General features: G+C 43.2%; 3 protein-coding genes across 4 annotated transcripts; 2 read left to right on the forward strand and 1 right to left on the reverse strand.

Moving 5' to 3' along the window:
- Positions 1-223,751: 223,751 nt before the first annotated feature.
- Positions 223,752-748,941, forward strand: ARHGAP42 (Rho GTPase activating protein 42). Of its 2 annotated transcripts, XM_073613052.1 has the most exons (24): positions 223,752-224,484; positions 380,961-381,056; positions 410,708-410,769; positions 483,011-483,082; positions 516,892-516,993; positions 533,723-533,833; positions 618,391-618,495; positions 624,345-624,474; positions 648,820-648,920; positions 658,769-658,878; positions 665,440-665,518; positions 676,869-676,908; positions 680,950-681,012; positions 689,731-689,805; positions 698,175-698,259; positions 702,627-702,685; positions 706,003-706,108; positions 708,845-709,004; positions 713,194-713,338; positions 716,546-716,929; positions 720,275-720,416; positions 721,946-722,008; positions 732,224-732,303; positions 745,680-748,941. In XM_073613052.1, the coding sequence occupies exons 1-24, from the start codon at positions 224,331-224,333 to the stop codon at positions 745,766-745,768; spliced, it is 2,613 nt and encodes an 870-aa protein (XP_073469153.1). In that variant the 5' UTR covers positions 223,752-224,330; the 3' UTR covers positions 745,769-748,941. The 2 variants fall into 2 exon arrangements, with proteins under 2 accessions (XP_073469153.1, XP_073469154.1); XM_073613053.1 differs by lacking the exons at positions 223,752-224,484; positions 380,961-381,056; positions 410,708-410,769 and adding an exon at positions 461,368-461,579.
- Positions 748,942-750,000: 1,059 nt separating this feature from the next.
- On the forward strand, positions 750,001-807,875 carry LOC141126968 (nicotinamide N-methyltransferase-like). The gene is made up of 4 exons (XM_073613054.1): positions 750,001-750,361; positions 794,247-794,404; positions 799,180-799,387; positions 803,630-807,875. The coding sequence occupies exons 2-4, from the start codon at positions 794,257-794,259 to the stop codon at positions 804,051-804,053; spliced, it is 780 nt and encodes a 259-aa protein (XP_073469155.1). The 5' UTR covers positions 750,001-750,361; positions 794,247-794,256; the 3' UTR covers positions 804,054-807,875.
- Positions 807,876-869,353: 61,478 nt separating this feature from the next.
- On the reverse strand, positions 869,354-995,454 carry PGR (progesterone receptor). Its single transcript, XM_073613055.1, has 8 exons — positions 992,930-995,454; positions 976,280-976,428; positions 951,651-951,767; positions 897,267-897,563; positions 892,235-892,379; positions 886,770-886,900; positions 874,848-875,005; positions 869,354-871,808 (listed from the first exon to the last, which is right to left on the reverse strand). The coding sequence occupies exons 1-8, from the start codon at positions 993,946-993,948 to the stop codon at positions 871,653-871,655; spliced, it is 2,172 nt and encodes a 723-aa protein (XP_073469156.1). The 5' UTR covers positions 993,949-995,454; the 3' UTR covers positions 869,354-871,652.
- Between the last annotated feature and the right edge of the window lie 93,273 nt (positions 995,455-1,088,727).

The raw sequence follows: 1,088,727 nt of genomic DNA on the forward strand, positions 1-1,088,727 counted from the left end.
CAGGGAGCTGCTGCTCAGCTCGGGTGCCCCCATAGTAAGCTGCTTGCTGTGGGGACACTCGGGAGGAGCCAGGAGTGCCAAAGAGGGACACGAGAAGAGGAGGATTTTGGCTGCTCTGTGCAAAACCACTGCACAGAGCAGGTAGGTATAACATGTTTGTTATTTTTAAGCAAAAAAACAAGACTTTAGTAACACTTCAAGTTGGGTAAACACAGTTCGAAACTCGGCTGGTTTAGCATGATCTGTGTGTAGCCCTCTCTGTTCAACAGAAGCTGAAGCATTTGATCAGCCACTGTAGCCAATGGCCGCAGCCAAGGCTGGACTTTCCATTGGGCTTGACTGGGTTCAAGCCCATGGACCCCGGCCAATAGGGGGCCCCACTGGCCCCGCCCATTTCAAAAGCTGCCGAAAGCCGCCGAGAGCGGCCAAAAGCCACCGAGATACACAAGACATCCGGCTCTGTATCTCGGCAGCGCCATTTTTAAACTGAAAGGCTACACTGACAAGGCTACACTGACAAGACTGCAATGACACTGACAAGGCTGCAGATGGACACTGATAAGGCTGCATTGATGGGCATTTAAAGGTAAGTTTTTTTCCTTAAACTTCCCTCCTAAACTTGGGGTGCGTGTTATACGCCGGCGCGTGTTATACGCCGATAATTACGGTAATTGTCATTTTATCAATTTTTATTGCTTTTATTAATCGTGGACCCAGGACGAATACCAGTACAGTATCCCCCACTTATACGCTTATATATTATCTACTTTTGTGAGTAGCCATTTGGCTGTTTTGTCTTGTCCAATTAAACAGAAGTTCTTTAATACTGCACTGAGTCTGGCGCACCTTGTCCTTTTCTATTTCTGTTTTATAGAGCTGTGCGTATGTATAGTAGGTAGGGCCCGAAAGTGACTCAAGCCCAGGGGCCCCCACCACCCTAAGTCCTGCCCTAAGTCCTGCCCGCAGCCCTAATCTGTGTATTCTGACGGGGTGGGCGGGGGAGCACTGTCAGTATACAATAGTGCAGTGGGGGAGATTCCTACATCCACATAGCTTGTGTGGATGCAGGAATCTTGAGGTTTTTTGTGCAACCCGCATGTGCTATTTTGAGCATTAATGTAAGTTGCAGTAACACAACCTGAGTTTTTTCACCTTAATGCATTCTATGCATTAAGGTGAAAAACCTTCTGTAGTGCAGCAGCCCCCCAGAGCCCCCATTTTACTTACCTGAACCCAATTGTTCCAGCGATGGGGACAAGCACAGCAGCTCCAGACGGTGTCTCGGGTCCTCATTGGATAGATTGATAGCAGCAGGAGCCATTGGCTCCCGCTGCTGTCAATCAAATCCAGTGACATGGGAGTCGGGGGGCGACGCAGAGTCCTGCTGTCTGTGTCAATGGACGCAGCAGCACGACTCGGGAGCGCGCCCGCACGAGTGCCCCAATGAAAGTGGGAGCACTCGAGAAGAGGAGGAGCCAGGAGCACCGCTGGGGGACCCGAGAAGAGGAGGATCGGGGCTGCCCTGTGCAAAACCACTACACAGAACAGGTAAGTATAACATGTTTGTTATTTTTAGAGAAAAAAAACAAGACTTTACAATCACTTTAACCACTTGCCGACCGGCTCACACCGATATACATCGGCAGAATGGCTCTCATGCGCAAACTGAAGTACCTATATGTCAGTCCGTAAAAGCAGGTTAGTGGGTCCCGCAGACTCGATGTCCACCGGCGACCGGTGATCACGGCGAGGAGAGGCAGAACAGGGAACTGCCTATGTAAACAAGGCATTTCCCCGTGCTGCTTAGTGACATGATAGGGATCATATAAAAATCAAGTGTAGCGCTAATAAATGAAAACATTTTTTAAATATTACGATATCACGTGCAATAATAAAAGTATAATTGGTGTATTGTATCTATTTAAAGTTCGTGTATGTAAGGTCCATCGTATTAAAACACCCTTAAGGTCACCATATGTGATGGCAGGATACAAAATATGAGAAACGTCCGAAACTAAATAAATAAACAAGTGCAAAGAAACATGGATATTGCAATGATGATGAACTCCAAACTGTGTGATCGTGAACTCTCTCAAATACAATCCAATCCGTGCTGATAGGACCACCCCCCGAATGACTGGAGGCTTACCGGAAAGTTGGGACCCACAGAGCGTACGCTATATGGGTCAAACAGGCTTGAGTTGCCCTCTAGCAAATGAGGTAGAATGTCCAGGGCTGGTAGATGGTGAGATCATAGCCGTGCTATCCCAAAGCCGTCCTCTCCGTATGGAAGCTCAGACATCAACGAACATAGCCCACATGTAATGAAGAAGTGGCCAATAGTGTAATTCCGTAAATCATGTAAAAAATTTTTATTAAAGAAAAAGACTTACATCTCAAAGTAAAAAAGCACTTTGTAAATTATAAATGGCGGCAGTGGAGTCCTCCTGACGCGTTTCGTCACACAGGACTTCGTCTGGGGTACTTACCCACTGCAGCCAGACTCCTTTATATATGGACAAGGACCCCTGTAATGAGAATCCAGCTCCCAGGTTTGTTGTGAATTGGCACTTCCGGGGTCATCCAAGATGGCGGACCCGCGTGCGTTCCAAGCCTCTTTTTCATGTGATCCAACCCTCATAGGTCTCAGGATGTGATAAGCAAAGAGGAGGGGGCTGTAACGTCTCTTCATGAAGTCAAACACATCCCCTATTGAAGTCAAACACATCCCCTATTAGCAGACCCCTATTACCTCAAAAGACCAACAGTGCACTACTAGTGGATGCACAAATATAATCAGAATGAAAAATGTGAATCATTATAAAAAATAATTAAAAATAAAAATAAAAATAAAAAATAAACAATAAAGAAGGAGACTTACTTATGCACATAAGTAGTAAATAACCCTAAGGTTAATAAGATTCATCAAAGAAGATTAGTGTTTCTTGTCTCATAATGTACCCATCAAGATTCATCTATGAAGGCATTGATATCAACTTCAACGTTCATGCCTTGAGGGAAAAAAGTCTGTAGTTCATACGCCCAAAACATTTCCAGGCGAGAGACCCCTCTGGTCTTAGCACCACCCCTCCACGGCGGGACATATTTGTCTATAATGACAAATTGTGATCCAGCGGGGTTACTATTATGATATTGCTTATAATGTCTGGGTACTGTATGTTTAGGGTCCCTGCTCTTAATTAAGGCAATATGTTCCCCTACCCTTATTGTGAACGTTCTGGTGGTACGGCCTATATATTGTTTACGGCAAGGGGACGTAATAAGATACACTATGTATTTAGTGCTGCACGTACAAAAGGGTTTCACCTTATATTTCTTCCCCGTGACTGTTGATGTGAATTCAGTGACTTTGCGTCCCTCTAGATTATTGTGCAAACATACCACACATTTTCGACACGGATAAAAACCTGTCATATTGTGAAAAAGGGAAGGCCGGGATGGTGGATTAATAACATTGGGGGCTATCCGACCCTGTAGGGATGGTGCTCCTCTGAATATAATCTTAGCCTCTTCTGGCAATGACCTGCCTAGAATATTATTGTGTCGCAAGACATCCCAGTGTTTTCTTATGATATTTTTAATTTGTTTGTGCTGGGTTGAGAAAGAAGTGGCCATAGCCCATTTAAACTTTTCATCTGGTTCTTTTCTGGGCTTTATCTCAAGCAAAGTTTTCCTTTCTGTATTGATAGCTCTCTGGATTTCAAAATCTAAATTACCATTATCATACCCTTTATCAATGAATTTTTGTTTGAGGACGCCTGCTTGTGTAATGAATAGTTCCGTGTCCGTGCAGTTCCTACGGAGTCTAAGAAATTGGCTGCGAGGAACTGCATTTAGCCAGGATCTATGGTGACAGCTAGTGGTAGGGATAAAGCCATTGCGGTCAGTGGGCTTAAAATAGGTATTAAATCTGAATCCTCTATCAACTATTTCTATCTCCAGGTCAAGAAAGTGTATCTTGGTTAAACTGGCCTCATAAGAAAAGGAGATGCCTCTATCGTTAGAATTCAGACACCCAAAAAATTGTTTGAGTGTCTCAAAAGTGCCATTCCATAGGAGGAGGATGTCGTCTATATACCTAGCCCACAGAACCAATGAAGTGGTCCCATGGGCATAGACGACATCCTCCTCCCACTTGGCCATAAACAAGTTTGCAAGGCTGGGTGCGAACTTAGCACCCATTGCCACTCCCCGTTGTTGGAGGTAGTAGCTTTGGTTAAACCAGAAGTAATTATGTCTGGTTGCAAAGTCCAACAGTTCAATTATGTAATCGCATTGAAACAATGCAAGGGATTGTTCGCGATTGAGAAAATGTTTGACTGCTTCTATACCTTTCTCGTGTGGTATACACGTGTACAAGGATGCCACGTCAGCAGTGGTCATAATAAATCCCTCTTGTATATTGACCTTTTCGAGAAGTCTGATGGTAGAACCGGTATCCTTAAGATAGGAGGGTATTTGCTTTACCAACGGTTGCAGGTAAAAATCAATATACTTCCCAATTCTTGCTGTAATGGAGTTAATGCCACTGACGATAGGTCTACCGGGTGGACACACAGGGTTTTTATGAATTTTGGGTAGATAGTATATAGTGGGGATTCTGGGTGCTGAGTGGCAATGGGTGCTAAGTTCGCACCCAGCCTTGCGAACTTGTTTATGGCCAAGTGGGAGGAGGATGTCGTCTATGCCCATGGGACCACTTCATTGGTTCTGTGGGCTAGGTATATAGACGACATCCTCCTCCTATGGAATGGCACTTTTGAGACACTCAAAAAATTTTTGAGTGTCTGAATTCTAACGATAGGGGCATCTCCCTTTCTTATGAGGCCAGTTTAACCAAGATACACTTTCTTGACCTGGAGATAGAAATAGTTCAGATTTAATACCTATTTTAAGCCCACTGACCGCAATGACTTTATCCCTACCACTAGCTGTCACCATAGATCCTGGCTAAATGCAGTTCCTCGCAGCCAATTTCTTAGACTCCATAGGAACTGCACGGACACGGAACTATTAATTACACAAGCAGGCGTCCTCAAACAAAAATTCATTGATAAAGGGTATGATAATGCTAATTTAGATTTTGAAATCCAGAGAGCTATCAATACAGAAAGGAAAACTTTGCTTGAGATAAAGCCCAGAAAAGAACCAGATGAAAAGTTTAAATGGGCTATGGTCACTTCTTTCTCAACCCAGCACAAAGAGATTAAAAATATCATAAAAAAACACTGGGATGTCTTGCGACACGATAATATTCTAGGCAGGTCATTGCCAGAAGAGGCTAAGATTATATTCAGAGGAGCACCATCCCTACAGGGTCGATTAGCCCCCAATGTTATTAATCCACCATCCCGGCCTTCCCTTTTTCACAATATGACAGGTTTTTATCTGTGTCGAAAATGTGTGGTATGTTTGCACAATAATCTAGAGGGACGCAAAGTCACTGAATTCACATCAACAGTCACGGGGAAGAAATATAAGGTGAAACCCTTTTGTACGTGCAGCACTAAATACATAGTGTATCTTATTACGTGCCCTTGCCGTAAACAATATATAGGCCGTACCACCAGAACGTTCACAATAAGGGTAGGGGAACATATTGCCTTAATTAAGAGCAGGGACCCTAAACATACAGTACCCAGACATTATAAGCAATATCATAATAGTAACCCCGCTGGATCACAATTTGTCATTATAGACAAATATGTCCCGCCGTGGAGGGGTGGTGCTAAGACCAGAGGGGTCTCTCTCCTGGAAATGTTTTGGGCGTATGAACTACAGACTTTTTTCCCTCAAGGCATGAACGTTGAAGTTGATATCAATGCCTTCATAGATTAATCTTGATGGGTACATTATGAGACAAGAAACACTAATCTTCTTTGATGAATCTTATTAACCTTAGGGTTATTTACTGCTTGATACCTATTTTATGTGCATAAGTAAGTCTCCTTCTTTATTGTTTATTTTTTATTTTTATTTTTATTTTTAATGATTTTTTATAATGATTCACATTTTTCATTCTGATTATATTTGTGCATCCACTAGTAGTGCACTGTTGGTCTTTAGGGTACAATATGATATGGGATATATGGTGACAAGGAGGGGATTAGGTGATGGAATTATCAACCATCCATCCCTTTCTCTCCTGCTGAGAATCCATCTCCCTTTAAACCCATTTATCCCTCTCATTACTATGATTTCATTTTATTTTCCAACGTTCTGACCCCAACTGACTTGTTTCTCATTTAATATTGGGTTTCCAGTCTGTTTTCAAGTTAACAACCAACTTGCATCCATTGCGTACACTTGGTTTGCCCTTCCGGTTGCCTTAATTTTAGTTCCGGTCCGTCTCCCCTTTCCGTGCAACACACTCTGACGGTTTTGAAGGGAGACCCGAGGCGCTGCACGCATGCGTCACTATTTGATGACGTCACGGCGCTGGGCCATGTCGCGCGCATGCGCGATTACGGACTCCGTCGCGGTGTACATGTACAAGGTTTTTAGACGCTGTGACGTGGGGTCACGGCTTCTTCCTCCACACATAGGGCACTAATATATCAGGGGGTGTAATTATGCTAATAGGGGATGTGTTTGACTTCAATAGGGGATGTGTTTGACTTCATGAAGAGACGTTACAGCCCCCTCCTCTTTGCTTATCCCATCCTGAGACCTATGAGGGTTGGATCACATGAAAAAGAGGCTTGGAACGCACGCGGGTCCGCCATCTTGGATGACCCCGGAAGTGTCAATTCACAACAAGCCTGGGAGCTGGATTCTCATTACAGGGGTCCTTGTCCATATATAAAGGAGTCTGGCTGCAGTGGGTAAGTACCCCAGACAAAGTCCTGTGTGATGAAACGCGTCGGGAGGACTCCACTGCCGCCATTTATAATTTACAAAGCGCTTTTTTACTTTGAGATGTAAGTCTTTTTCTTTAATAAAAATTTTTTACATGATTTATGGAATTACACTATTGGCCACTTCTTCATTACATGTGGGCTATGTTCGTTGATGTCTGAGCTTCCATACGGAGAGGACGGCTTTGGGATAGCACGGCTATGATCTCACCATCTACCAGCCCTTGACATTCTACCTCCTTTGCTAGAGAGCAATTCAAGCCTGTTTGACCCATATAGCGTACGCTCTGTGGGTCCCAACTTTCCGGTAAGCCTCCAGTCATTCGGGGGGTGGTCCTATCAGCACGGATTGGATTGTATTTGAGAGAGTTCACGATCACACAGTTTGGAGTTCATCATCATTGCAATATCCATGTTTCTTTGCACTTGTTTATTTATTTAGTTTCGGACGTTTCTCATATTTTGTATCCTGCCATCACATATGGCGACCTTAAGGGTGTTTTAATACGATGGACCTTACATACACGAACTTTAAATAGATACAATACACCAATTATACTTTTATTATTGCACGTGATATCGTAATATTTAAAAATGTTTTTCATTTATTAGCGCTACACTTGATTTTTATATGATTTATAGCAAAATTTCTATTTGTTGTGATAGCTGCTTACATATACTATTTTTCTGAGTAAGCGCATGGTTTTACAAGTTTTTTATACACATGATAGGGATCTACTGCTCCCAGTGATTGGGAGCAGTGATCTCTGTCATGTTTCAGTAAGCCCATTCCCCCTACAGTTAGAACACGCTGAGGGAACACACTTAACCCCTTGATCGCCCCCTAGTGTTAACCCCTTTCCTGCCAGTGTCATTTTTACATTTATCAGTGCATTTTTATAGCACTGATCGATGTAATAATGTCACTGGTCCCCAAAATTTCTAAAAATCGAAGATCGCCGCCATTACCAGTAAAAACAATTTTTAAAAAAGTCCCTAAATCCATCCCGTAGTTTGTAGATGTGATAACTTTTGCGCAAACCAATCAATATACACCTATTGCGATTTTTTTTTTACCAACAATATGTAGAAGAATAGATATCGGCCTAAACTGATGAATAAATTCGGTTTTTTTAATTTATTTATTTTTTTGGATGTGTATTATAGCAGAAAGTTAATAAAGTTGTTTTTTTTTTTTTTTTCAAAATTGTTGGTGTTTTTTTGTTTATAGCGCAAAAAATAAAAACCGCAGAGGTGATCAAATACCACCAAAAGAAAGCTCTATTTGTGGGGAAAAAAGGACGTCAATTTTGTTTGGGTACAACATCACATGACCGTGCATTTGTCAGTTAAAGCAACGCAATTCCGTATCGCAAAAAATCCTCTGGTCATTAAGGGGGTAAAGTCCTCCGGGGCTGAAGTGGTTAAGGGATGTCTTTCTAAAGAAGTAATTTCTTCCTGGTCTAAAGTCACATTAAAAAATACAAAAACACTTAGGTAAAATGTCTACCTGACCTTGTTTGAGTATTTGAAGTGAGCAAAGCTAAGGGTGAAAATGATTCCTTAGTACTTGTTCACATAGGTGTCTGAAACTCTGACTGTCCCCGTCACATTTTTGCAAGTGAGAGACACAGGAGACAAAGAATTCTCTGTGCAAAAATCCACGTATAGACAACCTGCAATGAAACGACATCAGAAATCTTCAACAGAAAAGAAGTAAGATGGCCAGTGAGTTAATAAATGAAGAACAATGGTATTCTGTGATAGCCTGTGCTGTCCTTCATCTGTCTCTCTTCTATTTCTCATCGAGTGGAGAGGAATTGGTACACCTGTCAGGTTGTTTTTGCTGTCTGTGCCCCCTTTATAGAGATTCATCTTTTCTATGTGCCAATTTTACTGTTATCACTGTTCTGTCCTAACTACCTGTACTTTCCTGTGTGTAACTCGACATGCAGCTAAACCCTCCTATTCTGCAATAAGCCAGACTGAGTGTAATCTTGATGCTTTATTATTAAAACAGGGTGGGGTGAAACAATTATGAAAAAAACTGAAAAGAAGTATACATAATAAGTATATGAAATATAACACAATGAATAATTAGGCTGCAGTTCGTGCTCACCAGCAATGCTGCCTTTAGGGGAGTCCACCACAATATGTGCTCCAATGGCTGGTTCCTTCTCTCTCTTTTCTAAGATGGAGTCTGAGCTCCCATGATGCACCTGTTTCCTTTTCTTCGTCTGAAGAATGGTGGGAACTTTTATTAAAGATGAACAGTTTCTGAGCTCCATGTAGTGGTCAAATTTAATATTGCAGGCAGAACAACTTAAAGTAGAACTCCAGATTTTCCTCCCCAAAACAACAGATGCATTGTGCATGTAAATGAATCACAACCCCAGTGTCGGTTTCTCTGTATCTTACCTACTTCAGCTGTGTACAGTAGGTTTCTGTGTCTGTGACGTCACTCCACCTGGCTGAATTTCTCAGTGCCCTGACTTCCTGTTTCCTTGCTTTGCCAGTCCTGATACTACATGTCCCATGATCCTTTGAGCCTCTGTAGTTTCAGGGCGGGCTATAGGAGTCACTTGTAGCAGCTGTAGGAGTTGATGTGGGCGTAATCTGTGAGGAGGGACTGGACTCTTCCTGTAGGTGTGACTGGGCGGGACTGAATGCTAATTAGGATATATTCCATCCCACCCACCATCAGAGGTGTGAAGGAAGTTACATCACAGTCTCAGACTACAGAGGGGTGTGTTCTAGGCTAGAGATGGTGCAGGAAGTGGCTATGGAAGGCATTCTGTCTACATTAGACTATACAGTGTGCCACATGGTACAAAACCACAACTACAACTCAGAATATCAGGAGATATGCAGACAACAGGGCAACATGGTACAGAGGTCTGATCTATGCTGGGATTGATCATTCCATTTAGGTCTAGTGAAAAGAAAGTTGGAGTTCAGCTTTAAAGTGTAAGTCCACTCTAACACTAAAATCTCCACATCTACAGACACCCATGATCTAACACTAACCTATCTAGCCCTGTAAAGAAGAAATCAGTATACATACCTTTTTTTTAAGCCAATCTAGTCCGGTCTCGCCCCCCTTTCCTGGCCTGCCAGGCTGCATGCTTGGATAAGGGTCTGGTATGGATTTTTTTTTGGGGGGGGCATGGACTTCCTCTTAAAATGTATATTAGACCCGAAGGGCCTGGTATGGACTGGGGGGACATTTAAAACAGTTTATTGATATTTATTGGTATGGACTGGGGGGCATTTAAAACAGTTTATTGATATTATTTATTATTTATTTAATACAGCCTCTGTATTCCAAAGGCTGTAGGGTTGGGGAGAAGAAACCCATGTATTCTTAACATAGTAGATGATGTAATTTGCCTGGCAGTGCTGTGTGGGGGAGCTGTGTACATTTTAGGATTGAATAGTTAAGAATACAAATCCTTTGGAAGGTTAAACAGCTTCTATAAATGTGTTTCAGCAATGTTTTAGGCTGGTTGCCTGGAATTCAGCTTCAAAAACAAATTGTTAAAAAAAAGGAAAAAGAAACACGTATTCTACAGTGTTTCTGTGAAATAGACCTGAATGGTAAGGAGATGAGATTACACTGGCTGTAGAGTGAGTTAGCCCAGGTTCACACTGAGGGTGGGTTTGAAATCGTGCTGAATTTGCACGATTTCAAACCGGCATTTCAGTCCGACTTTGAGGGCAATTTGGCAGGCATCTGTGCGGGTTCATGCACAGATGTCTATTGAAATCGCATCCGAAGTTGTTAAAATTAGTGCAGAAACTACTTTTGAGAATAGGTGCGGTCGCCACAAAGTTGGCGTTGCATCGATTCGGACGGTGCCATTTCCGGCAATAGGCTCCGATTTGGAATGCGATTTTGATATGTCAAATCGTATGTCGCATCAGCCCAATGTGAATGTGGGCTCCCACAATTAGGAAACACCTTGTCCTTTTCTATCAGGGACAATCCAGCCTAGTTAGTTATACACAGAGTTCGGGGCTTTTGTTATTAGAACCTAGATACACCCTGTATTAAATGCTTACTTGTAAAAAAAAAAAAAAATAGACTTTATTTAAAGTGATTCTAAAGCCTAAACATATTTTTACCTTAACACATTCCATGTATTAAGGTAAAAAATGTTTAGGCATGGGTTTTGGCTTCTCAACCCCCCCCCCCCTTTACTTACCTGAGCCCTCATTCGATCCAGCGCTGTGCTCGTCTGCAGCTCTTCTCTCCCCTCACTTCCTGGTCTCACTGGGTTTGCTGGGGCACCAGGAGCCATTGGCTCCTGCTGCTGTCAATCAAAGCCAGTGATGAGGGAGTGGAGGGTGGGCCTAAGTCCCGCTTCCTATGGGGGTACTGGACAGAGGAGGGGCCAGGAGCCCCGGTGGGGAACCCAAGAAGAGGGGGTCCACGGCCACTCTGTGCAATTCCATAAAGAAAAACAAAAAGGGCTCCAATCAGAACATACATATCTAAATACTAATAACCACAATATTGAATAATAATAATAATAATAATAATAATAATAATAAATTCCGCCAAGCTAAGACTGGTTAATCCAGTAATATATTCACTAATATCATGTTATTCAAAATGTCTTTCCCTTCTCGGTCATATACTCAAAATGTTCAAACAACCTAGTCCTGTAATCGGAGAGAAAAGAAAAAAAAAAAGGGGGGAGACGAAAATGGAAAAATAGAATACATTATTCTCCTCCTCCCCTCCATCACCCACAAGAGCCAACAAGCAGAGTTCAATTCATTCACCAAGTCACACTGTCTTAAAGGGAACGTAACATACATTCTTTTCAATTAGTAGGGTTCACATCTATGAGAGTCTTTCCCTCCTCTGAGTTAATAAAAAGGTTCCATGGGGTCCATGTTTTAACATATATCTCTCGCTTCTGCCTGGTTGTCCAGACTAAAGCCTCATACACACGATCGGATTTTCCACAGACAAAACCTCTGACTTTTGTCCAAAGGCGTGTGCCTGGATTTTGTCTTGCATACAAACGGCAAGGAATTGCCGGCTAACAAACATGAACGTAGTGACGTACTGCATGGTTTTTCAGCTCTTCAGCGCTACCCTTTGGGCTCCTTCTGCTAATTTCGTGTTAGTAGATGTTTGGTGAGTGTTGATTTACGCTTTTCATTTCACGCTTTTCAGTTTGTTTTTGATCGGCCGTTCGTCAACCAGCCATGTTGCGGAATCGGAAGAGATAACGTGTTATTTATTATTGGCCTTGGAGTTATTGCTTTGACCCAAGTCCAGGAACAGGAGGAGGAGGATTTCTTGGACCAAAAATTGGTTGCTTTATTAATCGTGACCAATTATGTCATATGCCTTTGCTGCGGGAGCTCCAGGAGAATAATCCGGATGATTTTCAGAATTATCTCCGGATGACGGACCCCTGCTTTCACCAACTCTTGGCATTGGTGACCCCCTATATTAAGAAACAGGACACATGCATGAGGCTTTTATTTTATTTTTCGGTTGAATAATGATTTGATTTGTTATATTTTCTATATTTTTGGATGCATAGAATGCACTTTTTGGTTAAGTTCTATTGGCAGATAGCATGTCTAATTTTATTTGTTTTTGTTTTTTTAATGCACATTAAAAAAAAATGTGGAGAATAATACTAGCTTATGTGTTTGACTTCAAATGACAGTTTGGGAGTAAGCAGTTACATTTAAAAAATACAATGTAAAATTAAGGAAAACTAACATAGTTGTATCTTTGATCTACTATGGGATAATGGTGTTGTGGTAACTTGCCCAAAAAAAAAAAAAAAAAGCATAATAATATTATTCTTGATATCACTAGAAAATAAAAGCCTTTTAAAATATATTTGCAATAACTCCATCAGTATCACCAGCAAAAGCAGCTTCATTATTATCCCATTAAAGAAGAAGAGAATTGTGCACCGCTTCCGGCTCATCCTTGCTTCCAAGCATGCGTGTTTGTACTTTGGACTTTTGTCCGACGGACTTGTGTCAGCGGAAAATCCGACAACAATTGTTCGATGGATCGTATAAACAGTCGGATTTTCCACCAACAGCCTGTCATCACACATTTCCTGTCGGAAACTCCGATCGTGTATACGGGCTTTAGTCATTTTTTTCTTTTCCTTTGTAATCACTTTGTTATTACTTTAAATAATCTGAAAAAGATATAATACCTTAGTTTATAAAATGTCTAAAATATATTTTACTTTCAATATATATATTAGGTTTTTAATATAAAAAGATGAAAGATACATTAAGGTCATGCCATACATTATTGACCATCACTGATAGCATGACCTTTTTAATAATTTTCTCTGAGATCATGCTCATGCTCTAGACATAAAAGTCTAATGGGGTAGACTGTACAAAAAGGAAGAGCAAGGAAGATAGAAAAAGGAAGTAAATAATGTTCCAATTCAGCGGGTGAAAGGGTTGTTTGTATGCGGCGATGGTTAATCAGCAGAATTAATGAGTGCTAAGATGTTTGATCCAGGGGTTCCAGACTCCCTCATAGTGGTGTTGTTTATCATTAATGATGCTGGCTAGTTTCTCATGCATCATAATCCAGGAAATTTGGGTTTTAGTTAAAGACAAGGAAACAGACAGGGTTTTTTTTATGTCCTTACCAACTTTTTAAAAAGTATTTAAAACTTTAAAGGTAAATTAAAATGACATTGATACGAAACTAATTTACTTGTGCGTTGTGTTTCTATGTTCTTTAAAGAATATTCAGAGCCAAAACTTTGTTTTAAGTTTTGGATAAAGTATAGGATGTTTGGAACTCCTGTCAGGTTTTTCATTTTGCTGTCCGTGTTCCCTTGGGGAGGTTTCCCTTCACTTTCTGTCACAATAAGAAGACATAGTAGATAGTGAGAGGAAATCTATCCAACATCAGAGTAATTTCTTTCTTAGACAGCTGTCACCAAGACAAGCGTCCCCATTGGAAGATTTCCCCTTCCAGCAAGCGTGAAACTTTGGATTTCCAATCATTTTTTATCCCAGTGCTAATGGTGACAGAGAAAGATAGGGTGAATCTCCCCAGAGGGGACACATGCCAAAAAGAAAAAACAAACTTCTAAAGCAGAAAAAAGTGCAAGCTTTAAGCGGTAGAAAACCGCTGGCTTTTTTTTTTTAAACCTGCAAGGCAATGTCATAATGTGCTAGTATCCATCACATACTAGCACATTATGTGAAACTTACCTTAGAAGGAAGCCCTCCAGCGGCGCGCTGTCACCGCTGAAGGCGCTTCCATCTTCACCTGGTCTTCTTTCCAGGTTCGTGAGTGGCTGGAGCCATGCATGCACGCAGGAGCCGCCGTTTACGACACAGGACTCTGAAGGAATGGCACGGGCATGCCATTCCTTCAGAATGCATGCGCCGGTGACGTCACCGACTGCATGTACAGTAAATATCTTCTAAACAGTACACGTTTAGGAAATATTTACAGTACCAATAGTTAAGCCTTCGGGTGCAGGCGTAATAAGTGAAAAAGGAAGTGAAGCCTTGCGACAGCCTGTTTCCCACTGTGCATGCGCGCGTTGTGATGTGCTTTTTGAATAGTCCCGCTGTCTTCTGGGACCTGTGTGTGTCCCGGAAGGCAGCGGGGGGAAGGAGGAGTGGCCCAAAATGTTGTAGATCGCTGTGCGGCGATCTTAAACGGAAGTGGGAGCGGGTACCTGTCAAAACCAGTTTCCTGCTCCCCCTCCAAAAAAGTGGCAACTGTGACAGTGAAGGGGGGGAGGGTGCAAACAAGCAGATGGATTCTCCCTAGTTTAAATGTAGTCTTTTCAACTAGGCTGTAGCCAGCCAGAGCTCCGATTGTAATTATATGAATTTTTGGGGTTTTCCCTAAGGTCAGGAAATTGTTTACCTCTGCCTGCTGCTGGGTAATGTTCCCCAGCAAATAGAGTGAGATGTTACAATGTCTAGGGGTTATGGATATTTATTCTGCCTTAGCCAGTCACTGAGGAGTTTATTTTGGTGACCTTCTGGAAGGATCCCTGCCTTTCAGGCTGTACCTGGAGAGTATGTCAGTTTAAGGGATGCTTGTGCTTGGAGAGCATGTGAGTATAGAGAGGTCCTGTCTTTGCCTCCCAGGCCTGTTGCCTGGGGAGGAAGTCCTTGTGAGGAGAGGTCTGTGCCTCCTAGGCCCTTTTCCTGAAGGAGGAGGCTGGAGCAGGAGAAACAGGAAGGTGGCTACCCTGTGGAGGGCATCTTCAGAAGTGTCCGCTATGCTAAAGAGTGTGCAGGAGAGCTTAGGAGAAGTTGCTGCTGGACGGACATTGCATGCTGACCTAAATTTTCAGCTGCTTATGGTATCCTGCTTAATCAGTTGCTGGTCTTGCTTTAAAGATCCAACTAGCCTGCGTAGTGCCCCTGCCTTGGGCTGGCTAAATTTAATACATGGCTTTTCTGTAACCAACTGAGCCGCAATTTACTTTTTAGATCTGCTCAGGTTTTTCCCTAAACCTGGTGGCTGATTGCTTCTGTCTGCTGATGAAAGAATATTCCGGAAATAGTGTGGGAGGACCAGCCACTAGAGTTATGAACAGTTACCTGACCTTTGCCAATCCATGTGAGGCTGAGAGGCTGACTCAGAAGGTGTGGCTGGGGAGAAGATATTTGGGAGGATCTGATTAGTCTCTCTCTTCCCTGGGACTTCTCCCCTGGGAAGGGAAAAGTGTGTGTGACCTGAGAAGCTACGGCTAATAGAGAAGGTGCTATGGGCTGAAGGCCTGAAGGAAACTTGCCTTTGGAAGCTTGGCTGGAGAGGTGGGACCCTTCACCTGTAGCTCCAGGTATGAAAGTACTTGAGAATCCAGAAGTTGCTGCTTAACCCCTTCCCGCCGGCAGTACGCATACATGCTGCCTCACAGAAGTGGGTCTTTTCCCATGGGGACACATATATGTGTACTTCTCTTTGTGCTGGGAGCTCGCCACACAGCGCGCTCCCAACACAGAGAGCTCCGGGTCTCTAACTAACAATCAGGACCCGGGACTCCTGGTTCCGGGTCACCTGATCGCTGTGATAGCCTCACCTTTACTGCTGTTTTTTGGGTATCCTGTTCCCCACCCCTCTATCCCCTAAATGTTTGAGCCAATAAAGAACAATGACAGACTGGAAGTCTGTCTTCTGGTTGCTGTCAGTGGATCAGTGAGTGTTTGAGTGCAGCTGTATTAAATACCAGTTCCTCCTAGCCCAATAACCAGTAGAGTGGTTAGGATGGCCCAAAAGATCCAACAGCTTATTCAGGGCACGGTGCTACACCTACAAAGTCATCATTACAGTATTTCCCTGATTATTATAAATAACATCCTGCAACCCTCTGGCGACTTCTGTGCCACCACTGACACCTTTCTCTACATCGCTTTTCCCTGCTCAACCTGGCACCACTCTGCTTTTTCGTAGTTTACGTACAAAATGCTTTTTCTCCATACCACCCTGCCCTGGCAATGCCTCTGTCCCAACATTAGTCTTTCCCACATTGCTCTGTTTTATGAGGGGTATCCTTATGCTTTGAGGGACCCCTTTGCTGGATTGTATGCATGTGAGTATTAACATAGTAGGAGGCTGTTCACTAACCCTTCCCATGGGATGGGGGGATACCAATCTGGGTACTTTCCTCTGTGAAGGGGGCACTCAATTTTTCTTTTTTCTAAACTGAAATTATTCTCATAGTGCTGAAACTGTGTAAAAACTCAGGCAGGCAAATTTGCTGTTTTTAAAACTTGCTGTAAATATGATTCATCCACAAGCCATTAACCTTTTGTCACAATGGTCAGGTGAATGTCTGGCAAATGAGTGCTTGTCAAACACACAGATTTCATAATTATGTCTACACAATCTAATGAATGTCTGGCTTGAAACAAGAATTCGATAAATGAGATTTGTCAAACTTCACAGGGTGCAGGCTTGCTCCAGGTCGGTCGCACACCCCATAATGAAGCCATAGTGATCTGGATACTAAATTGTTAAAAAAAACAATCAGCAATGGAAATTTCTATATTTACAGTTTTACATGTTCCCTTTAAAGTAACCTTTCCTGACAGAAAGCACCGAATGTACCATATGTATTTTTATACTTGTCATAAATCTGCAGGCGTAGTTTTAAAAATACAAAGTAAATCCAGAATGTGGTGTGCTATTATAAATCACTACATATGCTATTTAAGCCCACCTGTGTGTAACATCTTTCAATTTCATAATGGTTTAGCTAATGCTTAACCACTTCAGCCCTGGAAGATTTGGCTGCTCAATGACCAGGCTGTTTTTTGCAATATGGCACTGAGTCGCTTTAATTGACAATTGCACGGTCATGCCACGTGTTACCCAAACAAAATTGACGTTTTTTTTTTCCCCACAAATAGAGCTTTCTTTTGGTGGTATTTGATCATCTCTGCAGTTTTAGCTTTTTACGCTATAAACAAAAAAAGAGCGACAATTTTGAAAAAAACACAATATTTTGTACTTTTTGCTATAATAAATATCCCCATTTTTTTTTAAAAAAAGCTAATTTTTTCCTCAGTTTAGGCCGATATGTATTCTACAAATTTTTGGTAATAAAAATCAAAATAAGCATATATTGATTGGTTTGCGCAAAAGTTATAGCATCCACAAAATAGGGGAAACATTTATGGCATTATTATCATTTTTTTTTTACTAGCGATTTTTATTGGGACTGCGATATTATGGCGGACAGATCGGACACTTTTGACACATTTTTGGGACCATTGGCATTCATACAGCGATCAGTGCTATAAAAATGCACTGATTACTGTGTAAATGTCACTGGTAGAGAAGGGGTTAACACTAGGGGGCAATCAAGAGGTTAGGGGGAGGGGACTGACTGGGTGAGGAGACCGATCGCTGGTTATACTTAGTATGAACAACAGATCGCTTTCCTCACCCCTAACAGCACAGAGATCTGTCTGTTTACATTGACAGATCTCCGTTCTGTCTCTGTGTGGAGCGATCGCGGTCATTGCGACTTCCGGGCATGCGCATGGACTCCGGCGTCGCGCCTCCTAGAGGTCAAAAGGTGAACCGACGTACAGCTAAGTCGGTTCGCCCAGGGGAGCCAACCTGCCGCAGTACAACTGCGGCGGCTGGTCAGGAAGGGGTTAAAGAGAACCTGTCAAGACAGCTGTTTTCTGTTACAGCCTAGGTCACTACCCAGGGGCGCAGATTGCCACATTTACTCTCAACATCGGGTAGCAAATGTGATACAGAATCTGTAGTACAGATTTTAAAAGTTTCCATTGTTTTTAACATTAGTAGTAGTGAAGTACATTTTTTTTTAATCAAATATCATTATAGCACCAAGCATGCTCCAAAAACATTTTTTTTTTCATTATTTGAGCGTTTGATGTTTTGCCATATATTTATCACATCCAAAAAAAAGTAATTTACTATACTTAATAACAATAGTTTACTTACAGTACCTTTAAAGTGGAAGTAAAGGCAAAATCTAACTGACTCTAAACTTACTCTCAGCCACATTCTAAGCCTAATCTATCTAGCTCTGTAAAGAAAAAAAATCACTATACTTACCTGTACTGCAGTCGTTTCGGTCCGGTCCCACGGTGAGCTGTCAGTGGCAGCTTCAGCGTGCGGGAGAGGCAGCCGACAACAGAAGCCCCATAGTAACTCTATGGGTGATGTCATTTCCCAGCCATTGTCTGCTTTCTCCTGCACACAGAGGGAGCTGCGGAACAGGTAATTATGGCATTATTTTCTTTACAGGGCTTGTGGGCAGGTTAAAATAGTTAGATAGGTGCTGTCCCAGTCCCAGTTAACGCCTTTCCCAGTTCTTTGGACCTTTTGGTGGGTTCTGCTCTGGGTCCGGCCCACTTGTCCTGTGACATATAAATTGGTTCAGTGGTCTGGTATGTAGTTGAGATGGAAAAGAGTTTGTGGAGTAGAGTCCAGAGGGTTGAGCTGTGAGGCCCATAAAGGATGGAGATGGGCGAAGAGCACTGTAGGAGAAGGAGGATGTCACTCATCATGGCCTGCTCACAGAGTGTCACGTACCTTGTGGTAGAGCTTGATATGCAGAGGATGGCCTCTCTTACACCTCTGACTCGAGGCCCCTGGTAGAGCAGACAGGAGGCGAAGGAGTGCCTGGCAGGATCACTGGCAGCGGAGCTGGGCTGGAACTTCTGGCAGGGTCGTGGAGGGATACAGACACAGAGGAAGACCATGAACAGTGGGTAAGCTGGAAGCTGGAACAGGCAGACACTGGAACACCACAGGCTGGGGAGAAGATGCTGCTACAGGTGGGATGGTTGCTTCCAGGAACTGGAGAGAAGGCAGGTACAGGCAGGCTGGGTCATACACTGGCAAGCAAGTCAGGAACTGATGCAGAGACTGGAGCGGAGTCAAGGTACAGGCCAGATCGGTAACAGGCTGGCAGCGAGGTAGCAGAAGGAGCAGGCAGGTGCAGAGTCGGAGACAAGCCGGGGTCGGATGCAAGCAGACAGCAGGGAACGTCAGGAACAAGCCGGGTCAAACAACTGGAACAGGTATCAGGTAATGGGAAGCAGGAACACATAGGAACACAGTAGAGCAGACAGCATTGAATCTGGGTGCTAAACCAGTTTAAATAGCCCATTTGGCGCCATGAACTGTCACAAGGTGCGTGCAGGCGCTCCCGCGGCATTATCCTTAAAGGAATTGGAGGCTCAGAACGTCTTCTGTGGCCGCCATCTTGGTGGCTGGCATGCCCTTCCTGACATAGAGACTCTTAACGTGGGGTTCACCCTGAAGACACCAGTGCTGAAGAAATGCCTTGGAAGGACTATGATTATTGGACTACACTTTTATAGGTATACCAGAACAGCACACAAGCCTATAGTTATAGTTAGGGAAATGGGAATTATCATGTTTTGCCTGTTGGACTGTGAAATGTCTATTTTTGCACTTTTGCAAGTAAAGCATTGATACGTCCATGCCTGGTTTGAAGTTTTTAAAGGAGGTGTATCGTAACCGGCAAACAAGTGGGTCTTAATACATTGGGGTATGAAGACATTGGTTTAGAATGGAGTAAGGGGAAGACATGTGCTTACCTAGAGTAACAGGAGCTTAACGAGCAGCCTGTTGACAGCATTTACTTGTTATAGGTGGCACGCCCTCTAGCAGCAAGGGAGATGTTGTCGGCACTCCTTCCTCCAGCAGTCTGTCTCCCATAGCAATGGGAGCGGATTGCACCGCAGAGGTTCCTCATCCTGTTCAGAGGTACAAAGGTTCAAGAGTTAAGTTGAATGCACCTGTAGAACCCGCACAGAGTGCACGGCGGGGCCCACTTCGATACTGGGAACTGTAGTGGAGAACGCTGGACAAGTGGATGTGGACTTTGGCTCAGCGTGTCTCAAGGTGTACATTGACACAGAGAACCAAGCGTTAACCGGAGAACAGTTGCAGTGCAGTGTACATGGTGTACGTTCATCTCTAAAAGTAGTGGTACTCCATATGTGTGTAAAGTGTCCCTGTAACAATGTGCCTAATGTAGCCCAGAAGAACCCACCCAAGGGTAGGCCTCTCATTGTGAAAAGTAAAAAGCAGAAAAATGCCCAAATCTGCCTAAAAAAGAAAAGAGTATAAACTGTATTCTTTACTGTTGGGACATGAAAGGTTTTTGAAGAATTTACCATGCCCTGGTCTTAAAAAGGTTGAGAACCAATGTTGTTGACAACACTATATAAGCATCCAATCAAGGAATATTCTTGTTCTAGATGCTACTGTATGCTTTTTCTGAGTTTCTTCAGTTTAGTATATGGCCTGGAGCAAAGTGAAACTGGGAGGAGGGCCAGCATGACTGGGGTGGGCAGTGAGGTGGAGTGAGGTGGAGTTTTTCTCTTACATGACTGGGTCCCGAAGTGATGGGGGGGATGTCCGGTTCGGTGTGGAGGGGAGAAAGATTTGTCTCTGAGTTCAGGCGGAGATTTTCAAAGTTTCTGGAAGGTTTCTCCCACCCACCCTCCCTAGTTGGTCTGCTCTGGGGATGTTTTTAGCCAAATTTGTAATAATGTGGTTTTGTTTCAATAGGGGAAGTTTAGGTGGGTAAGTTTTGCCTGACTGTACAATTTTGGGTTCTTTTATTACTAGTCATAGCAGCGGCGGGAAGTCTATTGGGTCTCTGAAGGTGGTGCTGGAGAAACGACTGGAGAATTAAAGGGGATGGGCTCATCTGGAGGCATGGGTGTCCTTCCCTTCCTAATAATACAATGGTAACATTGGGGGTTTTAAGTTGGTTGTATCTGGTAGCAAGTAAGTGGTAATTATCCCTGAGCCTGAGTAAGTTGAGGCTGGGGGCCTTTCATTGGGTGACAGATACAACCGGTTGGTCAAAAGTAAATAGGCCTTCAAAGATCTTTAGATCGGGTAGGATCAGGCTGAGGTTTATTGTTAATGGGTTATGTATTGAATGTATGTATGCATTACGAGTGTTTATGAAGTTTTTTGTATTTCAATTGTTTGAAAGAATAATAAAGGGCTGCTATGGCCATCCGACTCCAAAAATTACGGTGTCGTCTGGTCAATTTAGGAGAGGAATGAGGTCAATTGTTTAAATTTATAGGTAGTGGGAGCCTCAGCAATCTGCACATCCATCTGTCAAGTCCTTTGTAGCTTCTCTGTCTCTTGAATCGTAGGGGGTTATTTACGAAAGGCAAATCCACTTTGCACTACAAGTGCAAACTACAAGTGCAAAGTGCACTTGAAATTGCACTGAAAGTGCACTTGGAAGTGCAGTCGCTGTAGATCCGAGGGGGACATGCATGAAAAATAAAAAACAGCATTTTAGCTTTCACATGATTGGATAATAAAATCAGCAGAGCTTCCCCTCATTTCAGATCTACCCCTCAGATTTACAGCAACTGAACTTCCAAGTGCACTTTGCACTTGTAGTTTGCACTTGTAGTGCAAAGTGGATTTGCCTTTCGTAAATAACCCCCAGAGTATACTACAGTATAGGTATTTTATAATATGCAGCTTTCTCTTGTAAGAGCTGCTTTGGCTTGTAAACAAATTTACACTTTTGCAATCTCTTGCCGTGGGTTGTGTTAAGGCAGCGTATTGATTGCAAATGTACTGCCAACATCCTGCAACAGATCGAAAAATGCACATAACCTTTTTCTTTTAGCAACACAACGTACTACAACGCATGGTATATGCACTGTGTGTTACTTTCTACTGTATAGTGAATGGAACCTGCATTGCAGTAGTGCTCAGTAGCATATTGTTTTAACAATGTGTTACCGCAACAGAAAAGTCCAAATGAGCCCTCATATTGAAAAGGCAGTTGATAATGGCAGCACATTTCTCTCAAGACAGGTTCCCTTTAAATATCAATTGAAATGCTTTAAACGTGTTTAATATTCAGAGTTTATTATAGCTGCACCTGGCTAGATTGAGGGAAAGCTAAAACAAAAAAAAACCTCCCTGCGCAGCAGATTTCTCCAAAAGTCAAACCGTTTATCATCTGTCAATAGGAAGCCTTTTCAAAATGCAGCTCATATGAAGAGGAATCAATACCAGCTTTGGGCTGATTACAGTGAATTGATTAGGGTTAATTAATTTTGGGGTCAATGACCATTCAGTACTAAACAGCATGCCCAAGCGAATGTTTAGAAGCACTGATAAACAGATAGAATTGGAAATATAAAACTGAACTTTGATACTGCTTGATAATGGATATTCTTGGATTTCAACATACTGTTGAATAAAAAAAAAAAACAAAAAAAAAAAAAACAGTTTTAGCCACATGCTGATGTCACATTCGATGTGGTAATGGCTGCTTCTTACTGCTGTATAGTTTTTTGCTTTTAAAACTCACCACAATGGTGAGAGTCAACCCACCCAAAACTACATGAGATGGATAGAAACCTACACAGAGGATGTTTACACTTGAAATATAACAAATAATTCTGCGCTGCCCAAAAGGATAAGCAGCTAACACGGCCAGTAGGATATGTGCATAAAAAGAAAAACAAAAAAGTGTAGCACTAATATGAAACGTGAAATGGCCACATGATATGTACAATGAAGACCATTACATCATAAGATTGGCAAACAATACCAAAAAACTGAAAAGAACATCAAAAGTGAAAAAATTATAGTCCTCTATAGGTATGTGACTTCATACGTAGATCATATCTATATAAACGTGAAATCTTGAAATGAGAAGAAAACCACCATCAACAATAGGGAGGCTTACCCGAACGTTTGAACCCAAAGAAACGTACGTTCAATTGGGTCAAACAAGCTTGTGTGGTAAACAACCGATAGGATTCTGTAGAAGTTGAGAGATCTTGTGATGATCTGTAAACTGGTGCGTCCCTCAGGGATGGCGCCCAGATTGAATGGCAGTTGGATTGGATAAGAAGGAACAAAAGAAGGCCACATAGTGCAATTCTGTATAAAATATATACCAAATTTATTAAAAAGAAAGAAATACACTCACACGGGAATAGATAAAACAGCGATGTGTAAGTAAAAATGGCGGCAGTGGGGTCCTACCCGACGCATTTCGTCTCCATGGACATCGTCTCTTTACACTTGACGCTATGGGGATTGTTTACTAAAGGCAAATCCACTTTGCACTGCAAATGCAGTCGATTTCGATCCGAGGGGGACATGCAAGGATAATAAGAAACAGCATTTTAGCTTGCAGATGATTGGATGATAAAATCAGCAGAGCTTCCCCTCATTTCAGATCTACCCCTCAGATTTACAGCTACTGCACTTCCAAGTGCACTTTCAGTGCAAAGTGGATTTGCCTTTAGTAAATAACCCCCTATATTACAAGAGAGAGCTACGGTATCTACTATGTTAGAGAGAAGTGACATTTTGCCTGGCTGTCATCCTGTACATTTGGCTTCCAATTTTGTGAGTTAACCACTTCAGCCCGATAAGGTTTTACCCCCTTAATAATAAACAATGCATATATATCATCAATTACTATCTAATGCAATACTCAAGCCTCAATGTGAGCATAGTTCTAGGCAGCTATACCGTGATCTAAACAGACAGGAGTATTGCATTAGATAGTAATTGATTATATATATGCATTGTTTATTATTGATGGCACTATTTTGATTTATGATACAGTATATATGCATTGTTTATTATTGATGGCACTATTTTGATTTATCTAATTGGTGGAACATTCATACAGTACAAGAGTGAGCTTAACTACCTAATGTACAGTTTTTCTTCTTTCACCTACACTAGTGGTGAATATTGGTTGCAGCATAACCTTCTCTTTAACCACTTGACCACAGGACACTTAAACCCCCTTCCTAACCAGACCAATTTTCAGCTTTCGGTGCTCGTACATTTTGAATGACAGTTACTCAGTCATGCAACATTGTACTTGAAATTTTTGTCCTTTTTTCCACACAAATAGAGCTTTCTTTTGGTGGTATTTAATCACTGCTGTTTTTTTTTATTTTTTGCGCTATAAAAGAAAAAAGACCGAAAAGTCTGTAAAAAAATGAATTTTTCTTTGTTTCTGTTATATAATTTTGCGAATTAGTAATTTTTCTTCATAAATTTTGGCCAAAATTTATACTGCTACATATCTTTGGTAAAAATAACCCAAATTGGTGTAAATGATTGGGTCTTTGTGAAAGTTGTAGAGTCTACAAGCTATGGTGCCAATCTCTGAAAATTGATCACACCTGATGTACTTTCTTGAGACCCTAACAAGCCAGGAAAGTACAAATACCCCTTAAATGACCCCTTTTTGGAAAGTAGACATTCCAAGGTATTTAGTAAGAGGCATAGTGAGGCATAGTGAGTTTTTTGAAAAAGTAATTTTTTCCCCACAATTCTTTGTAAAAGCAAGATTTTTTTTTTCTTTTTCACAAAATTGTTATATTAGCAGGTTATTTCTCACACACAGCATATGCATAGCACAAATTACACCTCAAAACACATTCTATTATTCCTCATGAGTATGGCGATACCACATGTGTGAGACTTTTACACAGTGTGGCCACATAGAGAGGCCCAACATGCAGGGAGCACCATCAGGTGTTCTTGCATAAGCATAAATTACACATATTATTTCTTGACTACCTCTTACACTTTTGAAGGCCCTGAAGCACCAGATTAATGAAAACGCCCCAAAAATGACCCCATTTTGGAAAGAAAACAACCCAACGTATAATCTATGAGGCATAATGAGTCTTTTGAACATGTCATTTTTTTCTACAAGTTTTTGGAAAATGTGTAAAGAAAATGAAAACACATTTTTTTTTTACACAAAGTTGTCTATTTATACAATATTTCTAACACTTAGCATGTACATACCAAAAATTACACCCCAATATAGATTCTCCTACTCCTCCTGAGTACGGAAATACCACATGTGGGAGACTTTTACACAGCCTGGCCACAAAGAGAGGTCCACCATCCACGGAGCATCATCAGGTGTTCTAGGGGCATATGTTTCAAATCTAATTTGATGCTAATTTGTACCCAGTACGGCTGAGTATGGCTGAGTATGGATGGGATGGCTGGATACTGCTGAGTACAGCTGAGTACGGCTGGGTACGGCTGAGTATGGATGGGATGCCTGGGTACGGCTGTGTATGGCTGAGTACGGCTGGGTACGGCTGAGTATGGATGGGATGCCTGGGTACGGCTGTGTATGGCTGAGTAGGACTGGGTACAGCTGAGTATGGATGGGATGGCTGGGTACGGCTGAGTACGGCTGAGTACGGCTGGGTATTGCTCGGTATGACTGGGTATGGCTGAGTACGCCCCGGTACGACTGAGTATGGCTGGGTATGGCTGAGTATGGCTGAATATGGATGGGATGGCTGGGTACCGTTGAGTAGGGCTGGGTACAGCTGGGTACGGCTGAGTATGGCTGGGTATGACTGAGTATTGCTGGGTATGGCTGAGTATGGCTGAGTACGGCAGAGTACGACTGAGTACAGCCGGGTACGGCTGGGTACGGCTGCGTATGGCTGAGTATGGATGGGTACGGCTGGGTACGGCTGGGTATGGCTGAGTATGGCTGGGTATGGCTGGGTACGGCTGAGTATGGCTGAGTTTGGCTGGGTACGGCTGAGTATGGATGGGGGTGGATGAGATGGCTTAGCATGGATGGATGAGTATTGCTGATTAGGGATGGCTGGCTAAGTATGGATGGCTGAGCATGGATGGCTGAGCATGGATGGCTGGGGATGGATGGCTGAGCATGGATGGCTGGGTATGGATGGCTGAGCATGGATGGCTGAGCATGGATGGTTGGGGAGGGATGGCTGGGTATGGATGGCTGTGTATGGATGGCTGAGCATGGATGGCTGGGTATGGATTGCTGAGTATGGATGGCTGGGTATGGATGGCTGGGTATGGATGGCTGGGTATGGATGGCTGAGCATGGATGGCTGGGTATGGATGGCTGGGTATGGATGGCTGAGTATGGATGGCTGAGTATGGATGGCTGAGTATGGATGGCTGGGTATGGATGGCTGGGTATGGATGGCTGGGTATGGATGGCTGGGTATGGATGGCTGAGTATGGATGGCTGGGTATGGATGGCTGAGTATGGATGGCTAAGTGCTAGAATGGGCATATATCAGCGCTGTGGGCACTACACATCCAGCCCACAGCGCTGCAGCACTCAATCTCTCCCCTCACACTTCACTGATTGGTACAGAGAGGGGAGAGAGGAACCAGACATGACGCCGGTTTGTTTACATGTGATCCCTCCATCATTTGAAAGAGCGATCACGTGGTAAACGGCCGCTGTCAGGACCTGGAGGGCCCGGGTGCACGCCCCAGGGGGCGTGCGGGAGCAAGATTCCGGGAGGAATAGAATAAGCCAACCGCGCTGCAGCCGTTTTTCGGCTATGGCCCGGGCGGCATGTGGTTAATACATTTGTGTTTTGCGTCGGTGGCACTTTATTACCATATTTACCCCCTTAATGACCAGACCATTTTTTGCGATACGGCACTGCGTTATTTTAGCTGACAATTGCACGGTCATGCGACACTGTACCCAAATAAAATGTATGTCTTTTTTTTCCCAAAAATATACTACCAACAGTTTGGGACTTTATATGAGACGCATGCACCCATGCGACTCCATCCCTAACACAAAAAGGGGGGGTTTTGGGACTTTAAATAAGAGATGTATACCAAAAGCAGTCATTGCAAAGAATATTTTTACTGTACCTTATGAGGTCATGTACAGCATACTCAATGACAAAAAGTGCATACACAAGATTGCATAAATGCAAGGCATGCTAAAAACCACATATACATATTGACGCCATGGTACTTTGGCATATCATGGGGTGAAGAGCTGGCCACACAACATAGGCCACTGGAAGGGCTGAATGGTATTTAAAAGTCTTGAGTGGAACAATGTGAAAAAAACCATATAAAATCATCTGTATGGACATCATGCATCTATGTAGGACCGACGCGTTTCGTTGGGGTATACCAACTCTTCAAGGGCAAATGCAATGGTGATCTATAAAGAGACATAACCAGATGGTATAGTATTGTAGCTAAATAATAAGGTAAGTAATGGGTATAAGGGACAGAATGGGCATCCCTATAAATACTCACGTCAACTGCATAGATGTGGACAGAGAATCGGAGCTGCTCGAGATGTCTGGCATGGGAGCTGAGTTAGAGACATGTGGACAGGTCGGGAGCACTGTGGATTCCCCAAAGACAATGTGCAAGTATAGGTGACAGTGAGCTAACACTTCTCTGGATTAAAATCAATAGTATATATTAAATGTATAATATTATTGATGAGAAGTGTGAAAAACCCCATACATCAATGAAAGAGCAAATACTCAAAAAACAACCGAGTATGAGAAATTAAAAAAGGAAATAAACACAAATAGAGCTTTCTTTTGCTAGTATTTGATCACCTCGCGGTTTTTATTTTTTGCACCAGAAACAAAAAAAGACAGACAATTTTGAAAAAAAAAAATAATATTTTTTACTTTCTGCTATAAAACATATCCAATTATTATTTTTTTTAAATCTAATTTCTTCATCAATTTAGGCCAATATGTATTCTGCTACATATTTTTGGTAAAATAAAATCCCAATAAGCGTATATTGATTGGTTTGCTCAAAAGTTATCGCGTCTACAAACTATGGGATATTTTTGTGGATTTTTCTTTCTTTATTCTTTTTACTAGTAATGGTGTTGATCAGCTATCTTTAGCAGGACTGCGACATTGCGGTGGACAAATCGGACATCTCATCTAACTGACACTTTTGACAGTTTTTTGGGAACCAGTGACATTATTACAGTGATCAGTGCTAAAAATATGCAGTTACTGTACTAATAACACTGACAGGGAAGGGGTTAACGTCAGGGGCGATCAAAGGGTTAACTGTGTGCCTAGCTGGTGCTTGCTAACTGTGTAGGGTTGCTCTGACTGGATGAAGACAGAGATCCATGCTCCTGCTTAGCACGAACACAATATCTCTATCTTCTCCCCTATCAGAATGGCGATCTGCCTTGTTTACATAGGCAGATCACCGTTCTGCCTCTCTTGGGAACAATCGCGGGTGGCCGGCGGGCATCGGGTCCACCGGACCCACTGATTGGCATCCCCTGTGTCCAATCAGAACGCGATCGCGCCCCCGGCAGTGGCTTTTGCACGAAATGACATACAGGTACGTCGTTTTGCGCAATAAAGCCGACCTGCCGCAGTACATCAGTACACCATTGTCGGCAAGTGGTTGATCTGGCCATACAATGATCCAATTTTGCCCAGTTCCTAATAAACCTGGCCAAAATTCGCAAGTGACCCTGTCAGCATCCCCCTACCCAATATTATTTAATTGAAAAATCAAAGAAGATGAGCAGAAAATTGTTGGCTGAACAGCACTTGCATCCAATCAGAATGCAGGCACTGTTCAGGAATTTTGATAAAAAATTATAATAACGTGATTCCGCGCCAAGATGGTAACTAAATCATATATACGAAAAATGAAATATGTGAAGAAAATATAAAAAATTAAATGAATGTGAAAAAAATAAATGTGTTATGCGACAAATACATAAAAGCTGCCTCCCTATTGTGTAAAAATACACCGTGAAAAAAAAATGAATAGAGAAAGGGGGCACTATACTCAATATTACCCAATTCCAATCGTAATGTGTGTATATCACTGTATACCATTCAAAACATAAAACTCTTAATAAAATATTTGCGATCCTCAATGGATCTCTGTATCATTTGTTTACTTCTCCACTCCACTGGTTTTTATGATAATATGGGGGAGTGGAGGAGTTAACAGCTGATACAGAGATCTGGCTATTGTGAGGATCGCAAAGGACCTTAAAGCAAAAGTGCAATTGACCCTCTTTTTCTTTAAAAAAGGTCATATTGGTCTGGTGAGTGTTTTATCTATAAATGTTCATTGGGTAAAAAATCGTTTTATGGTGATGGAGCACTAGTGATACAAGCACTGAGGAATTTCACATATTGGATTTATTGCAGAAATATATGGACACTATATGACGACACATGATTTATTTTCATAAATGTTTTATGAAAAGAGAAGGTCGGCTTTTTTTTTTTTTTAAGAATCATACATACACTATATTACCAAAAGTATTGGGACGACTGCCTTTACATCAATATTACGTTGGCCCACCCTTTGCAGCTATAACAGCTTCAACTTTTCTGGGAAGGCTGTCCACGAGGTTTAGGAGTGTGTCTATGGGAATGTTTGACCATTCTACCAGAAGCACATTTGTGAGGTCAGGCACTGATGTTGGACGAGAAGGCCTGGCTTGCAGTCTCCACTCTAATTCATCCCAAAAGTGTTCTATCAGGTTGAGGTCAGGACTCTGTGCAGGCCAGTCAAGTTCCTCCATCCCAAACTCGCTCATCTATGTCTTTATGGTCCTTGGTTTGTGCACTGGTGGGCAGTCATATTGGAACAGGAAGGGGCCATCCCCAAACTGTTCCCACAAAGTTGGGAGCATGAAATTGTCCAAAAGTATTGGTATGCTGACGCCCTAAGAGTTCCCTTCACTGGAACTAAGGGGCCAAGCCCAACTCCTAAAAAACAACCCCACACCATAATCCCCCTTCCACCAAATGATTTGGACCAGTGCAGAAAGCAAGGTTCATAAAGACATGGGTGAGGGAGTTTGGAGTGGAGGAACTTGACTGGTCTGCAGTCTTGACCTCAACCCAATAGAACACCTTTGGGATGAATTAGAGCGAAGACTGCAGGCCAGGCCTTCTCGTCCACATCAGTGCCTGACCTCACAAATGTGCTTGTGGAAGAATGGTCAAACATTCCCATAGACACACTCCTAAACCTTGTGGACAGCCTTCCCAGAAGAGTTGAAGCTGTTATAGCTGCAAAGGGTGGGTCAACTCAATATTGAACCCTACAGACTAAGACTGGGATGCCATTAAAGTTCATGTGCATGTAAAGGCACCCCAATACTTTTTGTAATATAGTGTACCTAGACAGATGCAGCATCGGTCCAATGCTGCATCTGTCCCCCCGCTGGCTCTAAGACTGAGAATCAAGGGACCAAAGACTGTTGTTCACTCGGTTCTCAGAGCTCCATGAGCAGAGAGCTGGTGACTGTCAGTCACCAGCTCTCTACTTTGCCCCCCCACCCGTGCTCACTGGAGTCCTGGGCTGTGGAGGGGGCTGGAGCGGGGCGGATGGGTGAGAGGCTGAGCCAGGTGCCAGTCCAGGGTTGTGGATGGATCCCGACCATATTGTCACGATCTTGCCCCAGCCTGGACCGGCCCTGTGACGTCAGCCAACATCGGGTTCCAGCCTGCTGCATGCTGAAAACAGGTCACTGGAGTGCAGAACAAACTGCACTCCTGTGATCCACAGGACAAGTACAGCCAAATGAGCTTTGGCTGTACTTCTCCTTTAAGAGTTTTAGGTTCTGAATGGTATATTGTGATATACACACATTAAGACTGGAATCGGGTAATATTGAGTATAGCACACCCTTTCTTTATTCATTTTTGTCACAGGTATTTTGATAGGTGGCGGGACTGGCCATCAAATTACAATAGCCACAGCGGGATATTCGTCCATCTTTGTAGTGTTAGGAACAGAACAGAGAAAAAAATCTACACACTATGTCTATAGAAAGCTTTGCTGACTGATGTTTTTATTACAATTATAAATGTTGCATAGATTATTTGAAGGAAGCTAAACTTTTTGTCTGTGCTACTGCTTAAGAACCTTGTTAATATACCAAAAGGTTGTACTCTATTCTGAATCTTCACACATCTACAGGCTTACCATAGTATAGGCAGGGTGATGTGATGAATTGGCGGATGACCAAGATACAAGTATAAGGAAAGAAGAATCTTCTCTAGCATCACCAGAGTGTTGCCTTGAGAAATGGATACTGTGAGGTTTGGTTATGATGCCTGTTGTTTTATGTTAATAAAGAACAAGACGATCACTATGCCAATGTGCACAGTACTGGTGAAGCTTATTATTTTGTAAAGCTATATAAGCAACAGGCACTAGAATGAGGTTTATGCCCAAGGAGGTGCAATTATTTTGCTGGGTAGAGGAACAAAAAAGTTGCCTTGTCTATATGCCCTAGTTGCCAAATATTAAACTCCGAGCCTAAATGATGTGGAGGGTGATCGAGATGGAAATATTATGACAATGACTTCTTTAGGAAAGTCAGTCCTTTACGGAGATCACAGGGAACCTCTAAAGACACACACAAATCCTTTGAATCGAGGCTGGATCTGTCTATCCAGTTTAATTCACCAATTGCTAGTCTAAGCTGTATAATCAGCAATGGGTAGGTTCAGTCTTCACATGAAAGAAACCATAAACTAGAAATCGTTCAATAGGAACAACTATAAAATAACTGGCTGAAAAGAAAAAGAAAATATTTTCCACTAAAAGTTGAAAAAAAAGTATTTTTTGTTTCTGTTTATAATGTTATTTTAAAGACAATCTCCACCTACAGTAAGAGCTGATATTTCAGTTTAGATGGGCAACAGGATTTTAAATTACCTACTTTTATTTCACAAAGACTCCCATAAGAAGAAATCATTGTAGTGGTCTCAGCCCCTCTTACAAGGCAACGTTTACAGCTGAGTTGTGTAGTTGAGTACTCTGCATTATAAAGAATCTATGAGGGTGGCACCAGGGACAGACAAACCATTTTTTGCAGACTGTGCACCTGCACAAGTGCCTTCTGGGACTTAGCAGACCATTTATTCTAGATATCCATAAGATGAGTGCTGGGATCCCTTTCACTATCACATAAACCTGGACGCAGCTTACTTCCATGGATACACAGTGAATAATTGTTTTAACTTGGACAGTTGATTTATTGGGTGGAAGGGGGTGCATAAATTTGTTGCACCCAGAGGCCCGTTGGTGACTCCACCACTGGGTGACACCATCATTTGGCACTGAAACCCCCCTAGAGCACCTAAGTGGACCTAGGAACTCTGGTGGGGAACCATTGGGAGATATTAAATTCAAAATGCAATTCAATTTGGCTACAATAATGCAAGACTGGAATATATTTGGGTTGGGTTAACATATATTTCTATGTATGAAGCTTATGAAAACCCAGACTACAATGAGCGGGCTTTTATAACAAGAGAAAATTGGATAAGAAGATTAAGAAAAAAACTGCAATTTCTTAAAAAAGCGTAACTGTTAGACTTCTAAGATTAAATCAAGTTCACAATAAATATGTATTTCTTCTGTAATGAGTAAATGAAGGAACATGCAAAGCTGGATTAATGAAGACATCCTGCAAAGCATTAAAGGATTCTGGTTGCAGACTGTATCAGATCTAATTTGCTGTGAAATGTATTTCATGGAGACAATAAAAAGAGAACAGACCGTAAAGCCGAATATGAGGTAGTCGTGTAAATAAAACACACCGACTGTGGGCTTTTTTTTTATTTTTTATTGAAATAAACAGGTAATAAAGGAAATATTTTCTCAGGGGACCATTTATTGAGATTTAGCTCAGAGTCCCTCTGAGCTAAACAATACATGGATCAAGTAAGACTAAAAGAAAATAACAGCTTTGAAAATGTTTATTTTTTTTTTCAAGACATGCAAATAAAAGTGATCAGCTTCATGGAAATAATCTTTTTATTCTTTTTAAAAGTGACCCTTTGGTTAAAAATACATTTAAATGAGACAGTTTTAAAAGTATATTAGTAATAATTATGAAGCAATCCCCCTGGCTGGGAAAAGGGAAAACCCACAGCGCAGAGATGGTTTTATGTTACTCCAGGGTGGATCCATGGCTATAATGGAGAGATGATGGGCGCCAGTCACTTTAGTCCTTTTCAAGTCCTATTGCTACAGCTTACATGGAGAGAGGGTTAGGGCTTTAGATTCCTCCAGCAGATGGGTTCCAGAGTCCTCCACACTTCTTCTCCACCCAGTGAAGTGCCATGATCCTCCGAGGGCAGACTCTATTCCCCCTCTAGCAGGACTTTCATCCTTTGGCTCTCCACTTTGGATGCTATACCCTCCTTGACCTGGCAGGGCAACTTAAGGATTCTGGCCTACTTAGCACAAACCACTGCACACACCTTCCAAGCTGCAGCCTTGGGAGAAGAGAGCACATCAGGTCACTAATCAAACATTTATAGCCTTCTCCAGTGTACACCACCAGCCATGATCCTCCTTGTGATTTTCAGAGGAGACAAAAAAACCTCATAAGCCCAAGATTGTAAATGTCCCCATGACTATTACCCTAAGTGCCAGTGGCAGCAGCAGGGAACAGCAGCAACCCTGAACTTAGAGGAGAGCAAAGTGAAAAGACTACCAATTGACCTGGGTAAAACTACTACCTAGCAGACTATATTTACTAGTCAACAAAAAATATGTATATAAAAAGATGTGCAGAGCTCAGAAATGTACAAAATCACTGAAGTGAAATGTGAATGACTGCAAGAAATATGATTGAAAGTAAAATAAAATGAAATAAAATGAAATTATGTGCTTCTACACATTCTGAGTAATGTAAATAGCCATATACAATACATGAAATCGTGATGTGAAAAAAACAATATTGAAATGTCTATAACTACAAACAGAAAATGTAATTATATAAAATAGTGTTTCAAAGAAACATCCAGTGTTCAGTAAATCCATATGTAATCATACAAAATTTAGTATGACATAAAAAAGTCCATGAAGAAGTGATGAAAAAAAGAACTTCTACACCAAGGAAGGTGTCAGAAACCATGAACCAGACCGAGACAGAAGTACAGTAAAATCACACTTGTTTATTAATAAAAATAAAAATGTAAATAGAGTGGGAGACTCCAGGTGAGACGTGCGACTCCGGAGTGTTTGTAACACTATGGCAAACTGATCCATGCTGTGATCTTGCTCATCCAATCTGGAAAAAATATTACCAACAAGTGGATTGACTGTATCTTCTGAATTCATGGCCTTCGCCCACTGTCAGAAACCATGAACCAGACCGAGACAGAAGTACAGTAAAATCACACTTGTTTAACAATAAAAATAAAAAGGTAAATAGAGTAAGCGTAGTCAATGCATAGCCAGAGTCCAGTAACCGGATCGGGTAGTCAGCCAAGCCACAGTTCAGTAACAAGATCGGGCAATCAGCCAAGCCAGAGTTCAGTAACCAGATTGGGTAATCAGCCAGGCCAGAAGTCAGGGACCAAAGTAGAGGAACAGCAAGCAGGGTAAGGAGCCACAAGGGATGTCAGCAAAGCCAGTCTTTAAACAGGAAAGCAGGAGATGGTTTCTTGTGATGTGACCAAGGCGAAGGCAGGAATGAAGTGACTTGGAGAGCTTTAAGTAGGCGGGACTGATGAGCAGATCCACAACAGCTGGTTAACTGTGGAGAGAGATGAGAGTTGGCAATTAGCCAACAGCTGAGCAGCCAGCTCAGAGAAGGAAGGGCTGAGCCAGCCCTGACAGTACCCCCCTCCTCAATGACCCCTCCCCCTCGGAGGACCACCGGGCTTGAGGGGAAACATCTATGGAAATCACGGAGGAGGGCAGGAGCATGTACGTCCGAGGATGAGATCCAGAAGCGTTCCTCCGGACCGTACCCCTTCCAATGCACCAGGTACTGTATGCGCCCAAGGAACCCACAGGAGTCAACAATGGATTGTACCTCATACTGTACTCCTCATGGTTCTCAACCTGTATAGGGTGAAGACATGGCACCGAGGTGGTAAAGCGGTTGCAGACCAACGGTTTCAATAAGGAGACATGAAACACATTTGAGATGCGCACACTAGGAGGAAGGTCCAACGCGTAAGCCACTGGGTTAATCCTGCAAAGGATACAGAAAGGCCCAATAAACCGAGGTGCGAACTTCAGTGAGTGAACATGAAGTCGGAGGTTGCGAGATGACAGCCAGACCCTGTCCCCAACCTGGTAGGAAGGCGCAGGCAGGCGTCTGCGGTCAGCATGGAGTCTGTACCTATCATTAGCATTACGCAAAGCCTCCTGGACTTGTGCCCAAGTGGAACGAAGATGCTCCTCTAGCTCAGGAATACTCTGCGGAACAAACGAGTCAGGCAACATGGAAGGTTGGAAACCATAATTCACCATAAATGGAGACAATCGGGAAGCAGAATTCAAGGTACTGTTGTGAGCAAACTCTGCCCATGGTAATAGGTCTGCCCAGTTGTTGTGATGGTCAGAAATATAGCAACGTAGGAATTGCTCCAAGGACTGATTGGCTCATTCTGCGGCCCTATTAGTCTGCGGGTGATACGCAGAGGAGAAAGCTAGCTGAATTCCCAGCTGTGCACAAAAGGCTCGCCAGAACCGGGACACAAACTGACTACCCCTGTCCGAGACAATCACCTTGGGTAGCCCATGTAAGCGAAAGATCTCTTGAGCAAAAATGGAAGCCAGTTCCTTAGAAGTGGGCAACTTCCGGTGGAATACAATGACAGATCTTTGAGAACCGGTCAACCACCATAAGGATAACTGTGCTGCCTTAGGAGTTGGGCAACTCCACAATGAAATCAATAGACAGGTGGGTCCAGGGCCTCTCTCCATTGGGTATGGGTTGTAGGATGCCGACTGGAAGGTGTCGTGGAGTCTTATTCTGAGCACACACGGAGCAGGCAGCTACGAAAGGCAGTTACATCAGCACATAGACTAGGCCACCAGAATTGTTGGGAAATGGCCCAAACGAGTTGATTCTTACCAGGGTGGCCAGCTGCCTTGGGAGAATGGTAAGTCTGGAGCACGGCAGTATGGAGACACTGTGGGACAAAGCAGCTGTCACAAGGTTTCTCAGGAGAAGTATCGACCTGAGCAGCAAGAATTTTGTCACCCAAAGGAGAAGTGAGACTGGTGCGAACCGTAGCCAGAATACGATCAGGAGGAATCATAGGAGCCGGAACCAACTCCAACTTGGAAGTGGAGGAAAATTGTCATGACTTAGCGTCAGCCCTTACATTCTTAGTACCAGGTAAGAATGAGACAATGTAATTGAAACTTGACAAGAAAAGAGCCCATCGTGCCCTTCTGGGAGAGAGGCGTTTAGCCTCAGACAAGAATGTGAGATTCTTATGGTCAGTAAGAATGAGAACCGCCACAGTGGTACCTTCGAGGAGATGTCTCCATTCTTTCAGGGCTAAAATGATTGCCAACAGCTCTCTGTCACCAATCTTGTAATTGCACTCGGCAGGTGACAATTTCTTGGAAAAGTAGCCACAAGGATGCATAGCACTCTCAGAGGTAGGACGTTGAGACAGAAGGGCGCCAACACCAGTCTCAGAAGCATCAACCTCAAGGATAAAAGGTAACATAGGATCAGGATGTGCCAACACAGGAGCAGAAACAAAGGCAGCCTTGAGACTTTCAAAGGCCTTAATGTACTCCGTAGACCAACCTTGTGGGTTAAAGTTTTTTCTGGTCATATCGGTCAGGGGCTTGACCAGAGACGAGAAGTTACGAATAAACTTCCGATAATAGCTGGCAAAACCCAGGAAACACTGCAGGGGACGTAACCCCACATGTCGAGGCCACTGTAGGACTGCCGTAAGTTTCTCTGGGTCCATTGAAAAACCAGCAGTGGAAATGACATAGCCCAGGAATTTAACCTGTTCCTGATGGAACTCACACTTCTCCAGTTTACAATAATCATTGTTCTCTCTTAATTTCTGAGCCAGACATCTGTGTGGTTGCTCTCCAGAGACTTGAAAAATATGAGGATATCATTTAGATAAACCACCACACATAACTGCAACAAATCTCGGAGGACATCGTTAATAAATTCCTGGAAAACTGCCGGAGTGTTACAAAGGCCAAAAGGCATTACGAGATACTCATAATGGCCTGTTCTGGTATTAAATGCAGTTTTCCACTCGTCGCCCTCCTTAATCCTCACAAGATTGTAAGCCCCTCTCAGATCAAGCTTTGTGAAAACCATTGCTCCCTTGAGGCGGTCAAATAACTCTGTAATCAACAGGATCGGGTAGGCATTCTTAATCGTGAAACGATTGAGACCCCTATAATCAATCAATACAAGGTCTCAGTTCACCGCTCCTCTTCTTCACAAAGAAGAAACCAGCACCAGTAGGAGACGAGGATTTTCGGATGAAACCCCGAGAAGTGCGTCTGCAACATACTCCTCCATGGCTTTATCCTCCAAGACCGACAAAGGGTAAACCTGGCCACGAGGGGGAGTGGCACCAGGTTGAAGGTCAATTGCACAATCATACAGCCGGTGTGGAGGCAAACTACAGGCTTGACCTTTGTCAAAGACATCGCTAAAATCACGGTACTCCTCTGGCAGGGAGGAGAGTGAAGAGGTACACAGGACCTTGGCTACCTTTCAGAAGCATGTGTCACTGCATTCTGGTGACCAGGAGAGAACCTCAGCACGGAGCCAATCAAAAGAGGGGTTGTGCCTCTGTAACCAAGAATAGCCAATAACCAGCGGAAACTTAGGAGAGGAAATCACTTGGAATTGGATTATCTCATGGTGAAGTGCCCCTATGGCCATGGACAACGGAACCGTCTCATGAGTCACATGGAAAGGCTGTAGAGGTCTCCCGTCAAGAGCCTCAGTGGCAAGTGGAGTGTCACGCAGCTGCAGTGGAATCGAGTGCTTTGATACAATGAACAGGCCTGCAGCCCCAGAGTCGATTAGAGCCTGTATCTCGATAGACGACTTAGCCCAAGAAAGTTTGACTGAAACCAGGGGCTTATCCTTCCGGATAACTGGGGACGACACAACACCACCTAAGGTCTGTCCATGACAGGACCTCAAGATTCAGGTGTTCCCAGGACGGGAACAAGACTTCAAAAAGTGACCTGCTTGGCCACAATAAAGGCACAATCTCTCCCTCCTCCTGAAGGCTCTCTCATCCGCAGAGAGGTGCGTGAAGCCCAAGTGCATGGGTTCACTGACCGACTCGGTACCAGGAGGCATGGGAGGTGAGGGAGGCATGGGTGCGACTGCAAAGCTCAGAGGCAAACGTACAGGAAGCTTCCGCTAGCGCTCCTTAAAAGAAAGTCTTTCGCTGAATCTGGAGTCAACAAGGATGACAGCTCAGTGGGTATATCTCAGGCTGCTATCTCATCCTTGATGGAATCTGAGAGACCATGAGAAAAAGCAGCCACGTTCCAAGCAACCTCTGCTGCTAGAGTACGGAACTCAATGGCGTAGTTGGCAACAGTTCTCGTACTCTGTTTGATGGACATGAGGCACTTGGCAGTAGAAGCGGAGCGTGCGGGAACGTAAAATAGGAAGAGAAATCCCCCTGATGAAGGCACGTGATCCCGGTGCCGAACACGCGTAGGGGAGGGGCCTGGACGGAGCTGTCAGCAGAGAGAGAGAGCAGGAGATTTGGAGGCACACACCGCACCGCACGCCATACCGTTACGATCGGCTGGTCTATGCTTATATAGAAGGGTGCACTGACGCACCTGTAGCATGTGAGTACCCCAGCAAGGGGTGAGTTTTATATACATTTTAATAAATATTCTTTATTGTTAAACTATATTGCGCTATGGAGTTTCTTTTCTCTTGCATAAAATCATAATTGGGAGCATTGGAGACCTTACAGCTGATTCCATTTGAGCACAGGAGTGGCTCCAAAGCACATTTTGACAGAGTTTAAACACTGTGTCACACGCTGGAAGGTGAGCGTATATGCTTATGGGGATCACTGGAGGGCACTAAGGCATGTTTTATGGTGCTGCACTTTTGAAGAACGTGATGGATGAGCTTCACTGATTATGGACACTATTTTGGGCACTTTATGCAATTTTGGATTTACACTGGTTGAACCTCAAAGATTCATATGAGGAACGTTATTGTTTTTCTTCTGATTGGGCACTTAGTTTGTGTGTTCAATATAGCACCTTGCACCTTGGATGTATGCACCATCAGTCATCTCTGATTTATTGTAGCACGTTGATTTATATGTATGTTCACTTTTTGCACTTAGCACTTACTATTGTATGTTTATATATATTTTTAATATTATTAGTTTTCGTTATTATTATTTTCCATCTAGCGCAGACACATTTTTGTCTTTATATCTCACTTACACGATTATGGAACGTGATTTAGTGTTTGCTGCTGATGTTGGCATATGATTGATTTTATATTTTGATTTTATAAGGCATTAACCCGTATGTGGCTCGCAAGGTTTTTTATTTATTTTTATTTATCATGAACCAGACCGAGACAGAAGTACAGTAAAATCACACTTGTTTAACAATAAAAATAAAAAGGTAAATAGAGTAAGCGTAGTCAAAGCATAGCCAGAGTCCAGTAACCAGATTGGGTAATCAGCCAAGCCAGAGTTCAGTAACCAGATCGGGTAATCAGCCAGGCCAGAAGTCAGGGATCCAAGTAGAGGAACAGCAAGCAGGGTAAGAAGCCAGAAGGAATGTCAGCAAAGTCAGTCTTTAAACAGGAACGCAGGAGATGGTTTCTTGTGATGTGACCAAGGCGAAGGCAGGAATGAAGTGAGTTGGAGATCTTTGAGTAGGTGGGACTGACGAGCAGATCCGCAACAGCTGGTTAACTGTGGAGAGAGATGAGAGCCAACAGCTGAGCAGCCAGCCCAGAGAAGGAAGGGCTGAGCCAGCCCTGACAGAAGGTGTCTCCATGTGACAGCAGTTATTATATTAAACAACTGTGACAAAACCACCACTGGTTGCTAGAAGGCTTACTGGAGTAGGAAGATGATGCCTCCTCCAATGATGCCCTGCGGATGCCATTGTGTTGGTCACAGCTCAGGTTGGCTGACAGCCAGCATCATCCAATGCACTTTGTGTAGGCTCATACTGTCAGGGATGCACCCCCTAGGGGTGTCATCATAGAACCTGAGTTTACAGTATTCCTGGACTGATTGGCAAAACAGACTACAAAGTCTCTGGGCTCCAGAACCCAGAAAGGGACTTATTAAAATTCTGAGAAACAACAAAGTTTGTATCATCCACATCAGCCATAAACCCTGGAGTCCCTCACCATACAGTATGCAGGTGACAAACCAAGGAGACCCTATTCCTGTATGTGACTCTACTGGGGAGATTTTCCATCTCATCCTGTACTTGTTACAAAATTGGGGTGGGGTGTCAGAAAGACACAGACAACAATAAAAACACCACCAAAAGTTCTAACATTTCCAATGTGACAGAACTCACTGTCATTGTGTATTTTGGAAGGGGTTGCGGGCTAGCCTCCTACCCACAGACTATGGCCCAGCAGAGAATGGGAGATTTGGGGGCTATTTGCCATCTCCCGCAACCAGGAGAAGACGCCACCTCCAGACATTTGTGTCTGTGGTCGCCAGTTCATCGGAACCGGTTGAACGCGGTATCTGTGGCCGGGCTCGTGGAGCTGTTTCCGGCTACTTTTTTTTTTTTTAATAAATTTTTATTAAAGAAAATAATTACAAAAATAAACAGTTATGTCACAAACTGGGTACAAATATTATGAGAAGCAAAGTCAATTTCAATGCTCGGATATATACAGTGAGTGTCAAGAAGCCTGAGATACATTAAACAGTTCTGTATATTCAGAAAGGAGGATGAGAATCAATGTAGTAATTGAGTAGAAAAAAGACTTCTTCCAGTGTAAACATAAAAATCAAAATGTAAGAACAAGATGAAAAACCTTGCATCAGTTAGATAAGAGAGGTATAATGAAGCGAACAGAAAGCATGAAATGCAGAGAACTTGATAATAGGAAAGAAAATGAAAAGAGAAAAAAAAAGGGGGATAGTAAATAGGATAGAGGGTAAGATGGGAAGGGAGAGGGTAAGGTGGGGTGTTGGCATACATGTGCGAAATGTTGAGTGATCGAAATTTTTTTTTTTTTTTTTGTGACGATATATAAGTAATAAATTTATGAGATCTGTACTATAATATCCTTATATGAGGGGGTGGACTGAAAATCTACCCAAGGAGCCCAAGTGGCTGAGTGTTTTTCTGAAGTCCCTTTGATATTATGGGTAATACTCTCCATAAGTTGAACTTCATCAACCTTCTGCAACCAGGTCCTAATAGGCGGAATTGCTGCTTGGCCCCAGAAGGTGGGTATTAAAGCTTTGGCTGTGTTCAAAAGGTGAGGAATGAGTGAACGTTTATATGAGCCTATGGAGGTTGTAGAGGCATGAAAAAGGACAGTCCATGGGTCCATGGGTAGATTGACCTCCGAAATCTGTGAAATCAGGTTGCAGATGGCCATCCAGTAGGGGCGAATGAGTGGGCAAAACCACCAGATATGTGCATGAGTGGCTTCGTTCCCACAGTTCCTCCAGCACAATGGGGAGCTGGCGGGGAACATTTGGTGAAGTCTAACGGGGGTGTAATGCCACCTAGTGAGTAGTTTATAATTGACCTCTGCCATCTTAGAAGCAAGGGAGGAAGTGTGGGCCAATTGTAAGACCCTATCCTTTAGATTGTCTGAGATGGGAGAACCCAGGTCAGTCTCCCATTTTACCAAGAAGGGTGGAAACCCAGGATTTTGAAGGGCGATAATAGCTCTATAAAATAGAGAAATACTATGTAAGGGAGGGTCTTTTGGATAGAATATTTCTTCTATTCGATTTAGATCTTGCAAACCTCTAAGCGGATGAGGGAGAGAGCTTAAGAAACATTGTAATTGATGGTATCTCCATTTGTCGAGAAACGAGGCAGGTTTGGGATCAATGATCAAATGTAATGGTTTAAGTGTATTGCCACGGAGGGCGTGATGTAGTAAGAGAGGTTCTCTTGGACTCCAAGATTGGAAACCGGGATCTAATAAACCTGGTAGAAAATATTTGTGATTAAGGAGAGGTGTTAAAGGGGAGTTATACCCCCATGAGAATTTTTTATGTAGGGCGTCCCATATAGCTAATGAGGATATAGTGAGTGCTGAGGTGGATCGGTCAAGATTCCTGCAGGAGCGGGGTATCCAAGGAACTACCGAGAGATCAGCGCCGCTCAAAAGGTATTCAAGTTGAACCCACAATTTTGAATCAAGAGCATACTTCCAGTCGGCTATCCTAGAAAGTACAGCCGCCTGATAATACGCCTTAAAATTAGGTAGTGCCAGTCCCCCAGACATCTTGGAGCGAAATAGTATCTCTCTAGATATCCTGGGGTGACTGTTCCTCCAGACAAAACGGGAGATCATGGTTTGCAAGATAGTGAAGAACCCCACTGGAACCCCTAGTGGGAGCATTTGAAAAAGAAAGAGTATGCGGGGCAATATATTCATTTTAATAATATTTACTTTACCTAGCCAGGTGTGAGATAAACTGGACCATTTTCGTAGATCTTCCCTAATCCTATTAAGCAATGGAATGTAGTTATGTCGGAAAAGGGAGTGAAGGTTGGGAGTGAGATAAATACCTAGATATTTCATATGTTTTGGTTCCCATTTAAAGGGAAAGAGAGGTTTCAGGGAAGACACCTCGGATTGGAAGAAGTTAATGTTTAAAATTTCTGATTTGGATAGATTTATTTTGAAATTAGAGATTGACTGAAAGATGGAAAATGCTGACATTAGGTTAGGTATGGAGATGCGAGGTTGTTGAATAAAAAATAATATGTCGTCAGCATATGCTGCGTATTTATGGGAACTTTTACCAACTCGAATGCCTTGAATATTGTCATTGTTCCTAATTGTCGCTAGAAAAGGTTCCAAGGTAATGGCAAAAAGGAGGGGGGATAGGGGGCATCCCTGCCTTGTACCATTATGTAAAGCAAAAGAGTCGGGGGCGTGGCCTGACCTCACGGGAAGATGGACGCATAGACGAATAGCTCCCGTTACCTCACAGCCTCTCCGCTGCAGGAAAGCCTCTTTTCACACTGCCGGCCACACCACGATGGGAACTGCCTCACGGACCTCCTCCGCCTCCCGTTCCCGCTCACCGAGGAGACAGCAGAGCGGTACGACTCAGAGTATCCCCGAGCTATTCCGCTCCCAGCGATCCAACATGGCGGCATCCCGTCAGACTCCCTCACAGTCCTCCACACCGCTACTGCCTGGAGCTGCGCACGATCTCTCCCCCTCAGACACAGGCGCTCCTACAGCACTAGCACAGCTGCACCCGAGCCTCCTAGACCTTAGAGCAGTGGCAGCGGATATTAAAGATACCCTGTCAGCGGCCATTGCGGACCTGCGCATTGACATCCGCGCCATTGCTGACAGGGTACAGGAAGTGGAACACACCACAGCCCAACACCATACGATCCTCCACAGAACGACCCACAGGGTAGATGCCCACACACTACAGCTAAGAGATCTCCAGAGACACGTTGAAGATTTGGATAATAGGGGCAGAAGACATAATTTGCGTGTTAGGGGACTGCCTGAAACAGTGGATACAGAACAGCTTCCTACCACCATTACAGCTATGTTTAACAATCTGCTAGACAGACCAGCCCATGCAAACATAGAGCTAGAGCGCATTCACCGTGCCCTCAGACCAAAAGGCAGAGAAAATGACCCCCCCAGAGATGTTGTGTGTTGCTTAGTTGACTACAAACTGAAAGAAGATATACTCCGCAAAGCGAGAAACAGGATTCACCTCACACATGGAGGATCAGAGATCCATATCTATCAAGATCTGTCAGGCATTACCCTGAAGAACAGAAGAGACCTGAGACCACTTCTGGACACTCTTCGCGCCAAAAACATACCTTACAGGTGGAAATTCCCCTTTGGTCTCTCTGCTACATGTCAAGGACGCACAGCCCTGCTCAGAGTACCCGAAGACCTGCCTTCCTTCTGTGACATCATGGGCATCCCAATGGTGGAAGTTCCGAACTGGTACGCCGAATTCCGCCATCCTACATCCAAGAGAGATCAACGCCATGAAGAACCCATGGATGCGCAGAATGTCAGATACCGCAGACGCAGATCCCCATCAGGCACCAGGTCCTACGCATCCACCAGAGGTCCTCACAACAGCACCAGTCCTTCCGACTCTCCGCGCCATCGAAGGGCCAGACGTGATTTTGGACCAAACCGAGATCATCCCCCATCAAGTTAAAACAAGAAATCTATCAGATCCACAGCACAGTTCTCTTGTTTGCTTCCATCCCTCTTCTTTTCTTAGTACAACAAGTTTCTTTTAGGAAAAAAAAGGGGAGGAGAGAGAGGAGGGGAAGAGGAAAGGGAAAAAGACAAAAGAAAAAGAGAAATATTTTCTTTGCAGGAAATGGTTGGACTCATTTTTTTTTTTTTTTTTTCAAGTTGGACAGCGCCTCCCCTCTACAACCGGGACCTTTGAGAAGGGTCGTTTCCACAGGATGGGTAAGAAACGCACCCTCACTCGTCAAGGTGTCCCATCAAATGAGAGACTCTGCTTACCCCCTACCATCTCATAGTGGCAATAGAGCTCTCGTATTACCGTCAATTAACTTTGCTAACGGGGAGACTTAATAGTCCCATTAATGCTACTTACTTAGTTATGACACAGGTTCATCATTGTGCTATTATTATTTCTTTTCTCTCCTGCCCACGCAAATCCAAGTGACTTAAATTATTGGTTTCATATTGATATTCCTACTATGAAATGTGATGAATCAAAACATCCTAGTGCAGGAAATGTAAAGATATGCTTATTTTATGTCCGACATAAATGTGCAAGGTTTGCAAATGCGGGTTGATCTGAGCTCCCCTGCTACCAGTCACCCCAATAACCTGCTTCCCCCATCTCTCTCTGTTTAAGAGACCCCTTTGGCTTTGGACCACCTCGCCACAGTCGGTTCCTCTTAACCTATACAACGCCCACTTGGCGTTCCTCCCACCCTACGAATACTTTAATCACACGGGGCAGTCGGGGATGGTGGGGGTAGCTCGGATTGACTCGTAAGAAGAACTACGTTTTCCATGTTCCACACACAACCTAATGTTTGAACGGGACTGATCCCCTTACTGCCTAGGTTATGGTAATCATCCCGTCCATGAAGGTGATGACCATATTATTATCCTCCAACGGACGAATAGGACTCCTGACTATGCCATACTAAGGCATACGGGATTCACCACACCCCATTCAAAATAACACCACAGTATGGTCCATCAGGGGACGGTATGCTTAACCACGAGGTTCTTGCATGTCATCACCTAAGGGACAGAAATTAAAGCTCCCCCGGCAATCCTACATCTAGGTTGCGTCCATAGCACGCAGGAGTATGCTGATAGTTGTTTACAGAGTTATGTTTGTTGTTTATTTTCCTGTTTTACTAGCTGTTACCAATCATATTATTTGTTCTAGAGAGTCTAAAATATATACACCCCATTCAGTCTGGCCTCCATGGACCACCCAGTCCCATTTACACATACCTAGGCAGCAATATTCTGCCTCTATATTAGCTCCTTACATACTACTTGATCACAATAATAAATCAGGTCAACCACTTAGGACTCATCCCCACATATACCCCATACCCATGGTCGGCCTAAACTACATACGACCAAGGCTTCCCACACACATACACTTGCCTGTCTTTGGCAATGAGGGTAACGAATTATCCCAACGTTCATTCACCCCTTCTTCGTGTGGTCTTTTCCAACCCCCACACAGCAGTTTGGATCCGGGTTTGCCTGTCTTTGATAGGTTCTCTCTATCCTCACTCTGTACCCTACCGAACTTACATCTACAGGTGAAGGGCCAGTCCCCTAACCTATTCGGTTGACGTTTCAGGTACACTACCCGCCAACGTTCTCCTACCCTACACCCCCTCACACACCTACCCCCCTTCCCCCTTCACTATTTCACACCGCTTCCACAGTACCGGCGAACGCGGGATGCAAAATTCAGACTCCATCATGCCTCCTCCCACGACAAGTACCCCCTCCCCCCAGGTCAAGCTTTACTCCCTAAACGTAAAGGGACTCAACACTCCCGAGAAAAGATCACAGCTGCTCCTACTGCTACGGAAAGCCAAGGCAGATGTGATCTTTCTCCAGGAAACACATTTCAGATCAGACAGTATTCCCAAACTGTCCAACTCATATTACCCCACGGTATACCACGCCACCAATAAAGACTCTAAATCTAAAGGGGTCTCCATCCTAATCTCCAAAAACTGCCCCATACAGATTCATGACACATTGATTGACACCAACGCACGCTACATTTTTCTAAAGGGCAAATTGCACAACAAACCTGTTACATTGGCCAACCTATACGCCCCTAACAAACAGCAAGTCCCCTTTTTTCGAGACACTCTCCAAATTCTCACCATATTCTTCAAGGGTCTGCTGGTCGTCGGGGGCGACTTCAACTTAGCCCTCAACCCCTCTCTTGACGCATCTTCAGGTGCCTCCTCTACCACCTATCGTGCTCTCCGTGCAATCAAAACACAATTGACCGGCCTGGCCTTACATGACACGTGGCGTACACTACACCCAAATACTAAAGATTACACTTTTTATTCTCCCCCTCACCACAAATATACAAGGATAGACTACTTTTTTTTATCTCAACCTGACTTAGACTCACTCTTGACTGCTACAATAGACCCAATGGTCCTTTCAGACCATCATCCAATCTCCGTCACCATTACGTTCCCGGCATCCTCCATGAGACATACGACCTGGCGATTAGACAGCTCTCTCCTTACAAATTCTGAACACACAAAGAGACTTAATGATTGCTTATCGCATTATTTCCGAGAAAACGCATCCTCTGATACCTCGCCATTGACCCTCTGGTCGGCTCATAAATGCGTCATCAGAGGGGAATTAATTTCCATAGCCGCACAGCAACGCAAAGCCAGACAAGCACTCATATCACATTTATCGCACAGAGTTCACTCTCTGGAAAGAAAGCACAAGCAATCCCTAGCAGAACAAACCCTCAGAGAGCTATTGAAAGCCAGGGAGGATCTCCTGGAGGAAATTGGGAAATCAACCAGACGCAAATTTGCCCTGTCGCAAAGACTTTTTTATGAATTTGGGAACAAATCTGGTAAAATGCTCGCTAGAGCACTCCATAACAAAAAAGCGAATTCAATCATACATTATATCTCAGACCCCCAGGGGCACAAAATAGAGTCCTCCGACGATATAGCTAAACAGTTTAAACAATTCTACTCCAAATTATACAATCTACATACCCCTCAGCGGATCGACCCAAACAATGTCAGGAAAAAGCTACTAGACGACTTTCTGACGCAATTTAGCCCACGTCCCATCACCGCCGACGAAGCCAATGACTTAGACAAACCCCTCACAATGGAAGAAACCGTTGAAGCCCTTAAACAAATGAAACCGGGCAAAAGCCCCGGCCCAGATGGATTATCCATCAGTTACTACAAAACCTTCATGGAAACTCTTATACCACAGTTCCTAAAAACTTTCAATTCACTTTATAACCAACCTGACAAATGTAGTGACCTCCTCGAAGCCCACGTCGTGGTAATACCGAAACCCGGGAAAGACGCCAGCATAGTCTCCAATTACAGACCTATTTCGCTTATAAATGTGGACGTAAAAATCTACGCTAAAATCTTAGCAAATCGCATTCTACCTCTACTCCCCTCTCTAATTTCTTTGGACCAAGTGGGATTCGTCCCAGGCCGAGAGGCCAGAGACAATACCCTAAAGGCCATCAACATCCATCACTGGCTATCGTCTTCCAACACTCCAGGTTTCTTTCTTTCCCTCGACGTAGAGAAGGCGTTCGACAGAGTGGCCTGGGACTACATGGCAGAAGCCCTACGTAAAATAGGATTTAAGGAACGCATGCTTCAATATATTTTAGCCCTATATTCGTCCCCAACTGCAAAAATCAGGGTTAACGGCCACCTGTCGGATGCTTTCTCTGTGTCGAATGGAACTAGACAGGGGTGCCCACTATCCCCCCTTTTATATATACTCTCAATGGAACCTATACTCCGTAAGATAAGGTCCAATCCAGACATCAAAGGAGTAGACATAGCCAATAAACAATATAAAACCGCAGCGTATGCCGATGATGTCCTACTATTTCTCACAGACCCCATTATCACACTTCCCAACCTACTCAAAGACTTCACCCTCTTCAAAGAATTATCCAATCTTCAAATAAACTTCACCAAATCCAAGGCCCTTAATATATCCCTACCGGAATCCACAGTGGCCTTATGCAAAACCAACTTCCCATTTTGTTGGGACACAAATGCCATAACTTACCTAGGGATTCAGCTACCATCTAAACTAAGTGACCTCTATTCTAAAAACTTTGCCCCCTTTCTACAAACATTACAGAAAGTTTTCCAGGACTGGAACAGAGGTGCCTTCTCATGGTTTGGGAGAGCGGCAATTGTAAAAATGAACATCCTCCCCAGAATTCTTTATTTACTACAAACAATCCCGATTAAACTGCCACCAGCATTCTTTTCTACCTATAAAAGACTATGTCTAAACTTTATCTGGACTGCCAATCAAGCACGGGTACGATGGGGGAAATTAGTGTCCCCAAAGTTAAAAGGAGGCATTGGCCTCCCTGATATACAAAAATATTATTGGTCATGCCACCTAGCTAGGATCGTAGACTGGCACTTACATTCCAAAACCAAAGCATGGATAGACCTTGAAGAGGCGTTCTCCTCCCTACCTATCCATCACCTACCCTGGATAAACCCTTGCAACGCTCCGCAGGGAATCAGATCACACCCTTTGACAGGCCCCACGATAAAGGTTTTTCACACAGTCTGTAAAAAACTGAACATTGCCTCATCTCCTGGTCCAATGACCCCGCTCAATCAAAACCCAGATTTTCCCCCGGGTATTCAGCTCCCTGCTGACCATGACGGATCTACCTCAAGATCTGTTAGAGCAAAATCCTTCTTCAATAACGGCAAATTGGTATCCTTCCCCAACATATCAGCCCGACTCCCAGACACGGACATCCCCTTCTTTAAGTACCTTCAAATTCGTCATTTTTTACAAAACTCGACTCCACAATCTCAATGGTCTAGAGACCATACTCCATTCGAAGCCCTTTGCAACAAACATGACCCTCAGAAACACGTAATCTCAATTATATACTCTTTAATGTTTCCCGAGACTCTTACCACTGACGATGCGACATGCCAAAAATGGGTGAGAGACCTATCCATGGACCTTACGCAAGAAGACTGGCAAAACATATACACCCACATTCATAAAGGTTCCCTAAATGTTTCCGTGCAAGAAAATGGGTATAAAATATACTCCAGGTGGTATAGAACACCAGATAGAATTCACAAATTCCACCCCAGTGTCTCTTCACTTTGTTGGAGATGCAACACTGCTCACGGCTCTTTAATCCACATCTGGTGGGAATGTCCCCTAATCCAACCCTACTGGAACGAAGTCCACCGTCTCACATCACAGATCACCACATATACCCCAGATTTTACACCAGCCCAATATCTCCTACACCATACGTCAATACCACAATCGGCCTATACAAAATCCCTTACCCTGCACCTCATCAATGCGGCAAAACTTTGTATTCCCACTCACTGGCGATCTATCTCTCCCCCCAGTATATCTGAATGGCTCCGTAGAGTAGGGAAAATAGCCGAGATGGAAGATTTAATCCATCAAGCACGTGACACCCCGAATAAATTTCATAAAACATGGGCATGCTGGCTTCACTTTAAAACAACAACAGAATATAACACCATTATGTCTATCTCCCCGTAGCTTGGCCTGGGGGGCAGTATAGATTATCTCATAAAAAACCTTATACCCACTCTGAATTATCCCCCCCCCCCCCCTTTTTTTTTTTTTTTTTTTTTCTCCTAATACCCTCTTTCCGCCATTCCCCACATTTACATAACCATAAGATGTCTCCACAAACAGAACTTTCTCAAAAGCGTCACTTCGATTATCCATAGTGACATCAGGAACTAATACTAAAAGGAACACAACCAAGAGACCGGCATGATCTAGACTTAAGTCAAAAGAACTACGAGCCTCTCCCACGCACAGTTAGTTCCCGCTGGGGGTGCGTGAGGATGAGGCGAGACACCGGGTCTCACAAAATAACCCGTAAAAGATCTCCTCTGGCTTACTTAGGAGGGTCTTAGGCCCACATTTCCTAAATACGTTCCACAGCTATGAGTTTTATGGTACGCCTCTATAGGCAACAGTTTGATCCATGTTATGGTTCCTGTATATGTTGTTTTTTATTAAAGGAGGAGAGGAAGGGAAAGGGGGAAAGAAAAAAAAAAAAGAAAAAACTACATATTCCCCCTCACACTTTAATTGTATAACATTGTCAACAATATGCTTCAAGTGTATATTACTGCTCAGTTTGTTATATTACTGCTCAGTTTGTTGTCTGCATTTTTGTAATCTGCAATATCTTCAATAAAAACATTGAAAAAAAAAAAAAAAAAAGCAAAAGAGTCACTCAGCGTCCCGTTGATTCTGATTTGTGCTGTGGGGTTAGAGTATAGGGATAAAATACGGTAGAACATTTTAGGACCCAGTCCAAAATGTCTCAATGTCATTCTAAGATAGTCCCAGTCCACCCTATCAAACGCTTTTTCAGCATCAGTGGATAGGAGTAGGGTGGGCTGGGCGCTTCTCCGAACATACTGAATTAGGGAAATCGTTCTGAGGGAATTGTCTTTTGCTTCTCTATTGGGAATGAAACCTGATTGGTCTTTGGAGATCCAGTTAGGTAGTAGGGGGAGTAGGCGATTTGCCATTACTTTGGCAAATAATTTGATATCAGTATTTATTAATGAAATTGGCTTATAACTATTACAGAGGGTAGGGTCTTTATCAGGTTTAGGAATGACAGTAATGTGAGTGGAGAGGGATTCTGGGCGTAAACCTGAGGATTGAGAAACTGAGTTTGCATAAACTGTAAGACGGGGAAGCAGAATGTCACTAAATGTCTTGTAGTATAGAATAGTGAACCCGTCCGGGCCGGGTGCTTTACCAGAGGGAGTGGACTTCAAAGCAGCTTGAAATTCCTCTACCGAGAAGTCTGCCTCTAATTCTTTAAAGATAGATGCAGGTAATTTAGGTAGTTTAGCTTCTTTTAAGTAGGAGAGCATGCGTCTACGTCTCTCTTTCTGAGGTAAAGAGGACAAGTCATTTTTGACACAGTAGAGATCTGCCTAAAACTCCTTGAAGGCCTTGGCAATGTCTGGGGTTGCATGAGCGAGCTCTCCTGACTGTAGTTTAATTTTGGGAATAAAGGACTGCATTTGTTTAGCTTTTAATGACCTGGCCAATAACCTACTTGGTTTGTTTCCCCATTCATAGTATTTTTGTGATAAGCGTTGGAATTTTCTCTTAGTGTCTAAGTTAAGAAGAGATTTTAATTCCTCTCGTTTGAGTGTGAGTGATTGGAGGTGCTCATTATGGAGAGAAAGTTTATGTTGCTTATCAAGAGCAGCTATTTGTTGTATGACCTGTTCGAGTCGCTGACCATGCTCCCTTTTCAATCTAGCACCAAGTTCAATAAACCGTCCTCTAATAGTGACCTTATGAGCTTCCCAGACAATGGAGGGAGAAGTATCAGAGGGTTTGTTTTCCTTGAAATATTGTGAAAGATGAGAGGACATTATGGAAACCTCGGCTTCATTAGTAAGAAGGGAGTCGTTGAGTTTCCAGTTATTAGTGCGGCGTGCTAAGGAAGGCATAGACAGCGTCATCGAAACAGGTGCATGATCCGAGATGGTTGCGGTGCCTATGTGGGTAGACTGTAAGAGGGGGAGGTGAAAATGATCTAGAAATATATTGTCAATTCTGGAATATGAGTGATGTGTCGTGGAAAAGTGTGAGAAATCTCTCTCTTTGGGATGGAGGAGGCGCCAGACATCCATAAGTTGGAGGTCCAAGAGTCTTCTTTTAACAAATTTCAGGCGTTTAAAAGAGATATTAGATCTTCCTTGGGACGTGTCTAGTATAGGGTCTAGGGACATGTTGATATCACCTGCTAATATAGTAAGACCTTTGGCAAAATGTGATAATTTGGTTAGGATTTTTGAAAAAAAAGTAGGTTGATTTTGGTTTGGGCAGTAAACGTTTGCTAGAGTACATTGGGTATTACCGATGAAACCCTGAAGAAAAAGAAAGCGGCCTGAATCATCTGCTAGCATGTCAGACAAATGAAAGGATATGCTTCTGCTAAACCCAATGGCCACTCCCTTAGCTTTGTTAGTGTCAGATAAACTATAGTACCATTGCGGAAAATGAGGTGAGGTCAGTTTAACCGGTGTTGTATGAGTTAGATGTGTTTCCTGAAGAAAAACAATAGAACAAGCGGCTTGTTTTAGTTCACGGAAAGTTTGGTGCCGTTTAGCTGCGACATTAAGACCTCTAACATTATATGATAGAAGAGAGAGTGAAGTAAAGAATAGAAAAAAAGAGAAGGAGGGAAAAGTGAGCTTATAGAAAAATCATACACATGAATTAAAGAACTTTTGGGAAACGTATGAATAACACGCAGAAATCTGCAGTGGTCCCATTGGGGAAAGAGAGAGCGAGCGGCCATCCAAAACCTTAAACAGGAATTGGGCAAAATAGCTTTTAAGGTCGCACGCACTCGTCAACCCCAGAAGGAGGGGGGGACTGGGTTATGTTGTCGGGGAGGAGCAATATAAGAAACGTGCCCCAACAGCACTCGGCCCATAACATATAATTAACTTGTAATTAGAAATAAAAAATTAGTTCCAGTTAAATAAAAATAAGGGGTCATGTAGGCAGAAACAAAAATCAACTTAAACATTGAGATTCCTACTGAGCAGCATAAATTGTAGACCATTACTGATGCGACAACAAACCAACAACAAAACATGAAAGGAGATCAGTGGTCTAACTAATCATAGGTCAGAGTTTACCAAAAATAGTCAGGTAAGTGTACAAAAAGTTTACATTTGAAATCCGACTTGGCATCAATTTGCTGTAGGAAAATAAGCATCTGTACTGGTGAAACGTGGTTGAATGAAAAAAGGCAAAGGACAAAGTTGCGCAGTTCAACCATTCTTTTGTGCAGAGCCCGGGAGAGAGGAACGACTTGCCTTTGAAGGGGTTTTTTTCCAGACTGAATCTGCAAGATTCGAGAATTTAGGAATGGAGTCCTGCCAGCCTGGGAGTTCCAAGGGCGGAAGATTAAGAGCTTGCAAAAAGGTTGTAAGTTCCTCCGGGAACCTTAGTGTGTGGGATCGGCCATTTTTTGTGGCAATCAGGCAGGCTGGGAAGCCCCATCTATATGTGATCCCATCTGTACGCAAGAGGTCAAAAAGCGGCTTTAGAGCTCTGCGACGATCTAAGGTGTCCTTGGAGATGTCTGGGAATACGGTGATGGTTGCCCCGTGGAAATCTATGCTAGGCAGGCCCGCATCTTCATCATAATTGCATTTTTATCTTCGAAGTAATGTAGGCGACAGATAACGTCTCTAGGTTGGTCAGAGTTAGTATTGCGGGGTCTCAGAGCCCGGTGTACCCGGTCAAAGCGGAGTGGTGCGGTGACAGGATTACCCATAATGGTGTTGAAAATGCCCCGTATTGATGGTTCTAGGTCACTATCTCCAGTAGCCTCGGGTAGGCCTCTGATCCGTATGTTGTTTCTTCGATTGCGGTTCTCGAGGTCTTCGAGCTTGTATAGGGAGGCCCGATGAGCAAATGCTAGCTGGGTAACAGTGTCCTGCAATTCTTTAACGGCTAGAGCTTGGATGTCTTGCCGTTGCTCCGTCTCCTCTACTCTGACCAAGATGTGGGACATGTCAGTCCTAACTGCAGTTATCTCTTTTTTAATAGACTTTTCCAAGTTATGAAACATGCCTGCAAGTTCTTTTTTAAGACCGCTCATCAGCGTAGTCATTTCGGAGCCAGCAGAGGAACATGGGTCATCCATGAGATCAGAGCAGTATGAAGAGGCTGGAGAGCTTCCCCTCACAGAGGCAACGTGAGATGAGGGAGAGGCGCTTAGTCTCGAGGTTCGGGCCTGAGTGCCGCGTGCGTTAGACAAATATTGTTGAATAGAGCCTGCAGATATTGAATTAGACAGTGACCTTTTACCAGATCTTTTACCTGCTGCAGAACGAGATTTAGCTGATTTGGAAGGCATAACTGGAACTGTTAGGCCGGTAGCCGTGTGGGGCACTTCTCACCTACATTTGCTCAGTGTCATTCATATTTCGACATACTGTGGTTGCTTGTGGAGATTTTCATGAAAAACCAAAGAAAAAAGGAGAAAAAAAAAAAAAAATTTTTCTTCCCCTTTTCTCCCCGCGGGTATTGAAAGTTCCACCTCAGCTATAGATCAGGGGGAGATCTGATTGAAGCAGAGTCTAAATGAGTATGAGCATTGGCTACAATGAGCAGGTGAAGGCACAAATGTGGGTAGGGAGTAGTTGGAGTACAAAGATGGCCGCCGACCTCCGTGGGTAGGCCGGAGCCTCGGACTTTCCTGACAGTCTAGGCCGGCCGGGAGAGCACCTATAGCGCGGAGGCCTTGGGTGGCTTCCTATGGGCCCAGGAACAAGATTTCCCTCTGATGGGGGGCCGACCGAGAGGTAGGTGATAGATGGTAGACTATCCAGGTACTCACCGCTGTGCAGGAGGCAGGGTAGGTCGGAGCGGTAGGCCGCGGGATGGCGTCGGACCCCCGGAGGTCGGCTTGTCAGAGGAGGGATCTCCGGGTGGAAGATACTGGGACGGGGGGATCCCGAGTGCGGACAGGGTGCCGTGTGGGAGCTTTTCAGAGGTCTCTGGTCCAGAGCAGCGGAGAGCTGGAGGCTCCGAGTGTTAGGTAGGGCCCAAGATGGCGGCGGGCGTCCGAGGCTCGGGCTGAGCTGTAGGCCCCGAACCGCTTCCAGGAGTCAAAAAGGTTGGATAGTCCCCAGGGGCCGTAGCCAAGAGTGTCCAGTTACCCCTGAGGTGTGTAAATAGCCTCGATGGGTTGAGGAGGGGTAGAGATGGCTTTGGATGTAATCAGCCTAGACGGAGCTAGAGTAGCACACGTCCTCCCTGTTGAACGTCCAGACACGCCCCTGTTTCCGGCTACTTAAACCTATTGGCCCAGCTGGGCTAAATACATACTTTTATTCCACAAACAATGTACTTTTAGCTGATAAAGGCATATACAAGATGGAGATATGCCCAAAGCGTGGGGCTACGAGAACTGAGGACAAAATGGCGTTGGGATAATGTAATGATGTCCCTATATAAGTTGTATCCCTTCTCCCTATCCTCCCCCTCTTGTTATTGTGTTTAAGTATGTTATGTCATGGCACGTAGACATAAAGGTGTGGAGACGCATCCCAGCGGGGGATGTGTAAAGAGGGGCTGTCTGCTTGTCATAATCCCTTTATGTGTTTCAACTGTAGTTCTGTTTGAATGTACAAGTGCTGAGTTTCCATCGGTTCTTCCTTGTCCCCTACCCCTTCTATGACAAGGCTAGGGGAAGTGTCCCTAACTGTGTTTAATAGTGTATGTTTTGTACTTAATAAATAGTTTATGCTCTGCATGTTTAACCCTCAACATCTGTGTGGTATGCCTCGTGCTTGGGCTGGTTATGTTGAGTTGGCCGGCGTTCAGAGAAGAGAAGACACAGTTCTGGAGGAGGGATCCGTCCCCCCCAAGGCCCATTCATTGTTGTAAGGCCCCAAATGCTGATAAGTCAAGTGGATTTGTTTTCTCCTCCATTCTATCCAGCTCGGCGTGAAATAAGTCACGTCCCCACCCTGCCCCGCCCCTCCCCCTTAGCTCAGTCTGAGTCTCTTCCCGGGGATGTGCTGCATTATGACCCTCCCATCCCTCCTCTGCGGGCGGCTTCTGGATGACATCGCTCTGCACAGTGAGCAGACTGTCTCCCTCGGAGACACCGTGTCCTGCTTTGAGCAGGGCTCCCCTTCCCATCACCTCTGATAATTTCCCAGGGAGTCTCAGCTGCTGCAAATCCTCTTGGAGGAGGGAGGGGACAGGGCTGCTGTGTGTTGTAGTGCAGGGCAGTGATTGGCTGCTGCTGTAGAACTTCTTGTAGGGGGTAGGGCAGGGCTGCTGGGTGTTGTAGTACTGGGCAGTGATTGACAGCTGTGGGCTCAGCAATAACCCCCTCCCTGCCTCTCCACCCTCAATAATAACCCCCTCCCTGCCTCTCCACCCTCAATAATAACCCCCCCTCCCCTCCCCGCTTCTCCACCCTTAAAGATAACCCCCCCTCCCTGCCCCTCCACCCTCAATAATAACCCGCCTCCCTGCCTCTCCACTCTCAATAATAACCCCCCTTTCTGCCTCTCCACCCCCAATAATAACCTCCCTCCCTTCCTATCCACCCTCAATAATAACCCCCCTCCCCGCTTCCCCACTCTCAATAATAAACCCACTCCCCGCTTCTCCACCCTCAATAATAACCCCCCTCCCTGCCTCTCCACCCTCAATAATAACCCCCCTCCCTGCCACTCCACCCTCAATAATAACCTCCCTCCCCGCTTCTCCACCCTCAATAATAACCCCATTGCCCGCTTCTCCACCCTCAATAATAACCCCATTGCTTGCTTCTCCACCCTCAATAATAACCACACTCCCCGCTTCTCCACCCTCAATAATAACCCCCCTCCCTGCTTCTCCACCCTCAAAAATAACCCCCCTCCCTGCCCCTCCACCCTCAATAATAACCCTCCTCCCTGCCTCTCCACTCTCAATAATAACCCCCCTTCCTGCCTCTCCACCCCCAATAATAACCTCCCCCCCTGCCTATCCACCCTCAATAATAACCCCCCTCCCCGCTTCCCTACTCTCAATAATAACCCCACTCCCCGCTTCTCCACCCTCAATAATAACCCCCCCTCCCTGCCTCTCCACCCTCAGCAATAACCTCCGGCCCTGCCTCTCCACCCTCAATAATAACCCCCCTACCTGCTTCTCCACCCCCAACAATAACCCCCCTCCCTGCCTCTCCATCCTCAATAGTAATAACCCTCCCTGCTTCTCCATCCCCAACAATAACCCCCCTCCCTGCCTCTCCACCCTCAATAATAATCCTCCTTTCTGCAGAAACAGCAGTGCATTGATGGTTAAATAGTGATAATGTAGTATGGAGGGGGGCTGTGTAATGATGGGGGTAGTATGGGGGAGGGGTCCTGTGTAATAATGGAGTAGTATGGGGGAGGGGACCTGTGTAGTGATGGGGGTAGTATGGGGGAGGGGGTCCTGTGAAATGATGTGGGTGGGGGGTCCTGTAATTATGGGGGTAGTATGGGGAATGGGGGTCCTATGTAGTGATTTGGGTAGTATGGGGGAGGGAGTCCTGTGTAATGATGGGGGGGGGGCAAAATTGCATGGGGGGGCCCCAAGAAAATGTTTGCCCAGGGTCCAATTAATATTAAAAATGGCTCTGCCCTATGAGAGAGATTTTCTATCAAATCCAGACATGAAGTGCAGGGAAATCAACACAAAAAGCAATAAAAACCCAAACAGGGTCAAACTTTTACCAACACTGTACAAAACGAAATAAAAGGTTTGTCTGGATTTGAGCTATGTTACTTTTCTTCTTTTTTTTAAAGTCAGACAAATATAAAATATTACAAATTAACATTATGTATCTTCGTTTTTTTTGTTGTTTTTTTTTTTACATGTTTTACAGTATCTCATGTTCTGCTACAGAAAAAGCTCAGTAGCTCAAAATAAATTTGCCTTTTTTAAGGGTTCCGTAAGAGGTTTCATTGAGAGGCTAGTTACCTGAAAGGTACATTACATGTATTTTTATATACAGCTAGTACCTGAGTTTGAATTGGTTTCAGCCTCTTGCAGCCCCTTTATAGCAGAGCTCTGAGTGGGAGATGGCATCACAAAGAGCCAGACAGTTGTGTTGCAGTGCTCATGTGCTAACAAGGTGCCAGGAGTAAAGAGTAGTGGGACGAAGATGAGCTCATTAGTCTTCTACTTCTCTTTCACTGTCCAATCACAGACTAGGAACAGGGAAAAAATCCTAGTTGCATTACTGGTGTGCAGTAGACAGTGGACATAAATAAAATAATAAAAACCTTGACAGGTAAAAACAGCTCACAGCTCCCATATTTGTATGCTTTAAAGAAACACTGTCACTTTACTTTGAATGCATCTGTGTAAAGCCCCCCCCCCCCCCCCCCCCCCATCATTTAACCCTCACCCCCAACAACCACCCTGAAGCCCAGATACTCACCTTGTCAGCATTTCCATTCTTCTCCTTCTTCCATTGCAGCTGCACTACAATCCCTAGTGTTGGCTGGTGTCAGAGGCTAGAAAGTTCCTTGATTTCACAAACCCCCCATGTAACAGTGCTCTGGAGTAGCTATCACTATCACACCATCATGTAGGAGGAGGTCATATGCTCCCCCAAAACTGAAAGCACTATGCAATTTAGCAAGTTAAAGCAGGCAAGGAGAGGTAGGTGAGTAATGATAAGGTGTCGGGGGACGGCAGGGCCACTTTACACAGACCATCAAGGACAAAGGGGCAGTACCTTCAAAGTGTTAATTAGCAATATATATATATATATATATATATATATATATATATATATATATATATATATATATATATATATATATATATATATATATATATATATGTGTGTGTGTCAGGTCCATAAATATTGGGACATCGACACAATTCTAATCTTTTTGGCTCTATACACCACCACAATGGATTTGAAATGAAACGAAAAAGATGTGCTTTAACTGAAGACTTTCATCTTTAATTTGAGGGTATTTACATCCAAATCAGGTGAACGGTGTAGGAATTACAACAGTTTGTATATGTGCCTCCCAATTTTTAAGGGACCAAAAGTAATGGGACAGATTAACAATCATCCATCAAACTTTCACTTTTTAATACTTGGTTGCAAATCCTTTGCAGTCAATTACAGCCTGAAGTCTGGAACGCATAGACATCACCAGACGCTGGGTTTCATCCCTGGTGATGCTCTGCCAGGCCTCTACTGCAACTGTCTTTAGTTCCTGCTTGTTCTTGGGGCATTTTCCCTTCAGTTTTGTCTTTAGCAAGTGAAATGCATGCTCAATTGGATTTTGGTCAGGTGATTGACTTAGCCATTGCATAACATTCCACTTCTTTCCCTTAAACAACTCTTTGGTTGCTTTCGCAGTATGCTTTGGGTCAATGTCCATCTGCACTGTGAAGCACCATCCAATGAGTTCTGAAGCATTTTCCTGAATATGAGCAGATAATATTGCCCGAAACATTTCAGAATTCATCCTGCTGCTTTCAGCAGTCACATCATCAATAAATACAAGAGAACCAGTTCCATTGGCAGCCATACATGCCCACACCATGACACTATCACTACCATGCTTCACTGATGAGGTGGTATGCTTTGGATCATGAGCAGTTCCTTTACTTCTCCATAATCTTCTCTTCCCATCACTCTGATACAAGTTGATCTTGGTCTCATCTGTCCATAGGATGTTGTTCCAGAACTGTGAAGGCTTTTTTAGATGTTGTTTGGCAAACTCTAATCTGGCCTTCCTGTTTTTGAGGCTCACCAATGGTTTACATCTTGTGGTGAACCCTCTGTATTCACTCTTGTGAAGTCTTCTCTTGATTGTTGACTTTGACACACATACACCTACCTCCTGGAAAGTGTTCTTGATCTGGCCAACTGTTGTGAATGGTGTTTTCTTCACCAGGGAAAAAATTCTTCAGTCATCCACCACAGTGGTTTTTCATGGTCTTCCGGGTCTTTTGGTGTTGCTGAGCTCACTGGTGTGTTCTTTCTTTTTAAGGATGTTCCAAACAGTTGATTTGGCCACACCTAATGTTTTTGCTATCTCTCTGATGGGTTTGTTCTGTTTTTTCAGCCTAATGATGGCTTGCTTCACTGATAGTGACAGCTCTTTGGATCTCATATTGAGAGTTGACAGCAACAGATTCCAAATGCAAATAGCACACTTGAAATGAACACTGGACCTTTTATCTGCTCCTTGTAAATGGGATAATGAGGGAATAACACACACCTGGCCATGGAACAGCTGAGCAGCCAGTTGTCCCATTACTTTTGGTTCCTTAAAAAGTGGGAGGCACATATACAAACTGTTGTAATTCCTACACCGTTCACCTGATTTGGATGTAAATACCCTCAAATTAAAGCTGAAAGTCTGCAGTTAAAGCAAATCTTGTTCGTTTCATTTCAAATTCATTGTGGTGGTGTATAGAGCTAAAAAGATTGGAACTGTGTTGATGTCCCAATATTTATGGACCTGGCTGTATACCTGTGTGTGTACATATATATACAGTATATCACAAGAGTGAATACACCCCTCACATTTCTGTAAATATTTTATTATATCTTTTCATGTGACTACACTGAAGAAAGGACACTTTGCTATAATGTAAAGTAGAGAGTGTACAGCTTGTATAACAGTGTAAATTTTCTGTCCCCTCAAAATAACTCAACACACAGCCATTAATGTCTAAACCGATGGCAACAAACGTAAGTATACCCCTAAATGAAAATGTCCAATTTGGGGCCAATTAGCCATTTTCCCTCCCCGGTGTCATGTGACTCGTTAGTGTTACAAGGTCTCAGGTGTGAATGGGAAGCAGGTGTGTTAAATTTGGTTTTATCGCTCTCACTCTCTCATACTGGTCACTGGAAGTTCAACATGGCATCTCATGGCAAAAAACTCTCTGAGGATCTGAAAAAAAGAATTGTTGCCCTACATAAAGATGGCCTAGGCTATAAGAAGATTGCCAAGACCCTGAAACTGAGCTGCAGCATGGTGGCCAAGACCATACAGTGGTTTAACAGGACAGGCTCCACTCAGAACAGGCCTCACCATGGTCGACCAAAGAAGTTGAGTGGACGTGCTCAGCATCATATCCAGAGGATGTCTTTGGGAAATAGAAGTATGAGTGCTGCCAGCATTGCTGCAGAGGTTGAAGGGGTGGGGGGTCAGCCTGTCAGTGCTCAGACCATACGCCGCACACTGCATCAAACTGGTCTGCATGGCTGTTGTCCCAGAAGGAAGACTCTTCTAAAGATGTTGCACAAGAAAGCCTGCAAACAGTTTGCTGAAGACAAGCAGACTAAGGACATTGAATACTGGAACCATATTCTGTGGTCTGATGAGAGCAAGAAAAATGTATTTGGTTCAGATGGGTTCAAGCGTGTGTGGCAGCCAGGTGAGGAGTACAAAGACAAGTGTGTCTTGCCTACAGTCAAGGATGGTGGTGGGAGTGTCATGGTCTGGGGCTACATGAGTGCTGCCAGCACTGGGGAGCTATAGTTCATTGAGGGAACCCTGAATGCCAACGTGTACTGTGATTTACTGAAGCAGAGCATGATCCCCTACCTGCGGAGATTGGGCTGCAGGACAGTATTCTAACATGATAACGACCCCAAACACACCTCCAAGATGACCACTGCCTTGCTAAAGAAGCTGAGGGTAAAGGTAATGGCCAAGCATGTCTCCAGACCTAAACCCTATTGAGCATCTATGGGGCATCCTCAAACGGAAGGTGGAGGAGCACAAGGTCTCTAACATCCACCAGCTCTGCGATGTCATCATGGAGGAGGAGTGGAAGAGGACTCCAGTGGCAACCTGTGAAGCTCTGGTGAACTCCATGCCCAAGAGGGTTAAGGCAGTGCTGGAAAATAATGGTGGCCACACCAAATATTGACACTTTGGGCCCAATTTGGACATTTTCACTTAGAGATGTACTCACTTTTGTTGCCAGCGGTTTAGACATTAATGGCTGTGTGTTGAGTTATTTTGAGGGGAAAGCAAATTTACACTGTTATACAATTATACAAGCTGTACACTCACTATTTTACATTGTAGCAAAGTGTAATTTGTTTGGTGTTGTCACATGAAAAGATATTATAAAATACTTAAAAAAATGTGAGAGGTGTACTCACCTTGGTGAGATACTGTATATATATATATATATATATATATATATATATATATATATATACATACACACTGTCAATCCCTCCACTGGCTTCCGCTCACCCAACAAATTAAATTCAAAATACTAACAACTACTTACAAAGCCATCCACAACTCTGCCCCCAGCTACATCACTGGCCTAATTTCAAAATACCAACCTAATCATTCTCTTCGCTCTTCTCAAGACCTTCTGCTCTCTAGCTCCCTCATTACCTCCTACCATGCTCACTTCCAGGACTTTTCCAGAACCTCTCCAATCCTATGGAACTCCTTATGCCAATCTGTCCGATTATCTCCTACAGTATTAGCTTTTAGACAATCCTTGAAAGAAAACCCTCCTCTTCAGGAGAAGCCTATCCTACCCACACCTAACAACTGTTTTTTAATTTTTTCCATCTGATCATCCCCCCCAGCTATTACTTTTTGTCCCACTTGACCTTTCCTAGATTGTAAGCTCTAACGCGCAGGGCCCTCTGATTCCTCCTGTATTGAATTATATTGTAACTGTACTGTCTGCTCTCATGTTGTAAAGCTCTGCGCAAACTGTTGGCGCTATATAAATCCTGAATACTACTAATATATATGTATATATATATATATATATATATATATATATATATATATGTATATATATATATATTCACAGTACATATATATATATTGTGGCAGAGCGTTGCCCTGCCAGGGTCTAGAAGGAGGTTGTGACCCAGAATTCTCAGCTGGATGGGTTGAGGGGCTCCAGGGAGCTTGTAACATGAAGAGGAAACTGGCCTTTCAGTTTCCTCAGTGTTTTGCAAAGTCCACTTTGGGACCTGGAGCTCAGGGATTTCTGAGAGATCCGGGTGGAATAAAATCCCTACTCCTGGGTCCTGATTTTGAGAACAGCCAGTATACTGATTGGTCAGGTGTGTGCTGGGCTTTTAGTATTAACCTGACCATAGTTCTGGGCTCCATCCCGGCAGATAGGAAGTCTGAGTACCAGGAGTCAGGAGGGCTCCAGAGCCAGTGCAGTAAGAGGCTGCTAGCTATATGCACCAAGGTGGTTGGTGAAACAGTCTGTACCAGACAGACAAGGGCCTGGAGTGTAAGGCCAGAGCAGCAGTGCTGCAAGTGAAAGCCAACTAGGCTGAATGTCATTTTGTTGATGGAAAAAGGAATGCTGAAAACCTGTGCGAGGGAAACCTATGTTTGTTTGCTGAACTTGCTTTTAATAAAAATGGGCAAAAAAATCCCTTAAAAAGAAGAACCAGCGAGTGGCGGTGTCCTTCAAGCTCTACATTTGATGCTAGTCCTTTACAATATATATATATTCAGTATGTGTGTGTACACGTGTGTGTGTATATATATATATATATATATATATATATATATATATATATATATATGTGTGTATATATATATATTTAAAGAGAAATAATGTTAGCTTCAAAACCTAAAAAGAAAGGAAACTAAAGTAAAACTAACTCAAAACCAATATAGTTTTCCTATACCATTATAACACAACCAGCAAGTAATCAATTTTAGCGAAAACTGTGCATGAATGTTCAGAAAACATATAAGGAATACTTTAGACGACCCTTATTAACATGCAAAGGCTTTTGATGTGAAGTGGAGATCAATCTCCATGTGCAGAAATGCAGTTTGGCTGAAATTACATTATAATTTGGGTGTAATGAAATCCCTCTATGGTGGGGACTTGTCGTGAATGGCGCTGTCGCGCTTGTAGATATCACAACAAATTTAGAAAATCAATAAAATATTGCAGGCAATGTGTGTTATTCAATTCCTAGTAAATAAGCGGTGCCAGAAAAAGCTGAGAGAAAATATTATCAGCAAATGGAATTATAATACATTTAATCAAGTGCATGTGTTTAAATTATGCACTACGCTCAGCCCAAGAAATAATCCAACTCAACGGCTTAACCTCCCTCTAGCAATAAATTATTACATATTTCCTGCACTACTCTAGATAAAACACATTTTCAAGTTGACTTTGGTTCATTATATTCTTGAATCCCAGACCAAGGGAGAAAACTAGGCTATATATACACAAAACAATTCATTAACGGATAAATGTACCTTAGTGATAAAAATAAAAATAAATTGCTATGTTGTCCTCCATACTGGGTTAATGCAATGGCAGTGATGCCACGAGCACAAAATTACGTATTCTATGCTCAACATGCTTTCAGTAGAGCTTACAGAAGCAGAAAATGCTAAACAGAATGGGATTGTAGAAGGAGGGCATGTTCGGCTGCCCTTTGCCTTTGGTTTCCATCAGCTGATCTTTGCAAGACAGTTGTGGGTTAGCCTTATGCCGCGTACACACGGTCGGACTTTTCGTCTACAAAAGTCCAACAGACGCTGACGGACTAAAGCTGGCTGGTAATCCGATCGTGTGTGGGCTTCTCCGGACTTTCAACGTACTTTTTTAGCCTCAAATCCGACGGACTTTAGATTTGAAACATGCATCAAATCTTTATGTCGTAACTACGACGGACCCCGAAGTCCGCTCGTCTGTATGCTAGTCCGACGGACAAAAAAACGACGCATGCTCATAAGCAAAAACTAAACGGAAGCACTCGGTCTAGTAAAACTAGTGTTCGTATTGTAGGTAGCACATTCATCACGCTGCAAAATCTGTGATCGTTGAATGCAGCGCATTTTATTTCTTCTTTACGAATGCTCTAAAGAACGAAGGTGTTTTGCTGTTCATAATCAGAGTTCTCCCAAACTGATTTCTGGATTCTTTTTCTCTTTGATCTCATGAATGATATAGTATGCATTTTAAAAACAATGTTTCCATACTAATAATACTTTTTCCCCTTTTTTTTTTTTTTTAGGTTTGTAAAGTTACCACAAAGAACCCATTATTCTTTTTTTTTTTTATAGTGATTATTTTTTAGTTTTTAGATAAAGTTAACCCAAAGCACCGTTTTTGGTTATGTAAATTTTTTTATTTTCAAGACTTACCACTTGAACATTATTAACATTAGTAATGTATTTTTGGTGTGTTTTTTCCAAACTCAATGAGATTGTTGTCCCTTGTTAATTTAACATTGTGTGTAAAATCAATGATTTAAAAGAAAAAGTCTTTTGCTAAACTCAAAAAAGATCCATTTATTCATGGTCAAAATAAAATAAAGAGGAAGTCAACGCTAGAAAAAGTCGGTGTACAAGAAAATTGGGATCTTGCGGAGTCCATATAAGAGGGAGCACAATCTGGTCCAAGAATCCCAGAGATCAACAGCACCAGCAGATGATCTAGATGTCCCCAGACTGTGGTCCTACAACAGCCTGCGTCTTCTGTCAGACCAGACTGAACCCAGGTCATCACTTTCTTCTCTTCCCTGCAGCCTTTCCTCCACGCTGCCCTGCAGCCTTCCCTGTAGCCTTCTTTTGAGGCTGTGGCTCTGGTGTTTCAGTTGTGGCAGGAGGAGGAGGAGGAGGAGGAGGAGGAGGAGGAGGGGGGGGGGGCTGCCTCATGTAGTTGGGTGTTTTGTGTTAGCGTGCCCTGCAGCCCCTTATGGATTGTTTCCCCAAATAGGCGCTCACAAATGAGGCGCTGCTCCCAATCCATCTGAAGAAGCCTGCTGGCTAAGTAGCAGCCATAGGATTCTTCCGCTTCGGGGGGGCTCCTTAAAAAACGGGTGGCCTCTTGCATGAGGCGCAGGGATGCGCCCTGTGTGACCATCCCCTTCCTGGCCCTTTTTTTGGGAAGGTGGAGGGGAGGCACTTGGGATTCGGTCAGGCTCCTACGGGGCCCAGCCACCTCACTTGGCCCAGCCACCTCACTGGGAGCAGCCACCTCACTGGGAGCAGCCACCTCACTGGGAGCAGCCACCTCCTGCCTGACACTGGGCCCAGCCTCCTCCAGGATGATGGTGAATCCGGCCCGGTCTCCTCCTGCCTGCCACTTTCCCCACATTCCTCCTGGATGGACTCATCCTGTGTATAAAAAAAGGACAATAGTTTGAGTATATTTTTTTGGGTTCATCAATGACACACAGTTTGCTTCTCATGAATAGCAAATTCAATGTGAATACATCTCTTTAATAAAAGAGTCTAATCAGACACCCTAATTATTTCAAGCAGGTGCCAAACATATTTAGCCACTACTGTCAATTGATATGTATACACAATTTTGAGTGACAAATTATTTTAGACAATTATAACATCCAGTTAACATCATTAATATTAGTACAGTAAATATTTGTTAAAATAATTTACCTGACTCCAGATGGTCATATCTGGTTCATCCAGGATGGAAGACCCAGCTTGCTCCTCATCAGCCTCTGCTGGGGTGGAGGGAAGGGTGGAGGGAAGGGTGGAGGGAAGGGTTGAAAGTGATGGCCTGGCTTCATTCTGGTCATCCAGAAAACGGAGTTGATTGTAGTACCACAGCCTGGGTACATAAACATCATCTGCTGATGCTCCTGATCTCCTTGATTCCTGGATCTTCTTATGCTCCCTCTTATACATGTTCCTCAAGACCCCAATTTTCTTGAGCAATGTCTCCATTGTTGCTTCCGGGATGGTCGCCTGGACAAAGGACAGAAGTCTCTCCAGCGTTGACTTCCTCACATGCTTTGCATAATACTGAGGGTGTTTCACCTCCCACAAATTCCTCATCTCTCGATATTTAGAAATAAAAGCTGTAAGGAACTCTGGATCCTTAAATAGGGGATTCATTATATCTGGAAAAGATGAAGTCACAAGACAAAAAACACTTTTATTATAGGTTTCTGCTAACCCCTCATCATCTTCTCCCTATGTAGGCCTCATCAATCTATCAAGCCATATAGGCCGCTTGCTACAAAGTCATGACCATAAAACCCAAAAAATATATATCTAAAATTACCTTCGTTTTGTAACGTCCTGGTCCACTATCATCTACCACAGAACGTACGTACGACACGTGCGCAAGGCCCCTCTTTACACACTACGCATGTGTGAAACTCCGCCTGCGTCGCCCGCCCCTGACGTTCGAAATTAACTCATGTTCTCCGCCCCCTAATTCGACGCACAGAACGTACGTACGACACGTGCGCAAGGCCCCTCTTTATACACTACGCATGTGTGAAACTCCGCCTGCGTCGCCCGCCCCCGACGTTCGAAATTAACTCATGTTCTCCGCCCATTTTTTGTTACGGCGCGTAGTGGAGTTAAATAATGGCGGAGACACCTGAAATGTTGACGACCTCAGGTAGTGGAGACAGCCCGGAGGCTGGAACGTCAACCAAATCTATGAGGCCTAGATTTAAGGCCTCTAATATGAGTTTTAAAGAGATGGTGGAGATGGTGGCCATTCTTCACAAAGACGACTATGATGGGAAGTATGGGCCGTACGCAAAATTTGCAAATTTGCGCAAGGCCAAAATAATGGCGAAGGTCGTGGACACTTTGCAGGCATCTTTTGGGGTCCAGCGCTCCAGAGATCAACTGAGAAAAAGATGGTCTGACCTGAAACTCAGGGAGCCGGATCAATACCGACGTATCCGGAAAGTTCTTAAAAAAAGTAAGTACTTGTCGTGTTTTTCTCTTGTGTTTATTACCTTGTATACTGCTCCATGTGCTTTTCCTTCCTATACGATTTTTTGTTCATCGTTTTAAACGATCTTTTAATAAACCTCGTTACATATCTATAGATAGATCTATATATATATCTATATATATCTATATCTATATATATATCTATATCTATATATATATCTATATCTATATAGATATATATATATATATCTATATAGATATAGATATATATATAGATATAGAGAGAGAGAGAGAGAGAGAAATATATAGAGAGAGAGAAATATAGAGATAGGTAGATAGATAGATATAGAAATGTAAAACATTCTTTTTGAATATTTTAAGTTATCTTTATTTTTTTTCTTTACATTTAGTTAGATATTTAGAGATTTTGTTCCAGATATAGAGAGAGAGAGATCAAAAGATTATTAACTATATTTTGAGATATTGATATCTATCTATCCGATATGTCTTTATAATTTTGAATATTGAGGTAAAATAGGAACTCTACACAAACCACTTCACTACAAATGTTGGAAAATTACTATGTACTAAAATATCTGTGTGCTAAGTAGAATAATAATTTTTTGTTTCACATAGGGGAAAAATCACTCAGCCAACAAGAAGACAGTCCACCCCAAGCTAAACATGATTGGGAAATCAGCCCAAGTCCCACTGAGGATGTGGAGGAAGGAGAGGTGGGCGACATGGGCACCCCACCAGGTGAGTGTCTGACACACCAGCTTACGTTAATCTATGCATGGCTGCCTTTTGTTTAATGTAATTTGTCTACTCTATTTTAGGGGATCTGGTTGTGCTTGATTCAAGCAACAGCACCACCCCCGAGGATGTGGAGGAATTATGCTACATGGGCACCCCACCAGGTCAGTGTCTGAGACAACAGCTTTATTATGGTAAGGTAAACTATGTATGTGTGCATATTTCTAAAGACATTTTTTGGTTTAATTCCACTTTAGGTACAACAACAAGAAGTGACTATTTCACCTCTGAAAGTGCCCAACGGCTAATTGGTCAAATAATGGCCTGGAATAAAGACATCGATGAAATGCGTAATCGGCTGGATCGTATGCAGCAGGAAATGAAGGACATGATTGATGTTTTGGGTCGAATCTAAATGCCCTTTTTTAAACCCCAAAACATCAATCATGTCCTTCATTTCCTGTTTTGCTGACCCCATTCTGGGCCTTCTCTTTCTTTTTTTGGCTGAACATAAATGGCTGTTTAACCTAATTTAAAAAAGGAGGGCTGTTTCTCGTAAATACCTAAAAAATCCACAAAAAAATAAAACTTGATTTTCTCAAAAACCCCAAAAAAATAAAAAAAAATTGATTTTAAAAAACCAAAAAAAAATAACAAAACTTGATTTTCAAAAAACCAAAAAAAATTAAAAAAAATTGATTTTAAAAAACCAAAAAAAATAAAACTTGATTTTAAAAAACCAAAAAAAATAAAACTTGATTTTAAAAAAACAAAAAAAATAACAAAACTTGATTTAAAAAAAAAAACAAAAAAAATAAAACTTGATTTTAAAAAAACAAAAAAAATAAAACTTGATTTTAAAAAAACAAAAAAAATAACAAAACTTGATTTTCAAAAAAAAACAAAAAAAATAAAACTTGATTTTAAAAAACCAAAAAAAATAAAACTTGATTTAAAAAAAACAAAAAAAATAACAAAACTTGATTTTCAAAAAAAAACAAAAAAAGCCTGTTTGCGAAAATCAAAAAGCCAAAAATATTTTTTTGTGGATTAGGTAGAAATATTTAAATATAATTATATTTTTCTACATTATTAAGATATCATTATATTTTTGTCTATGAACATTTTATACTAAATGCAGAACTGAATGCATAACAACCATTAATAAAAACATCTCCTTATAGGAATGAAATAAATGTGTGGTTTGTTATTTCAAGGCTCAGTATCAGTTTGGTTATAATTGTAAAAAAGTTGTTTACAGTGGCAATGGAGCTTATTTAGACATTTAAAATTAAAATACAGTTGGCACTACAACTGCTCGACCATAACCTAGGAGACAGCCCAAAAGAAAGGCAAGCAATAAATATAATGCAAGATTTCCTCAATATTTTTTTTTATTGTAAAAAATTATATATCCTGGCCCATTGCAATGGCCCCCCTACCCATAAAATAATTAACATATTGCTGTCTAACTTGACGGGCACTTTGGGGGGCCAAGCCAGTACGGACAGTATCCAGGCCCGTAAGGTTGGCATCTATTTGTCCGGCCTCAGGCCCAACTGTGCCTATATAATTTGGAGAATGTTTGTTTAAAAAGTTGTGCAGAATGCAGCACGATAAAATGATAAAATTAAGTTTGTATTCCGCCAAATTAATGGCTGTTTGAAACAGGCGGAACCGGCTGGCCAGAATTCCAAACGCATTCTCAACCACTCTTCTAGCTCTGGCCAGCCGGTAATTAAAAACCCTCCTCTCCGGGGTGAGGGTTCTTTGGGGGAATGGCCTCATGAGGTGCTTGCTGAGAGCGAAGGCTTCATCGGCAATGAAGACAAAGGGGAGTCCTTCCACGTTATCCGCATCAGGTGGCAATCCCAGGCCACCACTCTGGAGACGCTGGCAGAACTCCGTCTGGGCAAATACTCCTCCATCCGACATCCGGCCATTCTTCCCCACGTCCACATATAAAAAATCATAGTGTGCCGACACCACCGCCATTAAAACAATACTGTGGAACCCCTTATAATTAAAATAGTATGACCCCGAATGGGGTGGTGGCACAATGTGGACATGTTTCCCATCTATAGCCCCTCCACAATTGGGAAAGTCCCAACGGCTGGCAAAATGGGATGCCACAGTCTGCCATTCCTGTGGCGTTGAAGGAAACTGGGGAATCAAACAAGAAAACCAAAATCAATTAATTTGGAAGCTAACATTGCAAGAAAATTAGACAATTAAAAACATTATTCCCCAGCATCAGTATAACATTAAATAATTTAATTCTTCTGGAATAACTAATATGGAAAGGCACACTTATCAGATTGCTCACCCCCTCTGATGGAACATTGATTAAATTTTAGGGGGTTGTGAAATCCCTAAAAAAGATTACTTTTAGGACACGCAGGAATTTAGGGACTAAAAAGGCTACAAGACTGCAGTTGTCGCACTCTGCAGGTGCAGTTGCTAACCAGCTTACAGTAAATGAGGTAATGTAAAAAGGCATTCATGTTGCAAGGAGTACACAATCACAGGCAAGGGCAATTAATGAAAACACTTTGAGGCTTGCATATGATTTGATGATGGAAATCAGCAGAGCTTCTGCTCATTTACTAAAGCACTGGAACAAATGCACTTGTAGAGTGCACATGCATTTTGCAAACTGCAACATATATTTGCTTTAGACAAATCAACACCACAGAACATTCAAGCAAATTTTTACGAGGGTGGGGGGGGGGGTTGTGAAATCTAGATAATTGCTAATTAGCAGCACACTATTTGGAGTGAGTTTAGGTGGGGGTGGGTGGGGGGTTGGGAAATCTAGATAATTGCTAATTAGCAGCACACTATTTGGAGTGAGTTTAGGTGGGGGTGGGTGGGGGGGTTGGGAAATCTAGATAATTGCTAATTAGCAGCACACTATTTGGACTGAGTTTAGGTGGGGGTGGGTGGGGGGGTTGGGAAATCTAGATAATTGCTAATTAGCAGCACACTATTTGGACTGAGTTTAGGTGGGGGTGGGTGGGGGGGTTGGGAAATCAAGATAATTGCTAATTAGCAGCACACTATTTGGACTGAGTTTAGGTGGGGGTGGGTGGGGGGGTTGGGAAATCAAGATAATTGCTAATTAGCAGCACACTATTTGGACTGAGTTTAGGTGGGGGTGGGTGGGGGGGTTGGGAAATCTAGATAATTGCTAATTAGCAGCACACTATTTGGAGTGAGTTTAGGTGGGGGTGGGTGGGGGGGTTGGGAAATCAAGATAATTGCTAATTAGCAGCACACTATTTGGACTGAGTTTAGGTGGGGGTGGGTGGGGGGGTTGGGAAATCAAGATAATTGCTAATTAGCAGCACACTATTTGGACTGAGTTTAGGTGGGGGTGGGTGGGGGGGTTGGGAAATCTAGCTAATTGCTAATTATAAGCACACTAAATACACTCAAACAAAATACATTCAAAATGAGTAGACTAGGTGGATATGTTCCCATCACTTCATGCTGGGAAGGTTATTGAAGGAAAATATACATGCATGACAAAAAATAACAGGAAAAAAATCCAGCATGTGTGAGGATAAAAAGGGGACATTCACACTATATTGCAATGATGGTAAGTAGTGTTTGAAGCAAGAAATACATTACATTATCAAAGATTACATAAAAGAACATGTGATGCTAATAAAAGAAAAATATCTTACCTTAATATAGTCCTTCTGCAGGACCTGGATGATGGCAGAACAGGTCTCTGGGATAATGATCCCCAGAGCCTGGGGGGAGATGCCTGTCGAGAACTTAAGGTCCTGCAGGCTTCTCCCTGTGGCCAAATACCGCAAGGTAGCGACCAGCCTCTGCTCCGGAGTGATGGCTTGCCTCATGCAGGTATCCTGCCTGCTGATATAGGGGGTCAGCAAAGCCAACAAACGGTCAAAAACGGGGTCCGTCATCCGGAGAAAGTTCCTGAAATCCTCAGGATTATTCTCACGGATCTCACGGAGCAAAGGCATGTGACAGAACTGGTCACGCTGAAGCAACCAATTCTTGGTCCATGAACTCCTCCTCGCCCTGTTCATGGACTGGTCTTGGGCTGAAGAATAAACTACAGCACCAAGCACATACAATGCACGAGCTCGACGACGAGTACGTACAGGTAACATGGTTTCAAAAACGGTCGGCTGGTCAGAACGCACTAAACAGAACGCACTGAAGAACAGCAAGGCCTGTGAAGAACGACCTGAAAATCAGGAACGAGCGGCCAATAAAACAAAGATTTCTCAATGCCAACTGACCAAACGCACTGAAAAGCAGATACAAACCTCACAAGCACAGACTGAACAACAGTTAAAACGAACTGAAAAATACGAGTCTCACAAGCGCGAATCGTCTCTCACCAAACTTCTACTAACACGAGATAAACACGAGATTAGCAAAAGGAGCCCAAAGGGTGTCGTACGGGCTTTTGAACTTCCGTTTTATAGTCTCGTCGGACTTGGTGTACGTCACTGCGTACTAGGCTGTCGTACTTTTGTGTGGTCGTGTGTAGGCAAGTCCGTTCGTAAGAAAGTCTGCCGCAAGTCCGCCAAAGGTACGTCGGAAGTATGTCGGACAGGCTGTCGGACTTTTGTAGACGAAAAGTCCGACCGTGTGTACGCGGCATTAGAAACAATGGTTCTCTAGACACCTGAGTGGAAGAGTAAAAAAAATGAGCTACAGTATATCTATTCAATCAGTCAACCTCACGCACCCTGCTGATTGGACTGGGCAGGGGGTGCGTGGAACCTTTGCAGAGACACAACTGCTTCTATACAGAGAGCATGGGTCCTTCTCCTCAACATGTTGGCAAGGCACGGTGGATTTGATTTAAATCATTAGTAAAAAGGCTTGATTTAAATCAACTGGATTTAAATCATAAATTTTAAAGAGCAACTGTCATCTCTGTCCTGCAGCGGCTCCTCCTCTGACCCGCTGTTGACTCACCGACTGTCCCACTCACTTTAACCACTTACAGACCGGAAGATTTTCCTGCTTAATGACCAGGCCATTTTTTTGTGATACAGCGCTGCATCGCTTTAACTGACAATTGTGCGGTCGTGCGATGCTGTACCGAAACAAAATTGATGTCCTTTTTTCCTCACAAATAGAGCTTTCTTTTGGTGGTGTTTGATCATCTCTGTGGTTTTTATTTTTTGCGCTATAAACAAAAAAATGCGACAATTTTGAAAAAAAAAACAATATTTCTTTACTTTTTGCTATAATAAATATCCCCAAAATGTTCTTAAAAAACTAATTTCTTCATCAGTTTAGGCCAATATATATTCTTCTACATATTTTTGGTAAAAAAATTGCAACAAGCGTATATTTATTGGTTTGCGCAAAAGTTATAGTGTCTACAAACTATTGGAAAGATTTACGGCATTTTTATTTTTTTAATTTTTTTTACTAGTAATGGCGGTGATCTGCGATTTTTAGGGGTACTGCGACACTGCAGCGGACAGATTGGACACTTTTGACACATTTTTGGAACCATTGACATTTATACCATCATATATCAATACCAATGCTATTAAAATGCACTGATTACTCTGTAAACGTCACTGGTAGGGAAGGGGTTAACACTAGGGGGCGATCAAGGGGTTAAATGTGTTCCCTCGTGATTGTTTCTTACTGTGGGGGGATTGGACTGAATGGGTGAGGAGATATATTGCTGTTCCTACTTACTAGGAACAGGCAATCTGTCTCCTCTTTTCTGTCAGAACAGGGATTTGTGTGTTTACACACACAAATCCCCGTTCTGGCTCTCGTGCCCACGATCGTGGGTGACTGGCAGCGATCGCGACTGCCGGCCACAAGCATTGAGTCCCCTGTCGTGCAGCGGGTGCAGGCGCACCTCTGGTGGCTCTTAAAGGGGACAATGTACCCATACATTGTTTTGTGGGAACGTGCCACTTTGCCGACGTATATTGGTGTGAGCCGGTCGGCAAGTGGTAATGGGATGGCTGGTGATGTGGCAGTGACACAACAAGGTGAGGGATGTGGAGGCAGCAGGTGAGTGGATGTCCGCTAACAGGCGCTGTCATGATGGATCTGAAATGACAGGTTCTCTTCAAATATATGGACTTATTCTTGCTGGTAGTTAGAAATTTAATTTATCTCACGGTTACTGTGAAATTGTGTGAATGCATCAATGCAGTGCATGTTATCTCAGCTTGCAGAGCTTGGATTCATTGAATGAGTTTACCAAAAATGTACATATTGCAGAATATACAGCCTCATGCTACATAACTAAGCTCCATTTCATGCTGAATAAAGTAGATGATTAATGTATCTTAAATAGAAAACTATCTTTAGATTTTTACTCCAAAATCATTTCATTAAAATAAATTTGATTAAAATCAAAAAAATCTGATTTTTTTAAATTTTATTTTTTTAAATCATTGATTTTTATACACCCTGTGACATAAACTGAATATTTATTATGACTTAAAAGATTATATTTAATGTGATGGGATTGAATATTTTGCCTAGCGTTTTGATAAGGTTATAAATTGGTCCTACTCCCTTCTACCTTTGAAGACTCCACATTAATTCCATTTTGCAGGTTGCCCTGATTTTCATATAACTTTTGCGGTCTAGATTGCTGGACCTGCTGAAATTTTGATATTTTCACTAAGGCCTCATTTACATCGGCAGCCGGGGGGGTCCAAAAAAAAAGGCGGATGAGCAGCAGTTTTACTGCCCCTGACAGCCCAGCTGCCCATGTGGCTATAAACCATGTTAGTACACATTATTGTGGTTGCAGCATGCCAAAAATGTTACCACCTGTAGCATTAGGCAAGCTTTCAAGTGCATGGAGCCATGCCAGAATCACAAGCCAAATTCTTGGCTTATCGTTGTGATGCAGTATTCCCATCCAAAATCCCCCTTAGGCTGCATCGCCTCATGAATGCCTGGCAGTCGCTGGTCTATCCTCCGCGAAAAAGCGACCCACCCTAGCGCCTCTCCCGCTGTGGTTGGACACAGCAGGAGCCAATCAGCAGGTCCGGCGGCTGCCATGGTCACCGCAACCCGCCGATCATTCACAGGTAAGACGGATCAGCCGTCTGCCTGTGTAAACAAGGCAAACGGCAGATCTGTCAGGAAGGGAAAGAGAGATCTTGTGATTCAGTTAAGCTGAATCACGGATCTTTCTTTTCCTTCAGTGTGACACTGCCCCACACAGTTAGAAAGCACCTCTCTAGGGAACATTTAACCCCTTGATGGCTCCTAGTGTTAACCCCTTCCCAGCCGGTGTCACTGATCCCCAAAAAGTGTCACTCAGTGTCAGATTTGCCGCAATGTCGCATTCCCACTAAAAATCGCAGATCTCCGCCATTACCAGTAAAAACAATTTAAAAAATTGAAAATCCCTAAATCTATCCCTATTTTGTAGACGCTATAACTTTTGCGCAAACCAATCAATATACGCTTATTGGGATTTTTTTTACAAAAAATATGTAGCAGAATACGTATTGGCTTAAATTCATGAAGAAATTTGATTTTCATTTTTTTTTTATTTGGAATGTTTTATAGCAGAAAGTTAAAAATATTGTTTTTTTATTTAAAAGTCTGGGTTTTTTTTTGTTTATAGCACAAAAAATAAAAAGCGCAGAGATGATCAAATACCACCAAAAGAAAGCTCTATTTGTGGGGAAAAAAGGACATCAATTTTATTTTGGTAAAGCATCGCACAACTGTGCAATTGTTAGTTAAAGCGACGCAGTGCCGTATTGCAAAAAATGGCTTGGTCAGGAAGTGGGTAAAACCTTCCGGAGCTGAAGTGGTTAAACAGAAAGGGAGTCCTGCTGGTAGGTAAGTTTAGCTGACTGCCGGCAGTCAGATGGAAGCAATCCAGCTGCCTGATTGCTTCCAAAAACGCATGACCCCCCTGCCTGTGCATTACGGCCATGTATCCCATCCTCCAAGATTAAGGAGCATGGCGGGTGCCATGGGGTAGAGGGGAGAGAGCTGAGCGAGCATACATTCACTCTCCTCCCCTTCTTCTTGCTGACCCTAGAGCAATGTGTAAAACGTCACTTCCGGGTCCCCCCTATCACTTTCCCCATCCTGTTTGGCTGGAGAAGAATCTAAGGCAGTGTGATCTACCCTCCATCAGATTCACTGGAGGACAGGTGACAGGTTTTAGACCCTGGTTGTCCCATTAAAGAGAACCTGCATATATGGTTAGGAGCGTCAGCCCAAAATATAAAAGAGTTCAAATTAATTTATTGACATTGTGTTAAAAGACAGCACACAAGTTTCAGGGGTCAAAGGAACTCCCCCGTTATCAGGGCTTCAGTTAAAAATGAGAACCTTGAATGGACTAAGTAAGGCTTTCCTGTTTGAATCTATGCAGGGAGGCTGATTTGCTGGCTTAGGATTCCTGGCCAGCAGCATATGCATCAGCAGTCAAAATATTTTACTTTGAGTCCACTCAAGGTTCCCATTTCTAACTGAAGCCCCGGTGAAGGAGGAGTTCCTCCAACCCCCGAAACATGTTGGCTTTCTTTTAACACAAGATCAATAAATGAATTGGGACTCTTTTACCTTTTGGTTTTGGTGCTCCTTCCATCTATGCACGTCTTTTCCTGGTAACCTTCTGGAGTACCCACAGTAGGATGGCCTTGCCTATTGTGAGCAGTGGGCTCTTCAAATGCTTTGTTGGTGTGTTAGGATAAGTGTGATCAATGGAGGAGAGCAGGCTGAGTTCTCAAGATAACTAGAGAACTGACCACACTGTGCTCTCATGCCTAAATTGGTCAGTTTTTATTAGGAAAGCAGAGGGACTGGCAGGAACATCAGGGATTTTACACAAAGGAAGTAATACAAAGAGAACATAATGCCTTTTTATACAAGTACATGGTACAGCAGGCACATATGAGGAATATGAAATGTTGGGTTTACATACTCTTTAAGAAAAAAAAAAATGTAAAAAAGTTACATCCAATCACCTAGAATCCCCCCCCCCCCCCCCCCACAAACCCTTACATACAAGCACGTATATATGTAAATGCAAGCGTTGGGGATGCCTACGCACAAGAACATACATTGCCCTACACATGTTGCATATTGTTGAGTGAGAGCAATAATCCTAGTACCAGAGTTCCTGGGTAACTCTAAATTGATGACCTGTAGGGGCTTTTGAAGCATCACCCATGGAAAATATAGGGGGCTGAAATTTTGTCACCATTTCATGGGCGCACGCAATTTTAAGTTTTGACATGTTGGGTATTTATTTACTTAGCACAACCTCATCTTGTATATTTTACCCCCAAAAATTTGTAAATTATTGTATTTGTGTGCCCTTAAATTAACTTTAGTGTATTTATTACTGTAATTTAGCATTATCTAAATCGTGACACCAATATCGTGTAATGTAAAAACTTGGATCCATGACCATTCTATTCTGTAGGATGTCTATTTCAGAAAACATATAATGTTTGGTGGGTTTTATGTAATCTTCAGGCCTAAAATGATTTAATAAACATGTGTGCAAAAAATGCAAAAATGACTCTGGCAGCGAAAAAGTTAAGAGAACTGAAAGTTGGATTTTCTTTTTCTTTTTTCAAAGTTATCGTGATGTAACAAAAAAAATTAAAAATAAGAAATAGTTTTTCTTCTAATTTAACTTTTGAAAAATTAGCATCATTCTCTGATCTCTTCATTTCAGTGATAAAGACAGGTCCAAATGTTCATTATAACATAGAATATTCTGGCATATAACCCTCAATCATATTAAGTAGCGCTCTCAGTTATTATCATATACAACATCTGCTGCACTTAACAACTCCCAGCTGTCAGTTCTATTAATAACACTGGGGACAGATTTCTGTCTGTAGTAATAGAGATATTCAACAATGTATACGCAGCTATACAATAAAGATGACATTTTTAAACTTACAAAAAAAATAAAAAATATTCTACCCACAGTGCAACATATTTTAGTACTAGTATATATATATTGTATATACATAATATATATGTATTCTAATGTGATTTGTAAAAATGAGATATATGGGGTGAATTAACCTTTAGGTATATGTATTGGTTGTCTCTTAAAATGCTACAATGATTTTTAAAGGTAAACTCCATGCAAACAGCAGATTTACAAATTTACCCCCCCATGACCAGGCCATTTTTTGCGATATGGCACTGCATTCCTTTAACTTGACAATTGCGCGGTCGTGCAACGCTGTACTCAAATTAAATTTATGTCCTTTTTTTTCCCCACAAATAGAGCTTTCCTTTGGTGGCATTTGATCTCCTCTACGCTTTTTAATTTTTTCTAATATAAAACATATCCAATAAAAAAATTGAAAAAAATCTAATTTCTTCATAAATTTAGACCAATATGTATTCTGCTACATATTTTTGTTAAAAAAAAAATCCCCATAAGCGTATATTGATTGGTTTGGGCAAAAGGTATAGCATCTACAAAATAGGGTATTTATTTATTTATTTATTTATTTTTACTAGTAATGGCAGCGAGATCGCCATTCTGTATGTGATCCATCCAGGCACATGTAGGCTGCATTGATGGGCACTGGTAGGCTGCATTGGTGGGCACTGGTAGGCTGCATTGGTGGACACTATGAGGCTGCATTTGGTTGGCATTGGTAGGCTGCATTTGATGGGCACTCATGAGGCTGCATTGATGGGCACTGGTAGGCTGCAAATCTCCTGTACCATGTCTGTAGCCTTTAACCATCTCTTGTATCATGTCTGCAGTCTCTGGTCATCTCTTGTATCATGTCTGCAGTCCCTGACCATCTCTTGTATCATGTCTGCAGTCTCTGACCATCTCTTGTATCATGTCTGCAGTCTCTGACCATCTCCCGTATCATTTCTGCAGCCTCTAAAATCTCCTGTACCATGTCTGTAGCCTTTAACCATCTCTTGTATCATGTCCGCAACCTCTGACTATCTCTTTTATCATGTCTGCAGTCTCCTGGGGGGGGGAGTCTGGAGAGGAGTCAAAACTGGGAGTGCCACCGGGATGGGGGTCATGGGTGTCAGACATGTGTGGACTGTGGAGAGGAGACTATAGGATAAAACCAAAGCCACCAACCTGGAGCCATCTGACTGAGCCCTGCACGGTGCACCTAAGAGGAGGTCAGTGACAGCGCCGTCAGGCCAGTCTGAGGGGGGGTCACTGATGTAAGGGGGCAGTGAATACAATAATGTAAGGGGGCACTGATATAAAAGTTTCCCCTTATGTCAGTAACCCCCCCCCCCCTTACCTTGGTGTATTCTTTCTGTGGAAGGTGGTCTCTGGTCACCCCCACATTCCTAGAGTTCCTGGGGTCCCCCTTGATGATTGTTCCACTTTTACCACTTTTAACTGAATAATTGCTCTTATATATACAGTGCCTTAAAAAAGTATTCACACCCCTTGAAATTTTCCACATTTTGTCATGTTACAACCAAAAACGTAAATGTGTTTTATTGGGATTTTATGTGATAAACCAACAAAAAGTGGCACATAATTGTGAAGTGGAAGTGAAATGATAAATGGTTTTCAAAGTTTTTTACAAATATGTGAAAAGTGTGGCATGCATTTGTATTCAGCCCCCCTGAGTCAATACTTTGTATAACCAACTTTGGCTGCAATTACAGCTGCTAGTCTTTTTGGGGATGTCTCTACCAGCTTTGCACATCTAGAGAGTGACATTTCTGCCAATTCTTCTTTGCAAAATAGCTCAAGCTCTGTTAGATTGGATGGAGAGTGTCTGTGAACAGCAATTTTCAAGTCTTGCCACAGATTCTCAATTGGATTTAGGTCTGGACTTTGACTGGGCCATTCTAACACATGAATATGCTTTGATCTAAATCATTCCATTGTAGCTCTGGCTGTATGTTTAGGGTTGTTGTCCTGCTGGATGGTGAACCTCTGTCCCAGTTTGAAATCTTTTGCAGACTCTAATGCCGCGTACAGACGATTGGAATTTCCAACAACCAAACCGTGGATTTATTTCCGACGGGTGTTGGCTGAAACTTGTCTTGCATACACGCGGTCTCACAAATGTTGTCGGAAATTCCAAACGTCAAGAACACGGTGATGTACAAAACGTATGACGGGACTAGTAAAAGGAAGTTCAATAGCCATTGCGGCTCTTCTGCTTGATTCTGAGCATGCGTGGAATTTTGTGCGTCGGAATTGTGTACACACGATCAGAATTTGCGACAACAGATTTTGTGGTCGGAAAATTTGAGAACCAGCCCTCAAATTTTGTTAGTCGGAAATTCCGCCAAAAAATGTCCGATGGAGCCTACACACGGTCGGAATTTCCGACAATAAGCTCACATCGAACATTTGTTGTCGGAAATTCTGATCATGTGTACGCGGCATAACAGGTTTTCTTCTAATATTTCCCTTTATTTTGCTCCATCCATCTTCCCATCAACTTTGACCAGCTTCCCTGTCCCTGCTGAAGCAAAGCATCCCCACAACATGATGCTGCCACCACCATGTTTCACGGTGGGGATGGTGCGTTCAGAAAGATGTGCAGTGTATTTTTTCCGCCACACATAGCGTTTTTCTTTTAGGCCAAAAAGTTCCATTTTGGTCTCATCTGACCAGAGCACCTTCTTCCACATATTTGCTGTGTCTCCCACATGGCTTCTCCCAAACTGCAAACAGGACTTCTTATGGCTTTCTTTCAACAATGGCTTTCTTCTTGCCACTCTTCAATAAAGGCCAGATTTGTGGAGTGCATGCTTAATAGTTGTCCTGTGGACAGATTCTCCCACCTGAGCTGTGGATCTCTGCAGCTCCTCCAGAGTTACCATGGGCCTCTTGGCTGCTACTCTGATGAATGCTCTCCTTGCCCGGCCTGTCAGTTTAGGTGGACGGCCATGTCTTGGTAGGTTTACAGTTGTGCTGTACTCTTTCCATTTTCAGATGATGGATTGAACAATGCTCCGTGAGATGTTCAAAGCTTGGGATATTTTTTTATAACCTAGTGAAGTAACACATGCAAGAGTTGGCACAGCTGCACACCCCAAAAAGCATTGCAAAATTAGTGGAAAAATTTCCCCAGGGGGCTTTTAAGCAGCAAAATATTTCTGAAACAATGTTTAGTAACCATGTTTAGTAAAAGTATTATTTAATTCAGACATAGAATGCATTGCATGAATACCATCAATGTCACATAAAATTTCCAGTAGTCGACACCAGCAACAACAAAGGACCATCTCCCATGGCAATCAATTCATTAAAAAAGTTCTAATTGTACAGTTACATTGTATCAATACTATCCATATAAATCCCCATGAATACCCCAATGCATTTCGACCCTTTTTCCTTTTCTGGTCTTCTTCGGGGGGGTTTTAACTTCTAAAGAGATACATCATAAAATTCCATTAGGATTTTCATTTGGGAATAGGAAAGTGGGCTTGTGTCGCATAGTTTTAATTAATAAAAACCTTTGCGTGCGGTGGTCTCACAATGTTTGCTCATTCCCTCTGTCGCCTCTGGGCGCGTCCATAGTCCACGGGGCTTGCAAGGAGCCACACCCCTGGTGATCCCTGGATGGCTGCCAACACATGCAGGAAGGGTCAGAACCAACAAGTAAGTGCTTGTACTGGATAAGTCCTGCCAGCCACAGCTCACACAGTGCCTCGCCCTACACCTTCCCCACTGGGTCCAAATGCGTGTCTCCTTGCAAGCCCCGTGGACTATGGACGCGCCCAGAGGCGACAGAGGGAATGAGCAAACGTTGTGGGACCACCGCACGCAACGTTTTTTATTAATTAAAACTATGCGACACAAGCCCACTTTCCTATTCCCAAATGAAAATCCTAATGGAATTTTTGGATGTATCTCTTTAGAAGTTAAAACCCCCCTGAAGAAGACCAGAAAAGGAAAAAGGTCCGAAATGCATTGGGGTATTTATGGGGATTCATATGGATAGTATTGATACAATGTAACTGTACAATTAGAACTTTTTTAATGAATTGATTGCCATGGGAGATGGTCCTTTGTTGTTGCTGGTTTCGACTATTGGAAATTTTATGTGATATTGATTGTATTCATGAAATGCATTCTATGTCTGAATTAAATAATAATTTTACTAAACATGGTTACTAAACATTGTTTCAGAAATATTTTGCTGCTTAAAAGCCCCCCTGGGGAAATTTTTCCACTAATTTTGCAATTTTTTATAATCTAACCCTGCTTTAAACTTCTTCTTAAACTTCACAACTTTATCTCTGTCCTGTCTGGTGTGTTCCTTGGCCTTCATGATGTGGTTTGTTCACTAAGGTTCTCTAACAAACCTCTCAGGGCTTCATAGACCAGCTGTATTTATACTGAGATTAAATTACACACAGGTGGACTCTATTTACTAATTAGATGACTTCTGAAGGCAATTGGTTCCACTAGATTTTAGTTAGGGGTATCAGAGTAAAGGGGGCTGAATACAAATGCACGCAACACTTTTCAGATATTTATTTGTAAAAAATATTAAAAGCCATTTATTACTTTCCTTCCACTTCACAATTATGTGCCACTCTGTGTTGGTCAATCACATAAATTCTCAATAAAATACAATTATGTTTTTGAGTGTAACATGACAAAAAGGGGAAAATGTCATGCGGTATGAATACTTTTTCAAGGCACTGTGTATAAATATTGTGGCAGAGCGAGGCTCTGTCCCTTTGAAATTGGAGGTAAAAGAGACACAGAGTTTGCATATCTGCGGACTGCAAGACTACAGAGTGTAGAGTTTAAATGGAGAAAACTGCTCTGTCCGTTTTCTCCAGCTTTTTCTAGTTCCGGATGGGATTCTGTAGTTTGGAGATCCATGAGAGTCATGGGTGGGACGGGATCTCCAACCCTGTGTCCGTATCTTGAGGAGAGCAAGCAGGGTGTGTGCCCAGCTTCACATAGCCCATATAATGAAGGGCTTGTGAGAGCAGAAGTTGGGAGGATGTTGGAGTGTGAGCAGTTTGCTGCTGCTGTGTGAAGACAAACCTGTGTTTGGAGAGTGGTCTGCCCTGTGGGAGACTGTAGCCCATGTAAGGGGGATTCTTTGCCCAGGGACTGAGAAAGCCTGGCCAGCCTTGAGAGTCGGGAAGACTACAGAAGTCAGTGAGTCCGAGGGGGCTGGAAAGAATGAACTCTGTTGAGTGCAAGCAGAGGAACTGCTGACGAGAGAGCCAGGTGGCTTGGTATTTTTTCATTTATGAGTGCTTAATGAAGCTAAACCCCTGCGTGGGATTTCTGGATGGACTTTTGTTTTGTTTTTTCCCTTTAATTAATTAATGTGGGCTACCAGGCCCTTAACTATACATGCCTGTCTGATGTGGACTCACGGTACAAAAATGCATCTATCCACTTGAGCTGAACAATCCCCCATGCCACAATATTATATATATATAAATTCCTATGTGCTTACATATCTGTCTTATCTATATATAACACACTTTTCAAATGTACTTTAAAATGCACGGTTTTCCCTTTTATAAACAAGAAAGTAATGCTGTTATGATGTTGGGCTGTTATAATAATGCTATGGGTCTGGTATGAAATTATTTCCAGGGCTGGTTTTTATTCCCAGACCGGCCCTGGGGCTATAGTATGCAGTTTGCACACATCACTGCTCACTCACCAGGCAGTTTCCAGAACGAAAATGGCAGAGACCAAATGAATAATTTATTGGGGGGGGGGCAAATTACATCGGCTTTAGTGTGGCCTCCATCCAGTGCCGGCTTTCGGGTCTGTTTTAAAGCCCTCCCCTGCACATCTGCTTTGCTGCGGCACACTGCCTGCGGAAGAGCACAGCAACAGGCCGCAGCAGCACACACTCCACAGCCAGCTCAAGTGAGCTCTCAGCCCAGACATTGGGCAGGGGTGAGGGGGGGCATTGGGTGGAGCTTGGGCTGGACTTAATTTAAAATGTGGGAGGGGTTATCAAATTTATCTTTGGGTTGAAGCCCCTGTTTTTTTTTTTCCTACCTAACAACACCCCTGACGAAATGAGTTACTATTTCATTTGGAGATTTAGATACATCCAAATCTCTGAACAACCAAAAATATGTCCGAATTGATATTTGGACAGAAATGAATTGCACATGTCTAATCACATCTAATTGTTAAGGCTTTCATCTTGGTCGGGTACTGAATTTTTTATTTAGACATTAGGATTTGCTCATACTAGAGGCATTTCTTGTACAAAGATTTTTATTGAAAATATATATCAACAGAAAAGTACAAAACAGTGATGGATACATCATAAATGAGCAGGTGCATGGCTGCCGATAACCTGCCATTAGAGCTAATGATCAAAGATTTAAGCCTGGTCTCAGGCGACTCAAAGCCGAGGCCAGGCGACATACCAAGGTTCGTCCTCATCTCGCGTTTACTGGCGTAGTGATATAGTACCAGCACGGAGTATTATATTTGCAAACGCACATGAATAACTAAAAAATGCATAGCAAGATGTTGTTGTAATATGTAACGTTACATGCAAAAAAAAAAAAAGAGGAACAAAAAGAACCAAAAAGAAAATCAGCTTAAAGTGAATAACTTCAAAGAGGAGAACATACTTCTGCATGTAATAATTTGTATGTTATAATACATATCCAATCTCTGCAGAATTAAGCCTGAGGGCCTAAATGAGAAGAAGGGGAGAGAAAATGAAAGTGGGAGAAGAAGGGGGTAGAAAGAAGGGAAGGAAGGACCCTGGGGTGGGGGGAACGGAGGCTCATTATAGGGAAAGGAGCGTTAAGTCAAATCTTGATGGGCGGTTATAAGTCACTTAGGGTTGCCATATCTTGAGGAACTTGTCATGTGTGTCCAAAAATATGGCCGTAAGTTTCTCGTTTACCATGATATCATTCACACTGTTTTTAACTGCTACAAAACTAAGTTTCGGAGTTTCCAGGCCCTTGCTATGGTCAATTTAGTTGTAATGAAAATATGTGCTGCTAATTGGCGTTCAGGATGAAGAAGTTCTGTAATCGGTTTCCATAAAAGGGCTTCAAAAGGGTCCCGCTTTATATTGGTATTAAAAAGATTGCGTAGTAGTGCATATACTCTGACCCATAGTCTGCAAACCCTGGGACAGGTCCACCAAATATGCACCATCGTGCCCTCCTGTGAGCACCCACGAAAACAGAGAGGGGAATAGGATGGAATGAAGCTTGCTAATCTAGCCGGGGTATAATACCATCTATAGAAGACTTTGTAAGCGTTCTCCAAAAAGAGAACATTCTTAGAGCATTTAGTCATACTTTGCCAATCCTCCGGGTCTAATTGTTTCCCAAGCTCGGCCTCCCATTGGAGATGGTTACTAGAGGCATTTCTTTACTCTTTCCCAGTGAGCATGTTGAAGGAAAAAACTTTCCAATGGGGCCAGAAACAGTAATAATAAAAATGGCTGACGACCATTCTAATGCCCCGTACACACGGTCGGATTTTCCGATGGACATTGTCCGATCGGAGCGTGTTGTCGGAAATTCCGACCGTGTGTGGGCTCCATCGGACATTTTCCATCAGATTTTCCGACATACAAAGTTGGACAGCAGGAGATAAAATTTTCCGACAACAAAATCCGATTGCGTCAATTCCGACCGTGTGTGGCCTGTTCCGACGCACAAAGTGCCACGCATGCTCAGAAGAAATTCCGACACGGGACAGCTCGTTCTGGTAAACTTAGCGTTCGTAATGGATACAGCACTTTCGTCACGCTGCAATGTTCAAAATGGTTTAATACAGCGCACTCTCTTCTTCTTTATAATGTGACAAGAATTAAGTAGTTTTGCTGCTCATATTCACACACACTTCTCACAAACTTCTTTCGTTACTATTTATCGGGATTCCCTCAATATATTTTGATTTCTCACATCTGACAACATATTTTTTTTATTTTTTTGACTTTAATGTAGAATCTTTTTTTGTGTTTCTCTTTTTTAATTTTTTTTTTTGGTGATTTTGATTTGTACTCCCGAAAATGTTTGTGTGTTTTTTGTGACAAGTTCCCACAACACCATTGATATGTTGTTCTATTTAATCTGTAGGAGATTGTTTGTTGTTGTTGTCTCTTGTTAATTTCACATTTTATGTTAGAAATGTACCTGAATCGTCACCAACAAACTGTCCTTTTTGGATGAAAACACACACAGGAGAGTAGAATTTACCTAAAAATATTTTATTAAGGGGTCACAACTATAAACAAAGAGGGAGGCAACGCTGGAGAAACTGCAGAAGTGCGTGAAGCCTTGGACCCCCAGGGCAGACATCAATTATTTAAAAGCAAAATTGGTGGCCTGAGGAGTCCATATCTAAGGGAGGGCAGTGTGGTCCAGAAGTCCCAGAGATCCGGAAAGCAGCAGATGACATCTATGTCCCCAGGCTGTGGTCATACGAGAGACTGCAGCTTTTGTCAGACCAGACTGAACCCAGGGCCATCACTCTTTGGTCTTCCTTCCACGCTTCCTTCCAGCCTTTGGCTGTGGTGGTGGAGTTGTGGCAGCAGGAGGAGGAGGAGGATCGTCGATCTCAATGACATCCGTCTTGTGTGTCAGTTCCCCACTCTCCCCCTTACGTAGGACTTTATAAATCAGGTCCTCAGAGATCTTGCGTTGGCCCTCCCGCATGCCCTGCAATTTGGTGGCAGCCATGCAGGCAAAGGCCTCTTCAGGACTGGGAAAGGCTCTGAGGGACGCAGAAGCCTCCTGGATCAGCCTGTATGCTGAATCCTGCACAGGACTGGGAGTGGCCTTCCTGCCCTTTTGTATGGCAGGTGGAAGGGAGGGAACCTGAGACTCAGTCAGGCTGCGACTTGTCCCAGGCTTCTCTTGGCTGACACTTAGCCCCGCCTCCTCCTGGCTGACACTAATCCCCGCCTCCTCCTGGCTGCCACTAATCCCCGCCTCCTCCTGGCTGCCACATTCCACAGCCTCCTCCTGGCTGAGGTCTTCCTATGTATGAAAAAGGGACATAGTTTTAGTTTTTTTTACATCAATCACACACAATTTTCACCTCCTGACTGCTGCAAATTGAATGTTAACAAATATAACAGACTATCCTTCTGAGCCCAGCATTTTTCATTCTTGTCCCAATTTTGGGTGCCCACTACTGTCTATTGATATGTAAAACACTTTTTTTAATCAGCAATTAATGATCAATAATAACATCTATAGTAAACATAATTTCTTTATTGCCCAGAAATCTGTAGAAGAATGCTATACCTGACTCCAGCTGGGCTCCTCCACTTCTTCCTGGCTGGAAGGCCCAGGTTGGACATCAGAAGCCTCAGCTGGGATGGAAGGAAGAGTGGAAGGAAGAGTGGAGAGGGATTCCCTGACTTCAGTGTGGTCTGACAGAAATCGCAGTCTCTCATAGTACCACAGCCTGGGGACATAAACGTCATCTGCTGCAGCTCCGGATCTCTGGGAATCTGTGACCTTCTTGCGCTCCCTAAGATATGTGCTCCTCAGGCCACCAATTTTAGCTTTTAAATAAGGGATGGTTGCTGTGGGGACCACCGGCGTCACCAACTCCAGCAGTTTCTCCAGCGCTGCCTGCCTCTTTTGTTTGTGATTATAGTGGGGGTGTCTCACCTGCCACAGACAGGGCAGCTCCCTGTACTTGTCTATGAACAGGGGCAGGAAATTGTGGTCGTTGAACCAATCCATTTTCTCTGCAAGACACAACACAAGACAAACCCTAATGTCAGGCCAAACTCCCCTAATCTTGTTACAATATAGGCTTCAATTTCGAAGCAGTATAGGCCCAAGTTTAGATCCTACCTTCGTTAGCACGATCGGCGTCTCAGATGCTCCTTCCTCCGCTCACAGATCGTACGTAAGACGCGCGTGTTACGATTTATACACACTGCGCATGCGTATAACTCCGCCCTCCCCTGACGTTCTTTCTATTCTATTCCCCGCCCCTTTTCGTTCGGCGCAGTGGAGGAAGAGCACATGGCGGATAGACAGCAGGATCGTGCTAAGTACAGCAACGAGGAGGAGGAGGAGGAAAGGCCGGAGCCTGAAACGTCCCAATCCAGAAGGAGATTAAAGGACTCAAATATGTCCTTTGGGGAGATGTTGGAGATGGTGGACATCCTGAAGAAGGCCGACTATGATGGAAAGTATGGGCCTTACCCCAACCCCAATGTCCGAAAGGCCAAGATCATGGCGAAAGTGGTCAGGAGTCTGCACCGGAAATTCAGGGTACGACGATCGAAAGATCAGCTCAGGAAGCGGTGGTCGGACCTGAAATTACGAGAACATGAGCAGTACAGAAAGATCCGGAGAGTGCTGCAAAAAAGTAAGTAGTTGTGCTGTGTTCCTATTGTTCTTGTGTTTATTACGTTCGTGCTGCTCCATGTGCTTTTAGGAACTGTTGTACAGTTTAAAATGGCAACTTTCATGTTCATGGGCACATTATTCGTTCGGATCACACATTTTTATTTCGGACTATAAAATACCATTGTTTAGGCCATATGCATTTGGCCACCATTTTGAGGCCCTATACTTGTCTTCAAAGAATTGGGTTGTGTAGATGGCTTGGTTACTAGAATGAAATGCAAACTAGATTCTGTGTAAGGAGAGGACACTCAGCAGCTGTTTTCACATCTGGACACTGGAGCACTAGTGTGGGACCCCAGAACACCATTTTTATTAGGGGGGCCACACAGGTGCTCCAGTGTATACTATAGGGGGGGTCTCCATCTGTGAAGCTTGTACCAAACAGGTAAAGTATTGCAGGTTGACAAAGGACACTAAAAATGCTACATCTTGGAACTCTGCTAAAATAGATCATTGTACCCCACTTCCAAGCAATGTTTCATCTTTATAGTTCTGCCATCAAATATCTGTGTGCTAATTATACCATTTTTGTTTTACATAGGGGAGAAAAGACTCGGAGGACACCCCTCATCCGAGGAGACCAGAGCCCCCCCCCCCCTGGAAGAAGGGGAAATCCCCCCAACACAAGATGAGCAGGAGGAAGAAGACGTGGTGGAAGTAGTTACCACAACAGGTGAGTGTCTGCGACCACAGGCTCAGATAAGAGATGGATGGCGGCATTTTTTTTAGACCTAATTTATTTTGGGTTTCCTCTCTTTTTAGGTGATCGTGAGGTTGTGGATGAAGATCCTTTCACATCAGAAAGTGCCCAGATCGTGATCGGGGAGATCATGGGGTGTAATTTACAATTGGAAATCATCAAGCAAAACATCAATGATGTTATTCCAAAATATAAAAACATCATTGATGTTTTGGGGCGAGTTTAAAGCCCCTCCAAATCACTTTCTTCTTTTGTGTGCTACAATGTGCGAAATGTTTTTGTGATTTTTCCAAAAGCCAAATTTGGAGGATGCACACAGTGTGTCAACATGTGCTATCTGCCATCACGGGAGATCAATGGACGCGTTTTGGGGGTGCAACCCCCTCCTCAATAATAAAGTAGCTACAACACTTTTGGGGTGATGTAATTGTTGTTTTATGAGAAAATGGGGGTAATTTCCTAAGGGCAAATCCTCTTTGCACTACAAGTGCAGTTTCAGTGCAGTTGCAAGTGCACTTGTAGTGAAAAGTGTCTTTGCATTTAGTAAATAACAGCCAACAGTGCTTTGTATAAGGTTACACAATCACGATATTTTCTGCACTCCACACATTTCTGTCAGGGTCAGCTCAAACAAAAACAAGCAGTAAATGTCCACAAAGAAGAGCCTGGGGGGAGATGCCTGTCAAGAACTTGAGGTCCTGCAGGCTTCTCCCTGTGGCCAAATACCACAGGGTAGCGACCAACCTCTGCTCCGGAGTGATGGCTTGCCTCATGCAGGTATCCTGCCTGCTAATATAAGGGGTCAGCGAAGCCAACAAACGGTGAAACACGGGGTCCGTCATCCGGAGAAAGTTCCTGAAATCATCAGGATTATTCTCACGGATCTCACGGAGCAAAGGCATATGAGAGAACTGGTCACGCTGAAGCAACCAATTCTTGGTCCATGAACTCCTCCCCACCCTGTTCATGGACTGGGCTTGTGTCAAGGTCAGGACCCCAACACCAAGCCCCCGCACAGCACGAACTCTACGAGGAGTACGCATACGAAACATGGCTAGAAAACGGTCGGCTGCTCAGAACGAAGTAACAGAACGCACTGAAGAACAGCAAGGCCTGTGAAGAGCGACCTGAAAAACAGCAACGAGCGGGCAAGATCGCACAGAAAACTCCGATACGAACTGACTGCACGCACTGAAGAGCAAATACAAACCCACAAGCACAAACTGAACAGCAGAAAACGATCTGAAAGCCACGAGTCTGAAAAAGCACGAATCGTCTCTCACCAAACTTTTACTAACACGAGATTAGCAAAAGGAGCCCAAAGGGTGCCGCGCTTGGTTCTGAACCGGCCTTTTCTAGTCTCGTCGTACGTGGTGTACGTCACCGCGTTGTTGGCGATCGGAAATTCCGACAACTTTGTGCGACCGTGTGTAGGCAAAACAAGTTTGAGCCAACATCCGTCGGAAAAAATCCTAGGATTTTGTTGTCGGAATGTCCGAACAAAGTCCGACCGTGTGTACGGGGCATAACTCTTTCTTACTCTATCCAAAACTAAATAATATATTTGGATGGAGTTAGGCTTTGAAGATCCATGCCCAGGTGTGGATTTTTTTTTACAAATCAGGGCAGAGGTTTAGATATATAGTAATAAGAGTGGCGCTAGTCCGCACATTAACCTAAAAAACTCCAATCTTAAATAGTAAATAAACAAACGTGTCTATATATATCACTTGTCCAATAACAGCTGTGCAAAAATATATAAAAGGGCTAGTGCATATCAAAGTGCAGTACAAACAATCATATTGTGCAATATTCTTGTAGTGATGAAAAAATATTCAAACAATTCATGATGTAAAGAAACAGCAAAAATATAACAAAATATTCAATTTATAAAATACGTCTCTCTGCTTATAAGTGCATCAAGTGCTCCACCGCTGTGTGAATCCTTCACCGCTCTCACCAAATTGGACTCACCAGATTGATAAAATGGTCAAATTATAAACCAGCAAGAGGACCACAATGTCTCCAAGTGATCATCAATCACTGTTTTACCGTCAGATTCCCCTTACACAGGTCACAGCAAATCACGGGAAAGACAAAACAGAAGGAAGGAGGCTCCCATAGAGTAAAAACATCTCACAGGTTGATTAAAAAAAACTCTGTAATCCATTCACATTTGAAGACTGCCTTTAGATATGTGGTCATTAAGCCTCTTAGTAAATTTACAAATACGTATTAACTACTTAAGCCCCAGACTATTTGGCTGGCCAAAGACCAGAGCACTTTTTGCGATTCGGCACTGCGTCGCTTTAACTGACAATTGCGCGGTCGTGCGACGTGAGTTCCAAACAAAATTGACGTCCTTTTTTTCCCACAAATAAAGCTTTCTTTTGGTGGTATTTGAACACCTCTGTGGTTTTAATTTTTTGCACTATAAACAAAAAAAAAGCGACAATTTTGAAAAAAAAAAGCAATATTTTTTACTTTTTGCTATAATAAATATCCCCAAAAAATATATTTAAAAACTTATTTTTTCCTCAGTTTAGGCCGATACGTATTCTTCTACATATTTTTGGTAAAAAAAATTGCAATCAGCGTTTATTGATTGGTTTGCGCAAAAGTTATAGCGTCTACAAAATAGGGGTTAGTTTTATGGCATTTTTATTAATAATTTTTTTTTTTACAAGTAATGGTGGCGATCAGCGATTTTTATCGTGACTGCGACATTATGGCGGACAGATCGGACACTTTTGGAGCTATTTTGGGACCATTCACATTTCTACAGCGATCATTGCGATTAAAAATGCATTGATTACTGTGTAAATGTGACTGGCAGTGAAGGGGTTAACCACTAGGTGGCGCTGTAGGAGTTAAGTGTGTCCTAAGGAGTGATTCTAACTGTGGGGGAATGGGCTATGTGTGACACGACACTGATCACGGCTCCCGATTACAGGGAGCTGTGATCAGTGTCCTGTCACTAGGCAGAACGGGGAAAGGCTTGTTTACATTAGCTTCTCCCCGTTCTTCCTCCCCATAAGATGATCGCGGGTATCCCTGCGGACATTGAGTCCGCAGGACCCGCGGTCACGCTCACGAGCTCCCGGCAGGCACGCGTGCCCGCAAGCTGCCTCCTAAAGGGCAACGTACAGGTACGTTAATCTGCCTGTACGTGCCCTTCTGCTGCAGTATATCTGCGTGAGCCGGTCGGGAAGCGGTTAATAAATTCCTTTCAAATCACATCATACAGCAACAGGAGAAGCAAAATCTTTCCTAGGCTGAGAAGATGGCATCTGTCTGCTGCATTTAGAGGAAACATTTCCTCTGCCTCCTTTCTCTCAGAAAATAAAGTGGTATTAAACCCAAAACTAAAAGTGGAATATATTGCAGCTTACCAATCATTAGATGTGATACTTACATTTTTACCCCTTTATTTTCACCTGGTGATCCGACCAGTCACACACCTCCTGTCTTAGGGTTTCTCCACTCTGGATGGAGGCGCAACAGAGCACCCTTGGATAACAGCATTGCCAATCTGGGAAGAGGGTAGCATTAGATAGACTAGCAGATTTAAAAAAAATAAAAGCCGAACGCCAGCTAACACTCTCTAAGCAGTCACTTCAGTCCCTGCCCTCAAGGAGCTTACATTATCAGGTCCCTAACTCACATTCATAAATACACATGTAGCAGTGTGTTGCCACTAGTTACTAACATCCACCATATCACCCTGCTGTCCGACTTTCATATATCACTTCTGAGACAATGAACAGTCATTTGCTTTGTTTTGCTTTTGTTTATTGGGGGGATATAATTTGGTTGGGGAAAGGGTATATGCGATGCCCATAGATCAAATTGCTTTGCCATCATAGTTTTAAATTAAAATTGGGCCTTGAAGAAATGATGCACATATATAACGTCTACAGTCTCTTTTCTGCATCACCATGCAGATTTTTGCTCCTCCTCTGCGTAACTCCTGCAGACTATTGTTCCCAGGAATTCTTCCCTGGTGCACAAATGTATTCTGTAGCACATTATGTTTCTTCTCACATCCTCTTCTATATGCAAAAGAACCCACTCTGAATAGTCTCTAATGCTGACTGACTGGTTGCTGCTACTAGGCCAGAGGCCTGCAGTACCTCTCCCTGGAGGCCAAGTAGTTTAATAGCATGTGCTGAACGGTGGACTACTGTTCCCAGCTAGCCCAGCTTGCAAATCCTGCACCCTCGGGCCGCATCGATTTGACCCTATTCCCCACAGTCTCTCTTCTGCTCCAGGACTCCTCATCAATGACCGTGTTATGATGAGGACTTCATCCATGACCGTGTAAGGATGAAGTTCCCTCACAGACTCCCTGGCATGTCTTCACATCCAGCACTCCACTGTGGTACACTCACCGACCTTTCTCTGCCCCTCTGCATAACCTGACCGGACCGTACGTTTCAACAACTTCTCCCGCCCCTCTGCTCCAGGAACTCCTCATCAATGACTGTGTAAAGGTTAGGACTTCATCCATGACCGTGTAAGGATGAAGTTGCCTCACAGACTCCCTGGCATGTCTCGGCGTCCAGCACTCCACTGTGGTACACTCACAGACCTTTCTCTGCCCCGAGTCCATGGTGAAGAACTTAACTGGACCGTACATTCCGACAGCTTCTCCTCTGTTCCAGGAACTCCTTATCAATGACCGTGTAATGATGAGGACTTCACCCATGACCTTGTAAGGGTGACGCTCCCTCACAGCTCTCCTGGGCCTCCTCCCGTGATCGGCGCACCCCCCCCACCCCAGATGGGGGTGCTCTCCTGCTGCTGTCTACTGCTCCATTTTCCACTTCTCCCGGCCGACAACTCCCCCCCCAGTGGCCTATTACCTCAGCTTATATGCGAGGCCTGCCCCCTGCCAATTCCAGTTGGGGATTGGTCAGGGCTCCTCACATGAGCTGCCTGCCACTCCAGTTCAAGGCCCTACCCCTCTTCCAGAACATTCTCACTGGAAGCCTCAGGGGAGGTGCCTCAGAACTAAAGTACAGGTGGTCACACCCACTGCTACACTAACCACTCCCTGCCACCAGATCAACAACAAACAGGCCTAGCTTGCAGCATAGGCCTGCTTAAATGTACCTGTACTGACAGAACCTACCAAAAAATCCTCACTCTAGCACCTACCTATAGTAGAGGGTGCAGTGGAAAAAAATTAATTTCCAAAAATTACCTCCTGGGCCCAGGAGTAAAGGCATCCCATATCAACTAGTTGGATGGGGGAAAGGGTGAAACTTGGGCAGGGCTATACACAAATAAATTAAGTACAAACATATAATATCTACAATCTGTTCACATATTCACACTGTACAATTTGAGCATAGACATCCTAACTACAGGTCCCTGCAGCTAGGTACATACAAGTGAAGCCAGAGCACTGCTCCCTTGGGAAGAATACTCCCTGGCGTTCCTAAAAGAAGACACAAACAAACATACAACCTATCTATACAAGCTAACTTTACAAGTAATTCACCACTGAGAGGGGGTTATAATCCTCCCTTTGGTGAAACATCAATTTACATTTCCTGCATGTATTCACCCGTCTGCTGTCACTCCACCAGGAGGGATCTAGGGGAACCTCCTGCAGAGCAACAGACAGATGTACATGTGAAACCAAATAACCTCTCCTTGCTCCTGAGTGAAGGGGCCCCTTCCGAAGTAGCAGGTAGCAAAAAGGTTGGCAGGGACAGTACACCCTAGTGTCCATGATGCACTTGTCCTCCCATCAGACACCCTGGGTGGCAGGCAAAGGACTGTCCCTGCAGAATTTGAACTGTCAGTGGAGAAAACCACACAGGCCCTGCCCTGTCCTTGCAGTCCCTGTGGCCGCTTTTATGTGGGCTGCACAGCACAGCAGTCCTCCTCACATATAAAAACGTGGATCCGGCAAGCTCCTCTGGCTATTCCCTTCTCCTCTGACGGAGACCAAGTGGCTCCTGGTAGGCCGACCCGCCTTTACAATTAGGACTCGGTCTCGGTATATGGCACGGCCCAACTTCCATTCCTGTTCCTGTTGTATGTCTTTAAACCGGGCCCAGACCTCACTTTCTGGCACCCGGAGTGGTTTGGGCACATACAAATAGTCAAAAACCAGGTCATCCTCCCACTGTCCCCGTGAGTCTTCAATGACGTTCATGGTTTGGGCTGGGACATATGGATAATCTAAGGCAACCCTCCGTTGTACCTCCCGCTGGAAACAGGAGAGCCAGGGCAGCTCTTTAGGTTTTCCTTTTCCAGGCAGGACACAGGCATCTGGGGCCTTGATGACCCACTGCCTGTATGTGAGTGCCCTGGTCTGGGTATTGGTGGGCTTATTAACAAAAAGTCTGCTGATCTGCACTGGGACCCATGCTGGGGATTGTGGTTCCTCCGTTATTTCAGATGAGGTACCTGCAGATGGGGAAGCTCCTGTCTCCCACTCCTCCTCACTGGAGTTCTCTTCTGGGGAAGACCAAGAGAATAGTTTCTCCATTGATCCAAACCGTTCCAGCACTCTGGGCGAACCCCAGTCAATGACCCAGTCCTTGCCCACCTCATCCAGCTCACCTGAGGGTTCTCCCTCCTCCCGCAGCATGGGCTCCTTCCGGATGGGCACAGCAAGGGTCTTACTTGTAGCTGGCTCTACAGGGAGATCAACCGGAGGCTGCACACTGACTCCTGCAAGCGCCGGGCCCCTGGCCAGGCCTCGGGGCTCCGCAGCAGTCTCCTTTTCAAATATGTCCCGGACCTCTGAGGTGGACATACCTGATGGCAGCTCTCCTCCGTCACTGGCAGGTGATCCTCGGCCCTTTCCGGCCCTCCGAACTTCCTGCGGTTGCTGCATGCATATTCCTGTGAGCAGGTGTATGGAGTAATATCTCGATACACTAACCACTCCCTGCCCCCAGATCAAAAACAAACAGGCCTAGCTTGCAGCATAGGCCTGCTTAAATTTACCTGTACTGACAGAACCTACCAAAAAATCCTCACTCTAGCACCTACCTATGGCAGAGGGTGCTACACACATATCAGGGCCAATTTAAACAGCCAAATAACCTACCAGCATGTCTTTGGAGTGGGGGAGGAGTACCAGGAGGAAACCCACACAGGCACAGGTTAAATATCACTTTGACATGACTTTGTAACTTTTTATTGATACTTTGTTTTGGCTTTAGTATTACTTTAAAGCAGAGCTCCAGGCTCCTTCAGAAAAAAATAAGTCAGCAGCTACAAATACTGTAGCTGCTGACTTTTAAAATTAGGACACTTACATGTCCAGGGATCCAGAGGTGTCCTCACCAGAGACGATTTTTCAATCAGCCCTCTGGGTACTGCTGCCGCCATCTCGGCTAAGGGAAACCGGCAATGAAACCTTGCAGCTTCACAGTTGGTTCCCTACTGCGTGCTGCGCTTTGTGAATGGCCCGGCGGTGGGGGATTGGAGGGCTGAACTTTCTGCTGCAATTGCCATAGCGAAGTCAGTCAGAAGTGGGAGCGGGTACCTGCCAAAACCAGGTACCTGCTCCCCCTCCCCGAAAGGTGTCAAATGTGTTAGGAGGCAAACAAGTGGAACTTCCCCTTTTGGGTGGAGCTCCGCTTTAACATTGAAACACAAGATGAGAGGCTACAGCAGGGGCTGATCTGTGTCAGACATTTGTGAACACAGCCAAGGACTGCACAGGCACAATTATTTACAAGATTGCATAGATGCTGACCCCGAATAGCATTTATAGTTAGGTCCATATATATTTGAACACAGGCACAAATTTCATACTTTTGGCTCTGTATGCCACCAGAATAAAATTAAAACAAAACAATTCATATTCATTTGAAGTGCAGACTTTTAGCTTTAATTCAAGGTGTTGAACATAAATATCAAGTACAAATTTTAGGAACTGCAACCATTTTTATACACAGTCCCCTTATTTTCAGGTGCTCTAATGTAATTGGACAAATGAATATAATCATAAATAAAATGTTCATTTTTAATATTTTGTTGCAAATCCTTTACTGGCAATAACTGCCTGAAGTCTGGAACCCATGGACATCACCAAAGACTGGGTTTCCTCCTTTCTGATGCTTTGCCAGGCTCTAACTGCAGCTGTGTTTAGTTGTTCTTTGTTTGTGGGTCTTTCTGCCTTTAGTCTTGCCTTCAGCAAGTGAAATGCTCAATTGAGTTGAGATCAGGTGATTGACTCGGCCATTGCAGAATATTACACTTCTTTTCCTTCAAAGGCTCCTGGCTTTTGCAGTGTGTTTTGGTTCATTGTCCATCTGTACTGTGAAGCGCCGTCCAATCAACTTTGCTGCATTTGGCTGAATCTGGGCTGACAGTATATTTCTAAACACTGAGAGAGGGGTAGAAAAGGAAGCGCCACTTGAGTGTAGTATTAACAAATGATGTTTAATGACACCAGGTAAAAACACACTTACAGGATAAAAACATATAAAAGGCTCATCTGTATGAGTATGTGGTCCTCAGTGTTCCCTCTGATCGTGTGGTGGTGACGCTGCAGGGATGCTGCGCTGCAGAAGCTGGATTACCAGCCGGGAGCTCCTTCTGTGGCCATCAGGAAGAGACTATGGGCCTTCGTGGACCATGCATGACATCACAGGTCGTCCGTCCGCTTCCGGGGAGGAGAGCTTGCATGGAGGTTGAGAGAAGGCTACGCGCTCGGGGCCACTGCTCCTTCAGTAGGCCTACTGTTTTTATCCTGTAAGTATGTTTTTACCTGATGTCATTAAACATCATTTGTTAATAGTACACTCTGGTGGCGCTTCCTTCTCTACCCCTCTCTCATCCATCACAGAGCCAGCTCTCTGAGGACAGCAGCCGCCTAGCCTACCAGCCTAATTTAACCATTACATTACCGGTTACCACTTAACCCTTGAACTTCCAGCCTGTCCCCTATGGACTAAGTTGCTCAGCCCTTTATATCTCCTGTTATATATGGACTTGTGTGTTTGCGCTTACAGTTACCAATACTCTGTATATCTCTAAACACTGCAGAATTCATCCAGCTGCTTCTGTCTTATCATCAACAAACACCAATGACCCAGTGCCACTGAAGCCATCCATGCCCATGCCATCACACTGCCTCCACCATGTTTTATAGATGACGTTGTGTGCTTTGGATCATGAGCTGTTCCAAGCCTGCTCCGCACTTTTTTCTTCCCATCATTCTGGTACAGATTCATCTTAGTTTCATCTGTCCAAAGAATGCTTTTCCAGAACTGGTCTGGCTTTTTTAGATGTTTTTTGGCAAAGTCTAATCTGGCTTTTCTATTCTTCAGGCTTATGAATGGTTTGCACCTTGTGGTGAACCCTCTGTATTGGTCTTGTGAAGTCTTTTCTTGATTGTAAACTTTGACAATGATACGCCCACCTCCTGGAGAGTGTCCTGCACTTGTCTGGATGTTGTGAATAGGTCTTACTTTACCATAGAGAGGATCCTGCGATCATCCACCAGTGTTGTCTTCCGTGGACATCCAGGCCTTTTTATGTTGCTGAGCTCACCAGTGCTTTCTTCTTTCTTCAGTATGCCCCCCTTTATCTTAAAAGCATTTGTAAATCACACTTTTCACGTTCCAGGCATCCTCCTTTTTGGTCATCTTCCGAGTTTAAAGCGGAGTTCCACGCACATTTTTCACTCCTCACCATGCAGCACAAATGTGCATCCTTAAAATGAATTGGCAATTTATTTTTTTTTTTTCTGTTCACTTACCTGATTTATGCCTATATCTAATTTCACTTCCTCCTCTAGGGGACCGCGGCATGGTGCATTATTTCCGGTTTTGCATTGGCTCCTGGGAGATCTTGGCCAGCTTGACATGTGTCTATGGAACTTTTTGGCCAGCTTGGCATCGCACAGCTCCGGTAACATTTAACATTGGCGTTGTGACGGAACCAAGAATCCCTTGGAAAGGTTGGAAACCCCATGCACCTCTTATGTCTAAGTCACCCTATACCATCCTGTCACTGGGTGACTGAGAATATATATCTTGGATTACTTAAAATGGGACAGTAATATTTATCCACAATATCTCCCAGGATATATGTAAAGACTATTCTTGGTTTGTTTGATTCTGAACTCAACATGTTAGCTGATCACATTGGCCTCTGTACAATGTAGGAGATGGGCCGACTCCTGCTGGAGCTCCTGCTATTGTGAGAAGGTGTCCTGTGTTTATACTTATGATAATGTATAATCTACTGTGTGAAGCTCAGTGACAACAAGTCTGACCTGTAGTGAAATCCTGATTAATCATAACAATGCTCAGGAGGGAACGGAGTCACATCGGCTGCTTTAAGGGATTAGTTAATTAGCTCATGTTAATTAGGTTTCTGGTTACAGGTGTATTGTTAGAGAAATATGAGCATTAGCATTAGCAGTAATATGAGATGGGAGGAAGTGGTATATGACGAAAGCACTCAAGCGGAGTGTGGGACGTTTCATTACAGGCATCTATGGAAATTCCTGGCCAGCTTGGTATTGCATTGCAAGGCTCCAGTAACATCTAACATTGGCGTCTATAGAAATTGTTGGCCAGCTTGGCATTGCATGGCTCAAGGAAGATTTAACATTGGCATCCATGGAAAATCTTGGTCAGCTTGGCATGGCTGTGCCATGCCAAGCTGATCAAAATTGCACCGCACTGCACATGCGTGAGATTGGCAGGTGCATGCTGGGTAACCAGCATGCACGGAATCCATGAAGAAGGACACTGTGGCTTCAGATGCCCACAATGGAGATGGCCGCGCTGTGCAGAAACTTTACAAAGTAAGAAAACAATGCTGCACAGATAAAAAATTGGACATAGTTTACAGCATAACTTTGTTACACGAGGCATGAGTATTCTAGGGGTATTTTTATCTTAAAAGTCATATTTCGGATGGAACTCTGCTTTAATGACTTGTGCGGGGGCTATGTGGGCTCGGAGGTTGGCTTTTCACATGTAAAAAAATATATGTGATGCTACTTTAAAGGGTTAATTGCCGACTATAGACATACAGATTATGTGCCTGACTAAACGTAGATAAATAGTGACAGAATCTACATACAATAACCTTAAGGGATGAGTTGACACTGTGACACGTCTCCCACTCATCCTCACTCCTTATTGAAACCTGTCTTAGCTCTGCTCCTGCAAGGGCTTGGCATACATACATTTTGCTTCATTATGCATGTATTTGTTCAAACTTCATGAAAATGGACCCAGATTCCATATGTTTATGAACTGTCACGTAGAATAAGGCTTTCATTTCTGCACCCAGCATGCCGAATGTATCTCATCTTAAATACACATCTACAGGCGAGCTCTCATTTTCCGTGGAAGCAGGCAGTCCAAAAAGCATTGCTTTGTAATTAGTATTGCTAGCTGCATGCAAATATCCTTTTGGCTGGCTTACTATATGAATGCGTGTACAGCATGATACAGGACCAGGATCTCTGATGAATCCATAATAATACATAAAACATAATATTGCCAGTAAAATGAGAGGCCTTTGTCATCAAAGTGTCTAAAGAGAGAAAAAAAAAGCAATCAATCTGATTGTAAATTGCAGCATGGGGTAATGAAAGGACAAAGGTATTTGGCTGCTTTAAAGCATTGGTCTTCAAACCTTTTTAACAAAAGGTCAGTACAATGTTCATCAGACTGTTTGTGGACTGGACTATGGCCAGTAGGATTAAATAAATTCCCCAGCGTTGAAAATCAGTGCTTGTAAATAAATGCCACAGCATCAGTGTAAGTAATAAATACTAAATCCACCTTTTGCAAAAAAAAAATAAAAATAATAATAGTAACAATAATAATAATAATAAAAAAATATTAATAATAAATGCACATGTATTTGCCAAAACAAGGGCATTTTATATTTTTTTGCAAATGGATCTGCAAAGAATTGCAAATTTCATCAGTGAATTACAGGTGCAATGTCAGGCTCCTGCAGAGTCTTCCTCCAGCTCTCTGTCTGTTCTAAGGTACGGACTTTCAGTTAGGGCCCTTTCACACTGGGACGGGGGTGGCGTCGGCAGTAAAGCGCTGCTGTAATGTGGTATTCGGCCGCTAGCGGGGAGGTTTTACCCCCCGCTAGCGGCCGAGAAAGGGTTAAAAACCACCGTAAAGCGCCTCCGCAGAGGCGCTTTGCCGGCGGTATAGCCGCGTCATCCCATTGATTTCAATGGGCAGGAGTGGTAAAGGAGCGGTATAAACTCCGCTCCTTCACCGCTCCGAAGATGCTGCTAGCAGGACTTTTTTTACCGTCCTGCTAGCGCACCGCTCCAGTGTGAAAGCCCTCGGGGCTTTCACACTGGAATCAAAGCAGCGGCACTTTCGGGTCGGTTTGCAGGCGCTATTATTAGCGCAATAGCGCCTGCAAACCGCCCCAGTGTGAAAGGACCCTAAGAGATCTGGAAAAAATGTCAATGAACTATGAGTGCGGTGATCACAACACTCCATTAAGAATTAATTAAATCCGTCTGCTGCGGTGGCAGATAGAACCTGTGGTTTATTAATTTACTGGTTTCTCTGAATAATTGATGCGTTTGTGCAGGTGGAGCCCCGCACAATCATGTCGATTCCAAATCAGACAGATGCTGCAGCACCATTTTAGGGGTTGGGGCTCCAACTGCTACTTTGTTAAAAGTTGCACTCTAAATATGGGTGTAACATGCAACATGTTCTTAAAGATGGAGTTAGCCTTTAAATGCCCTGGCATTTGTGAACAGTGGAAGCAATAAATGTCCCTGACTTAGTGGCCAGTAGGAGTAATAATTACCCCATTGTCAGTGGTAAGTAGACGTAATAAATTCTCTGGCATCAGTGTTCAGTAGAAGTAATAATTGCCCTAGGGTCAGTGCTTGGTGGCAATAATAATTGCCCTGGCATCTGTGGTCAGTAGGAGTAATAACTAGCCCTAGCATCAGTGATCATTAGGAGTAATAACATACTGTCGTCAGTGTTTGGTAGGATTAAAAAAAATGCCCAGCATCAACAGAGGTAATAAATACCCTGTTGTCAGCGATTAGTAGGAGTAATAAATACCCCTGCATTAGTTGGATTAATAAATGCCCCTGGTAAGTAGCAGTAATACATTTTCCAGTGTCAATGGTCAGTGAGAGAAATGATGCCCCATTATTGGTGTACAGTAGGAAGAATGGAGCTCCAACATTAGTGTTGAGTAAAAAGAATAAAGTCCCATAAATCATGTTCAGTAAGAGGAACGGAGTCCCATTCTTTAGTGTTCAGTAGAAGGAATGGATCCCTATCCTTGGTGTTCAGTAGGAGAAATGGAGCCCGATCCTTGGTGTTCAGTAGGAGAAATGGAGCCCGATCCTTGGTGTTAAGTAGGAGAAATGGAGCCCGATCCTTGGTGTTCAGTAAGAGGAATGAAGTCCTATCTTTGGTTTTCAGTAGGAGAAATTGAGTACTTCCATTGATGTTTAGTAAGAAGAATGGAACCCCATCATCATTGTTCAGTAGGATAAATAGAGCCCCATCCTTGGTGTTCAGAAGGAGGAATGGACCCCAATCTTTGTTGTTCAGTAGGAAGAATGGAGCCCCATCATTGGTATTCAGCTCTAACATGCAAAGAAGAAGCCATATCTGAACATGATCCAGAAACTCCACTGTCTTCTCAGGGCCAAGGCTCATTTAAAATCGTCTGATGCATAGTGGAAAACTGTTGTGTGGTCAAAGGAATCAAAATTTGACATTCTTTTTGGCAACCATGGGCACCACATCCTTCGACTGTTATCCACGCTTGGTGCAAATGGAATAAACAGCTTGTACATCTGGAAAGGCACCAGCAATGCTGAAAGATATATTCAGGTTTTAGAGCAGCATATGCTCCCATTTAGACAATGTTTTTTTCATGGAAGGTCTTACATATTTCAGCGGACAATGTTAAACCACATACTGAATGTATGATAACAGCATGGCTTCATAGTAGAAGAGTTCAGGAGCTTAACTGGCCTGCCTGCAGTCCTGACCTTTCACCAATTGAAAAATATTTGACGTATCTTGAAACAAAAAATACGACAAAGAAGACCCAGGACTGTTGAACAGTTAGAATGACATTCACAGAGTGTTGGTAAAAGAAGAGGGGATGCTACACCATGGTAAACATGGCCCTGTGCCAACTTTACTGAGACATGTTGCTGCCATCAATTTAAAAAATGAACTTTAAAAAAAAAAAAAAATTCATTCTCTCAGTTTAACCACTTGCTTACTGGGCACTTAAACCCCCCTCCTATCCAGACTAATTTTCAACTTTCAGCGCTGACGCACTTTGAATGACAATTGAGTGGTCATACAACACTGTACCCAAATGAAATTTAAAAAAAAAAAAAATCGTACAAATAGAGCTTTCTTTTGATGGTATTTGATCACCTCTGCGGTTTTTATTTTTTGTTAAAAAAATGTAAAAAGACTGAATTTAAAAAAATATATATATTTTTTTTTATATTTTGTTATAAAAAAATTTAAAACAGGTAATTTTTCTCCTTCATTGATGTACGCTGATGAGGCGGCAGTGATGGGCACTGATAGGCGGCAGTGATGGGCACTGATGGGTGGCAGTGATGGGCACTGATGGGTGGCAATAATGGGCACTGATCAGTTACACTGATAAGCAGCACTGATTGGCACTACTGGTGGGCATTGATAGGTGGCACTTGTGGGCATTGATAGGTGGCACTTGTGGGCACTGTTAGGTGGCACTTGTGGGCACTGTTAGGTGGCACTGTTAGCTGGCAAAGATGAGGCAGATGTGCCTCTTCCACTTCGGGACCTTTGTCCCTCTCATCTGAGCCGGTGATCGGCTTTTTTTTCTACTCACTTTATCAGCGTGTGTAGAAAAAGAAAACGATTATCGATCTTTTGTTTACATCTTGTGATCAGCTGTCATTGGCTGACAGCTGATCACATGGTAAGGGTCCGGGACCGTCCCCTTACTCGGATCGGTGATCAGCCGAGTCTCAGTGACTCGGTGATCACAGCGCGCTCGGCAGGGCACGTGCACAGGGGAGGCCGTCCTACGACGGCCTCCCGGGAATTCAGGTCCGCGCTGTGGCCATCATTCGGCCATAGCGCGGATGTCAAGTGATTAAACATTTGATATGTTTTCTATTGCTAATAAAACATGGGTTTATGAGATTTGCAAATCATTGCATTTTGTTTTTATGTAAAGGCCAGTTAATTGTTCTTCAAACTTTAGGGGGACCAGACCGTGGCCAGTGGGAGTAGAAAATGCCCCAAAATCAGTGTGCACAAACAATGCCCCATTACCTCTTCCTTGGGTCAGCCCCTCGCGGCTTTCAATATCATTTCTACGCTGACGACACACAAATCTATCTATCCACCCCTCAACTCACTCCATCAGTCTCCTCACGCATCACTAACTTACTAACCAACATATCTGTATGGATGTCACACCACTTCCTCAAACTCAACTTGTCCAAAACCGAGCTTATAATATTTCCTCCCTCACGTGCCTCTTCCCCTGACTTGTCTGTCAAGAGCAATGGCACAACCATCCACCCATCCCCACATGTCAGGGTGCTAAGTGTTATCCTGGATTCTGAACTCTCCTTTCGGCCCCACATCCAATCACTTTCCAAAGCTTGCCGCCTCAACCTCCGCAACATCTCTAAACTACGTCCCTTTCAACAAAACCATAAAGCTCCTGATTCACTCCCTGATTATCTCTCGCCTCGACTACTGCAACTCCCTCCTCATTGGCTTACCTTTAAATAGACTATCCCCCCTTCAGTCCATCATGAATGCTGCTGCCAGACTCATCCACCTTACAAACCGCTCAGTGTCTGCTATACCCCTCTCTGCCAATCCCTCCATTGGCTGCCACTCGCCCAAATAATTAAATTCAAAATACTAACAATAAGTTACAAAGCCATCCACAACTGTGCCCCCAGCTACATCACTAACCTAGTCTCAAAATACCAACCTAATCGCCACCTCCGTTCCTCCCAAGACCTCTAGCTCCCTCATCACCTCCTCCCATATCCACCTCCAGGACTTCTCCCGAGCCTCGCCCATCCTCTGGAATTCCCTACCCCAATTTGTCAGACTGTCTCCAAATTTATCCACTTTTAGGCGATCGCTGAAAACTTTTCCTTATCAGAGAAGCCTACCCTGCCTCCATCTAACAACTGCACTATTTTCTCCATTAGCTCATCCCCCACAGCTATTACCCTTTTGTATAACTTGACCCTCCCTCCTAGATTGTAAGCTCTAACGAGCAGGGCTCTCTGATTCCCCCCTGTATTGAATTGTATTGTACTTGTACTGTCTGCCCTAATGTTGTAAAGTGCTGCGTAAACTGTCGGTGCAATATAAATCCTGTATAATAATAATCATTGGTTTGAATGGAAGGAATAGTGCCTAATTTTTGGTGAAAGTGGGAAGAATAGTACCACATCGATGGTGTCAGTTGGTGGAATAGGGCCTAAGGGCCAGATAAATACAGGCCAAGGGTGAAATCTGGGCCACAGTTTGTAGACCGCTGTTTTAATGGATGTCACATAAAAATAAGTTGATATTAGCAGAATATTGGTACCAATGTCATGTATTGGAGGTGTCTTAAAAGTTCTAATTTACCAATGTAGAAAATCCTGGATATAGTCATAGAGGGGTTAATATGTAGGAATGTATGTTTATATACTGTAACTTTGAAATCCATCTCAATAACATTATAATGAACGTGTGGTCATTTACTGTAAATAAACATTTTTTTTCCCATAATACATTTGGGGCACTGTAATAAAATTCATGTTTTGTTCTCCAGAAATAGTCATAAAGTAAATGTTCCGTAGCAAATTAACATTAAAATTAATGGTCTGTAAAACAATGAAAAATAGCCAGTAATGAGAAAAGGCTGGATTAAATTAAATGTTATGAAATTCTAGTTACTAATTAAAAATTTTTGCAGGTAGACCTAGAAGACCAATGCAATGTTACCTCTTTGTAGCCATGAGAGATCTCGTCTTACAGCAGACCTATACTTGAATGTTAACTGAAAACTACGCCAATAGTCTTACTCTAATTATTAAATATAGAATAACCACTTGACTTCCGGAAGATTTACCCCCTTCCTGACCATTGCATTTTTTGCGATACGGCACTGCGTTATTTATTTTTAAACAGTTGAGTTTACTGAAATCACATATAGAAAGGTACATAACATAAAGGAGTAGGTAACAATGAATTGTCATGAATATATCAACAAATATTCATTAATATTCAAATTTTAAACATTAGTATCACTTTTTATATTAGGAGAGAATAAATGATTGAACATATGATTGCGTTATTTTAACTGAGTTATTTTAACTGACAATTGCGCGGTCGTGCGACACTGTACCAAAACAAAATGTATGTACCTTTTTTCCCACAAATAGAGCTTTCTTTAATCACCTCTGTGGTTTTTATTTTTTTGCGCTATAAACAAAAAACAACTGACAATTTTGAAAAAAAAAAAAGTTTTACTTTCTGCTCTAAAACATATCCAATTAAAAAACTGTAAAAAAATCGAATGTATTCATCAATTTAGGGCAAAATGTATTCTACTACATGTTTTTGGTAAAAGAAAACCATAATAAGCGTATTTTGATTGGTTTGCGCAAAAGGTATAGTGTCTACAAACTATGGGATATACAGTGCCTTGCAAAAGTATTCACCCCCCCTGGCATTTTTCGTGTTTTGTTGCCTCACAACCTGGAATTAACATGGATTCTATAAGGATTTGCATCATTTAATGTACATAACTTGCCCACAACTTTGAAGATTTTTTTTTTTTTATTGTGAAGCAAACAATAGGACAAAAAAAATAACAGAAAAAGTCAATGTGCATAACTATTCACCCCCCTAAAGTCAATACTTTTGTAGAGCCACCTTTTGCGGCTATCACAGCTCCAAGTCACTTTGGATAAATCTCTATGAGCTTGTCACATCTTACCACTGGGATTTTTGCCCATTCCTCCTTGCAAAACTGCTCCAGCTCCTTCAAGTTGGATGGTTTGCTCTTGTGAACAGCAATCTTTAAGTCTGACCACAGATTTTCTATTGGATTGAGGTCTGGGCTTTGACTAGGCCATTCCAACACATTTACATGTTTCCCCTTAAACCACTCAAGTGTTGCTTTAGCAGTGTGTTTGGGGTCATTGTCCTGCTGGAAGGTGAACCTCCATCCTAGCCTCAAATCACACACAGAGTGGTACAGGTTTTGCTCAAGAATATCCCTGTGTTTAGCATCATCCACCTTTCCCTCAACTCTGACCAGTTTCCCAGTCCCGACTGCTGAAAAACATCCCCACAGCATGATGCTGCCACCACCATGTTTCACTGTGGGGGTGGTGTTCTTTGGGTGATGTGTTGGGTTTGCACCAGACAAAGCATTTTCTTTGATGTCCAAAAAGTTAAATTTTAGTCTCATCAGACCAGAGCACCTCCCTCCATACATTTTGGGAGTCTCCCACATGCCTTTTCGCAAACTCAAAACTTGCCATTTTGTTTTTTGCTGAAAGTAATGGCTTTCTTCTGGCCACTCTGCCATAAAGCCCAACTCTATGGAGCGTACAGCTTATTGTCGTCCTATGTACAGATACTCCAGTCTCTGCTGTGGAACTCTGCAGCTCCTCCAGGATTACCTTAGATCTCTGTGCTGCCTATTGAACTAAAGGCTGCAATGTAACAAAATAAGTAAAAAGCCACTGTAGATTTGGAATTTTGTTTTATTTTTTTACTAGTAATGGCAGCGATCATTGACTTATAGCGGGACTGCGATATTGCGGCGGACAAATCAAACTTAGGTGTTTTGACACTTTTTTGGGGACCAGTGACATTATTACAGTGATCAGTGCTAAAAAAATGCACTGTCACTGTACTAATGACACTGGCAGGGAAGGGGTCAACATCAGGGGCAATCAAAGGGTTAAATGTGTGCCCAGCTGGTGATTCAGTGTAGTGGGGGAGGTGTTTAAAAAAAAAAAAAAGCAACGGAAGAGGCGCCTTCTAAGTGCAGACAGTGTAGAATTTAATAGTACAAAGAATAAAAACACTCACATTAAGGCAAGTTTGTGTGAGCATGTGGAAGTAGTCCTGCAGCAGTGTGTCTCTAAGCACGCTGGTCCAGCAGTCTGTGCCACTCCTTTCCCTGTAGGAGTCATCAACCCGCTCTGTGTGTAATCATAGGTCCAGGGAGGAGGGCTGGAACGCTCATGGACCGCAGCGGCATGTGACTCCACCGGAACTGATGCAGCGTGTTTCCGAGCGCGCACACTGTCGATGGGAAGGACAGACGCGCTCCTTTCTCAAGCTCTTTTACTAGTGGAAGGTATGGATCGGTGTTTCTGCTTTACAGGAACACAGGATTCATGCCTTCTTTACTGACAGAGCGGCAATCTGCCTTGTTTACATAGGCAGATTGCCGTTCTGCCTGTGTACCGAAAAATCACAGTAGGAGCGAGCCGCTAGCAGCGCGCCTGATACCCAGAAGTGCAGGATCACGTATATATAAGTGATTTTGCGCAGCGTGGCCGCCCTGTAGCAGTAAATGTGCGATGGGGCAGTTGGCACGGTGAGCTTAGACTTTTGATAATATGACCAGCACAAGAGGGAGCCTGGAATGTCATTTATTTCCAGGAAAAGTTTGTAAGCCCATATATTACTCCTTAAAATGAAACTTTAATGATTTAAAATGTCAGTATACCCAAAAATTATTTCTGCATTTATAGCTTCCTATGAACATTGTCTACCTATGTGTGCTGCTTGTTTTATCAACAATGTGTTCCAATAAAGAGAAAATACCTTGTGATCCAGCCAGTAAGATTTAGTCCTATGCTATGTGCCTTATGCTACTCCTAGATACACTAACAAATTGAAGCTCACGCAGTTACAGCAACATTTTCCTTTTGGGAAAAGGGTTTACATAAATTAAAGCTGACCGTTGTAAGCACCCCCGACGCTGGTAAATGGGTTGTCTCAACCCTCTAACTTTTATATCTGCAGGACAGCTTGTACTTTTGAAAAAAACAACAGGCTTACTGGCAGGATCATCAGGTAACAATGAAAGAAAGCCTAAAAAAGAAAACAAATACAGCCACTGCATCAAAGAATTGCTATTCTGTAATATGATAAATGTTTGCTTATGGGTGTACCAAATCAGTACCCTAAAAAATAAACTTTTTTTTGTCTTGAGTCTTATAGCTCTATATCTACAATGTACAATCATCTAAGGCCCTCTGACTGCTAGTTTCAGAATATGTGAAGCAATGTTAACCACTTCCCAACCGTCTCACGCCGATACACGTCGGCAAAGTGGCGCGTCTGCGCAAAACAACGTACCCGTACGTCGCTGCATCATCGGCGGATAGTGGGCGCACGCCCGCCGGCGTGGGAGCGTGCCCGCGTGTCCCGCGGACTCGCTGTCCACCCGGGGCCGATGATCGTGACACAGAGAGGCAGAACAGGGAGATGCCTATGTAAACAAGGCCTTTCCCTGATCTGCCTAGCAACAAGACAGGGATCTACTGCTCTCAGTGATCGGGAACAGTGATCTGTCATGAAGTGGTGTCTCCAGCTTTCATATTTAGGGGGGGCACATGGGGGGACAGGGACAAAAGTAGGGGGGCAACTATAAAGTGCAATTAAATACATATATATCCTGGGGCCCTTTACTACGATCCCACAACAGGCCCTTTCACATGTTCTGCAGTGAGCTCCCTTCCGACTGTATTGGGGTCCCCCAGGGTGGCAGAAAACAAAAGATATATGTCACCAGCATACCAAGAAAATATAAGGGTCCAAAGCTGTGGGAGAACTATCAGGGTTGCAAAGGTTGTCTTGCCACCGGGCCCTGGTGTGCTGCCAAAAAAAACAAAAAGGTTAACGCTGCGCTTAAAAGAAAAATATGTGAAAAATTGATTAAAGCCATATGAATTGAAAATGAAGCTGCCAGCACCAAAAAGTTTTCAATACAAAACTAAAATCAGTGTAAAATGTGGGGGTGGGTGCAGCGCTGAAAATATTAATCAGAAAAGATAAATATAAAAACCAAATGAATTTCCATTCAGTAGTGGTGAAAAATGTAAAAGAAAAACCAAAGCAGTGTCCCTATACATCAAAAATGTAGATCAAAAAAATTGGTTATATAGAATGAATTTCCATTCAGTAGTGGTGAAACATGAAAGGTGAAAAACTTTTTTTTTTTTTTATAACGACTACCAATCAGTTAAATGATCATACAAACACATACAAAATATAAGAATAAAAACCTATGTGACAATGATGTGGGTCACAACTATAAAAGCACATTGATGCAGAATATAAAATGACAAAACATCAAGGAAATTCTAAAAAAATGGGATGGTCATGAAATATATAAAAAAGGATTATAGTAAAGTCCCAAAGAGGTAGCCAAAATTGTTAAAGAATGTTCATGAGAGTATAAACAGCTGATCGCCGTGAAAAGGATAGTAGAAAGCCTTCATCCAAATAGGGTGTCCACCCAAAGTGAGCATGTAGTCTTCTTACCCGCAGGGATGACCACAATGGCGGTCTCACCAACCCCAGGGAATTGGGTCTCCCAGAAACCTGAACGGATATCCTAATCAGCTGGCTCTTTATCACTCAAAGATATAAAAAAGAATGTCGCCCATAGTGTAATATGTTTAAAAATGGTTTAAAAGAAATAAGCAGGATTGCACTTACAAGAATCAAGCTGGTAATGGCGCATTAGTATGAACACAGGTGTATCGGCGTCTTCTCGAGCTTCCTCCGCCTGTTTACTGCTGCATCGAAAGGCTACGATCTCCAGAGAGACAAACGTGATGACGTCACGCTTGCAGGCCCACCCTACGCGTTTCGTCATGATAGGACGTCAGCAGCCAATACCTAGGACACCCTATTTGGATGAAGGCTTTCCACTATCCTTTTCACGGCGATCAGCTGTTTATAATCTCATGAACAGTCTTTAACAATTTTTGCTACCTCTTTGGGACTTTACTATAATCCTTTTTTATATATTTCATGACCATCCCCTTTTTTTGGAATTTCTTTGTTTTGTCATTTTATATTCTGCATCAATGTGCTTTTATAGTTGTGACCCACATCATTGTCACTTATAGGTTTTTATTCTTATATCTTTATGTGTCTTTCACGAGAATTATTTATTTTTTATTTAATTTTCAATTTTCCACTTATACTTTTCATTATCACTGTATGATCATTTAACTGATTGCTTGTGGTTATAAAAAAAAAAAAAGTTTTTCACCACTACTGAATGGCAATTCATTCTTTATAACCAATTTTTTTATCTACATTCCTGGTGTTCTGCCACTGTGGGGTTCCCCAGCCTCCTCAGATCACTGCCATTACTAATAAAAAAAGATTAATAATAAAAATGCCATAAATCTATCCCCTATTTTGTAGACACAACAACTTTTGTGCAAACCAATCAATATACGCTTATTATATTTATTATAGCAAAAAGTAAAAAATATTGCTTTTTTTTTTTTAATTTTTTTTGTTTTTTTTTGTTTATAGCACAAAAAATAAAAACCGCAGAGGTGATCAAATACCACCAAAAGAAAGTTCTATTTGTAGGGAAAAAAGGACGTCAATTTTGTTACAGTACAAGGTTGCACCACCACACAATTGTCAGTTAAAGCAACCTAGTGCTGTATCGCAAAAAAGTGCTTGGTCAGGAAGGGGGTAAATCCTTCCGTGGCTGAAGTGGTTAATTGCTGGTAAAGTCCAACTGCCAATAAAGCTGTGACAAATTAGCAGGTAACTCTCATGGAAATGCATTTCCTCAGGTCATTGGGACACCTCAGCAAAGTCTACCCACAGGTAGTATAAATATTGGGGAAGGTTGGGGTCGGAATCTTTGGATGGGCCACATTGGCAGGACATTCCGTAACTTATGTGGAGAATCACTGCTGCACTTTGCAATCTGTCAGAGACTCCAGGGATCCAGAGATTCCCTTCCATCAGTCAAAGGATTTTAGAATCGCACTATTTGTTGTTTCTTTTTTTTTTATATTTAACTTTATTTGATGTGTCATGTCGTGACAGTACTTGTCACTAACATGTCAAATAAATATTCATACAGGGCACACTCATGGTGCTGGTGTCACAAAGCATTATAGGGTATTTTAATAATGGAAGTTTGGATTTAGGGTGATACCATTTATTGGCGAAATAAAAAGAATTGCCCGAAGAATAGGTCAGCTTACTTTGAAAGCTTTCACTACAATCTTTGTAGTTAGCCAATAAATCATATCACCATGAATCCAAACTTCTATTTTTTTCAGTGGATAATATGTCACAGCACTCTGCTGTTAGGCCCCTTTCACACTGGGGCAGGGGCAACGTTGGCGGTAAAGCGCCGCTATCGTAAGCAGCGCTTTACCGTTGGTATTCGGCCGCTAGCGGGGGGTTTTACCCCCCGCTAGCGGCCGAGAAAGGGTTAAAAACCACCGCAAAGCTCCTCTGCAGAGGCGCTTTGCCAGCGGTATAGCCGCGCTGTCCCATTGATTTCAATGGGCAGAGCGGGGAAGGAGCGGTGTATACACCGCTCCTTCCCCGCTCCAAAGATGCCGCTGGCAGGACTTTTTTTCCCGCTCCCTCGGGGCTCCCTCGGGGCTTTCACACTGGAGACAAAGCAGCTGCACTTTCGGGTCGGTTCGCAGGCGCTATTATTAGCGCAATAGCGCCTGCAAACCACCCCAGTGTGAAAGGGCCCTTAGAGTAGGGTAATGAGAGAGCAAAGTTGAAGGTGTTTTCTTTTAGACTCTCTCTTTGTAATTCAGAGGACCTTTTCTTAACCTCACTATGCAAGCCAAAAGCTAGTAAATTTGGTAGTCAACAGACTTCTTTCAGCAGGGCAGCTATAAATAGACAAGTAAACATGTAAAAATGATCCTAGAGCTCCATGAAATACTGATGTGGACCTTGCATGAAAATGTGAGCTCTTCTTATCTAGAAGACCTCCACCCCAAGATTAAAACATTTTACAGAACTGTAATTTCTTGCTTGCTTCTGCAACGGAAATTTCATTTTTGGTGAGATGGGTTGTAAACACTTCAACTTTTCTCATCATAACACTGAGAGTAGACTAGACAGACCCTCCTATTCAGAAACAGTATCAATAAGACATGGCAAAACAAACAGCTATTTTTTTCAGAGCATAAACAGGTAAGAATCTGTAACAAAGTTTCTTAAAATCTGTCATTCTTCCTCCTGCGTCTTTCCTGTCTTGCAGTATGCCAAAGAGTAATGGCTTATTACAAGGCTACAGAGGAAGGGCTGTGGGAGGGTATTATGTGGATGTTTCTTTCATATGTAAATGAGTCACTTCACAGAGAGCAGGGCTCTGGGAGGGCAGGATCCAAGAGGTGGGACTCACACTGGTCAACATATTTAACTGTGTAGTATTGAACTCTAATGCCCCGTACACACGGTCGGATTTTCCGACGGAAAATGTGTGATAGGACCTTGTTGTCGGAAATTCCGACCGTGTGTGGGCTCCATCACACATTTTTCCATCGGATTTTCCGACACACAAAGTTTGAGAGCAGGATATAAAATTTTCCGACAACAAAATCCGTTGTCGGAAATTCCGATCGTGTGTACACAAATCCGACGGACAAAGTGCCACGCATGCTCAGAATAAATAAAGAGATGAAAGCTATTGGCCACTGCCCCGTTTATAGTCCCGACGTACATGTTTTACGTCACCGCGTTCAGAACAATCGGATTTTCCGACAACTTTGTGTGACCGTGTGTATGCAAGACAAGTTTGAGCCAACATCCATCGGAAAAAATCCTAGGATTTTGTTGTCGGAATGTCCGAACAAAGTCCGACCGTGTGTACGGGGCATAAGTGTGATCCATTCAATACTGCCCAGCAGCAGCACAGCTAGCTTTCAGAACAGACTGTGTGTGAAGGGATTTCCTATTTACCCGCTTCAGCCCTGGAAGATTTTTCCCCCTTCCTGACCAGAGCACTTTTTGCGATTCGGCACTGCGTCGCTTTAACTGACAATTGCGCGGACGTGCGACGTTGCACCCAAACAAAATTGACGTCCTTTTTTTCCCACAAATAGAGCTTTCTTTTGGTGGTATTTGATCACCGCTGCTGTTTTTATTTTTTGCGCTATAAACAAAAAAAGAGCGACAATTTTGAAAAAAAACGCAATATTTTTTACTTTTTGCTATAATAAATATCCCCCAAAAATATATAAAAAACTATTTTTTTCCTCAGTTTAGGCCGATATGTATTCTTCTACATATTTTTGGTTAAAAAAGAAATCGCAATAAGCGTGTATTGATCGGTTTGCGCAAAAGTTATAGCGTCTACAAAATAGGGGATAGTTTTATGGCATTTTTATTATTAATTTTTTTATTAGTAATGGCGGCGATCTGTGATTTTTATCGGGACTGCGACATTATGGCGGACACAACGGACACTTTTGACACTATTTTGGGACCATTGTCATTTACATAGCGATCGGTGCTATAAAAATGCACTGATTACTGTATAAATGACATTGGCAGTGAAGGGGTTAACCACTAGGGGGCGATGAAGGGGTTAAGTGTGTCCTAGGGAGTGATTCTAACTGTGGGGGGGTGGGCTACTAGTCACATGACAGCAATCACTGCTCCCGATGACAGAGAGCAGTGATCTCTGTCATGACACAAGCCAGAACAGGGAAATGCCTTGTTTACATAGGCATCTCCCTGTTCTGAGGCTCTGTGACACGATCGCCGGGAGAACGGCGGACATCGAGTCTGCCGGCACGGTCACGCCTCCTGTGGTGCATGCGCGCCTGCTATCCCCGCCTCTTAAAGGGGACGTACAGGTACGCCCATTTGCCCACCGCTGCCATTGTGCCGACGTATATCGGCGTGCAGCGGTCGGCAACTGGTTAAATAAAGCTGTGATCTGTGAGGAGGGAATTTAGAGGATTGGACTCTTCCTGTAGGTGTGACTGGCCAGGATTGAATGCTAATTTGGGATGTATTCAATCCCGCCCACCATCAGAGCTGTGAAGGAATTTACATCATTTGCAGAGTCTGGAAGACTACAGAGGGGAGCAGGGGCGGCCCCTCAATTAAGGGCGCATGGGCGCTGCCCCCCCATCCATGCGTCTGGCCCCCATGCAGGATGCCAAATGCATGGACTCCAATGGGGGGGTTTTGAAGCACCTGATTAGAGCCAGAGGCTCTAATAGGCTTCAAAATTGGGTGGGCTTGGGGCACAAGCGCTGCGAACCAAGCCCACCCAAGTGTGTTACAATAGCGAATGAATATTCGCTATTGTGACACTGATCCTGCTCCCAGCCATTCAGGAAGTGGATCCAATAGGATCACCTGTCCTTTCGGCCAATTGGGTCAAGACCCATCATCCAATTGGCTGAAAGGACAAGCGATCCTTTTGGACGCCTATGAGGAGGGGAAGAAGCGCGCGGTGGAGGAAAGGACACAGGAGTCGCTGCCTGATGCCTGCCACCAGCCACATAGATGGGGTAAGTGCCTGACCGACCAGCAGACAGTGAGTGGGGGGGGGGTTGAGGTGCCGCCAGCCACCCGAGGGGGTGGTTGATTGCCTCCCCCCACCAAAAAAAAAAAAAAACACTAGCCACCACTGGAGGGGAGTGTTACAGACTCTGCAGGAAGTGGCTGTAGAAGGGTCTCAGTCTATAGCAGGCTGTACAGTGAGTCACATGATACAAAACCACAACTAAACCCAGAATATAAAAGAAAGTAGACAAAAGAGCAACATGGTACACAGGTATGATCTAGGCTGGGATTGATCATTCCATTCAGATCTAGTCAAATGAAAGTTGAAGTTCAGCTTTAAAACTGAATTCCAGGTATGCCTTTTTTGCATGGTTAAATTGTTCTAGCTTAGACCGATATAAGTATGCATATGCCATACCTGTGTGATCCCTACCACAGTGATCGACAAAATCTTCCAAGGCCTGTTCCTTGGCATGGGCTCCATTCACAGAGCACCTTGCATTTTTCTCACTGAATGCAAGGAGTTCTCTGATTGGATGGGGTAAAGAGGCGGGGCAATAACATCACAATTCCACCTCAATCAATCAGAGAATGCTTTGGATTGCATTCCTTGAGAATAATGCTAGGTGTTCTGTGAATAGCACCCATATCAGTGAAACAACCCCCTGATTTCACTATGCAGCTGGGCAGCCAGTGGAAACTCTACTACTGTGATTATCCACTACCATAGGGATCCCACAGTTATGGTATATGCATATGTACATTGGTCCAAGCTACTCAGTTTTAAGATATAGACTAGATTCTCTTTGAATATATAGATATAGACTAGATTCTCTTTGAATATATAGATATAGACTAGATTCTCTTTGAATATATAGCTATATAGATATATATTTGAAATTACACCACACTGACTCTTTTTGGACCACAGTAATTGGCAGCAGCACCTTAAACAAAGATAATTCACCGAGCAACAAGCAAACACTTTAACTTTACTGGCTCGTTACTGTTTTAATCAGGGTGTGATTGTGCAAATTGCTTATTTAAAGGGCGCAATCAATGCACCTAATGTGTAATTTGACATATGGGAACTAGGGAATCAAATAATAGGAGGTGTTAATATTTTATTTGGCCTTACACAGCTCTGCCAAATGAAATTAATGTAATTACATTTCTGGCAGCACAAGCATGGTTCATTATGTTTTTGTTTTTGTTTTGTTTTTTCTTTTATATTGTATGGAATTGTTTACTAAACTCCACAGAGGTTTTAGTAAAGGAAAAATGTTATTTACCAAGACAAATTAGAACTACTGTTAAAAAAAAATGCGTTTTAACATTTAGTATTCAATCAGTGATTAGCTTTGGTCCAAGCCATGTTAGATGAATTTTTACTGGGAGAAAGCTCAAATCTCGTTAACTAGATAAACAAAAAACCTGCCCTTCCTTCCCTTTCCAAACACAACCATGCATACCTTTCCCAATGGAACTTCTAGCAGTTGATGCCATTTCTCCTTCCTCGGCGGCGGCGGTGGGCAGTCCTTGCGATTTGGTGAAGGTCTACAACAGCCGCCTAGTCTCAGAGGAAAAGTCTTGAATACCAGAAATACTGTGGACATCTAGTAAAGGAAAAGTTTTTAGTGAGTAAAAATTTGATTCAGGCCTCAATTACAGGGAGCGTATACCTGTGGAGAACCGTTTACCCACACAGGGTTGCAAAGGTGTTCTGTGCATCCTCATGCAGGCAGTCCTAGTGATATCAATTAGGATGCAGTGGATGCACGGACAGAGACTAGGGTTGCCACCTTATCCCTTTAAACCAAAACGCATATGAATTACACAGGTTCTGAGGCTAATTTAATGCAGATAAGGCACTAAGTGAGTTTTATTACTACCTTAATCAGCCACAGAACCTGTGTAATTATTCGGTTTTAAAGGGATGAGGTGGCAACCCTAACACAGACGCTGCTCCCAATCTAAAATTCATGCGGGTGAATGGCCTTGAACACACACTGTCCATATTCGGGACATCAATGGGACTGCTTGCATGAGGATGCACAGAACAACTGTGCATCCCTGTGAGGGTAAAGACAGCAATAATGGGTGTAGGCTTTAGTACACTTTGTGTGAATGAGGTATAAACGTGAATATTGCAGCAAAAGCAGTTTTTCCACTATTTCCACACTATTACATTTTTTTTAAAAATTGTATCAGGAGTTCAGCTATTAAGCCAATGTGTAGTGCTTTATATATACATTTTTACTTATTAATAATTTTCAGTACTAAATTTAGAAAACAAAAGATACTTTTTTTTTAAAGTAAATGAAATGTGAAGCAATGCAAATACATGTAGTGCTACCCCCCTAGGGGTCGCTGATATTAACTGGTTCCTCCCTAATAAGCACAGAGGCTGCCCATGCCTGCAAGCACCAGTCCATTCACACATACTCCAATAAATAGTCTAGGGCAGGGATCTGCAATTAGCGGACCTCCAGCTGTTGCAAAACTACAAGTCCCATCATGCCTTTGCCTCTGGGTGTCATGCTTGTGGCTGTCAGAGTCTTGCTATGTCTCATGGGATTTGTAGTTCTGCAACAGCTGGAGGTCCGCTAATTGCATATCCCTGGTCTAGGGCAGCATTTCCCAACTCCAGTCCTCAAGGCGCCCCAACAGGTCATGTTTTCAGGATGAAACGGCTGTGATAATTACTAAGGCAGTGAAACTGATTAAATCACCTGTGCAAAATAATGGTAATCCTGAAAACATGACCTGTTGGGGTGCCTTGAGGACTGGAGTTGAGAAACACTGGTCTAGGGGATGTCTGTATTGACACCGGCATGGGGGGGGGGGGGGTAGTTTTCTGATTTCCCAAGGAGTCCAAGTGTCTCCCAAGAGGAATGCTGTAAGGTCATTCGTTGGGGTTCTTGTTTTTTCTATGTCTACCCACAGTGGTGTGTTGTTTTTATAGAACCAGTATTTAAGGTGATCTAATCTAACTGCCCAAAGGTAGTTGTCTAGATCTACTAGGCCATCTCCCCCAACCTTTTTATGTGGAATTAAATTATTTTTGGAACATCTGGCTTTTTTCCCATTCCAACTCAATTTCCAGATGAGGTTTGACAATGCTTTTATATAATGGTGAGGTATATGGATTGGTAAGGTGCTGAATATGTATCGTATTTGAGGTAAAATCAACATTTTGAAGGCTGTTGTTTTTCCTAGCCAGGATAGTTCCTTCTTTGAAATAACCTTTTCAGTTGATTTTCTATTTTGGTCATTAGTGGTTTGATATTGGCGGCAGCTAGTGCTGTGGTTGTGTTAGTCAGTGTAATTCCTAGATACGTAATGCCTTTGGTGCTCCAGGTATAAGGAAGGTTTTTCTGTAAGATGGATTGGGTTTTTGGTGGTACTCCCATGTTGAGAATTAGAGATTTTGCAAACTATATCTTGTAATAGGAAACATCTCCAAAAGTCGTTAGGATATTGTGGGCCTGTGCTAGAGATGTGAGCGGGTTAGTCAAAAGATGGATGACGCCATCCGCAAATAAGTTTATGGTGTGTGTGTGAGAACCAATTCGGAAGCCTGTGATTGAGGCATGTGTTCTGATGGATTCTGCTAATGGCTCTATCATTAATTTAAATATGCTTGACGATAAGGGGCATTCCTGTCTGGTCCCATTTGATATAGTAAAGGGTTTGGACAGGAGACCTGAAGGACTAGGATTGCTGTTAATTAATATAGATCCCTTAAAGCCAAATTTGGATAGTACCATTTCCATATATGTCCAATGGACTCTATTGAAGGCCTTCTCTGCGTCTATGGATAGCAGCAGAGAAGGCGTTCAATTTTGTTCAGCATAATGCATAACATTTATAATTCTTCTCATAGCATCTGAGGTTTATCTCCCCTTCACAAATCCCATCTGGCCACACTGAATAATGGAAGGGATGATATTTGTTAGCCTCTTGGCCAATAGTTTTGCCTAAATTTTGATATCTGTATTGAGGAGGGATATTGGCCTAAAATTGTCCAGTGCATTATGTTCTTTTACCAGTTTAGGTAAGGTTACAATGTGTGCTTTCAGCATCTCTTGAGGGAATTATGATGTTTCTGTTGCTTTTGTAAATACCGTTTGAATGTATGGTGATAGCAGGGCCTTTTTTCAGCGGGAACGCAGTTCCGGCACCTCCAGCACTAAATGTATGTAATAGCATGGGGTGTGGGGTGTGCTGGAGGGTCTATTGATTTTGGCTGCCTGGGGGATATATTGTCACTGGTGGGGATCTGATTTTATGTGAGGGTCTATTGTTGCTGATGGGGAATCTATTGTTGCTGGAGGGGTCTTATGTTGCTGGAAGGGATCTACTGTTGAGGGAAAGGTCTATTTTTACTGGCTGCTGGAGGATCCATTGATGCTGGCTGCTGGGAGATCTGTTATTGCTGCTAAGGTGGGCGTCTAATGTTGCTTGGGTGGATATTTTGTTACCGGGTGTGATATTTTGTTGTGGGTGGTTCTATTGTTGTTGGGGTGGAGTCCATTGTTGCTGAGGGAGTCTATTGCTGCTGGGGGAGTCTATTGTTGTGTGGGGATCTATTGCTGTGATACTATTGTTGCTGGCTGCAGGGGATCTATTTTACTGATTTTCTTTTTATCATTAACATGTTCCATACAAATGATTTAGCACCACAAAATGATACTTGGTTCTGTATTCTCTAAAAGGGGCAGTACTGGGGGTGGAATCAAGGGACGGTGGTCAGAGGTGGGTAGGGGCAGAGACAAGGGCTGACTCAGATGGGAGTTCCTGCACCTATTCTCCGAGAAAAAAAGCCCTGGGTGATAGTATGTGTTTGAATGTTTTGAAGTATTCGTTGAAGAACCCGTCTGGTCCCGGTGATTTTCCATTTGGTAATGTAATTATAACAGTTTCTATTTCTTGAGTTGTGAATGGGGCATTTAGTTCTTCTAACTGGATGTTTGAGATAGATGAAAGATGTATTTTTTGTAGAAATTGTTGTATTTTTTCTATGGTTGGTTGAGGTGTTGATGTGTCTTTGTTTAGGTTGTATAACGCACTATAGTATTCTGAAAATTGGTTCGCTAAGTCTTGTGGATTGGTGATTTTGTGTTGTAGAGTGGGGTGTATCAAATGTGCGATCCTGGATTTGGTGCGTGCTGCTTTGATTCTGTTGTCTAAGTATTTGCCTGCTCTATTAGCATTGGCATAGTAATTAAGTTGTAGGCTCCTGAGATGTTTATCATATTGTTGCGATAGGTGTTCCCTCAGACTTTCTCTAAGTATTGAGAGTTTGTTTGTCAAGGTATCCGTAGGTGACTGTTTATTCAGGGTTTCTACAGTGTGGATTTTGTACAGTAAGGTGTTTAGTTTTGATGTATGGCGTTTTTTCTCTTTTGCCCCTAATTGTATGAATATGCCCCTCATGACCGCCTTATGGGCATTCCACAGTGTGCATGGGTCATGTACAGAGGAGTTGTTGTTCAAGAAGAATTCCTGAAGATGCTGAAAGAGTTTTGTGTGGGTTTGGTGTTCTTGTAGCAGCCTAACATCGCAGCGCCAGATGGGGAGGAAGAGGAAACACCCTGTTCTCTGGTAGACGGATATTGCAGCGTGGTCTGGCCACGTAATATCATTAATTTTAGCATTTGATATTTGTTGTAATAACCATTTGTCAGTTATATACCTATCTTTATGTGAGTATGAGCAGTGTCTATGCGAAAAAAGGTGTAGTCCTTCTCATTGGCATGTAGGCATCTCCATACGTCGAACAGGTCTTCTATGTGTAGTATTTTACGGAGCGATGTTGTGCCACTGGGTTTGCTCGAGGTAGTGTCCCTTTTTGTGGTTGGGGGTGCAGGCCAGAAATGCATGCGGGTAGTCTCTATGTGAGCATTGTGGAGTTTTGGTCAGTTGAAAGTGGGTTTCCTGCACGCAGAGGATATCCGCTTTCTGCTTACATGCTTCTTTGCCCCTTGCGTTAATCGGGAGGCATGTAATCATCATTTTGGTTTAAGTGCATGTTGCTGTGTGGATAACTGGTGCGACCGTAGGGTCTTTTTTGTAGATCTTCGCGATATGAAAAGTTGGTTTGAGTCTCATTTTCTTCATTGGAGGAGTAACAGTGTCTTCGAACTGAGCTGTGTGTATCGAACATATAACAAAAAGAACAAAGAACATGTAAAATTAAAAGAAAGAACATAAGAAATTGATCTTGTAACGGACCCTTGTGCAGACGTAACGGCATGCTGAGAAGTAATCCAGCATTTTGTGCAGCTGCGGCAGGTTCTTTCTGCGCTTCAGCATCCTTGGGTGGTTTGGCAGGCGAAAGGCAGTGTGGATGGCCGAGGATGGAGTCGATGGGCTCAGATGTGGACGGATTCTCTCCGGCGGCTAACGTAGCTCCTATCTCATGCGTCCATCTTTGAGCCCGGTCACCATGCTCCCACATATTTTATATTTAAAACGCAGAGCTAACAGGACATGTAACAGAGCCACTTCTCCACCACATGCTGAATCTTTTTACTACTTTACAGCAAATAGTCTGCAATCTGTTAATTTGCATATTTATGTTTATGTGAACAGGTCATCCATCCCAAGAACCAAATGTAAAAATGGCACAGCAAACTGGCCACTGGCCTACCTATAAACTTTATAGAGATGAGAGAGAGGGGCATATTCTAGCACAAAGTGTTGGGGAAAAAAATATAACCTGCCATGCCCCAGTTACATGAACTATTAAAAAATGAATACTGCCAACAATGACTGTTTAAAACAACAAGTGCTTTTTCACCTCTGCTTTTTCTTCATAGTGGCTTGTCAAAATTACAAATGCCATATTTTAAAGATTGGATGAATGTTTTAGAGTAGTGTATAACACTTTTTATAGTTAAATTGTGCATGCATTGGCACCATGTTTTTGCATAGGCATATCAGAAGCCTTTGGGAGGAAGAAATGGTACTACAAGTCCCAGCGATGAAGAAGATTGTGTACCAGATTGCTGACAAGACTGGACCTGCAAGGCACCACTGGCTATCAGTCGCAGCCCTGAGCCCAAATGGAGCCAAACTTTTAAATTCTAAAGGGTGGGCAGGCTAATTACTATGTCCATCCCCCTTTTGGCAACTTTATTTGACCAGGAGCACTACTTTCCCTAAACAAAAATTGGCCCCATAGGTCTGCCACGAACTGCGCATGTGTTTGGGCATGCGCACTCCAGCCGCCCTGGCCTGAATGACAGGTTCCCGATGTATTTTGGGGGCTGCTCACTGTGTCTCGAAACATGCCCTGCCGTGTCAGAGTGCCTGTACACACCCCGCCACGTCAGAGCGCCTGTAACCGCCCCTCTCTTACTGGAGAGAGCGGGGAGCCGGAATCAGAAAGCCTGCCTGTTCACCAAGCCCCAGACTGGCACAAGCCTCAAAAATGTTGGGTGGAATCCCCCTTTCTAAATAAAAAGAAAGCCGAGCCACGTCAGCCGAGTCGCGCATTTGCGTTCCACAAATAAAAGTTTTAAAGGGGAATTATTTATTTTTTAACTAAATAAGGAAGAAGTCTAACCTACCCAGAGAAAGCTGATCTCCCTGCTGTATTTACCAGCATTCATCATTTTGATATATCAGCAGTTTGCGTTCTTATGAAGAAACTCTGCAAGACCCCAAAAAATCCACAGAAGGGGTTCCCAGTCTTATTGGAGCTAATGGCGGCCCAAGAACAGGGACTGCCCACAGGAGAGGCTGAACCCAGCGGAAGCTGCCAAAGGCTGCTACTCTTCACTATTTTAAGAGGTATGAGGAAAAAAGGAGAATGATGAGGGAGGGACTACATCTTTAATTTATGCTATTCACTGGTCCTGAGGGAGGAGTCGAGGCGGAGCTCTATCACAGGTATGCTGCCATGGAGGCACCAGGAAAACACATTTTTGGGTGTAGGCTCTCTTTAGGTCCAGCTCAGATTTTTGATGTTACCTTTACCATTCCTTTATCCTCTTAACATCAAAAAAATATTTCTTAAAAGATTTTGTAATGAATGCATAACAGGATTAAATGATGATGTTTTATTCTCTGCCTGGTGCTCAGCTTTAAATATAACTGAGAAACGTAAGTATATTTTGTGTAATGGGTACAAATGTGAAAGGGGTGAATGCGGGCTTTAACAAGAACTTCCAAAATCAGAAAAAGTATTTTGAAACCATTTTGCATCACTACAGGCATCTAAGAAGAAATTTCAGATACTGATTATGTTTGGCCCAGGCTCTCCCACCCCCAACTAGCTGGAAAGAAGGAGGTCTTCCTTTGAAACAGTTACTCTTAGCAGTCACAAACAGCGTTGGTTATATAAAGAACGTAGCCGTGATTGCAAGCCAGCATGTTAGGGCACAGTTTTATGTTGCACTGCTGGGAGGCATATTTTTTAAAGGAATTATGGAAGGCTAACATTGTTGATAGAAAAATAGTTGCTAAATGCACAGGATAGTCAATACATTTTAAACAAAACTAACACGGAACCTGAGATTGCAATGATGTTGTGTATATTTTGTTTTCTTATTCCATATTTACATGCTTCAGTTATACTTATTTACTGTATACACTATGGTGTAGGTACAGTGGGTGCAGCTTATCCTTCCCGCTGTAGATGGTGATGTTCCGCTGGCTGCTGTGCACAGGAAAATGGAGGCTGAGAGAAGCTTTGTACCTCTAAAGCCCCTGTAGGTGTCATCAGGGGAGCAGAGGTCCAATTGGAAGCTGCTGGCCTTGCTGACCTCCGTGGCCATCTTTAGCGAAAGCAATGCTAATGAATAGCATTGTCCTACTGCTGGTGGTGCGCATTTGCAAAGGGGACAGTGTAGGGACAGGATCCCCGCTGGCTAGGGACAGTGTACTAACCGCTAGGAAGATGTTTCCGGTTGAGGAGGGACATTGCAAGGACACTAGACCAGTCTCCACCATCTGGGAACCCTGGAGAGTTGGGATGAAGACCTGCCTGCCTGGATACTAAAGGTGCCTGTACCACTGTACTGCCTGTAAGCCACCCCCTTCATCGGATGCTATTCTGGTAACATAGCCTACCAAAGTGCCCTCTAAAGTACAAAAGACTGTGTTAAAGTACCGCCAGCGTTGTTAATGGGTTGCTTGTAATATTGAGGCTCTGCTGCCATAGTGTATGGAACTATAATTAAGCTTCCACATGTTAATTGTTACTTCTGCCTTATCAAATAATAAATGCGCCCCATTCCTTCCTTGATCTCAGTTTACTCCACCTTGGGTGCCAATCAACTGGCCCCACCTACAATATGGGCAAATTTTTGTTCATACCTGACCATCATATCTACACTATATGGCCAAAACCTAAATGGTGGACACCCCTTTAATTTTTTTGTCTAGGTGGCTCCAGTGAATTTACCCTTGGTACAGAACACAAGTATTTTTTAAACAATTGCGCATTTCCAACCTTGTGGAGACAGTTTGGAGAAGGCCATTTTCTGTTTCAGCATGAGCGTACCCCCAAAATCAGCTCCATAAAGACTTGGTTTGAAGAGTGTGGTAAGAACTTGATCTTGATCATACTGTATGCTTTTAGGATGAATTGGCAGGCCAGTTGTGACCCAGGTCTTCTCATCCAACATCAGTACCTGACCCTAAAAGTGCTCTTTTGATTGAATTGGTACACATTTCCACAACGCTCCAGAATCTTATGGAAAGACTATCCAGAAGAGTGAAGGCTTTTATAGCTTTAAAGGGGGACCAATTTTATATTAATGCCTATGGTTTTGGAATAGGATATCCAACAAGTTCATATTGGTTTTATAGTCTAGAACAAGTTCATATTAGTTTTATAGTCTAGTGTGTGAACACTTTTTGGATCTATACACTACTGTGCAAAAGTTTAAGGCAGGTATAAAAAATGCTGTAAATTAATGCCCCGTCGGAATTTCCGACAGAAAAAGTCAGATGGGAGCTTTTCATGGTATATTCCGACCATGTGTATGCCCCATCTGACTTTTTTCGGCGAAAATTCAGACGAACTTAGATAGAGAACATGTTCTATATTTTTCCGACTGAGCAAATTCCTATCGGGAAAACCGCTCGTCTGTATGCTGTTCCAACATACTAAAAATGACGCATGCTCTGAAGCAAGTACGAGACATCGTACGTGTTGTCCCGTCGTACGTGTTGTACATCACCACGTTCTTGACGGTCGGAATTTGGTGTGACCGCGTGTATGCAAGACAGCTTGAGCGGAATTCCGTCAGAAAAACCTTCAGAATTTAATCCGACGGCAAAACCGTTCGTGTGTACCAGGCATAAGAGTGCTTTCAGAAATAGAAGTGTTAAGAGTTTATTTCTATCAATTAACAAAATTGAAAGTAAATCAGCAGATAGGCTTTTCCAAACATCTTGGAGAACTAACTACTGATGTTCTATGGATGTAAGCTGCCTCAAATCCTTCTGTCTCTTCATGTAATCCCAAACAGACTTGATGATGTTGAGATCAGAGCTCTGTGGGGGCCAAACCATCACTTCTAGGACTCCTTGTTCTTCTTTATGCTGAAGATAGTTCTTAATGGCATTGGCTGTATGTTTGGGGTCATTGTCCTGCTGAAGAATAAGTTTGAGGCCAATCACATGCCTCCCTGATGACATTGCATGAAGGTGAAGTGTCTGCTTGTATTTCTTAGCATTGAGGACAAAATTGATTTGCAGAAATGCAGCCCAAAACTTGCAAGTAGCCTCCACCATGCTTCACTGTTGCCTGCAGACATTCATTATTGTACCGCTCTCCAGCCCTTCAGCGAACAAACTGCCTCCTGCGTCAGCCAAATATTTAAAAATTTTGACTCGTTAGTCCATAGCACCTGGTGTCGTTTTTCTGCTTCACAGTTCCTATGTTTTCATGCATAGTTGAGTCGCTTATCCTTGTTTCCACGAGGTATGGCTTTTTGGGCGCAATTCTTTCACACAAACTACTTCTGGCCAGACTTCTCCAGACAGTAGATGGGCGTACCTGGGTCCCACTGGTTTCTGCCAGTTCTGTGCTGATGGCACTGCTGGACATCTTCCGATGTCAAAGGAAAATAAGTGATGTGTCTTTCATCTGTTGCATTGCGTTTCTTTGGCCGACCACTGCGTCTACGTTATTCAACGTTGCCCGTTTCTTTCTGCTACTTCAAAAGAGCTTAAACAGCACATCTAAAAACCCAGGCAATGTGGCTTGGAAGTAAGCCCGCACGCGAGCCCCCATAGAAAGTAGCTTTCTATGGTGAGCACTAAGCGAAGAGGAGGAGCTAGTAGTGCTGGCAGAGGACTCCAGAAGAGGAGGATCTGGGCTGCTCTGTTAATCATTGCACAGAGCAGGTAAGTATGACGTGTTTATCATTTTACTAAAAAAAAAAAATAAAGCTTTACAATCGCTTTAAGTGCAGGTATACCTAGAGACAGCCCTTCCATATGCACTTTACTCTAAAAGCTAGTTATAAATTGGGAGAGTTGCACTTTTTGTTTAGTTGGCTATGTACTCCTACCTCTTGCTCAGGTTCTGCAGTATCCCTGCATCATGTTCCTACCCAGTGGTCTACAGTCATCTGGCATATCCGACAACCAGTACTACATCAGCCCTCGTGTCACTTTGTGTCCTCACATTCCCTGTCACTGCTTCTAGGTGTTGGACAAAAGAAGCCCTCTCTTCAGCTTATGTCTCACTCTATGTCATTTATGTTATTTATTATTATTAATATTTATATATTTATTTGTTTTATTTATTATTGTTTGTATTAATATGTATTTGTTTTTATGTATTTATTATTACTATTATTTATTTATTTATTAAACGCTATTTAATGCTCTGCCTAAGGGGTGAACCATGCCTGTGCAATGTGTGTGTTGGCACTGCTGCTTATAGTCTTCTCCAGGGTGGTGTTTGACAGGGTGATGACACAAGAACACAGTTGGAAGACAGTTGTCAACCCATACCAGGAAGTGCTTCAATGATGGCTTTCATGGCAGAATCACAAGGTTTTTGTTTATTAAAAGCTGTGGAATCATATTAGCATGTGATATTTTAGTTATTGGATTTAGATTTTCTTTAGGGGTCATCAGACTCAATTGTCTTGGGAGCTTTTAAGACACCCAAGAATTAAAGGTCAGTTTTGTAGCATTATTTATAGGTTTGGTTGCCCAATGCGGGAATAAAGGCCTCTGTGCTATAAAACAGTTACATAAAGATGTAAGAGGAACATGATATAATCGCTCTTGGCCTTTGGGCACATTGTCGGATTCCTAGTTATTGTTTAAACATTGGGGAGCATCGCCAGGTCTATTGTTGCACTTTTTTATGGCTCAGAAATATATGGTGCCAGGGAATAAGTTGGGGTTTTAATAAAGGCTAATAAAAAAGATCTGAAGAAATAGGATGGTTGTCAATTCTTTGTTTTATCTAAAAACATAAAAATAAGGTAAAGTATATTGTGCGATATAATGAAACACATAGTTTACAGGATCTGGGTCTCTGGACTGCCATTAAAGATGGAACAGCTGTATATTCTGTCTGCCCACAGGAGATTCTGAGAAATCAGCCTGGTTTGTAACCAATGAGGGCAGGAATGGAAAGGAAAAAAGCTATTGTAATTTTATTTTAAGTAGTACTTTTTAACTGAGATAAATTTTACAGGGATGTATCTTTTTTTTTTTTTTACTTTTTTTTTTCTAAATACTGCTATACACATTCAAATTAATACATTTGAATTCACTATTTATATTTAAAAAATGTTGGAATGGGCTGTGTTATAGAAATTGAGACAAACTTAAAATAGACCTAGCATCAGATTTTTTTTTTTTTTTTTTTTTTTATGCATGCCAAATAATGTGTAAGTAAAACTCCACAGATGAGCTTCACTTTATCCATCAACCCCCCCCCCCCCCACAACTACTACCCCTTTTAGCTGTGTCCTGGGGTGGACACATGCCATAGGTGTAATGCATTTCATCACAGACGCGGCAGGTATTATACTCCCTGTTGTTTTTTCGGCAAACATACACATTCAGGTTCATGGGGATGCTCTGCAAGCACCCCACAACCATGTGCAATGGGGGGTCCAAGGGGTTAATTAAGTTTTTGCTTGAAAAGTCTTCTGCCGGTAGCCGTTGGGACCCTTTAATAGTCGGCTTTTAAATAAGGAGGATGCTGAGGTCTGGTCTGCATGTGGTGCATAAAAGCTGCTAGAATTCCCTTTAGCTGAAAAAAAGGAAAGGTGTCTGCTAGCAGTGTCTATATGAGAGAAGAGAATAAATCTGAACAGACTGCCAGATCACCAATCCTGATAGCACGTAAAACTCCATAGAAGAGAGAAGAACGAATGACTCTGGATTGACAGTGAAGTAATGCAAGTAGTGTACAGCGGGCTGCAGTTGTCAGGAAACCCACTAGTGGCCCACTGGTCAGATGACTCTGCACTTCTAGCGGAGGCTGTGGCGCTGGGTACTGGAGCTGAAACCAACTGTGCTGCTGGACCTCTGATGATTGTGCAGTGCGGTCACTGGACTCCTTGCTGCAGAAAGGCTGTATCGCTACACGATAGCTGGCAGCACCTGACTGGATTCTCAGGCACCCCCTGGGGCAAGAGCGCAAGCTCCCCAATTATAGTCACATTTATAGACTTTCCCAACATCCTCCATTGCTCTGGCTCAGATGAAAGTTGTAGTTTCCACACTGCAACCTTTTACTGTAGGCTTTAGCTAGAGGGACTACACATCCCATGGTCCTCAGCTTCAGGGTCAAGAAGAGTGGCCTCTCTCTAAATGCAGGAAGACAATGCAGGGATCTGCTCATGAACACTAGGGGGAGAAAATAAGCAATTTACAGTTTATCCATCCATGTCTTCTGCTACCATTACTTAGTAGCCCTGCACCTGGTTACACTTTTGCCCCTCTGTTTACACCTGGTGATCTGGCCAGTAACACACCTTCTGTATTAGTGAGACACCACTCTGGAGGAAGGAGCACAGGGGGGCAGGTTTGGACAGCAGCATTGTCAGTCTGAATGGAGGGGAGCGTAAGAAGTACTAACAGATTTAAATACACTAACAAATTGAAGCCAAACTCCAGCTAACACTTTATATTCAGTTACCACAGTTTATTTCCTTTTGGGGTAAAGGTTTTACATAAATAAAAATAGCTGATCATTTAAAGCACCCCTGTCAGTGTTAAATGGCCTGTCTCATCCCTGTAACTGCAAGGGAGTTTTTCTGTTGAAATGCAACAGACTTACTGGCTGAATCACCAGGTGAAAATAGAAGGCAGAATGCCTAAAAACGAAAACGAATGCAGCATCACATCTAAGAATTGGTAAGGTGCAATATATTAAATGTTTGATTTTGGGTTTATTACTGCTTTAGAGCCCTGCACTGTATGTGATGATGCTAAGGGACCACTTACAGCTCGGAGCTTTGTGCAGAAGAGAACAGTGCTGGAGTCTGTTGGAGGGAAAGGTAGGGTAAGTAATGTATCTTATCCCTGCACCCCTAGAATAAATGAGCATTTTAACCCTTGCAGTGTGTTTGTGTGTGGGGGTAAGTGGGGGTGGGGTTAGATTTTGTCAAATTCCAAAGTTCAGCCCTAAAGCATATTATATGGTTAGAAGGACTATGCTTTACTGAATATTTGTCATGTATACAGTGAGTAGGCTCAGGTTCTACAGATTCTATAGAGGAAAAGTTAAAGTGGAACTTTAGGCAGAAAATTAAGTCCTGCTCGATCACTTCAGGCTGACCCCTTTTGCAGGTAAATCCAGTAATACACTGTCTCACCCGGCTCTGCACATGCTCAGTTGCTCTCCATTTTTAGGCATTGCTGAATACGCTGACTTAAAGCGGAATTAAAGTGGAGTTCCACCCACTTTTACAACTCTTCAGCATCCCTCACTAAACTGTGCACTGTAAACGAATTGGATATTTTTACATTTTTTTTCTCAGCACCTACTGTATATCTGCTGTATTCATTTTTGACTTCCTCCTCCCTGGCCGTGGCCCATCGCATCATTTCCTGTTTGCAATGCCTTCTGGGAAGGGGCGGCAACTTCCTCTGACACTGCCGTTGCTATGGAAACCTGACCTGAAACCTATTACACTGCTTGTGCTGCACTGAGCATGTGTGAGATCTGCAAGGATGAGATCCAGGAAGAAATACAGTCTGGCTTCAGATGCCCACACTTAAGATGGCCACGGCCTGCTGTAAGTTTATAAAATAACAAACTACTGCTATAAACTAACAAAACAGACCTTAGTTTACAGACTAACTGTACTAGAATACATTAAGCGTGTGTATTATAGGGGTATTTTTATTTAAAAAGTATAATTTCGGCCGGAACACCACTTTAAATCCTCCTATCCTTTACAGCCAATGAAGCTGCTTCTGTTTGATCTGCAACTGCCATGGTGCTGCACATGTGATCAGTAATGACACCAGCCATTTGATGGTTTGACAGTTTGGTTGAGGACACAACAGCAAATGTGACAGTTAGCAACCCCAGCATTCCAGGATTGTAACTTTTTTTAAAACTGTTAAATAAATGGGTTTAGTTTCACTTTATGATTTACTGCTGTTTAGGGGCTTTGGGCTTCAGCAAACTGGCAGCCTCCAGCAAGAAGAAACAGGAGCAATGCTGGAGGCAATTTACAGCACACACTAATTTTGGTAGCATAATTATTCATGTGGAATGTATGTTCCTTGTTAAAGAGCCTTATTCTTTATCAAGTTGATATGGGTAAAGTTCCGCTTTAAGTATTTTTTTTTCGCCTTTTTTAATGCAAATAAACACTCATTGGTGAATCTGTGCTACTTTTTTTTGTTGCCTATATTGTTCATCAGCATTAGAGGGAGGTGATGAGGGCAATGCTACCCTCTGAGGGAACCTCTCCTTGCCACTAATCACTGTCCCTACACTACTCACACGCTAAATGCACACAAGCCTTGGAGCCAGGGCCTAAATAGACTCTGCCTGACCCAAGATGGCTGATAACAGTCACAGCATCCAATTGGATAGCGTCCCCGGTGACCCTGGAAACCATGTTCCTCTTGACTTCCCCTTCCCTGCAATGCCATTGCGAGTGAGCGCCACCACGCATAATGACATAGTAAGAGGGAGGTGTGGAAAGCCTAGGAGCTCTGAGCTATGCAGCCAGCAGAGATAACGCCAAGAGGTTATAGGAAATGTTCTGGAAAAGCCACAAGACTTTTTGCAAGTATGCACACACTATTTTAAAGCATAACTAAACCCTCCAATACTCACACCATCTCCAGTGATGCAATGTTTGTGAGTTCCCTTGCCGGTGCTGACATCATCTTCCTGGCTTCATACAGGTTTGGGTCTTCGGCCATCTTGATTGGCCAGGATGATGTAACTCCCACAGATGCGCACAGTAGTTAATTCAACCCAGCACAGATGCATGTACAGCTCAGAGTAAATTCTATTGTAAAGCATCTTGTAAGGAGAAAGGTAAGAAGCCTTTACTGCAGAAGAGACTTGGGGGAGTACTTATTTAAAAAATCACAGGACAAATGTCACTAGCAGTTGCCCAGTTCTCACAAATTATGACTGTATTTTGCTTAATATATTCATTTTCTAGGATTATCAGCTCCATCTACAGGCCATAATGCGTCATTTTCCCAATTGAGGTATTTCAGGAGAAATCCAGCATTATGGCGACTAGATTGAGCTGATGGTCATAGGAAATAAGCTTGGTAAACAATTTGTGGTCAGAACATGTGGGGGCTGGGCAAGTATATATATATATATATATATATATATATATATATATATATATATACTATATTACCAAAAGTATTCGGGCGCCTTCCTTTACAAGCACATGAACTTTGATGGCATCCCAGTCTTAGTCCGTAGGGTTCAATACTGAGTTGGCCCACCCTTTGCAGCTATAACAGCTTCAACTCTTCTGGGAAGGCTGTCCACAAGGTTTAGGAGTGTGTCTATGGGAAAGTTTGACCATTCTTCCAGAAGCGCATTTGTGAGGTCAGGCACTGATGTTGGACGAGAAGGCCTGGATCGCGGTCACCACTATAACTCATCCCAAAGGTGTTCTATCGGGTTGAGGTCAGGACTCTGTGCAGGCCAGTCAAGTTCCTCCACCCCAAACTCGCTCATCCATGTCTTTATGGACCTTGCTTTGTGCACTGGTGCGCAGTCATGTTGGAACAGGAAGGGGCCATCCCCAAACTGTCCCCACAAAGTTGGGAGCATGAAATTGTCCAAAATGTCTTGGTATGGCTGACACCTTAAGAGTTCCCTTCACTGGAACTAAGGGGCCAAACCCAACCCCTGAAAAACAACCCCACACCATAATCCTCCTTTCACCAAATGAATTGGACCAGTGCACAAAGCAAGGACCTCTCCCTGTTGCTAATCACACACCCACTTGTGAAATGTACACCAAGCCATACATACTATGTATTGGACATAGGCTCTGCCTGACCCAAGATGATTGCCAGAGTCACACGGAACGGCAGCATCCAATTGGATAATTTCCTCAGTGATGGCGGAAACCATAGAGGAACCATGTTCCTTTTGGTTTCCCTTCCAACTGCAATGCCGCTGTGGTCAAGCCTCACCTACAGTGGAGAAAATAGACTGCATCTGCCTACACAGGGAAGAACAAATTAAAAGACTTGGAACGCCTGGTCATTGTTTCATTATTCATCTGCATCTCAGGACTGGATTAGGGGAAGATATCTACCCAACTCCCAACTAGCCATGATGGAGTGCCCTCACTGCTCTTCTCCCCATCAAAACCCCCCAGCCGTTCTTCTCCTTCTTTCCTACATTCCTTCTCATCAGTTTTCTAATTAGTCTTATGCCCCGTACACACGGTCGGATTTTCCGACGGAAAATGTGTGATAGGACCTTGTTGTCGGAAATTCCGACCGTGTGTGGGCTCCATCACACATTTTCCATCGGATTTTCCGACACACAAAGTTTGAGAGCAGGATATAAAATTTTCCGACAACAAAATCCGTTGTCGGAAATTCTGATTGTGTGTACACAAATCCGACGGACAAAGTGCCACGCATGCTCAGAATAAATAAAGAGATGAAAGCTATTGGCCACTGCCCCGTTTATAGTCCTGACGTACGTGTTTTACGTCACCGCGATTTTCCGACAACTTTGGGGGACCGTGTGTATGCAAGGCAAGTTTGAGCCAACATCCGTCGGAAAAAATCATAGGATTTTGTTGTCGGAATGTCCGAACAAAGTCCGACCATGTGTACAGGGCATTATAGTTATCCACTATTGGACTCTATCCTTACAGGTTCAAGTATCCCCTTTCTATTAGCAGACAAAACTGACAGTTGAAATGTATCAGATAACACAAGATAAGAATTTTAGTTGAAATGTATCACCTGTCACTACGTCACCCGAAGAAGGTGACATCCGACCAATTTAGTCAGGCTGTCCCCTTCCCAGTTACCTCCTAGATGACCCGAGATATTGGGGGTTCTTTCACTAGTACCTTTTGTCTTTCATATATCTATATATCTATTAGGGTTGCACCGATACTAGTATTGGTGCTGATACTAAGCATTTGCCCAAGTATCGGTACTCGTGCAAATGCTCCGATGCTTGATCCGATACCTGTTGTATTGGACCAGGCGTTCTCAAGCTCAGCAGGGGGACGGGCAGCCTCACAGGTGATCGGTGCGGCGGTGGTGGGTGTTACAAGCACCGATCTCCTTCAATAGCTTTTCTGATAGCCGCTTCTCCTCCTCTCCCTCCCATGGCTGTCAGGTGCTTTATTGAAAGCTATACAGGGAAATCGGTGCTTTTAACGGCCCCAACCACCGCATCGATCACCCTGGCTGTCCCCCTGTGTCCTCCTCGGGGTCCTCATCCCTCTCTCCGGTGTCCTCCCCCCTCCCCCCTCTCTCCAGGTCCCCGGCTCCTCCTCCCTCTGTCCGGTGTCCTCCTCCCTCTCAGCGGTGTCCTCCTCCCTCTCAGCGGTGTCCTCCTCTCTCTCTCTCCGGGTCCTCCGGCCCCCCCCTCGTCCCAGACCTGTCAGGATGGAGAGCGGAGGAAGGAGTAAATATGTCATTTACTGGCTCCTTCTTTTTCTGAATGAACAGAATCAGTGATCACTAAATCTGTCCATTCATGACTGAAACATCGTAATCTGTGTTTATGATGCTTCAGCTTATGAACGGAGAGGAGACTCTGTCTCCTCTCCATTCATCTTCAGTGCAGCTGAGGCTGCAGAGAAAGGGACTGGGGAATCTGTGTCCTTAGTCCCATTCCCTGTCTCAAAGGAGGGATCTGTTTAGACCCCTGATATCTCACCAAAGCCCCGTAACAGGGCTGATAAAATACAAAAAATTTAAAAAAGAATTATAATAAATAATCAATTAAAGGTTAACTTGTAAAAATAATAAAATGTGAAATAAAAAAAAAAAAAAAACACTGACACCATTCACTCCCCCACCCCCCAAAAAAGAAAGCACTGTAAAAAAATAATAACAAAAAATACATCTAAATTTTAAAACATTATTTAAAAAGATAATTGTAAAAAAAATAAAAATAAAAATAAAAAACTACTGACAGTCTCACGCCTCATCAGTGCCACCTATCAGTGCCCATCAATGCTGCATATTAGTGCCACTGTCACACAACATTAAAAAAAGGATTGGTAATCGGTATCGGTGAGTATTTGAAAAAAAGTATCGGTACTTGTACTCGGTCTTGAAAAAATGGTGCAACCCTAATATCTATAATATCTATACAAAATGTTTTGATGTGTGAATTCTATCGTTATTGGAAGATTTAAACCATGCTACCTTTGTACTCTCTATATACTTTGTACCTGTATCTCCTGTTATAAGAACTTCAATAAAACAAGATTGAACTAAAATGAGTTTTGAATTCCTGTCAACATTTTTTAAGCTTATAGAGATTTTAGTGATAACGTTTACATGATAGTGGTGAAAGGCTCAGGGACTGAGATGGTTAATGAAATACACTATTTACTGATTTACCGTAGTTAATCAAGTGTTCTCGTTATTATTAATAACGGAACCACTAGAGGGCGCATCAATCTGTGTGCAGACAAGAGCCGCAACGTACTTTAGAAATCTTTCAAAGGCCATTTTCGACTGAACAGAAATGTTGTAGTTTAACTTTTGAGCCAACAATTTAAATTAAACTGAAATTTTCTTATGGTGACCTTGCTATCAGCAATCCCTGTGTGTATTGCACGACCCCATATGTTGAAATCCGCAGATTTTATTTTTCCTGACTTTTCACAGGATTGTGGAGCTTTTTTATATTCCCTGCTTCCGAAAACTGTCGCGGAATGGACGTCACTGCTAAAGACAAACATATGGTGATAACAGAAAACCTAAACAAACTGAGAGCTGAGAGATTGCATCTCATAACAACACCACTGCCGAGTACCGATACTGAGATTTCTGTTATCCTTCTGTGTTTTCTTTAATTCTGTTGGTTTTATGAGGATTGTGTTGTGAAATGAAAAAATAAAAACTGTTAGTAGTTTTAAAATACTTGACGTTATTACCCATGATGTGTGTTTAAAGCAGAACCACAGCCAAAAATCAACCCAAATCCAGAGATTTCCACAGCAGTACGTTTTTCCTGCTACTGGATGTCCTTCACTTCTTCTGAGCCCAGGTCATCATTGACCCACCCCAAGCCTGTGACTTAACCATGAAAGGAGAAGCAGCACCACTTATCTCTCTGTCACTCTGCTCTCTCCTCCTATAAGCATGCTTCTTGTCAGCACATTAGGGGCTCATTCACACCAGCCTGCATAAATTCTTCTCCATATAAGGTATGTGCACAGGTTTGTGTTATATAGGGATGTAATGTTATGTTGTTAAATCTCATCCAACTGTTTACTTTTTTTATTAACTTTACTAACTGTCTCATAAAATTACACTAAATTTCAGGCTCTCCTGTTCATTAGGGCTAAGATTACAATTCCTCGAGCCTGGAAAAAACCTACAATCTCTGTTGGGTCTGCTAAAAGGAAAATCTTTTGGATCATGACGCAAGAAAAACTTGTTGGCATCCTACAAGATAGGGTTAAGAAATTTAAACTTATTTGGGAGCCCTGAGCAACTTATGTTAACACCTTCTTATGACCGTTGCCTTTTTTGGGGCACTATTGTCCCCCCTCCTGGTGACCGTCTTCCCCGTTTTTCCAGCTCTACTTTCCTCCCTTTCTCTTCTTTTTACCCTTCAGTTTTCCGCTCCTCCTCTTGATATATTCTGGTTGGCTTCAGCCTTCAACATGGCTCGGCATCCCTGCTCCTCTTCCCACCAGATGTTTCCTGGTAACAGGAATGGGAAGGATCCTCAGGATCCTTTCTTAGTTCTCCCTAGTTCCACAGGGGGTCTAAGATGCAGGGAAGCCTTAAGACGGTACATTTTCCATGTATTACTAAGATTAGGTAATTGTTTGCCCCGATGATCTTGACGAATCACCCAACATCACCCGGTGACCACGCCCCCGAAAACGTCACAGTCCCAGCATGCCCAGGGACCGTGATGTCATAAGGGGGTGGGGTCTCCGCCTATATAAGTCACATCCGAGCGCTCAGAGAGCAGTCCAGCCGGACAGACCGTTATGTCAACAACTGGAAAAGAGAAGAGGGAAGAAGCCAAGAAGACAAAAAGCCAGAAGTCCAGGCCTCCGCTGGCAAAAGAGCGGCATGAAGACAGCGGAGGAGCCGGCAGAAGAACTGGAACACTAGGAGAAGAGGCCAGAGAGAGCGGAGAAGAACCAACCGGACGCCGGGAGAAGAGGAACCAGAGGGACCCCCGAAGCCGGAAGAAGACCCCCGAAGCCAGAGGAAGACCCCCGAAGCCGGAAGAAGACCCCCAAAGCCGGAAGAAGACCCCCGAAGCCGGAGGAAGATCCCCAAAGCCGGAGGAAGACCCCCCGGAGTTGTCTAATAAATTATTTTAAAAACCTGTGTAGTGTGTTTTAATATTGACACTTTTTCCCTAGGTAAATGGGTAGGGGTACCATGTACCCCATACTCATTCACATAGGGTGGGGGGCTGGGATCTGGGGGCCCTCTTATTATAGGGGGCTCCTGGATTCCGATAAGCCCCCCGCCCGCAGACCCCGACAACCAACGGCCAAGGTTGTCGGGAAGAGGCCCTTGTCCTCATCAACATGGGGACAAGGTGCTTTGGGGTGGGGGGGGCCCGAAGGGTGCCCCCCCTCCCCCAAAGCACACACCCCCCATGTTGAGGGCATGCGGCCTGGTACGGTTCAGGGGGGGGGCGCTTGCTCGTCCCCACCCCCTTTCCTGACCGGCCGGGCTGCGTGCTCAGATCGGGGTCTGGTATGGATGTTAGGGGGGAACCCACGCCGTTTTTTCGGCGTAGAGGGTTCCCTTTATAATCCATACCAGACTTAAGGGCCTGGTATGCCCCGCGACGGGGCTCGCAAGGTGTCAATCTCGCCGATAAAAGCGGCGAGATTCACTTCCTTTTCTAGTCCCGTCATACCCGAGTCATGTTCAAAATGAACGGACTTGGCCGTGTGTGGGCAAGTCCGTTCATTCGGAAAGTCCACCGTAACTCCGGCAAAAGTCCGGCGGAAAGACGGGCGGACCTAGCCTGCCGGAAAGTCCGTCCGTTCAGGTAGTCCGCCGGAAAGTCCGGCGGGAAGACCGTCGGACCAAGTCTGCTGGAAAGTCCGATCGTGTGTACGAGGCATAAGTGTCACAATCATTAAAATGGTGCACGGTTCCTCGGGGTCTCCCCTACCGGTGACACAGTGGCCTGGGTGATAGCCGGTGATCCTAGCTGTGACCAATCCATGCTTAAAATGACAATTTTCTTCCCTTCAGTGGGTTAGCAAGGAAATTGGACATTTACAGGTACCATTCTTTATCTGTCACAAGTTATACAACTCCGCGTTTTATTGATTTACTGACTGTTTTGTCTTCTATGTTTTCATCTATCTGATCATTTTCAATAAAAGGATTGAAAGAAAAATGACACTAAATTCAACTCTATGCACTCCAGCGCATTGCAATGCCCTGTGGTTCAATGACAAGTGATGACCTGCCTTGCCGAAATGCTACATTTTTATGCAACAAAACTGTACACCAACCCAACGACGAGCCCAATCAGTGGCCACAGCTCTCTGATGTGGCTCATTATGACCTCCTGCTCTGGGATGGCTGGTCGGCAAGCCCAGAACGCGGGTTGCCAACCTACCATTCCATAGTATCAGTGTTGTCGGCAAGCCCAGAACGCGGGTTGCCAACCCACCATTCCATAATATCAGTGTTGTCGGCAAGCCCAGAACGCGGGTTGCCAACCCACCATTCCATAGTATCAGTGTTGTAGATTGAACCGGCGGTAGATGTTGCAAGCGACTTTGGATGGAGCAGAGCCACATTAGCCAACGCTTTCTCTATAGCACTGGTTCCTGCAGATGCAGAAAGTGAAGGAAGGTCAGTTTATGAAAATCACAGTTTTGGCATCACAGCAATGGCCATCAGTTTTGCAGAGTTTTGGCATATATGAGCAATAGTTTTGCAATGGTTTTTAATCTGCTTACACACTGATCCACAGGTGCAGTGCAGTGCAGCTGCGGCTTTCCTGTGGGTTACAGTGCCTTGAAAAGGTATTCATACCCCTTGAAATTTTCCACATTTTGTCATGTTACAACCAAAAACATAAATTAATTTTATTGGGATTTTATGTGATAGATTAACACAAAGTGGCACATACAGTTGTGCTCAAAAGTTTGCATACCGAGGCAGAAATTGTGGAATTTTGGCATTATTATTGAAAATGTGACCGATCATGACAAAAAACTGTCTTTTATTTAAGGATAGTGATCACATGAAGCCATTTATTATCACATAGTTTTTTTGGATCCTTTTTAAATCATAATGATAACAGAAATCACCCAAAATGGCCCTGATAAAAAGTTTACATACCCTGGAATGTTTGGCCTTGGTACAGACACAGAAGGTGGCTCACACAGGTTAAAATGGGAATTAAAGGTTAATTTCACATTTGTGGCTTTTTAAATCACAATTAGTGTCTGTGTATGAATAGTGGAACCAATTGCCTTCAGAAGTCACCTAATTAGTAAATGGAGTCTACCAGTGTGTAATTTAATCTCAGTATAAATACATCTGTTCTGTGAAGCCCTCAGAGATTTTTTAGAGAACCTTAGTGAACAAACAGCATCATGAAGGCCAAGGAACACACCAGACAGGTCAGGGATAAAGTTGTGGAGAAGTTTAAAGCAGGGTTAGGTTATAAAAAAATATCCCAAGCTTTGAACATCTCACGGAGCACTGTTCAACCCATCATTCGAAAATGGAAAGAGTATGGCCCAACTGCAAACCTACCAAGACATGGCCGTCCACCTAAATTGACAGGCCGGGGAAGGAGAGCATTAATCAGAGAAGCAGCCAAGAGGTCCATGGTATCTCTGGAGGAGCTGCAAAGATCCACAGCTCAGGTGGGAGAATCTGTCCACAGGACAACTATTAGTCATGCACTCCACAAATCTAACCTTTATAGAAGATTGGCAAGAAGAAAATCATTGTTAAAAGAAAGCCATAAAAAGTCCAGTTCGCAGTTTGCGAGAAGTCATGTGGGGGAGACAGCAAACACATGGAAGAAGGTGCTCTGGTCAGATGAGACCAAAATTTTACTTTTTGGCCAAAAAGCAAAACGCTATGTGTGGCGGAAAACTAACACTGTACATCACCCTGAACACACCATCCCCACCGTGAAACATGGTGGTGGCAGCATCCTGTTTTGAGGATGCTTTTCTTCAGTAGGGACAGGGAAGCTGGTCAGAGGTGATGGGAAGATGAATGGAGCCAAATATAGGGCAATCTTAGAAGAAAACTTGTTAGAGTCTGCAAAAGACATCCGATTGGGGCAAAGGTACAACACCTTCCAACAGGACAATGACCCTAAACTTACAGCCAGAGCTACAATGGAATGGTTTAGATCAGGGGTCTCAAACTGGTGGCCCTCCAGCTGTTGTGAAACTACAAGTCCCATCATGCCTCTGTCTGTGGGAGTCAAGCTTGTAACTGTCAGCTTTGCTGTTCACAGACGCTCTCCATCCAATCTGACAGAGCTTGAGCTATTATGCAAAGAAGAATGGGCAAAAATGTCACTCTCTAGAAGTGCAAAGCTGGTAGGGACATACCCAAAAAGACTTGCAGCTGTAATTGCAGTGAAAGTGGTGTGAGGTCCTACCCAAAATCCATACCAGACCCTTATCCGAGTGCCCAACCCCCCCCCCCCGAACCACATTAGGCCATATGCCCTCAACATGGGGGCTGCCCAAAGTACCTTGTCCCCATGTTGATTGGGACGAGGGTCTTTTCCCCAAAACCCTGGCTGTGGGGGCTTGTTTAACAAGAGGCCCCCAGATCCTGCTCCCCCTATGTCAGTGGTTCTCAACTCCAGTCCTCAGGACCCACCAACAGGCCAGGTTTGCAAGATAGCTGAAATACATCACAGGTGATATCACTTGCTGCTCAGTGATTGCAGTATTCTAGTCTGCAACTCCCCAAGGTAATACTTAAAATCTGGCCTGTTGGTGGGTCCCGAGGACTGGAGTTGAGAACCACTGCCCTATGTGAATGAGTATGGGGTACAAAAAAGTGTCAAAAATAAATAAAAACACAGAGACAGTTTTTGACTATTCCTTTATTACAAAAACAAAAACAACGTCCCTCAGTGTAGCTCAAGCATTAATTACGATGGATGCTGCCGACCCGAAAACAAAAAAACCTGCACCCGTTGATTCTTCCCGCCATCCGCCCACTCTGCCATCTGACATTTCTTAAATAGATAAGGGACGGGGCCACCTGTCGATGTCACCTAGTGGCCTGCCCCCTTGTGACATCATCAACCAGTGCATGCTGGGTCCATGACATCACAGGGGGCAGGGTCACCTGGTGAAGTCGACAGGTGGCCCGCCCCCTAGCTATTTAAGAACTGTCCAGCAGCGGAGTGGGCAGACAGCAGGAGTGTCAGGGAAATGGCCGTGTTGTGGGCAATTCCGCCAGTAACCGTCATGGTGGCAGGCGAGTCTAGTGAGCACGCCCTGATCTTGTGGGAACACCCCCCGGCCTATTTAAACCTGCCACTGACACTTGCAGTTTGCTGGATTATCAAACAGCTCCTGTGTTCCTGTGCCTTGTATACTCTGAAGACCCCTGCTTGACCTCTGCTCGGCTTGACCTGTGTTCCTGTTTATCTCCGACTTGGCTGACTACTCGCTGATCTTCTGCCCTCTGTGTATGACCCGGCTTGTTCCTGTACCTCTCTTGGACTGTCTTTTGGTATCTGACCCCTGGCCTGGCTGCGGACCCTGTTCCTGGTTTACCCTGCTGTTACCGTTCAAGACTTCTCTCTGCACGGCTGCCACAACGCACTCTAGCTACTTACAGCCAACCAGCTAGCTTGCAGTATCCCTGGCAACCCGTGCACCTCTGTGCATCGCATTCCCTGTACCCAAATCCAGGGACGCGCTGCACTCAGCTGCAAGGGGCGCCCTCTCAGCAACCCGGCCTCACACTACAGACTTGACAGTATAATCCAGCCATGACTGAGGCCGGTGGAGGTGCGTCCCCATTAGAGACTTTGTGCCAACAAGCCACCACTCTGACCCAAGCAGTTCAGAAATTACAGGAAGGTTATCTGCAACTAACGGATACGTTGCAACACCTGTCAGAGTCATCTGCTCACGAACAATCCTCTGCGGCTCCCTTGATGATGTTCCCGCCTCCAGAACCCCTATTTCCCCTTCCAGAGCGATTCTCCGGAGACCGGAAAAAGTTCAGATCCTTCAAGACTGCCTGCCTATTGTACCTAGCCCTGCAACCCCAGACTTTTGCTTTAGAGACTGTTAAAGTCGGGTTCCTCATCTCTTTGCTGTCCGATGAACCTCAGGCCTGGACCCATAACTTATGGGAACAAAAGAGTCCAGTCATTTGCACGGTGGACGCATTCCTGGCAGCTATTGCACAACTTTACGAGGATCCCCAGCGTACTGCCACCGCTGAAGCCGCTCTGCACTCTCTGCAGCAGGGTAGGCGACCAGTAGAGGACTATACCCTGGACTTCCGGCGGTGGTCCGCAGACACAGCCTGGAATGAGGCAGCTTTACTACACCAGTTCCGCCTAGGACTCTCCGAATCCCTCAAGGACGAGTTGGCCAGGATCGAGATTCCCACTACACTCGAGGGTCTCATCCAATTATCCATCCAACTGGATCGACGTTTGCGGGAGAGACAGTCCGAACGATCACGAACCTGTAGACCCGCCAGTACACCCACCTTTGGATCAGTTCCCAAGCAGATTGGCCTGTTACGTTCCGCACTAACTCCTGATGAAAGACGTCGTCTTATCCTAGCCAATCGCTGCCTCTATTGTGGAGGAAATGGACATTTTCTATGCGACTATCCCAGGAAGTTCAAGAAGCCACCTACCTACTCTCCAGCATATTTCCAGGTTTCCGGGACTTCTCCCTCACAACTCGTTCTTCCCATTTCACTGCAGTTGGGAGAAGAAGAGATCTGGCTCCAGGCTATAATCGACTCTGGAGCATGCAGTTGCTTCATGGACTTGAACCTGGCAAGGAACCTTAGGTTGCCCCTCCTCCACAAGAAACGAGGTCTGGAAGTCCGTTTAGCAGATGGCACCCTACCTAACTCCGGCCTTGTTACTCAAGAGACTTCTCCTCTCCTTATTACCTCTCCCGATGGCCATTGGGAATTCATACGTTTTGACGTTTTGAGTTCACCTATGTCTCTAATTATCTTGGGTATCCCTTGGCTCCAAGCCCATAACCCCCAGATCGATTGGATCAAGAAGGAAGTCCTGTTCACTTCCCCCTATTGCCAACAACATCCTTGAATCCAGAGATACCACCAGTTGTCTGACAGTCCAGTCGGTATCCTCCACTAACCAGGATGTACCCCGGGCGTACCATGAATTCCTGGACGTTTTTGATAAGAGAAAGGCCGATGTTCTACCACCACATCAGCCATATGATTGTCCTATCGAGCTGCTTCCAGGGGCCGAAGTTCCATTTGGACGTATATTCCCCCTCTCTGAAGTGGAATTGGGTACACTACGACAGTACATAGACGATAATTTGGCAAAGGGCTTCATCCGTCCTTCTTCTTCTCCTGCCGGTGCCGGCATTTTCTTTGTTGAAAAAAAAGATGAGACTCTAAGACCATGTGTGGACTATAGGGAATTAAATAAAATCACCATAAAGAACCGATATCCACTGCCACTGGTCCCTGAACTCTTCCAGAGACTTCGTTCAGCCCAAGTGTTCACCAAACTCGACCTTTGGGGTGCCTACAACCTCGTTCGCATCCGTGAGGGCGATGAGTGGAAGATGGCATTCAGAACGAGGTTCGGGCACTTTGAGTATTTGGTGATGCCGTTTGGGCTCTGTAATGCCCCGGCTACTTTCCAGCACTTCATAAACAACATCTTCCGGGAATATCTTGACTAGTTCGTCATCATCTATCTGGATGACATCCTTATCTTCTCAACCACCTTGGAGCTCCATCGGACTCACGTAAAGACAGTATTACTCACACTAAGAAAACACAGACTTTACGCAAAAGCAGAAAAGTGTGACTTTGAAAAGAAATCCATACAATTCCTAGGGCTCATCATCTCTACCAGTGGTGTAGCTATGGATCCACAGAAAGTGCAGGCAATCCTAGACTGGCCAACTTCGTCAGACAAGAAGAGTGTACAAAGGTTTGTAGGGTTTGCAAACTTCTATAGAAGGTTTATAAGGAACTTTTCTTCCATCATCTCGCGCATAACCAAAGTAACCTGCCTACATGTTCGCTTCCTGTGGTCCTCCGAAGCCCAATCTGCCTTTGAGAAACTGAAGTCTTTGTTTACTTCTGCACCAATTCTTCGACACCCTGATCCTGCCCTGCCCTATATTTTAGAGGTCGATGCCTCAGAGGTAGCTACAGGAGCAGTACTTTCACAGCGCCTGGGACCCAAGTCTCTGCTTCACCCAGTGGCCTTCTCCTCCCGGAAAATGAGCCAGGCCGAGAGGAATTACAACATAGGTGATCGTGAGCTTCTGGCCATTAAGACAGCCTTAGAAGAGTGGAGATACCTTCTTGAGGGAGCCACGCACCCAATAATGATATTCACTGATCACAGAAACCTCGAGTACCTCCGCACTGCCAAACGCCTGAGACCCCGTCAAGCTCGCTGGGCTCTGTTCTTTTCACGATTCAACTTTCACATGACCTACCGCCCTGGCTCCAAGAACGGCAAGGCCGATGCTTTATCCCGAATGTTTCCTGATACCCCAGAAGAAACAACATCCAGTACGATCTTGTCTCCACAGAACTTTCTTTTGATTCAACCTGATCTAAGGTCTTCTCTTGAACAGGCCTCCCTCCAATGCCAGGAACCAGAGACTTCCTCTTTAAGAAGCCAGGGGGGGTATCTCTGGTATCAGGACAAGATCTTTGTCCCACAACAAGCCAGAATCCAGGTCTTACAAACTTTACATGATCATCAACTTGCTGGCCACTTCGGTGTATGGAAAACTATGGATCTTATTCAGCGATCCTTTTGGTGGCCTACCTTGAAAACTGATTGCAAAAAGTATGTAAGCTCCTGCACTACCTGCCAGCGAAACAAGGGGTCCAATATTAAGTCTTGGGGTCTGCTACGTCCTTTGCCGATACCAGAACAACCATGGAGGAATATATCTATGGACTTCATAGTAGAGCTGCCACCCTCTGAAAGATTCACGATTCTAGTTGTTGTAGACCGTCTGTCCAAGATGTCACACTTCGTGCCTATGATAGGTACTCCTTCCGCTGCAGACACAGCAAAGGCCTTCATAAGAGAGATAGTCAGACTTCACGGCCTTCCTGACAGCATTTTGTCGGATAGAGGGGTCCAATTTACTTCCCGATTTTGGAAAGAGCTCTGCAAAGTTTTGTCTATTGAAGTTTGCCTATCCTCTGCCTATCACCCCCAGAGCAACGGTCAGACTGAAAGGATTAATCAGACCTTAGAACAATATTTACGCTGTTTTTGCTACACTTCCCAGGATGACTGGTCCTTGTTACTCCCCTGTGCGGAGTTTGCATACAATAACTCAGTACACTCGACCACCGATCAATCACCGTTTTGGCCCAACTATGGGTTCCATCCTTCATTTCTACCTAATGTCATTCCAGAGACCTCAGTTCCAGCAGTTCAAGACAGGATAAAATCCATTCAGACTAACTTTCAAACTCAAAGGCCCAAGAGGACTACAAAGAACAATATGACAAAAAGAGGGGGAAGAAACCCTAGCTTTAAGGTTGGAGATGAGGTTTGGCTCTCCTCTGCAAATCTTAAACTTCCTTGTCCCTCCCGGAAGTTGGGACCAAGATTTATTGGCCCATTCAAGATTAGACGGGAGATTAATCCAGTAGCTTTTGAACTGTCACTCCCGAGTTCTTATAAAGTGCACCCTGTGTTTCATGTCTCCTTACTTAAAGCTGTTATCTCTAGTCCTTTTTCAGGAAGGAAAGAAGATCCTCCGCCTCCAGTTTCTGTGGGGGATGAAACAGAGTATGAAGTTGAGGCCATCCTGGACTGCCGCCGGAAAGGTAGGATCATTCAATTTCTTATAAAATGGAAGGGTTACCCAGCAGAAGAAAGTTCTTGGGAACCTGCAGTCTATATACATGCTCCTAGACTTTTTCAGAAATTCCGAGTTCGTCACCCCGAAAGATGGGCCCGGTTGGGCATCCGGAGGTTGCCCCTTGGGGGGGGCACTGTCAAGGAAATGGCCATGTTGTGGGCAATTCCGCCAGTAACCATCATGGTGGCAAGTGAGTCTAGTGAGCACGCCCTGATCTTGTGGGAACACCCCCCGGCCTATTTAAACCTGCCACTGACACTTGCAGTTTGCTGGATTATCAAACAGCTCCTGTGTTCCTGTGCCTTGTATACTCTGAAGACCCCTGCTTGACCTCTGCTCGGCTTGACCTGTGTTCCTGTTTATCTCCTCGCTCTGACCCTGGCTTGGCTGACTACTCTCCGATCTTCTGCCCTCTGTGTATGACCCGGCTTGTTCCTGTACCTCTCTCGGACTGTCTTTTGGTATCTGGCCCCTGGCCTGGCTGCGGACCCTGTTCCTGGTTTACCCTGCTGTTACCGTTCAAGACTTCTCTCCGCACGGCTGCCACAACGCACTCTAGCTACTTACAGCCAACCAGCTAGCTTGCAGTATCCCTGGCAACCCGTGCACCTCTGTGCATCGCATTCCCTGTACCCAAATCCAGGGATGCACTGCACTCAGCCGCAAGGGGCGCCCTCTCAGCAACCCGGCCTCACACTACAGACTTGACAAGGAGCCATCGATGGGTGCAGAGCGCTTTTTTTTTTTTTTTTTCAGGTCAGCGGCGTTCATTGTGATTGACGCTGGATCTACACCAGGGACATTGTTTAGGTTTTTTGTAATAAAGGAATTGTCAAAAGCTCCCTGTGTTTTTATTTCTTTTTTACACTTTTTTTGGTGAATGAGTAGGGGTACAATGTACCCCATACTCCTTCACATGGGGGGACCGGGATCTGATGCTTCCTGATGACGTAGCAATTACAAAACGCACGTCTAGGCACTTCCGGTCATGTCATTTCCAAGTCCCAGCTTCCGATTTCACTCTCGAGGGGGGTTTGACGCACGCCGGCTTTGTAGTGTGAGCCTAGCGGCATGCAGCTCCCATTAATCATATCGCAGGCAATCCTCAGTGCCAGGACAAGGCACCTATGAATGTAAGCAGGCACTTTTCTGTATTTTTGACACTCTTTAATAAAGACAATATTGTGCTATGTACTCTCCCTTTGTCTTTTATATTGGATATCCCGTTGGAGAAGAGGTTACAGCTTAGAAGATCCATTCATTGGCTCAGGGTATCCATCCAGGATTTCCCACATAGCGCTTTTTAGACCTTCTTTTCAGGGAAAGAGGTCATGTTCATCTGGTGAGCAGATTTATTTGTGCACTTTGGGTGTATTTCAATTTCAAGTGGTGAAGGAATTCTTCCATGGTTTATCTATCAAGATTATCACCGAAGATTTATGAACTCATTATTAACATAATTTACTGTTTATTATATTGTTGCACATATATGTACATGTTCACTTAATTCTATGTCACGTGGTCTTAAATTAGTACTCACATAAATTTCAAGGATGCACATAGCACCCCCTACCATCACTATTTAACTCCACATTTGCCTTACCCAACCTCCTGAAGCCTTCTGAAAGCAGGGGAGAGCAATCAAATCTGCAACCTGTGAGATCCAGAACAGCCCAAAGCAATCAACACTACTCTACAAATTACAGAGGAGCAAAAAAAAATCTAAATTTGCCGAACATCCTAGCAACCTAACTAGGCGGGCGCTGTAGTCATATAATCCTTGATAGGGATGTGATGTAAGTATAAGATAGTGGTTAGTCCAGGGCTAATATCTATGCATTATGCTGTACCACTAAGCAGGAAGCAGAGCCTGCAAATGTAATGAGCCCACATATACATACTTACAAACTGTACACAAAAAATAAATTCTCACAGATATGATTATAAACATCATTAAAATACTGTACACTATGTAATCTATAAAACAGTAAAAATACTAAAGTCCCCCTACTATGTCATGAGAGAAGTTTTATTTATGAATTCATGTTTCATTCCTGTTCAATTTTCAGGAAAGGATCTTAGGGATAATGGGCTCATCACACAGACCAGATGCTGAATGTGACATCTGTATTTACTTTTAACTCCTTATATAGGGTGACAAGATATACGATTCCATTCCCACTGCTGGAACACTCAGTGACAAGCTGCGCCAGTGACATAAGTGAGCCTGTAGCAGCCTTGCCTGGGCCAAGCCACAACGGAGCCAATCTGCCACTCAGCGCTAATGACCATCCATGGTGCTGTATAAATCCCGACAGCGCTATAGAAGAAATATTGGAATGAGCTCTCCGCTTATTTTCCCAAAAGAGTATGGGAAAGTATAGCTACAACCATCTGGCCAATCCCATATAGGACTGCAAATAGTTGAGTATTTCCTGTGTCTGTGGTCCTTTTCCCCCGGGACTGGAAGCCTTCCACATTCCTGGGAACAGCAAATAGAGGAAGGACTTTGAAATGGTATTCTAAAGACAACATCTGTGCAGCATGCAGTGTACGCACAGGAAGACACTACTGCATTGCCTATAATTTGATGCTTCGAGATTGTATCAGACTCTACTAAAGAAGAATTCCGATTTATTGTATGTGTCTGAAATGGCAACATAACATAACGCCTTTGTAATTTAAGAAAAATTAGAATTGCAAATATTTCTGTGATCCAATGCAGTAAGTTTCCACAGCACACTTGTCTGTCCTATGTGTGTTTGATGGATTCTTTAACCACTTCAATACTGGGCACTTTTACCCCCTTCCTGCCCAGGCCGATTTTCAGCTTTCAGCGCTGTCACACTTTGAATGACAATTGTGCGGTCATGCAACACTGTACCCAAATTCAAAATCCAAAAATTTTTATCATTTTTTTTCACACAAATAGATTTTTCTTTTGGTGGTATTTAATCCCCGCTGGGTTTTTTTTTTTTTGCTAAAGAAATAAAAAGAGGCCGAAACATTTGAAAAAAAAAAATTCCTTCGTTTTCTGTCAGAAAATTTTGTAAGTAAGTAATTTTTCTCCTTAATTTATGTGCGCTGATGAGGCTGCACTGATGGACACTGATAAGGCGGCACTGAAGGGCACTGATGAGACGGCACTGAAGGGCACTGATGAGGAGGCACTAATATGCAGCACTGATGGGCACTGATAGGTGGAACTGATATGCAGCACTGATGAGCACTGATAGGCGGCACTTATAGACGATGATAGGCGGCACGGATAGACGGCACTGATGGGCAATACTGATGAGCAGGCACTGATAGACACTGAAAAGTAGGACTGACTGGCATTTCTGATGGGCACTGATTGGCATAACTGATGGGCACAAAGTGGCATCACTAATGGGCACAGATTTGTGTCACTGATGGGCACAGATCGGCACAACCGATGGGCTCTAACTGGCATCACTGCTGGGCACTCTTGGGGCTGCACAGATAATCAGGGCACTGATGATCAAAGCTCTGATTATATGTGCAGATCTCCCCTCTGTGGAGATGCCACTGATTGACTCTCCCCTCCTCACAATATGTCAGTGTGAGGCGAGGAGAAACGATAAACGGCACTTCCGTGTTTACATGTGATGGGCTGTGATTGGACACAGCCCATCACATGGGTATAGAGCCGCGTCATCGGCTCTTTACCAAGGCCGGTGTTGTGCTGTGTCCACCTGAGTCATAGGTGGATTCCTTTAATTCTCCCATATAGAAGAGTGCATTTCTCCCATGGTTCAGAGAAGCAGGATCTCCCATTCTATGGATAGTGTAGGACCCAAAAACTATGTCGCAGTAAGTGGGCTTAAGCATCATATAGCAATATAGTGTGACCAAATCCCCATATTTTTTGAAAATGTTTAGGTGTTTTAAATAGCCTTGCAGGAGGTAAATGTCTTTTTTGCATGTGTGCGCTGTAATATTTTGTTCTGTTTTATGATCTTATGGCTGCACCCTCTTTAATGCACCTTTTAGGGTGTGCCCCCCAAATATCTTGTGTGTCCTGGGGCACAGCGCGTCCGTGATCGCCATGCCTCCGTGGGCACGCAAGTGCAGTGAGACTGGGGCAACGTCATATGACGTCGTCCCAGAGAGGGGATCCCGCCCGCCATATAGACAAATGACGGCGGGTGGGATCCCTTCTCGTTCTGGGACAACGAGGATGTTAAAGAATGTGTTAACCCAACATTTCATACATTTCATATTCCTGATATGTGCCTGCTGTATGACATACTTGTATGGAAAAGTCTCCTGTTCTCTTCGTATTGCTTTCTTTGTGTGAAATACCTGGTGATCCTCTCAGTCCCTCTGCTTTCCTATTACAAATTGACCACACTAGGCATGAGAGCACAGTATAGTCAGTTTTCTAGCTGTGCTGGGAGAACAGTAAATAGATGGTATGACAACAATGCATGTGATTTACAATATATACAGTGCAAAAACTATTAATTCTGAACCATAGGGTCAGGAACGTGGGGACCACCACCACCCCAAATCTATCTTTTTTTGTTTAAAGTGTATTAATGCCTTTCTGTGTGGTTCTGGCAATATATATTTATGTCTCCATTAATTAGGTGACACTGCACAACACTATAGGGGCCCACTGGAACTTCATAACAGCAAATATATTCTAGGATGGATGAAGAATTCACCACTGGATCAAAATGCTTTTTGTGTAATTCTTCACATGTTGTCTCTAACACTAAGACATGTAACCTTTTCCTTTTATAGAACCCAAATACATATTGAATTTTATTTTTCTTCCAAACAGTGCATCCAAGAAGAAAATGTAAATTGTTCTTCATTTTATATATTTATTGGTAAAAACAAGAACTCCATCAATAGCTCTGAGAGGGAGAGAATAGAAGAAAATAATCAAGAATCAGGTCTTCTCTGAGGGGTTACACCAAACTGTTATACAATTCACTTATAACTATTTAGGTTACAACAATTACTCTACGGTGACTGGTTTTGTCCAAAGTGCGTAAGGAGTTCTCTCTAAAGATGACATCAATGAGATAGATGAAGTGGCAATTTGCTCATGATGATCCCATTACCAAAGCTTTCCTAATTGTTGTGTTCCACGCTCGTAATAAGTAATCCCGACTCTTTTAAAACAACTATGTTCCACTTCCAGGAGTTTGTGCATTCCCTTTCCAGAGCTTATTTTAGCGGGTACATGGGGGAATGAAAATCCGATGCCTCCAGCACTGAATATATGTAATGGCAAAGGGGACTGGGATATGCTGGAGGGTCTATTGATGCTGGCTGCTGAGGGACCTATTTCCCTGGGGTGGGCCTATTGTTGCAGGGAAGAGGGGGTCTGTTGTTGCTGGGGAGTTCTATTGTTGCTGAGGGTCTTATTTTGCTGGGAGGGATCTACTGTTGAGGGCCGGGTCTGTTGTTGCTGGCTGCTGGAGGGTATTTTGATACTGGCTGCTGGGAGGTCTACTGTTGCTGGTAGGGGTCTATTGTTGCTGGGGGGGTATTGTTGCTGGGGGGATCCATTGTTGCTGCCAGGGTCTATCGTTGAGTGCAGGGGATCTATTTTCTTGTTATCTTTAAGAATTTTTATACGAATTACTTAGCACCACAAAACGATACTTGGTTCTGTATTTTCTAAAAGGGGCAGTACTGGGAGGTGGGTGGGGGGGTGACCAAGGGACGAAACAAGAAGTGACCCGTAAGGGGGGGTGGTTGTACCTGCACCCATTCTCTGAAAAAAAGACCCCTGCCCTTTACTAATACATATATATATATATATATATATAATTATATACTATGTAACGTAGAGCATAGTTGGAGACTAAAATGAAATAATTTTTTTCCCAGCATGAGCATGATTGTTGATGAGAGCTTGGAGTTGGACATATAAGCTGTCACATATACATTTGGTGCCTTTTTCTCTGGGTGCTTGTGGTTTAAGGACAAGCACGCAGAGGATAACCCAGTTTTATTAAACAATAGTGATGTATTGCAGAAGATTGTCAGCTTCTTTGCCAAGCACAATAATGTTGTTAACCGAGTCTGTAGCACTGTGCCCAAACAATTGATTGTCAGCTTCTTTGCCAAAGAAGTTCATAACAGAATATTTTTTCTATTAACCTCCAAGCTAAAATAGATTGCAAGCCTTCCTCCAAGTTACAAAATACATTATGAGATGATATCCTGCCTACCCTATCAAATGTTATACTACCTAGCAAAAGCCACACTATCTTCTCCCACCCTCCACTCCTTCACATAACATATTAAGTGGTAGCCTGCAGCTCTAAGTGCTAAGCGTTGACATAGAATAAATGTTCATGCACTGCTTCACCCTGCTACAGGAGACAAGTAGGTAGGGTTGCCACCTTTCCGGGTTTTGAATCATGTGTCTGGGTTTCAGTCCACCAGGACTGTGTCTTGGAACAGGGCCTGACAGGATGGTGAGGGGGCACTATGTGTGCCACATTACTATTCTCTTTGGAGTGCCCAAAGGTGTCCCAGGTTGTTACAATGCTATAGTGTATATTAGAAAAAAAAAAAAAAATTGTCCGTGCATCGCTAAAGTGTTCAGGTTTGGCTTAAAGAAAAAGTGGCAACCCTACATGTAGGTTGGTTTCTTGATTTGAGAGGATACTAGGGATTATGGGTTGGATACATCAGTGTCCCAACAACTGGATATATAGATGCAAAATGGTGCAAATAGCAGTAGTACATATCACTTATTCTCTGAATCTGAAACATCCACCTCTATTTAAACAGATTCAAACTATAACCCGCACAGCTTTATCACCATTATTATTATTATTATTGTTAATATTATCCAGGATTTAATTAGCATCAATGGTTTGGACAGTGCTTTACAAAGTAAATGCGCTTATCCACACAAAGGACCATCAAGGATAGCAACATTCCTTAAAGCGGAGTTCCACCCAAAAATAGACCTTCCGCTTTAAGGACTCCAGCCCCCCTGTCATGCCACATTTGGCATCTAATTTTTTTGAGGGGGTGGGGGCCAAACGCTGCTGACTTTTAATAAACACAGAAATGGGTGGAACTCCGCTTTAATGCCCTGTTTACATGGCCAGCCAGGGGATGGTGAAAATAGGTGGTCGAACCATGGTTTTATTGCCCCCTGACTGCTCAGCTTCAAGTTATCATGGCCAATGGCTATATTAATATGTACTAGCATGCTCACAGTTCAGAAAATTGTACCATGGGTTATGATCAGCAGGTACCACCGCTGCGACCTATTCAAATGCATGTGGTTTCCCCGCAGTGCTGCAGACTTTCAAGAGTCAAAAATGGCATCCAGGAGGCAACACATGTCAAATGCCTCTGAAAAGTGATCCACCGCAGACTGTTTTTCAGAGAGCGGCAACAATGGCTACAAGTGTAATTGAGCCCTAAGGGAATATGTACAAATTTTACATGTCATGTGTCAAGTTTTATAGTGTATTTCCTATGTGTTCTTATTTTTCTCACTTTATGGTAAATTACCATGCTTACCCTATTTTCATAGTTTCTTGCTTGTCCTTTTGCTCCCTCCTATTTCTTCAAATTTCGCTGGTTGCCTAAGGGTGATCAGTTCACAAAAGGGCGTAGGTGTACAGAACAAAAAGTTAAATATGTTAACATTTCATCAGACTCCATCATATAAAGGATCACTGTACTACTGGTCAGTGGTGTTGTCCATCACAGCGACAGGCCATTTGTCAGAAGCTAGAGGTAGAAGGGGGTTGGCCAGAGCTCAGCTCTAAAGATGAAGTGGGTTGGTTCTACGGAAACCCTTCCTCTAAATATCCAGGGACTGCCAACTTGCTGCCCTGATTCCCAGGAGACACAATAAGCTGGACAGAGGGCCAAGAGATAGGACTGTCCTGGCAAATCCCAGACAGATGGCATTTATGGGTAATGTAAGACTTGTTGGGGTTGCTGGGGATAGGTTGCCCATCTTTATTTTATTAGTAGCTGTAATAAAATGTTTTCTCTTTAAATTGTGGGAAGAAGCAGGAGCATCCAGAGTAAACCCATGCAAACACAAAGAGAACATGCAACCCCCCACACACCTACAGCCAAGCCCAGGGACCCAGAACATGATCCCTTACCACTGTATTACACAATCTGGAAAACATACTGTATATACTTTAGGTATGTGTGAATGTTGTAAGTTAGACAAACAGAATCTTTTTTTTCCTTTTTTAGGCCTCGAAGAATCAGTTAAATAGATTGCAATTGAAGTCTGAAGGCCCTTCAGTAAACTAAGCTAAGTCATTAATAGGGAAAAACATTCTGTTGTCAAAATGTGCTAAAGGAATTGCCAACAGAGAGCTCAACATCTGTAACTGAGTTTGCTGGTGCCAACAATTGTGTCATCAGTGGTTTAAAAAAAAAAGTCTTATTCACACCCACATTTCTGGAAAGAATATTGTCTTTGGCTTGGCTAAGGTTAGCTCCATGTGGTGGTCTCAGTTCAGCATGAAGCACAGCTGATATCCTTCAAATTATGTACATGCCTATCCTGACCTTCTTGATTGCCTTCAGAGGTGATTAAAGAGCAAGGAAAAGAAAGTAAAGCAAACGAGTGATAAAAATGAAACAATATGTTTAAAGTGTATAAAACATTTTTTTTTTAGTTTTGGACAGATTTAGGAAGGGTTAAAACCCCTGTCAGTTTTTTTTGTTGTTATTATTATTATTATTGTTATTATTGCTATCGGTGTCCCTGCTGAGGGGATTCACCCACTCCATTTGTCCTGCTGCCCATTGTCACTGGGACTAAAAGTGGAAAATCCAAAAGTTTGTGTTATCACAAGAACAGAAATGGAGGGGCCGATGGAGACAATTATAATTGCACAACAACTGTGTGAAAGCTGATTTCCCTCACTTTGAAGAGTTTTCTTCTCAATTCTTGTTGTGTCAACAGTACCCACCTCATCAGCTTCCTCTTGCACATCACCCCATTTCCCCACAGCTTTCCCGCAAACACACTTTCCTGCCTAAAGCTCTAATGATGGTCCAGCTGAGCAGCATAGAATGGTGCAAACTATGAGACCCCATTCACACAGGGGCAACACGACTTGCCGGTCGCCTCAGCGAGGCGACCTGCAAACGAATGGCCGGGCGACTTGCAAAACGACTTCTGCATAGAAGTCTATGCAAGTCGCCCCAAGTCGCCCCCGAAGTCGTACAGGAACCTTTTTCTAAGTCAGAGCGACTTGCGTCGCTCCCCTTAGAACGGCTCCATAGTACAGAACGGGAGGCGACTTGTCAGGCGACTAGGTCGCCTGACAAGTCGTCCCTGTGTGAATGGGGTCTAACTGTGCTTGACCACACTGAGAGCTTTCCTCTCTTTCCACTGTTCCTTCTGTCACTGTGCACCCCCTAGTTCCACAATAACCCCCCATCCTTCCTATCCATCAGCGTGTCCCTCTATACCAGTGGTTCTCAACTCCTGCCCTCAGGACTCACTAAGAGGCCAGGTTTGCAAGATAACTGAAATACATCACAGGTGATATAATTTGCTGCTCAGTGATTGCAGTATTTTAGTCTGCATCTCCCCAAGGTAGTACTTAAAGTGGGGTTCCACCCCAAAAAACAAAAATACCTGAAAAATTGTAAAAAAAAAAAAAAAAACAAAAAAAATTTGAATATTTTTTTTTTTTTTACTTACCTCTAAATGCCTGTTGCTAGGTGGTCCCTCGTAGTCTGCCTCTTCCTTTGCCTGGGCTGGTGACATCACTTCCCCCCAGGCACAGGAAGGGCTCGGCTCTGCTCCCTCCCTCCTGTCAATCTGGGACCCATTACAGGTCCCAGGTGATTGAGCGGCCAATCACGGCGCGCGGCGCCGCTCGCGCATGCGCAGTGGGTGCCAGGCTGCGAAGCCACAGCCCGGCGCCCACAGTTGAAATGCAGGAGCCGACAAACGGAGGGGGGGGACGAGCGGGGCTTCGATCCCCCGCATCGCTGGACCCTGGGACAGGTAAGTGTCCAATTAAAAGTCAGCAGATGCAGTATTTGTAGCTGCTGACTTTTAATTTTTTTTTTTTTTAATGGAGCCCCTGGGTGGAACTCCTCTTTAAAATCTGGCCTGTTAGTGGGTCCTGAGGACAGGAGTTGAGAACCACTACTCTATACTATCACTCTGCACCCCCCTTTTCTTTTTTCATACACTGTCCCTATTTGTGTAATCAGCACAACTCTCTCTCAATTCTCACATTAAACCCTGTATTATTACTCTGCACCCCCTTGTCACCCAACCTCTGCACCTCTTACCCTTCCTTCCCCACCAGAATACAATAAATCATTACCATTTATACCACACACTTAATGACCCCTATCTGTGCTCTAAAGTGCGCCCATCCCATCACCACTCTATAGTCAAGAGATAACTGCCAAAGTTTCACTGACAGATTGCCAATTTCATATACATTTGTAAAATGTGTAAATTTGATACAGTGATGAGGGGTTAGGACCAATGTTAGGTTTTCATTGCTGTCTGTGTCCCCATTTGGAGGATGCACTCTCTGTTTGTCCTGATCACCAATGTCATGGGAATGAAAGTGAGGGTAAATCCAAAATTGTGAGTTGCCAACAGAACAAGAAGAGAGGAGAAATCTTCCAATGGGGACACTTGTACCCATGGCAACTGTGATGACATGGGAAATCCTGCTAATGGCGGAAAAAAATACTGTTGGTTTTGACCCTTCCCTACTTATATATATGTTTTGACCCTTCCCTACTTGCCTTTTCCTTACAAAATGAAAAAAAGAAATCACATTATCTAGTTTTTAGGGAATTTCTTTTTTTTTTCCTCACAGTGTCATGCATGATGTGATCAAAAAATATAACCACTATTATACTTTGTTTCAATTTACATTCTTTGTAGCATCCTCAAACTTGCTTGTTCTGGAACAGACACATTTTTGCTATTATGAATTATAAATGTAGCACCCTTCTGCAATCAATGGAACAGTGACTGTTTGGTTTGGTCTGGTCTTTTCAGGGTTTCATAGACTGGGAGTTTGATTGCTTCTCTCTGCCTCTTGAAGAAGTTTCTAGCGCTTAGAGAAAGAAAATTCAAATGCCCAGTCTGAATATTGATCAGGGCCTAGCCAATCCCTGAGGAGGTGTACCCAGATGGGAGCTGGGAGGCTGTTAAATAGTCTGTTAAAACCCTGAAGAGATTGTCTTTCCCCAGGGAGGTGAGTTACCAACCTCAGGGGCTATTTCCCCTGAGGCAGCTTGGGGACTGTGTTGCTGTTCTGTGAGGTCTCAGCAGTAGAAGAGCTGGGGCCTGGAAGTGATCTGGAACTGACTGCAGGACTTCACCAAAGGGATCTGGTCTAGAGAAGGACTGTGTCACTCACTGGACCATGTCCAGAGGAAGCAACTGTCTTGGTGACTTGTGAGTAATGACCCTGAATTGATTGCTGGTAACTGCGTGTGCTTTTGGGATATAATACCAGAGGGTTGTTTGGACTGAGACTGCTCTCATAGGGTCTCAGATACTTGCCATTTCCCACCCTCAGCAGCGTCCTGGACTATGAGCCACTTAAGGACTTGGCCTATTCTGACACTTTTTGTTTACAAGTAAAAATCAGTATTTTTTGCCAAAAAATTACTTAGCACTCCCAAACATTTTATATATGTATAATGTTTGGCAAAAAAATACAGATTTTTACTTGTAAACAAAAAGTGTAAGAATAGGCCAAGTCTTTAAGTGAAAGTGGTTAAGCTCATAGTCCAGGACGCAGCTGATGGCAAGTATCTGAGACCCTATGAGAGCATTCTCAGTCCAAACAACCCTCTGGTATTATAGCCCAAAAGCACACATATTTTATAGATATATAGATATATAGATATATAGATATAGAGAGAGAGAGAGAGAGAGAGAGAGAGAGAGAGAGAGAGAATAAGGTTGTTGCAATTTTTTATGTCACACGGTGCCCAATGGTTTTTCAAACACAATTCATTTGGAGAAAATACACTTTAATTAATTAAAAAAAACTAAATACAATTTATAACCCAATTTTGTTGTAAAATATGAAAGATGTCGAGTAAATAGATAACTAACATGTCATGCTTTAAAATTGCACACGCTCGTGGAATGGCGCTAAACTATGGTACTTAAAAATCTCCATAGGAGATGCTTTAAAATGTTTTACAGGTTGCCAGTTTAGAGTTACAGAGGAGGTCTAGTGCTAGAATTATTGCTCTCGCTATGACATTTGCGGTGATACCTCACATGTTCCGGTGCAATCACCGTTTACATATGTGGGCATGACCTACATATGTGTTCACCACTGCGCGCAAGCACGGGAGGATGGGGGCGCTTTACCTTTTTTCATTATTAATTTTATTTAATTTTTTTTTTTTTTTAATCACTTTTATTGCTGTCACAAGAAATATAAAAATCCATTGTGAAAACAGTAAAGCATGACAGGTCCTCTTTATGGAGAGATCTGGTTTTAAAAAAAATTGATCTAATGCTTTAAAAAAAATGGCCTTGTTTTTCGGCCATGAACCGGAAGTGACATCATGCCGTTGCACCGGTCCTCCTAGGCCATAGAGATAAGCGGAGGCCATCATTCCTCTGTTCATCTCTGTGGGCAGCGGGGCGGGGTAGTCAAACTCAGCGGCCCCTGTAAGGGTAACGCTGCATAAAAATAATTTAATAGTGCTGGTACAAGCATTTTACATTAGGTACTGCTTGGACCTTGAAGAAGGGGGTACACACCGTAAGCTTGTCCTGATAATTTGGATATTAGTGCAAATAAAAAAGTATCACAGACCAGTGGCGGCCCATCCATTAGGGGCGCACGGACGCCGCCCCCCGATACAGGGTGCCGGACTATGGATTCCAATGGGGGGGTGTTTTTTTGAAGCACGCGATTAGAGCCAGAGGCTCTAATAGGCTTCAAAAAAGGGTGGGCTCAGGGTGCAATGAATATTCGCTATTTTCACACTAAATCTCTTCCCCGCCAATCACGAAGCAGGTCATGAGACCCGTTTCCCAGTTAGCCAAAACATCAGCTGATCCTACTGGATGCCTAGCGCCTTGGAGGAGAGAGGAGACATATGGCGGCTTTCACGGCGGAAGCCGCCAAGACGGAGGAGAGGACACCAGAGCCGCCCGCCACCTAGATGGGATCCGCCATGTTCGAGGACACTGCTGCTCGCAGTCTGCCACCTAGGTGGGGTAAGTGCTGGACCGACCAGCAGACAGCGGGGGGGGGGGGTAGTGCTGCCGCTGCCGGCCGCCCGGGGGCGTTGGTTGTTTGCCGCCCCCCCAAAAACAAAAACCCACCAGCCGCCACTGTCACAGACAGTACTCAATTGTTCTTGCTGCAAGTGCACTAATACAGCTACATTCACCTCAAGCATTGTGTACCCAATTCTTCTACACAGTAAAACTTTGACACAGAGATGGACAGCAATACGAATCTTTCCATTGCAGTTTGCGGAGCTGTCTAACATTGGGAGTATACTTACAGGAGGGGAGGTTCGATGGCTTTTACTTCATCCAGTCAGCAGGCTGGAGGTGGGAGGTAATTGAACTGCTAGGAAGTGGAGATGTTGCAGCTTTTCCATACACAGTTTGTAGCAAAGGGAAGTATATAAATGCTTCTTTTATGGGTAAAATATTTTGTAAAATTGACCCTGTGCCGATGGTTATTTAATGCTGGAGATCTACTATGACAGCAAGGTGAGACATAGAGCATCTACAACAAAAAAGACAAAAAAATTCAGATTCTGAGATGATAGTTTTACTTCAGAATTCTACTTTAGTGAGCAATAGTTCACTGTCTTTGGCTGTACATCAGCACATTCCCACCCTGAAAGCAATCTGAAGATCTCAAACATTAGATGAAAGACAGATGCTCCAGCGATGGACTTTTTAGCACTTGTTCTCTTCTTCGTAGTAATTTATGATGTGCAAAATTCTTTTGGACTCCACACTGACCTGAAGATGTTTTTAATTTAATTTGGGATTTTGATAGCTCTATCAGGTCTTGGTCATAAAGGAAGGGTTTGTTCATTTTTACCATAGGCCATTTGGATAGCTAAAGATCTGTAGTCTTGGTGTGGAAGGAAAGCAGAAGCTGGCTTAGGCTAATTTTGCTTTCTTCTTGAAACCTCATCTGCTGAACTTTTTGCCAGATCAGTCCTTCTGATGAAATCTTTCTCACTCATGGTCTTTGGTTTGTTCGGTGTACTTTTTGCCCACAGGAAGCTGTTCCTACCATCAAAAGGCCAGTTGGTTGTGTTTGCCTCCCAAATGTTACAAGTCCTCCCCTGGTTTCTGGACTGTAATACACCTTTCTGGTTGGTCACCTAACATTGTCAATGAACTTTCTGCACATCGTTAAACACTATTACACATCACTAGCAAACATTTGCATAAAAACAGGGACTCTTGGTTCATATACAGTATCTCACAAAAGTGAGTACACCCCTCACATTTTTGTAAATATTTTATAATATCTTTTCATGGGATAACACTGAAGAAATTACACTTTGCTACAATGTAAAGTAGTGAGTGTACAGCTTGTATAACAGTGTAAATTTGCTGTCCCCTCAAAATAACTCAACACGCCATTAACCACTTCAGCCCCAGAAGATTTTATCCCCTTCCTGACCAGAGCACTTTTTACAATTTGGCACTGAGCTGCCTTGATATTTTCTACTTTTTGTTATAAAAAAAATACAATAAACTCAATTTTAGTCATACATTTCAGGCAAAATGCATTTAGCCACATTTCTTGGGTAAAAAAAAAAAATTCAATAAGCGTATATTTATTGGTTTGCACAAAAGTTATATCGTCTACAAACTAGGGCACATTTTCTGGAATTTACGCAGCTTTAAGTTTATGACTGCCTTTATGACTGCCTTTATGACAGTCATTTCTTGACTCTTGAGGTGCTATAATGGCAGTACAACCCCCCCCCCAAATTACCTCATTTTGGAAAGTAGACACCCCAAGGAATTTGCTGAGAGGCATGTTGAGCACATTGAATATTTTTTTTTTTTTTTTTTACAAGTGATTGAAAAATGACAAAAAAATAACAATTTTCAAAATTGTCAATGAGATGATATATTGCTCACACATGCCATGGGAATATGTGAACTTACACCCCAAAATACATTCTGCTGCTTCTCCTGAGTACGGAGATACCACATGTGTGAGACTTTTTGGGAGCCTAGCCGCATACAGGACCCCAAAAACCAATCACTGTCTTCAGTCTTTCTAAGGGCGTAAAATGGTGTTTTCACTCCTCACTTACCTATCGCAGTTTTGGAGGCCATGGCATGCCAATGACCCCATTTTGGAAAGTAGACACCCCAAGCTATTTGCTGAGAGGCATGGTGAGTATTTTGCAGATCTCACTTTTTGTCACAAAGTTTTGAAAATTGAAAAAAGAAAAAAAAATGTATTTTCTTTCTTCATTTTTAAAAACAAATGAGAGCTGCAAGATACTCACCATTCCTCTTAGCAAATACCTTGGGGTGTCTATTTTTCAAAATGAGGTCATGGGGGGGGGGGGGGGGGGGGGGTGTGCTATCTTAACATTTCAGGACCTCCGAAACTGTGATAGGTAGTGAGGAGTAAAATCATTTTACGCCCTTAGAAATCCTAAAGGCAGTGATAGGTTTTCAGGGTCCTGTATGCGGCTAGGCTTCCAAAAAGTCTCATACATGTTGTATTCCCGTACTAAGGAGAAGCAGCAGAATGTATTTTGAGGTGTAATTCTACATACACCCAGGGCTTTTTTTCAGGTGGAACTTGGTGGAACTCAGTTCCACCACCTCTGGCTCAGTCCCTTTGGTGCCTGCTCACCACAATCACTTGTAAACACAGAAGTCCGGTTTCTGTGTTTACAAGTGACAACTCTGCACTCTGTGTGCAACCCTCATGAACTCTGCACTCTGTATGTAATGCAATCCTGGTATTTAATGCCCATTTAAGACCCTCCTACTGTTTGTGAAATCTGACCACACCCACTATTTGATGTGATTTGGAGGGTGTGTGTGGGGTTTTTGGGGGGTCGTGGTTGAGTTCCAGCACCTATTTTTTGAGAAAAAAAGCCCTGCATACACCCATGTCATGTGTGAGCAATATGTCATTTAGTGACAACTTTGTGTAAAAAAAAAAAAAAAAAAAAAGACTTTTTTTTGTCATTTTCCCGAAACTTGTGGCAAAATATAAAATAGTCCATGGACTCAACATGCCTCTCAGCAAATAGCTTGGACTGTCTACTTTCCAAAAAGGGGTAATTTGGGGGGGGGGTGAACTGTCCTGGTATTTTATGCACAACATTAGAAGCTTATGTCACACATCACCCACTCTTCTAACTACTTGAAGACAAACTTTCTGACGCTTTTTGTTTACATGAAAAAATATTTTTCTTTTGCTAGAAAATTACTTTGAATCCCCAAACATTATATATTTTTTTAAAGCAAAGGCCCTACAGATTAAAATGGTGGATGTTGCAATTTTTTTTTCACACAGTATTTGCGCAGCGATTTTTCAAACGCAATTTTGTTTGGGGAAAAAAAACAATGTTTTAAATTTTAATGCAATAAAACACACTATATTGCCCAAATGTTTGGTAAAATATAAAAGATGATGTTATGCTGAGTACATAGATACCAAACATGACATACTTTAAAATTGCACACAACCGTGCAGCGGCGACAAAATACATACATTTTTTAAAAGCCTTTAAAAGCCTTTACAGGTTACCAGTTTAGATTTACAGAGGAGGTCTACTGCTAAAATTACTGCCCTCGATCTGACGTTCACGCTGATACCTCACATGCATGGTGCAATTGCTGTTTACATATGACACAAGACCAACGCTTGCGTTCGCTATTGCGGGCAAACACGGGGGGGGGGGGCAGGGGTGCTTTTGTTTTGTTTTTTAACTATTTATTTTGCTTTTTTATTTTATTTATACACTGTTCCTTTCATTTTTTTTTTTATTATTTTTATTGTTATCACAGGAAATGTAAATATCCCCTATTATAGCAATAATAGGTACTCTTTTATAAAAAATTGGGGTCTATTAGCTTCCGGTTTCTTAGGCCATAGAGATGATTGGAGCTCTTCTGGTCTTCGATCAGCTCTATAGTCAGCTGGCGGAACCACCGGTTGCACTCTCAATTTCCCCCAGTGGGACAGGAGAGCCTGAGAAAACCATGGAAGATGGCGGGGGGGGGGGGGGGGGGGACATTCCCTCCCACTGCTTGTAAAAGCAGTCTAGTGGCCGATTAGCCGCTAGGATTGCTTTTACATGAAAGCTGACCGCTGGCTGAAAAGAACAATGCCAAGGTGATACCTAAACCTGCAGGCATCATTCTGGTATAACCACTCAAAGTCCAGCAACATACCAGTACGTTGCTTGTCCTTGTTGGGCATCTATTGTAATGTTCTTTTTTTTCATGCAGCCTGTGGGCTGAACGAAAAAAGAGATTGATCGGTGGGTATGCACACCATTAGAATACCGCCCTGCATCCACCCACTTCTAATGATGGGCATACATGCAACATTTTTTTTTTAACTGTGGTGGTGAAATCACCTCCTACAGCGTTGGAGCCGTTGATTTACGTATCGTGAGTGCAAACGCTGTTGCTGTCAAGATAAATAAATCAGTGCTGCAGCTGAATGGCGTATCTGTGCCAACAAAGATCAAAAAATACATGCCGAAGCATGGACTCTACAAGCCGCTGGGGTAAGCCCCGGTAATTAGATCGCATGGTGCCACATGTGCCAATTCCATGATTAAACAAGTGACTAAAAAGTGGCACGCTCATGTAATAATTGTCCACGTACAAGTGGTACCCTTTCCGAATAAGGGTGACACCAAGTCCCAAAAAATCTTGCCAGTGCTCCCTATGTAGTCTGGGCAGTTCTCAGGCTCCATCTCTTCCCTCGTAAACAATAAAACTATATGTAAAGCCTGGTGCCCCGTTAGAGAGCTTATATATCTTGACCCAATATCTGGCATGCTTGCTGGGAAGATACTATTTGAATGACAAGCGGCCAAAAAACTTAATCACGGACTCATCAAGGCAGACAACTTAATCGGGAGTAAACAAGGCTGCAAACTGTTGGTTCAAGTGGTTTACGAGGGGCCGAATTTTGTGGAGCCAATCGTATCCAGGGTCACCCCGAGGGCGAAAGAGTTCTTTGTCATTAAAATGCATGAACCGCAAAATCTGCTCGTATCGTGTCCTGGTCATGGAGGCAGAGAACACGGGCATATTAAGAGCACTACGTGTCACTTTTGTCTGCTGCTTCCTTCCTCTGTATCTGCATAAGTCACTTCTAACATGTTTTTCTGACACCAAGAGAAAAATTGTGACAGGGGAGGGACCTCCAGCAGATTGTCAGCCTTAGCTCTATTCCTGTGAGCTGTGTGAAGGGAGGTGTGTCCCACTGAGATCTGCAGAGTGCTATTTTAGTTCTCTGTCTCCTTTTCTCTGAACTCTTAGACAAGCTTATAAATTTAGCTCTTTGAAAAAATGTAGAGAAAAGAGGACTTCAGATAAACAGGTACAACTCACATGTGAGGATTTGTTTCATCTCTGTGCGTTGCCTGAGGCCAGTCACCTTACTGGGTATACGTGAAGGTTTACAACCACAATAAAAACAGGCCCGGAGCAAAAAATAAAAATAGGTGCAGGGCCTTATGATAGGGGGGGCAGGGTATACTAGGCAGCACAGGGTTAATAGCAACAAGGGAATCATGGAGAGGTCACTTACTGGGATAGGCTGGTTATGGTAGTAGGTGGGGCTGCTGTCGGTGGAATACAAGGAGAAGATCGGATATTGAGGCAGACCTCCTTTTGGAGCAACGGATGAACTGGAATCCTCACCCTCCTGCCCTGGATTGTTTAGTCTGATTGTTGTCTTATGTTGTTTAAAAAAAAAGGGGGGGGGGGGGGTTGGTGGTTGGGGTCTTTGGAGACGGTAACATTTCATAGGGTGACCCATCTAAGGTATGACGTCCTCTATGGCAGTGGTTCTCAACCCCTGTCCTCGGGACCACGAACAGGTCAGGTTTGCAAGATAACCGAAATACATCACAGGTAATATCATTTTCTGCTCAGTGATTGCAGTATTCTAGTCTGGATCTCCCCAAGGTAATACTTACAATCTGGCCTTAATAGGTCTTGAGGACAGGGTTGATGACCACTGGGATCCCAATTAATGGTGGATTAACGGGGAAGTGGTAACAAGGAGGTATCTGTGGTGAAGTGTGTTTGTCCTCGAGCCAGTGTTGGGGACCGGCTGGGGACCGTTAAAGCGGAGCTCCGCCGAAATTTTTTTTTTTTAAAAGTCAGCAGCTACAAATACTGCAGCTGCTGACTTTTAAAACATGGACACTTACCTGTCCAGGGCGCCCGCGATGTCGGCACCCGAGGCCGAACCCTCTCTCGGTCCTCGGGTGCTGCCGCCTCCATCTTCGGGAAGGGAATCAGGAAGTGAAGCCGTGCGGCTTCACTTCCCGGTTCCCTACTGCGCATGCTCGAGTCGAGCAGCGCAATACGACTGGTCCCTGCTGTCTCTGGGACCCGTGTGTTTCCCAGCAGACAGCGGGGGGGGGAACAGGATGTGGCGTAAATAACCGCAGATTCTGCGGCTATCTACGCCGGAAGTGGGTACAGATACCTGTAATATACAGGTATCTGCACCCCCCTCCCCCCTGAAAGGTGCCAACTGTGACACCGGAGGGGGGGAGGAATCCGATGAGTGGAAGTTCCACTTTTGGGTGGAACTCCACTTTAAGTATTAACACTGATACACAATCTGCATTTGGTTCTTTGGTGCCTCCCAAGACCGGCAACCTTTATTTTATGGGTATTGGCTTATGTATCATTTCTGTTTAAGAAAATGTTAATTGGTTAATTTGCTAATAAATGGCAAACCGGCCAAATTTTCTCTAGATCGGTGTCATTCATTATTTGTTCAGAGTATATGATTGGGAGGTTCAGGGTAATTACGTGTTGGGTGTATACATCTGGGATACCCTCGCAATTGCCATTTCTTAGACTGTCTTCGGAGGCCCTGAGGCACACATAATAAGGGCCACATGCATTCCTCGGGCCACAGGTTGGGCACCAGGTCTACAGATACTTAATTCAGCGCAAGGACAGCTTTTCCACCAAGCACCAACCATGTTTAGTGAATTTCTAATTGTTAAATACAAAATGTATATTTTTTTCTATGAATCTTTCACCTCAGTACAGACTTTATTTTTAATAAACCCCTGGAATAGAGTCTAGATGCAATATTTAAACTCCATAGGTAGGAAAAAAAATGTGCCAAATCTTACAAACATAAAAGCAATTATAAGATACGGAGAAGATGCCCTCTTTCCATTCAGCATTCCGTAATATATTACTTTCATTCCAGTCTAAGTGATTATGGGTTCATAAGAAGTTTAAATAAGCTCTTTCCAGCCTTCTGTTTGTTGCATTTATTATTTTGTACACTGAAGACAATAGAGTAATCACATAAATGATAATGCAAATAAGGGAATGGTAAAGCTCATCTACAGTTATTTAATTACAGAATATTATACTAGTGTATAGAAATGACTAAAGTACTTCCATAGATTAAATAGAAAACGCAGGATTTATACGTCTCTCCAGCGAGTTCTGTTCTTTTTCTCACGCAGCAGACCGATAAAACCAGGAAAACACATCTTCATTTTTAGTAGCAGTGTGACTGATCCAAGCAGCACTGAGCTACATACAGAAATGCCAAGCTGGGAATATAAACCTGGTCTGGCATTTACAGCGAGCCTGGCATCAGGTATATTTTTTATATTACATGTACACTATATTACCAGAAGTATTAGGACACCTGCCTTTACACGCACATACACTTTAATGGCATCTCAGTCTTATGCCCCGTACACACGGTGTGTGTAGGCTCCATCGTACATTTTCCATCGGAATTTCCGTCACACAAAATTTGAGAGCTGGTTCTCAAATTTTCCGACAACAAAATCCGCTGTCGTAAATTCCAATCGCGTGTACACAGTTTCGACGCACAAAGTTCCACGCATGCTCGGAATCAAGCAGAAGAGCCACACTGGCTATTGAACTTCATTTTTCTCGGCTTGTCGTACGTGTTGTACGTCACCGCATTCTTGACATTCGGAATTTCCGACAAGATTTGTGTGACCATGTTTATGCAAGACAAGTTTGAGCCAACATCTGTCGCAAAAAACCCATGGATTTTGTTGTCGGAATGTCCAATCGTGTGTACGCGGCATTAGTCTGCAGGGTTCAATATTGAGTTGGCCCACCCTTTGCAGCTATAACAGCTTCAACTCTTCTGGGAAGACTGCCCACAAGGTTTAGGAGTGTTTCTATGGGAATGTTTGACCATTTTTCCAGAAGCGCATTTGTGAGGTCAGGCACTGATGTTGGACGAGAAGACCTGGCTCACAGTCTCCGCTCTAATCTATCCCAAAGGTGTTCTATTGGGTTGAGGTCAGGACTCTGTGCAGGCCAGTCAAGTTCCTCCACCCCAAACTCGCTCATCCATGTCTTTATGGACCTTGCTTTGTGCACTGGTGGGCAGTCATGTTGGAACAGGAAGGGACCATCCCCAAACTGTTCCCACGAAATTGGGAGCATGAAATTGTCCAAAATGTCTCAATATGCTGACATCTTAAGTGTTCCCTTCACTGGAACTAAGGGGCCAAGCCCAACCCCTGGAAAACAACAACACACCATAATCTCCCCTCCACCAAATGATTTGCACCAGTGCACAAAGCATGGTCCATATAGACTAGGGTTTGCCACCTTTTCATTAAGCCAAACCCGAACACCCGAGCACAGCAATTTTTTTTTTTTTGCAATTTACCCTATAGGATTGTAAAAAACTTGGGACACCTTTGGGTACCCCAAGAAGAGCAGTAATGCAGTGCTGTGATGAACAGTGGGTATGGCCAAAAGGTTAGTCTGTCCCCCAGTAAAATTCCCCCCCCCCATGTCAGTCTGTCGCCCAGTACATCCCCTCAAGTCAGTCTGTCCCCCAGTGTAATCCCCCCAGGTCAGTCTGTCCCCCAGTGTAACCCCCCCAGGTCAGTCTGTCCACCAGTACATTCCCCCCAGGTCAGTCTGTCCCCCAGTATAATCCCCCCAGGTCAGTCTGTGCCCCAGTATAATCCCCCAGGTCAGTCTGTCCCCCAGTATAATCCCCCCAGGTCAGTCTGTCCCCCAGTATTATGTCCCCAGGTCAGCCTGTCCCCCAGTATAATCCCCTCAGGTTAATCTGTCCCCCAGTACATCCCCCCAGGTCAGTCTGTCCCCCAGTACATCCCCCCAGGTCAGTCTGTCCCCCAGTATAATCCCCCTAGGTCAGTCTGTCCCCCAGTATAATCCCCCTAAGGTCAGTCTGTCCCCCAGTATAATCCCCCTAGGTCAGTCTGTCCCCCAGTATAATACCCCCTAGGTCAGTCTACCCCCAGTATAATCCCCCCAGATCAACCTGTCTCCTGGTACACCCCCCAGGTCAATCTGTCTCCTGGTACATCCCCCCAGGTCAGTCTGTCCCCCAGTGTAACCCCCCAGGTCAGTCTGCCCCCCAGTATAATCCCCCCAGGTCAGCTAATGCTAACAGTGGTTGGTATGAAAGGGGCAGGAAGGACTCTGTACTACTGCCCAGGGGCAAAAATCTGAGAGCTATATTAGTATTTTAGAGGCACCCATAATGAAGGAGATTACTGATTACAAAGGACCCCCCATCCAGAAGTGCAAAGAGTAATATGAAAAACCCAAATGGAGTAAGAGACCCCCCCCACACACACACACACACACAAACACACACACACACACACACACACGCACGCACACACACTTTCAGGTGTACCGACCACTATCCAGGAGAAGGAGACCCCTTAACAGGAGGCGTGCATGGGGGTGATTAGATGGGATCCCTCCCACACATCCAGGAATACTGCAAAATACAGGGAAAGGCCCATCAAGGAATATAGAAACCCCCTTCCAGTTAAAAGAAACCCCTGACCAGGAGGACAATTGGGTGGTGATGACATGGGTCCCCCCTCCAGGTATACAGGAACCTCCCTCCAGTTAAATGGATCCTTGGATGATATGACTGCAGGGGGTGATCAGAAGGGAACTTCCACCCAGGAATACAGGAACTCCCATCCCTCCCCCTAGATAAGAAACAGTCCAGCTAGGAGGACTACAGGGGGGTGATCAAATGGGACCCTCATCCAGGAATTCTCCTCCCTCCCCCCTCCAGTTAAAGAAGACCCCCAAGTGGGAGCACTGCAGGGGTGGGTGATAAGGGGGACCCCTATCCAGGAACATAGGAACTCCCCTTCCTCCCCCACCAGTTAAAAAAGACCCTCAGCTGGAAGGACTGAAGGGGGGTTGATAAAGAGGGGAGCCCCCTCCAATTAAATAAGACCCCCAGCTTGGAGGACTGAAGGGGGTGAAAAGGGGGACCCCCATTCAGGAACATAGAGACACCCCTTCATCCCCCTCCAGTAAAAACGAAAACAAAACACCAGCTGGGAGGATTGCAGAGGGGTGATAAGAGGGGACCTTGCTCACCCCTCTCTAGTAGAAAAAGACCACTGATCAGGAAGATTACAGGCAGCTACCCCCACCTCCCTCTTAAAAATGTGAATGGTGTGTAGTGAGTGAAGAAATCCAGAGAGCTGTACTCACATAGCAGCTCCGGCCACAGTGCAGAGGGGAAGGGGGTGACTCACAGTAGCAGAGAACGAGGAAGAAATCCCCGTACAGTGATCGTTAGAGCGAGAGCAATAATTCTAGCACTAGACCGCCTCTGTAACGCTAAACATGTAACCTGTAAAAAAATTTAAAGCTTCACCTATGAAGATCTTTAAGTATTGAAGTTTGGCGCCATTCCACAAATTTGTGCAATTTTAAAACTTGACATGTTAGGTACCTGTTTACTTGGCATAACATCATCTTTCACATTATATCTTTAGTGTTTGTTTTTTTTTTTATATTTATGAAAGTTTATTTCCAAAATAAAACGCATTCGAAAAATTGCTGCGCAAATACCGTGTAACATAAAAAGTTGCAACGACCACCATTTTATTCCCTAGGGTGTCTGCTAAAACAATATATAGAATGTTTGGGCGTTCTAAGTAATTTTCTAGCAAATTATGAATATTACATGTAGGAGAGAAGTGTCAGAATTGGCCTGGGGCAGTGGGGGGGAAGGGGTCAATTACCATAAGTAATATTCAAATAATTATTATATATTGTTTTTAAGGTAATTTACTATATTTTCAAAAACTGTACTCAAGCAGGTGACTTGACGGACAAATTACTGAAGTTTGAAGTTATAACTTCCAACCAGTAATTTCCCAGTAAATAAATAAATAATAAATTATTACCTTATAACATATAGCATAATAATATATGATTTAGCTTGATTATAATAGTACCGTTTCAACAGCAGCAGATTCTCATTCTCCCTCTTAACTGTGTGAGAAAAACATGGAATTGTGGGTAAATCTTATACCCATAAACCCATGTACAGTATTTCCTTGTAGTTAAAAGGGCTGGGCTGGAAGGGAGTATTTGTCTTTTAGACACATGTCCCTTCTATGACCCTGCAGTGAGAGGCATGCCTCCTCTGCAGCATTTTTATTGGACAGCTGGGGCTAATGGTACTTTACCATTGGTCCAAAACTCCAAGCTCTCCATTGAGCTCAGTGCCTCTGACAAGAAGTGAAAAGAGGCTCTGTGAGCTCATCCTCTCAGTCTGCTGAAAACAGAGTGTGCCAGCTTGTATTTAAACTGGCCGCTCTGTATGTAGCTTCTGACAGGCTGCGCAAGGACCCCACATCTCCGGACACGCATGTCGCCGAGCTATGACCCCCAAAGCTCGATTTTTTTTTTTTTATTTGTTTTATTTTTTATTGTTCATGGCTTTGCCTCACCTGCCTCCCCTGATTGCACGTCCCTGATTCACAGGCAGGCTGGCTGGCAGTGGCAAGGGGGTTGGACGGCAGGCACCCTGCGGGGGAGAAAGCAAAGGGAGGTTGGGACTGCAGGTATGCTGCTACTGTGTCCAGGTTAGAGGAGGACAGAAACTCGAGCACAAGTGTCAAAACCCGGACTGTCTGGGTCATTCCTGTATGGGTGGCAACCCTAATAAAGGCATGGATGCATGAGTTTGGGGTGGAGGAGCTTGTCTGACCTCAACCCGATTGAACACCTTTGGGATGAATTAGAGCGGAGACTGCGAGCCAGGCCTTCCCATCCAACATCAGTGCCTGACCTCACAAATGCGCCTCTGGAAGAATGGTTAAACATTCCCATAGACACACTCCTAAACCTTGTGGACAGCCTTCCCAGAAGAGTTGAAGCTGTTATAGCTGCAAAGGGCGGGCCAACTCAATATTGAACCCTACGGACTAAGACTGGGATGCCATTAAAGTTCATGTGTGTGTAAATGCAGGCGTCACAATACTTTTGGTAATATAGTGTATGTGTAGCCCCCCGGTTTGCGGCACTCCTGCCCATTGCCACATGGCCTATGCTGTCATTCTAATGCTGTAGACACCCACACACAGGTTTCTGTCGCTCTCCGCATTTACAGTGAGCTGAAAGGAAGCCCCACCCACAACCCGGGACAGCAGAGAACACTGTGACTGGCTGCTATGGAGCCTGGAAGAGAAAACAGACTGATGGGTGTCACCTGGAACTATGGGGGATGTAGTCCCAAGGAGACATTTCTCTATCAAGCCAAGGACTGGATGGGACTACAAGTCCCAGAAGGACAGAAAGCTACTTCAGCAGGAAGAAAAAGAAGAAGGAGAAGCCCAGGCTCAGGTGAGTCTCATGTGGGGCGTGACCAGAGAGCTGTCTGCTGTGAGTGCATGGAGACTGGGCTACCACTTCTGCATGGAGGGCACAGTTATCGGAGAGATCCAGCGAGGAAAGGGGCGTCACCGGTTCCGCGAGAGATTGTCACTACAGGCTCCGAATCGCCAACAACAACACCCAGGCTCAGTTACAGACTCCAAATTAGTGAGATGCTGTGGACCACAACTTTGTTATCCAGTTTCTTTGTGGGGAGTATTTCCCAAAATGAAACCTCTCTCTTTAGCCTTGGTGTGTCTGAGGGTGTGGCATTGCCAGGAAGACGGTTGTCATGTGGAATCAGATGACCAATCTATCAGCAGCTCCTTCGGGGGAAGTGCTACATCTGCATGATAAGTAATGTATAAGTGTAACACAGGTATTCAATGCTTCAGTCATAGATCACAGTACTCCCTCTGACAATGTCGCCTGCCTTTAGCTTCAGAAGAGCAGTGCCATATTTGTTCAGGAATCATGCTGGGTCACCATCTACTTCTTGGACTTGAATGCTGGCTCTGAGATGACACAATCATGTAAATCCTGGTGTCTGTGCAGTTCTTGGTTGTGTTCAGAAATGTCTGACACAGATCAGCCTCTGCTGCAGCCTCTCACCTGGTGACTTGGTACGAAGTTGCATACATGTATAATTGCGGTCAAGGTGTTAAATTAATTATTTCATTATAGATATGCGGGATATATCATTGCTAATCTTCTAAAAATGCTCTTTAACGGGATGTAATGCTGACCCGTGGATCTGAATGCTTTCTAAGCCAGAGCCTGTATGCACATCAGAAAAGTTTAAGGAAAGTTAAAAATTCTTATCTGCATACCTCCTCCGGGTTAATGAATATAAATATTGGAACAAAAGAGCCATGGTGCTGGCATTTACAGAAAGAAAAGTCAGTAGTGGAAACCTCTGCAAACATAAAAACAGATTAGAAATTGCTAATCAGACAATGGCAGCTTGATCCTTCTATTAAGCTTTTGCATCAGGACTTTCATACCTTTACATGCCTGCGCTTTATGTGATAAGGACTAAGCCCCTCCCCTTCATGACATTGTTGAAAAGGACCTGAGCATGGATGACCTTAAAATTATTCCCTCCCTGAAAAAAGTCCTGCAGACACCCATAATTGAGAACTATGAGTTCCTTTGCCATGGTGATGTACAGGGCCAGACTTACTATAGGGCTATAGCGCGGACACCAATTGCCGGGAGGGCGTCCCTGGACATCCTCCTGTATACTTCCCCTCTGCGCACCGCCGCGGGCGCACATCGGGGGAGTTCTGTGTTGGCCGTGTCCCTTGGACACAGCCAATCACAGATCGTGCTAAATGGCTAATCACAGCGGCCATTTAGCACTTGTCCAATTAGAGGTTATCTCATATGAGATCATCTCTCATCGCCGGCTCTCCCTCCTCACACAGAGACAGCGTGTGAGGAGGGAGAGCTTCCATGCTGCAGCGGTGAGTGAACACTCACATTAGTTACAGTTACACAACAATACACAACATAGTGCCATCTGTCCCGACTCCCCAGTGCCACCTATCAGTGCCAAATGTCCCCAGTGCCACCTATCATTGCCACTTGCCTCCAGTGCCACCTGTCAGTGTCACGTGTCATCAGTGCCACGCATTAGTGCCATCTGTCATCAGTGCCACCTGTCAGTGTCACGTGTCATCAGTGCCACGCATTAGTGCCATCTGTCATCAGTGCCACCTGTCAGTGTCACGTGTCATCAGTGCCACGCATTAGTGCCATCTGTCATCAGTGCCACCTGTCAGTGTCACGTGTCATCAGTGCCACGTATTAGTGCCATCTGTCATCAGTGCCACCTGTCCCCAGTGCCACCTGTCAGTGTCACGTGTCATCAGTGCCACGTATTAGTGCCATGTGGTATTAGTGCCACGTATCAGTGCCACGTATCAGTGCCATGTGGTATTAGTGCCACGTATCAGTGCCACCTGTCCCCAGTGCCACCTGTCCCCAGTGCCACCTGTCCCCAGTGCCATCTGTCAGTGCCAGATAGATATAGAAGGTAGGGCCCGAAAGTGACTCAAACCCAGGGGCCCCCACCACCCTAAGTCCTGCCCTGGTGATGTAGATTGTTCATTCAGAGATATCTGTGAATAAATGACACGGTTGTGAAGGCGGAGCCATGCACAGCCACGCCAAATTAAACAAATTACAGGTGCTAGTGGGGAGCACACCTATGATTCTGTAAGATAGAGGGGGGAATGGATGTCTAAAGGTAAAAAAGTGCAGCGCTAAATGTAAGCGTAATATATGTTCAAATCAATGACAAATAAAAATTATCAATAAAGTGCAATGTGCCAAAAACCCTAGTTAGACTTACCGGTAACGGTATTTCTACGAGTCTTTCAGGACAGCACCTGGAGAGAGCGCAGCTCCACCCACTTTCCCAGGAAACACTGCAGTCAGTTTCTTTAAAGACCGGACACTTCCACCATGGCCTCAGTTGTTCACAGAGTACCTCCAGCCATGCTGAAATTAGATAAGCAGAACACAGCAATAACACATCTTACAACCTCAAAACTTAGGGCGGGTCATCGGCGCTGTCCTGAAAGACTCGTAGAAATACCGTTACCGGTAAGTCTAACTAGGGTTTTCTCCCTTCGTCTTTCAGGACAGCACCTGGAGATGATAAAAGAGTACTTACTCTAGGGTGGGACCACCGCCTGCAGGACCTTCCTGCCAAACGACTGTTCCGCTGCTGATAGCAAGTCCAACCTGTAGTGGCGGGTGAAGGTGGAGAAACTTGTCCACGTGGCCGCTTTACAGATCCGACCCGGGGAAGCCCCTGCCCTCTCCGCCCAGGACGTTGCTACTGCCCTTGTTGAATGGGCTACTACCCCCTTAGGGGGCTCTGCTCCTGAAGCTTTATAAGCTTCGCTGATGGCCATTCTGAGCCATCTACCTATGGTGCTTTTGGATGCTCTATACCCCTTCCGTGGACCAGAGAAGAGAACAAAGAGCGAATCTGATCTTCTAAAATCTTTCGTTATCTCTATATAATGTAATAAACACCTTCTCACGTCCAGGGAATGGAAAGACCTCTCCTTAGCACTGGACGGGTTAGGACAAAAGGTAGGGAGAATTATCTCTTGTTCCCTATGAAATGCTGATGCCACCTTTGGCAAGAAACCCGGGTCAGTTTTTAGCACTACCCGGTCTGGAAAAATATAACAAAAGGGTTCTCTTATGGAAAGAGCTTGTAACTCGCTTACTCTCCTAGCTGAAGTTACTGCTACTAACAGGACTATTTTTAACGACCATAGCCTGATTGACGCTTCCTCTGGAGGTTCAAACGGCCCTTTGATTAGACCCCGCAGAACCACAGACAGGTCCCATCTAGGAAAAAACTTAAAAGGTATTGGCCTAGCTCTGGCCAATGCCTTGAAAAACCTAATAATAAGCGGCTCCCTTGATAACTGCCTCTCAAGAAAAACCGATAATGCAGCTACCTGCACTTTTAGGGTGCTAGCTGCCAACCCCATCTCCATTCCCTCATGGAGAAACTCTAGCACTGAAGCGATTTCCTGTGGCGAAAGTATCCTAATCGCACACCAGCTATTAAATCGTTTCCACGTTTTGAAGTAGATGGCCCTGGTAACCTCTTTACGACTGTTCAGCAGGGTAGAGACCAGTTTATCTGAAAGGCCCTTATTTTTTAACATCTGCTCCTCAGTAACCAACCTGTCAACCTGAGATGCTGGGTATTTGGGTGATGAAGGGGGCCCTGCGTTAGGAGGTCCTTCCGAAGCGGAAGCTCCCAATAAGGTTCCACCGCCATCCCCTGTATTGTTGCGAACCAAGCCCGTTTGGGCCAGAAAGGAGCCACCAGAATCATCGTCGTGTTCTCTGTCTGTAGCTTTCTTAAGACCAAGGGGATCATCTGAAAGGGGGGAAAGGCGTAGCACAACTGGAAATTCCATGGCTGCGCTAATGCATCCAATCCCTCTGCCTGATCCTGCCTGTTCAGTGAGAAGAAGGCCTCTACTTTTGCATTCTTTTGGGATGCGAAAAGATCTATTTGGGGCATTCCCCATCTTTCTGTTAGTTGTTGAAAAGTCTCTACATTTAGACTCCATTCTGCTTCCAGTACTCTTTCTCTGCTCAGAAAGTCTGCCATAAGGTTTAAATCTCCCTTCAGATGTATCGCTGTTATGGAGTTTAGCCTGTCTTCTGCCCAGGCTAGAATCTGGAGTGCCAAGGATAGCAGAGCCCTGCTCCTTGTTCCTCCCTGCCTTGATATATAGGCCACCGCTGTGGCATTGTCCGATAGGACCTGAACATGATGGCCCCGGACTGTTCTTTCGAAGGCCCATAGACCTAAGAGAATAGCCCTCAGCTCTCTCCAATTGGAGGACTTTCTGGCTTCCCAGTCTGTCCAACTCCCCTGAGCCATCTGCTCGTCCAGGTGGGCGCCCCAACCCCAGGAACTTGCGTCTGTTGTTAATCTTTTCTGCAAAGGAAAACTCCAGAGCAGACCCCTGTTCAGGTTTGAGTGATTTCTCCACCACCAAAGCTTCCTCTGAACCCGCGCAGGTATCCTTATTAATTTTTCTAGGGACTCTCCATAGGACCAACTCGTTAAAATTGTCTGCTGGAGCTCCCTTCCATGTAGACGTGCCCACTGCACCGCTGGAATAGTCGCAGTGAGTAGCCCTAAGACCGACATAGCTGCTCTTATGGAGATTGGCATATTTGTCTGCGTCTTCTTCACTACCTCCTGAAGCTTCTCCCTCTTCCCTTCGGGGAGAAAAATTTTCTCCTGGATGGAATCTATCGTGTAACCCAAGAATAGTATGGTCTGAGATGGAATCAAGTTTGATTTCTCCTCGTTGATTATCCATCCTAGACCTACCAGGTGTCTCATTGTCTTTTCCAGATCTCTCACTAACAGGTCCCTTGTTTTGGCAAAAATTAGTAGATCGTCCAGATAGGGCAGGACTGATACCCCCTCTACTCTGAGTGGGGCCAAGGCCTCCGCCAGGACTTTTGTAAAAATCCTCGGAGAAGATGACAGCCCGAAAGGGAGAGCTCTGAACTGGAGATGAAGGGTAGATTCCCCCAGTTTTATCGCAAACCTTAGGTGTTTCTGAGATGTTGACGCTACTGGTACATGCAAGTATGCATCTCTCAGGTCTATGGAAGCCATAAAACATCCCGGGGTCAGGAGATTCTTTACTGAGAATATTGTGTCCATCCTGAACTTCTTGTACCTGATAGTCTTGTTTAGAATCTTCAGGTTCAGGATGAGCCTGAATTTTCCCGACGGTTTCTTCACAAGAAATATGTGTGAATAGCACCCCTGTTCTAATTCCCCAGGGGGTACGTTCACTATCACCTTTTGTAGCATCAAGTCCTTCAGGATAGCTGTCATTGCTAGTGACTTTTCTGAGTCTCGGGGAGCCTGGGTTATGTAAAAACGCACAGGAGGAGGTTGAGAAAATTCCAGCCTGTAACCCTCCAAGATGGTCCTGAGGATAAACTGGCTGCTTGTTATAGTCTTCCACTGTAAAAAGAAGGTCTGTAACCTTGCTCCCACAGTTGGCTGACCGTCACTGGGTTTTTGGGCTTGTGGTTGGGGGGCGAAAAAGTACTCCTGACTTACCCCTCCCTCTTTGAGACTTCCAAGGCCTTTTGTAGCCTGCCTCTTTGGTATCTGGGGTCTTTCGAAAAGCACGAAAATTTCTGTTGCCTTGCGGAAGTACCTTCTTCTTTATAGGGAAAGCCTTCTTTTTGTCAGCTGTTCTGTCAAGAATAGCTTCCAGCCCAGGGCCAAACACTAGATCACCTTCAAAGGGTAAACCGCATAATTTTGTCTTTGAAGCAGTATCCCCTGTCCATGTCTTGACCCATAACGCCCTGCGAGCTGAGTTTATCAGAGCTGTGGATCTGGCTGACATCCTGATTGACTCCGCTGAGGCATCTGCTATATACCCTACCGCCTTTGATAACACCGGTAGCGTATCTAGCAGATCCTTACGAGGCGTCCCTGCCTCAATGTGGATCTTCAGCTGCTCCAGCCAGTGTTCCAGATTTCTGGCTACCACAGTTGAGGCCATGGCAGGCTTCAAATTTGCTAAAGAAGAATCCCATGCCTTCCTTAATAGGGAGTCTGCCTTTTTGTCCATGGTATCTTTAAGGATACCCATGTCCTCAAAGGCCAGGTCAGTATTCCTAGATACCTGGGAAAAGGCTGCGTCTAGTCTTGGCTTTTTATTCCAAATATGCGAGCTATCCTCATCAAACGGAAACCTTCGCTTGAGGGATTTAGAAAAGAAGGGGGCTCTCTCTGGATCCTTCCACTCCCTTTTAATGGTCTCTGATAGGAATTTATGTACAGGAAAAACCCTGTGTTTTTCCTCCCCGAGGCCTTGGAACATCTTATCGTGTAGGGATAGCTGAGCCTTATCCTCTGTGATGTTAAGGGTAGTATGAATTGTTCTTAGTAAATCATCTACCTCCTCAAGGGATAACTTGTACCTAGAAGAAGGAGAAGAAGCTTCATTTACTTCTTCTGCTTCCTCCTCCGAATTTAGTAAAATGTTACTTTCCTCCTCCTCTGAGTCGCTGCCCCCTCTGGATGCTGAAACAGAGGATTGAGAATGTGGCACCACACTGCTATGCGCCGTTGGACGCCTATCTAGGTAGGACCTGAAGGACTCAAAGGTGTCTGCCAGTTCCTTCCTGAAAGAGCTTAGCAATTCGCTTTGTTGAGCTGCAGGACTAGCAGGAGCTGTCTCCTCCTTAACTATGTCCGTAATGCAAGATTTGCATAATACTTTGGGCCAGGAATCCCTCAGTAACCCCTTACAAGAGGGACACTTCCTTTTAACAATAGGGGAGACATGCTTGGTCTTTTCCTTAGCCTTCTGCAATATCCCAAGGGAAAAAAGACAATAGCTGAACCATATTTCACAAACAACAGTTTACATGCTGTATAAGGAACACAGAAAAAAACACCACCAAGGAAGTTAACCCTTTAACACCTATGATCTGTTCCACAGCCGGTGAATCACCCCACAGATCCACCTTAAAACATAATTAATCACTTATCCCTCCTTTAGTACTCAGGACCAAGTGATCTGCAGGCTCCCCACTTTTTTTTTTTTTTTTAGGGAAGGGATAATAACTAAACATTATAAATGCCCATAGAGTAAAAGACAGAGACCAGTATCCCTGCTTACCTGAGCCTGGCTGATTGTTGTGGCTCCTGCTCCTGCCACCGCCGTCTGATCGTCCTCCATTATTGACAGGACACACAGCGGCGTTTGTGCTCTTTTATTTGATTTTCCCGGGCCGCTCACCGCTGTGAGGGCCGGAAATGAAATCAGCCATGGAGACCGCCCCCCCCTCCTGCGTTCCAGCGGCCGGAACCGGAAGCCGCGTCGCGCCGCTCGAGGCCCCGCCCCCGGTCGGAAATGACACGCTTGCTATCCGAACCCGGAAGGCGTGCGGCCCGTGGAATAGACGCCGCTCTACTCCACAGCCCTGCCACCGGTCTGTAGGAGCGGGACCCTCGCAGCCTGGCTCTCGCCGAGCATGAAGAGGAGGAGGCACCGGAGAATCCCCCACACGTCAGGGAGGATGCTGGGCTGTCTTTGGACAAGAAGAAAAACGATCCGGTATGCCCTAACCTTCACCACCTGGAGAAAGCGCAGCACACCCCTGGTTCCCTGCAGCGCTTCCACCATGGCGGAGGAAACACTACAACTGAGGCCATGGTGGAAGTGTCCGGTCTTTAAAGAAACTGACTGCAGTGTTTCCTGGGAAAGTGGGTGGAGCTGCGCTCTCTCCAGGTGCTGTCCTGAAAGACGAAGGGAGAAATAACAAGTGCAACACTAATACATATAAGTACTCAAATGAATATAAATCAACAATAATAATACCACATATAACTGTAGCACTCTCTACTTAGCTAGGTGCTAGAGTAGGATTTTTGTTCTGTAGTGTATGTAAATTTAGGCTGGCAGCCAGGCCTGCTTGTTTTGTTTTGTGAGGGTTGGGAGTGACTCAGAGTTAGCAGCTGGTGACTCACGGGCAGCTTCACTGAGACCTCCCTCTTACTTCTAGAGGATTCTAGAAGGAGAGGTGGAGCTGTCTGGGGTGTTCTAAGGAGCCCTGACCAATCCCCAACCTGGATTGGCAGGGGGCAGGCCTCAACCGCTTGACGCCCGCCGGCTGTCATATGACGGCCAGGCGGTGTGGCTCTCGATCTGGGAGGGCGTCATATGATGCCCTCGCCTTCCCTACCGACCAGGGGGCGCGTGCCTGCCGGCGGCGGCAATCGTGCGCGCCCGCCGTGTCACTGGGCACCCGATGCACGTGCCCACTGGGCACACACGATTGCCCAGTAACACGGCAGGACGTGGATCTGTGTACGTAAACACAGAGATCCACGTCCTGTCAGAGAGGAGAGGAGACCGATGTGTGTTCTCAGTATAGAGCAAAACCGATCGGTCTCCTCCCCTTGTGAGTCCCCTCCCCCTTCAGTTAGAATCACAACCCTAGGACACACATTAACCCCTCGATCACCCCCTAGTGTTAACCCCTTCCCTGCCAGTCACATTTACACAGTAATCAATGCATTTTTATAGCACGGATCGCTGTATAAATGTGAATGGTCCCAAAAATGTGTCAAAAGTGTCCCATATGTCCACCACAATATCTTGCAGATCGTCGCCATTACTAATAAAAAAAAAAAAATAATAAAAATGCTATAAATCTATCCCCTATTTTGTAGACGCTGTAACTTTTGCGCAAACCCATCAATATACGCTTATTGCAAATTTTTTTACCAAAAATATGTAGAAGAATACGTATCGGCCTAAACTGAGGAAAAAATTTGTTTAAAAAAGAAAAAAATTGGATATTTATTATAGCAAAAAGTAAAAAATATTGTATTTTTTTCCAAACTTGTCCCTGTTCTTTTGTTTATAACGCAAAAAATAAAAACCGCAGAGGTGATCAAATACCACCAAAATAATGCTCTATTCGTGGGGATAAAATAATAAAAATTTCATTTGGGTACAGTGTTGTATGACCGCGCAATTGTCATTCAAAGTGTGACAGCGCTGAAAACTGAAAAATGGCCTGGGCAGGAAGGGAGTAAAAATACACTGTATTGAGGTGGTTAATACCTCGATTCATCCCAGCTGGGGAGGAGTTGTCAGGTTGAAGAACTGAGGATGGAGTACTAGGCTGTCGGGGCCTTTGAGGGAGCTCCCCAGTCGGGGGGGGGGGGGGGGGCCTGGGCTCAGGGGGAAAGGACGGAGCCCTCCAGGAAATTGTGGAGGCTTTTAACAGGAGGCACAGGAGGAGCAAGAGAGGACAGCAGGAGCTAGTAAGGCCGGGCAAGTCTTCAGGAGGGAACCACGGGTTGCTGCCAGGAGGGCTGGTGAGTAAGGATGAACCGAACACCCCTCAGTTCGGTTCGCACCAGAACTTGCGAACAGGCAAAAAATTTGTACGAGCACGAGAACACCGTTAAAGTCTATGAGACACGAACATGAAAAATCAAAAGTGTTAATTTTAAAGGCTTATATGCAAGTTATTGCCATAAAAAGTGTTTGGGGACCCGGGTCCTGCCCCAGGGGACATGTATCAATGCAAAAAAAGTTTTAAAAATGGCCATTTTTGAGAGCAGTGATTTTAATAATGCTTAAAGTGAAACAATAAAATTGAAATATTCCTTTAAATATCGTGCCTGGTGGGTGTTCTTTGTATGCCTGTAAAGTAGCACATTTTTCCTGTGTTTATAACAGTGCCACAGCAAAATGACATTTCTAAAGGAAAAAAAGTCATTTAAAACTACTCGCGGTTGTAATGTATCATCGGGTCCCAGCAATATATATGAAAATCATTGAAAAAAACAGCATGGGCCCCCCCCTTCAGTCTATTACCAGGACCTTTGGGTCTGGTATGGATATTAACCACTTCAGCCCAGGACCATTTGGCTGCCTAAAGACCAGAGGACTTTTTACAATTTGGCACTGCGCTGCTTTAACTGGTAATTGCGCGAACATGCAATGTTGTACCCAAACAACATTTGCCTCCTTTTTTTCCCACAGAGATTTCTTTTTATGGTAGTTGATTGCCTCTGCGATTTTTATTTTTTGCGATATAAATAGAAAAACTCAATTTTAGTCATACATTTAGGCCAAAATGTATTCAGCCACATGTCTTTGGTAAAAAAAAAAAAAAAGTCAATAAGCGTAAATTTAAAGTTATAGCGTCTACAAACTAGGGTACATTCTCTGGAATTTACGCAGCTTTTAGTTTATGACTGCCTATCTCATTTCTTGAGGTTCTAAAATGGCAGGGCAGTACAAAAACCCTCCAAATGACCCCATTTTGGAAAGTAGACACCTCAAGGAAATTGCTGAGAGGCATTTTTTACAAAAAGTTGTCATTAAATGATATATTGCTCACACATGCCATGGTTATATGTGGAATTACACCCAAAAATACATTCTGCTGCTTCTCCTGAGTACAGGGATACCACATGTGTGAGACTTTTTGGGACCCCGAAAACCAAGCACCGCCTTCAGGATTTCTTTTTTTTTGTTTTCAAAAGATTTTAATTAGAAATAAAAAGAAGAATACATATACATTGAAAGCGAAAGATACCATTTCCTTCAGGGTAATAGAAATGTCATGAAAATCAAAGTACAAAGTGTACAATCATGTTACAAAATAATAAGAACATTTTATCAACATAATGATCTCTTGAATTACACTAAGTACTAAAGAGGGGTTATAACCCAGAAGGTTGGATGTGTAATATCCATAAAACAGAGAAGGAAAGAAAGAAATTGAAAATAAAAGGTAAAACAAACTGAGCAGTATTAACTCTGGTCAGAAACGGTCAGTCTTGAAGCCTTAGTAGGAACCATGGATTCCATTTGGCATCATATGCAGGAATGGAATCATGTAAGGTATGAAATATTTTCTCAGTTATCATCATACTATCAACACGTGAGATAATTTGTGCGAACGGGATCAGAGAGGATTTCCAATGAAGAGCAATGCCCCAGATCATAGCTACACAGATAGAGTGAATTAACCTCAGAAGGGGTTTTGTAATTTCAGGGATATCTTGAAAAAAAATGTAATGGAGAAAGGTGAGGCTGATGGGGTGTCCTACTAGTTTGTCCACCAGTTTTAGTACCTCCTTCTAGGTAGGTTGAAGTTTCTCACATTCCCAGAATATGTGAATGTATGAACCCGAATGGGTGCAACCCCTGAAACACCTGGGAGAAGATTGCGGGTAAATCGTGTGAATACAGGTTGGGGTATAGTACCATCTTGTCGTAAGTTTTATGGCTGTCTCCCTAATAGTTAGGGACTTAGAGCATTTGCGTATGTTTAACCACTTCAGCCCCGGAAGGATTTACCCCCTTCCTGACCAGAGCACTTTTTCTAATTTGGCACTGCGTCGCTTTAACTGCTAATTGCGCGGTCATGCAATGCTGTACCCAAACGAAATTTGCGTCCTTTTCTTCCCACAAATAGAGCTTTCTTTTGATGGTATTTGATCACCTCTGCCGTTTTTATTTTTTGCGCTATACACGGAAAAAGACCGAAAATTTTGAAAAAAAAAGATATTTTCTACTTTTTGTTCTAAAAAAAATCCAATAAACTCAATTTTAGTCATACATTTAGGCCAAAATGTATTTGGCCACATGTCTTTGGTAAAAAAAAATGTCAATAAGTGTATATTTATTGGTTTGCGCAAAAGTTATAGCGCCTACAAACTAGGGTACATTTTCTGGAATTTACACAGCCTTTAATTTATGACTGCCTATGTCGTTTCTTGAGGTGCTAAAATGGCAGGGCAGTACAAAACCCCCACAAATGACCCCATTTTGGAAAGTAGACACCCCAAGGAAATTGCTGAGAGGCATGTTGAGCCCATTGAATATTCATTTTTTTTGTCCCAAGTGATTGAATAATGACAAAAAAAAAAAAAAATTACAAAAAGTTGTCACTAAATGATATATTGCTCACACAGGCCATGGGCATATGTGGAATTGCACCCCAAAACACATTAAGCTGCTTCTCCTGAGTATGGGGATACCACGTGTGGGACTTTTTGGGAGCCTAGCCGCGTACGGGACCCCGAAAACCAATCACCGCCTTCAGGATTTCTAAGGGTGTACATTTTTTATTTCACTCTTCACTGCCTATCACAGTTTTGGAGGTCATGGAATGCCCAGGTGGCACAAACCCCCCCCCCAAATGACCCCATTTTGGAAAGTAGACACCCCAAGCTATTTGCTGAGAGGCATGGTGAGTATTTTGCAGCTCTCATTTGTTTTTGAAAATGAAGAAAGACAAAAAAAAAAAATTTTTTTTTTCTTTTTTTAATTTTCAAAACTTTGTGACAAAAAGTGAGGTCTGCAAAATACTCACTATACCGCTCAGCAAATAGCTTTGGGTGTCTACTTTCCAAAATGGGGTCATTTGGGGGGTTTGAACTGTCCTGGCATTTTATGCACAACATTTAGAAGCTTATGTCACACATCACCCACTCTTCTAACCACTTGAAGACAAAGCCCTTTCTGACACTTTTTGATTACATGAAAAAATTATTTTTTTTTGCAAGAAAATTACTTTGAACCCCCACACATTAAATATTTTTTTAAAGCAAATGCCCTACAGATTAAAATGGTGGGTGTTTCATTTTTTTTTTTCACACAGTATTTGCGCAGCGATTTTTCAAACGCATTTTTTGGGGAAAAAAAACACACTTTTTTACATTTTAATGCACTAAAACACACTATATTGCCCAAATGTTTGATGAAATAAAAAAGATGATCTTAGGCCGAGTACATGGATACCAAACATGACATGCTTTACAATTGCGCACAAACGTGCAGTGGCAACAAAGTAAATACATTTTTAAAAGCCTTTAAAAGCCTTTACAGGTTACCACTTTAGATTTACAGAGGAGGTCTACTGCTAAAATTACTGCCCTCGATCTGACCGTCGCGGTGATACCTCACATGCATGGTGCAATTGCTGTTTACATTTGACGCCAGACCGACGCTTGCGTTTGCCTTAGCGCGAGAGCAGGGGGGACAGGGGTGCTTTTTTTTTTTTTTTTTTCTTTATTATTTTTTTGCTTTTTTATCTTATTTTAAAACTGTTCCTTTCATTTTTTTTTTTTTAATCATTTGTATTGTTATCTCAGGGAATGTAAATATCCCCTATGATAGCAATAGGTACTGACAGGTACTCTTTTTTGAAAAAATTGGGGTCTATTAGACCCTAGATTTCTCCTCTGCCCTCAAAGCATCTGACCACACCAAGATCGGTGTGATAAAATGCTTCCCCAATTTCCCAATGGCGCTATTTACATCCGGCGAAATCTAAGTCATAAAATGCTCGTAGCTTCCGGTTTCTTAGGCCATAGAGATGTTTGGAGCCACTCTGGTCTCTGATCAGCTCTATGGTCAGCTGGCTGAATCACCGGCTGCATTCTCAGGTTTCCTGTTGAGACAGGAGAGCCAGAGAAAAACACGGAAGACGGTGGGGGGGGGGGGGGGCATTCTCTCCCACTGCTTGTAAAAGCAGTCTAGAGGCTAATTAGCCGCTAGGATTGCTTTTACATGAAAGCCGACCGCTGGCTGAAAAGAATGATACCAAGATGATACCTAAACCTGCAAGCATCATTCTGGTATAACCACTCAAAGTCGTGAATGGTGTACCTGAAGACAAAAAAATGGTTAACAATAAAGCACAGTAAACGGTAAAGTATAAAAAATTGCATACCTGAAAAGCAAACATGATAAAACATAATAACAATAAAACATTGCAGAATAGAATACAGTAAAAAAGAGCAGAACAATAGAGAGAATAGAGAGAGAGAGAATAGAGAGAGAACAATAAAACGACAACTATTATTTTTTATTTTATATTTTTGTTTGTGTTTTTTTTTTTTTTTACACTTTTTTTGTAACTGTAACTTTTATAACTGTAACCGGTTCCAGGTTCGGGTCTCTCAAAATGCGATGGCATCTTGGGAGACCCTGTGAAAGTGTGTCCTAGTCTGTGCAATGCTGTACCCTACGCTAATACTCAACTAATGAATGGTAGCGTTCAAAACATTCACCAATGCAAAGACCAGGTTTGTCAGGACAGGAGGGACAATAATAGCGGGTGTCACGCCTATATCCGCGCTTGCTGCAGACACAACATCTTTTTTGGGGGAGTTCGTTGGGTAGGGGTACTCGGGAGGACATAAAAATGCCTCTCATGCAGCCGACTGCATTTGGTTGGGGATGTGAATGGGGGAAGTACGGGCGCTGCAGAAGTGGTGGGTTCCCAATTAGGATTGGCGAATGCAGCAGGAACGGCATTATGGGCACGACGGGCCTGTGTTGGTCTTTTTGGTGGCAGCGGGACACTATTTGTGCTTGCCACCTCACCAGCTTGAACTGCACTTATGGGACTCACCACGTCACCAAGTGTTATTGCAGTGCTGGTTTGACTACGACCGGGGTGTACTAGGCCGCTGACGCTTGCCAGTTCACCAAAACGCTACCAAAAAAACTGTTAAAGATCGCAGGGATCAGGCCTGACTCTGCGAACGCTGCAGTTATGCGTTTAGTGTTTTGTAAGTGACAGTGATCGATCGATACTGCACTTGAGGTGGGCTGGGCTGGGCCGGGCGGAGGGGCAAAACGCAGGTGCTAGCAGGTATCTGGGCTGATCCCACTAACACTGCGTTTTTGGGAACCCTAAACTGCTGGGGACGCTAGTATAGATCTGATCGGATCAGATCAGATATTGATCAGTTCAGATACTATACCACTAAGGGAGGTGTACGGTGCGTGCGTGGGTGTTAGCGCTACTGGCACTAACCTGACGCTGCCTGGGGCTGGTGCTTGCCAGTTCACCAAAACGCTACCAAAAAAACTGTTAGCGATCGCAGGGATCAGGCCTGACTCTGCGAACGCTGCAGTTATGCGTTTAGTGTTTTGTAAGTGACAGTGATCGATCGATACTGCACTTGGGTGGGCCGGGCGGAGGGGCAAAACGCAGGTGCTAGCAGGTATCTGGGCTGATCCCGCTAACACTGCGTTTTTGGGAACCCTAAACTGCTGGGGACGCTAGTATAGATCTGAACGGATCAGATATTGATCCGATCAGATACTATACCACTAAGGGAGGCGTATGCTGCGTGCGTGGGTGTTAGCGGTACTGGCGCTAATCTGACGCTGCCTGGGGCGACGCATATCACCGCCGGGCGATCAAGGGGTTAAACCTTTATTCGGTAATAAACGGCGGGTGCCCTGACACTATAAAAAATAAACGAACTAACCAGCGTCACCCGTAACGGTTAGACGGTGATCACTGGTGAAAGGGTTAACTAGGGGGCAATCAAGGGGTTAAAACATATATTAGATAGTATATGGGGGTCCCTGTCGCTATAAAACGCTGACGGCGAACCTAAAAATTTACGTCGCTAACTAGCGTCACCAGCGACACTAATACAGCGATCAGAAAAATGATCGCTTAGCGACACTGGTGACAGGGGGTGATCAAGGGGTTAAAACTTTATTAGGGGGGGTTAGGGGGGTATCCTAGACCTAAAGGGGGCCTAACACTCACTGCCCTAACACTGTAACTGTCACAAACTGACACCAATACAGTAATCAGAAAAAAAAAAAAAACCTGCTTGCTGTCAGTTTGTGACAGGGGGGGGGGTGATTGGGGGGGGGGGATCGGGGTGTTTTATGTGCCGGACATGTTCTACTGTGTGTGTAGTGTGTTGGTGCACTCACATTACAGTCTTCTCTCCTCGGCCCGGAACGGAAAATACCGAGCCGAGGAGAGATGACATCATTTCCTCTGCCTCTGTGTACAATACAGAGGCAGGGAAATGATCCCATTGGCTGAGAGCGATCGCGAGGGGGGGGCCACGAATGGATGGCCTCCCCCTCACCACCGATCGCCGGGGGAGATTTGCCGACCGCCGCAGGCACCGGGGGGGGGTCCGATCAGACCCCCCACCCGCGGGCAGGCAAGGACGTACAGGTAAGCCCTTTTGCCTGCCCGTGCCGCTCTGTCGACGTACATCGTCGTGCGGCGGTCGGCAACTGGTTAATCAACCTCTATCCCAGTCAACATCGTCATGGTCTAGATTTAGTTCATGTTCCCATTGAGATCTATACTTCAAGGCCGGAGTATCTTCCACTGATTCTAATAATTTATAAATTTGTGAAATAAGGCCCCTTTGACGAGGAGCCGTATGGCACATATCCTCATATGATGTTGTATTCTCTCCTGAGGGGGCGGGGTAATGTTGTTGAAAAAAATGTCGTATTTGAAGGAAACGATAGAATTCACTATCTGTGTGCTCAGGTTATGTTGATTCACTCCCGGAATGACTCCGGGTGGTCATAGGCCGGGGGGAATCTAGGATCACCAAGAAGGCTCCCCGAGGGGTATGAGAAGTAAGGTTGAATCTTTTCTTATATGAGTTCCGGAGTTTCAAACCTAGTGATACAACCTGGTTTTTGGTAGAGATTTCTGGGAGGGAGGGGATGGAGGACCACATTAACCCAGGAAGAAATAGGGGAGCAATAGAGTCTTGTTCAAATTTGACCCATGGGACCTTGGAGTCTCTGATGTTCCACTGGGCTTGTTGTGCATATCTACTGGCTATATAGTATAGCCAAATACGAGGGACCCCAAGACCTCCTCTCTTAGGAGAACGGTAAGGGGTTTCCCTAGTGAATCTAGGGGGTTTGTCTTGCCAAATAAATTTATTAAGTTGTGCTTGAAGGGTTAGCAGGTAGGCTTTAGATACTCTAATTGGAAGGGATCGAAAAAAGGTAGAGTAACCTGGGGAGGATCACCATTTTAAGGGCTGTAATTCTACCTAGAAAGGAGATGTGAAGTTGGGACCATATTTTCAGGGTTTTTTTCAATTTAGAGATCATAGGAGGGTAGTTAGTTTCAAAAAGTTTGCAGAAGTTTCCTGTCAGGTCGATGCCCAAATATGATAGGTGGGTTTCAGCCCATACAAAATGAAAGGCACCCTTAAGTTGTTGGAGCTCTTTTGGAGAGAACCCCACTGGGAGAGCAACCGATTTTGAAACATTAATCTTGAGGCCGGAGACTCCTGCAAAGTTTGACAGGGTCTGTAGGAGATTGGGCAAGGAAATATGGGGGTTAGTTAAGAACATGAGGACATCATCAGCATACATACAAAATTTGTAGGACGAGGCACCTTTGGTGTAGCCTGATATATCTTGGTTATTGAGTATTGCAATAGCTAGGGGTTCTAGGGCAAGGGCAAAAATTATGGGAGAGAGTGGGCACCCCTGCCTAGTGCCCCGCCCTACGGAAAAGGAATCAGAATAACAGCCCGGGATCTTAATACGAGTTTAGGGGTTTACATAAAGGGCACGGAACGCATGTAGAAATTCATCACAGAAGCCCATGCGTTGCAGAAGGATGGAAAGATAACTCCAGGAGACGCTATCAAACGCCTTGTGTATGTCTAGGCTGAGCATAAAAAGTTTTCTGGAAGACAAACTAGCATCCTGTATTATGTTAGTGGCTAACCGAATGTTATCAGTTATGAATCTGTGGGATATAAATCCTGATTGGAAGGGAGATATTAGGGAGGAGATAATGGATGCCAGTCTGTCTGCCAGAATTCTACTAAAAATTTTTAAGTCATTATTCATGACCGAAATTGGTCTATAATGTTGAGGAAGTAAGTGATTTTTGTTAGGTTTAGGGATCAAGGACATATTTGCCAGCAGCATTTCATCCGGGAAACTACCCCCCTGTAGGACCCAATTAAATAATTGTACTAAGCTGGGGGAAAGAAGGTTGGTGAATTTCTTATAGTATATGGCCGAAAAGCCATCAGGGCCAGGATTTGATCACGTTAAGAACTTCCGAGGATGTGATGGGAGCACTGAGTTTCTCTATTTGTGTAGGAGAGAGGGAGGGTATAGGAATGTTTTGGAGCCAAGTGTCTTCCGCCAAAATGGGTGGCGTTTGGACCGGTGCTAAGAGGGAGGAGTAGAAGTGTTCAAAAATTCGAAGCACCTCTTTGGGGTGGGAGGTGGATAGACCCGTCTCTGAGGCCAGTTTGTATACATGTGTGGGGCGGGAGGACTGGTTGAGCTTTCTGGCAAAGAGGGTTGAGGCGGTATTGTTATGCAGTAAAAATTTGGCTTTGGACCATCTAAGGGCTTTTTCGGTCTTGGAGGATAGGAGAGAGCATAATTCTAGACGCTTTTGATCTATAATTTTTCTGGTGGACTCCAAGCACAATGTGTTGGTGTTTTTATATAAGTGATCCAATTCCGTCGTAAGGTCAAGGAGTTTTTGTCTATGCATTTTATTATAGGATGAGGCGATACTGATTAGTTTGCCCCTTACAACTGCTTTATGGGCAGTCCATACAATAGAAGGCGGGGTTTTAGGAAGAGCATTAAATGAGAAGTACTCCTCAATTGACTTAGCTGTCTTGGATTCTGTCACTAGGTCTGAGAGCAAGGCCTCGTTCAGTCTCCAAGTGTGTGGAGTGGGAGCAAGTCCAATAAAATTCGTTGTAAAGGAAGTTACGTGATGATCCGACCAAACACAAGGGTGGATCGTGTCACCAGAGGAATTAGCTAATATGATGGGGGTGGTGTAAATATAGTCCAACCTGTCATAACTTTTATGGGGGTGCGAGTAAAAGGTGAATTCTTTAAGCCCCATGTTGTGCGTTCTCCAGGTATTTATCAGCTGGTGGTCGACCAGGCCTTGTGCTAGAGACCTGGGGAAAGCTTTGGAGGCGATTGTGGAGGAGGATCTATCCAGTGTTGGGTTAGCCACTAAGTTGAAATCACCCCCTATTATCATGTGGGGAGAGTTCAAGAAGACCAACCTATCAAAAAAGGTTTTAAAGAAGGATGCAGGTGCGTCATTAGGGGCGTATACACTAGCTATTGTTATTTCTCTATTGTGAATTATCCCTTTGATAATGATGAACCTGCTATCCTTGTCTCTATAGCTTTGCTTTACCTCCATAGAGAGGGAGGCATGTAATAAAATGGCGGCACCTCTGCTTTTGGTTGAATGAAGGGAGTAAAATGATTGAGGGAAATTCCTATGAAGGAATTTTGGATGTGAAGAATGTGAGAAGTGAGTCTCCTGTAGTAGAAGAATCTTGGCGCCCATGTGACCATATAGATCAAAGGCGTCTCTTTATGGGGGAATTGAATCCCTTCACATTATGGGATATACAGGTGATGACCATGATATGTCATAGTTGAGCTATCATAACAGAAAAGGTGCAAAATAGACCTTGTATGGAAAGTAACCTGAATTTGTGATCTTGAGCATACTAAACCAAGCAGGGGTACCGCCATTATCCTAATCACCAGGTGGTAAATCTTGTATATACTTAACCTATAAAAGAGATCATGAATCTTAGACATACAAATCTCACATGTAGGATATAAGAAGGACCAATATTTTAGGCTGTGAACTGACTGACCAAAAAGAAAAGCATCAAAAACATGTATAACCAAAAAAAAAAAAAAAAAAAAAAAAAAGGAAAAATAGCAGAGAACTGGAAAAGGACATAAAGTCCAACGTCCAAACTGGATACTGGATCAGGTAGAGTAAAAATTATAACAGAACTTTACCTGAGAGAGTTAAAGAGAGTTCACAAGCGAGACAACTAGGTCTCGTACCCAGCAGAACTGCAACTTCCAACTAGTGGGATTGCCGCCTTCAGGATTTCTAAGGGCGTAAATTTTTTATATCACTCCTTACTACCTAGCACAGTTTTGAAGGCCATAAAATGCCAAGATAGCACAAAACCCCCCCAAATGACCCCATTTTGGAAAGTAGACATCCCAAGCTATTTGCTGAGAGGCATATTGAGTCCATGGAATATTTTATTTTTTGCCACAAGTTGCGGGAAAATGACAAACTTTTGTTTTTTTTTTGTTTTTTTTGCACAAAGTTGTCACTAAATGATATATTGCTCAAACATGCCATGGGCATATGTGGAATTACACCCCAAAATACATTTAGCTGCTTCTCCTGAGTACGGGGATACCACATGTGTGAGACTTTTTGGAAGCCTTGCCGTGTACGGGGCCCCGAAAACCAATCACTGCCTTGAGGATTTCTAAGGGCGTAAATTTTTGATTTCACTCCTCACTACCTATCACAGTTTCGAAGGCTATAAAATGCCAAGATAGCACAACCCCCCCCCCCCCCCCCCAAATGACCCCATTTTGGAAAGTAGAAACCCCAAGCTATTTGCTGAGAGGCATGGTGAGTATTTCGTACCTCTCAATTGTTTTTGAAAATGAAGAAAGAAAAGAAAAATGTATTTTATTTTCTTTTTTCAATTTTCAAAACTTTGTGGCAAAAAGCGAGATCTGCAAAATACTCACCATACCTCTCAGCAAATAGCTTGGGGTGTCTACTTTCCAAAACGGGGTTATTTGGGGGGGGGGTTGTGCCATCTGGGCATTCCATGGCCTCCGAAACTGTGATAGGCAGTAAGGAGTGAGATCAAACATTTACACCCTTAGAAAACCTGAAGGCAGTGCTTGGTTTTCGGTGTCCTGTACGTGACTATGCTCCCAAAAAGTATCACACATGTGGTATCCCCGTACTCAGGAGAAGCAACAGAATGTATTTTGGGGTGTAATTTCACATGTGCCCATGGAATGTTTGAGCAACATATCATTTAGTGACAACTTTCTGTAAAAAAAAAAAAGAAAAGAAAAAAATTTCCAGAAACTTGTGGCAAAATATAAAATATTCCATGGACTCACCATGCCTCTCAGCAAATAGCTTGAATTGTCTTCTTTACAAAATGGGGTCATTTGGGGGGTTTTGTGTTGTCTTGACAGTTCATGGCCTCCGTAACTGTGATAGGTAGTGAGGAAGTGAAATCACCACTTTACGCCCAAGGAAAGCCTGAAGGCGGTGACTGTTTTTTGGGGTCCTGTACGTGGCTAGGCTCCCAAAAAGTCTCACACATGTGGTATCCCCGTACTCGGGAGAAGCAGCAGAATGTATTTTGGGGTGTAATTCCACATATGCCCATGGCATGTTTGAGCAATATATCATTTAGTGACAACTTTGTGCAAAAAAAAAATCAATTGTCTTTTTCTCGCAACTTGTGTCAAAGTATTAAATATTTAATGGATTCGACATGTCTCTCAGCAAATAGCCTTGGGTGTCTACTTTCCAAAATGGGGTCATTTGGGGGGGTGGTTGAACTGTTCTGGCATTTTATGCAAAACATTTAGAAGCTTATGTCACACATCACCCACTCTTCTAGCCACTTGAAGACAAAGCCCTTTCTGACACTTTTTGTTTACATGAAAAAATATTTTTTTTGCAAGAAAATTACTTTGAATCCTCAAACATTATATATTTTTTTTTAAAGCAAAGCCCTACAGATTAAAATGGTGGGTGTTACATTTTTTTTAACACATTATTTGCGCAGCGATTTTTCAAACACATTTTTTTTGGAAAAAACACACCTTTTAAAATTTTTATGCACTAAAACACACTATGTTGCCCAAATGTTTGATGAAATATAAAAGATGATCTTGGGCCGAGTACATGGATACCAAACACGACATGCTTTAAAAGTGCAATTGCACGGTGCAATTGCTGTTTACATATGACGCCAGGCGATGATTGCATTCGCCTTTGCGCGAGAGCAGGGGGGGGGGGGGGGGGGGGACAGGGGTGCTTTTTTTTTTTTTTTTTTTTTTTTAATTTGCTTTTTTATTTTATTTTTAAACTGTTCCTTTCATTTTTTTTCCATTTTTATCATTGTTATCTCAGGGAATGTAAATATCCCCTATGATAGCAATAGTTAGTGACAGGTACTCTTTTTTTAGGAGGGGAATATCCTCCTGTGGGGTATAACGTATGTGTCTGTGTTTCAATATACAGTCATTCCTTTGGTTCTAGCCCAACACCTTGTCTACGTACGATATTTGGGGTAGAAAGGGCAGGTATTAGCTCTTGGTATACTCAAAACAGTTTGGAGGGCAGGAAGGACGCACCTAATCGGGATGTCACGCAATTAGTCACAATACTATTTATCACCTCCCCATTCACCTTCTGGACACTCCTCTCCAAGAATTGGCCAGGCCATGATAAATATTCAGGCTGGTTTGAATTTGATTCTCCCCTTATGTTCTGGAAGCTTCTTCCAGAGGCAGGAGGGAAGCAATCAAACTCCCAGCCTGTGAAACCAAGAACAGACAAGAACAAACAATCACTACTCCCTTGACTACAGAAGAAGCCAATAGCTACATTTACCTAGCATCTTACGCTAGGAGGGTGCTACGAAAGTCCAATTGCTTCCTCTGTATGTATTACCGTAATGTAGTCAGCATATGTATGTAGCACTGATCCCTTAGTTGCTGTTGGATTTACCAAGCCAACCTAGACTTTCTAACGATGATCTGGCCTATGGCTATGTGAAACTACTCACTGGCCCCCAGCGGTGACCGAATGACAGACATCCACTCTGTCAATCTTTTGTTGTAAAATGTGTTGGCTCAGTGTCCAAGGGAGAAAAAGTTATGGGTGAAGGATACCACAAAACAGCAGCAAAATTCCTCCACTCGGTAGTATCATGTAGTATCTTTGCTTCTACCACAGGCTAATGTGGCAGAGGCAATGAAGGCCAGACACGCAGCCACTTTAACGTATCTTCAGGCCCTTTCACAGTGAAGTAGTGGACCTTTAAACAGACCTGAGACCTGTTTGGGTCTAGCACAGAATTTGCTACAGCTGTGCCAAAACCATGTTCCACCTTCAAAAGCCAGGCATGAGGTTGGTGTAGAGTTTGGTGCTGCAGTCCAGGGTGCTGATTCTGAACTAGCGGTACTAATTCAAGATAGGAAGCTGCGTACCCAACATATGTCCCTGCTAAAACATAGCTCTTATTAGCACAATTGGTAAACTCACAGCAAAAAAGCTGATGTTTTTTGGCAAACAGCCTTAGTCATAGAATTGCTTGAATTCCTCAATCTGCCTTGCCTGTCCAAGGAGGGTACAGCACCCAGGGTGGCAAAGTGGAAGTCCTGCTGGAGGGGGATTGGTGTCCACCCTGAGAGGATCCTGGCATGCTCTTGGACAGAGAGGAGAAGTCTGGCAGAGTCTTAAGCCCAGATGCTGAATGGAGACCTTTACCCTAACCCTCTCCCTCTCTGAGCCAATGCAACAAAATTGAAGAAAAGGACTAAAGTGACTCTCCCCTTTCTTCAACGAGTCCATCTTCACTGCAGCCATGGATCCACCCTGGGGTAATGGTAGCCTCTTCCTGCGTTGGGGGAATGTTCTCCCTGTCTCCAACCAGGACGGGGGGGAGGGTGCTACTTGTTTATTACTGTATATGCAGTCTGACTGAGGGTTCATTTGGGCTATAATAACAAAGTAAAGGTATTCCTTCATACAGATCTATTCTCAGACATAAAACTGGATTTGTGTCCAAAAGAGGGACTGTCTTTTTATTACTGGAACATTTGGGAGCAATGGTAGTGTAGATAAAGGCAGAAGATAAATAAGATAAATAAATAATAAATGCACATATTTGAAGTTTTGTTAGTTCTGATATAAATTTGGTGTATAGAGGTGGAAGTGAGATAAAATTGCTGTGTACGGAAATGATCTTGCACATGGGTGTATTCAAGTGTCAGGTTCAGAAGTTTAAGCTATAAACGTTATCCCTGAGTACTCTCAACTCTGTTCTCTAGTCATAGCTCATTTATATCAGTTCTAATTTGGGTAAAAAAAGCCAATTTTACATAGTGAGAGAGGGCCACATCAGTAATTCTAAATTTTTAATATCCAGGTTGTGACCTGAAAGACTAATTCTGCCTTGAAATAGTACTCAGTCTGCAAATTATAATTTTTATATCTCTATTGGATGACTGAGAATGTGGGCTTTATTTTCTTGCATTTAAGCAGAACTGTACTACTCTCCAGCGATACAATGCTTGTGAGCTCCCATGCTGGTGCTGACATCTATTACCTAGCTTCTTCTAGGTTCAGAGTTTTTGGCCATTTTGATCAGCCTGAACAGAATGACATAACTCCCATGCACGGGGATTTATTGATCCAGCAGATCTGTACAAACAAATAAAAGAGTGTGAACACAGTATGAAGCTTTTATTACAAAAGAGACTTAGTGTACTAAAAAAAATACACCTAACAATTTGTCTAGTGAAAGTGAATGCACAATAATTCTGTGCGAATGGAGCCTAAATATTCCTGTGCTAGTCAAATGTTTTTCATTGATTTAAAATGAAAAATACTGCATTTTGCCACTAGATGGTGCAAAGTATCATAGAATAATTCTATGATAATTAGTGTCATCTAGTGCCCAAATGCGGTATTTTCCATTTTAAATCAATGAAAAACATTCAGGGCTAATTCACAGTATGTGCGATGACCAGTGTTACCACATTGTAAAACAATAGTCACAGCAAGGACGCACATAAAACAACTGTTTTCTGTGTGTCCTATTCATACTGCAACACAGCCTGGAGCTGCACTGCAGTGAACTGCATTAAAATGCAAACATGCCTCTCATAGGTAATGCATCTATTCAGATCAAATATTCAATCAGATATAGTCGGAGGGTGAGGGGAGGTCCACCTAATGGCAATTTGTCTCCAAGCAACAAAAAAGCGCTCGTGTAACAGTAAACCACCTTGTTGGCTTAAGGACTGAGCTATCAAGATAGCCCAGTATACATATTAAAGGATCCACTGAAAGATTCAACTCTAAAATCCCATTAAGTGTACCCACAACCTCTGCTCAGTACCTTGGGCATCGCCATAGTAAATAGTAAATGTATCAATGACCCCGGATTGCCACCTCTGGAGCATGCCAAGTCAGTTGTTAAGTCATAATTAAACAAAAATTCTGGTGTCCTATACGCCCTATGCAATATATACAATTGTGTTAATCTAAATGAGGGTGAAAGAGATACAAGGGGAAGAGCCCGGAGAATCCTTTCCCAGACCAAGAATCCTTTCCCAGACCGGGTCAGAGATAGAACCAATATCGCACTCCCATTTCTCAATAGGTGGACAATGAAACTTATTAGAAGTACGTTGTAAAAGAGACTTCTACGTAACGGATATCAGGCCTTTAGTAGCAGTTGCCTGAACCACTCTTTCCAAGACTGGGACCGGGGAAAACAAAAGGGGAGAAGATGAAAATTTGGCATATAAGCCATATCGCAGCTGCAAAAATAGATAGAACCATCTAGGGTTCACAGAAAATTCAAAAGATTTTTATAAAATAAAATCAATTGATTAGAATAAAAATTCATAAATCTATACCTCAAGATGGTACTATAAAGTTACCCTTAATAATCGCTGATAAAACAATTAATGTCAACTTCTACATTGAACCCTTTAGGTGTAAGTGTATCAGTAAGATATATCCAGTGTGTTTCACGTTTATAAAGTCCCCTCACTATGTTACAGCCTCTCCACAATGGTTTAACCCGATCCACACCCCAACATTTTAAACCTAATGGGTCTTGATTGTGAAACAATTTAGAATGTAAAGACACACTGTGATCCTTAAACCCTAATTTTATATACTGGATATGTGGACAGTGGATTATGGAACAAGTCATTGTTCAATCCATCAAACACTGCTAATCAGCTTTTAGAAGTGTTTAAGGGATTTGTACTGCAGGACTTGGAGCAGTTGCCCCCCAAGAAGAATGTTAACCCTAAATATACAAGACGGAATAGAACTGTTGGAGAAAAGGAAGGATATAATAATAAGACCAGCAGATAAAGGAGGAGGGGTAGTTATCCTATCCAAAAGAGTTTTACCATAATCAGCTAACAGAAATGTTGTCTGATGTAGAAACATAAAAAAACTCCATAACCCTACTTTACAATATAGAGAGGAGTTGGAGATTTTGGTAGAGTCAGGCTACCAGACTAGGGCTTTAACTAATAAAGAGCAGAAATATCTGGTCCCCAGTAGTAGCCATATACCTACTATATATCCCCTCCCAAAAATACATAAAGATCCCCAAAACCCCCCTGCCAGACCTATTGTCAATGGCATACGATCTGTTACATCTAGGATGAGACAGTACTTGGATCAATTTCTCCAGAATAGTGTTGTAAAAATAAAGGCTTATTTTAAAGATACTAAAAACTTTACAACTTCTGCAGAGTTGAATTAGCAGGAAGAGATGAGGTATATTTAGTGACCGCAGATCTGTCATCTTTATATACAGTTATTCAGCATGAAGATGCTTTATTGGCCCTTAATTGGGCCTCAAGCCAAAGAGATGACCTCCCTTATACTCAGAAGGTTTTCTTACGAAAGGCATTCAATTTGTGTCTCACTCATAATTACTTCTGCTATAATGACAATTTTTTCTCCCAGAAGAGAGGAGTTGCTATGGATGCGAAATTCGCGCCCAGTATTGCAAACCTCTTTATGGGGGAATGGGAGGACAAATCTATTTTTGGAGTAAGGTGAGATGAATTGATGTTTTACAGACGGTATATTAATGATCTGTTTTTTTATACGGGCAGGATCAGAACTATCGCTCCAACAGTTTATTGAGCACCTAAATACTAATAAAAACAATATCAAATTAACAAGTCAGTGGAGCAAAGATGGAATTAACTTCTTGGATGTTCATGTGTATAGATATAACTATAGGCTGGAGACAAAAGTGTTCTTCAAACCTACTGACCGCAGTAGCTACCTCCCCTTGCAGAGTGGACATCACCCTGGCTTATGAATATTCCTAAAGGCCAAATCATGGTGGTCAAAAGAATCTGTTCTACTGCCAATGATTTCATTGCATAGTCAGAAGTAGTGAAAGGAATATTTGTGGATAAAGGATATAATCCACAGTATTTGGATACAGTTATAGAGGAAGTACTGGCACTACCCCGTGAAAACTGCTTAAGTGATGTAGTACCTCGTAGGAATAATGACAGCCAGGAGTGGAGTTTAATTTCTGGTTTTCACTCGCAATACAAGGAGGTAGAATCGATATTTGAGGCACGTTGGCATGTATTACTTTTGCATAAAACACTAAAACCTGTACTTCCAATTTCCCCAAAATGTATCTAAAGAAAGGCACCTAGTTTTGGGGATAAGGTGGTGAAAAAAGTATTGGACCCGCTTACCAGACCACCATCCTTTTGGGATAGAGACGTTTTCTTTGCGTGCAGAAAGTGTAGAGCATGTGGAGAGGTCACTAGACCAATGAGGGGTCTGGAGAGATTCACCTCCACTTCCAACAATAGGGAATTCCAAATTAGTGAATTTATTACATGTAACACCACTCATGTGGTGTACGCTTTGGAATGCCCCTATATAGGCCACACAAAGAGACTTCTAAGGATTAGGATTGCTGAACATATATACAAATTAGGGTTTAAGGATCACAGTGTGTCTTTACATTTTAAATTGTTTCACAATCAAGACCCATCAGTTTTTAAATTTTGGGGTGTGGATTGAGTTGAACCAGAGTGGAGAGGCTCTAACGTAGTGAGAGAATACTGGATATATCTTACTGATACACTTACAACTAAAAGGGTTAAATGTAGAACTTGACATTAATTGTTTGATCAGCAATTATTGAGGTGACTGTATAGTACCATCCTGAGGTATAGATTTATGAAATTTTATACTAACCAATTATATTTTATAGTGATTTTATAATTCTATTAATTTTATTACTATTAATAACACTATATGCATTAAGTGGTTTCTGTTTGTGTTTCATATATACTGGATCTATGATATGATTGATTAATGCATATACTGTATTGCCAGCAATGTTTGATTAATACTAAGTTGTAGTAATAAGCTTGTTGATTTAATCTTGCTTGTATGATTCATTTGGGTCCAAGTCATTTATTGCCATTTAATGATGTGTATATAGAATGATGATGTATTAGTATCTAATGATTAATTTTAGTCTAAATGAGTTTTAGGTGGTTATTGAACACTTGGACTCATTAGTTAGAAAATGTACTGAGTACTGGTAATATGTTTGAGATCCAATCTCTTCAGTAGGTTTATCTCTTGCCTGTGTGTGAAGATATCGCCACTAGCGTGCACCACTGTGAGTTGAAGCGGCTAGCACACGAAAATTTAACAGGCTGAGCGAAGGATCAATAAATAGCTGGGATGTTGCGCCGTGGGGTCACGCCCACAGACAAAGTCGTAATGACAAAACGCGCCTGGACGTGCCCTTACGGCGACCGGAAGCGACGCATGCGTGTCACAGTCAGCGAGAGACAACCAGCGGACTGGTGACTACGTTTTGCATTCTATGCTCATTGATTTTAAACTGTTTGTAAGTGCAATCTTTAGGAGGTTGGGTTTTTTATTAAAAGTGTTAAACAGGATCACACTATGTGGAATCTTTCTTTTTTATGATAGTCTATTCCTTGTCAAAAGAAGTTTATTGAGTATACAATGTTATAAAGATACATAAAGTAAGTTTACAAGGATCTATAAAGTAAGCTCATTGTTTTACAGTAGGGTTTATATAGGTAAATATCATGAAATTTCAAATATTAAACATTGGGTTCACGTAAACCTAAATTAAATTAAAGATATATATCATTTCCTTAGTTACTTTTGTAGGTATTTAAATGATTTATACCTACTATACATATTGTTTACAAGTAGAGTGTATATAGTCAAATAAATTCTGATAATGAGCTTTAATCGTAAGGTGGAGAAAAGGAAAGAGAAAGAAGAAAAAGGGTTGAAAGGTAGAGGTATGGTCCACAAGGTTGTCCCGCTCGTCAGTTTATTATTCTTTTTAGTTCTCTTTGAAGCCTTAGAATGGGTGTCTCTGTAAGTCATTTAATCTGTTACCATGGCAACAGGACAGAGTCATTGAAGTTTGAAGGAACTGTTGTTTTATCCAAGGATGCCAAAGTTTTTCAAATTTTGGAATTTGATTTTGATCGATGGCTACCATCTTAGCATGGGACATTGTATTATTCATTCTGTGAATTGTTTCTGCTAGTACCAATGTAGGAGATTTCCATGCCTTGGCCACTGTTTGTTTTGCAGCCGTTATTAGTTGGATCATAAGTTTGAATTGAGAGAGTGTTAACCATTCCGGTTTTAGATTAAGTAAAGTTAAATATGGATCTGGTTGTATTATTTTTTTAAATATTTTAGATGCAATCACGAAGACTTCCTTCCAGAAGGTTTGGATTACTGGGCACGTCCACCATATGTGTAAATATGTGCCTATTTCTGGGCAGCCTCGAAAACAAAGAGCTGAGGTATTAGGTGAATATTTTGCCACTCTAGCGGGTACAAGGTACCAGCGAGTTAGGACTTTATAATTTGTCTCCAGTGCTAAGATGTTGGGTGAAGATGACTTAGATGTGAGCCATATGTTAGACCAGTCCGTGTCTTCTAAAGTTCGTCCCAGGTCCTCCTCCCACCTCTGAACGTAAGAGGGTCTATTAAGATTTGCTACTCCATATAATTGATTATAAAGTGATGAAATTGTACCTTTAGCAAATGGATCTTTTGTACAGATTGATTCAAAAATGGATAATTGGGATAATGGTGTATCCCCCTTTAGGAATGGTGTATAGAAATGTTTGATTTGGAGATATCTAAATATCTCAGAGTTTGGTAGATCATATTTTTCTCTAAGCGATGGGAATGAAAGGAATGATTTAGATGCTATGAAGTCATTTAGTATCTGAATGCCTGATGTTGTCCAAGCTTTAAAAGAATTTGGGTAGATCCATGCCGGATAAAAGGCCGGATTTCTGATAAAAGAAAGGAGAGGATTGTGTGGAGATTGTAACTGATATTTGGTTTTTAGTTTATCCCAGAGAGATAAGAAGTGTTTAGTTATGGGATTATGAATTTTAAAGCGGTCTTTAGGATCAAGCCATAATAAATTTGATATTAATAGAGGGTCATTTTCTGAAGCCTCTATAAATACCCATAATGGGATTTCCTGTTTTGCATGGTATTTGGACAGACTGGCCAAATGTGCTGCTCTGTAGTAGTTAGTAAAATTAGGGTATCCCAGGCCTCCTTTATTTTTGGGAAGATGTAGTGTGTGTATAGGTATACGTGGTTTAGAAGAGCCCCATATAAACGAAGTTGCTCTTTTTTGTACTATTCTCAAAAAATAGGAAGGAATTGGAATAGGGAGGACTCTGAATAGATAAAGCAATTTGGGTAGAATAGTCATTTTGATTGCATTAATCTTCCCTATCCAGGATAAAGGAAGTTGCGACCATTGTTTTATTAGATTTGTGATCGGTCTTAATACAGGAGGATAATTGGTTGAGAATAAGTCAGAATGAGATGCTGTTAAATGAATTCCAAGATATGGGATTGATTTTTCTGCCCATGTGAATGGGAGTGCAGCCCTAGCCGGGATCAATTCCATGTTTGTGAGTGAAATATTAAGCACTAGGCATTTCTTAGGATTAATCATAAGGCAGGATAGGGCTGCAAATCCATCAAGAGCTGGTATTAAGTTAGGACCAGAGACCTGTGGTGATGATAGAAAAAGTAATATATCGTCTGCAAATATACATAATTTGTGTGTAATACCTCCTACTTCAATGCCAGTTATAGTTTGGTTTGTTCTGATGTATTGGGCCATGGGTTCGAGTATAAGGGCAAATAATAAGGGAGATAATGGGCAACCCTGTCGGGTACCTCTTTCGATATTAAAGGCTTCAGATTTGTATCCAGCATAGTTTATATAGGCTTTGGGTTTATTATATAATGCTTTGATCCATGTTAAAAAGTGGGGTCCAAAACCCCATTTTTGTAATGAATATTGCATATATTGCCAGGATACTGTGTCAAATGCCCTCTTAACATTGAGAGATAGAAAACATAAAGGGATTTTCCGTTTTTTAGCAATATGTGCCAATAACACTGCCCTGCGTATATTATCGCCTGCCTGTCTATTTGGCATGAAGCCTACTTGATCTCTATGTATTAATTTTCCTATAATGCTATTGAGGCGTTTTGCTATTATTTTTGCTAATAATTTAATATCGAGGTTTAACAGAGAGATAGGCCGATAATTCACACAGGAAGTATCATCAGAAAGGGGTTTTGGGATCATACAAACAATTGCCATTAGTGTTTCTTGCCGAAAAGAATGTCCATCTAGAAGTTTGTTAAAAGTTTCAGTGAGAATGGGAGAGAGTATTTCTGAGAATGTTTTATAGTATAAAGCCGAGTAGCCATCTGGGCCTGGTCTTTTGTTAAGTTTTAGGTCTTTTATGGCGTTAGCAACTTCATCTATAGTTATAGGCTCATCCAAACTGCTTTTTTGATTCTGAGATAACTCAGGTAAGGTTATTTTTGAGAAGAAGGATTCAGCCTCTGTAGGATTAAATTCATTGTTTGTCTTGTATAAAGTTGCGAGATGTGAGTGAAATTTATGGACTATTTTAACTGGATTACAAGTGTAAACATTTTTTGATAATTTCAAACGTATTGGTTTGAAAGATTTGTTAGTTGAATTTAATGCCCGAGCTAAATATGTACCTGGTTTGTTTGTATTCATGTAGAAATTGTGTTTGGAGCGTTTGAGGGATTTATCAACTGACTCAGTGAGAAATAGATCGTATTCCAATCTAGATTTTTCCAGATGAGATTTTGTACTCTGAGATGGATTATCTTGAAATGATATGTAGGCTGCATTAAAATTGAGTTCTAGTTTTTTTGCTAGATTTTTGCGTTCCCGTTTAAATAGTGCCATTTGTCTTTGTATTGTACCACGCAAGACAGGCTTATGAGCTTCCCACAGTGTTATTGGGGAGATGTCTGTTGTATTATTAATTGATATGTATTCCTTTAAAGCTTGTTCAATGGCCATCTGATGTAGTGGGTGTTTGAGCATTATGTCCGGTAAGTACCACGTTGGGTCATGCGCTTTTGGTATGGCTGAGGCTATAGTAGTGTATACTGCATTATGGTCAGACCACGGAATCGGAATTATATCTGATGCAATAATTTCTGGTATCGTTCCTATTGTTAGAAAAATATGATCTATTCTGGTGAAGGTTTGATGGGGGTGCGAGAAATAAGTGAATTTCTTTTTCATTGGGTTACTTTCTCTCCACGAATCTACCAGATTGTATTTGGAAAGAAGTTGAGAAAAAGGTAATCTAGAGGTTATTTTGGATGGTGTAAAAGGTGATTTATCTAGAAATGGGAGGAGGACCTGGTTCGAATGCCCACACATTATCACTGTTCCTATTTTGTGTGTATTAATCACTTGTAATATATGTGAGAGGAATGGTGTAGGTTGTTTGTTAGGAGCGTAATAGGAAATCACCGTGATTGCTGTATCCATTATATAACCCATGAGTATCAGGTATCTACCTTCTGGGTCTTTAATTTCTGATAAGGTGAATGGTGTGGATCGGTGAAATGCAATTAGAGTTCCCCTTTGCTTGGTACAGGCAGAAGCCGTGTAAATTTGTTGATAAAAAGGAGAAATATATTTTGGAGTAGAATCTTTGGTGAAGTGTGTTTCTTGGAGGGATACTATGTGAGCCTTCTTGTTATGGAAAGCACGGAAGGCTTTGGTCCTTTTTTGAGGGACATTTATTCCCTGAACATTCAGGGAAAGTATATTCAGTGGTGCCATGGCAACAGATCAAATAGTTTTGACTTACTTTTTGTTATGCAGAGCTGACTGCGCAGATCAACCTGTGTGGACTGAAGAGATGAATAGATAGAAAAGAAACCAGTGAATTCTGGAGTAAAGAGTAAACAAAAAACATATGAGATTAGATGATACATTGTATAAATTATTTTTTGCAAGTAATCACAATTTACCCGTGAAAGAGAATAAATATCTCTCTCAGGGGAATAAGTGCCTTCGTCACACTCCCACATAATATGGTTGGGAGAATGGGGAGGGCTAATGGGGGTACACGGATCTTCCGCTTACAGGAGAGAAGTGCTATGTCAAAAGACATCAAAATGATGTTTCATTAATTGGAGTGCAGAATATAGTTTTTGTTGAAATTATTTATTCCAGGGTGGTTGTATATGGTTAGTCTTGCCCTAGGCTAAATAATTCAGTTAGAAAGGTACTGTTAATAACTTTGGTATTGATGAAGATAGTTTGAATTATTTTGGGATTTTAACCCTTTTAGAGTAAAAATTACATATTTTATTCATATGTAACTGTTTAGATATGTTAACTCATAAAATTGAGGTTGTATTGCTTCAGATTAGAATAAACAAAAACATAATTCTAGGAACTAGTTAGGTAATAATATATTTGTTTTAAGAAAAGAAAGAAAAAGCTTCCATTACTTCTGGATTATTGAACATATTTGTCCTAAAAAGTAATAAATCTATTGTTATTACCTGATAATATATAACTGAACAAGAATTTCCTTATTTCACTTATATATTCTAAGGCTATATGAATCAGAAGAAATAAGAAATATAACTGGAATGTAACATGATCCCACACAGTGTGTGACTATCAGAATGCAGTTACATTCAGTTATAAATATAGTTTTTTTTTATAGAGAACCATCTCTTAGTATAATAAATGAAGAGATATCAGGAATTAGGATGTCAGTCCATTGAATCTTCTTGGTCCATGGATGATGTGGCATAACGGCCTCTTTTGTGAGAATGATGATTCCCATTTTGTTCTGAAATTTTCTGAGTGCTGCCTGAAGGTGAAGATGCCATTCTTCTGCGTGTGGGAGTGTTGCTGCTTGTGGGTTCTGTCAGATTTAATTTTAAAAGGGTTTGTTGTAGTTCATCTGCTGATCTGCTTCTGTAAATTGTACCTTGGTAGTTAAATCTGACTGAAAAGGGGAAGCCCCATTGATACATAATGTTGTGGCGTTGCAGTTCCATTAGTTGGGGTTTCATGGATCGTCTTTTAGTAATAGTAAGTTGGGATAGGTCAGCAAAAATTTGATAATTGTGTCCTTGAAAATTAAGTTCCTTTTTTTCTCTTGCAGCAATTAGTATTTGTTCTTTCGTTCTGTAATAATGAAATTTTGTGATTATATCACGTGGGGGTCCATCTTTCTTTTTGGCTGTGAGGGCTCTGTGTACTCTGTCCAGTTCCAAACGTTCAATAGGGATATCTGGCTTTAGTTCTTGTAATAGAGCAGTAATAGTAGATTGCAGGTCTGTCACAGTTTCAGGTATTCCCCTTATGCGCAAGTTTGAATGTCTGGCTCTATTTTCGTAATCTTCGAGCTTAGTTTGAAGTATTAAATTCTCTTTTTTTAATTGTTCCAATTCTGTTATATTTTCTTGGGTTGTAATTTCAATTTCATCCATTTTTATTTCTAAGGCTGCGGTGCGGTTTCCCAGCTCTCTTATTTCTTTGGTTAGGCTTTTTGTTATTTGGTCTGAGGTTTGTTTTAAAGCCTTATGAAGCATCTTTTCAAATTGTAATAATATTACTGGGGATGCTGAGGAGGCTTGTGGAGAAGGATTTGTTCTGTATCTGACTCAAATGGAGAGTCTTGCTGTGACATTTTCTGTCTGTGAGAGCGCCCTGATGCTGTATCTTGTGAGGTGACTGGAGCTGCTTCAGCTGCAGTGAGTGCCTGTGAGGTCTTTGTGAGGTGATTTTTATTTCTGCCACGGTTTCCTCCCAGTACCATATTTCCTGCCCAAACTTTCACAGTTTGTTCCCTGGGGCAAAAAGGTTCAAATGGATACCTTTTGAGCCTGCAGGCTCCGCTTTGTCCTTCTCTTCTCTCCTCAGCGGTGTGGAGCTCTAACAGTGCATGTCTGCTCCGCTAGGCTCCGCCTCCTGCCCCCTATGATTGTCTATTCATGAAGTGATTTGCAGCCCTAACCAGACCTATATCTTGGATGACTTCCTTCTGACAAGGCTTGTGATTTACTGGTTTCTGGTGAGCTTGAACCCCTCGGGGAGTGTGACACACGCGGTGTGGATCTGGGTGTAGGTGCACGCTCATAATAATCTATTAGGACCACTGTTTCCCTTCAGAACTGTATTCACTAAGTGTCCTCCTTTTATCCCTATATGTTCAAACATATAAATGGCGGTCATGTTTTAAATAGACTGACAGGAGTGCTGGTAAAGTATTGGATTTGTACAGTGTTTTAGGACTGGATTCTTTGCTATCTTTACAATGTTTTATTATTCATAGTAGCTGCTATTGTTTTCAAGTACTGTACAGTTGTTTGTGTATACTGTACAACACTATTCATTGATTGTTATATGTTTATAATTTTAATAGCAATATAGCCACTGTGGTGTGAATAGGCAATTAATTACACTGAGTTTAATATATGTATTTTATTGTTAAACCTGAATTCTTTACTTAAAGCGGACCTTCAGTAATTTTTTCAACTTTCTATCTATTAACCACTTCAACCCCGGAAGGATTTACCCACATCCTGACCGGGCCATTTTTTGCGATACGTCACTGCGTCGCTTTAACTGACAATTGCGTGGTCGTGCGACATTGTACCCAAACAAAAATGATGACTTTTTTTCCTACAAATAGAGCTTTCTTTTGGTGGTATTTGATCGCCTCTGCGGTTTTTATTTTTTGCGCTATAAACAAAAAAAGAGCGACAGTTTTGAAAAGAAAAACAATATTTTGTACATTTGCTATAATAAATATTCCCCCAAAAAATAATGTAAAAACACTAATTTCTTCCTCAGTTTAGGCCGATTTGTATTCTACATATTTTTGGTAAAAAAAAAATCTCAATTAGCGTATATTGATTGGTTTGCACAAAAGTTATCGCATCTACAAAATAGGAGATAGATTTATGGTATTTTTATTATTATTATTTTTTTCTAGTAATGACGATGATCTGTGATTTTTTAGCGGGACTGCGACATTGTGGCATACAGATCGGACACTTTTGACACTTTTTTTTGGGACCAGTGACATTTATACAGTGATCTGTGCTATAAAAATGCACTGATTACTGTATAAATGACACTGGCAGGGAAGGGGTTAATACCAGGGGTGATCAAGGGGTTAAATGTTCCCTAGGGAGGTGTTTTCTAACTGAAGGGGGAATGGATTGAGAGAGAGGAGTAGAGGAGGAGGAGTAGAGAGAGAGATTGCTGTTCCTAATCACTAGGAACAGACTATCTCACTCTACTTCCCCTGATAGAACAGAGATCTGTTTGTTTACACTGGCAGATCCCCGTTCTGCCTCTCTGTGGAGCGATCCCCCACTAGCGAATGGGCACGCGCACGCCCACAGATCGCCTTGTACGTGCCCGATGTACAATGAAGGAGATTCGCCCAGCAGAGCCAACCTGCTGCAGTACCACTGCGGCGGCTGTTTGGGAAGTGGTTAAATCTTCTGCCCTTGTTGTTTTAACTTTGGATAGTAAAACATTTTTTTTTCTGCCAATAAATATCTTATACAGCCCACTTCCTGTTTCTTGTCTGGTAAAAAGCCTAGGCTTATGACATCATGCACAGCTCTCTCTCTAACTCTAGTGAGCGTTTTCTAGCAAGGGAGGGGGGTGAGTCATAAGAGGGCCAATGAGAGCTTTAGGGCTGGAGGTGTGCCTTTGTGTGTCTGTGTAAATCCAGGAAGTGAACAGACAGCAGCTTCAGCTGCCCACAGCTAAAATGGTTGCAGCCAGACTCAGTGAAGGGAGATTTCTGCAGCATATTTGGCAAGTCCAGAATCACAGTATATTTAAAACAATATGCAAAGTGGTTGGAGGGAAGCTTCAGAATGGCAAAGATGTTTTTATTACAAATTTAAACAAAAAAAAAAAAAATTAAATAATTAATCTGCGTTTCAGCTCGGTGGCAAAATTACTTATGACAATCTCTTCTAATTATTTTCTATGAAATGTTGCAGCAATTGCTATGCTTAGCTACAAATCACTGTAGAAGCGTGATGTGATTTTAGCAAAGGGCCATTTAAAGGAGAAGTGTGGGATATGAAAAAAAACAGTCATACTCACCTAGGTGGATGCAGCATTGATCCCATGCTGCATCTGTTCCTGCCGCCTTGTCACAGAGAACTGCACGATCAAAGAATGCAGATTGCTCAATTCTAATACTTTTCTGCTCTACCCCTCCAGCTCTCGCTGGAGCACTGGGCTGTGGAGGGGCCATGCTGAGATGCTGAGCCAGCTGCTACTCAGGCATCTGGTTGGATCCTGATATTGAAGTTGGGGCCTATCAAAAGTCTGAACCTGAGTGACGCCAGCCAACAGCGGAGGCACGTTTTAAAGGATAAGTTCACCTTTTAATAAAAAATAATCATATTTTTGTAGGTAAAAAAATGTACATTTATTATTTGTTTTCTAGGGAACCTGCAGAGCATTGCACCTGCAATCAGCAGATCATGGGTGCAATGCAAGGCTCCTGCAGAGTCTCAAGATAGCTGTCTGCCTGTTCTTTGTATGAGCAGGCAGTTGCCTGAGAGCAGCAAGAATCAATGAACTACCAGCACCCCCTCAGTTCATTGAGAACTGCAAGCCTTCAGTTGCAATGGCTGACGGTAGTTGTAATTCACTCATTCACAGGAAACTGTGAATAAATGATGCAGCCAGTGCCGGGGCAAGGTCACCCAGAGCCCAGAGTGAACATGCTAAACACCACCCCCAACCAATGCAAAAACACTGAACACCAATCTGCATGCTTACCCCCTAAGCATGAATTTCCCCTCCTCCCAGTACAAACCCACCTCCCTGCTGAAATTCCCCATCTTAGCACAAATCTTTGCCCCCCCGATCAAATCCCCCCCCCCCCAACCCAAAACATTTTTTTACCCCTCCTAGCACAAATTCTCTACCCCTAAAATCTCTCCTTCTACTGCACATCTTCTCCCCCTATCAGCCCAAATCACCCCCAAATCTCCCCACCTAGCATAAATCTTCTTCCCTCATCCTCCTCCCAACACAAATCCCCCTAAATCACCCCCCCCCCCCCATCACTCTTAGCACCTCCCCAAATTTCTCCATCCAGAATAATTCTTACCCCCTGAAGCCACACAAATCCCACCTTCTAACACAAATCCCCTCCCCCCATGCCCTTGTGGCACCCCCCCACCTCACATGATACTACAGTGCCCAGGACAGCTGCCCTTCCTTCCCACCCCTTATCCTGGCCCTGGATGCAGCTGTGTGGGAAAAGCCCCCCACGGCCGCATTCTTTTTAAAAAGTGACAGCGGGTGGGGGGAGAAGATACCCCACCCACTGTCATAGAACAGGGAAGATTGGCAGAATTGGCGGCAGCTGGAACATGTTAAATATTAGGTGGAACAAGTAACAAGTTCCAAAAGGGGAACTTGTCCCTTCAATATGCCCCAGCCACTTGTCAAACCCAGCAATGGCTACGACACATGTCCATGGCCACGGCTCAGCAAAAAAAGTAGGGCAGGTTCTGTTCAGCAGGATATACCATCCGCTAATGAATCCCATAAAAGTGAATGGGGCCACGCCACAACCGCATCCAATAGACACAGTTGCAGCACAGAGAATAGGGATTTCAAGCAGCATATCACCCCATGATCACCTGCTACTTCAGCGCAATTTCAAAGCCGCCAGTCAGTATGATTTCACGTGCGACTTGCCGACATCTGTGCAACAGATGTCTATGCAGGTCGCAACATGAAATCATCAAAAATAAGTCTGAGTCGCACCAATTTGAACAGTTCCATAGGCACAAATAGGGTGCGACTTGTCATGTGATTTTAAACTGTCAAATCGCATGACAAGTCGCACCGGTGTGAACGGGAGCTTAAAGTGATTCTAAAGGCTTGTTTTTAAATAACAAACATGTCATACTTGTTGTGCAGAGTATTGAAATAATGCGCTGGATGCTACTTGTATACAGCAATACACTTTTCTTTTATGGAGAATGGCAGAACATATCTTTACAGCATGGAGACAAAAACAGGAAGAGAACAAAAAGAAATGCATTGAACATAGGAAAGATAATACTTCCTCTCATTACATTACCATAGATACAAACTATATAACACTGCAGTGCCACCTGCTGGATAGATAGGTATAATGCATATGTATAGTTCACAGTATATAAAGCTACTATCATGGGCGCCCGCAGAACTTTTTTCCGGGGGGGGGGCATCATTTTAAGGTCACCCATGCTCCGTCCTTTTTTAACAATGTCATGAAGGGGAGGGGCTTAGTTATTATCCCATAAAGCACAGGCATGTGCCCCTCAAATGTGGCCAACAGGATGGAGGGTGTACAGTATGTGTATATAGAGGGGGTGGATGCTATTAGTATATACAGGAAGGTGGGTGTATATAGCTGTATACAGGACAGAAGATGTATATCTGCAGTCAGTGATGATGGAGAATGGTCTCTATATACAGGAAGGAAGGTGGGTATATACAGTCACCTGTATATAGAGACCTTCTTCCATCATCACTGACTACAGATATACATTATCTGTCCTGTATACAGCTGTATATATATATATATATATATATATATATATATATATATATATATATATATATACAGCTATGTATATAACTGTATACAGGACAGATGATATGATCTTTCCTATATCTGGCACCCCCCCCCCTTCACTGGTCATACCTGTATATGCACTCAGCTGCCCCCCCCCAATCTGTATATATGTCAGGCCCCCACACACACACATCTGTAAGCACACATGCAGCTTTGCCCCCCCCCTCCCTTGTACACAAACAGCCTCCTCCCTTCACTTTTACTCACAGCCCCCACTTGTAAGGTGGTCTTTCTTGTCCCAGGTCCTGTTTCCACTGTGAAAATACCTTACAGCACACACGAGGGGCGCACAAGCAGGAAGAAGCCAGAGGTGGCAGTAAAGAGCTCAGTAACGTCAATGACACAATGATCAGCAGCAGCTGTGGAGCCGACTCACACAAACCCAGTGAGCCAGCACAGCTACAGATGCGGCCGCGGCAGACCCTTGCCGATTCCAGGGGGTCACTCGTCCCCCCTTGCTCCTACCTGCGGACGCCCATGGCTAATTTGCTGTTGTTCTTCCAACAATACTTACCTGCTCTGTGCAGTGGTTTTGCACAGAGCAACCCCAATACTCTTCTTCTCGTGTCCCCTGCTGGTGCTCCTGGCTCCTCCCCCTTGGCCAGTGCCCTTAATAGGAAGCCACTTGCTAAGGGGACACTGGTGCGTGCTCCCTCCTGAGCCCCGCTCTATGCGTCCATAAGACACATAAAGCCGCAGCTCAGCCCCACTCCCTCTCTCTCCTCTTTGGCTCACTGGCTGTGTTTGACAGTGCCAATGGCTCCCGCTGCTGTGTCTCAGCCATTGGGGAGAGAAGGACCCAGGAAGGACAGCTGAGGCTTCCGTGCACATCGCTGGATCGAGAGGGGGCTCAGGTGTGTATAAGGGAGGGGCTGTGGGGGGAGCGGCACACAGAAGGTTTTTTACTTTCATGCTTAAGCCTTTACAACCAGTGGTGTCGCTATGGGGGTGCGGGGGGGGGGAGACCGCACCCAGGTGACACCCGCCAGAGGGGTGACACCCCAATGCTGTCATACCCATCTGTGACAGCCCACCGAAACTAGCCTGCCCAGCGCCGTGCAGGGCACTGTGGCAGGCTAGACAGGAGAGAGCCCGATGGGGGGGTGACACCATGTTTACCCCACCAGGTGACATCAACCTTAGTGACAACCACTGTAATGTATACCCAAAGGGCTCATTCTACTATTGCCACCCCTCTAGATCGCTTTTCAGAGGTGTTTGACAGGCGTTGTGGAGGTGAAATTTCCCCTCCTCGCTTTCCCCAGGACAGGAATAGGGTGAGACAAAAAAATATCTAAATGCTCACTGTTTGGCTAATTAAAACAGCTTTATTAATTCTAAAAAAGTTACTCACAAACATCCTTGTAACATTCTTGATGACTGTTATCAGCTCTCTGTGTGAACCACACAACACCTCCCCCTAATTTTATGGAAATTAGGAACAGGGTTCCAGTGAAGGGTTCAATGCTGACAAAAGAGGTCTAAGGACTGGTAACCTGCAATATATTACATTTTTACTCTTGGATTTAGATAAGCTTTGAAAGGCTAAATGCCCTTTCCAACAACAAGAACGAAAATAGTGGATTATTGATTCAATTCTATTTTGATGGAAAATCTAAATGGAATTGGGATCGAACAATTAGATTTCCACACTTATGGCTAGCTTTATCGTCTAAAGCAGGGGTCTCCAAACCCTGGCCCGCTTGCCCAGACCCTGCCAACACAGCACTGCCGATCTGCTGGCTTTTAAAAGCAGCTGCAGGCAAGCGTCAAATAAATCTGCACATTTACATCTGCTGGGGACACTGATAATGGGCACATCTATGCTGGGGACACTGATAATGGGCACATCTATGCTGGGGACACTGATAATGGGCACATCTATGCTGGGGACACTGATGATGGGGAAATCTATGCTGGGGACATCTATGCTGGGGACAATGATAATGGGGACATCTATGCTGGGGACACTTATAATGGAGACATCTATGCTGGGGACACTGATAATGGGGATATCTATGCTGGGGAAACTGATAATGGGGAAATCTATGCTGGGGAAATCTATGCTGGGGACACTGATAATGGGGACATTGATAATGGGCACATCTAAGCTGGGGGCACTGATAATGGAGAAATCTATGCTGGGGACATTGATAATGGGGAAATCTATTCTGGGGACACTGATAATGGGGAAATCTATGCTGGGGATACTGATGATGGGGACATCTAAGCTGGGGACACTGATAATGGGGACATCTATGCTGGGACACTTATAATGGGGACACTGATAATGGGGAAATCTATGCTGGGGACATCTATGCTGGGGACACTGATAATGGGGACACTGATAATGGGGAGATCTATGCTGGGGCCACTGATAATGGAGACACCGACACTGGGGACACTGATAATGGGGACAACTATGCTGGGACACTGATAATGGGGACACTGATAATGGGGAAATCTCTGCTGTGGACATCTATGCTGGGGACACTGATAATGGGGACACTGATAATGGGGACACTGATAATGGGGACACTGATAATGGGGATATCTATGCTGGGGACACTGATAATGGGGAGATCTATGCTGGGGACACTGATAATGGGGACAACTCTGCTGGGGACACGGATGATGGGGAAAACTCTACTGGGGACACTGATAATGGGGAACATTATGTTGGGGACACTGATAATGGGGAAAACTATGCTGGGGACACTGATAATGGGGACAAATATGCTGAGAACACTAATGGGGACAACTATGCTGGGGACACTGATAATGGGGACAACTATGCTGGGGACACTGATAATGGGGAAACTCAATGGGGAAACTCTGCTGGGGACACTGATAATGTGGAAAACTCTGCTGGGGACACTGATAATGGGGACACTGATAATGGGAGACTCTGATGGGGACACAGATATGGGGGACATTGATATTGAGGAGACTCTGATGGGGACACAAACGTGCAGATGTTTTCGGCCCCTAAATACTTGTAAAATCTACAATGTGGCCCTTGTGTTGAAAAGTTTGGAGACCCCTGGTCTGAAGCAAAAAATAAATAAAAAATTGTCAAATCATCAAGCTGACCATACATGTGGAAATCCAATCAATATATTTCAGTTTCAAATCTGTTTACCAGATAAATTGAATAAACTGAACAAATCCACTAATTTCATTCTATTGCTGTGCAATGAAGTTGAAGAAATCCCAAATGAATATGGTGGAAAATCGATTTTTATTGGATTGCCGTTTTATTAGATTTCCATGTGAATGCAATTTTTCTTTTAATGTATTAAATTTGTCTTAATCGAGGAAGGGGGGAGTTGCTCGGAGAAGGGGTAGAGTGTCTCTACTCTGGGTGGAAAACCTTTACAATATATTGAAGTGGCAGTGGCCAAGGGGTAAAATGCCCCCTGGCCCAGTCAGACCCCAATCTTTATTCATGCAATTAATGGAAATATGGCAGTCAACTGGTTAATGGGAGGTTTTCTTCATTCTTTTAATCACTTTGCTTTGTAGGCAGTCCAAAGGTGGTTGAAATTGGTTATATGTATGAGCAGCATGACTCTTGTACAGGGCTGTGTTGTGGGGGAAACCTCTCCTGCCTCTGAATCACCCAGACATTACCTGCACTGTCCTGGACTGAGCTGTCAAAATGGTATGCTTGCAAGCTTTTTACATTTGCGCTCATTCATATTTGATTTGTAGCGCAAAAACGTGAAAAAATACCGCACTGTCCCTTTAAACAATAAACAGCGGCCAGCACAGCAAAAAGACAATTGCAAACGGAAATAACAAATAAAAGTGCAACGCTAGAAGAACGGTCTCTGAATAAAACCAAGACCGTAAAGTGATCATGTAAATCTTAAACATATGTAATAGACATAAACATAAATAAATTAATCCACAAAAAAGTATATAAATGTGTACATAAGATGAACATAAAGTCCACAGATAGGGAAACCAAATGTGTGATGAGTCCAGACACATAAGCTAAATTCTCATAATATCTTCATGGCATCAAAGATGAAGATAGGTGTAAGGAAAGTTGCAAGTAGAATATCCACCACCAATTGGATGAAGGCTTACCGGAAAGCTTGGACTCAAAAGGACGTACGCCTGATGAGTCAACAAAGTTTAAAGTGAAGTACACCAAAAGATGAGGGCATCCGTGTAGGCGACCTCTGGCTTGGAAGTCAGGTGTTCCCACAATCCTTCTGATGGCTCTCAAGGGCAGTGACCCCCAGGGTAGGCAATCATAAAGTGGGGTGGATAAAGTTCTCCCGTGTATTCATGTCTCTCTGCACACCACAGTGATTGTGATATTTGTAGCGCAACATTTTTTGAAAATACTTCGTATAAGAAACATGAGTCTAGTGCATTAATAAAAATTGTAGTTAACCCTAATTATTTCTTTAACCCTAACATTTGTTGCTTGGGCATGTCCAAAGAGAGAGCAGGTTAAAACAAGCTCATTTCTGTAGTAGCAGCTGCAGGGGTGTAGATAAGTGGGGGATAAGGGGGTTCACAGCTTCTTCTCCCCAAATGACCAAAGTGCAGCAGCCAGCACTGAGAGTTGCTGCCCACTCAAAGCACTGCAGCCACTGCTACTGCTGTCTGTCAGGTTTTAGGCTGGCCATACATTAGGCCAGCCATAAATGCTTTGAATCTCAGCCGGATCAGGAGGGCCCGGACGAGATTCGAACTAGACATGTGCTATCCGTTTTGTTCCGAATCCTAATTCGGACAAATTTTTCGTTATTCAGATATTCAGATGTGTCTGAATTCCGAATCACAATAGTAACGAATGTACACTAATCCTCCGAAATACCGAAACAAAATTTGGTGGAAATAATGAAATACGAATTCAATTTTTAAATCCAAATTCAATTTGAATTTGGAAACAAATATGAAATGTTAACTTATTGCAATTCTTAGATATGAAAAATTTGGCAGCCGCATTCAAATTGAAAAAAATTTGAATTCGAATGCCGATTAGGTTTTTCAAAATTTGGTCAAATTGAATTCAATTCAGTCAAACTGAATTCAATTCGGTCGAATTTAGAATTCTGCCTGGAGAAAACAATAGCTCCGCGAGAGGGATGTACTCATTAACACAGTCAGAAATTGTGCGATATTCTATGGGTTTCAGGAAAGAAAACATTCATCTATGGCTGGCTTTATACAATTTTCTTGTACAATTTTCCTTTAGATTTACCAAAACCATATAACAGACATCCTAAGTCTCCCGCGAAGTGTGGGAGTCTCCCGCATTTCTGCTGCGGCTCCCTGACACCCGCAAGCGCCTTCCAATATCCCGGCTGCAGGGCTGATCCTAAATAGTTCCCTGGTTCACAGCGGGTAAATGATCAGTATGGTGGGAGGGACACCTGTGAACACCGATCTCTCTGTATAGCTTTTTAGCCGACAGCTGCCTCTCCTCTCCCTTCCGTGGGTGTTAGCTAAAAAGCTATACAGGGAGATTGCTGTTCACAGCTGTCCCTCCGGCCCCACGATCATTCCTGGTTGTTCCCTGTGTCCTCCTCCTCTGGCCCCCTGTCCTTCTCCACCCTCCCTCCGTGTCCTTCTCCGCCCCCTCCGGGTCCTTCTCCGCCCCCCCACCATGTTCTTCTCCGGCTGTCCTCCTCCTCTGCCCCCCCTCGTCCCCCGCAGCCACCTTCCCTCCTCTCCCTCTGGCTGCTGGGGGGATGTGTCAGGATGGAGAGCGGAGGAAGGGGCCAGTAAATCTGTCATTTACCAGTCCCTTCCTTCTCTGAATTGGATACAGTGAGCAGAGCTCGCTCCTGTGTCCTGTGAAAACTAAGCATAGTAAACTGTGTGTTACTCAGCTTCAATTTATGAATGGACAGGAGCCGCTGTCTCTGTCCATTCACCTTCAATGCTGATAAAAGAACTGGGGAATGTCTGTCCTCGGTCCCTTTCTCTGTCTCAAAGGGGAGATCTCAGGGGTCTGTTTATACCCCTGATATCTCACCAAAGCCCACCAACAAGGCTGATAAAAAAACAAAAATGCAAAAAATATAAATAAAATGTAATTGTAAAAATATTCTAAAAAATTGAAGTTGTAAAATAATATATAAAATAAAAATCTACTGACACCACTCCCCCCTGCCCTACCAACACTGTCCACTGCCCCAACCCCCTCCCCCCAAAAAGCATTGTGAAAATAATAAAAAACCAATTAAATTGTAAAAAAAAATCACTACGTATCTAGCGCCACCCCCGAAGGAGCCGCTGGTTACATTTTGGGTTCTCTGTTCTGCGCCTCGACTCCAAGAACAACCTCAGCCCCCCTGGTGCACCTGGTTGAATAAAATTACTGCAGGCACAATTTACAACACAAGTGAGAAATACCTTTCGCCTGGCTGTGGGATATGGAACTAAATACACACACACCTGTTTAGTGATAAATACGCTTAATCTATTGATTGACTATTATAGCATAAGTAACAGTTTAACCGAATTGAACACACTCAGCAGGCAGGTTAGCAATAAACAATGCATATAAAGTTTAAATGCAACAAGGGTACTTATAAATCCACACTAGGTTTTGAGTGCACTCAAATGAACAGACAGAGGTACAGTACCCCTTTAAACTGGCCAGCAGATAGAGCTTCAAGGTAGTTACAACTAGGGGCAGTTCTTAGTCCTTAGTTTCGTTGGCACGCGTTGTGGCTGTCAGTAAGGTGGGTTTGCCACATCATCCCTTTAAACCCAAACACATATTAATTACACAGGTTCTGTGCAGGGCCGTCTTTAAGGCAGGCCAAAAGGGGCAGCTGCCCTGGGCCCTGTCATTGTTGTGGGGCCCAAAGCAGCTGCCTCATACTTGCCAACTATCACAGTTTAAATTCCCTTGTACTTTGAAGTTTTAGTCCTGTGCTGTGTCCCAATATCTCAGTGTGAAGTGCTGCCACTAATGCTGCCCAGCTCTGCCCTATTGTTGTGTACAGATGACTCACCTGCAGACCCTGTGTTTACATGTAAATAACCAGCATTCATATGTATATCATGCCCCCCTGCAGTGAGGAGATGATATGCTGTAACCTCTAGCAACTAATCAGTGAGCAGTAATACTGTACAGTAATCTCTAACAACCAATTAACAAGCAGAAATCATGTGCTGTAACCTCTAGCAACTAATCAGTGAGCCATAATGTGTGCTGTAACCTCGCAATCGCTGCCTGATGTGATACAGTAAACTGATTTTAAGTCAAGCTGATATTTATTGTATGTCTCAGAGCAGGTGGAGAGTGAAATTGCATGGAGGGGGGCCCCAAGAAAAATTTTGCCCAGGGTCCAATCAATATTAAAGATGGCCCTGGTTCTGTGGCTGATTGAGGTGGTAATTAAACTCACTCGGAGCCTTATCTGCATTAAATTAGCCTCAGACCCTGTGTAATCCATATGTGTTCGGGTTTAAAGAGATGAGGTGGCAACCCTACAGTAAGGCCTGCAGGCAGTATTAGAGCTATGGGGTCATTGGTTGGCAGTATTAGAGCTATGGGGTCATTGGTTGGCAGTATTAGAGCTATGGGGTCATTGGTTAAGTAGCACCGAGTGACTTTATTCCCTAGCAGTGGTAGCAAGTATTGGCCGCAAGGCCCGGTCACCAGTCCCGGTAACACCGATTTAGTTGCCCCACCAATCAGGCGTCAACTCGCTTAGGTAGCTTAGGGTGACTTTGGCAGGCAGCAAGGCAAAGACAGCATCCCCGGAGTGGCTCTGTATTTCCACAATCCAGTCCCAGAGCTGCTTCCCCATACTGTAGTAGCTTCCAATGGCACCTCGTCCTCTCTCGACACTGGCCCCGATAACTCGCTGTAGGAGATTCCCCAAATGGCTGTGAATTTCTGCCAACTCAGGCTCTGTCTTTCTCTGGCTGATAATCTTGGGCACAGTTGTTCTCTCCTCACTGTCTCTGCACTGTCACGTCAGAGCCTTTTCTTTTCCTGGGCTCCTAGACTCTCTCTCTTCCTCTGAAAACACCTCAACCATACCTCCCAACTGTCCCTGATTTCGAGGGACTGTCCATGATTTGGAGCAATGTGTCATTCCTCCTCATTTGTCCCTCATTTTGCTCTGATCTATATAATTGTATATAAAATACACTTTTTATCTTTCAAAAAGTGTTTCCCAGAGCTAAACCTTTCATCTTATTTGTAAATTCCTGCAAAAATTCCAAAAGCCAATATAAAGGAATAGTAGTGGTAAAAAAAAAAGCACTTGTGGGTTTAACCAATCTTGTTTTTTTTAACAATTCTCCTTTAAGGGGGTGTGGTAAGGGGTGTGTCCTATCCCTAAATACTTTTGCTGATAGGTGTCCCTCATTCCCATCTCAAAAAGTTGGGAGGTATGGCCTCAGCCTCCTCAGCTTTTCCTGAAACTCCACTTTTTCCCAGTGTCCTCTCTGTCTCTGAGTTTTCTGGAAGGACAAGTCAGCATCTCCCTATCTCCATCTTGTGGCCAAAAGGAGAAATTGCATGACAATAGTCTTTCATTGGTCCATGACAACATGCCTGCTACACGTTAAAAATAAAAAACTACTGACACCGTCCACTGCCACATACCCCCCACCCCTTCCCCAGAAGCACTATACAAAATTGTGATACCTCCCATGAAATGAGTTTGACTCCTCCCTGAAATACATTTTTGCAGGTTGGGATGTCTGATATAATATGAGGTCAAACCTAAACACTTTTCGAAGTGTATGCAATCAGGCAGGTCCTTGCACTACATAGTTGAAGGTAAATCTAAAGAAAATTGAATAATAAAAGTATATAATGTATGGCCAGCTTTAGACGCAGCAGCTGCAGTTCAGGTTCAAGAGGCTCTCCTTATCTCTTCTTTGGTTCTAGTCACATGACACAGCCAAGGCAGGACTACCTGTCATTCTGAAATGCTTGATTTGACAGGTGAGTGTGTTAGGCTAGGTTCACATCTATGCATGTCGGGAACAAGTGTTATGTTTTCCCAACACACATAGAAACACGCTGCCCTTTAGATGATGCACGGCGGTGGCAATAACTGTTAATGGCACCCCCAGGCATCTGCAAATGCACGCCAAGCTGGGCGGTGGCGCAGCATCATGTGGTGTTTGGTGAAGCGCGTTTTTTCAAAAAGAGTCAGGGACTTCTTTTCTGCATTTTTCACGCATAGGGCAGCCAATTAACCCCTTCCCAACTGCCGCACGCCGATATACGTTAGCAGAATGGCACGGGTGGGCAAAAGGGTGTACAGGTACATCCGCCTTTAGGATGCGGCATTGTGGGCGTGCGGCACATGCTCCGACTCGATGTCCGCCGGGTGCCCGTGATCGTGTCACGGAGTGGAAGAAAAGGGAGACGCCTATGTAAACAAGGCATTTCCCCATTCTGCCTAGTGATATGACAGAGATCACTGCTCCCTGTCATCGGGAGCAGTGATCGCTGTCATGTCAGTGGTACCCCCCACAGTTAGAATCACTCCCTAGGACGCACTTAACCCCTTGATCGCCCCCTAGTGTTTAACCCCTTCCCTGCCAAGTTCATTTACACAGTAATCAGTGCATTTTTATAGCACTGATCGCTGTATAAATAACAATGGTCCCAACATAGTGTGAAAAGTGTCCAATGTGTCTGCCAAAATGTCGCAGTCACGATAAAAATCGCAGATCGCCGCCATTACTAATAAAAAATAAAATAAATAAATAATAAAAATTAATTAATAATAAATCTATCCCCTATTTTGTAGACACTATAGCTTTTGAGCAAACCAATCAATATACGCTTATTGCGATTTTTTTTTTTGACCAGAAATATGTAGAAGAATACATATCGGCCTAAACTGAGGAAAAAATGTGTTTTTTTTAGATATTTTTGGAGGGATATTTGTTATAGCAAAATGTAAAAAACATTGCATTTTTTTCAAAATTGTCGCTTTTTTTTTGTTTATAACACAAAAAATAAAAACCGCAGAGGTAATCATATACCACCAAAAGACAGCTCTATTTGTGGAGAAAAAAGGACGTCAATTTTGTTTGGGCGCAGCGTCGCACGACCGCGCAATTGTCAGGATCCAATTACCCTACCAGCATGTCTTTAGAGCGTGGGAGGAAACCAAACCACCTAGAGGAAACCTACACAATTAATGAATTTGTCAAAATTAGTTGAAAAACAAATTCGCAATGAAACTAATTGCACATGTCTAGTACACGCACCCCCCTCCCCCCCCCCAAAAAAAATGACATGCCAAATGTGGCATGTCAGGGGATCAGGAGTCCTTAAAGCGGAGTTCTGCTTAAAAAAAAATAAATAAAAGTCGGCAGCTACAAATACTGCAGCTGCTGACTTTTAATAATCGGACACTTACCTGTCCCAGGGTCCATCGATGCGGGAGAACGAAGCCCTGCTTGTCTCCCCCTCCTCTCTGCGGTTCCGGCATTGTCACTGTGGGCGCCCGGCTGTGGCTTCACAGCCGGGCACCCAATGCGCATACACGCGCCACGTGCCGTGACTGGCTGGGCAATCACCTGGGACCTGTGACGTGTCCCAGATGATTGCCGAGAGGGAGGGGGGAGAGGTGATCTCCAGTCCGGTGCCGCAGTGCGCCGGGAGGAAGTGGGAGCTGGAACCCTCTAAAAAGAGGGTATCCGCCCCCCTCCCAAAAAAAAAAAAAAATGACATGCCGAATGTGGCATGTCAGGGGGTCACCTCCCTTAAAGCGGAAGTTCCATTTTTGGGTGGAACTCCACTTTAACTATTACTATTAAATTATAGGTATTGGAATTTCCTTTTAAATTTGGCTAATTCGGATATTTCCAAATTATTTATTTATTATTTATTTCAGGTACTTATATAGCGCCGTCAATTTACACAGCACTTTACATATACATTGTACATTCTTATCAGTCCCTACCCTCAAGGAGCTTACAGTCTAAGGTCCCTAACTCACATTCATACATATATTAGGGCCAATTTCTAGACAGGATCTAATTAACCTACCAGCATGTCTTTAGAGTGTGGGAGGAAACCCACGCAATTAACGAATTTGTCGAAATTAGTTGAAAAACGAATTTGGAACAAAATGAATTGCACATGTCTAGTACCCGCTCCCCCCCCCCCCCCACAAAAATAATGACATGCCAAATGTGGCATGTCAGGCAGTCACCCCCCCTTAAAGCGGAAGTTCCACTTTTGGAAGTGGTGGTGGGGGGTGCACGATGGCCTCCTCGCCTTGGATTCCGGGGGGGGGTCCTTGTCCCAGCACTGCTCCTGCACGTGGGTTTTGGAACGATATCTTGGCTGTGTAGAATACAATGACCCCGATGAGGTCATACGTCTGTAGCTATCCCTCATGTCCCCTATAGATGGCAATCAGGAGACAAACTTCTCAACTTCCCAACCTTCTTTTCTTTCCCTAAACTTTTCTCAGGGTTAGTCCTGGGAGTTTTGCAGACAGCTGGAAGTGGGACCTTCACCCTGGAGTTGCCCATAGCATGGTCCTTCCAGGATCTCCTCCATCCTGATCCCTGCCCACCCCCCTCCCTCCTAGTCCCCATTCTTTTGCTTGTCTTCAGAGCAGCTTTCAAGGAATTTGGACAAAGGGAGAGCCCTGATCATCCCACCTCCCTCCACTGACTTTATCTAGGAATGTGAAGTGACCTGAGGGTGACCTTGCTGGGAGTCCCTGAGTGGCACAATCTAGAAGGAGGGGAAGAGGGGGGGGATCTGTAGTCCTGTAGTCTAGGACTTGATCAGCCATAGTGATCACAGAGGGAGGGGGGAAGGCAAAGGCTGAAGATCTGCCGGAAATGTCTGCACACTGCTGACTGCAGACACAGACAGGGGGACAATGCAGCTGGGTGACAGCTCAGGACACACTCGGGGGACCGTCTGCTCCTAGGATCCCGAATCGGGCGACTCGCTGCTCTTCTGCAATAACCCCCCCCCCCCCCCCCCTCCAACTCCACTCTTCTCCTCCATTCAGGATCGTTACAATGGGGCTGCCGACTCTGGAGTTCAGCGATTCCTACCTGGACAGTCCCGACTTCAGGGAAAGGCTGAAATGTCATGAGATTGAGCTGGACCGGACCAACAAGTTTATTAAAGAGCTGATCAAGGATGGGAACATGCTGGTCGGGGCTCTGAGAAGTAAGTCAAGTCCCCCCTTCCAGCGATCTGCAGAGCCTTCCCTGCATGAGATACATTTCACCCAATATTTGTCTTTTGTAGGAAGTTATTGTTATTATGTTGATCATAACACACACGCTGGATGTTGTGGCATGTTGGATACATTCACATTATTATTATTTATTTTTTTTTGTTATTACTATTATACAGGATTTATATACCTCCAGCAGTCTGCACAGTGCTTTATATTGCAAAGGAAGACAATATAGTATGCAGTCTATAGAAGTGAAATTCAATAGAAGAGGGCCCAGGGTGCTGCTCCTAAGAGCTTGCAATCTAATAGACTAGCCCTGTTATACTTGGTTTATTTAAATGCAAGAGGAATTACCTGGGGGGAGAATTAGGCTTCCGTTGCGCTGCTTATGGCGCGGTGCGATTTCAGTGCATTCGAAATGAATGGGCTGGAATCGAAACGGCGCAGAACTGCATGTGATTCGCACCGGAACGCACATCCTGTGTGATTCCTGGTGTGACGCGGCCCTCAGTGCGCATTTTTAACGCATTTTCATACTTGGTTTATTTAAACGCAAGAGGAATTACCTGGGGGGGGGGAGAATTAAGCTTCCGTTGCAGTTTCCAAAAGTAGTGCATGCGCTGCTTATGGCGCGGTGCGATTTCAGTGCATTCAAAATGAATGGGTTGAAATCGAAACCACGCAGAACTGCATGTGATTCGCACCGGAACGCACATCCTGTGCGATTCCTGGTGTGAAGCGGCCCTCTGTGCGCATTTTTTACGCATTTTCATACTTGGTTTATTTAAATGCACACACGAGCGGAATATCCGACAGAAAAAGTCAGGCGGAAGCTTTTCATCGTCTATTCCGATCGTGTGTATGCCTTTATTTTTCGAAAATTCTGACGGACCTAGAAATAGAACATGTTCTAAATATTTCCGACAGAACTAATTCCTATCGGGAAAACCGCTCGTCTGTATGCTGTTCCGACAGACCAAAAATGACGCATGCTCTGAAGCAAGTACGAGACGGAAGCTATTGGCTACTGGCTATCGCACTTCCTTTTTCTAGTCCCGTCGTACATGTTGTACGTCACCTCGTTCTGGACGGTCGGACTTTGGTGTGACCGTGTGTACGCAAGACAGTTTTAGCAGAATTCTGTTGGAACTCCGTCGGAAAAACCTTCAGTTTATTCCAACGAAAAAAAACGATCATGTGTACAGGGCATTAGGCTTCCATTGCAGTTTCCAAAAGTAGTGCATGCACTGCTTATGGCGCGGTGCGATTTTAGTGCATTTGAAATTAATGGGCTGAAATCGAAACGGCACAGAACTGCATGTGATTCGCACCGGAACGCACATCCTGTGTGATTCCTGGTGTGAAGCGGCCCTCAGTGTGTATTTTTTACACCTGATTTTTCCAGTAACGTGATCCAGCGTAGATGGGAGTGTTTTTAGACATTTTTTGTGTATAAGGGTCCCATTCACACTAGAAACTGCACATAACTGCGCGTTTTTGACTGCGTGTTTACATGTGAAGCACGTTAAGGCTGGATTCACACCTATGTTTTTTTTAGTGATTCTTGCATTTTGCTGATTTGCATCTAACATGGTTTCCTGTGGAATATTTTATGTAGTTAAAATCTGCAAAATGCAAAAAACACTAAAAATGACCTGATTCACACCTAGGCAGATTGCAGTTTGCATATTCCAGGTGCATTTTGCGTTTTTCAATATACATTATTATTTTTATTATTATTCTTTCAGGTACTTATATAGCGCCGTAAATTTACGCAGCACTTTACTTATACATTGTACATTCACATCAGTCCCTACCCTCAAGAAGCTTACAACCTAAGGTTCCTAACTCACATTCATATACTAGGGCCAATTTAGGCTGGATTCACACCTATGCAGTTTTAATGCTTTTTGCAGATTTGCACTACAGTCCATTTAACATGGTTTCCTATGGAACACGTTCTGTAGTGCAAATCTGCAAAATGCAAAAAGCACCAAAAATGCATAGGTGTGAATCCAGTCTTAGACAGAATCCAATTAACCTACTACCAGCATGTCTTTTGGAGTGTGGGAGGAAACCGGAGTACCCGGAGTTATCCCACGCAGGCACAGGGAGAACATGCAAACTCCAGGCAGGTAGTGTCGTGGTTGGGATTCGAACCAGCGACCCTTATCCTTATCCATTAGGCTTGGTTCACACCTATGCATTTTTTAGTGCATTTTCAGTTTTGCAGAAATACAGTACAGTTCATTTAACGTGGTTTCCTATGGATGTAGTTCACATCTGTGTATTTTTATGGAAATGGCCAGGGACTTATTTCTGGTTTTTGGTTCCACACACTTCAATGGATCAAAAACGTGTATTGAAAAACGCAGAGTGCACCTGCAATATGCAAACTGCATAGGTGTGAATCAGGCCTATGGGCCCTTTCACATGGAAAGCAGTTGGATGCATTTGGCTTCAATTTGATGCATTTTGACCTGAACTCCAACTGCATAGACAGCCCAAAATCAAGGTAATCCTATGGGCACAGTGCACATCATTGCAGTGCAGTTCAACGCAGTTTTAAAAAAAGTAGAGCATGCTGCATTTTTCTGCACCGCAAATGCAGGTAACGCGCTACAAATGCACTTCAGTTGCATCACACCGCACCCCTTTAAGCCAAGAAAGCCAAGCCCAAAAATGTATAAAAAAATGCACTGCAAACAGTTCTAAATGCAGCACAGAACGCATGCAAGACACATTCAAGCGCACGTCAATTGCGCGGTAAGCACGTGTCAAATGCATGTAAACATGCAGTCAAAAACGTGCAGTTATGTGCAGTTTCTGGTGTAAATGGGCCCTTAAATGTTTTACATGCGTTTTGCGCTGTGTTTAGCACTGCGTTCGCAGTGCTTTTTTTTTTTTTAGGTTTTGGGCTTGGCTTTTTTGGCTTAAAGGGGTACAATGCAGTGCAGTTGCGGTGCATTTGAAGCGCGTTTGTAACGCGCTCCCCGCATTTGCGGGGGAAGAAAAATGCAGCATGCTGTACTTTTTTTTTAACTGTGCCGAACTGCACTGCAATGATGTGAACTGTTCCCATAGGACTACCTTAATTTTGGACTGTCTATACAGTTAAAGTAAAGTTTTAGACCCCTTTCACACTGGGGCACTTTGCAGGCGCTACAGCGCTAAAAATAGTGCCTGCAAAGCGCCCTGAAAGAGCCGCTCCTGTCTCTCCAATGTGAAAGCCCGAGGACTTTCACACTGGAGCGGTGCGCTGGCAGGACGCTAAAAAAAGTCCTGCTAACAGTATCTTTGGAACGGTGTGTATACTGCTCCTACAGCGCCCCTGCCCATTGAAATGAATGGGCAGCACGGCTATACCGCAGGGAAAGCGATGCTGCAGCAGCACTTTGCGGGTGGTTTTAACCCTTTTTCAGCTGGTTTTAACCCTTTCTCGGCCACTAGTGGGGGGTAAAAGCGCATAGCATCGCGAAATTGCCCGTAAAGCGCCGCTAAAAATATTGACGCTTTACCGCTAATGCACCGTCCCAGTGTGAAAGGGACCTACAATGTATCCGGTGTGAAAAGGCCCTTAGACTTCATGCACAAGGGTGTATTAAAATACTCCCCTCTATGCTTGATCCTGTTTCTGGGAAAATACAGCTTAAAAAATATGCCTTAAGGCCCGATTTACACACACTGTGAATTTCTGTGCAATTCTCATGCAGTTCTGTGCGGTGCAATTTCAGCCCTTTCATTTTGAATGGGCTGAAATCGCACCAAAAGTAGCGCATGCACTACTTTTGGAAACTCGCTGCAACCGGATCACATGGTACTTCTGTAGCATGCGTTCCAGTGCGGGCCAACGCACTGCGTTTTGGGGCGTCATTGTGCTTGGTTTATTTAAATGCAGGAGAAATAATCTAGGAAGTATGTAAAGTACTGCCATCTACGCTGGATGACCGGTTCACACCGGGAATTCACATGCACATTCGCTTCACATGCAATTCTGTGCGGTGCGATTTCAGCCCATTCATTTAGAATTTTTGGGCTGAAATCACACCGCACCAAACGTAGTGCATACACTACTTTTGGAAACTCACTGCAACCAGATCGCATGGTATATTGCGGGATCAGGTGCGGGCAAGCAAACTGCGTTTGTGACCAGCATTTGGGGTGTCACTAACTTAATACTGATGCCCATTGCAGATCACAACTGCAGTGCGCATTGAACACAGTGTGGAAATGCACAGGGAAGGTGGGTTTCCTGCACCGTGTTCTAGTGTGAACTGGCTCTTACAGGCATATGGGTGTCCTTTTATGAAACTGAGATCAGCGGCGATCCCGAGTCTCGCCGCTGATCTCAGGTCATTACCAGTTTATGAAACTGAGATAATCAGCGAAGAACATGTTCTCCGCAGATTATCTCAGCACAGTGAGAATCTTAACTGACTGTCACAGAAACGGCCAGTTTATGAAGGTGCGATCTCGGCACCTCACTGGCGATCTGTGACAGAATTCTCACTTTCTGATTCACCATTTCAGAAGTGGAGAATCAGAGTGAGAAGCCTGAAACTGGCTGATATTCTGGAGAAAGCAAGAAGTCTTTTGACTTCTTTCTTTCACCAAACAGTCAGAGCACACCTTCCCCACCATTACACACCCCAAAACCAGCAGGATAGGAATTTATAGTGTATATATATATATATGTATATATATAGATATAGATATATATCTATATCTATATATATACATATATAGATATCTATCTATCTGGCTATATATATATATATATATATATATATATATATCACATATCTATCTATCTATCTATCTATCTATCTATCTATCTATCTATCTATCTATCTATCTATCTATCTATCTATCTATCTATCTATCGATCTATCGATATATTTATTTATATATCTATATATCTATCTATCTATATATATAGATAGATATATATATATATCTATCTATATATCTATAGATATATATCTATATATATCTATCTATATATATAGATATATATCTATCTATATATCTATTTATAGATATAAATAGATAGATATAGCTGTATATCTATCTCTCTCTCTCTCTCTCTCTCTCTCTCTCTCTCTCTCTCTCTCTCTCTCTCTCTATATATCTATATATATATAGATATAGATCTATATCTATATATATAGATCTATATCTATATCTATATATTTTTTTTAGATGTTCACGTCTCTGGCTGGGTTCACACTTGTGCGATGCGTGAACCAGCGTGATTCCTGTGCGGGTTTCCACATCGCACCTACATTGACATCTGCGCACCACTGCGGGTGTCAATGTAAAGTTAATGACACCCCCAGATCATTTCACAGATCGCAGTGCGAACTATGTAATGGTGCAGGAATCGGATGGCTTGGGTGTTCACACCCATGCAATCCGATTCCAGTGCGGACCAAAAAAAAGGACCATGCGTCCTGTACCATTTTGGTGCAAATGCAATATGATTTAGGGCCGGTTCTCACTGCTGCGGTGTTCGAGATCGGATGTGATGCGCACCGCACTGCAGTGCAAATCACATCTGATCTCTGTGCGATGCGATTTCAGCCATACAGATAGTATGGCTGAATTCGCATTGCATTTGGACCAAACTCGTACAGGACCCTTTTTTTGGTCCGCAGCAGAATCAGATCGCATGGGTGTTCACACCCAAGCGATCCGATTCCTGTCCGAGTTTTGCAGATCACACTGCGATATGCGAACTGATTTGGGGGTGTCGTTACCTTTTAGGCCCGGTTCACACTTGTGCGATGCCGGACATCGCACAGGCATCGCATGTAATTCGCAACGCACTACCGTTCACATTACATGCGATGTCTGTGCGGTGCAATATCAGCCGTACAGATAGTATGGCTGATATCGCACCGCATTCGGTGCAAACACGCACAGGACCCATTTTTCTGTTCGGCCCAGAATCGGATCGCATGGGTGTTCACACATATGCGATCCGATTCATGTCCGAACTGTCAGTTCGCAGTGCGATATGCAAGCTGAACTGGGGGTGTCGTTAACAAAGTATTGACACTCCCCAGCGATTCGCATATGGCAGTGTGAACTGATATGCGAGTCGGTGCGATGCGGGAACCCGCAGTGGATTCGCAGTGTTCTCGCATCAATTTTTATGTTTATCAATTATGAAATATATTTTATTTTAATTTATTAATAAATATTTATACTTGTATACTTTATAAACATTTTTTTTTAATGATTATAAATGTATTTTGCATTTATATGAATGGTGTATAGCTGCATTACATATGTGCATTTACTATACACCATTCACATTTAAATAGGCACATGTATGATCTTTAAATATTGATAAAAATAATGTTTTTTTAATAATTAGGTTAATGTATATTGTATAGGGGGAATTTAACTTTATTATTTTATTAATATGTTGGGGAATAATGTGTGCTGATTTGTGTTAAACTTTTGTATTTTACGCTTCCTCATACTGTAATCCCGCTACATCACGCAAGATTATAGTGAGAGGAGCCGTTCTGAGGAGTTCCCGGCGTTTGTAGGTCGCAACTCAACATGAGAAGCGATCTACACACTTTCATAAACAGGCACTCAGAGGAGATCGATCTCCTCTGAGAATGCCTGAGAACTGAATCGCGGTATTTTACCGCAGTTTCATAAAAGGACACCTAGGTCTTTAGATGTATATGAAGGAGATTTACTAAATCTGGTGCAGCAGTGCATAGTAACCAATCAGTTTCTAGGTTTTGTTGTCAAAGCTTAATTTAACAAGCTGAAGCTAGATGCTGATTGGTTACTATGCACAGCTGCACCGGATTCTGTGTGTACCAGTTTTAGAGCCCTTGCACACTGGGGCGGTTTGCAGGCGCTATTGCGCTAATAATAGCGCCTGCAAACCGCCCCGAAAGTGCCGCTGCATGTATTTCTGTGTGAAAGCCCCGAGGGCTTGCACACTGGAGCGATGCGCTGGCAGGACGGTAATAAAAGTCCTGCTAGCAGCATCTTCGGAGCGGTGAAGGAGCGGTGTGTATACCGCTCCTTTACCGCTCCTGCCCATTGAAATCAATGGGACGGCGCGGCTATACCGCTGGCAATGCGCCTCTGCAGAGGCACTTTGCGGTGGTTTTTAACCCTTTCTCGGCCGCTAGCGGGGGGTAAAACCACCCCGCTAGCGGCCGCATACCGACGGTAAAACGCCGCTATTAATAGCGGCGTTTTACCGCCGACGCCGCCCCCGCCCCAGTGTGCAAGGGCTCTTACTAAATCTCCCCCTCTGTGTGCATACATTCGTTCTATTGGCCAGAATGTTCTTTTTTTTTCTTTTTTCTTTTGCTAGCCACTATAATGAATTTCAGGCACATATACATTATAGTTACATAGGTTATAAAAAGGCATAAGTTCAACCAATAGTAATAAATAAATAGAAAACCTCCGTATACACAATCATAGAGGCAAAAAAAAAAAACACAAAGCTTTATCCTATATGCTCCTGCAGGAGCAAATAAATTCCTTCCTGATCACCGGATATTTCCTGGATCAACATTCTCTGGTGTTATTACCTATACTGTATATTAGTATCCACTTATAGTTTGTTCTTTTAGCAATGCATCCAGCTCTTTTTTTCAAACACTCCACTGAGCTGGCCAGAACTAGTTCTTGAGGGCGTCTGTTCCACATTTTCACAGCTCTTACTGTGAAGAAGCCTTTCTGTATGTGGAAGTTCTTTTTTTTTTCCTCCCAGATGTAAAGAGTGCTGCCTTGGCAATGGCCTTAAAGTGAATAACTTGAAACCAAGTTCACTATATGGACCAATTATGTATTTATACATGTTGATCATATCCCCCTTAGGGTCGGTTCACACTGGGGCGACTTGGGATCCGACTTGTACGCCCTCAAGTCGCCCCAAGTCGCCCCAAGTCACTTTGCATTTAGATTATCATGGTAGGCAATGGGAGCGTCTTAATTGACACTACTGAAGTCGCTCCGACTTCAGAAAAGGTTCCTGTACTACTTCTATCCGACTTGTAGGCGACTTGTACCCATTCAACTCAATGTAAGTCGCCTGCAAGTCGGATCTCTCAAGCGACTTTGCAGAGAAAACCCCTCCCTCCCCCCTCCCTCCCAGAGAGGTGATTGGCCACAGGCGAAGTCGCCTGTCATGGAGGCGACTTCAAGTCGCCTCGTAATTTGCCAAAGTCGCGCTGAAGTCGCGCTAAAGTCGCGCTGAAGCCGCGTTGAAGTCGCGGTACAAAGTCGCGCTAAAGTCGTGTTGCCCATGTGTGAACCGACCCTAAATCTCCTCTTCTCAAGAGAGAATAAATTCAGTTCCTCTAATCTTTCCTCATGGCTGAGCTCCTCCATGTCTATTATCAGTTTGGTTGCCCTTCTCTGCACTTTCTCCAGTTCCCCGATATCCTTTTTGAGAACTGGTGCCCAAAACTGAACTGCATATTCCAGATGAGGTCTTACTAATGCACAGGGCTGCTTATAGAAATCACGGGCCCCATACAGCCTACCTGACAGGGCCCCCCTCCTCTGAAAATATCGAATTATAATTTTGCTAAGATGCAACAGCCATGATGTTATGCTTTGCAGCTATGGAAGGAATTATACCCCCGATGAACAAGACCCCTTCAAGTGAATAGTGACACTGAGGCAATATCTGCACCCCCACATTGAGCGATCTGTGCCAATTACTCAATGTAATTCAGGGTGGTGTGTTTGTTCAGGATGGTGAGCTGTGTGAACCTGGCAGCACTATGGATAAAGGGACACACAGGGGTCCCAGACAGTAGGGAGTGCAGATACCAGAACTGATCCACCTGCAGCGCAGCTGGAGGGAGAAAAGAAAAGTAGAAACTGGCAGCATTGTACAAACAGTGTCAGAAATAAGGCAGTACTGCCGACTCTCCTGCTTGGCAGGTGCCCGTACCCCCCTTTTGAACTGATGAGGCCTGGGCCCAGTACCGGCTGTACTGCCTTATCAGCAGCTATGCTGATGCATATATATGTATTCATTTACATGCGTACGCGCATAAATTTTGCTAGTAAGAGCATCTTATTTAGGCACCATAATCGCTGCTTTAAAATACAAATCTAAACACATTTGTTGATTTACTAAAACTGGAGGGTGAAAAATCTGGGGCAGCTGTGCATGGCAGCCAATCAGCTTCTAACTTCAGCTTGTTCAATTAAACTTTGACAGAAAAAACCTGCAAGCTGATTGGTTTCTATGCAAAGCTGCACCAGATTTTGCACTCTCTTGTTTTAGTAAATCTCCCCCATTGCACTTTGACTGAAATAGAACTGTGTTCAGAGGCATAAAAAATGAAAAATTCCTCAAAAGCTGTGTTTTTTCTGCCTGTGTGCATGAGGTCTAAGGATTCATTCAGACGGGCGTTGACACCCATTCTGTATGCAGGCTGCATTGGTTAATCCAATTGCATCCGCCTGAGCCTGAGCTGCACACAGGCAGCCTATGGGCTCATTCAGGCGGGTTGACCCCGTCCTGAGTGCTGAGCCACTGCTTTTTGCATCTGCATCTAACCTTGGAGCTACGCGCAGGCAGCCTATACAAGTGGATGCAGGCACAACAGCGTAATGGATGTGCAGGAGAGGGTGCATTTCAGTGGCGGTGTGTCCATAAGGGCACACGGGCGCCGCCCCCACTCTCCAGCCACCCCCCTATGTGTAAAATGGATAGATCAATCATTGCATGAATCTATCCATGCCCGCTGTAGCAACCCCCTATTCAGGCACCGGCCCCCTTTTTTTTTTGGGGGGGGGGTATTTTTTTAAGCGCCTGATTAGAGCCATAGGCTCCAATAGGCTTCAAATAAGGTGGGCTTTTGGCGCAGAACATTGCGCTATGAGCCCACCCAGGTGTGTTAGCAAAGCAAATAAATATTTGCTTTGCTAACACTGAACCGCCTTTCTGCTAAGCAGGGAGCGCAGGTCTGTTACTCGTCACCTGATTGGCTGAAAGGACAGACATCCCTATTGGACGCCTAGTGGAACGGAGGAGGAGATGCATGGGAACCATGGAGGATGCAGGAGCCGTCGCCTGCCCTTCCCACAGCTCACCACCGTCACCAGAATGGGGTAAGTGCCGGTCTGACGGTGGGTGAGCGGGAGCGGGTCACAGTGGCTGCATATTACGGGCACAGGCTGCATATGGTGGGCACAGAAGCTGCATATGGTGGGCACAGAGGCTGCATATAGTGGGCACAGAAGCTGCATATGGTGGGCACAGAGGCTGCATATGGTGGGCACAGAAGCTGCATATGATGGGCACAAAGGCTGCATATGGTGGGCACAGAAGCTGCATATGATGGTCACAGAAGCTGCATATGGTGGGCACAGAAGCTGCATATGATGGGCACAGATGCTGCATATGATGAACACAAAGGCTGCATATGGTGGGCACAGAAGCTGCATATTTTTATTTATTTAAGGTACTTATATAGCGCCGTCAATTTACGCAGCGCTTTTACATATACATTGTACATTCACATCAGTCCCTACCCTCAAGGAGCTTACAATCTAAGGTCCCTAACTCACATTCATACAGCATATGATGGGCACAGAGGTTGTATATGATGGGCACAATGGCTGCATATGATGGGCACAATGGCTGCATATGATGGGCACAGAGGCTTCATATGATGGGCACAGAGGCTGCATATTATGGGCACAGTGGCTGCATATGATGGGCACAGAGGTTGTATATGATGGGCACAATGGCTGCATATGATGGGCACAGAGGCTTCATATGATGGGCACAGAGGCTGCATATTATGGGCACAGAAGCTGCATATGGTGGGCACAGAAGCTGCATGTGATGGGCACAGAGGTTGTATATGATGGACACAGAGGCTGCATATTATGGGCACAGTGGCTGCATTTTATGGGCACAGTTTTGACATCTGGCTGTGTCTGTGCAGCTACTGCGTCTACATCCACTTCTATAGGCTGCCTGTGTACAGCCTGAGGCAGGGTAAAAGTCTGCTTTAGGCTGAGTTCACACCAATTTGCAATAGCAGGAGATTTTGAGCGGCTCTCTATGAAGCCGGCTCACATATCTCCACAGCGAGTCCTGTGCGTTTTGCACAAAAGGTCCTGTGCGTCTTTTGGTCCGTTTCAGGTCAGAATTCAGCCCAAAATTCGGGCTGAAATCGGACCTGAAATGGTGAGCCAGCACGCACTGGACCCCTGCTGTGAGACGCATGCGGCTCATATGTGAACCGAGCCTTAAACTTTTATTATCATTTATTTATTTTATTTTTTTGCAATATGTGTTTATTTGACTTTTTTTCTTTTACAACATATGAGATAGGAGCACATATCAAAGAGCACATACCCACAATAAACAGATTGGTGTACATCTAATTTGAATAAATAGCATAAACAGGTGGTTTGCATAAGATACAATATTAGAATGAGAGAAGCCTTGTTCCTTTTTTTTGTTTTTTTGTTTTTGGAAGATTGGAGAATAGTTCAATCCTCATTCAGGTGTTTATTGCTGTGTTACTGTTCAGGAGGTTCCCCTCACTTCCTGTCTTGGTGACACCAAGGGCATTGCTGTGAGTTGAACTTCCTGTTTCTGGTACCAGTGACATGTCACCAGCTGCTCATGGATTCTCCAAGGAAATCTATGAAGAATGCTCCCCAGAAGAGGTAAACAGGAAGTTTGGCTTTGTAATAGTGGGCTGTAAAAGTATGCAAGGAAGTACAGCTTTACAGCAGATGTTTGCCCTTTAGTTTGCTGTATCACAAACAACTGTTATAATTTTGATTTTTCAGTTTTTTTTCATCTTTTGTTGCATCTCAGTGCTGTTGATCTACTGCTGTCCCTTTGCAGTCACCTACTATCTTCATGTACTTCAGCTAGGGGTGCCACCTATCCAGGATTCACCCTCACAGTCCAGGTTATGAATAATGTGACCGGGTTTCAGTCCGCCTGAAACCCGGACCCATTATTCAGACAGGAATGTGGCTCAGAACAGGGCTTGACAGGAGGGTGAGGGGGCCCTATGTGCACCACATTACTATTCCATATCTCCCAACTGTCCCTGATTTCTAGGGACTGTCCCTGATTTGGAAGTCCCTCTGTCCCTCTTTCCTCCTCATTTGTCCTTCATTTTGGTCTGATCTATATATTTCTATAAAAAAAAGCACCTTTTATCTTTAAAAAAGTGTTTTCCGATGCTAAACCTTTCATCCAATTTCTGAACTGTTGCATTTGGAAATTCCAAAAGTCAGTATAAAGAAATAGTATGGGTAAAAACAAAACAAAAACACTTGTGGGTTTAACTAATGTTTTCTTTGTACAATTCTCCTTTGAGGGGGTGTGGCAGGGGGCATGTCCTATGCCTACATACTTTTGCTAATAGGTGTCCCTTATTCCCATCTCAAAAAGTTGGGAGGTATGCTTTTTGGAGTGCCCAAAGGTTTCCCAGGTCTGTTACAATCCTATAGTGTCTACTAAAAAAAATGTACCGTGCGCTGCTAAAGTGTTCGGGTTTGGCTTGAAGAAAAAGTGACAACCCTAAATCCAGCGGTAGTTCCATGTCAATTTCCTGATGGTGACAACAGTGGGCCATGCCTGCATAATGTATGTTGAAATGGCCTGTCTAATATGGCCTGTCTAGTAAAAAAACAGTCAGGGGGGCTTACTGTCAACACACCTGTGTTTTACCCTCCCCAGTGAGCTCTCCCTTCTTTCTCTCTTTCTCTAAGACCTGGTTCACACCTATGCAGATTGCAGTTTGCATATCCCAGGTGCATTTTGCAATACACGTTTTTGATCCATTGAAGTCTATGGAACCAGAAAACAGAAAAAGTCCCTGGCCCTTTCCATAAACTGCATAGAAGCTGTTAGATGTGACCATGACCCATAGGAAGCTATGTTAGATGTGACCATGACCCATAGGAAGCTATGTTAGATGTGACCATGACCCATAGGAAGCTATGTTAGATGTGACCATGACCCATAGGCAGCTATGTTAGATGTGACCATGACCCATAGGAAGCTATGTTAGATGTGACCATGACCCATAAGAAGCTATGTTAGATGTGACCTTGACCAATAGGAAACCGTTAGATGTGACCGTGACCCATAGGAAGCCATGTTAAATGTGACCGTGACCCATAGGAAGCTATGTTAGATGTGACCGTGACCCATAGGAAGCTATGTTAGATGTGACCTTGACCCATAGGAAGCTATGTTAGATGTGACCATGTCCCATAAGAAGCTATGTTAGATGTGACCATGACCCATAGGAAGCTATGTTAGATGTGACCATGACCCATAAGAAGCTATGTTAGATGTGACCTTGACCAACGGGAAACCGTTAGATGTGACCGTGACCCATAGGAAGCCATGTTAGATGTGACCGTGACCCATAGGAAGCTATGTTAGATGTGACCTTGACCCATAGGAAGCTATGTTAGATGTGACCATGACCCATAAGAAGCTATGTTAGATGTGACCATGACCCATAGGAAGCTATGTTAGATGTGACCATGACCCATAAGAAGCTATGTTAGATGTGACCTTGACCAACGGGAAACCGTTAGATGTGACCGTGACCCATAGGAAACCATGTTAGATGGACTGTAGTATGTTTCTGCTAAACTGAAAACGCACATGGGTCGAATTTCGAAAGAATTTTCTTTAGAAAATCTTATCTAAGAATTTTCGTTCGTATTTCGCACCATTAGTGAGCGGCAGCAACAGTCGATTTTCATGCGGCAATCAAATTTGAGTAATCGGACATGTTGGAAATCTTTTGAAAAACAACTATTTTCAAATTAATGATGGGAGAATCGTGCGAGAAATGTAATCGAAAAAAGAACGTGCATGTGCAAGAAAAGAAAATTCCTGGAAAGACAAGAAAATTCCCAGCCACGAAAATTCTTTTCTGTAGCAACATGAGGTGAAACTGAAGACTTGGTTGGCCTAATTTCGAAATCAATGGTGGCACCATCGGATCACAAAGCGCAAAAATTTTCTGATTTTCAAAAAAAACTTTTTTCAAAATTCAACCATGTATGGCCAGCCTTAGTCTCCCCGCTGGCATTGTGTGTGAGTCACTGTGAACATTGTGACAGAGATGCAGGTAAGCAGTACCTTCCAGGTAGTGCAGAGGTGGTGCAGGCTGTGAACAGGGAACCCTAGTTCCTTGAATCTCTATGTGGTTGTGACTCATTGTATGTATTAGGCCAGCATGTCTCAACCATTTTCAGTCACGGCACCCTTTAAAAGTTTGTAAACTCACAAGGCACTCCAGTCCTAAACTGTATTTTTTTGGGCTGAAGGACACTGCAGTGGATGAGGATGTCACCCACTCCATGGCGTCTCCCCTTTGCTTTAGATTATGCCCATCACATACGAGTCAGTCCCCTTCACATCATAGTCTCCTCATTACATCAGAGGCTCAAAAACAAGATTTTCCAATATATTTGGGGTGGTAAAAGTCCTAGGATAAATCGCCTAACGCTGTACACGCCCAAAACCCCAATCTCCTAGCCTACATCAGACGGCACAAATTGCTCAGCTGGCCTACACCACTGCTGTGGGACCTATGCCCCAATGAGCCTCGTCTGGAGCATTAGCATGTCCCCATTGCCCAATTAAAGCCCTTATGTGGATTCCTAGCAGGTTGCGTTCTCCTATCTTAGTAGTGTGTCTATGGGAATGTTTGACCATTCTTCCAGAAGCGCATTTGTGAGGTCAGGCACTGATGTTGGACGATAAGGCCTGGCTCGCAGTCTCCAGTCTAATTCATCCCAAAGGTGTTCTATCGGGTTGAGGTCAGGCCAGTCAAATTCCTCCACCCCAAACTCGCTCATCCATGTCTTTATGGACCTTGCTTTGTGCACTGGTGCGCAGTCATGTTGGAACAGGAAGGGGCCATCCCCAAACAAAGATGGGAGCATGAAATTGTCTAAAATGTTTTGGTATGCTGACACCTTAAGGCCCCTTTCACACTTATACGACTTCAAAGTCGCGCGATTTTACTGCGATTTTGCGGCGGCTATTTTGCCGCAATTTTACCGCGATTTGGGAGCAGAACTACTTTGTACACCTTTGCCACAACTTTGGCATTAACAAATGAAAACATACAGTAGTTGGTATGAATCATGAGGGGGAACGCCGCGCCAAATTTTAAATAAAAAACGGGCGTGGGTTCCCCCCCAAAATCCATACCAGACCCTTATCTGAGCATGCAGCCCGGCCGGTCAGGAATGGGGGTGGGGACGAGTGAGCGCCCCCCCCCAGGACCGTACCAGGCCGCATGCCCTCAACATGGGGGGGGTGGGTGCTTTGGGGGCCCACCCCACCCCAAAGCACCTTGTCCCCATGTTGATGAGGACAAGGGCCTCTTCCCAACAACCCTGGCTGTTGGTTGTCGGGGTCTGCGGGCGGGGGGCTTATCGGAATCCGGGAGCCCCCTTTAATAAGGGGGCCCCCATATCCCGACCCCCCACCCTTTGTGAATGAGTATGGGGTACATCGTACCCCTACCCATTCACCTAGGGAAAAAGTGTCAATAAAAAAACACACTACACAGGTTTTTAAAGTAATTTATTAGACAGCTCCGGGGTCTTCTTCCGACTTCAGGGGTCTTCTTTTGACTTTGGAGGTCTCTCCGGCATCTCCTCTCGGTGTCCTGATCTTCTGCCGGCTCCTCCGCTATCTTCTGCAGCTCTATTGCTAGCGGTGGCCCGGACTTCGGACTTCTGCCTTCTTCTTTTCTTCCAATGTTGACACAATGCTCTCTCCGGCTGGAATGCTCTCTGAGCGCTCCGCAATGGACTTATATAGGCGGTGACCCCGCCTACTTATGAGGTCACTGTCCCGGGGCATGCTGGGACTGTAGGCAGAAGGCAGAATTACGGTCCAGAAGGGGGGGGGGCGCTCGCTCGTCCCCACCCCCATTCCTGACCGGCTGGGCTGCATGCTCGAATAAGGGTCTGGTATGGATTTTGGGGGGGACCCCACCCCGGGGTTCCCCTTAAGATTCATACCAGACCTAAGGGCCTGGTATGCCCCTGGGGGGAACCCACGCCAGTTTTTTCATTTAAAACTTGGCGCGGCGTTCCCCTTCATGATTCATACCAGACAGCTGTCAGCACTGCCTGTCGCTCATCGCGAAAGGAAAAAAAAGTTTTCCTTTCCCGATCAGCGAGCCAGGCTTGTGCTTACAAAGTCGTACTGAAATCGTGTCTATATTATTCAGGTACGATTTTCATGCTACTTGAGGGTTTAACATTGAGGTCTATGGAGTACTACTCGCATAGAAGTTGGACCAAAGTAGTGCAGGGACTACTCTGAAGTCGGCATGACTTAAAGTTGTGCCAATATGAATGGTAGTCATTGAAAATCATGGAGAATGACTTGTCATACGATTTTGCAGTACAAAATCGCGGGACAAGTCATATAAGTGTGAAAAGGGCCAAAAGTGGAGTTCCGCCTGCCAAAAAAAAATTATAAGTCAACAGCTGCTGACTTTTAAAATAAGGACACTTGCCTGTCCAGGGCGCCCGCGATGTCCTCACCCGAAGCCGACCCATCCCTCGGCTCTGTGTGGAGGTGCCGGCATTTTAAGTAAGGGGATCAGGAAGTGAAGCCTTGCGGCTTCACAGACTGTTTCCCTACTGCGCATGCGCGAGTTGTGCTGCGTGTTCTGACTGGTCCCTGCTGTCTTCTGGGACCTGTGTGTCTCCCAGAAGACAGCGGGGGGGGGGGAGGGCAGAGGTGGGGCCAGACATGGTGTAGATCACTGCGGATACTGCGGCAATCTTTTGCCGGCAGTGGGAGCAAATACCTGTATTAGACAGGTATCTGCTCCCCCCTAAAGGTGCCAAATGTGACACCGGAGGGGGGGGGTTAGGAACCGGATAAGCAGAAGTTCCATTTCTTGGTGGAACTCCGCTTTAAGAGTTCCCTTCACTGGAACTATGGGGCCAAGCCCAACCCCTGAAAAACAAGCCCACATCATAATCCCCCCTCCACCAAATGATTTGGAAAGCAAGGTCCATAAAGACATGAATGAGCGAGTTTGGGGTGGAGGAACTTGACTGGCCTGCACAGAGCACTGACCTCAACACCAAAGGAAAAGGAGACTGCGAGCCAGGCCTTCTCGTCCAACATCAGCGCCTGAACTCACAAATGCGCTTCTGGAAGAATGGTCAAACATTCCCATAGACACACTCCTAAACCTTGTAGACAGCCTTCCCAGAAGAGTTGAAGCTGTTATAGCTGAAAAGGGTGGGCCAAACTCAATATGGAACCCTACGTACTAAGCCTGGGATGCCATTAAAGTTCATGTGCGTGTAAAGGCAGGCGTCCCAATACTTTTGACAATATAGTGTATACACACACATTTTTATATATATATTTATATATATATATATATATATAAAAGTGCTGAAACTTTTTGAAGACCCCTCATGTATATATATACACATACATGAGGGGTCTTCAAAAAGTTTCAGCACTTTTTTATATTTATTAGAGATAAAAAAAAGTGTGGAAACTTTTTGAAGAACCCATACATACACATATATATATATATATATATATATATATATATATATATATATATATATAGTCCACATAGCACTGGTTTTACATGCCAGTTCTATGGTCTGACTTCTTGTACAATGGGACAAAATGGTGTTGGACGTGGCAATGACATTTTTCATTGTGAAATAGTTTGGAGTGGAAGATTTTGCCGCACATAGTGAGTTTCGCTGAATGTGGACAGCCATTGTCACCCTGCAGGATGCTGCCGCTCTGTAATGTGAAGTTTACTGCCTCGTAACTTGATACAGCTTCCCAAATGCTTATAGCCTGCGGGCTCCGTCTCCCAGGCTGGGAATGAAATTCCTAGCAATTCACAGAAAAAAAAAAAAGTCTGACTTGAGCTGGAATACTTTTTGAGTGCAAAAATGGTTTTCGGATTAGTGCGTGCGCTATTTCTTGGCAGCATAGTTGCGCTGCATCAGGAAGTGCGCAGTGGTGGTGTCTTTCCGTGGACCAGCACACTTTGCGATAAAACACGCGTTAACACCAATCGTGCTGAGGGATCGATCACGTGAATGGACTATCAGATAGTAAAAGGATTTTCCTTATTTAATCTTTTGGACATTTTCAATATTTTGAGCTCTTTGCTATTCTGGTGTAATGAGCATTTATTGACCTTTTTTGTTCATTAAGAGACAAAACAGTGATTGCATCAGAAGTCACTGTGAAATCGCCAAATTGTTTACATTAGTCTGACTGCCATGTGGGACACTGAACTGCTTGTGAATCAACTTCTTGTGGGAATTTTGCAAGTGACTTAACCTTGTTAATTAATTGCAGACAGTGATTTAACCACTTAAGGACCGAGCCTCTTTTTTGAGATTTGTTGTTTACAAGTTAAAAACAGTTTTCTTTTTTGCTAGAAAATTTCTTTTTTCTTTTTTGCTAGAAAATTTAGAACCTCCAAACATTATAAATTTTATTTTTCTAACACCCTAGAGAATAAAATGGCGGTCGTTGCAATACTTTCTGTCACACCGTATTTGCGTAGCGGTCTTACAAGCGCACTTTTTTTGGAAAAAATACACTTTTTTGAATTAAAAAATAAGACAACAGTAAAGTTAGCCCAATTCTTTTTTATATTGTGGAAGATAATGTTACGCCGAGTAAATTGATACCCAACATGTCACGCTTCAAAATTGCACCCGCTCGTGGAAGGGCGACAAACTTTTACCCTTAAAAATCTCCATAGGCGATGTTTAAAAAAATTCTACAGATTGCATGTTTTGAGTTACAGAGGAGATCTAGTGCTATAGTTATTGCTCTCGCTCTACCGATCGTGGCAATACCTCACATGTATGGTTTGAACACCGTTTTCATATGCGGGCGCTAGTCACGTGTGCGTTCGCTTCTGCATGCGAGCTTTATTTTACCTTTTATTTTTTATTTTTACACTGTTCTTTAAAAAAAAAAAAATCGTGTCACTTTTATTCCTATTACAAGGTATATAAACATCCCTTGTAATAGAAAAGCAAGACGGGACCTCTTAAATATGAGATCTGGGATCAAAAAGAACTCAGGTCTCATATTTACATTAGAATGCAATAATAAAAAATGGCCCCTTAAGAGCTATGGGCGCCTGCAATGTTATGGAGACGGGTGGGGGCCATCTTCCCCAATCTCGTCTCCATACCCAGCAAGGGGAAACATCAGATCGCCTCCGCCGCTGCCGACGGATTCGGTAAGCGGTGGATGGCACCGGAGCGCGGGGGGGGGGATTGGGTGGCGCCGATAAAAGTGATCTCGCGGCGAATCCGCTGCAGAGACCACTGTTATCGGAAAGCAGACCGGCTCCTAATCTCAGCTCGTTACCTCTATAGAAGACACCTGGGAGCCAGAGATCTTGCTGATTGATAGGGGATACTTATTTTACTCATTAACCACTTGCCGTCCGCCACACGCCGATGTACGTCCTAAGTTTGGCATCTGATATCGTTGCTATGGCAGCAGCTAGCTGCCATAACCCCGGTATCCCCGTTTTCGTGCGGCGGTCGGCTTTCAGATAAAAATGGTCTCTGTGGCGGATTTGCCGTGAGATCACTTTTATCGGTGGCGGGAGAGGGCCCCCGTCCCACCGCGATCTGGTGCCCTCCGCCGCTTACCGGAGCCGTCGGTAGCGGCGGAGGCGATCGCGTCTGTCCCCTTGTTATGCCTGGAGACCAGTGAGGGGAAGATGGCGCCCACTCGTCTTCATGAAACTGCAGGGCGGAAGCGACGTCAGAACGTCACTTTCGCCCATACGTCTTAAAGGCACATTTTTTTTCAATGTCATTTTTTTTAAATGACTTTTTTTTTTTTTTTTTTATTGCATTTTAGTGTAAATATGAGATCTGAGGTCTTTTTGACCCCAGATCTCATATTTAAGAGGTCCTGTCATGCTTTTTTTCTATTACAAGGGATGTTTACATTCCTTGTAATAGGAATAAAAGTGACACAATTTTTTTTTTCTAAAACAGTGTAAAAATAAATAAAATCATTAAAAATAAAAATTTTAAACTCCCCGTCCCGCCGAGCTCGCGCGCAGAAGCGAACACATACGTGAGTAGCACCCGCATATGAAAACGATGGTCAAACCACGCATGTGAGGTATTGCCGCAATCATTAGAGTGAGAGTAATAATTCTAGCCCTAAACCTCCTCTGTAACGCAAAACATACAACCTGTAGAATTTTTTAAACGTCGCCTGTGGAGATTTTTGAGGGTAAAAGTTTGACGCCATTCCATGAGCGGGCGCAATTTTGAAGTGGGACATGTTGGATATCAATTTACTCGGCGTAACATTATCTTTCACAATATAAAAAAGAATTGGGCTAACTTTACTGTTGTCTTATTTTTTTATTAAAAAAAGTGATTTTTTTTCCAAAAAAAACGCGCTTGTAAGATCGCTGCGCAAATACGGTGTGAAAAAAAGTATTGAAATGACCGCCATTTTATTCTCTAGGGTGTTAGAAAAAAAACAATACATAATGTTTGGGGGTTCTAAGTAATTTTCTAGCAAAAAAACCTGTTGTAAACACCTAAATTCCAAAACGAGGCTAGTCCTTAAGTGGTTAAAATGCAAATCAATTTATAACTTTTTTTAAATGCATTTTTCTGGATATTTTTATTAGTATTCTGTCTCTCACTGTTAAAAATAAACCTACCATTAAAACTATAGACTGATCGTTTCATTGTCAGTGGGCAAACGTACAAAATCATCAGGGGATCAAATACTTTTTTCCCTCACTGTATATATTCCAGACATGGGGGTAAGTCACACATGTGCAAGTCACAAGCAAGTCTCAAGTCTTAACCTTCAAGTCATAAGCAAGTCCCAAGTTACTGTGGCGAAAAGCAAGCAAGTCAAGTCGAGTCCCTGCTAGAAGTCAAGCAAGTCAAGTCAAGTCATTTATTTTGGTCAAGTCACAAATTAAGTCAAAATACTGATCTACCCCATTTCCATCCTTAAAATTAGTTAAAAGTCAGTTTTCAGGAAAGGTTTTGTTTCATTTTCAACATTAACAAAACTGCTTAGTGCTTTTTTCTTGGCATATTTTGCCTGGGCCAAGACACAGCACTGGTGGTGCCAAGTCATTGCAAGTCATTGCAAGTCAAATAGCCCAAGTCAAAGTCAAGTCGCAAGTCATTAGTGGCAAGTCAAAGTCAAGTCGAGTCATTTATTTAATTTTGTCAAGCAAGTCGCAAGTCCTCAAACAGGTGACTCGAGTCCGACTCGAGTCAAGTCATGTGACTCGAGTCCCCCACCTCTGATATATTCATACATCAGTATAATGCATTTAGACGTATGTGTAAAAGCAATCAACTTAAAGCGGTATGAAACCCAAAAGCAAAACATGTATTATATTGCAGCTTACCAATTATTAGATGTGATGGCTGCATTAGTTTCCTTTTTTTAGCCTTTTTTTCTTCTATTTTCATCTGGTGATCCAGCCAGCAAGTCTGTTGTTTTTCAAAAGCATAAGCTCTCCAGCAGAATGTATCAGTTTACACGGATGAGACAAACCACTTGATAATGGAAGGGGTGATTAAAATGATTAGATTTTATTTATTCATGCAAAACCTTTATCCCAAAAGGAAAAAAAATGTGTGCTGTGACTGATTATAAAGTGTGAGCTGGAGACTTTCAATTTGGTAATGTATTTAAATCTGCTAATACATTTTACACCCCCCCCCCCCCGCTAGACTGACAATGCTGCTGTCTGCTGTGCCTCCTGTGCTCAATCGTCCAGGTTGGTGTCTCAGTAATACAGGGGGTGTATTACTGGTCAGATCACCGGGTGGAAACAGGGAAAAAAAAACAGAGAAAAGAAAACAGATGCAGCCGCCACATCTAAAGCACTTTGGTAGGCTGCGATATATTACATTTTTGGGTTTGGTAAAGCATATCTAAACTCAAAAATAAAAATGTTGCAGCTCAGTCCCTAGAAGTGATTACTGCATTTGTTTTCTTCCTTTCAGGCTATTTTCTCCTTATTTTCACCATTATTCCTGTAAATAACAAACATCCTGTCCCTGTGTGCTACACTCATTTTGCCATAGTATCTATGGGGAGAGCCATGGATGCCACCCAGGCTAGACTTAAAGTGTTATTAAACCCAGGACCCTGCATTCACTATATCTGGTCTCCCACAGTACACACAACATTAAAATGCAATAATTTTAGTAAATATAAACTTCTAAATGTGAAATAGGGGAACAGCAGCTCCCTGCCCGCGCAAATTAAATTATAAAGTGCAAATTATAAACAGCTGCCTGTTCAAAAAGTTATAAAACCAATATAATGAAAGTGTATGTGGTGAACCGCGCTAGTAATCTATCAGTCTAATAAAGTGCAGACAGTGCTAATTGCAAACCTTCGGATTGCCTCCAATGGGGCATATGCAACAAATAAAATAGTACAAAACATAACATAACATATGCTATGAAGTGAAAAATATCTATAAGTGCAATTGAATAAAAAAAAAAAGTCCTTATCAAAATCTTTGTCAGAAAACTCAAGTCCAAAAACGAGGATCATCCAATAAATTCAAGTGTAAAGGTGACTTTCCAATGCTTAAGTGAAATAGGGAAATCCTCCACCAACACCGAGCGAACAACCTTCTCACCAGATGGAGATGATCCCCATGACAGAGATCACAAACAGCCTTTGGATAGTCAAACTGCTTCCAGAAATCCATCACCGCAGGTTCAGATGGACATGGTCAAATGGACATGGTCCCCATTACAGGGATCACAACACCTGTAGATTATAAAAACTGCTTCCAGAGATCCGTCACTGGCAGGTCCAAATGATGTCTCCAGTGTAGGAAAGCCATGCATAACCAGGTTAGACATAGGGTAGAGAACAATCTCCCATAGTGAAGTATGTCAAGCAAACAGGGTTTATTGCTAAAAAAATGGCGCTAATGCCAACTGGCGTGGTTACAAGCTAAAACAAAAGTGGACGCGGGGACACCGTTCCACTATGGGCAGAAGTGACGTATCACATTTGACCACACCCTACGCGTTTCGTCAGTGCGTCTGACATCTTCTGAAGACATCAGACGCACTGACGAAATGCGTAGGGTGTGGTCAAACGCATTGGAAAGTCACCTTTACACTTGAATTTATTTTTTTTGGACTTGAGTTTTCTGACAAAGATTTTGATAAGGACTTTTTTATTCAATTGCACTTATATATATTTTTCACTTCATAGCATATGTTATGTTTTGTACTATTTTATTTGTTGCATATGCTCCATTGGAGGGAATCCGGTGTTTGCAATTTGCACTGTCTGCATTTTATTAGATTGATAGATTACTAGCGCGGTTCACCACATACACTTTCAGAAACTGCTAAATACCTTTTCTCATCAGCAGTATATAGCAGTCTTGTGACTTTATCAGTGTCCAGCTGAGTACTGGTTAAAGCTTGTAGGATGAGTTTTCTGACTGTCCTATGAGACTGCAAGTCCCCTGACCCTCTGTCTCTACAGTGCTGACCACATGCAACCTCCCAAGAAAAAAGAAAAACTCTAGCAATACACACCAAACTGAGCATGTGCAGCCTGACTCCATAGACTCTGTGTTATCAGGAAATTATTAGGGGACAGTGGAAGGTGGGGAAGATCAGAGAAGACAGGATCAAACAGCCTTTTTACACAATGCCGAGGGATAACCCCTTAGGTTCCACATTGAGTATAACAAGCATGCTTTAGTGCATATACAGACTGTTGTGGGTTTAGTAACACTTTAAAGTAGAATTCCAGGCAAAACCTTACTACTCTTAGATCTGTATACTTGCCTATTTTCAAGCAGCTCCAATCTAGTCACGTGATCTCCCCTGTGTCAGCCAGTGCCTGCCTTTTTTCATCAACATTACATGTGGAATGATGGGGTTGGTAGTTTACTGAAGGAAGATTGTTTTATTCTTCCAGTTCATCTCACAGGAAATGACAAGGACATTGCATTTCTAGCAAAGTCAACAGGTATTTTCTGTACTTGCTAAAAAATGTTTTTAACTTGAAAAATGAAAACGAATGCAGCCACCAGAAATGGTGAGCAGTTAATTATAAAATGTTTGTAGTTGGCTTTGGCTGTGTTCACCTTGCCCATGTGCCCGTGCCTCTTGATAGTCCGATTCAACCAGTATACTCACCTATATGCTCCCTTATCACCATCCTGCTTCATCAAAGCCCTCGTTGGGTTGCTGTATTCAGGTATAGGAAAGCTTCTAATCCTCCCCATGTGACATTACTCAGGCCTGAGCAGACAATGACCAGTCCTGGGCACTGCGACATGGGGGCAGTGACCTCATCCATCTTGAGCCTACTTAGGGTAGACTTAAGGTTGCCACCTTTTCTTCAAGTCAAACCCGAACACTTTTTAGCGGCGCACAGCAATTTTTTTTATAGTATAAATTATACATATATTTTGCAATTAAATAACATTTCGAATCATGAAGTTAATCACAAGAGTCCCCCTTTACATCAGAGTCCACAGAGTTCCCCTTTTTACATCTGAATCCGCAGAATTCCTGTTTTTGAATTCAAAGAGTTCCTCTTTTACATCTGAACTCGCAGAGTTCTCTGCAGACTCTGATGTAAGGGAGAACTCTGGGGCCTCTAACATAAGGGATGCTCTGGGAACCCTGATTTAAGGGGGAACACTGAGAACTCTGATGTACGGAGAGGAATCTGCACTGTGGCCTCTGGTGTAAAGGGGAACTCTGATGTAAAAGGTACTCTGAGAACCCTGATTTACCTTAGTGTACTCACTCAGAGGCAGGAGAGATAAGGGGGGAGACTTTAGTCACAGACAGGGATGGATGGGGAGCTCACTCACCCCTTGGCAGTCAGCATCTCTCATCTAGATGTATCTGAGGCTGCTGGACTGCAAATTTCCAGCCCCTTTTTCCGTGGCACAGAGTGGGGATTGGAGTGTGGGCAGACAAAGAGGGATAAGGGCAGGAGGAAGAGGAGTAGATCGAGCCCTCTCTCTTCTCCCATCTGTGTGTGGTGGGGGGAGGGGGGGTGGTTAATGCTGGATTTGGGCAGTGTGAAAGAGAATGTAACAGACACTCTTGGATTACACAACTGCAGCCAGCAACCCTGCTGGGAAGCCATAGTCCAGTCTGAATAATGTGTCCGGGTTTCAGGCCGTCTGAAACCCGGGTGCATGATTCCAAACCCGAACTTTCCAAGTGAATCCCAGACAGGTGGCAACCCTAGGTAGACAGTGGACTACTGCAGCGAGAAGGAGGTGAGGGAGTGCCAATTGGTCAGTATAACTTGCTGTGGGGTTGGACCATCAGGATGTAATGACAATGTCTCTGTAATGTAAGAATCTTCATCACTGTGGATATACTCCCCCTCACTTTCCTAGAACCCACACCAATAAGGAAATCCATGTAAAAGCTATTTCACAGGAGAACACATGCCATGACATGTATGTCGTTTGCGTTGTGTTGGGTTTCAATAGGCCCCATTGGAATTAATTGAATGACATAACATAGGTCAACGCACCAGAATTCAATATGCGGGACGTTTTCCCAAGACACTGTAACACAGCTTATTGGTATGAACGATCCCTTTTAACAGCAATCTCTCAGATGTCCACGACGTTTGATTAAATCGTATAATACATGGAAAAACACCAAGTGTATAGGACTTCTAATTACGTCTTGTCAACAGGTTTGGGCTTCAGAACCTTTTTGCCATTGATTAGCTGTCTATGTCTGAATGCAAGGAACATGTAAATCCCCCAAACCCCAACCATGCCTGTGTTAGGGCTACAGCAACCAGAGAGAGACCTGAGCTGGCGATAGGTTAAAGTGATTGTAAACCTTCCTGTTTTATTTTTTTAAAATAACAAACATATCATACTTACCTCCACTGTGCAGCTCGTTTTGCAGAGTGGCCCTGATCCTCCTCTTCCGGGGTCCCTCGGCGGCTCTCGCGGCTCCTCCTCGCATCCATAGACACAAATGCCGAACTTAACCCCACCCCCCAGGCGCCCACGTCATTGGATTTGATCTGCTATCAATCAATCCAATCAAGAGCCGGGACCCCGTGCAGAGAGGGAAAACGCGTCTCTGTCAAGGGAATTACGGGGCTCAGGTTAGTAAAATGGGGGGGGGGGGGCTAGGGGGCCGGTCACTGCCAGAAGTTTTTTTACCTTAATGCATAGGATGCATTAAAGTGAAAAACACGAGGGTTTACAATCCCTTTAAGGTAAGCATCACCTGGTCAAAAATGTTTCTGTTTCTAAGGTAAGATTAGTGCTAAAGTACAATAAATGTGAATTCCAGGTATGATTTTTTTTTACATGGTTACAGTGGGCCAGCTTGTACCAATATAACTATGCATGTATCATACCTGTGGGATCCCTCTAGAAGCTGGGAATCACTGTAGTAGACACTAATACTCCAGCAATACTCCCACTTGCTTGCATGTCCCGTGCCAAGCAGCTGCCCTGCTGCATTGTGAACACAGGAGGTCGGCCGCTGAGCATTGGCACCATTCAGAGAGCATTCTCTGATTGGACGAGGTGGACAACGGTACATCATTGCACCGCCTCTCCATACTGCATTCATTGAGAAAATGCAAAGCAATCTCTGAATGGCCTCCTGTGTCTAGAGTGCAGCATACCTGGAATTCTTCCTTAAATTTCTATGTTAGTCCATACATGTGGCTGTGACTTCTTCCCTAGTAAAGAAAAGTTTTAGGGCATGTCAGAAAAATTGTTAAATTTTCAGTTTTTACAATTAGTGCAGGTTACTGAACAGTTGGGGACGGGTAACATTTGGATGCCTAAAGGACAACTATGCTTTTGTATAGTTATCCTTCAGGTTACAAACTTTGAAAACACCTAGGGCCCTTCATTGGGCAAAGTGACATCAACAGGTCACTTTGACTGATAAAGGGATGCTTGATGGTTCCTAAACATTGCACTTTGCAGTATGACATGCTGAACCAATGTCAACAAAGGTGGTTCTGATAGAAGAAGATTAAAGTAGAGCTATAGGCAAATCTTTTTTCCATCTGAATGTTGAGGTGTCATCCACCAGTTAATGCAGCACCCTTCAATTAGGTGTATACCGGTTCATGGTGCGATGGAGATATCTATATGCCTTTTTAAACCTGTCACAAGCCTGGGTAAGTGAAACTGAGCTAATGATAAAAAAAACGATCACTGGAGATATAGCCAGCTAAAATTATATTTGTAAATCTTGACCTTTTCTTCTTACCTCCAAAGCCTTCCTATTGGTCAGTCAGTCTGCTTTTAACATTCTACTGTCTACTGATTTACTCTATTGTTCAGTTTGATGTGATAATCAGCCTCACTGACCCATAAGGAGACTTATGCCACGTACACGAGCGGACTTTTCAGCATCAAAGGTCCGATGGTCTTTTCGACGGAGCTACGACGGACTTTTGAACGACCGGACTTGCCCACACATGAACGGACTAAAGTCCGTTCGAAAGTCCATTGGTTTGAACGTGATGACGTACGAAGGGACTAGAATAAGGAAGTTCATAGCCAGTAGCCAATAGCTGCCCTTGCGTCCTTTTTTGTCCTTCGGACTAGCATACAGACGAATGGATTTTTCGACCGGACTCGAGTCCGTCGGAAAGATATGAAACTTGTTCAAAATCTAAAGTCCATCTGATTTTCGACAGAAAAAGTCAGCTGAAGGTCCGATGAAGCCCACACGGTCGGATTGTCCGACAGATTCGTTCCGTCGGACCAGTCCAGTAGAAAAGTCCGGTCGTGTGTACACGGCTTTAGGTGCTTTCTTACAGAGAGCAAGGGACACACTGTGGAAAGGCTTTTCTACTTCATGGCTGTGGCTGCTTTTGAAAAAAAAAAACTCTTTGGCATTGAACACTTTATATTGATGCACCTGGATTGTAGTTAGCAGGTTTAAACTGAATGTTGAATTGGCCTTTAATATGTTACCCCCAAATTTTTGAGTGGCAGGCACCGACCATAATACTTACATTCAGCCCTGCTTCCAAGTTCTTCATTGTATGGCCCTGCCTCACCATTCATTTCAATGGCTGGTCAGTACTCATGGCAGCCGTTGAGTGTACCCAAGAATATATTGGCTGAGCAGGGTACATGTGCAGTAGTGGCTGGAAGCAGCTGGATCTTCGTCTTCTTTCTTCAAAGTGTAGATATTTGCCAGCTCACCACAGATTTTCAAGTTGAGGCCAAACGGCTTTATTGAAGTATAATCATATCACAAACAAGAGGGTGTAACATTTCGGAGTCATGCAGGACCCTTTCCTCAGGCATGTGATTTTACATGCCTGAGGAAAGGGTCCTGCGTGACTGCGAAGCGTTGCACTCTCTTGTTTGTGATGTGTTATTACTTCAATAAAGCCATACCTCCCAACTTTCTGAGACGGGAACGAGGGACACCTATTAGCAAAGGTATGTAGGCATAGGATGGAGGTAAGCAACCAGTAGATTGTGATCTACCAGTAAATCGTGGCCAAGTAACTAGTGGATCACGGTCTGGGCTTGCCACCATCTCAGAGCATCAAACAGAGTGCAATGCAGATGGACTACTTGTATAGTTGGAGCTGTAGTAGCGAGCAAGAGCCACATAAGCCGATGACTCCTCTGTAGTTCCGACTCCTGTCCCATGTGGAGTGATAACAACTGCATTCCACCTCTTACCCCAGCTAGTGGTCTCCAGAGTGGTGCCAGCAGCAGGAAAGAAGAGTATAGGATTGCTTTCACACGGATGCAATAAGGTTTACCCACACCACAGGTGTAGTGCATTGTACCTGCAGCTTTCCTGTGGGTGTGCTTGGTTCTAGACTTCTACTATATCTTGCAGGTTTGGTGCACTTTCTGAATGCCGGAATTTCAGAAAGCGCACCACACCTGCAGGATATAATAGAAGTCGATGGTAAAGCGCAGCTAACCCAGGAAGGTTGCAGATGCACAGCACTGTACCCGTTGTGCAGGTAAATCACAGCGCATCAGTGTGAAAGCAGCCTTACAGGGGGCTCAGAACAGTAAGTTTGTGGGGTGGTAAAACCCCATAGTTAAGACGTCGTTTTACCACCCTGCCCCAACTGCACCCCCTTTAGCTGCAGTGGCCGTTACACGCTCGGAACCAGCGTGGAACGCAGGGAAATGACGTCACAGGATTACATCCGATGGAGCTGTTACAGTGAAAGAAAATGGGCTGGCAGGCTGCATGCTCAGAGCATCAGCTCCTTCTACACTCACACAGGTGGGTGTAGAACTTGCCAAGCATGACCCATTCATGCAGTACAACAAACAAGGGGTTAAAGCAGGCAGCGTTGTGTTGCTTTCTTACCACCTGCTTTTACCCCTTGGAACCCACAGAAGCCTGCATTTGCAGTGTGCTTGCAGAGTGGCCCCATTTATTTGAATGCATCACATTTGGTAGGTGTTAGCTACCACCAAAAACAATGGGGTTTAATTCCTGCTGCAGCATGTGTACACCTTTTGGCTGCTTCCTCAGCAGCTGAAGGGGATATGGATTGGGGGCAGTAAATCTGCAACTCAACGGTAGGTTTTTACCCCCCCCCCCTGAATATATGTGTGAACGAGTCCTAAGGGTGCAGCTACCCAATGCAAGGACTCATTCACAAGTGCAGCAGGCACCGCTGCTTCTCTGAAATGCAATCTGAGTTTGTTTGACAGGTGGTTAGGAGGCGATATGCTGCCTCCTCACCACCTGATTTAAACCCATGATTGCTGTGCAATGCACGCAATTGAGACACAGTAGTATGGCAAGGTTTAAAATCAGGTGTGAAGAGGTGACACTGTGCCCGGTGATCTTTGACTTCTCCCATGTTGTTCAGGTAGATCTCCACCTCTTTAAGGTTGCCTACCAGTGGCATAGGACACACACCCTGCCACGCCTCTTAAAGGAGAATTATACAAAAAAAAAAGATTAGTTAAACCCACAAGTGCTTTTTTTTTTACACTACTATTCCTTTATATTGGCTTTTGACATTTAAAGTGCAGCAATTTAAAAATTGGATGAAAGTTTAGCACTGGGAAACACTTTTTATAAGATAAATAGTGCATTTTATATACAATTATATAGAGAAGACCAAATTGTGGGACAAATGAGGAGGAAAGAGGATTTGTTCCAAATTAGGGACAGTCCCGTGAAATCAAGGACAGTTGAGAGCTATGATAAAGCCATTTGGACTCAACTTGAAGATCTGTGGTGTGCTGGCAAATACAGTGGGGACGAAAAGTATTCAGACCTCCTTAAATTTTTCACTCTTTGTTATATTGCAGCCATTTGCTAAAATCATTTAAGTTCATTTCATTTTTTTCCTCATTAATGTACACACAGCACCCCATATTGACAGAAAAACACAGAACTGTTGACATTTTTGCAGATTTATTAAAAAAGAAAAACTGAAATATCACGTGGTCCTAAGTATTCAGACCCTTTGCTCAGTATTTAGTAAAAGCACCCTTTTGATCTAATACAGCCATGAGTCTTTTTGGGAAAGATGCAACAAGTTTTTTATACCTGGATTTGGGGATCCTCTGCCATTCCTCCTTGCAGATCCTCTTCAGTTCTGTCAGGTCGGATGGTAAACGTTGGTGGACAGCCATTTTTAGGTCTCTCAAGAGATGCTCAATTGGGTTTAAGTCAGGGCTTTGGCTGGGCCATTCAAGAACAGTCACAGAGTTGTGAAGCCACTCCTTCGTTATTTTAGCTGTGTGCTTAGGGTCATTGTCTTGTTGGAAGGTAAACCTTTGGCCCAGTCTGAGGTCCTGAGCACTCTGGAGAAGGTTTTCGTCCAGGATATCCCTGTACTTGGCCGCATTCATCTTTCCCTCAATTGCAACCAGTCGCCTTGTCCCTGTAGTTGAAAAACACCCCACAGCATGATGCTGCCACCACCATGCATCACTGTTGGGACTGTATTGGACAGGTGATGAGCAGTGCCTGTTTTTCTCCACACATACCGCTTAGAATTAAGGCCAAAAAGTTCTATCTTGGTCTCATCAGACCAGAGAATTTTATTTCTCATCATCTTGGAGTCCTTCAGGTGTTTTTTTAGCAAACTCCATGCGGGCTTTCATGTGTCTTGCACTGAGGAGAGGCTTCCGTCCGGCCACTCTGCCATAACGCCCCAACTGGTGGAGGGCTGCAGTGATGGTTGACTTTTTACAACTTTCTCCCATCTCCCGACTGCATCTCTGGAGCTCAGCCACAGTGATCTTTGGGTTCTTCTCTCACCAAGGCTCTTCTCCCCGATAGTTCAGTTTGGCCAGACGGCCAGCTCTAGGAAGGGTTCTGGTCGTCCCAAACGTCTTCCATTTAAGGATTATGGAGGCCACTGTGCTCTTAAGAACCTTAAGCGCAGCAGAAATTTTTTTGTAACCTTGGTTAGATCTGTGCCTTGCCGCAATTCTGTCTCTGAGCTCTTCAGGCAGTTCCTTTGACCTCATGATTCTCATTTGCTCTGACATGCACTGTGGGCTGTTAGGTCTTATATAGACAGGTGTGTGGCTTTCCTAATCATGTCCAGTCAGTATAATCAAACACAGCTGGACTCAAATGAAGTTGTAGAACCATCTCAAGGATGATCAGAAGAAATGGACAGCACCTGAGTTAAATATATGAGTGTCACAGCAAAGGGTGTAAATACTTAGGACCATGTGATATTTCAGTTTTTCTTTTTTAATAAATCTGCAAAAATGTCAACTGTCAATATGGGGTGCTGTGTGTACATTAATGAGGAAAAAAATGAACTTAAATGATTTTAGCAAATGGCTGCAATATAGCAAAGAGTGAAAAATTTAAGGGGGTCTGAATACTTTCCGTCCCCACTTTATCTTTGTAGGTGGTTGCCACTCAGAGGAATGGGGAAAGACTATAAAGACAATATCACTGGAAGTGAAGTTGTCCTTTACGTCCCTCTTTGGTATTATTGAACTCAAAATCTTGATTCTTGAATACTGTACAGAAAACTTTTTTTAACAGACCCTCATTGATAAAACAGATCTAAGAACCGGGGCAGTTTTGCAGATTCCATTCCATGGGTCATTACGAATGGCTCCACAATGAATCAGGGATTAAAGCAGGAAATAAGATTAATCCTCATTTATATTTCCTGGTAAACCGTATTAAAATAAATAAAACAAAAAGCCAGGATTGTTTTTCCTGGCTGCTCGCAGACTATTGTAGTTCAAATGACCCAGTAATTTGGTTAGAGTTGCAAGCCAACTCAAGTTTCATAATGATTTTCCTTCTTTACTTTGTGCTAGATATTATTAACTAGAATGTGACCTAAGAATGGAGACCGTTACTGGAACTGCGTTTAACCCCAATCATGTTACCCGTGACAAATATGTGCCTATTTCGCCATATAATATCAAACCTTTACTTTTATTGAGTTAACCTTCGTGTAGAAAAGGTGGGCGCCAGTTGTAGAAGAGAGCTGTCAATTCGGTTTATCCCTGACATCTTGGATGCTGGGAGTGAAATGTTATATGTACAGTATAATTCCAGTACATGGTCCACTGCATTCCAAATTCAGAATTTAACTGGAAGGTTGAAGAAAGAAACTTACCCATAAAGTCAGTATCCAATAAAGGTGTTATTCCAAGGGATTTCTCCATTTTGGGTGAATGCAGTATGGTTTCTGGGTCATCACTGCTACTTGGAATTCTAACAGAAGTATATTTTTCCACAACCAGCCCTTCAGTCAAGCTACTGTTGTCATCAGTCTGAGCAATCTCTTCACTAGTGGGAGCAGGGCACAAAAACAATGTTTTGTGATCCCATATTGGAGTATCCATTTGAAATTATGGAAGCAATCGGGGTTGGTGACATCTTGGCTTGCAATGGTGGTTCTTGGGCTTTGGGTTGACAGTGAGGATGTTTGAATGTAGTCATTAGATGCAGAGACCTGCTGGCCGGTCAAGGCCTGCTTTATTCCAACAAAGATGGTGAAATTCATTTTGGGAAGATGTTTTCTTTGATTTAGTTATTGGCAGATGCCAGTGTATTGATGTTTTACCTAGCTTTTAACTCAGGTTGTGTCAGTACCTCTACATTACCTCTGCACATTAAAATGCAAATATTGGGTGACTGATAATTTCTGATGGAGTCACCAGAAAAATCTAAACAGATAAATGAAGTGTTCTTTGGCCACAATGATGTCAATTTTGATGAAATGCATTGGGTAGAACATGAGATCTGGTGTTATTGCGTACGCATACTGAACGGTGCAACTTTCTGTACATGCCCTATTGCAGGTTACTTTTGTGAGTATCATTTTGATTAATAAATCCGGATTGTTTTTACGGTATTATGCTATGTGGGGCTTGTCTATTTCTTAATATGGTCACGCTATAAACTGAGGATGTATAGTCCATGAGAGAAGCAGAGGAGCTGGTTGTATGGCTTATTGCTATTCAGTATGACCTAGACTTTTTGGGGAAGCACACTAGATATCCTTCAATCAAGGGGACTCTTCCTCTGATAAGAGGTTTACTATCTGTGAACTGGTTGACGATTTAATTATTAGGAAATAAGGACTTTTTCACTTTTTCTAAACCCACAACAGTAAAATCAGTCTGCATATGTAGTAAAGCATGCTTGTTGTACTCACAATATCTGGTCTCCCACAGTACACAGAACATGGAAATACAATAGTTTTAGTAAATATAAACTGCTAAATACCTTTTCTCATCAGCCTAAGGGGAACCTAAGGGGTTAATCCTCTGCATTGTGTAAAAAGCTTGTTTGATTCTGTAAGCACAGATCCTCCTCTTCTTCCACTGACTCCAGAACATGTCTGGATAAGACAGAGCTACTGGAATCAGGCTGCACATGCTCAGTTTGGTGTGTATTGATAGAGAGTTTTTGTTTTTTTTTTCTTGGGAGAGTGCGTGTGATTAGCACAGGGCCAATCAGCACTGTCCAGACAGAGGGTCGGGGATCCTTGATCCTGATAGGACAGCTATGTATAAAAACTCGTCCTACAAGCTTTAAGCAGGAACTGATAGAAGCCACAAGACTGCTATATACTGCTGATGAGAAAAGGTATTTAGCAGGTTATATTTACCAAAACTATTGCATTTCAATGTTCTGTGTACTGTGGGAGACCAGATATTGTGAATGCAGGGTCCTGGGTTTAGTAACACTTTAAGATTCATGTATGATTGTTTATAACAAGTTTTTCCTGCGCTGGACCCTTTTTTGCACCAATTTACACATTTGCTTTGTGCTGGATTTGGGCTGTGGGTTATTAATATAAAGTGATAGCACAACACTTTTTTTGTATGTGCATAATTGTTCAATATCTGTTTGTGGATATTGGTAGGCACCGCTGTCATTTTCACTAGTCATATACTTGTGTTGAATATTGTTTACACTAAGGGCAGAGTTTTCAAGTTTTTTCAGATAAATGAAGAGTCTAGGAAAGGTACTTGGGCTGTAAACTGCAGAAATCTACCTGAAAGGTACAAAGAGTGTGTGAGGGATAAAAAAAATGTTGTGAGTCAGTCTATTGGTATCAACACTAAACTGGATGTCATTACCGTGCCAGTAATACCCCATATACCCCTGCAGCCATCTTCCCTATATCCCTCTTCTAGGAAGCATCACAGGGAGGGAATAACTCCCCTAACTGTATGCTAGTCCTTGAGCCCAAGGCCATTACAAGGCCATTTTTCAGTTTTCAGTGCTGTGATACTTTGACTGATAACTACCACATCATGCAACACTGTATCCAAATTAATTTCATATAATTTTTTTTTACTATAAAATGGGGGGAAAAAAAACCTTTCTATTACTTTCTGTTATAAAACATAAGAAACAGAAAAAGGCCAAGACACTAGGACAATCCAACCCCTTTTTGGAAGGTAGACACCACAAGGTGATTTCACTTTTTGGCAAATTTTTAGTGAAGAAAGACATTTAGGGGACCTGGATTGAACAACTGTTGGTGCCAAGCTGTCATAGGTCCTGCCCTGATTCTTCTTGGACAGAGCCACCACACATCTGCCTTTGTATCCACCATCCTGGATATGTTCCTTCCAATCATTGTTCCTTCCAATCACTACTCATAAGATCCCTGACCATAGACCCACATATCAATAAAGGAATATCCACTTACAAGTACCTTTTCAGCATTTTACTGTAATTCCTTCTTTATCAACTAATACATTGACATGCTGGCAGATTCAGAATATCACTGTAGAGTATCATCAGCATTATCATGCAGCATTCCTAAAGCACAATTACACATCTTCAACTATCTTCCCTGTGTCTCTCTTCTAGGAAGCGCCACAGAGATGGGATAGTTCCCCCAATAATATGCTAGTCCTTGAGCCCAAGGCCATTGTACTCCACGCCACAGGAACAGTAGCTGAGGTTTAGAGCATACTGCTACTCTCACAATGTCTCCTCTGTAGTCCTAACAAGACGGGCACACTCCCTGGTGTTATCTGCTCCCAGGTTATCCATTCCCACACACATTACAGGACTATTGTACAGGCTCTGAGGCCATATGCACCCGTAGAAGAAGGTCAGGGGTAGACAAGGCAACTCCAGCTAGTCCCACGTGTTCTGTACCACTCTGCCTGGGAGTTCAGCACTGCCAAGGGCTCTTTATGGCAGCTACGACTCTAGATTACATCTTGATACACCAGGATTGTATATGAGCACTAGACCTGCCAACAAACATGCCGTTATTGAGGGGGTAAAAACACGAAACTCGGTAAAGGTGCACTATATACATTATTGTACAGATCATACACAGAGGTCGGAGGGGTTAAAACGGAACTAAACTCTCTCAATCAACATTAACTATTAACATTAGTAAATAGATAGGAAGGTATACTATATTTACATATTAATACTTTATTATTACAGTATTTACCATATATACTGGAGTATAAGTCGACCCAAATATAAGCTGAGGCACCAAATTTTACCACAAAAAAATGGGAAAACATATTGACTCGAGTATAAGCCGAGGGTGGGAAAATGCAGCAGCTACCGGTAAACAATGCCCATCTGCAGCCTCATTGTGCCCATCTGCAGCCTCATTGTGCCCATTTGCAGCCTCATTGTGCCCATTTGCAGCCTCACTGTGCCCATTTGCAGCCTCACTGTGCCCAGTTGCAGTCTCACTGTGCAGAGCTGCAGTCTCACTGTGCCCAGTTGCAGCCTCATTGTGCCCATCTGCAGTCTCACCGTGCCCAGTTACAGTCTCACTGTGCAGAGCTGCAGTCTCACTGTGCAGAGCTGCAGTCTTACTGTGCCCAGTTGCAGTCTCACTGTGCCCAGTTGCAGTCTCACTGTGCAGAGCTGCAGTCTCACTGTGCCCAGTTGCAGTCGTACCTTTTTTTTTTTTGCCATTCTCTTTTTTTATTACTAGTGTAATAAAAAAGCCTGCCCCGCCGCCTCCTCATCTGTGATAGTCAGAACACTGATACAGTTTCCCAGCATCGTATCAGTGTTCCTCTATCACGGACGGACGAGGAGGAGATGGGGAGGGCTTTGTTTCAATGGATGGACGAACCGAATGCATTACGGGAGACACTCGCTGTTTTAGTAATAAAAGGTACGGCTCACTCGAGTATAAGCCGAGGGGGAGTTTTTCAGCCTAAAAAATGGGCTGAAAAACTTGGCTTATACTCGAGTATATACGTTACTTGCTTTAAACCTATTTTTTTACATATCTTCATTTGTTTCCTATTTTTTGGCCTAGACCAAAATGATGTCATACGTCCCAGGGGTCTTCATGGCCATTTTTTTTTTCTTTTACAAAAGGATTTATTTATATTCAATCCAACATATCAGGTCAGCAGTTAGATGGTTACATTATGCAATGAACAAACATAAAGTAAAAAATAAAAATAAATATTAGTAAAAAGGAAACATATGCAAGTAGATTATCCAAGTTTCATGTATTATGTCCCAGTTAACAAAAAAAAAAAAGAAGTCCATAAATAATATGAACAAACATAAAGCAAAAAATAAAAATAAATATTAGTAAAAAGGAATCATATGCAAGTAGATTATGCAAGTTTCATGCATTATGTCCCAGTTAACAAAAAAAAAAAGAAGTCCATAAATAAGTTTCCGAGGTATCCTAGGACGTCATATGATATCTGCAAAAAAAAAAATAATAATATAGAAATGCAAAATGTTATCAATATAACCATCCCAACCAGGACAATACCTGGCGGCCTGATAGACGCATGAATTTAATGCATAAGGCATAACGGACAGAAAAAAAGAAAGGAAAATAAGGAAAAGGGAGGGAAACCTGAGAGGAGAAAAGAGAACCAGGAGAAAAGAAAAAGAGGAGAAGAGTCCATGGGTGTGCACCAAAGGAGCATTAAATCAAGAGAAGCGTACTGTCAAACCAAAAGGGCTGGGTATACATAATCCACGGTTGGCAAACTCGAAGAGATGTGTCGTGCGCATCCGAGATGATGGCCGTCAACTACTCGTTCACCATGTCATCGTTCATACCGTTTTTGACTGCCTCGAAGCTAAGCATAGGGGTTTTCCAGTTTTCCACGCCCTCACAATGGTTAGTTTAGTTGCAGTAAAGAAATGTAGAGCCAATTGCCGTTCCGGACAAAGCAATCTATCAATTTGTTTGCCAAGAAGGGCTTCATAGGGGTTCCTTTTGAGGTTAACATGAAATAAGTTACAGAGAAGGGTATAGACTCTGATCCATAACCTGCATGCGTTCGGGCATGACCACCAATTATGTTCCATAGAACCTTCCTGTGAACTAGCTGGCGTATAATACCACCTATACAAAACTTTATAGGCGTTTTCTAATATAAGAGTATTTCTCAAACACTTGGAAAGGGCTTTAGTCATTATCTGCCAGTCCTCCGGATCGAACTGCCAGTTCTCTTTCCCATTGGAGATAATAGGGTCTCAGTGGAGGCTTTTTTGCAGAAATTATAGATGAATATATCAACAATATTAAGCCTGGATATGGGCATTTTTTTTCTTTCATCTGGAGGAGGGGGGGAGGAGCTTTCTCAGCTAAGCACACCCTCCTGCCCGCATGCTTCACCTAAGGACAGATAGATTCTGGGAAGTAAATGCTACATGAATCATCTGCCATTACTCAAGGTGGCCACAGCTGGAAATCCAAGGGGGTGTCATTTCTCAGCAAAATAAATTATGGAGACATGGATGGATGGTTGAGTTTGCTTTGCATACAACAGAATCCATTTTTAGCAATGGATTTTAATAGGAGCAATTCGCAACAGTGTATGGTGCTGATGTGCACTGCCTGCATTGAAAAAAAAGTAAATGTCCTACTATTTTCAGCCTAATGTGGTGAAATACATATAAGTGCACTGCAACATGCATAATTGCAAGAGTCAAAACAGTTAGTTGAAGTTTCCTTTACAAATAAAGCTTTGTGAAGTTTAAATAAAAAAAAGGTAATGCATCGCTTTTTAAAACCCAAATGCATGTCAACGCACACAATGTGGACACTAAACTTTGAAAATGTGGGCGTGTTACGGCTTTTCTGGCGTTCTTTAAATAAAACACGCTAAAACTAATAGTTCTGATTTACTCTCATATACTTCCTTTCCCACACCCCAAGAATATATTTAGAAGAGCTGCCTCCCCTTTACACAACTTACAATTAATTTTAAGAAAGGGATGTCCAGATGTCGCTAGTTTATCGAGGATGTAAGAGTTCATGTCTGGTTTCCATTAACTGTCATCAATTCCGCTTCTTCCCCCTTTCACTGCTTTAATGTAGCAGAAATATGCGCTGTAGGATTGTGCAAGACGGAAGAGAGAACGACAGTGAAACCCGTCTGAGAAAATACAAAGCTTTGCATCTTGCAGCATGAAACTGATTTGGACGCTTTGGGGCTCAAATGGAAACTTTAGTACTTGTCTATTTTTTTTTTTTTTTTTAGATACTCATAGGAAGGTGGTCAGTGTAACATAATTGTACGATGTAAAGTTGCAGCAAGCTGTTACTTAAAGTGATTGTAATCGATCACCTTGTAAAAATAACCCATTCCGTTTAAAATAGAAATGAAAGGCAAAATATTTGTGTATAGATATAAAAAAAAAATGTTGCAAAAACACTTTTTGCCCTTTTTTATAAGTGATCACATTTTCTCTGTTTTCAGCTGCATAAGAGCTAGGGGGGAGGAGAAGCAGCAGCACACTGAGTGGAATTCCCAGTGAATGGCTGTGCAGCGGGGTCGTGTCAGGACAAGACTGATCACTGGAGGATAGCAAGAGAACTGACCACGTTGTGCTAACCTGCTTAGTGTGGTCAGTTTTTATTAGGAAAGCATTGATGGTCAGTGTGGGTAAGAGAGAATAGATCATTGCCCACTGCTAAACAAACCCCTAACAAACCCAGGAAGAGCACTAGGCTTCCATAAAACCCTGGTTGAGAGAGGCTAATCTAGGAACACAATTGTGCCTAGATGTAGACAAGCTTTAGATATAGCTCTCACTTTCATCCTACCATTTTTCATGTGTAGCTGTTTGTTCTGCTATCAAAATACTTATTCCTTCTGAACGACCATGAATGGGAAAATGCAGGCTTAGGTGTTCCAAGGTTTCTGCATTGTAAACAGAAGCCACATCTACTCTCAGCTGGAGCCTGAGAAAAGGAGGTTGCGCAGCAAAGAGGCTACAGTCCTTACCAGAACCAATATGAAAAGCCTGCCAAATGGATTATACAGCTGTGGCCAAAAGTTTTGAGAGTGACAAAAATATTAATTTTCACAAAGTCTGCTGCTTCAGTGTTTTTACATCTTTTTGTCAGATGGTACTATGGTATACTGAAGTATAATTACAAGCATTTCATACGTGTCAAAGGCTTTTGTTGACAATTACATTAGGTTTATGTAGAGTGAATATTTGCAGTGTTGACCCTTCTTTCGCCCTGGCATGCTGTCAATCAACTTCTGGGCCACATCCTGACTGATGGCAGCCCATTCTTGCATAATCAATGCTTCAAGTTTGTCAGAATTTGTTTGGGCTATTTTGTTCACCCGCCTCTTGAGGATTGACCACGTTCTGAGGATTGACCACGTTCGCAATTGGATTAAGGTCTGGGGAGTTTCCTGGTGATGGACCCAAAATTTTTAAGTTGTGTTCCCCAAGCCACTTAGTTATCACTTTGCCTTATGGCAAGGTGCTCCATCATGCTGGAAAAGGCATTGTTCATCACCAAACTGTTCTTGGATGGTTGGGAGAAGTTGCTCTCGGGGGATGTTTTTCTACCATTCTTTATTTATGGCTGTGTTCTTAGGCAAAATTGTGAGTGAACTGACTCCCTTGGCTGAGAAGCAACCCCACACATGAATGGTCTCAGGATGCTTTACTGTTGGCATGACACAGGACTGATGGTAGCGCTCACCTTTTCTTCTCTGGACAAGGTTTTTTTTCTGGATGCCCCAAACAATCGGAAAGGGGATTTATCAGAGAAAATGACTTTACCCCCAGTCCTCAGCAGTCCAATCCCTGAACCTTTTGAATAATATCAGTCTGTCCCTGATGTTTCTCCTGGAGAGAAGTGGCTTCTTTGCTGCCCTTCTTGACACCAGGCCATCCTCCAAAAGTCTTCGCCTCACTGTGCGTGTAGATGCACTTACACCTGCCTGCTGCCATTCCTGAGCAAGCTCTGCACTGGTGGTGCCTCGATCCCACAGCTGAATCAAATGTAGGAGATGGTCCTGGCACTTGCTGGACTTTCTTGGGCGCCCTGAATCCTTCTCTATAAATGCAGTGGAAATGTTTTTTTTTTATGGGATTAAGCTCATTTTCATTGGAAAGGAAGGGACCTTGCAATTATTTGCAATTAATCTGATCACTCTTCATAACATTCTGGAGTATATGCAAACTGCCATCATATAAACCGAGGCAGCTGTCATTCTCAAAACTTTTGGCCTTGGCTGTACAGCTTGTCTCTAAAAAACTACAATGTTTAAATATCTAAATGTATCCTGTTTCAAAATGACAGGTGGAGAATGGCATTATGAATCTGATTGGCTGTTATGAAGCAGTACAGGCAGTTCCTGTGTAAGACACAATTGATAAATACATCCGTGTGTATTGGAGGTGGACAATATCTTTGATAGCTTTTAGTCTAATTAGAAGAACTTTTAATGAAGTGACACTTGTGCAATGTACGATCTCGGACAACATAACACACGCTTGCTGTAGAAAACACAGAGGCTGTCAGTCATATTCAATTATAACACAGAGTTCCAGGAAGGGCGGCTGTAAAATGTTTGATACTGCTCTGATTTCAGTTGCTCCTGCGGGAAGATTAGTGAAATTGTGTTCATGCCTCAAAAATCATGAAAGAGATTGAAGATGCGACCATGCATGTCTGCCAGGGGGCGTGTTAAATCTTCCCTGTTTCAGTGTAAGAGGTGACTGGGATTTACCATTTAGTGATGTATATAGCTAAATATCAACACAGGAATACCGCTAGGCAGATATATGCGCTGTCAAACTACATAGAGTGCTGCTGTTTTATGTCCAGGAGTCAGTGGACCTGTCATCTGTCTTCAATTATAGACTTGTAGATCAAGTTCTATTACAGCTACTGATGAAGACCATGGTGACCTAAGATGACGAGGAATATCTTATTCTATACAATGAATAAAAGTGTCAGTACACCCAAAAGTAATATTTTTGGGTAAAGGCCTTCTGTGGGCAAAACTCCCTCTCCCCAACCCCCTCTCACCCGCTCAGTAGATATTAAAACAAAAAATACCTTGTGACAGCATTTTTACTTAAAGTGGAGTTCCACCCACTTTTACAACTCTTCAGCATCCCTCACTAAACTGTGCACTGTAAACGAATTGGATATTTTTTAAATTTTTTTTCTCAGCACTTACTGTATATCTGCTGTATTCATTTTTCACTTCCTACTCCCTGGCCATGGCTCATCGCATCATTTCCTATTTGCAATGCCTTCTGGGAAGGGGCGGCAACTTTCTCTGACACTGCCATTGCTATGGAAACCTGACCTGAAACCTATTACACTGCTTGTGCTGCACTGAGCATGTGCGAGATCTGCAAGGATGAGATCCAGGAAGAAATACAGTCTGGCTTCAGATGCCCAGACTTAAGGTGGCCACGGCCTGCTGTAAGTTTATAAAATAACAATCTACTGCTATAACCAAAACAGACCTTAGTTTACAGACTAACTTTACTAGAATACATTAAGCTTGTGTATTATAGGGGTATTTTTATTTGGAAAGTATAATTTTGGCTGGAACACCACTTTAACCACTTCAATACTGGGCGCTTTCACCCCCTTCCTTCACCCCCTTCCTTCAGCTTTCAGCGCTCTTGCACTTTCAATAAGAATTGTGCGGTCATGCAACACTGTACCCAAATGAAATTTTTATCATGTTGTTCACACAAATAGAGCTTTATTTTGGTGGTATTTATTCACAAATCAGTTTTGTTATTTTTTGCGATATAAGCGAAAAAAGAGCGGAAATTTAAAAAAACCCGTACTACTTTCTGTTTAAAAAGAAATCCAATAAAATCAAATTTTGTCATAAATTTAAGCCAAAATGTATTCTGCTACATGTCTTTGGTAAAAAAAAATCCCGTTAAGTGTATAATAATTGGTTTGTGTGATCACAGACAGATGTACGCAGATGATCATGTACAGATGTGCGCAGATGATCACTGGGGCATATGATTTTACTGTTACATATGTGGGACAGGTGTTTTTACTATTTTGGGGACATTGTGATTCTACATTGTGTGGGGACACTGGGCCGGTGATCAGTGTGTAAAAAGCTGTAAAAAACTGCTCATACTCACTGATCACCGGCTGGCTGCAGCGATCCCCTCTCCTCTCCTCACTGACAACTTCCGTGTGAGGAGAGCCGATCGCCTAGCAACTAGCTCACTGTTTACATCACATGACGGCTGTGATTGGACACAGTCGTCATGTGATCAGGAGGGCTAATCACAGAGCTCTCCTGCCGATCGGAGATGCACCGTGTCCGGGTGACACGAGCGCGTCGGGATTGTGCCCCTGCGAGGGCACGCGCGCGCCCAATCCCCCTCCTTCTGAGGGACGTTCTTGAACGTCCACTCAGAAGGAGGAAGCTCCGACCCAGCCGTTTATGTGCAGTGGCCGGGTGGGAGGTGGTTAAGGACTGCCATAGACACCAGGAACTGGCTAAAATGCGAGCTTTGGGTGGCCTGGCCCTATCAGTACCACGTGGCTCAACAAAAAAAAAAAATCAGTTTCCAATTTACTTTTTGTCGAAGGAGCCTAGTGGAAAACTGTTGGCCAAAAAGTGACTGCATCCAACCACTGTGACCCACACTAAATTGACAGGTGCCGGAGCGAAGTGCTCTGCGTCCCGAGCCAACCCTTCTTTGAAGCCCATTAGAGTCTCTGGGTCTAATCATCTGCTTCAAAAAGATAAAAACACCCCCCCGCGCATTGGAATCCACATCTACATGCAGGGCGCCGGACACATGGATAGGGGGGCGGCGCCCATGGGCCCCTAATGGATGGGCCGCCACTGGAGCTGTGTAATTCTATTGATGCACACAGTGTAGGGAGACACAACTCTAGTCCTTGCATGCAAGGGTGGCTCCATACTAACCTAGCAATTAGTTAAAAGGTGTGCAGTGGAGGGGGTGCAGGGGATTCTACTCCCACCAGCTTTAAAGTTGATCTCTAGGCAAAAATGACAAACATAAGGTAATGCAGCTCTGCGTTCATTATTATAACATTAAAAGTATTGTTTCTTAATGTAAGCAGTGTAAGTGTACTTGACTTGGTATCAGCCTCTTGAAATCCACTATACTGCAGAGCTCAGATTGGGAGATGCAGCAGCAACACAAGGAGCCAATTGGGTGTGCTGCAGTGCTCATCTGCTAACGGGGGCATGCTGATAGGTGGAGAGTGACAGAGAGATGATCTCATTGGTGTGCTCTTTCTCCTTTCACTGCCCAGTCAGAGGCTGGGGGAGGGACCAGACCTGAACGTGTTACTTTAAGTGTTATTAAACACATAAATGTAGCTGCATGTCTTATGTCATCATTGCTTTCTGTTGCCAGTTTTGTTCAATCTTTACAGAATTACCTTATTTAGCAGCCTATGAAATATTGCTCTGTGTAGTTTCCACTTGTAGCATCCTGAGGTTTAGTCGGGGAGCTCCTCACCAAATTCCTTGTCAGGAGTAGCTACTGTAGTTAGTTGTTAGGGATCCATTGATTTCTCCCTAAGTCTGGCCTGGTTGTACTTTCCTCTTCTACCACCAGGTGACCGGGCACTTGGAGGCATTAGATTGAGAGGGACAACTCAACGTCAGGTTATGGGTATGTCGGGTATCTCAGCCAATAGGCAGGGGTTTTGTTGAATCCCTTGGCCTGCTAGGAGAGCCTATATATTCGGGAGAGGTCAGCTGATCCGGGTTCTTGTGTGCCACCCGGACCGCCTTCTGGGTGGACGTGTGTCATTTGCCTGGACTGCTAGGCTGGAGATTGGGCCTATCCCGGGGGCATCAGGCTGCCAGGCTGTGTGAGGGCCTATCCGGAAGTAAGAAGGCAGCGCAGGATTGGGACTGCGGCTTGCAGTCCAACCAAAAGTGACGGTTCTGCCGGCCGGAGAACCTGACGTGGTCGGAGGTAGAAGGGTAGCTGTCGCCACAAAGGGACCAATCACCTTTGCCAGGGACCACAGGGAGTAACTGAAGCAAGTACCGGAACAACATTCTCACCAAACAGGCACGGTGGAGAATCAGGAAACTTCAGGCGGTGATCAAGACAGGGACCCATCCAGCGGAGGTGACGCTTGCAGAGCAGCCTTGTGTGTCACCCCAGGGACCGAGCCGGTCAGCAGGGGTGAAGCTTGAAGGTATCCGGAGTGCCAAGCTAAGGGACCCAGCAGGGAAGCGTGGTTGACACTTGAGGGAGATACCACCGCAAAAGCCTTGAGGAGCTTAGGGATTCAGAGTAATTAATCGGAGGGTCCAGAGAGTGAGACCAGTAGCTCAAGGGGATGAAGAACTACAAGGAAAAGTTGTAGTACAGCTAAGAGAACTGTTACTTTGAGTTAGGAACTGTTTAAGTACTGTTGCCATAGGAGACAGCAATCCTGCACGTACAGAAGTGACACCTGGCTGGGGACTTTCCCTGTACGGCTGTCCTCCTTTTGAAATTTCAGAGTCTGCCATTTGAAATTGCAACTACTTAAGGGTGTCCTGGCCCTAACCCTCTTTCCCTTGCAAAATATAAAAAGGACTGTCAAAGAAATAATACCTCTTTTACATCCAAGAAGTGTCTGGCACCCAATGACTTTTACCACCTTTGCACCCACTATGCCTGACAACCCACCACATTGTCAGGATGTCAGTTTTCTTTGGCCTTGAAGGTTCCCATTAGACTGGAAGAGGTCAGAGATTCTGCTACACACTTATAGGGTGTCTCTTTGGTCTCCAGTGTCTTCCCTGGTGCCACCCTGAAGTGCATGTTACCACTGCCTGGTGCCTTGCTTGTGGAACATGTCATGTGCAGTGTGGCCACTGGTGCTAAATTCGGGCCGGTACATGCACATTAACAGCACTGCGCATGCGTCAGGTGGACTGACTAACAGCGGACCCCACTATTGTGCACAGAGTGCCCTTCAGAAGAATAAAAAGCATAAAAAATAAAGAAAAAAACTATGGATTTGGAACACAAAAAGAAAATGTACACTATTTGGGTTAATTAATTTTTATTATTCAAAGCAAGCTCACCCACCCATCCATGTCTCCATGCTTTATTTTGTTGAGAAATCAATTTGAAACCCCCCCTCCCCCTCCCCCTCCCCTGGTTTTTGCCCGTGGACATCTTAAGGGCAAATGATTCATGCAGAATTTACTTCCTGGAATCCCTCTGCCTTTAGCTCAAGTATGAGAGTGTGCTTAGCTAAGAAAACCCCTCCTCCTCTCCTGAAGACTCCTGGGATATATGACATCATTTGCCTAGGCAAGAAATCAGGAGGTAACTGAAGAAATGTAAAAAAAAAAGTTTAAAACAATTAAATATGATGTAGTTTCCTATTTGTTTACTAATGCTAGCAGCATGAGGATTAAAAATAATTAATGTTGGTTAGGAGAGTTAAAGTGGTGTAAACCCTTACAATCCATTTTTTGCTACAGGTAAGCCTGTAATAAGGCTTACCTGTAGCTGCCCCGGATATCTCCTAAACCGTGTATCTGCATGTGCCGACGTCATCGCACATGCACACTGAAGCAATGGCACGTAAGTGCCATTGCTTCAGTGAATGTGCCGTTACCAGCGGCTCCCGCACGCAAGCGGGGGAGTGATGTCATCGCGGCTCCGGCCAATCACAGTGCCAGAGCCCGCGATACCCGGAAGTAACTCCGGGAGCGATGTTGTCGGCCGGTGCTGTGTACGGGTGTTTAAATGTAGCAAAGGATAAACAGGTCCCCTGTTGTGCTAGACAGGACTGTGCTGTGTGGCAGGGCTGTGTAAATTCCAGGACTGGATGGGCAACAATAAAACTCCCCTGGCAGGTAAAATTAGCATATACTGTATGTACTTCATGAGTTTGCCTGGAGTTCCGCTTTAAAGGGGAAGTCAGAGGGTGGCTTCTTTTATCTGTCAGGGATTACAATAGTGTGATTCCCCTGCTGTAGTTCCTGGCTTCCTGACCACCTTGGGGTATTCCCACTGCTCTAAATGCTTTCTCCATGATATAAAAGGAATTAAAATTCCAACAGGGAAAATGAGATCTTCTTGTGTGAGCTTTAGCAGGTGTGTGACCGGGGAACTCCAGTCCATATCTCTCACCACTTGAGTCCCTGGAGGATGTAAGAAGCTGTTGCTCGGTTCAGCCCTTCAGCATCTACTTAGGTGGACCAATTCTTTCACCCGTTCACTGTTGTAGGTTGGCTCCTGTTTTGCGTTCCAAGTTGTAGAGCAGGAGAGGGAGCCAAGTGTTTGTGTTTCAAGAAATTATTGAGCGGCTTAGCCAGCTGTGACGGCATGAATTTAAAAAAAGGAGATGAGAAGCAATGGAAAGAATATGGATCCTGTGCTCTTCATCAGCTTTCCGCTCGTCCTTCATGTGAAAAACCGGCATCAACAGATGTTATAATTTAAAACAGGAAAGAAAACACAGTAGTAATATTCATTTGGATAAAAAAGAGAAGACATTTTATGTCCTCTAAGGTAGCCACTCTCAAGTATTTTTTAACAGTGAATTACCCTTGAAATAAAAGTCTGGTCTCAGTGATCTCCTGCTGTTTGTAACCATGTTTATCTACCGCTAATGCCACGTACACACGAGCGGACTTTTCGACCGAACTGGTCCGACGGTCTATCCGACGGACTTCCGATGGACTTTCCTATTGAACGGACTTGCCTACACACGATCACACCAAAGTCCGTTGGATTAGTACGTGATGACGTACGACTGGACTAAAATAAGGAAGTTGGTAGCCAGTAGCCAATAGCTGTCCTAGCTTCGGTTTTAGTCCGTCGGACTAGCATACAGACGAATGGATTTTTCGACTGGACTCGAGTCCGTCGGAAAGATTTGAAACATGTTTTATTTCTAGGTCCGTCGGACCGCTGAACCAAGTCTGCCAGAAAGTCCGCACGTGTGTACACGGCATTATAGTTCGGCGTAATGGTTAGTGGGAAAAAGGCTCCTTACATTGAAGGTTATTGGGAAGGTTGCCCCTTACATTGGTGGTCAGGGTGAAGAAGGCTCCTTATATTGGCGGTCATTAGGAAGAATGTTCCTTATGTTGGTGGTCTTTGGGAATAATGCTTCTTATATTGGTGTTCATTAGAAGGAATTTTCTTTACATTGGTGTTCAGTGGGAAGAATGCTACTTACACTGGTGTTCAGTGGGAAAAATGTTCCTTATGTTGGTGGGTAATATGAAAGATTGCTCCTTACATTGGTGGTCAGTGGGAAAAATGCTCCTTAGAATGGTGTTGAGTGGGAAGAATGTCCCTTACATTGGTGGTCAGTGGGAAGAATGCTCCTTGCATTGGTGGTCAGCTGGAATGCTTCTTACAATGTTGGTCATTGTGAAGAATCCTGCCCTTATAGGTAGCTGAAAATATCATTGGTCTCAGTGGTTACTTATTTGAGAGGTAGAAGTTGCTCTTTGCTCAAGGAACCCCTAGCAAACTTTGGAAAAGATTCCATATGGTCCCATGGAATTGCCCGTGCTTGTAACAGGTGGTCAAAGGGAAAAATGCTTCTTATAATGGTGTTCATTAGGAAGAATGTTCCTTATATTGGTGGTCATTGAGAAGAATGCTGCTTATATTGGTGTTCATTAGAAGGAATGCTCCTTACATTGGCGGTCAGTAGGAAGAATGCTCCTTACACTGATGGTGATTGAGAAGAATGCTCCTAGCTATGGTGTTCAGTGGGAAGAACACCCTTTATGTTGGTGATCCATTAGAAGAATCTTCCTTACATTTGTGGTCATTGAGAAGAATGCCTCTTAGATTGGTGTTCAGTGCAAAGAATGTCCCTTACATTGGTGATCAGTGGGAAGAATGCTCCTCATGTTAGTGGTCAATGGGAATGGTGGTCAGTGTGAAGAATGCGCCTTACACTGGTGTTTAGTGGAAAGAATGCTACTTATGTTGGTGGATAATGGAAAGATTGCTCCTTACATCAGTGGTCAGTGGGAAGAATGCTCCTTAGGTTGGTGTTGAGTGGGAAGAAGGTCCCTTACATTGGTGGTGAGTTGGAAGAATGCTTCTTACATTGGTGGTCATTGTGAGGAATCCTGCCCTTATAGGTAGCTGAAAAGATCATTGGTGTCAGTGGTTACTTATCTGAGAGACAGAAGTTGCTAATTGCTCAAGGAACCTCTAGCGAACTCTGGAAAAGATTCCATAGGGTCCCATGGAATTGCCCGTGCTTGTAACAAGTTTTCCCCCCACCTCCTACACTGCAAATTCCTGGTGCATGCAAATCTGCAACTCTTTCTCTCACCCAAAACATCCACAAATCATTTAGTAAATAAAATATTTATTTTGTTACATACAAGTAACTGAATTGCACTTCCTTCTTTCTTGAGGCACAACTGATGTAGCAGGTGCAATTTACACTGTCCTGCATCCGCAACTACCCACACAAGTGTGAACCTAGCCTAAGGGCTCGCCACAGTAGGTTTTGGTTTTCTGAAGAGAGATCAGCGTTTGGCTTGCACCTCAGAGAGCTTTTGATAGGCAGTGAGGATTCGTTGTATTGTCTCCTCACTGCTTGCCTCACTCCCTTGAACTCCGCACTAGCGTGCCACAACTGCATACATTGCGCACGGTTGCGGGTTGCTGGCAGAGTGGCCCCAATTCACTTGAACAGGTTGGGTTCAGCAGATGCTATGCCCACCAAAAATGACAGGAGGTACAATTCCTGCTGAGGTTGTGAAGCAAAGCATTACCGCCATGGCATATGTACACCCTCCTGCCCCTTCAGCTAAAGGAGGAGCGGTTGGAAGCAGTAAAAACGCCAAATAGTGTCTGCTCTGATCTCCGAACTGCAGTGCATTTTTAAGAATATGACATGCCTAATTTTTTTCTGCGTTTTGTTGTGTTATGGGGCCTATGAAAATCAATAGCAGGCATGCAACATATGCTTTAATGTGTTGACAACAGGCATTCACAAGCCTGACTGTTAACTCTATTCACTCTGAAATCTACATTCAAAAATACATTAAAGACACACATAAAAATGCATGTCAACAATGATGCATGACAGCTCACCTGCCTAACTACAAAAAACACACCTCTACACATATATAGATCTAAATGGGCCCTACATTTACTATTTTTCCCAGTAAATCCATAAAAGGATGGAAACCCTATTTATTTCTATATGGTGTAATGCACAGTATGATTATGTCTTTCTTTGTGCTATAAGATTTTTTTCTCTAAATAATGCTCAGGATAAAGAAACTATCTCTTGAATATGACCTTGAGGCCGCTTCACTAGATCTATTCTCAGTAATTTCACCAATGTACTTAGTTAATCAATGTGAAAGAATCCTATTAAGGCATCCTTTCCACCCCAGTCATTTTATGACCGCACTGGAATTCCTGCCGGCTATCCTGTAGTGTACACTGTGTCCACATCACAAAGCTGTCCAGCCAGTGGAATGTCATTTATTCATATTTATGGCTCCTACTACCTTGATTTTAAAGGAGAGCTCCAGGCAAAGCATTTGGGATTGCAGTTTAGTTAGTTGATGTGTTTCTTGAAATGTCAGTTTAAATAATCTACTGTAAAGCGGTTTTAAACCTTAAAACCAAAAATGTAATACAGGTGCATCTCATATAATTAGAATATCATCAAAAAGTTAATTTTTTTTAGTAATTCAATTCAAAAAGTAAAACTCATATATTTTATATAGATGCGTTACACACAAAGTGATATATTTCATGCATTTATTTCTTTTAATTTTGATGATTATGGCTTACAGCTAGTGAAAGTCCCAAATTCTGTATCTCAGAAAATTTGAATATTACATAAAACCAATTAAAAAAAAGGATTTTTAATACAGAAATGTTGGCTTACTGAAAAGTATGTCCATGTACAGTATAGTATGCACTCAATACTTGGTTGGGGCTCCTTTTGCATGAATTACTGCATCAATGGCGCCGTGGCATGGAGGCGATCAGCCTGTGGCACTGCTAAGGTGTTATGTAAGCCCAGGTTACTTTGATAGTGCCCTTCAGCTCATCTGCATTGTTGGGTCTGGTGTCTCTCATCTTCCTCTTGAACATACCCCACAGATTCTCTATGGGGTTTAGGTCAGGCGAGTTTGCTGGCCAATCAAGCACAGTGATCCCATGATAATTAAACCAGGTATCGGTACTTTTGGCAGTGTGGGCAGCTGCCAAGTCCTGCTGGAAAATGAAATCACCATCTCCATAAAGCTGGTCAGCAAAGGGAAGCATGCAGTGCTCTAGAATTTCCTGGTAGAGGGCTGCACTGACTTTGGACTTGATAAAACACAGTGGACCAACACCAGCAGAGGACATGGCTCCCCAAATCATCACGGACTGTGGAAGCTTCACACTGGACCTCAGGCAACTTGGATTCTGTGCCTCTCCACTCTTCCCCCAGACTGGGACCTTAAATTCCAAATGAAATGCAAAATTTCCCACAGTCAGTGATGATGTGGGGAGCCATGTCCTCTGCTGGTGTTGGTCCACTGTTTTTCATCAAGTCCAAAGTCAGTTCAGCCCTCTACCAGGAAATTCTAGAGCACTTCATGCTTCCCTCTGCTGACCAACATTATGGAGATGCTGATTTTATTTTCCAGCATAACTTAGCACCTGCCCACACTGCCAAAAGTACCAATACCTGGTTTAATTATCATGGTATCATTGTGTTTGACTGGCCAGCAAACTCGCCTGACTTAAATCTCATAGAGAACCTGTGGGGTATTGTCAAGAAGAAGATGAGAGATACCAGAGCCAACAATGCAGTTGACCTGAAAGCTGCTATTAAAGAAACCTTGGCTTCCTTAACACCTCAGCAGTGCCACAGGCTGATCGCCTCCATGCCACGCCGCATTGATGCAGTAATTCATGCAAAAGGAGCCCAAGTTGAGTGCATACTATAATGTACATGGACATACTTTTCAGTAACAACAAAGCCTGGGGAATGCCCAGGAAAAAACCCAAGCCTACTTACCAACCAGCTAGCAGACAACCAAATTAACCTATCTAACAGTATGCGTTAAAAACAGGGGTTCAGTCCGCATGCATTTGCAAATGCATGCGTAAGCCACAGAGCCTCATCACGGCACCCTGGTATGTGTGGTCCTAACACTAAAATATGAGTGTCCCCACAGTGGGGGCACATGGATTCTGATGGATAAATGAGGGCAGGTGGACTGAAGGAGAGTCCACCCCTTCTTAAAGGTACAGGAGCACACCAAACACCCAGCATACTAGCACATTATGACTTTACCTTGCAGGAAAAAAAAAAAAAAAAAAGGTCCAGCGGTATACAACCGCTTTAACTTTCTCTTTTCATCACATAGGGGACAAAAAGTCCCCCATTTGAGAATTTTTTTGGTAACAGGTTCTCTTTAATGAGACATGCAGGGTCTAAAAGACCCTGGATGTCTCCCATGTGCTCCACTAATTGTAATGCAATACAGGTTGCACTGCATTACATACTTTCCTGGCCTCAATGGCCAGGAAACTATCAGCGATCATACATGTCACTTCCGGGTCAGCAACAAGAGGGGGAGAAGAACCGACGTGTGTCCGCTCTCCTCCCTCCCTTCAACCCAACGGCACCCACTATGCCGGTCCCGGGCCTGCAGATGGGCAAGTGGAGCCCGGGGGGCGCGCACGGGGTTTGTGGAAGAATTCGGGTAGAAGACCAGGCGCCAGAATGCAATTTCTTGTCGTCATGGGATTGGTCAAGCCCTGATATACATACTATATAAGATTTTGCTTATTGGGCTTACTTCTATTTTAATTCTAATTGGCGCACTTGCTGTCTCAGCCAAGTACAAATACACATACGTTGCTTTAATGTTTTCCTTGGAAGCCTTTCTCAGTTTCGTTGGCACTGATTACCTTCTGGCATCAATTTCACAACTCACTCTTACAGTATGGATAGAGCCCATAAATCTGTACATCTCAGAGAAAAGAAAATGCCTAGCCGTCCCTCTTGGGACGCAACGCGCAGGGTATCTGTTTTATTCCATATAATAAGTTTGTATCTAAATGTATTATTCTTGGATTTTACTAGACTACTAAGATACATTGTTTATTTAAACAGTTTCCTGGAGAGCTGAAGCAACAGATTTGTATTCATGAGATATATTTATGTGGTCTTACATGGGATTTAAAGGCGTAGCTGCGTCTGTAGCTGGCGGCAGACACACTTTCTGCATGCTTCTTGTGGCCTTTATTTCTTAATGATGGATTTTCCTTGGCTGGTCCCTTACAAGTCCATTATTCAGCCGCTGACACTGTGAAACATGAAGAGTCACTGTAAGCAACACAATTGATCAGATGAAGTGTCACCTTCCGATGCTGCAGCGCGTGTCGGTGATGGGATTCCGTGCCAATCTGTGATCTCGCCAAGCGAAATTCTTTGCAAGGGCGATCCATTCTTCTCTGCTGACTGTTTCATCTGTTCACAGGCTAAGTGGCCACCACTAAAGGAGATTTGAAAAAAAAGATTTCAGTCCCATGTTGCTAAGACAGTTCATTACGGTAACGACTTTAGGACCACCACATTACACCCTCTTCCTGTCCAGGACATTTTTCAGGTTTCACTGCTGTGATACTTTGACTGACAATTACTCTGTCATGCAACACTGTACCCAAATGAATTATATGTCTTTTTTTATAGAAAGATAGAGCTTTCTTTTGATGGTATTTAATCACCGCTGTTTTTATTTTTTGTTGTTTGTTTTTTTCAATTTTTTACTATATAAAGGGAAAAAAAGGTTATATTTTATTTTTTACTATATGAAGAAAAAAAGAATAAAAATGTTGGAAATATAAATTGTCCTTTAGTTTCTGGTATAAAACAGAAAAAAATTGCCAGGATAGTATGAATACCCCCAAGCTGTCCCCTTTTTGGAAAGTAGACACCTCAAGGTGATCTTATATTTTGCAAAAAAAAAAACATTACTAAAGTGCTGTAGGAAAAAGTGACAGAGGTTCAATCTTAGAAACATAGAAAAGTGATGGCAGAAAAAAGTCCAAAAGGTCCATTGAGTCTGCCCCCAATTTTTTTTCTTTTTTAACAGACACTATATTACCAAAAGTATTGAGACACCTGCCTTTACACTCACATGAACTTTAATGGCATCCCAGTCTAATGCCCTATACACACGATAGGATTTTCCGACGGAAAATGTGTGATAGGACATTGTTGTCGGACATTCCGACCGTGTGTAGGCTCCATCACACATTTTCCATCGGATTTTCTGACACACAAAGTTTGTTGTCGGAAATTCCAATCGTGTGTACACAAATCCGACACACAAAGTGCCACGCATGCTCAGAATAAATTAAGAGACGAAAGCTATTGGCTACTGCCCCGTTTATAGTCCCGACGTACGTGTTTTACGTCACCGCGTTTACAACGATCGGAAATTCCGACAACTTTATGCAACCGTGTGTATGCAAGACAAGTTTGAGCCAACATCCGTCGGAAAAAATCCAGTGTCCGACCGTGTGTACAGGGCATTAGTCTGTAGGGCTTAATATTGAGTTGGCCCACCCTTTGCAGATATAACAGCTTCAACTCTTCTGGGAAGGCTGTCCACAAGGTTTAGGAGTGTGTCTATGGGAATGTTTGACCATTCTTCCAGAAGAGCATTTATGAGGTCAGGCACTGATGAGGATGAGAAGATGAGAGGATGAGAAGACCTGGCTCGTAGTCTTGGCTCTAATTCATCCCAAAGGTGTTCTATTGGGTTGAGGTCAGGACTCTGTGCAGGCCAGTCAAGTTCCTCCAACCCAAACACTCTCATGCATATCTTTATGGACCTTGCTTTGTGCACTGGTCCAAATCAGTTGGTGGAGAGGGGATTATGGTGAGGGGTTGTTTTTTCAGGGATTGAGCTTGGCCCCTTAATTCCAGTGAAGGGAACTCTTAAGGTGTCAGCATACCAAGACATTTTGGACAATTTCATGCTCCCAACTTTATGGGAACAGTTTGGGGATGACCCCTTCCTGTTCCAACATGACTGCGCACCAGTGCACAAAGCAAGGTCCATAAAGACATGGATGAGCGAGTTTGGGGTGGAGGAACTTGAGTGGCCTGAACAGAGTCCTGACCTCAACCCGATAGAACACCTTTGGGATGAATTTGAGCGGAGACTGCGAGCCAGGCCTTCTCGTTCAACATCAGTGCCTGACCTCACAAATTCTGCTTCTGGAAGAATGGTCAAACATTCCCATAGACACACTCCTAAACCTTGTGGACAGCCTTCCCAGAAGAGTTGAAGCTGTTATAGCTGCAAAGGGTGGGAGAGCTCAATATGGAACCCTACGGACTAAGACTGGGATGCTATTAAAGTTTATGTGCGTGTACAGGCAGGCGTCCCAATACTTTTGGTTATATAGTGTATGTGTTTAAGGGAGCAGGACAGGTTTAATGAGACCTAGTTTTAAATCTCATAGTCTGGAATGGTTTATTTTTGTGAAAGTTACAAGTGTCTTTTTACAGCTTTCCTTTCAGTCCTGAACCATAAAATATAAAAGCTAATGAAAAACGGATGTACATTCCCCTGCCATCCAATGCAGGAAAGTAGAGAAAAGTTAAATATTCATAGGGCTGAACTTTGTTTTGTTTTTTTCAGCCAAAAAAACTATAAAATCTACTTTGCTATTACAGTTGTTATCTAGTTGTTATTCCCATTAATTTACACATTAAAATTAAGATTAGTGTATTCTTGAAGTGGTTGTAAACCAAGAAAAAAAAACAAACAAAAAACAAACAAAAAACAAACAAACCGTGTAAGACAAAGGCATAATAAACTAGTATACACATGCACCTTAGATCAGAGCTGTTGCAATGGTCCCCGCACACCGCTGTGACCAGTGACATGTCTCCCGGAGTTATTTCTGGGGCTCGTGAGCTCCGGCGCTGTGATTGGCCGGAACCGCAATGACGTCACTCCCGCGCATGCATGGCTGCTGAAGAAACGGCACGAGTGGTCCGTTTCTTCAGTGCACATGCAGCAATGACGTCGACAGGTTTAGGAGATATTTACAGTACCTACAGGTAAGCCTTATTATAGGCCTACCTGTAGGTACAAGTGGTATAACTAGGTTTACAACCACTTTAAAACGGCCCCTTTCTCATTCGCAGACTGATCGGGTCCACCTGTCAGTTTTGTTAAGCGGACCCGATCGAACCACCTCTTGCCCTTTATGGAGTGGCGCATGTAAACAGACATGTGTTTATTGACACCCGCCAACATCTGTTCCGATCCTATCTGCCAAAAACACACGGATGGCGGATCCCTTCCCCATCGCTCTGGCGGATCGGATGACAGTCAGATGTAAACAGATAGGCAATCCGTTTACATCTGATCATCTATAGAGGACAGCGGGCTTTGTCCACTCTGTATTAGTGCAGGGGACACGGACCTGTCATGTGCCTGCTCAGCTGGGATCAGTGGACAAGGCGGATCCGCTGGCGGAGTCCGCCCCTGTGAAAGAGCCCTTAAAGGGGTTGTAAACCTTCGTGTTTTTCCACCTTAATGCATCCTATGCATTAGGGTGAAAAAACACCTGACAGTGACCACCCCCCCCCCCCCCCCGCCCCCATTTTACTTACCTGAGCCCCGGAACTTGACCCGGCAGGGACGCGCTGTCTCTCTGCCTGGGGTTCTCGGCTCTTGATTGAATAGATTGATAGCAGCGCAGCCATTGGCTCCCGCTGCTATCAATCAAATCCAATGACGTGGGGCGGGGCTGAGTCATACATTCGGCGGCTATGGATGCTGAATGCTGGACTCGGGAGCGCGCCCGCAAGGTAACCCCCTCGGGAGAGCGCTTCTTCTAGGGGATTATCTGATGTGGGGAGGGGCCGTGAGAGCCACCGGGGGACCCCAGATGAGCAGGTCCGGGGCCACTCTGTGCAAAACAAGTTGCACAGTGGAGGTAAGTATGATATGTTTGTTGTTATTAAAAAAAAAACAAAACAAAAAAAAAACAAACCCTTACAATCACTTTAATGGGCTGGCAGGAGATGACATCATCCTGCTCATGCGCCCGGGAGTCAGTCAGTCCAGCACAGTTGCTCCTGGGAATGCATGCTAGGCTGCACATGACTGCAACCAGGCAGGTGGGTGTGTCTTATTTCAGAAGAGACATAGCATGTCTCATCCACAAAAAAGAACTGCCTGTTCATAGGTTTGTACATTTGAGGTTGAACTCTGCTTTAACTAACTAAATAAATGTTTTTCCCCTCATTTTCCTCAAAAACACCAACTTTTGGCATGTGAAGAACCTCCAGCTTGTGTCGGTCTCTGCTGCGATTCACCTGAACTTATGTTGGGGAGAACGCACTGTGCAATTGGTTGCTATGGGACTATATGTTCCATGATTTCTTCCCCATCCATCACACTGCATTTGTGCATCCATAATACTGCACTTAAGTGGGTGCAATAAAGGGAGGAAGGCTGGTGCCATGGAAGTCAGCTAATGCCGTGTACACACGAGCGAACTTTTCGACCAGACTGGTCCGACGGACAATTCGACTGTGTGTGGGCTTCATCGGACCTGCAGCTGACTTTTTCGGTCGAAAATCTGACGGACCTTAGATTTGGAACATGTTTCAAATATTTACTTCGGAACTCCGCCAGACCCAGTTCCTATGGAAAAGTCTGCTCGTCTGTATGCTAGTCCAACGGACGAAAACCGACGCTAGGGCAGCTATTGGCTACTGGCTATCAACTTCCTTATTTTAGTCCGGTCGTACGTCATCACATAAGAATCCGTCGGACTTTGGTGTGATCGGGTGTAGGCAAGTCCGTTTGTTCGGAAAGTCCGTCGGATAAACTGTCGGACCAGTCCGGTTGAAAAGTCCACTCGTGTGTACGCGACATAAAACATCATTTTATTTTGTCATGTGAACAGCAGTCAAAAAACCCAACGCGTTTCGGCCATCAGGCCTTAATCGTGGCTAACAAATAAGTGACACAAAACAGCTTAAGTAGTGTAGACTAAATCACATGGTCAACCCCAAAAATAAGGGATGGCAGCAAATATCAAAACATACAAAAAAGGAGCACTATAAGCGTACAATTGTACATACCGGTAAATGTATATAAAAACATGTATCACAAAAATAAAAAAGTATAATGAAAAAAAGTTTGGGTGAAATGCCAAGGACTCTGGCCACACTGTGTACCTGCACCTTATTCACGGCAATTGAACATGCACAGAATAAACGACATGGACAGGAGCACACATATCAGGGTGGCTGCTGAGATACATAAAAGGCAATGGAGGCAGCTAGAGGCGTATCTACAGAGAGGCATACAAGGCGTTTGCCTTAGGCAGCATTTTTCAGGCATCACTCCGATATAGTTTTTTTAGAGCCGGTGGTCGGCTCTCTTGTAATAGCAATCGGCGCAGCTTACTAGACGCTCAATTGCTATTACAAGCAGCGGGAGGGGACGTCCTCCCTCCCACGCCTTCTGCGGCTGTCTCAGGCTCTTCCGTCCCACCAAAAGACCTGAGCGACCAGCCAACGCGTCCGCTGGCTGGCCGGACAGCTAAGCAACGCCGGGATGGGGTTTGCTCAGTTGTTCGTAACAATAAACCGGAAGCAATGACATCACTTCCAGTTTACTCAGAAACCATAGGCGCCAGTTTTTCAAAATCAAAAGCATTCAAAAACTCAGATCTTGGTGTTTTGAATGCTTTTAGACCCCAGATCTCTCCAAAGAGTATCTGTCACATGCCTATTGCTGTCACAGGGATGCATTAAATTAAAGTTGTTCTAAAGGTAAAATGTTTTTTACCTTAAAGCAGAACTTCAGTCATTTTTCATATTTCTATCTATTAAATCCTTTGCCCTTGTTGTTTTAACTTTGGATAGTAAAACTTTTTTTTTGCTGACAGTAAATACCTTATACAGCCCACTTCCTGTTTCTTGTCTGATAAAAAGCCTAGGCTTATGACATCATGCACAGCTCTCTCTCTCACTCTCAGGAGAGTTTGCCAGTAAGGGAGGGGGAATGAGTCATAAGAGAGCCAATGAGAGCTGCAGAGCTGGAGGTGTGCCTCTGTGTAAATTCAGGAAGTGAACAGGCAGCAGCTTCAGCTGCCCACAGTTAAAATGATTGCAGCCAGACTCAGTGGAGCGAGATTTCTGCAGCATATTTGGCAAGTACAGAATCACAGTATATATAAAATAATATGCAAAGTGGGTGGAGAGAAGCTTCAGAATGGCAAAGATGTTTTTATTACAAATTATGTGAACAGACTGCAGTTCCTCTTTAATGCATTTATCTTAATGCATTCCATACATTGTTTTGCCACATGTCATTGGCTCCTGCTGCTGTCATTGAAATCCTCTGAGTATGGGGCAGGGCCAAGCTGCACTGTGTGTGTCAATGGATACTCACAGCCCAGATCGGGAGTGAGCTCGCATGTCTGCCCTTTAGAGTAAGCACTTGCTCTGGGCAGACACAGAAGAAGAGGAGCCAAGATCGCGGCCGGGGGATACCAGATGAGGAGGTTCAGGGATGCTCTGTGCAATACCATTGCACAGAGCAGGTGAATTTAACACGTTTATTATTTTAGTTCTTTTAATTGCCTTTAAAAACTGCTTTTAAGGTATACTGTTGCATTTTTCTTTTTCTCCAGGGAAGGTGGCTTCATAACACCTTAACATGGGTGTAATGCACTAAAAAAGTATGGATCCAGCTTAACAATAAGGAAAGTTGACTGTTCACATTTTTGGTAAAGTACTGTTTAATAAATAGGAGAAGAGTCACTATCTCATTCATTTCAGAAGTTCACGTTTTTATAGCAATAATTCCAGTGAAATTGTTTCAATCGTTTTCCTAGTTCTACTTTTAATAATGAGTTGAAATCATAATCATAATGTTGTTTGCAGATTCAGAAATGGGTTTTTTCGGTGCAAGAAAACATTGATAAGCAGGCTGCTTTGTCTTTGCGTTTTCACAATGTAATGAAATCACAGTCTATGTTACTTTATAATAAGTATGTTCTGTTTCCTGTCTTTTAAACACAGAAGCACCTATAATTAAAGGCTCCGGAATGAAAATAGAAATCAGTATTTATAGCTAACAACCGTTTTCATTATGTCCCTGTCTCCGTTCAGAGATTCGTTTAATAAGGCAATGTAATGATTGGCAATATTGTGTAAAGTACAGAAGCCATAGCTGCCAATCAGAAAAGGCAAATGTCTATAAAAATGAGGTCAGGTGTCATGCTCACTGCCTTTTGATTGGTCACACGTTTTTAAGCGTTGTCTCCATGATTGTATGTTGCAATGGTGATTTCATTCCTACTGAATATTTTTGAGCATGGTATACACTTTAGTTATTTTAGGACTAACTTTTATGCCGCGTAGACACGATCGGATTTTCCAACGGGAAATGTTGGATGTGAGCTTGTTGGCGGTAAGTCCGACCGTGTGTATGCTCCATTGAACGTTTGTTGTTGGACTGTCCGCCAACAAATGTTGGCTAGCAGGTTCTCAAATTTTCCGCCAACAAATGTGTGTTGTCGGATTTTCCGAGCGCGTGTACACAAAAGTCCAAAGTACAAACACGCATGCTCGGAATCAAGGAAGAGCCAGAAGCGCTTGGTCTTGTAAAACTAGCGTTCGTAATGGAGATATCACAACGACTCGCCGTACGTCTTGTACGTCACTACGTTCGTAATTGTTGGCCTACATTTGTGTGACCATGTGTATGCAAGACAAGTTGGAGCCAACAACCTTTGAACAAAATTCCACGGTTTTGTTGTTGGAAAGTTCGATCATGTGTATGGGGCATTAGGAGGTTTTTTTCGTTCAACAAGGGAGCTGAATGAGAAAAACCTCACAGATTCCTGCATCCAAACAAGCAATGTAGAAGCAGGAGTCTCCCCGCTGTGTCATTGTATTCTGACAGCAGGGACCCCCCCATCAGAATACACTGAGGAGCGCTGCAGCCATCAGCTGATCGACTGCTGGTTTTCAGGCAGGAGCGTTCAACAAAAGTCTGTCGCTGAACAGAGAGGGCTACAAACAGATCGAAATTCAGCCGAATTTCAGTTCACTTGTAGTCAGCTTAAAGCCTAGTACACACGAGCCGACTATCGGGTGGCATCGCCAGTTCAATAAAAACCAGCTGACATTTTGGCCTATGTGTACGGCAGGCGGTCTAACAGAAGCCGGCCTCTCAGTCAGCTTCTGCCGAAGGGGCATTACCAAAAAAGGTCTCATGATCAGAACCTGATCAGCGCTCTCAACCAATGGCTGAGAGAGCTGACCGGTGTGTTCTGTTGGGGGGCGGGGGGGGGGCTCGCCCCCCTTGTCAGAACACAATAGCTCAGCAGGGGAGATCACTGTACTAACATCTGATTGTTAGTACAGCGGCTCCTCCCGAGCTGTCAGTAGCTGGGAGGAGTAAACTACCCTGTTTCCCCAAAAATAAGACCTAGCATGATTGTCGGTGATGGCTGCAATATAAGCCCAATCCCCCAAATAAGCCCTACCCTGAAAAGGGCTTATTTGGGGGGTAGGGCTTATATTGCAGCCATCACCGTCAATCATGCTAGGTCTTATTTTCAGGGAAACAGGGTAGTAGTGTGTGCTAGGCTTTAGTCTTTGTATGTTATCTAAGGTTAATTGTTACACTGTTATTGTATATCTGACTAAAGCAGGTCATATATGATTCAGTTTTCTTTCCTTCCACCATAGATTGATCCGACAGGATGCTTTTACCCAAGTCGAATAATGGACCGGCCTAGCCATAGATGGAGCGAATCTCAGCCTGGTCCTTGCTGAACCTGCTGAGTTTGGTTCCATTTATGGCTGGTAGGAGTGGCTATTACCCTCCTAGTCATGATTCCTGTGCCCTGATGAATACACTTGGAACTGCCTCCATGAGTTGAAGTTGAGCCTAATGATAAGTACACACTATCAGTTCTTTTTCATTCAACCCAGCGGGCTGAAGAGCTTGGGAGGAGCTTACTGTGCTCTATCTGATGTTAATACAAAGATCTTCCCGCTGAGCGATTGTGTTCTGACAATGGGACGGCCCCCCTGCCAGAAGATACTGGTCAGTGCTGGCAGCCATTGGCTGCCAGCGCTGATTGGATACCGATCAGATGCTGGTTTTCCAGCCTGCCCATTTGACAGAAGCTGGCCATTCTGTTGAATGTTGGACCAGTTTCTGGTTTCTGATATTCGGCCCGCGTGTACTAGACGTACTAGACTTAAGACTTAAGACTAGACTTAAAACTGGCCATACACCAGTTCAAATGTTCGTACAGAAATAAGCATTTATTTATTTTTGCATGGCATACTAGCTCATTATGAAATAATCGCCTTGGATCGAAGCTGTTGCAGCGGTCCCCGGAGTTATTTCCGGGCTCACAGGCTTCGGAGCTGTGATTGGCCAGAGCCGCGATGATGTCACTCCTGCGCCCGAGCCGTTTCTTCAGTGCGCATGTGCCAATGACGTCGGCGCATGCGGATACAGTGATATATAGTAATAGTGATATATAGTAATAAGGCTCATGGTACCTACAGGTAAGCCTTATTATAGGCTTACCTGTAGGTAAAAGTGGTAGTAAACAACCACTTTAAGTAGCCATTGGTCCTAACATTCAAAAGGAGCCTGTGTAACATTTTAAACAAGGGACTCAACCAAACCAAAGCTTATGCAGAGCGATACACTTTGTAATGATACATCTTCTTTCTTGTGCTAAGACAAGCCCGGGTGGGCTGGTATAAATGCTCGACTGCCTGATTGGGTATGGAATGATTGGGTCCTAGGGGGGGTTATGTCTGTTCGGGGAATGTTCCAAACAGAACAAGGGTTGCCTGAACTTAACGGTTGGATCCTACTTCTCTCTACTTTCGGTTGACATCCAGCAGTGAATATTCCTCCTATTTGATACCAGGTTACATTTCTTTTTTGTTTTTGGTGGTTAGAGTATACATGCTTGGGTGGTGGGAGATGTTTGATTGTTTTTCCACCCTCAACGATGCTCACCCTTTACCCCCTGTTTTCTATGTGTCTCAACGCTTATGTTTGTTTCTATTGTAGATGTACACTGTGCTCCACAATTGATTGCCCCTTAAAAACCTGAAACGCGTCAGGCCTATTTTCTAACCAGGAGACTATACTAGTGTTTTTTCTGTATCTATAACTTATGTTTTGGTATTGTTCTTAATCAGTCAATTGCAATGTTTTCACATATATTGACTTCTTATTATAATATTAAATAAATCATGTTACTAGAAAATTTGGTTTTTGTACCTATATAGGGTTGCCTTCAAAGTCCCAACCCTCTTTGGAGGACCTCTTTCTACATAAGGATAGAGAGGGATCCGAGGGAGTCACCTCCTTGGTCTCCACAAAAGAAATAAGCTTTTATATACACCCCAGCACTTAAGAGGCATAGTCATTTGGATGGTACCAAACTGTAATAATAATGATCTCCAGAGAAATCTTCAACTGATATGCTCCACCAAAGCATCCCTCCTGAGATCCTCCTGGGATCTCGGAGTAACCGGACCCAAACTATCACTTGACTTGACAAGCTTACGCTTTTCTGTAGGCGTAGGCCTGCCAAGTCGAGTGGTGGTTTGGCCCATAAACTTTGAATGGGCCATTTGTTAATGCGACTGCATGCAGGCAACCAGTGTAAGTGTATGGGGAGGTTGCACACAGCCACTTGACTCAATTTGGCTTCATGCACACTGGGGCTCTTTTAGGCTCAGTTCACATATGAGGCGCATGCGGCTCACAGCAGTGTTCCGGTGCGTGCTGGTTCGCCGTTTCAGGTCCGATTTCAGCCCGAATTTTGGGCTGAATTCACACCTGAAACGGACCAAAAGACGCACGCACCGGACCTGCTGCGTCGATATGTGAACCGGCTCCATAGAGAGCCGGTGAAAATCTCCTGCTATTGCGAATTGGATGCGGGGCATCCCGCATCCAATTTCGCAATGGTGTGAACCCAGCCTTAAATGCTTTCCTCCTAGCAGGAGAAAAGCAGCTTATAAAACAAGTTTGTGCAAATTTGTTTAGGCAACCCTGAAACGTTGAAATTTTTTCTGAGACGTGATTGCTTCAAGAAGTGATTGACACTGTTTCAAAGATCCATGGTGTGCTGGCGATAAATGCCTTAACCTTGTGTTGATAGTGGTTCCCAGCTGGCAGTTACTACAGCACCCACTTATTGGAAAGCCATTTCCAGGAACGTGTGCAACTACACACAAAGCCGCTCAAACTCTACATTTTGCATTTGAACTCATCCGTTTGAGCAGGACTGTGTTCAAATAGAAAATTCTGTGTCTGCACAAGCCCCGAGTCTGATTGTTCTCTTCCAATAGTAATATTGCAGAGTTCACTTCTCTCTTTTTTTTTTTTTTTTTAATCTTTTTAGTTTTCTTAATAAACACACAGACAATACAAACGTACAACAACACAGCCAACATCTGGCTGGCTAATATCAGGGAAGGGACCCGCGCAGGGGTCACAAGGTAGCATTACGATACCAAGAAATGTTAGATTATTTACGATTACCATAGTATACCATCATTATTATTATTTATTATTATACAGGATTTATATAGCGACAACAGTTTACGTAGTGCTTTACAACTTGAGGGTAGACAGTACGAATACAATACACTTTAATACAGTAGGAATCAGAGGGCCCTGCTCCTTAGAGCTTACAATCTAAGAGGGAAGGTCAAGAGATACAAGAGGTAATAACTGTGGGTGATGTGCTGATTGAGAAGATAAATGTACAGTTGTTAGGTGGGGGCCAGATAGGCTTCTCTGAAGAGATGAGTTTTCAGGGATCGTCTGAAAGTGGATAAAGTAGGAGAAAATCGGACGGATTGGGGTAGAGCATTCCATAGGATGGGGGAGGCTCTGGAGAAGTCCTGAAGGCGAGCATGGGATGAGGTGACAAGGGAGTTTGGGAGCAGGAGGTCTTAGGAGGAGCGAAGAGAACGATTAGGTTGGTATTTTGAGACTAGGTTAGAGATGTAGCTGGGGGCCAGGTTGTGGATGACTTTGTAAGTTATAGTTAGTATCTTGAATTTATCATCAATGAACTGGCCTGGCACATGCTCCAAGGGTGGGCTGATATTGAACTAGCTCATCTAAACTATTGTGCTATCAAGGATTGATCTATTAGGACTTCAAGGAGGCCATCAGATATTAGGAAGGCTTCCTAGTCTGCTGCAGCAGTAGAGGGTTCTGCTAACCTCTTAGACCAGACTCTGTCATATTTTTTCGGACAGCCTCTATGTATATAGGTGTCCTTGTATAGGGGTATCACATTATTTACAAGTGTTTTCCATAGACATATAGAGGGAGGAGTCTTTCGCTTCCAGCATAGGACGATTGATTTCCTGGCATAGAACAGCAAGAGACCCAACAAGGTTCTCTCAGCCTGCAGAGTTCACCTTTAATTGAAAGCTGTGGTGAAAACTTATACAGGGTTATTACAATGTACGTTAAATCAAATGTTGCCTTCATTTGTACATCGTCTTAATTTTTAACAAGTGAAGCTTATAAGTAACAGAGTGACGCGGGAGTCTAATAGCTTGTGCGGTCACGGTGCTCTGGTCCGGATCAGATATTTGCATTGCATTTCTAGCGCTCGGTTTTGCATTACAAGATGCTTAGCTGCAGGGCAACATTCCCAGCCTAGAAAGGAATTAAAAAAGTGCGTACCTAAGGCTTATAACAGTGCGTGTCCAAGTGCAGCGCAACTGGAGCAAGACCTCCTCATGTCCGCTCCCCGCTGAATTCCTTGATCTCAGTATCTGCTACTAATGACTGATTTTGCGGATGCCACGGGCTACAACAAACAGAAAGCTGTTTCAGTATTGTGACTAAATGGCAGAAATGTTTGCCCACTGTAACCTCTTCTGTGCCATAATGGGCTCCATTTATACTGTCCTTTTAAAAGCCGACTTAAACATTCATCCGTATTCATGATTAGGGCTCCATTCACACTCATCCATTTTATTACTGTAAAATTCATGTATTTACTGCATAAAATATATCTTAAATCTTGTTCATTCCTTTGTGGCTGGTTAACGTATACACGCTAGCACTTAGTGAGTCTTCAAATAGAGGATGTTGTGCATTTTTGTGAGTTTACATGGCTTTATTTTAGGTTCTCAAATGCCACAAAGACTTTGCAAATTTCTTGTTTGGAGGCGTGTGGCGGATTCCCCTCTTACATATGACTGTTGCAGCTGTCGACACTTGCTAACCTTTAGGTCAATGTTATGTCTACTCACCTTCTCCTAGTTAAGGATTAAGATCCTGCCGCCTTCCGGCAACATTTATTGGGTACAGTGGCATCTTCACCTATTTCTGCTGACAAGGTGTGCCAGCGGAAGAATCATCAGTGTGCTATGAGCTTTATGGTTTAAAGCAAGATCCCAGTTGGCATCTAACCCATCGGAGACCTTCTCCCTGGTTAGAACTAATTTCTCCTACAAAAATGGGTTCTTACCTATACACGACCCTTACCAAGAGTGGAATTCAGATCACAAAACATGAATCTGATGATATTTAGAGCGGAGTTCCACCCAGAAATTGAACTTCCGCAGATCGGATTCACCCCCCCCCCCCCAGTGCCACATTTGGCACCTTTCAGGGGGGATCCAGGTATTTGCTCCCACTTCCGGGGAAAGACTACCCAATGTCTAGCCCCTCCTCCTTCCCCCTTCTGGGAGACACACAGGTCCCAGAAGACAGCAGGGACCATTCAGAACACGCAGCGGGACTTGCGAATGCACAGTAGGAAACAGGCTGTGAATGTCGATGCCTGCACCCAGAGCCGAGGGACGGGTCGGCTTCGGGTGCTGACATCACAGGCTCCCTGGACAGGTAAGTGTCCTTATATTAAAAATCAGCAACTACAGTATTTGTAGCTGCTGACTTTTAATTTTTTTTTTTTTTTTTTGTGTTTACTATGTATTGTGAAACGAAAAGGAAAAATACCCAGTGAATTCTGTTGTCCTGCTGTAATCCTATGATCCGCTACTGGACACCGAGTCCTGCACCACCATATTTGTTTTCTTTGGTTACCCTCATAACGCACCACTAGGACCACCCTCATCCAGCCACTATGTTGAAGCTGACTCCTCCTGGAATATGTGATGTGTATATCTCAGGAGGCTTCAGGAGATATTCTTGTGGTGAGAATGGAGGCAGATATAGGGTAAAGTGTTAATGCCTCGTACACATGACCGTTTTTGGCGTTGGAATAAACTCCGAAGGTTTCTCCGCCGGAACTCCGACGGAATTCCGCTCAAGCGGTCTTGCATACACACGGTCACACCAAAGTCCGACCGTCCAGAACGAGGTGACGTACAGCACGTACAACGGAACTAGAAAAAGGAAGTTCAATAGCCAGTAGCCAATAGCGTCCGTCTCGTACTTGCTTCAGAGCATGCGTTGTTTTTGGTCTGTAGGAACAGCATACAGATGAGCGGTTTTCCCGATAGGAATTGGTTCCGTCGGAAATATTTAGAACATGTTCCATTTCTAGGTCTGTCAGAATTTTCGAAAAAAAAAATGTCCGATGAGGCATACACACGATCGGAATAGACGATGAAAAGCTTCCGTCTGACTTTTTCTGTCTGACATTCCGCTTGTGTGTACGCGGCTTAAAAAAAAAACACTTTTTTTTAGATTGTGGAGGCAATGGAGGAGGATTGTAGGGATGAAAGATATTTTGTATGAGTGATGATCCATTTTAAGTTGTATGTAAGGAATTGTCAAAGGAACCTTACAGTCATCCAACCACATTTTGCAAACGATATGGCATTCAGATGTCTATTTTTTTAATCACCCATACACTTACTACTGTACAACTTATATTGACAATACCCATTTTAATTCTTTTTATTTATTTATTTTATTTCTACATGTATACAGTTCAGTTTTGCTATATTTTCTTTAGGATCAGTTCCACCCTGTAAATTATCATGTCATCATCCAACACAGACCGAAAGAGACCAAAGAATGTTGTCAGCCAGGGCAGCTGGTTAAATGTTTGTATTTACAAGAGTGGCGATGCACAGCTCAACCCTGCTCCTGAGCCAACGTAGGCGTCCTCTCCATTTTTTTCCTTGTTAATTAGGCCGTATAGAATGCTTTGTTTATTTTGTTAGCGTTTCATTTTTGTTGTTTTGGCTCATGACTGTTTGAGTAGGAAGCTGCGAGAGGAAGTCACTTAAATGACTGCCTTTTCTACACATTTGTCCTATAGGTATTTAACACAAGATTTAGTTTCATAAGAAGAGCATCCGGGAGATATAAAGATAATCATTCAGGCAGGAAAGCCTTTTGAAAAGTGACACTGAATAATGATTACTGTATGTCTGTTATTACATGTAAAGCTGCAGAAAGTGCCTGTTGTTCTGTAATGTGTAAACAGGATTTGTCCTGTCCATATAAATAATATGATGGTTGTTGGGGCGTAATCTGGAAAATTAACATTTTGTTCGTCCTCAATCATGGTAAAAGAATGTGTGTGTGTGGTCTCTGTCCGCTTATTTCAATGGATCATAGGATGACAAGTTACTGTGAAAATGATTTCTCTCCTATCTACTTCTTCAGGGTTGTCTGTTGGGGTAGCAGAGGTAGAGACTGCTGCTGGACCTGGGGACCCAAGAAGACCACCTAAAGCAGTGGTTCTCAACTTGGGGGTCGGGACCCCCTCGGGGGTCAAATGATGATTTGCCAGGGGTCACCAAATCCTGGGCTGTTCCTGAAGCCCGCAGCTCTCTCCCAGCCTTTTTGTGGCCACCCAGCAGGGCTGTCCCTGGAGCCTGTGGCCGCCCAGCTGGGCTGTTCCTGGAACCCGCGGCCACCCACTCAGCTTCTTCGCAGCCACCCATTCAGTTCACGGCATGGCTGGGGGGCAGAGACTAGAGGTCAGCTGACTGGTGAGGAATGTAAAGTGGGAGGGGCTGGAGGAGACCCTATCTCCTGATTTCGGCATAGGTGTCACTGTTGTGAGACACCACAAAGTCAGAGACACAGTGAAGCCGGAGACGCAGTGAGTAACACTACCTGTGATTGTAGTTGCCATTAAAAGTCCCCACTACAGTTCTAAGATCAGCAGATGACCTTGATCAAGAGCACCCAAGTTGGCTGATCAGAACTCCCCCAAGCATTGCCACTCATCCCAACTCCCACCAGCACTGCCACTCATCCCATTCTCCCCCCACCCCCCACCAAGGAGTAAGCGAAGGAATGAAAATAGAGAATACATGGAAGGGAGAGGAAAAGAGGGGAAGAACAAATAAAAAGAGAAAGAATAAGAGAAAGAGCAAGAAAGACGGATAGAGAGAGGGATGGGGAAAAAACCCAATAAATTAGGATAGAGAGATATAAAAGGGAACGAAAGGAGAACAAAGAGAAAGAGTGGTACATCCTAAAATGTACCATAAGGGGTTTGTACGAGTGGAAGGCACTCAGGTAGCGCTAAATGTCCGTGGGTTAGGGGCGCAAATTACTTGTCATGCCTTGGGTGCTGACAACCCATGCTACGAAAATAATTTTACTGTTAGGGGTCCTCACAACTTGTGAAATTTTATCAAGGGGTCACAGCACTAGAAAGGTTGAGAACCACTGACCTAAAGCATGAGTGTTTATTACCTACAAGATTGTGCACTACTTAAAGAGACCCTGTCAACTTGATATAAAAATGCTCCCTGCAAAAGATTCTGCTGCCTAAAATGTCTTCTATTTCCGACACTTCCAGGAGTGTTGGATGCTTGGTATCCCTTTACTTTCTGGAGCTATCCCTTCCAACCCCTACATCCTTGATATAAAAATGTTGCCTGCAAAAGATTCCGCTGCCTAATACGTCTTCTATTTCCGACACTTCCAGGAGTGTTGGATGCTTGGTCTGTCTTTGCTTTTGTGGACCTCTTCCTTCCAACTCCTACATCCTCAATATAAAAATGTTGCCTGCAAAAGATTCCGCTTCCTAAAATGTCTTCTATTTCAGACACTTCCAGGACTGTTATGCCCCATTCACACAAGCGGAAATTCCACCAGCAAAAGTCCGATGTGAGCTTTTGGTCGGAAATTCCGACCGTGTGTATGCTCCATCGGACTTTTGCTGGCAGAATTTCCGAGAGAGTGAAGATCCACTGTAAAGTGATACCAAAATCTTGTTTTTTTTGTTTAAAAATAACAAACATGTTATACTTACCTGCTCTGTGTAATGGTTTTGCACAGAGCAGCTCCGATCCTCCTCTTCTCGGGTCCCCCGCCGGTGCTCCTAGCCCCTCTATTCCTCCCTCCTGCCGAGTGCCCCCATGGCAAGCAGCTTGGTATGGAGGCACCCGAGCCAAGCCGCTGCTCTGTGTGTCCATTCAGACACAAAGCCGCGGATTGGCCCCACCCCCTCTCCTCATTGGCTTGCTGACTTTGATTGACAGCGGTGGGAGCCAATGGCGCCCACTGTGTATCTCAGCCAATCAGGAAAGAGAGAGACAGCTGAGTCTGTTGTGCAACATCGCTGTATCGAAATGGGGCTCAGGTAAGTATTAGGGGGGCTGAGGAGGGCTACTGCACACAGAAGGTTTTTAAAACCTTCTGCCCTTAGAACCACTTTAAGGAAAGAAGCTTTGAGGCTGAATGTTTGGGAAAAGATGTGTGTCTGAAACAGAAAATTATGGAGGTATCATGATGTTTACATGTATGGAGAATAAAAGATTCTGTCCTGGCCAAGATTTGAACTAAGGACCCCAGTGCTAACCACTAAGCCACTGCCTGACATACAGATCAGTTTAATATCCTAATTATATCTGTTGAGCAACCAAAATGTTTTATAATTATTTCCTCAGCTGTTCCATAGCACTAATTACAAATAGTGTTTGTGCCCGCATGAAGGATACTCCCAGCGTAACTAAATCCTCTGATTGTCCTAGATCTGTTCCAGTTAAGCTATGTTTAGATATGCAGCGTTTATTGTCATACGTCTGAACAGCGATCAGCAGTGGATTGCCTTTTAAAGGCGCTTGACAGGCAGTGAGGATGCAATATATATAGACTCAATAGTCCCTGTTCAGTCGATAATTTTTCACCCAGCTCCATTGATTTTGTAATCGAAGTTTATCGAGTTGGTGGTGCTGGCTAAATCAGCAGAACATTTGAGTTGTGTATGGCTCGCATTAGTTGCCTGAGCAGTGCAAATCACAAAGTTTATATCCTCTGTACATATGACATTGAGTGCAAGACAATGGAACACCCATTGATCCCTATGACTCGCCTCATTCTGCAGTGTCAGAAAAAAACAGAGACCGCTCCCCCAATGAATATACTATAAGGGTATATGAATCCATTGTAACTCCAAGACCATAGAATACCTGTCAGGGCTCCTTTCTCTATTGTGTTTCATAGAGTGAACTGTATCTGCTCCTTACAAGTGAAACAGGCAGTGGCGGCCCGTCCATTAGGGCCCTTCCCCCATCAATGCGTCCGGCCCCCTGATCTACATGCAGGGTGCCAGATGCATGGATTCCAATGCGGGGTGGGTGTTTTTTTTTAAGTACGTGATTAGAGCCAGAGGCTCTGATAGGCTTCAAAAAAGGGTGGGCTCGGGGCACAGAGCACTGCGCTCCGAGCCCACCCTATTGTGTGACGATAGCGAATGAACATTCCCTATTTTCACACTGATTCTCCTCCTCCTCCCAGCCAATCAGGAAGTGGGTCATGAGACCTGTCACCTGGTTGGCTGAAAGGAGATGAGATCTAATTGGCTGCTAGGAGGAGGAGGGAGGAGACGCCGGGGAACTGAGGAAGGAAATGCCCGCAGCCCGGAGAGAAGCCGTTGGGGAACTGAGGGAGGAAACGCTAGCCGTCCAGAGTGTTGCCTGGGGGATGGGGTAAGAGCAGGCCCTGACTGACAGACAGGGGGGCTGTGCCACCCGTGACCCCCGCGACCTGGACGGCCAACCGGGGGGGGGGGGGGCAGGGGGCGGGTGGCGGAGGGGGGATTGTTTGCTGCCCCTCCAACAAAAGAAAACACCAGTCGCCACTGGAAACAGGTTAGATCAGCCTCTCTCAACCTTTTCAACACAGAGGAACCCTTGAAAAAAACCTTTCGGTCTCAGGGAACCCCTGCTAAAAATGACTATATCTACAACTCATGATACATTAGTGTGATAGTCAATAGGAAGAATGCTCCTTACAGATAGCTAAAAAGATCAATGGTGTCAATGGGAATTTATCTAAGGAGCAGATTTTGCCCATTGCTCAAGGAACCCCCAGCAAACTCTGGAGGAACCCTAGTTGAGAAACCCTGAGTTAGAAGATGGAGTCCTGGAGGGTGTTCCATTGTCTCAGAGTTACAATAAACCCCTAGTCCTTGTTTACACCTGTTTTGCTCTCTGAGGAGTGCTCTGCATTCGGATCACTCTTCACAGAGCATTCGACAGGAGGTGTTTTAACCCCCTAAATGCAGGACTACCGCTGCGCATCTACAGGCATTGCGCATGGTTGTGTTACGGTTGCAGCGTGGCCACATTCACATTTGGTGACCGGTAGTGCTCGCCGTATTTTTTTTTTTTTTTTTGTATGCAACTATGAAGCAAAGCATAACGGCTGTGACATGTGTACACCCCCAGCCACTGCCTTTCCAGCTAAAGGGGGGGAGGTTAATGGGCATAAAAATGTGGCTCAACCGGAGGGTGTTACCGCCCCCCAACCACTAGTGTAAATGAACCCTTATAGATGATACAGTCAGAGCGTGGCTTTTTTATCATGGAATGTAGATTACTGTTTTCTCTGCATGGGGCACAGAACAGGAAAACGTTAATCTACAAATTGCAGACACCAAGGATCTAAAGCAAACCACAAAGAGCAAAGCAACAGATTCACTTTAAAGTGGCACTAAACCCTCCTATCGTTTTTAGCAAAGGAAGCTGCCATCTTGGCCTTTGATTGATCTGAAACTGCCATGATGCTGCACATGTGATCAGTTATGACTTCAGCCATTTGATGGTTTGACAGTTTAGTTGAGGGCTTTTCCCATACTACTTTTCCGACACATGCCCCGAATGTAACTGTGTTTTGAAACTGTTTAATCAATGGGTATAGTTCCACTTTAATAAAGACACCACCAGCAGCACATACTCATACCTCCCAACTGTCCCTGATTTCGAGGGACTGTCCCTGATTTGGAGCAATGTCTCTCTGTCCCTCATTCCTCCTCATTTGTCCCTCATTTTGGTCTGATCTATATGGTTGTGTATAAAATGTACGTTTTATCTTTCAAAAAGTGTTTCCCAGTGCTAAACCTTTCATCCAATTTCTAAATTGCTGCATTTGTACATTTTAAAAGCCAATATAAAGGAATAGTAGTGGTAAAAAAAGCCCTTGTGGATTTAATTAACCTTTTTTGGGGGGTTAATTCTCCTTTAAGGGGGTGTGGCAGGGGGGGCGTGTCCTATGCCTACATACATTTGCTAGTAGGTGTCCCTCATTCCCATCTCAAAATGTTGGGAAGTATGCATATGCCCCGTGCACATGATCGGATTTTCCGATAGAAAATGTTCGATGGGAGCTTGTTGTCGGAAATTCCGACCGTGTGTAGGCTCCATTGGACATTTTCCATCGGAATTTCCGTCACACAAAATTTGAGGTCTGGATCTCAAATTTTCTGACAACAAAATCTGTTGTCGTAAATTCCGATTGTGTGTACACAATTCCGAAGCACAAAGTTCCACGCATGCTCGGAATCAAGCAGAAGAGCCGCACTGGCTATTGAACTTCATTTTTCTCGGCTCGTCGTATGAGTTGTACGTCACTGCGTTCTTGACGTTCGGAATTTCCGACAACATTTGTGTGACCGTGTGTATGCAAGAGAAGTTTGAGCCAACATCCGTCAGAAAAAAATCCATGAATTTTGTTGTCGGAATGTCCGATCAATGTCCGATCGTGTGTACGGGGCATACTCATCTTCCCTTTGCTTACCCAGGACTTCATTGGACTGATGGGTGAGATGTGACCCGCACCCCTTCCTCCGATGTGACAACACTGGTATCTGACAATTGGCCATTACCGTATCCATGTTCCATCTCCTGGAAGAGTATCCTCTTCTTCTTCTCTTAGCTCCCGGTGGTCCAACAGCATTGCAGGGAAGCAAAGGGAAGGAGTAGCTGGTGGGGTCAGCATTAAAGAGAACCAGTTGCATTGCCCTTTTTCTAAATTTGACAGAGCTTAACGAAGGACAGCTGCAATTTGATTGGCTGTTACACTCCACTATTCTACAGATTCCTATAATAACCTTCTAATAAGCTTGTACACGTCCTTGCAGAGCCCTAGACATTTAACACGAACATTTTGTACCTCCTGCATCTCTGCTTTTATATTCATTATTTTCTGTATCTACAGCATCAGGGACATCTATTTTATAAGCATATTCATTCTGCATGCAGGAACAATTAATAAGTAAAAACATGCTAGAGTCTGGCGCCTAATTGAGCTAAAAGCAGCCTTAATGTTGTGAGTTCAGGACTTAGAATAAATCTTGTGTACATCATTTCAGAGAAGAAGAAGAAAAGTCTGAGTTATTTTATTGCTGAGATTTGTAAGAGACGTGTGACAAAACCCTCAATACATTATCATTAGACACCGTGTCCCCATGCAGTCTGCAGGGAAATTTCATTAGTTGGGATAAAGTGCCTTCTCGTGAACGGAGCCTACTGCTACTATAGTGAGTGTGTGATTATGCAGTCGTCTGTGCTTATATTATCTGTGTGCCAGGATTGAACGGGCCACCTCAACAAGAAGAGGTTCTCAATCAGTGCTGCATGTATCTCAAGGGGTTCTCCTGACACATTTATAACAGCAACTTCGAATTTTACTATTGATCACATTTTAAAAAGATCCAAGAAAGTAGTTCTTAAAGCGGAACCACACTGCATCTGAGCACCACAATCCAAAAACCCTATTTAACCACTTAAGGACCGAATTTTAAAAAATTCTACAGGTTGCCAGTTTTGAGTTACAGAAAAGGTCTGGAGCTAGAATTATTGCTCTCACTCTACCGATCGTGGCGATACTTCACATGTGTGGTTTGAACACCGTTTTTATATGTGGGCGCTACTCACGTATGCGTTCTCTTCTGCACGCGAGCTCGGCGGGACGGGCGCGTTTAAAATTTTTTTCTTTCTTATTTTTTAATTTACCGTTTATTTTTTATTTTTACACTGTTCTTTAAAAAAAAAAAAAATTGTGTCACTTTTATTCCTATTGCAATGAATGTAAACATCCCTTGTAATAGAAAAAAAGCAAGACAGGACCTCCTAAATATGAGATCTGGGGTCAAAAAGACCTCAGATCTCATATTTACACTAAAATGCAATATAAAAAAAAAAATGTTGTCATTTAAAAAAATGAAAAAAAATGGCCCTTTAAGAGCTATGGGCGGAAGTGACGTTTTGACGTTGCAATGATATGGGGACGGGTGGGGGCCATCTTGGCCCCTCTCCCGCTGCCGATAAAAGGGGTTATGGTAAAAGGGGTTATGGTAGCTAGCTGCTGCCATAACAACGATATCCCTCTTCAAAGTACTGACGTAAAACTGCAGCGGGCGGTCCGTAAGTGGTTAAAAGAGAAGTATGGGATTTTTTATTTTTTTTAAATCATGCTTACTTAAGTGGATGCTGCATCTGTCCCCCTCAAGCTCGAAGGCTGAGAACTGAGCGATCAAACACTGCTGATCGCTCGGTTTTCAGCACTCCCTGACCAGAGAGCTGGTGACTAAAGACTACTTTCACACTGGGGCGGGGGGGGCGTTATCGGTAAAGCGGTGCTTTTAACCCCCCGCTAGCAGCCGAATAAGGGGTTAAAAGCGCCCGCCAGGCACCGCTGCCGAATCGCTTTGCAAGCGTTTCAGCAGCGGTGCCCATTGATTCCAATGGCAGGGGCGGTGCAAGAGAGGTGTATACACCACTCCTGCACCGCCCCAAAGATGCTGCTTGCAGGAATTTTTCTAATGTCCTGCAAGCACCCGGGCTCTCACACTGGGGCAGCAGGGGAGGCGTTTTTCAGGTGCTTTACAGATGCAATTTTAGCCCAAAAGTGCCTGAAAATTCTCCAGTGTGAAAGGGGTCTTAGTCATTGGCTCTCTGCCTGGACCAGCTTTGTGACGTCAACTGATAGCTGACTCGTGTGATCCACAGAAGTACAGCTATACAAGCTTCGGCTGTACTTCTCCTCTAATTCATTTTAATATTCAAAACAAGCTTTATTTTGCTGAGAAATTGATTTGAAAAACACCCCCCTAGCATTTCTGGCCACGGCCATCTCGAGCAAGGGCAGATCATTTATGTAGCATTTACTTCCTGGAATCCATCTGCCTTTACCGCAGGCATGCAGGCAGGGGGGTGTGCTTAGCTGATGCTTTGTGTAGTATATACTTCCTGGGATTCATCAGTCCTTAGCTCAGGCATGCAGGCAGGCGGGTGTGCTTAGTTGAGAAAACCCCTCCTTCCCCCCTGAAGACCCCTAATAGTAGCCATACATGTTTTAATAAATAATTGATCTCTCCCAATAGGAATAATAAATCGATATTTGAAAACGCAATTGATTGATATGCCACACGGGGAGGTGGAATTCAACCAATAGTTGGAAGATACAATTGAAGGTTATTGATCATATGCAACCCTCATCATCTGATAGATCAAAACATGATCAAATTCATGACCAAATCATCTTTGTGCCACTGATTGATGTAAAACAATATATAGTTTACCCTCCCGGCCAATCGTCTCAGTTTGGTTGAATCAGTCTAAACTGATCAGAAGGGAAGTTATGGCTATTTTATCAGTTTCCATCCGTTTGGTTGATTGAATCACACATTGCATGGCCACCAAAAGGGCTCAAGCAGATAGACACTTAGGACTGTACATTGCCCAGATCAGCGTACCGTGTGTCCGCAGCGGATACGGCCAGGACTGTCAACAGGCTGACACTGTCTGCATATACCGTATTTATCAGCGTATAACACGCACAGGTGTATAACACGCACATTCATTTTAAGAGGGAAGTTTCAGGAAAAAAACGTACGTTTTAAATAAGGAATTTGGAAGCAAAATAAGGGTCAGTGCCAATCTGCAGCCTCACCATTGCCATCAATGCAGCCTCACAAGTGCCATCAATGCAGCCTCATCAGTCCACATCAATGCAGCCTCACCATTGCCATCAGTGCAGCAGCCTCGCCATTGCCATCAATGCAGCAGCCTCACCATTGCCATCAGTGCAGCAGCCTCACCATTGCCATCAGTGCAGTCTGATTGATGCCCATCTGCAGCCTCTGAGGCAGCTAAAATTGAAGTATTGGTGTATAACACGCACACGCTATTTGCACCCGATTTTCATGGTGAAAAAGTGAGTGTTATACACCAATAAATACAGTATTTACAGATGTAGCAATTACCTATGGTTAGGGATAGATGCGTGCCCCTGGATATGAACTGTCTGTGTCCAGAGATATACATCCTACCCTAACCACAGGTTATGTGTGATTACCTGCGCATAGCTGTGGACAGTATCAACCACCCAGAAATACACTGATCTAGGTGGTGCACAACCCTAATCATCTATGTGAATTAGCCCTAAGGCCAACTGATACTCCCTGGATAACCATCTATGATGTTATTATTTATGAATATTAATATATATATATATTTAATATTATATTTTATGCATTTTTTAAAAAACATACCAGGGCTCTTACTGTAAAAAAGCCTTTCCATTTGCACAGGGGAAACCTCTTCTTCCCCCAGGTGCCCCCATGATGTCTGCAGTTACATCTACTTTAAAGCTCAAAAGCTCGCTTGGCTGTACTTCTCCTTTGGATCACAAAGTGCAGTTCGTTCTGCACTCCTGTGACCCGTTTTCAGCAGACAGAGGGCTGAAGCTGTCTGCTGACTTCACAGAGCCAGTCCAGGCTCAAGCAAGATCGCAACAATGAAGTCAGGATCCACCCACATGCCTGGAGCCGCACCCTCCACAGCCTCTCAGCTAGCCACTGAGAGCCTGAGCCGGCCGCTCCCACCCCCTCCACAGCCCAGCGCTCCAATGAGTGCAGGGGGGTGGGGCAGAGCAGAGAGCTGGTGATTGACAGTCAGCAGCTCTCTGCTCAAGGAGCTGTAAGAACCGAGCGATCAGCGGTGTTTGATCGATCGGTTCTCAGTGTTAGAGCCGGTGGGGGACAGATGCTGCATCCACCTAGATAAGTATAATTCAGAAGAAAAAACTAACCCCATACTCCTCTTTAAGGCCCCTTTCACACACGTGGACCGTTCATTTCATCAGTACAGTCACGTCAAAAGGGATAAAGTATTCATTCGTTTTTCATCAGTGCTCATCAGTTTTTCATTCGTTTTTCATCAGTGCTCATCAGTTTTTTTTACATCCACTACCAATGCAAAAATGGATGAATAACTGACCATTTGTCAGTTTACATCCGTTTTTTGTTCGATCCGTTTTTCTTTCTTTTTTTTTTTAGCCACTTCACCCCTGAAGGGTTTACCCACTTCCTGACCAGTCGATTTAACGGACAATTGCGCGATCGTGTAGCGTTGTAAACAAACAAAATTGACATCCTTTTTTTCCCACAAATAGAGCTTTCTTTTGGTGGTATTTGATCACCTCTGCGGTTTTTATTTTTTGCGCTATAAACAAATTAATGAAATAAAAAATATATTTTTTACTTTTTGCTATAATAAATATCCCCCAAAAAATGTAAAAAACCAAATTTCTTCCTCAATTTAGGCCAGTATGTATTCTACATATTTTTGGTAAAAAAAAATCCCAATTAGCGTATATTGATTGGTTTGCGCAAAAGTTATAGCGTCTACAAAATAGGGGACAGATTTATGGCATTTTTATTATTATTTTCTTTTACTAGTAATTTTTAGTGTAAAGATTGTCTCCCCCCCGCTAGTGAATCGGCGCGTGCGCCCACAGATCGCCGCATATGCACCCGACGTACAATGAGGGCGATTCGCCCAGGATGGTCGGGAAGTGGTTAAGGAAGAAAAATAGAGCTTTGATCAGTTTCAAAAAACGGATGATGACGGCTCTAAACTGATGTAATTGGATGATCATCCATTTACATCAGTTTTTCCATAGAGATGCATTTATGCCCATTTTGGATAAAAAAACGGACAAACGGACAGCGTGTGTGAAAGGGGCCTATAAACCTTATGGTTTCCTTGTTGACCTTGATTTTAAAAGACAAGACCTTCCCTATGTACTCTTCTGCCACGTACACACGGTCTGACTTTTCGGCTACAAAAGTCCGACAGCCTGTCCGACAGACTTTCGACGGACTTTCGACTGACTTTTTGCGGACTTGCGGCGGACTTCCTAACGAACGGACTCGCCTACATACGATCACACAAAAGTCCGACGGATTCGTACGTGATGATGTACACCGGACTAAAATAAGGAAGTTAATAGCCAGTAGCCAATAGCTGCCCTAGCGTGGGTTTTTTTCCGTCGGACTAGCATACAAACGAGCGGATTTCTGGGTCCGGCGGAGTTACGACGTAAAGATTTGAAGCATGTTTCAAATCTAAAGTCCGTCAGATTTGCGGCTGGAAAAGTCAGCTGAAAGTCCGGGGAAACCCACACATGATCGGATTTGGTCTGTCTGACTTTTGTAGACGAAAAGTCCGACCGTGTGTACGCGGCATTCCTCTTTGCAGTGTTTTGTTTGTTTTCAAATGACAGATGCCCTTTAAATAGCTGACTGCTTCCTTCATAAGGAAGTCCAATGGAGAAGAGTAAATGGTGAAGAGATGTCTGCAGGCAGCTTGTGGGTTTGAGTCTCCCAGCTGGAGGAAAACGTTTTATACATTGCATTGCACGTTGCTGAGGTTTACTCCCCGGGATTTGGATGTCCCTGCCCAGTGAAACTCACTTTGTATTAATTAGTCCTGTTTGGGTTTTACTGCTGGCTGGGCGTCAGCAGCTGCTGCTATCTGGTTCAGAGAAGGAGGAACACTGGCATGGGGTTCAACACAGGAGACATGTTCAACCGATTGGACGTCTGCTGCCAACAACAGCTAATGGCTTATTAGACATCATATACTGTGATACCTTCCAACTGTCCCTGATTTGGAGCAATGTTCCTCTGTCCCTCATTCCTCCTCATTTTTCCCTCATTTTGGTCTGATCTTTATAATTGTATATAAAATACACTTTTTATCTATCTTAAAGTGTTTCCCAGTGCTAAATCTTTCATCTAATTCCTAAATTGCTGCATTTGTAAATTCCAAAAGCCAATATAAAGGAATAGTAGTGGTAAAAGAAAGCACTCGTTTTTTTGTACAATTCTTCTTTAAGGGGGCGTGGCAAGGGGTGTGTCCTATGCCTGCATACTTTTGCTGATAGGTGTCCCTCATTCCCATCTCAAAAAGTTGGGAGGTATGTACTGTATATAAAGGAAATCCGTGGTTGTCACCAGAACTAGTGTCCCCATTGGAAGATTACCTCTCTCTTCATAGTGACAACCCAAAATTTGGAATTTTCTTTTAACTTTCATTCTCAGCGATAATGTTCACCAAGACAAACAGAAATGCCCTGTACACACAATCAGAAAATTAGTCCAGCAAAAGACCGATGAGAGCTTTTGGTCGGAAAATGCGACCGTGTGTATGCTCCATCGGACTTTTGCTGGCGAATTCCAGCCAGCAAAAGATTGGGAGCAGGTTCTCAATTTTTCGGTCGGAAAAAGTTCCGATCGGAAATTCCGATCGTCTGTAGTAATTCCGACGCGCAAAATACCTACGCATGCTCGGAAAGAATTTGACGCATGCTCGGAACCATTGAACTTCATTTTCTCGGCTCGTCGTAGTGTTGTACATCACCGCGTTCTTGACGGCCGAAAGTTCAGCGAACTTTCGTGTGACCGTGTGTATGCAAGCCAAGCTTGAGCGGAATTCCGTCGGAAAAGCCATCCAAGATTTTTCCGACGGAAATTCCGCTCGTGTGTGCGGGGTACTCTTATGCTCCGTACACACGGTCGGATTTTCCGATGGAAAATGTCCGATCGGAGCGTGTTGTCGGAAATTCCGACCGTGTGTGGGCTCCATCGGACATTTTCCATCGGATTTTCCGACACACAAAGTTGGAGAGCAGGAGATAAAATTTTTCAACAACAAAATCCGTTGTCGGAAATTCCGATCGTGTGTACACAAATCCGACGGACAAAGTGCCACGCATGCTCAGAATAAATAAAGAGATGAAAGCTATTGGCCACTGCCCCGTTTATAGTCCCGACGTACGTGTTTTACGTCACCGCGTTCAGAACGATCGGATTTTCCGACAACTTTGTGTGACCGTGTGTATGCAAGACAAGTTTGAGCCAACATCCGTCGGAAAAAATCCTAGGATTTTGTTGTCGGAATGTCCGAACAAAGTCCGACCGTGTGTACTGGGCATTATAGCGGGAGGGGGGCAAAGACAGCAATAAAAACCTGATAGGTGTTCTAATCCCTCTCTACTCTACCTTTTTGGGTGCAGAGCATCACATGTTTTTTCAGTGCGCATTTTGGCATGTTTGTTGCGCGTTTGCCGCACAACAAAACACGCCTCTGCTAACCTTGTTTGGGGTGCCTTTTAACAATTAAACATTTCCAAAATGCATGGCAAAATGCACTCTTCCTGTGTGCTTTTTCACGCATCTGGAAACGCCAAGTGTGATTTTAGCCTTAATGATGGGTTATGATCAGACTTCATACCAGCAGCATAGAGAGCATTCATCACACAGGTTCCTTATTAAAAGCAGAAGGCAGAATCACAGCAATTATGTTAATAGAAGGATCTTGGGCAGGACTAATGGATTCATAGCTGAGCTAATTACTGAGATTTTTTTTTTTTTATTTCACCGTGAGAGTTGTACAGAGCGCTGTTCCTCGTTCAGGCAGATTGTTGGCACCGCTCCCAGTTTCTGCATAGTCAGAAAGTGGATACAGTAAGGCTCGGTTCACACTGGGGCGACTTGTCAGGCGACCTAGTCGCCTGACAAGTCGCCTCCCGTTCTGTGCTATGGAACCGTTCTAATCGGAGCGACGCAAGTCGCTCCGACTTAGAAAAAGGTTCCTGTATTACTTTGGGGGCGACTTGGGGCGACTTGCATAGACTTCTATGCAGAAGTCGTCTCGCAAGTCGCCCCGGCAGTCGTTTGCAGGTCGCCTCGCTGAGGCGACCTGCAAGTCGTGCCGCCCATATGTGAACCGAGCCTAAGTGGCTCGGTGTTTATACAAGACTTTAGTATGGTTGTAGAGCAGTCCCAGGGTGAAGACATGGGTTTGTATAGCTATGCAAATGAGCCATGGATTGGGCTCCAGGCTCCGAGCGTCACTCGAGAATGTCCACAGCTCTCAATTGTTTGGTCTGATGAAAGATGCATCTTTCATACTTTTTCATACCTCCCAAAATTTTGAGATGGGAATGAGGGACACCTACTAGCAAACGTATGTAGGTATAGGACACACCCCCTACCACGCTCCCTTAAAGGAAAATTAACCAAAAAAAAGGTTAATTAAACCCACAAGTGCTCTTTTTTACCACTATTCCCTTTAAAATTTACAAATGCATCAATTTAGAAATTGGATGAAAGGTTTATCAATGGGAAACACTTTTTGAAATATAAAAAAGTGCATTTTATACACAACTATATAGATCAGACCTAAATGAGGGACAAATGAGGAGGAATGAGGGACAGAGGGAGATTGCTCCAAATCAGGGACAGTCCCTCGAACTCAGGGACAGTTGGGAGCTATGCTTTTTTTGTGTGCTGAAGTTGAACACATCCACCATGTTATTAATATATATACAGTGGATATAAAAAGTCTACACACCTTTTAAAATGTCGGGTTTCTGTGATGTAAAAAAAATGAGACAAAGATAAATCATTTCAGAACTTTTTGTACCTTTTAATGTGACCTATAAACTGTACAACTCAATTGAATAGCAAACTGAAATCCTTTAGGTGGAGGGAAGTAAAAATAAAAAAATAAAATAATGCGGTTGCATAAGTGTGCACACCCTTAAACTAATACTTTGTTGAAGCACCTTTTGATTTTCTTACAGCACTCAGTCTTTTTGGGTATAAGTCTATCAGCATGGCACATCTTGACTTGGCAATATTTGCCCACTCTTCTTTGCAAAAGCACTCCAAATCTGTCAGATTGCGAGGGCATCTCCTGTGCACAGCCCTCTTCAGGTACCAATACTTTTTTCAAGTGCTCGCCGATACCGATTACCGATACTTTTTTTAATGTGACAGTTTTCAAAGCAGAATAGAGACTAATTGTTATGTATTATTATACAGGGTTTATGTAGCGCCAACAGTTTGTGCAGCGCTTTACAACATGGGAGCAAACAGTACATTTACAATACAATTCAGTACAGGAGGGATCAGAGGGCCCTGCTCATTAGCGCTTACAGCTTAGAAGGGAGGGTCAAGTGAAACAAAATGTAACAGCTGTGGGGGATGATCAGATGGAAAAAATGAAAATACAGTTGTTGGGTGTGGGTAGGTTTCTCTGAAGAGGAGGGTTTTCAGGGATCATCTAAAAGCTAATAGAGTAGGAGATAATGGGACAGATTGGGGTAAGGAGTTCCATAGGATTGGAGAGGCTCTGGAAGAGTCCTGGAGACGAACATGGGAGGAGGTGATGAGGGTGCTAGAGAGCAGAAGGTCTTGAGAAGAACAAAGAGAACGATTAGGTAAGTATTTTGAGACTAGGTCAGTGATGTAGCTGGGGGCCAAGTTCTGGGTGGCTTTGTAAGCAGTTGTTGATATTTTGAACTTGATTCGTGGGAAGCCAGTGGAGGGATTGACAGAGAGGAGTTGCAGACACCTTCTTTAAAATTATGAAGAGCTGAAGGGCACTGATGAGGTGGCACTGATGAGGAGGCACTAATATGCAGCACTGATGGGCACTGATATGTGGTACTGATGGGCACTGATGAGCGACACTGAAGGGCACTGATGGGGTTGGCACTCATGATGAACACTAATATGAAACACTGATGGGCACTGATGAGGCGGCACTGATGGGCAATGATGAGACAGCCCTGAAGGGCACTGATGGGGTGGCACAGATGAGGAGGCACTAATATACAGCACTGATGGGCACTGATAGGTGGCACTGATGGGGGGGACACTGATTAGGAGGCACTAGTATGCAGCACTGATGGGCACTGATAGGTGGCACTGATGTGCAGCACTGATGAGCACTAATAAGGTGGTACTGACTGATGGGCACTGATAGGTTGCACTTATGGGCAATTGTAGATGGGCAGGCACTGATGGACACTAAAAGGCAGCACTGATTGGCATAACTGATTGGCACAGATTGGCCTCACTGCAACTTCTAAAATAAATAGGGTTATATTTTTTATGTTGCTTTCCCAAGACAAATAGTTCCGTCAGAATCGGCTACCCGTCAGATTCAGTAACAGAAGCAATGTTCCGTCTAACGGAACAATTTGTCTTGGGAAAACATAGCGGCTGAGCCCCTGCCCTGTCCAGCTTGCTTGCCAGCGTGTTGTTGAATGTTGACAGTGCGCTGACTTCTTCTGTCTTCTCTCCACTCACTGACTTCCGGGAGGTATCGGATTAAGCGTCGGAGCATTTGCACGAATACAAGTACTTGTGTAAATGCTCGGTATCCGCACCAATACCGATACTAGGCCTAACAGTGGACAGTGCAATCTTCAGCCAGTTTGTTACCTGAAAAGGAGGATGAGGGAAGAACGGGTGCCTTGCCATCCTAGTCTATGAGGCTGTGTGTTTCTAATGAGGCAGGAACCCTGGGGCAGCGGTCATGGCACTTAAGTCTTAAACTTGAACATAGGCAAGGATTAAAAGGTAAAGAAGCTGTATACCCAGTAAGGGTTTAAATCAGCTACTGAAAGTGTTTAAAAAAAACGTAGGCCCTGCATAAAAGTGCAGGCTCCGTAGGGTGCTGCAGGAAAAAGAAGCAACCCTGAAAACCTGGAGCTGCGGTCAAGGCAGCAGCTGAAACTAGAACATACAATGCTGTGAAAAAGAATTTTTTTTGCATATTTGTCACACTTAAATGACTCAGATCATCAAAAAATTTTATTACTACACAGAGATAACCCAAATAAATACAAAATGCAGTTTTTAAATGATGGTTTCATTTATTAAGGCAAAAAGGCTGTTCAAATCTGCCTTGCTGAAAAATTGCCCCCTAAACTTGATAACTGTTTGTGCCACCCTTGGCGAAAACAACTGCAATCAAGCAATTGCAATAACTGGCAATGAGTCTTTCACATTGCTATGGAGCCATTTTGGCCCACTCTTGTTTAAAGAATTGTTTTAATTCAGCCACATTTGAGGGTTTTCCAGCATGAACGGCCTATGTAAGGTCATGATACAGCATCTTAATTGGATTTAAGTCCGAGCTTTGACTAGGCCACTCCAAAGGCTAAATTTTGCTTTGTTTGAACCATTTGGAGGTGGACTTGCTGTTGTGTTTCGGATCATTGTCCTGCTGCATAAATGCACTTGAGCTTGAGGTCACAAACTGATGGCCGGACATTCTCATTTAGGAATTTCTGGTAGAGCTCAGAATTCATGGTTCCATTAATTATAGTAGGTCGTCTATGTCCTGAAGCTGCAAAGCAGCCTCAGATCATCACGTGACCACCACCATGTGTGACTGTTGGTATGATGTTCTTGTTATGAAATGCTGTATTAGTTTTATGCCAGATGTAACGGGACACACACCTTCCAAAAAGTTACATTTTTGTCTCATCAGTCCACAGAATATTTACCTAAAAGTCTTGGGGGTAATCAAAATGTTTTTGGGTAAATGTGAGCTGCGCCTTTGTGTTCTTTTTGGTCGGCAGTGGTTTTGGCCTTGGAACTTTTCCATTTTTTGCCCAGTCTCTTATTGTTGAATCATGAACACTGATCTTATCTGAGGCAAGTGAGGCCTGCAGTTCTTTTAGATGTTGTTCTGGGTTCTTTTATGACCTCCTGGATGAGTCGTCGTCATGCTCTTGGAGTCATTTTTGTAGGTCGGCCACTCCTGGGAAGGTTCTCCACTGTTCCAAGTTATCTCCTTTGTGGATAATGGCTCTCCCCATGGTTTACTGGAGTTCCAAAGCCTTAGAAACGGCTTTGAAACCCTTCCTAGACCGATACATGCTTGTTTTCTAATCTGTTTTTTTTAGATTGTGGCATGATGTGTGGCTTTTTGTGATCTGTTAGCTTCACTTTGTCAGACAGCTTCTATTTATGTAATTTCTTGATTCAACAGGTCTTGCACTAATCAGGCCTGAAGGTGGCAAGTGAAATTTAACTCAGCTTTCCAAAAAATTGTAGTTAATCACAGTTCATTCATGATTCAGCACGGGAGGGGGCAATTACTTTTTCACGTAGGGCCAGGCAGGTTTGAATAGCTTATTCTCCTTACTAAATCAAATAATAATTTAAAAAACTGCATCTTGGATTTACTCTGGTTATCTTTTTGTAATATTAAAATTAGTTTGATTATCTGAATCATTTAAGTGTGAGAAATATGCAAAAAAAAATCAGGAAGGGGGCAAATACTTTTTCACAGCACTGTAGGTAAGGATTCAAAAATAAAGAAGCTACATACTCAGTAAGGGATTATATTGGCTGCTGATAATGCTTTAAAACGTTTAACTTTAATGTTGTTTGCAAAAATTGTAGTAACTTATAGCAACCTATCATCAAATCTCTTTTGTTTATCTGGGTGCTCCATACTGATGAAAGAGGAGATCTGGTTGCTATGGGTTACTATATAAACACACAGCAGGGTCTGTAATTAGGTTAAACGCTCCATACTTCTACTAACCAGACTGAGGTCCAGTTCCACATTCCAACCATGTCTTCCCTCTCCGCCAGCTCCGGAGTCCTCCAGCAATGACAGAAATCCTTAAAAAATCACAAATTCTAAGAAAGAACATGAAAACTTCCTGCCTCGCTATGTTTGTTTTTTCTGGTTTATTAGGAATGATCTGCGTAACTATAGAAGATGAATTCAGCAGCTGGGAGGCATGTGTTCCTTCACAGACAAGGCCTCGTAGTCGGAGGATTTGGCGGGGGGGGGCCTGCCTCACGCCGTTCTCTTTCAGGCTTCATACACACCAGCGTCGGCCTCGGGGCTTGTTGACACCAGAGAGGTTTTCCTGTAGAGGCATGTTGACAGAAGCAAAAGAAAAGTGCTTTGCGCTCGGGTTTAGGCTGCTTTATGTGCATGTCCTGAGCGTTGCCATGTGCGTGTTACAGGCATGTTGACATTTAAATGCATTCAGGTGTATTTATATGCTTCCTATGGAAATGTAAGGAATAATGTTCATGTAAATGGCAAATTGTATACAGACACTACAGGGCTGTACAGCATGCAGAGCCTGCATAATGACATTCCTGCGACCCATTGCAATGGCAGAGATGGTGTGCATTCGAAGCATGCGTCAGTGCTCCTGTTGATGTTGCTGTTAGGGGCTCCTGGTGTTTTTTTGTTTTTTTATTGCCTCTAAATGCCCCTGTATGTTAGCCTATGTGTTCATATAGGAGTTTAGAGGCAAAAAAAAAAAAAAAACACCCCACGTCCAGGAGCAGCGTTGTTTTGTCCGAAAAAAACGCTTGAATCGACATAAAGGCCTCTAAACACGCATTAGCGCTTGAGCGTTAATTAATTTCAATGGCCAGAATTATTCTTTGAGGCGTCTAAACACGTTATACGCGTTTTACAAGCGCCAAGTGTTTTTTCTGCCAAAACAACTTTCCCAGGAGGAAAGGCGTCTAATGTCCAGTGTGCATGAGGCCATTTCGCGGCCTTACGCCCTTCAATTTTTTTATTTAGTTTTTATCTGGTCAAAATGATTAAATCCTCAATTGAATAGCCATAACTTCCTTTACAATTGATTTAGACCCAATGTCGATCGAATTTGATCCAGCAGAGTTGAATGGCGAGTGTTTGTGACACATATCAAACTTAGACCCCTTTCACACTGGGGCTGCCTGTGCGCTAGCGCTAAAGTGCTGCTCATTTTAGCGGCGCTTTTCAGCCTCTAGCGATACGCTTTTAACTCCCACTAGCAGCCGAAGAAGGGGTTAAAAGCGCCCGTGTTGTGGCACTTCCGAAGCGCTGCCCATTCATTTTGATGGGCAGGGGCGTTTTGGGAGTGCTAAATACACCGCTCCCAAACCGCCCCAAAGATGCTGCTTGCAGGACTTTTCCTAACGTCCCGCAAGCACACCGCTCCAGTGTGAAAAGTCACACTGTAATGAATGGGAGGCGGATTTCAGGCACTTTACAGGCACTATTTCTAGTGATAAAACGCCTGAAATCCGCTCAGTGTGAAAGGGCTCTAAGGTTGCCACCTTTTCTTCAAGCCAAATCTGAACACGTTAGTGGCGCACGGCACTGCGCTTGCTTAACTCAACCCTTTCAACTCAATGGGGCTGCGCTGCAACTGTGTGCAATGTACATGGCTACAGCACAGTTGTATGGGTTTTTAGGGGTTAAAAAACAGGTGCCGAGGAGGAAACATAAGGCTTCTTCACCACCTGTCAAATACTTCTAAAAAATGATCTACTGTGGATCACTCTTCAGAGTGCCCTGTGAATCCATTTACACTTGTGGTTGGGAAACAGTACAAATTAGAGGTTGAGCTGTGTTTTTACTGCTACCCAACTGTTCCCCTTAAGCCGCAAAGACAGCAGAGGGAGATGGGGGCTTCCCACATCCATGTGCAATGCATTTAGTTGCGGGGCGCTGCTGTGGGGTTTAAACAGGTGGTAAGGAGGTGATATAACACCTCCTCACTGCCTGTCAAATTCCCTCTGAAGAGCGATCCAAACATGGATCGCTCTTCAGAGGGCACCACATGTGTTAAATGAGCCCTAAAGCTGTTCAGCCATTCCAGTTTATTCAGAAGGGAACTGGGGAGAGGGATAGGACTATTGCTGAGTTACCTCTTGTCTGCAGCAATTACAAAAAACTACTGCTCAGCGGGGGGCCAGGGGAAGAACGCAACTATTTAACACCCGGGGGCTCAATCGCTTACCCCTTGTGATGATCCGGACTGGACTGTGGCTCTGGGCTCCATCTCCTCAGCTGGTGGATGGGGGAGGAACATGACTAGTTAATGTTTATCAGGCACAAGTTCTTATCTTTATTCAGCAGCTCCAACAATCTAATCAGAGTCCCGACATCTATTACTGATCTGCCGGGCAATGTAATTGCTAAAAACTGCAGCACAAGGATTACTCCGTCGGGACTATTTGATGATTTTCGGGCTCAGGCGGAGTAATCCTTGTGCTGCGGTTCCCAGCAATTACATTGCCCGGCGGATTGGTATAGAAGTAGACGTCTGGACTGTTGAATAAAGATAAGAGCTTGTGCATGATAAACATTAACTAGTCATGTTCTTCCCCCAGCCACCAGCTGAGCAGATGGAGCCCAGAGCCCCAGTCCGGTCTGGATCATGTGTCCGGGTTCCAGGCAGACTGAGACCCGGACACATGATTCAAAATGACTTGAAACCCATACTGTCCGGGTGAATACCAGACAGGTGGCAACCCTACATGAAACACAAGCTAGCAAGTGATAAAGTGTGAACAAAGCTCAAAGTTTCCAAGGAACGCATTAGAAATAATGAGCTGGCCAGACTTTAATGAGGCAAATTTAATAAGCAGCAAATGATCCCGTTTATATATATTTTTTTTTGCAAAGGATACATCACATTAGGCCAGGGTTACATTTTCCAAACTGTCCACTTTAGAACATTTGCTGTGTCCAGAATCAATGACTCACCAGTCATTTTAATGGAGACCTGCTGTGTTGCTAGATATTCCTTGTTTGTCGGCGTTCTGCAAATAAGGATTTGAACTTAGAATCCGCACTTACATACGCCGTCAATTAGTCCTTTTGCATCCCTCGCTACAAAATGTTATCACGCCTGTGAAAAACACGGACAAATTCAGTCAAATCCAGGAGTGGGATTTTTCTAAATATGCATCTATATATATGCCAATGTAATTTATATGCAAATTAGCTCATCTATTAAACCAGACAGCTTAAATCATTTGTTGCTTGTGCCTGTCCCTTCTTTCTGAACGGTCCTGCACAGATGATACTAATTTTCAGGGCGCTTCTTCCCCTAATTACACTGGAACCCCCCACTTGCAGCCTTTGTTATTACCCTCTTTGGGTTACTGTGCATGATCAGAAGCCCACAACACAGCATGTGGTTGCAGGGCAGTGTGGCGTGCTGTCCCTGGTTAAAACAGGCATTCAGTTAGCAACATGTCATCTACGAGCTGCTTGTCAAATGCATGTAAACGTGCCCTTAGACTACTTTCACACTGGGCTGGCCAAGGGTTAACGCTACTCATTGTAGCAGAGCTTTAGTGGTGTTTTTGGCCGCTAGCACGGCAGTTTTAACCCCCGCTAGCATTCAAAGAAGGGGTTAAAAGCACCCGTGTTGCGGCGCTTCCGAAACGCTTTTCAGGTGCTTTAGAAGTGCTGCCCATTTATTTCAATGGGCAGGACATTTTGGGAGCGCTGTATACACAAATAGTACTAAACAAGAGCCATTCTTTAAAGGCCAACTCCAATATTATTGCGAGGGAAGGTAATTTTTCTTGTTGTCTAATGACCTGTGCATGTAACTCTCTTGGATCCCTACAATCTGTTTTATACAGTGGGAATGGAAAGTATTCAGACCCCCTTAAATTTTTCACTCTTTGTTATATTGCAGCCATTTGCTAAAATCATTTAAGTTCATTTTTTTCCTCATTAATGTACACACAGCACAGCATATTGACAGAAAAACACAGAATTGTTGACATTTTTGCAGATTTATTAAAAAAAAAAAAAAACTGAAATATCACATGGTCCTAAGTATTCAGACCCTTTGCTCAGTATTTAGTAGAAGCACCCTTTTGATCTAATACAGCCATGAGTCTTTTTGGGAAAGATGCAACAAGTTTTTCACACCTGGATTTGGGGATCCTCTGCCATTCCTCCTTGCGGATCCTCTCCAGTTCTGTCAGGTTGGATGGTAAACGTTGGTGGACAGCCATTTTTAGGTCTCTCCAGAGATGCTCAATTGGGTTTAAGTCAGGGCTCTGACTGGGCCATTTAAGAACAGTCAGGGAGTTGTTGTGAAGCCACTCCTTTGTTATTTTAGCTGTGTGCTTAGGGTCATTGTCTTGTTGGAAGGTAAATCTTCGGCCCAGTCTGAGGTCCTGAGCACTCTGGAGAAGGTTTTCGTCCAGGATATCCCTGTACTTGGCCGCATTCATATTTCCCTCGATTGCAACCAGTTGTCCTGTCCCTGCAGCTGAAAAACACCCCCACAGCATGATGCTGCCACCACCATGCTTCACTGTTGAGACTGTATTGGACAGGTGATGAGCAGTGCCTGGTTTTCTCCACACATACCACTTAGAATTAAGGCCAAAAAGTTCTATCTTGGTCTCATCAGACCAGAGAATCTTATTTCTCACGATCTTGGAGTCCTTCAGGTGTTTTTTAGCAAACTCCATGCGGGCTTTCATGTGTCTTGCACTGAGGAGAGGCTTCCGTCGGGCCACTCTGCCATAAAGCCCTGACTGGTGGAGGGCTTCAGTGATGGTTGACTTTCTACAACTTTCTCCCATCTCCCGACTGCATCTCTGGAGCTCAGCCACAGTGATCTTTGGGTTCTTCATTACCTCTCTCACCAAGGCTCTTCTCCCCCGATAGCTCAGTTTGGCCTGACGGCCAGCTCTAGGAAGGGTTCTGGTCGTCCCAAACGTCTTCCATTTAAGGATTATGGAGGCCACTGTGCTCTTAGGAACCTTAAGTGCAGCAGAAATTTTTTTTTGTAACCTTGGCCAGATCTGTGCCTTGCCACAATTCTGTCTCTGAGCTTTTCAGGCAGTTCTTTTGACCTCATGATTCTCATTTGCTCTGACATGCACTGTATGCTGTAAGGTCTTATATAGACAGGTGTGTGGCTTTCCTAATCAAGTCCAATCAGTATAATCAAACACAGCTGGACTCAAATGAAGGTGTAGAACCATCTCAAGGATGATCAGAAGAAATGGACAGCACCTGAGTTAAATAAATGAGTGTCACAGCAAAGGGTCTGAATACTTAGGACCATGTGATATTTCAGTTTTTCTTTTTTAATAAATCTGCAAAAATGTCAACAATTCTGTGTTTTTCTGTTAATATAGGGTGCTGTGTGTACATTAATGAGGAAAAAAATGAATTTAAATGATTTTAGCAAATGGCTGCAATATAACAAAGAGTGAAAAATTTAAGGGGGTCTGAATACTTTCCGTTCCCACTGTATGCACTCTGTACATTACATACTCCTGATTTCTGCACTGTGTACACTATGCTGTGCATTTCATAACCCTGACCAATGGCAGTCAGTTAGAAATTTATAGGTGGGGATGGAAAGGGGGGAGGCCTTAACTACCAAGTTTTAATGGATATTTCCAATCAAGTGAAGGATACAGAATCAATTGGAGGGTCAATAGTTAGCAATCTAGTTTGATACCACTGGGTATGTCATTACAGACTGTTGCGTACCAACAGGTAGGGTTTGGACAAAGGATTCTCAAACATCAAAAAATGTTTTGACCCATGAAAAACATAAGCTAGTTTAGCTATAAACAAAGAAATAGTGGGGGGTTCCAGATAGATCCACTTACGGAGGATGGTCTTATATGCTGCAAGGTATACAATAGTGAGGATTTGTTTGCAGCCTCTTGAGATACTAGTACCTGGGATGTCAATTAGGTCAAAAAGTGCACATTCAGGGGTCAGAGGTAGGTAGTTTACTAAACTTGTGGTGGTATAACGCACCAGAGAGTGCCAAAAACGTTTAACCCTGGGGCACGACCAGAAAGCATGGAGCAACACTTTGGACAGCAAGATGAGGAGACGCAGGCTAGTTTAACTGGCACCATATACCACCTGAGAAGTACTTTGTAGCATCTGGAGAGCAGGATTTGGTGGTGCACCAAATTTGGTCCTATTCATCATGTTCCAAATGTACATCCAAGTCCTTTTCCCAATTGCTAACCTAAGAGAGCATTTCTGGGGTGAATTTGGAAATAAATGTATTGTATAAGAGAGAAAATATAACTGGGATTGCGAAAGTGGGGTTATGCAAGATTGCCAACAATGGCAGGTGTAGAGATAGTAATCCCCCGGAGTACCTGGGTTTTGTCCCAGACTTGCAGAGAATGGTGGGAGATAGGGTTAGAGATAGAAGACCTATCTCATGGATGTTAACACAGTAAGTTGTGTAAAGACAGAGGAAGGAATTCATCCAGAGTGGAATTCATGACTAGCACGGAATGTTTCTTACTCCTGACCACTGCACTCTTCATATTGCTGGTTGCACAGATATCAGTGACTATGTTTATGAAGTACAAATATCTCCACAATGACCCTTTTCTGGAAAGTAGACAGTTAAAGGTATTTACTAAGAGGAATGGTGGTGAAGAAAATAAAGAAATAAAAAAAGTTTTTATTTCACTATTTTTTTTTTTCCATATTGTCACCAGAGCAGTACGGTGTTTATTATTTTTTTAAAACATTTTCCTTTCTTTATTTACAAATTTCTTTCTTTTTTTTAACAATTTTTATTACATAGTGTGACTAGAGCAGTACCTTGTCACTATGGTGACACGGCACTGCTCTGGGGAGGCGATTTTTTTTCTCCTCAGGATTTTTTTCCCCTATGATTGCTTATTACAGTGATGATCTGATCACTGTTATAAGCAGTCATTTTTGTGAATGGCATTCCATGGCATGAATATGTGCCATTGTGTACTATTGTTATAGCTGGGATTGGCCACAGCTATCACATGGTACAGGTCCATTGTGATTATCCCTTGTACCATGTGATCACTGTGACCAATCACAGACATCATAATAGTACACATGAATGACAAGCCATTGTGTACTATTGACCAATCACAGCGATCACATTGTACTGGGCCAGCCCGGTACATTTATTAGTCTTCCACTGTGTCTGGCACCGACACAGCCAGTGACAGATCCCGCCACTGCGCACCTCCTAGGGCGTGCACGAGGCGCACTAGTGGGAGGACGTCATATTATGTCCTCCATGGCTAATAGTGCTCCCACTCTGCAGTCATTTTAAAATAGGCCGGGCAGGAGGTAATTAAAGCGCATTCTCCCCCTTCCACTACCATAGACACAATTCACCACAACAGGCTGCATGTCCCACCTAATTATTCTCCACTGGGTGCCCAAACCTGAACTCCCCAGAAAAAAAACATTATCTATGGCCCTGCTCTCTGGGACTCCATTATAGACATTTTTGTTTCTGTCTGTATTGTTGTTAAAGATTTCCTCTCACTTCCTGTCCTGATGACAACCTTTTTACCAGGCAGGAAGTAAAGTAGTCTCCTCGGCAAAGCCTCTAAATGCACTAAATCCTGACAGGTGCTCTATTCCTTACCCAAACTACACAAAACTAAGAAGGAAGCATTTTAGCTATGGATACACTTTAATCTATTATGTACTCAGCCGCTCACTGGGTCTTTTACTAGCTGTTGTGTGAAGTAATTGTATTCCGCTGGCTGCTGTCATTGCCAGCTGATCAGTTTATGTTTACGTTATTGTGAAATCGCTGTCTGGGTTTTCACCTCCTGTTTTCACAAGGTAGACTGGTAATTTGTCTTGCGCTTTCCAGTTGGAGAATCTTCAGCTTGCCACCGCAACACACCCGCCCAGTTTGTCAGACTCGACGGGTTTGAGTTTTCTGGTCCTCCGAAATTCCGCGATGACAAGTCTGACATGCCACAGGTTATGTCGGGTATCCTAGGCACAATAGCTGGATGATGTATTGCCTGGAAAAATGTTTTATTTCCAGTAACCCGAGAAGTGAGATCTAATTAAAACAATATTAGGCCTGAGCAACGCAGGAAAAGTTGGATTTTCAAGATAAACAAAGATGAACTTGGCTTAAAGCTGCTGATTGCTTTAGTCATGAAGCATAAGTCAAGCTTTAGTAACTCTCCTGGTGTTCTTCCATGTTTAAAATACAGCGGAACACTTGAAAATGTGAACCAGACAATTGCCAGTTTAAAGGCATAGTCCACCTTTTGTAATGTAACAAATGAACCAATAAAGATAAAATAAAAAAATGTGCATTTATTAAATTTTTGCATTCAGGTCTGCAAAGCAGTCCATCACAGGTGGTTATTTAACCCCCCAGCCCTAAGTCAGTAGGGAGATACGGACCTTGTATTATGGATCACTGTGTTCCAACATACCCACTCTCAACCCCCATTTGCCCACAGCTCACACAAAAACACACTGTGCATGGGTAACTACCCTCTATCCACAAGAAAGCAAAGTGCACACTTCTTGTGAACCATGGGCAGCTGGAGCAAGGGGGCAAAGAATGGGCAGAAGGTGGTCCACCCATTCTATGGAATGCTTTTGAAGGGTGGCCCAGTTCTGCACCCTTACCCCAGGCCAGTGTTTCTCAAACTTGTACCACAGCACACTAAGAATTGCAGGTGTGCCGTGGATGGCGTTGGGAGGGGGGAGCTGGCTCAGGCTATAGCCCAAAGTGGGCCTCCAAAAAGCCCTAGGTAGGTAGTGCTCATTTTACAATATTAGCCCCGAGTCCAGGGCGGCAGGCCGATCCTCTGCTAGCCTCTACTGCGGCCGCTGCACTGGTTGCTAGAAATGCCTGGCGTCTAGCAACCAGTGACAGCACGATGTCGCAAGGAGAGGGCAAGGCGAGGCCCCAGCATTCAGAGCGGAGGAGGATTTAAATTGCTACTCCGCCGCTCCATACCTAGTGACTCAATTTTGGCTCTAGCTCCACCCACCTCCTCCCACCTCCCTCCATCTTCTCCAGTGCCGCATGTCTCAGAGCCTGAACCTGAGGGAAGGGAGCACTAGCACTGCACATCTGAGAGAGGAGTCTGTCCAGTGTCTTCCTGCACCTGCCTGAGCCTGAGGTGAGGCGGCCTCGCCAGCCTGTGTAAAGTGCTGCTGGGGAGGGAGGAACGCTTGTCCCAACTCTGCCCCATGCTGCCCACTACTATGGGGAAGGGGGGGGGGGTCATGTCCAGGCTTTGGGATAGGCTGTACAATCTATAGATGTGTGAGATAAGATTTCAGAAAGTACTGATGGGAATGGAATAAAATATATTTTTAGGATATGACTGGCTGTGATTTGATTTTCAGATTATCTGTATGTATATGTACTGATCCAGGTGTCAGTGGCATTCTATGAATGGAGAGGGGAGGGGCCCTTAGTACACCTGGATGCCAAGGTGTGAGCATACCCCATCAGTACATATACTGTATGTAAAAATAAATAAGTTCTTCACCACAAAAATTGTTAAATCTTTTCAGGAGTGCCGCGCGAAGTTTTTTAGATCTTTTTGGTGCGCCACAAGACAAAAAAGTTTGAGAAACATTGTCCTAGGTGCTGGATAAACCTGTGCCGGTACTGGCAGCATGGGGTCTTTCCTGTGCTCGCTCCTCCTGTGAGCTATAGCTGTAAAGAGTTAAAGCCCCACTCTGGGCAAAAACTATTTTTTTCACCCCCTCTCTCCCAACCACCTCCAACCCATCCTGTTAGGCCCCCCCCCCTTTACATTATGGTGGCAGATATACTCACCTACTAGGGTGCAGAGGACTGCAAATCCAGCATGGCAGTAAAGCCCGAGTTTGCTGATCCACTTCACTTCGCTTTGTTGAAATTTATTCTGGAGAGGAGGGTTATTAATAATGCTCTTCTGGAGACACTGACGACATGCTAAATTTAGAAAGACCAGTTTAATTTCAAGGAAATCTGTCATGAGAGAACAATGGTGTCTGCCATTGCTGACCTCCTTTTCAGAATGCTGGATCTTTGGCTGTCACACTGATGTCTTGCTTCCAGTTCTGTCTGCGTTGGTGATCTGGAAGAAGAGATAAGGAACTCTGACACATTTACATTGCTTGTTCTGAAGTGAGACACAGCCAGGTCTCTAGCATTTTAATAAGGAGGTCAGTAATGGTAGCCCCCATATTCCTTTCATAGCAGATTTGCTTTATTGTGGGTTTTGTTTAAATAATTGCAGCCAGCAAGCCATCAAATGTGCTACTAGGTAGGACTTAAAGCCTTGTGCCGTGCTACACTTGCATTGCTCTACAATCGGTAACAAACTTGCACACAGTTGGCTTTTGTTTATGGATAAGTCAGTAAAGGGGTGATGACCACCTATAAAGTCCCCTTGGACTATAAATATGAATAAAAAACAGAGACCTTGAGATGCTATCTCTAATAGGCACTTTTAAAACATTCAGGGTAGAGTGACCGCTCTTCTTGAATGCTCACTCCACCCACTGATACCCACTTTTGCTGCTCTTCCACATTATTACATTCATCTGTTGAAGCCCTCTAAAATCCTCTTCTGCTTCCAGGTATGGGGGAGCATGGGGGCTTTTCATACTGCCAGTATGGGGTCTTCAGACTTGATCAACATTGACCACATAGAGCCTAAACAGGGTTTAGATCCAGGGCTTCGGACGACAAACAGAGTGAGAGAAGTTGGGTACCAGTGGGTGGGAAGGTGAGCTTATCACTGAAATTGGGCAAAATGACATAATCTGTGGTCATCTATACCTATTACCACCCAATTCTATTAACCTAGAGTCTCCTTTTTACTCCTGTTTCCACATAGATTTCATTTCAGTTATCTCTTTTTTTTGTAGTAATCCTTTTTTCCACATCACCAGGAGGAAAAATGATCAGTGTCTCAGTATGCAGTGGGCGATTGTATGTCTTTTTTTGCAGACACTTTTCTTATAAATCTCTACCACTTTTGCAGACTCATTTAAAATGGGAGCCTGTGGTTATCTAACTTCATCTTGTTCATTTTCCCTTCCTTCCATCAGGGAACAGAAAGTCAGAAATCTGAATTTAAATGTGACCATTGTGACAAATAAATAACCACATTAAAATTTTATTTAGGCCGTATTGGTAGTCCTGCCGGTAAATAAGTACAGGGAGGCAGATTAGAGAAGAATGAAACTGTGATTTTTAATGATTCTTACTGTGAACTCTAGTCTTTCAGGTCTCAATTAATGGTCTAAGACTCGCAAGCGGCGGGTGAGAGTTTCTGCTTCTATTACATACTTTAAAGGGAATTCTTAGTTGTAACATATTGTTTTCAACACGTACAAAAGTGCCCAAACTAGCTAACCTTCTAGAATATGTTGTCCCTGAAGTTGATGTGTTGAAAGCAGAAAAATGGGCAAGCATAAGGATTTAAGCAACTTTTACATAGTTACATAGTTGGTAAGGTTGAAAAAAGACACCAGTCCATCCAGTTCTACCGATGGTGTGTATGTGCGGGTGTATGACAAGGGCCAAATAGTAATGGCTAGACGGTCAGAGCAACTCCAAAACTGCAAATCTTGTTGGATGTTTCAGGTCTGCAGTGGTCAGGACCTACCAAAGTGGTCCATGGAGAAGTAAACTGGCTAACCGATGAGGGAGTCATGGGTCATGATGCAAGTGTAAGGCAGGCCCATGTAGTCTGATCCATCAGAAGAGTTACTGTAGCTCATATTACTGAAAAAGTGAATGCTGGTTCCAGTAGAAAGGTGTCAGAACACACAGTGCAATGCAGTTTGTTGTGATGGGGCTGCTTAGTTGTGGATAAGTCAGGGTGCCCATGTAGACCCGTATCCACGTGAGCATCACAAGGGGTCTTCAAGATGGTAATTTAGCCTTCAAGTTCTCCAGATCTCAATCCATGAACAATCTGGGGGATGTGCTAGAAGAACAGGTCTGATCCATGGAGATTCCACTTCGCAGTTTACAGGACTTAATTGATCTGCTACTAATGGCTTGATGCATTATACCACAGCATACCATCAGAAGTCTAGTGGAGACCATGTCTTGATAGGTCAGGGCTAGGGATGAGCCGAACACCCCCCGGTTCGGTTCGCACCAGAACCCGCGAACGGACCGAAAGTTCGCACGAACGTTAGAACCCCATTGACGTCTATGGGACTCGAACGTTCGAAATCAAAAGTGCTCATTTTAAAGGCTAATTTGCATGGTATTGTCCTAAAAAGGGTTTGGGGACCCGGGTCCTACCCCAGGGGACATGTATCAATGCAAAAAAAACTTTTAAAAACGGCCGTTTTTTCGGGAGCAGTGATTTTAATGATGCTTAAAGTAAAAAAAAAAAAGTGAAATATTCCTTTAAATATCGTACCTGGGGGGTGTCTATAGTATGCCTGTAAAGTGACGCGTGTTTCCCATGTTTAGAACAGTCCCTGCACCAAATGTCATTTTTAAAGGAAAAAATCTCATTTAAAACTGCTTGCGGGTTTAATGTCATGTCGGGTCATGGCAATATGGATGAAAATCAGTGAGACAAACGGCATGGGTACCCCCCAGTCCATTACCAGTCCCTTTGGGTCTTGTATGGATATTAAGGGGAACCCCGCACCCAAATTAAAATAAGGAAAGGTGTGGGGCCACCAGGCCCTATATACTCTGAACAGCAGTATACAGGCGGTGCAAACAAGACAGGGACTGTAGGTTTGTTGTTAAGTAGAATCTGTTTGTAATTTTGAACATTTTTAACGTGTTTAGCTCCAGCCAAATCTTTTCTAAGCTTTTTGGAAAACATAGGGAAGGGTTATCACCCCTGTGACATTTGTTTTGCTGTCTTTCCTCCTCTTCAGAAGATTTCACCTCACTTTTTTGTCCCAATGAAAAATGTTTTTTGAAAATTTGGGTTTTTTTGTGGAACAAGGATTGGAAAGCATCAGTGGAAAGGAGAACTTGTTTTCCCATATTAACTCTTACAGGAGAGAATTTCCCTTCCTAGGGGTAGATTTCATCTCACTTCCTGTTGTCTCCTTCCGTTTGCAAGTAGGAGTCGTTTGTAAGTTAGATGTTTGAAAGTAGGGTCCTGCCCTATATACTCAGCAGAAATTTGGGCCTTAGGTGTTGCTGTGGCCACAACACTGTAAGCCCTCACAGGGCCCTGCTGTGAAATATTAGATCAAGAATTGTAATTACATGCCCCTGTTGAACAGGAGCTGAAAAATTAGGCCTTAGGCACTGGTGCTGGTGCCACAACACTGCAACCCCTCACAGACACTCTAGTTGGAATGCAGGAACGAGCCCTGCTGCAAAGTATTACATCAAAAATTGTAATTACACGCCCCTGTTAAACAGGGGCTGAAAAATTGTGCCTTAGGCACTGGTGGTGGCGCCCAGAACCAAAAATGTTCTTACAAGCTATCAGCGTGATGATTGAGGAGGAAGAGGATAATTACTCAGGGATAGTCACTCAGCATCAGCATAGGCAGTCTTTGAAGGGATCTGAGATTTCAAAAAAAATTATTCGGTTACATCAGCATCAGGTTCTTGGTAGCTGGTGGTGATCCAAGACTCATTAATTTTTATGAAGGTCAGCCGATCGACCGAGTCGGTGGACAGACGCACCCTGTGATCGGTTACCACGCCTCCAGCAGCACTGAATGTGCGTTCCGAAAGAACGCTGGATGCAGGACAGGCCAGTAGCTCAATTGCATACTGTGCAAGCTCTGGCCAGTGATCCATCCTCAAGACCCAGTAACCCAGAGGATTTTCGGTGGGAAAGGTGTCCAAGTCTGATCTTGCCCCTAGGTATTCCTGCACCATGTAAAACAGACGCTGGCGATGGTTGCTGGAACCGATCATACCTTGGGGCTGCGGACCAAAAAATTGTCTGAACGCATCGGTCAGACGGCCACCTTCTCCACCGCTCCTTCTTTGACTGACCGAAGCCTCAGCAACACGTTGTCCAGAAACAGGAGTTTGTAACCTCCCAGTCTCTGGGAACGCGTTGCACAGACCTTTCTGCAAGGCCTCCCGAAGATGTTTCATCCTCTGCTCCCTCTGCGATGGCAAGATAAGGTCCGCAACCTTACCCTTGTAACGTGGATCAAGGAGGGTTGCCAGCCAGTATTGGTCCTTCTCCTTGATACCACGAATACGAGGATCCTTACGCAGGCTTTGCAGGATCAGGGAGGCCATGCAGCGTAGGTTTGCTGAGGCATTCGGTCCGGAGTCCTCTGGGTCACTAAGAACGACATGGTCCGCAGCCACCTCCTCCCAGCCACGTACAAGTCCATGTGTTTCTTGGGACTGATCCCTTAAAGACTGCTGCTGATGCTGAGTGCCAGGCTCCACCTCCATACTGACACAATCTTCCTCCTCCTCCTCTTCCTCCTCGTCCTCTTCCTGTGTGATCGGCGGGCACGCAGGAACACTGTCTGGATAAAGGGGGCCTTGAGAGCTAAGGAAGTCCTCCTCTTCCTGCCTCTGTTCTGCCTCAAGTGCCCTGTCCATTATTCCACGCAGCGTGTGCTCCAACAGGTGGACAAGGGGGACAGTGTCACTGATGCATGCACTGTCACTGCTCACCATCCTCGTGGCCTCCTCGAATGGTGACAGGACAGTGCATGCATCCCTGATCATGGCCCACTGGCGTGGGGAAAAAAAACCAAGCTCCCCTGACCCTGTCCTGGTGCCATAGTCGCACAGGTACTCATTTATGGCCCTCTGCTGCGTGTGCAGCCGCTGCAGCATGGCCAACGTTGAGTTCCACCTGGTGGGCATGTCACAGATTAGGCGGTTCTTGGGCAGGTTAAACTCCTTTTGGAGGTCCGTCAGCCGAGCACTGGCATTATATGACCGGCGGAAATGCACACAGACTTTCCTGGCCTGCCTCAGGACATCCTGTAAGCCCGGGTACCTGCCCAAGAACCGCTGCACCACCAAGTTAAGGACGTGAGCCAAACAGGGCACATGGGTCATTTGTCCCTGTCGGAGGGCAGAGAGGAGGTTGGTGCCATTGTCGCAAACCACCATTCCTGCCTTAAGTTGGCGTGGCGTCAACCACCTCTGAACCTGCCCCTGCAGAGCTGACAGAACCTCTGCCCCAGTGTGGCTCCTGTCCCCCAAGCACACCAGCTCAAGCACCGCATGGCATCTTTTGGCCTGCGTACTTGCGTAGCCCCTTGAACGCCTACGGAGCACCGCTGGTTCCGAGGAAGAGGCCATGGAGGAAGAAGAAGAGGAGGGGGTGGAGGAGAGAGGTGTGTCACAATCAGCATTTTGGAGGCGTGGTGGCGGAACAACCTCCAACACTACTGCACCTTGTCCTGCATCCTTCCCAGCTGCCAGCAGAGTCACCCAATGCGCCGTGAAACTTAGGTAACGTCCCTGTCCATGCCTGCTGGACCATGAGTCAGCGGTAATATGCACCTTACCGCTGACCGCCCTGTCCAGCGAGGCATGGACATTGCCTTCCACATGCCGGTAGAGAGCCGGAATCGCCTTCCGTGAGAAAAAGTGGCGTTTGGGTACCTGCCACTGAGGAACCGCACATTCCACAAACTCACGGAAGGGGGCAGAGTCTACCAACTGAAAAGGCAGCAGTTGAAGTGCTAGCAATTTTGCCAAGCTAGCATTCAACCGCTGGGCATGTGGATGGCTGGGAGCAAACTTCTTTCGGCGGTGCAGCAGCTGGGGCAGGGAAATTTGCCTGGTACAATCTGACGTCGGTGTACCAAAAGCAGATTGCCCACAAGTACTTGGCTGTGACACACCTAATTCTACACCTTCATTCCTCTCACTGCAGGTCTCAGAGAGGACTGAAGGTCTAGTGGGGTTGGAAATCTCAGCTGATGAGGAGCAAGGAGAGATCCTCTTTGTTCTTTGGTGTGGGTCTTTTAGATACGCTTGCCAACGAACTGCATGGCAGGTCAACATATGTCTGGTCAAGCATGTGGTACCCAAGCGGGAGATATTTTGGCCACGCGAGATACGCTTGAGACATATGTTGCAAATAGCAGCGGTGCGATCTGATGCACTCGTCTCAAAAAAGGCCCACACCAAAGAACTTTTTGAATAACGCGCAGAGACTGCAGCGCCCTGCACATGTGGAGCTTTGGGGTGTGATGCAGTCAATGTGCTGCCCTTAGGCTGGCCCCTGGAGGGCATCCTGCCTCGTTGGTGATGTGCTGCCGCCTCCTCCTCCTCCTCCTCCTCCTCCTCCTCCTCCTCCTCCTCCTCTCTCCTATCAGGCACCCACGTTGAGTCAGTGACCTCATCATCCCCTCCCTCCTCATCACTGGAGCAAACCTGGCAGTATGCTGCAGCAGGGGGAGCATGACTGCCAGATTGCTGTCCTTCTTGGGCACCCCCTCTGTCCGCGCTCATGTTACTGCCTTCATCGAGCTCAGTATCGTCATCAGAGCCTTCCAAACGCTGGGCATCCTCCTGGAGCATGTACCCAACACTGTGGTCAAACAGTTCGAGGGAATCCTCATGAGGACATGGTGGAGCTAGGGAAGGAGTCACTGATGACATTGAGCTGAGGGAAGAGGCCGCTGCTTTGCCAGACAAAGCACCCTGGGCATGGGTGAGAGAGGATGAGGAGGATGAGGACGGCTTGGTCATCCACTCGACCAAGTCTTCCGCATGTTGCGGCTCAACATGGCCAGCTGCCGAAAAAAAGGCCAAGCGTGTCCCATGGCCACGTGCTGATGAGGATGCACCGTCTCCACGACCAGCACTAGACACAGAGCCTGCTTGCCCTCTCTTATTGGCTTGTGACTGTCTGCCTCTCCTTCTTGGCCTTCCAGACATACTAATGGCCTGTAGCTGCACTAAGCTGGGATAGAACACCTGTAATTTTCTTCAAGTAGCTTTATATACTGTAACCAGACAAGCCTGCCTGTCAGTAGGAAGATAACAGGAACGGATCTAGCTGAACACTGTGAGCAGGACGCACTGTACTAAATGTAAATAGTCTAGCTGCCTGACCGTGGTACTAATAGGATCAAATAGAACACCTGTAATTTTCTTCAGGTAGCTTTATATACTGTAACCAGACAAGCCTGCCTGTCAGTAGGAAGATAACAGGAACGGATCTAGCTGTACACTGTGAGCAGGACGCACTGTACTAAATGTAAATAGTCTAGCTGCCTGACCGTGGTACTAATAGGATCAAATAGAACACCTGTAATTTTCTTCAGGTAGCTTTATATACTGTAACCAGACAAGCCTGCCTGTCAGTAGGAAGATAACAGGAACGGATCTAGCTGTACACTGTGAGCAGGACGCACTGTACTAAATGTAAATAGTCTAGCTGCCTGACCGTGGTACTAATAGGATCAAATAGAACACCTGTAATTTTCTTCAGGTAGCTTTATATACTGTAACCAGACAAGCCTGCCTGTCAGTAGGAAGATAACAGGAACGGATCTAGCTGAACACTGTGAGCAGGACGCACTGTACTAAATGTAAATAGTCTAGCTGCCTGACCGTGGTACTAATAGGATCAAATAGAACACCTGTAATTTTCTTCAGGTAGCTTTATATACTGTAACCAGACAAGCCTGCCGGTCAGTAGGAATTTAACAGGAACGGATCTAGCTGAACACTGTGAGCAGGACGCACTGCACTAAATGTAAATAGCAGGAACGGATCTAGCTGAACACTGTGAGCAGGACGCACTGCACTAAATGTAAATAGTCTAGAAGATAACAGGAACGGATCTAGCTGAACACTGTGAGCAGGACGCACTGCACTAAATGTAAATAGTCTAGAAGATAACAGGAACGGATCTAGCTGAACACTGTGAGCAGGACGCACTGCACTAAATGTAAATAGCAGGAACGGCTCTAGCTGAACACTGTGCGCAGGACGCACTGCACTAAATGTAAATAGCAGGAACGGATCTAGCTGAACACTGTGAGCAGGACGCACTGCACTAAATGTAAATAGCAGGAACGGATCTAGCTGAACACTGTGAGCAGGACGCACTGCACTAAATGTAAATAGCAGGAACGGATCTAGCTGAACACTGTGAGCAGGACGCACTGCACTAAATGTAAATAGCAGGAACGGATCTAGCTGAACACTGTGAGCAGGACGCACTGCACTAAATGTAAATTGCAGGAACGGATCTAGCTGAACACTGTGAGCAGGACGCACTGCACTAAATGTAAATAGTCTAGAAGATAACAGGAACGGATCTAGCTGAACACTGTGAGCAGGACGCACTGCACTAAATGTAAATAGCAGGAACGGATCTAGCTGAACACTGTGAGCAGGACGCACTGCACTAAATGTAAATAGCAGGAACGGATCTAGCTGAACACTGTGAGCAGGACGCACTGCACTAAATGTAAATAGCAGGAACGGATCTAGCTGAACACTGTGAGCAGGACGCACTGCACTAAATGTAAATTGCAGGAACGGATCTAGCTGAACACTGTGAGCAGGACGCACTGCACTAAATGTAAATAGTCTAGAAGATAACAGGAACGGATCTAGCTGAACACTGTGAGCAGGACGCACTGCACTAAATGTAAATAGCAGGAACGGATCTAGCTGAACACTGTGAGCAGGACGCACTGCATTAAATGTAAATAGTCTAGATAGAAGATAACAGGAACGGATCTAGCTAAACTGAATACAGTGTATATATATATATGCAACACCTGGGATGCATATATATACACAATACACTGTAAGTGCAGCTAACTGACTGACTGTTCTGCCTAATCTATCTAACTCAAATCAAATGACACTGTCTCTCTCTCTCTCTATCTCTCAGCACACCGGAACACACACTACACAGGGCCGCCGTGCAGGCGGCCTTATATAGTGTGGGGTGTGTACTAAATCCCCTGAGCCATAATTGGCCAAAGCCACCCTGGCTTTGGCCAATTACAGCTCTCTCTACTGACAGCGCTGTGATTGGCCAAGCATGCGGGTCATAGTGCATGCTTGGCCAATCATCAGCCAGCAATGCACTGCGATGCCGCAGTGAATTATGGGCCGTGACGCGCCACACGAATTTAGCGCGAACGGCCCATAACGTTCGCAATTCGGCGAACGATCGAACAGCCGATGTTCGAGTCGAACATGGGTTCGACTCGAACACGAAGCTCATCCCTAGTCAGGGCTGTTTTGGTGGCAAAAGTGGGACCACACAATATTAGGTGGGTGGTCATGTTTTGTTGGGTGGTCATAATGTTATGGCTAATCTGTTTTATATCTGTTCATAGTCACTTATCCTACTTGATGACACCATTCTGAGGGGTCAGTGAACTTTAGAATCTGTTTCTTGTTAAAGTGTATGGAAACAAAATGTAATTGTTTGCAGCCCAGCAGTCCTTAGGCCTCATGCACACTGGGTGTTTGCTCAGCTCCCCTGAACTCTTTTTCTCCTGGAAGGAGAAAATCTGCTTAAAAAAACTTGCCTAAAGTCGCGTTTTGCACACGCGTATAGGTGTGTCAAGCATTTGAGTGTTCTTGGATTCCATCAGCCAGAATATTAATTTATTCTTGTCATTGGAATGAATGAATAGTTAAGGGCTAAACGTGCCTAGTAATTAGGCGCGCTTAGATGCGTTTACATATGTTTAGGTACATCAAGTGTTTTTTCTGCTCAAAAGCTCCTTTCCTAAACGTGCTGGTGATGGTTTTTTTTTATCTGCCTGTAAACGCTTATTTTCTATAATGCCTGTAAACTCCCATGTGCGCATGGACACATAGGCTAACATAGAGGTGCATTTAGAGGCAGGAAAAAAAAACATCACACGCCTGTAAAAGTGTTTTTTTTTTAAGCCCAGTGTGCATGAGGCCTTAAATGAGGTAGCTGCATTTATTTAATTTTTTAAACCACTTTAAGACTAGGCCTTTTTCTGACACTCTTGTTTACATGTAAAAATCAGTATTTTCTGGAAAGTTACTTAGAACCCCCAAACATTATATATTTTTTTTTTTTTTTTACACTGCCGTTTTATTTTTATTTTATCACTTTTATTGTTATCACAGGGAATATAAATATCCCTTGTAATAGCAATAGGCAGTGACAGGTACTCTTTTTTTGGAGAGATCTGGGGTCTATTAGAACCCTCCTCTGCCCTTAAAAGCATTTGCTCACACCAAGGTCGGTATGATCAAATGCTTTTCATTTTTAAAAATGGCTCCATTTACATCTGGGGAAACTGGAAGTGATGTGAGCTCATCGCTTTCGGGGTTCCTATATCATAGAGGCAAACAGAGCTGATCCGGTGTCTGTCTGTTTCTATGATCCAGAGGCTAGTTAGCTGCTAGGATTGCTTTTCCAATAGAGCCCACCAGCAGGCATCATACCAGGATGATGCCTGCTGGTATACCCGCTTAAAGTCCAGCGATGCACTGGTGCAGCGCTGGTCATCCCTTTATTTTTATCTGGTGAACACGAGAATATCACTTCTTGTCCCTGGATGGCTAACCTCACTCCTCCACTGTATCTATGAAGAGTGCCATTGTTGCCACCCAGGCTGTACTTCAAACTTCACAAACATAACAAGAAGTTTCCCAGCACAATTATCAGTGATCCTGCAAGAAAACAAATTACACTCTCTAACAATTTGCATTAAAAACACTGGTTTTATTTGCACATTTGCAAATCTATAAGGAGGCCGCACTGCTCATCAAGGCTTTTCTGTAAAGTGCAGTCCTAACTCTAATCTTCAAGCGTCTCCATGTTGTAGCATATACAGAATAGCAATGGGTAAATTAAGGGCAGGTATGCCCAGAGGGCAGCCCATTCCTCCTTATACTGCAATGACATACCAGAGGCTCAGCAATGCACAATGGCAGCTGGTGTCCAATTTGTCCTCACGCCAATTTTTGTTTAGCTTGCTGGACTTCAAACATATCTGCCTTCGTTCATCTCTTTTATATAGTGGATGGGAAGACTATTCGTTTTCTGGAGGCTGATAGATTGTTTTATGCTTCCAGTTTAGCTCTCAGGAAGTGACAAGGACACATCATTTCTGGCACATTAACATATATTTTTTTGTACTTGTTGAAAATGTTCTTAGCCTGATCAAAGGAAACTAATGCAGACACCACATAAAAGGATTTGCAAGCTGCAACTACTGGATAGGCCTTATGTAGACCTAACAGCCAGTATGACTCCTGGATAGGCCTCAGGCTTCAGGCCTAGCAACCAGGAGTTACTCGACATGCACACGCCCAGGCCGCAGCCTGGCGGGAAGAACCCTGATCACCTGACTCCTCCCAAACAAATAGCCTATCCCAGCATGCACAGTGGCCAAAGAAACTCCTACTGAGACAACTTATTTACCCATCACCTGAATTTGCAGTAATTCATCATCCTAATGCCTAAGGCAACAGTGCCACCTATTGACAGAAGAGAGAGACTACAAATTAAACTCAGACTTAGGACAGAAATCAGTGGATCAAAACTACCAATTACCCAGGCTATTTACTACCTAGCACAGTGATGGCAAACCTTGGCACCCCAGATGTTTTGGAACTACATTTCCCATGATGTTCAACTACACTGCATAATGGGAAATGTAGTTCCAAAACATCTGGGGTGCCAAGGTTCGCCATCACTGACCTAGCACATCTAGATTTATTAGCAGCCCTGTTTAGGACCAGGGTGCTACAGGAAGATAAGTCTAAAGCCAGTCATACATGGATCGAAATTCGGCCAGTTCAACCGGGACTTGCCGAATTTCGTTCCATGTTTGAGCTAGCTGGTTGTACACAAGTCAACCTATTGGTTGACTTGCTTACAACCAGTCTGTCGGGTTTTTCTATGAATAATCAGTGCCGCAGGCTATAGCCAGCAACACTGATCATTGTATTCAGCCAGCGGGGAGTGATTGTAGTTGAACGAAAAAAAAAAAAAAATCATGTATGGTCTGCCTAAAAAACTGCATAGTGTTCACCAGGGCACTCCATAAGGGAATTACTTTTCCTTTGCTGGGGCCTACTATTACACTCAAGGTTACAACAACTAACAGCCTACAGACATGAAGCGTAGTAAAAAAAAATCAATGTGCAAAGATTGTTGATAAACAAGCATCACTCTCTTGTGAGTGAATTTTACAGCAAGAGTGGAGAATTTTTGCTGTGGGCAATTTTAGTTTAAGGGGGTAGTTGTTTGTACTGGAAGGGGGGGGGGTTTACTGGGGGAAGATATGTGTTAGTTACCCCTACCCTCTGCACTGTTTGTTATGTACTACTGACCTCTGCACTATACATTACATACTACCGACCCTTGCACTCCGCATTATTCCTGACCACTGGACTCTACATTACATACATTGGGTTAAATACTACTTACCTTTGAACTCTGTGTTACTGCTGACCTCTACACTCTGCGGTAAATAATACTGACCTATGCAATCTGTGTTACTCCTGACCCCTGTACTCTACGTTACATACTACTGATCCCTGCACTCTGTTTTACTTACTTCTGACCCCTGCACTGTTCTTTACTACTGACCGCTGCACTCTGTGGTACATACTACCGGCCTCCTCACTCTGTGTTACTCACTCTTGACCCCTGCACTCTACGTTTCATACTACTGACCTCTGCATTCTGTTGCACACTACTGAACTCTGCCTTACTCATTACCTCTGCAATCTGTTACTTTGTACTGAGCTCTGTGTTGCCTTCTACTGACCCCTGAGCCGGGAAAAAAGCAGCATGCTACACCCTGGTGATCTTTGATCTCTTTCATATTGTTAAGGTAGTTCTTCACCCCTCCAAGGGTGCTTACCCTTGCTCTATGAGGTCTTTGCTCAAGTGACATTGAAATACACTGAGCAAGATTGGATAGCTTTCCTGGACATAACCTCAGAGGAGGTTTCCAGCACCAGAACTCCCCAAGAACCAGAAGGGGAATTCTAGGTGAATTCTGAAGTGATATCCCAGATGAACAGGAAGCAACTGTGGAACCCAGGTACGAAACAGCAGACTGACTGCAACATGAACAGTGACACTGATTTGCCTATAATTATCTCCAACTCATAGACAGGTTCTACAGTGGTATTTCCATATATAGCAGTGTAGCGCTAGTAGATTTGCGATCTACAATATGTTAGGTAAATTTAGTAACTTGTTCGTTAAATAGGTTAGGTTTGCCTCTGTTCCAGCTTGGCTGACGTTGTGTGTGTTTCCGTGCTGACCCGTGGGTGTCGCTGTTATCACTGGTCAGTGTTGGAAATGCAACGTGTCGAAGCGTATGGATGCTCTTCTGTCCCGGAGACAACTCGGTGGAGGTGGTCCTCCGAGATGCATTCTGGGCGAGGGTATTTATGGGACAGACGCCATATTGTGTGGTTCGGTTCTACAGCCACCTGCTGGCCCTCCTGGCCGACAGGTATGCATTAGAGAAGCAATCTCATGGTCCTCCGTTCCGGAGGCCTACATCGCTGCGGCGCAGGGGTGGGCCCAGAAGCTTGTCTGGGGCCTACCACAGCAGCCGAGGAATGGTCCTGAGCTGTCTATCCAAAGGGAGGAAGCTGGACAACCGAGGAGATCCCAGGGGAGGACCTGTCATGGAAGGATCACGCAGCGTGCTGGTCTGGAGAGGGGCCTGGTGACTCAGTTGGAGGACGTATTCTAAAAAGTAACTATACAGCATAGTGTTGCCGGGTTGGCTTAAAAGTTCAAGCACTGTGACTGACGTTCATTGCAGAAAACCCAATACATCCTGTGGCAGAGGATCGTACCGGTTTATCCCAAACAAGTCTGTGGCAGAGACTTTTGTTCGTGCTACGTACTGGCTGCTAGGCAAGTGAGAGAGGCCTATCCAGGCGAGCAAAGAGTGTGTCCCACGAGGGGAGCGCATTCTATTATAATATCCAAATTCTACCAGGACATTTGTCAAGAACCTTATAAGAAGATATTTGAGTTTCTTCTGCAGTTTCCCTTCTGCCTCTTTCCTGCTATTTCCTTAGTAAATTGTTCAATAAAGCATTGAAAACGTACTCAAGTGTTGGTGCGTGTATCATCCAGAGGTAAACTCAACGGAACCCCTAGAGCCGGTGCCGGTAAACAGAGGGAAGGAGAGTGAAGGTAATAAGCCCGCTTAAACCAGCAGCTCCACAAGAGTTAGTGCTACACCAGTATACTTCACTTGGGTATTACTGCTCTGGCTCCATTAAAGTCAACCTTTCCTACCCTCCGTATAGTAAACATGAATTTTTTTTCTATCTTCCCACATGTTAATGTTGTGTACCACCCAATGAGGCCAATTGCCAGGTGGCACCCATGGAGGCACTGAGGCCGGAGTGTCCATACCGGACACTCTGTCATCAGTGCAGCTCAGTATCCACAGGTTTAACGTTATTGAGCTCCCTGCCCATCCACTGCACCATTTTAAAAGTAGAAGTCATTAGTGGCTGGCTTCTTCTTCTGTGTTTTCTGGGTGTGCTCATTGTAGATATCATAACCCGATCTCACACATGAGCTACTGTATATGAAATCTGCTTTGGTTTGTTGTTGTTGCCATGGCTTTAACAACTTGAGCATCATTATGCCACCTTACAATACTGAAGCCACAGCAGAGCATAAACAATAATGACAAAAAAGTCTTTTATCCTGAGATTACACATAAGATCGCCCTGGAAGGCACTGGTGACGTAGCCTTCCCAGGTGGCAGGCCCTGGCTACATCACTAGCACTTCGGGAGAAATCAGGAAGTGATAAAAAAATGTGTACGTTCACAAAGATAAATTTTAATTTGCATATGATTGCAAAGTATTTATAGATCAGCATGCAGAGCTGCATGCACCTGTAATTTTTAGGTTTGGGTGATAAGGTCCCTAAACCAAGGTTTCAAATCCCAGCACTCCATCCATTTGAAAAGTAAAATAAAATGAACTTCATGTTCCAAGGTTTAGATTTTACTGAACCAACACCAAAAGAGAAAGTATTGTGCAAAGTTTGTGATATATAATGTGTGTGTGGATATGAACATATGCCCCGTACACACGATCCGAAAATCGTACGAAAAATGCCGCATTCGAAACGATCGTACGATAATCGGATCGTTAGTACAGAGCTTTCGAGAGCCGATCAGGACAGTTCATCCGATATTATTCTATCGGACATGCACGGAAATTTTTTCCGTACGATGCCCGATCGTACGATTTTCGTTTAATCGGTACAGCTATCGTTCGAAAATGCAATACAAATGCATTACAACACATGACATCGTTTCCGAATTTTTATTCTGTCGTACGGGAATTTTCGGGACTTTAGTAAACTCATCAGATTCGATGTGAGATTAGCAGGCAAACAAAAACGGACGATCATTCGTCCGATATTCGGATCGTGTGTATGGGGCTTTAGTCTGAAGATTCCATGAGGGATCGCTTTTTAGTGGTTTATGTGTCTGGATAGTAGGACTATTATTTTGCTACTGTTCTAAAGGCTGGCAGATTCCTTACGTAGTACAATAATCATTCATATTCAGGATGCTATAAAGCTGTCTGAGGCTGTATAGGAGAGAGAAATGGCTCTCAGGATATCCTCCTTCGGTCAGGCCTCTGCTCATGGGGCAGCCGGGATACAATTACCAGACAAATGCAGATGTTGTGTCTATGGGTAGCCAACTTCTGGAAATCTCTGGTGCAAACAAACAGCTGAATGTGTGCAGGCCTGAAAACATTGTATAATTACCTTTCTGTGATTTTCCTTTCCGGGGCCATCTTCATGGCAGAACGCAAAGGGGTGGAGCGTTAACCCACTGTGTGCCGCCATGATGCCCCAGAAAAATATACTATTTTTAACGTTGAAATATTAAAGCTGAATTCCAGGCTTGAAAACTTTCAAGTAAATAAATTCCGTACTATTCCCAATGGATATAAATTCACTTTGCGAGCACCAAATGTCTTTGCAAACCCATTTCTTACCCTGTAAAAGTAGCAGTGACATCATCACTGTGCTGTACACAGCCTGTGCATAGACCGGAGCTGTGGGAGGGGCCCAGCAGGCTCCACCCACTGTGGGCTGCTTGCAAAAAACTACAGGAGTGGGTGGGGACAAGACCGGTCACCCTGCACAAGGAGAGAGATCAGCAGTGATGGGTCCTTATAACAGGAAGCTCTGCACAGAGGCAAACTTTAAAGCTGGATTACTGCACAGAAATACACAAAGGACACCAAACAAGACTACAGATGCCACGAGTACAGTACTTAGACAATATCTGCTTATCACAGAGTTCAGATTTAAGTTAGTTACATCTTAAAAGAAAACCCTTGCAGCAGTTGAGTATTTAAGGTGATAAAGATTTGGATGCTCCATTTCCTCCATCTGTATCTCCGCTTTGGAGCTTGCCCCCTAGTGTCTACCCTACATGGTTTCCTGGATAGAAAAAATATTTAGATTTTATCCAACAAGGTCATAGATGGAGGGGAACTAGTGTTGAGATTTTATCACTGTCTGCTTCCCGACTAGGGAGATTTCACACATTTACAAAATGCATCAGACTGCTGACATTAAATTTATTACAGCAAGGCCTTGTGCAGACTGGGCGTTATGAAAACGTCAGTAGCGTTAGCTGTAGAAAGCTGTAGCTGTAGAATACGTTTTGCAGCGTTTTTGCACTAGCGTTTTTCAGCGTTTTTTTTTTAGCGTTTTGCTAGCTTTTGCGTTTTTTAGCTTTTTTTGGCATAACTATACTCCCACAAAAGCTTATGGTTCAAAAACGCTCATAAACGCTGAACAGCCACATTTTTCAGCGTTTTCAGCTTTTTTCAGAGTTATGCCCCGTACACACGGTCGGACTTTGTTCGGACATTCCGACAACAAAATCCTAGGATTTTTTCAGACGGATGTTGGCTCAAACTTGTCTTGCATACACACGGGAAATCCGATCGTTGACGTAAAACACGTACGTCGGGACTATAAACGGGGCAGTGGCCAATAGCTTTCATCTCTTTATTTATTCTGAGCATGCGTGGCACTTTGTCCGTCGGATTTGTGTACACACGATCGGAATTTCCGACAACGGATTTTGTTGTCGGAAAATTTTATATCCTGCTCTCAAACTTTGTGTGTCGGAAAATCCGATGGAAAATGTCCGATGGAGCCCACACACGGTCGGAATTTCACAACACGATCCGATCGGACATTTTCCATCGGAAAATCCGACCGTGTGTACGGGGCATTAGAGTTTTTCTACAGCTAAAAAACAGTCAAAAAACATTGATAACATGGTAACATAACATAAAATAATATATGTGTGCATGGACGTGCTGGGGAGTTTATTGGCTGCAGAAAGAAACGCCTGAAGCCAAAAACAGCAGCTGTAAAAAGGTCCAGCATGCATGAGGCCTAAAAGAGCTTTAAAACAAGTCATCCCTGACTTCTCTAGCTGCATTTAGCACGAAGTTATTCATTCTCAAATATCCTCAACAATCACTGTTCACACTATCCCAACTCCAAAGTCGCACGACTTTTAGTGCAACTTTGGAATATGACTTTGAAGTCTTGAATTGCATTGATAAGAACGGTTCCATTGCCGTTCATGGGGCGCGACTTGTCATGAGACTTTGAACTCTTGAGTCGCATGACAAGTCACACCGGTGTAAACCAGGGCTAAAGTCATACAGACTTGTGTAGTATCAGTTAAGACAGCTCTCATAGGGAAACATTGAATTTCACATGTCATCCGACCTGGGGACTCAGAAGTCAGATCCTATGTCACATCAGTGTGAACCGAGCCTAAAGTTGGGTTTCAATTGGTTTCTAACAGCTTAGAAGCACCTTTTGTTTGTATACATTGGAGGTCTGGCAGACTGCCAAGATTTTGGTACAATAGAAAAAAAGCTTAGATTTCAGTGCCTCTGTTGAGATTTGAAGATATATTTCTCCACAATACCTATAGCTACGTAGATGCATGATGGTTTGTTTTTTTAGTAATTTTACTACTTGAATAGAATATTCAAATACTTTAGTGTGAACGGTGTGGGTAGAGGGAGCAGAACTGTAAATTCATGCTTGTAATCTTCAACAGCTATAATTTTGTGTTGCTCATGTGAAAGCTGAACTCCAGGAATTAAAAAAACAAAACACCTTACTGCCAGGGTAAAATGCTCCTCAAGTCTATAGGGGCAAGAGGAATAAGCTCTAGCACTAACTTTATTCCTCGCTCTGGCAGGCTCCCTCTGTTATCTGAAGCTCCAGACTGTGGGTGGTCCCTTGCTATCCTCATGGCTCTGTATTGGTTTTTGTGCAACCGCAGGCCAAAGCACTTTGGAGAAGAGGCTTTGGGGGGATTGTGCAACCTATTCCTGTACCCCTACACTAGGGTTGCCACCCGTCCAGGATTCACCCGGACAGTCCGGGTTTTGAATTGTTTGTCCGGGTTTCAGACCACCTGAAACCCTGACACAATATTCACAATGGACTGTGGCTCCCCAAATAACCAGGTATCACAACCGCCGAGTGCAAAGGTGTGCACACTGGCCCCACCCCCATACAGGAGAGGAGAAAGGGCTTGATCTGCTCCTCCTCCCACCCCTACCCCTCTGTCTACTCACCCACACACCAATCCCTGGCATTCTGTGCCTCAGGAAAGGGATGTGTGGGCTGGAAGTTTGAAGCTCAGCAACCGCTAGATACATTGTGGATGAAAGGTGTCTATGCCAGAGCCTCCATCCTCGGGTGAGTGAGCTCACCATCCACAGTCTGTGATTAAAGTCTTCCCCCTCCCATCTCTCTCCTGCCTCTAAGTGAGTGAGTAAGGGGGACTCAGATGTAAGGGGTGCCCTGTGGACTCTGTTGTAAGGGGGGCTTTGGGAACCCTAATTTAAGGGGGACTGCTGAGAACTCTGATGTAAGTGGGAGGTTTGGGGAGAAACTACCTTACATCAGAGTTCCCCTTTACACCAGAATCCACAGTGTTCCCCCTTTAAAAAAATTTGCTGTGTGCCGCTAAAGTATTTGGGTTTGGCTTGAAGAAAAGGTGGCAACCCTACCCTACACATAGTGAGCATTTAACTTTTGCAGTGCTGTCCCCCTCCCCCCATCCTGAAAAGGTATTATTTATGCAATTGCAAACTTTTAGCTTTAAGAAGTAACATGGTTTTGTTATTTTTGTGTCATTTTTGCTATTTATACAATTAGTGATGCGACTAATAGGCCTTAATTTTAGTTCAGCTGTTCGCACTGTGGTTTACCTCTTCAGTTTCAGTGTTTTGTCTTTCTTCGCTGTGCTATGTAACAATAGATTGCTCTGTTCCTGCTAATTACCTAGTAGTTTCTTTAACCTAATTAGCATGAGTCAGGCTAATTAATTGGATAACACAAATTACCCATGATATGTTCTCACCAACTGAGGCCTAACTGCTTGATGAACCTCCTATGGAGATAGCCGCTACAACTGGAGACGCCACACACAGAACACGGCACAAATACTGACTTCTATCCCTCTAGACTCTGAAGACAGAACCATATTAGCTCAATTGTACAAAGTAAAAGCTGTGTTCTGTAGCATATAGTGAACCTGGAGTAAAAGTGGGGGTTTTAGATGGGGCAGTTATACAGGTATGGAAGGCAAAAGGTGTCATCAAAGTGATTTATTTTCTTGGCTAACTAGAAATATTTAAAATGTAATGTTTTTAGAATTCCCATTTCGAATAGCCTTAAAGGGGAAGAAACCCTAAATATAGTTTTTCATAAAAATATTCACTCCCCCTCCTCCTACCTTTTCTGCCTAACCTGTATAAAAAATGTAAGGCAGGATAGGGGGAGGGAATATTTTTTAAAGGCTAAGTTCACTTTTTTTTTTTAATTCCAGCCCCCCTGTCTATCAATATTGCATTAATGTACTTCTTTTGCAAAAAAAAAAAAAAAAAACAGGTTTCCATTAATTCTACCCCGGCTTACCTAACTCTCTTCATAGCTGTTTAAAAACACTACTCAATTAGTTCTGCCTTACTACCTGGTCGTACTTTAGGTCATGACACAGGAAGGAGTTGACCAGCTGTTCTCATTAGCACACACCCTGCATCATCTACCCTCAGCTGATCAACTCCTTCCTTTGTCATGACCTAAAGTCTGTCCAGGAATTAAGGCAGAACTAATGGAGCAGTGTGTTTAAACAGCTATGAAGAGAGTTAGGTATACAGTCGTAGAATTAATGGAGAGCTGGTTTATTTTTGCAAAATAAGTACATTAGTACTGGTACATAGGGGAGCTGAAATTTATAATAATTAAAAAAAAAAGTGAACAAAGGTGAACTTAGCTTTTAAGAATAGTTATAGTTAGGGTTTTCTTTCACTTTGAAGATGCACTGTTGGTAGATGTTACATTTTGAATAATAGCTGTCTGTAAAAAAAAAAAAAAAAACACAAAAACTTTCCAACTGTACATACCACCATTGGTGGTTTAAGAATCTTCTACAACCATCACTTTTATGCATTTTGCATATAGGCTAAAGGATTTAGTGGCTTCTTCCACCAGCACAGTGCACACAGGACACAGTAGTGGCATATAGGCTAAAGGATTGTACCACAAGGCACAAAGGGGGTGCCAGGCATCCAACAGTGATGGGGCACTATTCCTTCCATGATAGCAATGATGGGGCACTATTCCTTCCACTGATAGCAGTGATGGGGCACTATTCTTCCAACTGATAGCAATGATGAGACAGTATTCCTCTCACTAATAGCAATGATAGGACACTCTTCTTCCCACTGATAGCAGTGATGGGGCAATATTCCCCCCACTGATAGTAATGATAAAATACTATTCCTCCTACTGATAGCAATGATGGGGCACTATCCTCCCACTGACTCCAGCGATGGAGTGCTATTCCTCCCTGTAATACCAATGACGGGGCACAATTTCTTCCACTGACTCCAATGATGGGGTACTATTCCTCCTCCCACTGACCACAGGGAACTATGCAACTGAACACCACACCTGAGGCATTGTTTACTCCCACTGATGTCAGGTCTGGAACATTTTTTTTACCCCCACTGGCCACAATTTGCCCCCCTCCCCCCCAAAGTCTGAAGAATTGTAAACTGGCCCTTTGTTTGGAGACCCCTGGTTTAGAGCATTGGTGGGTTGTGGCAGTGTTCAGACAGGGGGTATTTATTATTTCAAGAACAACTCCAGGCCCCCCCAAAAAATGCTTATTATGTCTAGGGGTTCCAGTATAAAGAGAAAAAACTTACCTTATTCCATCTTTTAGCATGGTCCTACCAGTAGTGCAACTGGTCCCCTGCAGCCTCCTCTCTAAGTTGCTCATGGTCACACACTCACCTACTCCACATACAATGTAGGGCAATTCCCTTGTATTGTACATGATGATGCCAAGGGATTGCCCACAGCCCAGAACTTTGGGGAGAAGAGGGCAGCAATAGAACAGGGGATAGGGGAAGTAATAATGCCTGCTCCAGTACCCCCTGGACCTGGGGTGTAAAACTCGATTTCATCTCGGCCCGTACCAGCATTATGATTGCCCTCAAAGGGCCGGTTGTATCTGTAAGACTAGATGTCCAGAGCACCCGACTAGATGTCCAGAGCACCCTCCCCCCTTTACATCAGATGTCAAGAGCCCCCCACCCTCCCTTACAATACAGTGCACCCCCCTTACCTTGTGCTGCTGCTAGGAAGAAGCTGGGGACATTGCTGGGCAGAAAGTGCAGGATCTGGAGGAGAATCAGAGGAGGGCTGGAGCTCTCCTGCAGCTGCAGGAGACAGGCAAGGGCCACATGAATTGGCCTGGAGGGCCGTATTCGGCCCACAGGCCGTGTGTTTGACACATGGGCCCTAGACTATTAAACCCTTGCAGTGGGGGCCCATATCGATTTTTTTCTAGTTTCTGGAATTTAACACCACTCCTATAGCAAGACTATTTGGCATAAAATACATTGCCAATGCCATGACTAACCGCACCCTAGGATAGGAGTACTGCAGGCAACCAGTAACTGTATCTGATCTTTGTATAGAATGTATGATCTTCTAGAGACGATTTGCATGACAACAACTTATGTTTAGGGCAGTTATGTACAGTGTGTAATACTTAATTTATATACAATTTTCTGAGTATGTATTTAAAAAGATCCACTTACTTCATCAGGTTGAAGCAATATTCGATTATGTTGAAAGTGTAGATTTTATTTAAAAACACTTTTACATAAACTAGTTATTAGAAATTATGTGATTATTGCTTCCCAGCTACTTAAGTTCACAAAGGTGGATAGTTCCTTTAAGCCCTGTATTACTACATCCATACCACAAACGACTAACAAAGCCAGGGTTTGTGACTTTGCGATATACCTCTAAAGAAATGTTTATTTTTGTTACATCTTGTCATCTTGTTTTATGACTGAACGCATTTCACCGTGGAGCAGATGTTTACAATTTACCTAATCAGATAGTTAGTATCCAGCTAACCCACTGTACCAGATTGCAATATACACAAAAGAAACCTCTTACCTAAATCCAAGGTAAATCATATCAGATGAATCACATTTGTGAGGCTTCTGACAAAATCTGTTTTTCATCTTCTGAAATGACCAAAACAAAGTAAGATGGAGTTCAGTTTATTGAAACAAGCCTCTGAGCAAAGGCCTCTGGGAGATTTATGGAACTATGCCATTTTGAGATGAAACTATAGAATTATACAATTATTTAAACAATGAATCAATGAAGGCTGTGACCATTTAAAGAGATACTGTCATTTATTTAATTCAAGTGCAACTTGACCTTAAAATTCACCCTCCCCCATTAAGGTTTTCCCACAGGTCCATTCCTTTGATGACCTCCCACTGCAAGAGTCCACCCTGGGCAAGCTCCGGTGTCAGATGGCATTCGAGATTACTTGGGCATGACATTACTACCCCAATCACATGACGGTGTTTAGCCTGAACGATTGGCCACTTAGGCCAAAGCTTGGTCACTAGCGGGGGGTCACATCCCCCATACCCAGAAGCCCCCCCAGTAACAGAGCAAAGGAACCTACACAGGGTTGAGGACTCTCCTTTGCCCAATGTGACAACCCTGGACCAGTCACTTAGCACCAGCACTGATTAATGCACATATTCGCCAGCATACCATGGATCATCAAATGATGTTCAAAGCTTTTGGTACAGAAAGAGCACATCACAAATGACCAAGTGCAGCATTTCAGAGCCATGGAGGACCCCTTCGTCCTGGATAGGATAAAACCTGAAAACAATTAGGGTTGCACCGATACCGATACTAGTAACAGTATCTGTGCCGATACCAAGCATTTGCACGAGTATCGGTAATCGTGCAAACGCTCCAATGCCTGACCCGATACCTGTTGTATCGGACCAGGCACACTTAAGCTCAGCAGGGGGGGTGGGCAGCCTCACAGGTGATCGGTGCGATGGTGGGGGAGTTACAAGCACCGATCTTCCTGTATAGCTTTTCTGATAGCCGCTTCTCCTCCTCTCCCTCACACGGCTGTCAGGTGCTTTATTGAATGCTATACAGGGAGATCGGTGCTTTTAATGGCCCCAACCGCCGCATCGATTATCCCGACTGTCCCCCTGTGTCCTCCTCCAGGTCCCCATCCCTCTCTCCGGTGTCCTCTCCCCTCTCTTCGGTGTCCTTCCCCCTCTCTCTGAGTCCCCGGCCCCTCCTCCCTCTCAGCAGTGTCCTCCTCCCTCTCTCTGGGTCCCCGACTCCCCTGTGTCCTCCTGCGGTCCCCCCCTCGTCCCAGACCTGTCAGGATGGAGAGCGGAGGAAGGAGCCAGTAAATATGTCATTCACCGGCTCCTTCTTTTTCCGAATGAATAGAGTCAGTGATCACTGACTCTGGCCATTCATAACTGAAACATCGTAATCTGTGTTTATGATGCTTCAGTTTATGAATGGAGAGGAGCCTCTGTCTCCTCTCCATTCATCTTCAGTGCAGCTGAGGCTGCAGAGAAAGGAACTGGAGAATCTGTGTCCTTAGTCCCTTTCCCTGTCGCAAAGGGGAGTTTTCAGGGGCCTGTTTAAGCCCGCCCCCCTCCCCCCCAAACAGGGCTGATAAAATAAAAAATAAATAAAAAAGAATTGTAATAAATAAACATTTGAAGGTTAAATTGTAAAGATAACAAAACATGAAATAATAAAAAAAAAACACTGACACCATCCATCCCCCCCAAAAAAGAAAGCATAGTAAAAAAAAACAATAACAAAAAAATATATATAAATTGTAAAAAATAGTTAAAAAAATAAATTGTAAATATCAGTGCTGCATATTAGGGTCACTGTCACACAACATTAAAAAAAGTTTCTGTAATTGGTATCGGCGAGCACTTGCAAAAAAAGTATCGGTACTTGTACTCGGTCTTAAAGTGGTATCGGTGCAACCCTAAAAACAATAAAACTAACACAGCCAACTCATCAAAAGACTAGTAAGCTACAATATATTCAGTTTTTGTTTTCGGGCTTAGATATGCTTTAAAGTGGTTCTAAAGTGTAAACTTTTTTACCTAAATGCCAACCTATTTGTTTCCCCCTGTTCGTAAACACTTACCTGGCTTTCCTCAGCTGCAGTGGCTCTCTCTTGTCTTCCTGGTTTCACAGGAGACATTGAGAGCAGCGGGAGTCATAGGCTCCTGCTGCTGTCAGTCAAATCCTGAGAGGAGGGAGTTGGGGATGTGGCTGAGCTGCACTGTGTGTGTCTATGGATGCACAAAGCCTGGCTCGGGAGCTTGCCTGCACAGGTGCCCCCATAGCACACGGCTTGCTGAGGGGGCGCCCATAAGGGAGGGGGGGGGGCAGCGGACAGCAGTGGTGAGGGATTCCAGAATAGGAGTTAGGGGACTGCTCTGTGCAATATAGCTTTACAATCACTTTCGGCCTCCAGTCACAGACATCAATTACCAAGGAGTTTTTGTTAAGCAAAAAACATTTTTGATAAATTATTTGGGTTACATATGCACTGATTGTCCATCATTATGGCTGCAATTGTTTGTTGGACAGCTTTAAATCAAGGTGAATCATTAATATTATCTATACATCGGTTTGAATCCCAACCACAGCACTACCTGCCTAGAGTTTGCATGGTCTCCCTGTGTCTATGTGGGTTTCCTTCAGGTACTCCAGTTTCCCCCACACTCCAAAGACATGCTGGTAGGTTAATTGGCTCCCGTCTAAATTGGCCCTAGTATGTGTATGTATGGATGTGAGTTAGGGACCTTAGATTGTAAGCTCCTTGGGGGCAGGGACTGATGTTAATGTACAATATACTGTATACAAATAGCGTAAATTGACGGCTCTTGAAAAAAGTACCTATACAAAATAAATAATATACCAGTTGCAGCTATTTGTACACATAAGTTGCCATTTATTTGCCATCATTTCTCAATGATATACAGAAAGCCAAGTCACTCTTCCAAAACCCACACACAAAGTGCTTTTGAACCCTGTCACCTTGTGTTCCACTTATTCCACAATAATCTTTTTATAGCAAGCAATTTTTATCTTTATTTTGGCGAGTATTAACTTGCCAATGTATTTAAAATCTTTACTTTATTATGTCTCTGTTCCTGTCTCAGACACGACATAATAGCAAAGGCATACTGAGAACAACACCGATTCCTTGGAAAAAAAACCTCCAAATTGAATTGCGGCGTTACATGCCTCTCTTCCATTGAACAAACGAAACCCAATTTCTTTGAATGTTTTGCAACAAAGAATTGATTGTCGCCCTTTCAAACTCAGCTACGGATAATCAGTAGAAAAGCTTTTCAACTTTTTTTTCCCCCCCCGGGAACATGACGTGTTCATTGTGGTCGCTGGGGTTGTTTTTTGACTTTATGTTTAAACAGTTTTAGAAAAGGGATTTTTTTTTTTCTAATGCCTTAGAGCGTCTGCAATTTTATCTTCTGCAATGTCTTCTGCAATCTTCTACCTCTCAGAACCTCCCCCCCCCCCCTCTTATTTCAGTGTAAGCACAGGGTGACAAAATGACTTCACGTGCCAGTTTCTGCATAAGTCAGGGCACAAAAAAAACTTAATGAAATTGTTTGCTGTTGACCCCAAAGATGCAAAAAGTAAAAATTTGAATAAGACAAATTAACCAAAAAAAAAAAAAAAATGGACCGAAGCTTTAAAGTGGAGCTCTAATTAAAATCACATGAATCTATAGGGCACCCATCACATTATTGTTTCTTGAATTCCATAAATAAGAAACTCTGAGCCCCAATATGTATCTTTTAGATTGTAAGCTCTTGATAGCAGGGTTCTCCTTACCCTTTTAGTCTTGAATTGTTTTGTACCTGTACTGTTTCCTTTTATTTTGTAAAGTGCTGTTGATGCTATATAAATCCTGTATAATAATAATAATAAAAATAATATGTCAAATTCATCTCAGGGCAAAGATAAAGTAAAATGTCTGTCCAGTTCTGTAGACATATGAACTGCATATGAGCATCAAAACTGAGAAGCACTCCATAAGTATTGCACCATGTTTCAGGTCAACAGTGAACCTTTCTCAAGCTTGGGGTGGAACTTTAGCTTGAGAAATGGTGACTGTTAACCTGTATACAATATAGGGCTGGGGAAAAAATCGTTTTGAATCTTGAATCGAGTTGAGAGGTCAAATCGATTCAAATTTTCAGCAAATCGATTTTTATTTTTTCACCAGGACCAGCGCTGACACCGCGTCGGTCCTGAGGAGCTGTAGGCAGGAGTTTTTAGGCGAGGCCGCGGCTTCGGCCTAGTCCGCGAGGCCGGACGCCGTGGAGTAGGCCGAAGCTGCATCCTCGCCTAAAAACTCCTGCCTGCAGCTCCCCAGGACCGGCGCTGACACTGGCACAATAAAAAAAATTGTGGAGAATAATACTTGGCTATGTGTTTTACTTCAAATGACAGTTTGGGAGTAGGCAGTTACATTTAAAAAAATACAATGTAAAATTGACAAGGGACACCAACATAGTTCTATCTTTGATCTTAAAACCTACGGGATAATGGTGTTGTGGTAACTTGCCCCCTAAAAAAAAAAAAAAAAAAAAAAAAAAAAAAAGCATAATACAGTAATATTATTCTTGATATCACTAGAAAAAAAAGCCTTGGAACATTGGTTTGCAATAACTCCATCAGTATCACCAGCAAAGCAGCTTCATTATTATCCCATTAAAGAAGAAGAGAATTGTGCGCTGCATTTCGAGATTTCATCATTTGCCACGTCACGAATTCTCCATTACGAATGCTAGTTTACAAGACCGACCGCTTCCGGCTCGTCCTTGCTTCCGAGCATGCGTGTTTGTACTTTGGACTTTTGTCTGACGGACTTGTGTACACACGCTCGGAAAATTCGACAACAGACATTTGTTCTCGGAAAATTTTAAAACCTGCTATCCAACATTTGTCCACGGAAAGTTGGCCAACAATTGTCCGATGGAGCGTACACACAGTCCGATTTTCCGCCAACAGCCTGTCATCACACATTTCCCCTCGGAAAATCCGATCGTGTGTACGGGGCTTTAGTGGTTAAAGCTATAAAATCACAATGAGTTCAGTTATAGAACGATTAACACAAACATTTTCTTTTTATGTCGGGAAAAAAAAAAAAAATGCTATCTTTAGATCGGCTTGTCATAAACAGAAGGAATATAGGGACACAATTTTTTCCTCCCACACTGAAGTTACAGAAGATGAAGATGAATAAGAGATGCTGATTTTTTTTTTTCCCATGACCCCTTTGGTTCAAGCTGTTCCAAGGACTAGATGTTTAGAAATGTCTAGATAACGGCCTCAATTTTTCAAATTCTCTAGCCGGCATACTCCAGTGACAGGAATTTGGTCTGTGCCCCAAAAGAGCTTGTGGCAAACTCTAGTGTCACTGGGGCATGGTGCTGGGAAGATAACTGGGGCTTTCGGCAGCACAGTTTTACTACTCTCGCAGCCTGTCTGTGTACTAACTTCAGCCATAGAGATGATGTATATAAATCAAAATATCAATCTGCGCGATCTAATATAATATAATAGTGAAAGATGGATGAATAAACTAATAATAGCTGCTATCACTAACTAGCTCTCGCTTCATTTAAATAAAAAAAAAAAAAAAAAACAGTGCTGCGCTATAATTCAAATAAATAATCAATAGTGATACATCCGAGTATCCAATAATAAAACTTAATTACTTGTGGCCCATTGACTAAGTATTGAAGCAAGATGCTCACCATTATGGACATACCACTAGCCTTTTCAAAAGTAAAGCTCTGCAGTGGCAACCTCTATGTGTCTTATTACAGGTTTTCTGAATAGAAAGGCATAATGTACCCTGTAAAGTCTACAGGGCAGTGGAAGTAATTATAGCTTTTATGTTTTTTTCTTTGAAACAAAAGTAGAATATTTTATCATAATATATGGGGTCAATCTTTATTATGTATTATTAAAGTATATAAGGTACAATTATTGGTCACTTTAATGTCAACCATGCTTTGCCTCTTGCCTTTCTTCTTGATATTCCCTCTAAAGTTTGCCATGCAGGTAGCAATTTGTGATAGTTGTATGTACAATTTACACAGTTACATAGTAGATAAGGTTGAAAAATGACACAGGTCCATCAAATTCAATGCATGTCTTTTATTGTATGCGTTTGACTCAGAGTACTGCAAAAAAACAACAAGCATAGGCTAAGTTGGTATAAGGCAGTGATGGCGAACACTGGCGCTCCAGATGTTTTGGAACTACATTTCCCATGATGCTCAACTACACTGCAGAGTGGCTGAGCATCATGGGAAAAGTAGTTCCAAAACATCTGGGGTGCCAAGGTTTGCCATCACTGGTATAAGGGGTTAAGAATTTTTTTTTTTTATTGCAAACAAGTGATCTATATCGTTTGGAGATCGGCTAAAAATATTGATAGAAATATGCTCCTTTGGTTTGTAAATGTAAACAATCTATTAAAAATGATCATTTATTCTATCAGAATTGTGATCAGTTCTCCAACACATGCAGACGCAGAGTCGTAATGGCTGATTGACAGAGTCTCGTTAAATCCAAAGCACACTTAATCAATCCAAGGTCTTTGGTTTGAGATTTATTTTCGGTCTGAACCATAAATATACATGTGTGTGGAGGCTGTTGTAAGCTCTCTTTTTCTCTTTTTACTACAGCTCTTCAATAATCCCTGGATAGCAGCTGTGAAAACTCTGATTTAAAAATCAACTTCACCTTCTGAAGTCTGATGTCCATAAAGTCTGCTCAGATACAGTTAGTGGTGCTCTCCAGTTTTAAAGGTCCTCTGTTTTTGCAGTGTAATATACTGTGTAATGGACCCCATCAGGCTTCTAGGAGCGATGTGGAGGATAGCTATAGGCAGAATTCTCAGAGTTTATCACGTTTTCAGAGGTGGGATCTGCTTTATGAAGTCTGTGTCATTTCATCTTACTTATATGAATTTGCCTGGTGACTGCGTGTAACAGTATGATCGCGATAATTGGAGGCTTATTGCATAAGAGAGGCAGCAAGGAGTTTGAAATAGGTGTGTTTGGGAACACCTACTCTGCATTACAGTGCACCCCTAAACCCTGCACTCTGTGCATAAGGCACCACTGGAACTGCACTCTGTACATAACCCACCCTTGAACTCTGCACTCTGTACGTAGCTAACTTCTTGAACCCTGCACTCTTTATGTAGCACACTTCTGAACTCTGCACTCTGTACATGACACACTCCTGAGCCCTGCTCTCTGTACATAGTGCACCCCTAAACCCTGCACTCTGTGCATAGGGTACCACTAGAACTGCACTCTGTACATAACCCACCCATGAACTCTGCATTTTGTACGTAGCTCACTCATGAACCCTGCATTCTGTACGTAGCACACTTCTGAACTCTGTACTCTTTATGTGACGTACTCCTGAACCCTGCACTCTGTACATAGCACACCCCTAAATCCGGCACTCTGTACATAGTGCATACCTGAACTCTGCACTCTGTACGTAACACCCCCTTGAACTCTAAACTTTGCATTGGGCATCCCTGGAACTGCACTCTGTACATAACGCACTCTTAAACTCTGCCCTCTGTCCATAGTGCACTCCGGAACTCTGTATTCCCTACGTTATGTAAACCTGAACTCTGTCCTCTGTACGTAGCATACCTCTAAACTCTGCACTCTGTATGTAATGTAATCCTGAACTCTGCACTCTCTATGTAACACACTCCTGAACCCTGTATTCTGTATGTAGCGCACCCCAGATACAGCCGGCCCTTTGATGGCATCTGTACTGTTAATGTGGCCCACAATTAGATTAAATTTGACACCCCTGACTTACCTGATCCTCTGCTCTGCCAGTAGATGGTACTCCCCCTCAGTGGACTGTCCCTCGGTGTCATTATGTCCATGCAATGCTATGCATTGGTCTTGATGACGTCGGGACCATAGACTGCTGGAGGGGAGAAGATGTTGCGAATCAGTCTAGCAGCCTGGAGGATCAGGTAAGTAAATCTACTTTAAAAAATCCCCAAGACCCAAACAACAAACAAGCAGTTAACACATGCATTGCAGGTGCAGGCCCACTGTGAAGGCTCATTATCAAGTTCCCTGGAGTTGGTCTTTAAAGTGTTACTAAACCCAGGACCCTGCATTCACCATATCTGGTCTCCCACAGTACACAAAACGTGGAAATGCAACAGTTTTAGTAAATATTAACTGCTAAATACCTGCTGTGCTATGTGGTAGGTCTGTTTAAATTAATGGAAATACAAATCCTCTAGCAGGTAAAACAGCTCCCTTATATATGTAACCACTTGCCGCCCGCTGTATAGCAAAATGACGACGGCAAAGTGGTTGTGTTATCCTGACCGGACGTCATATGATGAGATCATGATAACAGAGCCGGCCTGCGCCCGCGGGGGTGCGCAGTGTGGCGATCGGAGGTGCTGTGTGTCACTCTGACACACTGCAACTCCGATTATGGTATGAAGCCTATGACAGAGGCTTCTTACTATGTGATCAGCTGTGACCAATCACAGCTGATCATCGCGCGAACCAGGAAGTGCTGATAAACAGCTTCCCTCGGTTTACCCTTACAGGGAGAGCCGATCGGTGGCTCTCCCTGTCGGGGGGGGGGGGGGGGTCTGTGCTGATAATCAACACATTGATTATCAGCACAGCCCCCATCAAAAGGTGCCCATCAGCTGTCAATCAGTGCCCATCACCTGCCAGCCTGTCCCCCTCTATAAACGCCTGTCAGTGCCCAAAAGGGTGCCGATCAGTGCCCACAACAGTGCCAATCAGTGCCCAAAAAAGTGCCAATCAGTGCCCCATCAGTAATGCCTGTCAGTGCCCCATCAAAGTGCCAATAAGTGCCACTCAGTAATGCCTGTCAGTAGCTTCTCATCAGTGCTGCCTATTCAGTGCCACCTATCAGTGCCCATCAGTGCCGCCTATCAGTGCCCATCAGTATTTTTTTTTTTAAATTGATTTTTTATCTTTTTTCGTTTATGTCGCAAAAATTAAAAAACGCAGAGATGATCAAATACCACCAAAAGAAAGCTCTATTTGTGGGAAGAAAATGATAAAAATTTGGTTTGGGCACAGTGTTGCATGACCGTGCAATTGTCAAAGTGCGACAACGATGAAAGCTATAAATGGTCCTGGGCAGGAAGGGGGCAAAGTGCCTGGTATTGAAGTTGTTAATCTGTGTATTTAGCTGTTTGCTTGGAGTTCAGCTTTACGTTTTGTGGGGGGGGTTTTCAGCCTTTCTAACTTTGTTACTTTGTATACAACTTTTTACTGTGCTTCATTTTCCATGTACGATCTATGATAAATCCCAGCATACTTGTTCATCATTTTATGCCATTTAAACGGTCATGACTTATAAAGTTAATCGTATAACCGGCTCTGTGTTCACAATCTGCTGTGTGGGCAAAGCTTTCCCAGCGTGATATGTTCGGCTTGAAAATAAATTGAGTGCAGGAAGTGTAGCAGCTGGTGGCGATCACAAGTGCACGATGGGGGACGCCTGCGGTTCTGCTGCATGTTGCTGTCAGTTGGATACCTTATATCAGATATTTGCTATTCCTTTATTCTTCAGACTATTAAACTGTTCCATTAAATATTTAAGTGTTTACCAATACATCACAGAGATAGAAACTGGTGTGTAATCTTGAAATCATGAAAATTAGTTTACTAATTAAAAAACAATCCAGTCAAGATGAACATCACTATTATCCTTTTTATGTCAGCTTGTATTTATTTGTAGCAAGGAGAAACTTCTGTTATGGAAAGATTTAAAATTAGGTTTGTAATAAAGGCATTTAATGTTGTCCCCATGTCATTAATTTTTGGGGTCCTGTTGATAAAACATTAGGCCCCATTCACACTTGTCAAGTGCACTTCTGCTAACACATTTCCACACACGCGTTAAAGTGGTTGTAAACCTTTGAAATGAAAAATTAACAAAGCATACCCTTCTAAAGTGTGTTCTTGCTTCAATCCAAAGCACATAGTAATATCTGTCTGCTGACTCTTCCCTCTGCTATCTGCATGGGCCACTTCTGACAGTCTATGCCGACACCAAGCAATTCAGGGTGAAAGCCCCCCTCCCTTCCAGCACACAGCAGGTGATTGACAGCCTCAGCTGTGGATGTTCCCGTGTGAGACTGTGTACGTTTTAGAGCGAGGGTGCCCTTTTCCTCCACTCAGGGTCTCAGATTACACTCAGCTCCCTACTCTATGCTTAGCAGTGTGTGATGTCAGATCTCCACCCCCTGCCTTCTGGAGCAGAGAAATTCTGTGTAAAATGTGTGCTTTAGGAGGCTGTAGAGGAGAGAGGGCTACAGATAAACAGGTACAACTTACAGTACCTTAAAAATGTATTCATACCCCTTGAAATTTTCCACATTTTGTCATGTTACAACTAAAAACATAAATGTATTTTATTGGGATTGTATGTGATAGACCAACACAAAGTGGCACATAATTGCAAAGTGGAAGAAAAATGATAAATGGTTTTCCAAATTTTTACAAATAAATATCTGAAAAGTGTGGCGTGCGTTTGTATTCAGCCCCCCCCGAGTCAATACTTTGTAGGACCACCTGTTGATGTAATTACAGCTGCAAGTTTTTTTGGGATGTCTCTACCAGCTTTGCACATCGAGAGAGTGAAATTTTTGCCCATTCTTTTTTTCAAAATAGCTCAAGCTCTGTCAGATTGAATGGAGAGCGTCTGTGAACAGCAGTTTTCAAGTCTTGCCACAGATTCTCAATTGGATTTAGGTCTGTACTTTCACTGGGCGATTCAAATACATGAATATGCTTTGGTCTAAACCATTCCATTGTAGCTCTGGCTGTATGTTTAGGGTCGTTGTTCTGCTGGAAGGTGAACATCCGCCCCAGTTTCAAGTCTTTTGCAGACTCTTCTTCTAAGTTTGCCCTGTATTTGGCTCCATCCATCTTCCCATCAACTCTGACCTTCTTCCCTGTCCCTGCTGAAGCATCCCCCACAACATGATGTTGCCACCACCATGTTTCACGGTGAGGATGGTGTGTTCAGGGTGATGTGCAGTTTTAGTTTTCCGCCACACATAGCGTTTTGCTTTTAGGTCAAAAAGTTCAATTTTGGTCTCATCTGACCAGAGCACCTTCTTCCACGTGTTTTCTGTGTCCTCTACATGGCTTCTCGCAAACTGCAAACGGGACTTCATATGTCTTTCTTTCAACAATGGCTTTCTTCTTGCCACTCTTCCATAAAGGTCAGATTTGTGGAGGGCACAACTAGTAGTTGTCCTGTGGACAGATTCTCCCACCTGAGCTGTGGATCTCTGCAGCTTTTTTCAGAGTTACCATGGGACTCTTGGCTGCTACTCTGATTAATGCTCTCCTTGCCCGGCCTGTCAGTTTAGGTGGACGGTCATGTCTTGGTAGGTTTGCAGTTGTGCCATACTCTTTCCATTTTCTTATGATAGATTGAACGGTGCTCCGTGAGATGTTCAAAGCTTGGGATATTTTTTTATGACCTAACCCTACTTTAAACTTCTCCACAACTTTATCCCTGACCTGTCTGGTGTGTTCCTTGGCCTTCATGATGCCATTTGTTCACTAAGGCCTCTAACAAACCTCTGAGGGCTTCACAGAACATCTGTATTTATACTGAGATTCAATTTTATACACTTTATTAACTAATTAGGTGATTTCTGAAGGCAATTGGTACCACAAGATTTTAGTTAGGGGTATCAGAGTAAAGGCCCATACACACAATACAAAAATCAGATGGAATGATTCGTATGACGAGCTGTCTTCCGATTTTGTTAGTACGGTGCTTTCTACAGCCGATTTTGCTTTTTCGTCAGATGTGCAGACTATAAAATTTTTGGCAGATTTGAACTTAACGTCCGATTTTCGTATAATTAGTACATTTTTCGTATGAAAAAAATCGTGAGCAAGACTACGCATGCTCAGAAACGAAAGAATGCATACAAAACTATTCAACACATTACGTCACTTCTGACGTTGTATTCTGTCGTACGAAAAATTTCGCATTGTGAATAACCTCTTAACTTTCGAAATGAAACTAGCATGCCACAAAAAATGGACGTTCGGTCGTCCGAAAATCTAAGCGTGTGTACGAGGCTTAAAGGGGGCTGAATACAAATGCACGCCACGCTTTTGAGATATATAATTTTTTTTAAGAATTGAAAACCATTTATCATTTACCTTCCACTTCACAATTATGTGTCACTTTGTGTTGGTTTATCACCTAAAATCCCAAAAATATACATTTACGTTTTTGGTTGTAACATGACAAAATGTCAAGGGGTATGAATACTTTTTTCAAAGCACTGTATGTAGGTGGATTTTTTTAATTCCCTGAGTCACTTTATTTGGTATATGTAAGGCTTTACAACCACTTTAACATGCATTGTAGTAATCCAGCTTCTTCATCTCAAAAACATTTTGAACCTTATGTGCAACACAGAACACCACATTGTGCTGGGGCACAATGGTTTCATTGGTGCATTATAGTATTCTACAATGCATGTGCTTTGAGATGCACTGGCAATGTGCATTGGGGTGCCATTGCCCTATAACTGGAGCAGATAGAAGGGGGAAAATTCCACAGTGGAGACACAGACAGCAATTAAAACCTGATGAAGGTTCCTTTGCTCACTCAAAACTTCCACATTCTAAGATCGACTCAAAATATTGCTCAAAAATATACTCCATTGGTTTACAAATGTAAAAAATCAACTTAGCAGAGTCACAACAGATCGAAAGCTCGCTATCCTGATCAGAAAGTCATTCATTTGCAATTTTTATTCGGTTGGAAAAGTTTAGTTGCATTGAATGATTTCCAAACAAAAAATGTCTTCCCACCACGCTACTTTAACAAGAGGGCGGCATTGAGTGATTGGTTGAACGATCAGATCAATATTTGTGTGTGGCTCCCATAACAGTACTGTGCATATAGGTTGTTGTAAGATCCCACTCTCATGTCACAGCTCTATAGTAATTCCTGGATAGCAGCTGTGAAAACTCACATCAACTTCACCTTCTGAAGCTTACCCAAAACCAAAGAAAATACTTTAAAGTATGCAGGAAGTAATAGTATTATTATTGTGCAGGATTTATATAGCGCCAACAGTTTGTGCAGCGCTTTACAATAGAAAGGGAGACAATACAGCAACAATACAATTCAAAACAAGAGGGTTAGGAGAACCCTGCTCCTAGGAGCTTACAATCTAATAGAGAAGGGCTGATGGAACAAAAGGTAATAACTATGAGGGATGAACTAATCGGAGAAATAAAAAATTTGGTTATTAGCTGAAGGCAGGATAGGCTTCACTGAAGAGATGAGTTTTCAGGGATTGCCTTAAAGTGGACAGAGTAGGAGTTAGCCGGACAGATTGAGGTAGAGAGTTCCAGAGGAAAGGAGAGGCTCTGGAGAAGTCTTGTAGACGAGCATGGGAGGAGGAGACAAGGGAGCTAGAGAGCAGGAGGTCTTGAGAGGAGTGGAGAAGATGGTTTTGGTGATATTTGGAGATAAGATTGGTGATGTAGCTCGGGGCAGAGTTGTAAATTGGGTTGCCACCTCATCCCTTTAAACTCGAACACATATGAATTACACAGGTTCTGAGGCTAATTTAATACAGATAAGGCACCAAGTAAGTTTAATTACCACCTTAATCAGCCACAGAACCTGTGTAATTAATATGTGTTTGGATTTAACGGGATGAGGTGGCAGCCTTAGTTGTAAATGGTTTTTGTATTGTAATTGTTAATGTTTTGAATTTTGTTCATTGGACAATTGGAAGCCAGTGGAGGGATTGGCGGAGAGGGGTGGTGGACACTGAACGGTTGGTAAGGTAGATGAGTCTAAGAGGGGATATCCTGCAAAGAGGTAGGCCTATGAGGAGGAAGTTACAGGAACATTGAGACATAACCCCACCGACACCCTTTCTTCTGACAAGCTTAGTATATGTGCTGCAGAGATTTTTATGTTTACAATATTATAATAGTAAATGTGACCTCTGGGTGTGCTGTATGTTGTATTCTGTGGATCATCCCATTTTGTACACTGCTGGGCATGACATACGTCCAACTTCTGTATGCTGTGTAGTATGTTATATACTCCACACCGCTTCATTATGCTGTGCTGTACATTATTTTCGCTATACCACTATCATCACAGTATTGTCATATTCATTCATACCAGAAGCTATTCATACCAATAGGACTTCTGAATTTCTAGTTGAGCTATTAAGTACATTTGTTCTTGTTTATTTGATGTACTGCAGCCTGATTTCCCAGTTACTTGATTGGGTACGGCTGCTTCCTGAAGCCTCTTTAAATTCTTTAGGCATCGTTCACACAGGCAGCACAGGGGCAGTATAAATAGACAGCTGACCCATGTTTTCCACCCACCCAACTACCTACCTACAAGCAGATATGGCAGCCACTCCGGTCTGTGAAGATTGCTGTGCCCATGATGTTTTCACACAAATGGGAATGCCAAATGTTGGATTTGGCATTGCTTGCCAAAAGCGCCCATTGAAGTCAACAGGACCGTGACGCAATTGCATGTCGAATGCTTGGCACACGTATTACAATGTAAAATCCCTATTGGGAAAAAACAGTCATTGAGGAGGCAGCACAATCACATCCTAAACACCTACAAACAGCCCCTTTGCTGTCTCTGAAAAGCACAGTGGATCATATTCCAGTTGGGACGGAAATGTCCACCGCCCATGTGAAAAATGTATTGATATCTATTCAGTGTATTTGATTCATACTTCTAAGGTAGGTTAACTATGATTGATGGCATTATGGAACTAAGTAGATGCTATAGTAGGTGTGTTTGGGAACACAAGACTACTGACAGAAAGCAGTGGGATGGACTGGAGCATTACCACTATGTTTAGATGAAAAGCGTTAGCTCTGAGTAGGTAGGCTGTATGGATGTTCTCTGTATGCATCTAAATGCCTAAAGAGAAAAATCTGGCAGCTACAAAATTAAAAAAAACTTTGAAGGTATGACATGTGGACACCTAGAGGTGCTCATACCTCCTACAGCTTCCTAGCCTCTCCTTTTATGGCTGAAGGCCTGGGCTGTTGACTGACAAGGCTCTGGCACTTTGCGAATCTCGCCCACTCCTTTTGCGTATTCCTATTGGCCAACAAGCCTGTCCATCATATTGATAGGCCAATACGAATGTATGGGGACGGGGCAAGGCCCAATTCTTGCCTGTCAGACCGGCAGGAAGACGTGCAAGGCTGCTACAGCTATGTGCACCTCTCATTTCCTGCTATACGCACCTGCAGACGTTTCTTGGATTGGTGCTCACACATCATTTCAAAAAATAAAAACTTCAGGGAAGGGGGAAAGGGCAGAGGCTGGTGGGCTTATAAAACTTGGGTGTACTCAAAGTATGGTGTTCCTCTCCAGGCAAGCCATTCCTCTCTACCTCCAGCATCGGGTGCAGGCTCCGGGAAGTCACAAACTGCTCCACATACACAGCAGGTCAATCCTTGTGGATAGGGAAGCCACTCACCATTTTAAAAGCCCACGTTGATATTTATTAAAGTATCCGATGCACAGACCGTACCACTTGGCACGTTTAACGCTAACGTGTTTCACCCCCGCTTGGCTTATTCGTACAGTCACTAGTCACAGTACTCTACGGATAAACTCCATGCAGAAGTGAAATGCGTTATGATTGCAAGCGCCAGGTGGTACAGTCTGTGCACCAGATGCTTTAATAAATGTCAACATGGGCTTTTAAAACAGTGAGTGGCTTCCCATTCTTTATCCACAAGGATGGAACTGCTTAGAAAACACGGTGTTTGACTTTAACTACTGGACAACTACTTAGCTCTTCACCCTTTGCCGGCAAACGATGAAATAAAATGCGTAGTGTGTGTCATTTGATTTCAGCAACTCTTTTTAATGCTGTTTCATACTTTTTTTTAGATTGTAGTTCTTTGTTAATCCGCACCCTCAAAATGTCTTATAAAAAAAAAAAAAGTATTTTTTTTTTTTTTACAACTTCTCTAAATTCTGTCAGTAAATCTTTCACTTTTGTCCCAGTGCTAAGATATAACATATGGTAAGAATAAAAGAGCATATGGAACGTGACACCTAAGTCACAGAGAGTAATGTAAACGTTCCTTTTTCCTTGGAATGGTTTGCTTTCATGTCCCTGTGGATTTGCCCATGCATGCTCTAAGCATGTCAGGCTTGTGCCTGGATTATCCAGTGCCTGTCTTTGGGGTCCTCTGCACCAGATCTCATTTGCAGGTCTAATTTATCTTCACTAACGTTTAAAGCGCAACTGCTCCTCTGTCCACATTTTGACAGATTTCATTTTGGAAGGCAAAGCTGTGATAGAATCAGTTTTTTTTTAGTAGTGTGTATTGCCTATCTTGTGCTTGTCCCATTATCGGACAGAAAGGTCATTCTTTTCATGAGGCAGGGTGAGAATTTTGTCCCAGGTGGCATCATCTAGGAGAAAAAGGTTCTCACCTTAAGCCATGGCTGCCTAACTGATTGCTACAGCATTGCCATTCAAACTGTACCTCTAGCAATTTTACAGTCGTTTACCTATGCAAGGAAAGGAATAGGATTAAGCCCGGTGTCGGTCGGCATCGGTGGGGTTCAACAGAAACCCGCCTACATTTGGGCCGTGTGTACTGCACCTGGCTTCTGTCGAAGGGGCATAAACGAGAAAAGTCTACCGACTGGCACCCGATCGGTTCTCTCAGCCATTGGTAGGGGCCCCTCAGAACACAAAAGAGCAGCAGGGTAGATTGCGGTACTAACATCGGATTAGTGAGCTGACAGGTTTTTTTTCGTTCAGCCTGCAGTGTGTACTAGGCATTAACGTGGTTGTAAACCTCAGACATGAACTATGAACAAAGCATATTCCTCTATAGTGTGTACAGCAAAACCTTGGATTGTGAGTGACGCGGTTTACGAGCGTTTCGCAATACGAGCTGTATTTTAAAAAAAAATCCTGACTCGGGTTCCGAGCGTTGTCTCGCAAGACGAGCAGGATTCAAGCCTCTGGGGTGTGAAGTACCACATTTGGCCAGAGGTGCAGGGGGTGCCAGTAGCGCTCGGAGGCACTCAGAGTTGCTAGGGGACACTCAGAAACACTAGGAAACACTCCGTTCCCAAGCTTTTCTGAGAGTTTCCGAGTGTCACTGGCGCCTCCCCTCACCTCTGGCCACATGTGGACTGCATAGACAAGCAGTGGCTGTGGAACAAATTCCATTGATTTCTATGGGGAAACTTGCTTCAAATATACGAGTGCTCTGGATTACAAACATTCGTCTGGAATGGATTATGCTCATAATCCAAGGTAATACTGTACTTGTCTCTGTCCAGATCACTAAGTGTCATTTCTGTCTGCTATCAGCATAAATCACTTCTGAACGTTTTCCTGACACCAAGGGGGTTATTTACTAAAGTCAAATCCACTTTGCACTACAAGTGCACTGAGAGTACACTTGGAAGTGCAGTCGCTGTAGATCTAAAGGGGGACATGCAAGGAAAATAAAAAACAGCATTTTAGCTTGCACATGATTGGATGATAAAATCAGCAGAGCTTCCCCTCATTTAGATCTTTCCCTCAGATCTACAGCGACTGCACTTCAAAGTGCACTTGTAGTGCAAAGTGGATTTGCCTTTAGTAAATCAACCCCATAGAGAAAAGAAGGTGACAGGGGAGGGAGCTCCAGCTGATTGACAGCCTCAGCTCCGTTCCCGTTTGCTGTGCGAAGGGGGGTGTGTCCCTTCCCTCCAATGAGTTCTCAGAGCTCTTCTCGCCGAGCTCTGCAGTGTGTAATTACAGCTCTCTGCCCCCTTTTTTCTGAACTATCAGACAAGCTTATAGTTATTCAGCACTTTGAATGGATGTAGAAATGAGAAAACTGTAGAGAAACAGGTACACCTTATGTAGGAGCATTTTCATTTCATCTCTGTGTATTGCCATTCACTTCGCTGGGTATATGTAAGAGTTTACAACCACGTTAAAGCTAAAATGCAGCTGTACCTTCAGTCATGCACAGTTGTACAGGCTCCTATACTGAAATTGCTTATTCTGATTTCATAGCACATGAGCTTTAAGAATCTGCAGCAAGTCATATAGAATCTCATTTCAGGGCTGCACGAGGACCAGTATCAGCCCTGATCCATCTGCATTGCATAGAGAAGCACAAATACAAAGTGAATATATAATTGTTTCCAAAATTAAGTAGATCCAAAGGTATAAAAGCGGAGAAATTGTATTTACAAATGTCATTAGCATGTTGTTTAGGGAGAAAGGAGGAACCAAAGAATGCAAAATATGAGCAGATTAAACTAAGCTTCAATGCATTAATTTTAGTTTACTGGAGTACTTTTTTTTTACTGATTTTACAGATTTTTTTAAAAAAATGGTATGTAAACCCTGGAGAATATGTTAATTTAAAGCAAAGCCAAATCCAACCACATGCAGGTGTTCTCTGATTTTATTTGTGCATCACAGCAACAAAAAATGTTAAATTGCGTCTGGCCATTTTACATCCGTTGGACAGCTGCTACTTAATAGCCTTTTGCCTGATGTAGGTCTAAGAAATGTTGTGCTTTCCTACATACAGGTCATGGGTCCCATACCTCATGGAGGAACGCATTGTTTCCTTGCCAGAAGACCTTTGGTCAGCTTCTGAAGGCTACTAGTACAAGCATATCCCAAGCACACAACATCCCCGTACCAAAAGTTCTCTTCTCTGGTATGGGGGTTCATACTGTCTAAACAAGATTTTTAGTTATGTATTAACAAGCATTTTTTGTGTGACACAGGCTGCCAAAAACACAAAAAAATCCAGTTCTTTTTACTCTTTAAAGGAGAACTCTGCTTAGCACAGTTTGCATCCAGGCTGGCCATATTGTTTCTTTCTAGAAAAACAACCCTTCTTGCACATATTGTCCTTGGAGTTCCCTGTGGCTCCAATGCCCAGTACACACGTTTGGACATTCCAACAACAAAACCATGGAATTTTGTTCGAAGGATGTTGGCTCCAACTTGTCTTGCATATACACGGTCACACAAATGTTGGCCAACAATTACGAACGTGGAAACGTGGTGAGGTACAAGACGTACGATGAGCAGATAAAAAGGAAGTTCAATAGCCAGTGCGGCTCCTTCTGCTTGATTCCGAGCATGCATGAACTTTTGTGCGTCGGACTTGTGTACACACGGTCGGAAATTCCGACAACAAAGTTTTGTTGGCAGAAAATTTGAGAACCTGCTAGCCAACATTGGTTGGCGGAAAGTCCGACTACAAATGTTCGATGTAGCATACACACGGTCGGACTTTCAGCCAACGAGCTCACATCCAACTTTTGTTGTCGGAAAATCCAATCGTGTGTACGGGGCATAACAGTCAGTGGTAGTGTTAAAAAACTAGGTGTGCAGCAACTCTTCCTTCTACCTCCACATGCCATAGCTGTCATGAGTCAGTAGAAGCCATACCATTACATTCAATGGCAGGGGATGGCTAGGGTATGCAGACGATGAGAAGTTGCTACACACTTCTAATTTCTTAATACTACCACTGACTTTTCCAGCCATCCTAATGCAGGATGGGCATAGATAAATTATTGGGTTGTTTGGGGAGATAACGCACCTTTTTTTAGCAGCCCCACCAATTTGGTAGAGTCTGGTGGGCTAAGTCACCTTATGTTTTTTGGGAGGATTCTACCACTTGGGGGTCCACCTATATCACTATCAATGACTCAGTCTAGGCGGGGCATCACTAAATGGTGAACTGCGGTCCGGATTCGGACTGAGTTGCTGTCCTATTCGGACCACCGCAGTCCCGCCATTTATGAGCCATATTTTCACCCAAGCTTCAGGCGCTGTCATTCTCAGCAGAGTGAAGAGCAGCAGGCTATACAGTTCTGAACAGAGGGCAGGAGCTGCAGTAGTTAACTTTTCAAATAAATCAGCAGGTGATTGGTTGTTAGGACACAGGGCAGTCCTAGCAACCAATCCTCAGCTTGTGAAGAAGAAAAGTTAACTCTGGCCGCTCCCTCCCTCCGTTCAGAACTGTATAGCCTGACAGTGACTGAAGCTTGGGGGGGGGGGACTGGTTCCTGCTCGCAGCTCAAAGTAGTTCAGCCTCCTGCTCTCCTCTGTGTAAGTAAAAGAGTAAAGGGGCGGAGGAGATCACTGTGATGGCAATGGTGTGAAGGGAGAGGGGTACAGTGGACCAGAGAACACTATTGTGGGGGCAGTCATGTGAAGGGCTGCAAGGATGTGAGTGGGGTAATGTGAAGGGGGGGCAGAGGAAAACACTGTAGGGGTAATGTGAAGGGGGGCAGAGGACACCGCTGTGAGGGGGGGAGGTTATGTGTAGCGGGGACAGAGGACACCATTGTGGGGGGGGGGGTAATGTGAAGGGAGGACAGAGGACACTGTTGTGGGGGGGTTTAACGTAAAGGGGGGGACAGAAGACACCGCTGTGGTATTGCACAGAGCAGCCCCAAACATCATCTTCTGGGGTCCCCCACTGGTGCTCTAGGCTCCTCTTTTTTACCACGTGCCACCATAGGAAGCTATGGTGGTGCACCTGTGGGCTTGATCCTGTCCTGGGTAGTATGGGTCCTGTAAGGAGAGAGACCAGCGCCGCTGCAGATGAGCACAGCGCTGGATCGAGAGAGGGTTCAGGTAATTATAAGGGGAGTGAGGGGGCGATACAACAACTGGGACATTTTTTACCTTAATGCAAGGAATGCATTAAGAACCCAAACAAAAATGTATGGTCCTGGGAGCCCTGCCACATAAGAGATCTAGTGGTGCTACCTAATAAAGTACAAGGTGGGTGTCACCAAGCCATATGCATACAAAAAAGAAAAGAAGAGGGAGTGCAGACATCCAAACATCTACCACTAAAAATATATTATTGTAAACCATAAAAAACACAGTAAGCATCGCAAGCCCTGCACCTCCCCCGTGCCAGTCACCCCCCCACACAAAAGGCCCTGGGACTACCCCCACACAACCCAATCCACTCTAAAAAAAATAACCTGCCCCCTGCGGCAACTTAGCTGGAAGATCCTGGCTATCACTGTATGTATTGCCAACTTCTACAGTGATTTATAGCATCCCAGGTGGCCCTATTATTATCAAATATAGATACTTACATTGAGCCAAGCTGACCCAAGGTAAACAAGCAAAATTATAATATAATTCCTAGATCTCTCTTTTCAACACCTATAATGCTCCAGGTTGCAGCCTAGGCTTATTGGTATCAGGTATTCAGGGCTGGTGCAAGGATTTTTGACACCCTAGGCGAAACCTCATTTTGACACCTCCCCCCCTTGGCCCCACCCCTGACTCCACCTCCTTTGCCCTGCCCATGCATACCCCACCTTTTTAATAAAGCGCCGATCAAATGCTACCTCACCAACACACCTCAAATGTAGCCTCACCAGCGGCCATCAATGCAGCCTCTCCAGCGCCCACCAAATGCAGCCTTACCAGCGCCCATCAAATGCAGCCTACCAGTGCTTATCAATGCAGCTTACCAGCGCCCAGCAATGCAGCCTACTAGTGCCCATAAATGAATGTTTGCTTACTTCCTTTCATTCGAGAGTCGGGACACAGACACAGCCCTACGCCGCTGCTGTGCCTCTGACACTATGTGAGAGTGGAGCAGCGGCTGCCTTTTGATGCTGAGACTTAGTTGCTTGCTGCAAAGAGAAGAGAGTAGGAACACCAGTGGCCGGCTGCCTAGTTTGCCTAGTGGTAGCACCGACCCTGCAGGTATTTTAATCAAGGCATAAAGAGGTACTTTCATCCAAAATAATATACCTGATGATTCATGGGAAGTGTGGGTTTTAATCATCAGCCTACTTTTAGTAATTTGTTACTTATTTTAATCTAGTCAGCAGTGTCTCTTAGGGAGTTTTTACAGCAGCTAATGAGCACAACCAACTTGAGATTTTCCTACGTTTCTTCATCTTACTTTCAAGAAATGTCTGTGTTTTCATTTATCATTTTTCTAAAACCCAGGGGAGAAGGCTGTCCTTTGCAGTCTGGTAATACCGAGCATTGCTTCCATGGGCTTTTTTGTACAAAATTTGCTCTTTTCTCCTTGAATTGCATTATTTTTTTTCACTTTAACAAGAGATAAATTGGTCAAGGAAAGGTCACAGTCTGGATGATGGAATGAGATGCACACACACTCACATAGGAGAATAATAAATAAGAATGCAGTAAGAGTCTTGGCAAGCACAATCCATGTGGTTCATTCCACCCAATTGCTTATAAGAACGCAGTAAGTGGAACGTGAGCTCTGTTCAGCCATAGATGATGCTGCTAGTAGTAGGAGTCCATAGAGCAGGGGCAGGCAACCTTGGCACCTGAGCTGTGGTGAAACTACAAATCCCACCGTGCCTCTGCCTCTAGGAGTCATGCCTGTGATTGTCAGGGTCTTGCAATGTCTCATGGGACTTGTAGTTTCAAAACAGCTGGAGGGCCAAGATTGCCTACCCCTGCCATAGAGTTATCTTCCTTCCGAATCACCAGATTCAGGAGCTCATGAAGACCACACCCTTTATCAAGTTAAGGACAAATGCCTTAAACATGTAGTTATGGTAATCAAGCGGGTAAAGGTTTCCTCATATTTTGTCTTTTGTAATACAAGTTGTATTCTTGCTCAGTGTCAGTTATTTAGTGATCTAGGTCTTAGCCACCCTGCTAAAGAAGAACTCCCCTGTGAATACAGAGTTTTGGTAAATTTAAAACAAATCTAAACCCAAAACCAAAAATTGTATATATTGCAATCTGGCAATAACACACTTCCAGTCCTAGCAAGACAACACTCATTCACCCCACTGTATAACGGCAACAGAAACAAGACTGCTGGAAACTGTACTCTTGTCAATTACATACAGTTGTGCTCATAAGTCTACATACCCTGGCAGAATTTGTGATTTCTTGGCCATTTTTCAGAGAATATGAATGATAACACAAAAATATTTCTTTCACTCGTGGTTAGTGTTTGGCTGAAGCCATTTATTATCAATCAACTGTGTTTACTCTTTTAAAAGCATAATGGCAACAGTAACTGACCCTGATCAAAAGTTTACATACCCTGGTGATTTTGGCCTGATAACATGCACACAAGCTGACACACAGGGGTTGGAATGGCTATTAAAGGTAACCATCCTCACCTGTGATCTGTTTGCTTGTAATTAGTGTGTGTATAAAAGGTCAATGAATTTCTGGACTCCTGACAGACCCTTGCATCTTTCATCCAGTGCTGCACTGACGTTTCTGGATTCTGAGTCATGGGGAAAGCAAAAGAATTGTCAAAGGATCTGCGGGAAAAGGTAGTTGAATTGTATAAAACAGGAAAGGGATATAAAAAGATATCAAAGGAATTGAGAATGCCAATCAGTAGTGTTCAAACTCTAATCAAGAAGTGGAAAATGAGGGGTTCTGTTGAAACCAAACCACGATCAGGTAGACCAACTAAAATTTCAGCCACAACTGCCAGGAAAATTGTTCGGGATGCAAATAAAAATCCACAAATAACTTCAGATGAAATACAGGACTCTCTGAAAACATGTGATGTGGCTGTTTCAAGATGCACAATAAGGAGGCACTTGAAGAAAGATGGGCTGCATGGTCGAGTCGCCAGAAGAAAAACATTACTACGCAAATGCCACAAAGTATCCCTCTTACAATACGCCAAACAGCACAGAGACAAGCCTCAAACCTTCTGGCACAATTTCGTTTGGAGTGATGAGACCAAAATTGAGCTTTTTGGCCACAATCATAAATGCCACATTTGGAGAGGAGTCAACAAAGCCTATGATGAAAGGTACGGAGGTGGATTGCTGATGTTTTGGGGATGTGTGAGCTACAAAGGCACAGGAAATTTGGTCAAAATTGTTGGCAAGATGAATGCAGTATGTTATCAAAAAATACTGGAGGAACATTGGCATTCATCAGCCAGGAAGTTGCGCATGGGACGTACATGGACACTGCAACATGACAATGATCCAAAACACAAGGCCAAGTCGACCTGTCATTGGCTACAGCAGAATAAAGTGAAGGTTCTGGAGTGGCCATCTCAGTCTCCTGACCTCAATATCATTGAGCCACTCTGGGGAGATCTCAAACGTGCAATTCATGCAAGACAGCCCAAGAATTTACAGGAACTGGAGGCTTTTTGCCAAGAGGAATGGGCAGCTTTTCCATCTGAGAAGATAAATAACCTCATCCACAAATACCACAAAAGACTTCAAGCTGTCATTGATGTTAAAGGGGGCAAAACACGGTATTAAGAACTGGGGTATGTAAACTTTTAGTCGTGCACTCCACAAATCTGGCCTTTATGGAAGAGTGGCAAGAAGAAATCATTATTAAAAGAAAGCCATAAGAAGTCATGTTTGCAGTTTGCGAGAAGCCATGTGGGGGACACAGCAAACATATGGAAGAAGGTGCTCTGGTCAGATGAGACCAAAATAGAACTTTTTGGCCTAAAAGCAAAATCTCTGGACCCCTTTACATTACACAGCCCCGCACCTCTGGACCCCTTTACATTACACAGCCCCCGTACCTCTGGACCCCTTTACATTAATCAGCCCCCCGCACATCACACAGCCCCTCCCTACCCAGCCCCCTGCATATTACACAGCCCCCCTGCATATTACACAAACCCCCAGCTGTGGATGGGCCGCTTTAAAAAAAAATGTTTTTCTTATTTATTTATTTATTTATTTATTTATTTATTTTTTTTTTTACACTGTACCTTTAAAAGGAAAAATTCTGATCACTTTTATTGCTGTCACAAGGAGTGTAAACATCCCTTGTGACAGTAATAGGCTGTGACAGGTACTTTTATGGAGGAATCTGGGGTCTATAATACCCCAAATCTCTCCTTTGCACTTAAAAGCATTCAAAACGCCAAGTTTGGCCGTTTTGAATACTGTAATTTTTTAAAATTTGGCACCATTAAGTCTTCTGTAAACCAGAAGTAATGTCATGACATCGCTTCCGTGTTACTAGATCCGAGACCCAGCCTTGTTCGGGTCTCCGGAAAGCCGGCAGACATGCCGGCTGGTCCCTCGGGCCTCCGGGTGGGACGGGAGAGCCTGGGCGAGCCGCAGAAGGCAGTGGGAGGGGGGGAACCTGCTTTGAATAACAGCCAAGCGGCTTCTTAGCTGCATCGGTTGTTATCCCAAGAAAGCCAACCTCCAGCTCTAAAAAAACGGTGTGTGCAGCTGCAGGCATCACCCCGGTACAACCCCTTCAAGCCGAGGCCACATATTTGCATACGGTAGGCGTGAAGGTGTTAAAATGCCCGCAAGCCGGGTGCACTTGAATTCATCATGTGCACTGACATTTAGCGGTGGTGGGCTGGGTGCGGGCCGTAGGTTGCCAGCCCCTGTTGTAAACCTCTGAAATGAAAAATGAACAGAGCATCGTCCTCTATAGTGTGCACTATCCTCAATCCAAAGCACCTAATGTGATTTCTGTTTCCTCTCACTTCCCCTTAGTCACTTTTGACAGTTTATTCTTACACCACAGGAGATGGCCACCCGCCCCCCTGCCCCCAGCACACAGTAGGTGATAGACAGCCTCAGCTGTGCATGTTTCCTTTATGTGACTGTGTAGTGGGGGTTGTGTCGTTTCCCCCACTTAGGTTTCAGATTACAGTCAGCTCTCCTCTCTGTACTGTGCAGTGTGTCACATCAGATCCCTGGCCCCTGCCTGCAGGAGCTGAGAAAAAAAACTTTGCGTTTGTGTGGTTTAGAAGGCCATAGAGAAAAGAGCTTGGAAGATAAACGGGTACAACTTATGTAGGAGGATTTTTTTTTAAATCTCTGTGTATCACCTGAGGCCAGTCACTTCAGTGGATATATGTAATTAAATATTTAATCCCTGGCTGCCATGCAGATACAATGGCTTCAGTATCAGAAAATATATGCAGATCTGACTTTACTTTGCCATTCTAATCTGCATACTTGTTCCATATTGCAGTTACCATTTTTAGGAGATTGCCAAAGGCAGCTTCTGTATTTGTATCTGCATAGGTTTCTCCTGAAATCCCTTCAGTGCTGTCAGTTGCTCAATACTTTAGAAGCACGGCATTTCTTGTTCCCAGCATTCAGCTTCAGATATACTATGAACAATTTTGTGGAAAAACTAGATAAGATTTTCCATGTAGTATTCATAATGCCTCTTGGGATTGGAATGCTTCTTGACTTAATGACTTGGTCCACCTTTATGGATGAAATTACTAACGTGTCAGCGTTTATCTCCATGTTCAAAACATGATGTCTTGTTAGAAAGGTGTTGCAGACATTGTAAAGCGTTCAATTTTAGGTTTCAAAGAATTACCATTTATTGGTAATTTTGTAGGTTGAGTTTCACGCTGGCTTCTCTTGGCACGGAGCGTCATTCTCTGCATATATTGCGGAATGTCTGCTAGATAAGCCGTTAAAATCAATCATGTATCATTTGAACCAGATGTTGCTTTGGCTCACCAAGAAATCTTTCAGTATTCTCTTTTTTCCCCTCTCCAGAGAAGGGCATTAAGACTGGAAAGTTAATATGTGTAGCAAACCTAAATCTTTTTGACAAGTCGTACATGATATATATTGTTCGTGGATGGAGGTTGCGGGGATGTAGTATGGTCTACTCCAAGGGGGGCTTGAAGTCACCATGGTGTCATGTCACTGAAAGCATCTTGCAGATTAATTATGGAAAAGCTGCAATTTTATTGTTACGGAATGAACGCTATAAAATAAAGCTTTGTTTGGTTTCAGTTTATAGAACAGCAGAGCATTGGCTGAAGGGTTGATTTAGGAGATTTTTCTTTAGCAATAAATTGATTATTTCAGAGAATAAGTAAAGACAGTTTATTGTTTTAAAGGACTATCTATCTATCTATCTATCTATCTATCTATCTATCTATCTATCTATCTATCTATCTATCTATCTATCTATCTATCTATCTATCTATCTATCTATCTATCTATCGTTCCTGTAGCGCACCCCCTACGGATCCACAGTGAAACTGGGTTTCCCCACCCTGCACAGCCAGGCACATCGAATTTTCACAGGCACTCTGGAGACAGAGAACAGTCCGTGACTTTGTTTTTTGTGGTTTATTAAGGGTAATAACTTGGATAGGGATGGGAGGTTATGGGATGCCCACTTAACTTTAGCAGAACTTCAGGGACACTCTTCCTATATACAGTCTCTATATACAGCTCCACTTTTTCCTCCAGCACACGCTTGCAGGATATCAGCTGGATCACTGTGTGAAGATCTGACAGTCACTCAGTCAGATTAAGAGCAATGGCCATTACAGGCAGGAACCCGAGGCAACTTGGTTGTGTAGCAAAGTATTGCAGTGTCCAGATACTCTTGTGCTCCTCCTTCTCCACTGCCAACCCACCTGGCTGCAGCTACCCCTTTACTAGCCCTCCAGGCTAAATTCTCCAATGCAGTCCTCCAGACTGACACACCAGCCCACCCAGCTGACTCTCAGGAGATCTCCCAGTAGTGCTCCTGCTGACCTCTCTCCTTGCTCCCATGCCTCCAGGAAGGACTATCTCCCTGTCTTATGGCAGGATCCTTCCAGCATCCAACCCCCGGCCCAAGGTCACCCCCCCCCCCCTTGAGGGCCACCAACAGCCTCCTCAGCACTCCATCTCCATCTTCCACCCCACTCCAACTCCCCTTGCTGGCATGACCCATTTCAAGCAGCTCCTCCTAACCTTCACCCACTATATCTAGAACATTTTCCAATGTCCCAGAAAAAAGGGGGCAGGCACCAGAGAGGCTGATAGGATGAGTCATCCAGCCCTGAGTCACTGAACCCTGACCCAGATTCACAGCTAAGGCTTAGCCCTGAGCTAAAACTAATTTTCTTACACTAACAAGCCTGCTCTAAAAAAAAAACTACCTTACACCTAGCACACTAGATGGTGCTACATATCTATTTTCTGTATCTTTTATCTGTGGACAAAGCCAGGAGATTGGTACCCAAATTGAAGGAACAACACACACAGAATCCAGAAAAGCGGTTAAGCGATTCTTGTATTGAAGGGTTGTAAGTAAACTGTCACTAAGTGCCAGTTCACACTAGAAGCGGCACGACTTGCAGGTCGCCTCACCGAGGCGACCTGCACACGACTGCCACGGCGACTTGCAAAACAACTTCTGTATAGAAGTCTATGCAAGTCGCCCCCAAAGTAGTACAGGAACCTTTTTTCTAAGTCGGAGCGACTTGCGTCGCTCCGATTAGAACGGTTCCATTGTACAGAACGGGAGGCAACTTGTCAGGCGGCTAGGTCGCCTTACAAGTCGCCCCCGTGTGAACCGGCTCTTAGGCAATTGGCAATCTGCAATCACTGGCAATAGTACAATGGCTTAATAACTTTGGCAGAGACTTGTGGTAACAGATCTGGATACTCTTGAACTAGCAAACTCAGGAACACTGGTGGTACAAGCACAAATACGATAATGTTGACGGCCCACAGTATATTTTATTGCTGAGTATGCCACACAGGTATAGTCTACATTACCATCTGCAAGAGAGGTGGCTGTCTGGCACAAGCAGCTCTTGAGAAGAAGTAGCAAAACCTATACTGTAGGTCTTCCAGCCAGAGAATAGCAGAGCATACAGCAATGTCCCTAAGCTTTCCCTCCTCATGCAAGAACCTTTCACTGAGCCTTCACTGTCTCTAACCAGTGTTGTGCCTGCAGCAGGGCACTACTATATCTAAAGATGGCCGCCAAAGGTCACTCGGGGGCCACAGTGTGCAACCGGAACACAGTTCCCCTGATGACACCTACAGATTCTGTGGAGGAACAATGTTCCTCCCATTTTCCACCTGCACAGAGGCACAGCACACAGCAACAGCTACAGCATTGAAGATATACTAAACCTGCCTAAATTATCTATCTATCTATCTATCTATCTATCTATCTATCTATCTATCTATCTATCTATCTATCTATCTATCTATCTATCTATCTATCTATCTATCTCACCTTTGTCTTTGCTTGGGAGACTTCCCATAACTTCTGTCCCCTTGTTACCAGGACAGGAAGTGAGAAGAACTCTTAGGGTTACAATATATTTGTCATCAGGGCAGTAAAATAGACCCCCTGCAGCCAGCAACAATAGACCTCAACCCCCCAAAAACAATTGATTCCCACAGCAGCAATGGACCCCTGCAACAAAATACCCCCCAGCAGCAGCAACAGATCTCCCGGCAGCCACAATCAAACCCCTCTCTCAACAGATCCCTACCAGCAACAAGTGACCCCCCAGCAACATTAGACCCCCCAACAGCAACAACAGACTTCCCCAGCAACATCTGACCAGCAAGCAAAAATAGATCCCCTCCAGAAGCCAGCATCAATAGACCCTGCAGCTCACCTCAGCACCCCTTGCCATTGCCTACAGTACATTCAGTGCCGGAGGTATCGGGACTGCGTTCCTGCTGACATAAAAAAAGAAGCCCTGTTTGTCAGGTTCTTATTGCTGTCTGTGTCCCTATCTTTTTTTTTTGTTTCACTACCACCAGGGCTGGGCTTCTGCAAAGTCCACATATGCTATGGCCTAAGATAATAGATCTGCCAGGTGTGGCACACAGTCAACCAATTTTTGTTTGCTGGCTGTGAGTTACACATTTCTAGTGTATGATACAAGATTACAGAATGCTTCTCTGTCTAAGGCTGGCCATAGATGACTACTTTTTGGATCAGACAGCTGGCTGTTTGAGGAATAACAAACCGTACCTCTCAACTTTTTGAGATGGGAATGAGGGACACCTACTTGCAAAAGAATCTAGGCATAGGACACGCCCCCACCACGACCCCTTAAAGGAGAATTAACCCCTAAAAAAAGATTAGTTAAACCCACAAGTGCTTTTTTTTTACCACTATTATTCCTTTATATTGGCTTTTCACATTTACAAATGCAGCTATTTAGGATTTGGATCAAAGATTTCGCTCTGGGAAACACTTTTTGAAAGGTAAATAGTGCATTTTATATACAACTACATAGACCAGACCAAAATGAGGGACAAATGAGGAGGAAAGTGGGACAGAGGGACATTCCTCCTAATCAGGGACATTCCCTCCAAATCAGGGACATTTGGGAGCTATGGACAAACTGATTCCCCCATCTACACAAGCGAGGTATCATATTCTGACAGGGGGATTGCATCAGCTGTCAGAATACACTAATCAGTGCTGCAGCCAATTCACTGCAGTCGCCATAGATGAAATTTTCCCCGGATCAACTTTACCTATTAATGTTAGTACCCAGTTATATTATGTACATTTAGGAAAGAATCCAGGCCTTTTTTAAAGCAATCTACTGATCTGGTCAGAACCACCTCTTGAGGGAGTCTATTCCACATTTTCACAGCTCGTAGACTGCTTTCACACTGGGGTACACAGGCACTACATCGCTAAAAATAGCACCTGCATAGCACCTGTAAAGAGCCTCTGCTCTCACTCCAGTGTGAAAGCCCGAGTGGTTTCACACTAGAGCGGTGCGCTTACAGGACGGTAAATGAAAGTCCTGCAAGCAGCATCTTTGCAGGGCCCCTGCCCATTTAACGCTAAAAACGACGGTAAAACTGCGGTTTTAACGCTAAAAACGACGGTAAAGCACCGCTGAAAATAGCAGCGCTTTACCGCCGATGCTTCGGTGTGAAAGCACCCTTATGCCCTGTACACACGGTCCGATTGTCCGATGGAAAATGTGTGATAGGACCTTGTTGTCAGAAATTCCGACCATGTGTGGGCTCCATCACACATTTTCCATCGGAATTTCCGACACACAAAGTTTGAGAGCTTGCTATAAAATTTTCCGACAACAAAATCCGTTGTTGGAAATTCCGATCGTGTGTACACAAATCCGACGCACAAAGTGCCACGCATGCTCAGAATAAATTAAGAGACGAAAGCTATTGGCTACTGCCCTGTTTATAGTCCCGACGTACGTGTTTTTACATCACCGCGTTTAGAACGATCGGATTTTCCGACAACTTTGTGTGACCGTGTGTATGCAAGACAAGTTTGAGCCAACATCTGTCGGAAAAAATCCATGGATTTTATTGTCGGAATGTCCGATCAATGTCCGACCGTGTGTACAGGGCATAACTGTGAAGAACCCTTTCCGTATTTGGAGATTAAATCTCTTTTCCTCCAGATGTAAAGAGTGCCCCCATTGCCCTCTATGATGACTTTGAGGTGAATAACTCTACATCAAGTAAACTCTATGGACCACTTATGTATTCATACATGTTGATCATATCCCCCCGTAATCTCCTCTACTCAAGAGAAAATAAATTCAGTTCCTCTAATCTTACCTCATAGCTGAGCTCCTCCATGCCTCTCATCAGTTTGGTTGCCCTTCTCTGCACTTTCTCCAGTTCCCCGATATTCTTTTTGTGAAACTGAACTGCATATTTCAGATGAGGTCTTACTAATGATTTGTACAGGGGTACGAGTAAAGGGAAATCTCAGCAATGGGACACAGATGGCGGAAAAAGAAATCTGACAAGGGTTATAACCCTTTCTTGCTCTATCCAAAGTGAAAAAAAAAAAAGATTTGCCTATAGTTCTACTTTAACACAACTCACCTGGGAAAAGGGCCAATCTCCACTGGTGGCAAAAAGGAAATGCCCAATAACCACCCCATGATAATGGAAATGTATGGGACAGTACACACATTAGTACCAGTGCCGTGGTGCATTTACAGTGGGGACAGAAAGTATTCAGACCCCCTTAAATTTTTCACTTTTTGTTATATTGCAGCCATTTGTTAAAATCATTTAAGTTCATTTTTTTTCCTCATTAATGTACACACAGCACCCCATATTGACAGAAAAACACAGAATTGTTGACATTTTTGCAGATTTATTAAAAAAGAAAAACTGAAATATCACATGGTCCTAAGTATTCAGACCCTTTGCTGTGACACTCATATATTTAACTCAGGTGCTGTCCATTTCTTCTGATCATCCTTGAGATGGTTCTACACCTTCATATGAGTCCAGCTGTGTTTGATTATACTGATTGGACTTTAGGAAAGCCACACACCTGTCTATATAAGACCTTACAGCTCACAGTGCATGTCAGAGCAAATGAGAATCATGAGGTCAAAGGAACTGCCTGAAGAGCTCAGAGACAGAATTGTGGCAAGGCACAGATCTGGCCAAGGTTACAAAAAATTCTGCTGCACTTAAGGTTCCTAAGAGCACAGTGGCCTCCATAATCCTTAAATGGAAGACGTTTGGGACGGCCAGAACCCTTCCTAGAGCTGGCCTTCCGGCCAAACTGAGCTATCGGGGGAGAAGAGCCTTGGTGAGAGAGGTAAAGAAGAACCAAAATATCACAGTGGCTGAGCTCCAGAGATGCAGTCGGGAGATGGGAGAAAGTTGTAGAAAGTCAACCATCACTGCAGCCCTCCACCAGTCAGGGCTTTATGGCAGAGCGGCCCGACGGAAGCCTCTCCTCAGTGCAAGACACATGAAAGCCCACATGGAGGTTGCTAAAAAACACCTGAAGGACTCCAAGATGTTGAGAAATAAGATTCTCTGGTCTGATGAGACCAAGATAGAACTTTTTGGCCTTAATTCTAAGCGGTATGTGTGGAGAAAACCAGGCACTGCTCATCATCTGTCCAATACAGTCCCAACAGTGAAGCATGGTGGTGGAAGCATCATGCTGTGGGGGTGTTTTTCAGCTGCAGGGACAGGACGACTGGTTGCAATTGAGGGAAAGATGAATGCGGCCAAGTACAGGGATATCCTGGACGAAAACCTTCTCCAGAGTGCTCAGGACCTCAGACTGGGCCGAAGGTTTACCTTCCAACAAGACAATGACCCTAAGCACACAGCTAAAATAATGAAGGAGTGGCTTCACAACAACTCCGCGACTGTTCTTGAATGGCCCAGCCAGAGCCCTGACTTAAACCCAATTGAGCATCTCTGGAGAGACCTAAAAATGGCTGTCCACCAACGTTTACCATCCAACCTGACAGAACTGGAGAGGATCTGCAAGGAGGAATGGCAGAGGATCCCCAAATCCAGGTGTGAAAAACTTGTTGCATCTTTCCCAAAAATACTCATGGCTGTATTAGATCAAAAGGGTGCTTCTACTAAATACCGAGCAAAGGGTCTGAATACTTAGGACCATGTGATATTTCAGTTTTTCTTTTTTAATAAATCTGCAAAAATGTTAACAATTCTGTGTTTTTCTGTCAATATGGGGTGCTGTGTGTACATTCATGAGGAAAAAAATGAACTTAAATGATTTTAGCAAATGGCTGCAACATAACAAAGAGTGAAAAATTTAAGGGATTCTGAATATTTTCCGTCCCCACTGTAGATAAGATAGCGAAAGATCATTCAAGGAGTGCCATTGGTCTTAAAGTGTGAAGCTCCTTGTGGACACCCTGGCCATATTACCATTGTGGTTTGAACTTTTTATACCAGATAAAAGAGAACTGTACACATTTAACAACGTAAACAGGTTTCTTGTATGTCACAGACTGCACAATCTATGTGTTTTACACTTTCATCTGTTACACAAAGCAAAGTGAACATTTTTCCCTCGTGCTTCCTTTTTTTTTATTAGCGCTAAATCATTTCCCAGTACAGATCGGAGTTGCTGTCTTTCTCAGCTATTCCTTAATTTAGTGGGAAGTCTTATGAATGCCATTTCCAGTGTGTTATTTCAGTATTTAATTATTTTAATCAATGACAATTTAACGCAGCAGGTCTCAGATGGCTGGAGAAAGCTTTGAGGGGAAAGTGACCTTTAATAAAGGCCAAGAAGAAAAATGACACCTCATCGCTGGGAGATATTTTCACATAAATGGATGATAATTCTTCCTCTGAATTTGATCACAATTGCAGTCTAAATTTAGATGGATGGCAATTACTATTATTGACCTTTATTTATACACTGCCGTCATGTTGTAGGAAAAAACCTTCAATGTCCATGCTCACCATTTTTGTGTATTTCCTTTTCGTTCAACTTATTGTGCCTTATTTTGTTGTGTCCTTCAAGATCCTTTTACTTTTACTGGCTGCCCAGAGTGAACTCTATACATATACATATACTCTATACATATAATCCCTCAGTATGAACAGTGGCAGCTTTATTGTACTATTCCATGTGTCATTTCTTTTGGGGGGGCGGCAAACAGTACGCCAACCACCCCCCCCGGTCGGTTGGTCGGTAGCACTTACCTCATCGCTGGTGGCTTCTCCTGCTCGATGGCGGTGGACACCCGTTCCCCTGCTCTCCATGGGTCATCACGAAGGCGGCGGCTTGCGTTTCCTCCCTCCTGCTCGGCGGCCAATCTGGAGTCTTCACTTTTCGGCCAATCGGAAAACGGGTCTCACACCTGCTTCTGATTGGCCGGATTGAGGAGCAGTGTTCAATATTCATTCGCTGTTGTAACACACCTGGATGGGATCAGAGCGCAGTCTCTGTGACCTGAGCCCACCGTATTTTGAAGCCTATGAGAGCCTCTGGCTCTAATCAGGTGCTTAAAAAAAAAAAAAAACAAACCCTGGCCGCTGTAATTGAAAGGGACCGGACGCCGGAATAGGGGGTGGTGCTATGCATGAATCTATCCATTGCATATAGGGGGTGGCATGGAGAGAGGGATGGGCCGCCACTGGCAAGCTCTATAGAGACAAAAGGAAGAGTGGCGTTGGGACTCAAACCAGATACAGCTTTGGTTTGTGATTTTTAACCATACCACCAGGATTTTGACTCCTCTCACCATAACCTGAGCTAGTTCTAACCTCACTGCAAACTAGGGATTCACCGATGCCACTTTTTTGACACTGAGTACGAGTACCGATACTTGACATCATGTACTCTCCGATACCAATTACCGATACCTGATTTTGGTCATGTGACCATTTTTTAAAAAAATAATGAAAAAGTACACATTTTCACCATAATATGAGGAATTGAAAGCAGTCAAAAGATTATGAAAGAAAACATGTTTATTTGCTGGTCACAAAGCTGTTAAAGCGCAAATTGCACAGAACATGTAATATAAAAAAAAATGACATGTACATTGCAAGTTCACAATGTTTAGGCATGAGGAGATGCAAGAACAGTACAGTACCTCAGTCAACTCACAACACAAGATTTATAACATTTTAAAAAACCAAATAAACCACAACATGATGTAAAGCTAGTACTGTACAGCAATCACCGGCCGCGGGACACATAAGAAGAAAGCAAGCAACAGTTAGAAATAGAGAAGAGCACTCACCAGCCCCCATGAGGGGACATGGTGTTAGGAGGATGCTCGCCATGTGAGTCAGCCATGTAGCAGGCGCAGCAGCAGCAGCAAAACACATGTTTGTCATGAGGGAAACAGCACTTACCGCCGTGTGGAGAGGCCACAACCTTATCCGGTTCCTGAGCTCCGCCCAAGCTGACGTCACTTCCGGTATCGGTGAATTTTCACGAGTACCGATACCCCCGAAAATGCCAAGCATCGGCACCGGTATCGGTGCATCCCTACTGCAAACATCTCCAAGACTTTAAAAAACACTAGGGCCCACGGAACATTTTGTGAGATTTTGTCAGTGCGCGATTCCTTGACACCTTCCCGCCCAGCCTAAAGCAGAATGACGGCCGGGCGGTGGCTTCACCGTTCTGAGTGGACATCATATGGTGTCCTTTCAGAAAGCAATGCAATCTGTCACCAGCTGTGTCCACCGGACACAGCTGATGACTGATCAGTTTACCATCTCGCTGCCGTTACCATGTGACCGCTGTGACCAATCACAGCAGGTCACATGACATTTGTAAACAATGCATGGCTTCCTTTCATGCCATCCAGTGTGTACAATTGTGTTGCTAGCTGTGATTTGGCAATGTGATCACATGGTACAGACAGGGCCAATCACAGCCTATCTGTACCATGTAATTAGCTTTGACCAATTACAGCTCATCACAACAAAACAAACTGTTATTCAGTAAAATGCTTGCTTATAGCAATGTAATTCACTGCTATAAGCAATCATAATGTGTAAAAAAACGAAATCCTGATCACTTCCCCATAGTAGTACAGTGTTACTATGGTAACATTATATTGCTCTGTTCGCAGTGTATTAAAAAAAAAATCGTAAAAAAAATATAAATAATAATTATTTTTTTTAATTTTTTTCTGTACTGTCACCAGTCAGTGTCCATGATCACCGCCACACCAGTTATATGATGACGCTGTACTGCAATGGTGACAGTATGTAAAAAAAAAAAAAAAAAATTGTGACCATTTTGTTTTAATTTCTTCATCTTTAAAAAAATTATGACAAAAAAATGTCATCTTCAAAAAACTCGCCATGCTTCTTACTAAACACCTTGGACTGTCTAATTTCCAGAAAGGGGTAATTTGGGGGATATTTGTACTATCTTGGTGTTTTCAAGCCTCAAGAAATGAGATAGGCCATCAGTATATCAGGATTGATCTATTTTTAGATACACAGTATCTCACAAAAGTGATTACACCCCTCCCCTTTTTTGTGAATATTTTATTATAACTTTTCATGTGACAACACTGAAGAATGGACTCTTCGGTACGATGTAAAGTAGTGAGTGTACAGCTTGTATAACAGTGTAAATCTGCTGTCTCCTCAAAATAACTCAACACACAGCCATTATTGTCTAAACCACTGGCAACAAAAGTGAGTACACCCCTAAGTGAAAATGTCCAAATTGGGCCCAATTAGCCATTTTCCCGCCCCGGTGTAATGTGACTCGTTAGTGTTACAAGGTCTCAGGTGTGAATGGGGAGGAGGTGTGTTAAATTTGGTGTTATCGCTCTCACTCTCTCATACTGGTCACTGGAAGTTCAACATGGCACCTCATGGCAAAGAACTTTCTGAGGATCTGAAAAAAAAAGAATTGTTGCTCTACATAAAGATGGCCTAGGCTATAAGAAGATTGCCAAGACCCTGAAACTGATTTCATTTGGGTGTAGTGTTGCATGAACACACAATTGTCTTTAAAAGTGTGACAGCGCTGAAAGCTGAAAACTGTCCTGGGTAGAAAGGGGGTAAAAGTGCTTGTTATTGAAGTGGTTCCACAAAAAACCCACAAATATGACATAAATGTTTTTTTATTTGCTTTTAGCTTACCAGTGCTGTAGTCTTATCATTGTGCTCTTTTGTCTTTCTGTTCTAGATCTATCAATGGCCGTTCAGAAATTCTCCCATTCCCTGCAAGACTTCCAATTTGAATGCATTGGAGATGCAGAGACAGATGATGAAATTAACATTGGTAAGATAGCTTTCATTTTTACAACAGTTTGTTAAAGTGGCACATGTCATTCCTTATGCTATAATCATCTAAATATAGGTGTGCAGAGGCTTTTGTGAGCTCTTTATTGTTCCCTCAGTCACGTCACAGCTTTACAGCAATTCCTAGAGAGCAGCAGTGAAAACTGGAAATCGGGCTACACAATTACATCTTTCTGTTTCCTGATTGGAAAATATATATATTTTTTCACTCTGCTGCGGTCCAACCCAACCCCCAGCTAAGTCAAAGCCAGACTCATTAAAGTGATATTAAAGGTTTGTTTAAAAAAACAAAAACAAAAAACAAACACATTATACTTACTTGCTCTGTGCAGTAGTATTGCACAGAGCAGCCCTGATCCTCTTCTCCTCAGGTCCCCCCCGCTGGCGCTCCTGGCTCCTCCCCCTTGATCAGTGCCCCGCAATAGCAAGTCACTTGCTATACGGGGCACTGGTGAGTGCTTGCTCCCAAGCCCCCCTCTATTCTCTTCATAGGACACATAGAGCTGCAGCTCGGCCCTGCCCTGCCCCCCGCTCTCTCCTCATTGACTTGCTGGCTGTGATTGACAGTAGTGGGAGCCAATGGCTCCCACCGCTGTGATCTCAGCCAATGAAGAGAATGAGACCCGGGACAGCTGAGGCTCTTGTGCGCATCAATAAATCAACAGGGGGCTCAGGTGAGTAATGGGGGGGGACTGGGAGCAACACACAAACACACAGAAGGTTTTTTTATCCTCATGCATAGATTGCATGAAGGTAAAAAAACCTTCAGCCTTTAGAACCACTTTAAAGAAAGATTTACCCTTGCCCAGCGGATGATAAATAAGTTGATATTCTTACTTTATTTCTTGTTCCCTCAGGCTTCCTCCTGTTTGTATGACTAGCCCCCCAAAGCCTCTCCTTTGTTGCCCGACCTGTTACAGCTTCCTGACATCATCCCGTGTAATGCAGGACCAACAGTCCACCAGGCTGCATAGTTACATAGTTACATAGTAGGTGAGGTTGAAAAAAGACACAAGTCCATCAAGTCCAACCTATGTGTGTGATTATGTGTCAGTATTACATTGTATATCCCTGTATGTTGCGGACGTTCAGGTGCTTATCTAATAGTTTTTTGAAACTATCGATGCTCCCCGCTGATACCACCGCATGTGGAAGGGAATTCCACATCCTTGCCACTCTTATGCTGCTTAAACACGGTCGGACTTTCCGACGGGAAATGTTGGATGTGAGCTTGTTGTCGGAAAGTCAGACCGTGTGTATGCTCCATCGAACATTTGCTTTTGGACTTTCCGCCAACAAATGTGTGAGAGCAGGTTCTCAAATTTTCCGCCAACAAAACTTGTTGTCGGAAAGTCCAATCGTGTGTACACAAGTCCGTCGCACAAAAGTTCACGCATGCTCTGAATCAAGCAGAAGGAGCCGCACTGGCTATTGAACTTCATTTTTCTCGGCTCGTCGTACGTCTTGTACGTCACCACGTTCCCACGTTCTGATTTTTTGGCCAACATTTGTGTGACCGTGTGTATGCAAGACAATTTTGAGCCAACATCCTTTGAACAAAAATCCACGGTTTTGTTGGCAGAAAGTCCGATTGTGTGTACGCGGCATTACGGTAAAGAACCCTCTACGTAGTTTAAGGTTAAACTTCTCTTCTTATAATTTTAATGAGTGGCCAAGTGTCTTGTTAAACTCCCTTCCGCAAAAACGTTTTATCCCTATTGTGGGGTCACCAGTACGGTATTTGTATATTGAAATCATATCTCCTCTCAAGTGCCTCTTCTCCAGAGAAAATACCGTAAGTTCAGTGCTCGCAACCTTTCTTCATAACTAATGTCCTCCAGACCCTTTATTAGCTTTGTTGCCCTTCTTTGTACTCGCTCCATTTCCAGTACATCCTTCCTGAGGGCTGGTGCCCAGAACTGGACAGCATACTCTAGGTGCGGCCCAGACCAGAGTCTTGTAGAGTGGTAGAATTATAGTTTTATGCCTGGAGTTGATCCCCTTTTTAATGCATGCCAATATTCTGTTTGCTTTGTTAGCAGCAGCTTGGCATTGCATGCCATTGCTGAGCCTATCATCTACTAGGACCCCCCAGGTCCTTTTCCAAGATTCCTCCAGAGGTTCTCCCCCCAGTGTATAGATTGCATTCATATTTTTGCCACCCAGATGCATTATTTTACATTTTTCTACATTAAACCTCATTTGCCATGTAGTTGCCCACCCCATTAATTTGTTCAGATCTTTTTGCAAGGTTTTCACATCCTGTGGAGAAGTTATTGCCCTGCTTAGCTTAGTATCGTCTGCAAATACAGAGATTGAACTGTTTACCCCATCCTCCAGGTCGTTTATGTACAAAATAAATAGGATTGGTCCCAGCACAGAACCCTGGGGCTTCCTCCTCTTTGTACGACTAGTCCCCCGAAGCCTCTCCCCTTCATTGCCCGACCTGTTAGAGCTCTCTGACATCATCCCGTACAATGCAGGACCAACAGTCCCTGCATTTTATGGGAGCTTGCAGAGGGCCTGCCCATAACCCAGAACATCAAACAGTGGAGGAAAGTGCTCCTGGGGAAGCGAAGAATAAGGTAAGTAGATAATTTTTTTCATCATACCCTAGGCAAAAAAACAAACCATTAAGCCTTGTAGAGTGGAGGGAAATCTAATGCAAAAATAAATCCTTAGTTTAGCTTTAAATCATTTGAATTGAATTATATGAAAAAGAACAATATTTTCTTATAACTGGGAGCTATTTATAATACTACTGTGGTAGAGCAGATAATATTCAAATTTGGGACCTGCTAGCTTCACAGATTATATGCCGTTGCTTACCGCCATCCTATATAATGCTAATTCTGTAGCTCATACTTGATCAGAGCTGGAACACTTATCTTTGCCCAGTGGCCGCTGACTTATTTTTACTAATTCAACCTGTTCCTTCCAACTTATTGAGCTAGAAAAGAACTTTGCATAAATGTGTAGGCAAGGACACATTACCAGTGGTTAATGAAAGCAGAAAAAGTGGATAATAAAACAAAAGGTTAAATGTACCCTCCCTTGTATAATTGTTGCGCTAACAGTACATGGCCTAGTGACCATGTTTTTTTCGCTGTGATCCCCCATCCAAGTGTCATTACTGATGGAATATACAGTATGTTTTTATTTATATATTTCTTTTTAGTAATGCAGTTTACAATACACAATTGCATACACAATGTTGCCTTTAATGTAATCTAGAGTGCCTTGAAAAAGTATTCATACCCCTTGAAATTTTCCACATTTTGTCATGTTACAACCAAAAATGTAAATGTATTTTATGTGATAGACCTGTTGGAAAGAACAGCAGCATGGTTGCTAGTAAACTGACAATATTGTATGCATTATACCTATCTATGCAGCAGGTGGCGCTGTAGTATTATATTGTATAGTTCATGTATTCTATGACATAACAGGATGTGTTGTCTATATATGTTCAGTGTACTTGTTTTTTGTTCCTGTTCCTGTCTCCATGATGAAAAGACATGTTCTGATATATCTCCATGAAAGTAAAGCTAATTGCTGCAAACAAGAAGCTTCCGGCTCCTAATTTAGTACTAAGCTAACAGGTTATGAGGCCCAGCGCACCCAGCAGGCACCCAGGGAACCCAGCAGCACCCAGGCACTGGAAAGAGAACTCTGCAACTCAGTGAGTACTGTATACAAGCTGCTGAAAGATAGTAAGTGGTTCAGATGTGAAGCTTGCAATAGCAAAGCTGAACAATGCCAATTACCAGCTGTGGAAGTTCAAGCTAGAAATGCTTTTTAGCATGGATGACTTGTGGGAAGTGCTAAATACAGACAGACCCACAAACAGTGAGACAGAGGACTGGGACAGGAAAGACAGACAGGCAAAAGTGACTATAAGTTTATTAGTGGAAGATGACCAGCTTATCCACATAACAGAGAAAACGGCCAAAGGTATAAGACCTTCATTACAAGAACTGCATGAGAGCTTAAGCCTAAACAGCAAGCTACAGTATTTCTGCTAAGAAAACTATATAAGATAAGACTAGAAGAAGGCTAGCGAATGTGTGACCATGTGAAAGCTATGCTAGAAATCATAGAGCAGCTACGCACCATCGGAGAGTATAAGAAGCCAATAAATGGAGAAAGGCGGCAGAAGAAAAATTAAAGTCACTTTAAGAAAATAAAACCTGGACAGAGCTCCCTCCTAACCGCAAAAAACTGTAGGAAGTAAGTGGACTTTCAAAGTAAAGTCAGAGGCATAAGGGAATGTCCACAAATACAAAGCCAGACTAGTTGCCAAGGGTTACTCCCAGAAATTAAGTGAAGATTACGATGAAACATTCTCCCCCGTCATGAAACACTCCACTATCAGAGCGCTTCTTAGCGTTGCAGCTGGGAGGGGTATGCAAGTTAAATGCCTAGACATTAAAACTGCTTTCCTATATGGAGACATTAAGGAAGACCTCTACATGGAGCAACCACAAGGGTTTGAGCAAGGACACAACCTTGTGTATAAACTTCAGAAGAGCATCTACAGTCTTAAGCAATCTGCAAGGATGTGAAATGAGAAAGTGAATGAAGTGCTTACTAGAGAGGGATTCTCAAGAAGTAAAGCAGACCCCTGTCTCTACTCCAGGAATCAAGAACACAGATGGATATACATCCTTATCTAGGTTGATGACATTATAACCTGGTTTGAACAAGAAGGGGATTATAATCAGATAGTTCACAAGCTGAAAAAAACTTTTAAAATTAAAGAGCTAAGGAACATTGGCTACTATCTGGGAATCCAAATAGAGGGAAAAGAAGATGGAAGTTATCTTCTCAACCAATCTCAGAAAATCTCTGAAATCTTGGAACAATTCCATATGCAAGATGCAAACGAAGTGAAAACTCCTATGGAACCAGGCTATCAAAAGAGCAATGAAGCAGAAAACTTACTACCCAACAATGACATGTATGTATCACAGAGCAATCAGTAAGCTGCTATTTGTTGCCATTGTGACAAGACCAGACATAGTCACAGCAGTGGGCATACTATGCAGGAAAGTCTCAGCTCCCTGTCAGCATGACTGGAATGCAGAAAAAAGAGTGACACAATGCCCCAAAGGAACAATTCAGATAAAATTATGGTTACCAGCAACATCCGATCCAAAAATGGTCGGATATGTGGATACAAGTGGATTCATCTTCCAGTATGGGGAGGGAACCATAAGTTGGTCTAGTCGAAAGCAAGCGACTGTCGCTCTTTCTTCAACTGAAGCAGAGTACATTGCAGCAGCATACACATCTCAAGAAGCAATATGGAATTGTCAACTTTTTGTGGACATTGGGATAGACATGTCAAAACCAATTCTGATTTTTGAAGACAACCAGGGATGTATAAAGCTTACACAATCAGAAAGGGTCAATCCTAGGGCCAAACACATCAATGTCAAGTATCACCTACTGACGGACAACCAAGAGCAAGTTGTTGTTGACATTGAATACTGCCCATCAGAGGAGATGACTGCGGATGAACTCACCAAGCCTTTGCTGAAGGAACGTAATCGTTATATCCAGAAGAAGCTGAATATAATTTGACAAAGCACATGCTGTTGAGAAGATGTGTTGGAAAGAACAACAGCATGGTTGCTAATAAACTGACAATACTGTATGCATTATACCTATCTATGCAGCAGGTGACACTGTAGTATTATAGTAAATAGTTCATGCATTCTATAATATAACAGGATGTATTGTCTATCTATGTTCAGTGTACTTGTTTGTTGTTCCTGTCTCCATGATGAAAAGACATGTTCTAATACTTCTCGATGAAAGTAAAGCTAATTACTGCAAACAAGAAGCTTCCAGCACAATAATTGCAATACTATGCACAACAAGACTAACACACAGTGGGAGATAATTGTGAAGTGGAAGGAAAATGATATTTTTTTTCTTCTTACAAATAAATATCTGAAAAGTGTGGTGTGCATTTGTATTCATCCCCCCTGAGTCAATACTTTCTAGAACCACCTTTCGCTACAATTATAGCTGCAAATCTTTTTGGGTATGTCTCTTCTAGCTTTGCACATCTAAAGAGTGACATTTCTGCCAATACTTCTTAGCAAAATAGCTCAAACTCTGTCAGATTGGATGGAGAGCATCTGTGAACAGCAATTTTCAAGTCTTGCCACAGATTCTCAATTGGATTTAGGTCTGGACTTTAACTGGACCATTCTAACACATGAATATGCTTTGATCTAAACCATTCCATTGTAGCTCTGGGTGTATGTTTAGGGTTGTTGTCCTGCTGGATGGTTAACCTCTGCCCCAGTCTCAAGTCTTTTGCAGACTCTAACAGGTTTTCTTCTAAGATTGCCCTGTATTTGGTTCCATCCATCTTCCCATCAACTCTGACCAGCTTCCCTGTCCCTGCTGAAGAAAAGCATCCCCACAACATGATTCTGCCACCACCATGTTTCACTGTGGTGATGGTATGTCCAGGGTAATGTGCAGTGCTAGTTTTCCGCCACACATAGCATTTTGCTTTTATGCCAAAAAGTTGAATTTCGATCTCATCTGTTTAGAGCACCTTCTTCCACATGTTTGCTGTGTGCCCCACATGGCTTCTCACAAACTGCAAATTGGACTTTTTATGGCATTCTTTCAACAATGGCTTTCTTCTTGCCACTCTTCCATAAAGGCCAGATTTGTGGAGTGCACGACTAATAGTTGTCCTGTGGACAGATTCTCCCACCTGAGCTGTGGATCTCTGCAGCTCCTCCAGAGTTACCATGGGCCTCTTGGCTGCTTCTCTGATTAACGCTCTCCTTGCCCGGCCTGTCAGTTCAGGTGGACGGCCACGTCTTGGTAGGTTTGCAGTTGTGCCATACTCTTTTTACATTTCCAGATGATGGATTGAACGGTACTCCGTGAGATGTTCAAAGCTTGGGATATTTTTTTATAACCTAACTCTCCTTTAAACTTCTCCACAACTTTATCCCTGACCTGTCTGGTGTGTTCCGTGGCCTTGATGATGCTAGTTGTTCACTAAGGTTCTCTAACAAACCTCTGAGGGCTTCCCAGAACAGCTGTATTTATACTGAGATTAAATTACACACAGGTGGACTCTATTTACTAATTAGGTGACTTATAAAGGTAATTGGTTCCACTAGATTTTATTTAGGGGTATCAGTGTAAAGGGGGTTGAATACAAATGCACACCACACTTTTCACATATTTATTTGTAAGACATTTTAAAAACCATTTATCATTCTCCTTCCACTTCACAATTATGTGCCACTTTGTGTTGGTCTATCACATAAACTCCCAATAAAATACATTTCCTTTTTTGGTTGTAGCATGACAAAATGTGGAAAATTTCAAGGGGTATGAATACTTTTTCAAGGCACTGTATTAGTTGATTAATGTGACCCTTGGACATGGTGAACAGAATCACATTTTTATTATGTCTGGTCCCATGGTACAAAGTGATAAGTGAAGATCACTTCTATTTGGAATGTTTCCCTATATGTGTTAACAATTGACCTACTCAACTGATTTTGCTAATTATGATGTGGGAAATGCCATGAAAAACAGCTTTACCTTCACCCCAAAGTTGTGACAACATTTTGGAAATTGCACTGTTGTTTATCTAAAAATATTGTTTGCATTGTTGTAAACTTGCTTGGGCTTATGTATCGCTCTGTAGTTTGATACAGATCGAGCAAGACAATATTTGCAGTGTTATACACTTTAATTGTATGTTGCCTGCTTGGCTCATGTTGTTGCTCCCCTGTTCCATGTTTTTCACCCGTAGCTCCTCTGTTCCATGTTTTTCACTCGTAGCACCCATGTTCCATGTTTTTCACCCACAGTACATTTACATCATGACTTTGACATTTAATACTGGGGCAATGGCAGCAGCTAGCGGCCATAACCCCGATATCATTTTGTTCTGTGGGCAATTCGGCATCAGATAAAAGTGATCCCGGTGGCAGAATATTCCACGGGATCACTTTTAGAGGTGGTGGGAAAGGTCTTCCCCTCTGCTGCTTTTACGGTAGTTTCTGAGTTTACCATAGCTGTCCGTAAATCTGAAAGTGATCCGATCCTTTGGATGGAAAGGCAGAAAGCCAAGTGAGGGTAGGATGGCCCCCACTTGGCTCTATGCCCTTGGAGGACCGGAGTGACCGATGCCACTTCTGGTTCTCAGGCTTAAAGAGTTGATTTGTTTTTGGTTTTTTCAAGGTCAAAGTGTCAAATTTTTAATTTTTTTTTGCTTTTAAAGGTAAATACATAAGTCGCGCATATGTAAACAGTGTTTAAGCCACACATGTAAGGTATCGCCGCAATCATTAGATTGAGAGTTTTTCGCCATTCCATGAGGGTGTGCGCAATTTTAAAGCATGACATGTTAGGTATCTATTTACTCAGCGTAACATCTTTCACATTATACAAAAAAAAAATGGGCTAACTTTTTAAAATTCATTCAAGTGTATTTTTTCCCAAAAAAATTGTATTTGAAAGACTGCTGCACAAATATAGTAGAAAATAAAACATTGCAACAATCGCCATTTTATTCTCTATGTTCTCTGCTAAAATATATATATATATATATATATATATATATATATATATATATATATATATATATATATATATTGTTTGGGTGTTCGAAGTAATTTTTTAGCAAGAAATACTAATTTAAACTTGTACACAAAAAGTTCCAGAAAAGGCCTCGTCAGCAAGTGGTTATTGGCCCCTGGTTAAGAACCAGGGTTAGATAATAAAAAAAACTTGTCATCGCATGTTACAATTTGCTATAGGCAACATGTACAGTATGTTGCTTTATTGTGTCACATCCCATGAAGAACCTTTACCTCTTACAGTACGTGTGTCTATGACCATCCATCTCTAGCCTGGGAGTTCCATAGTTACATAGTTACATAGTTAGTTAGGTTGAAAAAAGACACAAGTCCATCCAGCATCCAGTTCAACCATAAAAAAATAAATAAATACAATAAAAAATATCGTACAATCCAATATACCCAATTTTATACCCACAGTTGATCCAGAGTAAGGCAAAAAACCCCAGCAGAGCATGCTCCAATTTGCTACAGCAGGGGAAAAAATTCCTTCCTGATCCCCCCCCGAGAGGCAATCAGATTTTCCCTGGATCAACTTTACCTATAAATGTTAGTACCCAGTTATATTATGTACATTTAGGAAAGTATCCAGGCCTTTCTTAAAGCAATCCACTGAGCTGGCCAGAACCACCTCTGGAGGGAGTCTATTCCACATTTTCACAGCTCTTACTGTGAAGAAACCTTTGCGTATTTGGAGATGAAATCTCTTTTCCTCTAGATGTAAAGAGTGCCCCATGTCCTCTGTGTTGACCGTAAAAAGAGTAACTCAACACCAATTTCACTATATGGACCCCTTATATATTTGAACATGTTGATCATATCCCCCCTTATTCTCCTCTTCTCAAGAGTGAATACATTCAGTTCCTCTAATCTTTCCTCATAGCTGAGCTCCTCCATGCCTCTTATCAGTTTGGTTGCCCTTCTCTGCACTTTCTCCAGTTCCCCGATACCGTTTTTGAGAACTGGAGCCCAAAACTGAACTGCATATTCCAGATGAGGTCTTACTAATGATTTGTACAGGGGGAAAATTATCTCTCTCTCTCTTGAGTCCATACCTCTCTTAATACAAGAAAGGACTTTGCTCGCTTTGGAAACCGCAGCTTGGCATTGTATGCTATTATTGAGCTTATGAGCTACCAAAACCCCCAGATCCTTCTCCACTGTTTCAAATTTAATTCAACATCTTCTATATATCTTTTTCTTAGTCTACTGACACCTCTTCTACCTTCTGGTTTTCCTTTCCAATTTTCCTTTACGCCTCTCTCCTTTTTTATTCTTTGTGCCCCATCAACTTAACCCACGTCAACTTCGTTTTCTTATATATTTTACATTTTGTCTGGTTCTGTTTATTTCTTCTTGAGTTCCTATTCTCTATACAGTAGTCCACTTTCACGCAGCACTCTACAGATTTTACTGAACACCGCCCATTCCCATGCTGGAAGCTTTTTCTCATCCACTTATATTAATGTCCATGTTTTTAGATCTGTATGTTTAACTGGATCCAATAATAGGTATATGAAGTTTTATTGCCAACGTTTTGGAAGCTTTATTTGCTTTTATTATTCAACACATTGCAAAGTACATCCAACAGAATATTTAGTATGACATATTATCATTAAAGAACATTCTACTGTATCAACATTCCAAAGTATATGGAAAGAAAAAAAATTGTAGCAACTTTTCAGATAATCTACAAATAAATCACATTTCTTCTTTATTTCATCCTTTTTTTTACTTGCAAACACATGCTATGTAAAAAATTCACACAGTCCAGCCTTAGTATAAAAATGCATGTGCTATTTTTGTAATGTAGTATTAATTATGCTACCTCTATATCCAACCATCAAATACTGTACGATTAGGCACGGCGCACTCACAAAACATGAGACCGGGGCCCTCTGATTATTTCCACTTTACCTGATCGCTGTGATAGCCTCTAATTTACTATGACAGTGATCAGTCACTGTGAAGCCCAGCCCTATGTTTTCTTACTCTGTGAATGGAGGAGAGAGATACATCATATCTCTCTCATTGCAGAGAGAAAAAAAAAAAAAATATTAATAAAATAAAAAAATACAAAAAAATACTTGGATCAAGGTCTAGGTCAGTGTCAGGGTTAGTATTTGGGATAAGGTCAGGGTCAATATTTTTTTTTTTGGACCGAAATTATTTGATTTATTTTTTAAGTTAGTGTCAGTGCGTTTTTACAGTGCCTTGAAAAAGTATTCATAACCTTTGAAATGTTCCACATTTTGTCATGTTACAACCAAAAACGTAAATGTACTTTATTGGGATTTTATGTGATAGATCAATACAAAATGGCACATACCGTATTTATAGACGTATAGCACCCACAGGCATATAACATGCACCTTAATTTTAAGAGGGAAGTTTCAGGAAAAAAAACGTACATTTTAAATAAAGAATTTTGAAGCAAAATAAGGGTCAGTGCCCATCAATGCAGCCTTATCAGTGCCTATCTGCAGCCTCGCCATTGCCCATCATTGCAGCCTGATCAGTGCCCATCATTGCAGCCTTGCCCATTATTGCAACCTTGCCCAAAATTGCAGTATGATCAGTGCCCATCTGCAGCCTTGTCCATCATTGCAGCATGATCAGTGCCCATCTGCAGCCTTGTCCATCATTGCAGCATGATCAGTGCCCATCTGCAGCCTTGCCAATCATTGCAGTCTGATCAGTGCCCATCTGCAGCCTTGCCCATCATTGCAGCATGATCAGTGCTCATCTGCAGCCTTGCCCATCATTGCAGCCTTGCCCATCATTGCAGCCTGATCAGTGCCCATCTGCAGCCTTGCCCATTATTGCAGCATGATCAATGCCCATCTGCAGATTGCCAGTCATTGCAGTCTGATCAGTGCCCATCTGCAGCCTTGCCCATCATTGCAGCATGATCCGTGCCCATCTGCAGTCTTGCCCCTCTTTGCAGCATGATCAGTGCCCATCTGCAGTCTTGCCCCTCTTTGCAGTATGATTAGTGTGCATCTGCAGCTTTGTTATTGCCAAAATAAACAGAGCCGGATCTCCTGTGTACTCGGCTCAGCTCATAGTCCCACCCCTTGGCCCGGCTCTTATGATGGACATAACACTGGTCCAATGGTGGGACGTCAATGCTAGGAGTCGGGACTGGGCGTGACTGTGAGCAGAGCCAAGTACACAGGAGATTCGGCTTTTTCAGCGGCGCACGTTCCATCCTTCTCCTCCGAGGCAGCCGTTCGGCATATAACACACACACGCGACTTTCCCCTGATTTTAAGGGGGGGAAAAAGTGGATGTTATACGCTGATAAATACAGTAATTGTGAAGCAGAAGGAAAATAATACATGGCTTTCAAATTTTTTTTACAAATAAATATGTGAAAAGTGTGGCGTGCATTTGTATTCAGCCCCCCTTTTGCTGCAATTACAGCTGCAAGTCTTTTTGGGTATGTTTCTACCAGCTTTGCACATCTAGTGAGTGACAGTTTTGCCTATTCTTTTCTGTTCTGTCAGATTGGATGGAGAGCGTCTGTGAACAGTAATTTTCAAGTCTTTCCACAGATTCTCAATTGGATTTAGGTCTGGACTTTGACTGGGCCATTCTAATGCCCTGTACACACGACCCGTATTTCCCGTCGATACATATTTCCCATCGGAATAAACTCTGAAGGTTTTTCTGACGGAGTTCCGACGAAATTCCGCTGAAACTGTCTTGCGTACACACGATCACACCAAAGTCCGACCGTCAAGAACGCGGTGACGTACAACACGTACGACGGGACTAGAAAAAGGAAGTTCAATAGCCAGTAGCCAATACCTTCCATCTCGTACTTGCTTCAGAACATGTGTCGTTTTTGGTGTGTCGGAACAGCATACAGACGAGCGGTTTTCCCGGAAATATTTAGAACATGTTCCCTTTCTAGGTCCATCAGAATTTTCGACGTAAAAAGTCCGATGAGGCATACACACGATCGGAATATACGGTGAAAAGCTCCCATCTGACTTTTTCTGTCGGAAATTCCTGAATATGCTTTGATCTAAACCATTCCATTGTAGCTCTGGCTTTATGTTTAGGGTCGTTGTCTTGCTTTAAGGTGAACCTCCGCCCAAGTCTCAAGTCTTTTGCAGACTCTTAAAGCGGGGTTCCACCCAAATTTTGAACAATATCTGTATGTATTCTCTTCCTTGCCTAGATGCTGACATGTCGTTTAAAAAAATTTAAATCGCAGTAATTACCTTTTATTTTTCTATTCTTCTTTGCACTTCCTGGTTCTCCTCCCGTGGGAGTAGGCGTGTTTCTAGCCTCTCCCAGACTCCCCACAGTCTCCTGGGAGCTAGTCTCAGGCTTCCCAGGATGCCACTGAGCATGTGCGGGAACGAGCGGTGAATGCTGGGAGCACAGCATTCACCGCATCCAGGAAATAAATGCTTGTGGGCTTCAAATGCCCACAATGAAGATGGAAACCGCCTGCAGTGAATAATATAAGTTATTCTTTCCGACGAAATCTGACACAGGCGGACATATTACACACAATATGTGAGTATGTAATGCTGAGAAGAAAAGTTTGTGAATGAACTCAAAAAAAAAAAAAACGATAGATAGGTGGACCCCCGCTTTAACAGGTTTTCTTCTAAGATTGTCCTGTAATTGGCTCCATCCATCTTGAAAATAAACTCTGACCAGCTTCTCTGTCCCTGCTGAAGAAAGGCATCCCCACAACATGATGCTGCCACCACCATGTTTCACGGTGGGGATGGTGTGTTCAGAGTGATGTGCAGTGTTAGTTTTCCGCCACACATAGTGTTTTGCTTTTTGGCCAAAAAGTTAAAATTCTGGTCTCATCTGACCAGAGCACCTTCTTCCACATGTTTGCTGTGCCCCCCCCCCCCCCCCCCTTATGGCTTCTCGCAAACTGCAAATCTTAGCTTTCACATGGGTGTGAACACCCATGTGATCCAATTCCAGTGCGGGGAAAAAAAAAGTTCCTGCACCTTTTTTGTGGCAATCCAATGCAAGTTCAGCCATACAATTGTATGGACGAAGTCACATTGCACAGATATCGCATGTGAACGGCACAGCAATGCAATGCAGGTACGATTCACATGCAATGTCCGTGTTCGCATATTTGTGAATCCAGGCTAAAGCAGTTTTCGACTCATCTATGGCCGGCTTTAGAAATGTAGAACGTACCATATGTCTACACAAAATTAATTGCATTAAAAGCTCTGTAGTATTATTTTTATATGAAGATGGCCTTATAAGGCTGGCTTTGAGAAATATTGGTTTGCTGTTTACCTGGTTTCCACTGAGTACTCTCTAAAATACAGTATTTAACCACTTAAGGTCAGCCATAAGGCACCTCTGTGCCGTCTCATGTAAATATATAGATTTATACAGTATATACTCTTCCAGGTAGGGGGCATGCACGCACGCCGCCGCCCACTCGCTCCCTCAGGGATTATACACTCACCGATCATCAGGTAGAGAGACAGAACGGCGGTCTGCCTATGTAAACAAGGCAGATCGCCATTCTGACAGGAGGGGAGGAATGGAATTTCTCCCCTCCTGTCAGAACGCAAATTCAATCTCTTCCCCTAGTAAAAGAACTTCCCACACTGTAGAAAAACAGCTAGGCACACAGTTAACCCTTTGATCGCCCCTGATGTTAACCCCTTCCCTGCCGGCGTCATTAGCACAGGGACAGTGCATTTTTTTTAGCACTGATCACTGTATTAGTGTCACTGGTCCCCAAAAAGTGTCAGTTAATGTCCGAATGTCTGCCACAATATCGCAGTCCCGCTATAAGTCGCTGATTGCCGCCATTACCAGTAAAAAATAAATAAAAATATCCCATAGTTTGTAGATGCTATAATTTTTGCGCAAAAACCAATCAATATAGGCTTACTGGGATTTTTTTAACCAAAAATATGTAGCAGAATACATGTTGGTCTAAATGTATGAAGAAATTAGATTTTTTTTTCTTCAATTTTTTTAATGGATATGTTTTACAGCAGAAAGTAAAAAATAGTGTTTTTTTTTTCAAAATTGTCGTTTTTTTTTTTTAAACAAAAAAAAACACAGAGGTAATCAAAAACCACAAAAAGAAAGCTCTATTTGTGGGGGAAAAAAGGACACACATTTTGTTTGGGTACAGGGTCGCATGACTGCGCAATTGTCAGTTAAAATAAAGCAGCACCGTATCACAAAAAATGGACTGGTCATGAACGGGGGGGGTAAATCTTCTGGAGGTCTAGTGGTTAAAAAATGTTAATTTCAATGGGCTAGTTAGTTAAGTTGCTGTGCCGTGATACAAACCATTGTGGCTCTAGCAGTGCGCACTCACTTGAGCAGCCACTAAATTCCACTGGAGGTAGGCGGTTGGGGGGCAGTAATCATTTGGCTGAACTACTCATTTTACTGCCTATATGAACAAAGGTTGTACGATAGAATGTTACCCAAGGGGTAAACTAGTGAAATCTATTTTGGTCTGGCATTTGTTCATAAACGTTCACTGTTTTCATAATGTAACCTCACTCTCTAAGAATTCCAATATTGTGTCAGGTTCATTGGGACAGATAAAACCATCAGTAGAAGTTGCACAGATACCGATCCCGGCTGATCTGCTTTTCATTCCTATTTTGGCAACTGAACTTGTTGACTTGTTAAGACTTTTAAAGAGTTTAGGTTTGTGATGAGAGCTCTAAAGGTACATCCAAGCCTCTTCAAACACGTCTAAACATTATTGGGTGTTGATGGTCTTAAACTGTCAGCTCGCGATGAATGTAAAAATGACTTTGGCAGCTCAGAGCATTGTAAAACTTTTCCTGAAAAATGTACATATTCTTTACTCTTAGAAAATGATTAATGAGAGTTGTCCAGAAAACCCTTCTTGTACTAGAAACCACAAAACAGGAGAAAGCGAGCCAACACGTCATGACTCTCGCATGCTCAAAGCCAATGTTGAAACCACATAAAGGCTTCACAGCTTCCAACCGTCTCTCTTTGGGACCAATGTCCCTCTCCACTCTATCACACTCTGTAATCCTTTAGGTCTAATGTACTTATGTTTAGTTGTTTTGTATATATTTTCTTTATTATTGTCCATCCAAAAAACAATTTTTAGATTTTTTTTTATTTGGTTTATATTGCTTATATGTTTATATTTTGTGATCTCATTTTCAACTGCAAGTGGAGCTCCAGATTCCAGGTTATGACTAAGCGAAGTTAAATTATGAAACGTGTCAACCCTTGCTGTTGCTTGTCTGTATCGGTTTTGTCGTGACACATTTATATTTGGAATACAGAAATACTTTTTATCCTCTACATTCTGGAGTGCGGTCAAGATTTCTCTATTGATTGGACATTTGCTCAGATCGCGGACTGGACTTGCACCCGGTCATCAGAGGGATGGTTATTCTTACCTAGAACAGCACAATCTCTCCTTCTCACTCTTGATTCATTTTAACCTGTTTTACAGAATATTCCTGTTTCAGGATATGGCTGTTGAGTTCAATAGCTCAAGCTAAAAGAGGTTGTAAAGGTTGAATGTTGAATTCTATGCATGAAGGTGAAAAACCTTTAGGGTTCAGCTCCCCCTGCAGCCCCTCCTAATACCTACCTGAGCCTGATCCTGGTTCAGCAATGTGCATGAAAACAGAGGCTCTTCCGGGACTCTCTGTCCCGGGTCTCTCTCTCATTGGCTGAGGCAGCATCGGGAGCCATTGACCAGTGAGCCAATCAAAAGAGAGCAGGGATTGGGCCAAACCACAGCTCTATGTGTTTTATGGATGCATAGAGCTGAGCTTGGGAGTGAGCATGTACCAATGCCCCATAGCAAGCGACTTGCTATTGGGGGCTCTGATTGAGGGGGAGGAGCCAGGAGCACCAGTGAAGAAGAAGATCGGGGCTGCTTTGTGCAAAACCATTGCACAGAGCAAGTAAGCATGACATGTTAATTTTTTTCCTTTAACCATTTGCCGACCGCAATACATATATATACTTTGCAGTTTACAAGTGATTTACCAGGATTATGACTGAAGATATCAGCCATAACCCCGGTATTGGTTTTTTGCAGCCGGTGGCCAGCTTTCTCATGAAACCATTCCAAGCAGCTCATAAGCCACTGGAAAGGTTTCCGAAGCAGATAGAGGGGACGTCCTCCCTCCCGCCACTCACGGGTGTCTCTCTGGTTTACTGTTTCGGCCGGTTAGCCCAAGAAATGCTCCGATGGTGCAGCCAGCTGGTCCCATAGGTGATCAAAGAATAGATACTCTTTGATCGACTCTATGGCCTTGTAGGACCGGAGGGACGTCACTTCCAGTCTAGGCTAATAGTAAATCTTTTTTTTTTTTTTTAAGACAAAACATTTTTTTTTGATCTTTTGCTTTTAAAGGTAAAGAAAAGATTTGGAGTTTTTTGACCCCAGATCTCTTCATGAAGAGGACCTGTCATCCTTATTTCTATTACAAGGGATGATTACATTCCTTGTAATAGGAATACAAATGATAAAAAAATAAATAAAATTTAAAGAGACAGTGTAAAAATAAAAAATAAAAAGTAGAAGTAAGGCCTCTTTCACACGGGGGATCCGTATGTCCGTTTTTCATCCTTCCGTTTTCGGATGAAAAACGGACATACATTCATCCCTATGGAGCGTCGGATGTCAGCGGTGACATGTCCGCTGACATCCGACCCCGCTCCGATCCGAAAAGTGTAACGGAGGAAAAACCTACTTTTCCCTCCGTTTTCGGATCGGATCGGATGACGACGGACACTACGGACCGTCATCATCCGATCCCCCCATAGGGGAGAGCGGCGCTCTGACAGGTCCTGTGCAGCGATGCACCTGTCATCTTCCTGCTCAGCGGGGATCGGCGGAGCGATCCGCGCTGAGCAAGCGGATGTTCACGGGGCGGATCATGACTGATCTGCCCCGTGTGAAAGAGGCCTAATAAAAAAAGTAAAACGCCCCCATCCCTCTGTGCTCGCATGCAGAAGTGAAGGCATATGTAAGTCATGCATGTATATGTAAACTGTTATCACATCACACAAGTGAGGTATCGCTGCAATCGTTAAAATGAGAGCAATAATTCTAGTACTAGACCTCCTCTGTAACTTTAAACAGGTAACCGGTAAATGCCTTTAAAGCATCGCCTATGGAGATTTTTAATTACCGTAGTTTGCCGCCATTCCATGAGCAATTTTAAAGCATGACATCTATTTACCGTATATACTCGCGTATAGGCCGACCCGAATATAAGCCGAGGCACCTAATTTTACCCAAAAAACTGGAAAAACTTATTGACTTGAGTATAAGCCTAGGGTGGGAAATGCAACAGCTACTGGTAAATTTCAAAAATAAAAATATGATTCCTAGCACTGTGCCGTCTGTCACAAGAGGAGGATATAGGGTAAATAAACAAGGGAGATTCTACTGACCCCTGAAATCATGACACTGTAGGGTACTGCTTACAGTATGTGGCCTGTATACAAATGCAGCTTGGTCCAAAGTAAGGAAGTCCCAGATACCTACATTACCCAGAGAGTTAGTATAAAACTATTTTTTACTTGGAGAGATCTGCTGGCCTATAGGTTAGGTGGTGAGGAGCATTCAGAAGCATTGTGCAAAGCATGGTGCAAAGCTTTATTATTTTCTTACCAGGAACTGTGTGAGATCAATGTCCCGCTGTGTCAGATCGCCGTGCAGCCAGCGATGTCCCGCCTCCTATGACACACGGCACAGTGATTCCTAGCATTGGATCACTGTGCCGTCTGTCACAAGAGGAGGCGGGACATGCATGGCGCTGCACGGTGATCTGACACAGCATGGGAGGGGAAACTCACAGGGGCGCCGGGCCGATTCACGATCATCACCCAGCGGCATGGCCCTGCCCCTTTTTCTCCTCCACTTTGGACTTCTTTTCACTGACTCGAGTATAAGCCGAAGCGGGTTTTTTCAGCCAAAAAAATAGGCTGAAAAACTTGGCTTATACTCGAGTATATACGGTACTTGGCGTTACATCATCTTTCACATTATACAAAAATATTGGGGCAAATATTGTCTTTTGTTTAGTTTTTTTTAATTAATTAAAGTGTATTTTCTCTACAAAAAAAATTGCATTTGCAAAACCGCTGCACAAATACCATGTGACATAAAACATTGCAACGATTGCCATTTTATTCTCTAGGGTCTCTGCTAAAGAAAATGTATAATATTTGGGGGTTCTAAGTAATTTTCTATCAAAAATTGACTTCGGTGGGTTTTGGATTAAAGCGGTATTAAACCCAAAAATGTAATATATTGCAGCTTACCAATCATTAGATGCAGTGGTTGAATTTGTTTTCTCTTTTTAGGATTTTGATCTGGCAAGTAACACACCTCCTGCATTCTGGATGAATGAGCATAGGGGGCACCTTTGGACAGCAGCATTGTCAGTCTAGGGGGATTTAGATACACTAACAAATTAAAGCCAAACCCCAGATCACACTGCAGTTACACAAGCAGTTAGAGCAACAGTTTTTTCCTTTTTCGTTTTTGGGATAAAGGTTTTACAAAATAGCAAGCTGATCATTGCAAACCCCCCTGTCAGTGTTAAATGGTTTGTCTTATCCATCTAACTGCAAAAGAGCAGACTTGCTGGCCAGATCACTAGGTGAAAATAAAAGAATGAAAGAAAGAAAGCCTAAAAAAGAAAACAAATGCATCCACCACATCTAAGAATTGGTAAGCTGCAAAATAATAAATGTTTGCTTTGAGGTTTAATACTGCTATAAAGATCGCAATTTGCGTGTTTTTGGACATCTTTGCCTAACCTCCTGTTGAATCGGTGCTTTGTATAATTTTACTCAAGGCTATACTAGTGTCTTACAAATAATCCTTAGGATCTTGGATTTAGAAGACAATGAGTTTAATTTACTAAAGGCAAATAGACTGTGCACTTTGCAGAGTATCGTTACTCCAGAGCTTCATAAATGAGCACCCAATCACATGCACGGAAAGTAAAAAAAAATCAGCATGTTTGCTTGCACATGATTGGATGATGGAAGTCAGCAGAGCTTTTGCCCATTTACTAAGCTCTGGATCAACTGCTCTTGCAGAGTGCAACTGCACTTAGCAAAGTGCACATTGTATTTGTCTTTAGTAAATCAAACCTATTGTTTATTAAAGATTAGCCTTTAAAATGCAAATGTACATAGAATAATATCGCTGAATGCATCATGACGTCAATTGTGGAGAGTAGGGCACGCTCTAGACCAAGTGCCTCCCAGGGTCTTGCGGTAGAATGTTTAGATATTTGTTTCCGAATTTCTGACTTCAGGCCATTCTCCAGATGGTTTAAAGAAAAGTGTATACAGATAGGCGGGTGTGATTTTGCAGGATCCTGTAGAAAACATGGGTACAGGTTAGGCAAGGTTGTGCTGGTGTGTTGAAGCTGTAAGATAAACACAGCATGCACTGACAGGTAAAGGACATAGCAACATAATAGGATAGCAGAAGCAGCAAATGCTCCAAAGAGCCACAACATCCTAAAAGTGCTTACTCCCTCCAGAGCCTTTTTGAGGGATTGTTACTACCGTATACTGATTTCACAACATGCACTATATTGTCAAAAGTATTGGGACGCCTGCCTTTACATGCCCATGAACGTTAAAGAGGGAGTCCACCTAAAAAAAAAAAAAAAAAATATTAAAAGCCAGCAGCTACAAATACTGCAGCTGCTGATTTTTAATAAATGGACACTTACCTGTCCCAGGATCCAGCGATGTCGGCAGCCGACGCCGATCACTCACTCGACTCTTGGCAGCTGCCGCCGCCATCCTAGCTGAGGGAATCAGGAAGTGAAGCGTTGAGACTTCCCGGTTCCCTACTGCGCATGCGCCAGTTGCGCTGCACGTCGTAACTGGTCCCCGCTGTCTCCTGGGACCTGTGTGTTTCCCAGGAGACAGCGCGGAGGGACGGGAAGAGGCGTAGACTCCCGTGGGTATCTATGCCAGGAAGTGGGTGCAAATACCTATACAATAGAAGCTGCAATTCTATTGTATACCACCAATACAGTGAAAAATATATATGTGAATGATTATTAAATCATTATGAAAAACCTTGTGAAAAACATATATGAAAAATGTGTATGCCATGCGAATAAAAGTAAAAAATCAGTCCATATCAAAGTAAGACAAACAGTCTATATACAGATGACTGGAGAGTATCACATCCACCTGTGCAAAAGTCAGGAGTAAAGTCCATCCACAGAAAAGATGAATCTTCCACCACTGATTGACAAAAATATATGTGTAATCCACCACCACTATAGAAAGAATCACTTCTTACCAGATGACCATGACCCCCCTCTAGAGAGGATCATGAGAAGTATATAGTCTAGGCACAGCTGTAACTTCAGAGCGCACTGAAAGTGCTTGCTTGCTAGCTACTCTTCAGATTGCCTCATTAGTAACCAAGCCCATGAGTGGATGCACATAGCATGTAAAAGACAGAAATGCTCCAATAGTATAAAAACCTTCAGGTTTATTAAAAGATTTAAAAAAACGCACTTACAAATATTGCATCAAATAGAACGCCTGAAGTCCGATGTGACGGCCAATACACATTCGGACAAACCCGTACTTCTGGAAGCACAAGCAGTGACTCGAGGTGATGTCAGCGCGTCGTCCTGCTCCGCCCTACGCATTTCGTAAGATAATTACGTCATCCAGTGCCCCTGGATGACGTCAGTGAAGTAAGATAATGATGAATTGAGGAAATTACTAGAGCAAGAAAAGAGATAAAGAGACCAAAGTGTAGAGTAGGAAGGAGGGAGTGGTTGGGCAGGAGGGAAACCCCCATGGTCAAAGCTCTTGTGATAGAACTCAATGAATAAGCCAGGTTTGATTGTAAGAGCAATTAGGAAGAGAATTGAAAACATCTATCATATAGTTGGGCTATTCGTTTTTTCATACCCATCAGTAAGTTAAGTTTGTGTATTTTCATTCTTGCATGGTTAGTGTGGTTGTGGCTGTCCAGTGTCTGGGAATGATTGCCCTCACTGCCATGAGAAAGAATCAAAGAAGGTCATTTTTATAGTTGACAGGCTCGGATCATAGTGAGTAAGGCTACTTGGGGGGGTTCAAGGAGCATTAGATGTAGGCACTCAGCTAAATGTGTTGAAGACCTTGTCCCAAAATTGTTCTATCTGCAGCCATTCCCATCAAATGTGTGTCACTGTGCCAGTGCTGGTTTGACACCACCAACAGACATAGGAGACACTGGGAAACATTTAAGGACATTGATACCACCTAGTAAGTATCTCAAAGTTCTTGGATCTCTCTTGGACCACTTTGGTTATGGTAAATTTACGCATTAGTATGCATGATTTGGCCCTGACCTCATCTGTGTGTTTAAGTTCTCATTCCTATTTTGTCATATAAGATGGAGATTTGGGGAATATGCCAGAGAGTAGTAATTTGTTAAACATTTCATTTTAGTAGACGATGAGGGGAGGCGAGGGTCAATTTACTTTTCAGTGGAAAAGAATATTATAACCTTTAAAACACAGCAAAAAATGATTGAGTGCTTGCGTGAATTCTGAAAAAAGCAAGCACAAAATGAGCGAGCTGCATGTAAACTGATTCCAGGCCAGCTCACGTAACATTGGCTGTTGTCTGTGTGGCCCACTGTTGGTAGCCTTTTTCATTATCCCATCATGAATCTGTTATGATGTATTATTTACAACAGAAAAAATAAGATGCTAGCCCAATAATTCAGCATTGCAGAGAACTGTGTACTGTGTTGGGTTGAAGTAAGATTGTTGTCATATAAAATACAATTTTTATGTGGATACAATCAGAGATCACACACTGCCCAACAGTACCAGCCTAGATTCAGAGGGCAAGTGTTGCAACAAGTATTGCAGTGTTTGGCTCCAGCCTCCGGGACACCTCCTAGATCATCAGGACCCCCCAGGGATTTGTTTAAATACTGAAGTAGTCCCAAATTATCCAAGACACTGTGGGGAATGCTTCCTTTATGCTGCCTAGCCTGGTTGCGGACAGTGCAATATTTACATCTCTCTGTCCATTCCACATGCACTGGAGGAAGAAAAGGGCACCTCTACAGTAGAAAAAGAGAGGTGCTCTGTGCTCAGATGCCCATTATTGTGCTTTTCAATAGGTTTCTTAAATTTACTAAAGACCAAGTCCAGCCAGGATTTTTTTTTATCTCATTTTTGGGTAGCATGGGTAGGGTTTAAAATGTCTGCCATTTTTTTGTATGTCTGTGTTCCTCTTGGCTAGGGTTAGGCTTTAACTTTAGTAGCCCAAGGCCTGAATGGCACCATCAAGGAACGTTTCCAAATAAAATCCCTCTAAGCATGATTATTATATTTGTCTGATGATTTTCTCATATGAGTTTCCTACTGAGGTTTTTTTTTTTTTGACATTTAACTTACATGGTAATTTTTTTCTTTAAATAGACGCCAAATGCAAATTTGCTGAAAAGAGGTTTTTTTTTATTGCTCTGACAAGCGGTATTTAATTTTAAATTGCTAGCTTCAAATAACCATATGTACATCAAAATAGGAACATTGTATATCCACGTTGGATCTGACAATCCTGATAACACACAACCCATAACACCATAGGTTCCAACTGTCTCCTCTTTTGAACTCACAGATCTTTTTTTGAAAAACGTTATCTCTTTGCTCCATGGTTGTCCTCCTTTCATCAATGCATAGCTAAATGCACTAACATTTCCTTTTGTTGGAAGTCTGGGAACTCTCTTTGTTTTGTAATGTGGGAGAGATACAGTGGGGAAAATAATTATTTGATCCCCTGCAGATTTTGTAAGTTTGCCCACTTACAAAGAAATGAAGGATCTATCATTTTTATCATAGGTGTAGTTTAAATATTAGAGTCAGAATATCAACCAAAAATAAAAAAAAACACATGATACAAATGTTATAACTTATAAGTTGAGTTGCAGTTCAGTGAGTAAAATAAATATTTGATCCCCACGCAAAACGTGACTTAGTACTTGGTGGAGGAACCCTTGTTGGCAAGCACAGAGGTAAGACGTTTCTTGTAGTTGGTTACCAGGTTTGTACACACCTCAGGAGGAATTTTGATCCACTCTTTTTTACAGATCTTCTCTAAATCCTTAAGGCTTTTTGGCTATCGCTTGGCAACTCGAATTTTCATCTCCCTCCATAAATTTTCTATAGGATTAGGTCTGGAGACTGGCTAGGCCACTCCATGACATTAATGTGCTTCTTCTTGAGCCACTCCTTTGTTGCCTTGGTGGTATCTTTTGAGTCATTGTCATGCTGAAAGACCCATCCATGACCCATCTTCAATGTTCTGGCTGAGGGAAGAAGGTTTTCATCCAAGATTTTACAATACGTGGCCCCATTCATTGTCCCCTCAATGCGGCAAAGTTGGTCTGTATCTTTAGCAGAGAAACAGCCCCAAAGCATAATGTTCCTACCTCCGTGCTTGACTGTAGGGATGGTGTTTTTAGGGTCATAGTCAGCATTTTTCTTCCTCCAAACACAGTGAGTCCCCCTCCTCAAGAAGGCACATGTACAATCATGCCAAGGAACATCTAAATGATTCAGAGAATAATTGGGAGAAAGTGCTCTGGTCAGATGAGACCAAAATTGAGCTCTTTGACATTAACTCGATTTGCCGTGTTTGGAGGAAGAAAAATGCTGACTATGACCCTAAGAACACCATCCCTACAGTCAAGCATAGAGGTGGAAACATGCTTTGGAGCTGTTTCTCTGCTAAAAGTACAGGCAGACTTTGCTGCATTGAGGGGCCAATGGATGGGGCCATATATTGTAAAATCTTGGATGAGAACCTTCTTCCCTCAGCCAGAATACTGAAGATGGGTCGTGGATGGGTCTTCCAGCATGACAATGACCCAAAACATATCACCTTGGCAACAAAGAAGTGGCTCAACAAGAAGCACATTAAGGTCATGGAGTGGTCTAGTCAGTTTTCAGACCTTAATCCTATAGAAAATTTATGGAGGGAGCTGAAATTTTGAGTTGCTAAGAGACAACCCAGAAACCTTAAGGATTTAGAGAAGATCTGTAAAGAAGAATGGACCAAAATCCCTCCTGAGATGTATGCAAACTTGGTCATCAACTATAAGAAAACGTTACCTCTGTGCTTGCCAACAAGGATTTCTCCACCAAGTAAGTAAAAACAAGGGGCAATATCTGCACTAGGATGACGATGAACTAATAGCATACAAGCAGCTAGCATAAATATAATGATTGCAATATAAGTGAAAAACATAAAGTCCAAATGCAGCGCTGAAGGTAGGAGATAAATAAAGCGACGGTGGGTATAGATGGACATGGGAATGAAAACACCTCACACCAACTTCACATGTATTGAAACAGACACCACCGTGCTGGCAAATATATCTTCTTACCAGAGGTCAAATATAATAAAGCATTGAAGTATATGTCACATCCAGTTACTCCTGCAGGCAGCATTAACTTTAGCATAGGTAGCAGGAAGAAAGCTCACAGAGATATAAGGATCCCCTTCAGATTCCCAATACTCAGCAATGGAACAGCCTCAGATTCCAGTGACAATCAATAAAAACGATATGTGCCATATAAGAAAGACAAGGAGGCACATAGTGAAGTCCGTAAAAACAATCCTCAGTTTATTAAAAGTAAAAAGGGGGTACTCAAAACGAATGCTGAATACAAGGCATGAGAAATCATAAAGACTGCGTTATTGGCACGGTAGCGTCGTTACATCATCACCTGATGCATTTCAGCCTATTGGCCATCATCAGAGGTGTGGCACACTTCTGATGATGGCCAATAGGCTGAAATGCATCAGAACGCTACCATGCCACTACCGCGGTCTTTATGATTTCTCATGCCTGTATTCAGCATTTGTTTGTGAGTATCCTTCATAGTGCATGCGCCAGTGACATCACCGGCTGCTGCTCACTAGAAAATCTAAACGGTTCATGTTTAGGAGATATTCATTTTACCTACAGGTAAGCTTTATTATAACCTTACCTGCCTTACCTGCCACTTTAATGATGAGGTTTTTCGAGCTATTGGAAGGTCTGATGGAGAGAGTGTCGGTGTTCCGTTTGAAAACAAAGCGCATGTGATCTCTGTAATTCGAGATCATTCCTGTCTGGTAAGAGGCCTCAACATTTGAGAAGCACCTTTAGCACTAGAGCACCTTTATATTTTTTGAGCACTGAGCAATTGAAAGGCACCTTAAATTTTATAGTATGGACTATATTTATATTTGATATGAACTTTGAATTTTTTATCTATTTATTTTTATTGATATGCATTTTTTTATAGTAATCAATTGGTATTGAAAATTATGTTTTTTTGTACCTTTATCAATTATGGGTTTTGATTCACATAGTCGATGATAGGTATAAAATATGGAATTTTTATATTAATTATTTACCTTTACGAATTCTGTACATAGTTTGAAAAGTCTTTCAATTATTGGTATTGATTTATAATTTTGTTTGTTATTTAAAGGGACAGCACATTTTTAAATTAAGAAACCCCTTTAAGGCTAAAGTTCCTGTAATCAGGGTTTGGAGGCTCTTCCCACCCAAAATTCTTCGACCCTTCCAGGTCCCTAATAAGGACTTAGCAATCCAGAGAGTACTGAAAATCAGCCTCTCTTTATTATTATTATTATGTTATTATACAGGATTTATATAGCGACAATAGTTTCCGCAGCGCTTTACAACGTTAGGGCAGACAGTACAGTTACAAAATACAATTCAATACAGGAGGAATCAGAGGGCCCTGCTTGATATCAACCAGATTACCTCGCAACCCCTCACCCTGCATGGGAGAGAACCCTGGAGTACTCAACACTGACTTCAGTGGGAAAATATACCTGCCACCCGGGACCCAACCCTGACGTCCTGTACAGCAGATACTCAGCTGAAATGATGCCTGATTTGCTGGATGAGCTGATTTGCTTGGAGCTCTTACCTTCTCTCTCCCACACCCCTCCTAATTCCAGATTGACAGAAGAGTCATTTCATTTTTTACCTGGTAAGGATGAAGTATACTCCCTTACTGGGAAAATGACGATATTACATAATGACACAGTTATGTTGCTGTCAATCATTTTAATAGCTAATCCCCATTGGTGTACCCTCTTTGTGACAAGAGATCAGAGAGTGAGGAGGCTGGCAGTGTTAACATCCCAGAAGAGCAATGTTTTTTTTATTTTTTTCTTATTTTTAATATATAAAAGTTTAAATAATAGAACAAAAGAAAAAAGGTAGAAGATCACAAACAAGGTTTGCAAAGCAAAAGCTATGATGTTGCCAATAGCAGTTGGTGGTGATGAAACCTGCTATGGACAGCTCAGCTATGAAAGCTATGAAAGGAAACCTTTAACACAACATTCTTCAGGCAGGATTACACCCCCACCAATTTTATCTGCATTTTATGTTTGTTATTTTTATTCATTTAATTTTAGCATTATTACTAAAAATCTTGTTATGCAGAGAGGGAGCATACAAAATCTACATGGCTCACACCCCTATTTTTGTCCCATATAAAGGAGCTACTGAAAAATGCCTTTAGACACATTTTTTCTGTACTTTATGGAGGACATTTCACTTTATATGTTGTTTAATGTGTGAATGAATTGTGTGTGAACTTGACACAGAGGATCACATATGCACTGTACGTGTTTTTATACTTTATTCACAAGGAAAGGACATTATTGATTAACTTTTATTTATTTATGTGTTGTTTTGAATTGCTTGGATGTATTGTAATTGTATAATGGGTGGGTATATTGCATATTTAAATATGTTTAGCACTTATTTAGTCACTTACCACATTAGGGAATTTTATGCATAAGGATACTTTATTAATTACGGGTAAAAATAGATGTAAGCGCTGTATATCTTGAATTACAATATTATACCTTTTAGATATACTGTACACACAGCAGCGGAAAAGGGTTAGGGGCTAGGAAAGAGAAGCACTGATCTATATCACCAATTGCTAAAAATAATTTTTAGCACGAGTCGCCTTAGGCCTGAAAATATTTCAAGACTTCCTCCAGGATAAAAAGCTTAGAAAAAAAAAAAAAATCTGCTATAACTTCTTAAAATCTACACTGACACTGCAACTTTCATACATGGTGTCTGAGGACATTTGATGATAGCTGGTCCAGCATTTTTGGCTGGATCAGGTGATGATCCCGTGTCTATGGAGCAGCACATGACAGCACCTCACGAGTGTTTGGGGGGGGATATGACCCAATAGGTTTGAAATGGTTTGAAAATATTTCCCAGTTGCTACTGTTTTCCTAGGCCATGGGTTAGCTTCATGCTATGTTACTCCCCTCCCTTCTTTATTGCCCTAACACCCCTTTCACACTGAGGCATTGAGAGTGCTTTCACACTGGGGTGCTGCACTGGCAGGACGTTAAAAAAAGTCCTGCAGGCAGCATCTTTGGGGTGGTGGAGGAGAGCTGTATAAACAACAACCGCTCCTGCCCATTGAAATGAATTGGCACCGCTGCCGAAGCGCCTGCAAAGCGCTTTGGCAACGGCGCTACACAAGCGTTATTAACCCTTTCCAAAAGCACCCCGCTAGTGGCCAAAAAGTTAACACTACCGAAAAGCGTGGCTAAATATAAGCGGTGCTTTACCGCTAACGCGGCTGCAATGTGAAAGCGCTCTTAGCAGGAGTGCTCAAGTTAAGGGGAGGAACCGGGCGTAAAAACCTTCTGAGATTGACTGATCGTGTTCTAATGAAGCCTTAACTACGCTGGCCTTGCACCTCTAAATGTTCATTCAAAAACTCCCATTTTTGGAACATTCGTTTGATTATATAAAAGTTAATGTGGCTGAATCACCAATCACTTTCAAGCAGAGTGAGCATAAAAATCGAAGAAGAAAGATTGAAAATTTTTATTGAATCTACAGGTAACGGACACATTTCTATCTGTTAAACTGGCTCCCGGACAAGAAAAATCTGAATGTTATGCACAAGCATGTGTCAAAGTTAATCCAGATTGTCAATCGAAAATCGAGACATTGACATTGTACTCAAATGAAAAGTCGTTGAAAATTAGTAGAGTTGATAAAAGCTCCATCAAATGTTCGGATGAATGATTTTGATGCTTTCTTGTTCAAAAGTTTGAACAAAATTCTACAAGTGTAAGGTAGGCTTAACTCAACCTTTTTACCCTTAGAGGAATCCTTCATATCATTTTCAGATCTCATGGAGCCTCTGCTAAAATCATTTCATCAGGGGTCAGTGCTCCTTAAAATGGAATAATGCCCACTTTACAGAGGTAGTCAGAATGCCACCCTTACAGATAGCTAAAGAGATCATAGGTGTCATGCTGCTGGCTGTGAAAAGGGGCATTGAACCTGGAACCGTGCAGACACCATCAGATGGAAGGTCAATCATCCACATCTCAATCCCCCAGCAACCTCCTGAGGAAACCTAAGTTTATATGGTTGAGATTGGCTGCTCTAATGTTCATGAATAGCTTTAGTACCTGTGTTGGAGGGCTTGCATCTCTCCCAATACAAATCTATGGGAATGCAATAACAACTTGATTCAGCTTGATGCAGCTTGAAAGGCAACTGTGGGCCAAATAATCCTGTCAATGAACACAGAAGGCTTTCAAACTGATCTCCAAGGCAGGATGAGTATGCCTGAAGCTCTTTGCATTTGCCCATTACCACAAGCACTTAGTGGATTGGAAGGCATGAATAAAGTGCAGCATTTTTCTCTATTAGCCCATAAGTGGAATGTGTACAGCACAGAAATTCAGTGGTATCTCCTAGTTCTTAATCTGATAAGGGATGCTAGGTTGCTCTGTATGGCTGCCTGTGATCCTGATCCTTAAATCGAACTAATGTATGAAGTCATGTTGTTTTTAAGATTATACTTTTATTACAAGTCCCGTTTTGTCAGCTAATGAATAGATGCACTTAACTTGCTTTCCTTTCTTCCAGCTCAGTCTCTGAAAGAGTTTGCTCGCCTACTCATTACGGTGGAGGAAGAAAGGAGAAGATTGGTAAGAGCATTGCATCATACCCAGAGTTTGTACTGATACTGTGTAAATGTACTGTGACATATGGCAACCAGTCATTTAATAACTGTATTCAAACAGAAAACTATATTTGTTTAACATTTGTGTAGAGCACCCCCTTAGGACCTGCAAGTAACTGGGATCCCCCACCCTGCACAGCCAGGCACACCAAAATTTCCACAGGCACTCCAGATTCAGGGAACAGTCTGTGACTTTTTTTTTTATTTATTGAGGGTAGTGACTTGGATAGGGATTGAAGGTTATGGGATGTCCATTTGACTTCAGCAAAACTTCAGGGACATTCTTCCTATATGCCATCTATATACAACTCCACTTCTTCCAGCACACACTTGCTTGCAGAACCCAGCTATGTCACCCTGTAGTCAATTTGTAGCAAAGACCCATTACAGGCAGGGACTTGCAACCCCTATACTTGAAGAACAGATTGGGTGACACAGCTCCCATTTTCCAAGCACATTCTGTGGTCACTGATCCCAGCACCACCTCTTCAGGCCCTGCCAACCCCCCTTGCTGCAGCTGCCACCCTCACTAGCCCTCCAGGCTAATTCTGCATACTCCTCCAAATGGACACTCATAAGCCTGTCCGGCTGACTCTTTCTCAGGAGCTCTCCCAGACGTGCTGACCTGCTCTCGCTGTCCTCTCACTTGCTCCCGTGCCTCCAGGAAGGGTCCCCTCTGTGTGTTTTAGAAGGAGTCTTCCAGCACCCGAGCCCCAGGCTTGAGGTCACCCCCCCACACTAGGGGGCACCCTCAAGGGCCACAGACAGCCTCCTCAGCACCCTTTCTCCATCTTCCACCCAACTCCCCTGCTGGCATGGCTCATGCCTTTTTATGAGGAGGCCTGTTCCCTGCTAGCCCTTTACTGGGTATTGGCTGAGGTCCTCATAAATATTCCTAACAGCCCCTCCTAGCTTCCACCCACTTTGTCTAGAACATTCTCCAATGTTCCAGAGAACAGGGAGGCACCAGAAGAGCTGTCAAGATGAGTCATCCAGCCCTGAGTCACTAAAACCTGACCCAGATTCACAACCCAGACCCTACCCCCAGCCAAGCCAAATTTTCCTACACTAACAACCTATTTACATCTAGCACTCTAGCTAGAGGGTGCTACATTTGTTTGCTTTATGGTGATAATAAACCTGATATTGGTTACTAAAGGTGACCCTGAAACCTTTTAAGCAGTTGTAAACCTGAATAATAAAAAATAAACTAAGCAGTTTACCTGGTACAGTTAAGCATCAGAAGCCATCTGTCCCCATTCTTGCAAAGAAAGGTGATTCCAGCAATGTTATTGTAAATCCTCTCCGCTTTCTTGCAGGGTTAAAAAGCAACACATTACACAAATTTGTGTCGCCACACCCCCACTCCTGTGACTGATAGACTACTTAGTTATGCACGAGCATGAGAGAAGGGGGCGTGTGTCTAGCATTCCCAAACAGATTGCTCCCCCACCTCCTCCAGCTCACCCAGGATTGGCTGCTCCGCTGGCCAAGCTGAAGTCAGGTGGTGCCTTACACAAGTTCCGAGTGGTCAGTACTCTTGAGGGGGCGTGACCAGCCGCCAGGGATACGTGCCATCCCGCTGTCAGCCTGGAGATTGCTGGGGGTGGGGAGTGTAGAGATGGGAAGAGAGTCCAGTGAGGTCACGACTCCACCTCTCAAGCTCCGGCATGCAGACATGCCCACTTGTCTGCGATATTCTGACGGCTCAGACAGGTGCAGGGGATAAAAAAAATTAAGGTAAAAGTACAGCGATTCGCTTTTACAATGTGGTCACATTAATACGGTGCCTTTCATTTATGTTGCATGCACTGGAGGTTTGCAACCACTTTAAGTCCACCCTAAAATGTAACCCACAAACCGCAAAAACACTATTTAAAGTGGAGGTTCACACAAAAACTTAACCTCTGGAGGGGGGTGCAGATACCGGTCCAGCTGTCTGTTGGGACACACATGGGTCCCAGAAGATAGCGGGGACCAGTTAGGAGGCGCAGCGTGACTCGCGCATGCGCAGTAGGGAATCGGGAAGTGAAGCCGCATTGCTTTACTTCCTGATTCCCTCACAGAGAAGGGCGGCGGCAGCTGCCGAGGACCAAGGGACGGTTCGGCCTCAGGTGCCAACACCGCTGGATTCGGGGACAGGTGAGTGTCCTTATTTTAAAAGTCAGCAGCTGCAGTATTTGTAGCTGCTGACTTTTAAAACAAAAATTTTTGCGGGACTCCCTCTTTAAAGCAGAGTTCCGCCTAATAATAAATATTAAGAGTCAGCAGCTACAAATACTGCAGCTGCTGACTTTTAAAATAAGGACACTCACCTGTTCAAGGCGCCCACAATGTGCGAAGTCAACCCGTCCATCGGCTTCCGGGGCGAGGCGCCGGCATCTTCAGTAAGGGAAGCAGGAAGTGAAGCCTTACAGCTTCACAGCCTGGTTCCCTACTCCCTACTGTGCACATGTGAGTCGCGCTGCGCATTCTGAATGGTCCCTACTGTCTTCTGGGACCTGAGTGTCTCCCAGAAAACGGGGGGGTGGGGTGGTAGGAGGGGCTGGACATGGCGCAGTTTGCCGCAGATTCTGCAGCTCTCTTTCGCCGGAAGTGGGAGCAAATACCCGTATTAGACAGGCATCTGCTCCCCCCTCTGGTAATGACCACACATATAGTTACATAATTACATAGTAGGTGAGGTTGAAAAAAGACACAAGTCCATCAAGTCCAACCTATCACACAAGAAAGAAGAAGTGGGCTGTATAATGTATTTACTGGCAGAAAAAAAATGTTTTACTATCCAAAGTTAAAACAACAAGGGCAAAAGATTTAATAGATGGAAAGATGAAAAAAATAACTGAAGGTCCGCTTTAATTACATCCAGATACAGACAGATTCTGTCAGCAATGTAGCCCCTTATTAAAGTGTTGGTGGGGGGAGGGGAGGGGGGTTTCTATGTTAATGTAATTTCAGTTGTTTTCAGTCTTTTATATCTTCATAATCTATTAAAATAACACCAGGTGATCCTGTTTTGAAGGTCTTTGTTCAGGCACCTCTTGTTATGGGGTGACAACTGTCTCCCAGGTTTTGTCCCTGCGTTGACATCTTGTCATATGCATCCTTGGTACAGACTACAATCAGCACTAAAAGGACTGCATGTATACAGGAAGTGACTCAAGGGGCTGGAGGAAATCAACAGTATTGTGTTATTATTATTATACAGGATTTATATAGCGCCAACAGTTTGCACAGCACTTTACAGCATGAGGGCAGACAGTACAGTCACAATACAATTCAATACAGATGGAATCCGAGGGCCCAGTGTATTTTTTCATAGGTAACAGTCATTAAGGCTGGGTTCACACTAGTGTGAATTGGATGTGGGTTTCCCCGCATTCAATTCGTATGACAGGAGACTGTGACCAGCTCTCTATGGAGCCACTTCACACATCTCCGTGGCGGCTGCGGAGTGGATAGCACAGGAGTCCTGGGCGTCTTTGGCTCTGTTTCAGGTCCGGGTCCAGGCAAAAATTCAGGCCTGATTCATCCCTGAAACGGAGAAAGAAGGGATGCACCGGACCCCTGCCGTGAGCCGCATGCGAAGACCGTGTGAACCCAGCCTAAGGCATCAAAATACATGCGCTCAGATGCATTTAAGGACAGTTTCTGGGCACACTGGGCTTAAAAAAAAAAAAAAAACAGTTCCCTTGGCATAAAAAAATATATAGAGCATTTTTTTGTACAAAGTTTAGAGGAGTTTTGCATTTTTTCTGCCAGAAAGCTCCAATCAAAAACGCAAACCAAAAGGTTTTTGTTTTCCTGCCTCTAAAGGTTGAGCTCAAAATATGCCTCTAAACGTCCTTATGTGTATGGACAGATAGGAGAACATTGAGCTGCCTCTACAGGCAGAACACAAAACTCCCGTAGAAGCAATTTTTAAGCCAATGTTCATAGAGCCTTATGCAGCGTACACACGGTCGGACTTTTCGACCGTACTTGTCCGACGGACCAAATCCGGCGGACAATCCGATTGTGAGTGGGCTTCACCGGACCTTCAGCTGACTTTTCCAGTCGCAAATCTGATGGACTTTAGATTTGGAACATGCTTCAAATCTTTACGTCGTAACTCCTCCAGACCCAGAAATCCGCTCGTCTGTATGCTAGTCCGACGGACAGAAACCGACGCTAGGGCAGCTATTGGCTACTGGCTATCAACTTCCTTATTTTAGTCCATTGTACTTCATCACATACAAATCCGTCGGACTTTGGTGTGATCGTGTGTAGGCAAGTCCGTTCATTAAAAAGTCAGTTGGAAGTCCATCAAAAGTCTGTCGAAAGTCCGCTGGAAAGTCTGTCGGACAAGTCCGGTCGAAAAGTCCGACCGTGTGTACGCGGCATTAGGGTTCAAGCTTGTGTTTTTTGTGCTCTTGTGCACGTTTTTATTGAGCTACTTCAAGCTTCTTTGAGCTTCTTTGAGCATAAGGCCTCTTTCACTTGGGACGGATCCATGATGATCCGCCCTGCGAACATCCGCTTGCTCAGCGGGGATCGCTCCGCCGATCCCCGTTGTGCAGGCAGATGACAGGTCTGTCGCTGCACACTGTGCAGCGATGGACCTGTCAGAGCGCCGCTCTCCCCTATGGGGGATCGGATGATGACGGACCGAAAACAGATGGAAAAGTAGGGTTTTCCTCCGTTACACTTTTTCGGATCGGAGCGGGTCGGATGTCAGTGGACATGTCACCGCTGACATCCGACGCTCCATAGAGCTCTATGGAGGGTCCGTTCAGGTCCGCCTAAAAAACTGACAGGCGGACCTGAATGGATTGTTCATGAGAAAGAGGGCTAAGTGTTTTTTTTTTTTTTCACAAACCCTCCTAGATAGTATTTTCTTAACCAGTGTATAAACAAAACAAAAAGCTTTAACAAAAGTTTTCGTGCATTTTCAAAATTCTTTGCGCTTTTTTTTAGCTCTTTTGAGCTTTTTTGAGCTCTTTGGGGCACTAGCTCCTTTCAAAAATGCGACTTTAGTGGGCTTTTTTTTCTGCCTGTAGGAGCATGTCTGAAAACACCTGAAAAAGCCATAGCGTGCTTGGAACACATTGGCTAACTTGGAGGGGAGTTTCTAGGCAGAAAAAAAGAGCTCAAAAGCCTGTAGGAGCCGCTTTTTTTGAGCTCCTTTGAGCTGCAGTGAGCATGAGCCCTAATACAGGCCCATCTGTATTAGAAATTGATCTGGGAGGTATAAAGTTTGGGTATAGGCTTCAAATCATACTCTACGTAAACACAGGTGGCTCCCTTTCAGGAGGACTTTAACGTAAAAAGGTAAAAACAGTATTTCATGTAAAAAAATATGGCATTTGTTTATTATACGCATTGCTTTGGCAAACTTAATGTCACCTGGTTAGGGTTAAAATGGACTTATATTCCCATGTTTCAGGTGTTGGAGATGTATTGCCTTTACCCTGAGATAAACCTATATTTTATTTCGAAATATGTTGAATTACAGAGTGTAAATGATTTTTATAAATTGTCATACATTAATACATTTTTCAATGATTTTACCCTAAAATCATTTAACAAAGCCTTCTGATTAAAATATATCAAAAAAGGGCAGTTTTTTAGCGAGGATGAATAATGCCCAATTGTCAAAGTTTGCCTATGTTCACCTTCTACGATAACATTTGGGGGACACAGAGCTAGTTAATGTGAGTTACCATAACTCTATCCTAAGAATGAGTCAGGTTGGTGTTTGTAATTACAAAAATGCTTATTGACACTGTGCAGGTTTGTGTGAGCGTTTTATGTATTTCAGAGACATCCAATGGGTTTGTTGGGACCAGGGTGTTAATTACTTTTATAGATTTTTCACTATTTCTTTTTTTTTTATGGGTGCCCCTCAAACCTAATGTATGTGACCCATCTCTATAATGGAGCTGAATCAACCACCAGGAAACCACAGTGAGATCAGAGATCGCATACCTCCCAACTGTCCCTGATTTCGAGGGACTTTCCCTGATTTGGAGTAATGTCCCTCTGTCCCTCACTCCTCCTCATTTGTCCCTCATTTTGGTCTGATCTATATAGTTGTATAAAAAATGCACTTTTTATCTTTCAAAAAGTGTTTCCCAGTGCTAAACCTTTCATCAGATTTCTAAACTGATGCATTTGTACATTTTAAAAGCCAATAGGAATAATAGTGGTAAAAAAAAGCACTTGTGGATTTAATTAACCTTTTTTGGGGGGTTATTTCTCCTTTAAAGGGGTGTGACAGGGGGTGTGTCCTATGCCTACATACATTTAGCTGGTAGGTGTCCCTCATTGCCATCTCAAAATGTTGGGAAGTATGGAGATGACATGACAAGGTTTCCTCTGTAACCACAGTGTTGGGTACCCAGTTGCTGGCCAGTTAAAGTGGTAGACATTTTTTACCCTAATTCATTCCCTGCATTAAGGTAAAAAATGTCCCAGTGTTTGTATCCCCCCTCACCCCTTTTATACTTACCTGAGTCCTATCTCAATCCAGCGCTGTGCTCGTCTGCAGTGTCTCTTTCCTCTCTTACTGCTCACAGAGCCAGCAGCGGGAGCCATTGGCTCCTGATGCTGTCAGTCTAATTCTGTGAGCAGAGAGCAGGGGTGGGGCTTAGCCGTGATGTGCATGTCAATAGACCCACACAGCCCAGCTCAGGAGCAAGCCTGCAGGTGTGCCTCTAGAGCAAATGGCTTGCCATGGGGGTACAGAAAGAAGAGGAGGAGCCAAGAGCTTTGGCAGGGGACCCCAGAAGAGGAGGTTCGGGGCTGCTCAGTGCACAATCATTGCACAGAGCAGGTAAGTACAACATGTTTGTTATTTTAGAACAGGACTCTCCAAAAGTTTCAAACAGTTTACTGTCTTTCAGACTTTAGGGGGGCTAAAGTAGAAAATGTCCCGGGCCCAGCATCAGCGAGAATAAACATTGCCTCAGGGTTGGGCAGCACAGTGGTGTAGTGGGTAGCACTTTCGCCTAGCACTAACTGGTTTGAATCCCAACCACGACACTACGTTTGAATCCCAAGGATGACTGTCTGGAGTTTGCATGTTCTCCCTGTGCCTGCGTGGGTTTCCTCCGGGTACTCCGGTTTCCTCCCACACTTCAAAGACATGCTGGTAGGTTAATTGGCTTAATTGGTTAATTGGCGTCTGTCCAAAATAAATTGGCCCTAGTATATGAATGAGTTGGGGACCTTGGATTGTGAGCTCCTTGAGGGTAGGGACCGATGTGAGTGTGCGATGTATGTGTGGAGTGCTGTGTAAATTGACAGCGCTATATGGGTACCTTAAATAAATAATAATAATAGATGAGCATCTTAATGAGACACAATGTACAGGGATAGGGACAATTGTAGACACACACCCCACTCACTCAGGTTGAACTGGATGGACTGGTGTCTCTATTCAACCTTACTATGTAACTATGTTGGTGGTTGGTAGGAGGAGTACTAGTGCCCCAGCATTTGTATCAGTGGAAGGAATAGTGCCCCATTGTTGGTGTCTTTGGGAGGATTAGTGCCCCATCCATTAGTGTCAGTGGAAATAAATATTATTATTATTATATGCGATTTATATAGCGCCAACAGTTTACGCATCGCTTTACAATGTATAAGGGGGACAACACAATTACAGTACAGTTCAATACAAAAGATACAGGAGGGCCCTGCTCGTAGAGCTTACATTCTAAAGGGAGGGGGTGGTGGTACAAAAGGTAATAGCTTCAGAGAATGATTTAATTATGCCCCACTGTTGGTGTCAGTGAGAGGAATAGTACCCCAAGGGCCGGATAAAGGCTAGCAAAGGGCCGCAGTTTGGAGACTACTGTTTTAGAAGAAGAAGCTTTTAAAGGCTTAAAGCTCTTGGATTTTGTGCTGGACTCCACTGAAAACCCACATTTCCTGCACTAACACCATTCAAACCCCCCACGGCTCTGTAAAGAGAAATGCAATCCCACAATGCTTTCATTTAGCATCTAGTAAGTGGTTAAAAAACAAGGCTACCCCACCGCTCATATATGCACCCCTCTAAGTCATTGTGAAACTTGCACATACCACTTCTTCACACCTACAGGGTTTCTTATAAGTCACATTAGTTGTGGTCAGGCTACTTCCCTTGCCATCCTATCACTTCCTTTGGTTATTGTTCTCTAAAAAACTCAACATATGGTGTCAGTAAACCTAAGACAAGTAATACTGGGACTAAACAGCTTCTTCATATGAAACATTCATAAATGTTTGTAGGGTCAGTCCACCCAAAACTTAGGTTTGCAGATTTGTTTGCAGATTCGGATGAGCTGAATGAGGTTTACACTGATAAAATCTATTTCCACTTCTTGAAAAAGTGAATTGTGTTCACTTTGAATATCCAAATATCCATCTGCAAGAGAAATTTAAAAAATAACTTTTTTTTATAAAATTAGATTTTTCTTATTTGCTAAGCTAAGTGGACATTCCCTTTGCTATGGCTTGCGTACGTGGTTCGATTTTTTGTTAGAATCTTTGTAAGAAATTCTGAAAAGAATTCTATTTGAAAGCCCCTAGACCTGCTACTTCAGTAGATTCCCAGATGTATTAAAGAGGTTTCTTTTATTTCTTATGAAATCAATGAAAAAATAATGCAGAGCAAACTTTATTTAAATGTATAAGTACATTGCATATTTAGAAGTACATGAAGGGGGAATTGTTAAAACTGAAACAGCCAGAATTTGGAGTAGCTGTGCATGGCAACCAATCAGCTTTATGTTTAGGGCTGGCCATACAATATACAATATTCTTGTACAATTTTCTTTTAGATTTACCAAAACCATATAATATAAGGTCAAACCTAAACACTTTCAATTTGTATGAAATAAGGCAGGCCTTTTCACTACATAGCTCAAGGTAACTCTAAAGGAAATTGAATACAAAAATTGTATAAAGTATGGCCAGCTTGTTCAGACAAGCATATTTAAATTGGTTGTAAACCTCAGATATGAAATATGAAAAAACCATATCCCTCTATAGTGTGTGCTCAATCCAGAGCACTAAGTGTCATTTCTGTCTGCTGCCTCGTTCCTCTGCAGTCAGCATGAGTCTCTTCTGACAAATTTACTAGACATGTGCGCCGTCAATAAATTTGTTTCGTTTCGTTCCGTTTCGTATTAGCCGTTAATTCGTATTTTGTAATTCGTGTCCGAAATTCAATTTGGACTCGTATAAAATACGAATTTTTGTTAGGTTCGTTAACTTTTTGTAACAATTACAAACGTTCGTTATGATGAATTTAAAAAGCAAAAAATACCTTTCTCAATATGGCAGTCGTCGGACTCATTATGCTCATTATGAGGGGCTCCCACCATCCCTGTGCTGTGCTGACTTCCTCCTGGGGCTGTACCCCTGCTGTGCTTATTATGAGGGGCTCCCACCATCCCTGTGCTGTGCTGACTTCCTCCTGGGGCTGTACCCCTGCTGTGCTTATTATGAGGGGCTCCCACCATCCCTGTGCTGTGCTGACTTCCTCCTGGGGCTGTACCCCTGCTGTGCTTATTATGAGGGGCTACCACCATCCCTGTGCTGTGCTGACTTCCTGGGTTTTTAACTTCATCATAACGAATAATCGTAATTATTATGACAATAATAGAACGATATTAACAAACAATCCTATTTTGTCTGATTCTGAATCTCCCATCGACTAACAGTACCAGTCTCCCACTCCCATATTAAAAAAAGGTAATTTTCCCAACCCTCACTCAGCAGCAGAAGAAAACCTCTGATTGGTCAACAAAACACCAGTCACGTTTCCGTTGTAACGGAATTTGGATCCGAAATTCGTCAACGAAATTTCGTATTTCGTATACAATTCGGAAGCATAGAAATTCGTATTTCGGATGCTTCAGAATGAATGAATTTTTGATTCGTATGAAACGAACCACACATCTCTAAAATGTGCCTGACACCAAGAGAATAATGGTGACAGGGGATGGACCTCCAGCAGATTGACAGCCTCAGTGCTATTCCTGTGTGCTGTGTGTGTGTGTGTGTGTGTGTGTGTGTGTGTGTGTGGGGGGGGGGGGGGGGGGGGGGTGTCTTTTCCCTCCAATCAGCTCTCAGACCTCTCCTCACTGGTGAAACTTCAGCTCCCCACCCCCTGCTTTTCAGAGCTGAGAAATCCTGTGTAAATTCTGATCTTTGAATGGATGTAAGGGAGAGACTACTGCAAATAGACATGTACAAATTATGTAGGAGGATTTGTTTCATCTTTGTGCACCTGAGGCCAGCCACTTCACTGAGTATATGTGAGGGTTTACATCCACTTTAAGCAACCACCTGTGTGACGGGCCATGTATGCCCACACGGTATGCGCAGGTGTCCTGGGCATCCGTGTTCAGGCAATACCATTCAGCCGTTGCTCCCAATTTGTCATCTGGGTGCGAGTGCGTGTCCCCAAATGCAGAAAATGTGAGTTGATTGACACACACCCCTGCACACACACACATACGTATGGAAAATTGGGAGTAGCTGCTGCATCCCAGTTGACATGAATGGGAACACCTGTGCTTCCTGAGCGGGCAAACATGGCCCTTCGCATGTGTGTGCGCTTAAATATGCCCTTGTGAACAAGATGAACAACATGATTTTTAAAGCTTAAAGTGATTGTAAAGGCAGAAGTTTTTTTTATATTAATGCATTCTATGCATTAGGATTAAAAAAGCCTTCTGTGTGCAGCAGCCCCCCTAATACTTACCTGAGGTCCATCTCAATCCAGCGATGTTGTAGAATTGTCTCAGTTGCCTGGGACTCCACTCCTCATTGGCTTAGACAGCAGTGTGACACCATTGGCTCCTGCTGCTGTCAATCAAAGTCAGTCAGCCAATGAGGAGAGAAATGGAGCAGGGCCAGGGCTCCATGTTTGAATGGACACAAGGAGCTGTGGCTTGGCTCTGGTGCCCCCCACCAGACTTTACAATCACTTTAACTTAACAAGCTGGTTGATTTCCTTGCACAGCTATTACAGTTTTTATTAATTCGCCAAGCCATGGCGTAATAGAGGATGTACAATATATATATTTAGACGCACACACTAGAATTTACTCATAAATCCAGGTTTGAATTCACACAGAAACTTTTGCTTGTATTGGTTTTTCATACATAATTCATAATTCTGGATGAAACTTTTCCTGGCACATGTGTGACACAATAAATACGATTTTTCCTGATGGAGGACCACAATAACAGTTAGAATTTTGTTTGATCAGATAAGATTTTTTTCTTCACCTATGATTTTTCTTGTCACTATGGGCAAAAACGCTTGTCGATTTCTCACCATTAACTATTATGGGCAGCGTAAGTAAATAGTCTCTAATTTTTCAGTATATGACCGATAGTCAATTCTCAAGGACAACAGTGGTACGATCTCTGCGCTGGAGATCCTAGGTAAGATCTTAATGTTTGAGGAGCGGAGTAATAAACTATTTCGGAGAATCTTGCCAGCGGTGTCCCTGAAATATCGCTAAAGGGTGATTTAACTCTCCCAGAAATGAAAATATCAATTTTTGGATGAACCAATTAATACTCACGGATAAGATTGATGAAGATCTGAAGTGCAATGTTAAATTGAGCCACTTTATATGGCAGGGACTGTACAAGTATCAGGATATATTAATAAATTAGTTAACAAATATTCAAAAGGAACCTAGTGTACCAATGTTTGAATAAGCGACTCCGGTTTAGTTTCCTGTACAGACTTGCATAAAGCTGGTAAGGCAGTCTATTTCAAACGTGCCATTAGACTGTGGCTCCCATTATACCTGAATACAAGATATGTAAATAAACAATAAATGGTGCACTGTCTCTTTAAATCACCATGCTAAGCTGCAAAATGTGCTTAACCTCATAAATCAACAAATAATGAATAGAACATAAATTATATGATAATTGATTCACATTAAAGCTTTGAGTGCAATAATTACCAAATAAAGTGCTCTTGAGACCACAATGAAATGTACTTAAAGTGGATGTAAACCCATATTTTTTTTTTTTTTTTATGTCATAATGTGGAGTATAAGATTTCCTATCACTTAAGCCAAGTCTTGCCACAAAGAGTTAATCCATCTCTGAACAATCCTCTTTTATTGTTCAGTGAGATAAAACTTGACAAACAGAGAAAAACTTCGTCAAATCCTCCCCCTTGCTGTGAGTGACAGGTGATTTACATCTCGTGCACTAGCCTAAGACACAGGCATTATTTTTTAATTCCCACCCCCACTCCTTTCTTCAGCAGCTCTGCAAGGATTGGCTGTTCCACACCTCAGCATGATTTGGCATCCTGAAGTCATGTGGTTACTTTCCTGTCTTTTCACTGAATGTTAGAGATCATAGCAGAAGTGTGTAAGAAATACACAGGAGAAAATGCATATTGATAAGGGGAGTGTAGAGGTGGGCGGGGAGTCTACTGACATCATGACTCCACCCACCGAGCTCCAGACAACAGACCCGCCCACAGAATCTGCAGTTTTTCGGCTCCCATAACAGACAGAGGGGAGACATTTGACAGGTAAAGATACATGCAGGAGGCATGTATATCCTTATAGATTCATAAATGTTTATATAAAGTGCAAAAGAGTCCTTCCAGAACCATCCCTCTGTTGCTTTGAAGGTTGCTAAGGGTTGCTCAGTGATCACCACCACCAACAGAGAGCGCTTACCGGACAGTTAACCTCCACATTATAAAAGCACAGCATAGGTTTACAATAACCCTCCAGCGCAGCAATCAGTAATACTTTAGGACAGTCCCAAAACACCTCCCCTCTCCACCATTACCACAACAGAGAAGGCGTCAATGAGACTCCAAAATAAAAAACATATATACCATGTTATGGCCCAATATCTCACACAGTGTATTTTTTATTTATTATTCAGGATTTATATTGCTCCAACAGCTTGTGCAGCGCTTTACAACATGAGGGCAGACAGTACAGTTACAATAAAATTCAATACAGGAGGAATCAGAGAGCCCTGCTCGTTAGAGCTTAGTATGCGGTGCTCACAAACATCACAATCCAACATCATCTGCCCAGCGTGCGTAGTGATGTCACAAACTGAACTCCGCCGAACCGTTTTTGTGACAACCCACGACATCAAGGGGAGGAGTCACTACCCAATGTCTCACAGGTTATATGGAATCGGTAGCGCTATGAAATGGGCAACACAGCACCACATTAGTACCTCCTCCTACAGAAGTGATCTCCACCAAAAGCTCTAAAAGCTTTCCAAAAATTGACAGAGATTGAAATAAACATATTAACAAAGCAATCTATTCTATAAAAAAAAATATTAAAAAAAAAATGAATCTTATTATTAATATAATAAGTCCTCCATAAGTAGCTCCATGTAGTGGTTTAAAACAATGACTACAGTTGCCCATGTCAAAGCTGCACACACCATGATTAATCCATAACATCCAAGTTTATTTTATCAATTAAAAGATCTTAAAAACTGCATTAAAAAAAAAAACTGTGCTTTTAAAAATTCACATATATAAAAAATTCTGGAAATGGGAAGATTACACAAATCCATTTAAAAATGAATAAAAAAAGAAAAAGGAATAGGATCAAAAACCCAGAATAAACTCATGGCAGGGGGAGTCCTCCACTGTTGTTAATAAAACAATTGAGATTCCACTCCACATTAAAACCATGGGGAGTGTAGGATCTCAATTCATAAATCCAGCGAGTCTCCTGTTTGGAAATCTCCCTGATTACATTACTTCCTCGCAAGTGAGAAACATGTTTATCTATTGCAACAACCTTCAATTGGAACAGATCCTTGTGACATACTGAAAACTGTCTAGAAAGACTGTAAAATGAAACCCTTCCGAATGTTACCCAGATGTTCACCTATTCTGACCTGGAGTGTTCATGAGGTCCTGCCCACAAATTGCTGTCTGCACGGACACTCCAGGAGTTAAACAACTCCCTTAGTAGAACAGGTCATAAAAGTATTGATCTAGTATATCCTCTGAGTAACCTGTGAGAAAAAATATATTACTCTGTACACTATTTAATTGGACTATTTTGCAAACTACACTGCTGGAAGTTATAAATCCTTTCAAATTTTTCAAATGGGCAGGTTTGACAGGTTTATCTACCAAGTTGGGAGCAATTTTTTCTCTTAGTGTATAGCCCTTCTGGAATATAACCGGGGGTTTATCTGACACATGTTGGCCTAAAATCCTATCATTTTTAATAATGTCCCAGTATTTGAAAATCAGTCTTTTAATTTTCACATATTTGTCTGAAAAGGAGCTAATAAAGGCCCAACCAAAATTATTGATACTCAAAACTCTGGAGACCTCCCCAACAATAGATTGTAAATACTCAAATGATTATCCCTTATCACATAAGCTCTCTTTTTGTATCTCAGATTGGGAGAAAAAATCCTCCGGATCTTAAGGAACTGACTTTTATTAGGGACAGGCTTCGGCCAGGACAGGTGGTGGCAACTCCCCACGGGTATTAAGCCATTCTGATTCTTTTTTTTTATATTGATAGACAAGCAGATCTCTGCAGGAAAGAGAGTAGATATAAATAGTTTAATTGTCTTATTAACAGATAACCAGGCTGGCTATAGCCACATTGAGAAAAAGCCTCAGCTTCTAATTGCTGGCAAAGGTGTTAAAGAAGTGACAGTGCTAGAGTTGCATCCTTTGCAAGCAACTGTATTCCACCAGGCAACTATTCCTGTATCACCAGTATGTCAAATGGTGCTGCCATATCTTATATATACAATCAGAGGTTAATTGATAGAAATGACATTGGCGAAGTAGGAAACCTGACTGTTGGATCATGAAAATGTTAAAAATTATTGCAGCATCATTGCATCAGTCAGACAGGGAAATACTAAAATCATTCCTTATTGTTTGTGGCAGAATAAGCAGAAATAAGCCATAACCACTTACCCGCATGGAGAGTACTTTTGATATGCATTGCACATTAATGTGTATTTACAGTGGACCTGAACCCAAAAAGTAAAGATTTCCTATTGTATAGGGATCATCTGGAAATGTTCATTGTGCCTAAACATTACTCTGAAAAATCTGCATTTTGCCTGACATTCCTCCTGCAAAACAGCAGCAGACTTCCTGTGCCTTGAGCCTCATAACTGTATACAGTTGTGCTCATAAGTTTACATACCCTGGCAGAATTTATGATTTAATTTTTCAGAAAATATGAATGATAACACAACTAATTTACTTTCACTCATGGTTAGTGTTTGGCTGAAGCCATTTATTATCAAACAACTGTGTTTACTCTTTTTAAATCATAATGGCAACAGAAACCACCCAAATGACCCTGATCAAAAGTTTACATACCCCAGTTCTTAATACCATGTATTGCCCCCTTTAACATCAATGACAGCTTGAAGTCTTTTGTGGATGCACATTTTGAGATCTCCCCAGAGTGGCTCAATGATATTGAGGTCAGGAGACTGAGATGGCCACTCCAGAACCTTCACTTTATTCTGCTGTAGCCAATGACAGGTCGGCTTGGCGTTGTGTTTTGGATCATTGTCATGTTGGAATGTCCAAGTATGTCCCATGCGCAGCTTCCTGGAAATGTTCCTCCACTGTTTTTTGATAACATACTGCATTCATCTTGCCATCAATTTTGACCAAATTTCCTGTGCCTTTGTAGCTCACACATCCCCAAAACATCAGCGATCCAACTCCATGTTTCACAGTAGGAATGGTGTACCTTTCATCATAGGCCTTGTTGACTCCTCTCCAAATGTAGTGTTTATAGTTGTGGCCAAAAAGCTCAATTTTGGTCTTATCACTCCAAATGACTTTGTGCCAGAAGGTATGAGGTTTGTCTCTGTGCTGTTTGGAGTATTGTAAGCGGGATACTTTGTGGCATTTGTGTAGCAATGGCTTTCTTCTGGCGACTCGACCATACAGCCCATCTTTCTTCAAGTGCCTTCTTATTGTGCATCTTGAAACAGCCACACCACATGTTTTCAGAGAATCCTGTATTTCACCTGAAGCTATTTGTGGGTTTTTCTTTGCATCCCAAACAATTTTCCTGGCAGTTATGGCTGAAATTTTAGTTGGTCTACCTGACCGTGGTTTGGTTTCAACAGAACCCCTAATTTTCCACTTCTTGATTAGAGTTTGAACACTGCTGATTGGCATTCTCAATTCATTGGATAACTTTTTATATCCCTTTCCTGTTTTATACAATTCAACTACCTTTTCCCGCAGATCCTTTGACAATTCTTTTGCTTTCCCTATGACTCAGAATCCAGAAACGTCAGTGCAGCACTGGACGAAAGATGCAAGGGTCTGTCAGGAGTCCAGAAACTCATTGACCTTTTATACATACACTAATTACAAGCAAACAGATCACAGGTGAGGATGGTTACCTTTAATAGCCATTCAAACGCCTTTGTGTCAACTTGTGTGCAAGTTATCAGGCCAAAATCACCAGGTTATGTAAACTTTTGATCAGGGTAATTTGGGTAGTTTCTGTTGCCATTATGATTTAAAAAGAGTAACCACAGTTGATTGATAATAAATGGCTTCAGCCAAACACTAACATGAGTGAAAGAAATGTTTTTGTGTTATCATTCATATTCTCTGAAAAATGGCTAAGAATTTATAAATTCTGCCAGGGTATGTAAAATTATGAGCACAACTGTATGTAAAGGCTGAGTTCATCTAAGACACTTCTGCTACTGACTGCTAGTTTTATGAGATTTTGGAGCTTGATTTGATGACATTACTACTGTTCTTGCTGGGGAGAAAGCTGTATCAGAAGACCTGCAGTGCAAAAACTCCCTGCATCTGCTTCATTCATTTTCTGTAGATCTGTGGTCTTCAGGCAGAACAGCAGTACAGATGGTCCAACAGGGACACACCCCCTCCTTCCTCCTCATCCACTGAGTAAGGTTCTTTCATTGATTACACTGCATGTAAACCAATCTGTGAATGGGGGAAAGTCTGACCACTCATAGGATTTTCTCCACCATTCACTCATTGTGTTACAAGCAGTATAATCAGTTAAACAACTTTTCTCAATGGGGGAGGAGGAAGGAGGGGATGTCCCCAATGGACCATCTGTACTGCTGTTCCGCTGAAAGACACAAAGCTGTTAAGAATTGTAGTGCCAGAAGTTCAGAAAAAAACAGGAAGATGACAAGCATCCCTGCACTGAAGATTTCTACAGGATCCAGCTGCCTGCACATCGTGGGACATCATTCATAACAGGTCCATGATTTGGCTAAAGCTGTAGGTATTTTTTTTTTTTAGCTAAACTTACGGTTTTAAACTGCAATTTACTTGGACCCCCCTCTTTTTTTGGGGGGGAGAAAGCATCTCTTATAGATTTGGTGGGATAAAGTTTCCAAGGATTGTAAATACCAAATGGTACATGTGGGCCCAGAAATTCTGCATATTAATATGTCGAAAATGTTTGCTAAATGTAATACTTTTACAAGAAACACTCAGTACTTGTACAAGTTTTGTGAACATTCGGTGAACCTTATCAAGCTGGGAAATCGACAGATCACACTGTGTTGAGTAAGGAGCAAGTTTTAAGTGCCCAGTTCTTCCTGGTCTGTGATTGATGTAAGATATTTTCTGGCATCTGTTAATACAGTGATCTCATTGCAGCATGGGATTAATGGCACTTTATAACTTGTATGAGCCATTGGCTACAGTTATTCCACAGCCGAAAGACATAGTAGTACTTGTCTATGATGATGCTTAGACGGTGCCCACATTTCTAAGAAAGGAATGGTGATATTTGGACCTTTTCTAAAAGCAAACATGAAATAATATTCCATTAACACAAATAACATCTAAAACCTGTATGAATTCCCAGGAACACATCTGGAAAAGAAAAGAGTGATAGCAAACAAGAACTTTCTGTCCTGAGCCTGATGGGGCTAGAAAAGCAGCACACTGGTGTACAATGTACGCCAAGCCTATACTCTGTACTCTTTATACACTAAGCTTATTTGTATCTTAGGTTAGTGTTGTTATCATTTGTTGCCTTGAATTGCTCTTTAAACCTTTTACTTAGCGGAGACAGACGGAGGAGAAAAAAAAAAAACGCTGTGAGGCTGCTCAGGCAGTTGTCGGTATCTCATGCAGTATGTAATTACGTACAGCCACACAGCAGAATGTCAGCGACCTACAGGAAGCTTTCTGCGTTCTTGTGTTTGCCTTGGCTTGCATTCAGTGGGTTATCTTCTCTAATAGTCAGTTTTTACTTCCACAGCGCTGCTTTCTTCTTTACTATACCATTGGTGGTACAAACTGAGCATTACGGGCTGCCAGGAAGATTTTTGGCTTATTTTGCAACAGAAATGAGAAAATAGGATAAATATTTTCAGTCATGTGCTTCAACTGTCACCTTCAAAGTCACATTTTGCATTACTTCTACATTATACATTATTGTACATTATACATTATAAGGGGGGCCCTACTCATTTTGATTTGTCGGTACGAAATGACCTTGACAATTTCCCACAGCCTTGGATTGGGTATGATGGCAGCATGGACTGGCTGCCATGTTCACCTTACCTTGCATCTATGAACTTCCTTTTTTGGGGCGCAATGCTGTTGTCAAGGTTTTTGAGAAGAAGAGTTGAAGAGGAGTTAAAAGAGTTCATCTCAAAAGTATTTATAGACATTGAATTGGTAATTGTGTGTTACTGTTTTTAACTGTTTGGAAAACAGGAAACAGCAATTTTCGAACACTAAAAAGTCAATCTTTCAGTCAGTTAGTCCTATTATATTGGGTGTAGTAAGACGCACTTTAGTCTTTGCAGCAACTCTGATTTTATTGATTCTCTCATTTTTGCGCAGAAGACATTTTCAGATTATATAGCCATAATGTTGCAATGTTGATGAAGTACATTTTGAGCAACTAAGAGACTAAGCATTAATGTCACGATGTCAGGGACAGGTTCTAATTCCATCTAAAGGACTAAACATGACCTGATTAGTACTGTTTACCTGCTTTTGGCCATATCCTTCTCAATACCTGTAAAGTAAATAAACTAATAAATAAATGAAAAATAAATGAATTAATTAAAATGGCATGATTTAATTAGTAATGTATACCTACGATAAAATACCACGATCTGATCAGTAATGTATACCTACTATAAAATAAAATGATCTGATTAGTAATGTATGCCTACTTTTGACCCACCCTTTATATAAAACTAGGGTAGCAAAGAGTCCAGGTCTGCTGATAGGTAAAGGAGTGGTTATATGTGTAGACACAATTCAGTATCCCTCCAGAACTTGTGACAGCAGAGAAGTCCGCTTACATAAAAATTTTGCAGGACCCCAAAACGTTGCATTTCACCGCATGTGATTACTCTAATAAAAATTTGGACCCTTGGTGTGCTGACGACATATTTTTTTTTTTGTTTCATACCAGTTAACCATTCGGCAGTTGCTACATCACCCTTTATCTACAGTCCATCTCCAGAAAGGAGTATGATAGGGATATAAAAAAAAGCATGTTTCATCATTTTCTCCTCTGAGAAGGGATACTAAGGGCCCGCAAGCAAAGCATTACATGATAAATTTCCCCTGTATCCAGCCAAAGTAATTTGATATCTCCAGGCAAATGTCCCATTGGGAGTGACTGGCAAGTTTCAAAAGATGCGTACACCTCCACAATGTATCCAACAGATGTATTTAGAAACACTTGTGAAAATTATTTAGTCTTTTTCATAAAAAAATGAACAGCTAGCTATTGCTTGAAACTAGATTTCCAACACATCTTGGTCTTGTTGTTCTGCTTTAGTGAATTTTTTATTTTTTGTTGTTGTACCCTCACAGAGAAGTTAGGGAAGAAATGGCAGTGTTGTGTGGCTAATGACAATGTTGCTTTCATGACTCTGCTGTAGTGTTCATGTCTGTTTGCTCACCTTTCTGTTGTGTTCAGCTTAGGGGCCAGTCGCTATTCACCTGTATGCTTAAGTAATCTTCCCTCAAGCATGGCTACACCCCAGCCTCTAATTAAGAACACTATATTAACCTGTGCATTGCAAGACAAGCCTTGCTGATCAATATTGTGTGTTTGGCTTCCGTGTGCTCATTGCTGTGTGTCCTACGTCTGATCCTGTTAACCGACCTTGGCTAGTTCTTGACTGTCCTCATCTGCTTCATATCCTGACCTTTGGCGTGTTCTTTGATGATCCCTATCTGTTTGTTGCCCTGAACTTTTGGCTTATCGCCTGACTATCCTTGTTGTCCCGGTCTGCTGCTTCCTTTCTATCCTTCAGGAGTCTACTGAGAGCGTAAGCTGGGAGATCCTGGGGGCCGCGACCCGGAGCCAGGACTGCAGCGAAGTCCATCCCCACCATCAGAGGCCCTGGTGAACACCCGCTGGCTCTTAGATTCCACGCCCTGGCAAATCTCATGCTCTAGCTCCCAGTGTGATCCGTGTTGGTGCTCCAGGGTACCTGCTTTCCTGAACCACCCAGAGCTTCATCCACAGTAGTCAACCGTAGGGTCCACTACCTCATCGGTGCACTTCTGACACCAACGGGGTGCATCTATCACCTGGCCTCAGGTGACCTGACAGTTGCTCTTTTAGATGAAGAATGATATATTAGTCCTAATTATGTCTATTTTTGCATCAAAAAGCTTGGTAGTATGCATGCTTCATACCTGTTCCCATGGAAGCTGGAAATCAATGTAGTAGGCACCACTACTACAGTGATCCCTGCTTGCTTCAGGGTCCCATGCCATGCTGCTTAGTGAACAAAGTGAATTGCTTGCTTGGCAAAGGCACCATTTAGAGAGCACTGCATTTTTTCAATGAATGCAAAGAATTTTCTGATTAGAAGAGGTGGAGCAGTGATGTCACAATCATAAGCTGAATTTCGACTTTAACATGACCGATGTGGATATCTGAGACTCTGTCCCTTAGTTGTTGCATGGATCAGGACGATATCTAGTTTTACTTTCCTAATTTACCAGTGAGTCTAGTTTTACAGGTTAAAATAGCTTCAAGAACAATAACAGTGTCATTGTTATTGTAATCATAAGCAGGTGAGCCTAGGTTACTGTCCTGGATGCTTCACCATCTCCTTCCTATTCGCCTGAACATTTCCAGATTTGCTGCCACTTCTTAGGGCCGTTAAGATGAAGGCATGTTGGATGAAATTGTTTTATCTCAAGTGCATTTACCATGAAACTGAAAGAATGAGGATAGGTTAACTCTGACAGTGAGCAAGGGGTATATCCAAGAGCTTCTTTTAGAATTTTTAAGGACTATTCCTGATTATGATTTTTTTTAAGGTGTTTATTTAAGAGTTTGCATTAAACTTACAAAACAGTTGCCATCTAAACAAGCGTGATGGCAGTAAAGTAGGCTATGCAACGTCCAAACAGCAGTGATATATTGCAATGGTAAGCTACCCACAAGGTAAGAAGGCATTCATCTCCAAATGACCAAGATCAGTGGCAGATTAGAAATGGACAGTCTGAGCCAGCCAACAAACAAAATAAAAAATAAAACCGTAAGCCAACCAAACCACAACCACACAGTTCAGTGGTTCTGCTGTAAACTTTGAAGATGGTTTGATCCACAGTAGTTGCAGCAACAGAGATCATAAGTGTAGATTTTTATTTAATTTATTATTTACACCCTTTTAGGAATATACAAATACCGTATCTAACAAAAGTGAGTACACTCTTCACATTTTTGTAAATATTTTATTATATTTTTTCACGTGACAACACTGAAGAAATGACACTTTGCTACAATGTAAAGTAGTGAGTGTACAGCTTGTATGACAGTGTAAATTTGCTGTCCCCTCAAAATAATTTACCACACAGCCATTAATGTCTAAACCGCTGGCAACAAAAGTGAGTACACCCCTCCCCGGTGTCATGTGACTCGTTAGTGTTACAAGGTCTCAGGTGTGAATGGGGAGCAAGTGTGTTAAATTTGGTGTTATTGCTCTCAGGCTGGTTACTGGAAGTTCAACATGGCACCTCATGGCAAAAAACTCTCTGAGGATCTGAAAGAAAGAATTGTTGCTCTACATAAAGATGACCTAGGCTATAAGAAGATTGCTAAGACCCTGAAACTGAGATGCAGCACGGTGGCCAAGACCATACAGCGGTTTAACAGGGCAGGTTCCACTCAGAACAGGCCTAGCCATGGTCGACCAAAGAAGCTGAGTGCACGTGCTCAGTGTCATATCCAGAGGTTGTCTTTGGGAAATATACATATGAGTGCTGCCAACATTTCTGCAGAGGTTGAAGGGGTGGGGGGGTCATCATGTCAGTGCTCAGACCATATGCTACACAATGCATCAAATTGGTCTGCATGGCTGTCATTCCAGAAGGAAGCCTCTTCTAAAGATGATGTACAAGAAAGCCCGCAGGCAGTTTGCTGAAGACAAGCAGACTAAGGACATGGATTACTGGAACCATGTCCTGTGTTCTGATGAGACCAAAATAAACTTATTTGGTTCAGATGGTGTCAAGCGTGTGTGGCGGCAACCAGGTGAGGAGTACAAAGACAAGTGCGTCTTGTCTACAGTCAAGCATGGTGGTGGGAGTGTCATGGTCTGGGGCTACATGAGTGCTGCCGGCACTGGGGAGCTACAGTTCATTGAGGGAACCATGAATGCCAACATGTACTGTGACATACTGAAGCAGAGCATGATCCCCTCTCTTCAGAGACTGGGCTGCAGGGCAGTATTCCAACATAACAACCCCAAACACACCTCCAAGATGACCACTGCCTTGCTAAAGAAGCTGAGGATAAAAGTGATGGACTGGCCAAGCATGTCTCCAGACCTAAACCTTATTGAGCATCTGTGGGACATCCTCAAATGGAAGGTGGAGGAGGGCAAGGTCTCTAACATCCACCAGCTCCATGGTGTCGTCATGGAGAAGTAGAAGAGGACTCCAGTGGCGACCTGTGAAGCTCTGGCGAACTCCATGTTTAAGAAGGTTAAAGCAGTGCTGGAAAATAATGGTGGCCACACAAAATATTGACACATTGGGCCCAATTTGGACATTTTCACTTAGGGGTGTACTCACTTTTGTTTCCAGCGGTTTAGACAATAATGGTTGTGTGTTGAATTATTTTGAGGGGACAGCAAATTTACACTGTTATACAAGCTGTACACTCACTACTTTACATTGTAGCAAAGTGTCATTTCTCCAGTGTTGTCACATGAAAAGATATAATAAAATATTTACAAAAATGTGAGGGGTGTACTCACTTTTGTGAGATACTGTACTTTAATAGCCATAGTCTGCAGATTTTTAGGTGTGTTTTCTTAAGAGGCAGCTGAGGGAAAAAATGGGTTTGGATCACGGCAGCCAGCAGGCTGTGGGTAGCAATACCATGTACAGAGCCTATGTTTGAGGTTGGTTTATGTAAGACAACACAGATTCCATTTTTCCTGTGCTGACTGTTTGGAATGATTTTGGTTACCAGTGTCTTTTTTTCTTGACTGGAACTGGAAACATAGTAATGAGACTTATCAGAGATAAGGTGAGAAAATGCTACTGTTGATCATTCGATTATATCTTAGTGCTTTCCGAGTCAGAACATCTGCGCTGAAATAAGTAAGCCTTCTTTCAACCTTCAGAGAGGCCCATCATCTATCCACACTCGGCAATTACCTCAGCTCAGCTCAGATAGAACTGCTTTGTAATTTGGAGGAATAGCAGAACACAGGCTGACAGAAGTGTTTGAGAAACCAGGAGGCCAGCGAGAGCCCAAATTTAACAACTACCGCAGGAGTTGAACGTATACTTCCCATATACTTCCTTGTGTTATTCCACAAGTTTGAAGGGAGAACCTTTGATATGTGCGCCAGAAGATAATAGAATGATTACAATTGGCCTGTGGAGGAGACATTAAAAGTGGAATAGAGTTTAAGCACAGCTGCCAGTGGAGATTGCAAGACCATATGAAGAAGGAATAAGACGATCCAGTTCTTTAATTCTCACCAGACTTGTATGTCTGAGTTTTTTAAAAGGTACATGATAGAAAAACACATAGCACATGGTAATACTTTAAGTGGACCTGAACTCAAACAGTGAAAGTTTGCTGTCTCATAGAGAATGCCTAGAAATGTTAACTGTGCTTAAGAAGTACCCAAAGAGATTTACTTTTTGCCTTAAATACTCCTAAAAATAGAAGTACACTTCCTGGTATGTAAGGGTGACTAGGTACTCCTGTAACTTCATAATCTAAGTCATGTGTGGGAGACCCTATAGATATACATTGGGCTATATCCCCATAAATATCAAAACGTGGAAGAAAAAGAGTTTCCTCATGTAACTCAGAACAGAGAAGATCTTGTGGAAGTGGTGGTATTTAAAATGCCTGCAAAAGGAAAAAAAAATCGTAATAAATGTGTTAAAGACATGCATTTATTAAATAAAAATTCATTCATTCATTCTTCAGTGTTGTCACATGAAAAGATATAATAAAATATTTACAAAAGTGTGAAGGGTGTACCCACTTTTGTGAGATACTGTACATACCTGTCCATTGGACCATTTGCTAAATTTCCACTCTTGACTGCTCGAAACATAGGCCTAAAGCCATGACAAAATTCAAAAAGTAACCTTGCCCAAAGATGACATGGAGACTGATTACATTGGAAAGGGCAATGCCACAGCTTTACATGAACAATAACCCAATATAGGCTAAAATGCCTGTCCCTATCATTAGTGCCAGGCAGGCATTTGATTGACCCAAAATTAATAGCCCATTAAAGCAATTTCATTTGCTGGCAAGATCAAACTGCCAATAAAGTTCTGACCCACGATAAAAGCTTTAGGGTCCCTGCTCAGGTTGTCAAGGTCCGATGAGTTGGATGCCACTTACTAGTGAAGGTGCAGGCTGAGGAAAGCTCAGTCCAGACCCAAATCATACTGCAGAAACAGGACGATATAGCCCGACCACCGCACACCTCACCCAGGCTGAGTGGCTAGCATGTAAAAGCAGCCTCAGCTTGATTCATCCAGACCATGACTCCAACATGTTTCTCCCCGCCCTTGGGGCTTAATCATGGCCAATAAAGCTTTGACATACATCCTCAAATTGGATGGGTGGGCAGGTTTCAAGCTTACCCCTAATGCAGGTGGTCAGGCATTATAGCTGGCTTCTGTGTTCTTCACCTATAGAAGCCCTGTTTCCCATAAGGCAAGCAGGCCTACTGGTACTCGGTTGCCCCCAGGACTTATACACAATGCTATAGTGCCTGGCTACCACACTGGGGCAGGCACGAACTGAGCACAGCAAACAGGTACTTGTGGTTGGCAGACAGACAGAGTGGTTCAGTGACAATCCAGGTACACTGCAGGCAAGGTTCAGAATAGTAAGGGTCAATCCGTAGTCAAAAAGGCAGCACATGTTAAACATACTATCAGAAGCATGAGACTGCAAGCTTGGCTGACTTAAATCAGGTTTGGTCTCCACTCAAGAGACTGGCTACATCAATCACCTTGCAGGTGAACAAGCAGGCAGGGAGCATGCATCACCGCCAAAACCATGATGCTGGAATGAGACCAGCAGCTGTGATGGAGCAGGAATGCTACATGCTCCGGACAGCGGGCAACTCTTCAGAAGGTTGATGTTCCTCAGGTCGGTAGTAGGTGCCTCAGTGTAGCCTTTTCTGGATTTGAAAGCCCTGTCCTTTTACCTATAACCTAATGTCTTGGTAACCAATCATAATGGAGCTACTTGGCGTTATGTTAACACCCAATTCTAAAGCCGTGCTTCTATCAGTCAAGGCTCTCTTTCCCTAGAGGCTCAAAAGACATTCATTCGCAGAGCTCTCAGTGCAGATCTGATTTCATACTTCCAGGCACTCAGAAGAATGTGTCCTTCACTGGCCAATGTGGTTCCCTCTCTCTACCCTGCTGTTGTGTCCTATAGTGACAAGAGGTCAGAGGGCGGAACCACAGTGGCCATTGAGGAGACCTTGCATTAGACCAGCCGGAGGAGTCAACTTTGATAGGTGTTGGGAGTCTTGCTACAGAGTGAACCTTTAGGCCTGGTTCACGCCTATGCATTTCTTAGTGCGTTTTCAGTTTTGCAGAAACACGCTACAGTCCATTTAACATGGTTTCATATGGATGTAGTTCACATCTGTGCATTTTATGGAACGGGCCAAGGACTTTTTTCTGGTTTTTGGTTCCACAGACTTTAATGGATGAAAAGCATGTATTGAAAAATGCAAAATGCACCTGCAATATGCAAACTGTAACCTGCATAGGTGTGTGAACCAGGCCTAAGGCCCCTTTCACACTGGCGCAACATGAAAGTCGCATGAATTTACCGTGATTTTGCCGCGATTTCAGAGCATGCCTGAATAAACAAGCTGATAGACAGGTATGTATAATACCAATTTCTTTCCTGGTTAGTGCTTTTTTTTATTTATGTTGAGCCCCAGCAGGGTCACCTAAATGTCCATGGTTTTCACTGAGATGTCCAACAATCCCATAAAGGTGAAAGTTAGAAACTTTTGACCATATAGTGTAAGTCAAGCTACGTTCTCACTAAAAATAAATCATGCAGTATTTATTCTATTTCAATGTTTTTTTTTTTACGACAATAGTAAAGGGAGCCTTCTGGTCATATTGAAGAAATATGCCCTTTTATTATCAATGTGTTCACAGCTGCAGTGTGGGCTCTTATATGGATGTTATAGGGCTGAAAATCAAACCATCGCATTTTATTTTTATTGGTGACAAAATAACAGTCTATGAATATTTTACACGTGGTATTTGGAAATGCATTAGATTGGACTGAGCTTGTTCAAAGATAAATGAAGTGTGAAAAGGGAATGGAAGCTTTGTGTATTATTTAGAAGGTGCAGAGACTTGGCAGGCCTGCTGGATGATCTTATTACTGACATAGCATGAAGACTTCATAAAAAACAGTGAGCAGGAGAACAAACTGCCTTAAAGTGCTTCTTTGCCTCAGGGATGTCACTGAATCCTACTAAATTAAAAGGCAACATTCTCCCAATCATCAGCTCAGCCCAGCAATGGAAATCTCTGTTGGTGCCATAAAGGTAGCCTGTCATATGGCAAAATGCCTGCCTGAGAGATCCCAGATGAAGGCGTCTGTTCTTTGACCCCTAGGCTGTGTGCCAGTTTCGGAGACATTGCATGCCCTATAGCTATAGTTCTGATTCACCTGGCTGAGAAACTTTTTACTACACATAAACAAACGTAAACACCATACAGTCCAAATCCCCTACAAATGACGTGGCAAGGTTTTGGAGTAAATGGCCTGATGGCCTTTTTATTAACAATAACCGTAAATTAAATAAATAACATTTTAAATAACCGTTAACCAACTTTTCTATATACTTTTTGGGGTCTTCGAGGGCAACGACACACAACTTGGTCACTGCGACCAACTTCTTTTAAACTTTAGGCCTCTAGTCGCAAGCCACCAACTCAGAGACAGTACTCAACCTTCGCAGTGACCTACCTTTTACCCCTTACTGGTTAACCCCTCGTTAACCGGAAGGTACCTGAGAACCGCAGACCACAGATGAGTCCCAACCATGTTATATATATATATAACAGCCATCTTCTCCTTCTCCAAAGACCCACCACTGTCGAGCTGTCCTGACAGCCCTCTTTTATATCAACCAAACCTCTGGAGGGTGGGTGGGAATCTCTTTCTCCTCCGCTCTCAAATGACATCACTTCCCCTTCTCCTGCTCTTCCTACACACGAGTGCCTCCCTGCTCCGGCCACGCCCCTTTTCTTAAAGGGGACAACTTTTCCTATCTAAATGCATGACTGTGAATGTCCACCTTGTCATACCGTCCCTCCGTCCATTCCTTTCTCACCTTTACTCTGGGACTCCCTTTCTTAGGTTTCTTTTACACGGGATGTCCGCCTGATTGGACTCTCCAGTCTCCTCTATGGAGCGGCGGATGTCCGCTGACATCCGCTGCTATCCGATCCTGTCTGCAAAATCCAGACGGATGGTGGTCTTATTTTCCATCCGTCTGGTGAATCGCATTGGATATGATCAGATGAAAACGGACAGGCGGTCCATTTTCACCCGATCTCCCCATAGAGGAGAGCGGGACTGTGTCCGCTCTGCACAGTGAGTGGAGACGGACCTGTCATCCGCCTGCTCAGCGGGGATCAGCGGAGCGATCCCCCATTGAGCAAGCGGATTCCATCCCAAGGAGGCGCCCGTGTGAATGAGGGCTTAAAGTGATTGTAAACAATCACCTTGTAAAAACAACCCATTCAGTTTAAAATGAAAAAGGCAAAACATTTGTGGATGGATATAAAAAACATTATAAATACCTTTTTTTTCGCTTTTTTATAAGTGATCACATTCCCGCTGTTCTCAGCTGCATAGGAGCTGGGGGAAGGAGAAACAGCAGCACACTGAGCTTACCAGTGATAGGCTGTGCAGGGGAGGTGTGTCAGGACACGTTTGAACATTGTAGAGGAGCAGGCTGGGTTCCCAGCACAGCTAGAGAACTGACTACGGCGTGCTCTCCTGCTCAGTGGGGTCAGTTTTTAATAGGACAGCAGAAGGACTGGCAGAAACAGGAAGCAATACAAAGAGAACAGGATACTTTTCCACACAAGTACATGGTACAGCAGGCACATATCAGGAATATGAAATGTTTTGATAACAAACACTTTAAACAGGACTGGTGCATCTCACCCTAACACAGGGCTTAAAGGAAAGGTCCAGCCTGAGCTCGTTTGGCTGGGCTTCTTCTCTGGGTCACAGGAGTGCAATTCGTTTTGAACTCCAGCAGAGAGCGGTCTGAAGTCCGCTCTCCCATGGTGTCATTTTTTCAGGGACTCTTTAGAAGTAACAGTTTAGTAATAATATTTTGTGTTCCGAGAACTGTTGTGGATGTCGGTAGGCATCACAGTGTAGAGTACCTGATATGTAGAGCGGTCTCCACTCTTTGGATTGCTACAGCTACATTTTCAGTTGTGCTTTATTTTTTCTTGCTGTAGTATAAATAAGATACTGTCACTGGATAATACAGGAGAAACATAATAGATTTTTATGGACAGAGTTTACAGAGAACTTTAATTTGTTTGCATTTTATATGGCTTGTCTGAACAGCGGGGAAACCTGATGTGATCGCTCTGCCAGAGTCCTTTGCTCTGCAACTGCTACAAAGCCAGCATCACACTCCTCTGATGAGCTCAGCATTATGGAGAATAAATAATTAACTGGGAAGCCTAACTTAGAGAGACATCTTCATAACTGCTAGTTAGGAGCGACAGGACGTGGGATACAAAATACTGCATGGAAATCTCCAAAAATTAAAAGAGAAGTATGGTTTTGAAAAAAATAAACATACATATTCACTTAGTTGGCTGCAGCATCGATCCCAGCTGCAGCTGTCCCCCCGCCACCTCTAATATCGTTCAGTTGTCGGTCTTCAGCCTGCAAAGAGCTGGTGACTGTCAGTCAGCGGCTCTCTGCCCTGCCCTTCCAGTGCTCACTGGAGCGCTGGGCTGTGGAGGGGGCGGGAGGCTTGCTGAGATGTTGAGCCAGATGCCGGTGTCTTGCCAAGAAAGTTCCCCCGGTGGATAAGGACCCCCCCTGTACTGCGCGGGCGCGGCGCTTGCGCAGTACAAGCCGCTGAAGGTCTCCGAAATTGAACAGCTGATCATCAGCTCTACACAGCGCCTGCACACTGAGTCCAGGTTCAAGCCCCACCATCCAAGTGGACATAGAGTCAGAATAAAAATATGCCGAGCGAAGCGAGGCCTTGCCCTAAGTGCGGCGAGCGAAGCGAGCCCGCGAGGGGACCTGTTACAGGCGCCATGTACAGCTGACTCACAGGTGTTCAGCTTCAGCTATTTTCGGCGGCCCGTACTGCGCAAGCGCTGCGCAGTACAGGGGAGTCCTTATCTGTCGGGGGGAACTTTCTCGTCAGAACACCGGTCCAGGTAGCCTGGACTGGCTGAGTGATATCAGCTGATGTTAGCCTGTGATCCATAGGAGAAGCATAGCCAAAATAGCTTTGGCTATACTTCTCATTTAAAGCCCTACCCCGGCCACAACATTTTATTTCATTTTGAATAGAGCAGGGATCTCTGAAACTATGGCCCTCTAGTTGTTCAGGAACTACAATCCCCATCATGCCTAGTCATGTCTGTGAATGTCATGAGTTTTACAATGCATCATGGTGTGTGTAGTTCCGCAACAGCTGGAGGGCTGTAGTTTGGAGATCCCTGGAATAGAGCATGGAAGGGTTTTAGCAGTGGTGTTCAACTTTCTTGATATGACAAAGGGCCACACGCAAAATTCAGTGAATCTTTAGTGTCAGAGACAGCAGGTACACAACAGGATATGGTCAAAGACATGGGAATGGCTTAGGGTGGGGACTGTGCCAGAAGCCTGTTTTATAGAATAAAAGTTATGGTGGGATATTTAGAGAGTGCAGCTCCATTTTCTGTGTAAATACATCTTTTCTTTTTGCGGTCAATCAGTGTTTGGAATGAAGCCATGACTCTATGTATGCCAAAAGGAAGGACTATGTATTGGTAGACTATGTATTGGTATATCTGGTGTTGAAAAAGTATTCCCTTCCTCTCTTCCCTACCTTCTGTAGGTGGGAATCCCGATCAAGACTAACAATTACATTATCTAGATATGCCGAAGTACAGCATATGCTTTAGGGGGCTAGGATGTAGTCCTTCATACCTTGGAATGAGGCTGGTTCCCCTATGTAAGCCAGATGGGAGGACTGAATACTGGTACAACCTATCTGGCGTTAAAAAAGCTGTCTTTTCCTTTTGCTGTAACCGTTAAGGGAACCTGCTGATACCCTTTAATAAGATAGAGGGTGGTAACTTACCTGGCATTGACCTACAAACCTTTTTATTGACTTATCGCTCGGGCCATGGGATAAACATCAAATGTGGATATTTTATTTCGCTTCCTTAAAGACCCCAGTGAGGTCACAGACAGAAATCAAAAGTTTGCAAAAGGTTAGCGAAAGATTGCAGAACTCATTGTGTAATGCCACTCACTGGTGACCACTAAAATGGAATCATTTTAGGTGAAATTGACCCTTTGGATAAAAGTTTCCTCATAGTAATCAAAAATAAATTTTAATGCGCTCTCTCTTATGGTGTCAGTCAGTACAGAATGATCTTGTTAGTCTTTGAAGTATCTCTTAGTGCGCGGACCGGCGTATGACTGTAAAACGGCAACTTCTTTGTTCTGCCTGTTTTACCTAGATATGCCTTGGACAGGAAGACACATATTCCAAAACACCATATGGAACTTATTCTGGATAATTTTGCATCTTGTGGTTAAAGCATGGGAAAGCTAACACGGTAAAAAAAATAAAATGAACTGATGTTGAGAAAGGATTTACAAATCCTAATACACGTGTTATGCCGTGTACACACGAGCGGACTTTCAACGGACTGAACTCCGAAGGACTTTTTGACAGACTTTCGACAGAGTTCCGACGGATTTCTGATGCAACGGACTTACCTACACACGATCACACCAAAGTCCGACTGATTTGAACGTGATGACGTACGACCGGACTAGAATAAGGAAGTTCATAGCCAGTAGCCAATAGCTGCCTTTGAGTCGTTCGCATACAGATGAACTGATTTTTCGACCGGACTCGAGTCTGTCGGAAAGATTTGAAACATGTTCTATTTCTAAAGTCCGTCTGATTTTTCGACAGCAAAGGTCCGATGAAGCCCCCACACGATCGAATTGTCCGGCGGATTCGTTCCGTCGGACCTTTGCTGTCGAAAAGTCCGGTCGTGTGTATACGGCATTAGAGTAAAATAAAAATAGTGAATGTAACAAAAAATAACTTAGTAGTTTGGGTATATGTAAATCCATCCACTGAAATCTCATATAAGCTTTAACAAGTTAAAGTAGTTTCAAAAGTAATTTTAGATTTGCGGTTTTTATAAAAAAGTTGTTCTCCTGCATTTTTGCCCAGTCACACGGGCTTCCAATAGATACTACAATCAGATGTTTCAACATACAATGCAGACATATGCTGTCACTGTTGTCTCCATCTGCCCTTAGAAATGTTGTGCAGCCATTGATGGAGTGCATGTAGACAGCAAGAGATGCAGCCTGTTTGCCCATTCATACTCACCTTCATCACTGCTTCTTCCTCCATAAAAACCTGTGTAAGCTGTATGTCGGATCTTGCCTTGGGTTTATGACATCATGGGTTTTTAGGCCTGGCAATTGGCAACTCAGGTCTGATTATTGCATCCTAAGGGGAGGTCACATGATCCCCCATGCTCCGAAATGGGTATTTCTCCTTAGGGAGAATTATTTTCTATTTTCAAATTTTATAGTGCTTTTCTACCTGGGGATTCAAAGTGCTTATAAAATTGGTGTTGGAGGCAGTCATTTTGAGCGGGTGAGTATATGTGGATTGAAGAGACTGAATGGGCAAATTGGCAGATTCTCCTCACACGGAAAACCAGAAACAGAATTAAATTATTCTCTAAAGAAGCCTAGTATGTTTAAAAAAAGATTCACGTCAGAAAAAAGACCAAGCGGTCTATGGAGTTTGCCCCTTTTTGTTTTTGTCCAAGCATAGATCGATGCTTGCCCCAAGCATGCTTGAATCCACTTACTGTTGACTGACTCATTACCTCTACTGAAAGTCAATTCCAGTCATCAAATACTCTTTCAGGAAAATAATACTTTCTAAGATTAGTTTTGATTTGAACTTTCCTCCTGCTAGTCTGAGGTCATGTTCCAGTGTTCTTGATCTTAACTCCAAATTGAAAATACTGCCCTCCTGAACCTTATTCACACCCTTCATGTATTTAAAGGTTTTAGTCATTCCTCCCTTTCGTTTCTTTCTCCAGACTGTACATATTAAAGCGGGGGTTCACCCACACCGCCAAAAAAAAAAAAATATTAAAAGCCAGCAGCTACAAATACTGCAGCTGCTGACTTTTAATACATGGCCACTTACCTGTTCCAGGGTTCAGCGATGTCGGCAGGGGACGCCGAGAACCCGCTCGGTTTTCGGCAGCTGCCGCCGCCATCCTAGGTGAGGGAATCAGGAAGTGAAGCGTTGCGGCTTCACTTCCCGGTTCCCTACTGCGTCCCAAGTGGTCCTCGCTTTCTCATGGGAGCTGTGTGTTCCCAGCAGACAGCGTGGTGGGGACGGGAAGTGGCGTAGACTCCCATGGGAGTCTATGCCGAAAGTGGGTGCAAATACCTGTCTTATACAGGTATCTGCACCCCCCCCCTGAAAGGTGCCAAATGTGACACCGGAGGGGGGGAGGGTTCCGAAAAGCGGAAGTTCCATTTTTGTATGGAACTCCGCTTTAAGTACCAAAGTCTCTCCTGATACATTTTATCCCTCAGATCTCTTTTCTCCTTCTTGAATTTTGCTTCTTAATGAAAAGTTAAAAGGCAGGTTCTTTAGGTAGCTTCTGAGGGGAGGTGATGTCCACTTTCAAAAAACCTCCAAGTCATAACTGAGAATTTTGAAAGTGAAAGCAAGGTGAAAGCATGTCCTCTTGTTAGAGCACAGAAGGGTCTCCATACTAGGATGTCTGATTCGAAAACCTTTTTGTTATTCCAGAAAGTCTTTTGTTTGTTAAAGGGCAATTCATCTATGCAGATTTTTTCTTGGACCTCTGTGGGTAATACAATCATTTGTGACCTAATTCCTGAAGAGCATTGGAGGATTGAGGATACAAAGGTGAGTGTAAAAACATAATGGAATTTGCACCTGAAAAATGTTATCTTGGAATGGATTTTTAAAGTATAACTAAAGGCAAAACTTTTTTTTAACTTTAGATAGAGTAGAAAGGGATTTTTTTTTTTTTTTTTTTCTGTATGTGTCCCTGATAAGGAGATTTATACTCTGTCCTAGTGACCATTCTCACCAAAAACCACAGCATTTTGGTTCTCACCAGAACAACAACATAGGGGAAATCAAGGGGGGGCAGTAGTTCTGGTAACCTCACCTAGCCTATTTGCCTTTAGTAAATCAACCCCAGAGTCCCTTTAAACTGGGAAGAAGGTAAGCAACAGTAATGCCTCTGAAGCTGCTTACTGCCTTCGCCCAATGGTAACACGTAGAGAGTATGAGGGATACAGGGATACAGTAAGCCATAAACATCAAATGTTCCTGGTCTCCCTCTATGCAGTGGGTGGTCCTAGACTTGGAGCCTCCTTGTGCATTTCTCCAGCCTCGGGAGATGGACCCATAGAAGCTAAAAAAAAACAGCTTTAAACCTGAAGCTTTTTTTTGTGCAGTCAGAGGCCCCTTAAGGTTGGGAATATGGTAAACAACAGCCGTTTACTGTCTTAGCCTAATGGTAACAGTCAGAGTATGAGGGACACAGATATATGGTAGGCCATAAACATCACATGTTCACTGCCTCATTCTATGTAGTGGGTGGTCCTAGACTTCTATGGAGCCTTCTCCTATTCTAGATGGTCCCATGAAAGTCACTAGATATCACAGCTGGCGGTGAGGAAAACTGTGGCCACATCTGGCAGGCCAAGGCTGGGATACTAAAGAAACCCAGCTTTATACCTAAAGCAAAGGATTTTTGTGTTTTTTTTTTCTTCCAGAGTGAGAGGCCCTTAAGCTGTAGAGATGGTAAGTAACAGTAGTGCCTCTTGAACCATTTACTTCCTTAGTCTATGGTAACAGACAGACAGTATGAGGCATACAGGAATATAATAGGCCAAAAACATCACATTTTCTTGGTCTCCCTCTATGCAGCAGGTGGTTCTAGACTTCTACATGTCCCCAGTCTCAGGAGATGGTCCCATAGAAGCTAAGAAAATCCAGCTTTAAACCTGAGTCAATTTCTGTGTTTTTTTCTTGAGTCAGAGGCCTCCTAAGCTATGGAGATGGTAAGCAACAGTAATGCCTCTCAAAGTGTTTACTGCCATAGCCTAATGCACGATCGGAATTTCCGTCAGAAAAAACTTGGATGGTTTTTCTGACGGAATTACGCTCAAGCTTGCCTTGCATACACACGGTCATACTAAAGTTCTCTAAACTTTCGACGGTCAAGAACGCGGTGCAGTACAACACTACTACGAGCCGAGAAAATGAAGTTCAATGCTTCCGAGCATGCGTCAAATTGTTTCCTAGCATGCGTGATTTTTTGCGTGTCCGAATTGCATACAGAGGATCACATTTTCGGATAGGAGCTTTTCCTGACCGAAAAAAAGAGAACATGCTCTCAGTCTTTTGCTGGCTGGAATTCTGCCAGCAAAAGACCGATGGAGCATACACACGGTCACATTTTCCGACAAAGAGCTCTCATCCGGGGTTTTTCTGGCAGCATTTCCGATCGTGTGTACGCGGCATTATGGTAACAGTCAGAGAGTATGAGGCACACAGGGTTATGGTAGACCATAAACATCACATGTTCCTGGTCTCTCTCTATATAGTGGGTGGTCCTAGACTTCTATGGAGTTTCCTCCCGTGCGTCTCCCATCTAAGGAGATGGCCCCATAAAAGCCACTGCATATCACAAATGATGGTGGGAAAAATTGTGGCCATATCCTGGCAGGCAATGGCTGGGATACTTAGGTAAATATGCAGCTGTTTTTATAGGGTTGGATTGCAAGGTTTAGGCAGGATGGACAGGTGCCCTTTCTCTGTACTTTTTTAAAATTCTTTTAATAATTGTTAAGAACGTAGAAAACTAGGAAATTCTCACTGACTTAAAATTTCCCATTTCATCCAATTAGGTAAGTAAATGTAATCTATATTTTCTGGTGGCTGAAGGATAAAAATGAAAACATACGTCCTTTGAATGAATGCTCTGTGTACATAACCCCCCTGCCAAGTTGAACAAATCGTCTGCCCATCTCATTACAAGTTTTATTCTTGCGGATGGGAAATGCTAAGCTGTGCTTGGTGGGAAAATGCTGTAGCTGAATGATGTGCTATCCATTTACATGGAATAAATATATTGTAAATAGAACAAATACGACTTGTAGGGCACGTATAAGACCAGATACATTTATTCGGCCCTTGAGGATTTGAATTAGTGTCAAGCACAGAAAATTATACTTTGTAGATCTGTTTGAATTGCTAATCTGAAGTGCAGCAAAGTTTTCTTTAAAGAAGACATATCAAATGAAACTGTAAAGAAAAGATCCCATTAACGGTTCATTTTAACTAGACAGCAAAGTTGCAAGGCCAGTTCCAACTTTGTGCTAAATTACTACAGAGAACGATTCAGGTAACAATGATGGCCAACATTATTTTTAAAGTATGTTAACATAAGCCTGTGCTTTACCCATGCAGGGAAACAGAACAGGAACAATTAAGGCCTGGTTCACACAGGTGCGATTTCAGATGCGACTTGAGTTGCACAGAATCACATGACAAGTGAAATCACATTATTTTCAATGGTGGTGCCTGTTCATATCAATGTGACTCCTTGCGGCGTGATTTTGGAAAAAGGTTCTTATGCTACTTTGGTTTGATTCCAGCATGATTTTGGCCCCGTAGAATATACAAACCCCTATCAAAGTAGCATCCAAGTTGCAATACATAATCACACTGAAAGTCAAATCAAAATCTGATTGGAGCAGTGTGAACCTAGCCTAAAGGCCTCATGCAAATCGGCGTAGAACTTTACTCATAATTTTGCTGGCAGAAAGCTGGCAGGAAGATCCTGCATAAAAAGTGGTCCATAGTGCACTATATACACAGTCATTTATACATTCAGAAGGACAGAATGCCAACGTTATCCTGTGTCTGCACTGCAGCAGCTGCCTACACATTCTTTATGTTTATATCTCCTGAATGGCTAGGCAGCAGCGGTGGTACATATGGCAATGGCCATTTACTTATTATGCATGTAAACGTTTGCAGAAATGCACAATGCGTACCAAGTAAAATACAGTCCAAAATTGGATTTCTATAAAACTGTGTGCAGCATGGATCAGAATGCAGTGTATTATACGGCTGTGTTCATGGACCTATTGTATATCTATATTATTGGGCAGCTCAGATCACAGTTACAATGTACAGAGCTGATCAAAAGTGGCTCTGTACCCTGTGATCACTTTAAACCAATCACTGCCAAGTGTAAAATCTAGGGTAGTGTTTACAAAAATTCAGTCCATTCACAACAAAGTAATCTCCCCTTACTTAGCTGAATGTTTGTAAGTACATCAGGAAGAAGGATCGCGGCAGATCAAAGTGAAGGTGGTGCCACTGACCACCAATGACGATGGGATCCTTTTTTTTAAAGTGGATGTAATGAATGAATGAAATGAAATGATTAATGAAATCTGCCCTGGGCACATATATCTGCAGTGTTTTCTTATCTCTCTCCAAAGCACTAAGCCCTGTGTCTTTCTGCTGCTGTTTTTCTGTTATCAGCATGATAACTTCTGACAAGTTCTCTGACAACCGAGTCGGGGTGGGTGCTATAAATAGATTAGCAGAGAGCTGGTCTATTCACAGCACAGCTCTGCACATTCCTTCCTTCCTCTGCCTTTGTTGGGGGGGGGGGGGTGCCATTCCTCCAATCCGTTGTCACACAGTGTTTGCCAAGACTTCACTTCCAGTGCTGGAACAGGAAGAGAATCTTTAACGATGTACACTTTCTAAAGCATATATAAAGCTGAAGACAGCAGATATACATGTAAAACTTATGTAGGGAAATTTGTTTTATCTCTGTGTATCATCTGTGGCTGTTCATTTCACTGGGTATATGGAGGGTTTACATCCACTTTAACCACTTGCCAGGACAATTCCACTTACTGGTGCCCAGCAAAAAATTAAATCTCTGTTCCCCTTTAAAGTGGTTGCGAGCCCTTACATATACTAAGCGAAGTGACTGGCCTCAAGTGATACACAGAGATTAAACAAATTCTCCTACATAAGTTGTACCTGTTTATCTGCAATATTATCTCATCTAAATCCATGAAAATGGTGCAGAGAGCTGACACACACTGCAGAGCTCAGTGAGGAGAGCTATGATAGTTGATTGGAGGGAAGGTACATCCCTCACACCGCTGCACCGCTGTACCATCAACGCGGCCAGCGCCTCAGTGTGAAAGTGGCCTAAATGTCCTGCTTGTTGCATCTTTGGTCCACCTCTCAAGTCTGCACCAAAAATTCAGCTCCCCATTAAAATGAATAGAAAACACATAAAAAATGCACCACAGTTGCAATTTTTATGCATTTTTTTTTTGTCACATGTCCATGTTTGACAGGTGCATGCTGGAAATCGGGCAACAAGAAAACGCATCGGAAACACATCAAAAACGCATCATAAATGCATATGCATTTTTGATGCATTTTTTCAGCGGAGCAGTTGAAAGCAGCCTAAAGGCAAAACTTTTTTTTTTTTTTTCATTTTGAATAGAGTAACAGATGATTATAATCCCCTGTCAGTTTTTTTTTTTTACCATTGGCATCTCACTGTGGAGATTTCCTTTCACTTCCTGAGCCATATCTGAAACAGGAAGTCAGAGGAAATCCCTCCAAAGTGAGGGAATTCCTGGTTGTTATTAGAACTAGCGCCCCCATTAAAAGATTTCCCTTCTGTTACTATTCTGGTGACAATCCAAAATGTTCTTTTACTTTTACGCTCAGTGATAACATTAAACAGGACAAATATATAGGGCGAATCTCCCTAAAGGGGGGCACAGACAGCAGTAAAAACCCAACAGGAGTTCTAATCCCTCCCCACTCTATCCAAAACTAAAAAAAAAAAAAAAAAAGAAGTTTTGCCTTTAGTAATACTTTAGCTCCTACTCTCAGTAGTGACTTAGCAACTTTCACTGATCCCCCTTCCAGTAGTGACTTAGCAGCCTTAGAGCCTTTTTATCTGTAATATACGGGTGCATCTCATAAAATTAGAATACCATCAAAAAGTTAATACATTTCAGTAATTCAATTAAAAAAGTGACACTCATATATTTTATATAGATGCGTTACACTCAGAGTGATATATTTCAAACATTTCTTTCTTTTAATTTGGATGATTATAGCTTACAGCTAGTAAAACCCCAAAATTCAGTATCTAAGAAAACTTGAATATTACAAAAGATGAATAAAAAAAAAGTTTTAATACAGAAATGTTGGCTTTTTGTGAAAAGTATGTCCATGTACAGTATAGTTTGCATTCAGTACTTGGTCGGGGCTCCTTTTGCATGAATTACTGCACCAATGCGGTGTGGCATGGATGAGATCAGCCTGTGGCACTGCTGAGGTGTCATGGAAGTCCAGGTTTCTTTGATAGCGGCATTCAGCTCGTCTGCATTGTTGGGTCTGGTATCTCTCATCTTCCTCTTGACAATACCCCACAGATTCCCTATGGGGTTTAGGTCAGGTGAGTTTGCTGGCCAATCAAGCACAGTGATACCATGATCATTAAACCAGGTATTGGTACTTTTGGCAGTGTGGGAAGATGCCAAATCCTGCTGGAAAATGAAATCAGCATCTCCATAAAACTGGTCAGCAGAGGGAAGCATGAAGTGCTCTAGAATTTCCTGGCAGAGGGCAGCACTGACTTTGGACTTGATAAATCACAGTGGATCAACACCAGCAGATGACATGGCTCCCCAAATGATGACAGAGTGTGCTAAATTTTGCATTTCATGTGGAAATCAAGGTCCCAGAGTCTGAAAGAAGAGTGAAGAGGCATGGAATCCAAGTTGCCTGAGGTCCAGTGTGAAGTTTCCACAGTCATTTGGGGAGCCATGTCCTCTGCTGGTGCTGGTCCACTGTGTTTTATCAAGTCCAAAGTCAGTGCAGCCCTCTACCAGGAAATTCTAGAGCACTTCATGCTTCCCTCTGCTGACCAGCTTTATGAAGATGCTGATTTCATTTTCCAGCAGGACTTGGCACCTGCCCACACTTTAAAAAAGGACCAATACCTGGTTTAATGATCATGGTATCACTGTGCTTGATTGGCCAGCAAACTCACCTGACCTAAACCCCATTGAGAATCTGTGGGGTATTGTCAAGAGGAAGATGAGAGACATCAGACCCAACAATGCAGACGAGCTGAAAGCCGCTATCAAAGCAACCTGGGCTTCCATCACACCTCAGCAGTGCCACAGGCTGATCACCTCCATGCCACGCCACCATTGATGCAGTAATTCATGTAAAAGGAGCCCCAACCAAGTATTTAGTTCATACTATACAGTACATGGACATACTTTTCAGTAAGCCAACATTTCTGTATTAAAAATCCTTTTTATTTATTGGTCTTCTGTAATATTCTAATTTTCTGAGATACTGAATTTTGTGTTTTCACTAGCTGTAAGTCATAATCATCAGAATTAGAAAAAAGAAATGCTTGAAATATATCACTCTGTGTGTAACGTATCTATATAAAATATATGAGTTTCACTTTTTGAATAGAATTCCTGAAATTGATTAACTTTTTGATGATATTCTAACTTTATGAGATGCGCCTGTGAACACAGAACACTGGTTCTAGAATAGGAGAGCAAAGGGAGATGTAACTGTTCAGATATCTGACTTGGACGACTTCACTGCTTCTCTTGTAGCTTTAAGGATGAATTGCTCCACAGTGCCAAGCATCCACAGTGAGCCACAGCTCCGAGCATGCTTTTTTTTAGTTCCATGTAAAATAAAGAATATCTGAACTACTTGGAAATATTGTAGTTGGATAGATTCCATTGGCTGTCAGGATGTCACTGATTTATTTATAGTCCTTTGTTATAAATATAATATTTATACCCTTTATAAAATGCACACTAGCATTCAGCATCTATGGATAATATTTAAAGAGAAGTTGTTTTCTTTGGATGTTTAGATACAACACTTCTGCTTCTTCTGATCTGAGGTTAGAATTAATCGTGAGAAAAGATTTTGGAGAGGATTCTCATTTTGTCTTATATAAACAGCAGGCTCTTGGTATATTTATATAGGGTTTTGTTTAGCTGTCTTGACTTTTCTCTCATGTATGTTTAAATGAACAGTGTTGCACGTTATATATTGTACTGAACTTCGAAGAATACATCAAAGGCTTTGCTTTTACTGCTCCAAATATTTATCAAATGAAATTATAATTATATGTAGGCATGCTATAAATATAATATGTATTTAAAGGTGGTTAGAAAAAATGGAAATCTGCTGCACCCATTTTTACAGGACTCCTGCCCAGCTTTCGTTGGTCGTAGCTATACCAGATTTCACCAGAGGTGGTGCCTGAAATTAAAGTTAGTACATATACCTTCTGATTCTAGGTAAAACCTATGAGCCCTTGGGATGGACTTTTGCTTGTTAAAAAAAGTGTCCCCAAATGCACAAATTCTGGGAAGTCCTGTTTTGTTTTTTGTTTTCCAGGTCCTGTCCTAATTGGCCCTAGAAAGTGTATGTACACATCAGTGGCATCTGCTCCATTAAGGAGAGCAGGGGGCCGCCCCCTAATCCATGCGCCCCGCCACTAATCTACATGCAGGGTGCCAGATGCATGGATTTCAATTTTTTTTTAAGCACATGATTAGAGCCTGAGGCTCTGATTATCTTCAAAAAAGGATGGGCCTGGGGCGCAGAGCACTGCGCCCTGAGCCCACCCAGTTGTGTGACAATAGCAAATTAATATTCAATATTGTCTTCCTGCTTCTCCTCCTGGCCAATCAGGAAGCACTTCTTAAGACCGGATTGGCTGAGAGGAGAAGTGACCTTATTGGCCCTCGAGGAGGAAGCCGCAGAGGAGAAGGAGATGCAGAGGGAAGCCTCCGAGGAGGAGATGCAGGGGAAGCCGCTGAAGTTGCCTGCGACCTGGATGGGATAAATGCGGAGCTGGTGGGCGGGCAGACAGACGGACGGACGGGTGAGCGACGGGGTGGGGGGTTTGATTGACGAACAGACCGACCGACCGAATTGGAGCACCAGCCGCCACTGGTACACATGTTAAAGTACAACGAAAGCCTGGGATACTTACCTCCTCTTCAACAGTTTGACGCCCCTCGCTGTCTTCTTCCAAGTGATGGACTGCAATCAACTTCATTAACCTGTGTGGGATGACGTCACGCATGCACGGTAGTTCAGTCATTGTGGCACACAGGATCTGTGCCGGAATGTAAACTGAGCTGCACTTGCACAGTTAATTTACTTGCTAAAGAAGAGCACAGATAGATTTATTTTATTACAGAAGAGACATTGCATGTGTACGTTCTGCAATAAAGGGCCTGCCTGCTCTCAGTCCTTAAAATTCAGACTTTAGTTCCAATTTAAATGGGGATCTTAGATTGTAAGCTCCTTTAGGACAGGGACCAGGACTAAATATTGCCCATGGAATTACATCTTGTCAGCCTCTTGTTGGACTGAGCTCCCAAAACACAGGAACTAGTGGTATGCAAATGCAGACTTTTTGAAAAGTCAGAATTGAAGAAAATTTCCAACATATCCCAAAATGGAATATGGGGTCTCAGTAATCTATTGAAAAGTTCCCCATATTGCATATTGAGGGATGCTATGGGTTAGTATTGATATAAAAACCAGAAAATTGCATGCTACATTTACACCAGGGTTTCATGGGCTATTAGAGCATCCAGCGAGTGGATTCATTGGCAATCAAGCAATGGTAGCAGTGAGTAGTGGGTTTCATCCTAAGCTGTGTTAAAAAGTGAAAGGTTTTATGGTGCAGCAAGTATAGCAGTTATCTATCAGCTGTTCAGAAATGCTGAAGGTTTTCTATAAATTCTCTGGACAGTATTTGCAGAATGCAGGCAGATCATATATGGAAAATGATCTTTTAATAATGATTTATGTATTCCTGGGATGACTTTCAGAGAAGCAAATCCAGTTGTGTTAACTATAACCTTGAGTTTTTCAGCGATTACTTTGTGATTACAGGTACTCATGAGAGCTCAGGAGCTGTACAACACACAGCAATTCAATTATTCATCATACATGAATCAACCGCTGTGAGTCATTGTCATGGGGCTGGCTACAGCTTTATTGCAACTTTTTACGGGATCCAGACTGGTTAAACTGGAACTCCAGCTCCCAATTTATCTTTTAAAGCAGCTATAAAACTTATGTATCCCTTCCCCCATCTCCCGTTGCCTGAAACATGAGGCTAACAGAGCTGCAGATAGAGTTTAAGAGACAATTTATGATACAACTGGTCTCTGCCTTTTTTTTCTGAATCAGATTTGACATTTCAGGCAGTATGCAGAAGAAAGTTTGAATGAGCTATAGAATATGAGGTTCCATGGATGAAGTTTCCATGGGGTTCCTTTAAAACTGAACTCCAGCCTCACCTTTGGTCTAGCACAATTGTATGGGCTCCTGTACTGAAAACACCCTGTCTGCAGTCTCTGACTTTCTCTTGGATCATGTCTGCAGTCTCTGACCATCTTTTGTATCATGTCTGCAGTCACTGACCATCTCTTGTATCATGTCTGCAGTCACTGACCATCTATTGTATCATGTCTGCAATCACTGACCATCTCTTGTATCATGTCTGCAGTCTCTGACCATCTCTTGTATCATGTCTGCAGTCTCTGACTATCTGTTGTATCATGTTTGCAGTCTCTGACTATCTTTTGTATCTTGTCCGCAGTCTCTGACTATTTCTTGTATCATGTCTGCAGTCTGTGACCATCTCTTGTATCATGTCTGCAGTCTATGACTATCTTTTGTATCTTGTCCGCAGTCTCTGACCATTTCTTGTATCATGTCTGCAGTCTATGACTATCTTTTGTATCTTGTCTGCAGTCTCTGACCATTTCTTGTATCATGCCCGTAATCTCTGACTATTTTTTGTATCATGTTTGCAGTCTCTGAACATCTCTTGTATCATGTCTGCAGTCTCTGACCGTCTCTTGTATCATGTCCACAGTTTCTCTGGCCATCTCTTGTATCATGTCCATAGTCTTTAACTAATAGTTTGTTGTTTGTCTGCTGTCCCTGATAATGAATATTCACAGCATTTTATGTTCTGCCTCTTGGTGATGTCAGGGGCTGCACTTGAGGAACCCCATTTCAAAAAGGTGGAACACTACTGATTTAGCCCTTTCCCCTCCCCCCAGCCATGATCTGTCTGCATTACATAGAACAGCACAGATATCTAGTGATGATATCATTGGGTCTAAAATATAGTATGTAATGGAAACGTAAAGGTGAAAAATGTAGGCAAGAGAGGAACCAGGACAGACCAATTATAAGTAGATTCAACTTTAGCTTTAATTCCGTTTTTGAAATGTTTTTCTTAAGCTCTTGTAAGGTGATTATTTTTCTTACTCAGCTCTCACTGGGAGTAGAGGTGTCAGAGGGGTGAGAGGCCACACAAAAGACTGACTCTTTAAACAAGCTTTATTAGTGTACCTTGTGCTGTCAAGCAGAGTTCTTGTAAGATTTGTGCGCTCTTGCACATCCGGGATTTCCTTTGAGAAGGTGTTAGAGGAAGTTCGATATTTTTGGAGAATGAAGCAATCAGCACTCTGTGCGAGAAGGCTGAAAAGACTCAATGAGAACTCAACTTTTTCCTGGTAGGTCCGGAAGCCATTCTGAGCATTTTGCATTAAACTTGCACTGTGGGGTCTCAGGTAAAATATACAAACTAGTTTTTATCGACATATGTATTCCTGAGGACTAATCTGGTATCTTTCTATCCTGGAATATTGCTGCTGCTGCTGCTATAATATTATTTGATTATGGATCATTTTTGGGAAGTACTCACTATACCTTCTAAGAACATAAGAGCAAAAAAGGCCCAAGTCCACAAAAATTGATGAAGATGAGAAATTAATTGAAGAAGAAGCTGTTTTTTTTTAAACTCCTCTACACGTGATTGGATGTTTTGAAGTGAGCACAAGGTTACATCACTTTAATTTCCACTTCTTAAATCCAGTTCAGGAGCACTTCACTGTTAAGTGAGTCAAGACCACCTGTAAGCCTAGGGACACACCAGTGCTTTAGTTAATCGTGTTGCTATAACTTCTAGAAAAAAATCTGTAAGGGCTCGTTCACACAGATTGCTCTTCAGAGGCGGTAAGGAGGCATTGTATTGCACCATATTGAACCATACCAGGCCACATGCCCTCAACATGGGGGGGGGGCGCTCTGGGGCGGGGGGGGCACTTTGTCCCCATGTTGTTTGACACATCCTTTATTAAAAAAATAAAAATCTCACTCATTGTAAATCTATTGTCAATGACGATCATGCCACCCACCAACTCGCCAAAAAACCCCAACAACCTGGGGCACATAGCTGATTTTGACGGTAACACTAGCCTTTCTTAGGAACCAGTAACAGCGGGAAGTTGTCATATGTAGAAGTGGTTGAAATACCAGTCCAATATATGATGCACCGCTACTGTGGAACAGGTGGCTTAATGGTCTAAAGTTCGAACAGCCTAAACAGCCAAAGTTTACGTCAAACCTCAGTTCGGTCCGAACCGTTGGCTCATCTCTAGTCAGTTAATTGCTTGGTTTCTGGTCAGTTACTTTCAATCTTAGTTGCAATTCCCAGTGAATTGAAGATGGTTGAAATTATAAACATTTTTTCTTTAAGGAGAACATTACAGTAATAACTTAAAATAGGCACTCACTGGAAATAAACTGTAGTTTATATTTAAGCTTCCCAGAGACATCAGATGGCAATTCTGGACATGCATGACTATAGATATTCAGCAGACATTCCGTTACCATCATCACTAACCTTTCTGAAAATGAATAGTCACCCAATGGCTGAAGCCACTGACCTCCCCACCATCACTTTGCCCACCAATACAGGCAATATCAGGTGTCAGTCATCAGATACCTGTGCGTAGGTTTAGCAAGGTTAAAGTTGAACCTTGAGGTCCATCTTTGTCCCTGCTGGGGAGATTGCCTTCATTTTCTTATTCCAATATCAGTAGTCCCCAGGACTGGAAATAAGCAACAAATAGATTCATTTAAAGGTTATATAAAAAGTTTGGTGCACTAAATTTGGGGTATTTAAATAATACATTTTTTTTTTATAGAGATCTTTCTATCAAGTCAAAAAAAGAGGGGCAATATCTCCAAATGAGGGACATTTGACAGGTGTGAATAGGGTTAGTGAAGTGAACGTAGGCAGGAGGAACCAGTGGGTGAAAAATTGCAGTTTGCAATAACAACAATACAGAGCATCTGATGCTGCATCTTGACATCATCCCCAAGTTTGTCTCACATCATAATTTCTTAATTCATCACAGGTCATATCAGAACACAGACGCAGATATGTATAACTATGACCATACATCATAGCATGTTCTATACATGGAGAATGAGACGTGTTCTAGCCCTGTAGGACTCAATTGGTTATTAAATCAAGGGAACAAGTACCCACCTACTCTCAAATTTGGAGGTATAACCCCAATGTTGAAAGATGTTATTTGAGTTTCAATGTATCGTTCATATGAGTTAGTCATTCTTTATGTAATTGGGGGGAGGGGGGACAGTTGTATTCTCGTTTTTTAACCACCTTTAGATCAGAAATTTCGTCATTGGAAGGAGTGAAGTGTGAGTCAGTGTTCAGGGCACTGGGGTATTCCCCAGGCTTGGATTAGATTTTCAATAAGGTCTCTCAGTGATACAAACTACTATTTCTGCTGAAATGCCTTTCATGTAGGAGAAAACACAAAGCAACTTGCTGAGTCTTTATTTAGCTCTGTGTCTGCTTAGTGTCAGGAGTCTGGATGACGCATATTTTTTCGTTTTCAATTTTATTTTTGTCATCCCCCAAATAGGCTTTTACAAAAATATGTGCTTTATGGCTGTACGTCAGACACTGTTTAATTATGAATATCTGACAATAGATTTGTTACATGGACAGAGATTCTTTTGTAGGCAAATATATAAAGATGAATTCCACATCTATTTTACACACATTTACATGATTACTATATTCATGGCTAGGTTGGTTAAGCTGATTTGTATATTTTTTTTGACACTGACAATTTACTTTTTATCTCTACAGGTAGAAATACTGTAGGTATGATGTTCTGATTTGGCAGGTTTTTGGCCAGATTGGAAAACAGTCCCATGTTTATGGCAGTAGCCAGCCCCCGGTGGCCAATTACCCATGGGGACAAGGTCGATACGATGAGCTTGAAAACCTTCCCAATTAATAGATTTCCACCTACAATAAAGTGTCTCATCGATGCTCCCCCTTCCACCTCCATAGCATAGACTTGCTTGCTACACTCAGACAGCCCAAGTCTGTCAATGTCTTTTGTTATAGCTGAACCATATGCAGATATAAAATACACAAAATAATATAGTTCTTTATTCATTAACTCTTCATGGAATGTATTTAATGGAAGCAATGTGCCTGAAGTTGACCCGGTATCAGCCCTTTGCAGTCCTTGTACAACAGAGTTCAGAGTGGGAGGCCAATCAGCTCATGTGCAGATAAGGAGCATGCTTCACTTTCACTATCCAGTTAATGCCTCGTTTCCACCGAGCGGATTGGTTCAGGTCGGATCGGTTTGGAAGGCCTAGAATGGTCCGGCCTATTCAGGCGAGCGTTTCCACTGCAAGTCGGACCGACAGGGGCCATACGTGGGTTTAGAAAAAATGCCGTCATGGCGTCATACGTCCACCAATCAGTGTAATGCATCGTAGCTCCGCCCTAACTGAACCGTTCCATTTTCTATGGCCCCACATCTGAAGCAGGACCCTGAATGGAACGGTTTGGTTCGGTTGTATGGGCCGCTTTCATAATGGAAACACCCAAAGTAGCGTACCGTACCGAACCGAACCGATCCGCTCAGTGGAAACCAGGCATAGGCTGGGTCCATGACAGCCGGAGGACATGGGTTGACTAATGCTGGGCATCATTCAGCCAGGAAAACTAAGGGCACCTAGTGATGATGAGGAAAACTGTGAAGACTCTGGTTTGAAGGGAAGTATTGGAGCAAAAAGCTATTTTTTTTTTTTTTTTTTTTATTAGCTATTTTTTTGTACTTTTGATTGACTACGTTTATGCATATAGTGGGTCAATGGAGGACGAACCTAGCGATCCTCTAAAAAGGAAGTGGTATCACAGGAGTAAATAGAAAAAATGTAAAGATTTGGAGAACGCTGAAAGCAATAGAAGGGACTCTTCTGAGTTCAGAATACATACTTGAATATAATTTTTATTTTTTAAACCAGAGTTTAGTGTCCCTTTAAATGTTTTGTTTTATGTCTGCTTGCACTAAATAATCTTATCAGTGTATTGAACTGAAAACAAGGAACTCCCTATGTGACTGATATATTATATATACAGTTGTTAAAGAAAACCTGTTTCTCTTACCTACCTGAGTACATTTTAAGCCAGACATAGTCAGTGTTGATGGGGGAATCTCTCCCACGTAGCCAATGTGTTCTCCCGGCGGGGGAAGCCATTCTCCGATGGGAGAGCACAGTGATTCCTGCTAGCAGATATTATAATCACATGTAAAATCCAACAGTCTGGTTGCACCCAAGTTGATCGATCGATCATTTTGTATACATTCAGCTTGCTCATACATGGTTAGAATCTTGACCGGTCCCTGCTGAACTGGCCAATATTCGAACCACCTATGACCAGCTTTAGTCACTCATTGTCGAATTTTGTAAGACGAATTGCAGTAGCATGTTACAGCACTGTGCAATCATGTACAAATAACTTCTGCTACATGATGCTGTGTAGCTTACACCACAGGTCCCCCCCCCCCCCCCCCAATGACGTGTGTGTCCCAGGAGTTGCCTGACCTTTCTCCACTGTAGTTTTACTTTCACTTACAGAACTCCTTCCCCTGTTCTCTTCCAAGTATTTGGAACCTGGCAGAAATTTGTGATATGTCTGCACATGTGTGGGATATTTCAAGATTGTAGTGAGGGAGAGGAGCGGCACAAGCAGGAAGGTGCAAGGAAGACAATGCTGGACTCCATTGACTAGTAAGTATTTTTTTTTAATGACCATACAGGGATATTTAATTAACCCTTTCCCGTCCTTTCCTGGCTGCCTTTTTTGATTGGCTCTCACAGTGGTCACATGATCAGGAGGCCATCCCACTTATCATAAACAGACCTAGAGTTTGTCACTGTGCTGACCAGAAACTTTTGCCCTGAATACACTATTTAATTCATTTTTAATATTCAAAGCAAACTCACCCATCCATCCATGTCTCCATGCTTTATTTTTCTGAGAAATTACTTTAAAAAAACACCACACTAGCATTTCAAGTTGTGATTATTCTGAGTAAGGGCAGATGATTCATGTAGCATTTCTTGGAATCCATCTGCACTTAGCTGAAGCATGTAGACGGGAGGGAGTGCTTTATTGAGAAAGCCCCTCCTCTCCTCCTGAAGACTCCTGGGATGTATAACATAATTTTGGCCTAGGAAGCAACTGTAGAAATGAAGGCCCCTTAACCCAACGCCTCCTAGGGAAAGGGAGCCCTGACTGCTGGAAGCTTGGCTGGTACATGGGCGTGATCCAGGACAGGGAGTTTTAGTGGCTCCAATGGGATTGGCCACTGAGGCATGAGACGACTGGGTGGTGCCCTATCTGTAGAAAAAAGCTACGCACGGGCACGTCCTACTACTCTGAAGAGATCCTGACGTCACAAGAGTTGCCCACCCACCCGTTGTGAGTTTCGTCACAGCTTTATTGGCAGTTTTACCTTGCCAACGATGGATATTAATTTATGGGCCATGCCCTCAAGTTTAAGTCTGGGATCAGTTTGATGCCTGTCTTGCACTGATGGTAGAGACAGGCCTCCTAGACTGTGTGTTTTGTTATGGATGTTCACGGTATAACCGTGACTGGCATTGTTATATAGTATTTTGAATATTGTTAAAGTTGGTAAATTCAATAAAGCTGTGGCCTTGCCCTAATTCCAACTTAAATCAGTCTGGTGTCTTTTTGGAAGGCAAGATATTGGTATATAATAGCTGGTCAAACTGTACCTAAGCTTCTCAGCAGTCATGTAACAAAAATGTAAAAATATAATATACCTTCTTATCAATTTACAAATGCTAGCAGTAGAAGGATTAAAAATAGTTCATATTGACTGAGAGAGTTTAGTTCTGCTTTAAAGGGCCATCAGGAGGGGGTGGGAAGGGATTAGCTAAATTCCCTCTATCTAATAACTGTCCTTGTAAAACAAGAGTGAAGAACCCTTTAAACAAAGGAACCATTGTTACTTGTGTATAAACACTATAACACACAAGGCGAGTACATAAAGTCCGACATTAAAGCGATGGCACTTTTAAAGCAGATAGAAAAACCTATTTATCTGGTTGTGCGTAATCCATGCTTTGGCTTTATGCTTCCATTAAATGTCATGTTATCTAATATCTACAAAGTGGCACAAACTGCCATTAATAAGCTCGACAGCTATTTCACACTGCCTTGACGAGTCTACATAGCCGGCAATTAAGTGTCTGTGGAAAAGAATTCAATGAAGTATTTAAGGTTTCACAAGAGAAGGAAACGGCCTGGAAAATATTCTTCCTGCCATATAAAAGCATTCCTAGTAATGATCTGTGAATGATTTATGAGAAATCCCTGGTGGCAGTTTATTAGAACCACTTGAAATATCAAAAGCCCAGTGACAGGAAGTATAATGCAGTGCAAGACCGAGAAAACAGCACAACAGCAACGGGCGAGAGGCATCGGCTTATTAAATAGTTTAATCTACTATGAAAACTTTGACTATTTAAGTAGCCGTCATCCTAATGCCGCCGTAATAAACGTGCCTGGAAGGGGCCGTACATTGCACTTGTTCAATGGCTAAAACAGCATGCCCCAGGCTGGGAGATCATAAGGTAACAGTCATAGTAAAGTCAGCTGGTTGTATTTTTGTCTCTTGGTTGGTTTAAACACGGCAGACTTTGTGTTTTAACCCAATCGGGTGGGAAGGACTCACCTTACTGTTTTCATAATGTTCAACTATCTTCCATTAGTAGCCAAATTGCACAGTCCTTCTATTTTTTATGGCTGTCTGTCTTTTGGATCTAATTCATATACACTTTTTATTTTATTTAGCTTTTTATTACATATAATGTCTAAAATGGAGATTCATATAAACCGTATTTTCTATTTTACATAATTTACTAATGTAGCTACTGAAGTTTCTACCAAAATAGTTATCTCCTTGGTGCCGAATGTTAATGGACCTTTAAACCTTTTGCCGCCAAAGCCATTTTTGCATTTTTTTAGTTGAACTCCCCGAACATTATACATTTTCTGAAAGCAGATGTTGTGTAGAATAAAATGGTATCAATCGCCACATTTCAGTAAAAAAAAAAAAAAAACTAAAGTTAATTTTAGGGTATGCAAATGCAATGTATTACCCCATCCATGGTAAAATATAAAAGATGAGGTTGTACCGAGTAAACAGATACCAAACATGTGAAGCTTTACATTTGAGTGTGCCTGCAAAATGACGACTAACTTCGGTACCTTATATTTTCTATAGGCAACTATTTAAAAGCCTTAACAGGTCAACAGTTTAGAGTTAACTTTGAGTATTGGGCCTAGAATTACTGCTCTCATTTCAGCTTGCACGGCGATATGTAGCATGTGTATTGCAAGCAACGTTTTCATACGTAGGCGCTCTCAACAGGTGTGTCTATGTTCGTGCATACATGGGGGTGGGGCAGGCATAGCATTTTTTGGGGGGCTTGAGTGTAACGCTCTAGCAATATTACACCCCACTCACTACTTTGGGGACCTCTAGCAGCTACCTAGAAACCTACATTGCCTACTCATCACTACAAGGTTCCCCACCTTAACTATGGTGACATCTACTGGCCACTTTGGGGATGTACACCAGGCAGTTCTGTGCCCTACCTTACACTTCTGTTGTGGTTGAATGCAAAAGCCAGTGTTTGACAGGAACGCCTGTTTACTCAAGCCTTTAATTTCATCCTGGCAGGGTTAGATCTACTTTTGTATTACTAATATTTATTTTTTTTGACGGGCATGTGCCATTACTTAATTTACCTTAAAACTAATATTTCTGGATAAGAGATCTAAGATTTTGGGCAGAACTGGTAAAATGTCAATGTCTACAATGCATTACCTATGCAGTCTCAAGCTTCTCCTCATTCTGATGAGTCTATTCTTTGTGTCTGACATATGAAAATAAGTGCTGGTGACCTATACCCCCTCAGCTGTGGTTGGTACGCTTCTCCTCCTCGGCTTTCCATCCCCGCATATTGACCTTTGCTGGTTTAAAACATCAGACATAAAGCTGGTTTGTTGTGTATGGGTAGGTCTGACTTTTTTTTTTATTAATGTCAAATCCAGGACTTGACAATATTTGTGAGGATATAAAAACATATTTATTGTGAAGCATGGCAAGGATTACCATGTTCCAGAGAGCAGAAATATTTCCTGATGTGACAGGTTTGATTTGTAGAGGTCGTAAATGCTGGGACACCTTGTTCTCTGTGGTGATCTTACCAGTTTTTTACAAGAAGATCATGTCCTGAAAGGGATGCAGGGCTGGCATGCTTAAAGAGGACCAGTCATTACTGGCCTTATGCTGGCATGGTAAATACTTTATATTTACATTTACTTATTTATTTAATTTTTCTACATTTTTGTGTTTATTTTAGCCATAGGGCTTTCCTAGGACCCTCCTGAAACATGTTGGTTGTGGACTGCAAGTGGAACATTTTATTGGAATATACATATTAAGACTCTTACTTTTGAGTTTAGCGCTTTGCATCATTTTTCCAGCTTGATTGGGAAGTGAAGGAGAAACAGCAGACTGATGAGTTCATCCCTCTATCAATCTGCTCTCTTCTCCTGATTGCCAATTCCTTGTTGGCACATGAGCACTGCAGCACAACTCCACAACTCCCTGTGCTGCTTCTCCCTCTGCCGTACAGGAGATTGCAAGTGGCTAATATTAAAAGTACACTTGGGGTATATTTATAATTCAGCAAATGTGATATTCACCAGTTACCGCAAGTGTATCTTCCGGGTGCGCGATTCACCTGCAGGGAATGTTTAGTGAATGTTACTTTTACTGCTTTGTAAATATGCCTCAGTGATTTGTAATGAACACCTGCCTGCATGAATTAGGGATCTATTCATAAAAACAAAACTGTGTGAATGTCTTATGCCGCATACACACGAGCGGACTTTTCGACCGGACTGGTCCGACGGTCTATCCGACGGACTTCCGACGGACTTTCCCAACGAATGGACTTGCCTACACACAATCACACCAAAGTCCGACGGATTCGTACGTGATGACGTACGACCGAACTAAAATAAGGAAGTTGATAGCCAGTAGCCAATAGCTGCCCTATCGTCGGTTTTCGTCCGTCGGATTAGCATACAGATGAGCGGACTTTTCGACCGGACTCGAGTCCGTCGGAAAGATTTGAAACATGTTCCAAATCTAAAGTCCGTCAGATTTTCGACCAAAAAAGTACGCTGTAGGTCCGATGAAGCCCACACACGATCGAATTGTCCGCCGGACTCGGTCCGTCGGACCAGTCCAGTCGAAAAGCCTGCTCGTGTGTACGCGGCATTAAAGGGGTTGTAAACCCTCAGGGTTTTTCACCTTAATGCATTCCATGCATTAAGGTGAAAAACCTCCTGTGATGTAGCTGCCCCCCAGAGCCCCCCTTTTACTTACCTGAACCCGGTCTTTCCAGCGATAGGGACGAGCACACCAGCCCCAGCCAGTGTCTTGGGTCCTGATTGGAAAGATTGATAGCAGCACAGCCATTGGCTCCTGCTGCTGCAACAGAGTGCCCACATGAGTGCCCTGAGGGAGAGCGGCTCTCCAATGTGGCATTCGAGAAGAGGAGGAGCCAGGAGCGCCGCTGAGGGACCCCAGATGAGGAGGATCAGGGCCACTCTGTGTAAAACCAACTGCACAGAGGAGGTAAGTATGACATGTTTGTTAAAAAAAACAAAAAAATATGAACATTTAGATATCATTTAAGCCATCACACAGCTGTCATAACTAATCGCCATAATTTGCACAATATGTTTACTTCCTTTGATCATCAGCTCCATCTAGTGGCCATAATGCGGTATTTTACTGAAATAAAAAAACATACTATACAAATTAAAGTGAAAGAAAACCCTAAGTTTAACTATTCTTAAAAATGCCCCCCCCCAACCTATCCTGCCTAACCTGTATAAAAAAAGAGCTGTGTACTTACCTCTTTTTAATCCTCTCCAGTCCACTCATGTGATTCTGCAGCTCCATCTCCCCTCTGCAAGGGAACGCTCAACAACAGCTGGGAATTCCAGGGGCCATGACGTCACCCATAGTCCAGCCGTTGTCGGCACTCCCTCCTCTCCCCTGCAGCAGCTGCGTGAGCGGGGTCTACTCACCCTGTACACAGGGGTACCTTTTGCACACTCATCAATTCCCTGGACCGGGCAGAGACTGAGGTCATGTGAAAATTCTAACATCAAGGCAGATCCCCGACTTGGAGGTGAGCCTTCACTGTGTGCAGTAGTAAACATACAGAGTTCCTCTGAAAAATCTGTCCAATGTCACTACACTTGTAACTTGTACGTTGCATTAGGAGGGACGTGCTGAGCTTGCTCCCTCTCCACCAGTCCAGCATACCTCTGTTACCTCACTCCCAGTAACAATATGGGGCCCTGCCGTGCACATAGAGCAGACCTCATACATGCACTCCTCCACTTCCATACCCTGTGACCAGGCCATGGATCTCCATTATGCGGGTTCAGTTCTGGTTGCTACTGGAAACATCGACCCCCTCGCTACCGGAGGACCTGTCACCTTTCCAAAGTAACATGCCTAATGACTAGTTGCCTTGTGTCTTGAACTAGTAATTGGTTACTCATATTAACTACATTCCTCCTCCTTGTTTTGCGGAGTTAACCCTTTTGTAGTAAGTGAGCTTCATACCCCTTTGTGCTTTACAGACCCTGTTTTTTTTTTTCTATATGCCAGAACCAACATGCACCCCTTTCAATAACTTCAGACCAGGCTCAGAACAGTTGATGCTACTTTACCTAAATTTTTTTTTAGTGATACAGTTCAATATGAACTGAGTCCATTTCCTAACCCTAAATACACCTGAATGACTGCCCAGGCATACCTCTGCAAGGTAGTAGTCCATGTTGGTATTCTCCCTCTGACGGACTGCAAGGCGCAGCAGTCCTCCTTCCCAGCATATGCGGTCAAGAGAGGGCAAAAAGCCCTAAGCCCAGCCTTCTCCCATATTTATATCACTGGTGAGTAGGCTGGATCCAAAAGGCCTGAGAACTGAGCGCACACACTTAACTCTTTCCCCCCCTCAGCCTGGGCCAGCCACTAGCTAACTATTGCAACAACAAAGAACCTGCCTACAGGCACTCCCTGACACAGGGGAACCAGAGCTGCAGGATCACGTGGCCGAACCAGAATAAAAAGAGGTAAGTATACAGATTTGTTTTATACAGGTTAGGCAGGGTAGGTAAGAGGAGGAAGGGAACATTTTTTATGAATTGTTAGGCTGTTCTACCACTTTAAGGTGATCACGCGTGAGACAAATTGCGCACAAATAAACAGCTCACTTGGTTTCCTTTTTATTATCTGTCTGGAGTACCAAAGCTGTAAGCAGTAGTTTTTTTAAAGGCAGTAAAGAGATACATATGCATACCTCTCAACTTTCTGAGATGGAAATGAGGGGCACCTATTAGCAAAAGTAACACCCCCTGCCATGCCCCCTTAAAGGAAAACTGTCCAAACAAAAAAGATTGGTTAAACCCACTTGTGCTTTTTTACCCTTACTTTTCCTTTATTTTGGCTTTTGGAATTCATGAATGTAGACATTTAGAAATTGGATGAAAGGTTTAGCACAGTAAAACACTTTTTGATAAAACTATATAGATCATACCAAAATGAGGGACAAATGAGGAGGAAAGAGGGACAGAGAGACTTTGTTCTGAATGTGAGACAGACCCTCAAAATCAGGGACAGTCGAGAGCTATGCATATGAAAAGATTATCCCGAAGCTTTATTTTCTGGATCACAAAGAAAATGCAAAATAATAATATGCAATATTTGATATTTACCTTCAAAAATATTTATATATAAAACCAGATTATATTCCCTTTAAAAGCACATAAATATCACATTATTCTGCTTTGGTAGACTAGCCAGTTTTCTATGGTAGGAGCCCTTACATCTTGTTACTAGGTAATGTTAAGGCAGCTAAACAGGTCTGCTATTAGTAACAGTATATGAGTTCCTGTTTAGACTGGAGATCTTCTTTACAGAAACGTCCTTCCTTGACAGAAGACCTTTGTGTCAATGTTTATGGGATGTTTTAAGGACTTGGTGTCTTCACTAGGACGTTCATGTTTGTTTAAAAGAGTTTCACTACCTTGTAAGGATTTCGGAACGCACTGAACCACACTTGGCTTGATAAAATCAAATAGCAGTAATTAAAGTTATTTTCATCACTCCATTCATTGAGATTTTAATTGGACGTTTGTTACAAGTGTCCTTGCTCTGCCCTGGACACATAAGCCTGTATCTTGTTAAGATTCTCAATAACCATTTATAGAGTGAAATAGGATAAGGAGATTCAGTCCAAAGCTGCTAATTCTGGTTTGGGTGACTGCTAGCCACTGAAGAGTGACACCTAATTATATTGTTTGCTTGCTGAGTTAAAGATAAAGTTTAGTTAATTTTATTTTATTTTCAAATATTTTATTGTGTTTTACAAGGTACAATACATTTATGCTTTAAGAACACATTTATTAATACAATAAAAATAAGAATATGCAGTTAAGCTTCTTAAATGAAAAAGTATACAGTATCTCACAAAAGTGAGTACACCATTGACATTTTTGTAAATATTTTTTTTATATCTTTTCATGTGACAAGTATATAGTGTATATAGTGTATAGCTTGTATAACAGTGTAAATGTGCTGCCCCCTCAAAATTACTCAACACACAGCCATTAATGTCTAAACCACTGGCAACAAAAGTGAGAACACCCCTAAGTTGAAATGTCCAAATTGGGCCCAAAGTGTCAATATTTTGTGTGGATACCATTATTTTCCAGCACTGCCTTAACCCTCTTGGGCATGGAGTTCACGAGAGCTTCACAGGTTGCCACTGGAGTCCTCTTCCACTCCTCCATGACAACATGATGGTGCTGGTGGATGTTAGAGACCTTGTGCTCCTCCACCTTCCATTTGAGGATGCCCCACAGATGCTCAAAAGGGTTTAGGTCTGGAGACATGCTTGGCCAGTCCATCACCTTTACCCTCAGCTTCTTTAGCAAGGCAGTGGTCGTCTTGGAGGTGTGTTTGGGGTTGTTATCATGTTGGAATACTGCCCTGGGGCCCAGTCTCCGAAGGGAGGGGATCATGCTCTGCTTCAGTAAGTCACAGTACATGTTGGCATTCATGGTATCTCAATTAACTGTAGATCCCCACTCATGCAGCTCCAGACCATGACACTCCCACCACCATGCTTGACTGTAGGCAAAGATACACTTGTCTTTGTACTCCTCACCTGGTTGCCGCCACACACGCTTGACACCATCTGAACCAAATAAGTTTATCTTAGTCTCATCAGACCATAGGACATGGATTACTGGAACCGGTTGGATTTTCCGACAGAAAATGTGTGATAGGACCGTGTTGTCGGAAATTCGTGTGTAGGCTCCATCACACATTTTCCATCGGATTTTCCGACACACAAAGTTTGAGAGCAGGATATAAAATTTTCCAACAACAAAATCCGTTGTCGGAAATTCCGATCGTGTGATGGAGCCTACACACGAATTTCCGACAACAAGGTCCTATCACACATTTTCTGTCGGAAAATCCAACCGTGTGTACGGGGCATAAGAGGGATTCTGAACAGAAAGAATGACCTGTGAGAAGGGAATTGAAGACTTCATCTTTGAGAGGGGACAGTAAATCGTTTATAATAGGTGGCTGAAAAAACATCCGTTCCTGGGTGTTTACGTGTTTTCAGTGATTTTATTGCAGTCTGTATTTCTTTTCCCGTGATAGGCCTGTCTAGGGTTTCTTGTTGAGAAAGGGAGAGGGGAAAGGGAGAATGAGGGGAGGTGAATTGTGGACAGAAGTGTATTTAAGCGAGATTGGTCAAACTTATGGGAATCTCTATAAAGTTCGGAGAGTTTTCTGCGGATTTCATGCAGGATTTTCAGTGGGTTGCTGGTATATATATATCTTTGGTTAGTTTTAATCGAATGGGTTTCGGGTTATAGGTTGTTTTCCGTAATGCAAGAGCTAAAAAGGTGTCTGGTTTATTTGCTTTCATATAGAAAGTATGTTTAGATTTACGGAGAATCTTTTCCACCGAGTCCGTCAAGAAAAGATCAAGTTCCAAACGTGCTTTGTCATATTGTAGTTTTGTCGTCGGTGAGGGTACGGTTTGGAAGTTCTCCGATGCTTCAAAGAATGCTTCTTGCAAATGTTTGTGAAGCTGTCGCTTCTGCTTATAAAAGTGAGATGCTTGACTTATACAAACCCCTCTGATACATGGTTTAAGAGCTTCCCAATGAGTCAGGGGCTTGTATCATTAGTTTCGTTATTTGCAATATAATCTTTTATAGCTTTTTCAATTGTCTGTCGATATGAGGGATTTGCCAGCAAACTATTGTTTATGTACTATGTTCGGCGTTTAAGTCTTGGAATTAGTGATGAAAGAGTTGTCATGACCATATTATGATCAGATCATGTACACAGTATAATGAGTGAGTCTAGGATATGCGCTGAGGTGTTAACATTGACAAAGAGATGGTCTATGTGGGAGAATTTTTGGGGGTTAGGAATAGTGGGTACATTGTCGTCTTGCTCTCTCCATGTGTCAAGAAGGAAATATTGATTAAGTAGTTGTTGGTAGGAGAGACGGTGGGCAATAGCCGGGGTTGGGGATTTGTCTAGAAATGGGTATAGTATTTGATTTGAATCACCACCAATTATGAGAGTGCCTTCTTTATGAGTTTCCACTACAGAAAACAAATGGGAGAGAAATGACAATGGACTTGGGAGCATAAAAGGTCACTATTGTGACTTCAGTATCTAGTAGAAGACGGGATAATAATAGGTATCGATCTTCGGGGTCTTTGAGTTCCGTTTGGAGGGTAAATGGTGTTGTATAATGAAAAGCAATTAATACACCTCTTTGTTTATTGTCAGCTAAAGAGGTGTAAACCTGAGGGTATTTGCGACTAAAAAAATTTTTGAGAGGACTGAGATGAAAAGTGCGTCTCTTGTAGGCAGACCACATGTGCCAAGAGTTTTGAGAAGGATCGAAAAGCTTTAGTGCGTTTTGGGGGCGAGTTAAGACCCTGTACATTAAGTAGTTAGTATAGTTAGGGGAGCCATTGCTTCAATGTAAAAATAGTCAAGGGTTCTAGTAGAAAATTTGTATAATTACCTCTCTGGAAAAGAGGACAGTGAGGGTTGGGTGGTTAGGAAAAAGCTAAGGTTGGGAAAGAGATTAGTTAGTTATTAGTCAGTGTATATTGACTTAGATTAAGTGGAAGAGTGTAAGAAGCTCTTGTTTTCTAAAAAAGAGAAGGTGGCTCCTACTAGGAGCTAGTATCCAAGGGGTGGTGTACAATTTGTCCAAAGAGTGTCCAAACCGAAAAGTAGGGCACTCGAGGAAGTAGTGGAGGTGCAGTGGCTATCTCCGGGACTACGACAGCCTTCAAACAAGTGATATATGGAACAAACTATATAACAAACAAGTCTCAAGTATAATAAAGGCTTGAGGTAACAAATAGGAATCCAGTTGATATGGTCATCTAGATAACTTTGGACTAGAGTTGTGCTATGGTTAATTCATAGGTGAATTAAAGTTAATTGTCGAGTAAGGGTCGACCAATGGCTATAATCCAGGTTAATGTTATACAGTAAGTAAGTGGTGTGGACCATTATATTCACTGTAGGAGGATATTATTCTGGTCTTGTATTGGTTAGTAGGTAATTTTAGGAACTATAATTCTATATGTGATCCGGGCAGGGATCTAAGTTCCTTAAACAGTGGGCCTAATGAATAAGGATGAGCCAAACACCCCCCAGTTCGGTTTGCACCAGAACTTGCGACCAGGAAAAAAATTTGGACACACACGAACACCGTTAAAGTCTATGGGACACAAGCATGAAAAATCAAAAGTGTTCATTTTAAAGGCTTATATGCAAGTTATTGTCATAAAAAGTGTTTGGGGAACCGGATCCTGCTCCAGAGGAAATGTATCAATTCAGTTTTAAAAACGGACGTTTTTTCGGGAGAAGTGATTTTAATAATGCTTGAAGTGAAAAAATAAAAATTAAATATTCCTTTAAATATCGTGCCTGGTGGGTGTCTATAGTATGCCTGTAAAGTGGCGCAGTTTTCCCGTGTTTAGAACAGTACCACAGCAAAATGACGTTTCTAAAGGAAAAAAAGTAATTTAAAACTGATCGGGGCTGTAATGAATTGTCAGGTCTTGGCAATATAGATAAAACGCATTGAAAAAAACGGCATGGGTTCCCTCCCCAGTCCATTACCAGGCCCTTTTGGTCTGGTATGAATCTTAAGGGGAACCCCAAACCAAAAATGTTTTAAAAAATAGTGTGGGGTCCCCCCAAAATCCATACCAGGCCCTTCAGGTCTGGTATGTATATTAAGGGGAATCCTGCGCCAAATTGGCGTAGAGGTCCCCCTCAAAATCCATACCAGACTCTTATCTGAGCACGCAAGCTGGCAGGTTGCAGGAAAAGAGGCAGGGATTAGAGAGCGCCCCCCCCTCCTGAACCGTGCCAGGCCACATGCCCTCAACATGGGGAGGATGCTTTTGGGGTCCCCAAAGCACCTTGTCCCCATGTTGATGGGGACAAGGGCCTCATCCCCACAACCCATGCCCGGTGGTTGTGGGGGTCTGCAGCAGGGGGCTTATTTAAATCTGGAAGCCCCCTTTAACAAAGGGACCCCCAGATCCTTGCCTCCCCCCCTATGTGAATTGTCAACGGGTACATTGTACCCCTACCATTTCACAAAAAAAGTGTCAAAAATAGTAAAAAAGACAGGAGACACTTTGGGACAAGTCCTTTATTAATGTAGATCCATCTCAAGCCGAAAAAAGAAAAAAAAAAGCTGCAACAGCTCCACCTCCATGGAAGGCTCCTGCCAAGTGATGCTTCTTCTCGGTGACAGCTGATATATAGCTGAGGGCGGGGCCACCTGGTGATGTAAACGGGTGACCCCGCCCCCTCTGACACCATGTGACTTCAGAGGAAGGCAGGGTAGCCCGTTTACATCACCGAGTGGCCCCGCCCTCAGCTATATAACAGCTGTCATCGAGAAGAAGCGTCACTCGACGGTAGCTTCCCATGGAAGCAGAGTTGTTGCGGCTTTTTTTATTTTTTCCGGCGTGAGATGGATCTACATTGCGGGACATTTTTATTTATTTTTTTTATTTTTTAATAAAGGACTTGTCCCAAAGTGTCTCCTGGCTTTTTTTACTGTTTGACACTTTTTTTTGTAAAATGGTAGGGGTACAATGTACCCCTACCATTTCATATAGGGGGGAGCCGGGATCTGGGGGCCTCCAGATTCCGATAAGCTCCCCGCTTGCGGACCCCCACAACCACCGGGCAAGGGTTGTGGGGATGAGGCCCTTGTCCCCATCAACATGGGGACAAGGTGCTTTGGGGACCCCAAAGCATCCTCCCCATGTTGAGGGCATGTGGCCTGGTACGGTTCAGGAGGGTTGGGCTGCTCTCTCGTCCCCCCCCTCTTTTCCTGCGGCCTCCCAGGTTGCGTGATTGGATAAGGGTCTGGTATGGATTTTGGGGGGTCCCCTACACCATTTTAGAAAAAAAATGGCGCTTGGTTCCCCTTAATATCCATACCAGACCTGAAGGGCCTGGATTTTGGGGGGACCCGCACGCAATTTTTTTTACATTTTTGGTTCAGTGCCATTTTTTCAATGAGTTTTATCTATATTGCCAAGACCCGACAATTCATTAGAGCGGCGATCAGTTTAAATTACTTTTTTCCTTTAGAAATGTAATTTTGCTGTGGTACTGTTCTAGATGCGGGAAACTGCGCCACTTTACAGGCATACTATAGACACCCCTGAGGCACGATATTTAAAGGAATATTTCATTTTTATTGTTTCACCTTAAGCATTATTAAAATGACTGCTCCAGATAAAACTGACCTTTTTAAAACTTTTTTTTGCATTGATACATGTCCCCTGGGGCAGGACCCGGGTCCCCAAATACTTTTTATGACAATAACTTGCATATAAGCCTTGAAAATGAGCACTTTTGGTTTTTCATGTTAGTGCTCCATAGACTTTAACGGGGTTTCAAGGCTTTCGAATTTGACGCGGACACCGAATAATGTTTGTTGTTCGCTGAAGGTCCGAACAACCAAAGTTCAGCCCGAACTTATGCTCGGGCCGAACCGTTCGCCCATTCCCTGCTAATGAACGATAGTGAGGTGTTCAAACTCAGATGACCAGGAAATAGAAAAATCAGGTAAGTGAATCTGAGTTGTGTCTTTAATTATGGGCAAACAGACCAGAATCCAGGATATAGATTACATCTCTGGTTGGTTTATCATTGGGGTATGGTTTGTATAATATTAAGTAGGCAAACACTATAAAAAGGATATCACCAATTTAGGATACATCAGTTCATTGGTTCTGCTTCTGGGGTAGGTGAAGCAAAGCGACTCATCTTATGGAAGCTGGAGGATGCCAGTTGTTCAGGAGTTTCTCTTTGATTTTGGGGGGAACCAGAGCTCACCCAACGTTTAGATTCCTCTGCAGTCATTTCTGGTGTTGACAGGCGAAGATCTAGGATTGTGGCGAGAAAGTTGTCAGCTGTTTTGCAGGTGTAGGTGGTTCCTTTGAAGGTAAAGCGAATGGCAAAGGGAAAATTCCCACGATATGAGATACGATGATATTAGAGCACTTGTAAGTGTGCCTTCATTGCTTTTCATTTGATAAACATCTGTTGAGAGGGGTCTTGATAAATTTGGCATCGATGACCTTGGAATATTAAGGACTCTTTGCTATGGGCAGCTTCCAACAACTGTTCTTTTGTGCGGAAGTAGTGTAATTTAATAATAATGTCTCTGGGTGGACCATCTTCTTTACGAGGTGTTAGAGATCTATGAATTCTGTCCATTTCTAATCGTTCTATGGGGATGGAAGGGGCAAACTCCTGGAAGAGTGCTGTGGCCGTTGATTGAAGATCCTCAATTGCTTCAGGAATTCCACAAATACGTAGGTTAGATATCCTGTTCCTGTTTTCTAAATCTTCAAGGGAAGATTGGAGGGAAGAATATTCCTCTGTGAGGAATTCCAATTCTTCAGCCTGGTTTGAGGCAGTGACATCAAATTCATCAACCCTCTGTTCCAAAATGGAGATGCTTCGTCCCACCTCACAGATCTCCCTTGTTAGTTTATCGGTAATGGCATCTGAGGTGTTTTGAAGGGCTTTATGGAGGACCCTTTCAAATTGACTAAGTAAGTCAGAGCCAGGTGAGGTGTTCTGTAGGGAGCTAGGGGATATCCCAAAATCATAATCTGACTCACTGCGCTGTGTGGAAGCTGGAGACCGCAGCTGCTTCTGTGAGTGAGACAGTGTGGCGTGAGAAGATGGTGGTGCCGCCATTTTAGAAGCACTTTGTGGGTCTTTCCCATTTTTGATTGTGCTTTCCTTCCGCTATACATCGTACCAATTTGTGCCCAGGAGTTACAGTGACGTACGTACCGGTTATCGAGTGTGGTCTGTAATGGAATGAGACTCGAGTAATGAGGCTGCCGGGTCCCGAGCGCTAAGCGGACATGTCCATCTCAGGCAACTTCACGCATGCACCTCCAGTTAATTTTATTTTCAGCACAAAGGATGGTTGTTACATTCAGTGAGAAGTGTCCCTTGTGCTGGTGGCTGCTGTCGTAGTTGAAATCATCCATCCTGTGCCCCTCCATACCCCCACAGTGGTAAACATCCAGTGGTGCAGGGGTTAATGCAGCTGCTGGACCTATCATAGGCCCTCGTCTAGAGTTTCGACTATGCCCGCCCTTTCTGCCCCCTTCGTTCATTCACAGAAGCTGTATTATAGCTTCAATCAGTTAAAGTCTATGAATGGAGAAGGTGGACTTTTCCTTCATCCACTTGTCCTCCATGCAAAGATCACATTTCATTGATGAAAGCTATATTGCAGCTTCTACAAATAGAAGGGGGGGGGGGGGGGCAGAAAGTTCAGGCATAGTCAGCACTCTTGATGAGTGCCTATGGCAGGTCCAGCGGCAGTATTACCCCCTGCAGCACCAGAATATTACTGCTGCGGGAGAATTGGGGAAGAGGAGGCAGAGGATGGAAGATTTCAACTTGAAACCAGCACAAGGGACACATCTCATTGAATGTAAGTGCTTTCACTTGTGATGAAAAAAAAAACATAGGCTTTAAAGCTAAAATCCAGGCTTAACAAGGGTCTAAATACAAGAGGCATGACTATTCGTACTAGAATATTGGTCTCTTTCCTGTATTTCTTCCAGACCTGTCCAGTAATACAGCATGAAACTCTTGCACTTTGCCTCTATGCAAGAGTTTCCTAGACCAGTCACTGCTGATCTCTCTCTTTATGCAGGGTGACTGTTCTTGTATCTGCCCCTTCCTGGAGTTTTCCGCAGGCAGCCTGTTGTCGGAGGAGCTGCTTGGTCCCACCCACAGCTCAGCTTTCTACACAGGCTATATAGCAGTGATGACTTCACAAGGTAATATTTGGGTTTGCAAGGGTTTTTAATGCATACAAAGTGAATTTATAAGCTTTGTGGCTATTTAGAAATATGTGAAAAGTGCTTGGACTTCAGCTTTAAATTACTATCCCAGTTTGTTGAGTTTTTTTAGTGACTCAATAAGAAAGCAGAAGGTTGGGTTTTCCCAGTAAGCAGGAGACCTAAAACAACTTGGCAGGGAAAGTGGGGCAGAGCCTTGGGCAAGATATTTCCCCTAAAAAAGCATTCTAGCTCATTATCTAATACTTACCTGAGATTGAAGCCCTCGCTGTGGTGCCCGTACACAGCACCAGCCAGCGACATCACTCCTGGGGGTTACTTCCGGGTATCGCGGCTTCGGTGCTGTCATTGGCCAGAGCCACGATGACGTCACTCCCGCACATATGCGCGGGAGCCGCCGGTAACGGCACAGTCTAACTGAAGCAACGGCACATGTGTGCCATTGCTTCAGTTTGCTTTGGTGCGCTTGTGCCAATAGACGGCACATGCAAATTCAGGGGATATCTACTAAACCGTGCAGGTTTAGGAGATATCCGGGGTAGCTACAGGTAAGCCTTATTATTACCTGTAGCAAAAAGTGGTCTGTAAGGGTTTACAACCACTTTAACACTGGGACAGAAAGAGCAATGTCTGTGAGGACAACAGTGGTAGTACACATAATAGTATTGACAAGTGTCAGAGTATCACTAGGATGTACAATGAATCATACCTTGGTAGATCAGAAGTAGCCACATGGAGACATGTCCTGGCATCCAGACCCTCAGGTGGATGTCAGCCATGTCTGCAAGGGCGTCTCTAATATACTCCTCTACCTCCAATAGTAGGCTCAGCCGATAATTATCAGCTGCACCCGAGATGGAGGAGGAGATCAGGGATGTGTCCTCTGCAAGCTTCCTGAGCCGAGCGTGCACAGCCCCGTCCAGACCGCGCATACGTGATGTCAGCATGACGGAACGAGGCCGTGCTCCCACGGTCCACCAACACACGAGCTTCACCGGTGGACAGTGCATGCCTGCCGGATTAGCAAGATGATGGCCAGACGAGATTACATCGTCTGTAGCCTCCATTGGGTGCTGCCACGGGTTACCAAATCTGAGCGGCTGTGTGTGGCGGGCGTTTCACTAGTCCAGCCACCAGGGACCAACCGGCATATAAAAATTATTTAAATAGACTTCAATTACTTGATCAAGCAATATGGGGAGGCACAGCAGGGGACATAGAAGCATTACCATAGCCCTCTAGTGGCCAAACCTGAAAGCACAAAATAATATGCAGATTCAGGAGAACAGAGAACTGCTAATAGAAATTAAACATGTATTCACAGAAGAATATATATACATAAGGCAAGAAATCCTTGGATACATAATAAAGTTCATATAATGAATGATCAAAAATGAACAGGAATGGTAGTAATACGGAATTGCAGGTAATTTGGAAAAACTGCAGAAAACCACTGACAAAAATTAATTAACCATATGATCACAGAGAGGGTCATTTGAGGATAGATATATTGTATTTTATATTTTATTTCTCCATTCCTCCAGAGGAGAAACCTTCCAAAAAGGACTTGAAACAGATAGCCTCATTAAGGCCAGGTGGTAAAGTAGCTTTAAGATTGTGTATTCAGCGCAGCTCCATTTGGAGGAGGGTTTTATTCCAATCCCCTCCTCTGGAGCTGGGATGGATACGATCTAATATGAGGAATTTAATTTTCGGAAAATTGCCTCCATGTACTATTTTGGTATGTCAGCCTAGGGGCAACTCAGGGTTACTAGTGCTAAAGCGTCTCAGTAGGTCCATCCCAGATGATAAAGACATTGTCGATGTATTGGTACCAAGCCAACATATGGTCTGTGCACTTTGACACTCCCCCAGATACAGATTGGCGTAGGATGGGGCACAAGAAGTCCCCATTGCTACGCCCTGTACCTGGAGGTTGTGGGAACCATGAAAGGTAAAGATGTTGTGCTCTAAAATAAATTCTGGGAGAGAGAGGATGAACTCATTGCAGGCCGAGTCCATCTTGCTTACATGTTTAACTGCCGCAAGACCTTTGGAAAGAGGAATTGAGCTATACAGGGCTTCAACATCAATCGTAACTAGTATAGCATGTTCTGGGATATGCAGGCTATCTAGTATTTGCAAAAAGTGGATGGTGTCCTTTACATGAGATGGTAGGGAGGCAACGTAAGGTCTGAGATGTTCATCCACTAATTTATTGGCGTTGTCACTGATAGCACCTCTCCCCGAGATTATGAGTCTCCCTGGAGGGTTAACTGCATCATTATGAACTTTAGGGAGTGCATACAATGTTGGTATTACGGGAAAATTTGTTCTAATGAAATCCCATGTCATTTTTTTAATGGTTCCATTCAGATACAGTATTCTGCATCAACCAGTAAATAATATTCTCTGTTGTATTTGGCTACTATATCTGATGTGATCCGCCGGTACCAGTCCTGATTTTTCAGGATCCTATTACACATCGCAATGTATTTTTCATTGTCAAAAATGACAATGTTACCTCCTTTATCGGCCGGTTTTATGGTAATAAGGTTGTTTAGAGAGAGTTGTTCTAAGGCTTGGGCTTCTTTCACATTTAAATTATTATGTTTGCTAGCTTATAGTCCTTGTTGACCAGCCTTAAAAATGCTGCTGCAGTAGGGTTGGTACTTGGGGCTGGGCATAAATCTGACTTCTTTTGTGTTGTGACTTTTTGGGATTGTTGTCAGTAAGTCCTGGTTCCTCAATTGTTTTTAATAGTTGTGAGAGATCAGTCCTATCAATCAGATTGGGTGTATGCCCGTTATGCCCAATAGCAATACGTCATTATTTTTTTGTTCATAAAAGGGAAAACCATGCATTTTAAAGCACATTTGAAGAGTGTATGTATTATATATAGATAAGACCGATATGAAAGCACATAGGGCTTTATATATATATAAGAGCAAACTCCTCTCCAGACTCCCCTCAGAGGCTGCTGGCATGATACAAGAGATGGTCAGAGGTTGCAGACATGATAAGAGGGATAGTCAGAGGTTGCGGACATGGTACAGGAGATGGTCAGAGGCTGCAGACATGGTAAAGGAGATGGTCAGTGGCTGCAGACATGGTACAGGAGATGGTCAGAGGCTGTGCGGACATGGTACAGGAGGTGGACATAGGCAGTGCGGACATGGTACTGGAGGTGGTCATAGGCTGTGTGGACATGATACAGGAGGTGGTCATAGGCTGTGCTGACATGGTACAAGAGGTGGTCAGAGGCTGTGCGGACATGGTACAAGAGGTGGTCAGAGGCTGTGTGGACTTGGTACAAGAGGTGGTCATAGGCTGTGCAGACATGGTACAGGAGGTTGTTAGAGGCTGTGCAGACATGATGCAGGAGATGTCCAAGGTTGTGGACAACTCATGAAAATGCTCTGTGCATGTGGTGCACGCTACAACTCAATCCAGCTGCAAATAGGGACACCTACCTCCTGCCTGTGTCTCCACCTCTTACTATCAAAGGCACTGCAGTGGACAGCTCTGTGCACGCATGCGCAGTAGAGTCGTGCACGCATGCACTGTAGAGAGGGTTGGAGATTTTGACGGGTTGGCAATTTATACAGAACATCGGGCATTCGCAGCCACAATTCAAAGCGGCCCCAGGGCAGGCGGCCTACCAGAAAACTTCCCGCTAACCTGGTAGGCTAGTCCGGCCCTGCTTGGCTTTGACACTGATGGTGAGAATAGTTATTGTTGTTATTATTCAAGATTGATTCAAGAAGGGAGACAGTACAGTTACGATACAGTTCAGTACTGGAGGGTTAGGAGGGCCCTGCTCATGCAATCTAAAAGGAAGGGTCAAGTGATCTAAAAGGTAATAGCTGAGGGATGAGTTGATGGAGAAAGTTCAGTTTTTAGGTAAAGGATGGATAGGCTTCACTGAAGAGAGTTACACTTTAATGTGTTTTTTTGCCTCCTTGTCATGTCCTCTGTGAGCTCTTGAATCTATGCTTTTCCCCCAGATCGTTTGGAAGGAGCAGTGACATTAGGTGTGGTCATGTGTACTGCTGTAGGCACACTACAAATCCCATAGTCCATAGTCCATCTCAAAAGCAAGCAAGAGAGGGTGGCTATGGTCCTACATACAGTGTAGCCACCCTCTAACAGGAGTCAGATCACAGAGGCAAAAAAAAGGGAATTTGGAGATTGAGGCGGCTGAGAGCGATAGAGAGCAAATATTTTTCTGACTTGAAGGGGAGCTCCACCCAAAAAGGGAAGCTCCGCTTGTCTGCCTGGTTTTGACAGGTACCCACTCCCACTTCTGGCTGAGTTTGCCATGGTGAAGTCAGCCAGAAGTTCAGCCCCCTCCTCCTTCCCCCCGCAGTCGACCCATTCACAGAGAGCAGCAGGATTCACGCATGCACAATAGAAAACCGGCTGTGAAACCTGCAAGGCCACATTGCCGGTTTCCGTTAGCCAATATGTTGGCCACAGCACCCAAGAGCTAATTCAAGAATCGGCTCAGGTGAGGACACCGCTGGATGCCTGGAGAGGTAAGTGCCCTAATAGTAAAAGTCAGCAGCTACAAATAGCCGCTGATTTTTAATTTTAGGAGGAAGGGGGGCAGAAGTCCGCTTTAAGAACACATACTTGAATTATTTTTTTTTAATTCAGAGGTTAGTGTCACCTTAGGCGGGAAGATCGAAGAAAGCTAAGTAAGATACAGAACTTCCCCATCCGTGCTAAACAGTGCGAATGAAGGAATCTCAGCAGTTGCTTCACTTGCCCCTACCAAATACAGTGACACTGATGTAGTCAATATTCAACCGATAATTTTCATCCTGGCTTAGTAGATTTCTAAATCAATTTTTGTTAAGCTGGTTCGTGCTTGCAGGGCCACCCATGGCTTGAAGTTTTGCTGATGGCCAGCATAACACAGTAACATAAACAGGGAACAGTAAGCATTTAAAAAAAAAAACCCTAGTAACCATAAATGATATTTATTATTGAAACTACTTTTTCCATTCCTGGTCTGTCCCTGGAATTTGGGCACAGTTGGCAGTGACCCTTCCTATTCCTTATTTGCAGTCTTTGTCCTCTCTGACAAATTTCCCCAGATTTCCCATGGAGGTCAGCTGTATCTATTTTAGTTTATGTTGAAACAAAGGTCAATGCCCTAAGTTCATAAATACTACATTTAGCGCTTCGGGCCTTTTATATGTGGAATAGTCAGCAAAGGCAGGAAATGCCTTTTTCAGAGGAATGCGGCATGTAACATTGACATTTTTTGGTCACATGCTTTTCACCAGAAAGTGTACAGTTTTTATTTCACTATGAGGCCCTGCCACAAATCTGTCATCTCAGCTGTATATTTATCATGTAAGGGGGAGAAAAATCCATATTTTCAATCAATACTTTGTATAGAAATTATGAGCGCCACTTATATGCCGAGTGAGATTTGTGATACAGGCAGTCCAAGGCGCAGAGGGTTTGACATGGCGTAAAATAAGTTAAAATATATTGAGCCTTTTATACAGAGAGCAATCTGAAGGGAATACCACAGCAAAGAGAAGTTGTTTTCCTGCAAATTGGATTCATTATGTAACTTATTTTGTGCTTTAGCGCTCAGCCCGACATATTAATTTACAGTAAATGTCTTTATACTTCCCCACTTTTTGAGACGAGAAAAAGGAATACCTTATAATACAGAGTATGTAGGCAAAGGACACACCCCTGCTGTATCCCTAGTTCCAAAGGAGAATTCATAGGCAAAAAATAGTAATTTATAATTTACATTAAAAAAAATTATGGATAAAAAAAGAAGTGAAGAAAAGTAAGCAAATTAAATCAATCATTGAATCGCAATCACAATTTAACAGTATGGCTAGATAGTGAATATGCATAATTTAAAGTGGAACATCAAACAGTTGGATTGAATATATATATAGATGCATCTACTGGGATATTTGCAATGCTGTTCAGCCACTCTTGTGATCCTGTTCAAAGGCCTTGGTTCTGCAGCTGAATTAGTGTCTTGCCTTCTTTCAGTCAGCTAAAATTTTGTGTGTAATGTTGTAGAGCACATATGTCAAACACAAGGCCCATGGGCCAAATCCAGCCCACCAGGTCTCACACCCAGTTTTGCAGCTGAAAAGTGGCAGAACTCCATTCCGCAACCTCCAGCTCTCACCCTCTACTCCTGCTCCCCGCTGTCACTTGTAAACACAGAAGCCTTTTGTGTTTACAAGTGACAGCTTTGCTCTCAACGGCTCCCGGATCTAACAGATCCCTGCACACGCACAGGGCAGGGACAGATCTCCACAATCTGAAAGAGAGAATGATCTCTGTGCAAGGTAAGGCAAAGCCACCTACACAGGGAGGTACTAGAGCCAAATACATGGGTAGTAGAACCACCTTCACAGGGAGGTACTAGAGTTGGGCCAGGTAGGAATGAGAGATACGAAGAAGCTTTGGGAGGTGGAGATTGGGGTTGCACACTTTGCGTAGTGCAACCCTAAACCCTGCACTCTGTACACAGCACACCTCTGAACTCTGCACTCTGTACGTAACTGAACTCTGCACTCTGTACGTAGTGCACCCCTAAACCCTGCACTCTGTACACAGCACACCCCTGAAGTCTGAACTCTGTACTTAACGCACTTCTGAACCCTGCACTCTGTACATAGTGCACCCCTAAACCCTGCAATCTGTACATAGCACACCCCCCGAACTCTACACTCTGTGTATAGGACACCCCTGGAACTGCACTCTGTATATAGCACACCCCTGTACATAATGCACTCTTGAACACTGCACTCTGTACGTAGTGTAATCCAGAACTCTGCACTGTGTACATAATGTACTCCTAAACCCTGCACTCTGTACGTAACGCACCCCAGCTACAGCTGGCCCTTTGAGGGCAACCATATTGCTGATGGGGCCCACAATGAAATTGAGTTTGACACCCCTGTTGTAGATCATGGTTTCAAGCGTTTCTTCATCTTTATTTTTATCTGGTTATCATGTTTGCTGTCCTAGAGTGACAATGATCACTTACTGTTCTATATCTCTGGAAAATCTGTGTTATCACCCCTGGGCTACATACTTCTGATTTGGACTATAGAAAACCCTGACCTCTCCTTATCTACATAACACAGGAGGTATTTGGAAGTCCACAGAAGAGCACTGGGCAGGGTTGGCATTTCAGTGTAGCAGAGGCAGAGTGAACAGGAAGTTACAAATTTACTGGATTTGTTGCAGGATTAACAGGTAATGTTGGCACTTATGGAACAGGAATAATGAAACACTTTAAATGGTATATTAATAATACCAAAAGAGGGAATATAAGAGATGTCCAGTGTTTGGGTTCCCATACACTTTAATGATTTTTGAATGAACTAACAAGTGGACTGAAGTGAGTTTTTATATTTGCCTGTAGATCCCTTTTAGACTTCCAGTAAATATTTTTAATTGCCGCGCTTTTTATTTTCAGATCCAGAATGCTAATGATGTCCTGATATCACCACTTGAAAAGTTTCGCAAGGAACAAATTGGGGCAGCCAAAGTAAGTAGCTAGCTCCAGTCTTCTTCCTTCAAGATGGACATGTGTTTCCTTCAAATTTTGTTTTAACTTATCCACCCTGACCAATGGGCTTATTATGTTCGAATGTAGAGGTCGACCGATATATCGGCCGGCCGATATATCGGCCGATATTTGGCGTTTTTTACTTAATCGGCATCGGCCGATTGTGCTGATAAAAAAGGCCGATTATAACTTCAGCCGTGACTTGCAAATGACTTCTGTAATATAAGTCAATGCAAGTTGCCTGAAAGTTATCTTCTCTCCTTCTCTGGGCAGCCTGCCAAGTCTGATAAGAAGATACATTTGTATCTCTTCAAGTTCTTTTTTATCAATAGACTGAACTCCGTGGAGAAGTTTTCAGTTTAACCATTTAAAGACTAAATCTTTTCTGACACTTGTTGCTTACAAGTAAAAATCCTGTATTTTCTGCTAGAAAATCACTTAGAACCCCCAAACATTATATATATTTTTTTTAGCAGAGACCCTAGGGAATAAAATAGCGGTTGTTGCAATATTTTATGTCACACGGTATTTGCGCAGCGGTCTTTCAAACGCAATTTAAAAAAAAAATACACTAATAAATTAAAAAAAAAAACTAAGCAGTAAAGTTAGCCCATTTTTTTTTGTCCAAAAGTTTTGATTACCTGTTTTTGTGTATTAATTTTTAAGATATAGTTTTTTTTTTATATTTTTTTTAATCTAAATTCTACATACAAGTGAACTGATTGGAGGTTTGTTTTGTTTAATAAATGTTTAAATGTAAAAAAAATTTCTGTATCACTTTAGGTTGCTTTCACACTGGAGCGGGCATGCGTTGACGGTAAAACGCTGCTAGTTTTAGCGGCGCTTTACCGTCATTTTAGCGGCGCTATTCGGCTGCTAGCGGGGAGCTTATCACCCAGCAGCAGCCGAGGAAGAGGTTAAATGCGCGCCTGAAGCGCCGCTGCCGAAACGCTTTGCAGGCGCTTTGGCAGCGGTGTGCATTCATTTCAATGGGCAGGAGTGGTGGTATACACCGCTCCAAAGATGCTGCTTGCAGGACTTTTTTTTAACATCCTGCCAGCGCATCGCCTCAGTGTGAAAGCTCTCGGGATATCACACTGAGACTGCAGGGGAGCCGTTTTACAGGCACTTTACAGGCGCTATTTTTAGCCCAAAAGCGCCTGAAAAAAGCCCCAGTGTGAAAGGGGTCTAAATGTTAGATTTTATGAGATGAAGGGGAAAAAAAAAAAAAAAAAAAAATCGGCCTAATATATCGGCCCAAAAAAATCGGCATCACATATCGGCCATCGGCCACTGCGATTTCTAAATATCGGCATCGGCATCGGCCAGAGAAAAACCCATATCGGTCGACCTCTATTCGAATGTACAGAAAACATTGTTGACACTATATGGGAAATAACCTGCGGAAACTACCAGGAAGTCAGTCAAGCGTGTGTGGGACTGGGAAGCAGCAGCATGATACTTAGATGGAGACCTGTTGTATATGACTCCTCCGTGTAAGAATGTACATCGCTTTCTGAGTGAGTAATAAACCTTCCCTGGTTAAGAAGTGCATCTAGCCTGTGTGTAACTTGCTGAGTGGATACTGGCAGCATTGCTAGCAACACCCCGAGAGACCCTGTGTCGAAGGGACATAACAGTGGCGATGAGGATTGTGGATTGTAGCACACATGGCTTTCGTAAGGTTTATTCAACCATTTGATCCTGCTTTTTGTCACATAATAGTAGTCAGAGCAATGTCATATTCCTAGTGTTTTGGTCTGTATAATTTGCTGCCATTTACATTGTTCCTTGTGTGATTGACTGATGTGAACAAAGTTGTCTAGTTGTTCTAGTACAGATTTTAACATGAACTCAATTATCCCCTTGGTGGTTGGGCAAAACTGGAATATGTATACATATGGTTCAGTTCTCTATAATTTATACAAATTATACTGTTGGCCAACAATCTATGGAGGGAGAATAAAGTTTGCTTTGTGTGCAGAACTGGACTGTACAGCCCCACAGCCAACAAAAGAAGAGATAGCTGCATGTGATCTGAGCTACAAAGAATCATATGACTGCTCTTAGTAGCCTCACCCTCTCACTGTACTGCTGGATTCACCCACAAGTGTCTAGAGCAGCCTATCTGAACCTTTTTAACATGAAGGAAACCTCCTGAACTAAGGCTGGCCATACATTATACAATTGTCTTATTCAATTTGCCTTCAGATTAACCAAAACCATATAATATGAGGCAGTGGCAGCCCGTCCATTAGGGGCTCCCGGGTGCTGCCTCCTCTCTCCAGCCACCTCCTATATGACTAATGGATAGATTCATGCATAACATGAATCTATCTACGGCCGCTACCACCCCCTATTCAGGCGTCCGGCACCTTTCCAGACACCGGGCACCTAAATTACAGCGGGGGGACTTGTGATGCAGAGCATTGCACTACGGGCCCACCCATGTGTTACAACAGCAAATGAATATTTGCTGTTATAACACTGATCCTCAATGCCGCCAATCAGAAGCAGGTCTGAGACCCGTTTTCTGATTGGCCGAAAAGAGAAGACTCCCAATTGGCCGCCAGTGGAGAGCAGGGGAAGTTGGGAAGAAACAGAAGCCAGAGCCAAGAGGGAGGAAACTGAGGGAGAGCCGCCGCCGTTGCCTCTGAAAGAGAGACCGAAGCACTAATTACATGGGGGGAGTCAGTGCATCAGACCCGCTGGCCAGGCCAAACGACGGGGGGAGGGGGTGTTACCGTTTGCCATCGCCCCAAAGAAAATAACCACCGGCCGTCACTGATATGAGGTCAAACCTAAACACTTATAATTTGTATGCAATCATGCAGGTAAATCTAAAGGACATTGAATAAGAAAATTGTATAATGTACGACCAGCCTAACTTTGAAGTCTCAGGGAACCGCTGCTAATAATAATTATATCTACAGCTCATAGTACATTAGTGATATGGTAACTGGTAAGGATGCTACCTACATTTGTGGTCATTGGGATGAATCTTCCCTTACAGATAGCCAAAAAAAATCAATGCTGTCATTGGTTACTTATCTACGAGGCAGAAATTGCTCATTTCTCGAGAAACCTCTAGCAACCTCTGGGGGAACCTTAGGGTTCCACAGAACCCTGGTTGAGAAAGGCTTCTCTAGAGGTAGACAAACAAGACAAATCAAAAAAATTAAAAGCAGAAATTGTACATGGCCAAATCCTAATCCTCTGGTCTCTCTGTTGGGTGCTGTGTTCTGCCCACATCCTAACCCTCTGGTCTTCCTGTTGGGTGCTATGTTCTGCCCACATCCTAAACCTCTGGTGTCGCTGCAGAGTGTTGTGCTCTGCCCACCTCCTAATCCTCTGGTCTCCTTGCAGGCTGGAGGGAGGAGAACACACACTCTTCTCTCCAGCTATCTTACCACACTCAAGCGGACAGGTGGCAATCCTAGACTCGGGGCTATGGGTCCCAGATTCAGGGCTATAGCCCCAATAGCCACCCCCTAGCAACGCCACTGCATATACACATACTGAATTAATTAATTAATTTATTTTTTAATATTTTTTTAGCAGAGTGGAGAAGGATTAGAACCAAGTCTTTATTTATGTCTGTATTCTTGCTAGATAGAGTCCCTCTCTTGAGTTATCCCGGAGACCATCATTAAAAAGGATCTCCCTACCTACCCCATTCCTACTCTATAAACCTGTATACCTGATTAGGGAGGACATAAACAATCCTACTTACCAATGTCCTTGTGACTTTTTCTTCATACTTACCTATTTTTGTCCTGCCTCTGTGCTTCCTGGGTTCCCGCGCCACTATTTTAAAAATGTCCTTGATACTGCTTCATCTCGCACATGCACCATACAACTCCACCAGCATCTGTTGAGGGAAAAAAAGAACAGAAGTTTTTTTCCCCCGGCAAATAAATGTAATTTTGTATGTCACGCGTTTCATCTCACGCATGCGCAGCACTGCAAGATCTTTAGGTATGGGAATTCCCTGAAGGCAACGGTGATGTTGCCTTCCCAGGGGGCATCTGTGCAGCCAGGGCTATGTCACCACTGCCGTTAGGGAAACCAAAAAGTGCAATGGAAAAACGCTACGTAAACAGAAAAACATTTAAAAAATGTAGGCAATTAATTACACATGAGCATGCAGAGATGAATGCTGATGTGAAAGTTAGGGAAAAGGGGAGAAAAGTCCGCTTTAATAAGACAATGATAGCATATCCAACATTTTTAAATTGTCACTGGAATAGCAAGTAAGGGAAATTTTCCAAAGGCATCGTGGTAAACTTCTAACATCTAAAAAGGCGATTACCTTTCACTTCCCGTCGTGTTTCTGGGACAGAAAATGAAGCAAAGGCCCCCAATGAGACAGAGACAGCCAAAAAAATAAACTGACCAGGGTATGAACCCTTCCCTATTCTATTCAAAACTGAAAGAAATAATAAAAGTTTTAGCTAAACATACATTTTAAGGTTTTTTTAAATTGTTTTGTAGAACTTTTTTTTTTTTTATGCCCTTTTTCATTTCAGGAATTCAGATAAGGTCTTAGTAAAAAAGTAGTTATCATTTGTTTTCCTTGGCTTCTATGTGAAACACTCAACTTGTAGCTTGTAGCTAACTATTTATATGAGAAAGCAGGAAGCACCTAGGTGAGCCGATCGGTCTCAGCACAGCTCGGTGTTTGGCTGTGTCATGGAGGTAATGCCGCAGAACACATTTATAAATGGTCTTTACACTATCTAGGAATAATAAAGGCTATTTGGATATTTCCAGCCATCACTCAGTTCCCCCTCTGTAGAGTTATTTAATGTTGCAGCAAAACACAATTATTTGATGTTACGATTGTGAACTTGGCGATAAGTAGTTTAATCATTCCCCTTTGTCCCTGGGGGACTGTACGGCTTAGCAGCCATGCAATGAATGTATATTTTTATATGAATGGAAATATTTATCTTCTGCTCTTGTGGTGTTTGATGGAGTGAGTGATTCTAAACCTCCATCTACAAGACAAGCCAACGGTCCTGGAAAAATATCTCCAACTATCTCTAGTGAGGAAATCAATCATTAGTCTGTCATTTCATCTTGGCTCTTGACTAGTGGTTGTTAAAGCGGCTCTTCAGTCATTTTTTCAACTTTCCAGTTTCAGAATGTCAAAGCTGTTTTTATTACAAATTACAGTCAGGTCCATAAATATTGGGACATCGACAAAATTCTAATCTTTTTGGCTCTATACACCACCACAATGGATTTGAAATGAAACAAACAAGATGAGCTTTAACTGCAGACTTTCAGCTTTAATTTGAGGGTATTTGCATCCAAATCAGGTGAACGGTGTAGGAATTACAACAGTTTGTATATGTGCCTCCCACTTTTTAAGGGACCAAAAGTAATGGGACAGATTAACAATCATCCAAACTTTCACTTTTTAATACTTGGTTGCAAATCCTTTGCAGTCAATTACAGTCTGAAGTCTGGAAAGCATAGACATCACCAGACGCTGGGTTTCATCCCTGGTGATGCTCTGCCAGGCCTCTACTGCAACTGTCTTCAGTTCCTGCTTGTTCTTGGGACATTTTCCCTTCAGTTTTGTCTTCAGCAAGTGAAATGCATGCTCAATCAGATTCAGGTCAGGTGATTGACTTGGCCATTGCATAGCATTCCACTTCTTTCCCTTAAAAAACTCTTTGGTTGCTTTCACAGTATGCTTCGGGTCATTGTCCATCTGCACTGTGAAGCGCCGTTCAATGAGTTCTGAAGCATTTTGCTGAATATGAGCAGATAATATTGTCCGAAACACTTCAGAATTCATCCGGCTGCTTTTGTCAGCAGTCACATCATCAATAAATACAAGAGAACCAGTTCCATTGGCAGCCATACATGCCCACGCCATGACACTACCACCACCATGCTTCACTGATGAGGTGGTATGCTTTGGATCATGAGCAGTTCCTTTCCTTCTCCATACTCTTCTCTTCCCATCACTCTGGTACAAGTTGATCTTGGTCTCATCTATCCACAGGATGTTATTCCAGGACTGTGAAGGCTTTTTTAGATGTTGTTTGGCAAACTCTAATCTGGCCTTCCTGTTTTAGAGGCTCACCAATGATTTACATCTTGTGGTGAACCCTCTGTATTCACTCTGGTGATGTCTTCTCTTGATTGTTGACTTTGACACACATACACCTACCTCCTGGAGAGTGTTCTTGATCTGGCCAACTGTTGTGAAGGGTGTTTTCTCCACCACAGTTGTTTTCTGTGGTCTTCCAGGTCTTTTGATGTTGTTGAGCTCACCGGTGCGTTCTTTCTTTTTAAGGATTTTCCAAACAGTTGATTTGGCCGCACCTAATGTTTTTGCTATCTCTCTGACGGGTTTGTTTTGTTTTTTTCAGCCTAATGATGGCTTGCTTCACTGATAGTGACAGCTCTTTGGATCTCATATTGAGAGTTGACAGCAACAGATTCCAAATGAAAATAGCACACTTGAAATGAACTCTGGACCTTTTATCTGCTCCTTGTAAATGGGATAATGAGGGAATAACACACACCTGGCCATGGAACAGCTGAGCAGCCAATTGTCCCATTACTTTTGGTCCCTTAAAAAGTGGGAGGCACATATACAGACTGATGTAATTCCTACACCGTTCATCTGATTTGGATGTAAATACCCTCAAATTAAAGCTGAAAGTCTGCAGTTAAAGCACGTCTTGTTCGTTTCATTTCAAATCCATTGTGGTGGTGTATAGAGCCAAAAAGATTCCTCTTTAAAGGGAAGCCTTAGACTTTTTAAAGAAAACCACTAAATACACAGAGAAAATGCATATATAAGGCCTCCTGCACACTGGCCTTAAAAAAACACCACTTTTTCATATGACGTCACCTGAATCGATGAAAGGCAGCCTATTTGGTCAAGTTGTAATGGCTATCCAAGTAATTAAGCCTAACTCCAGACAAAATTGCATTGTAGCTTTCAACAGAGTAGAGAAGAGTAGATATATGGCCAAAATTCTTTCTTTTAGTTTTAGTTAAAGTCGGAAAGGGCTTAAAACTACTACAGGCAAAAAAAAAACAAAAAAACACTACAGGCAGTCCCTGGGTTACAAACAAGATAGGTTCTGTAGGTTTGTCAAACACTGTAGCTGCTGACTTTTAATAAGGACACTTACCTGTCCAGGGAGCCCGCGATTTTGGCCCCCCTAGGTCAATCCGTCCATCGGATCGTGTCCAGGTGCTGCCATTCCAACTAAAAGATACCGGCAAGGGAGCCGCGTTGCGGCTTCACTGCCGGTTTCCGACTGCGCATGCACGAGTCGCGCAGCGCTTTGTGAATGGCCAGCTTGTCTTCTGGGACACACGCATGTCCCAGAAGACAACAGGGGCTTGCCGCAGAAGAGGGTGTGACGTCCTCGGCCGCGGCCCGGCTGGATCGGAAGTACTCTTAGTACTTTCAAAAAGGTAAGTTAGAAAGTAAAAAAAAAATTTAAATATCCAAAAGCGAAGGGTGGAGAGGTGGTCTTTCTTTTAAGACCACCTCTCAAAATGAGGTGGAACTCCGCTTTAAGTTGAATTTGTATGTAAGTTGGAACAGGTACATTTTTCAAGTGCAACTCCAGCCAAAAATATAACATTTAACATTTATAATATTTATAACATTTATAACATTTATAAAATTTAACACCCCTGTAATGATGGTTTTGCTGTCTGTGCCCCTGCTCAGAAGATTTCACCTCACTTTCTGTCCCTGTGACAACAGGATTTTGAAAATTTTGGGTTGTTGTGGAAACAAGGATTTGTGATTAAACTTTAGAGGAGACACCCTTTTTTCCATGATATCTCTTACAGGAGTGAATTTCCCTTCCTAGAGGTAGATTTCCTCTCACTTCCTGTTATCTCCCTCTGTAAGTATGAGGGTTTGTATGTAATCGAATGTATGTAACTCGGGGACTGCCTGTATTAGGTTATTTTGCGCTGCCTGTGTCCTGCCGGGGAGACTTTCCCTCACATCCTGTTGTCATGACACAATAGGAATAGGTCTTCCCCTCACCTCTTGTCCTAATGGCAACTCAAAAATGTAGGATTTCCACATATTTTCTGTCTCTGTGAGGCTGGGTTCACACCCGAGCGTAGTTGGAACTCGTGCTCCCGCTCGTGTTTTTTTTTTTTGCATGTTTTGGAGCGTTTTCGCTCATCACGCACAGGGCAGCCTATTCACTTATATGAGCTGCCCTACACACGACAGATGCCCCAAAGAAGCTCCATACCCTTTTTTGATGCAGAGTGTGGTGAGTTTTTCCAGCACATGGTTTGGCCTTTTGTAGCGTATTTGCCGCACTACAAAATATGCAACAATTGCGTGCCTACTACTCACCCTTTAGGTGCCCTTAACAATTAATTAAGTGTAATGCATGTTTGTAGCACATTCCCAAAACGCATGGCAAAACATGCTTAATCTGTGCGCTTTGTCACACCTTCCAAGAAAAAACAAATGTGAATTGAGCTTAACAATAGTTAGCAGGACAAGTAAAGGAGTCAATTTCCCAAGCAGGAACACAGACCACAATAAAGCAGACGGTCTAACCCTTGCTTACTCTAGCCAAACCCCAAAAAAAATGTAAAACTCAATAAAACTTTCTGATGGAGTTTGGCTATCTGGACCTATATTCACTTCATGTGTAGATGGTTTAATGGAGGCCTTAAAGTACAACTAAAGGCAATTTTACTTATTATTTTGGGTAGAATAAGAGAGCCTTATTACGCACTTCCTGTCCGATTGCCAGCACAGGAAAAGAGAGAAATTGCTTCAAAGTGGGGCAATCCTTGGTTGTCATCAGAATGTAAGCCCCCATTGGAATATTTCCTCTTTATTCCTGCTCTGGGGACAACCCAAAATGTGGGATTCTCTTTCACTTAGTAATAAAAGTAAACATGACAAATATAAAGGACGAATCTCCCTTATAGGGTAAAGGCAGCAGTAAAAACCTGACAGGTGTTTTAATACCTCTTCACTCTATTCAAAACGCAAATAACTAACTTTAGTTAGACATTAAAGTGAAACTTCAGGTAATTTTTTTGTTTTTAATGAGAGTAAGGGTAAGAATTTATGTAAAAATTCCATTGCTTTGAGACCAGTTGGGGATGCAGATAGCAATGAAAAATAAACAGACATTTAAACCCTCACCTACCCTACCAAGGGTTTTGCTATTGTCTGTGTTCCGTAGGAAAGATTTCCCCTCACTTCCTGTACAGTCACAGAACTTTTTGAGATGGGAATGAGGGACACCTATTAGCAAAAATATGTAGGCATAGGACACGCCCCTTGTCACGCTCCCTTAAAGGAGAATTGTACAAAAGGGGATTAATTAAACCCACAAGTGTTTTTTTTTTCACCACTACTATTCCTTTATACTGCATTTTGGAATTTATGAATGCAGCAATTTAGAAATTGGATGAAAGGATTAGCACTGTGAAACACTTTTTGAAAGATAAATAGTGCATTTTATATACAACTATGTAGATCAGACCAAAATGAGAGACACATGAGGAGGAAAGAGGGACAGGGGGACTTTTTGTTCCAAATCTGGGACAGTACATCAGAATCAGGGACAGTTGGGAGCTATGCCAATGGGGCCTGTGGCAGGGTGAGCCTGTGCCACTGTTTAACATGGAGGTCTAGGCCAGATTTTGTAGGAAGCAGGCACACTAATGATGCAGGTTATGATGTAATGATGAGTTAGAGCTCAGAGCAGTGAAAGGCGCACGTCTGCACTGTGCTGTCACGGACAGAACAGACCAAGGCCCGAGCCTGACAGAGGGACAGAGCAGCTGGGGAGCTGCAAGGAAGGACACAGAGCTGAGGTACAGCGTCTGTGCATGAACACTGGGATGGGTTTGATGGTGAGGAGGACCAAATGGTACTAATCAGATCAATAAAGCTGCCAAGAGAGAGAGAGGAGGCTGTATCCTATGTTTTGGTCATAAGGATGGTGAGAACCCCCTGCATGAGAAGACATTCCTGTATGAACTTTTGACTTTCTTTTAAATAAAAGTGGTCAGGAAAGCCTTGAAAAATACTTCTGACATGAAGTAAACTCACGTTTTTGGCCCTACCACTGAGCTACAAAACCCCAACTTGTCACAATTGGTGGATTGATGTGTGCAAGAGATGGAAGAGTTCCAGATCCTCATATACCAAAAACCATAAGTTGCCAGAGACTGTGTTGCTATTATTGTGCAGCAGGTGGTGTGCCTGCAAGGAAAGCTGTATTGTCTTGCAATTCTTAGGGCCAGTTCACACCAGATGCAGTTCCGTGCGCTTTTTTTCTGCACTAAAAATGCATGCACAGTGTTTTTCATGTATTCCAATGGCTCTAGTTCACACCAGTGCAGTCAGTTCCAGTCAGTTTCCGGTGCAGAAACTGACCGGAAACTGACTGCATTACACCAACAATACAATACACCAACATTTTCCTGAAAAGAACTGTGTTAAAAAGTTTGTTCAGCCTGCAGGGGGCGGCAGAGAGCACAAGAAACCGGTGGCTCCAATTTGGAGTAAATAGGTTTGTGCAGAAGTGTCTGTTGTTACCCCTGGAAACTGTGGAGAAAAGTTCATACAGGTATCTCTTCCCACTCAGGGGGTTCTCACCATCCATACAACCAAAACACAGGATTCAGCCTCCTGGCTCTCTTGGCAGCTTTACTGCTCCAATTAGTACCTTTTGCACCTCCTGACCATCAAACACGTCCCAATGTTCATGCAAAGACACTGTACCTCAGCTCTGTGTCTTTTCTTGCAGCTTCCCAGTTGCTCTGTCCCTCATGGACTCTGTCAGGCTCGGGCCTTGGTCTGTTCTGTTCTGGACAGTGCGGTGCAGACGTGTACCTCTCACTGCTCCCTTCACACACTGAGGGGGCTCTGAGCTCTAACTCTGGCTTCAAGATGAATGCAGCACACACCCTGCATATGCTTCCTACAAAATATTGCCTAGTCCGCCTTATTAAATGGTGGCACAGGCTCGCACTGCCACAGGACACAGAAACCTGACAGAGGCTCCAACTCTTTCGCTATTCAAGCCAAAAAAAAAATTGTTTTCCTGTAATTCCAGTGTAAAGGATTCTCATAGTTACTCTGTTAAGTCCCACTAATACCTGTCGTTCCAGCCTGCAAAATCCAGAAAATGCAGCTTCCTATGATGGTGTTGCAACAGCGCTGCACTGCTTCTGCACTCAGAGCAGAGTTGCCACTCTCATATAGGCTGTACCTGCTTACACTATAGTGGGATGAAAAAATGTTTCAGGGGGTGTGGCATTGACACTGCTGATTCATAAGCCTGTAGCTTCTCATTCAGCACCTGGCCACACCTAGTTCTGCTGACCACTTTCTAACCTGACAGCACTGCCTCTACATCAATTAAGTGGACTACAAGCACTAAATTTACACTCACTGGAGAATCAACGCTGGAGAGGGGACATGATAGTGATTTACAAATGCCTCAATGGTGATCCCAGCACAGAAAAAAAACTATTCAGTCTCAGGGGGTGACAAGAGGACACAGGGCCACACAATGAGATTGGAGGAGAAGCGGTTTAACCTTAAACTGCGCTTGGGGGTTTTCACTGTCAGGGCAATAAGGATGTGGAACTCTCTTCCAAAATTGGTGGTGGCTGCAAGGAGTATGGATATTTTTAAGACTCTTGGATGTGTATCTGAAAGAACACAATATACAGGGGTATGGGAAATAATTATAGACACTGACATACGTACACCTACACAGGTTGAACTGGATGGACTATTGTCTTTTTTCAACCTTACCTACTATGTAACTACAGTATGTACCGTATTTATCGGCGTATAACACGCGCCGGCGTATTACACGCACCCCAAGTTTAGGAGGGAATTTTAAGGAAAAAAACTTTTAGGAGGGAAGTTTAAGGAAAAAAAACTTACATTTAAATGCCCATCAATGCAGCGTTATCGGTGTCCATCTGCAGCCTTGTCAGTGCATCCTTACCCCAGTGTCCAGTGCAGCCTTGTCAGTGCAGCTTTGCCCCAGTGCAGAATTGTCAGTGCAGCCTTGTCAGTGCAGCTTTGCCCCAGTGCAGAATTGTCAGTGAAGCCTTGTCAGTGCAGCTTTGCCCCAGTGCAGCCATGTTCCCAGTGGTCAGTGCAGCCTTGTCCCCAGTGCAGCCATGTCCCCAGTGGTCAGTGCAGCCTTGTCCCCAGTGCAGCCATGTCCCCAGTGCAGCCATGTCCCCAGTGGTCAGTGCAGCCTTGTCCCCAACATACACCGCCGCCGACATACACAAGTTACACTGTGTATTTTTAAATATGGCGCCGCGGAGTTCGGAGGGACTCGGGGGCGCTCGTTCAGCTGAACACAGTGACTGGGCGGAGCCGAGATACACATAGCCGAGGGTTCTCGGCTCTTCTCGGCGCCGTTCACAGTCACGCCCAGTCCCTATGATGGACTGAGCCGAGAACCCTCGGCTATGTGTATCTCGGCTCTGCCCAGTCACTGTGTTCTCGGCGCCGCTCGTTCAGCTGAACGAGCGCCCCCGAGTCCCTCCGAACTCCGCGGCGCCATATTTAAAAATACACGCTATGTGAATGTCGGCGGCGATCGCTCCGATAGTTCACAAAATAGCGGGGATCGACGTATAACAAGCACCCACGATTTTCCCCTGATTTTAAGGGGGAAAAAGTGCGTGTTATATGCCAATAAATACGGTAATTATACCCTGTTTCCCCGAAAATAAGACCTAGCGTGATTGTTGGTGATGGCTGCAATATAAGCCCTACCCTGTTTCCCCGAAAATAAGCCCTACCCTGAAAATAAGACCTACAAGGACTTTAACTAGGGCTTATTTGGGGGGTAGGGCTTATATTGCAGCCATCACTGACAATCACGCTAGGTCTTATTTTCGGGGAAACAGGGTATGTATGCTGAAATACTCCTACTGTGAGCTGCAGTATGTGTGAGAGGGTAAAGAAAGATTTTTGTTTACTTCATGAGGCTTGTGAGTCACATAGTAACTGAAGTTGAGACTTCTATAGGCCGGCATACCAGAGCCTTTAGTTGTACTTTTAGAGTCTGGTCACAGCTGGGTCTTCTTTGACCTTCTATACCACTATTGCCAAAGAAGACATTTCTTTAAACAGCTGATGTGCAAATCTCCAGCTGGTTGAAGAAACATTTTTAATGGTGCAAAATGTGTCTGCAAACCCAGACAGTCTGTGTCTCCCCAGGCTTGTGATAGCCTAACATGCTGGGACTAGCTTAGTAGTAGCTGGTGGGACATAGTTTAAGTCTGATTTATTAAAACAGGGACACAAAAAAGTGGTCACCACAATGAGTTCTAGGAATCCTGGGAACTCCTGAGGGATGAGACTGGTGAAAAGTTTCCTTATTTGGTCAGTGCAGACTGAGGTCCACAGCTGGTATTATTGATGAGCTCATCTCTGCGTAGGCCAAACTGCTGGGTTCCTTTTTATCCCCATCCTGCCTGTTAAACATTATTTCCTTCGAGTGCCCCTTGACCTTGACTGACATTCAGCGTAGATCAAAGGATACAGAGGCGTATTTAAACACTACTGAAAGAAATAAAGCAAAATTGGACTTTCCTTTTTAAGCCGATACTTTGCGGCTTTTTAAAAGAGATGGGTTCTTTACATTCCTTCATAGTAATTGGTGTTTTGCAATGAAAGCTTCAATTAGAAAATGAAAGTATTGGACAATTCAGGGTTTTCTAATAAGCCGAACAATTACCTGTTCATTGCAAAACTTAACTAAAGCTTTCACAGGGAAGCATGAGAAAAAAAAGTAATATATATATTGTCAAATGTATTGGGACGCCTGCCTTTACGTGAACTTTAAAGAGGAAGTAAACCCTGGTGTGTTTTACTTCCTCTTTATTTCCCTGCAAAGGTAAAGCATAATGGGCTGCTATGCATCGCATAGTAGCCCATTATGTGTCACATACCTGAAACCGAAGCCTGTGATGTCACCGTTGTCCCCACCAGCAGGGAGCGTCCATCTTCGTCCCTCTTCCTTCCGGGGCCGCGAACTCCGGCTCTGTGACTGGCCGGAGTCGCGTGCCAGTCACGGCATGACCCCTATTAGAAAGGGCACGATGTGCCCTTTCTAAAGTGCACATGAGCCGATCTCATCTGTGCTCAGCTTTTTTGGAAATATCTCCTAAACCGTGGAGGTTTAGGAGATATTTCCAGCACCTACAGGTAAGCCTTAATATAGGCTTACCTGTAGGTAAAAGTGATTGTACATGGTGTACAACCAATTTAATGGGATCCCAGTCTTAGTCCGTAGGGTTCAATATTGACTTGGTCCATCCTTTGCAGCTATAACAGCTTCAACTCTTCTGGGAAGGCTGTCCACAAGGTTTAGCAGTGTTTCTATGGGAATGTTTGATCATTCTCCCAGAAGTGCATTTGAGATCAGGCACTGATGTATGACAAGAAAGCCTGGCTCGCAGTCTCTGCTCTAATTCAACCCAAAGGTGTTCTATTGCATTGAGGTTAGGACACCATGCAGGCCAGTCAAGTTCTTTCACCCCAGACTTGCTCATCCATGTCTTTATGGACCTTGCTTTGTGCACTCGTGCGCAGTCATGTTGGAACAGGAAGGGGCCAGCCCCAAACTGTTCCCACAAAGTTGGGAGCATGAAATTGTCCAAAATGTCTTGGTATGCTGACGCCTTAAGAGTTCCCTTCATTGGAACTAAGGGGTCAAGCCCAATCCTGATAAACATCCGCACACCATAATCCCCCCTCCACCAAACCTTCCCTTGCTTTGTCCAAAATTTAAAAAAAAAAAAGTTTTGTTTATAGTTCTGCTTAGCACCACAAATAATACTTGGTTCTGTATTCTCTAAAAGGGGCAGTACTGGGAGATGGATAGGGGGTGGAACCAAAAGACAGTGCTCAAAGGTGGGTAGGAAGTGGAGACAGGGGGTGACTCGGAATAGGGAGTACCTGTACCTATTCTCTGAGGAAAAAAAGCCCTGGTCAAGTGTCTATCTATCTATCTATCTATCTATCTATCTATCTATCTATCTATCTATCTATCTATCTATCTATCTATCTATCTATCTATCTATCTATCTATCTTCTACTACTGCTGTGGTCCTTATGAGGCCTTGTGCTACATCATAGGGGCCCAAAAGTAATGGAGGGTCCTTTCAGGTCACCATAGAAAGTGTACAGCACAAGTTCTCTTGGTGTCCGGTCCCAACATATGTGACTAACACACTGAATTTGACCCCATTAAATATCCCCAATTGTTTAGTGGGTATAGTGGTACAGAGAGCAAAATGAGTGATAGTTTGTGGTATCAAAAACAGGTAAAAAGGTGATCTGCACACTGGAAGATCCACAGTGAATATCAATCTGCCGAGAGGTCTTGAACATATTTGGGTATTATTATTATTATACAGGATTTATATAGCTCCAACAGTTTACGCAAAGCTTAACGGTATCACCAAAAGGAGATGTAATAATTTTTTTTTCAGATTATTCTTTATATTCTGTTCTCTACTAGGTTCACACTTCCTGCTACAGTTGCCGAAATTAAAATATCCCTACATACTGGCCACCGCAAGGTCAGAGCTGGAGCTGGGAATTCTGGGGCAGAGGTCTTCTGCTGGACTCTATAAGAGAGATAAGAAGTCAGTGGGTAATCAAACCCGCCTGTTATTAAACAGACTCAGGTGTCAAGTTCTTTTGTGTGTAGATGACAGGTTCACTTTAAAGCAGTAGCACGTAAAGAAAACCAAATATAGTTTTTCTTCAAAGATAAACAGTTTTTCCACTTTTTTTGTCAGTCTGTTGCACTGAACTGCACATGACCCTTTGTAATCATCTTGGTTTAGTATCATGATACTTATAAGATCAGAATCAAAGCTAGATAATAATATGAAACTGGGATTACTTATTCAATCGGGATACCGCAGCCTAGTGTTATCTCAGCTTAATAAATAATCTGTAAAGTATTAAATCTAATGAGGCCTCCACGATGCTCTATTATCCGCCATTGGACAGACTCCTATCTTCAGCCTTTCTATTAGATGTTTTATGATTTGAAATAATTAAATAACACAGCAGATATAATTTGAACGACTCAAGCAAAGGTCAACAATAATGATTAAATCAATGTTTATATTAAGCACTAATAACTTAATGTATTTTTCGTAGGCAATAATGTGATTTACTGATTGTTTTAAAGGGTCTGAAAGAAGAGTATCTAAAACCCATTAGGCTCTAGTGCAAAATGTTATCAGGGGCCCTTCTTATTGTAAGACAGAAGGCTTTGGCGGGCCTGTTCAGACATTTTGAATAAGGGAAGGGTTTGTTCTTTCTTAGTGAGCTTTCCAGCGTTCAGAGGTTCATCGTTCCCATACTGTGTTCCCAAGAATGGTTAGCATACTTCAAGGGGGATAGGCAAGGTATGGTCTATGTCAGGCTGGCCTGTTGTAAATATTTACCTGCCAACATGTGTCCCACCACTTGGGCTTCTCCTATATGCTTGATGAAGGGGTCTTGCGTGGCCCCGAAACATTGATTTTTTAAATTTTTTTTTGCTGTGATGTGATCATCAAATAAAGCATTGGTGTCTTTTTGGAGATCCTTGGTGTGTTGGTTCCATATTCTTTGCTCTGAGTGTTTTCGTTCTCCAGCCGGTGGTTGCTGCAGAACCCACTTAACTGACAAACTTTTTCCAGAAACGTGTGCACTGGGAATTTTTCTCTGGTCTCCTATACTTGGTACCCACCGGGTACCCACGCCTAGAGACAGAGCGCCAGGGTATTTCAGCACTGCACCCCCCCTATACAGGCAGGGTAATGAGGAACATGATTTATTCTCTACATACAGTATGTAATGATCAGATTCCCAGCCAGCTAGGAGAGCTTTCCACACTATTGCTGTCAGCCTGAATGCCCTGAATGCAGCCAGGCAGGTCAGGAAAGGGAGGGGACGAGCGAGCGCCCCCCACCTCCTGAACTACACCAGGCTGCATGCCCTCAACATAGCAGGGTGGGTGCTTTGGGGCAGGGGGATCTCTATGCCCCCCCCACTCCAAAGCACCTTGCCCCCATGTTGATGGGGACAAGGGCCTCTTCCCGACAACCCTTGCCTGGTGGTCGTCGGGGTCTGCGGGCAGAGGGCTTATCAGAATCTGGGAGCCCCCTTGTAAACCTCGGCCCCCCCATGTAAATAAGAATGGGGTACATTGTACCCCTACCCATTCACTAAAAAAAAGTATTGTAGTGTTAAAAAATACAGTAGACAGTTTTTGACAAGTCTTTTATTAAAAATCTTCTTCTTCTTCTCCGCTTCTTCCTCCATCTTCTCCCGCATCTTCATCCTCCGGTCTTCTCCTTCTCCCCCTGCTTCTTCTTCCGCTCTTCTTCTGTCTTCTTTGTCCGGTGTTCTTTTTCCTCTGCCGCCTCTCCCGCCGACGACCCTCCTCCGATGCTGCGCCCTGCTGATCTGTCGGCGACGATGTCCTGCATTTCTTAAATAACGATGGGGCCATGTCCCTTGTGACGTCACGGAACCATCATGCCCCGGACGGTGACGTCACAAGGGGGTGTGGCCTCTGGATGACGTAATCTGATTGCCACGCCCCATCGTTATTTAAGAAATGCAGGACATCGGCACCAACAACATGGCCGCCCCTAAGGCGGCGACAACTTTTTTACTGCTTAGCCGTTGTTCTATCAAAACAGCCAACTCGTCATGTACCGTAGTTTATACACTGCCGGTGTTCTGTCAAAACAGCCAAGTCGTCCAAATCTGCAATTTCTGCTGCTGAAGAGAAACCGGAAGTGACTTAATTGGAGATTATGACGATTTGGCACTTTTGACACAACACCGGCTCTTGTCACAGGCGGAGTGATACCAAATGCACTCCGCCTGGGACAGCATCAGCCGGTGATACCTACAGGGTGATTCCTGAAGTGAAGATTGTGTTTAAAGGTCCGCTTTTTTTTCATTAAAATCACATAGCAATGGGCAAATCTATTCTAGTTCTGTACTGGTTACTCTGGGCTGTTTTCAAACTGATCCGCAGGTGAAGCGTAGTGCATCTGCAGGTTACCTGCACTGAGCCATAAACTTCTGTTGTTATCTGCGAGTTTGGTGCGCTCTCTGAAAGTGCACCAAAACTCCTAATTGCAGGAGTTTTAGTGGGATTTCAGAAAGTGTGTCACACCTCCGGGATATAATAGAATTCTATGGCAAAGTGCGGCTAACCTGTAGGAAAGCCACAGATGCACTGTGCTGCACTCGCGGTGCAGGTAAACTGCAGCACATCAGTATGAAAGCAGCCTTAAGCCCCTTTCAGTTCGATCGGGTCTGCCTGTCCATTTTTCAGGCGGACCCTCTATTCACCTCTATGGTGGACCCTCCATTCACGTCTACAGTGGTGGCTGGTGGGTTCTTCTTTGGGGGGGGCAAACAAACAACACCCCCCCTGGCGGCGCGAGGGGCAGCAGCATCCAATAGGATGCTCCGCCAGCATCCAATAGAATCACCTGACACTTTGGCCAATCAGGAAACAGGTCTCACAGACCTGCCTCCTGATTGGCGGGGAGGAACTTTAGTGTGATAATAACGAAAATTCATTTTCTATGGTCACACAACTGGCTGGGCTCGAATCACAATGCTCTGCGCTCCCAGCTCACCCTTTTTTGAAGCCTATTAGAGCCTCTGGTTCTAATCAGGCGCATTGGAATCCATGATCAGGCTCCACTGATATGTAGATCAGGAGGCACAGACACATGGATAGGGGAGGCGGCGCCCATGCGCCCCCTTTGGATGGGCCCGTCTACCTCCAATGCAATCTGCTAAAAAAAAAAACAGAAGGGGATCCCCTTCCATTTCGGTGGATCTGAGAGTCCATAGAGTAGAGCAAAGTAGTAGTATGCAGAGTGGACACGGACGTGCCATCCGCCCACTCCGCTCATTGTGGCCCGTGACCAGTTACCAAGCCGCCTAAGTGGCCCTCGCTCTTCAAAAGGTTGGGCACACCTGCTTTAGAGAAAGACCCTTGCTGGCTGTGTAGAAGCAGTGGTCTCTCTGTGGAAGTCCAACATGCACCCTTATAAGTCACAGCCAATTAGAAGGGAGCATGAGCTTTGCTGATTGTAGAGCTGCAGGTCAGACCAAGCAGGAGGTGTTTCTGTAGAGGGACCACTGCTTCTACAATAAGAGCGAGGGTCCTTCTCTACTGAATGCTGTACATAATAGACTTTTTCACATAGACTGCAGCTACTTTCTAAAGGAAACAATCTGTAGGACTTTGCATGCTTTTGTTTTGATGTACCTGGAATGTATTTAGCTGATTGAAACCAAAATTCAAGTGGGCTTCATAGGAATTCACACATCATTTATAACATAGGATTACCCAGAAATCCTCAATTTTTAAAATGTATACAACTACATTTAACAAAGTTTTTTCTAAAATTTTACCAGGATTATGTTACTGTATGTTACATAGTTACATAGTAGGTGAGGTTGAAAAAAGACACAAGTCCATAAAGTCCAACCTAAGTGTGATTATGTGTCAGTATTACATTGTATATCCCTGTATGTTGTGGTAATTCAGGTGCTTATCTAATAGTTTCTTGAAACTATCGATGCTCCCCGCTGAGACCACCTCCTGTGGAAGGGAATTCCACATCCTTGCATCTCTTACAGTAAAGACCCCTCTACATGGTGTAAGGTTAAACCTCTTTTCTTCTAATTTTAATGAGTGGTCACGAGTCTTGTTAATTTCCCTTCCGCAAAAAAGTTTTATCCCTATTGTGGGGTCACCAGTATGGTATTTATAAATTGAAGTCATATCCCCTCTCAAGCGTCTCTTCTCCAGAGAGAATAAGTTCAGTGCTTGCAGTCTTTCCTCATAACTAAGATCCTCCAGACCCTTTATTAGCTTTGTTGCCCTTCTTTGTACTCACTCCATTTCCAGTACATCCTACCTGAGGACTGGTGCCCAGAACTGGACAGCATACTCTAGGTGCGGCCGGACCAGAATCTTGTAGAGCGGGAGAATTATCGTTTTATCTCTGGAGTTGATCCCCTTTTTAATGCATGTCAATATTCTGTTTGCTTTGTTAGCAGCAGCTTGGCATTGCATGCCATTGCTGAGCCTATCATCCACTAGGACCCCCAGGTCCTTTTCCATCCTAGATTCCCCCAGAGGTTCTCCCCCCCAGTGTATAGATTGCATTCATATTTTTGCCACCCAAATGCATTATTTTGCATTTTTCTACATTGAACCTCATTTTCCATGTAGTTGCCCACCCCATTATTTTGTTCAGATCTTTTTGCAAGGTTTCCACATCCTGTGGAGAAGTTATTGTCCTGCTTAGCTTAGTATCTTCCGCAAATACAGAGATTGAACTGTTTACCCCATCCTCCAGGTCGTTTATGAACAAAATAAATAGGATTGGTCCCAGCACAGAACCCTGGGGGACCCCACTACCCACCTCTGACCATTCTGAGTACTCCCCATTTATCACCACCCTCTGAACACGCCCTTGTAGCCAGTTTTCAATCCATGTACTCACCCTATGTCCTATGCCAACGGACCTTATTTTGTACAGTAATCATTTATAGGGAACTGTGTAAAATGCTTTTGCAAAATCCAGATACACCACGTCTACAGTAATAATAGATGAACCTTGCGAGCCACTTACGGACAAATGCCCAAAAAAATCAAAATGGTGTATAACCAATCCTGTGTAACCAATCAGCTGCAAACACTCAATCACGTTTCATAATCGTGTAAGTGACAAATAGAAAAAAAATGTGTCTGCGCTAGATAAAAATTATCGTTTCAATAATAAATACAAAATTAAATACGTAAAAAAATTGTTATAGCTATCCAATAAATCAAAAAATAACCATAAGTACATAAATTTGTAAAGTGCTCAGTGCTGTATCAAACATGCAATAAAGGTGCTCAATCAGAGAATAGAATATCAAAAAATTCGATATAAGTGCTCAATCAAAAAATTGAATACAATATAAAAGGGAATATCTTCTTGTGAATCTAATAAAGTCCAAGACAGTGTGCTTCCAAAGATGTAAAAGTGCCCAAAAACATTGTCCATATTCAGTGAAATCCACACATCTTTCCTTCTGAGGGTGTATCACCATAAAACGTGCTAAAGTGTCTTCCAGCGTTCCCCATAAGCATGTATGCTCACCTTCTTGCGTGTGACACAGTGGTTACACTCTGTCAAACCAAGCTTTGGAGACACTCCTGTGCTCTAATGGAAACCGCTGTGTAGATCTCCAATGCTCTCAATCAAGGTTATATATGCAAAAAGAAAAGAGACTCCATAGTGCAACATTGCATGATGTAATAAAACGTTTTATTGAAAAAAGACTAACTTCCCTTGTGGGGGTACTCACATACTGTGGGTGCGTTAGTGCACCATCCTAAACAGATTAAAAACGGCCGATCTCGTGGTATGGCGTGCGGTGCGGTGTGTCATACGAACTCTCCCTCTCTCTCTCTCTCTGCTGACAGCTCCGTCCAGGCCCCTCCCCTACGCGTGTTCGGCACCGGGATCACGTGCCTTCATCAGGGGGAATGAAGGCACGTGATCCCGGTGCCGAACACGCGTAGGGGAGGGGCCTGGACGGAGCTGTCAGCAGAGAGAGAGAGAGAGGGAGAGTTCGTATGACACACCGCACCGCACGCCATACCACGAGATCGGCCGTTTTTAATCTGTTTAGGATGGTGCACTAACGCACCCACAGTATGTGAGTACCCCCACAAGGGAAGTTAGTCTTTTTTCAATAAAACGTTTTATTACATCATGCAATGTTGCACTATGGAGTCTCTTTTCTTTTTGCATATATAACCTTGATTGAGAGCATTGGAGATCTACACAGCGGTTTCCATTAGAGCACAGGAGTGTCTCCAAAGCTTGGTTTGACAGAGTGTAACCACTGTGTCACACGCAAGAAGGTGAGCATACATGCTTATGGGGAACGCTGGAAGACACTTTAGCACGTTTTATGGTGATACACCCTCAGAAGGAAAGATGTGTGGATTTCACTGAATATGGACAATGTTTTTGGGCACTTTTACATCTTTGGAAGCACACTGTCTTGGACTTTATTAGATTCACAAGAAGATATTCCCTTTTATATTGTATTCAATTTTTTGATTGAGCACTTATATCGAATTTTTTGATATTCTATTCTCTGATTGAGCACCTTTATTGCATGTTTGATACAGCACTGAGCACTTTACAAATTTATGTACTTATGGTTATTTTTTGATTTATTGGATAGCTATAACAATTTTTTTACGTATTTAATTTTGTATTTATTATTGAAACGATAATTTTTATCTAGCGCAGACACATTTTTTTTCTATTTGACACCACGTCTACAGGCCTTCCTTTATCTAGATGGCAACTCACCTCCTCACAGAAGGTTAATAGATTGGTTTGGCAAGAATGATTCTTCATGATTCCTTGCTGATTACTGCTAATAATACTGTTCTCGTTACTAAAATCTTGTATATAGTCCATTATCATCACCTCCAAGAGCTTGCATACTATTGATGTTAGGCTAACTGGTCTGTAATTCCCAGGGATGTATTTTGGGTCCTTTTTAAATATCGGTGCTACATTGGCTTTTCTACAATCCACTGGTACCATTCCAGTCAGTAGACTGTCAGTAGAAATTAGGAACAATGGTCTGGCAGTTACTTGGCTGAGTTACCTAAGTACCCTTGGATGCAAGCCATCTGGTCCCGGTGATTTATTAATGTTAAGTTTCTCAAGTCTAATTTTAATTCTGTCCTCTGTTAACCATGGAGGTGCTTCCTGTGATGTGTCATGAGGATAAAAACAGCAGTTTTGGTTACTGAAGCCCCCCCGATTCCCTCGTGAGAAGAATAAATTCAATACCTTCACCATCTCCCCATCCTTTGTAACCAGATGTCCTTCCTCATTCTTTATGGGGCCACTATGGTCTGTCCTCCCTTTTTTACTGTTTACATACTTAAAGAATGTACCAGTCTTGTATTTGGTAGAGTTCTTCTTTAGATGTTTTCCTTTGTGATGACTAACAAGTGACCTTAAGACTCCTGAAAGATTCAGGGAAGATTGGATTTCAAGAGCCGAAGGAAAATTCCCTTTTGTTTTCGCATTAAGTACAATAACAGAACGATGTGCGGCAGAAGTGGATCCAACATTCAGCCCTGGAATGTGCTAAACGGCCCAGCCTGCCTCACTTCCCCCATATTAAACAGACTGTGTGGAATGGATTTGAAACAGCAGGTGCTTACATTTTTATCTCCGAAAAATCACACTGCAGGATTCTGAAGAAGCGAGAAATTAAATCTGTTCTTCTATCATTCTGAAGTTGCTTGCTATTATATTGCCTTTATTTTTATTTCTATGCACTGATATCCTGGGCCACACACAGTGACTGAGACACCCAACAAGCATTGAGAAGGGGAACAATGCCTCTTTCTTACATATTTATGGACTAGCCTTACAATCTACCAACAACTATTCTTCTGTTTCAAATGCCACTTTATGCATTGACATACCTCCTTAGAATCAGTCTGTTTGGACAGTGTGGTCACCTGCTTACTTGGCACCATCCACAGGCAGCTTAAGGTGGAACTTCACCCCCAAAGGGAACTACCACTTTCGTGCCTCTCCCCTCCCTCTTCCTTTTGGCCAAAGTTGGGGGGGGGGGGGATTAAGTTCCTGGTTTTGACAGATACCTGTTCCCACTTTGTCCCAGATTGCATAGGCGATCTGAGCGGAAGTTCGCCCCCCCCTGTCCACATCCTCTTGGAACACGTCACTGGTCCCAGGAGGCTGCGGAACCATTCACAAGGCACAGTGCAGCTTGCGCATGTGCAGTGAGTGACAGCTGGCCTCCCACAGTTAATATGGCGGCGCTGGGGACCCGAAAACCGTCAAAGAACCAGCCTCGGGTGAGCACAGTGCTGGATCCCTGTACAGGCAAGTGTCCTTTTATTAAAAGTCAGCAGCTACAGCAGGGCTGGGACAAGGGGTGGGCAAGAGGGAAGGTTTCCCTGAGCGCAGTGAAGCAAAGGGGGAAAAAATGGACACAGGGTGGTACACCCATTCTAGGGCATGTATTATTAGTGGGGGAGGGGGGGCACAATTCAGCATCTTTGCCCTTTTGCCCTGGGTGCTGGATGACCCTGTCCCGGTACTGAGCTACAGTATTTGTTGCTGCCTGACTTTTGATTTTTTTGGGAGCGGGACTGAAGAACCGCTTTAACTCATCAATTAGACATACAGTAGCATTTGAATCCAATGCAATTTTTCTTCAGCTAATTGCAGTACTGGGGATGTTTTCCCATTTTTTTGAAGTGTAAGAAGATAATGACCAAACTAACTAGCAATAAACAGGGGAGAAGGATAGAGGATAATTACCAAAATCACATAGTAAACATAGTAAACAAGTTGCAGCGGCCCAAAACTGTCACTAGATGTCAGCATACTAACGAACAATATTATGCTGATGTAGTTCAATACAAGACATAAAATGAAAGTGGGGCAGAACAACTATGCAGTACAAGTGTTTGGTGGATCGCATGTAAATGAAACTTGTTTAACCACTTAAGGACCGGAAGATTTTCCCCCTTAATGACCAGGCCATTTTTTGCGATATGGCACTGCGTCACTTTAACTGACAATTGCGGTTTTTATTTTTTGCGCTATAAACGAAAAAAGACAGACAGTTTTGAAAAAAGCAGTATATTTTAGTTTTTACTATAATAAATATCCCCCAATAATATATAAAAAAAACAAATTTCTTCCTCAGTTTAGGCCGATATATATTCTTCTACATATTGTTGGTAAAAAAATTACAATAAGCGTATATTGATTGGTTTGGACAAAAGTTATTACGTCTACAAAATAGAAAATAGATTTTTGGCATTTTTATTATTATTTATTTTTTACTAGAAATGGCGGTGATCTGCGACATTTAGCGGGACTGCAACATTGCGGCGGACAGATCGGACACCTAACGAATATTTTTGACACTATTTTGGGAACTATTGACATTATTACAGTAATCAGTGCTAAAAATAGGCACTATTATTGTACTAATGACACTGGCAGGGAAGGGGTTAACATCAGGGCTGATCAAGGGGTTAAATATGTTCCCTGCAGGTGTGTTCTAACTGTATGGGGGATGGGCTGCCTGGGGAAACACGCAGATCCGTCTTCCTGCATAGCAGAAAGACAGGATCTGTGTGATCTCCCCTGTCAGAACAGAGATGTTCCTTGTTTACACAGGCAGATCCCCGTTCTGTCACTGTGGGGAACGATCGCAGGTGGACGGCGGACATCAAGTTCGCCCCCACTCGCTGACTGGCTCCCCCGCTGGCCATTGAAATAGAGTTCCCGAGCCGATCTACAATGATGGCAATTCACAGGAACGAGACGACCTGCCACAGCACAATGACGGCGGCTAGCCGGCAAGTGCTTAAGCAGGTCCCCGCTTTATATCTAAAGGAGATTGTGCAAGGAGTGTATATTGAGATTGTAACATTTATGATGAGATTAAGGACTCCACACCTTTGCATTCTTGTGTGTTTAATTGGCCCGGGCTGCCAACACATCAGAATGGGTAAAAAAAAAAAGTTGGGTGCTATGCCTTCTCATAAGGGACACAGTACATGCCAACATAAAATAATCTTTACTACCTGTGTGCTTTTTTGTATACTGAACTAAATGTTTTACTGAACTGAATCTATCGTCCTTGAGAAGAGGCCTTTAACCACTTCAGCTCTGGAAGGCTTTACCCCCTCCATGGCTAGGGCATTTTTTGCTATTTATCACTGCGCTACTTCAACTGGTAATTGCACAGTCATGCAACGCTGTACCCAACAACATTTATATCTCTTTTTTTCCGTACAAATAAAGCTTTCTTTTGGCTGTATTTGATCATCATTGTTTTTTTTTTTCTTGTGTAAACAAAAAAAGACTGACATTTTTTAAAATAAAAATTTACTTTCTGCTATAGAACATATCCATAAAAAAAAACATCAAATTTCTTCATAAATTTAGGCCAAAATGTATTCTGTTACATGTCTTTCGTGAACAAAAAAATTCCCAATAAGTCTATAGTGATTGGTTCGTGTGAAAGTTATAGCATCTACAAACTTTAATATATACTGTATACTAGAAATGTGTATTTATACTACTGATGGTGGTGATCAGCGACTTATAGTGGGACTGTGATGGTGCAGCAAGCAATCTGACACTAATGCCGCGTACACACGAGGGGACTTTACAGCAGACTTTGTCTGGCGGACCGGAGTCCGTCGGATAATTCGATCGTGTGTGGGCTCCAGCGGACTTTTTTTTCCCAAAAGTTCGACGGACCTAGAAATGAAACACGTTTCAAATCTTTCTGACAGACTCGAGTCCGGTAGAAAAGTCCGCTCGTCTGTATGCTAGTCCGATGGACAAAAAAACGACGCTAGGGCAGCTATTGGCTACTGGCTATCAACTTCCTTGTTTTAGTCCGGTTGTACGAATCCGTCGGACTTTGGTTGGTCGTGTGTAGGCAAGTCCGTTCATTCGGAAAGTCCGTCGAAAAGTCCGCCGCACCAAGTCAGCCGTAAAGTCCGCTCGTGTGTACGCGGCATAACTGACACTGAGTGGGAACTGACTTCCACTGAAGTAATGGGTATTCCCGCGCTACCTGAGATATACAATAAAAGATATTTGGTTGCAGCAAACACCGACAGGGTCAAACACCACCAAGGAGATAACAAAAAAAAAAAAACAATATATGGTGCTGCGCTCCAAAAATTTAAGTGCTAAAGTGACCAATAAGTGCTAATCATGAGCATACAGGTAAATGTGCGAATAAGCATAAATTCAAAATAACTGTGAGCAAATATACATACATGTAGCACTAACTCTCGGTGGAGCTGCTGGTTTAAGCGGGCTTGTTACCTTCACTCTCGACACCTCTGTTTTACCAGCACCGGGTCTAGGGTTCCGTTGAGTTTACCTCTGCACGATATAAGCACCAAACACTTGAGTAGGTTTTCCAATAAATAAAACAAACAAGGGAAGTAGCAGGAAAGAGGTAGTAGGAAAGCTGCAGGGAAGCTCAAATACCTTTCTGTTGTATTTCTTCAGAACATTCTTTGTAATTGAACACTTGCAATTGAATAGTCCCCCTTTCGTAGGATTTAATCTATGCCCGCCTGGATAGGCCTCTCTCACTTGCCTAGCAGTCAGCACGCAGCATGAACAAAAGTCTCTGCCACAGACCTATGTGGAATAAAACCCGTACGATCCTCTGCCACAGGATGTATTGGTTTGTGATGAATGTCAGATACATTACTTGAACTGCCAACCCGGCAGTACTATACTGTAAGATTACTTTGGAATGCGTCCTCCAACCGAGTCACCAGGCCCCTCTCCAGACCAGCACTCTGCATGATACTTAAATGACGGGTCCTCCCCTGGGATCTCCTCGGTTGTCCAGCTTCTTCACTTCTTCACCAGCTTCTTCAGCTCAGGACCATTCCTCCGCTGCTGGGGTAGGCCCCAGACAGGCTTCTGGGCCCACCCACACGCCGCAGCGACGCGGGCCTCCAGAACGGAGGACCACGAGGTGGTATTCCTAGTGCATACCTGTCGGCCAGGAGGGCCAGCAGGTGGCTGAAAACGAACCCTAAAACATGGCGTCTGCCCCATAAATACCCTCTCCCAGAATGCAACTCGGAGGACCACCTCCACCGAGTTATCTCCGGGAAAGAGGAGCACTCATTCGCTTCAACACGTTACTTTTCCAACACCTGCCAATGGTGACAACGACACCCACCGGCATAATGTGAAACTGCATGCAACGTCAGCCAAGCTGGAACAGAGGCAAATTTAACTTCCTATAATAAGCGACCCACTAAATTTACCTATCAGCGGTAGATGAAATCTACCAGCGCTACATATATTTAAAAACCACTGTGCAATAATTCATACATAAAAATTCTATGAAATTCCATGTGATAAGGTGCAAGGTTCTTAGAAAAATGGAACAAAAATTTTTTCTAAGAACTTTGCACCATATTTCATAGAATTTTTATGTATGAATTATTGCACAGTGGTTTTTAAATTTATTTATATTTGTTCGCGGTTATTTTGAATTTATGCTTATTTGCAAACTGACTTCCACTGACATAACCACTGACACTAATACAGTGATCAGTGCTGATGCTATACACTGTCACTGTACTAATGACACTGGCTGGGAAGGGGTTAACATCTAGAGTGACCAAAGGGTTAACTGTGTGCCTAATAACGTGTATTGTGTGCAATATGTGCTGCTTTATACTAATAATTTCTTTGTTTCCTATCCCTGCTTTGCAGGGATAAGAAACAGGGAGATCTTCCCTCTTTACAGAGCCCTGTGTTGATTGTCAACACAGGGCTCTGGGCTGTGATTAAACACAGCCGATCAGCGGGTTCCAAAAGGCAGCGACATACCAGTACGTCGCTTTGCCTGTACGGGCCTCCCGTCAGCAGTACATTGCAGGTAGGTGGTTCCCAAGTGGTTAAGGGGGAGGGGGATATGATCACAATGTATAAATACATAAAGAGATTTAATCTCTGCATATGAAAGGCTTTTTCACAGTAAGAGCTATGAAAATGTGAAATACTGTAATTAGGGTTGCCACCTTTTCTTCAAGCCAAACCCGAACACTTTAGCGGTGGCATTTTTTGGGGGATATACGCTATAAAATTGTAAAAGACCTGGGACACTTTTGGTGGCCTGAAAGAGAGTAGTAATGTGGCGCATACCTCCCCGCAGCAAACAGTGCGCGTGGCTGAATTGTGAGTGTTCTGCACAGAATGCAGTGGTCAGATATGTGCTGGGGAGAGGCCTAGTGCTAGCAGGGAGAGTTAGATATGTGCTGGGCGGCAGTGGTGGCTGGTGCGCAACATTTTTTTTTGGGGGGGGGGGTGCAAACAAACTGAAAAATTCTGAAAAAAACATCAATTGCAGCCTCACTGTGCCTCATAAAATGCAGCTACTGTGCCTCATAAAATGCAGCCACTGTGCCCCATCAAATGCAGCTATTGTTCCCATCAAATGAAGCCACTGTGCCCATCATATGCAGCCACTGTGCCCATCATATGCAGCCACAGAGCCCATCATATGCAGCCTCTGTGCCCATCATATGCAACCTATGCCCATCATATGCAGCCTCTGTGCCCATCATATGCAGCCTCTGTGCCCATCATATGCAGCCTCTGTGCCCATCATATGCAGCCTCTGTGCCCAGCATATGCATCCTCTGTGCCCATCACATGCATCCTATGTGCCCATCATACAGCCTCTGTGCCAATCATACAGCCTCTGTGCCCATCATATGCAGCCTCTGTGCCCATCATATGCAGCCTCTGTGCCCATTATATGCAGCCTCTGTGCCCATCATACAGCCTCTGTGCCCATCATATGCAGCCTCTGTGCCCATCATTTAGCCACTGTGCCCATCATTTGCAGCCTCTGTGCCAATCATACAGCCACTGTGCCCATCATATGCAGCCTCTGTGCCCATCATACGGCCACTGTGCCCATCATATGCAGCCTCTGTGCCAATCATACAGCCACTGTGCCCATCATATGCAACCTCTTTGCCAATCATACAGCATCTGTGCCCATCATACAGCCTCTGTGCCCATCATACAGCCTCTATGCCAATCATACAGCCTCTGTGCCCATCATATGCAGCCTCTGTGCCCATCATATGCAGCCTCTGTGCCCATCATACAGCCACTGTGCCCATCATATGCAGCCTCTGTGCCCATCATACAGCCACTGTGCCCATCATATGCAACCTCTGTGCCAATCATACAGCCACTGTGCCCATCATATGCAGCCTCTGTGCCAATCATATAGCCACTGTGCCCATCATATGCAGCATCTGTGCCCATCATACAGCCACTGTGCCCATCATATGCAGCCCCTGTGCCCATCATACAGCCACTGTGCCTATCATATGCAGCCTCTATTGCAATCATACAGCCTCTGTGACTATCATATGCAGCCTGTGCCCGTATGTGCTGGGGGCGCTTGGGGGGGTCAGATATGTGCTGGGGAGGGCGCTTTGTGATAGAAGAGGGCCGGTGCAAGGGGGAGGGGTAGGATATGTGCTGGAGGGGTGTTTTGGGAAGAGAGAGAGATAATGCTAAGAGAGGTTGTCAGATTTCAAATCCAATCCACACTTCCAGCATTGTCTTCCTCCTGCCAAAGACCCCCCCCCCCAGCACTTATCCTCCTAATCCTCCTAACCCCTGGATCTCTCCACATATTTTCTACCTTGTCCTCCTTTCCAGCCGCTCTCTCCCCCTCCCTCCTCCATCTACAGTGCATAATAAAAACTTTCTACAGACCTGATATCAGCTCGTCCCTGCTCCCCCCTCCTCCTCGTGTGTGTACAGAACAGAGAAAGAGGAGGAGGGGAGGAGCTTTGATACACTGACACTCTGCTCTGCTGAACCAAGCTGCTGTCAGGGAGAGAGGAGACTTGTCACTCTTGGTGCAGTCCGTGTGAATGATGTGTCCAGGTCTGGGGCAAAAGTAAACCCGAACACATCATTAAAAAACCGGACTGTCCGGGAGAAAACCGTACAGGTGGCAACCCTAACTGTAATAGACTTCCTCAAGAGATAGTTCTAGCCAGCTCGGTTTTTTCAAATATCCGCAGTACCGTTTTCTATTCCGCTGTATTCTTCTTTATTCTTGGATAGGACGTCAGCATTGTGGCATCCAGCTTTCATTAAAACTAAAAAGAAAAGATGGAGGAAAAATGCAGGAAAGTTCTCCATGATGAAATAGTTTCCTAATGAGAAGCTTTCTAAGTGAAGTAATTGATTCATACTGTGCATTTCACCATATGACCTCAATGTCTTTTCCAGTCATCGTGCTTCATTATAACATTGTATACTGTATATAAGTGGATCTATACAGTTCGGATCGTGTCGCTTTGTTCCCCAGCGTTATTCCACTCTCATTCGAGTAGGAGAGTGATGAAAGGCTGTTTTGCTAAAGAGGGACACCGCAAACACTGTTTTTATATAAACTGGTCACATATTATTATATAGTTTCACAATAACTTTTTCATGGAAAATGTCTTTTTCTATGGAAAAACACAGTTTTTATGAGATCCTCGTGCTCCCAGCATTTACAAATGTGTAACAGAATTAAAATAACAGAATCTGCGTGTGGTCAGGCCTTCCCTTCAGCATGTCGTAAGTGGACAGATGTGAATTAGGAACACAAAATAATCTCAGAACCATTAGGAGATTTTCTTCTCATGCTTTGTATGTAAGGCTCGGTTCACACTGCCACCACTTGGGATCCGACTTGTTGTGAGACCCCAAGTCACATGCCATGTGCAATCCAAGGAGTCCTAATTAGCACTACTGAAGTCGCTCCGAGTTTAGAAAAGGTTCCTGTACTACCATAGGCGTGTGCACAGGGTGTGCCAGGTGTGCCTGGGCACACCCTAATCATCCTGTGTGGTGCAGATTCCTGTTGTTTAGACCCCTGATATTTCACAAAAGCCCCCTAATGGGGCTCCTAAAAAAACTGAAAAAAAAAAAAATTATAAAAAAAATAATTGTAAAAAAAAAAAAATTATAAAAAAAAAATTGTAAAAAAAAAAAAAAATAATAATAAAAATAATGATAATGAAAATAAAAAAGTACTGACACTGGCCACTGCCTTACACGACACCAGTCTCTGCTCTACTGACACCGTCAGTATATATGCACATACATGCATATGTGTTTGAGCTTTGGGGTGCACACCCTAATCCCTAACCCCCAATTGGGGTGCACACCTATGTGTACTACTTCAAGGAGACTTCTATCCGACTTGTGCCCATAGACTTTAATAGAAGTTGCCTCCAAGTCGGATCCTCATCTATATTGATGTGATTTGGATCCGACATTGCAGGAAGATTACCCAGGCATTCCCTGAAAGTCACTTCTAAAGTTGCATCAAGAAGTACTCAAGTCGTCAGCAAATCTCCAGGGAGCCACCTGGCAAAGTGACACTGTAAGTTGCGCGACTTTCAGGTCGCAGTAGTGTGAACCGAGCCATGTCATGATGCAATGAGGGGACAAACACAGAACACTTACCACTGTCACAGCACTATTAAAGCAGGTCAGCTCTAGGTATAAGTTCCCCTAGGTTTGGTTTAGGAGATCATTTAATTAAATATTCAGTTTTTTCGGGATGCTGATTATTGCAGGTATTTAGAGTATCTCACAAAAGTGAGAATACCCCTCACATTTTTGTAAAAAAAAAATTATAGTATATCTTTTCATGTGACAACACTGAAGAAATGACACTTTGCTACAATGTAAAGTAGTGAGTGTTCAGCTTGTATAACAGTGTAAATTTGCTTCCCCCTCAAAATAACTCAACACACAGCCATTAATGTCTAAACTGCTGGTAACAAAAGTGAGTTCACCTCTAAGTGAAAATGTCCAAATTAGGCTCAACTAGCCATTTTCCCTCCCCGGTGTCATGAGTCTCTGTCAGTGTGAGGCGAGGAGTGCCGATTACCGGCATCTCCGTGTTTACATGTGACCGGCTGTGATTGGTCACAGCCGATCACATGGTTAAAGAGCCGCGGATGTGGCTCTTTACAGAGATTGGGGTTGCGCCATGTCCTAGTAACATGGAGTGGCAGCGATCTGTGCTCCCCCAATGTCATATGACATCGTCCCAGAAGGAGAGCCGCACCACCCCGCCATTATTTGACGGTGGGCAGGAACTAGTTAAGGGGACAGCAAATTTACACTGTTATACAAGCTGTACACTCACTACTTTACATTGTAGCAAAGTGTCATTTCTTCAGTGTTGTCACATGAAAAGATATAATAAAATATTTATAAAAATGTGAGGGGTGTACTCACTTATGTGATATACCGTATATAGGGCTGAGAGTTTAGACAGCGCTTTACATATTGTACATTCACATCAGTTCAACAAGCTTACAATCTAAGGTCCCTGTCTGACACTCTAGGGCCGATTGACCTCCCAGCATGTCTTTGGAGTGTGACCCTACGTTCACACCTATGCGCTTTTTGGTGCCTTTTGCATTTTGCAGAAACACACTACAGTCCATGTAACATGGTTTCCTATGGATGTAGTTCACATCTGTGCATTTTGCCATGCTGCGTTTTTTGGAAAGGGTCGGGGACTTTTTTTCCCACAGCAGATTGTGTTTTAATAGATTTCAATAGAGTAGAGTGTTGCGTTTTTTATGCATTTTGTGTCTTTTTTTCTCCTTTAAAAACACTGTATATAGCTGGCTGCTAAGAAGCAATGCTCCATTGTTGGTATCAGTGGATGAAATAGTGCTCCAAGAGTCAGATAAAAGCAAGCAAAGGGCCGCAGTTTGGAGACCACTGGTTTAGATAACTAGGCTTTGGGCGATTGAATAACAATGGTACAAGCTTTGGAAGTCATATTATAATTGTGCAGCCTTCAACCAACCTGTGGAACTACAAGGCATAGCATTTCCTGCCATGCATCCACTGCAGACCTGCGTTTCAGGTTGAGGGTGGTTGGTGTACACTTTTTATTACCCATTACAAAATGTTGCTGCATATTCCATCGACTTGTATTTTGATTTTAGTGGTCCTTTAGGAAGGCACGCTAAGCTTGTTAGTCTGTAATTGTTATTTCATGCTGAATTTTAATGTCTTTTATGTTCTAGGAAGGAAAGAAGAAGTTTGACAAAGAGAGTGAGAAATATTATTCCATCTTAGAGAAACACTTGAATTTGTCATCAAAGAAGAAAGAGGCGCATTTACAAGAGGTACATTGTTCTTTAATTTTTCTGGTCTTGGCACAGACTTCAAATGCCGTCTTCCTTGGTTTAATCATGTGTCTATGCCTACTATGTAATTGTGTATGGGGAGCTGGAAAAGTCTTATCCGGGCTGATGGGAGTACAAGATGAGTACGGTAATATTTCTTGCACAAATGACTCCTGCAGTGAACTGATGTATTAATTACATGGTGGTCAGTGAGCAAAAGAGACGATGGCAGCTGGGAGGGGAGCTAGAGCAGAACATAAATTAGAATGCGGCGTGCATCATCTAATATGGTTTTGCAGTATTTATGGAAAAAAGCAAAAAAACTTCCGTAACAAATTATTAGTAAAATGGACCTGTAAAATGGTGAAAATAGTCGTATAATACTTACCTGTTCTTCAGAAAGAGCTACTCTGGGCTCAAACTTCAGATGGTCTAATGGGCAGATACTGTATATCTAGGCACTGGACACACTTGGGTTTCTTTTAAAGTGGTCCTAAAGCCTTACGCCCCTTTCATACTGGCGGAGTCCACCAGCAGATCTGCCTGCTCAGCAAGGAATCTCTCTGCTGATCCCCACTAAGCAGGCAGATGATAGGTCCATGTGCACTCTGCTGATGCAGAACAGACACGGTCACAGACCATTGTCCTCTATGAGCTGTGGGATGGAAACTGTCCGCCTGTCCGTTTCCATCCGACTGTCATCTGACCCGCCAGACCTCAACCCGATAAAACACCTTTGGGATGAATTTGAGCGGAGACTGCGAGTCAGGCCTTCTCGTCCAACATCAGTGCCTGACATCACAAATGCGCTTATGGAACTATGATTAAACATTCCTATAGATACACTCCTAAACTTTGTGGACAGCCTTCCCAGAAGAGTTGAAGCTGTTATAGCTGCAAGGATGGGTCAACTCAATATTGAACCCTATGGACTAAGACTGGGATGCCATTAAAGTTCATGTGCGTGTAATAGCATGCGTCCCAATACTTTTGGCAATATAGTTTCGTTTAGATCAGTGTTTCAATGTGTGAAAAAACCTTCCAACTAAGTATAATTTTTTTTTAAATTATGTATGATGTGGGTGTCATTGAACCCAGAAGAGGACAGGTGCTGGACCCAATATTGCTTGTTAAAGATTTTCTCTCTTTTATACCGAAAGGCAGGGTTCTGGGGGTTATAAAAAAAAAAAAACTGGTACTAAGATTTAAAATAAAACTATATATTTGGTTATATAGTATGGTATAATTTTTTTGTTTGTTTTAACTAGGTATTAAGCCCCATACACACGATCCGATTATTTTTTTGCATGCTAATCTCACGTCGAATCTGATGATTTTACTAAAGTCCCGAAAATTCCCGTACGACAGAATAAAAATTCGAAAGTGATGTCATTGTGTTGTAATGCATTTGTATTGCATTTTCGAACGATAGCAGCACCGATTAAACGAAAATCGTACGATCTGGCATCGTAGGAAAAAAATTTCCGTGCATGTTCGATAGAATAATATCGGATGAACTGTTCTGATCGGCTCTCGAAAGCTCTGTACTAACGATCCGATTATCGTACGATCGATTCGAATGCGGCATTTTTCGTACGATTTTCAGATCGTGTGTACGGGGCATTAGTGTGGTTATCCCTTTCATGGCTAAGCCTATTTCTGACATTTGCTGCTTACAATATTTTATGTCACACGGTATTTGCGCAGTGGTCTTTCAAACACAATTTTTTTGACAGGTGCTCTTTATAGAGGGATCGGGGGTCTAAAAGTACAGTTTCCGGCTTTGTTCCAGTCTCAGCCTAGTCTGCAGAAGTGCCGGATCGTGGACCGGGTATTCCAGGCGGATGGAAGGCCCAGGAAGAGCAGCAGAAGGCGGCGGGGGGGGGTGTGTCCCCGGGGGGTCCCCTTCCGCTCCTTTAGGATAACAGCCGAGAGGCTCTTAGCCGCATCCTTTGTTATCCCTAAAGAGCCGACCGCCTGCTCTAAAAAATGGGGTGATGCAGCTGCATGCATTACCCTGGTTTAACCCCTTCAAGCCAAGGCCACATATGTGCACACGGTCGGCGATAAGGAGTTAAATTCCCTGTGTCTGGCTTACCTTGTAATGATAGGCTCGCATTTTGTGACTGCAGTTGATAAGTGTCATGGCCGATCCATTCTCCTATGTCCATGTATTCTTTCATCTAGCTTGTTCCTGTTCACAAAAGGGAGAGGCAACTTCTTGCTGTAGGTCATGTAGTGTCCAATCCATGCCTCCCTATTTCCTCTGTGTTGCATCACAATGAGTGCTAATGTGATGAAAGACTGCATGGTGATCTCTCTGTTAATTGCTGTACCTGTTTGTGCCTGTGTCAGATCTAATCTCTATTTAGCTCTCACCCAAAGAGCACTAGACTGAGAGGGATTGGGGGATACATGCTGGTAGGTTAATTGGCCCCAGTCTAAATTGGCCCTATGTGTATGTATGAATGTGAGTTAGGGACCTTAGGGTATAAGCTCCTTGCATGTTAGGGACTGATGTGAATGTACAGTATAGGTAAAGCGCTGCATAAATTGACAGCGCTATAAAAGTACCTGTAATAATAATAATAATAATGTAGTTTCTTCACAGAAAGTGTCAGTTCTCAGACTACAGACGGAGGCCATGCATTAACCAGTGTAGTACCATGCGGCATGCCTCATGTTTGAACACAAACAGAAACTGCTGACACGGGAATATGAAGATTTACTCTACTATAGGCTGTACGTACAGGGCAACAAATGTAACCATAAAACGACATGATCCAAGCACATCTTATGTAGGTGCAGGTAGAAAGGTTTATGATGTCTTTACGTAACATGTCAGCTTAGACATTAGGGTCTATGAAACAGAACTATATTTCCAGTACTAATCTAAGCCCCTTTTCGTGTGTGCCTCTCTGAACTTCAACTGTATGTAGCACCCTGATAGTAGACAGGGTTGCTAACAAATTTAGCTTGCTAGGTGGTAACTAGCCTGGCTGATTAATAGGGGATTCACAGTGTTTTTCCCTAACTCTGGATTTGATGTACCGCTCTCTTCTGTCACTAGGTGGCATTGTTGCCTGTGGCAGTAGGATGATAAGGGCATAAGGAATCCAGACTAGGAGTAAATAGGATGACTCAGCCAATTGGCAGGGGTCTCTTTGGTCCCTTGGCCTGCTGGGAGCGCCTATTTATTCGGGAGGAATCAGGTGATCAGGGTTCTGTGCCACCTGGACGGCTGCCTGGGTGAACGTGTGTCACAAGGCTCCGGGCTGCTAGGCCTGAAGCCTGAGGCCTATCTCTGGAGCACCTGGCTGCTAAGCTGTCTGAGGCCTATCCAGGTTTGTAGAGGCAGCGCAGGATTGGGTTGTCAGGCTGGAAGCCCACCAAGTTGCTGAGGTTCCGCTGGATATAGGGTTGCCACCTTTTCTTCAAGCCAAACCCGAACACTTTTGCGGCACAGGGCAATTTTTTTTTGCAGTAAACACTATAGGATTATAAAAGACCTGGGACACATTTGGCAGCCCCAAGGGGAGTAGTAATGTAGGGCACAGAGCATGCCAGTAGGTGTGGCCAAATTGGTCTTGCTGACATCATCACCCTGTCAGGGCTGGGTTCAGCCCTTCCTTCTCAAAGCTGGCCACTCAGCTGTTGGCTAATTGCCAGCTCCTTTCTCTCCACAGTGACTCACCTGTTGATGATATCCTGCTAGTCAGTCCTACCTACTTAAGCTATCCAGCCCAGATGATCTCTTCCTTGGTCACATCTCCTTTGTTCCTGTTAAAGACTTGCTTGGCTGACATTCCTTCTGGCTCCAGATCCTGCTTGTTGTTCTACTACGCTCATCTCTGGCTCCCTAACGTTTTGGCTTGTCTGACCATCCACGCCAGTTCCTGAACTCTGGCTATGTTTTGACTATGTTTACCTTTTTTATTATTATTATTAAACAAGTGTGATTTAACTGTACTTCTGTCTCAGTCTGATTCATGGTTTCTGACAAACCCCACCCTTCAGTGATGCCAAACCTGCCCTCAAACAGCCACCCGCAGCGGCAAAACAGATTTGTGTATGACTATCTTGGTTACTTGGGGAGTCACAGCCTGGTCTGAATAATGTGTCCGGGTTTCAGGTGGACTGAAACCCGGACACAAGATGCAAAACCCGAACTGTCCGGGTGAATCCTGGACAGGTGGCAACCCTAGCTGGATAGGGGAACTGGATCATTGCCAGCAGTGAGAGAGAAGCAGTTGCCACAAGGGACGATCACTCCTGTTGCCAGGGGCAAGTGATCAAGGCCAGAGGTAAAGGGAGCAATAGTTGCCAGCAAGGGACAACCATTCCTGTTATCAGAGGCCAGTGTATGGAAGTCTGAAGGAGTACCAGAGCAGCCTTTTCACCAGCCCTGGGGGGGGGGGTGAAAAAGTGGGAAAGATTCAGCAGAGTGCCAAGCCAGGGACCCAGTGGGTTAGTATGGGTGAAGCTTGAGGAGTTACAGCGGGTTAGCTGTGGAAGAGCTCAAGGGATTCAGTGACGTCTGGGATCTTGAAGTCTAGTGAAAGACCGGGAGTTCAGTGAGTGAACATCTACAGTGGGATACTGTGAGATGTGAGAGGAGATCTACAACGGGTTACTGTGAGTTATGTGTATGGATCTCTATTGACTGTTCAGAGTTCAGTTGCCATAGGAGACAGCAGTTCTACAAATACAGTTGCTGCATCCAGCTTAAAGGCCCTCTACCTGTATTGCTGTTTGTTTATTAATTTGTCTCAGAGTCTGCCAATTACTATTGCATCTGCCTAAGGGTGTCCTGGCCCTAACCCTCTCTCCCCCAGTTCTGTTTAAGAGACAATAAATCTCGACTTGCATTCCAAAAAGTGACTGGCGCCCATGTTTCCAACTTGCAATACATCCACCATGCCTAATAACCCACACTACAAGGAAGGATGTTAGCTCTCCCTGACTTGGGAGGTCACCATAAGGCCTTTGGAGGTCGGGGATGCCGCTACATGTAAATAAACCCCCCATCTGTATAGTCTACATTCACAAAATACATTTTCCAGACAGTGAAAAGGGCCAAACAATAAGGCCCACAATTATATGGTTTATGTCAATGATTTGTCTTTATATTTATTATCTGAAAAACTCTTATCACTCTCATAACAAAGCTTAAATGAATGTGTCGGATGATGCGAGTATACAGTGTGTAATTACTAGGTACGCCTTTAATTATATAACAGACATGAACAAGCATCTTAGCAGTTTAGCTTCTGTTCTTAATTTCCAAATATGGCCACTTGCCCAGCCAAGTGCAATTGCTGCTCCTTCAAAGACAAGTATGCCAAATATACAGTGATTTCTACATCATTTGTCAGCCACACATCCTCATCGCATTGGTGCATACACTAATCAGGTTACAACATAGACAGTGATAGGTGGACTGAGTGCTCTTCATTAAATAGGAATGTGGTAGTATATCGTGTTGTTTTCCACCAGTTCCAAAGTGCCAGAATTACCACTTTGTACTATATGTGTTGTTAATTACGCTTTGTACTATTTATGTTCTAATTAATGAAACTGTAAGGCGCCATTAGGGTCTAAAGAGTATGTAAACCCCAAAACGAAAAATTTTATATATTTCAGCTCATCAGTTGTTCTGTTTCAAATACTGACTTGGCACCATCCACAGGCAGCTTAACTCTTCAAAAATACACAAAAGTTGAATCTATCAAACTGATAAGAGGCATGGAGGAGCTCAGCTATGAGGAAAGATTTGAGGAATTGAATTTATTCACTCTTGAGAAAAGGAGATTAAGGTATCAACATGTACAGTATCTTGAAAAAGAATTCATACTCCTGGAAATTTTCCACATTTTGTCATGTTATAACCAAAAAAAGTAAATGTATTTTATAGGGATTTTATGTGATAGACCAATACAAAGTGGCACATAAGTGTGAAGTGGAAGGAAAATGATAAATGGTTTTCAGAATTTTTTAGAAATAAATATGTAAAAAGTGTGGGGTACATTTGTATTCAGCCCCCCTGAGTCAATACTTTGTAGAACCACCTTTCACTGTAATTACAGCTGCAAGTCTTTTTGTGTATGTCTCTACCAGCTTTATACATCTAGAGAGTGACATTTTGCCCATTCTTCTTTACAAATTAGCTCAAGCTCTGTCAGATTGGATGGAGAGCGTCTGTAAACAGCAATTTTCAAGTCTTGTCACAGATTTTCGATTGGATTTAGGTCTGGACTTTGACTGGACCATTCTAATGCCCCGTACACACGGTCGGATTTTCCGACGGAAAATGTGTGATAGGACCTTGTCGGAAATTCCAACCGTGTGTAGGCTCCATCACACATTTTCCATCGGATTTTCCGACACACAAAGTTTGAGAGCAGGATATAAAATTTTCCGACAACAAAATCCGTTGTCGGAAATTCCGATTGTGTGTACACAAATCTGACGCACAAAGTGCCACGCATGCTCAGAATAAATAAAGAGATGAAAGCTATTGGCCACTGCCCCGTTTATAGTCCCGACGTACGTGTTTTACGTCACCGCGTTCAGAACGATCGGATTTTCCGACAACTGTGTGTGACTGTGTGTATGCAAGTCAAGTTTGAGCCAACATCCGTCGGAAAAAATCCTAGGATTTTGTTGTTGGAATGTCCGAACAAAGTTTGACCGTGTGTACGGGGCATCACACATGAATATGCTTTGATCTAAACCATTCCATTGTAGCTCTGGCTGTATATTTAGGGTCGTTGTCCTGCTGGAAGGTGAACCTACGCCCTAGTCTCAAGTCTTTTGCAGACTCTAATGCCGCGTACACACGAGCTGACTTTTCGACCGGACTAGTCTGACGGACCGAATCCGGCGGACAATCCGACCGTGTGTGGGCTCTATCGGACATGCAGCAGACTTTTTCGGTCGAAAATCTGACGGACTTTAGATTTGGAACATGTTTCAAATTTGTCCGACGGACTCGAGTCCAGTCGAAAAATCTGCTTGTCTGTATGCTAGTCCGACGGACGAAAACCGACGCTAGGGCAGCTATTGGCTACTGGCTATCAACTTCCTTATTTTAGTCCGATCATACGTCATCCCATACGAATCCGTCAGACTTTGGTGTGATCGTGTGTAGGCAAGTCCATTCGTTAGAAAGTCCATCGGAAGTCCGTCAAAAGTCAGTCGAAAGTCCGTCGTCTGACCTTAGTTGCCGAAAAGTCCGCCCGTGTGTACAGGGCATAACAGGTTTTCTTCTATGATTGCCCTGTATTTGTCTCCATCCATCTTCCCATCAACTCCGACCAGCTTCCCTGTCCCTGCTGAAGAAAAGCATCCCCACAACATGATGCTACCACCACCATGTTTCAGGGTGGGGATGGTGTGTTCAGGGTGATGTGCAGTGTTAGTTTTCCGCCACACATAGCGTTTTGCTTTTAGGCCAAAAAGTTACATTTTGGTCTCATCTGACCAGAGCACCTTCTTCCACATGTTCGTTGTGTCCTTCCCACATGGCTTCTCGCAAACTGCAAATGGGACGTCTTATGGCTTTCTTTCAGCAATGGCTTTCTTCTTGCCACTCTTCCATAAAGGCCAGATTTGTGGAATGCACGACTAATAGTTGTCCTGTGGACAGATCCTCCTACCTGAGCTGTGGATCTCTGCAGTTCCTCTAGAGTTACCATGGGCCACTTGGCTGCTACTCTGAATAATGTTCTCCTTACCTGACCTGTCAGTTTAGGTGGACGTCCATGTCTTGGTGAGTTTGCAGTTATGCCATACTCTTTCCATTTTCGAATGATGCATTGAACAGTGCTCCATGAGATGTTCAAAGCTTGGGATATTTTTTTATAGCCTAACCCTGCTTTAAACTTTTGCACAACTTTATCCCTGACCTGTCTGGTGTGTTCCTTGGCCTTCATGATGCTCTTTGTTCACTAAGGTTCTCTAACTAACCTCTGAGGGCTTCACAGAACAGCTGTATTTATACTGAGATTACATTACACATAGGTGGACTCTATTTACTAATCAGGTGACTTCTGAAGGCAATTGGTTCCACTAGATTTTAGTTAGGGGTATCAGAGTAAAGGGGCTGAATACAAATGCATGCCACACATTTCAGATATTTATTTGTAAAAAAAAAATGGAAAACCATTTATCATTTTCCTTCCACTTCAAAATTATGTGCCACTTTTGTGTTGATCTATCACATAAAATCCCAATAAAATACATTTAGGTTTTGGTTGTAACATGACAAAATGTGGAAAATTCCAAGGGGTGTCAATACTTTTTCAAGGCACTGTAGGTGTGTTTTTTTTAACTGATTTTTTTTTCTTCTTTTTTTACAAGTTGTATAAATTATTTATATTATAACTAAACATGTTATGGGATAACTGCAGTTTTCTTCTTCTATGTGTGCACGGCACGCCACAATCATTTATTCCTATGGAAAGGCTGCTCTATATTCGTTCCTAATGGTGGACGGTCTTTCCTTAGGTATTAAAGGAGACTGCAGTACACAAGCATGGAAGAAATACTAAGATAGGAGACTTTTGAAACAGTGGCTAAGCACCCAATGGGCCACACAGGGAAGATTTCAAAGCATCAATGACAGGCAAGTGTGAGCTTTTGGAGGGGTTAAGAGTCGCTCCTTTGATTCAGTTTTGCAAGTAAATTTGAGCGTTACCGATTCAGCTCTGTAAACAGGATTTTTATTAAGCAAAGAAGTTAAAGTGCATATCTTGGCAAGTGTACCCCCATACCTCCCCTACAATCAGTCTTGCTAACCTACCAGATTGAAATTTACTGACACAGCCAAGCTTTTACTGGCATTTCCAAAAGTTACAAAATTACTGTTTTAATTGCAAATTTCAGTATTTAGGCTACAAACAAGTACAATACACAATTTGCAATGTGATTTAAGGTAGATATTAAAGCAAAAAGCCTATTTTATTTTCGATATAATAAGTAAGTAGCTCGGGGACAGGACTCAGGAGGGCAAGAAATTAGAATGGTCAGGCACACACACACGAAATAGACTCTTATGCCGCGTACACACGGTCCAATTTTCCGACGGGAAATGTTGATGATGGGAGCTTGTTGTCGGAAATTCCGACCGTGTATAGGCTCCATCGGACATTTTCCATCGGAATTTCTGACAAACAAAATTTGAGATCTGGATCTGACGCACAAAATTCCACGCATGCTCGGAATCAAGCAGAAGAGCAGCACTGGCTATTGAACTTCATTTTTCTTGGCTCGTCGTACGTGTTGTATGTCACCGCGTTCTTGACGTTCGGAATTTCCGACAAGATTTGTGTGACCGTGTGTATGCAAGACAAGTTTGAGCCAACATCCCTCGGGAAAAAATCCATGGATTTTGTTGTCGGAATGTGTGATCGTGTGTATGCGGCATTACAGTGACACTTAGAGCAGTATGCAGCAGCGCAGATGTTGATGACACCTCACCGACACGTCACAGTGAGTCTCTCTGCACGCCAGGTGGTCTCTTCAGTCTACTTTAACCCAAACAGCACTGACAGTCCCGCTCCCAGCTTGCCTTGCTCCCGTCCCGCAGACCTGCACACAAGGCTCCGGCTGCTCCGCTTGGCTCCCTTGCACCATGATATCACATGACATGCTCAAACCCGCCCCTCGCCGGCGCCGCCTGAACACTGGCATGATCTTGGCCGGCTCTGGACCGAAACTGCGTGTGTTGAGCATCACAACCATATTTTTTACTTGCAATCTTTTCCTGTAACTGGCATTTACTGACAGGAGACAAGTGCCCATTTTTTACTGGCTGCAGGTAAAAATAGTGACGGTTGGCAACACTGCCTACAACCCTTTCATTTAACAAAAAGACTCCTCTAACAGCTTTTTAGTTAACTGAGTCTGCCGTCAAGTGACTTATCTCTGACGGTAATGGAAACTGGTGATCCAACTCTGCATAATAGGCCTGCTATTATCTGGTTTAGTTGCTGCTCCTCATTTGTGACGTCATCATGTCACTTCAGTCTTCTGGAGCCTGAGAGGCCCCCACTGCTGGACAGCCAATATGAAATGCCCACATCACCCTGGCAGCGACATGAGGACCTGTAGAAGGACCCTTCCACTCTATAGTCCAAAGAAGACTCAGAACCCCGCGTGTCATGTGATTGTGGATTCAGGTAAATAAAGGGGACTTTTAGGTAGTTTAGGGGTAGGTGGTAGGTGATAAAGGATAGTGGGGGGAGGGGGGAGGTGGTTCTTAGATATGAGTTTTAAGAACACCTTGGGAAGGTTTAGAACGCCTGTGAAGTATTCATAATTGAAAAGCAAAGATAAAGAAAAAAAGGTTTTGAAGGTGCTATTCTTAACCTCAAAGAAGTAAATACTCGGTTAATTTGAAATCCAAAAATAATTTTATGCATTACAAAAATTTCTTAAAAATACATATATCCATAAAAACATTTCAATGCACTTACATATTGCATGTAAGAGGCTCCCTAAGAAAGGCGCTCATTCTACTAAGCCATAGCCCTAGTTATACATATAGAAAAGCTCGCTTACCAGCCCCCGTTGATCCCTCATTACAAGGGATCGTTAGAGCTTGTGGCTTTAGCCCAGCCAAGGCCTTTCTCCAGGTCCAGATGGTCTCCCAACAAGATCACCCCTTGGCACCGTATAAGATGTGAAGATTTCCCACTCAGGTTCCAGGTGATGCATCTCTCCCATCCGGAGGAAACACAAAGACTGTCCCAGTCGCACCGATTGGGACAGTGCCGTTGCCGGTGTCTTGCCGAGAAAGTTCCCTCGGCAGATAAGTTCCCCCCCTGTACTGCGCAGGCGCAGCGCCTGCGCAGTACGAACTACTGTCAGCCGCCGGAGATAGCCGAAGCTCAAACTTTTCAATCAGCTGTACACGGCGCCTGTGCCCTGGGTCCAGGTTCCTTCCCCACCATCCAAGTGGACCTAGTGGGGGGGATCAAAAAGAGCCGAGTGAAGCGAGGCCGTGCCCGAAGCGTGGCGAGCGAAGCGTGGCGAGCGAAGCGTGGCGAGCGAAGCGAGCCCGCGAGGGGCCCTCTTACAGGCCCTGTACAGCTGATTTTCAGCTATTCAACTTCGGCTAGTTCCGCCGGATCCTACTGCGCAGGCGCAGCGCCTGCGCAGTAGAGGGGGGTCCTTATCCACCGAGCTGAACTTTCTCGGCAGAACACCGGCAATAGGCTGTGATTTGGCATGTCAAATCACATGTCAAATCACGTGTCAAATCGCGCCGATGTGAACGGGGGCTTATTGTCAAAGCTTAATTGAACAAGCTGACGTTAGAAGCTGATTGGTTACTATGCACAGCTGCACCAGATTCTGTGTGCACCGGTTTTACTAAATCTACCCCTATGTCTCATAGTTTGAACAGTCATCTAAAGCAGGCCATAGATTATGCAATTTTCTTTTCTACCACCGTGGGTGGAAGGAAAGAAAATCACTTGATTCTCTCATCAGTACATTTAGGGGGGTTATTTACTAAAGGCAAATCCACTTTGCACTACAAGTGCACTTGGAACTGCAGTCGCTGTAGATCTGAGGGGGACATGCAAGGAAAATTAAAAAAACGGCATTTTGCCTGTACATGATTGGAGGATAGAAATCAGCAGAGCTTCCCCTCATTTCAGATCTTCCCCTCAGATCTACAGCGACTGCACTTCCAAGTGTATTAGCAATGCACTTGGAAGTGCAAAATGGATTTGCCTTTAGTAAATCAACCCCCTAGTGTTGATGTGGGATTCCCTCCCTCAACATTGCTCTTTTCTGCTAGCGGGGAGCCTTCTGCCGGCAGAACACAATGATTAGTGGCGCCAGCTTATAGCCTACAGGAGTGGTTCTCAACCCTGTCCTCAACTAACCCCAACAGGCCATGTTTTGGGAATTTCTCTTAGATAAAATATCTGTGCAAAATACCCACCCATTGACTCTGATTTAAAGCACCTGTGTAAGATAATGGAAAACCTGCAAACATGGCCTGTTGGTACTTGAGAACAGGGCTGAGAACCGCTGGCTCACAACACTAATCATTCAGGAAAAACCTGACAAGCTGGTTGTACACAAGTCAATCAATGGATCAACTTGTGCACAACCAGGGTGCCCATACATGGATCAAAATTTGGCTGGTCCCTGCTGAACCGGCCAAATTTCGATCCATGTGTGGCCGGCTTAAGGCTGGCCATACATGGATTGTTTTTTTTTTCTCGTAAAAACAAACAGGTTCCCCCATCAATACAAGTAAGGTGGATGGTGGAATCCCTGCCGCTGTCAGAGTACAATAGCACATTGTATTCCCCTCCATTGTGCTGTCAGAATACACTGATCAGTGATGCAGCGCTGATCGAAGGAACATTTTTCAACAAGCCAGTTCATTAGACCAACTTCTCTGGAACAGAAACGGCCATAGATGGATCAAAATTTGGCTGTTCCTGGCTGAACCAGCCAAATTTTGACCCATCTATAGCCAGCTTAAAAACATCACATGCCTGACGAAGGGGTCCTGCGCTGCCCCGAAACGTTGCACCTTCCTTTGTGATGTGACTTCTTTTTCATTAAAACCTTTTGGACGACTAATTGCTGATCCATGGTGTGCTGGCGAATATGTACGTAAGCTTAAAAACTATAGACACTCTTATTATACTCAGAGTATTAAGTCGGCCCAACACCTCCCACCTTTTGCTCTTCACTACTGACCCATCACTGCCACTTTTGTCCCATTGGTCCTTAGTAAGTTTCAGGCTACAGAAGGGAGTGGCCAAGCTTTACATAGTGCAGCATTCCGGAATTTGCGGAATGGGAAGCTGTATAAGAAATTTGACCAGGCATTTAGGCACCTGGAGATGTGTGTTACATCTTACAAGTTAGGATTTAAAGCGGAGTTCCACCCAAAAGTGGAACTTCCGCTCATCGGATTCTTCCCCCCCTCCGGCGTCACAGTTGGCACCTTTCAGGGGGGAGGGGGGTGTCACGCCCCCTCCCGCACTCCCCCGCTGTCTCCTGGGAAAGACACAGGTCCCAGGAGATAGCAGGGACCATTGAGAAAGCGCAGCGCGACTCGCGCGTGCGCAGTAGGGAATCGGGAAGTGAAGCCGCAACGCTTCACTTCCTGATTCCCTCACTAAGAATGGCGGCGGCAGCACCCAAGGATCGAGGGACGGTTCGGTCTCGGGTGCTGACATCGCTGGACCCCGGGACAGGTGAGTGTCCTTATTTTAAAAGTCAGCAGCTGCAGTATTTGCAGCTGCTGACATCTAAAAATTTTTTTTTTTCGCGGGACTCCCGCTTTAAAGCTGAACTCCAGGCAGATATAAAAATGAATGCAGCTCTGTGTTCAATAATACTGTATATAGTTAAATGTAATTTGTAAATGCACGCAGTGTACTGAATTGGACTTGGTATTAACCATTTGCAGTTCCCAGCGAGCTCAGACTGGGAGAGGAAAAAGCAGCACATGGAACCAATCAATTGTGCTGCAGTACTCGTGTGTTAAAAAGAGACATGCTGATAGGAGGGCATAGCAGAGTGACAGAGAGATGAGCTCATCAATCTGTTGGTTCTCCTTTCACTGTCCAGTCACATCCTGGGGAAGTAACAAGACCTGTAGTTGTTACCTAACTGCATCCGAGAAAAGTCAGGTCTCAAGCTGTAACAAGACAGAGCTGTTCTGTGTGACTGTGCTTTGTAAATCTCAGAACTAGATGGACAGAAATTGATATTGTTTGGAAGATGGAACAGGTCCCATTTGCATTTAATCTGTGCATGCATCTGTTTTCTAGGAGTTCAGCGGTTTTAGGGCTCATGCTGATGGGCGTTATTTTCCTGCATTTGACACGTGTTTAGAGCTGGCGATGATCCATAGTGCCTTTGGTTGGGTTCCAGCAGATATCGGTAACTTCAAAGAAGTTTGGAGGCTGAACCTGAATCCACTGAAATCAATGGGAGCCCAGTCTGTCAAGTCAAATTATCCATTGTCTTGGCTACTAGGCAAAGGGTCGTCAAAAAGGGGGGTATAGGGGGCACTGCCCTGGGTAACATGTAACATTGCAAAAAAAATCATTTTTAAAACATTCCATTTTTCCGGGTGCATTTTTAAATCACTGGCATTTACAAAGAAAAAATGGTTTTAAGTTACTGGCAAATTAAATTTCCTACCTGGTGTCTATTTAAGAAAACAACGCACTGAACCCTCTGAAGGTCCCCCAAAATAAGTCATCAGCTACATGAAAGAAGGAGCAGGGATAGTAGTGCTGTAAAAATGTTTCCTATAGCCACATCACAATGCCATAAGAATATAAAAAAAAAGAATAGCAAAAAAAAATAAAAAAATTAAGCAAAGTCTCAAATGTCCATGTGGTTTTATGATCCTATGTTTATAATCATATATTCATTCAATAAAAAAAGATGGCACAAAAAAAATTCCAACTCCTTGGTGCCCTTCTATTCTTATAATTATATTCTTATCACCACGTGCATATATCTTTTCACCAGCTGCCATATGCTCTCACCTTAAATTTTGACCTAATATTAGGTCTCATGGGCCTCCTTTGTCACAGTTGTTCTGCCTTTCTCCTCTCCACTGATGTTCTCAATCCACTTCCATCCTCCACAATACCACGATATATGTATAATATTCTCTAAAAAAATAATAAAATATATAGTGCTGTCCGTATGGGTAACTGTATTTTTATTAAAAATTATAATATACTTAACTTATATTGTGCACTAATACTGATGCACATCAGTATCCAGGCATTTATTATTGATAACCTTCAACATAATTGCCACCCGCACACTTTCGGGTTAGCGGCGTGACGTCATTGGCTCCTCCCAACATAGTGCATCATCATATCACATGACTTCATCAGGGGTGTGCAAGCAGCAGTAGTGACACTGGTATTTAAAGTGGTTATAAAGCATTAAAGTGGATGTAAACCCACTCTCATCCTTTCTAAACTACTGCCATAGTGGTTATCTTTAAGGATATACATGTCTCCTGCATGTATCCTTACCTGTCAAATGTCTCCACTGCAGATTCTGTGGGCGGGTCTGTTGTCTGGAGCTCGGTGGGTGGAGTTGTGATGTCAGTAGACTCCCCGCCCACCTCTACACTCCCCTTGTCGACAAGCATTTTCTCCTGTGTATTTCTTACACTGAACTTCTGCTATGATCAATAACATCCAGTCAAAACCCAGAAAAGTCACTACATGACTTCAGCATGCCCAATCATGCTGAGGTGTGGAGCAGCCAATCCTGGGAGAGCTGGAGAAGAAAGGAGGAGGGGATCTGAAGTACACTGAATGTCTCTCTCAGGCTCCTGCATGAGATATGTAAATCACCTGTCACTCACAGCAAGGGGGAAGAACTGACTCCTATCTCTCTGTGTGTCAGTTTTTATCTCACTGAAAAAACATAAGAGGATTGCTCAAAGCTGGATTAACTCTTCGTGGCAAGACTGGGCACAGATGACATAAAATCCTATGCTGTACAAGGTACAAGCCTTAATTGAAAAAAATAAAATGCGGGTTTACATCCACTTTAAGGTTTTTCACCTTAATGCATTCTATGAAAGTGAAAAAAGTGAAGTGAAAACCTTTCTGTGCTCCAGCTGCCTTCCAGATCCCCCTTTTTCCTAACCCAAATCCATCTTATCCAGTGATGTGCATGAGCGCAAGGCTCCCGCCACTGTCTCTCTCCTCATTAGACAGATGAATAGCAGCAGGAGCGATTGGCCCCCGCTGCTGTCAATCAAATCCGGTGACACGGGAGCAGGGGGGCGGCTTTGCCTGGGGACAACCAATGAAGAGGAGGGACCTGGAGTGCCTGCGGGGGACCTCAGAAGAAGAGGATCGGGACTGCTCTGTGCAAAACTATTGCACAGAGCAGGTAAGTATAAGCATGTTTGTTATTTTTATACAAAAAAACCCCCAAAGCTTTATAACCACTTTAATTATTTACAACAATCACAGACATTTGGAGTTGATTCACTATTCTTTTAAGTCGATTTATTATTTATCACTATTCTTAGCTGTAATAGTAGCACCACACTCTACCCAGAGTGATATATATTAGTAGTAGTAGTAGTACCATACTCTCCCCTAGAGTGACTGCGTTGAAGTTTTGTGGCTTTTATTGTAGGGATCGTAGTGACATCATTGACGAAATATGTCCAGATCTGGTCAATATCATTGCCCAAATATTGCCAGTGACCATATTTCAATGTCCCCCCCCCCCGCCCCTTTGCCTATGCAGCCAAGATTTCCTGACCATGTAATCAATGGGCCAGTGACAGTGGCGACTGCTTGTGTAAAAAATGTAACCCGACGTTGGCTTAACAATTCCCTGCTCACTCCAGCCTTTCTCTTCAATACAAGCCAGTGCTGTGCCTTTTGTGTAAAATTTCTATTGCTATCATGCTTTTTTGTACAAAGTCAGCTGAATTTAAGTGAATCAGATTGATTGAACATTTAAGCCATTGCTGAATCTACTAGTTTTGTAGGACGCGTTGCGTCTTGTATTTCCATCTCTTTGCCCTTTTATTTCATGACATCGAGAAAACACAGGAATGAAATAAGTAATAGGAATCCACTATTGACTTGAGTAGCGTGCCGAGAATGGTGTTTGTTATGTCGAGAGTGGACTGAAGTACAAAATCTTACATTTCACCGCAAATTGCCTTCATTTGTTTTTGTCGTAGGCTGACTCCCTAATTGACAGAGAACACCAGAACTTCTACAATGCTTCCCTGGAGTATATCTTTAAAGTGCAAGAGGTACAAGAAAAGAAGAAATTTGAATTCGTTGAGCCTGTAAGTATAATTATGATTAAATATCTCAATTATCATAAATTGAAACTTTCTCAGGGCAAAGTAAGAGCATCACTCCCCAACAGCATATACATATACTCAAACTTTGTTTGCCCCCCCTTCCCCGTTCAGCCAAAGTGAAATACTCTAAATTCTGGCTATTGGTTAACATGTGACTTATTTCCCTTCCACCATGTGATAGCACTAGTGCCCTGCGGTTGGCCCAGCGCTATCACATGCGGGCAGGGCATAGTCCTGTGTAAGCTCCAACATGTCAGTTTAATGCTTACACAAGGCTTACGTTCCCTGCTCCCAGGGGTAAAACATAGCAGCACAGGTGCCAGAAAAAAAAGTAATTTATGTAACCCTCTTATTTTGTCCTGTAAGGTCAAAGGTAGGGGTTAATTTAACCACTTAGGCCCCGGACCATTTTGCTGGCCAAAGACCAGAGCACTGTTTGCGATTCGGCACTGCGTCGCTTTAACTGACAATTGCGTAGTCGTGCGATGTGGCTCCCAAACAAAATTGACGCCCTTTTTTTCCCACAAATAGAGCTTTCTTTTGGTGGTATTTGATCACCTCTGCGGTTTTTATTTTTTGCGCTATAAACAAAAAAAGAGCGACGATTTTGAAAAAACGCATTATTTTTTACATTTTGCAATAATAAATATCCCCCAAAAATATATAAAAAATCATTTTTTTTCCCTCAGTTTAGGCCAATACGTATTCTTCTACATATTTTTGGTAAAAAAAATCGCAATAAGCGTTTATTGATTGGTTTGCGCAAAAGTTATAGCGTTTACAAAATAGGGGATAGTTTTATGGCATTTTTATTATAGTAATGGCGGCGATCAGCAATTTTTATCGCGACTGCGACATTATGGTGGACACATCAGACATTTTTGACACATTTTTAGGACCATTGGCATTTATACAGCAATCAGTGCTATACAAATGCACTGATTACTGTGTAAATGACACTGGCAGTGAAGGGGTTAACCACTAGGGGGCAATGTTAGGGTTAAGTATGTCCTGAGGAGTGATTCTAACTGTGGGGGGGCGTGGCTACGTGTGACACGTCACTGATCTCTGCTCCCGATCACAGGGAGCAGAGATCAGTGACACTGTCACTAGGCAGAACTGGGAGATGCTTGTTTACATTAGCATCTCCCCGTTCTTTCTCTCCGTGAGGCGATCGCGGGTATCTCCGCGGCGATCGAGTCCGCGGGACCCGCAACCCGACTCATGGAGTTCCCGGCTGGCATGCGCACGCGATGGCACGGCTGCAAATTTGAAGGGACCTACAGGTACGCCCATTTGCGGAGCCGTGTCATTCTGCTAACGTACATCGGCGTGCGCCGTTCGGGAACCGGTTAAAGTGCACCTGAACTCAAAAAGTGAAAATTTTATATTAAAGTAGAATTCCGGTCAAAACCTAGCTACTCTTAAAAATGCTCCCTCCCCCTCCTAACACCTATTCTGACTAACCTCTGTAAAAACTTACCTATTTTCAGGCTGCACCACTCCAGTCAAATGATTTACCTGAAATTCCACTTTAACATGTTAATTGATCCTAAGTATTAACCTAAAAGGTACCCTTTGTCATGAATTTCTCCTGAAAAATAGCAGTGCACTTCCTGGTATGTGAATGTGTCTAGGCACTCCTGTGTATCTGCACTGTGAGATCAAAGGCACTGCTGCCTCTGACTAAGATTTGGTGACATCAGTACTGCACTTGTAAGGGGGCTTGTAAATGATTGAGTGTTGGAGCCAAAGAGTAAGTCCCTGCCCCGCTTCTTCCTACCAGAACAACAACCCTCCTGCTTGAGATTTTAATCCTCGGCCATCTTGTGCCCGTCTCCTTGCCCTCCTTGCCAGAGGCCTCCTCATGACATTCCTGGCCATTGTCCTTTATACCTCCTAGGATGGAATGTTCAAGGTTATGATTTGCTGCACTGATGTTACTTTAAGATGGCATTTCAGTCACATCACATAGATATACTATCCGGGGTCACTTGATAGCATTTTGTGATATATAGTGGACGAACCGCAGCAGTCACATGTGAAAGCAGCACACAGTACACTTTAATAAGCCACCTTCCTTACTCAGTCTTTCCCTTCCCGGGGTCATCAGTACTCACTCAGAAGGTCCTGGTTTGCCTTAAGCTGTCAGTATCCAGCTCGCTGCTCCCTACAGGTAGCCTTCCTGAGACAGGATCACTGCAGTCACCTCTGGCTTGGGTACACATTTCCCAGATCCTTCAGGGGATAGCCTCACTTCAGGGAACATTTGGGCTAAAAGGCCTTATGCAACTCACACTAACCTCCTCCACTATAAGACTCAGAATGTCTACAGCCAGCTCTTCTAGGTGCAGGTCTCTAACTCTTTCTGACCTCCAGCCTTGTCTAAGGTCTCCATTTGCTGACAACATCTGCCTGATGGTCCAATCTGTGGCTCACATGCCCCAACTTCACTAAAGCTCCTCCCAACCTAGCGTATATATGGGCATTGACAAACACATAACATCACTACAACTAACTAAAAGGGACCTAGGACCTGATTATGCTATTCTCTGTTACCAGCACTATTCATGGGACACAGCCACCTAGTGGCAGACTAGCTAACTGCACCCGCTTACATGCCGCTCATTTTTCTTCTGTCTGGAGGCTCTGATACGAGGAAGCAAAGCCCTGCCTCTATCAAGATGGCTGCCTCCACAAAGAGACACAGTGCAGAACAAGGTATGGTAAGTCAGCGGTGGAGAAATATCAGTGACCGCAGACAATACTGTTCACCAGATCTTTGCCCTCTGCTTGCCTATTTGGGGACAGCTTTTAGAGCTTCGTTTACCTTTAATGCATTTTCAGTGAGTTTACATTTTAAATTGCTGTGATCATTACCAGAGGGTAACTTTTTGAAAAAAAACTGAACATTTGCTTATTTGTTGTTTCTTATTCAAATGATGCTACTCTATCTAAAAATGCTGTAAATAGACGCTGCTAGTGGCTCTATGTACATCAGCTATGCACGTGCTGAAGTGCTGAGATGAAATATTTAGTAATAATAAGCCACCTAGAGGCTGTGTATCTCTTAATGAATCCTTTTGGGTTCGGGATGACCCATAGACGTGGACTGGATAAAAGGAAAGCAAAGTCACTGTTCTGCACTGTTCAGACTTCTACATAAAATAATAACAAAAATAATACGTTGAGCTTTTCTTCCTAATGTATATGTAAAAGGCAATATTCCTATAAGGCAGCACAGCGTGATGGTGCACTCTGAAAAAAGGACAGCATGCAGTACTTTTTTTTCAGCACAGTGCAAGAACTTATTAAAATGTTGCTTGTGACATTTCAATGAATTTCCAACCAAACAGAAATTAAAGTAAACATGTCAATGCGCCAGATTCGATGCATCGGCACTATTCTTCTGAGTACATACCAGCAGCCATGTGTTGAGTGCAGCTGCTGGGGAGAACGAGACCTTTTTTTTTTTTGTAAAGCCTAAAAATGTTGTTCTGCATAGAGTAGGCAACATCTCTCTTATTTTTTGCTGTCTATGATCCTCGGGGAAGAATTCTCTTCACTTTCTTTTCTGAAGACGCACCAGGAAATGAGAGAAGAACTCCCTTCCACCTTTGACAGTTGTCTCAGGAGCAGGCGCCCCCATTGAATGATTTACCCTCTTCTCTTGTTCTGGTGACAACTTTCTGAAACCTCAGATTTCCACTCACTTTCTGTCTTGGACAATGCTCATCAGGACTAAAAGAGGGGTAAATCCCCACAGCTGAGACACAGACAGAAATATTCCTTCCATGCCCGAGTCAAAAGTTTTGCCTTTACATTCACTTTAAAGTGGTTGTAAATAGGGCTGTGGAAATTAAAGATTAATTCCTTGATTAATCGTTCATTTTTTTGATCGATCAAAATTTTTTTGATCAGTAGGCCGTCTGCCCTGGGGCCGCTTTGGGCCAAGCTGTGGCTGCAGCGCAGCGCTCCGCTCCCTCCTCCTCCACTATATGTCATACACAGTCTGCGGGCATCTCCCGCTGTGTGTCTCCGAGCTGGGTTTGGCCGCTCTGTGAGAAAGTCCCGCCCCCCTCCTAGATCAGCTTGTGTGATAGACGCAGTGTTCTGTCTATCACACGAGCTGATCTAGGAGGAGGGCGGGACTTTTCTCACAGCGCGGCCAAAGTTTTCACACTCAGCTCCGAGACACACAGCGGGAGATGCCCACAGACTGTGTAATCCAGGCACAGGCACTGACTACAGTGAGGCTGCGATTATGGGCATGGTGAGACTGCATTATGGGCACGGTGAGGCTGCCATTATAGGCACGGCGAGACTGCATTATGGGCACGGTGAGGCTGCCATTATAGGCAAGGTGAGACAGCATTATGGGCACAGCAAGGCTGCGATTATAGGCACGGTGAGGCTGTGATTATGGGCACGGTGAAGCTGCGATTATGGGAACGGTGAGGCTGCGATTATGGGCACAGTGAGACTGCATTATGGGAACGGTGAGGCTGCGATTATGGGCACAGTAAGTCTGAGATTATGGGCACGTTGAGACTGCATTATGGGCACGGTAAGGCTGCAATTATGGGCACGGTAAGGCTGCGATTATGGGCATGGTAAGGCTGCTATTATGGGCACGGTGAGGCTGAGTTTATGACGTGTGACGTCCTAACCATGCCCCGCTATGTCCGGCTTCGGCCGTTGCCATAACAACGGTGCTAAATCAGCTAAAAGTAGTTGGTTTTGTATGTGCGTTATAATTAATCAAAATTAGTCGATTAATCGATTAAAAAAAAAATCGATTAATCGAACACGAAAATTTTAATCAGTAACAGCCCTAGTTGTAAACCCTTACACACCACTTTTACCTACAGGTAAGCCTATATAATAAGACTTACCTGTAGGTACCGTGAATATCTTGTAAACTTGCACCGTTTAGGAGACATTCACTATAACAGTATGTGCCGACGTCATTGTGGGAGTGACGTCATCGCGGCTCCGGCCAATCACAGTGCTGGAGCCCACGATACCCAGAAATAACTCTGGGAGACGTGTCGCCGGCCACAGCGAGGGCTTCGATCTAAGGTGAGTATTTCATAATGAGCTAGTATGCTATGCATACTAGCTCATTATGCCTTTGTCGTGCAGGGTTTTTTTGTTTTTGTTTATTGTTTCAGTGGGTTTACAACCACTTTAAAGGATGACTTTTACATAAAAACCTCACCCATAAAAGAAGCATTTATTATACTTACCTGTTTGTTGGCCAGTGTAAGGTCCCAGCTGCGACAAACATTTGGCCCTTGGATGAGTCAAATGCTCGTGATCCCCGATATCAGCTGTGATTCCTCCTGCCAGCTCGAACATCACTATAGGACAAGCCAATGGGTTTCCTTACATAGGCTGCCGGAAAGTTAAGTAAATATAAATTAATAAATACTGCATGGTTCTTGCCCTCCGGAAGATTAGCCCCCCTGTCGACCGTCTGGGATACCTTGAGTCAGCCGAAGTAAAGGAGGCCTTCAGTTTGCCTGGATCACAGTGAGTGGGCCGCAGAGGATTCTGAGAGAATGACTGTTGCTTGTGCACCCTTTCAGGATAGAGGGATTGTTCTAAACCAAGCTGTGCCTTATGCCTGGTACACACAATGAGATTATTAGACGAATGATCGTCCGTTTTTCTTTTTTTTTTTTGCATGCATGCATGCTACTCTCATATTCGAAAATAAATTAGGTTACTAATGAAAATTCTCGTACGACAAAATAAAAATTTGGAAGTGATGTATTGTATTTTTGAACAACTATACTGATTAATAACCACTTCAGTCCCGGAAGATTTTACCCTCTTCCTGACCAGAGCACTTTTTACAATTTGGCACTGCGTCGCTTTAACTGACAATTGCGCGGTCATGCAATGCTGTACCCATACTAAATTTGCGTCCCTTTTTTTCCCACAAATAGAGCTTTCTTTTGGTGGTATTTTATCAACTCTGCATTTTTTATTTTTTGCGCTATAAAAAGAGCGACAATTTTGAAAAATAAAACAATATTTTTTGCTTTTTGCTATAATAAATATCCGATGTTTACGCCATGTTAAACTATCTTCATCTTTATTATGGAGGCTGGACCGCATTTGCGCTCCAGACCTCATTGTGTGTTGTATATGTGATCACTGGTGGACTAGTTTGTTTGCCGTCCCGTCATGGTGAGGCTGAGTTCGCATTTGCGTTCCATCCTCCGTCACTTCCGGTTATTACGGAACTGACGTCACATGTTATTTTTGGTACGGCTTCCTAGTGGACGCTGTACGTCCTCTCCATTCGGACCACGATTGGCCAGGGGAGGTGACGCGCCCTGGTGGATGCGTCACTCCCTGGCCTTGGAATCTAATTGGCGGGCAGACGTCACCTTCTCACAAAGGAGGTGGACGCCGCCCACGACATATCCGCATAGGATCTCTCACATCGAGGCTTGGTTGAGAGCCAGCTCCCGAGTCCTTGTGATTGGTACATCTTCTATTCTGACGCCCCTTTCCGGATAATCCGGAAGTAACGGCATACATGGCGCGAACAGCTGCTAATACTGGGTAATTATATGTTTTATATATATATACAGGCATTTGTGGCAGACAGTCATGTACCCCAGTTGAAGTCCCGTAGGACGAAACGCGTCGGGTGGTTATGCCTGTCTTGCCACTTTTATTTTATAGCGCTTTTAATTGTTTTATACCTGACTGTGATGTTTAGGTTATGGTGTGCTGTATAGCTCTTGATCTTCAAATAAATGCTTCTCAATAAGCGGATTTACACTATGGGGAGGTCTTCTTTTTGAACCCCATTTTTGAGGATCTATATCTGGTTTTTGGAAGCGGCTTTCCTGTGAGCAGTTCTTGATTGACCCCTCGGAGATCGGGAGTCGTTACAACCAGAGAGGTCGGTGGGTGAGTGTCGCGGATTCCTCCCAACATCTCCAACTGCTGTGGAACCCTCTTCCTTATCCTAAGCCTGTTTGACCCCCAGGCCGCTGGCCGAGGGGTCCACCATTTCTGGTAAGAGTATTTTTGCCTATCCCGTCCCTATACATGCAGAGCTCCTTATCCTGTGGACGCCATCCCCGGATTTAAGGCCTTTTACCATTCCTCCTGACAGCCACAGACTTTTTATTTGTCATTGGACTGCAGTTATACTAGTTATCTATAATTTTCTGCTGGACTTTTGGTCGTGACAGCAATATATGTTGCTATGGTGCTTCATGTTTCTATACTTCTCATGTGTGTCACTACACTACTCACAAGTTTTGTTTAATTTATCACTTTTTGATTTGAGATTTATGGGGAAGAATTTCTCCACTCACTTCTTCACATTATTTATAGCGAGTTGATCCCATCATTGTTGACCTTTAATGCAAACTAGATTCTTTTCTGATCAATCTATTCACACATTTTTCAATTCATTTATATATTACTTTCACTAGTATATTACACAAGCTATTTGGTGTTTCATTAAATACACTTTATTGAGCTGTTGTCCTCACGGATTTCCATTCTGTCAGGCTTTGCCCAATAACGCACATAACTATTTAGCGCCACACTTATTTATCCTCTATTCCCATCACAATTAGTCTGATTGTTGTGTCGGCAGCTTTTTTCTGTTTTAGTCGGCGCATTATTATTTTATTTTTCTAGTTGTTATTTTAGACACATATAGTGCTGCCCCTATTCAACCTTTCGTAGTCATCTACATTCAGCATGGATGTATTCGACTACCGCACCAACCGTTCAGTGAACACTGATGGGGTATTTACCCTTTTACAAACAGATACTGAGTTAGGAGGTTTATTTCTTAGATTGAAGAACCTTATGGTATCTGAGCTCCATTTGGATTGGGACATTGTATTCTTGGAGCAGTATACCAAGGAACATATGGTCCCGAGAGGTTTGAGGTGGAATGTATATCCACAACAGGGAGATTTGGAATTGGAATCTTGGTTCCGTTACTTTAACGAGGTGGGGATCTCCCTTTTGAAATTTCTAGTGGATAAAAAAAGAGCTAGAATGGTAGTCATAGATAGGGAGATAAAGGAGATCAAAGAAAAATTGATTCCCTTTAGATCCTCTTCAGAATATGCCACACATTCCACTTCCCTGAGAAATCTCCTTGAAAAAGAGGAAAAGGATCAGAAGATCAAGAAACAAAAGAAATATACCAGGGATGTTAACGATTACAAAAATGGTAATGTTTTCTCCTGGCAAAATAAGGATGGGGAACCTGTTGCCCCTGAGAACGGTCCTTGTCAGATGGAAGTTTCGGAGCAACAACTTCCCCATACCCAACCACCGTTAAAAAATGTTGGTACAACAGACCGTAGGGCTGTTGATTACCACCGGGCTGCCCCCCCTCATACACCCAACCCATATCGGAGGGGACCTCCAACAAATTCCAGAGGTAGGGAGAGAGTGGGGAGAGGCAGAGGGAGAGGTCAGAGAGACAAGTCCTCCCATTATGATGGCCAGAGACTGACACCGAGAAGAGATAACTACCATGATAGATATAATGAACAGTATGAATACTCCTATCCACAGAGGACCCCTATACGCACGTCTAATAGATATTCCCCTTTGAGAGAGGACAGACCACGTGAGAACCATAATTTCTACCACCCTTATAGAGAGACTGATTCCAGTTATTATAATAAATCACCCTTCAACTATAACCAGCAGCAACCAGGCCCTTCCTATCAAGGGGATTTTCCCAAAGAACAAGGGAGATTCAAGCGAGCCATAGACGGAAACGGGGGACCAGAGGGGGGAGGCGCTCCCGACAAAAGAAAAAGGGTCTGAAAGAAAGTGGGATATTTAATCTTAGCAAAACCTCCCTATCAGAAGCCGAACTTTTGGTCTTGGAAAAAGGTTTAAAGTTCGCCCCCCCGAACAAATTAAATAAATTTAGCACTTTTATAGACATTCAGAAATATGTACGAAAATTGAATGTACAGAGATACATCATTTCCAATCCCATGAAACCAAAAACTGAGACTAATTCACATATAGTCCATTCTGGACTCTCAAACCCTTCCCTTTTCAACCCTCCTGGCCCTACCGCACCTTCTATTAAAGTATTTTGAGACTTAGTTTTACAGGACCTTGATAAACTACCACCTAAAAGGTTATTCAGTAACCTTACCGTAAGAACTGGACTTAGAAAACTGTGTGAACGAAAAGACCTAGTTATCTGCCCTGCTGATAAGGGGGGCGGAATAGTCGTATTGGATAAAAACGATTACCACTCAGAAATGATTAGAATCCTAAGTGATACTGATACATACTCAAGGATCTATACTAACCCCACAGTTCCTTATAAGAGGCTACTTACAGACTTGGTTGACACCGGCTTCCAACTAGGCATTTTAAATAATAAAGAAAAAAGTTTTCTCATTCCAGCCGCCCCGAGAATCCCGGTAATCTACTATTTACCAAAGGTACATAAAAGTGTTACCCAACCGCCTGGTCGCCCCATCATTAGCGGCATTGAGTCCATTACTTCCCGTATAGGGAAGTACATAGATTTTTTCTTACAACCCATCGTACAGTCCACACCATCCTATCTGAAGGACACCAAAGATACTATTTCCAAACTCAATAGCATTACTTATAGTAGTGACCTTCTTCTCGTTACTGCGGACGTAACGTCGCTATATACCTCTATACCCCATGATGCGGGGTTTTCTGCGGTCGAACTTTTTCTATCGAGGGAGGACTCCATTCCAAGAACCCAGCAGAGATTCATTATGGACCTGCTGAGGTTCGCGACCAAACATAATTATTTTTGGTATAATGGAGATTTTTACATTCAACAAAAGGGAGTGGCTATGGGCGCAAAGTTCGCCCCTAGCCTGGCCAACATTTTTATGGCCCGCTGGGAGGAGGATGTCGTCTATGCCCTCGACCCCCCGGAGTTGGTCCTTTGGGCGAGGTACATAGACGACATCCTCCTCCTATGGAGAGGGAGTGTTGACTCTTTACATGCTTTTTTGAGGAAACTTAATGACAATAAGATTGGGATTGAGCTGAAATATGAGGTCAGCGCTTCCTCTATCCACTTTTTAGACCTAGAAATAGTTGTAGCAAATGACCGCCTAGAAACTAAAACATTTTTCAAACCAACCGACCGGAATGGTTACATTCCGGTCGATAGTTGTCACCACGCTACGTGGCTGAAATCGGTACCACGCAGCCAGTTTACACGGATTAGACGTAATTGTAGTAACCTTACTGAGTATTTCCAACAGACGCAGATTTTGAGGTCCAGGTTCATTAATAAGGGCTATGATTCTGGAGATGTTGATAGGGAAATCATGAACATCGCTCAGATTAATAGAGAATCTTTGTTGACGGGACAACCTAAAAGTAGTTCTGGTAACAAACACAAATGGTCTCTGTTGACAAATTTCTCCATACAACATAAACAGATTAAAGCAATCCTAGCAAGACATTGGAGAGTCCTTAAAAATGACCCAATATTGGGTCCGGTCCTTCCTGAACGAAGTGGTATAATTTTTAAGGGGGCTCCATCCATTAGAGGCCAGATTGCCTCTAATGTTATTGATCCCCCTCCGATTCGCTCTTTCTTTCATAATATGAAAGGCTTTTTCCCATGCAAACGATGTAACGTATGTTTACACAACATTAGTGGACGTAGACGAACGGAGACGTTCTTCTCTACCGCTATGGGTAAGGAATATCAGATAAAACATTTTTTGACATGCGAAACCAGATATGTGGTCTATTTGATCACATGTCCTTGCAAAAAACAGTATGTAGGCTGGACCATACGTACATTGTCAGTGAGAGGTAATGAACATATAGCTAACATTAAAAAAGGCCTCACAAATCACAGCGTTCCTAAACATTTTTTGCGATGTCATAATCAAAATCCAAATGGTATCCAGTTTCAGGTTATCGATAAATTTATTCCACATTGGAGGGGCGCGTCTATGAAAAGGGGCGTGTCAAGATTAGAAACTTTCTGGATACATCAATTAAAATGCTATTTACCATTTGGCCTCAATGTCGACTGGGATATAAATGCTTTTATCAACCAGTCTTGATCGATATACTAGTGGCCCTCCCCCATTACTTTTTTTTTTTTTTTTTTTTGGGCGGTCTATATATTTCCATTGCTACCAAGACATAGGTAGTTGTGATCTTTACACCAAGTGTTTCATTATTCTCTTGGATATGGATAACAGTATGTACTTATCCTACAGTCCCTCATAAGGGTTTTTCATTTTTTACAGTTTATTTTTAGTATTAGTTTTTATATGTATACAGGGTTATGATATTTCTCACCTAGTCATGGTTTAGAAATTTTGTATATTTCTGCTGGACTATAACACACTATATCATTAGCCAATTTTAGGTTGCCAAATTTAGCGATGTTTACGCCATGTTAAACTATCTTCATCTTTATTATGGAGGCTGGACCGCATTTGCGCTCCAGACCTCATTGTGTGTTGTATATGTGATCACTGGTGGACTAGTTTGTTTGCCGTCCCGTCATGGTGAGGCTGAGTTCGCATTTGCGTTCCATCCTCCGTCACTTCCGGTTATTACGGAACTGACGTCACATGTTATTTTTGGTACGGCTTCCTAGTGGACGCTGTACGTCCTCTCCATTCGGACCACGATTGGCCAGGGGAGGTGACGCGCCCTGGTGGATGCGTCACTCCCTGGCCTTGGAATCTAATTGGCGGGCAGACGTCACCTTCTCACAAAGGAGGTGGACGCCGCCCACGACATATCCGCATAGGATCTCTCACATCGAGGCTTGGTTGAGAGCCAGCTCCCGAGTCCTTGTGATTGGTACATCTTCTATTCTGACGCCCCTTTCCGGATAATCCGGAAGTAACGGCATACATGGCGCGAACAGCTGCTAATACTGGGTAATTATATGTTTTATATATATACAGGCATTTGTGGCAGACAGTCATGTACCCCAGTTGAAGTCCCGTAGGACGAAACGCGTCGGGTGGTTATGCCTGTCTTGCCACTTTTATTTTATAGCGCTTTTTATTGTTTTATACCTGACTGTGATGTTTAGGTTATGGTGTGCTGTATAGCTCTTGATCTTCAAATAAATGCTTCTCAATAAGCGGATTTACACTATGGGGAGGTCTTCTTTTTGAACCCCATTTTTGAGGATCTATATCTGGTTTTTGGAAGCGGCTTTCCTGTGAGCAGTTCTTGATTGACCCCTCGGAGATCGGGAGTCGTTACAACCAGAGAGGTCGGTGGGTGAGTGTCGCGGATTCCTCCCAACATCTCCAACTGCTGTGGAACCCTCTTCCTTATCCTAAGCCTGTTTGACCCCCAGGCCGCTGGCCGAGGGGTCCACCATTTCTGGTAAGAGTATTTTTGCCTATCCCGTCCCTATACATGCAGAGCTCCTTATCCTGTGGACGCCATCCCCGGATTTAAGGCCTTTTACCATTCCTCCTGACAGCCACAGACTTTTTATTTGTCATTGGACTGCAGTTATACTAGTTATCTATAATTTTCTGCTGGACTTTTGGTCGTGACAGCAATATATGTTGCTATGGTGCTTCATGTTTCTATACTTCTCATGTGTGTCACTACACTACTCACAAGTTTTGTTTAATTTATCACTTTATGATTTGAGATTTATGGGGAAGAATTTCTCCACTCACTTCTTCACATTATTTATAGCGAGTTGATCCCATCATTGTTGACCTTTAATGCAAACTAGATTCTTTTCTGATCAATCTATTCACACATTTTTCAATTCATTTATATATTACTTTCACTAGTATATTACACAAGCTATTTGGTGTTTCATTAAATACACTTTATTGAGCTGTTGTCCTCACGGATTTCCATTCTGTCAGGCTTTGCCCAATAACGCACATAACTATTTAGCGCCACACTTATTTATCCTCTATTCCCATCACAATTAGTCTGATTGTTGTGTCGGCAGCTTTTTTCTGTTTTAGTCGGCGCATTATTATTTTATTTTTCTACCTATAATAAATATCCCCCTAATTAAAAAAAAAAAAAAAAAAGAATTTCTTTATCAGTTTAGGCCAATATATATTATTCTACATATTTTTGGTAAAGAAAAAATCGCAATAAGCGTATATGGAAGTTATAGCGTCTACAAACTATGGGAAAGATTTATGGCATTTTTATTATTTATTTATTTTTTACTAGTAATGGCGGCGGACACTTTTGACACATTTTTGGGACCATTGACATTTATACAGCAATCAGTGCTATAAATATGCACTGATTACTGTGTAAATGTCACTGGTAGGGAAGGGGTTAACACCAGGGGGCAATCAATGGGTTAAATGTGTGTTCCCTAGATGTTTTTAACTGTTTGGGGATGAGACTGACTGGGGGAGGAGACATATCATTGTTCCTACTTAGTAGGAACAAACGATATGTCTCCTCTCCCCTGACAGAACAGGGATTTGTGTGTTTACACGCACAAATCCCCATGCTGGCTCTCGGCTCTCTGGCAGCTCTTAAAGGGAAGGACGTACTCATATGGGGTTTCGCCCAGGAGAGCCATTGTGCAGTGGTATAAGTACGTGAGCTGGTCGGGAACCGGTTAAACGAAAATCGCACGATCTGGTAAGAAACATTTTCGTGCTTGTCCCATCGGATTATTTCAGATAAACTGTGGTGATCAGCTCTCGAAAGCTGTGTACTAAAGATCAAAGTATCGTACGATCGCTTAAAATCTGTATTTTTCGTATGATTTTCTGATCGTGTGTACGGGCCTTTATAGAAGAGAAAACCCTTGTGCTGAAACCGTGTGCTACCATTTTGAGGAGGGCTTTATTTTGAATAGCTGCTTCAAGATAGTTTCCCCATTCAAGTTGTTTAGTTCTGGGCACTTCCCAATCCCTATCCCAGTTCTACAAATCAATAAAAACAACAAAAATAAAGACACCATTTCCCTGATTACTGTCTGAGGACTGAGTGAGATTTTATGCATCTGGCTGAAAATTCCCAGTGCTTTTCTGCTTGCTCCATCAAGGGACCAGAACGTGGCATCAGATCTGTGGACCAAGTCAGGGGTCTGCTACACTACCAATATATAAAAAAATGCATGCAATGATTCTTAAATGAATGCATAGCATACGAAAGCAAGGGCTCATAACTGGTATTGTCACACGATTACTCTCTGTCTTGTCTTCATTATTATTTTCGAAAATCATTGTGTCTTCCTGTGGGCTTCCTGTCTGCCACGTCTTCATAATTATCAGCGACAAAGCTGACGTTTTCATAGTGTTATCTGTAATCTAATCTGTGATTATTATTTTAAAGACAGTCATAAATTTCTGCTAGAATTATATGTAAAATGTTTCTCACTTTTTTAAGACCTGAAATCCTAAATTGCCTGGATGATAAAAGCCTTTAGACCACATTTCTGTAATTAATTTGTCTAAAACCAGCCTCCTGTACTCTTTGCATATGGTAATTGCAGTATAGCGATTCCATAGAACTCTGTAATGTGCAAGCATACTGTTATTCCTGTCTACAACTAATCATTATGAGGAATATGGTCTTCAATAGGGCACATCTTGCAGGCGGAGGTCACGTCATGGAATAAAAAGGCAACTATGAGCCTTATGTAAGAAATGGCAGGTGATGGGACCCAAATTTTTATTTAGTATTAGTGGGGTAAGTTATAAACCTCATACAGCTTTTTATTTCCTGGAACAGAATACATTCAAAAAGGCTTACACAGCCTCCACTACTTATAAAAGTTTAACATCTACTTATTTATTCATTTTTAAGATCAATATTGCCTAAAAAGCACATGTCAAACATCATACCACAGTTACCATAAATATAAAAACATCTCATAATTCTGCACGGGCACGTCCATAAAAATTATTATATCATGTCCACCCTTTTGCTGCATCAATAAATCTATTACATTAAAACAAAGAAGTCCATAGATCCTACTTCACCATGTATGTTAATTATTATCCACAGTATAAAGAAGGATCTCCCTGAAGCTGGCAACCTCAGCCTGGACTCCGACCAGGCCAAGCCACGCCCCAAACGCGTTTCGCTCCTTAGTCATGGGCAGTAGCGGCCCGTGCATTGTGGGCGCCCTCCCCCATAACACCACCGCCGCCCTCCCTATGCAATGCGCTTGGCCCCTTTCAGGATGCCGGGCATATGAATTCCTGTGGGGGTGTGTTTTTTGAAGCACATGATTAGAGCCATAGGCTCTATGAGGCTTCAAAAAGGGGTGGGCTCAGGGCGCAGGGCACTGCGTCCCGATCCCACCCAGTTGTGTGACATAGCGAATAAGTTTTCGCTATTTTCACACTAAATCTTCTCCCCACCAATCAGGAAGCAGGTAAGAGACCTGTTTTCCGATTGGCCAAAATGTTAGGCAATCCCAATGAATGCCTGGCATGGAGCCAGGGAGGAAGCCCGCACCCCGCCATGCTGTATGACATCCCCATCTGTCTGGGTCTATCTATCCAAGTAAGTGCCAGACCAACCGGCAGACGCACAGGGGGGCTGTTAGTGCCGCACCGCCGGGAGGGTGGTTGTTTGCCGCCCCCCCAAACAAAAAAACCTACCAGCCGCCTCTGGTTATGGAGATAATTATTATTATATAGTGTTTATATTAGACATGTGAACGACAGAGACTTGAATAGAAAAATTACTGACTACATCTATTTTACCTATAATTTAATAGTTTATAATAATAAATAATAATAATAATAATAACTATAGTAATAGTTATTAATTTAAGTTATTAGTTATTAATTTAATTATAATAGAAAATACGAACAAAATAAAATTATCCGAATGTAATTGATTCGTTAAACTCATAGGTTGAATTTTTTTCCATTCTTTGAGTTTTCGTATTTTCGTATTTTCGTCCTTTTGGATTTTCATTCTTTTGAACTTTCACTCTTATGGATTTTCGTTCTTTCTGACGATTCGTTTTTGTATGCATTCGTCAAAAGAGTCTTTCGTTCATGCGGATGCTTCTGAATAAACGAAAATGCCGATTTTTGTCTGAAAACGAATTTGTAACGAAACAAATTGCACATCTAATTTATATGAAGCCAACAGTTTCCACAGTGCTTTACAGTTTAAAGGGAGACAGTACAGTTAGAATTCAAGACAAGAACGTTAGGAGGAACCAAGGGAGGGTCAAGTGGTACAACCGATAATGAAGATGGGGATGAGTTGATGGAGAAAGTAAAAGCTCAGGTGTTAGTTAGAGGTGAAATCGGCTTCCTTGATGAGAGTTGCCTAAAGGTGGACAGAGTAGAAGATAGGTGGACAGATTGGGTTTGAGAGTTTCAATGGGGGGGGGGGGGGGGGCTAGGAAGAAGTTCTGGAGGCAAACATGTGGAGTGGACAGTTTGGGTGAAATTTTGAGACAAGTTTGGCGATGTAGCTTGGGGTAGGTTTGTTCACAGCTTTGTATGTAGTTAGGATTTTGAATTTTCGGCATGCAGAAACCAGTAAAGTGAACTGAATAGCAGAGCATTTGGATAGGTAGTTGAGCCTGGCAGAAGCATTCATGATAGACTGCGGCGGTAATAGTCTTTGTCGAGATTGGCTGATGAGGGGATTGCAGTGTTTGAGGTAAGAGAGTAAATTAGTAGTTTGATGGTGTCATTGGTTAAGATGGGGCATATTTTGGGAATGTTATGGCACTGAAGGAGACAAAATTTAGACAGTGATTGGATGCAGGGTTTATTACACCTTGAAGCAAAGACACATCTTTTCTTAAGCATCCAACCTAAGAATCTACAGTATATTTTGATTAATTTGATAAAAAATATACCAATTTGATAAATATCTTTAAGAAATTCTTTCACATAGACAATTTGAGCTCAGATAAAAAGGTACTTAGGATTGGTTCCAACAGCCAGCTGATAGCTTGGATCTAATGAGTGGATGCCTCAAAAAAAAACAAAAAAACAAAAGCCAACATATTCCAAAATAATGATGGCAGATATTTATTTGCCAACATTATCAGCCCCTCTGCTGATTATGGCTTATTTAGCTTTTTATTGACATTTGAGTCCCTATGGAGGACAGGAAGTCCATGGGAAATCTCTCCTACAGAAAAACAGACAAAAACACATAATTCATGGAGTGTGAAAGACTTAGAGCTTCTAGCAATGCTTTAACTGTTGACTATGGTGTCCTGTCATGGTGATCTACTCTACCATTACTTACGGGTGTCACAGGTACATGAAGTGTGGGGAAATCTCTGCAATTGAAGACCAAAATACATTTTTCCAAAAATTTTTATTCTTCACTACTCTTTAAAAACTTTAAAGACATGTTCCTGCAGTAAAATACATTCATTTTGTGGTAGAAAAAACAAAGAACGCTACTCAAAGCACTACCCCTGCAGTCTAAAAAAGGCATTCAAAAAAGCTCATCTAGGCTAGCAGAAGCAAATCAGAAGACAATAGGTTGAAACACCGCACGCTAGAGCCCAGCCACTATAGCGAAAGATGAAGATGCAGCTTCAGCCTAAGCTCTTCCTGACTACACTCCTCTGACGTGTTTCACCACACCTATGGTGGATTCTGTATGATTAAGCCCCATTGAGTGGGGTGAAACATTTCAGAGGAGTGCAGTCAGGAGGAGCTTTGGCTGAAGCCGTATCATCACCTTTCTGTATAGTGAGACTGCATTCACACCTGAGTGTAGCATCCTTGAACAGTGTTTTTTTGTGCGATTGTGGCGCGGTTTTATGTGCGACGTGCTTTTGAGCTTTGGCGATTTTTTATTAGCCAATAGAGAAAACTATTATCTGTTGCATCATTTCTTGTTAGGTATTTCAGCTTTTTTAGCTTTTCCCTTAGCTTTTATTTCATTTTAATTATTATTATTAATTTATTATTATTTTATTCGTTAAGGTAAGGGGTTCGAGTTAAGGTTAGGTTAGGGTTAGGATTACAAGTTGGGGTTAGGGTTAGGATTAGGGGTTAGGGTGTCACATATCTTGGTTGGAGTCCAAGTCGACGAGAGGGCTTTCCTTGCAGCTCTGGTCCGAGCACCCCTGAATGTGGTGACAGAGGTACAAGGCTCATAGAAGCACAAGTACCAGTACCTTGATAGCAGGTGACTGCCACAGTCAGGGATGTAGTTAAGGTGAGCCGGGGTCCTACACAGTAAGACAACAGAGTGGTCAGGAGGTGCCTACGTGTCAGTGCACACTGGATATTAGCCTGAGCTCATCTGTGTGCTGGTACATGTGCACGAGCATTAGCTGTATAGAAATGAGCTGTAGCTGCAAAAGAAGTAGCATTAGCTGTATGAGAATTGGTATTAGCTGAACTAGCTTCCTGACATACGGTTATTTATTTATTTATGTTAGGGTTAGGGTGTTAATACTACTACTACTACTACTACTAATAATAATAAAAATAATAATAATAATAACAACAACAATAATACTGTATATACTCGCGTATAAGCCGAGTTTTTCTCCCTCGGCTTATACTCGAGTCAAGCACTTTTCTACAGCAGAGAATTACATTTTCCAAACCAACTTTGGGGCCCCGTATCTCAGGGCCACTTGGTGCTAGGAACCCGAAATTTGGTGTGCAAACCCAGTGGAACTAGCAATACAACATATCCAAAGCATTCCTAGCACCAAGTGGCCCTGAGATACAGGGCCCCAAATTCGGTCCAGAAAATCTCATTCTCTGCTGTAGAAAAGTGCTTGACATTTTCTGAACCGAATTTGGGGCCCCGTATCTCGGGGTCACTTGGTGCTAGGAACCCCAGCTTTGGATATGTTATAGTGCTAATTCCGCCGGGTTTTCACACCAAATTTGTGGTTTCTAGCACCAAGTGGCCCAGAGATACAGGGCCCCAAATTCAGTCAACTGTGTCCATCTGCAGAAATGTCATTTCGGGACCCCAAATTTTGGCTGCAGCTAGGGGGCATCCAGGAACCCTTAACTACCGAGTTTGAAGTTCGGGAGACCTATGGCTGCAAATGGGCATTGTTGACCCTCTTTTCCACTTACAGTAGCTGCACATTTCTCAACCTAGGCTTATACTCAAGTCAATTTTCCCAGTTTTTTGTGGTAAGATTAGGTGCCTCAGCTTATATTCGGGTGAGCTTATACTTGTGTATATACGGTAATACTGAATGAATAAATAAATGTAAAATAAATAAAAATATTCATAAATAAATAATTAAACTCAACAAATTAATAATAATAAGAGTAAATAAATAATTAACCCCTAACCTTAACCCCTAACCCTTAAAAAAAAATAAAATAAATAAATAACTAAACATCCTAGCCCTAACACAAAATAAATAACTAAATTACTATTATTATTTTTTTGTTTGTTTAGGCTTGGGTGTTTATTATTATTATTATTTATAATAATTTATTTAATATTTGTTAAGGTTAGGGGTTAATTATCATTGATTTATGTGATATTACATGTTATTAATTAATTTTATTTATTTATGATGATTTTTTATTTATGTGTGAATTTGGTTTCCATTTATTTATTCATATATTATTGCTATTTTATGTTTTACAATTTTTAATTTGAGTAGAAAATCGCGCAAAAACGCGTGACAAAATACCTGAATGCCGCTTTTCTATTGATATCTATGGGAATAAAAACAAGTTAAAATGGTCAAATCTGCCCAATTTGAGCTACAAAAAAATCTCCAGAACTTTTTGAGCTTCAGGCATTTGGCTTCAGGCGACTTGGAGGGGAGATGTGAACCGTCTCTTTAGAGAATAATTGATTTTTTTCTCCTGCAGCGTTTTGGAGCTTCAAGCTCCAAAACGCTGAGGTGTGAATGGGGCCTGACTGGGCTCTGGTGTGCGGCATTTCCACCTTCTGTCTTCAGAAAAGCAGACAAGTTTGAGGTGGTCCTGCATATACATGGCAGCATGGTGGTGCACCTTAATTGTGAGCTGCCACATATTCACATACAGCCAGTGTCCCTTGCTTATGCTAAAAGCATGCTCACCTAGCGCTCCCACCAGAGTGATCGCACTGTCACCGACCGCTTCCACTTACTATGGAACATAAATGGTGAGACACAACTTCATTAACGTGACACCACATCCAAAAATGCATAATCAGAGAAAAGGAAAAATGTAGGACTTGGTTGCCATCTATAACCCCAAAATAAGGAAGCGAGTACTCCATCCAAATATATAAAAATGCTAAAGTTTATTCAAAACATCAATAGATTCAAATTGAATTACATAAAACATGTCCAAGATTCATTCGGCTATATCAACTATATTCCCCATCTGGATACAGACAAAAATCTGGGTATAATATATTTAGATATATTCGTTTACACAAAAACAATTAAAGCAGCTAGCATAAAATGTAGGCCATACATATAAATCATACGAATCAAAAAATGCAGCACTGTCACTTTAAATAATAAAACATCTCCCAGAACCTTAGAAGGTGCAATTAGTCTTTTAAAACATCACATAGGCATGCAAACACATATGGCATCACAGATGCTAAAAAGTCCATACATTTAAAAATAGAGGGATCGCTGTAGGCAAAAATATCCTCCACCAGCACCACCAATCATGCAGACTTACCAGAGATATTTGGCGAACGGCCAAATAGTGCAGTATATCAATTCCAGGTAAGGTTTAAGTGTAAAGACATCTTCTACAATACTGTATTGCAGCAACCCTTGTATACCTCCCCAGATACTCTCATGTGTATTAAAAAAGAACAGACAACCTCCTCATGGTGTATTTTTAAAACCAGATAGATTTAATAAGATATTGCACTTACATTTGACAAGCCGAGTACAGGCATATACTATCACTAGAGAAGCCAACCAACAAAAAGGCCGCGGTCCGTGTTGGTGCGCGATGATGTCACACATGCAGAGATATTCTGAAAAATATCTGGTTGATCCTGCTGTTTTCTATCTCCACCTTCTGTCCATGTCCCTAATTCACCTTGGGATTTTGCAGAGCAGTGTTGTCAGCTCTGCACATGCTCAGTTTTCAGTGAGTTTTTATGCTGAGCATTTCCTCCCTATTACATCTGAGCAGCTCTTGTGACTATACAGTCCCACATGTGAGTGTATACACAGTGGTAAATGACAGCCCACTCCCTCCCTCCTCATCCATGCCCACTAACCAGCTAAATACAATGGGGGGCGGGATATTACATGTAAATTGATGGAGGCTTCACCTCCCTCCTATTCTAAGACACAGGCTGGAAGGGTGTGACACAGCCTGTGACTGGCAGAAATCCGCCCACATCATGTTATTGCCAAAAAATAATAAAGACTTTATTTCAAATATATATTTGTGTGACAATTTAAAACCGTTTGGGGGGCGGGGGTCCGTTAGCAGTAAAGCGCTGATAGCCCTTTAGCGCTAAATGGCGCTTTACTGTTATTTTAGCGCCACTTTTCGGCCTCTAGCGGTTAAAGTAAAAGGTAAATGCACCCGTGTTGCGGCGCTGCTGAAGCCATTCATTTCAATGGGCAGGGGCATTTTGGGAGCGGTGTATACACCACTCCCAAACCACCCCAAAGATGCTGCTTGTAGGACCTTTCAGAACATCCCGCAAGCGCACCGCCCCAGTGTAAAAGCACTCAGGCTTTCACACTGGGGAGACATGAGAGGCGCTTTGTTAGTAGCACTCAGACCAGTCCAGCCACAACAGCTGTCACCTTCTCATAGACGTTTACAGGCTGCCAGGGCTGGACGCTGTGCCCATGCTATTCACCCGGACTTAAAGGGTGGAGTTGACTTAAAGGCTGGAGTCTCATGCACCAGGGCTAAACGCCTAGTGTGCATCAGGCCTTAAAGTGTTACTAAACCCAGGAGCCTGCATTCACTATATCTGGTCTCCCACAGTACACAGAGTATGGAAATGCAATTATTTTACCTTTTCTCATCAGCAGTATATAGCAATCTTGTAACTTCTATCAGTTCCTGGTAAAGCTTGTAGGAGGAGTTTTCATACTACACTGAGCTGTCCTATCAGGATGCAAGACCCCTGACCCTCTGTCTTGTCAGTGATGATTGGCCCTGTGCTTGGCTAGCAATACACACCAAACTGAGCATGTGCAGCCTGACTCCAAAAGGCTCTGTATTATCCAGACATGTTCTGGAGTCAGTGGAAGAAGGGGAGGATCAGAGAAGACAGGATCAAACAGCCTTTTTACACAATGCAGAGGATTAACCCATTCGGTTCCACAGTGAGTATGACAAACATGCTATCCTTCATATAAAGACTGATTTTACTGTTCTGGGTTTAGTAACACTTTAAGTATTTATCACCTTTTTTCTCACAGGGTAGCCGCAGGTTCACTTTAAAGATAATGCAGAACAGAAGACTGGACACCAAGGCACATACATGATGCGTATTTAGGTCTCTACCTCAGTTGGATTTTTAAGACTTGCTGAGTGGACGTCCCTTTTAAAAAATGTAAATAGGGATTTAAAAAGTATAAAATAGCCAATAATAAACCTCCTTGGATTATTCTGTGAGTATTATCTATATTACCCAGGCTGACTAAAGGCATAAGCTCTCTACAGGGCTAAAAATAAGAAGTAATGGAAATAGAAATAAGAGAGTTCTGTAGAGTGAAGGACAAACCAGGCATACTTCACTTTTCAGCCCTATATTTCTTAGATCTGTCAATGAGCCATTGTGCTCCAGTCTAAACTTGGCAAGTTCTGCAGAGCATCGCCATGCATGAAATATTGATTTTTTTCACCCGTGCCGCCGCACACTGCCTTTTAATCCACAGTAATCACAGCAGTAGGGGTTTCTTTGTTGGTGTTTGGAGCGGATTAGAGGGCATTGCATACAGAAAGTAGACTCAGCAAATGAAAGACTCGGAGCATTCTGCTATAGTCACATTTGCTGATCACTCTTCATTTCAGATGAGAGATGGTTTTATGATAAGGGCTAGAGAAATATATTGATGTGAGATGCTTCAGCTTGCAATGCTCAGGCTTGGCCAAGGTTGCCGGCATTGGTAATTGGAAATATACAGGACAAGGCTGGGGGAAAATTGAGCAAAATTTAGCTGTTCTCATCCAGATATATAATGCTGTGAAAAAAAACCCCAAAACTCTTTCTATGTATAGATTGTAATTCTATCCTTACATTACAAGCAGACATACTGCTAGTTACCCATAAGTGCATCATGCTTACTAGTGCTGCATAAGCTTAGAAGCATAATTCAATGAACACAATTCAGTGTCTAGTTCAGGGGCGGCTGGTGAGTTTTTTGTTAGGGGGCAGCAAACAACCACCCCCCTGACGGCACAGCACTAACACCCTCCCCCCTCGCATGTCTGCCAGTTGGTCCTGCACTTACCTGAAAAGATCCAGATAGATGGGGGGTGTCATTCAGCATGGCAGGCAGTGGCTCCAGGCTAGCGGGTGCAGGGTCCAAGCAGTGGTCCTAGGCTAGCGGGTGCGGGGTCTAGGCAGCGGCTCCAGGCTAGCGGGTGCAGGGTCTAGGCAGTGGCTCCAGGCTAGCGGGTGCGGGGTCTGGGCAGCGGCTCCAGGCTAGCAGGTCTGGGCAGCAGCTCCAGGCTAGCGGGAGTGGGGTCTGGGCAGCGGCTCCAGGCTAGTGGGTGCGGGGTCCGGGCAGCGGCTCCAGGCTAGTGGGTGCGAGCAGCGGCTCCAGGCTGCGGGTGCGTGCAGCGGCTCTGGACTAGCGGGTCTGGACAGCGGCTACAGGCTAGCATGTGCGGGGTCCGGGCAGCAGCTCCAGGGTGGCGGGCTTCATTTCTGGCTCCAATGGCTTCCTCCCTGGCTCCACGTCAGGTGTCCAGTAGGATCACTTTACGTTTTGACCAATCTGGTAACAGGTCTCACACCTGCTTACTGATTGTCAGGGAGAAGATTTAGTGTGAAAATAGCAAAAATTCATTCACTATCTTCACACAATTGGGTCTGCACCCCGAGCCCATCCTTTTTTGAAGCCTATTAGAGCCCCTGGCTCTAATTATGTGCTTCAAAAAACACCCAACCCCCTCCCCCCATCCCCACCATAGGAATTCATGCACCCGGCATCCTGAAATGGGCCCGGCGCATGGAAAAGGAGGGCGGTGTTAGGGGGGGGCGGCGGTCGTGCGCCCACAATGCACAGGCCACCACTGTTCAAAGGTGGCTCATCATGCAATTTATCCTTATTCATCCTGTTTAGCTAAAATGTTGATTGAACTGTCTGACATAAGCCCATGTCACACGAGTTATCCTTTCCCCAGAACTAACAACCACTCACCTGCTTCTATAGTGTCTTCCACGTGCTGGCTGGTCAAGCAAGTCATCACGTCTCTCTGGCGAGCAAAATTCTGCAGTATTTTATTCAGTGAGGAAGCAATGCCGTACAGACAGGTTCGTGTTCTGTTGTACAGTTCTGTTGCTGGTGAGTTGCTGCCAGCAACAGGAGCTAAGGTCTAACATGGCCTATAGCTACAAACTTATAATTATATTTTGTTGATGTATATTTATAATTACTAGATATGTGCGGTTCATTTCTTACAATTTTTAATCAGATGAACAATTTTTAATTGTTACAATAGTAACAAATTTAAACGAGTCCGAAATAACGAAACAAAATTCTTACAAAATTCAATTTCGAATACAATAAATTTGAATAGAATAGAAAAGAATAGAACAGAATAGAATTAAAAAGACAATAGAATAGAATAGAAAGAATATAACCATTTCACAAAATTTGAATAAAATAAATTCGAATTTGCATGTAATAGAAAATAAAAGAATATAATTGACTCGAATAGAAAAGAATAGAATATAAAAATTATCACCATCTTCCAAAATTCGAATTTCGAATAAATAAAATTCAAATAGCATAGAAAAGAATAGAATAGAACATAAAATAATGAAATTGAAAAGAATAGAATAGAACAAACAATAGAAATGAATAGAATAGAATAGAAAGAATATAAAAATATAACCGTTTTCTGAAATTCTAATTTAAAGTAGTATAAATTCTAATTCCAATAGAATAGAAAAGAATGGAATGGAACCGGATAGAATAGAAAATAAAAGAATAGAATAGAAAAAACAATAGAATAGAATGGAATAGAAATAATATAACCTTCAAATTTCAAAATTCGAATTTCAAATAGAATAAATTTGATTTCGAATGGAATGGGATTTAAATGGAATTTGATTTGAATTTGAATGGAATAGGCAGCGTACATAGTGCAGGGGTCAGGAATAGTTATTTACACAGTGCAGAGGTCCAGGGTAGGTAACGTATATAGTGCAGGAGTCTAGGGTGGGCAGCATACATAGTGCAGAGATCTGGAGGGGGGGAGGTAGTGTACATAGTATATATAAGCTGCATATACATACATACACTTACCTATGATGTGGGACTTCACATCTTGTATATACTTCTTCCCTGGGCGCAACTTGCCCCAGCCCCGCTCATATTGCTCCCACACAGCAGCAGGTGAATTTAGGGCACAGTGTGGGTGACTCCGACAATGACATCCCACACGCCGCGCTTGGAATTCTTGGAAATATAACAATTCCCGTAATGAACCAGTGCAAAATTCCAACATTGCCAGGTCGATTCCGACAAGTTCCCAGGTATGGCCATTTGTTGCACTACCAAATTTGGCCTTGTTGTACTTTTCTCTTCTGCCACTAGGTGCCTGGGCACTTGGTGGCATTAGATGTGAGAAGGACATTTGAAGGTCAAGTTATGGGTATATGGGATATCTCAGCCAATGGGCAGGGGTTTTCTTGAATCCCTTAGCCTGCTGAGGGGAACCTATATATTCGGGTGGAGTCGGGTGATCTGTGTTCTGTGTCCCCCGGACTGGCGTCTGGGTGGACGTGTGTCATCTGCCCTGCGCTGCTAGGCCAGAGATTGGGCCTATCCTGGGGGCATATGGCTGCCAGGCTGTGTGAGGGCCTATCCAGAAGTAAAAGGGAAACGCAGGGTTGGGACTGCGGCCTGCAGTCCAACCAGAAGTGACAGTTGTACCGGCCGGAGAACCTGTCATGATCATAGGTAGAAGGGAAGTTGTCGCCACTAAGGGACCAACCACCTTTACCAGGGACCACAGTGAGTAACTGAAGCAAGTACCAGAGCAACATTCTCACCGAACGGGCACGGTGGAGAATCGGGAAACTTCAGGAGGTGATCAACCAGCGGAGGTGACGCTTGCAGAGCAGCCTTGTGTGTCGAGCCAGGGACTGAGCTGGCCAGCATGGGTGAAGCTTGAGAGGTATCTGGAGTGCCAAGCTAGGGACCCATCAGGGAAGCGGGAGTGACGCTTGAGGGAGATACCACCGCAAAAGCCTTGAGGAGCTTAGGGATTCAGAGTCAGTGAATCAGAGAGTCCAGTGAGAGACCAGAAGCTCAAGGGGCTAAGAAGCTACAAGCGGACATTGTAGTGAAGCTGAGAGAACTGTTGAACTTTGCGTTAGGAACTGTTAACCACTTCCCACTTGGTCAATAGCATATTGACGTCCGGGAAGTGGTTCTGTTATCCTGACTGGGCGTCATATGACGTCCAGCAGGAGGATAACATGCCAGCGCACGCCCGTGGGGGCACACAGCACGGCGATCGTGAGTGCGGCGTGTCAGTCTGACATGCCGCATCTCCGATCGTGATAAGAAGCCTCTGTCAGAGGCTTATTACCACGTGATCAGCTGTGACCAATCACAGCTGATCATCGCGTGAACCAGGCATCCCTCGGTTCGTGCTGACAGGGAGAGCAGATCGGTGGCTCTCCCTGTCGGGGGGGGGGGGGGGTTTCTGGGCTGATAATCAACTTCCTCAGATGTGAAAAACACATGCCAATAAGTGCCCAGCAGTGTCCCCATAATGCCAGTGCCATTCAGTGCCCACCACAGTGCCAATCAGAGCCCACCACAGTGCCAATCAGTGCCCAGCAGTAACACCTGTCAGTAACACATCAGTAAACACCTGAATCACGCTAATGTGATCATAAAAATAAAATGATAATCTCAACCCAAATAAAGAAATCTATATACCCCAGACTGAATTGCTATATTGCATAGAGTCAAATGAGTATAATAGGTAACATATTGTAAATCTCTGTGATCACTGTTGGTGTAATCTATAATAACCAAGTTGAATAAACAAAATAAAATGAAACAAAAAGGAAGTCTCTGTGTGGGTGATAAATATTAAAAAAATGATTAATATCTTCCACCCGTGCAAAACCAAAAGAAACAGTAATCAAGTCCACAATAGAAGGTCTTCCACTGTTATGTAGCGTGAAAATGTGATCCACCACCAATGTAGAAGGGGTTACTTCTTACCAGACAGAAATGATAATGGGGGATAATTTCTGTCTGGTAAGAAGTAACCCCTTCTACATTGGTGGTGGATCACATACGCTACATAACAGTGGAAGACCTTCTATTGTGGACTTGATTGCTGTTTCTTTTGGTTTTGCACGGGTGGAAGATATTAATAATTTTTTTAATATTTATCACCCACACAGAGACTTCCTTTTTGTTTCATTTTATTTTGTTTATTCAACTTGGTTATTATAGATTACACCAGCAGTGATCACAGAGATTTACAATATGTAACCTATTATACTCATTTGACTCTATGCATTATAGCAATTCAGTCTGGGGTATATAGATTTCTTTATTTGGGTTGAGATTATCATTTTATTTTTATGATCACATTAGCGCGATTCAGGTGTTTGCTTATTTGATTTGGTATATGGGTGTCATATATTTTGAATTGCTGCTTTTTACAGATACCAGTCTATGATATATTATTGTGTCATTCACTTATACATTTCTTAGCGCAGTTTTCATTTTTTTTTTCTTTAGTAACACATCAGTACCTCATCATTGGTGCTGCCCATCAGTGCCACCTGTCAGTGCCAATCAGTGCCGCCTGTTAGTGCCCATCAGTGCTGCATATCAGTGCCGCCTATCGGTGCCCATTAATTCTACATATCAGTTCCTCCTCATCAGTGCCCATCAGTGCCACCTTATCAGTGCTGCCTCATCAGTGCCCATCAGTGCCGCCTCATTAGTGCCCGTCAGTGAAGGGGAAAACAAAATTTTATGACAGAAACTGAGAAAAACTTTTTTTTTTTTTTCAAAAATGTTGGTATTTTTTAGTTTAGCAAAAAATAAAAACCCCAGAGGTGATCAAATACCACCAAAATAAAGCTCTATTAGTGGGAAGAAAATGATAAAAATTTTGTTTGGGTACAGTGTTGCATGACCGCGCAATTGTCATTCAAATCGCGACAATGCTGAAAGCTGAAAATTGTCCTGGGCAGGAAGGGGCGAAAGTGCCCGGTATTGAAGTGGTTAAACACGGTTGCCATAGGAGACAGCAAACCTGCGTGTGCAGAAGTGGCACCTAGCTGGGGCCTTTCCCTGTATGGCTGTCCTCCTATTGAAGTCTCGGAGTCTGCCTATTGAAATTGCAACTGCAGTACTTAAGGGTGTCCTGGCCCTAACCCTCTTTCTCTTGCAAAATATAAAAAAGGATTGTTAAAAGAAATAAAACCTCTTTTGCATCCAAGAGGTGTCTATGCCTCATAACCCACTATATATTGAGGGATGTCAGCGGTCTGTGGCCTCAAAGGTTCTCATTAGACTGGAAGAGTTTAGAGATTCTGCTACACAACCAATAAAATAAAACCATGTGATGAAAATCCTAGATGGGGGCCCCTCCTGTTCCAATCATGTTGCAGAATGTAACTGACGGCTATTGTTCAGTGGCTCACATGCTTTTGTCTCTCCATATAAACTGCCAGCATTGTGCAGTTCAGGAATAAAATGAACGGCATTTATACAGCATTGATTTTCTATGTCATATACAAAATATCAGGTTTATAAAGCATGACTGAAATCTCTTTGATGGAACGGTTAGTATCGCCCTAGGCACTTTGGATTAGTGTAAAGTAGAAAATAGCATCTTGAGATGGGGATTTGAACACTTGTCAATTGTTAATTCTAGCCGTGGAGCCGCACACAACTTTTCGGTTTCTCTTCTACGGTTAGATGTAACAGGATGTAATTGCGGCAATTGTGGTCTTAATTACTAACAGGTGTTTTTTGTTCATGAGCAGGATGCATAATATCACAGTAGTTTCTCATTATTTCCACATCAGCATATCATCCAGTATAAAATAAACATCTCTTTTTTTCTAAAACGAAACTTCAGGTAAGAAGCTAAATACAAAGTTGAAATACAAATAGAGGAAATGTTTTACCTGGGAAAGGATTTGTATTTCTGCCCAGCCAATCTTCATGATGCAGCCCCCCTGCCAACAGCATAGCAAGGCCGCAGACCTTCACTACAGCAGCACAGATGAAAAAAAAAAACTGTTATCCGATTGGACAGTAAAGCCTCGTACACACGATCAGATTGTTGGCCAACAAAACCGTGGAATTTTGTCCGAAGGGAGTTGGCCCAAACTTGTCTTGCATACACACAGCCACACAATTGTTGGCCAACAATTATGAACGTAGTGACATACTACGTTGTTTTTCAGCTCTTTAGCGCCACCCTTTGGTCTCCTTCTGCTAATTTCGTGTTAGTAGAAGTTTGGTGAGTGTTGATTCGCACTTTTCATTTCACACTTTTCATTTCGCACTTTTCATTTCGTGCTTTTCAGTTTATTTCTGAACGGCCGTTTGTCAACCAGCCATGTTGTGGAATCGGAGGAGATAACGTGTTATTTATTATATTTATTATATATTTATTATTATTATTTTATTTATTATTAACGTGTTATTTATTATTGGCCTTGGAGTTATTGCTTTGACATTATTTTTTTGGTTGAATAATAATGATTTGATTTGGTATATTTTCTATATTTTTGGATGCATAGAATGCACTTTTTAGTTAAGTTCTATTGGCAGATAGCATGTCTATTTTTATTTGTTTTCTTTTTTTAATGCACAATAAAAAATTGTGTGTGTGTTGTACTTCAAATGACAGTTTGGGAGTAGGAAGTTACATTTAAAAAATACAAAGTAAAATTGACAAGGGACACCAACATAGTTGTATCTTTGATCTTAAAAACTACAGGATAATAGTATTGTGGTAACTTGACCAAAAAAATAAAAACAATAATAATATTATTCTTGATATCAGTAGAAAATAAAAGCCTTTTTAAATATGTCTGGCAGAACTCCATCAGTATCACCAGCAAAGCAGCTTCATTATTATCCCATTAAAGATGAAGAGAATTGTGCGCTGCATTTCGAGATTTCATAATTTTCCACGTCACGAATGTTAATTCTCCATTATGAACGCTAGTTTACAAGACCGACCGACCGCTTCTGGCTCGTCCTTGCTTCCGAGCATGCGTGTTTGTACTTTGGACTTTTGTCCGACGGACTTGTGTGCACATGCTCGGAAAATCTGACATCACACATTTATCCGGGAAAAATGTGAAAACATGCTAGCCAACAGTCCGACAACAATTGTCCAATGGAGCATACACACGGTCGGATTTACCGGCAACACCCTGACATCGAACATTTCCCGTCGGAAAGTCCAATCCTGTATACGGGGCTTTAAAGAACAGCAGCACAGTGATTAGGTCTCTGCTCAGCCCTCTCTCCTTCTGTCAGCATGTTCACTATCAGCACATGTGCACAGCAGCAAACCTTGGTTGGCTGCTACTACTGCCCCTCCCTCTCCCAGTTGAGCTCTACTGTGTAGCAGTGGCGGCCCGTAATGCAGGATGCAGGGGCGCCGCCCCCCTAATCCATGCTTCCGGCCCCCTAATCTACATGCGGGGTGCTGGACACATGGATTCCAACGGGGTTTTTTTTTTTTTTTTAAGAAGCACTTGATTAGAGCCAGAGGCTCTAATAGGCTTCAAAAAAGTGCAGGCTCGGGCACAACTTGCCCCAGCCCCGCTCACATTGCTCCCACACAGCAGTAGGTGAATTTAGGGCACAGTGTGGGTGACTCTGACAATGACATCTCACACGCCGCTCTTGGAATTCTTGGAGTGCACTTGTAGTGCAAAGTGGATTTGCCTTTAGTAAATAACCCCCATAGTTAAATAGTTAGGTTGAAAAAAGACACAAGTCCATCTAGTACAACCATAAAAATTAATAAATAAATAAATAAAATAAAAAATATCATACAATCCCATATACCCAATCCTATACCCACAGTTGATCCAGAGGAAGGTGAAAAAACCCCTGAAAAGCATGATCCAATTTGCTATAACAGGGGAAAAAATTCCTTCCTGATCCCAGAGAGGCAATCGGATTTTCCCTGGATCAACTTTACCTATAAATGTTAGTACCCAGAACCACCTCTGGCGGGAGTCTGTTCAACATTTTCACAGCTCTTACTGTGAAGAAACCTTTCCATATTTGGAGATAAAATCTCTTTTATACATACAGAGTGCCCCCTTGTCCTCTGTGATGACCTTAAAGTGAATAACTCAACACCAAGTTCACTATATGGACCCCTTATATATTTATACATGGTGATCATATCCCCCCTTATTTTCCTCTTCTCAAGAGAGAATAAATTCAGTTCCTCTAATCTTTCCTCATAGCTGAGCTCCTCCATGCCTCTTATCAGTTTGGTTGCCCTTCTCTGCACTTTCTCCAGTTCCCCGATATCCTTTTTGAGAACTGGTGCCCAAAACTGAACTGCATATTCCAGATGAGGCCTTACTAATGATTTGTAGAGGGGCAAAATTATATCTCTCTCTCTGGAGTCCATACCTCTCTTAATACAAGAAAGTACTTTGCTCGCTTTGGAAACCGCAGCTTGGCATTGCATGCTATTATTGAGCTAATGATCTACCAAAACCCCCAGATCCTTCTCCACTATGGATTTCCCCAGTTGTACTCCCCTAGTATGTATGATACATGCATATTCTTACCCCCCAAGTGCATAACTTTACATTTATCAACATTAAACCTCATCTGCCACATAGTTGCCCAATTAGACAGTGCATTGAGGTCGGCTTGTAAATTGGAGACATCCTGTAAGGACGTTATTCCACTGCATAGCTGTGTGTCATCTGCAAAGACAGAAATGTTACTTTTAATCCCTGACCCAATATGATTTATAAAGGCATTAAAAAGTAAGGGTCCCAGCACTGAACCTTGGGGTACACCACTGATAACCTTAGACCATTTAGAGTAAGAATCATTAACCACTCTCTGAATTCTGTCTTTTAGCCAGTTTTCTATCCATTTACAAACTGATCTTTCCAAGCCTGTAGACTTTACCTTACACATGAGCCGTGTGTGGGGAACTGTGTCAAATGCTTTTGCAAAATCCAAGTATACCACGTCCACCGCCACCCCTCTGTCCAAGGTTTTATTTACCTCCTCATAAAAAGAAATCAGGTTTGTTTGACAACTTCTGTCTTTCATGAATCCATGCTGTCTGTTGGTTAAAATTTTTTTTCTAACAAGAACTCATCTATGTGGTCTTTTATTAAACTCTCCAGTATCTTCCCGACTAAGGAAGTTAAACTAACACGTCTATAATTACTTGGTAAACACTTTGTTCCCTTTTTAAATATAGGCACCACATTGGCCCTACGCAATCCAGTGGTACCATTCCCATCATTAATGAGTCCCTAAAAATTAGATACAATGGCTTTAAAATTACAGAGCTCAATTCTTTTAGGATCCGTGGGTGGATGCCAACAGGTCCAGGTGCTCTATCCACCTTTATTCTGTTTAAATATTTCTGAACCATATCCCTTTTGAGCCAGTGTGGATCATTTGGGGCTGTGTCACTACCACCCCCATTATGGACATGCGCTCCCCCATGCTCCATTGTATACACAGAGCTGAAGAAAGTATTTAATAAATTTGCCTTCTCTTCGTCCCCAGTCACCCACTCTAGATTATTTTGTAAAAGGCCTACATGCTCAGACCTGACCTTTTTACGATTAATATATTTGAAGATTTTTTGGGGGTTTGTCCTACTATCTTTTGCAATCTGTTGTTCGTTTTGAGTTTTTGCGTCCTCGATTTCCTTTTTACATATTCTGTTATATTCTTTGTAACATTTAAACAACACTAGTGTTCCTTCATTTTTATATTTTTTTTAAAGCTCTTTTCTTATTGTTTATAACTTTTTAGGTTTTATTTTTAGCTTTTTAAACGTATTGACCATGGGAATATACTTTGCAGTGAGTTCACAAACAGTCACTTTGAAGAATTCCCATTTCTGTTCTGTGCCCATTGATATCAATATTCCCTCCCAGTCCAAGTCCTGGAGAACAGCCATCATCCTTGGAAAATTTGCTCTCTTGAAGTTAAGTGTTTTTATCTTTCCCGTATGTGTTTTATGCTTACAGCTAACATCAAATGAAATCATGTTATGGTCGCTGCTACCAAGATGTTCCTTTATATGAACATTAGTAATAAGCTCTGCATGGTTTGAGATTACCAGGTCCAACAGAGCATCATTCCTAGTTGGGGCCTCAATAAACTGGACCATAAATTTCTCCTGTAATAGGTTTATAAATTTTTGCCATTTAACTGTCCCAGCAGTGCCATTACTCCAGTCAATCTCCGGGTAGGTAAAATCCCCCATTATTATCACTGTCCCAGCCCTTGCAGCCCTTTCCATCTGTGCAAGAAGCTGAGTCTCTACCTCCTCCTTAACATTGGGTGGTCTATAACAAACTCCAATGATTAACTTTGAACTACGCACATCTATATGCAGTTCCACCCATAATGCTTCATACTCATCACACTCTCCATCAACCAGGTCCTCTTTCACGCTCGCTTTGAGATCACTTAGTACTTAGTACCCCGCCACCTTTCCTTTTTACCCTGTCTCTCCGAAAGAGTGCATAGCCAGGAATATTAATAGCCCAGTCATGTGAGGAATGAAGCCAAGTTTCAGCAATACCGATTACATCATAGCTCTCCTTGTGCACCAGAGCTTCCAACTCACCTATTTTGCTTGGCAGACTTCTGGCATTGGTGAACAAGCACTTGCTTTATTACATTTTGCTCTGGTGTTTTTCATAGTTCGTTTAGTAGTACAAATGGCACTATAATTTCCAATAGTTGATTGCAACATGGGAACTTTCTTGTCACCTGTCATAACCCTCCCCCCATCTATCACCATTCCACCCTCTGTCTGCCCAATGGAATTCTAATTCACCCTCCCCCTTAATTCTAGATTAAATACTCCTCCAGCCTTCCCATAAACTTCTCCCCCAGCACAGCAGACCCCCTTCCATTCAGGTACAAACCCTATTTAGCATATAGGTTGCACCCCAATGAAAAGTCAGCCCAGTGCTCTAGAAACCCAAATCCCTCCTCTCTACACCAGGTCTTTAGCCATGCATTCAGCTCTCTAATCTCCCCATGCCTTTCCTGTGTTGCTTATGGCACAGGCAATATTTCAGAGAATATCACCTTGGAGGTCCTTCCCTTCAACGTGCAGCCTAGTTCATTACATTGATTCATAAGGAGCCTCCACCTTCCATGTATTCTGTCATTGGTTCCAACGTTAACCAAGACAGCTGGGTCATGCCCAGCCCCTCCCAGTAATTTATCAGCCCGGTCCACCACATGCCGAACCCTAGCACCAGGGAGACAGCAAAACATTTGGTTGAGGCGATCCTTGAGACAAATTATTCTATCAGTCTTTCTGATTATAGCATCTCCTATTACCAACAACTGTCTAGGCCTACCTGCACTCCCCTCATCACCTTAACTAGATGGGCTGCTCTCCAGGCTGTTAGGGGTAGCAGTGACATCTAGGGCTGCCACCTCTGTGTTTGCCACCTCCACAACTTCACCCAACTTGGCAAATTTGTTTTGATGCACAAATACAGGACTGACCTTCTTTTTCTGTGAGCCCCTTCCACTCCCTCTAACTACATTAACCCATCTTCCTATCTGATAATCCTGACTTGCAGGCAGTGGAAGGTAACAATAGGCCAGATTCTGGACATTTTAAGCATAACATAATTACGTAATTAGTCTGGGTGAAAAAAGACACAAGCCCATCTAGTTCAACTGTAGCACCCTGGGGTTTAGTCAGGGAGCTCCTCACCGAATTCCTTGTCAGGAGTAGCTACTATAGATAGTTGTTAGAGATCCATTGATTTCTCCCTAAGTTTGGCCTTGTTGTACTTTTCTCTTCTACCCTTAGGTGGCCGGGCACTTGGTGGCATTAGATGTGAGAAGGACATTTCAAGGTCAAGTTATGAGTATATGGGATATCTCAGCCAATGGGCAGGGGTTTTCTTGAATCCCTTAGCCTGCTGGGAGAATATATATTCAGGTGGAGTCAGGTGATCTGTGTTCTGTGTCACCCGGACTTCCGTCTGGGTGGACGTGTGTCATCAGCCCCGGGCTGCTAGGCCAGAGATTGGGCCTATCCTGGGGGCATCTGGCTGCCAGGCTGTGTGAGAGCCTATCCAGAAATAAGAGGGCAGCGCAGGGTTGAGACTGTGGCTTGCAGTCCAACCAAAAGAAGGGAAAGTGTCGCCACTAAGGGACCAACCAACTTTAACAGGGACTACAGTGAGTAACCGAACCAAGTACTGGAGCAACATTCTCACCGAATGGGCACGGTGGAGAATCGGGAAACTTCAGGCGGTGATCAAGTCAGGGACCCAACCAGTGGAGGTGACGCTTGCAGAGCAGCCTTGTGTGTCAAGCCAGGGACCGAGCCGATCAGCAGGGGTGAAGCTTGAAAGGTATCTGGAGTGCCAAGCTAGGGACCTAGCAGGGAAACGTGGGTGTTGCTTGAGGGAGATACCACCTCAAAAGCCTTGGGGAGCTCACGGGATTCAGAGTCAGTGAATCAGAGAGTCCAGTGAGAGACCAGGAGCTCAAGGAGCTGAGGAGCTACAAGCGCACATTGTAATGAAGCTAAGAGAACTGTTGAACTTTGCGTTAGGAACTGTTAAACACTGTTGCCATAGGAGACAGCAAACCTGCGCGTGCAGAAATGGCACCTTGCTGGGGCCTTTCCCTGTACGGCTGTCTTCCTTTTGAAGTCTCGGAGTCTGCCCATTGAAATTGCAACTACAGTACTTAAGGGTGTCCTGGCCCTAACCCTCTTTCTTATTCCCTATTAGAGCCAGAGGCTCTAATGCTTCAAAATTGCAGGCTCGGGGCACAGAGCACTGTGCCCTGAGCCTACCCAGTTCTGTGACAATAGCAAATTAATATTGACTATTGTCTTCCTGATTCACCTCCCAGGCCAATCAGGAAGCGAGTCCTGAGACCCTTAAACTGATTGGTCAAGAGGAGAAGCGATCATATTGGCCGCCAAGGAGGAGGAGGGAGGAGATGCAGGGGAACCCGCCAGGAAGCACCAGGAGGAGGCACTGTCCGCGACCTAGATGGGGTACATTTCGGTCTGGTGATTAACCCGACCAGCCGCTACTGCTTTGCAAGAAGGGAGGCTGATATCATTGCACATTTGAGTACGTGCATTGATTTTTTTAAATCTATAGCCAACTGAATTAATTGATTTAAGGTGTTACAACAGTGGCACAACAGTAAAATCAGTCTGTATATGCAGTAAACATAGGTGTGCGCACAGGGTGTGCCAGGTGTGCCTAGGCACACCCTAATCACCCTGGTGGTGCAGATTGCCCCTGCTGGCACCCTGCTACTGAGCAGCTGGCTTCCCTCCTCTCCTCTCCAGCTGGCTGCTGCTGCAGGCACAAAGGTGGATGTTTCAGGATTGAGACCAGGGGAAGGGGCCAGTAAGCATAGCTCCCAGCTGTCCCTGATTTTGAGGGATGGTCCTTGATTTAGAATAAAGTCCCTCTGTCCCTACTTCCTCCTCCCTGTCCCTCATTTTGGTCTGATCCATATAGTTGTATATAAAATGCACTTTTTTTCTATTAAAAAGTGTTTTCCAACACTAAATCTTTCATCTGATTTCTAAATTGCTGCATTAGTAAATTCCAAAAAGCAATATAAATGAACAGTAGTGGTAAAAAAAAAGCACTTGTGGGTTTAACCAATCTGTTGTTTTTTTTGTACAATTCTCTGTTAAGGGGGCGTGGCCAGGGTTGTGTCCTATGCCTGCATACTTTTGCTGATAGGTGTCCCTCATTCCCATCTCAAAAAGTTGGGAGGTATGCAGTAAGTATGACATTTATAGGCCCCTTCCTTTTCTGAATGAATACAGTAAGTGTTCTAAAGCAATCATTCATAAAAATGCCCATGAAGACTGCTGGGATGTATAACATTATTGTGGACTAGGCCAAAAACCAGGAAGCAACTGAAGAAATGTAAAAAAAAAAAAAAAGTATACTATTTATTTACTAAGGTTAGCCGTATAAGGATTAAAGATAGTTAATGTTGATTGAGAGAGTTTAGCTCTGCTTTAACTCTCTGTGAATCTGACATTTTCTTTATGTTGCTTGCAGTTTTCCCTCTTCATTGTTCTTTTCTATGGACAGACTGTTTACAGTATGGCACAAAGCTATAATACAATGCCAAAGGCCAAAGTGTAAATTCCTGTCATATCTAAAACTAAAACGGCAATCCTCACTTTGTTTAAATAGAAGGGCTAGGCCACCTTTAGTTGAATGAAACAGAACAAGAAACCTACTCATGTCTTCTGAATCACTTATTATCCATAAGGAACAAAGGTTTGTACCACGGTGCCTGATTTTCATATTGTAATATATGCTGGGAAATAAACCCCTGACAGCAGGCGACCACAAGATGGGCCCGAAGTATTGTCCTTTATCTTCTAGGTGTTAAATATCTGAATATCGCCTTGCAGAACCCGCTATGCAGTTCCTCTATAGGCCAATGAGAAGGGCTGAATTTACATCTCAGGGGCCTATTGGCATAGAAAACCTGAAGGCTTAAAGGGGATTTACACTTTTGCAGTCAAATTTGAGAACACCCTACTATATGTTTGTTATGTGTTCCCATTCACACAGGATACCTAAAAAAAAATTAAATAAATTGCGTGGTGGGAACAAGTGTTCCAGCTTGCGATTTTCAAAGTGCGATTTACATGCATTTCCACATGTCCTGAATAGGGCAACCCATTCACTTCAATAGGCTGCCCTATCTGCGTTTGTCACCCAAAAGATTTTTAAATGCGTGCTTTGCTGCAATTGCAGCATGATTCTGTCAAGCGACAATTGCGACAGAATCGCCCGTGTTTGGGATGAAAATAAAGTGATACTAAAGTCTTGTTTTTTTTCGTTAAAAATAACAAACATGTTATACTTACCTGCTCTGTGAAGTGGTTTTGCAGAGGGCATCCCAGATCCTTCTCTTCTCTGGCCCTTTTTGGCGCTCCTGGCCCCTCCCTCGTGTTGAGTGCCCCCACAGGAAGCAGCTTGCTATGGGGGCACCCGAGCTGAGTCACAGCTCCCTGTGTCCATTCAGACATGGAGCCGTGGCCCGGCCCCGCCCCTTTCTCTCCTCATTGGCTCACTGACTTTGATTGACAGTGGGAGCCAATGGCGCCTCGCTGCTGTCTCAGCCAAATGAGGAGGGGAGTCCCGGACAGCCGAGTCTCTCGTGCAACATCGCTGGATCTTCAGACGAAATTTCCATATGGACATGTTGGAAAATGTTTCTCATTAGTTATGAGAATGAGCAATTTTCATTTCAATATTTGTCCTTAAAAAATTGGATGAGCAAGACCGCTCATGATCAGAAACAAAGCACAACCCAGAAGAAGATGGCAGCGAAAAGAATTCTCGTATACAGGATAATGCAAAAATATTTTTAAAGGGGTTACAAACTAAAATTTCTGTGATAGGTGAATAGAAGTATACAGTTTACAAATATACAGCGATGTTATTACAGCGATCTCCCCTGCTGAGCTATTATATTCTGAACGGGGGTTGCCCCCTCCCCCGCCACCCCCACGCCAGAACTCACCGTTCAGCGATCATAATGTGGTTGTAAACCTGCAGGGCATGTAACATAAAACAAAGTAATGTGCCCACATCTCTAAATTGAATCTATGCATTTTTACCTTCAAGCTGTTTTCCCCTGCGCCTGTATGAGCCCTGTCAATATTGGATATGGGTGGGCAGGTCTCAATGCTGGAGCTCGGGAGTCGTGACATCACGAGACTCCCCTCCCATCTCTATACTCCCCACGGCCAGCAGAGTCGCGGGGCTTAGCCTCGTGCACGGACATAGGATGACAGCAGGACGGCGTGAATCCACTTTGGCTGGCCACACCCCCTCACGAGTACCATCCAATCAGAACTCAGGGAAGGCACCACATGACTTCAGCATGCCCAATCCTGCTGAGGCGCGGAGCAACCAATCCTGGAAGAGCTTAGGGGGAGTGATCTGCTGCTGGAATGCTAGACACACTTTTCCCCTGCTCTGTTGCTTGTGCATGAGAGAAATACATCAGTCACAGCAGTGGGGGGGTGTGGCGACACAAATTTTTCAAATGTGTCGGCTTTTAACCCAGCAAAAAAGCAGAGAGGATTTCTCAGTGCTGGATTACCCATTCGTGGCAAGACTGGGCACAGATGACTTGTGATCCTTTACTGTACCAGTTGGAAGACTTAAAAGATAAGTATGGGATTCATTTTTATTATGGAATCATACTTACCTAGGTGGATGCTACATCTGTCCCCCGCCGACTCTAAATCGTCCGTTTTTTTTTTGCGTGCTAGTCGTATATCAAACCTGAAGAGTTTACTAAAGTAACAAAAATTCTCGTACGACAGAATAAAAATATCGGAAGTGATGTCGTGTGTTGTAGTGTATTTGTATTTTATTTGTAGTTTCGGACAACAACTGTACTGATTAAACAACAATCGTACGACCTAGTACGAGCAAAATGTTCGCGTTTGTCCGATCGGGTAATATCAGATGAACTGTGGTGATCGGCTCTCGAAAGCTGTGTACTAATGATCTGATTATGGCTGGGAACCGAGCGATCAAACACCGTCAATCGCTTGGTTCTCACAGCTCCCTGAGCAGAGAGCCGGTAATTGTCAGTCACCAATTCTCTGCTCTGCCCCCTCTGCCCCCCGCAATCACTGGAGCGCTGGGCTGTGGAAGGGGCGGGAGCAGCCGGCTCAGGCTCTCAGCGAGCCGGGTGCCGGTCCAGGCTCTTGGGAGGGTCCCGACCATATGGTCGCAATCTTTCCCGAGCCTGGACTGGCTCTGACGTCTGCCGACAGTGGGCTTCGGAATGCTGTCTGCTGAAAATGGGTCACAAGAGTGCAGAACGAACTGCACTCCTGTGATCCACAGGAGAAGTATAGCCAAGCGAGCTTTGGCTGTACTTCTCCTTTAAAATTTTTTTTTTTCAGGTTTACAATCACGTTAATGCCAGTAATATGATAAACTTTGCCCTGTGTGGAGAGAACATTGATTGATATCACTTTTTTTTCAGCTAGAAGCCAACACTGTGTACAGTTCCTGCCTATCACCTGGGGCTGTCATTGCTAGCTCTGATCCTCACTAATGATTGTGAACCAATCAGAGTGATTCCCCATCATGTGATCACTATGTCAGCTATGGCATAGCGATCCCATGCAGGTAGGAGACTTTATTTACAAAATAGGTCTTCAGCCTGCAAATGCCACTGTAGTCTGAGGAGGGATGTGTGCTGTTGATAAATGATGTAATTGTCAGATACAATTACAGTATTAAAAAAAATTAAGAAGTGTCCTATGTCATATGATTATATGAGATATTGGTGATTGAGCTCTGCTACGTGCCACATCCCTAAAGTTAAAGTGCAGAAAAACACGAATCCCCTGTTGGTGGGACTTTTTAGGCACTGGGATCACATAATAATAGAAAATCGATTCGTACAAACTAATTTATTTATTTATACATTACTGGGTAAAACAGCAAACAGTGTATACATGGCATGAACAACTGATGATACACCAACTTGTGCGAGATGATGATACAATAAGGTTTCCTCCACCTCATATGTCATATGATTATAGGCAGGTAAAATTTTCCTTGGACATCTAGGTTTCAAAAACCTGATCATAGAAAAGTTAACTATTTGCATTGAGGGATTTGGGAAGGGGGGGGGGGGGGGGGGGCAGAGATCCAGCTTTGATGCTTTAAGACACAGCTTGGGGTGTGTTCTTACTATTTTAGATTAGCACTACTTTTTCCATATGACTTTTTGACTTTTCCTTTTACAGTAAAAGTCACAAACATTGGCAATTTAAGGCAATATATGATGAAAAAATACCCAAAATGAGCTTATCAATGAATACCGCTCATCAAAGTGATCATCAGATCCAGGGGTATAGGCGGCTACAGTTTGTGAACACTAACCTCATTATGTTTTATCTTAATACACGGAAGGGAGCTTAAACATATTCCAACAGCCGTTACTAAGTAACATAATTCTCTCTTTTAAACATTTTAATTACAATACAGTTTATGTAGTGCAAAATATTTTAACAGTGCCTAAGGTGGAAAGATCACTCGCTAATTCTGTAGTGTGTATGTCATGAAAAAGCTAAACACAAATACTGTATCCCGTTGTTACATTACTACATGAGAACAATATGTCAGAATGTCAGGAATTATATTCTTTTTGGAGAAAAATAGTGATAGTGACACCTGCAGGCTACATTGCAAAATCAAGTACAGATGCTGCAAAACATTGTATACAATGACCAAGGGGACTGGGATTGATACCTGCTGAAATTGGTTTAGTTGATTGGTGCTCAGGTTACATTCCATTGGGCAGCAATGGACTTTGAGAGCTAATTGCCCATTGTGGGTTTGGTAAAAGCCGGTCAGTTCACCAGGAGGTCTTTTTCAGCTGAGGGCCTGAGTCACTTTCTACAGAGGATCTACCGATACCCACCAAAATTGTTTTTTTGATTGGTGCTAAGGTCCCATTTCAGACCTTACTGCATTGCTAGCAGGCTAGGGTGAGGGAAAATTGTGGTTCCCTAGTACACGTGTTCTTCTGACTGATGGTTACTAAGAGGGAGATACTGAGAAACAACTGAAGGCCATTAGCTAGCCAAAGCACAACATGTTATCTGATTCTTGAGACTGTTTACTTAAATCAACACAAACGCTGGAGACTGAATTTTAACTTAATACAAGTGCTGGAAAATGTTTAATCGGGCAGCAATGAACTTTGGATCGGACTTTCAGAGCTGATTTTCCATTTTGGATTTGGTATAGGCAGGTCAGTCCACCAAGTCCTCTGTGATGACCATAAAGTGAATAACTCACCACCAAGTTCACTATATGGACCCCTTATGTATTTATACATGTTGATCGTATCCCCCCTTAACCTTCCTAGCGGTAATCCCAAGTGTGGCTCGGGGTTCGATTTCAGTACCAAGAGCGGTAACCCCGAGCCACATTCGGGATTACACCACAGTATCCTGGTACAGGTTACTTACCTTGTCCCCAGGATCCTGCAATGTCCCCCCCCCCCCCTCTGTGTCCTCCGTCAGATCCTCCGCCCGATTGATTAATGTTCCTGGCTCCATTCCCTGTGAGTGTCATGATGCATGGGGGCGGAGCCCGGCGGCAAATTCAAAAAAGTACACAAAACATAACACATAAAATACTTTAATCTGTAAGATAACATTACTGTATCAAATCATTTCACATCCCTTTTGTGCCTAGTGCTTTGTCCAGTGCCCTGCCTGCACTTTTATATTATATATGCCATTCTTTCTGCCTGGAAACTTGAGAATGTCCATGGCATCCAAAAAGCGTCCCTCTACATCAAAAGAGATTTTAGACCAGCTAGAAAACAGTGATAGTAAATAAGAATCACTTGCAGAATTGAGCGATAGTGATTCGTGAGGAAATTCATCATCAGACACTGAAAGTGACGACAGCGACAATTCTGTGACTGAGCAAATTTCTGTGTTTTTGATTTGATTACATTATTGAATAAAATGTATTATTATTATATTATTATTATTTTTTATAAATATTTATAGTTTATTACATTATCATTTTTGATTTCGTGTTTCAAACTTTATCATACCCAGGATGTCTACTAGACTCTTGTTTGGACAGATTTAAGTGAGTTATTCCTAATGCCCCATACACACGGTCGGACTTTGTTCGGACATTCCGACAACAAAATCCTAGGATTTTTTCCGACGGATGTTGGCTCAAACTTGTCTTGCATACACACGGTCACACAAAGTTGTCAGAAAATCTGATCGTTCTGAATGCGGTGACGTAAAACACGTACGTCGGGACTATAAACGGGGCAGTGGCCAATAGCTTTCATCTCTTTATTTATTCTGAGCATGCATGGCACTTTGTCCGTCGGATTTGTGTACACACGATCGGAATTTCCGACAACGGATTTTGTTGTCGGAAAATTTTATGTCCTGCTCTCAAACTTTGTGTGTCGGAAAATCTGATGGAAAATGTGTGATGGAGCCTACACACGGTCGGAATTTCCGACAACAAGGTCCTATCACACATTTTCCGTCGGAAAATCCGACCGTGTGTACGGGGCATAAGAATTACAGGCCAAAACATAAAAAGCCAAATTTGAGATTAAAAAATCAGACATAATCATACCGCCAGGGAGGTTAATCTCCTCTTCTCAAGAGAGAATAAATTCAGTTCCTCTAATCTTTCCTCATAGCTGAGCTCCTCCATGTCTCTTATCAGTTTGGTTGCCCTTCTCTGCACTTTCTCCAGTTCCCCGATATTCTTTTTGAGAACTGGTGCCCAAAACTGAACTGCATATTCCAGATGAGGTGTTACTAATGATTTGTACAGGGGCAAAATGATATCTCTCTCTCTGGAGTCCATACCTCTCTTAATACAAGAAAGGACTTTGCTTGCTTTGGAAACCGCAGCTTGGCATTGCATGCTATTATTGAGCTTATGATTTACCAAAACCCCCGGATCCTTCTCCACTATGGATTCTCCCAGTTGTACTCCCCTAGTATTTATGATGCATGTATATTCTTAGCCCCCAAGTGCATAACTTTACATTTATCAACATTAAACCTCATTTGCCAAATAGTTGCCCAATTAGACAGTGCATTGAGGTCGGCTTGTAAATTGGAGACATCGTGTAAGGAGAAGTTATTCCACTGCATAGCTTGGTGTCATATGCAAAGACATAAATAGTACTTTTAATCCCAGACCCAATATAATTTATAAAGTTATTAAAAAGTAACGGTCTCAACCATGAACCTTGGGGTACACTAACACTTTTGCAAAATCCAAGTATTCTACATCCACAGCTGCAGCAGGAATAATAACCCCTGTCGCTTTCGGCGGGCATGGTCACCCACAAATCTCAACCCATTCAAGTGAATGAGGGCCACACTGTAAACGCCCCACAACCGTGCGCAATGCACACAGTTGAGGTACGGTAGCACGGCATTTAGGGGGTTAAAATAGACAGTAAGGAAGTGATACAACTGTTCTTCAGTGTAGATCGCAACGAGACCTATCTACGCGACATTGAGGTATATTTTACTGTGTGATATGGAATTTTGTATGCTTTTCTGAATCATTTAACATGGCAAAATATGTTCAGAACACATTAAAATGCACAAAAACACAGCAAGATGTACATTAAAGCCAAATGTGCTAAAACACACATTAAGGATTCACAATAAAATGCATTTTTATTGCACTATTGTATGAACTCAGCATGACCAGCTTATCCCATTAATATTAAAAGATAGAGAAAAAATTATTGTACAAATAATGAAATCATAAAACTATTATGCCCATTATTCTCAAATAAGGACAAATCGAACAAAGGAAAAAGTCCCTGATATCAGAAAAGGGATTTTTTTCTATAATATTCTGTAATATTTACATAATATAGAAGACCTCAGCCCTATGGTTATGTCCATTTTAATCAAAATAATTACACATTTGCATTTCTCATATCATTGCTTGGACTGATAAGGCAGGAGATCGGCCATCTGGTAAAAGGACAGTAACCCCCAATAACCCGTTCACCTTTCACTCTGGAAGAACAATGGGACGAGATTGCTGATTGATTGATACCGGTTCTGAAACACATCCTTTGTCTTAAAGGACACCTCCTGTGAAATATGCATTTCTTTCTTTTCCATAGAATGATATTCCATTCACATACTGCATACGTTGTCTTTTCTTTTTTTTTTTTTTTAACCTTACTGGGTTTTTTCAATATAATTAAACTGCACCTTTCAGTAACTTTACGGCAACAGTATCATCTTAATTTAGAAAAACTGTATTATTTACAATTAAAAAGCAGTGATTAAAGTGATTGTAAAAGATTGTTTTTTTTATAACAAACAAGTTATACTTATCTGCTCTGTGTAATGGTTTTACACAGAGCAGCCGCAATCCTCCTCTTCTCAGGTCCCTCACTGGTACTCCTGGTTTCTCCCCCCTGCCGAGTGCCCCCATAGCAAGATGCTTGCTATGGGGGCACTGGTATGTGCTTGTTCCCGAGCCCCGCTCTCTGTGTCTCCATAGACACACAGAGCATGGCTCGGTCCCACCCCCCACTTCCTTGTCACTGATTGGTAGATAGACTTCTGTTCTGCTGCTATTGTGCACATCTCTGAATCAGGTAAACATCAAAGAAATCCTGGACAGCCGCACTCCAAAAATATTTGCCTTTATTCAATAAAGTGTCATTCAAAATACAGGTCACAGCAGAGTGGAACAAAGCTTACGCATTTCGCACTACACAGAGTGCTTAGTCAAAGCTCAGCTATGACTAAGCACTCTGTGTAGTGCGAAACGCATAAGCTTTGTTCCACTCTGCTGTGACCTGTATTTTGGATGACACTTTATTGAATAAAGGCAAATATTATTGGAGTTTGGCTGTCCAGGATTTCTTTGATGTTTAACTGCTACAGCATTGCCACCACCTGGACTTCTAGACTGAAGGAGATGCCTTTTACTTTGATCTGACCCACCTGGAGCAGTGATACTCTCTCTCTATCTCTGAATCAGGATTGGGATCAAGTAAGTATTTAATGGGGGGGCAGGGGGGAGCTGCATGCAGAAGGTTTATTACCCAAATGCATTAGGGTAAAAAATTCTGAGTTTTGATCCACTTTAAAGTGGGGCTAAACCACTCGAGATTTATGTCCCGCCACTCCTCTTCCACGCCGCCATTTTTTAAAAAAGTGATCAGTCTCTTTCAGGCATTTAGGAGCTGGAAGAGATGGGCCACACATCTGTACATGGGGGGGCGAAAATTCCATGTATGCCCACAAATGCTGCCAGCTTCTGGTGGATGGGCAATATAGCACCCAGTGGCATTTTTGTGCAAACATGGAAAGCTGTTTTGCATGCACAGATGTGCCACAAAGTAACCAACTTCCTCCTGGGATAGCTGTGATGTAGTGATCTCAGGGTCCGTCCTAGGCCGGAAACGCAGAACTACTGTCTTTCAGTACAGAAAGCAACTGGTAAAAATGAGAAAGGCTACCATTTGCATTTGTGTAATAGGGAGTGGGAATGGACACAATAAAAAACTTGTTGTTTTAGTTTAGTTCTGCTTTAAGGCACCAGAACAAGGTGCTGGAACGACGCGTTTCATGCGTGCGAATGTGCTTCCTTTGCAATCTGCATGCGGGTGCAATGCAGACCTCACTCTCCTCCCCCTCAGTGAATGATAACACATAAATACACCGAGGGGTCAACTTATAAAAACGTTGCTTTGCAAAAGTCTGAAGCATTCGCACAGTCATCATGAATAATCCCTCGCATCCCCGTCATTTGGCTAAAACGTTTATTTCACATGATTGTCAGCTCCATCTAGTGGCCATAATGTGGTGTTTTTCTGAAATACCTAAATCGTAAAAATACAGCATCATGGTTACAAGTCGGAGATGACGATCATAAGAAATAAACATAGTAGGCAAATTGCGGGGATTCTTCATAATGGCTGTGCCAATGCTTGAGACATTTGCATAGATTTTTAATTTAATAGACCCCCTTTAAGTCTTTTATTTTGTACTAAATCACTTTTTCACCCCCATCTTCATTCCCAACCCCAGCTGTCGGAGTGATCAGACAAGCACGCCTGGCCTCTAGGACCAAAAGAAACCAAACTTTTTTAAGCAAAGGAAAATTATTTAAAGAACAGATAAAATAAATACGTTGCAGGCAAAATTAACTCCGGGGGTTTAGCTTGAACTATAAGGAAGATCTTTTGTCTTTTCCATACATCTGTTCTCCCCTGTGCACCAACCTCCTTCCTTCACTTTTAAGATGCAGAACAGTGCAAGCCATCCGTCATGTTCCTGCCCAAACCTCCAGTTTATCCAAGTCCTTCTGTGGAGAAATCACTCTCTGATTTTATAACCTTGCATAATTGAGTCCCATCAGCAGGAATTAAACGTTTGCTTTCAATGACTAGCTCAAGGTCAAGACTAAACATGTTAAGAAGCTTCACCGGAACTTTAAATCCGACATTTCTGCTTTCACCGCTACAGCCTTTCTGCGCCTCCTAGTACAGGTAATCTTCTTGTAGATATTACACAGGCATCCAGTACTTAGACATGTATCATTGGGTTTATTGTCCATTTATTATTAGCTGTGCCGCCGTGTAATGAGTACATTATATTTCAGACTGGGAATGGAATTTGCAGCCAAGCGTTTGCGTTTTGGGTAGCGAGGCAGAGCACTGGAACCTATTTGTTTATTTGAGTCTTTTTATCATTGGAGAGATTCCCCTCACTTCCTGTTACAAAGACACGACAGGAAGTGAAATGAAAGAAGCAGAATGAGTTTCTTATACTTACATGATGTATCCAAAATAAAAATAAAAAAGTTTTGATACAGACCCATTTTAAAGCTGCGTTTACAATGGATCTGCTGAGTCTCTTTGAACAAGTGTTTTTGCAGACATCTGAGGATGAAGGGTTTTTTTTATTTTATTCTTTTTTTTTTTAATTATTTTTAGCCAAAGTAAAACTGGCCATACATGGATTGAAATTCGGCCAGTTTTTTTTTTTTGTGTGTGTGAATAGCTAGGACAACAGAGGTCAAAATCTATATTTTTATTAGAAATATAAAAAAAAAGAATGATGACTTTAAAGATTTTGTATACCTACTTAAAAATAGAACCAAACTGTGATATGTTGTATTTTATGATGTGCATGCAATTGAATTATGTTTGTATAAAATTGCATAAAAAAATAAAATATAGAATAAAAAAAAAAAAAGGAAAAGAAATTCGGCCAGTTCAGCAGGAACCTGACGTATTTCGATTCATGTGTGCCCACTATGTCTATTGTAGCACCTTCTAGTGTGCTAGATGTAAATAGGTTTAGCTGTTAGTGTAGGATTGTAGGTAAATTGGCTTGGCTGAGAGCCAGGCCTGGGTTGTGAATCTGGGTCAGGGTTTAGTGACTCAGGGAGGCTGGATGACTCATCTGGCAGCTCTCGCTAACACTTCCCCCTGGTCTGGCAGTTTGTAGAAACTTCCAGAACTGGAGGGTAGGAGTGAGGAGGGGATGCCATGCATATTTATAAGGACCCTGGCCAATCCCCAGCAAAATAGGGCTGGAAGGGGGCATCTCACCTTATAAATACAAATAGGTATGGGTCATGCCAGCAGGGACAGTCATGTGAAAGATGGAGATGGAGTGCTAAGGAGGCTGTCGGTAGCCCTTAAGGGTGCCCCCCAGTCTGGTGGGGGGTGATCTTGGGCCTGGGGCTTGGGTGCTGGAAGGATCCCCCAAAACACGTGGAGGAAGCTTTACCTGGAGGCATGGGAGCGAAGATAGCAGGAGCAGGTCAGCACGTCTGGGAGATCTCATGAGAGTCAGTGAGTGGACTGGTGGGTGTCAGTATGGAGGACTGTGGAGAGAGTGTCAGTCTGGAGGACTGTGGGGAGAAGTTATTCTGGAGGGCTAGTAAAAGGGGAAGATGCAGCTAGGTGGGTTGGCAGTGCCCAAAGAGGTGGTGCTGGGACCAGTAGCCACAGGAGTGATTAATGCTGGACACTTAACTTTGCTACACAACCAAAGGGCCTTGGGTTCCTGCCTATTATAGGCTTTTGCTTTATTCTGACAGAGTGCCTTGTCAGATCTGTACAGTGTGCCAGCTGAGTTCTGTAAGCAAGTGAGTGCTGGAGGAAGAAGTGGAGTTTATATAGGACTAGAGATAGGAAGAAATGTCCCTGAAGTTGTTTTGAAGTCAAGTGGGCATCCCATAATCTCCAATCCCTATCCAAGTTATTATCCCTCAATAAAAACAAAGAAAAACAAAGTCACGGACTGTTCTCTGACTTTGGAGTGCCTGTGGAAATTTGGTGTGCCTGGCTGTGCAGGGTGGGGGATCCAATTCTACTTGCGACTCCTTAGAGGGTGCACTACACTATCTACCAATTAACTTCAGTTCAACTGCCCAGTGGGATTTTCACTGCTTGATCAGTGTATTCTGACTTTGGGGAAGCCTCCCTGCTTTCAGAATACAAGAACACAGTAGGGTAGAATTCCCCCATCCACACATTCAGGGTCATTTTTTTCCCCTTTCAACCTGCTGGTTAAATTAAAAAACAAATGTATGGACAGCTAAAGGCTGGTCAATGGCCATAGTTGGAGTTCTCCAGCTACACAAGTGAGTCCTCAGGAAGGATGTACTGGAAATGGAGCGAGTACAAAGAAGGGCAGCAAAGCTAATAAAGGGTCTGGAGGATCTTAGTTATGAGGAAAGGTTGGAAGCACTGAACTTATTCTCTCTGGAGAAGAGACGCTTGAGAGGGGATATGATTTTAATTTACAAATACCGTACTGGTGACCCCACAATAGGGATACAACTTTTTTGCGGAAGGGAGTTTAATAAGACACTTGGCCACTCATGAAAATTAGAAGAAAAGAGGTTTAACCTTAAACTACGTAGAGGGTTCTTTACTGTAATAGTGGCAAGTGTGTGGAATTCCCTTCCACAGGTGGTGGTCTCAGTGGGGGGCATCAATAGTTTCCACAAAACTATTAGATAATCACCTGAACGACCGCAACATACAGTGATATACAATGTAATACTGACATATAATTACACAAATAGGTTGGACTTGATGGACTTGTGTCTTTTTTCAACCTCACCTACTATGTAACTAAGTGAGGTGGCTAGAGCGATACTCCTTTCTGTGCTATTGTGTTCTGACAGCAGGGACTACAGCAGAAATTGACTGTAGCAGCTGATCAAAGAAACTTTTTCCAACCATGCTGTTCAGCAAAATGTGACTGTTATGCCCCGTACACACGATCAGACTTTCCGACAACAAAACCGTGGAATTTTGTTCGAAGGTTGTTGGCGCCAACTTGTCTTGCATACACACAGTCACACAAATGTTGGCCAACAATTACGAACGTAGTGACGTACAAGACGTACGGCAAGCCGATAAAAAGGAAGTTCAATAGTCATGTGATATCTCCATTACGAACGCTAGTTTTACAAGACCGAGTGCTTCCGGCTCGTCCTTGATTCCGAGCATGCGTGTTTGTATTTTGGACTTTTGTCCGACGGTCTTGTGTACACAGGATCGGAAAGTCCCACAACACACATTTGTTGGCTGAAAATTTGAGAGCATGCTAGCCAACATTTGTTGGCAAAAAAGTCCGACAACAAATGTCTGATGGAGTATACACGCGGTCGGACATACCGCCAACAAGCTCACATCCAACATTTCCCGTCGGAAAATCCGATCGTGTGTATGCGGCATTAGATCGACTTCGATCCAGCGGGAATGTCCATATATTGACCCAAATTTGGCCGGGGTCTGCTGAACCGTCCAAATCTATCTATCATATTTATCTAGGGATACACTGCACATTTTTTCACATCGAGGTTGAGCTCAGTCTGGTTTTTATGCCTTTTTTCTTTTCCTTTTACGTATCAAAAAATATGTAAGGACATCCTATTTCCCCAGTATTACACCCCAGATCACCATTACTCAGTTACCGTTTCTACTTCCAAGAAGTGTGCTGTAAGTCTAATGTGTTCTCGTTCCACACAATTTGGTCATGACCATTTACACAATCGCTTTGCAGTAGCACATGCTTTACTACTTTACCGCAACCTGTGGCAAAGTACATTATATGTAATGGTGCGATGTGGCCTCATTCAAATGAATGGAACCACATGACACCAATGCAAGTAAGGTGTGATGCCATACATTTGGGTAAAGTGAGCAATAGTAACACAAGCATTACCACAATTCCATAAAGCTTTTTGTAGCTCAGTTAAAGACACAATTTTTCAAACTCAGCATTCTCTTGCTCCTATTGGAACCCCAACACTACCTCTAATTGTTACCTTTTTGTGGCGAGTAGCCTCATACCGTATCACCATTCTTACTGTATGATGTCATTAAATTGAAAGAAATCTTTGTCGCCAATAAAACAAATTTAACAACGCCCTTAAATAAAACATATTAAAACATGGCAACCTTGACTTCTATTGGCTACCAATTTTTAAAGTCTAGAGGACTAACCTTTCAGGACCGGCCATTCTGTTCATGGCTGCATACTGCCCCCCTCTAACTTCTACCTTATTCCTTTTCTTCTCCTCTTCTAATCCCTAAACCTTGCTATAAAGAAGCCTGATAGATAAACAAAATGCCAGTTTTAGTATCAATTGTCAGCACTTTAGAACATTCTTTCCCTAAACTAAAACTTTATCAGTTTACAGACTCAACTAGAGTTCAATCAGAAACACTCCAAGTAACTATAGATTATGTCCATAATCCATAGATTAAATGGCACAATAGACTCTTGCATTGGGGCAAACTGTTGGCTAATAACAGTAACTCATTCTGTCTATCTCTTTCTGTTTATCTCTGTTTAGTTTAGCGTTGTAACGTTGACAACCATTACGTATATAGTAAATTATAAAATGCTTCCCACATTGTCCTTTTTCTTTGTGCTCTAATCTAACCTTTCTTTGCTGTATCCAAAACAAAATTAAAAGGTTGTGGCTGGGGTTGGACGTTAGGCTTTAATGAACAATTCCTTTAAAGGGGGCATGCCACCAAACCATTAATTTCAACAAAAATTATTGTGCATTTAACAAATTTTATACATGTTATTTATATGTAAAAGCCTCCCTTGTGTAGACATCTAAAAGCCCTGAGACTGCTGTTGGATGCCACCATCTTGGATGTGACATCAGCTGCCCCACCAGACTCATAGCTGTCACTCAAATGACATGCTATAGTATTCCCCTTCATTCCTCCCTCAGCTGCTATATATGTAGGAGGGTGAGAGGAGGGGCAGAGGAGCTGAAGCAGCACAGACAGCAGTTAGACACTCCCAGAAGAGGAGATGGCAATGACTTGCAAAAAAAGGAGGGGGTGGTGCTAGGTAATTGACCCGTCTTGGAGTAGTCACATTATTTGAGTTTTTGAGTAGAATTTTGAGTTCAGAGACATGTTGAAAGTGAATGTGGCATAAATTATGGAAACAAAAAACACTGCAAGTAAGCATCTAAAATACTTTTTTTCTGTGCTTTTTTTTAAATTTAGAGTCTTTATTCCTGTATTGTTTTATGTCTGGTTCTGTAGTAGAAGTCCTCCCAATTGAACTGTATGTGGCTGGTTTATTCATATTTTAACTGGGCACATTTTACAAGAGCCCGTTGTCACTCTACAGCAAGCAAAGCTAGCAGACTGTTAGCATGCATTAAAAAAAGAAGACTATAATTCTATCACTTTAGAAAACTCTGTTTTGGCCACATTTTGAGTATGCCGTCCAGTCCTGGGTACCAGTCCTCGGGAAGGATGTACTGGAACTGGAGAGAGTCCAGTGAAGGGCAACAAAGCTAATAATGGGGCTGGGGGACCTCAGTTATGAAGAATGACTACAAACATTAAACTTATTCTGTCTGGAAAAGAGACACTTAAAAGAGAATAATGTTTTTTTTGTTTTTATTTTAATCATACTTACCTAGATGGATGCAGCTGCATCTGTCCCCCGCTGGCTCTAAGACTGAGAACCGAGCGATCAAACACTGCTGATCACTCAGTTCTCTGTGCTCTGTGAAAAGAGAGCTGGTGACTGTCAGTCACTCCTGTCTGCTCTGCTGTTGTTCCCATGCTGGGAGTGCTGGGCTGTGGAGGGGACGGGAGCTGTCTCAGGCTCTCAGTGGCTCCTGGGTGGATCCCGACCATATGGCTGCGATCTTACCCCAGCCTGGACCGGCTCTGTGATGTCAGCCAACAGTGGGATTCAGCTGAAAATGGGTCACAGGAGTGCAGAATGGACTGACCTCCTGTGATCCGCAGGAGAAGTACAGCCAAACAAGCTTTGGCTGTACTTCTTCCTTAAGAAGAGATATAATTAAAATATACAAATATCTAAGTGGTGATTCTGGCATAGGGAGAAAAATATCCAGTCTCAGGTCACTCAAAAAGACACGTCCACTCAATGAAGTTGGACGAGAAGCGGTTTAGCCTTAAACTGCGTAAGAGGTTATTTCTGTTAGGCCGGTAAGGATGTGCAACTCCCTTCCACAGTTGGTGATGTCAGTGGGGAGTGTCAATAATTTTTAGATGGGCATCATAGCGAACGCAATATACAAGGATACTGGAAATGGTAGTGGCATAATCACACACACAGGTTGAACTGGATGGACTGATGAACTGGTGTCTTTATTCAACCTTACCAACTGTATCTGAATGTAACTAGAGAACACCGTACCAAAGAGGGGTCCCTACTGTCTTCCCAAAAACACCAGAATTAAACCACCTACAAGGACCCTATACAGCCAAAACTTCCGCTACTACCCAATTCTAACCATAACGAACCAACAATTATTTTTTTTTTTTTAACTTTACAATGTTTTATTAAAGATCAATAAAGTATAGTACATGTTAATCATATACAAAGTGTACATTCGTCAATATAATAACGTTTTAAAACAAACCAACAATTGGGGTGGACGGGAGGAACATTCCCCCCATCACCCTGCTTCTTCGACCAATTCAGTAAACGTCGGATTACTTAATTATCCCCACACTGCCTGCTTCCCTTTCCACCCAGTTATGTATGCCCTGCGCTTAATTCACTTCTTCCAATGCCTTTACTGCACAAAATGATGTGGGTTAGTAGGCCTTTCTGAGGCTGTTACATTATACTTTGTCCCCTAGGAGTTCTGTATAGATGATTTATTTTGTTTACATGTAGTAAATGGCTAGTCGCAGTGGTCAGATTATAGCACCATCTCTCAAACTAGCATACATTTCTGTCTCTATGCATATTATCAATGCATTTACAAATATATTCCTACAGCAGCCTTTTAATTAGGTGTAATGTATACATGTAATATGTATCCATGACACCGTTATAATCAATAGGTCTAGAGATTACTAGCCTACGCTGAGCATAATTACTGGGCCAAACCCACTTACTGCTATTTGTCAGCTTAAAATAATGTTATAAATAATTTCCATGCCGGGCGGGAGGTCATTGTGTGGACACAGCAAGAAGCATTGTGGATCGCACCGTTCATGCCTTAATTGACTCCCCAGTTATTAAGCACTGCACAGTAATCTCACTTCTGGAATATGTTGGCTTGGCGGCTACTGCAATTACTCAAGGATGACATTTCCACTGCGTCTGCATACATAGTTGCTTAGAAAATGCTTTACAATATACTTGTGGTTTGGTACCCCTTAGTACTTTGCTCTGACTGCAACAGTTATAAGCATAAAATAGATGGGATGCATATGAAATGAATAAGTCACACGTGCCATACTTTGAGTGGGCTGAGTATGTATTCTTCATGTGGAAGAAAGGCCTAATTCTAACTATTCCTAAAAATGTTCTCTTCCCCCTCCTCCTACATTGTATTACCAAAAGTATTGGGACGCCTGCATTTTTTAATTTTTATCGCGACATATTGCATTATCTACTTACAACCCATATTAATGTACGCCCATTGTTTAAGCAACATTTAAATACATCTTATTTATTCTTATAAAGTATAATTTTAAAAGGACGAAAAAAACAAACAGACAAAAAAAAAAAGGAAGAGGATGGGTGCTACTGCGTACCCTATCCAAGTCCATTTTCTCATTGTTTATAATATACATACATATATCCTAATGTTCCTACAGGGACCCAACAATTCAAACTGGAACCTCAAAAAAAAAAAAAAAAAGTGGCAATTCCTTACAATTCCAGAAAACTATGTTTTAAGTGCCAAATTTTGAAATCCAGTGCAAAAAAATTGAAGTAAAATTTTTGTAAAAATTTTAACCGTGCAATAAAATCTATAGAGTGTCAAAACACCCCCACCCCCTTAATCGACATTGTTGTAAGTGTCAAGTGCCTTGATTAAACCAATGTAAGGGGATAAGGGAAATTTCCACTTCTCCCTTTCTCTTCTCTCATTTCTTCATCCACATCCCTAGTGATGTTAAAATCTCAATACTAATATCCCAAAAGTATGTATTCCCATTTCATTATTTGTTCAGGTCCTCAGTAGGTAATCATTCCTTCCATCTGAGATTCACCCTCTTTAATATAAGTCCCACCCATCCTTTATAAAAAGAAAAAAACAAAAAAAAAAAGGGGTGGGGGGTTATTTCCTTCTTTCCTCTTTCCAAAACAACACATTTCTTATCCTGATCTTACCAGATACATCCAAACAAGAGACCCACCATATTCCAATCTTCAATGGAGTGGCAATACGCGGGAACAATGTCTAATCTGTAGATATCTCTAAGGAGTAGCATAGACATCCTGCCCATGTATCATTAAACTTATCATATTTTACTCTAACCAAGTGTACCCATCTCTCAGCCTCCAATATTTTATTTACTTCCCTTTTCCAATCCATCAGAGTAGGACATCTAGATTGTCTCCAATACCTCAGTATCAATACCTTAGCTGCATTCAATAGGTGTGGGGTAATACTTCTTTTATAGAACTTAATTGAGGATGGCATCCCATGAAACAGAAAATGTAAGGGGGAAAATTTTATGGGTCTGAGAGTCATTTTCTTAATCCATGGGGCAACCGCCTCCCAAAATATTTTGATCTTAGGGCACATCCACCATAAATGGAGAAAAGTGCCCCTTTGATCACATCCCCTCCAACAGCAAGCATCTGCCGTTGGGTACATCAGTGCCAGATGCACTGGGGTACGATACCATCTAGTCAAAAATGTATAAGACATCTCTTGAATGTGAGAGCTTATGGAAGTATAATGTGTTGCTTTAATCTTTTTATGACCTATTTCTCTTTCCCAATCTCTTATAAAATAAGGGATTGAGGTATGTTTATTTATTTTTTTTATTTATTTCAGGTACTTATATAGTGCTGTCAATTTACGCAGCGCTTTACATATACATTGTACATTCACATCAGTCCCTACCCTCAAGGAGCTTACAATCTAAGGTCCCTAACTCACATTCATACATACTAGGGACAATTTAGACAGGATCCAATTAACCTACCAGCATGTCTTTGGAGTGTGGGAGGAAACCGGAGTACCCGGAGGAAACCCACGCAGGCACAGGGAGAACATGCAAACTCCAGGCAGGTAGTGTCGTGGTTGGGATTCGAACCAGCGACCCTTCTTACTGCTAGGCGAGAGTGCTACCACCACACCACTGTGCCACCCGTTAAACCTTGAGTACCAGTTTATACATTCTGGATAACAGATGTCTAGGCTCTGGGTTATTAATACACCATGACTGCAAAAGTAGTGAGAGAATTCAAGGGCCTCACCTTGGACTTCCATTTGTTTAAAATATCTGCCATTTGGCCATTGGTATATTCTCCCAGGTCAATATAAGATCTGATAGGGGTAACAAAGGGCCTATTGGAGCAACCCTAGCACATGTAGCGCCCCAATCTGCTCCCCATACATCTAAGAACCAAGGGTATCCCCCCAATGGGGTTAGTGGGGCTATTAAGGGGGCATACTTTCCCAAATTATTTAACTTATCCCACACCGATAGAGTTGTCCTAGTTATTGGTGATACCTACTCCGACAAGCCCCTGGACTTGGCCAGAATCCATGGGGCTCTTGCCAAGTTCCTACCCACCATTGTCTTCTCTAAAGACACCCAGAGTTTATTCGAAGAGTCATGGCACCAATTCATTATGCGTACCAAGGTCATAGCTTTATAATACAAATTTACATCCGGAAGTCCCACTCCACTCTCTAATTTATGCCTCCGTAGAGTATCATACACTAACTTGTGATGTCTGTCCCCCCATAGAAAGGTCAAAAATGCCCTCCGTACCTGTTTAAAAAAGGATTGTGGAAGTGCTATGGGAATGTATATAAAATATAAATTATTCTAGGTAATACATTCATTTTAAGGGCATTTACTCTTTCAAACCAAGTCAGGAGGTGGCCCCTCCAACTCTGCAAATCCTTTAATGTACCTGTTAGTAAAGGACCATAATTAAGATTGTATAAGCGCTTTTAATCTGGGGTAAAATGAGTCCCCAAATATGGTAGAGAGTCAAAACGCCAGATAAAAGGAAAGGAGTATTGTAGAGAGGAACTCCCCCCCCCCCCCCCCCCCATCAATTGCAGCTTCACTGTGCCCATCAAACGCAGCCACTTGTGTCCATCATATGCAGCCACTTGTGCCCATCATATGCAGCCATTGTGCCCATCATATGCAGCCATTGTGCCCATCATATGCAGCCATTGTGCCCATCAAACGCAGCCACTTGTGCCCATCAAATGCAGCCACTTGTGCCCATCAAATGCAGTTATTGTGCCCATCAAACGGATTCCATTGTGCCCATCAAACGCAGCCACTTGTGCCCATCAAATGCAGCCACTTGTGCCCATCAAATGCAGCCACTTGTGCCCATCATATGCAGCCACTTGTGCCCATCAAATGCAGCCACCTGTGCCTATCATATGCAGCCACTTGTGCCCATCAAATGCAGCCACCTGTGCCTATCATTTGCGGCCACTTGCCCATCAAATGCAGCCACTTGTGCCCATCAAACGCAGCCACTGTGCCCATCATATGCAGCCACTTGCCCATCAAATTCAGCCACCGTGCTCACCGACCCCCCCCCCCCACTCGCGCGGATCGTGGCTCTGGCACCTGAGGGGGGGGGTGGGGGGGGATGCAGCCAAATGCATGTACCTCCAGCTGCCCATTGGGATACGTTGAGGTCAGTTTTATTGAGGTCTACTGAGATCTAATCACAGGTCAACAACAGAATGCCCTTGTGAAAAGCCGTGTTAATTTTTACATCAAATTTCAATTTAGTTTTAGTTATTGTCTTTTGACTAAAATGCCATTTTAGTTTTAGTCGTATTTTAGTCATCTGAATTGTTTTAGATTTAGTCGTATTTTAGTTGACTAAAATCTCCAGTACATTTTAGTCGTCTACTGAATGGTTTTAATTAAATTTGAATGCATTATTTAAGCATTTCTTTAGAATTGCCAAACTTATTATATACTCCTGGAGTAAAAATCGAATAACTTTATTATTTATGGTATTAAGGTTTGAACATGCACTACAGACACAGATTTAGCCTTTGCAATATATAACGTCTTTATAAATAAAACCGAGTTTCATAAACAAGCAAATATATTGCTTTTTGACAAGCAGAAGTACAACTTGAAAATATAAAAACACATTAAAGCTTTCCTACAGCTCTTGCATTTTCTTGCACTGCCTACTGGTGTAGTCTGGAATTGCAGTACAACCTTAAAGTGGTATTAACCACTTGACCCCCGGAAGATTTACCCCCCCCCCCCTTTCATGACAAAGCCATTTTTTGCGATACGGCACTGCGTTACTTTAACTGACAATTGCACGGTCGTGCAGTGCTGTACCCAAATAAAATATATGTCCTTTTTACAAATAGAGCTTTCTTTTGGTGGTATTTGATCTTCTCTGTGTTTTTAATTTTTTTGCGCTATAAACAAAAAAGAGCGACAATTTTGAAAAAAAAAAAATATTTTTTTTACTTTCTGCTATAAAACATATCCAATAAAAAAATGTAAAAAATCAGATTTTTTCATCAATTTAGGCCAATATGTATTCTGCTACATATTTTTGTTTTAAAAAATCCCATTAAGCGTATATTGATTGGTTTGCGCAAATGTTATAGCGTCTACAAACTATGGAATTTTTTTTAGTTTTTTTTTTTTTTTTTTTACTAGTAATGGTGGGGATCAGCGACTTATAGCGGGACTGCGATATTGCAGTGGACATATTGGACACTAACTGACGCTTTTGACGCTTTTTGGAGGCCAGTGACACTATTATGCCCTGTACACACGGTCAGGTTTTCCGATGGAAAAAGTGCGATCGGATTGTGTTGTCGCAAATTCAGATCGTGTGTGGGCTCCATCGGACTTTTTCCGTCGGAATTTACGACACACAAAGTTTGAGAGCAGGCTATAAAATTTTCCGACAACAAAATCCGATCGGTTAAATTCCGATTGTGTGTACACAAATCCGACGCACAAAGTGCCACGCATGCTCAGAATAAATTAAGAGATGAAAGCTATTGGCTACTGCCCCGTTTATAGTCCCGACGTACGTGTTTTACGTCACCGTGTTCAGAACAATCAGATTTTCTGACAACTTTGTGCGACCGTGTGTATGCAAGACAAGTTTGAGCCAACATCCGTCGGAAAAAATCCATGGATTTTGTTGTCGGAATGTCCGATTAATGTCCGATCGTGTGTACAGGGCAATTCAGTGATCAATGCTAAAAAATATGCACTGTCACTGTACTAATGTAATTGGCTGGGAAGGGGTTAACATCAGGGGCGATCAAAGGGTTAACTGTGTACCCAGCTGGTGTTTTCTTACTGTGGGGGAGGTGCTCTTAGGGGAAGGCATGGATATGGATGTTGATATGCTTTGCAGAGACACAGGATCTATGCCTTCTGTTCTGACAGCACAGCGATCTGCCTTGTGTACATAGGAAGACCGCTGTTTTCCCTCAGTACCGAAAGATCAGCTGGTGCCGGCGGACATCGAGTCCGTGGTACCCCTTGATCAGCTCCTGCTGTGTATAATCACAGCTGGAGCGGACGCATCCCAGACCCAGAAGTGTCGGATCATGTACAAGGTACCCGCGCATGCCACTTTGCCACCGTATATCTAAGTCATATGGTCGGCAAGTGGTTAAACCCAAAACCAAAAATGTAATATATGGAAAAGGCACCCCCCCTCCCCGAGAAAAATGGGACTTTAGGCCTCATGCACACGAGACGCTGTTAAATGCGTGTTCAGAGGCAGTTGGACACTTTTTTTTAACTGCCCCTTAACCCATTCAATGTTATCCTATGTGTCCATGTACACAGTCTCGTTTTTTGGCGTTTTTAGGCAGTTGTGTTTAACCTCGTTTTTCCAGAAGCAAAAAATGGGTTCAGATGCAAAAGTTTTCCACGTTTCAGACGCCAAACGCGGCTAAATGCCGGTACCGCGTTTAGCCACGTTTGCGTTTATAAGTGTTTTTAAAGGAACCCTATTTTTTGGACCAGAAAATATCTCAGGGCCACTTAGTGCTAGGAACTAGCACTACAACATATCCAAATTTGGGGTTCCTATCACCAAGTGGCCCTGAGATACGGGGCCCCAAATTCAGCTTGCAAAATGTCAAGCACTTTTCTGCAGCAGAGAATGACATTTTGTGACCCGACTTTGGGGCCCCGTACCTCAGGACTACTTGGTGCTAGGAACCCCAGTTAGATATGTTGTAGTGCTAGTTCCATTGTGTTTGCATACCAACTTTGGGGTTCCTAGCTCAAGATGCCCCTGAGATACTGGGCCCCAAAGTTGGGTCTCAAAATGTCATTCTCTGCTCTGTAGACGCTTTTAGATGCAAACGCGGTAAAACGCGGCTAAACGCGGCATGCAAATGCGGCAAAACAGGCATTTCTAAATGTTGGTTTCAGCTTTTAAAAACGTGTTCAGCAGAGTTTGCACCGGCGTCTCGCGTGCATGAAGCCTTAAATTGGCAAAGACACTAGTAAATTCGTTTAAAATTTTTTTGTTGATTTATTACACAAAAAAGACAAGAAGACTATGCTAAAAAATCATCTACACATGATGATTGGTAAAACAAACACTGACAATAACACAATTGCACATAAAAAACAATGGTATCTTGCAATAGAAATGTGACGATACATATACAGAGTAGTTCCACTCCAATGTCCGATAGTACTTTGCGGTGTCCAACATCCGGGATAAGTCCTAGCGGTACCTTGTTTACCTAAGGATTGAATATATTGCAGCCTATCAATCCTAATGCCCCGTACACACGATCAGAAATTCCGCCAGAAAAAGTCGGATGAGAGCTTTTGGTCAGAAATTCCGACCGTGTGTATGCTTCATCGGACTTTTGCTGGCAAAATTCCAGCCAGCAAAGGATTGAGAGCAGGTTCTCTATTTTTCGGTCGGAAACAGTTCCTATCCGAAAATGCGTTCGTCTGTATGCAATTCGGACGCGCAAAAAAATCACACATGCTCAGAAACAATTTGACGCATGCTCGGAAGCATTGAACTTAATTTTCTCGGCTCGTCGTAGTGTTGTACGTCACCGCGTTCTTGACGGTCGAAAGTTCAGAGAACTTTTGTGTGACCGTGTGTATGCAAGGCAAGCTTGAGCGGAATGCCGTCGGAAAAACCATCCAAGTTTTTTCTGACGGAATTTCTGATCATGTGTATGGGGCATTAGATGTAGCGGCTGCATTTGTTTTCTTTTTTAGCCTTCCTCCCCTTGTTTTCACCTGGTGATCTGGCCAGTATGACATCTCCTGTATTAGAGTGTCCCCACTCTGGATGAAGGAGCACAGGGGGTGCCTTTGGACACAGTATTGTCAGTCTTGAGGGGGGGGGGGGAGTGTTAGATATACTAGCAGATTTAAAAACATTAACAAATTGAAGCCACTTCAGCTAATACCTCATAGGCAGTAACAGCAAACAGGGTTTTCTTCCTTTTGGGATAAAGGTTTTGCATAAATTAATAAATGATGACCTTTGTAAGCATCCCTGCTATAGTTAAATTGTTTGTCTCATCTCTGTAACTGATGCATTCTGCAGAAAAGCTTGTTCTTTTGAAGAGCAACAGACCTACTGGTCAGATCACCAGATGAAAACAGAAGAAAGAAAGAAAAAAAAAATTAAAATAAAACTAATGCAGCCATTACATCTAAGAAATGCTAAGCTGCAATATAGTAAATGTTTGTTTTTGGGTTTAATATCACTTTAACCACTTAAGGACTGAGCCTCTTTCTGAAATTTGTTGTTTACAAGTTTTTTTTGCTTGTTTTTTTGTTTGTTTTTTGCTAGAAAATTACTTAGAACCCCCAAACATTATTTTTTTTTCTAACACCCTAGAGAATAAAATGACGGTCGTTGCAATACTTTCTGTCACACCGAATTTGCGCAGCGGTCTTACAAGCGCACTTTTTTTGGAAAAAATACACTTTTTTGAATGAAAAAATAAGACAACCGTAAAGTTAGCCCATTTTTTTTATATTGTGAATGATAATGTTACACCGAGTAAATTGATACCCAACATGTCACGCTTCAAAATTGTACCTGCTCGTGGAATGGCAACAAACTTTTACCCTTAAAAATCTCCATGGGGGCGACATTAAAAAAATTCTACAGATTGCATGTTTTGAGTTACAGAGGAGGTCTAATGCTAGAATTATTGCTCTCGCTCTACCGATCGCGGCGATACCTCACATGTGTGGTTTGAACACCGTTTTCATATGCGGGCGCTACTCATGTATGCGTTCGCTTCTGCGCGTGAGCTCGGCGCTACGGGGTGCGTTCAAAAAATGTTTTTGTTTTCTTATTTATTTTACCTTTTATTTTATATTTTTAATCTGTTAAAAAAATAATTGTGTCACTTTTATTCCTATTACCAGTAATGTAAACTTCCCTTGTAATAGAAAAAAAGAAGCATGACAGGACCTCCTAAATATGATATCTGGGGTCAAAAAGACCTCAGATCTCATATTTACACTTAAATGCAATAAATAAAAAATTTTGTCATTTAAAAAAAAACTATTAAACAAAAATGGCCCTTTAATGCCGTGTACACACGACCGGACTTTTCGACAGGAAAGATCCGACGGAACGAATCCGCCGGACAATCCGATCGTGTGTGGGCTTCATCGTACCTTTGCTGTCGAAAAATCAGACGGACTTTAGATTTAGAACATGTTTTAAATCTTTGCGACGGACTCGAGTCGAAAAATCCGTTTGTCTGTGTGCTAGTCCGACGGACTAAAACCGACGCTAGGGCAGCTATTGGCTGCTGGCTATAAACGTCCTTATTTTAGTCCGGTCGTACGTCATCACGTTCAAAACGATCGGACTTTGGTGTGATCGTGTGTAGGCAAGTCCGATTCGTTGTAACTCCGTCGAGAAGTCCTTCGGAGTTCAGGCGGACGAGAAGTCCGCTCGTGTGTACGTGGCATTCGAGCTATGGGCAGACGTGACATTTTGACGTCGCTTCCGCCCTGCAATGTTATGGAGACAGTTGGGGGCCATTTTCCCCTCACTCGTCTCCATACCCAGCAAGGGTGAAGATCCGATCGGCCCTCTCCCGCCGCCGATAAAAGTGATCTTGCGGCGAATCTGCCGCAGAGACCACTTTTATCTGAAACCGGGCCGCTCACTGAAGAAGAGGATACCTGGCTGCTGCTGCCATATAAACGATAGTCCTCTTCAAAGTAGCGGCGTCTAACGACGCAGGGCGGTCCGGAAGTGGTTAATGCTATATGTTGGAACCACTGTAGTTCACCAGTCAGACTCCAGTCCCCCATATATTGGAATGGACAATGTAAGAGGGCTGTGGTTTTCAGTGTGATAAATGTGACCCGTTGTTCATGTTACAACTCTTGTACTTTTCCTTGTTATATAGATCCTGATTATATCATACTTTTATGAGACCAAAGTCCTTCAAAATGTTTTAGAAGAGATCCAGCCATCCAAAAACTTCATTCCTAGCCCTTCACTTCCCAGTGCCCAGTAATGGCAGCGAGCACAATGTGTGTATTGATGATCTATCTGGGTCAGTAAGATGAATTATTCTTTCTGTATAAGTGGGAGTGAATTCTACAAGATGTATTGCTTGTTTTTTTTTTTTTTGTTTGTTTTTTTTTACTGCAATTTCTGTTTGTTCAGGAATGTCCATCACACTAATTAGGTCACTACTGAAAATCTTTCATTAGAGATGGCTTCCCTTACATTTTAATTTGTCCAATCTAATTGTCATGTTGACATTTATACACAAACAAAATAAAACTGTTTTTTTTTGGTACAGTGCATGTATAAATAAATACATATCCTTTTAAATTGGTGTATCATGAATTTTTGAAGTTTAATGGAATCCATTGCAATACCGACACTCATTCCACTCCTATGTAGTTATAGCAGCCTCTAGTGGACAAATCTGATAACACACGATGCTTTGGCTAATGTACAAAATGCCAATACTGTATATATTTCCATATATGTTTGTACTTTGTTTTTGAAGGTTTTGCTCACTTTTCTGTCTTTAAAATATGTTATTAGTTGGTATTAATGTGTATCTAAGCCCAAATAAAAGTGTATCTAAGCCCAAATAAAAGTGTATCTAAGCCCAAAACCAAAAAATGTAATATGTTGCAACGTACTGGTCTTTGGTGGGGTGTCTGCATTCATTTTCTTTTTTTTTTTTTTGTTCAAGCTTCTTTTCAGCTTTATTTTCACCTGGAAATAACACATTTGCTGTCACTGGGTGGCTATGTCTCTTCTACACTGTATCTATGGTGGGGAGCCATAGTTGTCACCCTAGGCTGCTCTTATATGAAATGGGGGGGATATTTACGAAAGGCAAATCCAGTTTGCACTACAAGTGCAAAGTGCACTTGAAATTGCACTGAAAATGCACTTGGAAGTAAAGTCGCTGTAGATCTGAGGGGGACATGCAAAGAAAATAAAAAACAGCATTTTAGCTTGCACATGATTGGATGATAAAATCAGCAGAGCTTCCCCTCAGTTCAGATCTACTCCTTAGATTTAGAGCGACTGCACTTCCAAGTGCACTTTCAGTGCAATTTCAAGTGCACTTTGCACTTGTAGTTTGCACTTGTAGTGCAAAGTGGATTTGCCTTTTGTAAATAACCCCCCATGGATACATGTCCCTATCTTATCATCCTTACATGGGGAGCAGGGCAATTGGTAGTTTTACAGAATATAATTAGAAGGGAAGATATGCTTTGGTGTAGCTCACAGAAAATGACAAGGACATGGTATCTTTGGCAAGATCAATAGGAATTTATTGTATTTGTTGAAAATGTTCTTAGCTTGGAAAAAAAAAAAACAGAAAACGAATGCAGCCACAACATCTAAGGACTTTAACCACTTCCCGCCCGCCGTATGCAGAATGACGTCCGGGAAGTGGTTCTGTTATCCTGACTGGGCGTCATATGACGTCCTCCCACGGGGGCACTCATCGCAGCAAGTGCGGCGTGTCAGTCTGACACCCCGCATCTCCGATCGTGATAAGAAGCCTCTGTCAGAGGCTTCTTACCACGTGATCAGCTGTGACCAATCACAGCTGATCATTGCGAGAACCAGGAAGTGCCGGTAAATGGCATTCCTTGGTTCGCGCTGACAGGGAGAGCCGATCGGAGCCGATCGGCGGCTCTCCCTGTCAGAAGGGGGGTCTGTATTGATAATCAGCACATTGATTATCAGTACAGCCCCCTCAGATGTGCCACAACACCTCAGATGTGCCCCCTCAGCTGTCAGCCAGTGCTCCAATTAAAACACAGCTCACAGTGCCCATCAAAGTGCCAATCAGTGCCCATATCAGTGTTAATCAGTCCCCACCACAGTGCCCGCCAGTGCCCATCTCAGTGCCCAGCAGTAAAAGCTGTCAGTACCTCAACATCAGTGCTGCCCATCAGTGCCACCTGTCAGTGCCAATTATTACCGCCTATCTGCCAATCAGTGCCGCCTGTCAGTGCCCATCACAGCTGCCTGTCAGTGCTCATCAGTGCCACCAGTCAGTGCCCATCAGTGCTGCATATCAGTGCCGCCTATTGGTGCCCATCAGTGCTGCTTATCATTGCCACATATCAGTGCCCATCAATTCTACATATCAGTGCATCCTCATCAGTGCCCATCAGTGCCACATTATCAGTGCCAACTCATCAGTGTCCATCAGTGCCACCTCATCAGTGCCCGTCAGTTATGGCATCTACAAAATAGGGGATAGTTTTATGGCATTTTAATTAATAATTTTTTTTTTACTAGTAATGGCGGTGATTAGCGATTTTTATCGTGACTGCGACATTATGGCGGACAGATCAGACACTTTTGGAGCGATTTTGGGACCATTCACATTTATACAGCGATCAGTGCAATTAAAAATGCATTGGTTACTGTGTAAATGTGACTGCCAGTGAAGGGGTTAACCACTAGGGGGCAGTGAAGGGGTTAAGTGTGTCCTAGAAAGTGATTGAAATTGTGAGGAGGGGGCTACGTGTGACATGACACTGATCACCGTTCCCGATTACAGAAGAATTTCCCTGTTCTTCCTCTCTGTGAGACGATCACGGGTATCCCCGCAGACATCGGGTCCGCGGAACCTGCGATCACACTCACGGAGATCGCGGCTGGCGCGGGCCCGCAAACTGCTTCTTAAAGGGCAACGTACAGGTATGCTAATCTGCCTGTACGTGCCCTTCTGCCGACGTATATCGGCGTGAGCTGGTTGGCAAGCGGTTAAAGTGTCACTAAACCCACATTATAAAAAAAAACGATCAATAAATGGTGTATCACATGCTGTTCATACTCACTCTGTCACTATGAGATTAGTTTTCTGTATTGTGCAAAAAACCTGGTTGATCCTACTGCTCTCTATCTCCACCTTCTGTCAATGTCCCCAATCCAGCTCGGGATTTTTCAGCTGTGGTGGCAACTCTGCACATGCTCAGTTTTCAGAGAGTTTCTATGCTGAGCATTTCCTCCCTATCACATCTGAGCAGCCCATGTGACTATAGTCACACATGTGGGAGTATACACAGTGGAAAATGGCAGCCCACTCCCTCCCTCCTGCTCCATGCCCACTAACCAGCTAAACACAATGGGGGGGGGGATATTACATGTAGATTAACGCTGGCTTTACCTCCCTACTATTCTAAGACACAGGCTGGAAGGGTGTGACACAGCCTGTGGCTGGCAGAAATACGTTGATAGAAAACAGTTTATTGATATTAATCACAGACGGTCCCCTAGTTACAAACATCCGATTTACATATGACTCCTACTTACAAACGGAGGGAGACAACAGGAAGTGAAAGGAAATTCACTCCGGTAAGGCTTAATGTACACGGGACCTTTTACAATCTCAACTGAACGATTTAACTTGACAGATAGTAACCGACGTTTAAAAACGACAGTTTTGCTGCGTTTAGCCGCGTTTAGATGCCGCGTTTGCGCTTGGAAGTGTTTTTTTTTTTTTTTTTTTTAATAGTCAAAAAATTAAAACCGCCTATGAACGAAATGCGGCTAAACATGAGTTACTGCGTTTACACATGTTTACAAGCGTTTGGTGTTTCAAACGCCTTTGAACATCCGTCCTGAACACATTTTTTTACGTTCCAAAAAATTCTTCAAAACTCAACTGCCTAGAAATGACTATAAACGACCCTGTGTACATGTACTGATAAGATAACATTGGATGAGTTCAGAGGTAGCTGAAAAAAAAACGCCCAACTGCTCCTAAACATCCGTTTACCAGCAGCAGTGTACATGAAGCGGCTTTATGTACACGGGACGTTTCTCAACTTCTCCTGAACGCTGGAACATCACAGCAAGTAATCCACGTTTAAGTATGTTTAGCAGCGTTTACAAGCCGCGTTTAGCAGCATTTCGCCACGTTTGAGTTCAGAAGCGTTTACTAAAGATAACCTCAGGAGACCCTCCCAAATGATTAGAAAGCACTAAAAACAAGTATTTATTAACTATTTCAGCCATTCTGTGAGAGAACAGTGTGAGTAGCAGCTGAGAAAGCAGTGTGCTTGTAGCTAGCTGTTATTTTTTGGTTGGTTTGTTAATAAAGATCCCATGATGAGCATGTGTGAGGAAATGTGTGAGGAAATGTGTGAGGAAATGTGTGAGGAAATGCTCCTGATGTTGCTTTTGCTGAGGCTCCAAAGATGTAAAAAATTGCATAAGAGGACCAGAGTTCGTCGCTACTGGACACATCCATGGATGGCTCAACGTATGTCCACAGGATACTTTTCTAAGATGTATGTTCAGCTGATTAATTACCCAGAGAATTGTTTAAAATTTTACACGCATGTCAATTGACACCTTTGAGGTTCTCTTGGAAAAAGTTAAACCCCGTCTAGTTCGCATGGACACCAACATGAGGAAAAGCGTGCCACCAGAGGAACGTCTGTTGGTGACTCTAAACTTCAGCATCAAGTAATGCAAGTCGTGTATTGTACAGCATAATTGGCTGATGAGGGGAATATCACATGGTATATCAAGCTTGCAGGCAGTGGTAATTGAGTTTTTGGTGTGTTTTTAGCATTTTCCAGGCTGAAAAGTAATAAATAAAATGTTTCTCTTTAAAAACGCTTCTAGATGAAAACGTACCTAAACGCGGGTAGCCACGTTTAGCTGCATTTAGCCGCGTTTGGCGCTTGAAATGCCTTTAAACAAAGCTTCTGAACGCATTTTTTGGGGTTCCAAAAAACGCCTCTAATCTCAACTGCCTAGAAACGCCAATAAATGACCCTGTATACATGTACTGATAAGATAACATAGAGGAGAGTTCAAGGGTAGCTGAAAAAAATACCCGACTGCTCCTAAACGTCCGTTTACCAGCAGCAGTGTACATGAAGCCTAATGCCGCGTACACACAATCGGATTTTCCGACAACCAATGTTGGATGTGAGCTTGTTGGCGAGAAAGTCTGACCGTGTGTATTCTCCATCGAACATTTGTTGGCGGACTTTCCGCCAACAAATGTTGGCTATCAGGTTCTCAAATTTTCAAAAAGTCCATCGCACAAAAGTCCACGAATGCTCGGAATAAAGTCTTAAGGCCCATACACACGATAGGACTTTGTAGAAACTTTCCCGTGGATTTTTGTACAAAGGGCGTCGGCCGTGAACTAATTAAACATACACACGGCAGGACTTTTTTAGCCAACTTTCACCAAATCACATGGTTTTTCAGCTCACTACCGCCACGCTTTGGACAACTTCTGTATTGTTGTCTGATCTTTTGCATTGGTTCTAAGCATGTGTGTTTGTACTTTTTACTAAAGTCTGATGGATTTGTGTACACACGATCAGACTAGCCGACGTAGGACTTTTGTTGCAGGAAAGTTTGTCTGTTTGCACAGCCAACATTTGTCCGATGAAAACCGAAAAGGTTTGTCCGATGGAGCGTACACATGATTGGATGTTGCCTTAAAACAGGTCATTTGCATGTTTGTTGTCAAAGATACACAAAGATAATGTTGGAGGACTTTCTGCCAACAAATGTTGGCTAGCAGGTTCTCAAATTTTCAAAAAGTCCATCGCACAAAAGTCTACGCATGCTCAGAATCAAGTCTTGTACGTCACTATGTTCGTAATTGTTGGCCAACATTTGTGTCACAGGGACAGAAAGTGAGGTGAAATCTTCTGAACAGGGGCACAGAAAGCAAAATAAACATTATAGGGGTGTTAATTCCCTATGCTATTAAAACAAATGTAAAAATAGTTTTTTTGGTTGGAGTTACACTTAAAAAATGTACCTGTTCCAACTTACATACAAATTCAACTTAACAAACCTACAGAAAACCTTGTATGAATCTTTCTTGTAACCCAGGGACTGCCTGTATTTATTTTTACTCTGTATTGCAAAAGCTGTTTTTTTTTTTGTTTGTTTTTTTAATTTTGAATATGTGACCAGCAACGGAGGACTAAAAGCTCTTCCTACCACTGTTTCCCTGCAGACAGGCTGGGAGAGAGCTGGGTCATGTGACAGCTGTATATATAAAAATGTACTTAGATGTTTTGTTTTGTTTTTTTTAATTAAAATAATTACATTGCCATCATTCACATACAGGAATAGAACGGACAATGTAAATTAAACAGTGTGTGTTTAGTATCACTTTCAATTTGGCTAACATCATTTTCGACATGCATATTAGCAAGTTGTAGCAAGTGATAATGAACATCGGCTTCTAGCTAAAAGAGATGTGAAAAATTGAGCGTTTGCATTTCCCAAAATTTCTGCTAAAATCTGGAGATTATAGTGAAATTTGGGGTGATTTGAGGTTTTTAAGAACCCAGTGGGTTTAAATGGCTCCTTAGGGTCATGGAAGTCCCTTTTAACTATCCTGGACCTGTTCTTGTGCCGAAAAATTGACTATTCTGAAACAGAAATTAAAAGAAAAAAAAAGCAGAACACAAACATAAAAAAAGCAGAGCAAAAGAAAAATGAAAAAAAGAAAAGAAAAAAAAAACAGCAAAAGAATACCCTAAATAAAATAACCTTACAAGTAACCTCTACATAAAAGTCAAAATAGTTTTCTGTTTTCAGCACACATTATGATAAAGCTGAAGTTTAGGTATGGCCCTTTTTGCATTGTTACATTGGACCAGCTTGGACCGGTGGAAGTATGTATGCACCATACCTGTGGGATGCAGGTGGAAGCTAGAAATCACTGTAGTAGACACTGCTACTATAGTGATCTCTACTAGCGTCCGCATCCCATGCCAAGTGGCTGCCCTGCTGCATTGCGAACACAGGAGACCACACCCTGCCTTCTCAATGACTGCAAAGCTTTCTCTGATTGGATGAGGTGGAGACCATGACATCACCACCTCTCTCTAAATGAGACCCGATAGCTGTACATCAGGTAGTCTGGACCAGTTTTTTTTACCAGAGATACAAATTTAGGCTAGCCATACACATGTATATTACTCTCATTCAGCCCTGTGGGCTGATTGAGAGAAATCAGTCAATTCCCCCATCCACGCTAAACAGACAGGTGGAAAACCTGCGACTGCACGCATACCTAAACAGTGACTACATTTCTTAGGATGCAGTCAATAATTTCCCACCCAGCTAAGCCAATATTTAAAATGACTTTTATAAAGCTTGGTGGTGCCAACAGGGCCACCCACAGCTTGAGCCAGCAGATTCTGCAGAAATCGGCTGAAATTAAAGTTGCATATGACTAGCTTAACCACTAAGATTTTAACGCGCCGCTTTAACTGACAATTGCGCGGTCGTGCGACGTTGCTCCCAAACAAAATTGACATCCTTTTTTTTTTTTTTTGCTATAATAAATATCCCCCAAAAATATATAAAAAAAATTATTTTTTTAGGCCGATACCTATTCCTCTACATATTTTTGGTAAAAAAAATCTCAATAAGCGTATATTGATTGGTTTGCGCAAAAGTTATAGCATCTACAAAATAGGGGATAGTTTTATGGCATTTTTGTTATTCATTTTTTTTTATACTGGTAATGGCGGCGATCTGCGATTTTTATCGGGACTGTGACATTATGGCGGACACGTCGGACAATTTTGACACATTTTTAGGACCATTGGCATTTTTTTACAGCGATCAGAGCTATTAGATTGCACTGATTACTGTAAAAATGTCACTGGCAGTGAAGGGGTTAACCACTAGGGGGCAGTGAAGGGGTTAAGTGTGTCCTATTGTGTGTTCTAACTGAAGGGGAGAGGGGACTGTGCAAGGGAGATGACAGATCGCTGTTAATACTCTGTATGAACAGACGATCTGTCTGTTCTCCCCTCAGAGAACTGGAAACTGTGTGTTTACACACACAGATCCTGGTTCTCCGTGTGCCCTGAGCGATCGCGGGAGCCCGGCGGTGATCACGACCGCCGGGCACTCGCATCAGCTCCGTGGGCGAGCAGGGGGGCGCGCGCGTACAGCGGCACGCACGCACCCCCTAGTGGCCACGGGGCGAAGCGACGTTACATAACGTTGTTTCGCTCAGCCATACCATTCTGCCGCAGTACATAGTTGGGTGGTCGGCAAGTGGTTAATGCCGCATACAGGAAGGGGTTAACCACTAGATGGCAGTGAGGGGGTTAAGTGTGTCCTATTGTGTGTTCTAACTGAAGGGGGGATGGAACTATGCAGGGGAGATGACAGATCGCTGTTCTTACAGCGACTTTCTGCCAACAAAACCGTGGATTTTTGAAGGATGTTGGCTCAAACTTGTCTTGCATACACACGGTCACACAAATGTTGGCCAACAATTCCGAAAGTCAAGAACGCGGTGACGTACAAGACGTACGACGAGCCGAGAAAAAGGAAGTTCAATAGCCAGTGCTGCTCTTCTGCTTGATTCCGAGCATGCGTGGCACTTTGTGCATCGGATTTGTGTACACACGATCGGAATTTCCGACAACGGATTTTGTTGTCGGAAAATTTGAGAACCAGATCTCAAATTCCTATGGAAAATGTGTGATGGAGCCTATACACGGTCAGAATTTCCGACAACAAGGTCCTATCACACATTTTCCATCGGAAAATCCTATTGTGTGTACAGGGCATAAGTTTTGTTGGGGGAAAATTTGAGAACCTGCTATCAAACATTTGTTGGCGGAAAGCCCAACAGCAAATGTCCGATGGAGCATACACACGGTCGGACTTTCCGACAACAAGCTCACATCCAACATTTCCCGTTGGAAAATCCGATCGTGTGTACAGGGCATAACAGTTACCCATGGCCTCCCTTCTTTATCTTGTTTTAGTTTATCTTTAGTCATTTATTTTTTTTTCACGTTAGTTTGTTTGTACTGTTCAGCACTTTTGCCCAGCAAGTGATTGGAAAGGTTGCGTTTTTTTGGTAGGTTCTAAACTTTGAGTTTTTTCCAATTATGCCTGCAGCATCGTGTTACTGGCCTTACTTGTATGTTATGTAACAAATACATTGCTGGAGGCACTGACTATCCAAATAAATCTTTGTGTGGATTGTTTGTTTTTGGCCAGCAGTCTACTATTCAGGCCTTTAGGAGCTTGAGTTATGTTCTCTCTTTTAAATTCCTTTATGCATCTTAACAGTAGAGGCCTGTGGTTACAGATGTTTTAGTCTTCCTAATGGAATTACAGCCATGTGAAAAAGTAAGCACATCCCGTGGAAACTGACTTTTTCAACATATTTGAAAAGGCAAACATTAGATCTTGTTTGAAACAGTGCCTACAGATAAAAGAGCTGGCTGTTTGATGCTAAAAGGGGTCTCCAAGTATCCCAAAATGTCATTGTGGGGTGTTCAGCTAACTCTTGCATCTGTTGGCATCAAAGTGCGTGCATCTACCATCGGAAAGAGATTGCACCAACGTATAAAGCAACGGGGTGGGAAGCAGTGTTGATTTTTTCTACTAAAATATTTTCATCGACTAAGTTAACACTATTTTAGTTGACTAAAATATGACTAAAACTAAAATGACATTTTAGTCAAAAGACTATGACTGAAACGAAATTGAAAATTGACGTCAAAATTAACACTGGTGGGAAGGGATATAGGGATATATGAAGGGATGGATGAAGTAAAGAGAAGTGTGTTGAGAAAAAAAACCTTTGCTGTTCAAAAAAGAACATTAGAGCAAAACTACTGTTTCAGTCTAGACAAGGACCAGGGATTCTGAAATAATGGGAACAATGTCATGAGAACATATCTAATAAAAAGAGTTGTTTGATCGCAGTAAACATAGACATGTTGGCCACAAATCAAGGATGGCATTTCAAGAGAAGAACTGTGAAGCATGGTGGTGAAAATGTTTGCGTATGCTTTGCTGCTTCACGACCTGGGCAGCTTACAGTCAACTATAAATCATATTAAAATGTGCTTAATGGGAATGTGGGACCATCAGTCCAAAAGTTGACATTGAACCTGAAATGGATCTTTCAGCAGAATAATGAAATAATAAATAAAAAAACAACAATAATAATAATTAAAAATATAAATATATATATATATATATATATATATATATATATATATATATATATAAAAAATAAAAAATATCTCTCGTGTCCCAAACTATACCCCTTCTCATTTCCTCTCCCTTCATATAACTCCCATCTTTTCAGCAAAACTTATTGTGTACTTAAACTTGACCCAATCACTCCACTTTTCTTCAAATCCTGGGACACGAGAGATATGAACTATGTCCAGAGAGGAGGGGGGAAGGGTGGGAAATTGTTGTTTGCATCATATGAAGTAGTAGCGAGAAGTTTATTTTGAGTTATTTTTTTTGTCATGATTTTTTTACAAGATAAAAAATAAATTTAATAAAGAGATTGAAAAAATAAATAAAGAAATAAATAAAATAACATATAATAATAGTTATAAATAGAAATAAAATAATATATAATAATAATAATAATAATAATAAATAGAAATTTAATGATAATAATAATAAAAAGCACAACAGCAACACCACCAAGGAAAGAACTGTTATGCCCTGTACACACGGTCGGACACTGATCGGACATTCCGACAACAAAATCCATGGGTTTTTTCCGACGGATGTTGGCTCAAACTTGTCTTGCATACACACGGTCACACAAAGTTGTCGGAAAATCCGATCGTTCTAAACGCGGTGACGTAAAACACGTACGTCGGGACTATAACGGGGCAGTAGCCAATAGCTTTCGTCTCTTAATTTATTCTGAGCATGCGTGGCACTTTGTGCGTCGGATTTGTGTACACACAATCGGAATTTCCGACAACGGATTTTGTTGTCGGAAAATTTTATAGCCTGCTCTCAAACTTTGTATGTCGGAAATTCCGATGGAAAATGTGTGATGGAGCCCACACACGGTCGGAATTTCCGGCAACAGGGTCCTATCACACATTTTCCGTCAGAAAATCCGACCGTGTGTACAGGGCATTATAGTCAAAGTCCAGATTTGATTTAAAATGCATACGGTGAGGGAAAAAGTATTTGATCCTCTGCTGATTTTGTCCGTTTGCCCACTGACAAAGAAACAATCAGTCTATAATTTTAATGGCAGGTTTATTTTAACAGTGAGAGACAGAATGACAACAAAAAAATCCAGAAAAAGACATTTCAAAAAAGTTATAAATTGATTTGCATTTTAATGAGTGAAATAATTACTTGACCACTTCGCAAAACATGACTTGGTACTTGGTGGCAAAACTCTTGTTGGTAATCACAGAGGTCAGACGTTTCTTGTAGTTGGCCACCAGGTTTGCACACATCTCAGGAGGGATTTTGTCCCACTCCTCTTTGCAGATCCTCTCCAAATCATTAAGGTTTCGAGGCTGACGTTTGGTAACTTGAACCTTCAGCTCCCTCCACATATTTTCTATGGGATTAAGGTCTGGAGACTGGCTAGGCCACTCCAGGACCTTAATGTGCTTCTTCTTGAGCCACTCCTTTTTTGCCTTGGTCAGGTGTTTTGGGTCATTGTCATGCTGGAATACCCATCCGCGACCCATTTTTATTGCCCTGGCTGAGGGAAGGAGGTTCTCACCCAAGATTTGATGGTACATGGCCCCGTTCATCATCCCTTAGATCAGCAGGGGATCAAATACTTTTTTCCCTCACTGTACAAGAAGGCATTTATGCTAAAGGAGACAATGCCAGCCTCTGAGGCCAAGGTTGTACTTACTTTTTCTGCAATACACCATTACATCTATTAATATTTTTTTTTAATAAATCAGTGAAAATGCAATTTTTTCTTGTGTTTTCTCATTTTCATCTGTAGGCACCTATTCAAAAGAGATCTAAAGTTTTCCTACTCAAATGTAATGAAAAAGTCAACAATTTCCATGGGGTGCATTTATTTTTTGATGACTGTAGGTCTTCACACAACAGCCGCAAGAAATAACCATAACACAGAGCCAAACATCACCTCCGCACAGTATAAACTGATATAAATTGTGGTCCTGGTGACTTTAGGATAGCTAGAGCTGTCTAGGTGATTTTTCGCAGCTCCTTTTTGGTGCTGTAATTGGCAGATAAACGGATGGAACAAATGGTTCCATATTTGTAAGCTACACAAGTAGCCTGCAGTAATGATTAACGCACAACTGGAAAATTATGAAGTCATGTCTAACTACTTTATAGTAGATTTAAACCCTAACTGAATGACATTTAGCTTGCTAAAGCATTTTATATCATAAACAATTGACATTCTTTTTTCCCATAAAATGCTGTTTTGACCTTCTTCTTTCCTTTGTTGCATATCCCTATGCTGGTACCTGGCTGCCTCTTTGCAGGGAACTTCCTGTCTACTTGTATTATTGCCGGTTCACACAGGGGCAACCCAACTTACAGCACGACTATGCAAGGCGATCTGCACACGACTTCAGCGGCAGCTTGTAAAATGACTTCTGTATAGAAGTCAATGCAGGTCGCCCTGAAGTCATCCCAAAGTAGTACAGGAACCTTTTTCTAAGTCGGAGTAACTTGAGTCGCTCCTATTAGAACGGTTCCATAGTGCAGAACGGAGCGCGACTTGTCAGGCAGATAGAAGTCACCTGACAAGTCGCCCCTGTGTGAACCGGCACTGACAGTAATGCGTTTCTCAGAGCTATGACTAAGCACTCTGTGTAGTGCGAAACGCGTAAGCTTTGTTCCACTTTGCCGTGACCTGTATTTTGGATGACACTTTATTGAATAAAGGCAAATATTTTTTGAGTGCGGCTGTCCAGGATTTCTTTGATGTCTAACTGCTACAGCATTGCCAGAACCTGGACTTCTAGACTGAAGGAGATGCCTTTTACTTTGATCTGCCCCACCTGAAGCGGTGATACTCTCTCTCTAATGCGTTTCTCAGGGCGGGTTTCCTGACGGTCACAACAGTGGACCATGTCTGTGCAGTGATACAGGTACAGAATGTGGTCACCCTATGGCCTCTTACACATGGATATATAAAACACTACATTCAGACCCATACAGTTTTGTACAGATTGCTGTAGTATTATATGCTATATGACCATTTCACACAGCTGCGTTGTGATCAGTATTCCCTGTAGTGTTAAGCTGTGTATACCAAAAAAAGAAAAATTTGTTTCTGAAATCCACGATTTTAACTGTATTTTATAAAGTATACATGTAAATATCTGTGCAAATGTTTACTTGTTCAGGGCCAGGGGAAGATGGAAAAGTAAACATTGTATAAGCAGCGGTGGTCGTGCAGAATGACCTTAACCTTTGCATAGCTCCCAACTGTCCCTGATTTCGAGGGACTGTCCCTGATTTGGAGCAATGTCCCTCGTTCCCCATCATTTGTCCCTCATTTTGGTCTGATCTATATAGTTATAGTATATAAAGTGCACTTTTTAACTTTCAAAAAGTGTTTCCCAGGGCTAAACCTTTCATCCAAATATTAAATTTCTGCATTTGTCAATTTTAAAAGCCAATATAAAGGAATAGTAGTGGTTTAAAAAAAGCACTCGTGAATTTAATTAACCTTTTTTTCCCCGTTATGTCACCTTTATGGGGGTGTGGCAGGGGGCGTGTCCTATGCCTACATATGTTTGCTAGTAGGTGTCCCTCATTCCCATCTCAGAATGTTGGGAGGTATGCCTTTGGTCACTTTGAATGACTGAAGAATGAGAACATTCTGTGCCTGCACTGCTGCCTACACATTGTTAATGTCTGCATCTCCCCCTGCCTCTGAACAGTCATTCACTAGGCATTGGTGGTCCAGGCACACAATGACCATGACCTTCATTCATTCTGAATAAATTACTTTGTTCATAGGCTGCATTATAACCCTAACCCAATTCTCATTCACCCATTTGTATCAAAACAGAAAAAAATGGGACTACGGAAACCCCACCTCTCTCTTATTCTCCCAAACAGTTCTCTCCAAACTGTGGCCTGTGGGCCAGATGCGGCCCTTTGCCTGTCTGTACCTGGCGCTTGGGGTAATGTTCATTCCACTGATATGAGGCACTATTCTTCCCACTGACACCAACAGTGAGGCACAATTCCTTCCACTGAAACCAACAATAAGGAACTATTCCTCCCACTGACACCAGTGATGGGGCATTTTTCCTTCCACTGACACCAACAATGTTGCAGTATTCCCCGCACTGATATAAAGGATTGGGCACTATTCCTCCCACTGACATCTAACTAATAATGGGGCGCTATTCCACCAACTAATACCAATTATGGGATACTTTTCCTCCAAGTAATATCATTGATGGGGCACTATTCCTCAGCCTGTTTATAACAGGCTTTAATTTTTTTACCCCCATTAACCACCAAAGCTAAGACGTCTAATCTCACTGATGCTGGGGTATTTTCTTTTCTCGTTGGCCACATTCCAGCCCTCCTAAAGTTGTCCCCCCCCCCGAATATACTGATCAGCGCTTGCAGCCATTGGCTGTCCCTTTGACAAAAGCCGGTTGTTAAACTGGCTTCCATTCGTGAGACAGCTGTACACGCTGACCAAAAGTCTATTTTCGGTCAGTGTGTACCCAGCTTTAGGATGGTCATACTTTTTTTTTATTCAACCAGAGTTTTGAATGAAAGAAAATGACTAGATTCCCCCATCTACACACCTGATGTGGATGGGGGAATCCCTCCCGCTGTATCCTGACATTGGGGAGACGTCCCCGGCATCACTAAAAAGAGAGAACATTTTCCAACAGGCTTGTTGTATGGATCGAAATTTGGCCAGTCCCTGCTGAACGGGACAAATTTAGGTCTATGTATGTCAGACTTAAGGGACTGTAAATTGATCTTTTGTTTAAAACATTTGGAAACCCCTGCTCCATAACATAGAGGGATGCGGCTTTGTAGCCCTCAGAAATAGTTGAGAACAATGTAATTGATAATAGTCAGCTTAGCTAGAGCACACAAGATTAACATATATTTTTTTTCAAGGAGATATAACAAAACACTTTTAATTCTGTATATTACAGACCAAAAGGGAGCAGGTAAGAGTTTGGTACATTTATTATTGTTCTGGCAAATACACTTGAGACCTGAGTTTGCCGGGTGATTGGTCATTAAGGCTGAAGTAAATGGAAATTCAAGAAATTTTTTCCTCTAGCTCTCTGCTGGCCAGTTATCCAGAAGGCGTCTAAGGATTAATCATACACCATGTGTTTTATATCAAACCTAAACTATCATCACGTTGTGTTGAGGCTGTGTATTGCAGTGCTGTGGAAGTTCATCACCCTATACATATAATAAAAACCCGCAGGACCAGGTCTGTATGTATGTACAAAACCAGTTCACGCTCAATCAGTAGTTGCCTTGCCCTGTTTTCCCTTTTCTACCATTATTTCTTGTTGGTAATTTATACCCTATCTATAATACAGTGTAGAACGACACAGAGATACAGCCTGTGGAGACAGCCCCACTTGAAGATTCTGCTAATAAACTAGGTTGAGGGCTCTAGTAAGAGGTTAAACAAACTCCCTCATAATCTTTCCTGCTGGGAAATAGCAGGGGATAATAGCATTTGTTTTATTTGATGGATTTTGGTGCATTTATGCCATCTCGGAAAGGCTAGAATTTCTGTATGCTATAACCTGCTGCCATCTAGTGATATTTTGTTTTGTTGCTGAAGGCGTATTAAGTTACTGTATATACTTAAAGTTGACCATCGCCCTAAACTAACTTTAATTTTGCCCCCCTCACAATTGTATATTGATTCTATTTTTTTTTATTATTATTATTTAAAAGATTTTTTGTGCTGCAAAGTAGCATATCCACATTTCTGTCCCCTCTCTGAGATTCTGCGTGTGTAGGGTTTTTGGGTCCTGACTGAGCCCTGTGGCCTATTTGCGCACATGGGGGTTTCCAGCAGGTCTGCACGCAAGCGGCTTCCCTGCATATTCGCAAAGACGGCCGTTATGGAAGTTCAAAAACCTTGCCATGCGAGAAATCTCCTGCACATGGTCATTTGTGCCAAGGGCTCTGCCAGAACCCGTAGGCCAATCAGAGCCCTTAACAAACAGGGCCCTCTGATTCCTCCTGAATTGAATAGTATTGTAACTGTACTGGCTGTCCCCTTATGTTCTAAAGCGCTGCGCAAACTGTTGGCTCTATATAAATCCTGTGTAATAATAATAGGCACATCTGCACATGTGCCGTATTAGGAAACAACATGGAGGGGGAGGGAGCCAAAGAAAATGCCTAGTTGCCAAGACTCACAGATTTCCCAGGACATTCACGGGAAACTGACTGATGTCCCGGGGAGTTTTTGTCCCTGGGAGAATCCCGAAAAATATCCCGGGCAGCAGCCAGCCTAGACTCTGCACCGCAGCGCCGGGGTAACACACGGGTTAAACAGAGAGATTTCTCAGATCCTCCCCCTGCCTCCTCCTCTCCAATGAATTAGCATGCGGGAGGTCAGGTGACGCTTGCCTCTCAGTGATTGGCTGGGACTCAGAGAGGGGGCGTGGCCACCCTCAGAGAGGTGAAGATGAACATGGCAGCCTGACCTGAGCTCAACTGCAGCATGTGAGCTTCCAAGCAGAGGTACGCTTGTACCCTGCAGTTTGGGCTCTCTCTGCAGCTGAATGTCTGTGGGAAATCGCACAATAGGCAAGCTTTTTGTCTCTGTTCTTTATTTTGTTTTGTGAGGGAGGGCTAGGAGCAGGTTTTCAGGGACACACACATCTCTATCATGTCCACAATCTCTGACCCCATCTCCTGTATCGTGTCTGCAGTCTCTGACCATCTCCTGTACCATGTCCACAGTCTCTGAACGTCTCCTGTAGTATGTCCGCAGTCTCTGACCATGTATTGTATCATTTTGTATCAGTCTCTGACATCTCCTGTACCATTTCTACAGTCAGGGCCGGACTAGGAGTAAAAACCAGCCCTGGAAATGATTTCATACCAGCCCCATAGCATTATTATACCAGCCCAACAGCATAACATCATTATTTTCTTGTTCATAAAAGGGAAAACCATGCATTTTAAAGCACATTTGAAGAGTGTGTTACTCACCAGTGCCCATCAGCACAGCCTCATCAGTGCCCATCAGCTCAGCCTCATCAGTGCCCATCAATGCAGCCTCATCAGTGCTCATCAATGCAGCCTCATCAGTGCCCATCAATGCATCCTGATCATTGCCCATCAGCTCAGCCTCATCAGTGCCCATCAATGCAGCCTCATCAGTGCTCATCAATGCAGCCTCATCAGTGCCCATCAATGCATCCTGATCATTGCCCATCAGCTCAGACTCACCAGTGCCCATCAGTGCAGCCTTGCCAGTGCCCATCAGCGCACCCTTGCCAGTGCATGGAGAGAGGAAAGCCGCCAGTTTTCACAGAGTGGGGATCTCCCGCTTACCCGGCGCGGCCGCAGTGTCACACTAAGTCCGGCCTCCTGGACCGGCTCCTATGATGGATGTCACACGTCCTGGCATTGAACCATTGTGACGTCCATCATAGGAGCCGGTCCAGGAGGCGGGTCTTCATATGACACTGCAGCCGCAGCCTCTGACCATCATGTCTGCAGCCTCTGACCATCTCTTGTATCAGGTCTACAGTCTCTGACCATCTCCTGTATCATGTCGGCACTCTCTCTCTCTCTCTCCCCCCCCTTTCTCTCTCTCTCTCTCGCTTTCTCACTCTTTCTCTCCAGCCCTTTCTTCCTTCTCCCTCCATTCCTCTTTCATTTCAGACTCTATTTTACTACACTCTCTTTAAGCCACGCCCTGTATTTAGCATAGTTTAAACCACGCCCATTTTCAGCTCACCACATTTTTCCACTCCATCTGGACCACGCCTACAAATGAAGTCCCCCACCCCCTAATTAAAATAATACTCCGCCTACAGACAAAAATGTTTCCCTATACATTTTTGGAGAATGTTGGTAACTATGATAATGGGACTGAAGCATTTCTTTATTACCCCATCAGACCAAAGTACACATTTTCAATGCATCCATACACATTTCAGTGCATTGCCCATTCATTTTAATGGGGCTTTAATGTGTTTCAACTGGCCAAAAAAAAAGCACCTGCCTCATTTACACTGCGTTGATGGGCAGGTGCATTCTTTTACAGTGCACTGTGTGATGGAACGTCCCAAACTCCACTTGAGTGCTTCTGTCAGTATATCACTATCTAAGTCCTGGAACACGAGACTAATGGATCTGGCTATAGTAACCCCCAAGAACCAGACAACACCAGTCTTGGAGTACATCAGGAATAGCCTCCTTTATTTGAGATCTCACACAAATATATACACCAGGATGACAATAAACAAACTGTAACCAGAAACCTAATTAACATGAGCTAATTAACTAATCCTTTAACCAGACAGGTGACTCAGAGATATGACCTTTTAGGGCAGCCTTGATGTCTCCTAGCTCACCGACTATACAATACACATTATCATAAATATCAACACAGAACTCTTTCATACAATTGCAGGGTTAATTAGCACAAACAACAATGGGTGAAAGACTCTTAGAAGCCATACTATACTTATTTACATCATAGCAGACAACAGACAGACATGTGGCTGGAGTTGATGACATCAGCATCTTTTAACAGTATGTGTCCCAACAGTATGAGTCAGTCACTATTTCTAATATGGCATATACAGGGTTCTGTGTGTCTTGGGGGGACATGGACCTGAATCCAAAGTAACAGCACCTCAAGGGTCCCCAGGCATACAGCTCACAAAGAGCACCGTTCCCCCAAAATCCAGGGCCCATAATCAGTAGGCAAGAGGCCAGCATCCAGTCCCCTTCAAAAGCCTCTGTCCCCGGTGAGTCCATCACACACTGCAATTATTTACTCTGTGTATGTGCATTAGGGTGCCACTAAAATTAATAACAATAAACCACAACACGCTTGGGGCTCATTCACATGGACAGCCAGCGGGCAGTAAAAACAGCGAGTTGATGTGCATTTTTACCGCCAGTCTGACCACCTACCTATAAGCGGACATAGCAGCCAGAGATGATTATACATATTCCACTGCTGTGAATCTTTGACGAGTTTGCTTATGCCAAGTTTGACAGGCACCACCTATTTTTATAAATCAGTAAATGATGCCTCCCATGCGAAAGAAGCCTTACGCAGTACATTGTGGTGCACATACACGGTGCGGTGTGGTGCATGCATGTTAACACACTTAATAACATGCATTAATATATACTTGAGTGCTTGCATTGATGTGTACCTATCCCCTTTCCTTGTAGGCCTTGTTCATAAAGGCACTGATGACCGTACATGGTGAATGGGCCATTTGATTATCGATCCCTAGCTGGTAGGTGCTGTATCCAGGCACTGCTCAGCATTGTAGTGAAAGATAGCAAGACAAGGAATGTGCCATTGCCACATTTATGAAATCCTAACATTTCAAGAGCACCAGGGAGGGTGGCACTTGGCAGCCATAGCGGAGAAGTGCAGGAATCGAGATATGCACAGTGTGCTAGACATATCGTCATAGCTGAGAGCACTGAGATTCCTTATATTTTTCAAACATCTTTGAAATGTAACACTAAACCCTGAGGATGCAAAAGCTGAGAGCAGGGGGCATAACTACAGATAATGGGGCCCCTGGGTGACCTCCCTACTGTCATGATGATATGTCTAAATTAAGGCGAGGTAGCAGGAGAGCTGTCAGAATAGTCACTACATTATTAGGCCTCATTTACATAGGGCATATGAATCCAGACCCCCTGGGAGCGCCATGTTTACCCACATGGGGATGCACTGTGTTCTGTGCATTCCCTTGCAAGCAGTCCCATTGCTGTCAATTGGGATGCAGCCACTACGTGGACACAGCCGCCGCTCCCAATGTGGCATCTATGTGGGTGCAAAGCCCCAAATGTCATAACCCTGTCTGCCATTGTGCACATATGTGTTACTTATACATCTAGATACTATATATGGTGTATATATATATATATATATATATATATATATATATATATACATATACACACACAATATACAGTATATTACATTTAATCTAAACATGTATTTATATATGTACATATATTGTATATGTATGCTTTAACATTTAAAATAATGTACAGTAATAATAATACAATAAAATAATACAATATAATAATGCTCCTGTTAACTTGTACAATTCTAGATATGCAAATTTCTGAATAAAATCCACCCCGGGTATTCTGTTTTCTGTCTTCCTCTTGACAAATGCATGTTGTTTTCCAGCGTGCCAGCTTTTACAACTCACAGATAACCAATATGTCCTCCACCGCTGAGGACGAGCGATATTTATGGTTCACAATTACAGGCTTAACAAAATCTTGTAATCTAACCAGTGAGCACTTGAAATAATTTATTTGCGGATGGCTGCTGAGGTGAAATGTTGAATTATAACATTCGTTTTTCTTTGCAGTCGAAATCATGGATTTAAGGACACTTTCCCTATGGAACGAATTGCCGGCTACTCATCTTCATGCCAAAGTCATATTTAACTTTTTTCCCCCTTCTTAATTGAACCTTGAAGCCGACTTCTTTTAAAACGAATGATATACCATTAATTGCAAGTGGCTGTTTATCTGTAGTAAATCTGAGGCTCTGCTGTTTACCTTATCCAGTCTGGAGTATTCATTGCCTGTTCTTTTTCTTTTTATTTTTTACCTTTGCAGCTTCTGGCGTTCCTCCAGGGTCTCTTTACCTTCTATCATGAGGGATACGAGCTGGCCAGAGAATTTACACCGTACAAAGAACAGCTGCAATTCAATTTGCAAAACGTAAGTTCCTGAATAATTGAACCTTTGAAATTTATATTGACGTTAGCCATTTGTTCTTTAAAGGAGGACTCCAATTAAAAAGTAGGTTTGAAAATGATAATTAAAATAGGTAAGGAGAAAGCACCCGTGTACTGTATAATAAACATTATGACAAAAAGGAGGGGTTAGGCTGGAGGTGAAGGAGGGAGGAAGCCTTGTTTCCATCCAATTGTTCCTTTTCCTGGACAGCTATCTAATTTTTAGGGCAAAGTGACAGGTCCTCCTCTAAGACGATCCATTAATGCACTTACCTTCCCATTGCTTCTATCCTCCATAGTCAGGAGTCTTAACCCAGGTTAAACCTTTGAAGCCCTAGGTAAACCTGGAGAACCTCTGGGGGAATCTAGGATGGAAAAGGACCTGGGGGTCCTAGTAGATTATAGGCTCAGCAATGGCATGCAATGCCAAGCTGCTGCTAACAAAGCAAACAGAATATTGGCATGCATTAAAAAGGGGATCAACTCCAGAGATAAAACAATAATTCTCCCGCGCTACAAGACTCTGGTCCAGCCGCACCTAGAGTATGCTGTCCAGTTCTGGGCACCGGCCCTCAGGAAGGATGTACTGGAAATGGAGCGAGTACAAAGAAGGGCAACAAAGCTAATAAAGGTTCTGGAGGATATTAGTTATGAGGAAAGGTTGCGAGCACTGAACTTATTCTCTCTGGAGAAAAGACGCTTGAGAGGAGATATGATTTCAGTATACAAATACCATACTGGTGACCCCACAATAGGGATAAAACTTTTTTGCAGAAGTGAGTTTAACAAGACTCGTGGCCACTCATTAAATTTAGAAGAGAAGAGGTTTAACCTCAAACTACGTAGAGGGTTCTTTACTGTAAGAGCAGCAAGGATGTGGAATTCCCTTCCACAGACAGTGGTCTCAGCGGGGGGCATCGATAGTTTCAAGAGCACTTGAACGACCAAAACATACAGGGATATACAATATAATACTGACATATAATCACACACATAGGTTGGACTTGATGGATGTGTGTCTTTTTTCAACCTCACCTACTATGTAACTGTGTAACTATGTAAATACCTGACCCTTCCTGGTATGGAGGAGCATATGACCTCCTCCCAGGATTTAGTGTTTTGGGCCTGATAGGCCAATCACTAGCCCTAAAACATTATCATACGAGGAGAACGAGAAGGAAAAGGCTGACCCTGCTTAAGCTTCAACACCAGCTAACACAAAGCTTTCAGTGGTTCAGACTCCCGGCTAAGATGGAGAAATAAAGTGGGGGAAACACAGGGAAGGTGAGTATCAGTAAGTTAAGGTTTCTTCTTACTAGTTGATCATCCAGGGGAAAGTGAATAGGTCTCTTTATGCAACAAAAGTGACCCATCACTCATACAGAGTCCACCCCTTCCTTTTCCAGCCATGTCAATTATTTATTATTTTGAGTATTAAACATCAATATCCTATTAAAACAGTCATGTTTTACCTTTGTATGATTATAGACCCCCCGACAGATTGTCCAATATGCCCCCTTGGCTAAACTGTAAAAACCATCTTCAACACCAGCCCTATTAGGTACTAGTATGGCTTTAGATATGGATAGTGGTGAAAAGCTGAAAAAAAATCATAAAGATTGAATCATATTTATATAAAAATGGCAAATCACAAATATACAAGCTAGCTACAATGAGTGAGATTTTTGTGATTGTTTCTGTTCCACTAAAACATGGAATTGAGGTCCAGTTACTGACAATGTTGTTTGCATGTCATTTCACACATTAATTTGATTTCCATATTGATTTTAGGCTAAACAATTCAGAGTCCTGTTTTGAATTTGTTAATTATTTAGCAATCCAGTCTACACCACATCATTTGGTCCTCTCCCCTACAAGAACCCTTGTTTTAGATCAACGGTCCCCAAACTACTACCCTTGTGTCAAATGCAAGCCTTTGCTAGCCTAAATCCGGCCCTTGGTGCACTATTCTTCCCACTGACACCAGGAGTGGGGCATAGTTCCTGCCACTGATACCAAGGATGGGGTACTATTTCTCCAACATGGTATCAGTGATGGGGCACTATTCCTTCTACTGACCACAGGCACTATGAAATTTTGATACTCCCATTGACCACAACGCCTGAGGCATTGTATAGTCCCACTAAATCCAGAATATTTTCTACTAGGGTTGCACTGATACCGGTATCGGTGCTGATACTAAGCATTTGCAGGAGTATCTGTACTCGTGCAAATGCACCAATACCTGAAACCGATACCTTTAGCCTCGGTTCTTTCAGCTGTCATCGGGATTCCTCCACTGACAGCTGTAAGAAAAAAAAAAAAAAGCTGGCAGTTATCAGTTGTTGATCTCCCTGGCGGTTTTCCCGAGTGTGGCTCGGGGGTTAAATTTCAGTACCATTAGCGGTAACCCCGAGCCACACTCGGTATTGCATTGCAGTATCTTGGTGAAGTGTACTTACCTTGTCCCCAGGATCCTGTGATGTCCCCCCCCGCTGTGTCTACGGGCTCCATCCTCTGCCCGATGTCCTGTGTGCTGGGCTCCGTTCCCTGCGAGCGTCGCAACGCACAGGGGCGGAGCCTGGCGGCAAATTCAAAAAATTGAAAATACATAACAGATTACATTACTGTATGAAATAATTTCACCTCCCTTTTGTCCCTAGTGCTTTGTCCAGTGCCCTGCATCCAGTTTTATATGATATATATACTGTTCTTTCTGCCTGGAAACTTGAGATTGTCCATGGCAACCAAAAAGTGTCCCTTTACGTCAAAAGTGGTTTTAGACCAGCTAAAAAACAACGATAGTAAATTAGAACACTTGCAGAATTGAGCAATAGTGATTTGTGGGGAAATTCATTTTATTATTATTATATTATTATTTTTTATAATTATTTATAGTTATTTATTATATTATAATTTATGATTTTGTGTTTCAAACTTTATGATACCCGGGATGTCTACTAGACTCTTGTTTGGACAGATTTAAGTGTGTTATTGCTAAGAATTACAGGCTTTGAGATGCAAAAATCTGACATAATCATACCGCCAGGGAGGCTACGGAGCGGGGCCAACGCATCCCTAACAACTCATTTAGTTGTCAGTGAGGATCTCCTGTTGACAGCTGAAGTGTTAAAGAAGTCCGGCAACTGGATCTTTAGGCCTCTTTCACACGGATGATCCGTATGTCCGTTTTTCATCCATCCGTTTTCGGATGAAAAACGGACATACAGTCATCCCTATGGAGCGTCGGATGTCAGCGGTGACATGTCCGCTGACATCCGACCCGCTCCGATCCGAAAAGTGTAACGGAGGAAAAACCTACTTTTTCCTCCGTTTTCGGATCGGATCGGATGACGACGGACACTACGGACCGTCATCATCCGATCCCCCCATAGGGGAGAGCGGCGCTCTGACAGGTCCGTCGCTGCACAGTGTGCAGCGATGCACCTGTCATCTTCCTGCTCAGCGGGGATCGGCGGAGCTATCCCCGCTGAGCAAGCGGATGTTCACGGGGCGGATCATGACTGATCTGCCCCGTGTGAAAGAGGCCTTAAAAAAAAAAGCAGCCGGGCAATGTTTATCAGCAACATTGCTCAGCCCTGAAACACCAAGATAACAAGAATCACTGGGGTTTATTTACTAAAGGAAAATCCACTTTGCACTACAAGTGCACAGCAAGTGCACTTGTAAGTGCAATCGCTGTAGATCTGAGGGGAAGATTTGAAATGAGGGGAAGCTCTGCTGATTTTATCATCCAATCATGTGCAAGCAAAAATGCTGTTTTTTTTATTTTCCTTGCATGTCCCCCTCAGATCTACAATGACTGCACTTCCAAGTGCACTTGTAGTGCAAAGTGATTTGCCTTTAGTAAATAACCCCCATTGTTTCTTTTTGTTTCCTAATCTACAGATCAAAGGGATGAACTTCAATCTGCAGATTAAATCAGTTCCTCTGTTTAACCCCTTATTAACCCTTAATTTACTCTAAACAGCCTTGATTAACTTCTTGTTCTCCTCCATTTAATTATTATTTTCCTGCTGATTTTTTTTTATAAACTTTTAATAATTAAAACTTCTTTTTTGTTTTATTTGTTCGTTAAAATTTTACACCTTTACCATATATTTACACGTTTTACATGGAAAAAAAACGTAAAATGTAAACAAAATACATTTATTTAATGTATAAATAACTTTTCAATGCTTTGTATCATTGCTGACATATGAAGTGTAAACAAAACAGTTGCGGTAGGTATCGGTAATTGGCATCGGCTACTAAAAAAAAGTGTGGGTACCCGTATTAATTGTAAAAGAAATTGTATCGGTGCATCCCTATTTTTCTACCCCCACTGGCCACAATCAGGCCCCCCTAAAGTCTGAAGTATGGTAAACTGCCCCTACATTTAGAAAGTTTACAGACCTCTATATTAGATGGAAAGTAGACTGCTTTTGTAGGGAGTGCTATCATTATATTGAATTGTATAGCCAACCAATGCAGATAAATAAAGAAGTAAAAAGAAGACAGCTGACTGTAACTAAAACTGCAGATAGTCTTGCAGCTCTTCTCAGTAAACCTTGTACTCTCTTTCTGCTTAAGCCCCATACACACTGTTAGATTTTCTGCAGATTTATGTCTTCAGATTTACCAAAACCATATAATATGAGGTCAAACCTTAAGAGTTTCAATTTGTATGCAATCAGACAGGCCCTTGCTCTACATGGTTTTGGTAAATCTGAAGTCAAAAATCTGCAGAAAATCTAATAGTGTGTATAGGGCTTTACATGAGGAATTGACAGTAGAATAAATAACAAAAAGTGAAATATATATTACATTTATATTATATATAAATATTACAAATGTGATTTGGTGCTGAGAAATAGTTTGAAACAATTGAATCAGCATATCAAAAACATCTCTCCAACAGCATCACTCAGGGCCGTTTTTAAGGCAGGGCAAAAGGGGCAGCTGCCCTGGGCCCTGTCATTGTTGTGGGGCCCAAAGCAGCTGCCTCATACTTGCCAACTATCCTGGTTTAAATTCCCTCATCCCTTGAGGTTTTAGTCCTGTGTACCAATATCTCAGTGTGAAGTGCTGCTACTAATGCTGCCCAGCTCTGCCCTATTGTTGGGTACAGATGACTCGCCTGCAGACCCTGTGTTTACATGTAAATTACCGGCATTCATATGTAAATAGCAGCAGCATTCATATGTAAATAGCGACGGCTGGCGGCATTGATATGTATATTATGCCCCCCTGAGGGCATATACACAGTAATCTCTAGCAACCAATCAACAAGCAGAAATCATGTGCTGTAACCTCTAGCAACTAATCAGTGAGTCGTAATGTGTGCTGTAACCTCTAGCAACCTGTCAGTGAGCAGTAATGATACTGTAACCTCTGGCAACCAATCACAATAGCTGCCTGATCTGATTCAGTAAACTGATTTTGAGTCTAGCTGCTATTTATTGTATGTCTCAGAGCAGGTGGAGAGCAAAACTGCATGGGGGGCCCCTAGAAAAGTTTTGCCCAAGATCCAATCAATATTAAAGACGGCCCTGGCATCACTTCAAATTACTATAACTATGCATACATGTACAGTACTGTATGCCAGTACACCAGGATTCACTTTATTTTTAATAATGCAAAGGATACTTGCATTTAATGTGTGTTGGTCATTTAGTACAGAAAGATTCCAAAATTGTCTTTGCCAAAAAATAAGTTTGTCTTATTGCAAGTCTTCAACCTCTAGATCATCTGGTGCACAGCCAACATGATTTGTTTTTGTAGTAATGGTGTGAGACCTAGAAATCACCAGGTAAAACTTCTCTTTTACAGACAAGGAATAACTTTGAAAGCACTCGGCAGGAAATGGATCGACTATTGCAAAGGATGAAAGCTGCAGACCAAGATTACCGAGCGCCCAGTCAGCGGACAATGGAAGGATATTTATACGTCCAGGAAAAAAGTGAGTCTCACAGGTGTAGCTCTGTAGCTTCCTTTATGAGCTTGGTTTTTAATTTCTGACAAAGTTTACATAAGGGGCCTGACGTTTCTGAGCTCCTCTGTTTGCTCAACAGAAAATGGGTTAGTGACTTGCATTTTTTACTTTTTATTATTTCTGATTTGGTGTATTGGACTTTTTGATTTATATACATGTATCTCTTTGCACTGCGAATTTATATAGCACAATTTTTTGTTTACAATATTGTTTTTATGGTTCACAGCATTATGTTTTATATCATTTTGACATAAGTGCAGCATAGATTTTATAAGATTTTATATATGTACACTTATTATGTGCTTATATTGCACATTTGATTTTCACTTGCACAGCTACATAAAAATAATAAAAAAATTACTTCCCCTACCCCCAGGATTTTGGCAGGTCCACCTAGACTAGGGTGATGTCACTGGTTCTTCTCACTGGATCCCAAGAAAGCCGAGGAATCCAGACAATGCACTCCTGCAAAGCACTGGAGGAGGGATGAGCTCAGGTGTGTTTGGATTCTAGTCTTAACCCACCTGAACAAACCTACCAGGAAGCTGTCACTGTACTGGGCATCCCCCACCCTGCTGCCACACGTGTACTCACCCCTGCAGCTGCAGGGAATGACCCATCACAGATGATTGGCCCATTACAGATGACAGCTTCCAGGTGTGCTGGTTCAAGTGGGCTCAGACTAGAATCTGAATATACATATATAAAATCTATGCTGCGCTTATGATAAATAGACAGATAAAAACTTCCACGGTGTCAAAATGATATAAACACAATCCTGTGGACTAAAATAAAGAATATTATAAACCAAAAATTGTGCTATATAAATCCACAGTGCAAAGAGATGTGTCCCCGATGATGTCATGTCTGACAAAACATGTAGGGCATGACTGAAAAGTCATGATGTCACCACGCATGCGCGTAAGCAAACGGCATTGTGGGATGTGTAGTTGCCTGGATGACGATTGCTGTGTGTTTCTGTAATTGCGTTTTAATTTGGAATAAAGTACTCCTTAAGGAATTTATACTATCGGAGCATGGCGCTCTTTTTTTCTTTCTTCTTTGAGTATCTAGAGCAGTGGTTCTCAACCTTACTAGTGCGTGACCCCTTGATAAAATTTACAAAGTTGTGGGGACCCCTAACAGTAAAATTATTTTCGTTGGTCATTTCATTTCTGTAATTTTGCGACTGTTATGAATCGAAATATAAATATCTGATATACAGGATGTATTTTCATTCCTACAAATTTAACATCTTAAAGCGTAGTGATTAATCACAAAAACACTCTGTAATATAAAGCGCAAAATATTTATTTAAACATATAAGTTACAAATTAATAAAATGCCCCACCGAGAGACAGGGTAGGTGCCGGGCAGACGGCGGGCGGGCGGCGGGGCACAGTGGGAGCATTGATATGGCACAGGGGCAGCATTTGATGGTACAGTGGGAGCATTTCATATGGTACAGTGGCTGCGTTTGACGGGCACAGTGGCTGCGTTTGACGGGCACAGTGGCTGCATTTGATGGGCACAGTGGCTGCATTTGATGGCACAGTGGCGGCAATTGATGGGCACAGTGGCTGCATTTGATGGCACAGTGGCAACAATTGATGGGCACAGTGGCGGCAATTGATGGGTACAGTGGCTGCATTTGGTGGCACAGTGGTGGCGTTTGATGGGCACAGTGGCGGCATTTGAGGGCATAGTGGAGGCGTTTGATGGCACAGTGGCTGCGTTTGATGGCACAGTGGCTGCGTTTGATGGCACAGTGGTGGCAATTGATGGGCACAGTGGTGGCTTTTGATGGCACAGTGGCAGTGTTTGATGACACAGTGGCGGCAATTGATGTACAAAAATGCTTTTATTAATTAGTATCTCTGACTTACCAAATCACTGGTGTTCTGTCAGAATCAGCAAGCCGTCTGTGTTAACCGGAAAAGACGTTTCGTCGCCGCCATCTTGGTAGACTCGTTCTCAGCAAGCGGACTTCAGTGGGTGTAAAAATATGTCCGATTGCCATCTTCTAAGTGTAGCCTCACTGCGGACGAGAGTACCAAGATGGCGCTGAGGGAACATCACTTCCATGTGGTCTCTCCTCTCCCAGAATTGACATCTCGCTGGCCCAGATGGACAGACTCCGGCATAACACAGTATCTTCGGGTTTCGTGCAGCATTCGCAACCCCCTGGCAAAATGGCAATCGATCCCCCAGGGGGTCGCGACCCCCAGGTTTAGAACCGCTGATCTAGAGCCTGAGTGGGGAGAAACAGAGAGGCCCGGAGTGTGGTGGTCCTCCTACCATTATATACAAGTACTTTCTGACTCTTTTTTTATACTATGAGTCACATGCGATCTGTTAAGCTGATGTCTATGTGAAACACTAGGTGTCTTTTCTTTAAACATCTGATCTGATACAGCCATGGGAGCATTTCTGAAGTGGAAGAACTTGGTGTTTGGATATACTTTTTTGGATTTTTACTTTTTATTATTTCTGATTTGGTGTATTGGACTTTTTGATTTACATACATGTATCTCTTTGCACTGTGGATTTATATAGCACAATTTTTGGGTTACAATATTGTTTATTTGGTTCACAGCATTATGTTTTACATCATTTTGACACTGTGGACGTTATTTATCTGTCTATTTATCATAAGTGCAGCATAGATTTTTATATGTACACTTATTATGTGCTTATAGTGCACATTTGATTTGCCGCTGCTCACTTAAGTTAGAATTATCATTTGTGCTGTAATTTTATGTTTAATTTATTAGGATCTGAATATGCCAAAGCTCATCCCTACTCCTGAGCTTTCCAAGGATTGCATGGTGAGGCCCATGGTTAAAGCCCTGCCATGCTGTCCATATATGCATGTTAAAGTTGAAATTTACTGTATCTGAGCACCACAAACTGAAAAAGCTATTTTTCATTCATGTTGAATCACTTTGAAAAACACCCCCCTAGCATTTCTAACTGCGGCCATGTTGAGTAAGGGCAGATTAAGCTCAGGCATACAAGCAAGAGGGTGTGCTTAGCTTAGAAAGCCCCTCCTCTCATCCTCTAGATGAAAGAAAAAGTGCAGATGAAGATGCCTGGGACCTCATGTTAGCCTAGGTCAGAAACCAGGAAGCAATTGAAGGAATTTAAAAAAACAAGTAAATATAATATACTTTCCTATCTATTTACTAATGCTAGCAGCATAATGCCTCGTACCCACGATGAGAAAATTGGACAAAAAACACCCCTTTCGAAGCGATTGATAATCTGATCTTACCACACAGCTTTTGAGAGGCGAACACGACAGTTCGTACAACATGCAATTTTTGTTTAATCAGTACAGTATTCATCTGAAAAAAAATTGAGTGACCGAGACCATACATGCCCCGAAACAATACATTACAATACATTACATCACTTCCGAAGTTGTATTCTGCCATACAAGAATTTTCGTAACTTGAGCAACCTGTTATTTTCTATATGAAACTAGCATGCAAAAAAACATGATCATTCGTCCCATATTCTCATTGTGTGTACCAGGCTTAAAGTGGATGTAAACCCTATTTATGAAATGTGACTTGGGCACATATAACTGTAGTGTTTACTTATCTCTCTCTAAAGTCCTAAGTCCCGTGTCTTTCTGCTGCTCCGTTCTTCTGTTATCAGCATGATAACTTCTGACAAGTTCTCCGACACAGGAGATAAAAGCAGCTGGAAATTTGTGTCGGGGAGGTAACTAATGCCTCGTTTCCACCGAGCGGATCAGTTTGGGTCGGTACAGTTTGGAAGGCCTAGAATGTTCCGGCCTATTCAGGCGAGCGTTTCCACTGCAAGTCGGACCGACAGGGGCCATACGTGGGTTTAGAAAAAAAGCCTAGCATAGCGTCACACATTCGCCAATCAGTGGAATGTATCGTAGCTCCGCCCTAACTGAACGGTTCCATTTTCTATGGCCCCACATCTGAAGCAGGACCCTGAATGGAACGGTTCGGTTCGGTTGTATGGGCCGCTTTCATAATGGAAACACCCAAAATAGCGTACCGTACCGAACTGAACCGAACCGATCCGCTTCGGTGGAAACGAGGCATTAGAGACCGATAAGCAGAGAGCTTGTCTATTCATAGTACAGCTCCGCAAGTTTCTTCGTTCCTCAGCCTATGTGGAGGGGTGCCTTTCCTCCAATCAGCTCAAACACAGTGTTTGCCCAAACTCCTCTCTCACTGCTGAAACAGGAAGAAACATTTCTAACAGGACGTGCACTTTCTAAAGAGTGTAGAAAGCTGAAGACAGCAGAGATATACAAGTGAAACTTATATAGGGAGATTTGTTTCATGTCTGTGCATCATCTGAGGCTGTTCACTTCACTAGGTATAGGTGAGGGTTTACATCCACTTTAAAGTGATATTAAATGCAAAATGTTCTTTTTTTAATAGAATGCATGAAGGTAAAAAAACCTTCAGCTTTTAGAACCACTTTAAGGATTAAAAATAGTTAATGTTGATTGAGAGAGTTTTGTTTCTTTTTAAAGTCAACCTGTGCACACCTTTTGCATTCATCAGTTAGGTGTCTCTCAATCTGTGTCTTTCATCCCTTTAATTACAGACAGGTAAATGGTACTTACATGGATGGTTGATGTTCGCTGTAAGCTGTGGAACCTGAACGGCACGACGAAACATTGCCTTTTACCAGTACAGCTCAGCATGATCTGCTCCAGGCTTTGCAGAGGGTGTTCAGCATGTTAACACATTCCTTTTATTTTTTGGTGTCTCATTTACATCTTACAAGCCATGCAATTACTGCGTCCTCTGCTCCCATTAATGGCTTACTGTGTTTTCTGATGGCATGCATTACTGAATGTTAAGCTTCCTTGTGAAATAGCTGTAACATTTTTTCAATTAAAATTCATCACAATCTTTTCTTGTTAAAAAAAAAATTTAAATTCATCACAATGTAATGCCAGTACAGTAAACCATGACCAAAAAAACAGGAGATAAACATACTGTTTTTTATTGCTCTGAGCTAGAGCAAAAATCCAACCAAACACTGAAATACCCATTTAAAAATGCTATATTGGAATGGGTGTACCAGAGAAAATAGATGCATCTTTGTATAGCTAACTCTGATATAATTACCTTAGTGACAAGGTGATACCACTATTCATAGCTGACAGCTCTGCAGCCTCCTGTGTCAGCTCCCTGACCCTGGTGGTGGTCTCCCTGTGCTCTGTCTTCCTGTAAGCTTACTTAGCCTACCTACCCACACCTCATACTTAGCCTTACTTAGCCTACCTACCCACACCTCATACTTAGCCTTACTTAGCCTACCTACCCACACCTCATACTTATGCCGTGCACAAACGGGCGGACTTTTCGACCGGACTGGTCCGACGGACCAAATCCAGCGGACAATCCCACCGTGTGTGGGCTCCATCGGACCTGCAGTGGACTTTTTCGGTCACAAATCTGACGGACTTTAGATTTGAAACACACGGGCGGACTTTTCGACCGGACTGGTCCGACGGACCGAATCCAGCGGACAATCCCACCGTGTGTGGGCTCCATCGGACCTGCAGTGAACATGGTTCAAATCTTTCCGACGGACTCGAGTCCGGTCCAAAAGTTCGCTCGTCTGTATGCTAGTCCGACAGACAAAAACCAACGATAGGGCTGCTATTGGCTACTGGCTATGAACTTCCTTTTTTTAGTCCAGTCGTACATCACCACGTACAAATCCGTCGGACTTTGGTGTGATCGTGTGTAGGCAAGTCCGTTCGTTGGGAAAGTCCGTCGGAAGTCCGTCGAAAGTCCGTCGGATAGACCGTCGGACCAGTCTGGTCAAAAAGTCTGCCCGTGTGTACCCTGCATTAGCCTTACTTAGCCTACCTACTCACAACTCTTCCTTAGCCTACCTACCCACACCTCTTACTTAGCCTTACTTAGCCTACCTACCCATACCTCTTACTTAGCCTTACTTAGCCTACCTACTCACACCTCTTACTTAGCATACCTACCCACACCTCTTACTTAGCCTTACTTAGCCTACCTACCCACACCTCTTACTTAGCCTTACTTAGCCTACCTACTCACACCTCTTACTTAGCCTACCTACCCAAACCTCTTACTTAGCCTTACTTAGCCTACCTACCAACACCTCTTACTTAGGCCTACTGAGCCTACCTACCCACACCTCTTACTTCGACTTCCTTAGCCTAGTAAAGAGAGAAAGGGCAGGTGGGACTTTTATGTTACCAAAATGTGGAATAATCAATCAATTTGAAAAAATATAAATTTTATTTAAACAATTCTTTAAAATCACAGTAAGCATATACAAGAATCACATAATTTTTTCCTTAAAAATGTACAACCACTTCTTACTCTACATGTTTCCCTCAGAGGCGTTTCTTCTGGAGTTTTTGGAAGTGTCACATGAAGTATTATATACTATAAAGAAAACAACAATTGTAAATGGGTATGCTTAAAAATTGCCGTAAGTAAAATCGCATGGCATGTCAATAGGACATACCTATATATATTTTAAAAAGAAAAAAATCATACATTTTATACAAAATAATGATAAACTGAAGAGGAATGCCTACCGGATGCTTGTATTCATTAAACACTATTTATTAGATGCATAGACTGAAGCCAAGGTTCATAAGAAATGGAAGGACCTTATTGTAACCAAAGAGAGATAATAAATTAAACCATATTTGTGTAGTGTTAAATAATATTGGATAGTCCTATAATGATATGGGTGTGATTAAGGAATAACATTTACCTCAATTCTAAAAAATAGAACCGATGGGGTCTGCCATCCCATCAGGGAGGGATGATCTTATACCACGGACCAAACAATGCAAAGGGACTGGAAATAGGGAATTCCACCCCTCGTTTTGCCCCACAACACCAAAGACGCACCAAGGGTTTGCCTAATAAAGGGTGATATTGTTGGGGAAAACAGCCTGGAGTTGTCCTAAAAAATTACGACAAAAAAGAGAAAATAGAGTCATTTAGTATAGTACTGATATTTCTGTATAGGGTAATTAAGTATATTCCAAAACTTCCAACCTGTTGTGGGCGATTAGCCACTGAATCAGTGAAAATGAAAAGAGGGGTGGACTGGGGTTGGGAAAAAAGATGGAAAAGAGAAGGAAAAGGGGGGAGGAAAAGATGAGATTCGGAGTCCACAGGGACCAGATGGTATTCAATTCCCCAGAGGCTCTATACAGGCCACCTCTCTCTTACCTGCGTAAGCAGGTCACTGAACAGCCAAGGCAATCAACCCAGTCAACATGCCGGTTAGAGCAAAGAAGAATGTTTACCCCAAAGAATACTTACTCAGAGAAGGTCACAATAAAGATGGACTGAAGGGGGAAGAAGAGAGATAAAGAACCGATCTCTCTCTTACAGATCTCATTACCCTGTCAGTATAGGGTGCTCGAGTGGCACCGTTTATATCTCCCTCCGTCCTGCCGGCGTCTGACATAGCCGGCGGGGCATGGACGCATTGCACCATTGCGCATATCCGGAAACCAAGCGGTGGAAGTGACCTCACGCGCATCAGCGCCTCTGGTCACCCTCTGCCATCTTGGAACCTCCACATCCACCCGGTTCACCTCCTAACAGGAATCAACCTATCCGAACGCTGCAACAGGCAGGTGGGCTCTCATTGGGCATGATACTAGAGTTGACACGCAGCCCATGGTCACAGCGTTTGAAATAGTAGAGGACAAGCTGAAAAACGGCGCCTGCGGGCCTGAGTAAAAGATTGGTTGGACACTGTGTTTACAAGTGCCCGGGGCGTCCATATGGTTACTGATTCCTTCCTCGATCTGGCAAATTCAATTATAAACAGTAGAAAACAGTAATTGAATCAATCTTTTAAATAACATCTAAATAACATCTAAACAGGAGGCATCCATAATCAGTTACACATGTACATACGAGTCACAGAGAAATATAAATAAACTTCACAGTGCATTTTCATCAAACAAAGAAAAAAGGGAAAAGAAAGAAAACAGAAACAATAAATATGGTACACATCTTTTTTATAAAAATAATAAGCCACAGAAGTAAAATAATGGCTGTCTTTTCAAAATCGCATCAGGCAAGTAAAGTTGGAATTCCATTATTGTGGCTAGAGCCCATGTAAAAGAGTTCGAAATGGAGGGAAAGAAAAGAGAGGGGAAGAGAGGGGAAGGATGGGAAAAGGGAACAAAGGGGAAGATGGAGGGGAGTAGAAAGGGAAAAAAAAAAACCACCCACGCCTCTTACTTAGGCTTACTTAGCCTACCTAGCCACACCTCTTACTTAGCCTTATTTAGCCTACCTACCCACACCTCCACCTCTTTATAGCCCCCCCCCCCCCATGCTTCAAACATGTTAACATCATAGAACTCACTGTGTAATACAGTATTAATGGACTGTTGCACAGGAAGGGGGGGCACTGGGTAACCCTTAAAAGTTTAGTCCTACATTTTTTTAGCATGATAAGATGGAGCCAAGAATGTGATACAGGTAGCTGCGGAGCTGCAAGTTCTGAATATCACCCTCTTGCTTTGCGATATGAAAAGGTTGGCGATACTGAAAAGCAATTATTTTGTTAGGCAAAATAGTTCCCATACACACCGATTAGCCATACCTTTATGACCCCTGAAAGGTTAAGTGAATACCACTGATTATCTCATTACAATGGCATCTTAAAGTCAATAGGATACATTAGGCAGCAAGTGAACATGTTGTCCATGAAGCTGATGTGTTGAAAGCAGAAAAAATAGATGTTGCAGTTTGATGTATATGGGGCTGTGTAGGATGCCCATGCAGACCACAGTCCACAGCCTAAAGCGACTACAATGGACACGTGAAAATCAGAACTGGACCATGGAGCAATGGAAGCAGGTGGCCTAGTCTGAATAATCATGTGGATAGCCGGGTTTGTGTGCCTTGCTTACCTGTGCAACAGATAGAACCAGGATACAGTATGGGAAGAATTGCCCTGGTGGAGGTAGTGTGATGCTGGGAAACATTGGTTCCTTCCATTCATGTGGATGTTACTTGACACATACCACTTAAACATTGTTGCTGACCAAGTACAATCTTTCATGGAAACTATGTTCCATGATGGCAGTGGCCTCTTTCAGCGGCATAATGTGCCCTGCCACATTGCAAAAGTGGCTCAAGAATGGTTTGTGGAACACAATGAGTTTAAGGTGTTGATTTTGCCCCCAAATTCTCCAGATCTCAATCCAACTGAGCATCTGTGGGATGTGCTGAAAAAACAAGTCCGATCCGTGGAGGCCTCACCTTACAACTTACAGGACTTAAAGGGTCTGCTACTGACATCTCTTGGTGCCAGATACCACAGCATACCTTCAGAGGTCTAGTGGCATCCATGCCACAATGGGTAAGGGCTGTTTTGGTGGCAAAAGGGGGACCTTCTCAGTATTAGGTGGATGTCATAAAGTTTTGGCTGATCGGTGTATATATATATATATATATATATATATATATATATTATCAAGAATAATAGAACATAAATATTACTTGGCTTCTCAGCTAGTAACTACGGCCTGGTGGCTTAACCCAGATACCTCAAATTCCGCTACTCAGGTAGAAGCAGAAGTGCTGGGATCCCTAGAGGCGCTGAAATTTTTGATCTTTCGGGGCCCTCGTGCTCCATATTCATTGACACCATCTATGCTTACCACGCTACGTGTATGGGGAGAGGGCCTCAAAATTGAACGATATCCCCTACAGGCAATATCACCTAATGCTCCCCTCTGGTTAAATCCCACTCTGGAGCATTTCTATTCACTACCCGACCCCTATGCTTGGACTAATTTTAAGATAAAAACAGTGACACAGATCATTTTGGATAAATCTTTGATTTCTTTTTCCCAATTAATCTCTGATTTCAATATCCCTCAGTCGTATTCTTTTCGTTTCCTTCAACTCTCCCATGCCTTCAGCTGTCAATTCTCTGGCTCTCCTCTACAACTAGTCCAATCTGCCTTAGAGAAGCTTCTTAGGTTGGATTGCACAAAGAATGCTGCATCTAAATTGTATCTTCACTTAACAACTGCCTCTCTCCCTGATTTAGAGAAATTAAGATCAAAATGGTCTAAGGATATCCCTGAACTTAATGAGGATGATTGGGATAATATATGGGACCCTCCCTTCATCTCTCTTGTCTCCTTGAGAGACAGACTTATTCAGTTTAAGATAGTCCACAGGGCATATTACACCCCCCATATAATAAATAAAATTAATTCAGACTCTGCTCCTGGTTGTTGGCGATGTGGGGAGATTCCTGGAGACTTTACCCATATATTCTGGACTTGTCCAGCTATCGTAAGGTATTGGGAAGAAATACTAACTTTTATATTCAAAATAACATATATCCCACTGCATCGATTAATGCCAATATGTATTCTAGGTCTGACAGAGCAACTTATTCCTACGACAGCAGGGCGCACTTTGGTGGGGCTGCTTTTGTTCTATGCCTGTAAAGCTATAGCTCTCAGCTGGAAGAAAACCACCCCCCCATCGCTGACTTTGTGGAAACAACTCATTAATAATAGCTTACCATTATACAAAGAAACATATATAAATAGGGGTTGTCTCCTCAAATATGAAAAGGTTTGGTCCAAATGGCTCACGGACCCCTCTACAGCCTCAATAGCCTCCTAGAGGAATATGACTCTTTGCAATCTCTCCATTAGTTATTGGGCTCTACGTGTACATATGTAACACGGGATAACACCTTTCTCTAAAATTAAACTGGCATAGGAACCAGGTATGACCAATGTATGTATGTATGTATGTATGTATGTATGTATGTGGGGTTTGTTTGTTTTGTTTTGTTTTGTTTTTTGTTTTTTTGGGGGGGTTTTTTGTGTGTTTTGTTTTCTATGTATATAGTTTCTTTAATTGCTGCAAGTATTCATTTTTGTTTGTTATCTTTTTTTTAAATGAATAAAAACGTATATTTAAAAAAAAAAAAAGAATAATAGAACAGTGGTGATACTAGTGGCAATAATTCTTTGACAGTGAAACTGTAATGCACCAAAGGAAATACTACTTATATCATATATGCTGCAGTATACCATAGATGAAGCTTAGTGCATAATATCATGTGGCAAATTATCGACAATGAAAAACCTGACCCATAGGGGGTTAATTACGAAAGGCAAATCCACTTTGAACTGCAAGTGCACTTGGAAGTGCAGTCACTCTAAATCTAAGGGGTAGATCTGAAATGAGGGGAAGCTCTGCTGATTTTATCATCCAATCATGTGCAAGCTGTTTTTTATGTTCCTTACATGTCCCCCTCGGATCTACAGTGACTATACTTCCAAGTGCACTTGCCGTGCAAAGTGGATTTTCCTTTAGTAAATAACCCCCTCTGTATGTACTTATTTTGTTTATGAATAGAGTACTGGGACATATTTGGTTAAAATGCATGTGAACCCAAAAATTTAAATGCAATATTCCACTTTATACATTGACATACCTCTTTAGACCCAGACTGTCCGGATACTAGGGTCACTTGCTGACTTGGCATCATTCACAGGCAGCTTAACTCTTCAGTAAGACACAGAAGTTGAATCCAAGGCAGTACAGAGCATGTTTAGAGTTTTTTGAAGTGTAAGAAGACAATGACCTTCTCTCTGTGAAGTACATGGAAGAACATGCAACATGATAGAAACTGGAAGGGTCTAGGTGGGACTAAACTAAATAGCCTTATAGTGGAACTAAGGTCTGCAATACTTACCTTCCTTCAATAGTGCAAAGGCCTCGTTTTGGATTTTAGGTGTTTACATGTTTAAAACAGGTTTTTTTGCTAGAAAATTACTTAAAACCCCCAAACATTATATATGGGTTTTTTTTTCTAACACCCTAGAGAATAAAATGGTGGTCATTGCAATACTTTTTTTTGCACCCTATTTGCGCAGCGGTCTTATAAGTGCACTTTTTTTTGGAAAAAATTTACTTTTTTGAATAAAAAAATTCACTTTTTTGAATAAAAAAATAAGACAACAGTAAAGCCCAATTTTTTTTATATTGTGAAATATAATGTTACGCCAAGTAAATTGATACCCAACATGTGATGCTTCAAAATTGCGCCTGCTCCTGGAATGGCGTCAAACTTTTACCCTCAAAAATCTCCATAGGCGACGTTTAAAAAATTCTACAGGTTGCATGTTTTGCGTTACAGAGGAGGTCTAGGGCTAGAATTATTGCTCTCGCTCTACCGGTCGTGGAAATACCTCACATGTTTGGTTTGACCACCGTTTACCGTTTAGGCGCTACCCGCGTATGCGTTCTCTTCTGCGCGCGAGCTCGTCAGGACGGGGGTTTTTTAAATTTTTTTTACATTTTTATTATTTATTTTACATTATTTTAGTTTTTTTACAATGTTTTAAAAAAAAATAAAATTGTGTCACTTTTATTCCTATTACAAGGAATGTAAACATCTCTTGTAATAGAAAAAAGCATGACAGGATCTCTTAAATATGAGATCTGGGGTCAAAAAAGACCTCAGATCTTATATTTACACTAAAATGCAATAAAAAAAAAAAGTCATTTAAAAAAATGACATTGAAAAAAATATGCCTTTAAGAGGCGTGGGCGGAAGTGATGTTCTGACGTCGCTTCCGCCCAGCAGTGTCATGGAGATGAGTGGGCGACATCTTAGCCTCACTCGTCTCCAGACACAGGACGGAGATGGATGCGATCACCTCCGCCACTAACGACGGCTCCGGTAAGAGTCGGAGGGCACCGGATCACGGCGGGAGGGGGGGGGGCCTCTCCCGCCACCGATTAAAAGTGATTTTGCGGTGAATCCGCCGCAGAAAGCCGGCCGCCGCACGCTAGCTGCTGCCATAACAACGGTATCCCCCTTCAAAGTTTTGACGTACATCGTCGTGCGGCGGTCCGGAAGTGGTTAAATTTACACTTTAGTTCTGTTTTAACAGGGTAGGGGGAACAGAGGGAGATTACCGATCACCTAAAGTGGTTGTAAAGGTAAAAGGTTTCTTACCCTAATGCATTCTCTGCATTAAGGTAAAAAAAACTTTCCATGTCAGCCCCCCCCCAGCCCTCCTTTAAATACTTACTTGTGCCTGATTCCGATCCAGCGCTGTGCCCATCTGCAGCAGTGCTGCTAATCTCAATCCTGCATGAGTGCAACATGATAATGTCAGGCAACATGATTTGGACTGCCATTATAATGTTGCCTGACCATTTAATTACATGCATCTGTTTGTTACTATTTATTTCTGAACCAGTGTTTTTCATTTTTTTTTAGAGTAATGTATGCTTTCCGTTGTATCTTATTTCCCTGAAGAAGCCAATGCTTTGGCGAAACTAGCAGGGAAGAAGTGACCTATTTTTCCATTCTGGTCACCACCATACTGGCCTATTAGGCCTACTTGCTCCTCTACATTTATATATATATTTTTTTTGTGTGTTCACACATGTTTCTATATACCGTATTGTTGGTATTTTTAACTTTTTGTAATAAAAATTGTTACTTTTATAATAGTTGTACTACCAATTTTTCGGCACCGCAATAATCCCTCTACCGCTGCTTCTCCCCTTTTGTTATCCAATTTCGGGATGAGGTGCCTTATCTATTAGGGACATTACAACCAGTACCACTTTTTTCAGTACAGGAGAGGGGTTGCTGCTGGTAAACTTGCATAGAGAAAATCCCCAAAGTAAAAGCGGAATTATTTCAGAATTCGGAGACAGGTGTAGAAACCTTTTGGATATTTGTGGTTACACAGCTGGTCTGCCTTAACCTGCGATTGTGTCACTTTCGAGCGTCTTTAGAGAATGATTTATGGTCTGGACAGACAGGACGTGTTTTAGTAGAGTTGGAATCAATATGCGGACACCTGTAACCTGCACGCCGCCCATCACATCCATCCTCAGCTCCAGCTAATGAGCCCCGATGGGGGGGGGAAACAGCTGTGTGCCGCTTGTGTTATGTGTATGCTGTCCTACTTGTGTCTTGGAACTGAGGACAGGGATGCCGTTATTACACTTCTGTGGCTGGGAAGATAGCTCATTAAGCTGCCACTTTTCTCGTACTGATGAGATTCGTGCAGATGGAGGTCAAGATGGCTGGGATCCATAGCCAAATGACTGCATTCAAGGGAAGCAATAGCCTGATACAGAGATATCATCTTTATAGCTTGGGAAGAACTATGGTCCAATTAAATAACATTAGAGATTCTTTTTTTATATATATATATGAAAAGAAAAACGGTTACATGTAAAAATAAAAAAAATAAATAAAAAAAAAGACAACTTGACTATAATTTAGTTACTGAACAGCCAAGGAGCACGGGTCCCACATCCATCACTTCGGTTAGGCTGATGTCAGACAGGTGATTTTGCCACTAGGATGGATGTGACGTCACCCGCAGCCATCGTAGATTGTTTACACACACGCTGGTTCACCAGGCACTTGGTTTTAAGTGCCATTCTTGTGAGTTTTATTCATTTTTATCAACATTAGATTTTATATATATGCAGAGAGCACTATGTATTGCTTTTTATTTCCATGATATTTGTGGCTTTTGGAGTGGACATTGCGGACTGGTATTCCTAACCAAGAAGGGATTTTCTTGCACACGCTTGCTGATTTACCATCTGATACCCCTAGTGGGAAGGCATGGCAGACCCTCTATAATCAAAGGGTCCACTCAGTGAGGTGAGCTGCCATCTTTACCATTGGTGGAGGCTCTGATTTTCCCACAAAGTCACCTGCATGTATTACCTGTAGTTCATCACTGAAGACTTCACGGATTGTCTTTCATCTGATCTATGGACTAGTTGTTTGTTTTTTCTTAGCACTGCACAGTCTTTCTATGATTTTACTTCAGGGTTTTGAATTTTGACCCTTGGTGTTCAGCAGCTATTACAAAATTGGGTTATTTTTATTGCACTGATTTGTCTTCTCTTTATATGATTTTGCCACTAGGGCAGGATCATTAAAGGGGCCATCTGTGTGTCCCTATGGAATCGCTCCCTCTATAGTCACACGCAGCAAGATGTGGCTTTGTCACTGACATGAGCACGATTCCATAGGGACAAGCAGGCAGCCTCTTAACGGTCCTGCCGCTGGTGACTCTCTCAAACTTCTAGCGCAAAGTTGCCCGTCTGACATCAACCAAAGGTGTATACTGCACTGTTTAGTAAATCTTGGCGTAAAGCCAAAGATCATATAGACATTGCTCGCATTATATCTTGCAGAACACATGTGCCATGATTAAAGGGTATTTCAGCCCTAGCTATTTACGTGTCAGATATGTGCAGCGGCAGCGGCTTTAATGCCCACACGCCCCACATTATGGTTGCCACCTCATCCATTTAAACCCAAACACATATTAATTACACAGGTTCTGTGGCTGATTAAGGTGGTAATTAAACTCACTCTGTGCCTTATTTGCATTTAATTAGCCTCAGAACCTGTGTAATTCAAAGGCGTTCGAGTTTAAAGGGATGAGGTGGCAAATCTACCCCACATACAGTACTGTATATGTTCATGGGCAACCGAGGTTTCTGCCATCAGAGCGTACTATCACAGTGATCACTAACTGTATAAAAATTCTGCTTGCTAGAAGAGAAGTACAGTGCTGTGCAAAAGTTTTAGGCAGGTGTGAAGAAATGCTGTAAAGTAAGAATACTTTCAAAAATATATTTTTAATTGTTTATTTGTTTCATTTTACAAAACGCAAAGTGAACGAACAGAAGAAATATACAAATCAAATCAATATTTGGTGTGACTACTCTTGGGCTTCAAACCAACATCAATTCTTACACCTGTACACTTGCACAAAGTCTGGGATTTTGTAGGATTAGAGTCAGGTGATGATTAACCAATCATACCAAGCAAGTGCTAAGGATTATCAATTTCATAGGTAGGTTGAAACACAGTCATTAACTGAAACAGAAACAGATGTGTAGGAGGCTTAAAACTGGGTGAGGAACAGCCAAACCCTGCAACTAAGGTGAGGTTATGGAAGACGGCTTCATGCCACAGGTCATACACCATGGCAAGACTGAGCACAGCAACAAGACACAAGGTAGATATTCTGCATCAGCAAGGTCTCTCACAGGCAAAGATTTCAAAGCAACCTGGGGTTTCAAGATGTGCTGTTCAAGCTTTTTTGAAGAAGCAGTAACAAGCAAGCAACGGGCAACGTTGAGGACCATAGACGCAGTGGTCAGCCAAGGAAACAATGCAGCAGATGAAAGACACACCATGCTTACTTTGTCCAAAGGTGCCATCAGTACAGAACTGGCGGAAACTAGTGGGACCCAGGTGCACCAAAGTCTGACCAGAAGTGGTCTTCATTGAAGAATTGTGGCCATAAAATCCTTATGTGGAATCAAGGCTAGGTTACTCAACTATGCATGAAAACATAGGAACTGGGGTGCAGAAAAATGGACGCTCTGGACCGATGAGTCAAAAATTTGAAATACAATAATGAGTATCTGCAGGCAACAGTGAAGCATGGTGGAGGTTCCTTGTAAGTTTGGGGATGCATTTCTGCAAATGGAGGTGGAGATTTGGTCAGGATTAAGTTGATCATTCAGCTGCTGGGCTTCCCACTTCCTGTAGTGCACTCAAAGGAGGAGAGGGGCGGGAAGAGAAAGAGCAAATCGTCTCTCTGCTCTCCCATTTGTGCGAGGGAGGAGGAACTGTCAGTGCAGACTTTGGGCTGTATGAGAGAGACGCTCTCAGCTTAGAGTCCCACTGAAAAGGCACTGGGGAGGAGGCACTAATAGGCGGCACTGATGGGCACTAATAGGTGGCACTGATAGGCAGCACTGATGAGCACTGATAGGCGGCACCACTGATAGGCAGCACTGATAGGCTGCACTGATGGGCACTGATCGGCGGTATTAATGAGTACTGACAGGTGGCACGGATAGGCAGCACTGATGGGCACTGATAGGTGACATTGATGAGCACTGATAGGCAGAACTGATAGGCTGCACTGATGTGGCTGCACCGATGGTTAGTGCCATGATTCTTAGTGTAAAGAATGTACTAACAGTCTTGCTGATTAACGGCTCTCCCATGCTCACACAGACACAGCATGAGGAAAGGACTGCCGATAACTAGCAAGTCGGTTTACATGTCATGTGATCAGCTGATCACATGGTAAAGGGGCACTGTAATTGGCCCTTTACCGTGATCAGCTGTGGAAGTACACAGCAGTCACAGAGTGCACCGGATGCTGAGACAGGATTCTGGGAGGATGTTCATGGACACCCTCCCAAAACTGGAAGCCCGGGGATCGGATGGGGGGGGGGGTGTAAGTCAGGGCCCTTCATGGTTTCTTGCACTGGGGCCCTGAAGGTTCTAGTTATTCCTCTGTATCAGCGTAAAGAAGAACAAATTGGTCGGCCGGCTGGGTCACGCGGTCATGGGCGCCCCGCCCCGGTCGGTCAGTCAGTAGTCAGAGCCCCGCACTTACCCCATCTCGCAGGCGACGCCGTCTTCTCTCCTGGCTGTTCTCTCCGGCTGCTTTCTCGCTTCCCCTGCATCTCCTCCTTCCTTCCCCTGGGGGCCAATCCGATCTAATCTCTATTCAGCCAATCGGGTGACCTGCTTCCTGATTGGCCGTGAGGAGAATCAGTGTTAGAATAGCAAATATTATTTGCTATTGTCAAACAACTGGGTGGGCCGAGCCCACCCTTTTTTGAAGCCTATTAGAGCTTCTGGCTCTAATCACGTACTTAAAAAAAAAACAAAACCCTGATTGGAATTCATGCCTCTGGTGCCCTGCATGTACATTAGGGGCCGGATGCATGGATAGGGTGGGGGCGGCACCCGTGTGCCCCTAATGGACAGGCCACCACTGACAAGGAGTCCTGGAAGTGATGGTTTGGCCCCCACAGAGCCCTGATCTCAACATCATCGAGTCTGTCTGTGATTACAGGAAGAGACAGAAGGATTTAAAGCAGCCTCCATCCACAGAAGATCTGTGGTTAGTTCTCCAAGATGTTTGGATCAACCTACATCCTAAGTTCCTTCAAAAACTGTGTGTTATGCCCTGTGCACATGACCGGTTTTGCCGTCGGAATAAACTCCGTTTTTCCGACTGAGTTCCGGCGGAATTCCGCTCAAGCTGTCTTGCCTACACACTGTCACACCAAATTCCGACCGTCCAGAACGCAGTGACGTACAACACGTACGACGGGACTAGAAAACGGAAGTTCAATAGCCAGTAACCAATAGCTTCCATCTCGTACTTGCTTCAGAGCATGCGTCGTTTTTGGTGTGTCGGAACAGCATACAAACGAGCAGTTTTTCCAATAGTAAATTTGTTCCGTCTGAATTTTCAACAGAAAAAGTCCGATGGGGCATACACACGGTCGGAATATACGATGAAAAACTCCCATCAAACTCTTTCTGTCGGAAATCCGCTCGTGTGTACGCAGCATCAGTCTACCTAGAAGAATTGATGCTGGTTTGAAGAGATCACACCAAATATTGATTTGAATTTCTCTTCTGTCCATTTACTTTCCATTTTGTTAACTCATAAAAATGAACAAACACTTTTATTTCTGAAAATATTCTTAATTTACAGCATGTTTTACTCCTGCCTAAAACTGCCAACAAAATGAAAAAACTAAATAAAAATAAAATAAAGATAATATTGCTAGAGCATGGGTTCATCTAGGTCAGGTCATGGTCAAGGTTAAAGTTGATAATTTAAAAAAAAATCAGGAGATATCTATTAACCTTTGCCACCAAATGAAGGCCCAGTATTCCTGTAAAAACAAGGTATAATTTTTCAGAATATATTAAGGCTGACCCTACACTATACAATCTGATTGTACATTATCTGTACAATCTACTTTAGTGTAGCACCCTCTAGTTAGGTAGGTGCTAGAGTGAGGATTTTTTTCTGGAGCGTAGGAAAATTTAGGTAGGCCTAGCTGGTGGCTAGGCCTGTTTGTTTTCATTCTGGGCTGGGAGTGGCTTAGTGTAGCAGATGGTGACTCACATGTAGCATCACTGTCACCTCCCTCTTCTTTCTAGAAGGTACTAGAAAGAGAGGAGGAGAGGAGTGGTGGAGCTGCCTGGGGTATTTTAAGCAGCCCTGACCAATCTCCAACTTGGATTGGCAGGGGGCAGGCCTCCTTAAATGCCTAGGGTCAGCCCAGCTGTGGAGGAGTTGTCGGGTGGAAGAGCTGGAGTGAGAGTGTGGAGGCTGTCGGAGCCCATGGGGAACTCCCCAGTCTGGGGTGGGTGTGACCCTGGACCGGGGCTCGGGTGCATCCAGGAGGAGAGAAGACATCCTGGAAGAGAGGCACATGTGAGAGCAAGGAGAGGACAGCGGGAGAGAGCCCTGCTAAGAGACTCCAGGGAGGATAACTGGTCGCAGCCGGGAGGGCTGGTGAGTGGAGCACAGTTGGGAAGACTAGGGAGGCACGCCTGAGAGAACTGGGAGTTTGCAGTTTGTGATGGTTGCAGAACCAGAAGAGAGGACTGTGGGAAGGGCAGTGGAAAGAGGTCATTGCAGCCAGGCTGGCTGGCAGAGCCTGAAGAGAGCTATTTGAGATTGGTAGCTGTGCAGAGGATAGTTAGCACCGGAACTAATACTACACTACAGGGGCCCGGGGTCCCTGCCCGCAAAAGGCAGCTCACTGAGGCCTAGCTGATTTATTGTTAGGCCTAACCATATGGTGCTAGTTAGTCTGAAGGAGTAACAGTCTGCAGCAAGTTAAGTGCTGGAGGAGATAGGGATAAGAGGTCTTAAGCAAGAGTTTGCTGAGAAAGAGACTGCTGAGAGAAGACTGGAGTCTATATACTGGAGTGTATATAGAAGTCCCAAACAATTTCCACTGAATATTCCTGGGCATCCCCTAATTTCCTATTTCCCATCCAAGTTCAATCCCCTCAAATAAAAAAACAAAAAAACAAAACAAAGTTTATGGACTGTTCTATGTCTCTGAGAGATGAATGTCTGGCTGGGCAGGGTGACAGGTGAACCACTACATTCAGCAACCCCTACAGGGCCATGGCTACATTAGGTTTGCCAAAACTATGTATTATAAGGACAAACCTAAACAATCCATTCCAATTGTATTCAACTAGGCAGGCCTGTACTGCATAGTCAATGGTAGATCTAAAGGAGGAGATTGTACAATTAGATTGTAGAGTGTAGAGCCAGCTTAAGTCATTGCAGAGATAGTTTTACTAAAACATGCCAAAGTTGCAAAACTGGTTTAACCGCTTGCCGACCAGCCGCTGTCAGTATACTGCGGCAGGTCGGCACAATCCCGTGAATCGTTGTAGCTGTACGTCGGCTCCCTTAAGCGGGATAGCAGGCGCTCGCTGCACTGCAGGGGTGCCGATGCTCGTGGCCGACGGTCGCGATGACCGCCAGCCACGCGCGATCGCGGGCACAAGAGCCAGAACAGGGACGTGTGTGTGTAAACAAACAAATCCCTGTTCTGTGAGGAGAGGAGAGGAGAGGTAGATCGTAAGTTCCTAATAGCTAGAAACCACAATCTGCCATCTCCTATAGTCAGTACCCGCCCCCCACAGTTAGAACACACACTAGGGAACACAGTTAACCCCTTAATCGCACCCTAGTGTTAACCCCTTCACTGCCAGTGACATTTACACAGTAATCAGTGCATTTTTATAGCACTCATCGTCAATGGTCACAAAAATGTGTCAAAAGTGTCTGTCAGCCATAATGTCGTAGTCCCGATAAAAATCGTAGATCACCGTCATTACTAGTAAAAAAAAAAAAATAATAATAAAAATGCCATAAATCTCTCCCCTATTTTGTAGAGGCTATAACTTTTGCGCAAACCAATCAATCAACGCTTATTGTGATTTTTATTACCAAAAATATGTAGAAGAATACATATCAGCCTAAACTGAGGAAAAAAATTGCTTTTTTTGAAAAAAATGTGGGATATTTATTATAGAAAAAAGTACAAAATATTGTGTTTTTTTCAAAATTGTCGCACTTTTTTTTTTATAGCGCAAAAAATAAAATCCGCAGAGATGATCAAATACCACCAAAAGAAAGCTCTATTTGTGGGAAATACATTCCTTAAATTTTATTTGGGTGCATTTGTGGGAAATAAATTACGTCAATTTGCATTTGGGTGCAAATTAAGTCATTTTTTATTTGGAGCGCGCAATTGTCAGTTAAAGCGACGCCGTGCCGTATCGCAAAAAATGGCCTGGTCATTGAGCAGCCAAATCTTACAGGGCTGAAGTGGTTAAGGCATTAAAGCTGGCCATACATGGATTGAAATTTGGGCGGCTCAGCAGGGACTGATCCATGCATAGGCAGGCTGGTAGTACAGAAGTCGATGAACCGATTAACTTCTGTACAACCAGCCTGTTGTATTTTCCCCACTGCAGGCTATAGTTGGCAGTGCTGATAAGTGTATTCTGATGGCGGGGAAGTCTACACGCTGTCAGAATAAATCTCAGCTGGGAGGATTCCCCTATCCATAACGAGTGTGTGCATTAGGGAATCAAGTAATATTTTTTTTTTTTAACCCACTGGTTGAATGATAAAAAAAATAACTCATGTATGGATTGCTTTGTTTTATCTTGCAGTTATATTTTTTATTAACTTTCTAAAACAAGGTGGAGGTACACTTTAAATTTAAGGGTTAAAGGTTAAACCTCTAGGTCCCCAGTACCCAACCTGCAGCCTGGGGCCCTATGCAGGCCCTTTGGTATAGGATGTGTGGCCCTCAGACTTCAGCAGTCTATAGTGGGAACATTGATTAGGGTAATAGCATTGCCCTCTACTAGCCTAATGTAACATGTTCCCAGTTTCATATTGTCTTCTGCAGAATATCCCCAGCCAAGAATGTGGCATGTCCACACCTTCTGACCCTCATTTTCTCTATTAGGTCTGCAGTTTCTGATAGTCCTCTCAAGCATTACATATATTGAACATTATGTGTTTGCTCTTTGGTGATGTCAGGGGCCGCTTTTGGGGCCCCCCTTTAGTTCACAGGTTGACAACCAGTCCAACCAGCGCACGGGCGCCACCCCCTTTGTCACGCCACCCCCTTCTATGAATAATGGATAGATTAATGCATTGTATGAAACTATCCATGGCCTCCGCTACCTCCCCCTATTTAGGCGTCCGGCCTCTTTTCGGACACCAGGGGCCTGAGTTCCAGCGGCCGGGGGTGTTTTTTTGAAGCATCTGATTAGAGCCTTAGGCGGGTGGACTGCGAGCTCAGAGCATTGGGTTCGCAGTCCACCCAGATGTGTTAGAAAAGCAAATAAATATTTGCTTTTCTAACACTTGCCTCTCCGCCAATCAGGGAGTGCAGGTCTAATACCCGTCACCTGATTGGCTGAAGGCACAGGTACCCCTAATGGAAGCCTAGCAGAACGAGAAGAGACGCATGGAGGACAGCATGGAGGACACAGGAGCCATCTCACAGTTTGCTGTCTTCACCCACTGCCTGACCTGCCACCAAGATGGGGTAAGTGCCTGGCAGACAGCAGACGGGCAGGGGGCACAGTGGCGGCATTTGTTGGGCACAATTGGCTGCATATGATGGGCACAAGTGGCTGCTTTGGATGGGCACAAATGGCTGCATATGATGGGCACAAGTGGGTGCATATGATGAGGCACAAGTGGCTGCATTTGATGGGGTACAAGTGGCTACATATGATGGGGCACAGTGGCTGCATTTGATGGGCACAGTGGCTGCAATTGATGGGCGCAGTGGCTGCAATTGATGGGCACAGTGGCTGCAATTGATGGGTGCAGTGGTTGCATTTGATGGGCACAGTGGCTGCATTTGATGGGCACAGTGGCTGCATTTGATGGGCACAGTGGCTGCATTTGATGGGCACAAGTGGCTGCATATGATCGGGACAAGTGGTTGCATTTGATGGGCACAAGTGGCTGCATATTAGACTTGTGCACAACAGAAAATGTAGTTTAGTTTTGTTTTGTTTTCATTCGTAAAATACATAATTTCGTTCTGTTATATTCGTTATGTTACGTTAATACGTTTTCGGATAATTCGTTATTTATGTAGTGTCGATATACCTTATACTGAATCTCGAATCATGCGCTATAATTTTGTTCGTATTCGTTGAATTCGTAGTTTGGAAAGTCGTTTGTTTATTGAATCTTTTAACACACATAATGACAATATCTCTTCTCCTCTGCTCAATACAATACAACACCCTTCTCGCTCAGTTCTCAGAAATGCACTTTGCCAGTAATCCAACCTCCAGCACAAAATTAATCACCTGATTGGGCTGTAAGATTTACTTTGAGTTGACTTTTTGTTTCATTAGATCTTTAGCGAATTACCAAATCATGTCGAATTAATTTGTTATATCCGCTAAATTTCTTTCGTATTAGTTGAAATTTGTTATTTTTTTATTCGGACATTCGGATGCATCCGGATGTCCGAAAGAAGCAAAATTCGGCCGAATTTCAATTCTTTACTAAACTAATTGCAAAAGCCTACTGCATATGATGAGGCACAAGTGGCTGCATATGATGGGGCACAGTGACTGCATGTGATGGCACAAGTGGCTGCATTGATGGGCACAATAGCTGCAATTGATGGACACAGTCACTGCATTTGATGGACACAGTGGCTGCAATTGATGGGCACAGTGAGGCTGCATTTGATGGGCACAGTGAGGCTGCAATTGATGTTTTTTTTTCAGTTTGTTTGTGCCCCCCCCCTAAAAAAAATTTTGAGCATCAGCCGCCACTGTTTTCAACCACTGACCTAGGTTCTAGGTGTGTGTGATACTAGTTGAGGCTCATTCATTGAGTGCTCAGTAAAGATACACCATGATTGGCCACCAGAGTCATACACCCAAGATGGCCACCAGAGTCATATAGGCCGTCAGCATCACACTGGATCGCTACCCCAGTGACCCAGGAAACAATAGAGGAACTATGTTCCTCCTGACTTCCTCTACCTCTGCACTGCCACTGCGGTTGAGCTCCACCTGCAGTGGAGAAAATAGACTGCACCTGCCTACAAGCATGTGCAGTAACTCAAAGAAGTTTATTAGTTGAGGGGATCTCGGCGGCAAGTGGGTGGTTCCCGCGTAATAGGCGGGCCACCTGGAAAGTGTAACCGCTGGGAGGGTGGGGTACTTGTGGACTGTGTGTGGGGGGTGACAGTGTCCTGGGTGCTAGGACAAATATGTTGGCAATTATGAGATATGTTTACACTGACAGCAATATCTACATATAATATGTGCAGATCATTAATGTGACTCTTCCTCTCTCATTTCTTGTTTTTAATTAAGGGCCTCTTGGATTTACATGGACGCGGCATTACTGTACTTATGACAAAAGCAGCAAAACATTTACTATGAGTGTATCAGAAACCAAATCAGGAGGAAAAGTGGTAAGTAAATGCTTCCTTTTTTGTGAAAAGCGAGGGCTCCATCATAAACCCAGAACAATGCAAAAGACAATCAATGCAAAGCAGGCCTGTACTGCAGGAGGATGACCAACCTCCTGAACTCTCCCTCTGAAAATGTGAAGCCCCATACACACTATCAGATTTTCTGCTGATTTTTTCCTTCAGATTTACCAAAACCATATAATATGAGGTCAAACCTTAGGAGTTTCAATGTGTATGCAATCAGGCAGGCCCTTGCACTACATGGTTTTGGTAAATCTGAAGACAAAAATCAGCAGAAAATCTGATAGTGTGTATGGGGCTTTAGTCCTTTTGATCCAGGACCTTGAGTATTTTATGAACCACGTGATCTACGTGTTTCTTCCAGTGCCAATGGCTCAGAAAGTATTGCAGGTAAAGACAGCAGGACAAGACCTGTCCAGGGTGCCCGCAATGTCCTCATCCAAAGCTGGACCCATCCCTCGGTTCCGGGTGGAGGTGCCGGCATCTTCAGTAGGGGAATCAGGAAGTGAAGCCTTGCGGCCTCATAGCCTGGCTCCCTACTGCGAATGCGCGAGTTGCGCTGTGCAATCTCACAGGTCCCTGCTGTCTTTTGAGACCTGTGTGTCTCCCAGAAGACAATGGGGGGGGGGGGCGAGGAGGAGCCGGACATGGCGTAGATTGCCACGGATACTGCAGTGATCTTTTGCTGGAAGTGGGAGTAAATACCTGGATTATACAGGTATCTGCTCCCCCCTGAAATGTGCCAAATGTGACACCGGAGGGGGGGAGGAATCCGAACAGCGGAAGTTCCATTTTTGGGTGGAACTCCACTTTAACATTCTTGATCTCACTTGAACTTTAACCTGCTAGCTGCACCAACCTATAGCATATGTCAATGGGGGGGGGGGGGGGTACACACACTGGTAACTGCTACAGCTGCTGGGAATTTGTGTAAGGCCCCATGCACACGAGACGCGGGTGTAAACTCTGTTGAAAGCATGTTTTGAAATGCCCGTTTTGCCGCATTTGCATGCCGTGTTTAGCTGTGTTTTACTGCGTTTGCGTCTAGAAGCATTTAGTTAAGATAACATCAAGACCCTCCCCAAGCTCAAAAGACAATATTATTTAACTCTTTCAGCCATTTTGTGAGACCAGAGTGAGTAGCAGAAGCTGAGAGAGCAGCAGTGTACTTGTATTTAGCATGTCACTTGCCACGTCACCTGCCACAAGTTGTGGATTGTCACTTGCCACATCATCTGCCACAAGTTGTGGATTGTCCACTTGCCACATCATCTGCCACATGTTGTGGATTGTCCACTTGCCACGTCACTTGCCATGTCATCTGCCACAAATTGTGGATTGTCCACTTGCCACGTCACCTGCCACGTCACTTGCCACAAGTTGTGGATTGTCCACTTGCCACGTCACTTGCCACAAGTTGTGGATTGTCCACTTGCCACGTCACCTGCCACAAGTTGGATTGTCATTTGCCACATCACCTGTCACAAGTTGTGGATTGTCCACTTGCTACGTCACCTGCCACAAGTTCTGGATTGTCCACTTGCCACGTCACCTGTCACAAGTTGCTTGTTCAAATCTAACATATGGGTCAAATTCCAATTATACTTCAGATAACAGCAATGCTAGTGGTGTATCGGATCACGTGCCACAAGTTGGATTGTCATTTGCCACGTCATCTGCCACAAGTTGTGGATTGTCCACTTGCTACGTCACTTGCCACGTCACCTGCCACAAGTTGTGAATTGTCCACGTGCCACATCATCTGCCACAAGTTGTGGATTGTCCACTTGCCACATCATCTGCCACAAGTTGTGGATTGTCCACTTGCTACGTCACTTGCCATGTCACCTGCCACGTCACTTGCCACGTCACCTGCCACATCACTTACCACGTCACCTGCTACAAGGTGTGGATTGTCCACTTGCCACGTCACCTGCCACAAGTTGTGGATTGTCCACTTGCCACGTCACTTGCCACGTCACTTGCCACAAGTTGTGGCTTATCCACTTGCCACATCAATTGCCACGTCACCTGTCACAAGTTGTGGATTGTCCACTTGCCACGTCACCTGCCACATCACTTGCCACGTCACCTGTCACAAGTTGCTTGTTCAAATCTAACATATGGGTCAAATTCCAATTATACTTCAGATAACAGCAATGCTAGTGGTGTATCGGATCACGTGCCACAAGTTGGATTGTCATTTGCCACGTCACCTGCCACAAGTTGTGAATTGTCCACGTGCCACATCATCTGCCACAAGTTGTGGATTGTCCACTTGCCACATCATCTGCCACAAGTTGTGGATTGTCCACTTGCCACGTCACTTGCCATGTCACCTGCCACGTCACTTGCCACGTCACCTGCCACATCACTTACCACGTCACCTGCCACAAGGTGTGGATTGTCCACTTGCCACGTCACCTGCCACAAGTTGTGGATTGTCCACTTGCCACGTCACTTGCCACGTCACTTGCCACAAGTTGTGGCTTATCCACTTGCCACATCAATTGCCACGTCACCTGTCGCAAGTTGTGGATTGTCCACTTGCCACGTCACCTGCCACATCACTTGCCACGTCACCTGTCGCAAGTTGTGGATTGTCCACTTGCCACGTCACCTGCCACGTCACTTGCCACGTCACCTACTACAAGTTGGATTGTCATTTGCCACGTCACCTGTCACAAGTTGTGGATTGTCCACTTGCCACGCCACCTGCCACGAGTTGTGGATTGTCCACTTGCCATGTCACCTGCCACAAGTTGCTTGTTCAAATCTAACAATATATGGGTCAAATTCCAATTATACTTTGGATAACAGCAATGCTAGTGGTGTATTGGATTGGATGAAGGGCTCTTTAGGGTATGTAAATGGTTTATGAATCACTGCAAGCAATTACAATTGTTTAAAATATTTTTTTAATGGTTTTTCATCATTTGCCATCATTTTAGAGATTTTTAATGTAAAAAAAAATAGGGCACCTTTAAAAACGCTTATAAGTGCAAACGCAGCTAAACGTGGTACTGACGTTTAGCCGCATTTAGCCGCGTTTGGCGTCTGAAATGTGGAAAACGTTTGCGTCTGAACCCATTTTTTTGCTTCTGGAAAAACGAGGTTAAACGCAACTGCCTAAAAACACCAAAAAACGAGACCGTGTACATGGTCACATAGGATAACATTGAATGAGTTCGGGGGCAGTTGAAAAAAGCGTCCATCTGCCTCTGAACGCGCGTTTAACAGCGTCTCGTGTGCATGAGGCCTAAATCTGACAAGCCAACTATCAGATGGAGTCAATCGCGCAGTGGTCCAGCCGCCTGATCACTTCCGCACACCTCCGGTATATTCATCCCCTACCAGTGCATGGGGACACATATATCGGAGCTGCATGAAAGCGATCAGGCAGGTGTACAGCCCAGTGAACTCCATCTGACAGCCGGAAGTCAAAAAGACCTCTGATGACTCATTAAAGAGAGCCTTTCACAACAAAATTGGATCACATAGGAGACTTGTCTCTGTTGTTTTATATTTTGGTTCCCCTTGCCTGCCCACCTGTTTTTGTTAAAAAAATTCAAACATATTAAAATAAATTTTAAAAAAATGTAAAGCTACCCTGTGCCTGCATGCACAGAAGTGTGAAGGCAAAAGCACACTTAAAGTGCACACATAAAGTCAAAGGAAAGCAAAGACCCAGTGGCTGCACACCAACAAGGCCTGAATGTACTACGAATGAAAGCAGGTTCAGCCTGGCTCTGTCCCGGCTCATGGCACTGACGCATTTCGCTCTGGCCTTAGTCATGAGCTGGGCTGAAGCCGCTTTCATTCATAGTACATTCGGGACTTGTTGGTGCGCAGTGATTTGGGTCTTTTCTTTCTTTTGACTGCATGCATCAAGCTGGGAAGGGCGCTTTCCATGCCAGTGCCCCCTTTTGTGTGAGCCGCAAGAGCTGGGAACCTTGAGCGGCACCTGAAGTTTTCTTAGTTTATGGTCACACATAAATGAAACAAATACATAAAAGATACATATATTTGGTATCACCACGCATACAGTAGTAAGAGGAATAATTCTAGGGCCATTAATTACAATTAGCTCTAAATTGATGAGTTGTAAAGGTTTTAAAGTAACATCTTTGATCAAATTTGGGGTACTTTAGTTTGTTGGCATCGGTTCACACCAGAGGCGGCACAACTTGCAGGTCGCCTCACCGAGGCGACCTGCACACGACTGCCCGGGCGACTTGCAAAACGACTTCTGTATAGAAGTCTATGCAAGTCGCCCCAAGTCGCCCCCAAAGTCGTACAGGAACCTTTTTCTAAGTCGGAGCGACTTGCGTCGCTCTGATTAGAACGGTTCCATTGTACTGAACGGTAGGTCGCCTGACAAGTCGTCCTAGTGTGAACCGAGCCTTAGTGTTTGCAGCCAGATGAAATTTTAAGTCTTGACATATTTGGCGTCTACTTACTTGACTGTCTCTTTGACAGAATATGTGTAAATGTTATTGTGTTTGTGTGAATAAAATGATTTTCTAATACTGAAAATCAGGGCTTTTTTCTCAGAGAATAGGTGCAGGAACTGCCCCCTTCTGAGTCACTTCTTATCTCCGCCCCCTACCCACCTCTGAGCACCGTTCCTTGGTTTCATCCCCTACCCACCTCTCAGTACTGCCCCTTTTAGAGAGTACAGAGCCAAGTATAATTTTGTGGTGCTAAGTAATTTGTATGAAATGTGTTAATGATAGCAAGAAAATTAGTCAAATAGATTCCCTACAGCCAGCAGCAATAGAATCCCCCCCCCCCCCAGCAACAATAGATTCACTCAGAAACAGTAGATCCCCCCTAGCAACAATGGACCCCCACAACAAAATATCACCCAGCAGCAACAACAGATCTCCCAGCAACCAGCATCAATAGAGTATCCAGTAGCCAGCAACTATAGACCCACTTCATCAGTAGTAGATCTCTTCCAGCAATAATTGACCCACCAGCAACAATAGACCGCCACTCAAAAATAGATCCGCTCCAGAAACAATAGACCCTCCAGCCCACCCCAGCACCCCTTGCCATTACATTACATTCAGTGCTGGAGGTGCCGGAACTGCCTTCCCCCCCACGTTCCCGCTGAAAAAATGCCCTGCTGAAAATATAGACTTGATATACACTTGCAACAATATCATGCAACATAAAAAAGACCTTGTTTTTATTCTGTGGTTCCTCTTTTTTCCAAAATCGTATATTTTGGGGTTTTAAGTGTGTTTTCAGGTTAAAAAAAAGTGTTTTAAAATGTACAAAAAAAAAAAAAATTGAGAAATGCCAGCAGTGAAATAGTTAATGACTGCTAATATGCTAAGTGGTGCCACCCAGTGGCAAACCCCCAGTATCACACCCATGGTCCCGACCCTTTTTTTTTTTTTTATTCTTCACTTTTACACATACAGCTTATAAACTAAAAACGTATTTGGAGCTCTTTGGTAAATAAAACAGCACTATGTGCGTTATGTGAAATTGCTCAGTAAAAGAGTATCTGTTTAATCATTTGGTGATCTAATTAATTCATTGATTAATCATTTATTAAGTTGAGCAATTAGCGGAATAAAAAAGACCTGGAATTGGGTACATAAAACACAGTCATATCTTTTCTTCGCCATCTTTAATTCCTATTAGCGTCTTGGTGCTGCAGTAAAGAATACCATTAAACAGACTAATTGTGTGTGTAAATTAGCAGCAAAGTGAGATAAAATGTGATATTGTGTGAATAAATCACATCTGCATGAGTTGTGTATTTTGTATCCTGTGAATACTAAAACTAACAAAATGCATAATGCAAAAAAAAAAAATGCTTTAATGCCTTATTTACATTTCAATATTAAAAGGCCAGTTTATGAAAGGTCAGCTATCAACAGGCTTCTACATGTGTCACCTATATAAAGCAAACCTGTCAACATTTGTAAACTATCCCCGGTCTGCCTAGGGTGAACCATGGCCAAGTTTAACATGAACTATCATTGCTGCACCATGACAGAGACAGCAAGGTATCATATCATAACGGCGCACCTATGTACAGCATGCAAAGAGTATTGCTATAGAATATGGGCAGATAGGTTTGTGCAAATAACAGGGAGCAGAAAAGATCAGCTTAGTTCTTAGTATGTATGCCTTGCAGCATTCGGGTCCTTGGTTCAAATCTTGGCCAGGATACTACCTGCATGGAGTTTGCATGCGTTTCCTCAAACACTCCAAATACATTGGGGGTTATTTACGAAAGGCAAATCCACTTTGCACTGCAAATGCACTTGGAAGTGCAGTCGCTCTAAATCTAAGGGGTATATCTGAAATGAGGGGAAGCTCTGCTGATTTTATCATCCAATCATGTGCAAGCTAAAATGCTGTTTTTTATTTTCCTTGCATGTCCCCCTCAGATCTACAGCGACTTTACTTTCAAGTGCACTTGCAGTGCAAAGTGGATTTTTCTTTAGTAAATAACCCCCATTATGTTGCTTAGTTGACTTCTGTGGAATTAGTTAACCAGCAAAAATGTCCTTATTGGCATTATGTGTGTTCAGATTCGCTATGCACATACGTATGCGACCCTATTCTGCAATTTGGGAAGGGGGATTGAGGAAAGACTTGATGACTTTCCCTAAAAAGAAGAAAATCAGTGAGAGAGTTCTATGGAAAAGGCTTTTAAGTATATCAGACATGGCATCCAGATTGCTGACTCATAGGGGGTTATTTACTAAAACTGGAGCATGCAAAATCTGGTGCAACTTTGCATAGAGACCAATCAGCTTCCAGGTTTTATTATCAAAGCTTATTGAAGAATCTGAAGTTAGAAGCTGATTGGCTACCATATACAGCTGCAGCAGATTCTGAGTGCTCCACTTTTAGTAAATCTCCCCCGTAAATTCACTGAGAGTCAGATACTACTAAAGGGATATACGGCCACTTTATTAGGTTCAATTGCTTGGTAACACAAGTTGCTAATCAGCCAATCACATGGCAGCAACTCAACGCATTTAGGCATCTAGACGTGGTGAAGACGTCTTGCTGAAGTTCAAACTGAGCATCAGAATGGGGAAGAAAGGGGATTTAAGTGACTTTGAACGTGGCATGGTTATTGGTGCCAGACGGGCGGGTCTGAGTATTTCCAAAACTGCTGATCTACTGGGATTTTCACACACAATCATCTCTCGGGTTTACAGAGAATGGTCCGAAAAAGAGAAAATATTCAGTTGTGTAGAGGAAAATGCCTTGTTGATGTCAGAGGAGAATGGGCAGACTTGTTTGAGATGATAGAAAGGCAACAGTAACTCAAATAACCAATCATTACAACCAAGGTATGCAGAATAACATCTCTGAACACACAACGCCTCGAACCTTGAAGCAGATGGGCTACAGCAGCAGAAGTCCACACCGGGTGCCACTCCTGTCAGCTAAGAACAGGAAACTGAGGCTACAATTCTCACAGGCTCACCAAATTTGGACAGTAGAAGATTGGAAAAACGTTGCTTCATCTGATGAGTCTCGATTTCAGCTGCAGCATTCAGATGGAAGGGTCAGAATTTGGTGTAAACAACATGCAATCATGGGTCCACCCTGCCTTGTTGTATCAATGGTTCAGGCTGCTGGTGGCGGTGTAATGGTGTGAGGGATATTTTCTTGGCACACTTTGGGTCCCTTAGTACCAATTGAGCATCATTTAAATGCCATGGCCCACCTGAATATTGTTGCTGACCATGTCCATCCCTTCATGACTACAGTGTACACATCTTCTGATGGCTCCTTCCAGCAGGATAATGCACCATGTCACAAAGCTCCAATCATCTCACCACTGGTTTCGTGAGTCACGCTGTCACATGACTCAGCTCTTTCCCAGCCTGTCTGCAGGGAAACACAAGCAGGAGGAGCTTCTAGTCCTCTGCTGCTGGTCACATGTTCAAAATAAAAAACAGCCTTTGGAATACAGAGTAAAAATAAATAAATTATATCAATAAACTGTTTTAAATGTTCATACAAATATATATTTGAAATCAAAGCTTTATTATGGTTTGGCAATAACATGGTGCGGGCGAATTACTGCCAGTCACAGGCTGTGTCACGTCCCTCCAGAATAAGAACGAGGTGAAGCCTCCATCAATCAAGATGTAATATCCCGCCCCCTTTGTGTTTAGCTGGTTAGTGGGGATGGTTAGTGGTCATTTACCACTGTGTATACACCCACATGTGTGACTCTGTAGTCACATGGGCTGCTCAGATGTGATAGGGAGGAAATGCTCAGAATAGAAACTCACTGAAAACTGAGCATGTGCAGAGTTGCCACCACAGCTGAAAAATCCTTAGCTGAATTGCGGACATTGACAAAAGGTGGAGATAGAGAGCAGCGGGATCAACCAGGTTGTTTGCAGAATACAGAAAATGAATCTCATCGTCACTGAATGAGTATGAACAGCAGGTAAAACGCCATTTATTGATAGTTTTTTATGATGTGACACTTTAAGCTGAAAGTTGGGCTTTAAGCCAAGACCGCCTGTATAGATAGTGAGCAATTATTGAGGCTTCATTAACCACTTAAGGACCGAGCCTCTTTCTGAGATTTGTTATTTACAAGTTAAAAACAGATTTTTTTGCTAGAAAATTACTTAGAACCCCCAAACATTATATTTTTTTTTCTAAAACCCTAAAGAATAAAATGGTTGTTGTAGCAATAATTTCTGTCACACCGTATTTGCGCAGCGGTCTTACAGGCGCACTTTTTTTGGAAAAAATACACTTTTTTGAATAAAAAAATAAGACAACAGTAAAGTTAGCCCATTTTTTTTAATTATGTGAAAGATAATGTTAGGCCGAGTAAATTGATACCCAACATGTCACGCTTCAAAATTGCGCCCACTCGTAAAATGGCGACAAACATTTACCCTTACCCAGGAAGGACAAGCATCCGATCGCCACCGCCGCTACCGACAGCTCCGGTAAGCGAAGGGAGGGCACCAGAGCGCGGCGGGAGGGGGGCCCTCTCCCGCCGCCTATAAAAGTGATCTTGCGACAAATCCGCCGCAGACACTATTATCGGAAACCGGAACGCCGGCCGCAGAAGAGGGAACCGGGGTTATGGCAGCTAGCTGCTGCCATAACAAAAATATCCCTCTTCAAAGTTAGGACATATATCGGCGTGCGGCGGTCCGGAAGTGGTTAACCTATATGTTTACAAACTGTACATAGAAGCAAGGCATTTCAAATTTTAAGAAAAATTGATAACTTTTTTCATATAAAATAGACTATTGTGTGTTCCCATGCACATGTACTGCATATCCATGAAAACCAACTTTAAAATGTTGTCAATTCCTTCTAACGTTCAAGCTCACCTATGTGACCCGTGTCAAGGCACAACTAAGCTGAAATAAAAAAAAACTCTTGAAACTTAGCGTGGGGAAAAATATAATATTGCACATACACTGCATATGCAATGATGATTGGTATTGGTCTTCCCTTAAAGTGTTATCTAATGCCAGCACTAGTTTTGGATAGAGTAGGGAAGGGTCAGTACCCTGGGCTGTCTTATTCTCTGTGGAGGTAATTTCTTTCAATGCCTGTCTTGGAGACACAAAATAAAGTGAGAGGAAATCTCTCCAAAGTGAGAGTGAAGTCTCCTCTTAGTTGCCATTGGAACAGGTGTCGCAATATGATTATTTTCCTTCACCACTTATCACAGGATAAGGAGGATGAATCTTCCCAGTGAGGGCTGATGGAGGTTCTAACTCATCTCTACTCTATCCAAATTAGAAAGTTTTTTAGCTATAGATACACGTTCATCCTTTCTTCTTTCCTTCCATCAGAATGGACTGGTCTCCAGCGCTCCAGAGATGTTCAAGCTGAAGTTGTGCATACGACGGAAGACAGATTCTATAGACAAGCGGTTTTGCTTTGACATAGAAGTCATAGAAAGGTTTGTATAAATGAGCCATGCACTGTGTCAGTACTTACATTTCTCACTGCTCTAATGTAGTTTTTTTATGAGAAGCTTTTGATATCACCAGATAGAACCATTTATCAATTTCACTTCCTTCCTAAAACAGGAGAGCTATGCATATTCAGGATCCAGCACCATCACAACCTAGGTCAGTGATGGCAAACCTTGGCACCCCAGATGTTTTGGAACTACATTTCCCATGATGCTCATGCACTCTGCAGTGTAGTTGAGCATCATGGGAAATGTAGTTTGAAAACATCTGGGCTGCCAAGGTTCACCATCACTGACCTAGGTTGTTGCGCCTTTCTTCTACATCCAGCTTATTAGTGTGACAGCTCATGTAGGATCAGAGCAGGAAAAGCTAACATTGCATCATAGGAGTTGCTGTTTTCAAAGGATTAATAAACTATAATATTTTGCAGCTTAAAAGAGAAGTACAGCCAAAGCTTGTTTGTCTTTACTTCTCCTGTGAATCACAGGCGCGCAGTCCGTTCTGCACCCCTGTGAACCATTTTCAGCAGACAGCGGGCTGACGTCACAGAACCGGTATGGCCAGGATCCATATGGTCAGGATCCATCCAGATGCCTGGACGGGCACCCATCTCAGCCTCTCAGAGAGCTGCTGAGAGCTTAAGCCAGCCGCTCCCATCCCCTCCACAGCCCGGCGCTGTAAAAGGATTCATTTACGCCTACCTCTGATCCAATCCAGTCCGCTAAAAACAAACGGAAGGGGATCTGCTCTCCTCTATGTAGGTGGATCGGATCAGAAGTAGTTTGGTATAACCGGACAGCTGGTCAGTTTACACCCAACTGCCCATAGAGCAGAGCAGACTCTGTCCATGTCACCTCTGCAAAAAATGAGTAGACACAGATCTGTCATCTGATCGCTCTGCTCAGCAGGGGATCAGTGGACAGATCTCCTGCTGAGCAAATCGTATCTGCCCCATGTGAAAGGGGTCTTATTAAACCCAAAAAATGTATTATATTGCAGTTAGATGTAATGGCTGTATTAGTTTTCCTTTTTTTTTTCTTGGCTTTTGTTGCTTTATTTTTTACATAGTTATCCGGCTAGTAAGTCTGATAAGGTTCAACTTTTTTTAACAGACAAAGCTGTCCAGCAAACATTGCAGTTAGAAGGTTGAGACAAACAATTTGACACTGGCAGGGGTGCTTATAATGATCCATTGTATATAATTGTATACTGTGATTGGTCAAAGTAATCACATGGTACAGACAGGGGCAATCATAGCCCATCTGTACCAATTGATTAGCTTTGGCCAATCACAGCTAATCACAACAAAAGACACTGAGGCTGGGTTCACACTGCAGCACGTTCCAGCTCACAGCAGGAGTCCAGTGTGTCTCCATTCACCGTTTTAGGTCCAAGTTCAGCCCGAATTTTTGGCTGAATTCGGACCTGAAACGGACCAAAAGACGCACAGAACTCCTGTGCAATTCGCACCGGAGTCACTGCTGAGATGTGTGAACCGACTCCATAGAGAGTTGGTCACAATCTCCTGTTATGCGAATTGGATGCGGGGAAACCCTCCTCCAATTCGCACTGGTGTGAACCCAGCCTCAATGAATCTGTTTCATTCAGTAAAAATGGTTGCTTATACCAATGAAATTCACTGATATAAACAATCATATTGTGTAAAAAAAAAAAAATCCTGATTACTTCCCCAGAGTAGTACAATGTTACTATGATAACACTGTATTGCTCTGGTCACAGTGTGTTAAAAGAAAAAGTAAAAAAAGAAAAGAAATGTAATAAAAAAAGAAATGTGAAAAAAAATTATGATTTTTTTTTTTTAACATACTGTCACCTATCAGTGTCCCAGATCACCAGTTATATGATAACACTGTACTGCACTGGTGACAGTTTGTAAATAAATAAAAACATTGTGAAAAAAATCAAAAATACAACTTCAAAAATCTCACCATGCCTCTTACTAAATACCTTGGACTGCCTACTTTCCAAAAATGGGTAATTTGGGGGATATTTGATTAAATTGGTGTGTTTTTAACAATATTTTTTGTAATTAAACATTTGCCAGGATGGGAGATTCTGATATTTATTTTAATAAATAAATCTTTTATATACATGCATGCAGATTTGCCCTATATGCACATAATCATGAAGTCCAGGAGCATTGATTGCCTGGATTCCTCCATTCAGTGGCGTAGCGTGGGGGGTGCAGGGGGGTGCCGTGGCCCCGGGCGCGATATTTAGGGGGGCGCCAGTGTGTGTCACTGGCTGCCTCCTCCTAATTTCTAATTTTGTGTCCCCGGGCTCCGGCCGCCATGTTAAGTGTCCGGCGCCCTGTGATTGGGTGTATGGGGGTCATGTGAGGCGCCCCGCCTCCGCACATGACCCCCATACACCCAATCACAGGGCGCTGGATACTGAACATGGCAGCAAGCAGAGCGCAGGGGAGAGAAGAAAGTGAGCCGCCGCTGTGTTCTCCTCCTTATCCGGATCGATGCAGCCAGGATAAGAAGGTAAGTGTGTGAGAGTCATGTTACTGGGAGGGGGAGGGAGGGGGGCGAGAGAGAGAGACTGTAGGCAGGACAATGTAGTGTAGTATAGTATGGAGGTGTCCGGGGGAGGGGCGCTGATGTCCTAACCAGCAGGAGCCCGGGAGGAAGGACATCTCCCATGCTGTTATGATAAGGTCAGTACATGTGTTAGGGGGATGTTGTGTAATTATTGTGCTAGGGGACAGACTGCTGCTTCCCCCATGTAATGTGCTCTCTTGTGCCCAGTGCCCACCATGTCATGTGTCTTGCAGTGTCCCCCATGTAATGTTCTGTGCCCACCATGTCCTGTCATGTGCATTGCAGTGCCCCCCATGTAATGTGCTGTGCCCACCATGTCATGTGTCTTGCAGTGTCCCCCATGTAATGTTCTGTGCCCACCATGTCCTGTCATGTGCATTGCAGTGCCCCCCCATGTAATGTGCTGTGCCCACCATGTCATGTGCCTTGCAGTGCCCCCATGTAATGTGCTGTGCCCACCATGTCATGTCATGTGCCTTGCAGTGCCCCCCATGTAATGTGCTGTGCCCACCATGTCATGTGCATTGCAGTGCCCCCATGTAATGTGCTGTGCCCACCATGTCATGTCATGTGCCTTGCAGTGCCCCCCATGTATGTGCTGTGCCCACCATGTCATGTGCATTGCAGTGCCCCCATGTAATGTGCTGTGCCCACCATGTCATGTCATGTGCCTTGCAGTGCCCCCCATGTAATGTGCTGTGCCCACCATGTCATGTGCATTGCAGTGCCCCCATGTAATGTGCTGTGCCCACCATGTCATGTCATGTGCCTTGCAGTGCCCCCCATGTAATGTGCTGTGCCCACCATGTCATGTGCATTGCAGTGCCCCCATGTAATGTGCTGTGCCCACCATGTCATGTGCCTTGCAGTGCCCCCCCATGTAATGTGCTGTGCCCACCATGTCCTGTCATGTGCATTGCAGTGTCCCTATGTAATGTGCTGTGCCCACCATGTCATGTGCATTGCAGTGCCCCCATGTAATGTGCTGTGCCCACCATGTCCTGTCATGTGCATTGCAGTGCCCCTATGTAATGTGCTGTGCCCACCATGTCATGTGCCTTGCAGTGCCCCCCATGTAATGTGCTGTGCCCACCATGTCCTGTCATGTGCATTGCAGTGCCCCTATGTAATGTGCTGTGCCCACTATGTAATGTGCTGTGCCCACTATGTAATGTGCTGTGCCCACCATGTCATGTGCCTTGCAGTGCCCCCCCATGTAATGTGCTGTGTCCAGTATGTCATTTGCTGTACGTTGCAGTGCCCACCATGTAATGCGCTGTGCTGAACAATGTCATGTGCTGTGCATTGCATTGCCCTTCATGTGATGTGCAGTGCCCACTATGTCATGATGTGCCTTGCAGTGCCCACCATGTCATGTGCAGTTCCTAACATGTAATGTGCAGTTGCATTTCCACCATGAAACGTGCTATGCCATGTAGTGCCCACCATGTAATGTGTTGTGCCCACCATGTAATGTTATGTGCCATTCAGTGCCCCACCATGTAATGCGCTGTGCCCACCACGTCATGTGCTGTGCCATGCAGTGCCCACCATGTAATGCGCTGTACCCACCATGTAATGTGCTGTGCCCGCCATTAAATGTGCTGTATCCATGTATCCACCATGTAATGTGTTGTGCCAACCATGTGATGTACTGTGCTATAACCCCCCCTCCTGTGTAATGTACTATGCTGTGCCCCCCACAGACTCACCCACTCACTCCCACCCCCCTCTCTCTCATCCCCTCTCTTTCACCCTGTTCTCTCTCTCACCCCCTTCACCCCCTACCACCCTCTCTCTCTCTTTCACCCTCTCTCTATTCCCCTTTCTCTCTCTCTCTCTCTCTCTCTCTCTCTCTCTCTCCATCTCTCTCTCTCTCTCTCTCTCTCTCTCTCTCTCTCTCTCTCTCTCTCTCCCCTCTCTCTCTCTCTCCCCTCTCTCTCTCTCCCCTCTCTCTCTCTCCCCTCTCTCTCTCTCCCCTCTCTCTCTCTCCCCTCTCTCTATCTCCCCTCTCTCTCTCTCTCCTCTCTCTCTCTCTCTCTCTCTCTCTCTCTCTCTCCCCCCCCTCTCTCTCTCTCTCTCTCTCTCCCCCCCCCCTCTCTCTCTCTCTCTCTCTCTCCCCCCTCTCTCTCTCTCTCTCTCTCTCTCTCTCTCTCTCTCTCTCTCTCTCTCTCTCTCTCTCTCTCTCTCTCTCTCTCTCCCCCCTCTCTCTCTCTCTCCCCCCTCTCTCTCTCTCTCTCTCCCCCCTCTCTCTCTCTCTCTCCCCCCTCTCTCTCTTTAATTTAAATTTCACAAAAAATTGTTTGCGTTTTCATTTATTTATTTTCATAAAAAGGCCCACCAACATCCTTAGCACCAGGCCCATGATGCTCTTAATCTGGGCCTGAGTATAGTGGTTAGTGTAGTATAGTATAGTGGTTAGCATAGTGGTCAGTATAGTGTAGTTTAGTATGGAGGTCAGTGTAGTGTAGTGGACAGTGTAGTGTAGTGGACAGTGTAGTATGGTGGTCAGTATAGTGTAGTGTAGTGGTCAGTGTAGTATGGTGGTCAGTGTAGTATGGTGGTCAGTGTAGTATGGTGGTCAGTGTAGTATGGTGGACAGTGTAGTATGGTGGACAGTGTAGTATGGTGGTCAGTGTAGTATAGTGGTTAGTATAGTGGACAGTGTAGTGGTTAGTGTAGTGGACAGTGTAGTATAGTGGACAGTGTAGTATAGTGGACAGTGTAGTATGGTGGTCAGTGTAGTGTAGTGTAGTATGGTGGACAGTGTAGTATGATGGACAGTGTAGTGGACAGTGTAGTATGGTGGTCAGTGTAGTGGTTAGTGTAGTGGTCAGTGTAGTATGGTGGTCAGTATAGTGTAGTATAGTGGACAGTGTAGTATAGTGGACAGTGTAGTGGTTAGTGTAGTGGACAGTATAGTATGGTGGACAGTGTAGTATGGTGGACAGTGTAGTATAGTGGACAGTGTAGTATAGTGGACAGTGTAGTATAGTGGTCAGTGTAGTGGTTAGTGTAGTGGACAGTGTAGTATGGTGGACAGTGTAGTATGGTGGACAGTATAGTGTAGTGTGGTGGTCAGTGTAGTGGTCAGTGTAGTATGGTGGACAGTGTAGTATAGTGGTCAGTATAGTGTAGTATGGTGGTCAGTATAGTGGACAGTGTAGTATGGTGGTCAGTATAGTGGACAGTGTAGTATGGTGGTCAGTATAGTGTAGTATAGTGGACAGTGTAGTATGGTGGTCAAGTGTAGTGTAGTATAGTGGACAGTGTAATGTAGTATGGTGGTCAGTGTAGTATGGTGGACAGTGTAGTATGATGGTCAGTATAATGTAGTATAGTGGACAGTGTAGTATAGTGGTCAGTGTAGTATGGTGGTCAGTATAGTGGACAGTGTAGTATGGTGGTCAAGTGTAGTGTAGTATAGTGGACAGTGTAGTGTAGTGTAGTATGGTGGTCAGTGTAGTGGTCAGTATAGTATTGTGGTCAGTATAGTGGTCAGTGTAATATAGTGGTCAGTGTAGTGGACAATGTAGTGTAGTGGTCAGTATAGGAATCAGGTAGGTCAGTACTATTGTATTTGAAGGGACTCAGGGATAGCTAAAAGTCCGCAGGTTGGGGGGGCGCAAATTACTTGCCTTGCCCCGGGTGCTGACAACCTACGCTACGCCACTGCCTCCATTATGTAATTCTCTCAGGATTGGATCATTTTACATTCACATATTCAGTAGGACGGGGACATAAAAAATGACAGGAAAGATCAGATTTACACGAATCCATCTGACCTCTGTACATCTCCGTAGAACCTCTTGTTTTAGGAATCTCTGCTGAAAGACAGTAATGAGAGAGATGATGGATATAACAGATGGCTGACCTCGTGTAGAATGTATGTCGCCTATGCATTTATGTGACAATGCAACTATTTCTTTTGTGTGCTTTCGTCTCCTAACATTTTTTTGTATTTTTTTTTTCTTACAGACAGGGGATTATTACACTTCAGGCTTTGTCTGAGGCCAACAGAAAACAATGGCTTGAGGCAATGGATGGAAAAGAGCCAGTAAGAACCTTTTCTTAAAACCGTCAGGCCAACTCTACCAAACAAATGTGTTTATTGTTTGAAGCCACCAGCATGTTGAATCGTGTGACACCTTATATATAAAAATTGTGAATTACGGGGAAAGTTTCCCACAGTAATTGGTGTCTACAAAACCATATTAAGAGTGTCACTGTCTCACAGCTAGTTCTCCAACTATATATCCATTAAAGATTATGGAGACACAATTGAGGAGCGTGACATCAATATTTGATTTCGTAGCAGCTGGGCCGACCTGAAAGTTCCAATAAATATATCTCGCCTCGAGTGGGCAGGAGCTATGAAGTCTCAATTCCTACTAAAGTGTATATACCTATATAGGGATGAGAATAAGATTTTCCATCACTTTCTGATAATAATGGTCACATGGCAAATAAAAAAAGGGAATCTCCGTAGTGGGAACAAAGAGCCTGACAGAGGTTCTAAACACTCACCACATTATCCAATAACAAGAGTTCATATCTCCCAATCTTCTAAAAAGGGAAACTGGACCCCTTTTAGCATGCAATAGTTTGGCAATGGACACACCCACACAAATATTGGTGCCGCTCAAGCTCCTAGAGGATCCCAATCAATCGCCAACTCCTGAGAGTGCCGGCCAGGAATAGAGCTCGTCTCGGCTCAAAACATCAGCATGTAGCATTGTGACCCCCATGATTAAGCTCTGGGGGCAGCGCGAAACATGTTGGGGGCATGGTCTGGCTAGAGCCCAGGCTGAGACTGCTATATGCCTCTCCATTAGTGGATTTGCGGCGATGTGCGGCTTGAGGAACCTCTCCATCACTAAAATGGGCACACACTTGCTAACCCCTCAGTCCTAATGAATTAAAGTACAGGGATGGCCACTTAACCCCACTGGCACTTTTTTACCTCTATTTTTCCCAATATTACCTTTAAAAATAAGCCATGCAGACCTCCTGAGCAGCCATTCAGTGTTGGCTTTTATGTGTTATATTGTACTTTTTCATAGGACATTTATTTTTTATCATTAAAAGATAATTGATTTATTTGCCACTGAGCAGTATGACAGAATGGCCCCATAGACCATGCTATCACTCTTTTTATGCCCCTCACTGGCCTTGAAAATACAACAGGCAGCCAGGCCAGCAGAAGAAGGCATCTAATATGGGTAGGCATAATTCAGTGGAATTTTCTCCTTCCAGTTTTTTATAACAACATTCATTTCACCTGTGATGACGAAAAAAAGAACGCTGTTATGTATAATTATAAAAATGTAATTATAAGGTTATAGGTCTATTAAACCTATTTAACAACTTCATTTTTGCCCAAAGTAAATATTAACTATGGAAAGTAGGAATGGGCCGAATGGACCACTGCTCAGGTTCCCACCAGAACTTTCAAACACCGCGAAAGTTTGGACCCGAATAACGGACCCCATTAAAGTCAATGGGACCCGAACTTCAAAAAACCAAAAGTGCCCATTTTGAAGGCTTATATGCAAGTTATTGGGCATACAATGGTTATAGGGGTCCGGGTCCTACCGTGGGAGACATGTATCAATAAAAAAAAGTTTGTGAAAAACGTCATTTTTAAATGAGCAGTGATTTTTTGATTTTTAAAGTGAAAGCGTAGAAAATGAAAAATTCCTTCCAATATAGTGCCTGGGGGGGGTCCCCTTAGTCTACCTGTAAAGTGGCAGATACCATGTCTAGAATATGCTCCAGCAATAATTGCATTTATAAAGTAAAAAAAAATGACATTTTCCCTGCAAGCTGCCTTTATTTTGCTCAGCAACAGCTTGGGAGCCAATGTGTATGATGGGGCCACAATGTAGTGCATTGGGAACAAGATTAGAGATGTTTTGGATACATTCTGGTGTCATTTTGACTTTGGATAGAAGTAACGGGTGCATAAAAATTGGTCTTAGGGTGTCGGTGATGCCTTCCCACCATAACCCTAAAGAGGTAATCTTAATGAAAGCAAGAATTGGCCTTGGTGTAAAAAAATGTAATGATATGCACCTGTCAAACAGGTGCAGAAAATTTGGTCTTTGGGTGTTAATTGTGCCCATGAAACCTATACTAAAAACATTCTTCTAGATGAAATGATTGAACACCCTCAAAACTATGCAGCCTCGAAGTCCTGCAGAGATTCCACATTCCAAAAAGACTTAATCAGTGACATCGGGGGCTTCATAGCTGGTAATCCAGGACTGATTCATTTTTATAAAAGTCAAACGGTCCACCGAGTCTGTAAACAGACGCGTTCTATGATCAGTAACGAAACCTCCTGCAGCACTGAATGCCTGTTCTGAAAGCATGCTTGATGCAGGGCAGCCCAACAACTCAATAGCATACTGGGCAAGTTCTGACCAGCGGTCTTTTTTTTTTTTTTTTTTTTTTTTTAAACAGGTTTTTATTGAAGTTTTCAAGTACAAATTATCATGTACAGAAAGAATAAAATAAGTCATTAATACAGGTAACGATGCGGACGCAGCCGCTTTGGTATTGAAATTAGGCAGTTAGGCTACATATATGTGTTAGCTTCGAGGAACTAGGTATGGTGCAATGGTGCTTACACTTAACATGAAAAATTCAGTGTATAATCTCAATTGGTAAAAATTAGTAATCTTTCATGGATAACGATTTAAGTTCCAATCGTGATCCATGGTGAGGAAGGTAAATGTTGAGGAAAGTATATTTTCAGTACTTTTCATAGTATATGTATATATGATGTCAAGCGGTATGATTATGGTTGTAAGTGTAGAGTTTTGTAGAAGAGGCATATGGCTTAAGTAAGTGGTGGAAGTTAATATGGTGGGTCAATGAGAGGCTGTTTGGTTTAGAAGTCTGGTGTTATGTGTCTTGGTGTCCTGTGTGTTTTGTACGGGGCGGGGGAACGAACGTAGGGGTGAGAAGGGGAAATGAAAAGATGGAGGGAGAAGACGTGGGATAACGCGGGGGGGGGGGGGGGAACAAGGAGGGGTCTGTTTCCTGCCACAGCCCAATAGAGTCATTCATGTCGTGTATCGTTTGTATTCATTTGTAGTAGTGAAGTGTATCCAAGTTGTCTATGTTTTAGTGAACGTAGCTTGTGTGTCATTGAATTGATGAACAAGGTCTTCCATGACCTTTGTTTGGTGTATGCGTTTGAACCATTCCGTTATGGTAGGTGGTTCGGTGGAACGCCATTTGGGGGGAATGCACAGTCTCGCTGCGTTCACTAAATGCATGGCTAAGGAGCGGTGGTACGCTGGTATATGAGTAGAAGAGTGATGCAATAGAAACATTGCGGGATCAAAATCTAAGGTGTATGTAGTGATTCTTGTGATCAGATTGTGGACTTCCTTCCAGAATGGTTGGATTTTGGGGCACGACCACCAGATATGTAGCAGTGATCCCGTGTCCCCGTTACATCTCCAGCATATTTGGGGTATTGATGGGTTGAAGTGATGCAACAAAAGCGGGGTCCTGTACCATCTGGAGAAAAGTTTGTATGCATTTTCTTGGACTTGCACGTTCATCGAACCCTTGTGGATTAGAGTGTATATGGTGTCCCAATCTTGGTCATTTACTTGTATGGAAAGGTCTTTTTCCCATTGTTTGTTGGTCCAGTGCAATGTCGGGGAGTGTTCGTTGAATAAGAGGATATATGTTTGTGAGATCAGATGCGGTATTGTACTGGTACTTAAGCATAGCTTTTCAAATGGAGTCGTGTTTCTGGACCAGTCTGTGGTGGTTGTTGTTTTGTTAAAGAAATTTCGGAGTTGGACGAATGTCCAAAAGGGAAAGGAATCAATGTTTAGTCTAGAGGCCAAAGCGGATTGTGATAAGAGATGTTTCCCTTCAAAGAAGTGTTCGGCTCTTATTGTCTGGTGAGGCCATATGTCTTGTAAGAAGGAAGTGTGCATGCCCGGGGTGAAGTCTGGATTCAGTCGTAGAGGTGTCATTGGCCCATTTATTGTTGAGATTTTGTGTTTACTACATGCTGTTCGGAATGAGTTTAGCGTGGGGTTGATAAGTGGGTGTCGAGAATATTCAGAGGGTATAGAGTGGGGTTTAATCCATGGGAGGTTTTGAATGGGAATACGTGAGAATGATTGTTCCAACTGTACCCAGTCTTTGTTTTCGGAATGTATATTCCAATCAATAATTCTAGCCAGGTGGCATGCTTGTTGGTATTTATGTATGTCAGGAAGACCTATGCCTCCCATGAGTTTGGGTGCAGTCAGTCTCTCGAAGCTCAGTCTCGGACGAGTTTTACCCCATAGAAAGGTCGTGCAAGCTTTACGGTATGTGGAAAAGAATTTAGGAGGTATTTTGATTGGGATAGTTTGTAGGAGATACAAAATTCTGGGTAGAATGTTCATTTTGACGATTGCGGCCCTGCCGAACCAGGAGAAGTGTCCTGAGGACCATTTTGTTAAATCTGCTTGGATTTTATGAAGGAGTGTGGAATGGTTAAGGGCATATAAGTCTGCTAGAGAGGCCGGCACCTGTATGCCTAGGTAGGGAATTGCACGCTTATTCCAGGTGAATGGGAAATTGAGTTGGCATTGTTGGCATATTTCTGGGGGTAGGGATATGTTAAGAGCATTTGATTTCGAAAAGTTGATTTGAAAATTAGATAGTGTATGAAAGGTTTGGAAGTCTTTAAGTAGGTTCGGAATTGTGGTGAGGGGTTCTGTAAGGAATAATAGGATGTCATCCGCGAATGCTGCCAATTTGTAAGTGCGGTGTTTAATTTGTATACCTTTGATGTCTGTGTTGGAGTTGAGGCGTCTAAGAAGAGGTTCAAGAGAAAGAATGAAGATCAATGGGGAGAGAGGGCATCCTTGACGAGTTCCGTTTGACACGGAGAAGGCATCTGACAGGTGGCCATTAAGTTGGACCTTCGCTGTGGGATTAGAGTATAGCGCTAATATATAGTTTAGCATTATTTGGGGAAGGCCGATAGTTTTGAGAGTTTCCTTCATGTAGTCCCATGCCACTCTGTCGAATGCCTTCTCCGCGTCCAGGGAAAGCATAAATCCCTTGTTCTTGCTGGACGTGAGCCAGTGGTGGATATTGAGGGTCTTTAGGGTATTATCCCTCGCTTCCCTTCCGGGTACAAAGCCCACTTGGTCAAGGCCTACAAGCTGGGGTATCAAAGGTAGAAGACGATTTGCAAAGGTTTTTGCATACCATTTAAGGTCCACGTTGAGTAGTGAGATGGGTCTGAAGTTTGTGACTAGAGAATGGTCTTTGTCCGGTTTGGGAATTACTACTATGTGGGCTGTGAGGAGATCCCGCGGGGGGTTAGTAGGTTGTGCGAAAGTGTTGAATGCTTTTAAAAATGAGGGTGTAAGTAGTCTTGCGTATGTTTTGTAATAGCCTGCGGTAAGGCCGTCCGGTCCTGGGCTTTTGCCTGCTTTCAACTGTTTAAGGGCAGTGTCGACTTCAGTGCAGGTAAGTGGGGTATTTAGCTCTTGGACCATGGATTCCGATATAGGAGTAGGGCTATATTTTTTTAAGAAGTCAGATATCATTTGGGTGCGGGTGTTGTTGTCCGAGGATGGGGTGGGGTTAGGTAGGTTATATAGTTTGCTATAGTACTGTACAAATTGTTGCGCAATATCAGGGGTTTTGTTCAGTTTGCGTCCGGAGGGGTCAGTAATTTGGTGGATTGTCTGGTTAGATCGAGCAGTTTGAAGCGTTCTGGCTAGCATTTTGCTTGCTTTGTTGCCAAATTCATAGAATCTCTTTTTAGATAGAATGTATTTTCTTTGTATCTGCTTGTCTAGTAGGTTTAGTAAATCTTTTCTGGCCTGTATCAGGTCATTTAAAGCGGCTATTGCTTGAGATTGTTTGTGTATCCCTTCGAGTCTGCGTATCTTTTCTATTAAATCTGAGTGTTGTTTTCTTTTTTCTTTGTTTCTCTTGGCCTGACCAGCGGTCTATTCTCATGACCCAGTAAGTCAGTGGATTGTCAGCTGGAAAGCTCTCCATCTCTGTTTTGGCCCCGAGGTAATCATCCACCATGTGATGCAGACGCTGCCGATGGGATGTGGAAGCTGACAGCCCTGGGAGGCGGGGACTAAAAAAATTCAGAAATGCCTCACTTAGTCAGACACCTTCTCCAACACTCCTCTCTTGACCAACAGAAGACTCAAAACTACGTTTTCCATGACACTGTAACCTACTGGAGTCAGGAAAAATGTTCAATGAAATCCTCTTTAACGTGTCCACAAGAGATTTTATCTTCTGCACTCTCTGTGGGGACGGGAAGAGTTCTGAGACCTTCCCATTATAACGGTGGTCAAGGAGGGTTGCCAACCAGTAATCATCCTTCTCCTTTATGCCACATATTCTTGGGTCCTTTCGCATGCTTTGAATCATGAGGTTGCCCATGCGCCTCAAATTTTCAGAGGCTTGAAAAGCAGACTCCTCGAGCTCACTCAGGATGACAGCATCTCCCAGCCACGTACTACTCCCAAGGGTCCTAGGCTTGGAAAGCCATCTCTTACAGATTGACGCATGTCTTCCTCTTCTTCAAAGCCTATGAAAGTGCCAGAATCCTCCTCCTCATCCTCCTCCTCATCTTCCTCCCCTCTCTCCTCCTGTGTGTTCTGTGACATAGGAATGATGATGTCTGGATAAAGTGGGCCTTGAGAGGAAAGGAAGTCCTCCTCTTCCTCCTGCTGCTCTGCTTCCAGTGCCCTGTCCATAATGCCATGCAGAGTCTGCTCCAGCAGGAACACCACAGGGATTGTGTCACTGATGCATGCACTGTCACTGCTCACCATCCTTGTGGCCACCTCAAATGGTGACAATACAGTGCATGCGTCCTTAATAATCAGCCGTTGGCATGGGGGAAAAAAAGCTGAGGCGGCCTGAGCCAGTCGTCATGCCGTACTGGCACAGGTACTCGTTGACAGCCCTCTGCTGCATGTACAGCCACTGCAACATTAACAATGTTGAGTTCCACCTGGTGGGCATGTCACAAATCAGGCGGTTTATGGGCAGGTGGAATTTCAGCCAACTGAGCACTGGCTGTGTATGACCGCCTGAAATGGCTACAGACTCTTCTGGCCTGCTTTAGTACATCTTGCAACCCTGGGTACGTACCTAGGAAACGCTGCACCACCAAATTGAGGATATGTGCAAGGCATGGCACATGTGTCAACTTTCCCTGTCTAAGGGCAGACAGGAGGTTTGAGCCATTATAGCCACCACTATTCCTGGCTCCAGTTGGTGTGGTGTGAACCACCTCTAGGCCTGTCCCTGCAGAGCTGCAAGAATCTCTGCTCCGGTGTGGTTCCTGTCCCCTAAACAAACCAGCTGAAGCACTGCATGGCACCTTTTAGCCTGACTCTGGGAATAGCCCTTTGAACACTTACATTTGAACTCACATTTTTTAGTCACATTTTTCATTCCCATTTTTTGGTGGGTTGGGCTTTGCGTTTATTGATTTTTCCATTATCTGTGAACAGCGCCATTTCCCTATTAGAACATTCTGTGTTATGTGGATTCCACTTCGGTGTTTCCATTTTGCTTGGGGGGCTGCAGTTCTTTGCTAACACTGAACCTAAGCGCGGAATATTTGATTTATAATATAATTTAAATGAAAGGGTGTACTTGGTCAGCAACAATGTTTAGGTAGGTGGTACGTGTCAAATAACATCCACTTGAATCTACAAGATTTCCCAGCAGAACATTGCCCAAAGCATCACAACACCTCCACCAGCTTGCCTTCTTTCTATAGTGCAACCTGGTGCCATTTTTACCCCAGGTAAGTGACACACACCGACCAAGCAATCCACGTGATGTAAAAGAAAATGTGATTCATCAGACTAGGCCACCTTCTTCCATTGCTCTGTGGTCCAGTTTTCACATGCCCATTGTAGGCACTTTTGGCAGTTGACACGGGTCAGTATGGGCACCATGACTGGTCTGCAGCTGTGCATACACAACAAACTGCGATGGTCATTCTTTCTGCTTTCAACACATCAATTTGCATATACTTGTTATGAAGAGTGATCAGATGAATTGCAAAGTCCCTTTGCCATGCAAATGAACTTAATCCCATAAAAAGCATTTCCACTGCATTTGTGAAGAAGGCTTCAGGGTGGCCAAGAAGGTCCATCAAGTGCCAGGACTGTCTCCTACAGTTGATTTGGCTGCAGGATCGGGGCACCACCAGTGCAGAGCTTGCTCAGGAATGGCAGCAAGCAGATGTGAGTACATCTGTACGCACAGTGAGGAGAAGACTTTTGGAGGCGGGCCTTGTGTAAAGAACTGCAACAAAGAAGCCACTTCTCTACAGGAAAAACTTTGGGAACAAACTGATATTCTGCAAAAGGTACAGGGATTGGACTGCTGAGGACTGGGGTAAAGTCATTTTGTCTGATGAATCCCCTTTCCGATTGTTTGGGGCATCCGGAGAAAACCATCAGTCCTGTGTCATGGCAAACAGTAAAGCATCCTGAGACCATTCATATGTAAGGTTGCTTCTCAGCCAAGGGAGTGGGCTCACTCACAATTTTGTCTAAGAACACAGCCAAGAATAAAGAATGGTACAAAAATTTCCTCCGAGAGCAACTTCTCCCAAACATCCAAGAACAATTTGGTGATGAACAATGCCTTTTCCAGCATGGAGCACCTTGCCATTTGGCAAAGGTGATAACTAATTGGCTTGGGGAACAAAACATCACAATTTTGGGTCCATGGTCAGAAAACTCCCCAGACCTTAATCCCATTGAGAACTTGCGGTCAATCCTCAAGAGGCAGGTGAAAAAAGAAAAAAAAAACAACAAATTCTGACAAACTCCAAGCATTGATTATGCAAAAATGGGCTTCCATATAGTTAATTGAAGTTAATTGACAGCATGCCAGGGGCGAATTGCAGAGGTCTTGAAAAAGAAGGGTCAACATGCAAATATTGACTTATTGCATAAACTTAATGTAATTGTCAATAAAAGCCTTTGACACTTATGAAATGCTTGTAATTATATTTTAGTATACCTTAGTAACATCTGACAAAAAGATCTAAAAACACTGAAGCAGCAGACTGTGAAAATGAATATTTGTGTCATTCTCAAAACTTTTGGCCACGGCTGTACATGTACACTCTATTTAAATAGTATATATGTATGATTAATCAAAGGAAAACCCAGCAAGTGAGATGAAGAAAACACTGGCTTCCTTTTCACCTCCTGTGCTATAGTTGGATTGAAACTGGGTTTGTGACTCTCAGACACGCCTTATTTTTCATAGAATGGTCTGCAAATATGACCTATTATCTACTATAAGGAATGTGTGTTTTCTGGTAATAAAAGAATAGTGTATTTATTAAAAGACTGTACATTTTGGTAAGAGCCCTTTAATCGAGTGGGATAAATCTGAGAATATCTTTGAGGCTCCCTGCTGTGTTCCGTTATGTAATCAGTGCACAAGACACAGCAATGCTGTCCAGATTAATAGCGCTCTGTTTATTTTCCACTAAACCAAAAAAAAAAATGCTTTAGTTCAAACTTTTCAGACAGAAAGTTTGATAAAAGTATTGTGTATTATCTGTACCAATATTCAATCTGCATAACCAATTATTAAGTGAAAAAAAAAAAAACCAATAAGTGCTAAATCAGTTGCTGGCCAACACCTATAAGTGATTCTAAACTTACTAAACTAAATTGATACCCCAAAATGTTGTAGCACAACTCTCAAAAAATATATAAACAAAAAAACTGTGCATACAAAAATGATATAAATATACAAATAAAGTCCAATGAGTAACTAAACATGAAAAAATGTAAAAAACTATATCCAGCTTGAATCCACTTCAATCACCACTGTGACATGTCATACGCAAAGTGAATCCACCGCCCAAGTAGAGGAGCCTCTCACCTCACTGACATGACATTACCAGTAGGTCTCACCAGGCATTTTTCCCTCTCCGGGGATGAAGAAAACAGCTACTTTTTCCAATGTTTCTCTGCCTCTTATTCAGTTGGATGGGTAGATAGATCATAAATCTCCACAGCTTACATGCATGCAGGAAGAAAAAGCACACAGACCTAGTGCTCTCCGTTTAAAACAAATTTATTAAAAGAATAAAATATTGCACTTAGCCCCTACTGAGGAAGTCCCGATGATTGGACGTAACGTGCGTATAGGACGAGGAATCCCTTGTATGACATCATCCCGCGGCCATCTCTGCATCTAGCTGCTTTATGATTGTGTATGAGAGACAAGCGATTCACGGTTAGCACTGCCCATTTTTGTAGGAGCAATATTTTATTCTTTTAAATAAATGTGAGTTTTAAACGGAGAGCACTAGGTCTGTGTGCTTTTTCTTCCTGCATGTATGCTGTGGGGATTTGAGATCTATCTACCCATCCATCCACCTAAATCAAAGGCAGAGGAGCATTGGAGACAGTAGCTGTTTTCTTCATCTCCAGAGAGGGAATAATGCGTGGTGAGACCTACTGGTAATGCATGGGTCATGTCAGTGAGGTGAGAGGCTCATCTACTTGGGTGGAGGATTCACTTTGCGTATGACATGTCACAGTGGTGATTGAAGTTGATTCTAGCTGGATATCGTTTTTTACTTTTTTTTACATTTGGATACTCGTTGGACTTTATTTGTATATTTTATATAATTTTTGTATGCACAATTTTTTTGTACATTGTTTTTGTTTATATATTTTTTGCATTGAGTTGCGCTACATCATTCTGGGGTATCACTATCAATCTATTGTGTTTTATCCACTACTGCTGTAACATTTATTCTGTTTTTTTTTCTTACTCTTTTATGTTTTTGGTATATCTTTTTTGATCATAATGCAATGAGTTTTTAATGGTACCCTCTAGTGACTGTGTTTAAAGTGACACTGTCATCACCGAAAAACAAATCCCAAAGCAGTTCCCTGTTAAAAGACTGAAGAACTACAGCCTTCATTAAGATTTTCAGGATTTGACCCTTCTGTGAGTGTCAGATGCCTATGTACCCCGGTAGTGACATGCAGTCAGCAAATGGAACCACGTCATTCTTCTGGGTGCCCAGGTATCCTGCATGTTCACTTCTAGTCTCCACCAGCATTGCGTTAACAGGGTGGCAACGCACGAAAGCAGCTTAGAGACAGGGACAGGGGGTTGTCACCCATAACAAGTAGTTCTAACCATTACCGTCATGACATGAACATTACCAGGAATAATTTAAATAAAAGGTGCAGAGTTTGAAAAACAATGTAACATGACTTTTCCATTGGCATCAATATGTTAAAGATTATATGAGATTTTAGTGATTGGGTTTACTTTAAAAATAGTGTTTCAGTATGCTTCCTGTAAACTAATGAATACTTATTTTCCTCTTTTAGATTTACACACTTCCAGCAATTATAAGCAAAAAAGAAGAAAGTAAGTATGAATGGCTGACGAATTACGTGATTGATTTTACGGTTTATGTGCTATTTTCTACTGAAAACGGACACAGAATATAGAAGTGTTGTATCAGTGGCCCTCTAGTGGATTCTTCATGGAACTACATAAAAAATACAACTTATGAGCTGACACCAGTGGTCTTTGCTAGAAAGCTAAAACCTGTATTGTCAAAGCTGTGCAGGACAGTATTCGTTTTGCTCCTTATAGGGGTTGATTTACTAAAGGCAAATAGACTGTGCAGTTGCAGCCTGCAAGTACAGTTGCTTCAGAGCTTAGTGGATGAGTTAAGGCTTCATTTTGCACAGAATATCCAATCACGTACAGGGAAAAAAAAAAAAAAAAAAAACAGCACGTTTCCTTACACATGATTGGATGATGGAAGTCAGCAGAACTTCTGCTCATTTACCAACCTCTGGAGCAACTGCACTTTGCAAAGTGCACAGTCTATTTTCCCTTCAACCCCATAGTCTGCACTGCTTGGAAACACTTAAAACTATATAGAGTAATGATATCATAAACAAAATAAGAGCGACAATTTTGAAAAAAAACGCATTATTTTTTACATTTTGCTATAATAAATATCCCCCAAAAATATATAAAAAAACATTTTTTTTCCTCAGTTTAGGCCGATATGTATTCTTCTACATATTTTTGGTAAAAAAAAATCGCAATAAGCGCTTATTGATTGGTTTGCGCAAAAGTTATAGCTTTTACAAAATAGGGGATAGTTCTATGGCATTTTTATTAATAATTTTTTTTTTTACTAGTAATGGCGGCGATCAGCGATTTTTATTGTGACTGCGACGTTAAGGCCGACATGTCAGACATTTTTGACACATTTTTGGGACCATTGTCATTTATACAGCGATCAGTGCGATTAAAAATGCACTGATTACTGTGTAAATGACACTGGCAGTGAAGGGGTTGACCACTAGGGGGCGGGGAGGGGTTAAGTGTGTCCTAGGGGAGTGATTCTAACTGTAGGGGGGATGGGCTGTGTGTGTCACTATGCTGATCACTGCTCCCGATGACAGGGAGCTGTGATCAGTGACACTGTCACTAGGCAGAACGGGGAGATGCTGTTTACATCAGCATCTCCCCGTTCGTCCTCTCTGTGAGGCGATCGCAGGTATCCCCGCGGCGATCGAGTCCGCAGGACCCACAACCCGACTCACGGAGCTCCCGGCCGGCATGAGCATGCAATGGCAGGGCAGGAAATTCAAATGGACGTACCTGTAAGTCCATTTGCCCAGCCGTGCCATTCTGCCAACGTACATCGGCATGCGCCGGTCAGGAAGTGGTTAACTGACAATTGCGAAGTTGCAACCAAACAAAATTTATGTCCTTTTTTTCCCACAAATAGAGCTTTCTTTTGGTGGCATTTGATCACCTCTACGTTTTTTATTTTTTGCGCTATAAACAAAAAAAAGTGACAATTTTGAAAAAAAAAATGATTTATTATTATTTTTTACTTTTTGCTATAATAAATGTCACCCAAAAATATATAAAAAAAAAAAAGAAAATTTTTTTCCTCAGTTTAGGCCGATATGTATTCTTCTACATATTTTTGGTAAAAAAAATCACAATAAGCGTATATTGATTTTTTATTGGGACTGCGACATTATGGCGGACACATCGGACAATTTTGACACATTTTTGGGACCATTGGCATTAATACAGCAATCGATGCTATAAAAATGCACTGATTACTGTAAAAATGTCACTGACTGTGAAGGGGTTAACACTAGGGGTCGATCAAGGGGTTAATGTGTTCCCTAGTGTGTGGTCTAACTGAAGGGGCAAGGGGACTGTGTAGGGGAGATTACAGATCGCTGTTCATACTCTGTATGAACAGACGATCTGTCTGTTCTCCCCTCAGAGAACCGGATACTCTGTGTTTACACACACAGATCCCGGTTCCCTGTGTGTCAGCAGGGGTCACGGTAGCCAGGCGGTGATCCCGACCGCAGGGCACTCGCATAGGCTCGGGGCCCAATGCGAGTGGCCACAGGGCGAAGCGACGTTACATAATGTTGTTTCGTCCAGCCGTGCCATTCTGCCGCAGTACAACTGCGGCGGCTGGTCGGCAAGTGGTTAAGTGATATCTTCATTTATTTCTTCTGAGGAAGAGTTCCCAAACACTTATGCCCCGTACACACGGTCGGATTTTCCGATGGAAAATGTCCGATCGGAGCGTGTTGTCGGAAATTCCGACCGTGTGTGGGCTCCATCGGACATTTTCCATCGGATTTTCCGACACACAAAGTTGGAGAGCAGGAGATAAAATTTTCCGACAACAAAATCCGTTGTCGGAAATTCCGATCGTGTGTACACAAATCCGACGGACAAAGTGCCACGCATGCTCAGAATAAATAAAGAGATGAAAGCTATTGGCCACTGCCCCGTTTATAGTCCCGACGTACGTGTTTTACGTCACCGCGTTCAGAACGATCGGATTTGCCGACAACTTTGTGTGACCGTGTGTATGCAAGACAAGTTTGAGCCAACATCTGTTGGAAAAAATCCTAGGATTTTGTTGTCGGAATGTCTGAACAAAGTCCGACCGTGTGTACGGGGCATTAGGCTGGGTTCCCCGCATCCAATTTTCAATAGCAGCAGATTTTGACCGGCTCTCTATGGAGTCAGTTCACATATCTCCGCTGCGGCTCCAGTGCGAATTTGCCCTGTGCGTCTTTTAATCCATTTCAGGTTCAAATTCAGCCAAAAATTTGGGCTGAAATTGGACCTGAAACAGTGAACGGGGACGCACCGGACCCCTGCTGTGAGCCGCATGCGGAGATAGTGTGAACCCAGCCTCAAAGTGAACTTGTTTTCTGTTTTAAACTTTAAGCCCTCATTCACACTGAGGGCGGGTTTGAAATCGTTCAGCTAAACTCGCACGATTTCAAACCTACATTTCAGTGCGAGTTGGGGGACGATTTGAAGACATCTGTGCGGGTTCATGCACAGATGTCTATTGAAATTGCCCCCGAAGTTGCTAAAAGTAGTGCAGGAACTACTTTTGGGAATCTGTGCAGCGCCACAAAGTCGGCGTCGCAACGATTCAGATGGTGCCATTGCCGGCAATAGGCATGCGATTTGACATGTCATATTTTGGCATGCGGTGGATGGCAGTTGGAAAGTCGTAACTAGGAAGTTAGGAGAGGTCAGGCTACAGTAGCTAAAAGTGTAACTCCTCCTTTTTCTCTTCTGAAGAAATTGCTGTTTGTTTCACCATGTCCTTTCCAAACTAATTCCTAAATGGGGGCTCAGCCTTTATTATAGCCACCTGATTAGATCTCAGTGTTCTAATAAGGGAAACTAATGTCTGCCTCCCTTCAGTAGACAACACGCAGGTTGGGTTCACACCTATTCGAATTGGATGTGGGTTTCCGCAATTCGCATGGTAGGAGATTGTGACCGGCTCTCTATGGACCGGACCCCTGCTGTGAGCCACATGCGGCAATAGTGTGAACCCAGCTTTAAGGAGTATCGCACCAAAAATTAAAACTCAAACGATTGTAGAGGATGCCTAAAATGTTACTTGTATGTTAGTGGGTGTCCCTGTGGGCCCCCTCCCATCTGATATCCTTTGATTGAAAAATTGAAGGAACGGGGCAGGAACAGCTGCTGTATCCAATCAGATGCAGCCACTGTTTGGGTATCCTGACAGCCGCAGCTGTGAAAAATACAATAGCCCAACAGGCGTGAATGAAGTGTAAATAGAGGAATCTGTTAATTTTTTTGCTTATAGCTAAAAAAAAATAAGAAAACCCAGTGGTGATCAAATACCAACAGAAGAAAGCTCTATTTGTGGGGGGAAAAATTATGTGAATTTTATTTGGCTATGGCGTTGCATTACCGTGCAATTGTCAGTTAAAGTAATGCAGTGCCGTATTGCAAAAAATATCCTGGTCGGGGGGGGGGGGGGGTAAATCTTTTGGAGGTCAAGTGGTTAATATTGTACTTATAACTGGAAGTTACGTTTTAACACTACCTTTTCATTTTTCTATACAGTGTTCCTAAATGAAGCTGGCTTCAACTTTGTCAAGAAATGTATTGATTCTGTGGAGACGCGAGGTGAGGGTTTAATATGTGGCTTCCTTCACATCAGGGGTGTCCAACCTGCAGCCCACAAGCTGCATGTGGTCCAAGACGGCTATGAGTGCAACCCAACACAAAATCGTAAACCTACTTAAAATTGTTGATTTTTTTTGGGGGGGGGGGGGTTTAAAAATGTGTTTACAGTCAGCGAGCACATGCGGCCAAATAAAAATTTGGCAGTGTCTCTTTACTGGACTTTTACAAGTTTTATCTTCCCGAAGAAAAATATCCCACTCTTCACAATCACGCCTTATTCGTGTCAACGGTTTTTGACAGCACCTATATTTGTGAGCAACTATGTGATGTTGGATGAAGCACACAAAGGGCAAAATTGGAACCAAAATATCTGATGAGCACCTTGAGAATTCATTGAGAACTGCTTCTACATCCATCCAACCAGATATTGATGCGTTCGTTTATCAAAAACAGTGTCAAATATCGCATTTGTTCTATGTTGCCCTCTTTTACTTTTATAATAAAAATTTCCAATTTTTTGTTCAGCCATTGTATTTCCAGCTTAAAGCGGTAGGAAACCGCAAAAAAAAAAAAAAATCCCAAAAATTGGGCTCCTGCAAGATAATAGTAATGTTCTAGTATGAATCATATACTGGCACATTATGAAAGACTTACCTTAGAATGAAGCTCTCCAGCGGAGCACTATCATGGCTTCCCAGCACTTCCAACTTCACCCGGTCTTCTTTCCGGGTTCGCTGGCTTTTGGCTGTTTGACTGGCTGAGCCACAATGACATCACTCCCACACATGTGCACAGAGGTCACGGCCGCAGCACAGCTCTCTCAATGGACGGCACGCATTCAATTAAGAGCACGGTACGCATTCGCCGGTGATGTCACCAGCTCCTACTATAGTATATATCTTCTAAATGGTGCACGTTTAGGAGATATTTACTGTACCTACATGTGAGCCTAAAATAAGGTAAACCAAGGGGACTTTACTGCCACTTTAAGATAATTTTTTATCGGAAAAATCCACTTTAAGGGGGTTTTCTGGAATGCAAACTGCTAGTAATAGCCTGTGTTTGGGTATAATGAAGTATTTCAGGCCAGGCTTACTTATATTACCAAAAGCTGTAGGGCTCCTGATTGTTAAAACCTTGTTTGTAAGTGATAGTCAAAATAGCATCTTGACATTGTTTATCCCTTGTCTGTGAATATCAGTAAGAAGAGCATCTTGACATTGTTTAAACCCTATCGGTAAATGCTAGTCAGAGAAGCATGTTCAGCAGACCTTTAAAAAGCATTTCTAAAGTTCCATGTAGCTTTCTCAAATCCTTTTAGATGCACTTTGGCTCCAGTCTGGGTGTGCTGCATAGGGAACTCAACAGGAGTCCTGGCTGTAGCTCTAAACAAGCTTTTAATAGGCATTTAAGAAGTTTCAGTAGGGCTTACATATCTCCACATTTTTGGGTATTTTGCTTACAGAGCTGAGAAGTATCATAAAAAGAGAAAATGGAATGATCTGACCGTGAAATGTTTCACAAGACGTGTTCTGAGATTTCCAGGAACTACAGATCCTGGAAATAAATTGTATTAAAATATTTTTTATTCAAGTCATTCAGATGTTTTTATTTAGTGTTCATGTTTTGCTACACAAAATGAATTGCAAACAGGCCCATACTATTTAAAATACAGTTATCTAAAGCAGCTTCTTGAGCACAGTGTTATTCCAAATTAAAAAATAATTCCAGTCCTATGGACGGTATATTTGGATCCACTTCTCTTCCTCTAATGCTCTCACCTCCTGGGGATGTACCTCCATCTCGTTCATAACTCAAGCCTACCACAGTGCAGTCATGTGGCACCATTTCCCTACCCTCCCTTTCCCTCGTTTATTCTCTAACCATATTTGTTGGCCTTCAAGCCCTACATCTCTCTCCTCCCATTCTAATTCCCCCTTTTTTTCTTCGCCTTCTTCTCCTCTTCTTTTCCCCCCTCTCTTTTCCTCTCCCCCCTATTCTTTTTATTCAGATTTTACTGTTGTGGGTTAAGTAACTCTTTAAATTCAACTTTGCTCCAGCAATTCATCCCCTAGCTGTCTCTAGCAACTCATGTTATAGCTTTGCTCTAGCAACTCATCTTCTAGTTCTGCTGTAACAACTCACCTGCTCTAGCAACTCATCTCCTAGCTCTACTCCAACAACTCATCTCCTAGCTCTACTCCAACAACTCATCTTCTAGTTCTGCTGTAACAACTCATCTGCTCCAGCAACTCATCTCCTAGCTCTACTAGAGCAACTCATCTCCTAGCTCCAGGGGGGTACAACTGTTACAACTGTAAGGGGCCCCGGGGCCCGAGGGGCCCGCCCAGGCCAGAAGAAGGCAGGACGGGTGAAGGGGATCGTGCTGTGCAGTACAGAAATGATCTCACAGTTTCTGCTGTTCTCGTTTCATTGACTCAGACATTGAGCTCTTTACTGGCACCTCTGGCTACTATGTGCATGTGCACCCCTCGTGTGACAGTGATCTGCCTGTACTATGCTTCTCAGCAACATGTCAGCTTTGTGAAAATGAGCTGGGACCAGGTAGGAAGTTACAAGTAGGGGCTGTGAAGGAAAGGGAGGGGGGCTGTTTGTGTACAGGGAGAGGCCAGAGGCTTGTGTGTGTACAGATCTGTGTATGCGGGGCTGCCATATATACAGGTGTGTGTGGGGGGGGTGGCTGACATATATACAGATGTATGTGGGGTGACGCTAACATATATACAGGTGTGTGGGGGTGCTGACATATATACAGGTGTGTGTGTGTGGGGGGTGGCTGACATATATACAGGTGTGTGTGTGTGTGGGGGGTGGCTGACATATATACAGGTGTGTGTGTATGTGGGGGGGGGCAGGTGGCTGACATATATACAGGGGTGTGTGTGTTTGGGGGGGGGGCACTGACATATATACAGATGTGTGTGTGGGGCGCTAATATATATACAGGTGTGTGGGGGGGCTGACATATATACAGGTGTGTGGGGGCGCTGACATATATACAGGTGTGTATGTGGGGGCGCTGACATATATACAGGTGTGTGTGTGTGGGGGGGTGGCTGACATATATACAGGTGTGTGTGGGGGGGTGGCTGACATATATACATGTGTGTGTGGGGGGTGGCTGACGTATATACATGTGTGTGTGGGGGGGGGGTGGCTGACATATATATACAGGTGTGTGTGAGGGCCGCTGACATAGATACAGGTGTGTGTGTGTGTGTGGGGGGGGCGCTGACATATATATGGGTGTGTGTGTGGGGGGCTGACATATATACAGGTGTGTGTGGGGGGCTGCCATATAGACAGGTGTGTGGGGGGGCTGACAAATATACAGGTTTGGGGGGGAGGCTGACAAATATACAGGTGTATGGGGGGGCTGACATATACACAGGTGTGTGTGGGGGCGCTGACATATATACAGTTGTGTGTATGTGGGGGGCTGACATATATACAGGTGTGTGTGGGGGGTGGCTAACATATATACAGTTGTGTATGTGGGGGCGCTGAGATATATACAGGTGTGTGTGTGGGGGGGGGCGGGTGGCTGACATATATACAGGTGTGTGTGTGTGTCAGGGGGGTGGCTGACGTATATACAGGTGTGTGTGTGAGGGGGGTGGCTGACATATATACAGGTGTGTGTGTGTGGGGGCGCTGACATATATACAGATGTGTGTGGGGGGGGCGCTAACATATATACAGGTGTGTGTGGGGGGGCTGACATATATACAGGTGTGTGTGTGGGGGGGCGCTGACATATATACAGGTGTGTATGTGGGGGTGCTGACATATATACAGGTGTGTGTGGGGGGGCTGACATATATACAGGTGTGTGTGTGGGGGGGCGCTGACATATATACAGGTGTGTATGTGGGGGTGCTGACATATATACAGGTGTGTGTGTGGGGGGGGGGTGGCTGACGTATATACAGGTGTGTGCAGGGGGCGCTGACATATATACAGATGTGTGTGTGTGTGTGTGTGTGTGGGGGGGGGGGTTGCTGACATATATATACAGGTGTGTGTGAGGGCCGCTGACATAGATACAGGTGTGTGTGGGGGCGCTGACATATATACAGGTGTGTGTGTGGGGGGGGGGGCGCTGACATATATACGGGTGTGTGTGTGGGGGGCTGACATATATACAGGTGTGTGTGGGGGGGCTGCCATATAGACAGGTGTGTGAGGGGGGCTGACAAATATACAGGTTTGGGGGGGAGGCTGACAAATATACAGGTGTATGGGGGGGGGCTGACATATACACAGGTGTGTGTGGGGGGCGCTGACATATATACAATTGTGTGTGTGTGTGGGGGGCTGACATATATACAGGTGTGTGTGTGGGGGGGGCAGGTGGCTGACATATATACAGGTGTGTGTGTGTGTGAGGGGGGTGGCTGACATATATACAGGTGTGTGTGAGGGGGGTGGCTGACATATATACAGGTGTGTGGGGGGGTGGCTAACATATATACAGGTGTGTATGTGGGGGCGCTGACATATATACAGTTGTGTGTGGGTGCACTGACATATATATGGGTGTGTGTGTGAGGGGGGGTGGCTGACATATATACAGGTGTGTGTGTGGGGGGCGCTGACATACAGGTGTGTGTGGGGGGGCCCTGACATGTATACAGGTGTGTGTGTGGGGGGAGCGCTGACATGTATACAGGTGTGTGTGTGTGGGGGGGGCGCTGACATGTATACAGGTGTGTGTGGGGGGGGCTAACATGTATACAGATATGTGTGGGGGGGGGCTGACATATATACAGGTGTGAGGGGGGCTGACATATACACAGGTATGTGTGGGGGCGCTGACATATATACAGGTGTGTGTGTGGGGGCGCTGACATACATACAGTTGTGTGTGGGTGCACTGACATATATATGGGTGTGTGTGTGAGGGGGGGGGTGGCTGACATATATACAGGTGTGTGTGTGGGGGGCGCTGACATACAGGTGTGTGTGTGTGGGGGCCCTGACATATATACAGGTGTGTGTGGGGGGGCCCTGACATGTATACAGGTGTGTGTGTGGGGGGAGCGCTGACATGTATACAGGTGTGTGTGTGTGTGGGGGGGGGGCGCTGACATGTATACAGGTGTGTGTGGGGGGGGCTAACATGTATACAGATATGTGTGGGGGGGGGCTGACATATAAACAGGTGTGAGGGGGGCTGACATATACACAGGTATGTGTGGGGGCGCTGACATATATACAGGTGTGTGTCTGGGGGCGCTGACATATATACATGTGTGTGTGGGGGGGGGGGGCACTGACATATATACATGTGTGTGAGGGGGGCTGACAAATATACAGGTGTGTAGGGGGCTGACATATACACAGGTGTGTGGGGGGGGCACTATCATATATACAAGTGTGTGTGTGGGGGCTCTGACATATATACAGGTGTGTGTGGGGGGGCTGACATATATACAGGTGTGTGTGGGGGGGGGGGCTGACATATATACAGGTGTGTGTGGGGGGGGGCTGACATATATACAGGTGTGTGTGGGGGGGGGCTGACATATATACAGGTGTGTGTGTGGGGGGGGTTTGACATATATACAGGTGTGTGTGGGGGGGGCTGACATATATACAGGTGTGTGTGTGGGGGGGTTTGACATATATACAGGTGTGTGTGTGGGGGGGCTGCCATATATACATGTGTGTGTGTGAGTGGGGCTGCCATATATACAGGTGTGTGTGGGAGGGGGCTGGCAAATATACAGGTTTGGGGGGGCTGACATATATACAGGATTGGGGGGGGGGGTGCGTACAGGTCAGGTGAGGTGGCTGGTGTATAGATTTGGTAGGATGGCCCAAAGGCAAGCCCTGGGGAATGTTGGTGGTCAGGCTCGGGGGGGGGGGGCAAGACCTAAAGCTGTGTAAGGGGCCCAAACATATCTGATGGCTGTCCTGCCTAACTCTACTAGAGCAACTCATCTCCTAGCTCTGCCTCTGCTCCAGCAACTCATCTCCTAGCTCTGCTTCAGCAACTCATATCTCAGCTTTGTTCCAGCAACTCATCTCCTAACTTTGCTCCAGAAACTCATCTCTTAGCTCTGCTCAAGTGATGTCTCTTCAATTTCTGTTCAAGTAGCTTAACTTCTAGCTCTACTACAGCGACTCATTTCTTAGCTCTGCTCCAGCAGTTCATCCCCAGCTTTGCCCCAAAAACTTTTTTACCGTTCTTCTTCATATATAAAATAACACAAATTCTGCTTCTAACGCAGACCTTGGTGCCATTGCCAAATTCCAGCATCTTGCCATACTTACTGTGAGATGTCTGTATACAAAGCAAACAACTGCTTCAAACAACACTTCCCGGTTTTAGCTTTTAATGTTATAAATACATAAGAATTCTGATGATAATAAGGGGAGTCAGCCTGTATTACTATCAGCCCAGCCCCACATGCCAAGGTGCTAGGTGTAACCCTGCACTCTGAACTCTTCTTTCGGCCCCACGTCCAATCACTGTCCAAATCTTGCCGCCTCAACCTCTGCAACATCTCCAATATACTCCCCTTCCTAACCAATGGCACCACAAAGCTCCTAGTTAATTCCCTGCTCATCTCCCACCTCGACTACTGTAACTCCCTCCTCACAGGATCACCTTTACATAGGCTATCCCCCCTTCAGTCTATCATGAATGCTTCTGCCAGGCTCTGTCAGTAGCAGGAGTGTCTGCTACCCAGGGGTGTACCTAGAGCATTTGGCACCCGGGGGGGATCCTATATCTGGTACCCCCCCTCCCTCCCCACGTTTAAATCTAAAAACACCCCACTGTGCCCCTTGAATACCTCTACATTACACAACACCCTGCATCTCTGGACCCCTTTACATTACACAACACCCTGCATCTCTGGACCCCTTTACATTACACAACACCCTGCATCTCTGGACCACTTTACATTACACAACACCCTGCATCTCTGGACCCCTTTACATTACACATCACCCTGCAGCCCTTTACATTACACAGCACCCTGCATCTCTAGACCCCCCCATTCAGTACAGTCAGACGGACCCATAATGTACCTGAGATCACCACCTTTTTTCTGAAATACTATTCTGGCGGAGCTGTTCCTGGAATATCCACCTGATACCATTAAAGACCACAGACCACGGTCACATAAAGTCCCACCTGACCTATCTTTTTAATTAAAGAGGTCATGGTGGTCTGGTAAGTAGGATACTTACCTCTACTCACCGGGTGTTGTCTTATCCATTATCGCCAATTGGCAGCGGTGACGGTGTGAAAGATTAAATTACCTCACTTAATTGATGGACGCTGTCCTGGCACTTTTTCTGCCTGTTCATTGATGCACATTACACTTTCGAATTGTTTGTGTCTAGTGTTTATTTATGCTCAAAAATGATGCATATGATGGTTTAGCAGTCCAGTTAACTTCACACAATCTGTGGATGCTTGGTTTGTTATTTCTGCAGACAGGTGTGTGGTATGTCTGCTAGGAACACCATATACCTACTGGCTGTTTACTGATGCACATTATATTCCTAATTAATTTGGCACTATTTTCCATATATTTATGATCACATTTTGTATGTTACTGTATACATTGGCTATGAAATACTGAGCACAAGCACTTTATTGTTATACCTATATAATATTAGTGTCCCCTTATTACTATACATCCCCCTCCTCCTGTGTAGACATAAACAGAGAGGAGGGGGTGGCGGCTTCACACTGCTCAGACAGCCCGTGGCCGCGAGAGAAGGGGATCATTGGTGCAGTGGTGTTGCCCTGGGCCCTGCCGAGGAATGTCACCCCTCTGGCGGGTGTCACCCGGGTGCGAACCGCACCCCCCTTGTAACGCCACTTGCAGCTCGCCTCTCCCTGCTCTAACCTGCCCTGTCACCGCACCACTGCCTAAACCCACCCCGCTGTCACCGCTTCAGTCGCGGAGGGGGGTGCTGGCTTGACACCTCCCCAGTGTGTGGCACCCGGGCGGCCTGCCTCCCCCCCGACCCCCTATTTGGTACTGCTACCCCTCTCTGTCAATCCCTCCATTGGCTTTCGCTCACCCAATGAATTAAATTCAAAATACTAACAACTTACAAAACCATAGACAACTCAGCCCCCAGCTACATTACTAACCTAGTCTCAAAATACCAACTCACTCTTCGTTCCTACCAAGAACTCCTGCTCTCTAGCTCACTCGTCACCTCCGCCCACTCGCCTCCAGGACTTTTCCCAAGCTTCTCCTATCCTATGGAGCTCCCTACTCCAATCTGTCTGACTATCTCCTACTATCTCCTATCTCCTACTTTGCTTTTAGACAATCCCTGAAAATCCTTCTCGTCAGAGAAGCCTATTCTACCTAAATCTAATAACTGTACTTTTATTTTCCCCATCAGTTAATCCTCCGCAGTTATTACCCTTTATATCACTTGGCCTTCCCTCCTAGGTTATAAGCTCTAATGATTTCTCCTGTATTGAATTGTATTGTAACTGTACTGTCTGCCCTCATATTGTAAAGCGCTGCACAAACTGTTGGCGCTATATAAATCCTGTATAATAATAATTGTTTTATGTGTACCTAGGGAAGCATGAATTTTATGTTCGGTCCTGGTGGTAAAACATAATATTGACTTTGAGTATGCAAAACAAAAAAAAGTCTTTGCTCTTTAGCACTTTTATAGCATTTGCGTGTTTTATGTCTTCATTTGTAGGTATCACTATTTTGGGACTCTACAGAATTGGAGGTGTGAACTCTAAGGTTCAGAAGCTGATGAATACAGTTTTCTGTAAGTATTTTTTTTTACTCTAGGTATAAGATGACATGTAAATGTTTCTGGCACACATCCCAAAATAATAGCAATGATATAGATTCAACTTTCCTATTTATTATAAAAAAGCAAGCCTGCATAATATAAAACAAGTAAAGGACATAGTACACAGTTAAATAAGCCCAATTCAGCTGCTTTTACAAAGCAGAAAGACAGATACATTTTTTACGTGCAGAGTTCAAGAGTGTGTTACGTACAGAATGCAGGGTTCAGGGGTGTGCTGTGTACAGAGTACAGAGTTCAGGGTGTGCTGTGTACAGAGTACAGGGTTCAGGGGTGTGCTGTGTACAGAGTGCAGAGTTCAGGGTGTGCTGTGTACAGAGTGCAGGGTTTAGGGGTGTGCTGTGTACAGAGTGCAGGCTTTAGGGGTGTGCTGTGTACAGAGTGCAGTGTTTAGGGCTGTGCTGTGTACAGAGTGCATGGTTCAGGGGTGTTCTGTGTACAGAGTGCATGGTTCAGGGGTGTTCTGTGTACAGAGTGCATGGTTCAGGGGTGTGCTGTGTACAGAGTGCAGGGTTGGGGAGTGTGCTGTGTACAGAGTGCAGGGTTTAGGTGTGTGCTGTGTACAGAGTGCAGGGTTTAGGGGTGTGCTGTGTACAGAGTGCAGGGTTTAGGGGTGTGCTGTGTACAGAGTGCAGTGTTTAGGGGTGTGCTGTGTACAGAGTGCAGTGTTTAGGGGTGTGCTGTGTACAGAGTGTAGGGTTCAGGGGTGTTCTGTGTACAGAGTGCAGAGTTCAGGGTGTGCTGTGTACAGAGTGCATGGTTCAGGGGTGTTCTGTGTACAGAGTGCATGGTTCAGGGGTGTGCTGTGTACAGAGTGCAGGGTTGAGGGGTGTGCTGTGTACAGAGTGCAGGGTTTAGGGGTGTGCTGTGTACAGAGTGCAGGGTTTAGGGGTGTGCTGTGTACAGAGTGCAGGGTTTAGGGGTGTGCTGTCTACAGAGTGCAGTGTTTAGGGGTGTGCTGTGTACAGAGTGTAGGGTTCAGGGGTGTTCTGTGTACAGAGTGCAGGGTTTAGGGGTGCACTATGCATGGTGTGCAACCCTAACCTCCCAATCCCCCCTAAAAAAAAATCCTTGCATTTCTCTCTACTACCCATGTATTCTACTCTAGTACCTCCCTGTGTAGGTGGCTTTGCCTCGCGTTGCAGGGAGATGGTTCTCCCTCTCAGATTCTGGAGATCTGTCCCTGCCATGAGCACGTGCAGGGATCTGTTAGATCCAGGAGCTGCTAAAAGTAAAGCTGTCCCTTGTAAACAGAGAGGGCTTCTGTGTTTACAAGTGACAGTGGGAGCGGAGGGTGAGAGCCCAAGGTAAGACTTTGCCTCTGTGAAGGAGCTTCCTGTCGTAAAGACCGGTCACTGCTGCTCTCTCATCTTGTGCGGGGTGACTGGCCTTGTCTCTGCCCCTCCTATTTTTTTTTTTCAGGCAGCCTGTGGTGGGTGGGGCCTGCTGGACCTCTCCCACAGCTCTGCCTTCTGCACAGGCTATGTGCAGCACAGTAATGATGGCACTGCTACGTTCACAAGGTAGTATCTGGACATTTTTGTGGAGTTCAGCTTTAAAGGGGTTGTAAACTTTCTGAATGTTTTCCCTCTTGAGAAGAGGAGATTAAGGAGGGATATGATCAACATACAAATACATAAGTGGTCCATATAGTGAACTTGGTGTTGAGTTATTCACTTTAAGGTCATCACAGAGGACAAGGGGGCACACTTTACATCTAGAGGAAAAAAGATTTAATCTCCAAATATAGAAAGGCTCCTTCACAGTAATGCCCCGTACACACGGTCGGACTTTGTTCGGACATTCCGACAACAAAATCCATGGATTTTTTCCGACGGATGTTGGCTCAAACTTGTCTTGCATACACACGGTCACACAAAGTTGTCGGAAAATCCGATCGTTTTAAACGCGGTGACGTAAAACATGTACGTCGGGACTATAAACGGGGCAGTGGCCAATAGCTTTCATCTCTTTATTTATTCTGAGCATGCGTGCCACTTTGTCCGTCGGATTTGTGTACACACGATCGGAATTTCCGACAACAGATTTTGTTGTCGGAAAATTTTATCTCCTGCTCTCCAACTTTGTGTGTCGGAAAATCCGATGGAAAATGTCCGATGGAGCCCACACACGGTCGGAATTTCCGACAACACGCTCCGATCGGACATTTTCCATCGGAAAATCCGACCGTGTGTACGGGGCATTAGAGCTGTGAAAATCTGGCAAGCTCAGTAGATTGCTTTAAAAAAAGTCCTGGATTCTTTCCTAAATATACATAATATAACTGGGTACTGACATTTATAGGTAAAAGTGATCCGGGGAAAATCTGATTGCCTCTCGGGGGATCAGGAAGGAATTTTTTTCCCTGCTTCAGCAAATTGGATGATGCTTTGCTGGGGTTTTTCGCCTTCCTCTGGATGAACTGTGGTTCAAGCATTGTGTATATGTGATTGTATTTTTTTTTTATGGTTGAACTGGATGGACTTGTGTCTTTTTTCAACCTGACTAACTATGTAACTAAGTAATTGGTTTTGCAAAGAGCAGCCCCGATCCTCTTCTTCTGGGGTCTCACGCCAGTGCTCCAGGCCCCCCCTCTTCATCGTGTGCCCCCCACAGAAAGCCACTTTTCCTGGGGGCACCCGTACGGGCTTGCTCCCGAGTTCCGCTGTTGTGTCCATTGACACAGACAGCGGGACTAGGCCCCCCCCCCCACTGCTATTAATCTGTCCAATGAGGAGAGTAACAGCTCGTGTGCATCGCTGAATCAGATTGGCCTCAGATAAGGAAAAGGGGGGGGGGGTCTGGGGGGAGCTGCAACACAGAAGGTTTTTCACCTTAATGGTGAAAAACCTTGAGGCTTTACAACCACTTTAATTCACACAAAACTTTTATCATGTTATGGATGGTTGCTGCTGCACTGAATCCACACCTGCTTCTTATAACAGCAGCAGAGTTCTTACCATTGGAAATATAAGAGGTTCAGAGATGAAATAACATTTTTTTTAGGTGGATTGAACTATTAAGCTACACTACTAGTGGGTTGGGGTTCTTCCATTTCTCATCAGCTCTAGAAAAAAATAAAAAATAAATGTAATTCTTTTGCTCAATGCATTTGCTTCCATGGAACAACTGTTATATTTAAAAAAGAAACATTTCTTGAAGAAAACTGGAAGATAATCTCACTATGAATGAGAGTAAAATATGAATCTGTGTTTTATTTAGGACATTTGGGTAAAAAAAAAAAAAAAAAAAAAGGTCTACATACCTGACATTGTTACACTTGGCTAGCTGAAGCAAAGGGGCTACTATACACATCTAATTAGATAAAAATGGTGCACTCATGTACGCTGTAAAAGCACAAAATAATATTCAGGGCAAGCTGACATTGTCATATCTCAGAACAAGCCTCTTCTTGCAGGATATGGGTTTTGTATTCATGGCTTTTATGAATAGACTATTCAAAAACATCTTCAAAATTTTTGAAGCAAGAGTCGCTTTTAAATGTAATGCTGAAAAAGGTGGGCATTATGAAGGGTGATGCAGGAATCAGATTGATGAATATTACATCTAATATTTTAAGTGCACATGTATTCCTACTGAAGCTTCTCAGTTGAGCACCCCTCCCGTATACATTATAGTTGCCATCAGGGCCAGATTTATAAGGGGCAAAAGGAGCAATTGCCTCAAGCCCCCCTCTATACAAAAGTTATATACAACAATATTAAAAATGATATATAATGTAACTAAAAAAAATAATGATATAAAATGTATAATAAAAAAACATACTTTCTTTTATGAAATGTATCTTGGGAAGTAATATTTTGCCAACCATCATCTGTAAAACTTGGGACTGGTATATTGTGTCCTTTTTCAAAAATGAGTTTTGGAGGCTCATAGAGCACTATGACTGTGTGTGTGTGGGTATGTGAGACCTCAGAATGACGTTGTGTCATGCAATTTAAAAATGTGCGACTGTCATTGAAAATGTAAACCAAATTTTTGTATAAGGGCCCCCCTCCATGGCTCTGGGTGCCATACGGGGTGACAAATGGTATCTTGTGACTTTTCTGACATTTTTTTTTTTTTTAGTCCAGCAGGAGCCCAGAGAGTCTCCTGTACAAATACTGACTTTCTCATATAGGGTATGCTCCCCTATATGGCAGTGCTCTGACCCGGTGATAGGTTGATCGGGTACCAAGTCCTATTAAAAGGGTCCAGCAGCACTAACAAAAGGATGCTTGAGAAGTTGCTTAATTGGTAGGTTTTAGGGAGAGTACAGGTTTTCTTTTCTTGATCTTTGAACTTGCTGTTACCATATAGGTAAATTGCCAGTATTCACAATATTTATAACTGCAGTTTAGGTCATTTTGGATTTTGATGTCCTGTGTGTGCAACAGATTGCACTTGTGTACTTTTTTTGACTGATTAAATGGTCAACATGGTAAATGTAGGGAGTTAGGAAGTGGCCTTAACCTACGGCCACTGCTTAAAAAAAGTTTTCCAACAGTCCTGTTCAACAGAAATTGATTGTTATACCGACTTCGGTGGAGCAGGAATGGCCATAGATGAAGCGGAATTCAGCCGGTTCAGCAAAGGCTGTCCAAATTTCAATCCATCTATGGCTACTCCTGCCCAACAGAACTTGATATAACAATCAACTTCTGTTGAACAGGACGGTTGGAAAACATTTTTCAATCAGTGACCGCAGGCAGTCGACTGCAGCCGCTGATCAGTTTATACTGACAACGGAGGATTCCCACTGTCAGAATACAATGGCACAGCAGGGAGGATTCCATCATCCACCTCGCATGTGTGGATGGGGGAATCTCTTCTTCTTTTTTTCCTATCAACCCACTGGCTGATCTAAAAAATTGAGGCATCTAGTGTATTGCCAGTCTTAATATGTGTGTGAGTGTAGTGGAGACCTTTGAATGTAAGCTCCTACAAGGGAGAGTGACTTGTGTGGTAATATGCCACTGCTATATAAGTACAAAAATTAAATGAAGGAAAAATGTTGGATTGTAGGGACAGTTCTGTTAAAAATGATGCATCCTTACGCTTCCCCCACTCCCCCCTTTTTTTGGGAAATTCCCCTTAAATACCTTAAATTCAGCTGATACATACCTTAAATTCAGCTGTCTTCTGGCAGGTCATGTTACATTCTCCTGCACCAGTTGGCAGTCTTTAATACTCTGAGAAGTGGTGCTGATGTAAGTACTTCAACACTGCACCCCCATCCCACAGGTGGTGGGTTAAATGACACTGGCCGTGACACTGGAGTTGCTGTGGGTGCCATTTATTTTCTCTGGTCACTGAGAAGAGGGAAGAAAGATTTTAAACATCTGTGTATTGCTTCTGGAACACTTATGTGAACCAGGAACGCTGCCAGATTCTGGCTCTACAGAACTAGGGATGTCCTCCTGCCTGTCATTCTCAGGGAGACATCTGATTGTCCATGGCCAGCCTGACTTAACAGAAGAACTTATTTACAACCTGTATCTTATTGGCTTCTACAGGACAGCCAAGGGCCATCTGTAGTAAAACCTCCATTAACAGCTAGTTTCATTTCTAATTTTTAACAAACATTTTTAATGTACTATTTTGTTTCATTTAAAAAAAAAATTTAAATTGAATACATTTTTTCAGCAGATACATTTTAATAAAGACAGTATTTATGTAATATGCCTGTGTATACAGTGCCTTGCAAAAGTATTCACCCCCCTTGGCATTTTTTGTGTTTTGGTGTCTCATAACCTGGAATTAACATGGATTGTTTGAGGATTTGCATCATTTAATTTACAGAACATGCCCACAACTTTGAAGACCCCCTAAAGTCAATACTTTTCCCTGGGGGCTTTGGATAAGTCTCTATGAGCTTGCCACATCTAACCACTGGGATTTTTGCCCATTCCTCAGTGCAAAACTGCTCCAGCTCCTTCAAGTTGGATGGTTAGCACTTGCATTCTCTATTGGATTGAGGTCTGGGCTTTGACTAGGCCATTCCAACACATTTACATGTTTCCCCCTAAACCACTCAAATGTTGCTTTAGCAGTGTGTTTGGGGTCATTGTCCTGCTGGAAGGTGAACCTCCGTCCTAGCCTCAAATCACACGCAGAGTGGTACAGGTTTTGCTCAAGAATATTCCTGTATTTAGCACCATCCATCTTTCCCTCAACTCTGACCAGTTTCCCAGTCCCGACTGCTGAAAAACATCCCCACAGCATGATGCTGCCACCACCATGTTTCACTGTGGGGATGGTGTTCGTTGGGTATGTGCCAGACATAGCGTTTTCTTTGATGGACAAAAAGTTAAATTTTAGTCCCAGACCAGAGCACCTTCCTCCATACATTTTGGGAGTCTCCCACAAGCCTTTTCGCAAACTCAAAACGTGCCATTTTGTTTTTTGCTGAAAGTAATGGCTTTCTTCTGGCCACTCTGCCATAAAGTCCAACTCTATGGAGCGTACGGCTTATTGTCGTCCTATGTACAGATACTCCAGTCTCTGCTGTGGAACTCTGCAGCTCCTCCAGGGTTACCTTAGGTCTCTGTGCTGCCTCTCTGATTAATGCCCTCCTTGCCCGGTCCGTGAGTTTTGGTGTGCGGCCGTCTCTTGGCAGGTTTGCTGTTGTGCCGTGTTCTTTCCATTTGGTTATGATAGATTTAATGGTGCTCCCAGGGATCATCAAAAATTTGGATATTTTTTTATAACCCAACCCTGACTTGTACTTCTCAACAACATTGTCCCTTACTTATTTGGAGAGTTCCTTGGTCTTCATGGCAGTGTTCGGTTAGTAGTGCCACTTGCTTAGGTGTTGCAGTCTCTGGGGCCTTTCAAAAAGTGACAGATCATGTGACACTTAGATTGCACACAGGTGGACATCATTTCACTAATTATGTGACTTCTGAAGGTAATTGGCTGCAGCAGAGCTTTTTATGGGCTTCATAACAAAGGGGGTGAATACATACACACATGCCAATTATCATTTTTTTACTTCTGCAAAATAGATTTATATATATATTTTTCTAATTTTACTTCACCAACTTAGACTATTGTGTTCTGATCCATCACATATAATTCAGATTAAAAAAAGCATTGAACTAAAGGTTGTAATGTAACAAAATAGGTAAAAAACCAAGAGGGGTGAATACTTTTGCAAGGCACTGTATGCACTGTAAGTACACCGATCAGCCATAACTTTATGACCACCCACCTAATATTGAGTAGGTCCCCCTATTGCTGCCAAAACAGCCCTGACCAATGGAGGCATGGACACCACTAAACCTCTGAAGGTATGCTGCGGTATTTGGTACCAAGCCATCAGTAGCAAATCCTTTAAGTCCTGTAAATTGCGAGGTGGGGCCTCCATGAAGTTTCTCCAGCACATCCCACAGATGCTCAATTGGATCGAGATCTTGAGAATTTGGAGGCCAAATCAACACCTTGACCTCAAACTTATTGTTGTGTTTCTCAAACCATTTTTGCAGTGTGGCAGGATGCATTATCCTGCTGAAAGAGGCCACTGCCATCAGGGAATACCGTTTCCATGAAATGGTGTACTTGTTCATCAACAATGTTTAGGTAGGTTGTGTGTGTCGAAGTAGCATCCACAATTGCAATGGCAGGGCCCAAGGTTTCCCAGCAGAACATTGCCTAAAGCATCACACTGCCTCCGCCGGCTTGCCTTCTTCCCATATGGCATCCTAGTACCATCCTTTCCCCAGGTACTGTAAGTGACACACACACACCTGGCCATCCATATGACAACATAAAAAATGATTTATAAGACCAGGCCTCCCTTTTTCATGGCTCCGTGGCCAAGTTCTGCTGCTCACGTGCCCATTGTATTAGCTTTTGGCTGTGGACACAGGTCAGCAGGGGAACCCTGACCGGCCTGCGGCTTGGTAGCCCCATACACAACAAACTGTGATGCCCATTTTTATGCTTTCAACACATCAACTTCAAGAACAACATGTTTACTTGCTGCTTAATATATTTCACTAACTTTCAGATACCATTGTAATGAGATAATCAGTGTTATTTCTGTTATTCCCATGTGAGTGGTCATACATTTTTGGCTGATCGGTATATTACTGTATATCTTTGTCCGCATGTACTAAGAAGTTTTTAAACATCGCAATGTACTTTTTCTATGCCAGCCATCAGGAGGATGAAGGTCAGACTTGGCTGGACTCACAGATCCCTGTGGAGGATTTGTACGATTTAGGAACATGTTTGTGGTTTATATTTCAGGTTTAATAGACTTACTGACAGCACCAGCCATAAATCTAAATTTTTTTTATTATTTTGTTTTAATTTTAAAGCTCCTAAAGCACCTCCTGATATGGATCTTGATTTAGAGCTATGGGACAATAAAACGATAACCAGCGCTCTGAAAAACTACCTCAGGTGAGTAAATTCCTTGTAGATTTTTTGCTTTACAGTTTAATGTATAAGCAATAATAGTATATTATACATTGTGCTGCTACACTTCAAATGCAATTACGTTCCAGTTTATTGTTAATAAGAGAAGTATGTTTTTTGGGTTTTTTTCATTCATACTTACCTAGGTGGATGCTGCATCTGTCCCCCGCCACCTCTTCACTGAGAACCGAGCCACTGAACACCGCCGATGGCTCGGTTTTCACAGATCCCTGAGAGGAGAGCTGCTGACTGTCAGTCAGCGTCTCTCCTCTCTGCTTCTCCAAGCTCATTGGAGCGCTGAGCTGTTGGGGGGGGGGGGGCAGGGAGAGGCCATCTCAGCGGCTCGCTGAGACTCTGAGACTGCCATCAATTAAGGCAGCTGGTGGATCCAGACTTGGAAGTCAGGCTGACACGCTGCCTCGGCAGATGGCAGTGACGTCAGCGGAGAGCGGACTTCAGACCGATCTCTGCTGAAAAGGGTCACAGGAGTGCAAAACGAATTGCACTCCTTTGACCCAGAGGAGAAGCCCAGCCTAAATAGCTCAGGCTGGACTTCTCCTTTAAAGGATCAGTGAATTGTGATTGGTTGAGGAGAGCTATAAAAGGTAAAGCCTTTCCTTATAGGTCATTTAATCTGGCAGCCAATCACAGTGAACAAGCTGGGCTTTATCAGTTCTCAATTCAGTTTTGTTACTAATTAGAATCCTACCCATGTGTGTCCCTCTATTAGTTCCAGTTGGGTAGAATGATGGAACATTCAAAAGAATATGTTTATGCTTTACGTCAGATCTCATTCTCACTTGAGACCTGCTTGTACATATTTTTTTCTGCTTACTTGAAAAGTCATCTGCAGACACAGGGATTTCTGCAAACAGAGTCATATCAAATAATGCATCGGTGGCATTCATGAATAGAGATTTCCGGAAATTTTGAAACCATTCTGGAAAAATTTAGGAAAAATCAATGTGGAGTAGTTTTACAAATTGAAAGTTGTTTTGTTACACTGGGAATGTTGCTGTTGCTTTTTAAACCTTTATTTTGTATTACAAATGGAATAACAAGGACTGTAAATGTTAAGAACATTTCAACAGGTAACCACCATCCTTCCCTCATAATAATGTAAAAGCTTCCTGCCAATATGCATTTTCAGTTATTGACAATGCTGATCCAAAAGCATATATTGCTCTTGCAAGGGCTTGATAAATGTTCTCCTGATTTGCAGGTGTCATTTTCTCTATAAATGAAGGTATTGTGTATTTATGGAAGGCCGTGGTTTGTAACACTTCCTTACTTGAAGAAGCTGCTGGTGAAGAAACACTTTGTGATGATCCAGAAGCAGCAGAAAGTGTTTCTAGAATGAAAAGCTCCTCACACTTTCACTCTGGTCCTCTTCATTTCATTCCATAAAGTATTTTTAGAGTCTTTAGGGCACCTCTGCCATGCCAGGATGTTTTGTCATCCTTGTAGCATTTGGAAAATAGTATTTCTTCTCATAGTATTTGCAAATTGCAGCTTTGTTCTCAGCAGAAATTGTGCTGTGGAAATGTTTCCAAACTCTAGATGTTGGTGTCACCATTTCACTGAGAGGAGGAAAAGAAACAAACAATTTACTGAGCAGATTATAGGGAAATATTATTCTGTGATGGTGGAGAACATTAATAGGAATCATTTAAAGGTTATAAAGATAAACAAATTTGTCAGACAAATTTACCCTCTTACCTTAAAGCCTGAGAGGACAGAAACTATTATCTACTGTATCCCAACAATCACCCAACTGTAGGAGGTACAATATGGAGCCTACAAGCAAACTAAACTGCAGCCTTTCCCCTGTCAGCAAAATTTGGTTGTACGCAAAGCACACAGCCAAATCTCCTGTTTCTAATCATAATAACAATTTTGTCTAATGATATAAATGCATCTCACCTTTTGATCGTATCCATCCTCTGGTGTGTGCCCCATCCAGACAACTAGACAAAACACATCCTTCTTACATTCCCATCTCAGCAAGACTGCCCTTACAGCTCTCAGTCCACCTCCTTTATTCAAAAGACCACAAAAACAATCACAAACAGGAAGCCCTGGCCCCAACAGCCAATCGCTCCCTTCACAGGATATGACCTCAGCCTCACAGGATATGACCTCACAGGATGTGAGTGACCATATAAGGATTTAGCAACAGAACACAAAACAACCAATGAACAATGACTACAGGACATGATACAATATACTAAATGACGATGACTAAAGTTCCTTGTGCATGGGATATTATCTACAGGTGTACGTCATGGCACCCCAAACATGTTGATCAGGCATACCAGGGGTGACAAGAGCAAATCACAGCTAAACCGATAATGAACGCATCCCCACCATACGATCGTTCTGTGCATTGCACAGGGGCCCTTTGCTGGCGGACATGCCCTCTCTTCGCAAACACTTCTCTCCAAACACTAGGAAGTTTTCCACTACCTAACAGGTCTCAGCCATTGTCAGTCTGCCCCAGTCAGCTCTTTAGAGCGGGCTGTGATTGAACAGACACTGGGAGACTTATGACAATACATTAATATAAAATTTTCCACAACACCCCTGCAATGCCCCCTAGTGGCAGAGATTTATATTTCTTTTGTTTGGGAATTGCATGTACAGTGTTACTTGAATTGTATTCCAGGATTTCCTTGACTTCAGCTGAGAGAATGTACAATAATTTACATTAAGACTTTACATAAAATCTCAGAAATCTTTAATCAAGGTCTTAATGTTTTATATTTGAATACCATGTCATAGTTGTATTGTTTATCATTGTAAAAGAACACATTCCACACTTTTTTTTCTGGAAAAAAACAAACAGCTTTGAATAAAACAGAAAAAAAAAGTTTTTTTTCCCAGGTTTTCCATATTTTTCCAGGCCTTCCTATCTCTATCCATGAAGGTGTGCATCCTCTTTAGAGTCGTTCACAGTTGGCTCAGTTGAGTAGTATTCACACTTCATGGTATGCTGGGGAAGCTTTCTTTGATATAACACTGTAAAAAGTTGCACATTTTCTCATCACCTTTTCTCTTCGGTGCCCTTTCATGTATACCTAATTCCTAACACTTCATAAAGGGAATGTACTATATAGAAAACTTGATTTTAGCATGTCAGGCATTACTGATATAACATTATACCAGCTAGGATGAGCAATGTATTTAGTTTTAGTTTCTCTAAAAAGTAAACCTGATTGTATCTGCTGTTTTACGAAAATATTTCAGTATTCCTGTGCAAATTCTGACTATGGTAAAGGTGAACTCCGGGAATGGGACAAAATACACTCTTACAGTGGGGCTTCCTGCTCACTGCAAGGCATACATCCTTGTACAGTATAGGGGTGCTGGCATAAGATGTATTACCCATCCTATGCCTCATTCCAGAAGGCTCAGCACTGTTCTGAAATTCTGGGCTGTGGGTGGTCCCTTGGTGTCATCACAAGCAATGCAGGGCTATCAACCCCGCATTGTGCATGAGGAGACGAGCATACAACTGCAGCCTGTTCCATACACTGTGTGTTCCAAACGCACTGGGTGTGCGATCTGCTGCGGGTGTCAATGTATTTGTAACAACACCCCAAACACAGATCACAAATGCAGTGTGTTTGCCTGCACTATATTGTATAGTACCGCAGTACCATGCCATCCGTTGCAGTGCGTTTTTGAAAAGTAGTGCATGAATCTTGATCCTTTAATGCATCATATACATGATTACAAGTTAGAACTTTTGTTCAGCCCCTGGGTGGTTTAGAAAAGACACTCTGATATGCTCTAACCATTGCTGTATCTAATATGGTATGATCCTCCATGTGAGGAGGTATTTCTCATTTTGTGGCAAAGCTGTATATCTTCCGGAAGCTTGTATGTTGATCCCTTTGAACAAGAAAAGTAGTGCTTGTACTACTTTTGGTGCAATCCAGTGCACCACACTGAATCACACAGGAACGCAGACCATGTTTCTGTGCAATTCAGGTGTGAACCGGACAAATCCAGGCTGTACTAATGAACAAATCTCAACTTTTGCAAAAAAAAGGTCAAGAGCTTGCCTGCTCCCTCTCACCACCTGCAACTCACCATTGACTGATCAAATGATGGCCACCAGTTTCAGGGCTCCCAGTGTGCTGAACACACAGGGGAAGGGTGGGAGCAGACACCTGAGGAAGACTGCATTGAGTTTAGGCAGCCACATCATTTGATTTTAGCAGAGGAAAGGCTTCCTTTAAATGCTGCTTTTTCTAATAAATATGAATCGGCCCCACTGAGATATATTGAATCTGAAAGCTCTTCATGAAATGTATGTCTTTGATGTAATTTGATTTTTGTGTCAACAGATGTCTAACTGAACCTCTCATGACGTACAAATTACACAAGGATTTTATTCTTGCAGTCAGTAAGTACATCGACTTTTAGTAACTACAGCAAAATCTACTCACAGTTTGAATGAGATGTGTGACTTTCAGTAACACAGAGAAACCAATCTGCTTTTGGATTTTTGCAGGCAGATTAGGAGATGATCTCCAATTGGTTAGTGTGGGTTACTGCACTTTATACATCCTGATAGCCAGGGCTTTTTTTTCAGCAGAAACGCAGAGGGACACAGTTCCGGCACCTCCAGCAATGAATGTATGTAATGGCAAGGATTCAGGGCCATTTTTAACGCAGGGCAAAAGGGGAAGCTGCCCTGAGTCCAGTCATTGTTGTGGGGCCCAAAGCAGCTGCCCCTTGAGCCCCCGCTGCCCGCAAATTGTTAATAAGTGGATTTGGGAGGGCCCAAGAAAATGTTTGCCCAGGGTCCGATCCAATCAATATTAAAGACGGCCCTGCAAGGATTGCCGGGGTGTGTTGGAGGGTCTATTGATGCTTGCTGCTGGGGGATCTATTTTTGTGTTGAGGTCTATTGTTGCTAGTGGGGGGTCTTATGTTTCTGTGTCAATTGTTGCTGGGAGGCATCTACTGTTGAGAGAGAGTTCTATTGTTGATGGCTCTTGGAGGGTCTATTGATGCAGTCTGCTGGGACATCTGTTGTTGCTGCTGGGGGGGTCTATTGTTGCTGGGGCAGTATTTTTTGCGGGGGTCAACTATTGTTGTGTGGGGGATCTATTTTTGCTAGGGTGAGGTCTATCATTGCTGGGGGGGGGGAGGTCTACTGTTGCTGGGGTGGGTCTATTGTTGCTCACTGTAGGGGATCTATTTTACTGTCTTTCTTGTTATCATTAACAAATTCCATGCAAATGACTTAGTAGTAAAAATGATACTTGGTTCTGTATTCTCTAAAAGGGGCGGTGCTGGGAGGTTGGTAGGAGGTGGAACCAAGGAACAGTGCTCAGAGGCGGGTAAGGATCAGAAAGTAAGGGTGAAGGTCGGAGTTCCTGCACCAATTATCTGAGAAAAAAAGCCCTCCTCATAGCTCTTTTCATTGTCTGACCAGTAAAATCTGTATTTTTTTGTTTGTATTTTTTTGTATACTATATACTGTATTTTCTAGAATCATGTTTCCTATTTACTTTATGCCCACATTTTTATTTCTGTCTTCAACTGTCTCACTTCACATAGTTCAGTGAGAGATGCTATAGACTAGTAGATGTATTCACACTCCCATGGAACGCATTCTGCTGACTCTTATGGCCAGTTTCACATGGGGGTCAGTTTGTATAAGAGCAGTGTGAACAGAAAGCTTTGACAAAGCATTTGCAAAGCTTTCAGCAAGTTTTGTTGAAGTGTTTAAAGTACCATTCAGCTCCAGTTTGTAAATGTTGAACACAGATCCTAATGGGAATGCTGAATGTCACTTTAAGCAAGCTGCTAGCAGGCTTCAGCAGGCTTTCGACAAGCTTCAAAAAGTGCTGAAGCCTACTAGCAGCTTGTTTAACCACCTCCCACCCGCCGTATTGTAAAATGACAGGCCCAAGGTGGCTCTCATCAGTGGCTCCCATTGGTGCCCATCAGTGCCGCCAACCAGTGCCTATAAGTGCCACCTATCAGTGCCCATCAGTTCCACCTATCAATGCCCATCAGTGTCTTCTATCGGTGCTGCCTATCAGTGTCCATTAGTGTTCAGGATAACAGGCGGTGCGCACCCATGGGGGAGCGTATCGCGGCGATCGGTCGTGCGACGTGTTAGTCGGACACACCACAAGACCAAACTCAGCAAAGAGCCTTTGATGGAGGCTCTTTACCACGTGATCAGCCGTGTCCAATCACGGCTGATCACAGTGTAAACAGGAAAAGCCGTGTATTGGCTTTTCCTCACTTGCGTCTGATAGACGCGATTAGAGGAAAGCCGTTCAGCTGCTCTCCTAACAGGGGGGGTCTGCCAGCGCAGCCCCTCCAAGGATGCCCACTTCAGACCACCAGAGATGCCACCAGGACCACTAGGGTTTGCCACCACTGATGACCACCAGGTATGCTACCCATGGCCACCAGGGATGCCAATCTGTGCCCAAAATCAATGCCCACAAATGGTGCCAGTCAGTTCCCTTCAATACAGTCAGTGCCTCCTTATCAGTGATGCCCATCAGTGCAATCTATCAATGTCTATCAGTGCCACCTATCAGTGCCCACCTATCAGTGACCATCAGTGCCCCTATCAGTGCCATCCATAGGTACCTATCAGTGCAGCCTTTCAGTGCCCATCAGTGCTGCATACCAGTGCCATCTATCAGTGCCGCATATTAGTGACAATCATCAGTGCCCATCACCCAATTATGCTTTTACTTTGCAGAGGAATAAAGAGGAAGTAAAACCCATCAGGGTTTACTTTCTCTTTATAGCTTCAACAAAGCTTTTTGAAAGCTCTGCAAATGCTTTATCAATGCTTGCTGTTCACATTGTTCTTATACAAGCTGAAGCCCGTGTGAAACAGGCCTATGAGTTTTTGGTCCTTCTGGGTCTCCATTCAATTGCAGCACACATATGGTGACAGCTCATTCCTTTAAAAAAATTTGGTCATAAGTCACTATAAGGTCACCATACTGTTAGAAAGAAATCTCTGGATCTCTGAAGTTGAGTGTTGCAGCAAAAGCTGCTGGTTTTATCTTTAAATGGCTATTCATTTGCATCTTTTTGCTTAAAGCCTAAATTCAGGAAAAGTTGAAGGAACCAGTACATGTTTTTCTATTGGATGGGATAACACAGAGGAATATTAACCTTAACCCCCTGTCCTGCAATAGCCATTGGTTAGGTCCTTTTTTTTTGTCCAGTGCTGGTATTTGGGTGGGCATTTATACCAGCAGCCACATCCTATCCTGTGGCTATGGCCACTGGTCCTGAATTGTATGTCCTGATGTTGGTGAGAGCGGTGATGACAGGACTAGTCAGAGGGCCATAAAATAGTGCCTTTTGGGACCAGTCGTCACTATTGGAACCAGCAGGTAGGAAAATTTCAGGACAGTGGATTAAGGTGACCGATACTCTTTGTTATTCCATCCCCTAGATAAAATAAACACTGGGTTCCTCATCCACTGAGGGTGAAGAGTTATATACAGTATGTGCCAGTTTGGAGGAAAGTATTAAAGAATAGAGGAGCCCTAACCATTGATAACTATGACAATCTGAGGAGGAGGAGTGGACATGGGCAGTTTTTCCTATTTTTAAGTCTTTTCCCAATGTATCAGTGTACAAAGTGTTGTTGTTTCTGATAACCAAATTGGAGTTAACATATTGGGGTAGTTGTGAAAATTGCTTAGCGGAGTCCTTTTTTCCTCACAGAATCAGATGATCAGAACTACAGAGTTCAAGCGGTTCACGCCTTGGTTCACAAACTGCCTGAGAAACACCGAGAGATGTTGGACATCCTAATCAAGCATCTTGTCAAGTACTGTGACGTTCATATATGTATAGCTTATCCCAGATTTAAATTACCGGGAATGCATATTTCCTGCTAATACACTAAGTGATACTCTTTGGATAATTCTTGTTTTTGAATTCTACGCAAGCATTAAATGTGAAAACCTAGGTTTAATTAATAATTTAAAAAAAACAACAACCAGCACAAGGGCCAGTACTTACATTTAAAGAGGAGTGTCCCTTGTGCTGGTGCCACCTGTCCTGGTTGAATTTTGAAATGTTCTGCCCCCCCCCCCCCCTTTCCCTATACCCCCACAGTTGTAATTTTCATGTGCTGCAGGGGATAATACAAGCACTGGACCTGTGATAGGCACTCATCAAAAGTGCCAACTATGCCCGCCTTTTCCACCCCCTCCTCCAGTCATAGAAGTTATACTTCCATCAGTGAAAAGCACTCTATGAATGAAGGAGGCAGACCTTTCATTCATCTGCCTGTCCTCTATTCATACAGCTCTTTCCATTCATACAAGCTATAGTACAGCGTGCCTGGATGTGTGGGATAATAGGCGCAGGGGTGGTAACTACTCCACATTGGATTCCCTAGAAATGACCTAGAGAATCTAAAACAGGAATGTTCAATACAGTATATATCACCTGCTCCAGATTAGCCCATATACAGGCAGCCAAGCAGAACATTGGTGCAGATTTGTTCCAAGTCCCAATAACATCCAAATAAAGAAAATTAGCACAGGATAAAAGATAAAGTGCTGACGAATTTCCCACTGTAATCAGTGTTTTGTCAATGTAGCGGCATCCCCGACCTCCAAAGGTCTAATGGTGACCTCAAGAGTCAGGGAGAGCTAACATCCTTCCTTGTAGTGTGGGTTATTAGGCATGGTGGGTGCAAGTTGGAAACATGGGTGCCAGTCACTTTTTGGAATGCAAGAAAAAGGAGATTTATTGTCTCTTAAACAGAACTGGGGGAGAGAGGATTAGGGCCAGGACACCCTTATGCCGCGTACACACGACCTGTTTTGCCGTCGGAATAAACTCCGAAGGTTTCTCAGACGGAATTCCATTCAAGCGGTCTTGCCTACACACGGTCAACCCAAAGTCCAACCAAAGTCCGACCGTCCAGAACGCGGTGACGTACAACACGTACGACGGGACTAGAAAAAGGAAGTTCAATAGCCAGTAGCCAATAGCTTCCGTCTCATACTTGCTTCAGAGCATGCGTTGTTTTTGGTCCGTCAAAACAGCATACAGAGGAGCGGTTTTCCCAAAAGGAATTGGTTCCGTCGGAAATATTTAGAACATGTTCTATTTCTAGGTCCGTCAGAATTTAAAAAAAAAATCCGATGAGGCATACACACGATCGGAATAGACGATGAAAAGCTTCCGTCTGACTTTTTCTGTCGGACATTCCGCTCAAGTGTGCGCGGCTTTAGGCAGATGCAGTAGTTATTGGCAGACTCCAAGACAAAATAATAGGCAGACAGCTATACAGATAGAGGGCCTTTAAGCTGCATGCAGCAACTGTATTTGTAGAACTGCTGTCTCCTATGGCAACTGAACTTTGAACAGTAAATAGAGATCCATACGCGTAACTCACAGGAACCCGTTATAGATCTTTTCTCACATCTCACAGTATCTTACTGTAGATCTTCACTCACTTAGCTCCCGGTCTCTCGTTAGACCCCAGACGTCACTGGATCCCCTGAGCTCTTCCACAGCTAACCTGCTGTATACTCCTCAAACTTTACCCCTGCTAACCCGCTGGGTCCCTGGCTTGGCACTCTACTGAAGCTTTCCCACTTCTTCACCATCCCCGGCTGGTGAAAAGGCTGTTCTGGTACTTCCATACACTGGCCTCTGATAACAGCAATGGTTGTCCCTTTCTGGCGACTATTCCTCCCTTTACCCCTGGACTTGGTCATCACTTGCCCCTGGCGACAGGAGTGGTCGTCCCTTGTTGCAACTGCTTCTGCCTCACTGCTGGCAATGATCCAGTTCCCCCGTCCGGCAGAACCTCTGCAACTTGGTTGGGCTTCCTGCCTGTAGCCCCAATCCTGCGCTGCCTCTCTCAAACCTGGATAGGCCTCAGACAGCCTAGCAGCCAGCTGCTCCCTGACTCCTCCCAAATAAATAGGCGTTCCCAGCAGGCCAAGGGACCAAACAGGCTGGGTCAACCTATTAACTCCTAGTCTGGATCCCTATGCCCTTATCATTTTACTGTGTCAGGCAACAATGCCACCCAGTGACAGAAGAGAGAGGTGCATCAAATCCAGAGTTAGGGAAAAAGCCAGTGAATCCCCTATCTATCAGGCAGGCTAGTTACCACCTAGCAAGCTAAATTTGTTAGCAACCCTGCCTACTATGAGGGTGCTACATCAGTATAAAGCCTAGCAAAAGTTTCATGGCAGGGAAACAACATAGAAGTGTAATTCTTGTCCTCAACTACCAATCAGATTTTTCTGAATTATTCTTTATTTTTCTCTTAAAAAACTGCTGGCAGGCAGGGCTAATAAAAATCCTTAGGTGGGGGGAAGGAGGGGCAAGGCTTGACACAATTAGGAAGACTTTCTTAAAGGATTTTAAGAGCATGCATTCCGTTGTAATCAAACCTGAAAAAAAGGTAACAAAAAAGAAAAAAACATAAAAGTACTTTTGTGCTGTTTTTCTCATTTAGTTCAAGTCTCACCAATTTGATCAATTACTCTAGGCACAATATATTATGTTGTGACAATTATATTTTATCCCATAGGGTTTCACTGCATAGCCAACAGAATCTTATGACTGTTTCTAACCTGGGGGTGATCTTTGGGCCGACCCTGATGAGAGCTCAAGAGGAAACCGTAGCAGCTATGATGAATATCAAGTTTCAGAATATTGTGGTGGAAATTTTAATAGAGCATTATGAAAAGGTATAGTCAGCACAGCGAAAGATTTGTAGCTGTATGTGTGGTTTATGATTTTGAAAGCCCAGGAACAAACATTTTATAAATTGCAGCTTACCAGTTCTTACTTACCAGCCGCTATTGATGAGAAATCACTCCAACAGGAACACCGACAAAAGGAAAAAACTAATTTTTAATAGAGAGAAAGCAGTAGACCCTCTGACAGTCATTTTATTGCACTACGTGGCGTGTACTTTTGAAACTGGAACACTCTGCATATAAAAGCACTGCATTTAAATGCACTACAACACATCACAGCGTGCTGAAATACATGTTCAGCAAAGAAAATTAGTGTTAGTTGGCTTCTGCTGTGTACAAAAACCCACACATTAATAATGCACATCAAGGCAATGCATGAAAAAAACTGAATACAATACCTGTCAGCTCAGGTGCATTTAAAGTGGTTCTAAAGCCTTAAGGTTTTTCACCTTTAATGCATTCTATGCATTAAAGTGATACTAAAGTCTCATTTTTTCTCTTTAAAAATAACAAACATGTCATACTTACCTGCTCTGTACAGCGTTTTTTCACGGAGCAGCCCTGATCCTCCTCTTCTCAGGTCCCTGGCTGGAGCTCCTGGCCCCTCCCTCTTGTCGAGTGCCCCCACAGCAAGCTCCGTGTGTCCATTCAGACACAGAGCAGCGGTTTGGTCCCACCCCCTCGCTCTCCTCATTGGCTAACTGACTTTGACAGCTGCGGGAGCCAATGGCGCCACTGCTGTGTCTCAAACAATCAGGAGAGAGAGTCCCAGAGGGGCGAGGCACTCATGGACATCGCTGGATCGAGATGGGACTCAGATAGGTATAAGAGGGGCTGAGGGGGGCTGCTGCACAATGAAGTTTTTTTATCTTAATGCATAGAATGTTTTATCTTAATGCATAGAATGTATGAGCCCGATCCGATCCATCGATGTGTATGAACGCAGTGGCTCCAGCTGCTGTTTCGCTCCTCATTGGACAGATTGATAGCAGGGGGAGACATTGGCTCCTGCTGCTGTCAATCAAATCCGGTGACACGGGGGTCGGGGGGGGGGCGAGTCTCGCTGTCTGTGTCAATGGACGCAGCACCGGGACTCGGGAGCATGCCCACACATCGCAGGTAATCGCTGGCTGTGCGAAGAAGCTTACACCAGTAATAAACAGTAGCAGGAAGCTGCTGCCATTCACACCATGGCAAAATGTCCATGCAATTGTAGCCATATTCATATTCACCTTTAAAAGAAAGCATAAAAAAAATTTTACTTTCATTATACATTCCCTTTAACTGCTGGAACAAAACTTGTCATACCGGCAATTTTGTCCTTTGTTTTCTGAATTATAAACATTTTAGTCACAGCATAATTAAATACTTGAAGGCAGAAGTCACAGAAATCTTTTATAACAGTTCCAAATTAAACAAATCCTTATTTTTATACAAAAAAAAAAAATTAAACAAATCCTTATTTTTATACAAAAAAAAAAAAAAAAGACAGAACCAGCCTCATTTCACAGCTGGTGTCCACTGTCTTCATGAAGAATTTGTTTTGTAATTCCTAAAGAAAAAAAGAGCGCATGCTGCTTCCATAATAGCAATAAAGTACAAAGCTTGTTACCAAAAACTTCTTTTTGAATTTTTTACTAGTGTGGCCCTGCAGCTCGGAGGGCGCACAGCAGTGATATAGCGGCTGTGGGTGGGAAAGGGCAGATCGGGGGGTGCAGGCATTTGGCATACCCTAATGCTTGCTTGCTTCCCCCTGTGGACCGATGCAACTGCGTTCAAAAGGAACAGGAACACAGGCGTCCAAAACTCCCACATGTGTCAAATTCTGAAGATATTGTCAAAGGCTGAGCTTCAATGGATTGAAAATTGTTGGCACAGGTTAGAAAAAACGATTAGAGGAACAGACTCACACAGGGTACGTGAAGATATCATGTGCCTAATATAACAGTCTGTATTTGTATCATCCAGTGCACTTGTTATAGCCATAGATATTATGGGTGCTATAGTAAAGAGACGGGTGGTACCATCCAAAGCACAGTCCAAACACAGAGGTCTCACGGCACACCATTAAGGGTCGGCTCACGCCACAATTTCTGCGTTCCAGATGCAGTTCTGCATGTGCATCTTTGGTCCGTTCCAATGTGTCCCCCCCCCCCCCCCCCCCCATTTATTTTTTTCCTCTCGATTGAGCAGTGTTAAAGTGGTTGTAAAGGCAGAAGGTTTTTTATCTTAATGCATTCTTTGCATTAAATTACTTGCCGACCGCCCACTGCAGATATACTGCGGCAAGGAGGCTCAGCTGCGTGAACCAACGTACCTGTCCATGCATGTGATCATGTGGGCGCACACCCGCTGCACGTGGGGGGGAGCGCGCGGGTCCAGCGGACTCAATGTCCGCCGGCCACTGGCGACTGCTCCTCACAGAGGCAGAATGGGGATCTGCCAATATAAACAAGGCGAATCCCTGCTCTGACAGGGGAGGCGAGAGAGATCTGCTGTTCCTAATGATCAGGAAGCGATCTCTCTCTACTCCCTGTCAGTCCACTCCCCCCCCCCACAGTAAGAAACACCTCCCCAGGGAACACTTAACCCCTTGATCGCTCCCTAGTGTTAACCCCTTCCCTGCCAGTGTAATTTATACAGTGAACAGTGCATTTTTATAGCACTGATCGCTGTATTGGAGTCACTGGTCACCAAAAAGTGTCACTTAGGGTCAGACTTGTCCGCCGCAATTTCACAATCCCGCTAAAAATCACAGATCGCCGCCATTACCAGTAAAAACAATAAAATATTTAAGAGTCCCTAAATCGATCCCCTATTTTGTAGACGCAATAACTTTTGCACAAACCTATTCATATACGCTTCTTGGGATTTTTTTACCTAGCAGAATACATATTGGCCTAAACTGATGAATAAATTTGTTTTTTTACATTTTTTGGGGGGATATGTATTATAGCAAAATTGTCCTTTTTTTATGTTTATAGCGCAAAAAAAAAAACCCACAGAGGTGATCAAATACCACCAAAAGAAAGCTTTATTTGTGGGAAAATAAATTTGTTTCTGCACAACGTCGCACGGCCGCGCAATTGTCAGTTAAAGAAACGCAGTGCAGTATCGCAAAAAATGGCCTGGTCATTAAGGGGGTAAATCCTTCCAAGGCCGAAGTGGTTAAGATAAAAATCCTTCTGTGTGCAGCAGCCCCCCTCATACTTACCTGAGGTCCATTTAGATCCAGCAATGTTGCATGAGAGAGTCCGGGACTCCCCTCCTCATTGGCTGAGACAGCAGTGCAGTGCTATTGGCTCCCGCTGCTGTCAATCAAAGTCAGTGAGCCAATGAGAAGAGAAAGGGGGCAGGGCAAGGCTGCGGCTCCGTATCTGAATGGACACAGGGAGCTGCGGGTTTGGCTCAGGTGCCCCCATAGCATGCTGCTTGCTGTGGGGGCACTCACAGGGAGGAGGGGCTAAGAGTGATGGCCAGGGACCCGAGAATAGGAGGATCTGGGCTGCTCTGTGCAAAACCACTACACAGAGCAGGTAAGTATGACATGTTTGTTATTTTTAACGAAAAAAACACGACTTTAGTATCACTTTAATTTTTAACGAAAATATTTTCATCAACAAAATTAACACTATTTGAGTTGACTAAAGTACAGCGAAAACTAAAACAATTCAGATGACTAAAATATGACTAAAACTAAATTTGACGTCAAAATTAACACTGGTTGTATATAACAGCTCAATCTGTGTCTGTAGTGTATGTTCAAACCTTAATACCATAAATAATAACATGTTATTAGATTTTTATTCCAGGAGTATATAAGGAGTTCAGAAATTCTAGAGAAATGCTTAAATACATTACAATTTAACTAAACCCATTAGATTTTAGTTGACTGAAATGTTAGGGAGATTATGGTAGACTAAAATACGACTAAAACTAAAATGGCATTTTATTTAAAAGATTATGACTGAAACTAAATTGACATTTGACATCAAAATTAACACTGCAATAGAAGACATGTTCAGTTTTGATGCGTTTTGCCACGTTCCAGATGCGTTCCAAACAAAAAAAAAAATGTTCTACTTTTCTACTTTTTTTTAACTAAAATGTGAATGGTTGTGGCTTAAAATTGTCAAGTTTGCTTTCTTTTTTTAACAATGAATCTTACTCTGCACAGATCTTTCACACAGCTCCGGACCCCAATGTTCCTCTCCCCCAGGCACAACAACGTTCAATCTCCAGGAGAACCAGAGCCATTTGTCTTTCCACTGGACCACGAAAGCCCAAGGGGAGATATACACCGTGTCTGGCTGATCAAGACAGTGAGTCTTACTAGAATAGCTGACTTAATAGGGACACCCCACTGTTTACAAATCTAACATTATGTCATACAGTGCATCTGTTGCTTGGGGACAATTTTATTTTCATTTTTAAACTTGCATAGTTTCAAAACTGTCCTATATCTGTTTTTTAGCTATGTATAATTTTTGTTTTACAAAAATTATTCAATGTAGGGTGAACTTATGACAGATTTAGCACTTCGCAGAGTATTATGGGTTTTATAAAGATTTAGCATAAAAGAAGCTGATTGCCTTCAGACTCTCTGATTGATCCTTCCATGGGAGGGGATGAAAGAGTGAGAAATCATTGCTCTGGCTTTCATTTGTGTAAAATTCAACTTCAGATATTGAGTTCTGTGAACTAAAGGCCTTTAACCACTTGACGACCACCCCATAACAGATTTACTGCTACATGGCGGCCGTTCTGTGCAGAATCACGCATATACGTGGTCCTGCACTTCCGCATAGGGGGGCGCGGTTAGTCCCATTGTGATTAGTCACAGCAGAAGCTGATCCGTGGTTGCCGGCAAATGGATGTCCATTTTGCAAATGGATGGGGCTCTGCATATATTAACAAGGCATAGCTCAGTCCTGTCAGCAGGGGAAGAAAATCCATCACATCCCTTAGTGAAAGCAGCGCACACAGTACACAAAAACACTGGTTAGGCACACATTTAACCCTTTGATCACTGTAGATGTTTAACCTCTTCCTAGCCAGTGTCATTAGTACAGTGGCAGTGTATATTTTTAGCACTGATCACTGTATTAGGCTCCATGCACACTGGAGCTCAAAAAAGCTTTTTCTGGATGCCAGATTGCTGCTAAAAAACGCTGGTTGAAAAACGCGCTTTTAACGACAGTTTGTACTAGTGTTTATGTGCGTTTTTTAGCGTTTATGGGCGTTTTTAATAAAAATACACAGAGGACACTGCAAAAATCCCACATTGCATTCCCAAACTCCCACAATGCATTGAAAAAATAGAACTCCGAATGCTAATTAACGCGCATTTATGAGCCTTTATGCGCGTTTACCTGCGTTTTGCGGTTTTTAGGGTCAGAAAAACGGCACTTTGAACACAATTTTATGGCGTTCAAAGAACAGCCCATAAACTCCACTGCTGATAAAAGCTAAAAAACGTCCATGTGTGCATGGATACATAGGATAATATAAAGTGGAGTTTATGGGCTGTTAAAAAAAACTGCAGTTTATGAGCTCCAGTGTGCATGGAGCCTAAGTGTCCCTGGTTCCCACAAAGTGGCAAAAGTGTCAGTTAGTGTCAGATTGACTGCCACAATGTCACAATCCCACTATAAGTCGCTGATCGCCGCCATTACTAGTATAAAAAAAATAAAATAAATAAAAATTCCATAAATAAATCCCATAGTTTGTAGGCTCTATAACTTTAGCGCAAACCAATCAATATACGCTTATTGGGATTTTTTTTACCAAACATATGTAGCAGAATACATATTGATCTAAATTTATGAAGAAATTAAATTTTTAAAATTTTTTATTGTTTTTTAGAAGAAAGTAAAAAATATTGTTTTTTTTTTAAATTGTCGACCTTTTTTTGTTTATACAGGCAGTCCCCGAGTTACGAACGGGTTAGGGACTGCCTCTTTGTTCTTAAGTTAGTTTTGTTCGTAAGTCGCATGCGCAGAACGGCAGAGACGTTACATACATACATTTTTCCGTTAAAGTAACACAGTGCTATATCCCAAAACATGGCCTGGTCATGAAGGAGGTAAATCTTCTGGAGGTCAAGTGGTTAAAGAGGACCTTCACCGTTCTTGTGAAGTTTCCCCCTCTCGACCCCAACTCTACACAAATAGGGCAGTGGGGTTTTTTTTTTTCGTTTTTTTCCTTACCTTTCTTTTCTTCATAAAAGTGCAGCACGTGCACTTAATTCGCCTAGACAAATAATGTGCATAGTGCTACCTGGGATATACACGTCCCATATCTCAGGAGGCCTTGAGTCTTCCATTCAGCTAGTATAATGGGGACGGGCCTATCGGTGCATCATCCTGAGGCTCTGCCACCTGTACCCAGAAGATGACAATGCAGGACTGAGTCTGGTCACAGAAGGTTGTCAGCGGGACAATGCTGGATCCGGTGGCTGGGTGAGTATCCATACTGTGCCTACAACACCATCAGGTAAGCAGGGGTATAGAAAAAAAAAGGGGGGGGGGGGGTAAGCCGAAGTTCCTCTTTAAAGAGGCAAGTAATGATAACCTGGAAAACATGCAAAAAAGAATGCCATCTGCTGGCTGAAATGAGACTACAAAAATATTCATCAACATTTTATCTTTATCTGTGTGATAACATTTTTGAAAAAAATATGAAAAGAAAATTTGTACAAAACCATTATAGATTCTTTTTACATAAACAAATCTACTCGGTAGACTTGCCAAATGCAGATTACACACAATACCAAAAAATGTCAGCATTTTGAAAACTAATTTAGATACATTGTAGATGTAATATATATCTATACACAATCATGTGAAAAAGTAAGTACATCCTATGGAAATTGTTGACTTTTTCAACATGTTTGAACAGGCAAACATTAGATCTTTATTCAGACGGTGCCTGCAAATAAGGGTAATATATTTGACCAAGTAACACACGGTGTATTCATTTTTATTAACTAAATGGTCACAATACAGATTTGTCAAAGAAAAAGAAAGTAAGTGTACCCCTACAGTTACCACCACTTCATATCCATGAAATGAATCTGGGGTTCCAGATTAGGTTCCAATGATTAGAACCTTATTAGGGAGTATGTAAGTGGAATCTGTCTTATTTAAACCTCAGACATATAGGGTTTGGTGTTCTCTTTGCTATTGGCATGTGTGATGTCATCATGCCAAGATCAATAGAACTCTCTAAGACCCTAAACAAAAAATGTGGATGTGTATAAGTCTGGCATGGGATTTAAATGGATTGCCTGCAACAAAATTTAAGGTGACAATGCTCAGTTCCTGTCTTCTAATTGGGCTTATACATTGTCATCCTGTCACATAGGCTTTTGATAGAGACTACAGGTGGCCATGTTACTGCACATTACACAGGCATTGTTCACTGTTCTCACAATCAGGAAACTCTATGCAGCCATTGCGGAAGTGTATGCATATCTAGATATGGAGGGATGATATCAACTTTAATGTTTTCTGTTTTTTTCCCTGCAGGTGACTCTTATAGTAGCAGTCCAACCAGCACTCCAATGGGCAGTGTTGAATCACTGTCTTCACATTCCTCAGAACTGAATGTAAATTCAAGGTCAGCTTCTTCGCCACAAAGAGACAAGAAAGGGGGTAGCATCCCATGGGTAACCTCCACTCCTTCCTCTAATGGCCAGAAAAGCTCTAGCCTTTGGACCACAAGTCCCGAGTCGAGCTCCAAAGAGGATGCCTCAAAAACCGACGTAGAGTCAGATTGTCATAGTGTGTCTTCTGTGACCAGCCCTGGTAATGTCTCTCCACCGATTGACCTCAGCAAGAAAGGACATTATGAGCTTTCTGGACTCAAGCGCTCTGCAGCCCCCTCACTTCGCTCCTTACCTTCCACAGAAGGTAGGTAGTTGATGATTTTTGAGCTGTTGGTTCTGGGTAAACTAGCATTATAGGAACACTCCACTTGTAACTTTATTTTCCACAACCCCCTTATATCTGACAGCTACTGCATCAACTGCCTTAGGTCACAAACTGCACATTCAGAACTTGGGGGATGGTATATGGCAAGGATGTTAACAGCAAGTGCCAGACTCCAGGTGACCTCTGACCGTCTGCTACCGAAAATACACATAAATGTGTCAGTGGAAGAACACACTCCCCATATTTCTATCCAACTGGGTTCCTTTTAAATCGTAAGGCTTTGCATCTATTATTAAGTAGTGTGCAATGCTTAGGGGTCTGTTTATAAAAGCAATTGCTGTGTGAATGCCGCAGCATTTTCACAGCCATTTCAAATAATCCCCATAATTTGTCTAATGTGTGTATTATCTATTATCATCAGCTCCACCTAGTGGACATAATGCAGTATTTTCATGAAATACCGAAACCAGGAAAATACAGCATTATGGTCACTCGATGGAGTTGATGATCATAGGAAATATTCATATTAGCCCCGTTACAAGGATTATTTGTGGTGGCTTTGCAAATGCTGAGGCGTTCACAAAGCAATGTTTTTGTAAATAGACCCCTAAATGTCAGTTAACAGACAAGCAGTGCATTACTAGGAAAGAGACAGAGAGAGAGAGCAGTGTGTTCACATGTGCAACAAAGAAAAAACTGTGAAAAACCTGAATAAATAGAGGAACACAATGTAAAAATGGGCATGTTCAGACCATTCCTTATGTTTCATTCACAAGCATTATACTTCTATAAATTCTATATAAATACTGTATAACAATTATAATCTAACAACAAAATGTATTTTGCATAATACAATACTGAATTCTGAAAAGAGAGTCTATTTTTCTAGAGTTACATTTTGTATCAGGTCAGTATTCAATTTTTACTGTTTACACTGTTTATTGATTTGGCTTCAATGATTTGCAATAATTTATCTTTACTTAGTCACTGAAATAATTTGCTGTCATTTGATGCTGAATGCAACACAGAAGATAGTGACAGCACATAATTTAGGTGACACCATACATTGTCTTTTATTGATAAGCAAATGTGTTGATGAAAATGATAATGAGGAATAAATGAGTAAAGTTGGCCAAACACATATAGATTTTTTTTTCTGTTCAGCTTGGTGGCTGAACAGAAAAGAATTTAACAGGTTCCTCCATCCACACTACACACTGCAAATGGATGAGTCTCCCACTGCGGCTACTGTATTTTGACAGTCGACCCTGCTAGCTGTCAAAATACCCAAACAGCAGCTGCATCTAGTTGGACAGTTTTCCACTGGGACCCATCGATTTTGCAATTGAGTGATGTCGGGTGGGAGATGGCCAACAGGGCCACCCAAAGAGCAAAATTCTTCCATTTTCTGTGCACAATAAGCTGCCTTGCAAGAAACATATGAGTTATAAACATTGCATGCAGTATAGAGATCCTGCAGGCTCAAATGCGCCAAAACCACTTGAAGACCAGGCCTTTTTTTGACACTGTTTGTAAGTTAAACCTGTATTTTTTGCAAGAAAATTACTTAGAACCCCTCAAACATTCTATATTTTTTAGCAAAGACCCTAGAGAATAAAATGGGGGGTTTAGCAATTTGTCATGTCACACGGTATTTGTGCAACGGTTTTTTGAATGCAAATGTTTTGGAAAAAATACACTATAATGAATTGCAGACAAACATAATGTAATACCCAATTTTTTGGTAAAATATAAAAGATGGTGTTAGGCCGAGTAAATAGATACCTAACATGTCGTGCTTTAAAATTTCACACGCAACAAAGTACGGTATTTAATAATCTCCATAGGTGACTCTTTATAAGTCTTTACAGGTTACCAGATTAGAGTTACTGAGGAGGTCTGGTGCTAGAATTATTGATCTCTCTCTGACATTCAGGACAATACCTTACATGTGGTGCGATCGCTATTTACAAATGCGTGCGTTCGTCTTTGCATACAAGCACGGGGAGACGAGGGAGTTTAATTGTTTTTTGTTTTTTTTTTTCATTTCATTATTTATTTTATTTTGACAATGTTTATTTCTTTTTTTTTATTTCTTTTTTTTTTTTAATGTAAACATCCCTTGTGACAACAATAGGCAGTGACAGGTACTCTTCATGGAAAGATTGGGGTTCTATTAGTCCCTAGGTGTCTCCTCTGCCCTTAAAAGCATCTGATCACTCCAAGATCTGTGTGTTCAGATGCTTTCTCAATTTAAAAATGGTGCTGTTTACATATGGGGAAACTGGAAGTGAAGACAATACTTGTTGCTTCCGGTTTCCTATACCATAGAACTCATCGGCTTTCATTCTGGGCTCACTAATTAGCCACTAGGATGGCTTTTACATAAGAGCCGATTGCCTCCTATAAAAAACAATACCTGTAGCTGTAGGCATCATCCCGGTATAACCACTTAAGGTCAAATGACGTACATGTATGTGATTTGGTGTTAGGTGGTTAAATCTGGGTATGCCAATCAATGACACTATAGAGCAGTATTCTCACAGTAAGAGCTTAGTAAAGAAAGCACACCTTCAGCTTTTTTTAAACATATCCAGGGGTACCTGGTAGCTTTGCTAATTATTAACCTCTTACCTCTGCTATAAATTATGATTTAAATACTACTCTGCACTCATGTAATCATTGGAGATCACAAACTGCTAGGAGTAGGCAGCCCATTCATGTATTAAACTACAGTGTAGTGAGTACATCTCTACATATTAGAACTACAAGGAAGGCATCAGAAATTGATCTGGCTGTGGACTCTGGTTTTCACGATTGTCTGTCTGGAATCACGTGTAATATGGGGATGGGCAGGACTTGGCTAAAGTTATGCAGGGATTACCTTTTTTTTAGCAGTTTGTGCTCTCCATTCCCAGTCTGCATTTGCAGTGCAGATGCCGACAAGGCTACGTAAATAGAAAAATATTTACACTGTAATTACAGCTATGTAAGCACAGGGATGAAAGTATATAAGTGCCCTCACAGGCTATTTTGATTCAACTGAGGACTGGCTCTTGACAGAACTTCTTTCCTCCTCTCTATTCTTATGATTGGTTGCCTCAGTTGACAGACAGATGAGGTAGTCATAGGTCAATAATAGAAAAATGAGCAAAAATAGAAGGGTAATCTATTACTCCATGGAAACAATTGTCAAGGGATACCTTTTTTTAGGAGACTAGCCGGTCATTATGAAGATGATTAGGCCAAAAGCTATTAAAGCTTAGTGCTAGGAGGTAAAATTCTTAGAAATAAAATGTAATGAAGGTGTTATATTTCCTTTAGGTATTAAGAGCAGAAGTCCATCTACTCAGAGCCTAACATCCGTAGAGTTAAAAGACATTGGATTTCCAGAATTACCGCCAAAGGTGATGAGACGAAGGTTGGACACCGGCTCAAGTAATGGCTACCAGAGGCCAGGATCAGTGTAAGCACTCAATTTCCTGTTTGTTGTTATACAGTTTATGCATAAGCTATTAGAGCCATGCCATTGTGATCTCATGTGTAGGCTGTGGGCTTAAGCTGGCCATACATGGATTGAAATTTGTCCGGTTCAGCAGGGACTGGCTTAATTTCGATCCATGTGTGGCCATTGTGGTCATTTCACCAATCTACTTCTGTTCAACCTCCCTGTTTGTATAGTTCTGCTCGCAATAGGCTACAGCACTGATCAGTGTATTCTAATGTTCGGAGAGTCTCCCTGCTGTCAGGATACAAAGACTCAGCAGGGAGGATTCCCACAACCACATTGAATGTGTGGACAGGTGAATTGGTTCAGTGTTTTTTGTTCAACCAGTGGGTTGGCCATACATGGGGCAGTTTTGTTTCCTTTTAACTAGTGAATTGAACAGTATAAACTGACCCATGTATAGCCAGCTTCAGCCACAGTAGAACTGCAACCTGAAGATGGCAATGTGCTTCTATTTAATACTGTAATTGCCAGATACAGTAGTAATAAAATAAATAATACAGTAATTTAAACATTACATATCCAAAAGTGTTATACAGGCACTCATGGGTCTTGCAGAGGAAATAGTTCTCCTCTTTCTCAAGGACTGAGCTTCATCGAAACGTGGACAATAAAAATGCTGCTGTCTTGATCTATCTCCTCTGCAAGACCCCTGAGTGCCTCTATATTAGTTTTGGATTTGTATGGATTTCTTTGCGGGTGAAAACCTGGGCATTTACCTCAAACATAGAGTGCAGTGACTACCCTTGGGACTGTTTAATTGGTGTCATGGCGATGGCATCATGTTCTTCACCTTGTCCAATTAGAGAACACCTTTTATTGCTTGAAAAAAATGCAAGACATTTTGTGAATAATGGCAGTACTGAATGAGTGACCCCCCCATATGGTTACTATGTAGAAGGAAAGCTGCTTGGCACAGATCCTCCATTTCCTTCTTGAGTGCCCTAGAGCCCCTAAAGTAGGGGGAAATCTAATATGCATATATTAATCACAGTCAACTATTAATCAGTGAGGCTATCTTTCAAATTAGGGATGTATAGAGATCCAGTGAGGGGTGGGGCCAGCCCTTATTTTTCAGTATTTGCATATTAGTGCACCCCACGTTTAAGGCCTCCCAGGTGCTCTAGACGCAGTGCTCCCAAAACTTTGGCCCTCCAGCTGTACAGGAACTACAACTCCCACCATGCCTAGTTATGTCTGTGAATGTCAAAGTTTTACAATGCATCATGGGCCGTGTAGTTCTGCAACAGCTGGAGGGCCATAGTTTGGAGATCCCTGCTCTAGAAGATAATAGTGGGTATCATCATGCACCCCTTAGTTTTCATAGGCTCCCTGATATGAGTACATACACAGGTGTCCTTTCCACAGCTGCAGCTTTGATTTCACAAAAAAAACCCTAAAAAACAAAAACTACATTTTATTGAACCAATACTTTTAAAATATTATAATTGAATACAAGTTCTTCTTTTCTTTTTTTTCTTATCTAGAGTGGCAGCCAGAGCACAGCTCTTTGAAAGTGCGGGGTCACTGAAACAGGCAACAATTGGGCGGTAAGGATTATATACTATTAGATTGCACAGTCTGAGGTCATTTCATAGAAGTATGGGAGTACAGCACAGGGGGTTTTGTACCCCTGCATTAGTTTACATGCAGTATTTCTGTTAGTGGTTGTATTTATGTGACCAATTGCAGTGGAGCAGCATTGCATTTATTAGCATTGCCCTCATTAAAGATGGCTGCGGAGGTCATTCAATGCAACAGCATCCGATTAGATACTGTTCCCCCAATGAAACCTATGGAGGCATCAGAGGAACAAAAGCTCCTCACAGCAGCTGCCAGAACAGCACTACCTACAGGAGGGAGGCTGAACTACACCTTTCTATACTCTTGATGTATTCTGTATATATCCAGAACCTATACTTGAGTTTGCGTGAGCAAGGCTGTACACCTTCGCACAGCAATACTACAGGCAGCTGTATGCAGCACCTGGGCTTTCCGGGCATGGTAAAAAACAGAATGTTATGTTGTTTGTCCTTGATAAACCCTTGTGCATGAGGCCTTAGAAGCTCTGGATATGATTCTCTGTATATGGAATTCCAGTCATTGGCTGTGAATTGAATGTTACCTGTGGCAACCATCCAGAATCTTTGTCAAACCTTCCTTCAGAGAGTGACAGTTAGGGTAAATATTTTATTTGTACTTTTATTTAGATGTGTAAAACTATAACATTTAGGGCCCATTAAGAACTATGTATTTTAATGCACGCCATTGCAAAAACACTGGTTAACCATTGTTTTAAATGATGCCAGTTTACATCCGAATAATTTGCTGTTGTGCCCGGTCCATTTTTTTGTTGATGCATTAATGAATATTATTGGATCAGTTGATTGTAGTGGATTTTTTTTAAAAATGCACAATTGTTGGTAACTCATGAACACGTGCATAGAAAGGTGTGCGTCTAGTCTTCAAGTGGGACATTACCTATATTATATTTGTTACATGTTCCCATTTGCATAGCATAACTTTAACAAAAATATTTGAAAAATTGCCTTTTATTACCCAAAAATTCTGCCTAGCTTTCCCTTTCTATGTTTTGTTAAGGAGGTGGAGTTATGATTTCCAAGATTAATCCGGTCTGTATTGTGCAAGCGGATCTCATTATCAGTTGTAAAACTCGGTATGCACACTGCCTGTCCTAACAGAGGGTGACCTCAAACCTTGGGTGGTACATTGTATAAAAATGCACTTTTAAAGTCCCTTTTGAAGAAAAACAAATCTACTTTTGCTGTGGAGCTCCCCCACACTACAAAAGTTGAATGCTTGTTAAAGCGGAAATAACCCCATCAATTTAAAAGTTTTAAAATGCAGTTACATTCCCAGCATGTGGGGAATGCTAAATGTCACATTGGTTGTGCTCTCAACCAAACTGTCAAACCATCCAATGGCTGGTGTCAGCTGATCACATGTGCAGCATCTAGGCAGTTGAAAATTAAACAGAGGCCAAGATGGCAGCTTCCTTGGCTGAAAACGATAGGAGGGTTTACTTCCGCTTTAAGTCTAGGCTGTACAATAAGCCATTATTACTTATCATACACCCCTGCTTTGGCCATCTTTATCACTCTCGTCTTCTCCCTGAAGCACCTGGTCTGTGGGAGGCCCCTCAGCATCAGTATGCACAATTCAGGGCTATTACCCTGTATTTTATGTTTAGGAAGCAGGGGTGCGACCATGGCCAGGAGTGACTTACAGAGGAGGTGGTGGGGATTGGTTGCACTGTTAAAGGGGCCCTGCTGGAATAAAGTAAGCATTTCTCTTAATTCCAGACATAAGAATTTAAGTTTTCTTTTCTTACTGTATATACGGAGTTGGGCTTTGAAACTTAAATATGTCCTCTAATTGAAGCTCCCTATAGAGTACTATCTATAATCCTGCTCCAAAGAAACAACTTGAAAGATGAGATTTTTTTTTCTTTTTTATTATTTAAAGGTATGCTATGTGAATAGTTATATATGACAAACATATAGTGGGGGTTTCCCAAACTTGACTGCAAAAGTTGAACTACGCTTCAGTAACTATGTTACTGAAATAAAATAGTTAACGGAAAACGACTGACATAAAATACACAGCCCAGAATGTGTCTGACCACAGGAGGTCAGAGAAGCATGGGAAATCATTTATGTGAATGCCAGATATTCCATGAATTATTAATATGTGTTTATTCTCACAATTAATTATGTCTTCTGGGGATAATTATATTTGGCTACTAGAGTAGCATGTTCCCTGTCAAAGAGGGTGAAAGAGGAGAAAGGGCTTTTTTTAATTTGGGCATAGAGGTAGATGGCCAAAGATATAGACATAATTACAATTCATTATGTCTTCTGGGGGTAATTATATTTGGCTACTAGATTAGCATGTTCCCTATGAAAGAGGAGAAAGGGCTTTTTTTATTTGGGCATAGAGGTAGATGGCCAAAGCTCCAGATAATCACTTGTCATTTGCTTGCTGGGACTTGCAGCTCCACAGCATTTGGCAGGCACATAGAGTACTTACATCTGTCAGCCTGATGAGTGTTGAGTATAGGAGTCAGGAAGCTAGCTGTTAGGTAATTTGGACAGGGTACAATCCCTAATCCCCATTAAATTAGTAGGTACGATGCCCGGTGGGTGTGGAAATGCGACTCGGTGTACATCTTGAGGCATGTATGCGTTCCTTGATCATCTGATCGAGGACAAATACTGCTGCGCAAAATGTAAGCACATTGATTCCCTGGAAGCCCAGGTTCCGAATCTGGGGAAGCAACTGTCAGCACTGAGAAGACCATCCATACTAAAGGAGAGCCAGGAACGTACACGGCAGGTGCCGGCAGGGGCCAGCACAGAGGCGGGTGGAGACAAAGAGGTGCAGGCACTAGGAAAGAGTAGATGGGTGACAGTCAGGAAGGGTAGAGGGGGAAGTGCCAGGGAGGCCGATCCAGGGCTGGAGCATCCCAATAAGTACGCTCGATTGAGTGACATTGGTGAAACCAGTCAGGGACCAGCACTGCTGGAGCTAAGGGATTCTCTTAGCTGCCGGGGGAAGAACTCCTCCAGTGAGAGTGGGGGGGAAGTGAAGGGAAAGGAAAGACAGATTCTGGTGGTAGGGGTCTCAATTCTTAGAAGGACAGAGAGGGCAATCTGTAACAAAGACCTGAAGCGCCGAACTGTATGTTGTCTACCGGGCGCTCGGGTTCGGCACTTCACAGATCTGGTGAACAGATTACTGGGAGGTGCTGGGGAAGACCCAGCTGTCATGTTGCACATTGGCACAAATGACAAAGTCAGAGTCAGATGGAGTGTTCTAAAGAACAATTTTAGGGACTTAGGAGCTAAATTGAGGAAAAAGACCTCCAAGGTAGTATTCTCAGGGATACTACCGGTACATCGAGCCACACCAGAAAGGCAGAGGGAGATTAGGGAAATAAACAAGTGGCTGAGGAGCTGGTGTAATTAGAAAAAAAGTCCTGCGAGCCACAAATGTACCTAATGCTAGCACAATACCACTACTCAGCTGCATACGTTGAACACGTCACATATATCGTGCAAAATTAAAAGTAAAAAAATATACGTTGCGCTAAAGTGTACTGAAATAATAAATTAAAATATGTGTATGTCCATAGGCAAAGATGGATCCATATAATGACACTTATAAAATAATAGAGATAATAATAAACCCAATACTGAAACACAAAAATATATATATATATAAAAATATATAAGCTTTACCTGAACTCATTAAGGTACAGTGCATGCAACCAATACGACCTTATAATAGAGTGAAAAATGTGAAGAAAATATACTACAGTGAAAACAAATCTTATAAAAAATATATATATATATAAGTTACCAAAAGTGCTTGGTGCCATACAATATATGTGAATAAACAGTCCTCAATAGAACCATAAAATATATATAGTGAAATCTGGAAAATCAATATAAAAAAATGTGCTTAAGTGTCCAATGATGTTATTTTCCAGCGTGCTCATAAATTTTCTTACCATGCTTTGGTGCAATCCAGTGCCCCCTAGGAAATATGCTCACCTCAGGGCATGTGACTCAGCTGTTAACTAAGTCAAAATGCGCCTTTGAACCACCCCAGGGCTCAATATGGGTCACCAGATATCAGGTTCCAATGTAATCAGATTCCAATGCGATATGCAAGATTATAATGGAAAAAAACGCTCGATGGTGTGATAACGTTTTATGAAAATTTTAATCAATAAAAGAACTCTCCCCAAATGGGGTACTCACAAATTCAAGGTGTGTCAGTGCACCACTCTATATACAGCATACAATAAATGAATCGGTGCAGGGGTATGGTGTGCGTCCCATCTGTGACAGATCCACAAACTCTCGTTCCGTCCTGGCTCCTCCTACTACAGGAGCTGGGGTAGTAAGGAGTGGTTTGGGTTCCTGGAGGAATAGGCCGACTTCTCAGTCGATCACCAGTACTATAGAAGGGATGGACTGCACCCAAATGAGGAGGGTTCAGATCAGCTGGGAGTAAAGATGGCCAAAAATTAAGAGGGGTTTTTAAACTAGGCAACGGGGGGAGAGCTCAGAGGTAGAGATAGTCAGCGTGGAACATATTCCAGAGGGTAGTATTGGGGGCATTAGTGGTAAGTTGACTAAAGCACATAAACCCAAGGTAAGTATAGTAACAAATCCTAGTTGCAATCTCGGAACACCCAATGAGAGGATAGTATGCGACTGGTCTAAACTCTGTTGCATGTTCACCAATGCCAGAAGCCTGGCGGACAAAATGGGTGAATAAGAGATACTGTTGTATGAGGAGGATTTGGATTTTGTGGGAATTTCAGAACCCTGGTTCAACAGCTCTCATGATTGGCTGGCAACCAAGCAAGGGTATACCCTTTATCACAGGGATAGAGAGGGTAAAAGAGGGGGAGGGGTATGCCTATATATCAAAAATAATGTACAAGTGAATGTGAGAGATGACATCACTAAGGAAGCTAGGGAGGAGGGGGAATCCTTATGGGTAGAGCTCTAAAGAGATGAAGCTAAGGGGGAAATAATACTGGGAGTATGCTATAGGCCCCCTAACCTGAGGGAGGAGGGGGAGACAGATCTCCTATCACAAGTTGGATTAGCAGCAAGGATGGGAAGTGTTATCATAATGGGGGATTTTAATTTTCCAGACATAGACTGGGCGTAGGGAATCAAGCATTCGTCTAAGGCTCGCCAATTCCTAAATGTCTTGCAGGACAATTTTTCCTGCATTGTTCAGATGGTAGACGCACCAACTAGAAATAAAGCGGTACTGGATCTACTGATTACCCACAATACTGACCTGATCACGGATGTGGAAATACGGGGCAATTTAGGAAACAGCGATCACAGGTCAATTGGCTTCAGTATAAATCACACAAATAGGAAACATAAGGGGAATACAAAGACACTGAATTTCAAAAGAGCCAACTTCCCTAAACTACGAACTTTGCTAGAATGCATGAATTGGGATAAAATCTTAGGAACAAGGAACACGGAGGAGAGATGGGTTTGCGGAGTTCCACCCAAAAATGGAACTTCCACTTTAAGGGAGGGTAACTCCCTGACATGCCACATTTGGTATGTCATTTTTTTTTGGGGGGGGGGCGGATACCCTCTTTTTTAGAGGGTCCCAGCTCCCACTTCCTCCCGGCGCACCGCAGCACCAGAAGGGAGATCACCTCTCCCCCTCCCTCTCGGCAATCATCTGGGACACATCACAGGTCCCAGATAATTGCCCAGCTTGTCATGGTGCGTGGCGCAGGTCGTGCATGCGCAGTGGGTGCCCAGCTGTGAAGCCACAGCCGGGCGCCCACAGTTACAATGCCGGCGCCGCAGAGAGGAGGGGGAAGATAAGCGGGGCTTCATTCCCCCGCATTGCTGGACCCTGGGACAGGTAAGTGTCCAATTATTAAAAGTCAGCAGCTGCAGTATTTGTAGCTGCTGACTTTTAATTATTTTTTTTTTAAGCAGAACTCCACTTTAAGAGCACATTAAATAAGGGCATTAGCCAATGCATCACATAGGGTAATAAATTTAAAAGAGCGAACAAAAGTCCTGGGTGGCTTAACTCCAATGTAAAAATGCATATAAAAGCAAAGGAGAAGGCCTTCAAAAAATACAAGGTTGAGGGATCATCATCAGCATTCAGACTTTATAAAGAATGCAACAACATGTAAGGGTGCAATTAGGGTGGCTAAGATAGAACACGAAAGACACATAGCAGAGGAGAGCAAAACAAATCCCAAGAAATTCTTTAAGAATGTAAGCAGTAAAAAAGGGAGGACAGACCATATTGACACCATAACGAATGAGGAAGGACGTCTGGTTACAAAGGATGGGGAGATGGCAAAGGTATTGAATTTATTCTTCTCCTCAGTCTTCACGAGAGAATCGGGGGGGCTTCAGTAACCAAAACTACAGTGTTTATCCTTATGACACATCACAGGAAGCACCTCCATGGTTAACAGAGGAGAGAATTAAAATTAGACTTGGGAAACTTAACATTAATAAATCACCGGGACCAGATGGCTTGCATTCAAGGGTACTTGGGGAACTCAGACCATTGTTCCTAATTTTTACTGACTGGAATGGTACCAGCTGATTGGAGAAAAGCCAATGTAGCACCAATATTTAAAAAGGGCCCAAAATACATCCCTGGGAATTACAGACCAGTTAGCCTAACAGCAATAGTATTCAAGATCTTGGAGGGGATGATAAGGGACTATATACAAGATTTTAGTAATGAGAACGGTATAATTAGCAGTAATCAGCATGGATCCATGAAGAATCGTTCTTGCCAAACTAATCTATTATCCTTCTATGAGGAGGTGAGTTGCCATCTAGATAAAGGAAGGCCCGTAGATGTGGTGTATCTGGATTTTGCAAAAGCATTTGACGCAGTTCCTCATAAACGTTTACTGTACAAAATAAGGTCCGTTGGCATGGACCATAGGGTGAGTACATGGATTGAAAACTGGCTACAAGGGCGAGTTCAGAGGGTGGTGATAAATGGGGAGTACTTGGAATGGTCAGAGGTGGGTAGTGTAGTCCCCCAGGGTTCTGTGCTGGGACCAATCCTATTATTTTGTTCATCAATGACCTGGAGGGTGGGGTAAACAGTTCAATCTCTGTATTTGTGGATGATACTAGGCTAAGCAGGGCAATAACTTCTCTGCAGGATGTGGTAACCTTGCAAGAAGATCTGAACAAATTAATGGGGTGGGCAACTACATGGCAAATGAGGTTTAATGTAGAAAAATGTAAAATAATGCATTTGGGTGGCAAAAATATGAATGCAATCTATACACTGGGGGGAGAACCTCTGGGGGAATCTAGGATGGAAAGGACATGGGGGTCCTAGTAGATGATAGGCTCAGCAATGGCATGCAATGCCAAGCTGTTGCTAACAAAGCAAACAGAATATTGGCATGCATTAAAAAGGGGATCAACTCCAGAGATATGATAATTCTCCCGCTTTACAAGACTCTGGTCTACCCGCACCTAGAGTATGCTGTCAAGTTCTGGGCACCAGTCCTAAGGAAGGATGTACTGGAAATGGAGTGAGTACAAAGAAGGGCAACAAAGCTAATAAAGGGTCTGGAGGATATTAGTTATGAGGAAAGGTTGCGAGCACTGAACGTATTCTCTCTGGAGAAGAGACACTTGAGAGGGGATATGATTTCAATTTTTAAATACCGTACTAGTGACCCCACAATAGGGATAAAACTTTTTTGTGGAAGGGAGTTTAACAAGACACGTGCCACTCATTAAAATTAGAAGAAAAGAGGTTTAACCTTAAACTACGTAGAGGGTTCTTTACTGTAAGAGTGGAAAGGATGTGGTATTCCTTTCCACAGGCGGTGGTCTCAGCGGGGAGCTTCGATAGTTTCAAAAAACTATTAGATAAGCACCTGAATGACCACAACCTACAGGGATATACAATGTAATACTGACATATAATCACACACATAGGTTGTACTTGATGGACTTGTGTCTTTTTTCAACATCTCCTACTATGTAACTACTATGTAAGTAATGTTGAGTTTTGTTGTATAGCTCCTCCATAGTTGCAATCAGTTCAAAATAACTTCCAGGCTCACATTGCTGCCTAGCTGGGGTAACACAGTTCAACATGCACAATGGGGATGGTTTACTAAAGGTAAATAAATTGTGCACATTACAAGCACTCATTTTCCACATAGCTTAGTAAATGTGGTGTAGCTTCACATTGAAAAGAATACCCAATCAGATGCAAGGAAAATTAAAAACCAGCATTTTTCTTTCACATGATTGGATGATGGAAACCAGCAAAGCTTTACCCCAGTTACTAAGCTCTGTGGAAAATGACTGCAACTGACCTTGCAAAGTGCACAGTCTATTTGCCTTTAGTAAACCAACTCCAGTGATTCTATCAGGGACACAGAACACTATAAGCCCAGGAAATATCTTTTACATGGGAAAATAAGCTAATTTCCGTATTTTCAATGTCATGTTTATTAATAAATATGTTAAAAAAAGTGTTCTGTTATAAGGTAGTAGTAATTGAGCCAACAACATAAATAAGGGATTTTGTAGCTGACCCTACTGAAAGTTTAGGACTTTAGGCAATTTCTAGGGGTATAACAAAGATGCTTCATTTACTATCTAGCTCTAGAAAAGCTTTGGGTCTAAATGGTTATTACCTTTGTCTTGAGTTCAAATCCTACCAGAGTTAGCATCTGCATGGAGTCAGAATGCTCTGCTCATGTTTGTGTGGGTTTTGATTCTGGTGCTCTTTATGTGTTCAATATCATGCTGATATGTTAATTGGTACCTGACCCTGGAGTGAGTATGTGACCAAACTGACCCTGGAGTGAGTATGTGACCAAACTGACCCTGCAGTGGGTGTGTGACCAAACTGACCCTGGAGTGCGTGTGTGACCAAACTGACCCTGGAGTGCGTGTGTGACCAAACTGACCCTGGAGTGGGTGTGTGACCAAACTGACCCTGGAGTGAGTATGTGACCAAACTGACCCTGGAGTGAGTATGTGACCAAACTGACCCTGGAGTGAGTATGTGATCAAACTGACCCTGGAATGAGTATGTGACCAAACTGACCTTGGAGTGGGTCTATGACCAAACTGACCTTGGAGTGGGTCTATGACCAAACTGACCTTGGAGTGGGTCTATGACCAAATTGACCTTGGAGTGGGTCTATGACCAAACTGACCTTGGAGTGGGTCTGTGACCAAACTGACCTTGGAGTGGGTCTGTGACCAAACTGACCTTGGAGTGGGTCTGTGACCAAACTGACCTTGGAGTGGGTCTGTGACCAGACTGACCCTGGAGTGAGTGTGTGACCAGACTGACCCTGGAGTGAGTGTGTGACCAGACTGACCCTGGAGTGAGTGTGTGACCAGACTGACCCTGGAGTGAGTGTGTGACCAGACTGACCCTGGAGTGAGTGTGTGACCAGACTGACCCTAGAGTGAGTATGTGACCAGACTGACCCTGGAGTGAGTGTGTGACCAGACTGACCCTGGAGTGAGTGTGTGACCAAACTGACCCTGGAATGAGTATAAGACCAAACTGACCTTGGAGTGGGTCTATGACCAAACTGACCTTGGAGTGGGTCTATGACCAAACTGACCTTGGAGTGGGTCTATGACCAAATTGACCTTGGAGTGGGTCTATGACCAAATTGACCTTGGAGTGGGTCTATGACCAAACGGACCCTGAAGTAGGTGTATGGCCAGACTGACCCTGAAGTGGGTATGTCAACTGCATTTGGCAGCCTCACATTTTTTTCAATACAAATTTACTTCACAAAGCAGGCAGAAAGAGGGGCAGCACCACATTAAAAATGTTGCCACCCTCTTTATAATATACAGTATGATACAATGCAGGTTTTAGGATCCCACATACAAATCAAATCTTTTGCAAGGTTTCTATGTATGGGTTGTAGTTGTGTTTCTGCCTATTTGTCTAGAGTTGCTCTTTATGCAGCCAGTTTTGGTTTCTTATCTGCTGTAAAAAATGACAGACTGTATCTTTCTTTTTTTATTATTGTAGAAATGCTCACAGTAGTGTATGTACAGAGCAATATTTCCATTCAGATTTGCTGAAGATAAAAAGCAGTGTTTTACACTTTAAATATAAATTTTTATTGTGCATGTGAATTATTTTGTTGTATACTTTCATCTTTTAACTACATTTTTATTTTACCTAACATTTTTAAGGCAAGCAAAAGCAATGTACTCATGTAAAGCAGAACACAGCCATGAGCTTTCCTTCCCCCAGGGGGCGATATTCTCCAACGGTAAGTCTGTGCTCTAATACTGGATCACTTGGGCTCTCTGTAATTCTGTATTTTAGTCAGGGTGTTACACAGCCAACATCATTTTTTTCAGAACTGTTCTATTACATCCCATCTTTAACTACATAATTTTCTTCTTCATTTCAGTCAAATTATGAGCACCTCACATATTCCTTTAGTTCCCGTTCTGATCTATTCTCCTTCAATTGGAGCTGATTGTACAGTTTTTGTCTTTTGTTTTATAATGAAGGAGCACTCAGGATAAAACACACAGTTGGGTAATAGTAATCACAATGAATAGCAGCTACCTTGCTATTGTTTTGGATGAACTGTTTGAAAATAGTATAATAAATATTAAATCAAATATAAATAATTAAATTGAAATTTAGTTAAAAAACATTTTTTTCTTTACAGCTTTACTTACATTACTTACCTCTAATGAAGGCTGTCCCACAATGTGCAGGCTGCTGGATTCTGTGGAAATCTTCATTGCAGGGCTGTCCTGTCCTGTCCTCTTCCTGCTGCTGAACTTCCAACCCTGCAAGGTTTAACACCTTTAGGTTTCCAGGCTCAGCTGCACTAAAGATGATCTGACAGGGACACACACACACTGTCCTGCCCTCTCCTCCATTGAGAAAAGTTCTTTCACGAATTACACTGCTTATAACACGATCTGTAGATGGGGGAAAGAATACTGTGACTGATCAGATTTACACCCATTTACAGATCGTGTTTCGTCTTTTCTCAGTAGAGGAGAGGGCAGGAGGAAATTTTTCCTGATCAAATCATCTTTAGTACAGCTGAGCCCAGAGACCCAAAGCTGTCGACATCACACTACAGGTCACACGCTTTACCCCCACTTCCGCCTAAAGCCCTTATAAGGCACTCAAGTGCTTCCTCTTTGCTACAGGATGGTCTACACCTGGGTTGTTGTGTACTCCTTCTGGACATGCTTATTATCCTATTAGTTTGCACCCTACCCCATGAGTACCTAACAGGGGAATACCCTCACCATTGGCTGTGGCAGATAGCAGGCAAAAGGGAGCCACAGCAAAATCTCACTCAAAGTGGCTTTGTCGAAGGTCCTCAAAACAACCTCAGAGTGACAATGCTTCCCTTGCACCAGAGCAGGAACCAATATTAACACTGGTCTCTCTTCCCAATTCATGTTCTATTTTAGGCATGCAACCAGTGGCCCACCTGACAAAAGCAGAATTTTATGCATCCATGTGACAATTCTTTGGACAACTAACAGCCCCCTCTGTACACAGGAGTTAACAGTGCTCTCTCCCTCCTGTAGCACAGGATCGCTCAGATCGGGCTGTTGCCACAGCACCCCAGGGTGCCACGGAACCCCGGTTGAGAAACACTGTCCTAAAACATGTGATAAGATGAATTTTCAGAATGGCTCTAACCTCCATTACCATGTATAGAATTTTGTGGCTGCTAAGAGTGGAGGGGATTTCTGTTACAGTTTTCCTCTCTTTCTGGGTCACAGACACCCTAGACCTGTGGGTTCAATTGGTGGTTTCAAGGGGTACAAAATAGAGTTTCAAAACTTCATCCCCTCACCAACAGTGAGATTTTTGGAATACCCTAAACCATCTATTGTCCCAGGGAGTAGTTGTGTCAGTACCCCCTCAAGGCAGGTTAATAGGTTTCTAATTCAAACCTGTTCAATGTACCAAAGCCTAACGGGGGTATTCATCCCATTCCCTCAACAAATGCCTTACAATTTCACATGGAATTCACTAGGTCAGTTATTGCCTCTCTGAAACAAGGTCAGTATCTAGCATATGTAGTCCTCCAAGATGCCTAGCTGCATATCCACATTTATTCACCCCATTAGCACTTTCAGCACTTTGCAGTAGCAGTCATTTTTAGTTTTCCCCTCTTCTTGCCCTTCTAATGCCCCATACACACGGTCGGATTTTCCGATGGAAAATGTCCGATTGGAGCGTGTTGTCGGAAATTCCGACCGTGTGTGGGCTCCATCGGACATTTTCCATCGGATTTTCCGACACACAAAGTTGGAGAGCAGGAGATAAAATTTTCCGACAACAAAATCCGTTGTCGGAAATTCCGATCGTGTGTACACAAATCCGACGCACAAAGTGCCACGCATGCTCAGAATAAATAAAGAGATGAAAGCTATTGGCCACTGCCCCGTTTATAGTCCCGACGTACATGTTTTACGTCACCACGTTTAGAACGATCGGATTTTCCGACAACTTTGTGTGACCGTGTGTATGCAAGACAAGTTTGAGCCAACATCCGTCGGAAGAAATCCTAGGATTTTGTTGTCGCAAAGTCCGACCGTGTGTGCGCCCTATAAGAATTCAGGGCATCCAGGACTCATTTTGCCTCCAGTTGGTAAATAACATCCACAGGACAATTCAGCTGCTCCAGGCCTTCGGTTGGATGATCAGTTTTCACAAATCTAACCTCCAACCTTCTTTGTGCCTGGAATACTATCTCTTCTAATTTTCATGTGATTTTTATTATTAAGTAGATCATTGGTTTCTAGGAGAGGGTTGATTTTTTTCAATAATAATGTGTTTAGCACGGAGTGGCTATATTATTATCATTACCACCAAATATAAGAGATGATTCTCATTACACCAAACTGGCCCAGAAGGGGGGCGTGGCCTGAATGGGCATGTGAGCGGAGGCACTACACGGAGCTCCCGCCACTGATCCTCTTAATATCCTAAACCCGCCACCGATCCGAACTCAGAACCGACCCACCAGTACACCGCAACCCCGCAAGACACATCAAGACACCGCCGAAAGGTTCCGGAGGCCCAGAATGACCAGGAGGGGAGAGAAAGAGGCAGCAGCAGCGGCGGCCATGGATGGCCAAGATGGTGCCGGCTCTCCTTTACCACAGCGTGCGGTTCGCAGCACAGACAAGGCACAGGAACCGAGCGGTAAGGCAGCAAAGTCTGGCAAACAATGGGGGTAAGAGCAGCCTAGAGACATGGTATACTATGCCCAAAAGATGCAGGGACAGAACGGGGCTTCCCCCCTGAATCAGCAGTCATTGGCAATGGACACAGAGGGACAGGAAGGCGCCATGGCGCTGGATGACACGCTGCCATTAGAGGGCTCCCTGATCCTTAATGCAGACGGCTCTTGCTCCATGCAGGAAGAGGGACAGCAGCCTACATTAAGTGATATTCTGCGGGCGGTACAGGGCTGCACAGCGTCTGTAAATGGACTGAAAGCACAATTTGGGAATCTCAATGAGACTGTTTCACTACTGCGCCATGACATTCAAAAGATCAGGGAGAGAACCACAGCGGTGGAGGGAAGGATCAGCGAGGTGGAAGATATACTACCCCCCCTCACTAGGGATACTAGAAGTGCATTACAGCAAGCGGCTCAGGCCAATGCCAAAAATGACGATATCGAGAACCGTCTCAGGAGGAATAATGTACGCATTGTGGGGCTCCCAGAGAAGGTGGAGGGAAGGGACCCCACAGCATTTACAGAAACGTGGTTACAGGACTTATTCGGCAAAGATGTTTTCACCGCACTTTTTGCAGTGGAGCGAGCACACCGTACACCATTGAGACCCCTCCCCCCGGGTAATCCACCTAGATCAATGCTGGCCAGACTCCTAAACTATAAGGACAGAGAAATAATACTTCGATTGGCCAGGGAAAAAGGTGCAGTGCACTATAATGGAACAAAAATTTCCTTTTATCCTGACTTCTCGGCAGAGGTACAACGCAAAAGGGCCAAGTTTGCAGAGGTAAAGAAAAGATTACAGAAGATTCAAGTCGCTTACGCCATGTTATACCCGGCTAAATTACGCATTACGGCAAGGGGTCAGTCCACATTCTTTGAGTCTGCAGCCGAAGCATCCGCTTGGTTGGACCGCAACGAGCAGGATTTAAGGAGGAGGAGGGAGGCTGACATGGGAGAGTGAATGACACTATGTGAAGCTGGGAAGTTGGTCAGTCATTAATAGACGTTTTATAGTCTATAACATACCTTGCGGGACAATGTCACTACTCTACAAAGTTAAAGCGCGACAAGAGCTTTGTTTACAAGAGATATACCAAGAAAAGTTAAAAACCAAAGTGGGACAGCTGTACCCACAGGAAACCCTTTCTTTTTGAACACTCAAGTTTTGGCCCAGTTGAAGGGGCTAGGTAAAATGTGCCCGGTTGGCACCAGTTTAAAGCACAATTCAAGGTGCACAGTCGGAACGGGGGAATCCCCCCCTGACCACTGTGGGAAAATTGCTCACATCCACAGAACAAGATCTAAACCATGGAGCACATTGTTGCAGCTGGGATGGACACTTTTGCTTATGCAGACACCACACACGCTCTTCCACAGTTGCCTCAGATCGTCATTGCAAGACAACGCTGAATGCTGTGCCGGGACTGTCTGGGTCATCGAGACATGCACTGATACTTTACGGCCAGAAGAGGAGGCGAAGAAACAGGCTCTCCCAGGACTTGTCACTTTACAATACCAATCATGGCAAACACCCCGGTTGTGACATGGAACGTCCGAGGTGTCCTTGATCCCTTGAAACGTACCATGATAAGCACATGTCTGAGAAAATTTCACCCGGCAATAGTGGGCCTCCAGGAGACTCACCTAACGAAGGAAACAGTCAGTTTTCTGCAGTATTCCTGGGTGGGCAAGGCCTACCATTCCACTCACACTGCATTTTCTCGCGGGGTGAGCGTTTTGGTACATAAATCCTTGGCCTACCAGGAATTAGACGCTGTTATTGATTCCACAGGTAAATTTGTGTTTTTACATTGTAGATTGTTTACTTTAACGGTGATATTGGTGTTTGTGTACATACCTCCTCCGTTCTCCAGGGAAATCTTGCAGCTCCTCCTGACTTACCTGGTTGACAAACCTGATGTCCCAATAATGATCATGGGTGACTTTAATGGTTACATGGATCCCAGACTAGACAGGCACCCCCCGGCACAGCCACCCTCGGGAAGCAGGGGTACCATTCTGAGCAGACTGCTGACAGAGGTGGGTTGGATAGACTTATGGAGAGCTAAATACCCTGATACAAAACAATTTTCCTGCTTCTCCAAAACCCATGGGTCACTTTCCCGTATTGACCTGTGTGTGGGGTCCCCCCAACTCTTAAGTGTCATACATAAGGTAGAATATTTACCTCGAGGGGTCTCTGACCACTCTCCTCTGGTCGCCTATCTTGTTACTAGACCGGAGACCACACTGCCTAGAGTACCATGGAAGCTGAACGCCTTTTGGCTAAAGCTTTTCACCTCCCATGACAGAGTAGCGAAACAGATAGAACAATACTTTCTAGACAACCGGAGACAAACTGACTTATTAGTAAGATGGGACGCTTTTAAAGCATACCTGAGAGGCACATTTATAGCGGAAATTGCTGACGTAAAACATAATTCTGCAGCCGTATTGATACAGGTGGAAGACCGGGTGAGGCAGTTGGAGCTTGCTTTTATTTTAGACTCATCAGAGTCCGCGAGGGAGGCATGGATATCGGCTCAGGAGTCCCTGGACCGGTTGAGGTCCTCCGCTGCGGAACGTAAACGGTTCTTTACTAAACAAGCTTTTTACGAAGAGGGTGAAAAAACTGGTAGATTGTTAGCTAGGATAGCCAGATCTCAACAGGCGTCCCCTGCTATAGGAGCGATACGTAACTCCTCGGGACGTCTGGTGAATGATCCGGAGAAAATTATAGAGGAGCTAGCATCTTTTTACGCAGAGTTATATAAGCCATGTGACAGCTATACAGACGAGGAACTGCAGACATACATGGGCACTATAACGCTTCCAGCTCTGACCCACCAGGCAAGGGGGGAGCTGGAGGCACCAATTTCGCTAGACGAACTGAGGGAGGCGGCTGCCTCTTTTCCTACATGCAAGGCCCCCGGGGACGACGGGCTCCCCATGGAGGTATACACCCAATATGGCGAAACAATCCTACCTAAATTGCTAGAAGTGCTAAATGCATCCTTTAAATTGGGAAGGTTACCAACCACCATGACTAAAGCTAACATTATATTATTGTTGAAAATGGGTAAAGACCCCTTAGATCCGGGCTCCTATAGACCTATATCGCTCCTTCAGAGCGACATTAAACTACTAGCAAAAGTACTGGCCATGCGGGTTAATAAGATTGTTAGAACAATAGTTCATTTAGATCAAGCTGGATTTATGCCTCGAACATCTACGGCGACCAACCTTAGACGCCTATACCTAAACATGCAGACCCCCTCGCAGTCTATGGGCCGTAGAGCCTTGCTGTCTCTTGATGCCAATAAGGCATTTGACAGCGTGTGCTGGAGATATTTGTGGGCGGTTCTGGCCAAATTTGGGTTTGGGCCCAGGTTCATCAGGTGGGTTAGGCTGCTGTATGATACACCCCGGGCAGCTGTACATGTGGCGGATCGAATGTCTCATGCTTTTGGGCTGAGCAGGGGGACCAGACAGGGGTGCCCTCTGTCCCCCCCTGCTCTTCGCACTGGCCATAGAGCCCCTGGCGGCGCAGGTGAGAGATTGCCCACAGATTAGAGGTTTCCGATATGGTGAATTGCATGAAAAAATCATGCTCTACGCCGATGACATGCTTTTGTTTCTGGAAGACGCAGAGGGATCCCTGGATCAGGCAATGTCACTCATAACTGAATTCGGCCGTTTTTCAGGCCTTACTATCAACTGGACTAAATCTGCCTTAATGTTTATAGATGATACCTCGCTGACCAATATGAGACCCCCGACTCAGATACCAGTGGTTTCTACCTTTAAATATTTGGGTATACACATCTCGCCTGCGCTTACAGACTTTTGTAGCCTAAATGTCTACCCCCTAATGTCGCGGTTTAGAGATAAGATAAATGTTTGGAATAAACTTAGGATGTCCCTGGCAGGAAAAGTGAATCTTATAAAAATGATTTTGATGCCACAATTTCTCTATATGCTACACAACACGCCTGTGGTTATCACACTGAAGATATTCAGAGTGGTTAACTCCTTGTTTCGGCTGTTGCTGTGGCATACCAAACCCCCCAGAATCAAGTTGGAACAGCTGCAGCGCTCTAAGGAGGGGGGAGGCCTAGCCCTACCCAACCCATGGATATACTATCTAGCGGCGCAGCTGCAGCACCTGATAGGCGCCATGGCTCCTCTGCCACTGGGCTCGTCGGCTAAGCTTATGCTGGTGGGCACAGGGGCGGAATCAATACCTGAGGGACTGGAGGCCCATCTTTTCCAAAAACCCAATAAACAAATGCCCACTTATACACTGTTACAGAAAGTATGGAACAAAGCGAAACAACTACAAAAAGTTTCGGGCTTTACTAAGTATAGCCCGATATGGGAAAATAAAACATATGTTGAGCTGGCTAAGATACAGCAGGGGCACAGATGGCGCTGCAGGGGTATCACACATATGCACCAGATTTTCAGCAACGGAACATTATTATCGTTTAAGGATTTACAAGATAAATATTCATTGCCTGCCAGTATGCTGTTTTACTATCTGCAATTGAAGCATGCAATTAAAGCACAAGGGGATGCAACTGATTGGTTCCAGTCCCCCACACCGGTTTTTCACATAATGCAGGAGGCGTTGGAGACTAAAGGCATAATCTCACAATGTTATAACATGTTATTAGCGGCATTGTTGGAGGGGTATCCCACAAAGGCGGCTGATCAGTGGGAGGCGGACTTAGGCCCCATATCGGGGGAGGTATGGGAAGAAGCTCTGCGGGCAGTTAACTCCTGCTCACTAAACGTAGCACAGAAGGTATCCCAACTTTATATCTTGTTGAGAGTACATTATACCCCTGTAAAGATGTATAGAATGGGCAGGGCGCCTGACTCCTTGTGTGGCAGATGTAGGGCGGCGTCTGGGGACTTGATCCACCTCCTCTGGCGTTGCCCCAAACTCCATAGGTATTGGACAGAGGTCCTGGCTACGCTAAATCAGGTGTTCCAGGTCAATGTCCCACTAGATCCATTATGTTGCTTACTGGGAGTTCTGGAGGGGGTGATTACGGAGGAGGTGACGAGAGTTGCTTTTGCACGGGCGCTGTTTCAGGCTAGAAAGGTAATACTAATGGGATGGAAGTCTGCTATACCACCTAATAGCAAAACATGGATACTAAATATGGGAAAAACGCTTATAATGGAAAAATATATTTACCAACACAGGGGCAGTCCTGGAAAATTTGACAGATTGTGGGACCCATGGTTGGATGTGCCTGGCATAAGCCCCATGGAACTGGTACAGATGAGGTTGCTAAGAGGTGTTTAAAAATACGATGAGTAGACGCCGAGAGTATGTATTGGAGAATGGAGGAGGAGGATATGAGAACAAAGGAGAATATATTATCGATTTAATTAGATGGGACATAGAGACCGAACGCTGACAATTTCAAAATGCAAACCATAATACCTTATTGATGGATATGTTACTATGTGGAAAAAGAAATGCTGATTACGGTGCAAATATCAATGTAATGTATGTTTTTTCATTTGAGCAATAAAACCTTTTATGATTTAAAAAAAAAACTGGCCCAGAAGAAGCTGGTACACAAACATCTGGAAGACGACCCCTGGCCTATTCTCAAAAGGCCAGACCTGCTGTCTCATGGCCCTCTGTTCCATCCTGCTTCTCAGTCTCTGGCTTTATTGGCATGCTCATGGAGCCCAGATCTTAAGAATTAGAGAGATCTCAGTGTCTCTCATTCCTACTTTGCTAAAAGCAGGAAAAAACATTTCTAGAAATATCTAATATTGTACGTAGAAATCCTTCTTTGCCTGATGTGAGCACAAGTACTTCAATCTCAGAGGTTACTTTGTGCTTCACATTCTGGCCTTCCTACAATCAGACCTTGACCAGTACTTGGCTTAAGAACTCTGAAAGGACAGGCTTTGGCCTAGTTCACTCTTTTTCAAAAACCTCTGGCCTCGCTCTTCCTTGTCAAAACCTTTATTCAAGGTGTATCTTGGATCAGGCCCCCCTTACAGTATCCAGCACTTCCCTGGGACCTCAACTTGGTTCCCTCTGCCCTGCAGAGACCATCATTTAAACCTATCAGGTATATCCCCTTAGATGACCTGTCCTGCAAAGTGGCATTTTTGGTTGTTATCATGTCAACTCTCTCTTGTAAGGAGACATTCCGCATTTTTAACAAAGACAAAGTAGTCTTTCACCTAAGACGATCCTTCCTTTCCAAGATGGTATCAGTTTTCCACCTAAATGAAAACAAAGGGGTTGATTTACTAAAGGCAAATAGACTGTGCACTTTGCAAAGTGCATTTGTACTCTGCAAGTACAGTTGCTCCAGAGCTTAGTAAAAGAGCAGAAGCTATGCTGACATCCATTATCCATTATAATTGTGTACAAGCAAAAATGCATTTTTTTTCCCTTGCACCTGATTGGGTATTCTTTGCAAAGTGAAGCCTTACCTTACTAAGCTCTGGAGCAACTGCACTTGCAAAGTGCACAGTGTATTTGCCTTTAGTAAATTAACCCCATAGTCTTATCATCCTTATGGCCTGCTCCAAAAGCATGAAAAGAGAATTTCTCTTCAATGCCTGGATGTAGACAGAGCCATAAGCATCTACCTCAAAGCAACAGCTTGAATCAGGTAAACAGATTCTCCATTTGTCCTGTTGTCAGGATCGTGCAAGGGACACGCGCTTCCAAGTCCACCATCACTCGAAAGATAAGAAATCTGATCGCAAGAGCTTACAAATCTCCTCCTGCGCTTTTACATGCCCATTCCAACAGATCAGTGAGTTTTCTGGGCATTCTGGGCCTTTGTAGCCCAGCTGTGTAAGGTAGACATGTGCAGAACGAAAACATTTTGTTTAGTTTCAGATAGATTTGTTATGTTACTAATTTTGTTTTGTTGATTTGTTTCGGAATTCGTTTGGTTTCGTTTATTCATTTCCTAACGTCCTTACTAACCAATGATCCATCAGCTTTCAGCAGGCTTCCCCTGGACCAGTGGTTGTAGAGGTGTGTGTGGTGACTTATCAGAAACTGGAAGCCCCATTTAACAAGGGGACCCCCAGATCCCACCCCCCCATGTGAATAAGTAGGGGTACATGAATACATAGTACCCCTACTCATTCACCACCAAAAAAGTGTAAAAAGTGAGTAAAAACACAACAACAGTTTTTGACAAGTCCTTTATTAAAAAATAGATAAATAAATGTCCCCTAAAGTAGATCCAACGACAGTCACAATGAATACCGACCGCAGAGCTGAAAAAAACCCAATGATGGCTCCTGCCATCTAACAGCTTCCCCGTCTGACAGTTCTTAAATAGCTAAGGGGTGGGGCCACCAGATAACATCACTGGGTGACCCCACCCTTTGTGACATCATCAACCCAGCATGCCCCTTGTTAAAGGGGGCTTCCAGAATCCAATAAGTCACTCCTAGAACCCCCACAACCACCAGGCCAGGGTTGTGGGGAAGAGGCCCTTGTCCCTTTCAACATGGGGGACAAGGTACTTTGGGAGGGGCAGAGCCCCCTCTACCCAAAGCACCCCCCCTTGCTCATACCCCCTCCTTTTCTGGCCTGCTGGGCTGCATGCTCGGATAAGGGTCTGGTATAGATTTTGGGGGGATCCCATGCCACTTTTTTCTTTACTTTGGGGAGCCCCACGCTGTTTTTTTTCTGAATTCTTAATTGCTGGCAGTTTTGTTTACATTCGGCTAACATTATTATTATTATTATACAGGATTTATATAGCGCCAACAGTTTACGCAACGCTTTACAACTTGAGGGTAGACAGTACAAATACAATACACTTTAATACAGTAGGAATCAGAGGGCCCTGCTCCATAGAGCTTACAATCTAAGAGGGAAGGTCAAGAGATACAAGAGGTAACAACTGTGGGGACTGTGCTGCAAGATAAATGTACAGTTGTTAGGTGGGGGCTAGATAGGCTTCTCTGAAGAGTTTTCAGGGATCGTCTGAAAGTGGATAAAGTAGGAGAAAATCAGACAGCTTGGGGTAGAGCATTCCAGAGGATGAGAGAGGCTCTGGAGAAGTCCTGAAGTTGAGCATGGGATGAGGTGACAAGGGAGTTTAAGAGCAGGAGGTCTTGGGAGGAGCAAAGAGAACGATTAGGTTTTTTATTTTGAGACTAGGTTAGTGATGTAGCTGGGGGCCAGGTTGTGGATGGCTTTGTAAGTTATAGTTAGTATCTTGAATTTAATTTGTTGGCAGCCAATGGAGGGATTGGCAGCGGGGTATAGCAGACGCTGAGCGGTTTGTGAGGTGGATGAGCCTGGCAGCAGCATTCATGATGGACTGAGTTGGGATAGAATATTTAGAGATAAGCCAATGAGGAGGGATTTGCAGTAGTTGAGGCAGGAGATGAACAGGGAGTGAATTAGAAGCTTTGTGGTGACATTGGTTAGGAAGGGGCGTATCTTGGAGATGTTGCCGAGGTTGAGGCGGCAAATTTTGGATAGTGATAGGCTGTGGGGCCAAAAGGTTAGTTTAGAGTCCAGAATTACACCTAGGACCTTGGTGTTGATACTTGAACCATTGATATTGACATTGATATTGACAGAGAAATCAGGGAAAGTGGCACCTGGGGGAGGAAATATCATGAGCTTGGTTTTGGATAGGTTGAGTTTGAGGAAGTGATGTGAAATCCAGGCTGATATGTCTGCTAGTAAGTTGGTGATGTGTGAGGAGACAGATGGAGAGAGCTGGAGGGTGGAGAGATAGATTTGGGTGTCATCAGCGTAGAGATGATATTGAAAGCCATGGGAGGCAATCAACTGACCCAGGGAGGTGGTGTAGATTGAGAAAAGGAGAGGTCCAAAAACAGAACTTTGGGGGACCCCAACGGAGAAAGGAAGAGGAGAGGGGGAAGTAGAGTTGTAAGTGACACCGAAGGAGTGGTGGGATAGGTGGGATGAGAACCAGCGAAGAGTACAGTCATGGAGACCAAAGGAGTGGAGTTTATTGAGGAGGAGGGGGTGGTCCACTGTGTCAAAGGCAGAAGAGAGATCCAGGAGAAGTAGTACAGAATAGTGTCCGCTGGTTTTAGCCACTAGTAGGTAATTTGAGAGTTTAAGGAGAGCAGTTTCCGTGGAGTGTTGAGAGCAAAATCCGGACTGAAGGGGAACAAGAAGTTTGTTCATGGTCAGATGGTAGCTCAGTCGGTTGTAGACCAGTCTTTCAAGAAGTTTGGAGGAGAAGGCGAGTAAGGAGATAGGACATAGATTGTTAAGATTGGTGGGGTCCAGTGAGGGCTTTTTAAGTATGGGGGTGACTAGAGTTAGAGAGTGTAGAATCGAGTCAGAGGGTGAGTGTAGCATTTGCGAGGGAGCAGGATCCAGGGGGCAGGTGGTTAGATGAGTGTTATATAAAAGTTTAGCAACCTCATTAATACCAGCAGGGTTGAGTGAGGGAAGTAATGATTGTATCTGTGGACATAGGGTGTTGAGCGGGGGAGGTTTCTGTGTGTTGGAGATCTCCTCATAATCCTAATAAACCATCGGTTGTTGTTAAGGACACGGCGGCCAGCTTCCCGGCCCGCTCCTTAACAACCACCTATTCTTCACACAGAATTCGAATCGATCGATTATTTTTTTGACTGTCTGAATTAGAATTGTTCCGAAAATTTGGAATTTATTACAAAACAAATAAACGAAACAAAACAAATTTCAACTAAATTCGTTACTACTTCAGTCGGAGATTCGGATACATCCGAATCTCGGAATATATCCAAAAATGTGTCCGAATTTATATTCGGACCGAAACAAATTGCACATGTCTAGTGTAAGGCAGCTACCTGGCTCTCTGCTCATACCTACCAGTCCTAAAGTTCTCAAGTTCTACCAGGTGGAAGTCCAGTCTTCTGCGGCTTTTGGCCACAAGGATCTTGCAGCAGCACTCTGAAGTTGGGCCCTTTGACCCTTGTTGCATCTGTTGACACAGTTCTGTTTGCGTAGTTGTTGCCCAATTTTCTCATTCATTGCTTGAGGTTGTCCCAGGGTCTATGCATGTTTTGCTGGTGTCCTGTACTGTACGATTATGATAATAAAAATTTTGACTTACCAGGAAATTCGATATATTGGAGTACATTACAGGACACGGGACACCTTCCCTTCTATTCCTTAGTTACTCTGCATCACCTGCCTATAACCCAGGGTTTATTAATACTTTCCTGTGTCCTGTACTGTATTCCAAGATATAGAATGTACGGGTAAGTCAAAATTCCTCTTTTTAAAGCCTTTCCTACCAAAAACCGACAACTATAAAGACACAAAAAATATGAAACCTGATTTTGAACTTTAACTTGGTTGTGTTGGCCAATTTCACATGTCAAATCGTATTAATCTCAATCTTTTTTATGTTACCCAGTGCACAGATCTGTGGAGCCAGGCTGGTTAAAGGCGACCTACGAGGGCAAAACCGGATTAGTTCCAGAGAATTATGTTGTCTACCTCTGATGATGTTAGTGGATAGCCATATTTTCATGGTATCCATGGTGACAAATAAGAAGAAAATATAGCGAAGAGCCAGATGAAGGAGAATGTAGGCTTTTGTAGGCCTCTTTGGTTGAAGGATGCTTTGGAAGGGTGGTCCACCAAGACTTGTTAAAAAAGACTTTACTTTTACATGGATACTGTATACAATCATATGGTCATGTTCCTACGTATGTGTTCAAAAGTGACCAGAAGCTTAAGAGATTCGGTACTTAATTCAGGGTGGAATTGCACTGATCCCATTATCCGGTACCCGACCCACTCAGATGTTGTCCTCTGAATGAAATGGATTGTTTGGGTAGATTGTTGACCTAAGTGCATATTCTTTGCATTAGTCATTTACTTTTTTAATAACTATATTTTATCTTCACGTTGTAAGTGCAAGTGGGTATTTAAATGTGATTTAATTTGCCAACAAATCACTAACTTTGCCCTCCATGAAGGCTATAGGTATTGATGTGTATGAGATTTCATTTTAATGCAAATGTCTTGTCTCTCTGTAGAAGACTCCATGACCAATTATGTTTTCTGCAACTTATATATACCAGCACATGTCACAGACTATACCTTGGTTTTCTAATATGCAAATAGTGACAGCTTTTGTGGTTGCTGGCTCAGGCCTGTTACCCCCAAGTGCCTTACTACTGGGGCATTATTGCAGCTGGCAGCCTCATCAAACCAGTATATGAGGAGCAGAAGAACTGGGCCAAAGCCTAAATGAGATGTGATCATTTTCCTATGCCTTCTATACATTCTATAATTTGCATACCTACATTATACCCAGAGGTTTAGCCAGTTCACCTGAATAAGTAAGGATTTGTGCCAGTTAAGACCAGAACCATAGAACAAATGGCCCTAGTGTTGAAGGGCTGAAAAGGCCCTACATACACACCCCATATCACAGACTTAGCTATCTGGTATAGTGTGTGTGAGATAACACCAAGGGAATAAATATACTTCTGTCACCAGTCTTTAAATATTATATACAGGTATACCCAGAAGCTATAGTCAACAATAGCAAACTGTTAAACAAGAAGCACTTGCCTAAACAAAAACCTGGATTCAGCAGCAGCTTTTCCATGGACAGAAAATGTGGTCTCAGCTTCTCTCTTTCTCTCTCTACTTCCTTCCTCTGGGGTTTCCAACCCAACTGGCAGGGATAAGAAATGTCTGTCTATACCCAACCAACTCTGTGGTAATTAACAAACAGCTATTTAAAAACACAAACAGCTGAGGGCAGCAGGTCCCTACAATACAAATGTAAGATCATATCACTTATCTGCTTCATGTGCAAAGATATGTTTTACATTTTTTTCCAGTGTGATTCTGTGCCTCAGTCAGCTGTCTGTGCAGCTTTTAGCCAATATTATGGAGCAGTCACCCCAGTCAGAGGCTCACTGAGCCATTTGTGGCTCTGAGTTGCCTCTGGTGTTGCTTGTAGCAGTTTGTCAGTAATCGCTTGTCTTTTTTCTTGAATCCATCCAGACAATAACAATTTTGTTATTTTATTGAAGTTGCTAACAATATTGTTGACAAAGGTTTTGAGGTGCTATTTTTTTTTATACTTGTGGTTCACCGCTATTTGGTGGTTTTGAATGTCTTGAATTTTCTTTTTTACAACATTGCAAAGGAATAAAGGAGAATACTTTCTAAGTCACTGACCATGAATGAGCATATTTGAATGGTCATGTGATTGGGCTCTCCTCCCAGCTTTTTTCTCATAAAATTTTACTGCAGTCCAATGCACATCTGTGGTGGTTCTTTTTCTTTTAAAAAGCAGGGGTATGCCCCCCCCCCCCCCCACCTTGTGAATGTACCCCTTTGTGATATACAGTATATTTAAAAAAATAAAAATTAATCAACTGTTGGATACAATGTGGCTGAATTTTAACGTGCCCATGCCATGTCCAGATGTGCTTCACATCGTGCTGCATGTGGCAGCAAAACTGAAATGAGGGCTGAATTTATCATTCCTTCCCAGTTAGGCTACTATCTCATGCCATATCTTCCTACCCCAGTCAATTTCCCTGTAGTATTATCGAAATATAAAGATCAGCAGTCATCATTTTCTCACTTGTGTCAGTAAATCTAGAACCAATGACTTAGGGCCCATTCACACTATTGCATTGAGTTGCCCTTCAGGAAGTGGTACATGCATCTTTTTGGTGCATTAGGCAAGTCCATTCTCTCCCATTAATGTACCGCTGTGCAGTTTAGAAGTTTACTAAGAGGTATATGGAGCCAAAGTGGGTGAAATGTAATACTAGACTATCATAATCATATTAGACTACTCCACCAACTTCCCGGGATTAACTGTGCAGGGACGGCAACACTGAAGACCCAGCTAGATGGTACTGGCACACAGGGGGATGTCTGGAACCTTTTATTATACTCAAGATTTTGTTCAACAGCATGATGTATGGGTGGCTGCCACCCCTGGTAGCCATTACGCCCTAGGCCATGGCTTATGTTGACTATGTAGAAAAGCCAGCCCTGTCCAAATGTTGAAGTGTAAGTCCAGTAAAGAGAGAGTTTTGCTTATATACAGTCATGGTGAAAATGGTTTCGTGGGACAGAACAGCAGTAAAAAGTGTCAGGGGTTCTGAGCCTTCCTAAATCTATCCAAAACAAAATAAAGAATGTTTTGGTAGGACTTATGCTTTAATAAGTATGGATCTCAGACATTGGTGAACATAATAAAACCCAAAATTTAAGGAAATTATTATTTTGTAGGGGGGGGGGGCTACGTCAAGTCTCAAGTGGATGTACCCATAAAAAATCATGGAGGACAAAATTAGACTTTGTTGGACAATGTTGCCACCTGCAGGATGGGAGGTGTAATATTAAATAAAAATAAGTATTCAAATCAACACAGTTTTTATTGTATAAACCACTGAGGATTTTTTTTTAATGCAGCCTTTGTTCACATACAGTAGAAAATTATTACTTCCATGTTTTCAGATTTAGGGCCCTCAAAATTTTGATTTCCTTTAACCCACACATACAATTTAATTTTATATAAATATAAATAGCTATTGTTGTAAATAATTGCACCTGAAAACACGCTGTACATATATTCCTATGTATAAAATGTTATGTATAAGTTGTTGAATAAAACCATATTTATAAACAGGAAAGTTGTGATTGTGAAATTTGTAACATATTGTTGTACCTCTCAGCGCACAAAGCCTAAAAAAGGTTTTTATCTTAGGGTAAAAACTTATTTTTGTTTCATACATTTGCAAGTAAACGTAAAGCTACACTGCTGCATGAAGGCAAAACATACAGATTGGTCTGCATCTGACCAGGCTCTCAGCGGTATGTTGAGAAGCTAATCTAGCTGCCAGTGAGGAATCTGGTTGAATCCCAACATTATTGTTAGGATCCTCTCTAGAATGGCTCTGTGACGTCAGCTGACAGCAGACATTAGCCCACTGTTGGCTAATTCTAGGTCACAGGAGTGCAAAAGTAAGTGCTTTCTGGTGACCCACATGAGAAGTATGACCAACAAACGTTCGCCATACTCCTCCTTTAAATTGTGCTTCTTCTCATATTATTTATTTATTTATTTATTTCAGGTACTTATATAGCGCAGTCAATTTACGCAGCGCTTTACATATATATTTTACATTCACATCAGTCCCTACCCTCAAGGAGCTTACAATCTAAGGTCCCTAACTCACATTCATACATACTAGGGACAATTTAGACAGGATCCAATTAACCTACCAACATGTCTTTGGAGTATGGGAGGAAACCGGAGTACCCACACAGGCACAGGGAGAACATGCAAACTCCAGGCAGGTAGTGTCATGGTTGGGATTCGAACCAGCGACCCTTCTTACTGCTAGGCGAAAGTGCTACCCACTACACCACCGTGCCACCCATATTATGAAAAGAATAATATAATCCTCAGAGACTAATGCATTGCGCTGCATTGATCTGAAAGGGCCTCATTGAAAATAAATGTGATTTTCACTGTCCTGCGATTCTGTGCGACCGCAGTCTCATCTGAAATCGCACTGGTGAGAACCAGGCCTTAATATGAACAATCCAATGTGATAGTTAATCACCTGTCAAACTTTTTTCTAGTTGTGTCCCGGGTTACTTGGGATCCCATCACTAAAAATACTCCTTTTTTCTACCAAGTGTTTTGTAAAAATCCAGCGTGAGAATGAAGCATGATACTGTTTACTTTCAGTGTTCGCTGCAGATAAGTTTACACTCCAGCGAGGTGGCGTGTCAGAGGGATAAGCCATGCATGCCTCTGGAATTTGATGTCAAATTCCTGAGGAAGGGGCACGTCTACCCCTGAAACGTGTAGAGTGACGAACTGGGAGGTCCTACATCATTCACTGCATGCACATGCACATCTTGCCCTGAGTGCGAGCCCCGAGTGCCCCGAGTGCGAGCGTGTCTTCAGCGATTGCTAAAAGTGCAAAGCATCATCCTTCAATCTCTCCTGCTGGATTTTACCAACTACTTAGGAGAAAACAGGAGTATATTTAGAGACGGGACCCTCCGTAACCCAGGACACAACCAGCTAAAGTCTGACAGGTAATTAACCATTACATGGGATTGTTTACATAATTCTCTGAGGTTTATATTATCCTGTTCATAGTGTGAGCTGTGCGCCAGATGAAATGAACTTCACTGTTCCAAAACAGATTTCTCAAGGAAGTCTTACCACTTTACCAAGTGACACTAAACTCACATTATTTAAAACTAAAATAAGTGCAATATGCCTAAATATAAGACAAATTTAGCTTCTATCTCTCTCTTCCTTTATTTCATCTCTCAATGACAAGATGTGTTCTGCTCTTGTCCTTCTTCAATGCCCCCTTGAGATGGACTACACATCTACTGCAGATCACCGGCTGGATTCATGTGAACTGAGTTATTTTTTATCAAGAGCCCCCTAAATGGACTATTCACTATATTACCAAAAGTATTGGGATGCCTGCCTTTACACGCACATGAACTATAATGGCATCCCAGTCTTAGTCTGTAGGGTTCAAAGGATAGGCCAACTCAATATTGAACCCTACAGACTAAGACTGGGATGCCATTAAAGTTGATGTGTGTGTGTAAAGGCAGGAGTCTCAATACTTTTGGTAATATAGTGAATGTGTGTTTATGGACTGCGCCAACTATTAAAATAAATTTGTGTACCACCACTGCTATTTACAACCATAAACCTTAATGATGTATATCAGTGTCAAAATGTCCTCACAGTGTGCTCTTTAGAGAACTATATGTCCAGTGATTAATAAGCCCTCAAGTACTATTGATTATGCCCTTCAAAAAAATTAATATATACGTGCTTGTGTGCCCAAAAAACATATATAAACATATAAAAGGATGTGTCCTAAACCATAAGATTCAAAAGCATATGTACAATACCAAAGTGAAAAACAAACATAGATAAAAAGATAAAGCTGCTGCTGCTGTGAAATAAAAGAAGAACATTCAATGTATATCTTTGATAAAAAGTTCAAACTCAGTATAGTGGACGATTCCAAGTAGCTAATAAATCCCAGATGAGTTGCCTCAGTGAGTGATCAGCCAGCTCCTATAGATTCATCTCTTAATTTTGCAGCTAAATACCACCATTTTGTGATTCCACCACCACTTATAGATTGGCCATTCACCAGATACAGGTGAATGTGCTCCTTTGGTTCATTAGTTGAATAACCACTCCATACAATGGATCAATCTGCACCCTCTTCACACTACCAGTTCGCATGGAAAATAAATGGCCATTATGGTATAGTATTAGACATGTGCACACTGAAATATTTCATTTCGGAATTTCGTTTTCTTCCAAAAAATAAATTTAGTTACTCCCGAAATTCGTTTTTATTTCTTTTGTTTCGTTAAAAAATGCATTCGTCTGAAAATCCGAAATAATTAAGGTTAAATCTGTCATTGAAGGCTTATGGTGTCTGTCGAATGTTCTAAGAAGATTCGACGGAACAGCTAAACTGTACGACGCCGCAATCGTACATTTCCAGTCGAATGTTCCGCCTACAAGCTATAGTGGTATTCTAATGTTGTATGACACTAGTAATAATTATATTTATTAATTATTATTACTAGTCAACCAACATTATAATTCTTCTATAGCCTATGGGCGGAGCATTTGGCCATAAATGTCCACTCGCGGTGACTGCTTCGTCGAATCTTCATGTCGAATAATCTTGGACTAATAGAGTTAGGTTAGGCACATTCGACCTTTTTTGGTATTGTCTCTATAATGTCGAATCTTTTCTCTCTATGTAGAATAAACTTGAACTAATAGAGCAAAGGTTAGGCACAGGTTCGATGGACACAGATCGCTATTGTCAGCGCCATGTCGAATCTCCTATCTATATCGAACTATTGTCACAACGAAAACGAAAATAAAGCATTTGTTTATGTCGGATCTTTCGGTTTTCGGATTCTGCAAGTTCGTTATCGTTTGTTAAAACGATAATAAAAATACCCAAAATTCTGACGAAAATGCATTCGGACATAAACAAATGCACATGTCTATATAGTATATCTAAACTTGTTTATTTAAAAAAGGTATAAAAGACTATTGCACTCACATGTTGATGTGCCCATAAGCCAGCACCAAGCTGTTCCAGCCGTGTATGTGGGGTCCGAAATGTCGGTTCCCCTGTACGTCTCCTACTCCGTGTGTGTTCCAGGCCTCGCTCCCACTAGGCAGGAAGTGACGTCAAAATCGTCACTTCCTGCCTAGTGAGAGCGAGGCCTGGAACACACACGGAGTGTGAGATGTACAGGGGAATGCACACTGGCATTTTGGACCCCACATACACGGCTTGAACAGCTTGGTGCCGGCTTATGGGCACATCAATATGTGAGTGCAATAGTCTTTTATACTTTTTTAAATAAGTTTAGATATACTATACCATGATGGCCATTTATTTTCCATGAGAACTGAAGAGGGTGCAGATTGATCCATGGTATGGAGTGGTTATCCAACTAATGAACCAAAGGAGCACATCCACCTGTATCTGGTGAGTGGCCAATCTTTAAGTGGTGGTGGAATCACAAAATGCTGGTATTTAGCTGCACAATTAAGAGATGAATCTATAGGAGCTGGCTGATCACTCACTGAGGCGACTCATCTGGGATTTATTAGCTACTTGGAATCATCCACTATACTGAGTTTGAACTTTTTACCAAAGTTATACATTGATTGTTCTTCTTTTATTTCACAGCAGCAGGTTTATCTTTTTATCTTTGTTTGTTTTTCACTTTGGTATTGTACATATGCTTTTGAATCTGATGGTTTAGGACACATCCTTTTATATGTTTCTATATGTTTTTTGGGCACACATATATTAATTTTTTTGAAGGGCATAATCAATAGTACTTGAGGGCTTATTAATCACAGGACATATAGTTTTCTAAAGAGCACTGTGAGGACATTTTGACACTAATATACATTTTTAAGGTTTATGGTTATAAATAGCAGTGGTGGTACACAAATTTAATAGTTGGCGCAGTCCATAAACACACTTTTTTCGTCATAACCTAACCCGAAAGTGGGGAGGGTCTTTTCTGACTGCAGCAGACATAAACGATTGGCATAATAGATTTTTGGTTCCCTGCGCCGGTACCCTGTATAATGATAGTAAATGTGCCTTGACTACTTTGACTACCATGCTGTCTCTATGGTGACTTACTCACATTGGGTCTGGATGGTTCTCCATTGAGAAGTTGGTCCTTTTATTTTAAGAATGTGCACAAGACCATTAGCTGTTTACTTAATGTACCCAAATTTTCCATGTGCGAGGCAGTGGCTTCACCTTGGCTCACTCATTTGGACTTCTATGGGCAACATACACATGCTATGAATTCCAGTCTACCCTACTGGTTGATATTACTCTATTAAAGATTAGGAGTGGGTTTCAGTATACTGATTCTGTCACATGTGCTCCTGAAGGATTCCCAAAATGCGCCAAGTCCACATGTGAACTGTAACCGGAATCTTCGCATGTTGTGAACCCATATGTGGAGAGTAATTTTTAATGTTGTGTAATCGTTTTTTAATGGTACCAAATAAAGTTGTTTTTGTGGTACTCAGTTTCTCTCCTATATGTCCACACAAAGTCCATGACTGCATATTCTGTCCATAGTTGTACTTGATTTGCTAGGATGTGGACATATAGCACACACAGTCTGGGCTTCTCTCCCGCTATAGATACACGTCTACTGCAGATCATGTGATCAGAAATAACGGCACTGCTTGCTCTACACAAGTAGTAGTGGTGAGGTGCATCAGTGGAGGATTAGGAGCATGCACAGGACAAAAAATAAGAAAACAGAGCCATGGTATACTTGATATTTTAGAACGATTGATGTATTAAAAAAAAAATTGATTTTTTTCTTACATCTTTTTGTCTATAGGGTCCATAGAAAAATGAATTATTTTACAAACAATATTGCCAAAAGGAAGCCTAGTTTGTCCAAAATAATAACAATGTACCTATTACTTTGTTATCTTAAGTAATGGCAATGTTTTCGCTGAACGAACAGACCCTTTTCTGTCTGTTTTGTACTTCTGTTTAGTAGATGTCAGTAGATGTCAGGCTTTTTATTTATAACGAAACCAGAAAGTGATACTGCGCAAATGATAAAGTACAATAAATCAATGTTTGGAGTTTTGGTTCCGAATATGGGAAAAACACCCTCATAGGTAGGCACCACATCCCTGAGCAAAAATTAAGTTTAAATGGACATACAAACTAAAGGGATTTTCACGGTGCAAGTAGATTAAAGTATACGGAAAAGCTGTATATCTTTTCTCTTTTTTTATTTTAAAAAAAGACAGTTTATTGTTTACATTTAAAAAACACATATATTATGTGGAATAACAGGCAAATTCCTTTTGAGATTAAAAACAAAGTGGTCAAAAATAAGGGATGACAAGAAAGGATATACACTACAGGTTCACAGATGGTAATTATTGCATACTAGCCCGACATGTTTCGCATTTGTCGCTTTTTCAAGGGATATGCAACTGTATAGTGAGTCATCCAATACTTTTAATGATTCTACGGAAATAAAGAAAAAAGAGAAATTTTTGTATATACACATGAATAATTTTCTGCATTAATGCAACATTAAATATCCAGAAAAAATATGTGTTGTCACTCTGAAGTGTCCATAAAGGCTTACCCCCGAAGTTGACCCTATACAATCTCGTCAGAACCGGCATATACAGACACAGCCAAGCATGACAGCAAGGAGGCTTAATTGCAACCACAGGGAGCAGTAAGGAGAAGCTGTTGTATAGATAATAGATACAGTGTCAGGAGGAAATATTTTTATACAAAGGGTTAATTAGATTTGGGAAAAAAAAAAAAAAAAAAAATTATCAAAATCAATCAAATGACACTTACGCCGAGGGTTAATTAGAACTGCGACCAATAATACAGGTAGCCAGCGAAAAAAGTGAAATGATGATTGCCAGAAATATTTGAGTAGTGAATATGTTAAAGCTAGAAAATAAAAATAAGAATAAAAATAAAAACAAGGGATATTTTCACTAGACAGAAAAAATGGGCTAAATAATTTAAGTTAAGAAATGTTTATAGGCAGGTAGTGGAAGTCTAACATGTGGCATAATGATAAAAGTAAGCTCAAGGTACAGAGATTTAGTTGTGACTCAACAAGAGTTCAATAGGTAAATAGGAACCAGAAAGTATATAGGCATAAGTATAGGGCAGGGTATGGTGTTCAACACCAGTCACTTACCTTGCCAAGATCTTGGCTTACATCCTCCGGCGCTGGCAGACATTGCTGTCAGATCTGCCGGTTTAAATACCGCTCCCCATCGAGCCGGCGTGTGACGTCGCCGGCTCGATGCGGACGTGATGGCGCCAGTGCGCATGCCCGAGGGACCAGGAACCCCGTCCAGACTTCAAGTCCCACAAGGCACCGCGCCGGCGGAGGGAGCCGACATGCGCAGTGCCGCGCACGGCTGCTCCTCCCGTGCAGGAGCCGCGTCACGGGGCGAAGGGGGCGGGGGAAGGGCTCCGAAAGTGCCCTATGATGGAACCGGTGCGACGGGGATGCACGGCGCGATGTGGGCACATCTCAAGGATGTGCCCCGGGCGTCCGTGTGGATGCAACAGCCCCCTACCCGCTGTTACAGCAAACACTGGGCTGAAAGCGGTTCGACAAGATGGGCCAAAAGAGTAGCCGATCGGGTAGGAAGGGACCACAGACCTTCCGATCTCGATCGGCGCTTCAAAGGGACAACACGTTTACATATAGGTCAAGGTGTAATTGCATTAAAGCAGAGTTACATACTCAAACCTGGTTACACATCAATACATGTTAAATCAAGCCGTGCATAATATGTTACAAAGTATATTATATAAAATAAATACATTTGCGATAGAAACACTTCATTTAATGTAAATGACACGGGGGAAGGATGGAGGAGGGGGGGGAAGGGAAAACTAGGTAGGCAGGATTGTAGGGTGTCAGGTGGACAGTGACACCACGGGATGTTGCATGGGCAGCTAACATCAGAGGAAGGGCCTGTAGCTAAGGCTTTCGTTCAAGCCCGGGAAATGGGTGGCTTGGAGGGTATAAATCCAGCGGGCTTCAAGCTGGAGCAGCGTCCGATCGAGGCTGCCCCCTCTTTCGTCCAGCGGGACATGCTCCAGAGCATAGAACTTGATGGTTCTGGGGTTAAAGTTATGGTACAGACCCACATGCCTGGCAATAGCTGTATCCATTTGTTTTTTCAGGATGGGTTTTATGTGGTCTCTAATTCGTTTGTAGAGAGGTCGTTTCGTTTTGCCAACATAAAAGCCACCACAAATACATTGAGCTAGATAGATTATACCCGGAGTTTGGCAGGTGGCATTGAATTTGATTGAGTACCACTGTCCATTAGGGAGTAGAAACCGTGATGTGTTTTCTACATAGCGGCAGATATCACATTTGCCGCATGGAGAAATACCTGTGTGAAGAGGTTTTTTATTTTTAAAGGTGTCTTGGAAGTGACTGTGGACTAGACGGTCCTTCAATGAGGGAACCCGTTTATAGGTTATTTCGGGAAATGGATTAATATGTTTGCTGACTGCTGAGTCAGCAGATAGAAGAGGCCAGAATTTGGTTATAATATTCCTGATTTCTCTATGTTGACTAGAGTAGCGGGTAATCAGTCTAACCGTGTCGGATTTGGTGGGGGGTTTGATTGAAAATAGTAGCGAGTCTCTATTTTGTATTCTAACCCTATTATATGCCCTTTTGAGACATGAGTGACTATATCCACGGGATAGTAATCTTTTATACAGATCTTTGGCTGCTGTCTGGAAATCTGCATCCTTGCTACAGTTGCGTCTCAAGCGCAAGTACTGGCTGTAGGGAATGCTCTTCAGCAAGGGGCCTGGGTGTGAACTATCCGCGTGGAGAATAGTATTCCCAGCCGAAGGTTTTCTAAAGAGTGACGAGTCTAATTTTCCGTTGGCGTCAATTGAAATAGTGAGATCAAGGAAATTAGTCGCAGTCGTGCTATGTTCCATGGTGAAACAAAGATTAAAGTTGTTAATAGAGATCAATCTAAAGAATTCTTTCAGTTCTGTCTCTGACCCAGACCAAAATAACAACACGTCATCTATGTAACGATACCAGGAAACGACCTTTTCCAATAGATGGGTCAGGTCGTCCCTGGAAAAAAGATCTTTTTCCCACCCCCCCAGGTACAGGTTGGCATACGATGGGGCACATTTGGTCCCCATCGCAACCCCCTGCACCTGGAGGTAGTGGGAAGAGTTAAACATGAAGACGTTATGTCTCAGTATATAGTTGAGAAGTTCCAGGACAAATCCATTGTATTTCTCAAATGGGGGACCTCTCTCATAAAGATGGCTACTCACAATTTCGATGCCCTTACTGTGGGGAATAGTGTTGTATAGACTTTCAATGTCCAGTGCAACTAAATAGGTGCCTGGTGGAAGTGAGATACCTTCGATGGTTTTTAATAGGTCTATGGTATCTTTGATGTAGGAAAAGAGAGAGGTAACGTGGGGGTGTAAATTGTTGTCTACCAGACTGCTGGCGTTTTCCGTCAGGCATGAGCAACCCGATATTATGGGACGTCCTGGAGGTTCCAGGATGGATTTGTGTACCTTTGGTAAGGCATAAAAAGTAGGGATTCGTGGGTCCCTTACGTTGAGGTAATCCCATGTGTTTTTGTCTATGATACCTTGGTGGTATGCCTTAAAAATGATGTTGTAATATTTAGTATTAAAGTTTTGTATTAAAGTTCTGGAAATAGGGCGGTACCAGTCTCGATTGGATAAAATCTTGTTGCACATATTGATATATTGGGCTGTTTCCATGATAACTAGATTCCCGCCTTTGTCGGCAGGTTTAATTATTATCTTTTGGTTAGATTCAAGAGATTTAATGGCAGCTTTTTGATTTGCATTTAGGTTAGAGGATACAATATTTTTTCTGGATATTTAATGTTGCATTAATGCCGAAAATTATTCATGTGTATATACAAAAATTTCTCTTTTTTCTTTATTTCCGTATAATCATTAAAAGTATTGGATGACTCACTATACAGTTGCATATCCCTTGAAAAAGCGACAAATGCGAAACATGTCGGGCTAGTATGCAATAATTACCATCTGTGAACCTGTAGTGTATATCCTTTCTTGTCATCCCTTATTTTTGACCACTTTGTTTTTAATCTCAAAAGGAATTTGCCTGGAATTAGGAATTAGCCGCGCTAACAGAAACATTATAAGTACAAATAAGTGAATAAGTGAATACGTACAGTATCTCACAAATGTGAGTACACCCCTCACATTTTTGTAAATATTTTATTATATCTTTTCATGTGACAACACTGAAGAAATGACACTTTGCTACAATGTAAAGCAGTGAGTGTACAGCTTGTATAACAGTGTAAATTTGCTGACCCCTCAAAAAAACTCAACACACAGCCATTAATATCTAAACCGCTCAGCTGTTGATATCCTGCTCGTCAGTTCTGCCTACTTAAGCTGTCCAGTCCAGAGGATCTCTGTCTTCGCCTTGGTCGACATCACAAGAAACATCTTCTGCAATCCTGTTTAAAGACTGGCTTTGCTGACATCCCTTCTGGCTCCAGATTCTGCTTGCTGTTCCACTACATTGATCCCTGACTTCTGGCTTGGCTGATTATCCATCCCAGTTACTGAACTTTGGCTATATGTTGACTACGTTTGTTCTTTTTACTTTTATTATTAAACAAGTGTGATTTAACTGTACTTCTGTCTCGGTCTGATTTCATGGTTTCTGACAGTAGGCGAAGGCCATGAATTCAGAAGATGCAGTCATTCCACTCGTTGGTAATATTTTTTCCCGATTGAATGAACTGGATCACTGCATGGATCAGTTCGCCATGAGGTTACAAACACTCCTGAGTCGCACGGCTCACCTGGAATCTCCTACTGTGGCTGCTCCGGTACAACCTATGTTGTAGGCCGACCCTGCTGCTGCTCCAGACTCTGTGCAGGCACCTGCCTCGAGTATTACCTCTATAAAAGGGGTATGTCTGGTTCCGCTCTGCTTCCCCAGCGATTTGGGGGTGATCCAGTCCAATGCTGATGTTTTCTCAACCAGGTTGAGATATACTTTGAGATGCTGCCCCAGGAGTTTCCCACGGACAAAAGCAAAGTAGGTTTTGTGATATCTTTGCTTTCCGAGAGAGCCTTGGCCTGCGCAAACCCTCTATGGGAGATGCAAAAACCTGTTGTCTTTAGCTACCCTGCGTTTGTGGCTTTGTTTAAAAGGGTATTTGATATTCCCGCACGCTCCGCTTCTGCTGCCAAGTGCCTCATGTCCATCGAACAGAGTACGAGAACTGTTGCCGACTACGCCATTGAATTCCGTACTCTGGCAGCAGAGGTTGCGTGGAACAATGAGGCCCTCGTGGCTGCTTTTTCTCATGGTCTCTCAGATACCATCAAGCATGAGATAGCAGTCTGAGATATACCCACTGAGCTGGAAAAGTTGATCACGTTTGCCATCCTCATTGACTCCAGACTCAGAGAAAGACTCTTTTAAGGAACGCTTGCGGAAGCCTCCTGTATGTTTGTCTCCGAGCTTTGCAGTCCCACCCATGCCTCCCTCACCTCCCATGCCTCCTGGTACTGAGACGGTCAGTGAAGGTGAACCCATATACTTGGGTTTCACACGTCTCTCTGCGGATGAGAGAACCTTTAGGAGGAGGGCATAGATTGTGCCTTTATTGTGGACAGGCAGGTCAATTTTTGAAGTCTTGTCCTACCCGTCCAGGAAACGCCTGAACCTTGAAGTCCTGTCATGGACAGACCTTAGGTGACGTTGTTTCATCCCCAGTTATCCAGAAGGATAAGCCCCTGCTTTTGGTTACTCTTTTTTGGGCTGAGTCGTCCATCGAGATACAGGCTCTAATCAACTCTGGGGCTGCAGGCCTATTCATTGATACTGCCTTTGTATCAAAGCACTCGATTCCACTGCAGCTGCGTGACACTTGCCATTGAGGATCTTGACGGTAGACCTCTACAGCCTGCCCATGTGACTCATGAGACGGTTCCATTGTCCATGGCCGTAGGGGCTCTTCACCATAAGATAATCCAATTCCAAGTTATTTTCCTCACCCAAGTTTCCGCTGGTTATTGGTTATCCTTGGTTACAGAGGCACAACCCCTGTTTTGATTGGCTCCGTGCTGAGGTTCTCTCCTGGTCACCACAGTGCAGTGAGACATGCTTCCAGAAGGTAGCCAGGGTTCTGTGCACCTCTTCACACTTCTCCCTGCCTGAGGAGTACTGCAATTTTAGTGATGTCTTTGACAAAGGTCAAGCTGGTAGTTTGCCTTCACACCGGCCATATGATTGCGCAATTGACCTTCAACCTGATGCCATACCCCCTCATGGCCGGGTTTAGCCCTTGTCGGTCTTGGAGGATAAGGCCATGGAGGAGTATGTTGCAGACGCACTTTCTCGAGGTTTCATCCGCAAATCCTCGTCTCCTGCTGATGCTGGTTTCTTCTTCATGAACAAGAAGAGTGGTGAACTGAGACCTTGTATTGTTTATAGGGGTCTCAATCATTTCACGATTAAGAATACCTATGCAATTCCATTGATTATGGAGTTATTTGACCGCCTCAAGGGAGCAACGGTGTTCACGAAGCTTGATTTGAGAGGGGCATACAATCTTGTGAGAACTAAGGAGGGCGACGAGTGGAAAACTGCGTTTAATACCAGAACAGGCCATTATGAGTACCTCGTAATGCCTTTTGGCCTTTGTAACGCCCCGGCAGTTTTCCAGGAATTTATTAACAATGTCCTCTGATATTTGATGCAGTTATGGTGGTTTATCTCGATGATATCCTCATATTTTCCAAGTCCCTGGAGAGCCACCACACAGACATCTGTCGTGTGCTTCAGAAACTAAGAGGGAACAATCTTTATTGTAAACTGGACAAGTTCCTAGGCTGTCATTTCCACTGCTGGTTTTTCGATGGACCCAGAGAAACTTTCAGCAGTCCTACAGTGGCCCCGACCCGTGGGTTTACGTCCTCTGCAGCGTTTCCTGGGCTTTGCCAACTATTTCGGGAAGTTTATTATGGTCAAGCCCCTGACTGATATGACCAGAAAGGACGGTAACTCACAGAGTTGGTCTCCAGAATCCATTATGGCCTTTGAGAGTCTTAAGGCTGCCTTTGTTTCTGCTCCTGTGTTGGCACATCCTGAGCCTACATTACCTTGTATCCTTGAGGTTGATGCTTCTGGGACTGGTGTTGGCTCAACGTCCTACCTCTAAAAGCACTGTGCAACCTTGTGGTTACTTTTCCAAGAAATTGGCACCTGCGGATTGCAGAGATTGGTGACAGAGAACTGTTGGCGATCATTTTAGCCCTGAAAGAATGGAGACATCTCCTCAAAGGTACCACTGTACCGGTTCTCATTCTTACTGACCGTAAGAATCTCACATTCTTGTCTGAGGCTAAATGCCTCTCTCCCAGAAGGGCGCGATGGGCTCTTTTCTTGTCAAGTTTCAATTACGTAGTCTCATTCTTACCCAGTACTAAGAATATAAGGGCAGATGCCTTGTCACGACAATTTTCCTCCACTTCCAAGTTGGACTCGGTTCCGCTTCCTGTGATTCCTCCTGATCGTATTCTGGCTACGGTTCGCACTAGTCTCACTTCTCCTTTGGGTGATAAAATTCTTGCTCCTCAGGTCCATGCTCCGCCTGGGAAACCTTGTGACCGCTGCTTTGTCCCAGAGAGTCTCCCTACTTCCGTGCTCCAGACTTACCATTCTCCCAAGGTTGCTGGCCACCCTGGGAAGAATCAGCTCGTTTAGACCATTTCCCAACAATTTTGGTGGCCTAGTCAATGTGCTGATGTAACTGTCTTCATAGCTGCCTGTTCCGTGTGTGCTCAGAGTAAGACTCCACGACACCTTCCAGTGGGCCTCCTACAACCCATACCCAATGATGAGAGGCCCTGGACCCACCTGTCTATGGATTTCATTGTGGAGTTACCCAACTCCCAGGGCAACACAGTTATCCTTATGGTGGTTGAACGGTTCTCAAAGATGTGTCATTGTATTCCAAATAAGAAGTTGCCCACTTCTAAGGAACTGGCTTCCATTTTTGCTCAGGAGATCTTTCGCTTACATGGGCTACCCAAGGTGATTGTCTCGGACAGGGGTAGTCAGTTTGTGTCCCGGTTCTGGTGAGCCTTTTGTGCACAGTTGGGAATTCAGCTTGCTTTCATCTTTACGTATCACCCACACTCTAATGGAGCCGCAGAACGAGCCAATCAGACCTTGGAGCAATTCCTACGTTGCTATATTTCTGACCATCATAACAACTGGTCAGACCTATTACCGTGGGCAGAGTTTGCTCACAACAGTGCCTTGAATTCTGCTTCCCGATTGTCTCCGTTTATGCCGAATTATGGTTTCCAACCTGCCATGTTGCCTGACTCGTTTGTTCCGCAGAGTATTCCTACTTTAGAGGAGCATCTCCGTGCAGGAGGCTTTGCGTCATGCTAATGATAGGTACAGACTCCATGCTGACCGCGGACGCCTGCCTGCGCCTTCCTGCCAGGTTGGGGACAGGGTCTGGCTGTCATCTCGCAACCTCCGACTTTGTGTTCCTTCACTGAAGTTTGCACCTCGGTTTATTGGGCCTTTCGATATTCTTTGCAGGATTAACCCAGTGGCTTACGCATTAGACCTTCCGTCTAATGTGCAAATTTCAAATATATTTCATGTCTCCTTATTAAAACCTTTGGTCTGCAACCGCTTTACTACCTCAGTGCCACGTCCTCACCCTTTACAGGTTGGGAACCATGAGGATTATGAAGTACAGTCCATTGTTGACTGCCGTAGGTTCCGTGGGCGCATACAGTACCTGGTGCATTGGAAGGGGTATGGTCCGTGATTTCCATAGACGTTTTCCCCTCAAGCCTGGTGGTTCTCCGAGGGGGAAGGGGTCGTTGAGGAGGGGGTACTGTCAGGGCTGGGCTCAGCCCTTCCTTCTCTAGCTGGCCGCTCAGCTGTTGGGTAATTGCCAGCTACCATCTCTCTCCACAGTTACTCAGCTGTTGATGATATCTTGCTCGTTAGTCCTGCCTACTTAAGCCGTCCTGTCCAGAGGATCTCTGCCTTCGCCTTGGTCAACATCACAAGAAACATCTCCTGCGTTTCTCTTTAAAGTCTGGCTTTGCTGACATCCCTTCTGGCTCCAGATCTCGCTTGCTGTTCCACTACATTGATCCCTGACTTCTGGCTTGGCTGACTATCTGTTCCAGTTACTGAGCATTGGCTATGTTTTCACTATGTCTGTTCTTTCTATTTTTATTATTAAACAAGTGTGATTTAACTGTACTTCTGTCTCGGTCTGATTTCATGGATTCTGACAGGCACACAGAGCAGCTATGCCCACACCTCCCTTCTGCTGCCCATCCAGAGAAGCCTTTGTATTTTGTGAATTTGTTCACATAATACAAAGGCTTCTGTGAATGGACAGGAGGAGGTGAGGGGCAGGCATAGCAGCTGCAGCTTATATCTCCTGTGCAAGATGAATAGCTCAAAAGTATCAGTGCTACTCTCCTAGAACTACAGTGACAGCTGTCTTCTCAAGAGTACTATAAAGCTCATTACAAATAATAAAGCTAAGCCCAGGAGGTGTAATGCACCTCACTAGACTTTATTATTATTATTATTATTATACGAGATTTATATAGCGGCAACAGTTTACAGCGCTTTACAATGTATAAGGGGGACAACACAATTACAGTACAGTTCATTACAAAAGGTACAGGAGGGCCCTGCTCGTAGAGCTTACATTCTAAAGGGAGGGGGTGGTGGTACAAAAGGTAATAGCTGCAAAGAATGATTCGATGGGGGTGGCTCAGGGACAGTTATGTGGGTGTGGGATAGGCTTCCCTGAATAAATGAGTTTTCAGGGATCTCCTAAAGGTGGACAGGGTAGGGGCTGATCGGACATACTGGGGCAGGGAATTCCAGAGGATGGGAGAGGCTCTGGAGAAGTCCTGAAGGCGAGTATGGGAGGAGGTAACAAGGGAGTTATAGAGCAGGAGGTCCTGGGAGGAGCGGAGGGGGCGATTTCTGCAGATGAGGTTGGTGATGTAGATGGGGGCGATGTTGTGAATGGCCTTGTATGTTATGTTTAGCATTTTAAATTTTACACGGTGGGGTAGGGAAAGCCAGTGAAGGGATTGGCAGAGAGGAGCAGCAGTCACGGATCGATTAGTGAGGTGTATTAGTCTAGCAGCAGCATTCATAATAGATTGAAGGGGGGGTAGCCTGCTTAAAGGTAGGCCTTAACTTATAGTATGCCTTCATTTTTTATAAAGGAGCTCAATTCCTGGAATTCAGCTTTAAATTACTCTAACCTAAAATATAAACACATATCAGACTAGTTTGTTTAACTAGTTCAGCTCTTGTACCATTATGCCCCTTATAGACCAGAGCAATTCTTACATTTCTGTCAGTGTTGCTGTTGGAATGTTCCCCTCACTTCATGTATGGTATATTGTTGTCAGCAAGACAGGAGGTCTAATGACACCATTGGCAGCAGTTAAAAACTTTGCAGGGCACCTTAGAGTAAGACAAATAATTGAAACCATAAGATCATGATTTTTTGCTGAAGTTTAATATGGACATGAGGGGCTAGTGCCTCCCCAAGAAAGCAATTAATTTTCTATGTCCTCTCTGTTGCTGGGCCCTGCTGTTGTTTGTCATGAAAATTGCATGACCAATTAAGGGATTAGCCTCAGGTTGCATTAAGATTTTCTGCCAAGGTTAAAAATTAAAGTGAACTACGAGTACTCTAGGTATTGGGAAGCCCTTATTTTTTGCCCCCTATCATGGCACTAAATAATCCTATAATCACTCAAGTGTTTTCCTGCTCCATTCAAACTGAAGAAAAAAGTTTTAGCAAATTAAGCTTTAAGCTCCCTTTTCAAGTGTTTTCCTCTGTCTCCCTTGTTGTTTACAGAGTTCAGTAGTTCAAGTTGAAATTTACACATACAGGTAAGCGAGTCAGAAAAATGTCTGATGTTTCAATAAAAGTACGCCTGACGGCTGGCTACTTCTGTGCTGTTTCTTTAGATAACTTGTAGTGTTCTGGAAAGCCACTGTATATATTAACCCCTTCTTCTAAATACCAGGAGGCGGGCATTCCGATTGGCAGTCACAGAGATCACATGGTCAGAAAGTTCCAAATCGCAAATATGCATCGGGAGCTTTCTGGTACCTGCCGGTTACTGTTCTGAGTGCACACAGAAACATGTTTACATAGGACTGCATGTATGCAGCCTCTTGGCATTAAAGCCCACCCGTCAAGAGGGCGCATATTTGTGTATAGCCGACATTGAGAGGTTAAAGCAGAGTTCCAGTGTTTTATTTTTATTTTTTTCTTGAAAAACACTCCCATGTTGTTCGCACCAAAACCTATAGCAAACGGCATTAGTATCTAATGTAGGTTTTGTTATGTTAGTTATTGTTAGTTATTTTTAAAAAATTACTTAGCAGTCCCCGCCGAGCACATTTCCATCTTGAGCGTGGGCAGCCGAAGCCCACTGGTATGTCCTTCTGGGATATGGTGCTTCTGGAAATCCTGCATGCACCTCCCGATCGCATGCATGCGCATAAACACCATGCAACAAGTGGCGGCGCATTGTCTCCTGGGATCGATGACAATCGTGCTCACGGAGCCACTGCGTGGCTGTACATGATGTACCTTGCGGAAGCAAGGATAACAACAAAAACAAAAAAGGTATTTTCGCTGTTTGAAAACAGAGTTAGGTACCTGGTAACTCTTTTTCTAAGAAGTCTTCCAGGGCAGCATCCGAGAGAGATAGGCTCCTCCTCCCTAAAACAGGAAACACATTAGTCCACCATTATAAATTTCACACTCTTACCTGTGTGCCTCAGTTATGTTAAAGCACCGAAGGAATTCCCTGTAAGCTGCAAGCTCCCCCTCTGTACCTGGTTTTTGTTGTTTCAAGGGTGGGAACTAGTGCTGCCCTGGAAGACTTCTTAGAAAAAGAGTTACCAGGTACCTAACTCTGTTTTCTCGAATCGTCTTCCAGGGCAGAATCCGAGAGGATATATCAAGCAATACTTACTAGGGTGGGGTTAGAGACTGGAGCACTTTACGACCAAATGCTTGGTCTTGGTCAGACAGCTGGTCTATGCGGTAGTGCTTAGCGAAAGTACTGAAGCTCGACCATGTCGCTGCCCTGCAGATCTGCTCCGGAGTTGCCCCTGCTTTCTCTGCGGCCGAGGTTGCCCAGGCTCTAGTTGAGTGCGCTCTGATTTCACTAGGTGGAGTGAGATTTTGTGCCTTATAGGTAATCTGTATGGCCATCCTTATCCATCTGCTGATGGTGCTTTTTGAAGCTTGTTTCCCTCTGTTGATTCCTGCATAGAGGATGAAGAGGGAGGTCGTTCTACGCCATTCCTTTGTTCTTTCGAGATACGCTATGAGCGTGTTCCTTACATCAAGTTTGCTGTAAATGTCTCTTTTCCTACTATCCATGGTTGTTGGAAGTGAGGGTATGACGATGTTTTGGGTTCTGTGAAATGTAGAAGAGACCTTGGGTAGAAAGGCCGGATCTGGAGAGAGAATTATCTTGTCCAGATGTATTAGACAGTATGGTTCTATTGAAGATAGAGCTTGGATCTCACTCACTCTTCTGGCGGATACTAAGGCCAGAAGGAGCGCAGTTTTTAACGTGAGGTTTTTGTCTGAGCTGTCCTCGATAGGTTCAAACGGAGGGGAAAGAAAGCCCTTAAGTACTGTGCCCATGTCCCAGGTGGGAGTTTTGTACAATTTGGCTGGTTTGGATCTTTTAAGGGCTATGAGGAAACGTCTTATCAGCGGGTCTTCCGCTAGTCTAGTATCCATGACCGAGGAAAGTGCTGCAACTTGTACTTTCAGGGTACTTGGTGATATGTTTTTGTCTGCACTATCTTGTAGGAAGTCCAAAACTATTGGAATTATCCCACCATTGGAGATTGGTCTGTCTTCGTACCAAGAAACAAATTTTTTCCTTATTTTCTCATAGATGGCTCTCGTTACCGGCTTTCTGCTGTTTAAGATGGTGTTGATTACGCTGTCTGACAGGCCTTTGTTCTGGAGTTTTACCCTCTCAGTAACCAAGCCGAGAGCTTCAAGATTTTGTGGTTCGGATGGTTGACTGGGCCTTGTGACAGTAGATCCGGGCGGTCCGTCAGTGTCAGCTGAGGTTGTATGCTGAGATTTTTTAAATGACTGAACCATGCTCTCTGGGGCCAGTATGTTACTATTAATATCACTGTTTTCTCTGCCTTGATTTTTTGGATTACTTTTGGGATTATGGCAGTTGGAGGGAATGCATAGCACAGATGCCATTTCCAGTTTTGGTTGAAAGCATCCACCCCGCTGTTGCCATCTGTAGGGTCCAGGGAGAAAAATATCGGAGATTTTGCGTTCGCCCTGGAAGCAAATAGGTCTACTTCGGGTATTCCCCACTTCTGGGTGATTTGAGTGAAGGTTGTTTGGTTTAGCGACCATTCCGTGTGTTTTATCGTTTTCCGGCTCAGGAAATCTGCCACTGTATTGTCTGTTCCTTTTAGATGGATACCGGATATCGATCTTATGTTCACTTCTGTCCACAGTAGGATAGATTGTGTCAGTCTCATCAGTTTTTGGGATTTTGTGCCCCCTTGTCTGTTTAGGTATGCGACTGTCGTTGCGTTGTCTGATTGTATCTTTACATCCTTCCCCTGTAATGCTGGCTTGAAGGCTTTTAGCGCTTCTCCCACAGCTTTCAGCTCTCTCAAGTTTGAGGAGGCTTGTGCCCATTTGGGTGTCCATTTCCCTTGCGAGAACCGCCCTTCCATGTGGGCTCCCCATCCTAGGGCACTTGCATCGGTGGTGATGCTGACTGGATTGACTTGAGCCCATCTGCGCCCCTCGATGACCCGAAGTGGGTTGAGCCACCAGTAGAGTGTTTGTTTGACTGTGGCGGGGACGGGAATGGATTTTTCTAGGGATGCTTGCCTGCCATCCCACTGGGACAGAATGTAGTTCTGTAAGGGTCGCATATGAATTTGTGCCCAGGTGATGGCTGGAATGGAAGACGTCATCAGTCCTAGTACGGACATTCCGTGCCTGAATGTTGTGGAATGGTTCCTTAGCAGGGACGTAATTGCTTGTGTCATTTTTATGTCTTTTTCCTTTGTTAGGAAAATTTTTGACAGTCTGGAGTCCAGCACGTATCCCAGGTACACTACTCTCTGGCTTGGGATCATTTGCGATTTCTCTGCGTTTATTAACCATCCCAGGTTTTGCAGATAGTTCATACTCGTGCGCAGGTTGTTTTCTAGGATTGCTGCCGAGTCCGCAAAGAACAAGAGGTCGTCTAAGTATGGTATTATTCCAATACCCTCCTGTCTTAGACCTTTTAGCGCTTCCGCCATTATTTTTGAGAATATTCTTGGAGCTGAGGAGATTCCGAAGGGGAGAGCTGTGTACTGTAGGTGCAGCGTAGCTGCTGGCCCCTGGATTGCGAACCTTAGAAACTTTTGGTGATCCTTCCTTATGGGGACATGTAGGTAGGCATCCTGTAAATCTAGTGTTGCCATGAATGTCTCCTGCGGTAGGATGTTCCTGATTGAATAGATAGATTCCATTCTGAATCTCTTGTATCTTATTCCTCGGTTGAGTGGTTTGAGGTTTAGTATCAGCCTTAGTTTGCCTGATGGTTTTCTTTTTGCGAAGATGTGTGAGTAGAAGCCCTTTTGTTCCTCCTCTTGGGGAACGTGACAAATCACCTTCTAATCTAATAGTTTCTGTAGGGATTCTAAAAACACCTTAGCTTGATTGCTGTCCTTGGGTAGCATGGTCGCTAAGTATTTGGTTGGGGGGCGGTTGGAGAATTCTATTGCGTAACCGTCCGCTATGGTGCGCAATATGAATTTGTTTTCTGTTATTTCCTCCCATTGGTGGGAGAAAGCCGCCAATCTGCCCCCCACCTGAAGGCAGTCATTGTTTTTTGTTCTTTTGGGTATTAGGCTTGAGGATGAATTCACCTTTGCCTTTCTTGTTTTGTTGACCCCAGTGCTTTTTTGCCCCTGGCTTATTGAATTTCTTGAAATGCCGAAAGGGCGCCTTCCCTTGTCTCTTCTTGGTTTGAGGGAACCCCTTATTTTTTGCTGCAGTCCTATCCAGGACTGTTTCTAGCTCGGGACCAAACAGTAGGTCTCCAGTGAATGGTATGCCACATAAACGGTTCTTGGAAGGTGCATCCCCCCCCCAGGATTTTAACCACAGGGCTCTGCGGGCCGAGTTTAGTAGTGCCGTGGTCCTAGAGGATATTCTGACAGTTTCTGCTGAAGCATCTGCCAAGAAAGCTGCTGCTCTAGTTAGTGTGGGGATGGTTTTAATTAGTTCCTCCCTGGGCGTGTCGTTCTCCAATAGATCTTGCAGCTGGGTTAGCCAGATTAGCAAGGTTCGGGCTGTGCAGGTGGAAGCAATAGCCGGATTTAGGTTTGCCACCCCTGCTTCCCATGCCCTTTTCAGGAGAGCTTCTATTTTCTTGTCCATGGGGTCGCTGAGGGTACCTGCGTCATCAAAAGCCAAGTCCGATTTGTTCGTGATTTTTGCCAGAGAGGCATCCACCTTGGGGCATTTAGCCCAGGTTTTGGTGTCTGGTTCCGCAAACGGGTATCTGCGTTTGATTGTGGCGGGGATGAAAAGCTTTTTCTCTGGGTCTTCCCATTCCTTTTTGACTATGTCTTTAAGTGTTTGGTGTACCGGGAACGTTCTTGGCTTCTTGGGCTGGAGCCCTTTGTACATTCTGTCATGTATAGTGAGTTCTGCGGTTTTCTGTTCTTTAATGCCTAGAGTGTCAGTGATGGCTTTGAGAAGACTGTCCGTGTCCTCAGAAGGAAACAGGTTGCAGTCTGTCGTGTCATCTTCCTCCTCTGAGTCTGAACAGATACCGTCTTCTGATTCAGATTGTTCAGATTCATCTGAATCCACCTCTTGTTCTGCCTGTACCTTGTTCTCCCTCGGAATGTGTGTTCCGCTGGTAGATGGGATACTGGCCTGAGCGACACTTGCTGGCGTTTCTAATTTTTCAATAGCTGAGCGTAGTGGTGCCATGGTGCTCTGAATTTCTTTCTTAAAAGAATTGAGCAGGTCTTTCAAAAATCCCTGTGATTCTTTTGCCACCATTTTGTCTAAGCATTTCTGACACAGGGGCTTTTTTCCAATCTGGGGAAAGCCTGTGGATGCATGAGGCACATGTTTTGCCTTTAGCCTTCCTTTCCTCAGGGGTCTTTGCCTGCAAGTGAGCATAAAAAAAAAAAAAAACCCCGTGAGATAGGTGGTCAAAAAAAAAAACTGCCTGTAGATAGGCAGTAAAGAGGTTAAGACAGAGATAATTCAAGAATATTCTGGCTTACCTTGGAGCTGTCCTGATTTGCAGGATCTGCAGGGCAGGGTGGGGAAGCGTCAGACATGATCAGCCACCAGGATCCTCTGCTTAGAGGCCTTTTTATCTGCTTCCTGCATAAGCTCCGGCCCCGCCCCCGTCTGACCCCGTGCAGGTTGGTGGACACACCTGCACATGCCGCTGTATTGTAGAGTAATCGTGCTGGTAGTGAAGGGTAGCATTAAACAAATTTGCTATTTGTATTCTGTTTTCTTTCTCTGTTTTTTTTTTTTTTTTAAACTTCCCGCCCCTAGGTGTCCCTGCTCTATCTCCGCAGTGGATAGACTACGGAAAAATGGCCGCCAACCCGGAAGCGGAACTTCCTCGGCACCATCTTGGTACACCCCCGACTTCCTGTAGCGGCCTGTGGCGGTGAGGACGCTGCAACGCCGCCCGGAGAGCGGCGGATTCGTTTGGGGGGACAGCCGCAGCCACCAGGGACCTAATTGGAAGGTACAAAACCCTCCCTGCTAGACCCTCTGCTGCTGAGGTTTTCGGCGGCGGTCGGTGGCGGCGGCGGCGGAGGGGGGGGTGGGCGCCCATCTATGCATGTATCCATCCCCCCTGGCGGACTCCAGATTCTGCGGAAAGCCAGAGGGGGGTGCTTGCGGAAGCATACACAGGTCTAAACAGCGGCATGGGGTGGGGATGACAGAGTCCTCCTGCAGCCTGGGGGGATGATTGCAGACCCCTCAGTAGGGGCGAAATCTCAGGCTTTGAGCAATGTTGCCCAGTGCTGCGCCTGCTCGCCCTCCCAAAGCCCCTTGGGCTGTATGGGATGCTGGCAGGGGGTCTCCTGCAACAAGCACAGAGACAGGTGAGAATAAAATAACAAACGTTTTTGCAGCTCCTGTGGGTCCGGAGGAAACACAAACAACTGAGGCACACAGGTAAGAGTGTGAAATTTATAATGGTGGACTAATGTGTTTCCTGTTTTAGGGAGGAGGAGCCTATCTCTCTCGGATGCTGCCCTGGAAGACGATTCGAGAAAAAAAAATTAAAAATACCTCAATGAGAATACAGGAGCTTGTCACGAATGTGGGTTGGGGGGGGGGGGGGTGGATTTGTAAAATGCCTGGAACTCCGCTTTAAAGCTGACTACATTTTTCTGTTGCAATTCAATAACATTCACAGATCTCCTCCACACCTCCACTCTGTGACTGGACAGTGAAGGGAGAAGCAGCACATTGACAAGCTCATCTCTCCCATTTTGCCTTATCCTCCTGCCAGCATACCTCTTGCACTGCAGCAAAACTGATTGGCTCCTTGTGCAGCCTCTCCCAGTCTTAGCTCTACAGTATAGACAACTACAAGAAGCTGACAGCAGCTCAAATTCAGGTACTTACACAACTTTAATTAAAAAAAGTATTTAATGATGTAAAGTTTGTGTAATTAAGGTTAAAAACCTTTAGGCCTCTTTCACACGAGGGATCCGTATGTCCGTTTTTCATCCTTCCGTTTTCGGATGAAAAACGGACATACATGTATCCCTATGGAGCGTAGGATGTCAGCGGTGACATATCCGCTGACATCCGACCCGCTCCGATCCGAAAAGTGTAACGGAGGAAAACACTACTTTTCCATCCGTTTTCGGATCGGGTGACGAAGGACTCTACGGTCCGTCATCATCCGATCCCCCATAGGGGAGAGCGGCGCTCTGACAGGTCCTTCGCTGCACAGTGTGCAGCGATGGACCTGTCATCTTCCTGCTCAGCGGGGATCGGCGGAGCGATCCCCGCTGAGCAAGCAGGTGTTCACGGGGCGGATCATCACTGATCCGCCCCGTGTGAAAGAGCCCTTATTGTTGCCACCTTCACAATTATACAGCATATGCAGTGATGTCACTGATTCCTGTTCCCTACGCGTTCCCTACATTTCATCAACTTCTACCGCGATGTAATGTTTTCCAAGTACCAGATATCTCCATAGCAACATGCAAATACAGCTACAGTATACGCCATAACTCAATGAATGAAAACTCTGTCTTGCAGACTTTTTCCCCCCATTTATAACCATTAGGTTCATTTTTGCCCATGGGAGACGTTGTGCTTGTAAAACTTCAGAAGTAAATACAAAAAAATAAAATACAAAGATTACATTTTCTACAGCTGGAAGACAAATATAACATTTTATCTCCTGCGACACAGGTTTATTTACTACAATACCCATGTGGCAAATAATACGTTGGTTAGACTACAAGGAATATGCGGCTGGTAGTAAGATTAACAAGCAATGTTGTGAGTGTGATTCATGCATTGATCACTATTAGTGCTAGCTTTTGTTTTTAAAGCAGAACTACACCGCATCTGAGCTCCACAAAGCAAAAACGCTATTTAACCACTTCAGCCCCAGACCATTTGGCTGGCCAACGACCAGAGCACTTTTTGCTATTCGGCACTCGTTGTTTAACTGTCGTGTGACGTGGCTCCCAAACAAAATTGACGTTCTTTTTTCCCCACAAATAGAGCTTTCTTTTGGTAGTATTTGGTCACCTCTGCGGTTTTTATTTTTTGTGCTATAAACAAAAAAAGAGCGACAATTTTGAAAATAAAAAGCAATATTTTTTACTTTTTGCTATAATAAATACCCCCCCAAAAATATATAAAAAACAACATTTTTTTTCCTCAGTTTAGGCCGATACGTATTCTTCTACATATTTTTGGTAAAAAAAAATTGCAATACGTGTTTATTGATTGGTTTGCGCAAAAGTTATAGCGTCTACAAAATAGGGGATAGTTTTATGGCATTTTATTAACATTTTTTTTTTACTAGTAATGGCGGCGATCAGCAATTTATATCGTGACTGCAACATTATGGCAGACACATCGGACATATATTGAGACCATTCACATTTATTGAGCGATCAGTGCGATTAAAAATGCATTGATTACTGTGTAAATGTGACTGGCAGTGAAGAGGTTACCCAGGAGGGGGCGCTGTAGGGATTAAGTGTGTCCTAGGGAGTGATTCTAACTGTGGGGGGAATGGACCATGTGTGACACGACACTGATCACCGCTCCCGTTTACAGGGAGCGGTGATCAGTGTCCTGTCACTAGGCAGAATGGGGCAATGCTAGTTTACATCAGCAGTTCCCCATTCTTCCTCTCCGTGAGACGATCGTGGGTATCCCCATGGACATTGAATCCGCGGGACCAGCGGTTGGACTCACGGAGCTCGTGGCGGGCACACACGCGCCTGCTAGCGGGGCCTTGTGAGATCATGTACAATAACGTGATTTCGCGCAGCGGAGCCAACCTGCTGCAGTAAAATTGTGGCGGCTGGTCCGCGAGCGGTTAATCCATTTGTAATGCATTCAAAGCCAACTCACCCATTCATCCACGTCTCCATGCTTTTGATGAGTAATCCCTCTGAAAAACACCCCCCTAGCATTTCTAGCTGCAGCCATCTTGAGTAAGGGCAGATGATTCATGTACTTCCTGGAATCCACCTGCCCTTAGCTCAGGCAGGAGGGTGTGTTTAGCTAGGAAAGCCCATCCTCCCCTCTTGAAGACTCCTGGGATGTATGACATCATTTGCCTAGGCTTGGAAACCAGGAAGTAACTGACTAAACAAGACATTTTTTAGTTGGTGATGGGTGAGCTAAAAACTAAATTTACCTAGCAGCCTAACTAGGAGGGTGCTACATACACTAATAAATTGAAGCTGAACTCCAGCTAATACTTTTTGGCTCCTTTTATAGTCAAGGGAGCAGTGATTGTTTGCTCTGGTCTGTTTAGGGTTTCACATGCTGGGAGTTTAATTTCTTCCCCCGACTCTAGAAGAAGTTACTAGAGCTTAGGGAGATAGAATTCAAATAACCAGCCTGAATATTGATCAGGGCCTGGCCAATGCCTGGTGAGGTGTGTCAAGATGGTGGTTGGGGAAGCTGATAAATAGTCTGAAGTCCTGGAGAGATTGTATTCCCCAGCAAGGAGAAGTTCCTAGTCCCTCTGAGGCAAGCCTTTTGGTATGCTGTTGTTCTCTGAGCAGGAGGGACCTGAAACTGACTACAGGACTCCACCAAAGGGATCTGGTCTAGAGAAGGACTGTTTTACCCACTGGGAGATGTCTGGAGGAAGCTGGAATGTGGCAGCTGTCCTGGGGACTTGTTAGTAATGACCCTGAGTTGATTCCTGGTGACTGTGTGCTTTGGGGATATAAGTGCCAGACGTTGCTCTGACTAAGACTGCTCTCATGAGATCTCATATACTGGCCATTCCCCTGTCCTCAGTAGTGTCCTGGACTGTAAACTTAGTGAAGAGTGTCCTGTACTGTGCAGTGTTCCTGAAGTTGCACTGGTAACCTACAGCTGTGCAATTGTGCAGGCTAACCAGTTTCCACAGAGATTTGCCTCATGGTCCCCAGCTGTGAGGCTAAGACTGTTCAGTATCCACAATTACTAAAGAGAATATTGCTTGTTAACCACTTGCCGACCGCCTAACGCAGATATACTGCAGCAGAATGGCACGGGCAGGCAAAATCATGTACCTGGTGAGTGATCTGCTTCCCGCGGGCAGGGGGCACATCGCTGTTGAAAACAAAAAGCTGCGCTTAGGACACTAAATTAGGTGTGCTGCCTCCCTTAAAAGAGCTTCCTAAAAGGATTCTCTGTGAACTAATATATGTATAAACAAGGGTTGTGGCGCTTCCTATGGGGTACTGGATGGGAGGGGTGTTAGTAATGTACACGTGTGGTTCTCTCAATGAACCCCAATACAGGTACCTGGTATCTACCAGGGACAAACTATGTTACCGTACGGGTATGTATGTCTATGGTTAGATATACACACATACATCCATATACACCCGCTTATATCAACAAGAATAATAATAATAATAGTAATTCTGAAGGTGGTTCATTCAGACCTAATTAAAAGAGGTGTGGGCTGGTTCATTCAGACCTAATTACAAGGGGTGTGGGCTAGAGCCCCTGTGGCTGTGATACATATGCCACCACTAGGTAATCATGTGTGTGTAACCTTATAATTGCTCTACTACAAAAATAATCCAAAATAATCCAAAGTAATCCAAACACTCTGCTCCCGTGCAAAGTGAACATACATAAATGAGCATACATAAATAATGTGTTACCCAAACATTACATATAATAATCAAATGAACATAAATGTGATCAAATTAAGTGCAAAGGAGACCAGTAATTAGTGATAATAGTCCATAAAATAAACTTGTTCAAATCCAGTATTCCAAACAATTTCGTGACTTGAGTGCTCTCGGGTAATTCCTGTGACTTTAGTGCTCCCCCTTCAGATCCCCACTCACCAGATGCAACAGCCCCGTAAAGGGGCAACCAGCATGAGATGTCTCTTTCACGATCTCTTTTCCACGCTGATCTGGCGGACTTTGCAGGATGGTATCCGTTGGTTATCCCAATAGATTCCCAGACCCGGGTATGCAGGTGGCTTTCTAATAGGTAGAATGTTCACAAGGGCTCCCTGTCAGGAATTCCAAGTCTTTTCACACTTCTATAAACCGAGAGAGTATTTGCTACATGACGATAATTAAACCAGAATCGAGAGGTACAGACTAACACTGCCCAGTTATTTGTGTGTCCACTTCTGAAGAAGTGTTCAGCCTGGTTCTCTGCATACTGAGCTGTGGCCCCCAATGCCAGAATCACAACACAGAACACCAGCCGGCATCCAACCGGCTGGTGTTCTGTGTTGTGATTCTGGCATTGGGGGCCACAGCTCAGTATGCAGAGAACCAGGCTGAACACTTCTTCAGAAGTGGACACACAAATAACTGGGCAGTGTTAGTCTGTACCTCTCGATTCTGGTTTAATTATCGTCATGTAGCAAATACTCTCTCGGTTTATAGAAGTGTGAAAAGACTTGGAATTCCTGACAGGGAGCCCTTGTGAACATTCTACCTATTAGAAAGCCACCTGCATACCCGGGTCTGGGAATCTATTGGGATAACCAACGGATACCATCCTGCAAAGTCCGCCAGATCAGCGTGGAAAAGAGATCGTGAAAGAGACATCTCATGCTGGTTGCCCCTTTACGGGGCTGTTGCATCTGGTGAGTGGGGATCTGAAGGGGGAGCACTAAAGTCACAGGAATTACCCGAGAGCACTCAAGTCACGAAATTGTTTGGAATACTGGATTTGAACAAGTTTATTTTATGGACTATTATCACTAATTACTGGTCTCCTTTGCACTTAATTTGATCACATTTATGTTCATTTGATTATTATATGTAATGTTTGGGTAACACATTATTTATGTATGCTCATTTATGTATGTTCACTTTGCACGGGAGCAGAGTGTTTGGATTACTTTGGATTATTTTGGATTATTTTTGTAGTAGAGCAATTATAAGGTTACACACACATGATTACCTAGTGGTGGCATATGTATCACAGCCACAGGGGCTCTAGCCCACACCCCTTGTAATTAGGTCTGAATGAACCAGCCCACACCTCTTTTAATTAGGTCTGAATGAACCACCTTCAGAATTACTATTATTATTATTATTCTTGTTGATATAAGCGGGTGTATATGGATGTATGTGTGTATATCTAACCATAGACATACATACCCGTACGGTAACATAGTTTGTCCCTGGTAGATACCAGGTACCTGTATTGGGGTTCATTGAGAGAACCACACGTGTACATTACTAACACCCCTCCCATCCAGTACCCCATAGGGGGCACATCGCGCCCCACCCCGGGTCCCAAGGCGGTCGGGTTCGTTAGGGAAGCGATACAGGCTGAGGGGGAGGCCACTCATTCATGACCACCCCCTCGCGATCGCTCCCCACGAATGAAAATCTTCCTCTGCTGCTGTAATGTAAACGGCAGCAGAGGAAGTGATGTCATCTCTCCTCGAGACGGTCTTTTCGTTCCGGCGCTGAGGAGAGAAGACATCAAGCAAGTCTGCACCAACACTACACTAACAGTAGAACACACTAGGCACACTTTTCACCCCCCAATCACCCCCCCCCCCCGTCACAGTGACATCAATAGTAGTTTTTTTTTTTTTGCATTGGTGTCAGTTTGTGACAGTTATAAGTGGTAGGACAGTTAGGGTTAGCCCCCTTTAGGTCTAGGGTAACCCCCCCTAATAAAGTTTTAACCCCTTGATCACCCCCCGTCGCCAGTGTCACTAAGCGATCATTTCTCTGATCGCTGTATTAGTGTCACAGGTGATGCTAGTTAGGAAGGTAAGTATATAGGTTCGCCGTCAGCATTTTATAGCGTTAGGGACCCCCATATACTACCTAATAAAGGTTTAAACCCCCTGATTGCCCCCTAGTCAACCCTTTCACCAGTGATCACCGTATATAAGTGATATAAGTTAAGTTTTAGGGTCAGATAGGGTTTGCGTCGCCCCAGGCAGCGTCAGGTTAGCGTACTGGCGCTAACACCCACGCACACAGCATACACCTCCGTTAGTGGTATAGTATCTGAACAGATCAATATCTGATCTGATCAGATCTATACTAGCGTCCCCAGCAATTTAGTGTTCCCAAAAACGCAGTGTTAGCGGGATCAGCCCAGATACCTGCTAGCACCTGCGTTTTGCCCCTCGGCCCAGCCCAGCCCACCCAAGTGCAGTATCGATCGATCACTGTCACTTACAAAACACTAAACACACATAACTGCAGCGTTCGCAGAGTCAGGCCTGATCCCTGCGATCGCTAACAGTTTTTGTTGGTAGCGTTTTGATACAGTCGCTAACAGTCAGGAGCTTTTTTTATCTGTGAGTCTCACTAGTGTACCACTAAATTTAGAGCCCAAAATGGCAAATCGAAGGTACACTAGTGAAGAGGCCTACACGTTTCTGAGCATGACAGATAGTGAAGAGGAAGTCACTCATCTGTCAGATTCAAACTCAGAATACGATCCTGTAGAGGACAGCAGCTCCATGACAGATAGCTCTGACGATGGAGTTGTGGTCCCTTCCAAGGTCAGGCGTACCAGACCTCGAACTTCTTCTTCTGTCTTTGATGTGCAAGAACCGCAGGTCCCTCGTATGGAGCAGAGAAGTACTAGCGCCGCTATTCCTTCTCGGGGAACTGGCAAGCACCAGCGGCCTAGTACACCCTGGTTGTACATCCAGCACTGCAGTAACACTTGGTGACGTGGCGAGTCCCATAAGTGCAGTTCAAGCTGGCGAGGTGGCAAGCACAAGTAGTGTCCCGCTGCCACCAAGAAGACGAACACAGGCCGTCGTGCCCATAGTGCCCTTCCTGCTGCATTCGTCAATCCGAATAGGGAACCCACCACTTCTGCAGCACCCGTACTTCTCCCATTCACTGGCCAACCCGGCATTCAGGTGGAAACAGTTGATTTTACGTCACTGGATTTTTATTTGCTGTTTTTCACCGAAGATCTCTATAGATCTATTGTGGACCAAAGCAATTTGTACGCTGGTCAACACATCGCCACTATTCCCCAGCCCTCCCTTGCCAGAGATTGGAAACCAATTATGGTTTCCGAATTTAAGATCTTTCTGGGCCTTTCCCTCAACATGGGCATAAATAAATAGAGTGAGTTGCGGTCATATTGGTCCACTGACCCAATTTACCACGGCCTCCATGGCCAGGGCACCATACGAGCAGATTTTGCGGTTCATGCACTTCAACAACAATGAACTCTGTCGTCCTCGTGGATACCCTGAATACGATCAGCGCTACAAAATTCGGCCCCTGGTAAACCACTTCAACCAACGTTTTGCAGACTTGTTTACTCCCCATCAAGTTGTCTGCATTGATGAGTCCCTGATTAAGTTTTCTGGCCGCTTGTCATTGAAACAGTACCTTCCCAGCAAGCGTGCCAGATACGGGGTCAAGATGTATAAGCTCTGTGACAGGGCCACAGGCTATACATGTAGTTTTATGGTTTACGAGGGCAAAGATAGTCACGTAGAGCCTACAAACTGCCCTGACTACATAGGAAGCGCTGGCAAGATAGTGTGGGACTTGGTGTCATCCTTATTCGGAAAAGGGTACCACTTGTACGTGGACAATTATTACACGAGCGTGCCACTTTTTAGTCACCTTTTTGATCATCAGATTGGAGCATGTGGCACTGTGCAACCTAATCGCCAGGGCTTTCCCCAGCGGCTTGTAGATTCCCGTCTTAGGCTGGGGGAGAGAGCCTGCTTGCAGTGTAATAACTTGCTCGCTATGAAGTGGAGGGACAATAAGAATGTTTTCGTTCTTACCTCCCTTCATGCAGACACGACGGGCCAAATTACTACGGCGACTGGTGTTGTGGAGAAACCCCTCTGTTTTCACGAATATAACCTTAACATGGGAGGGGTGGACCTCAACGACCAGTTGTTGGCGCTGTACCTAGTTGCCCGTAAGGCCAGAAGCTGGTACAAAAAAGTGTCTGTTTATTTATTTCAATTGGCTTTGCTGAACGCTTATGTGCTATACAGAGCTTCAGGACGGACTGGATCCTTCCTTAAATTCCAGGAAGAGATCGTCAGAACCCTTCTGTTTCCAGATGGTGCTCCACCTCACCTTTCCCAACCAAATGCAGTAAGCCAGCTGCATGAGAGGCATTTTCTTTATGTCCTCCCGAATACCCCTACCCAACGAGCCCCCCAAAAAAGATGTCGTGTCTGCAGCAAGCGTGGATATAGGCGTGACACCCGGTATTATTGTCCCTCCTGTCCTGACAATCCTGGTCTTTGCATTGGTGAATGTTTTGAACGCTACCATACACTAGTTGAGTATTAGCGTAGGGTACAGCGCTGCACAGACTAGGACACACTTTCACATGGTCTCCCAAGATGCCATCGCATTTTGAGAGACCCAAACCTGGTACCAGTTACAAAAGTTAAAGTTACAAAAAAAAGTGTTAAAAAAAAAAAAAACACACAAAAAAATATATTAAATAAAATAAACAAAAATAGTTGGTTTTATTGTTCTCTCTCTATTGTTCTGCTCTTTTTTACTATATTCTATTCTGGAATGTTTTATTGTTATTATGGTTTTATCATGTTTGCTTTATAGGTATGCAATTTATTTATACTTTACTGTTTACTGTGTTTTATTGTTAACAATTTTTTGTTTTCAGGTACGCCATTCAGCTGCAGCGCAGATTTATCTATCTTGACAGCAACAGCGTTTGCTCCCACGATACATAAAGCCGTGACTCCATCGCTGTCGGAGGTGATTTCACCACCACAGTTACATACTTCAGCATATATGCCGAAGCGTGGGGGCAGCAGTGGGTGGAGGAGCGATTTGCTCCTGCCTTTTGCGGGAGGATGCCCCCATGCTTTGGCATATATAAACGGTGCATGTATGCCCATCATTAGAAGTGGGTGGATGAAGGGAGGTATTCTAATGGTGGGCATACCCACCGATCAATATCTTTTTTTCGTTCAGCCCACAGGCTGCATGAAAAAAAAAGTTTACAATATATGCCCAACAAGGACCAGCAACGTACTGGTATGTTGCTGGACTTTGAGTGGTTATACCAGAATGATGCCTGCAGTTTTAGGTATCATCTTGGTACTATTCTTTTCAGCCAGCGGTCAGCTTTCATGTAAAAGCAATCCTAGCGGCTAATTAGCCTCTAGACTGCTTTTACAAGCACTGGGAGGGAATGCCCCCCCCCCCCAACAGGGGACCTGAGAATGCAGCCGGTGATTCAGCCAGCTGACCATAGAGCTGATCAGAGACCAGAATGGCTCCAAACATCTTTATGGCCTAAGAAACCAGAAGCTATGAGCATTTCATGACTTAGATGTAAACAGCGCCATTGGGAAATTGGGAAAGCATTTTATCACACCGATCTTGGTGTGGTCAGATGCTCTGAGGGCAGAGGAGAGATCTAGGGTCTAATAGACCCCAATTTTTTCAAAAAAGAGTACCTATCACTACCTATTGCTATCATAGGGGATATTTACATTCCCTGAGATAACAATAAAAATGAAAGGAACAGTTTAAAAATAAGATAAAAAAGCAAAAAAATAATTAAGAAAAAAAAAAAAAAGCACCCCTGTCCCCCCCTGCTCTCGTGCAAAGGTGAACGCAAGCATTGGTCTGGCGTCAAATGTAAACTGCAATTGCACCATGCATGTGAGCTATCACCGCGAAGGTCAGATCGAGGGCAGTAATTTTAGCAGTAGACCTCCTCTGTAAATCTAAAGTGGTAACCTTTAAAGCAGTGGTTCTCAACTCCAGTCCTCGGGACCCACCAACAGGCCAAACCTGGCCTGTTGGTGGGTCCTGAGGGCTGGAGTTGAGAACCACTGCTTTAAAGGCTTTTAAAAATGTATTCAGTTTGTCGCCACTGCACGTTTGTGCGCAATTTTAAAACATGTCATGTTTGGTATCCATGTACTCGGCCTAAGATAATCTTTTTTAATTCATCAAACATTTGGGTAATATAGTGTGTTTTAGTGCATTCAAATTTTAAAAAGTGTGTTTTTTCACAAAAAAATGCGTTTGAAAAATCACTGCGCAAATACTGTGTGAAAAAAAATGAAACACCCACCCTTTTAATCTGTAGGGCATTTGCTTTAAAAAAAATATATAATGTTTGGGGGTTCAAAGTAATTTTCTTGCAAAAAAAAATTATTTTTTCATGTAAACAAAAAGTGTCAGAAAGGGCTTTGTCTTCAAGTGGTTAGAAGAGTGAGTGATGTGTGACATAAGCTTCTAAATCTTGTGCATAAAATGCCAGGACAGTTCAACCCCCCCCAAATGACCCCATTTTGGAAAGTAGACACCCCAAGCTATTTGCTGAGAGGCATGTCGAGTCCATGAAATATTTTATATTGTGACACAGGGTGCGGGAAAAAGACAATTTTTTTTTTTTTTTGCACAAAGTTGTCACTAAATGATATATTGCTCAAACATGCCATGGGAATATGTGAAATTACACCCCAAAATACATTCTGTTGCTTCTCCTGAGTACAGGGATACCACATGTGTGAGACTTTTTGGGAGCCTAGCCGCGAACGGGACCCCAAAAACCAAGCACCGTCTTCAGGCTTTCTAAGGGCGTAAATTTTTGATTTCACTCTTCACTGCCTATCACAGTTTCAGAGGCCATGGAATGCCCAGGTGGCACAAAATCCCCCCAAATGACCCTATTTTGGAAAGTAGACACCCCAAGCTATTTGCTGAGAGGTATAGTAAGTATTTTGCAGACCTCACTTTTTGTCACAAAGTTTTCAAAATTGAAAAAAGAAAAAAAATGTTTTCTTGTCTTTCTTCATTTTCAAAAACAAATGAGAGCTGCATAATACTCACCATGCCTCTCAGCAAATAGCTTGGGGTGTCAACTTTCCAAAATTGGGTCATTTGGGGGGGGTTGTGCTATCTTGGCATTTTATGGCCTTCAAAACTGATAGGTAGTGAGGAGTGAATCAAAAATTTACGCCCTTAGAAATCCTGAAGGCAGTGATTGGTTTTCGGGGCCCCGTATGAAGCTAGGCTCCCAAAAAGTTCCACAAATGTGGTATCCCCGTACTCAGGAGAATCAGCAGAATGTATTTTAGGGGGGAATTCCACATATGCCCATGGCCTGTGTGAGCAATATATCATTTAGTGACAACTTTGTGCAAAAAAAAAAAAAAAAGTTTGTCATTTTCCTGCAACTTGTGGCAAAATATAAAATATTCCATGGACTCAACATGCCTCTCAGCAAATAGCTTGGGGCGTCTACTTTCCAAAATGGGGTCATTTGGGGGGGGGGGTTTGGTGCCATCTTGGCATTTTATGGCCTTCAAAACTGTGATAGGTAGTGAGGAGTGAAATCAAAAATTTACGCCCTTAGAAATCCTGAAGGCGGTGCTTGGTTTCGGGCCCCGTACGCGGCTAGGCTCCCAAAAAGTCCCACACATGTGGTATCCCCGTACTCAGGAGAAGCAGCAAAATGTATTTTGGGGTGTGATTCCACATATTCTAAAAACTACACCCAAGGGAGTGGAAAAATGGACTTTGTAGGCACCAATCATAAAATTCAATATAAATGTTTTATTATACAAAAAACAAAAACATTTTAAAAAAAAGAGGACACACAGAGGCCCCAGGCTTAACTCACTCTATGGCTTTTTTACCAGACACGTCCCCCGCATGTGATTGTTTGTTTGTCACCATATGCTTGTTGGTTGATAGATCCACCGGTTGGCTCCCTTATGGTGTTCATGGATATTGACTGAAACGTGATTAACAAGACTCTAAGTGAATATTAATATTGTGTATTATTTTGGTGTTTGTCCTCTCTTTCTCTCTCTCCCCCCAATACAGGTGACTCAAACTGCTCCTGAAGAAGCATTCAATTGCGAAACATGTAGAGCTATTTTAGTTTGTTGTCTCATATATTGAATAGAGGGTTATGGTCTCCCTCCCCGTTTTGAGGGCTATCCCTCTGTATGCTTTAATTCGAATGTGAGAGAGCATCAGCTATTGCCTTGCTTTTTACTGCAATGAGTGTCCTTTTTTTTTTTAATGTTTTTGTTTTTGGTTTTTGTATTTTTTGTATAATAAAACATTTATATTGAATTTTATGATTGGTGCCTACAAAGTCCATTTTTCCACTCCCTTGGGTGTAGTTTTTAGAATTTGTAGATTTAGGACGTTGGCACTGCTCTACCTATTAAGTCTCCACAGTCCATCCTGTGGTGAGACTTGGTAATTCTGTTCATGTTCTAGTAGTGATTCCACATATGCCCATGGCATGTTTGAGCAATATATCATTTAGTGAAAACTTTGTGCAAAAAAAAAAAAGTTTGTCATTTTCCCGCACCTTGTGTCAAAATATAAATCATTCCATGGACTCAACATGCCTCTCAGCAAATAGCTTGCAGTGTTTACTTTCCAAAATGGGGTCATTTGGGGGGGGTTTGGTGCCATCAAAAATTTACACCCTTAGGAATCCTGAAGGCGGTGCTTGGTTTTCAGGGCCCGTACGCGGCTAGGCTCCATTCATTCATTCAACTTTTTGTAATTTTTTTTTTTTTTTTTCATTATTCAATCACTTGGGACAAAAAAAATTATTCAATGGGCTCAACATGCCTCTCAGCAATTTCCTTGGGGTTGTCTACTTTCCAAAATGGTGTCATTGGGGGGGGGGGGGGGGGTTGTACTGCCCTGCCATTTTAGCACCTCAAGAAATGACATAGGCAGTCAAAAACTAAAAGCTGTGTAAATTCCAGAAAATGTACCCTAGTTTGTAGACGCTATAACTTTTGCGCAAACCAATAAATATACGCTTATTGACATTTTTTTTACCAAAGACATGTGGCCGAATACATTTTGGCCTAAATGTATGACTAAAATTGAGTTTATTGGATTTTTTTTATAACAAAAAGTAAAAAATATAATTTTTTTCAAAATTTTCGTTTTTTTTCCGTTTATAGCGCAAAAAATAAAAACCGCAGAGGTGATCAAAAACCATCAAAAGTAAGCTCTATTTGTGGGAAGAAAAGGACGCACATTTCGTTTGGGTACAGCATTGCATGATCGCGCAATTAGCAGTTAAAGCGACGCAGTGCCAAATTGTAAAAAGTGCTCTGGTCAGGAAGGGGGGTAAATCCTTCCGGGGATGAAGTGGTTAAAGAGACTGGCCTCTGGTAGTACCTCAGTGCTCTCCAAAATTTCTGGGGCCTCGTATCTCCCAGCAGGACTCTGACCACTCTCTGCTTGAAATATGCCTCAGGTTGGGTAGATGGAAAGATCCAGGCACCTGGAGGCTAGCTCCCAGATGGATTAACAATGACAGTGGAGCTGAACTCATATCTCCACAACTAGAAGACTACTGGTCTCATAACACGGACACAGCTTCCCCTGGGGTGGTGTCGGATGCCTTCAAGGCCACGGCCCGAGGCTCTTACATTTCGGCCATTAAAGCTACCAGATCTGATTGTGCTGCTGAAACCTCTAGATTAGAGGGTCTGGAGACAGACGCTTCTGCTTCCTTTGCTGAGCATCCCACACCATCCAATTATCTACAACTAGCCCAAGCCAGGAGGAATATAGCTCTACATTATACCTCTCTAACCCAAACTGATGTACGCTTACTGTCCGGTAAAATATTTTAATCGGGCGATAAAAATGGCGGCCTGCTAGCCAATCTGGTGTCCGACACGCATCTCCAAACTATAATCCCCGAATTGTTATCGGAGACTGGGACCAGTGTCACTGACCCTGACGCAATCCTCCACAAATTTCTTGCCTTCTTTAGAAAACTTATATCGCCAACCCAAATGCCCTGCTCCTGAAACTACATTGACTCAGCACTACAAAAATTACAGCTCCCCAGACTGCCAGTCACAGAGATCGAGGCCCTAGAGGCCCCAATAACAACCCATGAGATAGAGTTGGCCATCGCCTCACTCCCCCCTCCAAAACCCCTGGACCAGGTGGCCTCCCGGGTGACTGGTACAAAAGATACACCAAGCTTATAGCCCTCAAGCTTCAGCTACTTTTCTCCCACAGCTTAGAGGTTAACTCCTTACCCCCCACTATGTACGGTGGCCACATTAAATCCATCCCTAAACCGGGCAAAGATCCCAAACACTGTGCCTCCTACAGGCCCATTTCTCTATTAATCTACGACCTAAAAATTCTGGCCAAGGTCCTCGCCACTAGGTTGGTCAGAGTCCTGCCTGAACTGGTTGAAACTGATCAAACTAGGTTCATGCCAGGAAAATCCACCGACATTAATGTGCGAAGAGTCTTCACTCATCTGCAGCTCTCAAATTCTCATTCCCAAACCCGTGTAATGGTTGCATTAGATATTGAAAAAGCCTTTGATACGGTAATCTGGCAATACCTGAAATCAGTCCTACAGACATTTAGATTCGGTTCCTCCTTTTGCAAGTGGATAGACATATTATACAAATCCCCAATAGCGCAAGTCAAATTAGGGGACCTGCTGTAGAGAGAGGTACTAGGCAGGGGTGTCCCCTCTCCCCATTTTTGTTCGCCCTGGTTATGGAACCCCTGGCTACGGCCCTAAGAAACTCAGACTCAGTAAAAGGCATCAAGGTCGGCTCTATCACTGAAAAACTCGCTCTATACGCGGATGACCTCATGCTTTTTCTCAATGACCTGGGACCCTCCCTCCGTGCTGCTCTGAACATTATTTCTGAATTTTTAAAACTATCTGGGCTGAGAGTCATTTGGAACAAATCTCAGGCACTCTCTATTGATCCTCAGGCAAATCTTCATGCAGACCCCTCTGTCTCCCTGACCTGGTCCTCCTCTGTCCGATACTTGGGCATTGACATTACCCCTAGAGTCTCCGACTTTGCTAAATTAAATCTATACCCCTTACTCACCCAACTCAATCTAAAACTTTGAGCCTGGAATAACCTACCATTATCCCTTATAGGCAGGATAAACCTACTCAAAATGAAATTCCTCCCAGTTTTTCTTTATGCTCTGAGGCACTCCCCAATTTGGATCCCCACATCTTTCTTTCAAAACTTTGACTCCACTATAACCTCCTTTCTGTAGAAGTCTAGCCCACCCAGAATAAATAAATCTATTCCCCATAGGCCCTGGACAGAGGGTGGTCTAGCCTGTCTGGATCTTCAGAAGTATTTCTTTGCTGCACCACTATCCCACGCCCATAACTGGTTAGCCTCAGACGACACCAATGCTGCTGTAGTCCTTGAAGCCACGCACCTTGGTTCATGCAAGGTGCTCTACATAGAGGTGTTAGGGCCCCCTCTCCTCTCACACCCTCCATGAAGGCGGTGATCAGAGCTTGGCAACTAGTGGTATGCGAACTACAAGGAGACCCCCACACTAGATCTCCGGACACGCCCCTGTGGCTCAACACACATTGTCAGAGTTTCAATCTGTCCCAGGCCCAGGGTTCTGGGCTGCCAGAGGTATCAAAAAACTAGAGCATATCTGTACTAGCGGCCCCCTACTACCGTTTGATAGCTTTAAGGAGAAATTTGGGCTTACTATTCGACAATTCTTTAGATTTCTTCAAATTCACCACGCCTTCACTACCCAATTCAGATCCACCCCAGTACTTCTCCTACGGTCCAACCTTGAGTCCATATTTGGGGAAGCCCTTCCACTCAAACCCAGCTCTACCATTTACAAGGCCTTATTACCCTCAGTCCACTTTGGTCTAGAGGATTTGTTCTCGAAATGGCAGGGTGTGATTCCTGATCTTGACTTGGAGGACTGGGAAGATGCCTGGGAGTATCCTTTTCTTCAATTTATCTCCGTAAGAGATCGGTGGATGCAATTTAAACTGATCCACAGGGTTTACTTGCCACCCCAGAGGCTATCCAAAATCTACCCAAATTCCTCCTCCAACTGTTGGAAGTGTGGTATAGCTGAAGCTGGCTTCGACAATATGTTATGGTCCTGTCCCAAGATCCAGTTCTTTTGGACGGAGGTCACAAAATTCATAGAAACTCTGCTCATGATCCATGTTCCCCTGAAGGTGTCATTCTGCCTGCTGGGTCTGGTGAGAAACCAGAACCCTAATAGGACTCCTATTATGTTATGCTAGGAAGGCTTTACTCATAAAATGTAAACAACCAGAGGTACCCACCTTGAATTCATGGAAATTGTTGATTAACTCAGCGGTGCCATTATACAAAGTGGCTTATCTCGCTAGATGCTGTCCAGCTAAGTTTGACAAAATTTGGAAAGTGTGGTTAGATTCAGACATCTCAAACGCGACACAGTAAGATCTAGATCCCATTGTTTGTTTACTTTGACCAACTGCCTTGTAGTGTGATGACCTAATTTTGCTGATATGATGGTACGCCTCCCAACCTAAGCACCCCTCTCTGAAGTGGTCATCTACAGTACATGACCCATTATCCTCCTCAATATCACTTCAAATTGATAGCACGAGCAGTTTAAGTTGTTGCAGTTACATTAGATATATTAGTACTTATAGGACGGTTATATTGTGTGTTGTTTAAGCAGGGGTATACCCAAAGGCTTTATTCTGTAATTTCCTATTTCTTTTTTTTTTTTTTTTCTCTTCCCTTTTACTTTTTCTTCCACAAACCTCAATAAAAAGTATTTAAAAAAAAAAAAAAAAAAGAGAGACTGGCCTCGTGGCCTTTGGCTGTGAGGTCAGACTGCTGCGAGATTTGTTATGGACTTCAGCTATAAGACCTTAGACTGTCCCATTTCTCAACAAGTGCTAAGGGGAAGATCACATATACCAAAGATATACCAAAGAGACTTTGGTCCTCAGCCATGAGATTTTAGCCTGCTCAGAAAGTCAGCTTATGGTCTTCAGCTGTGTAGAGTTGAGATTCAGAGAAAATACCATCCTCCAACTGTTATGTGCTAACCATTTGGTGTTCCATAATCCCCAACCCCTCTCCTGTTACAAGTTTTATCAGCAATACATCACAAAAAGACACCCCTAGACGGTTTATTAGAGCCGGAGTGAATGAACTGTTGCTTGGGTGGCTGTTGGCCTCTGTACTGTTTGGAGAAGAACCAGTTGAAATCAGCGGCCCCTGCGGGGGGTAGTGCTACATGTATTTAAACATTTTCCCCCCAGACTGACAATGATGCTGTCCAAAGGTGCCCCCTGTGCTCATTCATCCAGAGTGGTGTCTGTTTAATACAGGGGGTGTGTTACTGGCCAGATCAGTGTTTTTCAACTGAGGTGCCGTGAAGAGTCCTCAGGGGTGATGCTGCAACTTCCCGGTCTGAGTGTGACCCTGTGTAAACTCCCGTGCACAGAGAGGAGAGAGAACATGCCCCCACATCTCCTCCCAGCTCTCTCCTCCTCTCTCTTCTGCTATGTGTACTATTGCCAGCAAAACAGAAAGCCACTCGCCTGTGTCAAACCAACCCATGACATCATCAGTTGCTAAGGACATGTAGGGCGGCACACACAGCTTTCTGTTTTAGGGGATTGGGGGAATTCGTGGTAGGAGGGACAATTTATGGAGGGTTGTGCTAGGAGGAGGAATTTGGGGGGTTTGTAGAATTTAGGGAGAGAAGAGATCACTGAATTCTGCCTCACAGATGACATTTTAGGGCTTTTTTACAGCAAAAAAAGTGCTGCTTTTATGCATCTAGCAAATGTGGGTATGTTCGTGCCCATTAAAAAAGCAATGTGCGGGAACACGCAAAAAAGGGAACTTGCTTGGGAGCACATCCTAGTGTGAATGAGCCCTCAGACTGGTGTGCCTCAGGATTGTGCACAGTTCTAAAGGGTGCCTTGACTAAAAAAAGTTTGAAAAACACTGGGCCAGATCACCAGGGGGAAAAAGGCTAAAAAAAGACAACGAATACAGCCACTACATTTAATGATTGGTTAGCTGCAGTATATTACGTTTTTGGTTTTGGGCTGGCTTAAAAGGCAAACCCTGGGCAGATATAACAAAGGCACAAATGAATGAATTAAGCTCTGTAATCATTACTACACCGATAAATGTATTTTTTCTCATGTAAGCCGGGTAAGTACTTGAGTATGTGTTGGGATTGACCCTCCTAACAGGAGACATGGGCTTGATCAAGGTGCAGACTTAGTCTAGGCGCCAGCTTGGTTTTCATCAGAGCACCACAAAGAGTGATGGGCTGGTGACCCTAGTGACCCTCAGGCTGCTTTTCTCGAATACGATATCAGGTTTCAACCCTTATAGCCCCACCATGCAATTACAAGAGCAGGGTGACTACGCTGTAAAGATAAGGTAACAATATAGCGGAAAGTCCTAGTCAGAGCAGAGTTCAAGGCAAGTGGCAGGGTCCAGGCAAAGGATGAGGCACTTACACATAGTAAAGCAGGTGCAGTGACCAGTCGCCATAAAAGCACTACTGGCGATCATGTGAATACCACTTTACTGTAGGTTAAAAGTTACGGGTGCTGCAATGTTTACTTTTAAAATTTGAATAGGAGGCAGCTTGCAGGCTGCTGGTATGTGCAGCGCATGGGACTGATAGCATGTATGCTTTTTCTTTATAAATATTCTGCAGGACTAAGTGGCAGCTTTACAAAACACTGTTATTTTAGTAATTGCATTTTGTTAAAGGTTTTTGAAAATTCCTGATAGAAAAATGTATTTTAGAAGTGTAAAGCTCAACGCGTTTCTTGGACATAGTCCACTTCTTCAGGAGCCGAGCCATATATGCATTGTTGTTTAGAATAACATTCTCTAAATAAATACAAAAATAATAAGTAAATAACAAGGCACATGTCATCCAATGTTAATAATTATAAACAGACAAGGTTGCATTTACCCCAGGCCAGGTGAGAGGAGTGTAGCGCTACTTCCATAGGAGCTGCAGGAATAATGCCCAGGTCTTCCCCAGAAGTTTTACCCCTCATCCAGCCAGACAAGCTCAGTTACACATTTCTTCAATGACCAGTCTAGGGATGTTTTTGTTGTTTTTATTTTTAGAGAACTTGGATAGGATTGAGGGAATTTAGTGGGATACTCCAAAAACAAGAACTATGTACAACTTGAGGACTATAAATTCTTTCTGGTATAGTCTAGTCTGTGCTTGAAACTAGGGATGAGCCGAACACCCCCTGGTTCGGTTTGCAGCAGAACATGCGAACAGGCAAAAAATTTGTGGGAACATGTGAACATCGTTAAAGTGTATGGGACGTGACCGTTAAAAACCAAAAGTGCTAATTTTAAAGGCTTATATGCAAGTTATTGCCATAAAAAGTGTTTGGGGACCCGGGTCCTGCCCCAGGGGATATCTATCAATGCAAAAAAAGTATTTAAAACTGACATTTTTTCAGGAGCAGTGATTTTAATAATGCTTAAAGTGAAACAATAAAAATGAAATATTCCTTTAACTATCATGCCTGGGGGGGGGGGGTCCCCTTAGTCTGCCTGTAAAGTAGCACATCTTCCCCATGTTTCTAACAGTACCACAGCAAAATTACATTTCTAAAGGAAAATATGTCATTTGAAACCGCTCGCGGCTGTAATGTATTGTCAGATCCCTGCAATATAGATAAAAATCATTGAAAGAAACTACGTGGGTTCCCTCCTAGTCGATTACCAGGCCCTTTGGGTCTGGCATGAATATTAAGGGGAATCCCGCGCCAAAAAAAAAAAGTGGACCCCCTCCCCCCCCCCCCAAATCCATACCAGGCCCTTCAGGAAGACATGCATCAACCTGTAAGCGATCCAACCCCAGGACCCCTGGGAGTAGTACCAAAATCAAAGTGACACCAGAATGTATCCAAAAAAATCTCTAATCGTGTTCCCAGTGCACTACATTGTGGCCTCATCTTACACAGTGGCTCCCCAGCTGTTGCTGAGCAAAATAAAGGCAGCTTGCAGGGAAAATGTCATTTTTTTGGCTTTATAAATGCAATTATTGCTGCAGCAGATTCTAGACATGGCACAGCTCTACCACTTTACAGGTAGACTAAGGGGACCCACCAGGCACTATATTGGAAGGAATTTTTCATTTTTATGCTTTTCACTTTAAAAATCAAGTTTTCACAAACTTTTTTTTATTGATACATGTCCCCCAGGGCAGGACCCAGACCCCTATAACCATTGTATGCCCAATTACTTGCATATAAGCCTTCAAAATGGGCACTTTTGATTTTTGATGTTCGGGTCCCATTGACTTTAATGGGGTTCGTTATTCAGGCCCGAACTTTCGCAATGTTCGAAAGTCCTGGTGCGAACTGAACTGGGGTTCGTTCAGCCCACCCTTAATGAGCACAGCTTGTTCCAAAGAAATGGAAGAGAGTGGGGAAAAGGAGAGGTTTGGTAGGTCGCGGAGGACATTACAAGGAGGCAGAAAAACACAGTAGGAAACGATTTCATGAAAAATATATTACAGGGCCATTAAAGTGTTTGTTAGCCTTAAAAAAAAAAAAAATGGATCCTGCTCCTTTAAAGCATGAATAACAGCACAGTGCTTGTGCTGTGTAATTTGGTCCATTCTATCACCTGAAACCCTGAAATACCTGGATGATCCCGCCTGGCTATGTCCTCCCCCTATAAACTGACCACGTTTATCATGGCTGCTGAGCACCACTTTATGTGCCTCCGTCAACCGCAGCAATCTGCAGCTCTCCTGTTTCTCTCCTCTGTCCGCTCTCCCCCCACCCCCTCCCTGCCTGTCAGCTCTATGTCCGGGCCTGCCCCCCCCTCCTGCTAATAATCACCCAATCCCCTGTGCTTCATAACACTAAGTGTCCTGTATACGTGCCTTATTAAAAATATGCTGTTCTATACCTTATTTTATAGCGCCGCTCAGCGCTCACGTGACTGGACATCTCTCTCCTCCTCTCTTCTCCTCCTCCGGGGGATTCTTGGCCCCTCTCTAAGGGCTTACCTTGTTTGGAGTTCCTAGTGCAGAGATGTATGCTCACCCTTGCAAATACACACAGCCCACTGTAACAAGGTAAAAGGCTACCTGGGCTGTGAATCTGTGCATGGGGGCTTGACAGGGAATTAACCAAAGTATTGTCGAGGTGAAGCCGTAGTTATGGGTTCCAGAAATTAGAGTTAACAATGAACAGATCCAGGGTCAGAAGCCGGCGTCAGTTTTGGAACACTGAAACTTGAAAATAAGAATACAGGGAACCAGGAACCTTTGGCAATACAAGAGACAATGAACTGAACAGCCCTCAGAGTGAGGCAGTGTTTTATACCCAGCTGATTAGATAAACTGCCACAGCTGAACCAGGAGTGACAGGTGCTAATTGCAAAGCAAGATCCAGAGTATAGCTCTCAGTGCTGCATGCAGGACAAGGCATAGCTGGAAACCTGGCTGAATAATGAGCTGAGGTGTGGCTCAGAGGCAATTCAACAGGAGCAGTACACAGAAAGTCATGGGTTCAATACCTCCTTCACACCTGGCTGTCTGCATGGCACGGTAGGAACCGTGACACCCTCCTGCTCTAGCTGTCAAATCAAGAGAGGAGAGAGAGAGATGGTCACGAGAGCGCCACTATAAAATAAGGTATAGAACAGCATATTTTTAATAAAGCACATATACAGGGCACTTAGTATTATGAAAGACAGGTGATTGCGTGATAATTACTAAGTGTGTTTACAACCACTTTAAGTAGTGGATATGTATGGATTATATTTAGAGAATAAGGATTTAATTTAGGGGTAGATTTACTAAAACTGGTGCACACGGAATCTGATGCAGCTGTGCAGGGTAACCAATCAGCTTCTAACTTTAGCATGTTGAATTAAGCTTTGACAATACAACCTAGAAGCTGATTGGCTTAGCTGCATCAGATTCTGTGTGCACCAGTTGTAGTAAATCTCCCCCATAGTGTCACTTTAAGTACATATCAGTACCTACTGGTGATGCATTGTGTCACAAGTCTATTTCGCCATGGATTTATTTCATTGGATTTCATTCATACTTCTGTCCCACTGCCAGTGGAGGGTTGAAGAAGGGATGGCACATTAGTTTAAAGTAAGGACCCATTTGTTACTTATTAAATTGTATCTTCTTCTTCATTTAGGAAATCGGATATGGACAACTCATCACACAAAGCTTACCACGATGATCTATATGACCCTATAGCACTTATGGACACGTATAATGATCCTGAAAATAAAGAGTTTGTTGATGCTTTGGTGATACACCCAGGTCGGATGCTGACGAGAATATTTAGCTCCGGTATTTTCAAAATAATTTTATTTCCATCATCAGCACCTTGCATAGTTGTTCACTCTCCTCTGGGACAGATGGCGTACTGTACCAAAGAGCCATAAAATGATGACAATGGTTTCCAGCTGCTAAGTGCTCATTTACACCAGATGCAGTCGTGCATGCTTTTAAATGCAGTACTATTACATCTGCAAGGAAAATAAATGGATTTTAACGAGCCTTGCTTACACCATTGTAGGCCATTTAAAAAAAAAAAAGTACAGTATGCTGCATTTTTTTGCATTTAAACTTACTAGAACACACCGCAAATGCTCATAAATGCAATTCATAAAAAATCATAAATAGGGCCAAAAATGTATCACAAACCCACCACAAATGTAAATGCAAACTGCAAACAAATTGAAAAAGTATGTAAAAGCACATTGCGTAACTGCAAACTGTTCATAGGGTTTGCGGTGTAAACAAGCCCTAAATCACAGGTTTAGCAATGAAATGCCCAAGTATAAAAAACTTTCTATGCCATACTGTCATAGGAAAAAAGGAAGGGTATGTGCGGTTATTTAACTGGAGTCTGGGTTCTTACATAATACAATACCCCTCCATGAAAGGTTTATTAATGATTGACATGTGAACATCTTTCCAACTTTCCAACTTTCAAGAGCTAATCAGTTGTGCTAAAGTCACAATATCAAAGCCAGCAAAATACAGTATAAAATACAGTATATTTTTTTATATATAGTTGTTCAATCTTAGTGTGATTCATTCCATTTATATTAGTTATGCAGACGGAAATTTTGTTTTCCAAGACAAATTCATTGTGAATAGCTGATTGTTAGGCGGCTCCATATAATGTCCTCCCCAGAATGCACCTAGTGCGGGCCCCACTGGCTGCCCCACAGCACAATCTGTCACTCACTGTGTCCACTGGACACAGCCAAAGACAGATCAGTGTACCGGCACAATGCTGGTACCATGTAATCACTGTTATCAATCACAGAAGATCACATGACAATTGTATGTGATGGAAGGCTTCCATTCATGCCATTCATTGTGTATATTTGTGTTGCTCGCTGTGACTGGGCACAGTGATCACTTGGTACAGACATGGCCACTCACAGCCCTAATCACAATAGTAAACACTGAATGAATGCATTTCATTCAGAAAAAATGTTTGCTTATAACAGTGAAATTCACTGTTATAAGCAATCATAGTGTGTAAAAAAATCCTGATCACCTCCCCAGAGTAGTACAGTGTTACTATGGTCACAGTATGTAAAAAAAAAAAAAAAAAATTGAAAAAAAGAATAATAATGTAGCAAGTTCTCCGGCCTCCTTCAGTCTAATTAGAACCTCCAGGGCCAGAGATAGCTGACAACCTTCTGTATGTAGTGGGTTGTGAGGCATAGTGGGTGCAAGGTGGAAAAAGTTATTGGGTGACAGACACTTCTTGAATGCAAAAGAGATACTTATTTCTCTTAAAAAACTTTTTGGGGGGAAAGAGGGTTAGGGTCAGGACACCCTTGAGTAGTTGCAAGTTCAATTAGCAGATTCCAAGACTTCAATAGGAGGACAGCCATGCTATGAGAAAGCCTCCAGCAAGAAGCCACATCTGCATGTGCAGGAATGCTGTCTCCTATGGCATCAGTCTTTAACAGTTCCTAACACAAAGCGTAATAGTTCTTTCACCTTCACTACAACTTGTAGTTCTTCAGCCCCTCTGAGCTCCTGGTTTCTCACTAGACCCACTGATTTACTGCCACTGAATCCCTTAAGCTCCTCCAATCTTCACGGTGGTATCTTCCTCAAGCTTCACCCGCTTCTCTGCTGGGTCCCTAGCTTGGCACTCCCGATACTTCTCAAGCTTCACCCCACTGGCCTGCTCGGTCCCTGGCTTGACACACAAGGCTGCTCTGCAAGCATCACCCCCTGCTGGCTGGGTCCGTGACTTGATCACCGCCTGAAGTTTTCCGATTCTCCATCGTGCCCGTTCGTTGAGAATACTGCTCTGGTACTTGCTTCAGTTACTCACTGTGGTCCCTGGTAATAAGGTGGTCGGGCCCTTAGTGGCGACAGCTTCCCTTCTACCTCCGACCATTGACAGGTTCTCCAGCCGGCAGAACCGTCACTTCTGATTGGACTTCAAGCCACAATCCCAACTCTGTGCTGTTCTCTTAGTTCTGGATAGGCCCTCAGACAGCCCAGCAGCCAGATGCCCCTGGGATAGGCCCAATCTCTGGCCTTGCAGCTCGGGGCAGCACGACACACGTCCACCCAGATGGCCGTCCAGGTGGCACAGAACACAGATCACCTGACTCCACCCGAATATGTAGGCTCTCCCATCAGGCCAAGGGATTTAAGAAAACCCCTGCTCTTTGGCTGGAATACCCCATATACCCGTAACCTGACCTTGAGTTCCCCTTCTCATATCTAGTATCACCAAGTGCCCGGCTGCCTAGTGGTATAAGAGAAAAGTGCAACAAGGCCAAACTTAGGGAGGAATCAATAGATCTCTAACAAACAACCAGGATTCCTGGTAAGTAAATTTGTGAGGAGCAACCCTACCTAAACTCCAGGGTGCTACAATAATATTTTCAAAACTGAAAAAAATGATTACACTTTTTCACCCCCATGTTTACCTGTTATCCAGTGAGTGTCCCTGGACGGTTAAGGATGTGGCGGACACCGGCTCCTTAACAACCAGCTATTCTTCACAATGAATTCGGATTGGATTAGAAAATATTCAATCCTTATGATGCAAACAAATATATGAAACGAATGCCGAAGGTACAAAACAAATCCCGAAAATGAATCTGTTCAACATAACGATTATGACGAAACAAAATGATTGAATTCACAAATAAGATGACACGGAAACAAAACAAAAATTTTGGTTGTGCCTATGTTTAGTCAGGAGTTTGAAAATGCCATGCACAGCTGCTCTAGTTTTGATAAATTTCCCTAAGTGTCTATAGTGCGGGGGTCAGGATTGCAGCACAGACCAACCCCCCCCCAGTACAGACTCCCCTTCTGACACAGATCCATCAGCACAGACTGATTTCCCCTCCAGCAAAAACTCCTCAGTACAGATTCCTTATTCCCCACAGCACAGACTGACTTCCCCAGCACAGACCCCCCAGTACAGTCTGACCCCCTCCATGCACAAACCCCTCAGTACCCCTCAGTACAGACTCCCCTTCCAACATAGACCCATAAACACAGACTGATTCCCCAGAGTACAGACTGACTTCCCCAGCACAGACCCCCCCAGTACAGACTGACCCCCCCGTGCACAACCCCTCAGTACAGACTGCCCTTCCAACATAGACCCATCAGCACAGACTGAATTCCCCAGCACAGAACCCTCAGTACAGATGCACCACCCCCCCCCCCCCCAGCACAAGCTCCCCAGTACAGATTCCTTATTTCCAACAGCACAGACGGACTTCCCCAGCACAAACCCCTCAGTACAAATGCACCCCCAAGCACAAACTCCGCAATACAAATTCCATATTTCCCAAAGCCCAGACTGACTTCCCCAGCACAAACCCATCAGTACAGACTCCCATTCCAACATAGACCCATCAGCACAGACTGATTTCCCCCCCCAGCACAAACTCCCCAGTACAGATTCCTTATTCCCCAAAGCACAGACTGACATCCATAGCACAGACCCTTCAGTACAGACTGACCCCCTTACCCCACAGCACTGACCAACTTCCTCAGCACAGACTGCCCCACAGCACAAATCGACCCACAGGGACAGACAGACTCTCCCTCCCAGCACAGGCCCCTCAGTACAGACTGACTACCCCAGCACAGACACCCCATTACAGACTGACCCCCCCATGCACAAACCCCTCAGTACAGACTCCCCTTCCAACATAGACCCATCAGCACAGACTGACTACCCCCAACATTCCAAATCCAGCTCAGTGCAGACCACTCAGTATAGACACTCCTAGCCCCAGTACACACCCCTCTGTAAAGACCCCCCCCTTCAGTAAGGAAACCCTCCCAGGGTACTGAATCCTAAGGACAGACACCAGCCTGTCTGCACTCACTCACAAGATGATATACAGTGGGAGCTCAGAGTGAGGTGGAGAAGGGGAGGAGAATGAGGCGGAGCAGTGGGAGGAAACTTACTCTTACACTGAGCTCCTGCTGTCACTGAAGTAGCAGGCACTGACTCACTGGAGGTGCTGCGGCTGCCTGAAATGTATTTCTTGGTGCTGCCCACGGGGCAGTGCTGTGCTACACACAAATAAAAAAGTCAGGAGGTCACAGCACCTCCAGTGAGCCCACACCCTGTGTGCACCGCACCTCCCCTCCCCTTAGTACCCCATTAGGTTGCCCGATGCTGAACCACAGCTTGTTAGGGCCCCTTTACACCAATGTGTTGTTGTGACATGTATTTTGAAAGTTGGCACAATGTGGTAAGATTCATCACTCCAAGGGTTGCTGCAAACTATTCAATGTTGGCAATGTAAATATAATAAGAATTAATCAAACATATGGCTGACTGGATGTCTTTTTTTTTTTTTTTTACAAATATTGATCATTTGTCACATTTTTTTAAAGATAACCCTGCTCAGCACAGTATGGGGGAGGGTGGGTAGGGGTAACTGTGCCATACAGATGGGTGGAACCCAATAACCCTGAAATAATTACCCATAGAATACTGTATTTCCTCAATGGCATTTTCAGTTTGCTGATTTATTGAATTGCCTAAAACTGATCAGAACAAATGCTCTGTTTTTACAAATATTCATATCAACTGATTGTAGGTATTCTGAAGGGAGGCACGATGATCGACTTAGTCTCTGGCCCGACCCTTGCCCATTTATTTGTGTTCACTGATTACTTCAAGGAGATCATTGTACTGGATTCAGCGGACGCCAGTATATCTGAAATAAAGAAGTGGCTGAAAAATGACCCAGACGCTGTTTACTGGTCTCATGCAGCCAAGCATATGAGCATGCAAAAGGGGGGAAGGTAAGATCTGTTAACCCGTTTTATTTCTATAGCTGCCAACCTAACATTGTCATTTTATAACATTTTTAACTCTTGTGTCTGCAAGCACCTTTAGACCATGAGATCGAAATTGGCTTCGTTGGGTGATTTTCATATCCTATCTGCATTGGAGGCCAGAGGAGAGAGGTCTTTGGTGCTAGCTGTCCTCTCCTGTGGCTACTGCTCCCAGCACAGCCTCTTCAGGCACTGCCAGCCGTCTGGCTGCAGCTGCCCCTTTCCCCTCTTGGCTACTTCTCCATAGTCCTCCCAGACTGACTCTGCATCCATTCCAGACTGCTTGCACCCATTCCTTTTAGGCACGCCTCTCAGTGCCCTGACTGTAAAACTCACCAGCCCACGTGGCTGTCTATCTCCCTGGATATTTGCCCACCCAGCAGTGTCCTCCTGCTGTCCTCTCCTTGCTCCTATGCCTCCTGGTCAGGATCCCTCTTTGTGTCATGAAGAGGAGTCCCTTCCGCACCCGAGTGCACCCCCCCCCCCGCAGACTGAGGCGCTACTCTTAAAGGCCTCTGACAGCCTAACACTCCATCTCCATATTCTAACCAAACTCCACAATGACCCTGCTGGGCTGAACCTGAGTATTTGAGGGGGCCTGCCCCCTGTCAACTCTTCTGTTGGGGATTGGTCAAGGCCCTCAGAACACTCCAGCTAGCTCCCCTTAGACTCCTCCCAACTGCTTCTGGAATTTTCTCCCTGTTTCCAGATAGCAGGGGGAGTCACCAGAGAAGCTGCTGCTGAGTCATCCAGCCTACCTGAGTCACTCACCTGACCCAGAAAAACACACTGGCTTGGCTGCTAGCCAAGCCTGAAAATTTACCTACACTAACTCAAACAAAAATCCTATCAATAGCACTCTAGAAACCCTAGAGGGTGCTACACATATATGTGATAAGTGTCAGAATTGGTAGTTAAGTACTTAAAGAAAAGAAGAGTTATGGCCGCACAACACCGCAAGACTTGGTCCAAAAAATCTTTTATTTTGTCCAATGGCAAAGAGACAGCACACAGGACAAACAAGCTGTTGACGTGTTTCACGCAGTTTAGTGCTTAATCATAACAAAAAGATTTTTTGGACCAAGTCTTGCAAAGGTGTGCGGCCATAATCATTCTTTTCTTCAAGTGCATATGGTGACGAGCCAGGGTGGGCGCCTGCACGGGACTGTTCCGTTTGGACAAGTAGTTAAGTAGGCCCATGTGAACGAGGCCTTAAAGTGGATGTAAACCCGAATTTTTTTTTTTTAAAATCATACTGTAGAGTATAAGATTTCCTATCATTTGAGCCCAGTCTTGCCACAAAGAGTTAATCCATCTCTGAGCAATCCCCTTTTATTGTTCAGTGAGAAAAATCTTCACAAAGTGAGAAAATACTCCCCCTTGCTGTGAGTGACAGCCTAAGACACAGGCATTATTTTTTAATTCCCTCCCCCACTCCTTTCTTCAGCAGCTCTGCAAGGATTGGCTGTTCCACACCTCACCATGATTTGGCATGCTGAAGTCATGTGATTACTTTCCTGTCTTTTCACTGGATGTTAGAGATCATAGCAGAAGTTCAGTGTAAGAAATACACAGGAGAAAATGCATATTGACAAGGGGAGTGTAGAGGTGGGCGGGGAGTCTACTGACATCACGACTCCACCCACCGAGCTACAGACAACAGACCCGCCCACAGAATATGCAGTTTTTCGGCTCTCATAACAGACAGAGGGGAGACATTTGACAGGTAAAGATACATGCAGGAGGCATGTATATCCTTATAGATAACCCCTATGGCAGTAGTTTAGAAAGGATGACATTGGGTTTACATCCACTTTAAGCCCAATGCTCAGTGCATTAACATGTTAATGTATTTTGAAAAATTGTTTTCAATCTTTTCAAATGTGCATCTTTCATTAAAATAATAGTTGGTGATCCTGCCATGATGGTCCTTCCTTGTTCTGGCCCTTCCTATTATGGGGTAACAACTGTCTTCGAACTGCGCTCGTGCATTGTCACCCTGCCACATGCACTGGTAGAGACAAGGGAGTGTATTGACAAACGTTGTGCAGACTTGGTTCACTGGTGTCACTAGCTAGAAGCTCACCCTGAAACATTCAATGTAGTCGATCCTGGAACATATGAATCTAGACAGGAAGTAGCTGCCAAACATCAGCATCACTGAAATGTAGATAAGTGAAATTCGTTTCGTTCTGAATTCGTTTTTTGACGAAATTCGATAAATTAGTTAATTCGGAAATATTTTAATTAACGAAAACTAGTTTAACTAATTTTTCCAAAATTCCAAAATCTGAAAGATCCAAAATTCTAAAATTTTCGATTTTTGAATTCCCGATTTTCGGAATTTCAAATTTCCGAATTTTTGTATGTTTGAAATTTTCGATTTTCGGAAATTCTGAAATTCGAAAATCTGAAAATTTGAAAATAAGAATGAAAATCTGAAAATTCAAAAGAAGGAAAACCTGAAAATAAGAACAAAAATCCAAAGATTAGAAAACCCAAAAATTCAAAAATCTAAAATAATAACTAAATAATAACTTACTAGCTATTAAATTATAGGTATTGCAATTTCCTTTTAAATTTGGCTGTTAGTCACCGTAATAAATATGAATTTAACCAAAGTAACAAATTATCCTAAATAACGAATGCCGCATCTAAACGAATGTAACGTAACAAATTAATAATAATAAATAATAATAATAAAAGCATTTTATTATTATTAATTTGTTACGTTACATTTGTTTAGACTTGTTATTCGCATAATTCGTAACTTTGGATAAATTTGTATTCATTACGTTCACTAACAGCCAAATTTGAAAGGAAATTCCAATACCTATAACTTAATAGTTAGTTATTATTAGTTAGTTAGTTATTATTTTTGATTTTTGAATTTTCGGAATTTTCGTTCTTTAGAATTTTCAGATTTTCTTTCTTATTTTCGAATTTCTGAATTCTGAATTGTCTAATTTTCTGATTTCCGAATTTCCGAATTTTCTGATTTGGAATTCCTGAATTTTCAGATCTTTTCGAATTCCCAAATTTTCAGATTTTTTCGAATTTACGAATTTATTAGAAATAACGAATTTCGATCATGATAAATGACCCGAAAAACGAAAAACAAAACAAAAAACGAATGAAACGAAAATGAGCAAATTATTTGGCAGTGCACATGTCTACTGAAATGCAACAAACAATGCAAAAATGGCAAAAATCTTATTTTATGATTTTAACCACTTCCGGACCAGCCGCCGTTACCTTACTTCGCTTTTCCTTTTGGCATGTGCCAGGAGCTGAGTGCGAGTGCCAGGTGGGCGCGATTACTCATGACAGAGCGAGAACGGGGATCTGTGTTTGTACACACAAATATCCGGTTCTTTCAGGGGAGTAGAGAGAGATCGTGTGTTCATGCAAAGTATGAACACCGATCTCACTCTCTTCCTAGTCAGTCCCATCCCCCCTACAGTTAGAACACACCTAAGGAACACAGTTAACCCCTTGATCGCCCCCCTAGTGTTAACCCCTTCCCTGCCAGTGACATTTATACAGTAATCAGTGCATTTTTATAGCACTGATCGCTGTATAATTGTCACTGGTCCCAAACATGTGTCAAAAGCGTCCAATTTGTCTGCTGTAATATTGCAGTCCCGATAAAAATCGCAGATCGCCACCATTACTAGTAAAAAAAAAATAATAATAAAAATGCCATAAATATATACCCTATTTTGTAGACGCTATAACTTTTGGGCAAACCAATCAATACACGCTTATTGTGATTTTTTTTTACCAAAAATATGTAAAATAATACATATCGGCCTAAACTGAGGAAGAAATAGTTTAAAAAAAATAAATAAAGTTGGATATTTTATAGCAAAAAGTAAAAGCTATTGTGTTTTTTTCAAAATTGTTGCTCTTCTTATGTTTATAACTCAAAAAATAAAAACCGTAGAGGTGATCAAATACCACCAAAAGAAAGCTCTATTTGTGGGGAAAAAGGGCATCAATTTTGTTTGGGTACAACGTCGCACGACCGCGCAATTGTCAGTTAAAGCGACGCAGTGCCGGATCGCAAAAAAATGGCCTGGTCATTGCGCAGCCAAATCTTCCAGGGCTGAAGTGGTTAAAAAAACAACAGAATTGTTTTTGATACACTGTGCTTTAGCAAACTAATGTCATGAAGCTGAAGTTTAGATCCACTTTTACCTTTTGCAGGAGTACATGGGAAGAGGAGGAGGAAAAATTGAGACAAGCCGTTACACAAGTCTTAAAATGTGATTTCTCCAAAGACAACCCTGTAGAGCCGGTGGTACTGAATCCTGTGAACTGTGTGTTCTCCTCCTTCTACCTGGAGTCTGTCAGCAAAGATCGTGAGACTTATATCGCTAACTTGAGAAAGGTGGGGTCACTCCTGAATGTTGGAGGTCACCTTGTCCTATTTGTCCCCATTAACATGACCTTCTACAAGATCGACTGCCACAAGTACTCTGTTCTGTCTGTGGATAGCGACTTTGTGATAAAATCGATCATGGAGGCAGGATTTTCTATCGTCCATTCTGAGCAGTACCAGTCTGCTATGAGAAGTCATTTGTGTGACCAATCACACATACTCTTTGTTGTTGCAGTCAAAAAAGAATAAGAGGTTTAATCATGGAAAAAAAAAAGTGTCCTCTGAAACTGTATGTACATTTGTTCTGTAAGAATGCTGGCAAAAGTCGTAACTAGACTTTTTTCTGTTTAGATCAAATGTTCTTTATCTATTGGAATAGCGTATTCTGGAAAATACCCAATTACAGCCACTAGATGGAGCTGATGTTCATAGCCAATAAGTATTTTTTTCCTATGATCTTCTCTCTCTATAATAAAGTTTCACTCTTAGTCACACTAATCTTATGAGTGAAGAACATCCTAAATGGAGAGAAAACAGCCTAGTAACATTCAATTTTGCCACAGAATGATTGTACATGCAGTTTCACATAGCTCTGCATATCTTTTTTTTTATACACTGATCTATGAGTTATGCAATATTAAAAAAAAATACCTAAATGTAAGCAAATATTTCTCTAAAAACACAACTTACTGAGAAAACATTAAATAACTATAGGAAAGCATATGAAACAGCCAGTGAGTTTCATTAGGACTTATCTGAAGAGCTATAGAGATTTTGCATGGCTGCAGAAAGTTGAAATTAGACTTGCAATGAGGGTTTTTGTAATCTGGTCAGCAGGAAAGGGAGATACTTGCATGTTGTTGCAAGGGGAGGGTTGGTGCCATGCAGAATGCATCCTTAAATGCAGGTCAATGTTCTGATCTTTTGTTGGAGAATAGTCCATTGTGATGAATGGAGACAAGGGCCTGACTTCATACTAGACCACATTGAGGATGGCCTAGGGTGCTAGAGCTGCCAGTGTGGAAGATGTTGTCATCCTCTGTTTGCTATGTAGACATACAGGCAGGACTATATTTAACCACTTAAAGTGATTGTAAGAATTTTTTTTTTTTTTTTAAATAACAAACATGTCATACTTACCTCCACTGTGCAGCTCGTTTTGCACAGAATGGCCCCGACCCTCGTCTTCTGGGGTCCCTCGGAGGCTCTTGTGGCTCCTCCCCACATCAGATAACCCCCTAGGAGAAATGCTCCTGGGGGGTTGCCTTACGGGTGCGCTCCCGAGTCCAGCATTTGCATCCATAGACACGAATGGTGGACTCAGCCCCGCCCCCCTGGCGCTCGCATCATTGGATTTGATTGACAGCAGCGGGAGCCAATGGCTTTGCTGCTATCAATCTATCCAATCAAGAGCCGGGAGCCCATGGAGAGAGGGAGAGCACGTCTCCGGCAGCAGAAATGCGGGGCTCAGGTAGGGGTTGGGGGGCCGGTCACTGCCAGGTGTTTTTTCACCTTAATGCATAAGGTGAAAAAACACAAGGGTTTACAACCCCTTTAAAGATGGAAAATTTTCCCCCTCAGGCCATTGCATTGCTTTAACTGACAATTGCACGGTCGTGCGACGTTGTACTTAAAGCGGAGGTTCACACAAAAATGGAACCTCCCCTTTTCGGAACCCTCCCCCCCTCCGGTGTCACATTTGGCACCTTTCAGGGGGAAAATACCTGTATAATACAGGTATTTTCAACCACTTTCGGGAATAAACTCCTGAGTCACACCCCTTCTCCCCCCCCCCCCGTTGTCTCCTGGGAAACACACAGGTCCCAGGAGATAGCGGGGACCAGTTAGGACGCGCAGCGCGACTCGCACATGCACAGTAGGGAGCCAGAAAGTGAAGCCGCAACGCTTCACTCCCTGATTCCCTCACCGAGAATGGCGGCGGCAGCCGCCGAGAGCCGAGCGATTGATCAGCTTCGGCTGCCGACATCGCGGGCACCCGGGACAGGTAAATGTCCATTTATTAAAAGTCAGCAGCTGCAGTATTTGTAGTTGCTGGCTTTTAATATTTTTTTTTTAGGTGGACCTCCTCTTTAAATACGTCCTTTTTTTCCCCAAAAGCTTTCTTTTGGTGGTATTTGTTCACCTCTACGGTTTTTATTTTTTGCGCTATAAACAAAAAAAGGCCGACAATTTTGAAAAAAAAAAAAAAGTTTACTTTTTGCTATAATAAATATCCAGAAAAAATGTCTTCATCAATTTAGGCCAATATGAATTCTTCTACATATTTTTGGTATAAAAAAACCCTCAATAAGCGTATATTGATTGGTTTGTGCAAAAGTTATAGTGCCTACAAAATAGGGGATAGATTTATGGCAGTTTTATTATTTACTAGTAATGGCGGTGATCAGTGATTTGTAGCGGGACTGTGACATTGTGGCGGACAGATCGGACACCTTTGACACTTTTTTGGACCAGTGACATTTATACAGTAATATAAAAATTCACTGATTACTGTATAAATGACACTGGCAGAGAAGGAGTTAACACTAGTGGTGATCAAGGGGAGAAGTGTGTTCCCTGGGAGGTGTTTCTAACTGTGGGGGGAGGGGACTGACTGGGAGTACGGAGAGATCGCTGTTCCTGATCACTACGAACAGACGATCACTCTGTACTTCCCCGTCAGAACGGGGATCTGTCTGTTTACATTGACAGATCCCTGTTCTGGCTCTCTGTGAAGCGATTGCAGGTGGGCGACGGACATCATGACCCCCGGCCATGCGCATTAGCTTCCCTGCCTTGCAGCGGGCGTGCGCAGCGCCTGCTATAGCTGTAAAAAAGACAGACGTACAGCTACGGCAATTTGCCGGAATGAGCCGACCTGTCGCAGTATAATGACGGCGGCTGGTCGGCAAGTGGTAAAGTGTTACTAAACCTACAAACAGTAAAATCAGTCTGCATATGCAGTAAAGCATGCTTGTTATACTCACTGCGGAACCTAAGGGATTAGTCACCCGCGTTGTGTAAAAAGGCTGTCTGATCCTGCCTTCTCTAATCCTCCTCTTCTTTTACTGTTCCCAATCCATCTTCTGACAGTCCAGAGCCTTGGGGGGAAAGCTGCACATGCTTAGTTTAGTGCGTATTGCTAGAGAGTTTTTTTTTTCTTGGGAGGGTGCATGTGATCAGCACAGGGCCAACCAGCACTGTCTAGACAGAGGGTCAGGGGTCTTGCAGTCTCACAGGACAATCAGGGGAGAATGAAAGCTCCTCCTACAAGCTTTAACCAGATACTGATAGAAGTCACAAGACTGCTATATACTGCTAGTGAGAAAAGGTATTTTTTATTTACTAAAATAATTGCAGAAGACAGCTAGCTGAAGACAGAAGACAAGAGACTTATCATCTATTAAAAGGCCTTTCATCCTGCAGTGTGCACAGGGGGAGGTATTGCAATCTAGGGGGAGCCCTTGAGCATATGTACTGTAATATACTAATTTTCAGTGCTGTATAAAAGATTGCAGGTTGCGTTGCGTGGCTGTACTGGAAGTGGGAAAGTGAGCATCAGTCCCACTTGGAGACACAACCGCATGTATATTCATTATATCGTTGGGTCTGAATATTTGAATGCCTTTTGATTATCACATGTTCTAACTTTGTTTATTACATTCGTTGTTGTGTTTACATTTTCTAAAATGGCCAGCTCTAGGAAGGGTTCTGGTCGTCCATTTAAGGATTAGGGAGGCCACTGTGCTCTTAGGAACATTAAGTGCAGCAGAATTTTTTTGTAACCTTGGCCAGATCTGTGCCTTGCCACACTTCTGTCTCTGAGCTCTTCAGGCAGTTCCTTTGACCTCATGATTCTCATTTGCTCTGACATGCACTGTGAGCTGTAAAGTCTTATATAGACAGGCGTGTGGCTTTCCTAATCAAGTCCAATCAGTATAATCAAACACAGCTGGACTCAAATGAAGGTGTAGAACCAACTCAAGGATGAAATGGACAGCACCTGAGTTAAATATATGAGCGTCACCATGTGATATTTCAGTTTTTCTTTTTTAATAAATCTGCAAAAATGTCACCAATTCTGTGTTTTTCTGTCAATATGGGGTGCTGTGTGTACATTAATGAGGAAAAAAAATGAACTAAAATGATTTTAGCAAATGGCTGCAATATAACAATTGCAGTATCTCACAAAAGTGAGTACACCCCTCACATTTTTGTAAATATTTTATTCTATCTTTTCATATGACAACACTTAAGAAATGACATTTTGCTACAATGTAACGTAGTGAGTGTACAGCTTGTATAACAGTGTAAATTTGCTGTCCCCTCAAAATAACTCATCACACAGCCATTAATGTTTAAACCGCTGGCAACAAAAGTGAGTACACCCCAAAGTGAAAATGTCCAAATTGGGCCCAAAGTGTCAATATTTTGTGTGGCCACCATTATTTTCCAGCACTGCCTTAACCCTCTTGGATATGGAGTTCACCAGAGCTTCCCAGATTGCCACTGGAGTCCTCTTCCACTCCTCCATGATGACATCACAGAGCTGGTGGATGTTAGACCTTGCGTTCCTCCACTTTCCGTTTGAGGATGCCCCACAGATGCTTAATAGGGTTTAGGTCTGGAGACATGCTTGGCCAGTCCATCACCTTTACCCTCAGCTTCTTTAGCAAGGTAGTGGTCGTCGTGGAGGTGTGTTTGGGGTCGTTATCATGTTGGATTACACATCCAGAAGTCCCATCAGCCAAGACCAAAGGGCATGTATATATGGAAGAGAGCCAGGAAGGGCAGCTCCGCCTCTCTCTCTGGCTGGGTCCCCGGCTGTAGTCGGCGCTCTGTCCAATCTCTGCTTTCTACTCTCCCGAGCTCCTCTCTGTTCTGCAGAGCACTGTCTGCAGAACAGCGGGATCTTCTACTGCAAAGCTGGGGGCACTCACTTGTGGAGCCGGTGATCTAGGGCATATGTGTGCCTTGTATACAGTGAGTAGGCCCAGTTCTATTTGACTATGGTCCTGTGAGCTCCTCCCACTGTTAGTGCAGTGTGTCCACACCCACTGCTCACTGCAGAGCGCAGTGCACTGTAGACATGTGCACTGCCAAAAAATGTGTTCATTTTCGTTTCATTCGGTTTTTTTTTTTTTTTTTCGGGTTATTCGTTATGATCGAAATTCATTATTTTGAAGAAGATTGTATCTTTGGAAAAAATAGAATTTCGAAAATCTGAAAATTTGAAAGACTGAAAATAAGGACGAAAATATGAAAATTCGAAAATCCGAAATAACAACTATTTCCTTTCAAAATTTGGCTGTTAACATAACGAATATGAATTTATCTGAAATAACGAATGTCGCATCTAAACGGATGGAACGTAACAAATTAATAATAATAAATGATAATAAAAAGTTTTTATTACTATTATTATCGAAATGAATTGAACGTAACAAATTAACAATAATAAATAATAATAATATTAAAACGTTTTTATTGCTATTATTATTATTTATTATTATGAATTCATTATGTTCCATTCGTTTAAATGCAGCATTCGTTTTTTTGGATAATTTATAACCTCAAATAAATTTGTATTCGTTACGTTTACCAACAGCCAAATTTGAAAGGAAATTTGAATACCTATAATTTAATAGTTAGTTATTATTAGTTAGTTATTAGTTCGGATTTTACAATTTTCGGGCTTTCGAATTTTCGTTCTTTCAAATTTTTGGGATTTTCGTTCTTATTTTCGGATTTTAGAATTTTTGAATTTCTGAATTTCCGAATTTTAGAGTTTTCAAATTTTCGGATTTTGGATCTTGCTTCTGTTTCAAATTTTCATTTTCGGAAAAATTTGTTAAATTTTTTTTGTTAATTTGAATATTTCCGAATTAACGAATTTGTCGAATTTCGTCGAAAAATGAATTCGGAACGAAAGGAATTGCACATGTCTAGTCATTCCACATAATTGTTCTCCCTTGAGTGCCCAGGTGTGCCCTAAGTATTTCACAATCCTAGTAATGCTGTACAATGTCATTGTGTACTTCTGGGTCAATGTGCAACCCGACTTGCAGATCCAATGCTGCACAGTAATGAAGAGACAAGCATGGAGGCAGCTAGGAGTGGGACCCTAGCTACAGAAGGTGACCGAATACACACTGACCCTGACTTGTGCATAATATACTTGCGGCGAGGAGGGTGCAGTTTTGCATCTTCGCCATGGGCACTGGATGACCTTGTCATGGAACTTTTAAATGGGCATTTTAAAAATGGGCCATAAATGCAGACTGTGGTGTGGACCAACAGGGTAGACAGCAGATAGTGATGTCCACTTCCTCCATTAGTGTCAGACAAAAATTGAGGACACCTAGTCATCACACCTACAGTCATGGCCGTAATTGTTGGCAACCCAGAAATTTTTCCAGAAAATCAAGTATTTCTCACAAAAAAGTATTGCAGTAACACATGTTTTGCTATACACATGTTTATTCTCTTTGTGTTTATTGGAACAAAACAAAAAAAGGGAGGAAAAAAAGCTAATTGGACATAATGTCACACAAAACTCCAAAAATGGGCTGGTCAAAATTCTTGGCACCCTTTCAAAATTGTGGATAAATAAGATTGTTTCAAGCATGTGATGCTCCTTTAAACTCACCTGGGGCAAGTAACAGGTGTGGGCAATATAAAAATCACACCTGAAAGCAGATAAACAGGAGAGAAGTTCACTTAGTCTTTGCATTGTGTGTCTGTGTGTGCCACACTAAGCATGGACAACAGAAAGAGAAGAGAACTGTCTGAGGACTTGAGAACCAAAATTGTGGAAAAATATCAACAATCTCAAGGTTACAAGTCCATCTCCAGAGATCTAGATTTGCCTTTGTCCACAGTGCGCAACATTATCAAGAAGTTTGCAACCCATGGCACTGTAGCTAATCTCTCTGGGCGTGGACAGAAGAGAAAAATTGATGAAAGATTGCAACGCAGGATAGTCCGGATGGTGGATAAGCAGCCCCAAACAAGTTCCAAAGAAATTCAAGCTGTCCTGCAGGCTCAGGGAGCATCAGTGTCAGCGCGAACTATCCGTCGACATTTAAATGAAATGAAATGCTATGGCAGGAGACCCAGGAGGACCCCACTGCTGACACAGAGACATAAAAAAGCAAGGCTAAAGTTTGCCAAAATGTACTTGGGTAAGCCAAAATCCTTCTGGGAAAACGTCTTGTGGACAGATGAGACCAAGATAGAGTTTTTTGGTAAAGAACATCATTCTACTGTTTACCGAAAACGGAATGAGGCCTACAAAGAAAAGAACACAGTACCTACAGTGAAATATGGTGGAGGTTCAATGATGTTTTGGAGTTGTTCTGCTGACTTTGGCACTGGGTGCCTTGAATTTGTGCAAGGCATCATGAAATCTGAGGATTACCAAAGGATTTTGGGTCGCACTGTAGAGCCCAGTGTCAGAAAGCTGGGTTTGCATCCGAGATCTTGGGTCTTCCAGCAGGACAATGACCCCAAACATATGTCAAAAAGCACCCAGAAATGGATGGCAACAAAGCGCTGGAGAGTTCTAAAGTGGCCAGCAGTGGGTCCAGATCTAAATCCCATTGAACACCTGTAGAGAGATCTTAAAATTGCTGTTGGGAAAAGGCGCCCTTCCAATAAGAGAGACCTGGAGCAGTTTGCAAAGGAAGAGTGGTCCAAAATTCCGAGTGAGAGGTGTAAGAAGCTTATTGATGGTTATAGGAAGCAACTGATGGGGGCGTGTCTGGTCGTTCAACAGGGAGGACGTGTGCTGCTCTAGCTCCGTCTGGGCTGATTGCATCCAGAGCCATCTCTACCCTTCCCCAACCCATCGAGGCTGGTTACACACCTCAGGGGTATCTGGACACTTTTGGCTACGGCCCCTGGGGACTATCCAACCTTTTTGACCCCTGGAAGCGGTTCGGGGCCTACAGCTCAGCCCGAGCCTCGGACGCCAGTCGCCATCTTGGGCCCTATCTAACACCCGGAGCCCCCGGATCTCCGCTGCTCTGGACTAGAGACCTCCGTGAAGCTCCCACACGGCACCCTGTCCGCACTTGGGATCCCCCCGTCCCAGTATCTTCCACCCGGAGATCCCTCATCTGACGGGCCGACCTCCGGAGGTCCGACGCCATCCCGCGGCCTACCGCTCCGACCTACTCCACCTTCTGCACAGCGGTGAGTACCTGGATAATTTACCATCTATCACCTACCTCTCAATCGGCCCCCCCATCAGAGGGAAATCCCGTTCCTGGGCCCAAAAGAAGCCACCCGAGACCTCCGCGCTATTGGTGCTCTCCCGGCCGGCCTAGACTGTCAGGAAAGTCCGAGGCTTCGGCCTACTCACGGAGGTCGGCGGCCATCTTTGTACTCCCTATCCACATTTGTGCCTTCACTTGCTCAGTGCAGCCATTGCTTATACTCATTTAGGCTCCGCTTCAATCAGATCTCCCCCTGATCTATAGCTGAGGGGGAACTTTCAGTACCTGCAAAGGGGAAGGGAGGAGAAGAAGAGAGAAGAGGAAAGAAAAATTTTTTTTTTTTTTTTGTTTTTTTTTTTTTTGTTTTTTTTTTCCTTTTCACGAAAATCTCCACAAGCAACCACAGTATGTTGAAATATGTCCGACGCTGAGCAAATGTAAGTGAGAGGTGCCCCACACGGCTACCGGCCTAATAGTTCCAGTTATGCCTTCCAAATCAGCTAAATCTCGTTCTGCAGCAGGTAAACGATCTGGTAAAAGGTCACTGTCTAACTCAATATCTGCAGGCTCTATTCAACAATATTTGTCTAACGCACGCGGCACTCAGGCCCGAACCTCGAGACTAAGCGCCTCTCCCGCATCTCACGCTGCCTCAGTGAGGGGAAGCTCTCCAGCCTCTTCATACTGCTCTGATCTCATGGATGACCCAAGTTCCCCTGCTGGCTCCGAAATGAATACGCTGATGAGCGGTCTTAAAAAAGAACTTGCAGGCATGTTCCATAACTTGGAAAAGTCTATTAAAAAAGAGATAACTGCAGTTAGGACTGACATGTCCCACATCTTGGTCAGAGTAGAGGAGACGGAGCAACGGCAAGATACCCAAGCGCTAGCCATTAAAGAACTGCAGGACACTGTTACCCAGCTAGCATTTGCTCATCGGGCCTCCCTATACAAACTCGAAGACCTCGAGAACCGCAATCGAAGAAACAACATACGGGTCAGAGGCCTACCCGAGGCTACTGGAGATAGTGACCTAGAACCATCAATACGGGGCATTTTCAACACCATTATGGATAATCCTGTCACCGCACCACTCCGCTTTGACCGGGTACACCGGGTTCTGAGACCCCGCAATACTAACTCTGACCAACCTAGAGACGTTATCTGTCGCCTACATTACTTCGAAGATAAAAATGCAATTATGATGAAGATGCGAGGCCTGCCTAGCATAGATTTCGACGGGGCAACCATCACTGTATTCCCAGACATCTCCAAGGACACCTTAGACCGTCGCAGAGCTCTAAAGCCGCTTCTTGACCTCTTGCGTACAGAAGGGATCACATATAGATGGGGCTTCCCAGCCTGCCTGATTGCCACAAAAAATGGCCGATCCCACACACTAAGGTTCCCGGAGGAACTTACAACCTTTTCGCAAGCTCTTAATCTTCCGCCCGTGGAACTCCCAGGCTGGCAGGACTCCATTCCTAAATTCTCGAATCTTGCAGATTCAGTCTGGAAAAAAACCCCTTCAAAGGCTGGTCGTTCCTCTATCCCGGGCTCTGCACAAAAGAATGGTTGAACTCTGCAACTTTGTCCTTTGCCTTTTTTCATTCAACCACGTTTCACTAGTACAGATGCTTATTTTCCTACAGCAAATTGATGCCAAGTCAGTCTTCAGATGTAAAAAAAAAGAAAAATTTTTTTTTTTTTTTTTTTTTTTTTTTGCACACTTACCTGACTATTTTTGGTAAACTCTGACTTAGGATTAGTTTGACCACTGATCTCCTTTCATGCTCTTTTGTTGATTAGTTGTCGCATCAGTAATGGTCTACAATTTATGCTGCTCAGTAGGAATTTCAATGTTTAAGTTTATTTCTGTTTCTGCCTACATGACCCCTTATTTTCATTTTTATTTAACTGGAACTAAATTTTTCATTTCTAATTACAAGTTAATTATTTGTTATGGGCCGAGTGCTGTTGGGGCACGTTTCTTATATTGCTCCTCCCCGACAACATAACCCAGTCCCCCCCTCCTTCTGGGGTTGACGAGTGCGTGCGACCTTAAAAGTTATTTTGTCCAATCCCTGCTTGAGGTTTTGGATGGCCGCTCGTGCTCTTCTTCCCCAATGGGACCACTGCAGATTTCTGCGTGTTATTCATACGTTTCCCAAAAGTTCTTTAATTCATATGTATGATTTTTCTATAAGTTCACTTTTCCCTTCTTCTTTTTTTTTCTATTCTTTACTTTACTCTCTTTTCCTTCTCCCTCCCCCTCCCCTCCCTTTCCCCTGCTGGCATACATGGAAGCATAGGCTGAAGTATTCTACCTACATGTAACAATGACTACATTGAAGCTTCTATCATATAATGTTAGAGGTCTTAATGTCGCAGCTAAACGGCACCAAACATTCCGTGAACTAAAGCAGGCCGCTTGTTCTATTGTTTTTCTCCAGGAAACACATCTAACTCATACAACACCGGTTAAACTGACCTCACCTCATTTTCCGCAATGGTACTATAGTTTATCTGACACTAACAAAGCTAAGGGAGTAGCCATTGGGTTTAACAGAAGCATATCCTTTCGTTTGTCTGACATGCTAGCAGATGATTCAGGCCGCTTTCTTTTTCTCCAGGGTTTCATTGGTAATACCCAATGTACTCTAGCAAACGTTTATTGCCCAAACCAAAATCAACCTACTTTTTTTTCAAAAATCTTAACCAAATTATCACATTTTGCCAAAGGTCTTATTATATTAGCAGGTGATATCAACATGTCCCTAGACCCTATACTAGACACGTCCCAAGGACGATCTAATATCTCTTTTAAACGCCTTAAATTTGTTAAAAGAAGACTCTTGGACCTCCAACTCATGGACGTCTGGCGCCTCCTCCATCCCAAGGAGAGAGATTTTTCACACTTCTCCACATCACATCACTCATATTCCAGAATTGACAATATATTTCTAGATCATTTTCACCTCCCCCTCTTACAGTCTGCCCACATAGGCACCGCAACTATCTCGGATCATGCACCTGTTTCGATAACGCTGTCTATGCCTTCCTTGGCACGCCGCACTAATAACTGGAAACTCAACGACTCCCTTCTTACTATTGAAGCCGAGGTTTCCTTAATGTCCTCTCATCTCTCACAATATTTCAAAGAAAACAAACCCTTTGATACTTCTCCCTCCGTAGTCTGGGAAGCTCATAAGGTTACTATCAGAGGACGGTTTATTGAACTTGGTGCTAGACTGAAAAGGGAGCATGGTCAGCGACTCGAACAGGTCCTACAACAAATAGCTGATCTTGATAAGCAACATAAACTTTCTCTCCATAATGAGCACCTCCAATCACTCACACTCAAACGAGAGGAATTAAAATCTCTTCTTAACTTAGACACTAAGAGAAAATTCCAACGCTTATCACAAAAATACTATGAATGGGGAAACAAACCAAGTAGGCTATTGGCCAGGTCATTAAAAGCTAAACAAACGCAGTCCTTTATTCCCAAAATTAAACTACAATCAGGAGAGCTCGCTCATGCAACCCCAGACATTGCAAAGGCCTTCAAGGAGTTTTACGCAGATCTCTACTGTGTCAACAATGACTTGTCCTCTTTACCTCAGAAAGAGAGACGTAGACGCATGCTCTCCTATTTAAAAGAAGCTAAACTACCTAAATTACCTACATCTATTTTTAAAGAATTAGAGGCAGACTTCTCGGTAGAGGAATTTCAAGCTGCTTTGAAGTCCACTCCCTCTGGTAAAGCACCCGGACCGGACGGGTTCACTATTCTATACTACAAGACATTTAGTGACATTCTGCTTCCCCATCTTACAGCTTATGCTAACTCAGTTTCTCAATCCTCAGGTTTACGCCCAGAATCCCTCTCCACTCACATTACTGTCATTCCTAAACCTGATAAAGACCCTACCCTCTGTAATAGTTATAGGCCAATTTCATTAATAAATACTGATATCAAATTATTTGCCAAAGTAATGGCAAATCGCCTACTCCCCCTACTACCTAACTGGATCTCCAAAGATCAATCAGGTTTCATTCCCAATAGAGAAGCAAAAGACAATTCCCTCAGAGCGATTTCCCTAATCCAGTATGTTCGGAGAAGCGCCCAGCCCACCCTACTCCTATCCACTGATGCTGAAAAAGCGTTTGATAGGGTGGACTGGGACTATCTTAGAATGACATTGAGACATTTTGGATTGGGTCCTAAGATGTTCCACCGTATTTTATCTCTATACTCTAACCCCACAGCACAAATCAGAATCAACGGAACGCTGAGTGACTCTTTTGCTTTACATAACGGTACAAGGCAGGGATGCCCCCTATCCCCCCTCCTCTTTGCCATTACCTTGGAACCTTTCCTAGCGACAATTAGGAACAATGATAATATTCAAGGCATTCGAGTTGGTAAGAGTTCCCATAAATACGCAGCATATGCTGACGACATATTATTTTTTATTCAACAACCCCGCATCTCCATACCTAACCTAATGTCAGCATTTTCCATCTTTCAGTCAATCTCTAATTTTAAAATAAATCTATCCAAATCAGAAATTTTAAACATTAACTTCTCCCAATCCGAGGTGTCTTCCCTGAAACCTCTCTTCCCCTTTAAATGGGAACCAAAACATATGAAATATCTAGGTATTTATCTCACTCCCAACCTTCACTCTCTTTTCCGACATAACTATATTCCATTGCTTAACAGGATTAGGGAAGATCTACGAAAATGGTCCAGTTTATCCCACACCTGGCTAGGTAAAGTAAATATTATTAAAATGAACATATTACCCCGCATACTCTTTCTTTTTCAAATGCTTCCACTAGGGGTTCCAGTGGGGTTCTTCACCATTTTGCAAACCATGATCTCCCGTTTTGTTTGGAGGAACAGTCACCCCAGGATATCTAGAGAGATACTGTTTCGCTCCAAGATGTCTGGGGGACTGGCACTACCTAATTTTAAGGCGTACTATCAGGCGGTTGTACTTTCTAGGATAGCCGACTGGAAGTATGCTCTTGATTCGAAATTGTGGGTCCAACTTGAATACCTTTTGAGCGGTGTTGATCTATCGGTAGTTCCTTGGATACCCCGCTCCTGCAGGAATCTTGATCGATCCACCTCGACACTCACTATATCCTCATTAGCTATATGGGACGCCCTACATAAAAAATTCTCATGGGGGTATAACTCCCCTTTAACACCCCTCCTTAATCACAAATATTTTCTACCAGGTTTATTAGATCCCGGTTTCCAATCTTGGAGACCAAGAGAACCTTTCTTATTACATCACGCCCTCCGTGGCAATACACTTAAACCATTACATTTGATCATCGATCCCAAACCTGTCTCGTTTATCGACAAATGGAGATACCATCAATTACAATGTTTCTTAAGCTCTCTCCCTCATCCGCTTAGAGGTTTGCAAGATCTAAATCGAATAGAAGAAATATTCTACCCAAAAGACCCTCCCTTACATAGTATTTCTCTATTTTATAGAGCTATTATTGCCCTTCAAAATCCTGAGTTTCCACCCTTTTTGGTAAAATGGGAGACTGACCTGGGTTCCCCCATCTCAGACAATCAAAAGGACAGGGTCTTACAATTGGCTCACACTTCCTCCCTTGCTTCTAAGATGGCAGAGGTCAATTATAAACTACTCACTAGGTGGCATTACACCCCCGTTAGACTTCACCAAATGTTCCCCGCCAGTTCCCCATTATGCTGGAGGAACTGTGGGAACGAAGCCACTCATGCACATATCTGGTGGTTTTGCCCACTTATCCGCCCCTACTGGATGGCCATCTGCAATCTGATTTCACAGATTATGGAGGTAAATCTACCCATGGACCCATGGACTATCCTTTTTCATGCCTCTACAACCTCCATAGGCTCATATAAACGTTCACTCATTCCCCACCTTTTGAACACAGCCAAAGCCTTAATTCCCACCTTCTGGGGCCAAGCAGCAATTCCGTCTATTAGGACCTGGTTGCAGAAGGTTGATGAAGTTCAACTCATGGAGAGTATTACCCATAATATCAAAGGGACTTCAGAAAAACACTCAGCCACCTGGGCTCCTTGGGTGGATTTTCAGTCCACCTCCTCATATAAGGATATTATAGTACAGACCTCATAAATTTATTACTTTTATATCGTCACAAAATTTCGATCACTCAACATTTTGCACATGTATGCCAACACCCCACCTTATCCTCTTTCTTCTCATTTTACCCTCTATCCTATTTACTATCCCCCTTATTTTTTTCCTTTTTCATTTCCTCTCCTATTATCAAGTTTTCTGCACCTCAAGCTTTCTGTTAGCTTCATTATATATCTCTTATCTAACTGATGCAAGGTTTTTCATCTTGTTCTTACACTTTGATTTCTATGTTTACTCTGAGGGAAGGTTTTCCTTTTTCTACTCAATTACTACATTGATTCTCATCCTCCTTTCTGAATATACAGAACCGTTTAATATATCTCAGGCTTCTTGACACTCATTGTATATATCCGAGCATTGAAATTGACTTTGCTTCTCATAATATTTGTACCCAGTTTGTGACATAACTGTTTATTTTTGTAATTATTTTCTTTAATAAAAATTTATTAAACAAAAAAAAAAGGAAGCAACTGATTTCAGTTATTTTTTCCAAAGGGTGTGCAACCAAATATTAAAGCGGTTGTATATCCGCTGAATTATTTATTTTTTTTTTTACCCCTGTAAAGCAAAAGGCATAATGAGCTAGTATGCACCGCATACTAGCTCATTATGAAATACTTACCTTAGAACGAGGCGTCGGTATCTTACCTGGTCCACGCCGAGGGAGCTGTCATGTTGCCTCGGCGTGTCTTCCGGGTATCGCGGTTCCTGTGAGTGGCTGGAGCCGCGATGTCGGGAGATTTCTTACCCGGCAAGGTCCGGCAGTCTCCCCTGTGCGCATGCGCTGCTGCAGTCAGTGGCTCATAGCAAGGGGAATATCTCCTAAACCGTACAGGTTTAGGAGATATTTTTTTTACCTACAGGTAAGCCTTATTATAGGCTTACCTGTAGGTAAAAGTGTAAAAAAAGACTATACAACCACTTTAAGTTAAGGGTGCCAAGAATTTTGACCAGCCCATTTTTTGAATTTTGTGTGACATTATGTCCAATTTGCTTTTTTTCCTCCCTTTTTTTGTTTTGTTCCAATACACACAAAGGGAATAAACATGTGTATGGCAAAACGTGTTACTGCAATACTTTTCTGTGAGAAATACTTGATTTTCTGGAAACATTTCTGGGGTGCCAACAATTTCAGCCATGACTGTATATACTGTGAGCTTGGGACACCCCATTCCAAACTATAAACATTATTATGAAGTTGACCCTCCCACTCTTTATACCAGCCTTACTCTTAAGGAAAAGCTTTCTACAAGATTTTGAGATGTGTTGGTGGGAATGTGTGCCCATTCATCCAAAAAAGCATTTGTCAGTACTGATGTTGGATGAGAAAACTTGATTGCATATGGTTTTCTAACTCATCCCAAAAGTGTTCAGCAAAGTTGATGTCAAGTCCAGCTAAGTTCCTCCATGCCAAACTTGTCAAACAATGTCTTTATGGACCTAGCTCTGGGCATAGGCTCACAGTAATGTTGAAACACAAAGGGGCATCCCCCAAACTGTTACCACAGTGTTAGAAGCACGCAATCTTCTAAAATGTCTTAGTATGCTATAGTATTAAAAGTACCCTTCACTGGAAACTCCTAAATGCCATCATTAGAGGGGTGCTCACATAGTGTTGACTAAATAGTAGGTATGATGGTCAGGTATCCAAAATTGTTTAACCATCTTGTTTACTTAAAAGATGAGAACAATCTCACTTTTCACAATGTCCAGTCCACTTTGTAGCTTTCCACAATCTTCCACAAATCTTCTGCTAAAATCCTTATATGTCTCTAATTTATTTATAAGTCTTTGGGACTTTACAGCACATATTGCTGAAAAAAAATCTCAGGTCAAATGAGTGTCATGGATTTATTTTCAGATTTATGATTGTCCTAAATGTTCTGGCAGTCAAGGAAAGTCTGCCGTAAAAAATCATTTAAAAAAGATTATACGCCAGGTACTTTATTCTTCTTGTTTACATTCTAAGTCACAGGAGATATAATTTAGTAAGCATGTCCTGTCTGTGGTTGTTGACATATTTTATCAAGTTGAATGAATTTGCTCCAAATGTACTTCTTATTTTGTAAGAAACCACATTTCCTGAAGTGCATTCAGACCTTTTATCTAATAAGAAGTATATTTTATGTATCACAATTATTATTCCAAAACACAAGGCCACTTCTTGGTGGAATCAATACAGATTCAGCACTGTGAGGTCATGGAGCCCTTTCTCCTCTTCCAATAAGAGTACTGCCCAGATGTCATTGCTTTTGACTTAATCATTTTAAAACTTTTGCTTTTTACACTGCAGTTCATTCAGAGTTGAATTATGCCCATTAGGTACATTTTTCATTTACTAACAGACAATGCACATTAGTAAATCTTGAATCACATCAATCTAAATTTTAGAAAGGAACAACTTAGAAGCAAGACCCCAGTATGATGGCCATCATATCAGTACTGTTGTGCAGTGTTAATTTTGACATCATATTTCAATTTAGGTTTAGCCAAAATGCTATTTTAGTTGTAGTCATATTTTATCTGAATTTTTTAGTTTAAGTCGCATTTAAGTGGAGTGGACTAAAATCTCTAGTACATTTTAGTTGACTAAAAATATTTTAGTTGACAAAAATCTACTTGGTTTAGTTAAATTGTAATGCATTATATACAGTGCCTTGCAAAAGCATTCACCCCCCTTGGCATTTTTCGTGTTTTGTTGCCTCACAACCTGGAATTAACATGGATTGTTTGAGGATTTGCATCATTTAATTTAAAAAAATCATGCCCACAACTTTGAAAAAGTCAACGTGCATAACCATTCACTCCCCTAAAGTCAATACTTTGCCACCTTTTGCGGCTATCACAGCTCCGAGTCGCTTTGGATAAGTCTCTATGAGCTTGCCACATCTTACCACTGGGATTTTTGCCCATTCCTCCTTGCAAAACTGCTCCAGCTCCTTCAAGTTGGATGGTTTACACTTGTGAACAGCAATCTTTAAGTCTGACCACAGATTTTCTATTGGATTGAGGTCTGGGCTTTGACTAGGCCATTCCAACACATTTACATGTTTCCCCTTAAACCACTCAAGTGTTGCTTTAGCAGTGTGTTTGGGGTCATTGTCCTGCTGGAAGGTGAACCTCTGTCCTAGCCTCAAATCACACACAGAGTGGTACAGGTTTTGCTCAAGAATATCCCTGTATTTAGCACCATCCATCTTTTCCTCAACTCTGACCAGTTTCCCAGTCCTGACTGCTGAAAAACATCCCCACAGCATGATGCTGCCACCACCATGTTTCACTGTGGGGATGGTGTTCTTTGGGTGATGTGATCTGTTGGGTTTGCACCAGACAGAGTTTTCTTTGATGGCCAAAAAGTTCAATTTAAAAAAAGTTCAAAAGACCAGAGCACCTTTCTCCATACATTTTGTGAGTCTCGCACATGGCTTTTGCCATTTTGTTTTTTGCTGAAAGTAATGGCTTTCTTCTGGCCACTCTGCCATAAAGCCCAACTCTATGGAACGTACAGTTTATTGTCGTCCTATGTACAGATACTCCAGTCTCTGCTGTGGAACTCTGCAGCTCCTCCAGGGTTACCTTAGGTCTCTGTGCCGCCTCTCTGATTAATGCCCTCCTTGCCCGGTCCGTGAGTTTTGGTGTGCGGACCTCTCTTGGCAGGTTTGCTGTTGTGCCATGTTCTTTCCATTTGGTTATGATAGATTTGATGGTGCTCCTAGGGATCATCAAAGATTTTTATATTTTTTTATAACCTAACCCTGACTCGTACTTCTCAACAACATTGTCCCTTACTTGTTTGGAGAGTTCCTTGGTCTTCATGGCAGTGTTTGGTTAGTGGTGCCTCTTGCTTAGGTGTTGCAGCCTCTGGGGCCTTTTAAAAAGGTGTGTATATGTAATGACAGATCATGTAACACTTAGATTGCACACAGGTGGACATCATTTCACTAATTATGTGACTTCTGAAGGTAATTGGTTGCACCAGAGCATTTTATGGGCTTCATAACAAAGGGGGTGAATACATACGCACATGCCAATTATCAGTTTTTTATTTCTGAAAAATAGTTTTATGTATATATTCTTCTAATTTTACTTCATCAATTTAGACTATTGTGTTCTAATCCATCACATATAATTCAGATAAAAAAAAACATAAAAGAACTAAAGGCTGTAGTGTAACAAAATTGGTAAAAAGCCAAGGGGGGGTGAATACTTTTGCAAGGCACTGTAAGCATTTCTCTAGAATTGCCAAACTTATTATATACTCCTGGATTAAAAATCGAATTACATTATTATTTATGGAATTAAGGTTGGAATATGCACTACAGACACAGATTTAGCCATTGGGGGTTATTTACAAAAGGCAAATCCACTTTGCACTACAAGTGCAGTCGCCGTAAATCTGAGGGGTAGATCTGAAATGAGGGGAAGCTCTGCTGATTTTATCATCCAATCATGTGCAAGCTAAAATGCTGTTTTTTAATTTTCCTTGCAAGTCCCCCTCGGATCTACAGCGACTGCACTTCCAAGTGCACTCTCAGTGCACTTTCAAGTGCACTTGAAAGTGCAAAGTGGATTTGCCTTTAGTAAATAACCCCCATTGCGATATACACTCACCGGCCACTTTATTAGGTACACCTTGCGAGTACCGGGTTGGACCCACTTTTGCCTTCAGAACTGCCTTAATTCTTCGTGGCATAGATTCAACAAGGTGTTGGAAACATTCCTCAGAGATTTTGGTCCATATTGACATGATAGCATCAAAAGTTGCTGCAGATTTGTCGGCTGCACATCCATGATGCAAATCTCCCATTACACCACATCCCAAAGGTGTTCTATTGGATGAGATCTGGTGACTGTGGAGGCCATTGGAGTACAGTGACCTCATTGTCATGTTTAAGAAACCAGTGGTGTGATGATTTGAGCTTTGTGACCAGGTGCATTATCCTGATTTAAGTAGCCATCAGAAGATGGGTAGACTGTAGGGATGGACATGGTCAGCAACAATAATCAGGTAAGAGAAAAAATATTTTAGTCACTACTGAATTAAAGAAAATGTATGTAGTGTACCTTCATCCTAGCAAAATATTGGAAGCAACCTTGGGCTTTCATGGTATGGTATAGACTCACAATGCTCAAAAAGCATTTGAGCATTGTGAGTCATTACCGTACCAGGAAAGTCCAAGGTTGCCTCCAATTTTCCCCTTTTTTGAACAATACTCAGGTAGGCCGTGGTGTTTAAACAATGCTCAGTTGGTACTAAGGGGCCCAAAGTGTGCCAAGAAAATATCCCCCACACCATTACACCACCAGCCGTTGATACAAGGCAGGATGGATCCATGCTTCATGTTGTTTACATCAAATTCTGACCCTACCATCTGAATGTCACAGCTGAAATCGAGACTCATCAGACCAGGCAACCTTTTTTCAGTCTTCTATTGTCCAATTTTGGTGAGCCTGTCCAATTTGTGTAAGCCTCAGCTTACTGTTCTTAGCTGACAGGAGTGGCACCCGGTGTGGTCTTCTGCTGCTGTAGCCCATCTGCTTCAAGGTTTGATGTGTTGTGTATTTAGAGATAGTATTCTGCATACCTTGGTTATAACAGGTGGTTATTTGAGTTACTGTTGCCTTTCTATCATCTGGAACCAGTCTGCCCATTCTCCTCTGACCTCTGACATCAACAAGGCATTTTCCTCCACACAACTGCCACTCGCTGGATATTTTCTATTTTTCTGACCATTCTCTGTAAACCCAAGAGATGATTGTGCATTAAAATCCCAGTAGATCAGCAGTTTTGAAAATACTAAGACCAGCCCGTCTGGCACCAACAACCATGCCACGTTCAAAGTAACTTAAATCCCCTTTCTTCCCCATTCTGATGCTCTGTTTGAACTTCAGCAAGTCATCTTCATCACGTCTAGATGCCTAAATGCATTGAGTTGCTGCTATGTGATTGGCTGATTAGCAATTTGTGTTACCAAGCAATTGAACAGGTGTACCTAATAAAGTGGCCAGTGAGTGTATTATAACCAGTGCTAATTTTGGTGGCAAATTTTGATTCAGTTTTAGTCATAGCCTTTTGGCTAAAATGCCATTTTAGTTTTAGTTGTATTTTAGTCATCTGAACTGTTTTAGTTTTGTTTTAGTTTTAGATGTATTTTAATAGACTAAAATAGTGTTAAAAAGTGTTAAAATATTTTCAACGACAAAATTAACACTGCTGCTGTGTTAGGAGACCCTGAGCCTTCTACAAGGATCAGTTAAAGAGCAACTCGTTTTTTTCCATATGTATCCTGTATAGGGCACACACACTTTTTTTTCACTATGTCACTCTTTTTTTTCCCTAATGAAGCCATTTATGGGAAAACATGTTGGGTTTTGTTCTTTTTTCTTTTCGGAGTGAGCACTTTCTTTAATATTTGTTTATTTAACGGTGAATGCAAGGACTCTTGAAAAATGACTATAGTGAGAGGAGAGGGTGCACCCTAAATGTTTTTTGGTCCATCTGAAACAATTTGATAGCTGTATGCTCAAGACGGTCCTGGTGGTCCTCTTCCATGTTCACTTTGATAGGATATTCCTTTGCATTGCGCTGTAAGTAAATGGTGCTCTAATATACCCGAATTACGTTCTAATTTCAGTCAAATCACTATTTATATATTTTATGAGTTGACAGAATAAAAGTTAAAGTGGTTGTAAATCCTCACATATACCCAGTGGAGTGAATATCCTCAGATGATACACAGTGATGAAACAAATCCTCCTACGTAAGTTTTACTTGTTTAACTGCAGTCTTCCCCTCTCTACACCCTTACAAAAGTGCAGATCGTGTTAAAAATCTTTATTTATATGTCAGCAGCAGAGAAAAGGCTGCAGTTACACTGTGTGAGAGCTGATTGGATGAAAGGGACACACCCCCTTCTACATAGACAGAGGAACGATTGAACATGCAGAGCTGTATTATGAATAGACAAGCTCCCTGCTTATCTCCCTCCCTGACACAATTTTTAGCTAATGCTATCTCATGTGTTGGGGAACACTTCTCAGAAGTGACTCATGCTGATAACAGAGGAACGAAGCACCAGCGAGAAACGACACTCAGAGCTTTGGAGCGAGATAAGTAAACACAACAGATATATGTGCTTAGTATGGATGAGCTTGATGTTGGGGTCGAACATAAGTTTCACTCAAATATCGGGTGTTTGACCTGCATGCTTTGGCCAATCATAGCGCCCTCTGTTAAGAGAGCCAGAATTGTCCAAAGGCAGGGTGTCTTTGGCCAACCATGGCTCAGGGGGACTAAGTCCACGCCCCACACTATATAAGGCTGCTTACACGGTGGCCGTGTGTAGGACAGAGAGATAAGATATCTTGATAAAGATTAAGCAGGCAGTTTATTCAGTTAGTGGCAGTGTATTTGATATATATATATATATATATATATATATATATATATATATATATATATATATATATATATATATATATATATACACAGTCAGTCTAATATATATAGTCAGTGCAGGCAGTGTATTAATATATATATATATATATATATATATATATATATATATACTCTGCATCCAGTGTAGTCTATATCTACTGTGCATTTCGTGGTGTACTGTTTCTAATACACTTCAGGAGGTGTACACAGTATCTAATACAGTGTGTACAGTCTCTACTACACTTCTGGTGGTGTACACAGTACACAATACAGTGCAGCCATAGTACAGTTGCTAATACAGTGCAGGCAGTGTACACAGTATCTAATACAGTGTGTACAGTTTCTACTACACTTCTGGTGGTGTACACAGTACACAATGCAGTGCAGCCATAGTACAGTTGCTAATACAGTGCAGGCGGTGTACACAGTATCTAATACAGTGTGTACAGTTTCTACTACACTTCTGGTGGTGTACACAGTACACAATACAGTGCAGCCTTAGTACAGTTGCTAATACAGTGCATATGGTGCACAGTATCTAATACAGTGTGTACAGTTTCTACTACACACTACTAGATACTAGTGTAAACAGTATCTAATACAGTGTAGTGTGGTGTTGCAAAACAAAATATACATCATGTCCGGAAGGCTACCAAGAAGAGGCAGATGTTCACACACTAAACGAGGGCAAGCAGCCTCTGGGTTTACAGTCAACAGTGCTGGTCGCGGACATGGTGCATCCTCTGCAGGTGGCCGTGGGACAAGCTTGTTTTTACTGCTGGCCGTGTTATTGAGCCAGAACATGCAGAAGAGTTGGTGGAGTGGATAACAAAGCCGTCCTCATCCTCCTCATCCTCTGTCACCCAGGCTCAGAGTAGTTTGCCTTCCAACGCAGTTGCCAAAGCAGCCTATTCAACTGGCTCCTTGTCCACAGTCACTCTTTCCGTAGCCCCACCATCATGCACGGAGGAGTCCCCAAAATTATTCAACCACAGTGTCGAGTACATGCTGCTTTGAAGGCTCCGATGTTGGTTCCCAGGTTGAAGAACGGAACGGAGTAACGTGAGCCTAAAGAGAGTGGGTGCCCAAGAAGGACAAGAAACTGGCAGTCATGTTCTCCCAGCTGCAGCATACTGCCAAGTTTGCTCCAGTGATGAGGAGGGAGGGGATAATGAGGTGACTGACTGTACTTGGGTGCCTGAGAGAAGAGAGGGGGGGAGGAGGAGGCACAACTCCAACAAGGCAGGATGTCCTCTAGGGCGCAGCCTAAGGGCAGCCACCTTAATGCATCACACCACAGAGCTCCACAGGTGCAGGGTGCTGCCGACTCCCCGCTGAGTTCCTTGGTGTGCGCCTTTTTTGACACGTGTGCAGGAGATTGCAGTGTTGCTGTTTGCAACCTATGTCTGAAGCGGATCAAGCGTGGCCAGAACAGCAGTCGCTTGGGTACCACATGCTTGACAAGACATATGATGACCTGCCATGCAGTCCATTGGCAAGAGCACTTAAAAGTCCCACATCAAAGAAAAGGCCGACTTCTCCTTGCTCCTCATCTGGGATCTCCAACCCTACTATACTTCCAGTGTTCTCAAAACCCTGCACTGCTGATTTTAGCAGGCAAATTTCCCTACCCCAGTTGAACCATAAAAAGAAATTTGGTCCCAGCCATCCACAAGCTCAGTGTCTAAATGCTAGCTTAGCCAAATTGCTAGCACTACCACTGCTGCCTTTTCAGCTGGTAGACTCTGCCCCCTTTTCGTCAATTTGTGGAATGTGCTGAACCTCAGTGGCAGGTTCCAAAATGCCATTTCATTTCACGGAAGGCAATTCCGGCTCTCTACCAGCATGTGGAAGGCAATGTTTTGGCCTCGTTGGTCAGGGCGGTCAGCAGTAAGGTGCATATTACCGCTGACTCATGGTCCAGCAGGCATGGGCAGGGACGTTACCTTTCCTTTACGGCGCACTGGGTAACTCTGCTGGCAGCTGGGAAGGATGCAGGACAGGGTTCAGTGTTGTTGGAGCTTGCTCCGCCACCACGCCTCCAAAATGCTAGTGGTGATTTTGCCACAGCTCTCTCCTCCACCCCCTCCTGTTCTTCTTCCTCTATGGCCTCTTCTGCAGATTTGTTCTCTGAACCAGCGGTGCTCTGTAAGCATTCAAGGGGCTACTCAAGCAGTCAGGCTAAAAGATGCCATGCGGTGCTTGAGTTTGTCTGCCTAGGGGACAGCAGCCACACTGGGGCAGAGATTCTGTCAGCTCTGCAGGGGCAGGCTTTAGAGGTGGTTGACACCACGCCAGCTTCAGCCCTGAAATGGTTGTATGTGACAATGGCACCAACCTTCTCTCCGCCCTCCGACAGGGACACTTGACCCATGTTCCATGTTTGCCACACATCCTGAATTTGGTGGTGCAGCGGTTCTTGAGCAGGAACCCAGGCTCACAGGATCTCCTGAGGCAGGCCAGAAAAGTCTGTGGTCATTTCCCCAAGTCATACAATGCCAGTGCTCGGCTGGCTGACATTCAAACCTGCCCACCAACCGCCTCATTTGTGAGATGCCCACCAGGTGGAACTCAACATTGGTAATGCTGCAGCGGCTGCACACACAGCAGAGGGCCATCAATGAGTACCTGTGCGAGTATTGCACCAGGACAGGGTCAGGGGGGCTTGGCATCTTTTCGCCACTCCAGTGGCTACTGATCAAGGATGCATGCACTGTCCTGTCACCATTTGAGGAGGCCACAAGGATGGTGAGCAGCGACAATGCATGCATCAGTGACACTGTCCCTCTAGTCCTCCTGTTGGAGCACACACTTTGTGAAATCATGGACAGGGCACTTGAGGCAGAACAACGGAAGGAAGAGGAGGACTTCGTTACCTCTCAAGGCCCCCTTTATCCAGATAGCATTTCTGTGGGCCCGCCAAACACACAGGAAGAAGAGGAGGAGGAGGAGGATTGTGTCAGCATGGATGTAGCAGCAGCAGTCTTCAAGGGATGGTTTTCATTCCCCGGAAACCCAAGGAGTTGTACATGGCTGAGAGGAGGTAGTTACGGATCATGTGATCCTTAGTGACCTAGAAGAATCAGAATCGAATGCCTCTGCAAACTTATGCTGCATAGCCTCCTTAATTTAACAGGGACATGTAATTACAGTTTTGATCTAATATTTCCCAGCAGGGCCATTCCTGCACCCAACAAGAGCATCTGTGAGGGGTTACAGTGTTGTGGCACCACCACCCAAGGCCCAATTTTTCTGCCCCTATTTAACAGGGGCATGTAATTACAATTCTTGATATAATATTTCACAGCAAGGCCTGTTCCTACGCCCACCAAAAGTAACTGTGAGGGCTTACGGTGTTCTGGTACCACCAACACCTAAGGCCCAATTTTCTGCAGAGTATATAGGGCAGGCCGTATAGTATATATACTGCTGTTCAGAGTATATAGTGCCTGGGGGACCCCCATGCCATTTAAAAAAAAAAATTGGGTGTGGGCAGTGGCGGCCTGTCTATAGGGGGTGCCCGGGCGCTCCCCCCCCATGCAATCACAAAAAAAAAATTTAAACATGGCCCTTAAAAAAAAAAAGTCCTTAAGTGCACTGTGTTCAGGCGGCAATCACGAGATTGCAGACGCGGCGCTTCAATGGCAGGGTTTGGAAGTAAAAGTACCCCCAACAGTCAATGGGACTTTAACGGCAACACTGAGAATTTTTTTGTAAAAACAAATCTATTGGTATAAACTAAACTATACAAAAACAGCAATATATATAAAAGAAAAAAAGATTATACAAAATTTAGACCATTAAAAACAATGGTATGAAATGGTGGTGATGCTTGTAAAGTCTTCCACATGTCCCTACGTGTTTCAGGCCTTAGTAAGGCGTCCCTTCATCAGGGGCAGTTTGTAGAGAAGAATCACACTGTATAATGAGGTCAAAATTAGAAAAGGTATATCAATAACTCTTACATAAACAATATTAATATTGCATTACAACAATATTAATATTGCATTGCAAAACATGCGGCATAGTAATCACATAGAGGGAACACATACCCAAACATATAAAAATTGGAGTCCCACTGCCACCCCAATGTCCAAAATGTCCAAACAGAGACTGGACAACTGGTCCCACCTTATCCACACTGGTCCACCCAAATAGCACCGAGCAGGGAGCCTCCCCGAGGTAGTCACACCCCCTGATATAGATCACATAGGGATCTAAGGAATAATAAAACAGGTAGCACATGGTTAGGCTAAGCGTTTATATATATCCCCTGGAAAGTACCCTAAAAACTTCAGTGTATAGATCAAATCACCCAAAAACTTCAAATACACCCCATAACCTCCTACCTCAAGGGGGTTAAAGCCAAAAGAGGAAAAGAAAAACAAGCCGGAGGTGTTAGATATAAGATGTGGGGTGTTTGGAAAAACTGTACCTGACTGTTGTACTTCCGCCGTAGCTTTTCACGTGGATTGATTCTGTAAACAAAGACGGGGTAAAGATGTCTAAGACAAAGGGCTTACTCAGCAGTATAATCTTACAGGAAACCTGGAATGTAACTCCCTATCACTAGAAGCCCACCTGAATCATCGAACCGTCCAGTCATACACCGTCCCGTGCAGTGACAAAATCCCGCATCGCATAAGGCTTTAAAATGGCTGTAGGCGGCGTTATATGACGTGGCACCGCTGAACATGCGGCGTCATCGCGTCACCATGTCACCACCTGGAAGAGAAAAAGCACCGCCCACAACGCCCACAGCAGTTGTGACGCGCCTGCGACATCCTCACGTTGTCACACAGCGGGGAAAAGACAAGGAGCGCAGCCTGGGAACAGGGAAACCCCGCCCAGACATGCGCAGACCGAAGACCAAACGTAAAGCCCAATTCCAGAATGACCCGGAAGTAAGTGGTGACAACTAGTCAGGAAATAGTAAAAATTGAGCTACGAAGTATAAATTTCCAAAAACAAAATCAAAAACTTTCTTTTGTAAAACAAATCAATGGGATATCTGATAAGTCCTGGGGGAGAGGGGAGAGGAACAATGTCATCTCCTCTGCTCCCAAAGAGGGGCTACAACATGAATGCGCAAAGAGGGGGGCCCTGAGCCCTCACTGCACGGCGCCCACCACAGCGCAAAGAGGAGCCCTGCGGAGAGCGTCATGCAGCGTGGGCCCACCGACGCAGGGAAGCGATCATGCGAGAGGGCACAGGCTGGGTTAACGCCTAGGCCACCCAGCACAATAACCACCCATAGCAGGCCACCAAAAAGAGGGCCCCCCTGAGATCAGAAGATCCCGAGGGGCCCACCTGTGCTGGGCGGGACCAGGGGGGACCAATATAGATGTCATATCGGACGCCAGCCGCCAACCACAACCGCAGCAGTGAGAACTCCAAAAACCAGGGAACAAAAGACAGGTGGGATGCAAATCATGGAGGCTGAAATCAACGAATCATGGCATATAGTTGGCGGAGCAGTATTACACAAGAGAAACATACACATTGGCTAAATAATAGCTGCTACATGATGAGGATAAGAAGCAGACATCATAAATAGGATAGCAAACAGGACCGACATGTATCAAAACCCAAGACAAAAAGAGGGGGAAGAAAGAGAAAGGGAAACTGTTACTCCTTCTCACATCCTCCCGATGAGAACCCCTCCAAAAAGAGTCTGTAGCTAAACTGTTCATTGAGTCCGGGGGGGCGAGGCTGCACCAAGGTCTGCAATCCAGCGGGTCTCCCGCTGTAAGAGGACCTTGTTCCAATCCCCGCCCCACGGACTAGGATGAATCCTATCTAGGATCAAAAACTCAATCCCTGGGAATCTACCATGATGCTTGTTAGCAACATGCCTTCCGAGAGGGAGATCTGGATTGGCTTTCTTCATTGACGTTATATGTCTCGAAGCCCGTAGATGAAACTTCAACTTGGTCTTACCGACATAAAATTGTTGACACTGACAGGTGAGGAGGTATACCACTCCCTCAGTTTTGCAACTGAAAAAGTGGTGGGGTCTATATGGTCGTCCATTGGGAAGAATGGTATCCAGTCTAGTATTCATATACCAACATATAGAGCATCCACCACAGGTAAACGTTCCCCTTCTCTTACAGGGATCACCTCAAAACTCACCCATGAATTCACTTTGGACCAACTGGTCCTTTAGTGAACTTGCGCGTCGATAAGTGATCGCCGGGTAATCCGATAAATGAGGGCGTAATGTAGGGTCTGCATATAACAAGTGCCAGAATTTGTTGAAAATAGACGTAACTGATTGATGTTGATTACTGAATCTTGTAATCATCCTGACCACTGAGGAGTCATCAGTTCTCCTTCGATGACCAAATAATAACTCACGTCTTGTCTGTACATTGGCTCGCTTAAATTCTTTTTTCAAAATTGAATGAGAGTAACCTCTCAGTAGGAGCCTATCTCTGAGGGCAGCAGCTTCCTGTAAGAAGGACTCTTGGTTTGAGCAGTTGCGTTAAGCCTCAAGTATTGGCTATATGGGATAGCACAAATGAGGGGCGGAGGGTGTGAGCTGGAGGCATGCAATATTGTGTTTCCTGCTGTGGACTTCTGAAAAAGACCACTGGAAAGACTGCCATCCTGATTTTTGGTTATAATGGTGTTCAACACTAGTCTCACTATGAGAAATAGTGAACTTCAAATTAAATGCATTCTGCTGCATCATACAAATGTATTCCTCCAGCTCAGCCACTGAACCTTCCCATAATACCAGAATGTCATCAATATAACAGGACAAAGCTGCCACATGCTGAGTGTGAGATTTCATGGATTTGTCAGTTAGAAAAGACTGTTCCCATTCCCCCAGGTACAGATTGGCGTACGATGGGGCACATGATGTCCCCATCGCAACGCCCTGTACCTGGAGGAAATGGGAGCCATCGAAGGAGAAAACGTTATGATGAAGTATGAACTCCAATGCAATGATGATAAATTCACATAATTTTTTGTCATCCCTGTGTGTCTGTGCAATAACATGTCTGATTGTAATTACAGTTCTTGATATAATATTTCACAGCAAGGCCCGTTCCTGCGCCCACCAAAAGTAACTGTGAGGGCTTACAGTGTTCTGGTATCACCAACACCTAAGGCCCAATTTTCTGCAGAGTATATAGGGCAGGCCGTATAGTATATATACTGCTGTTCAGAGTATATAGTGCCTGGGTGACCCCCACACCATTAAAAAAAAAAAATTGGGTGTGGGCAATGGCGGCCTGTCCATAGGGGGTGCCCGGGCAAACCACCCCACCCACCCGCCCCAGGCAATCACAAAAATAAATTTAAACATGGCCCTTAAAAAAAAAGTTCTTAAGTGCACTTTGTTCGGGTGGCAATCATAAGATTGCAGACGCGGCGCTTCAATGGCAGGGTTTGGAGCTGCTTTGTGGCACAATCTGAACAGCTTCCGCCCGGCGCCCGTAGTGTCCACTGCGGCCGGGTGCTTTGTTCTCAATGTGAGAACAAAGTCACTTCCGACGGGCTACAAAAAGATGGTCGCTGCCCTGAGGACTAATGCCCTTGTGTTCAGTGAGTGGGAAATCCCTGCAAATAAGGGCATGTCTTGGGGTCAGGTCACCAGAACTAGTGTCCCCATTGGAAGGTTTACCCTCTATTACTTTTCTGGTGTCAACCCAAAATTTGGTATTTTCTTTTACTTTCACGTTCAACTAAAATGATAAACAGGACAACTAGAGAGGGTGATGCTCCCTAACGGGGACACACACAGCAGTAAAAACCTGACAGGTGTTCTAATCCCTCTCCACTCTATCCAAAATTAAAAAAAAAGTTTTGCCTTTAGTTATACTTTAAAGGGTAACTCCACTTCCGTGGGGAAAAAGAATAACAGTTAAAGAAAAAATAATGCAATGCAATATGGCTACATGGAGTTGTTCTGTACACAGAATGTGCACTGACCACTCCCCAGACACATAATTTCCTGGTTGTGTGATTGGCTCACCAAAACACTTCCTGTTTGGCTATGGGACAGGAAGTGAAAGGAAATCTCCGCAATGGGTCACATATGGCGGGAAAAAAAATCTGACAGGGGTTATAACCCTTCCTTACTCTAAAGAAAATGAAAAAAAAACAAAAAAACATTTTTGCCTATAGTTCTACTTAAATTATTGCAGCTTTTTTCCCAGACACAAGCACAAGGCAACATTACAAAAAAAAAAAAGAAAATCTTGGAGCTTTTTATTAACTACTCAAGAGTCTTTCCCTGCGTAAAAACACATTTGAGTCAAAGAGATTGCAATTCAATTAAAACAGCATTAAAACAGCATACAGACTCTGCCTATTGACAAAGACAGAATGTTGAAATGCGTCTAGGGGAGACCACACAGCTTGCTGCACTTGGGATTTGTTCTGAGTCTCTCCCGGGAACCACCACGAACGATCTGCTGTTCTTTGAGGTGGTGAGATTATCGTAACTGCTATGACCATTGCTGTATGAGTTACCTGAATGCTGTTTTAAGTGAATTTGTGTAAGGGTTGGGTGTTTTTTAGGACAATAAAAGTTTTACAGTATCACACTATGTGGATTCCTTTACTCCTATATGCCTGAGTGATTGAGAGGATTGCGGGTGTGTTCAGTCTGGATGGTTCAGGATCAGGACGCCATTCATCTGTTGGGTTGATCGTTACTGAATTCCCATGCTGATGTCCTGCAGTTGCTGAGCTTAAAACACCCCTAAGTGAAAAAGTCCAAACTGGGCCCAAAGTGTCAATATTTTATGTGGCCACCATTATTTTCCAGCACTACCTTAACGCTCTTGGGCATGGAGTTCATCAGAGCTTCACAGGTTGCCACTGGAGTCCTCTTCCACTCCTCCATGACGACATCATGGAGCTGGTGGATGTTAGAGACCTTGCACTCCTCCACCTTCCATTTGAGGATGCCCCACAGATGCTCAATAAGGTTTAGGTCTGGAGACATGCTTGGCCAGTCCATCATCTTTACCCTCAGCTTCTTTAGCAAGGCAGTGGTCTTCTTGGAGGTGTGTTTGGGGTCATTATTATGTTGGAATACTGCCCTGCGGCCCAGTCTCCGAAAGGAGGGGATCATGCTCTGCTTCAGTATGTCACAGTACATGTCGGCATTAATAGTTTCCTCAATAAACTGTAACTCCCCAGTGCTGGCAGCACTCATGCAGCCCCAGACCATGACACTCCCACCACCATGCTTGACTGTAGACAAGACACACTTGTCTTTGTACTCCTCACCTGGTTGCCGCCACACATGCTTGACACCATCTAAACCAAATAAGTTTATCTTGGTCTCATCAGACCACAGGACATGGTTCCAGTAATCAATGTCCTTAGTCTGCTTATCTTCAGCAAACTGTTTGCGGGCTTTCTTGTGCAACATCTTTAGAAGAGGCTTCCTTCTGGGATGTCAGCCATGCAGACCAATTTGATGCAGTGTGTGGCGTATGGTCTGAGCACTGACAGGCTGACCCCCCCACCCCTTCAACCTCTGCAGCAATGCTGGCAGCACTCATATGTCTATTTCCCAAAGAGAACCTCTAGATATGATTCTGAGCATGTGTACTCAACTTCTTTGGTCGACCATGGTGAGGCCTGTTCTAAGTGGAACCTGTCCTGTTAAACCACTCTATGGTCTTGGCCACCGTGCTGCAGTTCAATTTCAGGGTCTTGGCAATCTTCTTATAGCCTAGGCCAGTGAAGGCAAACCTTAGCATCCCAGATGCTTTGGAACTACATTTCCCATGATGCTCATGCACTCTGCAGTGTAGTGGAGCATCATGGGAAATGTAGTTCCAAAACATCTGGGGTGCCAAGGTTCGCCATCACTGGCCTAGGCCATCTCTATGTAGAACAACAATTCTTTTTTTCAGATCCTTTAGAGAGTTCTGTGCCATGAGGTGTCATGTTGAACTTCCAGTGATCAGTATGAAAGAGTGAGAGCGATAACACCAAGTTTAACACACCTCCTCCCCATTCACACCTGAGACCTTGTAACACTAACAAGTCACATGACACTGGGGAGGGAAAATTGCTAATTGGGCCCAATTTGCACATTATCACTTAGGGGTGTACTCACTTTTGTTGCCAGTGGTTTAGACATTAATGGCTATGTGTTGAGTTATTTTGCGGGGACAACAAATTTACACTGTTATACAAGTTGTACACTCACTACTTTACATTGTAGCAAAGTGTCATTTCTTCAGTGTTGTCACATGAAAAGATATAATTAAATATTTACAAAAATGTGAGGGGTGTACTCACTTTGTGAGATACTGTATATATGTATAATGGCATAAGTGACAACAGACCAGGTTGAGCTTGTGGGTGTCTTCCACCTGGGTTCAATATAGACAAAAAGAAAGGTCTGGTGTCACCAGTGACACACCTCCATCCCTATATACAACAAAAGCAACATAAATTTGCTCTGGGACTTTGAGTGAGGTGAGCACAGTTTAGCCATTAAACATAACAGAGTTAAGTACAATCTGAAATGTATTCAAAAAGGAGTATACATACATAATGGCATGAATTGATGCCAAGCCGGTGGAATGATACATATAACATAGGTAATACTAGTAGAATGGCAGATAAAAAAACACAGAAGCATCTAGTAAATCCAATGCGTTTCGCGAGGCACAGCTTGCTGCCTCAGGGGTGGATGCATGTATGATGTATCTAGAATAGAACAAAAAGAATGTATAGCAGTAGCTGTAGCTGTATTAGCACATTGTAAAAGGGGCCTTGGATAGATGAACCCCATACTCACCATTTAGCAAAACCAGAATGCTAGATGCACAATTCCCTGAGGGTGGCAGCTATCAGTCTCGCCCGTGAGCCGAAGGGGTGGAACCAGACAGAACCCCACCAGAGGGCAACCGGAGGGCAGATATAGCGAGGATGAAAGGTGTGTATCCCTAAGAGTTTCATTATGATGGGAGGGTGCTTATTAAAAAATATATTAAAGATGTGTAAATGTGTACGTGGATGCACTGTAATCAATGAAAAGTGGTGTTTGGTGCACTTTATTTTGAGTATTCACTACACAGACACACTCCACGGATACACTATAATATACTGCAAAATACTGCGTCAAACGTGCAGTAAAGCACAGAACTATATGGCATTAAACTTGCAGTAACGCAATGAAATATACGGCGTTAAACTTGTAGTAATGCAATAAAATATATAGCGTTCAACTTGCAGTAATGCAATGAAATATATGACGTTAAAGTTGCAGTAAGGCCATAAAATATACGGCGTTAAACTTGCAGTAATGCAATGAACTATAGGGGGTTAAACTTGCAGTAACGCAATTTAATATACAGCGTTAAACTTGCAGTAACGCAAAGAAATATATGGTGATAAACTTGCAGTAACGCAATGCAATATAGGGCGTTAAACTTGCGGGCAGTAACGCAGTAAAATATACAGCGTTAAACTTGCAGTAATGCACAAAGCTTTATGGTGTTAAACTTGCAGTAACGCAATGAAATTTAGGGAGTTGAACTTGTAGTAACGCACAGAACTATAAAGCGTTAAACTTGCAGTAACACAATGAAATATATGGCGTTAAACTTACAGTAACGCAATGAGATATATGGCGTTAAACTTGCAGCAACGCAATGAAATATATGGCGTTAAACTTGCAGTAACACAGTGAAATATACAGCGCTAAACTTGCAGTAACGCACAGAACTATATGGCGTTAAACTTGCAGTAACGCAATGAAATATATGGTGTTAAAGCTGCAGTAATGCAATGAAATATATGGAGTTAAACTTGCAGTAATGCACAGGACTATATGGCGTTAAACTTGCACGCAATGAAATATATAGCGTTAAACTTGCAGTAATGCAATGAAATATATGACGTTAAAGTTGCAGTAAGGCCATAAAATATACAGCGTTAAACTTGCAGTAATGCAATGAAATATACAGCGTTAAACTTGCAGTAACGCAATGAAATATATGGCGTTGAACTTGCAGTAATGCAATGAAATATAGGGTGATAAACTTGCAGTAATGCAATTTAATATACGGCATTAAACTTGCAGTAGCACAATGAAATATACAGCGTTAAACTTGCAGTAACGCGGTGAAATATACAGTGTTAAACTTGCAGTAATGCACAGAACTTTATGGCATTGAACTTGCAGTAACGCAATGAAATATATGGCGTTAAACTTACAGTAATGCAGTGAAATATATGGCGTTAAACTTGCAGTAACACAGTGAAATATACAGCATTAAACTTGCAGTAACGCATAGAACTATATGGCGTTAAACATGCAGTAACGCACAGAACTATATGGCATTAAACTTGTAATGCAATGAAATATATGGCGTTAAACTTGCAGTAACACAATGAAATATAGGGCGTTAAACTTGCAGTAACGCAATTTAATATACTGCATTAAACTTGCAGTAGCACAATGAAATATACAGCGTTAAACTTGCAGTAATGCAATGAAATATATGGCGTTAAACTTGCAGTAACGCAATGAAATATACAGCGTTAAATTTGCAGTAACGCAATGAAATATAAGTCATTAAACTTGCAGTAATGCAATTAAATATACAGTGTTAAACTTGCAGTAACGCACAGAACTTATGGCGTTAAACTTGCAGTAACGCAATGAAATATATGGGGTTAAACTTGCAGTATCTCAATGAAATATACAGTGTTAAACTTGCAGTAACACACAGGACTATATGGTGTTAAACTTGCAGTAACGCAAAGAAATATATGGTGTTAAACTTGCAGTAACGCAATGAAATATATGGCGTTAAACTTGCAGTAACGCAATGCAATATAGAGCGTTAAACTTGCAGTAACGCAGTGAAATATACAGCATTAAACGTGTAGTAATGCACAGAACTTTATGGCGTTAAACTTGCAGTAACGCAATGAAATATAGGGAGTTGAACTTGCAGTAACACACAGAACTATAAACCGTTAAACTTGCAGTAACGCAATGAAATAAAGGGCGTTAAACTTGCAGTAATGCCATTTAATATATGGCTTTAAACTTGCAGTAGCATAATGAAATATACAGCGTTAAACTTGCAGTAATGCAATGAAATATATGGCATTAAACTTGCAGTAACGCACAGAACTATATGGCGTTAAACTTGCAGTAACGCACAGAACTATATGGCGTTAAACTTGCAGTAATGCAATGAAATATATGGCGTTAAACTTGCAGTAACGCACTGAACTGTACAGCAGTAAACTTGCAGTAACGCAATGAAATATACAGCGTTAAATTTGCAGTAATGCACAGAACTATATGGCATTAAACTTGCAGTAACACAATGAAATATATGGCGTTAAACTTGCAATAACGCAATTAAATATATGGCATTAAACCTGCAGTAATGCAATGAAATATACGGTGTTAAACTTGCAGTAACACAAAGAACTATATGACGTTAAACTTGCAGTAACGCACTGAACTGTACAGCATTAAACTTGCAGTAATGCAATGAAATATATAGCGTTAAACTTGCAGTAACACAATGAAATATATGGCGTTAAACTTGCAAAAACACAATTAAATATATGGCGTTAAACTTGCAGTAATGCAATGAAATATACAACGTTAAACCTGCAGTAACACACAGAACTATATGGCGTTAAACTTGCAGTAACGCACTGAACTGTACAGCATTAAACTTGCAGTAACGCAACTGAAATATACTGCGTTAAGTGTGCATTAACACACAGAAATGTACTGCGTTAAATGGCACGTAACGTACTAAAATATACGGCATTAAACTTGCAGTAATGCAATAAAATATACTGTGTTAAACGGTCACTACACTCCACTGACTGAACTAGCCCTACATTCACACTAATTTAAAGATAAATGGTGAATGCACTACACTCACACTGACAGAACTATCCCTACATTCACACTAATGTAAAGATGAATGGTCCCTACACTCACACTGACTGAACTATCCCTACATTCACACTAATATAAAGATGAATGGTCGCACTACACTCACACTGAACTATCCCTAGATGCACACTAAAGAGCCCTGTTCTATCTCCCTCTGTGCTGCTATCACACTACAAATGGCTGCTAAGGAAAGAATACTTTTATAGTGTGGGGCGGAATTAAGAGCAATGAGCCATGATTGGATACAGTCATCATGACAGCATCCAATCATGGCTCTGACAGTGCTCTGTGCCCTGATTGGGCACAGCTTTCATTGCTTTTATTACCTGCTGTCCCAGCACTGGTATAAAACTGCACATGGAACTCAACAATTTTGATAAGCTTCTAATCCTATCCACTAATCACTGCCACTGTGGTAAGAAAATCAAGATTTTTCTAGAAGTTTCCAAGTTTTTTTCAGAGTTTCAAGAGCATGTGGGAATAGCTGCTGCTGTGCTACATTACACCTTCTGAATTAGAGTGCCCTACAAATTGCTCCTACGGTTATTTCTGTAGGACATACCCAGGATTTCTGGATGGTGTTTTTAAAAATAATCAATAACAAATAATAAACAACTAGATAACACATGTACTGTATATTAAAATATATTCTGCAGTGTTTTCAGATTGGCAGATATTCGAGTTGGTCTTGCAGGACTGGGAAGGGTTGTTCTAACAGAATGACAATTACTATTGACATGTCTTTCAACTTTCTGAGAACAAAATTACCACAACCCCAATCACATAAAAAATAAATAATTATTGCGCAAAAAATGATCTGTTAAATGGAATGTATAGAGCTTTTTTATACATTTCATTTATTTAAAAAAAAGTTTTAACCACTTCCGAACCGCCGCACGCCGATTTACGTCTTAACTTTGAATCAGCGACAGGAGAGGGGCCCCCCTCCCGCCGCGTTCTGGTGCCCTCCGCTGCTTACCGGAGCCATTGGCAGTGGCGGAGACGATCGGGTCCTTCTGCTGGCTGGGTATGGAGACGAGTGAGGGGAAGATGGCCCCCACCCGTCTCCATACCATTGCAGAGCGGAAGCGACATCAAAACGTCACTTCCGCCCATAACTCTTAAAGGGCCATTTTTTAAAATTTTTCTTTTTCAAATGACTTTTTCTTTTTTTTTTTTTATTGAATTTTAGTGTAAATATGAGATCTGATGTCTTTTTGACCCCAGATCTCATATTTAAGAGGTCCTGTCATGCTTTTTTTCTATTACAAGGGATGTTTACATTTCTTGTAACAGGAATAAAAGTGACACTTTTTTTATGTAAGTATAGCGTAGTATATGTAAGTAGCGCCCGCATATGAAAACAGTATTCAAACCGCACATGAGGTATTGCCGCGATCGGTAGAGCGATAGCAATAATCTAACCTCTGTAACTCAAAACATGCAACCTGTAGAATTTTTTAAACATTGCCTATGGAGATTTTTAAGGGTAAAAGTTTGTTGCCATTCCACGCAATTTTGAAGCGTGACATGTTGGGTATCAATTTACTCAACATAACATAATCTTTCACAATATAACAAAAATTGGGCTAACTTTACTGTTGTGTTATTTTTAAAAAGTGTATTTTTTCCAAAAAAAGTGCGCTTATAAGACTTCTGCACAAATACGGTGTGACAGAAAGTATTGCAAAGGCGGCCATTTTATTCTCTAGGATGTTAGAAAAAAAAGTATAATGTTTGGGGGTTCTAAGCAATTTTCTAGCATAAAAACCTGTTTTTAACTTGTGAACAACAAATCTCAGAAAGAGGCTTAGTCCTTAAGTGGTTAAATAAAATAATGAATATAAATTGTGTAGTTATTTATTCAGCCAATAGGTGGAGCTTTTAGTCTCCATTTCACGTTTCCTCTCTAGCTAACCCACAGTCCTCTCAGAATTCTTTGTTGTGTAATAAAGGTTTTTGTCTAAAACAAATACTTTGTAGTTCCAAAAACAGATAAAACAGCTTAGAAATGTACAAACTTTAAAACATTGACCCCCCCCCAAAAAAACTATAGTCTACCAGTGTTTCATAACACTGCTTTAATAATTTTCAATAACATAATGACTGGATAAAAAGTAGATATAATCCCTAACTAAAAAACATTTATTTTGTAAAAACAATGTGCTGATGATATGCATTTGCCATTTTTTAAAATAAAGAATTGTTTTTTCATCCTTTGTTACAACTCAGTGCTGTTGATCTACTACAGTCTCTTTGCAGCCAATTCCTTTCTCATACACTTCAGGGATGGTTGCATGGCATTTTTCAGTTGTTTCCCGATGGTAGCAACAGTAGACCATGCTTGTGTATTAAAACAGCCACTGTCAGTGTCTATCGGAAGCCTATAAGACCTGTTGGTAACACAAAAGCACAACTGGAAGAGAGGGACAGACAGTTGTCACCCAATAACAGGAAGTGCCTGAACAAGGACCTGCATGATCGCCAGGTGGTATTTTAATGAAAGCTGCAAATTTAGAAATAGAAAATGATTACTCAAATTATATCAACACTAAGACACAATAAGACTAATAAGTGGTTTTAGTAATTGAGTTAACATCTACTTTAAAGTGGAGTTCCACCCAAAAATGGAACTTCCGCTTTAAGGGAAGGTGACCCCCTGACATGCCACATTTGGCATGTCATTTTTTTGGGGGGGGGGAGTATAACACTCTTTTTAGAGGGTTCCAGCTCCCACTTCCTCCTGGGGTACTGCTGCGCCGGAAGTAAGTTCACCTCTCCCCCCTCCCTCTCGGCAATCATCTGGGACATGTCACAGGTCCCAGATGATTGTCCAGCCAGTCACAGCGCGCAGCGCAGCTCGTGCACACGCAGTGCATGCCTGGTTGTGATGCCACAGCCGGGCGCCCACAGGGACCAAGCCGGTGCATCAGAGAGGAGGGGGTGACGAGCGGGGCTTCATTCCCCCCCGCATCGCTGGACCCTGGGACAGGTAAGTGTCCGATTATTAAAAGTCAGCAGCTGCAATATTTCTAGATGCTGACTTTTAATCCTCTCTTTTTTTTTAGTCGGAACTCTGCTTTAAGTGGAATATAAAATTGTTTGCCATTTAAATGGTGCTTCTGCATACACACAGTGTAAATCTCAAATATGGGAAAAAGGATCAGGGGATTTGGTTCTAAAGGAGGAACTGTCCCTTTAAATGAAGGACATTTGGAAGCTATGATGTTTTCTAAGACCTTCTTCAGTATTATACAAGAAAAGTATGTGCATAGACTTTATTACCTTTGTACAAATAAAAGCAGTGCTCAAGCCAAGTTCACAATGTACTCTATAATACAAATATGTGGCAATTCATGAAAACATGGTGACCTTCATGGAAGACATATTTTAGTAAATGGAATATAATCAGCGGTAATTTTAAGCAAAGATTAATGAAAATAGGCAGCATGTTTCCTGCGGCTTTTGTTGTATCCTTGTAAAGATGGCTTTCTGAACTCTAGATAGACCTTTTGCAACTTCTTATTTACAACAAAACTTAAAGTGGTGTTCTGGCCGAAATTATACTTTTTAAATAAAAATACCCCTATAATACACAAGCTTAATGTATTCTAGTAAAGTTAGTCTGTAAACTAAGGTCTGTTTTGTTAGTTTATAGCAGTAGTTTGTTATGTTATAAACTTACAGCAGGCCGTGGCCATCTTAAGTATGGGCATCTGAAGCCAGACTGTATTTCTTCCTGGATCTCATCCTTGCAGATCTCGCACATGCTCAGTGCAGCACAAGCAGTGTAATAGGTTTCAGGTCAGGTTTCCATAGCAACGGCAGTGTCAGAGGAAGTTGCCGCATTGCAAACAGGAAATGATGAGATGGGCCACGGCCAGGGAGGAGGAAATGAAAAATGAATACAGCAGATATACAGTAGGTGCTGAGAAATTTTTTTTAAAAATATCCAATTCGTTTACAGTGCACAGTTTAGTGAGGGATGCTGAAGAGTTGTAAAAGTGGGTGGAACTCCACTTTAAGCCTCGTACACATGATCGGATTGTTGGCAGACAAAGCATCAGACTTTTGTTCAAAGGGTGTGTGTCGTGAACTTGTCTTGCATACAAACGGTACACAATTGTCAGCTAACAAACACGAACGTAGTGATGTACTAGACGTACTACGAGCCGATAAAGAGGAAGTTCAATTGTCATGCACCACCCTTTGGGCTCCTTCTGCTAATTTTGTGTTAGTAGAAGTTTGGTGAATGTTGATTTCACTTTTCAATTCGTGCTTGTTAGTTTCTGAACGGCCATCTGTCAACCAGTCATGTTGCGGAAACGGAGGAGAGAACATGCTATTATTGGCCTTGGAGTTATTGCTTAGACCCAAGTCCAGTCCAGGAAGAGGAGGAGTTCTTGGACCAAAAATTGGTTGCTTAATCGTGACCAATTATGTCATATGCCTTTGCTGCGGGAGCTTCAGAAGAATAATCCGGATGATTTTCGGAATTATCTCCGGATGACGGTTCCCTGCTTTCACCAACTCTTGGCATTGGTGACCCCCTATATTACGGAGCAGGACACATGCATGAGGCTTGCCATCACTCCTGAGAAAAGGCTCATAGCCACCTTGTGTTACTTGGCGACGGGGAGAAGTCTCCAGGACCTCAAGTTTACCACTGGGATCTCCCCCCAGGTCAGCCATTATTCAAGTACTGCAGAAGGACTATATTCGGGTAAGTTTTTCCCTTCAAGATCACATTCTATGTATTAATGTTTGCTAATGTATTGTCTTAATTTGTTGATTACATAATTTTCAATATTGTAATATGCTGTGAATGTCCTCGTCCTCATGCATGCTGTGAGCTTTTCCTGCTCCTTTGTTGGCCTACATGCATATTTTCCATAACTAACCTCCCCAGCATGCTATCCTGGGCCCATACACGCCTAGCCTAGTAACTTCCCAGTGTTTTTTGTCAGCTAAATTTTTGGGCTTACCCTAAACAACCCCTAAAATGTGTACAAATGTTATTGTTGTCCTCAAATTCAGGTAGAGTGCAAGAGACCATTTTTTGGGGCACAAACTCATTTGAAACCCTCCCTCCCCCCCAAAATTGGAAAGTCAACACATACAAATACTCTGTCTGCTGACTTTGCCAAACCCATACACACTATCCCTCTTTTGTGTTTACATTTCTGTCTAAATTCACCCAACCATGTAGTGCAAGGGCCTGCTCGATTACCTACAAATTGTAACATAGACAGTTTTTGTCTCCTATTATATTGATAGGTATTTTCAGAATGTCAAAATGTGCTGCAATTTGGACAGTGTGGATCCATATTTTTAGATTATGACACTTCTTACCTGTCCACTGGGCTGCCACAAGTGTAAGTAAGTATCCCCGATTATTTGTGCAAACAGCTCTCATGAAAGAGGAGAGGGTTACCTGTCCAAAACATCTACCCATTTCCTCCCCCCCACCCTAAAATTTTGCTAATGGGCCACCAGAGGGAGAGATGAATCAGATAAGTTGACCTTACCTATTTGTCTTTAAATACTCATTTAAGTTTTCTCCTTATGTTGGCTAAGCATGTTTGTGTCAAATCTGTTTGCAATATTATGTGCAGAAGTAGCAATTTTCTTTTCTTTTTTTTAATCCACAGTTTCCTTCCAACCCACAGCAATGGCAGGATATTGCAGCCCAGTTCCACCATCAGTGGGATTTTCCCAACTGTGGTGGTGCTATTGATGGAAAACATGTCCAGATTGTCCCACAACCCAACTCTGGCTCATATTTTTTCAATTATAAGGGCTTTTGCAGCATAGTCCTGCTAGCTGTAGTGTCTACCACAAATGAGTTCTTATATCTTGATGTTGGGAAGAATGGCCGCAACTCTGATGGAGGAGTCATTATGCAGACAGAGTTCTACAAGTGGCTCCAGAATGGCACCTAAAACTTGCCACCTGCTGAGGAGAATGTTGTGGGCCTCAATTTAGTTGTAGATGAGGCCTTTGCTCTGGGAGAACATCTTCTGAAGCCGTTTCCTATGAGGAACCTCACCCCGGAGCAGAGAATATTTAATTACAGGCTCTCTCGTGCCAGAAGAGTGGTTGCAAACGCCTTTGGCAACCTCTCCAGTCCGTTCAGGCTGTTTTTAACACCAATTAACCTGGCACTATCAAAATTAACCATGTGGTATTGTGCTGCTGTATACTCCATAATTTTTTTTATGGAGGAATGCTAGCAGCTACCTTGCCTCAGTGCCAACTGATGTGGACCCTGCAGTGGCAGGCCCAGCTGAAGAGGCTGCAGCTCGGCCGTCTGTGGGCGTGATGACGGCTCTAGAAACTGGCCGTGCTGGATTGCCCTCCCAAAATGCCTGAGATATACATCCAAAATACCTTGATTATTTTGTGGGTAGAGGGGCAATGTCTTGGCAGCAAATTGGAGCTGATCCTGAATTTTATTTTTATTTGATCATAAACGTATATTTTATTTCTTATCTGTATATGTTCTCAAATGGTCTTTTTTTTGGCCACTTGCTACAATAGTGCAAACCTACCTTATTTGCTGCATGAGGTGAAAATCTCTTCATCAGCTAACTATTATGTTGTGCTGTGGGTCTGCTAGACACACACAATGTTTTTGTTCTTAATGGATCTAATGCATGAATTTCAAAAACATTATGCCTTTTCAACTCTTATAATTTTTGGGAGGACTAAAAATTGCAGGAGTTGGTCACATTTTAGAGCACATTGCCACTGTAACTACAACAACTTAAACACACTGGTATTGAGCTTTGAAATAATAAGCCACACATTGTTTAGTAAAAAACGATTTACTCCAAGCCAGTGTACCCCAGGACAGACATCAGCTATGTCAAGACAAAAATATCAAACCTAAGGAGTACTTTTAAAAGGGAGCTCGACAAGGTGATAGACTCACAGAGATCTGGAGCATCAGCCGATGACATATATGTCCCCAGGCTATGGTATTACAACAGCCTGCGGTTTTTGTCTGACCGGACAGAACCCAGGCCGTCGCTGTCTACACTCCCTTCAACGTCTGCTGAGGCCACAGCTCCAGAGGTCCACCCAGGTCCTGCTGCACAGGATGAAGATGTGGAGGAACCCAGCTTGAACCAGGTATAGCATTGTTGAACATATTTGTATCCAAAAATACAATGATGATAACTAGACGTTATTGTTAAAATATTTCTGCCTTAAAGTGGTTTCCATATTAATAGAGGGTAGTGACCAAAAATGATTTGTACAAGAATAAAAAATGCTGGGGTCAGAATGATAGTCTTTTCTATTTGTCCACATTCAATTTGCAACATTGAGGAGATCAAAATTGTGTGTGATCGATGACCAAACCCTAAAATAGATTCTAATTATGTCCAATTTTCATACACAGGAAAGTGTCAATCAGGAGGAGCCCATGGCCAGCAGCCAGACAGAGTCCCAGATCCCTCCCCTATGCTCTCCTGCTAAAAGGGCCAGGAAGAGCAGGAATCTGGACAAGGCCACAGCTGCCTTCCTCAGCCAGGCCACTACTGCCATCAGGACAGACCCAAATGAGGTTGAGGGATTTGCCGTGGTGACTGCCAATAAATTAAGGAAGATGGATGGTGAGCAAAGGAGTAGGTGTGAGGAACTAATCCTGCAGCTCCTTAACAAGGGGGTGAGGGGCCAAATTAAACAAAACACACACCTGTGTGATTTTGTGGCCCCACATCCACCACCTCCACAGCCTTTGTCTGATGGAGCGTACTAACAGTCGGATTTTAGGCCAACAGTCTGTCATCACACAATTCCCAGACGAAAATCCGATCATGTGTACGAGACTTTAGAGATCGACATTCATTGTTTTTAAAAGTTTGAAATCCATTTTAATTTTATTTTTTATTTAGTTGTTTTCTATTAGTCTTTGCACATTGCTAATAAAAAACTGACCCTAATTTTTTCACAATCAAAATGTTTGTTCTTTGTTAAAGTTTAAATGCAAACAATATAATAAATATGTTTTATAATGTTAAAACATTTTATTTTAATAATTATCACCTTGATTTTTATACACATGGGCACTGACTGGATTTGTTAAAATGAAGTGGAACTTCCGCTTTAAATACTCCTCGCCCCCTTACATGCCACATTTGTCATGTCATTTTTTTTTGGGGGGGGGGGGAGTGGGTACCTAGTTTTGAGAGGGACTTCCTGTCCCACTTCCTGCTTTCGTCTCTTGGCTGCCTAGGCGACTCCTCTTCTCTCACTAGGCTGCCCCTCCCTCTCTGCAATCTTCTGGGACATGTCACAGGTCCCAGAAGATTGCCTGGCCACTAGCAGAGCGCAGCGCGACTTGCGCATGCGCAGTGCGCCCCCAGCTGTGAATCCACAAGCTGGGGGGCACTAAAGCAGGCTCCCTCCAGAGCCGTGTTCCTGTGAATGGACATTGGGTGGCTCGAACCCACCCTTGCTCTCTCCTCATTGGCTGACTTGTTGTGATTGACAGCAGCCGGCTGCTGTGTGAGCCAGTGAAAAGAGAGAGACCGGGGAGGGCCGCTGTTTTATGCAGGAACGGGAGGGGGCTAGGGAGAGGAGCTGCACCCAGAAGGTTTTTTACCTTAATGCATAAAATGCATTAGTTTAGATAGGTAAGAAAACCCTCTGCCTTTACAACCACTTTAATTTAGCAATGACAATACAAAGAATCCTTGAAAGTATAAATACACTTTTATCCCCTTCCCGCCGAGCGTACTCAGATGTGCGTACTCGGCTTTCCGGGGTTATACCGGGATGATGCCCGCAGCTGCAGGCATCATCCCATCACCATGTTGTAGAGCGGGCGATCAGCTATCCATGTATAACAGCCGATGCGGCTAAAAGCCACTCGGCTGTTATACCGGAGGAGCGGGAGGGGACATCCCCCCTCCCGCCGCCTCCCGCCGCTCTTACCGGGCCTCCCGATCCACCGGGAGGCCCGATTGATGATCCGCCGCCTCCGGCGGCTGCTAACAGTCTGGAACAAAGCCGTGTACAGCTTCGTTCCAGCCTTCTAATTGTAAACGCGGAAGCGACGTCATGACGTCACTTCCCATTTACTCGGCTGCCAATGGTGTTTTCGGCGATCTGAATACTGTGAAGTGCAAAGGTCTTTTAGACCCCCGATCCCTCCATAAAGAGGACCTGTCACCACCTATCAGACCCCTTTCACACCGAAGGCGTTTTGCAGGCGCTATAGTGTTAAAAATAGCACCTGCAATTCGCCCTCAAACAGCTGCAGCATTGTCTCCAGTGTGAAAGCCCGAGGGCTTTCACACCGGAGCGCTGCGCTGGCAGGACAGGAAAAAAAGTCCTGCCAGCAGCTTCTTTGGAGCGGTGAAGGAGCGGTGTGTTTACCGCTCCTCCACCGCTGCTCCCTATTGAAATCAATGGGGCAGCGCTGGGATCCCGCCGGCAAAACGCCGCTATTGCGGTGTATTGCGGACGGTTTTAACCCTTTCTTGGCCGCTAGCGGGGGGTAAAAGTGCCCCGCTAGCGGCCGAAATGCGCCGCTAATCTGACAGTAAAACGCCGACGGTAAAACCGCCGACGCTATGGGCGGCCCGGTGTGAAAGGGCTCTTACTGTCACAAGGGATGTTTACATTCCTTGTGACAGCAATAAAAGTGATCAATTTCTAAAAATAAAAATAAATAAGAAAAGTAAAAAATTTTTTTTAAAGTGCCCCCATCCCCGCGAGCTCGCGCAGCAAAGAAAACGCATACGGAAGTCGCGCCCGCTTATGTAAACGGTGTTCAAATCACACATGTGAGGTATCGCCACGATCATCAGAGCAAGAGCAATAATTCTAGCACTAGACCTCCTCTGTAACTCTAACCTGGTAACCGTAAAAAAAATTTAAAGCATCGCCTATGGAGATTTTTAGGTACCATAGTTTGTCGCCATTCCAAGAGTGCGTGCAATTATAAAGCGTGACATGTTTGATATCTATTTACTCTGCGTAACATCATCTTTCACATTATACAAAAAAATTGGGCTAACTTTACTGTTTGTTTTTTTTTTAATTCATTAAAGTGTCCCTTTTCCCAAAAATTTGTGTTTAAAACACCGCTGCACAAATACCGTGTGATAAAAAATATTGCAACAATCACTATTTTATTCTCTAGATTCTCTGCTAAAAAATATATATATATAATGTTTGGGGGCTCTAAGTAATTTTCTAGCAAAAAATACGGATTTTAACTTGTAAACACCAAATGTAAAAAATAGGCTTAGTCATGAAAGGGTTATACTCCCACTCCCAAGTACCCCTTATCACTATTACTCCTGAACTGTATCTCACATTAGCAGTCTAAGCCAGGCAGAGATTTAGAGTGGATGGATCTATTCTCTTACATACTCTATCCCCATACATCAAATTTTACACCCTACTTCTACAGGGAGTAAGGGTACCTGTACTCCAAACTGCACCTGGCTTACATAGGATGTAATGGTCACTGCAATGTTGACTGTACTGAACTGTATTTCCAACTGCACCTGGCTTTCACAGGGAGTATTCTTACCCATAAGACAGTACTAGGCTGATAGCTGTACGTGCAGTATAAGTGGAAGGCCTACAAGCCTAGGCTCTAATGAGTGAAGGATTAACTTTATTTGGTTTGTTTCAAAAGAAAAAGAGCCTTACCTTATTGGTGGAGTGTAGGGTGTGGCAGGGCATGGCCCTGGTGGTCTGAGGGAGGCAGGTGCTGCCTCTAGGATCAGTTGTAGCAGAGACAAAGTTGGAAAAGCTTCTCCCTCCCCTTCACACTTTCTGTTGTGTGCTTTTCCTTTTTCCTCGTTTATTTTCTTCACTCCTTCTATGCCAGAGCATTTGGTCGGTGTAGGGGAATTTTGTTTTTCCTGACTGGTTTTGTATGGGGGGACTGGTGACAACATGGCAGCGTGCAGAGGTCTCAGGGTTTTTTAAAGCATGGGTGGTTAAAAGCTTTTTGAGAAAGATGGGTTGGGCCCATCTCAGGTATGGGTGTACCTTCCCTACTAAGTGTCGGCAGTAATATGGTATTGGTTAGTGGGCTGTATCGGGTGGTAAATAGGTAAGCATTTGTTCCCGAGGTGGTGTAATTGCGGCTGGGAGCCTTGATATGCAAGTTGGTGGCAGATACAGCCGGTGGTTCGATCACATGTGCCTTTAAAGACCTAAGAGAAGGTCAGTTATTTACATTATTGCTGTTATATTTGTTTATATGGAAAGTATTATAAATCTGTATTGTTACATAGTTACATAGCAGGTGAGGTTGAAAAAAGACACAAGTCCATCAAGTCCAACCTATGTGTGTGTGATTATATGTCAGTATTACATTGTATATCCCTGTTTGTTGTGGTCGTTCAGGTGCTTCAGGTGCTGTTTTTTCAAACTATCGATGCTCCCTGCTGAAACCACCGCCTGTGGAAGGGAATTCCACATCCTTGCTGCTCTTACAGTAAAGAACCCTCTATGCAGTTTAAGGTTAAACCTCTTTTCTTCTAATTTTAATGGGTGGCCACATGCCTTATTAAACTCCCTTCTGTGGAAAAGTTTTATCCCTATGATGGGGTCACCAGTATGGTCTTTTTAAATTGAAATCATATCCCCTCTCAAGCGACTCTTCTCCAGAGAGAATAAGTTCAGTGCTCGTAACCTTTCTTTATAACTAATATCCTCCAGTCCCTTTATTAGCTTTGTTGCCCTTCTCTGTACTCACTCCATTTCCAGTACATCCTTCCTGAGGACTGGTGCCCAGAACTGGACAGCATACTCCAGGTGAGAGTGGACCAGAGTCCTGTAGAGTGGAAGAATTATCACTTTATCTCTTGAGTTAATCCTTTTTTTAATGCATGCCAAATATTGTTTGCTTCGTTAGGCTCAGTAATGGCATGCAATGCCAAGCTGCTGGTATCATCTACTAGGACCCCCAGGTCCTTTTCCATCCTTGATTCCCCCAGAGGTTCTCCCCCCAGTGAGTAGATTGCATTCATATTTTGGCCACCCAAATGCATTATTTTACATTTTTCTACATTGAACCTCATTTGCCATGTAGTCGCCCACCCCATTAATTTATTCAGATCTTCTTGCAAGGTTTCCACATCCTGCGGAGAAGTTATTGCCCTACTTAGCTTAGTATCGTCCATAAATACAGAGATTGAACTGTTTATCCCATCCTCCAGGTCATTTATGAACAAATTAAATAGGCTTGGTCCCAGCACAGAACCCTGGGGGACCCCACTTTCCATCCCTGACCATTCTGAGTACTCCCCATTTATTACTACCCTCTGAACTTGCCCTTGTAGCCAGTTTTCAATCCATGTACTCACCCTATGGTCCATGCCAACTGACCTTATTTTGTACAGTAAACGTTTATGGGGAACTGTGTCAAATGCTTTTGCAAAATCCAGATACACCAAGTCTACGGGCCTTCCTTTATCTAGATGGCAGCTCACCTCCTCATAGAAGGTTAATAGATTAAAAAAGAGGGTAATATCCGTGCTTGGTAAAAAACAACATGCAGCAGCTGAACACTGTAACCCAGATATAAAGTATATATTAAATGTGTAGAAAAAAGTGCAGCGCTAAAATATATGAAGAAAGTTGTTGGGCACAACTTACAAAAAAAGTGCAAATTAGTGACCATATAATGTGAACAGTGTTGCCATAAAACACATACAGTATCTCACAAAAGTGAGTACACCCCTCACATTTTTGTAAATATTTTATTATATCTTTTCATGTGCAACACTGAGGAAATGACACTTTGCTACAATGTAAAGTAGTGAGTGTACAGCTTGTACAACAGTGTAAATTTGCTGTTCCCTCAAAATAACTCAACTCACAGCCATTCATGGCTAAACCGTTGGCAACAAAAGTGAGTACACCCCTAAGTGAAAATGTCCAAATTGGGAAAAATTAGCCATTTTCCCACCCTGATATCATGTGACTCATTAGTGTTACAAGGTTTCAGGTGTGAATGGGGTGCAGGTGTGTTAAATTTGGTGTTATCGCTCTCACTCTCTCATACTGGTCACTGGAATTTCAACATGGTACCGCATGGCAAAGAACTCTCTGAAGAACTGAAAAAAAGAAAAGTTGCTCTACATAAAGATGGTCAAGGCTATAAGAAAATTGCCAAGACCCTGAAACTGAGCTGCAGCAGTGGCCAGGAGCATACAGTGGTTTAATAGGACAGGTTCCACTCAGAACAGGCCTTGCCATGGTCGACTAAAGAAGTTGAGTGCACATGCTCAGAGTCATATCCAGAGGTTGTCTTTGGGAAATAGACGTACGAGTTCTGCCAACATTGCTGTAGAGGTTGAAGGAGTGGATGGTCAGCCTGTCAGTGCTCAGACCATACGCCGCACACTGCATCAAATTTGTCTGCATGGCTGTTGTCCCAGAGGGAAGCCACTTCTAAAGATGATGCACAAGAAGGCCCGCAAACATTTTGCTGAAGACAAGAAAACTAAGGACATGGATTACTGGAACCATGTCCTGTGGTCTGATGAGAACAACATAAACTTATTTGGTTCAGATGGTTTTAAGCGTGTGTGGTGGCAACCAGGTGAGGAGTACAAAAACAAGTGTGTCTTGCCTACAGTCAAGCATAGTGGTGGGAGTGTCATGGTCTGGGGCTGCATGAGTGCTGCCGGCACTGGGAAGCTACAGTTCATTGAGGGAACCATGAATGTCGACATGTACTGTGACATACTGAAGCTGAGCATGATCCCCTCCCTTCGGAGACTGGGCCGCAGGGCAGTATTCCAACATGATAACGACCCCAAACACACCTCCAAGATGACCACTGCCTTGCTAAAGAAGCTGAGGGTAAAGGTGATGGACTGACCAAGCATGTCTCCAGACCTAAACCCTATCTGTGAGGCATCCTCAAACGGAAGGTGGAGGAGCGCAAGGTCTCTAACATCAACCAACTCCATGATGTTGTCATGGAGAAGTGGAACTTGTGAAGCTCTGGTGAACTCCATGCCCAAAAGGGTTAAGGCAGTGCTGGAAAATAATGGTGGCCACACAAAATATTGACACTTTGGGCACAGTTTGGACTTTTTCACTTAGGGGTGTACTCACTTTTGTTGCCAGCAGTTTAGACATTAATGGCTGTGTGTGGAGTTATTTTGAGGGGACAGCAAATTTACACTGTTATACAAGCTGTACACTCACTACTTTACATTGTAGCAAAGTGTAATTTCTTAGAATAAAATATTTACAAAAATGTGTGGGGTGTACTCACTTTTGTGAGATACTGTATAAAACAAGAAAATGCTAAATACTGCAAAAAACTTGCATAAATTGCATATAAAATCGCATATAAACCAGGAAATTGCTAAATATTGCAAATAAATAAACCTTGCATAGATCAAGCAAAACTGAGGAATATACAAGACCAAAAGATCATATATATATGGAGAGTGCTACAATAAAAGTGCAAAAAATATGGTGAAAAAATATATACGGTAGTTAATATCTAAAGGAAATCCATAAAAGTGACTAAAAAATCTTCATATGAATATGTGACTTGGTGTGATTGCTTGACCTTGTGATACGCATCACCTCTAGTATAAGGAAGGCTTACTGGACCGCCAGCGACCCCCCTTACTCAGGGAGGTCAAAGAGCGCAAATTGGATCACCGATCCCCAGAAATGAACTCCAGATCTCCTGGGCCTCCTTGATCTCCCGGGCGTCTCTTGTCAATAACCTCTGTGTCCCAGACTGTCTTTCAATCATGGTAAGTATTCCAAGTGTTCAAAAGATTGTGCACATCTTGCAAAAAAGATATGATACTCCAAATAGTGTGATATTGTCTCATCAAGAAGATTTGTTGGAGTAAATGATACAATGCTGTTTGGGAGCTTCTACAAGTCTCCAATTAGCATAAAAACAGGTTTAAAACAGAGAGTTGCTAGCAAGTAAACAGTCCTGTATACAGACATTTAAAAAGCGATCGCTCACGCGCAGAGGGTGTGGGTGTGACTACCTGACAATCGTTTTGTCAACAACTGACATCATCAGGGATACCCCGAGTTCCCTAAGGACCCTCGAGTACAGGCCACCTGGTCCTGACTTATCTGACTTATTAATGTTAAGTTTTCCAAGTCTATTTCTAATTCTGTCCTCTGTTAGCCAAGAGGGTACTTCCTGAGATCTGTCACGATGATAAACATTGCAGTTTTGATTACTGAAGCCCCCCTATTCCCTCATGAAGACTGAGGAGAAGAATAAATTCAATACCTTCGCCATCTCTCCATTCTTTGTAACCAGATGTCCTTCCTCATTCTTTATGGGGCCAATATGGTCTGTCCTCCCTCTGTTACTGTTTATTTACTTAAAGAATTTCTTGGGATTTTTTTGCTCTCCTCCACTATGTGTCTTTCGTGTTCTATCTTAGCCGCCCTAATTACACTCTTACATTACTTGTTGCATTCTTTGTAAAGTCCGAATGCTGATGATGATCGCTCAGCCTTGTATTTCTTGAAGGCCTTCTCCTTTGCTTTTATATGCATTTTTACATTAGAGTTAAGCCATCCAGGACTTTTATTCATTCTTATAAATGTATTTCCCAATGGGATGCACTGGCTAATGCTCTTATTTAATATGCTCTTAAAGCAAACCCATCTCTCCTCCATGTTCTTTTTTCCTAAGATTTTATTCCAATTTATATCTTCTAGCAAGATTCGTAGTTTATGGAAGTTGGCTCTTCTGAAATTCAGTGTCTTTTTATTCCCCTTATGTTTCCTATTTGTGTGATTTATACTGAAGCTAATTGACCTGTGATCGCTGTTTTATAAATTGTCCCTTATTTCCAAATCTGTGATCAGGTCTGTATTATGATATAGCTTCCTGTGAGCCACCACTAACTGACCATAAAGGTCTCCAAAACCAGTGCTTCTATTTTGAATTAGCTGATAGCGTTACACATGTCTCATAAATCATGCAAAAGGTCAAAATTAAATATACAAATACGCTGCGCTTATCAAAAATACATAATAAGGTATACAGTGTTAAATGTGCAATCCATGCAATATTGCAAATAAAGTAATAATGTGCATATATGTGAACAATACTGTGAATATAAAATTAAAAAAAAAAAAATATATATATATATATATATGAATAAAAAATATGTATAACAATGAAAATATGCTAAAAAGTCAAAAATAAAGTGCTACAGTGTACTGTGCAATATTCAAAATAGTCCATAAGTGCTCCAAAAATCCATGCGATTCAGTGAAATGCCAGAGGTAAGGTGCTGTATTCACACACAGGTTCTCCCCCTAGGTGATAGCCGCTCACCTTAGGGACTGTGACCTTGCTGCTAGGCTCGGTCAAAACACGCCTTTGAACCACTAAAGGGTTCAGTAGTGCATCCGGGATCCTGGGTTGATCTTATGTCACTGTACATCAAAGGAGTGTCACCTTTACCTCGGTATATCAATAGAGAGAGGGCTTCATGGTGCAGTATGTAAAAACTTTTATTTATGATACACAATAAAATCCCACACAGGGTACTCACATTAGCATGGCGTTTCAGGGCGCCACTCTAAAAAAGCAACAAATGGGTGGGATAAGCCGGCCGATATCGTGATGGTATGCTGATCGTTCATGGCAGGTCCTCTGCCCAGCATTCTGTCCTGTCTCCTTCCCCAACGCGTGTCGATACAAGGGGTTTTCCGTATCTTCCTCAGGGGGCAATGTCACATTTTCATTGTTATACATATTTTTTATTCATATATATATATATATATATATATATATATATATATATATATATTTTTTTTTTTTTTTTCTGCGATTTTTTTCAAGGACTTTGATTATATACATATATATATATATATATATATATATATATATATATATATTTTTTTTTTTTTTTTGGAATGTTATATTCACAGTATTGTTCACATATATGCACATTATCACTTTATTTGCAATATTGCATGGATTGCACATTTAGCACTGTATACCGTATTATGTATTTTTGATAAGCGCAGCGTATATGTATATTTCATTTTGACCTTTTGCATGATTTATGAGACATGTGTAACGCTAGCGGCTAATTCACAATAGAAGCACTGGTTTTGGAGACCTTTATGGTCTGTTAGTTAGTGGTGGCTCACAGGACGCTATATCATAATACAGACCTGATTACAGATGTGGAAATAAGGGGCAATTTATAAAACAGCGATCACAGGTCAATTCGCTTCAGTATAAATCACACAAATATCACTTTATTGGCAATATTGCATGGAATGCACATTTAGCACTGTATACCATATTATGTTTTTTTTTCATAAGCGCAGCGTATTTGTATATTTCATCACGTCTGTATTGCTGGTAATCAGTAGGTCTAGTAACACTTTGTTTCTAGTTGGTGCGTCTACCATCTGACCCATGAAATTGTCCTGCAAGACACAGTCGGATTTTCCGACGGAAAATGTGTGATAGGACCTTGTTGTAGGAAATTCCGACCGTGTGTAGGCTCCATCACAAATTTTCCATCGGATTTTCCGACACACAAAGTTTGAGAGCAGGATATAAAATTTTCCGACAACAAAATCCGTTGTCGGAAATTCCGATCGTGTGTACACAAATCCGACGGACAAAGTGCCACGCATGCTCAGAATAAATAAAGAGATGAAAGCTATTGGCCACTGCCCCGTTTATAGTCGCGACGTACGTGTTTTACGTCACCACGTTCAGAACGATCGGATTTTCCGACAACTTTGTGTGACCATGTGTATGCAAGACAAGTTTGAACCAACATCCGTTGGAAAAAATCCTAGGATTTTGTTGTCGGAATGTCCGAACAAAGTCCGACCGTGTGTACGGGGCATTAGACGAATGCGTGGTTCCATCCACCCAGTCTATGTCTGGATCCCTCCTCCAGCACACAAATTCATTGGTCTTTTCCCTGTATCCTTCCTTCCTTACTTCCTTCACCAGTCTACGTCCCCATCACACACATTGGTCTTTACCCTTTATCCCTCCCCCTAGCACACACACGTCACTTTCCAAAATCCATACCAGCACTGAGATGCCCTTCCAATGCCGAGAGTTCTTTAGCTCTCTTATATCAGTAGAGTATGAGCCTTAAAGTGGTTCTAATGCCTTAAGGTTTTTCACCCTAATTCTATGCATTAAGTTGAAAAACTGCCTGTGCTGCAGCTCTCCCCAGACCCCCCTTTTTCTTGCCTGAGCCCAATCCGATCCAGCGATGTGCACAAGTGCAGTGGCTCCAGCCACTGGTTCTCTCCTCATTAGACAGATTGATAGCAGCAGGAATCACTGGCTCCAGCTGGTGTCAATCAAATCCTTTGACACGGGAGCGGGGGCAGGGCCGAGTCCCGCTGTCTGTGTCAATGGATGCAGCAGTGGAACTCGGGAGCAAGCCCTGCACAGGTGCCCCCAGGGAAAGTGGCTTTCTGTGGGGGCATCCGATGAAGTGGAGGGGCTTGTAGTGCCCACGGGGGGCCCCAGAAGAAGAGGATCGGGGCTGCGCTGTGCAAATCGATTGCACAGCGCAGGTAAGTTTAGGCATGTTTGTTATTTTTATTTTAAAAAATCCAAACATTTACAACCACTTTAACCCAGCAGTAATCATTCTTTGGTGTATGTGCATGAACATTTTATTGATCTGTGTGCTGTGTATGTGACCTGCTTCAAAAGCATGTGCACCAACCCCTCAATAATGAATATTAACTGTATGTGCATTAACCCCTCAGTGACCTGTCCCTAGCATTAAAGCATTAACCCCTTTGTGCCCAGCACAGGTGTGTTAACCCCTCAGCGTCTCTCCTGCACATATTACCCACTGTCATACTCTCTGCACTCCCCCTATACATCCTCCCCTGCCAATACTGCACGCTGTCATACCCTCTACACTCTTCTGCACATACTGGGACTGATTTACTAAAACTGGAGAGTGCAAAATCTGGTGCAGCTGAGCACGGTAGCTGCTGACTTTTAATAAACAAACACTTACCTTACCAACCTTACCAGGATCCAGCGCTGTGCTCATCGGTGGGGGCACTGGGGACCGTCTTAGGTCTTAACTGTGGGCACCTGGCTGTGACGGCTTTTGGCTTCACAGCCAGGTGCCCTCTGCACATGCACAAGCCACGCTGCACATTGTAAATTGTCCCGCAGCCTTCTGGGACCTGTGACCTGTCCCAGAAGACTGGAGAGGGAGGGGGGATGGAGAACGTGAGAGCAGGTACCTTTCAAAACCAGGTAGCCCCCCTCCAACATTCATCTCTAGAGGTATCTTTATTAATAACTATATATACCTGGGCATATGTGCACAATTCCATCTCTTGTTGGGTCCTTTTGCCATTTGTAAATTAGATGAATGTACTATTATTAATCTTTTCTTATACAAAGCTTATATAAAGTTTGTATTATTTCCATACTGGCATGCATCTACATACTCAGCTCCCAATTATTTTTATTAGATAACGGGTAGTTTTCCAGGAATTCTATGCCAATTTATTATGAAATCCACTTAGCGATGGTTCTGGTTGTCTTATTTATCTGCAGGTTTAGCACAATATCCTGTTAGGGTAGAGTCATTTGTCATACCCCCACCAAGGAGGCCTCACCCGGGCCTCACTTCAGACTCTCAAATCCACTCTCCTCCTTTCCCTTTCTGAGCAGGGGGCCACCGCCACAGAGACTGGAGGAGGTGGGAAGTTTCATTTTTCTCCGCTCTGATTGCTAGGGCCTCTCTCTCCAGTACGTGATGTCGATGGTTGCTAGACAGTAGGTGGTGCTGGAAACTAGACAGTATGCAGTGGCAGCCAGAGGTTGAACCAGCGGAACTGGGTCTCAGCTGGGACTAGTACTGTGAGTGAAGAGGCTGCCTTTTTTTGGTTTCCATCCTGCCCCAGTCTGCCCCTGACATGTGGCCCTGGCAGCCCTGGCCCACTGTGCAAATGCCTGGTGTGCCCTATGGCCAGTCCGGGCCTGTGTGTCACTGCTCTTTGCAAATATCCATGGCCAAGGGGAATGGCTAGAGGTGTACATGAGGGCCTAACAGTTGACTTTTGAGAAAGTGTTGAAATCTGCAGATCCAATTTACTGTACAGAGCCAATAAGTCTGCTCAGGCTGCATGTTTCTGGGAAAGAAGGAGTGCAAATAAAATAGCTAATGAAGGGGGTGCCTGTATGCTTGTAGAATGGAAAGGCTCATCTTCAGGTACAAGACAAAGGGGTGTATTCCTTATTTAAAATAAACTCATCATGCAAGAAAAATATGAGATAATTGCAATTGCTGACGTTTTATAAATGGCTAGCTCCCTGGCTTCCAGAATTAACCCCTCCTATAAATAACATGCAGCAACTGAAGTGAGAATTGCCAACGTGCTTGCTTGCTTTGGGTCAGTGACCCAACAAATAGTGAAGCCATGGAAAAGCCATGATACAGAACTAACAATTTATAGAAATAAAGTCAGAAGCGGCAGGAGGAGTGGTGCAGACAATGAAATGAGAATATTTCAGTTATCCAGCTGCGTATTTGTGTTATCCTGTATTAATAATAACTCACAGCACTCCCTGATTCAGGACAAGGCAACGCTGCCTGCCAGGCATGTAATAATTCTTGGTGTTTTTGTTCTGTCAATTTGTTCTGCTCTTTTCCTGGGAAACTATGGACGCCTGACGTGCTGGAACTCTTCCTGGGATGTCTGAAGTTAAGTTTTAAACCCCCAGTATTTTTTAGTTTAACACATTGAGCATAATAAAATAAACGCACAATAAAATAAACATTACCCAGTAAACTAATTGTTAAAGTTCTTACCCAAGCACTTGCAGTTTACAACTTTCAATACTTCTGGTTCCTGCTCTCTCAGTGTTGCTTCCATGAACTTCTGGTCTTCACAGGAAAGGGTTGACGGTGGACAGTGCAGTCTGCAGGCAGTCTGATAGCTTGAAGAAGGGAGTTGGGAGGAAGAGGAGGAGCAGGGAAATGCCTTGTCAGCTTAGGGTATGTAGCTGTGCATTTCTCTTAATGCACAAAGTGTAGGGAGGCATCTCTAGTCCATGCATGCAATGGTGGCTCAATAGGATGCTGCAAGAGAAAGATGCCACCCAGTAAACCTGTGGTAGTGGTCATGGCACCAACTAGAACATAGGCAAAGATTAAAAGATAAAGAAGCTGCATACTCATTAAGAGATTAAATCAGCTGCTGAAAGTGCTTAACATGAAGAGCACTTTGTTCTTAAAGTGGAGTTCGACCCAAAAGTGGAACTTCAGCTTTAAGCAATCCTCGCCTACTTACATGCCACATTTGGCATGTATTTTTTTTTTTGGGGGGGAGCAGGTACCTTCTTTTGAGAGGGACTTCCTGTCCCACTTTCTCCTTCCTTCTCTTGGCTGCCTAGATGACTCCTCCTCTCCCCCTAGGCGGCCTCCCCCTCCCTGCAATCTTCTGGGACACGTCACAGGTCCCATAAGATTGCCTGGCCAATAGCAAAGCACAGCGCAACTCGCGCATGCACAGAGCGCGCCCAGCTGTGAAGTCACAAGCTGTCAGGTCCGGGTGTCCACAGTTGCTAGGACGGCGCCGTGGAGAGGAGGGGGAGAGGAGCAAGGCTCCGGGCGGCCGCATCGCTGGACCATGGGACAGGTGACTGTTTTTAGCTGCTGAATTTTAATGAACTAAAAAACGGGTGGAACTCCGTTTTAAGCAAAATGTATTGCATATCTTAATATCATGACTTGAAAGGGCATAAGTCTATCAACAAGTGGTTGGAGAGGTAAAGGGAGCACAGTCGGTGTACTATAGAAATAAAGTTAAAGTCTGTTAATCCAAGCTGTTATGCATCACACATGCACTGTGTAAGTTGGTGCACATTGCTCTCCATATGTTAACTGGCCATAGTAATCAATAACATTTAAAAAAATTCTGTTATATATGAACAACATGAAAAATGATAAATATGATGCAGTCTGTCTAATGCATAAATACATATGTTTTGTTTTTACAGGCGTTCCCCCTGTAACATAGTTTTTACTTGTTAATCCTTCCAGTGGATCCATTATTTCTCCACTTCCTTAGACCTAGGTAGACCATGGAGTGAGTACCTTCCCCCTGTGAGCCCGGGGGGGGGGGTTCAGGGGTTTCAAGGCCCTTTATTTTTGGAGGTTTGGCTATTTCTGTACCCTTGTGCAGGTTTTTTTGTGCTGTGATTTTACAATTCACTTTTTTTGTTCACATGGGGTTCAATCGGACCGTAAAGCTCCATGAAAAAAAAAAAAAAAAAAAAGATTACTGATCCGAGGTGTGATGGGGACATTTTTATATAAATCAGTGGTCAGTTCATACATTTCTTTGCTCTGATGACATTACTGACTCATAGACATGTTCCTTCCTCACTGAGTAGTGAGTAAGCACCCTGAGGGAGATAAGCTGCAATGTCAAACCACATACCAGCTCGCTACCAGGCACCAGCTTCATTTTATAAACCGTCAAATTATGTCTTTAGACAAACAGTCGTTGGGTCATTATCCTTTCACTTTTAACTACAACCTCATGTTTTACTGCTCTAATTTCAAGAACAGTTTTGACCAGGAAAATCATTTTACATGACCCACAGAATGGTCACAGCTTGGAAAAGGGTGCCCATACCTTCCCTTCTCAATGCCTGTGCCAAAATTAAACAGGAAAATAACTGCTCTGGAAATTTCTTTCTGTTTGTTACAAATAGTTTTCTCTTGGCCTTTCAATACATTTTTTTAATCCAGAAGAGTTTTTATTAGTATTAAAATGAGCATAATGTAACAATGCTGGCAAAGACATGCACCAATATTGAACATTCAGTCAAAAGAATAGATATTTGATCCAGATTTTATTGTCTCATTCCAAGTAGTGATATTACTGTTAAACACATTATTTATCAATTTGAAAATTGTGCATTAGTGTGTATGTAAGCCCTTACAACCAACTTCCATTAAGTGGGCTTTGATGCCCAGGAGGCTGCAAGGCTTCAGTATCATGTGAATGCTTTAATTGGCTTTCACAGCAGTCACATGATCTGGAGCCCATCCAACTGGCTCCAGGTTAGAAGCCTTGACCAAGAGCTGTTCAGAACTGTATAGTGTCCACACCAAAACCTCTCTGTTCCAGCTACCCCCTTGGTGGGGCAGGTCTGAGGACTGCAAACCATTGAAAGCTTGCAACAAAGAACAGAATTACTAGAGCTTATGGCCTTTTTCCACCATCAGGAGCTCTGGTAAAGACTCTGGTAAAGGCACCTTGGCTGAGCCTGCATCATATGCCAGGGGAACACCAAAACACAGAGCGTGAGACCATAGCCTGTTACTTCCAGGTCAGTATATCTTGGAAATTTCTGATTTAGTAAAAAAAAAATTAGGGACAGGGGGCAACCTTGCCAAGTTCATTGGCATATTTGGAAGATTTCCAAGCAATGCCCTATGTATTTCGCATATGCATTAGGTACAGCAATTAGTGCTTTGATCTAGGTTAAATAATTGGAGCAGAGTTCTTCTTTAGACTTAGTGTTACAAAACAAAGCAGGGACCAAAGTGAATTTGTTGCTTATTTATTTCACAAAAATATGATTACAGGCATATTTATTTATAGCATTTTCAAAAGATCCTAGCATACAATACAACGAGGAAGAGAAATCATCAGATGGCTAAGGAATGGTTTATGCAATAAAGTTCTAGAGAGGCATGACCTGTGCTCAGTTCAAACGCCCAATCAAATGCAGGAACATCTTTAAAAATAGTGCTTCTCATTTACACGACTGAATGTTTTACGTTAACAGTTACACTTCATCTTCTTTCATGCTTTAGTAATCTGGCCATGAGATTTGCATGTTTCCACAGGCATAAAAGACAATAAGAAAGAAAAAGTAATCATAACAGTCTAAACATAGACACAACAAAAAATAATTGATGTGGCCGCTAGCAGCCAAGTAGAATCTAGCCTCCATGTTTCAAGTGAAGGCTGCAGAAATAAACTGCTCTTTGGCTGCTATGGGCAACATCATTATTTATGCATTGCACATTTTTTTTTTTTGATTGGTCATACTTGCTATGAACAAAGTGATCTGATTAGACACTGTTGAGATTGAATCTTAAATGCTTTTATTTTATTACTCAAACATAGACCAAATAAACCATTTAGGAATGTTATTTTCTAAATATCTCTACACTGGCTGCTTGCTATACATTATATCTACATTTTATGAAATGCCTACTTTCCAAGGTTACCAAATTTCAGTGACTGAGTGGCTGGGTTTTACAAAACACTGGAAGTAATTTTGATGGGGTTATGGTGGATCTGGGCAAGGTTTGGTCCTACTGGGTCTGTGGTCTTATTCACATTTCCACATATGACCAACTAAGCATGTGACTGAAAATTGAACACACATTAGTGAAAACTGAGCTTCAAAACAATCGGTGCTTACAGATATAAGCAGCTGAAGTTATACAGTATGGAAGACCCTGTAAAATCTGAGCACGACACCGCTCATTTTTGAGCTTGCTTTAGGTCGGTGGTCTGCAAACTGAGACCAGATGCGGCCCGTTGCTTGCTTTTATCCGGCCCTTGGGGCACTATTTCATTCACTGATACCAACAATGGGGCATAATGAAATGGCAAATTCGTCCCAATGTCAACAACAATGGGGCACAATTCCTTTCAATGACATCAACAATGAGGTCGAATGACACCAATGATGAGGCACAATTCCTCCCATTGGCACCACTGATGGGGCACAATTTCTCCCAATGATACCAAAGATGGGATACAATTCCTCCCAATGACATTAACAATGGGCCCCAATGTTTTCAATGATGGAACACAATTCCTCCCAATGGCATCAACAATGGTGCCCAATTCCTACTAATGGCACCAGTGATGGGGCACAATTCCTCCCAATGACACCAAAGATGGGACACAATTCCTCCCACTCTCACCAATGATGGGGCACAATTCCTCCCCCTGACACCAAAGATGGGACATTGTTTTTTCCAACTGACGTCGGGACCGTTTCTACTTCCATAGGCCACAGTCCGACCCCCCCTAAATTCTGAAGGACAGTAAACTGGCCTTTTGTTTAGAAAGTTTGGAGACCCCTGCTTTAGGTCAATAAGACCACCCATCACATGAAAGAACCAATAAGGAGGTTTGGGAGGCAAGGTTGATAGCAAAAAGGTAATGGGGCAAGCTTGATGGCAAAAGGGGATGGGCCACACTTGACTTTTACAGAAAAAGTCAAGATTTGCACTTATATTTAACTACCTAATCTACTGACTGTTTTTCAGTGGATATAACCACTGCATATGCATTGTTTCTACATATATAGATATATAGTTTATATTGCCCACGCTTGTAACTGCATTGCTTTAACCTGGGAAAGTTGGCAAATCAGTATTATGACATGAGCAGGTTCTTTCTTCTGTATGTCCATGTATACATTCCACAACAAAAAAGGCCATGTTCTATGAATAAGCCACTTTTATAAAGGTAGTTTATCCAGCAGGCACAAATATTAGACAATAGTGCAATACATTTTATATACATATTAGGCTTGTTAACAAAAATATCAATTTTCCTAAAACATACTTCTTCTTTGACTTTCATTACACTTATCCTTATCAGGACTCCCTCCCCCAACATTATCCTTTATCTATATGTGAACATTTAGATTGTAAAACAACTCATTCAATTTAAAATAGAAATGCAAGGCAAAACATTTGAGTATATACATAAAAAAATTATAAATACCTTTTTTTATAAGTGATCACATGACCTCTGTTCTCAGATATATAAGTGGCTTAGAGAGGTGTGGGTGGAGACTGCAGGGGGCATGTAAGCAGGAAGCAGAGAATCAGCAGTACACTGATCTCCCCAGTGATGTGCTATGCAGAGGGGCGTCTCAGCACAAGTCTGACCATTGGAGTACAGGCAGGCTGTGTTCTCAAGTAGAATGCAATGAAGAAAACTGAGCTGGGGGAAAGCAAGGGGGTCAGCAAGATATTTCACACAAAGGAAGCAAAGCATAGAGAACAGGAGACTTTTTCATATGAGTACATTGTACAGCAGGCACATATCAGGAATATGAAATGATGGGGCAACATACACTTTGAGCTGCAAAGGCAGTGGGATGGGTTGTACACATAAAGGTGTGGCACAATGTGTACCTCCTATCGTGTTTAGTGGGCAGTACTGCCACAAAGCACTACCTATTCCAGTAAATTGGGTTGGGCTGTGCCGCAACAGAAAGCTAAATGCCTGTCAACTGCACCTGTACCGCTCTCTGAAAAGCAGTTCTCTGTGGGTCTCTTTTTAGAGAGCAACACAAGGGTATGCAAGCCTTTAAAGCAGCAGGGTTCATTTGTTGTTTTTGTTTCATATGATTAATGTATCTTATTAATAAAACTTGTGTTCCAACAGACATAAGAAAACTATGATATTATTAAAACAAACTTATTTTTTCTTTCTTTCTTTTTTTTTTTTTTTTTTTTTTTTAAGCGCATGGCTGTAATACATAACAGTTCTCATATAATTATAAAGAAGGATAGTTTATGCTGACCCATAATCTGTAGGAGATAAGTAAATAGGTGAGAGTCTGCAGGCTGCTGGTATGTACAATATATGGTTCTTTTCGCTATGAACATTCTGCAGGACTGAGCTACATGGAATTGTCTATAATTTTAGTAATTGTGCCTTGTTCTGGGTACAGGTACAGTATTCCCAAAGCACATGTTCCTGTAAAAGTGGCTGTATAAAAGTGGGTGCTGAAGCAAACAACAGCTGAAAACCGTGAACAATCAGAGTAAGAGATGTCACCAGCACACCATGGGTCTCCCTAATTGGGTCTAAAGCTTTATTCAGCGATCACAACATTACAGCAAACAGCAAAGTTTTTGGAGCCATGGATGTATATGTGATCCTGCGCAAGATGGCCGCCCTGTAACAGTAAAACTGCTATAGGGCGGCCATGAAGTGGTTAATATCTGGGCATATCTCTCTCCTTCCCATTAAACCAGACCTCAGACTTGGTGGATCTAGTTCTACAAAAAAAATGAAGAGGTACCCAATAAAAAATGTCCCTCCCATTAAAATATATATGCTGTAGCACTTAAAGTGATACTAAAGTCTCATTTTTTTTCTTTAAAGAAAACAAACATGTTATACCAGCTCTGTGCAGTGGTTTTGAACAGAGCAGTCCAGATCCTCCTCTTCTCGGATCCCTCGCCAGCGCTCCTGGCCCATCCCTCCTGTTGAGTGCCCCCACATCAAGTAGCTTGCTATGGGGGCACCAGAGCCACACCGCACCGCAGCTCTGTGTGTCCATTTAGACACGAAGCCGCAGTTGGGCCCCACCCCCTCTCTCTCCTAATTGGCTAACTGACTTTGAATGACAGCAGCAGGAGACAATGGCGCTATCAGGAGGGAGAATCCTGGACGGCCGAGGCACTTATGCATATAGGTGGATCGAGTTGGGGCTCAGGTAAGTATTAGGGGGGCTGAGGGGGGCTGCTGCACACTGAAGGTTTTTATCCTAATGCATAGAATGCATTAGGATAAAAAAAACCTTCTGCCTTTAAAATCACTTTAACTATAAGTGCAACTGCACTTACAGTTTGCAGTCCCACAAATACCTGTTGAACCTGCCAGAGAAGTCCACCTAAAACAGCTTCCTATGATGATGTGGCAACAGTGCTGCAATGCTCCTGAAAACGAAGCAGAGTTGCCACCACCATGCAGGTTGTGCCTGCTTGCACTAGAGTGGGATAAGAAGACCATGCTGATTTGGCTATCAGCATGGTTACTTTTGATTTTCAAGCCTGTATCTTATCAATCAGCACCTGGCCACACCTAGTTCCACCCCCTGCTTTTCTGGATTGCCAGCACTGCCTCTGTTGCAGAATCTCTCCCATTGTGAGATGTAGTGTCTGGGGGGGCTGTGATACACAAATGAAGGAGGATTTTGCTCAGTCAGGAAATGTAAAGGAAGTTCTTGTTTATATTATGAGGCTTGTGTATTACATAGTCATATCATACAGGAGCCTCTTAGTTGAACTTTGAGTTAGCCATATTGCTTACCATGGTCTGACTCATGATACTAAGTTGCACTACACAGAAAGGAAATCAGTGGCCATATTATTTTGTACTGATTTTGATTATACATACCACAGTTTAAAAGAAAATTACATACAATATCTCACAAAAGTGAGTACACCCCTCATGTTTTTTTGTAAATATTTTATTATATCTTTTCATGTGACAACACTGAAGAAATGACACTTTGCTACAATGTAAAGTAGTGAGTGTACAGCTTGTATAACAGTGTAAATTTGCTGTCCCCTCAAAATAACTCAACACATAGCCATTATTGTCTAAACCACTGGCAACAAAAGTGAGTACACCCCTAAGTGAAAATGTCCACATTGGGCAGAAAGTGTCAATATTTTGTGTGGCCCCCATTATTTTCCAGCACTGCTTTAACCCTCTTAAACAGTTCACCAGAGCTTCACAGGTTGCCACTGGAGTCCTCTTCTACTCCTCCATGACGACATCACATAGCTGGTGGATGTTAGAGACCTTGTGCTCCTCCACCTTCCGTTTGAGGATGCCCCACAGATGCTCAATGGGGTTTAGGTCTGGAGACATGCTTGGCCAGTCCATCACCTTTACCCTCAGCTTCATTAGTAAGGCAGTGGTCATCTTGGAGGTGTGTTTGGGGTTGTTATCATGTTGGAATACTGCGCTGCAGCCCAGTCTCAGAAGAGAGGGGATCATGCTCTGCTTCAGTATGTCAGAGTACATTTGCATTCATGGTTCCCTCAATGAACTGTAGCTCCCCAGTGCCAGCAGCACTCATGCAGCCCCAGACCATGACACTCCCACCACCATGCTTGACTGTAGACAAGACACACTTGTCTTTGTACTCCTCATCTGGTTGCCGCCACATACGCTTGACACCATCTAAACCAAATAAGTTTATCTTGGTCTCATCAGACCACAGGACATGGTTCCAGTAATCCATGTCCTTAGTTTGCTTGTCTTCGGCAAACTGTTTGCGGGCTTTCTTGTGCATCAACTTTAGAAGAGGCTTCCTTCTGGGATGACAGCCATGCAGACCAATTTGATGCAGTGTGCGGCGTATGGTCTGAGCACTGACAGGCTGACCCCCCACCCCTTCAACCTCTGCAGCAATGCTGGCAGCACTCATGCGCCTATTTCCCAAAGACAACCTCTGGATATGACATTGAGCACGTGCACTCAGCTTCTTGGGTCGACCATGGCGAGGCCTGTTCTGAATGGAACCTGTCCTGTTAAACCGCTGTATGGTCTTGGCCACCATGCTGCAGCTCAGTTTTAGAGTCTTGGCAATCTTCCTATAGCCTAGGCCATCTTTATGTAGAGCAACAATTCTTTTTTTCAGATCCTCAGAGAGTTCTATGCCATTAGGTGCCATGTTGAACTTCCAGTGACCAGCGTTAGAGCGATAACACCAAATTTAACACAGCTGCTCCCCATTCACACCTGAGACCTTGTAACACTAATGAGTCACATGACACCGTGGAGGGAAAATGGCTAATTGGGCCCAATTTTGACATTTTCACTTAAGGGTGTACTCACTTTTGTTGCCAGCAGTTTAGACATTAGTGACTGTGTGTTAAATTGTGTGTTATTTTATGGAGACAGCAAATGTACACTGTTATACAAGCTGTACACTCACTACTTTACATTGTAGCAAAGTGTAATTTCTTCAGTGTTGCCACATGAAAAGATATAATAAAATATTTACAAAAATGTGAAGGGTGTACTCACTTTTGCGAGATCCTGTATTTAAAGTATTACCCAAAATTAGCCAAGGTGCTAATAGCAGTAGCTGGTTCTGGGTGGTATGATTTCTCAACATGAAAGCATTTGTATTGTAAATTTTAAAAGGTAAGCACAACCAAAATGATTATGTTGCTTTCATGTTGGCCATATACTTACTAGTCTGATTATTCAAAACAAGGGTTTCTTCAGTCTGATCAAATCGAGCAACGTTTGCTGATTTTTCCCTACCAATTTCATCGCTTTCACAGTATCAAATCAAAGGTGAAAACAATTGGAACACTGATTGTTATCAAGGGAGTCAGATGCAACTAATCATTTGTTTTATCCAATCAATTCGAAACCCCCAGATTTAAGGTTCAATGGGTAACTATAAACACTCAATCCCTGGCCTATTCCATAATTTCAAAGATGTTTTAAATGGCATTTCTTATTAACTGGATTCTCTGCTAGAAATGATTGCTCTGTTTTGATCAAATAATACAATTGGTTTTGAAAGTTATGACACTTTCTTTGAAATTATCATTGTATTGAACGTCCAATTTAAGAGCCGGAATTGCACAGGCTCTGTCTGTGGTGCCAATGGCCACTGAAAGGTGTTCTTGCTCTCCATGCTAAATTATTTTTTCTATTATAGATAATGCACCCACGGGGTACTCCCTTGCTTGGCTGCATAATGGCTATTGTGTGATACAGAAGTAGAAATTTGGGCGATTTCATCTTCCGCATCATCAGGAGATATAAGTAGCAATTAGATGAACATCAATATCAATGACACCTTAAATATGTTTTGGTTGGATGGGTCCTTTGAAGATCTGCAATACAGCACAATGTTATAGAGTTCACTTTACGAAAAACTGAAACACAGAAAGCTGGAGGAAAGCGTCAGAAGTTGCCTATACCAGCTATTCAAATCCCTTGCTTTATGTGAAAGAAAGGCCGGACTTTCCATAAGTCACAATAAGCATATGCTTATAGGTGCCACTCTTGTGGTGGCACCTAAAATTTCTGGGACTAGATATCATTTTGATACGTAGGTTCCTGTCTAAGCCAACTGACACCCACTGGCTTCATTACTAAACTCACTGATACCAATGAGGCTGGGGGCTTTATTACTATCCTCACTGACACCAATGACACTAGGGGCTTTTTTTACTCAACTGACTGACAACAATGGCACTCGGGGCTTTATTACTATCCTTACTGACACCAAAGACACTAGGGACTTTAGCACTGACACCAATGACAATAGGGGCTTAATTACTAAATCCACTGACACCGTTGAGGCTGGGAAATTTACCACCAAATCCAATAAAACCAATGACAATCGGGGGGGGGGGGGCTTTATTATTTAACACACTCACACCAATGAGACTGGGGGCTTTATCACTAAACCCACTGCCTCCAGTGACACTGGGGGCTTTTTACAACGCCCACTGACACCAGTGACCCTGGGATTTCATTACTAAACCCACTGACACCAGTGATATGGGGACTTTATTACTAAACCCACTGACACCAGTGAGACAGGGACTTTATTACTAATCTCATTGACGCCAACAAAACTGGGGGCTTGATTAGTAAACCCACTGACATCAAAGACACTGGAGGCTTTATTGCTAAACTCAATGACATCAATGACACTGGGGCTTTTTTAATAAATACATTAAACCAAACCTCTGTTGAATCATACACAGCCTTGTATAGTTCACATAGACTGTTGGATCATGACAATCACAAAGATGCAGTGCTACATGGGCATTTTTTTGTTGTACACATTCTGTATTGGAGATTGGCGCAGAAGCATAAATGGAAGAGCCCAGATTGGCTGCCAGATGTGTCAGCGGAAAGCAGAAGTGCTGTTAGGAATAGATGGGGGGGTGATGGGGGTGATGCCAGGCTGCCAAGGGCAGTCAAACTTAGAAGCTTGTTAAAGTAATTTTCCACACATAGGGAAATTAATGTCACCATACTTAGGCTATATTTTTTGACTGGGGTAACCTTGAGATTTTGCATACTTTTAAAGGGGGGCTGGGGCTGAGAAAAAAGGTTGTGAAAAGCTGCTATAGACAGCTGCTCCACTTTTGCTGCAGGCTCTCATGAACTGCGCTTCAGTCTGAGTGCAAATTCACTTGTCCATCGTTGTAACAAATTACAAACAAAAAGTTTATCACACAAACAGCTCAGACTGAAGAAAATAAATAGGTATGGAGAACAGAGAGGAAAGAGCATTCACTTCTTGTGAAAGACCAGCGGTTTTACCATCCCTGCGAGGATTTTGGGGAGCTGCGCTGATATGACCTCTGTCATCATTTCTGGGAACTCCACGCTCAACGCCCGAGACTGAAGGAAGGTGTTGAGGCAATACAGGTGGAGCTGCTTGACCAGCTGTTGGCAGACAAGAGGGGAGGATGTTATAGGAGAGCAAACCACCCAAATTTCCAAAATTAGAAAGAGCCTAGAAATAAATAAGCTATCCAACAAATTAACAATTTTTTAAAACCCTTTATAATTTGAAAACCAGATGATTAAATAAATATATTATTATAGCCACATACACAACTAGTGCTAAAACAAATATGTGCTACAAATAAAATACCATACAATGTTTGCAAAGTCCACAATCTTTCTGTGTACAGCTGGTTGGAACAAAAAAGTTTTCCAGCTTGTCTGCTTGACAAAAGTTGATCTAATGATTGACTTCTGTCCAACAAGGACATCCATGCATGGATCGAAATTAGGTAAGGTTGATCCAGGGAATATCCGATTGCCTGTTGGGTGATCAGGAAGGAAATTTTTTCCCTGCTTGAAAAATTGGATCATGCTTTATTGGAGTTTTTATTTGCCTTCCTCTGGATCAACTGTGGGTAAAGGATAGTATATATGGAGGTTTTTTTCTGTTTGTGTGTGTTTTTCAATGTTAGTTGAACTAGATAGACTGGTATCTTTTTTTGACTATGTAACAATATCCAATCCCTGCTGAATCGGCCAAATTTGGATCCATCTATGACCAACTTAAAACGGAACTTTAGGCAGAAAATTAAGTCCTGCTAGATCACTTCAGACTGGCCCCTTTTGCAGGTATAGCTATGTAATGCCCCGTACACACGGGTAGAAATTCTGCCAGCAAAAGTCCGATGAGAGCTTTTGGTCGGAAATTGCGACCGTGTGTATGCGCCATCTGACTTTTGCTGGCAGAATTCCAGCCAGCAAAAGATTGAGAGCAGGTTCTCTATTTTACGGTCGGAAAAAGTTCCTATCCGAAAAATGCGTTCGTCTGTATGCTATTCGGACGCGCAAAAATTCACGCATGCTCGGAAACAATTCAACGCATGCTCAGAAGCATTAAACTTCATTTTGTTGGCTTGTCGTAGTGTTGTATGCCACCGCGTTTTTGACAGTCGACAGTTAAAGTTCAGAGAACTTTTGTGTGACCGTGTGTATGCAAGCCAAGCTTGAGCGGAATTCCGTCGGAAAAACCATCCAAGATTTTTCCGGCAGAAATTCCGCTTGTGTGTACGGGGCATAAAACATTAAAAATGAGTGTCTATACTGTTTAAAATCCAGTAATACACCGGCTCACCCTGCTCTGCATATGTTCAGTTGCTCTCCATTGGCATTGTGATGAAAATTAGAGCCACCAGAGGTCAATCTACTAACAGGGGCTCTGGGCTTCAGCAGAATGGCAGCCTCCAGCATGAAGAAGCAGCAGCAATGCTGGGGGCAATTTACAGCACACACAAATTTTGGTAGCATAATTATTAATGTGGAATGTATGTTCTTTGCTAAAGAATATTATTTTGTATCAAGTTGTTATGGGTAAAGTTCCACTTTAACTGTTTTATTCAACACACAAAGTATGTCCTTGTTAATGGATCCACCACCTTTAACCAGGTAAGTTATCCACAGCACGGCATGTGTTCTGAACTTCACATCATATGATGTGCTCTAACTGTGTTATCCACAACCACCTTCAGAAAGGCTCACTCACCAGAAGGGATGGACCTTAAATTTTAATGTTCAGATTCACATTTCACTATTACCTCCATATCTCTCATAGGAAAAAAAAAACATTTGGATAGGAATAATCAATTAAAGGGAAACTTTACCCATTTAGGCTTCATGTACACTGCTGCTGGAAAAACGGACAATTAGGAGCAGTTGGGCATTTTTTTTCAGCTACCCCTGAACTCTCCACTATGTTATCTTATCTGTACATGTACACAGGGTCGTTTATAGTCATTTCTAGGCAGCTGAGTTTAGAAGCTTTTTTTGGAAAGCAAAAAAATGCGTTTAGGATGGATGTTCAGAGGCATTTGAAGCACCAAATACCTGTAACAGCTTGCAAATGTGGTAACTCACGTTTAGCCGCATTTCGCTTACAGGCGTTTTTAATGTTTGACTATTTGAAAAAAGAAAAAAAAAGCTTCTAAAACATAAACGCGGTTAAACGCGGCATGTAAACGCGGCAAAACTGAATTTTTTAAATGTTGGTTACTATCTGTCAAGTTAAATCGTTCAGGAGAGGTTGTAAAATGTCCCGTGTACATTATGGCTTAGCAAGGAACATACATTCCATATTAATTAAAAAACAAAACAGAAAGGAAAACAGTTGAGACCATAATGGTTAATCTGGATCGAGATCCCTGACTCTAGGCAGCAAAAGATGGGAAGGACCTATCACTATCTTACTCTAGTCACTCGAACAACAGGTGGCGCTGCCTGTGTCCAGAGCCCTATTATATGCTTTATAGTAGGATATATTGATTTCCTAAATTCCTAAATTTTGCACATGCCATGCATGTTTTATGATCCACTGATTACCAATGCTCAATTACTGAACTGAACAAATGTCTGTAAACCTTTTATTGCACAAAAAAAAAAAAATATTAAAATGAAAAAGTTTTATCTATACATATACTTCAAGTGTAATCAATTTTAAATTGGAGAGAATTGTCTCTTATCCCTACCAACTCATCTTCAGATTTCAGATTTACCAAAACTATTTAATATGAGGCCCTACTTGAACAATCCATACAATTTGTATCTAGTAAGACATGCCTTTGTACTTCACATTGTTGAATATTGTACAATACAACAGTACCATGCATGGTATACTTTAGTTTGTGTGTATGGTGGGGGAAGTAGTGGACTATACAATCCTATATAATATTGATGCCCAGCAAACAGAATCTATAGTTTTGTTCTGATGGGCCCCAGATTATTATTACCAACTTATTTGTACAACACTGACTTGTTCCAATGACGCAGGAACCATTTTACTTGATTCAACAACTGTCTAGTATTTTGCCACCTCAACTGAGCTGCATGCGTAGACTTGTGCAGGCCATCTTCATTCTTAATATTATCACAACCAGTGTTACGTTACAACGATCAGTAAAATGGCTTTATCAAGGGAACACTTACTTCATGCATGGAGTCCAGTACTCTGGTTAAGTGATAGAACCGCTGAGAACTTGCAACAACTCCTTTGTGCCTTAGGCTGATGGCCTTTGCCAGTTCTCTAATGTAATTAGACCTCATCTCATCAAAATGACTTTGACTTTTAAGACCTTCCAAAGGAACTAAATTAAAAAAAAAAGGACAAAAAATGATTTGCAATATAAAACAAAGTCTACCTTAGCCCCCTAATTCTTTGGGGAGGCCATTTAGCTGCACCTATATATTTAAAGTGGAAACAATACGCTATAAGGGAAGAGTATAGGGGACGCTGGCAATGGAATACATGTTATCTGTCACTTTGCCTATTCAGGGCAATGACAGGCTCTCTTTTTAGAATTGTTTCCTTTTCTTTGCTCAGGAACAAAAGACATCACAGGCTGACAGCTCTGGACCATGCATGATGCCTTTCTCAAGGCAAAGTGATGTCAAACTGCTATTGAAACTTTAAGCAAATCTGTGCTTTAACCCCAACCCCATCCCCAGCAGGGTATACCCACCTATCCTTCAGCATCCCCCCCCCACTGCTCTGTTTATTTTCCAAGAGAGAATAAAAATACCAGGTAATAATAAAAAGAGATGGGGTGAATTGCGCTACCCTATTATAATGAGGGGTGGTGATACTCTGTAGCCCACAGTGCTATACAACCCACACCTTACTTATAAACAAATGATATTAATAGCCATACATATCATGATAGTGATGATAATGTAACAAATGTAAATGCACACATCAAAAGATGATATAATAACCATACCATAAAAATTAAAAAAAGAAAAAAGTGATATAATAACTCGTATATAAAAAATATATCAATTGGTGTAAAGTCAATATATATGTTAGTGAGAAAGGAGATATATATATATATATATATATATATAAGCAAAAAAAATGCTATTCAATAGTCCCACACAAGTGATGTGAAAAAAATTGCTGTAAAAAGTGCCAGCGACTCCAAGGTGACCACAGTGCTCAGCAGATCAGGTGACTCTTGTGCTCCCCCTCAAGGGTCCCCACTCACCAGCTTCCAGTTGAGGGGTGTACTGTATATCTCCTTTCTCACTAACATATATATTGACTTTACACCAATTGATATATTTTTTATATACAAGTTATTATATCACTTTTTTCTTTTTTTAATTTTTATGGTGTTGCATCTCATACTTGGGATGTAGGTATCTATTGGAATTTTAGTTTATGTCACAGATGGTTTTATTATATCATCTTTTGATGTGTGCATTTACACTTGTTACATTATCATCACTATCATGATATGTATGACTATTAATATCATTTGTTTATAAGTAAGGTGTGGGTGGTATACCACTGTGGGTTACAGAGTATCACCACCCCTCATTATATTAGGGTAGCACCATTCACCCCATCTCTTTTTATTATTATCTGTATAGCTCCTTATCAGAGCTTATTGGGGGGGCTGCAACCCGATTTTGATCCTAAGCGCAGAGTCTACCACATTCTTGCAAAAATACCAGGTACTTTAGAGTGAGAAGGAGCATTTGTCAACACTGGGCCAATTACCAAGCATGGGTAGAGTCCATAGCACTCTGTAAGTCATGATTTCAGTGACACGGAGCCGCTTCCTTAGCATAGGAGTGGAAGAAGGGTACACAAATAAAGGGCAGGTTCACTTTAAAGTTGTACTCCAGCCATACGTACAGTAGATCCCCTTCCCCAAAACAATACACCCATCTCCTCTTACTATTGGCTGTGGTAATAAAAAAAAATTGAATAGCCCCTTTTCGTTATCTAAGAGCAATTGTTTTCCATGTGCTTTTGGGTTCAGCCTGCATTGATCAATGCAGCTCAACGCACCTGGTGAGAACAAGCCCATAATCCATGGTCATGAGGTCCTAGGTTTCTCTCTTCATTGCAGAGAGGAAGGGTCCTTCTGTAGGTGCCCAACTTTCAACTTTCTATCCAGCGATGGTATCCTCTTATGTCCTGAACAGTGCAATGATGTTATGACTTAGAATGAGGTGAACAGTCAGCGGCGGATGCACACTGCAGCGCTGAGTTTCTGTTTTCCAGCAAAGGACAGGTGTCAGTAGACAACTTATTCAAAAACTTTTTTAAAAGCCACTTTTTTAAACAATGCTGGAAGATAGGAGTGTGGAAGGGGTGGGATGGATAAGGGGCAAAGTCTCCTTAACCTTAGTCTAGCCATAACCCAAATCTTAAACTTACCTTAAAGGATAACTGAATTTGCAAAACAAATTAAGATTTGCACTGTCCTTGCAGTCTATGTCAATATAATGTGTTACCTTTTCTGAAAATAAATCCTGATTCCAGCAGTGTCTGGCCTATGTGTGCCTCAATCTTTGCTGTAAACAAGTCACTACTAGAGGGCACTATTTGGAGACAGGAGATCTGCTTTGTATTGAGCTGAATGAACCACTCCTGTCCGAGGAGGAGATTTTTCAGCACACAGCAGGATATACTCTCAGCCTGGAGGCTGCAGTCACTATTTCTGGAAAAAGAAGTTGCCTTCAGTAAGGATGACCAGTCATATTGGCATTGGAAAGATTATAATCATTCCCTTGAGTCCAGGCATTGCAGTGATGTTTCCATAAGGATGGTGGATACAATATTTTTCATTCTATCTCAGGGATCATCTGCACACACTGCACAAACAAGTTCTATTTTAATATATTTACACAGAACACAAAAATTAATAAAACACTTCATATTTTAGACAAAATCGAGCATTGAGTACAACCATAAAACCTTCCAATTTACTGCCTATTGGTGACATGTGCTTGTAATAATCAGATTATTTGCAGACTTTTCTGTTTTATTCTGATTTAAATAAGATGACAAATGGGGTCAAGAGCGTACTGTTTTTTGCATCATCTCCAGGAAATCATAAAGTATATTATTTTACAAACTGCTTAATTGCTCAAGAATAAGCTTGGCGCTCATGTCTTATTTTATTAGATGGGTCTAGCCATCTCTGTTTTTCAGTTATTGGTTGGGTGAATAATTTTCTGTTATAGATTTTGAGCGATATTAAAGCTGAACTCGGATAATATAAAAGCTCATGCACATGAACGCTAATGCCTGTACAGCGTAAAAAATTTGGCGTATTGCGCCGCCCGAGAGTCACAGGTGGTGTGTACAGCCTGCTGCCAAAATCCTGTCAATAATTATGATGATCTAAAAAAATACACAGCAGTTGCATGCATAACCTGGTGATACAGATTTTGAAAAATGGTAATGGTGCAGCGCTGTACTAAATAAAGTCTGAGTTGAAGTTAAAAGTTCATAAACATTCAAGTAGATGTTCTTAAGCTGTGTAACAGTGGTAGATGGAAGCCGTCACCAACACCCCATCACACTGACTCTTACTCTAAGGTAATAACATATAAGCAGCAAGTATCATCTAATTGGAGTCTCAGCAATCCTTCACTCCAAGGATATCACCTCCCTCTGAGCAAGATTTAAAATGATACCAGACAATGGATGTCCGTTCAGAGATATATTCCATCAGCAGATCACACGAAATGTCAATAGGAGCTTTTCATCAGGGCAATGGTATTCTCAAATCATAAATGGAACAAACCTCATTGGGCAGACATACCAAATAATGTTTATTAAAAACGAAGAATAAAACTCCAATTTTCATAGTAGAATACAAGCATAAAGAAACGTCCAGCGTTTTCAGCCAACAAAATGGCCACTGCGTCCCAGCACGTAATCATGTCACACGTTCCAATTTCTACCTACGCGTTTCATCATCGGATGACGTCCTCAGGAGCATGGCTAAGTGTGTGATACGGCTATTTATATAAGGGACAACTTATTGTAAAAAACTGATATTAGCGGCGTTCCAGAACCGGAAACGCAACCAAAGGCCATTCTCAATCAAGGAGGGCACATTAATAAACATCATTATTAAGACTAATAATAATATTCTTAACTTTGAAACATATCACCCCCTACCAAGGAAATAGATATTCAAACCTAAATAAACATTTTTTACTTAAAAACAACTTACCTCAATTGGAAGCGAATATACTGGGAAACAGTGCAGTCTTGTGGTTGATAAATATATTACAACAATAAACAAACCTCAACATGTATTGCTAAAAAATTACAAAAAATAATCAAACTAACACCATATTACAAACGGAACATTCATTAACAATACATCAATAACAGCATATCTCATCAGCCATTATTAATAAAGGACTTAATATCCCATTTAATACCCATACCGAATGGGGTGTACGTTTTGGCTTGATATATTCACCTCATTTCTAACCTGGAGATCTTTCTAACTACATTACTACCCCTCCAGTGGCTAGTAAACCTATCTATTCCTAAAAAGGTAGTACCCTCAGGATTGCAGTCATGTCGCAAAACATAATGCTTGGACAGGCTGTGCTTAAGAAATCCTATCTTTATATTAGCTACATGCTCGCCCAATGTTGTCTGTAACATATGGACAGTACGACCAATGTACTGAAACCCGCATGGACAACAAATAATATAAACAACATTTTTGGATGAGTATGTAATAAAGGGCTTAATAGGAAATTGCTCATGGGTGGAAGTAGACTGAAAGGAGTCAATTCTCCTACATCTCTGAGCATTAATTTTACAAATCAGACATTTCCTACAAAAAAAAAGCAAAAAACACCCATACTCTGAAAAAAAGAAAGTTGCTTAGGGGGATCAACAACATTGGGTGCTATCTCAAATCTTAATGGGGGAACGCCCCTGTAGACCACCCAAGGGTTATCAGTGAGGGGTGGTCCCAAAACTCTATCACTTTTTAGTACACTCCAATGTTTATGAATAATCCTCTTTACCTCGTAATGCTGATTAGAATACATGGTAAAGAGGGCAAACTTGAAGCTATCATCCTGGCCCTTAGATTTTGGCATTAAAAGATCATCCCTACTTTTTTCAGGAGCCAATTTCAGGGCTCCCTCCAGTTCATCTGCCTCATAGCCCAAAAAAATCTCTGTTTAAGGACAGAAGCTTCATGTAAAAAATCATCTTGGTTTGTGCAATTCCTTCTCAGCCTTAAAAACTGACTCTTAGGGACGGATCTCAACCAAGCACTGTGATATCAGCTCTTATCAATGTATTATTGTATCAATGTATCCATTCCTATCTGTTTGTTTGAAGTATGTTGATGTGATAATGTCACCATCAACAACCCAAAGCCTCTCGGTCTTGCTTGCCTCATGTTATAACCTGATGCCCCAGTCATTATCATTCAACATGGACATAAACTCACTCAGCGATTCAAATTCGCCATCCCATAGGAGCAGGATGTCCTCTATGTACCTTTTTGAGAGAATCAACTCCGGTCTAGGTCTCTGATAGACGACATCTTCCTCCCATTTAGCCATAAAGAGGTTGGCCATGCTGGGTGCAAACTTGGCCCCCATGGCCACCCCTTTGTTTTGCAAATAATAGGAACCACCAAACCAAAAATAATTGTGCCCCATGGCATAATCCAAAAGGCTCAAAATAAAATCCCTCTGAATATCAGAAATAGTATCCTATCTCAGATAATGCTCCACTGGCTCATGACCATATCGATGCTATATAACAGTGTATAATGATGATACATCTTCAGTGACAAGGATATAACTCTCCTTCCAATCCACCAATTTAAGGGCATTAATAACTTGTGTGGAGTCTCACAAAAAAGAGTTCTTACCACCAAAGGCTGCAAAAGGTGATCAATATATTTGTCCATCCTGGAAGTAATCGAATCTATTCCACTTATAATCAGCCTCCCAGGGGGGTGAACAGGATCCTTATGCACCTTTGGTAGGTAGTAGATCACCCTAGGGGCTACAGGGATCAAAAAGGCATGCTCCTTTTTGGAAATAATTTTCCTCGGTGAACCTCCTCTACCAAAGCTATAAGCTCTTTTTTTAATTTGAAAGTAGATTTCAGTCTTAATGGAACACAAGTTTCCCGGCCTGATAATAACCTTAACATTTCTGACTACTAAGCCTCACTGTCAAAGATCACAATCCCCCACCCTTGTCAGCGGGGCGTACTACAATATCGTCAAGTTCTTTCAAAGGGTCTAAAGCCTTCTTAAACATAAATTCCCTCCTATTGTTTTTGATCTATAATTGCTCCAGATTTTTAGTGACCAGGTCCCTAAAAACTGAAATTGAGAGAGCAAAATGTAATGGGGGATTAAATAGAAAAGCATTAGATAAGAAGGAATTCCTAACATCTGCAGCAGCCATTTTATTCGACCGGAAGGGATTTCAAATCATGTACTGCTTGATATTATTATGCCAATAGTTGTTACCCAAAGGCACCCTTTGAGAATAATCCTCCTGCTGATTATACTGGAATACCCAATTAGTAGGATGTTCTGTGATATACCTCTCCTCCCCCTGGAAGTTGTCCCTACCACTTAGTGGATCAAACTGGTTATAGGTAGTAGTAGGATGAAAGTTGGAAGGGAATGGACGACCGCGCTCTCCTCCCACCCCTACCTTGTCCCCGAAAACACAGTAGGGGTGGGAGGAGAGGGGGGTCGTCCACTCCCTTCCAACTTTCATCCTACTACTACTACCTACAACCAGTTCTGTAAGGAGAGAAGAGAGAGATTGTGAGTTCCTACGAGCTGGGAACCACAATCTCTCATCTCCTTTAGTCAATCCCATCCTCCACAGTTATAACACACACCCAGGGAACACAGTTAACCCCTTGATTGCCCCCTAGTGTTAACACCTTCCCTGCCAGTGACATTCATACAGTAATCAGTGCATTTTTATAGCACTGATTGCTGTAATTGTCAGTCGACCCAAAAATGTGTCAAAGGTGTTCGATGTGTCCGCCATGTTGCAGTCTCGATAAAAATCGCAGATCGCCACCATTACTAGTAAAAAAAAAAAATAATAATGAAAATGCCATAAATCTATCCCCTATTTTGTAGATGCTATAACTTTTGCGCAAACCAATCAATATACGTTTTTTGCGATTTTTATTACCAGAAATATGTAGGAGAATACATATCGGCCTAAACTGAGGAAAAAAATTTGCTTTTTTTTTTTAAGAAAAAAATTCGGGCTATTTATTACAGCAAAAAGTGCAAAATATTGTGTTTTTTTCAAAATTGTCACTATTTCTTTGTTTATAGCGCAAAAAATAAAAACCACAGAGATTATCAAATATCACCAAAAGAAAGCTCTATTTGTGGGAAAAAAAGGACGTTAATTTTGTTTGGGTAGAGCGTCAAACGACCGCACAATTGTCAGTTAAAGCGACGCAGTGCCGTATCGCAAAAAATGGCCTGGTCATTGAGCAGTCAATTCTTGCGGGGCTGAAGTGGTTAAGAACATCTACTTAAATGTTTATGAACTAATTTAAACTCATACTCAAACTTTATTTAGTACAGCACTGCACTATTATCACTTGTTACTGTTTATTGTGCCGAACAATACTGTGATAGCTGCTATATGTTAGGATTTATATTAACCCAAGCGCAATAGATTTGTGTTTTTTATTACAGACGTTGAAAGGCTGCTGGCAGCAGGCTGTGCACATCACCTGTGGCTGTGGCTCCTGGGCACCGAAACACGCCCATTCATTAAGCTGAAGGCTCAAATACATCTGTGTGCATGAGCCCTAAAAGACAAGCATTTAATTTAGTTATAGTGGGTATAGATAAGAATCACCCCCCTTTAAAATAATCAAATTTTGTTGCTTTGCAGCCTAAAATGAAGAGACCAGTGGTGGCTAGTGCTCAAAATTTTTTGGGGGGCACAAACAAACTGAAAAATACTGAACCCCCCCCCCCCCCCCCCCCCATCAATTGTAGCCTCACTGTGCCCATCATATGCAGCCACTGGTTCCCATCAAATGCAGCCACTTGTGCCCGTCAAATGCAGCCACTTGTGCCCATCATATGCAGCCATTGTGCCCATCAAACGCAGCCACTGTGCCCATCATATGCAGCCACTTGTGCCCATCATATGCAGCCAATGTGCCCATCAAATGCAGCCACTGTGCCTATCAAATGCGGCCATTTGTGCCCATCATATGCAGCCACTTCTGCCCATCATATGCAGCCACTTGTGCTGATCAAACGCAGCCAAATGCGGCCACTTCTGCCCATCATATGCAGCCACTTGTGCTGATCAAACGCAGCCACTGTGCCCAAATTCAGCTAATTGTGCCCATCATATACAGCCACTTGTGCCCATCATATGCAGACATTGTGCCCATCAAACGCAGCCACTGTGCCCATCAAATGCAGCTACTTGTGCCCATCATATGCAGCCAATGTGCCCATCAAACGCAGCCACTGTGCCCATCAAATGTGGCCACTTGTGCCCATCATATGCAGCCACTTGTGCCCATCATATTCAGCCATTGGTGCCCATCAAACGCAGCCACTGTGCCCAAATTCAGCCACTTGTGCCCATCATATACAGCCACCTGTGCCCATAAAATGCAGCCACTTGTGCCCAGTATATGCAGCCACTTGTGCCCATCATATGCAGCCACTTATGCAGCCACTTATGCCCATCATATGCAGCCACTTATGCCCATCATATGCAGCCACTTGTGCCCATTTAATGCAGCCACTTGTGGCCAGTATATGCAGCCACTTGTAACCAGGATATGCAGCCACTTGTGCCCATCATATGCAGCCACTTGTGCCCATCACATGCAGCCACTTGTGCCCATCAAATGCAGCCACTTGTGGCCAGTATATGCAGCCACTTGTGCCCAGTATATGCAGCCACTTGTGTCTATCATATGCAGCCACTTGTGTCTATCATATGCAGCCATTGTGCCCACCGACCCCCCCCACTCGCGGGGCTCGCGGCTCTGGCAGCACCCCCAACCCCCTCTATGGCTCTAATCAGGTGCTACAAAAAGTAACACCCCCTCCCGCCCCGCCATAGGAAGCCATGAGTATGGCATCCTGAAAGGGGCTGGGCGCATGGATGGGGGGGCAGCGGCCGTGCGCCCACAGTGTATGGACCGCTACTGGAACAGACACAGTTTTTGTTTTATCCAGCTATATTTACTCAGTGCAACTTATAACATCCAAGTGAAAGATATAACACCAACATGTCAAAAAATAAATGAATAAAAAACTGAATCTCTGAGTTGGAAAAAGGCTCAGCCCCTGTGTCAGTATTTTGTTGAACCACTTTTTGTTTTAATCACAGCCTTTAGTTTGTAGGGATATGTCTCTACTAACTTTGCACATCTAGACTTTGCAATATTTTCCCACTCTTCGTTGCAGAACTACTCAAGTTAAATTAAACTTGATGGTGACAATTTCTGGACTGCAATCTTCAAGTCATTCCACAGATTTTCAATGGGGTTTAAAGTGGTTGTAAACCCACGAACAAAAGCATACGTGCCACTGCTTCAGTGCGCATGTGCCGATGACGTTGGCACATGCAGATACAGGGGATATCTCCTAACCATGCAGGTTTAGGAGATATCCAGAGTAGCTACAGGTAAGCCTTATTATAGGCTTACCTGTAGCAAAAAGTGGTTGTAAAGGGTTTACAACCACTTTAAGTCTGGGCTCTGACTAGGCCATGCAAGGACATTCACCTTTTTCTCCTTCAACCATTGTGTGGTCATTTTTGCTGCGTGCTTTGGGTCATTGTCATGTTGGAATATAAACCTTCTTCCCATTGACAACTTTCTGTCAGAGGGCAGCAGATTTTCCTCAAGAATTTGATGGTATTTTGCCACATCCATTTTTCCTTCTATCCTGATAAGTGCTCCAGTCCCTGCTGCAGAGAAACACCCCCATAATAGGATATTACCACCATCGTTACTGTAGGAATGCTGCTATTTGGATAGTGAGCTGTATTAGATTTCCGTCAGACATATCGTTTGGTGTTGAGGCCAAATAATTCAATTTTAGTTTCATGCGACTATAACACCTTTTTCCATGTGGCCTCAGAATCTCAAAGGTGCGTTTTGGCAAAGCTCAGCTGTGACTACATGTGGGCTTTCTTGAGGAATGGCCTTTTTCTTGCAACCCTCCCATACAATCCACATTTTTGGAGAATTTGTGATATTGTTATCACATGCACACAATGACCACTCTGTCATCAATTCCTGCAACTGCTTCAGAATTTCTATAGGCCTCTTGGTAGCCTCTCTGACCAGTTTCTTCCTGGCTCTTTCATCTAGTGTGGCGCAACGTCCTGATCCAGGGAGGGTCTGTGTTGTACCAAATACCTTCCACTTTTTAATAATAGCCTTCACTGTGCTTCTAGGCATTGAAAAAGCTTTTGATACTTTTTTGTATCCATCTCCTGACTTGTGCCTGTCCACAACTTTATCTAGAGATCTTTTGACAGTGCCCTGCCACCCATAGTTGGTTGTTTGCTTCAGCTGCACTACCAGAGACTGAAATGCTCCAGGAAAGCTATTTTAATGCTTAGCTAATCAAAATGACCACAGCTGATCACAGTCAAATGGTTTTGTGTGCCATTGAGAAGGTGATTAGCTACACCTGATTGAGTTAAGAGGTCATTTTTAGGAGGGGGGGTGATCCTTTTTCCAACAGTGATTCTGTTTTATTTTTTTTTTTATTTTTTTCTGACATGTTGGTGTTATATCTTACACTTGGATCTTATAAGCTGCACTGAGTAAATACAGCTGGAAAAAAAAAAACTGTTTCACTGCGAAAGGGTGGCACCTGTGTGCCACTCCCGGGCCACCAGCGGCTCGCTTTCAATGTGATTATACCCAGCTGGAGCTGATCTGCGGGTACCGGTGATCTAACTATTTAAACAAGACAGATTGTGGTTCTGACCGGAGAGAAGGCATGGATCCTGTATCTCTGCAAAGCGGGGACTAGGATCCATGTCTTCCCCTAGTAAAAGCACCTCCCACAGTACACAAAAGCACTGACTAGGAACCCCATTAACCCTTTGATTGCCCTAGCTGTTAAACCCCTTCCCAGCCAGTGTCATTAGTACAGTGACAGTGTATATTTTTAGGACTGATTACTTTATTAGTGTCACAGGTTCCAAAAAAGTGTCAAAGGTGTCATTAATGTCCGACTGTGCATCGCAATATCGCAGTCCCACTATAAGTCGCTGATCGCCACCATTACTAGTAAAGAAATTTAAAAAAAAAAAAAAAATTCCCATAGTTTGTAGACACTATAACTTTTGCGCAAACCAACTAATATAAACTTATTGGGATTTTTTTTACCAAATATATGTAACAGAATATATATTGGCCTAAATCGATGAAGACATTTATTTTTTCATTTTTTTTTATTTGATATGTTTTATAGCAGAAAGTAAAAAAAAAAAACGTTTTGCTTTTTTTTTAAAAGCTGTCTGTCTTTTTTTTGTTTAGAGCGCAAAAAAAAAAAAAAAAAACGAGGTGATCAAATACTAAAAGAAAGCTCTATTTGTGGGAAAAGGGGGACATAAATTGTATTTGGTTACAGCGTTGCAGGACCGCACAATTGTGAGTTAAAGTAATGCAGTGCCGTATCGCAAAAAATGGCCCGGTTACGAAGGGGGGGGGGGACTTCCAGAGGTCAAGTGGTAAAAGGGGTGATTCTTTTCTATACCCACTGTAAGTATTATAAATGTGTAGTTAACAATTTGCCTAGAGTGTTGGATAAAAGATGATTTCATGTTTCATTTAACATACCATAGCTGCCCCAAGATTGCTCTGGCTTTCCATCAGGACCATGACTAGTGATGTCCTCATTAAAAGGGGAAATTTTTGAAAACTAGAGTAAGAAGGGTGAAGCAGAATCTGCTGGTCATAGTTGTTTTGTTTCCTAAGTGTATCCTGATTGTCGTTTTTTGCTGTTTACCTGGAGTATCACTAAAAGTGTGATGGTTTGGGCTACCCTTCCACCTCCATGCACCTACTTGTATTCAGAAGCAGAAGAGCCTTCATGCACAGGAACTCCTCCTGGCTGATCTGTAATTTCACAAACTCCTGCGGCAGCTGCCTCATTGCTATACAGAGGGAATAAAACGAGGACTCTTTCATTCGTTGTCTGAGGAAACAAACATTTGGCAAGTGTTATGTCCAGAAATACTTTCCTATATTCTGTGATGTTGGTGATGATGAAATGAGACCCAGTAGGCTCATGAAATGAGATTCAGTAGACTCGTGTCCTCGCTCCTGTTATATTTCTGAGCGACAACACACTGAGTTTTTAGACAAAGAAAAGTACCAATATTAAAGGATTACGCTAAGGGATCATTTACACCAGCTGCAGTTGTATGCTACTTTTTTAATCGCAGTATGATGGCTTATGCAAAAAACAAGACAAGAATGTTTTTCAATGAGCATAGTTTACACCACTGTGGTGCTTTAATATGAGTTTGAAATAAAGTACAGCAAGCTGCTTCCAGTGGCGGCTGGTGGGTTTTCCCCAACTGCCAGCTACCCCCCCTTGCGCGGCATGGCACTAACACCCCCCCCCCTCCACCACCCGCTGTCCTTACTGTGGATGCGGTCGGTGAGAGCAGCGGCCAGAGCTGCTGTGGCCATCTTCCAGCGTGGCGGACTCCGGTGTCCTCTCCTGGAGTTCTCTCCGCAGTGCGTCTCCTCTCTGCTCCTCCCGGTTCTAGACGTCCGATAGGATCGCCTAACGTTTTGGCCAATTGGGAAACGGGTTTCATACCTGCTTCCCGATTGGCTGTGAGGAGGATCAGTGTTGCAACAGCGAACACCTGGGTGGGCTCTGGACGCATCCTCTGCGACCAGAGCCCACACTATTTTGAAGCCTATTAGAGCCCTGGCCGCTGTAATTTATGTGCCCGGTGCCCAAAAGGGGCATGAATCTATCCATTGCATATAGGGGGTGGAGAGGAGAGAGGGGTGGGCTTCTTTTTGTATGGAAAAGTACCGGAACACAAGTGAATGCACCACAAAAAAATATACATTTATAAGCATACAAATGCACTACAAATACGTTATTAATGCATCACTTAATCACACATAGGTTGGACTTGATGGACTTGTGTCTTTTTTCAACCTCACCTACTATGTAACTATGTAAGCATGCATGCAGAACAGCATACTGTACAAGGGGACTGAGGTGTAAAACAGGCCTAAAGGTATCTACAAGCCACATGTCAGTTTGGCTTTATAGCACGCTATACAACACAAGCACCATATGACATCTTCATATAACCTTTAGTAAAAGTAGTATAATGCAGTACTTACAAACATTCTTTATATACTTGCTATATCACATAAAATGACATCCAGGAACAGACCTGTTCAACCTCTAGGCCACATGTCAAACACAAGGCCTGTGTGCCGAATCCAGCCCACCAGGCCATTTCATGTGGCCCTTGCACCTCTCCAGTAACTGTGGCATCTCCCTTGTCTCTGCCTCCACCTTGTCTCAGCAGTCGGCAGCAGAAAGGAGGATAGAACTCCTCCTACAGATCCTGTGCCTCTCTGTGCAGTGGCAGTACCCTCTTGTCTCCGCCTCCCCTAGTCTCAGCATTCAGGAGCAGTGGCAGCTGGTGCTCAAATTTTTTTTTGGGGGGGGCGCACACAAACTGAAAAATTCAGAAAAATACTGAAACAAAGAACATCAAATGCAGCCAACGTGCCATCAATTGCAACCACTGTGCCCATGAAATGCAGCCACTGTGCCCATCATATGCAGCCACTGTGCCTATCAATTGCAGCTACTGTGCCCATCATATGCAGCCTCCGTGCATTGAAATGCAGCCTCTGTGCCCATGAAATGCAGCCTCTGTGCCCCATCAAATGCAGCCTCTGTGCCCCATCAAATGCAGTCTCTGTGCCCATCATATGCAGCTTCTGTGCCCATCAATTGCAGCCACTGTGCCCATCAAATGCAGCCTCTGTGCATTGAATGCAGCCTCTGTGCCCATGAAATGCAGCCTCTGTGCCCCATCAATTGCTGCCTCTGTGCCCATCATATGCAGCCACTGTGCCCCGCCCCCCACCCACCTCCCTGTTCACTGTCTGACTGGCACTTACCCCATCTTGGTGGTGGATCAGGCAGCCGGTGACGAGCTGTGGGACGGGTAGCGCAGGTCAGGCGATGGCTCCTGTGTTCTCTGTGCATCTCTTCTTTGCTTCTGCTAGCTGGCCAATGGGATCGCCTGTGCTTTCAGCCAATCAGGTGACCGGTATTAGACCTGCGCCTCCTGATTATCGGAGAGGTGGTTCAGTGTTAGAAAAGCAAATATTAATTTGCTTTTCTAACACCCCTGGGTGGACTGCGAGCACAATGCTCTGCACTCCAAGTCCACCTTTTTTGAAGCCTATTAGAGCCTATGGCTCTAATCAGGCGCTTTTAAAAAACCACCCCACCGCTGGAATTCAGGCGCCCGGCATCCGAAAAGGGGGTGGATACAGCATCCATGAATAGATTAATGCAATGCATGAATCTATCCGTTTGTCATTAAGGGGGCGGTGCCAGTGCGGCCTTAATGGATGGGCCACCCCTGTTCAGGAGACTCCAGCCCTCCTCTGGTCCTCCTCCAGACCCTGTACTTTCTGCTTCCCAGCTCCACCCCCAGCTTCTTCCCAGCAGCACGAGGTGAGGGGCTACACTGTGATGTAAAGGAGGGTGGAGAACTGTTGACTTCTGATGGTGGGGGTGTTCTTGACATCTGTTTGTAATCATTATGAGAATTGTACAATTCTATGCCAGTTAAAAAGGAGGGTTGCACACTGCTGGTATCATAAGTTTCTTACTACAACTAGTAATAATCAAAATGCAGAGGCAATTACTTTTATTTTCACAAGAAGGCAGAGACAATTACTTAACATGATAAAGAGCAGATACAGTGGAACCTTGGATTACGAGTATAATCCGCTCCAGGAGAATGCTTGTAATCCAAAGCACTCGCATATCAAAGCGAGTTTCCCCATAGAAGTCAATGGAAACGAAGATAATTTGTTCCGCATTGACTTCTATTACATGCAATACCGCATGTGGCCAGATAATGCATGTGGGGGGCGCCGGAGAGCCTCGGAAATACTCGGGGACAGCTTGGCTGAACTCGGAAAGGATCGGAAACACTGGGGAACGGAGTATTTCTGAGTGTTTCCGATTATTTCTGAGTGATTCCAAGTATTTCCGAACGGCTCCGAACCGTTCCTCTGGCCAAATGCGGTACTGCACACCCCATTAGCTTGAATTCTGCTCGTTTTGCGAGACAACACTTGCAAACCGAGTCAAAATTAAAAAAAAAAAGTTGCTTGTCTTTTAAAACGCTCATTAAGCGCGTTACTGACAACTGACCCTTTGAGGGCAACCATAATACTGATGTGGCCCATGATGAAAATGTGTTTGACACCCCTGCTCTAAGCTTTGTTCATATGTGTGGCTAGGGGGCAGTCAAAGTAGGTGGTTGAGCTTTTTTACTGTCCCCCAACGAGCCGGTTGCCTGAAGCAGGGATTGCAGCCGCTCAGGGCTGTACACACGCTGCACCTGCAATGCTGTGATTTGCTTTCACAGCAAAAATCAAACAGCATGTTGCATTGGGTTGGGAGTTGCTGCTGCCAAAAGTGACCAATGCAAGTCTATGGTGCCACACTGCGACTGGTCCACAACACATTCAATGCATGCCACTGATGCACCATAGTGTGGCATTTACAGGGCTAAGGGCTGCCCCATATGTGAATGAGCTCTTACTGCACAGAATATATCCCTGCAGTGGATCCTGTTAGGCCTCTTTCACATGGCCAGGTAGTTGCAGCCGCTGGATTCCTGCAGCAAGAATCTGCATATTCTTGCTGCTGGAATGACCGAGTTATGTGCTCAGCCCATTCAAGCTAATGCTGGGCTGACAGTGACCGCTGCTGTTCCCATGTAGCTGCACACAGAGAAGTTAGCTATGCTTAGTAACAAATGTCCAAGTCTGGACACAGTCAGCCACGTCCAGGCTCAGACATCTGTCCCTAATCGTAGCTACAGGAATCTGGGGGCTGCAGCTACCCGACCATGTGAAAGAGGCCTTTCAGGTGCTGTCTCTAGAATGACCAGTTTCAAGGGTGGACCCTCTTCATCAGATCTCTTCCTGGATGCCATTTTATGTGATATAGCACGTTTATAAAGAATGTTTTGAGTACCAAATTTTTCTTAATAGAGGTTATATGAAGGTGTGGCATGATGCTTGTGTGCTTTCTGTTTGTTTTACAGTTGTGCTCAAAAGTTTGTATACCCGAACAGAAATTGTGACATTTTGACATTGGCCAAAAAACTGTCTTTTATTTAAGGATAGTGATCATATGAAGCCATTTATTATCCGTAGTTGGTTGGCTCCTTTTTAAATCATAGTGATAACAGAAATCACCCAACTGGCCCTGATTCAAGGAGCACAATACGAAAATACTTGAACAAAAATGAACTGCATGGTCGATTTGCCATTTATGCCGCGTACACACGGTCGGACTTTTCGGCTACAAAAGTCCGACAGCCTGTCCGACAGACTTTCGACGGACTTTTGTCAGACTTTTGGCGGACTTTTGGCGGACCTGCGGCAGACTTTCTTACAAACGGACTTGTCTACATACGATCACACAAAAGTCAGACGGATTCGTACGTGATGACGTACACCGGACTAAAATAAGGAAGTTGATAGCCAGTAGCCAATAGCTGCCCTAGCGTGGGTTTTTGTCCGTCGGACTAGCACACAGACGAGCGGATTTCTGGGTCCGGCGTAGTTACGACATAAAGATTGGAAGCATGTTTCAAATCTAAAGTCCGTCAGATTTGTGGCTGGAAAAGTCCGCTGAAAGTCCGCTGAAAGTCCGCTGAAAGTCCGGGGAAGCCCACACACGATCGGATTGTCAGCCAGCTTTAGTCCGTTGGCGTGCGTGGGACTTTTGTAGACGAAAAGTCCGACCGTGTGTACGCGGCATAAGAAACCTTTACTGCACCAATGCTACAAAAAAAAAAGCCCAGTTACAATATGCCTGACAACACCTTGACAAGCCTCAAAGCTTCTGGCACATTGTTATGTGGAGTGAAGGCTTCTTTCTGGCATCTCGACCATGCAGCTCATTCTTGTTCTTATATGTGTTCTTAAATGTGTGGATGGGGGAATCGATTTCGTTTTTTTCGTTCAGCCCAGCTGACTGAGTGAAAAAAAACAATAAAAGCGCATGTACATGTTTATTCTGTACGAATGGGACTGCCGCCTCCTGGGTGCCAAATGGCATTTTTAAATAGGAAAATTGCGTCGCAACTATGGACTTAGTGTTTGGCTTGCAGCAGCTTTTAGATAAAGGGACCATAGAATGAAAAATGAAATGAAAAAAAAAAAAAATCATTTGCTTTTAGTTTGACAATTTTGAAGTAAAATATAATATAAAAGAAATACTCACTCATTCAGAACTAGATCTGGTGCAAAGTAAAGCATCTGCCCACTGACATGCGTATAAGATCTCCATCCCATAGCAAACACCATCAGACTCATCCAGGAATATTGCAGGAGGATAATCTGATCATCAATGTGCAAATTTCTAAAGCCTGGGGAGATAAATGAATAGTAACATTATAAAGTATGGCCTGCTAAAAACTGACATCGGTTAGTAAGGGCAATTTAACGTCAGTCTAAACAATGGTGTCACCTGGCCTATGATGTATTCTCCATTTATTCCTGAGGACCCAGGAGGGAGTGGGTGGCACTGTTTACTATAGATGAGCAAATGCAGTGTACCTTTAGATACATTTGGCCTTCATTTAAAGTCCAACACCAAGAAACTCTAAAATTCTCACTTGCAGTGAAGCTGTGCCCGCACTGTGAGGATTGACTGTTTAGTCTAGTGAAGAGTGACAGAAAGTGCTCCCCCTATGCTCTGGCAGTAGACTTTCCTCATGCCCAATGCAAGGCTAGGGATGATTCCAGGACCCTAGGCCACTAGAGAATGGGAGTAAAGACACTGCGGGGACTGGTCTGGCAGCACAGAGCAGCGGAGGATCGGGTAAGTAAATCTACTTTTCCATACCCCCTAGACCATAATAAGCAATTAGTTCTTGCAATGCGTGAACAGCTCCACTGCAAAGGGGAATGTTCAAGTTGAAATGCTTCCAGTAGTTTCATCTGAGTGCTTCTGACTTGCATCTGACATACTCCTTGCCTGCATTCCACCTCTTCTTGACCTGCCATTTGACCTCCTTCTGGCCTTATGATCTCCATCTCAGCTGCATCAAGCTGCTTTTAGTTCTTATGAGCTTTGTAAACATTTGAGGAACCTGTTGAAGGATCAATGGACCCAAGATCTTGGTTCTGGGACATAACCAACTTAGTTTAATTCTAAGCAATGTTGTCACCTGGCCTATGATGGATCCTCCATATATTTCTGAGGACCCAGGGGGGAGTGGGGGATACTGTATTGCAGATGGGCGAATGCAGTGTTCCTTTAGGTACATTTGGCCTTCATTTCTGACCAGTTTGGGATGCTTCCATGAGTTCCATCTGAGTGCCTTTATGGGTGCTTCTGACCTGCATTTCACCTCCTGGCTTGCATTTCACCTCTTCCTGATCTTATAGTTGACCTTCTCCTGGCCTGACATTTGACCCCCTCCTTATTTGCCATATGATTTCCTTTAAAGCTGCATCAAACTGCTTTTACTTTCCTTTTGCCTTGTATGGAGTGAAAAGTAGTTCTTACCAGCTTTGTAATATATTTGAGGAAACTGTAGAGGGATCAATGGATGCAACATCTAGGTTCTGGGACATAACCAACCTACTTTAATTCTTTGCAATGGTGTCACCTAGCCTGTGATAAGTTCTCTGTATATTCCTGAGGACTCAGGAAGGAATGGTTGAGAACGTGAACTGTAGATGGGCAAATGCAGTGGTCCTTTAGGTGTATTCAGTCTTCATTTAAGATTGGTTTGAGGTACTTCTATGAGTTCCATCCAAATGCCTTCACAGGTGCTTATGATCTGCTATGACCACCTCCTGACTTGCTATTTGACCTACTCCTGACCTGCCAGTTGACCTCCTTCTGACCTGCCAGTTGACTTGCCATTTGGCCTATTTTTGACCTGCCAATTGACCTTCATCTGACCTGTATTAATCTCTTTCTCAGCAGCATCAAGCTTTCCCATTGACTTATATAGAGAGAAAAGTAGTTCTGTACACAAGTTCTTACGCTGGCGATACAACCAGGCAAAAAATCTTTGGAAAAACTATCATTTGGACCGTTCGGTAATTTTTTGGCCAATCATTGGGTGTGAATCGAAAAAAGTTTAGGCCATTAGAGTCCCAAAAAATCAAAGGAAATGTCTGGAAAAAATGTTTGCCGTACAAACAAGAAATCTACAAATTAAAGGGGTTGTAAAGGTAAATTTTTTTTTTTTTAAAAATAACAAACATGTTATACTTACCTTCACTGTGCAGCTCGTTCTGCACAGAGTGGCCCCGAACCTGGTCTTCTGGGGTCCCTCGGCGGCTGTTTCAGCTCCTCCCCGCAAGCATTAACCACCTTAATGCGAGCTCCCTCGCATGGTGGTTAGTGCTTGCGGGCGCGCTCCCGTGATACAGCCGGCGGCTATAGCCGCTCACTGTATCACTCGGCCCCGCCCCCCAGCTCGCCGCGTCATTGGATGTGATTGACAGCAGCGCGAGCCAATGGCTGCGCTGCTTCCAATCCATCCACTGTAGCCAATCAGCGGCCAGGGTGAGCGGAGGAATAGTTGTCGGGAACGCGAAGCTGACTTTCGAGGCGTCAGGTAAGTAAAACGGGGGGGGCTGGGGGCGGCGGTATTGTCAGAAGTTTTTTCACCTTAATGCATAGAATGCATTAAGGTGAAAAAAATTTTACCTTTACAACCCCTTTAATGTGTATTTATTACTCAGCACAATAATCAATCTAAATGTGTCCTGCACGCATGAACCTGTCAGAAATTTAAAGTTTAAAAATGCTGCCCAAGGCCGGGTTCACACCGATACGTCATGACAGTTGTATCACTTTGGATCCGACTTTGCCCTACGACTTGAAGTCTGACATCCATCCGACTTCAATGAACAGGGATCCGACTTTGATCCCTGACAATACCAGGCACTGTGTCTGTTATGAGTCTTTATGGGGAACTCGCTAAATTTAAAAGAGAAACCGGCATGGGTTCTCCCTCCAAGAGCATACCAAGCCCTTCGGTCTGGTATGGATTTTAAGGGGAACCCCCCACGCAGAAAAAACGGCGTGGGAGTCCTGCCCAAAATCCATACCAGACCCTTATCCGAGCACACAGTCCGGCAGGTTAGGAAAGTGGGTGGGGACGAGCGAGCGCCCCCCCCTTCCTTAACCGTACCAGGCCGCATTCACCCCAGAACAGGGGGGTGGGTGCTTTGGGGCATGGGGGGCCCTGCGCCCCCCCACCCCAAAGCACCTTGTCCCCATGTTGATGAGGACAAGGGCCTCTTCTCGACAACCCTGGCTGTTGGTTGTCGGGGTCTGCGGCAGCTCTGGCGTCTCTTCCCTCTCTTAGTCTGCTCCGCTGAAGTCTTCTAGCCCTCTCCAGTTCTTCTCCCCTCTATGATTCTTCTCCCCTCTCCGGGTCCTCTCCGCTCTCTCTCCGGTTCTTCGCCCCCTCTGTCCACTGTCTGCTGCTTCTGGTGGGTCTTCTCTGCTATCTTATCGCTCTTTTACTGGGTCTTCTCCACTGTCTTCTCCCTCTGTTCTTTTTCCGATGTTGACTCAACGCTATGATGGTACCACCCATCATGCACCCTGCATTAGAGCAGGAGAGAACATCGAGTCAACATCAGAAGAAGAACAGAGGGAGAAGACAGCGAAGACCCAGCAAAAGAGCGAGAAGATAGCCGAGAAGACCCAGCAGAAGCAGAAAACAGCAGACAGAGGTAGAAGAACCGGAGAGAGAGCAGAGAAGACCCGGATAGGAGAGAAGAACTGGAGAGGGCTAGAAGAAGTCAGAAGAGACGCCGGAGCTGCCTTAATAAATGACTTTAACACCCTGTGTGCTGTGTTTTATTTTTGACACTTTTTTCAGGTGAATGGGTAGGGATACAATGTATCCCATACTCATTCACATAGGGTGGGGGGGGCCGGGATCTGGGGGATAAGCCCCCCTTCCGCAGACCCCGACAACCAGCGGCCAGGGTTGTCGGGAAGAGGCCCTTGTCCTCATCAACATGGGAACAAGCACCGCTCCAAAGCACCCATCCCCCATGTTGAGGGTATGTGGCCTGGTACGGTTCAGGAGGGGGGGGGGGCGCTCACTCATCCCCACCCCCTTTCCTGACCTGCCAGATAAGGGTTTGTTATAGATTTTGGGGGGGACTCTCACTACGTTTTTTCGGAGTGGGGGGTTCCCCTTAAAATCCATACCAGACCAAAGGTCCTGGTATGGTCTTGGAGGGGGAGCCCATGCCGTTTTTTAAAAATTTGGTGAGGTGTTCCCCTTCAAGATCCTCAGAGCACAAGTTGCGTGCCAAAGTCAGATCAGTTAAGACGGCGATCCGACTTTGATCCGACTTCAGTGATATTCAATGGAATGAAGTAGGATCAAAGTCGGACCAAAGTAGTGTAGAGACCATTTTCAAAGTCTGACCGACTTGTGTCGGACCAGTTAAGACGGCTCCCATAGGGAAACATTGATTTTCACACGTCATGCGACATGAGCTCCCAATGTCGGAGCGTTTGAGAACCCGGCCTAAGAGCTAAGTGAATTCTAATTAGGCAGTGGGATGACAGTTGCTTGGACTCTGTCCTGACATCAGCCCTCTTATACTAAATAAAACTAGTCTCAGAGGGGCACACGGGTGACTTTTCTGGAGCTCTTATTGTTAGGCTGGGTTTTTATATACAGCTCTGCTTTTAAAGATTTGTTTACTATTCAACTGAAGAGTCAACGGAACCACTAGTTTGAGTTTTTCTAAGTTTAAAGTCTTTTTTTTTTTAAACCCTTACGTATACCCAGTGACGTGAATGGCCTCAGGTGATACAGAGATGCAACAAATCTTCTTATGTAAGTTGTATCTATTTATCTGCAGCAGTATTCTCTTCTCCACGGCCATTCAAAGTCCAGAATTTATAAAGCTTATTTGAGCTTTCAGAAAACAGGGGGCGGGAATTACACACTGCAGAGCTCAGTGAGGGGAGATCTGAGATCTCATAGGAGGGAAGGGACACACCCCATCCACACAGCACTCAGGAACAGAGGTGAGGCTGTCAATCAGCTGGAGCTCCCTTCTCTGTCATCTTTTTTCTCTTGGTGTCAGAAGTGATTCATGCTGATAGCAGAGGAACGAAGCAGCACACAGAAATTATACTTAGTGCTCTGGATAGACAAGTCCATACTATAGAAGGAAATGCTTTGTTCATATTTCATGTCTGAGGTTTACAATCACTTTAAAGAGAAAAAAAATGAAACTAATAATCACGTTACCTGGTAGTGATTTGGACCACTTTACAACACAGAGGAGCTGTCGCTCACATAATTGGTTGAGACTACACAGCAAAGCGCTGGGGGTTTCTGGCTTAGTGTTGTCATATCCAGCGTACACCACCTCGGGCTCTATACTCTGTAGAATCTGCAACAGTTCTGGAAAGTACTGAACCTCTTGTGCCGAACTGTTAGATATTCTCTGTGTCAGAGCCTGCTGACATTCCATGGGGCTGGAGGTGGCAATCCTGTCAAGCTCCCTACCAGGTTTTAGTCTGTTATACTTTTTAAACTTTCGACCTATAAAACAGAGAACAAAAAGATGATTTTTACAGTGACAGCATAACAATAATGTAGACATTTTCTAATAACAGCAAAAACACTACATATAATGTGCTGATCCATGAGGTCTTCCATGTTCTGAGGTCTAGTCTGCATGTACACTATATTGTCAAAAGTATTGGGACACCTGCCTTTACACTCACAGGAACTTTAATGGCATCCCAGTCTTATGCCCCGTACACACAGTCGGATTTTCCGATGGAAAATGTCCGATCGGAGCGTGTTGTCGGAAATTCCGACCGTGTGTGGGCTCCATCGGACATTTTCCATCGGATTTTCCGACGCACAAAGTTGGAGAGCAGGAGATAAAATTTTCCGACAACAAAATCCGTTGTCGGAAATTCCGATCGTGTGTACACAAATCCGATGGACAAAGTGCCACGCATGCTCAGAATAAATAAAGAGATGAAAGCTATTGGCCACTGCCCCGTTTATAGTCCCGACGTACGCGTTTTACGTCACCGCGTTTAGAACGATCGGATTTTCCGACAACTTTGTGCGACCGTGTGTAGACAAAACAAGTTTGAGCCAACATCCATCGGTAAAAACCCTAGGATTTTGTTGTCGGAATGTCCGAACAAAGTCCGACCGTGTGTACGCCCTATTAGTCTGTAGGGATCAATATTGAGTTGGCCCACCCTTTGCAGCTATAACAACTTCAACTCTTCTGGGAAGGCTGTCCACAAGGTTTAGGAGTGTGTCTATGGGAATGTTTGACCGTTCTTCCAGAAGCGTATTTGTGGAGTCAGGCGAGAAGGCCTAATTCATCCCAAAGGTGTTCTATCGGGTTGAGGTCAGGACTCTGTGCAGGCCGGTCAAGTTCCCCCACCACAAACTTGCTCATCCATCTCTTTATGGACCTTGCTTTGTGCACTGGTCCAAATCATTTGTGGAGGGGGGATTATGGTGTGGGGTTGTTTTTCAGGGGTTGGGCTTGGCCCCTTGGTTCCAGTGAAGGGAATTCCTAAGATGTCAGCATACCAAGATATTTTGGACAATTTCATGCTCCCAACTTTGTGGGGACAGTTTGGGGATGGCCCCTTCCTGTTCCAACATGACTGCGCACCAGTGCACAAACAAGGTCAGTGAAGACATGGATGAGAGAGTTTGGGGTGGAGGAACTTGACTGGCCTGCACAGAGTCCTGACCTCAACCCCATAGAACACCTTTTAGGATGAATTAGAGCGGAGACTGCAAGCCAGGCTTCTCATTCAACATCAGTGCCTGACTTCACAAATGTGCTTCTGGAAGAATGGTCAAACATTCCCATAGACACACTCCTAAACCTCGTGGACAGCCTTCCCAAAAGAGTTGAAGCTGTTATAGCTGCAAAGGGTGGGCCAACTCAATATTGGACCCTACGGACTAAGACTGGAATGCCATTGAAGTTCATGTGCATGTAAAGGCAGGGGTCCCAATACTTTTGACAATATATTGCGCAAGAAACAATGTAATGCAAAATGCAGACAGGATGAATGGAAACAAAGCCATGTTTTCAATGGTCTAGGGTTGTAACGATGGCTTTCAAACCACAGCGGAAAGAACAGGCAGATGTAAAAGACTGTATTTGCAAAGTTGCTTCATGTCCCTAAATACATTAAATCTTAATATCCCTAGATATCAATATAGCTAATGCATAGCTCCCAACTGCCATAGCTTTTAAAATACATTGTATGATGTATCAATAATACATGGTGAATTGGGTCTTATTTCTCCCCTTTGTTGCACACACAGCCAGGCACACGGCATTTTCTTAATTCTTTCACTAGTTGAGAAAACAGTCTAGACTCTAGGGGTTCTTTTTAGGGTTTTTATTAGAACAAGAACTTGGACAGGGATAGGGAGCATGGGATAGCCCTGGTGAACTGCAACTGGAACAACTTGAGGACTCCTCAACTTCTAGCTGTGCTTTACACACTGTTGGCTGCACTTATGGCAGCTCTTCTCACACTGTTGGCTGCACTTAATTGTCCCATAGGATTCCTAATACTGGTAGTGACCTGTACTCCTTCAGGAGGTTAAAAGACTACACAGTCTCACTTCTTCTCAGTATGGGGGGTCATTTACTTAGCCACAGGATCATCGGTTGCCTCCTGCTGATATCCACAAGCTCTTCCTAGTGAGGGAGATGTAGACTCACACCACCACATGAAAGTTGGACTCCTTCCCACCAACTCCCTCCTGGTTCTCTCCAGTGAGCTTCCTCCTGACCCAGCTCAATCCCTGGACAAAGGATCTTCAATAGCCTACCCCCCCAGCTAAGCATGATGTCTTCACTCTGGCTTCTCTAACACTCCTGCCCCAGGGATCTCCCCCTGCAGGACTCGACCCAGGAACACTGCCTCAGACTAGGGTTGCCACCTTTTCTTCAAGCCAAACCCGAACACTTTTGCAGCACAGGGCATTTTTTTTTTTTTTTGCAGTAAACACTAGGATTATAAAAGACTTGGGACACATTTGGGTGCCCCAAGGAGAGTAGTAATATAGCGCACAGAGCGCGCCTTGGCAAACAGTGGGTGTGGCCAAATTGCTCTTGCCGACATCACCCAAACCTGCCCCCAAAACAGCTGCCTGCAGCTCCCGGGCAGCAACAGATGTGTATGACTATCTCGGTTACTTGGGGAGCCACAGCCTGGTCTGAATAATGTGTCTGGGTTTCAGGTGGACTGAAACCCAGACACATGATTCAAAACCCAAACTATCCGGGGTGAATCCTGGACAGGTGGCAACCCTACCTCAGACTACTTATGGGCTCTCCCGCCACCTTCTGGGCACACTTCCCCAGGGATTGGTTGGAGTTTCATAAATATTCACTCTGCCTGTTCTGCACTCCCTCCCACAATGCTTCTAGAAGCCTCTAGAAGACAGGGGGAAGTAGTAGAACAGCAGCCTGTGAAACACCGACCAGTCCCGAGCAATCAAGTGCTGCTTCACTGTTTACAGAGGAACTAAACAGAATTTGCTTAGCAGCCCACTCTGAACTAGGATGGTGCTACACAGAGCTGCATTAAATTATGCCTGTAGTTCAGCTTCTGTTGAAGCCGTCATTACCTGGGTGGGGTACACCACTGGTTTGGAAAGACTGTACTATACTATCCCAGTATGCAATGTATGACTACAGGCGGTCCCCAGGTTACAAACAAGTTAGGGTCTGTAGGTTTGTTTTTAAGTTGAATCTGTTTGTAAGTTGGAACAGGTACATTTTTAAAGTGTAGCTCCAGCCAAAAAAAAAAAATTTAAGCTTTTTGGATAGAGTAGGGAAGGGTTGTTTTGCTGTCTGTGCCCATGTACAGATGATTTCACCTCACTTTCTGTCCCAATGACAATTGGATTTTGAAAATTTGGAAACAAGCCTTGGTGATAAAGCATCAGTGGGAGGTACCTTTTTCCCATAATAACTCTTATGCTGCGTACACACGATGAATTTCCTTTCGGAAGCTTGTTGTTGGAAATTCCGACCGTGTGTAGGCTCCATCGGACATTTTTTGATGGAATTTCCTACAACAAAAATATGAGAGCTGGTTCTCAAATTTTCTGACAACAAAATCCGTTGTCGGAAATTCCAATCATGTGTACACAATTCCGACGCACAAAATTCCACGCATTCTCGGAATCAAGCAGAAGAGCCGCACTGGCTATTAAACTTCATTTTTCTTGGCTTGTCGTACGTGTTGTACGTCACCGCGTTCTTGATGTTCAGAATTCCCGACAACATTTGTGTGACCGTGTGTATGTAAGACAAGTTTGAGCAAACATCCGTCGGAAATAAATCCATGGATTTTGTTGTCGGAATGTCCGATCATCTGTACGCGACATAACAGGAGTGAATTTCCTCTGTTTGTAAGTAGGAGTTGTTTGTAAGTCGGATGTCTGTAAGTAGTGGACCGCCGGTACATACAAAAAAGTGTCATTTAAAATATAATAATGGAACATTATATTTTTATCATAATAAGAGCGCAACAAACATTATGTACCAAACAGTACATATTTCCTTAATTTTGTTGTATTTCTTAATTCCCAGTAGTAATTACAGTGAATGCATTAAGGCATTAGGCACTGCCATTACTAATACTTAACTCTAAGATAATTACAATTAATTTCCTTTAGTTTTTTGGCTGCAGCTTTACTCAAGCTTAGCTTCAATAAGTTAATTTGTTTGCCAACACAAATGACAAAGTACTAAATGAGAGCTTTATTATTTGCAAAAACAAAATAAAAGACAGTGTTAAAGAATATATAGTATTGATTTGTGGAAAAAGGGTCTTTAACTGCTGCACGCCGATATACGTCGGCACAATGGCAGTGGTGGGCAAATGGGCGTACCTGTATGTCCCCTTTAATAGCGTGACCGTGCCCACGGGACATCGAGTCCGCCGGTCTCCCGGCGCTCGTGTCACGGAGCCGCAGAACAGGGACGTGCCTATGTAAACAGGGCATTTCCCCATTCTGGCTTATGTCATGACAGAGATCACTGCTCTCTGTCAATAGAGGGCAGTGATCACTGTCATGTGAGTTGAAGGCCACCCCCCCTACAGTTATGCCCCGTACACACGGTCGGATTTTCCGATGGAAAATGTCCGATCGGAGCGTGTTGTCGGAAATTCCGACCGTGTGTGGGCTCCATCGGACATTTTCCATCGGATTTTCCGACACACAAAGTTGGAGAGCAGGAGATAAAATTTTCCGACAACAAAATCCGTTGTCGGAAATTACGATCGTGTGTACACAAATCCGACGGACAAAGTGCCAAGCATGCTCAGAATAAATAAAGAGATGAAAGCTATTGGCCACTGCCCAGTTTATAGTCCCGACGTACGTGTTTTACATCACCGCGTTCAGAACGATCGGATTTTCCGACAACTTTGTGTGACCGTGTGTATGCAAGACAAGTTTGAGCCAACATCCGTCGGAAAAAATCCTAGGATTTTGTTGTCGGAATGTCCGAACAAAGTCCGACCGTGTGTACGCCCTATTAGAATCACTCCATAGGACACACTTAACCCCTTCATCGCCCCCTAGTGGTTAGCCCCTTCCCCGCCAGTGTCATTTACACAGTAACCAGTGTATTTTTATAGCACTGAATGCTGTATAAATGACAATGGTCCCAAAATAGTGTCAAAAGTGTCCAGTGTGTCCGCCATAATGTCACAGTCCTGATAAAAATCTCAGATCGCTGCCATTACTAATAAAAAAAAAATAATAATAAAAATGCCATAAAACTATCCCCTATTTTGTAGACGCTATAACTTTTGCACAAACCAATCAATATATGGTTATTGCCATTTTTTTTTTTTTTTTTTACCAAAAATATGCAGAAGCATACTTATCTGCCTAAACTGAAGAAACAAAATTTTTTTAATATATTTTTTAGGGAATATTTATTATAGCAAAAAGTAAAAAAATTGCGTTTTTTTCAAAATTGTCGCTCTTTTTTTGTTTATAGCGCAAAAAATAAAAACCGCAGAGGTGATCAAATACCACCAAAAGAAAGCTCTATTTGTAGGACAAAAAGGACGTCAATTTTGTTTGGGTGCAACATCGCACGACTGCGCAATTGTCAGTTAAAGTGATGCAGTGCCGAATCGCAAAAAGTGCTCTGGTCAGGAAAGGGGTAAAATCTTCCGGGACTGAAGCAGTTAACGGTGCCAAAACACACATATAATAAAAACAAATTCTTTATTATACAAAACAGCATGCAAATACTGTTAGGTTATGCCAACCAACAAAAAATATCCACGCAAGGTTTAATATGCATTTCAAGTTGCTCTTTGCTTGACAGATTTCACCAAATTGGCTTCTTCAGGATGACTCAGATTCCAATTTTTAGAAAGTCCCTGCTTTGATTGCTTCCCATATGGCTCACTAACATCTGCGGGGTTGGCCTGTTGTGTGTGGGGGCTTAACCGCTTCCTGACCGCTTCATATATACTGCGGCAGAAGGGCACATACAGGCAGATTAACGTACCTGTACGTTGCCCGCCGCGACCTCCGTGAGTGTGATCGCGGGTCCCACGGACTCGATGTCCGTGGGGATACCCGTGATCGTCTCACGGAGAGGGAGAACGTTGAAATGGTGAAGTAAACAAACATTTCCCCGTTCTGCCTAATGACACTGACACTGATCACAGCTCCCTGTGATCGGGAGCAGTGATCAGTGTCATGTCACACGTAGCCCCCCACAGTTAGAATCACTCCCTAGGACACACTTAACCCCTACAGCGCCACCGAGTGGTTAACCCCTTCACTGCCAGTCACATTTACACAGTAATCAATGCATTTTTAAATGCACTGATCGCTGTATAAATTTGAATGGTCCCAAAATCGCGCCAAAAGTGTCTGACCTGTCCGCCATAATGTCGCAGGCACAATATAAATCACTGATCGCCGCCATTACCAGTAAAAAAAAAAAAATTATTAATAAAAATGCCATAAAACTATCCCCTATTTTGTAGACGCTATAACTTTTGCACAAACCAATCAATAAACGCTTATTGCGATTTTTTTTTATAGCGCAAAAAATAAAAACCACAGAGGTGATCAAATACCACCAAAAGAAAGCTCTATTTGTGGGAAAAAAGGACGTCAATTTTTTGTTTGGGAGCCACGTCGCACGACCGCGCAATTGTCAGTTAAAGCGACACAGTGCCGAATCGCAAAAAGTCTTTGGCCAGCCAAATGGTCCGGGGCTTAAGTGGTTAAAAGGCTTGCTATGATTACAGACGCTCATAATCTTGGATTTCTGTGGTGAGATGCCCACCGATGGGTTTACCTATTTTACACATGTTGGTTGTATATTTGTGTTTTACTTGATACTATCTCAGTGTAATGTGAAGTAATATACTGTTTGTTCTTATTTTCAGTTATATCAATATGTAGTGCTTTGAGGCTCCTGAAGAAGCCTATTTGCCAAAACATGTTGAGCAATGAGCAATTTGAACTGCATATTAAACCTTGCTTGGATATTCCTTGTTGGTTTTCATAACCTAACAGTATCTGCAAGCTGTTATTTATGCTTATGTAAAATAAAGAATTTGTTTTTATTATATGTGTTTTGGCACCTTTAACGTCAATTTTTCCATAAATAAATCCTATATATACCTCTTGGGATGTAGGTGCCCTTAATTCCCAGGTTCATCGGTACTATTGCAATGCTGAGTGTTAAAGAAGAAGTCTCACTTCCATTTTTACTAACGTGTTCTATTCCCCAGGGGACATAGCACATGTAGTAATTTGTCCCATCTTCCTTGGTGTTATGTAAGGGAAATGTAGTTGGACAGGGAACCCCACCTCCCTCCATGGCCATCCAACAACTCAGTTAGCAAGGAGACAACTGCTTTGAATTGACAGGACACCCTTTTCTCTATCCCCAAGCACTCATGTGCAACATTTTAGCTGAAAAGCTCCCCCCCTCCATCCTCCTGCATTACTCATTGTCTCAGGCAAGTGCTTAGAGACAGATATGGCGCCGTCTGTCAAAGCAGTCATCTCCTTACCACCTGCATCTTTGCACTGCCATGGAGAGAGGACAGGTGCCCTTTCCAACCTCACAGCTAGCCTAAAGCTGGCCATAGATAGTTAGAATCCCAGATAGTTCAGCAGAGACCGGCCGAGATTTAAACCATGTATGGGCAGGCTGATTGTACCCAAGTTGATCGATCATCCTGGGTACAACCAGTTTGTTGGAATTTTTGTACAATTTTTTGCTAGCGGCTAAAGCCACTAACAATAATCACTGTGTTCTCCCGGCAGGGATGACTCCCCCCTGCTAGGAGAACACAATAGCACCATGGAAGGAATTATTTCCTTTCCTGCAACCCATGTTTCCATTTGTATGATTTCCTTAAGTTCCTGTGTGGTCACTATGAACGGAAGTAAGGGGAAATCCCCCTAGGGGAGCACAGACAGCAAAAGACTCAAGAGGTTTCTAACCTTTACCTACTCTATCCCAAAATAAAAAAAGTTGGCTGAAGTTGAGCTTTAAGCTGTTGCATTCAGCAATTTCAAAAGCTCCCTGTTTTGAAACACCTTTCTGCTTTATTAATGAGCTTATATCGGCCTCAGCATGTTATTCTCTTTATCGGTAGCAGGTCTGCTTTAAAACACAAATAGTGGCCAATCCCAGCTCACACAACAGCTGGCATACGTATTCCTGCAGTACACCCTAATTTGCTATTCAGATTTTTATAGAGAGCTCATGTCTCCTTGTCTCTGGTCGTCATGAGGAGCCTGATGTAATAACATCATCCCCGCCAAGATACCGAGGTCACAGTGCCCTGTAACGGCTCTTGCTTAGTACAGTCATAAACACTTTTCTTTCTCTGTAAAAAACATTTTGACTCAAGCTACAAAAGAGAAACAATTGGATCAATTTGACAAAACTTTGACGGTTTCATTGATTTTAGCAAACACTGGCAATAATTTATATCATATGAAATCTGGCCTTGACATTTGGGGCTTTTGCATAATGAGTTCTTGTATCTGAGAATATTTCTGGGTTAGTTTCTATGCATGCAGATAATCAGCCGTCTTTACCAACCAAACTCATTGCAGGCAATGGGCAGCTCAAACTTGGCTGTGATACAATGCTGGGTGTGGTGGTTCTGTCAATGCATACTGGCAGATACACAGATGGGGGACAACGATGTCTGGAATGCCCCCGTTTAGGAGACTACTATGTAAAATATGATTTAAAATATGTTGCTGAAACTAGGTTTAGAATCACGCAGATCATGCTCCATAAGCAAATGGAAGCCAGATTTTCCAACAAAATGGACAAATATTTAGCGACATGGCAGCCTCCTATTTTGATACTGACCTTCTCCACCCTTCAGCTCAAATGTGCCTGTGGTCTTTTCCTCTCTCCTCCTAACCCCTTCCTTTTCCGTCCCCCTCAACCCAACCCAACTCTACCCTACCCCACCATGCAGCGCATTCATATGCACTGTTTGATGCAAACTGTTGGGGACTACCGCTAAGATAGGCTACTTCTTAGCACCCCACCATTTAGCAACATTGCAGCCCCGTATTTTGATGCCGACCTTCTCCACTCTTGAGCTCAAATGTGCCTGTGGTCCTTTCCTCTCCCCCCTACTCCCTTCCCTTTCCGTCTCCCTCAACCCAACCCAACCCTACCCTTCCCTACCCCAGATACCCTACCCTACCCCAGATACCCTAAGATAGGCTACTTCTTAGCACCCCACCATTTAGCAACATTTCAGCCCCTTATTTTGATGCGGACCTTCTCCACTCTTGAGCTCAAATGTGCCTGTGGTCCTTTCCTCTCCCCTCCTACTCCCTTCCCTTTCCGTCTCCCTCAACCCAACCCAACCCAACCCTACCCTTCCCTACCCCAGATACCCTACCCTACCCCAGATACCCTAAGATAAGCTACTTCTTAGCACCCCACCATTGTATCAGATATGACCGGTAATGAATATCTTTATTCTTCTGTAATATTCTCCTTTTTAATTGAACATACTGTTAATATTCACTTAAACTATAAACAATGTATGTTCTTCGGTGCATATACAGTATGTATGTATACTATTCCTATTGAAAAACAAATTATAATGACTAAACAAGACAAAACAATTGTACAAATGCTTATTACTAAAAGATGAAAGAAGGTAAGGGACTGTGCTGGGTCTAAGCCAAGGTTGTCAACTGTCAGTAAATTTACAGACAGTTGGTAAAAATCTGTCTGTAAATATCAGGGGCTAATAAAGTGTAAACAAGGCAACTTACCTGTTATGTGTATTGTCAGTATTCCCATATTATGTTTATACTGTTTAAATATCGGTAGTCTTAGTTTTTAATAGGAGTTGTGTCATTTGTTTAGGTTGTCAGTAAAAAAATGTGCTCAGTCGGTAAATTGTTCACGTTTTGTCAATACAAAATACTGCAGGGGGATGGCAACAGCGGTCTAAGCACATGGATTTTGTTTTTAAAGCAGGACCCTAATGATTTTTTTTTTGCCCCATCCCCTTCTGTATTAAAAGAGAAAGTGCAGTGTGAAGGGGGGTATCAATTCCCTCTAATCAGCTCTCAGAGTTCTCCTTACTGATGTATCTCTCCGCCCCCTGCTTTTCAGAGCTGAAAGATCCTGTGTAAATTCTGCACTTTGAATGGATGTAGGGGAAAGACGGTGAAGATAAACAGGTACAACTTATGGAGGAGGATTTGTTTCATCTATGTGTATCACCTGAGGATAATGACCTTACTGGGTATATGTGAGGGTTTACAACCACTTTAAGGGAGGCATTTATTGGTAATTCCAATTGCTCTGTAAAAACTGAAGATCTGTGTACTGAACCTATTGAACATGTACTGGTCAAGCTATCATGGTTTATTGAATAAAGAAATGTATCCAGGAAACCTGAATGTCCATGTGTTCTTTCGGGGTCCTTTTACTTTGTTGTTAGCTCCGGCTACAACCTGTCAAAAACCTGGCCAATTCCAACTGAAAAAATAAGGAAAACCTACATATGATGAGGTTACCCTATATACACTGATCTGCTTTAACATTATGATCAATGACAGGTAAAGTGAATAACATTCAATGGCATCTGAAAGTGAACAGCATACTGTATAGTTGGCGGCAAGTGAACATGTTGTCCCTGAAGTTGATGCATTGTAAGTAGGAAAAAATGGGTAAGCAACTTTGACAAGGGCCAAATTACAATGGCTAGATGACAGGGTCAGAGCATCTCCGAAACTGTCGCTCTTGTGGGATGTTCCCTGTCTGTAGTAGTCAGGATCTACCAAAAAGTGGTCCAAGGAAGGAAAACCAGCAAATAGGTGGCCAAGGCTCATTGATGGAGGTGGGGAGCAAAGGCTGGCCCATATAGTCTGATCCAATAGAAGAGCTACTGTAGCTCAGATTGCTGAAAAACGTGAATGCCGGTTCTGATAGAAAGGTGTCAGAAGACACAGTGCATCACAGTTTGTTGTATATGGGGCTGTGGGGGCGTCAGAATTGGACCATGGTCTTATTATTCATGTTTTTTTTTCTTTTACATTACCTGGGGAAGAGATGACACCAGGATGCACTATGGGAAGAAGGCAAGTCTGCGGAGGCGGTGTGATGCTCTGTCTAGTGCAGTGGCGGCCTGTGCATTAAGGGCGCATGGGCGCCGCCCCCTCTCTCCATCCACCCTCCTCTGTGTATAATGGATAGATTCATGCATAGCATGAATCTATCCATGGCCGCTGCTGGCACCCCTTATTCAGGCATCTGACCCTTTTTTGGACACCGGACGCCTGAATTACAGCGGAGGGGGTGTTTTTTTAAAAGGACCTGATTAGAGCCATAGGCTCTAATAGGCTTCAAAAAAAGATGGACTTGGAACGCAGAGCATTGCGCTTGGAACCCACCCAGATGTGTTAAAGCAAATGAATATTTGCTTTTCTAACATCGAATCGCCTCTCCGCCAATCAAGAAGCATGAGTATGTTACGCGGTTCTCGATTGGCAGAAAGCTTAGGCGATCCTATTGGATGTCTAGGAGAAGTGGAGGAGAGGCACGGCGGAGGCCGCCTTGATCTCAGAGGAAGAGGCCATCCTGCTGTAGCCTGTCTCCCCCTGCCTGATGATCCCCGCCGATCGGGTAAGTGCCGGTGGACTGGCAAACAGCAGGGAGTGAGGTGCCGCGGGGAGGTTGTTTGCCGCCCCCCCCCCAAACAAAAAAACACCAGCTGCCACTGGTCTAGTGGCGTCCATGCCTTGATGGGTTGAGTGAGGGGACCTACACAATATTATTAGGTAGGTGGTCATAATGTTATAGCTGATCATTGTATTCAAACAGTTAATCTAGAGCTGCAGGTTACAGATAAATCCTGACTTCTGTTGGAAAAATCACACATTGGCCCTGTCCCTTTCAGCTTCATCTGCCTAAATCTCTGGCTCTACTGATCATTTAAAACAGGTGTTTTTTCTTTGAAGGTAATCTCCTGCATTTCTTCGTTACATGCTCAATACTGACAGGTTACTTTCCAGCTGGCTCCCTCTGATTGAAACTTGGGACTGAGCCCTCTGATAAGGGATGAGTCACTCATTTGATGATGCTTCCAGCTGAAACTATTATAAACAACAGGCTTTTAACCACGTGTGGTTACCAGATATTGTACCGTATATGAAGGAGAAACCAGATCACCACCTGCTGGCTGGCTAAAATATTACAAATGTACATACCATAGATAGTTGTGCTCATAAGGTAAAGTACCATCCTTCCCCCAGGTACAGTTATGCTCATAAGTTTACATACCCTGGCAGAATTTATGATTTCTTGGCCATTTTTCAGAGAATATGAATGATAACACAAAAACTTTTCTTTCACTCAAGGTTAGTGTTTGGTTGAAGCCATTTATTACCAATGAACTGTGTTTACTCTTTTAAAATCATAATCACAACAGAAACTACCCAAATGACCCTGATCAAAAGTTTACATACCCTGGTGATTTTGGTCTGATAACATGCACACAAGTTGACACAAAGAGGTTTGAATGGCTATTAAAGGTAACCATCCTCGCCTGTGATCTGTTTGCTTGTAATTAGTGTGTGTGTATAAAAGGTCAATGAGTTTCTGGACTCCTAACAGACCCTTGCATCTTTCATCCAGTGCTGCACTGACGTTTCTGGATTCTGAGTCATGGGGAAAGCAAAATAATTGTCAAAGAAACTGCTGGAAAAGGTAGTTGAACTGTATAAAACAGGAAAGGGATATAAAAAGATATCCAAGGAATTGAGAATGCCAATCAGCAGTGTTCAAACTCTAATCAAGAAGTGGAAAAATAGTGGTACTGTTGAAACCAAACCACGGTCAGGTAGACCAACTAAAATTTCAGCCACAAATGCCAGGAAAATTGTTTGGGATGCAAAGAAAAACCCACAAATAACTTCAGGTGAAATACAGGGCTCTCTGAAAACATGTGTTGTAGCTGTTTCAAGATGCACAATAAGGAGGCACTTGAAGAAAGATGGGCTGCATGGTCGAGTCGCCAGAAGAAAGCCATTACTACGCAAATGCCACAAAGTATCCACTTACAATATGCCAAACAGCACAGAAACAAGCCTCAAACCTTCACTCCAAAGTCATTTGGAGTGATGAGACCAAAATTTAGCTTTTTGACTACAATCATAAATGTTACTTTTGGAGAGGAGTCAACAAGGCCTTTGTGAAACACCATTCCTACTGTGAAACACGAAGGTGGATCGCTGATGATTTGGGGATGTGTGAGCTACAAAGGCACAGGAAATTTGGTCAAAATTGATGGCAAGATGAATGCAGTATGTTATCAAATAATATTGGAAGAACATTTGCATTCATCAGCCAGGAAGCTGAACATTGGACGTACTTGGACATTCCAACATGACAATGATCCAAAACACAAGGCCAAGTCGACCTGTCATTGGCTACAGCAGAATAAAGTGAAGGTTCTGGAGTGACCATCTCAGTCTCCTGACCTCGATATCATTGAGCCAGTCTGGGGAGATCTCAAACGTGCAGTTCATGCAAGACCAAGCCCAAGAATTTACAGGAACTGGAGGCTTTTTGCCAAGAGGAATGGGCAGCTTTACCATCTGAGAAGATAAAGAGCCTCATCTACAAATATCACAAAAGACTTCAAGCTGTCATTAATGTTAAAAGGGGCAATACATGGTATTAAGAACTGAGGTATGTAAACTTTTGATCAGGGTCATTTGGGTAGTTTCTGTTGTGATTATGAGTTAAAAAGACTAAACATAGATGATTGATAATAAATGGCTTCAGCCAAACACTAACCATGAGTGAAAGAAAAGTTTTTGTGTTATCATTCATATTTTCTGATAAATTGGCCAAGAAATCATAAATTCTGCCAGGGTATGTAAACTTAAGAGCACAGCTGTATGGTATATTTATCTCACAAATAAATGAATTAGGAAAATATGTACCCAAAATCTACACATATTCCAAACATATATCTAAAGCCAATACTTTTTTTTTTTTATAGATAGTGGAGCGTTATAACTTTTTTTAGCCATCTGTCTAAATTAGAAGATTTCCCTTCACTTCCTGGCCTGTAGACTTAAAGCGGGAGTCCCGCGAAAAAAAAATTTTTAGATGTCAGCAGCTGCAAATACTGCAGCTGCTGACTTTTAAAATAAGGTCATTCACCTGTCCCGGGGTCCAGCGATGTCGGCACCCGAGACCGAACCGTCCCTCGGTCCTCGGGTGCTGCCGCCGCCATTCTCAGTGAGGGAATCAGGAAGTGAAGTGTTGCGGCTTCACTTCCAGATTCCCTACTGCGCATGCGCGAGTCGCGCTGCGCTTTCTCAATGGTCCCCGCTATCTCCTGGGACCTGTGTCTTTCCCAGGAGACAGCGGGGGAGTGCGGGAGGGGGCGTGACTCCCATGGGAGTCTATTCCCGGAAGTGGGTGCAGATACCTGTCTTAGACAGGTATCTGCACCCCCCTCCCCCCTGAAAGGTGCCAACTGTGAACCGGAGGGGGGGAGGAATCCGATGAGTGGAAGTTCCACTTTTGGGTGGAACTCCGCTTTAATAGGAAGTGGAAGGATATCTTTACAATGTGTCTTATCTTTTCAATAAAAAAAAAAGGAACATGTAATACTTACCCCTGCTCTGTTGCAGTAGATTTGCAGAGCAGCCCGGATCCTCCTCTTCTCTGCACCCTTTTCGGTGCTCCTGCCCCCCCCCCCCCCCCCGATTGGCTGACTGACTTTGATTAACAGCAGCGGGAGCCAATGGCGCCTCAGCAAATTTAGAAGGGAGAGTCTCAGGAGGCCGAGACATTCATGGACATCACTGGACAGAGATGGGTCTTAGGTAAGTAATAGGGGGTGCTGGGACAGCTGCTGCACACAGAAGGCCTTTTATCAGTGGTGGCTTGTGCTCAATAATTTGGGGGGGGGGGGAGGTGGGCAGGGAGGATAACCAGTGCCAATCCCCCTCGGCGGGAGACAAGGTTAAAACATTGAGCTCTGGTGCCCTCCACTGCTTACCAGAGCCATCGGTAGCGGCGGAGGCGATTGGGTCCTGTGTCCTGTTAGGTATGGAAACGAGTGAGGGAAAGATGGCCCCCACCCGTGTCCATACCATTGCAGGGCGCAAGCGACGTCAAAATGTCATTTCCGCCCATAGCTCTTAAAGAGACTTTTTTTTTTTCAAATGACATTTTTTCTTTTCTTTTTTTTTTTTTTAATTGCATTTTAGTGTAAATATGAGATCTGAGGTATTTTTGACCCCAGATCTCATATTTAAGAGGCTCTGTCATGCTTTTTTTCTATTACAAGGGATGTTTACATTCCTTGTAATAGGAATAAAAGTGACTTTTTTTTTTTTAAAGAACAAAAAGAACAGTGTAAAAATAAAAACCAAAAGGTAAAATAAATAAGAAAAAAAAAATTGTTAAACGCGCCCCGTCCCGCCAAGCTCGAGTGCAGAAGCGAGCGCATACGTGAGCAGCGCCCGCATATAAAAACGGTGTTCAAACCACACATGTGAGGTATCGCCGCGATCGTTGAGAGCAATAATTTTAGCCCTAGACCTCATCTGTAACTGAAAACATGCAACCTGTAGAATTTTTTAAACATCGCCTTTAAAAAACAGTTTTTAACACCAAGTCTCAGAAAGAGGCTCGGTCCTTAAGTGGTTAAGATAAAAAAAACCTTTTGCCTTTATAACTCCTTTAATGGGCAGATAGACAGCAATAAAAACCCTGACAGAAGCATGGATCTCAACAGTCCCTCATTTTGGCAAACTGCCTCTCTTTTGGAACCAAATTCTCCCATCCCTCTTCCCTTCTCAGTTCCTCTTTTTGATGTATGTCTGATGTATATACTCTAGCTCTATACAAAAATGTAATAATTACAGTGGCAGATCTACCAGGGTTGCAAAGGTCACACTTGGGACTGGGCCCTGGCGCTCCGTCACTGTAGGGGGCCCCAAGACAGCAGGAAGGGTACCCGCTGCAGTACATGGGCTCAGTTCACACTGCTACAATCCCAAAGTTGTGCAACTTGCTTGCGACCTTCCTGTGGCTTGCTTGCAATTTCCTTGCGACTTTGCGATTTAACATTGCAGTTTATGGCACTCCAATCACATCAAAGTCTAAGAAAAGTAAAGGACCCTCATGGAAAGGGTTCTGAAGGTCATGAGGGCAATTCATGGTTTCTTGAATCGGGGCCCTGAAGGCTCTAGTTATGCCTCTGTATACTGACATACGAAAAATGCTTTAGTGCACTAAAGCTTTCATCGAACGTCAAAAATTACTAAATTTGTTCTTTTGAAAAGTGAAGAAAAGTAACACTGAAAATAAACATGTCGGGGCGTGGCTGTACGGCATCTACCATTAGCAGATAGTGACGGATGGGACGCTGCTGTTTATCTCCGTGCACCGGCGGGAGCTTTTGAACGCGACAGAGGAGCTGCTCCTTGGGCTTGTGTGCCAGTAGGAGATCTTCATCTGCAGAGCGTCAGCGAGTGGGGTGAGAACCTATCCAACGCTTTTCTTGGGTCCGCCGCGACCTTCATTCCACAGTGGTGCTGGGCGTTTCACAGAGGAGGATTGAGTTTGATTTGCAGTGTCATTTTGGCTTGATTCAAGAGTTTTTTTGTGAGTGTAATGATTGAAGATTTTAAGTTGAATAAATTTTATATGTTTTACGGTATCACACTATTTTGAGCATTCTTATTTTTCATGCAATGAGATGACACTGGGGTAAATAAGGAATTCGGAGCTTTTACCTTCATCTGACCAACTACATGTTCATGCTTTATTGCCAAAACACGAGAGTGTGAGGCATATTGAGTCGGTGAGTGCTGAGTTCAAGGGGAGAGGAATCACTGGCACTGAGTGAATTGGTGGACTGTTTTCAGAAACTGCACATTTCCTTCACGGTGTTCTCTCTATGGATTTTTTATGGACTAATTTACATAGTTTCACTTTTGATATAATCTGTGACTAAAATTGCTCTGTGTATGGTATATTTTTATATGCACTGTCACGATACTCACTTTCACACTGTACATCGATTAGATTTTTGGTACAGATTGTTCCACGCATGGTACATCATATTATTTTGTCACTGCACTAGATCACTTTAGCATAAAGGCTTGCACAGCTTTTGAACACTAGATAGTGCCATCACTGTCATTTAGCGCCACTTATATTGATTTGCAGGGGTCGTTTATGGGCTCTTGGAAACAATAGGAAGTTATGCCTCTGTATACTTACATACGAAAAATGCTTTAGTGCACTAAAGCTTTCATCGAACGTCAAAAATTACTAAATTTGTTCTTTTGAAAAGTGAAGAAAAGTAACACTGAAAATAAATTCCTGTGGGTTTAAGCAATAATTTTTTTGCATATCAATTCTTCATAGTATGTGTTTTACCATATTTTTATTGAAAATGTTTTCAAGCTATGAAAAATACAAGCAAACAAGAACATGTTCAGTTTTCTGTCAATAGTAATAAAGAAATATGAAACAAAACTTGGTCTGTTTAGTGCAAACAATGTCAGAAAGAAAAAGTTATGTTGTATTTGAACAAATACTATGTGATAATAGTTCCACAACAAAGTGATGACGTTGGCCATGACCCCAGCACATCCGAACACCCCAATGGGAACATACTGTGTCTGGGTGGGGGCATGGCCAATCATCACTTTTAGGTATATTTCTCTCTTGTTATCAAGCATAAAGCTTGAATTCGTTAATTTTTGAAGGTTGTCTTGTGTTAGAACAAGGTTAAGATGGGGTTAACAGTAAAGTTAAACAAACTAATTCTGTATATGTGTAAAAAGATTATATTGTTTGTTTGATCAGTTAGAAAGGGATTCTAGATTAAGAGATTCTGTGTAGTGAATCCAACATGCCCAAGTATTAGTGAATTTGGTAGGATTATCTTTTATTATATGTATCAGAGAAAAGAAAAGAAAACTTGACCTGTCATAGCCGCAGTAGCAAGCCTCCATCCCTGATTACATGAATAAAAGAAGCATAAAAGAAGAATATTAGGACTTTAGATGAGGTATGCTACTGCTAAATAAAACAGTGTATGGAGTGGATGTGTACAGTATCTCACGAAAGTGAGTACACCCCTCACAATTTTTGTAAATATGTTATTATATCTATTCATGTGACAACACTGAAGAAATGACACTTTGCTACAATGTAAAGTAGTGAGAGTACAGCTTGTATAACAGTGTACATTTTCTGTCCCCTCAAAATAACTCAACACACAGCCATTAATGTCTAAACCGCTGGCAACAAATGTGAGTACACCCCTAAGTGAAAATGTCCAAATTGGGCAGAATTAGCCATTTTCCCACCCCGTTGTCATGTGTTACAAGGCTGCAGATGGGCATCGATCAGGCTGCACTGATGGCACATGTAAGGCTGCATTCATGGCACATGTGAGGCTGCATTCATGGCAATGGTAAGGCTGCATTCATGGCAATGGTGAGGCTGCAGATGGCCACTGATTAGGTTGCATTGATGGGCACCAACCCTTATTTTGCTTCACAGTTCTTTATTTAAAAATGTAACTTTTTCCCTGAAACTTTCCTCTTAAAGTGAAGGTGCATGTTATACGCAGATAAATACGGTATATCCAAATAACACGCCCAAGCTCATTGTTAGTCCTGTGTGGCGCTCGGGGATTTGTTGCGGCCACAAAAGATATATATATATATATATATATATATATATATATATATATACATATATATATACAGTGGGGCAAAAAAGTATCTAGTCAGCCACCAATTGTGCAAGTTCTCCCACTTAAAAAGATGAGAGAGGCCTGTAATTGTCATCATAGGTATACCTCAACTATGAGAGACAAAATGTGGAAACAAATCCAGACAATCACATTTTTGAAAGAATTTATTTGCAAATTATGGTGGAAAATAAGTATTTGGTCAATATCAAAAGTTCATATCAATACTTTGTTATATATCCTTTGTTGGCAATGACAGAGATCAAACGTTTTGTGTAAGTCTTCACAAGGTTGTCACACACTGTTGCTGGTATGTTGGCCCATTCCTCCATGCAGATCTCCTAGAGCAGTGATGTTTTGGGGCTGTCGCTGGGCAACACGGACTTTCAACTCCCTCTAAAGGTTTTCTATGGGGTTGAGATCTGGAGACTGGCTAGGCCACTCCAGGACCTTGAAATTCTTCTTACGAAGCCACTCCTTTGTTGCCCGGGCAGTGTGTTTCGGATCATTGTCATGCTGAAATACGTTTCATCTTCAATGCCCTTGCTGATGGGAGGAGGTTTGCACTCAAAATCTCACGATACATGGCCCCATTCATTCTTTCATGTACACGGATCAGTCGTCCTGTTCCCTTTGCAGTGAAAGAGCCCCAAAGCATGATGTTGCCACCCCATGCTTCACAGTAGGTATGGTGTTCTTTGGTTGCAACTTAGCATTCTCTCTCCTCCAAACACGATGAGTTGTGTTTCTACCAAACAGTTCTACTTTGGTTTCATCTGACCATATGACATTCTCCCAATCCTCTTCTGGATCATCCAAATGCTCTCTAGCAAACCTCAGACAGGCCCGGACATGTACTGGCTTAAAGCAGGGTTCCACCCAAATTTTGAACATTATCTCTATGCATCCTCTTCCTTGCCTAGATGCTGACATGCTGTGTAAAAAAATTTAAATCGCCGTAATTACCTTTTTTTTTCTAATCTTCTTAGCACTTCCTGGTTTTCCTCCCATGGGAGTAGGCATGTTTCTAGCCTCTCCCAGACCTCCCACAGTCCCCTGGGAGCTAGTTTTAGGCTTCCCAGCATGCATTGTGCAAAAGCGTCATCACAACATCTCGGTAAATGCTGGGAGCACAGCATTCACCGCATCCAGGAAATACATGCTTGTGGGCTTCAAATGCCCACAATGAAGATGGAAACCGCCTTCAGTGAATTTTATAAGTTATTCTTTACAACAAAATCGGACACAGGCGGACTTATTACACAGAACATGTGAGTAGATAATCATGAGAAGAAAAGTTTGTGAATGAACTCCAAAAAAAAAAAAACGATAGATAGGTGGACCCCCGCTTTAAGCAGGGGGACACGCCTGTCACTACAGGATCTGAGTCCCTGGCAGCGTAGTGTGTTACTGATGGTAGCCTTTATTACGTTGGTCCCAGCTCTCTGTAGGTCATTCACTAGGTCCCCCGTGTGGTTCTGGGATTTTTGCTCACCGTTCTTGTGATCATTTTGACCCCATGGGGTGAGATCTGGAGCCCCAGATCGAGGGAGATTATCAGTGGTCTTGTATGTCTTACATTTTCTAATTATTGCTCCCACAGTTGATTTCTTCACACCAAGCTGCTTGCCTATTGCAGATTCAGTCTTCCCAGCCTGGTGCAGGTCTACAATTTTGTTTCTGGTGTCCTTCGACAGCTCTTTGGTCTTCACCATAGTGGAATTTGGAGTGTGACTGTTTGAGGTTGTGGACAGGTGTCTTTTATACTGATAACAAGTTCAAACAGGTGCCATTAATACAGGTAATGAGTGGAGGACAGAGGAGCCCCTTAAAGAAGAAGATACAGGTCTGTGAGAGCCAGACATCTTGCTTGTTTGTAGGTGACCAAATACTTATTTTCCACCATAATTTGCAAATAAATTCTTTCAAAAATCAGACAACGTGATTGTCTGGATTTGTTTCCACGTATACCTATGATGACAATTACAGGCCTCTCTCATCTTTTTAAGTGGGAGAACTTGCGCAATTGGTGGCTGACTAAATACTTTTTTGCCCCATTGTATATCCAAATAACACGCCCAAGCTCATCTCTTCACCACACACAGCCACAAAGGCAAGAGAATTCTTGTTGGGCAGTGTATTAGTGCTCAGACGAACATACTTAGACCGAATGTTCATGGTTCAATGAATGTCAGGCAAAATGGTCTGCCCTAACGCATGTTCACTTCATCAAATCTGGCCCTCTTTCAAAAAAGTTTGGACACCCCTGGTATATAGTAAAACCTTTTATTTATCAGACACAGTTCCTTTGGTCTAGAGCAGCATGATACAATTTCCAAAATATAAACATTTGTGTGTATATATATATATATATATATATATATATATATATATATATATTGTAAATATCAGTATATCAGTATATATGACCATCATATGTTGTTTCATATGTCCATTTGTTAAATGTGTATTCAATATCAACTCATCTGTATATGGTTGTGCTTATATTTTGGAAATTGTATAATGGAGCTCTAGACCAAAGGAACTGCATCTGATAAATAAAAGGTTTTACTATATACATACTCCATACACTGTTTTATTTAGCAATAGCATACCTCATCTAAAGTCCCGATATTCTTCTTTTATGCTATTATATATTTTAGCTCCTCCATTTCTGCAGTTGGGCGTACATAGCAGGTCCAGCCCAATAGTGATGGAGGGGTAGAGGAGCCCCATTTTAGTGGAATACATCTTTTGGCTGCATTTATGAGATGTAGGGTCAGGGATTTGTGATATGTTGAATGTGGGAGAGAAGAGTGGTGCAGAAGATATTGCGCCAATGTAAAATCGAAAATGAAAATGTGGTTATTTTTTAGATGGTTTTGTGTATTTCTTTTCAAAAGGGTTGAACTTTTGAACAAGACCACCAGAAGTGTAGTAGGGTCCCATGTTCTACTCCACATGTCCAGCAGAGAGGTGATGGTGATGTGAGGGAGAACTTGCTTAATTGAACGGGTGTAAGGTACCAGTTTGCCAGTAACTTGTAACTGGATTCTTGAGTTGTGACGTTTATAGTGCCTTTATGAATGTTGTGCATGATATTTTCCCATTCATCTTCCATAGGGGAGAAGTCAAGATCTTTATTCCCATTTTTCACAGGGTCCACTTGATTTCACCTCTTGATTTGCATAAAGTAGGGCGTACATGTAAGACACTACATGACGTTGTGTGGAGTATCTGTTACAGAAAGCTTTGAATGGTGTGTAATCCCTGTACCAGTCTGAAGATGTGTTTGGGTCTTTAAAGAAGTTTTTTAATTGAACGTAAGTCCAGAAGGGAAAGTTGGAAACAGTCATTTTAGCTTGGAGCGCTTCATATTGGATTAGGGAGCCCCTCTGGAAAAAGTGTTCAGCTTGGATCTTTTTTATAAAGCCACACTTCACTAAGAAATTGTTTGAAATCAGGGTTATATCTGATAGGGTCTAATGGACCTGGGTAGGACGCCAGCTTCAAGTTTTTGTTTATGGTGTGTAAACATTGAAGGGATAAACCTATGGTTGGATGGCTTTTATTGGGTTTAAGCGTGTGTGTGGCCGGTAACCAGGCAATCATATTTAGGGGGGGTTTGAGCTCTTGCATTTTCTATCTGAATCCAGGCTTTGGTTTTTGTGTGTAAGTTCCAGTCAGCAATTCTTGTAAGGTGACAAGCTATATAGTATTTATACAAATTTATTTATTTATTTATTTCAGTTACTTATATAGCGCCGTCAATTTACGCAGCGCTTTACATATATATTGTACATTCACATCAGTCCCTACCCTCAAGGAGCTTTGTACATTCACATCAGTCCCTACCCTCAAGGAGCTTACAATCTAAGGTCCCTAACTCACATTAATACATACTAGGGACAATTTAGAAAGGATCCAATTAACCTACAATCTGGTAGGCCTCCTTTTAGCTTAGGTAGGGTGATCAGTTCATATCTGAGTCTAGGTCATTTGTGACCCCAGATGAAGAGTGTACAGGCCCTTCTATAGGATGCAAAAAAAGCTTTGGGGCGATGGATAGGTATTGTTTGAAGAGTGTATAAGATACAGGGCAAAATGTTCATTTTTATTATGGCAGCTCGACCAAACCAAGAAAATAAGCCTTTGTGCCAATTTTGGAGACCTTTTTGGATATGTTTGAGGGGAGATAGATTAGTTGATATAAGTCAGATAGGTGACTAGGTAGTTGTATACATAATAGAATGTGTCTTCCATGTGAAGGGATATTTGACTTTACATTCGGCCACTTCAGTTGGTGAGAAGGAGATGTTTATGGAATATGACTTGGATAGGTATTTGTATTGTTTAAACTCGTTTATCAAGGCTGGGATGGTAGTATGTGGATTAGATAAAAAAAAGTAAAATATAATCTGCAAATGGTGCTATCCTGTGTGCGTGACCTGTGACGTCAAACATTACATGTTTTCATTTACTCTGATGTGGCGTAGTAGAGGTTCTAGGGAAAGTTCGTATATCAAATAATTTGATAGGTGGCCATTGGCCCAGACTTTGGCAGATGGAGACGAATATAGTGCAGAGATGAAATTAAGCATTGTCCATCCTAATGCTATTTTTTCCAATACCGCTTTCATATAATCCCAGGCCACCCTATCAAATGCTTTCTTTGTATCTAGGGATAAGAAGAAGCCTTTTTGATTGGTTCTGTTCATCCAGTAAAGTAAGTTTAGGTTTTTTAGGGTGTTATCCCTAGCCTGCCCGGTATGAAACCCACTTGATCTTTACTGATCAATGATGGCATGTGTATCGATAGACGGTTGGCTAGGATTTTAGAAAAAGTCTTAAGATCTACATTCAGTAGCGAAATAGGTCTATAGTTAGTTACTAGCATGTGGTCTTTATTTTCTTTGGAAATTACGGACAAATGTGCTTCTAGCAGACCTTGTAGACCATTGGGTTTGGAGGCCAGAGAGTTAAAAGCTCCTAAAAATGGGGTCGCTAGGGTTTCTATAAAAGTTTTGTAATAAACTGTGGATAGTCTATCTGGGCCTGGGCTTTTTCCTATTTTTAGTTGCTTTATGGCCATGTTAAGTCTTCATAGTATGTGTAAAAGGGGTATGCTGGAGGTATGTCATTTGCCCACACTCTTTTTGCTGTAATATATATATATCCCTCTTTCTCAAAGCATACATTTGTAAGCTATGCAGATGTTCCTAAACCTTCCTCATACTACAAGATAAATAGATTTTGTTGCTGTGAGTCTATTGCAGAATTTTCTCCTTACTTCCTCTTCTGTCTTACAGCTGCCAAATGGTTAAGGGGGAGAAAGCCTCCAATGACAATGACACGGAAGTAAAAATTGACAGAGGTTCCTATCCTTCTCCATGCTATTACAAAAATAAAAAAGGAAAGGTTTTTGCCTGGACCCATGTTTTGATCCAGCCCTTGCCATATCAACAACTTAACCCTTTCCATATATAAGAGAGAAGAGCCGACAACTCCGAAGTCCTGGTTGCAAAAATGTATTGGCTACATATGAGCATTAAAAAGCAAACTTAACTCTTTCGCTGCCAGAACTGTATTTGTGTTTTTTTGTGCGCACATTTATATATTATATATATTTTCTGAAAGTAAACACCCTTGAAAATAAAATGGCGATAGTTTAATTTTTTTATGTTACGCAATATACAGTATGCTCAACGGTTTATGTGCAAAATTTCTAGGTGCAACATTTCAGTTAAAAATATACAAAAGTTCATTTTAGGAAACACAAGTACAATATATCACCAAATTATTTTGTAAAATATACATGAGGAGGTTATGCTGAGTAAATAAATACCCAACATGTCAAGTTTTAAATTTGCGCACGCCCGCAAAATGATCATCTTCGGTACCATATATTTTCTATAGAAAAGCTCTTACAGGTCATCAGTTTAGAGCAGACTATTAATAATGGCCCCAGAATTATTGCTCTCACTCTGGCGTGTGCAGTGATATGTAACAAGTGTATCTCAAGCAATGCTTTCATACATAGGTGACGCTGACGGGTGCATTTACGTTTGTGTGTGCGCATACACGGGAGCAAAGCAAGCTAAGCATTTTTTTTTCTATTACATTTTTTATGGGGGGGTTTAAGTGCTTGGTAAATTTATTTGTTGACATTTATTTCCTTTCACTAAGAATGTATTTATAGCACAGGGGACAAAAAGTCCTCTATGGGATATATTTTTATGACAGATTGTTTTTGATTAAAAAAAAAAAAAAAAACAGAATTCATACAAACAGTAAGTGCAACATGCACTACAATCATAAATAAGCGAGTACATGACAACAGAATCGGGATAAGGTAATATGCATTGTTAGTAATTAACATGAACCTTGCGATATCAGCAGGGTATAATAAAGTCCGTACAGTACAAAACAATGACAGACAGAAGAAAAACAGCACCTATTTCTGGTATAAATGACCAAAACAATAATTCTTTGAGTAAGGGTTTAAGTTGGGCACAGATGAAGAGACGTATTGTATGGTGACACTACAGTGTAGTATTTCTTGATATGGAGTCATTATTCATCAGCACAGGTGGAGTCCTCCTCCAGCTATCTGTCCCAGATCTTGTGGTATTTAGCAGGACAGCCCCTATGTACAGTGGGGACGGAAAGTATTCAGACCCCCTTAAATTTTTCACTCTTTGTTATATTGCAGCCATTTGCTAAAATCATTTAAGTTCATTTTTTTCCTCATTAATGTACACACAGCACCCCATATTGACAGAAAAACACAGAATTGTTGACATTTTTGCAGATTTATTAAAAAAGAAAAACTGAAATATCACATGGTCCATTTGGTCATGGAGGAAGTTTATCACCTGCCCCGGTATGCCTGTAGGGAAGGGCAGGCCCATAATAGATGATAAGAAGTGAAAAAAATTGATTATTCCCACGCTACCTGTGGCTATAAGGATATGGATACTAATTGCTGCAAACACCCAATTGGTCAACCAAAACCAACAAAGTAAATGGGATACAAATCAATAATTGGTGTTGCGCTCTGAGTAGTAACTAAAATAACAGTGATGTATAGAAGGTGTTGTAAGAACCAAAATAACTAGAAAGTAGACACATATAAGATTAAGTCCTAAATTCTGATCAAACAATGGTGTAAACAACTAATAAACATGGATACATTCTGATATATAAAGTGCAAGTGATGAAAGTGACAGAGGTGACATATAATCTTAGAACTGAGTAGTAATAAAGTGCAAGTAATTAAAAATGTCCAAATATAAAACTCTCAAATAAATATAAAAAATGCTCCAAAAGTATAGTGCCCATGTAGGCGAATGAACTGAAGCTGTGAAGTGCTGCTCCATTTGACACTCTGTGCAGAAAATGTGAACGGTGATTTGGTGGTTGATTTCTTCAGTGCAATTACACCTTTATGTGAATTGGCCACTTACCTTACCGCTGTAAGGGTAAGGTAACAGCCTGAAGAATTAAAATAGCAGCCAGCGAAATCCAGACTCCTGTAGTAGATAGCTGGGGGTTTATCCTCTGTGCAGCTCAGCAATGCATGAAAAAGGGGGAGATTTCCGAATACAGTAACGATGTATACAGGGAAAGAAAGAAGGGGGCCCGGATTGTGAAGTATGTTGAAACTTGAATTTATTTATTTAAAATAACAGCCAGGTTGTTACTCACATTAAAAAACATGCAAACAAACACAGCACCACGAGCAGCGAGCTCGCAACCTGATGTCACTTCCCGTGCCTATCTGTTCCAACGCGTAGCGTCACGGTCACGTGACTTCATCAGGGAAACTGATGATAAAAAGTGCCCTTGGGGTCACCACATTTGGGGCATGCCGAGTTTTAACCCAGCTTGTACTTTGAGAGATGGATAGGAGTAAGGTAGGACCTATGCAATATGTAAAGATGTGTGAGCTGGTCAGATAATTTGGGGGAAACAGATTTGCATGTTCCCAAGATCTCATCCTATTCCTCATCCGCCATCTCCCCTACATCCGCCGACCAGCGGGACTTCAGTTAACAGGCTAGTTGGGTTGCAGTGGGCAGAAGGAGATGGTTTAAGTACAACGAGATATGTTTCTTATAATCTTGACTAGTGATTATCTCCACAGCATGTAGAGGTTCCAGGTTAGGGGTGGAGTCATGAAATTGAGCATTAAGAGCGTGCCGGAGTTGGAGGTACCAAAAAAACGTGATTGGGCACTCTAAATCTCTCCTTAGGTTCTTGGAACGACTTAACAGCCCCATTGGTTAACACATGTGAAAGAGAAATGACCCCTCTCTCCAAGCAATATAGTACAGGGTGAGATCAGGTAAAGCAGTTCCTCCCAAATTCACAGGACATTTCAGAGTTTGCCAGGACAGTTTGTGGCGGCACACACCCCAGATAGATAGATTGCATTGATTTAAGAATGCTGGGTGGAATGTATAAGGGAGCATGCCAGAGGACATATAGGAGTTTGGGGAGGAGTATCATTTTTACTAAGTTGATGTGTCTCATAACTCCAAGGGGGAGAAGAGCCCAGATCTGGGTTTTGGACTTCAAAGTGTCATAAAGGGGTTCAAGATTGAGATTGATGTAGTCCGACAAAGAGCGAGAGACCTGGATGCCCAGATATTTGATCCGACTTGCTCTGACCAGGAGGAGGGCAGCTTGGTCTTTCATGGGGTCTCCTATATCTAAGGGAAGGATTTGAGATTTGGTCCAATTAATTTGTAGGCCCAAAACAGATTGTTTTTAATGAGACATACCAGTTCTACCTGCCTTCTATTGAAACTAATGGAGTGCCCTCCATTATCTTTTTACCAGCTACGAGGGCCAGGCAAAGTAACAACAGAAACCAGAAGCGGCATTTTACATGTCGGCCTCCAAGCCTTGTCATGTGGCCCTCGCACCCAATTTTGCAGCCGGAATATGGTGGAACTCCCATTTCGCCACCTCCAGCTCTCACCCTCTTCTTCCCGCTGTCACTTCTGTATTTACAAGGGACATCTTTGCTCTCAGCGTTTTCAGGAACTAACAAATCCCTGCACACATTTAAGGTGGGGGCAGATCTCCAGAATCTGAGCGAGAGCACAATCTCCCTGCAAGGTGAGGCAGAACCGCCTACACAGGGAGGTACTGTAGCCAGATAAGGTAGGAGAGATGTGAGGAAGCTTTGAAATCTGCACTCTGTACATAGAGCACCCCTGAACTGAACTCTGCACAGCACACCCCTGACCTCTGTACATAACGCACTCCTGAATCCTGCACACTGTACATAACACACCCCTGAATCCTGCACTCTGTACACAGCATACCCCTGAACCTTGTATGTAACTCACTCCTGAACCCTGCACTCTGAACACAGAACACCCCTGAACTCTGCACTCTGTACATAACTCACTCCTGAACCCTGCACTCTGTGCGTAATTCATTTCTGCCCCCTGAATTCTGTACATAGCGCACCCCTGAACCCTGCACACTGTATGTAGCACACCCCAGATACAACCGGCCCTTTAAAGGCAACCACAATGCTGATGCGGACTGCAATGAAATTGAGTTTGACATCCCTGATCTAGAAGGTACCTATAAAGTCGTGAGCAAGTTACAAAGAGAGATATCAGAAGCTGTTATAAGAAAAGTCATTGCTGGTTTAATATGTTTTATTCTCCCACTGTGTGCATTGTAGCTATAGTGCTATATTCAGTAACCAATTATTGTGAACATTAGAGCAGAAATGCGAAAATACAACACCAGGATCCATGGAAAAACACAGATACACGTGACATTTCATATAATATATAGAACTGATAACATATTATATGATACTTTGGCTTCCATGCTATGTTGCACTACAGGAGCTGCTTTCATACTAGAGCTCTATTATCCCAACGTGAGACCTGCTAACCAAGCTAGGGAGGCCTTACATGATTTTCATGTCCACAGTTTTCATTTTAATTGCAATTACTAAGTTCTAATTTACATACATTCCAGAGATACATCCATTATTCTACCCTTTTACAAAACACTGGTTCACCCTCATCTTGAACATGCAGTTCAGTTTTGGTCACCAATCCTCAAGGAAAATGTAGCTAAATTAGAAAGAGTTCAGCAAAGGGCAACGCAATTAATAAAGGGGGTGGAGGGCCTCCGCTATGAGGGTTGATTACATAGATTACACTCCACTCTGCAGAAGAGGCGCTTAAAAAAAGATATGATTGCAATGTACAAATATACAGTCCCTTGAAAAAGTATTCACATCCCTTGACATTTTTCCCATTTTGTCATGTTACAACCAAATGTATTTAATTGGGATTTTATGTGATAGACCAACACTGAGTGGTACATAATTGTGAAGTGAAAAGAAAATAATAAATGATTTTCAAAATTGTTTACAAATAAATATCTGAAAAGTGTGGCGTGCTTTTGTATTCAGCCCCCTTTACTCTGATACCCCTAACTAAAATCTAATGGAACCGATTGCCTTCAGAAGTCACCTAATTAGTAAATAGAGTCCACCTGTGTGTAATTTAATCTCAGTATAAACACAGCTGTTCTGTGAAGCCCTCAGAGGTTTGTTAGAGAACCTTAGAGAACAAACAGCATCATGAAGGCCAAGGATAACACCAGACAGGTCAGGGATAAAATTGTGGAGAGGTTTAAAGCACAACAGTATGGCACAACTGCAAACCTACCAAGACATGGCCGTCCACCTAAACTGACAGACCGGGCAAGGAGAGCATTAAAGTGGATGTAAACCTGATTCATGAAATTTGACCTATGCAATTATAATGCATCTGTAGTTTTTACTTATCTCTCTCCAAAGCTCTAAGTCCTGTGTCTTTCTGCTGCTCCGTTCTTCTCTTATCAGCATGATAATTTCTGTCAAGCTCTCCGACAACCAAGATAAAACCAGCCCGAAATGTGTGTTGGGGTGGGTGCTATAAATAGTTTAGCAGAGAGCTGGTCCATTCACAGCACAGCTCTGCTAATTCCTTCCCTCCTTTGCCTATGTGGAGTGGGGGTGTGTGCCTTTCTTCCAATCAGCTGTCACACAGTGTATGCCAAGACTTCACTCCCAGTGCTTAAAAGGAAGAAAAAATCTAACACGATGTGCACTTTTTAAAGAATATAGCAAGCTGAAGACAGCAGATATACATGTAAAACTTATGTAGGGAGATTTTTTTGATCTCTGTGTATCATCTAAGGCTGTTCACTTCCCTGGGTATATATGAGGGTTTACATCCACTTTAATTAGAGAAGCAGCCAAGAGGCCCATGGTAATGCTAGAGGAGCTGCAGAGATCCACAGCTCAGGTGGGAGAATCTGTCCACAGGACAACTATTAGTCGTGCACTCCACAAATCTGGCCTTTATGGAAGAGTGGCAAGAAGAAAGCCATTGTTGAATAAAGTCCCGCTTGTAGTTTGTGAGAAGCCATGTGAGAAACACAGCAAACATGTGGAAGAAGGTGCTCTGATCAGATGAGACCAAAATTTTACTTTTTGGCATAAAAGCAAAATGCTATATGTGGCGGAAAACTAACACTGCACATTACCCTGAACACACCAACCCCACTGTGAAACATGGTGGTGGCAGCATCATGTTGTGGGGATGCTTTTCTTCAGCAGGGACAAGGAAGCTGGTCAGAGTTGATGGGAAGATGGATGGAGCCAAATACAGGGCAACCTTTTTTTCTCATTTCATGCTGGACACGTCCTGGATCACACATTGAAGCCATGTCACTAGCACTGGGGATCACCAGATTGGAGCTGTTTTCAGCCATCATCCTGCAACTCACCATGGACACTTTCCATCTCTCCCCTCGATTGTGGTGTTCTCCGCCTTGGCTGTCTGCAGTTTTACGCTCCCTCAGTTCCCGGCGGGGATATCTCCCGGCTTTCCTCAACCATCAGATTTTGGCATTCCATGACCATTTTTAGAGCTGATATATATGCATTCTGCATTTGCTTCTGAAGAAGTGGAACTTCATCCACGAAACACACCAAGCTTTTAAATGCAGTTTTTTATTCAATCATGCTTGTATATTATACCCTTTTCTTTGATTTTATTTATCATGTGCAATATTGGAATTATTGGAAAAATATGCCCATCAGCTTGTCATATCTATGTACCATGTCCCATGTGTATTTATATGAATAAACTTTCTCTTTATCGTGCAATTTATTTGTTTTTGTCCAACACACATCTCACTCAAAGTCCCAAATTTCCCCCTTTTCTTAACAATATAGGGCAATCTTAGAAGAAAACCTGGTATGGCCCGTATACACGATCGGATTTTCTGACAACAAATGTTGGATGTGAGCTTGTTGGCTGAAAGCCCGACCGTGTGTATGCTCCATCGAACATTTGTTGGCAGACTTTCCGCGAGCAGGTTCTCAAATTTTCCGCCAACAAAACGTTGTTGTCGGAATTTCCGATCGTGTACACAAGTCCAACGCATAAAAGTTCACGCATGCTCGGAATCAAGCAGAAGGAGCCGCACTGGCTATTGAACCTCCTTTTTCTCGGCTCGTCGTACGTCGTAATTGTTGGTCAACATTTGTGTTACCGTGTGTGTGCAAGACAAGTTAGAGCCAACAACCTTCAAACAAAATTCCACGTTTTTTTTTGTCGGAAAGCCCGATCGTGTATATGGGGCATTAGAGTCTGCAAAAGACTTGAAATCGGGGCGGAGGTTCACTTTCCGGCAGGACAACGACCCTAAACATACAGCCAGAACTACAATGGAATGGTTTAGATCAAAGCATATTCATGTGTTAGAATGGTACAGTCAAAGTCCAGACCTAAATCCAATTGTGAATTTGTGGCAAGACTTGAAAAATGCTGTTCACAGATGCTCTCTATCCATCCTGATAGAGCTTGAGCTATTTTGCAAAGAAGAATGTACAAAAATTTCAGGTGGTTCTACAAAGTATTGACTCGGGGGGCTGAATACAAATGCATGCCACACTTTTCAGATATTTATTTATTAAAAAAAAATTGAAAACCATTTATCATTTTCCTTCCACGTCACAATTTGTGCCACTTTGTGTTGGTCTATCATATAAAATCTCAATAAAATACATTTACGTTTTTGGTGGTAACATGACAAAGTATGGAAAATGTCAAGGGGTATGAATACTTTTTTAAGGCACTGTATAACAGGTGACTTCAGTAACTGTAATAAACTGTTTACTCTAAGGTCTTTGAGGAGGACACACTGCCACAATTTGAGGTTAGAAAAAAGGAAGTTTAACCTTAGACTGAGGAAAGGGTTCCTTACTGTTAGAGCAATAAAAATGTGTAATTCCCACCCCCATTAAGTGGCTGAGAGTGTTGACAACTTCAAAAAACCTTTAGATATTTTCTTCAGGAACAGTGGTGGCTGATGCTCAAAATTTTTGGGGTTGCAAAGAAACTGAAAAGTTCTGAAAAAACCCACCAATTGCAGCCTCACTTTACCATCAATTGCAGCCAGTGTGCTCATCAATTGCAGCCACTGTGCCATCAAATGCAGCCACTGTGCCCATCAATTGCCGCCACTGTGCCCATCAAACGCAGTCACTGTGCCCATCAATTGCCGTCACTGTGCCCATCAAACGCAGCCACTGTGCCCATTAATTGCCGCCACTGTGCCATCAAACACAGCCACTGTGCCATAAAATGCAGCCACTGTGCCCTATAAAATGCAGCCACTGTGCCCATCAATTGCCGCCACGGTGCCCATCAAATGCAGCCACTGTGCCCATCAAACGCAGCCACTGTGCCATCAAATGCAGCCACTATGCCCCCTAAAAAGCAGCCACTGTGCCCATCAATTTCCGCCACTGTGCCATCAAACGCAGCCACTGTCCCCATCAATTGTCACCACTGTGCCATTAAACGCAGCCACTGTGTCATAAAATGCAGCCACTGTGCCCATCAATTGCCGCCACTGTGGCCATCAATTGCCACCACTGTGGCCATCAATTGCCGCCACAATGCCCTTCAAATGCTCCCTTCTGTGCCCCATCAAATGCCCCCACTGTGCCATCACATGTTCCCACTGTGCCCATCAATTACCGCCACTGTACCATCAAACGCAGCCACTGTGTCCATCAAACGCAGCCACTGTGCTCATTAATTTCCGCCACTGTGGCCATCAATTGCCGCCACTGTGGCCATCAATTGCCGCCACAGTGCCCTTCAATTGCCGCCACTGTGCCCATCAATTTCCACCACTGTGCCCATCAATTACCGCCATAGGTGTGCGCAGCCTATTGCATTAGGGTGTGCACCCTTGAGCTCAAGCACACATGCGTGTGCGGGTGTCTACATATATATGACCCCGGCACATTGAGCTCCCTGCCGGCACAGTGAAAGAGAAGAGCATAAACACTTCTCTTATGGCAGAGATGGTAAGAGGTAGATCTATCCCCTATTTCTGCTGCTACACAGAGCGATAACACCCTGTGCGCACGCCTATGATTACCGCCCTTGTGCCCCATTAAACGCAGCCACTGTGCCATATCAAATGCTTCCAGTGTGCCCCCCGCCAGCCCGCCGTCTGCACTTACCTGTCTCGGTACGACAGCTCCTCAATGTCTTTTCCCGTCTTCTCTTCCCGTCCTCTGCTATGATTAGACGCCTGGCGTTAATAACAGCGGACATTGGCAGAGAGGCGGTTTAGTGTTAGGAAAGCAAATATTCATTCACTTTTCTAACACACAGCTGAGTGACTTGCGAGCGCCCAGCATGGCGCTCACAGGTCACTTTTTTGAAGTCTATTAGAGCCTATGGCTCTAATCAGGTGCTTCAAAACCACCCCTCGCCGCTGTAATTCAGGTGCCCTGTGCCCGAAAAGGGGCCGGGCGCCTGAATAGGGGGTGGCAGCCGCAGCCATAGATAGGTTCATGCTATGCACCAATCTATCTATTGGTGCTAGATGGGTGGCAGGAGAGAGGGGGCGGTGCCCGTGCGCCCTTATGGACGCACTGCCACTGCTCAGGAAGCAGAATATACAGAATTATACAAAGCTGTTAGGAAGTAAAAATCACACACACATACACACATATAGGTTGAACTGGATGAACCAGTCATTTTTTAACCTTATAGACTATGTAACCATGTCACTTAATTCTGCTAAAAATGCAACATTAAGGCCTTATGCACACAAGCTTAAAAAAATTGCCATTTTTACAGCTGTTTGACATTTTTTTCACCCTTTAAAAGCACTTTTATGTAAGCCTATGTGGCCATGCACACATAGGCCTTTACAGGCATATTAGATGAGGAGCGTCCCTGCACTCAGCTTTGAAGCAGTTAAAAATCGTATGAATGATGTTATGGTGAATGAGAAGCTGATGGCCATCCTTTTAGACATGCATGACAAATTTCTTAGAGTTTGGCAGCCATGGATTACATACGCCCAGTGGCGTCGCTAGGGGGTGGCTTTTGGGGCCCATAGCCCCGAGTCTCTGCAGGGGTCCCCAAGGGGAAGGGAGGCTCTCTGGGGACCCTGATGTAAGTGGGGAGGCTGTCTGGGGACCCTGATGCAAGGGGGAGGCTCTCTGGGGATCCTGATGCAATGAGGAGGCTCTCTGGGGATCCTGATTTAAGGGGGAAGCTCTCTGGGGACCATAATGTAAGTGGGGGGCTCCCTGGGGACCCTGATGCAAGGGGGAGGCTCTCTGGTGACCCTGATGCAAGGGGGAGGCTCTCTGGGGACTCTGATGTAAGGAGGGGCTCTCTGGGGACCTTGATGTAAGGGGGGCTCTCTGGGGACCTTGATGTAAGGGGGGCTCTCTGGGGACCCTGATGTAAGGGGGAGCTCTCTGGGGATATATACACACACGCGCGTATATTACTGTATATACATGTGTATGACTTTCTTTACTACGCTGCTATGAGCTCTAGCCCCAGATCTTTTGTAGACCTAGCAATGCCCCATACGCTCAACCCTCTCAGTTTGACAGTATGCGTCTCTTGATCTGATGTTTCCCTGGCGCATACCCCGTGGACACTTCTCTTTTTTTTTCCTTCCCCCTTTTAACTGTTCTTTTCTACCAGAATTTCCCTCTTCTTCTCTTTTGTCATTTCCTTCTCTCCTGTTCGCTATGTTTTGTGCAGTAAATCCATATCTTTATCAGGCCTCTGAAAACCATTATGTTTTCTGAGTTGCTTTTCTCTCATGTTAAATTTTTATGTAGTATTCTGCCTGATGGAGAGACTCTTGGCCACAAAATTTCGTTTGATTATGCTAGGTTCTATATGTGGACATTTTTGTTCACATGTACCCTTCTATTCCTGGGACACACCAAAAGGATGTGTTTGGTTTTCCACCTTTCTGCTTTGTTCCATGGGACATTATGCCTGACATCTGCATGTTTATTTGCTCATGTTTCCTTTATACCATTATGTCTTTTCTGTTTTGTTTCTTTGCCTACCACGTGATGTAACCATCTAAAAGTTGATCTGATATGTTGGATTACATGATAATCAACCTTTGTAAGAGGAGCCTTTATAAAAAAAAAAAAGAAATCGCTTGCACTTCAGGAAAGAAGTTTTCGGGCTAAAGAAACACTGAACATGTCTAGATGCGTTTAGCGCTTGAACCTTTATTCTGGCCAATGGAATCAATGAAGTCCCCATTGTTTGATGCGCTTGAACTTGTGTGCAAAATGCAGCTTTAGGCTCGTTTCAGCTCAATTTTTCTTTCTTTCATGGCAGGAGCAAAGGCTTCCGGGGGGGGGATATCCCATGCACGAATGTGCTTTCAGGATTTATTCAAATCTGCCGAGATGTAGAAATTAAGTGAGGCCTAGATATCATATATAATAAAGTACAGAGAGCAAAAAAAAAGAAAGAAAAGTCAGTTAATGCTGTCAATTTATAAGAAATAAGGGGCCCATGACATTACACAAGGGCCACACATAATGTTCAGACTGCAGAAATACTACAGGAAATGATGGTCAGTGACTGTGGACATGCTACAGGTTAGACTGGAGACTGAAGACATGCCAGAAGACTGTGAGACCTGGGGGAAAACTGGGGGAATATTACATGAGGCAAGTACAGATTACTGCTATCCCACTGCAGTCTGATGGGGTCCAAGTGCCGCACAAGTACCAAAGGACAGCATGGTGGGCACCAGAGGTTTAGACCTTTAAGCCTCGTTCGTTCACACTATATTTGCATAATGAGATTTTATGCATGTTTCACATCGGTTTTCATGCACTTTCAGGACATTAGGTTCTTATCTGCCCTGTTCACACTACAATGTTGATGTCACACCATTTTTTTAAGCGCAGAAAACTGCATACACGTTGCAGATTCCTGCGTAGAAAAGATCTGTGCAAGATACTAGTGTTGTACAGGGCACAAGGAGAACAATTGTGTTCTCCACCATGCAACAAAAAGTTTCTGCGCCCTGGTGTGAACAAGGCCTTAATGTCTTTCAGATTGGGTGCCCAAAAAGGTTCTCACAATATATCTCGATCCATGTGTTGTTATCAAAAGAGATTTTCATGCAAAAGAGCTATACTATATGTAATGTAACAAAATAGGTAAAAAGCCCGGGGGGGGGGGGGGGGTGAATACTTTTGCAAGCCACTGTATCTCTCATCTATAGGAACACTTACAAACCATGTAATGGGTGGTACTGAATGGGTGAAGCATGTTTTCAAGTACTCTGAGGTCAGTTAAACCTGATAGGAGCCAACTCCTGAACAGAAATTCAAACCAATAGAAGGTGAGATATCAACATGGAGATGACGGCTGCAGTACAGGACACTTTCTAGATGGCTACAGTTCAGCTTAAATTGGGCACAGATGGACAAAACGAGGAGAAGGTGTCAGATCTTTTAATGAAAAGACTAATTGGAAAATGTCTTTTCAATAGGCCTTTATATATTTTATCTTTGTGAGTGTAAAATCTCCTGCTTTTTTGTGTCTGTATAAAAAGCGGTACGCTGTGAACAATTGTCGTCTTTCCAAAGGCTGTTATAGGAAAAGGAGATTAGGAGAGAACTATTGCCAGTTTATTACTTTCCACACAGCGGGGAGCGATTCTACTAATCTGGAGACTATTCTACAGCAGGTGTATTGTATACTAGGACTAAGAACTGGCTTTCAGCCCACTTTCACATTGGGCCGATTTGACATGAAATTTGACATGCCAAATCGGAGCCTATTGCCGGCAGTGGCACTTTTGAATCGGTGCAATGCCGATTCCCAAAATTAGTTCCTGCACTACTTTTGGTGTCTTCGGAGGCAATTTCAATAGACATCTGTGCATGAACCCACACAGATGTCTTTCCAGTCACCCCCGAACCCCCAAATGAAATGCGGGTTTGAAATTGTGCAAGTTCAGCTGAACTCGCACGATTTCAAACCCGCCCTCAGTGTGCACGTGGGCTTAAACAGCTTAAATGGTTCCCTATTGACTGGTATTTTTGATCAGATGGGATCAGAATTAGTGGTTGAATCATAAAAATAAAAATTGGTCAAATAAAATAAAATATTTTAGTTTTATTCAAACTGTAAAATCTGTCACAAGCTTTAATGTTTGTTTATTCGATGCATGGAATGAGTGTTTTTTTTTTAATGTGTGGGGTAATAAAATGTGCTATTAAATATGTTATTATAAAAAAATGAAATAAAGGATCCAATGACGGTGACTGTAGGTAGACTAATTTAAATGTATTTCCACCTTTGCAGAAAAATTTGAGAAACCATCACTACTGTATAAGTTTATGCATTCCTATTCATACAACATGCCTGAAATAATTAAAAAAAACAATATTTCTTGTTTCTTTGGAGCAGCATTATACACAAGACTCTATAAGCAGCCCATACCCCATAAATACATCCACGTGTATAAGGCCTTATGGTGCTCAATAGCTCAAGCTGAAATTCACACTCATACAACTGAATAATTCAAAGGAGCTGTTCATCCCTGTTCCCCTTGTTGTGTATGGACCAGGGCTGTCTAACACATAAGCACGTGTGGCAGTTGCCCTGAGACCAGTTCTTAAGGGACACACCAGAACGATAAAAGTATTGTATCTTTAACCTTAAATTCTCCCAGTGTACATTATCACATCAGAGCTGAAGCCCTCTCCAAGTCATTCACCATCTCTCATAGACAGCTGTCTACTCACTACATTCCTGCTGCAGCACACAATCTGTCTCCACCTGGAAGGTAAGAAGAACTCCACTACTATCGTTCATCCTGATCCATCTCCATCTTCACATTTGAACAGGCATTTTTTAGATCTTGATTAGAATAGTGGCTACAGATAAAGATCATATATGTAAGGTTTTACTAAACCCACAACAGTAAAATCAGCCTGTATATGCAGTAAAGCATGATTGTTATACTTACTGTGGAACCTAAGGGGTTAATCCTCTGCATTGTGTAAAAAGGCTGTGTGATCCTGTCTTTTCTCATGCTCACCTTTATTCAATATCCCCAATCCATCTCCTGATAGAACAGAGCCTTGAGGGCAAGCTGCACATGCTCAGTTTGGTGTGTATTGCTAGAGAGTTTTTTTTTTCTTGGGAGAGTGCATGTGATCAGCACAAGGCCAATCAGCACTGTCCAGACGGAGGGTCAGGGGTCCTGCAGCCTCATTGGATAATCAGGGGAGAATGAAAACTCCTCCTACAAGCTTTAATCAGTGCTCTGCTGGACACTCACTCATAGAAGTCACAGGACTGCTCGAACTGCTGATGAGAAAAGGTATTTAGCAGTTTATATTTACTAAAACTATTGCATTTCCATGTTCTGTGTACTGTGGGAGACCAGATATAGTGAATGCAAGGTCCTAGGTTTAGTAACACTTTGAGACCCTTTTCACACTGAGGCAATTTTCAGGCGTTTTTAGCACTAGAAATGGTGCTTGTAAAGTGCCTAAAAACCGCCACCCCTTCATTGCAATGGGTGCTTTCACACCCGGGCGGTGCGCTTGTGGGACATTAGAAAAAGTCCTGCAAGCAGAATCTTTGGAGCGGTTTGGGAGCGCTGTATACAGTGCTCCCAAAATGCCCCCTTGCTGAGTTCAGCTTTAATAACTAATAGTTGAGCTTTTTTGAAAAATTATACTGTTGTATATTGTGACGTGTTGGGAATTATTCATGCAGACTTGTAAAGTCACTGAGCGGTCCCTATTAAATTGAAAACCTTTTTATTTATTTTGTGACTTTGCCGCTACCTCAGAAAAATGGAAAATCATTTTATTTTTCATTCCTTGGAGATAATAAAAAGTACAATGTAATCAGAACAATATATAAAACAATGAACAAAGCTGTGCAACATTTTGTGCTCCGGGCTATAGTATTATATTGTATTATATTTTAACAGCAGCTAATAAGTGTTCAGTGGGAGTCTATGACTGGGGCATTCAGAAGAAATTGAATCAAATGTCACTGTAAGCATAGTCTCTGCTTCCTACCCAACAATATCTGCTTAAAGTGGGTACAGATACTCCCCGTTTAATGTCTACGCGGACTTACAACCGGCTCTCCCCACTCTAATGTCACGTATATACATCATTGTATTGTACAGTACAGTATTTTCCTTTTTGTTCTGTACTTACGCAAATTAAAACAATGTTATTGGGCTGGGGTTTTGTATTTGGACCTTTTTTTTCACAATACAGTACAGTACAGTAGTTAAGAATGCTTAAAATATTGATTACTTGTGATTCTTCGATTAAAAACCAATTCGTTTAACGACCTGGTCCTTGGAACGGAACCTGGTCGTTAAGTGAGGAGTTTTTTCTTTTGATGAAGGCCTAAGGCCGAAACGCGTCAACATTTTTGGATGATGTGATTGCTGTAATGCACAAATAAATATTTTCTATGGAGAAGCTGTCGAGTTGCCGGCCTGTACTTTCTATGGATCTTTTGTGAGCTTAATTAGCCAGAGCACCGACTACTCTACACACCAACTATACTATATAGCGGTAGAGCTTGGGTGAGTTTTTCTCTTGTTAAGTGAGGAGTATCTGTATATCAATTACAATCTACAACTTTAATTTGTGATTTTATCTGACATTGAGGGTCATAATATTACAAAGATTTAAGCGAATTACACAAAAAACCCGGCACAAACAGGAAATCTTTTTTCTTACCATTTTGCATACTCTAATGTAGAGATATGAACTTTAGAAGAGTTATCTCCAGGCAGATACAAAAAGCCACCAAATAATTCAAGCCTAATTGAACCCTCCTAATTTAGTATACATATTTAGTATGCAGTACACAGTAATAAATATGGGGAACTTCTGGGGGTTTTTTCACTGATAACAGAGGAGAGCCAGTCTGCTTCCCTCTAACACAATGCAGCGGCCCGGCTCCCCAGCGACCTGACACCAGAACCCCCCCCCCCCCCCCGAGCCCTGCTTTAATCAACATCGCTCTTGCTCCCTGGGAAGTACTGTTTATTGAAGCAGTGGTTTTTTTTTTCATCTTAGGGTCATACCCTGCACAACAGCACTCTGGGAGTGAAAATCAAGCTTTACTACATTGCTTAAGCTGGTCATACACTATGCAAATTTCACTCAATGAGTGATCCTGCCAGCCCCCTCCCGCCCAACATTCTTCAACTGAAATACTGAAGGAGTGGTAAGAAAAATTTGTAGCGGAATAGTACCTGCATCCAAACGGATGCAGACATTGTTCAGGAATTCTGACAGCCACTGGTGCCTGCTGTCAGAATACAATGGGCACAGCCAAAGACCCATCCATCCACAATATCAGGGATGCAGGAATCAACAACAAAAAAAAAAAATCTAACAGTGTATGGCCAGCTTTAGACCAGGCTGTATGTCTCAGTTGCAGAGAAGTCTACATGGAATGCAGGACCTAGCCATTGGTTCTTATAACCAATCCATTCTGCAGCGGCCTCTAAGATAGGAGCCCAGCCATTTGGCAGGGTGCATCAAGTGCCAGACCACCCCACCTACGGGACCTCTTTTACTCAGCCACAATCGCTCCCTCTCCCAATCAGGCTGCTCCTCCTTTCCATTATTTCATTCACTTCAGCACCCAAACGGTTAGCCTAGAGTGGTACACATTGTCCCATAAGTTTGTTTAATGTAACTCACACTCTTCTTCACAAGAATCAGACCAGACATTTACTCTTAAAGCGGTAGTAAACCCTTCTTATGCTATTTCCACCATATCAAGCTTTCCTACCTTGTAAACTAGTTGTTCTGTGTAAAACGCTTCCTACCTTATCCCTTTCTGTGCAATCTGTCCTCTTCTAATCAGTGACGTAATGCGCGCATGCGCAGTTAGTCACGTTTTTCCGGCAGGCTCTTCTTGCCGGAAAGATGGTGTTTACATGACGGGGCTGCGTCATTTCCTTTGCGTGACGTCAACTCCGAGATCCCGCGAGACTGTGCCATTCACAAGCTAAGCCTTAACCGGGCAGCGAGCACACGAGATTATTGACATGGAAAGGGAGTAAGGGCGGAAGTAATAATAGTATTGAACATCGAAGACAGAAGTCAGCATGGCAGTGGCAGTAGAAAAAGAGCTTTATCAAATTCAAAGTTTTTACAAGTAAGAAGCCTTCATAAATTTTTCCTATGCAGCACTTTGATTTAAAGTAACTTAATGAACTTCATTCGGTGTATCTTCAGGTAGAAGTATGAGAGTTTACTACCGCTTTAATCAATACATTTTTTACTGGGCGGCACAGTGGTGTAGTGGATAGCACTTTCGCCTAGCAGTAAGAAGGGTTGCTGTTTCGAATCCCAACCACGACACTACCTGTCTGGAGTTTGCATTTTCTCCCTGTGCCTGCGTGGGTTTCCTCCGGGTACTCCGGTTTCCTCCCACACTCCAAAAACAGGCTGGTAGGTTAATTGAATCCTGTCTAAATTGTCCCTAGTATGTATGAATGTGAGTTAGGGGCCTTAGGTTGTAAGCTCCTTGAGGGTAGGGACTGATGTGAATGTACAATGTATATGTAAAGCCCTGCGTAAATTGACGCCGCTATATAAGTACCTGAAATAAATAAAAATACTGTGCATTCATATCCTTTACAGACAGTTCCTATTTAATTCCAGCAAAACAGGTGTTAACTTGATGCAACATCCAAAATGCAGAACATTTTACACCTCCTCTTTCTTAGTGCTCTGACCTGACTGGTTCAATGTTGTCTCCAAATGGTGAGAGAGAAAGTCCAAGTCCTTTGACCATTGTCAGGGTCCCATTGGGGGGTAACTCCACCTTTAACACAATTGATCATATCTTCACATGTATAGTCTTTACTATACACTCCCATAGATTCCCTCAAGGCCCAACCTCCTCCTGCATTTATCATCCACCCAAAGCTCATAAAGTGAAACATGCAGGAGAAGGCACACCACAGCACACACTGTTAACCCTTATAACATGAAACCTTAATCAATTTTTACACAACAGGAATATTACTTAGACGCCTGCCTACAGAATCACTGCTGCAAGATCCAGTGCCAGTCATCATAGTCACCTATAGTACAGCGTGGAGTGCTGTGAGTGCAGAGAATGGCGCTGAAATCATCACATTAGCCCAGTTCAGTTGACCACTCAGTGCCAGAGTAAAGATGAAGAGTACCCTGCATGTCATATGACTCTTCTGAAGACCTCTAAAAAAGGGCATGTATGAAAAAAAATCAATACATGCAAGGGGATGAGGATAGGGGGAGGATCTTATTGGGCTTTAAAAACGATTAGGCAACATGAATCCTTAATTTTAGTCAAACTCAAACTGTGGTCATTGTGTGTCAAGTGGTTAGTGGGCCAGTCATCAGATAAATTCAATCTTGCAAGCACTGGCATCGGTGGGTGCTGAACACTAATGTATATGGAAATGATTGTAGAAAGACATTTCATATAAAAGATCATTCGGAAGCTTAATTGTGCACAGTGGCAGGTATCTTTACAATCAGAAAAAGACTGAATAGTTCTTCTAAAAAAGTAGATAAGTATTACGAAAAATCAGATAATACTTATAATGATGGTATTATCCCAGATAGCAAGCAATTGAGCTGCAAGTTTGAAAATGACTTGCTAAGTTATTGCTAGACTTGCCAGGCTTCACAAGTTTGTTGCACAATTGCAGCAAGTCCGCATTGCATGACTCCAGATCAACTTTCTTTGCAAACATTCTGAAAGTCTGCTGCAAGTTCTGGTTCAGTTATGTTGTGCAATATTTATCCCACCACAGGGGTCACTGCGACTTGCAGAGCTCTTACTGTAGACTCACCACTGCAACTTTGCTCTTGCTAGACACTTGCCACGCAAATTTGCTACAATTTGGAAAAGTGTCAACTAGAACTTGTGCTTCAAGTGTATTGCAAGTGTACAACTTGCCAGTGAAAATGTGCAGCAAGTTACTGTAACATACTTACAATTCAACACTGCCACAAATTTGAAGGAAGGAACGTTGAACTAGTTCTTTCTAGAATACTCTATTGTACTCCAACCAGTGGCAGCTGGTAGGTTCTTTTTTGGGGGGGGGGCGTCAAACAAACAACACCCCCCGGCAGCGGCATGGCACAGCACCGCCCCGCGTGGACAGTCCAGCCTGGTACTTACCCACTCATGTGGCGGAGCTGTGGTGTCCTTTCCTGGAGTGCGAGCAGCAGCCACGGTTGCTCCGGTGTCCGCTCCTCCAGCTTCCTCCACCGTGTGTCTTCTGCCAAAGTGCTAGGCATCCAATAGGATCGCCTTCCGCTTTGACCAATCGGGATACGGGTCTCGCAGACCTGCCTCCTGATTGGCGGGGAGGAACTTTAGTGTGCAAATAGCGACAATTCATTTGCTATGGTCACACAACTGGGTGGACTCGGAGCGCAATGCTCTACGTTCCAAGCTCAACTTTATTGAGTCCTATTAGAGCCTCTCATAGTCTGGCGCCACAGATATGTAGATCAGGGGGCCGGGCACATGGATAGAGGAGGCGGAGCCTGTGTGCCCTCTATGGACGGGCCACCACTGACTCCAACTGCAGCCTTTCTCAGCCAAGGTTCTGTGGGATCTAGGGGTTCCTCCATAGGATGCTAGGGTGAGCAATGAGCAATTTCTGCTATCTCAGATAAGTAACCATTTGGAAGCTTGATTGTGCACACTGGCAGGTATCTTTACAATCAGAGAAAGACTGGATAGTTGCTATCTTCTGTAAAAGTAGATAAGGATTTAGAATAAAATAGTAATACTAATAATAAAGTTATTACAGCTTGTCTTTAGAAAGAACGTTGGACTCATTCTTTCTGCAGTACTCTATCGTGCTCCAACAGCAGCTATTCTCTAGGGTTCCGCGCAATCTTAGGGTTCCTCCAGAGGTTGCTAGGGTTTTTTTGAGCAATAACAAATTTCTCTTTCTCAGACCACTGACACCACAGATCTCTTCAGCTATTTGTAAAAGGGGGAATCTTCCTAATGACCACAAATTTAAGGGGCATTCTTCCCAATGACCATCACACTAATCTACAATGAGCTGTAGATATGGTAATTATTAGCAAGGGTTCTCTGAGCCCAGAAAGTTATTTCAAGGGTCTAGCAATCTTTAAAAGATTTAGAAAGGCTTTGCTACAGTATACAGTATATACACAGACAAACACACACACACCTATGCTAATTAAAATGTGGAGTTACCCTTTTATAAGGAAATTTCTTGCAGCTCCCAAAATGGGTGAAATGGTCATTTGTCATGTGCATATCACTTTATCCAAACATAACAACACAATGTTCAGGCTGTTCCATTAAAAGCATATTTGCTACCATGCGGGGGCACGCTGACCTTCACAGATAATGTGTTATTAATTGACCCTTTCACGTTTCCAGCAACAAAAGCAGTCAGAACACACCCAACTTTTATTGCTAGAAAATAGGAAAACGAGTTAAGTTATTGCTATACGCAGCTCAACTACAATTCCAGGAAATACTGAGAAGGAAAACTGAGAAAGCAGCCAGCTAGCGCCATAGTTTATCAGCCAGCATCCTTTAGAGTATATATTCTTTATTATAGAGAGAATGGTGTGAAGGTGAACTGTGGGGAAAAATGCAAAATATGGTTCTCCAAATATTTTACTGTATCGTATGGTTAAAGTATATAAGATAAACTAAGCTTGAGCTTGTAGTTGGCAGCAACTGTGCCAGCCACATCCCCCTTTAGAAGTGTCCACATCCTAACAGTGGATATGGAACAATATCTGCAGGTTTTTTAGGATCACTTTAATTTTGCACTTTAACTGCATACTACGCTCACTTCTACAGCAATTTTTTTGGTGTCTAGCACTCAAAACGTGGTCATAATGTATTTAGTCAGGAGCAGCAGGGCCATGGAGCTTACATGCCGGATATACAGTTATGAGAATTTTCAGGGTATTGCTTAGGCAAAATTAACCTTTCAGTGATAGAAGATTAGGGCAAGGATCTATTACCTGTCTTTTAAAAAAATCACGAGATTGTCTCTTTCCTAGCATAAGGCCCAATTCACTAAGCAATCATGATTATTTTGACATAATAACTAGAGGTGGACCGAACACACCCCCCCCCCCCCGGTTCGGTTCGGTTCGCACCAGAACTCTCATGCTGCGTACACACGACCGGTTTTGCCGTCGGAATAAACTCAGAAGGTTTCTCCGACGTAACTCCGACAGAATTCCATTCAAGCAGTCTTGCCTACACACGGTCAAACCAAAGTCCAACTGTCCAGAACACGGTGACGTACAACACTTGCGACGGGACTAGAAAAAGGAAGTTCAATAGCCAGTAGCCAATAGCTTCTGTCTCGTACTTGCTTCAAAGCAAGCGTCGTTTTTGGTCCGTCTGAACAGCATACAGACGAGCAGTTTTCCCGATAGGAATTGGTTCCGTTGGAAATATTTAGAATATGTTCTATTTCTAGGTCCGTCAGAATTTTATAAAAAAAAAGTCTGATGAGGAATACACACGATCGGAATAGACGATGAAAAGCTTCCGTCTGACTTTTTCTGTCGGACATTCTGCTCGTGTGTACGCGGCTTTAAACATCACAAAAGTTCAGACCCGAACCCCATTGAAGTCTATTGGACCTGAATTTACAAAATCAAAATTCCCCAATTTGAAGGCTTGTATGCAAGTTATTGGCCATAAAAAGGGTATAGGGACCCGGGTACTGCCCTGGGAGACATGTACCAATGCAAAAAAATACTTTCTAAAAAGATAGTTTTTAAAGGAGCATTGATTTTAATAATTCTTAAAGTGAAACAATAAAAATGAAAAATTCCTTTATAGTGCCTGGGTGGTCCCCTTAGTCTGCCTGTAAAGAGGCACAACTGTACCATGTATACAAGCTGCTGCAGCAAAAATGACATTTAACCACTTGCCACCTGCACTATAGCCGAAAGACGTCTACAGCGCGGGCTTAAATTGCCAGGAGGGCGTACCTGGACATCCTCCCGTTCTCACGCTTTCTGCACACCCCCTGGGGCGCGCGAGCAGTGTGCTCTGTGATCGCCGAGTCCTTGAGACTCGGCTGATCATAGATCGGGTAAAGGGTCAATCACAGCAGACCCTTTACCACATGATCAGCTGTCAGCCAATGATAGCTGATCATGGAAATAAACAGATGCCAGTTATCCCTTCTGTTAGAGGGATTAGAGGAACATTGGTCCCCTTAGCGCCCGCATGTGCTGCTAATCAGTGCCACCTATCAGCACCCACCAGTGCCACCTATCAGTGCCCACCAGTGCCACATATCAGTGCCCACCAGTGCCACGCATCAGTGCCCACCAGTGCCACACATCAGTGCCCACCAGTGCCACACTTAAGTGCCACCTATCAGTGCCCATAAGTGCTGCCAATCAGTGCCTCATCATCAGTGCTGCCTATCAGTGCCCATCAGTCCTGCCTAATAGTGTCCATCAGTGCCACCTATCAGTGCCCATCAGCGCCATATATCAGTGCCCATCAGTGCCACCTCTCCGTGCTGCCTATCAGTGCCACCTATCAGTGCCAATCAGTGCCTCCTGATCAGTGTCCACCAGTACCACCCCATCAGTGCAACCTATCTGTGCCCATCAGTGCCACTACTCCGTGCTGCCTATCAGTGCCTCCTATCAGTGCCCATCATTGCCTCCTGATCAGTGCCCACCAGTACCACCCCATCAGTGCAACCTATCTGTGCCCATCAGTGCCACCTATCAGTGTTCATCAGTGCCGTCTCATCAGTGTCCATCATTGTAAAATATGAAAACCATATTTTGTTTTTGTTTTTTAATTTTCGGTCATGTTTTCTTTGTTTAGCAAAAAATAAAAAACCCAGTGGTGATTAAAGACTACCAAAAGAAAACTCATCAGTGACGTCACACAGGAGTGATGACACCAGGTGACGTCACCCAGGGGCTCCGCTCCTTACCTATTTAAGAACTGTAAGATACCAAAGCAGGCAGATGGCAGTTAGCCTTTGTCACGGACGGTGTTTTTTTTGTTTGTTTTTTTTCCGGGTCCAGCAGTGGCAGCGGCATCATGATTGACGATGGATCTACATCGGGAGGCATTGTTTTTTCATTTTTAATAAAGTAATTATCAAAAACAGTGTTTTTTTTTTCTTTTTGTCACTTTTTTGGTGAATGGGTAGGGGTACTATGTACCCCATACTCATTCACATGGGGGGGTGGGATCTGGGGGCCCCTTTATTAAAGAGGACCTCCAGATTCCGATAAGCCCCCCCACCCGCAGACCCCCACAACCGCAGCCCAGAGTTGTTTAAAAGAGGCCCTTGTCCCCATCAACATGATGTAGACAGGTGCTTTGGGGTGGGGGCATGTGGCCTGGTATGGTTCAGGAGGGAGGGCATTCGCTCATCCTCCCCCTTTCCTGGCCTGCTGGGCTGCATGCTCGGATAAGAGTCTGGTAGGGATTATAGGGAGGGTTTGACACCGTTGCTTTATTTTTATTTTGGCGTATGGATTGGGGGGGGACCCAAACCGCCATTTTTTTCCCCACAGTTTTCTATTGCTGGCAATTAGGGATGGGCCGAACTGACCCCTGTTCGCTTCGCACCCGCACTTTCGAACACTGTGAAAGTTCAGACCCGAATAACAAACCCCATTAAAGTCAATGGGACCCGAACATCAAAAATCCAAAGTGCCCATTTTGAAGGCTTATATGCAAGTAATTGGGCATACAATGGTTATAGGGTCCGGGTCCTGCCCTGGGGACATGTATCAATAAAAAAAAAAAAGTTTGTAAAAAACGTCATTTTTAAATGAGCAGTGTTTTTTTTTATTTTTAAAGTGAAAGCATAAAAATGAAAAATTCCTTCCAATATAGTGCCTGGGGGGGTCCCCTTAGTCTACCTGTAAAGTGGCAGATCTGTACCATGTCTAGAATCTGTTGCAGCAATAATTGCATTTATAAAGCCAAAAAAATGAAATTTTCCCTGCAAGCTGACTTTATTTTGCTCAGCAACAGCTGGGGAGCCACTGTGTAAGATGAGGCCACAATGTAGTGCACTGGGAACAAGATTAGAGATTTTTTGGATACATTCTGGTGTCACTTTGACTTTGGATAGAAGTAACGGGTGCGTAAAAATTGGTCTTTGGGTGCCAGTGGCGCCTTCCTATCATAACCATATAGAGGTAATCTTGATGAAAGCGAGAATTGGCCCTGCTGTAAAGAATTGCAATGATATTCACTTGTCAAACAGGTGTAGAAAAATTACTCTTTGGGTGTCGGGGGTGCCTTCCCACCATAAGCCTATAGAGGTGCTCTTGATGAAGGCAAACAAAATTGCAATGATATTCACCTGTCAAACAGGTGCTGAAAAATTGGTCTTTGGCTGTTAATTGTGCCCATGAAACCTAAACCAAAAACATTCTTCCAGATGAAATGATTGGAACACCCTCAAAGCTAGGCAGCCTCGAAGTCCTGCAGAGATTCCACATCCCAAAAAGACTTATCCAGTTACATCAGCATCAGGGGCTTCATAGCTGGTAATCCAGGACTGATTCATTTTTATAAAAGTCAAACAATCCACGGAGTCTGTGGACAGATGCGTTCTATGATCAGTAACAAAACCTCCTGCAGCACTGAATGCATGCTGGATGCAGGGCAGCCCAACAACTCAATAGCACACTGGGCAAGTTCTGGCCAGTGGTCTATTCTCATGACCCAGTAAGTCAGTGAATAGTCAGCTGGAAAGCTCTCCATCTCTGTTTTGGCGCCGAGGTAATCGTCCACCATGTCATGCAGATGCTGCCGATGGGATGTGGAAGCTGACAGCCCTGGGCGGCGGGGACTAAAAAAATTCAGAAATGCCTCACTTAGGCGGACGCCTTCTCCAAAGCTCCTCTCTTGACCAACAGAAGACTCAAAAGGACGTTTTCCACCACACTGTAACCTACTGGAGTCAGGAAAAATGTTCAATAAAATCCTCTTGAACATGTCCTTAAGAGATTTTATCTTCTGCACTCTCTTTGGGGACGGGATGAATTCTGAGACCTTCCCCATATAACTGTGGTCAAGGAGGGTTGCCAACCAGTAATCATCCTTCTCCTTTATGCCATGTATTCTTGGGTCCTTTTGCAGGCTTTGAAGCATGAGGTTGCCCATGCGCCTCAAATTTGAGGAGGCTTGAGAAGCAGACTCCTTGGGGTCACTTAGGATGACAGCATCTGGAACTTCCTCCTCCCAGCCAGGTACTACTCCCAAGGGTCCTGGGGTTGGAAAGGCATTGACTCATATCTTCCTCTTCTACGAAGCCTATGGAAGTGCCAGAATCCTCCTCCTCATCCTCCTCCCCTCTCTCCTCCTGTGTGTTCTGTGACATAGGAATGATGGTGTCTGGATAAAGTGGGCCTTGAGAGGAAAGGAAGTCCTCCTCTTCCTCCTGCTACTCTGCCTCCAATGCCCTGTCCATAATGCCATGCAGAGTCTGCTCCTGCAGGAACACAACAGGGATTGTGTCACTGATGCATGCACTGTCACTGCTCACCATTCTTGTGGCCTCCTCAAATGGTGACAATACAGTGCATGCATCCTTAATGATCAGCCATTGGTGTGAGGAAAAAAAAGCCAAGGCGTCCTGACTCTGTCGTTGTGCCGTACTGGCACAGGTACTCGTTGACGGCCCACTGCTGCATGTATAGCTGCTGCAGCACTCCCAAAGTTGAGTTCCACCTGGTGGGCATGTCACAAATCAGGCGGTTTATGGGCAGGTAGAATTCCCGATGAATTTCAGCCAACCGAGCATCTGAAATGGTTACAGACTCTTCTGGCCTGCTTTTGGACATCTTGCAACCCTGGGTACGTACTTAGGAAACGCTGCACCACCAAATTGAGGACATGTGCCAGGCATGGCACATGTGTCAACTTTCTCAGTCTAAGGGCCGACAGGAGGTTTGAGCCATTATCGGACACCACTATTCCTGGCTCCAACTGGCGTGGTGTGAACCACCTCTGGGCCTGTCCCTGCAGAGCTGCAAGAACCTCTGCTCCAGTGTGGTTCCTGTCCCCTAAACACACCAGCTGAAGCACTGCATGGCACCTTTTAGCCTGACTCTGGGAATAGCCCTTTGAACGCTTAGGGGGTACCTGATGTTCATAGGACAATTCTGCAGAGGAGGGCATGGAGGTAGTGGGGGAGGAGGAGGAGGAAGGGGGGAGAGCTCACAGGTCTGGCTTTATCACCACCAGCTGTATGGAGACCTAGGGGCACAACAAGCTGCAGCACTGGGCCCTATCCTGCATCCTTTCGAGTTGCAAGCAGCAATACCCAGTGTGCTGTGATTCGAATATATCGTCCCTGCCCATGCTTGCTGGACCACGTGTCAACAGTAAGGTGGATTTAATGGCTGACTGCCTTGCCCAACAATGCCAGAACATTCCCTTCTACGTGATGGTAGAGAGATGGATCGGGCTTACGTGAAAAGTAGTAGCGACTGGGAACCTGCCATTGTGGTACAGCACATTGTGCGAACTCGCGGAAGGGGGCAGAATCAACCAGGCTGAAGTTATAGGCACATGACATTAAAAAAAGTATCGGTAATCGTTATCAGCGAGTACTTGAAAAAAAGTATCGGTACTTGTGCTCGGTCTTAAAAAAGTGGTATCGGGACAACCCTACATCTGATCACAGCACTTTCCCCCAATCCTTCTCTAAATCATTTAGATGTTTATTGGCAAACTTCAGCTGGGCCTGTACATGTGCCTTCTTGAGGAGGGGGACCTTGTGGGTGCTGCAGGATTTCAATCCATGGTGGCGTATTGTGTTACTAATGGGTTTTTTTGGTGACTGTGGCCCCAACTGCCTTGAGATCATTCACAAACTCCTCCCGTGTAGTTCTGGGCTGATCCCTCACTTTTCTCATGATCATCCTTAGCCCATGAGGCAAAATCTTGCATAGAGCTCCAGACCGAGGGTGATTGATGGTTAATTTGTATTTCCTCGATTTGTGAATAATCGTTCCAACAGTTGTCCCCTTCTTACCAAGCTTCTTGCTGATGGTCTTGTAGTCCATTCCAGCCTTGTGCAGGTCTACAATCTTGTCCCTGACTTCCTTTGGCATCTCTTTGGTTTTGCCCATGATGGTGGGTTTGAATGGAAGAAAAAGATTCTGTGGACAGGTGTCTTTTATACACATAACGAGCTGTTGTTAGGAGTGCCTTCTTAAATTGACAGGACTAATCTGTGTACCACATGAGCACATACTATAGCCAGTCTGTGGGAGCCAGAAATATTATTGGTTGATAGGGGATCAAATACTTATTTACTCACTGAACTGCAACTCAATTTAAAACATTTGTGTTTTTTTTCTGGATTTTTGGTTGATATTGGTTGATATTCTGTCTCTATCATTTAAAATACACCTATGTTAAAAATTATAGACCATTCATTCTTTGTAAGTGGGCAAACTAACAAAATCTGCAGGGGAATAAATAATTATTTTCCCCACTGTATCCTTCAGTAATGGTCAGGACCCAACCCTGTGGTTTATTTAGAGGTGAGTTTAGGCACTTAAGCCAGATGCCCAGAAATCAGCCTGAAATCAAAGCAGCTATTCTTGACCTAGGTTTTCAACCTGCTGTGATTAACTGCAATTGATTGCACCTGCTTGCAGCATTGTGCAACTGTGAGTGATCAATCAAGTGCAAGGAATAATCACAACAACGAAATCACAACAGAACTGGCAGAAGGCTGGAGAGAATGTTCACAGAGAATCTGAAATCAATGGTTGTTGCGGGCAACAAGAACCAAACGGAGTTGTTTACAAACTAGTCTTATACATAATGGAAAATTCATGACCCAGTTTGGTCAAGATGAAACTTTCCTTGTGAAATTCTTGTTTCAGGGAACTTAAAAATAGCAATCAGGATCTGTGTAAAAGAACTCCAGAAGCTGTGCCTAAAAAATGCAAGCAGAGGGCTAAGGACCAGTGCCTTATCTATAGGCTGCATGGATCTGCTCATTTCTCCATTAATGACTTACCATTCCTTGTCCTGCACTTTGTGTAGTGGAGGCCATCTCAGGTGGAGGAATATGGCTTTGCTTCCTCATATTAGACCTGTCCACTGATGACTGGTGAGCTGATAACTGGTGGAGGAATATTCAAAAAGCAGCAGGAGTGGTTTAGAAAGCACAGATCCGCATCCTGAATGAAGCAATGAGATGCATGCACTCAGAGGCAGCAGTACCTTAGATCTTCGGTATCCAATAGTTTCAGTATAAGGGCCACAACATATATTTGCGAGCCAAAAAAAATGTTTTATAAATGAATTATTCCTCCCTAACATCAAGGTCCCCCTTTACATCAGTATCACCAATAGATCTCCCCCGTGCATCAGGGTTCCCATTAGCATCCTCCCTGACATCAGGTCCCCATTAGAGTCCCATCTTACATCAGTGTCCCCATCAGAGTCCCCCTTACTATCATAAAGTTTACAGTGGCAGGAGTCTGGAGCTGATGCTTGCCTGGACAGGGGAAGGTCCAAAGTTCCATCCTGCTGTGAATGCTTGGGTAAGCACAATATTCATGGCCAGGACATGGCGGTCCTAGCAACCAACTAGGGGGATAATACAGCGAAGGGAGGGAAACTGTTCTGAAAATTGTGGGGGAAATTTGGGGAACCATGGGCAGCCTCTGCTGACCTGAATTCTCAATCTGAGCACATTAAGCATATGCTACTGACATTAGCTGTGCTCCATTAACAATTGTGTAGCAGTTTGGATGTGGCCCATGGGTTGAAGCTTGCAGTCCCCTGCCTTAGATAATAAGATAACACTTTATTGTCATTGTATATATACAACAAAACTTATCAAGGGACTCCTGTACAACATTAATATTAAAAACACTTCCCAACACAACATCATCACATACTTCCTAATGCTGCGTACACATGGCCGGACTTCCCGACAGAAAAAGTCCGATGAGAGCTTTTGATCGGACATTCCGACCGTGTGTATGCCCCATCAGACTTTTTCTGTCGGCATTTCCGACGGACTCAGATATAGAACATGTTCTAAATCTTTCCGTTGGAAATGCTGATGGAATTTAGCCCGTTGGCAAGTCCGCTCGTGTGTACGCGGCATAACACATGCCCACATATAAGTCCTTAACCACTTGCCTACTGGGTACTTTCACCCCCTTCCTGTCCAAGCCAATTTTCAGCTTTCAACGCTGTAGCACTTTGAATGACAATTGGGCAGTCATGCAGCACTGTACCCATACAGTATGACATTTTTATAATTTTTTTTCACACAAATAGAGCTTTGTTTTGGTGGTGTTTAATCACCACTGGGTTTTTTTTATTATTTGCTAAACAAACAAAAAAAGACTGAGAATTTTGAAAAAAAAACCCAACACTTTGTTATAACATCTTGCAAGCAGGTCATTTTTCTCCTCATTAAAAATGAATTAAATAGCGTTTTTGGTTTGTGGTGCTCAGATGCAGTGTAGTTCCACTTTAATGTTTCTAGGTGCTCCCTATAACATAGCATAACTTCACTTTTAGAGCTTTTTTTCTATTTAAAATAAATCTTAATTGAGATGAATAAAAACTCTGCCGCTGCTAATCATTGTCTAAAAAAAAAGTCTAGTCTTGCAAAACAGAAACTGACTTACTATGGAGAATACTGTCATGCAGAACTATTTAAGCATCCTTATGGGACCTTATTATAATCCATCACTGCTCAGAAACACCAGCGGTTCTGATAGATTTCATTATTGTCAGACAAAGCTTGCTTTCCAAAAATGGTTTGTGTCCAGCCCTACCAGTCAGGAACATAACACTACATGGGTGAACGTGGCTAAAAATGTTCTGTATTAAACAAAGTAAACATTCCTTACCTCCTAGGACCATGCCCGCCTGGCAGCACTTCCTGAGCCGACATGAAGGGCAGTTCTTCCTTCTGATCTTATCAACAATGCAGTCATTCCTTCCAGCACACAGGTAATTGTGCTGTCCTAAAATGGCAGAAGAAGCATAGATCATTAGTTCTGTAACAGAAGTGTAATGAAACATAAACACTTTTTGAAAAAGTGAACAAAAATATATAGTGACAAGCTAAATTTTACTGTTTTAGGATGGAAGCGCTCACTGTATGAATAAGTCAATAAAGTAACTGGGAGCTGGCCTCTTACAGCCTGGACAATCTTATTCTAGATGGGTGCAAACATTTTGCAAAATTTGTTCTTGCATGGCAAAGTTCATCAACCAAAGGCCTCAAAGATGGAAAACATGAATTGTGCAAACTGCTAATGTTAATGTCCACCAGTAGTCCTGCAGTACAAGGTCATCCATCCTGGTGTAATGGCTACCACATATATATTGCAGTCTCCCACTGAATATTGTTGTCCTAGCCTGTTGTTGTCTTCAAAGTGGCATAGGTGCCACCACCTTGGCTTCCACTTCTTTTTTGTTGGGGTAGATGAAAGTCAACAGTGGTAGGTCAGGATCCCATAAATGTGCCATTATAACATTTCTGAATACAACACAGAGCAGGACCTGAGTTGGGATGTTTAACATTAGAGGGGTGTGGCTAGAAGGAGAACAGTTTTAAAGTTTATTTAACTGTGATGAAAACCAAATGGTATTATATATTTCCTGAGAGAGAAAAGAGAGGGACCTGCATAAGATTGATTTACATCAGAACCAAGAGAGAATAGCTTAGAAGCGCATTCAACGTTGGTCAATTCTCCCGTCAGAGCTACAAAAAACCACAAGTGACATAGTGGCTAGGGAGTACAGAATGCAGTGGAAGTGTTGGATGCTGAAGATTCCAGTGGTGAAAGATCACCTCCAACAGGCTGTTTTAGTCCCACTAAAGTCCTACTAAACATCCATACTAGAATTTTAATCCAAGCATGCAGTCTGGCTGGCCAGGAAAGAGGGGGAAAAGTGTGCGCAAGCCTCACCCCAACCCAAACCAAGCCACGTGCTCTCAACTTCGGGGGGTGTCGGGGACCCCCCCACACCCGCCATTGCACCTTGTCCCCTTGTTGATAAGGACAAGGGACTCATCCCCACAACCCTTGCCTGGTGGTTGTATGGGTCTGCCGCCTGGGGCTTATCGGAATCTGGAGCCCCCAAGGTGAATGATAACCTACTCATTCACAAAAAAAAAAGAGTTGCAGCCTAGAAATAAAGACACCAAAACATTTGAAAAGTCATTGACATAAGTACAAAATAACCTCTATGCTACCCAGTGTAACACGGTGAATACAATCATAGCAAAGTTGGTTGCTGCTAGCACCTAATGTATTTTCCCACATATACACATAACTAACAAATAATGAACAGTGCTTAACTACCAAAAAATATGCAAAATAAACTGCAAAAAACCACAATAAATCTTATAACATAACAGTGTTGTGTTAACAAATGATAAAGTGCAAATTATAAAGTTTATATAATAAACATAGTCCTAATACAGTGCATAACCAGTCTCTTCTGTTCTTCTTGTGTCTTCTCTCCTCCAAGCCTTATAGCCAATATCATGTACCAAAATAATAAATATAAAAATATAGATAACAGTGTGTGCAAATAAGTCCTTAAAAAGTGTCCATTTATTTTGTTATAAAAGCAGTGAGACTTCAAACAATGTGCAAAGTAAACATCCACTCGTGCCACCTCAGCGCTCTCACCTCACTTATATGACCCACAGATGATGTAAGGGTCATAAAACGCATGTCATCTATCCACCTGGACCTTCCTGCTACTTGAGTGCCCACTTGTGCACTAATGTAGTCGTCCAAAATATTCTGGTATGGGCCCTTTTAAGGCTGTTATGATCTCATGGGATTGTACTATGTATCTCCATCATATACCATGTCAAGAGATAAAGACAAGTATATAAAGGTGTAGCGCTATTGTGCCAAAAAACCATATAGACAAAAAAATATAATTACATATACAAATGTGATAAAGAAATTTGTTCTAAAGTGAAATAAAGTCTCTGGTGATCTTCAAGTGTCACTTATGTATAATGATTGTTCATAGTTCATACTCGAATAAGACGGTCCTGTTCACCACGTGAGTAGCCAACATGAAAAACTAATGTGATGGGACCACCACCCAGATGAAATGCAGGCTTACCAAAAGGGATGGACTCAAAAGAACGTACGTAGCTTTAAAAACATCACTTCCGGTCCACGTCACCCAGGCTCCGCCCTATGTGTTACAGTACAAGTCACCTGACTTCATCAAGGGAAACAGAAAACTCACTGACAAATCCTTTACTAAAAAAAAAAAATGTCCATTATTGTAAATCCATTGTCAATCACAATACCCGCCACTGACTTGTGAATTAACCACTGCACACGACTGATCCCCTATAGCAGCGGCCTCCAAACTGTGGCCCGGAGACCGGATGTGGACATTGGTGCTTTTATCTGGCCCTTGGGGCACTATTCCATCCAGGCACTATTCCTCCCGCTGACACCAACAATGGGGCTCTATTCTTTCCACTGACATGAACGATAGGGAAGAATACCTTCCACTGACACCAACAAAGGAGCACTTTTCCTCCCACTGACACCAAAAATGGGATACCAGGACATTTTCTACTCCCACTGGCCACAGTCCAGCCCCCCTGAAGTCTGAAAGACAGCAAAACTGGCCCTTTGTCTTGAATGTTTGGAGACTCCTGCCTTATGGTAACACTAGCCAAACAACAGCTCCCCAATTTATCATCAGCTATATAAGGAAAAGAGCGGGGATAGTGTTCACATCATTGGCTATACATAGTTATGGCCATATTTAGGCAATGATGTATGGCTCCTTTACCTGCACATCTGCTTGCATGAATGAGGATTCCTGGACCTGGTGACATCAGTTGTCAGTAAAGATGCAGCGGTTGCCAGCAGCTGCTGCTTGCTTACCACTATTGAGAGCATTGTTCAAATATGGCCGAATTCAGGCAATAATGTAACTCACTCCATTCCTCGCCCATTTGCGTATGTGGCCTTTGATTCCCGGCTATGTAAGTGAATAGTCTGGGTGACATCAGCGGTTGGTCAGGATGTACTCCTTCCCTAGCAATCATAGACAGCCAGAAGCTGTCACGTTCATCCACGATGAACACCCTAAACATTTTGTGTTCAGACAAATGTCCGAACAGCCAGTGTTCTGTCCCAACTTACATTCGAACTGAACACTGAGCTCATCCCTATTTATAAGCTGCAGCATATTACATTACTATTTTTGGGTTTAGGCACACATTATGATATGTATAAATGATGGAAGAGGTAGTGGTGGTGTGGGGGTAGGTGGTCTGAGAAAACATAGTTACAATTTAAGTCCAAGAATACATTAGTTGGAATACCAAACATTCAGTCCAGGCTGAGCCAGAAGAGATATGCTAATAGCTCAGAAAACATCAAGTCTCGTCACATGCACAATACAGGTGGAAAAACTTATGATTGGAGATGGTTTCATCTACAATCATTCTATTAAAAAGATAAGGCCAAATTAATAATTTAATTATACCATTATTCTACACAATTTACACTAAAAGGACTTTCTAACATTACATTATCTTTAGTGAATCATCAGATCACATCTGTGATTCTGCAGGTAGACATGTGTAATCTTCATAATTATCTTCTCATCTGTTCAGCAATCTAGACTGTAGCAAGGGCCAGCAGTTGTTAAAAGGGTATTCTAATACACAACAGTGCTAGATAGAAATCTATAGTATCACATTTTTCTCATAGTCCGAGAAGCAGAAAATAATAATTCAACTCCCGCAATAATGAGTTTTCAACTAGATGGAATCTTTGTTCAATATGCTTCTCCTGATACATGTGGAATAAGGTGAAAGGAATACTATTCGCTATATAAATGCAGCTCTGAACTAGAGCCTTTCATGTTTAAAAGTAAAGAAGAATTTCAGAAATTTCTTTTTTTACATACTTAACATTGTTCCAGCTTGGATCAATGGAAGTATGTATGTGCCATACCTGTGGGATCCCCTGGAAATTTAAAATCACTGTAGTAGACACTGCTACTACAGTGATTGCCCCTAGCTTCCGGGTACTGTGCCAACTGGCTGCCCTGCTGCACTGTGATTATGCAATTTAAAAAAAAAAATTTCACTTGACTTTATTTTAATGCAACAAAACACAATATTTAACCCAATATTTTGGTAAAGTATAAGAAATGATATTACGCCAAGTAAATAGATACCAAACATGTCACGCTTTAAAATTGCGCACACTTGTGGAATGACACCAAACTTTGATACTTAAAAATCTCCGTAGGCTACGCTTTCATTTTTTTTTACAGGTTACCAGTTTAGAGTTACAGAGGAGGTCTTGTGCTAGACATATTGCTCTAGCTCTAATGTTCAGAGTGATACCTCACATGGGTGCGTATGTTTTTTTTACACTGTCCCTTTCATTTTATTTCTTTTTTTATCACTTTTTTTCCTATTACAAGAAATGTAAACATCCCTTGTAAATAGGAATGGCATTTTAGTCAAAAGACTGTGACTAAAACTACATTGAAATTTGATATAAAAATTAACACTGACTCTAATGCCCCGTGCACACGATCGGACTTTCCGATGGGAAATGTTGGATGTGAGCTTATTGGCGGAAAGTCTGACCGTGTGTAGGCTCTATCGGATTATTGTTGTCGGACTTTCAAATGTTTCAACAAATGTTGGCTAGCATGTTCTCAAATTTTTCGCCAACAAATGTGTGTTGTCGGACCTTCCGATCGTGTGTACACAAGTCTGTCGGACAAAAGTCCAATGTACAAACACGCATGCTTGGAAACAGAAGTGGTCGGTCTTGCAAACTAGCGCTTGTAATGGAATATTAATATTCGTGACGTGGCAAATTATAAAATCTCCAAATGCAGCGCACAATTCTCTTCTTCTTTAATGGAATAATATTGAAGCTGCTTTGCTGGTGATACTGATGGAGTTATTGCAAACAAATTTTCAAAGGCTTTTTTTTTTCTAGTGATAATTAATTTATGCAAGTTAACATAACACCATTATCCCGTAGTTTTTTAGAACAAAGATACAACTATGTTGGTGTCCCTTATTAATTTTACATTGTATTTTTTAAAATATAACTGCCTACTCCCAAACTGTCATTTGAAGTAAAACACATAGCCAAGTATTATTCTACACAATTTTTTCTATTGTGCATTAAAAAAAAAAAAATAGACATGCTATCTGCCAATAGAACTTACCCAAAAAGTGCATTATATGCATCCAAAAATATAGAAAATATACCAAATCAAATCATTATTCATCCAAAAAAATAATGTCAAAGCAATAACTCCAAGGCCAATAATAAATAACACATTATCTCCTCCGATCCCGCAACATGTCTGGTTAATGAACGGCCGTTCAGAAACGAACTGAAAAGCACGAAATGAAAAGTGCGAATCAACACTTACCAAACTTCTACTAACACGAAATTAGCAGAAGGAGCCCAAAGGGTGGCGCTAAAGAGCTGTACGTCCCTACGTTCGTAATTTTTGGCCAACATTTGTGTGACCGTGTGTATGCAAGACAAGTTTGAGCCAACACCCTTCAAACAAAATTCCACGGTTCTGTTGTCAGAAAGTCCGATCGTGTGTACGGGGCATTAGGGAGCTTTCACACTGATCCGATGCACTTCTCCTACAGCGCAGCAAACCTGCGGTTTGCATGCGGGTTAGCTGCACTTACCCATAGACTTCTAATATGTCCTGTGGTTTTGGTACTCTTTCTGAAAGCGCACAAAAGTCGCAGAACATAGGACATAATAGATGTCTATAGCTAAGCGCAGCTAACCCGCATAAAAACCGCAGGTACACTGTGCTTCACTTGACCACGGGAGAAGTCCACCGGATCAGTGTGAAAGGGGCCTTATGGAAAATGTTTTGCTATTACTGCCTTATCCTCCTTGGGGGAAATTTCCCCTCATATGCTGTCCTGGCATCCATAAATAGACAGGGAATAGGGAGAAATCTTCCAAATGGGCAGAAAGCCAGCAATAAACATTGTATGGAACTTTTAACACTTCCAAACGTTAGTCAAATCTAAAAAATCTAGCGGCTCTAAGAAGAGTGACCCTTATAGTAGACAAGGTTGCAGTCTTACCGTTCAAACATCAATTGTGTATGATATATCACTGACAGTAGGTTTTACCTAGGTCATTTGTTTCCATCCATTGCACAGTGTTTGTGTAGAAGAGCTATTCTTGATGTTAGACATCACCCAGATGACACCAAAACCCTGATGATTACCCTGGTGACACCATCAATGTAAACCAGTATTTAGAGGAAGAAATTGGCAGGGTAGGCAGATTAAATTCCTGATAGGTTCCTGTGTGAGACTGCCAGAGAACAGAGACTGCCTTGGCAATGTCACATGTGAGGAGGAGGCAGAAATAGGTATATCAAATTCCCAATAGGCTCCTTTGTGATTACAGGAACAGGACATGCCTAGGCACAGTTACATGTAAGGAAGAGGCAAAAATGCTAGGGCTATGACCATCTACTCTCCAGATAGGCTCCTTTGAGACTAAAGGAACAGAGAGTGCCTTGGCAATGTCACATGTGAGAAGGAGGCAGAATGGGTATGTCTATCAAACTCCCGATAGGCCCCTTTGTGATTACAGGAACAGGACACGCCTAGGCACAGTCACATGGGAGGAAGAGGCAGAAGTGGGGGGGGGGTTTGCCTATCAATTCCTTATAGGCTCCTTTGTGAGAGGAACAGAGTGGGCCTAGGCACAATCACATGTGAGGAAGAAGTCTTAACTGATTTTCTTTGTCACATTAAACTGTGCTAATGAGTCCCAAACTCTAAATTAAAGTACAGTATATCTAAACCCAAGAGCAAAAATGTAATATATTGCGGTTTAGCAGTCCCTAGATTTGGAGGCTACATTGGTTTTGTTTTTCAGCCTACGCACATTTTTGGCCTAAGTACATTTTTGGCAAATGCAGAATAATATCTCCGAAAGTATAACTAAAAGCAAAACTTTTAATTTAGTGTTGGATAGAGAGGAGATGGATTAGAACTCCTGTCAGTATCTATTGCTGTCTGTGCCCCGTTAGGGAGTATCATCCTCTCTATTTGTCCTGTTTACCATTATCATTGGAAGTGAAAGTAAGAGAAAATCCCAAATTTTGGGTTGTCCCCAGTAAAGTAATGCATGGGAAATCTTCCAATGAGGAAACTAGTTCTGGTGACCTGGGGGTCCGCAAGAGATTTTCTTAATTTGCAGGGATTTCCTCTCACTTCCTGTTTGGCTATGTGACAATGAATTGAAGGGAAATCTCCCCAATGGGACAAAAAAATTGCAAAAATAAACCATACAGAGGTTATAGCCCTTGCTTGCTCTATCCAAAATAACAATCAAAGATTTGCCTATAGTTCTACTTTAATCTGGCCAAAATTTCAGTTTTCTTGTAACGTCCTGTGCACTGAACAGATATCTCAAACAATGTTATCAGCTTTCCCAGCTATCTTCTGTGACCTACAGACCAACATTCCACTATTTTATGGAGATGGAAACAAAGGGAAGTTTTTGTAGTCCAAATCAGGAGAGCAGTTTGGAATGACAATGTTGCTCCTCCATATACTGGATATAGTACAGTGAGTAAGCGTTGTCACCCTTGGACACGAAAACAAAAGAAAAATACCTAAAAAAGGGAAACCAATGCAGCTACCACATATAAGGACGGGTAAACTTCAATATATTATATTTTTGTTTTTGAGTTTAGATATGCTAGAAGAACAGGCTCCGCTGGTCAATAAAATGACCTAAGTGATCATTACAGCCTTGTTGGTGCTGACAATGTACTATTTTACTACTACCAGTTTATGTGATAATAATGTGAATATACTTTACGGAACAGATAGCAACTTAATAGGGCCATCAAATCTATAACCAGGGAAGGCTCAAGTCTGTCCTCAGCAGGAATAATTACATGTTCTGTCCAATGCATTAATACCCACAGAGACATTTATTACTCCACTCTACAAATCTGGCTGTGATTGAATGCTACAATATGAACTCCACCGCTCAGGTAATTCCAAACCAAAATTGATGTGATTGAATGCTAGACCGGTTTACTTTGGAGAAACATTACAGAAAATTGTATTAATGTACTCTAATGCCGCGTACACACAATCGGATTTTCCGGCAACAAAACCATGGATTTTTTTTCTGAAGGATGTTGGCTCAAACTTGTGTTGCATACACACAGTCACACAAATGTTGGAAATTCTGAACGTCAAGAACGCGGTGACGTACAACATGTACGATGGCACTATAAAAAGGAAGTTCAATAGCCAGAACGCCACCCTTTGGGCTCCTTCTGCTAATCGTGTTAGTAGAAGTTTGGTGAGAGACGATTCACGCTTTTCAGCCTCGTGCTTTTCAGTTCGTTTCTGCTTTTCAGTTTGTGCTTGTGGGTTTGTATCTGTTCTTCAGTGCGTGTTGTCAGTTTGTTTCTGTCTTTCAGTGCGTTCTATTTATAGTTCACTTCTATTTTTCAGTGCGTTCTTGTCCGCTCGTTTCTGATTTTCAGCTCGTTCTTCTCAGGTTCTTGCTGATTTTCAGTGCGTTCTGTTAGCTCGTTCTGACCAGCCAACCGTTTTCAAGCTATGTTGCGGGTACGTACTCGTCGTAGAGTTCGTGCTGTGCTTTGCCTTGGTGTTGGAGTTCTTGCTTTGACCCAAGTCCAGTCCATGAACAGGGCGAGGAGGAGTTTATGGACGAAGATTTGGTTGCTCCAGCGTTACCAATCCTCACACATGCCTTTGCTGCGGGAGATCCAGGAGAATAATCCTGATGATTTCGGACCGTTTTTGACTGTCTGTTGGCTTTGCTGTCCCCTTATATTACGAAGCAGGACACCTGCATGCGGCAAGCCATCAATCCCGAGCAGAGGCTCGTTGCCACCTTGTGGTACTTGGTGACGGGGAGAAGTCTCCAGGATATCAAGTTTACGACTGGAATCTCCCCCCAGGCTCTGGGAATCATTATTCCAGAGACCTGTTACTTTTTTGTTTACAATGTAAATTGATTAAATTTCTGCGATTATTGCATGTTCTTTTGTACCAGATTTACATTTGTGACTGTAAATATTGCACTGTAGGTTAAATATATGAAACCACAATAACAACTCTTTATTGAATTATGTATCCATTTGCCCTGTCCACCTCTCTCTTTGTGGGTTCGGTCTTATGTGGTCATCGGTCCCACATCCCCCTTTTTTGGGACCCCCCCCGCCTCTGGCCCTGATGGGGCTGCCGCTCTATGGGCCCCTCACCGGGGTGTCAGGCACATTTGGATATATATATATGGATGCCTAGAGCACTGGAGGGGTTCCCCATCACGCGCCGCTGCGATGCGCCTCTTCTTTCCATTGCCAGAGATGTTTTATCTAATGGTGTCCATCTCTTTTTCTCAGCATACTAATTCCACCTATCAGTGCGGTGTTTCTCTCTCCCTCTGACCATCTTATCTGCCGCAAGGTTTGTTTTTGCTGGGAGGGCTGTCCCCTGTTGCAATGACCGGTTGGTTGTTTCTCTCTCCATGTCGTTGCCTCTGACTGCGCCCTCCGCCACCTGTAGCTATGCCGCCTGGTCAGTGTAGTTTGAGAAACTATTTGGAGCTCTCACGCATGCGTGTTGGTGCCATCACGTCCACATTTGGTCGGTGACGCCAGACGCCGACCAAATAGAGGACACATTTAAGCCGGATTCTCAGGCAGCACCATTACGGTCAAATTTTTCTCTAGGTGCAGAGCATAGCCATGAGCACTTGTTGTACCCCTGGCTGCGCCAATCTGTACCTGAGGGAATGGGAAAGGACCATTTTTAGTGATGATGGCCTCTCTATGTACCTGTGCCACGTTGTAATGTAGCACAGGTACATAGATGACATCTTTATTGTCTGGGATGGCTCTCAACAACTTGTGGATGATTGCCTGACAGCTCTGAATACTAATGAATTTAATTTAAAATTTACTATGTCTTCCGACATAGTGACTTTTTTGGATGTCGAGATATTTAAAGACAATCTCAAGGTGCTTTCATGCAAATTATTCAGGAAATCCACCGCAGGAAATACGTTCCTGCATTCCTCAAGTTTTCACCCCAGACCTCTTGTTGAGTCTATACCATATGGCCAATACTTGCGTATTAAACGCAACTGCTCAGACCATTTAGATTTTAAAAGAGAGGGCAACAATCTTAAACGTTGTTTACTTGAAAAAGGCTATAGCCACAAAAGCCTGAAAAAGGCATTCAATCGTGCTGATGCAAATAGCAGACATGATCTTCTGTTCTCTAAGAAGATTAAACCTTCCAATGAATGGAAAATAATCATTACTTATACTAATGATCATACCCAACTGAGATAGATTTGCCAAAAATATTGGCACCTCCTAACCTAAGACCCTGTGGTAAGACGGTATGTACCCCCTGCCCCTGCGATCACCTACAGACGTGCTACCTCTGTGGGTGACCTGCTGGTTAGCAGTGAATATCGAGGCTCCAAACATGGGGATCCATGCAGGACCTTCCGTACTTTCCCCTGTGGCTCCTGCATGTAATGCCAATATATGGATTCTAGAAAACATATATATTTACCCAATGGAAATCTTTTCATTTCGAAACATTTTTCGAATTGTCAGACCAAATGTGTGGTTTACCTTTTGCTGTGCAGTTGCAATTGCTTCTATGTCAGGAAAACCATACAAAAATTATGGCAAAGGATCTACCGACATATTCAAGCAATGCAGACTAGGGATCCGGACTTCCCCCTCAGTAGGCATGTCCTACAAACTCATAGTCGTACATGCCCCAGGGTGTCGGTCCTGGTACTTGATCTTAAACACCCCAGCTCGCGAGGAGGAGACTTTAATAAGCTCCTCCTACAACGCGAGCTGAGGTGGATATCAAACTTGAATGCCACTGTGCCACCAGGTCTCAATGAAGCCTTCAATCTGAAGCCTTTTTTACCAGGCTTCTCATCTGGGGGCTTCGATAGAAATCTATAATATAATTTTTGTATTCAATTTTTCACTTACATTTCTTCTTGTTCGATTTGATCCTATTCTGTCCACCCTAGGGATGGGCTTTATTCATCCTTTAACTATGTATGTATATATCTTCCATAGCTATATATTCTTGAATGGACATTTGTTATATAATTTGTATCCAGTCATGCCAAATGTGAAATGCAATTTGTTATATTATTATTACATATTGATAACCTTTTCTGGTTTTTGTTTTTTCCTTTTTGTTTTTGTTTACGTTTTTGCTTTGCTTTCATTTATTTATTTTACTAATCTTTTCTTTTTCCTTTTTTTAGTTTTTTCTAGTTCAGCATTTTTTCTTTTTTAAATGCCCTACAACCATTTATGAGATACGAATGTACAAGATGGACGGTGGCTCCCAGTCTCAACTCTTTGCTATTACTGTAATTACTTTCTTTCTTAATTTGAATATATAGGACTATGCTATGGCGTGGTTTTGCTCGCCCTGTCTGTAGCTCGTCGAGGCTCCCCAGCACACAGGGGCCCTTAGATGTCATTACATCTTAGGGCATTCCCTTGATAAGAGCCGCAGTACATTGCGTCACCGCTTGGATGCCTTCAGGAGCGGCACCTGCTCTGTTATTTCCATCCTGTCAGCATTTGATTTTCCTTTGTTCATGGCTGCAGTACACTGCGCATCCGCTTGGATGTGTTCCGTGCGGCGCCTGCGCAGTTTAGCTTTCACATCTTGCCAGTACCTGCTTGCCCTTTTGTTGTGTCGGCGGCCTTGTCGACATTTGCCGTCACCGTGCTGTTTGTGCGGTGATGCCAGACGGCGCATTGGTTGGGGGAACGCCCCTCCCCTTCGGGAGGACGCCATTCACACACACTCAAGGCGCAGCTGATCAGCATATCTCATCATTTTGATGGCATTGCTTATCACCTGGTGCCTTTGTTTTGACCCAGTTCAGCTGAATGATCAATGACTTGATGATCATTGGCCCATCCTGGCTTATATACTCCCCTAAGTCATTGCTCAGCCAGGATTCGGTTACAAACAGAGTTTGCCACACAAGGTGAGCTATTGTTTTCAGTTGGAAAGTGTCTGACTAGCTTTGGCTTTCCCATCACAATGTTTGGGCTTTTTATCTTTCCTCATAGTTTATTCCCTCTGCTGTATTTCAGCTGGTTTGGGACTTTGCTATACTTTTTACCTTGCTATTCAATAAAACTAACATACATATAGGGTCACCAGTAGCTTTAAATACATATTGATTTATACTACTTCTTTTTGTGTTAGATCGGTGTTCCCCTGCCTTTATGGGTGTTCCTTGTGAGCTTTGATGCGCTGCTTGATGGTGGAGACACTATACACCATAGTCCGTTTAAGCATAGTCTGGGAGTGCTCCAATATAGAGCTCCCATTTATCTTCTATGAACCTGAAGACTGGATATCTAATTGGTTGAACCCTATCTCTTTGGTTCCCATCAGCACAACAGTGCTACACAGCAACCTTTGAGACCCGTGGCCCAGCTCCTCTTCAATGAGGCTTGTGCATTATTCATAAAAAAGACTTTGAAACTGTGAGTATTGCTTTCCCCAAGTTCTGACATGCTCTGCTTTGTTTACACTAACTCACTACTCTATGTATATATACATATATATTTCATTGTAATTTTCTTTATACTCAAACAAATCTTTTTCTTTATTAGTCACACAACAGTTTGCTTCTGTTTAACCCCTGAGGAAGGAAATGCATACATATACCCCCATCCCCCCGTTTTTCCAAAACATGTTGGGATTTATTGTGATCACACCGTCCATATGACCCTATAATTGGAGTTTTCATGTGGTCCAACAAACAAGCAACTGTATATGTAATATATGTCCTATTTACTGCTTTTAGGAATGTTCAACTGTATATTGTAATTCTGGTTACTGTATAATAAATTTGTATGTTTTATATACTTCGGTACTTTTGTATCCATCCCTCACCTACACTCCTACCCATACAATCCTTCAAGGGCATTTTTTTCCAAAAACACCATTGCTAGAGACAGAGGGCAACCTGCAAACTGCTTGTGTTCAAAAGGTAAAGCTGCTTTATGCATGTTCTCTTGTACTATTTTCATAGTCATATGAGATTGGATTGTTTTGGACACTACTGTTTTAAACACACCACTATTCAATTAGTCCTATAGATGCCCTTTGGCTATTGCTGGCTAACTAGGTGTCCTTATTGTGGGCTTTATACCTACTGTCCTTAAATATCCCTTCCTATACATTGTACCTTTCATTAAATCCCAACTCCGTCTTTAGTCATCACCATATCCTTTCTTTAAATATCTGTGATTTAAAAATGTTTTCTTTCAATAGTTTGAGACAGTAGTCCAGTGTACCGTGTGGTACCGTTTTATGAAACGTAACTTTTAAATGGATATCTTTATAATTACCCTGTTCATCCTGGTTCTTATGCTAATATTCCCAAATTCCTCACTATATGGGCTCTGTAAAAAATTAAATTCGTAGGCTCCTCTACTCATTCAATTATTACTATCAGCAAATCATTAGTTAATTTCACTTTGTTTTAAGATGTTCTTTTCATATTTTTCATCTTCTGTTCGCATTATTCTTCTTATTTGTTATTTTTTTCCTTTTTCCGTTTCGGAGCTATTCACTCCATCTTTTTTGGACATGAGTTGTTTTATATCTTAGGCGCCCTCCACCATATGCTTTGAGTTTACTCTCTTTTAAGTAAGTAATTTGTCTGGAAAAATCTTTATTTACCACAGATTCAATCTTTATGCACCTTCTTGCTATTTGCATTTTGGTGCGACTTTTTCAAATGAATGATATTGCAAACACTCGGGTTTTATGTTTTTTCCTTCTTCTTTCTTTTCCATATTTTAGCCTGGTCATTGTGTATCCTCTGTGGCCACATAGTGCCTCCCCCTCATGGCGGTCCCTTTCTTGGAGGTGGCCCTCTCTGGGAATTCTGAGGCGGTAAGCTCGTTTTTTGGGTGGCCATGGTGTAAATTTGTTTGTTATATGCATTGCTGTATGTCTATATTTGATATTTATTTTTCTTATGTTATATTTTCAATTTTTTGTACAGTCTCATGTAGTCATTGGCTGATTCGTATACCCCCTGATGAAACCATAAGGCGAAACATGTAGGCTTAATACGGGAACATGAGATCCCTGTTCAACATGAACTTTTGCCATGTGACCACCATCACAATGAAATGTTAAACATTACTCAACAAACGGCTTTGTTTGGTTTTTAATCTTGTCTTTATCAAACTATAACTTTTTATATATATGGTTTATATTATTATTTGCAAGCACCATGATAATCCCCTCCCAACTTCTCTCCCTTTTTTCAAATTAAATCAACATTTGGTGTGACCACCTTTTTTCTTCAAACCAGCTTCAATTCTTCTAGGTACACTTGCACACAGTTTTTGAAGTAACTCAGCAGGTAATTTTATCCAAACATCTTGGAGAACTAACCACAGATCTTCTGTGGATGTAGGCTGCCTCAAATTCTTCTGGCTCTTCATGTAATTCCAGACAGATGATGATGGGGCCAAACCATTACTTCCAGAACTCCTTGTTCTTTACGCTGAAGATAGTTCTTCATGTTTTTAATGACACTGGCTGTATGTTTGGGGTTGTTGTCATGCTGCAGAATAAATTTGGGGCCAATCACACACTTCCCTGATGGTAAGGCATGATGGATAAGTATCTGCCTGTATTTCTCAGAATTGAGGACACCATTGAGGACACCATCCTGACCAAATCTCCAACTCCATTTCCAGACATGCAGCCCCAAACTTGCGAGGAACCTCGACCATGCTTCATTGTTGCATGCAGACACTCATTATTGTACTGCTCTCCAGCACTTTGGTGAACAAACTGCCTCCTGCTACAGACAGATATTTAACATTTAACTCTTCAGTCCAGAGCACCTGGTGCAATTTTTCCACTTAGTCTTGTTTCCACATCAGAGGTATGGCTTTTTGGCCGTAATTCTTCCATGAAGACCACTTCTTGCCAGACTTTTATGGACAGTAGATGGGGTACCTAGGTCCCACTGGTTTTCACCAGTTCTGTGCTGATGGCGAAGGGAATTAAGAATGCTGTGTCTTTCACCTGTTGCATTAAGTTTCCTTGGCCCACCACTGCGTCTACAGTCCTCAAAGTTACCCATTTCATTGTGCTTCTTCATAAGAGCTTGAACAGCATGTCTTGAAACCCTAGTCTGCTTTGAAATATTTGCCTGGGAGACACCTTGTTGATGCAGTATTACTACTTCATGTGCTCAGTACTGCCATGGTGTATGACCTGTGGCATGAAACTGGCTTCTACAACCTCCCCTTGGTGGCAGAGTTAGGCTATTCCTCACCCAGTTTTAAACCTCCTACACAGTTGTTTCTGTTTCAATTAATGACTGTGTTTCAACCTACATATCAAATTGATGATCATTAGCACCTGCATGGTATAATTACTAACCATACACCTGACTCTAATCCTACAAAATCCCTGACTCTGTGCAAGGTTACAAAGCGTGCAAGTATAAGAATTGATGCTGATTTGAGGACAAAGGGTAGTCACACCAAATATTAATTTGATTTAAATTTTTCTTTTGCTCGCTCACTTTCCACTTTGTAAATTTATAAAAATAAACAATTAAAAATGTCTATATATATATATATATATATATATATATATATATATATATATATATATATATATATATATATATATATATATACAGTGGGGACGGAAAGTATTCAGACCCCCTTAAATTTTTCACTCTTTAATATATTACAGCTGTTTGCTAAAATTATTTAAGTTCATTTTTTTTTCCTCGTACACACAGCACCCCATATTGACAGAAAAACACAGAATTGTTGACATTTTTTGCAGATTTATTAAAAAAGAAAAACTGAAATATCACATGGTCCTAAGTATTCAGACCCTTTGCTCAGTATTTAATAGAAGCACCCTTTTGATCTAATACAGCCATGAGTCTTTTTGGGAAAGATGCAACAAGTTTTTCACACTTGGATTTGGGGATCCTTTGCCATTCCTCCTTGCAGATCCTCTCCAGTTCTGTCAGGTTGGATGGTAAACGTTGGTGGACATCCATTTTTAGGTCTCTCCAGAGATGCTCAATTGGGTTTAAGTCAGGGCTCTGGCTGGGCCATTCAAGAACAGTCACGGAGTTGCTATGAAGCCACTTCTTCGTTATTTTAGCTGTGTGCTTAGGGTCATTGTCTTGTTGGAAGGTAAACCTTCGGCCCAGTCTGAGGTCCTGAACACTCTGGAGAAGGTTTTCATCCAGGATATCCCTGTACTTGGCCGCATTCATCTTTCCCTCGATTGCAACCAGTCGTCCTGTCCCTGCAGCTGAAAAAGACCCCCACAGCATGATGCTGCCACCACCATGCTTCACTGTTGGGACTGTATTGGACAGGTGATGAGCAGTGCCTGGTTTTCTCCACACATACTGCTTAGAATTAAGGCCAAAAAGTTCTATCTTGGTCTCATCAGACCAGAGAATCTTATTTCTCACCATCTTGGAGTCCTTCAGGTGTTTTTTAGCAAACTCCATGCGGGCTTTCATGTGTCTTGCACTGAGGAGAGGCTTCCGTCGGGCCACTCTGTCATAAAGCCCCGGCTGGTGGAGGGCCGCAGTGAAGGTTGACTGTCTACAACTTTCTTCCATCTCCCGACTGCATCTCTGGAGCTCAGCCACAGTGATCTTTGGGTTCTTCTTTACCTCTCTCACCAAGGCTCTTCTCCCCCAATAGCTCAGTTTGGCCGGACGGCCAGCTCTAGGAAGGGTCCTGGTCGTCCCAAACATCTTCCATTTAAGGATTTTGGAGACCACTGTGCTCTTAGGAACCTTAAGTGCAGCAGAAATTTTTTTGTAACCTTGGCCAGATCTGTGCCTTGCCACAATTCTGTCTCTGAGCTCTCCAGGCATTTCCTTTGACCTCATGACTCTCATTTGCTCTGACATGCACTGTGAGCTATAAGGTCTTATATAGACAGGCGTGTGGCTTTCCTAATCACGTCCAATCAGCAAAATCAAACACAGCTGGACTCAAATGAAGGTGCAGAACCATCTCAAGGATGATTAGAAGAAATGGACAGCACCTGAGTTAAATATATGAGTGTCACAGCAAAGGGTCTGAATACTTAGGACCATGTAATATTTCAGTTTTTCTTTTTTAATAAATCTGCAAAAATGTCAACAATTCTGTGTTCTTATGTCAATATGGGGTGCTGTGTGTACATTAATGAGGGAAAAAAATGAACTTAAATGATTTTAGCAAATGGCTGCAATATAACAAAGAGTGAAAAATTTAAGGGGGTCTGAATACATTCCGTCCCCACTGTGTATATATATATATATATATATATATATATACACACAGTACTGCAATTCGCATGACAGGTGAGTGCGACCGGCTCTCAGTGGAGTCGGTTCACACAGGTCCAGGGTGGCCGCGGTCCACATTCAAAAACGGTGCTGTGCGTCTATGGGTGCGATTCAGGTGCGAATTCAGGAAAAAATTCAGACCTGATTCACACCTAAACCAGTGAACAGGGACACACCGGACCCCAGACACAAACCCACGGCCACATATGTGTGAACCCGGCCTAAGTGAACATAGCAATTGTACAGTTTCAAGCATCCCTGCTTTTCCTCAAGCTGTATGTGACTATACAACAGACACACTATTACCGATATACCTAAAAGGAAGGGTGTAACCACACAGGTGAATCCCCAGCAACCAGTCCAAACTAATCAACCCAATCAACATGCTATAAATAAAGTAATAAAAGTTTTAAAGGAACCGCTATTGGTTTTGTAATGCTATCCGAGTTATAAACATAAATCATATACATTCATGTCGCTATGCATTCCTGAAAATCCATCCATATTATTCCAGCTAATAATAATGGAATAATATGGATGGATTTTCACTTATTGCTATGTTTTCTTGTATGGTAAGAATGGGCAACAGGATTGATGGAATAATGAAGATTTTCAAACTCAAGAATGCAAAGCGACAACATATCAATGTATTTTATTATTTGGCCAACCAAGACCAACACAAAGGAGAGCAGCGCCAACCAAGTGCAGCAATGTTAAAACATTTTAATACGACAGACAAGCTGATGATCCCCGCTCCACTCCACAGCGCTTCCTAGTTCTCAGAAATGGCTCAGGGGCGGCTGTATACTTCACTTCCGGATGCAGGGGGAGTGGGGAGGAGCTCCCCCCCCCAATCCCCCTCCACCTGCGAGCCTACCGCCTTCCCCCAGGAGTGGATGAACCATTTTAATTCCTTCTACATGCGCTGTTATCTCTACGATCTTGTGAGTTCCAAATTATCTGTCCTGTATTAAAATGTTTTAACATTACTGCACTTAGATGACGCTATTCTCCTTTGTGTATTACTGTCTACAGAGCCCCTTCTATCTTGTTATGAGCCGGCAGTCATCCACAGTCAACCTACCTGTGATCACCGACATACCTTGTGCTGCATTTGAACTTTCATACATGGAGTCCCTGTTATAGAGAGCTTTCTAATTGCCCACTCTCTCTATCAAGCTGACAGAGCGCACATAAGCATATGTATAGTTTTTTCTGTGTTCCAATCCACAGTATACATCAGGGTTGAAGGCTCTTGAGAGGAGTACTGAGACAGGATGCTATCGTGTTTTCATGAATCTATGTAAGGCACCCTGCCAAGCCCACCCACCAGCCATGGTCTGCCTGCATTGCATTCAGAAGAAAAGAGGTCACTCATCCAAAGTCTATCTAATCACTAACTTACAGCCAGATGTGAAATCTCACATTATTAGTAAACAAACATTCCTGACCATCAGGTGATCTTGAACGGAGTGAAATTTGCCTACACGGTGGAAAGCATTACTTCTCAACAGCGAAACACTATTCCAAAATGTAGTAAGATCTGGGACCCTTGCCTTCATTTACTATTACCATCCCCTTCCTCGCCTTCATAACGATTTACCAATGGGTCATTTATAGAGGTTCACCAGTAACCTGATGTGCTCCTTAATAATAGTTCTCACCACCATAAGGACTTACAGTATCTCACAAAAGTGAGTACACCCCTCACATTTTTGTAAATTTTTTATATCTTTTCATGTGACAACACTGAAGAAATTACACTTTGCTACAATGTAAAGTAGTGAGTGTACAGCTTGTATAACAGTATAAATTTGCTGTCCCCTCAAAATAACTCAACACACAGCAATTAATCAAGGGAAAATTCTCACCGCACAGGTATGAATCTACACCAGGTGTGAACTCCGTTGTCTTCCAGGATAAAGAGCCCCAGGTGCTGGCTAATGCTCAATCATGTTGAAGGTAGATAAGAAAATCCGGACAGCCACACTCCAGGAAGATGTAGTTCAAAAATTATTTATTTATATTTATATTTTCATGAGCATATAGCATACAAAACACTATGGCAGAAGGTACAGGCAATCAGCTAACGCGTTTCGCACTTATGCTAAGTGCTTACTCATAGCTAACAATAAGAGAAGTGAGACCCACTTCTCTTATTGTTAGCTATGAGTAAGCACTTAGCATAAGTGCAAAACGCGTTAGATGATTGCCTGTACCTTCTGCCATAGTGTTTTGTATGCTATATGCTCATGAAAATATAAATAAATAATTTTTGAACTACATCTTCCTGGAGTGCGGCTGTCCGTATTTTCTTATCTACCTTCAACACAGCAATTAGTATCTAAACCGCTGGCAACAAATGTGAGTACACCCCTAAGTGAAAATGTCTAAATTGGCCCAATTAGCCATTTCCCTCCCCGATGTCATGTGACTTGTTAGTGTTACAAGGTCTCACGCGTGAATGGGGAGGAGGTGTGTTAAATTTGGTGTTATCGCTCTCACTCTTGTCACTGGAAGTTCAACATGGCACCTCATGGCAAAGAACTCTCTGAGGATCTGAAAAAAAAGAATTGTTGCACTACATAAAGATGGCCTAGGCCAGTGATGGTGGACCTTGGCACCCCAGATGTTTTGGAACTACAGTTCCCATGATGCTCATACACTCAGCAGTGTAGTTGAGCATCATGGGAAGTAGTTCCAAAACATCTGAGGCGCTAAGGTTCGCCATCACTGGCCTAGGCTATAAGGAGATTGATAAGACCCTAAAACTGAGCTGCAGCACGGTGGCCAAGACCATACAGTGGTTTAACAGGACAGGTTTCACTCAGAACAGGCCTCGCCATGATCGACCAAAGTAGTTGAGTTTACGTGCTTAGCGTCATATCCAGAGGTTGTCTTTGGGAAATAGACATATGAGTGCTGCCAACATTGCTGCAGAGGTTGAAGGGGTGGGGGATCAGCCTGTCAGTGCTCAGACCATATGCCGCACACTGCATAAAATTAGTCTGCATGGCTGTTGTCCCAGAAGGAAGCCTCTTCTAAAGATGATGCACAAGAAAGCCCATAAACAGTTTGCTTAAGACAAGCAGACTAAGGACATGGATTACTGGAACCATGTCCTGTGGTCTGCTGAGACCAAGATAAACTTATTTGGTCCAGATGGTTTTAAGCATGTGTGGCGGCAACCAGGTGAGGAGTACAAAGACAAGTGTGTCTTGCCTAGAGCCAAGCATGGTGGTGGCAGTGTCATGGTCTGGGGCTGCATGAGTGCTGCCGGCACTGGGGAGCTACAGTTCATTGAGGGAACCATGAATGCCAACATGTACTGTGACATACTGAAGCAGAGCATGATCCCCTCCCTTAGGAGACTGGGCTGCAGGGCAGTATTCCAACATGATAACGATCCCAAACTCACCATCAAGTCGACCCCTGCCTTGCTAAAGAAGCTAAGGGTAAAGGTGATGGACTGGCCAAGCACGTCTCCAGACCTAAACCCTATTGAGCATCTGTGGGGCATCCTCAAACGGAAGGTGGAGAAGCGCAAGGTCTCTAACATCCACCAGCTCCTTGATGTCTCCAGTGGAAGAAGTCTCCAGTAGCAACCTTTGAAGCTCTGGTGAACTCCATGCCCAAGAGCAAGTACAATAATAGTGGCCACACAAAATATTGACACTTTGGGCCCAATTTGGACATTTTCACTTTTTAGGGGACAGCAAATTTACACTCTTCTATAACACAGTTATAGAAGCTGTACACTCACTACTTTGCATTGTAGCAAAGTGTATTTTCTTCAGTGTTGTCACATGAAAAGATATAATAAAATATTTACAAAAATGTGAGGGTGTACTCGCTTTTGTGAGATACTGTACAGTATATATTTCTCTGACACACACAAGAGTTTCTGTAGTTTACTAAGCAAAGAGGTATGTCTAGGAAATGCTGAATTCTCTGCAGCCATCTTCTGTGTTCTTATCACTAAATCCTGAGTGAGCAATTTCTGCTTTCATAGGAGTGTGCTTTCTCTTGTGTTTATCCTTGAAAATATCTTGTAGTTCCCTTTTTGAAGAACTCAAAGTGCAGATTCCAATTAATACACATTTAACTATTACTTACTGGTCAAAGAAAGCAAGAGAAAAAAAAACTAGGGATTGGATTTTAAACTAAGAAATGCATCTTTAAAGAGGACCTGATGTTAGCACAAAAAAATCTGTACATAATATCCCATTGTATCTTTTTTAGGGATGCACCGAAGTTTCGGCCACCGAAACATATCGGTCAAAAATGGCCCTTCCGGCAAAAAGCCGAAAGAGAATTTTTGCCGATACTGGCGACGAAAATGGGGTGGGGCCAATCCTGGCACGGGTGATCTGTCTATCAAAGTTCCCCGGAAAAGTGGGGGGGGGGCTTATGTAACGGCACACAGCGGGGAACACACAGCTATTGAAATGAAAGCTGTGATGTTCCCAGCGCTGTAATCAAACAGGCAGTGGCTCTCCTCTCCCTTCACTGGCTGCAATAGGGACACTGGCTACACTACTGGGGACACTGGCTGCACTACTGGGGACACTGGCTGCACTACTGGGGTCACTGGCTGCAACAGGGACACTGGCTGGCTGCATCTGATGGGCACTGGTGAGGCTGCATTGATCTCTTGTATCATGTCCGCAGTCTTTGGCTCTCTGACCATGTACCCAGTCTCTGACCATCTCCTGTACCATGTCCCCAGTCTCTGACCATCTCCTGTACCATGTCTGCAGTCTCTGACCATCTCCTGTACCATGTCCTCAGTCTCTGACCATCTCCTGTACCATGTCCTCAGTCTCAGTCTCTGACCACCTCCTGTACCATGTCCTCAGTCTCTGACCACCTCCTGTACCATGTCCTCAGTCTCTGACCATCTCCTGTACCATGTCCTCAGTCTCTGACCACCTCCTGTACCATGTCCCCAGTCTCTGACCATCTCCTGTACCATGTCCCCAGTCTCTGACCATCTTCTATACCGTGTCTGCAGTCTCTGACCATTTCCTGTACCATGTCTGCAGTCTCTGATCATCTCCTGTACCATGTCCTCAGTCTCTGACCATCTCCTGTAGTATGTCTGCAGTCTCTGACCATCTCCTGTACCATGTCCTCAGTCTCTGACCATCTCCTGTACCATGTCTTCAGTCTCTGACCACCTCATGTACCATGTCCTCAGTCTCTGACCATCTCCTGTACCATGTCCTCAGTCTCTGACCATCTCCTGTACCATCTCTGCAGTCTCTGACCATCTCCTGTACCATCTCTGCAGTCTCTGGCCATCTCCTGTACCGTGTCTGCAGTCTCTGACCATCTCCTGTACCATGTCTGCAGTCTCTGACCATCTCCTCTACCATGTCCTCAGTCTCTGCCCATCTCCTGTAGTATGTCTGCAGTCTCTGACCATCTCCTGTACCATGTTTGCAGTCTCTGACCATCTCCTGTACCATGTCCTCAGTCTCTGACCATCTCCTGTACCATGTCCTCAGTCTCTGACCATCTCCTGTACCATGTCCCCAGTCTCTCACCATCTCCTGTCCCATGTCTGCAGTCTCTGACCATCTCCTGTACCATATCCTCAGTCTCTGACCATCTCCTGTAGTATGTCTGCAGTCTCTGACCATCTCCTGTACCATGTCCTCAGTCTCTGACCATCTCCTGTACCATGTCCTCAGTCTCTGACCATCTCCTGTACCATGTCCTCAGTCTCTGTCCACCTCCTGTACCATGTCCTCAGTCTCTGACCATCTCCTGTACCATGTCCTCAGTCTCTGATCATCTCCTGTACCATCTCTGAAGTCTCTGACCATCTCCTGTACCATGTCCCCAGTCGCTGACCATCTCCTGTATAAAAATATTTTTAAAAACAGTCACTTTTGGTATCGATGTTGTTTCGGTATCGGTTTTGGATTTCGGGATCAAGGAAGATTTTTTTCGGTATCGGTTTCAGCCCCAAAAAACCCATTCGGTGCATCCCTATTAGACATTTACATGTGAACAATTCTAGCACCACCATCTGCTACGTAAAGTCTTGCATGTGTAAATTGTATTCTGGAGTAGGGATGAACTTGGGTTTTGCCTCTGGTTCTTGTTTGAACCCATGTTCTACCAACTGGAAATCAGCTGTCAGTGCAGAGCCAAACAGCTGCAGGCAAGGAAATCCCACACCTCCTAACTTTTAGAGATGGTAATGAGGGATACCTATCAGCAAAAGTATGCAGGCATAGGACACACCCCTTGCCACGCCCCCTTAAAGGAGAATTGTACAAAAATAAAAGATTGATTCAACCCAAAAGTGCTTTTTTTTTACCACTACTCTTCCTTTATATTGGCTTTTAGAATTTACAAATGCAACAATTTAGAAATCAGATGAAAGGTTTACCACTCCCATGGAACCTTAGGCTTCCTTAAGTGGTTTCAAGGGGTTCCTTGTGCTGTAGTTAATTGACCTCCCATTTGATGGTGCCTGCATAATTCAAGAACCAATGCCACTTGGCAAAGCCTGCAGCGTGCCACCAATGCTTTCTTTAGCTGTCTTAAAGAGTGGCATTCTGACCAACAATTTAAGGGGGGCATTCTTCCCACAAGCCACCAATGTAAGGGGCGTTTTTTCCTCTGACTCCCTACTAAATTGTTTTTTTGCAAGGGTTCTTCAAGACCTGAAAAAAGTTTAAGAGTTTCTCTGGAGGAAGAAGGCTGAGTAAGGCTGTGTTCTGATATTTTCCTGTAGGGCCCACATCAATCAAAAGGTTAAAAAATGTGTTTACAAGCAACTGACAATCAGATCATATGATTCGATCACATGAGCATAATCTCCAGGATCATTAGTCACCTGTCATCTATCACCTATTATGTGGTCACAGAAAGAGAACATTCAGGCTGTCTATGGGACAAGGATTCTGTAAATTCCATATATCTCTAGGCCCAAAATGTAGACTGCCATATTAGGTTACACTGGTGCTATGCTTGTGCATACTATAAAGACCCTTTAAAATTCTTACCCTCTATGGCTCTCTTGAAGAAGACTTTACAGCTTCCGCAGGTGAGGACTCCATAATGGCAGCCCGAAGCTTCATCACTACAGATTAAACAGATCTTCTGAGGCAGAGCATCAAAATCATACTGAGGACTTTGGTCTGGATCTTCAGGCCTTTAAACAAATTAAAAGAAATGACCAGCTATTAAAAAGAACTCTGTTTAGTAATACTTGCCTCTAAACTACATACATAACATAACCATAGTACAATTGTAGATGATCAACAACCCTGTGGGGGAATCTGTCAATGAGTGGGTGCTACTTGGATATTGCAATCAAGCAACACAACGCCGTTGTTGGGCAACAATGGATATATGTGCTGAGCCATAGGGGTCAAACGCAGCAGTTCAGCATGTGTAGTGGAGGTTGGATCCAATAATGCCCTTTCAGCACCTATCTAAACATACCCTAAGGCCTTGTTCACACAGGCAGCCAGGGGCAGTAAAAACAGGTGGCTGAGCTGCGGTTTTACCAACTATCCAACTAAAAGATTGTATGCAGCTGCTCAGGGTTGTAAAAATGCTGCAGATAAAAGCAAAACATTTTCCCCCTGTCGCATTTGGCAGGTAGTACTGCCACCAAACACAACCCATTCAAGTGAATGGGGCCACACTGCAACCACAATCCAAACACTCGCCTCCCGGTTGCAGCACAGTATTCACATCAAAATCCCCATTCAGCTGTCAAAAAAAAGAAAAACCTGTCAGCCTCTGCTTTATTATTGTCTGAAAAACAATCCACCACAGATCAGCTGTAGCCACTCCTCTACAGCATGTCATAGTCAGGCAGGACAAGGCCAAGGGAATTAAGTTGTGTACCCATGATGCAGCAGCTGCCTATCCATCCTGCTCTGCTTAACCCTTTCATGACTAAGCCTATTTCTGACATTTGTTGCTTTTTTGCTAGAAAATTACTTAGAACTCCCAAACATTACCTATATTTTTTTAGCAGAGAATCTAGAGAATAAAATGGCGATTGTTGCAATATTTTATATCACATTTTATTTGCGCAGCGGTCTTTAAAAATCAAATTTTTTAGGAAAAAAGACACTGTCATGAATTAAAAAAAACTATACAGTAAAGTTAGCCCAATTTTTTTGTATAGCGTGAAAGATGATTTTACGCTGAGTAAATAGATGCCCATGTCATGCTTTGAAATTGCACACACTCGTGGAATGGCGACAAACTACGGTTCCTAGAAATCTCCATAGGCAGTCCTTTAAAAAAAGATAAGGTTACCAGGTTACGATCGTGGCGATACCTCACATGTGTGATTTGATCACCGTTTACATATGCGGGCGCAAATTACGTTTTCTTTGCTGCACAAGCTCGCGGAGACAGGGGCACTTTAAATTTTTTGTTTTTCTTATTTATTTTATTTTTTTACATCATCACTTTAAAAAAAAAAAATGTGATCACTTCTATTGCTGTCACAAGGAATGTAAACATTCTTTGTGATAGTAATAGGTGGTGACAGGTACTCTTTATGGAAGGATCGGGGGTCTAAAAGACCCCAAATCCCTCCTTTGCATTTCAAATTATTCAGATTTGTTCACCAATGCCAGGAGCCTGGCGGACAAGATGAATGAACTAGAGATACTGTTGTACAAGGAGGATTTGGATTTTGTGGGAATTTCAGAGACCTGGTTCAACAGCTCTCATGATTGGCTGGCAAACATTCAAGGGTATACCCTATACCGCAAGGATAGAGAGGGTAAAAAAGGGGGAGGGGTATGCCTATATATCAAGAATAATGTACAAGCGAATGTGAGAGATGACATCACTAAGGGAGCTAGGGAGGAGGTGGAATCCTTATGGGTAGAGCTCCAAAGGGATGAAGCTAAGGGTAAAATAATACCGGGAGTATGCTATAGGCCCCCTAACCTGAGGGAGGAAGGGGAGGCAGATCTCCTATCACAATTTGGATTAGCAGCAAGGAGAGAAGTTTTCTCATAATGGGGGATTTTAAATATCCAGACATTGACTGGGCGGAGGTAACCACGCATTCATCTAAGGTTCGCCAGTTCCTAAATGTCTTGCAAGACAATTTTATGGGTCAGATGGTAGACGCACCAACTAGAAATAAAGCATTACTGGATCAACTGATTACCAACAATACAGACCTTCATCATGGATGTGGAAATACGGGGCAATTTAGGTAACAGCGATCACAGGTCAATTGGCTTCAGTATAAATCACAGAAATAGGAAACATAAGGGGAATGCAAAGACACTGAATTTCAAAAGAGCCAACTTCCCTAAACTACGAACCTTGCTAGAAGGCATAAATTGGGATAAAATCTTAGGAACAAAGAACACGGAGGAAAGATGGGTTTGCTTTAAGAGCATATTAAATAAGGGAATTAGCCAATGTATCCCATTGGGTAATAAACTTAAAAGAGCGAACAAAAGTCCTGGTTGACTTAACTCCAATGTAAAAATGCATATAAAAGCAAAGGAGAAGGCCTTCAAAAAATACACTGTTGAGGGATCATCATCAGCATTCAGACTTTATAAAGAATGCAACAAGAAATGTAAGGGTGCAATAAGGACGGCTAAGATAAAATGTGAAAAACACATAGCAGAGGAGAGCAAAAAAAAATCCCAAGAAATTCTTCAAGTATGTAAATAGTAAAAAAGGGACAGACCATATTGGCCCCATAAAGAATTAGGAAGGACATGTGGTTACAAAGGATGGGGAGATGGCGAAGGTATTGAATTTATTCTTCTCCTCAGTCTTCACGAGGGAATCGGGGGGCTTCAGTAACCAAAACTGCAGTGTTTATCCTTATGACACATCACAGGGAGCACCTTCATTGTTAACAAAGGACAGAATTAAAATTACACTTGGGAAATTTAACATTAATAAATTACCGGGATCAGATGGCTTGCATCCGAGGGTATTTAGGGAACTCAGTCAAGTAATTGCCAGACCATTGTTCCTAATTTTTACTGACAGTCTATTGAATGGAATGGTACCAGCTGATTGGAGAAAAGCCAATGTAGCACCAATATTTAAAAAGGGCCCAAAATACATCCCTGGGAATTACAGACCAGTTAGCCTAACATCAATAGTATGTAAACTCTTGGAGGGGATGATAAGGGAATATATACAAGATTTTAGTAATGAGAACGGTATCGTTAGCAGTAATCAGCATGGATTCATGAAGAATCGTTCTTGCAAAACCAATCTATTAACCTTCTATGAGGAGGTGAGTTGCCATCTAGATAAAAGAAGGCTCGTAGACGTGGTATATCTGGATTTTGCAAAAGCATTTGACACAGTTTGCCTGATCTGAGTGGACAGGGAAATATCCTGGTAGTGACTGACTACTTCACTCGGTATGACCAGGCATTTCCCTCAAAGGATCAACAGGCATCCACGGTGGCCAAGATCTTAGTGGAGCAGTTCTTTGAACACTATGGCCTGCCCCAACGTATCCACTCTGATCAAGGGAGAGACTTTGAGAGCAGCCTCATCAAGAGACTTTTAGACCTGTTAGGCATTAAGACGTCTAGAACCACCTCGTACCATCCTCAAGGGGATCCTCAGCCAGAGAGGTTCAACCAAACCCTCCTGAATATGCTTGGGACTTTGAATTCAGACCAAAAGCAGCACTGGAGCAAGCATATAGCCGCTATTGTGCATGCTTATAATAGCACCGCAAACAATGCCACAGGATACTCTCCCTATCATCTGATGTTTGGATGGGAGGCCAAGCTGCCAGTAGACCTTGGCCGTTGGCCTTTTGCACGTCCTTAGACCATACCTCAACAACGTCCCACAGAGGGTATGTGGACCGCTTATGGAAAAGTCTGAAGACCGCCTTTGACAAGGCCCAAGCTGCCTCAGAGGACAGAGGAACAAAAGAAACTTTGACCTCAAGCTACGGGTGCAGGACTTGCAACCAGGCGACAGAGTTTTGCTGAGGAATCTGGGTGTCCCTGGAAAGCACAAGTTAGCTGAGCGCTGGAAGTCACAGTCCTATATCATTTGCAAGCAGCTGCCAGGACTCCCAGTGTATCAAATCCAGAGCCAGAGGGGAGCATAGGCCCGCTAAAGACTTGGCACCGCAACCATCTATTGCCTCTGTCAGAAGCAGTTAATTTGCCACAAGCCGCAATGAAATCGCGCATCAAAAAAGGAACCGATTAGCGGATTTAAATTTGCACACTGGTGTGAACCAGGATTTAAAAACAACAAAGAGTGCAAATACAGAAAAATACTTCCTTATCTGCCTGAAATCCAGTGTGCTCCACATTTTGTTTTTGGTCTGACAGCACCATTACAGTACTGAAATCCCAACCAGCCTTTTAGCCCTTTCTGCTGGGCTACAGTCCCTCTCTGTCCCACTTCTTGTGCCTACATTTATTCATATCTCAACTAAATCATATTGCTACTTTGATGCCAAACATCCTGCCTGTATACTATGTGGTTACATTAAAATGTTTTCACACATTTTTCTAATTGGATTCCATTAATAATTAAAGTGGAACTTCACTTTCCCAATCAACATTGGTTATTTTAATCCTCATGCTGCGAGCATTAGTAAATAGATATAGTGAGGGGAAAAAAGTATTTGATCCCCTGCTGATTTTGTACATTTGCCCACTGACAAAGAAATGATCAGTCTATGATTTTAATGGTAGTTTTATTAACAGTGAGGGACAGAATAACAACAAAAATATCCAGAAAAACAAATTTCAAAAAAGTTATGAATTGATTTGCATTTTAATGAGTGAAATAAGTATTTGACCCCTTCGCAAAACATGACTTAGTACTTGGTGACAAAACCCTTGTTGGCAATCACAGAGGTCAGATGTTTCTTGTAGTTGGCCACCAGGTCTGCACACATCTCAGTAGTGTGTTACCAATTTTTTTCTTGGTGACTCTGGTCCCAGCTGCCTCGAGATCATTGACAAGATTCTCCCGTGTAGTTCTGGGCTGATTCCTCACCGTTCTCATTATCATTGAAACTCCACGAGGTGAGATCTTGCATGGAGCCCCAGACCGAGGGAGATAGTTATTTTGTGTTTCTTCCATTTGTGAATAATCGCACCAACTGTTGTCACCCTCTCACCAAGCCGCTTGGTGATGGTCTTGTAGCCCATTCCAGCCTTGTGTAGGTCTACAATCTTGTCCCTGACATCCTTGGACAGCTCTTTGTTCTTGGCCATGGTGGAGAGATTGGAATCTGATTGATTGCTTCTGAGGACAGGTGTCTTTAATACAGGTAACAAGCTGAGATTAGGAGCACTCCCTTTAAGAGAGTGCTCCTAATCTCAGCTTGTTACCTCTATAGAAGACACCTGGGAGACAGAAATCTTGCTGCTTGATAGGGGATCAAATACGTATTTTACTCATTAAAATGCAAATCAATTTATAACTTTTTTTAAATGCTTTTTTTCTGGATATTTTTGTTGTTATTCTGTCTCTCACTGTTAAAATAAACCTATCATTAAAATTATAGATTGATCATTTCTTTGTCAGTGGGCAAACGTACAAAATCAGCAGAGGATCAAATACTTTTTTCCCTCACTGCAGGAAAGTATATAATATTTACTTGTTTTAATTATTACATTTCTTCAGTTACTTCCAGGTTCTTTGCCTAGGCAATAGATGCATACATCCCAGGAGTCTTCGGCAAGGGAGGAGGGGTTTTCTCAGCTAAGCACACTCTAAAGCATGCATGCCTGAGCTAAGGACAGATGGATTCCAGGAAGTAAATGCTACATGAATCATCTGCTCTTGATTTAGATGGCCACGGCTAGAAATACTAGCGGGTTGTTTTTCAAAGTGATTTCTCAACCAAATAAAGCAGGGAGACATGGATGGGTAGGATAATCTGCTTTGAATAATAAAAATGAAGTAAATAGTGTTTTTGGTTTGTGGTGCTCAGGTGCCGTGAAGATCTGCTTTTACCCTGGGTGAATGTTGTTTGAATCTTGCGTGCAAACATTAGAAATACATGCATATGTATTTCTATAATAATAAAAAAAAGAACAGTGTCTTTATGTGAAAAAGCAAGAAAATAAAGGGTTGTTGTAGGGTGTCAACAGCACAGGAAGTGAGAAGAAATCTCATTGGGGACAACAATAAAAACTGGACAGAGAACCTAAACTACTCAGCATTTTTGGATTTATGGGTGCTATATGGTTCTTCTCTCCAGCACCCTTTAGATGAATGAACGGTAAAGACTATTCCAATCCTAAAATATATTTGCAAAAGAAAATATGGAAGTGCTTGCCCAGGTCTTTCTTTATTCCATGTAGTCCCCTATTACTGCAAGTAACACTCCAGTATGTCGGCCCGCTATGGAAAATTCATATATGAATCAATTACCTTGTCTCAGTGGTTAATATTGAACATTAAAAAGGGTTACTGTGTAAATGGGAGCAGTTCTGAGTGCTGTTATCACGGGTCCTTGTGTTCTGCACAGTGATCATTATCTCTGCCTAGTAACCCAGAACAATACTTGGAATTACATTGTATCAAGTGACAGAATGACCTGGCTTTATATATCTGCATAAAAAGATTTAAAGCAGAACTTCACTCCTAAAGGGAGGTTCCACTTTTCTGCCTCCCTCTCCCGTCAATTTGTGAACTTTTTTTTGGGGGGGGGGGGGGTATCCATATCCACTCGGATTGCCTCCAGTTTGCCCCCCACTCTGCCTGAAGCCTCTTGGGTCGCATCACATGTCCCAGGAGGCTGCGGGACCATTCACAAGGCGCAGTGTGATTTGCGCATGCGCAGTGGGGAGCGGGCTGTGAAGCTGCAAGGAGTCACGGTCGGCTTCCCACAGTTTCCATCGTGGTGCCAGGGACCCGAAGACCAGCAAGGAACTGGCCTGGGTGAGGACAGAGCTGAATCCCTGGACAGGTAAGTGTCCTTCTATTAGAAGTCAGATGCTACAGTATTTGTAGCTGCTGACTTTAAATATTCTGGGGGAGCTGAATAACCTTTTTAAGCTTCCAAAGCCACAGCTTCCTACCCCCGTGTTGTATATACTGTATATTTCACTAAACATCCAGTATCTCACAAAAGTGAGTACACCCCTCACATTTTTGTAAATATTTTATTATATCTTTTCATATGGCAATACTGAAGAAATGACACTTTGCTACAATGTAAAGTAGTGAGTGTTCAGCTTGTATAACAGTGTAAATTTGCTGTCCCCTCAAAATAACTCAACACACAGCCATTAATGTGTAAACCGCTGGAAACAAAAGTGAGTACACCCCTAAGTGAAAATGTCCAAATTGGGTCCAATTAGCTATTTTCCCTCCCCAGTGTCATGTGACTCGTTAGTGTTACAAGGTCTCAGGTGTGAATGGGGAGCAGGTGTGTTAAATTTGGTGTTATCGCTCTCACTCTCTCATACTGGTCACTGGAAGTTCAACATGGCACCTCATGGCAAAAAACTCTCTGAGGATCTGAAAAAAAGAATTGTTGCTCTTCATAAAGATGGCCTAGGCTATAAGAAGATTGCCAAGACCCTGAAACTGAGCTGCAGCACGGTGGCCAAGACCATACAGCGGTTTAAGAGGACAGGTTCCACTCAGAACAGGCCTCGCCATGGTCGACCAAGGAAGTTGAGTGCAATAGACGCATGAGTGCTTCCAGCATTGCAGCAAGAGGTTGTCAGTGCTCAGACCATACACCGCACACTGCATAATATTGATCTGCATGTCTGTCGTCCCAGAAAGAAGCCTCTTCTAAAGATGATGCACAAGAAAGCTCCCAAAAAGTTTGCTAAAGACAAGCAGACTAAGGACATGGATTACTGGAACCATGTCCTGTGGTCTGATGAGACCAAGATAAACTTATTTGGTTCAGATGGTGTCAAGTGTGTGTGGCGGCAACCAGGTGATGAGTACAAAGACAAGTGTGTCTCTACAGTCAGGCATGGTGGTGGGAGTGTCATGGTCTGGGCCTGCATGAGTGCTGCCGGTGTTCTGCCGAGAAAGTTCCTCTCGGCGGATAAGGACCCCCCCCTACTGCGCAGGCGCAGCGCTTGCGCAGTAGGAGCCGGCGGAAATAGCTGAAGGCGAATAGAAGAGAAATCAGCTGTAAACGGTGCCTGTAAGAGGGCCCCTTGCGGGCTCGCTTCGCTCGCCACGCTTCGGGCACAACCTCGCTTCGCTCGGCACTTTTTTATTCCCCCTCTAGGTCCACTTGGATGGTGGGGCTTCAGCCTGGACCCAGGGCGCAGGCGCCGTGTACAGCTGATTGAAGTTTTTCATCTTCGGCTATTTTTGGCGGCTCCTAGTCATTCATACTGCGCAAGCGCTGCTCCTGTGCAGTACAAGGGGGACCTTATCCGCCGAGGGCAAGACACTGGCGCTGGGGAGCTACAGTTCATTGAGGGATCCATGAATGCCAACATGTACTGTGACATACTGGAGGAGAGCATGATCCCCTCCCTTCAGAGACTGGACCACAGGACAGTATTACAACATGATCTCTAACATCCACCAGCTCACAAAACTGACACACAAAACGTGCGATTTTGCAGCGATTGTTGCATGACAAATTGCAGAAAAATAGTGCAAACAAAATCGCGGGACACGTGTCGCAATTCTGAATCACAGGCACAATCGCTGTGATTCCGCCCATGATTCAGAACGCCCAGGTGTGAATGGAGCCTTAAAGCTGAACTCCAGGCAGTTATAAAAGACACAAATAATGCATCTCTGTATTTATTAATGCATCATTACATTTGTTTTTTAAATGCCATTATCTTAAATTGACCTCAGATCAGCCTCTTGAGGACCCTTTGCAGCAGAGCTGGAGTGTGAAACAGCACAAGGAGCCAATCAGTTTATGTGCTGAAAGGAAGCATGCTAATATGAGGGGAGAGAAAAGCTAACCACTGTGCTGCTTTTCCTTTCACAGTTCAGTCACATGTGGGAGGTGCATCCAGGACAGCCTGAGCTTAGCGGAACCAAGTTAAAGAAGAACTGCAGTCAGCTCACATAATTTGTAATAAAAAAATATTTTCCATTCTGAAGCTTCCATCCAACCACTTTGCATATTATTTTATATATACTGTGATTTTGTACTTGCCAAATATGCTGCAGAAATCTCCCTCCACTAAGTCTGATTGCATCCCACTGTGGGCAGCTGAAGCTGCTGCCTGCTCACTTCCTGGATTTACACAGACACACAGAGCCACACCTTCAGCTCTGCAGCCCTGCATCTTTCATTGGTCCTCTTATGACTCACCCCCCTCCCTTCCTGACAAACTTTCATGAGAGTTAGAGGGAGAGCTGTGCATGTTGTCATAAGCCTAGGATAATGACCAGAAAAGAAACAGGAAGTGGGCTGTATAAGGGATTTACTGGCAGAATAAAAATATTTTACTATCCAGAGTTAAAACAACAAGGGCAGAAGATTTAATAGATGGAGAGATGAAAAAATGACTGAAGGCCCGCTTTAATTATGCTGGCCATCAGAATGATGATAACAAAATACTACATGGAAATCTCTGGATTGAAGATGAATATTGCAGCAAATGCTGGTTTTATTTTACCTTTTAATAAGCTGTTAATGTTTCTCTTTGTATTTTTAGCTGGAATTTTGCTTTAAATATTGTGATACTGTTTTTAATTAAAGCGTAGTTCCACACAGAAATGGAACTTCCGCTTTTCGGAACCCCCCCCTCCGGTGTCACAATTGGCACCTTTCAGGGGGGAGGGGGGGTGCAGATAACAGGTATTTGCACCCACTTCCTGGCATAGACTCCCACGCCACTACGCCACTTCCCGCCCCCCGCGCTGTCTCCTGGGAAACACACAGGTCCCAGGAGATAGCGGGGACCAGTTCCGATGTGCAGCGCGACCCGAGCATGCGCAGTAGGGGACCAGGAAGTGAAACCGCAACGCTTCACTTCCTGGTTCCATCACCTAGGATGGCGGCGACAGCTGCCGAGAGTTGAGCCAGTGATCGGCGTCGGCTGCCGACATCGATGGACCCTGGGACAGGTAAGTGTCCATTTATTAAAAGTCAGCAGCTGCAGTATTGGAAGCTGCTGGCTTTTAATATTTTTTTTTTAGGTGGACTCCCGCTTTAACCGCTTCAATACTGGGCATGTTCACTCCCTTCCTACCCAGGCTAATTTCCAGCTTTCAGGGCTGTCACATTTTGAATGACAATTGCTCCGTCTTGCAACATTTTACTCATATGAAATTGTTATAATTTTTTCACACAAATAGAGCTTTCTTTTGGTGGTATTTAATCACTATTGGGTTTTTTATTTTTTGCTACAAAAATGAAAAAGAAAAACTAAAATTTTGAAAAAAAAAAGTTTTCATTTGTTTCTGTCAGAAAATGTTGTAAATAAGTAATGTTTCTCCCTCAGTGATGTGCGCTGGTGAGGCTGCACTGATGAGGATGCACTAATATGCAGCACTGATGGACACTCATAGGTGGCACAGATAGGCGGCACTGATGGTCACTGAAAGGTAGCACTGGCTTGCATCACTGATAGGCACAGATTGGCCTCACTGATGGGCACAAATTGGCATCACAGATGGGCACATATTTGTATCACTGATGGGCACTGATCATCAGTGCCCTGGTTATCTATACAGGTCTCCCGCGTCATTGGCTCTTTACCAAGATCGGGGTCGCTCCATGTCCCATTGGCACAGTGGGCCTGTGATCGCCACGCGCCCCAGCACCCGCGTTGTCCCAGAACAACAGAGCACCCCGCCTGCCGTCATTTGTCTATACAGCGGGCGGGAGGTGGTTAAAGTGTAAACATTTTTTTTAGCTTTGAATAGAATAAGGAAGGGTTATGACCTTTGACAGGTTTTTTTTTTTTACTACTTTTTCCAGTCACGTAGATTTTCCCTTCATTTCCTGTCCCAGTGACACATCTCTCCAATGCAAGGGAACATTGCCTCTTATACAGTTGTCACCAAAACAGTTGTCCTCAACTGTAATGCTGGGTAAACAAGGGCCAAAAATCTACCGAAAATAGTCAGTTTGGCAGGAACCGGCTGACTTTTGGGCCATGTGTACAGCTCCCTGTCCGACAGAAGACGTTCTGTTGAAACCAGCATCCGACCGGCCAGCCAATGACTGCGAGTGCTGACTGGTGTGTTCTAGCAGGGGGCGTCCCTCAAAATACAATAACACAGCGGGGAGATCCCTATACTAACATCGCTTGTGTTAGTACAGTAATCTATCTATTTTTTGTGAACATAACAAAAATACTTACAGTGTGTACCTAGCTCAAAGTGGTTGTAAAGGCACAAGGTTTTTGTGCAGCAGCCCCCCTAATACCCCCCCCTCTCTCGATCCAGGGATGTCCACGAGAGCCTTGTCTCTCTGGGACTCCCACTCCTGATTGGCTTTTAGCAGCAGTCAATCACAGCCAGTGAGCCAATCAGGAGATGGTGGGGGTGGGGCCCGAACCACGGCTCCGTGTGTAAATGGACACACATAGCCGCAGATCAGGAGCGCGCCTACTTGGGTGCCCCCACGGCAAGCTGTTTGCATGTGGGGGCACTCGGCAGGAGGGAGGAGCCAGGAGCACCAAAGAGGGACCTGAGAAAAAGAGGATCCATGGATCCACGGAGCAGGTAAGTATAACATAGTTTGTTATTAAAAAAAAACAAAAAAAAAACAAAAAAACAAGGCTTTAATATTGCTTAGGTTATGGATTTACATCAGATTCTGCCCTGGAAAAAAGTGGTCAACAGGACCAACAGTGAGGGTGAATTCCCCCAGCGGCTACATAGACAGCAATAGACAGCAATAAAAAACATGGAGAGGTTCTAACCATTCAGGTTTTCACTTTAAATAAACCTAAAGTAAAACTTTACTCAAAAACAGTGGCGGCTGGTGCTCCATCGGCCGGGGGGGTGGCAGATGGACCCCACGTCCGTCTCGCTCCAGCCCACACAACGCACCATACCCCCCCCCCCCTCGGTCGCCGGCTCACTTACCTCTGTATTCTAGAGGCGGCTGATGGGTCGGTCGGGCTTCCCCTGCATCTCCTGCTCGTCTCCTCCCTCCTCCTCCTAGGCCAATAGGATCACTTCTCATTATAGCCAATCGGAAAACAGGTCTCAGGACCTGTTTCCTTATTGGCCGGGAGGAGAATCAGTGTGACAATAGCGAATAATAATTTGCTATTGTCACGCAACTGGGTGTGACAATGCTTTAAAGCTCTAATCATATGCTTCAAAAAAACAAAAAACTAATTGCAATCCATGCATCTTGGGCCCCTTGTGTAGATTAGGGGGACAGAGGCATGGATAGGGGGGCGGCGCCCCTGTGCCCTGCTTTACAGGCCGCCACTGCTCAATTCCTGTTGGTTTGCTCCCTCCCCAAGCATGTAACTGAGTTAGAGGTTTCTATAGGGGGAAGTGGGGATTGAGTACTAATTTTAATCAGTACCCACTTCCGCAATCCTTGCCTAGGCCAGGATGACATCCCTTGCTCCACCTCTTCCCTCCCCGCAGCCTCCTGGACTCCACATCACATGTCCCTGGAGGCTGCAGAACCAATCACAAAGCACCACCCAATCTTGCGCATGCACAGTGGGGAGCCGGCTGTGGTTCCTCAGATGCCGGGGACCTGCAGCGGTAAGAAGAACTTGCTATGGGAAGAAAGCGCTGGACCACACCAACTGGTAAGTACTGTACCTGATTTTTTAAAAGGCAGTAGCTACAGTATTTGTAATAGTTGTGTTAATGAATCCGCACCACAGATGTGAGAAAATTAATTCCGATTAATTAAATCAGCAGCAGGTCTTTATAATCACAAGAAAGGTGGAAAACAATACAGGTTTGGTTATATTAAATATTTGTGAAAAGTGATAAAAAATATGTTCAAATACAGTATGTTACATCAATAAAATAATTAAATCTAATCAAGTGTCAAAATCAGTATGAAACATTAAGGTTCTGTTCACACCTAGGCATTTTGTTTTCAGGCAGAAAGTCGCGTGATTTTTGCCACGATTTTGTACAGGTCAAAAGATCACCAATGTAAAAAGCAGAAAATGCCTGTAATCTGCCAAAAAAAGAAGCTCCTGTACTTTTTTGAGCTTCAGGCGTTTTGCTTCAGATGACAGAACGCTCAGATGTGAACGGGGGTCATTGAAATGAATGTGATTTGTCTTGTTGAGCATTTTTAGAGCTGTGGCTTACAGCAGAAAAATGACCAATAATGTCTAGGTGTGAACAGTCTAAACTGTAAATAAAGTGACAGTGCAAACACAAATATTAGCCCAACTTAGTTTGCTCAAACAAAAGCATGCCATTTTTGATGGCAACATTTCATTGAAACGCGTTAGGCGGAGCATTGAGTGATGTCACCTCGTACTAGCCCATGGCGGCTCGCAGCCTGTTTGAGTGGTTGGAGGCGGCGGTGCTCGTTTTGATTTAACCATGCTGTTTTCCCCTTATGTCGGGTATGATACAGAAAAATGTAAGTTTAACTACTTGTTTCAAATTAAAACACTATGTGGTGCTCTCCTTGTATTCCCCATCCATATATCATGTAATGTGAGGAAGATCAAGATGTATGCATACCGATGTTGGAGCTAATTGGAGAAAGGAGGATTTAAAGCTGGAAGATTCCCCAAGAGAGGAGATCCAATTGATTGTTATCTTTACATGTATTGTGATACTTCCCAAGCACACCATATATTTTTTTGGGAGGTGAGAGAATGATTTGATGGAAGACACATGGGGATTTTTCACAGACTTCATTTGCACTATTTAGTGGTGATTTTGGACATTTATTTGGACCATTTGTTTTGCAACATTTTGTTTTTTAGAACTGATTATTTTGCTATATAGAGTTGCTTTTGTTTGAGTATCTTACAGGAGGTTGTGCTAATATTTGTGTTTGCACTGTCACTTTAGTTACAGTTTAACATTTTATACTAATATTGGCACTTGATTAGATATACTTATTTATTTTATTGATGCAACATATGTGCACATATTTTTATCACTTTTCACAAAAATTTTGAGAGCAGTCATAACTACATCTATAGCTACAGTATTTGTAACTGCCGCTTTTAACCGCTTGCCGACCAGCCACCGTCATTATACTGCAGCAGGTCGGCTCGTTCCTGCAAATCGCTGTACCAGTACATCGGCTCCTTTAGGAGCTATAGCAGGCATGCGCCCGCTGCACGGCGCGGGGAGCCGATGAGTGTGGCCGGCGACCGCGATGTCCGCCAGCCAACCGCGATCGCTCCACAGAGAGCCAGAAGTGAGATCTGTCAATGTAAACAAACAGATCCCTGTTCTGACAGGGGAGTAGAGAGAGATCTGCTGTTCCTAGTGATCAGGAACAGCAATCTCTCTCCTCCTCAAGTCAGTACACTCCCCCCACAGTTAAAAACACCTCCCTAAGGAACACTTAACCCTTTAATCGCCACTAGTGTTAACCCCTTCCTTGCCAGTGTCATTTATACATTAATCAGTGCATTTTTATAGCACTGATTGCTGTATAAATGTCACTGGTCCCAAAAAAGTGGCAAAAGTGTCCGATATGTCCGCCGCAATGTCGCAGTCGCACTAAAAATCGCTGATCACCGCCATCACTATTAATAATAATAAAAATGCCATAAATCTATCCCCTATTTTGTAGACGCAATAACTTTTGTGCAAACCAATCTATAAACGCTTATTGCGATTTTTTTAACAAAAATATGTAGAAGAATACATATTGGCCTAAACTGATGAAGAAATTTGTCGAGATGAGGAGGATCTGGGTTGCTCTGTGCAAAACCACTGCACAGTGCAGATAAGTATAACACGTTTTTTTATTGTTAAACAAAAAAAAAACAAGACTTTAATATCACTTTAAATGAGCCTTATAACAGTACATTTTTGGATATTTATTATAGCAAAAAGGAAAAAATATTGTTTTTTTTTTTCAAAATTGTCGGTCTTTTTTTGTTTAAAAAAATAAAAACCGCAGAAGTGATCGAATACCACCAAAAAAAGTTCTATTTGTGGGGAAAAAAAGGACGTCAATTTTGTTTGGGTACAATGTCACACGTCCGCACAATTGTCAGTTAAAGCGACGCAGTGCCGTATCTCAAAAAATGGCCTGGTCATTAAGGGGAAAAACTTACTGAAGTTCATCTTTAGGATACAGGTCTATTAGAAGTAGATCTAAGTTTTTGAAGCATGAACCTTCATGCACTAATATGTAGATCTACCTGACAATGTGAGCAATCAGGACCCCATAAAAGATAATAGGAGACTCTGATTTGTAGGCAGTAGAACTGAAATAAAGCCTAAGCAGTGGTGCTCTGGCTAATGGGCATATTAGTAACCACCTAATCACAACAGGTACAAACAACAGGGAAGATAAAACCAATAGACAGCACCAAAATTGTTTAGTAGTTAATATTTTAAACTTATTATTTCATTATTTGCTTATACAATCATTGGCCATGGGAAAATGTTCCATGAAGGACCTATTGAGAGCTGATATAGTGACAAGACATAAACACATGGGCTAGCTGTAAAAAACAAAAACATATCAAACTTTTCAAAATTGTAGATAAAATACCACAATGTTTTCAATGATCTGTCAGCGACACCACTCATGTCAGTTACCAGCAAAGTAGCCTTTTAAGGTCACATTATGCATATTGTTGTTAATTCTCGAGGGATGTGAGAGAAGTGGGATACATGGAGCAGACTGCTGCAATCAATTGGTTAAAACACAAATTGTTCTCACACCTCTGGATTAGAGCAACCCTAGGGTTCCTCCAGAGGTTCCTAGAGATTCCTTGAGAAATGGTAAATGTATCTCCTACCAATGCAAGGGGGCATTGACCACTAGCGTACTAGTGTTAGGGGTCACCACAATTTTTTACTGTCTGCATTTCTTTTCTAATAATAATATTTATTTAACTTCACAGTTATTACTAAAAATTTACGGGGCGGGAGGATGTAAATGAAATGTATTGAATTTTGTTTAATCCAAACTTCTACTTATTAAAAGAGATGGGTAGAAGTAGCGTTGCATCGGTACCGGTATCAGTGTCGAGTCTAAGCATTTTTCACAAGTACACTTGTGCTGTACTCCTGCAAATGCTCCGTTACTAAAACCTTCAGACTCCATTACTTTGACTTGGTTAACATATGTTCAGTTTGCAGTGCGATTTCAAAGCCCAGGCCGGTGCAATTTCAAAGCCCTGGCTGGTGCGATTTCAAAGCCCAGGCCGGTGCGATTTTGTTCAGCGGTTCTGGTGTGATTACATTGCGAATTGTATTGTATTAGATTAGAAATCGCAACTGAACCGGACTGAAATCGCACGGGATTCTTTTTCAAATCGCACTGTGACTGGCCCGCACATATGTAAACAGGCTGTAAATACTCACTGAACGCACATAAAAACTGATGTGAAACTGATGTTTCTGCGAGTGAAATCTGTGTAGTTTTCCATCGGTTTTCATGCATGTATGGTTTGAACAAGCTCTAAAAAAACTGTAACATGACACTAAAACTAGGTATCAGTAATTGGTATCAGCGAGTACATGAGAAAAAGTATCGGTACTTATACTCGGTCTTAAAAAACTGAGTGCATCTCTAAGAAAGTCTTCTACTCAGAAAAATTAGCACTTACCTGGAATATTGTTCATAGGATAGATGAATCTGGGGTACGAAGTCATCTTTTACAGTTCCTGATTGGTAGGCAATTTGCTGATGGCCACTGAGGCTCAGGGGTTGGTAGAAGTGGTTTTGGGAAGTGGTAGAAGAAGTGGGTAAAACAGGAATGGTATTATCAGATGATTTACCTAGGGTAGATCTGAAATTTTCATATGCCACTGCAGTCTCAGTTTTGCAGATATATTCCAGAGAAGGGTCAGTACCTGGTGTTGCAGGATTGGATGATGGCAATCCATATTCTGGATACAAGGAATCTTCCTGTTTGATTTTGCCATCATGGTGTGAGCAGGAACTGTGACATGGGTATGGGGATAAATGCTGGGACGAGCATGGAGAAGGCTTTCGGTCAAAGCTGTCATTGTCCTCAATGTGCCTGGGCTGACCAGGCAGGTATACCGCACTTCCAGGCAACATAGGCATCTTGCTTAAGCTTCCGTCAGGTGGCAAAGTTGGATGCCTAGAAGTCAACACTCCAGGACTCCTACCCTTCCCTTCCAATTGACCTTCTATACTAAACTCCAGGGTGACTTTGTCCTGCTCTTTAGGCACTGAAGAAGGAATGCTCTTATTTGTGGCTGCTGTGGCCCCAGTCCAAACTCCAGCCTCCTTTTTATCAGTTATGAGGTCACCAAGGGTCTTTGTTGAGGCTGCAGATGTCACAGAGGTTTCCTGGAACTCCGGAATGACATAATCAGCCCATGGGTGGAGGTGACTCGATGATGAGGTGTCCAGGATGGAGTCCAGGACCTTCTCCAGCTCAATGTTTTCAGAAGATGCTGGTCCTCCTCCCTTCTTCTGATAGGAAACCTCATCCTCTGGTCTCTGAAAGATCAGGCTGTCCAATGAAATTTCCCCAGGGTCCACTATCTCCTCCAAGAAGTCCACCTGGTGTCTTCCATGGCTACCTATGTAATGGTTGGATTCTATTCCTAGGCACATAGGGTCCTGTAGGCACTGCTTGCTTTTATCTTCCATGGTTGTGGCTTACTAACTAAGGTACCATCAAGGCAGAGTGTTTTAAAACTTCAAGAGCTGGAACAGCAGAAGCTATATCATTAGCTAGACAGTTTATTTAAAACTTACAAATCCAAAGGAACTAAAAGTTGGCTAAACACTAGGACTTTCCTACCTCTGGTCAATCCCTCTCCCCTTGGGTGGGGTGGACTGGCACTGGGTTGCCCTGGTACCCAGAAGATGTTCAGCAGATCCTCCCCAAACCTGGCAATGCCCTGATATCTCCGAGTATGGGGCTCATAGACAAGGCTGGCACTCCTCACCTCTTTAGGCTGGCACTGCTCACCTCTTTAGGCTGGCACTGTTCACCTCTCAGGCTGGCACTGCTCACCTCTAAGGCTGGCACTGCTCACCTCTTTAGGCTGCCGCTGTTCACCTCTCAGGCTGGCACTGTTTACCTCCCACGCTGGCACTGTTTACCTCTCAGGCTGGCACTGCTCACCTCTCAGTGTTCACCTCTCAGGCTGGCACTGTTCACCTCTCAGGCTGGCACTGTTCACCTCCCAGGCTGGCACTGTTCACCTCTCAGTGTTCACCTCTCAGGCTGGAACTGTTCACCTCTCAGGCTGGCACTATTCACCTCTCAGTGTTCACCTCTCAGGCTGGCATTGTTCACCTCTCAGGCTGGCACTATTCACCTCTCAGTGTTCACCTCTCAGGCTGGCATTGTTCACCTCTCAGGCTGGCACTATTCACCTCTCAGTGTTCACCTCTCAGGCTGGAACTGTTTACCTCTCAGGCTGGCACTATTCACCTCTCAGTGTTCACCTCTCAGGCTGGCATTTTCACCTCTCAGGCTGGCACTATTCACCTCTCAGTGTTCACCTCTTAGGCTGGCATTGTTCACCTCCCAGGCTGGCACTGTTCACCTCTCAGGCTGGCACTGTTCACCTCTCAGGCTGGCACTGTTCACCTCTCAGGCTGGCACTGTTCACCTCCCAGGCTGGCACTGTTCACCTCTCAGGCTGGCACTGTTCACCTCTCAGGCTGGCACTGTTCACCTCTCAGGCTGGCACTGTTCACCTCCCAGGCTGGCACTGTTCACCTCTCAGGCTGGCACTATTCACCTCTCAGGCTGGCATTGTTCACCTCTCAGGCTGGCACTATTCACCTCTCAGTGTTCACCTCTCAGGCTGGCACTGCTCAGCTCTCAGACTGGCATTGTTCACCTCTCAGACTGGCACTGATTGCAATTCCAGGCGATGTCTCTACAAGCTTCAGATCTGGATTGCAAGCTATCGGGTCGCAGGCTTGTCTCTGCCCTGTCACCCAGAGGCTTCACAATAGCTGCTAGCTAGATCTGCCGCTTCCTTTATACTGATTGCCTGTGTTCTCCCCGGATCTCACTTCATACGAATACACTCCGGCGCTGCACCCGTCATGTCATCCATCCAAACTTCCCCCCGCTTCCATCCTCCGCTTCCCTTCTACTCTCCCCGGGCTACAGGTGGGAGGCTGCGGGGTTCACTCTCTGCTGCCCCCTGGCGATCGCCGCGGCTTATAACAGAAGATGGGAAGCATTCTATTGATTCGGTCAGCTGAGCTCATAGTTCTACCAAACTCAGATCAGAGAGCAGCAAATGTCTTCATTTATCATTATTATCCTGAAGCCTGCCTCTATGTACTATGACAGGTACGTTCATATTGGGGCGCATGGGAAATGGGTTCCAACATCCAAAGAATCAGGTGTTGGGTCACCACATTCCGGTTATATAGAAAAAGGAAGAACCCCCTTGGGAAAGTGGGATCTTGAAAGTGACCAGAACACCAAATGATATTATAAAAAGTATTTTATTACAAAGGTTTTTGGCTTTGTTTAAAACCTGTCACAAATTGGACAGAAATGCACAACAACATATAAGTAAATAGTATGGAACAATCACCATTTTTGTTTCTCTTAGAATACAGTTTTTACATTTATTTTATTCTTTTTTTGTACCTCAGTGTTGCTGATTACTTCCTGTCTCTTTCAACCACTTACTGTCTACATAAATAGGCTCCATAAGCAACTGCATGCCATTGCTCAGGGCCAGCTTCCAAATGGTGAGAATGGTGAAAATTACAGTATTTGCACAACAAGTTGTCGCTTGTTGTCAGGGTGACAACACTGAACAGCAATTGGGAGTCACAGATGAAGCATTCACAACTAATTCTAGGGTGTTTCTGAACAAGGTCCTTCATGGCAGGTTTAAGGCCAGAGCATGATTCATAGGTAACTCTCTTTCTCAGCTTTGTTGCCCTTGCGTACAGTCTCATGCATGCCGTGTCTTTATACATCATATTCTTCCTTTCTGCCTCTTACTGAGTTGCAGTGGAACATATTTCTTCTCACTCCCACTATTCATCGATGAGGCAGCCTCCCATCCACTGACACCAACAATGGGACATAGTATCTCCCACTCACACCAATGATGAGGCACTATAGCTCCAATTGACACCAGTGAGGGGGCACTATTCCTTCCACTGGTACCTACAATGGGGCACTATTGATCTTTTATTAAAAGAATCAAGCAACCAATTTTATACAAAAGTAAAAAACAAAACCATAGTACAAAACTTCAACAGAAATCCAAGGAATACACATCCATGTTCAGAATATATACAATATATACATAATCCACTACCAAAACATTTTTAGAAAACTATTTACATAAAGCAGCAGAGAGGGCCTAAGAGGCACAACCCATCACCTATGTACGCAGCCATTTATCAAAAATTAATCCAAAAAAATAATAATCTAGGGTGATAAGAGACAGACAGCCACACCCGGGAAAGAGACTCCTGGCAGTCAGGGAGGCTTGAAACCCCTCCACGCCTTCAACCAAGCCCCCTGACTCCGCTTGTCTCTCTCGAGCACCCGAATCTTCTCCACCTCATGCAAAATGTCATACTCCACCACCTGAACAGGAAGGATTTTACGCCGAATGCTGACCTGACACCGTGGGTTCCAAGTAAAATAACGGACTACTAGGCTAACTAGAAAAAGTGTATCTAAACAAAAAACCCCACCAGTATTGAATGCTCCGTACACCCACTCAGCATAACCCAGCCTGGAGAGGAAAGGGACACCGAGGGCCCGCCCCACCTGTTTGTACACCTCTATGTTGAAAGGGCAATGAAGCAGAAAATGGTCCATAGTCTCCTCCTCACCTGCACACTCCTCCCGAGGACAGCTACGATCCATCCCACTGCGGAATTTCAAATTGCCTCTAACATAGAGCCTCCCATGGAAGCACAACCAGGCCAGATCCCTAAATTTAGGGGGCATTCTGTCCAAATTAATAAGTCTTAACCCTGCCCTCAAAACTGGGCCTGGGCAATCCCTTAAGGCCAGTGGGTCATGAAAGACTTCGCTCAAGACTCGACTCATAAGGACTTTCCTCGGAACCGATCTGAGATCTTCAGCCGACAATCGCCACTGCCTTAATAACTTCAGGCAAGGAGCAACATAGGCTGGTAGCTGACCACGATGACCCCTGAGATTCTTCACTTGGCCACCTTCTTCCCAAAGTCGCAGAAAAGGCCTAAACCAAGATCTAAAAATGCCTACCCATCCAGGAGGTTCCACTGCAAGCATATTACCAATGTTAAACTTGAGAAAAAGTAGTGAAAAGAAAAGAACTGGGTTGACCATACCTAAGCCACCCTCCCTCCTGGATAGATAGGTGACATTCCTCCTGATGGGGTTCAGTCTGTTCCCCCACAACATCTGGAAGAACACACTACTGACCCTAGCATAGAGAGACACTGGCAAGATGCAGACAAAGCTGACATACAAGAAGATCGGAATCAGGTAAGTCTTAATCAGATCAACCCTTTCCCTCATAGATAACTTCCATCTCTTCCAGCTGACCACCTTAGTATTGGCAATTTCCAGTCTGCCTTCCCAGTTTTTGAGGCCATAATCGCCAGGTCCAAATTCAATGCCTAGAATCTTAATTCTTTCCTGGGGCACTGGAAAGGTGTCCGGGAGATCAAACCCCTCACCTTCCTTTCCCATCCAGAAAACTTCACTCTTTTCCTGATTGATCTTGGAGCCTGATGCTTCAGAATACCGTGATGTCAGAGAGACCACCTCCTCTGCTTCATCCGCCCCGGTGACAATCACCGACACATCGTCCGCATAGGCAACAACCCTCAAAGGTGGCTCACCCGGGAGCCCCACTGGCACCCCACACAACATGCCACTCTCTAGCTTCCTGATGAAAGGGTCGATTGCAAACACATAGAGCAGGGGACTCAGGGGACAACCTTGACGCACTCCAGAGCCAACCTCAAAAGACTGCCCAACCCAACCATTAACAAGAGGAAAGCTTTCTGCCCCCTTATACAAGACTTTCAACCAATCGAAAAAACCACCCGGCAGACCATACTTACTAAGGAGCAACCACAGGTACTCATGGTTAACACGATCAAAAGCCTTTGCCTGATCCAATGTCAGCAAATACTTTCCCCAGCCTGCAGCCCTGCATCGCTCCAAGGCCTCCCGGAAAGCTAAAACCGCTGTGAAGGTGCTCCTACCCTGGACCGAACAGTGCTGATGGCGAGAAAGCAAAGACCCTGCTACTGACGATAGGCGCCAGAAAAATATCTTTGCCAGTATCTTTCTATCGACATTAAGAAGGCTGATGGGGCGCCAATTCTCAATCATCGAAGGATCTTTACCCTTTGAGAGAAGAATCACAGCCGAGTGCCTCATGGAAGGGGGAAGTACCCCCTCTGCAAGGCAACTGTTAAAAACCTCTACCAAATGTGGGGCCAGAATAGGCTTAAAAGCTTTGTAAAACTCAGCCGTCAAGCCATCCGGTCCAGGTGACTTTTTGATGGCAAGCTGTTCAATTGCCCTCATCACCTCTTTAACTGTGATCTCCTCTGTCAAATTAATCAATGGGACATCTTCATCATTTAGACCTGGAGTAGAGTCCAAAAAGCTTTGCATCTTGTCACGGTCAAGCTCTTTCCTCCCAAGAAGGTCAGCATAAAAGGACCTCACGACCTCCAGAATCCCTGACCTGGACTTTGTCAAGGAACCTGTACTGTCCTTAAGGCCAACGACCGTTTTAACTGCTACACCTTGTTTGCAGTTCTGGTAAGGGTCAGGCGAGTGGTACTTCCCATAGTCCCTCTCCAGAACCAAAGAGGCATGCCGGTCATATTGACACTTCCTGAGAAGGAGTTTCACTTCAGGGATTGCCCCAGGATCTCCTCCTCTCGAGACAAGAATATCCAGCTTCCTCCGTAAACGTTGGTAGGTCATGTATTTATTAAACTGCTTTCTATTGGCTAGGCCCCTGAAGAATCCAGTGATCCTCTTTTTGGTCAGCTCCCACCACTCAGCCTTGCTCCTACAAAAGTCCAGGATGGTCACCTGTGCCTGAAAGGATTCCTCAAAGGATTGTCTAACATGTTCTTCCTTGAGTAGAGTCAAATTCAATCTCCAGATGCCCTTACCCCTCTGAGGGGCGTCTGAAGCATTCAGGACCACAGATAGCATACAGTGATCAGAGAACTCTACTGCCTGCACCACTGGGGGTGAGAAAGCAGAGGTCTCCTTAAAAAAAAACCTATCTATCCTACTCTGACTATTACCTCGATGAAAGGTGAACCCAGTGTCATCCGGGAGGTGCTTAATGTGCACATCCACAAGACCAGCATCCCTAACCATTCTGTTTAAAAAAACGCTATCATATCCCAGCCTGTCCTTGAAGTCCTTCCTGTCCTTGGGCCTAGTTACTGTATTAAATTCACCTCCAAAGACCACTTGCCGGGATGTAAAAAGAAATGGCTTGATGCTCGTAAAAAGGCACTTCCTGTCCCACTTTGTGTGCGGCCCATAGACATTAATTAGGCGCAGGTCCTGCCCTCCCACAAGGACGTCTAAGACCATACATCTCCCAATCTCCACCTCAATAACCTGCCGGACAGTTACCATGCCGGTTTTAAACAACACCGCCACACCGCCGTAAGGCTCGGCCGCAAGAGACCAGTAAGATGGACCATACCTCCACTCTCTCTTGGCCATATGAATATCTGCCAAGGAGGTGAGCCTAGTCTCTTGCAAAAATACAATTTCAGCGTCTAATTGGCTGAACAAAAAGAAGGCCATAGAACGAGCTCTTACTGACTTAATGCTGGCGACATTTATTGTCACCACTTTTAACGGAGGGGGAACCGCCATTTGGGTTATTGGTTGGATTGCTTCTTAGCTCCCCTCTGCTGCTCATCACCAAGCCTCTCTCTTTCTTGAGGCCGCCTCAAACTCCATCTCAGAATCGGAACTTCCCTCCGAAGAAGCTCCAGATGAAGAAATATCCCAATTAGAGGACCTATAACGGTTGGAGACAGGCACTGGAGCCTGTTCCGTCCTCACCACCTGCTTCTTCCGCTTCCCAACCTTCCTTCTCTCCTCCAGGTACTGCAGGTCCGCTTCAGAGATGCCCTCATCTCTTGTTTTTTTCTTTGAAGTCTTTACAGAAGACTCCTTTAGAGAGGAAGAAGCGACCTTTTTAGTACTCACTACCACTCCTGGTGGGGGGGGGGGGGGGGGGTGCTCCCTTTGAATCAGACTTAGGAGGGGTAGACTCCTGGGGGGTAACTGACTCGGGGGGCACAGACTTGGAAGGTTCTGACACATGAGGAGAGGGTACAGTAGGCTGGTGGGACACAGAGACAGATACAAAAGGAATATTTACAGACACAGGAGGAGTGGCCACAGGAACTGGGGAGGGATCCTGAGCAGGAACAGGGGAGTCAGTCACCGCAGAGGAGGATGGTACACCAGGGGCCTCACCCTCCATCCTGTCCAGCCTTGACATGTCATCAATTACCTCCTTCTTCATATTGTGCCAGGCTTCAGGACACCTGCTGTAGGGGTGGCCAAGGCGCAGGCACAGGTTGCACCTGATCATCTCAGTGCAGTCCTTAGCCATATGACCCTGACCCCGACACACTGAACATATCAAGGCTGAACAGGAAGAGCTCAAATGCCCCTTTTCTCCACAGCGGTGGCACAGCTTCGGCTGACCAGGGTAGAAAATAGTCATCCTATCCCTCCCTATAAAAGCTGAGGAGGGCAGGTGACGGACAACATTCCCATCCCTGGCCAACCTGACTGTTACTGACCAACCCCCAGTCCAGATGTTACGCTCATCAAGGATTTTGCTGGGCTTAGTCAAAACTTCACCATAGTTCCTTAACCAGACCTCTAGGTCCCGAGCAGGAACACTCTCATTGGTGAGTATGATGGTTATCTTTTTCACCGTTGACCTTTGCGAAACCGCAACTGGGGCCAGACCTTCCCATTCAGGTCTTGACCTGCACCGAGCCTCATATCGCTCCCAGAACAGGTCAAGACCCTCTGGCCTGGTGAAACTAATGGTATAATCCCGTGTCCCAGCTACATGTATTAGAGCATACAGGTCATTTGCCCCAAAACCCATCTCTAAAATCAAATCCACCACTGCACGCCGTGCTGGAGGGATTGCACCACCTTCCCATTTGAGAATTACCACATTTCTTTTCGGACCCCCAGCAGAAGCCAGAGACCCAAGACCAGATCCCGGGGTGCCCAAAGTGGTAGGCTGCAGGGGGAAAACCCGCTTGGGGGCGGAGCTACCAGGAGCAGAGCGTACCACCTGAGCAAATGTAGGTTTATCAGAGCCAAGGCCCCACACTGAAGTTACAGTAGTCTGTACATTACTATTATTATTCACTGCTTGAACGGAGTTGGTAGGACTGTGTTTATCACACTTGAACTGGAACCATTGTTCATCACACTTGTACTGGGATGATTTTTATCAGTCACACAAACATTCACATTCCCATCAGGAATAGTCACAGTTTCTGCTGCAATACCAGCTGTCTCCTGAAGCTGTGCTGTAGAGTCTTCAGCAGGTTTGGGGCAAACAGCTTTAGACTCAGCTAAAGGGGGGTTAATAGGCTCTGCTGAATCTTGTAGTTCCTCTGCAGGAATGTCATTTTTTAAATGCAAACTTTGCTGTACTGCAGCATCAGCAGGCACAGCATTGCTACACATGGGATTAGCAGCCTGATTGTCACTGGGCACATTGTCTGTATCAGTCACAGTGTTGAATGGCACAAAAATTGTTTTATCCACAATATGGGACTTGACAGGCTTTACCTTGTCAGGCACATTTATTGTCACCACTTTTAACGGAGGGGGAACCGCCATTTGGGTTATTGGTTGGATTGCTTCTTAGCTCCCCTCTGCTGCTCATCACCAAGCCTCTCTCTTTCTTGAGGCCGCCTCAAACTCCATCTCAGAATCGGAACTTCCCTCCGAAGAAGCTCCAGATGAAGAAATATCCCAATTAGAGGACCTATAACGGTTGGAGACAGGCACTGGAGCCTGTTCCGTCCTCACCACCTGCTTCTTCCGCTTCCCAACCTTCCTTCTCTCCTCCAGGTACTGCAGGTCTGCTTCAGAGATGCCCTCATCTCTTGTTTTTTTCTTTGAAGTCTTTACAGAAGACTCCTTTAGAGAGGAAGAAGCGACCTTTTTAGTACTCACTACCACTCCTGGTGGGGGGGGGGGGGGGGTGCTCCCTTTGAATCAGACTTAGGAGGGGTAGACTCCTGGGGGGTAACTGACTCGGGGGGCACAGACTTGGAAGGTTCTGGCACATGAGGAGAGGGTACAGTAGGCTGGTGGGACACAGAGACAGATACAAAAGGAATACTTACAGACACAGGAGGAGTGGCCACAGGAACTGGGGAGGGATCCTGAGCAGGAACAGGGGAGTCAGTCACCGCAGAGGAGGATGGTACACCAGGGGCCTCACCCTCCATCCTGTCCAGCCTTGACATGTCATCAATTACCTCCTTCTTCATATTGTGCCAGGCTTCAGGACACCTGCTGTAGGGGTGGCCAAGGCGCAGGCACAGGTTGCACCTGATCATCTCAGTGCAGTCCTTAGCCATATGACCCTGACCCCGACACACTGAACATATCAAGGCTGAACAGGAAGAGCTCAAATGCCCCTTTTCTCCACAGCGGTGACACAGCTTCGGCTGACCAGGGTAGAAAATAGTCATCCTATCCCTCCCTATAAAAGCTGAGGAGGGCAGGTGACGGACAACATTCCCATCCCTGGCCAACCTGACTGTTACTGACCAACCCCCAGTCCAGATGTTACGCTCATCAAGGATTTTGCTGGGCTTAGTCAAAACTTCACCATAGTTCCTTAACCAGACCTCTAGGTCCCGAGCAGGAACACTCTCATTGGTGAGTATGATGGTTATCTTTTTCACCGTTGACCTTTGCGAAACCGCAACTGGGGCCAGACCTTCCCATTCAGGTCTTGACCTGCACCGAGCCTCATATCGCTCCCAGAACAGGTCAAGACCCTCTGGCCTGGTGAAACTAATGGTATAATCCCGTGTCCCAGCTACATGTATTAGAGCATACAGGTCATTTGCCCCAAAACCCATCTCTAAAATCAAATCCACCACTGCACGCCGTGCTGGAGGGATTGCACCACCTTCCCATTTGAGAATTACCACATTTCTTTTCGGACCCCCAGCAGAAGCCAGAGACCCAAGACCAGATCCCGGGGTGCCCAAAGTGGTAGGCTGCAGGGGGAAAACCCGCTTGGGGGCGGAGCTACCAGGAGCAGAGCGTACCACCTGAGCAAATGTAGGTTTATCAGAGCCAAGGCCCCACACTGAAGTTACAGTAGTCTGTACATTACTATTATTATTCACTGCTTGAACGGAGTTGGTAGGACTGTCTATCACACTTGAACTGGAACCATTGTTCATCACACTTGTACTGGGATGATTTTTATCAGTCACACAAACATTCACATTCCCATCAGGAATAGTCACAGTTTCTGCTGCAATACCAGCTGTCTCCTGAAGCTGTGCTGTAGAGTCTTCAGCAGGTTTGGGGCAAACAGCTTTAGACTCAGCTAAAGGGGGGTTAATAGGCTCTGCTGAATCTTGTAGTTCCTCTGCAGGAATGTCATTTTTTAAATGCAAACTTTGCTGTACTGCAGCATCAGCAGGCACAGCATTGCTACACATGGGATTAGCAGCCTGATTGTCACTGGGCACATTGTCTGTATCAGTCACAGTGTTGAATGGCACAAAAATTGTTTTATCCACAATATGGGACTTGACAGGCTTTACCTTGTCAGGCACATTATCTGTTATGTCCTCATCATTAAACACCAGCTGATCCCCCCGCATAGGAGATTCCATTACCTGGATGGCCCTGAGCATGCCTCCTGATTCCTGGAAAGGCATGGGGCTGCTTACCTCTCCCTGAGGGGGCAGGGGGTCTGAACTGGGGGTCTCCTCCTCCACCTCCATCTTTGTCATCCTCGCAAACCTTTTATCATTACAAAACTTTTCTTTAAATGGCCCATCTCTGCCTTCCATTATGGACACAATGGTTTCCTGGTGTTCCACCCGGACCTTGGCCAGTTGGATCTCCGGATCCATGGACCCACGTCTCTGGCTATGCAAGCCCTCACGCTGCCTTCTCAGGTGCTTCAGCTCCGCTCTGAGCTTGTACAGCTTGTCTCTCTCCTTATTCAGGACCTTAATCCCGGCCACCACTCGCTCCAGAATGGCCCCGGAACCTTCATCTTCACCAGGGGTAGAGAGATCCCCAGCCATGGTTTGTACAGGGGCAGGCATGTTACCTGATGGCCCAGGAGATGGCTGAGAGCTTCCAGCAGGAGAGGCCCCGCTGGCCTCCATGGCTTCCGAGAAAGGAGCCAGGAGAGCTGGGAGAGATTTCACCACCACTCCCCTCTCACACGGATCACCTGCAGCAGCTCCAGAGAGACCTTCCTCCTGACACACCTGTGCTCCAATGATGGGTGGGGCACTATTCCTCCCACTGACACCAATGATGGGACACTATTCCTCCAATTCACTACAATGATGGAGCACAACAACAATGGGGCACTATTCCTGCCATTGACACCAATGATGTGGCACTACTCATACCACTAATACAAATGATCAGGTACTACTGGCCACAGGCACTATGTAATTTATTTACTTTCACTAATCACCAAGGCTGAGGCATTGTTAACAGTGGTGTAGTTTGGTTCTTTGATGCACTAGGCAAGACTAAAATCAGGCACCCCCCATCTAAATTTGCCCCACCCCTTACTGTTTAAGATCCACCCATTCATCTGTAAACTCCACCCCTTCCTATTTAGGCTCCACCTTTCCTATTAGAGCTCCACCTCAGGAGTTGGTCAGAGACTGCAAACATAGTACAGGAGTTGGTTAGAGACTGATGACATGATAAAGGAGAAGGTTAGAGACTGCGAACATGATACAGGAGTTGGTCAGAGACTGCGGAAAGGTTTACAAGAGATAATCAGAGACTGTGACATGATACAGGAGATGATCAGAGACTGCGGACATGATACAAGAGATAATCACAGACTGCGGACATGATACAGGAGATGGTCAGACTGCAGACATGATACAGGAGATGATCAGAGACTGCAGACATGATACAGGAGATGATCAGAGACTGCAGACATGATACAGGAGATGATCAGAGACTGCAGACATGATACAGGAGATGATCAGAGACAGTGGACATGATACAGGACATGATCAGAGACTGCGGACATTATACAGGAGATAATCAGAGACTGCGGACATGATACAAGAGATGATCAGAGACTGCAGACATGATCAGAGACTGCGGACATGATACAAGAGATGATCAGAGACTGCAGACATGATCAGAGACTGCGGGCATGATACAGGAGATGATCAGAGACTGCAGGTATGATACAGGAGATGGTTGGAGACTGCAGACATAATACAGGAGATTGTTAGAGACTGTGGACATGATACAGGTGATTTTTAGAGATTGTGGACATGATCAGCGGCTGCGGACATCATACAGGAGGTTGTTAGAGACTGTGGACATGATCAGAGGCTGCGGACATGATACAGGAGATTGTTAGAAACTATGGACATGATCAGAGGCTGTGGAAATGATCAGAGACTGCAGACATGACTCCCCATGGTCATCATAGGCTTAATTAAGCATAATCAGCTTAAGTTCTAAAACATGACAACTAAGATAAGTTACAGCATCTTCTGTAACATGATCATCATCCTTATTCTAATACATTTGCCGATTACCATTTAGATTACCAATTATAATCTTGAGACAAGGTACCACCCGAGCACAGCCGAGTCGAGGTGAGCTGGGACCGCCCCTCTGCTGGAGCCCAGCTGAGCAGAGACCACCCCCCCGCCCAAGCACAGCTGAGCCGAGGTGAGCTGAAACCGCCCCTCTGCTCGAGCCCAGCTGATCTGAGACTGCCCCTGCCAGTCACTTGATGCTGCTTTATGGGGATGCCAGTCCTACCCCACAGCCAAGTACGCCCCATAACTGGTGCCAGTCCCTGCCCAGTCTGCCCCATAAGCCACCGGCTGGCGGGGACTGTTTTTGTGCAGGAGGACTCAGGAGGAGGTGGGGGGCTTTTTTGCCAACCCCCCCCCCCCCCCCCGCAAAGTGCCACCTTAGGCCTAGGCCAAGGCACAGCGCTGATTGTTACTCCCACTGGCTGGTCTGAAGCGCAATAAACTTGTTCTTTGTTTAGAAAGATTGGAGACCCCTGGTTTGCATTATATTATCCCTTTAAATAACCGCAGAAGGAAAAAGTGATTTTACAGTGGAACTAAAGTCAAGTTTAAAAAACATTGCTGGCAGGTAGGTTTTTATTGCAGAAGAGACTCTGTAGGTCTCTTCTCCAAACAAAGTCTTACCTGTTTGCCAGCAATGTTTTTTTGTGAATGTACAGTGAGCCGTGCATCTACAGCTCAGTCAATCTTGGACCTATCGCAAGTTATGTCACCCAGGGCAGGCCAATCAAGATGGTTAAAAAAAAGAGCAGCAGCAAAAAAAGGAGATTGCAGCCATCGCAGAGCTGAAGTGGTTCACGTTAGTGCGCACTTGCACAATACGGCAAAATCCTTGGGCGCAGGCAGTGGAGTTTAATTCCACTTTATTGCAACTATAGGAAAAAATACAATTACATTTTTCTTACTGAAATTTGCTACTGTCTTTTAAGTTCAGTATTTAATCAAATTATCTTAATAGGAACCACAATAAGCCTTTTAGTCTAGCATTTTCCCAAACAGTTCTTAGAAATTGCTCTCTTATCAAACAGTTTTGAAAGGAAAATGATCTGCCTGTCCAACAACAAACACTTAGATTTTTTTAAATTGCACAATGTTATTTGGAAGTTGGTTGATTTTGTGATTGTCACCGTGTCCTCGTCTCCTGTGTATATTGGCAGAACACCTTGACAGCATCAAAATCCTTTTACTCTCTTCCAGCTCAGAACTATGATTCAAGCAGTTCACATTACAGTGCATTTCAAGACGAACAACATTGGGTCACTGTTTTGGATTTTATTATGTCACTATTAGGGCTGGGGAAAAAAATCGATTTAAATCTTGAATCGAGTTGAGAGGTCAAATCGATTCAAAATTTAAGCAAATCGATTTTTTTAGATTTTTTTTTCACCGCGCCAGTCCTGAGGCGCTGCGGGCATGAGTTTTTAGGCGAGGCCGCGGCTTCGGCCTAGTCCGCGGCTTCGGCCGGACGCCGTGGACTAGGCCAAAGCCGTGGCCTCGCCTAAAAACTCATGCCCGCAGCGCCTCAGGACCGCCTAAAAGCTCATGCCCACAGCGCCTCAGGACCAGCGCGGTTTCCAAAGAAAAAAAAAACTCGATTCGAATCGTGAATCGAGTTTTTTCTAACAGAATCAAAGATTTTTTTTTTTAAGAAAATCTCCCAGCCCTAGTCACTATTCTTCTTCGCAATGCTAATGCAATTGTTTTTCACAGGGTCCAGTGTCACAACAAGCCTTGTGCTTGGAGCTCCCTGACTGTATAATAATTTGTCCATACAAAACAAGAATCTTTTAAAAATAATGAAATATTGCAAGGACACGTCTGGCACCCCAACAGAAAGCTATAAAATCAATCAGCACACTATAGTATTTGCTATTAGTAAAGCCGCGTACACACAACCGGTTTTGCCGGCGGACTACACTCTGAAGGTTTCTCTGACAGAACTCCGACAGAATTCCATTCAAGCGGTTTTGCCTACACACGGTCAAACCAAAGTCCGACCAAAGTCCGACCGTCCAGAACGTGGTGACCTACAACATGTACAACAGGACTAGAAAAAGGACGTTCAATAGCCAGTAGCCAATAGCTTCCGTCTCGTACTTGCTTCAGAGCATGCATAGTTTTTGGTCCTTAGGAACAGCATACACACGAGTGGTTTTCCCGATAGGAATTGGTTCCGTCAGAAATATTTAGAACATGTTCTATTTCTAGGTCCGTCAGAATTTTCGAAAAAAAAAAAGTCAGATGAGGCATACATACGATCGGAATAGACGATGAAAAGACTCTGTCGGACTTTTTCTATCGGACATTCCGCTCGTGTGTACGTGGCATAAGAGACCCTATCAGAGGAAAGTTTTGGAGCCACATCCAATTTAGAGATTACATATTTTATGTGTGCCTACAGGGATCAGAAAGTCTCTAAAATGTCCCTGGTCCTGCACAACTGGGGACCCCCCCCAGGCTCCTGATCTAAGCACTAAATCCCAGAGCAATTTTTTTTTTTAACATGTAGTACTCTTTGTTGTAAAAAAATCGCTCCACTTCTGTTCATCCTGCCCACGGCAAGGTATGTCATTTCCTTTTTCCCATTGGCTCCTGGGATTCCAGTGTAATCAATCCCAGGAGTCAATGGGCATCCTCTGCTTCTAGCATTTCTTTATTTCAAAACCAGAAATGACGCAATGGGGTTTATTTACTAAAGCTAGAGAGGGAAAAATTAGTCACAATTCTGCAGAGGAACCAATCAGCTTCTAACCTCAGCTTGTTTAACCACCTCAATACAGGGCACTTACACCCCCTTCCTGCCCAAGCCATTTTTCAGTTTTCAGCGCTGTCGCACTTTGAATGACAATTGCGCGGTCATGTTACACTGCACCTTAATTAAATTTTTATCATTTTTTTCCCCACAAATAGAGCTTTCTTTTGGTGGTATTTGATCACCTCTGCGGTTTTTATTTATTGCGCTATAAACAAAAGAAGAGGGACAATTTTGAAAAAACACAATATTTTTTACTTTTTGCTATAATAAATATCCAATTTTTTTTTTTTAACAAATTTTTTCCTCAGTTTAGGCCGATAAGTATTCTTCTACATATTTTTGGTAAAAAAAAATTGCAATAAGCGTATATTGATTGGTTTGCGCAAAAGTTATGGCGTCTACAAAATAGGGGATAGATTTATAGCATTTTTATTATTTATTTATTTTTTACTAGTAATGGCGGCGATCTGCAATTTTTATTGTGACTACGATATTGCGGCGGACACATCGGACACTTTTGACACATTTTTGGGACCATTCACATTTATACAGCGATCAATGCTATAAAATTGCATTGATTACTGTGTAAATGTGACTGGCAGGGAAGGGGTTAACACTAGGGGGCGCTCGAGGGGTTAATGTATGACCTAAGGAGGTGATTCTAACTGTGGGGGGAGGGGACTGACTGGGGGAGGTGACCGATCGCTGTCCCTATGTACAAGGGACACGCCATCGGTCTCCTCTCCTCTCTGACAGGACGTGGATCTGTGTTTACATGCACAGATCCACGCTCCTGCTCTGTTACCCGGCAATCGCGGGTGCCCGGCGGACATCCCGGCCGCCGGGCACGCGCACCGGGTCCCGAGTGACGCAGCGGGCACTAGTGGCTCGGGAGGGCGAGGACGTCATATGACGTCCTCCCAGAACAACAGAAGCCTCGTCCAGCCGTCATATGACGGTGGGCGGTGGCTTAGCGGTTAATTAGGCTTTAGCAATAAAACCTGAAAGCTGATTGGTTTCTCTGCAGAATTGTGACAAATTTTGCCCTCTCTAGCTTTAGTAAATAAACCCCAATGTAAGGCAGAGGTGGGCGCCATTTTCCGGGTTGGAATGTGATTGACAAGTTGGTTGCCATAACAACAGGGCAAGTACTTCCGCTGCAATCTGTTCAGGGCAAACTGTGCCACGCAGTGTCATTACTGCGCAGGCACGAGATCGGGAGGTGCATGCTGGGTAGCCAGCTGCCACATATGTCCAAAATATTTGCTGGAAGTTTTTAGGGTATGTGCCCAAAGTCTACCACTTGATAAGGGGATCTTGCATTATGACTTGGTCAAAAAAACACATGGGAGGCAGAAGATGTAAGTCAGAGTTTGCAGAGGAACTTAAATGGGTTGTAGCATCACTCCAATGATTCTTCTTTTTAGGGTAAAGATATCAACTGGTGGGAGAAGCAGCAACCTTAAAGTGGATGTAAACCTGATTCATGAAATCTGACCTGTATATATCTGTAGTGTTTTCTTATCTCTCTCCAAAGCCCTATGTCCGGTGTATTTCTGCTGCTCCGTTCGTCTGTTATCAGCATTATAACTTCTGACACGTTCTCCGACAACTGAGATAAAACCAGCCTAAAATTTGTGTCGGGGTGGGTGCTATAAATAGATTAGCAAAGAGCTTGTCTAGTCACAGCACAGCTTCTTTTGTCTATGTGGAGGGGGGAGGAGTGTGCCTTTCCTCCAATCAGCTGTCACACAGTGTATGTCAAGACTTCACTCCCAGTGCTGAAGAGGAAGAAAAAATTCTAACATGATGTGCACTTTCTAAAGAATATAGCAAGTGGAAGACAGCAGGTATACATGTAAAACTTATATAGGGAGATTTGTTCCACCTCTGTGTATCACCTGAGGCTGTTCACTCCACTTGGTATAGGAGAGGGTTTACATCCACTTAATTTACATGGTCGTATTGCAGCACATGACAGGTCCACAAATGGCAAAAAAAAACATAGCCCCTTCTGTTTAAAACCCAACTTCAGACAAAACATTACATTTTTTGGATGGAGCAATCGAAGGTTAGACCTTCAGATTTTTTTTCTTTGCCATCTATATCCCTACTGAGGACATTTTCACTTCCTATGAAGTGATTGTAGATCTCTTCATTAGACATGTGCAATTCATTTCGTTACATATTCGTTTTATAACGAATTTCAACAAATTCGGAAAAACGGAAATATCCGAATTAACGAAAAACCTCTTTAACAAATTTTGTAGAATATTCATAAATTAGAATATTTGAAAATTCATAATCTATGAATTTTCGGATTTCGAACTTTCGATTTTACGAAATTTGAAATTTCAAAAATCTGAAAATTCGACAATTCGGAAATTCAAAAATTCGAAAATCCAAAAATAAAGGGAAATTAAAAAGAAGGAAAATCCAAAAATTTGAAAATCTGAAATAATAACTAATAATAACTTTAGTATTACTAACTATTAAATTATAGGTATTGGAATTTCCTTTCATTTGACTGTAATGCCGCGTACACACGGTCGGACTTTTCGTCTACAAAAGTCCAACGGACGCTGACGGACTAAAGGTGGCTGGTAATCCGATCGTGTGTGGGCTTCTCCGGACTTTCAACGGACTTTTTTAGCCTCAAATCCGACGGACTTTAGATTTGAAGCATGCTTCAAATCTTTACGTCGTAAGTACGACGGACCCCGAAGTCCGCTCGTCTGTATGCTAGTCCGACGGACAAAAAAACGACGCATGCTCATAAGCAAAAACTAAACGGAAGCACTCGGTCTAGTAAAACTAGTGTTCGTATTGTAGGTAGCACATTCATCACGCTGCAAAATCTGTGATCGTTCAATGCAGCGCATTTTATTTCTTCTTTACGAAGGCTCTAAAGAACGAAGGTGTTTTGCTGTTCATAATCAGAGTTCTCCCAAACTGATTTCTGGATTCTTTTTCTCTTTGATCTCATGAATGATATAGTATGCCTTTTTAAAACAATGTTTCCATACTAATAATACTTTTTCCCCTTTTTATTTTTTATTTTTTATTTTTTTTATTTTTTTTAGGTTTGTAAAGTTAACACAAAGAACCCATTATTATTTTTTTTTTTTTTATAGTGTTTATTTTTTAGTTTTTAGATAAAGTTAACCCAAAGCACCGTTTTTGGTTACGTAATTTTTTGGATTTTCAAGACTTACCACTTGAACATTATTAACATTAGTAATGTATTTTTGGTGTGTTTTTTTTCAAACTCAATGAGATTGTTGTCCCTTGTTAATTTAACATTGTGTGTAAAATCAATGATTTCAAAGAAAACACATAAAGTCTTTTGCTAAACTCAAAAAATATCCATTTATTCATGGTCAAAATAAAATAAAGAGGAAGTCAACGCTGGAAAAAGTCGGTGTACCAGAAAATTGGGATCTTGAGGAGTCCATATAAGAGGGAGCACAATCTGGTCCAAGAATCCCAGAGATCAACAGCACCAGCAGATGATCTAGATGTTCCCAGACTGTGGTCCTACAACAGCCTGCGTCTTCTGTCAGACCAGACTGAACCCAGGTCATCATTTTCTTCTCTTCCCTGCAGCCTTTCCTCCACGCTGCCCTGCAGCCTTCCCTGTAGCCTTCTTTTGAGGCTGTGGCTCTGGTGTTTCAGTTGTGGCAGGAGGAGGAGGAGGAGGAGGAGGAGGAGGAGGAGGAGGGGGGGCTGCCTCATGTAGTTGGGTGTTTTGTGTTAGCGTGCCCTGCAGCCCCTTATGGATTGTTTCCCCAAATAGGCGCTCACAAATGAGGCGCTGCTCCCAATCCATCTGAAGAAGCCTGCTGGCTAAGTAGCAGCCATAGGATTCTTCCGCTTCGGGGGGGCTTTTTAAAAAACGGGTGGCCTCTTGCATGAGGCGCAGGGATGCGTCCTGTGTGACCATCCCCTTCCTGGCCCTTTTTTTGGGAAGGTGGAGGGGAGGCACTTGGGATTCGGTCAGGCTTCTACTGGGCCCAGCCACCTCGCTTGGCCCAGCCACCTCACTGGGAGCAGCCACCTCACTGGGAGCAGCCACCTCACTGGGAGCAGCCACCTCCTGCCTGACACTGGGCCCAGCCTCCTCCAGGATGATGGTGAATCCGGCCTCCTCCAGGCTGTCCATGGGCCTGGTCTCCTCCTGCCTGCCACTTTCCCCACATTCCTCCTGGATGGACTCATCCTGTGTATAAAAAAAGGACAATAGTTTGAGTATATTTTTTTGGCTTCATCAATGACACACAGTTTGCTTCTCATGAATAGCAAATTCAATGTGAATACTTCTCTTTAATAAAAGAGTCTAATCAGACACCATAATTATTTCAAGCAGGTGCCAAACATATTTAGCCACTACTGTCAATTGATATGTATACCCAATTTTGAGTGCCAAATTATTTTAGACAATTATAACATCCAGTTAACATCATTAATATTAGTACAGTAAATATTTGTTAAAATAATTTACCTGACTCCAGATGGTCATATCTGGTTCATCCAGGATGGAAGACCCAGCTTGCTCCTCATCAGCCTCTGCTGGGGTGGAGGGAAGGGTGGAGGGAAGGGTGGAGGGAAGGGTTGAAAGTGATGGCCTGGCTTCATTCTGGTCATCCAGAAAACGGAGTTGATTGTAGTACCACAGCCTGGGTACATAAACATCATCTGCTGATGCTCCTGATCTCCTTGATTCCTGGATCTTCTTATGCTCCCTCTTATACATGTTCCTCAAGCCCCCAATTTTCTTGAGCAATGTCTCCATTGTTGCTTCCGGGATGGTCGCCTGGACAAAGGCCAGAAGTCTCTCCAGCGTTGACTTCCTCACATGCTTAGCATAATACTGAGGGTGTTTCACCTCCCACAAATTCCTCATCTCTTGATATTTGGAAATAAAAGATGTAAGGAACTCTGGATCCTTAAATAGGGGATTCATTATATCTGGAAAAGATGAAGTCACAAGACAAAAAACACTTTTATTATAGGTTTCGGCTAACCCCTCATCATCTTCTCCCTATGTAGGCCTCATCAATCTATCAAGCCATATAGGCCGCTTGCTACAAAGTCATGACCATAAAAACCAAAAAAAAAAAAAAAAAAGAATATATCTAAAATTACCTTCGTTTTGTAACGTCCAGGTCCACTATCACCTACCACAGAACGTACGTACGACACGTGCGCAAGGCCCCTCTTTATACACTACGCATGTGTGAAACTCCGCCTGCGTCGCCCGCCCCTGACGTTCGAAATTAACTCATGTTCTCCGCCCCCTAATTCGACGCACAGAACGTACGTACGACACGTGCGCAAGGCCCCTCTTTATACACTACGCATGTGTGAAACTCCGCCTGCGTCGCCCGCCCCTGACGTTCGATTTTAACTCATGTTCTCCGCCCATTTTTTGTTACGGCGCGTAGTGGAGTTAAAGAATGGCGGAGACACCTGAAATGTTGACGACCTCAGGTAGTGGAGACAGCCCGGAGGCTGGAACGTCAACAAAATCTGTGAGGCCTAGATTTAAGGCCTCTAATATGAGTTTTAAAGAGATGGTGGAGATGGTGGCCATTCTTCACAAAGACGACTATGATGGGAAGTATGGGCCGTACGCACGGCCAAATTTGCGCAAGGCCAAAATAATGGCGAAGGTGGTGGAAACTTTGCAGGCATCTTTTGGGGTCCAGCGCTCCAAAGACCAACTGCGAAAAAGATGGTCTGACCTGAAACTCAGGGAGCCGGATCAATACCGACGTATCCGGAAAGTTCTTAAAAAAAGTAAGTACTTGTCGTGTTTTTATCTTGTGTTTATTACCTTGTATATTGCTCCATGTGCTTTTCCTTCCTATCCGATTTTTGTTTTCATCGTTTTAAACGATCTTTTAAGAAACCTCGTTAGTTACATATCTATAGATATATACATATACACATATATATACATATGTGTATATATATATATATATATATATATACACATACATATATATATATATATATATATATATATATATATATATATACACATACATATATATATATATATATATATATATAACTATATATATATATATATATACACACACATATATATATATATATACACATACATATATACATATATATATATATATACACATACATATATATATAAATATATATATCTATATCTATATCTATATCTATATCTATATCTATATCTATATCTATATATATATATATATATATATATATATATATATATAAACGAGAGAGAGAGAGAGAGAGAAATATATATATATATAGAGAGAGAGAAATATAGAGATAGGTAGATAGATAGATATAGAAATTTAAAACATTCTTTTGGAAGATTTGAAGTTATCTTAATTTTTTGGCTTTACATTTAGTTAGATAGTTTGAGATTTTGTTCCAGATATAGAGAGAGATCAAAAGATTATTAACTATATTTTGAGATATTGATATCTATCTATCCGATATGTCTTTCTAATTTTAAATATTGAGGTAAAATAGGAACTCTACACAAACCACTTCATTACAAATGTTGGAAAATTACTATGTACTAAAATATCTGTGTGCTAATTAGATTAAAATAATTTTTTGTTTCACATAGGGGAAAAATCACTCAGCCAACCCAAAGCAAAACATGATTGGGAAATAAGCCCAAGTCCCATTGAGGATGTGGAGGAAGGAGAGGTGGGCGACATGGGCACCCCACCAGGTCAGTGTCTGACACACCAGCTTACGGTAATCTATGCATGGCTGCCTTTTATTTTATGTAATTTTTCTACTCTATTTTAGGTGATCTGGTTGTGCTGGAGTCAAGCAACAGCGCCACCCCCGAGGATGTTAATGAACTTTGCGACATGGGCACCCCACCAGGTCAGTGTCTGAGACACCAGCTTTATGGTAAGGTAAACTTATGTGTGCATATTTCTAAACATATTTTTTTTTTCATTCCACTTTAGGTCCAACTGACTATTTTACCCCAGACAGTGCCCAACGGCTAATTGCTCAAATCATGGCCTGGAATGGGGAGATCGATCAAATGCGGAATCGGCTGGATCGTATGCAGCAGGAAATGAAGGACATGATTGATGTTTTGGGTCGAATCTAAATGCCCTTTTTTAAACCCCAAAACATCAATCATGTCCTTCATTTCCTGTTTTGCTGACCCCATTCTGGGCCTTCTCTTTTTTGTTTTGGCCAGAACATAAATGGCTGTTTAAGCTAATGTAAAAAAGGAGGGCTGTTTCTTGTAAATACCTCACAAATCCACAAAAAAATAAAAATTGATTTTCAAAAAAACACAAAAAATCAAAAAAATAAAAAACTTGATTTTAAAAAACCCAAAAAAAAAAAAAACTTGATTTAAAAAAACCAAAAAAAAAAAAAAACTTGATTTAAAAAAACCAAAAAAAAGAAAAAACTTGATTTTAAAAAAACAAAAAAAAAAAAAACTTGATTTTAAAAAAACCAAAAAAAAAAAAAAAAATTGATTTTAAAAAACCAAAAAAAAAAAAAAAATAGATTTTAAAAAACCAAAAAAAAGAAAAAACTTGATTTTAAAAAAACAAAAAAAATTAAAAAATAGATTTTAAAAAACCAAAAAAAAATAAAAAATTGCTTTTAAAAAACCAAAAAAAAATAAAAAACATGATTAAAAAAAAAAAAAAAATTAAAAAACACTTGATTTTAAAAAACCAAAAAAACAAAAATATACAAACTTTATTCAAAAAAAATAAAAACTAAAATAACTTGCTAAAAAAATAAAAACATAAACACAAAAATTGCTTTAAAAACAAAAAAAAAAAAAAAAAACACAAAACAAAACTTGATTTTCCAAAAACCAAAAAAAAAGCCTGTTTGTGAAAATCAAAAAGCCAAAAATATTTTTTTGTGGATTTAGGTATAAATATTTAGATATAATTATATTTTGCTACATTATTAAGATATCATTCTATTTTTGTCAATGAACATTTTATACTAAATGCAGAACTGAATGCATAACAACCATTAATAAAAACATCTCCTTATAGGAATTAAATAAATGTGTGGTTTGTTATTTCAAGGCTCAGTATCATTTTAGTTATAATTGTAAAAAAGTTGTTTACAGTGGCAATGGAGCTTATTTAGACATTTAAAATTACAATACAGTTGGCACTACAACTGCTCGACCATAACCTAGGAGACAGCCCAAAAGAAAGGCAAGCAATAAATATAATGCAAGATTTCATCAATAATTTTTTTATTGTCAAAAATTATATATCCTGGCCCATTGCAATGGCCCCCCTACCCATAAAATAATTAACATATTGCTGTCTAACTTGACGGGCACTTTGGGGGGCCAAGCCAGTACGGACAGTATCCAGGCCTGGAAGGTTGGCTTCTATTTGTCCGGCCTCAGGCCCAACTGTGCCTATATAATTTGGAGCATGCTTATTTAAAAAGTTGTGCAGAATGCAGCACGATAAAACAATAAAATTAAGTTTGTATTCCGCCAAATTAATGGCTGTTTGAAACAGGCGGAACCGGCTGGCCAGAATTCCAAACGCATTCTCAACCACTCTTCTAGCTCTGGCCAGCCGGTAATTAAAAACCCTCCTCTCCGGGGTGAGTGTTCTTTGGGGGAATGGCCTCATGAGGTGCTTGCTGAGAGCGAAGGCTTCATCGGCAATGAAGACAAAGGGGAGTCCTTCCACGTTATCCTCATCAGGTGGCAATCCCAGGCCACCACTCTGGAGACGCTGGCAGAACTCCGTCTGGGCAAATACTCCTCCATCCGACATCCGGCCATTCTTCCCCACGTCCACATATAAAAAATCATAGTGTGCCGACACCACCGCCATTAAAACAATACTGTGGAACCCCTTATAATTAAAATAATATGACCCCGAATGGGGTGGTGGCACAATGTGGACATGTTTCCCATCTATAGCCCCTCCACAATTGGGAAAGTCCCAACGGCTGGCAAAATGGGATGCCACAGTCTGCCATTCCTGTGGCGTTGAAGGAAACTGGGAAATCAAAAAAGAAAACCAAAATCAATTAATTTGTAAGCTAACATTGCAAGAAAATTAGACAATTAAAAACATTATTCCCCAGCATCAGTATAACATTCAATAATTTAATTGTTCTGGAATAACTAATATGGAAAGGCACACTTATCAGATTGCTCACCCCCTCTGATGGAACATTGATTACATTTTAGGGGGTTGTGAAATCCCAAAAAAAAATTACTTTGAGGACACGCAGGAATTTAGGGACTAAAAAGGCTACAAGACTGCAGTTGTCGCACTCTGCAGGTGCAGTTGCTAACCAGCTTACAGTAAATGAGGTAATGTAAAAAGGCATTCATGTTGCAAGGAGTACACAATCACATGCAAGGGCAATTAATGAAAACACTTTGAGGCTTGCATATGATTTGATGATGGAAATCAGCAGAGCTTCTGCTCATTTACTAAAGCACTGGAACAAATGCACTTGTAGAGTGCACATGCATTTTGCAAAGTGCCACATATATTTGCTTTAGACAAATCAACACCACAGAACATTCCAGCAAATTTTAACGAGGGTGGGGGTGGGGGGGTTGTGAAATCTAGATAATTGCTCATTAGCAGCAAACTATTTGGAGTGAGTTTAGGTGGGGGGGGGGGGGTTGTGAAATCTAGATAATTGCTCATTAGCAGCAAACTATTTGGAGTGAGTTTAGGTGGGGGGGGGGGGGGTTGTGAAATCTAGATAATTGCTCATTAGCAGCAAACTATTTGGAGTGAGTTTAGGTGGGGGGGGGGGGGGGGTTGTGAAATCTAGATAATTGCTCATTAGCAGCAAACTATTTGGAGTGAGTTTAGGTGGGGGGGGGGGGGTTGTGAAATCTAGATAATTGCTCATTAGCAGCAAACTATTTGGAGTGAGTTTAGGTGGGGGGGGGGGGTTGTGAAATCTAGATAATTGCTCATTAGCAGCAAACTATTTGGAGTGAGTTTAGGTGGGGGGGGGGGGGGTTGTGAAATCTAGATAATTGCTCATTAGCAGCAAACTATTTGGAGTGAGTTTAGGTGGGGGGGGGGGTTGTGAAATCTAGATAATTGCTCATTAGCAGCAAACTATTTGGAGTGAGTTTAGGTGGGGGGGGGGGGGTTGTGAAATCTAGATAATTGCTCATTAGCAGCAAACTATTTGGAGTGAGTTTAGGTGGGGGGGGGGGGGTTGTGAAATCTAGATAATTGCTCATTAGCAGCAAACTATTTGGAGTGAGTTTAGGTGGGGGGGGGGGGGGTTGTGAAATCTAGATAATTGCTCATTAGCAGCAAACTATTTGGAGTGAGTTTAGGTGGGGGGGGGGGGGTTGTGAAATCTAGATAATTGCTCATTAGCAGCAAACTATTTGGAGTGAGTTTAGGTGGGGGGGGGGGGGGGGTTGTGAAATCTAGATAATTGCTCATTAGCAGCAAACTATTTGGAGTGAGTTTAGGTGGGGGGGGGGGGTTGTGAAATCTAGATAATTGCTCATTAGCAGCAAACTATTTGGAGTGAGTTTAGGTGGGGGGGGGGGGGGGTTGTGAAATCTAGATAATTGCTCATTAGCAGCAAACTATTTGGAGTGAGTTTAGGTGGGGGGGGGGGGGTTGTGAAATCTAGATAATTGCTCATTAGCAGCAAACTAAATACACTCAAACAAAATACATTCCAAATGAGTAGACTAGGTGGATATGTTCCCATCACTTCATGCTGGGAAGGTTATTGAAGGAAAATATACATGCATGACAAAAAATAACAGGAAAAAAATCCAGCATGTGTGAGGATAAAAAGGGGACATTCACACTATATTGCAATGATGGTAAGTAGTGTTTGAAGCAAGAAATACATTATATTATCAAAGATTACATAAAAGAACATGTGATGCTAATAAAAGAAAAATATCTTACCTTAATATAGTCCTTCTGCAGGACCTGTATGATGGCAGAACAGGTCTCTGGGATAATGATCCCCAGAGCCTGGGGGGAGATGCCTGTCGAGAACTTAAGGTCCTGCAGGCTTCTCCCTGTGGCCAAATACCGCAAGGTAGCGACCAGCCTCTGCTCCGGAGTGATGGCTTGCCTCATGCAGGTATCCTGCCTGCTGATATAGGGGGTCAGCAAAGCCAACAAACGGTCAAAAACGGGGTCCGTCATCCGGAGAAAGTTCCTGAAATCCTCAGGATTATTCTCACGGATCTCACGGAGCAAAGGCATGTGACAGAACTGGTCACGCTGAAGCAACCAATTCTTGGTCCATGAACTCCTCCTCGCCCTGTTCATGGACTGGTCTTGGGCTGAAGAATAAACTACAGCACCAAGCACATACAATGCACGAGCTCTACGACGAGTACGTACAGGTAACATGGCTTCAAAACGGTCGGCTGGTCAGAACGCACTAAACAGAACGCACTGAAGAACAGCAAGGCCTGTGAAGAACGACCTGAAAATCAGGAACGAGCGGCCAATAAAACAAAGATTTCTCAATGCCAACTGACCAAACGCACTGAAAAGCAGATACAAACCTCACAAGCACAGACTGAACAACAGTTAAAACGAACTGAAAAATACGAGTCTCACAAGCGCGAATCGTCTCTCACCAAACTTCTACTAACACGAGATAAACACGAGATTAGCAGAAGGAGCCCAAAGGGTGTCGTACGGGCTATTGAACTTCCGTTTTATAGTCTCGTCGGACTTGGTGTACGTCACCGCGTACTAGGCTGTCGTACTTTTGTGTGGTCGTGTGTGCGCAAGTCCGTTCGTAACAAAGTCTGCCGCAAGTCCGCCGAAGGTACGTCGGAAGTCTGTCGGACAGGCTGTCGGACTTTTGTAGACGAAAAGTCCGACCGTGTGTACGCGGCATTAGTGAACGAAATGAATACGAATTTATCCAACGTTATGAATTTTCTCAAATAACAAATGCCGTATCTAAACAAATGGAACGTAATGAATTATTAATATTAATAAATAACAATAATAATAAAAACTTATTATTATTATTAATATTATTACTTATTAATTTGTTCCGTTCCATTTGTTTAGATGGAGACCAGACCGAGGAAGATTGACATTTGTTATTTCGGATAATTCAGAACATTGTATTTGTTACATTCACTAACAGCCAAATTTGAAAGGAAATTCCAATACCTTTAATTTAATAGTTAGTTATTATTAGGCAGTGCACATGTCTACTCCTCACTGAGGACACAGACAAAACAACAAACGTTAGGGCTTCTGGTAATGGGGTTCATTTACTAAGGGCAAATGCAGTTGCTGCAGAGCTTAGTACAGTAAATGAACAGAAGATCTGCTGACTTCCATCATCCAATCATGTGCAAGCAAAAATGCTGTTTTTTTTTTATTTTACTTACATGTGATTGGATATTCTTTACAAAGTAAAGCTTTGCCTCATTTACTAAACTTTGGAGCAACTGCAAGTGCATAGTCTATTTGTCTTTAGTAGATCAACCCCATAGTCTTCACTACTATATGTGCTTTCCTATCCCAGCAACAACCTCACCTTCATTTCTTTTAAGAGCAGTAAGTGAGGATCATCCAATAGGGTCACAAGCTGAAATACAAACATTTTACCTCATTTATCAAGCTAAATAAAAAAACATATTGCCTGAAGTTAGGCTTAATCTTTCCCTTAAAATTTCTAAAGTTTTGGGGGTTGATTTACTAAAGGCAAATCGACTGTGCACTTTGCAAAGTGCTCCAGAGCTTAGAAAATGAGCAGAAGCTTTGCTGACTTCCAATCATGTGCAAAGAAAAATGCTGTTTTTTTATTTTTTATTTTCCTTGCACGAGTTTGGGTATTGTTTGCAAAGTGAAGCTTTATTTTATTTACTAAGCTCTGGAGGAACTGTACTTTGCAAAGTGCACAGTCTATTTGTGAGAACTGTGAGCATTCAAACACTGGAGATCTACGTGAGGAAAGAGATTGAGGAAATCACATCACCAGCATATCAGGAACTCTGGCAACTTTTGATGTTGGGGTGCGCCAATGCCATTATTTGCAATTAGTATCCCAGGGCACTGAAACTCATAGTAACGCACTACTGACTAGTGCTCACCACACCTGGGACATGTCAGGTTTCCATTTGATGTGATGCAACATTCATCTGGTGGTATCTGCTGTGATGCATTGGCAGTCCATTCAAGTGAATGAGGTGCCCTAATGCAACGCACAATAACATGTAACATAGCATGCACTGTGCACGCCACAGTGGACTGCCCTAGTGTGTGAATAGACCCCAAAGCATAGTCCTTACATTGAGGGAAAAAAGTATTTGATCCCTTGCTGATTGTGTACATTTTCCCACTGACAAAGAAATGATCAGTCTATAATTTTAATGGTAGGTTTATTTTAACAGTGAGAGACAGAATAACAACAAACATATCCAGAAAATCGCATTTCAAAAACGTTATAAATTGATTTGCATTTTATTCAGTAAAATAAGTATTTGACCCCTTCCCAAAACATGAATTAGTACTTGGGAGAAAAAACCTTGTTGGCAAGCAGAGATCACACGTTTCTTGTAGTTGTCCACCAGGTTTGCACACATCTCAGAAGGGATTTTGTCCCACTTCTCCAAGTATTTAAGGTTTCAAGGCTTACTTTTGGTAACTCAAACCTTCAGCTCCCTCCACATATTTTCCAAGGGATTAAGATCTAGAGACAGCTGGGCCCCTACAAGACCTTAATGTGCTTGAGCCACTCCTTTTTTGCCTTGGCCGTGTGTTTTGGTTCATTGTCATGCTGGAATACCCATCCATGACCCATTTTCAATGCCCTGGCTGAGTGAAGGAGGTCCTCACCCAAGATTTGATGGTACATGGCCTCGTCCATCGTCCCTTTGATGCGGTGAAGTTGTCCTGTTCCCATAGCAGAAAAACACCCCCAAAAGTATAATGTTTCCACCTCCACGTTTGACTGTGGGGATGGTGTTCTTGGGGTTATAGGCAGCATTCCTCCTCCTCCAAACACGGCGAGTTGAGTTGATGCCAAAGAGCTCAATTTTGGTCTCATCTGACCACAACACTTTCACCCAATTCTCCTCTAAATCATTCGGATGTTCATTAGCAAATTTCAGATGGGCCTGTACATGTGCTTTCTTGAGCAGGGGGACCTTGCAGGCAATGCAGGATTTTTCTTGGTGACTATGGTCCCAGCTGCTTTGAGATCATTGACAAGATTCTTCCATGTAGTTCTGGGCTGATTCCTCACTGTCCTCATGATCATTGAAACTCCATGAGGTGAGATCTTGCATGGAGCCCCAGACCGAGGGAGATTGACAGTTATTTTGTGTTTCTTCTATTTGCGAATAATCTCACCAACTGTTGTCACCCTCTCACCAAGCCGCTTGGTGATGGTCTTGTAGACCATTCCAGGAGAGATTGGTGATGGTCTTGTAGACCATTGGCAGGGAGATTTGAATCTGAGCGATTGATTGCTTCTGTGGACAGGTGTCTTTTATACAGGTAACAAGCTGAGATTAGGAGCACTACCTTTAAGAGAGTGCTCCTAATCTCAGCTTGTTACCTGTATAGAAGACACCTGGGAGCCAGAAATCCTGCTGATTGATAGGGGATCAAATACTTATATCACTCATAAAAATGCAAATCAATTTATACCTTTTTTGAAATGCGTTTCAGTTTTTCTGGATATATTTTGTTGTTATTCTGTTTTTCACTGTTAAAATTTTTTACCATTTTTTCACCATTAAAATTATAAACTGATCATTTCTTTTTCTTTCAGTGGGCAAATGTACAAAATCAGCAGGGGATCAAATACTTTTTTTCCTCACTGTATGTCATATCTGAATGGTGCAGCATGGGCAGCCTCATTACTTCAAGGACAGGCTCTTCTACTCAAGAAATGTTTTTACACTTATTGCTTATTTTACAAAGTCGAGTGAGCAGTGTTAAATATACTGAGAATGTGTCATGTTTTAAGCAAAATCTGTTCTAAGGTCTCCTTGACATCAGACTGAGATTAGATATTAGGAAAGATGTCATGCTTTGCCAACATCTTCACATATTTCCATAATGGTAACATTTCTATGTGTACTTGGTGCCAGTGGAACAACATTGCCTTATAATTACCATCTTTCTGTAAAGGCATTGTCCATTGTCCACCCTTTACAAAAGTTTAAAAAAAATTAATCCACAATAATAAAATGAACTTGTGCATTTACTACATTTATACATCAAAGGATGTACTATGTGTGCAATATATAGGCTTCTCCATTGTTTACATTCCAGCCACAGTTCTACAGTGGGGACGGAAAGTATTCAGACCCCCTTAAATTTTTCACTCTTTGTTATATTGCAGCCATTTGCTAAAATCATTTAAGTTCATTTTTTCCCTCATTAATGTACACACAGCACCCCATATTGACAGAAAAACACAGAATTGTTGACATTTTTTCAGATTTATTAAAAAAGAAAAACTGAAATATCACATGGTCCTAAGTATTCAGACCCTTTACTCAGTATTTAGTAGAAGCACCCTTTTGATCTATTACAGCCATGAGTCTTTTTTTGGGAAAGATGCAACAAGTTTTTCACACCTGGATTTGGGGATCCTCTGCCATTCATCCTTGCAGATCCTCTCCAGTTCTGTCAGGTTGGATGGTAAACGTTGGTGGACAGCCATTTTTAGGTGTCTCAATTGGGTTTAAGTCAAGGCTCTGGCTGGGCCATTCAAGAACAGTCACTGAGTTGTTGTGAAGCCACTCCTTCGTTATTTTAGCTGTGTGCTTAGGGTCATTGTCTTGTTGTAAGGTAAACCTTCGGCCCAGTCTGTTGTCCTGAGCACTCTGGAGAAAGTTTTTATCCAGGATATCCCTGTACTTGGCCACATTCATCTTTCCCTCGATTGCAAACAGTTGTCCTGTCCCTGCACCTGAAAAATACCCCCACAGCATGATGCTGCCACCACCATGCTTCACTGTTGGGACTGTGTTGGACAGGTGATGAGCCGTGCCTGGTTTTCTCCACACATACTGCTTAAAATTAAGGCCAAAAAGTTCTATCTTGGTCTCATCAGACCAAAGAATCTTAATTCTCACCATCTTGGAGTCCTTCAGGTGTTTTTTAGCAAACTGCATGCGGGCTTTCATGTGTCTTGCACTGAGGAGAGGCTTCTGTCGGGCCACTCTGCCATAAAGCCCCAACTGGTGGAGGGCTGCAGTGAAGGTTGACTTTCTACAACTTTCTCCCATCTCCCGACTGCATCTCTGGAGCTCAGCCACAGAGATCTTTGGGTTCTTTTTTACCTCTCTCACCAAGGCTCTTCTCCCCCGATAGCTCAGTTTGGCCAGGAGGCCAGCTCTAGGAAGGGTTCTGGTCATCCCAAACGTCTTCCATTTAAGTATTATGGAGGCCACTGTGCTCTTAGGAACCTTAAGTGCAGCAGAATTTTTTTTTTTTTAACCTTGGCCAGATCTGTGCCTTGCCACAATTCTGTCTCTGAGCTCTTCAGGCAGTCCCTTTGACCTCATGATTCTCATTTGCTCTGTGCATTGAGCTGTGAGCTGTAAGGTCTTATATAGACAGGTGTGTAGCTTTCCTAATCAAGTCCAATCAGTATAATCAAACAGAGCTGGACTCAAATGAAGGTGTAGAACCATCTCAAAGATGATCAGAAGAAATGGACAGCACCTGAGTTAAATATATGAGTGTCACAGCAAAGGGTCTGAGTACTTAGGAACATGTGATATTTCAGTTTTTCTTTTTTAATAAATCTGCAAAAATGTCAACAATTCTGTGTTTTTCTGTCAATATGGGGTGCTGTGTGTACATTTATGAGGGGAAAAATTAACTTAAATGATTTTAGCAAATGACTGCAATATAACAAAGAGTGAAAAATTTAAGGGGGTCTAAATACTTTCCGTCCCCACTACATACAGAGGCACAGACCTTATAGGTATAGGGTATAGGGCTAGAAGAATTAAAGAATGGACTACAAATGTGATGACATCACCTCACTTTTGTGCGTCTCTCTGCCATGGTGGCAGGTAAGAATGGTAGTCTTCGCATCCACAGGTCACTCTAAATGGATCTGTGAATTAATGATGGGGCTGTGGGCAGAGTCAAACACAGCTGTGCTAAATTAAAAAACAAACAAAAACATGCCAGAGAGATGCACCCCCACTCTAAATATAGGTGTAGCGATATGCTGCCCTCTACTTGAAGCTACTAATATCACAGTGTTATGTATAATAATGTATGCACTTCCTGTCCATGGGTTTTTGGCTTTGAAACCCTGGAAGGAGGAAGTAGAGAGAGAGAGCCAGAGAACTGAGCCACATTTAGAGAGAAAAGGGCCACCTGTGCTCAGGCCTAAGCAGCACTCAGTACCCAATATACCAGAACAAACAAAGAAGCAATTTGCCCATGGGACTTTTAGGAGTGGTGCTATGTAAATGTAATACATCAAATGTATAAAAAAGGTACAAAATGTGTTACAATTCTCATAAAAGACATATACACTTCCACATTAAGTTGTGTCAGAATAAAAGTACAGTTTCACCAATGTACATTCTAAATGCCAACATAGTTGGTAAATCATTGTTCATTTGCAGAAACTGTAATCCCTATGCATTTCATGGAACAATGCCAACTTCATCAGGAGACAACCAAAATTGGTTTAAGTGTACATATAGAGGTTTAATAGTGTATAAATCAAGGCCATATGATAAAAGCCAAAAGAAAATTATATCTGGATCTCAATGCTGTGAAATACTTCAGGAGGCAGGGCACTGAGAACGGACCCTCTTGTTAGAAGAAAATCAGTGAAAGGTTCAAGAAACGCAGCAGCATAGAGAAATGCTGCACATCTAGATGATCACCACCACGTGATTATTTACACACAAGGGCTGTTACTGCTGCTGTATTTTCACCCAGATCAGAAGCAAAAACCATTATGCAAGTATTCAATAGTTCTAATAGTTTAGCTGCGGCTGCCCAATGCTTCCTGAGTGTGTATCTAAATCCTTGAGACAGACTTCTATCTTATTCTTATCATTTCACATGCTCAGTGCCAGATAGCCAGGTCTGTGCTACTGAATGTATGTAGTGGTTAGAGATGGGCTGAACACCCCCCCCCCCCCCCCGGTTCAATTCGGGCCAGAACTCTCGAGCATTGCGAAAGTTCGCAGCCGAATAACGAACCCCATTGAAGTCTATGGGACCCGAACTGTAAAAATTAAAAATATGCATTTCGAGGGGTTATATGCATATTATTGGGCATACAAAGAGTATGGGGGTCCAGGTACTGTCCTGGGGGACATGTATCAATGAGAAAAAAGTTTGTAAAAAACATTATTTCTAAATGAGCAGTGATTTACTGATGCTTAAAGTGAAACAATAAAAATGAAAAATTCCTTTAAATATAGTGCCTGGGGGGTCCCCTTAGTCCACCTGTAAAGTGGCACATCTGTACTGTGTATAGAACCTGCTGCAACAAAACTGACATTTATAAAGGCAAAAGCTTTCTTTATTTTATAAACAACAACATGGGGAGCCAGTCTGATGTATGATGAGGCCACAATTTAGTGCACTCAGAACAAGATTAGAACATTTTAGGGATAAATTTGCGTGTTTGTTTCGCAGGCTTTGGATAGAAGTAACAGGTGCAGAAAAATTGGGCTTTGGATGTTGGTGGTGCCTTCACACCGTAACCCTATAGAGGTACTCTTGATGAAAGCAAGAATTTGTTTGCTTCAAAAACTTATATAATATGCCCCGGTCAAACAGTGGCTGAAAAATTAGGCTTTGGGTGTTGTAATGATAAACAGGTGCGGAAACATTGGTCCTTGGGTGTTAATTGTGCCCATGAAACCTATACCAAAAATGTCTTCCTGATCAACACCCACAAAGTTAGGAAGCATAGACAGTCTTGCAGAGATTCTAGATCCAGAAAACACTTAATCAGCGACATCAGCATCAGGGGCTTGATACTATAGCTGCTGCTAATCCAGGACTGATTCATTTTGATAAATGTCAGCCGGTCAATGTAATCTGTGGACAGACTCGCTCTTTTATCTGTCACAAAACCTCCGGCAGCACCTAATGCCCATTCAGAAAGCACGCTGGATGCAAAGCAGCCCAGCAGCTCAATTGCATACTGGGCAAGTTCTGGCCAGTGGTCTATTCTCATGACCCAGTAACCCAGTGGATTGTCAACTGGAAAGCTCTCCATGTCTGTTTTCTCCCCTAGATAATCTCCCACCATATGATGCAGACGCTGCTGACGGGGTGTGGAAGCTGACAGACATGGTCACCGAGGACTAAAAAAATTTGAAATGCATCACTGAGGCGGCTCCCTTCTCCACCGCTCCTCTCTTGACCAACAGAAGCCTTAAAACTAGCCTTTTCATGAGACTGTAACCTAGCAGAGTCTGGAAAAGTATTCCATAAACTTCTCTTTAAGGTGTCCTCAAGATATTTCATCCTCTGCCCCCTCTGTGAGGAAGGGATGAGTTCTGAGACTTTCTACTTGTAACAATGGTCAAGGATGGTTGCCAACCAATAGTGATCCTTCTCCTTGATGCCACAAATTCTTGGGTCCTTTCGCAGGCTTTAAAGAATGAGGGAGCCCATGCACTGCAAGTTTGCGGAGGTATGAGAAGCAGAGTCCTTGGGGTCACTGAGGATTACAGTATCTGTAACTGCCTCCTCCCAGCCACGTACTACTCCCAAGGGCTCTGGGGGTGGAAAACCATCTCTTAAGGTTTGATGTATGTCTTACTCTGCTTCAATGCCTCCAAAACTGCCAGAATTTTCATCCTCCTCCTCTTGTGTGTTCTGTGGCATTGCAAAACTGGTGTCTGCATAAAGCAGGCCTTGAGAGCAAAGAAAGTCCCCCTCTTCCTCCCGCTGCTCTGCCACGAGTGCCCTGTTCATAATGCCATGCAGAGTCAGTGACACAACAGGGATTGTGTCACTGATGCATGCATTGTCACGGCTCAACATCCTTGTCGCCTCCTCAAATGGTGACAGCACAGTGCATGCATCCTTTATCAGCAGCCATTGGCATGGGGAAAAAAGCCGAGCCAGCCTGAGGCTGTCATTGTGCCATACTGACACAGGTACTCATTGACGGCCCTCTGCTGCATGTGCAGCCACTGCAGCATTGCCAAAATAGAGTTCCACCTGGAAGGCATGTCACAAATCAAACGGTTTACGGGCAGGTGGAATCTCCGCTGAATTTCAGCCAGCTGAGCACTGGCTGTGTGTGACCGCCTGAAATGGCTACAGACTCTTCTGGCCTCCTTTAGCAGATCTTCCAACCCTGGGTGCCTGTTTAAGAAATGCTGCTCTACCAGATTCAGGACATGGCACATGGCACATGACGCCAGGCATGGCACATGTGTCAACTTTCCCTGTCTAAGGGCGGACAGGAGGCTAGTGCCATTATCGCACACCACCATTTCTGGCTCCAGCTGGCGTGAACCACCTCTGGGCCTGCCGCTGCAGAGCTGAAAGAATATCTGCTCTGGTGTGGCTCCTGTCCCCTAGACAGACCAGCTGAGGCACTGCATGGCATCATTAGCCTGACTCCTTAAATAGCCCCTTGAATGCTTAGGGGTACTGGTGGTCCATAGCACAATTCAGCAGAGGAGGGCATGGAGGAGAAGGGGGTGGAGCTTACAAATCTCACATCATCACCACCAGCTGTATAGAGACATGGCGGCAAAACAAGCTGCAACACTGAGCCTGTCCTGCTTTCTTCCTAGTTGCAAGCAGGGTTACCCAGTGTGCTATGAACAAAATATATCATCCCTGACCATGCTTGCTGGACCACGTGTCAGCAGTAACGCAGACCTTGCGGCTTACTGTCTTGCCCAAGGATTCCACAACATTGCCTTCTACATGATGGTACAGAGCTGGAATGGAGAGTCTTTACAAAAAATAGGGGTAAGTGGCGCTACCTTTTTTTTAGGGTATCTGGTGTGAAAAATAGTGCTAAGTGTGTAATTAAGAGCAAACCGCTCTAAAGAATAAATCCATAAATCAAATGAAATAAAATTATAGATATAATAAAATATACTATTGCATAAATGTGTCCCCACCTATTTGTGAAAAAGGGGGATCTAATCTACAGAAGTCCCCTTTAAGGGTATGTGTATCAAACCAGTTGGTTGATCATACGTGAACTAATATAAACATGTATTTAATACCCTCCATCCATCCAAGGACCTACTAGGTAATTGATGAGAGGAGTATTAAATAATAAGTCAACAAACCAAATATTAAAAGTAATTAGTGATACCATAAAGCATATAAAGTCCTTATGAACTTAAGAGTCCAATCCCACATGTGAGGGAAAAAAGTGTAGATTGTATGTAAATATTCCAGTGGAAAAAAAAAAAAAAAAAAAAAACCTTTAACAGTCCCAACGTGACATTATATTAAAAAAAAATGTTAAAAAAATGTTCCAACAGAGAAGTGTATCTATAATGTGTTCCAGCAGTGTTCCAACAGTATTCTTTATAATTTGTGACTTTTGTGCAAATATTCAGCTATCATCCAGTGACTTGCGGTGCTCCCCCTCAAGGATCCCCACTCACCAGCTCCCTATACCCCTGCAGGGGTAATAGGCATGTAGTATTACACTCTGGTATGGTATCCTAGACTCCAATGAGGTTGTTCCTGGGTCCTCCCGCTCCTCAGCTACCACTTCCATCAATGTCTTCTCTCTCTCTGATGGAAGTGGTAGCTGAGGAGCGGGAGGACCCAGGAACAACCTCATTGGAGTCTAGGATACCATACTAGACTACTACATGCCTATTACCCGTGCAGGGGTATAGGGAGCTGGTGAGTGGGGATCCTTGAGGGGGAGCACCGCAAGTCACTGGATGATAGCTGAATATTTGCACAAAAGTCACAAATTATAAAGAATACTGTTGGAACACTGCTGGAACACATTATAGATACACTTCTCTGTTGGAACATTTTTTTAACATTTTTTTTAATATAATGTCACGTTGGGACTGTTAAAGTTTTTTTTTTTTTTTCCACTGGAATATTTACATACAATCTACACTTTTTTCCCTCACATGTGGGATTGGACTCTTAAGTTCATAAGGACTTTATATGCTTTATGGTATCACTAATTACTTTTAATATTTGGTTTGTTGACTTATTATTTAATACTCCTCTCATCAATTACCTAGTAGGTCCTTGGATGGATGGAGGGTATTAAATACATGTTTATATTAGTTCACGTATGATCAACCAACTGGTTTGATACACATACCCTTAAAGGGGACTTCTGTAGATTAGATCCCCCTTTTTCACAAATAGGTGGGGACACATTTATGCAATAGTATATTTTATTATATCTATAATTTTATTTCATTTGATTTATGGATTTATTCTTTAGAGCGGTTTGCTCTTAATTACACACTTAGCACTATTTTTCACACCAGATACCCTAAAAAAAAGGTAGCGCCACTTACCCCTATTTTTTGTAAAGACTCTCCAGTATTAGCCACCCTCTAGTAGGGTTGTGTAAGGGGAGGCTGCACACCTAAGTCTGTGAGCGCGGAAATCCCCGTATTTTATTTACAGAGCTGGAATGGCCTTAAGTGCAAAGAAATAGCTACTGGGAACCTGCCATTGTGGTACAGCACATTCTGCAAAATCACGGAAGGGGTTAGAATCCACCAGATGGAAAGACAGGAATTGTAAAGCCAGCATTTTGACAGGCTTAAATTTAGACACTGGGCATGTGGGTGGCAGTGACTGTATTTTTTTTTCTCTGCAACAGCTGGGGCAGAGAAATTTGCCTGCTATATTCTACAGCTGGTGGTGTGCTGCTGAAAGACATGCTGCAAGGACTTCTGGCACCCTTCGCTATACCATCATCCCTGTCAGTGGAGGCTGCTGAGAGGTCATGAGATATAGCGGGGTAGACCTGAAAGGTGAGGAGTGAGGAGGAGCAGAATTGTGTCGATTTTGTGTGGCTTTCAGGTCCAATGGGCTGAGTGGTGAGAGGTTAAATGCCTTGTCAAGCATGTGGTACCCCAATGGCTGGTGTTTTTGCCATGCTTGATCTGCTTGAGGCACAATGTGCACATTACAAGAGGCTGTACATGTGCTAAAAAAGGCCCAGATAGCTGAGCTGTGGAAATGGGCCAGGAGATAACAGCTCCACAATGTGATGGAATAGGGTGACTGTTCTCTACACTTCCATGATGGCTTCCTTGTTGGGGTTGTGCCTCACCCTCACTTTCCTCCTCTACTCTATCCGGGACCCAAGTCGCATCAGTGACCTCATCATCATCTTCCCCTCCATCCTCATCATCACTGGAGACAACTTGGCAATACGCTGCTGCTGGGGGAACATGACTGCCAATTTGTTGTTTAACAGTGTTCTCCCCTCTCTGTAGGCTCATGTTCTACCTTCTTCAACCTCAGAACCAACATCAGAATCAAGTAATGGCTGTGCATCGTCAAGGAGCAAGTTGCTGACACTGTGTTCAAATAACTCGGCTGACTCCTCCATGCATGATTCTGGGGCTATGGCAGGAGTAGCTGTGGAAAAGGAGGCAGAATAAGTTGCTCTGGCAGCTGTGGTGGACTGCACACTATTCTCTGCTTGGGTGACAGAGGATGAGGAGCAGGTCCGTCTTTCCAAGCGGGCACACCTGGGTACAGCCCAGGGGCCCCAGATGCACATGGGGCCCCATCAGGGCTGGTCGAAACTTCGGTGTGGCCCCCGCCCAGCTCTCACCTGTGTCCTATTCTCTGCTCTCTCTCTCCCCGGAGAACTCAGCACTGACATCGGCCACCAGCTGGAATACAGACTGGAGCGTCTGAGCCAATCAAAACAGTGTGGGGCGGGACTCAAAACGGGGAGATTGAATCAGGAGCAGACAGGGTGGGTATTTGTATACATGTGACGTCATCACACGTAGGTAAATCTTCGGGAAGCCCAAGTCTGAGGATGGAGACCTGAGAGGCGCAAAACACCACCCATTACTCCGCCTTACATTATAAACACCACCCATTACTCCTCCCTACATTACAAACACCACCCATTACTCTGCCCTACATTATAAACACTTCCCATTACTCCACTCTTCACTTTAATAGTTATTGACTCGGATCTAGAGCGAAGCTATTGGAATTGCCCCCGCTCTGCTCGCCGTCACACACAGCCCTGCCTCCTCCTGACCCCGCACCTGTGATAGACAGAATGCGGGTCCAATGCTGGGATGTGTTCTGTCTATCACAGGCGCGGGGTCAGGAGGAGGCGAGGCTGTGTCTGTGACGGCGAGCGGAGGCAATTTTTATGTAAGCTGTAACAGCAGCTATCAGGTCTGTGATCTCCGGCTCTCCTCTTCCTTCCTCTTCCACAGTGAGTCTGCAGTATGGGCACGGTGAGGCTGCAATGTTGGGCACAGTGAGGCTGCAATGTTGGCACAGTGAGGCTGCAAGGCACAATGAGGCTGCAATGTTGGCACGATGAGGCTGCAATGTTGGCATGGTGAGGCTGCAATGTTGGCACAGTAAGGCTGCAATGGGGGCACGATCAGGCTGCAATGGGGGCACGGTGAGGCTGCAATGGGGGCACAGTAAGGCTGCAATATTGGCACGGTGAGGCTGCAATGTTGGGCACGGTGAGGCTGCAATTTTGGGCATGGTGAGGCTGCAAGGGGCACAGTGAAGCTGCAATTTTGGGCACAGTGAGGCTGCAATTCGGGCACGGTGAGGCTGCAATGTTGGCACAGTGAGGATGCAAGGGGCACAGTGAGGCTGCAATGTTGGGCACGGTGAGGCTCCAATGTTGGCATGGTCAGGCTACAAGGGGCACAATGAGGTTGCAATGTTGGGCTCGGTGAGGCTGCAATGTTGGGCACGGTGAGGCTACAATGTTGGGCACGGTGAGGCTGCAATGTTGGGCACGGTGAGGCTGCAATGTTGGGCATAGTGAGGCTGCAATGGGGGCATGGTGAGGCTGCAATGTTGGTACAGTGAGGCTGCAAGGGGCACAGTGAGGCTGCAATGTTGGGCACGGTGAGGCTCCAATGTTGGCACGGTCATGCTACAAGGGGCAAATGAGGTTGCAATGTTGGGCACGGTGAGGCTCCAATGTTGGCATGGTCAGGCTACAAGGAGCACAATGAGGTTGCAATGTTGGGCACAGTGAGGCTGCAATGTTGGGAACAGTGAGGCTACAATTTTGGGCATGGTGAGGCTACAATGTTGGGCATGGTGAGGCTGCAATGTTGGGCACAGAGAGGCTGCAATGGGGGCACAGTGAGGCTGCAATGTTTGCACGGTGAGGCTGCAATGTTGGCACGGTGAGGCTGCAATGTTGGCACGGTGAGGCTGCAATGTTGGGCACGGTGAGGCTGCAATGTTGGCACGGTGAGGCTGCAATGTTGGCACGGTGAGGCTGCAATGTTGGCACGGTGAGGCTGCCATGTTGGCACGGTGAGGCTGCCATGTTGGCACGGTGAGGCTGCAAGGGGCACAGTGAAGCTGCAATGTTGGGCACAGTGAGGCTGCAATGCGGGCACAGTGAGGCTGCAATGTTGGCACAGTGAGGCTGCAAGGGGCACAGTGAGGCTGCAATGTTGGGCACGGTGAGGCTCCAATGTTGGCATGGTCAGGCTACAAGGGGCACAATGAGGTTGCTATGTTGGGCACGGTGAGGCTGCAATGTTGGGCACGGTTAGGGTACAATGTTGGGCACGGTGAGGCTGCAATGTTGGGAACAGTGAGGCTGCAATGTTGGGCACAGTGAGGCTGCAATGGGGGCACGGTGAAGCTGCAATGTTGGCACAGGGAGGCTGCAAGGGACACAGTGAGGCTGCAATGTTGGGCACGGTGAGGCTCCAATGTTGGCACAGTCAGGCTACAAGGGGCACAGTGAGGTTGCAATGTTGGGCACAGTGAGGAATTATACTTTAATTCTTGAGAGTTGGTGCGAAAATTGGTACAGGCTTGTAGGAGCCCCAGTGCATTACTTTGCCCAGGGGCCCATGATGCTGTTAAGATGGACCTGATGTGGAGGATGAGGATGGTTTAGTAAACCAGTCCCCCACCTCCTGTGCATGCTGTGGCTGGATAGCATGGGCAACATCACTAAACAGAAGAAATGGTGCCCTGCCTGAGGACAGGCCACGTCCACCTTTGCCTGTGGACACAGACGCTACTGGCCCCCTCACAGTGCCATGGGAACATCTGCCTCTCCTTGTTAGCCTCCCAGACATGATTGGGGGGAGGTTTATTACCGAAATCTGAAATGTAGTAGAGAAGGGGAAATGTGTTTGGTGCACTTTAACTTGAGTACTTACTACACTACAATATACTGCAGTAAAACTGCACTGACGCACTTTAATATGCTGCAGTAAAACTGCACTGACGCAATTCAATATACTGCAGTAAATGAGCACTAACGCACTTCAGTATACTGCCTTTAAAGTGCACTAAGGCACTTGAATATACTGTAGTCAAATTGCACTGACACACTTTAAAATACTGCAGTAAAACTCCACTAAGGCACTTCAATATACTGCAGTAAAAGTGCACTAACCTAATCCAATATACTACAGTAAAACTGCACTAACACAATTCAATATACTGTAGTAAAAGTGCACTAACGCTCTTCAATATACTGCAGTAAACGTGCACTAACCCAGTTCAATATACTGCAGTAAAAGTGCACTAACGTACTTCAATATACTGCAGTAAACATGCACTAACGCAAATGAACGGTAGCACTACACTCACACTGCACTTTCACTATATTCAGCCTAAACTGACACTAAAGTAAAAATAAATAGTCACACTACACTCACACTATCACTATATTCACACTACACTTACACTCACAATAGAATCACAGTAGCACACTACAGGACACTAACTCGCTAGTAGCAATGAACAGAGCCCTGTTCTATCTATCTCCACTCCGATATCACACTGCAAAAGACTGCTCTGGGAAGGAACCTTTTATAGTGGGGGGTGGGCCTATGAGCAATGAGCCATGATTGAACACAGTCATCATTACTTTCTCCAATCATGGCTCTGACAGTCTTCTGTGTCCTGATTGGGCAAATCCTTCACCCAACACTAGTAGTGGTCACCTTTCAGTATATTGGTAACATGTTTATTGCAGTATAGTTTACAGGATATGCCTCTCTTGTTATTCTAGTTAACCCTGTCCCTTCTGGTCTGGGATTATATAGCTAGCTTTAGCTTAACCACATAAGGACCGGAAGGATTTGCCCCCTTAATGACCAGGCCATTTTTTGCGATATGGCACTGCATCGCTTTAACTGACAATTGCACGGTCATACGATGTTGTACACAAACAAAATTTATGTCCCTAGGTGCATGCGTGGCAGCTCGTCGGATGGACATCTGATCCGGGAGCTCCGCACTGCTCCGGCCAACTAGCCTCTCCACAGCCAATATCCCAGCAGAGCCCCAGCCCACTACACAGCTTGGGGATCGCAGAACCGGCAGGGATCACCAGGATGGTGGGGGGAACAGCCAGGAAGGACCTTTCCCTTTACTGGACACCAGACCTGGATCCGCAGCTTCGTCCAAGATGGCGCCCGCTGCTTACACATGAGGTGGAGAGCTGGGGACAGAGGACTCCATAGCAGACAAGGATGCCTGATCTGCTGGGCCCCACAGTGAGTACACACTGTCCCACCTCCACCGAATATTTCATTGGCAGAGCCCTGGAGGATATGCCCCTCACCCCCATGGAGAATATAACTGCCAGCCCAGAGGAATGTAGTACTTCCAAACGGGGCAATGTTTTCTACAATGCTCTCCAGAGGTCTGTCTCAGACTGCTGCTCAAATCACCACCGCCATCCAGGCTGACTTGCAGCATTTAGGTGCCAGGATTAAGGCCACTGAAACTATAGCGGACCAGATAGTTAACAGAACAAATCAAAATACTGCCCGCATTCAGGAAGTGCATGACTAGCTAGATACCGCATTCTCCAAAATCGATGACCTTGAAAATAGATTACGGAGATATAATTTCAGAATTAGGGGAGTCCCTGAATCAAGGACGTTGATTAAATAGTCTGCTCTTTCATAAAAGAACTTATCCCAACATACTAGATCACCGCCTGGAGATGGACCAGGCCCATAGAGCCCTGCAAACGTCCCGCAAAAGGTGGCCTCCCTAAGAGACATTGTGGTTAAGCCACACTTTTACAAAGTGAAAGCGGAGGTTATGCACAGCTCCCGGGAGGAATGTTCCCTTTCTTTTTTTCTCTAGGGTCAACCTATACAAATCTTTGCGGACTTATCACCCTACATTCAGAAGCGAAGATCGCTGGAACCGCTTCTCCAAGTATTGACCCAGAAATCTGTCTCATACAAGTGGTCGTTCCCCTTTCATCTGACCTTCTCCCTACATAATAAACCCTACGATTTCTCATCCTTCACAGAAGGGGAACGGCTGCTCCTGCAACTGGGCCTTATCTCTTATCTCTCAGGATCCATCGATAGCTTCGGCTTCCAGAGGCCCCAACTCGTCATCCAAAAGACCACCACCGTCTAGTCCTATCACTTCTTTGTGGCAGAAACATCAATCCAAGAAGTCCAAGGACTATAGACCACCCTAGCTCATACCCACCGCCCGGGACTTCCCAAGGCCAGCTTTCAATCCACCCTGATCCGTCTGGATCCACCTGCAAAATTTTTTCATCTCCTTGTTGAGCCGAGCCCTGCTTGGCACAGCCCTTCGCACTCCTCCACTATCATTTAGGAGTGCAGAAGATGCTGTTTTGTGTTTTGTTCCCTTATTAGGTCATCAAGACTGTTCCTGATCCAAATCCTTGCTTTATATTGGACATCAATAAGTTCACCAAATATCCTCTGTTTATTGTCTAGCATATAGATTCCTGCATATACCTCTGGCATATTTTTATATCACAGTATTGAATATTTACACGGCTGAGGCAACAGGTTGAGAGATCACTCTCGACCTGCCACCCTGCTAATTCCTGTCGAGCTGGGCTCTGTCCTGGCCTGTGACCCGTGCTGGTCTGGATCCCCTAGGGGGTCCCACTGGCCAGCTTGGGGGTCGGGACCGGCTCCTCTCTTCAGGGACCTTTAAATTTATATCATAGCTATTGTTAGTTGAGGTGGCTGGAGCGGTTGTCCTGCTTCTCCACTTGTCGCTGACTGGGAATTTCTTTTGATCCCACTCGGAGACTGCTACTTTTCCCCTGTTTTTGTGGGATGTTTCTTGGGAAAAGGTTTATGGTGAGAGGGGGCAGGCTGCCTCTCACCATACTGGGTTTGGGGGTTTATTAATTCTTGTATTTTGATGTTCACATGTTTTGCTTCTCTTCTTTTTTGCCAGAAGGTCCTCCTCTTCCCCCCGTGCTTTCCTCTTCTTCTCCTCACCCTCGAAGGTCACCTAGACGTCAACTTCTTTTTCTCTCAGGCACTTGTTCTTTCATTTCGCCAGACTCGGACTCCAGGTCGGAAGTATTCCTCTCGTCTGTTCAGGGTAAGATCCACACAGATGATGCAGCTACCTCACCCTCTGATCCATGCACGTAGCTAAACCTACACCATCCCCTTTACACGTAGTCTCGCATAATGTGCAGGGCCTTAAAGCGGAGTTATACCCAAAAATGGAACTTCCGCTTTAAGTGCAGGTGCCCCCATAGCAGATACCCTCTTTTTAGAAGGATCCAGCTCCCACTTCCTCCCGGATCCAGCTCCCACTTCCTCCCGAAGCGAAGATCGCTGGAACCGCTTCTCCAAGTATTGACCCAGAAATCTGTCTCATACAAGTGGTCGTTCCCCTTTCATCTGACCTTCTCCCTGCATAATAAACCCTACGATTTCTCATCCTTCACAGAAGGGGAATGGCTGCTCCTGCAACTGGGCCTTATCTCTCAGGATCCATCGATAGCTTCGGCTTCCAGAGGCCCCAACTCGTCATCCAAAAGACCACCACCGTCTAGTCCTATCACTTCTTTGTGGCAGAAACATCAATCCAAGAAGTCCAAGGACTATAGACCACCCTAGCTCATACCCACCGCCCGGGACTTCCCAAGGCCAGCTTTCAATCCACCCTGATCAGTCTGGATCCACCTGCAAAATTTTTTCATCTCCTTGTTGAGCCGAGCCCTGCTTGGCACAGCCCTTCACACTCCTCCACTATCATTTAGGAGTGCAGAAGAGGCTGTTTTGTGTTTTGTTCCCTTATTAGTACAGGAGATGGTCAGAGACTGCAGACATAATACAGGAGATGATCAGAGACTGCAGACATAGTACATGAGATGATCAGAGACTGCAGACATAGTACAGGAGATGATCAGAGACTGCAGACATAGTACAGGAGATGATCAGAGACTGCAGACATAGTACAGGAGATGATCAGAGACTGCAGACATACTACAGGAAATGATCAGAGACTGCAGACATAGTACAGGAGATGATCAGAGACTGCAGACATACTATAGGAGATGATCAGAGACTGCAGACATACTACAGGAGATGATCAGAAACTGCAGACATAGTACAGGAGATAATCAGAGACTGCAGACATGATACAGGAGATGATCAGAGACTGCAGACATGATACAGGAGATGGTCTGGGACTGCAGACATAGTACAGGAGATGATCAGAGACTGCAGACATGATACAGGAGATGATCAGAGACTGCAGACATAGTACAGGAGATGATCAAAGACTGCAGACATAGTACAGGAGATGATCAGAGACTGCAGACATAGTACAGGAGATGGTCAGAGACTGCAGACATAGTACAGGAGATGATCAGAGACTGCAGACATAGTACAGGAGATGGTCAGAGACTGCAGACAGGATATAAGAGATGATCAGAGACTGCAGACATAGTACAGGAGATGATCGGAGACTGCAGACATAGTACAGGAGATGGTCAGAGACTGCAGACATGGTACAGGAGATGGTCAGAGACTGCAGACATAATACAGGAGATGATCAGAGACTGCAGACATAGTACAGGAGCTGATCAGAGACTGCAGACATAGTACAGGAGATGGGCAGAGACTGCAGACATAGTACAGGAGATGGTCAGAGACTGCAGTTCCTATGAACGTTAGTAGATAATGGCCGATCGGCCCTCTCACCCGACCCAGCGATACAGCAACGGTTCCTCTGATCAGGAGTCAGCTCACTCTGAATTGCCCGTGGTGACTCCGCTTGGTAGAGCCCAGATCTATATTCCGGCAATGACTCCATTCCTTTCTCTGCCAGGGATGGCGCTAGGCTGTGTGGCTTTCCCTCTGGTGGCGCAGGGCAGTGGGGTTCTCTCTCTGATGGTGTTCTCTCAGCACTGTCCTCTTCCTCTGGAGTCCTGGGTGTACTTCCCTGAAAGCTTTCCCGGGCTCCTGGCACTCTCTCTCCCATTCAGCTGAGCATGCTGTGTGAGCTCCAGTTTCCGTGTTACAGTGGGGCTGCCAGTCCTCGGGACTACATGTCCCACAATCCTCTTCTCTGCTCCTTTTTCTATTCTGTTTCTTCCCTGGGCATATGAAAGCGGGGGAAGATACATAGTGGGCAGCTGTGCTGGCAAGCGCTGCTCACTAGTACAGCAGCGTGCGCAAGAGGGAGAGGGAGGGGGGAAAGAAGAGCCCGCAGCTGCATTGGCATCACTAGGGTTGGGGTCACCCCCCCTTCCACAACTATAGTCGCCCCTCAGTACAGATCCCCCTCCACTAAGTATAGACCCCCCCTCATCAGTGCAGAACCCGCACTAAGTATAAACCCCTCCCTCAGTACAGACCTTACTCAGTACAGACCCCCCCCCAGGAAAACCCCTCTCCATTAGTACAGACCCCCCCCAGGACAGACCCCCCTCCATTAGTACAGACCCCCCAGGACAGACCCCCCCTCCATTAGTACAGACCCCCCCAAGACAGACCCCCCTCCATTAGTACAGACCCCCCAGGACAGACCCCTCCTTCATTAGTACAGACCCCCCTCTATTAGTACAGACTCCCCATTAGTACAGACCCCCCCTCAATTAGTACAGACCCCCCTCTATTAGTACAGACTCCCCATTAGTACAGACCCCCCCCAATTAGTACAGACCCCCCAGGACAGGACCCCCCCTCCATTAGTATAGACCCCCAGGACAGACCCCCCTCCATTAGTACAGACCCCCTCCATTAGTACAGACCCCCCATTAGTATAGACCCCCCAGGACAGACCCCCCTCAATTAGTACAGACCCCCAGGACAGGACCCCCCTCCATTAGTATAGACCCCCCAGGACAGACCCCCCTCCATTAGTACAGACCCCCCTCCATTAGTATAGACCCCCCAGGACAGACCCCGCCTCCATTACTACAGACCCCCAGGACAGACCCCCCTCCATTAGTACAGACCCCCCAGGACAGACCCCGACTCCATTACTACAGACCCCCCAGGACAGACCCCCCTCCATTAGTATAGACCCCCCCAGGACAGACCCCCTTCCATTAGTACAGACCCCCCTCTATTAGTACAGACTCCCCATTAGTACAGACCCCCCCTCCATTACTACAGACCCCCCAGGACAGACCCCCCTCCATTAGTATAGACCCCCCCAGGACAGACCCCCCTCCATTAGTACAGACCCCTCCTCCAATAGTACAGACCCCCCAGGACAGACCCCCCTCCATTAGTATAGACCCCCCCAGGACAGACCACCCTCCATTAGTACAGACCCCCCCTCCATTAGTACAGACCCCCCAGGACAGACCCCCCTACATTAGTATAGACCCCCCAGGACAGACCCCCCCCTTATTACTACAGACCCCCCAGGACAGACCCCCTCCATTAGTATAGACCCCCCAGGACAGACCCCCCCTCCATTACTACAGACCCCCCAGGACAGACCCCCCTCCATTAGTATAGACCCCCCAGGACAGACCCCCCCTCCATTACTACAGACCCCACAGGACAGACCCCCCTCTATTAGTAATGACCCCCCAGGGCAGACCCCCCTCCTCCATTAGTACAGACCCCCCCACTCCATTAGGGTACAGTACATAAAAACACCCGGGCGGCAGCTGGAGAGGAGAGGAGAGGAGAGTGTGCAGCCGCGCCGCCCGGGTGGAGAACAGAACACTACACAGCAGGCAGCAGGAGTGAGAGACACAGAGAGGAGGAGAATGTGTCAGCACGGACCGCTCCCCCCCCCCTCCCCCCGCACGCGACATCACTCACTGCACGGCTGGTCTCTCTCCACACAGAGACCAGCCGCTCTGCCTCCCTTCTCATCTCCGGCTTGAGCAGTTAATACAGCGGCGCCTTTCTTCTTAGAACACCGGCAGAGAGGCGCCGCTGGACACAAACAAGAGGAGGAGGAGGGAAGGGAGTGCACGAATTGTTCTAAACTGGCGGCCAAACTGTCTCCCAAAGCCTGCTCTCTGGCTTTTCCCAAAATCTGCACGACCTCTTGCACTTTAACACAGAACCCCCAACATATTATGGAACTCTTCCATAAATTCTATGCTAACCTCTACAAAGACAATAATTCATGTCCCCATGCCCAACTCGAAGACTTCCTCGAAGACTTCCTCGATAAAGTTTCTCTTCCCAAGCTCTCGGCTAACCATACAGCCCTCCTAGAAAAGCCTCTTACCTCCTCCGAGGTCATAGAGGCCATCAAGTCCCTTAAACAAGGTTCTGCTCCCGGCCCAGATGAGTTTTCTGTCACCTTACCTGGTCCGGTTCTTCAACTCTATTTGGGTATACCTTTAGAAAATTCCTTAAATCTGGCATATATCTCAGTCCTCCCTAAACCAGGCAAGGATGCAAGTGCGATTGGCAACTATCGCCCAATCTCCTTGATCAATAATGGTCTCAAGCTTTTAACGAAAATACTAGCGAACAGACTTTCGTCCTTCATAGCTCAGTATGTGCATAAGGATCAAGCAGGATTTATCCAAGGCAGGCATTCACCAGACCAGATAAGAAGAGCCACAGACGTTATCACCTTACTTCGATCACACTGGGATGGGGGGGCCCTCAAGAGTGATTTTTTACTTTCTATAGACCTCCAGAAAGCCTTCAACACAGTCATATGGCCCTATATTTTCAGGGTTCTGGAGAGATGGGGCCTTGGCCCCAACTTCTTAGGCATTCTGCATTCACTTTACTCTAATTTGAGCGCTCAAGTGAGAATGCAGGGCAGATACTCAGCTCCTTTTGCCACACCAGACAAGGCTGCCCACTCTCGCCCCTAATATTCACCATAGCCATAGAAACATTGGTGGTGGCTATCCGAAACCATCCTGATATTAGGGGAGTAATGTGCGCCCCCCAAGAGCATAAATGCGCCCTATTTGCGGATGATATGCTTCTCTTTGTTACATCACCCCTTATCTCAACTCCAAATATCTTTATCCTCCTTCACCAGTTTAGGGCTGCCTGCAGTCTCCAGGTCAATATTTCTAAATCTTTGGCTTCAAATATCTCTGTCCCCCCTGACTTGGTGGAACGTATGCGGGTACATTTTCCATTTACTGTATCTGAAGTTCGACATCTATCTCATACTTGGGGGTTAACTTGGCTTCCAATTTTGACCTCTTGTACTCCTGCAACTATTCTCCTATGTTTAAAAAACTATTAGCAGACCTGTCCATATGGTCCAAACATGATCTATCCTAGCCGGGAAGGGTGAATTCCATCAAAATGACGCATCTGCCTCGTCTCCTGTACCTCTTTAGATCCCTCCCGATCCCAATTAGGAAAACACAACTACTACAATTCCAGTCTTCAATTCTGAAATTTATATGGGGGTCCAAAGGTAGGCGCTGCTCCAAAGACACTCTTCGGACTCAAATCCCGGGGCGGCCTAGCCCTTCCTAATATATGGTGGTATTACCAGGCAGCACAAATAGCTCAGGTCTCCATTGCCTACTTGCGAGGTCCTAAACCGGATTGGCTTCTAATGGAGAGAGAGGCAGCACCTCAATACACAATAGATTATCTACTCTGGTCCCCTTCCCATCTCAGACTGGCGATACTAGCCCCCACCCTCTCCCATTCGTTAGCATTTTGGGACTGACTATAGAAGCATTCCGCATTGACCTCTAACTTCCGACCACTTGCTCACTTGTTCCACAATCCAGACTTCCCCCCTGGCCAAAACATCCTAGCTTTCAAATGGTGGCTCAATAAGGGTTTATTCAGGATAGGACACTTTTTTAATTCAATGGGGCCCCTCTCAGTTGGATACTGTGTCAGTAAATTTGAAATGCCAAAATCGGAGAAGTATAGACTATCCCAAATTTCCCACTATCTGCATTCCATATGGCCCAACAAAACTACACTGACTGAATACGAGACATGGTGTTCCAATATCAAGGATCAGAGGGGGTATATCCATCATCTATTCCTCACTTGCCAAGGCCACTAATAAACCTCTCTACACCAGACTCTGGGAACAGGATCTGCCGGAAGAGTGGGACCTGGATAAATTTTCCCACTGCTTTCACTGTCCATTCAAGGGCATATTAAACATTTCCTTGATGCAAGCCAACGTTAAAATTCTCACACGCTGGTACCGAGTCCCCTCTATCCTTGCTAAAATAAATCTAGACGCTTCCCCTATGTGCTTCAGGGGCTGCGATCATTTGGGCTCATTATTCCACATTTGGTGGTCTTGCCCACTAATAAGGAGCTTCTGGAACAGATTCTTCCACGTGTTACACAAGGTCACAGAGGTCTCGGTCCCACAGATCCCAGAAATAGCACTCCTCAACCAGAAGGTGGAGAAAATATGCTGGGGGGATTGGGCGGAAGTCAAGCTGTTCATCGAAGCCTCGCATTCAGCGCTGTGCGCAGCATGCCAGCAATTAGCATTGTTGTGCAGGCGCTGTGTGGTATCAGTGACGCCTTTGTGTGGGTACGCCAGTTACCGAGTGGATATTCTGCTAGGGGGTTGGCGCCTCCCCTCCATCTTCCGTCAGTGTGACGTTGACGGCCACCCTGGATCACACTCGAGTATTTATACTCCCCCCAGTTTGACATGTGCCCCTTGTGGCTGTTGGCTCCCGTGGACCTTAGGCACCATCTTGGATCTTAGGGGTTGGCTCAGAAGCACTAGTTAGCCCTGGTTGGCTCAGCAGCTGGAGGTAGCCCATGTTATAGGTTTTCATTGTTTTTTTTTCGTACTGTTGCCTTAACTTTTATCCCTCTACCCATAATTGGGACACCACCTTCTCCCCTTCACGCTTTAACCGTATATGGGACTTTCCCATCACATCACTTCCTTTTCCCACTCATCCTTTGGGGTTATCCTCGGTTCTTCTTTTCCTTTTCTTTTTCAGCAAACATACTCATTACATCTACCGATATACTTTATTTTAACCCCTTTTCTAGATTACTCACGGTCATGCCACCCACCTCCTATCTACCATCCATGGACCACCCCACTCCCAGGGACATTTGTCTCCTGAGGGTTCATTCCAACATCGTATCTTGGGATATGCCGCCTCAGCTCCCGGGACTGATGACTTGTCTGGCCGGTGCACGACCCTCACTGTTTTCAGCCAGACCCATAGGTGATCTGTAAGTTTGGGTGGATGTCTTTTGCCCCATATGTATTTTTTACCTTCCTTTTTCTTTATTATTTTATATTTTTTCCCCCTCACTCTCCTGTTATTAGAGACCCCTTACCAACCTTATCAATTTCAGATACTACTAGCATCTGCTCCTGATGAGTGGAGAGTTCCACGAAATGCGTCAAACCATTATGATGCTTTTAAGTTATACACCATATGGAATCATTTCAACATTTGTACCTTGTTTTATTGTACTATGCTGTAACAATCATAATCTTTAATATACATATTATGTGATATATGGATTTACGTGCCTGATTTTTTATAATGTTATTATCATTTAATATTATGCTTCAAAGCTATTATGTATTATATATGGAATGAATACTATTTTTATGCAATTATTGTTCTGGGTTGCTGTGACATTGATGTACAGTCATAATTACAATTTTTTGGTCAGACACCCATTGTCCATTATCACCTTTAAGTTGCATGTTTCATATAAAGTCCCAACCTTTCTTTCAGTCATACAAATATACCCAAGCACTGATCTTCTACATGCTCCTAAGGGCCAAAATCACCATAGCCAGGAATTGGAGGAGGTCTTCGGTTCCACTTTCTCCAGTGAAACGTAAGGTCTCCTGGATCATGGCCCAGGAGAAGATAGTAAGCATCTGGGAACCCTGGGCTATATTCACTCGTACGCCATTGCACCCTAGCGACAGTATGGCTCCTATGTCATAACTCTAGGTGTCCTTCCTACCCCTTCTCTTTCCTGTCTTCACTCACTCCTTTCCTATTTCTTTCCTCCCGGAGATAAACCATCTCCTTCTGGCTTGACTCCATTTCGGTTGACCTTCACCGGTGATCTTCGAATTGCTCCTGTAATTATGGTTTTCCATGTCTTGGTGCAGGGCATACGGGATCGGACCATGGCTGTCTAAGTGTCTTGGGTATTCTGTCACCCTGGTCCCCTAGATCAGTGGTCATCAACCCTGTCCTCAGGGCTCACTAACAGGCCAGGTTTTATGTATTACCTTGGGGAGATGCAGACTAGAATACTGCAATCACTGAGCAGCAAATGATATCACCTGTTATGTATTTCAGTTATCTTGCAAACCTGACCTGTTAGTGGGCCCTGAGGACAGGGTTGATGACCACTGGCCTAGTTGGTCCGGACTCATTGACCCCACCTGACTCATAACTGAAGAAGACGGGGGTATTGGTGAACAACACCGATGTCCCACAGTCCTCTCTCTGCTAATATATTGTTTGCTCAGAACTGGCTAGCGCCTTCACTGTGTAAGACTTTCCTCTAGCTGTTTGGTTAGCAAGAGATCAAATTAGTCTGCATTAAGGAGACCTGAGGATGGCTTATAGTTAGCGGCTCACCTGGCTTGCCTACCCAGTAGTCACAATAGCTGGGATTGGTCTCAGTGGTCTGTTCATCCAGTTCCCTTTCTTAACCAGTGCAGATGACCGGGGCCGTTCCGTCCACAGTCAATTCCCATTGGGGTGGCTGGATTGGCCCCCGGCATCCCTCCACATCCAGGTATGTTTCTCCCTACCTCTACGGCCAGTATACCGGTGTTACCTTTCCTCAGTTCATGAAAGGAAAGTCTGAGGGCACTGGGTTACCCACTCTCCTGTTATTTCAGACTGTATGCTGCACACTAGCTTAGGTTGCAGTCTTACCCAAGCCACTATTCCTGATATGAAAGTTGCTTGTTACATATACGTTAGTGTCTCTTACTCGTATCTGATCACCTTCTTTGCTGATATGCTTAACATGTAATTTTATTTTCTGGAAATTTCAATAAAAATATTGTAAAGAAAAAAAAAAAATGTCTTTTTTCCCCCACAAATATTGCTTTCTTTTGGTGGTATTTGATTACCTCTGTGGTTTTTATTTATTTTTTAAAAAAGAGTGACAATTTTGAAGAAATAAAAACAATTTTTTACTCTTTGCTATAATAAATATACATAAAAAAGCCCCCCAAAAAACTAATTTCTTCATCAGTTTAGGCCAATATGTATTTTTCTACATATTTTTGGTAAAAAAAAAAAATCACAATAAGCGTATATTGATTGGTTTGTGCAAAATTTATAGCGCCAACAAAATAGGGGACAGTTTTATGGCATTTTTATTATGATTTTTGGGACCATTGACTGGACACTTAAAGTTTTTTTTTACCTTCATGCATAAAATGCATGATGGTCAAAAAACCTTCAGCCTCTACAACCACTTTAATAAAGTTTTATTAATTACTCATTTTAAACCAGTAATAAAGGGCCATGGACAATTTTAGTGCCAGTATGGTTTATGTGTGTTTTATTAGTTGTTTGTTTTGTTTATTATCTGCTTACTTATGATCCCATCATATTTGTGTGTGTTGTCCTTGTATCATATGGTTACAACCAATTAGATTTTTTCATTGTTCCTCTTTTTGACTTCCTATTTGAGTTCCTATAAATACATCTTAATGCTGGAAGATCCATTAATAGGTTCTTTTGCTCTTTAGAGCTTAGTCATGATTTTGGCTTTGAAGAGTCTGCCAGGATGAGAAAGTGAAAGGCCAAACGGTGTTGTGGTGTCACTCTGCCCCACTACTGGTAACCGCAGCAACGTCTGGTAGAAGATAATGCATAGGTGTGGAGCAGAGTCTAATTTCATTCTGCAATGATCTGAACGCGGTTCTCTTTAGTAACCCTTCTATAATGTGCAGAGGAGTCACGGTACGTCTCAGCTGAAAATAAAGCATGCAGTAACATGCATGCTAGCACAATGACATAGTGTGGACTGGTCCTTCGAGCAGCTAAGACCTAAAGTAACAAAGGAGGTAAAGATTAAACTACACCCAATACTGATTTTTTAGGGCTGCAGTAAACTAAATGATTCGCTGGCTTGTCAAATAAAGGAACATCTGTGACCTAGGAATTCTGTTGTGGTGCATTACTATTTGCTATTTCACTCTTTAACCGCTTGCGAACCGCCCCACGTACATTTACGGCGGCAGGGCGGCCGCTCTGTGCCAGATCACGTACCTAGTACGCTGGCGACCCGCTCCCACTGTGATTATACAACACAAACTCGATATCTGCCAGCGCCCGCTAATTACACTGGACAGAGGGCAGAACGGCAATCTGCCTATGTAAAGAAAGCAGATTGTCGATCTGTCAGAGGGGAAGGTACTGGTCCTGTGTTTCTGCAAATTAGAAACACGGATCTTTGCCTTCCCCTAGTCAAAGCATCTCCCCCACAGTTAGTAAGAACAAGTTAGACATAAATGTAACCCTTTGATTGCCCCTGATGTTAACCCCTTCCCAGCCAGTATCATTAGTACAGTGACAGTGCATATTTTTTAGCACTGATCACTGTATTAGTGTCACTGATCCCCAAAAAGTGTGTAAGGCCCGGTTCACACTGATGCGAGTTCATGACGAATGTGATGCGTCAAAAACACTTTAAATTCGCATGTCATCCCTAAAGTCATTGTTTTCAATGACGGTCGTTCACATACATGCGTTGCGATTCCTCTACGAATGCGATGCGATTAAAAAAAGGGTCTTGTGCGAGTTTACTGCGTTGCGAATTTAGTCCCCATAGACATAAATGTAAATCGTTCTTGAATCGCATTGATGGTTCACATATGTGCGAATTCCACCACACTACTCTCCACAAAAACCAGAAAGTACACAGGAAGTTAACACCTTTTTTTTTTTACATTATGATTCCATTGGCTAGAATATCAATCGTAGCTATGTCCAACTCCTGAAATTCGCTGTAAAATCGCGGTAAATTCGCACCTCACAAAGGACAAAAAACGGAACAAAATCACAGCGCATCAGTGTGAACCGAGCCTAAGTGTCAGTTAGGTGTCTGATTTGTCCGCTGCAATGTTGCAGTCCTGATCACTGCCATTGCTAGTAAAAAAATAAAAACAAAATAAATAAAAATATCCCACAGTTTGTAGACGCTATAACTCTGCCTGTATACTGAACATTCGTCAGGTGCCAACGAACATCAAGTCCGCAGTACCCGCCACTGGGATCCCGCTGTGTGCGATCACAGTGGGAGCGAGCCGCTGCCGGGAAGCTTGCGTGCCCCAGACCCGGAAGTGTCGTATCACGTACTAATTATGTGATCCAACGCAGCCGTGCCACTTTGCCGCCGTATATCTAAGTTATACAGTCGGCAAGTGGTTAAATTATTTTTACATTTGCAAAGCAAAATCCATGTCTCCGTGCTTTCTTTTGTTGAGAAATCACTTTAAAAAATATCCCCCCCCCCCCCCCCCCAGCATTTCTAGCCATTGTCATCTTGAGTAAGGGCATTCATGTAGGTTTACTTTCCTGGAATCCATCTGCTCTTAGCTCAGCCATGCAAGCTGGGGGCTGTGCTTAGCTGAGATAGCCACTCCTCCCCTCCTCTAAGTTAAAGAAAAAAAATGCCCAGGAAGACTCTTGGGATGTATGACTTTGGCCTAGGCCAGGAACTAGGAGGCAACTCTAGAAATCTAAATAAAAAAGTTTAAAACAAGTAAATATGATATACCTACCTATATATTTACTATTATTACGATTATATATTATATACGATTAACAATTGTTATTGTTGATTGCGAGGGTAAAGTTCCACTTTAAAAAAGCCTGTCATACACATAAAGGAAAGTGTCAAGGACACAATAACATGATATGATGTACAGTAGAGCTCCATAAAATGTTTGCAGCTGCTGCCTCCTTGTGGCAGACAGCAATAATGTTAAACAAAGGACTTTCATTCTTTTTCCAATCACAGCCAAACAAAGAACATATGTATTGCTAAATAGAACTCGCGCTAGATGGAATAATAAATAACAAATAATAAATGATAAACCGCAGCAGCTATTACAAAGGTGCTAGAACCTTAAAAAAGTGAATACATAAATTAACAGCGCTAGCAGTTCAATCAAAGAACGAGAATGAGATGTAACCAGGGCTTTTTTTCAGTGGGAACGTGGGGGAAAGCAGCTCCGCCACCTGCAGCACTAAATGTGGCAAGGGATGCAGGAGGGTCTATTGATGTTGGCTGTCGGGGGATCTACAGTTGATGGAGGGGGATCTATTATTGCTGGGGGTGGGTCTTACTTTGCTGGAGGGTCACTCTTTGCTGGGAGGGATCTACTGTTGGGGTCTATTGTTGCTGACTGCTGGAGGGTCTATTGATTCTGACTGTTGGGAGTCCATTGTTGCTGGAGGTTCCATTGTTGCTGGGGTGGATCTATTGTTGCTATCTACAGGGGATCTATTTTACTGCTTTTCTCGTTATCATTAATAGGTTCCATACACATTACTTAGATACTTGGTAAAAGGGGTGGTACTGGTAGGTGGGTTGTGGGTGAAACCAAGGGATGGTGTTCGGAGGTGGGTAGAGGGCAGGGACAAGGGGTGACCTGAAAGAGAGGAGTTCTTGCACCTATTCTCTGAGAAAAAAAGCCCATGGATGTAACTAATTTAAAAGCTTAGGATCCAGGCCTGTCACTGACCTGGAACTCATATGTAGACATTAAAGTATGCAGCATGCATAATTGTTCTGGGTAAATGGCTCATTAAAAAGTGAATCCAAGATGAGAATGACATGGAGTTTGTAACTTTATAAAGACACTATCAAATCAAAATACCCAGTGTTGGAGCTTACGAGGAGCAGTGACACCACATCATGTGACAATGCTCAGACCTCGCAAATGGCAGTCAGGGCCTATAGGCAGGGTATAGGAGATGGACAGTGACTGCAGACACGCTATAGGAGCTAGTCAGAGACTATTGGAAAGCTAGAGGAAATGGTCAAAGACTGCAATCTTTCTACAGGAGTTGGCAAGAGCCTATTGGCATGGTACAGGAGGTGACCAGAGACTGTAAGCATACTAAAGGAGATAGTCAATAAATGCAAGCACTTTACAGTAGATAGTCAGGGCCTATGGGCATGGTACAGGAGATTGTCAGAGAGTGTAGACATACTACAGGAGATGGTCAGAGACTATGGACATGGTATAGGAAATGTTCATAGACAGCAAACTACTACATTAGGTGAGCAGAGCTTATTCTACAGTAAATGGTCAATGAGTCCTTTAAAAAAAGAGAAATCTCCATTGGTGACTTTAAAACCTTCAATCACAAGTGCTCCACTACCTGACAGATTATACTCTCACCTGAGGAAAATGATCCATGTAAAAAAAATAGGTCAAATTGCATCTTCCCCTTTAAGGGACAAAAACACCTCCAGGATATCCCCAGGATGATCTCCGCACCTCTGTGTGAAATGGTAACCACCACTTTCTCCCAATGGTCACTCCTCCACAAGTAACTCAAAAGAACAAGGCCATCATTGTGCTTACTGCGTTAAAATGACTACATTTTGATTAAAATAAATAAAACAACCACTCAGACAATATAGTGTACAATGTTCTGGTGCACTGCAGTATACCACACTTTTATCTGGACTTGGCTCCCTTAAGGGGATTTCAGATCTGAAACTCTGATATATAATCCTGACAACTACTACCGGGTTTGTGCAATGACACCATAGGCTCCGCCCCTATGCGTTTAGTCACAGCATATCTCTTTTTAATAAAAAAGATCAGGAGTTGTTGCTTTTCTCCTAAAAAAAAAAGGAAACAGAGAAAAATGAAAAAAATTTGAAGAACAAATAAGAGAATATAGTAGATGTACCCCCTAAGGAACTACTGGTTAAGATGGGTCCTCTGTTCTCTGCCACAACCTTCCAATGGTCTCAGCCAACACACTAGGCTATTACATAAAGGAGTAGACACTCCCAAAAATACCTTATAATGCCTTGGGCAACATGAGTAAAGGAACAAATGAGCATTATCAAAAGTGAACGTATAAGTTATTATTTAGAAAGATAATTGATATGCAAGTGCAAGCCAGCAACAATCACAGTTACACATTTAGCACATTGAATATTTATCAATCAAGAAAAAGCCCCAAATTAGCATAAACATTAGCATTATCACTAAGAGCACCAAGCAGGCAATACTTATTTAGCAATGACAGAACTAAATTGCCCGTGGATCCTAATAGCAGCTGTGCTAGGCCTAGACTGGTTGAGTGAGTACAGTCAGCATTAAACAGCTTAAACATTAAAAGAAAAGAAGATCTGATGTAGCACCCTGATGTTTAGGCAGGGTTGCTCTTAAATTTATTCGCCAAGTTATAGTTGCCTTGGCCAATTGCTAGGGGGTCAACTGACTTTGCCCTAGTTATGGAATAATCTCAGCCAATGGGCAGTAATTTTCTAGAATCCCTTGGCCTGCTGGGAGAACCTATTTATTTGGGTGGAGTCAGGTGATCGGGGGTTCTGTGCCACCTGGATGGCTGTCTAAGTGGACGTGTGTTGTACTGCCCCGGGCTGTTAGGCCAGAGCCTGGGGCCTATCCCTGGGACATCTGGCTGCTAGGCTGTCTGAGGGCCTATCCAGAAGCAAGAGAGCAGTGCAGGGTTGAGACTGCGGCTTGCAGTCCAACCAAAAGTGACAGTTCTGCCGGTCGGAGGTAGAGGGGAAGCTATCACCACTAAGGGAACATCCACCTTGTTACCAGGGACCACCATGAGTAGCTGAAGCAAGTACCAGAGCAGTATTCTCACCAACTGGAGACAGTGAAGAATTGGGAAACTTCAGCAGCTGTCAAGCCAGGGACCCAGCCAGCGGAGGTGACGCTTGTAGAGCAGTCTTGTGTGCCAATCCAGGGACTGAGCAGGCCAGTGGGGTGACGCTTTAGGAGTATCTGTGAATGCCAAGCAGGGACGCGGGGGTGACGCTTAAGGAAGATACTGAGAGCTCAGGGGATCCAGTGGCAGTGGATCAACAAGTCTAGTGAGAGAGACAGGGAGCTCTGCGGAGTGAAGATCTACAAGAGTATATTGTAGAAGAAGTGAAAGAGTTTGTTACAACTTGTGTTAGAAACTGTTATAAGATTGTTGCCATAGGAGACAGCGAATCTAATCATGCAGATGTGGTTTCTTGCTGGATGCCTTTCCCTGCATGGCTGTATGCCTATAGAAGTCTTTGAGTCTGCCAAATTAACATTGCAACTACTAAAGGGTACCCTGGCCCTAACCCTCTCTCCCCCAGTTCTGTTCAAGAGAAAATAAATTTCTTTGCATTCAAGACGTTTTTGGCACCCATGAATCTACCTTGCATTACACCCATGCCTTGTAACCCACTCTACATAGAAGGATGTCAGCTGTCCCTAACTCTGGAGGTCACCATTATCTCACTAAACTAACAAGAGGGGCAGTTTTCATTGTGGATCTTCTGCCGGCTAGCGTTGTGAACTAAGGGTGTCCTTGTATCCTGCAGGTAGTAATGATGCAAGATGTTGTTTTAATTAGGCAGAGCGTGACACTGGTTAGTCAGGACTTGCATGGTAGTGGTAATTATGCTGCATCCGGTGATTGCAGAAATGTGAGGTATAGTAAAAAATAGGATTCTCGACTGATGGGAACTGTGTCTAAGAGAAGAGCTAATGGTGTACTGCCCTCAGTAGTATGTCTGGTAGAAAAGATATAGGTGCGCTGGCTGCCCTCTCACCAACTCCCTGTGAGATTGTAGTGTGATGGAAGGGGTCCCCCTTTTAGCTATGCCCAATGTGATGTTGACTTGATCGATAATTTATCAAGTCTGAATGATAGGCAGATCTCTCTCTAGTCCAGCGTATGCCCTGCGCTCTCAGCAGCAGCCACACTCTGTGAACTGTGTGGGTAGCGAACCTGACCCAAAATTACTTCAGACCTAATCCCAGGCCCTCTCCAGCGATTTGCTCCAACAGATGGGTCTGCTCGGATTTTTGCTGTGCCAAGAGAACAGGCTTTTCCTGGGTGTAAAAAGAATATATAAAAAATATGAAGCCTTCTTTGCTCCTCCTGCCATGCACAGGTCATAGTTTATAACAACAGTAATTTCATTAACATGGCCGCTGCCTCAATCTACATTTCCCAGAGTCCCAAGCATTCTACAGTAAAGTCTATAAACTTGAGTAATTGGCTCTCCCCCTGTTGGCCGGACGAGAATAAAGCAATAGCATAATAACTTCAGTGAAAAAGGCCTGCAAGACAGATGCATTTTGAAGCAAAGTTTTTGTCTCACGCTCTAACAGTCCAGTACCTGGCTACATAGAGATAGACAGGAACCATATATAGAGCTCCCAGCGTTCAAATGGCTTACTAATGAGGTGAATAAAAATCTTAAAAAGACTGATCATGAAACAAGGGTAAAAAAGAGAAAGAAATATCAAAGGGACACTGCAGATTTTGGATCAAACCAAGTGTTTAAATGGCAGAATAAAGGAAATCATTTAAACTCAGCCAACTCCACCCCTGTAAAACAAATACAGGTGGAACAACACGAGAAAAGTCTAGATAAAAGTGGGGACTACACTCCAAGAGATAATAGAGGAACCAAGGGATATTGCGAATCAGCAAATAGATGAGGAGTAGCTCTAAGTACCCCTAGATGGAGGGAGAATAGAGATAGTAGAAAATGGAATCAAAAGGGGTACTATAGAGCCCCCCCCAAAAGTAGCAAACAACAATCACAGAAGAAAAGGTGTACCCTATTGTAGGACATACACATTCCATAGCCCCATCTCCACTAGAAATAGATATGAACCCCTGAGGGAGGAATAGATCAGTGACCTGTCACCAAGGGTTTTTTTTAGACATGTTGAGAAATCCACTAGGCTCCAAGGAAACCATAGGCTGGGACCAAGGGAGAAGAACTCCAGAAAGAAGAGAAGGTGCAGAGAGGGTAAGAGGAAACAAGAGATAAAGAGAGATCTAAGTGAAAGCATCTAAAATTTCAGTGGTGTGGAGTTAAGCAGAGTTGAATTAAAAGTACTAGATAAGGGTTTAAAATTTGCACTGGTAATAAATCTCAATAAGTTCGATATGTACCGTATATTGGCATCCAAAAGTACATTCGAAACTTGAACATCAAAAAGTATATGTTAATTAATCCCCAGGAGGCTAGTTAATGGAAATACTATTTTAATGCACAGCACATTGAAGAATAAATCAATATTTAATCCCCAAAATAATGATAATAAGCATTCGGATGCATTTAAATGGTGGCTGTAGAGGATGTAGAAAAGTTGCAAATAAAAAAAGTGTAGACATTCGGTATATATCAGCAAAGGCACCAAAGGCATAGAAGAACAACATGGTAATCAGGCCAGCCATTAAGGGGGGTGGCATTGGGGTTATGTCTAAGGTTCAGTATAAAATAAAAATGAATAGGTTAATAGGAGAGAAACATATCAAATTCTTAATACCAACCCTACAAAAAATTATAAAAGAGAATTAGAAAAACTGGTCAAAAAAGGTGCTAAGAAAGGAATTATGAACCAAAAAAAGGAGAAATATTTGATTCCCTCTAAATGTAGAGTGCTAGTTATATATAGCCTACCTGAGATAAATAAAAACAAGCCACCATGAAGACCGAAGACCTATAGTAAACGGAATTGGGGAAATATATTGATGGTTTCTTGTAGTCCCTGGTTCAAAACACAGAGTGCACCCCCCATGACAACTGTGTCCACATGATCACAATGATAACATGAATTAATTCATAATAGCTGTGTTGACTATGCTGCAATTGGCCCACAGCTATCACATGGTACCTGGGCTAATTGAAGAACCCTGTACCATGTGATTAATTGTAGCCAATCACAGATCATGTGATCACAGCTGTCAAGAATGATTAACACATTCATGACAGTTGAAAACTTTGCTGTTACAATGATCTTCATTGTAGCAACAATGTGTAAAAAATAAAAAATAAAATCCCTGACCAAAGTAGTACAGTGTTACTATGGTGACACTGAACTACTTTGATGAAAGTGTGTAAAATAAATAGTAAAAAAAAAATAAAAATGGTAAAAAATGTTTTAAAAAATGTTAAAAAAATTAAATAAAAAAAATAATTAATTTTTTGTATCATAATGTCACCAGTCAGACATACTGTCATCAGTCAGTGTCCCTGATCATTACAACACCAGTCATATGATGACACTGTACTGCACTGGTGACAGTATGTAAAAAAAAAAAAATAGTGAAAAAAAATGTAACAAAAAATTGCAGCAAATAATGCGAACAAAAGAAAGCTGAAGTAGACGAAGAGATCTGGATGCTGCACACCGGACTGAATAACAAATGCCTTTATTGTTTAAAAAGCTGGATCACAGAAAATACAGGACACTGCAGCAGGAATGTACAGAGCTCAGCTGATGCGTTTCGCACTCATGATGGGTGCTTACTCATAAAAAGAAGAAAGCTATTTGTGTGCATCAATGGTAAGAATGTAATTTGCATACGGTATTGCATGCCCACGCAGTTGCCAATCACACCAGATCAGTGTTGAATAGCAAAAAATGCCCTGGTCATGAAGGGGGTAAAATCTGCCGGGGCTCAAGTGGTCAAATGAGATTCAGAAGAACATTGTCCTTACATGGGAAGTTCATAAGGAGCTAATTAATTTTCTTGATCTGGAATTTGGTGGTGAAAAACAAAGGAATTTACACATGGATGTTTTTTAAATCGACAGGTAAAAATGGGTACATTACCATAACACTGCCCCCCTTCTATAAAACTGCTTCCCTCATGTAGCACTACCTCCCGTGTGTCACACTGCCCCCTCTTGTCATAAAACCCCTCCATTGTAACACTGACCCCCTCCTGTCACACTAAACCCCTCATGGCAGTCTGATGGAAATGGACAGGTGGTCCGTTTCCATCCAACCTCCTCATAGAGAAGAGCAAGCTGTGTCCGTGTCCGCATAGCACAGATCTGCTTTACAGAACCCATGTGAAAGGGCTCTTACTATGTTTTTGTTTTATTTTAATTTAAAAAAGATTTCTTTTTTTTTTTTTTACATTTTCGCAGGGGGGGGGCTTTGGAGAAACATCAAGGGTCTAAACAGGTCTCTAATGTCTCTTTTTTGAGACAGAGAAAGGAACTGAAGTCAGTCCCTTCCTCTGCAGCCTGAGCTGCACTGTGCATGAATGAGATAGGAGTCCGTATAGAGACAGTGTTTACTATATTTCATTCACAAACTGACAAATAGTAAACACAGTTCCCTATGTGTCAGTGATTAATAAATACAGAAGCGATCAGTACTGTGATTGCTGTCAGTATTCTTTCAGGATAGGGGCTGGTAAACACAAGTTTACCAGCCCCCTGCCCTCCATCCATCCAGATCTCCCACACTAGCAGAGGCTGCATCTGGCGGGAGTGGGAGGCGGGAGAGCCAGCAAACCGCCACATGGAGCAGCCCCCCTCGCCCTCCATCCATCCACATTTCCCGTACTAGCAGTGGCTGCATCTGGCGGGAGGGGGAGGAGGGAGAGCGGGGCAGGCGCTACATGGAGCAGCCTCCCCACTCTTCATTCATCCACATCTCCCGCATTAGCAGCTGCTGCATCCGGTGGGAGGGGGAGGTGGAAGAGCCTGCCAGCAGCTGCATGTAAGGGGTGCCTGGCAATCAGGGAGGTGGGGGACGCTAAAGGAAGGGTCAGAGGAGCAGAGGGGGGGTCTATGTGGACAAACCGATCCCTCTATGGATGCTCTGCAGCTTCCAAAGTCGGCGGGAGGGCAGAGGAGGGAAGCCGACGGCATTGGATTTGTGGGGGTCACTGCAGCGGGGTGAATTGGCAGGAAGAGGGAGCCTGGGAGCGGCGCCATCCCCTTAAAACTGCCGCCCAAGGCAAATACATTGTCTGCGTTGCGGCAGATATGCCCCTGATTGCCCCCCTCTGGTCACCACTCCCCCTCTTGTAACACTGCCACCCTCCTGTCACACTGCCCCCCTCTTGTCAAAATGCACTTTCACCTGTGTAGATAAAAATCCTTGCACCGGCCCTGGCTGTGGTTACCAATAAACAAAAGGGTATAAGGGTAGCCCCCCCGCCCTAAAGCACAGTTAATCAGTTAAAACAGTTATCTCCCTAGCTGGAGGCCATAATTAACCCTATTTTGTTTCCGCATTATCCCACCGTGGGTAAATACTTAGTTCCCAGTAGTAGGCTGACATGGAGCTGTCAGGACAATGGAAAATTTAATCAAATACTTACCGCAATTTTCCTTTCCTGGCGAGCTCCATGTCAGCACAGACTCCCACCCAGCTGCGGAAATCAAGTTATGGAATGCCAACCTGGGGGCGGAAGTCACATTTATAAATTAAGTCCTGCAGATGGGGGTATGGGCTGAGCATACCCAGTAGTAGGCTGATATGTGTTGTAATATGTTGGCCGATTTATGTATAATGTTATATTGGAGTGCCATGTTGACCAGAAATTCAGTTGAATTGTCCAAGTCAACTGAATTTTAACATATCAAGGGGACAGCCGAAGACTCTTTGATGTGTTGATCTTATGCAAGTCTACCTAGGTGTGTGAGGTGAGGTATGGTCTGTAAACCTAATTGAACATTTCAAAGGGTACATTGTTTAAAGGACCATAGAAGAAGTATTTATTGATGGTAATTAGACTTGAGGGGGTAACAATAAGATCAAAGAGTATTTTGGGTTGACCTAGCAGAAACTCCCTCCTAGTGGACTAGTATTTCAGAGAGGACATTCAAGCTAGCATTTAGTTTTTAGTATCGTCTGTCTGTGTATGACTAAGAAGGCGCAAATCTAGGAACATGGGACTCTGAATGATATACTCTGCTGGATATTTTTGTCATCTGTGGACTTTGGACCTTGTTCTGTGTTGGAAGTCAATAAAGTGCATCTCTCTGGAAGAATTGGGTTGCTGCGGAAGAGTACTTACTAATTAATTATCATACCCATGATACTACTATACTACTACACATATTATCATATCACTACAATATGGAGCTCGTAAGGAAAGGAAAATTGTATTTGATAAGTATTTGATATTTAATTTTCTTTTTTTTTTTTTTACATTTCTTCATTTTCCCAAAAATTGAGACAAAAAATTACAACTTCAAAAAACTTGCCATGCCTCTCACTAATTACATGGACTGTCTGCTTTCCAAAAAGGGGTAATTGGGGGGTATTTGTACTGTTCTAGCATTTTCAGGCCTCAAAAAATGAGAACAGTCACAGGCGTGCACACTGGGTGTGCCAGGTGTGCCTTGGCACACTCTAATCACTCCGTGTGGCACAGATTCCCCATTTTTAGACCCCTGATATTTCACCAAAGCCCCTAATGGGGCTCCTAACTTGTAAAAAAATAAAATAATAAAAATAAAAACTACTGACACCTTCCACTGCCCTACTGTCACCGTCCATTGCTCTACTGACACTGTCCACTGCCCTACTGACACTGTCAATATACTGTGTTTATATAGGCATATGTGTTTGAGCTTTAGGGTGCACACCTTAATGCCATAGGCTGTGCACACTTAATAGAACAGCACATCATAACTGACCAATTTTCAGATATATAGTATATATCATAGTTTGTGGACTCTATGGCCCCTTTCACACGGGTGCCTCTGATTGATGGACTTGCTCAGCTGGGGGAGCGATCTGCTGATCCCCGCTGAGCAGGCGAATGACTAGTCCATCTCCGCTGACTGACCCAGTCCCACTCTCCTTTATGGGGAGTTTGGATGAAAATGGACCGCCTGTCCGTTTTCATATGATCCCATCCGCCAGACAAATGGAATATAGGACCACCATCCATCTGGATTTTGCGGACAGGATCGGATCGGATAATGACAGATTTCAGCGGACATGTCACCGCTGACATCTGCCACTCCATAGGGGTGAATGGAGGATCGGATCAGGTCCACCTGAAAAGCTGACAGGCAGACCTGATCTTTCCTACCGACTAAATATTAAACACTGATTTGAGTTATTTTTGCCAAAATAAATGTGGCAGAAGAAATATTATTTGCAAAATTTTATAACAGAAATAAAGAAAAACTTGTTTTTTTCAAAATTTTTTTTTTTTTTAGTTTATTTAGCAATAATTCACCAGTGGTGATTAATAATTCACCAGTGGTGATTAAATAGCACCAAAAGAAAGCTCTATTTGTGGTAAAAAAAAAAATTATAAAAAATTAATATGGGTACAGTTGCATGACCGCGCAATTGTCATTCAAAATGTGACAGTGCTGAAAGCCAAAAATTGGCCTGGGCAGGAAGGGGATGAAAGTTCCCGATATTAAAGTGGTTAAAGGAGGTCAGTATACAGTACATTTGAGCAACTGGGTTGGATCCTTGAGGTTGTAGCACTTTATTTTCACTACGTGTGGAAGCCTACTCACCTGTCACAAGTGACATTTATTAATTAGACAAAATGATGTGATATGATGTATGGACTTGTAACTTCATGTTTATATATACAACTATGTTTCAAAAAATGTAGAGCAGGATGGGACTTTGATTGTGCCTCTGAGAAGTATAAACACATGAAATACAATGATGTAATTCTAGAAGAATAAACAATTTTATTAGCTATAAAAACAGTTTAAAGTCTATGGGACACTGTTTTTATAGCTAATAAAATTGTTTAGTTTTCTATAATTACATCATTGTATTTCATTTGTTTACACTTTTCAGAGCCACAATCAAAGTCCCATCCTGCTCTACATTTTTTGAAACATAGTTGTATATCTTCTCGGGATGGTGCCTCTGTAGATGTATTAGTACTCCACGTTCACCCCACCCCTACACATATTCATGTTTATATAATATTGATTTGTTTTCATAAATATATATATATATGTGTATATATATATATATATATATATATATATATATATACACACACACACACACACACACACACACATTTTATTTTTTATTTGTTTATATTTATGTAATTATTCAGCATATTCAAGTGATTGTTTTATTATGGGTAGCATGTATTTGTAATATTAGAGATATTTATACAGCTATTTTGATATATAGGGTAGTTAGGGAATGGTGTAGAATTAAATTATAAGTAGGTGTGTGATATTTCTGCATACCTTTTGAGCTGATCTGCTTTGCTTTAAGGTTTCTTAAGTTGAACTGTTTTCTTTCTCAACATATACCTGTCTGGCTGCCTAGCACAGGCATGAAATTTAGATCTGACTGTTTCTAATATCAACTTGCAAATTTTGGAAAAATTAGGGTAGCACTGTATGCGACTTTCTCATTTTCTCCACACAGATTGGGGTCGTCAGACTTTATTATCGTTAAGGAGTGCTATGGAGGACATGTGTGCTGGAAGTATGGAAGAGGACATGTGTGCACTGTGTATATTACATACTCCTAACCCCTGCACACTGTACATTCCATACTCCTGACCCCTGTGCTCTGTAAATTACATTCCCCAGACCCTTCACTGTGCATGTTATACACTCCTGACCCCTGCACTCTGCGTTACATACTCCTTTATTTGCACAGGAGTACATTACATATTCCTGACCTATGCTACATATAACTTACCTACCGATACCAATTCTAGGGCATTCTTAACCCATAATGACCTCCATTGCCAGGACATTCTTAAAGCGGAGTTCCGCCAATTTTTATTTTTTTTAATGCAAATACTGCCACTGCTGATTTTTAAAATATGGACACTTACCTGTCCAGGGCGCCCGCGATGTCGGCACCCGAAGCTGATCTGTCCCTCGGCTCTTGGGTGGAGGTGCCGCCATCTTCGGTAAGAGAATCAGGAAGTGAAGCCTTGCGGCTTCACAGCCTGGTTCCCTACTGCGCATGCACGAGTCGATATGCGCGATCCCACTGGTCCCTGCTGTCTTCTGGGACCTGTGGGTCTCCCAGAAGACAGCGGGGGGGACGGAGGAGGTGCCAGACATGGCGTAGATACCCGCGGATACTGCGGCTATCTATGCCCAGAAGTGGGAGCAAATACCTGGATTAGACAGGTATCTGCTCCCCCCTCCCCCCTAAAGGGGGTCCAAATGTGACAATGGAAGGGGGGAGGATTCCGAAAAGCGGAAGTTCCATTTTTGGGTGGAACTCCCCTTTAATACCAAGAAGGCAAGAAGAGATGACATCATCTCACCTAGGACTGCTTTTTTTTTTTTTTTTTTTTTTTTGAATGATAAAAGGTGGGAATTTCTTTTGAAAAGCTATGCTGTTGCTATATGTATGTTGTGACATGTCAGGAGCAATGGCTGCCCATAATGCAGGGGGCATGGGTGTCGCCCCCCCTATCCATGTGTCTGGCCCCCTAATCTACACGCATGGATTCCAATTTTTTTTAAGCATGTGATTAGAGCCAGAGGCTCTAATAGGCTTTAAAAAAGGGTGGGCTTGGGGCACAGAGCACTGTGCTTCGAGCCCACCCAGTTGTGTGACAATAGCGAATGAATATTCGCTATTATCACACTGATTCTCCTCCCGGCCAATCAGGAAGCGGGTCCTGAGACCCGTCACCTGATTGGCTGAACAGAGAGGCGATCTGATTGGCCACCTAGGAGGAGGAAGGAGGAGACGTACGGGGAAGCCGCTGCCCACCGCCCAGAGGACCACTTCCCGACCTAGATGGGGTAAGTGAGGGTGACCAACCTAGATGGAGTAAGTGTGGGTGACCCGATTGACCTGGGGGGGTGAACCGACCACCAGCCGCCACTGGTCAGGAATGTATGAGTTTATGGTGATGTAAAGTTACTGAAAGCTCCACTTTGAAAAGTTATAACATATGAGCATGCTGGAAATGTTCCTAGCATTCATAAGACACATTTGTTATTGCTGTGATTGGGAATATTTACAAATGGTAATATAATATTTTCTGCTTTTACTAAAATATTCTAAATGATTTGTTTCTCTGTTTGAACAACTTTTAAAGCTCATAAAGCAGAAGATTTATTTGCAGAGGTTGACTGCTCAAGTAATACTTCCATGACAATTAAAAGTTTATAGCAATCGGATTCTATTTCACATGGTCCAGTTTGGTGACCACAATATTTTATTTTGACTATTTGCCTATAATTGAGGAGCCCAAGCGCTTGTTTTAAATGTTCTCTGTTGAATCATTTATCTCACTTGTTTTATTATGGAAATTGAAGACAAGGTTTATGTCTGGTTAGTAAGAAACCTGTGACTCTTCAGCTGTCACTGAATTCCCAGCAATATCTTGCTATTTACAAACCAGATGCAGTGACTGCCTGCCAATTTGCGTCCCTATGGAAAACTTCAGAACAGCCCTTACTAAGAATTAACAGACAGCTAGGGGCAGTAGTGAGTCGTGTCCAGTTCATGTGCCAGCCTGTGTGGGCTTTATGGTGCCTACAGACATTAGTAAATACGGAGGCACCGTCACAATCCTGATCAATGCTCCCTGGCCCAGATTCCCAGGGTAAAGTTCCTCAGACGGGATAGCTTTTTCTTATTGTTCCTCCAGCCAACACCTGCAGCAATCTGCTTTTTAAAGTATTATGTGTTTCAGTCTCCAAAGATATTGGTGTTGATTTACTAAAGGCAAATTGACTGTGCACTTTGCAAGTGCAGTTGCTCTCCGCCTTTGCTCCAGTTTAGTAAAGGAGGGGAAGCTCTGCTGACTTTCATCATCCAATCAAGAGCCAGCAAAAAATGCTTTTTCGTTTTGTATTTTATTTTCTTTGCATGTGCTTGGGTATTCTCTGCAAAGTGAAGTGTCACCTCATTTACTAAGCTCTGAAGCAAATGCCTTTGCAGAGTGCAACGCCTATTTGCCTTTAGCTTTACTTAAATCGGTGTTCCAGACGTAATTTTTTTTTTTTTCTTTAAAGTCAGCATCTACAAACACTGTAGCTACTGACTTTTAAAAAGGATACTTACCTGTCCAGGAAGCCCTCAATGTCGGCCCCCCGAGGCAGATCCGTCCATTAGATTGGGTGCAGGCGCCATCATTCTAACTAAGGGAAGGCTCCACTGCTGGTTTCCTACTGCACATGCGCGAGTCACACAGCGCTTTCTAAATGGCCCCGTCATCTTCTGGGACACACAGGTCCCAGAAGGCAGTGGGGGAGCAGCAGGATATGACTCCCTGGAAAGCGGCGAGCCTGGGACGGAAGTACACAAGGTTCTTCATTTTAGGCAAGAAAGGAAAAAAATAATAATAATTTGTTATCCAAAAACGAGTCGTAGAGGGGTGGTCATTCCTTTAAGAACAAGTTGTAAAAGTGGGTGGAACTCTGCTTTAAGATAACAAAAGTGTTCATATATTTTTTTTTTTCATGTAAACCATAGACCAAAAGATGTACCGAAACCAAAACACACTTTTTTTTTTTTACTTTGAGCACTGTTCAAAAATTAAGTTACTCTAGATCACGTGTTACATAAGGCCTGCAGGCTGTATCTGGCCCCCCAAGCCATTTCATGTGGCCCTCACACCTCTCCATGCAGCCGAAGCACCCCCTTATCTCTGCCTCATTTTGTCTTAGCATGCAGCTGTCTCCAGCCCTCCTCTGGTCCTCCTCCAGACCCTTACCTTTCTGCCCCCTTCCTCTTCCCAGCAGCAGCATAAGGTAAGGGGAGGGTTCACTGAGATATAAGGGATGGTGTAGGGGCTCTTGACACCTTAAGTAAAGGGGAGTGGGCTGCTCTGGACCTCTAGTCTTACAGATACAACCGGTCCTTTGAGGGCAACCATAATGGTGATGCGACCTGCGATTACATTGAGTTTGACACCCTTGCTGTAGACAAAAGTATTAATTTTATTCTTTATAGTGTAATCCAATAAACAAGAAGTGGCACCAATCAAATACAAATAAAATAAAATCTTGCCCCTTCAACAAGTGAAGTAAATCACCTAACAATCAATTAGAACATATAAAAGGTCGGCGCTAACTCTCATATGCTTAATACTGTGAATATAGTGCATACCATATAACCACACAAGCGTATCCTCAAGCGTCACCCCTGCTGACCCGCTAGGTCCCTGGCTTGGCACTCACTGATACTCCTCAAGCATCACCCCTGCTGTCCCGCTGGGTCCCTGGCTTGGCACTTTCCCACTTCTTTACTTTCCCCGGCTGCAAGGAGAATGCTCTGGTACTGGCTCCAGTTACTCACAGTGGTCTCCGGTAACAAGGTGGATGGCCCCTTAGTGGCGACAGCTTCCCCTCCACCGCTAACCACAACTAATTTCCCGTCCGGCTGAACCATTACTCTCGGTTGGACTCCAATCCTGCCGGCTCAACACTGTGCTGCTTCTCTTGCTCCTGGATAGGCCCTCAGACAGCCTAGCAGCCAGATGTTCCCAGGATAGGCCTCAGGCTTCCAGCCTAGCAGCCTGGGGCAGCATAACACACGTCCACCCAGACAGCCGTCCGGCTAGCACAGAACCCTGATCACTTGACTCCACCCAAAGAAATAGGCTCTCCCAGCAGGCCAAGTGGCTAAAGAAAACTCTACCAATTGGCTGAGACACCCCATCCATTCATAACCTGAACTTGCTAAGCCCTTGTCTAGCTAATGTCACCAGCACAATGAAACCTAGCGACAGAAGAGAGAAGGTGCAGCAAGTCCAGAACTAGAGAGGAACCGGTGGATCTACTAACAATTAACCAGGACAACTACCACCTGGCAAACTAAATTTACTAGCAACCCTGCCTAAACACCATGGTGCTACAAATATAAGGAGAGACAGCAAGAACTAGTCCCCTTACAACAAAGGACAAGTAGAGGGGGTACTAATGTGAGATTAGTGGGCAATCCACATAATAACTAAAGGGGTACAGTGGGTTATCAATATGGAGTGAATACATCCAATAGATATTCCCCTTTGAGGGAAAGACCCCCACCCAATTACTCCAACAGAGAAAGATCTCCAGTAGGGAACCATTACCATAATAGCTATGGACCCTCCTCACAAGAAGAAGAGAGCGATTACCCTCAAACTGAATACAGAGATAATTCCCCCCCCCTATAGAACTCACAGGGGTAGGTTTAGGGCTCGGTTTCCACTATTGCAGCCCCAAAGTCGCGCAATTTTGCCGCTATTTTTTACCACGATTTTTTGCCGTGATTTTAATGCGACTTGAAGCAATGCGTGTGTATTCTTGAGGTCTATGGACCTCAAGTCGCATCAAAGTGGGACCAAAGTTGTGCAGGGACTACTTTGAAGTCGCACAGATATGGTACTCATTGGAAATCATGGGCTATGACTTGTCATGCGACTTTGCAGTCCCAAGTTGCATGACAAGTCGCACTAGTGGAAACCGAGCCCTAAGGAAACAATAGAGAGTTGTTGTTTTTTTTTCAGACCCTATTACCTATTATTTTGCCGCTATTTTTTACCACAATTTTTTGCCGTGATTTTAATGCTACTTGAAGCAATACGTGTGTATTCTTGAGGTCTATGGACCTCAAGTCGCATCAAAGTGGGACCAAAGTAGTGCAGGGACTACTTTGAAGTCGCTGCGACTTGAAGTTGCGCAGATATGGTACTCATTGGAAATCATGGGCTACGACTTGTCATGCGACTTTGCAGTCCCAAGTTGCATGACAAGTCGCACTAGTGGAAACCGAGCCCTAAGGAAACAATAGAGTGTTGTTTTTTCTTTTTTTCAGACCCTATTACCTATTATTTTGCCGCTGTTTTTTACCACAATTTTTTGCCGTGATTTTAATGCGACTTGAAGCAATGCGTGTGTATTCTTGAGGTCTATGGACCTCAAGTCACATCAAAGTGGGACCAAAGTAGTGCAGGGACTACTCTGAAGTCGCTGCGACTTGAAGTTAGACAGATATGGTACTCATTGGAAATCATGGGCTACGACTTGTCATGCGACTTTGCAGTCCCAAGTTGCATGACAAGTCGCACTAGTGGAAACCGAGCCCTAAGGAAACAATAGAGAGTTGTTTTTTTTTTTTTTCAGACCCTATTACCAACAGGGGGGGGGGGTGTTGGAGAGGCTGGAAGGAATCCTACCACTCACCCCAACACACCCCAATCACTCAGGACATAAGAGAAGGAAGAGAGGATGTAGACGCAGGAGAAAGAAAGAGAAAGCAGCCTAGATGCAGGTATTATCAATCTTGCTGGGGCTCAATTCTCAAAAGATGAATTTTTGATTCTCAAAGAGGTATTGAAGTTTGCCCCCGCAAGATTTTTGGATAAGTTTAAACTTTACATGTTGAGAAATGTTCAAGGGAAATTAATGTAAAAAGGTTTTTTAAGGAGAAAAATCTTAATGAAAAAGTCGAAAACCATCAGGTTTTATACACAGTCATCTTTAAAATAAATTTATTTTTAATCCCAAGTCTACTCTATTTAAAAATATGGTACAGGATGATATCAAACACTTGAAAATGTCAAAACATAAAAATGAAATGTTTGCCATCAAAGAATTAGAAAAGAAAAAAGGAATAGTGATTAGACTAGCAGACATTATTCTAACAAAAAAAAATCAGTATGAGGCTGAAATGCAGGGGATTCTTGGGGCTAGGGAAACATAAAAAATTAAAAGGTAACCCGACTTTAAAATGAAAAAAGAAACTTAATGAATGGATAGAAAAGGGAAAGGAGAACAAAATATTAAACAAAAGAGAGAATAAGTACCTGTATCGAAAAGCACCATGATTACCAGTGATCTATCAGTTACCTAAACTGCGAAGGATAATACTTGTGGAAAATATTAGAAAAATTTAATCTGGGGGATGATATAATTTCTTGGATTAAACTATTATACAAAGCCCCTAAGTCATGTATTAGGATAAACAACACCTTGTCTTCTTCCTTTGAACTTAATAGGGGAACCAGACAAGGATGTCCCCTTTCCCCACTACTCTTCGCTCTAGCCATAGAACCTCTAGCGGCAGCCATAAGAGGGAACCCAGACATAGTGGGATTCAAACGGGGTGAAATAGAGGACAAATTGGCACTATATGCTGATGATGCACTTCTATTTCTGGGTGACACCTCTACCTCACTGATCAAGCTAATGGAATTAATACACACATTTGGAACCTTTTCTGGGTTCACAATAAATTGGGACAAATCCACACTACTACCCTTAGATCCACTAACAGGGCCCCTACCTCAAATAGCTGAACAGATCAAAATAGTCGATAAGTTTAAATACCTAGGAATAATTATACACCCTAACCTAGAATATTATATAAAGCTTAATATAGACCCAATACTTAAACAATTTCAGGAAAAAACCACCAGCTGGATTAAATTGCCACTCTCCTTGGTCGGCAGATGCAATTTAATAAAGATGATCTGGAATCCACAAATACCCTATGTGCTCCACAATGCCCCTGTCTGGATCCCTGTCCACATATTTAAAAGATGTAACACCATCTACCGTGCATTAATATGGAGGAAACAGGTTCCAAGAATAAAACTAGAGACCTTACAAGAGGCTAAGGACTCAGGGGGACTGGCGGTACCAAATCCATTTCTTTACTTTATAGCAGCTCAGATGCAACATCTGACACGGGCTGGCTCTGTCCTGACCCCTCTGACCCCATCCGCAATATTGTGTGCACTCAGGTGTCGTGTGGTGAACTTGTGGAGTGCATAGAGGCAGGTGAACTGGGAGCATTGACCCAATACCCCACGCTACAGCTTATAGACAAAGTATGGAACAAAACAAAACAGCATCTTCAGTACACGGGTTATACAAATTGGTCTCGTATCTGGAATAACAGAAACTACCTGGAATTAAACAAATTGGAAAAGTTCTCCAATTGGTTGGCTAGAGGAGTGAAATATATCCCACAACTATATTGTGGGGGTATATTGCGTGATTTTCAATCACTTCACGCAGAATTTAACCTACCAAATACCTTGTTTTTCCAATACCTGCAACTTAGGCATGCTATAACAGCACAGGCTGTAGTATCCACTTGGGAGCTATCCAGGTCCCCGGTGATTACACAGCTGATCTTGTCTTCATCCCGTAAGGGACAAATTTCCTCTCTGTACGGTTCTCTTCTGGGCCATGTGTCTAAAGCGATGGCTCTGAATTGTAGAACTGGATGGGGAGCGGACATAGAGTATATCTCAGATGAGGAATGGACTACCATATTAGATAATGTACTTAAAATATCACTGTCCTCATCTCAAAAACTTACTCAATTATTTATTATACATCGCACCTACCGCACACCTGAGAGATTGCACAGATGGCACAGGAGAGATGATCCGTTGTGTCCCCGCTGCCTTGTAGACACTGGTACACTTATTCACATGCTGTGGAAATGCCCGAAATTGCATAGATACTGGGCGGAAGTGATTAGTACCATTAATAGTATCTGGAATCTTAGACTCACTACAGACCCTAAACTTTGTTTGCTGGGTTGGTTGGACGAGGAACAATACACGCCTCATACATATATTGCCATCCTCAGAACTTTATTCCTGGCTAGGAAAATCATAGCCAAAAAATGGCTATCTATAACGGCCCCCACACACACAGAATGGATCACGTCTGTAAATGATTCTCTTATTAGAGAACAACTCACCTATAAACATCGAGGTAGCCCACAAAAATTTGAATCTATCTGGGAACCCTGGTTAGACACCCCGGGACTGGCTCCATTGCGTTTGGTTCAAAATAGAATCTTAGGCGGTAGAACGACATCAATAAATACACCAAATTAGTTCATAATACTGAGAGGAAAGTCTAGGATAGAGCAATATTGCAAGAGTGTTAGGACCTGCAGAAGTTCAAATGTTTAGGTTGTGTTATACCCAATGGGTATTGTTTGTTATAGAGCATATTTACTTCCCGCTGATTGAGGGTTAGCGGTAACAAACTCCACTCAGAGGCCCCCCCTTTTTTGGGACCAGAAGTGGAGAGGGATAGTATCCTATTAAGAGGACATATAGGTTATTTAAAAAAAAAAATAAAATAAAATAAAAAGAATGGAGAAACACTACCACAAATGTCTTTTTGTACATATACATCCTTTATTTCTGATATGAAGCTACAAAACATATTATTATATATGAGTAACATAATGTACAAATATTGATGGTCAGATACATGTGCTTATTATATGTCCTAAAATACTACTGAAAAACTTTTGTATGGTTTTTTTTTTTTTTTGCTCTTGTTTTTTCTTGTTTTTTCTTTTCAATAAAAATTAACTGATTTAAACTGCGAAGGATAAGGAAAACCCACCGGGCAGACCTATCCTAAGTCGAATTAACTCACTGTACCCATGATTGGGAGAATATTTGGACAATTTTTTCCAACCACTGGCATCAAACGGCCAGGCTTTCGTTAAGGACAGTCGAGATATTATCTCACTTCTGCAGGATTAGAGGGTTGATGACACAACATTATTGGTAACAATTGACGTGGAGTCATTATATACTAATATTAGCCAAAAAGACGCTATAGATGCAGCAGAATGGGTCCTACATACGTATTCAAATACAAAACAGGAACAGATTAGATTTATTTTAGAAGGTTTATTAATGGCCAAGTCCAACAACTATTTTTGGCACCAAGGAGAGTTCTTTAATCAAGTTAAAGGCATAGAGATGGGGGCAAGGTATGCACCAAGTTAAGCCAACATTTTTTTAAATAAATGGGAGGAAGAAATGTTCCCCGGGCCCTGGCCTGAGTTGGGACGCTACCGCAGATTTTTAGATGACATTTTGGTCATATAGAAAGGGTCTGGAAAGAGATTAAAAGAGTTTCTGAGTTTTTAAACAACAATGCATATAATATCAAATTAACAGTCAATTATGACACTGAGACCATTTCATTTTTGGATTTAGAAATATATAGAAGTAGTAACCAGTTATTCACGCGCACTTATGTTAAAGATGTCGACCGAAATGGCTACGTATCCACCAGGAGTTGTCATCATCCAAAGTGGATCGCATCCATTCCCAAAGGCCAATTTATAAGAATCAAAATAACTTTTCATGAGAGGAAAGACTATCTCTTACAATCGGACAGACTTATAGAGAGGTTTTATGAAAAAGGCTACAAGAGAGAAAAGTTACTACAGAAAAGAGACCAGATTGATCAGATGAAGAGCAGGGATCTCTTAGTTAAAAAATCAAAGAGAGAAAAACGAGGTGAAATGGCTTTTATCATGGGGTTTCATACCCAATATAAAAGTATAGAAAAAATTGTGCGTAACTACTGGCCAATATTGTTAAAGTACCCCACTTTAAAAACTACACTCCCAAAAAATAAATTATATATAGAAAAGCTCCATGAATACGAAATAGAATAACTAAAAATGTATTAGACCCCCCCAAAAAGACCAACTACCTTTCTTGAAAGAAACATTTTTTTCAGATGCGGTCGGTGTATTTTATGCAAAACCACCAATGATAAGAGAAGGAAAATAGAGACATTCTCCGGTGTTTCAGGACAAAATTATGATATTAATATGTTTATCATGTGCCATACCAAACATGTTACATATCTTCTCACTGTCCTCTGTGGGCTTAAATATGTAGGGAGGACAACCAGACCTCTATTCAAAAGAATAAATGAACATGCAAATAATATTAAGAATAGCTGTATTAAAAACAATGTATCCAGCCATTTCAGAAGGGTACACAACAGAGACCCCTCTGGACTTAGGTTTATGGGTATCGATAGGGTTTTTGGGCACTGGAGAGGTAGTGACCTTCGCTAACAGATTTCTAGGAATGAGACCTGGTGGATACATGAGATCGGATCTTTATTTCCATTAGGACTCAACATAGACATAGATCTCAACTGCTATATTTCCAATTATTAGAATTCCGACTATCTAGATTTCATGTGAATCCAGAATTATTGGCCAGTTTGCTGGACCAATTATGTTGGCTATCTGGATTTGACTTAAAATCGATGTATTAGCTAACCTCCCAAATATCTTTTGGTATTTTCTGTTTTTTTAATCCTACAGATTTACCAGATCATTAATTTGTGTAGGATTTTTATCACTTTTTACTAGTACCTAATGGCTACCGATTAGTCTTGCCTAGACTAGGAATTATAAAAATACCACTCTATTTTTGACAACTAGATGGTGCAAATGACTGTGATTAGAATCAATCAAGAAGAATCATGTAAAATTATTAGTTAAATAATATATTATTAGTTAGGATCAGATTGTTTAATTTTACTAGCGTTTTTAGAGTGTTTTTTAGATTATGGATTGATTTTTAATAAAAATTATTATTCCTTATCAGCTACACAGCTGGTTAGAGATATAAGATGTATAAGATGTATAAGATGTAATTGAGATGTCTCTACATTTTTCATGCATTGTATATTTATGTCTATTATTCCTCTAATTTATGTCCTTATGCCCTCTAATTAGTTCAGCTGGCTTGGGTCAGCAATGTATAAAAGGCTGCAAGAGAGTGGAGATGATGAAGCTTCCTGATAATGTGTTGACCACTAAATGCATTGAGGCTGCGCACTTTCCTTTGCTGACGTCATTTCCCACAGGGCTGGTTCCGGATCTTGCTGGGGTGCAACGCACGCTGAGACGTGGAGAGACTTTGGGGTTGATTTACTAATACTGGAGAGTACAAAATCTGGTGCAGCTCTGCATAGAGACCAATCAGCTTCCAGGTTTTATTGTCAAAGCTTAATTGAACAAGCTGAAGTTAGAAGCTGATTGGATGCCATGGACAGCTGCACCAGATTTTGCACTCTCCAGTTTTAGTAAATCAACCCCTTTGTCTCTATTCTGGCTAAAAAATCTCTGTACATGCTGGTGCTAGCAGATGAGCACCTTAATATGTGAGTCAGCACTTCTTTTTCCTACTGGTGTTTCATCTACATTTAAAATATTTATTTCTGTTTACACCGAGTCATATAGCTTTGTAAACAGAGTGACACTTCTGCTGTCTGCTCTGCTCTCTGTGCTCCTTCATCCAGAGTGGGGGCACTCTAATACAAGAGGTGTGTTACTGGCCAGATCACCAGGTGAAAACATAGGGGGGGAAAAAGCCTAAAAAAAGGAAATATTTGCAGCGACCACATCTAATGGTTGGTAAAATGCAATGTATTACATTTTTGGTTTGGGTTTAATACCACTTTAAATATAAGTGCTTAAAAATAGAAATAAACCAAATAAAAAGCAGAAAAATTAATAGCTATCTGAAGAAGGGGAATAAGGAGGTAAAGGTTGCTTTATCTGACATATGCAGATCAAAGATTATTCTTTAAACCTGCAGATGAATGGAACAGAGTACCAACAAAGTAAGAATAATGTATTTTATTTTTTTTATCTGAATTGTTGTTGTTACACTATGTGATTTATTATCATTTCTCTGTGTGTATAACTTGGTTTATAATTGCTCTGTGTCTTTAAGGTGCTTTCTGTTGTCTAAGCTGAGCTCTTTCTCGCACCGTACTTCTGTATATCCCCTTCCCTTCCTGCTCTCTGGTATCATTCCTCAGTAATCTGCCATGCTGTGTACATCTTTCCATGTGGCTTACAACAACGTTTTTCTACCTATGAGTATCCTTCATTAAACAGGAACATTTGAAAATCCTTCAATCATCTGTCTCCTCAACATGTGAATTTATTTATCGAGTTAAAATGTCTGAATTGATGCAAGGGATAAATAGGTCACCAGGTCCTGTAAGCCCTGTATGGAGCTAGAGATTGGCTTATGGTCTTGTAATTGAGTCAGAACAGTAGAAAAACAGAGTTTTACAGCCTAATTACAAGATTTCTGCATGGCAGTACTGATACAGACAAGATTTACTGCCCTTATTGCAACAAAGAACAAGAGAGCAGCACTGTAAGCCTCATAACCTGAGTCCAGGCTATATGGTGTCATAATACAGCACACAGATCCTGCTGGATTATCACTCAGTCATTATCTGCTTGTCTCAAGATGAGTTACAAAGGCTCTAAATGTGAACACACCGTAACTCCTGCACAAGACCCTGAGCCAGCTGAGTTACCCAAACGCTCAGTCAAACCAACTTTGAAATTAATGGAGAATTATAAAGCTTTAAGAACTGAATTGACAACTAGCCTGAAATTACTATGGGAAAAGATTGTTACTCAATCTAATACACTCTCTATTGAACGTGAACTCCTGCCACTATAGGATGTCATTAATGTTTTACAAAGTATGAAAACGGAAAATTCACTGAAGGAATTAAACAGCTTCCAGGCTCTTAATGTAGAAAGAGACCATTTTATCCAGCAAACCAAATTAAAGGCAGAAGCAAAGATAAAGCTGCTTCAAGACACTGCATCTCACAGATCCGTTTCCCGCAGACATTCCAAAAAGTCCTGTAAATCCTATAGTTCAAGATACTCAACACTCAGTGAGTGATTCATTAATGCCCGCGCTGAAGCGGAAGCCAGCAAGATGCAGGTCACATACGCAAAAAAGAGCTGGAAGCTTAGACAGCACATCAAAGAGCAGCAATAGAAATCTTAAACGAACAGTGTAAACATGATGCAGCTATGGCAAAGCTAAGGGTCCTAGAGCAAGCTATCAGTGCAGATGAAGGTGCAAGTGAGAAAGATGGCATCAACCTAACCATAGCAGATATGGAAGATCCCCCTCAAACGCACTAAAAACTATATCCTAAGCCACTGCAATGTACACTCTATAGTCTCCAATGCTCCTGACAATATAGAGACTTCTTCACAGCATCAGGTTAAAGAGGTTCCAGCAACTTCTTGCATGCAAAATCACTCCAGTGCCTTTCCTGCGTGCCTACCTAACCTTCCTTCCTATGTCAGAGCATCAGAGCAAGCTGCAATAAAGTCATCAATCTCCTGTCATCAGTACAGCCTCAAATCAATGTACCATTGGAACAACTGACTTCAAGCAAGCAACTCACCTGAATGCATCTGCTGCACCATATTTCCCTGTGTCCTTTCAAAACAATGTCTAAGATAGCACAATTAGCACCGTTCAGCCAACTACATCTTGCATAAAGGCAGAGACAACTGAGACAGCAGAGTTTGTGAGGTACATACTTCGCAGAGAGCTCACAAAGACTGGTCTTGCAAGTTTTGAGGACCAACCTCAGAACTACAGAAGTTGGAAATGTGCCTTCTGAACTGCAATCAGTGATTTTGGCATTACAGCTGCTGAAAAATTGGATCTTCTGATCAGATGGCTTGGTCCTCTATGTCTGCTGCTTGTGTTAAGCCATTAAGATTGGTTTTCATGGACAATCCTACAGCAAGCTTCACAGCTGCATGGGATCCACTAGAGCAAAGTTATGGCAGTCCAGAAGCTATAGAAAATGCCTTGTCCATGCGTCTGAAAACTTTCCCAAATATATCTGGTAAGGACTGTAATGTGCCCATCAAGTGCATAGAGTGTGGCTCTGAAGAACATGTGCAAGCCCTCCATCTACTCTGCACAGCCTGCAAACTCTCCTCCCAGGTCAACGCATGGCAGGGAGAATACAGACCAGGTGCATAATTCTACTATAATTTCTTCATCCTGCACTGAAGTTTGTAGAGAAGACCGCTGTCAGGGCCGATCCTAGGGTCACAGACGCCTGGATGCAGAAATATTTCTGGCGCCCTCACAAAAGGGGAGTGGTCATCTTACCAACCCCTCCCCTTTCCAAATGTTTCTATGGCAACGACTTAAACACAGAGATGCTCCCCTTAGAAGTCTTCGTTACCTTGGGATCCTCCCATGATCTCTTAACAATAAAGAAAATACAGAAAGAGGAGTACACTAATGAGACTTGGAGGGGAGTCTCTCTGATGCACACACAGAGGGCTGTCTGTTAGAAAGAGCCCCTAGACATAATACGGTCAAAGACTGCAGACATGGTACAAGAGATGGTCAGAGACTGCAGACATAATACAGGAGATGGTCAGAGACTGCAGACATGATACAAGAGATGGTAAGAGACTACAGACATGATACAAGAGATGGTCAGAGATTGCAGACATAATACAGGAGATGGTCAGAGACTGCAGACATGATACAAGAGACGGTCAGAGACTGCAGACATAATATAGGAGAAGGTCAGAGACTGTAGACATGATACAAGAGACAGTCAGAGACTGTAGACATGATACAGGAGATGGTCAGAGACTGCAGACATAATACAGGAAATGGTCAGAGAATGTAGACATGATACAAGAGATGGTCAGAGACTGCAATCATAGTACAGGAGATGGTCAGAGACTGCAGACATAATACAGGAGATGGTCAGAGACTGCAGACATAATACAGGAGATGGTCAGAGACTGCAGACATGGTACAGGAGATGGTCAGAGACTGCAGACATAGTACAGGAGATAGTCAGAGACTGCAGATATAATACAGGAGATGGTCAGAGACTGCAGTTCCTATGGACGTTAGTAGATAATGGCCGATCGGCCCTCTCACCTGACCCATCGATACAGCAATGGTTCCTCTGATCAGGAGTCAGCTCACTCTGAATTGCCCGTGGCGACTCCACTGAGTAGCACCCAGATCTGTATTCCTGCAATGACTCCATTCCTTTCTCCGCCAGGGATGGCGCTAGGCTGTGTGGCTTTCCCTCTGGTGGTGCAGGGCAGCGGGGTTCTCTCTCTGATGGTGTTCTCCCAGCACTGCCCTCTCCCTCTGGGGACCTGGGTGTACAAACACCCCCCCCTCCTATAGTACAGACCCCCAACAGGACAAACCCCCCTCCATTAGTACAGACCCCCCAAGACAACCCCCCTTCATTAGTACAGACCCCCCAAGACAAACCCCCCCTCCATTAGTACAGACCTCCCAGGACAAACCCCCTCCATTAGTACAGACCCCCCAGGACAAACCCCCTCCATTAGTACAGACCCCCCCAGGACAAACCCCTCTCCATTACTACAAACCCCCCCAGGACAAACCCCCTCCATTAGTACAGACCCCCCAGGACAAACCCCCCCTTCATTAGTACAGACCCCCCAGGACAACCCCCCTCCATTAGTACAGACCTCCGAGGACAAACCCCCCTCCATTAGTACAGACCCCCCCAGGACAACCCCCCCTCCATTAGTACAGACCCCCCAGGACAAAGCCCCCCTCCATTAGTACAGATCCCCCCAGGACAAACCCCCTCAATTAGTACAGACCCCCCCAGGACAAAGCCCCCCCCTCCATTAGTACAGACCCTCAGGACAAACCCCCCTCCATTACTACAGACCCCCCAGGACAAACCGCCCACCCTCCATTAGTACAGACCCCCCTAGGACAAACCCCCCCCCATTAATACAGACCCCCCCAGGACAAAGCCCCCCTCCATTAGTACAGACCCCCCAGGACAAAGCCCCCCTGGATTAGTACAGACCCCCCCAGGACAACCCCCCCTCCATTAGAACAGACCCCCTAGGACAAAGCCCCCCCCTCCATTAGTACAGACCCCCCAGGAGAAACCGCCCACCCTCCATTAGTACAGCCCCCCACCAGGACAACCCCCCCTCCATTAGTACAGACCCCCCCAGGACAAAGCCCCCCTCTATTAGTACAGACCCCCCAGGACAAACCCCCCTCCATTAGTACAGACCCCCCAGGACAAACCCCCCTCCATTAGTACACACACCCCCAGTAAACCCCCTCTCCATTAGTAAAGACCCCCTTAGGACAGACCCCCCTCTATTAGTAGAGACCCCCCTCCATTAGCGTACATAAAAACACCCGGGCGGCAGCTGGAGAGGAGAGGACAGTGTGCAGCCGCGCCGCCCGGGTGGAGAGCAGATGGAGACAGGCTTGGGCGGGAGGGAAAGACAGAGGAGGAGAACATGTCGGGCATGGACCGCCCCCCCAGCGATGTTACTGTGCGGCTGGTCTCTCTCCACACAGAGACCAGCCGCTCCAATCTCCGGCGCTGCTCTCCTTCTCTGACAGGAGGAGTTAGGGGGGACGGGCTGCCGCTTGAGCCTCGAAAACTACAGCGGCAGCTGTGACCTGCAGAGGGAGCCGCCTCTGGACACAGAGAGGAGGAGGAGGAGGAGGAGGGAGGGGAGCACTCTGGCGCTTCAGCGCCCCCACCTCTCTGGCACCCGGGTGCACTGCACCCCGTGCACCCCGTCTGGGATCGGCCCTGACCGCTGTGATAAGTTCTGTCTTAAAATATGATTGGTGGCCCGTCCATAGGGGGCGCTCGGGCGCAGCCCCCCCAATCTGTAAAAAAAAAAAAAAAGGTCACTTTAAGACCTGCATGGGCCATACACAGTTTTACTTAAGGTGTCATTAAACCCAAACTCTGAAAAACTCATTACCTGCAATATAACAGTAAGGATGAGCCGAACACCCCCCGGTTCGGTTCGCACCAGAACTTGCGAACAGGCAAAAATTTTGGACGAACACGTGAACACCATTAAAGTCTATGGGGCATGAACATGAAAAATCAAAAGTTCTCATTTTAAAGGCTTATATACAAGTTATTGTCATAAAAAGTGTTAGGAGATCCGGGTCCTGCCCACATGTATCAATGCAAAACAAAGTTTTAAAAATGGCCGTTTTTTTCAGGAGCAGTGATTTTAATAATGCTTAAAGTGAAACAATAAAAATTAAATATTTATTTAAATATCGTGCCTGGCAGGCCGCTCTCTCGCCCCCCCTCCTGAACCGTACCAGGCCACATGCCCTCAACATGGGGGATGTTTTGGAGTCCCCCACCCTTCCTCTGATGCCACCTGATGTCAGAGGGATATGGCATCGCTCGTTTACGTCACAGAGTGGCTCCGCCCTCAGCTATATAACAGCTGTCACAGAGAAGAAGCGTCACTCGGCGGGAGCCTCCCATGGAGGGGGAGCTGTTGCGTTTTTTTTCTTTTTTCGGCTCGTCGGCGGCATGAGATGGATTTACATTGCGGGACATTTTTATCTTTTAATAAAGGACTTGTACCAAAGTGTCTCCTGTCTTTTTTTTTTTTTTACTATTTTTGACACTTTTTTTTGTGAAATGGTAGGGGTACAATGTACCTGTTACCAATTCACATAGGGGGGAGGCCGGTATCTGGGGGTCCCCTTGTTAAAAGGGGGCTTCCAGATTCCGATAAGCCCCCCGCCCGCAGACCCCCATAACCACCATGTTGATGGGGACTAGGTGCTTTGGGGGTGACTCCAAAGCATCCCCCCCCCATGTTGAGGGCATGTGGCCTGGTACGGTTCAGGAGGGGGGGCGCTCTCTCGCCCCCCCTCTTTTCCTGTGGCCTGCCAGGTTGCATGCTCGGATAAGGGTCTGGTATGGACTTTGGGGGGACCCCTACACCTTTATTTTCTTATTTTGGTGCAGGGTTCCCCTTCATATCCATACCAGACCTGAAGGGCCTGGTATAGATTTTGGGGGGACCACCACAACATTTTTTTTTTTTAAATTTGGTTCATTTCTTCTTTAATGAGTTTTATCTATATTGCTGAGACCCGACAATTCATTATAGCCGCGATCAGTTTTAAATGACTTTTTTTCCTTTAGAAGTGTAATTTTGCTGTGGTACTGTTCTAAACACGGGAAAACTGCCCCACTTTACAGGCATACCATAGACACCCCCCAGGCACAATATTTAAAGGAATATTTCATTTTTATTGTTTCACTTTAAGCATTATTAAAATCACTGCTCCCGAACAAAACGGCCGTTCTTAAAACTTTTTTTTGCATTGATACATGTCCCCTGGGGCAAGACCCAGGTCCCCAAACACTTTTTATGGCAATAAATTGCATATAAGCCTTTAGAATGAGCACTTTTGGTTTTTCATGTTAATGTCCCTTAGACTTTAACGGTGTTCCACAGCTTTCAAATTTGCTGCGAACACTGCATAATTTTCGCTGTTCGGCGAACTGGCGAACACTCGATGTTCGAGTCAAACATTGGGCTCATCCCTATAACTCGTAAAGCCACTAAAGCATTCATTTTGTGTAAAGTGAAATATACCTGGTTGATCCGGCCTTCAGCTGTCCCTCCCATCATCTCTGTGTCCCCACTGCGGCCTGAGTTTTGTAGACCAGCTGTTGTCATCTACTGAGCATCCGCCTGAGTTTTGTAGACCAGCTGTTGTCATCTACTGAGCATCCTCCTTTCAGTTTCTAAGCTCTTAATTTCCTACTTTTTCTAATCTGTGCAGCTTGTGTGACTATAGAGTCACACATGTGGGTGTATACACAGTGGTAAAGGACCCTCCTTTCCCTCCCACCTCCTCCACTCTATGTCCTCCTATTGCTAAACACTATGGGGGCAGGATCTGGTATGCTGATTGATTCCATCCACTAAGTAATTTACAAAAAAAGCTTAGTTTTAATATACCGGTAAATCAGTATTAAATATATCAAATGTAATTGCTATAACCTGTAAAGTAAAAAAAGAGCCTTGGAATCAGATGCCGTCTGAACAAAATGAAAGCTAGGGTCAATCATCTTTGACTCCACTTACACCATATTAATGCACAAAAAATGCACATTTGATGTTCTATAAAGATTTATAGGGAGCTGTAAAATGTTTTATATTTATAATTGAATTTAAATTGCTCTTCTAAAACTTTTTTTTTTTTTTTTTTGTCATGTAACCGACACAGCAGCAATCAGGGCTGACACTGTAGAGAGCATACATCAACAGAATAAGAGAAGCCCCCTCTAAAGATCTTTAACTGCAAATGCCAACATGGGCGTCCGCAGGGGGCATTATTTTTAGGTCGCTCATGCTCTGCCCCTTTTCGAAAATGTAATTATCATGGCCAGCGACTGCAGATGTAGTACAGGAGATGGTCAGAGACTGCAGCCTTACCAGCAGCCTTACCAGTGCCCATGGAATGCAGCCTTACCAGTGCCCATGAAATGCAGCCTGATCACATAGAGCGGCGATCTCCTGCTCTGTCACAGAGCTTCGATTCGAATATCCCAGGGAGGAGGAGGATAAGGGGGAGAGAAGGGCTTGTGGGACCCCTGGGAGATGTGAGTCCATGAATAGGAATTGTCCAGGCCCACATGCAGAAATCCCCTGGGAAATGCTATTACACAGTGTGTGAAATTTTGTTATATTTTCTTTATATATCAATAAAACTTGTCATTCCATTTAGGTGGCACAATTAAAGTCTACATTGATAGCTCCTGATGAAGAGGACCATGTCCAAGAAACGCGTTGAGCTTGAATGACTATTATATGCAATTAGTATACTGCTACCGTATGGACTATTATTGTCTAAATTCAACTGAATGAAATAAATGTTATTTTTCTACTAAATGCTATGCCACAGTTATACTATAAATATAGTTTTGATGCATCAAATTCAGGGATGCAGCATATAAATTAAATTATTTTTTTTCCCGATCAACTCCTATGGTACACATCACACTGATTCAATGTCCCGGCATTGGATCGGTGTTCTGTCTATCACAGGACAGAACTGGGTCTAGAAGGCGGGACTATGTTACAGCAGCCGCTTTTCTGTTTGACAGAACACCGCCGAACACTCCGTGACACAGTGGGAGATCGCCGCTGTGTGTGACACTGATGTACACGAGGAGGAGGGAGCGGAGAACTCTGGCACTTGAGCTTCGAGGGCCCTTCCTCTGCCTCAGCCTGCGGTGCCAGGGTCGGCCCTGGATCCAATCCCTGATTCCGGGGGGGGGCACTTGACCCCCCTTGCCGATGCCCATGGATGACAATGAACAGTAAGGTCATGTGCCGACACAAGTGTTGCAGGAATTAGGTACTTAGAGGATTAAACCACTTGCTGAACCGGCCTTTTTGTTTACAAGTTTAAATTAGTATTTTTTGCTAGAAAATTGCTTAGAACCCCAAAATATAATATAATATATATATTTTTTTTTTTAGCAGAGACCCTAGAGAATAAAATGGCAATTGTTGCAATATTTTATGTCACACTTTATTTGCGCAGTAGTCTTTTCTTTTTTTGTTAAAAAATACACTTTAATTTAAAAAAAAAAAAAAAAGCACAATTACCCCAATTTTTTTGTATAATGTGAAAGATGATGTTATGCTGAATAAATAGATACCAAACATGTCATGGTTTAAAATTGCGTGCGCTCATGGAATGGCATCAAACTACGGTACTTAAAAATCTCCATAGGCGAGGCTTTATTTATTTTTTTTTTTACAGGTTACCTGTTTAGAGTTACAAAATAGGTCTAGTGCTAGAATTATTGCTCTTGCTCTAGTGATCACGGCGATACCTCACATGTGTGGTTTGAACGCCATTTACATATACCGGCACGACTTGCGTATGAGTTTGCTTCTGCACATGAGCACAGAGGGATGGGGCACATTAAAGGTGTGGGGTTTTTTTGTTTATTATTTTACATTTTATTTTTACACTGTCCCTTTGTTTATTTTCATCACTTTTATTCCTATTACAAGGAATGTAAACATCCTTTGTAATAAATAATAAGCATGACAGGTCCTCTTTATTGAGAGATCTAGAGCCAAAAATACCCCAAATCTCTCATTTACCTTTAAAATCAAAAGGAAGAAAAAAATGTGACACTTTGACTTAAAAAAAAAAAAAAATAATAAAGCCGAGTGGGGGTCATCTTGCCCTCATTCGACATCCTTCCTAGCTATTGGCCGCATCGGATCGCTTCCGGGTTTACTGACTGCTCCAGTAAACCTGGAAACGACCGCCGCTGGGATTTGAGTTGCCACTTTTTTTTTCAAGCCAAACCTGAATACACTTTAATTTTTTTTTTAATAGCATACACTAGAGGATTGTAATAGACCTGGAACACCTTTGTGCGCTCCAAAGAGAACAGTAATGTGGCGTGCACAGTGCCCCCTCACCCTCCTATCAGGCCCTGTTCTGAGCCACATTTCTGTCTGAATACATGATTCAAAACCCGGACAGGTGGCAACCCTAGCTGGGATCACTTTTATCAGATGCCAAATCGCCCACAGAAAAAAAAATTACACCGGGGTTATAGCAGCTAGCTGCTGCCATAATAACTGTATTTTCAAAGTCCACCAGTAAAGAAAAAAGTTAGATTTTACATTACTTCTGCATTGTTGGGCATAATAATACTACATTTCTAGGAAGATTCCTGGGAAATGATGAGTGCCCAAGATCTTGTGAGAAGACATTCAAACACATTGGAAGAGCATCTTCCTGCAAGATTTGAGCCGCTCCGTATTCCCAAGGATTGCCACTTTGGGGTTAAGAGAGAGACAGTCATGTCAAAAATGTCTTTCTAGCATACTTAAATAATTAACCAATAAATGTACTCACTGAAAATACATTATATATTTAATAGATGCTATTATTTTTTTTGGATAGTGTAGGCATAATGATTGCAAATAATAAAAGAAAGTGAACTTGAAAAAAATAAAATAAAATATATGTACTAATAACTAGTAATAAAAACACCTAAGTAGCATTTATTGCTAATGAGTTATGTTGTTTTGTAAGATGAAAATTCTATAAAATAATCCATAAAATTTTTATCTGACGTCTGTGACCACATCGTGAAAATGATTTTCACATAATATTGCCATGTAGTCAGCAGGTTATAAAGTTTTACAAAGGCTCAGCCTTTCTCCCTATGCGCTAATATAAAATCTTACCAAACTAATGAAAATGTTCAGAACAACTCGAAGAATTATCAGTTTTGTTTCCAAAAAGTAATGTAGAGAAGTCTGAGAGGACTGCTTAATGCTGGCCACTCACAGATATTTGTTTGGGCAGTTTTACAAGCTTTCAAATGACTTAATGGAAGAATGTAATATAAACATGCATCAATTTTACATGGTTTCACAGTGACCGTAACTGTTGGTGGTAGGTTGCATTCATTCTTTCAGTGATTTATGTGAGTTGGTTGAAAGTAGTGTAGCAAGGTCCCAGGCCTCCTTCGGTCTAATGAGAACTGACATCCTTCTGTATGTGGTGGGCTTCTTGTAGTTTTTCAGCTCACTGAGCTCCCAGTCTCTCTCACTAGACTAGATGATTTTCTAGCACAGAATCCCTTGAGCTCTTCCAATCTTCACTGTAGTATATTCCTCAAGCGTCACCCCCACTTCTCTGCTGGGTCCCTAACTTGGCACTCTTCACCCCACTGGCCTGCTCGGTCCCTGGCTTGACACACAAGGCTGCTCTGCAAGCGACACCTCCGCTGGCTGGGTCCCTGGCTTGATACCCACTGAAGTTTCCCGATTCTTCACCGTCCCTGGTTGTTGAGAATACTGCTCCTGTACTTGCTTCAGTTACTCACTGTGGTCCCTGGTAACAAGGTGGTTAGTCCCTTAGTGGCGACAGCTTCCCCTCTACCTCCGACCACGACAGGTTCTCCGGCCGGCAGAACCGTCACTTCTGGTTGGACTGCAATCCCAACCCTGCGCTGCTCTTTTGCTTCTGGATAGACCCTCAGACAGCCTAGCAGCCAGATGTGCCCGGGATAGGCCCAATCGCTGGCCTAGCAGCCTGGGCAATATAACACACGTCCACTCAGACAGCTGTCCAGGTGGCACAGAACACCGATCACCTGACTCTTTCCAAATATATAGCCTCTCCCAGCAGGCCAAGGGATCCAAGAAAACCCCTGCCCATTGGCTGAGATGCCCCATATATCCATAATCTGACCTTGCAATGCCCTTCTCTTAACTAATGTCACCAGGTACCCAGCCATCTAGTGGCAGAAGAGAAAGGTGCAGCAGTGCCAGACTTAGAAAGGAATCAGATGATCCCTAACAATTAGCCAAGGTAGCTACGCCTGGCAGGTAAATTTAGGAGCAACCCAGCCTAAACTCCAGGGTGCTACAGTAGTTTTAATGGAAATTGCCATACATGGCCAGAATTGGGGCTCATGTCCACAGACTCTTGTTTGTGTCCTGAGCTGCTTTTCTTCTTCCCCGTACAAATCAAAGTAAAATCAAAAGTAACTTGGAGCAACTCAGGAGCAGCAAATCCTTTGACAACTAAAGGCAAATCAAATCAACTTAGGCATACAGTATGTCAAAGCACCTTAAACTATCCAGCATTTGATTCACTTCTGAGTCTGATGTCCTCAAGAGGTTCTTCACCCTAGAAACAAAAACAAAAAAATAAGTCAGCAGCTACAAATACTGTAGCTGCTGACTTTTAATAAAAGGACACCTACCTGTCTAAGGATCCAGAGCCCTTCTTACCCAGGCCAGTTCTTCACCGGTCTTCGGGTCCCAGGTGTTGGCATCTTTAGTGTGGGAAGCCAGCTCAGCTGTGACTTCTTGCAGCTTCCCACTGTGCATTCACGAGCCTCGCTGCGCTTTGTGAATGGTCCTGCAGCCTTCTGGGACCTGGAACATGTTTCAATAGGCTGCTGGCTGAGGAGGGGGGGAGCCCCCAAAGTGGGAGAGGGTGCCTATCAAAACCAGGTATGTAGGCAGGTAGAGGTTAGTACTAGCCTGGTTGGGAAGGGTATGGTTAATTATGTTCCCGGATTTTCTTTTTGGTGGGCTTTGCTGGGTCCGACCCATTGGTTCAGTGTGTTGTAAAAAAAGAACACAGGATCTGCACTCAGGGGGCTCTGGGCTATAGAGAGTTGAGCTGCTCATAGGTGCTTTCTGGAGTCTGGATCACCAGTGCCATCCTGGCATTGGAGTTTGCGCTGCTAGAAGTGATTGCTGGGACTTGCAGTTCTCCCTGAAGAAATCTCTTATGGACTCTACCAACTATGGACTTTCATCCTATGCAGGTACTGTATGCTAACAAGCCACAAGCCTGAGTTAGAGACTAGGGACATAGGTAAGGACTACACTTATTGTTGGACTGTTACCTGCGTATGTCATCATGCTAAATTATTCTTCAGTAAAACTTTTGAAACCTTGTCCTTGCCTGATCTGAATTTACTAAGGGGGTGTAATGCAAGTAACTGGCACATATAGTCTACAGTTCGGGTCACTAAGCACATTGTTGTGTGAAGACATCAGTATAAAGAATTAATACAGTGTGTTGATACTAGTGGTTATCAAGGGTAACAAAGGTTTCTCTGATGCCGCGTACACACGAGCGGACTTTACGGCAGACTTTGCCCGGCGGACGGGATTTCATCGGACAATTCGATCGTGTGTGCGCTCCAGCGGACTTTGTTTTCTCAAAAGTTGGACAGACTTAGATTTGAACCATGTTTCAAATCTATCCGACGGACTCGAGTCCGGTCGAAAAGTCAGCTCGTCTGTATGCTAGTTCGATGGACAAAAAGCCACGCTAGGGCAGCTATTGGCTACTGGCTATGAACTTCCTTATTTTAGTCCGGTCGTACGTCATCACGTACGAATTCGACGGACTTTGGTTGATTGTGTGTAGGCAAGTCCGTTCATTCAGAAAGTCCGTCGTAAAGTCCATCGAAAAGTCCGCCGGGCAAAGTCTGCCGTAAAGTCTGCTCGTGTGTACTCGGCATAACAGCCTGTCATTCGCATGTACACTTGACAGGTGGGAAAACCTCTCGCAACGAGGGAGATGTTATTGGTACTCCTGCAGCGATCCGTCTCCCATGGCAATGCAGAGGTCCCCAGCCTGTACACAGGCATGGAAGAGAAAGAGTGTAGTGAAGTGCACACATAGTCAGTTCATGGCAGGGCTCCATACTGGTACTAAGAATGAGGTAGCATTGATATGCTGCACAGGTGGAGAGGGCAAGGGATCTGCATGTCCCTCCTAAATGCACAAGTGGCCATGTTCAGTCATCTGTTCCAGTAAAGGTACCCTATGTGTAAGGCAGTGACCCTATCCAAAGCGCTTAGCATAGCCCAGAAGAACCCACCCTGGGGTAGAACTCTCATGTGACCCTTGCTTGGTGCCCAAAAAGGAGGAAATAATAGAGGAAGTGACAATCACCCTATTACCCTACCCTGTCCACAGGTACCTGCTCCCCCCCAACTAAAATTAGTGGGCCAAATATGGAAGAGGAGGGGGGAGGAAGAAAAGCCGAACTTCCATCAGATATCTACGGTTATATCTGTTTCCCAGTTTTGATTTACCAACAACTGAAACTGAGGTTGAGATCAGATAAAACCTCTGCAATACCATTTGGAAGGATTTTGTTTTAGCAATCTTAATTTCCAGTTTTGATTAGGACCCATAGTTGGAACCATGGAGCAATATAGGCAGATTTCCATAACTAAAAGTTGGGGAAAAGCAGCAGATTAGTCATGTGTATGGTCAGCATGTAAGCAGGGGTTGGTACAACTTTTAGTGAGGTTCCTTCCCTGAGTGGGTATGGTGGGTTGAGTTGTTCAGCCCTATATATTCTAGAGAAGGAAGAGTTGGCGACAGAGGATGATTGGAAAGGGCTATCACTGGTATTTCAAGATGTAAGCCCTTAGCGTGTGGAAGTGTCACACAGCAGACTCTATTAGAAAACCCACCTTTGGGGGATGTGTAGTAAGAAGGGCGGAAGAGTTGAGTAGCTATCTTATGTTAATGTGAATCTACACTGTAGTAAGTTCCTAATGCTTTACCTAAAGTAATAGAGGTGAAGGTCATGTTATATGGGACAGTTATGATGCCTTTGTCACAAAAAAATCATTAAAAGTCTGAAGGTGTGGACATTCCTTTATTTTCAGAGGTGGGCCACAGGAAAGGAGAATGTGAGTAATCAAAGATGGTGGAGTCTCTCTTGATTACAGGTGTGTGTGTGTGCCCTATCTGGTTCCCAGGCATGAAGAAGATGGGAGGTGTCCCATGCCAGCTCGGTGGGAGTGACCAATCAGGGTCCTAATGACAAGCATTTGCTTAGTCCATAGGGGTATCTAAAAGGGGCCTTCTATGATTGTTCCTGGTGGCCTTGAAGGTGCTAAAGCGTAGAAAGAAATTCGGGAGTATACAATGTTATTATAGTTTAAATTGTGGTACAATTGCTAAATTGTTTGAGAAAAAAACAATCCCCTATGGGTGATCAATATACTTTGCAGAGATTTTGACAAACTTTGTGGCAGATTGCTATTGCTTTTGGAGCTCTGAAGAAATATCTGTTTGTTATACCATGCCCTTTGCAAATTGGTTTTGAATGGGAGGCTTTGGTTCATTCAGCCGGTGCACTCTCAATGTTCTAATATGGAAAGTTGCAGTGTTTAATGAGGAAAGTTGCAACGTCTGCATCCCTTTAGAAGTGATTAACCCTTAAAGAGTGTCTCACCAGAACTGAAATTCCTTTTGCAGAGGATCCAAAAAGTAAAATAATGCACTCTACCCCTAGGCTGTATAATGGGAGAAATTGGTGCTCTGACTGGGGCTTCTGTTAACCCATATTATTATTATTATTATTATACAGGATTTATATAGCGCCGACAGTTTACGCAGTTTAACATTAGGGCAGACAGTACAAGTACAATACAATTCAATACAGGAGGAATCAGAGGGCCCTGCTCGTTACAGCTTACAATCTAGGAGGGAGGGTCAAGTTATACAAA

The sequence above is a fragment of the Aquarana catesbeiana genome, linkage group LG02, assembly GCF_042186555.1.
Source record: "Aquarana catesbeiana isolate 2022-GZ linkage group LG02, ASM4218655v1, whole genome shotgun sequence".
NCBI lineage: Eukaryota > Metazoa > Chordata > Amphibia > Anura > Ranidae > Aquarana > Aquarana catesbeiana.

Bases quoted from the DNA above. Each gene is read 5' to 3' on its own strand.
- ARHGAP42 (XM_073613052.1), top strand. From the start codon at position 224,331: ATGGGGCTGCCGACTCTGGAGTTCAGCGATTCCTACCTGGACAGTCCC. The intron at 533,834-618,390 runs GTAAGTATAATT...TTACCTTTGCAG, and splicing joins AATTTGAATTCGTTGAGCCT to CTTCTGGCGTTCCTCCAGGG. The intron at 618,496-624,344 runs GTAAGTTCCTGA...TCTCTTTTACAG, and splicing joins TGCAATTCAATTTGCAAAAC to ACAAGGAATAACTTTGAAAG.
- LOC141126968 (XM_073613054.1), top strand. From the start codon at position 794,257: ATGGACAACTCATCACACAAAGCTTACCACGATGATCTATATGACCCT. The intron at 794,405-799,179 runs GTATTTTCAAAA...AACTGATTGTAG, and splicing joins GACGAGAATATTTAGCTCCG to GTATTCTGAAGGGAGGCACG. The intron at 799,388-803,629 runs GTAAGATCTGTT...TACCTTTTGCAG, and splicing joins AGCATGCAAAAGGGGGGAAG to GAGTACATGGGAAGAGGAGG.
- PGR (XM_073613055.1), bottom strand. From the start codon at position 993,948: ATGGAAGATAAAAGCAAGCAGTGCCTACAGGACCCTATGTGCCTAGGA. The intron at 886,901-892,234 runs GTGAGTATTTCT...TTGTTTCCTCAG, and splicing joins CCAGATCTAGTTCTGAATGA to ACAACGAATGAAAGAGTCCT. The intron at 875,006-886,769 runs GTAGGTGCATGG...TTTTTAATTTAG, and splicing joins TCTTCTGCTTCTGAATACAA to TTCCTTTGGAAGGTCTTAAA.